This window comes from Lissotriton helveticus, chromosome 9 (assembly GCF_964261635.1).
Source record: "Lissotriton helveticus chromosome 9, aLisHel1.1, whole genome shotgun sequence".
NCBI classification, from domain to species: domain Eukaryota; kingdom Metazoa; phylum Chordata; class Amphibia; order Caudata; family Salamandridae; genus Lissotriton; species Lissotriton helveticus.
Genome location: NC_136070.1, coordinates 1068887442 through 1070040874, shown reverse-complemented (window position 1 = coordinate 1070040874; position 1153433 = coordinate 1068887442). Strand labels below are relative to the sequence as shown.

Here is a 1153433-nt window from a genome sequence, read left to right as displayed (position 1 = left end):
TGGGCTGCCCAGTAGTACAATTCGATATTTGGGAGTGCAATTCCTCCGTCATACCAGTCCTTTACCAACTTATCTTGTGCAATGCATGCTGGTTTTCCATCCCATAATAAGCTAGAGACCGTCGCTGCGATCGCTGTGAAATAAGAGGCCTGGACCGTAAACTGCGTATTTTCCAGGAGATACAGGAAACGTGGGAGTGACATCATTTTGTATAGGGCCGCTTAGCCCAGAAGTTTGAGGGGGAGGGCCCGCCACACCTTCACATCTCGTTTGAAACGGTCCAACGGGGGCCTCAGATTCAAAGTGTAAAATTCATCTGGGTTTGACGTAACATATATACCCAAGTATTTGAACACCGACACAGTAGGTCGTAAAGGGCAGCTCGCGGGAAGCAGAGGCGGGAGGCCGGAAAGAACAAAGAGGATAGATTTGGACCAATTGATCCTGTAACCCGACACTCTCCCAAATTTTTCACACACATTCAGCAGTTCTAGAATGGATTTTTTGGGTAAAGTGAGATAAAGAATTATATCATCTGCATATAGAGATATGCGATCTTCCCACACTGCAGACCACCGGATTCCTTTGATAGAGGGTTCCCACCTAATCCAAATCGCTAACGGCTCTAGAATCCGTGCAAATAGTAAGGGGGATAACGGACATCCCTGCCTTGTCCCGCGGCCGAGTGGGAAATCCCTTGAGATGAGTCCATTGGCTGCCACGTGGGCCAGGGGTTTGGCATAGAGCAGACGAACCCAGGCGCAGAACTTAGGGCCGAAGACCAAGTGTTGAAGCACTGCGAACAAGTAAGGCCATTCTACTGTGTCGAACGCCATAGTGGCGTCCAGGGAGAGGAGGACAGCAGGTTCCTGTATATACTCCCGGAGGGCCATAACCGCATGTAGGCGGCGCAGGTTGAGCGCTGTACTGTGGTGCGGCATAAAGCCAAACTGATCTGGATGTACCAAGGTGGCAAGATGGGGGGTCAATCGCAATGCCAGTAATTTGGCGAGGATCTTTGGTTCTGCATTTATTAAGGAGATCGGGCGATAGGAAACGCAAGTTGTCGCAGGCTTGCCTGGCTTATGGATCGGAACAATCGTGGCGAGGCGTTGATCTCTAGGCAGTTCCCCAGCTTCTAGACTATCAGAGAACATAGAAAAACCAAACGAAATGATGGACGGAGCGTTGACAATACAAGCACTCACCCCCAGTCAACTGATCTGGGTTTAATCCATCACCGTTCTTTAGCCCACTCTGCCACCCCAGTTCAGACATGGCCATATGCAAATCAGTCTGACCCTGTGCCTCATGGGAACAGTCCAGCCCGAACTGCCAAGCCATGCCTTCCCTAGACCGGAAACAAGCTACCGAGGACCGGTTTCTAGCATTTCAGCCTTCATCAGCCCGGCTTGCTTGAATCCAGTGGCAAAGTGAGCAAGGGACTCACGTCTGAGCATACCCTGCCAACTTATGGCGAACAAAGAAAAACCAAAGGAAATGATGGACGGAGCGTTTTATTTGTTTTTTGTTGTAGTCATTTGTCCCCCCACTCTCCCCACCCAGCCCCACCACTCAGAGCAGACACCAGCTGCTACGGTGTGAAGGGGAAGATTGTTTTAGAATGGTGAGAGCATTCTCCTTTTGCCCAAGAAAATAGTAAGGTCAGATCAAGGAGTTAAGCTTGGCTGCTCGTGTAGCCAAAGCCTCATGCGGGTTTTCTGGCGAGAATTACCAGTCAGTAAAATCTGGACCAGTGTTTCCACATCCAGGTAAACTGGATTCCACAACATCAGTCTAGTCAAGATCAGATGAAGCAGTGTCCCACCTGGGAATATCACTCCACCTGACTCGTTTTCAAGCCCTAAGTGGGCAGTCAACACATTAAGTGATTGATCATTTCATATGTCTTCCAATGCATGACGTATTTAATACCTCTCACCTACAGAAGTGCCTGCCTATAGGAAGGACAGTGTAACACAGGGCATCACAAGGTTTTCCTACATGAACAGTTTTGTTGCCAGTATTTTAGGTAAGAATGACCTGTACAAAATATTAGTTTTAAAAAATATGTCAAAACTCATATATTGGAAAGAAATTTGCAAACTTGCAAGCAGAATAATATATTGATTATTCGTGCACAGTGTGATTAAAAGACTGCATCTAGAAGCGTTGAGATTTAGGGATTATTTACAATATTTTGACACACAGCAGCACAGCTAGCCTTCCTGCTGTGCCGCCGAGCATCAAAAGAAAAGGGCAGGAATGCGCCATATCTACAAGATTTCTGTCCTTTTCCCCTGCACTGGTCCACAATGGGCTGCCATGCACCAACGCAGGCACCCTTGCGCCATGGTGCAAGGGTGTCTGCGTTGTTGGGGTGATAGTTTTTTGTGTAGGAAGGGAAACTTTACTGCACAAAAACAATCAGGTGTTTTCCTCTCTCTATGTGTGCTTCAGAATGCAGCACACATAGAAAAAGGAAAATTAGGAGAAATAGAGGTATTTCGCCTCGTTTCCAGATTGTCTCTTGTTCAGAGGTTTCACTCTGACATGTTCATGTGCCTCTGTGACTAGCTGGCACAGTGAGGTCATGGGCATTTTATGTGCTCTGTCCTGTCCTCAGTAATCAGGCAGATGGGGACCCAAGCAGCCATCCATTAAACATCTGTGCAGTTTCAGCGCTGGTAAACATGGCTAAGAATAAGAGCAGGATGGGGCCTGCTTGGAATGCTTAAAAGCACCATTGAAATGGACTCTGTAAGGGGCATGCTGACTTTCCTCAGTATGTTGGGATGCTAAAGGTCTGATATGTGACTAAATCTGGAGTGTGCTCTTGAGTTCAGTGTACAGGACCCTAAAATGAAATCTGATTTTTTTTCATACTTTGAACAACAGAGTTGCAAGGTATAGTTTTGCAATTAGAAAAGAAATCTGGCGCTGAATGGCTCATGTCTCGTTATTGCCTGTAAGTATATCTCAACAGACAGAGGGCATATTATCAAGAACAGCGTTAAAATTATCGCTTCTATGGGAATTCACAAGGGCCGTTTTCTGCCGCTAAAGCGGTGATAATGTTATCGCCGGCCTTGATGATATGACCCAGAATTCCTACTCCCATACTTATCTAATAGCCCTAAAACCAACTTCAGCCTCATTTTCAGAGATACTTTACTTTCACAAAACAGCACAGGTGACTTTGTGATCACAAAGTAACAAGTTGCAATGGTCATTGCGATTTGCACCCGCATTGCAAAATCGTAATACATATATTGTAAACACTGGCGAATTGCAAGAGATCATTAAAGAGGCATTCCTTCCACCCTTGTGCCTAGCAAAGGCATATCCAAATGCTCTAAGACCACTCCACCATTTGCAAAGTATGGTCTGGTTACCTACTGTCAAGAGCAGGGGGCACCATTCCTAAAGTATTAGTTGTCAATGTTTGACAGCTGTCCAGGCTCTGGGCATTTACAAGAGGAGACAGTGGTCCCACACATCGCTGCCGTCCAGGTCACAATATGGCATTTCTGTGGCACAGTCACTCCTGTCAATTCCATAACGCTGCGGGGCAGATTTACAAAAACTTGTGCATCCCTGAATATCAGCAGGGATGAGTCAGTTATTGTGCGTCACGGCTCCGCCACCATGGATGCGCCGCATTTACAATGCGGCGCACCATGGGGCAGAAGCGGACAGATGCGTGGCCGCATCTGTGCCCTAAAGGCGGCGCATTGCTGGACTTGTGTCGCAAGCGCAATGCAGCTCCAGCAAAGCTCTGGGGTGCCCTATCTTTACAATGCTGTGTCAATCCCTACGCCTGCTTCAAGCAGGTACAGGGTTTTGACGCAGCATGGGCTCAAAAGCGACTGAGTGAAATCTTGTAGATTTCACTCAGCAACTTTTAGGAGGTGTTCCTGAGCCGGAACGCCCTTCCCCCCTGCGTAGGAACACCTACTTCTGGCGCAGGGTTTTACTACGTGACGCATCTCCCAGATGTGTCACGATGTAAATACCCCGCAGCATGGCACTGGTTTTGCGCCGCTGCTGTGTCACAAAAGTGACGCAACAGCGGCGTAAAAGAGGCGCTAGGGACTTGTAAATCTTCCCCTGAAAATGTAACTGCTGGGACGGAGGTCCCCTGTACCATGTAGGCCTCTATCTTTTGCATTCTGTGTTGCAAGCAATGAGACCGCCAATGTGCATAGTTCCTTTCCCTAGAGAAGGATCTGTGAAACCTCAGCTGTGCCTGTCACAGCCAAATGCCAAGTCTCGGGAGCTTATCACTTATAGGCTGCAGAATGGCTCAAAACTCTTGCCAGTGTTTTGAATAGCAGGCTGAAATATAACTTCAACATCAAAAAAACACTGACAGAGGCAATAGTTCTGAACTTGGCAAGCTGGTATTTACTGCAAGTATATGCCACATAATTAGAACAGAATAGAAAAAACATGCTGCATGGTGGCCATGTGCATGCCATAAAAGTTTTACATTAAAAAAATATAACCACAGGTTATAATTTTAATAGATCAGCATGGGTGTTTCCAATCAACTATGTAATCAGAACGGATTTAGAAACTCTTTTTAGTTTAAATGCACATCACAGGAGATTATGATTTTTATGGGTGGGAAGGTTTTTTTTTTTACATAGAGTTACCATTACCTGATGGCACAGTAAAATGCATGCAGATGAATAAAAAAGTATAAACAACTGAAAGAAAAAGTATTGGCACAGTAAAGCATTGAGTACCATCCCTGGCACTGAAGTGCACTTCTTTTTAGGCAGATGTGCACATATCAGTTAAAATATCATCGCTCACAGTGCAAGATATCCAATGGACTAGCTCAAAGCCCTTGTATTTATGTATATATGTATGTTTCTTTTATTCATGTTTGTTTTTTATTTCATGAGGCTGCTGCGACACCCAAAGCTGTCTCGAAGCCAGACCTAAAAGTTTCATAAAAGGGGCCCAATTAGAACACTGCCTGCTGTGGAACATTAAACATCTTATTCAGGATGTTTGGGCACTTTTCCTCTCAGCCCAGACTATAATAATGACCCATATATAAGTGCCCTAAAAAGGCATTTGACCCTGTCAAATGTTGTACAAAATGCGGCGCTGATTGGATTTCCGATTGCTGCCACTAAGACCATATCACACTGGTCCATATCTTGCTCTGTTCACTTTCAATAGAATCTCAGCAGTGAGATATATTGCCTGACATTCAGGGGCTCCCACCTACACTCTCCAACATAACTGACAAAGTTATACCTTCAGGAGTAAACAGAGCCCTACACAGCGAGCAAAATTAACCGCAAGACCCCAAAAGCCAAGAAATAACAAAGGTTGGAGAAACCCTTTTAAGACGTGAGCCCCAATAGTTACAGCACTCTAGCTCCCTTAAAGTACATTGTATCCCCCGCTTCTTATAACTTTTCCGTTGTATTCCCCTATTGCATGACGCCCGGTCCTTCCCTGATTCTCTCGAACGTATATGCCTTAACTAGTAGCATGTTCAACCCCTTTCCCCATTTGTCCCAGTAACCCCCTTCACTCCCCTTGGCTTCCCTTCCTACACTCTCGGCTGATGACTTAGCGCTAGGCTTGCTACTGATGGAGCGAGATAGAAAACAAAATTTTGTTTAAACTCGCGAAGTCACATTTCCATAACATGAATAATAATATTAATGATTTGTGATATGTCGTGCTAATATAACTTAGATTAAACTTTACACATGGGGGGACTAACATGTGTGCTCATAAACGTGCATAATTGTTGCATCTTTTTGTTCGTGCAAAATAATAAAATAATTTATTGTTTTCGTTTTTGTCATTACTAACTGCTGCAAACTTAAAAGAAGCATGTGCTTGTTTTGCTTTTCCTTGTCTGTGTGATGTCATTTCTACTATTCTAGGTGCATATAAGTCTCATGGAATAACGGAGACTGGTAGATATAAACGCTGCTTTATTTGTTTGCAATGGCTAGGTAACATTTTTTGATTAATCGGGTGGGTTAATTAATTAGTAAATCTTGGGGTGGATACAGAATCTACATTATTTCTTACATTAATACTTTTCTTGTGTTTGTTTTATACTAGAAAGCTTAAGTTGCCTGCTTTTGGGCCTAGTCACTTGAGTCGCAGAAAAGAGCTGACTTGTAATTCTGCAAAAGTCACGAGACGCCCATTCTGAATTAAAGTGTTTATCAAAGCTGCATTCACAAAGCAAAAACTGATGTGCTGTCATCATTCTGTCGGACATGGCCAAGGTCGAAAGTGAACATTTTGTCAGCCTTAACTTGGCATCCGCGGAAGTTGCTTGGACGTAGTGAGAACAAATTTGAACATTTGTTGCAAACTCAGGAAGCTCCTGGTTTCACGTGGAAGAGACAATGGTCTTTATGAAACATGATCTAATGGAACTTTTGAAAAGTGGGTGACATGTCACTTGTCACTCTCAGCCAATGGGACGTCGAAGATTTCTGAAAACTTTCCTTTGCGTAGTTTAGTTAGCATAGAAAGGTATAAAAAGTCATGCCCCTAGGGATGGGCTGGCTGCTGCTTTCTGACTTTCCGATGAGGGTGATGTGCTGTCGGACTTTGCGTGGAGCACGTAAGAATCCTCAAAGAACTTTTCTTTAATTTCTATCTATTTAGCTCAGTTAGGGAATTAGGTTTTAGAAATGCTAAACTTTAAATATTCACTTTGATTTTGATTCACTTACTTAAAATTGTATTTTCTCACATTTCTTTACAATTATGCTTGCTTTATTGCTAATAAAATTCATTTATAAAACTATCAACTTATATACCATAATTTAGTAAATAAAATCTTACTTTTGACAAACAAGCTGGTCTTGCTTATTCAGAAGTGTAGGTTACTATTAGCTAGATCACGTCGCCAATGGTGGTCATTTAAATGGTTAAGTTTTATTCTAATGACAATATTCCTTTCGCAGATGTATAAAATGTATATAGTTTGTAGATAATGTGTATATAGATTTAATTTGACCACCTGATTCAGTAGGCCCAAAATATGTCAGGTTTATAAATGGGTCCATATTTAGTATAGAATTTTGTTTATAGGTTATGAAGTTGGGTAGCGTTGTTTATGATATATTTTCTATAGGCCGCTGGATCAATTCTCTGGTAGCAGAAATTGATGGTTGCTAAGAGTAACCAAGGTAATATGGTGGTTGCTAAGGGTTACTAAAGTATTATGGTATGGAAATAGGATCGATGTTTTAACACATGTTGAGTTCGTTTTTCGTGCTATCTGTAAGCTATACCGGTATAGATTGTGTGGCGAGAAATTAGTCACGCAAGCCATCTGTTCTGTTTGTAGTGATATCGCCGAGTATCACAAGAGGTATCGCCGTGTACCATAGTGTTGTCGCCGAGCAGCACAGTTTTAGGGCTAGGTCTGAATCTTGTATAGTGAGGGTTTTCTAAGAAATTAAAGCAGCATGAGAATAGGGACAAAGCGCCTTCCATAAAACTCACTGTGATAAGAGTATTAGTTATATCCGAGCTTGAGTGAAGGGTAAATTAGCGTCGGTGCATGATTATCTATAAACAGGTTAGAGTCCTGTACGGGTACATGTTTCATATCTATAAACAGGTGAGAGCCCTGTACGGATAACGTCGTTATTTTGCTAACGGTGCATGATTTCTATAAACAGGTGAGAGTCCTGTACGGATTTCATGTGTGTTTGAAATTAGGGAAATTTCAGTGTGAAAGTGCGAATTTGAATTGTATTTTATGTTCAAGTGGAACTCTTAGAACTTTCACTTCGCGGTGGGTTCAGAGCAAAGCGAGTTCATAATTATACGTGTTAGAAGGGTGGGGTAAGGTTACTCTACTAACAATTGAATATTATCCTTAGTGTGAATAGTGCCGTCTATTCCGAAGTGTGGATACTTGAATGTATGTAAACTATCCTAAATAGTGAAACGAACAGATGTTGTCTTTATAGTCATTGTTAAGAATTAATTAACACTGAAAAGTGTTCTTAAAATGGCGCTGTGAAAAGATTTTGTGAAGGAGGGGTAAGCGCCAGGAGTGAGAAACGAGAAACCGCAGCTGCTGTGTACGTCACAGAGCCGCGCTGGGATTGGGTGACCTACGTCACAAGCTATATTCTGATTGGCTCTTGAATCTCTGACGGCCTGTGAGCTGATTGGTCCTTCGGAAAAACTCCAAATTTATTGGTTGAGCAGAAAAGTGACGTAGCTCAACTGTCATTGGCTTGTTGGTGTGTTTCGCGCACGGATTGGTTGTTTTTCGGAACATCCCGGAAATATTTTACGAACGATTTTGTGAATTAGATTTAACTCCTAAAAATGAGTTATCATTTTAAACATGTTGAGAAAAAGCCAACATTATTTCAGAAGTTTAAGAATTTATTTTCACCTGACAAGAAAATCGAAACGCGAGGTGGTAAACTACTTCATAAGTATAAAACACCTGCAGCGTATATGGAAGGTGAATATGGATATCATACTGTCTTATGGTTCGATAGTTGGAAACGCTATACTAAGAACGACGGTGTTTTAACTTGGCCTGATGATGGTTCATTTAATGTAAAAGTCTTAAGAAATTTACGAGAGAAAATGAATGCTCTTGTTCCGAAACCGAGACCAACTCAATTTGAAGCTTTAGTTGAGTGGGAAGACGAGATGTATCAGTTACAAAGAGAAGCTAGTGGAATTAAAAGACCTTCTAAAAATCCACCTTGGAGAAGAGAAACTCATGAAGATAGATTGCGAATGTGGAGACAGGGAAACATGAGTGAAGGATTGTATTTAATTCATGAAATGGTAATGGGTACTCCTACAGGGAAATCTATGGAAAGTGAATCTGAGGATGCAGTTATGGAAGAAATATATACAACTGCTAGAAAGAATCAGCCTTTAAGACCTCCTAGATCATGGTCTACTCCGGTGGTTTCTACTGAAACTTCACCGAGTGCACCTCCAATTAATGAAGCTCCTAAACTTTATCCAAATAATTGTGAAATCATTGAAACTCCTAGAAGACCAGAATTCGAGAATGCTCGAAATGAAGGTAGACATTTTACAATGGCTCCAAGAGCAAGAGAACCTCCAAAAGATTATTCAAGAGAGGCAAGAAATGTTGAAGATGTTGATTATAATGAATATTTAAGATCAAAAGAAGAATTAATAAAAAGAATGACAAAAGGCATGGAAGCTGTGACAGTTCCAGTAACAATTGGTCCTGTTCAGCCCGTATTTGATCAAAAGGAAACAAACAAAACTGGATTAACTATTCCTTTAAATACAGAAATTCAAAAGGCTGCTGAAAAATTTTATTCAGACTTATCTGAAATAAACTCTTCTAAATCGAGAATGCCTGATTTAACCTTTAATGAGGATTTATCTCCAAAAACACCAATGGGTGCTATATCAGATATAGGGAGTCCTGAAGTCAGGGTAACCACACCAAAACTAGATGTGGCCAAATTAAAAGCGAATATCGAAGAATTAATAATTGGAACAATTGGTCCAGATAGTTTAAATTACTATCGAGATGATGAACTACTGTTCATTTGCAAAAGCATTCAGTGGAAAACGAAAAACAAATATGATCAACTAGAGGATCTAGCAGCAGAACTTGAAATCGATGTGAGTAAACAAAAGAATTTTGCGAAACATTACAGATTAGACTTTTCAGAAAGTGACATCGAGAGCTTAAACTCAATGGGAAGAATAGTTCATATTAAAGATTTGATTGTCTATATCAAAAAGCTAGGAGAACTGAACAAATGGAGAGTAAAATGGACTAAAAGAAGGAAGATGAAAGATTGGAAAAATTGTCAAAACAATTTCCAATGAGAGAAATTGCAGGTGGAGGATATGTTCATGTCCCTTGGTCGAGACAGGACATTCTGTTATTTACAAATGACTTTCCGAAATTGAGGGAGAAACCAGTTGAGTGGTACAGGCAAGTCGATAGATTCATCAAAGTATCAAAAGTTCTGTGGATTGATTTAGATGGATTTTTTGACATTGTCGTTCCATCGGATCTTTGGACAGAATGCAAGATATCGATTAGTTGGCCAAAAACAGAACCTGAGCGAATCAAAGAAACAGGTGCTCCAAATCCACTTGTAATGGATTTTTATGAAAAAGTAATTGTTTGGATGAAAAACAAAATTCCACCCAAAGAAGTCGATTGGGTTAAAATAGAAAGGACAGAACAGGAAACAAAAGAATCAGTTCATTCTTTTTATGAAAGACTACTGTTAATTTTTAAACAATACAGTGGTTATGAAAAATTAGATGAAAAAGACATGAGCCATTTTGTCTATAGATTTGTTTATGGACTAAAACCTGAAATTGGAGAAATGATCAGAAATAGTATTGTCGGATGGCAATCACTATCTGTAGATGATATTCTAAGAAAAGCTAAGTATTGCAGTGATGAAATAGAAGTAAAACAGAAGAAGCTGAAGGAGAAAGCCATGTGGGCTCAGGTAAAGGTGGCTGAGCAACAGATTGCCAGTATGGGTAATAAGAACACTAATTTTGTTCAAACTGGGAATACAAACCAGATACAAGGAAAGTTTAAAGGTAATAATTTCCCAAAGAAATTTAGCCCAAAGATTGAGGAGTTGAAACAAAGATTACCTTGTTTTAATTGTGGCGAAATTGGACATTGGAGAGACGAGTGTCCTCATCCTCCTAAAAACTTAAAGAATCCCTTATTGAATCCACAGATGCAGAATGGTGTTGACCTGCAGCGACAGCTACAGATACAACAGGGGTTAAACGAATTAAATATTCAACGACAGTTACAGCAACAGCAACAACAACAGGTGAATAATCGTCAAGACCAATTGCCACAACCACCTTTTCCGAATTGTGGGGGAGTTCAAAAATATAATCCAAACGTGGGATTTCAGGGAAGTGAACAGGTAATAAAACCACAAAAACAGCAAAAGCAGCAAAGGGTTCAAATGCAAAATGCTTCACAACAATTTTTATTAGCAGAAAGTCAAGACAGCGATTCTGATGATTATTGTTGACGGTGCCCGAGAGAGGAGGAAGAGTGTGTTGTTGGAGCCACTCTTGAGGTTGACCAGTCTGGTCCTTTTGTAAACGGGAAAGTTAATGATGTAGACATCACTTTTCTAGTGGACACTGGTGCTACCCGTTCTACTGTTAGATCAGTGGAAATTGAAAACCTACCTCTCTCTGGGGATATCATCCAAGTTGTCGGAGTAAGTAATCAACAAATTAAAACTGACTTAACTGATCCAGTGCCAGTTGAAATTGGAAACTACAGAGATAAACACAGATTTGTGGTTTGTAATAGTAGTCCAGTAAATCTATTGGGCAGAGACATCCTTTGTAAAATGAATTGTAGAATATATTGTTCTCCTGATGGAGTTGAGTTACAAACAATGGAGGAAGATGGTTTATACAGAATGACAATGATGATGATGGAAGCAGAAGAAACGAAATTGTTTCCTGCTTTTGAAGAAAAAGATTTACCTGAAGAACTCAAAGAAACAGTGAAATCTGAAATATGGGATTTTACTGGAAATGAGATGGGTCTAATGAAAAACGTAGATCCAGTAAAAATTACATTGAAACAGGGAATAGAATTTCCAAACACTCCACAATATAAAATGAAAACAGAAACAATTGAAGGTATTACACCTATAATTGAAAAATTAATCAAGCAAGGTGTATTAAAAGAAATGGAGAGTAGCTCTTGTAATTCACCAATTATGGGAGTTAAAAAGTCTAACGGAACATTTAGAATCGTACAAGATTTGAGAAAGGTTAATCAAATTGTCGTTCCATGTTGTCCTGTGGTTCCAAATCCAGCAGTAATTCTATTTCAGATTCCACATGATGCTGAATGGTATACAGTCATTGACCTTTGCAATGCATTCTTTACTGTTCCCTTACATCCAGACAGTTATGAAATCTTTGCTTTCAGATTCCAAGGTAAGACCCTCGGATGGTCAAGAATCCCTCAGGGCTATACAGAAAGTCCTTCAATTTTTAACGAATTGTTAAAAAGATCATTAGAAGACCTAGACTTACCTGGTAGGTCTACGCTAGTGCAATATATTGATGATTTGTTAATAGCTGCAAAGACAAGAGAAAATTGTGTAACAGACACAATAATTCTGTTAAATCGCCTTGCAGAAGAAGGACATAAAGTGTCCCCAGCAAAACTACAGTTTTGCAAACAAGAAGTAAAATATCTTGGTCACAGAATTGCAAAGGGAAAAAGACAAGTAACAATAGAGAGAATAAAAATGATTCAAGCAATGTTACCACCAAGAACACAAAGACAAGTAAGAATGTTCTTGGGAATGGTTGGTTACTGTCGACAATGGATAAGTGGATTTTCAGTAATTGCAAAACCACTACAAAGACTGACAAAGTCAGATGTAAAAGATCCAATTATTCTCAATGATGCTGAGATGGACTCTTTTGAGAACCTGAAAAAGAGTTTATGCCAAGCTCCTGCTTTAGGCATGCCAAATTATGAGAAAGATTTTGAACTGTATTGCAGTGAGAGAGAAGGATGTGCATTATCTGTGTTAATTCAGAGACACGGAAATTTAAAGAAACCTATTGCATACTTCTCTGCAGTTCTTGATCCAATTGCAAAAGCATTACCAGGTTGTTTGAAAGCAGTTGCAGCTACAAGTATCAGCCTCGAACAAAGTGAGGGGATCATTATGGGATTTCCTGTGAAAGTTTTTGTGCCTCATTCAGTTGAAATATTACTGACAAGAGGTAAGACTCAACATCTAACAAGTAGCAGATTGACAAAGTATGAGAAAATCATACTAGGAGCAGATAATGTTTCAATTTCAAGATGTTTAAATCTGAATCCTTCTACATTATTGCCTGATTCTGAAATTGTTGATGACATTGAAACAGAACATGAATGTTTAGATGTCATGGAATTCTGCACTAAACCAAGAAAAGACATCAAAGACAGACCTTTGTCTGAATCGGATTTTGTCTACTTTGTAGATGGGTCATGCTTAAGATCCGAAGGAGGTGTCTTAAAAGCCCCATATTCAGTTTGTACAGTCGTAGATGTTGAAGAAGCATCATGTCTTGAAGGAGTTCGTTCAGCACAAGTGGCTGAATTAATTGCTTTAATTCGTGCATGTGAAATATCAAAGGATATAAGAGTTACCATCATTACTGATAGTCAGTATGGGTACGGAGTTGTGCATGATTATGGACAACTCTGGTCACAGAGAGGATACATGACATCAGCAGGATCACCAATTAAAAATGCAGTTTTCATTAGGAGATTAATTGAAGCAATACAATTGCCAAAAGAAATCGCCATTGTTAAGTGTGCAGCGCACACTAGAGGAACTGATTATATTTCCAAGGGAAATGCCTTCGCAGATGAAACAGCTAAATACTGCGCAAGGAAAAATTATTCATACAATCGGGAGAGGAGTAAAGAAACTGATTCAAATTCATTAATGCTAACAACTGTTGTAGAAACATGGCATGAGATTAGAGATTTACAAAATGAAGCAGAAGATGAAGAAAAAGACTTATGGTTAAGATCAGATTGTAGACCACGTGAAGAAGATGGAGTGTGGGTTTACAAAGATGGCAGAGTAGTCTTACCAAATTGTTTGATTGCTGATATGGCCAGATTATATCATGGTCCAGCACATCTAGGAAGAGATTCTATGGTTAGACTTTTCAGAGAAACATGGTTCAATACCAAGTTTAGAACTATTGCTGAATCTTTTTGTCAGAGGTGTTTGTCATGCCAACAAATGAATCCAAACAGAAAATCAGTGGTGGGGACAGGAATAATTGGTCGAGAGGGTGGTCCCTTTACCAGGTTACAAATGGATTTCATTGAAATGCCCTTACACAATTGTTTGAAATATGTGCTTGTAATTGTGTGCTTATTTTCAAGATGGGTAGAGGCTTTCCCTACACGACATTGTGATTCAATTACAGTGGCAAAACTAATGCTCAGAGAAATCATCCCAAGATACGGTTTTCCAGTCACTATTGAGAGTGATGGAGGAAGCCATTTTGATAACAAACTGATGAAGTTAATTTGCGAAGCTTTGAGCATTGAGCAGAAAATACACTGTGCATACAGACCAGAGGCATCAGGAGTAGTTGAACAAATAAATGGAACAATTAAAAACAGAATTGGAAAAATGTGTCTTGAAACAGGTGTAAAGTGGACTGATGCTCTTCCACTTGTTTTAATGTCATTAAGAAGTACACCAGATAAAAAGACAGGTTTGAGTCCTCATGAAATTTTAATGGGAAGAGTTATGAGGCAAGCTTTTGTACCTGTAGGTAAACTGTTGAGCATAAATGACAGTGCTATTTTGGATTACTGTAAAAGGTTATCTGATATGGTAACTTCTGTGTCTAATCAGGTGGGAACTGAAGCTCAATCAGATGAAAAGGTTTTGACACATGATCTGAGACCTGGCGATTGGGTCAGAACGAAAGTACATCGGAGAAGGAATTGTCTAGCTCCTAGATGGCAGAAACCTAGGCAGATAATCTTGATCACTACTAATGCTGTAAAGTGCAGAGGATTGAAACGTTGGATTCATCCTAGTCATACTATTCCAGTACCAACTCCTGAGAGTTCTGATGTTGAAAGTGATACTACAGACGATTCTGATTCTGAAGCAGAAGGCGAAACAGAAGGTGAAATAATTCCAGATTCTGAAGATCGACAAGAAAGTCGACATCTGGAAACTGTGCCAGTGAATGGAAATTTGACAAGAAAAGACTTGGAAATAATTGAAATAGATTCTGAAGGTGAAGAGAATCTGTTAAAAGGAAAGATAACTGAAGATTCGGTTGTCTCCATTGAAGACAAAGAAGCTGAACAAAAAGAAGTTTCAGACCAGGAGAGTATCGAAAGGCAGAGAACAAACTCTGAAGTAAGGAACAAAAATCCGAAATCTGGGAAGTTGGGGGTAATTGAGGAAGAGGAGGAAGACGAATTACAAAGTACCAGTGATGGAAGACAAAGTGAAGTTCCTGAAGGAGTGAAATTGCCGAATAGAGAAGTTCCTGAGTCAATTGAAATTTCAGACTACGAAACTGAAGAAAGTGACGTGGAAGGTGAAAGTGAAAACAGAAAGAAAAGGACTTGGAAGTCAGAATCAAATAATTCTGAACCAAAGAAGAAGTACGTGAGAAAAGCAGACTACTGGCCAGGTGGAAGATTGAGAGTAAGATTGATCAAAAAGCCAAAAGAACAAGTTGAAGAAATCAGTAGTCAAAAGAGTCCTGGAAAAGAAGTTGGAGTTGGAAGAAAAATTGAAGTGATATCGAGAAAAGGGAAGAGAATAATAAGACCAAACCAAAAATACAAGTCTCCTGAGTGGACTTACTTAGTAATTCCACCTGTTATTGACATATATGATAGTAGTGAAGAAGAAAACGAAATCCAAGAAATTAGTGACAATGATTGAAGTACAGAAATATTAAATTGGCAAAAGGCTGAAGAAAATTTGTTAGTTGACACAAGGTCGAAGAAAAACTGTTTAGTTGAAGAAAACTTATGTATGACATAAGGTCGAAGAAATCTTGTTTAAGGTTTTAAAAAAAATAAAAAAAAATAAAAAAAAATTTTAAAAGGGGGGTGTAAATATAAATTTAGAATTTTAAAATTTATTTTTAATTTTTTTGAGGCTAAAATTAACCAAGAATGCCTTATGTTAAGGAGAGCACTTCAAAGTGTTCTGTTTTTAAAAGATGCTGTAAGATGACTCTGGTGTGTCTGCTCATTTTAGTTCTGCTCTGGTTGGTTCTAGCTGTGATTATCCCTTTGGAAATGAATAGAGAATTACACAAAGTTAACATAACAAGCAAAGCTCTGGTTAGCCAAACTAAACATAGTGCGTCTGCAAAAGTTATTGATCATCAGCCTAACATTCATCAAGATAAATCAATTGGTGATTTCTCAAGTAATACATTCACAAAGCTATTGAGTGAATATGTTAAGGTAATGGATGCAAAAGACTGCTACGTCTGCGTTAAGTTACCTGCTTCTGTTTCTGAGGGAGTAACATATAATATGCTTCCTCTCACTTATGCTGTAACATGTAGTGTATTAACTAGTTTATTTTATCAAACTGGACGTTTAGAATATTACTATTCAAATTATGATGAAATTTTTGCAAATATTAAGATTGATAATGCTTTAAATAAGCATAAGAAAGCAAAACAAATGAGAGAATTTTTCCTTGTTACTAATGAACTCACATATGAGTATGCTTATAAGAATAATCTAACTTGCAAATTAAGTGCTGAAGGAAAGAAGTTTTTGAATATGGTTGAGGAGAGAAGAGCAATTTATAAAAGGAATGAATTAGTCAAGCAGACTAAGTCCAACTTCTGGCAGAAAGAGGATGAAAAGTTAAATGGTAAAATGCTTGAAAATATTGCAATTCACATAGACAAACCAGTTAGTGGAAAGCTTTGCATTAGAAGAGATAACACACTTTTTGATAATTACTTTGTAGGTGCAAGTAACTGTGAAGATACTTATCAGATTATGGGAGGTTGGGGATTCAAAGGTGGAAAGGATCCAATCTTTCCTGGGATTTATTTTGTTTGTGGTGACAAAGCCTACTACAACCTTCCAGACCACTGGTATGGAACTTGTTATGTGGGAATTGTTTTTCCTAAAGTGTTTCATGTTGACAGAGATTCAGAAGGATTGTTTAAAATTCATAATTATGTAAATAGAGTTAAAAGAGAAACTTTTACTGAAGTTCTGGGAGATATTTTTCAAGCTGTAATACCTTTTGTTGGTATAACCCTAAATGCAGGGAGAATCAGAAAATTGTCCACTATAGTTGATAGATTATCAACTGACACAGCTGATGGATTTCAATTAGTAAATGTTGAAGTTATTGCAATTAGATCCATGGTAATTCAAGATCGCCTTGCTTTAGACATACTCCTAGCAAAAGAGGGAGGAGTCTGTGGCATTTTACATGTACAACATTGTTGTACATATATACCTGATGAAAGTAAGAATATTGAAATGTATATTAAGAATATTACACAAATGCATTCAGAGATAATTCCTTTAGAAGAAGATGATTTTACAGGGAAACTTTCAAAAAGGTTTCAAGCAATTAAAAACTGGTTTCATGATATTGGAAGTTCAATTCTTGGCAAGATTCTGGCACCTTTGATTATAATAGTATTCATTTTTATTTTGACCAAAATAGGTTGTTTATTACATAAAAGAAAGAAACAGTTGAAAGAAAAGAAAAGAATCTATAAACTCAGAAAAGAAGAAGAAAGGGAGATCGAATTACAGGAGTTACATAGAGAGCGTTATGCTAATTCCAAAGATTATGCAGAAACAGACTTTTAGGTTTACTGATACAAATGAATTTGAATCGATTTCTTAGAAACTTAAATTATCAAAATTTTGAGTGCTGGTGTGGTGATTTGTTAATCACCAGATGAGGGAGTTGATGGAGCGAGATAGAAAACAAAATTTTGTTTAAACTCGCGAAGTCACATTTCCATAACATGAATAATAATATTAATGATTTGTGATATGTCGTGCTAATATAACTTAGATTAAACTTTACACATGGGGGGACTAACATGTGTGCTCATAAACGTGCATAATTGTTGCATCTTTTTGTTCGTGCAAAATAATAAAATAATTTATTGTTTTCGTTTTTGTCATTACTAACTGCTGCAAACTTAAAAGAAGCATGTGCTTGTTTTGCTTTTCCTTGTCTGTGTGATGTCATTTCTACTATTCTAGGTGCATATAAGTCTCATGGAATAACGGAGACTGGTAGATATAAACGCTGCTTTATTTGTTTGCAATGGCTAGGTAACATTTTTTGATTAATCGGGTGGGTTAATTAATTAGTAAATCTTGGGGTGGATACAGAATCTACATTATTTCTTACATTAATACTTTTCTTGTGTTTGTTTTATACTAGAAAGCTTAAGTTGCCTGCTTTTGGGCCTAGTCACTTGAGTCGCAGAAAAGAGCTGACTTGTAATTCTGCAAAAGTCACGAGACGCCCATTCTGAATTAAAGTGTTTATCAAAGCTGCATTCACAAAGCAAAAACTGATGTGCTGTCATCATTCTGTCGGACATGGCCAAGGTCGAAAGTGAACATTTTGTCAGCCTTAACTTGGCATCCGCGGAAGTTGCTTGGACGTAGTGAGAACAAATTTGAACATTTGTTGCAAACTCAGGAAGCTCCTGGTTTCACGTGGAAGAGACAATGGTCTTTATGAAACATGATCTAATGGAACTTTTGAAAAGTGGGTGACATGTCACTTGTCACTCTCAGCCAATGGGACGTCGAAGATTTCTGAAAACTTTCCTTTGCGTAGTTTAGTTAGCATAGAAAGGTATAAAAAGTCATGCCCCTAGGGATGGGCTGGCTGCTGCTTTCTGACTTTCCGATGAGGGTGATGTGCTGTCGGACTTTGCGTGGAGCACGTAAGAATCCTCAAAGAACTTTTCTTTAATTTCTATCTATTTAGCTCAGTTAGGGAATTAGGTTTTAGAAATGCTAAACTTTAAATATTCACTTTGATTTTGATTCACTTACTTAAAATTGTATTTTCTCACATTTCTTTACAATTATGCTTGCTTTATTGCTAATAAAATTCATTTATAAAACTATCAACTTATATACCATAATTTAGTAAATAAAATCTTACTTTTGACAAACAAGCTGGTCTTGCTTATTCAGAAGTGTAGGTTACTATTAGCTAGATCACGTCGCCAATGGTGGTCATTTAAATGGTTAAGTTTTATTCTAATGACAATATTCCTTTCGCAGATGTATAAAATGTATATAGTTTGTAGATAATGTGTATATAGATTTAATTTGACCACCTGATTCAGTAGGCCCAAAATATGTCAGGTTTATAAATGGGTCCATATTTAGTATAGAATTTTGTTTATAGGTTATGAAGTTGGGTAGCGTTGTTTATGATATATTTTCTATAGGCCGCTGGATCACTACCACAACAACATGGCCCAACCACCTATCTCTCTTAAAGTGATGTCATATGCTCTGCCTCTGTTCATTTTTCCTTCTTATATCCCTCCTGCCTATCCTACATGGATTTCCCATGACTCATCTGTGATGCCTAGACCCACCCTGCGAGTTCAAATGATGAGAGCAGAAATGCTAGAATTATAATCCCCTCAATGCCTTAGAACAGGAGACCCTTTTCCAAGTTGCTCCACAACCCATTGGTGATGTCCACAAAGATGGAATGGTCTCCTTCTTTAGCACCTGATGGCTGCAATGTTTGCATGTCCCCTTCCTACACATCTCCTATAGAGACCCGCCCTATATTCCAGCCTCTGCCTGACCCTTTATCACTGCACAACCCGACACCAAGCCCCTCACACTCAGACACATGAATTGATTTCAATCCCACATTCTTTGAAAAGTGGCTGCAATGAATCGGTCCTCTTTGTGCAAGATCTGCCTCTTCGCCCTGCACTCTTGGGAACGTGCCTGCACAGAACCTGTGTAATAATTCATTCAATCATTGTCTTTAACATTGTATTCAAGGCACAATTTATATGGTCAAATGCATGTATTACCTGTGTGTTGCATCAACACACTTTGGGTCTCATTTATGAAAAGTGACGCATTACTGCGTGAAAACAGCGATGCATCACTTTTCATTGCACCCTCCTTGCAAAATGGTAGATGCGTCATAGTTACAGTACGACGCAGCATGTCGGAAGGAGTTACAGATACGTCAGTATTTCTGACGTATCTGTAGGCGCAAAAATGAAGCATTGCTGGTGTGTGTCACAAAAGTGACGCAGCTCCAGCAGTGGGTCATTTCAGATGAGCAAGTCCCATTTCAAATGTGCCTGCATCAGTCTTACGCCTGTTGTGAGGCAGGCGTAAGATATTGACGCATTTGCAACCTAGAAGTGGCGCAGTGGAATCTCATAGATTTCACTGCGTCACTTCTATGAGGCTTACTTGTGTCGGAATGCCCACCCTGCATACATTATACCTGGCTCGGGTATAATGTGACGCAGGGGTTTACAAAGTGATGCATCTACCTAGATGCGTCACTTTGTAAATATGACGCAACACTGCACATTTTTTACGCTGCAGGTGCGTCACAAAAAGTGATGCAGCGCTAAAGTAACACAAATGCTCATAAAGAAGCCCCTTAGGGTCTTGGGCAGCACCATCAAAAGCTGTATAAATAAAAGTTATGGTTTTATCAACCCTAAAAGGATGAAAGGCTCTATTGACTCTGCTAAGATTCACTTCTATGATCTGCAAGTCTCTGGATGGGCCCTCAATCATTTTACTACCTTACTTGCTATAATTTCCTAATTTTAAGTAATTGAATGTGAGAATCTGGAATGCATTAGAATTTTGACTATTCACCCATAATGTTTAATGCTGTAAAATGTCCTACAGCAGTTGGTAACTGGCGGTCAGTGTCGATCAACTATAGTTGACACCCTATGTAAAGTGTCCCTTGCAGCTGAGTCACTGCAATGGGACAGCATCTGATGCTACAGTGGCTCACTGATGCCCTCTGCAGGTGGCACTGAAGTCCGCACCCGGGGAGGGCTTAATTTACTGGATCCAGACCTGTCAACTCGCACAGAGCCTACATGTGTCATACAACATTAGCTCCCAGGTTATCCTGGTGAAGAGGCAGTATCACGCGGTGGTAGGGAAGATGAGCTGGAAACTACTTCACGGAGAGGGTTATCTGCTCGTCTTTTGAGGCTCTGAACTGCCAATGGCCATTATTTTTTTTTTGTTTAAAGAGCTTTATTGAAGCAAGTAAAAGGCATAGGTACAACAGCATACAAACCTTAGCATAAGAAAAGAGAACAAAAGGATAACAAAACTGCATAGATATGATGAGGGAATAAAAATTACAACTATCAGTAATGTGTGTCCCAAAATATGAAGCAATAACAAAAGATTGCACCTTGAAACGCAATAGCAGTTTACATTTTTCAAAGAAGGGAAAGACAGGAGAGGAAAAGAAAAGTAAGAGAAGAAAAGAAAAAAAGAGGAAAAAAGAAAAGAAAAGGAAATAAAGAAAAGAGGAGGAGAAGAAAGAAGAAAGAAAGAAAGAAGTGAAAAATAACAAAGAGGTGACACCATCAAGCCAATGGCTAGTAAGAAGCGTTGAAACACCCAGGACATCAGTGTCGTGTCTATGAACAGTGACCGACAATTCTATATATATATTCACGTAGGAGCTTTATTGAATACTTCCTTCTATGTCCCGGTCCCTACTCTAACTGCCCTCTAGCCAGTACTGGCTCCTCCTGTTCCTCCCTCTAGCTCCGCCCTCCCAAGCACTAGACTGCATTACACGATGCTACACCTCCCCCTTTCTTAGCAAATGAAATTAATTTCTATCAAGTTTGTAATTGTCCACACAGCCCCATGAATCGGCAGACAGTCTGTTTGGGCCACAGGAAGGTGTCCCCATGCATGAACTCAGATTCAATCCGGTCTTCAAGTAGCAGTAAGGTTGAGTCAATGATGGGCCTGTCTTTGTCCGATCTATCCGCTGTCTCAACACCACCATTTTTGACCACGGGAGCGCGTTCTTGACAATGTGAGACATCGTGCTTGAATTGCTTGTTCTCAGAATCCGCGTGGCAGTGGCGGTCTGTTCTCCATTGTGGCACTTGTTGTTCTAAGCATCCGCTTGTGAGTTCACTTCTTGTGCCCATTCGGTCAGGGGTATCAATGCTCTCGGGCTCACAACCCTGCATATTGGACGATGGAGCACTGAGTGTCTTGATCCGGGTTTGGGACGCATATGCAGGCTTTATTGGTCCTATCTGCTCCCACTCGCGTTTGTACATGTTGAACTCATTGAGCATTAGGGCATGGGTATGTTCCGTTCTCACCCCTTCCTGTCGTTGTGATGCGGATCCACCGTTGTCAACGCATCTTGTCTTCTTGACGGGGTGATGACACGGTCCTTTCCTACGCCAATGTATAGTGTCCCATATGGTTGTCCTTCCCATGAGAACCCTTGGGGTCAGCCTCGCAAACCCTGTCAGGGGTGACGGTACCCTCCTCAGGTCCGGATATGACTGCGACCGACGGGACAGGTTGCTTGACGGTGTGATCAAATGTTCCGAGACATCTGCGTGCAATATGTTGGTTTGGATGGGTAGAGTAACCTCCGAGTTCAAGGTCCGTTCAGGTGGTCGGTGCCATGGATGTTGTCGTGAACTTCATTCTGTTGATCCCAGTGATAGTACCGACATGTCTTCTGAATCAGATAGGTCGCTGACTGCTTTTCTGCGGGACCCTTCTTTCAAAGGTGTTTGAACTGATACCTTTCTTGAGTTGGTATACTGTGACGAGCTGCTCTTAGATTTGGAGCTGTCTTTGGGACACTTCTCAGGGTATGTGTCGCGACATGTCTTCCATGCTGTTTCAGCGGAATGATTATCTGACAACCAAGTGTGTATTTCTTTTGTTCGATCACAAGGCCTTTCGTTGCTGCCCTTCTCGTATGATGTTGCGGGTCTCTTCTCAGTTTCCTCATTTTCACGTATGTCCTGAGTGTGCTCGCTTATCACTTCCTGATGTCGGAGTGAGTCACCCAGTTCTGAGAGGTCTCGTTCGTCTTCTTGCTCGCTGGGAGCTCTGGTGTCTGTGTCCTGGGAGTGGTGTTTTCTACGACTGCATGTTTCTTCGGACTTGTCTGTGAAGATCGGTGACCCGCGGATTGCTCGGGTGCGTTTGTGTGTCGGCTCCCAGAGTTGACATGACTGGTCCGATATTCTATAGCTTGTCTTTTCCTCATACTCGTTGAGTAGGCTGACATCGGTCCCATCCCTGTGAGCTATCTCACTTGACTCTTCTTCAGAATAGGTTGTGCTATTTGCTAAGTGACTCCTTGAAGTTGAATAACTCCCAGAGGTTATGTCTGTGAGGCTGTCATGATTCTGGATCATTCCAGTCTTTGATCTTCGCGTTGTTGACTCAGAGTCTTTTATGACACTTTGCCTCTCCCACTGTCTTGTCTCTAGTCTGCCTTGGCCCTTCCTTTTTCTGGTTTCAGCTGCCTCTTGAATCTTATGCTCAGACCTGAAGGAGGTTTCTTTTCGCTTATCTTTTCTTCTTGCACTGGTGTGTGACTCTCTTGACAATTCTCTTGTTTCAGCTTGCTCTCCAGCTTTGGCCCTCCTGACAATTTCCTTCAACGAGAATTGCCTTTGAAGTATCTTGCGCTGTGTGTCCGGTTCTGAACAGATCTCAATCGCCCGCAGGCGGATGGCTTCTTCATTTGTGAATGTGTTGAATTGACAGTATCGTACCAACTTGTGTAACCGCGTAACAAAGTTTGATAAGGATTCTCCTGGTTCCCGCCGTGCTGCATTGAAAACAATGCGTTCATGATCTACATCTTCCTTTGTGATGAAATGAGCACATAATGCCTTTTTGAGTTTTGTATATGTTCCTGTATCCTTTGCTGAAAAGGTTCTGATCAGGCGTCGGCCTTCGTGACCCACCAATTGGAGTAGTAGTAGTAGACGTTTGCTATCTCTCCGCTCTCCGGTAACGTCAAGAAATGCATCCAGGGACTCCAGCCACCGGTTCCATTCTGGACCCAGACTCTGGTCGCTGGTCCGTGTCACTGGGGGTGGCACTCCAATGCAGGGGCTCGACGTATGTGTTTCCTCTCTCACCGACATGATGGTGGAATGTGCTGGCGTGTCGATGTCACAGAACTGTTTCCTCATTTTCTTCTTGTCTTCTTTTGCTGACCCTTTTTCGGCCGCTAGTCTTTGTTTGGTCGTTTCCTTTGAATTGTGGCAGGGTTCGCCGCTCTCGGGTGACTACTGTATGTTGTCCGCCCCTGGCGCGGCTGTCTTGGTATACTTCTGTGAGTTGATTATGGATTTCCTGAGATTAACTGTCCACCATTCAGCTGTATCACACGTGGCTCGTGGCACTGCGAATTCCCGCTTTCTCTGGTGTTGCGTGCTAACTGCAGGCGGTCGGTGGTGTTTCCACAATGATACGTGGCAACGTTGACAGTGTTCTTTCGTTTCGTTCCAGACTACTGCGGATTATCCAGTCACTTAGTTGATGAGAGAAGACTTCTTTTATATTTTTTTGCTCCTGCTTCTGGATCATTTGTTGTCTTGGCTTCTTCCACTTCTGTAGCTACTTGTCTTCACGTGGTGCTGAAGTTTATTTTTGGCACTTGTCTCTGCTCGTGCTCGCTTGTGTTGATTCTTGTGCTTGCTCGGGCTTGTTTTCTTATTATACTCCTTGTATTTGCTCGTGATTATTTGTGTCCACTTATCTCGCTTCTATCTAGCTCTTGCATGTGTCTGTGCTTGTTTCTATTCGTCGCTTGCGTTAGCCAATGTTTGTTGCATCGCTTTTGCGGGTGCTCGTGCTTGTTTGTTTATCTTACTCTTGGCTTTGCCCGTGCTTGTCTGCTGTTTCTTCCTTGCACTGACTCGTGCTTGTTTGCTTGTCATCCCTTTGCATTGATAAATGTTTGTTACCTCAGCACTGCCTGACTCTAAGATGGCCGCCCATACTCTGCACAGGGAGGATGTCTCGAAAATTGCCTGACTTTAAGATGGCCGCCGCCACCGAACTCTCACCTCTCACGAGGCTTCACCTCCAGCCATTCACTCTTCTGGACTCACCGGCAGCCGATCCCGGGTGCAGCACGCTCCAAATTCCGGGCTCCTCCACAGCTGCTACAGTCAGGTGAGGTTTGGGATGGGCTCCCACTGCGCTTTACCAGGTCCCGCGCTCACTCTGCGACCGCATGCCAACACTCACGCATCGGGAGTGAGATTTCCGATGCCGGGACTCCTCGAGCTCCGTCTTGAGCTCAGCTTTCGTCGCGCTCGTTGGCGCTTGCCAGCAGGTCCTCTGGGGGCAATCTCCCTTACCTGGGGCACTCTTCACCACCTTGGGGTGCAATGCAGAGTCGGGGTGGGCTCCCGACTTCTGTTCGTTTGTGGCACACCAATTTACACGCATCCAGCGTGAGTCGCGTTTTGGCGCGATCGAGCGTTTCTTTTTTTGGACGCTCGGGCGCTTGTTCCTCCGGTCCCTCTTGGCCTCCTCACAGTCGCCTGATTGGGGAATAGGGTCACCTGCTGCTGGCCTCTCGCATCAGGCGGCAGCTTCACTCTCCACAGCAGCACTTCTCTTTCTTGACGCTGCTCAGGACGGGACGCTCCAGCAGGGTCCTGTGGGTGGTAGACATACCTATCCCATATGTCCCGGTCCCTACTCTAACTGCCCTCTAGCCGGTACTGGCTCCTCCTGTTCCTCCCTCTAGCTCCGCCCTCCCAAGCACTAGACTGCATTACACGATGCTACAATCAGGGTCAGCCTCAGCAAGCTTTTGTCTTTTTTTTTCTGACAGGGCTGGGGTTGTGGAAGAGAGGGCAAACGTGCTTTTTAGGTATTTCCAGGGGTGTAAATAGCCCACTGCAGTCCCAGCGCCCATACTGATCAGGTGCCTTCTTGCCCATCAGAGAAGCCCTATTCAGCTCAAGGTCATTACAGATCTTTAAAATATGTGAAACTCCGTGGCCTCTCTTCACATTCTGCAGGGCAGCACCATAATTTTTGCCTTACGCCATATTGTTCTCAGCACAAGGCCCAGCCCCCTCCTCACATGATGACTTTTATTTTAAGATGCAGGCTCTGTGGCCCCCCTGCCTCCTACCTCCAAAGTGCATGCACCATTACGGGTACTTGTCAGAACGGGGTTACAGCAAGGACCCCTCTTAGCCAATAGATGCCCGTCACGAGGAATAAGCTTTCAAATACAGAACACTGTGATGAAGGCAGCCTAAATTGGACATTTAGTTTTAACCTTCGCCTTGTCTCCTGAGCTCATCGTTTGTCTCCTCGCTTTAGCTGCATATTTCAGATTGCAACGCCCCAACGGTTTAGCGCTGCGTTATAATGTGATGAATACACGTCCGTGAGTCAGCACCTCCGATAACTGACTGTGCGGACGGGAAAGGGTTAACACCGTAGAATGCAAGGAAGCATCCTGTTACCCGGGTCGCGGCGACGCCGCGTCCACTGACGTGATGCGACGTGACAAGCCGTGATGCAGCTTTTCTGCGGCATCAGATTTATCAGTCAACAGAAGGGACCGAAGCGGCTGCCTTTCAAATCATCGAAAGCTGTGATAACACCCATTAAAATGCGATTATCCCTTATGTTCATTGCACCGCCTTCAGGCATCTTTGAGTAGGCAATGCTTACAAACCACACGTCTTTACGTCACAGTCATGTTAAAGGCAGGTTTTTAGAAGAGGGATATAACATATTCGGCTTTCTCTTATGCATATGGAAGCTATGCTATTGAAATTGTTCTCATGCATATGCAAGGATATAGTGAAGGTCAATTGGTACCCACAGTGGTGTGGCAAGTGGGCCTTAGACCCTAATGCAAGCAAAACTATTGGAGCACCATCCCTTGGTTTCCTAACAAAAGTACAGCTATATTTGGGGTTCAGTGGGCCACTCGCACCCCTGGGCCCAGATGCCAGTTCACCTGCAACCAGGGCCGTGCTGGGAACCAAAAGCAGCCCTGCCAAAAATGCTCAAACAAACTCCCATCCCCCCTTCGTCTTCTTGCACAATCTGTCTTCATCCATTCTCTCTCACTCCTTCTCCCCTGTTCCCTCTCTCTGATTACTTCTTCTCTAGCTTCCCCCTCCCTCCCTCCCTCCTCCTCTCTCTCTCTCTCTCTCTTGAAGCCTCCCGGCCGGATGCAATTCATCTCGGGGAGTTGGGGGGAGTGACAGAGGCACCAGGATCTCTAGCCCACCTGGGAAATGCCCCATTGTATAAAAGACCTGTCCAGCCCTACCTTCTGTACTTTTGATACCTGCTGGGTAACCATCAAGGCTTATAGCATCACATATGGTCTGAAAAAGCTGTCATATGATTGCTTAGAAATGTGGTAAAAAAATGATGGAAATATTTTATATACGTTTTTAAAAAAAATTATGTTGATGAATGTTGCAAATACAAAGTAAGAGATATGTTTATTTCTACAGGATTGCAAAGGTAATACATCTTGTTCAATAACAAATGAAAGGAGCCTTGTGTCAGTCATAATTTGTAATCATGCCCATAAAGCTTTTTTTATCACAGACAAAAGGTAATATGGACAAAGTTCATTAAAACATTGGGAATAAATGATTTCAGTCCTCATCATCATCTTTTTACTGCACAGTTTGGAGAGGAATTTGAAGTCTGACCTTAATGTAGGTCAATTGTGACCCCATTAGGAATTGCTAAATGTTTCTGAGACACATTAGTACATCGCCTTTTGCGACTTCCAGATTGTGAGTCACAAAAAGATGCAGTTAGGAACTCGCAAAATGAAGCAGTTGTACATGTGGTACCAAAACCTTTAAAAGAAAGAAATACACTAACTCGTCTTGGCAATGTAAAGACAGCTATTTACTGTTGCGACAAGCAGACAGACCTTCCCTAAATGATTTCTGTCCTCATCCTCATCTTTTTACTGCACAGTTTGGAGAGGAATTTGAAATCTTACCTTGTATCGAAGTCCTCTTTACTGTTAAAATCATGGGATGCAAGTAAGAGTAAGTGGGAATATTGCGGAGTGACTAAGGGCCACTTGTACACAAGGTTTTAGCAGTCGCAAATGGAGAATTGGGTCTTTTCAACCACTAAATATCCCTTTGACATCTACTAACCCCATTGTCGGTAACATATTACGACTTGCAAAATAGGGTTTGTGAGTTGGAATTAGGAAGGGGCATGTCAAGGGCATCCCTTCCGAATATCAAGTCACAGGGGGATGTATGAATGGTTTGCAACCGGAATACAGTCGCACAATAATCACAATTTACTGCCTACTTCAAGTATGTGGTAAGCAGTAGCAAATGGGAAGGGGTTTCCACGGGAACCCCTCCCCTTCGTAAATTGTTGCGAAAATGTTTCCCATAGACCTCTGCCGACTCTTAAAAAATGAAACTGAAATGTTTCTTTTTTCTTTTTGAAATGCTTCCCTTTTTCCTTTAAGGAAAATCGGTTGTATTTAAAAAAAACATTGCTTTATTTAAAAGCAAACCCAGACATGGTGGTTTGCTGTCCCGAGCAGTCCACGATCCATGTGTTTGTAGCAATTCCCAATGGTTCGCAAATTGCTACCTACCTCTTGAAAATTGATGATGTAGGTCAATTGTAACCCTATTAGGAACTGCTAAATGTTTCTGAGACACATTAGTACATCGCCTTTTGCGACTTCCAAATTGTGAGTCGCAAAAAGATGCAGTTAGGAACTCGCAAAATGAAGCAGTTGTACATGTGGTACCAAAACCTTTAAAATAAAGAAAGACACTGACTTGTCTTGGCAATGTAAAGACAGCTATTTACTGTTGCGACAAGGAGACAGACCTTGCTTACACACAGGCAGGCTTCCAGTCTTGCTCTTCTTGCTGCTTCACAGGCAGCTCTTTTTATACACAATTTACACAATGCTTTAGTACAAAACCAAAAATAATAATTGACTTGCAGGTTACAGATTTAAGATGGAAAACACTCAAAGCCCTGTGTCCCAATAACCTCAAACTCTGACCTAATCCTCTACAGTTCTTTATTGCACATCTAACAATGCTTAACAAATGAAGCATTCTTCTACTCATAAATGCATGTGTATTCATGGGGAAATGTAAGTTTGCAGTGTGTGCGTTTATCATTGTGCACATAAGATCTCTGTGTGTTCTAAGCTAATTTATTTTCCTGCACCCGTTGTCTAATCAGCTGAAATATTGCTAAATATGTGGAGCTCAGCATTATTTCTTTCTGGGCATTTAAAAGAGGTATTCCTTATTGACGGGCATGTGGAGACTGACCTCGCTTGTTGTTGGTCACGTGGAAGACAGAGATACATGCTGATGGACAAGGCTGTTCAGGCATGTCAATGGGCATGTAGGGGCCATTCAGACAAGTTGAGGGCATGTGGATGTAAATAAAAACAAAAAGTGATGATTGGTACTGGTTGAAGTAATCTTAAGCACTGGTGATTACTCTGGTCATTTTCCAAGCCATTGCGTTTTTGGTCACTCTGCCATTCCAGACATTGAGGAAACATAGACATTCCAGTCTTGGACTACCCCAAAAAGGGACAATCCTGCCTGAAATGTTTGGCTGTAATCATTCTGAATGGGGACCCAGTAAATCCCACACTTGTTTCAGCCATACAGAATCTTTGCACAGCTTGAGTCACTATGGCACAGTGAGCTACAGAATACACACATGGGAATACATGTACCTCTTAGGGTGATTTATTGATTCATACAAAACCTGATTGAAGTAAATATTTGATTGAACCCTAAATACTGGTACTTATTCTAGGTGCTTTGGCACTAAGGGAAACAATTGAGTAGCAATTTTCTCAGGGCATTTGCGTGCTGGCATTGCCTATGGATGTGGAAACTGTTAATTCTTGTTGACGTGCATCTACAACTACCATTACTTGTTTCTGGGCACATAGGGATCAGCATCTGTGACTAGGCATCAGAACATTGGCAATACGTACTATACCTGAAAATTGTGGACAATCTTTATTCTCTATGAAGCGATCTTTACATCTTAGAACTTTTTGACTAAGTTAGTAGCCCAACTTGCTTTAAAATGCACCGTTTTAACATTGTTTGATAGAGATGTCCATAAGGGAGAACCTCAACCTTTCTTTAATTGGTTATTAAATCCCAGCATATTTGGGTAATATACCTTTCCTACTACTCCTACTCCCCCTCCTCCTCCTCGTACTACTACTACTGCTACTACTACTAATATTAGTAAAATAAAAAGAATAATTATTATAATAATTGTTTTTATGCAGTGTTTTATGTCCCACTCCCACTGCTTCTAAATAATCATCAGCTAGTTTAATGGTACCCAATTTACCAACCTTGGTAGGATAGAAGTCTGAGTTGACCTTGCCAAGATTCCAGCGTGTAACCTGCACATCACATTATATGTCAATGGTGAATGTTTAGTAAGCCTTCCAGCTGTCAAATGCCCAGTTCTCAGTAATGTGTCTGTAGGTAATTCAACTTGAAAATAAAGTGAGGTGGGTAGCAGCCTGATTTCGGCTGTAGCTGTGCTACAACACTGTCCAACCCAAAGGACCCAGAAATGCGAACAGGTTTCCAAAGGGGCAACTTTGGTTCAGCTTTGGTAGAATAGCCTTAACAAGAAATATGTGTGAGTTGTGTCCGATATCAAACAACAAAAAAGTTAAACAAATAAAGAACTTAAAAAGTTTCTTAAGAAAATGTCATTTCATTATGGATAAGCCATAAAAAAATTCCAGTCATGTGACACTAGTAAGCCAAAGATCGATATTACTAAACCAATCCCTAACTAGGTTGCACTGTCCAACTACCTCTTTTCCAACAGTGTGATGAATTTCCTGCTTTGGGAGAATGCCACGTGGCAGAAGAGATTACCCTAGTTCCTAGTAGCTACCAGTCAGTATGCAGAATAAGTCTTCAGCAATAATACATTTATTCCTGATTCACTACTCCACTCATGGCAAGCCAACCCAATGCAATCCATTTGCCCAATTAACAGGGCTTCCTAAAGATATTGGAGTACAAGCTGAATATATTAGGTGCTGTGGAAATGTCACTCTTTTTTTAAAAGATAGGTTTAGGCCAAGACACCCTCCAAACACCTGCATATTGCATCGCAATCTTAACATATTTGACAGAGAAGCTGTCATACAGGGCAATTTCTTCGTAATAATTGGAATCTCTCTCCTATGCAATAGGTGTTTTTAGTTGAAAACATGTTTTTACCTTAGCTGAAAAGTGCACAAGCTATTAAATCTCTCATAATTTGTAAAATCAGTTCATTTAATTCCAACTTGGTTCATATCTGGCCATTTTAGTCAGCCTACATATGTGGTCTAAATATGAAATTAATAGTTATGACCTTGTACATTTTACCAGTAAAAGTCCAAATGATGAGACAAACGGACCAACCTGTTACCTCCTTGTGTTTTCCATGCAAATGACATGAAACATTTTTGGGTGTGAAATAAAATAACCTTTTGTCTACACCCACACAATCTATAAACATGTCAGTGGTCTGGAATTGTCTGCAACTATTATTTATAGCATTTGCTGTGTCTGTAAATAATAAACATCACTTAGCTGTGACAAAGCACACTATCAGGCCAATCCCACTTTGGTGGAAACTCAACTGAGAGGGGATCGCACATGATGTCAATATAGCACCTCCAGCAGATACCTGGACAACAACCCACAGAAGTCTGAAACTACAATAGTTCAAAATTGAAAAAGCAGAGGAAAAATCTTAGACAGATGAAACTCCAAACACTATCTTCAATTTCTTATATTATTTTACCAATGTTGGTAGAGTGATGGAGTTCAATTTTCAGCATTTGGTACTATTTGTTTCCAAAAGGTAATGGGGAAAAACACCAGATCCCCCTTTTTGAAGTCCTTTTTAAACTTCCTGCTGTATTCCCAATGGTCTTTGCCCTTTAAAATGACAATATTGTACAATTTTCCCCTAATAAGTCCTTAAAGGTGAACCCTCAAACACTCCTGTGAAGAGGTGTTTTAATCTTCCCAGTTTTGCCAATGTTACTTACAGAATACGGATGCATCTTGGTAGAAAGGTAAATTAGTTGCTTTGAGACCCACTCATTAATACACACGGCCCTCCTTCGTTCATATTTCACTCCCACACCATAAAAAATGTCATATGTACTTTGTTTTTGGAGACTAAATAGTAATTTAACGGCAGTGTACAAAAAGTGGACCGTATTCTGTTGTTGAAAGAATGTTAAAAAAAATGATCATATTGTGAAATATTGATGATTGTAGAACAGTTATAAACTTCAGTGGCTGATTCATAAATCCATTAGTGAACCTGAATCAAACCTAGGTGTGCCAATAAATGCATTGGCAAGTGTTAAATCTCAATTAAGATTCACTGAATTAGGATTTAAATTTTCTGGAATTGCTCCATAACATAAGAAGTTAGTATTTTTCTCGGTAATTTGGAATTTCTCTATTTGGAAATTAAGGTTAGCGAGAGTTATGTGAGAATAGAATGGCGGTCTTATCTGCAATGTTTGTGAACATTAAAAAACTATTGGGTTTGAAAGTATTCATGGTGTCCTTCCAAGTATTTTCACACAATTGAAATACTTGCAATTTTAGTACTGTTAAATTGTGGAGCAATCTGTTAAAGATTTGTCCGCAGACAATTTTTCAGGGTGGGGCATAATTGAGAAAAATTGTCAAGATCGTGCTGCCGATATTGTAACGGCAGTACAATCTTGAATTTTTTTTAAAGGGCAAGTGAAAAATCCACGATGTGGGTTGGGGGCGGCTAGCGCTCCTTCCTCCCCCCCCTTGAGAACGACCATGCAAATAGATATTCCTAATTGCAGTTCCAGACACATCAAGTGAGTAGATTCTTCAATAGAGTCAGAAGAAATGATATCGCTGACTTTAGCCAGAGGCTCCAAAAGATGCTTATGAAGGAATGGACAGGGGATGGAAGCTGACATGAACTCACCTCTGAAATCTCAAGTGACTCTGAGACGCAGTCACTGTAATGTTCTTTCACTGGAAGAGATGGATAAATGTTGCTGAATGTTAGTTACATTATCAAAAAAAGGTATTTGAAAGGCTAGTAGAATGACTTTGTGATTACTTGGAAGTAAAACAGGTCGCAATGATTGAAGGGGTTCCTGCGTGAAATGCAATAGACATGTCAGAGCATAGTATTGTATTCCAGATGCAAGTAAGAGAAGAAGTTGTGCCTTGTTGCTAAGATGTCATATATGTGAAGACGTATGAATTTCTTATATGTCTTCTTAAACTGCAAGGCAGCAAGTCACAGTGAAGCCTATCACTGTTGAGAAGGATTCTGCAGTATGACAAATACTACTTACATGAAAGGGCATCCTGAGCACACGTTATACGCCCCTGGCCTTGGCAGTCAGACAATTCCTCCAATAGGACTTCCATGATTGAGGACTTTCACAATTTTACAGAATGCCCAAAGGAAGCAAGAAATCAATGGCGTCCTTGAATACTTGACTAAAATGGAAGATTGACAACAAATGTGCATTTTCACATTTAGCTTTTTTGTTTAATCGTGTTGAAAATGTTTTGTCCATTGTCAAACCATTCCACCTTTACCCTGTTTTACTATGCAGTTGTTTGCTCTTCTTTCTCACCCTACAAATATACTTACTTGTACCTTTGACAGGAGTACATTTTTGTTCACTTTCAGAGTGACCACAAACCTGCAAGAGGTGCATGAATAACCATAAACCTACAATCTCACAGGTTTTCATCTAATTTTACAGGATGACCATACAGAACACCCATAAACCCACACTTGACCCCAACCGAATGCAAACATTCTTCCATACTTGCTCTGCTTTCACAAATGCGCTTTGCACACTCAAAACCCCATCAACACTGATTCTTTAAATCAGGTTTGGGAATATGGGTGTGACAATTGGTCATCAGTGTAACTTAGGAAGGCAAAGTGCTTTTTAAACCATGCCCGCCAGGAGAAGAATTTTAAGTGTTCAATATGCACTGAAAAGGGACCACACAATGGCGTTTGTTGAAGTGGATATTTTGATACTTAAAGAATGACATTTACTCACAGTGTAGACAGTCATGAAAAAGAAAGGAATGAAGGAAAAAAGGAAAACATTAGTAATCATTGCTGCACAATTATAACCACTGAGTACCCGCCTAAGGACTGAGATAATGACTTCAAGGATGACAAGAAGTATTTAGGTAGCAAGTTATAACTCAACTGATTAGGTAAAAAAGTTATAAAAATACATGTAATATGTACATGATTGTTCTAAAATTTAATTGTAGCAACTTCATCCTTACCAACTCACTTATCCACGATCTTTATGCAGATTGATATTTCTCACGGGAGCATTTAATAAAGTATTGTAAAGTAGACTTCAGTTAGGTAAAAATAATAACTGAATTAGATGGTTGTTTATGTATCGCTTATGGAAACCACTCAAACACTAATTTACTAATGTCGCCGACCACAAAACCTCAAAATCATCAAACATATCTTGCAAATGATTTTCTTTTCTCCACTGAATGGAATTATGCAGCTTGCAGTGCATGTGCTCTGTTAGCATATAACAATAAGCATTTGCAATCACTAAAAATTGTAAACAGACATAGTAATCAAAGGTGCATGTGCATCAATGTACACCTAAGTTCTGATTTTATAACTTTTAAACCTTAGCATATACCAAAGTTTTTTCGGCACTAAATAACACTGGCTACTTTCTGAGAATGTTCACTTGACGCCACCAGCTTGGTATACCGTGACTTCAGAACAAGTTGCCTCCATATATGTATATATTCATGTATATATCAGCAGTTCAATCCAAAGAGTAGGAATGAGGTGGCACACCAAAATTCGTTACGGGTAATTTAATCACCAACAACAACGCATTTCAGCTGCAAAACGACCTTTGGCAAGTTGTTACAGTCCTTCCTAGTCACCATTTTGTATACACCATGACATAATGAACATGGAAGAAACATTGCGGTTAGCGATCACCATGATTTTCAGAAAATAGTTTTCTTTTGTCTCGTAAATGTATAATTGTGAATTAATAATTCATTATGTGCTGAAATAAATATGTGTTTCATATTCCATTGTGCCCGAGCGAATACTGATTCAAATAAGAATGCTGTTACCAATTCAATTCATAGAAATGGAAAAAATACCTCGCGTGACACAATACTAAAAGGATACAAAATTCCTATCATAATTGGAATTCTACAGTAATATAAAATATCTATTTACAAAAAATGGTAACTATAGTACATTAAACTAAATACGTATTTCATGTTTGATGTACAGAGACACCTAAGTGTACATGACCATAATCAATGCCAAGTGGCACAAAATTCCTGTTATGTGGTCAAACAGATCTGCACGTGTGAATTATACATGAATTCATGCGAGACAGGTTACTGATTACTGCTTTTTAAATCACAAAATTGTCTGAATTGTCGCATAATTATAATACCAGTGACAAATGAAGGAATGTGTATAGTATATGTGAATGCCATTCTTTCATAGTGCAAGGGTGTACATAATGAACATGTGCCCAACTGAAATGTTAAGGACGTGTAAGCAGACGAAGGAGAGAGATATTTTGAATACCTAACAGGGTATAATTGCTAAAGGAACCCTAATACTAGGAAATTACAATGTCCTGACATGCAACTGATATCCATGGGCAATTCGTAATACCAAATAGGTTCCAATAAAACCGTACCTAATAACGGAAGGAAGGGAGCAAGTGCCCCATAATCCAACATCTTTAATTACAGTCCTGAGTGGAAAGTGTACCCTATGTTAAAATTATCAACAAAATGGTGTATATCTATATATATATATATATATACACGCAAACAAACATGAGAGGCACTCTGGAAAGGGTTATGGCTTTCTGTCGTTTATTTGCCACTAATATTAAAGCCACTGACTTTAACCCCTTCCGTGCGGGTTAATTCCCCCACTGTGCTTGGGGGCGGGGGGGGCGCGCAGTGCCCCCATGCTCATGACGAGCTCAGCTAGGGAAGCCGTACTTTATAATATAATATATTCATATGTGTGTGTATATGTATGTTTATGCATTTGGAAGATTATGTGTACTGATCCTTTACTATCATTGCTATATTTGATTTAGGACATGAACTTTTGTATCTTTTTTCTTTTTGTATATAAGACTTGCTTATTAATTGCATCCCCACTATCATCTGATTTTACCTTATAATAATGTATGGCTAAAAGAAGCCACATTTTATGATCTGCACTTTGGGTATTTTTACCATGATCATTTGATTGTTGTCATTTTGTGCAATATAGGTAATCCTTAAGTGGATTAACATTTGGGCACTTGCCCTGTATTTTTTTCTTGATTAAGATTACAGCATAAAGGTAATCTTTTGGTCCAATTAATTTCAACAGGATTCTAACTTTTGCATTAACAATGTTTAATAAGTATTATTGAATCATTGTCTGTTTAAAATGAATTTTATTGGACGTTTTGTTTGCACATATTGCATCATGCACTTTATATATGACTTAGTCTGTCTTCCCTCTCTATGTGAAGGATGGGAGGGTCTAAATTGTTTCATGGTATTTATGGGTGAAATTTTTCCTAAACACGTCATGTGATCAAGGCCGGGGAAACTCGGTTGAAACGCGTCATGTTGTGTGAAGGCTGGAATAAAATGCACTAAGAAAACTTCAAAAACCTTGTGGTGGTCCGTTCCTGGTATAGCAGTTTGCCGAAAGGACGTTTGCTTTCTTCCCAGGACTTGGTTCTCATATATATACGTATACATTTTTTTTAACCAACAAAAAGCACTTGCAGTGCAGGAGGTATATAGTCAGGCTGATTTATTTCATGAGGTTAAAGTCATCACCATCACCAAAAGAGCACAACCAATGCTTTTCGACCTGAATGGTCTTGAACCGTGATTTGAGATGTCATCAATGATGTCACTGACCATGTCTTGAGTAATGTAATATGTAAGGTCATAAGTAGTGCATTGCAGCAGCGCGAGTTATAGTTAACTCAGGTAACTATCACATCTGAATTTCTCTGGTTTGAGTAAAATATCTCCCTAACTATAACGTCTCTGTAATCTTTGGGTTTTTAGTGAAAAAAAATTATATATATATATATATATATATATATATATATCGCGCTCACACCTTTAGCTTCTCTCCCAAGGAAACTGCACTCTCGGGATACTATTTCAAAATGTTTTATTGCGGGCAAAACAAACGCGTTTCGGCAAGACGCCTTCTTCGGTGTTCAAAGAGCATGAAAAAATAATACATTTAAATACGTTTCTTTGGGAGTAGAGATAGAGAAGGGACTCTAGCGTTAAGAGTAATCTCAGCGCCATCTTAGAACGGTGAAAAAACGTACATGTCACTATACATCTTTGTACATATTTACATAGATATTTTTCACATTTGTTCTTTCATTATATTTACATTTGCATATACAATTTATAAAGCCGTGTATCGGCAATGGTCCCATACTCTATTCATGTTCAATGTCTCCCTTATGACAGTCACTGGAGCCCTGTCTGAGAACGGTGTGGGTTAAGGTTAACGTGGAGTGGAACGTAGTGCTCCTCCCTATTATTAGACAGCACAAAGTTGTGTATCAACAAAACTTTATTGCAACAAGCCTGTTGCAATACTGTATAATTCCAATTTATAATACAATCAAGCCGTGTATCGGCCTCATGTTCCTTCTCAGTGATAACCAACCCATACATGACCCATACGTCATACAATTTCATAATATTCCGTGCTCATATATTAACTCATATGTATGCAGAACCACTGAAAACCAAAAAATAAAAAAAATAAAAAATCGTCCAAAAACCCCAAAATCAGAAAGCGGTGAAAATCTCATTAAACATGACTTTTTCCATTATTTATATATTTACATTCCATGAATTTCATATTGTTACTAAGTGCAGATCTTTCGCATTTTAGTCATTACACTCCTTCCTAGCCCAGGTGTACTGTAAGTTCTTCCCCACTATTTAATCCTCTCGGATACTTGGTCATGAGGTCTATGATATAACGTGATTCTAGCCGGCGCAATTATTTCAATCGGTCTCCCCCTCTGATGTTATTTGGTACAAAATCTACACCATAGAATTGTAGCTTGTTTCCATCCTTTTGGTGTAGTTCGGAGAAATGGCGCGCCACAGGGTATGCCTGGTCTACCTTGTCAATGGCCCTAAGATGTTCAAGGATTCTGATTTTCAAGGGATGAATGGTACTCCCTATATATTTGAGCCCACACGGGCAGACCAAACAGTATACCGCGTAGGGAGTGCCACAAGTAATGAATTTGTTTATAGATTTGAGTTCTTTTTTCCTGGGTACCTGATATCTAAGAACCCTCTTGCTGTTGGTGCACGCCTTGCACTTGCCGCAAGGAAAGAACCTTTTCATTTCCTTTAAGGTTTTGGTCTTCCCTGGTATTACTTCCAAATGACTTCTCACTAGAGTATCTCTCAATGACCTGTTTCTTCTGAAGGTTATAAGGGGGTGTTTGGGTATGTCATCTTTAATGACTGGATCAGTTTGGAGGATATGCCAGTTTTTTCGTAACAATTTTCTCAGTTGGTTAGCATCTGAGGAAAATGGAGTGATCATGCGAAACTTGTTCGCATTCTGGGTATCTTTTTTCTCTTTATCTTTCAGTAAGGTACTTCTATCCAAGCCACGCACTCTTGACAGAGCCCTGTCAAGGGTAGAGGATTGATAGCCTCTAGCTTTGAATCTTTTAATGCTTTCTGAGGCAGCCGCCTCAAAGTCCGCATTCTTGGAGCTATTCCTCTTCATTCTCAAAAGTTCACCATAAGGTATACTTTGAATTAATTTAGGTGGATGATTACTGCTGGCCTGGAGTATGGAATTACCTGCTGTGGTTTTTCTGAACAGGGACGTATGTAAATTCCCCTCCTCAATGAACACCCTCAGGTCCAGGTAGTTCACTGCCACTGGACTAACTGTACCCGAGAAGTGCAAATTGAGGGTGTTATCATTCAGGATTCCAATATAATCGGAAGCTTGTTCAGCTGTACCTTGCCATATGATGAATAAATCATCTATATAGCGTTGCCACTGTATTACTCTGCCTTTATGACCGTCGTCCACGGTCCTGGGCACCCGCTCCTCCCACCAGCCAACGAATAAATTTGCGTAGCTGGGGGCGAAGCAGGTGCCCATCGCCGTGCCCGACTTTTGTCTGTAGAATTGATCTTCAAATAGAAATATGTTATTTTCTAAGCAGAATTCAACAAATTCAAGCAGCATGCAAGAGTGTTCCATAAACCTTAACTGTCTCTTTTTTAAGAAAGATTGTATTGCCGTTAAACCTTCTTGATGTTGTATGCATGTATATAAACTGGTGATATCTAATACAATCAAAAGATAAGAATTGTCCCATTTAATTGTCTCAATTTTCTTCAAAAAATCTTTTGTATCCTGCACATAGGATTTCAGTTGTTTTACGAGATGTGATAGATAATGATCCACAAAGATAGACAGATGTTCTGTGAGGCTGTTCATAGAAGACACTATGGGGTGTCCTGGAGGGTTAATGCAGTTTTTGTGGAGTTTAGGAATATGATAAAACGTGGGAATTACTGAATTTCCACTCCGCAAATACATATGTTCCTCTTTCCCTAGCATGGATTTATCATGCCACTTGCGAATTAACATATCATAAGCATTAACACTTCTATCATATTGTTCTTTAGTTGCTACCTCATAATACTTAGTGTCCGACAATTGTCTTATAGCCTCCTCCTTGTACTTCTGTCTGGTTTGTAAGACTATATTTCCGCCTTTGTCAGACGGCTTGATCACTATTTTAGTGTCCTTCATCAATGCATCCAAGGCTTGTCTCTCTTTGATGGTTATGTTCTTTTTTGTTTTGTTCTCACAGATCTTGGATCTTAGTTTACACAAATCATTGATCATAGCATCCGAAAAAGTGTCTATTGCATCGGGAGGCATTTGTGGATTAAAAACAGAGACTGATTTCAAAGGGCTTTCTTCTCTGTCCTGCTCTATACCTGCCCTTTTTGCCCTTTCCACTAGGTCAGGTTCAAAACATGTTGTGGCATCTAAATCTGATTACAGACTTTCCATTGATTCTATCCCCGTGAGATCATTTCCCGTTATCTGTTGCTGTTATTCCTTGTCCTGATATTTTAACTTTGGTCGTCGGTCTTAATTTAAAGTATTTATGTAACTTCATTTTCCTTACCAAACGGAAAAGATCAATGCGGGTTTGCGTGTATTCAAGCCCTTTGCTTGGGCAGAATGTCAATCCTTGACTTAGTACTTTCAAGTCAGTGTCTGTTAAGATTTTTTCAGTTAGATTAACCACAGTGGGATTTGGAATATCTATGATCTCTTGTTGGTTTTCTTTTTCTGTGCATGCCATGTTTTGTTTTGCCCGCAATAAAACATTTTGAAATAGTATCCCCGAGAGTGCAGTTTCTTTTGGAGAGAAGCTAAAGGTGTGAGCGCGATATATGGCGGTTTGGATCAGAACCGCAACTGCACCCGCTCAGGAGAGTGATCCGTTTGTTTGTGGTCGAAAGGAAGCGCGAATATATATATATATATGTACAAACACATACACATCCAGCAATACTCACAGCTTTCCTTTATTGTGTGGTCACTGGGGACACTGGGCTCCCTTTTTGCGCCATTCTCTGATTTTATTACTTGAACTAATTCTTGTCTTCAAGTATCTTATCTTTTTATATACAGCAGCTAGACTGATGAATCTTTGTTTTCCATCTATCTATAAATGTTTACATTAATTGACTTATTCATTATTCTAAAGCTTTCATGACTAAATAAGTCCTTGGTATACTAATGTTGAAGTTTATCATACATATCCGGGTTCCTTTGGCATTATGGGTTACTTGTTAAGGTATAGCATTGCTAGTCCATTCCAAAGTTTGGAACTAAGAAATCTGAATGAGTCACTGCGCATATTTGCTAGCTTTACTGAGGATTCAACAGAAGAGATAAGGAAGATTGTTGTTCTGGCTAGTTGAAAGCCTCATAGATAGGAAGAGGCACTTACATTTAATTCTCTACTCTAAGGGCAGCGGCTGTAGCTTTTTTGTGAGCCTCGGAGACATGATCTTGTTTGTTAGGATGACAAATGGAACGTATTGCAGCATTCTGTACTCTCCAAAAAAGCAGGCAGTCCGAAACATTAGTGTAGCAGTAATCTAATTTTGACATCAAACATGAGGTAACAACCGTATAAATCTTCAGGAAGGAAAGGGAGAGCTCATTGCATCATACACAGTCCGTAGAAATTGCTCTGCACTGCAACTGCATTTATTTGGAGATGCAGAGAAAGTTTGTGGTCCTAGGAGACACTGATGGATTTTGCATTAGCGGTTGTGGGAAGTTGTGTTCCAAGGCCAAACCAAAGTGGCTTGCCTCTACATTCTCTACTTCTGCCAATAATTAAGATTTCCATTCTTTTGGCATTAATATAGCCTTATAGCCCGCTGCTATGAGCTATATCGGTTGTTCAAGGTGCTGCCGGAGCAAAAGGCAAGGGCCTATAATGAGATTGAGGGCATTTAACAACAGGTATAGCCCTCAGCAGTGGGCTGTAAGGCTATATTAGAAAATTCCACATACTAAGAATAGAATATTCTATATTAAAAAGGAAGCAACAGAAATACAAACATTGGCATGTTGGAGCAGAATTCTTATACCTGCCATTATAAGCCCATAGCTACTACATTTCTTCAATGGAGCTTCCAACACTCCAATGTTCTAATTTAAGAAAATGAAAGGTCATCCATTGCAGGAATACTTGTGTGTAGTCATAGAAATGTGACAAAGATGCAGGATCCAGATGTTCTGTGTAGCTAATAATCTGCATATCATCTGGATATGAGAGAGTAGTAGAATCAAAAGTTTGAATAAGACAAGATAAATGCAGTGGCAGCCGGCATGGTTTGTGGGTGGTGGGGCAGGTGGTCGCGAGAGGGTGATGAATGGCAAAAAAAAGAATAATAAAGAAAAACGTACCTTGCCGCGCCAGTCCAACGTCTCTGCTCCTGCTCTCCGAGGCACAGGCATCACAGAAAAAGCTGTCCTGACAAATCACATCACTGCAATGCAGAGTTGTGTTTGGTTTTGAGCGTCCTGGTTCGACACTCAACCAGGTAATGGGGTCCTGGGCTTGTTCTCCGCTCAGGCTGTAAGGCAGCCTGCAGGGAGAATGGGGAAAGAGCGTGTGAGTGGTTTGAGCGTCCCGAGAATGTTGACCAAACAGTCATTGCGCACTTAGGAGTGGGCAAACCACTCATCCCCTGCCTGCTCCGAGAGCAGAGCAGCCCCGCCCAACCACCCGCAAAGCAACAGGAAACATAAAATTATAATAACTCATAGTTAATATAATTTTATGTTTCCTTTGCAGTGCACTGCTTAAAGCAGTGGGGGTGACGCTCCTCTGCAATAGCGGAGAAGCCGCCCCTGGATAATTGTAGACATATAGGTTGAAAAGCATGGGGGCAATAATGACTTGGCTGAGCTCAGAACCGGATTAGGACTGAGGTTGCCCATGGTTGATTTGAGCCAGTAGTTCTTCATTGTGTGAGGCAGGTGCCTCATTGCTAAGCTTGCGAAGTCCCACCTTTATAAAAAATGTAAAGACTGTTTAACAAAGGGCCTTTCCTCTCGTGGCGGAGCTCTGCAGCTGTGGGGGAGTCTCGACACTCAGGGCAGAATCTCCACAGTATTCTCATAGCGAAGATTACGCCCCAAGTGCGGAGACTACTCCACGAGGGCAGCGTCTCCACCACGACTGCAGGGCCTCCACCACGAGTGCACGGCCTCCGCCACGACAGCAGGGCCTCCGCCACGAGTGTCGGGGCCCTTTTTGAAATCAGTCCCGAAGTATTCCTGTTTTAATAACTGTAGTTCCTAAATCTTTAATGCCTCATGACCATCGCCTTTGTAAGTAAAAAAAACACAAAAAAACAGAACTATAACCCATTCGATGCGCGCGTCGGCCAACGCCCGTTGCAAGCACTACCTCGGTAGTGCTGCACACGTCCGTTGGCCGACGCGGCCCGCCCACTCTTCAAAGCCGCCGCACCACGGCAGAATTCGCTAAAGTGTTATTATTATTAAAGCATAAGAGTTATGGGTACCGGAGTAGAATCATTGTAAGCAAAGTTATAAAATGAAAAGTGACATTTTTATTTATTGAGACCACAATATTGAAAAAAAATTAAAAGACGTTACAAAAATATAAATTGTCCATATAAAAATTGTATTAAAAAAAAAAAAAATGACAAGCAGCCACCTAGATGCAAATGTTGCTTTCTGGAGTTTAAAACATGGTTTTCTTTTGGACCCTATACAGAATGATTCTAGTCAAATTCATTCAAGGCAAGACTTGCCATTTAAAAAAACTGCTCAGGGGCAGTGATTTATTTAATTCAAATTAGCAGAGATTTAGTATTCTCTTTCCTTTCCAGGCAGAAGTGTACCCTCTGGAGAGTTTAACATCCGTTAAGGGGGGAGACCACAGAGGAGCTGGAATGCCCACGCCGCCTGCTCAGAGAATCACTGCACCATGTGACAAGTTGACAGGGGTCAGGCGGATGCTGTGAGCAGTTGTGTTTTTCAAATTCTTCATGTCCTCTCGCAGGTCCCCCTTGGTGAACCTAGGGCAGCGCCTCGAAGCCACAGCCCCAACCCTCGCAGCGGGTGCTGAAAGGATTAACAAACAGCCTCACTGTGCTACAAAAATTCGTGTTAATCATTTATTTTTTAACATTAATCTCTTCGATCTGTAAACTAACTCCACATGAACTACTCTAATAAAAATATGTCAAACTGGTAAAACTGTACGCTGTGGTGTTTTGCCATTAGCATGTCGCCTGTATTCACATTGGAGTATACATGGCATTAAGATATATGTGCATGTCAGGCACCCAATTAGTTAAAAATACTTCTATTTGAATTACTAGCGAGCAATGCACAAGGAAGAACCACTTTTAATGAATTTTTGCCTTTTTGCGACAACAGGCCGACTCCCTTTTTAGGTCGAGCTGACGTTAGCATTCATGCGAAGCATGAATGCTGTCAGCTCGACAACTAATGTGATCCGTTTTTAGGAGAGTGGACACCAAAGTGTTACGAGCGTTTTCAGTGCCGGATTTCACCTCGGGAGCGCGCAGCATTGTCTGCAGTGGCAGTGTCAGTTTCGCTTTTTTATTACTTTCGTTTTTCCCGAGGCTGGCTGAGGCTGGCTTGGAATGAACAGGCTTGCCCCCGCGCATGCGCAGAGTAACTCACAGCCCTTGTTTATATTTGTTTTAGTTCCGTGATGCTCCGATCTTTGCCCCTTCCGAGTGGAGCTTCCGAGTGGAGCTTCCGAGTGGAGCTTCCGAGTGGAGCTTCCGAGTGGAGCTTCAGAGTGGAGCTTCAGAGTGGAGCTTCAGAGTGGAGCTTCAGAGTGGAGCTTCAGAGTGGAGCTTCAGAGTGCAGAGTGGAGCTTCAGAGTGGAGCTTCAGAGTGCAGAGTGGAGCTTCAGAGTGGAGCTTCAGAGTGGAGCTTCAGAGTGGAGCTTCAGAGTGCAGAGTGGAGCTTCAGAGTGGAGCTTCAGAGTGGAGCTTCAGAGTGGAGCTTCAGAGTGGAGCTTCAGAGTGGAGCTTCAGAGTGGAGCTTCAGAGTGGAGCTTCAGAGTGGAGCTGCAGAGTGGAGCTTCAGAGTGGAGCTTCAGAGTGGAGCTTCAGAGTGGAGCTTCAGAGTGGAGCTTCAGAGTGGAGCTTCAGAGTGGAGCTTCAGAGTGGAGCTTCAGAGTGCAGAGTGGAGCTTCAGAGTGCAGAGTGGAGCTTCAGAGTGCAGAGTGGAGCTTCAGAGTGGAGCTTCAGAGTGGAGCTTCAGAGTGGAGCTTCAGAGTGGAGCTTCAGAGTGGAGCTTCAGAGTGGAGCTTCAGAGTGGAGCTTCAGAGTGCAGAGTGGAGCTTCAGAGTGCAGAGTGGAGCTTCAGAGTGGAGCTTCAGAGTGGAGCTTCAGAGTGGAGCTTCAGAGTGGAGCTTCAGAGTGGAGCTTCAGAGTGCAGAGTGGAGCTTCAGAGTGGAGCTTCAGAGTGGAGCTTCAGAGTGGAGCTTCAGAGTGGAGCTTCAGAGTGGAGCTTCGGAGTGGAGCTTCGGAGTGGAGCTTCGGAGTGCAGAGTGGAGCTTCAGAGTGGAGCTTCAGAGTGGAGCTTCAGAGTGGAGCTTCAGAGTGGAGCTTCAGAGTGGAGCTTCAGAGTGGAGCTTCAGAGTGGAGCTTCAGAGTGGAGCTTCGGAGTGCAGAGTGCAGATTCGGAGTGGAGCTTCAGAGTGGAGTGGAGCTTCAGAGTGGAGCTTCAGAGTGGAGCTTCAGAGTGGAGCTTCAGAGTGGAGTGGAGCTTCAGAGTGGAGCTTCAGAGTGGAGCTTCAGAGTGGAGCTTCAGAGTGGAGAGTGGAGATTCAGAGTGGAGCTTCAGAGTGGAGCTTCAGAGTGGAGCTTCAGAGTGGAGCTTCAGAGTGGAGCTTCAGAGTGGAGCTTCAGAGTGGAGCTTCAGAGTGGAGCTTCAGAGTGGAGCTTCAGAGTGGAGCTTCAGAGTGGAGCTTCAGAGTGGAGATTCAGAGTGCAGATTCAGAGTGCAGATTCAGAGTGCAGATTCGGAGTGCAGATTCGGAGTGGAGCTTCGGAGTGGAGCTGAGCTTCAGAGTGGAGCTTCAGAGTGCAGAGTGGAGCTTCAGAGTGGAGCTTCAGAGTGCAGAGTGGAGCTTCAGAGTGGAGCTTCAGAGTGCAGAGTGGAGCTTCAGAGTGGAGCTTCAGAGTGCAGAGTGGAGCTTCAGAGTGGAGCTTCAGAGTGCAGAGTGGAGCTTCAGAGTGGAGCTTCAGAGTGCAGAGTGGAGCTTCAGAGTGGAGCTTCAGAGTGCAGAGTGGAGCTTCAGAGTGGAGCTTCAGAGTGGAGCTTCAGAGTGGAGCTTCAGAGTGGAGCTTCAGAGTGGAGCTTCAGAGTGGAGCTTCGGAGTGGAGCTTCGGAGTGGAGCTTCAGAGTGGAGTGGAGCTTCAGAGTGGAGCTTCAGAGTGCAGAGTGGAGCTTCAGAGTGCAGAGTGGAGCTTCAGAGTGGAGCTTCAGAGTGCAGAGTGGAGCTTCAGAGTGGAGCTTCAGAGTGCAGAGTGGAGCTTCAGAGTGGAGCTTCAGAGTGGAGCTTCAGAGTGCAGAGTGGAGCTTCAGAGTGGAGCTTCAGAGTGGAGCTTCAGAGTGGAGCTTCAGAGTGGAGCTTCAGAGTGGAGCTTCAGAGTGGAGCTTCAGAGTGCAGAGTGGAGCTTCAGAGTGGAGCTTCAGAGTGCAGAGTGGAGCTTCAGAGTGGAGCTTCAGAGTGCAGAGTGGAGCTTCAGAGTGGAGCTTCAGAGTGGAGCTTCAGAGTGGAGCTTCAGAGTGGAGCTTCGGAGTGCAGAGTGGAGCTTCAGAGTGGAGCTTCAGAGTGGAGCTTCAGAGTGGAGCTTCAGAGTGGAGCTTCAGAGTGGAGCTTCAGAGTGGAGCTTCAGAGTGGAGCTTCAGAGTGGAGCTTCGGAGTGCAGAGTGCAGATTCGGAGTGGAGCTTCAGAGTGGAGTGGAGCTTCAGAGTGGAGATTCAGAGTGGAGAGTGGAGCTTCAGAGTGGAGATTCAGAGTGGAGATTCAGAGTGGAGAGTGGAGCTTCAGAGTGGAGCTTCAGAGTGGAGCTTCAGAGTGGAGCTTCAGAGTGGAGCTTCAGAGTGGAGCTTCAGAGTGGAGCTTCAGAGTGGAGCTTCAGAGTGGAGCTTCAGAGTGGAGCTTCAGAGTGCAGATTCAGAGTGCAGATTCAGAGTGCAGATTCAGAGTGCAGATTCAGAGTGCAGATTCAGAGTGCAGATTCGGAGTGGAGCTTCGGAGTGGAGCTGAGCTTCAGAGTGGAGCTTCAGAGTGCAGAGTGGAGCACTCTACAGCACCCCGCACTCTACAGCGCCCCGCGCTCTACAGCGCCCCACGCACTACAGCGCCCCGCAGCGCCCTGCACTCTACAGCGCCCCGGGCTCGACAGCGCCCCGCGCTCTACAACGCCCCGTGCTCTACAGCGCCCCGCACTCTACAGCGCCCCGCACTCTACAGCGCCCCGCACTCTACAGCGCCCCGCACTCTACAGCGCCCCGCACTCTACAGCGCCCCGCACTCGACAGCGCTCTACAGCGCCCCGCACTCGACAGCGCCCCGCACTCTACAGCGCCCCGCACTCTACAGCGCCCCGCACTCTACAGCGCTCCGCACTCTACAGCGCCCCGCACTCTACAGCGCACTGCACTCTACAGCGCCCGCACCGCAGCCTACAGCGCACCACAGCGCCCCATACTCTACAGCGCCCCGCACTCTACAGGGCAACGCGCTCTACAGCGCAACACACTCTACAGCGCAACGCACTCTACAGCACTCTACAGCGCCCCGCACTCTACATCGCCCTGCACTCTACAGCGCCCCGCAGCGCCCCGCACTCTACAGCGCCCCGCACTCTACAGCGCCCCGCACTCTACAGCGCCCCGCACTCTACAGCGCCCCGCAGCGCCCTGCACTCTACAGCGCCCTGGGCTCGACAGCGCCCCGCACTCTACAGCGCCCCGCAGCGCCCCGCAGCGCCCCGCACTCTACAGCGCCCCGCACTCTACAGCGCCCCGCACTCTACAGCGCCCCGCACTCTACAGCGCCCCGCACTCTACAGCGCCCCGCACTCGACAGCGCCCCGCATTCTACAGCGCCCCGCACTCGACAGCGCTCTACAGCGCCCCGCACTCTACAGCGCCCCACACTCTACAGCGCTCCACACTCTACAGCGCTCCACACTCTACAGCGCTCCACACTCTACAGCGCTCCGCACTCTACACCGTGCTCTACAGCGCACTGCACTCTACAGCGCCCGCAGCGCACCGCAGCGCACTCTACAGCGCACCGCAGCGCCCCATACTCTACAGCGCCCCGCACTCTACAGCGCAACGCGCTCTACAGCGCAACGCGCTCTACAGCGCAATGCACTCTACAGCACTCTACAGCGCCCCGCACTCTACAGCGCCCCACGCTCTGCAGCGCCCTGCACTCTACAGCGCCCCACAGCGCCCTGCACTCTACAGCGCCCCACAGCGCCCGCACTCTACAGCGCCCCGCACTCTACAGCGCACCGCACTCTACAGCGCACTCTACAGCGCACCGCACTCTACAGCGCACTCTACAGCGCCCCGCACTCTACAGCGCCCCGCACTCTACAGCGCCCCGCACTCTACAGCGCCCCACACTCTACAGCGCCCCGCACTCTACAGCGCCCCGCACTCTACAGCGCCCCGCACTCTACAGCGCCCCGCACTCTACAGCGCCCCGCACTCTACAGCGCCCGCACTCTACAGCGCCCCGCACTCTACAGCGCCCCGCACTCTACAGCGCCCCGCACTCTACAGCGCCCCGCACTCTACAGCGCCACGCACTCCACAGCGCCACGCACTGCGCCCCGCACTCTACAGCGCCCCGCACTCTACAGCGCCCGCACTCTACAGCGCCCCGCATTCTACAGCGCCACGCACTCCACAGCGCCACGCAGCGCCCTGCACTCTACAGCGCCCCGCAGCGCCCTGCACTCTACAGCGCCCCGCAGCGCCCTGCACTCTACAGCGCCCCGCACTCTACAGCGCCCCGCACTCTACAGCGCCCCGCAGCTCACCGCACTCTACAGCGCACCGCAGCGCCCCATACTCTACAGCGCCCCGCACTCTACAGCGCCCTGCGCTCTACAGCGCACGCACTCTACAGCGCACCACGCTCTCAGCGCCCCGCAGCGCCATGCACTCTACAGCGCCCCGCGCTCTACAGCGCCCCGCAGCGCCCCGCACTCTACAGCGCCACGCACTCTACAGCGCCCCGCACTCTACAGCGCCCCGCACTCTACAGCGCCCCGCACTCTACAGCGCCCCGCACTCTACAGCGCACTCTACAGCGCCCTGCACTCTACAGCGCCCCGCACTCTACAGCGCCCCGCAGTGCCCCGCACTCTACAGCGCCCCGCACTCTACAGCGCACCGCAGCGTCCCGCACTCTACAGTGCAACGCAGCGCCCCGCACTCTACAGCGCCCCGCACTCTACAGCGCCCCGCGCGCAGAAACTTTTACAAATAATAGAAATCCCACCATCGACAGTAGTCAATTTATCCACGAAAGTATTGACAAGGGATGAGGAATCTGTCCTCAATCTAGGTTTAAAATGTGTTCCCAGTCAGCAAACATACAAGGCAGCTCCAATAATATCCTATTGGCGAGCTAGTCCTGACAATAGTGAAGAACGAAATTAGCAGTATTTCACTATCATGACATGTAATACATACCTACACATGTCCCACCTTTAACATACACTGCACCCTGCCCCTGGGAGTGTCTTGGGCCTACCTTAGGGGTGTCCAACATGTAGTAAAAGGGAGGCTTAGGGCCTGGCAAGAGACTGCACTTGCCAGGTCGACTTGGCAGTTTAAAACTGTACTCAAAGGCACTGCAATGGTAGGCTGGAGACACGTTTACAGGGGTGCTTATATGGTTGGCACAATCACTGCTGCAGGCGCACTAGATGCATTTGATTTACAGGCCTTGGGCACACACAGTGCACTTTACTAGGGACTTACCAGTAAATCAAATATGCAAATTATGGAGAACCCAGCAGAATTAAAAATGACAGAGGTAGCATTTGCACTTGAGCACTGATTAGCAGTGGTAAAGTGTACGGAGTACATAAAACAGCAAAAAAGAAGTCCAGCATAACATCAAAAATACAGGTGGTAGAGCAAAAAGACAGAGGAAAACACGTCAAGGATGCCAGGTCTTGCAACTGCTTAGAGATCTTTGAGTGATGACAGGTCACATTGCCTCTCTCTCATCGTCTCATGACCCCAAAAGACAGAGGTCAGTCGCAGGTGTCTAGGGATAATTGGTGCACCTGAGCCCACTACAAGAGAGCGCTTCGATCCACGAGAATCCACTGCAATAATCAATCTAAATTACACCGCGCTGTGTTTGTTTACACTTCCTCTCTCGGGTGGGTTCTTTTCAGATGTGATCCCATTTGTAGCTCAGCAGACAGCAGCTTACCCTGACAGAGCAAGAGAAGGATGATCCGCACTCTGCTGCTTTTGGTCCAGCTCTCTCATTTATGTGTATTTTGTTGCCTGCGAGTGTTGTTTTTGTTATCACAGGAGAGGGGCTTGGCCTGATTCTACTCCCCACTACGAGCAAGGAGCCACGTGAATATCACCTGTGTATGTCCATTACGAAGTGATGCTAGAACACGTTTTATTTTAAAAATGGATTAGGCCCCAGAAGGTGTTCAAACAATTTCGAGGCATGGTGCTCATCTTCTCAGCATGAGAAGGATGAAATGCTGAGCCGAACTTGCTTTGATTCCAAACTAGTGGCCATTAGGTTGCAGTTGCATCATTGTAACAGGTGCATCAACCAACTGAGCTAGCTTGAAAAATTCCGGAGTGCAAACATACTAGATTAATAATGTAAGGTTCCTTTTGTAACACCTGCTTAGGACAGCTGCTAATCACCAAACATCTGATGCAGAGACACGCATTTTTTCCTTGACTGAAGCAACTATAACGATGATGCATATGTCATAAGTACATAGAAAGCTCACGAAAGTAAGCATGTGATGCTGAACATTTAAAAACATGATGGAATAACAATCTAGTATTTTAGCTATTCATCTTAACAAGACCAATGCATTGAACACCGTTACGTTGGCTGATAAAAGCGCATTTTATTTACAGTAGTCTAAAAGAGCAAAACTGCAGGAAAATGACCACTATACAAAATAAAAATAGCACTACTCTGCGCGCCGCCACTCCCGTGCACCATTTTAATTATGAAGACCCGGCCCGGCTCCAGTGCGTACCACTACCAACTATTTAATTAATTTTAAAAAGGCTCAGGCCAGGCCGGTAGGGCGTGCGCACCACGGCACCATAATTAATGTTTATAGGCCGGGGCCCGTTACCATCCGTCCCTGGCGTGCGTTGCGCACTGTAACTATTATAATATAGGCTTGCCTGCTTGCTTGCTTCAGCAGCAGCCGAGGGCAAATGGAGCAGGCGAGGAAGCAACAGGGGTTGGGGGGCTGGTTGAGTGCAAGGGCGAACCCAATATGGAGGGAAGCGGCACACGGGCAAGAACAGAGAGCAACACTGAGTGCGGCCCCGGGAGCAAAGAAGTACAGAAGCGAGAAAGCATGTTCTATAGGAGGGACAAACACGAGTGACAAGTTGGGACATAAATAAGAAGCAGGCAAATGCGCGACAGGAAGCAACTAATTAGTGCACGCAGCAGGCCTGGAGGCAGGCAGCCAGCAGCAGCCCTGCCCCGCCGGTCGGTGACGGAGACGGAGTGACAGACTCTGAGTGACTTACTTTGGTCTTCGGACTCGGATTCGGAAATCGGACAGGGCAGCTCAGCGTGGGCGGGCCTGGCCGCCTGGCTGCTTTGTCTTGGACTTGGAAGGCAGTTAAGTTCGTAGTTTTCGTTGTTCTTCTCTTGTCTTCTTCTTTGGCTATGCGCGCCGCCTGCCGCGCCCCATATGCCACGCACAGGGGCTTACTGCTTATTGGCCCGCATGATGTTGTGCGTGCCCTGGGGCTGCCTGGCATTGCTCACCACCACTCAGCAGCAGCCAGCCCTGCTGCCCACGCCCCCCACGCACGCGGCACGCGCATACGCGGCGGCGGAAGTGCGGAACGGAAAGTGAAAGAAAAGGATAAAGGCCTGTCCCGCGTCCCGCCGCCATTTCATAGAATCAGGCGGGCTTAGACTAAGATAACAAAAAGTGCCTTACACACTGTGTAAGGCACGGTTTGTTATCATTGTCACTTTTGCCTCATGTAATGTAACGTTTGCCTTTGTATTTTGTTCACTAGTAATGTTCTCATGTATCAGTTCTGTTTCTATTGTGAATTCGCTCTGACACCTTCGGGTGAAGTCCGCACATCCCTTCTTACTCGGCTTGCTTAGCTGGCAGAATGGTGTTGCAGCGTTGGCTAGGAGTTTATTATAGTTGAGCTTTTTTCTTTCAGTCAAACAATAAAGTAACATTCATACAACCTAAATTCAGGATGCTGCCTCCCTGCCAATGTTTTAGTCATCTCTCTTTTTAAAGTCGGGAACATTCTGTTAAAACAGCTATTTAGGATGTAAGGTATTACTTCTCACGAAACAGACTGATTTTTGATAATGTCCTGAATGCAGCAAGGACCGTCTGAATCAATGTAAAGAATTGCAGTGTTCCTAATGTTCTATATGCGATTTGCCTTCAACTAGTAATTACCATTGGATCATTGTGTGCTGTCTCACTCTTAATGCCTGTTTAAAAAGAGTGCTCTATATGCTGGACCCAAGTATGTTGCTATTTAAACAACACCAGCGATCAATGCACGCTTCCACCACACGCACACAGAACCAGACGTCGGTGCACGCTTTCACCAGGCGCACACACACACCACCAACCGTCAGTGCACACTTTCACCAGGCACACCCCATCAGCCGTCAATGCACGCTTTCACCGGGCACACACGCCACTAGCTGGCAGTGCACACTTCCACCAGGCACACACACCATTAGCCATCAGTGCACATTTTCTACAAGCACACACACACCACCAGCCATCAGTGCACGCATCAATGGTTAGCACATCCACAATTAACTATTGTAGCAATCGCAGTATGGCGCACTTTACTTCTAAACATGTCAGTGCACGCTTTTCCACCATGCACACACACCATCAGCCATCAGTGCACACTTTCAACAGGCACACACACACCACTAGCCATCAGTACATGGTTTCATCAGGCATACCCACCACCGGCCGTCAGTACACACTTTCAACAGGCACAGACACCATAAGTCATCAGTGCACGCTTTCACCAGGCACAAACACCACCAGCCGTCAGTGCACGCTTTCACCGGGCACAAACACCAACAGCCGCCAGTGCACCCTTTCACCAGGCACAAACACCAACAGCCGTCAGTGCACGCTTTCACCGGGCACAAACACCACCAGCCACCAGTGCACCCTTTCACCAGGCACAAACACCACCAGCCGTCAGTGCACACTTTCACCAGGCACAGACGCCATAAGTTGTTCGTGCACGCTTTCACCGGGCACAAACACCACCATCCGTCAGTGCACGCTTTCACCGGGCACAAACACCACCAGCCAATACAGAGTTTGGAAAAGAATTCATGCAACACATTGTCATATACAATGCCAATAACTCAAACTTGAATGCTGCGAGACCTATTGCATTGCAAATGCTTGTTACTATTTTGACACTTGTATTAATGTTATATTGAGTAAGCAAACAAATCAAAATCTAATTATAGAACGTGGGAGGCAGCAATCCCAGTATAAAAGCCATTCTGTAATTTTTTTATTACAGGCGACCTGTGACGTCACTAGTCACCCGTAATAGCCGCTTAACTGTAATAAGTTATTACAGTTGCATAATGACGTCACAATTCCTGTTGCCAGATCCAGCAGCCGAGGAGCAAGGCGAGTCACGTAGCATAAATAAAGCTGCACTTTAAACAAGGATTGGCAAAGCCAAATTGGCTTGACTATGAGAGCAATTGGCTTTGGCAATGATTTTTAGCCATGCTGTTCAGCTGCGCACCAAGGCTAATAATATATTTTTTTATAACGCACTATGACACGGCCAGTGCTAATGAATTAAAAAAATGTTTTTTATGGGGGAGTGGGTTGGGGAGGAGGCAGCAGAGCCTGAGTTAGAGCAGGAGAGATGGAGGCAGATGGTCAGAGGAAACGTGAGAGACAATGGGGAAGCACACAGGCACCAGAGGGAGAAATGTTGGCAATGGGAGTCTAGAGAAGAACATCGACAACATAGGGTGGGTGGGAGGAATTAGGATAGCACGCGGACAACAGAGGGTGGGCGGGAGTGCATGGGGCAGGAAGATGACAACACAGGGTGTGCAGAAGAGGCCGGGGCAGCAAACTGACAAAGAAGGCTGGATAGGAGGGGTGGGGGAAGCAAGCTGACAACGGAGACAGACAAGAAATGTTCTTGGCTATAAAGCTGACAACAGAGGGCCAAACAAAACGGCATTGGAGGGTGTGCGGGCATTCTGGTGAGGCATACAAACAATGGAGTGTGGGTAGGCAGAGCTGGACAAGCACACGGACAATAGAGGTCAGGCATTGATGAGGAAGCAAATGGAGAGGTCTGAGTAGCAAACTGACAAGGAGGTGGTGAGGAAGCAAGAAGGGCAAGAAAACATGGACGGGGAGGAAGCAAGAACAGCAACATAGGGGCCGATTAGGATGGCGGTGAATCCACATCCTCCCGGCCAGCGGAAGCCACCGCCGGCCTGGAGGATACGGATTCACCGCTGCGGCCACAGAAAACACCCACGCCAGATTAGGATGGCGGTGGGATTGTGGTGGGAACAGCGTCGGATGGCAGGTCGGTCCGCCGCTGATCCGCGGGGTGTGCTGACAAATATGGTGGCGGTGTCTGCTAGACACCGCCAGCCATATTAGGATGCATGGGGTAACATGCCTTTCTGCCGTGGAAAAGCATGTGGTCCTTTGTGTTTGGGGGCCCGTTGCGGGCCCCCAGGGTGTCGGGGGTGGGGGGTGCACATGGGGGTACCTATGGTACCCCCAGGCATTTACATGTACAAAGCAGCAGGCACCGGGCGGTGCCTGCCGCTTTGTGCATGTAAATGTAAGGCATGCATTTTTTAACCTTGCGGCAGGTGCTGCTTCAAGCAGCACCCGCCGCAAGGTTAAAGATACAGGATGTGACCGCCAGGGTGGCGGTCACATCCTAATTGCACCAGAGGGACCGCCGCTGCCCCTGCGGACGGTCCCTCCACCTCGGGGGTGGTGGCCAGACGCAGGTCCGTCCGAAAGAGGAACAAAGCGGGTAGAAGTACACAAGAGAAACAGATGGAAAACATATGCACTGTCACAGAGTGCTTCACCCAAAGTAAGTGACTGAAAAGAGAGCAGTGGAAGGACAGAAGTAATTGGTTTGTACTCCAAGGGAGGGATAGGTATAAGAAGAGGAATGAAAGCCTGCAGATGCTAACGAATAAGAAGCAAGCAAATGAGAGTGATGATAAAACCAACCAATGGTAATCAATGGGTGGGTCTAAGTCAACTGTAAGCTAACAATATATCATGGGAGAGACAATGTATGCATTGTTTTAGGCGAGACCTAAAAAGGAAAACAAAAATTGACTTTTCCTTCTTCTGCTCTGTTTTACTACATGAGCAGTGAGAGGCAGAAAGGAGATATTTATGGTAACCTGTTTATTTTTTCCATGCTTTAGGTAACTATAAGAAAGATAGAATTGTTCTGTATGTTTCCACACTTCCTGAGTTACAGTGTTTTTGAAATCTGACTTGCATTCAACTGTCTTAAATATCGTTTTTCAACAAATAACTGTTTCTTTTGGATGGTTTAATTTTGCACTGGAGATTGTAATTGTATTCTGCATGTTTATAAACATCCTATTTGCTTCACATGAAAGAGCACCACTGCAAGGATGTAAGTGGTTGATGGGAAGATGTATGGTGTGACCATGTATTATTAGGACTAAAGTACCCCCACCGTACATTATGAGGATATTGAAATCCACCTGGGAGTGCATGACCTTTTAAACTTGGCTTCAGCCTCATATCTCTAAATGGTCATAGAACTCCTTTGTGACTTTTTCTCATATAGAGTATCGATTTAGAAAAAAAAATTATAGCAATCATTTTGCATTATTTTGCTATATTGTGTATCAAAATAAGTCCCATCTTTCACCTTTGAAGATCGGAGTGAATGTGTTAGAAAAATGCAGCGTTTTTATTTAACATATAGAGTATACTCTATTCTCCACCATCTTACTTAAATTTATTCACCAAATTTAGATTGCCGATATAGTTTCTTATGTGGGATTTTTAAGAGAAGTTCATGAAAGTCATACTATTTTGGGAAAAGAGCTATGTAAATGATCGTTAACAGGCACCTATAAGAGGGAAGACATAACCCCTCTCTACCTGGTGACACTGCGGGCACGGCAGGAGGGTGTACAGTTGTGCAAGCCAATGATCGCTGATGCAATCTGGCCCACAGCAGCTCCACACTCAAAAGTGGGTGCATTACAGGGGCAAATCGTTCTCTCTTGTGTGGCCCCAGTCTCTGTCGGAGCCTGAAGTGACACAGACAAGGCAGATGAGACGTAGTCCAGGGGAGAGAAGGGTTAGGACCAGGAGCCCAGTTCACACAAGGCGGATATCTTGAAGGGAGAGTAGGTCTGCTGTTCACCACCCCTGTTGGCACAACGAAGAAAGAGGACTATGGGGACTGACCTAAAGCAGTGAGAGTTTGAGTGTTCAATGTGCCCTCTGTCTATAAAATATTCGAGTAGGCAAAGCACAATACCAATGCACAGGGATGAGGAGGTATTGTCAGGCTACCTTTCCAGAAGGATGAAGGACGCCTGTTCAGTACAGCAAGTTTGGGGAATGAAGACAGGGTGGAAAATGCTGTGCAGCACTGACCTAAAACATCAGAGAAGCTGACAAGTGCAGGATCACAGTCAGAGGCGTGAGGGCTTGTGTCATGCAAGCTGCCGGGAATTTGTTGGCTGGGACATTTGTGACTATGGTGAGAGTGCTGGCCCAAACATATGAAAGAGTTGGTGCATGTGACAAGTTGATATAAGGGGAACTATACGTCAATGTGGAAGAAAGTGCAGGGACAAGTACATTACCATGTTCACCCAATAGGACAAGGAATGTCTAGTTTGAGTTCTATCCTGCCTCCTCAATAAAGGAATCTTTACACAATCTTAAAAATATTGTCCACATGTCCTTCACCTGGTCCTCAAGCATGCCTCAAGTGGAGGAGAAGGCACAGGCTTTCGCAACTTGAGGATTTTTGGTACAAGAAAGGAGGGCTTGCGGATGTGCAGGCCCCTAGCACCACACTTGCATCAGGGGATGATCCTCAGGCCGAAAACTGCACGAGTGTTGTGTAGTTCCTATAAACCTACATAGAATCTGCGCATTTAGACAACATAGACTGTAGGATTGGTGTCCAGGCTGATTTTATGCGCCCCTACGGGGTATGTTTGCCTGTATACCAGCTAGTTCACAGGGCCACTAGAAACCCCTCTTACCAAGGAGAGAATAGTTCTTGACAACTATCGAACATGACAACTCTGTCCCATCAGGGATCATGGAAACAGTGCATTACTTTTCGCTCAGCCACTTGTGATCACTTTGTCTCAGAGAGATACACAGAATAAACGGTAGGGACATTTTCAATAAGCATTTATTGAACCAGCGTGATTCTAGTGTAAAATAGGTGTGCTGAGACAACCATAAGACAGAAACAGATATACAGGATTATAACCACCAACAGAGTAAAAGGATGGTAGATTACTACCACAGTGCTAAAACAATGAATACGAGCAGGTATATAACATACATGGCAGTAAAAATGCGTACTCCTACGATCCTACGATGCGACCCTAACTAGATGTAACTAAGTGTATGTATATGCATGTATGTGGGTGTGCAGCCAAGAAACCCTCTAGGATAAAGTCGAGCCCATTACCTGAAGTGAGAGACTGTGGGACCCTGTCATGGTCTCGAGATGGACACCCCGCAAGGGGTGTCAGACCACTGCGAGCTGGAGTGTCTGCGTGCAGGAACCTCAGCATCTTGAGTCAGTGTGTCAGCATTGAAGAACTTTTTCTCCTCTTCCTTTCTCAGCAAGATATGGTGTTTATATACCCAAGGTGGTACCCTCAGGGGTTCTACCTTGCTGTGTCATGCCGGACTTAGGATGACGGAAGGAATGACCCTTGTACATAGTTATTATGCAGGAGATGGTAGTCCTGCTGAATTTCCAAGAATTCTCATACACGATTCTGGAGAAGCACACAGACAATGGAGTGTGGGTAGGCAGAGCTGGAGAATCACAAGGACAATATATCTTGAAAGAGACAATGCATATGTTGTTTTAGGCGAGACCCAAAAATGAAAAAAAACTTGACTTTTCCTTCTTCTGCTATGTTTTACTACATGAGCAGTGATAAGAAGAAAGGATGAATTTATGGCAACATGTTTTCCATGCTTTAGGTAACTATAAGAATGATACAATTTCTCTGCATGTTTCCACACTTTCTGAGCTACAGTGTTTTTTAAATCTGACTTGTATTCAACTGACTTGAATGTAGTTTTGCAACAAATAATGTATTTTTTATGGTTTATTTTTGCACTGGAGATTGTAGTGTTACTCTGCATGTTTACAAACATCCTATTTGCTTCACATCAAAGAGCACCACAGCAAGAAGTGGTTTATGGGAAGACGTATGGTGTGACCATGTATTATTAGGACTAAAGTACCCCCACCATACAATATGAGGATATTGAAATCCACCTTGGAGTGCATCATCTTATAAATGAACTTGGCTTCATCCTCATTTCTCTAAATGGTCATAGAACTCCTTGGCGACTTTTTCTCATATAGAGTATTGATTTAAAAAAAGAAATGATAGCAATCATTTTGCATTATTTTGCTACATTGTGTATCTAAATACGTCCTATATTTCACCTTTGAAGACTGGAGTAAATGTGTTAGAAAAATGCTGTGTATTTATTTAAAATATAGAGTATACTCTATTCTCCATCATCTTACTTACATTTAGTCACCAAATTTGGATTGCCAATATTTGGTTTCTTATGTGGGATTTCTAAGAGAAGGTAATGAAAAATCATACTTTTTTTGGACAAGAGCTATGTAAATTAATGTTTACAGGCACCTATAAGAGGGGAAGACATAACCCCTCTCTACCAGTTGATGCTGCGGGCACGGCAGGAGGGTTTACAGTTGTGCAAGCCAATGATCGCTGATGCAACCTGGCACGCAGCAGCTCCACTTTCAAATGTGTGTGCATTAAAGGAGCAAATCGTTCTCTCTTGTGTGTCCCCAGTCTTTGTCGGAGCCTGAAGCGACAAAGACAAGGCAGATGAGACGTAGTCCAGGGGAGAGAAGGGATAGGGCCAGGGATAGGGATAGGGCCCAGTACACACAAAGCGGATATCTTGAAGGGAGTGTTGGTCTTCTGTTCACCACCCCTGTTGGCACAGCGAAGAAAGAGGACAGTGGGGACTGACCTAAAGCGGTTAGAGGTTACGTGTTCAATGTGCCCTCTGTCTATAAAATATTGGAGTAGGTGTAGCACAACACCAATGTACAGGGATGAGGAGGTATTGTCAGGCTACCTTTCCAGAAGGATGAAGGACGCCTGTGCAGTACAGCAAGTTCGGGGAATGAAGACAGGGTGGAAAAGGTAAACAACCTTTACAGCGCAACTTTTACCACGCAGTGCCTTTACAACGCAACTTTTACAGCGCAAACCATTACAACGCATTGCGCTGGGGGGCGCTCTAGGATAGGGAATAGGTTTAATGTACTATCCAACACCTTCCCTACTATCCACGGGGACTGGAGTAGGAATAGTAAATTAAACAATTCACTATCCAGCGCCTAAAAGCACTATGTGTTGTAATGGTATGCGTTGTAAAAACCGCGTTGTAAAAGCATGCGATGTAAAAGCATGCGTTGTAATGTCATACATCCGTGGAAAATGCTGTGCAGCACTGACCTAAAACATCAGAGAAGCTGACAAGTGCAGGCTCACAGTCAGAGGCGTGAGGGCTTGTGTCATGCCAGGAATTTGTTGGCTGGGACATTTGTGACTATGGTGAGGATTCTGGCCCAAAAATATGAAAGAGCTGGTGCATGAGACAAGTTGGTAGAAGGGGAACTATTGGCCAATGTGGAAAAAAGTGCAAGGACAAGTACATTACCATGTTCACCCAATAGGACAAGGAATGTCTAGTTTGAGTTATATCCTGCCTCCTCAATAAAGGAATCTTCACACAATCTTCAGAGCCTGAGAATGTGGCAACCAAATTTAATGAATGTATGGTGCACATTATGAGGTGGATGTGTGATAACTGCTCAAAGTTGAATACCGACAAAACCGAAGTGGTATTGTTTGGTAATTATATCCCCTTCTGGAACTTCTGTTGGTGGCCGGAAGCAGCCGGGACTTACCCATTGCCAGTAAAAATGGTAAAAAAACTTGCCGTCACTTTAGATGACCACCTATCATTATCTGATCAGGTCAAAGGCATCGGTTTATAGTGCGTTTTTATGTGAAGATTCTATGAAAAATTACCTTTCATTCCTATGGATCTTAGGAAAACAATCATCGTTGCTCTGGTGCTAGCAAAAATTGATTATTGCAACACCCTCTAACTTGGAGCAAACAAGAGGACTATCCGCAAGCTGCAAACACTTCAAAATGCAGCTGCACAATTACTGCTTAAGATTCCCAAATTCAGCCCTGTATCCCAAAGTATTCAAGACCTTCATTGGCTCCCAGTCCAGGCAATGATCCATTTCAAGTCAATGTGCATTGTTCACAAAACACTGCACTGGACTGTGCCTGCCTATCTTAATAAGCATATCAGACAGCACGTCCCACAATGCAACCTCAGGTCATCGTCTGCTTTTCTACTCTTGGTTCCCAGGGTGAGGACTGTAAAATGGGGTCGCAGAAGTTTCTTCCATCTGGCCATCAATCTTAGAAATCAAATCAACAGACAATTGTTTAGAAAATCTTAAAAAATATGGCTTATGCTGCAAAACCATAGTTGTTACCATCCTCCTCTGGTACAGATCAATGACAGCTAGCGCTAAGATGCCTCGGCAAACATGCGCTTTACAAAACCTTCATTTCATTTTATTTAAAAAATAGGGTCCGCATGTCCTTCACCTGGTCCTCAAGCATGCCTCTAGTGGAGGAAAAGGCACAAGCTTTCAAGGCTCGAGTATTGTTGGCACAAGAAAGGAGGGTTTGCAGATGTGCAAGCCGGTAGCACCAGACTCCATCAGGTTATGATCATCAGTTTGAAAAGTGCATGAGGACTGATGCAATAATTATATATTGTTAGATCTGGGGGTCTCTAGTTGGCAATGGTATTCACCTTCGTCCAAATAGGGACCCTTACTTCTAAGTCAGGATAAGGGGATTACACTCCTTAATAACCCCTGCTCACCCCCTTGGTAGCTTGGCACGAGCAGACAGGCTTATCTCAGAGGCAGTGTGATAAGCATTTGTAAATATACACAGTAATACAGTGATAACACTACAGATGGACACAATACAGGTTTTATAAAAATAAGTATTCTTTATATAGACTTAAACACAAGACCACAAACGACAAAAATCCACAATACTACACTTAAGATTACTTAAAAGATGATTAAAGTTGCTTAGTTCAAGTTGTTGGCAAATGCGACAAAGTTCTCAACATAGTACCTGGATGTGTAACGCAAAGTAAACAAAAGGCTCGCAAAAGGGGAGATGGATCGGTTCCGTGATCCGGGGGAACAGTTGCATCCTGCCTCAATGCTTGCGCAGAGTAGGGGACTCGTCATGAGCCTTACCGGTGGAGGTGATGCGTAGATTCTCGGCCTGCAGGCCCGTTGCGATGTGCAAGATGGCGCCTTGATGCGATGCAATGATCCGGTTGCGATGCGAGAAGATGGCACCCTTGATGTGGCGATGCGATGACGCCCTGGCAGCTTTGCGACGACTCTGTATTTTGGAGCCGCGACAGGCCCTGCAACACGCTTCTCCGGTGATGCGATGGCGACTTCTCGATGGCGTCACGCTTCTCAGATGATGCGGCAGCAGGCAGCTTCGATGAACACATGCTTCCAGGGAGAAGCGGCGAAGGCTCCCTACTCCGGCGATATGATGATTTCAGCTGCGGCGGCGACACGCTTCTTCTCGATGCGTCGCACTTCCAGCTCCCAGCGGCACGCAAGTGTCTGGAGTCAGAATTCCCAGCAAGGAAATTCAGGGTGAGCTGGAGGTGAAGTCTTTTTGCCTTGAGACTTCAGCAGGAGGCAACCACAGTTCAAGCCCTTGGAGAATATTCTGAAGATGAAAGTCCTTACAAAGTTCCTTCTCCTTACCCTTGGCAATGAAGCAACCACTGCAGGCCAACCAAGCAAACAACATACTGGCAGAGGGGCAGTCCAAACTCATGCAGCTTCCTTGGTTCTTCTCCTTGGCAGAAAGGTTTCTTGTTCCAGAAGTGATATAATTTCTTGGGATCAGAGTCCCAATATTTATACCCCAAAATCCTTGTTCTCTGAAGGCAGAAAGGCCTCTGCCTAGTTCAAACCAGTTCCTGAGCACTTTGTTGACATGACTCTCTTCTTCCTTTCACTGTGCAGGGCAGAGACATCAGCCGACCCACAGGAGGTGGAGCCAGCACAGGGGAGGGAAGATACAGCTCTGGAGCACTCTGTTGACATGATTACTCCTCTCCTTTCACAGTGCAGGACAGAGACATCAGACAAGCCACAGGGGGTGGAGTCAGCATTGTAGAGGGCAGGCCCAGCCCTATTCAGGTCCCAGGTGCAACTCCTCCCTCCCATCTAGATGCAGATCTCTCTATTCACCACTAGGCTGCCCCAGCCTGTCTCCTGGAATCCCCCAGCCCTGTCACTCACAAACTCAGACAAGGAATACACAACCCAGCAGAGGCAGGCCTGGATAGTTAGGCAAGAAAATACCTACTTTCTAAAAGTGGTATTTTCAAGCACAGAATATTAAAACCAACTTTACTAAAAGATGTATTTTATTTTTCTGAGTTCCGGCATGCTAAATTCGAATTTCTACCACGTTCCCTGAGTCAGTTAGGATTATAAGAATGTAATAATCTAACTGCCCATTCTGGCCTATGGAGAACAGGTAGCCTTCAATAGTGAAAAACGGAAATGGCTGTAATTCACTATTAGAACATGCTACACACATCAGAGCATGTCCTACCTTATACTTACAATGCACCCTGCCATTGGGCCTACCATAGGGGTGTCTAACATGAAGCAAAGGGACGGTTTAGGGACTGGCAAGTGGGTGCACTTGGCTAAGTCGACATGGCAGTGCTAGACTGCACATAGACCTTGCAATGGCAGGCCTGAGACACACTTTACAAGCTGCTTCTGTGGGTGGCACAACCAGTGCTGCAAGCCCACCAGCAGCATTTGATTTACAAGCCTTGGGCACACATGGTGCACTGTACTAAGGGCTGACAGATAAATCAAATAACCCAATCATGGAATCCAATTAATATATCAATTTAACAAAGGGAGCACTTGCATTGTGGCACTGATTAGCAGTGGCACAGTGCCCAAAACATAAAACTAGCAAAAACATCAAAACGGAGGAGGCAATCCATCAAAAAATGGAAGGGAGACTCATGCCAATGATGCCAGGTCTAACACATATCTTATGAAATGCAACATGCCTCATCATAGAACTATACATATACATATATATGACAAAGTCAATTTATAGTCATTTACCCGAGCTCACCTGGATCAACCACTTTATCATCCACTTCACCATCTGGCGACCCCCCGGCACCTTCACCAAGCTGTCCACCATCTCACACCGCAGCTGGAGCAAAGTGTCAGACAGCCAATGAACCCAAGCCCTCAATACCTCCCACCCTGACACCACAACCAACATAGAGCAGGCGGTCAAGAACTTCTTTGCCTGGATATCTAACTACACCGACGGAGTCACCCCGTCAAGTCCTCTAAATCCAAGAGATCTACCACTCAAGCCAGCTGGTACACCACAAAAACTGAAAGCCTCAAAGTGCAACTGTAAGTGACTAGAAAGGAAATGGCACTCCAGCAAGGATTCCACAGACCAAGCCACCTTCAAGGCAGCCCTCAACCTTTACCACTAGCTCTTGAAAGTTGTGAAAACAAATGCCCAAAGCCAGCTCTAACCACAGCAAATAGCTCTTAAACATCATCAGAAAATTCCCAACCCATCGGTCACTGAAAACACCGTCACCCCTTCCTAGGAACTCTGTGATGCACTGGCTGACTTCTTCCACAACAAGATCTCCGTCTTCTACAAAATATTCGAACCCCAGCCCCCTGAGCTTCAATCCCACAGATACGAACTCCGACCACCTTCTCACCACCTGGCACCAGCTAACCATAGAGAACACCAGGGTCATCATGAACTCCGTCCACTCTCAATCACCCACAGACCCTTGTCCCACCACATTTTCAACCTGGGAAGCAAGAAGATCAGCAGCGAGCTCACAGCCATTCTCAACGCATCCATCACCACAGCCACCTTCCCCAAAAAATGGAAACATGCGGAGGTCATACCCCTTCACAAGAAACAGTCCGCCAACCCCAACGAGGTCAATAACTACAGCCTCATCTACCTGCTCCCTTTTCCTGCCAAAGTCCTCAAGAAAACCATCAACCACTAACTCATCGAACACCTGGATTTAAAACAACCTACTGGACACCTCCCAATCTGGATTCCGCACAAACCACAGCACTGAAACTGCCTTGATCGCCACCACAGATGACATCTGAATCCTCCTTTAGCGGGAAGAAACAGCAGCCCTGATCCTCCTTGACCTCTCCGCAGGGTTCAACACCGTATCCCACCACAACCTTAGCAAGAACCTTCATCACATAGGAATCCAAAGTGATGCTCTCAAATGGATCGCCTCATTCCTCTTGGGAAGAGCCCAGAGTATCCACCTACCTCCTTTCACCTCAGAATCCAAGAGCATCTTCTGCGATATCCCTCAAGGTTCATTCCTTAGCCCCACACTCTCCAACACCTATATGGCCCCCTGCCAACATCATCAGAACCTATAGATTGAATATCACATCCTACGCAGACGACACTCATCCTCTTGCTATCAGACGGCCTTGCTACCACGATAGCCAATTTCTACAGATGCATGATGAGCATCGGCAACTGGATGAGAAACAACTGCATGAAACTCAACACGACAAAGCTGAGGTGCTGATCTTCGGGAACAACACCTCCCCATGAAACAACTCATGGTGGCTCTCTGAACTAGGACCCTCACCCACACCGAATGACCATGCCTGTAACCTTGGCATCTTACTTGACAGCAAACTTACCATGAAAAGCCAGATCAATGTAGTGTCATCTGCCTGCTTCCTTACTCTTTGCATGCTCTGGAAAATCTTCAAATGGCTCTCCGTCAACACCTGGTGAATTGTCCCTTAACCTCTTCCATGCTCATGACGGCTCCCGACCGTCATGAGTCATGGTGGGCGTGTGCTCATGATGGCCGGGACCCGTCATGACCACGCCCGCGATTGGAATGCTCAGCACTGCGGCGGAATTCACGCCGCAGCGATGAGGTTAAGACCTAGCCACCAGCCGGCTGGACTAAAGCAACACACTCTACGTCAAAATCACCAATCACCTCCTGAAGAGACTGCAGACTATTCAGCAACCAGACTTATCCCTGACCTCCACAAACAGCCCACCTTACCTCCTACCTCAAGAAGCTTCACTGGCTCCCATCCGAAAGAGATAGCAATTCAAGATGCTGATTCACGCCTACAAATACAAATCCCTCCAAGATCATGGACCAGCATACATAAACCGACACATGAACTTCCACCAACCCTACAGAGACCTGTTCTCTGCCTCCCTCTCCCTCGCTTACACCCCCTCATCCGCGGAAGCAACAGTGGAGGATGCTCCTTCTCCTACCTCGTTGCCAAGTGCTGGAATGGCCTCCCTGTTCACCTCCAGAACTTATCCTCTCTCTCAGAGTTTAGGAAGGGACTAAATACCTGGCTGTACAACCACAGATATCTTAAGTTTTTTAGGGGCCCAGGGCCGATTGTAATTGGGGCCCCTATTGGGAAAAGTTTTCACATTTATGATCCAGTTTCAGCTCCTTTATACCCTCTTTGGCCAGGTCACTGACAGTCCACAGGCACACTCTTCCAAATTCTAAAGTTGTTACATCTAATGTTCATGGATAGTGGTGAGTGTTTTCAATAATGTAGCACAACAGCAGCTCACTTATATTACTGCAAATAATCTCTGTGACACCTTCCAATTTCTCATATATGAGGTACCATTTTGATCTAAATGAAACTTAATTTGTGGATCTTACATGCAACTCAAGCACAACATTTCTCTGCAAAATGTCTGTAATAGACTTTCGCTCAGCACTCACATCAAAAATAAATTAAAGTGAAACAGTATTTAAAACAATCTGTTGAAGAATTATTCAGGATCACCAGGACAAGCCTCTGCAGAATAGAGCTGGCTCTATCAGGGGGGCCCCTGGAAGACTGGGGGCTCTGGGCCAGGGGCATCTTTGCCCATGATTTAAAACGTCTCTGAACTTATCCACCTGCAGCATCAGCCTTAGCACCTGGATACCCTCGGGGTGATTGGCTAAGCTTTATAGATCCTGTTTGATTGACTTGGCTCAGGTGCAGGAAGGGCTGCTGGGAGATCCGTAGGTCCAAGGTATGAATGACTTGTATGTCAAGCTGATAAATGTGGGGTGATAGGCTTGTCACACGACTGGTAGACCTCATGCAAGCTGAAAGGCTGAATTCACAAACGTTGGTGAATTGTAAGACAAAAGAAGTGCTGTCTCTGTATTGTTTGTCTCTCCATTACTCCCAAGACTTTCCATTTCTCGCACTCTGTCCCTTTATTTCCCCTTATTGCCTCTTCACTTTTACCTCCTTACTTCTCTTGTTTTCTCTACACAACCTTGTACTGCACCTCCACTTTCCTGTCCTTGCAACAAGTGCCCCCTTTTAAGATGCTGTTGATCGTCGCCTGCTTGCAGTTGTATATCCACTCTTCTTCCTTCTCCACTCTTTTATTTGTCCTTCTGTCCCCTCCCCCCTTCTTGCCTGACACTCACACTGCTAATGCTTCTCCCTACCTCTTACTCAGCTACCTGCTCTGAGTTTCTCACGGTTTGCTTTCTTCTTCCAGGCCTTGGATGGCTGTTAAGGTCTGTAGCTATTAGCTAATTTTCTTTTCAGTGGCTTCTCCAGCCCACTGCCCCCCCCCCAATGCTTTTATTTCCCTCATCCTTCCGTCATTTTATTATGTGGTCTAGCCATGCAGTAATGGTAATTTTCTTTTTACATCTCTGCTTCAATTCACACCACCAGTACCTACCTTGCTGTCCCTTTCTCCCTCTCTGACATCTTCATTAAATCCTAACCCATCCTAATCAGGAACTGGAAATGCTTCACTGGCCCTCGCTTCCTTAAAAGCTCCGCCTCTGATAGAAGTTCATTCATTCTAAAAGTTTTGTGGAACATCTAAACTCTTTCTTTAACCCCTTGGCCGCGCGGTAATTCCGCCGCGGCGCCGGGGGGGAGAGGGGTCCGCACAGCGCCGCCATGCTTGTGATGGAACCACTCCGTCACGAGCCACGGGTGCGCTGTGCTTGTGACGGAGTGGTTCCGTCATGGCCCCACCTGCTCAATAGAACGCCCCGCAAAGGCACGGAATTCCTGCAGCATGGGCGGGGCGGCCGCGCCATAACGGAACCATTCCGTCACCAGCACAGCGCGTCCGTGGCTCGTGACGGAGTGGTTCCGTCACGAGCACGGAAGGGGTTAAGCTGTCTTTTAGGTAGAACATTTCCACCAATTAGCTCTGCATCACTTGCTCATGTAGTCATGGGTGGGAGGTCCCCATTGGAAGCAGTATAACCCCAGATCCTGAACTGATCATTACAGGTCCGGTTGGGTCTTCTGCTTTGCTTTGCCAGGTCTTAAAGTCACAGATAGGATCATGTCTGCCTGTTTGTCAATCTAATGAAGCATTATCACAAGTAGCAATTAATATTATCATTAATTATATGTGTGACCTTTGACCCCAAGGAATCATCCCATACACATATCCCCACAAACCTGCAAAACTCGTGTGCTGGTACAAATTAGAAATGTCTTCGCAAGATACAGAGGGCTCTGTGGTTCTTCACAGATCGTGTGGCCACATCCTTCTGTGCATTTTCATAAAAACCCACACTATCTTCTATACAGATTCACGTAATATAACTTTTCTTCAGGTGTGCCTGTAATAAATGTGACACAACAGTGTTAAAAAAAAACGTTGAAACCAGCGGTGGCTTCTCCCCCACCACCCCCCTGCAGAGAGCCAGCTGGGGGAAACGGAAAAAATAAAATGAAAATTAATTGGTTTTATTATCATTTTATGTGTCCTGTTCCCCTCTAGAGTCAGCAAAGTCTGGTCGGGCAGGGCTTGGCTGTTGTCACAGCAGTAGGGGATGAGTAGTGCACACTGAGGGCGCATGACGTTTTGGCCGGGCATCTTAGGGCGGCGAATCCAGCATGCGCACTTAGGTTTCTCCAACACAGCTGTATTGCACAGCCGGGTTATACAACATCAGGAGAGAAGATGAGGACCGAGGCAGCCGGCAGCGTCGGAACGGGTACTTTTTTTTAAAATTATAATAATTTCCCTAATCCCCCATCTGGTCCTGCCACCCCCACCCCACCACTTGAGTTTTGCGGCGGCCACCACTGTTTTAAATGACATCAAGTGCACACAACCAATTACATTTGAACATCACACACCAGCCCAAGTGGTGTTTTGGCAATCCACCCTGAAAGCCGCTTAGAAGATTATCCTTAAAGGGTGTCTTGGCACATTGCCTTAGTGTGTCTGTCTGCACATTTTCTGAAGTGGTCTCATGACACTCTACCCCGGCAGCACTCCATGCACTCTATTCCAAGCCATCCCTTGGCCCTTCATCCCAAACAGGACTCTGAGCTTATTACTCCAGTTGTTCTTTGGCCCACCACCTCAGCAGATCCTAAGGTGTCTCTTGGCAGATTATCCTGGAGGTCTCTTAATAGGCTAACCTACCTCAAGGATTGCTGGCAGCCTACCCCATTTTAGCACCCTCTCCCATGGGGCATTCGTGCTTGCCTTAATTGAAAAAGTCATCAGAACAATGTATGTGGGTTAAATAAATATATGGGTGCAACAAAAAAAAATTGTACCACACTTTTTCATTTTACACAAAAATCTAAATTGTTGTCGGTTGGCATCAACTTAAAGCTAAAGCTTCACTGAAAAGGGAAATGCAGAGCAGTCATAACTGAAATACTTTGATTTAACTGAATTTAGGCAAATTGTCACTGGAAGCCTCGGATCCTCTATTCTGGCTTGAACTGCGCACTCGGGGGCTTATTTACAAGCCCCTTGTGCCACCGGTGCACCACTTTTTATATGATAAAAAGTGACGCACCGGCGGCGCAAGGGGCTTGTAGATAAGCCCAGTGCACAAATAACTCTGCGAAGGGCGGACTTTTTTGTCCTTTTCAGGGAATATTCCCCTGGCATTAGAGATGCGAGTGAATGAAATGTTCAGGTAATTTCTACATACCCGGTAGCCCTGGCGGAAGCGCTGAATACAAAAAATGTTCTATGAAATTGAATCTGTCAATGCGCGTGCTCCGGCAGTAACGCTACTCGGGGCGCGCGAGTCCATAATGGGCCACACCGCTCACCCTTGTGGCCAACAGCGCGCGAATAAAGCGGCCAATTATTTGCATTAGACGCTGTAATGACATTCTGTGAATCGAAGGGAATGGAGCCATTAATCAAAGTGACATGGTAAGTTTTGGAGCTTTCTATTAGCCGGGGTGGGACCCGGCAATCCTCCTTTTCATTATTTTTACGGCTATTGACATTAACAACAATATTTTAGGGACATCAAGGATTCATGGCCGCAATTTGGACAAATCATCCGCGTCTCTCGTAGTTACGTATCTGATTGTCTCATAAATAATGACGCCACCGGATGTGTGCCTACTTGAATGTAGGAACAATTAGTGCAGTTTCTAGCACCGCTATCCCCCTCACACCACCCCCGGTAGGCCAGGTTGATGTATTCAACCGCGCATCTCCCCCAGTGACATATCTGTCCTTTGAATAACAGCAAACACAGTCAAGGGGGCGTTGAGAAGCCTCATTGCTGTCATAAACGCGCACAACGTTCTCTGGTAGGCAAGGCAGCCATAAATGACGCATGTTTTGTTTTAGAAAAATAACAATGCCCCCTGCACCCTATAGACTGACAGGCCCATGCATCAACCATATTTACGAGCGCAAACGGTGCAATTCGCAAAAATCGTCCGTTTGCGCCTGCAAAATGGGCTTTTGCGATGCTTCAACGTGTCAACCTCTTGCAATGTAAGACGTCGCTAATTATTGAGATTTCTTAAATTGTGATTGCATTTAAGGTATAGCAAATTGCGATTTCTTAAATGCAATGCATGATGGAATCGCAAATTGCAATTTCGCTACTAGGGGGCGCAAATTACCATCAAATTGAACTTGATGGTAAATTGCAAAAACTTTGAAAAATGCACTAAAGTGCATTTTTCTACGTTGTAGGTTACACACACACATGCCCTTGGGGCGTGTGTGTGTGTGCAACGTGTGCACAGATCAATTTTAGGGGTGCAACAGGGTGTCCTTTTGACACCCTTGAAATTGCATGCGCAATTTGCGAGTGCCTATTGGTACTCGCAAATTGCGCATGCAATCTTACATTCATTCCTTAATTGTGACTCGCAATTTGTGACTTACAATTAGGGAATGTTTGGAAATCACTAATTTTATAGCGATTCCTACAGGCATAGGCTTTTGCAGTTCCTTAATTGCGATTCCTTAATAATCGCAATTAAGAAATCACAAAAGGCTACATTGATGCATGTATCTGCTAATGCCTTCAAACCATGTTGACTAAGGTGCATTGCTTCCTATGGCACATTTAAGCCACATAAGACATAGGGCCTGATGTACAGAATTTCCATTTACAAAGCATAGTCTCAATTAGCACAACATTTTTTTGCAAATGTAAAGGAATTGTGCAAACTGGCGTACTAACAGGTCGGTTCACAATATTCCAAATCTTAATGGGCCGCAATCCAACCTACCTCATCAATATTCATGATATAGCTAATAAATTATGACTTCCAAGGACTGAATGCTATCACCCGGATAGGGCCAGCAGACCATCAATAATGGAATATGTGTCTTTACATCGACTGTACTACAACACATTCCAATACAACGCGGTTGTTACTACAACCGCGTTGTTACAACCCAAACCATTACATCACAAGTCATTACAACAACTTGCTGCAGGGGGCACAATGGATTTAGGAATAGCATAATTTACTATTCCAAGTCCAGTTTGAGCAACAGCAGGGAAGGTATTGGATTGTAAATCCAACACCTTCTGCCCCCTACAGCAAGTTGTTGTAACAACTTGCGAAGTAATGGATCGTGTTGTAACAACGCAGTTGTAATGGAAAGCGTTATAGCGCATTTAATGTAAACGATGTCTCCCATCTCGTGATTGCATTTAAAAAAAATTAAACTTTAAAAAAGGCCGGTCCTTTAAAGGATACCAACAGTAATAACAGCAGTATAATTCTGGTAGTTAGTGCACTTACTGGAGAAATATATGTGCAGTCTAGTCACATGTTTAACTCATCATAAAATGGCATAGAGGGATAATGTGCTTGCTGCAAAGCAGAGTATGTAAAGTGAAGATCACAGATTTGTATTTTATGTTGAAAGCTCAGTGGGTTACTGCCTTTGTTACAGGGATCCTTATGTTACCTGAAGGTCTCTAATAATAAATCTTGCTATATAGCTCAGAGAGTTATGAACCGGCATCAAGAATCTGCATAGGAACTGCAAAGAATACATGTAAACCAATGGTTTATTTCTCAATCCTTTTTTATTCTGAGGTTGTTAAAAAAGGGTTCCTTTAGGTAGTATTACTTATTAGTAAGTGTTATATAAATGGTTACTAGCGTGATTACTCATAGATAGATATATCTGATCAATATGTTCTCACAATGAATGCATAGTTCCTTCATATACAGCACGGAAAAATAAAAAAACTGCCTCAAAACGATATTTTATATTAGCACTTGTGAAGTAACAAGCTGAGGGACTTTATTTCCTGGATGATTTTGCGTAGCCAGGATGAGACTTGAATAAAAAGCCATGCAGATTGCCTATTAGGTGAGGTAGTTGTGTTGAGCCCAGCTGTAACTGAAAACAAGAGACCTCCTTCAAAAAGCAGTGCTGATGGCCAATTAAGTGAGGCAGTTGTGTTGGACCCAGCTAGAACTGAGTCTAAGAGACCTTCTTCACCACCTGAAGGTTGCTGGTATGAACAGAAAGCAGGAAAAATGCAGGCACCACTTCATGTGTCCTGGTGCCAGCAAACAGCACTGGGACACAGTATGCACATTTTACTGGGGTCCAGTAAGATGCTGGATTTGGCTCAGTAATAGCTGCTGGATCCAGGATCCACATGGATGCCCTCATTTCCAAAATGTTTCAAAGCATGCCAGCGCCTCTGAATGGTCAATTCAGAGAGGAGTCTACAACTTTGATATCATTAGAAAAATCAAGATAATAAATCGGTGGGCATACATGAAAATAACAAAATACTAATAGAATAATTACAATCATCACTATAAAGCAAAAAAAATAGTCAACACTCCGGCAGTGTGTTTCCAGTCTTGCAGTACATTTCTAAGAGAACATGATGGTGTTTCAGTAACTATATGGCTCACCCCAATACTAACTCCCTCATTTTTTTTTTTGTAAATATATTTTTATTGCAGGAAACAAATATAATCACATAATTGGCACCTGGTAGATGGTTCAAATCAAAGTCGGCGGTAGCGGTAAAAATATCCATACACGGCCATTTAGCCCACAACCCGGGGGTCGGGCGGCATTTGCACGTAGTTTTTAGTAAATAGCCCCACGTTCTGGCAGAGTAAAACAGGTGAAAAAGAATAGGTCTCTTCTGCTTTTCCAAACAATCCAAACAAAAACACCCTTCCCTCCCCAAACAGTCCTATCCCCCCAGAGGAGTGCATCGCCAGTCTTGATGGTATAGTTCTCTGATGCACAACAGAAGCGAATGGCGCTCCCCTTTCCTCTTTCCACCTCCCCCTACCCAACTCGTCATCGGTAATATAGTATACGGTCTAAGAGCGTGTGTTAGGAGACTTAGTCCTTCCCATAGGGAATATCTCAGTAATAGTATGCTATTGGGGTCTAGGCAGTTCCTCATCCGCACTATCAGACTCAGTATGTGTGTTATGGTCGCGCAGGGCCTGCACCAATGTCTCCCAGGCTTGCGCTGCCTCTAGTGCTCGCTCATCTCGTTGTCGCCTCGCCTGCTGGTATCTCAATGTGCTCTCACTCCCTGCCCACTTGAGAAGTTCATTGCGCCATTTAGCGCCTGTTGGACCAACCCGCGCCTTCCAATGTCTGGTAATTTCCCGTTTAGCCAGGAGCAACCCTAAATCGATAAACTTGCCAGAAATCTTATTTTTGGGGGTATGTGGGAACCAATGTAGAATTCCTACCGCTGCATCTATCTGCAACGATCTCCCAGTGACTTCGGATAGCGTGTCTCCGACAAACAACCAGTAGGAAGACAGCACGGAGCAGGACCATAGCATGTGAATAAGGTCCGCTCCGAGTGTGCTGCATCTAGGGCAGGCCGCTGTCTCCAAGGCAAAATATTTCTGCAGTTTCTCCGGGGTCAGATAGGCTCTATGCAATATATAGAAGTGGACCAATTGGAATCGAGCGCTGCGCGTGCCCTTCCAGGCTCGACGCAGCAGCTGGGCCCACGTGGTGTCTGGGATTTCCTTCCCTATGTCAGTTTCCCAGCGGGTCTTGAGCACCACCAGGGGGGTCAATCTCTCATTGATCATCCTGGAATACACGCATGATACTGCTTTAACCGTTCCCGCAGACATCATGACGTACTGGCACGCCGCAGATAGCTGCGGTTCCTCTTGACCAGTTTTCCAGTGCGCCTGGAGTGCTCTTGTGACCGCCGCGTGGAGCAGAAAATCGCCCCGGGGAACGTCAAAGCGGTCCAGAAGTGCTTGGAAAGGCAGCAACGCCCCGTCCTCATAGAGGTCTCCCAGGGTCTGTATACCCATCTCCTCCCAAACTCCCAGTCGAGACCAGTCACTGCCATGGGGCAATGCAGTGAGCATACCCAACGGGATCTCCGGGGCATAAGGCCGCGGCCTTCCCAGTTTGTGATGCACTCGGTTCCAGCACGAGCGTATGGTGCGTTCTTCCTGGGTAAGGTCCTTCAAATCAAGCCTCTGTTGCAGTGCAATATATGATAAGACATGTCTGGGTATGCCACTGCCCTGTGTCTCTTCCAGGCCACGAAACTCCCGCGTCACCTCCTGGGTATAGGTCTGTAGTTGGGCAGCCAAATAGTACGTTTCAAAGTCGGGTGCCGCCAGCCCCCCCTCCATCTTTGGTCTCAGCAGGGTCTTGAGCGCCACTCTGCGGCGGCCCGAGCCCCACAGGAACGTCACGATCATAGAGTCCAAGCCCTGAAAGCTAGATCTAGGGAACCAGATCGGAAGCGTCCGGAAGTAGTATAGCAGGCGGGGGAGTGCCACCATCTTCAGTAGCGCTATTCGTCCCACCACCGAAAGGGGCAGGGTGGACCAAAAGGACATGCTACCCTTAAGCGCCCGGATGCCTCTGGAGATGTTGCCCTCTAGGGTATCAGCAGGGTGACGGTAAACATGCACCCCTAGGTACTTAAAACAAACAGGCTCCCATCTGATCTCCCTGTGAGTGTCCGGCTGAGGTCTATCGCTGTGGACCGGGAACAGGCAAGTTTTAGCCCAGTTTACTCGGAGCCCTGACACCTCACCGAAAGCTGTGAGCACTGCATCAGCTCCGGTTAGGGCCGTCCCAGCGTCTTCGAGGAAAAGCAGTAGGTCGTCAGCATATAGGGAAATGTACTGGTGTCCCGACACAGACTGCAATCCCCTGTAATGGGCCCCGTGCGGATCGATATAGCCAGCGGTTCTACTGCCAGGGCGAATAACAATGGGGATAGCGAGCAGCCTTGTCTCGTGCCCCGTTCTACGGGGTATCGCTGAGAAATCAGCGGGCCCGATTTCACCCTAGCCACCGCCGAGGCATACAGTACCGTGGTCCACCGCAGGAATCCCTCTCCCAGGCCAAACCACTCAAGGACCTTGCGGAGGTAGACCCACTCCAGACTGTCGAAGGCTTTCTCCAGGTCAATCGAGAGGATCATGGGATCGGGAGCATCTGTGTGATCTCTCTCCAACAGGCGAAACAAACGCCGGACGTTCATTGTAGTATTACGCTTGGGAATGAAGCCCGCCTGGTCGACATGTACTAGAGAGCCCATATGATCCAGCAGTCGTGCGGCTAATATGCTGCTCAAGATCTTGTAGTCGACTGTGAGCATCGATAGCGGCCTATAAGACGCTGGGTCTACGCCCTCTCGATCGGGTTTAAGCAGAGGCATCACCAGGGCTTCTCGCATCGAGCCCGGTAAGCGCCCCATGGTCTTTGCTTCCTTGTAAACCCGCAGGAGCTTGGGGGCCAGGAATTCTATGTAGGTGGAGTAAAACTCCACTGGGAGTCCGTCAAGGCCCGGCATTTTATTTCGCGCCATCTTTTTTATGGCGCTTCTGATCTCTCCCAGCTCCACATCGCGCCCCAAGTCCTTCGCCTGTGCAGGTTCCAGAGTGGGGATCGGCAGATCGCGCAGGAAAACGTCAGTCGGAGTAGTGTCTGGCGGTAGCCGACTGCGATACAGCAACTTATAGTAACGCCAAAAGCAGTCAAGGATCTCGGGTTGAGTATAGACCTCCTTGCCCTCCTCAGTGCGCATGGCCACAGTGGGCGAGGTACGTCTCGTTGGGTTGGCAAACCAAGCCAGCAGCGCTCCCGATTTATCGCCCTCAGCCAGCGATCTAGTCAGGTAAGCCTTGTGGTCATAGCTTCGCAGCCGCTCGACCTCCACGGCCACCGCCTCCTTTGCCGCCAAGGTCTGTTGTTGGAGCTCCGGGCGGCCAGGGCGGGTAATTTCCAGTTCGCGGAGTGCCCGATCAGCCTTAGCCAGATCCTCCAGGATCACCCGACGCACCCCAACTCTCTGCGTTATGCAATAGCCCCTAACTACAACCTTAAAGGCGTCCCATTCCGTAGCCCTCTCATCTGTCGTGCCCTCATTCGCCTCAAAGTATCCCGTGATCTTGTCTTCCAGGTCACCACGGAACACCTGGTCCTCCAGCAGCTCGGGGCGCAGTTTCCAGGTCGGCACGCAGGGGGTGCTCTGAAGCCACCGGAAATCAACCAATAGCCGATTATGGTCGGAGATAGTCCTCGTCAGGTATTCAGACCGCACAGCTGAGGAAGCCAATTCTCCCGACCCCAGCAGGCCATCTAACCGCACATGCAACTCGTGCATGCCGGAAAAATGGGAGTAGTCTCGGGTATGTTGGTGTTGGGCCCGCCAGATATCTGTTAGTCCCCACTTGGTCTGCCAGTCCATCCTGCCCCTGGCCACGCGATGGGTCGGGGAGTCCAGGAGGGGAGGATGGGACCTATCCAGGTTAACGTCGACCACCGAATTGAAGTCGCCCCCTAATATGATGGGTCCCGATAGGTAGCGGGCCAGGGAACCCGATAGCGCAGCTAGAAAGGCGAGCTGGTCCGTGTTAGGCGCGTAAATGCAGCAAATGTTCACATCTCTTCCCCCTAACTTTCCTGCTAGTGCTACGTATCTCCCCTCTGGGTCCACAGTGTGACTATCAACCTGTAAGGGTACCCCCGCTCTTATCCATATTAGCGCGCCTCTGGCATAAGCTGAATACGTGGTGTTGTACACCTGCCCTCGCCATCTACGTTGTAGCGCTAGTCCCTCAGATCTGGTGAGGTGTGTTTCCTGCAGTAGTGCAATCTGTATGCCGCTGCGCACCAGGTAAGCGTGGACTTTATGTCGTCTGGACATGGAGTGCAGACCCCGCACATTCCACGTGATGCATTTCAGAGTTGAGAGATCAGCCATTGTCCCATGTTGTGTCTTCCCGTCTCTCCAAACACACCTCAAGCATAGGCAAGCACCCAGATAAAGCCATACCGATGACGAGTTCCCCCCACAACAACAATAAAACAACCTTCAAACATGAATCCCTCTCCACCTCCCCCAGAACAGGTTCCAAATAGTGCCATCCAGTTCCCATCCAAACTGTACCCTCAAAAAACCCCCCTTGTACTAACCTGACGGTAGCCACCGCAGGTGTGCCTTAAGGGCAATATGGGGGCCGAGCGTCGATGGGGGGTCCCCGCGCTGCAATGCCACAATGCGATCGAGCCCCATGACATCAGGGCCTAAGCAGGGAATCACCGACTAACTCCCTCATATGGTCTTTCACCCACTGCTCGTTTATATCTATTTTTTAAGGCTTGTTCTCTCGGGCTTCTGTGGGTTAAATGCTCTTGTTATGTGTTCCACCACTGTTTAGCAGTTCCTCATTGGAAGGTAAGAGTCAATGACTTGTAGAAGTTCTGACTGATATTCAAAGACATTCTGGGAAAGGCATTTAGGGCCTCATTTATGAGAAATGATGCATCGCTGCGTGAAAGCAGCGATGCGTCACTTCTCAGTGCGCACTCCTTGTGACATACTCGATGCGTCATATTTAATGTATGACGCATCATGTCGCAAGGAGTTACAGATGCGTCAGTATTTCTGACGTATCTGTAAGCGCAAAAGTGACGCATTGCTGGAGTGTGTCACAAAAGTGACGCAACTCCAGCAATGCGTCCTTTCACATGGAGCAAGCCCCATGTGAAAGGGCCTGTGTCAGTCTTACTGCCTGCTGTGAGGCAGGCGCAAGCTTTTGACGCAACGGCGTCCTAGAAGTGACACAGTGAAATCTCATAGATTTCACTGCGTCACTTCTACGAGGCTTTTTGCGGGGGTATGCCCCCCCTGCATACATTATACCTGACACAGGTATAATGTAGCGCAGGGGTTTATAAAGTGACGTATCTGCGTAGATGCGTCACTTTGTAAATAGTGTGCGACAGGAGGCATGTTTTACGCCGCCGATGCATCACAAAAAGTGACACATCGGAAGCGCAAAACTGACGCAAGGATTCATAAATGAGGCCCTTAGTGTTTTTTTATAAACAGATTTTATTGAGTTTTTGCACATAGGGTACAACAAGATTCACACTTGAAACACAAGGAAGCGATGCATCATCGAAACACAGAACAGGCCTTGAGGGTGCACAATATCATACTTCAAAGGAGACGCCCACACAGTTAGCGATGGACAAGGATTTAAGATGATCGTCCCAGCCACTTCTCCTATACTTGTCCTGGCCGCGTAGACAGGTCTCTCTTGCTCTTTGCACCAGTCCTCCCCCGCCGACATTGCAAGAGAGTGAGAGGGACAGGGTTCTTCCAGTGAGTAGCAATGTCCCGTCTGGCCATCATGAGGGCCGTGTCCAGGAACGTGCGCCCCACCTCCAAGCCCCCGGAGCCCTCAAGGACCCCCAGCAAGTGCATCACGGGGTAGTGGGTTCAGGGAGGAGACCCACATGGTGCAACCTTGCTGGGGTAAGGTAGACACAATATAAATAGTACATTTGAATCAGGGACAGCCTAAAGGAGATGGTGATGAGTCTAGGCACAATTGGTGTGTCCTGCCAGTCGGTGTCTTCAAGGGGTCCCAGCCAGGCCTCCCATCGAGACCTAAGTGATCCAAGGTGCCCAGGGCATTGATTGCCAGCGTGCAGTAATTTTTGGAGACCCCAACCTTTCCCAGTGCACTTATGAGGAGCTTGGCTGCCTGGGGGATGAACTCAGATGGTGGGCCCAGGGCCGGACTGGCCATAGCGGGCACCGGGCAATCTCCCGGTGCGCCGCACGGGTGCGGGCCGGTTTTGGGCCCCTGGGGGCCGTTTTTGTTACAGGGCCATTTTTGCAGCATAGCTGCAAAATCGGCCCTGTACCAAAAACGGCAGAAAACCGGCCCCGGCAAAGAGCTCGGCAGCACTTCCAACCCCTCCCCCCCCTCCCGAGGGGGGCCGGCAGAGCACTTTGCCAGGGCCGGTTGTGGTTCCCAGTCCGGCCCTGGGTGGGTCGGTGTGTTAGACATGGGCTTCAAGGGCAGGCTGCAGTTGGAGGTATTTGTCAAATTAAGCAGTGGCTGAGCTTCGGCCAGGGATATACAAGGAAGGGGCACATCATTAAGAAACTGGGAGTTAGAGGCTTAGTCCTCCAGTGGGACACCTTGTATAGGAGGTTATAGTAGTTGGTAAATGTTTGTGCTATCTCTGGGAAGGTATGGCAGGTATTACCAAGGTTGTCAGTGATTCCGGGCACAATCCTGTTGATCTGCAGACAGGAGGCCAAACTGTATAATAGCTTCCCATTTTTATCCCCCCATCCAAAGACCCTGGCCGTCGTGTCACACCATAGATGTGTGGCGGCCTCTAGGGATTGGAAATGGACCACCTCACACAAGAGGTTCAGCTGCCAGGGGACTGCACTGCAGGGGTCTGCCACAAGGCTTTCCTCCAAACGGAGGACACAGACCTCAAATTGGGTGATGTGGAGGGAGCGTGCCTGGATTCATTCCTGGACCTATACCTTCATGGTCGCATTACTGGCAGCCCAGAGGGTACCAACAGTGGGAACTAAGCCTTCGTTTAATTGAAAATATGCTTGAAAATTGGTTCCAAAGGCCTGGCATAGGACTTGTTATGAAGATACCATATGTTAATACACCACATGGGGCATGGACCATCTTTGGTGGAGCCAAGGTGAAGAAAAAGAGCAGGATGGTCCAATATGCCTCGCGGAAGGATCTGAGCATGTGATATGATGCGACAGTCAAGGGCCAGCATGAAAACAATGTCAATGCTGGAATGGGTATGGTGCAAAGCTGAACTGTGTGTGAATTGACATTGCCGGGAGTTTCATATCCTCCACACGTTACAGAGGCCAAGCACGTTAGCCCAATCAGAGAGACGACGAGCTTCAGTGTGTCTGGAGACAGAAGGGGGACCAGTAGCATCAATTTCCAGGACAGGAACTACATTAAAGTCGCCCCCCCATCAGCACCAGACCTCGCGTGAGATCTAGGAGGATCTTAGATAGGTTGTAGAGAAAGGGGTCTTACACCATCGGGGTGGGTAAATGCATATCAAGTTAACTGGGGATCCTTGATGTCACAGGTGACAGTCATAAGGTAGACAAAAATTGGGAGGCTTTTAGTCAGTAAAGAACAATGGGTGCACAACCTAATGTAGACACACTGGTAGTAACTAAACAGATGAGGTGGTGCAACTGGGTGAGTGGGGAGCCTTAAAACCACTCAAAAAGTGGTAGTAAAATACCACGTGACAAAATACAAGGTATACCCAATGCACTCAAAAGATCAAACAATGTTCAATGACATTTAAACACACAAATAATACATAAAGCGACAGAAGGATGTGGAATCTCCAAAGGGTGAGTAGTCCGGTGGAGTCCTTTAATAAGTAAAACAGCCAGCCGACACGTGTTTCATCGCTATTGCGAATCCTCAGGGCTATATGTGGCTGTATTGTATCAGTAGGTCGCTCTGCTGGTGATACTTCCGACCCAGCCGGGCCCTAGACCGTTGCCTAATAGTAATTTGCAGTCGATGACGGCCCCTAATCATGCAAGTATTCCTAAGTCTCGTCGTCGTAGAGTAGTTATCCAAGCAATATGAAGCTTATCAGTATAATCGAACCTTAGACAAATAGTATCTCTCGTAAAAAATATCCGCGCTAGTAGAGCACGCTTCAGGTCGGGTACGACCCACTTCTGTCTCTCACACCCAAATCCGGTGTGTATCGTCCGTACCGCCGCGTATGCCTTCAGTATGGTGATCTCGGTGTGAGGATTCGCAATAGCGATGAAACACGTGTCGGCTGGCTGTTTTACTTATTAAAGGACAGTCATAAGGTAAGAGCGATGCAGCAGAATCGTCGGGAGGCCTAAGAGAAGCCTGAGTGGAAATCTCTATCGTAGCCATTACGTGACAGAAAGGGACAGGGGTTACCTTTGAGGTGGGTCTCCTGAAGCATCAGGACCTTAAGGAGGTGTTGGTTGCAAACCCAAGGACTGCGGTGTGTTTCACGCGGTCTAGCAGTCCATTAACGTTCCAGGACAGTACTCTTAGGGATGCCAGACCTGGGGTAAAATGGGTTTGTATGTGGGCATGGTGTCTAAAGGTGTCACTCTCTGCCACATGAAGCAGTCAAGAAGCGTGCTCAAAGTGCGTGGCAAGAGTCCATGTTGCCAAGTCATGCTGCATGGAATAGACATTAGGTGTGTGCCTAAGTGCTGTAAAAAAAAACAATTGTAAAAACAGATCAAAAATATCAATACAATTAACATATTATTGAGTTTCTACCCCTAAACTAGCCCTCACCTCCTACTTCCACCCCAGAAGTATCTGTCACCCTGTAAGAAAAAACGGAAACACAAAACTGCTTGGAAAAGGGAGTGGAGTGGTGGACCCTCCATACTATAGGATAAATGGCGGCCATCAGAACACAATCTACCAATTTCAAGGAATTAATGCCTCGGTGTCTTGAAGCAAACAGTAACTGAAAAGGCACAGTGCAGGGCTCTGCAATAAGTCTGTGTCTGCAGTACCCGCAAGGGTCTCAAGGCACTGGGGGGGGGGGGCGGCTACTGATCGAACAGCCAGGTCTTTAGTATCCTCCTGAAGGTCAGCAGGTCTTGGGTCTGTCTCAAGCATCGTTGTTGATGATTAAGTGCCAGTGCTGAGCGCCAGAAACCACTGGCTCAAATTAGGCACTGCCTTTACTCTGGAAATACATACGGTTGGGGTAATGAAAGGGGGTGGAGCCACGAGGGGCAGAGTCATGAAAAACAGTCTGACAGTCAACCGATACTTTTATTTTTTTTAAACTCTGGCACAAAGAAATCAGCAACAGTAAATCTGTTTTGGCTTAATTGGTCGCAAAGGCGGCATTTTAAAATATTTTATGGAGTTAAGACACCTGCTGAAGTAATCTTTGTGTGCCCAGTAAATCTCAAGAAATAATGATAATGATTAGGTAATTGTTGTGGTTAATGTCATTGCTGGAGTGATCTGTGTTTAGTCTAGTCGCAGTTTGACTCAAAGTAGCAGGGTTAACATGTATCATATAAAGCACATCTTGTAACATGCAGATGTTAGATTTTAGTTTTATGTATATTGGTAAGTGGGTTACTGATTTTAACACAGAGATCCTTTAGTTATTCACAGTTTATAATTTTCAATCCTTCTAATATAACACAGTAAGCTATGGAGGGCGATATATGTCTCAGACACCTTGTAACCCTGAGTGTCTTATGTAATACATACTGTACATTGATTTAGAAATGTCTACGATTTAGTGTCAATATATAATGTGTGTGTGTTTTTGTGTGGTAAAGTGTCCTGACACCCTACATTGGGATGAACAGCTCTATCAAAGAAATGTAAAAAAAAAAGACTTGTATTTAAATTGTTATTAGTGTAAATGCTCATACAGATTGACACATCCAACATTCTTCCAGTGCATGCATGTCTCTTACATACAGGTATTGAAAAAAGTCTAAAGCTTGCCTCCAAACCTCTTAAGTACTTGTGAGGTGATGCGCTCTGTGGATGTATGACGTTACAACGCATACTTTAACAACGCATACCTTTACAACGCAATTTTTACAACGCAGGAACCATTACAACGAACTACCATTACAACGCATTTTTTTACAACGCAATACTTTTACAACGCAATACCTTTACAACGTAAGTATTGGTAAGTATATAATATTTTTTTAAATGTAATTAATTAAAATTAATATAATTTATTTTAATTTAATATTATTTTTAATTTATTTTTACCCTGTATCCCTGTATTGGTAAGTATATAATATTTCTTAAAATGTAATTAATTAAAATTAATTTAATTTATTTTAATTTAATATTATTTTTTATTTATTTTTACCCTGTATCCCTGTACCCCAAAACCCAAACCTAGCCCTGAACCCTTAAAATACCCCTTTACCCAAAAACCCAAACCTGGCCCTGAACCCTAAAAATACCCCTTTATCCAAAAACCCAAACCTGGCCCTGAACCCTAAAAATACCCCTTTACCCAAAAACCCAAGCCTGGCCCTGAACCCTAAAAATATCCCTTTACCCAAAAACCCAAACCTGGCCCTGAACCCTAAAAATAGCCCTTTACCCAAAAACCCAAACCTGGCCTGAACCCTAAAAATACCCCTTTACCCAAAAACCCAAACCTGGCCCTGAACCCTAAAAATACCCCTTTACCCAAAAACCCAAGCCTGGCCCTGAACCCTAAAAATATCCCTTTACCCAAAAACCCAAACCTGGCCCTGAACCCTAAAAATAGCCCTTTACCCAAAAACCCAAACCTGGCCTGAACCCTAAAAATACCCCTTTACCCAAAAACCCAAACCTGGCCCTGAACCCTAAAAATACCCTTTTACCCAAAAACCCAAACCTGGCCCTGAACCCTAAAAATACCCCTTTACCCAAAAACCCAAACCTAGCCCTGAACCCTAAAAATACCCCTTTACCCAAAAACCCAAACCTGGCCCTGAACCCTAAAAATACCCCTTTACCCAAAAACCCAAACCTAGCCCTGAACCCTAAAAATACCCCTTCACCCAAAAACCCAAACCTGACCCTGAACCCTAAAAATACCCCTTTACCCAAAAACCCAAACCTAGCCCTGAACCCTAAAAATACCCCTTTACCCAAAAACCCAAACCTAGCCCTGAACCCTAAAAATACCCCTTTACCCAAAAACCCAAACCTGGCCCTGAACCCTAAAAATACCCCTTTACCCAAAAACCCAAACCTGGCCCTGAACCCTAAAAATACCCTTTTACCCAAAAACCCAAACATATAACATTTTTACTCTAATAATATACTTACCAATACTTACGTTGTAAAGGTATTGCGATGTAAAGGTAGTGCGTTGTAAAAAAATGCGTTGTAATGGTAGTTCGTTGTAATGGTTCCTGCGTTGTAAAAGTTGCGTTGTAAAAGTAGTCCTTTGTAAAAGTTTCGTTGTAACGGTGGTTTACCACGCTCTGTGCCTTTGTTTCCCCTTCACTAAATTGACATCTAGGTTTGAGGCTCCAGATAGCTTCCAGACAGGATCATACTTGAACAAAAGGGAGGCTGGTGACCCTTTAAATTCTGCCTTTGTTATGGGCCCAGCTGGAATCTTAGACACAAAAGCCCCCTCTCTGTCTGCTCCTTGCTGCTGGAACAGAAAACAGACAACATACAGACACAGCTGAATGTACTCCAGGACAAATTCAGCATATTTCACTGGGTTCCAACTTCTTGGCAGGTGGGACGGGGCTCATCCTGTGAAAATAGGAGGTGTATGCCCTCCACCCACGTGTGCCCCTGACTTGCACCCTGCTGTAATGGGATGCTTGAATGTGCCTGCATAGGTTTGTTTTGGCAAAATCTTGGGGGAAAAAATTGTATTCTTTTTTAGAATTCTTGAAAGCAAAAGTGGTGCTTATTAAGCTGCTGTCAAACGTTGAATCACTCCTCCACTGCTAATCCCCAAAGACAGACCAGACAAATTGATTTTTCCAAGCAAAAAGCGAAGCTATCAATTCCCAGATTTCAAGAGCTGACTGTTGCTCCGTCCTCGTTCCAGCGAGCTAAGGGGCATTACAACAGTTCCAGTCGTCGGCTTGCACTGCACCAAAGGCGAGCACTGCAAGGAGATCAGGTGATGAGAATGCAGACTTTACGACTATTACATTCGTGCTACATATTCAATTGTTTTCTACAGCAGTTCTTCGCTTTTTTTCGCATCTGACATTTAGCTCATGTTTACTTGGTTTGGCACGCAAATGTCAGTGTAATGCGCAGTCCGTGGCTAGTAGTGGAGCTGTGACGCTGCAGGGTACGTCCAGCAGAGATCTGGCACAGAAACCAAATGATCAATGGTTCCTTGGCTTGTAGCGTTTAACAGTTTACATAAAACGAAGGGATGCCCTGCGAATGTGGCAATGATGCTTTCAACACAAATACCGTGGGCGTCACGTGGCACCAAGCTGAATATTTTCTCATTAACATTCTAAAGCATGCATCAGTTTAGAGCATACATTAACTCTATGTTTCATAGCTTGGAAATAGCACATAAGGGAAAGTGTCTGTTTAGGGCTGTTAAGCGCCAGAAAGATTCTACATGCATCTGTTTAAATGAAAGATATGTCAGCATCTTTTATGAGGTGATGTACTAATGGACTTTGTATTTTCAGAGCTTGTGGGGTTATATTATGTTCTGCTTATTTGTATGCCACGCATTTCACCCAAGAGGGTATGCTGGTATCTAAATAGGTGGATCTGCCCCAGTGGGAACCCATTGGAAGAACTAGGGGGCATATTATCAAGGACCGGTGTTAAAATTATCGCCGTTTTATCGGCAGGAACCTGCCGATAAAAAGGCGATAATGGGCATGATAATATGCCCTTGTTAATTCCCATAGAAGCCCATATTCTGATGTTAACATGGGCTTCTATGGGAATTAACAAGGGCATATTACCAAGCCCATTATCGCCGTTTTATCGGCAGTTTCCTGCCGATAAAACTGCGATAATTTTAACACCGGTCCTTGATAATATGCCCCTAGGTTTTCAGTTTCTTTTGGAATTTTTGTTATTGGAACTGGTGGCACTGATGTGGTAGTGGTGGAGGGGGGGGGGGGGGGGGTCATTTCCGGCTTTGGGAGCCAGGTAGGAAAAGGTGTGGGCCACAACTACGGCTCGGTGTCCTAAAATGCAGGCTTTGCAACTATCAAAACCACAGTTGCTATGTACCCAAGGGACATTGGGGCTTATTTACAACCCCTTGCGCCGCCAGTGCATCACTTTTAATTTGGGAAAAAGTGAGCTCAAGGGGCATGTAAATAAGCTTGTGAATTGCAATAGGGTTTGTGGTGCATAATGATCACATCGCAAGTTCTTGTGAATCGTAAAGAAAGCGAGACTTGAAAGAGACGCATAAATCAATAACTTGCAACTGCTTCTGGAGTCCCAAACTCTTGATAAGGTAGAGATACCTGAAAGGAGGTGATACCCACAGACAAACTGGAAGGTGTCTGTGCCTCGAACAGATTTGGGCCTAAAGACGAGCTGGAAGATGGCCATAGGAACACTGCATTCTCTGCATGATGTTCCTTTGCACAGTGACCCTTTTTGTTTTTCATTCCAGTCACAGTGCCTATAAGTGATAGATGCTGAAATGACAGTATTTAGTGAATAGTAATGCTGAGTGGGTTGTCTGCGGTCCCTCGCAAGCCTCCGTCCTGGCATTCGCAGGCGTTCTCCAAGATTCACGAAGAAGAACCTGCCTCATTAATGTTAATGAGGAAGGGGTTCAGCACATTCTTTTGAATGCCCTCGGCGATGAGCAACATTGCAAAAATAGCTTTGGAACACATTGTGGCAGTGTATAAACAACTGTCTGCTATGTATATATCTTCAAGGTACATAGATGTGGAGTTAAGAATAGTATATCTATACCTTCCTCTGTGCACTTACCAGTCAATCTTTTTGTCCTTTGCATATTGACTCTGCTATTGTCACCATATTCGATACCCAATATTCAGTACTACAACCAATGTTAATAACAACACAGCTGTTCTTAAAAGACATATATATTAACCACTCATATTAAGTTCAGTGCCAGACTTTTCTCCATGTCTTTACTTTGATTTACACAGAGCAATTCCATATAAAAGAGTCCTAAAATGAGCAATTCTAAAATAAAAATAATGTGTTTTGGGAAGGGTGAACTTAGAATAGTTTAGGTGCCTGATGAATGTTTGCCCAAAGTGCTAAAGGCATTTCTTTGCAAAGGTAACCAAAGATTTTCAAGACACAAAAACAAGGTTTTCCGACTGACGATTTCTACTCCAACACATACAATTAGAATTGACTGTGAGTTGGTTGATGTCATCTGGCCAATTCGACGTAATTCAATCTACTTGTAGTGCATCGATTTTCAAGATTGAGAAGTTCATTTAGACTCTGTCAGGTGGCCCACGAGGCCAGCAGAGGTGCTGGCCTCTTCTTTTCTGGCAGAGGACTGCCCATCATATGTAGGGACTTTTGTCTGCTTGGCATGGAGCTCTATTCCATCAGTGAAGTTACTGGTGCAGCAGCCCTACTGAAGGCCCTGATCCTTTACAGAGCGGGTGCCATGTTTGATGCACTTGGGTCTGAAAAAGACTAACTTCCAAAGCAGGAGTTTGTTCTTGAAGAACAAAACAGCAATGGCCCCAAGCACACAGAGCTTTCTCCCTGCGTGTCATGGTCATTGTGCAAATAGCCTGCCAGAGACTGCCATGTCTCGCATGGTGATCTTGTAGAGAAAACGCTCTTCAATTGCCCTACCCTAAATAGAGAGGGGTGACTGCTGTTGTGATCTGGTGACGCTGAGGGTGGATGCCTGTCAGGTCAAAGGTTTCCAACAGTGATGTGAGCTGAGACTACACGATCTGGTGCCATGTTGTCCCCGCCACATTTAAATCAGGTAGGTCAACCACAAGTGCAGAACAGTGCATCTATCATTTTATGGTGGATACACTATTCAGCAAAACTCTAAGTGACCCAATAATAGTCCTTTTGCTGAAACAGAATTACACTCCAATCAAGACAGGTGATCAGAAGGAGCACTTGAAATGTCAGGTTTTGAGTTGATTCCAGAATAAAAGCTTTGGCCCTTCTGAAAGGAAACTAAGATGAGCAAACTATGGGACAAATAGAGAAGAAACACCCTACTATGTGGGTGAAGTTGATTTTGAGAATGGTCAACAAAGAATAAGAGGCACACCACAGAATGTGGAAAGAATTGTAGTAACAGAGGCTGGTAGCTCTAATAGCATGGAAGCTCTGAGACAGAAATAAAAGGCTTTGAACATATATTATTGATATGAGGCCAATGGGGCTTAGCATGAAAGGAAGAAATAGAAGATCTCATTATGCGTCCCATGACGAGCCTGGCCAAAGCATTTTGAATGATTTGAAGACGTTTTGTAAGACCCTTGGGCATATGCAAGTTGATAGCATTGTTAAAATCAATGTCAGAGATAGTAGATAATCACTGTTTGTAATGGCAGGAGAGAAGCAGAAGAATGATCCTTAGAGGGGATTAAAGAGCTTAAAACATGTTTAACATCATGAAACTCTACTACAGGCTTGTGGGCAGATTTTCGTGACGGAAATTGCTTAAGGGTGAATAAGCATCCTACCAGTTGGGCACTCCAAAATTGAGTATTCATATAGGATTGGACTATGACTATGATGGGTAATATACAATAGTGATGTGCTGATCATATATAGCAAGTTCACCCTTTCTTTTTGTTGAAGCTTAAAACATGTTGCAGTGATTCCGTTGTTCTATGCAACCATCTTTAGAGAAGATCGAAAGTACAGTACAGATTGCAATTGCTAAAAAGATACAGTGGGCTAAGGCAGGTCAGTAACCAACTGTTGGGCCAAGAAGAAACAAGAATGTCTAGCATAGAGACCTCTGTTTTATTCAAGGTAAAGCTCAGAATGTGTTAGGCCATATGGGTGGCATTTATTGGAGGGAGATTTGTAAATTTTAACCAATTTTAGTATTTTTGTGTTGTTCGACATGGGAGTAGTACATTTTTTACATATTTATTTTAATAGTTTGCTCAGTTTGGTATTAAATTGTAGTGGGAACAGTATATGTATTAAATGTTCTATTTTATCATTTATTGTATGCTTTTATTAATTTATATTTTTATGTTTTTGTTTATTTAAAATGATAATATGTGTACTTATTAATATGTTTAATGTGGAAAATAATTTTTATTAAATGTAAAGAATTTTAAGTTGTTTCATTTTTTACTTATGTATATTGATTTGTTTAAAAAAATATGTTAATGGTATATATACATATTTATGTTTATATTATTTTTAAATAATAATATCAATTACAATTATAAGTTTAATAACTTTTTTATAGGTAGATATCTGTAAATATATATATATATATTTTAATTATTATATATGAGTGTTTATCTTTTAAAAATTAGGTCTATTTATTATGTTAAGATAAATATTAAATATGTTTGACATTTTTTTAATTGATATTACTATTTACTATTTATTATTTTATCATATACATATTTTTAAATCGATATTTAATACATCTATATTTATGACCACAAAAAAAATGTTCTACATTTTTGTACTTACCATTATAAGTATAGGATGCCGAAATTTTTGACATTGATATTTTGGTCACAATATTTTGGTATGGGGATATTTTGAAGGTTGATATTTTGTCAGTGAACCCTCCCGTACACTCTGGCCATAGTGTCTTTACTCAAGTCATGTGGTTCTGTATGCTGAATGACATTTGACTGAAAGAATTCTGAGTTGAAGAAGTAACAGGGCAATAAGTGCTGGCCTTGATTGGAAGGTTGATGAATCAAGTCACACATCACACAAGGGAAGGTGTGCTTGCCCTCTCAGGTTTCACTTTCATGTTTTTTAAGGCACCAATGCCTTGGATGTTCTTGTCAACTCCAAAGTAGAATCTTCCTCTTCTTTCAGAATGTGATGAACCCCAGATGGAGGTGTGCTGGATATAACTAACGCACTACTCTTCATGTCCTCTCTTTTCTTTCATTTCCCACTTTCCTTTTCCTTCTCTCGAGGGTAACACATAAGATCATCAAAGGCAGCAAACGCCATAGGTCGTGAATGCATACCCAACGTATAAGTGTCCCATCATATCTATTGTATGCCAACTGTAACACCATCGGTGTTTATAACGAGACCAGTATTGCCTTAACTATCTCTGTACTGTATATGTAAAAAAAAAATAATAAAATCTTTTGAAATCAAAAAAAAAGTTGAACTGGGAGCCAGAAGGTGACAAATAAACTGGTAGATGGATTTTGTGATGCTTTTAAAAGGTGCGGAATCCAGTAGGTTGTGACAACGGACTGTCAAATTTTAAGACATCTGTGGAGTCCTCACCGGGCATCTGACCTGCCCCTTTCAAGGCTGTCCTAGCACTTGGATAAGCATCGAGCTGTCACTGCACGTGTATGCTGCCATGCTAAACGCACAGCCATTCTATCACTGGGACATGCCCTGACACTCACAATGTGCAGGTATCCTGGCCCGTCCTAAGCACAGCTATCCTTCTACTGGGATCTGAACTGTGCTTTCAGAATGCCCTCGCCCTGCCCATGCACAGCTACCCTAGTACTTGAATGTCTTGCAATGATGTCTCACAATGCATTTCTATCCTGCCTTGTCCTATGCACAGTAGTGTGGCTCACTGGTTAGAGGCGGCAGACCCGAGAGCAGAGGACGGCCCGGGACCAGGGTTCGATTCCCGACGCGGCAGGTTTCTGGACCAGGGTCAGCGGACTCGATAATTCTCTCGCCTCGGTGCCCACTCTGATCAGCGATCACACTCGGCAACTCTGGGCACTAGCTTGCCTCATCTTCACTAACGGCCCCACCAGACCGCCGGGGATGCCTGGTCTCACCCTGGAGATACCCATTAAGGGACCATCTCTCAGGGAAGCCAGGAAGGGTTTCGCAGCGGTCGAAGCGCGGAGGTACCCCTTCGGGAGTGATTCCAGCGCTATATAAGCACATAATTAATTAATTAATTAATTAACCACCAATGATCAATAACAATGTACAAATATCGTGCCCTGCTCATGCACACCTTCCCCTGAATTGGAATGTGCAGAGACGTCTTACAATAAAGCTCTCACTATTCACTTATCCTGCCCTGACCCACCACAGCTATCCCAGCAGAGATGCACCGAGAAATCACAATGCTCGTGTAACCTGCCCTGCATCGCGCACAACATATCATAATAATAACAATTCCTATTTGGAGAGTGTTAGCATGTCCCCCTCAAGGGTTTCAAGGTGCTGGGGTCCGTTGCGGAGATTAAGGGGCATATGTACAAAGAAGTGGCGGAGCGTGTCGTTAGCCTCCTTAGCTTAACTACACGCTCCGCCACTTCTGAAATGCAGGGCTGCACCATATTTACAAGAATATGGTGCAGCCCTGCGTTTTTCCCCTGCGCTGGCGCTAAGTTCAGCAGCCTAGCGCCAACGCAGGCACCCTTGCACCATAGTGCAAGGGTGTCTGCGTTCAGGGGAAGATTGTTTATGTGCAGGAAGGTGTCCCTCCCTGCACATAAACAATCTTAAAAGGCCGCTTTGTAACTTCTATGTGTGCTGCTTAATGCAGGACACACAGAAGTTGCAAAAACGGAATGTTTGTAAAAAGTATTGTTTATGTGCAGGAAGGGGGACCTTCCTGTACATAAACAATCATTGGCCTTTGCTGTTTCCATGTGTGCTGCACAATGGGGCACACATGAAAACAGAAAAAACTAGGAGAATTAAAACATTTCTCCTCGTTGCCCCAGGGTAAGGCCAGGTTTTCCCTGGTGTTAATTCTGGCGCTGCCTCCTATTTACGCCTCCCTTGTAAATAGGAGGCAGCGTCAGAATCAGTGGGTATTGAGGTGCAACACCCACAGCAATACCCATTGCCTTCCCCTTTCAAGCTTAGCATAGGATGAAAGGGGGATTTAGTTACAAGGCATCGTTAGGCCATGTTAAGTGGATTAATGCTGCCTTGTAAATAAGGCAAAGCCCCTATCGCCACAGGAGCTTCCTAAAAAGTGATGTTCCCATGGTGATTGGGGCTTGTCCATATACCCATAAGTGAGCTATTGCCAGAGACACATGATGCTGAGCTGAGCTGCCACCAGCACTGGGGATCAAACCTCATGCCCCGCGCTCTGGGGTCAGTCTCTCTGGCCACTGCGCCATGCCTCTCCCATCCTCACACCCTAGCATTGGGACATGCACTGTGTTCTCAGAATGTGTCCTGCCCAGTACCCTTGCAAGCTACCTCACACTGAGGTGTGCACAAGCCTCTCACAATGCACTTGCGTCCTTCCCAGACCCATACACAGCTATCCTGGCACTGGGACATGAACCAGGCTCTAGCACTGAACTTGTATCCGTGGCACAGGGGTGTGCACAGAGCTCTCATAATGTACTTGTATTCTGCCCTCCCTCACGCACACCACCTATTTCTGCACTTGTACATGAACAGAGCTCTCATAATACATATGTCACAACACACGTGTATCCTCTATTGTCGCACTCAAATCCATCCTAGCACTGGAAAGTGCACCAAGTTCTCACAGTGAGCTTGTTTCCCGCCCTGCCCATGGCAGAGCTAGCTTGGACCAGGAACCTAAACTCAGCTCTCCTCCCACAATGCACTATATGCTGCCCTGAACCACACACAGATTTCTTAGTACTGGGGTGCGTACAATTCACTTGTACCATGCTCTACCATTTTTTGTACTTCATGTGAGTATACAAGTGTGAATATAGTTAAGTTAATATATATAGTATATATAGTATTGTTAATATATACTTATATATACTTAATATATACTTAAGTGTGATGTCTTAGCCTATATATTTATACATCCTCATGTCCTGTGATGTAGTGCAACTTTTTATTTTCCTTTGTGTTTGTAAAGCGCTCTGATGCCCACGGGTCTTGCTAGCGCTATATAAAATGTTATAAATAAAAAATAAATAAAATAGTTAACTACTTAGGGCCCGATTCCGATCTCGCTTGTAAAGCCCTCCATACGACTCGCTTTACGAGAGAATTTTCCCCCTGGAGTCCGAGCGAGCGAGTACGATGCATTTGCATGCTTACAGACTCGGTTCGCTTGGACTCCCATTGAACTCTATGGGAGCCTGTATACTGGACGTGTAGACAGGCTCCCATAGCAAAAAGGGGTGGGTGGGGAAAAGAGTACACCCTGTGGCGGGCTCCCCATGGTGCCTGCCACACTGTGCATGCATGGTAAGGGGGGACCCATGGGTACCCCAATGGCACCGAATCAGAGGGCTCCAGGTGATAGGGGCCTGGTACGGGCCAGAAAAGAACGATTCCGGCAGCTTTTTTGATCCAGACATACCGGATCATGAAGGCTGTCCGAATCGTACATCGTACTTGCTCACTTGGAAACAGACTCCATAGAGCTGTACGAAGCGTCTGCGTACGAGTCGTATGGACAGGATCAGGTTGGGAAACGATTCGGTCGGCACGTATGCGATCCTTGCATCGTACTTGGTCGTTTGTACCTGTATACGATACAGTCGGATAAAAAGGGCTACGAATCCGATCCGTAAAAGCCAAATTCGATTCGTAGGCCCTCCGGGCAAGATCGGAATCGGGCCCTTAGAGTGAAGTAGGAGTGCTATGGCACCATGGAGTGGTTTGTGTGCTGTATGAAATCAATGAGTTTGGCATATTCTGTGGAGATGTGTTCTCTTCAGGTCACAGATCCCAGTTCAAATATCTTAGTTAATTTGCATAGAAATATATTTGTGGCTGATAGGTCACACATTTTAGTCTCACTAGGACATCTGAATATAGCTGGATGGATTCTCAGAGTCCTGACTAAGATAGCTCAGAAGGATAAAACACTCAGTACAAAGATGTGTGTATTTGGAAGTTTGAAGACTTCAATTTCCATGAACTAATGTAAAGTCCTTTACCTGCTGCAGAGCTGTGCATATGGCCAGCACGTCTCATGTTCAAAGTCCAGTCAGATGACAAACTGGTTAATGAGCCTGCTACAGAGATCTGTGTGCACCCAGCAGGCCACATGTTGCAATGACAGCAAGACAAAATGAATAACTATGTATTGGGTCATAGTTACAGCTAGTACAATACAACATGCCCATCTCTGTATTTCAGGTTGGGGAATTAACAGTCAGGGGGCAAATAACTAAAGTTCAGTGTGTTTCCTTAAAGAAATCAGGGGTTTCTTCCCCTGAATGCCCAAGAGCTGTGCCAGTGCTTCCTCTACGAATGTGCATGAGAGGAAGAAAGATACTCTACGAGAGTGTCTGTGAATATTTGTACTTGTCAGTGCTTCTGAGATCCATTATATTAGCTCCTAGGATTCCAGAAGCTTGGGAGTTCTCAGGGTGACAATGCTTTATGTATTGCCCTTTTCATCTTTTTTGGAAAAGCAATGTGAACTTGTGTGAACTCTGGTTGGTTGCTAGAAATAAAAAGCTCATGCAAAGACTTCTGAAGCAATGTGGGATCATGATAAATTCAAACTATAGAAAATTAAACTCATACAGACGGAAGGTTTGTATGGTGAGAAATAATCTAGAATACCAGAGGCCATATTACCAAGATGTGCGTTAAAAAACGCACATCGCACATTTCCCTATCGCCGGCTATCGCCGGATTTTATCGCCGTGTTAGTGCGTCATTATCAACGCGCAACACGTAGGCGATATTAAATCCGGCGATAGCCGACGATAGGGAACATTAGCGCGTGAAAACAAGCGTTGTTGTCACACGCTAATGTGTGCCTTGATAATATGGGGGTGGATTCAGCTTTATGATCCACACCCCCATGTTATCAATGCCTAACACCTGATCAGAGCAGGCGTTGGGAGACCTGCGATAAACGAGTTTATCGCAGGTCTCCTTCTCTCAACGCCTGCCTTGGTAATAGGGTGTTACCACCTCCAACCACATTTTACATGTGGTTGGACGTGGGAACGCCCACTTTGCATGTCATTAGCGATGTTTCTCGCTGACATGCAAAGTGGGCTTGAGGCAGGCGTTAGCATGCCCTTCTTAATAGGGCGCTAGAAGTATCGCCGCTTTCTCGGCACAATTCGCCGAAAAAGCGGCGACACTTCACCTTGGTAATATGGCCCCAGGTTTTTATGAGTTGATATATTGTTTTTAAGGATATGGTTCTCTAAAGACTGCTTTATACTCTGGTGGGGGTAAGGATACATTGATAAGGCAAAAAGTGAAATATACTAATGGACCCCTCATCTTACCTTGTGGAAATGCCATCTGAAGTGTCATTATTCCACTGACAAAAATCGAGCATGTCAGGTTAGTTAAGATCTATGCTGCACCTTTGTTAGCTTGCACATCTGCCTGTAGGTTACAACTCCCAAAAAGGATGACTCTGTTAGAAGGAGTGGAAGGCATTATTGAGGCTTCCCTTCCAGGAACATATTCCCATCCATTTCACACAATGTATTGTAGACTGGGTGAGTACCATTTAGTCAGGTTTTCAAAGTAACGTATATCCTAATAATTTTGTTTTCTTCTAATGATGCACCTCAGGCGAATAGGCGAGCAGGTTGGTCCCAGCCTCCTCCTTGTTCTCAGAGCAGTTTTTGGCTCAAAATTCCTCAGTTTGGGGATTTGGCCATCTGGGCACATCTAGCACCACAACGAAGGGTCCAGGACTGATGGGACACCACTTGGTGGTTTAGGACTCACTGAGGCTAGGTCCAGGTGCAGGCTCAGGATGGTGAAAGCCTTTTGTGTCCCTGAGGCTCTGAACAGGATGCCAAAAAAACTAGCCCATGGAGTCACTTTGGTAGTACTGGGTTCAGGTGAAGATGAGGGGCTCAACAGCAGGGCTGGGCTCTGGGGGCTCATGCCAGGCTCCACGCAGCAAGAAGTCATTCCAGGTACAGCAAAGCAATCTTGTAAAGCGCACAGCAGGTCACAGCAATAGGCAGTCCTTCCACAATTCCAGGAACGAACAGAAGATTTAGTGTCTGAGTTCCTATTTTTATACACGGTTGCCATCCTTTTGGGAGGCGGCAGAAGTTTTCAGACAGTGTCTTTTAAGTGCATGGAATTTCCTGACTCCCCTGCCTTGGCTCCAAGCTGGCTGCAGTGACAATGTGGAGGTGAAGGAAGAGCACAACCTATTCAGTTGCAAGAGGGGCAGTGGCTTCCCATCCTGCCAGCAGATAGCCCTTTCAGGCACACCTAATCTCTCTATTGTGTGACTGTCTGGGAGGAATTCACAAAGTCTGTCAGTTACATCCAGGCATGTGACCCAAGACAGGCTACAGGCACAAAAGGGCTGTGGGCAGAAACATGGCAACTTTTTAAAAGTGCAAAAAAAACAATTGATGGGCGGAATGCTGAAGCAATGTAAAACATTCACCCCCAGTAGAGAAATCTGGTCCTAAATCCATTGCTTTTTTGCACCCCATGCCATTTCAGTTTAGACACAGCCATATGCAAATCAGTCTTGGCCCTACTCCCCATGGAAACAGTACAGTCCTAACTGCAAGGCCAGGTCTTCCCTGTATCAGAAACAAGTATCCTGGGACCGGTTTCACTGTATCCCCCCTCATCAGCCAGGCTAGGATGACTCTAGTGCCATGGTGAGCACGGGACCCATGTCTGGGCATACCCTTCCCATTTATGGCAACAAATGCATGGGGGGGGAGTTTTATATAGTGCAAACTTGACCCAAAGGTATAAGAGCACTTTACAAATTAATTTTGTTAGGCACGGGTTGAGTGCTTTGCCTAGAATCACAGGATGTTGAGCGCCCCTGCCAAGACTCGAACCCGGTTCCCCAGCGTTGAGGTCGACCACTCCAGCCATTATGTTTGCCAGGGGTATGCGCAGACGTGGGTCTCTTACTCGCTTGCTACCTTCGAAGAGTAAAACAATGTGTGCTCTTTGTTCCAGTAGGTTTTACAACCCTTAAATATTAATTTGGGTCTATTGACCATCCTTATGTGATCATATAGTAATCTGTGATATTTTTGTATACTGTAACTTTACTTGGATCTTGTTTTGGTAATGCGCTACCCTGTGTTGAGTCTGTTTGATCGTAGCGCTGGACCCGTCATAGGTCGTTTACCACTAACTCTCTAAAAGTCATGCATACATGCTGTGAGATAATTCTACTGCGTTGGCAATTTTGCATAATCATTTTGAAGTCTGCTTGGTAACCACTCTTCATCAAGAGGTGCAATACAAAGCTGGAATGCAAAAAGTATGTATTCAAGTAGACAGGTCATCCAGTATGTTGAATATTCTCATTACACCAGGCAAACAGATCATTCCCACTTATATTCAAAATACATCTTTCCAAACAAAATGTTAGCAATCCGAGCTTGAGTGAACACAATTTCAAGCTCCCTTTGCTGTGGAGCACAATTTGTGGGATTTCTTCTTAATTACAGTATACTTTATCAGTGATGAGTCTGTTTCATGGCTTACAAAGAGTGTGCATTGTTGAATTTGTTTTCTTGTAAAATGTGTGCAACTAGAGCACAGCAACATTACATTTGATTGTTACGTGTTAAATCATGGCATGGGTCCGTGAAATTATATGGCAAAGTAATACCAAATTATATAAAACTGTTGATTCAATTATGAGGCTGCACTTCATGTGATTAAAGGAACATTGTGTGGGGCATGTTCTGTGAATTTGTTTCTGTGAATTTTGCGTCGTAACACACATTGACATAAAAAGGATCCCAAAATTATAAAGAATTCATGGGATTCAGAAGAAAAAACTATCTACGTTCAGCAGCTCATATTGAACCGCTTACCAAAAGTTAATTAATTCTTCTTGAATGCTAGCACAATACCACTCTTCAGAAAGCAAACCTAGCTGTAAACACTTCTTTTAATAAAATGTGAGTCTCTTCTATATTGTGCATCAACGTTATGTTTTAAAACTTGCTTTTAGTTTAGTGTTCAAAGTATTGGCACTCTGGGAGCATCTCTTTTTAATGAGAAACAGCCCAGTAGAACAATACTGCACATTACAAATATATTAGGCAGTGCCACTCAAGGAGGGTTGTAAGAGACATCATGCCAAAAAGAGAGATGAATTATTGGCGGAGATGTTATTAAACACTGAGGGGGATATTTTCAATAAAATGGGAGAGCATGGTGTTATTCCAAAATTGGCAACGCTGAGCTCGGGTATTTTATAAATGCAGGGATGCACCGTATTTACAACAATATGGCACGCCCCTGTGTTTCCCCTAGCACAGCAGCGGTGCGTCCATTGGGGCATAGGGGCGTAGCCCCACCGGCCACCACATGGACCCGCATCGCTGCCACCGGCCGCAATCCTTCTCTAAATAAAATAAATACATTGCAATACATTCATTGCAACAATCAGCCGCCAGGTGGCCTGCTGCAGTTGCGCAATCCCGATAGTTGCGCAATCCCGATGGGGAACTTTATTTACAGTGCGCATGCTTGGGAAAGTTGGATACTTCCTCAAGCATGCGCACTGTAAGGTCCCCAGCGGGACCCAGGGGTGCTGTTCGCCTGCCACAGCCCGGGTTCACAAAGGGCGACAGGGCGAGCAGCAAAAATGCCCCTCTAGCCAATCCTGGCGCTGCATGCAGCGCCAGGATTGGCTTGTCAGCCCCGCAGCTTCCATCATTGGATGCCGCGCGTGGGGGTATTTGGAATTGGCTGGTTTTGTGACGTGGCAGCCGCAAGCTGAGGAGCTAACAGGATGTGGAGCGCATCGGAGCAGCGTGACTGCAGCAACACGTGGTATTTCGTGTCTGACTCGGCGCTGATAATTCCAATGCTGTGCCCCGGAGTTGCCGGAATGTTCACTCTCTCCAAGGTCGGTGCTGAGTGCCTCGAGCTAAGAGCAGGTGATGGGCTAGAGGTTGTTTAGGTACCATGGTGCATTCAATGAGAGGCAGCCGTCTGAAACCACATCCGGCCATACTTTGCTTGGTATCGGTGCCATGGTATTAATGCGCAGATTGGCACAAGTGGTTATTGTAACGGTGAATAACAGAGATGTTTTTCACTGCGGGGTTTCTGAATGTCATGAAAGAGGCAAGGAGAGCGAAACTCGAGATGTCTATGAAGCCACTGAAAACCCCGAGGTGACTGCTCAAATCAACATATTAAATATAAATACCAGGCCTACTGCCACCTTCCCGACCACCCTTCTCCACACCTCGCCTAATCCCAGCCCTTTTCCGTGCCTCTACTGGAGTCAGAAGCGCGCTCACAGCAGCAGTGAGAGGGAGCAGCCTGTCAGCACAGATGGTTTTGTCCTTGCAGCGCAGTTCTACCGAGTTGATGTGCGTAAAAAAGTATGGGAACTATGATCTGGGACTCACTCCTCTAATCTAAGGTAACTTTATTTTCAAATCAATTCCTGCCAGCAACGTAGACTGTGCGATTGCAGTATTTAGTGGAGTAGAGTGGGTCTTTTGAGTCTCTCGAATCTATAATGGCCCAATCTGTTCGAGGAAAACACCGCACTATTTCCCTCTTACTATTTCTTTTGCAGCCATTCTAATTTAGAGTCTCACAACTCTCTTTAATTTCACCTGTTCACGTGGGCAATCGGGCCTGTGTAACTTTTTTGACCACATATGAATTTAATTTAATTTGATTTATGGAATGTCGTATTGAAATAATCACCAGTGCATGACATGCCTGTGGTATAGACAACCATTGATCTGTGCATGATATGCCTATATGATTGCCATTATGATATACATTCCCGCAGGGGCATTTGAAAGGTTGTATGTTCTAGTCCGCCTTTTTGCACGTGGCTTCAAAACGCTGTTATAATATGGATTCTTTAATTCTGCTTTTTGCATCTGGGGACACGTGACCAGCCCAGGCCTGTCTTACTTTTAAATGTTGTTCATGTGCCCCGAGGTTTATTCCCTTATAGATTGTTACTTGCACTTTATCATACATTGGTGCTGCGTGTCGTGAACTCTTTACACACATTTGTAAGAGTAGTTTTTATCTAATGAAATATTGTTTAGCCTGTATCATTCACAAAGGCAGTGTAGTTGCTATTCCCTTCTGCTTTTAATCATGTTGCTATTTTAACAATGTTTTAATTGTTTTGATGAATTATGAAACTGTACTGTATGTGGTGTTAAGGATTTTTTAAATCCGAAAAAAACTTGAGGATGATGACTAATAGTCGCTAAACAAACGATAGTCTGAAAAATGATAGTGGTGAATTCACGGGCTGGTTTTTTATTGATTTGTTTTTTGCCTACGCCCTGACTGTTGGCCCTATGGTGTCGTTTGTCAGTGTTTTCTTTCTGTTTTTCTGTCTTGGCCCAAGTCTGGCTTCTGATAGGCTTTCAGTGTTAGCTGTTAACTTGCTGATCTGAAGGCTCGAGTACCCATTAATGTTTGCAGCACATGGTGGTTTCTCACAGTACACCACATGTCGACTGCCCCTCCACCTTTATTCATGTTTAAGGGTAGGTTATGTGTATTTGTAGAACGCTCCACCGCCCACGAGGGTATCCAGGCGCTGTGTACGGGTCCAGCCTCGCCTAGAGGACCTAGGGAGAGTTATTCGAAGGACCAGTTCTTCTTCAGCTGTATGTGTGGTGGGAGTAAAACACAACTTGTTCTTTATCCATCACATCTTTTATTTTTGAAGTGCGTGTAAGCCACTGCTAATCGCCCAACATTGGCCTCCGAGCACCTGGAGGAGTACATACAGAGCCGGCTTTAGGGCGGTGAGACGGGTGCAGCAGCACCTGTTGCTGACCTTGGTTGGGGGCACGGTTTAAATTACTTATGGGTTTAAAAGGACTGTGATTCTGGGCAAATCACTTAATCTCCCTGTGCCTGAATGTGTCCCTGTGTAACATAACCGGTGCTCATGTAAAGTGCTCCAATACCTTTGGGTCGAGTTTGTGCTATATAAATCTGCATTAAAAAAAAGGCTTATTGTATGTTGATGGTAAGGAAACCAGTCACATCTTTTCTGCTGGTGCGTTTGAATTACAAGGCTCATCTCTCCCGTTTTGTCGCTTTCACTCAGAGTTTTTTGGGAATATCCTGATTAAGTGATTTGTAATGAATCTGTCACACATATATTCCTCATTGCCTCATTGCTTCCCCAGTGACTTCCCAGCCAAAAGACAACTGGATCCCCTTCCAGCAGTATCTGAGTCTGAAATGTGTCTCTGTTATGTAATGCTCACCTTAAATTTAGCCTTTACTACTCACATCAGTGGCACCTCCTGTTATGGTTGTGGGCAAAGTTGTATAATTGGGTAGCTCATGTGCATTTTCATGACTAATAGGTGGGACAGATGCTAGTCTATAAGCGATCCTTGGGGATGGTCTGAGAACGGTTCAATAAATTTTACTCCTCTGCATATACCATTGTTGCTTGCTTGGCATCAGTCATGGGTCATTGACATCCCATTCTAGTTGCTAAATATTCTGATTTAAAGCTGTGAAAACACAAGGAATCTATTTACTCCACATCAAAAACTGTTTATTGGTAATGGGGTAACAGTCAGTACCAATGTTGTAGGGCAGGATCTTGATATGGCTGCCATCCTTCCATCATGCTGCCTTATCCATGGTTGCTGAGTCCATCTTAGAATAACTTCACTCTGTCAGTGCCACCAATTGCAATGATTTGATCTTTCCTTGTGTCACACCCACAACAAATTCTTCTACTCTTAGAGCTGAGATTTTCATGAAAGTCTTATAGTCTGAATTCAACACCTGAGCGTAATAGGACGGAATGTATGAAGCTCTGTGGTTATACTGAATAAGCAGCTACCTATGTTATGCCATCTATTAATGTAATAACTGCACTTTCACAATTGCTTTATTAACCTTCCTGCTTTCTCAAATTTGCTTGAAAATGCAGAATTCTTCTTCTTTTTTTTCAAAATTTTCTTGTGGGGGTTTATACCCCCAAACCCCCCTTTTGGGGTTCGGGTTCGCTCGCTGCGCTCGCTCGCTACGGTGCTGTATGCAAATCACTTTGCGCCCCACCACTTTAAAATGTCACCCACCGCCCCTGCCCTAGCACTGGGCCTATAAAAGCTGCCTAGTGCAGGCAGCCTTGCCCCATGTTGCATGGGTGCGTGCGCCGCATGGGTGATTGGTGCAAGAAGGGACACCTTCCTGCACATAAACAATCTTTAAAGGCGATTTACTGTTTCTATGTGAGCGGAACAAAGCAGAACACATAGAAAGAGCAAAATACGAGAAACAATTAATCATTTCTCCTCGTATTTCCTGGCCTTAGTTTTTGGTGCAGCCCCATCCTTTTAAATATGGGGCAGCAACAAAAAGCATAGGGTGTTGCGGCGGCAACACCCATTGCACGCTCCTTTCATGCTAAGCGATGCGTGTAAGGAGCCCTTATTTACTAGGTGATGTTAAGCTCGTTGAGTGGTTTAACGCCGCTTTGTAAATAAGGAGAAGGGATATCGCCAACAGAATGTCGCTAAAAGTGACGTTCTGGTGCCGATATCCCCTAGTAAATATGCACCCGTGTGTCTACATAAAATTCCTGCTCCTGTAAGAACGCTGTTAGATAAACATTATATTTTTTTAAATGGAACACAAACTATTTTTTGCTAAGGTATTCTTTTCTTCTGGTTTGAATCACATTGAAATTAACAGGGATTTTGTTTCCTGCGGCAGAAAAATCCTGTGCCCAATCCATAAATTGGCGATAGTAACACCACATGGGCAAAATTCCCACCTCTTTAATATGTAAATAAAGCAACCCTTAAAATATTGCAAGGTAACTTTCACCAAGTGCTAGGCTACTTGTTGTAGTGAGATAACACATAATTATATAGTAAGTCACACTGTTTATTGTATTATTGCATGGTATGTTTTGTAATGACTTGTATGTTTCTCTGGGCACGAGCTGCACAGGCTACCAGCTATTCACATCAACCTTGCTGCTCGTGCCCTGGTATTCTAAGTTCCACAGCTTGGAAATGCTTAAGTTCACCGTTTCTAAGCAGTTGGATTCTGGTCTAGCTTCGGCTAGTCTCTTACCTCTGCTGCTAGGGACAGTTGTAAGAATAAAGTATTCTTTGTTCTACGTGGGTATCCGTCGTGATTACCACAGTACTGCACTCCACTTGCAATTATTTTAGTAATGTATAACTCATTACTACTCAAATATAGTTTTTGCACTCGATATGAAGCATACGATGGACTATTTTTCCACTCCACCAAATTCGAAATTATGCAAAAAACAGACTTTGGATTTGCTGAATTCCAGTGGGTGCCATGGGGACTGATAAATGAGTTCCCACTAAAATTCGTGCCTTTTTTGCTACATAATACATTTAAGAATTCTCTTACAATGTAAGAGGCCTTTGTCAAAAAAATGTGATAAAAGATGGGGAGAAGGAGGTACTGCAGATGCAGTTGCGGGTGGGAGTGAATTAATAAGAGGATGCAGAGAAGAATAACTGGGCTTTTGGCACATCCGATTGCAAAGAAAAGGTGAGGGTCCGTGCATATTCTGATGAAAAACAAAAATAAGACACCTGTGCCCTAAATGGAGGCAGCTGGCACTTGAGAAGCTAGGAAGAGGAACAAGGAGTTGCGTGCAAGAGACAACTGAAGGACATTTGACTCAATGCACCAAGAAGGGAAACAAAAAAAATGGGCACTTGACCAAGACAAACAGGGTGCATGAGACTGCAAAAGGATTACTGAGGCACATTAATGATGTTTGCACACCTAATAGTATCTATGGAATGGAGGCAAATAATTGAGTAAATGTAAAAAAGAAAATCAACGAGAGCAGAGAAGATCATTTGAAACATGGCCATAATTGTAATACACACATGCAGTGTAATTTTTAGAGGAAATAGAAAAGCGAAAATGGGTGAATTTGGCTGTTGTACCATCTGTAACGCATGCATATGTCATGAGAAAATGATGCCAATGGTTATAAGAGAGATGCCCACCATCTGGCTGTAGTTGTCATACAGCAGCGCCATGTTTTCCCTTCAGCATTCAAACACTCTCAAAGAGAGATGCAAAAAAATGGATTTAGTGGAATTGATTAGCACAAGATACAAAATCACATGCATTATACTTGCCAGGACTTACCATTTGACACAGTTTATAGATTATCAGATACCTGAACCTGCTGGCATTTGAATGAACCTAGAGACCGAAACCTAAACACCCCACTAGAAATCAAGTCAGTCTCCCCCACACAAACAAGGTAAACATGCATCTTGGCCACAGACAGGTAAATATACACCCCACCTGTCTGACAACAGGTTTTATTTGTATCACATAGAAGCACAGGGTCATTCACAAGACAATGGCGCGTCTATCAATAGGTGTTGTGCATCTGAACAGAAAACAAGGGGGCAGATTTACAAGGCCCTTGCGCCACTTTTGCGTCACTTTTACCATGTTAAAAGTGACGCAAAAGTGGCGCAAGGGGCTTGTAAATCTGCCCCAAGGAATTCAATAAATGCCTCACACAGCGTCCTGCGGGCGCTGCACTGCAATCAGACACTTATCTAGCACAGCTGCTTCAAAGCGCTCGCGAGAATTGTCACTGTGCTTCGCCTGCCAGCCTCTGACAGAGCTTCGAATCCGGACAGCACCTCCCTCCTTCCTCTCCTGCTGGAAGCTTTGTCTGGAGCATCTGAGGGTCGATCATTTGTCCTTAGTGACCCTTGACCCCCGGAGCTAAACTGCCTCGGGACCAAGGTGCATTCAATATTCTAATGATATGGGGAGATTGTACACACCAAATGAGAGTGAAAGCAGTCCTCACTGTGTACTTCTAGTCTTTATAGCTAGCCATTTTGAGAAAAGTAACATCTGTAGAAACCATGCAAGGACCCGAAAGGACAATAAATGTAGGTCATACCTGCTCGAGACATCTGTCAATGCAGTGTCGCAGAGGCTTCTGGGCTTTTCGTCCCATCACCTCTGTTTGCAATGCTTTTCACTCTTTATACCGTTTCACCCCTGGATACATGCTTGATGTTGTTACTGAAACAGCTCTTTGTCATATTTTATATCATGAGTGGTGCTCTACAAAGAAGGATGGTAATAAGATTGGACCTTATTCACTTTTGCATTTCCAGCTTGGTGAGGTTTTCAGTATGAAAGCTTTAATAATAGAGTCTCTAATTCCCCAATGTTTGGGGATTGTAGTCGTGGCATGATATATTTAAGGGGCCTCATTTATGAGAAATGACGCATCGCTGCGTGAAAGCACTGATGTGTCACTTCTCAGTGCGCACTCCTTGCGACATACCTGATGCGTCATATTTAATGTATGACGCATCATGTCGCAAGGAGTTACAGATACGTCAGTTTTTCTGACGTATCTGTTAGCGCAAAAGTGACGCATTGCTGGAGTGTGTCACAAAAGTGACGCAACTCCAGCAATGCGTCCTTTCACATGGGGCAAGCCCCATGTGAAAGGGACTGCGTAAGCCTTACGCCTGCTGTGGGGCAGGTGCAAGATTTTGACACAACAGAGTCCTAGAAGTGATGCAGTGAAATCTCATAGATTTCATTGCGTCACTTCTACGAGCCTTTTTGCGGGGGAACACCCCCCTGCATACATTATACCTGACGCAGGTATAATGTAGCGCAGGGGTTTACAAAGTGACGCATCTACCTAGATGCGTCACTTTGTAAATATGGTGCAACAAGGCACATTATTTACGCTGCTGGTGCGTCACAAAAAGTGACGCACCGGTGGCGTAAAAGTGACGCACAGCCTCATAAATGAGGCCCAAGGTTTTTATTCAAAATCTCAGAAAGCTCTACACAAAAGAGAATCAGTTTGTGGTGAAAGATCTTTGCAGCTACTCTACATTTGTTTATAGCTTTAATAGCGCCATTGTGAATTACATCAGTTATGACGTGAAATATGACATCTTAAAAGTGCCAGAAGAGCGAGTAAAGCAACACGAATGATGTCATATCTGGTATTATTAGAAATAAGGGCAACAGAAATAAAATACAGATGTGTGGTACTGTAAGCATTGCATTCACCAGTTTCGAAGGGTGAGACAGATTTAATAAGTGCCTGTGTTTTTTCGTTCGATTTGCTTTGCTCATATTTATTAAGCATGGGCGTAAAATCCGTTACGCTCGCGGATTTTTCGTATTTTCGGGGAATCCGCAATCCGCGAACTCTCGCGGATGCGGCGAGAATACGCAAAATCCGCGCGAAGCGGATTTTTTGTTTGTGTTCGCACTGCTCGCGCTGCTCGCGGTCCGCGGCGCGGGCAGGAACAATCTCGCACTAGCGAAAGTACAAAAATTACTTAGTAAAGGAAGTGGCCCAGTCTCCAACTTCCTGTTCCTGTCCAGCAAGCTCCTCCCATAGGGGTGGGGTGAAGGAAGTGCCCCAGTCTCCAACTTCCTGTTCCTGTCCAGCAAGCTCCTCCATTTCCTGGCCACTTTTCGATCATTCTTGACTGGGAAGGATTACTTTTTGTGGTTGCTGCTGGATATTTGGATTTGAGGCTTTTTGGATTAATTTTGGATTCGAATTTTGATTTCACAAAGAAGTAAGTTGATGTTGTTTGTTTGTGGTGATTTTTGTGTGTGTTTTTTTTTTCGACTTTTTGGGGGGAAAATCTGCAAGTTCGCGAGCTGAGGATGTTTTTGCTTGTGTTCGCACTGCTCGTGTCCCGCGCAGCAACAATCTCGCACTCGCGAAATTGTAAAAATTACAAATCTGCTGCACATGACTTGAAAACCACCAGGCTTATTTATGGGTGCATGGATGATACAACTGTTTTGTTGAAATTATTTTTGTTAACATGATTCTGTGCTCTGATGTCATCCATTATGCCCAGGGGGGCCCAGAATCGGTCTGTTCGCGGATTTTGTGGGTTTTTGCCACGTTCGCGCCGTGAAGCAACAATCTCGCACTCGCGAAATTGTAAAAAATGCAATTTTGCACCGGAAAACCACCAGCAGGCAGCATAAGCCTTCTGAAAATGGATGGATGGCATTGGATTGTGGTGATTTGATTTGTGTTGTGTGTTTTCACTTTTTGGAGTAGGGGTTGGGTGCTGGCTATGTTGGTGGTGGCCATTTTGAGGCATGGTCCTGGCCATGTGGATGGGGGGGTCAAGCGGCCATTTTGAAGGCAGGCAGTGAGCTATGAGACATAGGCCTACACCCATTGTGCCTTGCTTTCACCCATGGTGCCCAGGCGGAGTCAGGGGTACATGAAAGCACAACCCTCTGTGTGTGTGCTCTCTTGGATCAATGTTAAATTCCTGTTTCCCAAAAATTTAGCAAATCCTAATTATGAAAATTCCATATTGTGTGGTGTGCACGTGTGTATTCATAAATGCCTACTTGCTAACTGTTTATTCAAGCGCTAGATATGCAACATTTATATTTACTGATGTTCCTCTGTCTTCATTTGCGTTTAGGTGCACAAAACTACGCATCATCGTTGAGCATCAGTGCCAGGAAGAAGTGCTGCTGCGGCCTGTTGTTAAGACATCTGAAGAAGATGGCTCCAAAAAGAGGTGCCCGTAGGTCCTCTTCCAAGAAAGATGTCTCTACTAAGGAGAAGAAGAAGCAAGTGGCACCACTTACCAAGGCGACTGGTTGCTCAACCAAGACATTTTTTGGGCAACAACAACCAAAAAAACAAAGGCCCACCATGAGTGCTGCACAGGTAGCCTGTTTAGTTGTTGAATCACCAACGACCAGTGATGTTGGATCATCGCAAGAAAGTAGCAGCACGCCATCAACACAGGTTTTAACTCATCTCACAAGTACTATTCAACAACCAAAGCCGCAACAACAACTGCATGGGCTACTAGTACAAGCAGAAGTACATGCGCAAGGAGCTGTCCGAGAAGGAGCTGTCCGAGAAGGAGCTGTCCGAGAAGGAGAAGGCCGAGAAGGAGAAGGCCGAGAAGGAGAAGGCCGAGAAGGAGAAGGCCGAGAAGGAGAAGGCCGAGAAGGAGAAGGCCGAGAAGGAGAAGGCCGAGAAAGAGAAGACCGAGAAGGAGAAGGCCGAGAAGGAGAAGGCCGAGAAGGAGAAGGCCGAGAAGGAGAAGGCCGAGAAGGAGAAGGCCGAGAAGGAGAAGGCCGAGAAGGAGAAGGCCGAGAAGGAGAAGGCCGAGAAGGAGAAGGCCGAGAAGGAGAAGGCCGAGAAGGAGAAGGCCGAGAAAGAGAAGACCGAGAAGGAGAAGGCCGAGAAGGAGAAGGCCGAGAAGGAGAAGGCCGAGAAGGAGAAGGCCGAGAAGGAGAAGGCCGAGAAGGAGAAGGCCGAGAAGGAGAAGGCCGAGAAGGAGAAGGCCGAGAAGGAGAAGGCCGAGAAGGAGAAGGCCGAGAAGGAGAAGGCCGAGAAGGAGAAGGCCGAGAAGGAGAGGTCCATGGAGACTTGCAAGTAGAGGTCAGTGAAGATGGCCATGGAGCGGTGCAAGTTCCCACAATGGTTGTTCTTCCAGAAGTAGGGGCACAGGAGGAAATTGACTTTGGAGCCGGGGTATCATGTCAGGAAGACGAAGCCACTCCTCCTGATGATTCATTTTCTCCCAGCTCCCCAGCAAGGAAAAGATCAAGGAGGATGTGTAGAAGTTCCTCTTCAAGCCCCGCTCCATCAGACGATGATCTGGATCTGGATTGGCAACCATCTCCGACGTCTGAGAGGGAGGCACACCATGAGCTGCGAAAGGTATCAAATGTTAAAAGGAAGGGCCCCGGAAAGCTTATACTTATGGATCCGAACGTCGGACTTGATGAAGTGGTGCATTCTGATGTTGTTGAAGAGGATGACAGCAATGACCTAGTCATCACACATGTCAGTCCAGCCACACCGGCCATGCAGCAGACAGACATTTACACCCTATCCCGACGTCATGCTGAGCGTGACCCTGGCGACGTGCCACTGGTAGCACCACCAACGCAGTCAAGTAGTACCACAAGTTCAACAAAACCTACAGCTCCCATATTTTCTCCCCGGAGGGGGACTCCATCCCGCTCGACTCCCTCAAGTAAGGTTGCTGCAATAATTGCACAACCCAGTAGATGTCTGCAAGGCTCATCCACCACTGCTTCATCTGGCATTGGCAGCAGTATCACCTCGTGCGGCAAAACCAGAAGTTTCCAGTCCCCAGTTTGGAACTTTTTTAGTGTCCATGAAAAATATGATAACATAGCCGTTTGTTGCATTTGTAAGACTAGAGTTAGCCGTGGTAAGACTGGTACCAACTATGGAACCGGAGGCCAGATAGGTCATCTTGAAAGAAAGCACGCTGTCGAATGGTTTCCGCACCTAGCAAACGTCAAGGGAAAGCGATCCCAAAGGGCAAGTGGCCAAAATATACCCATAGTAGGTGTTTCATCTGAAGATGATGGGGAGGTAGAAGAAGCGTCAGACATGTGTCCGGTTGCACCCAGTACCCCTTGCAGCATCACACCCTCCGTAACACATAACAGGCACACTGAGAGTCTGGGAGACACACCAATGCGGAAAATGTCAACACTGATCAGAAGTGGGTCGAAGAAGGCATCCGCATCATCCCGTAAATTTGTCCAGCGCACCATTTCAGGCATGTTCTCCTCAGATGCGCAATTTCAACGCAACCACCCAACTGTACGCCTCTATAACACTAAGCTGGCAAAAATGCTAGCGGTGGACCTTCTCCCTTTTTCGTTTGTCGAATGTGTGGGTTTCCTTGAACTCGTGGCAACATTGGCCCCTAAATGGAAGGTTCCTAGCCGGTACTATTTTGCCAGGGTTGCTGTTCCAGCACTACACAAAGAGGTGCTTGAGTTGGTGGGGGCAGCTTTGCAGAAGAGTGCTGTTCACACTATACACCTGACAACAGACATGTGGACCAGTTGCCAAGCCCTTGATTACATGTGCATCACTGCACACTGGGTCTCTTTTTCAGGGGTTATTAAACAGATAAATGCAGGTGGTGATTTGGTCGAGATTTTTAAGGGTGCTCGTAAACATGCAACATTAGCCATGTTTGGCATGGAGAAAAGTCATACTGCAGTCAACATTTTGGCTGACTTTAACAAAAAGGTCTTGAAATGGCTGCGCCCAAGAAATTGCAAGGTTGGTTATGTTTCTACAGATAATGGCAGGAATGTAGTTAAGGCCATGGAGGACGGTTTCTATATCAGAGTGCCGTGTTTGGCGCACTGTATCAACCTTGTTGTGCAAAATTTTTTGAAAAAAGAACTTGCAGTCGACAAAACACTGACCATCTGCAGAAGAATATGCACACATTTCAACCATTCTTTTAAGGCCCGGAAGGAGCTGAGGCGCAAGCAAAATGAACGTAGAATGCCAGTGAAAGCACTTATCCAGGAGGTAGCAACACGTTGGAACTCAACCTTCTACATGCTTGAGCGTCTGCATGAGCTGTTTCCAGTAGTCAATGAGTATTTCTACAACCTGGGTGGTGATACGACAGGAATGATGCTAGCGGTGGAGCAATGGCAGCTAGTTAAAAGCCTGACAGACATGCTTCGGCCTTTTGAGGTCTTCACGCGTGACGTGAGCAGGGAGGACTGTTCTTTGAGCAAAGCTATCCCACTGTTGCTGAAGCTCGAGCACCAAGTCAAGGTGGTGTCTTCACAATTAAAGGACGTTGGAAAGAACGAAGCACATGAGTTGGCGCAGAGATTATTACAACGCCTAGTTAGCAATGAACGGCTTGTAAATATCAAGAAACAACAGCACTACATTTGTGCTACTATTCTGGATCCACGTTACAAAAAGCCATTGTTTGGCAAAGTAATAATTCCTTTTGAAACATCGGATGTTACAGAGTACAAAGGTTGGCTAGCTCAGTCAGCCATTCGTTTTGAAATAGAACGGAAGGAAACTGTAGGAGAAGACAGTACTACTAGTGAATCAGCAGGCGATCAGGCGTCCCAAAAAAGCACTTCACCATCTGTGCCTGTGGCAGAAGTGAGTGACTTTCCCTCTGAGCCGTTAACCACACCAGCAACCGTATCATCTGCACCAGGCGCATGCGATATGTCTGAAGCGAGTTGGCTAACTCAGCTAGGGTTTCCTGGTCCTAGAAAGGACACAGAAGTGCAAAGTACAGGAATCCGGGAGGACATTCTTTCAATGGTGCAGGCCTATCTGGATGACTCAACAGAGGTCAATATTACTGAGGACCCATTGGCGTATTGGCATGGGAAAAGAAAAATATGGCGAGAGCTCACCAACCTGGCTATCAATTACTTGTCTTGCCCACTCGCAAGCGTGTCTTCAGAACGTGTTTTTAGTTCTGCTGGTGGCATTGTGACTTCCAAAAGGTCCCGCCTCTTGCCCGCAAATGTGGAGCGGCTCACCATGATAAAGATGAACCAGCACTTCATACCACCAGATTACAGAGTACGAGAATGCACGCAGGAAGAAGAGGACACCGCCCTACCCGAGGAAAGTTCTCCTCAGTTACCAGAAGTAACCCCGACTGATGATTTAGCAGAGTATGAGGACGAGTTCTGCTTCCCTGACAGCGAGTTCTGAAAATGACTCAATCAATCATTCATTAATTGTAAATAGTCCTCCTTATTCACTTTTATTCCTGTATGTCTGTCTTACTTTAGCAAGTGCTTCATCACATTCCCAACAAAACTGTAATCACCCAATCAAACAACAAGCACATCAGCAGAACTGTCTTGATTTTGATGCCGCAGCATTCCTCCGGTTCACAACAGTTAGTTGACAAGAACTCAGTCCTGGTCGTCTATCCTGAGTCCTCCTCCTCCAGACTCACCCTATCCATTACCCATAATGCTGATGCCTGGATTCTGCACAATGAAGAAATGAAGAAATGAAGGAGCCAGCCCTCAAACACAAATTACAGGTAAGATAAGCTTTTGGATGGGAGGTAGTATAAAGGAGTATTCGGAGAGGCGAGAGAGTGACAGTGGTACTAGCAGCAAAGTCCTAGGGCTCTTGAATTAACAAAGTCTGTGACAGGCATTTACTTAGGAAAAAATGTGGCCTATTGCACGTGAACGTGTAGGCGTTCTATTGCTCGCTTGCCTGTCTCAGGGGTGCTGTCTCTGGGGTTTCTAGGTTTTAGGGTTGTGTCAGCACCGCTACCACATTTCTAATGTTGATTGCTTTTGATTTGCAGAAAATCCACGCCGGGAAACTCCAGTTGTGGCCCTGCTGCAGAACGCGTTAGGACTCTGTGAATTCCAGGTGGAGCCAGCCCTCAAACACAAATTACAGGTAAGATAAGCTTTTGGATGGGAGGTAGTATAATGGAGTATTCGGAGAGGCGAGAGAGTGACAGTGGTACTAGCAGCAAAGTCCTAGGGCTCTTGAATTGACAAAGTCTGTGACAGGCATTTACTTAGGAAAACATTTGGCCTATTGCACGTGAACGTGTAGGCGTTCTATTGCTCGCTTGCCTGTCTCAGGGGTGCTGTCTCTGGGGCTTCTAGGTTTTAGGGTTGTGTCAGCACCGCTACCACATTTCTAATGTTGATTGCTTTTGATTTGCAGAAAATCCACGCCGGGAAACTCCAGTTGTGGCCCTGCTGCAGAACGCGTTAGGACTCTGTGAATTCCAGGTGGAGCCAGCCCTCAAACACAAATTACAGGTAAGATAAGCTTTTGGATGGGAGGTAGTATAATGGAGTATTCGGAGAGGCGAGAGAGTGACAGTGGTACTAGCAGCAAAGTCCTAGGGCTCTTGAATTGACAAAGTCTGTGACAGGCATTTACTTAGGAAAAAATTTGGCCTATTGCACGTGAACCAACACGATGACAGTGTTCTGTTAAATGAAATTACTGCAAAACCACCACCCACCCAGCTCAAAAGTAGTAAAAAAACAGGTATGCTCAGATAAAGTTTGAAAAAGTATATTTATATCCCTAACAAAATAATCTCCCGCAAGACCCTCCCTAACCCCAACAAATAGTCCTCAAAAGTCCCCAAAAAACCCAACTCCCAATTCCCACCCCCCAAAAGTCTCAAAAAAAGGGGCAAGGGACACTCTAGGGATGCAAGCTGGTAAGTTTGGCCTCCAGGGCATCATGCTTTAGGGCCAGGGCATCATATTTTTCTTGGAGGATGGCTTGCTCTAGGCGGAGGCCCTCCACCACATTTTGAAATTTGTGCCATTTCTGGACCTCCGCCTCTAGGTCTGACACTCTGCGGAGTGCACGGCGCAAGCGACCTTTAACAGTGCTGCGAGGTGCAGCTTTTGCTGCTCGGCGGTGGCGTCTTCCGGCACGGCTCCGGTTCGCTGGAGCACTGTGCTTACCGGCAGAACGTGGGGTAACAGAGGAGGATGTAGACGATGTTAAGTTGGATGCACTGGAGTGCGTGTCATCCCCCTCGAGTTCCACCAGTCGCCGATATTCCGCAACAGTTGCTTCCAGCCTCCGTTGCCGGGCCAGTACAGCCAGCATACTCCTCGTTGGTTTGGAGGTTTTAGTATTGCCAACTATATGAAGAAAGAAAGACATAATCTGTAAACAATGCTCTTTAGGAATATGATTAACACAAAATGATTCAGCAGGAAGTTGTGTCACAGTACAACTAGCAACTAGCCAGGGCAGTACAAAACTATTCAGGCCAGTATCATGGGCGTCCGCAGGGAGGGGCGCTTGAATCACCATTTCCCTTCCCACAACTCTCTTGTATCCTTGGTTTGGTGCTCTTTCATATGAAAGAGATCTGGCAGAAGTGAGTGATTTTTCCTCTGAGCCGTTAACCACACCAGCAACCGTATCATCTGCACCAGGCCCAGGCGATATGTCTGTTTCCCTCCCTCTCTCTCTCTCTCTCTCTCTCTCTCTCTCTCTCTCTCTCTGTCTCACTCTTTATGTCTCCCTTTGTCTCCCTCTACCTCGCTGTCTCTCTCTCTCTGTCTCCCTCCCTCACCCTCCCTCTGGCTCCCTCCCTCTCTATCTCTCCTTCTGTCTTCCTCTCTCTCTGTCTCTGCCTCTATCTGTCTTTCGGTCCCAGCCTGCTGTAATTACCATATTGTAATTTGTCACTGGGCCACCACTGGATACACATCATATCCTATCTAAGAGTCAGATAGTACCATGATCCAGCTTACCTGTACTCGCCACCGCCACTGTCTCCTTCCTCACAGTCTGTACTTCTTCTTGGTCCGACTCCTCTAGCGCCGCCTCCTCCCCAGATCGACCCTCGGACTCAGAGTCAATGATGACCACATCCGAGCTGGCCCCGCCACCAGATGTTCCACCTACAAAGTAGATTTAAGAATGTTAGATTACACCACTCCACTAGTATTTGGTCTATGAATGAAAAAATGTGAAAACAACTGAAAAATTAATTGACTGTCTACTCTAGTCTAAAGTAAATGTCCCTCCTTCCAGGGAAAGCTGTTGTCTTGCTTAATTTTTTTGTCACAATTGTTGAATGCTTGCTTAATTTTTTAACACACATTATTTTTCTCTGAACAGACAGAAACTGGACTTCTAATGACAAGAGAGGAACATCAACTTGAAACCAGGTGAAAGCTCGGCTCGACCACAAGAAATGTGTACCATTCCAGAACTCATCAAATCAGCACCAAGCACTTTTCCATTTCCAACTAACTTTATTTTAATATATGTGTTTACTTAAACTTTTAATAAAGCTTTTAAACTTGAATTGACTCTGTAGTTTTTCCTCTAGAGAGTCCGGACTAGAGTGACTGAGCGAAAAGTTTTGCAATTTTTGGAAGGAGGAATCTGTGCTGCTGACACTACCAGGTTTATTTATACAGTGTGCCAAACACGCCCCTCTGAAATATTATTACTCTGGTCTTTGGTGTCCATAGTTCGGTTTGTGGAGAATTGTCCCTGCAACAGTAGGATTATTGATTTTGCTCCTATCTAAACACTATTTCGAAACAATTAAATTAGGAATGCTTGGACAACAATAGGTCCTCTATATTTAAAAGAAAACTTACTGGGGCCAGCAAAGGAGCACTCGCCGCCCTGGCCTGCATCCTCCTCCTTTGGAGCCACTGCTGCAGCAGATTTTTCGGTCCGCTTGCCCCTGGGCGGACCTAACGTACAACATGAAAGAAATAACAGAAAACATTGATGATTGCTGCTTGCCGATGTCCTTGTCAACCAAATCAAACATTTAGAAAGAACAAGAACCTACTATTTCATCCAAAAAGAGGGCTACAAAGGAAGGACTGCACCTGAGCCTCTACTCTAGGGGCAGATTTACAAGCCCCTTGCAGCTCTTCTGCTCCATTCTTGCGTCAATTTTGTGACGCAGCGCCACAAGAGAGGCGCCATGGTGTGGCGTATATTAACAACGTGGCGCATATGGGAGATGCATCCCATTCTAAAACCCTGCGCCATTAGGGAGCGTTCCAGCGCAAGGGAGGGCGTTCCTGCGCAGGAACGCATGCTAAAAGTGGCTATGGGGAATATATAAAATTTCAATCAGTCATTTAGGACAATGATGCGTCACTGAAACCCTGCGCCTGCATGAAGCAGACTTACGGCTTGACGCAGCATTGCTGGAGCTGCGCCATCGTTGCAACGCAACTCCATCAAAGAGCCGCCTTTACGGCACCGATGCGTAACGCTTCGGTGACGTTTTGGGACCATGGTGTGCCGCATTGTAAATACGGCGCACCATGGGTGGTGCTGCCGTGCCACACACTTTGCAGGGATGCGCAGGTAATTGCTAATCTGACACTTACGGGCATACTTACGAGTTCTGAGCTGCACACCTCCAGATGTGCACCAGAACAAATACGTAACACAAAAATAACCTTGCGTCACGGCAGATGCGCCGCTATTACAATGCGGCAAACCCTGGCGCAAGGGTAGGCAGATGCGTAACGCATCTCGTGACGAAATAGGGGCGCATCTCTAGAGTCGCTTCGCGGGCGCAATTCAACTATAGCAGTGCTCAGGGCTGCCCAATACTCTACATACCGCATCAGTCCTTACGCCTGCTTCAAGCAAGCAGGCATAAAGAATTGACATAGCAGCGTCGCGGAAGTGCCTGCGTTAAATCTTGTAGATTTCACGCAGGCACTTTTGCGAGGCACACATCTGCCTGACCGGCACCACCCACCCCCCACTCCCCCCCTGCGTGGGAACGCACCCATTGAGGCGCAGGCCCAGGCATTCACGTGGCGCATCTCCTTAGATGCATCACGTTGTGCATGACTCGCAGGGATGCGCCACGTTTACGTCGCTGTGCATCAGGTAAGGCAGTGTAAACGTGGAACAAGGGGCTTGTAAATCTGCCCCTTTGTGTCTAGCATTACGCAGTTCTGTAAAATACACTCATACTCAGCCCAATTAAATGAACACAAAATAGATAACAAATAAGCAGTGACACCGGCACAGAGAAGGAGAACAGTGCACATGAAATGCACAGAAGATTTTGAAATATTAATGAAAAAATTGCTACTACTACTCACCAAGACCGGGGACCTCCACTCCCAGCACGTCTAGCAGGTCACGCTCTCGGTCAAGGATGTCGGTCCAGCGGTGGGTGACCTGATTGTAGGTGCGCTGGACCCCCGTGATCTTAAAAAGGGCCCGGCACACCTGCGCCCACCGCTTCCGTCGCTCCTGGCTGTTGGTGTAACCAGCAGCAATCCTGCCGCCTGCCGCGATGGTCCTGGGGAGACGGCGCTGCACGTAAAAAACAAGTGCGCCCACCTCCTCAGGGCTGAAAATCTCCCGAGGCACCACCATTTCCGCCCTCAATCGACCACACGGGAGCCGGGCACGGGCTGCGGTGCCCGTCTTGGGCAGCTTCACAGCTGTCTTGACCATGTTCTTGTTCTGGGCAGGTGTGAGCAGTAAAGAAGAGACAAAATGAAAAAAAATAAGAGTAGGGAAGAAGGAAAGTAAAAGTTTAAAAAAGTAGTTCAAAAGTAAACAAAAATAGCCTAAAACACAAAAATATAGATCTAGAAAAATACAGGGATAGAAAATAAGTTAAATAGATCAAAAAAATAGTAAAACAAGCAAAGGATGGCAGAGATATAGAGAGGATAGAAACACCATACCCAGACACATAGGAATGAATGAAAAACAAGATGGCGGCCCGATCACGTGAGAGTAAGTAAGTTCGCACGCGATTTCTCTCGCGAACTCGTGCGAACTTGTATTCGCAAGGCGCGAGTCGGGCGAGATTACACTTAGCGGGCGGAAACGGAAATACGTCACGCAAACAAAATGGCGGCGCCCATACTCAACCTTGAGGTAACTCGCACGAGTTCGCGGCTTCCACGGGCGAGTTCGCACTACGACGCGCCCCGCGAATAGGGCGAAATTACCGAAAAACGAGTTTTGCAAAAGCAAAACGAACGAGCAGGTGCAAAAGTTCGAGCTATTCATTTGTAACCATTTACCTGTAGTGCTTCCTGAAGGGGCCCTCCAGAATCCGGTTGCCTACTTGCAACTATTGTGTGACCCTGCTCTATCAGTCACAGAATAGTTACAAGTATGCCATTGCATCCTGTTAAAAAAAATTATTTACTTTGCATTTGCAACAAAAAGGAAAGGGAGCAGACAAGCAGGTGCCAGCCTTCATTAATGTCAGTTGGGGCAGGGCAGGTGTTGTTGTTTGCAAAACTTAAGGCACTTAGCAGGTGTTTGTTCACTCAGTGGTCAATCAGAGGGTGTTGTGATGACACTGAGGGTGGCATGGGTGTGCCAGCCAGAGGGTGGCATGGGTGAACCAGAGTGCCAGTGTTGACAGAGGATGGCAGTGCTTTGCTTTGCCCCAATAATGTACACTGGTGAACTAGAGGGTGATGTGATGACACAGAGGGTGACATGGGTGAGCCAGAGGGTGGCATGGGTGACCAAAGAGAGTGCCAGTGGTGACAGAGAGTGGCAGTGATGAAGAAAGCTTAGCAAACAGACTGGGCACGTACAAACAACAAGTTCGCTAAACTGGCGACCCGACAAGTAAGTTCGCAATTTGCGAAATAGTACAAAACCCTCGCGAACTTGCAGAAACCCGTGCGAACACACACACCCCCAAAAAATCCGCTAATCCGCGAGAATTCGCGGATTTCGCGTATTTTCGCAATCCGCGAATACGCAAATCCGCAAATTCGCGGATCGCGAATCCGCAAAATCCGCCCATGCTTAATATTTATCAAAACTGCATTTTCTGGGGTTCTTTGGGCCTCAAAAAAGTGTAAAGGAAGAAACAGGGCCCTCGCTTTAGGCAGCTTTTCCTTATGAAACCTGTCACAGGTGCTGTGGCCAAGTCACTAGGAAAACGCAATTTGTATTGTTTTTTCTACTATGGCTTTCATGAATGACTTATATTAGCATTTTTTAGAAAGAAAAAATAACAGAATTCAAGACAAAATGATGTAACGTTTACTAGTTAAAATTTAAATGTGATTACAATACTTTATGTAAGAGAAAACAAAGAAAAAAAGTGTGTGGTTTAATCACCATACAAGAATGAAGTAGGTAATGCAAGGATATGTAGAAGGAGAAGGGGTTGAAGGGAGGAGTGTACTCCTCAGTTTAATAACTGTACCTTTGACGATATAAATGAGTAGCAATAACTAAAGCCGTATGCATTATATCAGGGACAGTATAGCGCTAGGTATCTAGAGGATGTCATATCAAACGTGTCCAACTATTAGCCAACTTCAAAGATGATTTTTCCAAACTTACCTGCAGCGATAAGACCTCAAAGCAAGTGTCATGCTGAGCTGAGGCATCCCTTGTGGCTTTTAATGTTCCAGCACCTCTCTTTGCACCCATGTTACTGCTCTTAGAAGTAATATATCATTTCAAAAGCATTGCATGGGTTAGTGTTCCACTTGAAGGAACAAGCACATTGGACGCCTTTCACTTAGCAATATATAGGACAGTTTGAGTGAAAGGGCTATCTACACAGTCACCCACTAAGAGCTTAATTATGCAACCATTGAGGCTAAAGGCTACATCCATAATGAGAATAGTTGTAGTGCAGTAAAAATGGATTTTGAAAAAAGATAAACCTGCTGTTTCAGGTAAGAGTGGTAACTAATTCAATCAAGTTTTCTATGTCAAAGGCAGTCGCGGGCAGCATGGCTCACTGGTGGGGGGGCAGGCGTGAGGGCTGCGGGGGGTAGCTGAACAAATGTTTTTTTTTTAAATAACTTACCTTTCTGCCGGTCCCGCGTCTTCTCTGCTCCTGCTCTCCGACTTAAGGAACAGGACGCAAGCAGCCAGGTTCCCTCCCCTCCGCCAATCACAATGCTGAAGTGCAGCATTGTGATTGGTGTAAGCGTCGTGACATGGCGCTCAGCCTGGGACTGTAGGGGTGGCCCTGTTCCCCATGCAGGTTGTAACGCAGCCTGCTTAGAGAAGGGGGCAAGTGCACATGACTGGTTTGGGCGGCCCTTCAGAGTCTGAAGGGGGTGTGTGGTCCGGCGTCATGTTGACTGACATGCATGATGCATTGTCAGACCAGCCGCAGGCAGCACCACAAGTGCGCATGGCTGGTGAAGGATTGTTAATTTTTCCGCCGTGCCCAGTCATGTGCAGTAGTGTCTGCTCTGGCTGGCGCATGCCCATTTGGAGACTGAGGGTTGATCAACGGCTCAACCCTCGGTCTCCTAATGGGCAGGCGAGCAGCGAGTAACCCTGTTCTAAGCCAATCCTGGCGCTGCTGGAGCAGCACCAGTATTGGCTGAGTGGTTGCCACTCCAGTGAAGGCACCAAGGGCCCAGCAGAGGCGGCGCGGAGTGGGGGTCAGGTAAGTTTTCTTTCTTTCTTTTTAAAAAAAATTTATTCCCCGGCCCCCACCCCCACGCATTCCCCCTGCGAGTATTGCAATGCGAGCCGCGACTACTCCTCCGTGAGTAGAGCAGCCCCGACAATTCTCCCGCCCGCAAAGAACAGGAAACATAAAATGATAATAACTGAAAGTTATCATTATTTTATGTTTTTGTTTTCTGCACTGCTTGAAAGCATTGCGGCAGCACAATAGCGGAGGAGCCGTCACTGGTCAAAGGGTCGGAAAAAAGTATCTGAATCACAAAACATGTTTGGGGCGCTAGTGCAAACAACGTTTACCGCCATATTATAAAAGCAGATTTCTGGAGGTGGTAATGTGTGACAGGAATATTTTTACATCTTTATTTGGTTGCATTGTTTTGTGGTGGTAATATGTTTTTTGTGTTTTTGTGTTGCATTATTTTATTCTGTTATTGCTGTACTGTACTATGGTTGTTAGATTTTCTTTAGAATGTTTTGTTGTCATCTCATTATGTTTTTGTTATGTTCATTTTTTGCTTCGTGTTATGTTATTAAGCTCTGTTCTGCTGTGCTCCGTAATTACTTTAGAGATTTTAACTAATGCTACTCCTTTTCTAGCCAAAAGCAGCATAATTCCATTGAAAAACAACCATTTATCTCTGTCTAAGGTGGTACATACCACAGCACCAGCTCTATAATTATTTTATATAAACAGCCCAATTTTGTTGCACAGACTGTATTTTAAATTACCATTTTCATTACTCACTCTATTGGATACGGCCCATAATGAAGTAAGTTTAACTAAATGAATAAATGCATAGTTAATAAATGCCAAGTATTATCAGTTGATTTAAAATTACATTAGTTGCATGAATATTATCCGTTATATACTGCTTGTTATTTCATCACCTCACAGTTATACCTAATATTTTCATATCTACATTTTATTAGTACTGCTACGTATTATTATTTCTTCCTAGAATGCCCCTCAATATTGATGGTGTTATACGTACTTTATATGCTCATATCAAGCCCACTGTTAATTTATGTTACTCGCTATATAGCATTGAATCCGCTAATTTTCCTATACAAGCTTGTGAATGCTATCTCAGCTCTAAGCATCTAGGGGTTTTGGTTTTAGCTGGTATTGTTACCAGATCCGAACAGAATCATCTCCCCCTCCCCTGCTTTCGAGGGGGAGCCATTTTGGGCAAAATGCTACTATAGTCATGTAGTTCACAGTCAATATCCCTTTTTCAATCACTTATTTAACACTTGGAAATATAAAAAAAAGAAATTACCTTTCTTTATTTGTGAACAATATTGTGAGACACTCTAGGAAGAACAGGTGGCAGGGTAGCCAAAGAAAAGAGAATACTGGTGGCAGAGTGTTAGACATGTCAGCCACAGGGTGATCTTCCCCCAAACCTTTTCTTTTCTCCTCCTGATTATGCTGAATTCTTCTTGCTGGCCTTAGGACTCAGCACACTTTATCCACTTCTAAACGCTGCTAAAGTGCTTGTGCCCTCTCCTTTCAACATGCAGAAATTGGCTTATACCCAATTGGCACATATAATTTACTTGTAAATCCCCAGTAAAGTGGGACTACATGTACCAAAAGGCCTGCAAATTAAATACCATTAGCAGACCTGCAGCACTTATTGTGCCACCTACTTAAGTAGAATATGACTTGTCATTTTGCATACCATAACTTCGCAGCATTTTACGACAACGCTTTTACTTAGCAAATACCATTACTACGCAAGTTTTTAGTTTGCATACCACTACATTGCAAGTGTTAATGTCTGCGAATTAAAACGTTGCCTAGTAATAAAAACAGACATTTACCCCAACACCACACTAAATACTAAATATAAATACACTACCCTACACATAACAAACTCTAAAACACTACCAAAACACCCAAACACTACACTACCCTACACTACTAAAAAAAAAAAAAAGGATTCTCCTTTGTACATTTTGTTGACTCTATTACAGGTTTGTAGTTTTGATAACCATATTAGGAATGGTCATTATACAGTGTAATATGCATTACGATGACGTGCATACATTTTTCTGTTTGAAAGCAAGTATGTGTATGATACATATTCATGTTATAAAATATGACATACAATGACAAGACAAAAGGAAATGCCTTTGAGAGCTTCTTGATTCTATTGTGATTATTTTGATTAATCTATTGAGACATCATCGTGTCTAACGCTGTGCTCCACTAAGGTTGTGGTTCACCATAGCCCTCTTTCATGCAACTTTCTAAAAGTGGCATTTTCAGAATTGTAATTTAAAATCTGACTTCGCCGTAAATTAGGATTTAAAATTAGGATTCCAAAGATGCCAAACATGAACTGGTTACCTATTCCCATTTGGCACTTATAGAATGTAATAAGGTAACCCCAATGGTATCCTATGGGAGAGGTAAGCCTTGTAGTAGTGAAAAATGAATTAGAGAGATTTTAACTAACAAGACATGTAAAACTTGAAAGTACATGCCCTACTTTTTAAATACATTGCACCCTGCCCTTTGGCTTTGCCAGGGCCTACTTTAGGGGGTGCTTATAAGTCTTAAAAAGGAAGGTTAGGCCTGATAAAAGGTTACTTTTCCAGGCCAAAATGTCAGTTTAAAATTGCTCACACACAGGCTGCAATGGAAGGCCTGAGCCATGTTTAAAGTGCTACTTAAGTAGTTGGCACTATCAGTGTTGCAGGACCAATAGTACCATTTACCTCACAGGTCCTGGGCACATGTAGTGCCACTTTCATAGGGACATACAAGTAAATTAAATATCCCAATAGGGTATAAGCCAATCCAACATGTTTTAAGGAGGGAGCGAGCACAAGCATTTTAGCACTGGTTTGCAGAGGTAAAGTATGCAGAGTCTTAAGGCCAGCTAAACGAGCTCAGCAAAAAGGAAAACCATGCCATGGATGCCAGTTCTAACAACTTTCGATTGGAAGCAGGTGGGAATGTCAAGCTTGGTGTCTGAAGAATTGCAACTTATGACCCTCTTTAATGGTGAAGTCGTTTTTAAAGTCACAATTTCTGGAAACGCCACTTTTAGAAAGTCGTCATTTTCTTGACCCAACCATTTGGTGCCTGCAGCCTGTATTCTGGGGTCACATGACTGGGTGTAGCTGGTAGTTTATCTAAGTGTTTTGCCCCCAGATAGTGAGTAAAAGGGGGAATAGGTGTTGGCAGAGTGGACGATCTCTGACTTGATAGAAGGCAGAGCTGTCATCTAGCACATTTGCACATCACAAAGAATCCGCCTCATCACACTCATGAAAGGGGTTGACACTAGTCTGTTGTGCCCCCAGACAAGTTAAGGTTAGAGCAGTGATGCAGGAAATTCCAAACACCATTGGGGGTGGAAACCTCCAGAACAATCTCCTACTTCAAAGCTGGCACTAAGTATAAATATTAGAGCCTAAAACTCAACTCTTAAGTACACCTTTGGACCTGAGGAAGGCTAAGAAGGACTGATGAGTTGCTCAGCTGCAAGAAGTACTGCTACTATGCTGTCCTGTTACTCTGCTGCCATGTTGCCTGAGTGAAAAGGACTGAACCAGCATCTTGAACCTAGGATCACCAGAGTGAATCCAAGGGCTAGATGGCTGTCCTCCTGATCACATCTTCAGGGACAGAAAAAGCTCCAACCACCTTAAACACAGCACCTGGATGGATCACTGACATATTATCGACAGTCAAATATCGACTTACCAAAATATCGAGGTAAAAATATAGAATGCCAAAATATCGACTTCCTATCTACAAACAGGTAAGTACAAAAATATCAACTCCAAAATATCGATAGGAAAAAATATAGACAGTCAAAATATCGAATTTTTTAAATATCTTAAAAGGAATTTTAAAGTACTAAAATAAATATAATTAATTTAAACATACTTAAAATACTTAAATAAACTTAAAATTAATAAATAATTAATGTAACTTTAAAAAAAATAATAATAATAATTTTAAAACATATATATATATATATATATATATATATATATATATATATATATATATATACATATTATTAACAAAACATACACAATATATTTCCTGTAGGATAGCGAGAGGGTTAAATTTACTATTCACTCTCCAAAGACTGCAACAGTAGGGAAAGCGTTGGATGGCGTAGGGATTAAAATTACTATTCACACTCCAGAGAGCGCAACAGTAGGGAAGCGTTGGATAGCGTAAGGTTAAAAATTACTATTCCCACTCCAGTGAGTGCAACTGTAGGGAAAGCATTGGATAGCGCAGGGGTAAAAATTACTATTCCCTCTCCAAAGAGTACAACAGTAGGGAAAGCGTTGGGATAGCGTAGAGATAAGAATTACTATTCCCACTCCAGTGAGCGCAACAGTAGGGAAAGCATTGGATAGGGTAGGGGTTAAAATTACTATTCCAACTCCAGAGAGTGCAACAGTAGGGAAAGCATTGGATAGCGTAGGGGTAAAAATTACTATTCCCACTCCAGTGAGCGTAACAGTAGGGAAAGCGTTGGATAGCGTAGGGGTAAAAATTACTATTCCGACTCCAGAGAGTGCAACAGTATGGAAAGCGTTGGATAGCGTAGGGGTAAAAATTACTATTCCAACTCCAGTGAGTGCAACAGTAGAGAAAACGTTGGGTAGCGTAGGGGTAAAAATTACTATTCCCACTCCAGTGAGTGCAACAGTAGGGAAAGTGTTGGATAGCGTAGGGTGGAAAAATACTATTCCAACTCCAGAGAGTGCAATAGTAGAGAAAACGTTGGATAGCGTAGGGGTAAAAATTACTATTCCCACTCCAGTGAGTGCAACAGTAGGGAAAGTGTTGGACAGCGTAGGGGGGGAAATTACTATTCCAACTCCAGAGAGTGCAACAGTAGGGAAAACGTTGGATAGCGTAGGGGTAAAAATGACTATTCCCACTCCAGTGAGTGCAACAGTAGGGAAAGCGTTGGATAGCGTAGGGGTAAAAATTACTATTCCCACTCCAGTGAGTGCAATAGTAGGGAAAGTAAATACTTCATTTATATAAATATAAATAACATAAATATTAATAACAATTACAAAATAATTATAATCATTTTAAATTTTATAAAATATATTAATTCATCAATTAAATCTACAAATAAAAAATTAACTAATAATACAAATTACCTACTAATACTAATTATTTACCAATTACCAATAAATTAATGTACAATATAAAAAAATTAAAATTAGACACAAAAAAATTGTAAAAATATAATTACTTACAATTAAATTACTTCCCACCCTATTCGCCTATAAACTCACAACCCACTACAGAAAATAAATTACTAAAATTAACACATTCATCAATTAATCAATTAAAATTAATTACCAATTAATTCTAAATAAATACCAATAAATAGAAAACATATTTAATTAATTATAATAAATTACTTCCCACCCTATACCCTGTAAACCCACAATCCGCTACAGAAAATAAATTACTTAAATTAACATATTTATTAATCAATTAACATTAATTACCAATTAAATTTGAATTAATTACCAATTAATATGTAATTAACAATTAATTCTAAATAAATAACAATAAATAAAATAACATGTTTAATCAATTATAATTATATTACTTCCTACCCTATTCCCCAATAAACCCACAACCCGCTACAGAAAATAAATTACTAAAATTAACATATTTATCAATTAATCAATAAAAAATTTTTACCAATTAAATTAAAATTAATTACCAATTAATAATTAATTAACAATTAATTCTAAATAAATAACAATAAATAAAATAGCAAATGTAATTAATTATAATTAAATTACTTCCCACCCTATTCCCCTATAAACCCACAACCCGCTACAGAATTATATTACACAAAAAAATAAAATTAATATTAACTTACCTTAAATTCGATATTTTTGTTGTCTATATTATGTCTAATCAATATTATGTCCATTCTATAGTTTTGATTCGATATTATGTCCATTCTATATTTTTTACTCGATATTATGTCTAGTCGATATTAAAAACTCGATATTATGACTCTACACCCACCTGGATTATGTTTGCTGTGTGTCTTGCTCTCAAGTAGTGCCACCCTAGTCCTGGACCCTTGAAAGTGTGCTTAAAGGTGCTCTGCTGACAACTGTGGTCCACGCATAACCTATGTAGCGCAACACATCACCTTAAAGCCTCGCATTGGATCCACCCCTATGCATTGCATCCGCACCTCAGAAACTCAGCTACTAAAAACCACCACTGCGCAACTCGTCCTCAACACAGGGCCCTGCATTGCACTCCCACAGCTCCTCAGAACCACTGGTGAGCAAAGCATCTCTAACGCAGGACCTCGCTTCGCAGCCCCGAATCACCGATGCTGGATCTCACAAAGTTCTGCAACCAGGATTTAAGGTACTTTGTTCAATGTACCAAATTTGGTCCCTGTAGCTGACCCACGCTCCATCGCAGTCAGCCTGAACTTGTGACTTTATCATGGTCCAACACAGCCTCATAACCATAGTTGGCGCTTTGTGCTTTGAGGCACTATTTCTAGTTAAACCTTTAAGATGGCATATCTCCGGTTCTACTAATTGGATACTTGTCATTTTGCTGTTAAATAATGTATTACATTATACTCAATGTTTCTAAATTGGTGTGGGATTTTTCTTGTGTTATGTTTTCACATGTTTTCACTCTATTACTGTTCAAAGTGCTGCATACATACTTTACACATTGCCTCTAAGTTAAACCTGACTGCTTTTGTGCCAATCTACTTGTTGTGTTTCACCTTGATAAGATTTGTGGTTGCTGATTGAATAGGATTTCACCCCTGATTTCATCCCCTAAACCAATTTCCTACATTGGTTTTCCGCTGTGAGATTCAGTACTTGTTTTTGCACAGTGACATACAGTGATTTTGGGCAACAGTAAAGTCCCAGATAAATAATTTGATACAATTTCAAGTTTTCTTTTAAATTCTCCCTGATTGACTCTTTGGCTTTTTTCAAATTCACCCTCATTTCCCCCAAAAAGTGCTGTCTGTTAGAGGCACTAACTTCATGTCCAGGTAATCTATGAGCTCTCCACACCCTACTTAAGTAGCCCTTTTAAACATATCTCATGTCTGCCTTTGCCATCATGTGTGTGCAGTTTTCAATTGCCATTTTGACCTGGCAAAGTAAACCTTTTGCCAGGCCTACTCCTACCTTTTTAATGCATGCAAGTTATAGCTAAGGTGGATCCTAAATGGTCCACAGGGCTTAGGGCAGTCTATTTAACAAGTTGAACTTGTACCTTTAATTTTGGCATGTCCTGGTAGTGAAAAATTCTTACATTTGTTTTTAACTACTGCAAGGCCTACCTCTCCCATAGGATAACATTGGGTTACCTTATTACATTTAATAAGTGATAACTTTGTGAGATATTTAGTTGTTGTTTGACTAGGGTGGGAGCCCTGTTCAAGCAGGAAGCACAATCATTGCAAGGGTGAGGCACACACCAACCCTAAAGTAACCTGTTCTCAGCCCACTGGTAGCTTGGCAAAGAGCAGTCAGTCTTAACCTAGAGGCAATGTGTAAAGTATTTGTAATAAAGTGAAAGCATCCCACAAAATGGCTCATACACCAAGTTGGAAAAATAGTACTTTCTTTAATATCTTTAATAAAATAAACAAATACAAACCAACAAAAAACCAATCAGTAGAACCAGAGATATTCAATTTTAAAGGTTTTAGTAACAGTAGATATCTGGTTGCTCTGTACTGAGACAAAGTCACAAGTTCAGGCCGACCAAGATGGAGCACGGGTCAGCTACAGGGGCCCAAATAGGCCCGCTGAACACAGTGAGCATTGGGAGGATCTTCACAGAAGATGCGTTGTGCAACTAAAGTGATGCATCGATTCCGAGATACGGCGAAGCTGCCTTGCAAGGACCTGTGTCATCGTTGAGAATCCCATTTATATGGCTTGTGATGCGAACTCTGGGTCAAGGATTCAGCAGACAGTTGGGGCGATGCGTCGATTCTGAGCAGCGGTCCAGCAGAGTGGCAGTCCTTATAGCAGCACAGTAGTCTTTCTTCAAGGCAGAGTATCCACAGGTCCAGAAGTGTACTGAAGAGTTGGTACCTGAGGTCCAGTATTTATATCCAGTTGTGCCTTTAAAATGGGGCGAAGCTTCTAGAGGTATCCCTTTAAAGTACTCAGGTGCCCTGCTTTCCTGGCCCTGGCTGCAGACTAACTACAGGGGGTATGCAGCACCTTATGCGGAGGCAGGACACTGCCTATTCAAGTGTAAGTGGGGATGGTCACAGCTCCTCCCTCCCATCCTGCCAATTATTGCCCATCCAGTACCACCTAAGCTCCCTTGGTGTGTAGTTGTCTAGATACAATACACAAAGCCTAACTGGCAACCACACCCAGTCATGTGACCAATAGACAGGCAAACAGCTAAGCAGGAAAATACCAACTTTCTAACAATGGCATTTTTGGAATTGTAATTTAATATCCGACTTCACATAAGTTAGGCCAAACATGAGCCGATCACCTATTCCCATTTAGAAATCACACTTATAAATTATAATAAGCTATCTCCAATGTTACTTTAATGGAGATCTAGGCACTGCCGTAGTGAAAAATGAATTTGAAAGATTTTTACAGCCAAGACATGTCAAACTTAAAAGTACATGGCCTACATTTTAAATACATTGCACCCTGCCCTCTTAGTGGTCTACCTTAGGGGTGTCATATGTATATTAAAAAGAAAGGTTTGTGCCTGGCAAAAGGTTTATTTTGCCAGGTTGAAATTGCAGTTTTAAATTGCACACACCCAGGCAGCAATGAAAGGCCTGAGCCATGTTTTAAGGGCTACTAAGTGGTTGGCGCTATCAGTGCTGCAGTCCTATTAGCAGTATTTATTTTACAGGCCCTGGGCACAGGTAGTGCCTTTTTTGCATAGGGACTTACAAGTAAGTTACATATGCTAATTGGGTGTTTGCCGATCTAACATGTCTGAAGGAGGGAGCAAAAGCACTTTATCACTGGTTCATAGTGGTAAAGTGTGCAGAGTCCTAAGCAAAAATGAATTCAGAAAAACAGGAAGGCAAAACGTTAGGAGGAAAAACATGCCAAGGATGCCAAGTTTAACAACTTTCGGTTAGGAACAGGTGGGGATGTCGAGTTTGTTGTCTAAAGAATTTAAAGTAATTTTAAACCCTCGTTAATGGTAAAATCGGATGTTAAGTCACAATTCTGGAAGTGCCACTTTTAGAACATTTTTATATTCTTGTCCCAACCGCTTGGTGCTTGCAGCCTGTATCCTGGGTCACATGACTAGGTGTAGCTAACAGGTTGATAGTAGTGTTATGCTCTCAGACAGTGAGACAAAGGGGGAATAGGTGTTGGCAGGCTGGGCCCTCTTTGACTTGGTATAAGTTGGAACTGTCACCTACCACACTTGCACATCACAAAGACTCTGCCTCATCACACTCACAAAGGGTTTTACACTAGTATTGTGTGCCCACAGACAACCTGAGGCCAGGGAATGGAGACAGAAAATGCCAAACTCCTTTGAGGGTGGAAACCTCCAGAACCTTCGCCTATTTCAAAGCTTGCACCTAGTATAAATATTGAACCCTCACACCCGACTCTTCCGTACACCTCTGGACTTGTGGAAGACTCAGAAGGAGAACTATGCTGCTGTGCTGCAAGAAAGACCGCTACTTTGCTGCCCTGCTACTCACTGCTCTGTCACCCTAATTCCCTGTTGCCCCGCTGCCTGAGTGAGAAGGAATAGACCTGCATCTTGAACCCAAGACCATGAGAGTGACTCCAAGGGCAAGTTTGCTAACCACCTGATGAGAGCCTCAGAGACAGAAAAGGTTCCAACCACTTTGAACCCAGGACAGAGACTCTATCTGTGAGTCTTGCCCACCAAGTAGTGCCACCACTGTACTAGACCCTTGGAAGTGGGCATGAAGGTGCTCTGCCAACCCAGCTGTAGTCCAATGTGAACCGCCGCAGCTCAACACATCGCCTCACAGCATTACACCAGAACAGCCACTGTGGAACGCATCCCCAATGCAGGACCTCCTAGCTCCTCGGAACCCCCACTGCACAACGCATCGTCAACGCAGGCCCTTGCATCACTGCCCCATAGCTCCTCTGAACCGCCGCTGCATGATGCATCCTCACCGCAGTACCACACATCACAGCCTCACAGCTCCTCAGAACTACCATTGTGTGATGCATCCTTGGCACAGTGCCTCACATCACATTTCCCAATCGCAGCTGTGCGACGCATCCTCAACGCAGTACCTCATGGCGTTTCACAACCAGAATTTAAGGTACTTTGTTTAGTAAATCTAACTTGGTCCCTATAGCCGGCCCACGCTTCACCTCAGTCAGACTGGACTTTTTACTTTGTCCCAGTCCTGCATGGCAACATAACCACAGTTGGCACTTTGTGCTTTTAGGCAGTGTTTCTAATTAAACCTTTAAAATTTCATATCTCCGGTTCTATTAATTGAATTCTTATCATTTTGGTGTCAAATAATTTATTAAATTGCACTCTAATTTTCTAAGTTGGTGTGGGATTTTTCTTGTGTTGTGTTTTCACTCTATTACTGTTCAAATTGCTGCACAATACTTCACACATGGCCTCTAAGTTAGGCCTGACTGATTTGTGCGAAGGTACCAGAGCATCAAACATATGTTAATTTGGGATTTACTTATCTTTCACCCTGACAAAAAATTATGGTTGCTGCTAAAGTAGGGTTTAACCCCCCCCTCCCCTCAACTAGTACCCCAATGTCCTACATGGAGTTACACAAGACACACATGGAGTCATCTGATAATAAGTATCCAATTGGGAATTTTTGAACAGGGGAAGAATGTTGAGACTCAAGAGGAAGAAGCACTAAAGAGGCAATTCAGCATTCAGAATAACTAACACCCGTGACATGCAAGACACGCAGATAACATCAGTAACAACAAAGGAATGTGAGTTAAGTGCTGAAGAGCTCTACAAAGTAAGTCTGAAGCTCTGTACGTTCCTCCCCCACAATTACTGTTGCAGTTACTGACTGAAAACATCTTTGTGCAGAATATCAGGCAAATGCGGGGTCTGTGGAACTAATACTTTAGTGATGTTATGAAAATAACATACAGGCAATACGCACGTTGGACGAAAAGGACTCCCTAATTGTCAGCTGTGCCCATTAATTCTGGCGATCACACAGGAACACGCAAGGTAGTAACAGCAAGGGAGGAAAACTAAATACATAGCCAGGATAGACAATGAACTAGGAAGGAATGCTGCTTAGAAGGAAAGAAGGGGAAGCAAAAGGAACTCTAGCAGAAATCAACTTACAAAACACTGTAGGAAACTAGAGGCATGGAAAAGAAGGTAGCAGACTAAAACCTGGAACCAAGGAAAAGGGAAAGAAAGCCAGGAGCTGGAAACATTTAACTACAGAAAGAGTGAATGTTCAGGAATCAAGGTTGCACTAAAATAGCTCTAGCTGAGCAAACAAAGACACGTAGCAGGCCAGTTTCAGTTCAAGGAACAAGGATGAAGCTGTGGTTTAAAAACAAGGATTAGCAATAGCTCATGAATTGGGGGAACTCTGGAAATATAGGTCACCCAAACAGGAACACTGCTAACAAAAACAAACAAAAAAACAATACTAGACTAAAGGAAACAGGCCTAGAAGAGCTAACTATGATGACATTCTCAGGTGTAAGCAGATAAGCACCTGCATCCACAGTTATGCTGAATTTCTCCACCGATACTTGTTCTCCAAGGATGGAGATAAAACAGTGTGGTAAGGAAAGCCAACTGACTTCCACAACACCCAGAGTGGATCTGGTATGTAAATTTCATAATGGTGTCCAAGAGACTGTAATTCAATGCATGGTTATAGCAGAATACCAGGGGCTTATTTGAACAGGTAGTGGTGGGTGTGTGAGCACATGAATCGAATTGTGAAGAAGTACTAGATTTTAAATATGTAGCATTGTGCATTAGTCATTTTCCAAGTACATACATAAATGTAGTTGGAAATGCTCCAAATGCCCTCAGAATGGATGTTGTTCCTGTAAGAATTTGGGGTATTGGTTGAGGGGTGTGCAGTACACAAACAGTAATAAAGTGAAAACACATCATAAGAAAATTCCCAATTTAGAACAATAGAGTACATTTTAATAAATAAAATGCTACCAGAAAGACAAACTCCAATCAGCAGACCCAAAGATATGGAATTTTGAAACTTTTCAGTGAAAACAGTATCTAACAACACAAAGCTCTACTCGCGGTCATCTGGTCGAGCTAGATTGGGGTAAAGTCAAAAGTTCAGGCCGCCTGCAATGGAGTGCAGGTTAGATACAAGGACCAGGTTAGTCGAGCTGAAAGGTTACTTTGAAAGTCCAACACAAAAAGTTTTGTTCATGGTGGAGGAGGACACGAAGAGGAGGCTACATCACAGACTGTCATCGATTAAGCACGAAGAGACAATTGGGCATCTCGGACAGTCATTGCTGTAGCTTCACATTGGCAGTCGTCGCAGGCTGTCGTTGCTGTGCCACGAAGTGCAGGTCTCGTGTTGCTATTCGTTGCTGGCAGTTACTGTCAATGCAAAGAGCAGGTCTCACCACCAGAGCTTTGTGTTGCCAGTCGTCATGGACTAACGGGGTGGTGCAGGCAGTAGGTTGCAAGTAACAATCCTCGGCGAAAACTAATACGTTTAATCACGAGGGTAACCTCCCCTGCCCCATGAAGTCCACGAACACTCCACTGAGAGTGTTTTGATTTTTACAGCTCACCCACTGTGGAGCGAGCATATACCACGGGCACATTTTTTGCCATCCAGTGGTTCTATATGGTAGGATCGGGTGCGTCTTTTAGGGGACGCAGACCATCCACCATTTTGGTTTTAGGTCCTGATGAAAACCTGGTTCAACACAACCACCAAGGTTGAAACATGTAGACCCAACACATAAAAGAGATACACGGGCTCATCACTGCCCTCACTTTATCTCGCCACGATTTTAACATTGTCCAGTTGCTTACCAATAAAAAGTCTTTATTTTTCTAAGTTAAAACCAGGACAATTTTTAACACACTTACCCTTTTGTTCACGCACCATCACTCACAACCTGCTCCACTGCAATCAGGTGTTGAAGCACACCCTGATGACGCTAGGTCATTAGGGTGGACCCCGATGATGAAGCATGTCATCACTAGGTGATGAGTGAGGGGTTTCTAATAAAAGGAGATTTCCCCCCTTTTTTCGAAAGAAACCGTGCACCCCTACAGCAACTTGTGAATTCTCACTGGTGGTACTCCTTCATTTGTTTTTCTATAGTCGTCATGGACAGCAAAGTCTTGGCGCACACATGGTCATTCATGTTTGCAAGGAACCCAAACTTCAAGATTTTCACCTTTTCTGCACGAGGAGTGCACTCAGATGCCAGCCAGGGGTCCAGGACCTAGGGAGGCACCTCTTGGTGATCAGGGATCCATTTCAGCAGAGGCCAGCAGGGCTCAGGCTAGTCCAGCTGCAGGTCCAGGCAAGTCCAGTTGCAGCTTTCAGTTGGTCAGTTGCAGGGAGGCCTCTGAAGCTTGCTCACACAGGAGATCAGGCAACCGGCCAACCGCCCTTCTCAGACAGCAAGGCAGTCCTTCAAGCACAAATACAGTACTCTGGCAGCAGGGCAGTCATTCTTCGGGTTCTTCCACATGTCCATGAATTTCCGGGTGAGTAGCTTTGGAGGTCCAATTTTTATACCCAGTGCCAGCCTTTCTGTGGAGGCACTGCCTGTCCTACCTCCACATATGGTTCTGGTTCTGGAAAATTATTCCCCTTCCTCTTTCAAGACTCCAAACTGTCTGTTGGTGACAAAAGGCAGGACAGGCTTGGTGTCAGGTTCCTTTATGTGTGCAGGAGACAAGGCTCTTTGAACTGTAAGTGGGGCTGTGTGCAGCCCGCTCCAGTCATCCTGTCAGCATTGATCATCCTGTCCACACCTGTTAGACCCGGCTTCCTGGGCACCAGGGCACTCAGGGGTAACTGCGCTCCAATCGCATCAACTGGAGTGTTCCCTCACTGATGTCCTGGGGCCTCAGTACTAAAGGACCCAAAACTGGATAACCAAGTACTCCTCTCCAGCACTTGACTCTCTCAGGGTAGCGAGACAGAGCAGTCCAAGGCTTACTCAAGGAGGTGAGGTGGGGTTAGACATTCAGATTACAGTGTAAACCGTACCACCAGCTGATAAACTCAATGTCCAGTCAGTGCTTTACTTTTTATAAAAGAAAAGTACTTTAATACACATAAGATAATTATTCTACACATAAAACTAGGATAAACAGTGAAAACCAGAAGTCTCTACAACCCTCTGGGGCAGAGTTCTGACCCCGAACAGTATTATAGCGCCTAGACGCCAAGCACTATAAAAACACAGTTAACATGAAAACACACAGTAAGCATTGCATATTACAGATCATGTTACACAGGGCTGTTCTCATTCACTAGAGCCTTGATACCAAACTTTGTATTGAAAGGATATAGTTTCAGCATATGATGCAAAGTCAAATGGTCGTGATCAGCCCAATAACCCCCCACCCAAAGCAACAGAAGGGCCCTCCCATTGTGAGTGAGGACACTGCTCTAGAGGTGTCAGGGATCTGATCAGAGGTGCCGGATGTCTTGGCACAGTTTACTGGAGTCCCACTAGTCCAGTAGCCACTGGCTAGCTGAAGAAGGGTAGTGGCTGGGCAGAGTGCCAGTTCACCCTGATACCCTCAGAGTTCACAAAAAGAAAGGTGGGGTCTGCTTCACTGGCCTCTCTTCCCAGTTACTGCTTGTACAGGCTCCCACAGCGCAAGGGAGGAGCCTAGAGGGGATTTGATCTCACCTTCAAGGACTAGAATCAAGCATCCTCCTCTCTGGCTCTCGTCATGTGCTGCAAGCTTCTTTCCCACACCTTGGGCAGCTGTCTGTAATTTCCTTGGTCCAAAGCGAACGCTCATCCAAGCCTCACAAACAGCTGGTCCTTAATGACCTTCCTTCCAGACCGCAGTGAACAGAGTCTTATCATCTGTCTTCACACCAGCGGGGTCCGTGCCTGGCTATCTTCTCTCTCATAGCCCAGTCTTTGAACAACAGCTGACCACTCAGGCCAGACTTTTATCACCTCTGATTGATAGGGTCATCCAATCAGAGGGTCTGCTACTTTTTACACCTCCAATCACAGACCATTCACCACGTGTTCAATGCATGGGTAAAGCATGTAGCAGGTCGTGTTCTGGTATCAGGCTGCGCAACCCTCTAGAGAGGAATTTTAATTAACTCCAGCCCAGGAGGCCCTGACAAGTGAGGGAGGGTCCTATCCACACAGTTAGTGCAGCTAAACCCAGATAAGAGCTGAGGGTCTCCCCCAGCCCACCAGGCCTTTCCAAGGAAATAGGGAGGGGGACGGGGGAGCTGGGATGTCCAGCAGGACAGCTCGCATTCCTCACACTGGCTCAAATCACCATTCTTCCCCTGTACACCCACGGGCTCTCAAACACACAACAGCCAGACAACGGCAACAAGCCCACAGGCATGGCAAACTGCACAGACTTGGTCAGGAGGGTGCCTAGGGACTCACCCCTCCTGACTATAGATTTATTGCTGCCACCACTGTCAGTCTACCACAGTCATAATAGAGAGGGCAGTAGCCACTCTCTGAAAAATAGGGGTGCACTAGGCATGCCCCCTCGACCTCAGAGCCCAGCTCTAGGGTCTCAATCCAGGTAAACAGGGAGACCCTCAGTGGACATGTATGATTGTCATGCTCACTGAGGTAGGGATCTAGAAACTATACAGTAGCTTTTTGAGTGACTTGCCTGGAGATTAGCATAAGGCAGGGGAAGCACTCTCTCCAGAGACATGCAGGAGACTTCCCGTCCCAACAACACCTAAGCCCCCTTTGTTTTACTGTCTGGAAGTAATCCACAATTCACAACTGCAGAGCCATCACAGTCATGTGACCCAGGACACTGGCAGATGGCACAAATGGTTGGGCCAAGAAAATGTCAACTTTCTAAATGTGGGATTTTCAGAATTGTGACTTAAAATCTGACTTTGCCATTAAGGAGGATTATAAATTATAAGTCATTCAAGTGTAAACAGCAAATCTCTATCTGCTCCCAATCCAAAGTTGGCACTCATTAAATATAATAAGGTAACTCAGTATTAGTCAATGGGAGAGACAGTCCTTACAGCAGTGAAAAATTACTTTAGGAGTTTTTCACTGCCAGGACACGTAAAACGTAAGCGCACATGTCCTACTTTTTAAATACAGTGAACTCAGCCCTCTGGACCTTTAGAGGCAAACGTTTAGATGACCTAAACGTATTAAAAAGGAAGGTTTAGGTTTGGCACAGGGTTTATTTTGCCAGATTGAAATTGCAGTTTAAAAATGCACTACAGACTGCAGTGGCAGACATGGGACATGTTCTTAAACGCTACTTTAGTGGGTGGCAAAACGAAAGCTTAAGGAGCACTGGTAGAATTTAATTTACAAGTCCTGGATTCAGGTAGTACCATTAACTAGGGGCTTACAAGTAAATTAAATGTGCCACTCAGGTATATTCCAGTTTTACTATATTTGAACAAGAGGTCACAAGTGCTTTAACACCAGTTAGCAGTACAAAAGTGCAAAGAGTCCTAAAGCCAATAAAAACGAATTTAGCAAAACAGAAAGGGTGAAGTCAAAACATTTGGAGGAATACCACACCAAGAATGTACTGTCTAACATCTTACGTAAGATTTATACTTTTTGAATACTCTTCGCTCCAAACATTTGTCGCATATAAAGCAAAGGGCAAAATCAATAAGCCTCTGTGTTGATTAAGGTGTGATCATGCAGGTCAAGTACTGTGGTTAAAGAGAAGCCAGAAGATTTTGCTTGAAAAAGGAATGGTCAATCAATTTCATTGTGAGAACCCTCCACTCCTAGAACCTGCCACTTGCCAGTGCTTAATTTGAGCCGGTGGTTTCCGGTACTCATTACTGGCAATTAATTGGATTCCGGTGCTCGACACCGGCACTCATTTGTCAACACTGAACTTATGACAGTCTGCCACATGGTGGCACTGCTCATATAATTCAGAGATGAACAGAACAATAGTTGTTTATGAATACAATGTAGATTAAAAATAAATAATACCTCATAATAATTTGGCTTTCAATTCCTTCTGTGCTAGTATCCCACCTCCGGCTAGTCTTTGCTTAAATGAGTCCTGATGACTGCCCAGATTTTGGGCTCAAGTGCAGGTATAGAGCATGGGGCTGAAACTCTCAGCTTCCACTATCTCTGTTACTGCACAATTAAATCTCCTCGTTTCTCATCAATATGTGCATTCCTAGCTTCTTTCAATGATGGCCCATAATGTCTCTAACTGCAGCTCACATTTCAATGGAAGCAGGGGTAATAGCTTCGATCAGTCTCCTATGACCTTCACTACAATCCATCTGTATCTATACATATTCTCAGGTCTTTACTTCAGTCTTATGCAAGGATCAAACTTATAGCTTTAGTCTGTTGCATATGAGTAGTTTCATGCTGGATTTGAGGAATGAGACAAGAAGCTAAATATCTTTACTCTTTGAAATGTGGATAGCCATCTGCCAGGCTGGGAATTTTGCTTTCATTAGTTTTACTCTTTTTACATTTTGGAAAGTCTAGCAAAGCTGTTATGGGATCTTTTTTCAAGTGTATTATTTTTGCTTCTATTTATCTATACTTTAAATACTATTTAATGGTGTAGTATCCCAGTTTGCGAAACAAGGTTTGCGAATGGAAGTGTAATTTGCAAAGTGACCTATGTACGGAGGGCCTTATTTATGAAGGCCTTGCGCCACCGGTGCGTCACTTTTTCCCATGTTAAAAGTGACGCACCGGCGGCGCAAGGCCTTCATAAATAAGGCCCTAATTGCCTAGTCAGAGGGGTGTCAAAACGACCCACCAAATTAATATTAATTATGAAGGCTGCATTTTGAGAACCTTTGTGAACGGCTGAAAAAGTAAACATATTGGCCTGGAAGCTTTCGCAGACCGCTACCCTTGATTTGCTTTTCCAAAGGGGAAACATTTTTTTAAAAGCAGTTCCTGTCTAGTAAAGAGACAGATATTGCCTTAAAAAAACTTGTTTTCCAATTGGGAACACATCAAGAGATACTTGCTCCCCCAAGGCCAGCTGACATTAATCCCAAAGGGGAAGCTGTCCCAAAGGGAAAGCTTCCTGTTTTGCAAACCAATTACAACCACATCTTAAGAGGTAGTAACTTCCCCATGGTTGATTGCCATAATTGAGGTAAAAACCATTGATAAATTCCTTTGCAACTAAAAAGAAGAAGATAAAGCTTATTTTACACCCTGTCTGGTTTGAAATTCAGCAAGGGTGTGAAACCGCTTTAAAATACTATTTCTGACATGTAACGGGGGTTCTGTAAATTGTGAAAAGGTGTATTGCATTTGCAAAGACTTATTCACAGGCTTTACAATCACAGACAACTTCATTTAATTGCAAAATGACTAGGTCTGCGACAGCAAAAGTGCTTTTTGTATGTACAAATGACCTATTTCGAGACATAAAATTCATTCTGGGCAAGATGTACAAAGGTTTTTTGCGGTAAGACCCATGTGCACCCGCAAAAAACCTATGAGCCATGTACTAATCCTATTTTGTGGGTCACAAATCAATTTGCGACTCGCAAAATAGGATTAGCGACTCGCTATTAGGAAGGAGCATTCCAATGGCGTCCCTTCCTAATAGCGACTCCTTAAGCTATGTAAGAATGTTTTGCAACCCCATTTACGGTCGCAAACACTCGTAGTTTACCACCCTTCTCAGAAGGACGATAAAGCACTCACAAACAGGAAGGGTACCCCTTCCCATTTTTGAATGCATGCTTGAATAGCAAAGTTTCATTTTTATTTTTTTAAATGCATCCCGTTTTCCTTTCAGGAAAGTGGGATGCATTAAAAAAAATCTGATTTATTTAAAAGCAGTCTTAGACCTGGAGGTCTGCTGACCCCAGCAGGCCACCATCGCTGGGAGTGCCAGCCATTCCCAATGGGGTTGCAAATTGCGACAGCCTCATTAATATTCAAGGTGCATGCAATTTGCGACCCCATTGGGAATCGCAAACAGTGTCTCAGACAGAGGTTGATATCTGATTCGCAAATGAAAAGGATGATCATATTTGAACCCGTTCCTTTTTGCGAATGTTCAACTTTAAAAACAACTTTTTTTTAAACACAGTCCCATTTCCTTTTAACCGCTTAACCACGGTGCAAATTCAGAATTAATGAGTGGGCGGGGCTGCGTCAGCCAAGGGATGTGCGCAGCACCAGCGAGGTTGTGTTGGCGACGGCCGTTGGGCGACACAAAAACAGAACGGGTTAAGGAAAATGAGTTGCATTTAAAAAAATGTTTTTCTTATTTGGAAACCATTACAAACATGGGGATTTGCTGCCCCATACAGGTCACTTATTCCTGTGATCACAGAAGGTCGCAAATTGTGACCTTCTTAATAAATATTCAATAGACAGATCATTCCACAACCCTCTGTGATTCAGTATTTTGGAAACTGGCCTAATTGTACATGGGCAGGTTTGCAAAATCTAAATTGATTCGCAAAACGTTGGTGAGTTCCTTATCTCCAGACGGGATTGCATTGTGCTTGTTGATTCCTCCATCCACCTGCAACTTTGGTGAGGTTACTTCTTCACCTGAGAGCTATGAAGAAGAGCTCAGGGAGGATATTTAAGGGCCGTTTGGGCCATGTTGCTCTGTGAATTGGTAGATTTAGGATGGTGGGGAGGCAAAGCTAGAGACAATTCCGCCTCTAAAGTCCCAGTGACTTCACAGCAGTTTTGATTGCAATAATCATAATATGTCAGCTTTTAATTGGGTACAAAATAAAAACCACCGCGGATGCTAAAGGAATATGGCATCCAGAAAATAATTTAATGTATATGTTTGTAATTAAATATCATTATTGTGATCATGGGTGCCTATAGCCATTCATAAAGATTTCCTGCACATCACACTCAATTCATATGAATGAAAATGGCGTACATACAATATAGATGTTGTAACGTTTGGTGCTTTGACATTGCTAAAGCAGTGACATCATGATTGTAATATTAATGCTATGTTTTCTCTTTTCTTTTTTTCCCCATTGCATAATTGGGATTTATCACAGGTATGTCCATTTTCTTTTATCTTTGTACTAATTATGTATTATCATAAGTTTATCTTCAGATCTTTGCCATGGGATATGTATTTTGTTTTTGCATGTTTTTGATAGAATTATTCTGTCAAGTACTTTGACTGCTGCAATGTTCCTTGTGCACTCTGAAAGCTATGTTAATGTGAATACTCAATGACATTTGGAAACAAGGAAGTACAGTGGGTGGATTATTAAATGCCTGTGTGCAGAAGAGGTTGTTGTCCATCCCTCGCTGTTTGGTGAAGGTGCCCCAGCTGGCCTCCGTGGTCTCGGAGTGGACAATAAGTCACTACACCACACCGCCGAACCGTTTGCACCTGGACAAAGCAGAGAGACTGTATAGCAAGTACTGGGCACACGTTTAGAGATAAACAGTATTGATACTGAGAGATTTACATACAAACAAGTCGACACCAGTGGTGTAATAAACACGTTGTTTATGTGGATGTATTCTTCAGAACATACAACGCCAGCCGACACGTGTTTCGTCAACAGGGGGATACCTGTGACTCTTCAGGGCTGAAAAGGCGTGATGAGTGGATCTGAGAGGGAACACAAGCGGAGGGGGCGGGAAGTCAATGTACGAATTGTGTCCGGAAAAACAAGTTGGTGAACAGACAAATATGATAAAACTGCGTCCCTGTAGGAACTCACCTAGTTACCGGTGATAGTTCCAACCCGGTCGACGGGTATTTAAAAGAGCCGTAGGTACGGCACGAATGGATGAAGGAATAAACACAGGCGGGTAAGTCTGTGTGTCCAAGACCTTGTAGTACCGGGTCTCGGTGGTGCTCGTCTCGTCTCTGATAGTAGGAGCACTGCTCCAGTTTGTCTGTTAGCTAACGAGTTATCTTCGCGCATACTGCTAATGTATTTTATCTCCCTGAAAGACTGTTATAACAACAGGGCAAATAGCTGCTTTTCTTGGCTTGGAAGTTGAAACTCTTTATGTTTGCTTTAAAAAGCAAACACCGACCAAAATTGAGCTCATTCTTGTTTATGTGCTTGGAACATTTGGATATACTCATAATAGACACACTGGTTATAATAGAACAATCTGACATCAAATGTCCTGACGTCATATAGGGTTCATGTCTGAAAATCTTTATTTTAAATTCAAAGCCATTCTGAGACAGTAGTAGAAACATGTTTATTGAGTGCTAATGAGGTGTCTTATACACTATGGGAGGAACCAAGGTGGCATTGTTGTTATTGACGCATTCCCTTTGTCTCCTATGGGCAGCTCATTGACCACTTTTTCATCTCACTCTGTGTAACTTCTTCCTCATTCTTGTATTACCAATAATACCAATCCAAAATGTTAGTTTTTAGGCCTTGAATTAGCTAAGACCTTTTGGCGTTGCTAAAATTATTTGTATATTTACTTATTGGGGTTTCTCACAGCCCTTTTCATTAAGGTCCCATTCGAAGTTGTTTACTTTTTCCCGAAGACCATTATATTTGTTTTATCGAGGTTAATGTCAGTACGGTTTCTTCACACATTGATCCTAAAGCATCAAGTTTTCTCTTTAAGCCGCTGGCCCCATAGTCTAAAACGATCAGACCATCCGCATACAGTAAACACGGTATATGCGTAGAGCCCATTTTGGGGTGAACCATTTTGTAGCTTTTAATGCAGAAAGCAAAACGGCTTCATATTTTCTAAACAGAGTCGGAGCTAAGACGCAGCCTTGCGCAGACCCTTCAGAATTTTTATTTTCTTTAATAGCATCCCTGACATATTTTGTCAGATAAACATGTTTTTTATAAATGCAACTAACCAGATTAAAAATATGAAAAAAATGACAGGAACATTTAAGCAGGCAGTGCCCAGGATCTTTGTTTTCTTGATCAAAATCTTTATTAACCAATCAGTTTTTAAAATAACAACTGGATTAATAATAACTGAATGTCCATACATGAGGCCTCATTTACGAGAAGTGGCGCATCGCAGTGTGAAAGCAGCGATGCGCCACTTCTCAGTGCGCCCTTCTTGTGACACCAATGATGCGTCATATTTATAACATGACGCATCATGTCGCAAGGAAGGACAGATACGTCAGTATAACGTCAGTATATCTGTCAGCGTAAAAAGTGGTGCATTGCTGGAGTTGTGTCGGAAGCCTGACGCAACTCCAGCAATGTTCCTTTCACATGGGGCAAGCCCCATGTGAAAGGGCCTGCATCACCCTTACGCCTGCCATGAGGCAGGCGCAAGGTTTTGACGCATTGGCGTCCCAGACGTGGTGCAGCGAAATCTCATAGATTTCGCTGCACCACTCCTATGACCCTTTCTTGCAGGGGTACGCCCACCCTCCATACATTATACCTGGCGTAGGTGACCTAGATGCATCACTTTACCTAGATGCGTCACTTCGTAAATATGGCGCAGCATGGTGCATTCTCTACGCCACTGGTGCGTCACAAAAGGTGATGTACCGGTGGTGCAAAAGTAATACAGGGGGCTCATAAATAAGCCCCATGGTCTCATGCAAATCTATCTTTGACCTAATGGTCACATTTCAAAACCGGGTGGCTCCACTCAGCCGTCCATCAGTAAAATGACTATACCATTGAGCTATTAAACTCCATAGTGCCCAAGGGGTGCACATGCGCTCTAACCTTTTCGATGCACGGTGGGCGTGTGCGTTGGACAGCCGGGGGCCATCCGAACTGCGCACGCGTCGCATTCGGCCGCACCCCGGTGGAATGTCCGCCGTGGCGAAAAGGTTACAGATACATATATGAACTTTTCTTTCCCTCGCAAATGGCATTTAGTTGTATAAAAATTCCACCAGTATGAAGTTTTTTCCATGTGGTCACATTTATGACTAGAGACATCTTTTGTGACTGTTCCTGGGTGAGGGTACCAGTAAAAGATGGTGAATGTTTGAAGTTATTAACCAAAATGTGGAAGGTAGTTTCACACCTAAATCCATGCGTGCATGTATCCCTGTAATGTTAAGCATACATTTATTTTAAGTGTAGAAATGGGTAGGAATCGCCCCAAAACTTGACGGGTTGAGTAGGGCGTAGTTTATACATATTTTCCCTATGGAGGAAATTGTAAAAAAAAAATCGTTTCAGATGCAAATACACTTTTGTATTACTTTTCTACTTGCAGCAATGTACACCAGTTACTTTTCTGTATTCAGAAATTGTTACATTAATAAGTACCTCTGGACATCTGCAATAAATAAACAATTGCAAAGGTACTGTTCAAATTATTTCACTTATTGGCCTACATAGAGTTAGAGAAGCACCCCTGGAATTCGATGTGAATTTGTGAAAAGTTAGAACTTTTCCATAAACAGAGAAGCATTCCTGTGTGGTGGAACTGGGTTTTCTACTGACACCTTATTAAATCAGCCATTTGATCTTTGCTTCTAAGGGCTACATATATAACAAAATTGGGGCATGTGTCATTATTGTCTAAATTGGGCTCAAGCTCAACTCCGAGAAGATCGAAGCCCTCATCATCCTAGGCACCACCCCTCCGCCTGAGACTACTCCTGGTGATCCACAGATCTTGGATCACCCCCCCACACCAACAGACCAAGCACGAAACCTTGGATTCACCCTGGACTCTGCGCTCACCATGATCCACTAGATCAACAACGTCTCATCATCCTGCTTCCACACTCTATGCCTGCTCCAAAAGATCTTCAAGTGGATCCCCACCGAGTCCAGAAAGACAGTCACCCATGCACTCATCAGCAGATGAATCGACTACGGCAAAGCATTCTACACCGGCATCACCCAGAAACTCCTCAAGAAATTGCAGAACATTCAGAATGCCTCTGCCAGACTCATCCTCAATATCCCCCACCACAGCCACATCACTAGCCACCTGAGACACCTCCACTGGCTTCCTGTGCTCAGTAGGCATGTGGAATATTGTTATACTTTTGTGGTTGTGATGACTGTCCTGTCGGCTCTATTATAATGGCATATCAATGATTTTGTTTTTTTCATCTCCTGATTCATTCCAATCGAAAGGCAAGATAATGTTTTCATTCTTTTGATTTTGTCATTAATCCATGTGATTTTCTTTTTGTGGTTAACCTTGGATGCAATCTTTCTTAGTATATGGCTGTCCAAAGCAATAGAAATCCAGTTGTACAAATATATCAATAGGTTGCATATTGATTGGAGTCTTTTTCAAGCTGGAGTTCAGTTTTATAAGTCTATTTCCATTGGCTGTGTGTGTGTTGGTGGTTGTTGCTCTCTTTGAAGTGGTGTTGCCAAGAGGTCTGTCAATCTTGAAGGCAATGATGCTGGACACGAGGAGCAGTCAATCACTGTGGTTTGTCTCAAGGTGTCAAATATGACATCCAGAGTGTGTACAGATGAGTGGTTTGGTAAAAACAATTTGTTGGAAAATGAAAGCATCGAGGTTGTATAGTTAGATTTGTGTTTCAAACCATATACAGAGGTCTCTTAGAATGCATAGGCTGAGGAAGTTCAGATGAGTCTTAGTCACTGTATCTAGTAAGACATCTTTAACTTTTGCATTGTTTCACGGTGGGCTATATAATAAGAGGAAAAAATATGTGAGAGTTGGAGTAGGGTGACATCTTGTCAGAAAGGATTTGCAGATGTGCAGTCTGTTGAAGGGGGTGACAGTACAGATTAAATGAACTGATGATGCATTTGTAAAGGAAGGTGTAGCTTTAAACAGCCAAGATACTGACCAAATATGTCTAAAAATCAAGAATGTGTTACCAATAAAGAACTAAAGAAAACATAATGCAGTTTTCTAGCCACCATTGCCCCTAATTACAATTTATATTTATCATCTAGAGAAAACCCCTTCAGATTGTTCATTATAGTCAGAGTAAAATAGACCTTTTCACGTTTACCAATGGGCATTACATTTCACCACTGAGCAGATTATGATAATTCATATTTTGAGGCCAAACACATTTCCCTAACTTTACTGGCCCAGTGTTTGGTGTGATACTTATTGGAAATTTAGCAGCTCTGACTATTAACACCTTTTACAAAACTACAAGTATTTCCCAGATAATGGCGAGTAGTGTGTGGTTTCGTGCTTACCGCACCAAAACCCAAATGTCTTTATACCTACAGGTCCTTTTTCATTGGTAAATGTTAGCTGGTTTGCCCTGATGAACCAGGGGAAATTGACGGGCTGCTAACAAAATTTACTACATATTGGAATTGAACAGGCCACTCATAATGAGGGTCTTTGACTCAAAATAGAAAGTGCAGTTGCTTATCAGGTTACATAGCAAACCTCTTAAAAACAGAAGTGATGAGTTTGAATCCAGACTATGAGAAGACAAAGGGAAATACCAAATACAACACCTGGGTTCCTGGATTATGTATGAATTAAATGGCATATTAGGTGAAATTATTTCTATTTTTTGGTGTATTTCTTGTTCATTTCAGGATGTGTTATAACTTGCAGCATTTTATTTATATATAAACAACATTTTAGTGTTAAATATGACACGCCATGTCTCATACTTCTGTAGAGGAAAGACATTATTTTTCTGTCGCAAATAGTACAGTAGGTAATCATTTTTTATTTAGGACTGTCATTTGATACCTTGGTACATTGTATTTATTTAACACATTTATAGACAGCGGCTGTATCATGTAGTATTAGCATGTATTACAGTGAAATCATATAAGAAAAACATTCTGAAATAACAGACAATGGTGAAGAACACAGTTGTCTTGGAGGGAAAAGTCTGAGTGATGGAAACAATCAGAATTATAGGTGAGTAGGTGTGAATAACAGGGACTTGTTTTTTACTGAGGAATACTGAGTAGTGTCAAATTGACCTTGAGGTGAAAATTCTCCCATTATTCACAGATACCACATACAATTTTATATGATAGGTCCTATACTTATTCAATAACTATGAATTAGCTCAATGGCTGTAAATAGCTAGGAACCAATATTATAAAGTAATGGAAAACAAATTTTATTTTTCACTGATTTGGTCTAATTGTAACATTTAAAAAAAAGTTGTTCACATTTATGGTGAATATGGAACGCACGTATAAACTGTATACCATCCAGTAGTAGGAATTGCCCAAAACATTAGGGAAAGGGGAGGGAACTAGAGTAAGAGAAGAATGGAGATGACTAGAGCAGCATTCGGATCACAGCAGAGAAGGGTCTACCCTCAGATGACAAGAAAACTAGAGATTAATGAAGACACAATTTAAATAAATTAGTTTTCAGGCCCTTTTAAAGGATAGTTTAGCTATCTGGGTAAACAGTTCCTGATTCTGGCTGATGTGCTCTTGAAGGACAGGCCCAAACCGTGAAACAGTGTGCAGTTGTTACTTCTCCAGGATAATTTGTCACTAGATATTGTCAGTAACCTGTTTTGTTCAGTTGGCTGTATTAGGCAAATATCTCTTTTCGAACCTAAACTCAGCATCTAGGCACAATCAATGAAGCACTCTTAGCATTGGTGAAATGTGGCAAAAGTTTTGTTGCCTCGTATTTGTCTCAAAGTAGAGTGGAAGGTGGTGTCCATTGTTGAAAGGACAAAGCATAGGATTCACCACAGCATGGCGTTATTGCTTGAGCTTCTGTTTTGAATAGATTTGGAGGCAGCAGGCATTTTATGTTCTTTAGAAAATGTAGGTACCAATTATATTGAGTGCTTCAGTCTGTGTAGGGACAGCGGTCTCTTATCTCACACTAGTGCCCGTCTAGGGTATATATTCTCAGCTCAGTAAAACAGGCCTCTCTGTCACAGGGATTGAATTCTGCTTTTGGTGTAGACTCTCTTTTTCTATTTATTTTCATTTCAGAGACAGGTACCTGTTTCCCGCCCCAGGGGGAAAGGGAATTGCACCACCAGGACAGTAATGCCACCACTCTGAGTAAAAGCTGCCAGGGTGTTAAATAGGTCCCTCGAGCCCAGCAGTGCATGGGGGGCAACCCTTCAGTGGCCCCTCAAGCCTTCAAGGGGCTCAATTTATCCTAAGAGCAATGAATATCTGTGAGATATGGGAAACTAAGGGGCCCCTTTTCACTTTCTGCAACAATGTCGCATCATTTTGCGTTACCCCACTGAAAGGTGCTGCTGCTGACTGTACAAAGGAAGGCTTCTGTTCTTCAGTAGATCTACTCTTACTATGAGGAAGTACAAACATGTTAAGCAAGGAAAAGGTGTATCTTTTTCTGCAGATGTCAGGGGAAAAAGGGATCCCCTTTTGCGTCTTGTTGTCTCTTGGGAAGTCATTGGATATACGCCATCTTCCTGGCCATCGGTTGATTTGTTTAGGAGGCTGTTCAAGCTTCGTATCTTCTATGAATGACTTAGTAGACCTTTCTCTAGCTATGAATGCCTCTATGGACCTTATTTATGAAGGTCTTGTGACACTTTTGCGCCGCCGTTGTGTCACCTTTCGTGATGCAGCAGCGGCGTAAACAATGCACCATGTTGTGCCCTATTTACAAAGTGACACATCTAAGCAGATGCATCACTTTGTAAAGCCCTGCGCTACATTATACTTGCGTCAGGGATAATATATGCAGGGTGGGCGTTCCCCCCGCAAGAAAGCCTAGTAGAAGTGTTGCAGTGAAATCTGTGAGAATTCGCAGCAACACTTCTAGGACGCCACTGCGTCAAAACCTTACGCCTGCCTCATGGCAGGCATAAGAGTGATTCAGTGCAATAGGCACAGGTCTCCCCAATGCATTGCTGGAGTTGCGTAATGCTTGTGAGACAATTCCAGCTATGTGTGACTTTTGCTCCAACAGATATGTCAAGATATCTGACGTATCTGTCATTCCTTGTGGCATGGAGTGATGTACATTAAATACGGTGAATTCATCGTGTCGCAAGGAGGGCACAGTGAAAACTGTTGCATCGCTGTTTTTTCACATCCCTATATATTTACGACTACCTGTGATTTTTTTCTCTCTGTATGTGTTTATATATGCTTTCTTTAAAGCTAGACCTCTATTTATAGCCATACTAGCTCCTTTGACTGTTGCTAAACACACTGCCTAATTACACTTCTACATTCTAAACCATTATATCTGTGTAACACAACCGCTTTTAAATAAGAACAGGCCTACGTGTGAAGAAGTATCAGGGTTATTTAACAAAAGAAAAGTGTTAGAAACCTTGGGATTAAAAGGAAAAAACACCGTTTAGCAGCTGACATAACAGTAAGTCTCTTCCCTGTGGTTTCCGATATGAGGGCTTCACGCTCATCACACGGCGCGTAACCTGCCACAGCGGCGTGGCCTACTTCTTCCTAACAGAAGACAGCATCAGTTAAACGCGGGGCTCTTAAATATCAAATACAATGACACTGCAGAGCTGAGAAGGAAGTCCACACCAGACGCCTGCACTATAATGCTTAGGGGTTTCCTTTATTTTAATACATAGTTATATAAAAAAAATCACAGAAATAAAAAATTGTTCCATATCCCTGTAAATGTTACGAGTTTAACACAATGGCAGGTAGACATAATATTATATTATTCAAGACCTGCCATGTAAAAAAAAAATCACAGTGTGAGGAGGGGATGGGGCCCATTTGAGAGAGCAGTCTAATCCTGAGAAATGCATGAGTGGCTCTTCTGCCCCTCCGCCCACCAACCACACCCCACATCAAAAAAAGAAAAAAGGTTGCAAAAAGTGCCACTGATGTCCTAGGATATTTTAAAAGCACATGACAGATATTGGCCGATCAGCACCTCCAAAGACGTGCTGGAATGAAACTTAGGGTAAAGGTAAACTTAAATTTTGTCTGAAAGGCATTTATCAGCGCTAATCATTTAAGTGTAATTATGAGAACCAAGGGCCTGATCCACAAAGGAAAACATCCATTTTTGTGAACATTTATACACACAAACCACAAGTCTGCAAAGACTGCTCATCCCAGTGGAGAACTCCACACATATAAAATAGAACAGGCCTATTTTTTTTATTTGCGGAATTTTCTGCCCTGACTGCTGAGTCTCCACCATCAAAAACTTACTATTAACTCATAGTTTGTGAATGCAAAAACAGTAAAATTAGACGAAAGTGTAAGTTTACCTTTGTGAATCAGGCCCAGAATGTGAAATTAATTCTGAAGTTTTGAGAGAGTTCAACTTAACTTGGGTGGCTTAATCCACCGAAGATAGGCAACAGTCTCAAACCTACATTCATTGCAATTTTGTAAAAATATTTTGGGTGCTCATGATCTTGCAAAAAGAAGTCATACACATACAACACACAGAATGTGTACAACTTTGCATTGGGGTCTTCTATCACTAGGTCTCCATTTGTAGGTTCTCTGACCCATGAAATTAAAATCCATGCATCATAGTTTGCTATATGAACGGTAATATGCGTTTTTAAAGAATGCATAAAGCTATCTTCAATTTGTTGGAGTGAGATGCATGTGCAAAGGTAAAGGAGTAATTACTTGCCTATATTCTAAATGGGGCAATTATTTTTAAAATTCCCATCAAATGACCTTTTGTAGTATTTAAACACCTCCACTAGACTGAGGCTATTAATTTTCTTATGGTGCATTGAGTGTTATTGGCTAATGTCATAAGACATAAACCATAACAATTAGCGGAGAAAGTAAATGGGTATGCATTCCAATGCACAGGCCATACAACCAGCTACTTCAACAGCATAATGCATCAGTGATGGGAATCTCTCATGTTAAGTACTTTGATTGCTGTAGTTTACCCCCTGTAAAGCCCCTTTGAGATAGGCGTTTTAAGATCTGCATTAGCGAAGGCCTTTTGATTTTACTGGCTTTGTGTTTATAATATACTTACTTATAGGGGCTTTCAGCAAGCTCTCTCCATCCAGTGGCCTCTTATTTTGTCATGCCTGTGGCATTTGTGGATGTCTGTGTTTATTGGCACATCAAAGCCAGACATACAGGCTTTTCCACTGTTTGTTTCTATCTAGTGCTACATTGAAGCACTAGGTGTTGATGACAGCGAAAGAGATGAGACACTATTAGCCCATTCTTTATATTCTCTTTAAAGTTGCAATAGAAATAAAAACTAATGTATGATGCCGCATAAATTCACTGAGGATTATTTTCACCAAAATAGATGGGCTAGCTGGTAGACAAACATTTTGGAGCCGATTCACAAGCTGCGCTTTGTAGTATGTCCTGCAACAAAATGCTATTCAGAAAGCTACATTAAAAAAGATGTACTATTTTTATATTTTTCAACATTAAAATATAATAGTTTATATTTTTAACTATTTTAAATAATTTACTTTCAATTAACCTTATTTCGTATGGGGTTTACATTTAGGTCCTGGCTCTATTATTTTCTGTGGAAAGCTGTGCACTAACAGGGGTTGGTCTTGTGTGGTGCTAAACTTACTTGTTTTTTTTAGCAGTACCTTACACTTATACGTTATGCTCCATGAGATGTGTAAGTCTACGTGTTTGAGTAACTTTACAATTGAGTTTCATGAATAGCCCAAAGTAGTAAAGTTACTCAAAAGTGTAGGCGTAAATGTCTATGTGTAAATTACTCACAATTGTAAAAACCTAGGGGCATATTACCAAGGGCGGCGATAGGCAATTATTGCCGGTTTAGCGACCGTTTTCGGTCGCTAAGCGGCGATAATTCTCTCGCTCTATTAGCAAGCTGTCGCCAACTGATGTTAGCGACAGCTTTTAGGCGATAGCGAGCGGTTTGGGGCCCGCTTTGCATGTCAGCGATATTTATCGCTAATGACATGCAAAGTGGGCGTACCCAACCTGTTAGCGACTGAAAGCAGTAGCTAACGACGCTATCGCCTATTAGCAAGGCAGGCGTAGCGATGGAAATATTCCCGCTATCGCCAAAAACCAACGTCTGCTGAGACCAGTTCTTAACCATGTTATCCAATGGGAGGTGGATAACATGGCTAAGAGCATTTCGTCGCTAATGCATGAATATCGCTGTATTCTCAGCGATATTCACGCATTTCGGCGCTATTGCTGGATATTTTAGCACAATGGAGAAAAACGTTGCTAATAGCATGTTTTCTCCGCTAACATATCCAGCGATAGGCAGCGATAACAAAATCGTCGCTATGAGTATTAAGCAATAAATATCGCTACTTGTTGGTAATATGCCCCCTAGTTCGTCATTACACACATACTTGTAAAATACCTGCAGTACATATTTGTACTCTACCATGCATCACACATTAAGAATTGCATTGTGCTATATTATTGAGTTAATATATTTTGAGCTAGAAATTAATTAGTCTGACAGCCTAAGAATATAGGTTTTTTGTTTCTATTTATACATCCTTAATATAACCAGCATTATTGCTGTTGGAGTTGTTAACCACATAATATAAAACCCCCAAAATTAAATTCAAATACGAATCTCTTGTGACTACTTCGAGGCAATGCAGTAGTGTTGTGCGTGTTGAACACAGAGTTGCTGTTTCATTATAGAGGACAAACATTAAGGGGTCTAGGTACCTCATATCAATTCATACTATATGAATATTTTTTAATATTTCTTTTTATTAACAGTAACAAATGCGACATTACATTTGAAGACTGTGTATTACTTGAGACGACACAATTTTGATGTCAGCACATTATTGCGCATTTCCAATGAGATATATCAATTTACAATAGTTAGGGTGTGAGCGGTTCGCCAACGAAGGGGAGATCAGGAGGAACACAAATATCATCCCTAGATGCATTCCATTTGCCCCATATACCACTCCATTTTTGGGGGCAGCCACGGGCAACATACATTGTCTTTTCCCTTATCATGCAGCAGCCCATATCTGCTTTCCAGGCTTCAATCTTCGGTGACACCTCCGTCCCCCACAACTGTGCAATATTTCTTTTGGCCACCATTAAACCCAGTGTGACCCATAGTATATCTTTACTGTTCAGGTCGGTGGGTTCCCACACCTACTATTTGAATTTCAAACAAAAATTAATGCATGGCATTTGGAAAAAAAGATATTCAGTGGTAAAAATAATTAAGATCTCAACTCTTGTTAATCAACAATGTAAACAACCTTTGTCATCTCACATTCAGTTATTGGGTCTGGCTGAAGAGACCTTTAGCTCTCGCTGCCACAATAATCCATTTTCAAGAATAAGGACTTCCTACAACCATTATATCTAGCATTTCCCCACAACAGGTTTGCATCCCCCAATACACAGGGTTTTCCTTCACTTTCAAGGCATGCATCCCCTGCCTCCTCCCCAGCCTCCCTTTCCGCACTCGGAAACCCTTCCTACCACAGCATAAGCTCCCTCCCCTCCCCACTGGCCATCAGGCTCCTTCCTTTTACAAGAGTGCCCAGCTTCCTGCGGCGAAGGGCGTCGCACGACTGATAAGAGCTGTGAAGAATGCTCTCAATCAAAAAGAAAACATGAGCAGAAGGGAGATAAAACGCTCACACACACACACACACAAACACAAACACACACAGAGCTCCAGGAACAGGGAGAACTGTAATTCTTGTTAAACTGCGCAGAATATAATATAAAAACAAACATGCTCAAGGACAAAATATATGTAGGCACTCCTATGCATACATTAACGCATGGCATACGAAGGTAGAGATAAAGTACCCACAGACAAACACAGGGAACACATCTAGCAGGCACACAGGTAGCAAGCACCTACATACATGCATTCGCACACACAACTACACTACAGGAAAATTAAAATGGAGGCCCAGTTTTACTAACAGCCTGATTCATCAAGCCGAATTGCGCTTGCAAAGGGCCAGATTCTGAGAATCTGGCCCTTTGCGAGCGCAATTTTTGCATTTGGGATTCATCATCCCAAATGCAAAAATCGGTAATTGCTAATTCGCTAAATTGCGAGGAATTACATTTGAGGAATCTCTATTTGAGATTCCTTAAATGCAATTCATCAACCATTTTTAAATTGCTAATTCGCAATTTCGGGCCGCTATTTACCGAGAGGTCAGACCTCTCGGTAAATAGCAAAAACTTAGAAAAATGCTTTTAAAAGCATTTTTCTTAGTTGCATGTTGCACACACACATGTCCTTTGGACATGTGTGTGCGCAACACCTGTTTCAATTTGCATTTAAGGGGTGCTACAGGGTGTCCTTTGGACACCCCTGGCACCCTTTAAATCGCTATCTTATTTGCGAGTAGCAAATTGCTAATCGCAAATAAGGAATACTCCCCATTCATTCCTATGGGCCTTTAGGAGTTATTCCTTATTTGCGATTAGCAATTTGCTACTCGCAAATAAGGAATGTGTAGGAATCGCTATTTATTTAGCAATTCCCACATGAATACCGTTTTGCGAGTCCTTAATAGCGATTCGCTATGAATCGCTATTAGGGGCTCGCAAAACGGCCCGTTGATGATTAAGGCTGTAAGCCTTTAAGCTGTCCTTGCATCGAGCAAGGCGGCGCAGTGACTATGCAAAGGCCTCAATAAAATTTGCAAATCCCTGCAAGGGGTGATTTGCACGGAATTGCATGGCTTTTGTAAAAAATGTAACGCAGAGGCTTGCGCCGACTTTAGGAACTTCCAGGTGTTCCCTTGGAGTTGCATGTGCATTCCTGTGCGTATAGATTTGATAACGGTTTGTAAACCTAGGATTCCGTAAACCTTCTAGAGGATGGAGAAACAAGGAGAAAAATATTTGTTGCCACTCTTTAGTTCCTCTTTGTATGTGTGATGCTTTCTGCATCACTCATAGAAAGAGGAAAATGCCTCTAACAATTGTTTTTGTGCAGGAAGGTATTCCTTCCTGCAGAAAAACAATCCTGCCCATAACGCAGGCACCCTTATAGTAGGTACAAGTTTGCCTGCATTGGCACTAGGCAGCACACTGTTCACCGGATGAAAGAGAGCAGAAATGCTCCATATCTTTGTAAATATGGATGCATGTGTGTACATGGGTGAGAATGAGTATTAGAGAATGCAAGACAGTTAGAGTGAGGAATGAATGTGAGTGAATAAGTGAGAATGAGTGTGAGTGGCGGGGTGATTGTAAGTATGCATGAGTGAATTAGAATGTGTCTGTAAGTGCATAACACTTACAAGTCTGCCACTGGCCCTGGAATTCACAAGATCATTCTTGGCATCTGGAGTGTCCATGGTAAAATGCTGGCACTGGTATATTAGAGGTAATTTTTGGTATAAGGGCATCAATGGCAAAATGATGGTGCTTGAATGCTCGAGGTATTCATGGCCTAACAGACACCCATGGCAAAATTCTGGTGCTGTCATATTGCAACTAATTCTTGTTATATGGGATACCCAAGGCAGGATCCCAGCTTTTGATAGAGCGTCATGTTATTCTGAAATTTATAGGGGTGCATCATAATCACCGTTAGTCCGCACCCATATGTAACCCGGATTAAATTAAAGATTTAATCATTAGAGAATGTAAATGTAATAATGGATTGTGTACGTGTATTGCTAGAAAATAAGCTTGTGTTAATTGGAGAATGTAATTGACATTTAAAATGTGACTGTTTGTTGCTAGTGCTTCATGAATTAATACATGTGTAATATTGTTAGTACATTTAAATGTGCAATATAAAAGTCTGCACGTGTAGGAGTGACCATAGTGCCTCAAATATGAGAAATGCAATGCTCAGAAGTGTAATATTATTAATATTGTGTAGGTTTTTATGTGTAAAGGCCTGTATTGAATGAATATTCACGTTTTGCCTTGAAAGGCCTGTTCATGGTTTCTTATGTTAACAGAGTCGAGAAGGCCTAACATTTATTTTTCCGTGGGAAGGCTCTCAATAGAATGTAGTCAGCAAAATTGTATGTGCAAGGTTGTTCTGTTCACATGCTTTCCCTTGCAGGTGCAAGGACATTTTCCTCGTTAGCTAGACTGATGCTCTTTGTTTTAGGAGTTAGGTATGGAGGAGACATGATAAATAGTATGCATAGCCTACTACTCCAGTCCTTGCTGGAGACGCTTGGGACCCAAGAACAACTCAACCGTTCTTGGATGAAGCACAAGTTGTGGAAAATCACCTGCCGAAGATGTGCGTCCAGAGGAGGTGTGTCGGGCGTGTTTTAGGAGTTGTACATTTTGTATTAGGAATAGTGCCCCGAGGGAGTAGAGGCAGACGAGACAGAGAGGGTTGACAAGAGTAGAGAGCCATTAGGAGGGTACGAGAAGGGATTGATTCTAAGAATGAAGACTTAGACAGTTTAACTCATTTTCAATGTGAATGTACTTCTGAGGAAGTCTTCACAAGCCGACACCTTTTTCCGATTTTGCTAGAAGGATGTTATGTGGGGATGTCACCTTAGTGTTAGAGTAGGGACAGAATTAACCAAATTAATTTTCTTTCTGTAATCTGATGAAGACTGCTTTGGATATTGGATCAATTGTTGCTTGTTTAATCTTTTTAGAATTGCTTATTCTTTTCACTTTGCATTGAATTAGGTTAAGCAGGAGAATGAATTTTGTATTAGTGCCTATGTATTTCTTCAACCTTGTAATGAGATGCTTGTATGTTCAGTTATTTTTGGCTTTGTAATAAAACCCTTAGATTTAAGATAGAGTCAGTGATTTTTCCGAGTTTATATTGATGAGTCTTATTGATGAAGGTGACTTTATTGGATTTCTCCCTTTTACACTTCTTACCAGATAAAACGATCCAGTCCAACGAGATCCTTATAAATGGTAAGATCAGATAAAGTAGAGGTAAGGATCTGGCGCAATCACACTGATATACTCAATGTAACTCTTGGCATTAGGAAGGAAAGCAACGGCATACTGGGGAAGCTGACACCCAAAACAAAATGCTGGCCTTAAGACACTAAAGGATTTTTGTCATATTTTTCGCTTATGGTTACTAGCATAAGGGGAGCACCAATGGTATATAGGGCACACTAATGAGAAAATGGTGGCCTTGGCAAAATGAAGGTAATTATTGCCATGCAGGGGTACCCACTGCACATTTTGGGAAAACTAGGTCAACCCCTGGAAAACACCAGGCAACATTAGCTTGGCATCCCAATGGCTTTTGATTAAATGTATGTGAGACAATTTAGTTTGTGAAGTGCGCTATATGCCAAAACCTATTTCAGTTATTAGTCTCATCGAACTTTTATGTTAATCATTCTCCAACATCGACGTTATAGCTTACGGGTGACAGACCTAACTGACCTCTGAAATAAAGAATAAAGGCACCAACCAAAATCCATACTAATATTATAAAGAGAGAGCCCAAACCTTTGAGCCGGGTAATCTCAGTAACCACAGCACCAATCACAACACCCAATACAGCGTTGGAAAGGGCAGTTGCAGCAGAAGGACATTGGTTATGCAGACGGCCACCATATATATATATTTTTTTGTTGCAGAGTTTTATATAGCGCGAACTTGACCCGAACTGAATCAGGTATCAGAGCGCTTTACATAGCACCAGTTAAGTTACATGAGGACACACATTCATTTTTGTTAGGCGCGGGGAGATTAAGTGATTTGCCCAGAATCACAGGATGTTTGGCGTCAGTACCAAGACTCGAACCCAGATCCCCAGGTCCGAGGTCGAGCGCCTTAGCCGTTAGGCAACTCCTCTATACATTTATAGGTAAAAGAACTGTGCCAGCAAAGTAGTCCCTTGTGGGTGTGTCTGCGTGTGCTGTGGCCGTGGGCTGGGGGCGTGACTAACGCTGGGGGCGTGTGGTAGGGCCATCACATCGTGGGCTGTGGGCGTGTGCTGGGGGCATGACAAACGCTGGGGGCGTGACAAACGCTGGGGGCGTGACACGCTGTGGGCGTGAGAAACGCTGGGGGCGTGTGTCCGGCCTTCATGCCATGTGAACGCAATTGTGCCGCATCAAGGGGCACGCTGGGGGCATGGGAAACGCTGGGGGCGTGTGCTACGTTCCGCCCTTCATGCCATGTGGGTCGTACATTAATCAGAAGATCGTCTCCTGTGGCCGTGTGCTGGGGGCGTGACAAACGCGTTCACCTGGAGGCCTGGTAAGTAACGTTACTGCAGCCTCTCCTGCGCGCTGTTACTGAACTCTCTCATTCAACGAAATTACACGCACCTGCTACCATCAACCAGGGCTCTAGCCGGGCTCAGGCGGCGGATCAGTACACTAATTACACGCGCCTGATAACATCAACCAGGGCTGCAGCTGGGCCTCAAGCGGGGGAACACGCGCCTGCTAACATCAAACAGGCCTGCATTTGGGCCTCAAGCGAGGGAACACGCAAATGAGCGTGTCTGCGGGGACAATTACTGCAGCCTCTCCTACTCGCTGTCACTCAACTCGCTCATTAAACGGATTTACCCGCGGCTGATAACTCTCTCATTCAACGACATTACACGCGCCTGCTACCATCAACCAGGGCTGTAGCCGGGCTCAGGCTGCGGATCACTACACCAATTACACGCGCCTGTTAACATCAACCAGTGCTGCAGCTGGGCCTTCTCCGTCCCTATTCTAATGAAACAAAAAATGTTGTCTACCGCAAGATTTTAAAATAAATTGCCCTTGCCAAATACACACATTACACATATTCTATTTCATACCCAGACAACGTCGGGACGGGCTGCTATCCATATCCTCCATACTAATATTATAAAGAGAGAGCCCAAAGCTTTGAGGCGGGTAATCTCAGTAACCACAGCACCAATCACAACACCCAATACAGCGTTGGAAAGGGCAGTTGCAGCAGAAGGACATAGGCTATGCAGACGGCCACCATATTTTTTTTTTTGCAGAGTTTTAAATAGCGCGAACTTGAACCAAACTGAATCAGGTATCAGAGCGCTTTACAGAGCACCAGTTACGTTACATGAGGACACACATTCATTTTTGTTAGGCACGGGGAGATTAAGTGATTTGCCTAGAATCACAGGATGTTTGGCGTCGTTACCAAGACTCAAACTCAGATCCCCAGGTCCGAGGTTGAACGCCTTAGCCATTAGGCCAACTCCTCTATACATTTAAAAGGTAAAAACCATGCCAGCAAAGTAGTCCCTTGTGGGCGTGTCTGCGTTGTGCTGTGGGCGTGAGCTGGGGGCGTGACCTACGCTGGGGGTGTTTGGTACGGCCATCACATCGTGGGCTGTGGGCGTGTGCTGGGGGCGTGACAAACGCTGGAGGCGTGTGTCCGCTCTTCATGCCATGTGAGTCGTACACACAAGCGCCAATTACGTTGCTGCGCAGCATCAAGGGGCACACTGGGGGAGTGACATGCTGGGGGTGTGAGAAACGCTAGGGCCGTGTGTCCGGCCTTCATGCCATGTGAACGCAATTGCGCCACATCAAGGGGCACGCTGGGGGCGTGAGAAACGCTGGGGGCGTGTGCTACGTTCCGCCCTTCATGCCATGTGGGTCATACATTAATCAGAAGATCGTCTGCTGTGGCCGTGTGCTGGGGGCGTGACAAACGCGTTCACCTGGAGGCCTGGTAAGTAACGTTACTGCAGCTTCTCCTGCGCGCTGTTACTGAACTCTCTCATTCAACGAAATTACACGCGCCTGCTACCATCAACCAGGGCTCCAGCCGGGCTCAGGCGGCTGATCAGTACACTAATTACAAGCGCCTGATAACATCAACCAGGGCTGCAGCTGGGCCTCAAGCGGGGGAACACGCGCCTGCTAACATCAAACTGGCCTGCATCTGGGCCTCAAGCGAGGGAACACGCAAATGAGCGTGTCTGCGGGGACAATTACTGCAGCCTCTCCTACTCGCTGTCACTCAACCATCTCATTAAACGGATTTACCCGCGGATGATAACTCTCTCATTCAACGACATTACACGCGCCTGCTAACATCAACCGCAAGATTTTAAAATAAATTGCCCTTGCCAAATACACACATTCTATTTCATACCCGGACAACGTCGGGACGGGCTGCTAGTCAATCTATAAATGTATGTTTGAATCTATGTGAACCTGCATAACATGAATTATGCTACGGCCCACTGGAGCACAGTGCACTAGAGGGGGGTAGAGCGGTGAATGTTTGCCAGAGAAGGGTCAGGATAAGGTGAAGTAAACAGAGTGGGAATGTGTGAAGAAAGACAAGGATCAAAAAGGTGTATAGCAAGAGCCAGAGGGGTCTATCTAGAATGGCCACAGGGTGCACTGGTTAGCAGTATGGTGGCAGAAGGACAGAAAAAGTGGAGAAAGTTGCAACTTTAAGCCTACTGCACTCTACTATCACCAGATTTGACTATTTAGATGAGCACACCCCCTATAAGCTCATTAGACAAATTGTAAGGAAGCAAGTGCCTACTACATACTCCTATATTCAGGCGCGGCCGGCAGTGGAAAGATCGGTGGGCGCTGGGGCAGGGTGGAGTTGGGGCATGGTGGGGGTGGGGGAGGTAGACAGATGACGGGATATGTAAAATGAAATAAAACCACTTCCTTGCGCTCACCACATCGCCAACTCGGCGATGCCGCAGGTGGAAGGAAAGTGGTTTTAGTTTCTTTTTTTATTTAATTTTACCTATCCCTTTGTCTCTCGACTTCCACTCCCACATCCCCTGCCCCACCGCTCTTACCTGTGCTGACCGTGCCTGTCTATATTTAAGGCTTTAGAAACTCTCAATAAACTGATTACCTATGTGAAGCAGTAGTGAGCCAGCCTTTCACAAAGTCCCAAATGAGTAGATCACAGAAGCACACAGAAAACATATTTAAGAAGGGAGCCTATCTGCCAGATTACTTTCCACCAATGCTGGCTTCATCTAAAAGAGGGAATATTTTCTGGGTCAGGGTTCACATGACCTAGTGCTCCCATTTAATTGAAATATACATAGAATATGTAGCAGTTTCATTCTACCACCTCATGGTATTGGCAATTTGGTGTATCACTATCATTCCACATTCCAATTGGAATACGCAAGGGACTATTATAGATCTGAAAAGCACACTCAAACATCACACTGTTTTTCACAGTCATCTTTATCTCCAATACACATCCTGTGCAGAACGATAGCATGCAACTCGTATAAACAATATTTTTGAATGCCTGCGTTAATATTAAAGCCAGACCAACTGGTTTTTCCAGTGCTTGTTATATTATTGAACCCCAGAGAGTAATACCCACATACTCATAATGAAACAACTTTGTGTTTGTTCTTCAGGGGAAATGAGCAAAACAAATACACTGATAAGCAATTGATGGTGGCTGTAAGATTATATTGTTTAAAGTTATGCAGGTTCATTCTCTGGTAGTTACTTCCAAAACAATTGACTTGTCCAGTGTATTTAAACAGAGTTCCGCTCTAGAAATAAATTGAATATTGGAGCGCCCTCGCCCTCTAAGCGTTTCTCCTGTGCCAACATAATGAATGGATACTAATTAATGCCAAGTAACTAAAGATTATTTTAATGAGACTCTTCTTAGACTCATATTGATAACCAATGAGACTATAGTGATGGATGTAATTGCAGGAGAATACTGAATGATTCAGTATAATTAGGGACACCTTTATGAAAGGTCACCAAAAATCCTTATTCATACCTAATTGGATAGGTGAGAAAGAACATGAAAACCCATGAAAGAAAATTAATAGTTTTTGGTCCTGTACATTTTTTATGGAAATACCATGACTAGTGTGGATTTTTAATTCCATACTTCACAGGCCACTCTCTTCTTGAATTTTACTGCCAGAATTTACACCAGCTTAGTTATTAGATGTGTTAAATTTTAATCTTTCATTTATAGTTTTTGTCAAAACTTTTTCCATTCTTTTTCAAGACATACAGTGCAATAACATACATAGCGCAATCACTATTTCACAATACGAAACAGCCATTCTGCTTTGAGTGGAATTGACCAATTACATTCATCAAGCAAATCGCCCGCACTGTTAACAAACAGATGTATCAAAACCATACCCCCCTTATGCCCTCTCCCCAAACCATAACCCATTAACTAACGGTACATGAATGAATGAATGAATTGAGTTTTATAAAGCGCACATAGCTGCCCTGAGGCGTCCAAGCGCTAAGATTACCAACTGAGGTTTAGGTTGCTTGAGGGAAGGATACCTTACCCAACTACTAATTGATTAACAGAAGCGTTTTCAGCTGTAAAGCAGAGAAATCTCCAATTAATTTATTGGCGATGGAGTCATTAGGTTCATCAAAATGAATATTGAGATCACCTAATAGCGTGAAGTTGGCAGGTGAACACGCCAGGTCAGCGACCAGCGGGGGCAGAGATTCATGAAACTGTTTGACTGGGCCTGGTGGACGATATATAAGTGCTCCAGAAAAACTTGTATTGGGAGAAAATTCCAGGGAGAAGGACATGAGGACATCCTCCTGAGAAAGGGAACCCCGTCTGAGACTTAATTAGGTCTGGGAGAAAAGGGGAAAACACAATAACCAAACTAATGAGAGAACCTCCCACTTAACCTCTATTACTTTATCAACAAGGGCAAGATCTGCTCCAATAGGGCTATGAAAAAGAAGTATATTTTAAGACATGTTGTATCTCACATCACATTCTTTTATTTCAAATATATTGTTGTTATAGTTTCATAATAATTATGCTTATTTCTTTTATTTCATCAACACATAGAAATAGGGAATTTTCTAAAAACATACATGTTGATGCGAGGAGAGCCTCAAGGGAGGACTGGGGAGAGGTCAAGGTTAATAATACGTCATCCGCAAATAGCAACATTTTGTGTTCTGTAGCACCAAAATTAACGCTATGAAAGGTAGGGGCCATGCATATCTTAGCTGCCAGCGGTTCAATGCTTAAACATAAACAAGGGTGACCGAGGACACCCTTGTCTCATCCCTCTCTCTAACTGAAAGAGCTTGGAGCTATGCCCATTTATCAGAACTGTGGCTCGGGCCATAACATAATTGGCCTTAATCATAGTAGTTTTCTCTATCAGGTGGATTACTATGTAAATTATCATGTGTCTGTCTACCCTTGATGAATCTGGACTGATCTGGGTGATCAGGTCTGGGAGTAAATCGTCCAGCCTGGCAGCCAATACTTTCGAGTACAATTTAGCAGCAAGGTTTAGAAGTGCTAAGGGGAGAAAGGTGCCACAAACATTTGGTTCTTTCCCCGTGTTTGGTATCACCAAAATAATTGCCTCACTCATGAAGGGCCTCAAATGACCACCCCCCGCCCCGCCATGTAGCTAAAAAAATATATATGTATATTTTCCAGATCTTGTAAAGTGCATGGCTACCTGAAAAAAGGCTTCCTACGTGAGGGATGATATTGAAACTGAATGTCTTATAGAATTGGGCTGTTAGCCAATAGGCCCAGGTGATTTGTGGTGTTTCAGGCCTGCAATTGCCTTGCAAATTTCCTCCTCCAAAATCAGACCCCCTAACAGCTCAATTTGTGCCTCTGTCACCTGAAGGAAGTCCACCCCACCAAAATAGTCTAATTGGGTCTGCTCATCTGTCCCCCGCTGCTGTGTAAAGGTTTGTGTAAAAATGCCCAAAAATATGTGCCTTCTCTGTATCAGAAGTTGTGACACTCCTTGCTTCTCGATCAATGTCCTCTATATATTTGTTCTCCCACTTAGCTCTAAGTTGCCTGGCTAGGTGGAATCCTTCTTTGTTACCCTGTTCGTAGGTCGTGTGTTGAAGTCTTAGGAGAGTGAGTTCAGAATGATTACTATAGATAGTGTTAAGCTTCCCTCTGAGGGAAGTCACCTGTCTTTGGTGAGGAAGGGTCGGACTCTCTTTGTTTAGCTGTTCTGTGGTATGAAGTTCTGCCTCCAAAGTAAGTCACTCCTTTGCCCGTTATTTAGTTAATGTGGAGTCCAGTGGTATGCAAAGCCCCTGTACAACTGCATTAAAGGCGTCCCAATTATTAGAGGGATTAGTAACATTTGGGTCATTTACCTGAAAGTATTCCCTAATATCTTTCTGTAGGTCATCCCACAGGAGCCTGTCTTGCACAAGAGACCCAGGGGGAAAAAAGCAGTGGTATTTAGGACGAGGAACCTCCCAGTCTAAAGTCAAATCCACCAGAGCATGATCACAAAATGTGACTGATTGTAGGGCCTGGGCCAAAGTTTGACTCACAAACACATACCAGCCGAGAATAGCTTCAAAATGAGCAGGAGTAAAAGGTGTAATCTCAACCCATCAGGTGCAGGTTTTGCCATGCGTCCAGAAGTCCTAGGACACTAAACACCCGCTTTAAGGCCCTAGGGAAGCTCCCCATGGTGGACCTGTGGGGATGTGTACTATTGGCTCCCGAGTCCCATGCAATATTGAAATGGCCTATTACCATGATCTCACCCTTTCCAAACCCCCCGCACAAGGATAGAAAAGCATGTAAAAACGAGGTCTGATTGGTGTTGGGTCATAAAGAGATGCAAAAGTACAAAGGCGGCCCTGAATGTGGCCCTTGACTATAACAATTATCCCGTCTCTATCAGTATTACATCCCTCAGGTTAAACTTTTAATGATGAGTGAAAAAAGAGAGCCACTCCGTTATGCTTATAAGCAGCAGAGGACATATATACCACAGGGTGGTCCCTATGCCGCAATCTTTGCTCCTCAGAGCGCTTAAGATGAGCTTCCAGCAAGGTCACCATATCATTCATTTGATCTAGCAAATATTTCCATAATTTATGCTGTTTGGTGGGGAGAGTTAAGGCCCATCACATTCCAAGTGAGTGCGGTGGTCAACATAGAAAAGGATAAGACAGGCTCTACATAGTTGGCCACTAACGGATTCCCCCTCACCCACTCCTCCCACTCTTTACCCCCCTCAGGTCGGTGTACTGAAGCTGCTCCCTTCCCTCATTCCCCTCATCTCCTAACCTAAAAGAAAAAAGTCCCATGTACCAGTAAACTGATCAGTTCAAGCCCCAAATCATATAAAACTGAATACATTTCCGACCCCCCTCCAAATCATTTCGGAAAGATAATGCCTTTTTTCAGGTGTATTTATCAAAACGCACTAAGGCAATCAGAAAGTAGCTTGAAATAATCAAGGAACTTTGCAGTACAAAAAGATTAGAGGAGCGATTCCGTGTGTGAGTGTGTTCGCCCATGAGCAAATCTTGGGAACAGTGCTATGCAGACCTTCTGCTGCAGGGATACTACAGGTAGAACCCTAGCATCATATTTAGCACACCATTGGCCCGATTCACAGAACTAACTTAAGACAAAATCCTAAACTTACTACTTTTGGTATTCACAGAAGTTAGGATTTTGTCTTAAGTTTGTCTTAAGTCTGTCTTAAGTTTGTCTTAAGACAAACTTAAGACAAAATCCTAACTTCTGTGAATACCAAAAGTAGTAAGTTTAGGATTTTGTCTTAAGTTAGTTCTGTGAATCGGGCCCCATATGTCCCAATCCTCACTGGGAGGATCTGATCTGGATTTGTAGCTGGGCATCTTGCAAACCATAAAGAAACACTTCCTCTGAAGCTTTGGGAGGTTTTGGGTCAGCCACTGTTGTTCGTCCCTTTTCTCCGTGGGGCAGCTAGATGGCCCTACAGAACCTCCATCAATGGCCTACTCCTCTGGAACAGGCAGACCCAGGATGTGCTCTGGCTCCCAGAGCTCCATGACATGATAAGGCCTGTTGTTGAATTCGAATGCCAGTCCAAAAGGATATGTCAAGCGATATTTAATTTGATTTTGCCATAGCATGTCAGTCAAAGGGCAGAACTGTAGAAGTTGCGCCTGGGTGGCCAGTGCAATATCCAGTAAGAGGAAGCAGGACGCCTCTTAAATAGAGACTTTCTTAGACTTCTGCGCTGCTTGCAGGGTTGCATCTTCCACTTGGAAGGAGTGAAGCTTAGCCAAAACATCTCTTGGGTGTCTTCCTTCACCCACCTGGTAGTGGACACACCCTATGGCCCTGTTGGCTTAATCCTTTAGTTGTTTGTCCCCCCACAGCTTGGAAAAAAGCCACACAATAAAGGTGTCTAAGTCTGGACCCTCCTCTCCCTACACCAGATTTCGAATTCACACATTGTCCCTACGGGTCCTGTTTTAAAGGTCCTCACATTTCAAGATGGTGGCCTGGACTTGTGCGTTGACAAGGCTTGTGCAGTCTTCCATCTAACCCATGTGGCGGTCCAATTCCTGCATTTTGTATTCGAGATCCAATATTTGAGTCCCCACTGATTCGACATCCTGATGAAGCGTAGTAAAGCGAGTACTGATGACCGATTTGAGGGTCTCCAAGGAGGAGGTCTTATCCGCAGTTAGCTTCTCACTAAGCTCATGTCTGAAGTCCTGCAGGGAGGCAAGAAGGTCCTTCTTAATGAGTGCCATGGTGTCATCTGTGTGCAACTCAGAGTGGGTGTCTTGTGATTCTGCTAGGGCAAAGTAGATGGAAATCCTTTTGTTTTGTTCCCACTATGGTACCACGGTAGCTATGTTACTCCATGAAGCAGGCAGTTGTCTCCACACCCCGCAACTGGCAAATATTTATAGGAGGAACACCCAGGGCCCCTTGCCATAGTTAGGCAGGATGACGCTTGCTGAGCACCTCTCACTACCAGGGGTTTCTGACTGCGTCTTCGTAGTGTAGGACACTGTGGCAGATTCTCCTCAACACTTCGGCCATCGGGTTTAAAGTGTGTCCCTGTGACTGTGGGTGGCCCTTTATGAAGTAATCTGGTAACTATCACTATATATTCTTCAAAAGTGAGGACATATGTTCACTAGCTTCCCCAGTCAGATCAGGCAGAAACATATTCTGTGGATCGAGGGTGCAACACTCATCCCTGATGTCACCAACAGGGTGCTCTCTCTCCCTCTGGGCCTCCACCTCCACTCTCCTCTAGGCCCTCACCAAGCACCACACCTGCCTCTGGATCGACTGCCACCGGAGCCCCGCATGCCAGGCATTCTATTCAGCGCTCCGCTTGGCTGCCATCTTAAAGTCAGGCGTGATGTAGCCACTGGCCCTCGCTGCTGCAATCAGGGAAATTGATGGCTTTGCCTGGCCCCGCTGCTGGCTGCCCTCCTACTGGACCTCCACTCCAGGCCACTGACATGATCCAGGCTCCATAGGGTCCTGCTCCTCAACTGCCTTAAGATCCCGTGCTGTATGGAGATCATGCCACCTCACCTTTCACTTGCTTCGGGTGTGGTCTAGGTGTGGGCAGGGACACATTCTCTCCGGTCACCATTTTTCATGATGCTCAAAAAGCTGCTGGATGCACCGGTATCTCAGTTGTACTGCATTATACATGAAGTGCTCCCAGGGACCCAGGTGACATCGCTAATTGCGACTCCACCTCTCCTACAACTTTGCACGTGGCCGGGCCCGTGAGAGGCCTGCTCACCATCCCCGCTCAGGCTCCGGGCGTCCCCAGTCCTCCGACATCCGAGGGCTTAAAGGACCCCCAGGCACCCCATTCCGGGCTCCGCACTCGTACTAAAAAGGAACAGTTCCTTGATTATAATTGAAAGTTGTTGCTGAGCCCTCGTGGATCACGTCCACTTAGCCATTTTAGTTGGCCACACCCTCCAATCTTTCATTTTTTAATAGACTTTGTTAATAATGTTTCTGTGTTATTATTGTTCATATTCAGAAGTGTATGCTGGGCTACAGACTATTCCTTGTAGCTGCTGGAGTGGGGATTTATTTATTTATTTATTTAAAAGGTTTTATATAGCGCTACTGGACCCAAGAGTATCAGAGCGTTTTACAGATAGGTAAACATTATCAAGACAAAAATTACATTGAGTATAAAACTAACAAAGGGTAAGGCATTTCAGTTAGACAAGGGAGAGGACAGAGAGTAACTAAGAGATAAATAAGGAGGAGGAGGGAGGTTGAAAAAAATAGGAGAGAGCTGGGAAGAAGGAGGGGGAGCGAGAATAGGCAAAGGAAGAAAAGGAGGGGGGAGTCGAGGAGAGTATAAAATAAGGACAGTGTCATACCAGCTACGTTAGGTACCCCAGTATTTGTTGAGAAGAAACATCTTGAGTCTTTTTTTGAAGAGAGGGTAGGAGGGGTTGCAGCGAAGGTCTTTGGGGAGAGAGTTCCAAATCGTAGGGGCATTACCAGAGATAGCACGTGTTTGGGTCTTCGTACATTTGAGTCTCGGTGGGATGAGGACAAGGGCGTTAGTGCTTCTCAAGGATCGGGAGCAACCCGCTTTTTGTAGTTTGTCCGAAAGGTGGGGGGGGGTATTTTGGTGAAGGGCTTTGTGAGTGATACATGCCATCTTGAAGGTGGCTCTATCTTCAATTGGGAGCCAGTTGAGGTTTTTGAGGACAGGGGTCATGTGGTCAAATCGCTTACAATCAGAGATAAGCCTAGCAGCCAGGTTGAGAACAGATTTTATCGGGGCAAGGTGGACTTTCGGTGTGCCTAAAAGGGTGGCGTTGCCATAGTCAATTCTGGAAAGTACAAGAGATTGGACAACGATTTTGAAGTCATCAGCTGGAATAAAAGGTTTGATTTATTTAAGATGGAGAAGGGTGAAGAGAGCACCTTTAGCAGCATTTTTAATGTGGGCGATGAGAGTAAGATTCTGATCAATGCTGATGCCCAGGAATTTGACAGAGTTAGAGGTGGAGAGGGAGCAGTTGAGTGCTTTGATATCATTGATCCAGAGTTGAATAGGCAGAGCACTGTTTTTGGGAGTGAAAAAGGATGATTTCAGTTGTTTTAGGATTCACTTTGAGATGATTAAGATGGAACCAAGCTTGGACTTTATTCAAGGTATCATTGAGGTGAAGGATGTCATGGTAGGACTTGATCTTATAGTATAGTTGCGTGTCGACAGCATAGAGGTGGTAACTGATATTAGCTTGTTTGAGAATGAGGGTGAGTGGTTCCATGAATAGGTTGAATAGAGTTGGGGAAAGGATAGAACCTTGTGGGACACCGAGTGAGACAGGTTGGGGTTTGGAGAGGCAGTGAGTGAGTTTAATTTGTTGGGATCTCTTTTGAAGATATGAGGTGAACCATTTATGGACAGTGCCATCCAACCCAAAGTGGTCTTTGAGAGTATTAAAAAGGGTGGGATGGTGGACAATATCGAAGGCAGCAGAGAGGTCAAGGAGGATAAGGAGGGAGAGCGATGGATATCATCAGTAATACTGAGCCTAGCAGTTTCAGTGCTGCATCCTTTTCTAAAACTAGATTGGAAAACGTCCAGGAGATTGAAGGAAAGGATATGATTGTCTAATTGGGACAGGACACATTTTTCAAGGGCTTTGGAGAGGAATGGAAGGTTAGAGATAGGGCGTAGATTGTTAAAATCGTTTGGGTCAGCGGTGGGGTTTTTGAGGATGGGGGAGAATTGACCTAGTTGAAGGGATGCTGGTACACAACCAGTGGCCAAGGAGGAGTTGATGATATTAGTCCAAATGGGGGCAATGATGTGTTTGAGTTCCTGAACCAACTGGGTGGGAAGAGGATCAGTGGTGTGTGAGAATGGTTTGAGTTTAGATATGATGTTGAGGACAGTAGATTCAGATACTGGTGTGAATTCACTACAGGAGGCATTGTTTTTAGCATGGGTCATCGTAAAAATAGAGTCAGGGTGGGATAGAGTAGGGAGGGGAAGAGAAGGGTCCTGGTGAGTAGGGGAAGAGGAAAAAGGTGCAGTAGGAGTGTAAGGGAGGTGGTGTTGGCAGAGGGGAGATTGGAAAGGGAGAGCGGGGGAGAGAAGGATAGTTCAATCGAGTTGACTTTATTTGAAAAGTAGCTGGCGTTTTCTTCGCATCTTTGCACAGAGGCTGGTATTTTAGGGGGACCAGAGGAAGTTTGTTTTTTAATAATGCTGAAGAGTTCTCTGGGATGGTTTCTAGCCTGGTCAAGTTGCGAACGGAGGAAGGAGGCTTTTTCATTAAAGATGTGTTTCTTATATTTGGCTCTGGCAATTCTGAGGAATACCAGGTTAGCAGGGGATGGATGATTACTCCACGAATGTTCAGACTGCCTGAGGGCTCCTCTTTCATTATTGAGGTTGGAATTAAACCAAGATTTGTGAGGTATTTTTTTGTTGTTGTTTAAGTTTGATTGGGGCAATTTGGTCAAGGGCTAGAAGAATAGAATTATTGTAATGTTTAGTTAGGTCATTAGTGCTGTGAGAGGAGGGGAGAAGTATGTGGGGTTTGATAGAGGATTCCAAATCACCAGGGGGGATAAGGTGAAAGTTACGAGTATGTTTCATGGGTGAAGTGCCGATAGGGTGGGGCGAGTAAATGAGCCGTTCAAAGTGAAGAGGATAAGGTGGTGATCAGACCAGTCTATGGGAAGGATCATTGAGAGAGAGGCCAGATCTTTGCTAGTCATAATACCGTCGAGGGTGGCGCCTTTGGAGTGAGTCAGGGATTGGCTGAGTTGAGTCAAGTCAGTAATATCCATGGTGTCTTTAAAAAGGATGACAGCAGGGGCATCAATTTTATTCCAGTGGATATTATAGTCGCCAAGAAAGAGGTTCTTGGAATGAGTGAGCGAAGATAGCTCCTCTGTAAAGGGGGTCGAATTGCCGAGGGGGTGGTAGATAGTATGTAAATGAATGGTGGGGGAGCCAGGAATAGTAAGATCAGCGCAAAGGTATTCAAAGGTGGAAGGGTCCTGGAGATGGACTAGCGTGATATTAAGTACATCTTTAAAGATTAGGGCAAGGCCACCACCTATTTGCTCGATTCTATCTTTCCTAATGATGGACTATCCAGGAGGAATGAGTAAGTCGAGGATAGGAGTGGAGTGGGGTTAAGCCAAGTTTCAGTTAAGCATGCGATGTAGATGTTTTCATTGAGAATGGTTTCCGCAATATCCGTCGCATGGCAAGATGCTGAACGACAATTAATCAACATGCAGTAGAGGGGTGAAGAATCATGGTATTGGGTGAGGGGACCAGTGTGGATAGATGTTAATTGTTGAGGGGGTCTAGGTGATGTCGGGTAATGGGGGAGTCTGCTTGTTCCCAAGAGAACTGGGATAGTAGATTGCGGGTAAGGGGGACAAGAGGATGAAGAGGGAGGGGGAGAGATAGGGGAGTTCGGAGATACATTTTTCCCCAAGGATAAAGGGCAGGCAGCCTGTTGAGGGGTGGAGATCGTAGATGCCGTGCAAGTGGCGGAGCATTTGAAAGTTCAGCGGGTTTGGGTCGGATCAGGAAGTTTGTAGGTAGGGGTGGGTCATGTGAAGAGTAAACAATGTTGCCCGTATTAGGGGAGCTTTTGATGGGGGAGCTGAGAGGGGAGATTAAGAGGGATGATAAGCTATTACGTGAGGGGACCGATATGTGTGTGTGGATAGAAGAGTGGGCCTTAGCAAGGAGTGAGAGATCGGATCTGATGGAGGAGAGTTCTAAAACAAGGGATGAAAGGAGAAATTCCCATGAGGCACAGAGTCAAGGCTGATTTGCATATGGCCATGTCTGAACTGGGGTTGTGAGGTGAGCAAAAAAATGATGGATTTGGGCCCAGATCTCTGTACTGGGGTGAATGTATGACATTGTTCTGCATTCTGTCCGTCAACTGTTGTTTTTGCATTTGTCACCCTGAGTGGGACGGGTATGCTCAGACGTGAGTCCTGTGCTCCCCACGCCACTGGAGTCAAACTATCCTGGCTGAAGACGGCTGATAGCCAGAAACCAGTCCTAGGATGCCTGATTCCGGTTCCGGGAAGACATGGCTTGGCAGTTCGGGCTGGACTGTTCCCATGAGGCACAGGGTCAAGGCTGATTTGCATATGGCCATGTCTGAACTGGGGTGGTGTGGTGAGCAAAAAAACGTTGGATTTGGGCCCAGATCTCTGTACTGGGGTGAATGTATGACATTATTCTGTATTCTGTCCATCAACTGTTATTTTTGCATTTGTCACCCTGAGTGGCACGAGTATGCTCAGACGTGAGTCCCGTGTTCCCCACGCCACTGGAGTCAAGCTATCCTGGCTGAAGACGGCTGATAGACAGAAACTGGTTCTAGGATGCTTGATTTCGGTCCACGGAAGACATGGCTTGGCAGTTCGGGCTGGACTGCTCCCATGAGGCACAGGGCAAGGCTGATTTGCATATGGCCATGTCTGAACTGGGGTGGTGTGGTGAGCAAAAAAACGATGTATTTGGGCCCAGATCTCTGTACTGGGGTGAATGTATGACATTGTTCTGCATTCTGTCCATCAACTGTTGTTTTTGCATTTGTCACCCTGAGTGGGACGGGTAAGCTCAGATGTGAGTCCCATGCTCCCCACGCCACTGGAGTCAAGCTATCCAGGCTGCAGACGGCTGATAGCCAGAAACCGGTCCTAGGATGCTTGATTCCGGTCCAGGGAAGACATGGCTTGGCAGTTTGGGCTGGACTGTTCCCATGAGGCACAGGGTCAAGGCTGATTTGCATATGGCCATGTCTGAACTGGGGTGGGGTGGTGTGGTGAGCAAAAAAACGATGGATTTGGGCCCATATCTGTGTACTGGGGTGAATGTATGACATTGTTCTGAATTCTGTCCATCAGCTGTTGTTTTTGCATTGTTTATCACTGCCAGAATACAGCATGGTGTTGTAAATGTCTCAGCCTTGTCTGTCTGACCCAAAAGAGCCCCTGCTTTTCCATGACAATTTCTCAACCTGTAGATAGCTATATATTTAAATCATAAAACAAAGAGGCTCCATTGAACATGTCTGGGAGTGGCACATATACTGTAATTGCAAGTCAGACAGAATGGAATTCCATGCAGTAATTCCACTCTGCCTGATCATGAAAGGTCCAATGAGCCCATACCTCGATTTCCTGGGTGCCAGAAGACTGGACCGATTTCACCAGATGGTAACTCTGTTTGGTATAATTGCAAGAGGCTTGGGCTCATCTACTGATCCATGCTGACCTTATTCTCTGGCAAAAGGGGAGCATGCAATCCTCCATTATGCCAGAACTATCCTTCCCCTTCCCTCTATTACCCTCCCTGCACCCCTTGTTCCATCCCGCTGCACACAGAAGCTGCCACACACATTTAGAACCATACCTATTTCAAGTGGCATTCTACATCATCAGGCTCCTCCTTGCTGCTACCATCATGTTGGTACATAGTCACCTCCCCAGTGGGAGCTCTTGTTGGTGACGGAGGTTACTGAATTTTCAATATACGCAGGAAGCGAGTAGAGATTATTACTCTGTAGTTGTGTAGTGAACTCTTTAATCCACTAACCCTCCTGATTGGTGAAATGTGTTGGATGGTTACCCTTTATTATTTAATTCCTAACCCGCTAATTAATGAGTTAAAAACAGTGTCCTTAAGGTGTTCTTCTGTGCAATTCCCTAATGTTGTGTCAACATGTTTCTGCTCATTATCAAACATTGTAGGCAGTAACAGAGGTATTCTTCAGGACAGATCTCTACCTTAATCCTTGCTCTAGCACAAATTCCCTTCTTGAGATGTCTGTTGTGTCAGGTAAAGAGAAGGGGAAAAGAACGCTTGTAGTTCAAGGTGAATACACTGGTAATCGAGCCATCTAGTATACCCAGGAATTCCCTACTGTATTGCATCAAGTCCAGCATAGAATGTATGCACAATGACTACGTGCTAATGCTTGCATGGGAAGATACTAATATTCCGTTATACCATACGCCATAATGTAGCTTGATATCATTGCATTGATGTACCATGCTTTCAACGTTCAATAAAGGTTTTTGAAACTTCAAAAAAAAAAAAGTATGGAATGTATCTCTTGGGATTTGAATGCATAGAAATTACTCTGTTTTAATGCATTTTGTATTTGGTCTTCATGTGTTTTGGAAATGCCCTGTGCCATTGCCTGGATTCACATTTCAAACCGATCCATGTGCCTGGCAAACTGTCAGGTTCTTGATGTATTGACCCACTGAAGGCCCTCACTATGCCTGAACTATTGTGCGGACAAACTACGGAGGCTAGTCACTTACGGTAGCAATTTGAGGATGAACAGATAGAGCAAAGAGAGAGAAACTGTAGACAGGAGTTCACCCTTAGACCGAACTCTGTGTGTCAGGGGCAGCAATGAAGGCCTCATTGGCAGACGCATGTAAGAGCAGTGCACCAGCTGCAAGGACACTGGAATTACAGGTATGGGGTACTGATTGGTGGAATATAGCAGAACAACTAAATACCAAGTCTTTTCGGTTTCAATGTGAGATGTTGCTGTGATGAACCCTCTCTAGGCCGGGATAATTACAAAGGAAAGTCATTAACAGTGTAATTGTAGATAAGTTAGCAAGGCAAGAGAAAGAAAGTGCTTCATAACAAAGGACGATTTTATTTTATTTCTATTGTATAAAAAAGAAAAATCATAAAAGCAATTACATTTCACAACTGACTGATGTGGAAGGATGGAAGAGATAGTGAGCTAAATTGAAAAATAACTCAATCTTTTTTTTCCACAAATAGATTTGAGAGGTAAAGCTTATCTTCAATTGTATTCGTTATTTTAGTCCAATCTTTTATTTATCTATATAGAATGTAGGTGTACTGTAAGGCGCTGGAAGTCATCTTGCAGAGTGCTAAGAAATGCAGAATAAAAAAAGCAAGAACCAAACAGTAAACAGAATAAATTGCCACTCTAATGGGTAGATGCATCATTGTTGCCGTTTGCGATTCATAAATTGCGAAAATTAAGGAATCGCAATTTAGAAATCGCAAATAGCAATGCATGAAAAATTCGCATTTTTTTTGCGATTCGGTATTTTTCCTTAATTGCGATTCACAATTTGCGAATCGCAATTAAGGAAACCCTTCCCATTGATTCCTATGGGCCAAAAGGCCCATAGGAATGAATGGGAAGGCATTCACATTTTGCGAATTTCATTTTGCAAATCGAAAAATGTGAATGCAATTTCAAGGGTGCAGGGGGGGGTCCAAAGAACCCCTCCCTGCACCCCTGAAATTTAACTTTAAGATCCATTTACACACACACATGCACCAAGGACATGTGTGTGTGTAAATTAAAAGTTTCAAATATGTAACTTGTGCATGTTTGAAAGTTTTTGGTAAATTAGCATGAAGTTCAACTTCATGCTAATTTACCCCTTCCAAATTGCGAATTTGCAATTTAAAAATAATCATGCATTGCATTTAAGAAATCTCAAATTGCGATTTCTTAAATGCAATTGCAATTTTAGAAATCGCAACATGGTTGCGATTCCTAAAATTGCGAAAAGCATAATGCATCCATAATTTGAGAATTGCATTCGCAAACGGCCGAATTTTGCGATTCGCACCGTTTGCGAATGCAATTTACCTTGATGCATGTGGGCCTTAGAGTCCTGCACGATAATAGACTGCTCTTCTGACGTTTCTTAACCACAGGCCTGAGGAAACTCTTAATAACATGAAGTCCAGACACGTGTTCAGTTTAAAGGAGTTCCTTGAATTGGAGGTACTTTGGTTCTGAACATCTGGTATATTCCGCTGCATTGCATTTTGAGAGAGTGTCTGCCCTGTTTCATTTGATTGAATGAGCATTAAGAGATCAGATGCAGGCATGCTCAGTGGGGGTCCTTTATGGGGCTTTAATAGAGGTGTAGTTTTTGTAGATATAATGAACATTTCTTCCAGGTGGCCTAATGGATAATACAGAACATCTTGAATTTGATCCAGTGCTGGTTTAATGTGGACTTATCTCTGTGGATTGAGTTAAGCCTTGCCAGTCTGATTTTTAACTTATTGTCTGTCTGTTCTTTGGAAGGCCTGACCATAACAAATTACATTAGTGTAGTCACAAGCCATATTTTAGGCCACTCCAGTGAGAGGTTGTAAGAGTGGTAGAATGTGTTTAGATTATGGACAGTTACATATAGACACCCCTTAATGATGGCACTGACTTGAGGGTTGTATGCGCAAATTGAATTAGAAAGTGATCCGCAGTGTATTAACCTTCTGAGAAGTGTTTGATGTGGGACTAGGGAAAAAAAGGAATCTGGTGCCTCCTACATTAAGGATTTCAGTTGTTGCCTCAGTTTTCCCTCACCCAATGTTGTGTGCGATTACATAATCTGGTGATATTAGAAAGGCTCTATAAATCCTCTTCCCTGCAGGTGCAAATTTCAGTGTCATCAGCATGCATCTTTAAATAGATCTGGTACTGATCTACCAGCTGGTAAAGGGTTCACATGAACCACTTTCACAATGGGCGAGAGAGGGATGATCCCTAGTCGACACAGTACAATGATTGGCAGATTCTGCACTGCCAAAGCTTACTAGTATAGTTTAGTGCATACAGAGTAAGACTTTCTTTAAAACTTGTCAGCAGTATGTTATAATTTATTGTGACTGAAATTGTTACCAGATAGAGAAGAACCATGACCACTTGTTGACCTTCATCAAGCTCAATGAGAAGTTCACGTTATTACAGTGAAGACTTGCCTCGCTGACCCTATGCTAATAAAATTGTGTTCTAACCCAGGGTTTTAAATGGGATGAAAAAACTGGGGGGCGGGGGGTGGTCTCTCAAAGGGGCGTGGCTGATATTCATTTTGGGCGTGGCTTAAAAACACGTTAGCTAAAAATCGGTGCTTAGCATAGTGTGCTGCCCCACTGGTATTTTTCTACTTCTGTCGTTGCATCCAGATATATAGTACAACATGTAACATTACACCTACAACAAGCCAGGGCTATTGGCTTTGTCAATGGTTGTTAGCTGCATATAATAGATAAGCAACGACTATGGCTTTGTTGTATATAATATTGAAAAGGTTTCAGTTCCGAAAGGATGAGAATGTGAAAGAACCAAAATGAGTCTCTTTGAAGTTACATCAAAGGCAGAGAACGGTGGTACTGCTGCAGAGTTAAGATTGAGGGTGAGTGTGGAAATGGAGAGCCCAATAGGGACCAGTCTCTGCACCTGCTTTTAAGAACTGCTGGTGCTCCGCACCGGCAAACACCGGCCTACTTAAAGCCTTGTTCTAACCTCTCCCATAGTAGGCCTATTTGCCTACACAAGGTGATCTATGGATGGGAACAATTTTGAGAATATTGGTACTACTGCAGCTATTAGCTGTTTGGAATTATTTTAAAGCATTTTTCTGAGAACAGACTGTTTTATTTTCTTTCATCATGAGTCAGAGTTGAAAGGTATATGTGAGAAATTGGGTTTTTAGTTGACTGGGGTGTAAGCCCTGGTAGCAAAAGCCACAATCCTCTGCAGGGTGAATCACAAAAAGTCACTAAAAAACCTGTGCTTAACCCTGGGTAGCTTGGCACAAAAAGCAGTCAGGCTTGACATAGAGGCAATATGTAAAGTATGTATGCAGCATACAAACAGTAATAAAGTGAAAATACAGCATAAGAAAAATCCCACAAAGTTGTCTGTTAAAGCATATTTACCATTAGACTACGGTTTTAATAGAACCATATTTTTATATAATGTGTCTGATTACCATCAGTTCTTGCTAACTCATTTTAGATTACATTTAATAAATCATCTACTGACAGTTCCATGTGGAAGTTCATACGGTACTACCCTTATCCCTTGTAGCTGTGACAACTGTTCGTTCCAGGACTCTTTGTTGCACTGTACGATGTTTTGCACTTTCAATAAAAGACTTAGAAAGGTTTTTATTGTTGCATTGCTCATTGATAAACAGTTTTCACAAGTCCGACCTGCCCTGTTTTATTTAATGTTATTACCGGATGTATTGACTTGTTCTAATTTAGCTCATTTTTATTTGAATGCAGTCCGCTTGAGGAAAACTCCATTTGCTGTATGATGTGTATTCTCGCGGCTGTTCCATTACTGTTTTTAATCTTGTATTTTATTCTTTCTTTTTTAATTGATTGTTTTTAAATGACTTTGTAAATGTGTTCTTTTATGGTTCCATGTGAAACCGCATAAAGATCGATGACTGACTGACTGACAATAATAAAGCAAAAAACACAACATAAGAAAAATACCACATCAATTTATATAAATGAAGCAAATTCAAATAAATTATTTGACACCAAAATGACAACAATCCAATCAGTAGAACCGGAGTTATGATTTTTTTACGTTTAAAGTTTTTAGTAAAAAAGTAGCTCCTAAATGATTATAGCGCCAACCGCAGACATCTAGTCACGCTAGATCGGGTTAAAGTCGACAAATATGGCTGACCGCAATGGAGCGTGATTTGGATACACAAAGCGTATTGGGCCCAGTCAGTGCTTACCTTTGGACTTAGAAGAAATGTTGAGAAAAATTTTCTGACACGGTAAAGTTCAGCAGGGCAAGGCTGCAAGAGGTGTCTGAGGAGGGAACATTGTTATCGGATATCCTTGGGTCGAAGCTGTGGTGTGAATATGTTCAGACTTAGGGGGACATTTACAAAAAAATAACGAAGCACTTTGTTACACCGAAATTGGTAACACTGCACTCCAACATTTTGAAAATGCAGGGAATGCTCCATATTTACAAAAATAAGGCGCACCCCTGTGTTTCCGCTGGCGCTATTAAAGCTGCCTAGCACCAGTGCAGGCACCCTTGTGCCATGTTGCAAGGGGGCTTGCTCTGCAGGGTAATTCTTTATGAGCAGGAAGGGACACCTTCCTGAAAATAAATTATCTTGAAAGGCGATTTGTTCTTTCCATGAATGCAGCACACATGAAAAGACAAAAAACGAGAATAAAATAATAATTTCTCCTGGCATCGTCAGTCTAAGACCAGGTATTGCCCCAGCCTTGTAAATATGGGCCATGTAAAAAAGCTATGGGTGTTGCAGCGGAACGCCCACTGGAACACCCATTGCACCCTCCTTTCACAATAAGTGAAGCGTGAAAAGGAGCTTTATTTACAAGGCTGCATTAAGCCACGTTAAGCGGCTTAATGCTGCTTTGTAAATAAGGAGAAGGGGATATGGCCACCAGCACATCACTAGAAGTGACGTGCTGGTGGTGATACCACCTTGTAAATATGCCCCTTAGACTCTGAAATAGAAGTTGAAAATCTCCAGCGGAACAAGGCAGAGGACTGTAGCTGAAGACAGTTTCACATGGCCGGATACCCCTTTGGCGAAGGACCGCTAAACAGGATTTGCTGCTGCGGAGAAGAACGTAGTGGGAGAAGCCGCAAAGTCAATCTGATCGGCGATGTACCTCAGGCGAATAGGCCAGCAGGTTCTCAGAGGATTTTTTAGTCAGAAAGTCTTTAAGTCCCCACTTCTGGCTATCTAGTCACCTTCAGGACCACTTCCAAGGATCGGGGACTGGTGGGGCACCACTTGGAGGGTCAGGACTCACTCAGGCTGGGCTCAGGTGTGGGTGAAGGGAGACTTTTGTGTACCTTAGGATTAGATTGGGGCCAGCAGGAAACTATCCCTTCTGAGTCACTCTGGTGATCTTGGGTTCACATTGCAATTCCAGTCATTCTTCTTCAGGTGAGTGGGCAGCAGGGCAGAAAGGCAGCAATTCAGCAAGAAAGCAGCAGGTCAGAAGTCCAGCAGAGTGGCAGTCCTTTCAGCACAGCAGGCCTTCTTCCTTGCAGAGTATTCACAAGTCCAGAACCGTACTGAAGAGTTGGTTTATGAGGCCCTTTTTTTATACCCTGGTGCCCTCCTTTTGGAAAGTAGAAGAAAGTTCCAGACAGTGGCTTTGAAGTGCATGGAATTGCCTGACTCCCCTGGCTCCAAGCTGGCTGCAGTGACAATGTGAAGGTTCATCTACGGAAGACATTAGTTCCAGTAATATTGGATTTCATGCTGGACTTATTTGAGGGGGTAAACAGCCATTACAGCGCAGCTGTTACCACGCATGCCTATACCATGTATGTGTTACAATGCATACACCTTTACCACCCATAGCCTTTACCACGCATTTGTTTACAACGCAGATGCCTTTACCACGAATGCCTTTACAACAAATTAATGTTGTGAAGGTATGCATGGTAAGGACATATACGTGGTACTGGTGTTAAGGATATTTGCGTGCTAAAGGTGCCGGCACGTGGTAAGGCCATATGCGTGGTACAGCTGCCGGAGTGGTTAAGGCTATCTGCGTCATTAGAGGAAATAGAGAGACCCTTCTGCTTCCTCTTTACGACCTGTGCCACGCGTCAAGAGATGTTTTGTCGTCGTTGAGAGTGAGGTAAGGGAATTGGGCCTGGGCAGAGGGGGCGCTTTTAGGGATTTAGGGGAGGGCGGTACGGTTTTAGGACTCTAGGGTATTTTTACAAAGGGCGGGGGTCGTGCAGAGGTCATGTTTTAGGGTTCTTGGCAGGGGACGGGTTTTTAAAAAGGGCTGGGGTGTCGCGCAGAATTGCTGTTTTAGGGCTTAGAGTAGGGGACAGGTATTATTTAGAAGGGCTGGGGCCAGGGGGTCGGGTTACACTGAGGTCAGCTTTTCGGGGTCCAGCAGGGTTCAGATGTTTGTAAAAAGGGCTGGGGGCCAGAGGGGGATTGCGATGGGGAGCGGTTTTAGGGCTCAGGGAAGGGTTTAGGAAAAAAACGTTACCAAGCATATGCCTTTAACATTCATGCTTTTAAAACTACATTCATTGTAAAAGTATGCGGGGTAAAGGCATATTTGTTGTTAGAAAATCGTGGTAAAGGTTATGCATGGTAAAGGCATTTGCACTGTAACACACGTGTGGTAAAGGGGAAACATCCATTACAACAAAACTTTTACAACGCACTACCATTACGACGCAACTTTTACAACGCAAACCATTACAACGCATAGCGCTGGGGGGCGCTCTAGGATAGGGAATGTATTTAATATACTATCCAACACCTTCCCTACTATCCACGGGGACTGGAGTTGGAATAGTAAATTAAATAAATCACTATCCAGCGCCTAAAAGCATTATGCGTTGTAATGGTATGCGATGTAAAAACCGCGTTGTAAAGGCATGCGATGTAAAAGTATGCGTTGTAACGTCATACATCCGTGGTAAAGGCATGCGTTGCATCGGAATGTGTTGTTCCATCATACAACCTATTTGAGGTCTGGTGGGAAAGCAAAAATGGCCTTTTAAGATTGAAATAACCCTCATACTAAAATTGCCCACACTTTCAACAGCGATAGAAGGCTAGTAAGTGACTAGCATGGTTGGCCGAGAAAGCGACTGTAAAAAATATGAATACCTTGGCCAAAGATGCTCAGTCTCTCCTTTTGATGATAATGCAGACAGTGTTAGTAGTTATTACTAGCAGCATTATACTAAAATCTATGTTCAGCAATAATATGTAGAATATTTCACAAAAACATATCTGGCAAAGATTGATTTACCATGTATTTCTGAAGATGCTAAGATTTGAATGAAGATGAGACATCAGAGATGGGAATCTGCAATAGATTTATGAAGTTGAAATCAGGCAAAGCACCCCATAATAACAGAACCGGCTTCCCATTACTGACACTACTATTCCAGTGCTCTTGTTTCTAATGCTGAGGGTGCCGTATCATTCAAGTTACATGTAGAGGATTTTTTAGAATGAGTGCGTTCAACCAGAAAACACTGGGTGGAGAACTGTGGCCTGGAAACAGAACTGTTGCAGGAATCTTAGCTAAATCTTGAGGATCATCATCTTTACCATTGATACAACACTTAGACAGTATGTGTAGGAATTTGCTCCCTTCCATTCAAACTACTAGAATCCACCCTTCATGGGGGAAGTTGTAATTAATTCAGAAGTTTATTTAACACTAAAATAATGCTATGTTAACATGCTTTGTAAGACGTCTATTGCCACCCACCTTATACCATTTCGTAGGGCAAGTGTTCCAACTTGAAAGCCATACACATGACATTGATTGATCATTACTGAGCAAGTGAAGTTATTAATTAACTATTTCTGAATTGGATGTGATTTTAGAGGATTTTTAGAACGTAGATCGTTTTCCATATGTTGAACTGTAAAGGCATTCTCTAGAGTAGTGCCTACTTCATGAAATACCTTACTCCACAGCAGAGTATGTTTTATCTGGGAGGGTGGTTTCTGGTTGTGTGATTTGGTCTCAGAGTTAAAATGTGGGAATATTGTGTAGGTCTTGATCTGCAGAAGGCATCGTTGAGGGGGTATGTAAGATGCAGTAATGCAAGCATAACATCTTACAATCCACTCTATGATTTAATTCCACTCTGTTGTATAAGTAACCAATGCAGTGCCTATGAAGTGAACTAAATTTGGAACCATGGATTCATATTACAAATGATTCTTATCTCTTCCTTTTGAAATAACAGTAAATAGCGCATAGTTGTGCTAGGTAATCGTTGTAGTAATTGCTGCTACCTTTTGTGTATAATTGTTGCATTATTCTGGAAAGTCCCTGAAGAGCAGCAAGAAAGTGCAGAGAGTAAAGTGCTTCTTTAGGACACCAACTGTGGTCTGCTTTTTAAAAAGTAAAATACTACAATTGATATGCCCTAACACGCCATGTAATATAATATGAATGAAATGGGAGTGGACACACTTCCATGGATATCATTTTTACTCAAGCATATTTTGGAAACATTCTTTAGTGACCGTAAATATTTTCTGAACCATAAATATAAATAAAATCCACCCCATAGAGGTTGAATTTGTACCCGATTCATCAGTTCATGCATCGAAATTTGGGAAAAGGAGAAAGATTCACTAGTTTAGGGGTGTGACTTTCACAAACAGTATTCAGAGTAATGAGAAAACAAAAATCAAAGAAGGCCATCCCTCAGTGAGGTATTCAGCCTAATTTCAGCTGATCTACCTAAGAATCCATTTGACTCGAGACAACGAAGATGTTAGGTTTTTGGAAATAGACAGACACTTTTTTTTAACAAAATTATATAGCGCTTACCTGCTGTGTTTCATATTGCCACTGGCAGTTACTGTAAGTGGGAAGCCAAAATTCCACTCACAAATGATGGTGTCATGACTTGGTAAGGTCTATGGTTGGGTAAGAGGTCAAATTAGTTTCATGATCAGATGTAGGTAGTTTGCATTTTTTGCTACTTGTTGCACCTGGACATCTCTGCAACGTTTCTAATACATGAGCATTCCGAATTTCCTAACAAGCACAATTGGTGCTGGTACCTTGCCCATGGGCTTACATCATTGGAAAGAGAGAGATACTGCAGCTACTTGGTAGTGTTCACAAAACGATGCCTTCTGTTTTAGACCCATTTGTGGTTACCCAAGTAGCTTGTGTCCAGACCTATATCTCAGTAAAGCATTCAAGTACTGCCTGGGCTTTGACCACGTTCTTCTATGTGGGATTTTTCCTCCTCTCCTATAAACTCCACACCACCTGGGAGAAAATAGCAAATCTCTTGGAGCTCAGCCTGCACTTCCTTTGCAACCCCTGGCCTCAGACAGGGAAAAACCTTTGCCTCCTCTGAGGCCAGGGGTCGCAAAGGAAGTTACAGGAGTACATACTCAGTCACAAACATGCCAAATGGCCTTATACGTACATTGTAGCCTATGGCACTTGTAATATGGCAGATGGGATTTTCTCTACATTTCGACAGTGTATTCAGTCCTCCGAATCAGGCCCTCTCTGTTGTGTAAAACACGGAAATGGGGTGGGGCAGATTAAATACTGCATTATGATGCTGCTGCTTACAATAGCATTAGAGTACAGTTTTGTAAGCAGAAAAGCTTGAGTGAAGATCAAGGGAAGTCTGAAGAGTGGTTGTTCGAACTGCGCCTCTGAACTGGGGAATTTGTGAATTACTCAGATCTGTAATGTGTTTACATTGTTCAGGTCCTCTCTGGTTGAGAAACATTTACATTTCATCTGTGCTTAAACAGGAAATAACACAAAGATTGACATGAAACAATAAAACATTAGTTTCTATTGTCAACCCTTTTAAATGTTATATATCATTAAACATGTGCAATCACATTGCTTTGAAAAACGATTACATTCAAACAAATAGAATTTCATCCCTACTGGAGGCAAGACAACCATTAAAAACCAACAATATCTGCAGCAGAAGCTGCCACTTGAGGAATATGTCAGGCCAAGGAAAATCAGTGAACAAAGCTGTAAAACCAGACCAGTAGCTATAACAGTTTTAAGAAGTAAAAATAGTTTCTGCAAAGCTCTCACAAGGGTCCACTATAAACGTTCCTGAACTATTGGACTTGATGATCACATCTTTTGCTGATAAAGCGGCAGAAGAGACTCCTCTGCCTTATGTAATATCACAGTATGTATATTGCAGAGCTAGAAAAGGAGCAAAATAAAAGAAACTTTCTAACAATTAAAGATGGCGCCCACTATCTGACCTATCAATCATTTGTGTAGTGCAAGTTGCTATAATGTATGTATGTAGATTTTTTGGTATATATGCATGTATGTGGACTTATAAAGCACAAATCTAGCAGCACAGAAAGTTGTGCAGAGGTTTGGGGAAACAATGCAAAGAAGTTCATAGGAGAGGGAATAACAGTCGTGTTTGGGAAGAGGAGGAGGGGGCCCTGAAGGTCTAGACTAGACATAAGTTTCAAACTGAAGTTAACAGTTGGTTACACAATAATATAATACGCACATGTGCACTGTCGCTATATGTATTACAGAAAGCGACGAGCAAGTGCCGGCGGCCTCTTCTGTAATACCAAAGTGCCCTGGGGCACTTTTTTTAGTACGGCTCTTGGTGTTCAACATCAGTTAAGACCCAAGGTTGTAGCCTGAAAGGGGATGTCACACTGCCCATAAATATATGAGCTAAACACTCTAAAATCATCATCCAGGTGTTCAGGAACATTCAATAGGTTCTGGAAAATGTGTACATTGATGGTAAGATGGTTACCGTCCTGCTGAATAACTAAGATGGTCCCAAGGTGGTTTGTCAAGCATCAGATTTTGGAATTACAGTACTAGTAATGAAGGACGGACTTTAATAAAAAAAGACACTGGTCTGGAAAACCCAGTTGGTTCTCATTACTCTGCAGTTAAATGGAATTAATGAACTAGTAAAAGGTGGGAGTTAGAGACAATATCTCCATTTATTGTCTACCCGGTATTGTCCTCATAGTGTTGGGGATGGTATGTGCTGGCCTGACACATTCACAGACTATCCACTGCAGCTGCGCCTGGCCTCTTTTGGGCATGGGTGTACACGTGGTGAGGTTTTGTCTGACCCCTCTAACTAGACAAAGTCTGGGAAGTGCAGTGATCACACAATGGCTTCTCTGGCAGCACCACAAGTTGTTGAGAGGCTGTTCAGAAGGATATTTTTGGTCCCGTGGACCCGCCTATCACTTTGAACAACAAATGCATTCTTATTGTGGTGGACTATTCCATGAGATCTACATGGCAGTACCCATCTGAAATCTTTACCCTGGTAATTTTCTCTAAGGAAGTCATTGCTGACAGGAGAATCATCTTCATGTCCAAATACATTAAAACTATGTAGGACAGGTCTGGGGTGACTTACAAGTTCTCCATCTTGTACTACCCCTAGTCCTGTAGGCAAAGGGTCTGGTTGTGTGTTTTAAAAAAACAGCCAACAGCATGACATACACTTTAGAAGGCCCATTGTGGAAGCGGTTATCATCCTCCTAAAATGTCACCTTTTTGTCTTTAAGAAGTTATTGCAAAGGGAAGTCGAGGCGCCCTACTTTAAGCTGCTTTTAAGCCACCCTGGATGAATCTGTCTCACCCTTGTCAACGATTGTTGGGAACTCGAGATCTCCCGCCCATTGTGTTGTTGACAATGTTCTTGGTCTTCTTAAGATGATGGCCCAGCACGGATATAATCCCAAAGATAATTTTCAATGACAGAGAGGAGCTCATCAAAAAAGTGATATTATCAAATGAGTACTGGAAATTCTTCTTCAGGAGGATATAAAATCATGAAGTGCTTCTGAAAAATGTTGTGATGACAATTATTTAATTATCATTGAGTACACTTTCAAAGCAAACCAGCTCTTTCATGTGAGAATAATTGATGTCTACAAAGGGTGGGTGGTCTTCACAGTTCCTCTTGTTGCATCAAAAAAGGACACGAATGACAGTGAGCATCAGCATGACGTACTGTGAGGGGCTGAGAAAAATGGTATAGTGGAAGAAATTCAACTTAGTTCTATGCTTAAATCGAAGTAAGAGGAAGCATGCAGGTCCTTACTTGGAGCTGCATCCTCTCTGTTATATCCTCTCCTCTCTTTGTTTCCCCCATGTTTTCTGTTCGCCCATGGTTGGTGCCGTAGAACCTCACAAACTGTCTAATTGACCGTTTGTCAGTTTTCAACAGCATTTCATGATGATGCTTTGTGTATATAGGACCTTATTTATACATGGTAATACATCTTCATAACAAAACTCTGCAATTTAGCCTTTAATGTCACACTTACCACTTGGTTTGTCCTCAACATTGGCACAGTTCTAGTTTGCTAGCAGAGTCGAAGACTTACCAGATATCAGCAAAGGTTGTGGGTTGTGTCAAGGAGGATGTCTCCAAAATGCAAGATCATGAGGTCATTTGGCCCTTGCAAAGTATATGGGCTAGCCAAACAAGGTGATAACAGCTTCCAACTTCTGTGCAGCTTACAGGACTCACTGCAGTGACAATGCTCAATGTGCATTCTATCCTCATAGAGTATTATCAAATTGTCAATGTAAGCAAAGTTTACTTTTTCAAGACATTTTACTTGAGTAGCAGATTGCCTAACCCCTATTATGGTGAAGTAGATAGAATTATCTACCCCAAATGGAATGTTCCCATTTTGAGTCATTCCTTTTAGATTAAAGAATGCACATGACATCTTTCAGAGTTTGGAAAACCCTGTTCTGAATTGTCTGGTGTTCTGCATTGCCTACTTGATGATATAGTAGACTCCAGTAGCTTACCTCAAAAAGGCACTGATGAAAGATAGGTGTACGAAAAAGGCAACCAAGTTCAATACTGGGCAGAGTATTTGATCTATCGTGGACACAAAGTGGATGGTGGAAGGGTAAATCTCTAAAGGCAAAACCTAGCCACTCTAACCACAGTGATGGCATTAGGTCTCATTGGGTGCTACTAAATCTTTGTAGAGCACTGCGATTACGTTGTGACTTCACCTGCAATGCTGACATCCCAAAAACATCCCAAAAAGGTACATTGTACCAGCGATTAGCATCAGGCCTTTCAACAGTTGCTCTGCCTGTGGCTGCGCTCCAGGAAGTGCTAGACTTCCATCAACCCTTCATTGTCTAGACTAGTGCCTCTGACCATGGGAATGGAGCAATTGTCTCCCAACTCTGCAACAAGGGTTAAGAACACTAGATGGCTTTTAATAGGAACCATGGGAGCAGAACTTAATAATGCAGGAGAAAGAGTACTTTACAGTTATGCAGGCATTGAAGAGGTTCTGTCTCTATCTGTGTGGTATCAGTTTTACTTTCAAGACTAATAAAAAGTCCTATAAGTCACTGATTGCCATCAACGGATCTAATATCAAATGACTCTAGTGGACACTTTTATGGAAGAGGTCGGACTTCATCATTGATCACAAGGTAAGGTATTGCCATAGGAATGCTCAAGTACATTTATTTAAGGTAATCCAGTTCAAAGAACAAGACTTTCTTGGCAATGAATAGTTCCTCTGTTAAGGCTAATAGGGGATGGGTAACCTGTCCCGTTTAGTATATCAGGCTTTAAGTGAAGTCAGAATGTACTCTTTTAGCTGAAAGGACACATGAGCAATGTGACCTATTAGAATGCTGTATTGTGATTGGCTACTTACTTTTCAATGTCTACAAATGGAGACAGGTCTCTCCCAATGCATTTGCAGGTAAATATGGAATGAAAAACAGAAAAAAGGGTAGATATATTTTTTCCAGCAAAAGAAACAAGATGAATGCTTTTATTTATGACGATCTACAATAGCTATGGGAGATAGCTTTATTTTCCCAAATCTGAAGGAGCAACACACACTGGCCACCATAAGTCATTGAATCTCCTGCTTATCACTGAAGCCTAAATGGATATGAATATGATTAGGAGACCAAGGATGAGATTGGTTTAGCAATCAGTGTTGCTTATTAGTGGAACTGGAGAGCACAGGGTGCCTAGATTGAGCGGGAATAGTGGTGTACGATCACAGGTGGGTTAAGACACTGAAAACATGGTGTCTTACATTGGTGAAGCTGCTCTGCTCTGGGTGATTGTTAGAAATGGGGTTTCTGGTTGTCAGAATATGCACCCTTATAAGCAGGAACCACCCCTCCAGTCAGTGTAAGCTAAATACACACTAAAATATAACCTGTGCTTACCCTCTGTTAGCTTAGCACAGAACAGTCAGGCTTATCCAAAACCATGCAGAGAGACATCCCTCCCTCCCAAACCCTGTGCAACAAGATTGCTGACTATTTCCATAACAAAATACAGATGCTTACCAAAGATTTCTCTCATTCCCCTCCTCAAGAGGAGCCACGAATAAACAATACTAGCATGACCAACCAGCTATCTTCCTTCCAGCATGTCAGCCGGGATGAATCCCAGGCAAAAATTCTAAAAATCAATTCGGGCTCCCCTTTTGACCCCTGCCCCCCCTACGTTCTTCACAGTCTGGTGGAGATCGTGAATCCCTTTATTAACAACATAATAAACTCCTCACTTACATTAGGAGTGGTCCCCGAGGAATGGAAATTGGCAGCAGTGAGACCTCTACAAAAAAAATCCTTACCAGATCCCACCGTCCTAACCAATTTGCGACCAATCTCCCTGCTCCCTAGCTTCTGTAAACTTACAGAAAAGGTAGTAAATCAACAGCTAACTGCCTTTTTAGAAGCAAATAACATCTGGCACCCCAACCAAGCTGGCTTTAGAGCACAGCATTCAACTGAATCAGCTCTAATTTTTTCCGTGGAAACTCTCAGAACAGCGTTAGACCAGGGAAAAAAAGCAGTCCTTATACTCCTAGACCTGTCCGCGGCTTTTGACACGGTGTCCCATACCATCTTGATAGACCGACTAGCCGCGGCAGGGATAACCGGAAAGGTACTGAGCTGGCTGAAAAGTTTCCTTAAAAACAGACGACAAGTGGTTACCCTGGGCCAGTTCAGATCAGAGGAAGTACCACTAAATTCAGGTGTACCTCAGGGCTCATGTCTGAGCCCGACACTTTTTAATGTTTATATAGCTCCTCTGATTTCCCTTATATCATCCTTTGGCATAGCCACCATCTCATACGCGGATGATACACAACTCATCCTAGTGATGGAGGATGACACCAGTGAAGCAGAGATTAGGCTGAAAAACTGTTTAAAATCTACTTTCCACTGGATGAGCACGAATCACCTTAAATGCAATTCGGGAAAGACAGAGATTCTACCTTTCGGAAAGGGAAACTCATTTAATCCAACATTGTGGTGGCCAGAAGATGCTATTGTCCCCCCTAACACAGCCGAAACAGTACGAAACCTAGGGATAAAATGTGATCCTTCCCTGAGTTTCCAACAACAAGCTGTAGCCGTAGCTGGGACCTGCTTTGGCATAATAAAAGGGCTCAGGAAGTTTTTTGACCTGATCCCTTTTTCAGCAAGGAAGATGGTGGCAGTAGCCCTCATTACCTCTCGCATCGACTACTGCAACAGCGTATATGCAGGAACAAATAGGACAGTGTGCCACAAATTACTAATGGTACAGCATGCAGCAGCCAGACTAGTGCTGGGATGGAAAAGAAGGACTTCAGCCACGATAGCGATGAACATCCTACACTGGCTGCCAATACACAAAAGGGTGCTGTTCAAAATTCTGTTGATCACCTTTAGGGCTTTCAACAGAACAGGACCCAAATACATCGAAAATATGTTCCAACGGTATGTCCCCTCCCGATGTCTGAGGTCCCAAGGTGATAACCTCCTTACTATTCCTAAATTCAGACTGAAAACCAAGGGAGGCAAAGCCCTGGCAGTCTTAGGGTCCAAAGCCTGGAATATATTACCATCCTCTTTCCGGCAAATCTCCACAGAAATCGTTTTTAGAAAGACTCTTAAAACTTGGATCTACACCCTATCAGACACACAATGTAAAAACATGATTTAACACCCCTGTTTTCACGACCTGCCACACGAATATAGCCACCTGTCTCACTCTGAAGCGCTAAGATGCTCCCTGGAGTGCAACCAGCGCTATATAAAAAACAGTTACATTACATTATCTAAAGAGGCAATGTGCAAAGTATTTGTGCAACAAATACACACACACAGTAACACAATGAAAACATCACAAACATACTCCACACATATTTAAAATAATAGATCGTTATGAGTAAAATGAGCCCAAAATGACAATTCCAATAAGTAGAACCGGGGCTATGAATTTTTAAAGAATAAATCAAAAGTAGTGCTTCTAAGCGAATAGCACGTATGGGTTAGTTTAGGTCACGCTGGACCGGGGTAAATCCATAGTTCAGGTTGACCGCGATGGAAGGCAGGCTGGCTACAGGACTCACTGAAAAAGTACCTTGGATGGAGCAAGCATCGACGTTGAAGTCTCAGTTATGATCTGCGCAGGCGATGAGTGCTTCGTCGACGAACCCCTTTACAATGCAGGCACTATGTTGTCATCAAGCCGCGCTGTCTGTCATCATCGAGCCACACAGTCCGTCGAAGCAATGTTGATGATCGGCTCCTGAGTCGGAGTTGAAGGGCAAAGTGTAGGTTCCGATCAGTGCAAATTCAGCACTGCTGCAATTTTGAGGGTTCTGTACAGAAGAAATCCCCTTTCAAGGGTCCAGGACAGGATTATCACCACTTGGTAGGGCAGAACTCACAGATGGCCGAGTCTAGGTGCTGTTACATGGTTGAAGGAAACCTTTGATGGCCCTAAGATTTCAGAATGGGGAGCAAGCCAACAAGTCCTTGGAGTCACTCTGTGTTCAAGTGAGATGGGTCCAGTCCTTGTCCTCAGCAGCGCAGTGATCAGCAGGGCAGCACTGAAAAGCTATTTTTCCAGAGCAGCGGTGAAGCAGAGCGGCAATCCGTGGAGCACTGCAGTCTTTACTTCTGGCAGAGTTCTTCACAGGCCCAGAAGTGTACTGTTTTGGTAGGGTCTGAGGCCCAGTACGTCTACCCAGCTGAGCCTTTGAAGTGGGGGTGACTTCAAAACAGGCACCTTGAAATGTGTAGGTCCCCCTTTCCTCCCAGCCCTGGCTCCAAACTATCAGTAGGGATTAATCAGTCATTTTTGTGGGAAAAAGAAAACTGCCTATTGAGGTGTAATTGTCTGCTCCCCCTTTCTCTTCCTGACCAGGCAGAGCTATCAGAATGCAGATGAATGCAGACAAGTTCTCTGTCACACCCACCCTTTTTGTATTTGTGGCTGTCTAGAGGGAATGCACAAAGTGTAGCTGTCACCCACCCTAGCCATGTATTTGAGACAGACTGCAAGGCACACACAGCAGTAAGAGCAGAGAAATGTCCACTTTCTAAAAGTCTATTTCTAAAATAGTAATGTTAAATCCAACTTCACCAGCAAAGAGGATTTATCATTACCATTTCAGATATGAAACATGGTGCAGCTACTCCTTTCTAATCAGAAATTACAGCTTATAAGTGTATTTAGGAATTCCCAATTGTAGCCTATGAGAGGTAGCAGGCCTCACAGTAGTGAAAAACAAATGAAGCTGTTTGTCACTACCAGGACATGTTAAACGTTATAATACATGGCCTACCTTTCACTTACACAGCACCCTGGCCGTAGGTCTACCTAGGGCCTACCTTTTGGGTGACGTTTGTGTAATAAAAGGGGAGTTTAAGGTATGGCAAGGAGTTTTAAGTGCCAAGCCGAAGTGGCAGCGAACTGCACACACAGGCCCTGCAATGGCAGGCCTGAGACTGGTTTGAAAAACTACTTGTGTGGGTGGCACAGTCTGTGCTGCATGCCCACTAGTATAGATTACAGGCCCTGGGTATATGGTATACCAATTTTCAGGGGGCTTACAAGTAAACTAATGTCAATTGGCTATACACCAATGTCACTGTGTTTAGGGGAGAATAACATGCACTTTAGCAGTGGTTAGCAGTGGTAAAGTGCTCAGAGGCCTGAGGCCATCATAAAGATACAGCAACAACAGGAGAAAAGCAGGCAAAAGGTCTGGGGGACGACCACCCTAAAGATGACAAGTCTGATACTTACGTGCACCACTGAATAAAGCTACTCCGTTTGGAAGTGTGTGGTATGATGGAAAGCTCTGTGTGCATTGTGGCATATTCTGTATTTTCACCCAACTTGATGGCCAAATGGAATCTGAGGGCATGCCCCTAACAGCCAGAAGCCATTCGAGAGACTTACTTATTAAATTGAAAGGGGCTACGGTTCCTCTTGACACAGGCTACTGGGAGTATTTGTCCATCCAGAGAGTCTGGGTGAAAGGAATGGTTGCTGCCATGTGTGTCTGCCAATAGTGTCCTGCTCTGTGGCTTCAGCGAGGCTCTGCCACAGATTTCAAAGGTGAGCACTTGGGTGCTAGGCAAGGAAGATGTTATGGAAGATTATGCAGTTTAGCTGTGTTTAAATATAGCTGTCTATGGAAACTTCAGGCTAATATGAAGCAATGGGATTCTCAAGTACTTGAATGGAATCCTACCAGTCTCTCAATGTCTAAAACCAGGTTCTGAGAGTGTCTTATCTAACTCTATCTTTGTTGCATGGAGTGGCTTAAACAGAATGGTTATTTGCTGCTAGGGAGATATAAAAAAGTGCAATTTAACGCACTGGTGAAGTTTATCACAGCTGGTGGGGTTTATTACAGTTCAAGACAGAAGCTGTTGTATATAAATATGCTTTAGTTAGATGCTGTTTCAATTTTTAAAACTGATTATTCAGAATCATATCACAGTTCAAAATGCATGTTGGATCCTTTCGTAGTTTTGTATTTGCACACATCAAAAACCATGATGTATGCAACGACCGAACAATTCAGCCTTTTACATTTTTATTAGCAATTGATCATATGGCATGGCCTCATCGATAATTGTGTGAACCTCTCTGCTATTGTTTTGCACATAAAAATTTCAGTTTCATCATAAGATACAGAGGGCCAATTATACAAATGTATTTTCTAGTCGCAAACCCCTTGCCACAAGAAAATATGTTTTTCGGATGGACTAGACCCATTTAGCGAATCTAAAACATGTAACTGAAACACAAAGGGCCATATGTATCAACAAACTATTTTGCAATTCCTAAATAGCGATTTTTAAGGAATCGCTATTTAGGAATTGCAAAATGGTATGTATGAAAAAAATCGCTATTTTTTAGCCATTCCTTAATCTTCCTTATTTGCGAATTCGCAAATAAGGAATAATTTCCAATGCATTCCTAGGGGCCAGGAGGCCCATAGGAATGATTGCAAAATAATTCTCAAATTGCGAATTCACAATTTGCTAATCGCAATTTGAGAATTATTTCAAGGGTGCAGGGGTGTCTCAAAGACACCCTGCTGCACCCCTGAAATGTACATGTGTGTGCATATGGCGCACATACATGCCCTATGGGCATGTGTGTGCATCACATGCCACCTTAAAAAATGCCAAAATATGCATTTTTTGAAGAATTCGCAAGTTACCATCAACTTAAAGTTGGTGGTAATTTGCAAATTCTTAACCATAATTCGCTAGCCAAAAATGCTACGATTCCCTAAATGCTATGGCAAAATAAGGAATCGCACAACTTTGCAATTCCTTATTTTGGGAATGTTTCATACATCCCAAAACATGCAAAACGGCCGTTTGCGAATTTCGGCCTTTGCGATTCAAAAACGGCTTGATACATATGGCCCTTAATGGGTTTAGGACACCGTTGGAAATTGCTATTGGAAGTGGCATGTTTAGCGATTCCTGATGATATGTATTTATGTTTTGCGTCTGAAATCCAGTCCCGAACATTAATATTTTGCTGACTATTTAAAGGTAGTGGTAACTCGTTCACAACCAGGAAATGGTTCCCTTTTGTGATTGGCCCAAAAAACATTTTTGGGAGTAGGCAGGGGTCTGTCTCTCATTAAAAACTTTTCTTTTTTAAGGAAAATTGGCTGCATTTTTTTTAAATGATTGCTTTATTTAAAGCAACCACAAATATGGTGGTCTGCTGATCCCAACCTGCCACTACTCCTGTGATGGCAGCGAATCGTAGTGAGTCACAATTAATATTCATAAGGTAGGTCATATGTGTACCAACTAATGAGCACATTCATGCCATAAAAATACACATAATATTATGGAAGTAGATAGCGTCTCGTATTACAAAGATCTATTTTGAGGGCATTGTATGGCATGTATCAGAAATATCCGATTTTTTAAGTTCTAGCTTAATAATGGTGGTTGGTGTGTAAAACTTGCACCCAAGAAATAGCTGGGGTTGTAGTTTCCACATTGCTACACCTGATTTGCACAAATAATTTCTTAATTTTCGCTTTATCATAAATAATCCAGATTTGCCAGATATTGAAGTCATGTTGGTGTAGTTGTCAGGTTCGGGGGTGTCACATTTATTTTTTTAATAATATTATTATTATGTTTTGTTAACACAGAGCAACAATGCATGGCTTTTTTTTATAAAGGCAGTTACAAAAATAAAAACAGAGACCATAGCTTTTAAATCGGGCACAGTGTTGCTGCGGCTGAATACCTGTTTACCCAAACTGCTTTGCATTATTCAAAAGCGCCAGAGCCAAACGGAAGGATGTGGAGAAAATGCTTTTAAATACAGGAACACTTTCCCCTTGGAGGCAGGCTCTAAAATGAACCTGGGATTTCTCCTGTTGTTCCCCTTCCTGCTCATTATTCCGAGGATTGTATCAGTTCGTATCAGAGTGTGTGACTTTGCAGGGAAGAGGGAATACTATGCGCCTTCACAGATGCTGCTGTTGCCAAGGAGATAAAAGGGCCAATCACTTCCCCCTGCCTTGGACTGTACTATGATGCTGGCAGAGAGATGGTGAAATCTACTACATTTTCATTCATTTATTAAATCAGAAATGACATACAGATGATAGAAATCGATGCATGCTAAATGCACGTTCCCTCAAAATATGATCAGAGAGCAGGGAGCGGCGTCGAGGCGGTTGGGCGTGCCCCAGGCAGCTTGCACGTCTAGTAACCTGCCTCCTCAGAGAGACATTTTGCTCTCGGATGCATAACCCCCCAGTGCCTGTGGGTTCATCGTGTGCAGAGCTTGATGCTGATTGCATCACAGGCTGGCTTGTCTGTGCTGCTCCTCTGTGATCAAGCTTGAATGAGCATGAGGAGGCTGTGAATGCGATTTTGGGGACTATCGTCGCTGCTTACAGAAACGACGTGCCCAACTCCGGCTGCGCAGACACAACGCACTGACCCCCAGAAGGATGGCTTGCAGAAGGTGCTATTTGTAAGTGCCATTTTCCTCTCTGTGTCTTTTTGGGTGTTTATAGTGCATAGCATTTTGTCTGCGTTCATTGCGGGATTCGTTGTTCCCAAGATCATTATTGTGGTAAATATAGATAAATATGGCATTTTTTTCTCCATTATTAAATATGAATGCCACAGCTGGAAGCTTGTGTTTTTGAGAGCGTGGTAATAATGGTCTAACTTCGAATCTAGGCTTTTGATATCAGTGAAGAAAAGGCAGGACTGCTCCAGGCAAGACAGGCTGGTTTGTTGTGAATTATGCTGTTTGAGGTTCTTGAAAACTAACATCTGTTTGTTAGATTGCTCTTCCTATGACTGTAGGATGTTTTTGTCATTTTTGACCTGCTGGAGCCTGTGTAATGTGCCCTCTCTGGTTGTGTTTATGATTCAGGGTGAGAGCCACCTTCTCAGGGGCGCGCGGACCCAGCCGCCACTCTAGACGCGCAGGCTGGCACCTCTTGGTACACGCTGTCACATTTGACTAGAGAGCTGGCTGAGTGGCTAAGGGTAAAGGTTGAGCCGGCTGGCCAGGGGTTTTGTGACATCAGCAAATTGGACTATTTATAGAGACGGTCTCAGACCTTTTTGACAGGTTATTTTTTGTGGGGTGGGGGGGGGAGTGCTACTCTTATCTTCAACCCATCTGAAGCAGCCTTGCACCCTGTAGACACTCTTGTAAACACTCACCTAGAGTGAATTAGGAGGGAACAAGGCTCTTTGGTTTTGTACAGGTGCTCTTACGCCACCACTGAAAAGCCCACATTCTTGCAGTATTAGCACTCGGCTCTTCCAGCTTCAAATGATTATTCAGTTAGGGTTGCATATGATCTTGTATATGACTTTCCACAGGTTCCACTGACCACTGGTCACATAGTTTGTTGGGGGTGATGGGTTGCTGTGTACATGGGGGTAGGAGACGAGAGTTGGGTTTGTAGCAGGTTGACCGTCGCAGTTTCTGATGGCAGCCAAGTCTCCTAGACATAAAATGATACATTTGACATTTTTGACATGAGGCTTTGATCTGTGGTGTGAGGCAGCGCTGTGATGTTTGGCGTCTTCAGGGTGGTGCTACATCCACCTGTAAAAAAAGAAGAATTCCTCGGTGCTTGTAGGGGAAGCAAATTAAGGGGGTGAAATGTATGTGAGCATTCGTTGCCTTCCATACATGAGGTTAGGGCTGACACTGTTTCCATATGTGCAGTACGGCGCCTTCGCAAGGCTCCTGCGCATGTATGCGTGCAGGCCAGCGGGGGATGTCCTTGCTGGCACGAGACCCGGTGGTGATATTTTCAATTAGTGAATGACAGCTTGGTTTTAGGAGATCATCGTTCTTTTCAATGTGACAGATGTCAGATAATTCTCGCTTCATACTGTGCTTTCGCACACATGTTCTGTCTGGGAGCTGTCTGGATGTGAAGCAAGGACTCACCGGAGGAGTGATATTGAGATGACATCAACATGAAGAGTTGACAGAGAGTCCATCGTGACTCTGTTCGAAGGTCTTGTCTGATGGAATATTCTTAACACGATCCCCACCTTCATCGTGCAAAGCTTCGCTGTACTCTGGAATATTTCACTTCACTAGACCCATAAATCACATGTCAATAATATCTTGGAAACCCTGATCTCATTCAAGTTGTAGGTAAAATACTGATTTCATATGAAGAGAACCCACAGCTCACCAGAGCTATACATAAAATGTCAATATCAGATCTGGAGAACCCACTTCTAGCCTAAGCCATAAGTAGTATGCCAAAATTAGATCTAGAGAACCCAGAGTGCTCTAAAATCAATATATATATATATAAATTACACTCAACTCATTGGAGCTATACTTAATATCAGATCTGGATAACCAATCTATTGTTTATCATTTATATCTAATAAGACGCCCCTTCAATTAATAACTGGTCCAGTACTGCCCCATGTGCTAAAGCCCAAATATTCTGCAATAATCCGAAAAATGGAGGGACCAAGGCTATACATTTTAACCCAGCAGGGAATTACTTTAGAAATACTTACAGATTACCATAGGATGTTGGCATCTAAATATATCAAATAGAAAGAAAACAAAATCATACTTAAGTTAATGCTTTAGATAGAGAAGCCTACAGGTTTATAGATAGATAGATAGATAGATAGATAGATAGATAGATAGATAGATAGATAGATAGATAGATAGATAGATAGATAGATAGATAGATAGATAGATAGATAGATAGATAGATAGATAGATAGATAGATAGATAGATAGATAGATAGATAGATAGATAGATAGATAGATAGATAGATAGATAGTCGGAATTAGAGATGGCAAAATTGAGTGAAGGAGCTATAAGTTACAAAATGTAGGTATATAGATTAGGAAATGGACAGACCAACGTAGGCAGATACAAAGAATGTCATAGAAACACCGAGGGACAAATAGGTACCATAGTAGCGATTATAGTGGTGTAAAATCCAGTTGATATGGAACAGAGGGATAGACAGACTTGGGCAACTAGCCAGCCAGAGTGTTAAGGTATATACAAGGATAGACAAACAAATAGACTGTCTGACAGATAAGCACATTGATGGGATAAATAGACATATAGACAGACAAACAGACAGACAGACAGGTGGGCAGGCACACAGAGAGGTACGCAGGCAGACAAGCAGGTAGATAGATAGATAGATAGATAGATAGATAGATAGATAGATAGATAGATAGATAGATAGATAGATAGATAGATAGATAGATAGATAGATAGATAGATAGATAGATAGATAGATAGATAGATAGATAGATAGATAGATAGATAGATAGATAGATAGATAGATAGATAGATAGATAGATAGATAGATAGGCAGACAGACAGACAGACAGGCAGGTGGGCAGGCACACAGAGAGGTAGGCAGACAGGGAGGCAGGCAGACAAGCAGGCAGAAAAACAGACATCCATACCCAGGCAGAGCTGACTGGTTCCAGTTTGAAACCACTGTGTCATTACTGTTTACTGTGGGATCAGGGTTCTATTTTATGGCTCGGTCTGTTTTCCCTGCCGCTTTTACCTGTCTGAAGATGCTCAGCCTGCCATTACGCAGCTACTTGTGAAATGTCTCTGGTGATTAAATGGTACATTATTTTCCAACTGCCGCATGGTTACATGCTCTGTGCCTGATTTTATGTTCATCATCTGCAATGTGCTGGTATGTTGATGTGGCAAATTGTTAATTAGCATACATCGCCTTCAACGTTTGCCATCAGGTTCCCCTTTTCAGTGCTGATTCCTCCCAATGCTTCCCTCGTCTGTTTGAGAAGCAAGTTGCAAATGATTTATGTTTATACTTTTGCAGTAACACACTTTAATAGTCAAGTTTGCAAAATATACTGTTAAAGGCAGTGTTGCTTCAAGGAATAATAATGCCCCCCATCTACTGTTTCTAAGCACATTAAATAGCGACATTTGCTATTACCCACTTTCATAGGACATGTCATGTCACTGATTTTACCTACCTCAAAAATCTGACTTGACCTTGCCAGAATTCGAAATCATGACCTCTAAAGCATTATGCTGTTATTTCCACCCTAATGGCATTATATGGTGGAGTCATTAAATCTGAAAGAGCCATGAAGGCAAATAGTCAACTACCCCCATCCTGCCCCTCCGGCCCCCCGCACCACCACCAGCGAAACAGCCGTTTTTGGCCACTTTTCTGAAAACAAGTGAACTGGAAATGTGCTTCTTTTGATAGACGGCTGGGATTAAAACCAGGGCCGAACTGGGAACCCAAAGCAGCCCTGGCAATGTTGTCGCACCAGCCCCTGGGGGGGAGGAGTATACAAATGTGAGGCACTGCTGCTTTTGGTACTGGGGGCCAGTATTGCAGCACCACCTCCAAACCAGCCCCACCCTTCCAGCCTCCCGGGGAAATGCCCAATGCCCCCTATGCCCAGTCCGACCTTGATTAAAACAGTGAACACCTTTAACCCCTTCCATGCTGCCGTCGGCCATGGCCGATGGCAGCACTACCTCCCCAGTGCTGCCGTCGGCCAATGGCTGACGCGGCCCCGCCCGTTTTGCGGAAGTGCCGCACTTCCACAAAATCGCGGGCGCAGTAAACGGGTTAACAAGCAGGCATGTTTACTGAACTCATTACAACTCAAAGAGTCACTCAGCACAGGGGTGCACTGCCTTAAAGAATGAGTCCCCAGATAGGTGTCCTACAACAATACTGAGTTTCGTACTGTCAAAATATCTTGACCAGACTAACGACTACCAAAGTATATTGAAGGCAATTATATATAAGCAAGTATAGATAAATCATTTGTTACTACTATAGCACGAAAAGAAATGAGTTTGTAAAAGTAAACTATAAAGGTTTAATACGTTTCCCAAAATCTTTTTGAATCCTAGAAGACCAATAAACACTGCTGATATTGTTCGAAAACAATTGTTGTACGTCACGGCATACCAGAGAGCGCAGCTGTCTGGTTTGCTAAAGACATCTTGGGGCTAGAAGAAAGTTGACCTAGGAATGCATTCTGTCCTTTGATTACCATTGGCTTTGTGGTTTGTAACTCACATTTCTGGCTTTCTATTTGCTGGCTTTATTTGCTTTAGGGTCTCCATAATCAGTGTGTCCTTCTAGTTGCCTGAACTCTGTTTACCTTTAAATCTTGTTCTTATCTTGTCACATTTGCTGTGCATTCACAGACCAAGGTCAAATGTCAGGCACTGTCTTCCAAGGGTGCTTGTTTACTTTTCTTTCTCTGACTTGAAAGTGAGAGGATTTATGTGACAATTTTACTGGATACTGGGGGTGGGAAAGAGGTTTTTTCTAGCACACAACATCCTTTAAATGAACTGTGCAAGTATTTCAGAATACATCAGAATTAGGAATACAAACAAAGCAAATATTTTGTCATTTCTGAAGTGTATCGTAAACAAATACTTTAATATGATCAAAACAAATCATTACGCAAGGTGATGCCATTTCCACACATTTTCATCTGTGCACTATATTGTTTTATTAGTAAAACTGTGTCTTTGCAAATGTAATGGTCAGTTGAATTGAAAATGTGTGTCCGTAATGGCAGTGTGCTACCACTCCATGAATACTTCACTCTATGCCACTTGACTCTGCTCTGCATGACTCCTCACCACTGCACTCTACTCTGCATCACTCCACTTTACACCTTCACTGCACTCTGCACCACTTCACTCTATAGTAATGCACTCTTCCCCACTCTACTCTAAATCACTGCATTCTTTCCCACTGCACTCAACATCACTTCAGTCTTGGCCACACCAATCTAATCAGCACAATTCCACTCTACTCCAACCTGCAACACTGCACTCCATGCCACTGCACTCTATGCAATACACTTTATGCCAATGCACTTTACTCTGTAACACTCAACTCTATGCCCTTGCAGTCTACGCCAATCTACTGTACACCACCCTAATCTACTCTTCACTACTCTGCACTCTATGCCACTGCACTCTACACCCACCACTTTAATCTGTGCCATTACACTCTATGCCACTCTATGAAACTGTACTCTACACTGCATCACTCCACTCTACGCCACTTCACTCTACTCTGAAACACTCAATTCTATGCCCCTGCACTCTACGCCAATCTACTGTACACCACCCTAATCTACTCTTCACTACTCTGCACTCTATGCCACTGCACTCTACACCCACCACTTTAATCTGTGCCATTACACTCTATGCCACTCTATGAAACTGTACTCTACACTGCATCACTCCACTCTACGCCACTTCACTCTACTCTGAAATAATCTACTCTATGCCTCTGCACTCTACGCCACCTTACTCCACTCTGCAATCTTCCGTTCTATGACACTGCACTCTACGCCGCTCTACTCCACTCTGCGCCCCTCCATTTTATGCCACTGCACTCTGTGTCACTCTACTCATAACCACTGCACCCTACACCAATGTTCTCCACACAACTACACTCTATGTCACTGCACTGTACGCCACTGCACTCTACTCTGCGTCACTGTACTCTGCGTGACTGCTCTCAATGCCACTCTACTCCATTCTACACCACTGCACTCTGATACTCTACTCTTTAACCCTGCACTCTCTGCCACTGAACTCTACGCCACTCTACTTTGCACTACTACACTCTATGCTACTGCACTCTACCCTACTGCACTCTATGTCACTGCACTCTACGGCACTATACCCTCCTCTGCACTACTCTATGTTTTTCTACTCGTCACCACTCTATGCCACTCAACTCTACTCTGCACTCTATGTCACTGCACTCTATGCCACTCAACCGTACTCTGCACCACTGCCCTCTGCATCACTCAAGTCTACCCCACTCCACTCTGCACCACTCTATGCCACTGCACTCTACTACACTCTACTTTAATCTGCACCACTCTACTCTGTGCCACAGCACTCTGCGCCTCTACACTGCACCACTACACTCTAATGTGCACCACTATAATCTGCGCCGCTGCATTGTACGCCACTAAATTCAATGCTGCCGCACTTAATACCACTGCACTCTATGCCACTATACTCTGCAACACTCTACACCAATGCACTCAACACCAGTCCACTCTGCTCTATGCGACTCCACAGTATGCCACTCTACATGACTCCACACTATGCCACTCCAACACACGACACTCTCTGCCAGTCCACTGTACTACACTCTATCCCACTCTTCACCATTCCAGTCTACGCCTCTCCATGCCACTCTCCTCTATGCCACTAACTGTTAGCCATGCTGAACAGCAGCTGATGTACAACATAGCTAAAACACATTGGCAAAGCCAATACTCTTGCATAGGCTTTGCCAGTGCTTGTTTATTGTGAACTTAATTCAAAGAGCAATTATTAAAAACACGTAGAATCAGCTCATCAAATCATTATTACAAAGTATTTGAAGGAAAAGAAAAGTGAACATATTACCCATCCTCCATCAAAAACCGGAAGGGAAGGCCAAACAACCTCAGAGAAGGAGACATATTAAGCAGCAGTTACCAAGCTTGGCTATCTATATGTCCGAGAAGAATAACAGTAACCTAAATTTTAGCTCGAATCGTGCGTGATGATGCATAGACCATGCTTTCACCATGCAGTAAGGAAAAAGAGAAAGGGTGGACGAGCGGTTCTGGCGGGAGTGATTAAACGAGGCTTGCAGAACCAAATAAAAAATGCAAGGATTCGTAGAGGGCATGGCAGCATTGCCTCTTATACGAACAAGCTTTGCTTTAAATCAGCTCGTGAGCAGAAGCTGTTTATTAATACCTTATCAAGGCTCTTCCAGCACCTAGCGCTGCATTCTAATTTCCTTCGGCATAAGACAGTCATTTCCTTGGGCGCCCCAGGCTCAGACTGTCAAGATGATGCTGTATTTCTGGTCCTCGTGCGTGCCTGCCTGGCGCGCGAGCGCTCGCTCGTGGGAATCGGGGCGCGCTGAATGGAGCGTTTGGGACGCAGGCAGTGACGGATGACAGTGTTTTGCTACAGCATAAGCGGCTTGGATCCCCTCCATCCGTGTTGTGGCGGGGTGTGCTGTTTATGTAGGCTCCGCGCCCGCTTCCCGGTGGTCCTCAAGTTACAGCCAAGCGTGGGTGTTTTTTGTCACTCCCCTGCGCACTGCCTTTCTCTTTAAATAGCCTTTGGAGTGACATAATATAGAATATAGCTGCCTGCAATTTAGCTCCCAATGCGTAGATTAGAAAATAGCAGGTTGCTCCATTTGACCAAGAGCAAACAACGTAAAAACAGTTAATTCAAGATGGATGAGGGGTGACATGTCCAAGGCTGGTCCTGCGTGCATATGCATTTAATATGCCAACCCTGTGCATTTGATTACAGATTTTATTATGGTAACATCTCAAAGCATCACACCAAATTTTGATTCTCCTGCGTGAGTCCATGCCATTGCTGCTGAGCTCTTTTGGCGTCGCCAAATCTAAATATTGATTTCAGAGTCAATGCTGAAGAGAATTGAGCAGAAACCCCTTTTAGGATCAATGAAGCACCAGCTGGTCCTGTGACTTGCCTTTCTGCAGTGCCTGCCTTGATGATCTCGCTCTGTCTCTGTCTGTGCACCTCCCAACATCTCACCGTTGATCACATCCCTCCCCAACACATCTTTCGCTCTTTCGAAAGTTGGAGCGACTGATACATCCCAACTCCACCATTCTTCTAATGTGGGAGTTCTGTAGTAGTGAACAAAGGTGACATGGTTTGCAGTGGAATAAACTTACCTGTCGTAGATGTAGTAATTATGTTCTGTCATGGTATATTAGTTATTACACCTAAGCTATACATTTAGTGGGATGTCTGGGTCTTAGCAGAGGTAGTAGGACGCCGGAGGCAACAGACAACTTCAGTCGCTTGTCTGCTAGTATCTGCTATGCGTTTGTCAGCAGTGAGTGATGAGTGGTGACTTGTGGTGCTCTCTTGTTGTTTGAACTATGTACCACAGTGACAGGCTCACACCTACCTGTCACAGTGTGTACCGTGGTGGTGTCCTCATAGATGGCAGAGCGCATGTGCATTGAGAGATATCCCATGCAAATGTTCTTCGTCGTCAACCTCCACGGGTGGGGTAATCCACTGCCCAGGTGCACAAATTAGGAGGAATGATGGTGCTGCTGATGGCCTGTGCATCTAAGGGTACCGTTGGCTTCCACCTCTTCCATAAGTGAACCGCAGTGCCAGGGGGCAGTGGAGGTGCTATAAAAGTGATGTGTTAAAAATAGGCCTCATGTCTCATATTTTCTGGTTCCCCAGTGGAAGTGGCTTTATTTCTGTGATCCTGCTCTGTCAGGGTATGCAAGATCAACCAGTCATAAAGGAGGTCCCTTAAACGCACAGATAAGAGCTTTATCTTATGGAAAGGGACCCATTATGTCATAGTCAATTAGTGTTTCTACTTCTTTTCACTCCGGGTTTATCTTTATTCTTTGCTTTTAGACTCTGAAAGAGTGGTGTCCTTAGACTTTCAGATTAACAAAATGAGTAATATTTAATTCCTTATATGTAAATGTATCTTCTGTGGATACCTAAAAAATGGACTATGATCCAGCCTACCCGAACAGCTATCGAAGACGTGACCTAATACCACAGAACAGAGATTTTAGTTTGTCAGTGTTTGAATTTTGCCATGCAGACACATTTTTCAAGCCTTACATAGCATCAGGACAGATATCACCATATTTAAGATCATATGCATGACCATGTTGCAATTACATGAAAGATTGCATAGACCACCCCAGACTGTGGTACAGTTTTTTCACGGTGACGTGATTAACAGTGACATCTCGGCCGCATACTCATATTATTATTACACTTCGAAAATGTTCCTCCTCTACTCTGCTATCAGCCTTTCTTCTGCCCCTTTCTAGACTCTAAGGGCCTCCTGCAAACTTGCCCGCATCATTTAGAGGTGAGTGAAATGCCAGGTTTCTGTCAATGCTCTGCTGGAAGAAACTCTTGACTCAGCATCCTTCCACTACTGAACAGCTTCGTCATGGTTGCAGTTGCCCTGCACTAGTTAGAGAAAAGCAACCATCACTGTTTTTTCCTGCTAGCTCTAGAACAGCGATGTTAACCTTTTGACCTCTTTGGGCCCCCCACTCAAGGGAGTAGCTAGAAAATGAAAACACTCCCATCTTTGATCCATTCCTCTGAAGCAAGTGAGTGAAGCGAGCAAACTCTACCCACTCTAGAAGAGGTCGCTTCATACTACCTTCTATCCTTCTATCTCTCCACCCTAACTTTCATGCATCCATCCATCTTTTCAAGTTTCCACCCATCCTTTCACCAGTCCATCCATCTCCTGCCACTCACACATCCAACCGTTCATCCATATGTTTCCCATCCATCCACCCATCAATTCACCGTCCTTTTAGCAATCCACCTATCTATCCTTTCACCCTTCCATTCAGACATCCAGTCATATATCCACCCATTCATCCATCCAGCCTTTCATAATTCTAGACACTTTCTTTCACCCACCAATGCAAATCTTGTTTTCCCCTTCCATCCATCAGCCCTTTTACCTTTGCATCCATCCTTTCATTCACAGTTTCTTCCTTACTTTCAAATGGCCTTTCTTTCGTTCTTCCTTCCAACCCTCTAGCCCTCTCTTTCATTCCCTTTCTTTTCTCTTACTTCCTTTGCTGTGGTTAACCCCTGTTCTCCATTATTGTTTTCCTTTACATTAGATTTTTTAAGAGCTTTTGTCTGCAGTTCTTCAGACGGGACAGGCTCATAAATAACTATAATTGTCAACACTACCCCCTCTTTTAAGAAAGTGGGGGGTTCACGATGCCACTGCCCCGACGGAATCATTATTGGAAACCGAGTATCCCCACTAAGTCAATATTGGAAGCTAGAGAAACCTGGCCTGAGCAATTTATATTAATGGAATCTCAAATAAAATACAAAAAAGACAAATACACACAAACACATGCTCACATTTTGAGAAATTGGGATTAATTCACAATCTAATATAGAATTTCTTTCACATTTTCACCATTGCTTCTTTATTTGTGTATATAATATATTAATTTTAATGTATTCATTTCAAAAGTATTTAATTTTGTAACATGGTCATGGAAAGCCTGAGTAGGTCTCGCAGTCCTCTAAGGGTCCTCAAGAACTACTGCTCTAGAAAATGTATCTGCAGCTCTATGGCATCCTTAAGATTTGTCCACGTCTCGTGTTTTCATTTACTACAATCCTTCATGAATGACTCATTCTAACATGTCTCAAATTCTGTGCCTCCTCTATTCTTTATCTCTTGTGATTTCCCTATACTCAATTTACTTGCTTTTAAATGCCCACATCTACCTTCTCCTAAATTCCTGGCACACCCTATATTCCTTCCCGTCTCACAACCTTCCACTGTCTACTTTTGACTCTACATCCTTTTCCATTGCCCATTGCGTGTCCACAGGTGTGCCCATGAACCTGCTTATCTTTCTTGTTTTATAAAAGGCATCACTGCACCTCTTCCGTGTGCCAGATGATGCTACCTTAAAACATGCCAAAGTATGAAATCCATTTTGTTCCAACTCAGCTCTTTCAGGTTTTTTTTCTCAAAATCATCTTCTTCACTCTGCATTTATTAAAAAATTTTCTCTGTTCAGCACGAATTTTTCTCTGTTCAGCAGGTGGAAATTAGTTAGGTATGTTACTTTAACATGGAATGATATTACCACTAAGAATGTTGATCTGTTGCCGAGTGATATTGGAATGCAGTCTCTTGAAGAGTAGTTGGGACTGAGAGCTGTGTCGGGTGGAGCTGCTGCGTGTTGCTGGCTCTAAAACCACGTAGCCAGAGAAATAAACCCCTTCAAAGTGAACCAGCGTCATCACTACAATATTTTGGCGACGAGGATGGGAAACATGGTGGAATCCGGCTAAAGTGGTTAAGGTTCGGGCAGAGTGTGGTGGTTCTGATTGTGATGACAGGATGTCTGTCCGAAGTGACAAAACTCGTCAGCACTTTAATCTTAGGAGGAGCGCCAGAGTGCTTGTCAAGCCTACCAAGTTCAGAGGATAATTTGTTCTATATTTACGTTGTTTATTTTTTTAATTTGTTTTGAAGAATGGAGGATGTGTGGTATGTATATAGTTTGTTTTGTTCTTAGGTGGAAATTAGTTAGGTATCTTACTTTAACATGGAATTGTATTACCACTTAGAACTGTGATCTGTTGCCAAGTAGTATTGGAATGCAATGTCTTGAAGAGTGGTTGGGACTGGGTAGTGTGTCTGGTGGAGTTGCTGCGTGTTGCTGGCTCCACAACCATGTAGCCACAGAAATAAACTTCTTCAAATTGAACCAGCGTCCAGCGTCATCACAACATATTGTAATAGAAATGTAATCATTTTGGGGAATTTTTGGATTTCACCAGTTTTTGACCATAAATGTGTGCCATTGAAGGCACTTTAGCATACAGCAGTCAATAACAGATACAGATCAGGAATGAATGCACAATATATTGGGTAATGTGTGATGGCATCTTATTCATAAGGAAGGATATTGTTTTTGAAAATCGTTGAATACTGTACAGCGGGTTGTGGCATTTTTTCACTTGTCTCCCTTTTGCTGAATTTTGGAGTGGGGTATTTGTCACTGACACCCATTGACAGTAGTTGATAGAGTGCATTTTGTACAGGGGTTTTGTTGACTATTGGGTAGTGATATATTCGTCATAGTCCCCTTTTGGCCACAATTAATGTTGGGTATTTGTCACAGTCTCCTTGTGACAACAAAGGACAGCTTATATTTAGCAGAGAATGCTATTAAATACAATGAATAGTGGGGTATTTATCACACACCATGATTTAAAGCCACAGAGGGTGAATATTTATGTAAGGTGTCTACGGGATTCGATAGATTAAAGGACATTTATCACATGAGCTCATTAACACGCTTTATTTAGCTCAGGAGCTTTTTGTGTGTAGGAACTGACCTCATGCTTATAATATATGGTCTCCCTCCAAGTGTTTTGATTGCAAAAAATAACAATATATTTCTTTTGACTTTTTGCCTAAATTCAACAAGATGATGTTCTGTTGTATAAGGCATGCGCTTTAGCGCCAGGAATATACACATGCTCTGGCATTACAACTGGTGGCCTGATAAACAATCAGCAAAACTATAAATAGATGGAAAAGTTGTTTATTGAAGAGGCTAGATTGACCAAATTCTCCCTGGGATATTTATTAAAAGGTAGACCACTGAGGACAGTAATGTCGGGCTCTTTACCAAGTGCAAGCTGAAAAGGTGATCTGCAGTTAGTGCTGAATGCAGCAGGATGTTTGATTCGTTCTTTCCAAGCAACCGACATCTCAGCCATAAACTGAATTAGAAAATTGGAATGTTGGGAGCTCCTTTGAAAACAATTGAGTGCTCTGGGCTTCTAATGGCTGGTAGAAGCCCAGATTAATAATATTGCAATGTTTAACAAAGACCTCATGGCGCCCGAGGGGATTTAAACCCCTCGTGCTCCGTGAAGCTTTTGTTTTACAAATTAGAACATTCTGCCCTCTGGGGGTGGAATGTCCTAATAGCCATCTGTAGTGGGCTCTACTGGCACTAAAGGGTCGCTTCCTTGTTTAAGGCTGGAGCGGGCCTTTAATGGCCGGTGGACCCCACAACGGCAGACTCTAAGGCTATATTAACTTTCACATTGCAATCATGGAATATTTGAGGACCTTGATTACATCTCAAACACCTACGTCTGAAATGGATGCTCCCTTCCTTCATCGCCAAATTTCCTCGGCCTCGTGTTAAATTCAATTCTACAAGTATGAACCACTTTCCTATTAACTGGGTTCTCTGCTGGGATGAATCTGTTTCTGTGTCTGGCTTTCAGTTTGCTTCACCGCTGGGACCAACATTATTATTGCATGCCCGCCTAAGCTATAATCCATAGCACCCATATCGCTACAAAAGGATGGGGATTCCTACGCATGAGCAAACTGGACATTGTATGGAGTCATTGCGAATGAGAAGTAGATATATTTTTTGCCTTACAGAATTCTTATTCCCAAGCAGTTGTCATAAATAAAAAACAATGGCCTAACATTCTTTTTGTACGTTTTATATCGAATTTTTTAAAGAGTTATACACATCTTGTCAACTGTAGACATAAGCGCAGTTCAAATGAGAAATCCATTTATGAAAATATTTCTCTTTGGAAGGCTAGGAAAAATGCAATTATATTCCCTCTCGCTGGCTCCTTTCATTTATATGGGTTTGTTTTCATTGATCGCTCTGAGTGCCCTGAAGAGTTGGTAATGCCTTCCAGGGACTGGTTAGCAAGATACCTGTATTTCTTAGTCCACAAAAGCACATACCTGCTGTCATTGTCTGTACCAGTGAGGATATCTGAAAATTGTTGGTTTTGAGATTGTTATAATAATTATGCCCGCTTGCTCCTCTGGGTGATGTTTCCTGACTCTTTCCTCGCCACTGAATAATGTACAGGGTGTTGGCATATGGGAATGTGTTGTAATTTAGTTAAGAATGTTACTATGTGGAATTCATGAGGTCATAGAATGTTAGAGTGTGACTGGTCACTTGGGCCAGGACTGCTGATCTATCTGGACCGTTGATACTGAGGTGTTACATCTTGGAAATAAACCACATTATTTTACATATTTGTGGAAAGGACAATTATTTTTTGTTACACTGGCGATGAGGGACCCTGCTTGATTGGGGACAAGCGTTCTCAGCATCAGTTCCCCTACTATTTTATTTTTAGGACTGTTTTTATTATTGAAACGCTTTGGAGGCTTGAAGCGAACATTTGTCATTTGTGGAATTTCGACATTGCGACTTGTGACAAATGGGAACTTTGGATTTTGTCACTTTAATACTGGGACTTACGATAATTTGGAATTCTGGATCTCGCTTCACCTTGAACCTTGAAAATTCAAAATTGGTTTTGAAATCTCTGGATTCAGCTGAGAGAAAACCACACAGTTTGCAAGGGAGGAGGAAACTATTTGCTTCATTGCAACTGTAATTTGTTGGGGTGGAGGCACCAACGTGGTCTTGGGATTATGTTAAATCCCAATGCCAAGGATCCTAAGGATCAGGTCATGTTAGTGGATTGTGAAAGTGACAAGAATGTGCAAGGTAAACAAAGTGGAGAGTACTTCAAGAAGTTTCCTGAGGTCTTTACGGACAATCTAGGCTGTCTGAAGGGATTTGAGCACAGTATAATTCTTAAGGCGAGTGTTATACCGTGTGTGCACAGGGTGAGAAAGGTACCTAACATGATGATGGAACCACTCAAGATTGAGTTGGAGCAGCTATTGAAGTTGGGAGTTATAGAAGAGATAGAAGCGTCAGAATGGTTGGCCCCAATTGTTTTGACCCCGAAGGATGGTGGTACTAGCGTCAGAATGTGTGTTGATTTGAGGAGTTTGAATGAATGGATTTGGTTGGACTGCCAAACCCTGCCCAACTCTCAGAGTCACTCCGCACTTAAGGGAGCTCGTGTGTTTAGTGTATTGGACTTGTCGTCCGCGTATCACCAGATTCCCTTACATAAAGAGTAAAGACACCTTACTTCATTTGTGACACCTATGGTAGCTTACCGTTTCCTAAGAATGCCTTTTGGATTAGCGTCGGCAGCAGCATGCTTCCGGAGGGTCATGAAAAAATGTTTTGGAAGGCATAAGCAACATCATGTTTTTCCAAGACAACATTTTGATTTATGGTAAGAGTAGGGGAGAGCATGGTAAGACTTTAATGAAGGTCTTGGAAAAATTGAGAGAAAAAGGTTTAACAGTGAAAAAGGAAAAGTGTTGCATTGGTGTGGAAACTGTCTCATAATTGGGTCATGTAATTTCAGCTGATGGTATTCAACCGACATTGGAACTTGCTCAGAGTGTAGTGAATGCTCCCAGGCCAACAGATAAGGGGCAAGTAAGGTCATTCTTATATCTTGCTGAATTTTATTCTAAATTTGTACAAGTATTTGCTTCTGTGACAGAACCCATTAGAGCACTGCTTAAAAAGGATCACATTTTTCTTGGTCGGAGGAATGTCAGAGAGCTTTTGTTACTATTAAAAGTGAGATTGGGAAAATGCCTACCTTAGGACATTTTGATGTCAATAATAGAACGGTGTTGACTACTGATGTTAGTCTCAAAGGACTGGGTGCAGTTCTCGCTCAAGTAGTGGATGGTGAAGAGAGAACAGTTGCGTTTGTGTCGAGAGCACTCAAAGATGCAGAAAGAAATTATTCTTGTGTTGAGAGGGAAGCTTTGAGTGTATTCTGGGCTGTACAACATTTCAAATTTTATCTTTGGGGAATTCCTTTTCTACTGAGGTCAGATCATCGTCCTTTAATTCAGATCTTTTCATGTCGACATAGTGAACATATTACACCAAGAATCAAGTGCTGGAGTAAGGGTTTACAAGAGTATCATTTCAAGCTACCATATATATCTGGGTACAACAACAAGTCTGCTGACTGTCTCTCTCGACTACCTGTGGAGGAGGCATCCACAGTGAGTGAGATTGAGAGTCTACCTTGTCGAGAGATGAATGGTCAGATGGTGTGAATAAAGATGATGTTCTGTTGTCACTGAAATTGTGGATCAACCAAGGTTAACCAGAGTATAAAACTCTAGATCAGGAAATGAAAGCATACTGGGCTGCGAGGGATGAACTCTCATTTATATGTGGGAATATCATGAGAGGAGATAGGGTCGTTCCACCAATTGAGTTCAGGAGCAGAATCATTAACACTACCTATGAAGATCACCTGGGACAGAGACTTACTAAAGCTCGGATAAGGTAGAGATACTGGTGGCCTGGTATGGATCACATGATAGAAGGAGTTGTGAAAGATTGTGTAACTTGTGCTGAGAGTGACAAATGCATGTTCTTAGTCGTGCACCGTTATCCCCGGTTGAGATTCCTGATTCGGTTTGGTCAAAGTTAGGATTGGACATCATGGGACTTTCTGATTTGTTACCGTCCTATGAGTGTTTTTTTATTCTACTTGTTGATTATACTTTAAAGTGGGTAGTCACGAAGTGTGTTCCTTCTCTGAACACAAGGATTGTTATAGACTTTCTCAAAGATGTGTTTGCTTCTGAAGGTGTACCTAAGTTTCTAGTCACCGACAATGGTGTACAATTTGTATCTCATGAGATGTGTGATTTTCTTAAAGATAATGACATTGTTCATCAAAAAATAGCGTTATATTCACCACAAGCTAATGGTTTGTCTGAGAGAATGAATAAGATTGTCAAGGATTGTGCCCAACGTGCCCTCAACTCAAGAATTTCATTTAGTAGTATTTTGACGGATACGTGGTGTGCACATCGTACCACGCCTAATGCTATTACACAAAGATCTCTTTTTGAGGCTCTAAGAGTTAGGAAAGCTGTCTCAAACTTGAATCCCTATTGGTTGCCTGAATGCTCTAGTGCAGGAATTTCTGAAGAAGCAAGACGTTCAAGGATATCAGAATATCAACGTAAATATAAAGTCAGTTATGACTCCAGGATGCATGTTAAAAACAAGAAGTGGAACATTGGTGATAAGGTTTTGGTGAAAAATCCAAAGCATACTTTGAAGGGTAGAAATACTTACATTGGTCCTTTCACGATTGTGTCCATTAGGAAAAATGTTGTGAAAGTCAATACAGGATGTATGTGGAGCATGTCAAGATTGGTGAAATGTTTGAAGGAACCTATGGATATATGCAATCCTACGGATGGAGATTATAATGCTAATGGTAAACACATTACAAAGGAAAGGTATCTCTCTGAGAAAGCAAGATTTTTCCCCTAAAGATCTAGGAATATTCCTGTGAAGTTCAGAGATTATGTTATAGATTGATTGCTATTTTATTTACTCTGTAGTTTCACACTGTATGGTATTGCTCCTGTTTTATTATTTCACTTTAAATATTTTATTGTATTTTATTTTAGGTACGGGAGATGAGTTGTAATTTAGTTAGGAATGTTACTATGTGGAATTCATGAGGTCATAAAATGTTGGAGTGTGACTGGTCACTTGGGCCAGGATTGCTGATCTATCTGCACCGTTGATGCTGAGTTGTCACATCTTGGAAATAAACCACATTATTTTACATATTTGTGGAAAGGACAATTATTTTTTGTTACAGAATGCCTGGCCTCACAAGATATTTCATCTTGACCAAAGCAAATAATGCCAAAAGAACCTTTCAATATAACAGGACGCTGAAGGTTTTTGGTCTTATCTACCCATAAATGTCACTTTTAGTCAAAAAGCTTTGAAAAGCATGTTGAGATTATCCTGAAAATAGGGGAAAGTTCATATCTTATAATATGAAATATAAAATATTAATATATATAATAGAATTATATGATACTGTAATACGACCACTATGAAACATCATTCCAGAAATCATAATGTTGTTGTGTCACATCATACTTGATCTATGGGGTATCTTTTTTATTTTCGTTAGTTTTTAGTTGTTATATCATGCCATGAAGTCACCTGTTAGCCACATTAAAGTGCTTGAGGACCCTGGACAGATGGAAATGATACTGGGGGAAGGCTACAGAGAAATGTTTGAGATTGAGAGAAATTTAGGTCGGCTGCTTCTATTGGCTAATGTGACAGAAGGGAAAATCCCCACGAGGTTGGGGCTAGAGGGCTGGGCTGAGGGATCTTAAGCCTGACAGCCTCTGACAAGCCCAGATAAAGTGGCGTGCATTTTTATTAAGAATATATTCATGATTTCTGCTCCTGGGGATTGCAATATGTCACACTTTCTCGTCAAAAAATGCGTGTAGTAACCCTGGGCTTTTATGGAAATGGCTGCATAAAAGTGTGCTCCAAAATAAAACCTCTAACTTCATTTGAGGCATTCAGTTGAACATTAGCTGCTGACTGAAACGTCATTTTGTTGTGACGTTTGGCTGAAACCTTGTGACTCTTCGGCTTCCCTAAGGTTGGTAAATGTTTCAATCATTTTACATATATAGTAGGCTTTTTGTTTTACGTTCTATAACTTCATTAGGAATCAAAGGCTGTATGATCTCATTTCCTGTAGTATTGCACGGGGACGAAATGGTGTATGATGTCACTTTCATTCTCCACTGATACTGGTCACATTGAAACAGAGAATGTGAGTGGTTCTCTGAACTACATTTTGTTGCTTTCTAATGATTATGGTACTATTGCACATTCACATTTTTTTATTTTATTTTGCTTATGGAGTGTATGAATGCAGATTAACAGTGTTGCACATGGACAACATTTGTTATTGAACTCCATCATGAAAGCAAACAGAGACTGCTCTCTTATCAACCTAAAGGTGATTTTCAAGCAACTAATGGAAACAGCTCCCAGATGATTTTTTTTTTAAAGAGTTAGAAGGTAATGGTAGTGTGAATACCATTTGTGTTCTCTACATATGTGCACAGATCAATTTCAGGGCTGCAACAGGGTGTCATTTTGACACCCTTGTAGCCTTGAAATTGCATGAGCAATTTGCGAGTACCTACCGGTACTCACAAATTGCTCATGCAATCTCCAATTGGGACAGCATTCCTTAATTGCGACTCGCAATTTGCAAGTCGCAATTAAGGAATGTGTGGGAATCGCTATTTTTATAGCGATTCCTACATGCATAGGCTTTTGCGATTCCTAAATAGCGATTCCTTAAAAATCGCTATTTAGGAATTGCAATTCCTTCTGTTGATGCATGTGGCTGTTAATCCCTACATATAAGGTCTTGACATCTTACCCAATTCAATGTCAGTATAAAACTAGACTTTGGCTTAGATGTGGGCACAATGCTGAAGGTCCTCTGTCATGGGAAAAAAGAAAGTCCATAGAATAGAGCTTACAGTAAAGGAGTGCTACTTCATCCTATTAACTGATGTCTTTAAGATGGAGAGGACCCGAACAATCTCACTCCACATGCTCCACACCTGAACTCCTAAGACATCCTGCCCAATCAGAAAGAAGCACAGGTAACAACACTCATGCAGCCAAAGCATACAGAAGGTCAACAATCAATTACATACACCCCTGATGCATATAACACATTCCTCTTTCATATGAACAGCTAACTACATAGATTCATATTCAACTGCATTCTCATCTGCAACCAGTCGCCATGCGAACGTTAGATTACATCTCTGTCACACTTTAGTATTTACTTGTATCAAACATACAATAAAAGCCATGATTCATAAATGACTGTGTAGGCAACATTCATATCATCAAATAACACAAATGTTGTACAATCTCAAATACGGAAAGCTGAAGACCTGTGCATATGGATCATAGTGAGTGACTTTAAATGGATCAAATTGATTCCTTGTTGTATGAAAGTATGATACAAAAGAGTAATGCATTTATTTATGTATATTTGAATTATATGCATTTCTCTATCATAAAGTTAATTTGGTCTCTGCTAACTTATATCATGAACATTTTGAAATTTCACTGCAAGGTTACAGGGCACCATTTAGATTTCACAGCTAAAAAGTGTAATGGCATTGCATTTAAGTCCTTTGAAGGACTTTGACAAAGAAGTGGAGTGGATCAACATGAAAGCCCTGCTCGAGGACAGAACAAGCTCTCCCTGTTCTATGGGTGCCTATGGGTCTTTGGAGAACTGATTTTTCTACAGAACCTTCAGCAATTCTTCGACCAAAGTATTGGATGATGATGAGGTCTCTAAAGAATGTCCTTCCAATTCATTGGTTTACTACACATTTTAGGCAATATCCATTCTTGAAGTAAAATAGAAAATAACCGAAGGGGAATGCTGAAATAAAACAACTACAATAAGATCTACATTTTCTGATTGAGATCGTAAACCTTTAGCCAAAGTAATAGTGGAATGTGGTGAGAAGTGATGATGAGAAATAATTAATTAGATTATTTAAATCAACATAAAAGTGTAAACGCTAGTGGGCATTCGTACAATTAGAAACAACATTGGTAGTGGGTTGAAACAAATGAGTTAGAATGCAAGTTTACATGACACTACTCTGCATAAGGGGATCAAGCATCTCGGTGGGTGTGCTGCAAGGCCATCTCTGTGCTGCCAATCTGTGCATAGATGACTTTGAGAGCAAAAGCACATGATTCATCATTTCAAACATACACTGCTCATACAGTCTTAGCGTGGAGTGTGAATCTAAATATCAAGTGATTGTGATAGGTAGAAATCTCTGTAGTTTCTCTCAAATGGCAACTCAAGAGGAAATTAGGCTTGATGAGGAGGGGTGATATAAAGAAGATAAGAGACTTTGTAGAATTGGAGATGCTGGCACAACAGCTCAGCAAGTTAAGTGTTTGGTGCTAACATCTGTGTCATCTGCAGACCACATGTTTATGTTCCATTGAGATCAAATCACCCCTTCTTGTTTTTGAGAATTATACATTGAACATCATTAAATTGGGTACCTGTAATACCTGTTATTTGTAGTGCTTAGAAAAAAGGACAGAACAGTGCTATTAAGTGCTACATTAAAATTAAGGTGCCAGAATTAATAAAGGTAAAAGACACATAGGGCAATCTGTTGTAAGTAATGAAGAAGCACAACTGAGGTGAACCTACTACTGTTGAGCAACTCCTGGATTTGTGCATAAGGGATAACAGAGAAAACAATAAACTGTTGTTTTTTGAAATGTAAAGTGTTGATGGTAAGTTCTGTAAGACAGGTTAACTGTATAATATATCCGGATCTAACATAATACTATGCAAACCATATAGTTAAAGAAAGCCCAACATATGTAGAGAACAAGCAGATGTGTGGCTCCTCTTGTACAAGGTGAATAGCACAAAACTAAAACAAGAAATAATTGAAGTGACTGCTTCCTGGAACACCAGACCCCATTATGTAATAGAACCTTTGCATTGTGAACAATAAATATGATAAAGTGGTTGTGAGGTGAGGTGGAATGTAGAACAAGAGAAATGACAAGACAACTATGTTGCATGTTGAATTTTAAAATTGACTTTCACGCAAAAGCACTCAATTTTAATGGTACTGGACAACTGGTTTTAAAAGGTTACAGTAGCAAAAGATAAAAGCCGATGATGTCTTTGATGTTTTCTTTTTACGAGATAAGTCTCTACAAACAAGCCTTGGCAATGCCTATTTCCGATTGTTTTAAGTTATCAAAATGTGTACCAGTTTCAGTGTCAGGTGACATTTTGTTTGTGTTCCTCTTGTTGCGTGGCCTCTAATCTTGTAGGGAGAAGTGTCCAGATCATTAACCTTGCTCGTCACTACCTCATTTAACACCCTTGGATGATGTATCTGTTGTTTGCACGTGTCCTGAGGCCTACATCATAGATGTTCCCTGCAAGCATATTCCAGTGTTCTGAGGGTAGTACTACTGGCAATCTTTGACCCATCTTTGATGACCATCACGTGTTCCAGCTGGTCGCTTTTTTTCAGAGACAGGTTCAACAACTGAAAATTTACTTAGTAGATGTTTGACTGTAAAGAAACTCCAAGGGGCAAAATGCAGACACAAGGTAAAATCAATATATGAAGTGCTACTCTTTCCTTCTCAAATGTGTAATTTATCATCTTCCTCTTATTGAAGTGACTGTTTTGTTTCTCAGTCTTTTATTACATTTATTCCATTCCTCCTTACTACCATGTCTTCAGTTGACTGCAGCATTACACACTTGTTTACCTCAGACTTTTGGAACATAATTCCTGTTCATCCAGTGTGGGAAATTATTATTGGTTGTATATTTACTGTCCTCCTATGCTGGTCCTGCCATTTCATTTTCTTTGGCAAACAAATGTATACCCCAATCCTTCAATACTTTTCAGCATTTTATCCTTAAAAACGTTCTTGCATTACCAGTCTCTAAATTTATTATGATTTATTTAGGTTGTTAAAAGCTCACTTATTTATTTTCTTGTTGGTGTCATCTAAGCTTAGGATAAGTATGTCAAAGTTGTCTACAGCTGATTGTTCAATAGACACTACAAAGCTTACCATTCTCCCCCTGTAAGCTATCCCTAAATATAATAAATACTTTCATTTTGCTCTTTAGAAAACTTAGTATCCCATTCATATAAAGGAGGTAATGAGTTGGTATTTGTCCTGAGTTCAAGTAGAAAATGTTGTTAGAAACATTTCCAAATCAGACCCTCCAGGATTTCGCAATTTCGCGATTTCGCGGTTTGCAGCGAAATCGGCACTTTTGTAAAAATGCCACGATTTTTACAAAAGTGCCCGCGAAATCGGGCACATACAAATGTACAGCAATTGTATGTCATTTGATCAGCGGGGGAGGAAGGGCCTCTGGAAGTACGTTTTTCATTTGACCTCCTGCGCATTCTGGCCTCTTTTTACATTTTTTTATTTCCTGTTTGCCATCTAGTGCTGGTTTCCAGTGTAATGCTGCCGTTTCGAAGCCCAGGCTTCTCCTATCTGCAATTTTTTTCAAAGCAGAGGTGAGGTAGACCAAAAATGTTGTCGTTTTTCTATTACACTGGGCTGGTGCGAGTGTGATCTTGTGCAGGTTATTGGTACCGGAGACCGAGCAAGGCCCTTGTTGAGGTAGCGCCCTGGACAGCCCTTTCCTGCTGCTTGTGAATAAAATAAAGCAGCGAGGTGTTCTCATTTGTGCTCACAGGTCAGGCCCTGGCTGATTAGTTAGAGCAGTGACTGGCCTCTGAGCACAAACTGCAGAACTCCCCCCAAATCCCCATTACCCTAGGCTGCAGGTTTAACAATAATTAAACGCACTGCACTTTAAACAGAATCATTGGCGCCAAGTGAAAAGGGCGCTACTGCTTGCATGATCATAATGCAGACAATTATGTTCACCCCTTTGTAGGCTGGCGCCCTAGACCTAGCCCCGCTCTCACATGCCAAAATCCGGCCCTGACGGGCGGACTGGCATTTCGGTCATTCTACTATTCGCCAGTGATCTGCAAGATAGGTAGCTGGATAGAGGGCAGGATTGGCTGCCCCTTTCCAGCCCTAAAATCACTCAATACGTTTGAAAAAATGTGTTCTAAAGCATGCCCTATCTGAATCCACAGTTTCTAGAATGTTCTTTAGGAAGCATTCCCCCTACCTTAAGGGGGTCTGGCTGACTCGCTCCACTCACCCACATGTAGGACTGATTTTGAACATATTTTAGCAGGGCTGGTTTTGATTCCCGGTCTTGCCATGCACATGGCATCTGCATAGCTGACCTAGTCCTTCTGCATCCCCATCGCATGCAAAGACGTCGGCATTTGGCCCAATGCCTCTGCCAGACCCATTTTTTAAATCCCCCATTTTCTGTTATTTCCCTTTAATGTTCACATTTGGGGCACATCCATCCCAAGCACACCCGGGACACCATGTTTTCCACCATGTCTGCATTGGGGAGACATAGTCTCTAAAACATCTTGTTCAGAGAGTAAATTACATAGCCTCCCCATTTCCCCACTCGCCAGCGGTGGGCAAATCAGGAGGGTAGCCCTGATGGACACTAAAGTGATAAACATGAACTATTTGCTATTGGACAGGATGGTACACCTTGTCTACGAGGCAACAATGATTGTACCGGCCCTGGCTCTTGGCGATTTATGAGGTCATCAAGCCCTTCCTTTCCATAAATATGTCCTAGGTCTCCAGAACCGCTATGACCAGCCGTGTCTTTTTTTCCTTTTTTCTTTTTTTCCTGTATCTGCGGACTCCTTTACCCGCAGCTTAATTTGAGCCGGTGGTTGCTGGTGGGGGCCACAGTACTCATTTTTGGGGACTAATAAACAGACCCTCCAGGATTTCGCGATTTCAGATGAAGAATTGCAGTTCCAAGGGATAACAGCCTTCACCTGTGGGCTGCTTCCTCTATTCCATATTCCAGGTTGCCTATTCAAAGTGGAATACTCTGTTAAAACAGTTTCCATTGATTTAAGGCTGAAAATGAATGATTATGAGTAAAATAAAGTGCTGCAAAAATGCCGCTACATTTCCATATTTGTGCCGCTAAATGTCCATACTTGTGCCGCTAAATTTGCGAATCCATGCCGCTATATCCTGGGGGGTCTGCCAAATGTACTTGCGTTAGCGTAGTTTCTTAATCTTCTTAAGGCTCATGCAACCAGATTTGTAATAATAGTACCGACTGAGCTCTGATTAGTCTGGAAGTCATGTGTTAGATAATCAGATATTAGTGCTGCTAATATAGATGTTTACCCTATTGTCAACTAGTGAATGTGCTGGATAGGCCCATCAAGCAGGAGCACAGCCAACCCTCTTACCTATTCTCTCACTCAGCCTCATTCACCTGTCACAGTAGCCTTTGCTATTATAAAAGAAAGAGAGTACCCTCTGGAACCAAGGGAACTGGGTAGAGTAAGACAAAACATTTCTGAGTATTCCCTGGGTTGTTAAACCACTACTACTAGACTATACTAACTCCATATATATGGGTAATTGATTGTGAACATGTGATTGACAGCATCCTTCTTCTCACTTAGGGACATAGTGTCTCTCCAAATAACAATTAACAACCCAGAGAATACTCCAAACAAATTTGCCACATAGGTATTGAATCTTATTGCATAGTAAGTATCTGACACAAGGTTCATGTTTTATGTATATCTGTAATTTCCTTGCCCTCAGTTTTATCCAGCATGAGAAGCTTTTTCCCCAAAGTGGAATTTTCTCAAATTCTATAGTAATGTTATTCTGATTAAGTGTGGCATTTATTTTATTTATTTGCTTGGGGTTGACATTTAGAAAGTGTTTACAATGTTATCCCCATAGCAGTATTAGTTAAGGTATAGGTGAAGATAATTCTGAACCGTGGTCTCATAATGCCTCAAAGGAGAATGTGAGTGGTTGACTCCATAATGTGGAAGGGGTAGTTTTAGGCATCTAATCAGAATGGGTCAGGAACTGGAGGTGGTGTGACATGAGTTAGCATCTTCATTTGTGTTTGTTACTTTTTCTCCAATCTTTCTGGCATACTCCTTCCTTGACAACCCGTCTGGATTCTTCTGTCAGATGATCATAGAAACTAATGATGAGAAAAAAGAAGGTAATCCAAAAAGATACGGTCCTTGCAGGCTAGAAGACTGCGGATGCCTGGTTATAGAGAGTTAGCACGTCCTTAAAAGCCCTTGTAGTCCATCTCCCAGTCTGCACGTTATCTCTGTTCTGTTCATTCGATTCCCTTTGCTTGTGAGCCCATTAATTATCTTTAATGCTTTAGTTTGCATAAAGCTTGAGGGTGATAAAGCCTCAAAGTTTTATAACGTTCCTCCATTTCTGTGTCACATTGTATAAATGGGCCAGACTCCTGTAGCAAAAAGAGGGGGTAAAGACAAATAAAGGGTAAAGGGTGAGGGAGAGCAGAGAATACAACAGCTGTTTCAGAATTGCTAGCCACAGAATTGCTTACCAGATAATTTTCTCACTCATTACTCTCATCTTATTTTTTCAACTTAGTGGGCTCAATCCAACTGTAAAGTTAGAAGCCAACCCTACATCACTGAGAAGACCCATGTGGTCTAGGTGTGTAGAGAGGTCTGTTGTGACTGCCATTTCTGCTGTGTTTTCACTGTAGGAAAGATGAGGTGTCAGACTGCAACCGGACATGGCTTCTGGATCCATCTTCAGTCTTTTTAGAGTTTGTGTGATAACTGTTTTAACTTCTGTAAGACGTTTCCGAATGATAGGGAGGCATTTGCAAGCCTGTTTATGAAGGGGGCAGGGTATCAGGGCTAGAATTGTAATAATTGAACTACAGATGCCTGCTTTGGGTTTTATGAGTTAGGTCGTTTCTACGACCGGTGCAGGCATGAATTATAGAAGGGGAAAGACTTACTGGGTAAATAAGGTCCGACAGGATTGCTAGGAGAAGGTATGTTCTACCAGGAATCGTTGGTTCTGACATTACATTTGGTTATCTTGTGTTTGAATAACACAAATCAGGTGCATTCAGTACAGACTAGATTCATGCCCCAGATTCTAGAAAAAAAAATATCTTTCCACCTCAGTGCAAACTTAATGAGACTGCATCTGTGCTGGAAAGCGCACATTGCAGAGAGCTATAGCTGTGGTTCGAAAATGCATATGAAGGGCAAAGGGGGCCCCCTCTACTCCTTTGCCCAGAGCAATAGGCACCAGTGTAAGTACCACTAACTTTATGCTACTTCCTAGGTGGCACACAGTGTACATTATGAGGCCCTGTTTTCATCATGCATACTCATCAGCAATTTGGCACAACCACAGTGAGTAAGGAGTACCCTCCTTTGCATTGAGCATTTCTCCTCCTGCAAATGTGAGAACACCCTTTGAGAACACACTGAAACCTGAAAGTGCGCCAATGGAAAAAGACTTGGAGAAGGAAATGTCTCTGGTCTTCCCTGTAATATGGAAGTACTGTAGCCGTGCAAAATGGACGCAATCATCTGTTGTGCCCTCCAAGAACTTCTGCAATGCCACCCCAGGGGAGCCGGGTCAATTATGTTCAGTCAGTTGGTTGCTGTTAGACCTGTCAGACTTGAGGGTGTTTTTCCCCCAAACATTTGGCCTCCATCTCTATTTTTGCTGGCCTCAGGACTCTGCAAACCTTACCACTGCTAACCAGTGCTAAAGTGCTTGTGCTCACTCCCTAAAACATGGTAGCATTGGCTTAGACCCAATTAGCATATTTAATTTACGTGTAAGTTCCTAGTAAGGTGGCACTGCCTGTGCCCAGGATCTGTCAATGACATGCTACTAGTGAGCCTGCAGCACTGGTTGTGCCACCCACTTAAGTAGAACTTTAAACATTTCTCAGGCCTGTCATTGCAGCCTCTGTGTGCAGTTTTAAATTGCCATTTCAACCTGGCAAATTTACGTTTTGCCAGGCCCAACTGTTCTCTTTTAGCATATGTATTCACCCCTAGGATAGATCCAGGACACCCAGGAGGGCAGGGCGCAATGTACATAAAAGGTGGGACATGTAATTTTAGTTTTACATATCTTAGTAATGGAAAACTCTTAAATTAGTTTTTTACTACTTCAAGGCCTACCCCTCTCATAGGATAACATTGGGGTTACCTTATTAAATTTTATAAGCTGTTATTTCCAAGTGGGAACAGGTAACCAGTTCATGTTTGGTGTCATGGAATTTCTATGAAAAATTCTTACTCATGGTAAAGTCGGATTTTGAATTACAATTTCTGAAAATGCCACTTTTAGAAAGTTGCCATTTTCCTGCTTTAGCCATTTAGTGCTTGTGGCCTATCTCTGGATCAGATGACTGGGTGTAGCTGACAGTTGGGCTTTGTGTATTCCTCCTAGACAGATACACGTTATAGAGAGCTTAGGTGTGACTGGATAGACCATCACTGGTAGGAAGGGAAGTCAGAGCCGGACCCAGCCCTATTTACACTTGAATATGCTGTGTACTACCTCCACACAAAGGGCTACATACTCCCTGTAGCTAGTCTGGAACCAGGTAAGGTAGGATGCTTGGGGACATAAAAGGGTAACCTCTAGAAGCTTCTTCCCACTTCAAAGGCACAACTGGGCATAAATATTGGACCCCAGACACCACCATTTCAGTACACTTCCGGACCTGTGAATACTCTGGCAGGAAGAAGGACTGCTGTGCTTCTGAAAGATTGCTACTCTACTAGACTCCTGCCCTGCTGGCCTACTGCCTTTCTGGACTGCTGCCTTGCTGTGCTCTGCCTTATGGCTGATGCCCTCTTGCCTGGGTGAGAAGGACTGGACCTGCATCTGTTGAACCCGGGACCCCAGAGTGACTCCAAGGGGTAGTTAGCTGGCCTCCTGACTAGAACCTCAGGTACAGACGGCTCCAACAACCTTGACCCAGGACCTGGACTCTGCCATCTGTGAATCTGCCCCGCCAAGTGGTAGCACCCCAGTCCTGCATCCTTGGAAGTGGGACTAAGGTGCTCTGCCAGCAGAACTGACATATCTCTACTGCACAGCACAACCATGAACAGAATGGTGCAATGCCGCTGCTGGGTGGATGAAACCTATCCCCTCCACAGCCTCTTCTGAACCGCCGCTGCGCGATGCCTCCTCGGCACAGACCATAACATCCCTCATCAACAGCAGCCTCGATGATGGCTCTTCGCAGCTCCTCAAAACTGACACATGTCCTTTATTGCACAATGCATCCTCGATGCAGGACCTCGCATTGCAGCTTCGCTTCATCTTGGAACCGATGCATCGCTTCAGCTGCATTGCTCATCTCCGACACGGATCCTTGCAACACTCCGCAAACCAGGATTTAATGTACACTTGTTTAGCAGGCCAAACTTGTTCTCTGTAGCCGGTTCGCATGCTATCACGGTCAGCCTGAACTTGTGACTTAGTCCCGGTCCAGCGCGATCAGATGTCTTCAGTATTGTGCTTTGTGCTTTTTAGTGCTATTTTTACTGAAATCTGTAAACCTGTGTATCTCCGGTTCTAGTAATTGGACTTTTGTTGTTTTGGTCTTGTTTTATTTATTGAAAAATGACTCTATTTTTCTTTGGGATCCATTAGTGATGTGTTTTCACTTTGTTACTGTTTAAAGTTTTGCACAAACACTTTACACATTGCCTCTAAGTTAAGCCTGACTGCTCTGTGCCAAGCTAAGGGAGGGTTGAGCAAAGTTAATTGAGGGTTTCATTGTGGCTTCAACCTAAGAGGAATGTGGGCTTTGGCGGCTGCTACCTGGAAGCAGCAGTGGGTCGGGTGGGGGAAGGGGCAGGAGGGATCAGATAAAAAAAAATACTTACCTCCCGGCCAGCCTGCCAGCAGCTGTCGCCTCTCCTGTGTCCTCTTCCTGACTTCTTGGGGGAAACAGGAAGCACGGGGGCTCCCAAGCTCCCCGCAGCTAATCACAACGCTGCAATGCAGCGTTGAGATTGGTCTGATCACCGTGACACAGTGCTCAGCCAGGGGCTGGAGGGGTGGGCTTGTTCTCCACACAGGCTGTAATGCAGCCTACATGGAGAACATGCTATGTGTGCATTACTGTTTGACCAGCCAGAGAGGGCCTGCCAATCACTCATGCTCAAATAGGGAGTGCAAATCACTCCTCACCCTGCTCAGAGAGCAGCCCTGCCCCACAAAGATGCCGGAAAAAATAAAATGGTAATAACCTCAAGTGATTATCATTTTATTTTTAGTTTTTACACTGCATAAAGCAGTGAGGCAATACTTTGCCACTGAATGTGTGTGCTGCTTGAGAAGGGGTTAACCCCTCTCAACCAGTAACTCGATTTCTTAGAAGTGCTCACTCCATGGAGCTCTTGAATTTAGTGGGATTTTGTGCCTTGGTGCTGTGAGTCTTAAAATGGGTCTTTTTTGTTCTTAGATGATCCAGCATTCACAAAGAGAGTGACCCCACCACACTGAAGTGTTTCTCCCATTTCCGCTATAGTCTTGAAGACCATCAGTGAACAGGTGTTTGGTGGGAGCTGGGATCCCTGATGGGCACAGTGATTTTGCTTGGATTGCTCAGAACTGCAGTCAGTGACCATACAGTTTTTTTTCTTCTATATCCACAGCAGGATATCAATAAAAAGATGTGCAATACTGGCAGTTGGCATATATGTTTATATTACTGGAATGTGGCTTGTTGTCCACTAAGACATTTGCAGATATTGGTTAGAATGTTATATCTTAGTCCCAAGAGAAGTAAATTCTTCTCACCTGAAATTCATTGAGAATGCTCAATGTTGAATGGATAAGTTCGAATATGTCCGCCAACAGAGCAAAAGTAAAGTAGAAAATCGATTGTATTATTTAATTCTGAATTGCAGTCAGAGACACAATTAGTGATTTAAATACCACCCTCTCCATTTCAGATAGTACTGATAGCATGTTTTTTTTACTTGACATTTACTTTGGCTGTCTTCCAATCGAGTTAACAGATTGGTTCATTTATACAGGGAATACCCATTGACGTTTGTTGCGGGGAATGTTAAAATGTCTAGCCTCAACACTTAATTACTGACTATGTCAAAACTGAGGTTAACATGTCCCTAAAGAGGAAAATATATTGATATTCTAGGAAAACAGAAGTCAGTGCATGCATTCTAATATTAAACGTGAATACATTTAATAAAACAGATTACGGAAGAAGGGGCATTTTATGAGTGAGTGATACATTTTGCAAAGCCCCAAAAGCTAATATAATAAAATGGATGAACTAAACACGCAATGACAAATGTATAAAACCAGAAACTGTAAAAAAAGCTAATTAAATATGCATGCTTAGTAATTAATAACGGAAAACAGCCAGATATTCAGCTACAGAAGAAAAGTGAACCGTCAGGAGGTTACTCCCAATTTTTGGAGGCATTGTTCATTTCAAGGACAGCAAATCCTGTTTTTTTGGAGTGAGGCAAAACTTCAAATAAAAATTGCACCTGCTAGGGCATGGTCACTGACTACCTCCAAAAATGTTCTCTTACAAGCAGACGGCTCTCATTTGACCCAGCAACGCTCTTTCAAAAGTCAAAACCATAAAAGAAGATCGATGGCGGTCAAGATCTTACTTTCTAAAACACCACTAGCTCACAGCTCTGACCTCTATCCAGTTATCTTCACGCCTTTTAAGTTATTCAAATGAGCTCCCGAAAAGTCATCTGCCTCATCAAGGGTAGCTACTTAAAAAGGCTGAATCTAGGAGCATGTCTTGCATCTGGCTGGACTACTAAACAACTCCTTGGTCACTATGAATGATATGATATCACCATTAAACTGGAAAACTTGTTCCTGCTTTCCTGGGTTCGTGTTGGAGTGTCGCATCAATTCAGCCAATGGGTATAGAAAAGGAAATTACAATTGTCTGCGAATCAATGGTAAAGAAAAGCGGCAGCAACTACCAATACGGCCTATGGACGCCAACCTTGTAGCATTCTGTATGCTCCCGATATAGAGGAGACCACCGATAAGTATAGTTGTCATGTTAGGAATTAATGATCTCAAATACTAACCAAATTGCATAAAACACCTGGTGCTGACAATTGTAATTTCCTTTTCTGTGCCCATTGGCTGAATTGATGCGACACTCCATTGTGTGAACAGTTACTTTGCATTACTGCATGTAGGATTGTTCCACCGCTACCCCTCATAGGATTTCAGTACCCCAAGTCGTTAGGCTTGTTTAGTCTCAGGCATATACATTTAAGTCCTGATGATGATCGCCATATTATAAAGTGGGTTCGAAACGTCGTCCATATACAGTACCATGACTATTGCGAATGTCTAATGTTTTACATTTTTTTGCATTGGTACTTCTAAATAATATGTGACATAATTTGTTCATTATTTTTACTGTCACTGGTACTTCTAAATAATATGTGACATAATTTGTTCATTATTTTTACTGTCACAAGGGAAATGTCTGAGCTGTGAATACTTTTTCCGTCCCTGTTGCTTCCCACTTTTATTATTTCTCTGTATGTTATATGATTGAATAAATACCTGTATTTTTGTACTTTGATTTTCTGACATAGAATTTATTTTTCTTCTATGTTCATTGCTTTGTGCAAATTCGCAGTAAGGGGCCACTTGTTCCCTCGCAAATGCTTATACCCTTGGTCCCTTGTATACCTTTTGGTACCCTGGTCTATGAAAATATATTTCTATATGAGGCATATTTCCAAATTCTATTCCACGCAATGTTTGGAAGATATTTTTGTAACCAATACAATTGCTATTAAATTTTTTTTAAACCAGTGGAGTACAAAGCTTTATGAAAGTGGTCCTTAGTATTAATTAATAGAAGGACATGGACATAACAGGCTCATTAAGTGTATTTTGGTGTATGCAAAGTAGGCAACAGCAAACATTGTGTGTGTACATGTCTGTTTGTGACTGTGGGTGTGCGTGCGCTTGTGTGTGTATGTCTGCGTGTTGGTGCATATGTGTGTGTGTACTGTCAAACAGTGACATACTGTGCAACTCCTCTCTCCTTACTGCAGCTATTTCTCCTATAAGAACGTATCCAACAAAATATTTCCCTCCATCTGCCCCATTATCAATATTAGCATTAGGCTTCTGCTGGGAGTGTGCTAAATCATGTTAGAGTGTTGATAGAAGCCTTCACAAATGAACCAGATTCGTCTGCATTAAATTGGAGCCCTTTTCTCTATTAAGATATGAACTGCTCCTGTCACAAATGTGTGAAGCCACCTATCTTATCCAGGACACATTCAAATTCCCTTGGTAGTATCAAGCATACGCTCGCTCCAAAGGAGGCGGGAAGGGTTAGAGCCCGCAAACTATTTTTGTGAACGCCAAGGTTTGCTGTGTGGGTGTTATTCAAATATAAAGTTAAGCTAATCCCCTTGCCACTGGAAAACATCTGGCTTGTGCTCCAAGTTGCATTATTAGGATTTCAATGGACGGAATGCCCCATAATTGCGCAGCGTGTGACATCTCTTGCATTTGTGAGGGATTAGAGGGTGCTTAATCATGAATTGTGATGTGTGAAGTCAAAGGGTAATCATAGCCTGCCAGCCAAGAAACAGCATTATGTAGATGAACGTAAAACCCTCTGTGTGTCATCCCAACATGGCTGAAGCGGGAAGGGTTTCTATTGGCCGGCTCCCAGCCAATGGGATTACTGTGGTCTTGTGTTTCTAACGCAAAGCTGAGCTATTTTTTACTTGACATTACAGGTGAAGACCTTCATAACCCTCTGCTCACAGTGGCTAATTTCAAAGCCTTCAACGCAAACCACGGGGAGGGGTATGGTACTTCCACTAGGCCTCCTTTGATTTGTCTTTGCGGTAGCTATCCGCACAGTTTAATCTCTGATGTGCTTTTAGCTAGATTCTGTGAAAAGCACCATGAGAGTGCTGATAATACCATCTGACATTGGCAAACCACATTATAAAAATGTCATTCTCTATATCAGCTAGCTAGAAGGGATTTTATTTTTCCAACGGAGGGTGCACTTGAGGACAGAGGGGAGGACAGCACTGCTGGCACCAGAAGCAGTAGACCGTGGCGCACCTACGAGTTACTTCCACTCACTTGTGAAGGAATTGTAGCATTAACAGTGGGAGTTTGAACTGGTTTACAGAGCCAGCTTTACTGCTGGAGACACCCGGTGCGACAATCTTTTTTGGCGTTCCCCCCCCTATGAGCTCCTCCTCGGATTCCCTCACTATCACCATGCAAAAGTGCCCTTCATCTCTCCATAGCCCCTCTCTCACATGCATTTCATTTGTTTTACAGTGCTGTTAAAGGCTGGCTTTATTAATCCACTCAGCTATTCACATAAAATACAGATCAGTTCTTTGCAGCAGGCATATTAACTCTGTGGGCTACTTTATGGCGACTCAAAACTGCCAAATAGACAAAACTCTTTATCTCTCTCTCTACCAGGAACATTAATAACAAGAGTTATCTTGACATTTGTATTGCTCCCTGAAAGTTGGACACACAAGGAACTCTGCAGCAGGAACTTTTAAAGGGTAAGTTAATGCTAAAAAACAGCGCCCCCCCCCCCCCCAGGTCGTGACCCCACCCCCTCCAGGTCAGCGCCTAGTGCAGCCGCACCAGTCGCACCGCCCTAAATCCGGCCTGGCTGGGGAACTAGGAGCCATATTTATAACCGGTTTGCGTCACTCTTACACCACGCAACGTGGTGCAAATATGATGCTAACCGTAAGTCATATTTTTGAAGCCACGCAAAGACAAAAGCACTTAAGACTATGATACCAGCAATAGCAATAGGTTCTCAGGCCTCTATAGTTCAGTTGTCCAGATTGAAGGTTTTGTTTAAAGGTAATGTCTTTCTTTCAATCATCTTTAATTGACTTGAGTAACCATGACAGTGCAAGGAATAAATAAAATGTTAAAAACATATAAAAAATATCAAAAGTAATAAAGATAAGCGGTCAGGTCAAAGGGATTTAGATATTACAACAAAAGTTTACTTCACAATTTTACCAATAAATTACCCACTCCATATCAATTCCTAACATTCGAGGCACACCTAATATAATTATTCACCCAATAGCTAATTGACCGCATGTGCTTTAGAAATATCATACCAATTTTACATTATCTAATATTGGCAACTGGTAGAATATGTGCTAAAAACGTTCCTCATACAAAATGCAAAAGAGCATAAAGTGAGATGGACTTTGATTTGGGGAATTATCACAAGGGACATTTAGAATTATTTATAAAACAAGTTTCCTGTATTAGAAATGCAAACCAAACAGAAAGTGCAGGGTGTTGTTTTTTAAAGGTGTGTTAGATAAAATCTGTTTTGGGGGTTCCAGATTGAGGCTGGATAAGGATCCAGCCCAATTGTCGTCAGAAGCGATTACAAAGTTACCATCCACGTTTTTTGGACCTTCACATTGTTCACTTTGATACAATGATTAAAAAACAAACGTTTTGCCAGTTATTTTGATGTAGCATCTATGCTCTCAGAGTTTGTAAAAAGATCAGGAGCCCCCAAAGTGGTAAAGGCCTTCTTCAAATAGGTAAACTGTGGGTCTACTTTTTTGAAACACTTTGAATAATTTTGATTCTTGACTAAGATTGATAGCCAATGTTGGATTGGCTTTTCAGAATACTATATTAGTGTTATAGCATAGGGAGGGGGGATCATAATTAGCGGCTCAGTGGAGCGTTGTACTAAGACATGGTGCTAGTGGTAGCAGATTGGTACTGGGGAGCTAAGCGTAGGCTACTAGATGGGACACCGCAAGAGGACAGGGGGCCAGAGTTTGTGATGGGAAGCAGCGTAATAAGAGGTGCAAAATCAATCAATTGCTTTAAAACATTGTTTAGGAAGACATGTATATGCACGTTATTGTTAATTTTGCCTTATTTCACAGGTTCACACACTTTCAGTATTATCACATGCAATTTACCGTAGGCATTTTGTGCTTATTGTTTTATAGTTTAGTACTAAGTGGGTATAGCTTATTGTACCTAAAGCATTCCCCAACTGCTGATTTTATTATCTGTTTTATATGTATTTCTATTTGCACCTTATACTTTTTAACATGCATTTTATCCTAGGGACATGTCACTCTCACCCATTGGCTGCTAGGTTTTCCGTAGAGTCATTTATTGATAGATTTTGTATTTTGTACGAAGAGTTCAGATATTTGCATATTGTATAAGATAGTGGTCTTGCATATTCTATACGATAATAGTCAAGGCTAGTTTAACAATAGTAATGGTTTGAACAACAGGGAAAGAAACTCATGCCATCGAAACATGGGTTCTGATGAACAATTTGTCAATTATTTTATTTGAAGAAACCCATATCCCAGGTTCTAGAATATCCAGATTCACTATGCTTAAATCTTATGTGGCTTTAAATGTTTTTCATCTGCCAATGTGGCACACAGGGCTGTGGCGATTTTTATTGCTAAGAATTTTAGCGACAAAGAACACAACTGGCAGCATGATAAGAAGGGCTTTTGATGTAAGATTTATTGCACCATTAATTCTGTTCAATTGACTGTAGTCAGTTTTAATGCCTCAATTGATAATAACCCAGATTGCTTAATTGCTCTCTTCCATTCTAATTTATCGGCATTGATTTTATCCCCAGAAGTCTGAATAAAGTTAATAGGTTTAACTTTGCAATTATAAGGTGTGCCAATTTTCACAAAATGCTATTTTACTTGAAATGGTTAATGTATTGAATTCCACAATTTTTAAATAATATCAGTTCTAAATGTTCTCTAATTGTTTTAGATGTCAATCTATAGAGGTGGCAATGTATTCTCACACCTTATTACGATGCCCCAGATTAGAGAATTTGAAGTGTTTAATAGTTGAATATCTTGATGGCCATCTACCTATCAAAATTCCTCGAAGTCCCATTATACTTTTACTTGAATATTTAACTCTAAATTGGATATCTTTAAGATGTCAGAAATTAATCTATATCTAACTGTTGGTTACAAGCTCACTATTTTTACAGAAATGGAAAAGTATAAGGTTAAATAATATGAAATGCTATATGCCTAATGGTCTGGCACAAGCCCAAAATATTTTAACCTTTGGGCTGGATTCGTATAAACCATATACTAGCACTAGGCACTTTAATGTCTTTTCTTTTGGCCTTTTTCTTTTTTCTATTTTTCTCTGAATATATCTATTGACTGTTGCATATATGTATATGCATGATCATGTTATTCAAATATGTGCAATATTTTTTAATTTGGCCTGACCTATCATAGAGTATGCTTAAAATGGTCAAACAGCAGGCCAATTTACCTCGAGAGCTTTTACCTCTTGAGTAAGGGTTTTGAGTGCAGGGCCAGTTTAAGACGAGGCATTGCAGTTAAAAGCAGCTGGGACACGACACGCCTGATCAAATTGCCATGCCTGGCCAAACGTGAGACCCTGCACTTACAGTACACTGAGTATTGTCACTGTCCATGTTCAGCTTTAATTTGGGCAGGGATATTGAAGTCAAAGCCTGGTCATAGGCACTCTCCTTACCCGGAATCTTACAGCTGCCTACAGTAACCTTTCACACTTAGGGGCCGATTAGGATGGCGGACGGACTTGCGTCTGTCCGCCACCCCAGAGGTGGAGGGACCGTCCGCAGGGGCAGCGGCGGTCCCTCCGTGCAAATTAGGATGTGAAGGCCACCCTGGCGGTCACATCCTGGATATTTAACATTGCGGCGGGTGCAGCTTCAAGCAGCACCGCCGCAATGTTAAAAGTGCATGTTTAACATTTACATGCACAAAGCGGCAGGCACCGCGCGGTGCCTGCCGCTTTGTGCATGTAAATACTGGGGGGTACCATAGGTACCCCCCATGTGCACCCCCCACCCGCCTACACCCTGGGGGCACGCAACGGGCCCCCAAAATCAAAAGTACACATGCTTTTCCACGGCGGAAAAACCGCAGCGGAAAAGCATATTTACAAATGCTTCCTAATTTGGCTGACGGTGTCTGATAGACACTGCCAGCCAAATGAGAGCTTTTCCGCCGCGGTTGTAATCCGACCGCGGCGGAAAAGCTGCGGACAGAAACTAAGACCCACCAGCCATCGTAATGCGGCGGTGGGTCTTTGGTGACTCCGCAGAGGATTTTCCGCCTCCTCCGGGCCGGAGGTGGCTTCCGCCGGCCCGGAGGAGGCGGAAAATCCTCCATCATAATGAGGCCCTTAGTTTGAAGTCATAAGCAAAACATCAGGGGAGCTATAGGACTGTTTTTTATGATTTGGGGTTGTGTGTCACTCACAACCATGACATACCTCCAAATGCATTTTGAGCTTATATATATACTTATATGTGTAAACACATTATGTTCGTGCAGAGCATCAAACAGAATAGTGAATATCTCAAATTCTAATGTAGTCTTGTAACTTTTAATAAGAGCAACCCAAACATTATGCATTGCATAGAGTCTTTAATTATAAAATAAAGTACCTGTTTTCATTCCATTAAAAACTATAAGTCTGTCTCGCTGAAGTCGTAAATAAATGTCATAGGTACTTGGCTACTTCAGAGATGACGTTAGCAAAAATCGGTAGCATGGTTGGTATGAAACCCTAGCATTAGTTAATTACTATTTTATTAGGTAGCATTTCCTTTCAAATGATGTAGTCTCTGGTACCTTGCGTTTATGATTCATGAGTATCTTGTTGGCAGGACTGTTTGTTCTCTGACATGTCCAGAGATCAGCAGCTAAAGAATTAAAGCAGCCGAGACCCAACATAACCTTATGCAGAGCAGAGTGCTTTCACTAAATCAGCTTCGGAGCTATGCAATCCATTTCTAGTCCCAACATTTACAATGGCACAAACATTATCCTGCCAAAAACTGTTTCCAAAGAGTCGCAGTTTTTTTTACCTGCTCATTTCTCACCCCACGTGGGGAAACTGGTGTGGTGAAAAGCCCTGGTTTACAGCATGGGCATCAATTCACCAAAATGCCAGGGATAGAGGAAGTGACTTCACATGCCCCTTGCCCTTTACTTTAACTCACACATACACATGCTTACACATAAACACACATTCACACACACACACACACACACACACTCTGCCTACACAGAAACACACATACACACTCTCTTACATAAACACTCTCAAAGCTGCAAGCACGCCCACAACATAGATACATGTAAGTGCATTTTTTTCACTTACCTCAGCTGTGGGGCAAAGTCATATTCCAGCTATTTTACTCAATTGTTTATTGAATTAATAGCAAATAATGTAATATTATTCACAATTAGCATAATAAAAAATTGACAAAAAGTAAGGAGAGTGAAGCGCCCACTGACGTCCATAAGGACCAGCTGCTTCTGTTCTTGGCACTGATTTTGCCACTGCTTACATTAGGGGTGGCAAAGGCATTGCTAGGGGTAACAAGGGCATGCCAGGTGTCACCGCAGCGACCCCTAAATGACGTCCATGGTTTACTGCACAAATTATCAAACACTTGCTCACCACTGGGATTTCCTCCTGAGATTTCCTCTTAGTCCTAAAAGGAAACGGACAGGAAAACGATGCATTGACTCAATAGCAGTATTGTATATCGATTAAGCCCCCTTGATGGGTTTGCCGAATATCGTTTGAACCCCCTCACACCACTCCAGCGAATGGAAAAATTCAAGGACTCGGCGATCCTGCGAGCGCAAAGTAAGTGCTTTTATTTTTTTTCTTTACTCTCCACTTTCCCGTCGTATCTCACACTCCACTACCCCCCACCCAGCCCCGCCCCCACCCCACCTCGCCAGCCCACAGCGTTACCTGTGCGAGCTGCCACTGAGAGCTATTCTTATAGCTTTGGGGGTCTGAAATAGTCCGAATTGTCACACTCGTAAGAGTGTGACGGTTAGTAATTGTGTTGTTACCGTCATTGGCAGCATGGCACTGGCAATGTGTGCTGCAAGCTGTAGTGCCCTCCAGATGAGAGCCCTGGCTCTTATATTTTCCCAAATTAAGCACATGTTTTGACGTATCTATAGGCGGCTATTTTAAAACTATATCTCATATATCAAGACTGTGTTAAGTGTATCCGTCCTGATCCTTAAAGACCCGCGCCAGTCTTCTGTCTCAACAAAGGGGAACTTCTTAGTAGATCAGCCCCATATTTCCTTTCTTAAGAGTCTTAAAACTGACTTATGTTAGAGAAAAATTGGTCCATGAAATACTTGGCTGCCACAATTAAATAATTTACCAGCACAATGCTGTCCCACTTGCCTGCCATTGGACAAGGTTCAGTCTCTGACTGTGACACTACTTTAAATCACAACTACACAGCCACACAATCACAAATTATACTTCCACCCGGGCATTTAAAACTGCTCTCTAGGGCTCATCCTAATGGCTCTACCATAATTCAATCGGTTTTCTTCTGCAGCATCTTTAGGCAACCCTATGACATCAATCCCCCTCACATGATGGGTCTCACATAAAGGATACAATTGCACACTATAGCCTTATAACCCGCCATAGCAGGCTATACTGGCTATTAAAGGCCCGCTCCCGCGTTAAAGGCCCGAGCCGAAGGCGAGGGACTTTAACAAGGGTGAGGGACTTTAATAGCCAGAATAGCCCTGCTACGAAGGGCTATAAGGCTGTTAGAACATTCTGCCACTAGAGGGCAGAATGTTCTAACAAATAAAACAAAGGCTTCTCAAAGCTCGAGGAGATTTAAATCTCCTCGAGCTCCGAAAGGCCTTTGTAAAACGTGGGACTGTTGCTCTGCAGGCCTTTACCGGCCCGTAGAAGCAGGGAGGACTCAATTGTCTTCATTGGAGCTCCAAACATTCCAATGTTCTGATAAATAATACAATTCATATCTTTTAAATAAAGAAACACAAATACACCTGTCAAAACATACATCTACAATTCACATTCATGAAGGAAGTGTAACAGGAATAGCACATTTCCAAAACTGACACCCCGCAAGTCAGCATAATTACTAAGACTTACATCTTTATGTGGTTAGCAAATTTGAACCCAAGAGCTATATAATTAAGCCAAATTTCCTTGGATCTTGAAAGCAACTCTTTCAATAGCTGCTTGTTTGCCCGACTCTTCAGATAGCAATCAACAGAATGAGAGTCAATTTCCACAGTTTCAGATTCAGAATCATCATTTACACAATAAAAGGACCTGCCAAAACAAAAACATATGTATATGCAGTAAAACAAAACTATTTTAAAAGAATGCTCAGCATTTGCTAGAGCACATGGAGGTTAAAACGTAATCTGTGTTAAATCCTCTAGAATGATAAAAACCTTTCTTCATAAGTGCCAACATATGAGATGTCCAAATTCTTAAATCTCCCATGAATGAATATGCTCGGTTGACCCAGAATGGCTTTGTAGGAGCGGTCCAGTGCTGCTAACAAGATTTGTCCATTCCTGCCAGTGGAACTAAAAGCACAGAATATAAACTCCAGACCCTCTGGGCCAAATTCATGGAGGCCATGAAAGTCATTTCTATGGGTCGCTCCCTCTCCCTTGCCATTTGGTATCTCTTTCCATGTCATTCCTACTCCTGGTCTCAGGGGTCATGACGGTGACTAAACTGAAAGTAAAGGGGCTGTCCAAACACTGTTTCCTTTTACTAGTTTCCTCTTCTTGAGCTTTCCCAGCTATTCAGCAACAAAAAGAGGAGGGTGTGGGGCTACAAATGGGACAAGTCGCCAACTATGTGATGTTATTAGGGGTTTCCAATGTGCATGATGTCACTTCTGCTACCCATGGCCTTTTGGTGAATTGGTATCTGTGACAGAGGACAAGCCATTCTGTACCAATGCATACCTCCCCAGATCAATATAGCGAGTAGGACCTAGGCCTGGCCAGTCCACATAAGGACTCCCCTTCTAAAACTCTAGAAGAGGGCGTAAGCTGGTGACAGCCATGTTCAGGTTTCATGGAAACCAGGGACCAACTTCAAGACTTCCCTCAGCCATCAGTGAAGCAGCAGCAATGCATGATGGGACCCTGCAGCGTCCCTGATTTGTTACTAGCTAATTGCTGTATGTTTTCCTTACACCAGCAGCCTCCGCTCTAGCGAAGATGATGGGTGGCATCTGCTCTGAATTGTTAATAAGGAAATAATGCATTTTTAATCAGGACGGCCACTGCAGTCATTTTCGCCTTGCTCACTGTTACACTGTGTTTGCTGAGCAAACACAACACAGGGCCTTTTATTTTCCTTGAATAGATTAAAGTAAGACACCTGCAGTAATTCATGTTAACATTACCCCAACCTTTAGCTCTCTGTACATTATTTTAACGTGTGCAGAATATACGATGCCGAGTTCTTTTTGCTATATTTTCGCCGGGCTATTTTGTTAAACATTTTTATTCGTTTTGTTTCCTTTAATGGAACTTGAACTGCGCGAGTGTAAAACTTATTGAGGTTTAGAAGGCCAAGGCAATCTGTTAACTTCCTGGAAAGCAATTAAAGCGTTGTTAATGCACACAAGTCATTAAAATGATGGAAGTGTCCTCGTCCGTCTCTCTCCGCCGTAGTTGGGCCTGTCTCTCAAGCTGTTAGTGGTGGGCGGGGAGCTGCAAAGCCCGGCTCTCTGCACATTGTATCAGTCACGCTTTTGTGTTATTTCAAGGCAACTACTTAGAAATCAGTGCTGCTCAAAGCGGGCAGAGAAAAATACTGTACACGGGGGACGGCATTTGTTCGTGTTTGTCATTTTCAAGGAATCTTCTGAAGTAACCATGAGGCTGTTTCTAGCTCATATTTCTTTAAATGTTTCCTTAAGAGTTTGTGTTATTTTCATTTCCATCAACCAGTACCTTTCCACTTGCCATGGTGACTACCCATTGCTGCCCACCCACCATGGATATGATATACAATATATCCTTTGCCCCAGGGATTTAAGTGGGATGAAAAAACTCTGGGGGAAGGGGGTCTCTCAAAGGGGCGTGGCCAATGTCATTCAGGACGTGGCTTAAGCTAAAAATCTGTACTTAGCATAGTGTGCCTATTGCCTTTGACAATGGTTGTTAGTTGCATAAGATAAATAGGCAGCAACTATGTCTTGAATATAATATTGAAAAAGCTTCCACTTAAAGCCACGACAATGTCGTGCTCCTGAGTTTCAAAAGGAGAAGGGAAATCAAGAGAGAAATTGACCCTCTTTAAAGGATTTCCCTTCCCCTACAACGCTCACCTGGCATGACGTCATGCCGTTACTTCTCCACAAGTGACAAGTGAGCAGTGTGAGCAGCGCACATCGATGTGGCGGCTGTCACTGCAGACCGGAAAAAAACAGACAGGCCGCCAGTGCCAGGGCACAAAACAGAGCCCGATAGAGACCCATCTCGAGGCCTCCATAAAAAAACGACCGGTGCTCAGACCCGGTGAGACCCGTCCCACTTAAAGCCCTGCTTTGCCCTGTTATTTATGTTGGTAAATCCTTCTACATGCCCATCTGTTCCAAATTATAGTACCTTACACTCTTTCCAGTTATTCCTGATAATTTAATGGAATAGTGCCATTTGACCAAAAACCTTAGGCAGGGTGGAAGTGAAATCAATTGGCCTTCTACCCGACGGTATGTTATTATTCTTCCTTAAAGGCTGCAGAATATTAATGAGCAATCATAGCTTTTAAAATAAAACCAGCTAACTCAATACTTAAGTTGACAGGAGTCAATACTGACCATAGCTGACAGGGGTTGCAAAGCGGTTCACAGGATTTCCAAAGATCACCTCTTACCAGTAGTGGCTGCTATGAAACGGGGTGGTGGGACAAGGGGGTAGAGGAGTGTTATTAAAAAAAGACTTCCCTTTAATGGCCGGCCGCCACCTCTCCTCTGTCCTCATCATCTTCCTGTCCGGGCCGGCAGAAGGAAGCACACAGGCTTCCCTGAGCCAATCACATTGCTTCAGTGCAGTGTTGTGATTGGTCCAGACTGGAACTGCGAGCCCGTGCATGTTCCTCACTGGGCTGTGTAATGCAGCCTGGTAAGAACATGCAAAGTGCGCATGAAGTGGTCGGCCCAAGAGGGCACTTAGGGAGTGCACACCACTCCTCCCCTGCTATAGCCAGCCCCGCCCTGACCCACCACCGACTGCAGTGGGGAAAATAAAATTATAATTATAATACTTTATTAGCATTTTTTTCCCCTTTCGAGCCGTGGAGCAACACTCCTCCGCCAGAGCCCTTTACCCTAGTATCAACAAAATCAAAACGGCAAAATGGCTAAGCAATATACTGATTGATCTGAAGTAGCTTTGAATTAGGTTATATTGCCAAATCAACTTTGATTAGAGAAAGTCTCTGGTATAATGGTATTTGAGATTTTTATTAATTCCATTGCCAAAGAAAACGTGTTACAATTGCAGCTTTCCCAAAGGCAGACATCTTCTTTTCCATAACTAATATATTGACCAATGAAAATGCAAGCCTTGTTTTTTGTAATTTAATTATTCAAATTGCAAAGCACAATATGCAATGTTTCAACTTAGGTTTCAACAAAGTAAGGATAATGTATACATACATGTCATGTCATATGTTGTAGAAAGAAAGTAACACCATAGGATCTTAACTAACAACAAGCATTGCCCAATATGTTTTTAAAGCTTAGGCTGGCTACCTGACTTTGGTTCCTAAGGACAGTGTTTCAATCAACATTTTAAGTCACTTTCCCTTTATCAGGACAAATCAAATTAAGTAAACATTTCTAATAGATACATGAAATCAGATATGTATAAACACTCACATTTTCCATTTCATTAAATGTGGATGCCAATACAATTCAAATCTTTATTCGACACTTAAAAATGCCATAACATTTTACATTGGTGAATACTTTATTTGTTGATTAATTAAAATCATTCCAAAAACAAAAATACATAACAAGCACAAAATCTGGTTGAACATATATGAATACAATGCCAAAATATAACATGCCCGACATCTGATTAACCATTTTCCAGTTTTGGAGGTAAAGTGCATAAGTGCATGTGATAGCAGCTTATAAATTCTAGATAAAGTGCAATGGCTCACATAAAAAAAAAAATGTTAAATTAAAGTGCTATGTACAAGCAGCCAATATGACTTAATTTCATAAAATAACTATAACTATTAGCAACAGAGATACAATAATATCCCATCAATACTAAAGTGACCTGCGCTTTCAGCAGCAAACTGAGAAATGCATTACATTTTCCACCAACAAAACTAAAGTGCCGCGTGCTAACAGCGACAAGTTACTGTTTAATTTTAAAACTAATCTATACAACATAGCACCGTACAGAGTTGGAATACATATACTCAAGTCTTTAAAATTATTGAATCGATCGTAACTACAAAATGGACAAACAACACTGAAATATCGCAATGATTAAAAATGATTTAAAAATACCTTAAAAATGCCCGCAGACTCCCTAAAAACAGTAAAATCATTACTTCGCAGCCGTAGCAGGTTAATTAATTACTTTAGGTATCACCCTTACATAATTTCTTTTCAGCTTTAAAGATAAATTGTACAAATTGCTGTATATTATAGGCATTGACGCCACTTAAACAGGATATTAATGCAGATCTGCAAGTTCTAACTCCTATTTCTTTGAAGATAGGTTTTATAATTGACTTCCTTTCCTGACACATTTTTGGGCATAGTGTAACAATGTGCAGCAAAGTTTCCTCATACAGCCCGCAAAGCTTACAAGTGTTTGATGACCATTTACACTCCCACTTAGGGGTTCCATCTTTAGTTGGATAAATGCCGAGCCTTAAGAGCATACTTTTCTTTTTAAGCAAGGGTTTTAAATGAAAAAGTAAATATGGGTGGGCATACATTTTCTCGTAGGAATTTGCTATAGACCAGAAATGGGTTATTTTTCTCAGTTCATCTTTATCCAAAATCTCTGACAGTAGACCAACAGTTGAATTCAACATCTTTTTATATACCAAGTTGCTCCTCACTTCATCGACCAGATTAGGGCATTCGAAACATAAAAGACACTCAGATAGATAATCCTGCCAGCTTCTCGAACATTGGCCTTTCGAGATCTCTCACCAGCACAGATTTGCTAACGTGCCCTCATCTGCTCGAGATAATACTAATAATGTTTTTAAAAATGCAGCTTGGCGAACCAAGATCTGGTTCCTTAAGCCATATTCCAATCTTAAATTAGCTCGCGGGATCTGTCTGGGTATCCTAAAAACTGATTTATAAGTCCTTATGACTATGTCCTCTAACAATCTTGCATCCCTACCCTTAAAAATTATCGATCCATAGTCCAGGGAGGGAATGAACTTTGCTCTCATAACTTTAAGTAAATGATCATAATTAGGACATAATAACTTATCACTCAGTTTTCGAAAGGCAAAGGCAAGGGAGGTTCCTTTAGCCTCTATGGACCTTATTCACAGAACTAACTTAAGACAAAATCCTAAACTTACTACTTTTGGTATTCACAGAAGTTAGGATTTTGTCTTAAGTTTGTCTTAAGACAGACTTAAGACTGACTTAAGTTAGGATTTTGTCTTAAGTCTGTCTTAAGACAAACTTAAGACAAAATCCTAACTTCTGTGAATACCAAAAGTAGTACGTTTAGGATTTTGTCATAAGTTAGTTCTGTGAATCGGGCCCTAAGTTATTAAAATGCTGTCTAAATGACAGTCCATCGTCAAAAGTAATTCCCAAGTACTTGTAGGATTTTACACAGTCTATAGTTAGACCATTAATATTCAAATCATTTACCCCTAATTTACCCTTCCCTATTAACATTATTTTTGTTTTTTTGCGTTAATTGTTAAACCATTTTGGGTAACGTATATGTTAAATGAATGTATTAGTCTTTTCAAGCCTATTATAGTATGAAAGAATAAAATAGGGTCATCTGCATACTGTAAATATTTAATTCTTTACCCATCACAGTGGGCTGGGAGATCGGCCATAAATAAATTACAAAGGCAAGGAGCGAGCACACACCCCTGTTTCAAGCCGACATTTGTATCAAGTCGACGGGTGTTGTGTCTGCCGTCGCCAATTTTAATCTGGATCCAAGTATTGGAGTACAATAAATTAATCATTCTTAGAAGAGTTATTGATATACCCCAATTAAGTAGCTTCATCCAGAGAATATTCCTGAGAACAGAATCAAAGGCGGCTTTTAGGTCGATAAAACATATGTACAATTTTTGTTTCCTACATTTTGCTCTTTCGCCTAATAATGTTAATAAAATCAAATTTACATTGATAAAATACATGTATAAATAAGTCAAATTCAATAAAATTTCAAAATAATTTAAAACGACATCTCATAGTTTTTTTTTAAAACAGAGCAATACAATCCGGCACATAAAGCTAAAAGGATCTGTTTTAAAACTCTAGCTGTTTATACTTGTTTCTTATTTTTAAAGTGCCCTTAATAACATGAAATATTCTAGTGCATATTTCGAAAGAGGATGGCCTTTGTATAAATGCTATACCTGGCAAATAGTTTTTAAAGCCAGCTTGGTGCAGTAAACGTTTTAGGAAAACAGATGTAGGGATAGCATACAGGGGACAAAACTGGTTAAAGTGAAATGTGCATTATTTGGATTCATGGTTGCAATGACATGGTGGCAAATCGACGTTCCAGGTACATTGAATGGGGAAGGCCACTTTAAAATGCATAAGATTGACTGACCCTTTTTGGAGAGATGCGTTTATGGTTTTCGTCCACAACGGAGTGATAGATTGGTGGATGTCTTTCAGTAAGGGGGAAGGAATGGGATCGTCAAAATGTGTGGTCGATTAAATTGACTGAATGTTTTTCTGGATTTCACCCTCAGACAACGTTCTAAAACTATTCCAGAAGGCTCTGTTTTTTCTTGGGAGTGTTGGGGTGTGAAGGTCATCATTCTTGCTATGTGCTGTTAAAGTGGGGCTGATGGATTCCCTAGGTTGGGTGCTACCTTTGCTGGGACTACAGCTGCTTATGATTGCAACTTTATCTTTGAAGAAAGTGGAGTTTTTGTGATTGTGGGTTCTGCAAGTTTTCCTGATTGTTGTTTTATTATGTCAGAGTTTTTTGGGCCTGTTCGTCCCTCTGTCTACCTGAGATCTGATTGCTATTCTTTTGGCATTGAAGATAGCCTTTTTGTATGGGATTCTAGCTATCGACTCTAGTCATTGACTCCAAGCACTACATATTCCTCTGTGACCTCAACTTCCACCTTGACAACCCCAATGACGCCAACTACACCAACCTCCTGGAAAGCATGAACAACATCAGCCTCACCCAGCTGATCACAAGCCCCACACACAGTGCCGGACACATGTTGGACCCGATCTTCACATCTAGCGACAGCGTCTTGTACAGTCATGTCACCAAACTCACCTGGACTGACCATGCCATTGTGCACTTCACCATTGCAGGGTTCCCGGGCACCCCCCATCTTCCGAGCTCCTCCCACTGCAACTGGAAAAAGAGTGGCAAAACCCCAATGAAGGAACGCCCTGAACACCACCCGGCCAACACAACAACCTACCTGGGAGAGGCCGCCCAGAGCTTCTCTGCCTGGATCTCCAAATGCACTAACAGAATCACCCCCATGAATCCTGCCAATAGAAGCAGATCCACTAAACATGCCGGTTGGTACACACAAGGACTCCTGGACCATCGAACGTGAATGCAAGCGATTAGAAAGATGATGGTGCTCCAACAGAAATCCTACAGACCACACCACCTTCAAATCAGCTCTCAATAAATTCCACCAACACCTCAAGGACACAAAAAGGGATGTTCTGACAGACTGCATCAAGGCAAGCACCAACCACAGCAAGGAACTCTTCAGCATTTGGCAGAGAGTTCTCCTGCCATTCAGCCACCGAGAACACAGTCTGCCCTTCCCAAGAACGTAGTGACACACTAACTAACTACTTCTAAAACAAGATATCTACATCTACAGCAACTTTGATCCCCCAACCCACAGACATCGATAACCTTCTCACACCAATGGACACCACCCAAAGCCTGCCACTATCCACCTGCCTTGAACCCACTCACCTTGCAGAACACTACAGCCATCATGACCTGCATCCACTCAGGAGCTCCAACAGACCCCGTCCCCACCACATCTTCAACCTCAAACACAAACAAATCAGCAATGCTCTTACCTCCATTCTCAATGCATCCATCATCCTTCCCTGACAAATGGAAACACACAGAGGTCAGACGTATCCTGAAGAAACCTTCCAACAACCCCAACAAACTCAAAAATTAATGTCCCATCTCACTGCTCCCATTCCCCACCAAAGTCCTCGAAAAGGCCATCAACTACTAGCTCACCGAACACCTACAAAGAATCAACCTACTCAACACCTCCCAATCTTCCTTCCACACCAACCATAGCATCAAGACTGCCCTGATCACTGCCACTGATGACATCAGAGCCCTCCTCAACCGCGGTGAAACAGCGTCCTTTACCTCTCAGCACGCTCAACACTGTATTCCACCATACCCTTATCAGAAGACTCCACCATGTCGACGTCCAGGGATTTGCAGGATGCACCCAGAGGATACCCTTCATCTCTGAGCCCAAGAGCATCATCTGTGGTGTCCTACAAGGCATTTCTCTCAGCCCGCCCTCTTCAACATCTAAATGACACCCCAAACCCATGTCATCAGAACCCATGGACTCAACATCATATACTATGCAGACGACACCCAGCTCATCCCCTCGATCATGGAAGACCCCACCACCACCAAAACAAACTTCTTTTAACGCGATGACAAGCATCTCCGACTGGTTGAGGACCAACTGCCTGAAGTTCGACAGGGACAAGACAAAGTGTTGATTTTTGGGGAAAACACCTCCCAGTGAGTCGACAACTGGTGGCCCCCGAATTCGGACCCACACCCTCCCCAACTGACTACGCCTCCAGCCTCTGTATTGTCCTGGTCTACAAACTTAGCACCAGGTCAACATGGTCTCCTTTTCCATACCCTCCACATGCTCTGGAAAATCTTCAGAGAGATCCCTGTTAACACCAGAAAAACAGTCACAAAAGCCCTCGCTACCAGCCAGCTAAACCATATAAACGCATTGTATGCTGGAGCCACGACCCAACTCCTCAAGAGACTCCAGACCATAAAGAATGCAGCAGCCAGACTCATCCTCAACCTCCCCAAATGAACTCACATCAACCCACACCTCAGGGACGTCCACTGGCTCCCAATCCAGAAAAGTTGTCAGTTCAAGATGCTGACACACTCCTACAAGGCTCTTCACAAACAAGGTCCAGCATACATTAACCACAGCCAGACAGCTTTGCCCTGCCTACCTTCCCCTAGCACACATTCTCCACATCTGCCAAAGCTACAACGGAGGTCGTTCCTTCTCCTACCTCGCCACCAAGTCCTGGAATGACCTACCCCTCCACCTGGAAATGTCACCTCTGCTCATGGATCTCAGAAAGCAACTCAAGAACTGGCTTTTCGACTGAGATCTCGGAAACTGCAGGACCTGGATACCCTCGGGGATGAATAGCTGTGCTATACAAATACTGATTGATTGATTCTGTGCATTCTCAACTGTTCAAGATGAGTAATGTTTGTGTTCTTCCTTTAAAGTCATTCCAAATGTCTAAGATGCCTTCTATCATTGTTTATGTTTTTTGTTGAACCACGGTCCTGAAGTTTTTATCTTTTGCCTTTTTAGACGTAATAGAGCCGCCTTCTGGATTATGTCAGTCATATTGCTGTTATAGAGGTGTGTCAGTTCTTGGACAGAAGTTTGGTCAGTCTGAGATGCCAAGGAGGTTTAGCATAGACCCACCAGTTCTGTTCTGTTCACGCAGCTGTAATCCCTCACCCAAATGTTTTCTCATTCTCATTTGACCCTTGAATTTAGTTTCTTGTGCAGATATTTGGAAAATAATTTGATGGTTGTCTGACCGGTCTGTCGCGGTAATGTCTAGCATGTTTACTGATCCTGGTGTAGCAATGATGATGTCACGTGTGGCACCTTTGTTGTGGGTTGGTCCATTGCATGCCTGAATCATGTTGAGGTCCTGGAGCAGGTTACTGAGTGTGGCCACTGTGGGTTTTTTGTCATTGTTCCACTGCAGGTTGAAATCTCCTGATAAGATTGCATTAGAGAGTGAAGTACCATTGATTGTGATTGTTTCCATGAGTTGTTCCAGGAAGACTGTGTTGTTTACCGGTGGATGGTATAAAATTAGTGTTTTTGGTAGCAGTTTCTTCTCAAGCATGATTTCAGCTCCCAAGAGTTCAAACAATGAGGTATCTTCTAGCGAGAGAGTGTTTAAGGTTAAGGAGTTTCAGTGAATTATAGTGTGACCAACCCCCGATGAAATGTGTGGTCTAGAGGTAAGATCTGGGGGACTGATAAGGTACAGTTTTGGAGCTGAGGTTGGGTTGAGCCAGGTTTCAGTTAGGAAGAGAATGTCTAGATCGTGTGCTCAGATCACATCTGCTATATCTGTTGCATGCTTTGCAGCTGAACAGCAATTGTGCAGCATGCATATCAGGTTTGTTACTGTTTTATGTGTTACTGTGGTGGATATTGTGTGTGTTGCAATCGAATCAGGTTGTTGTGATTGACTTGTAGAGTGTTGCATCTCCAGTTATAGTAGTTATATGTCTTTACAATAGGGATGTTGGCTTTTGTGTCAAGAGAGGTTTTCTGAGTGTCTAGATAGTCTATTAGCAGAGTGTTAATTTCTTTTTCGGAGAGGCAATTGTTTCTTCTTCTTGGACGGTGAACTTGTTGTCTAGTGGAGTTGAGAGTCTGCTGTTGTATATAAGTTTTCTGCTAGATGGGGAGTTAGTGCACTTGGTAGAGTGTGTACATATTATCATATTGCCTACATTTATATATTGATACAATCTTAGAAAAAATATGCTTTTCCAATGTAAACCCAAATTCAGTCCTAGTGCCAATGACTGACTTATTCTATCACATATTGACAAATCGCATATGGTTTAATGAGTTTAATCTTAGATAGCTTAGGTTTCCTAGCTACCATGCTCTGATTTAATTTGGTGCCCAAGTTCACAGCTGTTTGCAGGAGCAACATTTGTGCAAAATTGATCTGTAATAGTTCTGTGGATTCACAACTGGACCATCTATTGTTGCCTGATATCACGCCTAAATATGGACTGTGCCTGTCAATGTGTGTTAAAGGGATATTGTAATTTCACTGATGTTATCAAACAAATTGTCGAGTCGTTTACAGTAATAAATACTCGGTAAATATTTAGGTTTAAAATACTACCTATATCATACCACAACGGCCACAAAGATATGTTATTTTCTTACGGCTTCAATCACTTATGAATTTTACCAACACACAACATAATCTACTCATTTTCAAAAGCTATAAAGCCTTGTATTAGTTTGCTCTGAATTCCTAAATGTGCATGTTTTGTTCTTTGTTACTGTAGTTTGTTACACTTATATACAGCAACTCAAGTTTCAACTAATTCCCTAATTAACTACAAGGAGGAGCCCATTAGGATGGCGGGCAGATCGCCCCCGCCAGGCCGGTGGTAGCCACCGCTGGGCTGGCGGGGGCGATCACCCCGCCATCCGTGCCGGAATGATCCTGCCATAATAGCATGGCTGGGGGGTCCGCGGCGGACAGAAAGGCCCTCCGCCGCTTTTCCGCCAGGGCGGAAAAGGGTTCATATGGTGGCGGTGTCATTCAGACACCGTCAGCCATACTACAATGGGCATTTACCAATGACTTTCCGTGGCGGCAATGCCACCATGGAAAGGCATGCGGAGTCTGTCCTGGGGGCCTGTTGCGGGCCCACAGGGACTCCGGGGGGGTGGGGGGTGCACATGGGGGGTACCATTGCATTTCAAAGTACAACGTAGCAGGCACCGCGCAGTGCCTGTCACGTTGTGCTTTGAAATGCACAACATGTAAGCTCCGCCCACCGCAATGGTAAAAATACAGGATGCGCCCCCCCACTGTGGCGGGCGCATCCTAATTTACCCCACGGGACCCCCGCCCTTATGGCGGGCGGTCCCTTGTAACGTGAGGATGGCAGGTGGGGAAAGTCCGCCCGCCATCCTAATGGGGGCCTTTGTATTGCAAATACAATCTCTATTAATAGTCTGTTTTCAATTCATGAAAAATTTACATGTAACCAGATCAACATTGGTTCACTTTTATTTGTAGTTTGTATTGCGCAAACTACACACACGAGTGCTCTTTACATGGAAGAAAGAATATGTAAATGCACAAAATAGGATGTTAACAGGGAATATATATGAGAATGTTTACAGTACGTGAGACAAGTCACAGGTGTTATGTTAGGATGAGGAGGAAGACTATGAAACTAACCCAATCCACTTATTTTTCAAACAGTCAAGTTGTGCATGTTCGCGTTGGTGCGGTGCCAGAATACCGGCGTCAGAAAATCATCTGACATAAATACTGTCTCCAAAATATAATCTACAAAAATAGTGTCCAACTCCTATTTCTAAATAACATTTACAAGGATTGAGCCAGCATGGACCGCTGGTCAATGCAATGATGCCCATGCAGAAAGACTCTGACAGAGTGCAGCTTCAGTGGACAGGAAGAAGGAAGTGACAGAGGATGGTGATGGGGTGTGGCAGCAGGGCAGGTGTGTTTTATTTATATTCATACAGGGATAGGAGGATGGAGTCTGTAAAAGAGAGGGTGGTAGAACACCAGGTAGGATTGTTTAATACGGGGGGGATAATGCTGTGGGTGGTGTGGCTGGGTGGCAGGATACCAGGCTTGGTATTTTAAATTTAGCTGGAAGATAGGTGAGAAGACCAGAGGGGCGGTGGATAATTGGTGGGACAGTAGGTGCAAGATTGTGAGGGGGCCGAGGCAGATGTGTCATGCTTGTGTCCCCATGTCTTCTCTAGCTCTCCCCAGCTGATGAGAGAAGGAGCAGAGGAAAGGAGGGCCTTACACCATAAAATACAATGCAGATTGAGTACTCTGAATAAGTGAAAAGGTTTGTGAACATTCACAAACACGTACATTGTAGTGTACCTGAGATTATCAGGCTATTACTGCACTCAAATGACCACTACACACCCATGCAAAAGCATTTATTAGCACAAACAAGTTTGTGCAAGTCCATATTGTTATGAGTGTAAAATCATGATTTTTAAATAGCAAAAGTGGGTTTGGGCTTATAAAGTTGCAGATGAAGTAATTGTGAATAGTGCCGCTCGTAGTTGTGAGGAGTGAGGTGCTGAATTGTCCTGAGGAATTGGTCGCCTGCCTGTGTCCAGCATCGGAGTAGCTTTTGGGGCGTTAGACGACGGAGTGGGACTGCGAGTCCCAGGACTGCTTGCGGCGTCCACAGCAGCCGCACCTGGAGACTCTTCCCGCCTGACCCCGCCTCCCGGCTCTTCTTTACCACGACTCGCGGCCCACGCTTCGCGGGAGCCGCTCGTAGTTGTGAGGAGTGAGGTGCTGAATTGTCCTGAGGAATTGGTTGCCTGCCTGTGTCCAGCATCGGAGTAGCTTTTGGGGCGTTAGACGACGGAGTGGGACTGCGAGTCCCAGGACTGCTTGCGGCGTCTACAGCAGCCGCACCTGGAGACTCTTCCCGCCTGACCCCGCCTCACGGGTGCTCTGCCTGCCCATTGCCTATAAGACCAAGCCCCCTGACGCGCATCTCGGAACGCGCGCGGGGCGAAGCCTGGGCCACGGGCGGGCCCGTTGTAGCCCGTTCGAGCCAGAGAGTGTCTATACATCCAGCAGATTTCTACTGCATGACTGTTACCTCCAATCTCGTGGTGATCTAGACAAGCTGGTATCCAGGCACTATGGTATCAAGGGAGACAAGGAGTAAAGCACGGTTACGTCCACCATGGCTACAGGTACTTTGGACAATTTTCTTATTAGAGCCAATACCGCTGTAAGTAATGATTGTCGGCCTTAGAAAGACAGTTAGCTGATGGCATTGAAAGTACTAGCCGGTCCTCTCTAGGACTAGCTGTAAATACTACCTCAACGGAGATACTGGACGTTTCCCATCTCTCTCTCCTGGATAGTATTGATCAAACAATTGAGTCCGTTTTACAACAGCTAAGGTCATCCTCAACCTTACAACGTGATTCTGACCGGTCAGTTTCTGATGCTGTAGTATTGACACCGTCTGATCCAGTCCCGATAATAAGGGAGGGGAGCGAACTAAATCGGGGTCTCCGAGAAGGTGCTGTTTCTAAAAGAAAAAGAACTAGACAACCTGAGGGCACAAAAAGGGCGAAATTGGACCAAGTTTCAGGTATTGTTGTTGACAGTTCGGACATACCGGATTTCTCTTCTCCCGCAATTGACAACGAAATTGTTACTTTAATACAGCCTTCCGAATTACCAGTGCCAGGGCAGGCTCCTATGTTTGTCTTTGGAGAGGGGGCTTCTGGAGGGGAGGACCAGTCTATATCCTTTATTTCGAATCTCTTGCAGAAGCTTTTAGACCCTGTCCTGAAGAGGCTTGATCGTATTGTCACTAGATTGCATTCAATTGAAACTGTGACGGGGGACATGAGGGAAGATTTAAGAACCTTGGGTAGTAGCTCAGGTGTAACCACAAAGAATGGGGGTAGCTCTGCCTCCTCCAACTTAGTTACTACTGAATCTACAAACATCACTAAACCAAGGTCAACAAATGCACCCATAGCCAGCCCCTTAAGTACTGCCCCCGTACCCCACCCCAAGGCAAGTTGAGCCTGTCCCTCAAGTGCGGTAATCAAAATTGCCTGTACCAATGATCCCACAGACACAAGGAAAAACCCCACCTTGTACTGGCGAAAGCTCCGCCCAGAATGCTCCTTGTCTAAGTCGGCCACAAGGAGGTAATCTGCCCCCAGAAGCGGGAGAACATACTGTAATATTGGCCGGAGTCCCGGAGCTTTCAAATTCTGCACTGGAACCTTTTGATTCCCTGAAAAATAAAATGCTTAGCTGGCTAAATATCCACAGGCCCCTGCCACCTTATATTAGAAGTGAAATATTAATGGTTAGGCGGGTTCCCTCGGCGGGACATACAACCAAGAAAATTAAGGGTGACTGCATTTTGGTTACCTTTAGGGACTCCCAGATTGTTTCTCATATTACTAACTGGCTGGGCAACCCTGGAAATATCATCATCCAACTGCTACCACTGTCCTTCTTTTATCCCGTAAGCAATTACAATTCGCACCTTAGGCGGAATGATGGTTGGACAAGGGTGGGATTTTCGATTGATGGCACAAGATACAGGCCTTCACGGCACAATACGCCCATGCAGAGAAACTACATCCATCCTAACAGGTACAGCTGTCTTGAGGAGGTAGATTGACTGCAGTTGGTAAAATGTAGTGGAGGTGGTGATAAGGTGGTGCCCATTATAGCTGAGTCTGGTACACCGACATACACGGTGGATGATGGAAACCCTCTCTATCACCATTCTTCCAATGATCAGGCAAGTATTTCCATTACAGAACCCCCTCCACATTTCCCTGATATTCCCCCCACCTCCCTTGCACTAAAAATTCTCTCCTGGAATATAGCGGGTCTATGTAATAAACTGGCTTGCCCGGACTGGGGATCATACATAGACTCGAATGATATATGCTTATTCCAGGAAATATGGGCAAGGGAGGATCAACATCGTTTAGGTTTTGCTTCATTTTCAATTGCTGCAAAATGGGCGAGGAAGGGTCGCCCTTCTGGGGGCCTAACAATTTGGATAGAAACTCACCTGGGATGTAATGTCAAAACCATTGATACAGCCTCTGACGATGTCCAATGTGTAATTTTAGAGTGGCCGAATGGTTTCAGACTGGCTGTGGTTAACATTTATTCAAGACCGGTGAGTGTCACATCTGTGTCTGAAACCATTGAAGAACTATCCTCTTTCTTAACCAATATTCCGGAGGATGCCACGTTCGTGGTGAGGGGTGACTTTAACTCCCAATTTGAACCATTAGATGGGCTGTTAGATGGTGTTAACCAGGAGGAGGATGATGCTTGGAAAATTCCAGAAGTGACAGGTCCTCCAGCAAGAGCATGGACTCCTTAAGCTGTACAAATTACCTCTTTGACGATGACCCATTCAATTAGGACTTGTAATGGGCGCACAAAGTCTGATAACCCACCTGCCTTTACTTTCAATCAGTCGGGGAGGAGGGCACGCCTTGACTATATCTTTGTGGAGTGCAGGGCCTGGAATAGAATATTAGACTTTAGGGTCACACATAGAGGGGAGAGCTATCATGACCCGTTAATTTAGGTTTTAAAATTCCGGGTGTCGCTAAGGACACTGAAATATCGCAACTTGCCATACCTAATATGTCTACCCTGACTAGTAATAGACGCAGGGTAAGATGGGACAAGCTGACCAAAAACCCAAACGGGTTAGCCAAACTGTATACCCAGGTAATTCCAGTACTAGAGGATGTAGCCGCTCTGATTGACCAGCACTCAGCAAACTATTCTCATGAAAAGCTGCGAGAGCTTCACAATGTACTAATAACCACCCTTACTGAAATTTTAAATCCCTTAGGCCCAAGCTCTGGTGGGGCTCTAAGGAAACCATCCTGGTACAATAAGGCCTGTAGAGAGGCGAAAAGTGAGCTGCTAGTAGCACTTAAGCAGAATAATAATAGGGACCTTGTTAAAGCCAGGAGGCAAGTTTATCAGAACCTCATATCCCATGCTAAGATCGAGTGGGAGAACGAGAGATGGGCAAGTTTAATGTCGGCTCTTGCGGTCAAAGATGCACGCAAGTTCTGGCAAATTGTGAGCACTGGCTCACTTGAGCCAGAGCAGGCAGTAGCTCCTACTATTGCCGCGGAGGTTTGGGAAGAACACTTCGCTGGACTATATAAGGAGGACTTGCCTAACACCACTCTCTCCTTACCAAATGTAGCCATAACCCTAGATTCTGATCCACCTGAGCTCAGGTTTACCTTACCTGAGGTCCGAATGGCAATAGCCAAGCTCCCAGCGGGTAAAGCCCCAGGGCTGGATAAGGTCCCGGGGGACCTCTATAAATAGGATCCAGAGATTTGGGCCCCTTATCTTTTAATAATTTTTAATGCCGTCCTTGGGGGATGGCTCCCCCAAATACTTGGCTGGGAGCCGAGTTGGTCCCCATCTTCAAGAAGGGGTCACCTCTCCTCCCAGCCAACTACAGGCCAATCAGCCTGATCGACGTATCCCAGAAACTATTTACTAGGCTGATTCTGGATCGTATTCTAGATTGGGTTGATGACTCAGAAATTTTAAGTGATTATCAAGCAGGTTTCAGAAGGAATGTATCCACTACCGACCAGGTTTTCAGGTTAAACATGCTCTTCTGGAAAACGGTCAAAGTACAGGGCGGTTCTCTTTACACCGTTTTCGTTGACCTCCGTGCGGCCTTCGACTTGGTCCCACGGGGGAAACTTTGGAGTGTATTGAGGGATCTAGGTATTCCATCTTCCCTTTTAGATATTCTAATACGTCTCCATTCACAGAATTTTGCAAGGGTCAGGTGTGGGAAACAAGGCAATTTGTCATCCAGCTTCTCCGTTGGCAGGGGGTTAAGGCAGGGTTGCGTTTTGGTGCCAACCCTGTTTTGCCTCTATGTCAACTGAGTGATCACCCACCTGAATAAGGTCCCAAATAGAGATGCTCCAAGGCCCGCAGGCACAGGGATCTCTGCGATTATGTTCGCAGATGATACCCTGTTGCTGGCTAAGACACCAATGGGTATACAGCGAGTCTTGGATGCTTTTGTCTCATTTTGCCACGATCGGGGATTGGAAATAAACACTTCCAAAACGAAGTTTAGGATTTTTAATCCACCGAAAACATCCCGCCCTAGTCCTGCTATAGATGGTGTTCGTTTAGAGAGAGTGCAAACCTTTGAATATCTGGGACTAACTCTCAATGAGAATATGACTTGGGCACAACATCAGACCAAAACTCAATTAAAACTCTCGCAAAAAGTGGGGGGGATTCTTAAACTCCTAAAACAATATATTTCAAAACCTATTTCTCCCCCACTCGAAATCTACAAAATGCAGGCACGGGGAGCAGTGATCTACGGAGGGGAATTGTGGGGTCACAGTTGTCATCCAGCGATCACCACTGTGGAAAATAAGTTTCTTAGGCAGTTGGTATCCCTGCCTCTTAGTACCTCCCTACTCCCCCTTAGGATGGATCTGGGACTTAGATCAATTAAGGAAGAACTAGGACTTAAGCCCCTTACTTTTTGGAGGCGTCTTTGGGTTACTCCTGAACTCGTCAGCTATAGGCGTGAGCTCGCAGAACTGTTGGAAGCCCCTAATATCTGGAATCTTTCCTGGTTGAAATATATCAGGCAGGAATTTGACAGGCTGGGTTGCTCCGGTATACAGCCTTTACAACAAAACTTTTACAACGAACTACCATTACAACGCATAGCGCTGGGGGGCGCTCTAGGATAGGGAATAGGTTTAATGTACTATCCAACACCTTCCCTACTATCCACGGGGCCTGGAGTTGGAATAGTAAATTAAACTATTCACTATACAGCGCCTAAAAGCATTATGCGTTGTAATGGTAGGCGTTGTAAAACTTGCGATGTAAAAGTAGGCGTTGTAAAAGTATGCGTTGTAACGTCATACATCCGGTTGCTCCTCACTATGGTCTAATCCTGAGGAAGCGTGTAGGGGCATATCTCGAAGGGAGTTGGTTAGTCTGTATCGTGATCAAAATTTGTTGGCTTCTCTATCAAATGCCCAAATCGGAACAATAACGAGATCATTCCTGGTTCTGAAAGACTATTACAAATTGGAGACTGCTTTTGATATCATCAGTCCCAATGGCCATCGGAAGCTATACCTCCAATGGAGATATGACACATTACCATTAAGAGTCTTGACCTCACGTTGGCACCCTAATGCCCCTAGGAATTGTCCTGCGTGTGGAGCTGAATTAGAGACAGAGCTACACACGCTCTTCTTCTGCCCCTCCTATAAGGCTTCTATGAAGAAGTGGATTATTCCCATCTGTAAAAACTTGGGCATCAGGCAGTGTTCTCACTCTTACCGAATATTAAAATCTGACTTATCGCCAATAATTGTTTTCGCGGTCACGACATTTCTGGCCGCCATGTGGAACACTAGAAGAAAATATTTGGTAATCTGAGATGAAATCTAATTATGCAACTGTTGAGGCGACAGGGGGTGAGGTGATCCGAGGTGATTCGGGCTGATTGGCCTTTGATTTTAGAGAAATGTTTTTACAAAAAATTGAATTGTGTGGTTTCTGTACCCTTGTATTTTTAAATTACTGTAATGTTTTATGATGAATTTTATTGTCTGTACTTTTATGACATTTTTTCTTGTCGAAATAAAGATAAAGATGAGATGAATAGTGAGGATGTTTTTCACCTCAGTGTTCAAAGTGGCATCATAGACAAGTGGTGCTTTGCTGTCATCCATGTGATGTCACTCAGAGCCCACAGGTAAAAAACAGTGCCATTATTCAGTTGCCCATATATAATACAAAAGATTCAACTGCAGAGACAAGATGCGTTACTAAGGGCCTGATTTACAAAGAAATTAGAAAATCTAGACATGTAAAATCATACCTATCCTTGGATGCAGATTTTCGATTTTCTGGAATTCTCAAAGGCTGCCAGGAGTACACCTGAAATGCTCAGACAGTTGCAGATTACTAGTAGCACATCCGGTAATCTTTTCACACTGCCTAGAGTAATAATTGCATGCTCCCACAGACACCACCCCAGGGGAATGAAGGAGGTAGACAACCATCTCCCCTCCCCCCTAGCGCTGCGGCAGAATTGCCGCCTCAGCAAAGGGGTTAAGGATGTTGCTGTTGTTACTTTTAGGTGTTAAAGTTGAGTGAGGATGGTTAGATTTAGCATTGCACACCACATGGGTACTGCTGCTGGGAGTCTCTGTAGTTAAGGGTTCTAAGATGCTGGATGTTCTGCTCTTGAATGACCCCAAGTTGAGGTGGTAGACACTGATGTCATTTAAGTCCCCTTTGGACCTCTACTGTCTGTGATGTGCATGTGAAGAGATAATAGTGGTTAAGTCTTAGGTTTTGAATTCATCAGTGACTTGCCATAGAGGACTACATATATACAGTTGTGAGGTGTTTTAATAATATATTGTAGGGGACATGTGGCATAATACAATAGTGTTCAAAGGAGCTTTGTCGCTGCAGTCATGTAATTACGCATGTTATTCTTTGATGTTAAATGGAGCATGATCAGGGATAAGAGATCCTAGGTTGTATCCTTGTCCAGTATAAATCTCTGTGTTCTGATGTGTTGTCCTGGGTCTGGGTCTTCTTTTGCTGTGTGCTCTCCTCTCCTTGAAATATACCATAAGTGTGTCAGGTGGATTTGCATTCGCATGACAATGAGCTCTTGCCGGTCTACCTCATTCTGCTTCACATCACACTGCTATGTGCTCTTCCCTGTTTGCTATGTTCATTTATTTTACCGTGTTTCTGTCAGTGTTTGTTTTCTTTTGAATAAAGCATTATTATGAGATATGTAGTTTTGTGTAGTGTTTTTTTTTTTTAAATAAACATTTTCAATGGAATGGTAACAGAATGGCACTTTGGTGGTGTAGAAACTGTTTGACATTTTATTTTTAGGGCAGTACTAAATGTTAGCATTATTAATTATTCTGGCATTGTCATTTCACACACCTCAAGGTCGATTTGGTATGTCAAGAAAACTCTATTTTAAATTTAAAAAGCAGTTCGAGGAACTATCCCTCCAACACACAAAAAAGTGTTTTTGCATCTAAAGAAACATGAGTGATGGCTTTTTGGGGTACTTCTCTTTTTTTATTTTCCTGTTTATTAACTGTGCATGCCATTTCACGTGTCTGGTAAATGGCTGAAATGTGTGCCAAATATGTTTTGGTTGCATTGCGATTTTGCATGTGTCTCTGTCAATCTAGTGCTATTAGGAATAATGTACTTTTCTAAATTGCAATGATCGCTTTCTTGGTTGAACACAGTCATGCAGATCTGCTGGTAATCATGGGGCCTGATTGCCATGAGTTTTACAAAATATGGTGCAATGACCCGTGCTAGCTTCTTTCTGTGATGTGATGATCACTTTCCACTACAAAGAATTCGTGTGAAATCTTCTCATGGCTGATTCAACTTCGCAATGCTTTAGGATTTGGCCCTTGTCCTTTAGATCCATAAGGTTGTGGAACACTAGGCAAATGTTTTTAAATACGTCAGCAAGGGATTGTTTGGCATTCTGAGCGAGAAGGAAGATGGTAATGAATTGTGTTGTGGACATATGAATCTAAAATGTCAGGGTGTCCACAGAGGCCATGGCTGGAGCTGTGTTACGGACAGAACGTCCAGCTTTAGATGACAGCAACTCCACCACCACATGGGACTGATCAATTTTTCCAAGCAATGGGCTCACCTTCCGGTGTCCATTCACTGAAGCATGAAAGAAGAATGTCGATACGTTTCAGTCAGGCAGAGACTCGGTAGGGCCTGCTGCTTCTCAAAGACATGATTCAATCCAGTAAACTGCAATTGACATGCAGAGTGGAGGGCTGAATATTGGGGCATAAGAACATCATTGTGTCGATTCAAGAATATGGAATTACCGTTATTTGATTGTTCTGGGGTGATATCTGATGGTGAATTGAGTACTGCACTTGGAACTATTGTAAAATGAGATGAAATTAACTGTCTGTGCTCTTGCAGCATAGTCCTTTTAATATGACATCCAGTTGACTGTGACCTTGAGTCATGTGAACAGTGACATCATCTTCCATAAAGTCAATCGTACTATATACAGCATCATCACTGATGGCCAGGGTGCTAGGTTTGGGTTCCGTGGCACCATAATGGAGCATCTCAAAGCTTTGTAGCAGTGATATTTTTGAACACATTGTTTTAGCATATACATAGATTTTCATGGTGTGCTTAATTACAGACAAATGTATACTGCTTCATCAGATAATGATAGGGTCTGCTCTCCTTAACTCTGAAAATTATAGGGTGATGTTTTTTACATTCTTGGCAAACCAAGCCAGTCTGGATCCACTTAGGTAGTTAGCAATGCATTCATTAGAGCTTATTAGCGTGTTTATAAACGAGGGGTTGTTTGTACAGAGATACCACACAATGATTTATATCTCAGGAGTCGATTGCTGCTTTTATCGTATGCCGTGCTTTCGGTAACTTAAATGTATATATGTGTGCGTATACGTATGTATAAAATGTATAGCGCACACCTGACAAAAACGCCGCAGAGTGGTGTACAGGGTCAGGAGCAATGATATATTTATAGGAAAGACAGGCAAGGTAGAAGGTCTGTATGTATCTATGTATGTGTCTAAGTATGTATGTATGTGTCATTTGTATTGTGTAGTTTCAGAAAACAATGGTTCACTGAGGCCAATATGTCCCGGGAGTGTTTTAGAGAAAACGCAGTAAATCCTATATATATTTTTAGGACCCAACATTACACAGTGTGTCAAAGGCAAAAATACAGCAGGACACTTTCTAGCGTCGTGATGCAATTAATTTATTCATTGCGGAATATCATTTTTTTATTTTTTTTATCTTGATCCAGTGCTGAAAGATAAATGAAAAAACGTGCTGTAGTGAGTGAAAAAACATTACAACATGCATCAATTTAAACAACAAGAAGCTAAAATCCGTTTAGGCAATTTGTTATATAAAAAATAGGGAGTTAAGCTGTTTAGTGGTGCAAAGTTTTTTATGTACATAGATATAACCTACAGGCAAAGAAAGGAGTATTTACACACGCAAAAGGGAAATCCTAATTCACAGAATCCGAATTTCTGTGCAGAATCCAAATACTCATTCAGACAACGTTTGTGCATCAGTCAGTAAATGGTAGTATGAGAAAATGGAAGGGTAAGAGTTTACAGCAGGGGTGACAAATGCAAAATCAAGTCAACACCCTCAAAAGCCTGAACTTTATGGCAATTCCCACCCTATAAAAACAAAAACATGCACTCACAAACTGAATGTGGACTAAAAAGCAAGATTTTGACAACTATGAAAAGCTCAGTTTATATATTTTACTTTAAACTGGTGGATTGCTCGCCTGTAGGCAATTCACTAGTGTGTGCTGGGAACGGAAGCCACATGATTTTTGTATTTCTATGCATCTTGATTTTACCATTGGTTTGTAAACTGGGTCCCTAGTAAATTAACTTAGCTGGAGCTAAATCCCATGGGGAATAATAGGTTCTACAGAGTGCACCATGCTGTATGTGAATAACAATGCAGTATTAGTTTTTGTTCACCCTCAAATTATCCCATAGTTTCTCTCTTAGAATAGATCTGTGGTCCATCTAATGGCCCATGCCTGTGTGACGCTTCGGCCAAAGCAGATCTTCCTTTCCACAGTCTTACCTACCAACCTTTAGAGTCTCCGAGTAGGATGAGCTTGAAAGGTTTAAAAGGGTGTCCATTGGGATCAAAGAAGATGAACAATGGTTTGAAGGGTGAGCCAGGTTCGAAGGGGGCATGATCACACTGAAGTCTCTCAGAGGCATTTCACTTGTCTGGAGAGTCAAATGTGAGTTCAAGGAAGGTGACATATCCACACAAGGGTGAGTTGGGAGGTGTGCATAGTTTTTCTGCACTTCTTTCAGTCTACACTCCCTCTATTCCTGTACCATTCAACCACTCTCACCAAGAGTTTAAAGAACGCCCTCTGTGGTGGTCTCCTTTAATTATCTTTTATTTCCCCCTCCTTTTGCTGTAACCTAAACCATCACCTGCCTACAATTTGACCCATGTTGTGGCCTCCTTCAATTACATTTATTTAATCTTCCCCTTCTGCTGTAGCTTCAACCATCTCCTACCTCCTATTATATCTATTTGTCTTCATACAAATAGATGGAACTGCACTCCTTTCTCATTGAAGAAATGTTGCCTCCATTTTTTAGCTCTAATACTTCTCTTTCTTCTTAATGAGCCAGATCCCATTGTGCTATACTCTCAAGAGGTGCTTTTTCTGTGCATCTCAATTTATCTACAATGCAGTCTGGCTTCTTTTTGCATCATGTTCGTGCTACAGAAAAAATAAATAGATGATATAACATTGGTATCGAAATCCCTTAATAGTTCTTATTTAAAGACCTCAGCCAACTTCCAAATTCCCATTTAATGAGGCCTGGATTTCTCACATGCTCTCTTTGTTTAAAGAGAAAACTGCATGGATTTGGTGTTATTTTGACTTGTTCCTCTGCTCCCATCAGCATAAATAATAATTAAGGCTCTTACCTCACTGTACATAGCAGGCAGTGAATCACTGTAATTATTCCATTCCATGTATCTGAGGTTTGCTGAATCTTTTAATCTTTTTTGGAGGGGGGTGGGGGAGCTTTGTGAAGTGGAGAAATCAATAACTCTTTATTTTAGGCGGCAGTCGTGGAAGGATGAAAGAGTGCCAGTGATTAGTATGAATTTAGAGCAGTTTAATAAAGCGTATTGTGCAAAATGCAGGCCCTGGCAGATTGCTGGTGACGCGCGTAATAGGATCTTTTTGTGTTTTGTGCGCTTTTGTCCTTCTCAGAGCAGCAAGCGCTGCAGATCTTCAGACGAGCAGCAAACATGTTCTCTCACTCATAAGCTCTGCACAAAAGGAAACCTCCAGAAATGCCATTCGGTTCCAGATAGCGACAACCCACATGCGGCATCTCGCTGCAGATTTGATAGGCAGCGGGGTCCCATCGATATGAGTGAAGGAGGTCACCACCTAGGTTGCCAAAAGTGGGGTATCAAATTCGAGGGGGAAAAAAATAAAAATAAAAACTGTGAATTTGACAAATGAGAGGTTTTCATGGAGACTTAGGGGTCAGATGTACGAAGCATTTTACCACTCGCAAACGGGCCAACGGTAAAATGCATTTTGGCATGTACCAACCCTGTTTTGCGAGTCACTATTTGGAAGGGGTATGTTAAGGGTGTCCCTTCCTAACAGCGAAACGCACTGGTATGTAGGATTGTTTTGTAACCGGGAATGCGGTCGCAAAACATTCGCAGTTACCATCAACTTCAACTTGGTGGTAACCCATTCGCAAATGGGAAGGGGTCGCCCACTGACCCCTTCCCCTTTGTGAACGTGGGCGGCAACATTTTTTACTCTTAAAAAATTAAAAGGTAGCTTTTCATATTATCTTTTTGAAATACATCCCGTTTTCCTTTAAGGAAAACGGGCTGCATTATAAGAAAAATAAAAAGCTTAGTTAAAAAGCAACACAGACATGGTGGTCTGCTGACCACAGCAGGCCACCATTACTGTGAGTCCAGGCCATTCCCAATTGGTCGCAAAGCGAGACCTACCTCATGAATATTAGTGAGGTAGGTCTATTTGCTACCCAGTGGGAATCACAAAATGTGCCTACGAGACATTTGTACATGGGTGTTTGAGATTTGCTAAATACGAATCGCAAAAATTCTCAATCAGGAAATAGCAAACTGACTTTTTACTACATCATGCCCTTAGCTGCAGGCAGCTTGTCTAGGGCCACTGCATGCTGCATTTGTCTTAGTTTATTTTTAACAAAGGCTTTTGGACAGAAACATTTGACATAGTAGCAGTAACATGGTGGTGTTTAAGGGCATAGGAGGGAAATGGTAACATAGGTGATGGCAATGACTGGTAGGGAATGAGACACAGTAACCACATTCCTGTACATACAATATTGTTGATTGCAAATTTAGTTTGAGGTGCAGACAAATGTATGAACTTGCATGGTAAATTGACCATCATCACATAAATGTTATTAGCAGTGAAGTCACCGCTAATGCCTAATTAGGAAACAGTATGGGTTATGCAGCCTTGAGGAGGTCTGAAGGCACACCCACTATATGCGTAACATGTGTAAGCAAGGATACCTGTGCGGCACTTGGGAAAGGCTGCTGTGGCACAGTCTTTTCTGCAGTCTGGGCTGTGGTGTCCACTTGCAGTGGAAGATGACCTTGATGCAACGAGGGAGGATTAAATTGTTAAGTCATTGCCTAGAGACTACTGTAGCTCTTTGTCGGAGACATCATGTTACCCATAAAAATATAAATAGACAGAGTAGAAGAGAGGACTTTAAGTCAGACCTCCTGCTGCCATTGGCAGTCAGCATTTTGTTAGAAGCTGCCATTGGCTCTATTGGTTGTCCTTCAAAGCAAGGCATTTCGTGGATGCTTACAAAGGTCTTAAAGTAGCCCACTGCTGTAACTTCTCCACTGTGTAGCACCCCTTTCCCCAATGTCACTCTGCTCAACTCCCTTGCTCCACCACCCCTCAGTGTAGGATGTGACCCTGCTGTTCCACGCCGCTGCATGCTAACAGTTTTTGCCTCACTCTTATTTTGGCTTTGTCAATGATTTTTTATGTGGATCACAAGCATTGGAAAAACCAAACCAATCCAAAATGGCTCCCGTGCATGCACGCACATCTACAGTGGCCATCTTTCTACAGACATGATCATTTCATGATTTCATTACTGCCACTAAAACATGCGTAGCTCATTTAGATGTCAAGGGTTCGAACCCCAGCAGTAACCACTCAGTCAACCTTCCCATAAAGCAGAGGTTGGTAAATTAAGCATCAACAAAACGTTTTTAAGTAACAGTCCAGATTATTGGCAGTCCTTAGAAATGGCAGCAGTGTCCATATGTTGCTTAACCCCTTCACTGCGGCGGCTATTCCGCCGCAGTGGTAAGGGGGTGGGGCGGCCGCATGCTGGTGACGGAACCGCTCCGTCACCAGCCGCGGTTGGGCTGTGCTTGTGACGGAGCGGTTCCATCATGGCCCGCCCCGCTCAATAGAACGCTCAGCGCAGGCGCGGAATTCGCGCCGCGCATGAGCGGCGAGCGGGCCATGACGGAACCGCTCCGTCATCAGCACAGCGCACCCGCAGCTGATGACGGAGCGGTTCCGTCATCAGCATGGAACGGGTTAAAATTACTTATTAGAACTGCATAGGAGGAACACCTTTATTGATAATATATGATGCCTTTCTTTTAACATAACCAAATGCCTGAGGTATGCATCATGCTCCACCAAATTGGCATCCATCTAATCACACTTGTATATCACAATTAATGTATTAAACATGAGTTAGCACATATTTTTCTTTTGTTTTCTTTGTTTACAAAACCTTTGTGTGCCGACCACTGTGACATGGCTTTCTTGGACGTTTGTGACTTCTTCTCAACACCTGCTGTATCAAGAAGCACAGCGATCAGTTGACCAAAACTCTCGAGTACCAAGTGTTTTTTTGTATTTTCTGTCTCTCTAATTTTGCAAACATATTCCTGTAAACTTTTTCTATAGCTTTAATGCTGCATCTTTGGAGAGTTGTAGATACAAAGTGGGCTAGGGGCTGACCCAAGAAGAACAAGAACAGGCGAACATGTGGTTGTATTCCAAATTCTAGTTGGTGTTACAATTGTAAACGTAGTAATGCTGTAAATGTTTGCTGTGACTGAGGTCCTTGATTCAATCCTTTGCCTCTGTTTCCTTTTTGCTCCCTCATTTTTACATCTCACCTACCTGATAGTACAAAGTGTGTGATGGCAAAAAGACTTACTGTCAGCCTGAAGTGGGCTTAGAGCACACCCTTATTTACCATTTATTGGCTTTGTTGTCACTTTCATTTGCTTGCTTCTTATTCATTACCCTGTGTGGGCTTTACTTCTTTTTCTCCCCTGAAGCATGGACGCATTACTTGTGTCCTTCCACAGCTCATTTTTCAGGTGCTACTTTTTCTATTTGTTTCAGCACTCCAGTACTTGTCCTTTTCATCTGTCTCCCTCGTGTACTTCTGCCCCCTCGATCTTGCCCGTGTGGTTCTCTGTAGCCCGTTGGGTTCCCCCGCACTCCTCAGTAATGGGCTCGCCCATGTGTGCTACTACCAACACCCGGTGTTTTTTCCTCAGTCCTGTGCTTCTCCCCTCCAGGTCCATGCTGTTCTCTCTCTCTCTTTATGCTACCTTTATGCTTTTCTCTCTCATTCTACCATGCTGTCTGCCTTTCATGTGCCATCTGTGTTGCATTTCCCCACCTGCACCCCTGTGTTGCTTCCCCAAGCCCTCATGTTGCTCTTCCCCAACTCTACCCTCCTTGATTATGTGCTCCCTACCCTCCATGTGGCTCTGCCCACTTGCTGCTTCCCCCTACCCATCCTATTTTTTTTCTTGTATTCACTGATCCAACTCGGATTGGTAAACAAAGAGAAAGAAAAGCTTTTGCATTATTTTGTAGGCATGCACATGCCTTCTGCACGTTCTCACAAAATGATGGGGGCAGTAGCTTCATAGGCTTTTTTCCCTTTTTTAGCCATGCTGAACAACATTTTTATGCTGTGCAGCATGTTTAAAAACCAATGGCAAAGTCAATAGACCTCAAAGACAAGACCTATTGGCTTTGTCAATGCTTGTTTTTATGATCTTTCCAACAAACAAGTTTACATTTTAGTGATTTTGCGCATTTTATTTTCTTTATAGTTATGATCCAGATTGGAAAATCAGAAAAAAGCACCTATATCATTCTGTAGGCAGGCACATGCGCAGTGCACATACGTACAAAGTGACCCGGGCAGCTGCATCAAAGGCTTTTTCTATTTTACTCTAATCACACTGTACTGCATCAAAGCTGATGTGCACCATTGCTGATAACCATTAGAAAAGCCAATAGGTCTCAAAGGAGAGACCTATTGGTTTTGGCAATGCTTGCTAGATCTGGCATTAGCCAATACCTTTTGTTTTTAATAAAATATATGCACTGTAAATACTTACAGGAGCTTTCAGTCAACCCTCTTCTTCCAATGGTCGGCAGGAGTGTCATTCACATTTTGCTTCCGCCCACCACAGCATAAAGCATGGGAGTAGATGTCAGCCTACTTCAGCCCTTGGCTTATCTGTCCGTGAATGACAGCATTTTGCTCTTGCACAATGTGCACAGATGCATACTAAGGCGCCTCCTTCAGGATGTATCCATTTACATTAGATTTTTTTAATATATATATTTTACCTTTACGTCAATGTTTGTTGTACTTAGACGAGGAACTGACAGCTCTCCCAGCACTGTTACTTAGCCGCTTGTGTGTCTTTGTGAAAAACTATTCACAAACCAATGAAACATTTGCAAACCCAAATGGTCAGCAGCCAACTCTAGACTTATAGGCTTGCCAATGCTTCTTAAATTAATGTGCAGATTTACAATTTCCTCGTTTGCTGGATGTTTGTGCTATGTTTCTTGTGATACCATCTCCCTTAGTTCCAAAACACAGAGAGGCAGGGCCTGATTGGCCATGGCAGGCACCAGACATTTTCCCAGTGGGGCGGAAGGGTGGAGGGGCGTTTTTTTGCACTGTGGGGGCCGATTTTGTTACTGGGGGCCAGTTTTGCAGCAGAGCTGCAATATCAGCTCCTTCTTACAAAAACAGCAGCGGTGCTTGTGCTTGCAGCCGGGCCTAGGCTTCTCTGTAGCTTTGCTAACTACTTTTCCCAAAGGTGTTAGTTTGTTACATAAAGCCCATTCATAGGAAAACAATGAAACTTGCTCTCTGCCCATCTTCTGCTTAGGACTGAACACTTTCAAATAAGGAAACTCTGCATGACTGAAACAACTTGAAGCCTCTCCATAACAACCTCCTACACAAGATCATGGCTGCTAGATGATTATTAATGGTCCACACTGCTGTGTACCAACAGGCTGGTCATTTGTACTGACAAAGTAGACAGTTCCAGAAACATGGCTAGATTAGGGTTTACAATAGGCCTGGGTGGAGTTCGCAAAGTTCCGGGATTCAGAATTCTACTAAGTGATCAAAAAACTCCACGCACTTTGCAGAATTCCACAAGTAGCGAAGCGCATTACATCGAGCCGTTCATGGCAATTTTTAATGCAGGGTGTTTCTCCTACAATGTAGAATAAGCACAAATGGCACCATGTGCAGCGCAAGAGGGCGCTGCTTCATTCTTCCACTCAAGTAGATGTTCTACTCAAGCAGCAGCTTCCTCAACGCGAACGGAAGGTCTCTCAACGGGAGCAGAAGTGACCATCCGCTGCCTCCCACGTTGAGAAATCTTGCCTGGAGGTGGTCTGGAGTAAGATTTTCCTCAATGGCGCTCCCCAACCTAATGTTGGCAAGCGAAACAAAAACTCTACTCCGCTGAGATTTTCAGAACTCCGCATACTACGCAGAGTGCGGAGCGGGAAAAACTCTGCAAACTCCACAAGCGGAGCGGAATTTCACACCTAGGCCTAGTTTACAAATATTCAAATCATAAATGCTGTTTCTGACTCTTGCTTAAGCATTTACATTGTTGCATTATCTTAAAACGATCCCCTGACTGTGATGCACAGTTGTCATGTTATGTTTCACCTTCTGTACCGTTTGACTTTAGAAACAGTGTGCTGTTGACGCCTGTTGAAGTTTTTTTGTTCCTAACGGTATATCCGTCCAAGGTCAAACCTATGACCTAGAGGTGTCGCAAGGGGTGCATGCATTAACCAAAAGAGATAGTGCATCATCTTGGTCTGCAGACATAAAGGTTTTTCAACCAAGGTCCTGTGACAAACTGAGCTCTTTGAAGACCCCTCTGAAAAAACAATGACCTATATCTCTTTTCCAATATTACTTTTAATTGTTAGAGGCAATTGTATAGCAGTTGACATATAAAACGTTGACTGCGGTGTCTTTATGTTTATTGGTGTGCATCAGGGTAAAGAAGGGTGGATTTTCAGAGTAGAGAGGACAGGACAGAGGTGACTATAGGTAGAAGTGGGGATGATAGCATCCTCAGCAGTGTGTGGTGGAGTTGGTGTTGTTACAGAAGTGAAGTGTGGGTTGTTCATAGACAAATTAATGAAGGCCAAAAGATGAAGTTAAAATGTGCTGCACAGCGCTTATTGGTTAGAAAACTAAGGGGTGCAAAATTGGTCCAGAGATTCAGTTAGCGACCTCCAGTGACCGCCTGAGGTACTGCAGTCTATCATAGCAATAACTTGTCTCTGACTTGTAGGAAGCCTAGTAGCGACCTATTAGGAAAGTGGCAATTACAGCTTTTCAGAACTCTGATGGCATACGAATCCAGCAGTTGGCAGAGAGTTGTTTGTTGTGCTTTCTGTCTCTTCTATTTTATATTTAAATCTCATGTCTTTGGCAGGGCCAGACTACAAATACGATAATTAGTTGGACTATGCATTTAATATGAATAATGCTTGCCAAAGTCAATAGGTTTGGCTGTGTTTTCAATGACAAGTTGTACCTATTTTCTTTGGTAATGCTTGGTTAAAATAAGAGAGACCTATTTGCTTTACCAATGCTGTTCTCACTCCAAACAGCCCTATCAACCCATAATCAAGTATCTCATTGTTTTATGTGTTACAGTGTCGCAAAATATGTTCAAAGCATCACCACAGGGTGAGCCAGTATTCTATACCAGGTAAGCTAGGGATGGAAACCACAACGTAAACCCTTTTTTGTGACTGTGATAGTTTCACACTTTAAACACGTGAATTAGTTTGGTGGCAGCTCATGTTGGATACTGGTGTACCTCTTTCTAGATTAAAGTAGGCGTGCATAATATGTTAGTTGGTGAGAACTGATTTAGTGCCAATTGATGAGTGATAAATTGTTAAACAGTTAATACAACATGAGCACAGTCTTGACTTACTTAAATGTGTCACCTTGGGCCAGATCACAAAACAGTCAACTAGTTTTCTCCTATATTAGAGGAGGACGGCATTCTAAATTTTGACTTCCAGTTCGAGTTTGATAAAGTCATTCAAGAAAAGGTTTATTTTGACCTTAGTCTTCAAACATCATAAAAGCCATCAAATTAATACTCATCCTACTACATATAAAAACAGTTAAAATCACATTATACGAACTAAACAAAATGTTTGTACATTCCATTAAATCATTTTAAAAGCCCCTATTAAAAATCTGATAAAAAAACTTTTGAAGGCAACAACAAATCTTTCTAGGGCACATGCCACATCCAAAAAACAAATTTTAGTTAATAGCGCTATTGTTTTCCTCCGTTCATAAATACTATATTTAAGAAAGGGTGGCTTTAAAATTCTCTTCTGTGGTGTCTGCAATTTGAAACAATCTAGGAGGATGTGTGATAGCTATCGCACTTTGCCTGTAACCCACAATTGCATTTTCTGTGCTCATCCATCATTGCTAGCATTACTTTAGTACTACAGTGGCACAGATTTAGGTTAATTCTTAGCCTTAACCCTCCGTGCTGATGACTCTCCCGTCCGTCATGCATCACAGTGCTCGTTTGCTGATGACGGCCGGGAGCCGTCATGACCACGCCCGCGATCGGAATGTCCAGCACCGCAGCGGAATTCCAGCCGCGGGCAAGGGGTTAAAATCTCCGTTCTTAGGCTGGCGTTAGGTAGAGCATCAACATAGGAAAACCACTCTATGTTCTGCTGGGACATTAGCATATATTGGACAGAGGGCTTACCCTGCAGATACTGCATGTCCTGTTCTCTGGCTCTATTTTTGGGCAAAGCTCTGAGTGCCCACTTTGTAATCCCTATCTGGCAGTTTTAGTTTGTTAAATGTAAACCCCGCATCCTACATATTTCAACCAGGATTCTTTTGGCACTCTGAGCCCACTGCAACTCACTGTGCAGGGTCTCATTTTTGCCCTTCTTCTGTCTCCAAGCATTGCCAGAACCTTACTGTCTCAGCATAGGCTGAGTAACTCCATGATATTAATCCTGTTTCCATACGAATTGCCTGGTTCATTGTCAACCTAGGTGACGACAGCAGGCTTTTCAGACATTTTCTCTCTTTATATTCCCAATTCATTTAGGCACTTAAGCATAATAATTCATCTCCATAATGGAATTGCGGGTGGATCATAGCCATATAGGCAGCCAATGGAGGTCTTAGTACATATCACCATAGCATTTATTAAATTTTGTAAGGTCGCTTCTTGACGTCAATGTTCTTCCTTTACGCGACTCAATATGTTCTCTCCAAATTAAACTCTCCTCAAACGAAACTCCTAAGTACTTATCTTTATTTACTGTTTCTAACCTATTAGGCCCCAAATACCATTGAAATTTTGCACGTGTTTTTCAAACCCCAATACCTTCGTCTTATATATATTAATCACTAGCTTTTTCTTATTACAGTACTCCTGAAATGTGTTCAATTTGTTTGGTAGGCCTCTTTGCGACATATCCATTATGGCCAAATCATCTACATATAAAAGGCATGCTATATTGGTACCATCCATTTTTGGGCAGACGTCCTTTGATGTGGCTAGTACGGCCAGTAGGACGGTGATGAACAGAGAAAAGAGCAAGGGGCCAGGACACACCCCTGGCGTAGGCCATTCTTGATTTTATTTTTTCTCTTTAAGTTTTGGAGATTTCTATACCTCTCATGACGATATTTTACTATAAGGTTCCTCTTCTCCTTCCTTATGATGTTTTTTACATGTCTGAAGTCTCTATCAGACCAAGCATTCTCTTTTCTAGGGTCTTCCGTTGCCTTTTTCCGCTTACCCCTATTTGCTTTTAACTCCACGTTTAAACACTGCACCAGTAGGAGGATTATTTTATCATACCATTTCATGCTATTAGCCAAATCTGATGACATATCTTGGCTCTGTTGAAAGTTAGCCAGTTCTTCCACTTGTTTTTCATTGATCCTAGTAGTCAGACGTTTTGGATATCTACCACTACAGGGAGGACCGATTGTCTGTCTGTACCCTCCACAAATGCAAGGTGTAGTGATCACTTACCTCTATATGCTGCACTTGAAATCTTTTGATCTTATGAAAGAACCAAGCATGCATAAAAATATAAATCAATCGGCACAACTGCATTCCATTCTTAAACGTCTGTCTTGCCGTCCGGTCTGAGTTCATACGCCCATTTAAACAGAACATCCCCATTGTTCCCAAATACTTCACAAAAGCTCCATCACGTTTTGCCATTTTACATGGAGGAAACCTGGCAATGTTAATACTATATGCTGCCAATATTTCATTAAAGTAGGGTTTTTACATTTTTTAGTTCAATCTATGATTAAAGTCTACTATCAACAGGATTGTTTTCTCCTGATCGCTTGTACAGATCCATTTCACATCTTCCTTAAATCTTCTTAGCTCTCTGCCATACTCTTCCATATTCCCCACTTGGATGTACACATTGATTATTGTCATACAATTGTACCGTGGGTCTACTACATATGGGTGTGCTCTATAGGCCACTATCCAGTTACAGCTTACTTTTAGCATTATTTTTCTTGTTGCCTTAATGGATATAAGAGTTAACAGCCCCCCAGAGGGCGTCCCTGACCCCCTTCCGTAGCAATTTTAGTAATCTGCAAGAACCCATCCACAACTGGAGGTTCATCACACAGCCAGGTTTTCTGTAAGCATAGCAACTCTTACATTTCCAGCCTCTCTTTAAACACTTCTACCCTCAATTTTTTTCAAAACCCCTAACTATTCCAGGATATGAACCTTGGCTGTGCAACCCCATTTCATCCTAGTCTATATTGTGGAAGGGCGAGATTTTGATCGATACCTTATCACTATTGATCTAAACCTCGATCTGGTCGACTGAACCTTTGTTGCCTGTCTTTGAGGAAGAAAGTGCATCTATTTACCAAGCTAGTTCACCCAATAAAGGACTTCGCTCCCAAAGATCACAAACAACTTCTAGCTTTCAAAAGTTTATTGTAAGGATAGGATAAGCTGCAAATACAGGCATCTCAGAATGAGATTCACGAGATACACAGGTCCAACTACATACATGTGCTCTCTGAAAGCCCTCAGACGAGCAACGGAAATTACTAACACAAGTTCTAAGAATAATAAAGCTATCAGCATTGACGCATATCTCTCCTTCATTTAAGTTGGAGGAAAAACGCACAGGTTAGGCTGTCCCTACCCTGCTCTAGATGGTATCCCTACTTAACCAAATCCCAACCTAACAAAGGTGTCAGCAGTGAATGACCCCCAAGGGAAGTCACTCACTCTAAGTCTCTTGGTGAAAACCTATAGTTCTCCAGTCATGACCCCTCTCTGCCTACCCATCCGCTCTCTAAAGGGTCCTCAGGTATCTGCTCTAACTCCACCCAAGGGTGCTGTCCCTAATACAAAACAGTCAACAACATTTGAGACGCCCCTCGCGAGACGCCCCTCACGTGGTGTAGCTTCTGGCTTTTTCCATGCTGCTTGTGTTGGGCCTCATACGTTGGAGTTGACCTTGCTTCTCAGACTCTTCTCCGGCCCGCTGATACCCCTTAAACATTCCGGAACCCTCCTCCATGTCTGGGCCATCTACTGAACAGACCTCTATTCATTTTATTTATAATTGGATTCCCCCTTTTCTCTTGCAGACAGACATCTGCAGCCAAGATCCCAACTCTCATAGACTTCCAAAAAGGTTCGCAACATTTCTTGGCCCAGACATGTACGTGTAAATCAATGTTAAAACATTTCAGGCCTACAATATTTCTCATAATAATTATAGCATTCAACTTCTTCATTAATTAAGCATGTTAATACTCTTATTCTATTATTCAGTAAACACATCTATAAATCATGGCCCATTAATGCAATGACCAAAACATTAGTACAATCTATGTCGTGAAAAGAAACACCTTCCCTTTTAGCTCTGGCCCTGAGGCCTACCACATTCTGCGTTTAACCACATGCCATCTTACATTTTAACAGCTACACGACATGGATTCAAGAATAATCACATCTAATAAAATCATATAGTGTCACACATTTCTGTATTAGTTCCACTTCTACTTAAATCTCTACATTAGCTATACATTCAGAATATAATTACAGATACTATTAGCACTCATGGCATTTCTCCTCATGATTTGTGCTTACTACGGGTAAGTGTGATGCACTCATACATTTAGGTCAGTTTGCGCTCTCTCAGTTCCCCCCTTTGATGACCTCTCGGGGTCATCACTAACATTTAAACTGTAGTTATTGCTAGCATAACTTGTCTCTGCGCTTCCAGAGCCCTCAGACTCCTGTACTGATTATCTTGTATGGCAGCCAATCTCTGCAGCTGCTCTCTTTGGGCCCTTTCTGACCTTCTTGCTCTGTACCATTTGAATACCCTCACCAATCCCCACAATATGATCCCACAGATCAATATTATGATGATAGGTTTCAGTATATACCACACAAAGCTTTTGCCTAGGGTGGAAATCCACCCTCCAACTTCACTCATTCCGTGGCCCACCTTTTCCCAGACATTTTCTCTACTCAAGTCTTCGATCTCTTTGTGAATATCAGTTATGTTCCTAATAACTTTCTCAAGGGGCTTTGAATTGTCTGGAATGTAAGTACAACATTCCTGGACCTTCAAAGCCTTACAGACTCCGCCCTCTTTTGCTAGTAGGACATCTAACGCAAGACGGTTCTGAAGAACCATAGCCCTTATCGATTGCATCTCTCCTTCTACCAGCATTAAGGACTGAGCAGTGCTGGCAGACAACCTGTCGACGACTGTTGCCAGTCGTCTAATTTTAACATCATTAAGGATTAGACCCAAAAGAGGGAACATAGCTCCAAAGACATCTCCAACCATTTCTGCATCTCCTATATCTCTCCTTCCCCTCGATGATGTCTTGCCCTCAATGATCTCTAAGTCTTGTGCATGATATATTTTGGGGAAGACAATTGCTAGGTAACATGATCCATACCAGTTGTCAGGTAGTCTCACGTAGGCATTTCTTCCACATACAAAATACACATTTGGAATCACTTGCATTCCCTTCAGGAAATCTTTAGTATAGTACTCTATATTGAAAGCATGTTCACAGCTGACTTCTCCCACGTATACATTTTCATAATACGTTTTGGCTCGGTGAAGACATAGCTTTCCTCTCTGCGTCTTATCTAAAGCTATTGGACCACTACTACCCTTTCTCTTGTGTGCCTTCTCTTCCTCGGTCCAATCTGTTTTCCATTGTCCTGATTTTTTCAAAATCTTTTGTCTCCTGTAACGATCATCCACCTGCCCTATGAACTTCTTCTCGACTTCTGACACCTTGCATGTCAGGTTATTTCTACGGGCATGTGAAGTATCTAAGGTAATCCAAGGAATGAAGAACTTGGCCAATCTGTCTTCACTTTTCCAGTAGTCCCATTTGTTCATCTGCTTATAATTTGGGACTTCTGGCAACACTGAATCATAGTTGGAGAAATAGTATTCAAAACTATCTCTCTCATAAAATATACTAAGCAATAAGCTACATGTAATGCCATATGTCAGCGGGAGGTGATGATATCTAATGCCTTCATCTACAGACGCCGGCAACTGCATGCAGACGTAACAGTCCTTAACCTCCATGGCATCCACGTATTCATATAAGAGTTTAGCATAAGCATTTGACCTAAAGTCTCCTTGGGACTCATCTACGTGTAACCTGCGGGCTTCTGCAGCTAATAACGCTTTCTCTTGAATGTTTTCCCTTTTCTCACCAGCAACAGTGGGTGTAAGCGTTTCTACAGATTTCACATCAGTTACCTTTGCCTCTTCCTCATGTCCCTTTACATAAGAAATTGTTACCACTAAAGCTATTAATATTATCACTCCTACTATTAGTGTACCTATTATACATTTAGCTCTGCGGTTCTGGGTGCCGGCTTCCATTTCGTCAGACAATATAGCTCTCTCTTATCTTGGCACAAAGTTCTTTTCTTCTCGTTCCTTTACAGTCTCTTTTTACTCTTTTTGTCTTTAGAATCCACACAACTGGAAGCTGACAACCTTCTTCGCAAAAGTCCTTTAACAGTTCAATAAAGACAACCCTAGCCCTTCTCCATCAACTCAAGGGAAGTTCCCTAATATTCTCTGCTTCCTGGGCGCTAGGTAATCTTCTTTTTCTGCTTGCTTTATTTACAAAGTCCTTTAACAGTCTACTATCAGGTTTGTGCCTGCAGCTTCGATAGCAAAGTTCAGTATTTCCAAACGAAGATTGTGCTCTTCATGTGCTGTTATCGTTGTACCAAAGTCGGGGAATTGCAATTCTGAGAGAAACATGTGTTTTAACTTGCTGAGGCGGGGAGGTCTGGGGAGCATGAATGTTAGTGACCCTTCTTGTTCGACTCCGGGTACCAACAGTCGTATTTCCACGGTGACGATGGGCTCAGAACTGGACACCACCACCGCTCGGATCCTCCCTGTCTCCTGTTTCACAGACATTTGTCGCCAGATATGTCCACTCAGGTGTGGAGTATCTTCTGTTAGGCACACGCACTCTTCTTGACCTTCTTCGGTCCGGTGCTTCAGCGCCCTGAGCACCTTCTTCCGGGTCTGAGTCTTCTGATATCGGAGGAAGGGTTACCTCTGGAGTTGACCTCAGGCTAGAGCTCCTTCTTTGCGGCCAATTAGCTTCTCCACGTGCCCTTCTACTCCTTCTCCTTCTTGTCTGTTCTCGCTCTCTGTCAGACCTGTCAGTGTCTGACTCGTACTCCCAGCTACTTTCTCCTTCTGTAGCGTCGTCTGTTTCGCTGTTGTACTGACCGTCCTCAGCTTGGTCAGACTCGTTCCCTGCTTCCGCTGGCACCTCTTCAGCTTGGCTAGCCCCCTCTATGGCTTCTCGGTCCTCTGCTGGACGTCTATCCGAGAGAGGAGCTGTTTCTTCCCGAGGTGCTGGAACCCTTCGCGTATGTGACGCGTGGATCCAATTGGGCAGGCCTCCCACCTTCACAGCCGTGTTCGTGATCAGGATGATCTGGAAGGGCCCACGCCAACGAATATCCAAGCAGCTTCTTCTCACATGTTTTTTCACCAGGACCCAGTCCCCAGGATACAGGTCATGACACGGGCCCTGGCACGATGGAACCTCGGCAGCCTGCACCTGAAGGGACACAGAACGAATGGCGTCAGACAGCCCCTTACAATAGTCCAGGATCATATCATCTGTGATATTTAACAGTGCAGTAGTTGGGACAGATGGCAGCCTCATTGCTCTCCCCATTAACACCTCATGTGGTGACAACCCCGTTCTTCTGTCTGGGGTACTACGAAGGCTCATGAGGACCAATGGCAGGGCGTCAGGCCAACTCAGGGTCGTTGAGGAGCACACTTTTGCAATTCGGGCTTTGATCGTGCCATTGATCTGCTCCACAATTCCTGAGGCTTCTGGTCGGTAACTGCAATGCAACTTCTGATCGATATTCAGAGCTGCACAAATCATTTTCACAAGCTCGCTGTTAAAATGCGTTCCCCTATCTGATTCCAAAGAGGCCGGCACCCCGAAGCGCGGAATGAGTTCCCTAAGCAGTAACTTGGCCACTGTGAGGGTGTCGCACCTACGTGTAGGGTATGCCTCAACCCATCTGGAGAATACACAAACAACCACCAGGACATAGCGGAGGCGGTTGCACCTTGGCATTTCAATGAAATCTATCTGCATTCGATTGAATGGACCTCCAGACCTTCCTATGTGACTCAGTGCAACTGGTGTTCTTTTTCCTACGTTCAGCTGCTGACAGGTCACACAACGCTGGCACACTGCTTCTGCTGCTATTCTAAACTTAGGATTGTACCAAGTCTGTCTAAACACTCTCAGCATAGCATCTCTCCCTAAGTGTACGGGACCATGTATGAGTCTGGCCATTGGACTCACCATCTCATTGGGCAACACTGCTCTGCCGTCTGCTGAGACCCAAAAATGGGACTCACCCATTACACATCCTGCCTTTTCCCATGTTTCTTTTTCAGAATCAGGAGCATTTTCTTGCATGTTTGACAGTTCATCCCAAGTATCAACAGTTTCCAATATCATGGCTAATTCAGTTCTTACATTTATTCCACCCACTTCCACCTCTGTGAAAGAGTACCCTTGTTCCGCGCAATACCGCGCAACTTCATCAGCATATCTATTGCCTTTCGAAACGAAGTCCTCATTTCTGGTATGTGCGGTGCACTTTACAACTGCTATACCTGCTGGGCATTGCAACGCCTCTAACAACAGGCGCACAAACTCTCCATTGCGAATGGGAGAGCCTGAAGAGGTCATGAACCCTCTTTGAGACCATAACTGCCCGTAATCATGAACCACCCCATAACCATATTGGCTGTCGGTGTATATGGTGACTCGAATTTGATTGCTTGCCAAGCAAGCACGTGTCAAGGCAATAATCTCGGCTACCTGAGCGGAGTGTACTCCTTCCAGGCACCCAGCTTCCACAACTCCAGTAATTGTACAAACAGCATAAGCTGCTCTCAACTGCCCAACTTCGTCTCTTACACATGAGCCATCGACAAAGAAAATTTCGTCTGGGTCGGTCAGAGGCTCATCTACGATGTCGGGTCTGGGTTTGGTGCATAGTTCAGTCACATCGAGGCAGTCATGGTCTGTACATTCATCATCATCCTCGATATCATTTGGGAGTGGCATCAAGGTGGCAGGGTTCAAAACAGAGCATCTCCTGAGGGTCACATTCTCTGCAGCAAGAATAACTTGCTCATAGCGCGTGAGCCTGCTGTTGGTCAGATGCTGTGTTTTGGTCCTGGTCATCAACAGTTCAACAGAATGGGGCACGCACACCTCTAACGGGTGCCCCATGACGATATTTTCACATCTTTCAATGCTGACACCCGTTGCAGCAACGGATTTGAGACATCCGGGCAACGCTGCGGCTACTGGGTCTAAAGTAGCCGAGAAATAGGCAACTGGTCTACGGGCATTCCCATGGATTTGGACTAACACAGACAACGCGCAACCTTCTCTCTCACAACAGTAAAGCAAAAATGGTTTATTGTAATCAGGCATTCCCAATGCCGGAGCACGACACAGGTCCTCTCGCAGCTGTAAGAACGCCATCAAACAGTCTTTGTCCCATGGTACCGGGTCGCTCACCTCCTTGTGCGTCAGTTTTTGCAAGGGCTTTGCTTTCAGTGAAAAGTTCGCGATCCACTGTCGGCAATAACCCACCATCCCTAGGAACATCCTGACCTCTCTCTGTGTCTTAGGCGCATTCATTTTCATGATCGCCTCTATCCTGTCTGGTGACACCTTTCGTTTGCCTTTCTCTATTCTGTGTCCCAAGTACTGCACTTCTGTCAGGCAGTACTGCAATTTTCCCGGGGACACCTTGTGCCCATTGGCAGCTAGGTGATTTAACAAAGCAATGGAGTCCTCCCTGCAAGCTTCTTCTGTTTCTGACGCCACGAGGAGGTCGTCTATGTACTGGACCAGAACTGACTTCTGGGGCAGCACTAGACTTTCAAGATTTTTCCTCAAAAGCTGGTTAAAGATCGATGGGCTCTCTGTATACCCCTGAGGAATGCGACACCATGTTAGGACGCGACCTTCCAGCTTAAATGCGAAAAGAAAATGGCTTTCTTCGTCCAGAGGGATCGAAAAGAAAGCCTGACAAAGATCAATCACAGTGAACCACTCAGCTTGGAATGGAATCTGAAACAGTATCACTGATGGATTCGGCACCACTGGACAACACGAAACGACTATGTTATTAATCTTTCGGAGGTCCTGCACTATCCGAAATTTCCCATTTGGTTTCTGCAGACCCATAATCGGGGAGTTGCATGGACTACCCACGATTTCTTTCAGTATTCCCTGTTTAATCATGGACTCGATCACGGGTTTTATGCCTGCAATCGTTTCTGGAGTCAATTTATATTGGGGTGTTCTTGGGAACTCAGCATGCGGTTTCACTACAATTTTCACTGGGTCCACCCCTTTGACCAATCCTATCTCTTCCCCAGTGAAATCCCATACTTCTGGTGCCACTGTCTCTCTCAAGTCCCAGGGGAGCTCATCTACTGTCAAAGTAGGGTACAGCTCCACGCATATTCTTGAGTTTGCAACTTTGAAGTCTGCGTCATCATCATTGGTCAATACCTCCACTCCCTGAGGTGTACAGTATATAGTACAATTCAATTTACACAACAGGTCTCTCCCTAGCAGACACACAGGACTTGAATCGCAAACCACAAACTGGTGCTCATCGCTGTACTTCCCTATTTTCACCTGTACTGGTTCTGTCAATTGGCTGGTTATTCTCCTGTTTGCGACCCCCACCACTTGTATGGTCTCTCCAGACATGGGCAGGTCTGGAACTGCAGCTGATCTGATCGTGGATCTAGTGGCTCCTGTGTCCACCAGGAATGTCGTGGGGCACCCTGCTACTTCTGCTTCGACATAGGGTCCCCTCTGGTCCACCTCCAAGGCTGCCCCGAGGGTGCAGTCTTCTCTTTCCACTCTCTGTCCGGTTAATGGGTCCACATAATAGCACTCTTCTCCTTCTACAAACAGGGGCATTTGTCTATAGGTCTTACCCATAGTCCCTACTCGAGGAGGTTGCGGGAACTGGGCTCGGGGAGGAGCCCCCCCCCCTTTGAGCACCTTTCCCTGGTATGGCGTCACCCCTCTTGTAGGCGCGCTCTGGACCTCTTCCTCCTCTATCTCTTGTTCTCCTATCTCTACATTGTAGGGACACTCGCGTTTCCAATGCCCCACCTCGTTACACTGGTGGCACCTAGTCGTTTTCTTCAAGGCAGCTATGTCTATTCTGGGTCTAAAGGTGGAACTCTCCTCATTGCCCTTGTTCTGACTGTACTGCTTCTTTCCTCCTGTACCTGTTCCTTGCTGCTGTTGCTGCTGTCCCCCCTTCCCTGCTGCCTGCATCTGTACCACCATCAACTTTTCTTTTAGTTTCTTAGCCTTGGAGTCTATCTCATCACAGCAGTACCTGGCATATCTCAGTATTTCGTCTAGGGGTTTACTTTGCCAACAAATCGAGTGTTGCTGAATCATTAAACTAATATCCGGTCTCAGTCCCAGGACGAACTTGGACACGAATTGCCCTATGTCTTTTGGATCCATTACATCCAAGCCGCTATACTGTTTAAACGCCTTCAGCAATCTCTCGTAATATTCGTGGACGGTCTCTTTGGGTTCCTGTCTGGTTCGGTCTATTCTGACCCAATCTATGTCTTGCATTGGCACTTTCTCTTTCAGCCAAGTCATCACTCTCTCGAATTTTGCCATCACAATCTCGGACGGCCCATTAGTCTTAGCATCTCTCTCTGGCTCCGTTGTGGGCCACTCAGCGCTAACCTTGCATGCTGTCCACAGATCTCCTGGTACTACAATGTCAAACAGCGTGTTCAGATCTATCCATAGGACCTTTGAGATTTTTACAAATCTCTCGACTTGCTTGTACCACTCCACTGGGTTTTCCCGCAATTTGGGGAAGGAGGTGGTAAAAGCAGCTAAATCTCCCCTACTCCAAGGGACATGCACATAGTTCCCATTTGCGACTTCACGCAAAGGGTATGCTTCTATTCCCTGCAGTCCTCCTGGTGTCATACCAAGCGTGCTTCTCCTGGCGGTCCCTTTCTTGGACCACCTCTCTTCCCACTTATCTAGTGCCCTCCATGTCCTTATTCCAGTGATCAGTTCCCTTATGTGCGTTTTCAGCCCAATCGTTCTCCTCTCATCTAGGTCTCGATCTGTGTAATGTAGCCTGTGGTTACCCTGTAATGCTTTGGTTCTTGACAGGTCCACCATATATTTGCCTGCTAGTTCGACTAACTTCTCATGGATTGCTCTCGCTTTTCGAGTAATGTCCTTTGCCATATACAGTATTTCATCTTGCTCATACATTTCCATTCTTTCTAAAGGCAGGGTACCATCTATCATGTCATCCAGGTCTGACCTTAAGCTGGCGACATCGAGTCTCTTGGCTTTTATCTCAGCTCGCAATATGTCTTTCGAAGGGGGCTCACTAGTCTCCCTACCATCCCAACTTCGAGCTCTACGTTTGGGCTCGGGAGAGTTAATGAGTGCCTTCCCTTGCTCCCATCTCTCCAGGTCCCATGCTCGGCCATCCGATCTTGGAAGGTGATGGAACACGGGCCTGTTACCCCCACTCTTGCTCTGCCCACTCTCTTCTTCTTCTCTCCTTTCACCGTACGCCTCTCTGTTATTTTCCCTCTGGTCGCTACTCTCCCTTTGCCTAGTATCGCTCAGTATCCGATACGATCCTTCCTGGTTCCCCATATTCCCTGGGCTGCGCTCATTTCCGTCATCACAGGGACTATGGTGCGACCTCTCACAACTCCCATTCAGTTCTCTGGTGCCGGGCACACAGTGTGGACACTTAAAGCTGTTTCTGTACTCTTGCGCTCTCCTCTCCTCTTCACTGAGTATTGGGCGCGCCACCCTCCCATTCCCGGGGCCCCCGTTTTCCAGGTCTGTTCTACCTCCACTCCGGGCCCAATGGGTGACTCCCCTACTATCTCTCTCTCTACAGTCCCACTCCGGGCTACTCTCCCCAGCCCCGCAGTGAGTCCGAGCTCTGCTGTCCTGACTTTCCCTTTCAGCTTCTGCAGCTATGATGCTCTTGTGAGCCTCCACTGCCTCATCCCACTTCTTCATGTACTCATTTAGCTCTTGAAAGGATTTTCGTCCAGATCCCCTCAGATCCACTGGCCATCTAGGGCCCCCAGGGTCCCCTCCTGGGTCCCCTGCTGTGTGCATCGGGGTGCTCCACTCTCTTGGTATCGGCATCTGACTTGGGGAATTAATCGTATCGTTCCTCCTTGCCGTCCCTGCTCTTTCTCTGTCCTTCCGTACCCGTTCTTCCCCTCTTGCTCTCTCTTGGTCATATATCGATATTATAGGACCTATGGTAACAGGTACCTGTAGTGCATCTGGTAATGCGTAGGATGTGGCGCTCTCCGTTTCCGGCGCTCTTTGTACCACAAACCTCCCGACTACCTGTTGCACCTGACTAGGCTGGGACAGCTCTTTCTTTGCCTCAGGATCCCACTCTGAACTGGGAAGCGGTCCATGCTCTCCTGCATTGCCCCCCTTTTCTCCTTCACTATGCTCGACCTCTCCCCCTGCTCTATTATACGGGGGTGGCCTGTCTGTCAATAATCTGTTTATCAGGCTATCCTCTGTTTCGCTCTCATCATCTTCTTCTAGGGGGCTTTTATTTCCGGGCACCTCTAACACTGGGTACAGTTTATTTACTTCCATGTTATGCACTCTCCATCTTTTAGCATCCGCATCCCACCTGGCATCCTGCACTGCCCTTACCGATCGTTTCACCCTTTCTTGTCGTCTGTTCATATTCTTTTCATGCGCTGCCCTAATCCATGCATCAAGAGCTTCAAACTGGGTCGGTCTAGGCAAGGGTCTCATTGAGGTCATGACTGATTTTAATCGATGTAACACCTCTAATCTGAACGTCCCGTACTTCGGGAACGTCAGTTCCTCATTTCCTTCCGTAATCTTACTCCACTCTGATATCCAAAGGATCGTATGCAACCCAACATTCACTGCCATGTAACGAGCCGGCGTACCCTCCGGCGGGGCTTCTTCCCCTTCATACGATCCCCGCTTCTCTTTTTTAAACACCGCTCTCAGCCATTTAAAACACTTCATAATTATACGCACAATATCCAGCCTCGCTACTCTGTTTACTTCCTGATGACAATCCACCAATCCTGTCGCGGCTTTGCTAACTTGGCCTATCGCAGCGCGGTCTTTCTCCGGTCGGCCAATCACAGCTCGACACTTTCTGACGTCTTTGCTAGCTGGCCTATCACGGCGCGGTCTTTCTCCGGTCAGCCAATCACTGCGCGACACTTCCTGACGTCACTTTTCTCCGCTTCGCAGCAGCACCCCTCCTTTCTCAACTCGTCTCCCGGTCATGCATGCGTCCCATTCATACACCGAAAAATGACTACTTCCGACCAAGCGGTCACTTCCCTCGACTGTACGTCCACAGTCTATATGTAATTGTCAACACAACTGACGAAATGTCTATCGTCTCTCTGATAGGTTGCTTACACACACAGTAACCTCCGACCAGCGTCCGTTACTCACGCACTCACTCTTACGTTCCCCCTATCTCGGTCTTTCGGGTGATCAATGGTACCTCATGACCCCCTTCACACTAGTTAACAATTACTCTGGGTGTCCGATACACCCGAACCACTTAAGCTCTCCTTGAACTTAAGATTTCCACCGGTTGCGCGCGCTCACAACCTGTTCCACAGTCACTCTACAGACATTCAACTCCGCCAGACATTACAACATAGATACAATACAAAAACACCGCAATCTAACACGCATGACCCTTTATACTCACTCTCGACCGATACTGCTGCTTTTTCTGTCTCACGTCATCCGGATCTTCTTCGGCGGGCGGTTCTTCCGATCATCGATTTCTAGGGGCCTTGGGGTAAGCTAACCTGGCCTAGGTCACCGTCCTCAAGAAGGCAACCATCCTCTATAGCTACCAACTGGAAGGGCGAGATTTTGATCGATACCTTATCACTATTGATCTAAACCTCGATCTGGTCGACTGAACCTTTGTTGCCTGTCTTTGAGGAAGAAAGTGCATCTATTTACCAAGCTAGTTCACCCAATAAAGGACTTCGCTCCCAAAGATCACAAACAACTTCTAGCTTTCAAAAGTTTATTGTAAGGATAGGATAAGCTGCAAATACAGGCATCTCAGAATGAGATTCACGAGATACACAGGTCCAACTACATACATGTGCTCTCTGAAAGCCCTCAGACGAGCAACGGAAATTACTAACACAAGTTCTAAGAATAATAAAGCTATCAGCATTGACGCATATCTCTCCTTCATTTAAGTTGGAGGAAAAACGCACAGGTTAGGCTGTCCCTACCCTGCTCTAGATGGTATCCCTACTTAACCAAATCCCAACCTAACAAAGGTGTCAGCAGTGAATGACCCCCAAGGGAAGTCACTCACTCTAAGTCTCTTGGTGAAAACCTATAGTTCTCCAGTCATGACCCCTCTCTGCCTACCCATCCGCTCTCTAAAGGGTCCTCAGGTATCTGCTCTAACTCCACCCAAGGGTGCTGTCCCTAATACAAAACAGTCAACAACATTTGAGACGCCCCTCGCGAGACGCCCCTCACGTGGTGTAGCTTCTGGCTTTTTCCATGCTGCTTGTGTTGGGCCTCATACGTTGGAGTTGACCTTGCTTCTCAGACTCTTCTCCGGCCCGCTGATACCCCTTAAACATTCCGGAACCCTCCTCCATGTCTGGGCCGTCTACTGAACAGACCTCTATTCATTTTATTTATAATTGGATTCCCCCTTTTCTCTTGCAGACAGACATCTGCAGCCAAGATCCCAACTCTCATAGACTTCCAAAAAGGTTCGCAACATTTCTTGGCCCAGACATGTACGTGTAAATCAATGTTAAAACATTTCAGGCCTACAATATTTCTCATAATAATTATAGCATTCAACTTCTTCATTAATTAAGCATGTTAATACTCTTATTCTATTATTCAGTAAACACATCTATAAATCATGGCCCATTAATGCAATGACCAAAACATTAGTACAATCTATGTCGTGAAAAGAAACACCTTCCCTTTTAGCTCTGGCCCTGAGGCCTACCACATTCTGCGTTTAACCACATGCCATCTTACATTTTAACAGCTACACGACATGGATTCAAGAATAATCACATCTAATAAAATCATATAGTGTCACACATTTCTGTATTAGTTCCACTTCTACTTAAATCTCTACATTAGCTATACATTCAGAATATAATTACAGATACTATTAGCACTCATGGCATTTCTCCTCATGATTTGTGCTTACTACGGGTAAGTGTGATGCACTCATACATTTAGGTCAGTTTGCGCTCTCTCAATTGTTCATCCAGGAAATCTTGTCCTACGCCAAGTCCTCACACATCCACTCACCCACTCACAAACCCATACACCTATTTACACCCCCATTTAAACACCCGTACAGCCACTCATGTACCCTGTCACTCATCTATGCAGACATGTATAGACCTGCTCAGTCACCTATTCAGCCACTCATGCACACTCTCATTCACCATTTACAACCACTGACACACCCACACACTCACACATACAGCCACTCATTCACCCTTTCATTCATCATTACAACCAGTTACACATCCACTCATTCACCCATACAGATACTCACACAGCCTCTCACTTACTCATACACCCATTGACATCTCCACTCGCTCACTCTCACAAAAACCCACATATCCGCTCACTCATGTATACAGCTTCTCACATAAACACTCAATCTTCTAAACACCACTTGCACACCCACTCACTCACCCATACACACACTTCCACAGCCACTTACCTTAGTATATATGTTTGATATTTCAGTAACTTTTAGAAAACACTCACAATCACTGGATGAAATCATCAATAATGTAATTTGAGATGTCATCAGTGATGTCATTTAAGATGTCCTGAGTGATGTCACTGACCATGTCATGAGTGTTATAATATGTGAGGTCATAAGCAGTGCATTAAAGGGGTGTAAGGTATAGTTTGCTGCTGAATTTCTCTGCCTTTGTATGAATCAAATGTGAGCCTAACTATAACGTCCCTGCAACCCTTGTTTTTTTCAGTGAATTTCTAAGGTTTTTTAATTCTATTTCCCAACTATAAAGTTCCTGTAACCTTTGTTTTTTCAGTGACTTTCTATGTTTTTTGTACTTATTTCCTAACTATAACATCCCTGTAACCGTTGTTTTTTTCAGTGAAGATATATATACTGCAATAGTGAGGTTTGCTTGGCTTTTGGATTTTTTGTGCAATGTCCTCCCCGACCCTGCACAATGACTAATTGATATGAACTGTTTGACATGCTTACATCGGAGACTTTGTTATTCAGGGTACTAGGGTGTACACCAACGACCAATCTATTATGGATTCCAGAGTGGAGCCTGCATTTGGAGCGTAATGACGAAGCAGCGCTTGCACTATTATTGTTGTGTACGGCATTGAACTTGTCCAATTGCCTGCTGATCTGTGCAGGCCACTTTCAACTATCTATTCAGACGTTAATTATGTGTTTGAGGCCTAAAGTTTGTAGAGGCTTGTTCAGCAACCCCCAAATGTTTTAGATGGGGCTTGATGGGGCATTATGGGAATAGTAGTCCCGTATGTTTATTCAGCTGCTTACGGGTTGACATTAAAGCTTTTAAACACAAACTGGTGCTACATTTCAACAGTAAGTTAGTTTGCCCCAAAGAGATTAAGCTCCCACTGTAGGTATGGCTGTCAATCACCTGAACATTTACTGGTTACGCTCCATATTGTAATTACCTGAGAGCTCCGATATTGATTCAGGCGGTCTCCACGTTACTCAAGGGATCAGGTGGGCGCAATTCTATCTCCCTGTTGGATTACATTTACACAGCATACGTTCGATATTTAAAAGCGTCACATATAAGCTGTTGACAATTTTACAATTTAATAGAGGTTTTAATCCATTGGAAAAAGATACATTTTTGGTGCGATAGTTATCTGTACATATTGTATGTATACATTCGTGGTCCGATGTTCCATTATGCGGTGAAAGTGTATATATAGATGCACCATGCACTATGCATTTTTGATCACTATCAGCATTTGTTTGATCACAATCAGGACCACCTATGTTATCAAGGCATCTATAGTGAATGCATTTGTGCACAGGTTTCTCTGTGTTTGTATCTTTTTAAATTGAAACTTGATGATGAATTTTTTCTATGTCAATGATGATGACATGTATAAAAGGTTTTAGAATAATGGCGCTCATCAGTTTGAGGAAGGCCGCTGTGACAGCCGAAACATGTCTCTCTGTGTTGGTCAGGGGAGGCCCTATGGAATAAAAGATGCCTTTTAACAAAGCACTCCTCGTGTGCGTGCTCTCTTCCATGCGGAATTTGGTTTCGGCAACCGGACTGCGGCCTTGATTGAATAAATAAATAAATATATGTATATGTATATATATATATATATATATATATATATATATATATATATATATATATATATATATATATATATATATATATATATATATATATATATATATATATATATATATATATATATTACCTACTGGCGGTCGCCAGTAGGTATATATAGTTAGGATTTTTTCTCTATGGGATTTTTGAAAATTCTATGTCTAATAACTTTGGCGTTTGTGGACGGAATTGGCTGAAATTTTCAGGAAAATGGCACATTTTGTTTCTGAGCAGCCCTTGAAAATTTGGGGGGGGTTCGTCAAGGGGGGGCCGAGAAAAAAGGGGGGTCCCAAAACGTGTTTTTAACATTGAGTTTTCCATAGGGCGGTTGGCCTCACTTTTAGCCCGAACGGCTGAATGGATTTGCACGAAACTTGGCAAAATTGTAGGGACTGGTAGCCCGATGTGCCTTTTGTAGGTCTCAATATATGTGCTACAGTGGATTTTGAGAAATTAACGTTTAAAAAAAGATATATATCTGTAACAGCGGACCGGGCAGCGCTCCAGGACGCGTACTTTTCGCGCAACGGAGCTTTGTGAAGCGAAGCTGATTGGTTCTCCGGCGTCTGTCAACATTCCAAACAGTCCGTAGCGGCCGCCATCTTGTCTCTCGGTAGGATCGAGAGACAAGAGGAGGCGAAAGCGAAGGGGCAAATGACCATAAGGGGGAATAGTAGATCCTCGCTGACCCCCTAGGTTTGATGTGGAGGTTTTAAAAGGGCCCCGCGGGGCAAAAAAAAAAAATAATAATAATAATCGAACGGCTGAATGGATTTGCACGAAACTTGGTAAAATATTAGGGACTGGTAGCCCGATGTGCCTTTGCTAGGTCTCAATATATGTGCTCCAGTGGATTTTGAGAAATTAACGTTCAAAAAAAGATATATATCTGTAACAGCGCTCCGCTTCGTGTAACGGAGGTTTGCGACGCTGATTGGTCATTCTGTCACTGGGCTATAGTTGGGCTACATCTGGCTGATATTTGGGCTACATTTGTTTTTTTTCGTCTCTGGCGGCCATCTTTGGGCTACATTGGGCTACATTGGGCTTCATTGGGCTTCATTGGGCTACATTGGGCTACATTTGGGCTCCAACATATATATAGGCCAATGTAGCCCAATATATATTTTTCAAAGTTAATTTTCGTAAAAACCACTGGAGCATATATCTTGAGACATAGCAAAGGCACATCGGGCTACCAGTCCCTACAATTTTGCCAAGTTTCGTGGAAATCCATTCAGCCGTTCGAGCTAAAAGTGAGTCCAACCGCCCTATGGAAATGAAGGAAATGAATGGGTAATTTGTAATTAGCAAATAGCTCATCGCAAACTAGGAATGGTAAAGAATCGCTATTTATTCCTTAAAGTTCGCTATTTAGGAAATGCAAAAAACTTTGATGATACATATGGCGGTTCATCTCTAACAAGATAAGAAGCATAGGGATAGATTTATGATGACTGGCGCATCACCAGGGATGTGTTAGTCATTCTGTGCCGCTGTTCCGTCACCTATGGTGTGCTGCATTTACAATGCGGCGCATCATGGGGCAAAAACAGCACAGATGCGTGATGTATCTGTGCCGTAAAGGTGGCGCATTGCTGGAGTTGTATCGCAAGTGTGATGAAGCTCCAGCAAGGGTCGGGGTGCCCCTGTCGCAGGGTTTCTGTTCTCACACAGAACTGTGGACAGAGGATTGGAACCTCGGCGAATTAGGGTGTCCCAAAACTCACCTTAGTAATCAAAAACCCCTTAGCAAGCTAGGTACAGTGTCACATTGGATATAACAAACTCTCAATGTTTAGACAATCCAAAATATGAACTTATAGTACCTCAGGATACGTGGAACTCATGAACAGTCGGTCGTTATATATTTCTTAGAAACCAGAACATGGAGTTAAGAAGAACACATGTGTATTTGAAATGTTTATTTACTAATGCCGTCTTCTCAGGCGTAGTATCTTAGATAATAGAAGTACACATATTATCAGTAGCAAAATTACCAGCATAGTTACTAGTACATAAAAAGCGAATGGTGACAGTATGTTAACATGCTGTAAATGAATAAGAGTTAGCAACACTTATAAGCAGCCGCGGGCCGTGGAGGGAGTTACGGTGGGGCAGGGAGGCGGGGAGGGGGAGGGGCAGGGTGGAGAGGGCTCCACCCTGCTTCTCCCCCTCCCCGCCTCCCTGCCTCACCGTAACTCCCTCCACGGCCTGCGGCTGCTTATATCTCACCCTCCCTAATACACATATTATATTATTTGCTAAGAAGGTCTCTTTGTGTTGGTTTAGGGCGTGCCCATACTTTAGTGTCTTAGATTTGAAGGAATCACATCAGCATACACCAGCTCTCTCTTCATGTGAACCGCATCAAGTGTTGTGTATGTGTGTTCGGCAAAGCAATATAAAACCCGCCTCATGCCCAGAATTGGCAGAAGTTGCACTTATGTTATGAGTATGAAGTCGTGGAGATCAGACCTCATAACAATTCTGTATCGTGTTGTTCTTGAAACTTTAGCACTCGCTGTACAGATATAGTTTAACAAGCAAAGCAGATAGTAGAGCAATAACATATTATTCTCATGTAAACCACGATGAACTACTAGGTTGAAAGCTAAAGCAACAACTAAGTGTCATGTGCAGAAGTTGCAAAAAAGGAAAAATGGCGTTTAAACCGGTAATGAGCCCATGCTAACTTAACACGGTGTAAAGATATCCAGGACCTAGATGACACCTCCCCATGATCCGGAAACAAACTGAATAAGATAATAGAAGTGCCATCTCATGAGAGCAGATTGCAAGTTTATATGTGGACGGTCCGCAAGGTAAAGCATTAAAAACTAGGAAAATTTAATGCTAAAGAAAAATAAAACAGCCAAGTACTTTATCGAGTCTTAAGCCAATAGGCAAGGTAAATAATAAAAACTTGACAAATAAGTCAATGAATTGTCAATGAAATGCTAGTACTCAGCATATCAAACATGAAAAAGGTCTATGACATAACTGTGTATGCAAAATAAGCTGCAACAGCCTCCAATAGGAAGTCACCGTCTTCATCCGAAAACAGTTCAGCCATCCAATTTAAAAGCGGAAAAGAACATACGTGCTCTCCCAGCACCGGATCCTCTATCACCATCAGAGGACAGCTCGGTGGGTTTTCAAGAAAGCTCTGTTCCAAGAAAGACTGTGTTGCCGCCAGTAAATTCCAGGGACCAATTAGTCCATGCATCAATGCCACAGCCATAATCCTTTCGCCAGGACAAACCAACTCGTGAGTAATGATAGGAGTCATCAGCTGATTAAAGTCGACGTCAGGAGAAACCGGTCCGCAGAGACACAAATCAATGGCCCAATCGAAATCACAGGTCAGGCAGTGAAATACAGGCTGGACACAGGTGAAGTAGGAGAATCGAAAAGATAATCCATATGCCGTGCTTAATATCGCCAACGGCATTGTGCCATAATATTCTAGCATGCGATTGCGGAACAGTGTCAGCAGCTGCAGGGCGGGAGGTTGCATAGGAGGGACATCCATATTTAAAAATGTAAAAAAGCACAAGAGCGTCCGCTGGTAATGCAAGTAAAAATGGCAATCCACGAAGCAGAGTGGAAAAAATACAATGAAAGAAAGCAGGGATGACTCCAAAGATTTTCTCAAATGAAGTCACGAGACCACTGGTAACAACTTTAAAAAAGTGCGCCAGGGCCTTTGTGGAGGATGCGTTAGAGATAGTCCGAACCATCTTGCTGAAATGGAAAGGCAAATCTGAATTGAAAAGGGTCTGCACCTCTGTACGGGTGTTCGCTATGTGAAGCACGAAAGTTTCACGGGCCGAACTCAAGGCCACCTCTCTCTGAGACAAAAGAGCTCTTATTCTTGCCATGCCGTTGAAATCTGCTCCCAAGGTTGGTATTTGTGGCGAGATTGAAAACTCCCTATGTTCATGTGTGGGAGGAAATAGAACATTTCTGCAGCAAATAACCCGTTCACTTACTGTTACGATAAAAGGAATACTTTTAATTAACCCAGAACAATCTTCATTATTGAGCATCAAATAACTACCATTTTCCAACAACTTGAACGTGGGGATGATAGCAGGAACTGGCGTGCCTTGCAACACGCAAGCCATATTTGGTCGGTGTTTGTTGCATGAACCGTGTAACTGTATGTGCCTACACATTAGTGAATGATCTGGCGTCTCAGTGCATTCCTCTCCATTCAGATAAACTTCTTGATCATCTTTGAAACATCTGTATGTGTATGGAAGCGACCAGACCTCATGAAGAAAAGCACTACCTAAAGGTTCATAACGACCTATTGGTATATATTTCATACAATTTGAAAACTTATATAAAGCAAAAGGCAGCGTTATTAAACCGTGGATAAGGCACGTTGCCAAAAAACCTGCAATCCTCTGCTGATGATGTCACTGAGCATGTCATGAATGATGTAATATGTGACATCATCAGCAGTGGATTACGGGTAATAGTATCTCTAGTTTACTCCCCTATAGCTGTCTTTCTTTTAACATAAGTGTCTGTTTCCTTCCCTTATACTTACTGTTTTTGGTTCGCTTCCGGTTCGCGTACCGGCGAGCGAACTGGGAAGCGAACTAAGAGAAATAGAGGTTGGCACAGTTCCAAATATTGTACCAATTTTTTAATAACGGGGAGGTAGTTCTGAAAAGAACTTTTTTTTTATTGTTTTTGTTGTTTTATATTTTTTTATTATTTTTCGGAACATTTTTTTACTTTTTTTGAATTTTTCTGAACAGTTTTATATTTTTTTGGGTTTTTCTTGGAGGGGGCAATGAAAACGATTCATTGTAAAGGGCTCAACAGGAGCAACAAAACAAAAAAAAAATATTTATTATTTTGGGCGTTTCGTACAAACTTGCATATGATAGTCAATAGCTCTGTTGATCAGAGTGATGCTTCTTTCTCCGTAGCAAATGAATCCATCGCAAAATACGCAGATGTGTTTTACTTCACCAAATTTCATTTGTATATTTGGCACCATCTCCCTGCCCTCTGGTCCCGTTACTTCCGGTACAACAGATCTTCTGGCCATAATAGGGAGATTATCTAGGTCGTTCCGAAACTGTGCAGCACTGTAGTTGTTAGGATGCCACCTAGTCATATGGCGATGCATTGTGTAGTTTCCGAAACTGTATTTTTTCTCGGTTCCTCTGGATAGTCTATCTTGACATATAAGGCAAGTTACGTATCTTGCATTTACTTTTTTCTGACATTTGGGAATTTAAAAAAATTGCCAAATGAAGTTTTCTTTCCGGTGAGACGTCCTGGGCTGCTCAGGCAAAAACTGCCTCTCTTCGTGGTCGTCGTCCTGTTCCTCTTCTTCCTCTTCTTGTTGAAATATAACTTGAGCAGGTGGTCCACTCTTCCTTGGATGTGGTGGAGGTGGTGGGGAAGCACCAGCTGAAGCTACTAAAGAAGCCATTGCTCAGTGATCACAAAGGGTCTTTCTCTCACAATGATGAAAGTCAGAGTGAGGAAAGAAGGAGGGATTTTCATCATTTGGGAAAAACAAGAGTTCTCAACCAATAAAAAGTGTTCATTTTAGATTATATGACCTAGTCTTACATCATTAGGAAACCAAAAGTGAAATGAACCAATGAAAAGTGTTATTAACAAGTCACATGACCTGCTGTGTTTACGTTAAGCGCTTTGCAGGGCCTCCCGGTTTGCTTCCAGAAACCTGCGCTTTGCGACTCGCTTCGCGTACCAGTTCGCTAACGTAGCACGTCATATGACGTATCACGCGACAACGCGAAACGTCATGCGGAAGGGAGGCGTCACGATGTTGTTTTCTAACGCGGCAGTTGCGGTAAAGAAACGTTTACCGGCTCGCGGTCTATTTCGCGGCATCAAGGTCAGCTAACGGGAAGCTTCCCGATTCGCGAAGCGGGAACGAAGAAAAAAAAATATTTTAAAAAAAAATTATTCATAAACATATAAAATATATTTTTGGATTTAAAGAAAAATACATTTTACAGCTACAGATATTAGCTGTTAAAAAACCAATGAAATTCACTGAAAAAACCATAGGTTATAGACCATATATAGTTAGGAATTAGCATTTACAAAACCTTGAAAATTCACTGAAAAAACCATAGGTTATAGACCATATATAGTTAGGAATTAGCATTTACAAAACCTTATTTTACTCACACAAAACCATTGAAATTCCATATATAGTTAGTTGCACTAACTATATATCGCGCACCCGCAATCCACTGCTGATGATGTCACATATTACATCATTCATGACATGGTCAGTGACATCACTGATGACATCACTGATGACATCTCAAATGACATCACTGATGACATCACTGATGACATCTCAAATGACATCACTGATGACATCATGACACACCAATACCAGTTACTACATACGCACTCACTGATTCCTATGTCTACACACACATTCACTCATTCACCCATACAATCACTCATACATACAGTCACTCATTATTACAACACTATCATATGCACTCATACACCTATGCAGACACTCACACACTGCCACTCATCCATGGAGTTACTCACACACCTAGTCAGTCCTGTAAAGAATCAATCACACTTCCATTTCCTCATCTATACAGTTAAACACAGAACACCATACTTCAGTGACATCACTGATGACATCACTGATGACACCTCAAATGACATCACTGATGACATCTCAAATGACATCACTGATGACATCATGACACACCAATACCAGTTACTACATACGCACTCACTGATTCCTACGTCTACACACACATTCACTCATTCACCCATACAATCACTCATACATACAGTCACTCATTATTACAACACTATCATATGCACTCATACACCTAGTCAGTCCTGTGAAGAATCAATCACACTTCGATTTCCTCATCTATACAGTTAAACACAGAACACCATACTTTTTCACACATATACTAACACATACTTACTCTCTTATACAATCACTGATACAAGTACACATTGATATGCACAGAGTCACACACCTCCCAGCCAGCCACACACACACTCAGTCTTCCATCCATCCAGTCATTCTTCAATATGTAAAACGTATTTAAACTTTACAAAAACACACAGACACTAGATGATGTCATCAGTGATGTCATCAGTGATGTCACTGACCATGTCATGAATGATGTAATATGTGACATCATCAGCAGTGGATTGCGGGTGCGCGATATATAGTTAGTGCAACTAACTATATATGGAATTTCAATGGTTTTGTGTGAGTAAAATAAGGTTTTGTAAATGCTAATTCCTAACTATATATGGTCTATAACCTATGGTTTTTTCAGTGAATTTTCAAGGTTTTGTAAATGCTAATTCCTAACTATATATGGTCTATAACCTATGGTTTTTTCAGTGAATATATATATATACACACACACTTTCTGTTCTACTGCAATTAGTCTGACGGTGGAGGCCCTGTGGAATAAAAGATGCCTTTAAACAAAGCACTCCTCGTGTGCGTGCTCTCTTCCATGCGGAATTTGGTTTCGGCAACCGGACTGCGGCCTTGATTGAATATATATATATATATATATATTTCTCAGAGTTTCCCCACATTTTAAGGCAGCACTCCAGGCAGGTGGATTTCAACAGAACCTTTATTTCAAAAGTGGCAAGGCAGCCCGAACAATTCTTGCCTTTCCCGACGCGTTTCGGTGCTAACGAGCACCTTCATCATGGGTGCGGCATGTTGAGCGAGATCTGGAGCAATGTCACTGCTTATATTTACCCAGCAGCCCTTCCAGGTAAGCGGCATGCTGGTTTCAGTAGTTCTTGCTTTTGCCGTTCCAGTCCGGCCAGTTAATCTCCCCAACAGTCTTTCACCGATTATGCAATTATTTAGCCCTCCAGTGGGCTTCCAGCCACCTTGCCACCTTTCATTTGGGACACCTTCCTACTGATCGCGGCTGCTTTCCAATCTTCAGCTGCGCAGACCTGTCCGGTTTCAATGGCGGTGCATGCCTCCACGGCCGGAGACGCCGTGTAAACATTTCTCAGAGTTTCCCCACATTTTAAGGCAGCACTCCAGGCAGGTGGATTTCAACAGAACCTTTATTTCAAAAGTGGCAAGGCAGCCCGAACAATTCTTGCCTTTCCCGACGCGTTTCGGTGCTAACGAGCACCTTCATCATGGGTGCGGCATGTTGAGCGAGATCTGGAGCAATGTCACTGCTTATATTTACCCAGCAGCCCTTCCAGGTAAGCGGCATGCTGGTTTCAGTAGTTCTTGCTTTTGCCGTTCCAGTCCGGCCAGTTAATCTCCCCAACAGTCTTTCACCGATTATGCAATTATTTAGCCCTCCAGTGGGCTTCCAGCCACCTTGCCACCTTTCATTTGGGACACCTTCCTACTGATCGCGGCTGCTTTCCAATCTTCAGCTGCGCAGACCTGTCCGGTTTCAATGGCGGTGCATGCCTCCACGGCCGGAGACGCCGTGTAAACATTTCTCAGAGTTTCCCCACATTTTAAGGCAGCACTCCAGGCAGGTGGATTTCAACAGAACCTTTATTTCAAAAGTGGCAAGGCAGCCCGAACAATTCTTGCCTTTCCCGACGCGTTTCGGTGCTAACGAGCACCTTCATCATGGGTGCGGCATGTTGAGCGAGATCTGGAGCAATGTCACTGCTTATATTTACCCAGCAGCCCTTCCAGGTAAGCGGCATGCTGGTTTCAGTAGTTCTTGCTTTTGCCGTTCCAGTCCGGCCAGTTAATCTCCCCAACAGTCTTTCACCGATTATGCAATTATTTAGCCCTCCAGTGGGCTTCCAGCCACCTTGCCACCTTTCATTTGGGACACCTTCCTACTGATCGCGGCTGCTTTCCAATCTTCAGCTGCGCAGACCTGTCCGGTTTCAATGGCGGTGCATGCCTCCACGGCCGGATCCACCTGCCTGGAGTGCTGCCTTAAAATGTGGGGAAACTCTGAGAAATGTTTACACGGCGTCTCCGGCCGTGGAGGCATGCACCGCCATTGAAACCGGACAGGTCTGCGCAGCTGAAGATTGGAAAGCAGCCGCGATCAGTAGGAAGGTGTCCCAAATGAAAGGTGGCAAGGTGGCTGGAAGCCCACTGGAGGGCTAAATAATTGCATAATCGGTGAAAGACTGTTGGGGAGATTAACTGGCCGGACTGGAACGGCAAAAGCAAGAACTACTGAAACCAGCATGCCGCTTACCTGGAAGGGCTGCTGGGTAAATATAAGCAGTGACATTGCTCCAGATCTCGCTCAACATGCCGCACCCATGATGAAGGTGCTCGTTAGCACCGAAACGCGTCGGGAAAGGCAAGAATTGTTCGGGCTGCCTTGCCACTTTTGAAATAAAGGTTCTGTTGAAATCCACCTGCCTGGAGTGCTGCCTTAAAATGTGGGGAAACTCTGAGAAATATATATATATATATATATATATATATATATACACACACACACACTTTCTGTTCCACTGCGATTAGTCTGACGGTGGTGAGCAAAAGGTAACAGAGCTAAACAAAAGTAGAAACCCTGCTGCACGAATATCTACCAATTGTGTGGCATTTTCTTCCTTGCAATTATAAGCCAGTTAATTTAAATCAATGTTTATGATGTTAATATGTTGATCAACAGTATCGAACAAAACTTCAGTATTCTGTATTTCAGTTGCGCCTGTAAAAAATAAAAAATAAAACAATATTTATTAAAAAACTGATATCACCGAAAAATTGAGCAGCCGGTCACCTCTCCATCTGCCCTACAAGTGGAGCATCAGAAGGGAGGGCAGCAAATACATTTATGCCCTATTACAGAAGCTTCCAAAATTAGTTGGGTGTCCCTAAGTGCAGGGGTGAACTCATGGCAGACAGAGAAAGAGCGAGCAAACGACATTCAAAAGCATATATACAAAACGAAGCTGCTTCTAACACAGCAGTTTTCAGAAAATATGCTTTCAGAAGTCAAATCAATGTTTCACCTTGGCTCTGAGGCGAGAATGTCTGGTTAATACATTATTTAATGTCCAGAAAAGATGTCAGTTACGTCTTACATTATTAAAGGGTTATGCTTGCAATTTACATGGTTTCTCAATTGTATCCATATCCGTCTCAGAGTGCACTGGGATTTTAAAAATGGGTATTGAATTGCCTCAGAAGAGGGTGGCACAATGGCTTGAGATACACGTGGAAAAGAATTGGGAGCAATGATGTGCCTTGTGGAACTCCACAGGCAAGGCCTGTAGGCACTGAGATATAATCAAGGATGACATGGATGAAGGCTGTGGAGAGGATTTAACTAGGACACTTTAGAGATTCTTTTCATGTTTCCAATCTCCTCTCCTGGTGTAAAACATGGCAGATAAGCTCACTGCGGATTGCTGTCCTCAGTTCACTGCACTTCAAAATCACTGACTTACAGAATGTCCTACCTTAATCTCTGTGAAAAGGAATACACAAAAAGATTGGAGTTCCATCTGTGTGCCCATGAGTGCCTCAGGCTTTCACCCGGTCCCTGAGAGCCAGCTAGGTGAATGATGTGTGCTGCATAGTGCAGTGGCGCTGCGTATACAACATTGACTTAAACATGGCGGCCAGTGTGAAGCGAATCGCTCTTCTGATGTTTGGCTCCATCTAGAAGTGGTGGCTGGTACAACGAAGGAGAAGTCCAGATGGGAACTTCCATCTCTCACCATGCCCTCATATCCATTGGGGTATCAGACGGGAATGGTCCAGCCCTTTATCCTTTTTAAAACCTATAAAGAAAGAGCTGCTGAGGGCTCTTTTGGAGGGCGCAGCATCTGCATTGATCAATACACTGACGATACAACGCGCCATCCGAGAGAGTACTATTGTCAGGTGACGCCCATTACCCTTGGTCTGTCTCCGTGCTATGCCCAAATGGGGTCTCATCAATTTTAAAAGTGTGACCCTTCAATAAAAAAAAAGAGTGTCTTTTAATTTCCCCTTCAATATTCCTTATGTTGTGTCTGGTAAAATCCTTAGTTTTTACGTCAGATTCTGCTCCTAACATTGAGTCTCCTATTAGTAAACAAGTAACTGTCCGCTCTTTCTTTTAGCATCTGGAATGCTGTTCAGTACTTAGTGATCTACATATTAGATGGTGGTAAGGCTCTTTTTGGTCCTCTTGGTCCTTCTTAGAGCTTTTTTTCTTCTTCCGCTGACCGTTTAATTTCTTGGACACTTCTACTCTTTTTGAATTGTGTTGGTTACCTTCATATTTTCATATTTCTTTTACATAATGCAGCGTCCTTTTCAAGCAAGGTGCTTGTTCGAATCTATGCCCAGTATCTCACCTGCAGGCTAAAGAAGCATTGGCAATACCAATAAGCTTGGTATTGGCCACCAGTCTTTTTGCTTTGTCAATTCTTGCTTTGTTATGTCACGGTTTATGCCAAACTTTTACTGTTGGGGAGGGGCTGGGGCCCTAAGAATGGTTTTACTGACAATGAAGTTAGGCAATGGCTTCAATGGGCTGACCCGCTGCCCCATGGTGTATGATGTAGAGGTAGTATAAAAATGTGAATGACACTATAACAGACCAATGGGGAAAGAGAGCACCTATCAGTAAATTATTCATAGAGTTTTAGTACAAACAAAAAAGGCCTTGGCTTATGCCAGAAATGCTAAAACTGATGCCTTGCCAGAGGTTCTAGAAGTCACTATATGTCACCTTCAGAAAGCCTGAGAATTCATTAAGTCAAATGTTCAGCCCTAGACTTTCCAACTCTAGCTTCCCACCTTTCAATCACCTTGAACCAATAAATTGTGCTAGTTCCTTCTCTTTTTCTGTTTTGCCTTGAACTAAAACCATATTTCTTCCATGCTGATCTATGCTTCTTCTGAATAGACTATTGTTTTGTTTTCTGTAGAGTCATATCTAGTGTGTTGGCTCACATAGTTTTTGTGCATTTATTTTTTTTAGCAAGGTTTTATTTTTTATGGTTTGGTTGTATTTTTTTCTTTCTGTTAATTGTGCACTCTTCTGCAGTGAAATGTGGGTGTTGGTTCATATATTATTAGTTGTTATTACACATAGAGGTATAAAAATAATAACAAACAATCTAATTCCCTGTTTCTTAGATGACTCCAGAAGGTTTATGACACCAGGTTGTGCCTTCTCACTTTTATCATCAACATATGTATTTAGAAGGGATTAATAGCACCAATATTATACTCATCCTATAGCCAAATGTGTTACTTAGTATATCCTTGTAGGGAGCCTATTTATGTTAGTTATGATATATTTATACTTGATAAGCATCTCCTTGATGCCGAGGTAGTGTCTTCTTTCTTGGTGCCGCCATCAGTGCTGTCACAAATCCCTAGAACCTGCTCCATCAGCTGCAACAAAACTAAAAATGTCACTGGGGTGAACCAGCATCATGTGAGGGAGTGTGAGTACTTTGTTATTCTCATTTTTATATCAGGTATTTGTATTTTTTTCTATATATGTTTAGCTTTTGGGTATCATCTCAAACAGTTGTGATGGGCATAAATTATCAAGAGCAGGACTTTGTCCAGTGGCTGGTGGCCAAATTCAGGTTGTTGAGAGGTTTCTGAATACTGAGATGGTGGAATAAAATTCATTGGGTGCATAGCAGCCCTTAGATAAGAAGAACCACCCATCTTATATCATTAAAAATATGCATACAAGATATCTCTTAAACTAGGTACACACAATAATATTTTCTTTTTGGAGCACGTAAAGTAGTGCTCCTCTAGTACTCTTTTACGTACACTGACAAGTCTTGTGAATTAGCCGAACAACAGCTGATATTTGAATAAAACTGGACTATTCGGTGAATATTCATGTACAGTTAGTACAAACAGAAGAAAGGACTGCGCTCTCTTTGCCCTTTTACTAAGCGAGAGTAAAAGGGCAAAACATAACGAGTCTTTATATAGCAGATGAGATGTCTAGTAATCATGGATGGAGGATTAACTAAGTGACAGAGGAATCTGGGGAAGTTGTATCTGCCTGTTACCAACACCATTGCTCCTGCATTAAGAATCGCCTGCTAAAACAATTCCGAACTACTAAGTGGCTAACTGCCATTTGAGGAAGGACTTGACGGGGCGCCCAAGAGATGTTAGCGAGGTACGGGAAGCTAGGCAGGACTATAAGCGCTCTCTTACGGGCAGGAAGAACTTCCTGAATAAAAGGGAATGGGAACAGCTGGAGTTAGCAGCTGCTCAGAATAACAGTAAAGCATTTTGGGATATAGGGCCAAATGTAGTAACTTTGTATTTTGCAAGTACCTAATAGCGAATTTTACCGGTTCGCTATTATGGACTGGCAAAATGCAATGTATGTAGGATTCGCAAATAAAATTGCGAATCCTACGCATTCCTTATTAGCGACTCAAAAAGTGTGAGTCGCAAATAAGGAATGGCTTCCCATTGAATGGAAATTGCGAGTACTCAATAGGTACTCGCAAATTGCACATGCAATTTCAAGGGTGCAAGAGTGCCAAAAGGACACCCTGTCGCACCCCTGAAATATGCATGTGTGCACATGTGGCGCACATATATGCCCTAAGGGCATTTATGTGCACCACATGGCACATAAAAAAAATGCAAAAATTTGCATTTTTCTAAGGATTTGCAATTTACCATCAACTTGAAGTTGATGGTAAATTGTGATTCCTTAAAGCAGGGTCGCAGTTTGAAAAGCGCTTCCTGCATTGCATTTAGAGAATCACAAATTGCAATTCTCTAAATGCATTCGCAAAATGTGATTCCCTATTTTGCATACGATACATCCCAAAAGGCTTTTTCCCGGCCAAGGAGTAGAGGCTTTCTTCTTTTATTTTACCCCCACCCCACGGTAAATCCTGCGCGAACCCCTGTGCGACCCCCGCATCCCCACCCACGAGTTTCGCGAGCCACGACTGGTGTGGACAAATACTAAAGATAGCTTTAATAGAGAAGTTATTTTAGACTGTCTTAATTTACGCAATATTCTCTCCATTCCCTGGTTTAAGTACGTTAGGGAGTGCTTTACTCACATCGCTCTCCCTGAAATGTTTACCGCCCTGATACATTAAGTAAACCTGATAAGGGGCAGGTAAAGGCTCGCCATGTAGAGCTCAGCTTCTCTCATAAAACAGGGGGTTACTAAGTAAGCACTCCGTGCATAAGAAATGTCTGACTCTAGCTACTGGAGATATGGCATTCTATCTAACTTTCACCTCTCACTGTGGCAGAAGTCCCTTCTTTTTAAATTCAGGGCAGGCTTCATGTGGCGTCTGCTGTGCTTTTTTGGCGGGGTGAATGTATGGGACAGTAACTTACCAGGACGCACGTGATGGGCTGGCTGAGCAATCTTGCTGCATTTTATGTTTTTTTCTCAATTTTACCATCGCTACTTCCAACTCTGTCTTAAGCACAACCTGAAATTTGCTTTCAAGAAATGCAGGAAGACCCTAGCGTATCTCCAGATGTGAGGTAGCCTCTATATCTGTTTCAGTGTTTGTTGGTTCCTTAAGATGTCTATACAAAGCAGGAAGTCGATGGCGGAGTAATGGCAGTAGGAAACGTTTATTGCTCAGCAAACAAACTATTTCCCTTGCATATGGCAGGGTCTATAGCAATGTTTTAAAGTTCTTTTTTCTGATCTTTTCTTGTGTAAATGTGATCTATTGCATCTTTCAAATTGCCTCATATAAAGTGGAAAACTGATGGAGGGGTTACGGAAGTGGAGGTAGCAAATTGTTAAGCTAACACACTTTATTACAGTTGTTTATTGCACTGGAACCATGTTTTTAAATCTATTTGCATTCATGTTTTAATTTGTATTTTGCTTTTTTTATGATTTATATCCGAAGATCGAATAAAGATATGTGTACTGAACTGAATCACTCCTCTTTCAAGGACCAAATGAGTTAAACACCATTAAAAAACTCTCCAAGGGGGTTTCATCAACAGTCCTTTCCATATTTAGGAGATTTATTTTGAGGATGGGGTGGGTTTAATTTTGAATCACAGCCTAGTAAAACAAGTCAGTCTTCACTCATTAAAACCCACCACTGTGCTGACATGTAGTGGCACTTAAGTGAGCATAACGATTGTTCTAGCTCTTGCTGCCACATGTTGCCATTAATATCTTTGTACGAAACAATCGTTAATATTACATAGAACATTGGTACTTATTCTACCGAGCTAGGAAGGATGACATGTTACATTGATCCTGCTAGGATTCAAATATTCTATGTTATGTTGAGCTTTGTTATGTTAAGTAATGTTATTTTATGTTATGTTATGCTGTGTTGTGTTGTGTTATGTTGTGGAGGTTTGTGGAGCACACAGTTGCCATTGAGATGGCCTCATGGCATAGTCAGAGACTGATGAAAAATGGTTGATTAGAAAAAGGAAACAGGACATTAAATAAACAGTATGGAAAACTTGAACCTGGAATGCTGACTTGTGGTGTGGGGCATTTGAGCCAAACACACTAAATAAGCCGGGTGGGTATATTTTTACTCAGGTGTTGATGGGATAGGGTGAAGACGCTTGCACTTGGTTCAGCTTTTGGTCAGCAGTTATGGAAAGCTTTTCCTAATATATGAATGTGGTAGTATAGAAAATACTTTTGGTGGAGCACTGTAGGGAAGATAAGAAACAGTAGAGCAGCTTAAGGAAGCTGGCAATGAGCACATCTGTGAAGCATTGAGCACATTTTTAAACTAGCCTCATTGGGTTCCCTGATTAATTTGAGTCTTTGGTTACCGGTGCTGGGCACAGGCACTTGTCAGCACCGTCTCTACTGGCAGTCTACCATATGGTGGTCTAATTTTGAGATGAGCACAACAAACATATTTATTAAGTCAATATACATTAAAAATGAATAATACCTACCACTTGCACCATTATTATAGCTTTTGGTGACCTGGAATAGTCCAGATTGTCACACTTGTAGGATTGTGATAGTAGTTGAGTTGGTACTGTCATTGGCAGCAATTGAGGGGCAATGGGTGGTGCAGGCTGCAGTGGTCTTCCGAGGAGGAGCTTGGCACTTACTTTTCATTTACAAATTAAGCACTGGTTGAGTGGACAGTGAGGGAGGGCTCCTTCAAGTGCATTAGTGGACAGTGCACCTAAACCTTTACTCAGTACATTGTGTGTATAATTGTGTGGGAAATCTAAAACATTACTGGAACTGTATTAGAATTGTCCACAAGCAGTAGCGGTCGGCAGTAGGAGTTTCAGCAGGGCGGTGACGTGGGCAGGGGGAGGGGCAGGGTGGGGGGTAGTAATGTATGGATTACGGAGTTTAACAGGTAAGTAAACATTTAAATAAATAAAACAAATTTTGTTGCGCGCACTGCATCACCAAATGTGATGCAGTGCGCGCAACAAAATGTATGTTATATAAAGTGTTTGGCGAGGGTTGCACCTTGAATATTGGAAAGCTAGTGGGTGAATACTTGCACCTGGTTCATTTGCCAAAGTCAGGGCCAGCTTTTGGGTGGGTGAGTTGGGCTCAAGCCAAGAGTGCCTAGGCTTAGAGGGGCACACAAAGAGCACACCTAACTACTTATACATTGTTATTGTTTTTGCTATTTCAGGCCGCCAGCGCCTGTTCACTTTCTCGATATATCTTCCCATTCTCTTCGTTTGTCTCCTTCCCTTTCCCATTCTCCCCTTCCCCTCTCACTTATTTACCCTCTAACAGCCTCTCAACTCTTAGCATCTACATAGATGCGTCAGGTGAGGGGAAAATGTGTGCTCACAATGTGGTCAGCGCTAAGGTAAACAGCAAGGACCTGAACACAAAAGCCACCCCCCCCCCCCATCACTCCATTAAGATTGTCTGTAGTAGCAAGGGGGAAGACAAGACCAGGTGGCAGGGCCGGAACTTCCATCACCCAACATCCCTCTCTTTCTCCCACAGGCTCTCTCCACATCTTCCACAGTTAGAGACCTTCAGATAAATGTAGTGGTTACAACTACAACTGAAGCAAATAATATTTTACTTATGAATTCAAGAATGATATTAATAAGGGGCAAAGTTGCCCTCAAGAGGGTGACCTGGCACTATGTAAACATAAAGGGTACAACATACAACAGTGGCAAATAGCAGAACATTTTTTTCTCATTCTGGCAGAAATCATAGCACAAAAGCAGCACTTTTAAATTCAAAGTAGTTGCCTGAAAATTAAAATACCTTCCACGCGAAACATACTTCTAATCAGACTGAGCTTGCAAAGCAAGCAAATGCGGCCCTACTAAGATTTCCTTTCACTTTCCTTTCATCTATCCATTCATTTATGCTTCCATCAAGTCATCCATACACCTCCTCATACCTTCACCTTTCCATATACCGGCCGATTGGCCTATCCATCTATCTTTTCAGCCATCCACCCATCAATATATTCACGTGTTCATCTGTCGTTTAACCATCCATCCATTCACTCTTGTTCATCTGTGCATTCTTCCATGCTTCCATCCATTCACACTTTTGGCCAGTCAATCCTTTCACTCTTCCATCCATTCATTCTTTTAACCTTTTTATCCTACTTTGCATTGTTCTTCCATCTTTTCTTTCACCTATCCTTCCTTCCTTCCTTCCTATCACCCTTCCTTTTTCCTCAGTTCTTTTTTTTTTGTCTTAGTATCTACCCATCTTTTTTCTCTCATCCATATGTTTTCTTTCGGATCTTTCTCTGCCATGCTCATTGTTTTTCAATGTGTTTCTCATTCTGCGTTTTCCAAAAATGCTTGTTGCTGTAATGCCCCTCTGTCATTTCTTTGGATGTTTCCTTCACTAAGCATGCCAGCTGAAGGCTCACAACCCTCTCTAGTGGTATTTTCTAGCAGTGCTATTTATGGTTGTATGACATTACAATGCGGGCTTTTACCACGCATGCCATTACAATGCTGTTTTTACAACGCAAGTCGTTACAACGACTTGCGCTGTAAGCGCTGGATAGTGGAATAGTTGAATGTTCTATTCCAACTCCATCCCACGTTACAGTAGGGAAGGTGTTGAAATAGAAAATTAAACTATTCCCTATCTAACAGCGCCCTCCAGCGCAAGTCGTTGTAACGACTTGCATTGTTATAGCAGCGTTGTAATGATAGCACGTGGTAATGCCCGCGTTGTAAAGGCTGTTCCCCCTATTTATCAGCATTTCGTCTGCAGACATAAGATGCCCATAAACAACTTATTAATGTTTATGTGGACACCACCAGCTTATCAGGTCTAGTTGGAACACTCGCTTAAGCTGCTAAAGTGCAGGTTCTGTACGACACTGAATAGGTTGTTTCATAGTAACAGTTAATATATACAGCGCTTAGAAAAGGCAGAAGTGTAAAGGGAAGTAAAGGTTAGAGATTGAGGGGGAGGGTTAGATGGTCGCGAAATGTGGTTTTGCCCAGGGATGTATTTGAGCAAAGGCCGCCCCCTGCCTAACTTATGTGTGAAACTTGCACACTGATTGAGATGTGTTGGAAGCTTGCACAGTGGTTGAGCTATTAGGAGAAACTGGAACATTAGCAAACCTGTGTGAGAAGTTCACACAATGCACATTGGTGAATCAGTGCATGGAAACTTCCACTTCTACTGCCCATGCTGCATTACATCTCTGTGGGATAAATCGATATAATGCCATTTCCAACATTTGGATTTAATGGTTTGTAAGATCAGAAAATCCACACAAGTGCATAGACTGGATAAGCTCAGCCTAGGGATTGTAACACCCCACTACTCACACCATGCTGTGGCATAGAAAGGGTTCCAATACTCTAATGTAAGTAATGAAATTAGGCCCTCCCTAAACACAGGTTAGTGTAAAAGACATTTGTAGTCCAGATAGCCCTTTATACTCCTGATGCGACTAAACAGGGCAGCCACAAAGGAGGCAGTATATATTTATAGCAAAAGACACAATTCATGGCTTGGCAGTTCGGCCTGGACTGTTCCCATGAGGCACAGGGTCAAGGCTGATTTGCATATGGCCATGTCTGAACTGGGGTGGTGTGGAGTGCAAAAAAACGATGGATTTAGGCCCAGATCCTTGTACTGGGGTGAATGTATGACATTGTTCTGCATTCTGTCCATCAATTGTTGTTTTTGCATATGTCACCCCGAGTGGGATGGGTATGCTCAGACGTGAGTCCCATGCTCTCCACACCACTGGAGTGAAGCTATCCTGGCTGAAGACGGCTGATAACCTAGGATGCTTGATTCCGGTCCAGGAAAGACATGGCTTGGCAGTTCGGGCTGGACTGTTCCCATGAGGCACAGGGTCAAGGCTGATTTGCATATGGCTATGTCTGAACTGGGGTGGTGTGGAGTGCAAAAACACGATGTATGTACTGGGGTGAATGTATGACATTGTTCTGCATTCTGTCCATCAATTGTTGTTTTAGTATATATTTATACCCAGAGCCTGATCCTTTCCAGGACCCCACTATTCAGCAACTTCTATTTATAGATTGCTTTATCCCTGAAGTACATTTTTTAAGACTTAGAACCAGGTGCTGCTTATGGCACCTGGCCTAAATGGAAGAAGCACCCAGAAAACCCTGCATTAAGTTTAGCATCAGGCCATCCTATACAGTAACCAGTGCACTGTTGTTAGATACACCCCTGACTCTATGCAAGAGCCTGACCAGCATCTGAAGAAGACTCGGGCTTAGGAGTTTCCTTTCAGGTACAAAATCAGTACTGGTATTCTTGTAAAGGTTTTCCAGACACAATTGATTCTTTTGTAGCTCAGCACACGGAATTGATTCTTTTGTAGCTCAGCACACGAACTTATCAGTATTATGTGAACCTCTTGTACTGAATTTGGAGTAGGCTGGTGTATACCACATATTAATGTACCAGATCATTCGGGCCATAGTAAATCTTACAGGAGGAAGGAAAGTAGCCAATGGGCGAAGTGTAAGTTTTCTGGCAGTGGTTACTTTTCTCTCGATGACAGCTCCTTAAACCTTACAAGATCCCAGCGCTCTTTTTCCAGCATTTTGCTTGGTAAACAGAATGCGAAGTGATTGCTTAGAAGCTTAAAGTTCATAAGTGTTGTTGACTAAGCACATTCTTCGAATGTTTTACTGTGCACCAGCCGGTTTACTGCAACACAGAATAAAGTAAACAACCATCCCTTACCGAATGTAAAGTGGGATACACGTCAACGGCCGCTAGAGGGAGCTCTAGTGTTAAAAGTCCCTGAAGCCTTTGATTAATTCTTTTTGAACGAAAAGGAAATTGCAGCTAGATTTCATTTTATCATCCCCCGCCGCGCAGACCTCCATTTAAATCAGGTTGTTTTGAATTAAAATGATGAATCCTCCAAAATAAACGAATCAGAGCAGACTAAACGCCTTAAAATATGCTCAGAGGAATTCAAATCATTGGTTGCTAAAAATGCATTTTAAAATTGACAGAGGAAGAGAAGCTTATTTGATGTAGGCGCCGTCCCATGGGGCAGTCATCAGGGGCGTTATAGCAACAAGCAATGTCTCTGCTTTGTGAAGGTCTCGTCTCTCGCTGGCCCTACAGAGTCCTTCCTGCCCTGTTTGCATCCGTTCACGGCAGTGTTTTCGGTTCATGTAAAGGGGGTTTGGGTACGACAGAGGGTCAGGCCACGAGCAACTAAGGAAAAGCACGGACGCCATATTAACGTAACGTCTCACTCATATTCTACCTATAGAGCGTGTACACAGCTATTATGCCACAGTGTACCATCACAGCCAATACTACCCAATGAAGGTGATGAAATGGACAATTATAATAACTCGTTTTGTATAGCGCTTCATGGCGCGGAATTTAAAAAGTACAAGTGCTCGTTTCCTGCCCATTTAAAGCCCTGGTCAGTTATGGCTGATAGTGGTATAAAGGTCTGCTTACAGTGCTGAGTACCTGCACTTTTTTCATTTGGGCGGGAGAGTACCTTGTCTCAATGCTTTTAATGGGAGAGTACCGGCACTTCTCAACAGGGACATTTTAAGGATTTTGGGGGCCCTGGGCCACAAGTACTTTGGGGCCCCGTTTGGAACAGATTTGAATTTATGATCCAATTTCAGCTCTTTCCTGCTCTTTTTGGCCAGGGCGCTGACAGTGCAATGCACAGGCACATTCGTCCAAATTCTAAATGTGTTTACATCTAATATTCAGAGATAGTGGCTGTGTGTTTTCAATATTGTCACATGGTAGCTCCTCACTAATAGTACTGCAAATAATCTCTGTGACACCTTCAAATTTCTAACGTGAGGTCCTGTTTTGATCTAAAAGAAACTTTTTTAATGGATTTTGCTTGAAATATAAACATACTATTTGTCTATAAAATGTATGTAATAAACTGACACATCAGACACATTAAAACTAAATTAAAAGAAAACAGCCTTAAATAAAGCAATCAGTTTAAGAATTATTCAAGGTCATCATGGGCAAGACACTGCAGAACACAGAAGTCTATATCAGGGGCCCCCCTGGAACGCTGGGACCCTGGCCCAGAACCCACTTTGCCCATGCCTTAAAACATCATTGCTTCTCAATAGCACATAGGTACCTCTTGCCAGTGAGTGCTTGCACTTCTATCATTCCATTTCAATCTCTGGTTGTAGGAGCCACCACAGGGGCCTTTTAAAGACATGGGTTCCACAAAGGGAAAATGACGGTGGTCGCTCTATGGCAGGTACCGCATGAGTGGGGGCAGTCATACCCGTGGCCTTTCCCCCAGTAGTTCATTAGCCCCAGAAGCAATGCTGGACAGCTTCACCATTGTAGCTGCTTGTGGCCTACTTCAGGAAGGCGCGCAATGCCCATAGGGCAGAAAGGGATGTATGCCATCACAACACATGCTTTTACTCCGCATGCCATTACACCGCAGTTTTTACAACACAAGTCATTACACCGACTTGCGTTGGGGGACGCTGGATAGTGGAATAGTTTAATTTTCTATTCCAACTCCAGTCCCCGTGGATAGTAGGGAAGGTGTTGGATAGAAAATTAAACTATTCCCTATCCTACAGCGCCCTCCAGCGCAAGTCGTTGTAACGACTTGCGTTGTAATAGCTGCGTCGTAATGGTAGTGCGGAGTAAAAGTTGCGTTGTAAAGGATGTTTCCCGCAGAAAGGGCTGTTCACCCTGTACCTCATCCTGCAGTCACTCGAGCACACTACTCACCCTGCACTCATGTGACACTTTACTCACCTGTCCCCCTCACTGTTTAATCTGCAATCTCACTCAAACAAGCCCATCACTAACCATGCATTCATTCATCCCATTCTGCACTTACATCCACACCCAAATTCATATGGTCACGTCACTCACCCTGCAGTCACTTCTCTTACCCTATTCTCACACTGTCACATTGCTCACCGTGCACTCACGTGGGCCCTCCTGCCACCCACACAGCGCAGAGGGTTAATGCGCCTGCTACAAAGAACGTGTACCAAGTAGATCACAGAACTGAGTGTGAGTAAACTATGAGTAGCACTATAAAAAATGAAATGTTTGTCAGAAAGGTGCTATAGAGTGGTAGTGAGGGAATTCATGGAGAAGGAGGAAATGGGGGAGGGGCGCCAAAAAAAGACTTGCGCCGTGTGCAACCAGTGCTAGGGCCAGCCCTGGCTGGGAGTGTTAGACCCCCTGCTCCAAAGTTCGGGTCTAGTTGCATCCCTGCTTCAGGGGCCTGCAAAAGGTAACCTCCCGACTCCCGCACTTTAAGAAGGTTAGCTCCACTGTTTTCCATACAACATCTATATTTCAGTTTTGTGAGATTTCTCTAGTATTTAGTGCCTACTGCTGGTTAAATTGTCAGCCTTAAATTCTGACAGGTGCTCTTCTGTGCTGTAGATCTCCCTCTCTCTTTTATGGGCATTCATGCCTTTTTAAGAGACTTGTAATAAAATGTCTAGTAGGGCATATGTCCATAGGTCTAGCTACCCAAGACATTGAGTTTGGATGCAGGAGGTCATGACATGGCGTACTCGCTTGACACAGAATTTTTTATCTAGCACCACAAAGCACGTCAGTTAAGAGCTCCAAACAAGGTGAAATGATAATTTCCAGGACTTCCATTACAGTTCTCATTATTAGTGCTAAAAGCAAAGGGATAAGATGGGTTCACCCACTTTATAGCTACAGAAGCTAGGAGCAAAATCTCTGAATAATGTCTTGAAAGGAGTTGTGTCATTTTAAAAGTGTTAGTCAATGATACACACCCCCAAAAGGGGTTGACTATCCCAGAAGTATGGTGCTCTTACTTGTGACGTAATGAGCATGCATTTTGGTACTATTTGCAGGTCATGCATTACTGGGGGCATTTGTTTAGGATCCCTACAGATAAAAGGTGGCCTTACCTGGTAAAAATGTGCATTGTGTTTCTTCTTTGTGTCTTGAAATTTAGAGAAAATGCCTCAAGGGTGTTGTGAAGTGTGTGGATTTCATTGAGATAAGCACTCTTTCTAATGTGTGTTACTTGGAGTCTGGGAGAACCTGGTTCTTTTAGGTTTCCATTGCCACATTATCAAGGGCATGTGACATTAGCCCCTATATTTTTATTTTATTTTATTTTATTTTATTTAATGCTTTTTTATAAAGCGCGGACTTTACCCGAAGGTGTCAGAGCACTTTACAATAGAACCAGTTACGTTACATGAGAGAACTGTTGCAGGAATAAAACAAACAAAAATAGCAGGCCATAGAATCGGCGCGACGCAGACAAAAGGCACACAATCTCAAGCACAGCATGAACAGATTGTACAAGCAAAAATAAGAATAAATATGACAAATTATACAATGACTAAAGAACATCCTGGCGAACAATAGCAGGCCATAGAATCCAAACAACGCAGGCAAAAGGAACACAATATCAAACGCAGAAGCACAGGATGTACAAACAAAAATAAAAATATTTGTGACAAATTTACAATGTAAAGAGCTTCCTGGTGGGGTCTGAGAAGGAGGGAATTAGTTCTGAAAGTGTCTTTGGAATAAAAGAGATTTGAGGTCCGCTTTGAAGATCCTGCTTGAAAGCAGGGCCAGGGACGCTGTTAGACAGAATAGACTGGTCCAGCAGCGGCTGGTGCAGATAAGCCCGGTGAGGCGGGGCGGGGGGATGTCAACAGATGACGGATTGGGCAAATTGAATAAAGAAATGTCTTATTCTGTCATCTGTCGACAAAAACAGTGCCCAGCCCTACCATCCTTGCCTGCACTGGCTCCTGCTGGACTAGACTATTGTAACCCAGTAGCGGCCCATGGAGGGAGTGTCGCGGGGTGGTGGGGCGGGGTGGGGAAGGGACGGGGGGGTGGATAGTAAACTCCGGCTCATGACCGACCGCAGTAATGTAAAGAAATAAAGAAATAAAACGTATTTCATTGCGTGCACTGAAACACATTTGGCGTTTCAGCTCACGCAATGAAATTCGCTGTATTTAGTTATTTCTTTACATTACTCGGGTCGGCTGTGAACCGGAGTTTACTAACCCCCAACCTGCCCCTCCCTCACCCCGCCCCACTGCCCCACCCCACTGCCCCGCAGCACTCCCTCTACGGACCGCTACTGTTGTAACTAACATATCATCCGACAGAAATATCATGCCCTTTTTCCCCATTGGGGTACTTATAAAATCACGTAATTTGCTTTCACATAACCACTCAAATTTCCAGGAAAATGATATGAAATTCCCCATCATTACATGCAATGATAATCTGGCATTAAGCACTATATTGCAGCGTGAAATGCATCCCCACGTCCGTTTTGGATTGGACACATTTCACACAAAAAAATAGCGCCAAAGAAAACATGATCTCCGGTCAAGCGCCTCTTGCATGGCGGTCGTTCAAGCTGTTAAGTGCTCCGGCGCTAACATTTCACAGTGAACATAGCAAAATTACATGACATGAGTAATGGCATAATTGTGAAAATTTCGTGTCACAAGCTTAATGTGAAATTCACCAAATTAAGCAAATTACAACATGACATTATTAAAATTTGCCCGGTGTCTATTCTATACCTAAAGAGCGATATTCTTTGAAATGTTTAGGATACAATATTTCTATCATACAATATTTTTGCCAATGATATGCAACATACAATTTTTTGTTTGAAGTTCTCCTGAAAGGTATGTTACAGGAAATGATGCCACCACACATTGTCGGAAATATGTATAGTTCTGGGCCAAAATGGTATTAAACTACAATGAATAATCTGGAATCCACCCAGTTATGGATTGGTTCAAAGCACATCTGTTTAATATTTTAGAAATGGAAAGTTTTGTTCGCTGGAGGGGCCGCTAGCAGTCATGCTGACATTTTTGGGGAACTGAGCTAAACCACAAAATGATCAAAATGTATGAAAGATGATCGGCTCAACAGTTACTGAAAGGGAATGGAGTGACCGGAGAAGCCCACTTGGCGAGGCGCATGATAGAAATTAAAGACTTCAGTGTTTGCATTTTATAAAATGGGAGGATCTTAGGATGGGTATATGTTTGTGCAAGAGCATGTAGTATGAACAAGAAGTCAGGGCTCGTGGGTGGACGGCGTCCCCCCACTTATTTTACCGGGGGACGCCCTCCCCCCCTGCCAAACAGCTGGTCTTCACTCTTTGGCCTCTCTGGGACGAAGGAGCTCGGACCTTTCGTTGCGTCACTTCCTGTCGTGACGTCACTTCCGGTGACAGAGTCCCCCCACTTCTTTTTTTAGGACTTGTGCCCTGCAAGAAGTGACAAGGGCTGTATTCTGAATTACAATAAAAAATATAGTATCAATGTTAATTTTCGTATTATTTCATTTATTTAGTTGTTCTGTAAAGTGCTGGTTGCCCGAAATGAATTTGTTCATGTATTCATGTAGGCCAGCCCTGGTTAATTTGTAAAAAAATAAGTCTGGGGCTCTCGTCAGGTTTGCACCAGCCCATTTCTCCTGCCTGTGCCGCCTAAAACAGAACCAGCTACTAACCCATGAAAGTGGGGAGATGATGTGGTGTAATGGCCTGAGCCGCGGACTTCGGAGCTGGGGAACCAGGTTCGAGACTCCGCATGCTCAACATTCTGTGATTCTGGGCAAATAAATCACTTAATCACCCTGTAAATGAATGTGTCCTTAACCGGTGCTCATGAAAAGCTCGGTGATGATTATTAAGTGCTGGTGGAAACCACTGGCTAAAATTAAGCACTGATGGCTTTGGTATTTGTATAACACAGCCTTTGCTGGATACCAATGCGGAACAAGGCTGAAGTTCGATTCATGATTATTTACAATTTGGTAGATTGTTTGGGGGAGTTTGGCTCCTATCACATATGTAAGTAGCATTCTCAGAATAGTTTCACTTTTACTTTCTTTCTGAATTGCAGGAGAGTCTTGGCAGTTCTGAAGTCTCGTAATAACTAATAGCTTAAAAATATATACAAAAAAATTGTACCTTTTCATTGTGTACCTGTGATTCGACCGTGTACTTAGTTTAAATTTCACTGATGCAATGTGGTGTAGGAGTCTTAGAGGCCTCTATACTACTAAGTGCAACGTCTGGTTACTTTCTACGTTGAGGTGATTGACAGGGGAGAAGTAGAAAGTAGAGAGTTATTGAGCTCAAGCAAGCTTCCACGAAATCCAAACCCAGCCATTCCAAACCACAGGTGGCCGCAGGCTCTCTAACCTAAGTCTGGCTCCTCTTGTGGTCGTTCTGACGTGGTCAAGGGCATCTTCGGCTTAACTGTGTAAGAGGTGTAGAGGAAAGCATGAGTTAGTACAATGTAATATAGCCAGAGATGAACAACTGATTTAAAAATGGCAACAATGTACTAATTATGTCATGCAAAATGTTAAGGGTAAAAATATGAGAATTTTAGATAAATATCCGTACAGGCTCTAGAAGGATGGTTGTGATTCTGGCTGGGCCTCCTTTGATCCCCCATAATGTAAATTGTCTTCCCATTTCCACCCCGTTTGCTGATGTTCACCTTAACATTTTAGATTGGTCGGAGCGTTGAGTGTTTTGGGCAGAAACTTTGTATTGATTAAAAAGTTTTAAAAAAATAGCAAAATGGGGCAGCAATTTTTGGGTATGTCAAGGATGTCCCGACGGAGTTGCGTAAGCTGACAGAGATCCTGTTGGTGCTGGCTAAGCATCAGGTGGCGAGACAATGGGGGAGGCGCCCCACGCCTTGGAAGGAAAGGAGGCTTCGGGGCGTAGCATATTGCCAGGAGCAGCTGAACGCTTATTGGGAGCTAATGCCGTACCGACACCCCAAGGATATTTGGTCCCCCTTGGAGACGTTCTTGAATGCACAGGGTGGAGTTGGGGCTGATGCTGCTTATCCAGCCCCCGTGTGCCTGAGAGGGTATCTCCGCCCCAGGTGACCAGCCCTCACATGGCATAGTGTGGAGCGATGTGTGTAGGGATTGCTGTAAGAAAGTGGATCATGCCACTGGTTGGCGCCTTCATCATTAAGTGGACCTTTCACTGTGTCACTGTTAATTTATTTATTCATAAAGTTTTATATAGCGCGGACGTAGGATATCAGAGCGCTTTACAATTTGAGGCAAAGGCAACAAATCAGAACATTAGTCTAATATGGGGGATCTAATGGGCATTGAATCAACTAGTACAAACATAACCCCTTACCATTTCCCTTCCTTCTTTCTCAGTTATTATGAATGCAAGACACTGGGCATTGCAGTATACTGTTGGAATCACTGTAAAGTGCATGCTGTCCTTTTGGTTGTATACTGTTTTTTTTGTCTTAATGCGAATTCCAATAAAAAGAAATTAGCAAAATTAGTAAACGTATTGTCTTTGGTCACTGAACATTCACGTAAAGAAAGAGGACTGGTTTGGGACGTACCCATCCTAACTCTGGCTATCAAAAGCCCTTACGATGTAGACAGCAATATTTTTACTGCCAGGTGTACATCCTTACCTCAGAAGTATTTATTTAATTGCTATGAAGAAGACAATTGTGTTTTCCTTCATTATTACAATACTACCAAGATGGCCACCCTGCCCGTGGAGCGGTAATGCGCAGTCCAATGGCTGTCAGGTCCCAGGAATTGCTCCATATGGTCACCTCAAAACCACAACTCTTATTCTACATGCCCAGCTGTGAAGGTCAAATACATGTATACAAAGGTTAAATATCTAGGGGAAAGCAGAGCAGGCCTAAATCTGTGTGAGCATGTAGCTACACTAGATTTAGATTGTTGTAAGCCCTCACTGGACCTTTAATTGGTTAATGAGGCCAATGCTTGCATTGTCATGGTGTTATCAAGGCCTCCACACCCTCGAGTTTCTGGATTGTAAATCTTAACTACATCATTTAAGAGATGTTGCGATGCAAATTACTTCCTCTGAATTTAGGAAAACTCAGCATTTCCCAGCGCCTCCATCTTGCTATTCACTCCTCCTGCCTCTTCTTCTCTATAATGCAATATTATTTCATTTTTTATATCTATTAACAAAAGGGAGAATACATGGATTAATCAAAAGGTATATATTCACTCCTGCTAAAGAGAACATGAAAACCTGGCGCTTTAACCACGGTACTCCTTCTCTGTAACTCTGGAAAGTTACAATGCTGTGAGTATTTTTTTCGAAATCGACAAAAAGTGCAAACATAAATCTTTGGCTCCAAGTCAGTCTTCTCCTACGTCCTTTTATTTTCATGTTTTACCATTTGTTAAGAAAATATTAATTGAGGTCACTGGGTAATTTGTTTAGTGACCAAGATGCACACAGCAGGGGCTATTTTAAAGGTGACATTGGTTTTGATTATAACAGCTTGGATGGTGTTCGAGGACTCGCGAATCATTGGGTGCGTGGTTTGTAGTCAGGACTGTCCCAGTCTTACACTGTGCAAAGCATGTACTGGAAGACGACTGGTCTGATGATAAAGCTTCCGGTGATCACCACCTCCTCTGAGCAGAGAATACCCAGCCACAAGGTCAAAGTTGCCCATGATGGACAACAACCTTATTGTATGAGGACTCCTATAGCTTGCGTTCCAAGCCACCTTTCCTCCTGTGATCCTTCATAAGACGGTGAACGCCCTCCAGAACGAATGGAACACAGGTCCCATATGGGACACATGGAAGCCCAAGGTAGGCTGGATGAAAGACTGTAGACCACTTAGGGACTTCTTCGGCTGCAGGATTGTTGGCCCATCTAGCCATTAACCCCTTCCCTGCAGGTGTAATTCCCTCACGGTACTGCGGGGCGGGGGTGAGTGCGGCACCGCGGGGCTCGTGACGAGACCAGCTCATCATGAGTCACGTTGGAGCTGTGCTCATGGCGAGCTGGTCTCGTCACGACCCGGCCCATTGATTAATTCGCCCGTACAGGCGGGGAATTAATCGCGTGTGGGCGGAGCGGCGCCGTTATGACGAGACCAGCTCGTCATGAGCACAGCTTCACCGTGACTCATGATGAGCTCGTCTCGTCACGAGCACCGAAGAGGTTAAGGTAGACCTCAGGGATCAACACACCATTTTATTTTAGGCACATACATGATTTATTGCCGTGTGTAAATCAGGTTCCGGGGTTTTGATCCTAATTCTGAACAGTGGCAATAGTTCATGAGTCTAGCTTTAGAATGATCTGTGAAACTTTTGACTTTTTCCTGTCATCGAGCAAGAGCTAATTTGTTGCCTCTGTGTGTTAGTAATAGATCCAGATTTCATGTTTCGGGAGGCATTCTGCTTCCCAATTAATGCTGGCAATGTAGGCATCTGCCTAGGATTGTTCTGCAGAACAGTTGGCTCTAGTGCAACCTACACTGGAGAAAATGCTAAAACATTTCAAGGGCTGCTTTGAGCCATATTATGGCTTTCGAACAGGTAACATAAAAGTGGAAGGGCATGTGGTCCTTCCAACCCGTGCACGTCTGCTTCTGTTTGGAAGCCAAATATATAACCCTGTGCGGGCAACTTCGCTACGCCCACGAAGTGGGCGTAGTGTTGCCTACTTCGCCCTTTGCAAAGTAGGCGAAGCAGGCAACACTACGCCCACTTCGTGGGCATAGTGAAGTTGCCCGCCACCCGCCTCCCTCCCGCCCTCCCTAAATGCTTACATTAATATATAAATGAATTTAAAACCACTTACCTTGTCCTGCCGCGTCCCCGGGGCTCCCGCTCGTCATTGCGCCACCGGCGCGTGCGTCTTGGATGCTAATGCGCATGCGCGGCCGCCCGCACATGCGCATTTCTCGTGATTTTAACATCATGTTCTATATGGCCAGGGATTGCTAATGTTCTCCTATATTTTGTTTTTGACATTCAACTCCAAAATGGATAACGATAAAAGTAAGAATTTTTAGGTAGATCGTGAGAAATGCGCATGTGCGGGCGGCCGCGCATGCTCATTAGCATCCAAGACGCGCGCGCCGGCGGCGCAATGACGAGCGGGAGCCCCGGGGACGCGGCAGGACAAGGTAAGTGGTTTTAAATTCATTTATATATTAATGTAAGCATTTAGGGAGGGCGGGAGGGAGGCGGGTGGCGCGTAGTGGGGCTACGCGAAGTGTGTGGGTGGGCGTAGTTTTTTTCCCACTTCGCGTAGCTTTGCGAAGCCCCACTACGCCCACTACGCCCAGGGTTACAAATATAGTGAGCAGAGCAGTGCTTGGAGCAAAGGCATTGTGAAAAAATGATCTACCTAAAAATTCCTACTTTTATCGTTATCCATTTTGGAGTTGAATGTCAAAAACAAAATATAGGAGAACATTAGCAATCCCTGGCCATATAGAACACGATGTTAAAATGGCCTTGCATAGGTACTCCAGATTTTGCAAAAAAATATTTTTAAAAGTGCAAAATCAGCATATTACCCAGGAATGGCGTTCAGTGTATCTCATATCATAAAGGAAGGATTCAACATTTCAAGGGACTCTACTCCCCAAAACCTACAGCAGACCAGAAAGTTTCCTTGGAGTTATGTCAATCTTTGGTTGAATGTTCCCATTCCAAACCTCAGGTTCTCAGCAAACTGCTAATTCAATACTAGGAAGCTTTCACAGACTGGTTTGAAGCTTGGCTTCCTTACACTGATCAATTAGCATTTTCGGATTCTATTCATGCTCCTGGGCTAGTGATCATAGTTGGATGTGGCCACAAAACCAGGCAGTCATCCCCACCATGACTCATGCCCAGTACAGTTTTCAAGCCTGCTCTATTGGCTGGTGAGGATCTTCCCATATCACTCAGTAGTGGTAGGGGGTAGCTATCAGACAACTCAAAAAGACAATGATCACACTGCGGCTCAAAAAACCTGCATTGGGTTCTTTTATACAAATCAGTAACATGCAGAGGGCCTCATTTATGAGGTTTTAGCGCAGGGCAGAGCTGCAAGTAATCCTGCCTCGGAGCCGCGGTCAGTAGGGGAGTACCTGCCGGGGCATTGCATTTGGGGATGCAGTGAGCGCAACAAAATTTGTTTGATTTATTTAAATGTTTACTTACCGGAAAACCTCCCTTATCCATACATTACTAACCCCCACCCTGCCCCTCCCCCTTCCCACGTCACCGCCCCGGCAGGTACTCCCCTACCGACCGCGGCTGCTGCCTCGCTGCGCTGCATCAAAAGAAAAGGGCAGAATGCTCCGTATCCATGAGATACAAAATACTTCTCTGGATTAAATCAGGTCATTTTTAACTTACAGCGCCCGACTTCTGTCTATTCCAATACTCAAATCAAGCACCACGGAGTTGTCTTGAGGAGTTCTGCAAAGGTTGGCCCCTTGTTTTGTGGCTGTGTCTTTCCCACTGACCTTTTTAGAACAAATTGAGTGTTCTCATTTTACATCTATGAGGATGTCACTGAGGCCATCCAAAGAGTGGGGACAGATATGCGTTCCACTATCCAATTTGTTCAACATGTGTATACACTGTGAACTGCTGAGTCTGCCAGAACGTTGCAATGCTTGTTAGCAGTGTGCAACGTTTTCCTTCTGCGACCTTCATGAAGTTTTCTGCAAAGTTCTGCAAAATTTGTTTGGCAGCCGAGTTCAAAAATCGTGAGTTAAAAATTGCACTAGTAAATTTTGCTTAACAAACAAAACCTCAACAAAAACTCACTCGAGAAAGAATTCTTTCAACCAAAACGTTTTTGTGATAAACTTCTCCTGCAAGCAACATGCAAAGCTTGTAAACTTCTCAGGCAAAATAAAAAAATGTCCAACCTCTTATTCTCTGCACCACTTAACGACACTCCTCTGAGGACAAATATTTTCTGGCCCTCTTCCTTGATATCTGCCTTGCTCCCAGTGCCTGTGGATAACTTTGGTGTCAAAGTATATTCATAATTGTCCTTGGCCTCAGATAAAACCAATGGTTCCGTTTTATGTTTTTTTAATTTATTTTGATGTTGCATCTGCAATCATTTTGTTTTTCCAAGTTTTGAGAATCAATACTTTTTTTTCTTGCTGCACGTGGCTTTTCCTATACATGTGCCTTTTAGCTAGCTGCCTACTGACCTTCCCTGCTTTGGGGTGCGCTGATCACCATCAACATGTAGCCTCGAAATGTTTTTGCAGCAGGTCTGGAGAGACCAGCACTAGAAAAGTTGGAATTGAGTGCAAAAAACTATACTAAGCCAAATATATTGAGATGTTCCTGCTCAGGACCAGGTGCATCTATCCCTAGCAATTCTCTCCACACTATCTGTCCTAAGATCTTGATACGAAGACTATATATCGAGAACTGTGTTTCCCGTGTTCTGGAGTCACAGTTGAAAAGTCACCACATCTGTCCATATGTAGCTTCTTTACATTGTTTCGCATTTTTTTTTGCAGATTTTATATAGTGCGAACTTGACCCGAAGGTATTGGAGCGCTTTACATGAGCACCGGTTATGTCACAAATTCAAGCACCGGGAGATTAAGTGATTTGCCCAGAATTGCTTCGCATTGCAGAATCGCATAAAGTATAGCACCTTTGCTTGGTTCTTAACCACTTCGACGCTAATGACAAAGCCAGCTCGTCATGGGCGTTACCTGCCCTGCGCTCATGACGAGCTGGCTTTGTCACAAACAAGCCATTTACTCCTTTCTCAGCGCACAGCAGGTAAACGCGGTAGCGCTGAAGCAGTTAAAGCTTTCTTTCGAGAACAATCATTTCTTTTTGGCTGAACCATTCAAGGAGTCCCATCACTCGTTCTAGTCGTCCGAAGATAAGCTTCTTGTAGCTCTTTCTTATGGTAAAGCATGTCTGGGAGGCAGGGCATTTTCAACTAGGGCCGCCTGCCTTTGGAATTTGTTCCCAATAGAGCTGCAAAAGGAGCCTAACCTAGCTAAATTCTGAAAGGCGCAGCAGCATTCCACCACCAGAAACATCCATTCCTTTGGGTTTGGTACTAGCCCCTAATGCTGTGAAGGCTCGATGGGCCTGAGCGTAAAGTGTTTTAATGGTCACAAACACTCAGATTCTGTGAATCTGTGGGTTTGGGATCGCTAAAACACTTTCTGTGATGTATTTAACCTAATTAATAAATTAGAAAAAAAATCTGAATTGTTAAAACGTTTTAGTAAATTTTAAGGAATGACTATTTGGAAGAGGTGTGTTAAGGGTGTCCTTTCCCAATACCAATTCCTTATGGTATGTATTAATGTTTGACTAAAATCTGGTCACAAAACATTAATGTTTTACCATTAATTTAAAATTGATGGTAAGCCATTTGTAAATGGAAAGAGGTCCCCAGGTGTCCCTTTCCCTTACAGAATGTTGACAAAAACCTTTTTAAGAGTAGTTTGTGTCCCACAGGACAACTGGCCACTTCTAAAAATGGTTTGTTAAACTTTTCATGTTTTTTTTTAATGTGCCCTATTTGCCTAACAGCAAAACAGGTTGCATTAAAAAAAATATTAGGGTATTTAAAGCAAGGGTTCACTTCCGGGAGAGAACGTTGGAGCAGGGAGGCCGCTTTTACTTTATTAGTGCCTGAGGTCTAAATTGAAATAAAGAAGACCGGACAAAATATGGTGACCCGTTATAAAAGAATTAAAGAATATTATACGGATGGTTAAGCCGATATTTAGGGCTTTCAATGAGACGATTCTGTCTATATCTATAACTACTAGGCATAAGACGGTGGCACCAACGCACAGTTACAACAGGGAGTTGTAAGAATTTTTATTTTAAAGGCGCCAATTAAATAGACAGTGGATAACTTGAATGTCCAAGGGATTATGAAATTGATGAATCATAATTCTGACTAATGTGATAAGATTTTAATAAAAGAATTGTTTTGTCCTGATGAAGGTGGAAATTATCTACTGTACACCGAAACGCCGCGTTGACTGTTTTTAATAAATGACATTCGTCTCGTCCAAGATAAGAGACACGTGTATATATATATATGTTTTTTTAGATTGTTACCCTCAGGGAGGTCTTAACATGATTCAATTTGAATAAAAATTATTTTTTAACTTAAAAACTTTTTACATGTGCTTTGTAGTATACTGTGATACCCAGAATACTATTAGAATATTTTAAATACTAATGAGATTAAGTCTGTGAGTAGAAGACTTTGTGTTGTGGCTTATAAGTAGAACTTGTACCGTGGTTATTAGGTTCTCTTGTGTAATATTTTGCAACAGGGTTTATGTCCTTTTGTTTCCTACACACCCCCTCCCTGTAAACTTTATAGGGGTACCTTCCTCCTTTTTGACGGTACCTTAGGAAGACCAACACACAGCAAGGAATTATTTTGCCTTGTTTGTAAGATTGCATGGATGAATAAGAATAATCAATTTTTAAACAACTTTTGTGGGCACAGCCTTCCAGCTTCATAGTGTTGAAAATGTAAGCTATCTCAGTGAATATCTCAGTGAGTGATGCAAGAAAAAGAGGGCATCCTACAGGTTATAATTTCGAATTCAGAACGGGCAAACTCAGCTTTTCATCCTTCAGAGGAAGATAAATTGTGTGTCATTAAGGTTGGGTAAAAGTTGTCCTGGCTATCGACAGGGCTACTATACAACACCACAGTAGCAAGCGCTATGTGAAGAAAACAAGCAATTTTATTTTAATGATGCTCGAACTACAGAAAGATGTTAGGTTCAGTCAGTATTCAGCCCTGTCACCTGCAGGCTCCGCTGCTGCTTATTCCATGGGCCTATTTCCCCCAATTGTCTTTATATTTACAGATAACTCGAGCCTCATAGTTTTGTGTTCTTGTCAAAAAAAATACAAGTTTCTAACAGCATTGGAGTGGTGATAAGAAATCATTCAGCATCATGGGCACATTTGCCATTGTGTTTGTGTAACATTACGCCTGTGCAATGCACATTAGCACTGAGCCTCACTGCAGCTCTAAATTAAGAGCACAAGAGAGCCAGCCGAGCAATTATCATGGAAATACCTGACATTGTCTGGCAGCGGCTGGGCCTTTATTAATAGGAATGTTCCATTGGGGGATGGGGGAGCCTGTCTATTTCACCGTCTGTATTCATAGAAGTGTTCCATTGGGGGGTTGGATGGAGCCTGTCTGTTTCACCTTCTGTATTCATAGGAGTGTTCCACTTGAGGGTGGGGGAAGCCTTTCTATTTCACCTTCTGTATTAATAGGAGTGTTCCATTGGGGGGTGGGGGGAGCCTGTCTATTTCACCGTCTGTATTCATAGGAGTGTTCCATTGGGGGGAGGGGGGAGCCTGTCTGTTTCACCTTCTGTATTCATAGGAGTGTTCCATTTGAGGGTGGGGGAAGCCTTTCTATTTCGCCTTCTGTATTAATAGGAGTGTTCCTTTGGGGAGTCTGGAACGTTGTCTATTTCACCGTCTGTATTCATAGGAGTGTTCCATTGGGGGTGGGGGAAGCCTTTCTATTTCACCATCTGTAATAATACGAGTGCTCCATTGGGGGCAGAGGGCTGTCTATTTCACCTTCAGTATTAATAGGAGTGTTCCATTGTGGGGGGGGGGGGGGAGCCTGTCTGTTTCACCTTCTGTATATGAGTGTTCCATTCGGGGCTGGGGAGAGCCTGTCTATTTCACCTTCTGTATTAATAGGAGTGTTCCATTGTGGGCATGGGGGGATCATGTCTATTTAACCGTCTGCATTAATAGGAGTGTTCCATTGGAGGGTGAGGGGAGCCTGTTTATTTCACCTTCTCAATTACTATAAGTGTTCCATTGGGAGGGGGGCTGTCTATTTCACCTTCTGTATTAATAGGAGTGTTCCATTGGGGTGGGTGGAGCCTGTCTGTTTCACCTTCTGCTCGCCAGTGTTGCCTGGACTCCTTCTTGCTCTGAGCAGGGTAGGGAACAGAGGAGAGCAGAGCCCATAAAGCAGTAATCAAATGCCCATTTGTCACTGTTTAGGGAAGGCTAATGCGCATCAGGTCCACATTACTGTCAGCTGTAGCTGGCTGTTAAATGGGGTCAGTGCAGCTCAAAATGTGCCCTGTCTGTGCTTGAGCATTCACTGGTGATTTACTGAATCCTACAAAGCCGCACGATTCTGGCTCCCGCCATCAAATGAATATTTATTTAAACGAAGAATTTGCCCTTGCTAATCTTACAGGCCTATTTAGAGTTTGACGCATATTCAGGGGGTAATCCGTGTTGCATTTATGACGTGACCTCTGGGTATTGCATCTTGATGTTGTGTTTAATGCTAAAACATAATAGATTTATGCGCAATAGCAATGTTTTTACAAATTATTGTACAGCGTGAGCCAGGGCGTTAAGTGGAATGAAAAAACTTGGTGGTCTATCAAAGAGCCGTGGCTGGTGGAATTAAGGGTGTGGCTTAAAACGTAAGCTAAAAATCTGTGCTTAGTATAGTGTGCCTCCCGTCTGGTATTTTGCTGCTTATGTCATTGCATCTAGATATATAATACAACAAGTAACATTAAACCTACAACAAGCCAAGACTATTGGCTTTGCCAATGGTTGTTAGTTGCATAAGAGAAATAGCACCAAGTATGGCTTAATTGTATGTAGCATTGAAAATGCTTCAGTTCTTAAATGATGAGACTGTGAAAGAACTGTAACGAGTCTCTTTGAAAGGCAGTGAAGGGTAGTGCTGCTGCAGAGTTAAGATTATTTTTTTCACCCTGATGGTGAAAATAACAAGCATTTGCAATGCAATAGGTCTCGCATTAGGAAAGTTTGAGCTATTGGTCTTGTAAATGACAATTTTTTTATTTATGTGTTGTTTTTGAAAATAGCTAAATTAATAGCTTTGTCATTTACAATGCCAATAGTTATAACTTTCGTAAATGTGACACCTATAGCATTTGTAATGCAACATGTTTTGTATTTACGTGACTTAGATGTATTGATATTACAAATAACAATGGCTTTTAATTTTTTTAAATAATTAATACTTAAATAAAAGGGATTGTAATTTATAATGGGAATAGCTTAAACTTTTGTAAATAACTTTTGTGAAGATTTTGTTCAGTGTATTTTATTGTGACGAAAATCCAAGAACAGAAGTGAAATATTAACATCTTTTTGTGACATTTGTAATAAAGCTTGAAACATTGAGAGAACATATTTGAACCAGTGATGCTGTGGTGGTGCTGAGTGATGCTGTGGTTGCGCTGAGGGATGCTGTAGTTGCGCTGAGTGATGCTGTGGTTGCGCTGAGTGATGCTGTGGTTGAGCTGAGTGGTGCTGTGGTGGTGCTGAGTGATGCTGTGGTGGTGCTGAGTGGTGCTGTGGTGGTGCTGGGTGGTGCTGTGGTGGTGCTGAGTTGTGCTGTGGTGGTGCTGTGGTGGTGCTGAGTGATGCTGTGGTGGTGCTGAGTGGTGCTGTGGTGGTGCTGAGTGATGCTGTGGTGGTGCTGAGTGGTGCAGTGGTGATGCTGGGGTGGTGCTGAGTGGTGCTGAGTGGTGCTGTGGTGGTGCTGGGTGGTGCTGTGGTGGTGCTGAGTGGTGCTGTGGTGGTGCTGTGGTGGTGCTGAGTGGTGCTGTGGTGGTGCTGAGTGATGCTGTCGTGGTGCTCAATGGTGCTGAGTGATGCTGTGGTGGTGCTGAGTGGTGTTGTGGTGGTGCTGAGTGATAATGTGGTGGTGCTAAGTGATAATGTGGTGGTGCTGAGTGGTGCTCTGGTGGTGCTGAGTGGTGTTGTGGTGGTGCTGAATGATGCTGTGGTGGTGCAGAGTGGTGCTGTGGTGGTGCTGAGTGATAATGTGGTGGTGCTGAGTGATAATGTGGTGGTGCTGAGTGGTGGTGTGGTGGTGCTGAGTGGTGCTGCTGAGTGATGTTGTGGTGGTGCTGAGTGGTGCTGGGTGGTGCTGTGGTGGTGCTGAGTGGTGCTGTGTTGGTGTTGAGTGATAATGTGGTGGTGCTGAGTGATAATGTGGTGGTGCTGAGTGGTGCTGTGGTGGTGCTGAGTGATAATGTGGTGGTGCTGAGTGATAATGTGGTGGTGCTGAGTGATGCTGGGGTAGCGCTGAGTGATAATGTGGTGATGCAGAGGGCAGAAAGGCACAAAAAATGAGTCTAACAGAGGGCAGAAGGGCAGAAAAACAAGGAAAAACGAGTCTAACAGAGGGCAGAAGGGCACAAAAAACCAGTCTAACAGGGGGCAGAAAGGCACAAAAAACGAGTCTAACAGAGGGCAGAAAGGCACAAAAAACGAATCTAACAGAGGGCATAAGGGCAGAAAAAAAAGGGAGAAACGGGTCTACCAGAGGGCAGAAAGGCACAAAAAAATAAGTCTAACAGAGGGCAGAAAGGCACAAAAAACGAGTCTAACAGAGGGCAGAAAAACAAGGGAAACAAGTATATAAATAAACACATTTTGTATAATTTAAACAACACGAGTGGAAACTCAGGAAATTATATCACTACCTGTTATATCGCTAATGCTTGTTGTTGGAATCCCGCGTCAGAGCCATCCACAGCCCGGCCCACTAAGTCTACATGCTTGGGGGAGAGCAAAGAGTCAGACAAAGAGCTGGAATTAATTACCAAACAAAAGTGCACACGATCTTCAAATGGAAAGTCAGGAAGCAGTAAAAATGTATTAAGAAGGATAATGCACGAACGTGCGTGAACATAAGCCCGAGGCAGACCCAAACAAACAACCACAGACAGCTGAGCTGTTTGATAGACTTCAACCTTAAAAGTAGTAGTACCCATTATGGGGAACCGGGGTTATAAGAAAGTAATTATTCCTTATTGAAGTGGTCAGCTTCATGGGTATATTAAGTTAGAGGGTGGGCAGCTAACATTCTTTGCATGCAACAGTTCCTTGCTTACCTGCAGGGCTGTAGTTGAAAATGTGCATCAGCTTGTGACATTGGTTAGGAGGGATGATACAAAGAGCTTTCATTAAAGCTCGGTGTTAGTCAAATCTATAAAGGCCCGTCCTGTTTCTTTGCTCAAAGGTTAGTCCCCCGTATGGTTTCAGGAACCTTCTATTGTCCCTGTTGCTCAAATACCCGACATATCAAAGCAAGAGAAAATATACATGGGACTCCAACTAAATTGTTGTTACCAAGGTCATTTGCATGTTTTTGTAAACCAATACAATTATTTTGCGGCTGTCCTTAAGTACGTTTAAATTAAATTTTCCTTCAGAGATACTGATACATTTTGTTCAAAGGGGGGGAAAACTGCATCCAATTATATACACATTTTATTTACGGCTTTTGTGTCTTAGTGTTGGTTTTTATTTGCTTTGAAAAATTACCTAAACTTGTTAGCAATAGGACTCGCCACTGGTTGAGGGCGGTTTAGTCTAGCAAGATATATTAATTGAAATGTAAACAAGGGCCTTCCTGGGTGGGGACGCGAGCTGCTCAACACATTCTCGACAGCGGTTAACACGTCTTTGAGCACTGTTAAAACCATTGTCTATGGCGTCGTCGGCATATCTGACCACAGAATGGCACTCCAGTTTTGCTAAAAAGGTTAAGAACATGCATGCTGAATTTCGTTAAGGCATTACCTGGAGCAGGAAGACGAACGCAAAAGATTAATTGCTTGATCTGCTTCTGTGTACTTAGTTTGAAAAAAGAGGACTGTTTTAAGAGACGAACGAGATATACGTACACGGTGCACATTTAATTATATTTTTGGTGCGATATAAGGTGGCATGCGCCTATATAACTTGTTAATTTCCATCTTTTTATTTGCTTTCGACTAAGCATATTAAAGTAACAAGCTCTTGGCATTGCTGTGGGGAGGCCGTGGGCAGCAACAGCAGGGGTGAAGAGGAGAAATGCGAGACACGGCCTGGCTGCCGTGAAAAGTGTGAAGCAGGGGGCGGGGGAGCGGATCCCTTTGAAGTGAAGCTCTCGGAGGCAGGCGGCTCGGGGAGCAAATGGCAAGCGCGTGCACGAGCACATGCACTCGACGTAATCCGCCTGGTGGCTTCAGAGCTTGGTTTGCCCTCTATACTCTCGTCCTATTATCGCTTGCGCGATTAATAGGACGAGACCTAAAAATGGAGAGTCTGATAGGGACCTGTCTTAGCACCTGGCAGGTCCCGGCCCTCTTAAAGCCCTGGTGTCAGCACCACATTGTAACTGGTGTTAACGAGACACACTTTATTACCTGTTATGCACTAGTCTAAATTAGTGATGGGCATAGTTTTGCTTACGCTCATGTAAGGTAACATTTACTGGAAATGCCAGAATGTGGGAAGTCCACATAATTTACTGTTTTCTTCCACCTAGGTAAGGTATGATAAAAAAAAACTAGTGGCCCACCTTCCCAGGAACATTCCAAGCTCCAGGTTGTAACTCGTGAAAAGACATCCCGGAACAGGAAATCATGGATGGCAGGAGCTTGCCACTCCGTGGGTGGTCCACCGTCACTGGTGCCACTCGCAAGGTGGAGTTGGCACTAGGGCTTAGAGTGAGAACTAGAGTGGCTTCACTGCGGAGAGGAGTGGGTAATGAGCGGCCAGGTGAACAGGTATCTTCCTTGCAGTGGTGCATAAACAATGTCATAGAGCAGAAGGGTGAGGGAGCACAGTGTGGAGAATGGGATCAGGTGCTGAGCTGTGGCAGTCACTCCCCACCCACAATCTAGAGCATCTCTTCGTGGGGGTGGACAGTGATGGGTCAGTGCAGAAGATCCTATCCCACTTCTTTGGTGAGTGAAGTTTGTAGAGTTTTTAAAAAGCTACAGAGTCTCACAAAATTATGCTCCTCTACACCAAGTCACTTCTCAGTCCTCGTCATGCATATTCTATTATATCCCATATAGATATCACTCAAACTCTATTATGCCTCAGATATGTCTCCCTGAACTGAGAAAATAACATCCCCCAAAAGTGGAAAATGTGATACGAAGCCAGAAGATCTCATTCATCGTCGTTGAAAGTGGGCCAAGATTTAAAACAACTTAGGAAAAGTGGCTGACATAGGTAAGGAGTTAAGAGGAATTGTAATTCCATTAGAAGCAGGGCTAAGCCTGCTCAGACTGTTGGGAGGTGAAGGATAGGGAATGCTCGTGAACAGAGCACTCCCAGCATAACACTGTGTCTCTCTCTCTCTCTCTCTCTCTCTCTCTTACACACACACAAACGCACAAACATACGCACACGCAAACTGGGAAAACAAAAGCTGCCCTGGCAAAAATGTGCAAACCAGCCCCCTTCTCTTCGTCTCTTGGCTCTATCTCTCTTTCCATCCATCTATTTTCTTTCTGTCCTCTCTCTCTCTCTCTGATCTCTTTCTCTCTACCTTCCCCTCCCTCCCTCCCTCATATCGCTGCAGTTAACCATCAGGAGCTGGCGGAAGAGACAAGGCACCAGCAGCAGCCCTTAACTTTCAAAACCAGCCTCCAAGGATTGTAGCCTATCGGGGAAATGCCTGGTGGAATAAATGCCCTGTCCAGCCCTGCTCTCAGACAATATGGGCTATCAGGGTTACTTCGAGACAGTAAACTTCCAGGCACAATCCTTCAGTGCAGTCTTGGCTGTACACTTGTCTGCCATTAAAAACAGACCATGAAAAATAGGAACACATTCCTACTCCTCTTCCTTTAAATAAGGCTATTCATCAACATTACTCTAGTCTTGCACACTCTAGTATTCTTCCAATCCAAGTGTTTGCAGAATGGTGCCCCTTACCCATGTACTTATGTTTTATTCTTGAACTAATTATCAAGCTAATGTGACTTACACAAAAGTAGATTTTAAATGTGAGTTTCCAAAAAAGCAATAATCTACAAAACATTTAAGAATATGAGTCAGACAACTAGGAGCTTAAAATTGGTGTGTGTGATTCCGTGATGGCTTACGCTATGATATCAGTTATAGGTAAAAAATTCAGACCAATATTTCATTCGATTGCTTGTTCACTTGGGGTCAATTCACAGATTGTGAGTACAATTCACATTTGTGAGTACAGAATTACTACTGCAAGATCCTCTTTACATACTTTTGTGGGTTGAACTCAAAACGTCCAACTTCCTGTTAGCAAATGTTCAAATAGGGTATAGTCATTTGCATTAGTACCAAATCTGTAAGAATGTTCTCCGAATGTTCCAGTTCAACTTCATGGTAATTTGCAAAAACTTTGAAAAATTCACTTTTGTGCATTTTTCAAAGTTTCATGTTGCGCACACACATGCCCTAAGGGCATGTGTGTGCGCAACATATGTGCACCGATCAATTTCAGGGGTGCAACAGGGTGTCCTTTGGACACCCCTGCACCCTTGACATTGCAGTCTCAATTTGCTATTCGCTAATTGCGATTCGCAAATTGAGAATGTCTTCCCATTCATTCCTATGGGCCCATAGGCCCATAGGAATGAATGGGGAGGTATTCCTTGTTTGCGACTGGCAATTTGCGAGTAGCAATTAAGGAATATTAAGAAATCGCAATTTTTTTAGCGATTTCTTCTTGCATAGCCTTTTGCTATTCCTTATTAGCGAATCCTTATTTTTCGCTAATAAGGAATCGCAAATGGCATTGTTGATGCATGTGGGCCTTCATGTTGCATTTTCTAAATAGCGATTCCCACGGTATTGGTATTTAGGAAATGCCAAATACCATCTTCGTACATCTGGCCCTTTGAGTGTTTGCTTACAGGCAGTTGTACTTTCAATAGGTATAACTCGAGTACATAGTTTAAACACACAAGAGGACTAAAAAAATTACAAAATGGTTAAAGAATGAAACGACTAAAGCACTGAGATAGTAAACTTTTGGCCCAGTTCTCTTGAGACTGAAGTGCACTTTTCTTTTATCAGGATGCGAGAAAGCGATCTGCCATTAATCACTGTGTATGACAACCAATCGCCGAAGTGGGCTGACCCATTGCCCCACATTCTATTCTGTGGTGGGCAGAAGCAAAATGTGAATGACAGTTGAATAGACCAGTGGATGAAAAAAATCTGATCCAAAACTCATTTATACATGCGCAGTTGCATGCATTTTCCATGTATGATTATGTTTATTGCTCGAGGTTGGTCAGACACCCAAACCTATAGGTGCGAGGTCAGATGTAAAATGATTGTGTCACTGAAACATACTTGCCACAAATTAATTGGTGTCATAAAATATGACCTACGGAAAATAAATGTTTCTCTTGCCATAGTTTAATGGAAAATGTGGCATTTAAAAAACAGTATGCATCATGTGTTCTGACACGTGTGCCTGGTGCTCTGCACATACATTGATTGCATGATCTGTACATATTTCAATGCAAACTGACCACCCTGCCATTTATACCTCAGAATAGATTTCAGAAATGTGTGTTGTGCCTACTCCTGCACTGTGCGTTACTAATGTAAACGGAGTTGTTTAACAATGTATTTGTAATAAATATATTGGTTTAGTATGAAATGTAACTCGTAAAGTGTGCCCGCAGAAACCCGAGGAACAGCGACTAATGCAGCATTTAGGGGGATTCACAGAAGGCTGTCTATTTGTCAGTGTTGGCTACGAGCATGGAGTTACTTAAAATGATAAGCTTCGAAGAGAGAGAAACAAATCAGTCCCAATGAATGGGTTAAAATAAAATGTATTTATTACGAAATGTCCTCTCTTCTAAACAGCTCTGCCCTTAAAAACAAAACCCACATAATAAGGTGCCCTTATGAAACCTTTTCTAAATACATGATAATCATTTATGCACATTTATTTTCGGTTTTATGAATCTTTTCATCCGAGTAATCATCCAGTAATGATGACATTAATTATTAACAGACAAAAAAAATGAAAAAGCAAAATGCTTATCAAAGGCTTCATTTCTGGTACTTAGTATGCCATTTTTTAAATCTCTTTGTCAACTGCTAGGGATTCATGTTTAGAGAAAAGAAAAGGTACATTTAGTTCCCTATTCACAAATATCTTTTTGGGGAGAAAATCAGTATTTGAATAACTATGCAAATCATTTTTGAGGGCTCATGCAATGGGCTTCGGTGGCTTCGTGTGCAGAGGACAGAATTCATGGTTAATTGTCTTTGAAATGTCGCTAGTTGGCCAATTTGCTGTGCCATCGCGGTGACCTGCGGCTAGTACTGCCGCGCGCAGTGTCAGGTGCCCATTGTGCGATTTCACATTATGCAGCTTGACAAGTCATTATGAAGCCACAACCAAGGAGGCCTGTAATTCACGCTCCAGTTAGAATCTGTTCCTTCAATGCGTAGGGCGGGGGATGCTCCCGCCCCAAACGATTAATAGGTCACGAAGACCTATTCTGGACTCCATACCGGTTACCTAAAATCTAATAAGAGAACCAAAAGGCGTATATTTGTTACATATGAAGGAACAAACGACTGTCCCACAGGGTATTCGCGTGGGTTTGGCAGATGTTTGCCGCAAACGCAACGGCTCCCTCCCTAGCTTCTGTGCATGATTAACACAATTTCCCTGGGCTTTGTTCTCTTTCCTGTGGGGAGGCTGTCAGCTGAGGTCTGTCAATATCCGCAGCCATGAAATTGACATGATAGGGAGCCAGCCCACGGAAATTTTCCCCAGCAAATTGCTGTCTCATTCAAAGAAAACCTCCAAGCTGCCGATGTAGCCCGCTAAGACCATCTCCCGTTGTGCCAGGTCGACTAATAGCCATCTTCAATCCATTTTTTTGTGCCAGGTTGAAAGCGCAGTACCGGCTTGCAATTAACTTGAGCCAATCATTGGAAGTCTTTATCTCTTATTCAAAAACATATCCTGCATGATGAACATTGAACGCACCACTGGTGGGTGGGACAACTGCTTTTCCAATATGAAAAACGACCAAGTATGGAATATAAGATTGTACTGAATAAGTTACCATGTGCCACACAATTTTCACAGGTCACAATAACACCTTTACTAATATGCTATTTTTTTAAGTTATAAAAAGGTTTAAGAAAAAAAACAAAGATTGGAAATGAGCAGACAAGATAGAACAGAAGAAACTGAAATGAATGCAGTTATCATTTTAGAGAGTCAAAGAAAGGCATGCTTTGTGTTGAAACCATGTGTTCTTGGAACTCATGGGAGGGCACAGTAAAGAGATAGCTCTAGGCAAAGCCAATATGTTCTTGGCCTAATTGGCTTTGCCAATTGCTTTGTTCGCAGTGCTGTATAGTGTCTGTGCAGCATCATCAAAATAAAACATTTTTTTTAAAAGATGCAATGGCGAAAGTGTAATTCCACTGAAGCGTGTTTACTTCAGAAAGCATGAGCCCATGAGTGGAATAATGCAGGCACCACGTCTTTGGGAGGTTCGAGCAACGGAGAAGAAGGTGGTGGTTGAGGAAGGAATAAAGCAGCACATAGAGGCGAGGCAGAGAAGCAGAGGAGGAAGAGGACACCACAGAAGCATAAGGGTGACAGAGAAAAAAACGGAGCATAGGGTGGTGGGGAGGACATGAAAGATAGAGAGCAGCTGGGGGGAGGAGCAAAGAAGGACACGAATAAGATAGACCGACATGAAGGGCAGGGAGAAGAGAAGCACACAAGGGAGACAGCTGGAAAACGCATTCACTTGTGGAGCCCTTTAGTTAAAAGAAGCAATAGAGCAGTGTGTGGTGTAGAAAAGCAAAAGTACAAGAGAGCAACACAAAGTGAGAGGGGGGGAGAAACACACAAATAAGACAGATGGAAAATACATGCACTTTTGTGAGAGCTTAAGCAAAAAGAAAAAAAGTTGTTCTCTGAAAAGGACTATTGGAATGACACAAGTAAAGATGATATGCTCCAGGTGAGGGACAAACACAAGGGCATGGGATTGAATAAGAAGGCAGCAAAATGGCAATATAGCCACCAATGGTAAGCAACGGGTGGTCTTTAAGCCCACTGTAAGGTCTTGGTAAACTGACAATAGGTCTTTTACAAACAGCTAACTTGACCTACCTGATAGGCTCGACCTAAAAAGGCATTTTTTCAAATATAACATTGCACTGAATCAGTTAACATGACAAACTATTTTCATAGCTAACAATAACACTTATTTTTTTACGGTACGAAAAATTTGCAGATAAAACATATACTGGAAATGAGCAGACAAAGCAAATTCTTAGAAATGTAATTGAAAGAAACGCAGTCTTTGTGCTAAAACCATGTGTCCTTGGCTGTCAGGGCAGGGCTCAGCAGGGAGGCAGCACACGGTCACGTGTTCCTGTTTTTTCTGATGCATCATTTTTCAATGCATGGTCTATTATTCACTTTGAACTGCGCTCTCTTTCAGGATACAGCATACAAAGAACACAAATGGAGCGACATTTCTGGGGCGTGTTTAACATGCAGAAATTATCATCACACACTCAAGCCTTTATTAGCTTTTAATCAGCATTTCTACAAAAAATCTGTTTGTCGGATGTGGTTCTTTGCATCTCCATCTCTCACCCCCATCCCGAAGGCCCCCTGTCATCAGCAAGCCTCAAAAAGTTTCAGAAGGATTGGATGCTTTTGGCAACCCTTTTCAACAAAAACATTTGCCCCTTATGCTTCTGTAAACTGGAATGGTGTATATTTTAGCGGTCAGAACTTTTTATTTAGTGCTGCTCCACTGTTCTAACTGTGAGAAGTAAATAATCAATGAGTTTCTTTCCTTTTTTTTTCAATATGTGCCGAAATGATTTCTTCACCCTGATCAGTACCTTTTCAAATGCCTTACTCTTTTCATTTCGCCTCTTCTGTCTCTTCAAATGGGAAATTTCCTGAATTCTGCTCCGACCTGGCTGAAAAAACGTTCTCAGCAAATTTTTGCAGCATCTGTAATACCAGCCACACGGTTCATCTCGCTTCCATTGCTCACCACTGTCTGTTTTTTAATGCAATCACAGGTTCCCTCAAATTGACCTGCAGAAATCACCCAACATCAAAGATTTAATGGTTTGATGGATTCATATTATCTGCAACTCTCATTTTCTTGTTTCATAGAAATCTTGAACAAGGCCTGGAAAACTCAACAGGACAGCATTTAGAAAGATTTCTAATTTAGACACAGAAGTAGCATAATCTGAGATTTCTGCAAAAACGTGATATTGTGCGTGGGTTCTAAAGGTCTTAGATATCTTAAGGGGAGTACATGATTCATAGAAAGATGCCCAGGGCATTGCAAAACTTGCAAACCCGATGCGACGGTGCACGTCTTCAGAAGCTGTTGACGCGGGTTTATGACGGTCTGCACATCCAGCAGTCTGCACATCCAGACTTGATTAATGATAATATGATTGACAGTTTCAACAAGTCCGGTGGTGTGTTTGGCAGCACCTCGGTGCTCCCACCAAGTCTGCATTCCATCATCTCTGTGGTTGGCACCGTTCAATATTGTACACCAGTCAAAAGGATGGACGTGGAAGGCAATGGGGTGAAAACAATTGAGCTGGACCGTTAATTAAACAAAATGCACCAATCTAAAAAGGGACACCCTCGTATTAGTAACAACAACATTTTGTAAGGAAGCGAATACTTGTGACCTATACCGGATACACAGCAAGTCAAAGTAACATTCTTCAACATATCTTCAGGGGAGCACATTCACCTCCGGTAAGGGTTGTCGCAGGTCTGGGACCAGGTTTGAGAACCTCTAATCCAGTACTCGAGATACAAATCTTTAGAAAATACTACTACATTGACAGACAAAACTATTCATCAAAATATAGAAAATATCTTGTGACACCTCAGAAGCCTACTTACAAAGACATATTACTTTCTACTTCAGGTGACACAGTTGTGTTAATGTATTTGATAAACTAATATAGCTGCATAGGCACAAGCTTCATTCGTCCAAAGTAAATAATAAATGTTCTGCAACTTGTCAATGTTCTGATAATCCAATGTGTTAATGAAAGGAAAGCAAACAAATGACATACTTGTTAATGTCCTAAAAACCCTAAATCAAATATGTGAATTTCAGATAAGGACTCAAAGAACCCAGGAAGGCCAACATTTAATATATGAATACTGCCCAACAAGCATTATATGGACATGCATTTCAGGTGTATTTGACAAAAAAAGGAAAGTAGAGTAGAACATAAGGCAGGTACAAAGCAGGGTTAATGAGGTGCTAACTATGTACCTTTTTCATCTGCATCTGTCCCAAAATTGAGTGACAAAATATCATCCTACCACAATATTGTATGCAGAATACTGACTACAATAACAAAGAGAACGTGATGGTAAGTAGACACAGGGAAGTGCAGATCTGCCTTTCTTAACCCTATGTGTATGTACCGTGAAGATATATATTGTCAAGTCCATACTTAGCTGTACATACCTTCAAGACACTGTGTCAATTTTCTGAATAAAATATCTTGGCAGAATGATATTTAAAACTTGATATTGTGGTACAACACCTTCTCAGGATGTACGTCTCAATATCGAGTAACAAAACGTGTTCGTCCTGTCACAATATTGTATCCAGAGTATCCACTACACAATATAGTGAAGGTGCGTATAAGCAAGTGTGGATGTACTATTCTTAAATCCACATCTACTTACTTCAAAGTTATCCTTACTATTAAGGTGAGTAGCTGGTTATTTCAGAGTAGTAAATCCATCCTAGTTGTTGTTCTTCTGTAAAGGATACTTTGGCAGGATATATAAATACAATATCGTGTTAGACTGCTATCACACTTTATTTTAACCTTCTCCATCCCTGATTGTCTCATAAGGAAATAATAAAATTTTCAATTTATAGACTTTGGACAGTGCTTTAGACCTCGAAGTTATCTTACTAAATTACTGCACTCTAACATAGATTTTGTAATAACCTGCTTAGTCACATCAGCTGGGTGCTTCAGGATTACTTTTGATGATAGTTTGACATTACTGAAGCCAATGGACTGACACATTTCAGGAGGTCGTATCTGAAATTTTTATGTTAAAATCCGAACAATAGGAATTAAATTAATTCATTCCCCCTATAAGTAATGCAACCGCATACTGACAGTATCACAATTGCCACTCAGGAAGCGATCATCTACAGATTCTTTAGCATCTGGTTGCCGGGCTTATCACCTGTGCTCCCACTTGAGCAGATCTTACTGAAACAACTTTACTAGCAACTCATCCTGAGCAGCATCTCCTTCGAGGTATTATGCATAATGCATGGCATCATTTAAGGTGATTCACCCTTATTCTTTTCCAAGCGCCTCTCCTGATAATGCCCATTCAAGAGCACCCCACTCTTTCAACGTAATATGCTCAGAATTTCCATCTTAAGTACATTTAGACTAGAGGGGTTTCTATGACTCAATTCTTGCCCCCACCATAAGGAAATCTTTTCCTCATGCACTATGGAAACCTCATCCCTTAAATCTTTCAGACAAAAAGTTTAAACCTATCTGTTATGCCAATGCTTTTACAATGAGTTTCTCTTTCTTTATGTGACAGCTATACCTTGCTAGTGCCAAGAGATACTCTGGGTGAATGAGCGCTATGCTATACTTTTCTAGCATAACATAACAATTAGCAAGAGCGCAATTTTATACTTTAATTTCTCTTCCATATCGATATTCAAGTCCCACTTTATCTTTAGAGTTAGAGTCCCTCTAACATAACCTTTACTTCAAACATATGTTATTCACTTCTGGGCACAAAAAACCCTACTGACTCATTCTCAGGTCAGAAATATTCTGATGGATGAAAATATAAGTGGGGAGAATTTTGAGATAGATGCATTTTTTAATTAAATGAGGCTATATAACAATCACACACACTCAAACCACACACAGAGATGCAATTATGTTTGCATTTGTTATTTTACCAAGCGAAAATATTTACAAAAGGAGAGCGACATTTTTAGGATAACAACATTTATCTGCAGGCAGTTGTCTTCCTCTGCCAATGCAAACAACTAATGTCTTTCTTCAATGAGCAGCCTTTATCTTAGGAACTCTAACTGTGTGTTGTAGTTTATTGTATTGGAGGAGAGTTTATATAGTTCTTTCCTTTCCCCTTTGAAAGGTCTAACGCATGTCCCTGGGTAGTCTCTTGTGTTAACTTGTATAGCACCTCATACTCTTGTGATGTTGTGAAGTGCTTTGATTTTCACTGGGTTCCTGTGTTCTCTTTATTTAAAAGGAATACATTATTAGAATGGCATTCTCAATTAAGAAATAACACTTGCAATGCCTCAAACATATGCTGTAAGATTTGAAAAGAATGCTAGAAAATATAGCTGTGTGCCTAATCAAGTTGTGAACTGTCTTTAGAGAGAATTTATATACTTTATTGTTTATATTACAAAAACATTATTTTCAATGCAACTTTCTGTCTTGCCTATGCCTCTTACTGCTATTAAACGCATTTCCACTTAATAATGTATTTTCCATCGGAAGCTGAGCATACATTGAGTTGAGTTCTTTAAAACTGGGGAATATACATAAGAAGTCTGTGTTTCCTAGAGACCGTCGCATTAGACATATCCCTGGGTAGGTTGCCAATTATGGCAAACAATTTTAAAGGTGGAATTCACTCAAGAGAAAGTCGATAAACAGTCATTTAAAAAAAAAAAAAAAAATAGGTCAAGCACTGGTAGCAATTTTAATTAAAGCAATGTTCTACCTAACCCTACTGTACGGTAAACAACCTTTACAACACAACTTTTACCGCGCAGTGCCTTTACAACGCAACTTTTACAATGCAAACCATTACAACGCATTGCGCTGGGGGGCGCTCTAGGATAGGGAATATGTTTAATGTACTATCCAACACCTTCCCTACTATCCACGGGGACTGGAGTTGGAATAGTAAATTAAACAATTCACTATCCAGCGCCTAAAAGCACTATGCGTTGTAATGGTATGCGTTGTAAAAACCGCGTTGTAAAAGCATGCGATGTAAAAGCATGCGTTGTAATGTCATATATCCCTACTGTACAGTATGTGCATTGATTATCTATCAAAAAAGATGACAACTGAAAAACTCTACTCCTGTCCAACACTCACCACTGCATCAGTCGTTGTGGCCCTAAATCATTGACAGCATTTAGGCTGGTCATTGAAAGCACCGTTTTGCAAGACTTCTCTACCTCAAGAAAGCAGTATTTTCCCACACTCAAGAAAGATTTGCGTCTTTCAGAATGTCTGATCCAGCGGTTACAAGTTACACATAACATGGCGGTCCACCTACTTTACAAAATACCCATATACACATCAGAATCCTTATCTTGTGAGAGCCTGCACTGGCTGCCAGTTCAACAACGCATAATGTACAAGGCATTGACTTTGACGCATCAAGCTCTCCATAACAATGAACCTATGTATCTCAAAGAGAGGGTCAAGGGATACAAACCAGGAAGGTCCCTGTGCTCCAGTAATGATGGTTTAATCGTGGTTCACCGTTTAAAAAAACAACGCAGAGGACGTTACTCTTTCACTGTCAAAGTGGCCGGCATGTGGAATCAATTGCCTGGACATTTGAGGTCCATTCTGGAGGAGCTCAAATTTAAGAAAGAGCTGAAAACATTCTTATTCAAACATTTGGGATTGTAAGACTCCTGTGGTTCTCTACTTCTTTCGGTCTCTAGATCTCTAAAGCACCGGGACGCTCTTCTGAGTAGCCGTCTGCTATACAAGTACCCTCTCATTAATTTATTCAAGAAGAGAACTTCAGTACTTGGACCACAAAGGACAGGAGCCTAGAGTTGGAGTGGGCCCCCTGTATAAGGTCCTGCCACCACTCCCCGTGGAGCCCCTCCTTACATGCTATTGGCTCCTTTATTTGCCACCCATGTTGGTACTACACCTGCGACACCATCAACATTTTTGTCAGTCGAAAAGAATGATGTGGTTGATCAGTACCAGTAGAGTGCTGTTTCTTGGTTTGGAATGGTTTCTTTTCAGATTATATCAATATGGTTTATTCCATACCTGTTGTTGAGCCAGATTGTGCCCATTGCAGTGAGATAATAATCACAGTATTAATTTGTTAAAAGTGTCTTGTGTAAATTGTGTGGTCCCATAAAATACTTTTTAGGCTATGGGATGGAAATTGTGACCTGAAGTCCTTTGATCGTTTAAAAAAAATGTTCAGATAAAGCAGGAGGTTCTCCCTGTAGATTTGATAATGGCCTCTCTGCAGCTTGATGTGGCTTGCAAATCAGCTGTAGAAAGTATGAGAAGCGTACCAGTGGAGTACAGAGCATGGAGAGAAGAAGGAACACCAAATAACTTGATGGAAGAGTCTAGATGGAGCCAGATCACCCAGCCACCGTGTCTACAGCTCTTATAGCCAAGCAAAGGTGTACATTTCAGTTGTCAACTCTCATGCCACTGTTAAAAGAATGGAACCTGCCACGAGAAGAAACCACATAGTCATATCCTAGAAAACATGGACGATGAGAGAAAACAAAATGAAAGATGATTTTGCAAAGTTGAATAAACTTTTTTCAATACACTACACATGCCTTTTTAAAGTTTACTTTCTCATAGCTATATACAACATGTATAATTAACCAGCAAGATTGACACCAGAGCACATAGGCCAAGTCAATCATCCTCTCTGTATTTACCTGCTGTTTAATGGTGGATCAAACATATCCAGGGGGCAATTTTTTGTTGAATGCAGAAAACTGCACGGAGAGCCTCACTGTGTTTTAATGCTTTAGTGAGTGACTACCTTGTCTTTTTTACTGTTTTAGTTAAGAGGATGGGTCCAGTCAATTTATGGCATATATTATCAAAGTTTCAGATCAACTTTTTTCAGAGCTTATTTTTTGATCTGAGCTGCACTTGGAGCATTACAATTTGAGCCTATCATTTGTATACCTTGGTTTTCACCTTTTGGTCTTGAAGTAGCTATAAATGATCTTGTCACGTGATGGAAGAAATTTTGAGGAATTGTGTAATTTACGAGCATCTGGGTGACAGGCAATATTTCTAACCAAAGTGTGTATGATATTTGATTTGGGGTTTGTCAGGGCTTAGGCACTGAAATCTGTAGTTTTGTTGGCACTAAAATCTGTAGTTTTGTTGGCACTAAAATCTGTAGTTTTATATCCTTGAGCTGTCCACAGAGAAGGTAAGGGCTGTCCAAAGGCCACAAGCAGGACCAGCAGGGTAAGGAGTTAACAGAAATATGGTCTCTGGTTGGATGCACACGGACTGCTAGCTTCTTGAGATACAAATTGGTCATCAATACAGGGAAAGGTGTGCTTTATTCGACACTGAACCTCAAATGAGATTTCAACGATGAGACAATTGACTAGTTACAAGAAATATTCATACAGGCAGTCTAGTTCCTTTTGTATAATTACTATGGCGTTTACATTGCCACTCAATAGAATGTCGATGTTTTATATTTTGGTAGAAATGACATTTGTTCTGTACCAGCATATCTAAAATGTAGGTAGATATGGGGTTACCCTTAGACTGAGGTGTGGAAGGTTGGGAGACCAAACCACAGGAAGGGTGGGGAGATCTTTTTGTACACCATGGATGTGGGAGATACATTCTCCCAGGTTAATGTATGACTAGACAGTGCTTCAGTGAGAAGTTGAGGAAAGGAAAAATAATCCTTTTTTATATATAACATATATGTTGAATGATATATGTTATATGTCGTGCCGCACACACATCACAGCACTTTTCCTCATTAGGCAGAGGGATATTCATTAGTTTGTCGATGTGGAGTTACAACATTAAATTCACACTCCCCGATATATATTTATCTTGACAATATGTTATCGACTTTACAATATTGTGCAGCCAATAGGTTAGTATTCCTATCAGTGGAATTTTGACTTACCACCAAATTACACCATTTTCTACATCGACAAATGTTGTAGCGGAAGGCCTAGCCACAGTTAAGTGATTTGGGTTTTGTTTGTACTGACTTTCCATGGAAGGAACTGAGGCAGAACCCTTCAGATTTCAGTCCACGAAGAGAACAAGCCAAGACTCTACAACATTTAAGCGATTTCCCTCACTACGCTTCCTTTAAGCGGGTTGTCACGGGTTCCAGAATAGCACGCAGGCAGCCTGGCTGTCCCAGTTTTCCGCCTCATCATCTTTTTTCACATCCTTCAGCTAGTATATCCAAAAATACATATTTGACATCAATTGTATGAAAATCCACATGAGGCCACCAAAACCATAGCAGGGAGCTATCACTCCTCATCAGTCCTCTGAGACTGACAGAGAAAATCCAGATGTCCTTTTATTCTGTCCAAGCGGGTGTTAATCACAGAGAGTGGCTTCTTCTGAATGTTAATTAGCATGGCCTGAAATAAACTTGCGGCTTCAGCTCTGTCAATCTCACTAGCGATGCATTTCTGAAAGTTGTAAGAAGGACCATTCAACTGCGGCTTGGGCATCCATATGCTGTTGTCGATATATACATATACATATATATCTGTATATCTATCTATATCTATCTATATATCTATCTATATATAATACACACACACAAAAATATAAATATATATACATGCATATATATATATATATGTACCCTGCAGTACTTCCTACATTTACCACGACACGACAGGATGATCTGTAAATTTGTCTACCAGCCTTTCCTTGACATTTGTGGCATCTTTGTTCGAGTTAACCCCGATTTGGAAATCCAATGATGCCAAGATCCTCGAGGGTTCATTCCATCATCATTCAGCCTCGACATCTGCCAGTGCAGTGTAGTGCTTAATTTCTGCCGGTGGTTGCATGTGGCAGGGCTTATTTTTTAGTTCTCAGACTTAAAAGAAGACAGACAAATGAAAAGGGGGCAGAGAAAGGTAAGAAAACAAGAAAAAAGTAGTAAGGATTCTGTACACTACTAGAATCTCCAGGGTGAACTGTATTTATTTGATAAAACGTTAAATTCAAAGTGTTACATATAGTGAAAATATTTGACTTTTGCTTTGACACGCTTAATTATTTTGCTAAATTGCATACTACGTGTTTGACTAGTACTTTTGGTAGCTGTAGATTTGCATTGTAATTCTCGGGTGTGGTTATTGTAAGACTTGGTCTACTCATTATTAAATTAATCAGCGCATCACAAACTAGTTATTTTAATCTACCAGTTATCCAGTCCTGTTGGCAAGATAGATTACGAAATAACCGATATAAGTCAAAAGGAACATGTGGGTAATAGCAGGACCAACACATTTCCACTACATTATTACATTCTAGTTTGCCTTTACCACACCCCCACATCCTGAATTAGTCTTATTTTGTGTGTTTCTGTATGGATATGTTTCTATATCAGTATTTGTCTTAATGTATTTATGTTTGTGCATCAGAAAACACATACGCTTTCTGCATAAAAAGTCAAACTATAACAGACGCCTATGAAAAGTAGGTTTTAGTGAGGATGACAAATTCCAGGCTGATCCAATCAGATTGAATTCATGTCCTGCACCACACGTCATGTTTTCTGATCTGTGGTACCATTTTTTCATACACGTGCATTGATGTAGTGTGTGCCTACTTTTTCCTGTACCAGGTTTTGGTATGGTATTCCATGTTATTATATTATTGTGCTATACTAAGTTATGCTGTATGACACCATGTTGTGGTTTACTATGTTGTATCATTTTAAGTTGTGATCGTAGAATAAGTTGTTCCTCAACATATTGGCAATAGAGAGTAACAGTGTGACAGGTATTAGGAGAAGATTTGTAGACAGTAAACGTGCAGGTTCTTGAAAGCAAGATGGCGGCTGATGTTTCCGATTGAAAGTGGAAGGATGTCTCACAGTGGAGATACAAACCGAAAAGCAAGTGTGTGCGCCAGTGCTTAATTTGTAGAAAAATAAGTGCCAAGGCCCTTGTCAGGAGGCCACTGCAGATCGCAACACCCATTGCCCTTGCCAGCGCTGCCAATGTCAGTACCAGCACAATTCCTGACCATCCCACTCCTACAAGAGTGACAAATGAGACTGTTACTTGCCCCAAAAGTTATAAGAACGGCTTGGGTGGCAGATATTTTTCATTTTCAATGTATTTTGTCTCAATAAACAACTGTGATTGTGATCGTCCCTAAGTTAGACAAACTGCCACCATATAGTAGTCTGTCTTAAGTGTCGGTGTTGACAATGAAGTGCCGGTGCCGAGCACTGGAAAATCCCACTTCAAATTAAGCAAGCACTGGTGTGCGCCTTCTTGCAGAAAGTAAACCGTGGTTTTTGCTGTGCTATTAACACTTTTAATGATGAAGACATTTGGTGATGCAGTGCACGCAACAAAATTAGTTTTATTTATTTATATGTTTACTTACCTGAAAGGTCCGTAATCCATACATTACTACCCCGCACCCTGCCCCTTCCCACGTCACCGCCTGGCAGGAACTCCCACTACTGGCCGCGGCTGGTCTACTGTCTCAGCCTGTGAGCACACTGATGCTGGACTCTGCTGAGACAGTGGTGGTGCTCCAGCCATGCTGATGATCAGGATGCTGAGGGAGGGTGCAGCAGGAAAAACTGGACTCTGTAGAGAGGCAAAGCTGCCAGTTAACAATGGGGTTGCCATGTTTCCTGAGTAATTTTGCTTGGGGCTCAAATGGCGGTCAGATGGTGGAGAGGGAGGCCAGGCCTTATTTCCAATGGATGGAAGATGGCCCACTGGAGCTTTTGGTCCCTAGAAACAGTAATAGCTGGTCTGTAGTGAGGCCCTGTGGTCCAGACTGCGTTGCACCCTGGGGAATTCAATTCAGTCACATTTTGCGTATTGAGGAACCTGGGGTAAAAATATGGGGCCTTTGGCACTTATGTGGAGGGAGGGTGAGGCCTTGACAATGGGAAAACCACATAACAGAGGAAGAGGCATGTTGGTTCATCTGTGTAAAACTGGATGAGCGCTTGCAGGTCTTGGACAAGTTGATGAGGGGGTTAATCCTGAAACTCTTTGGGGTCCCCCTCAGATTGCTCCAGGCGTGTTGGCTGGTATAATGGAGAGATACTGCAAGAGGTCTTAGCTTTACAAACAGAGCCTGAGCAGAGCTTGCTCAACCATGCTTTCCAGCTCTCATTGCGGACTGATGTTGTACCTGTTCTACAGAGAGAATGCTTTTGTGGACTGTCACCTCCGTGATGCAAACAATGGCAAGATCAACTACATGAGATCCCCTCCCAAATCCACTGATGTCCCCAGAGTTTGAAGACCCTGAGAGCGATGCTGCTGCTGGTGTGCACCTCAACCATCTCACAGGGCAAACCAATTAAGGGCAGGGAACTGCCTGCTTCCATAAGGAAATTCAGTTTCTGGCCTGGGTTGAAACTTCGTCCTCAATCTTTCCCTCTGCTGTTTGGATTAAAATGTAGCAGGACTTTTTGTTTTCACTCACCGTTCTCAACAGCGTGTGCGTAGCATGCCTCAGGTCCCATTACTACAGCCTGGCATTAACAGCATCAACGCGGGTCAGATTTACCGCGGTGCGCTGAAGATTGCAAAAACCCGCGGTTCATGACGAGCTCAGCTCGTCATGAGTGTACGAGAGGTGTACCTCATGACGAGCTGAGCTCGTCATGAGCGTCGAAGGGGTTAAGCACAAACTAAGGGAAACCTGAGGAAACCTGGAAAACCCCGGGAGTAGAGTTAAAATCACACCCTCTTTCTGATCAAGGTACAGGTCAAACGAGAAGAGGGGAAAGATCTTAACTCCTGTCAGTCTGATGCATTAGCCCCATCAGCTGATACCTGTAACATAGAAACAAGACAACAGAGCCTGGTTGATGGAGTAAGATTATTCATCCAACTATTCTGCAGGAAGTGGGTAAAATAGCAACAGATATAATGAGTATATAACAGATATAATGGTAAGCTTTGCACTGGTTATTTTCGGCACCCTTGAAGGTGCAGTTCCTAATAGAAGACTTTTGAATTTGCAGTCACAGCTACTTTTTATATGAGTATTAATTGCATGAAGAGAAATATGCATGAAATGGGTGTCCACTGGTCTACCGATGTACCATGATTGTGGTAGATCAGCACAGTGTGTTAGCAGGTTGGATTGAGTTAATGGGTCAGAGCAATGGATTAAGATGTGGGAACCTTTTCTGGCATGGTACAAATGATAAGAAGGGGAAGGACAATTTAATAGCGAGGTCTCTGCTAGCCTGGAGGTCTGAGAATTAAAGACAAACTCAACAAAGGGATGAGTACAGAGTTGGGCTTTAGAAACTCCTAAGAAATGTTGAACGAGGCCTTAATCGGGAGAAGGTGGCCCTTAGCGGGGTTTAGCCCCATCGGTATCGCATAACAGACTCCCTGCCTCTTGTCTCATATATGAGGGCTAAAATAAAAATGTAGCGGGACTGAGACTATGGAGCAAGGCTCCTACTATCCTACCTGGTACCCCTTTGATTATGTTAACTTCCCACACTTGTCACTTTCCTGTAGAACATCATTGTCACCATCTGTTGAGCCACAGCAGCTCTAGTGGGCAGCCAATGTCTGGCAACTGGCAAGCACATCATATCATGGTTACTGCCACAGCTGCCTAGCCATGCCCTATCCTCCACTGCCGAGGAGACACAGAGAGGGTGAGAGAGGGGGGGGATGAAGGGGGGAGGGGAGAGAGTGTTTGTGGGGGAGGGAACTTGTATTGCTGTTGTGTGTTCTGTATATGTCCTGTTTGTAATGTAAGCCTGCAGTGTTGCTGACCATGTTGTAACTGTTCTGGGTGAGACAGTCTCACGTTTTTCTTGCAAGTGTGTCTTAACGAAGCTTGAAAAGCATTGGACTGACTCACAACTCCTCTCCAACCCTTTCCGATCTAGAAACAGAGATAGATTTACTCCATCAAAGTGCTGGAATAAATCTCCTCAAAGGTAGGGGGAGGAGAAATGAACATCCCAACCTCTCGTGTGGTTACAGGAATATGGGTTTCTTCACAGGGGAAAATCCTTTTCCCATGGAGGTTAAAGAAAAAAAGAGAAACTGGCAATTGCACCGCAGAGGTGCCTTTAATGGGTAATGCTAAATTCAGTATTATTATGCAGTGGAGAAGGAGTAATTCATACTACGGTCTCATGACATTGCCAGCAAAATGCCTAACACCCTGTAAATGACACGGCTTTCTAGACTGCTACTGGCAATGTTTGTAAATAAGAAAAAGTAGTACAACTGCACCATTTCGTGGTAGTAGTAGTTGTACAAGTATATATTTAACATTTTTTTTATTCAAGTTCATTGTTTTTGTACAAAAATGAAAACCATTGGCTTGGTCAGTGCATGCAACCTTGCATTGACATGCTTCTTTGGACACAGTACATAAATGTATGTTTATGGCTGAAAGTACCTCTAATTATGCCAGCCATGAATTCACAAAAGGGTTCCTGGCAACTGTAAAGGCTTGTAATTCTGTGGATTTCTTCGCCACAAGATCGGTGAACTATGCAGGAGCAAATCCCATGCAAGGGATGATAAGTGGGCATTACAAGATGTGGTTAGCCTTGTAAGTTTTCGAATGCCCACAAATATGTACGTCTATGAGGCTGCCACTTCTTTCCACCACGGAACGGTGAGAAATTTACTCCAGCCTGGAGTAGATCCTCTTTAATGATAGGAAGGGAAACAGATCATCCCCAGATTTGCTGGGGGTATGGGAATGGTTATCTCCTTAGGGAAAACTGTCTTCCCACAAGAGAAAAATAAATACAAAAATGTGCATATGTACAGCAGACTCCATTCCATCTGTGCTGACAGGTAAACATCCTTTACAACGCAACTTTTACCACGCAGTGCCTTTACGACGCAACTTTTACAACGCAAACCATTACAACGCATTGCGCTGGGGGGCGCTCTAGGATAGGGAATAGGTTTAATGTACTATCCAACACCTTCCCTACTATCCACGGGGACTGGAGTTGGAATAGTAAATTAAACTATTCACTATCCAGCGCCCAAAAGCACTATGCGTTGTAATGGTATGCGTTGTAAAACTTGTGATGTAAAGGTAGGCGTTGTAAAAGTATGCGTTGTAACGTCATACATCCGTGCTGACATTTATACTATGTAGGTTTCTGCACAATTGTAACAGTCTGTGGGAAATGTCAGAGCTTTCCAGGTATACAATTGGGAATGACTGTTAATTGAAATTGTTTTTTAAAGTTCTGGTGGAGTCCATGTGCAGTGTTATGTTACGAACAGAGATTCATGTGTTCAGAATTCATTTTATCAAACACAAAGGGAAAGAAATTAGCAGAGTAATTGATTGATGGAGATTCTTGTCTTACTCTTTTAAGCTTTTTCTTGCTAAAATCAACACTCCTACAAATGTAGCCAAAGAATAATTTTGAGCAATGGAGGACTGGATTTATGATCCAAATCTGAAGAGAATGCATTCTACAAATCTCATCAAAAGGTGCCATCACAGGCCATCTGTGTCTACCAGTTTGCATTACAGTGACCTTGATGTGTGTCACCACAGATATGCTGAGGCTGCTCCTGCCACATCTGCAGTGTCTATTTGAAATCCGCAGAACGTCATTTGATTTACTCTTTGCAATTTCCCTTCCATCAAACAGCCTCCCCAGCAGAGCCTTAGGCCTGCCTTTTGCTGTTGAGAATGAGCCTATTGCTACACAATGAGATTTCTCAGTGTGTGCCTGTGGCACACGGTAATATTCTGCACTGCTGTGGCCTCAGTATTTTTTCAAAAACATTATATTGATGGAACCCAAAGAAAGACTTTCTTGGACAACTATTAATTTTAAACAACTCTACACTTTCTCTGAGTGCCTATCAATTGTTTAGTCCCACTATTACTAATATACCACAGGTAATAGGCCCTTGTGATTTCCCATAGAAGCCCAGGTTAACACCAGAACCTGGGCTTCTATGGGAATTCACAAGGGCCTATTATCAAACCCATTATCGCCGCTTTATCGGCAGTTTCCTGCCGATAAAAGCGGCGATAATGTATCGCCCTTTCTTGATAATATGGCCCAGGGTCCGGGAAAATCCTTCTGGGACATCAAAAAGAATTGTAGAAGATTGTAAACAGAAGGGTAAGAAGGAAACTACATGACTATGATATGAAAGAAAGTAGGCAATACAGTCCAACAGCTGCTCCTTCAGTCTGACTTACTCAGGAAGGCAATGACTTTGAACACAACGCAAGGTGTTTTTGGTGAAAGCGCGGAGCAGGACCATAAACATCAGCCACTCAGTCGAGGTTGTCCAAGAGCAACACCATCATTGACTGTGCCCCAGACAGGGGCACAGTTTCACATCTATAGGGTTACATAGCCTTAAAGGGTTCGAGGCTTCTCTCTCCAGAAACTTTGCAGCCTCCTGGGGACGGAAAAGAGACAAAGGGGTCTATTAGGATGTAGGGCGGATTGCCCTACAACACACCCCGCCCGCCACCCATTTCTCGCCTGCCTTATTAATATGGCGGGTGACCCTGGTGGACGGAAAGACCGTCCGCCGGTTTTCCGCCGGTCGACCAGTCGACCGGGTAGAAAAGGGGCTGGATATGGTGGCGGTGTCTGCTAGACACCGCCATCCATATTAGCATGGGCGGCGGTGCAGGGCTTTACATGGCGGGGACCCCTCCATGGAAAGCCATGCAGAGTTTGCTCACAGGGGCCCGTGCGGGCCCTCAGGGTATTGGGGGTGGGGGGTGCACATGGGGGGTACCTATGGTTCCCCCTTACATTGTCATGGACAGGGTGGCAGGCACCGCGCAGTGCCTGTCACCTTGTGCATGACAATGCACAATGTGCTGTGAGCACCGCCCGCCACGATGCTGGGAATGGAGGATGCCACCGCCACGGTGGTGGTGGCATCCTAATTGCAGTGCAGGACCCCTGCACCACTGGCGGCCGGTCCCTGTATCGCTAGGGTGGCAGGCGGACTAAAGTCCGCCAGCCATCCTAATAGGCCCCAAAGTATGAAACTAGATCTCAATTTCACATGACAGAGAGAATGTTTGCCGCTGAAATCTGTTGTGATCTGCAGGTCATGCATATTAATTTCGGCAAGGTGAACTCAGCTACCAATCATTCCAAGGTCATTAAATTGAGTATCAATAAAATGGGTGATACTAACATCCATTATTTAAAGCGCATAGAAATGGCAAAAGTGGGACAAAAAAATGTCAATTTTAAGAAGTGATAAAGGTCTTGAACTGTAATTGAGTAACCAACATATTTAAAGCAATCAGGAAATATTTAAGACATCTATTAGTCAAGGTTACTTCTGAGCCGACACTTTGTATCCCATCAAATAAATGCAGTCAGGAATTCTCCAAATAGGAGTGTTGAAAATATATGCAATTGTTCTGAACTGGACTCTGAAAAGAGCAGAATTTAAAATTATCTGTGTGTTTCATGTCACTCTGCTATAAATAGAAACTGTCTATTTTTAGAAACCATGCTGACCTATTTATGCATTTGCCAATATCACATGGTTTAAAATAGTCATACTCATGGAAAATACAAAAAATGTTTCTTCGACTTGGAGTGGAGGGCTATTAGACGTGCCAATTCTAAGGTAAACAGCTAAAGATTTAGATATTTGTAAAGATTAAGCTTGACTTTAAGAAACAAAACCATTTTTCCATGTCCATTCTGCACACGCTAATGTTTCAAACACAATGAAATAATTCTGCAGCAGAACTCTTCACAATATTTGATTGAGCAAGAACACCCAGTAATGTCTATTTCACAGTCGCAACAGCCTGTAGTTAGTAAAGTACTCCAAATGAATTATTCTACGACATCTATTTTATCACACCTTTGGAGAAATGTTACCTCGAAACTGATTTTTTCAAGATGACAGCAACCTACCATCCCATGTCAAGACTTCTAAATCACCATGAAAATATTACAAAATGGTGTGATTGCCTGCTTCTCATAAAGAAACTCACTACTGCCAGTATTAAGGTATTGACTGTCTAGTGTACCTGAGATAAATATTGAAAGGAAGATTACCAGGAAACTTCAGGAGTATGTGAAACAGCACATTCAACTCGAAATCTGCAAGTGAAAGTTCATACCCTTTAAAGGAACTTAGAAAGGATTGCCAACGTTGAAAAGCATCTGCTTATCTCCTTTGATGAGACTAATCACAGATACTGTGACCTTGCAGACAACCACATAGGGCCTCATTTATGAGGTTTTGCTATAGGACTGCGCTGCAGGCCATCCTATTGTGCTGCCCTACGGCAAAAGAAAAGGGCAGGAATGCACTGTATCTATGAGATACAGCACATTCTCGTCCTTTTCCCCTGCGCCGGTGCACAATGGGCTGCTGTGCGCCAACGCAAGCACCTTTGCACCATGGTGCAAGTGTGCCTGCGTTGCAGGGATGATTATTTTTGTGCAGGAAGGGAAACCTTCCTGAACAAAAAATAATCACAAGAGGCTTTTTCCTCTTTCTATGGGTGCTGCAGAATGCAGCACCCTTAGAAAGAGGGAAAATGAGGAGAAATAAAGATATTTCTCCTCGTTGTGCCTCCCTTACACCTCCCCTGGAAGGCGTACGTTTTTGGAGGTGCCTCATATTTACAATTTCTCCTAAATCTGGGGCAGTGTCAAAAGCCGTAGATGTTTCTGCAAACACCCCCCAGCCCGCATAAAAACTACGTTAAACTGAATGATATTTACATGGCAGCATTAAGCCAAAAAAAGTAGATTAGTGCTGTCTCGTAAATATGGAGCAGGCTTCACAGCCACGGAACGTCACAAAAAGTGACGTTCCGGCGGCGCAAGGGGCCTGATAAATGAGGCCCATAGTGCTTAGGCATCTGTGAGAGGAAACTGTGGCCATGTACTGGAAAGTATCCACTAATTTCTCAAAAATATAGGTAACAAATTGAGACAAGCAAGTGTGTATTTTTATAGGTTTCCAAAACCCTGCCTATTCATGTGCTCTCAGTATCACCGGGTATTGGACAGTAGTCTTGCAAATCCAGAGGTAAGTGATTGGCAGGCAGACATACCTCTGCCTACAGAGTGAGTCTGAGAGCCAGGATAATATCATGTAGTGTTTAGATCACATTTAATCCGGCACAGGACCTTGGTTTCACCATGCAAAATCAAAAACTGTGGTTTTGGTTTTAAAGTACGCAAAGGGAAACTGGATCCTATTTACCTAGCCTTGATACTTGGGAAGACTCCCAATGGGCAGCGTAAAAAGAATATTGAAAGTAAACGTTAATTCAGAAAGTTCCCACATGCACCACATTCCCAAACAAAATTGTAAATCAGGGGTACACATTTCCAACTATCTATGCACTAGAATGTCCTATTTCCGACCCACAAATCCACAACTGGATGGAGGCGATAGGACTACAGGCCTGGTCTGACTAGACTGCTGCAACTTTATATACACAGCTCTTTCCAGAGAACTCAGCACTACAAATACTACATAACTATATTGTAGATAAGTATCTTAACATGAAGTAGTAAGATCACACAATGTTTCCTATATATATATATATATATATATATATATATATATATATATATATATATATATATATATATATAAACTTCCACCTCCTGCTTGTTCGAAAAAAACAGTTACTGACACACGACTGTGATCAGGTTCAATCACCTTTATTTGTCGGATCGTATTTTATGGCATAACCCGTTTCGGCAGTCTCTACTGCCTTGTTCACACACTTAAGACTGCTATCTTTCATCACTAAATACACGACACTGAGCTGCTTCTGCAGCAGGCATAGACTTGGTACACACACTATTGCACTCTTTGTGTAACATAGCTGTATCGACATATTTGTTTGCTCACTTTCTCTACTTCATCTTTTTGTTAAAGTTCAAGTGCTGTAAACATTTTTTAAACCTGTGCAAAACATACCATTCTTTTAAAGATATATATTTATATATATATATATATATATATATACATAACACACACAGCATTTATATATATATATATATACACACACACACACACATACAGCATTTATGTACACATACTCACACACATACAGGAATTATATTGGTTCAATACAATCAATAGCCACAGGGCCGGCTTTAGGGCAGTGCGACTGGTGTGGCCGCACTGGGCGCTGACCTGTGGAGTGGGCGCTGACCTCAGGGGGAGGGGGGTGCTATGTTTAGCAATAACTTATGATTGGCGAGATATGGGGCACTTTCCCCTGGTGGCAGTGAGAGAATCCGAGGAGGTGCTCATTGGGTGTGGGGGTGCCAAACATGATTGTCACGCCGGGCGCCACCAGGGCTTAAGCCGGCCTTAAATAGCCACCAAGAACCAGTTCCCAGATGCAACTTGAAATAAATTGACAGTTCTGGCCCAGAAACCCACGTGAAACCAGCTGATTGGAGCTGGTCAGCGTGGATTTCCATCTGGGTATAGAGTGTCAAATGGGAACATCCAAGATGAAATGCCTACACGAGAAAAGAGAACCATCACGCCACTGATTCAACAGCTCTGTCCCTAAGTACGAGAAGTGCTGTTTTTATCGAGTTTGGAGTGAACCTTTATTTATTTTTAATGAAATTCGCCTTCAGTGCATCTGTAGCTTCAGCTGTCTCTATTTAGCAGTTCCCAAATGCATCCAATATTAATACAGGCCCATCACAGGCAGAGAGAGATTAGACAGCTTAGTGGAGCACAGAAGATGCGGGCAGCAGCTGCCGGGGACTGCGCCCTGAAAGACTGTCCGGCCCTCAAGGACGGCATCTGTTGGCCCCTTTTACTATTGTCCATTGACATTGAGCAACTTGCAGTTTGAGCTTTCATTTGGAGACGTGTTTTGTGTTTATGAATAAACTTCTTTTGAATCTGTGTTGTCTCCGCTCGAACCTCTTCACAAAAACGCCCATTGACATTATAGGGTAAAAGTATATTTTTAACACATTACCTTTTGTGAACGCTTCATCAATTAATGTTCTACTGCAATAATTACATACATTTGGGTATGCTCATTTTTCTTTTAAATTGGAACTTGGAATAGGGCTGTGATTTCTTTGAGCTGTGTTTGGAATTCCTTCTTTTTTCAGAATGAGTGGGTTTTCAATACACTGTGAGGCAGAGTGGAGATGCTCTTTGATTGATTGATTGATTTCTTTCTTTCTTTCTTTCTTTCTTTCTTTCTTCCATATTTCTTTCTTTCTTTTCCTTTCTTTCTTCCTTTCTTTCTTTCTTTCTTTCTTTCTTTCTTTCTTTCTTTCTTTCCTTCTCTTCCTTTCTTCTTTGTTTGTTTGTTTGTTTCTTTCCTTCTTCCTATCTTTGTTTCTTTCTTCTTTGTTTCTTTCTTTCTTTCTTTCTTTCTTGGCCATTGCATGCATCTAAGATCTGTGCATCAATGGGCAAATGCATGAGGGATGGAGGCGAAGTGATTAACACAATTTTTGAAACCTCCTAGACAATAACTCATAATAAATCCCCGACTATTACACAGTTGGTGATTTTGGGCCAGGATTGTCCTCAATACTTGGAGTCCTTCGCCACTTTAGGAAAGATAAAAACTTTTCATAGCATATCACACCAGCTTTTGGAGCTTGAAAAAAAGTGTGGTTAGGAGTCTACGTATTACTGCATCATTATCATCTATATTTGACACGCGGTTGTTTTTCCATAGGACTCTAGAGCAATCTATTTAATGCCCACCCTCTCTCCCTCTAGTAAATAAAAAAGCATCCACCAGAGAGAAGCAATCCCCCACAGACTAATGTACCCCATAAAAATATGCGTAAATGTGTTATGTTTACTTTTATGTCCTAATGCAATTTACATTTTGATTGAAAACTATTGACTGGAGATAGTTTATGCTAATGCCAGAAATAAAATGGCACCGATCCAGCTATTCCCATCAAGGTTACTGCACGAAGCAGGTGCAATTCCTCTCCAGCCATTAGAGTTTATGAATGTTTGGTAGATTTCAGGAAAATTGCTATACTAGTAAAATACAAATTGACCTATTTATGTTCTGCAACAAAATATTAGCCTTGATTAGAAAAAAACTTTGCCTACTAATGTTTTATAATATTTTCTTTTATTTTAATTAGGTACTTTTTTTCTTTAAGTGGCTATCACACTTTGTCTTCTGAGTTCTAGCATGAAGTGGCCACCTGAAATCGCAAAATACGTGCTCTCGAAATTTTTTCATACAACAGTAACAAACTGTTTCGAAAAACACAAAAAAAGAACAAATTATGTTATAAATTAAAAATTAAACAGGCTTGCAGGATCAAAGGTTAGAAGGTTGAAAAAGCGAATACAATGTCATATGTAGTAAGAATATGTGAGAAGTGTATGGAAGTAGGGAAAGCGAGCGCAGGTGGAGGAAAGCATTTAAAAATATAGGTACATGGCAACTAGTTTGTGGCCACAATCACCTGCATGACTTTTGATACAACTTCTGTCCACTACAGAGCTGGCTTAAACACCTCAAATGGAAGGTCATCAGGAACAGCTCTCTAGCTAGCTATCAAGCCCTTAAAAGCTCTCACATAATATTGCGTAGTTGGTACTAACCAGACATCATCATTGTCTAGAGGAAGGGATTGTGACAACCAGCTAAAACAATTTGTCACCCATTCTTTTGGCAATCTCAATCATGATGTGCTGTCTTTTCAGAAGGAGGTATTTTTACTTATTTCCTTACCTCATATTGTTACTTTAAACTAGTGCCGAATTTGAGCAGGAGGTTGCCGGTGGCGTCTGTTGGCACTCAATTCTGGGGACTTGCTCGTCTTTTCTACATCAGACCTTTCCAGAGAGCAAGAGAGGGAAAAACTCACATTGTGGAAAGATGGAGGAAGAGAAAGACAGGAAAACCGTCACAAAGAGAGAAGCAGAAACCTGCAAGAGTGATATATAAGGGCAGAGAGTGCCTGGCGGTGGATGGAAAAGCCATGAGATGGACTGAAGACTACTCAGACATTTGATAGCACCGCCCGCAGCTTATGATCAGAGCTTTGGGCACTGGCTACTCATTATTTGACAAATAAAGCACTACTTTAAAATTCCTACGCACCAAGACATCCAAGATAATGAAATGCTACAAACTGCTTATCAGGAGATGCCTTCTAGCAGAAAATGTACTCACTGTAAAAAATCTCAAAGACGGAAAACTCATCACCATGTACAGGATCAGTTTTACCTATTTAGACTTTAAAAAAGGTAGACACTGACAGATCTTCCAGGCAGAAAAGGAATAAACCAGTCAACAATACTGTGCAGCACCCTAAAAAATGGATACGCATCCTGATACACTAACAAAACTTTAAAGAAAGAAAGAATTACCACTATGGAGAATTCTCCCACATGATCATTGCCTTTACAAAGCTAGAATATGAACAAATAATTAGATTTCTACTCAGAAAAGAACTAGAGCTGGTCCAAAAGTCAAAAAAAGGCGCATACGTCTGTGATACCACAATAGGCAAAATAACTATCTGAAAATCTCTACTTAACTATCCATGGATCTATCAAGTGTCACTGCAGCTACAAACAAGTAAGTCACACCAATAAAGCATTAGTTGAACTGAATGGAATCAAAGTGAATTGAATTGAAATGAATGGAGATCAAGCATGTCGGACTGTCCACAGGGCAGACGTGGCCTACTGGGCGACCGAAGTGGTAGTTGAAGTCATTTGTCACTCCTGTTCTGGGGTCGCTCCTACTATGGAACTGTAAACTGGGCCAAGTATACCCGTTCAATACTTGACACTCAGAGTAGGGAGGGTGAGCAATTGAAAGCTTCTCAGGGATGCAGTGTGGAGGACAGGAGCTCAGAAATCAGTAGTCAACCAATAGACACAAAAAGGTATTGTCTCACTCAGTACTCATCTTATTATAAATAAAGTACTTGAATCTCAAAGCAAAATGAAATATTGTAATATTCAATTGGAACACAGTTACAGGTTTTCAAACTTCTCAAAGATTCTCAGTTAAATTTAACAACACACCTAAAGTGATATCTCTTTATTCTAGGTGATGTCCTAATGTCTACTGTGGTTTTTATGACGTACTGGCTTATGCAATGGTCAGGCACAGGTGCAGTTCACTCTGGAATACCCCACTGACTAATGCAGAGATCACTCTTGCATCAAGAGGTCATACAGGAAAAAGCCTAGTGCTTTTACGGTCGCTGTACTTCTGCATTTTTATTCTTTCAGCCTTCGCACAAATAAGCACCAATTGTATCTGCTCAGTGGAGATGTGGCTCTTGTGGCACTTATAGGTGGGTTCTCAGAACGAGTTCCAGTAGGAGTGGCTGAGATGAGGTGGGATTGTGGTGCCGTCCTCACTTGGGAATCAAACCAGTGGACAAGGCTCAGCGTCGCAGGCCTGCACAGTGGGTGCTCGTCTTCAACAGTTCTGGCCTCCCATGTCGAATTCTAGATGGATGCTCAGCTTTGACATTTGTAGACTTCTGGCTAGATTTAAAGTGGATGTTTACCTTCTCAGTTTGGTCTCTGTGTCCGATCAGGGATTCTAGATCAAATATGATGGCAGCTTCTCTTGTGTGGCAGCACGACATCAGGCAGCTGCAACACCGTGCCTTTTAGACAAAAGGCAAGGCTGTTGCTTCCAGTTAAATGTCTTGGCACAATTTGCAACAGGAAGCCCTCGAGGAGACTGAGAGCCTCCTGACAACACGTCGGCTCCTAGCTTTACTCCAGCAACCTCTGGGTGTTCTTCCTGTCGGGAACACATAAGAGTTCTCCTCCTAGACATTCTCTCCTCCTGCAGGGCCAGATATCCTCCTTCCCTTTTTGGACACACAGGCATCTAGGCTCTAGGTAGAGCCTGAGCTTCTTCAGCAAGTTACAGACTTCAGGGGATCTCCCTTCACCTCTGGTGGACTGGCTGTCATGCAGACACCAGCCTTGATCAGACCGCAGATATTGGAGTACTCTATGTAGCACTCCCATCCTTGGTCAAGAAGAACTTGGAACTGGAACAAAGTGGGCTGGTTTGAGTTTCTATGTTACACAAATTTTTCAGATGGGGATGTGGATCCACTGCCTACGGCTTTGGCACCAGTTTGAATTGGTTCTCTTACAAATGTCATTTTCCTGCTGTATTGCAGACACAGACTTTGTGCATGGTGATGGCTCTCACACACTTAGCAATGATATTGGCTCCAAGCAGGAGTACCCAAAACAAGGATCCAATGAAATGTGAGAGCTCTGTACCCGGCTGAAATCAACCTTCCTGAAGCGGTAAGCAGGATCTGACAAAAGCGCAGGTCCTGCCTAGAAACTTTCTCAACTTATCAAGAGAAACTGCTGATCCAACCTCACCCCTAGCATCTATGAAACAGCAGTGCTCATGAAGAGGTAATCAGCAGCCCATTGGTAACATGGACCTCACCGAATTTTCGAGGTAGCCCTGTTTCCATCTTCCCTCACTTCAGTGTCTGGGTCGCCACCCTCCAGCAATAGGAATGCAGTCAATACACTTCCAATGTCTGGGGAATCTGTAGTCACCTTACCTCTGCTGCCATGCTAAAGTAAGAACCATCCAAAATGGATCCCACGTGTGCCACACTCAAACTCTCACCTCACATGGAGCCTCACTACCAAAATGTGTAACACTTTCACCACAGAAATGCAAACTCAACACATTCACATAATGTCAGTGTATGGGTCTGGGTCTCATACTAAAGTGCAACTTCATACACATGCGATCCGTAAACCATGCTCTCCAGACACAGAAAAAGGGTCTGGTCAAGGCAAACGCTTCACAAAACCCGATACGCTGCCACCACGGCTTTATATGACTAACTCAAAACAGCTTCTGGACCTAAAGCTACCATATACAGGCCTATGCCACTTTGCATAGGCACAATTAGTATGATGACAGGCCCAAAAACAGTCGGGATACCAGTTTCACATGCAGTCAGACACTAAGGGCAGGGTTACATGTCTGAATGACATGCAGAGACTATTTCCACCCCAACAAAGTGAATTTAGCAGATAAAAAGAGACAGTCAGGAGTGAGATAAAGAGATGAGGCAGAGATTAAAAAATGAAGAGAGGAGACAAAACTGAGCAACAGAGCAATACTGAGAGGAGGGTTAGTAGATATAGGCAAGTGAAACTTGTGGGAGATTGAAAGAGATGCTCAAGAGAGAGAAAGGGGAGAGGAGAGTAGAGAAGTAGGAGAGCTAGAGAGAGGAAAGAGGAGAGTAAGGGGGAGAAGAAAAGCAAAGAGAAAAGGAGAGAAAAGAAGAGCAGGAGACGACCACAAAAGAGAGATCACAGAGACTGCAACTAGAGTGATAGGAGACATATAATAATGGAAGATACAGAGAGAGAAAAAAAACCAGAGAGTGAGATAAGAGATAGTGAAAAAAAGAGAGAAATAAAGAGAGGAAGAGAGATACAGTTGTCTCATTCTCAGCCTTGCAGCAGCACTTACCTGTGATACCCTTGTGTTTTTTTCTCTGCACATCTCTCTTGCCACACCTCAGTCCTACAATTTCTCAATGGCCTTTGGTAAAATAAAAAAGAGGCACCTATTCCATAACCATTGAAACTTACTTTATCTCACTTAAACGAATGTCTCTTTTGTGTAGTTAGGACATTTATAAATATTAAAATTGGCAGGCTGGTGCTTGTACAAAAGTGGAGACACAGTGTCAAGAGAGAGAGGTGACATAATGGGTGAGAAGCCCTACTGGACCTGTATATTGAATGTACGGACTCCCTCACTGTCAAATATCATGGCCCCATGATTTCAGGTGCTGCATTGCCTTTTGTATCTGGAGCTCCCTGGCTGGTGATAAGACTTTGCTCTGTAGCTCATGGGATAACAATAGCAGCGCATCTTTCAGACATGCACCATCATGGTGGCCTCCACTATACTACTGACACTTCTCCACTCCCCTATGGCAGCCCACAAACCTAATATGACAACAATGACACAGTGAGGAAGGGCAAATGACCTTCTGGTACTGGTGCAAAAATACTGCTTACAAGAAAGTCAGGAACCAGATTCAGGTGAGGTGGTATGGCATTTATGCTGGAAGTCACTATTGCTCAGGGGCACATGCAGTAGAACCTCCTTCTGTAGAACCGAATGGCATTCCATCTCCTGCTGTTCCTCTTCCTTCTACTGGTTTTGGCAGAGAAGAAGAGGCTATGTATATGATGCCATGTCTGTTTTTTGTTGATTTGATCCTGGGGTGGTGCTTTAGTGCCTTCTCAGGTCGGTGACAAGGGCCATATTTCCAAGAGAGAAACTTCTGTTGAGTTACAACTCATCAGTTAACTGTGCTGCACCGGTTACAAGCTGCAATGGGCACATTCTTCAACACTAGCTACGAGGTCAAATTTGAGTACTTCTATGAACACCATGAACAACAAGTTGCTGCAGCTTCAGCTCTTCCTGTTAGATGTGCTGTCATTGCACGGATTGGTTTGTTGTGCTAACTGATGGTGGTGGTGTTATTGCACCTGCTGATAACTATATTAGTGGTCCTGCTGGTTCTAATTTATTCAGTCACTTACAAAATTTTCCCAAAAAGTTCATCCACATCAGCTCCTTCCTGGAAAGTTTTGAGGTCATCCATCAAGCATGGGCAGAGAGAAAGGGTGGGGGGGTTTATCCCAAAATGCAACTTCCCCATGCAGGTTCCATGGGGATTTACGAACAGCTTTACAGCCAAAACAGCTGAATGTAATTACTCCATATTTGTCAGAAACGTAGATCTTTACTCAGAAAGCATTCTTTTTGGGAGTCCTGCGGGCATGCAACTTTAAATCATAGAGCAATCTGATCAGCCTAGGGGGGCTCTAATTGGCTGGCCACAACATGAGGATGAATGTTGTGGCAGCCATTATAGACACACGTATTCGGTCTCCATGTCATGTAAATAAACAAATAAGGTATTTGGGGGCAGGGTAGGAGTACCCTGACCCCCAAATTTTAAAAAAGAAAATTGGGTTGCAGTTATCCTACAGTACTCTCTCGGGAGCTAGTGCAAATCCCCTTACTCCCATGAGAGTCCAGCAGGATCAAAAAACTATTTTTTTAAAATAAGGGGAGTAGATTTCTCTTGGGGTAGGCCAGGCCAAAGCCTTGTGGCCAACCTTATTCTGCGCACGGTCAAAAGCTGTGTGCAGCAGAGGATTGGCTTCCAATGGGGGCACAAGCCAGGACCTGTGGCCAGCCCCACTCAATTCACAGCCAAGAGCTGTGCACGGTGAGGGGTTGGCATCGTTCAGGAAAAAACTCTTACTATATGTCAAAAACAAATTAGAAATTCACTAGAAAAAAAACAAAGGCTAAAGTAGTGTTATAGATATGATAAAACAATCTCTTTTTGTTTTAAAAAAACTTTGGAAATTCACTGAAAAAAACAAAGGTTAAAGTAACATTATAGTTAGGTGAATAGATCAGTGGTAACATTACTGTTTTTAACTATAAAAAAACATAGAAATTCACCAGTTATAGTTAGCAGAGATAACTATAGCTTGTGCACCCACTATGCACTGCTTATGGTCTCACATATTAGATCACTCATGACATGTTCTATGGCATACATGCATGGTGGGGTTCAAGTTATAGCTCTGCTAACTATAACTGGTGAATTTATGTGGTTTTTTTTGTTCAAAATGTTAATGTTGCCACTGATCTACTCACCTAACTGTACTGTTACTTTAACCTTTGTTTTTTCAGTGACTAAATATATATATATATATATATATATATATATATATATATATATATATATATATATATATATATATTCACTGAAAAAACCATAGGTTTCACACCAGTTATAGTTAGGTGGAAATTTTACTTGCATAAAACCTTTGAAATTCCCACGTTATAGTTAGTTGGACTCATTGTAACTTGCGCGTGCAATGCACTGCTGATGACGTCACATATTACATCACTCATGACATGGTCAGTGACATCACTCATGACATCACTTATGACATCTCAAATGACATCACTGATGACAACATCCTTGTGACAAAGTGGCAGACCTCCTATCAGCATAAAATAACCTTTGACACACACATTCAAAAATAGAAACTAACATTTTCTTAAAAAAGGAGAAACCAATACCAATTACAAAAACTTATTAGGTAATTCCAACATCTACATACACATCCACTCATTCACCAACAGTTCTATATAGTCACTCATGCATGTACTTACTCATCATATGTACTCATACACCTATACATCCTGTTACACACTAATACTCATCTATATAGTTGCTCACACACAAATTCACACATGCAAATAAACTATCAAAAAAACATTTACTTGATTATACTGCTATATACACACCACTACACATACTTCTACAGAAATGGAAACATATTTACTCTCTTAAACAATCAATTATAAAAACACATACTCACTAACCCACCCATACACACAATCATCCACCCATACAGTCTTGCACACATGCTGTCTTCAAAATACATACAAATAGTGAGTCACTCATTCATGCATCTGTGCTCTAAGTAATATCCCCCACCGAACCATACAGACACTGATACTGATACTCAAAAAAACAACTAATAACCCATATACACACTCATGTAGCTACTCACCAATCCATGCAGCCACTTATACACAAAGTGAGACACAGATACAGATATTTAAATATTTAAACATTACTCGCTAATATATGCATTCACTAAGATACATTTAATAAGTCAGTTAACCAATCAATTTTACACAGAAAAACATCCATTTAGACATTTATTTACCCATTTATTCTTCCATCAACCTTTAGATATACATATATAAAAAATATTTATTTTTCAGAAAGATTCACATTCACTGGATGATGTCATCAGTGATGTCATTTGAGATGCCATCAGTGATGTCATGAGTGATGTCACTGACCATATCATGAGTGATGTAATATGTGACGTCATCAGCAGTGCATTGCACGCGCAAGTTATAGTGAGTCCAACTAACTATAACGTGGGAATTTCAATGGTTTTATGCGAGTAAAATTTCCACCTAACTATAACTGGTGTGAAACCTATGGTTTTTTCAGTGAATTTAATAGGTTTTTTAAATGCTAATTCCTAACTATAACTGGTATGAAACCTATGGTTTTTTCAGTGAATATATATATATATATATATATATATATATATATATATATATATATATATATATATATATACATACATATATATATATATATATATATATATATATATATATATATATCCAGCTCCAAGTTCCTGCCGTTTCTGAGAGCACTCTCAGACGGGTGCGTGATGCGGTAGCAGGATCCGCATAAATATTCAGCTCGTAGTTTCCAAAAGAGACAGCTTGAATCAAAGAAACCACGCACTCCGGGGTAGCTCTTGATATTTTTAATCTCGCAACAGACGCGTTTCGGCGCTCCGCCTTTGTCAATGTTACAAACATTGATGGTTGGAGCCATGTTTTAAAACAGCGTGCACGTGATCATGGGCAACACAAACAAGGGACCAAAGATTTTTCAAACTCCATATTGGATGTTGTTCATAGGTTTCATCGCGGCTTTAGACAACACATAACGCTAGGGTGTGTAATTCCCCCACAAACCTTACACGTGCATTGCAATATTTACAAGCATACATGGAAGGAAATAATACAAGCCCCCTTGGTACCATCTGTTCATCGAAGTAATGCTGAAGGCTCGTCGCCTCCCACCACTTTCTGACCTCCCTTTCGTAAAGCCTTTCCAGGGCAGTCAATCGGTCACTCAGTTTATTTGGCGGGGTGGCTTTGGAGGATGGTACTGATCCTTCCTTGTGCTTTTTAAACATTCCCTTAACGGCTTCATGCCGTGACGCCTCGTTAAACATAGCGCCCTCCATTTTCGTTTTAATGGCGCTTCTCTTCCACTATTGAGAGCATTTACCCCCTCACGTCTTGCCCAGTATGCCGTAATATATTGAAAAGGCTTGCTGTCTCCTCACCGCAATGTGGTCCCATACGCAGCTCTCCCAACGAAGTGCCGCTCCGGTTCAACAAAGCCGCTTGGAGGCAATATCCTTTCCCTCTCCTCGGCGTGGCGGTGCTCTCAAGTATTTATCCAGCTCCAAGTTCCTGCCGTTTCTGAGAGCACTCTCAGACGGGTGCGTGATGCGGTAGCAGGATCCGCATAAATATTCAGCTCGTAGTTTCCAAAAGAGACAGCTTGAATCAAAGAAACCACGCACTCCGGGGTAGCTCTTGATATTTTTAATCTCGCAACAGACGCGTTTCGGCGCTCCGCCTTTGTCAATGTTACAAACATTGATGGTTGGAGCCATGTTTTAAAACAGCGTGCACGTGATCATGGGCAACACAAACAAGGGACCAAAGATTTTTCAAACTCCATATTGGATGTTGTTCATAGGTTTCATCGCGGCTTTAGACAACACATAACGCTAGGGTGTGTAATTCCCCCACAAACCTTACACGTGCATTGCAATATTTACAAGCATACATGGAAGGAAATAATACAGTTTCATTGCATGCAAAAAAAAGAAAAATTATTTATACTTTTTTTACCTCTTCCTCTCACCTATTCATGCAATTAACCCGATATGTGAACCACAATTTAGCCGTGTATCGGCTTTAAAGTCACAACATCTTTCCCTTAAGTGAAAGTGTTAGTTCAAAACCTCGCGATGAGTAAAAGACTGATACCGCCAGTCTTTTACTCATCGCGAGGTTTTGAACTAACACTTTCACTTAAGGGAAAGATGTTGTGACTTTAAAGCCGATACACGGCTAAATTGTGGTTCACATATCGGGTTAATTGCATGAATAGGTGAGAGGAAGAGGTAAAAAAAGTATAAATAATTTTTCTTTTTTTGCATGCAATGAAACTGTATTATTTCCTTCCATGTATGCTTGTAAATATTGCAATGCACGTGTAAGGTTTGTGGGGGAATTACACACCCTAGCGTTATGTGTTGTCTAAAGCTGCGATGAAACCTATGAACAACATCCAATATGGAGTTTGAAAAATCTTTGGTCCCTTGTTTGTGTTGCCCATGATCACGTGCACGCTGTTTTAAAACATGGCTCCAACCATCAATGTTTGTAACATTGACAAAGGCGGAGCGCCGAAACGCGTCTGTTGCGAGATTAAAAATATCAAGAGCTACCCCGGAGTGCGTGGTTTCTTTGATTCAAGCTGTCTCTTTTGGAAACTACGAGCTGAATATATATATATATATATATATATATATATATATATATATATAAAATTTCTATGGCAAAATGAAACCCCTCATTTTGTTCCTTTTCAAATTAAATGTATTAAGTGTTACCACTTTATTCCAATCAAGATGACTTCAGGTGTGCCATACTTTTGTCATAAGTAAGACTGTTAGCGTTCTAGTTGTTCTTTAGAACACTCTGGGACATTCTGTCATTGGGCTATAGTTGGGCTACATCTGGCTGATATTTGGGCTACATTTGGGCTCTTTTGTCTCTGGTGGCCATCTTGGGAGACTGCATATCAGAATTTTTTTAATGAAATATAAGAGGATTTGAGAAGTCACTCAAAATGTGCCCTAATTTTTCTTTCTTCAGCACTAATCATAATTTCTATGGCAAAATGAACCCCCTCATTTTGTTCCTTTGCAAATTAAATGTTTTAAGTGTTAACACTTTATTCCAATCAAGATGACTTCAGGTGTGCCATACTTTTGTCATAAGTAAGACTGTTAGCGCTCTAGTTGTTCTTTAGAACACTCTGGGACATGCTGTCATTGGGCTATAGTTGGGCTACATCTGGCTAATATTTGGGCTACATTTGGTTTTTTTTGTCTCTGGTGGCCATCTTTGGGCTACATTGGGCTACATTGGGCTACATTTGGGCTCAAACATATATATAGCCCAATGTAGCCCAATATATATTTTTTCAAAGTTAATTTTCGTAAAAACCACTGGAGCATATATCTTGAGACATAGCAAAGGCACATCGGGGTACCAGTCCCTACAATTTTGCCAAGTTTGGTGGAAATCCATTCAGCCGTTCGGGCTAAAAGTGAGTCCAACCGCCCTATGGAAATTAACATGGGGAAAACACGTTTTGGGACCCCCCTTTTATCTCGCCCCCCGCTTGACGGATCCCCCCGAAACTTTCAGGTAAAGGAGCGGAGCGCAGCGAGGCAAAGTTAAGGAAAATTACAGGCAGATCCCTCATTCGGCGCCCAAGTTATTCCCAATAGAATTTTGCGGATTTCCTATGGAAAACGATCCTAACTATAACTACCTACTGGCGACCGCCAGTAGGTATTACATATAGATATATAGATATATACACACACACACACATATGCTCTCCACCTAAACTTGTGAACTACCCAGATTTTCTTGCTTCTTTCTTTTTTGCATATATATAAATACTAGCAGCCTGTCCCATCGTTGTCCGGGTATGAAATAGAATGTGTGTAATGTGTGTATTTGGCAAGGGCAATTTATTTTAAAATCTCGCAGTAGACAACATTTTTTGTTTCATTAGAATAGGGACGGAGTAGGTCCAACTGCAGCCCTGGTTGATGTTAGCAGGCGCGTGTAATTGGTGTAGTGATCCGCCGCATGAGCCCGGCTACAGCCCTGGTTGATGTTAGCAGGCGCATGTAATGTCGTTGAATGGGAGAGTTATCAACCGCGGGTAAATCCGTTTAATGAGAGAGTTGAGTGACAGCGAGTAGGAGAGGCTGCAGTAATTGTCCCCGCAGACACGCTCATTTGCGTGTTCCCCCGCTTGAGGCCCAGATGCAGGCCTGTTTGATGTTAGCAGGTGCGTGTTCCCCCGCTTGAGGCCCAGCTGCAGCCCTGGTTGATGTTATCAGGCGCGTGTAATTAGTGTACTGATCCGCCGCCTGAGCCCGGCTAGAGCCCTGGTTGATGGTAGCAGGCGCATGTAATTTCATTGAATGAGAGAGTTCAGTAACAGCGCGCAGGAGAGGCTGCAGTAACGTTACTTACCAGGCCTCCAGGTGAACGCGTTTGTCAGGCCCCCAGCACACGGCCACAGCAGACGATCTTCTGATTAATGTACGACCCACATGGCATGAAGGGCGGAATGTAGCACACGCCCCCAGTGTTTCTCACGCCCCCAGCGTGGCCCTTGATGCGGCACAATTGCGTTCACATGGCATGAAGGCCGGACACACGACCCAGCATTTCTCACGCCCCAGCGTATCACGCCCCAGCGTGCCCCTTGATGCTGCGCAGCAACGTAATTGGCGCTTGTATGTACGACTCACATGACATGAAGGGCGGACACACGTCCCCAGTGTTTGTCACGCCCCCAGCGTTTGTCACACCCCCAGCACACACCCACAGCCCACGATGTGATGGCCGTACCACACGCCCCCAGCGTTAGTCACGCCCCCAGCCCACGCCCACAGCACAACGCAGACACGCCCACAAGGGACTACTTTGCTGGCACGGTTCTTTTACCTTTTAAATGTATAGAGGAGTTGGCCTAACGGCTAAGGCGCTCGACCTCGGACCTGGAGATCTGGGTTCGAGTCTTGGTAACGACGCCAAACATCCTGTGATTCTGGGCAAATCACTTAATTTCCCCGTGCCTAACAAAAATGAATGTGTGTCCTCATGTAACGTAACTGGTGCTATGTAAAGACCTCTGATACCTGATTCAGTTCGGGTCAAGTTCGCGCTATATAAAACTCCGCAAAAAAAATTAAAAATATGGTGGCCGTCTGCATAGCCTATGTCCTTCTGCTGCAACTGCCCTTTCCAACGCTGTATTGGGTGTTGTGATTGGTGCTGTGGTTACTGAGATTACCCGCTTCAAAGGTTTGGGCTCTCTCTTTATACTATTAATATGGATTCGAAACTAATTGTGACCCAATAGCAAGTGGTATTTAGAGCAACTGTACTAATAATATCGATTTTACAATGTCTTAATTCGGAGAAACAACTCTACCAATAGTTACAAGGCCTCCACAATGTGATTTTATCCCACTGTGGGATTTAACATTTTGCATCTTGGTAATGGTTAAATAACTTTCATGAAAATAAATACATTGTAAAAGGGGTCTGAAAGACAGTAAAAAGTGTTTTTAAATAGCAATTTTTGAGAGAGAGAGAGAGAGAGAGACAAAGGCAGACAGGCAGACAGATGATGGGAAAGAAATCTAATGCAAAGCTATCCAAAATTGTAAAAGCAAAATAAATCTTCACAGGAAAGAATCACTAAAATGAAGAAAAAAAACTACACACAAAGCGCACATTTTGGTGCCTATTATTGTCTATGCCACTTTGATTTTCTGCATAAGTTACAAACCCCAAATCGCTCTGCGATGGCTATTACGGAAAGGGGGCTCATCTAAGATATCCCCTGTGGTCTGTTGCTAAGGTACGGGCATCGCGGGGTCCCATCTGTCCTAACCACATCAATGACTTCCTAACACCCTCCAGGTTTAGACACTATCACCAAAGCCTCACAGCACAGCCCCTCCCCCCAGCACCTGCTCTTGAAGAGGGAGTCGGCACAGGCCGGGCTGCTTGTGAGGAAATGAAACATATCCTCTGAAATCCTTGCAGCTCCAGAACACACGAAGGCCCCGAACACAGGCCTCATAAAAGATTAAGAACCCTACAAAAGAAACCTTTTAACACTGCAGGAAGCGACAACGTGTGGAACGTCATGTAAAATTGATGTTTGGCCTCGACGCACGCTCCCTCTTCATGTGAGGGAGTGTAGAATGTGCTGGAGCGTTCCCGCCCGACCCTCTCTGACCTGTCAGGCCAAAGATATGTTGAAGAGAATTTGGGGAAGCAGAATCTTAAATGCAGGTAAAAAATATCGACGATTCTCTTAAATGTAAGAGGAGGTCGGCAGAGGAGTCGCTTCAGATGTTTAAGTCAGTTTATTTTTTATGTAGCTAATCGATATCTAATTTGTCAAATTTCATATAATTGCATCTCCCAAGAAACTTTAAAAAAGTGAAGTTATTTTTAAATATTCCGAAGGAATGACTTAATGCAAATTCGGTACCCATGAAAAAAGTAGACTTAAGAGCAAGAGCAGTGACGTAGAGAGATATTTACTTAGGGAATTAGTCTGGACAAAAATCATAAATTTTTTATAGAGCTTTGTTGGTATGTCGAAAACAGACTGAAAGGAGAACGGAAAGTAAGAATTGAATAGGCAATGAGATAGAAAACAAGAAGAAGGAAGGGGTAGAGTGTGGCAGGGGAAAAGGGGTGCAAGGAGGAGAGAGAAAAACTAGCATTTGCAATTCAATAGGTCGCAAATTTATTAGAGTTTGAGCTATTGGCATTGCCATTTACAATGCCAATAGCTTAAACTGTCGCAAAGACCTATTGCATTATAAAAACGTGCTATAAAAGTTTTAAAAATCGTTAGGAGAGAGCGTGTCCTGCAGGCAGGACAAAGCTATTTGAGAAAATAGTACTAGGAGGCTGTAATTAAAGCCTACCGAGCAACAACATCCTTAACAGGGGGTGTCACCATGGGCGATTACAAAATGAGACAAGGTGGTACTAAGGACGGGCTACGCCTTTTGACCAATGAACAGCCACAGTTTACAGTGGACAATGACACAAGCCAATGAAAAATGTGGGCAGAGAGTGGGCGGAGCTTCAAGTCCCTACCTCAATACAGCATGCCTCGCAGAGCAGCGCATGAGCTGCCCAGGCTCGACCCGAAAAGGTACGACAGGGCACGTCCGAATTCCCGAAGTAGATAAAGGTGACATTGAAACAGGGCCCTACATTCTGTTCTTATCTGTAAAGGGAACACATTGATTGATTTCTGAAGAATGACTGTCCAAACCTCTAAGGCAACTCCTGCCAGCGAAGTAGTTCATATTCACATTTCATGTTTAACTTAATTTACTCTACCCAGAGTGTTTTAGCGTTTTCCAAGATTTCGTTTTTTGGGAGTTTTCTCGAGACCAGAATATTGACAGGTAAGGATATATAGGTTTACTATACGTTATTCCACACATATATATATTTATATATATACATATGTATGTATATAAAATCAAGGTACATATATGTGGAATAACATATAGTAAACCTATATATCCTTTTTTTAGGGTTTGTGTGGTTAATACATTCCATATATAAGGTATCAAATATATGGGAGATCTACCCTACCTCCACTTCCATTTCCTCATCCTTATTGAGCCCTACTGGTGTCTTAGTATGGAGATCAAGAAAGTTCCTAGATTCAAGGCGCCTAAGCTCTCCTATCCTGTTGCCTGCCCTCAAATTGGCGGGAATTCTGTCAATTACAAAGAACATAAGTTTCGACACGTCGCCGTTATGCTGTTCTGAAAAGTGGCATGCCACAGGATACATATATATATATATCTTCAAGCTACATAGATGTGCTTCAATATTTTGGTAATTCGAGATATCACACTTGATATTCCAGTCTATAATGCCAGGGTTGGTAATATAGGACTGTGCCGCCCGTTCATCATTACATGTGCTGACCTTATTTTCTTTGTGTGTTTAACCATAACCATAACCGCACATGCTTATCTAAAGATAGTGACTACTGATGGCAGGCAGAAACACAGTTGGCTGTGTGGTCGGTGGAGTGGGCAAAGAGATTGAAGACAGAATAGGTGAAAGAGTGGAGGGGCAGGAAGGCAGGTGGGCGGATTGATAGACAGAGAGAAGATAGATAGATAGATAGATAGATAGATAGATAGATAGATAGATAGATAGATAGATAGATAGATAGATAGCCAGGCACTATTGGAGAATAGGTATGTATAGATAGAAAGACAGACAGACAGACAGACAGACAGACAGACAGATGGATAGTGAAAAAGACAGACCAGCACTTGGGTTGACAGGCGGCTGCAATAGACAATGGGGTACAGTGGGTTCCATCTCAGTTTGACTTACGAAGAACAGAGGCACGTGTTATTAAATGATTTTTTCTTTAAAGCAAATGGATTCTTATGTATTTGTCTGTTGCCAGATAAAGCAAAACCCACAATAGCCCTAAAGTCACACAAGATTTCTCGACATTCCCCATTGTGTGTAACAGAAGACGGCAACAGCGAATGACAAACTGCCCAGTAGTATTGACAGGATTCTAGAGGCGAGCGCAATTACAGTATTTTTCTTCTATTTGAGCTCACATTAAACTCCACTGAAGTACTTTCTCCTTAGTAATTTGCCCATTTTCGATGGGGATAACAATGAATAAATTGTGGCTAGCAAGCGCCCTAAATGCTGCAATTAATGTGGTTGATTCAGACCTAGAGTTTTCGCAAAAAGGCAAGATTAAAGTAATTATATGAACAGCTAAATTGCAGCTATAGACTCATTCATGCGTGTCAGTATCACGTGTTCCTGCCTGTTCCTCAGAGTGTGAGGTCTATTGGACTGTGGTGTTCGGATGGTCAACCTGCAGCTAGATGCTGCTTACATCTCAAGTGGCTCAATGCACCAGTATCAGTAGGATAAAGTTTGAAGTGTTTGAGCAATGAGCAATCAATTGGCCAAGTTCCTTGAATTATTGTTAGTGAAAAGAGCATCCGTGGACCGAATCAAGAAAAATCATATGTGTACTTATGGGTCTGCGGATGTTACTACTTTTCATGCATGCGTAAACATGCGTGTCTGCGTGTCAAACTATATGATGTTCAATTATGTTAGTGTCTTATGCCAGTTTTCCAAAGTTTCTGCTTGAATTGTTGCCTCAATGTATACATTACTCACTACTACCTTATTCTTAATGATCATTCTATTTATACCCCCGCTTCCTATACACATCTCATGAATACCAAAGTGATTGAGACATATTTCTCTACTTTGTGTACAACCTTTGCCAGATTCATTTGGGTGTGCATTTGGTGTGTACTCATTCATTGAACTAGTGATTGCATGTATGGCGTTGGCCACTACTCACTAGATGCCACATTTTACCTTCTGACTACAGCTACATGTACCTGCGTACAATATGCCCACTTGGCATACACATAGGTGAATACATTGCCTACTTTTAAGTATCATGCATACACGACTATTGTTTACCTTACTACTTTGTTCAGTCTTACGCATGCCTGAAAAACTTATTGTGAATGAAATGAAACGAAATGAAATAGTGTATTTGATATAGCGCGCAGCTACTCAGACTAGAGTGTCCTGGCGCGTGACAGCGAAAGGAAGACGTGCGTAAAAGACCCATTAGTTATTTTAAAAAACTGTTTTTTAGATTCTTCCTGAAGGATCTGAACCAGCTTCTCTTTGTTTAATGGATCATTTAGACTGTGAGTGTGTGATCAAAGTGTGTAATGTAAAGTTGGAATACATCAGCTGAGAGAGAATTTGATGGTATGCAAATCAATTCCATTCCTTTTAAGGGGTGCCAGGCAAACGTACTTTCATTTTTAGGACTTGACCGCTGAGTCCCACTCTAGGTGTGACATGATTCTTAATATGTTAATGCTCTGTATCCCTTGTTGAAGGTTTACTGAACAAGTTCCCACCCAGGGACACTAAAATCAAGAGCAACAAAGCAATAGAAGCATGGACGAAGTATCAGTACAGTTGCATATTTAGTGTACCATTTTAGCAAGGGAAAATGGGGTCAGTGATGTGCCCATCCGCTGGAGCAGTAATAAGGACAGGGTGGCATAGCAGCACCTGCCAGCCATAAGAAGGGGATCCTTGAAAGGGGTTCACTATGATTGCGATTCAACAGTATTGTTCATGTTGACACTTGGTCTTAATTGTCTTTACTAGAGCATCCTCCTCCACATTGTCCATGTACACAATATCTGCACACATTTGCATCGGGCGTCACCTCAGGAAAATATCACCAGGAAATGCGCACACGGTGAACTTTGACCACTGCCCTGGAATTACTTTTTATTAAGGTTGCATGAGAATCTGAAGCCCTACCATCATCACTGGGATTGGCTGGGAGCCCCCTTCGGCATTCCAATAAACAAAACTGAGCTTTTCATTTAGACGCGTATCATCGGCTAATGTCCATTGAACACCTATTTCCAGTGTGGCTAGAACAGAGTAGAGCATATGTCTTTAATCTCTCTCTCTCCAAGCAAAGATATTTCCCAGTGTATTACAAGAGCTGTAACTAATGCATTTACAGCAACTAATTTCCAATTTATGAATTGTGAGTCATATGCACACACGTATCACCATAATCTCACTGCTGGTCTCACACTAGACACATTACTTAGTTTATGGGTAAAATGTGTGCTGCTCTTCTCAAGCTATCCCAAAAATAAAATTAAATCAGGTTTTCAGAATATCAATAATTAACATCTATGGAATAACTGTGCATTTAATTAATTTCATTGTGGACTATTTACATAGCTGTTGGACAATCCAAAAACAAACAAAATACTATTCTGTGGATCAACAGGTTCAGCCATGGTACAAGTATGTAGCTAAGAACAATGTTTCAAATGTTTCATTTAATTAAACAGAAATGTATTTGTCAATATATAGTCTGCGGGGATATATGAACATCCTCCCCTATTCTCACCCCCTTTGGGGCATCGTTTAGTATATTTTACCCCTGCAATTTTTGATAAGGGTTGAGATGAAATGAAATGGTACCTCTATAATGTTCAGATCCAAAATGCCTGCCTTACACAGGATATTTCAGTTACATGCATTCTTGTTGGATGCTTCATTTTCATTAGTAGTCTGGTCATAGAGTACTAGAAATATGCAAAAATATTCCTCTTGGAGCATAATAAAATATTACCCCCTACAAAGAGAAGATAGCACTCTCCGAAAAGAAAGGCAGTCAGCATTTCACCAAGTAAATCCTATGTGAATATTTAATATATACTGTTTCTTATGCGTGCTTTTGGTACTTAATATTCATCTTCCATCAGCAGTGGTTTCCATTTTGTGCTTTACATAGCTGTGATACTAGAGAAAAGGTATTGAATTATGTTGTTTCTGCACAGCGCTCTCATCAGCCCTATATATCATAAGACTTGTTCCACTCCTGTTCTTTGCATATTATACAGGAAGACTGCTCTCCCACACAACCTCATCTCAACTTTGCAGCATCTCTTAGCTCCAGCAATCAGTGTTCCATCAGCAACAAAATGGCTTCCAATTTTGAACCTTTCCATATATACAGTGGCGTAACACAAAATTAATAGGCCGCCCTCTCTTATCTCACAGATAGTCATTAGACTTGGGCTGAATGGGGGAACTTAGCCATTGAAGTGCCCCCTTACACTGCAGGGTCTTCAGAAGCCTACATTATGACCCTGCATATATATTCTGCATTTTCCTCTGAGGAAACATGTGCTGTGTCCTTCAACTTTGTAACTCGTACATCAATAGAATGTTTGAGGGGGTGAGAGTGAGTACACTCACTTTTTTCCACTGTAGTTGAAGATCACAAGTAGCAACCAAATACCTCAGAGATATGAAGCAGGTGTCTGATCTTAGAAATGTCCAGCACCTCATAAGAGCACACTGAAAAGAAAGACTAAAAACACAGCAATCAGTCAGGGTTGGTAAAGTGCAAATACTCACCCGTGAGGATCTCAAGGTGCTGGGGGGGGGGAGGGCGGTACGTTGGGAGTGGGGGTCATCCGAACTAGAGTTCCTTCTTGAACTGGGGCAGTGTGGGAGCTTGCCGGAGTTGGAGGGGGAGGTTGTTCCAGGCCTTAGCTGTGAGGGAGGAGAAGGACTTTACCCCCATTCTTGTCTTGTAGACGGTGGGACGGTGGCCAGAGAGAGCTCGGCTGATGAGAGGTGTTTTTTGGGTGCGTGGAAAGAGAGGCGGTTGTTCAGGTATATCGGTCAGGAGTTTTGAAGGGACTTGTATGCGTTGGTGAGGAGTTTGAAGGTTATTCTTCTTTCTACTGGAAGCCAGTGGAGATCGCGGAGGTGTTGGGTGATGCGACTGTGACTGCGACGGGGGATGTCAAGGATCAGTCTGGCTGCGGCGTTCTGGAAGGTCTGGAATTTGCAAAGGAGTTTCTTGTTGATTCCGGCGAACATCAATGAACACATCTGGTGTTCTTCTTAAGAGACGTTTCCAAGCAGCAAAGGGATGCACCAAGAACACAACTGAAAAATAACAAAGAAAAAAAAGGAAGGAAAGGGAATGTGCGAAAGGTAGTTTATGGGGGATCCCTCATACAAAAATATGCATGGGAATGGGGAGGAATCAAGAATATCCACCACCCGTTCTTACAAAAAACAAAATGGGAATGAAGTAAAACAAATCTATCAATTTCCATCAAATAAGTCACACACGGTTCATAGGTGATACAATTCTTTTTGGGTGGCCAGGTGAAGAACGTTTCATCGTTTTGGGGGTTAGGCAAAAAAGTGCCTGACCCATTGTAACCACAGGTTTGTTAATTACGGGTGTCGCAACGTGTTGTAGCTCAGTGAGCAATATTTCCAGTTTGTAAATACCTTTGGATTGTGGAAGAATAGAAGGCGAACAATGTGGTAGACATATTTAGAGCTCAGGTAGACAGCTACCCCTCTCCTCCCCATGAAGGCATGCGAAGAGAGATGACATTTTGCATAACATGGTTGGGGGCCTGACTTGTGTAATCTCCATTTTAATCTGTCTCCATTTTAGATCATTTCTATCTCCTCCCAAAACCCTGAACCTTTTCCTATGTCAGCTGCATGTGGTTCACGTTGATGACGTCGGCTGCCTCTTACCTTCAACTGCCACATGCGATGACCTTGAGAACTCTCTTGATTAAATGCCGGGCAGATTGCAAGCCCTTGCCTTTATACGCTCATCACGTTCCCCCTGGACCTCCTCTTGCTCTGCTGTTTCATTGTTTCTCCTGTAAATCTCTAAATTTAATCAGAGCTGTCTGCGTTTCCTCCGATAGCTATCAGGGGAGAGGGCGGGAGGGCAGAGAGAATGATAAACATTTAAGTGCATAATTAACCGATTTCATCTTTGAACTTGGAGGCCATTAAGAGAGAAATGCAATGCAACGCCTTTGCATCTGTGGCCTGGGACCCCTGGAGAGCCTGCTGGAGCGGTTCCCGTGTTTATCTTTTACTCTCTGTGTTTCTTCGTCTTTGGTGATTCCACCTGGGAGTTTGGCTCTGTTTGTTTTCCAACAGCAGGAGATGGAAAGCACTCACGGCGACACTGTACATTCCTAGAAAATGCGCTGCAGCTATTTATACGGTATGAAGATATACATCCCTCTCTAGGAGTTGGCAACGGCCAAGAATTACTTTTTTTTTTTATAAACATTTTTTTCTATTTTTAGAAAAAAACAGTGATATGCAATACAGTTCCTCGTTCATATACATAATTAGGTACATACTATTATCAACCTATGCGCACACTTTGCCCGCTGCCTCCCATTGCATACCAATGATCGGATGCAAGAATTACTTAAATAAATTAATACACTGACACCCTCCTGGATTGTGCAGTTTTCTGATTTTTTTTGTGATTCACAAAACGTCCAGAGACTCCCAAGAAAAATTAAAATTTTTATAAGTTTTCCCTGGCGAACCCCTGTCAGCTTTTGTCTTGCACCTGTTAATTGTCTGCACATCGTATGTATAATCGGCAGGTGCTCCGTTAGGGCAAATACGTAGTTTCACAATTGTTTTGTGTACTTCGTTCCTACTTTTCTTCATATGGAAAACTTGTATAGCTAGGCTCTTTGCCGGGGCTGGTTTTCGGACGATTTTGCAGTTATGCTGCAAAAACGGCCCTGTAACAAAATCGGCCCCCAGGGGCCCAAAACCGGCCCCCATCCGTGCAACGCACCGGGGGATTACCCGGTGCCCGCTACGGCCAGTCCGGCCCTGCCTGTGGGGTAGTAAAAGACAGCCAGGGTGCTCTGGAGCCCTCACACCCCAGCCTCGGTGCCAGTGTACCGGCTGCGCTTATGATAGCGGCACCCCTAACTTTGTGGGTCCTCACATTTGTAATGCCAGTTTCCATAACGATCCCACAGAATATGTTTCTCATTTCTAACTTAGGATAGGATAGGATAATATTTATAAAGCGCACTTATACCCGAGGGAAACTTACATTTCTCACTGTACATTAGCCATCGTTACTCTGTGAGGGGGCTCCTGTGTACTTAACAGGGCTCCCCTCAAGCTTCATAATGCCTCATAGAATAAAAGGGCTATTGCCAAATTATATTTATGCTAAATTCACAAATACAACCCGTGCTGGTTTAAACACCTTTGAAGGGAAATTATTTAAGGCCTATTTTAAGGTTTAATTATTTTTTGTCTGTCTGCTACTATAGATCTGTTTGAGAAAGGCATTTTCCTTCCCTGCATGAAAGGCCTTCTTACCTGACTGATGCTCGACATGGCTCAGGGGTCTGACAGCTTCAGAGAGCACCGACTTCCACAATATTGTAACCTCCATTATCCTGTGCCCGTTGGAGTGAAGCAGCCGAAGAGCAACACCCTGTGACCGTCTAACAAGGGCTACTCAAGTTGCACTCAAGGGCAGCCAGGCCAGCATCAAAGAGACAAGACCAAAGTTGAATCAATCTTCTTTCAGACAAAGTCTTCTGTATTTGATGGGCCGCAGCCTCATCAACGGGTTGATATGGTACCCAAGATGCAAAACTGCGATTGTAGAGAAGACTGACTGGCCAATGACAGAAGTGATTATAAGTATCACAATATATTCTTTTATAATGGTTCACCTGATCCCTTACATCCTTTGCTTCCTTGCACTACCATGAAATCTCTACTTAATTACACAGGCTCCCTATGTCTCGGTCAGTGTATAAATCGTCTATTGCCTAATCGTTCAGAGTGCTGCAGCCAGACTGGTAAATGGAGAAGAATTGGGGCTTGATCACTCCCACAAAGAAGCATCCTTTGTCCGTTCTCCGTTGGTGTCAAAACTGTCTTCAACCCTTATCCAGTGTGGCCGCTTCTTAGCGGGGGTTGCGGGGGATGGGGAAAAAATAAACACTTACCTGCAGGCTGGCCGGCCGCTGCCTCTCAGTTCTCTTTGGCTCCTCGGTCGACAGCAGGAACCAGGAAACACACAGGCTCCCAGACTCCCCTAGCCAATCACAACGCTGCCTTGCAGCAGCATTGTGATTGGTCTGAGCAATGTGGTTCGGGGCTCAAAGATGGAGTCGGAGCCTGCGCATGTTCTCCACCCAGACTGTGCAATACTGCCAGTGGAGAAGACGGCCGGACAAACCGTCATGTGCACTTATAGTGTGCCCCTCACTCCTCCCCCTGGGCCAAGCTCTGTGCAGCCCAGCCCCGCCCACACATAAGCAGGAACAGAAAACTAAAAGGATAATAACTTTTGCTATTATCAATTTCGTTTTACTTCTTAAACTGCTCGCAGAGCAGTGGGGCAACGCTCCTCCGTCTTAGCGGAGGAGCCGCCGCTGCCCTTATCCCCAGCTTCATCCTCAAATCCTGGTAGGAAAAGCTGCCACTTAGCTTAGCATTTATATGAGAAGTAAAAACCAGGTTCTTCAGTGGCTGAGCCAGCAAAAACCTAAACCACAATCCGTCAGAATTCTGCAACTCAAAAAGAAGCTGCTGCTTTACACTCCATCCCCCAGATATTTGAGCAATGTCCTTAACGAGGCAAACCACATGCCTTCAGACAGAAACTGAAAAGGAACCTTGTCTAAGTAAGAAACAGGAAGAAACACATCCAAACACAGTAACAACATACCACATTGACTCTGGTCAATGATAATCCCAAAACCATCCAGGGTTTTGAAATTCCAAAAGCACTATGGGAGCAAATGAGAGAAATGAGCTATACAGTTGCGTGTAACAAAACAATACAAAAAATAGATGTTTTGGTCCCCTTCATTGTGCTTCAGATGTCTCCTCACTCACTCATCAATTAAGAAGAACGACATAACATAAGTATTTGTAAAGCGACCTTCACCCTTTGGCATAATGGCGCTAAATAACTGATGTTTATTGTTACCCAACTAAATGGTACTTATTTTATCGACCTCAGAAAGATGAAGGGCTGAGTGCACCCGCCGGGATTTCAACCTGTGACCATGAGGTCAAACACAGACCCCTACAGTGGACGCATTAATACACCACTCAAATTACTTTTATATTTTCAGTATACCAATTCACCACTAATCCTTTAAGGGTTTCGGAGTAGCATGTTACTCGCCAAAAAAGCACTTTGACGCCTCATCAGGGGTAGTAAGAGCTATATAAATGCAAATACAATTACACCAGACCTGGCTAACATGTTGACTTGTGTCTTCCGGTCAGCAGATTTCCACTTCACCTATAAAACAAAACAGCTGTCGGCATTTTTGTCTCAAAGTGGAGACAAGTATTCAAGTGTTGAATAAGGCTCAACATTTCAGGTGCAAATAGCATTTATAGGTGAGAAAATTAGGGGACCTTGCAGTAAATAACAGAATGCCCCTCTCCAGTGGTAAAATGTGACCCTTTTCACTGGCACTAAACTTGCCGCCTTAGTTAAAATCAACACCAAGAGTTTGTGGAATGCACTATATAATACCCACCCAAGTAATACATTGAACTATTTACTCCACTGCTCCTTGTACACACACATTCTACAGCATATGCCAGACCTGCATGTTTTAGCATCTGTTGCATCAAATGCATAGGTCTGACATGAAAAAAAATAACGCACTGGCGTGTGGTCCAACATATCACCACTGAATTTTTTTTTTGAATATAGGTGAACCAATCGGGGGAGCTTGCAGTAAATAGCAGAATTTTCATAAATATTTAAAACACATTTTGCATTATATTTACCTTATAAAACACAAGGGGCCCAGTTACATATACTGTGCGTGCCTCGTTCTAAGAACGCATACGTTATTGACAGGGCTTATTTTTCTGTGTGATGTGCATTGGAACCCCGACGCACAGGTACTGTGTGAGTATCCCACATATTGTATGGCTTAGAGTCCCTACAAGCCATGGTACACTTCTGCCACATATGTCATTAGAGATACTGCATCGGAAAGTACCCCGGCCACCAGAGGTCTCCATTTTACAACACCCGGGAGAAATATGGGGCAGATGTATCAAGCGTTTTTTTTGTCGCAAACGCTGCGAATAGCAAAATAGCAGCGTTTGCGGCAAAAAAAAACGGGAAATGCGATGTATTCAAAAAATCGCATCGCAAAATTAAGGGATCGCAAAATTTGCGATTCCTTCATTTTGCGCTACCATTTAAGGAATCGCAAAAATCGATTCCTTAAATGGTATGTAAGAAAGAAGAAAGTTTTGCAATTTCAAGAAATCGCAAATTACCACCAACTTGAAGTTGGTGGTAATTTGCGAATTCTTTTACAAATGCACTTTTTGCAATTTGTAAAGGTGGCATGTGACGCTCATACATGCCCTTAGGGTATGTATGTACGCCATATGCGCACACATATTAATTTCAGGGGTGCAGCAGGGTGTCCTTAAGACACCCTTGCACCCTTGAAATTATTCTCAATTTGCGATTAGCAAATTGCGAATCGCAAATTGAGAATAATTTCACATTCATTCCTATGGGCCTCCTGACCAATAGAAATGAATGGGAAATTATTCCTTAATTGCGCTTAGCAATTTGCTAATCGCAATTAAGGAATTTTAAGAAATCGCTAAAAAATAGCGAATTTTTACATACATACCATTTTGCAATTCTCAAATAGCGATTCCTTAAAAATAGCTATTTGAGAATCGCTAAAGGGTATCTTGATACATCTGGCCCTATATGTCTTACATATAAACTAAAATATGAAAATTCAAAGCCAAGGAGCTGCTTCACTGAGGATTTTTATGATCACAAATGTTCCTGATTTTGTAAATCGGTAAAACGCATGTAAATCACACAAAAAGACATTGATGGATCTGTCGTAAAAACTTTGAATAGCATCACTTACTTTGCATGTGTAAATTATCCTATATGTACTTAACATATTCATGCACAGACTGTACATAACTTAACCTTTAGCTGCTACACTTGTGCCAGAGTTCAAAATGAATGTTCCGTGAGCATTTTATGACATGGACAATTTCCCCCTGGTGCATAAGAAAAACATTGTTATCAATTACAACATGAGCATTTTACAATAAGTCACAAACACATTTCTACTTGTCGAACAGTTGACCTACCACCTGACTTCTCTATGAATCATTGCCAAGGAATCTTCAGTTTTCAGATGTTGACTCCTTATACATGAGTAGAGGTTGTGTTACTCCTATGGAAGTTTGTCATTGGTTCATGTCATCTAATAAATACATTTGTATCATGATATATTGAAGTGTGAAAATTCTTGTCAAGCTTGCGCACATTTTCCAAATTCCCATTTAATTTTTTGGCTAATTCAATTTCACCAGCTTCATAATTGCAGACGATATATTTTCTTAATACGTCGTATTTAAACAAGAATTGTAATAATTCTTTTCACAAAAATCTAAATTCAATAAGTTGGCATAAAATAACAAACATCACTGCTCGGTTATTTATTTATTTATTTATTTATTTATTTTCGAGATTTTTACTGCGCATACGAATACCCTGGGGTGTCTCGGCGCATGAGGAGCTAATAGAGATCAGTCATCGCTTTACTGGTTGTCAAAACATCAATTTACTGGTTAAACAACCACGTTTTTAAGAGCCTGCGGAAACTCATCAAGTTAGGGGCAGTTTTAATCGCCAGTGGCAAAAGATTCCAAAGTTTTGGAGTAGCCACCAGAAAGCGCCTATCTCCCCAGGTGGCAGTTCTCGTGCGCGGTACTGAAAGGAGACAGGTATTAGCAGATCTAAGTTGCCTCTTGGGGGTATACAGCTGAAAGGCTTCTGTGAGAAACCTGGGTCCGACGCCATGCACTGCCTTGTAGGCAATACAGAGGGCCTTAAATTTAATTCGGCTCTCTACTCTCAGCCAGTGAAGATGACGAATGGCGGGAGTAGTGGGCTGGCGGCGGGGGATATCAAGAAGAATCCTTGCAGCCGCATTCTGAATAGACTGTAGCTTCGTTAAGACACGCTTCTGAGTGTTTAAGAAGAGGGCGTTCCCGTAGTCTATTTTTGAGAATACTAAAGTTGAAACCAAAGTCTTCCCAGCTGAAATAGGGAGGTAAGGCAGTAACTTCTTGATTTTTTTTAAGATGAAGAATGCTGATGACACAACCTTGTTGACGTGAAGGCCAAATGATAGTTTACTGTCAAAAATAACTCCCAGGTTTCTGGCCTTTTCTACCGGGACAGGAGGAGGGCCCAGCTGTGCAGGCCACCAGATAGTAGACCATTCCGGGAAAAGCCTGCCGAAGGTCATGATCTCGGTCTTGTCCGAGTTAAGCCTCAGACAATTAGAGGCCATCCAAGTACTGACCGCGAGCATGGCTTTTTGGAAGTTGGCTGCCACCACTGGGCCGTCTCTATGGATTGCCAGAACCAGCTGGGTATCATCTGCGTAAGATGTAAGCCGTACCCCATGGGCCTTGATTACCCTCACTAAGTCCGCTACGTAGATGTTAAATAGCGTGGGACTTAGCGAGGAGCCCTGTGGGACTCCACAGGGGAGTGCAGAGATAGGGGAGTAGAAATCACCCAGCCTCACTGTCTGGGTGCGGTTTTCCAGGAAAGATGAGATAAGATCCTGGCCATACCGTTTATCCCCAGGGCTGTGACACGGTCGACCAAAATGGCATGGTCGACCGTGTCAAAGGCTGCAGACTAGTCCAGAAAGATCAGGACGGCCGCACCTCCCTGGTCCATAATAGCTCTGATCTCGTCTGAGGCCTTTATTAAGGCGGTCTCCGTTCCATGCCCTTTCCTGAAACCAAACTGCGTTTCGTCGAGAAGTTGGTGAGTATCGACGAACTCTGAGAGTTGCTTATTCATCAGAGATTCGCATATTTTGGCAGGAAAGGGGAGACACGCAATGGGTCTATAACTGGCCACAGCTGTAGGATCCAAGGAGGGTTTTTTCAAAAGTGGTTTGATCACAGCCTTCTTCCATGACCTAGGATATTGACCGGTCTGAAATGCAGTATTGCAGATTTCCATGAGTGGCCGTGAGATCACTTCTGTAAGATTTGCCATCACAGATGGAGGACAGGGGTCCAAGGGGGAACCAGACTTAGTGGTGGAAATGAGTCTGCTAATATGGTCTTGCGTGATGGGAGCAAAACAGGGAAGGCGATCATGATCATGATCAGAGGTTACTTCTTCCTCAGTGCAAACTCTAAGTCTAGTCCTTGTGTCCCCTTCGAAGGATGAGTATATGTCTGCCACCTTGGTAGTAAAAAAGGTGGATAGATCATTACAAAAAGTCTGTGAGGGTTCAACCCCGGGGCCCATGGAGGGAGTGGACAAAATGGTAACAACAGAGAATAGCTCTCTAACAGAGTTATTGGCATTCTCTATTTGGGCCGAGAAAAAGACAGTTTTTCGAGCGATGATCGCCTTTTTATATATTATAAGGGCATCTTTATAGGTTTGCTTGGCTATGGGGCAGTAAACTTTCCTCCAACGCCTTTCCAGGTTCCTGCAGTGTTGCCGATGAAGTCTGAGATCTTCAGTGTACCAGGCCGCCGATGGAGACGTTCTATTAGGTCTCATAAACTTCTCCGGGGCCACTTGATCAGCGGCATTCCGAATCCAATCTTGGAAGTCGGAAGCTAGTAATGCAGGATTGCCTCCTCCCTTGGGGCAGGAAGAAGCCAAGAGATCTAGCATCTGAGGGATATCCACATTCTTCCAGGCACGAATCCCTGTCCTGGTTCGTGGCCTGGGGGGGGGGTTTGTAATCCGGGTATGTATCCCAAAGATAATAGCCCTATGATCTGACCACATGATGGGAATCAAACTGATGGTTCACGGTTGAAATTTCCCTTTGTGGTTTTCCATTAATGGTCTGTGGGCAACATTTTTCTGCTTGTTTCCTCCCCACAACTCTCACTCTGCTAGAAGAACTTGTTTTACTTATTAAAGATTTCCATAATGAAAAGAGGTTAGTAACTGAATTTGGAGCAGTGCCATTATTCCCCGCCCGCCACCCACTTCCCCCCCCCGCCATATTAGGATGGCGGGGGGACCCCGGCAGACGGAAAGACTGTCCGCCGGTTTTCCACCGGTCACACATGTGACCGGGCGGAAAAGCGGCCTGATATGGTGTGGGTGTCTGCTAGACACAGCCATCCATATTATGATGAATGCGGGAAGCAGCCTTTCCGTGGCGGCATTGCAGCCACGGAAAGGCATGCGGTTTTCTCAGTTGATGTAGTGGGGGTAGGGGGCACATGGGGGGTACCTATGGTAACCCCTGCATTTGCATGCAGAACGTGGCGGGCACCACGCGGTGCCTGCCACGTTGTGCATGCACATGCCCAGTGTGCAGCCCCAGCATTGTGGCGGGCGGTGCTATGTGCACTGCCTGCCACAATGATGTGGATGGGGGTTGCCACCGCCACCGTGGGGGTGGCATCCTAATTGCCGGTGCGGGACCGCCACACCACTGGCAGCCGGTCCCAGCATTGCTAGGGTGGCTGGCGGACGTCAGTCCAGCCACCATCCTAATAGGCCCCCTGGTTGGGAAGGGCAGGAACTAACTATCTTTGCTGACAGATGTGGGTCTGGTGTCATCCATTCAAAGAAAGGCACCAAAGAAACGTCTGCAGCCTCATTAGCAAGTTCCCGTCTGGGCTACAGATTGTGTCTTGTCACAGCACCATAATAAACACCAGCTACAGATGACCTAACAAAAAATTGATGATGAGTTATCTAGCTAATGGTCAGAGTCGGACTGGCCTGTAGGGCAACCAGGCAGTGACTGATGGGCTTGTCTGACAGGTCAGTCTGTGGGCCATGTTTTTTTGGCTCTTTGTGGGCATGATTAATATACTGGTGAGCCAATTTCTACTACTGATATCGCTGATATTGCCAAAAATATTGCTAGCAACAAGGACAAATGCATGCACGCCCCCCTGCCTTGCAAAACACCTGTACAGTGTGTCTTTATAAGTTTAAATCTCCCCTGGTTTGCAAATGTGTGCCACTTTTTTAGCAATTTGGTTCACTAATGGGGGGTCACTTTTATTTTGTTGCCTTGGCCTGTGTTCTGTCCCCATCTGACCATGCACCCGGTTGACCCTTGGATGTATAAATATATATATATATATATATCGCACACCCCCTCACAAGGAAGGATTGAGTACGCACTCAATCCGTGAGCAAGCTGCGTGTGGGAGCAGCGAAACCCGTCGGTTCTTTTGACTGATATGCTGGTAACAATGAAAATAAACTGAAAATTGGGAAAATCTAAACCCTTGTGAGTGCGTACTCAATCCTTCCTTGTGAGGGGGTGTGCGAGATAATTTATGGCTGGGCTCAGCTAAGGAGTATCGCACCGAATACAGAAGCGCCAGGGGTCTTGCGAACTAGGAGCCATCCCGGAACATATATATATATATATATATATATATATATATATATATATATATATATATATTGTATATTTCCTTGTAAAACACAAACACAGCTGAAAGTCTACAGAACTCTTATAATTGGAGTTGGGTACAACATGGGGATCAGGCTGGTGATGGGGGTAGCAGTAGGGTGTGGGAGAGGGTCAAGGTTACAGCGACCAGGGCGAGTGCCGGGGAGAAGAGTGAGAGGAAATCAGGAGAGGAAATGGGGAAGTAAGAGTAGTTGATCAAGATGACACACGTTGATGACGAGTTGGGATAGTTTTGTCTTTTGGACATTGGGATGAGGTACTACATTGTACCCATTAACGTTTTAGACTTCCTACCGCACTTAATTTTATATCACTGTGGACAAAGTTCAAAAAGTAGGCGTTGAGTAAAAAAAAACATTTGAAATGAAATTTTGGGCTAAACTATTTTTTTTAACTTTTAAGTGACTTGTGAAACAGCACAAAATCCGCGAAGCCAGAAAATCATATTGTTGTGTGTGTTTTTTTTCATGGACCAATACTTGAAAGTGGGAACTAATTAACTGTCAGGTGTTTACCCAAGAGACCAAAATGTGATGAGGAAACCGATGCACCTTTTCAAGCTTGGAGAACATGTTAATTTGTGCTTAAAATGGGCCAAACAAAAAAGTGTAGTTATTGCATCATACCTTCAAATATTTAATTGGTGTGACTACATTCCCTTTAATTAAATCAAGACTGACATTGTCATGAAGTCACTTTCTCAATGAACATTACTAAGTTGATTTTGACATATAATTGATTGACGCGCACCCGTTCATCTAGGAGAACCGATCACAAACATTGCTGACCTCATTTCCAACCCCCAAGTAATTGGGTTACTAGTTTAAAATTTTCACATGTATAATTGTCGTCCAGAAGTACAAACAAAGGTCCAAAAAGCATTGAGCTCTTAGGAGATACATTTGCATGCAAATAGTCTAAATGGTTATAACTTATATGGTCAGTGGTTATCCAAAATTCTGTCATGACTCCGGAACTTGTTGACCAACATTGGATATCCATGTTCCAAAGAAAGGAAAAAGTAGTTGCCACATGGAAGTCCAGCAGAAGCACCAAATTACTCTTACAAACCGCAAAGAATGTTAGGGTTGTGCGAAATTCACGCAATTTTCTTTAGGAAAGTTACGCAAAATTTCACAAAAATTATCCAACATGCTAAACTGGCATTTAGCGGTATATTTTAGTATGAAATATGCCCTCATTGCCATTTAGGATTGGGGCTAAAAAAGGCACAAAAAACACAAAAGTGCTGCAAACAACAACTGTCCGCCTTTTAGTCATTGGCATCGTTCCCCTGACCCAGCACTAAGATTACACCCCACAGAATAATGGCGTAATTTTGGGAATTTCATGTAACAAGTGTAACATGAAATTTAGCAAAATTACACGACGTTACACCAGCATACTGGAAATTTCACCCAGGACCAGTTGCTGTTCGCCTCCTGGGTTGCAGACAATAAATTGTATGAAACATCTCGTGTGCTAGCATGGATACACAAATATAATATTTGTCAGAGTGCTCCATATTCAAATGACTACCATTAGAAACATAAACAGGCAGTCTACATTTTATCTGAGATACTGCAAACCTCACAGTCTATTTAACACTATGGCAAGTGCATTGCTGTGATCGAGATTAATCGCCTTTTATTAGGTGAACACGGAAGGATATCTGAAAAAAAGACTATATCTTAGCGCTCTATGATGTGCGCTTCTCCCCCTGCTTCCCGGGTTCCAATAACAGTATAATATGTATTTCCTCCCTACCTTGGCAGGTTTATGCTTCAGAGGATAAAATTGTTATCCGACTCTGCCCTCATCTTAATTAAACTGCCAGCATTGCTAGAAGATTTGCAACATTATTTTGACATTTTTGCTCCTCTCTGCAGAGCTGTTCATGCCTCAGAGTGGTCTTGAATGCCTAACATGGTGTGGAGCTATAGCGAGAGCTTGTCGCTGCTGGGAGCGCTACTCGCGCGGGACCAGAGGAGCTTGTGATTGGTTGATGTCTGCGAGGCGTGGAGGCGTGATCCAAATGAAGAAAATTTAACTACGCGTGAAAATTCTGAATGGTGTTGAATTTCACACTAGATGGAGAATTCTCCATGAGGACATGCGGCTGCGCCTTTCTGCTGTATGTTTGGATATTTTGCCACAGAATTACGGGATATTGGAGACATTGTTGTCTCTCTCGCAAAAATTTGTATCTCACATTTGAAAGTGGTTAAATGAACCTGACAGCTGGTATCTTTACTCTTTATCTGCGTTGATTACCAAGTTTTTCAAATGATTTGTTGCAACCTCTGTGTTTATAGCTGAGTTGCAAAGATATTTGATTAAACTCGATGCCAATGCAGACAGAAATTGATCATCACCCATAAATGAGGTCTGCTCCTCTGTCCTTTGCCAAGCAGCCCTTTGGAAGAGACTGTGTCCCTGCGGCTTGCCAACCAAATGGTTGTCTGCCAGTCGTTCTGCTGGCAAGACCAGCAGGCCATTATTAGATATCTCCCATCCAATGAATGAGGAGGCCAAAGGACTCTTGGGTCCCACAAATCTATGTGTTGGATGGCGGTGCCAGCTTTGCTCTCTACCACTGTAGCATACAATATCTGACTTAACCCTTAGACAGGGTCTGTTTGCTGTATTCACTGCAGTTTTGTTTTCCATCATGGCGGTGACATAGCACTCAGTGTTTCCCTGCCAAGTTTGGTTTTGCAGACAGGAAATAACAAGCATTTGCAATGCAATAGGTCTCGCATTTATACAAGTTTGAGCTATTGGCATTGTAAATGACAATGCCTTTTATTTAAGTTTTGTTTTTTAAAACATAAATAAAAGGCACTGTCATTTACAATGCCGACAGCTCAAACTCTTGCAAATGCGAGACCTATTGCATTGTATATAGTGCAAGAAAAAGCTCCAAGGGCTTCCAGGCACTAGAGGGTTTGTCACGGCAGAAAGACCGGAGCAGCACTAGTGAGAGAGTAGAGTCTTGAGGTTTTTCTTGAATTGAGAAGGGCAGGAAATATTCCTGATAGATAGAGAATTGCAAGATTGAGCTCTCAAGGGAGTAACAGAGCATCTGCCTGACAGTGACTCTTCACCTGTGAATTAAGGACGTTAAAGGAGTGAACATTTACCCCGGAGGTAAATAGCACCCACATTAAGAAGGGCTCTATGGATAAGGCCGAGACTTGAAGATTGAGCATTACTGACAGGTCGCCAATGGAGCTCCTTGAAATGGGTGGGAGCAGAGCTCCTGATGCACAGATACAAGCCGGGCAGTGGTGGTTTGCGCAGATGTTGCTCATGGTGTGAACTTTTTGCAGTGGGTCAGGCAAGTTCAATAAGTGCTCGCTTACCTCCGTATTCAAATAAGACGTTCGGTTTTGTGCCTTGCAGGGCTTTAAGTGGGCCGGGTCTTGCCAGTGCTCAGCACCGGCAGTTCTTTAAAACAGGTGCCGAGACGGGTCCCTATCGGGCTCTGCCTTTTTGACCCCTCCCCACCCACCCCCGCATGAAAAAAAAAGAATCTTACATTATAGCCAGGGTTGCTTTTGGTTCCCACTCCGGTCCCGATTCTGTTAATACAGTATAAGTAAATTGTTCTCTTATGTGCCACCTTTTACTCACAGTTTTCATATTTTGCTATTTCTACACATGTGTAGCTTTCCCTTGTAAGTACTGGCTCCAATAACTTTTGGGCTTTTTGCATTTGAATGGATTTTCTGGTTTGTTTTTTTGCTTCGATTACTCTGACATCATGTTGGGACAATTATGCTATCATTTTGTGTGCAACTGCGTTCGTGACTCAGCGTTTCTACACAGAATCAACACAGAAAAGGCTTGAAAATAGAGGGTGCCCTTTCCATAAAGAAGGCCCATAGCCCTGTAGTAAGGCACTCTGAAACCTCCTAATACTTGTTGCATATGATCTAGGCATCCATGGCACTGTGCGAGGGGCCGCATAGAGATCCAGCCACGGCTGCTGTTCAGGGTTGTAGAACTTGCCAGGTTCTGTGGCTCGAACCTATCCTTATAATTACAGGTAGCTGGTACATTTTTGTCGTGCACAGGTGTATGTGGTGCAATAATCATAGATGGATGGGAGTGAGTCTGTGTGGATGTGCTGATTTGCATACCTGAATAACTGAACAACTGATTTCCAGCACGTTAGAGTGCCCCGAAGGCTGCATAAGCGCTATGCATATGAAACACAATACACGTGCGCAGAGTGACGGCATGCTATGTGCGGCATATCGTCCGCCTGGGTTTTTAACATACTGGGTTCTTCTTGGCGTGTACTTTGTAACCTATGACTACAAATAGGCTAGTAGAAATTAAAAGTGCTATCATTCGAAGTGTTGTTGGTTCAAACCAGGACTGCTGAAGGTCACTGGCGTGGCTTGTGAGTCGAGAAGCATCACTTTCAATACAGGTCCTATGTAGGGGTTTGTGATCACCATGCAAGGGCACAGAGGACGCAAAGTCCGGGTCCGCAGTCAGACTGGTACATGTGTTTTAGGGATCCATCCCCGTGCCTGTGATTGATACCCCGCCTCTGTGTGAGACTGACCGTGGCTCCCTCCTCCTGCCCTCAGGCTGATTGATACCCCGCCTCTATGTGAGACTGACCGTGGCTCCCTCCTCCTGCCCTCAGGCCTATGGTTGTGCTTATAACACGCTGAACTCGTAGCCGTGACCCCGGCCGTGTCACGTGCTCGCCTTTAGCCATCCCGACTTTGAGCCGCCGGCACTTTCCATACCGGGTCTGCAGTTTAAGTACAGTTCAACCTGTGCTCTCAAACCACGTGGTGTATGTTTAAGAGTCGGGACTCACTGAGGGTGTAACATTATTTTTAAATTTGTTTATTTAATATTTTCCAATGAACAGAATAGAAACACAGGTACCAAAAAGATCAACATCACAATCAGCTTGTTCAGTAGGGAGTTGGTGGGGGAGGGGTTTGAAGAGGAGCCGAGAGAATGATCATTCACGTTTTACAAGGCTGTCAGTTCGTACATTTCAGCCCATGAGATTGAGTCAACACCACATGCATCAGACGCCAGTTAACCATTAACAATTATCGCGGACCAGTGTAGGACATAAATGTATTTCTATAGCACTTATGCTGCCTTAAGGCCGTTTCAAGGCGCTGGGAGTCTGTTTTTGCGTCATGTACCACCAGATAATTCATATTTTTACGTGTAAGTGGGCCAGACTTCCACACTATCCACAGAATACGATCAATTAACAACTCGGCTATGCTCATAAATATTTATTGCAATTATTTCATTTCGCCGTACAGTCAAGTCTCAACTGTATATACTTTCTAAATGAGATGTTGGCGGCGGGGGTGGGGGGGGGGGGAGGTGTGGTGTGGTGTGACTGTATGTGTGCGCTCGTGTGTGTGTGCGTGCGTGTAAGTGCGCTCGTGTGTGTGCATGTGTGTGTCTCTCTGTGTGTGTCTGTGCGCGCGTGCGTGCGTGTCAGCGAAGCTTTTATCAGCGCCGCGCGCCTCTCTGCAGACTCCCCCTGCATTCCAGAGAGGCGCGCATCGCAATCCTATCTGCCATGCCATGCTGTGGAGACAAGACCTGGCCGCATGCACAACGTTATCCTATGGGAAACGCTGCGCGGGGCCAGGTCTTGTCTCACTTCGTCGTTCTCAGACTGCTGAGACGCCGACTATAGTTCTCGCAGCGAGAAAGCGCTTTCAGCGCGTTCGTCGTAGCGAGACCTAAAAAGGAAGCAAAACCAAAGGCCATGCTTAATTCAAAGTGAGAAACAACTAAAAAAGTAACACACCTCTAAGAAACTGTGTGCCGAGTTCAAATAAACATGGATGAGCATCTGTTGTACTATTTTATTTGTCAAACTTCTTATAACACATGAATGACAGAATAGTGATAAGGAACCCCAAAATAATGTACATTTCAAGGTGTGAAGGTGTGAATAACAGGTGTGTTTTTCACTTTAGGGTTCGAGGTGGCATCATAGACAACTTAAGCTTCACCAGTGTTTTCTATCAGATGCCACTAAAATCCAAACCCCCCACTGGCAAACATTCATTTTACTTACAGTCACCCATCCATACTACTATAGTTTGCTGCATTGGGTGAAGAGATGACTTGCCCCTGCTCCCTCTAGACCCAGACAATGGTATTTTGTTTACTCTTACCTTGCCCTAACACCATCACAGACCAAATGAAAACATCATCTTTCCTATTGGTTATTATATGGCAATAGAATTTGTAGAGGGCCCATCTGGCACTAGGAAAGCATAATATTACTGAAGGCTGTGGGCAATGTGTGTTTGCACACTGTTCCAATGTGTCCTTACTGAGTGGAGAATGAATCACTGTGCATTGATGTACTCCGAGTCTTGTGTTTTGGTTCAGCCTAAGTGTGTTGTTCATTGTGTGATGTGAAGGGTGAGCATTGGATTCCAATGCAGGGGTACCATAAGAGGTCATAAACCGTAGGGACGTAATGCACCATCCCTCATTCGTGATGGTGGAGGGTGGCTCCTGGGCTCCTGGTCCTGGGTGGACCACCGTGCCATCATCATTTTTTAACTGAAAGTGTGTAACAGGGTCCACTATGTACTTAGCGGGGCTCCTCCGTCCAGTTTCCTTATGCCCATTTTACATTATTTGATGCCAGATATTTTTCAGTGTGGGATGACTGCTTACTGACTGATAGTGTTGGGGACTTGTGGTCTGTGAGCGTTAACATTTGCTTGAGAATCTCTCGGGTCAGTGGCATGCCCTTTACACAAAAGGTAGAAATGTGTAAGGAGTAGTGCCTAGTCTTGACGTTCGCAATGTGTTTTGGGATTTCCTCTGATATCTGACTGGTCCTGGGAGCATGCCATCCACAGGTGAATATGGATGTTGCTCATACATACATCTTGAGTTGGAGGTGGTGGCTCTATATTCCCTCAGCCGGCAGGTGCTCATACACGTTGAACAAAAGGAAAGACAGCAAAGAACCAACTGGCACCAAATCCTACCCGCTGTGTGTATGGGTCATAACTAACTACATGCATCTGTTGGGGTGGGGTCTGAGAAAGGCCTGGTCCATCCCAAAGTAGTACACATCCCTGAAAACAAGTTTAAAAGGATACAGTAACCAATCCTATCACTTACTCTAGACAGGAATAGCAAGTCTAGAGCCATCAGTGCATTCACAGTCAGCAGAGCCTTTTTTTCCTTCTAGAGGGTCTGAAACTCCCCTAGCCATCGTGGAACAAACTGTTGGTAACTGCATGGTCACCTTGTTCTTGTTTGCAAGATCTTGCTTAGATATGACAAGTACCTGCATGACTTTAAATGTTTATTGATTAGTATTTCCTTAGAAGCTAACCAATACAGCCAGTTTCCATATGCCAAAGGCACAAACACAACTTACCACTGAGATGTATGGTATAAAATAATAATGTCACAAGAATTTGAAAGTTTGAAAATATAGCTATGATTTATAGCAGTGATTCTTAACCTGTAGTCTCTGACCCCTGGTGGTCCGCAATGACTGCTCAGGGAGTCCACGGCTGTAAAGAATATAAATGAGAAAATTAATAAAGGACACATCCATAAACAAGCATTGGAAATGCAATAGGTCTCGCAATAACGCGAGTCTGAACTATTAGCATTGTAAATGATAATGCCCTTTATTTTTGCGTTCTGGTTTTTGGAACATAAATAAAAGGCTTTGTCATTTACAAGGCCTATAGCTTAAATTTGCGTTAAAACGAGACCTATTGCATTGCAATGGTGGTGGTGCTGCTGAGTTTTCTCTGAATCTGCACTCTGAATCTGCACTCTGAATCTGCACCCACAATCTGCACTCTGAATCTGCACCCTGAATCTGCACCCACAATCTGCACCCACAATCTGCACTCTGAATCTGCACCCACAATATGCACCCACAATATGCACCCACAATATGCACCCACAATCTGCACTCTGAATCTGCACTCTGAATCTGCACTCTGAATCTGCACTCTGAATCTGCACTCTGAATCTGCACCCACAATCTGCACCCACAATCTGCACCCACAATCTGCACCCTGAATCTGCACCCTGAATCTGCACCCTGAATCTGCACCCACAATCTGCACCCACAATCTGCACCCACAATCTGCACCCACAATCTGCACCCTGAATCTGCACCCTGAATCTGTACCCTGAATCTGCACTCTGAATCTGCACTCTGAATCTGCACCCACAATCTGCACCCACAATCTGCACCCACAATCTGCACCCACAATCTGCACCCTGAATCTGCACCCACAATCTGCACCCACAATCTGCACCCACAATCTGCACCCACAATCTGCACTCTGAATCTGCACTCTGAATCTGCACCCACAATCTGCACCCACAATCTGCACCCACAATCTGCACCCACAATGTGTGAGTGGCGTTGCGTGTGTGAGTGGCGTTGCGTGTGTGAGTGGCGTTGCATGTGTGAGTGGCGTTGCGTGTGTGAGTGGCGTTGCGTGTGTGAGTGGCGTTGCGTGGGTGAGTGGCGTTGCGTGTGTGAGTGGCATTGCGTGGCTGAGTGGCGTTGCGTGGCTGAGTGGCGTTGCGTGGCTGAGTGGCATTGCGTGGCTGAGTGGCGTTGCGTGGCTGAGTGGCGTTGCGTGGCTGAGTGGCGTTGCGTGTGTGAGTGGTGTTGCGTGTGTGAGTGGCGTTGCGTGGCTGAGTGGCGTTGCGTGGCTGAGTGGCGTTGCGTGTGTGAGTGGCGTTGCGTGTGTGAGTGGCATTGCGTGTGTGAGTGGCGTTGCGTGTGTGAGTGGCGTTGCGTGTGTGAGTGGCGTTGCGTGGCTGAGTGGCATTGCGTGTGTGAGTGGCGTTGCATGTGTGAGTGGCGTTGCGTGTGTGAGTGGCGTTGCGTGGGTGAGTTGTGTTGCGTGTGTGAGTGGTGTTGCTTGGGTGAGTGGCGTTGCGTGGATGAGTGGCGTTGCGTGGATGAGTGGGGTTGCGTGGATGAGTGGGGTTGCGTGGATGAGTTGCATTGCGTGTGTGAGTGGTGTTGCTTGGGTGAGTGGCGTTGCGTGGGTGAGTGTGGTGTTGCGTGGATGATAGTGGGCTTGCGTGGGTGTGAGTGGCGTTGCGTGTCTGTAAGTGTTGCTGTGTGGGTGAAAGTGGCACAGAGCCTTTGATGTGGCCTGGCGCAGGAGAAATGCTGCTGCTGCTAATTAAATACAAGAGTGGCCGGGAAGCGGCCGGGAAACACAAGTAAGGCCGGCCACATAATTAGGGGAGGAGAAGCCGCACAGCACACGCTGGGAGAAGCCCTTTGATGTGCTGTGCGGCCGCGATGCGCGCTCTGTGCTGGGGGAGGGGGGAGGGCCATTAGCCTGAACTCGCGGCAAGATCAAACGAAGGGTGGGAGGGACATTGAGGAACAGATGGCCATGAAAGTGTATGGGCCAAAAACGCGTGCCTGTACGTGCACTCGAAGAAAACGCCACGAAAAAAAGCGGTGGTTTGACAATCAGTTCGAGCACTTGAATTCTCGCCATTTCCCATTCCTTCGGAATGGTAAAGGACGAGACCTAAAAATCTAAATTAAAAGTTTTAAAATACTCTGTAAATGCAAAGTACTTTGAAATTGCAAAATAAAAAATATGCTGGAATTCTTAGCTTGATTCGTTGGAGCAACACAACTAAAGCAAACGGGATATAGTTTGGATGATTGGAGGTCTTAATTGAAACAACACTGTTATGTGCCAAAAAAAAGAGCAGACATTAGGAGTGAAAAAGACAATGGGATATGCTAAAGTCTAGCACAGTGCTTTCTCTTTAGAAATAAAACTAAATTTTGAAAAGATCTGACCATCCCATTATAAGTAAAATTTCGATTTTCAGATTTTTTTAGTTTGTGAAGTAAACAAATTCCATAATTTGTATATATGTTATATGTATAAATGTTTCTCTTTTTTGTGTGTTGTTTAGAGGTTCAAATTGTAGAAATTGCTTAGGTGCTTCTCATAGTGATTGAGTGGGGATCCACAGGACCTCTGGTTTATAATATAGCATTTGCCTGCTCTGCAGGACATGTTATGGGATGGCAGGGACCATCTTCAAGAGTCATAAATATAGATCTCCTAGCTGTGGCTGCTTCATCTTAGCATCTATACACAACACTGACAAAACAAATTTCATTCTTATAGAATCGTTTTCCCAAGTTTGTTTCAGCTGTTACTAAACCCAACTAAACACAAGGCCTCTGCAGGCCCTTCGGCCGTGCATGACGGGGGTTGGCCACAGGGTCTGGCCTGCAGCAAACCCCAACAGACAGCCAACCCCATGCTCCACATCCCCAGGGGCCAAATACAATTAAAAAAAGGGTAGGAGGCAGCCCCCTCCCCAAGCATTCCTGGGTCATGGAGACCCAATACCCAGGCCCAAAATCTAAGTGGAGGGGGGCTTGCAGGTCCCTTTCCAAAGCCTTATTAGACCCCAGAGACAGAAATCCCCAGGAGCCAAATATAATGAAAAAAGGGAGGGGGGCCATATGGCCTCCTTCCCCGAGCCTTATTGGGTCATGGGGATCCCATTCCCTGGGGCCAAATCAATAAAAAGGGTGAGGGGGCCATGTGGCCTTCCTCCCCAACCTTTCATAGGCCCTGGGGCCCCATCCTCTGGGTCCTTTTTTTGTTTAAAAGGAGAGCTAGGTGCCTGGCCTGCTCCTCAAACCATATCAGGTCCCAGAGACCCCATCCCCTGTGGTCGAATGCAATGAAAAGGGGGAGGGAGTTTATGGCCCCCACTCCCCAACCCTTCTTGGGCCCCGGGTACCCCATTCCTGGGGCCAAATTTAATAAAAAGGGGGAGGGTCGCACGGTCCCCCTCCCCGAGACATCAGAGCCCCGGGAACCCATTCCCCGAATCCAAAATGTGCATTACAGAGGGGTGGGTGGTTCAGATATGGTTTAGCTTTAAGTAAACCGAAAAAGCGCTGCAAAGTACAACACACACAATTGATCATGCCCGCCATGTTTTGCTCTTTGTAGACATGCTTTTTTGTACCTGAAATCTACTAAGAGGTGCACTGAACATGGAGGAGAGAGTGAGTTTGCGACTCCTACTCTAACCTGATATGTCGTGTCCAATCCACCCAGAGATCACGGAAACCAAAGCCCTGTAGGAGGCACTCATAAATAACCAGGGTATAGACCATATGCATCCTTCCCCAAGCAAGAAGGTTCATGTATTCCAGGAAGCACTGTTAAGCAACTAGGGTGTATGATGAGTTAGTCACTCAAAGCTATCTACTAGTTCATCAAATCATTGCTTACTTGGGAATGTAATACCAAATGTGGTGGGTTTACGAATAATAGTGCATGTGTCCATGAACAATGGTTACTGCATCAGCCATGTTCTTTCTAAGATTAGCCCTGGTGCCCTCTTTTGCATCGCAAGGCCATACACAACCCTGCAAAAGGCAGCACGACTGGTCTGTTGTGGTTCAATCCTCATCTCATAACCCTCATTGCATCACCATTTTTGATGCAACCATTTTAGGACTTCTGTTGATTTGTCTGAGATGGATGCGATCTGAAGGACACAATTATGGGGTTGGACTCTATGACTCAAAAGAAGCACATATGTGTTCCAGTTCTAATGCTTCTTGCTTGAGTTTCATGTTTGTGAAGTGAAGTGGATAGTTCATATTGCTCACTTTCCAACAGACCTTGATAGAACCAGGATGTTCACTGTTTTGTGCCCCCAAAATTCCAAATGAGTGATACAGGGAATGCGTCGGAACACAGAAATAAAAAAAATATTTTAAGGCTTCAAAGTACATTTGCATACTTCCAACATACATCAATTGACATGTTTACGATTGTGCCCCAAAATATCTGTTGTCCCTTTGTACCAACTTAGTGCACTATTTTTGGTATAATATACAATAGATAGATGTGTGTGACTTAACTAACAAAAGAAGGGTACACACATTTGTATATTTACAGGTACTAAAAACCCAACGGCCTGTGACACGCAACAAATGCATATAAAAACATACAATTTATTCCAATAGGAGTACTTGTCCATGACATCTGGCTGCCAGCTGAGCTACCAATAGTTCCTGTAGTCCAGGTTTTGCTGTTTTTCTGTTTATTGGATGCTTGTTAACGTGCTCTGTCTGTCTCTATGTGCTTTGATCGTTGGCTACTTTATTCTTACTCTAGCTACTACCCAAGAAGTTCATTGGACGCCAGAGGAAGCAGCCTCTCCAAAGAGCCACGCAGGTACTGTAACATGCAATGGTCTTTGATATGTAGTTGAAGTATGTTTGGCCCACATATCTTTTGCCAGGACACCAAGCACACACTAAAGCATGAACCTTATAGTCTCTTATGGACAGCTCAAACACAACCATATGCTTTTCAGCTGATGTCATCGGGTCGGTCCCTAAAGATTTTTGTTAGTGGATAAGGTCCATTTTTTGTTATTAAGAATTCTGATGCTCCATTGATCCAGTCATTACATATTAATAAGAGTTTAATATCCCCTAGAGCGCATTTACAAATTTGTATTGGAACCACAGAGAGAAGAATATGGTGGTTGTTTATTTTCTATGTAGAGCTTGTTTTATATTTTGAACACTGGTCACTATACTATGTGGTTTAAAGCTACCAGGGGAATTTCTTTTAAACACATGATGACAGCTGTCTTCCAAAGTAGCAGATACACATTTTGTAGTAAAAAAAATTGAATTATAAGAGCATGGTAAGAGTTGGTGAATATTTGACCATCTCTGTGGCATTAAATACGTTTTTGACCACAGCTGTTTTGTATTTGCTGTATTGAGCTCAAAATCGCATTTGAAAACAATACAAGACCTATTGCATAGAGTGCAATATTTTGCAACAGTTTTGTTCATAATAAAGTAGATCTTTCATCATCTGTTGAAAATGCCCATCAGGACATCTGCAAGATCAGTTTGAGAAGATTCAAAGTGGAAGAGATGTCAGATTACCCAGGGGTTACTATGCTCATTTCTAGACTAGAGGAACACAATACGTGCTTTTCCATGGAATTTTTGAATGCTTAATGTGGGACCTAATTTTTGTGTTGCCTTTGTTTGTTCAACCTGTTCTTTATGTATGTATTTTGTAATTTGTTTATTTATTTAAGTGGTATAACTTTTCAGACACGCCCTTTCACTTGCAACGCCTTGACTAGTTGCAGCTGTAGCTTTTAGGTCACTCTGACAGCCGACAGACCAGACATAGGTCTAAACAGACCACAGTTGACCATCCAGCCCAGAAAGCCTTCGGTATGCAGACTTTGTGCTGCACTCCAGCACCTAATTAAACAACACTACAGTTGTAGATGGCAAAATGCCCATCAGCATGGTGGGAAGGGGAGCAGAACACAGGGGAGGACCACCCCATAAAAATAAAAGAAAGCGGCAGTCACCGCATGCAGGCACCAGTGTCGAGAGTGAGTCGATGATTGCACTGTAGTAAAGTGTTTGTAAATCAAAACATTTACATGGAGCTACACATACGCTCATACACACAAATTTCTCACAGCACTGAATCAGATCTGCAAGGAAATATCGCCTCTGAGCAATTAACCGCATGCGTGAGGGCGGAATTCCGCTCGCACGCTGAGATTTTTAAAACCGCATGTTACGTGACGAGCTGGGCTCGTCATCAGCGTGCGAGGAGGCTACCTCATGACGAGCCCAGCTCGTCATCAGCGTGGAAGGGGTTAAACAGGCTCTTAAGGATTCCTCTTCAGAGCTTCCTTTAAAATGTGTACCTTCTAGGTCATTTGTTTTGAAAATTGGTTTGTGAGGTAAATGATTTAACTAAGATTTATAAAAGTTGATAAGTGAGGATGTAGGACTCTGCAAATTCATTTGCAGCCGGCCAGGCTTGATTGACAAAAGTCGAATTTTTACTCTAAAGGTAAGGGGAAAGCCCAGGGCATGTGCTTGTGATCTTTACTAGGGCGCTTTTACGAATCAGACCCTTGGTGAACAACGGTGTTGAACCCCATGAAGGAGAATTAAGATTGTAAGACTACCTTCATCTGCATTTCCTAATTCGCCAGCCTTAATGATCACTAAGGCCCATTCTCTGCTGATGTCCGAAGCAGAAGCTAGGACGTTGTCTAGAATTTCATTTGTTCTGGATATTTTGACAATCGAGTGGCTTATAATTTTTCAAATATTTTAGTTGAAAGTGGAAGATTAGCAAACTGTGTGCTACCATGCAAGATTTCAAATTCTTCTTTTACCCGAGAGGTGATACTAGTCTTTTATTGAAAAACACATTGAGAAATGTGGTTCCTGCAGACTAAATGGAGGTATAGACTTTCTGTCCGTTTGTCAGAAATAGAGTGAGTTTCATTATTAATTTTTTAAGAGGGTATTCTGGTATAATTGGCTAGAGTTTAAATCAGGATGAAGGGGTAGACGAATCAATGCACAAAGAGAGATATCTTGTGTTGGCTGATTTGTTGACATCAGACTTGAAGAGTATGGCATAATTTCTTATGCTCTTATTCTTCGAATAGTTATAGTTTTATATTTTCAAGCACAAATTGTTAAATCATTTTATGTTTGACAAATAGGGAGGCTGGCACTCCTTTACTGTACGGAAAATATTTTTCAGTCTCTTCACGGGTTTGGAGAGTTTAAGATTTTAAGCCTTTTTTTGGCTTGGAAAATTGAAGTTTATTCATGTATTTATTACCTGTGGTTTTATATAACTTTACCTAGACAGAGGAAGGTAAGACAGTTCATAAAAGAGGATACCAGATAAACCAAGAGAAGGAGTAGTTTCTGTCCTGTAACTCCAGTTCTGTAGTAGGGGTATCTCTGTTATAGTCATAATCTAGTGAATAGTCCCGCCCATGTGCGTGGACCCCGGAGCAATCAAAAATAATCTCTTACAGTGTCCAAAAAAATGCAGAAATGCATAGACACTTAAGAGAGAATTTAAAGACAGATAATGCAGCCTAAAAAGGCTACACTGTCCAGTACTTCAACTAGAAATTCCACCAAAAAATCCACGAAACAGCAAAAGCCTGTACAGATTTCCATTGCTTCAAAAGCAAACTCCCTCAGGAATGATAGAGAGAAGAACCTGGACAGACAAGCCCCATAGGCTGCCATTATGTGGCTCAAAATAGGATACTGTGCCTTTAAGAGAATCTTCCAGAACCTTCTCCCAGTATCCCAGAATGCATAGCAGGTCCAAGTTACTTTCAGTTCTTTTTGAAGGCGTAACACGCCAGACCTGTAGCATTCCGTACATGAATATCTCTCTCCACCGGGGAGGAGGGCGGGCGCTTATGACTATAACAGAGATACCCCTACTACAGAACTGGAGTTACAGGACAGAAACTACTCCTTCTGTAGTAGGGGATCTCTGTGTATAGTCATAATCTAGTGAATAGAATGGCAAGCCCATCCCCACACCAAGCGGCGGTGGAGAAGAATAAATAACGCCACTATTGCGCGAACAGATTCCGCAGCGAAGCCTGCCAACCTGAGCGTCTGCTCTGGCATCAGTGTCAAGGCAGTAATGCCTAGCAAAGGTATGGACCGACTTCCAAGTGGCTGCCTTGCAGATCTCTGCAATGGGAACATTACGAAGCTTAGCTGTCGTGGCAGCTTTGCCCCTGGTGGAATGAGCCTTAGGTTTGCCCCCTAAGGTCTTATTAGCTTTGTAGGAACACAATTGTATGCAGGACACAATCCACCTCGAGATGGACTGTTTAGAGGTAGCAAGACCTGTCCTGACTGATCCATAATTGATGAACAATTGGTCTGACCTACGAATATCTTTGGTCTTATCCAGATAAAACTTCAGCACCCTCCTCACATCCAGGGAATGTAAAGACCTTTCCGCTGGAGACGAAGGATTCTGAAAGAACGTAGGTAAAGTTATAGTCTGGTTGATATGAAAATCAGAAATAACCTTGGGAAGAAACTTAGGGTGAGTACGCATAACAACCTTAGCAGCATGAAATACAGTATAAGGTTCTTGGCAACACAACGCCTGAATTTCACTCACCCTGCGGGCCGATGTAATGGCCACGAGGAACGCCACCTTCCAGGACAGGTGCTGCAACGAAGCCTTATGAATAGGTTCAAAAGGCTCCTTCATCAACCTGGACAGCACCACATTCAAGTCCCACGAAGGCGAAGGAAGCCTGACAGGAGGGAATACTTTCTTCAAGCCTTCCAGAAAGTCTTTGATCACAGGGATCTGGAAGAAGGAAGTTTGTGAAGGGCATTTCCTGTAGGCAGTCAAAGCAGCTAGATGAACCTTAATGGAATGGACATTAAGGCCTGACTGCGCCAGATGTAGTAGATATGGAAGGATGACATCTTCCTTGCATGTCGTAGGGTCATAGTTCTTAGACTTGCACCAGATGCAAAACCTCTTCCACTTGTAAGCATAAGAAGTCCTAGTGGAAGGTCGCTTAGCCTCCTTCAGTATGTCCATACAATCCTCTGGGAGATTCAAATGGCCATATTGCACTATTTCAGGAGCCATGCCGCCAAACTCAAAGACGAGAGGTTGGGGTGCACCATCCGCCCCCCGAACTTCGTGAGAAGGTCCGGCCTGCACGGCAGCTTCATGTGAGGAAAGAGAGACCGGTGAAGCAGGTCCGTGAACCACCACTGTCTGGGCCATTCCGGGGCAATCAGAATCATTCTCGCCCTGGATTGGGACAGCTTGATGAGAACCGCCGGAATCAGGGGAATGGGTGGAAAAGCGTACAGAAAGCTGTTCGACCAGTTGATCCAAACCGCGTTCCCCAGCGTCCCCGGCTGGTAGTACCTGGAGGCGAAGCCTCGGCATTTTCTGTTTTCGGCGGTGGCGAACAGATCTACGTCTGGAGTTCCCCACCTTGCGAAGACTTCTCCTAGTACTTCGTCGTTCATGACCCATTCGTGGTTTTCCTGAATCAGTCTGCTCAGTTCGTCTGCCTGAACATTCTGCACACCTGGCAGATGGGTGGCCGTTATCGACAGTCCTCGAGCCAGAAGCCAGCGCCAGATCGCCTGCGCCTCCTGCGACAGAGTGCGCGATCTCGAGCCCCCCTGCTTGTTGAGGTAATACATCGTTGTCGTGTTGTCTGTCTGAACAAGCAGAGAGCTGGTCTGAAAGGACGGGTGAAAGGCCTTCAGTGCCAAGTGGACAGCCCTGAGTTCCAGGAAATTGATGTGGTACGTGGACTCCGTCGGGGACCACGTCCCTTGAATCTGTAGGTCTCCGGAATGCGCTCCCCAGCCTTGAAGAGATGCATCCGTCACGATAGTCTGTGTGGGAATGTCCTTGTGGAAGGGAACCCCTCTGAGGAGATTCTCCTTCGAGCACCACCACTTCAGAGACTGAAGAGCATGTAGAGACAGCCGTATCTTGTCGTCCCAAGATCCTCTCCTCTGGTCCCACTGATCCTCCAAGCACTCCTGCAGCGGTCTCATGTGCAGCCGCGCATGTGGCGTCAGGAAGATACACGAGGCCATCGATCCCAGCAGAGAAGACACCGTCCTCACTGTCGTGGATGGAGCGGACAAGAGAGCCTGAGCCTTCCGAACGAGTGATAAACGTTGCTCTTCCGAAGGAGACACACTTGCTGACAGCGTATCGATGGAGGCTCCCAAGTACTGGATGCACTGGACCGGAGTCGGAACAGACTTGGACATGTTGATGTGCAACCCCAGCTTGTTCAAGAGAACGCACGTCTTCTGGAAGTGTGCTTGAGCTTCCGAGAAGGAGGAGGCCTTGATCAACCAATCGTCCAGGTACGGGTAGACAAACACCTTGTTCTTCCTCAGGTGTGCCGCTACCACTGCCATGCATTTCGAGAATGTCCTGGGTGCAGACTTCAGCCCGAAGGGAAGCACCGTGTACTGATAGTGATTGGTGCCGACTTGAAAGCGCAGAAACTTCCTGTGTTTGCATGCAATTGGCACATGGAAGTATGCATCCTGTAGATCTATGGCACACATCCAATCTCCTCGTTGCAGCTGAGGATAAATCTGATGCAACGACAGCATGCGAAACTTTTCTCTGCGAATCCACTTGTTTGCCTGACGCAAATCTAGAATGGGCCTGAACTCGTTCTTGTCCTTCTTGTGGACCAGAAAAAACCGAGAGTAAAGACCTCTTCCTCTTTGAGACAGAGGCACGTCTTCTATCGCCCTTTTCCTTAGCAGGATGTCTGCCTCCGCCTGGAGCTCGCGCAGTTGGTACTGCGAGCGGACCGGAGGGATCGATGGGGGCGGGCTGATGAACCGAAGACTGTATCCATTGCAAACAATATTCAGCACCCACTTGTCCTGAGTAATTTTTCTCCACTCTGCCAGAAAAAGTTGAACGCTTCCCCCCACCGGAGCGGGTAACGGACGAAGGGGAAGTAACCGCTCAGGGTCGAGACCCAGCCGGGCCCTTGGTCGCGGTAGAGGACTGTTGAGCCCCTCTACCCCTCTGATGCTTCTGGAAGGGTCTTCTGTTTTGCTGCTGTTGTTGCTGCTGCTGATGTTGCCCAGAAGACTGTCCCCTTCCTCGACCCTGCGACCCGAATCGTCGCTGGAACTGGCGGTAGGGTTTCTTTTCCTTGGGCTTCTCCAAGCCCACCGCTGTCAGGGTCTCAGTCTCGGCCTTCATCCTGGCCATTTCATCATCCGCGTGTTTTCCGAATAGGGTGTCTCCAGAAAACGGCAGGTTCGCCACACGTTGTTGCGCTTCAGGTTTTAGCGACGTCAACCGGAGCCAAGCATGGCGTCTCTGGTTAATCCCGTGGCAGTATCCATGCGCGGCCAGCAGGGAGATATCTGCCGCGGCGCTGATGGCCTGGTTAGAGACCAGCATCCCTTCCTGGACGATCTCCATGAAGTCCTCTCTGCGGTCGCGAGGAACGAGGTCCGCAAACTGTTCCATTGAGTCCCACAGTGCACAGTCGTATCGTCCCAACAACGCCGAGTCACTGGAGGCCTTCATTGTTGAGGAGGACGTCCCACACGCCTTCCGTCCAGCAGAGTCCATCCAGCGGCTCTCCTTATCCGGAGGCACAGTGGATGCAGGGGAGGTGGCATGAAGCTTCCGAGCCGCCGTCACAATCACCGAATCCGGTGCCGGATCCTTTCTCAAGAAAGCCGGGTCCGAATCTGGAGCTCTGTATTTCTTGATGAGCCTGGAAGGTGCAGACTTCACCACCGCCGGCGTTAGGAAGAGCTGTTCAGCCGGCTCAAGGAGCCCTGGCACCAAAGGCAGTAGGGGGCGAGACATGTGTTTCTTATGTAATGTCTCAAAGATCACAGAAGTCGAAGGCGTAGGCGCTGTAACCTTGATCCCCAACTTCGCCGCCCCACGCAGGAGAACCTCCTGGAACGTGCCAATATCGTCTATCGGGGACACCCTAGTCTCCGGTGAATCTGACAGCGTAGGCGAGTAGAAACGGGTCCCAGATGCAGAACGGGACCTGGACCTATGCCTCCTATGGCGATGCCTGGATCTCGAGGAAGATCCGTGTCCACTCCTAGATCTGTCTCTTCTCCCCGAGCGAGACCTCGATCTCTTGGGTCTGGGACGCTCCGTCGGTCTCCCCGGTTCGGACGCCCTAGGCTTCGGAAGAACCTTCGACTTAGGAGTCTTCTTCCGGGGCGTCGGATACTTGGGCATCGACACCGATCTCGGTGGAACCGGGGGAGGAGGAGTAACCGGAACCGGGGCCTGCGGAGCCGGCAGAGGAGGCAATGGCGGAGGGGTCGGAGCCCTCGGAGGCGGACCCCTGGGTAAAGGAGGCAGAGGAGGAGGTGCAGTAGGCTTCATCGGGGTATATACCTCGGAATACGCCGTTCCCGGCGAGCCATCATCCTGTCCTGACTGTGGGGAGCCCCCCACAGTCCTGGGCCTGTCCTTATGACCTCCTGACGCCGAAGATCGGTGCCCAGACGTCGACCGTGGGTCCTTCGACGTCGATCGGCCCTTCGGCGTCGACCGTTTCACACTCTTCGACGTCGAACGGTGTCTACGCCTCGACGTCGACCCCGACCAGATGGACGAACCTCGAAATCTCGACGACGGGCGATGGTGCCTCGACGGCGACCTCGACCTATTCGTACGTCTCGACGTCGACCTCTTGGATCGCCTCGACGTCGATCTCTTTGAACGCCTCGACGTCGACGTCCTCGGCGCCGGAGACCTCTCCCGTCTCGACGGCGACCTTGACGACGAGGATCACCTCGACGACGACGTCTTCGACGGCGAACGGCGGTGTCGCCTCGACGGTGAGCGCCGACGCCGGGTCCTCCGATGTCGTCCACTCGACAACGACGTCGACGACGAGGAAATCGACACCGGCTTCGACGGCGGCCTGTAAACGTCCCTCGACGACGACGTTTTCTCAACCCAGAGCCCTGGGGAGACCGGGAACTGGCCGTGGACCTTCCTCTCGACGTCGTGGTCATAGCAACTGACCCAGACGGAGATCTTGGGCGTGAGCTGGACTTCCTGCCCCTGGGGAGCCCCCCAGAGGCCTCAGCATGGGCAGTAGAAGCCCCTCCAGACCCACCTCGAGCCTTCAATCTTCTTTCTTCAAGTCCCTGAAGTCTGATCTTCCTCCTGTCCTTCAGGGTCCTGCCAGAGAAGCCTCTACAGATCACACAATCCTCAGGGATGTGGGAAGAGGGAAGGCAGAGAATACAGACCTCATGGGGGTCTGACTTGGCATTCTTCCTGGAGCACTCCGGGCATTTGTCAAATAATGCTGGCATTATGGACAACAAAAGAGTGCAGAACCCCAAGAAGAAAGTCACCAAAGTACTTTAAAAGTACAAAACATCGAATTTAGTGAAAAAACACCAACAAAACCCTTGAAAAGGGAGAGCTCAATGCTCCAGGGTCCTGCTTGCAGGAGCCGGAAAAAAGAACTGAAAGTAACTTGGACCTGCTATGCATTCTGGGATACTGGGAGAAGGTTCTGGAAGATTCTCTTAAAGGCACAGTATCCTATTTTGAACCACATAATGGCAGCCTATGGGGCTTGTCTGTCCAGGTTCTTCTCTCTATCATTCCTGAGGGAGTTTGCTTTTGAAGCAATGGAAATCTGTACAGGCTTTTGCTGTTTTGTGGATTTTTTGGTAGAATTTCTAGTTGAAGTACTGGACAGTGTAGCCTTTTTAGACTGTATTATCTGTCTTTAAATTCTCTCTTAAGTGTCTATGCATTTCTGCATTTTTTTGGACACTGTAAGAGATTATTTTTGATTGCTCCGGGGTCCACGCACATGGGCGGGACTATTCACTAGATTATGACTATACACAGAGATCCCCTACTACAGAAGTGAGATATTTTCTTGAAAAATATCTAAATGTACATTATTGAAGGATGTACTATACATGGGTATAACTGTTAAGCCTATCCTGAGGTCAGCAAAATCTAGTTTTTATTTATCATTTATTTAATTAAAACACCGTACATGAGGTTACCATGCAAACAATGAATTGACGTAGAGGACAAACATTCCTATGCAATGCAAGAATATGTATTGCTTATATATTTACTTACATTTCTAAAGAAAGTTCAGCAAACCTAATGGGGGTCATGGTTATCACGTGCATCCAGGAGGCGAATATTTCCACAACTGTGCCAGTTCCTAACTTCAGACTTTATGAAATGTTGCCCGCATAGTCATTTTACTCAAGACACTTTAGTTAAAGCACTTTATCCTATCTTCATTTTAAATTTTAAATTTTTAATTATGATTTTGTCCTAACTGAATTCAGGACACACTTTCTCCCTCTGAAACAGCCCCCCTTTCCATCAAGTTGTCGCTATTTTTGAATATGAATTGTTTAGTGCACAATTCGTTTTTCTGCGAGTTGTCTATTGTTTCAATCCTTTTCAGAAATGTGTTTATCCTCTAAACTCTTGATTTGGTTTGTTGCACTTTAGGCTCATGCCAACAGAGTGTGCTAATATAAAAAAAAGATGGCGCAAACAAATATAAAATATTGGCAGCACTTCTAATGTTTCCACTGCTCCATCTCAAAGTAGCTTTGTTGGAAGGCAAGAGTGACAGGTTATTGTAGGTATGTGTCCAACCGAATACAAGAAGTTTCTAGAACTGTTAGACTAATAAAAAATATTGTACAAAGATGCGGAGTCTTTTTTCTGGTTCGCAAAAGTTTCCGGCCTCGGCTGCTTTCTGATTGGTAGATTGTGTCGAGCTCTTATCTAGCACAGAGGAAGGAGTTTTCCATTTCCGGCTCTGCTGCCTGCGATTCATTATACACTGTAGGCTGTGTGGGCTTGGACGGCCGGCTGCAGGTTGAGATTAGGAAATAAATTGCAGCCTGCTTCAGGGTACCTATTTAAAGAACACAATTTCACAGCACTCAATCAAACTCTACGCAGAGCAGAAGAGCCTGGAATGTTGACTTGATGGAAGATATGACCTATTAAAAAAAGCTATTGAATGAAAATGTTTATAATATATAGTTCATCTTCTTGCCCACCAAATGGGAACATGTTCGTCAGTGATGAAAACACAACATAATAGGCTGAGGTCCTGCAGACAGCGGATTGCCCCCGCCCCCGGTTATCTGGGACTTGTTTGCACGCAGTGTACGGTCCCACCAGGGTTCTCTTGCTGCTAGACTTATTTGACATCTATCAAAGGCGCTCTCCCGCAGTTAGAATGTCCTAGTTCTTTTGAGCTACCCTATCCACGCATGATGTTTCTGTAAGTAGTGGCCGCTATGGGGCAATAGTGGTGGGGCGAGGGGAGACACAGGGGGTGGTTAAGAAAAAAAGAAAAAAATCACTTACCTGCGCAGCTGACCGCCGCTTCTCATCCATCCTGTTTGTTCCAGCAGGAAGCAGACCGTCTGACCCAATAACGATGCTGCTGTCACCATGACAGCAGTGTTGTGATTGGTCTTAACTCCGTGATTCGGAACTCAGACACACAGTGGGAGCCTGTCATGTTCTCCACCCAGGCTGTGCATTCCAGCCCGGTGAAGAACATGTTAAGTGTGCATGACTGTTTAGCAGGCCCAAGACGGCCGGCCAAACAGTAATATGCACTTGGAAAGTGCTCACTACTCCTCTCCCCTAGTCTGTGGGCAGCCCCGTCCTGCACCTTAAGGGCCTTCTGAAAAATAAAATGATAATAACATGGAGTTATTATCATTTTATTATTCCTATGGGGCGGTGCTCCTCAACCTTAGCAGAGGAGTCGCCGCTGGTTGCTGTGCAACAATAATGGGGTGCTGTCTAATGTGAAAGAACTGCTGATAGTACCAACAAAAGGTCTGCTCACCATAGGAGAGGGAATTGTTGTGTGTTTGGCCCATTAAATGAAAATTATTTACCCAACTCTCTAAAGTGTTGCATAGCAGGTCTAGTTTAAGGTTCACTGATAGAATATTGACGCCCAAAATATCCCCATACACAAATATCGAGTCATAATATTGATGTCAAAAATATCAATATCCTATATTTATAATAGTAAGTATAAAAATATCGGGAAAAAATGTTGATGTAAAAAATATTAAAGTACATAATATTGTTTTTTTATTTATATAAAAATGAATGTTAAATATATTAAATAATAAAATTAACTTTAAAAAAATGTAGATTTATTATACAGTTCAACAAATATAGGAAATACATTTCATTAAAAAATAATATATATATATGCAGCCATTTGTGCAGGCCCTTCCTGCGTACATAAAAGATACAGGGGATTTCCTAAGAAGAATTTATGATGTCAAATGGGAAATGGACTACCTACTAATGACACTGGATGTTAATACATTGTACAAAAGTATAAGACACACTGATGGGCTAAATGCACTACACCATTTCTTAGGGAAAAAACCGATATCCATGTTTCAGCATTCTCTGATGATTGTTCAAATGGCTGAATTCTGTCTTGACAACAATGTATTTGTATTTAACAATTTGACCTACAAACCAACTGCAGGGCACGGCCATGGGCACTTGCTTCGCCCCCAGCTATGCGAATTTGCATATGGGCTGGTGGGAGGAGCAAGTGCTCATGAAAGTGCACTCTGCAATTTTTGCTGAAAATGTCCAAATATACGTCAGATACATCGACGATGTTTTCATACTATGGAAAGGGTCCGAAGAAATCGCATAGAACTTTGCTAATGAGATCAACCACAACCTATTGAATCTTAGTTTCACGTGTAACACAAGCAGTACCAATATACACTTCCTAGACCTAGAGGTATATGTTGAGGGAGGGAAACTGCAGTCCAAAACATTTAGGAAACCCACTGCAGGTAATGCCATATTACATGCGCGCAGCTTTCACCCAACCTCTCTTAAAGAAAGTATAACCGATGCCGAATGCTTGCGCATGAAGCGAAACTGCAGTACCACCAGCAGCCTAGAACTAGCAACCGAGGAACTCTGTGACAGACTATCACGCAGAGGCTACAGTCAGGAAACGCTCACTAAAGCTAGAAACAAAGCAGCCACTATAACACGCAGTGAGCTGTTACACTTGGAAACCAGCACCAAGGTCACTGACACAACAAAGGTACATACCAACATCCAAACACAAAGGCTGATAAAAGGTTTTAATGCCTACCATGCCCAAATCAGAAAAATAGTTTACAGGCATTGGAACTCAGTTAGAAACGACCCAATCATTGGAGGTATTGCCAGTAGAAATCCCCAAATAACATTCAGGAGAGCGAAATCCATGAGGCAGGAGAGAGTAAACAACACTCCTAGCAATACCAAGACTAGCAGCTCATGGTTAAAATCTCCCAAAGGCTTTTTCAAATGCGCCAAATGTAAGGCCTGTAAACACGGTGTAAATCCAAAGGAAGTGATCTTACCCTTTAGGCAATCACCTTACAACATCAGAGGGTACTACACATGCAAATCAGAGTTTGCTGTATATGTCTTGTCCTGTACCTGTGGGAAAATCTACATGGGCAGCACTATCCACCAAGTCCACGTACGCATCTTGAACATCTGAGAGTGATTGCAAACAATGACCCCACATACCCTGTTGCCCACCACATCAATATAGCGCATAATGGTAGAGCGCAAGATCTTTCCTTTTATGTGGTAGACACCATCCCTAAAAACCCCAGGGGAGGCCACAGGTTAACGGTGCTTAGGAGACTTGAATCGCGCTATATCATTTTGTACAATTCTAAAATTCCCAATGGGATGAATTCTGATGAAGCACTGACTGTTCATTTATGAGGTCTCTCTTGCTGCTTGTTCCATTTCTCTCTTCAGACACTGCGACGCCAGGACACACTTTTTCTATTTTACTTCTCACTTATTTTTTCTAGCTCAAGATTTAACCACCTTGTGACATCCTACTCTCACATATCACACAACGCCCGCTCACTCCACTTGGTCTTCATCAAGTTATTTTACTTTTACAGTAGTGTTTACCGCCCACTCTTTTTAAACACACCGTTCCACTAGCCGCTGTTTTTAACACCAGCCCACTTGGGCAGCACCACGTAAACCGCTGAGAAAACTCACAAACCAAACCCCTTAACTAAGGGCAGCTGCACTGTTCTTTCTGGATAGGCACACAAGTCAGTTTCCCCTAGGCATCTCGCGTACTTACGCATGACTCTAGTCCCACATAGAGCAAACACTTGGGGTACTGGCATCTGACGCCTTGCCAAACTAGCACACAGGGGTTCACGATTGATCCGCCACTTTGGTCAATCTCCTCTGCTAGACCTCAGCACCCGGCACTTCCAAACATTAACGGGAGGTGCAGCGGCAATCCAATACAAGCAATACACCGAAATCCTCATTGTCTCTACATATGCGTCCTTGTGCTACTCGATTAAAGACAGCATCTAGTGTAACAAGCCCCTTGCCTTTTTTAACAATCTTTTCTCTTAGTTTCAACACACTCACTGAGCGGAGGCTTACAGGCTCGCAAATGTTTTCTCTATTTTTACACTGCTGAGTTCCGAGATGTCACACATGAGTTGGTACGAACACCTGATTGCACACACTGAACTAATTCTGTATTATTTGTTGTAAACATTATGCCTTTAATATGTTTACATTTGTTTTGGTATATTACGAAATTTGCTGGCATATAACGCAAGACTTTTCTGTTACCAATACACTTTCTTGCCGTGTCGTGGCAGGAAACTACTATGTCTATGGTAGTGTTCGTGTGGTTACCATAGCAACGTGGCTTAGAGTAAAGTGTATTTATTCTGCAAATCAGTGTGCCATAGACGTAGTGACCAAGGCGGTTCGCCGCCGTAACGCGTCTAGCCTTTGTTGGATTAATAAACATTTTGTGCCAGAAGTACACGAAGTCTGTGCCTGACTGTTCGTCGCCGCCAGGACTGGAAGAGAATATATATATATATACACATTTACATACACTTATAACATAAAATCTAATTAAAAAAAATTTATGTTATAAATTAAAACATTAAAATATGTCATAGTCTTTAAACTTACATTTTGCACTCCATTGAGTGCAACAGTAGGAAAAGTGTTGGATAGCGTAGGGGTAAAAATTACTATTCCCACTCCAGTGAGTGCAACAGTAGGGAAAGTGTTGGATAGCGGAGGGGTAAAAATTACTATTCCCACTCCAGTGGGTGCAACAGTAGGGAAAGTGTTGGATAGCGGAGGGGTAAAACGTACTATTACCACTCCAGTGGGTGCAACAGTAGGGAGTGTTGTAATAGAAGAGGGGTAAAACTAAATATTCCCGCTCCAGTAAGAGCAACAGTAGGGAAAATGTTGGATAGCGGAGGGGTAAAAATTACTATTCCCACTCCAGTGAGTGTACTATTAGGGAAAGTGTTGGATAGCGGAGAGCTAAAAAAAACTAATCCCACTCCAGTGAGTGCAACAGTAGGGAAAGTGTTGGATAGCACAGGGGTAAAAATGCTATTCCCACGTCAGTTAGTGCAACAATAGGGAAAGTGTTGGCTAGCAGAGGGGTAAAAATGTATATTTCCACTGGAGCCAGTTCAAAATTAAAAACAAAACAAAATATCAACAACACATAATGTTTTAAAAAACAAAAAAATCAAACATTTTTAAAAAAAATATTCAATATTACAAAAAATAGAAACAAATAACTAGAAATATTTTTTAATTAAAAATAATTTACTTATAAAAAATAGTTTTAATACAAATTATTTATAAACAAAAACATTAATTATTACATAAATGTTTTTTTAATTTCCAACCCTATAACACCACACAATTCACAACACACATCTAATTTTGTTTTAATGTACATCCATATTTAACATATTCAATTAAAGAAATATTATTAATTAAAAAACAAATTAAAACAGATAAACATGTATTTATTCTCCAAACATTACCCCTATAAAACCAAAACCAACACACAAAATAAAAATAAAAAATTACCATAAATATTTATCAATTAATATTAATAATCAACTAATTATTAATTAATTAATTAAACAAATCACTTTCCACCCTCTACCCCAATAAAAACAACCCACACCTAAAAATCATTACAGAGTTTCCATAACTAATTTTACATTAATACATTTATATCAATTAACAACAACGTATTAATTATTTTAAAATAATTTACTTCCCAACCTTTATCAGTATAAACCCCACAACTTACATGTAAAAGTAATTATACAATTGACATATTTACATTTTAATGAATTCATTAGCATTAATTAACAAACAATTATGAATTAATTATACATAAATGACTTCCCACCCTTTTCCTCTACAAACCCCACCACCCGCTCCTACAAAAATATGAAACAATTAACATAATTAATTACAAATTAATTAATTATTAATAATTAACAACCAATTAATAAATAATTAATAATTAATTAATTCCCACAATTAACACTATAAAATATTAATTAAATAAAGAGTAATAAATAAAAAATGTTAATATAGTTATTATAATTAAATTACTTCCCACCCTATTCCCCTATAAACCCACAACCCGCTCCTAATAAAATGACACAATTAACATAATTGCCAATTAATTAATAATAATAATAATTAACAACCAATTAATAAAAAATGAATAATAAATTAATTCCCACAATTAACACTATGAAATCTAAATTAAATAAATACTAATACATAAAAAATAATAATGAATTTATTATAATTAAATTACTTCCCACCCTATTCCCCTATAAACCCACAACCCACTACAGAATTAAAAAATGCAAAATGTAATTAAAATAAAATTAATAACTACTAAAAATGTAACACATATATTAAAAAACAAAAGCAATTCTTATACAAAAAAATAGATCACATACTTTTAAAATACATACAAAAATACATAACACTAATTAAAACATCAATATTTTAAACAACTATATTTTTGCAAACGATATTAATAACTTCACTATTTCCCAAAACAATATTTCTTACCTGCAAGTCGATTTCTTGACCACAATATTATTGCTGTCCATATTTCTGTATCACGATACTTCCAGCTCGATATTTGTGTATATCGACATTTAAAACTCGATATTCTGTCTGTGTACCCTAGTTTAAATGCTGGTAAAACTAACTTGATTTTTTTATGAAAGATCACGATAATGCATCCACGCTGTCATCTCATTGCATTCCAGAAGTGGCAGATACTTGTAAACTGCAGAAAAACCCGGCTGGGAATGGGATGAAACAATACTGGGAATGTGTAGGGGTGGAGGGTTGGGACTAGAGTTTAAAAGAACCAGGAAGAACCAGGAAGGACAGGCTACACCAGATTCAAAATAATTCAGGTGGAAAGGAGCAGAGACAGAATAGGAAAGAGTCAGGAGTGAGAGAATTGAGCCACCCTGACAATGACAGGAATAGGTCATAGTATTAAACTTACAATAGCCCAGGGTTGGGGTCATAGTCTAACTGAGTCAGGAAGGGCACAGAAGAATTTCTTGAAAGACTGAATGTCAGCGAATGTTACTCTTAATTGAGGTATAGATGTCACTCTATTGATTGATGACGACTTGGTATGGAAGGCATGTCTGAAAATAAGACATTGTAGAGTGGGTGTGGGGGTGGAGGTATAGCCTTTCCATGAATATGCAGTGTGTATGTATGGTGGTGGGTTGAGGTAGTAAGCATCCTAAACAATTCGAGAAAGATGTCTCATTCTTAATAACACCAGGAATGTGCACTCATTTGGTTGTACCATTTCATAAGGTGTGTTTATGCTTAGAGACTAATGGCATACTACTGTTTATGTCCCAGCAAGAAGTCTGGTGGTAGAAGGACCATATATTCTGTGCCCCAGCCTGTATGTAAGTCCACAAAGTTAAGGGAGAAGAGTGTCTGCATCTACCTCACTTACTGGATGGAGATCAGAATCTGAGTCCCTTTGTGCATGCAGAACACCATGATTGCATTGACCAGAGTCTGCATGGTGCCCACCCATATCCAAAGTGAGCTCAAGATGAGGAGAGTAAAACTTGCACCATCTGAGGCTCACTGATCTGAATCCAACGTGGACCTTCCCATAGTGCATGTACCATAGGGATGTGCAAGAGTTCTGATGTTCCCTGATGTTTTTCCTAGACCTGTGTAAGGTTGTGTGGGGCAGAAGTTGTATGCCCTTGAGTTATTTTTCACATGACTATTGAAAGGAATTAATCCATACTTGTCATGGACAAACACACTGCTGCCAGTATCTGTTGTCCGCCAGTTAATGACTGTGACAATACCCAAGACCCTGCCCTAATGGCAAATATCTACCCAGAGCAGCACTGTTACTCATAAACCTACTAACTGTTCACCGAGGACTCCAGAAGGGGCCACTGCAACGAATCATATACCTGGGCCCCTGGAATTATGTATTTCTGAGGCCACTGTTTTTTGCGTAGTTATTGAGTTACTGCAATTGCCAAATAATCCCTCATCTGCTGCATAATCTGCATATAATAACAAAAACAATGTGTTTCTAAACTCAAACGGATCAAAAAGTACTGAAAACATTTTGACGTGTTCACGGGCAGTGGAAGTCCCTAAGCAAAGTTTAATTCGTCAGCTTTCAGTTGCTTATTTCTGTATTTGTTTTTTGAACTGGTACTAATGAGGTGAGATATTTGCCCAGGTAGTATTATCATGTGTAGAAATGAAAAAATAATGCTTTCAGAAAATGTGTCACATTGTGCCGCATAATTTGCCTTTCTTACTGCGTAATTTATAGACACTGTTGCATAATGTGTTGCTTTCTACTGCATAATTCCAGTGACTCTGCCTTTATGTCATGGACCAGGGTGCATGCACTGCAACAGTCACTAACCCATGCAGCATATCCGAACGTCTAAGCTGGAATGCCACCCCCAAACTCTCACTGGCAACTCTGAAAACTCTGCCTAAATCAGCGAAAACTATATAATCCCAAAACATAGGCGAAGTAGGTCACCATAAGCAAGTGCCTCTTTAAATATGTCGGACCTTTCTGGGACCCATCATGTGTGTATAACTGACACACTTATAATTGCACTGAGTTACAATTGTGGGCACTCACAGGGGTGTTGTTAAAGAATTTCATTTATTTAATTTGGGCATTTTGGAAAGCACTGCAAACTCCCTTGTATGAGACGCATAGTGGTTTCAATCAGTCTGGATTTATATAGCACAGATAATCACCCATGAGGGTATCCAGGCGCTGAGAGTGCTGTTGCAAGGAGGCTCAGTTGAACAGCCATGTCTGTTTCTGAATTCCAGCAGAGAGGATGAGGTCTGAAGTTGAAGTGGGAGATTGTTCCAGGACTTTGCAGCGAGGTAGGAGAAGGAGCGTCCGCCACTGTTTTTGCAGCTGATGTGCAGAGTGTGGGCGAGGGAGGTGCAGCACAGGTGTCTGGCGGGAGGTGGAAGTTCAGTTGGTGGTTGATGTATTCTGATCCCTGGTTGCGGAGAGCTTTTAAGATGTGGATCAGCATCTTGAACTGGCATCTCTTCTGAATGGGGAAACAGTGCAGCTTCTTGAGGTGGTGGATTTAGGTGGAACCATCTGGGGAGGTGAGGATGAGTCTTACGCTGGGTTTTGGATGGTTTGCTTTCTCTTGAGGAGGTGTGAGGTGATCCCTATATAGAGTGTGTTGCCGTAGTCCAGTCGACTGGTGACAAGGGCTTGTTTAATGGTCCGTCTGGTGTCGATGGAGAGCCACTTCAGACGATACTGCGTTGATCTGTCTTTTAATGGTGAGCTTACTCTCTAAGAGAATGCCACAATTGCGGGCATGGTCGGTTGGAATTGGTGAGGGTCCTAGTTTGGGAAGGTCACCAGGCATCGTTTCATGGGAAGGTGTTGTTCCTGAAGATCAGCACTTCTGGCTTGTCTGTGTTGAGTTTTAGGCAGTTGTCTCTCCTCCAGTCTACGATGTTCATCTGCACCGACAGAGGGTTCCCTTGATAGCGAGAGGATGAGATGGGTATTGTCAGCATAGGACTTGATGTTCAGTGCATGTGATCTGACAACATTGGCCAAAGGAGTCATGTTGAAGGGCAGGGCAGAGGGATGAACCTTGAGGGATGCCGCAGATGGTGTTCTCGGGTTCTGAACTGAAGAGGGGTAGGTGGATTCTCTGGGTTCTTCCGATGAAGAAGGAGGCAATTCACTTGAGGGCGTCCACTTGGATTCCAATGATGTGATGCCTTTTGATCAAGGTGTGATGTGATACTGTGTCGAACGCTGCTAAAAAGTTGAGAAGGATCAGGGCCACTGCTTTTCCTTGTTCAAGGAGGGATCTGATGTTGTCTGTGGCTGCAATCGGGGCAGTTTTGGTGCTGTGACTGGGACAGAATCCGGATTGAGAAGTGTCCAGAAGATTAGTTGTTCTCCAGTTATTCTGTGAGTAGGTGGCTCATGGCCTTCTCAAGGACTTTGGTGGGAAAGGGCAGCAGAGAGAAGGGGAGGTAATTCTTGAGTTGGTTGGGGTCAGTAGATGATTTCTTGAGTAGGGGCTTGACATCTGCGTATTTCCATTCTTTGGGGAAGGTGGGCGTGGTGATTGATGCATTGAAGATGGCAGTTAGCTCGTTGATCTTTTTTACTCCAGAGATTGAAGATGTGGTGGGGGGCAAAGGTCCATGGGTGCTCCTGAGTGGACAGAGTTCACTATGCTTGTGGTATCTTGTATGGAGAACTCATCCCAGGTGGGGAGTAGGTGGTCATATTCCTCATTCTCGAGGGTAAAATCCTGAGGATGTCAGTGGGTTGGGATTCGAAGTTTCTCTAGATGCTGGAGATCTTGTCCTGTAAGAATTCTGCGAGATTTTCCAGAGTTCCTGGGAAGGGGTGATGATGTTTTCGGTTGCAGGTGTGTTTCATGGTTCTCAGTTCCAGAGTGTACCAACTAAATTGCTTGGAGGACCTCTTGAGCTAGGTGAGTTTTTTGGGGGCGACTCCCTCAGCGCAGTCTGTGATCCAGGCAGATAAGTTCTTGACCGCCTGCTATAGGTTGGTTGTGGTGTGTGGACATGAAGTGTTAAGGGCAATAGTCCATTGACTCTCTGAGACATTTATTTATTTATTTATTTATTTATTTAAAGAGTTTTATATAGCGCTGGCGAGACCCGAAGGTATCAGAGCGCTTTACAATGTAACAGAAAAAGTTCAACAATTACACAATACATCAAAAAATAGGAGAGAAATGAGAGAGAAAAATAGTGGAGAGGGCAGGGGAGGTGAGAAAGGGAGGATAAGGGAAGAGACAACAAGGAGAGACGAAAGGAAGTCTGTCTAAAGACAGACTGGGTTGGTGACGACCAAGGAGGGAATCCACGGCCCATCTACCCTATAGGTAAACCAGGTAGCTCCATCGGGCATCAGACAAAATAGTTCAGTCTCAATACATTGAGAGAGGAGAAAAGGAGAGACATAAATAGAGGGAGGATGCGGGAGGAGACGACAGGAGAGACGAGAGGAAGTGCAACAATGTGGTTCAACTATATAACAGAAAAAGATCAACAATTACACATTACATTGAACAATCAGCAATACAGTAGGAGAGGAGAGAAAGGAGAGAGAAAAGTAGTGGGGGGTAGGGGAGGTGAGACATTGTTCCAGCTTAGGTGTGAAGTGTTGGGCAGATTGGGGGCTGTGCTCGGGGACAAGAGATTGTGAAGTGGATGATGGCGTGGTCTGTCCTGGTGAGTTCAGTGACATGGTTGTACTTGAATCTGTCGCTGACCATGAAGATGGGGTTGAGTGTGTGTCCTGCAATGTGTGTGTGGGGTTGGTGAAAAGTTGGGTGGGGCCTATGTTGCTCATGCTTTTGAGAAAAGTTGGCTGTGTTGGTTTCGTTTGGGTCGTTGAGGTGAAAAATGAGGTCGCCGAGGAAGATGTAGTTTTTGGAGCTGATAACAAGCGGAGCAATGAATCCGGTAATGGTGTTACCGAAACTGGGGCGAGGTCCTGGAAGCCTGTAGGTCAGCCTTGGCCGGCAATGGGAGTAACTGCAGGGCGGTGAAGTGGGGAGGGGGAGGAGCAGGGTGGGGGGTAGTAATGTATGGATTACGGAGTTTTACAGGTAAGTAAACGTTTAAATAAATAAAACAAATTTCGTTGAGTGCATGCATTCCCAAATGCGATGCAGTGCGCGCAATGAAATTCGTTTTATTTATTTAAATGTTTACCTACCTGTAAAACTCCATAATCCATACATTACTACCTCCCACCCTGCCCCTCCCCCTCCCCACGTCACCGCCCTGCAGTTACTCCTACTGCCAGCTGTGGCTGCTGTGGGTGAGGGTGCCGCTGATGGTGGTGGCTTTGCTGTTGGTTCTGAGTTGATAGTTGAGGTAATCAATTATCTGGGTGACGTCATCATTGGTGGTGGTGTAGTGGATGGTTTCCTTATGGATGATGGTGATTCCACCTCTGTGCTTGTTGATGTGGTCTCGGTGAGCTATCTTGTAGCCATCGGGCATAGCTGAGGCAAAGTTGGACATGGATGTGGGTTGAGCCAGGACTCAGTGAGGAAGATGGGTAAACAGTCATTACATTGCATGGCATTACAACGCATATACATTTACCAAGCAATTTCGTTGTAAAGGCATATGTGTTTTACATGTAAGTATAAGGTAAGTATAGGATTTAGGGTGGGTTTGGGTTTTGGGGTGTAGGGGTAATTTTAGGGTTCAGGCTGGTTATGGGTTTTGGGGTGCCAAGGGTAATTTTAGGGTTCAAGATGGGTATGGGTTTTGGGTGCTAAGGATAATTTTAGGGTTAATGGTGGGTATAGGTTCTGAGGTGCCAAGGCTAATTTTGAGGTTCACCGTGGATATGGGTTTTGGGGTGCCAAAGGTAATTTTAGGGTTCAGGCTGGTTATGGGTTTTGGGGTGCCAAGGGTAATTTTAGGGTTCAGGGTGGGTATGGGTTTTGGGAGCAAAGGATAATTTTAGGGTTAATGGTGGGTATGGGTTTTTGGGGTGCCAAGGCTAATTTTGAGGTTTACGGTGGGTATGGGTTTTGGGGTGCCAAGGGTAATTTTAGGGTTCAGGGTGGGTATGGGTTTTGGGGTGCCAAGAGTAATTTTAGGGTTCAGGGCATGTATGAGCTTTGGGGTGCCAGGTAATTTTAGGGTTCAAGGTGGGTATGGGTTTTGGGATGCCAAAGGGGAATTTTAGGGTTCAGGGTAGGTATGGGTTTAGGGCACCAAGGTTCATTTTAGGGTTCAGGAGGGTATGGGTTTTGGGGTGTCAAGGGTAATTTAGGGGTTCGGGGTGGGTATGGGTTTTGTGGTGGGAAGGGTATTTTCATGTTTTAGAGGGTATGGGTATTGGAGCGGTAAGGGTGATTTTAGAAATTTAAGAGGATATAGGTATTGGGGTAGTCAGGATAATTTTAGGGTTTTAGGGGGTTAAAAAAATTATATATATTTGATTATATATATAAAATAAACATTATATATAGATATATATATATATATATATATATAGATATATATATATATATATCTATATATATATATATATATACACACACACAATTACTTACCTCACCCACTTTTACCAAATGTATGCCTTTACCATGCAAGCCTTTGCACTGTAATAGCATGCATGGTAAAGGCATATTTGTGGTAAAAGTTTGTGTTGTGAAGGTAATGTGTTGGAACAGCATTTGCGTTTTTACAACCACGTTGTAATTGCATGCGTTGTGATGGCATGCGATGTATCGTCATATATTTGGAAGATGACGCCGCGGGTGAAGGAGATGATTGTGTACCAAATCTCGGTGGCAGCTTACAGAGAGATTGTGCGTTGAGCAGAAAGCAGTGGAGATGGTCTGGGGTGGTCGTGGTAGGCGTGGTTGTGGTCGTCATGCATGCTGGTGCTTCGGTGTTGCAGTAGAAGAAGCAGTGCCGGCAGGTAAAAGGTCCTATCAGGGATTGAGATATTGAGGCCAATGGGACGGAGAAATGTGAATAAAACTGGAGGAAGACGAACCAGACAAATAGACAGGAGAAGGATAGAGTCCGCTGACAGACACACACACACGCACACACACATATATGTATATGTATATATTTTTTTTCACTGGAAAAAACAAACTTTAAAGGGACATTATAGTTAGGCTCAGATTTATCTGATACAAAACCATAGAAATTCAGCAGTTATAGTTATCTGAGCTAACTATAACTATTGCCCCCGCAATGCACTGCTTATGTACTCACATATTACATCACTCATGACATGGGCAGTGATATCACTCATGACATCTCAAATGACATCACTGATGTAGCAACCTTCAGTTATTAGACAGAATCGTCTCAGCATAACAATTTCTACATAACATAAAAGACTGTGAGCACCAGGTATTAACCTATGTACATGTGCTTCTTTTGCTTCAGAAGGTGGACTAGCTGTAAAGCTTTCGCCACAGTATGAAGGCTGAAGGTAGTATTATCATTACCACCTTCAGACCTTGGTTATTTTAAGCTAATAGTGTCCTTTTTGACAATTGTTGTATAGAGTGTACACTGTTCTTAGTAAATATTTTTTTATACTCTGTGGTGTGTACCTCATTTGAGTTTCACTGTTTGAAAATTGTGTGATACAGAGTAAACTCTCTCCATAGAGTAAACAGTGTTTACAGAACCCACTTTTCTACTCATATATTCATATCAACTTCATTTCTGAATGTAGTTTCGGTGACTGTGAGGGGTTTGATACAGCTACCAATAGTAGGACATTAATTTTGGAACAGACGCTGAACAACTTGACTTTCTCTGAACAGTTGTATACATATTGAACACCATGTGTAACAAAGGTTTTCTATAAATCTGTGGTTGATTGTTAATGTGAACTAGGCTACCTGTGAAGTGTATGGTATAGGGTCAATGTTGCACATAACACATGCTTGCCACACCTAAGGGAGTTGTATCTGTGGTGGTATTAATGATGCTTCCTATTATTCTGAGCTATCATGTACTTACTTTCAGACCTCCAATGCCACACCACTTTATAGAGCAATGTATGCAAAAGAAGCTTAGAAGATGTCATCAGTAATGTAAATTGAGTCATCATCAATTATGTCATAAATGATGTCACAGAACATGTCCTGAGTGAATTAATATGTGAGGTCATAAGCAGTGCATGGCGGGGCACAAGTTATAGCTAGTTCTGCTAATTATAACTGGTGAGTTTGTGTGGTTTTCTTAGTACAAAATGTTAATGTTGTCACTGACATATTCACCTAACTCTAACGTTACTTTAACCTTTTGGTTTTTTCAGTAAATGTCTAAGGTTTTTTTTTTTTTTTTTAAACAGATCTTTTTTATCACACCTAACTATAACGTTACTTTAAACGTTCATTATTTCAGTGAATTTTTAGGGTTTTTTAATGTAAAGTAATATTATATTAAGGTTGTGCACTGCAGGAGTTGGCTCAGGGCCAGGTCACAACAAACCCCCCCTCCCTAGGCACCTCACTACACTGCGCCCTGCCTTTGGAGTTGCACAGCAGGGGGTTGGCAACAGGGCCTAGCCTGTGGCAAGGCTCCTTGGTCAACCCACCGGAGGCAGACACCCTAAAACTGTGGACGGCCTTTCATCGGACATGGTGTGGGGTTGACCACAGGTCCTGGCTTGAAGCCATGCCTTGCATCCAACTTCCCGCAGGCAGCCACCTGGAGGCAGCCAACACCACTCTGTGCATGCCATTGGGCCAATGATTGGAATGGGGTTAGCCACATGGCCACATGGCTTCCAATTGCCTGCAGCCGCCCACCTCATGCTGCACACAGGAAACCCCACGCTGCACACAGACTTTGGCTATGCGCACCAGGTGGTGATCACAGGGCTTGGCCTGCCATCAGGCCCTGTGGCCAAAATGACACATATACTTATATATATATCCAGCTCTTCTGCTCCAACCCGCAAATTCACAAACAGTTGCTCTCATCCCAACATCGCGAGGAAAGTAAGTGGCATAGCTTCTTGTTTCAAATTCTTTTTTGTTTATTGCGTTTGAAATGCAGCAGTGCAAACATGATCAATGCGTTTTGGCTGTAGCCTTCTACTGGGTCAACAGTAGATATATATATCAGCTTTGTCATATATATATATATATATATATATATATATATATATATATATATATATATATATATGTATATATGTATAATATATGTGTGTGTGTGTGTGTGTGTGTGTGTGTGTGTGTGTGTGTAAGATGCCAACTATTCTTAGTAGAGGGGCTCACATGCCAAACACAAAATCAGCCACAACCAAAATCATATACTTTCCTTCCTCCTCCATAACTGCCAATATCATTTCCTCATCTTCCTTGACTTAGTCCAGCCTGATATACTGGCTCAGTAATTGTCATCAGTGTCCTGACTCTATCTATCTATCTATCTATCTATCTATCTACCTACCTACCTACCTGCCTACCTATCCTATCTATCTAGCTATCGCTCTCTCTCTCTCTATATATATATATATATACACACACACATATATAATTTTATATATATATATATATATATATATATACATATATTGGGCAAAGCTGATAGAATAGGTAGGTAGGTAGGTAGGTAGATAGATAGATAGATAGATAGATAGATAGATAGATAGATAGATAGATAGATAGATAGATAGATAGATAGATAGATAGATAGATAGATAGATAGATAGATAGATAGATAGATAGATAGATAGATAGATAGATAGATAGATAGATAGATAGATAGATAGATAGATAGATAGATAGAGTGAGTCACGACACATGACAATTACTGAGCCAGTATATCAGGCTGGACTAAGTCAAGAAAGATGAGGAAGTGATATTGGCAGTTATGGAGGAGGAAGGAAAGTATATGATTTTGGTTGTGGCTGATTTTGTGTTTGGCATGTGAACCCCTCTACTAAGAATAGTTGGCATCTTCCAACTGGGTCACAATCAGGCTGGTGGCATTAATGTGAAGCTTTGAGGCAGCAGCGCCAATTCACAGAGCCAATCCGCCATGTCGGAGCACCTTGACACCCCATCTACTTTGTCTGTTGAACATCTTAATTAATATGCACGTCTCTCCTGACATCACATTTAATACAAAGGCACAATGACTTGCACTGCTAAGACCTGCAAGGCACATGCTGATAACAGCAGAGGAGATTACAAGAACTGTCAAGGCAGCAGACCATATCACCTCGGCATTTCCAACATTATATTCACGGTTCAGAAAGTGGAAATTGAGGGCTCCATTCACAAGAAGAGACAGGGAAAGCTGCTATCACTTAATAACAGATTAGTTCATATAATAGGACATGACTACTCTCCAGGGAGCAGGACTCCAGAAGTATAGAACAGTTTTTGAAACAATTCTCCTTTACTAAGCAAACCGTACACATACATGCCGATCTGCACGATTAAGATGGAAGACTAAAGATTTCAAGGCTAGTCTCCCGCCTCCAGAGTCCTGCATGCAGAGACCTGATTCATCGAACGGCTTCAGCTGACAGAGACTGGTCTTGTGTGACTCGCAGCATGTACTGCCAGTAACCTGCCTCTGCAAGCCGGTGCACAACATTGTTATCACGCTTTCTCTGCCTGCCATCAGGCCGTAGTGGGCACCAGGTGTTTCCCCGGTGGGCCGGAGAGGTGGGGGCAGGTTTTGTGGCTGTTGGCACAGTTTTTGTCACAAGGGGCTGGTTTTGCAGCAGTGCTGAAATATAGGCCCGTGTAACAAAAGCGGGAGTTGTGCTTCTTACTAGCATCACCCCCGCGGTCGGTCGAGCAGCAAACTGCCAGGGCTGGTTGCTGTTCCTAGTCGAGCCCTGCCTGCCATAGCTCCTGACAAGTAAGAAAAAAAAGAGTATTTGCATTTCTGAACCTGAAGCAGCACACCTGCAAGTCCCATACATGACAATAACGCGATTCATGCCTCAATAGAAATCAATGAGGAAATACATTCTCCAGATGTATTTATTTGATTTTATTGTAATTTTTTTTATTGTTTTTTTTTCTTACAACATATAACATATAATCGTCAACGCTTTGTCGATACCAGGTAGCAGTCCAGTACGGCTATGTTACTGGTAGTTCAGTTTCACAAAATCTAAGCTTGGCTGCCCCCCTATCCACCGTCCCAGTGAGAGGAAAAGGGGGGGAGGGGTGAAAGAATAGGAAATTAAGATGGAGAGAAAAAGGAGGTAGCATAAACTTCTCTTTTAAAATGTTGGCATTTACGCGTACAGCGCAGGGAAGGCCATTTCTCCTTCACATTCACCATCTTGTTTCTGTCCTGCCTGCTTTGTTTACTGTCCTCAGTCTGTGCTTTGGAAGGCCCCGGCACGTGATGAGTTAAACCTCCCTGCTCAGTGAATCACCTGACTGTTTTGTAACACTAATTCCTCTGCCTGCAGGGAAAATGCTAATCAGGACATTTGTAAGGGAAAACCATGGAGGCAGAGGCGTGCGCCACACATTTCTCCTTTTCTTTTTGTGTGGTTTTTTTCTAAGAAAAACAACCAAAGTGACTGAAACATTGAGTTTCCTCTCACGCTCCGAGATGAAATAAAGACCATCGCCTGAAAGGAAGCACTTGAGTGAGGCTGCCTCTGTTTTAGAGTTCTCAGGCCTAATTCATAGCAGGCAGTGGCCGTGCTGAACAGCCTTGGGAAATGTCCATCTTCAGAGTGCTTTGCTTGGTGTCCTTGCCCCCTTCAACCTACCAGAGTTTTTGCACCCCTCCCACCCCAATCTTGCTATCATGTTGCTCCTCATCCCCCTTAATTAATTATATAACATTGCAGGCGTTGATTCCTTGATCATTCATTTAATTCATTTCTTTATTTCTAATTAGTGCCTGTGCTAGCCTACCACCATTAAAGGTCTAACCTCTGGCCTTTGCTCTATGCCTCGTTCAGTTTTATGTTTGTTTAGGAGAAAGTCATTCATGAAACAGAGTTAGTTATTTGTGGAATTTCACTTCTCCATCATGAAAAGGAGGAAAAAAGTCGCTAAAGGGCGAAACATTCCCAAAAATCTTCCTGGAAGAGCGAAACAGCGAAATTCAAAGTTTCTCAAAGTGGCACCGTTTTACGAAACCTGCAACAGATGTTTTCCACCAACGGAATGCCTTCAGATGCACGTTTGCGCAGAATGTTCGCCCAGCCCTGTTCTTCTAATTCACCGGGCTCGAAATCCATCAATTAAAGCAATACTTCCAAATTTCAGTTCATTTCACTCCACTCTATGCAGCTGCGCCCACAACAGTATTCACCCCCCATGACGCGCCATGTTGTGTCATGCAACAAAACACATTAAGATCGAACTTCTAACATACGATCAATGTAGCTCAAATATACTATTAATTAGCTATTACTGCACCAGGTTCACCAATTGCCTTAGACAGACAACTCCTTCTTCTGGGCAATGCGCATGCCTACCATCCTAGAAGAAGCACAAGATGTTCGATACCGCACACCAGTCGCTCTCGTTGACCACCAAGAACATTCACGCACAATTCATTGAAGCTGTGTGGCTCACTTCATCATGTCAAATTCTTGGTAAATCTAGTATCTAGAGCTTGATACTAGGCTTTGAGCTGCTGCAGCAGACAGGAATGACCTTGTTTAAGGTGCTGGTTCAATTGACTATATCAGCACAGGTGTCATTAAGTACCATCAGTTTCTAGGGCCCTATGTAAAATCACAGAAGAAAAGAAATTGAATGACAGCTCAAACAGCAAAATACAAGGAGTGGCTGTTTTTAGGTGACATCACTTTACAGTGTCATTCATTTAAGAGGCAATTAAGAAAATCTTTTCGTTTTCTTTAAAAATAGGAGAGGGAGCATACGTTTAAGGTGACCCGGAAGAGCCTTCCAAAGGGACGATTCCAACCCGATAACATTTGGTTCTGTGCTATGGCTGTGTAATGCTTCATGTTAATGATTTTCCAGATCAACAGATAAGATTGGTACTTCAAGTCACCTGTCATTTTTACAATTATCCAATAAAGGTGTATATAGTGAAATATGTTGTGTTACTTTTGTCTTTGTCATTTAACAGACCAATCAAAAAACAATTCTTATACATTCTCCCCATTACAAAAACACATCAATACAAAAGCTAATTATTCTTGAAAATGGCTATACACTTCGCAGTAAAACAGTTGCATACTATACTATTATAAAAAAAAGTCAAATTTTCGAATCCTGATCCTATAAAATACAATAATCCTTTGCCAACGTACAAGAAAACAAAATTGCTTGGATAAACTGCAAGAAAAATCAGTGCATCCGTGCTCCCAGACAGAAACCCAACTTAAAGTAACATGTCTTAAGTTACACATACTTACATACATACAATGCCCCCAAATCGTTTTTCCATAAGTCCCATATCTTCTCCAACTTGAACCCCAAATCACAGCATAGACAATTCTTCTGATTTTTATTTATTTATTTGTTTAAGTATTCTCATATTGTGCTCTCAATCCTGGGATACCAGCATGCCAAATATGAGATAAGAGAAGACATGCTTTGACTTCCTTCAAGCTTGACGGGGGAAAAAAACTATAACAAGTGCAAACAAACAGAGTAAAGTTTAGTTCTGTTGGCTCGATAATTTGCCATTACGAGGAAAGAAATTGTGAAAGGGGAGGGTTAGTGGATGGAAGTAGTGAAGAGAGAAAGTGAGGGTGCATCAAAGTAGTTATAGCAACCAAGCCGAGAAATGACAGTTTGGGGAGACCAAGGTAAAAGAGTAAATAAAAAAATAAGTGATCCAATGTTATTGGAAGTAAAACAAAACTGGAAAGAGAGGAAGAAATATGACAGATGAGGCGCCTTCAAGATAAAAAGTTCAGAGGATATTAATTCTGGTTTAGTACATGAGGCTAATTGGTTTAGGTGGCTTTCAAAGATATATATTTTTAGTTCTAATTTTTTTAATGAACAGAGATTGAGAATGTCTAAGTTTCACAGAGAGTAAGTTCCAAATTGATGTACCAGCTCCTGAAAAGGTGGATAGTGTCAGGTGTTGAAGTTCATCTTGCCAGATCTTTTGAGTGTGAATCTCAGATTTGGTGAGATGTCATGTTTTGTATATGATCCAAGCCACTTGGAATTCTATTCTGGCCTCTAGGGAAAGCCAGTACAGTTTTCTAAGGCCAGGGGTTATATGTTTGCATTTTTTGTTCCTGATAAGTGTCTGGAGTTAGATTGTGATGCTCTTTACACAGTGATGTTTAGTTAGAGTTGGGTAGAGTGGAGTTAGAGTTTGATGCTGTTTACAGCGTGGCTGTACCCCATGCTGCTACCACCAGGCGCCCAACTGCATTAAATAAAACATTTGCCATAAAATAACCCCTGCAATTAATAAGCTGGACCCGAAAAACATTTGGAAACATAAACAAGGTCACAAAAAGAGAAAGTAATGGTTTAACCATGATTGGCAGTAAAGGAAAGGCAATGCAATAATCTTGAGCGCTGACGGCGTGAAGCACAATTGGACACACCTAAATCTGCCTAGTTAGCTGAAGGGATAGTCAAAAGGCTAGTTCAAGAATAAAAGAAACTTCATAAACAATTGTATCAATAACTCAACCCAAAGCAAATCATCAGCATTTATAAAGAATTGACCACACTCCAAAAGCCGTATAAAATATCCCACATGCCATGTTTGACTCAAAACGTGCAAAGATCTGTGATGCTATTGCAAACAACATTCAGTCATCTCAATGCCCTCTTGTTCACCTGGATCAACTGAAATCATCTGATCTGATTTCAACCAGGTTCCTATTGAAGGCGTTGCCAAGGTAGTCTCTTGGATTCTAGCTGCCAGAGACAAAGAATCTAATATGTCACTGCAGCTATGTCTTGCATCAACATGAAAAATATCTTCTCATCCCTGACCTATCCCACTGCATGTCCGACAACAGGCATAATCCTAAAGCAACTGATACACGTGCTATCACCCAAAGAGAATAAATTACCACCTAATAGTCAGCCTTCCAAAATGCCATATCCTATCCTGCCATAGCTTAAAATGCTCGAAAGAATTGTGATTTAGCAACTGCAAGATTATGTGGGACAACACTAGTTACTATGCGACCACCCACGAAAGGCACACAAATAGCTCTCAATCAAACAATCAGGGTTCTTATAAAGCACTGCTAATCATCGCTAAGGGTCTCAAGGCGCTGGGGCAGGAGGGGGTCTGCAGCTCAGTTGATGAGCCAGGTCTTGAGGTCCCTCCTGAATTGAGGCAGTGAAGGTGATTGCCTGAGATGTAGAGGTAGAGATTTCCAGCTCTGGCAGACATCAAAGAAGAATGCATCATTCTTAATGAGGGACAGCAAGCTGCCTTGATTTTTCTTTCCGCTCTGCAGCTTATTACACTGGTGACCTCAATATTCTGCGGACCAGACTGAAGAAATGGTTCAAGAATTATGTAAAGGCTCTCAACTGGGTCAGCTCATTCCTGTCTGACTGCAAGGTTGGGGTCTTCGGAATCTTCCTCCTGTAAATGCCAGCAATGCCCTCCCCCCACTTTGGCACTGCACTATCAGCATTACTGTTTACATGTGTCCTTTGTCACACCTGCTGGAGGAGTGCAAAGTTCTATTTACTATGCACACAGATGACACTGAAACCTGTATCCATTTTAAATTAATTCAGAGTACTTAGATTACATTCGAGACTTGATGAAAGAAAGCTTTCTGTACACAAATGACAAAAAGTGTCAGTATTATAGTGTTGGTAGCACATCTCAATACTTCACTCCTTTTTATCTGGCCAGCTAGCCTAGTATTCACCGAAAGCCAACAACCAGGAAATCATCTTTGATTCATACTTTTCATTCAGCGACATAATCAACACTGTTGTTAATGGATTCAACTTTAAACTCTCCCTACTCAAAAATTCCCCTCCTCCATCAAACTATGGATTGAGGTAACAAGTTGGCTGGTCATGGAAAGCATAGACCATTGTAACATGAGCTACACAGGCCTCCCCTTGAATATGTTTCCATGTCACAGAGTCAGACTAGGTATTGCCCTTAACCCTTTCGCTGCGGCGGCAATTCCGCCGCAGTGCTAAGGGGCGGGGGGGCCGCGCTGCGCTCCGACGCTGATGACGGAACCACTCCATCACGCCCCTCGGGTGGGCTGTGCTTGTGACGGAGCAGTTCCGTCACGGCCCCGCCCGCTCAATACAACACGCCGCGCAAGTGCAAAATCAGCGCCGCGCAGGCGCGGCGAGCGGGCCGTGACGGAACCGCTCCGTCACCAGCACAGCCCACCCGAGGGGCGTGACGGAGCGGTTCCGTCACCAGCGTGGGAGGGGTTAAACACTATCCCTAAATCAATGTGATTCTCTGTTCTTCCTGTAGATGTCTCTCTGTCCCCAGTGCACCACCTCTCAACCAGATACTTATACAGCTGTTTCTCTAATGTTCATTACCTATCCACAGAATCAGTCACCCCTCACCGTCCCTCCGGGAGTCTCCCATGACCTATTGTAGGTGCCTGAGTTTCCCCGTTCAGTCATCTTGACCTGAGTTTCATCTGTATCTCTTCTGGCTCCATGTACAATTGCTGTTGAATTCTAAGAGGGTAAAGTTTGCAGATGTAAAGCAGGCGCCATATTAGGAGAAATGCCACTGGATGCACATATGGCGGGGAAGAATGTGGGAACCTGTTGTACGTTTCTGTGTTGTGAACATGCCAATGGGTGTAGATGTTATAGGGCATACAGGAGTGCTGCAAATGCCAGTAGAGGAGCTGCTGCTGAGTGTGGGTGTAGTTCATGGTCAACTAATTGGAGCTGCCACTGGATGCAGATATGATGCAAGTGCCAGTGGGTTGAGGTGCTGAATTAGCACCATTGGCTGCAGAAGTGGAGTGGTTTCCGGTGGGTAGCAGGGCATTTGAGACCAGATGTGGAATGGAAACTATGCCAGTGGATAGAAGCACACCTGTGTGTTGTGGCATTGGAGCAAGTGTAAATCAAGTTCCAGTGGGTAGAGGTGCCAAGCGGTATAGGTGATGATTAAATGTCTCCATTGGCTCCTCAATCCACTGGCACTTGAGTCACGCCTATCACCAGAGGCACCTCCACCCATAGGCATATGCACCATTGGCATATGGGTGGAGTTTGCACAAGGTTCCAGTGTCGTGCTTGAGCCCGTGAGTGGGAAGACTGCTGTATGCAAAGTGGAGCAGGTACCAGTGCCTGGATATTGCCATTGGGGGCTGGTGAATGTGTACCGTGTACCACTAAGTGCAGATGTCACTAATTGGAGGTGTTGTGCAGTTCCCACTGACTCAGTCAATCAATCAGGGGTTTGTAAAGCACAGCTACTCACCCGTTAGGGTCTCAAGGCGCTGGGGGGTTTAGGGGAGGGTAGCTACGACTGACTGACTGACTGGACCTATCACTGGTTGCAATGTGGTGCATATGCCAATGGATGGAGCAACCTCTGGATATAGGAGTGACCCAGGTATCAATGGATGGAGGAGCCAGAAGCAGGTGTCAGTGGGAGGAGGTGCCATTGGTTGCAGGGTGTGAGGTGGGTGTTAGTGGATGGACAGGCCACTGGGTGCAAGATGTATGTGAGAGGAGAGAATGGAAAACTGGGGATGGTAGGCTAGGTGACCGTCCTGTTCCCAACAGAAGCGGTCGCTCCCCACGCTGCTCCCCGCCCTGCCTGCAGCCTGGTATCGTAGCGCTTCACCGCCAGAATACTGTTATTGCCTGATTAATTTGCACATTGTCATAGTAGCGCTAGATTGCCTTGATTGTTTAGTCATTGAATTCATTTTTAGATCGTTGCGCTAGATTGCCAAAGTGCGCTGTTGCTGTGCTCTCAATTGTGCTGCGCTGCCTGTAGATTTGGTGTGTGCCTGATTGTGCCGGTGCCACTGCCATTTGCATCGCATTTGCATCCTGTTTCGCTTTAGGCTGCCTGCCATTTTGTAGTTGTTGTCGTGCCTCCCTGCCCGGATCTCCACCCTGCTCCCGCCTCCCAGCTGCTCCTCCCTCGCCCCTCCCCCCTCCACTACCCTCTTATGACAGATGCTATTGCGTGCAGCGTTCACGCGCAGCGGTCGCGCCCCATGCGCGCCCAAGGTGCGCCAAAGGTAAGCCCGTCTACGCCCGTCCGCGCCTGGTCCGCGCCCAGCGCCAAACCACCTGGTCCCCGCAAAATCCTTTCCACCCGCTTTACTTACGACGACGCAACCCTCTCAGCACTTAACCCTGGCCGCACACCACAATGCTACCAAGCAGCCCCAGGACACACCCAAGGACCCTTCACCTGCCACTCCTGCAAACTCGACTGCATCAGGACCCACACCAAATCCACTAACTCCAGACATAACTCTGACTCTAACCACCTCAAGTGCATCCTGTTGAACACCCGCTCGGTCCACAGACACTCCATTGAACTCTGGAACCTACTCGACACCACTTCACCGGACGTCGCCTTCCTTACAGAAACATGGATGAACGCCTCTTCAACACCCGACATCACCATAGCCATCCCGGACGGTTATAAAATCATTTGAAAGGACCGCATCAACCAAACAGGAGGAGGCATCGCCATCGTCCACAAGAACACCATCCGCATCACATCCAGCTCCGATGATAACCTCGCTACCGCCGAACACCTTCACTTCCAGATCCACACCAGCCCACATGCCCTCACCTCCGAAAACTATATTCTACTGGGAGACCTCAACTTCCATTTGGAAAAGAAAAACGACAGCAACACCACCGCCCTTCTGGACAACCTGGACAATCTCGGTCTCAAACAACTTGTTGACACCCCCAGACCACCTTGCCGGGCACACGCTCGACCCTATCTTCTCCTCCAGCAAGCACATCTCCTTCGATCACACCACAACACTCCACTGGACGGACCACAGCTGCGTCCACTTCAGCTACAAAAAGACCACGACCCACAACCCCCCACATCCTTTTCCTCGAAGAAATTGGAACAAAATCACCACCGACCAGCTCTTCACTTCGCACCACCAAAACCCTCCTGCCATATCATCGGACCCAAACCAAGCAGCCACCAACCTCACACAATGGATCACCTACAGCGCCGACGAACTAGCACCCTTGAAGAATCATCCATTCAAGCAAAGTAACAAAAAGCCCCCTGGTTCAACGATGACCTTAAGAAATCCAAGAAGCTATGCCGCACTCTAGAGAAAGCCTGGAGAAAAAACCCAACCACTGACAACCTGGCCATCTTCAAGAACTCCACCCGCAAACACCACCAACTGATCCGATCCACCAAGAAATCAGCATTCAAGGATCGACTCGACAACAATGCCCAAAACAGCAAGGAACTATTCAACATCATCAAAGAATTTACCAACCCCACCGCCGGCACCAACGACATCACTCCCTCCCAAGACCTCTGCGACTCTCTATCCTCATTCTTCCACAACAAAATCGCCGACATACATAACAGCTTTGTAAACCAGTCCGAAGACCAGCCCACTCCACCCACCTCCGAACCAAAACCGCACTCTAACATCCTTTCCGCCTGGAACCCAATCACCACTGAAGACACCATCCGCCTGATGAACTCCATCCACTCAGGATCACCAACCGACCCATGTCCTCACCACATCTTCAACAAAGCAGACTCCATAATCGCACCCCATCTCCGCGATGTCATCAACTGTTCCTTCAACTCCGCTACCTTCCCGGAAAGCTGGAAACATGCAGAACTCAGCGCCCTTCTGAAGAAACCCACAGCAGACCCCACTGAACTTAAAAACTACCGTCCCATTTCGCTCCTCCCATTCCCTGCCAAAGTCATTGAGAAAGCCGTCAACAGTCAACTCGCCGCCTTCCTCGAATCCAACAAATCCCTCGACCCCTCACAATCCGGCTTCCGAGCCAAACACAGCACCGAAACCGCCCTCATCGCAGCAACAGACGACATTCGAACTCTACTGGACAACGAAGAAACAGCCGCCCTCATCCTACTCGACCTCTCCGCAGCCTTCGACACAGTCTGTCATAACACCCTCATTCAACGCCTCAGCAACATCGGAATACAAGGGAAAGCATTGGACTGGATCATCTCGTTCCTCGCTGGAAGAACCCAAAGAGTCCGCCTCCCCCCTTTTAAATCAGAGGCCACTGAAGTCATCTGCGGCGTACCACAAGGATCTTCACTCAGTCCCACCCTCTTCAACGTATACATGAGTCCCCTCGCATCCATCGCTCGCCAACACAACCTCAACATCATCTCCTACGCAGACGACACCCAGCTGATCCTCTCCCTCACCAAAGACCCAAACACCGCCAAAACCAACTTACACGTAGGAATGAAAGAAGTAGCCGAGTGGATGAAGAACAGCCGTCTAAAACTAAACTCCGACAAAACGGAAGTCCTCATCTTAGGCTCATCCCCCTCTGCCTGGGACGACTCTTGGTGGCCACCGGCCCTAGGAACCGCACCCAGACCTACGGATCACGCACGTAACCTGGGCTTCATCCTGGACTCCTCCCTCTCGATGACCAGACAAGCCAACGCCGTCTCATCATCTTGCTTCAACATCCTCCGCATGCTCAAAAAAATCTTCCGTTGGATCCCCACCGAAACAAGAAAGACGGTCACCCACGCACTGGTCACCAGCCGACTGGACTACGGAAACACACTTTACGCCGGAACAACAGCCAAACTACAGAAGAAGCTCCAACGCATCCAAAACGCCTCAGCCAGACTCATTTTGGACATCCCTCGACAAGCTCACATTTCCGGCCACCTGAAAGACCTCCATTGGCTCCCCGTCAACAAGAGAATAATGTTCCGTCTCCTCACCCACGCACACAAAGCCCTTTACGACCTAAGACCCGAATGCCTCAACACGCGACTGTCCTTCTACACCCCCACCCGCCAACTACGATTGTCCAATCAAGCCCTCGCCGCCATTCCGCGCATCCATAAATCCACCATGGGGGGAAGATCCTTCTCCTACCTAGCGGCCAAAACCTGGAATTCTCTCCCCACCCACCTCCGCCTTACACAAAACCACCTCGCCTTCAGAAAGCAACTAAAAACTTGGATATTCGATAAGTAGAGCACACCCCTCCCTCAAGCGCCTTGAGACCCTCTGGGTGAGTAGTGCGCTATACAAATCTCTGAACTTGAACTTGAACTAGCAACTGAGGTTTTGGTCCTGGGTCTGTACAAATACAAACAGTGCCAAACATATTGGACAAGGGTTTGCAGCGTTAAGGACCCATTGTTTGTAAATGGTTCGAATGTTTAAGTGGCAAGGCCTAGGGAACCTATGGAACCTGGGCTCCCAGTGAAATCACTGATTGGCACCAGTGACAAACAAAGTGATTTGATTTTAGTGTTATAGAGCACAACATTTACCCATGGGCACAGCCGTGGCCTGTGGAGGGAGTTCCGTGGGGCAGAAAGGCGGGGCACGGGAGGGGCAGGGTGGGGGGTGCTAAACACTGGAATATGGATAATGTGAGGTAAGTAAACAATTTAATAAATAAAATGAATTTCGTAGTGCATCAAGTAGTTGGACGTCGAAAACTAATGCATGTCTAAAAGCCCACCATATAAGAGAATGCTACCTATAGAGTATAGTGCCAGGTTTTAAAGTCATCCGAGTTTAAGGCAGAATTCCTCCAACATGAATGTATCCATGTATAATGTAACTGCTGCTCTTGTAAAGCGCTCCAATACCTTCGGGTCGAGTTCGCGCTACATAAAACTGCAACAAAAAAAACCCTGATGGACGGTTGAGAAATGGATCTGGAATCTGGCAATTAGCCTCAGTCAATAGTATGTGAGAAGGCGTGGCTTTAATCGTTCTGTTCTGATTGGCTGAGGTAGGATTAGAAGGCGAGGTAACAATTAACAGCCAAAGTCCACCGACAAGTACCTTTGGCTTTCACCACCAGAAAATATTAAGAATTCCTAGTTTGCAACTTTGCAATCTGATAGCTCAAGAGAGGGGGCAGGAGTCCGCCCAGGGTCAGGGGCGAGTGTGTCTATGATGTATGTTTGCGTGTGTCCGTGTTTTCGGGGTTTTGTGAGCGTGTGCGTGCTCCAGTCAGCATGGCAATGTTACTGCTGCGTGACTGGCGTGCTCTGCTGTTCCTTGTACTAGGTATGTGTCTTTAGTTATAGATCTAAACGCAAATGCCTGCCTTGATTACCCTAACTCTTAACAGATGCCGCGGCAGTCGCTGTCCTACGTTTTCCTGCTCGCACATAATGAGGTATGACACATAATGATATATGGCACATAATGATATATGACACATAATGCTAGCACCGGCATTAATCCCACGGTCCGCACAGTAACAGATAATTAGAGAGAGGCCTTCTTGCACACCACGGTCGCAAAAGTCCAAAAATATTGTCCACATGTTCCATCGCCGCTCTTTCACCCAAGGAGGCACACAGAAGGAAAAAAACACACCCTCCCCGGCAGAGCATGCCTCGTTCTCTCAGGCTCTCCGGATCCTGGGGCCTGGCTGCCGTCCCACCCCGGCATTCACTCTGCCCGGGTGAGGTGGCTGCACGCACGCCGAGCTCCCCTGCACGCCAGCGAACGCCTCCCCGCCGAGGGTCCATCTGAGAAGATGTTATCACTGTGTTCTTGTTGCCCCGGGCAACGGGGCTCAGCCTATCCCTGCGAGGCGTCCTCGGGCCGGCTGTAATAGCTGTGCACCATGTGCTCCAGATGATTAGCTGTTCATCACGCAGACCTGCCCGCTAAAGTGTGCAGGGAATAAGATAAGCATAATTTATACCGGGCGCAGGCCGGGCACGCTGGCGTGTGTCATTCCTCCCCCTGTTGTCACCGCGCAGGCACATCTCTCTTAGGTGCCTGCAGACAATGGGGCCGCCGTGATTGCTGCCGTCTGCAGGGGAGTCTGAGCTGCTTCCAGCCGGAGGAGTTTGCTGCTGCGGAGGGTGCGGTGGCCGAGCAATTATTCCCAGATCAGGTGGGAATAGACCCTTCTCTGCTCCTCCCAGCCCGAGAACCTTCAGTATGTGTTTTCGACTTTTGGAGATATTGGCTGCTGGATGCTGTCGCCACACGGATGGAGCATGTCGGAAATGGCCCAAAACATAGATCTCACCTGGAGTAGGGCGTTTGGGGAGGGGGCTCAGCTGGCACCGAGATCAAAAAGCAGCCGGCTTCTCTGCCTGTGATCTTGGTGTGTCTGCGCCTTTGTGCTACACTGGCACGGTTTGGTTGGTGCCGGGCCATGCGGTGGTGGAAAAACACCTTGGCAGCGACTGTGCAAACCTGCAATGGAGCCGATGGAGAAAGGGTTTTTGATATAGCAACACTTCCTTGAATCGTGAGGGCACTGGCAGCCTTGTGAGGGGGCACTGCCAGGCTCAAGGAGGCAAACCGGCCCAGGCGGCGGCCGCGTTGCAGAGCCCCCTGGCACCATGCTGAAGCTGAAAGCCTTCTGTCTGGATTACTGGCAGTTCCTCTGTTTGCAGCCTCTGCACGGGTTCTATAAAAGGTAAGCCAGGCTGTGCCACGAACTGCTTCCTTTTATGAACAGGGCTACTGGAGGCATTGCAAGTAGGTGCTATGGATGCCATGTTAGCATCATTAGGTCAATTTGTGTTATGCAGTATTTTCACTGCCAGCGTTTGCGGATTTCTTCTACTTTTGGCACTTACTGTTTTAGGTCTGGTGTTAAGATTTTTTGATTTTTTTGTAGGTCAGACTTTAGCCAGGATCTTTGGATATTAGTAAAATTATATGTGTGATATGCTACTTTCAGCTAGTCTTCTTAATCCAATACTCTGTGTTTGTGCCAGTCTAATTTTTCTTCAGCCCCCTGCAGCATACGCCATGGGTCATTTCGGCCAGCCTACTTGGGCCGTTGGTTAGCTTCACTGCGCATGTCCTCTTTCACAAGGAGCACAACCGCACACAAAGTGGTCCCTCTCAGTGCTAGGGTCTGATGTGCCAATGCATGCTTTTTCAGGCCCCAAGAACATTTTTGCTTTGAATTTTTCTTTCTTCATATCGATGAGAGCCAGGCAGCCCCCCTCCCTCCTCTAACACTAAAGTTTAACTGAAATCATGACAAAGCAACAATTGACAATGCCCAAATGCTGGCAACCAATGCCAGACCTATTGGATATGCCAGTGCTTGTTTTGTGTGGACACTGTCTGAAATTGTGTGTGTACCCAACAGAGTGTTTTAAGGTGCTCAAATGACCATCTCCTGGCCTTTCTAATTGTTGGCGACGTGGTTCATAATGTGAGCAATGCTGGAAATATAGACACAGCATCTCATAAATTCGGGAAACGAGAGGCGGCTCAGTAAGGGCGGAGACACGAGAAGCGATGTCTGACAGTTAACTTATATATTTATTTTTTCTAAACTTTGCTCCAAAGAAATTGACAAGTGCAAAAGTTATGGCAAATCTGTTCCGGCTTACTTAGTTGGTAACAAACAGGTCACAGAGACCGTTGTGTATCAAGGAAGTTACAGGGTATAAAAGAAGTAAGACAACTCTGGTGGTTAAGACACTTGCTGTAGAGATCTGTGTGCAGTCTATTGACAGGTTTCACCCATTATTGAATAGCACAGAAGGGTAATGGACTTGTTACAAAAGCTCAGTGTGTTACATGGATGTCAGAGATTTGTAGTTTATGTAAATCACTCAGTCGATTCCAGCTTTTGTTAAACAGATCCTTGAGTGTGTTTCTTGAAAGTCACAATTTGCAACCTTTGAAACATATTGAAACATAGCTTAGTGAGCTATGAACGGATATCAAAGAGCTGCATGCAAGCTTCAAAGGTTGGTAAAATAGGTTTTTTGAGTAGTAATAAATAATCATTATTAATTGCTATGTAAATGGTTATTAATGTGATTACTCAGATGGACAGATATAACTGACTTCTTATAGTGCATGTATGGCTCCTACATACAGAGCTTAGATTAGTAAACACCTGCTTCTTAATCTGAGTTTGTCACTTATACCGCTGTGAAATGACAGTCTGGGGGTCTTCTTTTTGTCTCAGTGGAACTGGTATCTAGATGTTAAATTCCAGCTAGTTACCATCTAGGATGAGACTTGAACAAAAGGAGTGCTGATGGTCCTTTAATTGGGGCATTTGTGTTTGGCCCTGCTGGAACTGAAAACATGAGACCTCCCTCACCTACTAAATGCAATGCAGGCAAAGTGCGAGCACTGCTGAATGTGTCCCAGTTATACAATGCACACTGGTTCCCTTGGAAGAAGCTGAAAACCTATGGCTCCTAGGCAGCAGTAGAAAGCAATCTAGTTAGTGATTTTGAAAAGTAGTACATATATCAATAGATACATACATATACATACATCAACAGTATCACAAGTAGGTGCTACAAACAAACCGTGCAGTGATCATGATTACTGAAATATGGTGAACAATGTTGCGCAATAGTATATAAAACCCCAAAATGTTGACTTAGAAACCGTCTCTTAGAACATAGACTCAAAATTGCCGTTCAAGTTCCAATGTCAACAGTAAACATCTGTTAAAGTCAACATTTATAAGTCGATCCCCAAAGAAACACTTTCTGAGGAGTCTTTGTCAGAACCATCGTGTTAGCCATTTCTTCCTATGGGTCAAGTACACAAAGACTTAACTTTTCGACAATGCAGTCAACCAACTTAAGGATCCGTTCTGGACGGGCAACAAATGATTACATATTTGAAAGTGGGTGCTGCACCCATCAGACCCCATTTCACTACAGATGCTTGTAGTTAATTCCTTATGCACTTGACTCTTAGGGAGCAGTGGCTACCAGTTTGGTCCTGATGAAGTCTCCTCAAAAAGTGTTTCGAAAAATCGGCGAATAAATGTTGACTTTAACAGGTGTTTACTGTAAAAATTGAAACTTGTACAGCATTTTTTGGTTTATGTTCTGTAAGACTTTTAAGTTTTTAAGTTAACGTTTCCTGGTTTTAGATAATATTGCACAGTATGGTACATCATCTTTCACTAATCATGATCACAGCGTCATTTGTTTGGAACACCTACTTGAGATATTGTTGATGTATGTATGTGTGTGTGTATATACATATATATGTGTGTATATATATATATGTGTGTATGTGTGTGTACATATATATGTATATATATGTGTTTGTGTATATATATATATATATACAATGGTCCAGTTGAAGGCAGGAGCCGAAACGCGTAGACCGTCCATTTGATGCACTTTCTTTTTGCACATGGTGTGTAAATAATAAAAAACGTGAAGAAACCATCTGTTGCAGTGCCGTATCTTTGTCTACGAACTCGTAGAAAGAAGAAGCTGTGATAATATATATATATATATATATATATATATATATATATATATATGTATATATGTGTGTGTGTGTGTTGCATGTATATTTGGACATCTCCAAAGATGACGACGCTCGAGTGAGAATCAAAATTATTTATTTTATTTTTGATGTTGATCTCGTATCTACGCGTTTTGGCTATCTAGCAGCCTTTTCACCGATAAGCATATATAGGTGTGTATATATAGATATATGTACAACCATGAAACAACTGGCTTTCAAAATCACTATCCAAATTGCATTCTACTGTTGCCTAGGAAGCACAGGCTTTGAGCTTCCACCGAGCGAACCAGTGTTCATTGTATAACATATATAGCAAGGTTTCTAACTATACCGGGTTGCCCCGTATTTTTTTGAGAATGTGTCCCAGTGTCAACCAAAATGCATGGCGGAAACGCCAGCCTATTCACTGGAAGAGGCCTGGATCCAGCCAAATAACAATGGACGGATCCAAGATCCGGCTGGGTCTCCCTCTTTCTCAGCGCTGAGTGTGAGTGTTCTCTCCCTAGTTTTGGTGCATGAAGAACATGTAGCATATCTTACAGGTTTCCAGACGAAACTCTGTGAGTGTTAACTGTGTCAAGGGTGATCCCTTTATGGAGTGTATTGCTGGGTGTGGTGAGCTCTAGGACCATCTAACTCACCCTTGTCACCTATGCTAATGCCTTTCACTTTTGGTGTCTCTATGGATTGCAAAGTTGTCAAAAGGTTAGCTAACAACATCTGTTTTTGTAGCGCTTCAATGTTTGAGTGGTTGGTTTACACCATACAGAAAACTTATTATTATTAATATTCTTTTTATTATAACAATAATTATAAAGATTGTTATCACCATTATTATTTTTTTACTTTATTTTTTCTTTACTAATCTGTTATTGTTCAACTAAAGTTCTTAGTTGAAAAAAATATGCATGTTGAATTCTGAGACGTCGAAAGCAGTGCTTGTCATAGACTACTTTCACCTTTTTTCCGTCAATCGCATTACATGCCAAGCCCACCACCTCTCCCTAAAAGGGTATTTTAAAGAGCAACTGATGCAGGTTGGTGAGATGATAGATGTCCTTCAAAGAGAGGGGTTCCAAATGTTGGTTCATCAGTTGTGGCTGCTGTTGCTGTTGCCTAAAGCTTCGTGCTTTATTGTTTCAAGTTATAATCACACATTTGAGGCTGACCATGACACAGATAGGGCGACAGTAAACATCTCTTGTGCATCCCACCTCCCACCTCCCCCCGGGCCCCCACCTCTCACTCAGGGCACCCCTGCCATTTATAGTGGTAGATGAGCCCTCTCCAGGACTGGACTGGCCATTCTGCAACCCTGGCTTTGTCCTGGTGGGCTGCAGGGTAAGGGGCTGCTTTCAGAGCTTCCTACTCTGCCACAAACCAGCCATTGCCCTGTTATGCTCGTGGCCTCTTGCAGTTAGGATTCATTCAAACATTTTTGCTTTACCTGATTTTGGTTCCTAGTCTGTCTCTGGACCTTTTTTTTGTTTCCAAAACCTTGCCAACTCTTAATCCAGAAACATTATGTAACTCAGCTAATGCCATCAACTTTGCTGTCCTGGGCCCTTTAACAAGCAGAGGGCCCTTATGGGGGATTTAGCTGCTACCAAAAGTCCCTTTTTGTTCACAACGAGACTCATAAATCCATCTGTGCTGGATAGCTGTTCTGTTTTTATTTCACACTTTGGTTCCCCCATGTTTTTATCATGAACACCAATTCGCTAAACAGCCTGGGGTAGAGGAAGTAATATAGTACTCCTGTTGACAGTTGATGACATCACGAGGTTAATTCCTCCTCCCACGCTTATTTCCACCATAATATCTCACTTGCTGTTATCAGGGGAGACAGAGGGTGAGAAGTGAAAGCATTTGGAGCACTCTTGACTTTCTTTTCCAATTACCACCTCAATCACCCTTTAAATCAAGGGCACGTGCTGTTTCAGGGAGACAAAATAGCAAGCCAGTGGCACCAGCTCCTAACACTTGCTATCCATTTCTAATGCCCAGGGTTCTTAACAGAGGTTTCCAATCCAGCTGGTTCCGACACTTGGTACGGTCATGAACGAGTACAGTACTGAATTGATAACATCAGTTCCAGATTGCAGTGGCGGCCGACATGGCTCGCAGGTGGTGATGCGGGTAGGGTGGGAGGTTGCGCAATATATATATAAATTATTATTTTTTATTATTTTTTTAAATAAACTTACCTTGCCGCCTGGTCCTGAGTCCCTGCTCCTTCTCTCCTCATCGAACTCGAGGAACAGGAAGCACAGCCAGTCCCAAATGACCAATCACAACGCTGCAATGCAGCAGTGTTGTGATTGGTCTGAGCGTCTTGGTTTGACGCTCAGCCAGGGTATGGGGATCTGGGCATTTTCTCAACGCAGGTTGTAGTGCAGCCTGCATGGAGAACAGGGAAAGTGCACATGACTGTTTTGGGCGGCCCTAGAGGAATGGGCAAACCACTCCTCCCCTGCACAGACAGCAGAGCACCCCCGCCCACCTGCCAAGCAGCACAAGCATAAAATGATAATAGCTCAAAGTTATTATAACTTTATGTTTCTACTTTGTACTGCTTAAAAGCAGTGGGGTGAAGCTCCTCCGCCATAACGGAGGAGCTGCCACTGGGATCCAAAAGCAGGCCTAGCAAACATGTTCAAGCCAGACCCATTTCCTTCCTCCTGTCTCATTTCTCTATCCTTTTCTCCCCAGTCTCTCTTTTTCCCTCTCTCGACTCAAGCACCCTCTGTACCTGCTTTAATAATCCCGGAGGTGTCAGCAGTGACCATTTTCCTTCAGAAACGGGCCTAGGCACTCACCAGGGAAATGCCTGATGAAATTAATTGGCAGTATAGGCCTAGATAACAAAATAAAATGCAACACTGCTTGGCATAATTTAACATCTGGTTCGAACACCTACCGTGTGATCCATCCTCTTGAAAGAGCAATGAAAACGTCACAGTTGCGTCCGTGACACAAGCACACTGGTGCATTTGTTTAGTTGTTTCTCTTCTATTGCCACCATGGGGCTGTGTAACCTGTAAATACCAATAATCCGTTTCCCCCCCTGAGAATGAGCTATAACATGCAGATGTTTTCTTTGCCACACCGAAAAGCACATTTTGACATTTTATCTTTTCTCCTATAAATGTCACCAGGTTCTGTCTGCTGGTTTGTGTCTGGGAAATTCCCACAATTTGGAATTCCGGTTCCGCACAGGTTGAAACTCAACCGCCAACATGCATCAGAGAGCCATAAATATGACGTCACGTCTTTACCAAAAGTGCACAGCCAGCACCATAAAAATAAAAACAATAAATAAGCCTACTTGCGTCGGGGCACGTCTGACGCATGACGCCAGCCCGCTCTCGCCGCGAGCGCCGCAGACTGACGGAGAGCGCAGGGCTGAGGGAAAAGGGCAGGGGTGGCTGTCAGACCCTGCCACGGGGAAACAAGCCGCGGCAATTTACACGACATGGAAAATGTCACCCCCTTATCAGCGCATTGGACATCTCACTCGCTCGGGAGGCGGACGCCGTGGAAACGTGGGCCGTCGTGCGGGAATTGGCCTTTCTACTGACTGCAGAGGCCGAGTCCTGCGCCTCAGCGCCGCGCCGTCCGCACTAATGTCTTCATCTCACCGTAAAGAGCATGAGTGCAGCTGTGTTTACCGTGCAGTGTTTACAGCTGGGCCGTGAGGGATTTTTTTGAGTCTAAGGCCACGTTTTGTAATCTCTCAGCTGACTGGTGAGAGAAGTTAGGGCGTTACTTCTTATTAAAGGTCTTTTGTCAGTACACAAGTGATTCACACATTTTTGGCCCATTTACCCTGCAGGGGAGAGTCCGGTTGCTTGTGACTTTAACTGTACACAAACACTTTCTAAACTTTGGGCAAACATACAAAAAGAGTTGGGGGTCACGCACAGAGCACTTCACAATGTTGATATTCAGAGTACTTTTATAAGGACACAAAGAATGCCTTGAGGACCCTGTGTTCTAAAGATGTAGGCCTCGGGCATCAAACTCCTTAAAAAAAAAAAGTTTTATATAGCTCGAACTCGGCACGAAGGTATCAGAACCCTTTACACCGCCACCAGTTGCGTTACCGACGGATATATTAATTGTTTTAGGCATGGGGAGATTAACCGCCTGATTCATCAAGCTAAATTGCACTCGCAAAGGGCAAGATTCTCAGAATCTTGCCTTTTGCGAGTGCTTTCAGGGTGGTACGGCCTTTTGCGAGTGCAATTTTTGCATTTGGGATTCATCATCCCAAATGCAAAATTTGCTATTTAAGAATTCGCACATTTGCGAAGAATTGAATTTAAGGAATCTCTATTTGAGATTCCTTAAATGCAATTCATGAAGCATTTTAAAATTGCGAAAATGCAATTTTGGGCCGCTATTTACCGAGAGGTCAGACCTCTCGGTAAATAGCAAAAACTTAGAAAAATGCTTTTAAAAGCATTTTTCTAAGTTGCATGTTGCACTCACACATGTCCTTTGGACATGTGTGTGCGCAACACCTGTTTCAATTTGCATTTAAGGGGTGCTACAGGGTGTCCTTTGGACACCCCTGGCACCCTTTAAATCGCTATCTTATTTGCGATTAGCTAATTGCTAATCGCAAATAAGGAATACTCCCCATTCATTCCTATGGGCCTTTTGGCCCATAGGAATGAATGGGGAGTTATTCCTTATTTGCGATTAGCAATTTGCTACTCGCAAATAAGGAATGTGTAGGAATCGCTATTTATTTAGCAATTCCTAGATGAATCCCGTTTTGCGAGTCCTTAATAGCGATTCGCTATGAATCGCTATTAGGGGCTCGCAAAACGGCCCGTTGATGAATAAGGCTGTAAGTGATTTGCCCAGAATCACAGGATGCCTAGCGCCCCTGCCGTGACTCGAACCCGGTTCTCCGGATTCCATCTCGACCGTTCTAGCCGTTAGGCCACATCCTCATTCCTCCCAGTCGTTCATGTGATTGTGATTGTAATTGTAAATCTGTTCTGTCTTACTTCATTGTTCACAGACTGCATTTGCAAATATTTTTACCGGTTTCAGACACCCACTGCAGACATCTTTGTGCACCCAGCAAATCCCAGGGTATAAGACAGTAAGATAACTCTGGAGGTTCATGCACTTGCACCGTATGCAGTATAATTAAAGTCTTGGTTCCTCATGAGTTACGTAAACGATTAATGCACCAGCTGTAAAGCACAGTGTGTAACTTGAAGGTCACACATTTTTGTTTTACTTCGATAAAACACTGGATTAATATTTGTGTTGCCGAGTTGCGTGTTACCTGCAGATCACCAGTTACCATCTTTGTAATACACCTTCATGATAATGAACCAGCATCAAAGACCTACATGCACACTGCAGAATCTTTCTTTATTCTAAGGCTGCTAAAAAGAGTGACTTTATATAGGAAATAACATTTATTAGTAAGTGCTATATACATGGAGATTAGTGTAGCTTTTCATATAAACATACAATTTATACTCTCATAGTGCATGCTTATCTCTTACATTCAGGGCTTTGAAAAGTATAAAAAAAAAACTGCTTCCAAATAATAATTTATCTCTTAAGCAAATATGAAGGTGTAAGAGGGGTGTCTTTGTTTTCCTTATGGCACCGGCACTGGGTCTATCTAGCTCCAAGTTAGGATGAGACACCAAAGGAGGGCTGATGGTCATTTAAGTTTTTGGATCAAAAGGCAATGGAAATTGAGAGACCCTCATGTCACCCATCCACCACTTGTAGGTTGTTGCTATGAATACAGAGCACACAAAGTGCGGGAGCTGCTCAATGTGTGTTAGTGTGGATGCAGCAGGGGCGGCTCCTCCATTAGGGCAGAGGAGCGCTACCCCACTGCTTTCTCGCAGTGCGAGAAGCAGAAAATAAAATGGTATTTTTGGGGGTGGGTGGGAAGATATGCCTGGTTGGGGTGGGCGAGTGGGAGGGTCGGGGAGGAGTGGCTTGCACCACTCTGAGTACCCTGACTGCTTTGGTGCCTGAGGCCATCATGTGCACTCTACATTTTCTCTACGTAGACAAATGGCCTCTCTACAGGTACCCGGCTGGGCACTGTCCGGAACTCCGCACCAATCACTTCGCTGCCATTGCGGCATTGTGATAGGCTTACAGGGGTGGAGGGAGCATGCCTGTTCCTGTTCAGGAGCAGGAAAACGCAGACCCGGCCCAGGAGCAGAGGCGGCGCGAGACCATTCGGGTATGTTTTATTTTACACCCCTTGCAGTAACCCCCACGTGACCTACCCCCCCACCCACGAGAACTGTGAGCCGCGACTGGGATGCAGCTCAGTAATAGCTTCCAGATCCAGGATACCCCTGTATCCCAGCACTCATTTTTGGGGAATAGACTGTATTTTTCATCAGACTGAAACAGAGTAAGAAAGGAAAAGGCAAGCTGTCAGAGAAAGATGGGAAAGCAGTGACGAAGGTAAAACGCAGAAGGTACAAAGTGGTAGAAGAAAGATCATGAGGTAACATTAAGACTGGGCAGCCTTGCTGTTTGACAAACCAGGCATTTGACAGTGATGCTGGCAGGATCCTAAAAAAAGCTTTGAGCCAGGCACTATTTTTTTAAATGAAACATTGATCTTCATGCTGACTTTCTATGTTCTTACACAAGTGTAGTTTTGTAAAAAAAATTAAAAAAAATGAAATTAATACATAGTCTACATTGGTGTGAAAAGTTTTTCATGGGCACCAAAGGAAGCAAGGAAAATAGCAAGAATCAGCTTTTCATGAAAAATAGTTGTATTTGGATTGTAGAGGGATCCTCAAAACCTAGAGCCCTATTGGCACTGGACTAATGAAAGGAAGGGCATTATGTCAGTGCAGGTAGAGCCGAGGTGTCCAACACAGGTTAATGACACATTTTTCTAGATAACTACTATGTAATTGATTTTGTATTTAGATTAATTGTATGTAAATTTAATTTGTGTGGATGTCATGAAAATGTTTAGTGGATCCGTCCCTTTTCTACCTACAATGGACAACTTCAATCTAGAGGTTTTATTTGGTATTCCTATGTTGCTAAGTGCAACCTCTTAGACTGAATGCAAATTCTGCAATTGTACAGATCTCATTCTGATCTTCTAGAATGAAGAACGACTTTACATTTGGCTGACTTGGGTCGCTAGGGATTTGCGCCTAGTTGGGGGGGGGGACGGGTCAGGTAGGAGTGGCTTGCCCAATGCTGTGTGCCCTGAACCAATCATGCGCACTCTGCCTTTTTTCTATGTAGGCTGCAGCCTACATAGAGAAAATGGCCTCCCCATGGCCTCCTGAGGTGGCGCGGGACTAGGTAAGGTAAGTTTTTTAAAATTATAATTAAAACACCAGTGAACCCGGGTGACCCCCCCACCACCCCGCAAGTCATGCCGACAGCGACTGGGTGTTCCTGGTGTAGGACGCTTGTTTGGTTACCAGCCAGGGAATCCCTGACGTCTGGAAACTAAAAGAATCACCGAAAGGTTAAGGGAGATAGTAACTTGCCATAGTGCACTTTTCCTGGTTAACAAATTGCAAATCATCAGTGTTCTAGGAAATAAGAACTGATCCTGGAATCTACCCTTCAGAACTATGTCAGCTTCACATGGGCACAGAAGAACCACCAAAGGCAGGAGTCCAGACTAATTTTGAAAACCTCCTAGTTCCTTATCCCTTAACGAAGTGCAGAGTGTAGCAATTGTGCCTCGATTGCTGCTGTACACAAGGGAAATGTCCTTACTAACTGCTGTTTTGGTGACAAAATACAGCAATGATCAGGGTTTAGTGGGTCCGGTGCCACTGCATCTGCTGCATTACTGAGAGCTTAAATAATGGAATTTTTGAAGGATAAGCACAGAAAACCAGGGTGCATTTGCCAAGACAACAGACTTTACCTCACATCCAGCAGCTTGTATGAGGATAATGGTTGTGTTCTGGTCCACTGGTGAATAATCTTGGTGCCATGCTGTGATCTGGTGACACTAATAGTAAACCACCATTTTTGGTGTTGCATTTTACCACCATTCCAATTTGAAACTGCTTATTAAAAGATTGGGGTGTTTTTTTTTACATACTGACGAGTCTTTGGTTTCATTTTTGGATTTTTGGAAATATTTATTAGTCCTTTAGCATTCAAATTGGATAATAAGACTTCAACTTTTTTCCCTGTTACCAAAGTCAGGGGAGCGGAATGCTTTTCAAATGTTTTAGGTTTTCCTTTGGTGGCCCTCTTGTTGTGGACTTGTGGCCATATACTTAATTTTCTTTTGGCATCTTTTCCACTAGAGCAGGGCCGGGCCGGGAGCCCGAAGCAGCCCGAGCAAATTTGGTCCGATCAGCTCCCATACAGTGAATATAGCGAACCAGCAAGTAAGCCTGACCACTACAAAGGGGATTGGGGAGTTCTCCTCCCAAGAAAATTTGGGGAAGAATGGTGCATGTTACAACACATTTTTGATTAATTATACGTTTTAGAGCATAGTAAGTGATGCCCTTACAGTGCACCAGGATACGACAATCCTGATTGGGGCTATTCAATGATTTCCTCACTATCATCCTCCTACAGTGCCCCTCACCTCTCCATAGCCCCTCTCTCATATGGATTTGATTTGTTTTACAGTGCCTCTCATATGAGTGTAGGGTGTCGGAGCATTTTACATCACATATACATAATGAATCATGCATGTGTAAATCAGTGTATATAAAATGTTACATAAGACAAAGGGGACTACAAGGTGTGGGATTCACTGTCATCCATACTGGTAGGCACTTTTTAAAAGATCTTGGTCTGGGGAAGCACACACTCAGTACTCAGAACGTAACACAGTAGTTAGGGTTGACTTTACTAATGAGAATTTATTTCTACCCAAACCAACTCTTTTCCAGCAAAATTAGGATAATGAAAGACTGGGGAAAAAAACAAAACTTCCTAACATAGATTACGATTGTAACTTATGAACTGCACAGTGACAAAAGGATCTCTGTGACAAAAGCAGTAACCCACTGAGCTATGTCCATAAAATATTGTCCATAGTACACTATCTTTGCAGCAGGCATATTCATATTCTTTGCTACCTTAGATGAGTCAAACCTGCCCCTAGACAAAACTTTCTGTACAGCTGGTACATTAATCACCAGAGTTATCTTGGCACTTTTATTGTTGCCTGAAAACTGTTGGAGATACAAAGAACTCTGCAGTGAATTTAAAACTGCTGCACTGCTACAAAACCAGCCCCCTCCCATTACAAAAGTGGGCCCCCACCCTTCTAGCCTCCCGGGAAAATGACCTAAGCCGAGTAGAGCCAGTCTGACCTGGCCCTAGAGTGTGCCCACAAGGTTTCTAAAACTGCATTTTTAAAATCCTGGGTGGAAGACAGCACATGGTAGCACAAATCAGAGTAATGAAGTAATTGGTCATCACTCGGATTTCTAGATGAGCTGGCCTGAGGGCACCCTAACATTAAAATATTAAACAAAGTGATGGCAACTCGTTATGAAAAGGGTACTTAAATTTTCAGACGGTGTGTCATTATTGTCTTGCATCAGCTGTGCACTTTCAGGCTAGACTTCACACTTAAAATCACTAACATGATCATTTTACATGGCTGTATTGAATGTCTTTTCTTGTGCTCCCCATTTAATGAACATTTCTGTGTTGCATCAGTCATTTCGCTGTCTGTCAAGATACAGCATTCAGGTCACTGGACTCAGTAATGCTCTGGTCTCGCCAATTTATTTCTTTGGATTTCTTTTTACTTCATATATGTCCTTTGCAGGATCTCACGCCTTCCGCCCCCTACCGCGATATCTTCTCAAACTTCTCTTCCTCTTTTCTACATTTTGCACATACCTTACAAAGCAGGGAGATTCCCTATTTCTGCAAAGATAGCTATCAGTTTTTTTGGACCTTTCCCTATATATGCCTCTTTATGTTACAGCTCGCTGTTATTCCTTTACTCATGCACCTTCATTTGTTCACTCCCTTGACCCTCTGGTTCTGCCTTTCTGTCCCACTAAACACTTTAATGATCTGTAATCTAGGTGTGGATTAGATACGACTTCTTCATCATCTTTAATTGACATCCTGCGTCAGATCTCTATTCTTTTCCTCCGTTTTCTCTGGCTAAGACTGTTCCACTGAGGAATGAGTGCTTTCCAGTGCTCCTCTTTTCAGTCTTTGGGAACATGTAAACAGAGTGCATGTTTTTTTCATCCTCTGACGTCTCTTCTACCACTACAAACTAATCAGGTGATCCTTTTCAGGTAGGCTGCTTTTTTTACTCTTTTTTATCAGGTGCCTAATCCTCCTGCATCCTAGTTTAACTTTTATGGGAAACGGTTGGTCGACTGTCTGTATGCCTGTAACAATCATATTTTCTATGTTATTTCAGTTGTGTGTCACAATATCAGCTACAATAAGCATTTGCAATGCATTAGGTCTCGCACTAACGAGAGTTTAACCTATTGGCAATGCAATAGCTTAAACTCGCAAATGCGACACCTGTTGCATTGTAAAAATGTGGCTTTTTTTACTAGCGCCCCTTCCTTTAAACAAGCCACGTCTAAAGAAAGGGGTGTGTCCGACATTAAAGTGAAACCGCAGCATGGGGCTTTGACAAAAAAAAGTATCTATCAAGTTGACAGATTTTTTTGTTGTTGTTGGTAAAAGCGCCCATGCTGCGCTTTCACTTTAATGCCGACCGCCTAGCCTTCTTTAGACACGGTCTGTGTAAAGAAAGGGGCGCTGCTTCTATGAATGTGACAGCGCCGCATCGGCGCTAGTAAACAAAATAAATAAATAAATAAGCGCGGCAGCTAAATGTGGACAGCACTAATAAAATAAATAAATTGTAAAATGGGGCCGCTATACTTAAAGCGGACCGCCATTAGTAAAAATTAAAATAAAAGCGGGTGGCGTGCTGCGAGGTAGTTCGTGGAATAGGGAAGAGCATTAAATAAAATAGGGCTCACCGACGTATTAAGCAGACCATGTTACAACACCAGTAAAAGGTCCAGTCCCTATGGAAGGTAACAAATGCTGACAAGGCGGTACAAAGGAGGGACTAACTAGCATAATAACGACACAGAAGCCAGCGTTTACGAAGGACAATGACTCAAGCCAATTAAACATATGGGTGGAGACTGGGTGAGTCCTTCAAAGCCATACTCCACTACTGCATGCTTTGCAGCAGCACCAGGCAGGACCTAAAAAAATGTTGACCTACTCAAATATTAACTCCACTATATTGACTACCACTACATCAAGAAGATAAGTAAATAAAGGAAACTGTAGATTACTATTCTAACTCAACATCAACTTACTTTAACAATATAGTGGAAGTCAAAAGTGTGGAGCCAATAATTTTGCAGGTCCTTTTGAAACATTAATATTGTACCTCCTTACGATTATTTCAATTGCCTGGGTCTCTACGCCAGTCATCACTTCCCTGCTGCCATGTATTGCCTTTTGCATCCTCTTCCGTGCTTCTTCTCAACATCTTTTTCTAATTGAGGTCCCTGGGTCCATCTATATCATTATTGGAGTCTTTCTGGTTCCATCTACATTGAGCACTATCCTTTAGCTCTTCTTTATCCTTTTCCTGACAAGATCATCTTTGATCACAAAGTCCTATTGCGGGGGTTGGCATCTCTACTCCGGTACTCATTGGGAAGTCCCAAGATGCAGGTTGAGTCTTGGGTTCCGATTCCTAACACAATATTTGAGAGATTGGATACTCACTCTCTAACAATGGCCACTGATCATGATGTGTGTGATTGACTAACGTTTAAAATGTGAATATATACAGTATGCCATCTCTTTCCTTCAAATGCATCCTCCCTCGCATAGAAGGCAGCCAGCCTGTGTACCTACGGATCAGTAGGATAATACTTGTGCGCACCCTTGGAGGATTAACTCTACTCTACTATTTACAGTCTCTTTACAAGGTAACGTAACAGCGGTACATGCTAAATGATGGTAGGATAGTGAAGAGAAACTATAAAGAGCACTATCACCCAATAAGGGCATCTCTGTTTTGATAGGTAACAGACTGAGGCAGAAGAGAGGTTAATCCATAATTTGTAAAATAGTAAGTGCCCAGCCACTCGTCAGAAGGCCACTGCAGCTTGCACTGCCCATTGCCCCTGCCAGCACTGCAAATGACAGTCCAGTACAAACACATCTACTAACCACACACTCCTACAAGTATGACAATTTAGAATATTTCAGGCCCCCAAAGCTATAAGAATGGCTTGGGTTTTAGGTATTAGTCATTTTTAATGTATATTGATTAAATAAACAACTGTTAATGCTCCTCTCTAAATAATACAACAGCGCCTCCATGTGGCATACTGTCATAAATGCTGGTAATTAAGTGCCGGTGCTGAGCACTGGAAACCACGGGCTCAAATTAACTGCTTCAGCGCTACCGCGTTTACCTGCTGTGCGCTGAGAAAGGAGTAAATGGCTTGTTTGTGACAAAGCCAGCTCGTCATGAGCGCAGGGCAGGTAACGCCCATGACGAGCTGGCTTTGTCATTAGCGTCGAAGTGGTTAAGCACTGAAAGAGGGGTTTAAGGAGCAGCAGAGAAAATGTTGATTTTTAAAGCTTTGTGAAAAGCAAAATGACGAGTCAGGCAAAGCAGAAGTGGGAGAGCGTACCAGGAAACAAAAAGAGCATCCTCCGGCTTGGGCAAGGTGAAATTAGTAATGATTGGCAGTCTCTGAGAGGAGGATCAGAGAAATCTGAAATTGATGATAATCAGAACGAGAGCTGTGAAAGGACTGTTAGACAAGGCAAAGAGCCTTAAACGTGTTTCTGCTGAGAATTAAAGCCAGTGCAATGAGGTTAGTGAGCAGATAAATGGGAACAAACTAGAAGTTTGAAGATAGCCCAGATTACATGTTCTGTATCCTGGACAGCCTATCCAGCGTAGCTACGGTAAGATCAAGCTAAAGAGAACTGCAGTAGTCAAGCCAAGAAAGAATGACCACTTGAATACCAATTAGCTGAACAGATCGCTGGAGGGAAGGTAAGAGTCTGTGACACAACCATAATTGATGAAAGCACAAGGAAAAGACTTTAGCAATCTAAAAAGACAGGGACAGCCATTGATCTAAATGAAGGCCGATATTCTTGACTGAACGGGCCAGAAGGGGAGCAGGAGCAAGTTTATATGTCCACCAGTCATCAGTCCGATTTTTTGGTGGGTCAGAACAGTCCCATGACTTTCCTACTTATATTTGAGGCTATTGCCCTCTAGGGCGTAGCTTAACTTTTTCTATGTCTGTGCACTGGTTACTTTGAGTGTCCACCTGAATGGTTATCCATCCATGTTCTCCTCCTCCAATAATCTGTATTTGACACACACACCTCACAAGACAGGTGTGGGTTTCCCTCAATCCTTTTTGCTGTATTGTAAATGACATTTTATGCTTTTACAACGAACAAGCACGGCTAGTGGTTATCAAAGGACTATATAGGTTTTTCAGAATACGTCGAATAGCCCATGTCATATCAAAATATAATGCTCTTTCTGGCAGTCGGACTAAAGAAGTGTACTATCTCAGTTATGTCAGGTGCAAGCCAGAGGCAGTGGATTGGAAATATGTACACGGAAGGTGGCATGACACAAAATGATCGGGCACCCCTGCAGAATATAATGAGGGATCTCTGACTCTTCCATATCTCACAGATATTCATTGGCCTGAATGGGGAACCTGCTGGCTTGTTGGCCCCCTGATGGAGTGGGGCCAACCCAATGCTGCAGGTGCTTGTGTCATGCCTATGAGAGTGATGGGCGTCTGGGGAGCGTGCAACAGAGAGCACGGCAATTTGAAGGAATCTGGATTCAGAGAGGGGCACAAGAACTGGTAGTTGGGATAGTGCCGATCTCTACTCGGATAAAGGGTCTGATTTCGAGTTTGGCACATAGGTTACTCTCTTACAAACTGCACTGTCTTACATGTGCCATTGGATATAATGCATTTGTAATACGGTGGACAGGATATCAGTCTCAATGGTGAAAAAAACGACAGCGACAATTTTATATAGAGAGATGGTTAAATATTTTTAGTACCAGACTCATTAATGTTTATACTGGTTCTGGGTAAACTTTCTAAACAATTCTTTTGCTCTTGATTTCTACAGTTCAATACTATGGATGTGCACTTTTCTTTATTGCCCTAAATCAAAAATAACTTCACCCACTCAGACTAGGCATTGCCTTGATGTAATACTGCAGTTTCTCCGAATTCAGTACATCAGTTGCTGCCTGATAGTATCACATCATTATCTATAAATGAGCTGATTAATTAATTACATTAACACAAGAGGAATTTGTATATGTGTGCTAAATAAATGGTTTCTAATCCACCGCAGTTGCCCACAACCAGAAGTAGCTGATCAAGATCAGCTCAAAGGATCCACAGTTATCTCATTAATTGACGAAAGTAAGCAATTAATTGGAAATTCAGCTCTGTCGTTGTGTCAGATCAGTGCATCAGATACTCAGTATACGCACATTAACCAAGGTACCATGAAGTAGCGCATTCATTTCTACAAGTCAGCACAGTATGTCTTGAAAATAATTTGATTAAAATGGTTTTGCACATTTTAGACCCCAGTGGGGATTCTGAAAACATTTGCATGCTCTTCACCCTGCTTTGTGCGTCTATCATAAAAGACTAGAATTTCTTGTATGAACTATTCTCTGTGTAAGAGTCAAAGATAAACACACCCCTGAAGGTACTTCGGACGTGAACAGGATTAAACAGAGAAAAAGATAGCTTGTGGAGGTCACAACTGTAGGCATTTATTTATTCAAAATAAATTGGGTGAATTTAATCAGCTAATTAAATCACTCGCACTTACAACATGTGCCCTCTCAGAGCTGAGATTGCCTCAGACTAAATCAATAATTAAACTTCTCGCCCAAAGCAATTCGCTGTGGACAATTACATCTACATTTGCTGGTCTTTTTAATTAATATTCAAAAATAAATGTCTTGGTGATGCCTGTACCTGAGCGTGGTATGACATACTATAGGATTCCTCCATCTTATGTGACTGCATTCTATCATGTGTTGCCTTTCGCCTGTCATTCTCTTCCTCCTCAACCAGGCTGTCTCAGGCGCATGTCTGGGTATAACTGTTGATTCCTCTGGTACCAACAGTACCTCAACCACTTGTAATTTTATTGTAATCTGTGTTCCTGGAAACAAGAGAATGAACCATTTGTGGCCTGTGCCCTGTGCCTATTTTGAGTGGGACAAGACTGCAGTGAATAATTGGAGTAAAATGTTAGTTGAATGGCAGGTGAGATATCCAATCACAGAACATCCTCTGGTGACGGTCCCCGTTGTTTAACCCCTTGCATGCTTATGACGAGCCCAGCTCGTCATAAGGCACAGTGGAGCTGTGCTCATAACGCGTTTTTGTGGATTCTCGTTCCCCACTCAAAATGACAACAGATCACTCAATTTTCCAGGGCCATTAGCTTAGAAAGGGGTAGTCCGTGGGTTATTTCTCACACAGTGAACTGGAAAAGCCAGGATTGGGCAGGAGTCGCTGATTTCACAACGATTGGCAGCCTTTATTTCCTTTTCAACCCCAGCATTGATAAGACAGCTGCTTTGCAGCTACAATTTTCCCTCCTCACTCACACCGAGCGTGAGGCCTATGTAAAGATGTACTCGCCTGGTGCATCTGGGCTCAACTTGCGCCCAAACACACCCCAATATAGGTCACCCGTCTGAACAGGAGACTATAATAAGGGGCTGATTGGCAAAACATTTGAGTACGGAAAATAGTGCTAAAGGAGTACTCTTTTACATACTCTTACATGTCTTTGTGAATCAACCCCGAAGTGCCCAGCTCCGTATGAGTAAATGTACCAAAGAGGTTATGATCCTTTCTATTTTTACTAATTGAATATGAGTATTCACATTTTATTCTGATTTTTTAGATGTTTTTGGGGCTACAAAGGTATTGCTTAACACACTCCAAAATGCCTTTGTGAACAGGTCCCAAAGTATTTACACATTCCATACCTCGCTTTCCTTTTTAACATGCACACAAATGGTATAGAATTCATGCTCTTCTTAAAAATTGGCAAGATTTGTATCCTTTGTTTGATGTGAGCAATGTGTGACTAAACCTCTGGTAAACAGTGCATTTTATACTTACTACCCTAAAAACAACTGCGGAAACCATTTTGTTTCTCTGATTCCTTTAATAATGATTATTAAACAGCGCATATAAGTTAAAAAAACAAGCTGTGCTCTGCCCCAAAACAAAGCGATAAAGCAGACATAAAAAGAAAACTGAGCAACTTAGGTTTTATGTGTTTCTGAAGACACTGATTACAAAATGTGCTATGTGGCAGCCACATCTGTTCATTATTCTTCATTAAAAATCGCTTACATTTACTTCCCGCTGGGTTCCAAGCAGGAGGCATCTGAAAAGAATTAAATCTGATGTTTGAATTTGAAATTTTGAAATCTGAAAGGTGCTGGTGTCTGCTGGGTCCCTTTGCAGGTGTTTTCTGATCGCCTTTGATTGCCCCACCTCCCGCCCCTCTGTTCTGTGTGTATGCGGCGGAGAAATCCATAGAGTGGGCGGGTAAGAACCCTCTGGGGTGCTACCTCCTGAGGTTTCGTTCTGGTGTTAGTTTTACGTTAATATCAGCCTTTGAAGTCTAAAATATAGGAATTAGTTACATCTGATCCTCCTGGAGTTAATGGGGTTCCTGTGAGTCAGAGGACTGGCGGCATGAGGCGTGGAGACATATTAGCAGCTGAGAAGACAAAGAAACCCTTTTGTAGTCTGTGGTCTGCTTGTGGTGACTTGCAATGCACTTGGGGTAGCTCGAGGTCATGAACAAGAGATGAGGCTCAAGACCAAGCAGGTGCCAGAGGTGACCCTCAAGGAGAATTCGGGCATGAAACCTTACACTAGGCATGTCTGAGTGCCTCAAAATAATATTGTTTGTGAGATACACACTCTTCTGAAATTATCGATCAATCTGTTATTATAGGACTAGGGACTCAACCTCTGTGCATGACCAGATTTAATGTGGATATTTCATGTCTTGGCAAAGAGATTGCAGCAGACTTGGAAACTAATGCGAGGCATCAAATTAAAACCCTCTACTGTAGTGTAATGGTGGACAGTCGCTGCACACAGGCGAGTCAATAGAGTTTGATATTGGATGAACTGGTATGTGCCAAAGTCACACCAAAACATGTTTCATACAGTAGCACAACAAATACAACAATCGGCTAGCCACACACTACACCATGGTATAGCATGCTACCTGTCCGAAGATGCGCTTTGGTACCCAACATGGTGGTATGAAGCATTGTATAAATTCTATAATGCAATACCAGACCTCTTGACTCAACTGGGGTGTATCCATGCAGATATTTGCAGCAGTGCTACATGGAGTCAACAGCACCAGTCTATACTCCCCACTTTTTAATATTTATTTTACATTTGACCAACAAATCACTGATGTTTCAAACCAGCATAACCTGCCTTGAAAATTAAGGACAAGAGCAGGCAGGCTCCGTACTGTTCTGTAATGTGTACAAGTTTAATTTTGTATAGGGACGGGTAGAACTGTGTCACTACAAATGACCCTCGAAAGATGAATTAGTCTATTTTTAATGTCTGTTTGGTGCTACATGTCACTTATGGGCCACCAGAGAGCAATGTGCAGGAACTGGAGCGAGGAAATTACACAAAGTAAAGGGAATAATGGTTTGCACTGCATACTGTCCCATTTTGAAATTGCCTCCATGACCAAGCAAGATAATGCTGCTACCTTAGCATTGTGCAGGCCTGTATGACATCCTTGGGCACCTGCCAACTATTGGGACTCGAATTCGGTCTTTAGCACATGATGGAGAGGACACAGAAAGCCAGGTGGAGATAGACATGGCCCTCTCTTAGTCAAAGATTGAAAGAAAATGTTGGTCTGCAGCGCTATTTCAGGTTAGTCTCTGGTGCAAGATGGGCATATAGAGCATTCAAGAGAAAAAAAGCTTTGGACGTCCAGGAATGTCCTGAAACTTTCCAAGGCCTCTTATTACGACGATAGGATAAAAAATGCTACAAACTCTGCAAGAGAATCCTATCTCATCGTTAAAGAACTCCTAAAGATACCACAACCCCCCCCACTGAACAGGCCCCCTCTGGATAGGAGTAATGAACTTGCAAAATACTTTGACTCTAAAATTTCCCATATTTTAAACTCACTTCCACAGCCCAATCAGCCACCCTGCTGGGACAACGTGATGCCTGACACTTGTACAGTAGGCGTCCCCCACCCGCAGCTTAATGCCTTTAGGGCGGTCTCATCGGAGGAAGTTGAAAAAACCCTGGCCAAGATGAAAAGTGGCTCCCCCCGTGACCCTGCCCCCATGAGGTTTTTGAAAGCAATCGCCCCTACGATTGTTCCTCCAGCTTTGGAGTTGATCAATGCCTCACTGTCCCAAGGCTCCGTTCCTCCCAGCTGGAAGGAGGCGGTAGTTAAAGCCCTTCTCAAAAAACCCCATTTGGACCCATCTGATCTGGCCAATTACAGGCCGATCTCGCTCCTTCCGGGCATCAGCAAAATCGCTGAAAAACTGGTTAACGTCCAGCTATCCCAGTTTTTGGAATCCAACAATCTGCTGCGATGTTCCCAAACGGGGTTTCGCCCTGGCCAAGGTACGGACACTGCCCTCCTCGCCGTCATCGAGGAGGCAAGGTGCATTTTGGATTCAGGGGGGTCAGTGGCAGTGATCCTCCTGGACCTCAGTGCAGCCTTGACACAGTGAACCATCGTGTCTTGCTCCACCGGCTGGCCAGGGCAGGACTCGGGGGCACTGCGTTGGCTTGGATAGAGTCATTCCTGTCGGGCCGTTCGTTTCAGGTCTGGGATGGTAACTCCCGCTCCGACTCTCTTCCTTTGACAAGTGGGGTTCCCCAGGGTTCCTCACTTAGTCCCACTCTTTTTAACGCATATATGGCCCCTCTCGAAGATGTAGTTGCCCCCTTTGGCATCAAGACTGTGAGTTATGCGGATGACACGCAATTGGTCGTCTCCCTCTCGCATCTGGACCAATGCCCTGATAATATCCTGCACTGCCTCCAGAAAATCCATCTCTGGATGTGCGAGTCCTCACTCAAACTCAATGGGTCCAAAACAGAAGTTATGCTGATGGGCAAGAAGTGGTCAGCAATTCCATCATCTGTTTGGCCCGATATTATGGGTGAGGTACCCGCCCCCAAGAAAGAAATTAAGAGCCTTGGGGTCTGGCTCGAACCAGATTTATCAATGAAAACCCAGGCAACTAAAACAGCTGGAACCTGCTTTGGACTTATGCGGTCAGTCCGCAAGATCCTCCCTCTGCTTCCCCCTCAATCTAGGAAACTCCTGGTGCAGGGTCTGGTCCTTGCACGACTGGACTACAGCAATGCGGTCTACCTAGGAGCCCCTGAAGCTACTCTGGCCAAGCTACAACGCACCCAAAATGCGGCTGCCCACATTCTTATGGGTCTTCCCTCCAGAACCTCTGCCAGACCTGCGCTTAAGGCTCTCCACTGGTTGCCAGTACGAGAGAGGATCGAGTTTAAGGCAATGTGCATCGCTCATAAGCTCCTCAATGGACAAGGCCCTTCGATCCTAGGAGAGATGGTTACCTCTTACAAAGCCTCGAGATCTCTGCGCTCGGACAATGAGCGACTGGCAAACGTCCCCAAGTTCGAGAGGGTACGTACTGGAGGCCGCTGCTTCTCCGTAAAGGCAGCCACTCGCTGGAATTTGCTTCCCCGCAGTCTGCGGTTGGAACCCGGCTACTTGCGTTTCCGCAAGCAACTCAAAACTCTGCTGTTCCCTAAATAAAGTTTCTCCCTCCCCTCTCGGTCAACTTCTAGCTTCACAGCGCGGGGATGCCTCCGGGTCACCAGGCGCTTTACAAATCCCTAAATAATAATAATAATAATAATAATGTCGCACCATATCCTCTGTGTGTGGGTGCATGAATGGAGTGTAGATTCTGGATGGGCGTCTGGACGGCAAAGGTGGATGGCACCCTAGACATGTACACTGTAGGGCACCCTAGAAATGAACACTGTAGGGCAGCCTTGCCGCGCCTTATGTGCTAAGTACAAGGACCTAACCTTTGAGCTCTCTTTTCCAAGACAGATTTGGTCCTCCGAAGATGGAGATTTATGAACAATTAGCATGACAGCAATGTTGGATTCCTTCTGGAAATACAAATAAACAGAGTGCTCTATTGAAAGGTATTATCAAATTATTGTCAGTGTCTGAACAACGTTTCGAATTCACAAGCCTGAAACTGGATTTTATACCGAAATAGATCATAGATAACAGGCTAGTTGTCCACAAATCAAGATTGTTCGGAATTTAGCCAGTTGTTGAAAGGTGTACTCCAGCTGACAACATTACCAAAATGTATCCATTGAATGGATCGCAGCATCCCTCTGTGACTGGTGGTTGAATCTTCCACATCAGTACCTGCAGCGCCTGAGACAAAGGTAGCTCTGTCGCTCACCGGCCAGATCGCTGATAATTTGAGTGGTTGGTGGAGTTCAATGCCCTGCTGGGATGTATGACGTTACAACGCATACTTTTACAACGCCTACCATTACAACGAATTTTTTACAACGCAAAAACTTTTACAACGCATACCATTACAACGCAAGATTTTACAACGCAAGTACCTTTACAACGCATACCATTACAACGTAAATATTGGTAAGTATATAATTTTTTTTAATATAAATTATTTTAAATTATTAAAATATAATTAAATTGTATTTAATTTTATTTAATTAATTTAATTTAAATATAATTTTAATTTATTTTTACAAATTAACCCTGTACCCCAAAAACCCAAAACTGACCCTGAACCCTAAAAATATTTTTTTTTTAATTTAAATTAATTTAAATTATTAAAATATAATTAATTTATATTTAATTACATTTAATTAATTTAATTTAAATATAATTTTATTTTATTTTTACAAATTAACCCTGTACCCCAAAAACCCCAAACTGTCCCTGAACCCTAAAAATACCCCTTTACCCAAAACTGTCCCTGAACCCTAAAAATACCCCTTTACCCAAAAACTGAAAACTGACCCTGAACCCTAAAAATACCCCTTTACCCAAAAACTGAAAACTGACCCTGAACCCTAAAAATACCCCTTTACCCAAAAACTGAAAACTGACCCTGAACCCTAAAAATACCCCTTTACCCAAAAACTGAAAACTGACCCTGAACCCTAAAATACCCCTTTACCCAAAAACTGAAAACTGACCCTGAACCCTAAAAATACCCCTTTACCCAAAAACTGAAAACTGACCCTGAACCCTAAAAATACCCCTTTACCCAAAAACTGAAAACTGACCCTGAACCCTAAAAATACCCCTTTACCCAAAAACCCAAACATATAATATTTTAAAAATAATTATATACTTACCAATACTTACGTTGTAATGGTATGCGTTGTAAAGGTACTTGCGTTGTAAAATCCTGCGTTGTAATGGTATGCGTTGTAAAAGTTTTTGCGTTGTAAAAAATTCGTTGTAATGGTAGTTCGTTGTAAAAGTTGCGTTGTAAAGGTTGTTTCCCCCCTGCTGTCCCAGTCATTTATGGCCAGGCTGTTCATCAATATTTGATTACATTTCCATCCTGGAGCAGCTCACCACCATCCCACTCCACAACAGAGTGATTGATGGTACAACGTTCCACTACCCTTTCCACTGCCCTCCAAGTCGTCACACGTGAATGTTCTATAAATGTTTGATTTAATCGGCACTGAATGAGAGCAGTGTGGCCTCGTCTGCCGACAGGCACAGGTGTGCAGTTAATCAGTGTGTGAAGTAAACAACAATAGAAGGTCTGCTGTGGTCACTGCTTTTCAACAACATGACCTCATCAGCTGCAGTGACTCACAGAGGTGGCTTCACTGGGCGATTAGCTAATTCATGGTTCAAGGTTTGCTTCCACTGCCCTCACTGAGCTGCCACGGTGGCAGTACTGGGCCTGTGCAGGCCAGTATTCAGAAAGGAAACAGTTGTGCAGAAACAATCATTCTCAAGTGTTGGCTGTGCTAACAGTTCTAATTTGTAAAAGAATGAGTGCCGGGGCCCCAAGTTTTGCACAGAAGCCAGCGGTCAGCGCTATTGAATTTCAGGGTGCCAAATACCAAGGCTGCACTAAGGTTCCACTTCGGGCCTCATAATCCACTATCAGACACTCCCTGTCCCTTTATATCACTCTTGGTCCCTTTATATCACTCCCTGTCCCTTTATATCACTCCCTGTCCCTTTATATCACTCCCTGCCCCTTTATATGACTCTTTCAGGTTCTTTTTTTATTCCTGCTCTCCTGTTTTTCCGTTTTTCTTTTCCTCCTGCCCTTTTGTGTTTCCCTTTCTCTCTTGCTTTGGGTCAAAGTCTGATGAGGAAAAATAAGTGCCTGTCCCCAAAAATTAACGGTGGGTCCCACCTGCAACCACCGGCTCAAGTTAAGCTCTGGCTGTGCAGAGGCACTGTTTTAGATGAACTTAAGTTATATGATACCTCTGATATCATGGCAGGTGTAGTACTACTTTCAGAATAGTTTGACGTCGCCCTTTCTGTTAAAACGTCACTTCCTCTCACATAAAGAGAGAACCGATCTGGTTATTTGCTTTCCAGCATTTCATAACACTTCTAGGGCCATTTTGAAACCAACCTCTCTTCTTTTTAACTTTATTCTATAAAAAGGGAGCCCGCGTGGAGTTATGAATATCATTCTTATTCATATGTATTTATGTATTTAATTTTGCTGTTTTAGAGGGTGCCTGAGTTTGGTGACGTCAATAGCTATCGCCTGCCGATTACAAGTACAAATATCGGCAGGGCCAACTCAGCCAGTTATTCATCCAAGTTCCATGAATTAAGTGCCATTAATTTGGGTTAAATTAATACCCGCTACTCACATAACTACTAAAATTGTCTTAGGAAGCGTTGTATAAAAATAAAATTAATATTATGTGTATTTTTACTGGAATGGAATTCCACAGTTTACTCGGGTCACCAAAGGGGCACACCCACTCGTAGTTTGAGGACTGCAGCAAAGGGAAATCGTGGCCCATGCTTAAGGACCACCAATCTTGTTTTCTACACTCATGTGCCCACCATTTTGATGCATCTGTATGTCGTTCTCACCCAACCCCATAAATGTAAATTCAAAGCAGATGCTAAGTAGAGGCAATGGCAGCTCCTCAGAAGTTATTTCTGTTATTATCATTTTATTTTTTGTATCAGCCAGGTTAGGCGGCGCAGGGCTGAGGCTCCCGTGACGTCCGGGAGGAGGAGTGGTTGCTGCACTCAAAAGTGTGCATGACTGCTTGACCGGCCCTCTCCGGTCAGGTAAACAGTCATGCGCACTTTGCATGTTCCCCTCTGGGTTGCATTACACAGCCTGGCGGGGAACATGCCAAGCCTCCCATTCCCCGTCTGAGCACTGAGCCATGGCGCTCAGACCAATCACAATGCTTCATTGCAGAGTTGTGATTGGCATAGGGGAGGGAGCCTGTGTGCTTCCTGGTTCCTGTAGAGAGACAACGAGAACAGACGGCTGAGGGCACGAGACACTGCAAGAAGGTAGGTGTTTTTTGTTTTATTTTATACCCTCCTCCCCTGCGACCACCTCTCCGTCTCTCCACTCTTGTTCATCGCCAGCCGCTACTGAGTAGAGGGCTATGTAATTCTAATTTTCTGCTGATAAATGGTGAGGATCCAGTTAAGCCCTTCAATGGATTACAAGAAACCTACCCTAGATATTTTGCTTTTACAGAAGAGTCCATTAGAACAGTAATGGTCATGCCCTTTTCTCCTCCCCTTCTTCCTGGACTGAAGAACTCTGTTTCACTTTAAGCAACATGAGACCGCCAGGCTGAAACTGCTTGTCCTTGCCTTTACTTTTTTCAGTGAAAAACATTCAAACAACCTTACCAAAGAATTCCCCAAACACTAGTCCCAGTGTTCAACTAACTTGGTAAACGAAGACGCAACTGGACAAAAAACAACGCTCTGAAATAGCCTTGCATCTGGATCCGAATGGTTGACCAAGGCGGCAAGCCACATTCAATGTGAGTGAGAGTCACTCATTTGGAGGCCGGGTTCACTTTTCACTCAATGCAGGCTAAATGGCACTCAAGGAGGAAAGGTCTAAAACCTGAACTCTAAATGTGTCTGTTATCATAGTTCTATTGTGCTCACATCCCTTCCTAGGAGCTACAGATGCTTCAGGAACTGACTCTACCGCTGGCGGCTCCTTCCTATAGAACCCTACGTTTACTGGAAGGACCCAGTTTGAACACATCAGGGTGCTGATCTGTTATTTAATAGAGTCAGTAGAAAACTTTAGTAATGGTTTTGTATTATATTATTCACTTTATGTGTTGTTTTGATTTTTTTAATCATTTCATTAATATTACTTCTACTGTTTTCCCTGAATTCAAAGGCTGTGTTACAATACTTACTGTGATTCATTAGATATTCTAATTACTTTTCCCTGATAAGCATTTTAATTCCAGCACTGATCAGCCATAGGGAAGCCCATGAGTGTTTCAAGAGCACTTCATGCCGGCTGCAATTAGGTAGCTATTGGGAACAACAGCACGGGCATTGGTGGGCGATAAAAGCCCATGATGATTTTTTGTGTCTATTTATAACTAATTTCCATAATGTATATAATAAAATATGGCCTCACTGCATACAGGCTAAGTTATAGTTTGGGATTTTCATGGCAGACAGCTAGCATAGGTGGAAAGGAGGGGAGTCTGCATATTTAGAGGGCCATGACTCAGGCTCAGACCAGACTTTGGAATGGCCCTCAGAACATGACTCTACACCGCCTTCAATGACCAGTGAATCGGTGAATCTGTTAAGCTCAGTGTGTAACTCAGGACTTGGAGTTCTCCCACGTACACCTTCTAAACTCTGCATCTCGTGCCCTTCTGAACCTTCAAGCATGTCCTTGTAACTGATTATTTTCTCATTAAGGCTTTTTGTTTGCTCTGTAACCCATTTACATCATAAGGTCTTTTTTTCTGGCAGGATGGATCCTGAGTCCACTTTGCAGATTTTAGTCAACTTCCCCTGCACATACACTGACTATCCCCAGCCACCAATGCTGAATAATGCCCCCCCACCCCACCGCTGTGTTGTGCACCAGCTGCTATCTGTCCACAAGCTCTCTGGTGCACCATCGGTCACCATGCAACCAGTGCGAAGTCCAGCTTTTTTTTAGCCGCTGGAAGCAGGAACCTTTGAGTCCAGACCTCATGTGCCTGTTTTGCTGCTGATGCTCATATTGTGAATCCTTGTGACTGGGGACGTCAGACTTATGTAAATAAGTCTTGTAGTGAATGTAGAATTATATATTTTAAAACCAGTTGAAACCAGCACCAGCTCCTAACTCGAGCGGGCGGTCTCTAGGTGCCAGTTATCAAGAAGACCTACAATACCTATTTTTAGAGCAGCCGAAAGCTGAATAGTTAGTTATGCAGCTATGGTGAGCCTGTAGCCTCCCTTGGATTTAAGTTTGACCCTGGGAACCGAAAGTAGTTAGGAGTGTGGGAATGTATATTGTGAGTGTGAGTACAGGTAGAAATGTGATCAATAAGCTATTCAGGGACCCGGGTGTTCTTACACAGAGCATCCAACAAGTGAGTTTGAAATTGATCCTGTATTGGAGTGGCAGCCAGTGAAGTGCAAGTCTAGCTGATGGGACATGGCCTCTTTTGCGGACACCCCTAACAAAATGTGTGCTCGCATTTTTCACCTTCAGGAGACTTTTAGTCGCCCAGTAGGAGTGCCCATGTAGAGGCAGTCCAGCCTGGTATAGATGGCCGTCCTATCACCAGCTCTGTGCGCGTAGTGGATAAGAGTGGTATAATGGGACTGTGTTTGGCAGGGGCATGGTGGCAACTACTCACTGCAGAGCTAAACAGGGAGGAGAGGATCATATCAGTACGTATCAAAGATAACACCTACATTTGTAACAATGTCAACAGGTGTCAAATTCTGGCAAAAAATATCCGGGATTGAGAGAGGATAAGAAGGCCCTCTCCTTGGTCCCACAAAGAATCCCCTCAGTCTCATCATCGTTAAGTTTGAGACAGTTCTAGCCCATCTTTTTCTCTCCCCAAGGTGGATTGAAGGTCGATGATCAGCTCCTTGTTACTAAACAATTTAGTACATACCTGGCATCAGCCGGTTGTATGTCAATACAACGCGGTGGTTACACCGCACTACCATTACAACTTTGGTTTTACAACGCAAGTCGTTACCACGACTTGCGCTGTAGGGTGCTGGACTTAGGAATAGTAAGATTTACTATTCCAACACCAGCCTACGTACAGTAGGGAAGGTGTTGGAATAGTAAATCTACAATTCCTTAACCTAGAGCGCCCTCCAGCGCAAGTCGTGGTAACGACTTGCGTTGTAAAACCAGCGTTGTAATGGTAGTGCGGTGTAAACACCACGTCGTAATGGATGATCCCCCATCAGCCGAGTCGCATTGTAACATCACTCACGGGTCCATGAACAATGAAAAAAAAGATTTGCTTTTCCTTGTCTTGAAGAATTGATTGGCCTAGTGTGGCCAGGAATCACATTGGATATGATAATCAAAGGCTTGTAGTCAAACATCTTTCTGTCTCCTGCACATGCGCATGTGCATTTTCATTGAACATAGCTACATGCTTAGCTGTTTTAGAGCAGTTCTGATTGAGCACACTCGTTCTGGCCACCATGGCCGTGGCTTGCTTCACACGTATTCTAATTAGAATCATACACCCTAAGCCTATGTAGATGGCAGCACACTTCTGTTAAGGCCCCAATAAGAACAGAGCAGAATAAGATGTTGTTGAGAAGTTTACATTGAGGAATGTAAGGTCAGTGCTAGCAGACCAATGAGAATTCATCAAGGTGGTTCTCTCATGTATCCCTGATAAATACAATAGCTAGGGCTAAGGCTACCACAGGACTCCATGTCACGAGGATGGCCACGATCCACTTGGTCTTTCTTTTTCCTTTACTTTCTTGGAGTTGTTGTCCTGGTTTACTTCAACAGAATCAATTAAGTGATTCTAGTTTGTAATGGTTGCTGAAGGAAATGCTGCTGGACTGGAGAGTATGATGTTTCCTGTGAAACAGAGTTGTCAAGCAATCATAACTTCAGCAATACTGTATACTAAAGAGGGCAAAGCTCATCATATCACCACACTCGCTCACTCTTGTTTCACATGTTGTTGAGCCTGCTTGCTGAGCCACGTTCATGCACCTGGCACCAAAGCATTTTTTGCCAAACACTTTTCATGTTTCAGCCTTTTATACGGAAGACTTGACTAAATTATCCGTCAAGTAAAGGTAAATTATGCGGCATAGAGCAGCAAATCTTGTGATACTATTACTTCATGATTTTATCATTTTACACATGGAAAAAATGTCTGGAAAATAATTTCATTTTATTAGTGCCAATTTAGCACCCAAATATAGCAATAAGCAACTAAAGGATGTTCAGTCAGCATTTGCAAAGGTCGGTCCAGTGCGCAAGAACATGTGTCACCATGTTTTTAGTAACTTTTGATCTGTTTGAGCTCGAAACAATCTTTTTAGTTAAAAATCTACGGATTATGCAGCATTTGATGCATTTATTAAGCATGGGCTGAAAATTCGTTCCGCTCGTGAAATGTGCGGATTTTTGGCAATTTCGCATTTCGCGAATTGCGCGTAATTGCCAAACAATCTGCAATTCGCAAGTTGGCAAATTTTTTTTGCTTGTTCGCGCTTCAAAAATACAATCTCTCGCGCGTTGCGTTGACTTACCTTGATTCTGAGTTTGTCGAGTTGTTTTCCTCCCTCGAACAAGATGGTCCCGCCCAAAAACGACAGCATGGGTAAGTTCACGGTAGGCACGCTGAAAAAAAAACAGGGAACACGGCAAAACTAAAAAATTCACAAGTTTGCACAAATTCGCGGATTTCGCGAACCACGAATTCGCGGAACGCGAATTCGCACATTTCGCCCAAACTTAGCATTTATGTGGCACATGCGGCGAATCTATAATTTTTTTTAAACACCACCGGCACAAAATCGCATAATTCCAGTGGTCCTGGCCTAGACTGAGAAATGTTTGGGTATGCGTACTATCTCACAAGCAGCTCTGTTTCACATTCTATTACTGTGGAGGCAGCACTTAGCAGTTTTGAACAAACGGCATGGAATTTACTTTGTTGATATTTGTGCATACTAGACTGATTTAAAGGGCACCAGCATAGTCTTCCAGTGGAGCACCGTGACGCTAACCATAAAAAACGGACATATTTTATCTTTAAAAAAAATGTACATGCCTACTAATTTAGTCATGATGAATCAATCAATCAGAACATTTGTATAGCGCACTACTCACCCGGAGGGTCTCAAGGCGCTGGGGGGGGGGTCCGCTACTGCTCGAACAACCAGGTCTTGAGCTGCTTCCTGAAGGCGAGGTGGTCCTGGGTCAGGCGGAGGTGGGTCGGGAGGGAGTTCCAAGTCTTGGCGGCCAGGTAGGAGAAGGCCCTTCCTCCTGTGGTGGCTCTTCGGATGCGGGGGACGGCGGCGAGGGCGTGGCTGGTCGATCGAAGCTGGCGCGTGGGAGCGTAGAAGTTGAGGCGGCTGTTGAGGTATCCTGGTCCTTGGTTGTGTAGGGCTTTGTGTGCGTGGGTGAGGAGCCGGAAGGTGATTCTCTTGTTGACCGGGATCCAGTGCAGGTCTCTCAGGTGTCCGGAGATGTGGCTGCGGCGGGGGATGTCCAGGATGAGTCGTGCTGAGGTGTTCTGGATCCGCTGGAGTCTCTTCTGGAGTTTGGCGGTGGTGCCGGCGTAGAGGGAGTTGCCGTAGTCCAGCCGGCTGGTGACGAGGGCCTGGGTGACCGTCTTCCTGGTTTCGGTGGGGATCCATCGGAAGATCTTGCGTAGCATTCGCAGGATGTTGAAGCACGACGAGGAGACGGCGTTGACTTGTCTGGTCATGGAGAGGGAGGAGTCCAGGATGAAGCCCAGGTTGCGTGCGTGGTCAGTTGGTTTGGGTGCGCTGCCCAGGGCAGGGGGCCACCAGGAGTCGTCCCAGGCGGAGGGTGAGGATCCCAGGATGAGGACTTCCGTCTTGTCCAAGTTCAGTTTCAGGCGGCTGTTCGACATCCATTTGGCTACGTCTGTCATCCCTTCGTGCAGGTTGGCTCTGGCGGTGGCGGGGTCGTTGGTGAGGGAGAGGATCAGCTGGGTGTCGTCTGCGTAGGAGATGATGTTCAGGTTGTGCTGGCGTGCGATGGCTGCGAGGGGGCTCATGTAGACGTTGAAGAGAGTTGGGCTGAGCGAGGAGCCTTGAGGGACGCCGCAGATGACCTCGGTGGCTTCCGATCTGAACGGGGGGAGGCGGACTCTCTGTGTCCTTCCGGCGAGGAAGGAGGTGATCCACTCCAGTGCCTTCTCCTGGATTCCGACGTTGCTGAGGCGCTGTACTAGGGTGCGGTGGCAGACAGTGTCGAAAGCCGCGGAGAGGTCCAGGAGGATGAGGGCCGCTGTTTCTCCGTTGTCGAGCAGGGCTCGGATGTCATCTGTAGCTGCGATCAGGGCGGTCTCGGTGCTGTGGTTGGCCCGGAAGCCAGACTGCGAGAGGTCGAGGGAGCCGTTCGTCTCGAGGAAGGCGGCCAGTTGCTTGTTGACGGTCTTCTCGATGACTTTGCCCAAAAACGACAGCATGGGTAAGTTCACGGTAGGCACGCTGAAAAAAAAACAGGGAACACGGCAAAACTAAAAAATTCACAAGTTTGCACAAATCGCGGATTTCGCGAACCGCGAATTCACGGAATGCGAATTCGCAAATTTCGCCCATACTTAGCATTTATGTGGCACATGCGGCAAATCTATAATTTTTTTAAACACCACCGGCACAAAATCGCATAATTCCAGTGGTCCTGGCCTAGACTGAGAAATGTTTGGGTATGCGTACTATCTCACAAGCAGCTCTGTTTCACATTCTATTACTGTGGAGGCAGCACTTAGCAGTTTTGAACAAACGGCATGGAATTTACTTTGTTGATATTTGTGCATACTAGACTGATTTAAAGGGCACCAGCATAGTCTTCCAGTGGAGCACCGTGACGCTAACCATAAAAAACGGACATATTTTATCTTTAAAAAAAATTTACATGCCTACTAATTTAGTCATGATGAATAACTGCTGTGAGCAAGCTTCATTTAACTGTGTCTTTCTGGAATATCTTCTGTGCCGCGCGCCTGCCGCGCCTGTTTTTTTATGGTTATTTTAAGCTGAATGTGTCAATGTTTGTACATCAGCTTGTGATGCAGCCTGTTTTTTTTTTAAGAATGTTCTTGAGCCCTGCTCTTGTCGTGCTGCACACTTAAAGCAGCTGCAGTATTTTTAAGTGACAAACCTTGTTTCTTCCTCTCTAATGAGTTAAGAAAGCGCAACTGAAGGCAAAGCATAGTGTTAGTGAAAACACATGACCTGAGGTTGCAAGGGAGTGGGAAGCATTTACATATAAACAGGACATCTGGAATTATGCAATTTTGTATCTGCGTCCTTCCCCCTTTCCCAAGAAATTGGTACTAGCTCAAAAGTATCAAAAGATACTAAAACGCAGCAAAAACGTGTTTATGCGCAGTGAAAGGCCATTTGCAAAGGTTGACTGGCCACCTTTCTGTTGCTTGTTATTTGGGTGTCAAGGTGGTACTAATGAGGAGGTACTAAAGTGTTAACGTGCAAAAAAGCCAAAATAATGAGGAAATACTAACTCAAAATTCGCCGCATTATGTCTCATAATTTGGTTATCCCCTGCACCGCATAAGTCTAGAGACTTTGCAAATAATGCTCTGTCCAGCAGCAAATAAAAGACAAGCCCTGGTGTGCTACAATTTGTTCTCATTTTCAAGTAAACTGTAACAAAGTCTGCAGGTTGGATTACAGCAGCCATATACATGAGATCACGCCTAGCCACCTCCCTCGCACTCCTCAGTCTCTCTGGGTATTACTGCAGAAAGGCATCAATATGTACCCGCCCCTCCACCCTGAGGGGAAGGTGCCTGACCCACATCATTTTTAATTTCAATAATACAGGTTTGGACTATACAAGACAGCATACCTCTCAATATTGACTTTTAATATAAAAGTATTGTTGCCATTCATCCTGTTATAAATATTTCACGTAATAAATACTCAAATGTTTGCGGACTTCTAAACTCACGCTTGTGTCTGAAATATACGTTTTAAGCAATATCATCGGTGGTAAGGTTTTAATTTGTCGGCGGTCGGTCGGGGAAAGGGAGGCATTGAAGCATCGTTACCAGGGGTGTAACGCAGGCCCCTGCTGCCACTCGGGCACAGGAAGGCCCTCAACACTTCAGGGGGCCCCCATTCATCCCAAGGCCAAAGAATACTGTGAGATATGGGAGACCCAGGAGACCCATATCACATTCTTCGTAGGTCCCCTCATTTTGGGTTATGCCACTGCCTATTCCTTCACAACACAAACAGTGGGGGTGGTCGAGAATTGTGGTAAGTCTGTCTCCAGTCTCTATATCGGGCACAACCCAACCAACCATACTCCAGAAAACTAACCAAACCACCATATCAAGCTCCACCTCCTAACTAGCAAACTAGCCTCAGTAAGAATTTTTGACGAATGGATTGATCTAAGAGTGCAACTAGAATTCCATTGTTTCATGCTGAGTAGCGAGCAGGCTGTATCACATTAAGAGCCCGATTAGGATGTCGTTTGGAAACTGTCCCAAACGAATCAGGTCCGGACTAGTTTCCAAACGATTTGGGTCTTGCGGATCCGGGCGACCGATTATGTTGCTTCCCAACATCGTTCAGTTGGACTTGCATTGACTTCAATGGGAGCCATTGTCCAGCGCGAGAATACAGGCTCCCATTGAAAAAAGGGGCGGTTGAGGAAAACTTTGCACCTGTGGTGGGCAGCCCATGGTGCCTGCCACATTGTGCATGGTTGGGTAGAGGGGTCCCATGGGTACTCCCATGAGCTACATCCATACGTCTAAGGATGAAGGGGGGCCCACAACGAACCCCTAAAAACCGATTCCAGCAGCCATTTTGTCTCAGGCAAACTGATTCGGAACGGCTGTCCAAATCCGTCATCGTAATCGCTCATCCGGAAACCGAGTCCACAGAGCTGAACAATTCTGCTCCGAAAGACTTGGACTGTCCCAATGCCTTTCAGAACTGATGGCTCCCACACTGCTGCTGTTGTTACTGGGGGCCTATATTGCAGCACGGCTGCAAAAGCGGCCCCCAGTAACAAAACCGCCCGCATCTTTAAAACCAGCCCCCACCTTTCCAGCCTCCCGGGCAAAGGTCCGATGCCTGAAACGGCCAATCCAGCCCTGAGCAACACTAATGGCTTTATCTTGGTAAGAGAATTGTGTCAACGGTATTTGAATTTGCCAAAAGTGAAAGCTGTCAGTGTTAAATGATATTCATTGAAAAACTTCTGGCAGCAATAAATATACGCACTAAGATTCAAATCTCAAGCACTGTGCAATTAACTACAGCCAAATTAAAATGTAGACAAATTGAAAACCAGCCGGCACAGATCTATTTGACTGATATCGGCAAGACTGCTGAGAATACCGCTGATACAGTTTTTTACACTACACAGTCCTACAGATTTATGTTTACTTCAATTCAGTAAAGCTCCCGCAATAAGATTCAGATAGTACCTCAGTAGTTAACCTTTATTTTTCTATTTATGACGCACATGCCATGCTCGTAGAAGCCACGGGGGACTATACAGAGTGTACCAATCAATAATACAATAATTATATTATTATGCTTTATTAATATGCGAATTATTATTAACAACACACCAATTTAAAATCCCCACTAAATAAGGCATCACTGCAAATATATATATATATATATATATATATACATATATATATATATATATATATATATATATATCTGAGATATCTGTTGTACTGTCATATCTATATTAAACATTCACCACCCATCAGTGTCACAACCCTCTCTATGTAATTCCACCCCTAATAAAAACTGTTTGCATTCCAGGTAACAGTTTGCCATGCACAGATTTCTTTACAAAATGCCTTTGCTACTGCTAAATTAAAATTAATATTAGATTGGTTGATAGAAGGGTGATGCAGAGATGTAGAGACATACAAAGGAGTTGCAGGACCGGGGAAAAAGTTGCTGGGTGGGAGGTGCAGTTAAGGGGGTTTTGGTTGAGGGTCAAAGTTTTGGAGGAGCCTCACAATTATTTCTGTGCTTTTTTGAAGGCTGGAGATGAATATTTCAGTATCTTATGCTGGGATGTGGTGGAGAGAGGGGGTGTGCTCTGGGTGCATGCCTTCTTTTTAAAGTCTGGCTTGACAGCACAACTGTCGCCAGACAATTATGAGCGCATTATTAAAGATGGACTTTGGCTCTGCCCACATGTTGGGACCCAGGAGTACATGTATGATTGGGCGGAAGTGGTGTGCTTCCACAAAAATAGTGCTTGTCCTTCACACAGCTGTGATCATTTTGTTTATTTATCCAGCTGTCTAAGCTTGAACTTTTAGGGGTATACACATGTTATTTAAATGCTATTAACGTGGCTTAGTTAACTAGATATGTTGTTTTTCTCTGGCAGCAGCACAGATAGGAGGAGGGCAGTAATTAACCTACATGGATTTTTAGGTCTGTCTTGACAGAGCAACAGTCACCTGACCTTTTAACCTACACTAATATACTTCTACAGTTCTTTTCTTCCACACAGATACATATCTATTCCCATGCTATTTACTTGTAATGCTCACATTACCATGCAACATTCCATTAAAGCCAGACCTATTGCCATTGCCAGTGCTTGGTCTATTTAATGTCTTGTGCACCATAGACAAGATCCTGTCACCCACCGTTGAACAGTGATTTTTACTCTGGTCCATTAAAATCCCCATTACGTAGCTTGTTTGGTTTTGTTCACCATGGATGTAATCGTGCAAACACTTCCTGAATGAGAACCCGCGAGATATACTGCCCCTTCTCTCTAACACACACATCAGTGGTGCTGGTTGAGACTATTAAGTGGTTTGGTAGCATTCATCTACCTCTCATAGTACATTTGGCACACTGTTGTTGCAATAAACACAAACATGTGTTACACCTTTGTATTCAATTATGGTAGATGTGCGCCATATTAGCTGATCTTAGGAGAATTATAGAAACCAAATGCCTTCTTTAAAGTAAAAATTGTGTTAATCATTTAATCAACTTCAAAGGTTATTGCACTAACTGTTGTTCATTGTTCTTTGTATCATCGTCTTTCCATATTCACTCTTTTGTTGACTACATCATGACTACATTTGAAAAATTGGTTCAAGATATATGTGTTATTTGGAAGCAAGACCAAGGCTCTTGTTTGCTGAAGACTTTTATATGCCAACGCAGGTAAACTCCTATAGAGTCGTACCCTGCATCCTTTTTTTTTTTTTTTTTTTTTTAATAAATTCTTTTTATTGTTGCATCAGGCAAACCATAAGAACAAGAAACAAGACATCTCGGGGGAGCGTCAACATTCCGCTCTTCCCGACCTTACGCAACTTTTGTAAATCAACAGTTACATGGCAGACATCGTGGTGAACTTATCTATTTCCTATTTCCACCCCGAACTCCCCCCCCCTTAACTACAAGTAAAGACATCAACTGAGAGACCTCTTCTCGAAGCCCCCCTTCCCGCCCTCCCCTTCCCCCCCCCCGAGCAGCGTGTCCCCCTTCTCTACCACCCCCCCCCGACATCCTTGTCTCATTCGGCTCTCCAAGTTGTGTTACATTGAAGATAAGCAACCCATGGCCCAAACCCACCGGAGGCAAAATGCTGGAATCAGCGACAAACGTACTACTCCGGCGAACCACCCCTCCCCCCGCCCTCCTCCCCAGTCAGTCTCCCCCTCCTACTCCAATCCATGGTAGTGTCTCCACTTAGCCCATATTTTTCGGAATTTTCGTGGGCACCCTCTAGCTTTATAGGTAACTCGTTCCGCTGCCATATACATATCTAACCCCCTTCTCCAGTCCTCCAGATTGGGTTTCCCAGGCGCCCCCCACAATCTCGCAATGTCCCTTTTTGCGACTACCAGGGCCAGCAACAGAAAAATGAGTAGGTATCGTGTGATGTCGACCTCCGTTGACATGCCCAGAAGCGCCAGTTTGGGGTCCTTAGATATCTCCACCTCTAGTATCGCACTCAATTCATTGAAGACCTCGTCCCAAAATTCCTGTATTACAGAGCACCCCCAAATGATGTGAAAGAAATCGCCTGTTTGGTGCTGGCATCGTAGGCAGGTGGTGTCGGTAACCCTCCCCATCCGAAAGAGCCTTACTCTATCAAAGTAGGCCCGATGAAGGACCTTAAACTGGATGAGACGAAGCCTCGATTTTATGGCTACTTCTCGGGGGTGCATGAGTACGAGTTCCCAATCCAGGTTCTCCATCGTGCCCACATCCGCCTCCCACCTCTCCCCGAGGGCCTGTAGATCGCCCAACATGTTATTTGTTAGCGTTTTGTATGTCATGGATACCGCCCCCCTCTGCATCTGCTCTTGCAGTAGGCGGCCCTCTTTTGGTGCAAACTGGGGTATGTCAGTGAGAGATATGTTTTGTGCTCCCCATGCGTGTCGCAACTGTAGGTATTTATAGTATTGGGTTCTCTGTAGTCCAAAGTCCTGCTGCATCTCCTGGAAGGTTTTAAGTTCCCCCCTTGCTATGACATCCCCAATTGTGGAGATGCCAATATCGTCCCACCTTTGGAATCCCCGTAGTTTGTACAGTTCCGCCAGCCACTTACATGACCACAGGGGTGTTTGGCGGGTGGGCCTTTCATGCCAGCCCATTCTAACCGTCGCTCTGCGCCACGCCAATAGTGTAATCTTAGTCGCAGGGAGGAGCTGTCGGCCCCCTCCCCCCCCATATAAGAAATGTAACACCGTTTTATTGTCCCATTTAGATCTCTCTAGCGCATAGGTAGGGTGGTCAGCCGGGGCATGAATCCAGTCATTGATCGGGGTAAGGTGCTCTGCCCAATAATAGGCCTCCAGGTTGGGCAGCGAGAGTCCCCCACTATATTGGTGGCGCTGCAGGGTCGTGAGTGCCACCCGGGCTTGCTTCCCCAGCCACAAGAAAGAGCGGAGATCAGTATGAATTTTTCGCACTGTCATAGCCGGTAGGGGATAGTATTCATTTTGGAGGGCATATAAAAACTTTGGTAGCAGTATCATTTTATACAGGGCGGCCCTACCCAGAATGGTGAGCGGGAGCGGTCGCCATCTATCCATCTCCGCCCTCGCTGCCACCACCACCCTATCAACATTGTCCGCGTAGGAGCGCCGCTTGTCTCGGGTGATAAAGACCCCCAAGTACCGGAAGCCTTCTGTGGTGTGTATGAGCTGCTCCGGCAGTCCTTCCCCCCGCGGCGCACCTTGTGGGTCGTAGAGGATCGACTTATGCCAGTTTATAGTGTGTCCGGCCACTGCCCCAAATTCGCCCAGTTCCCTAAATAAGGCCGGTATTGTCCTAGCCGGGTCTGTCACGTACAACAGCACATCATCGGCGTATAAGGAAATCTTCTCCTGGTCAGTGGCCGATTCTCCCCAGTGGAAGCCTACCACATCGCTATTGAGCCGGATACGGATCGCGAGGATCTCAATCGTGAGGGTAAAGAGGAGTGGGGATAGCGGGCACCCCTGGCGTGTCCCCCGCTCTATCGCGAACTCTCTCGACAACCGCCCATTTATCCGCACTCTGGCCCTAGGGTTCGAGTATAGAAGTCGCACCCAATTCTGGAACTTGGGCCCAAACCCAAACCGTTCAAGGGTCCCCATTAGGAAGGGCCAGTGGACCGCATCGAACGCTTTCTCCGCGTCCAATGAGAGGAACCAGTGTGGCTCACTTCTGTCACAGACTTCCTGGAGCCAGTTGTGTGTGCGCCGCAGGTTGAGTTTAGTGGCCCTATCCGGCAGGAACCCGGACTGGTCCGGGTGTACTAGGTCCGTTATGACCTGTCGCAGTCGCCTTGCCAGAATCGTGGCCAGGATTTTAGTCTCAATATTCAGAAGGGAGATTGGGCGGTAGGAGGAACAGTCCCCCCTGGGCTTGCCCTCCTTGTGGATCGGGATTATGGTAGCCAAGGCCAAGTCCGGCGTAAGAGTCCCAGAGTCAAACGCATCCGCATATAACGTCTTCAAGTGACGTGAAAGGAGGTCCCCTGTCCGCTTGAAAAATTCCGCCGGGAAACCATTAGGTCCCGGGGCTTTCCCCGGTTTCAGGGCAGTCATCGCCTCCGCGATTTCATCCAAGGAAAGGTCGGCTTCCAAAGCCTCGCTATCTCCGGGGGTCAGCTGCGGGACCTCCATGTTACCCAGGAACGACTGCACCACCCCGTGGTCCCCCAGGTCTCTAGCCCTGTAAAAGTCCTCGAAATAGGTCGCAAAGGCCTCTACTATAGCGTCATCCGAGGACGCCCGCGCCTGACCAGGGAGCTCAACCCAGTCTACCCACCTGGCATCCCGCTCCCGCCTGCTCAGCCACGCCATGAGTTTCCCGGACTTGTCGCCGACGTCGTACAGGCGATGTAGGGTAGCCAGCGCCTGAGTACGCGCCTCATCCGTGATTAGTTCCCTGTACAGCCTTTGAGTGTCAAGCAGTATTCTTAGATCTACCTCCTCCTTCGTTCTGTGGTATTCGGCCTCTTGGGTCAAAATGTTTGCCTCTTCCCTCGCTATGGCTTCTGTGCGTTTCCTTCTGGCCTCCCCCATCCTGGATTGGAAGCGGTCCCTCAACACGGTTTTCATGGCTTCCCATAGTGTAACCCCGGACTGTACCGATCCCTCGTTTTCCGCCACGAAGACTCTAATATCCGCTCTTATGCCCCTTAGAATTTCAGGAGTCTGTATGTCCCATGGCGACATATGCCAGTGTGCCTGTCCTCTCCCCCTTCCACGACCTATGTGTACAAACAGTGGGGAATGGTCCGAGATACCCCTCGCCCTGTAGTCTGCCGAGTCCTCCGCCGAAAGTTCCTGCCTCGAAGTGAATATGTAATCTAGTCTAGAGAAGACTTCGTGGGCCCCGGAGTAAAAGGAGTAAGCTTCCTGAGCAGGATGGAGCCACCGCCATACATCGGTGAGACCAATCGTGTCTATTCTACGCGCCAAAGCAGTCTCTGTGGCCACTGTGTGTGGGTTCCCTGATCTATCGCGTGTCGTGCACATTACGTCATTGAAATCCCCCCCCACAATCTGTACCGTGTCGGCCGTGTCTAGTAGTATATTCGTGATCTCCTGCATCGTTCGTGTCTGCAGTTTGGGGGGAGCATATACCGACAATAATGTGTACCTGCGCCTCCTCCACGTCCCCTGCACTCCGGCAAATGAGCCCTGTGGGTCCAACCATGTGCGTGTTACTGTGAAAGGTGCTGTTTTTCTAATGAGTATTGCAGTGCCCCTAGAGTCCATGGTGTATCCAGCGTGCGCCAGGACTATGTATTGCCCGCGCGCTAGAAAAGGACATCGGTTTCCCCTCAAGTGTGTTTCCTGGAGGAAAATAATGTCCGGAGCTGCGCGCTTAATGTATGCAGTCACCAGGCTCCTCTTAATTTTGGAACCCAGGCCGTTCACATTCCATGTTAGCGCCTTAATCCCGGCGCCTTCTCCATTCGGTGTAGCTAGTGTATTTGCCATTGCACCTCACGAGGACCATCAAGGACCGGACCCCAGGGCCAGGACAGTAGCAAGGGTAATTTTTCTAGAACTCGCTGCTTCATGAACATCCGTCCCCCACCCTCCCCAACAACCCAACACCCCAACATGAGGTAACAACACCCCTGCTCCCCCCCACCCCCACCCCACCTCCCTCCCCTTCCAGCTGTGCCCCAACATGGGACCAAACCATCAATGGGAGCAGGTCAGTCGCCCTCCCGCACATCCCTCCCCAACTTAAACAGTGGTTAAATCAAACACCAGGGGAAGTAGGGTATGTGAGGGGGACTGTGCCAACTTGCGTGCTCCTTGTGCGCCGAGTTGCCATCGGCATCGAGCCATACCGCACCAGGTTCATGAATGGGAGTCTTGTGTGTCCGTGGTTAGGCCGTGGCCAGAGAGGTCCTGTTCCAAGTGATGGATCTCCTTCGCCAAAGGGTGTTGTGATTCACTCAAAAGTTCCATGTCCTCCTCACCGGACGATGGACCCACCGACTCCTCCACTTCATCGCCCTCCGAGCGGGCTCCCTTCCGGAGGGCACTAAATTGTGAGCCTGGCGCTGCGTCGGGGGATTCCGATCTGCCGACCCTCCTGCTTGCCAACCCCCGGGTCCTATACGGTGTCGCTGAAGCCTTGTGTTGGGTTCTCCGCGTCCTCTGTCCCTGCGGTTTCGGCATTTCCCACTGTGACTTACTCCTCGCTGTTTTGTCCATTGCCTCCCGGCTGGCCACATCGCGGCTATTCAAGATGGGGCGCTCCTCGAGCCACTGCCAAGCGTCCTCAGGATGAGTGAAGAAGATCGCTTTGTCTCTATAGATCACTTTCAGCTTGGCGGGAAAGAGAAGCATGTACTTGATTTGCAGGGATCACAGTTTAGCTTTCACCGAGTCATAGGAGCGGCGTTGTTTCGACACTTCCTGGCTATAATCTGGGAAAATCATTATCGTTGCATTCTCCAGTCGAATCTCCCCCAGTGCCCTGGCTTCTCTGAGGATCAGGTCCCTGTCGGCGAAGTTCAGAAAGCGCGCGATGACCGGCCGGGGTCTCGCACCCTCCGGGGGTTTGGCCAAGAGCGCCCTGTGCGCTCGCTCGATTATGAAGCAGGGAGAAAATGGCGCCGTCGGGAAGGTGGTCTTGAGCCAGTTTATCAGGAAGGCAGCCATGTCCTTGCCCTCAATTCCTTCTCTAAACCCCACAAAGCGGAGGTTGTTGCGCCTGGACCTGTTTTCCGCATCGTCCACTTTCCATTGGAGGTTACGGTGTGATGCCTGGAGGTCCGCCATGTCTCTCCTGAGTGTATTAATCGCCTCTCTGTCTTCCTTCAGCCTGCCCTCCGTGGCCGTCACCCTTTCGTTCAGGTTCCTAAAGTCTTGGCGCAATAGCGTTACCTCCGCCCCGACCTCCCCAATCTTCGTTTCCAGAGCTGATCTCGACGCCTGGATGTCCGTTCTGGACACTTGAATGGCCTCCAGCAACACGGCCATATCGGGGCGGGAGCCCGGTTGGTCAGTCCCGGTCCTCGGGGCCGCGAAATTATCCATGGGGCCTTGCCTTGTACTCTTGGGAACCGTCTCCTTTTTCCCCATGCTCTCCACGTGAAGGCTTTCTGCTCCGCAGGGGTCGTGTAGCACCGTTCACCTCCTCCTCCCCCGACACCCACCCCAGCTCTCCGGCCGGATAGGCGTGGATCACTGGCCAGATTCCGCCGGGGGGAGTCCAGTCGTATCCTGGTCTCAGTATGGCACCCTCGTTACTTCTTCCCGGTCCTCGGAACCTGGGCGCCGCACTTCACCCCGTCACTGTGCGGGCGAAAACGGGGGGGGGGGGGGGGAGAAGCCACCCCAGCTGGCGACTGTGTCTCCTGGATCAGGGTCTCAATTCGGAGCGTTCCCCAGCTCTCCTCCGTTCCCCGCCGGGCAGCGCCACAGCTCAGCACTCACCGCCGGCCGCCATCTTGGGATGGGACTGTTCCCCGCCGAGTGGTCAGTGCGGGTTCGGCTTGCTCTCCCAGCCGCGCGTCACAGTCTCGGACCGCGAGGGGTCCCTGGGCGCTCCGCCGCTCGTTTCTTCAGGCAGCCTGTCGGGCACTGTGTCAGCGTGTTCGCCGTCCTCCGCGCCGCGCGGCCGCCATCATGGCCGCCCTCACCCCGATGCAGTCTCCGGGCTTGCCGAATTCCAGGGAGAAACCGCACCTCTACCCTGGCCGCCTGCACTGCGGTAACCGGAGTGGTTTTGCTGCAAGTTGGTATGCTTTTTAGCTCGATGTCAGGGTTTTAAGTCGGATTATGGGGCAACTCGGCCGGAGCTCCGGCGAGGCACGTCTAGTCGGCCATGCTGTTGGCCACGCCCCCTCGTACCCTGCATCCTTGAGTCTAGAAGCATAAAGTATATCATCTATTTAATCAATTCCCAGGGTGGTATACTTGGGATTTCCCACATATTAAACACCTACTTCCATAGATTTCTAGCTGCAAGGCTAGTAATTTGAATAGGCGGGATGCTAAAATATCTTGGGGTGTTTGCTTATTTGACATGTTCCTTGTTTCTGATTTAGGTTTGAAACATTATCACCCTCATGTGCATAGATTCCACTTAAAGAATCATACATTTCAACAAACAACGATTCGCAATTCGTGATTCCTTACATAGAATGTATAGAAATTGATTTGTTAGAAGATGTTGCAATTTGTGCACCAACTTCTAATGAATCTATTCATACTTTGAGAACAGACCTTTGTATTAATAGGTTGGATCTCAAACTACTGATTCATAGTGATTTGACATACCTCATTAATATGGGTAAAGTAGATCGTAAATTGCGACCTACTATGGCTGGCTAAAATGACAGGCATGATGGCCTGCTGGGGTCAGCAGAACACCACGTCTGTGATTGCTTTCAAATAAACAATCTTTTTTTTAATGCAACCCGTTTTCCTTGGGATGTGCTTACAATTTTTTTTTTTTTTTAAATACCCCAACTTTTTCTATGAGCAGGCAGTGGTCTCACTCTATTAGATGTCCATAATCCTTAGAGGCAATTTAGTTTCACTGTGTCTTATTGGTAAACATTTCACTCACTTTAGCATCCCTCTGCTTCAGGTAGACTTCCAACCTCTGTGTGTTCTGAAAACACCTTGGTGTCCAAATATACATGGCAGTGGTTCAGTTCTTCTCAAGCAGAATATAACCTCTCTATCTTTTTCTCGTACCTTACTAACAACCTAAAACTCTTCCATAGTTTCCCCAGCACCTTCTTTCTCACAATTGGGCAAAATTGTCTGTTAAGTAGGTTGCTAAGACCAGTGAATGCATCAGTGGGAAACATCATTAACAACGCTGACAATACACCGCGATGCTGTTACATCGCGGTCGTTACAACGACCACGATGTTACCACGATATGCCATTATAACGCAAGTCGTTACATCGACTTGCGCTAGATGGCGTGCTAACATTAAAAATAGTGTTGTTTACTATCCCAACACCTTACCTACTGAGAAGTGGACTGGAGTTGGGATACTAAATTACACTTTTCTAATGTTAGCACGCCACCTAGTTCAAGTAGATGTAAAGACTTGCGCTGTAAAGGCATAGCGTGGTAACATGCAGTAGTTGTAACGACTGCGATGTAACAGCAGGCGTTGTAATAACACGTGAAAGGGCGAGATTTTGATCGATACCTTATCTCTATTGATCCAAACCTCGATCTGGTCGACTGAACCTTTATTGCCTGTCTTGGAAGGAAACAGTACACCTATCTGCAAATTAGTTCACCCAAGAAAGGACTCTACTCTCAAAGATCACGGACAACTTCTAGGTTTCAAAAGTTTATTGTAAAGATATAATGAGCTGCAAATACAAGCATCTCAGAATGAGATTCACGAGATACACAGGTCCAATTACATACATGTGCTCTCGAAAAGCCCTCAGACGAGCAACAGAAATCACTAACACAAGTTCTAAAAATAGCAAAGCTATCAGCATAGACGCATATCTCTCCTTCATTTAGGTTGGAGGAAAACAAACACAGGTTAGGCGTCCCTACCCTGTTCTAGATGGTATCCCTACTTAACCAAATCCCAACCTAACAAAGGTGTCAGCAATGAATGACCCCCAAGGGAAGTCACCCACTCTAAGTCTCTTGGTGAAAACCTAAAGTTCTCCAGTCATGACCCCTCACTGCCTACCCATCCGCTCTCTAAAGGGTCCTCAGGTCTCTGCTCTAACTCCACCCAGGGGTGCTGTCCCTAATACAAAACAGTCAACAACATTTGAGACGCCCCTTGCGAAACGCCTCTCACGTGGTGCAACTTCAGGCTTTTTCCATGATGCTTTGTATTGGGCCTCAGACGTTAGAGTTGACCTTGCTTCTCAGTCTCTTCTCCGGCCCGCTGATACCCCTTAAACATTCCAGAACCCTCCTCCATGTCTGGGCCGTCTACTGAACAGACCTCTATTCATTCACTTATAATTGGATCCCCCCTTTCCTGTTGCAGACAGATATCTGCCGCCAAGAACCCAACTCTCATAGACTTCTAAAAAGGCTTGCAACATTTCTCAGCCCAGACATGTACGTGTAAATCACTGCTAAAACATTTCAGGCCTACAATATTTCACATTATGATTATAGCATTCAAATTCTTCATTTAATTAAAGCATGTTAAACTCTTATTCTATTATTTAGAAAACATTACTCTAAATCACGGCCCATTAATGCAATGACCAAAAACGTTAAACAATCTGTGTCGTGAAAAGAAACACCTTCCCTTTTAGCTCCAGCTCTGGCCCTGAGGCCTACCACGTTCTGCGTTTTACCACAGACCATCTTATGTGTTAACAGCTACACGACATAGATTCAAAATAATCACGTCTAATAAAATCATATAATGTCACACATTTCTGTATTAGTTCCACTTCTACTTAAATCTCTATATTAGCTATACCTTTAGAATATAATTTCAGATACTATTAGCACTCATGGCATTTCTCATCATGACTTGTGCTTACTATAGGTAAGTGTGATGTACTCATACATTTATATCAGTTTGCGCTCTCTCAGTTCCCCCCTTTGATGACCTCTCGGGGTCATCACTAACATTTAAACTGCAGTTATTGCTGGCATTCTCTGCGCTTCCAGAGCTCTCAGGCTCCTGTACTGATTATCTTGTATGGCAGCCAATCTCTGCAACTGTTCTCTTTGGGCCCTTTCTGACCTTCTTGCTCTGTACCATTTGAATACCCTCACCAATCCCCACAATATTATCCCACAGATCAATATTATGATGATAGGCTTTAGGATATACCAAATAAAGCTTTTGCCTAAGGTGGAAAACCACCCTCCAACTGTACTCATTCCGTGGCCCACCTTTTCCCAGACATTTTCTCTACTCAAGTCTTCGATCTCTTTGTGTATATTAGTTATGTTCTTAATAACTTTCTCAAGGGGTTTTGAAAGGTCTGGAATGTAAGTGCAACATTCCTGAACCTTCAAAGCCTTACAGACTCCGCCCTCTTTTGCTAATAAGACATCTAATGCAAGCCGATTTTGAAGAACCATAGCCCTTATCGATTGCATCTCTCCTTCTACCAGCATTAAGGACTGAGCAGTGCTGGCAGACAACCTGTCGACAACTGTTGCCAGTCGTCTAATTTTAACATCATTAAGGATTATTCCCAAAAGAGGGAACATAGCTCCAAAGACATCTCCAACCATTTCTGCATCGCCTAAATCTCTCCTTCCCCTCGATGATGTCTGGCCCTCAATGATCAATAAGTCTTGTGCATGATATATTTTGGGGAAGACAATTGCCAAGTAACATGATCCATACCAGTTGTCAGGTAGTCTCACGTAAGCATTTCTTCCACATACAAAATACACATTTGGAATCACTTGCATTCCCTTCAGGAAATCCTTAGTGTAGTACTCTAAATTAAAAGCATGTTCACAGTCAACTTCACCCACGTATACATTTTCATAATACGTTTTGGCTCGGTGAAGACATAACTTTCCTTTCTGCGCTTTATCTAAAGCTATTGGACCACTACTACCCTTTCTCTTATGTGACTTCTCTTCCTCGGTCCAATCTAATTTCCCTTGTCCTGATTTTTTCAAAATCTTTTGTCTCCTGTAACGATCATCCACCTGCCCTATGAACTTTTTCTCGACTTCTGACACCTTGCATGTCAGATTATTTCTACGGGCATGTGAAGTATCTAAGGTAATCCAAGGAATGAAGAACTTGGCCAATCTGTCTTCACTCTTCCAGTAATCCCATTTATTCATCTGCTTATAATTCGGGACTTCTGGCAACACAGAATCATAATTGGAGAAATAGTATTCAAAACTATCTCTCTCATAAAATATACTAAGCAATAAGCTACATGTAATGCCATATGTCAGAGGGAGGTGATGATATCGAATTCCTTCATCTACAGACGCAGGCAACTGCATGCAGACGTAGCAATCCTTAACCTCCATGGCATCCACGTATTCATACAAAAGTTTAGCATAAGCATTTGACCTAAAGTCTCCTTGGGACTCGTCTACATGTAACCTGCGGGCTTCTGCAGCCAATAACGCTTTCTCTTGAGTGTTTTCCCTTTTCTCACCTGCAACAGTGGGTGTAAGTGTTACTACAGAATTCGCATCAGTTACCTTTACCTCTTCCTCATGTCCCTTTACATAAGAAATTGTTACCACTAAAGCTATTAATATTATCACTCCTACTATTAGTGTACCTATTATACATTTAGCTCTGCGGTTCGGGGTGCCGGCCTCCATTTCGTCAGACAATCTAGCTTTTCCCTTTCTCTTTGCAAAAAAGTTCTTTTCCTCTCGTTCCTTTACAGTCTCTTTCAATCCTTTTTTGTCTTTAGAATCCACACAGCTGGAGGCTGACAGCCTTTTTCGCAAAAAGTCCTTTCACAGTTCAAAAAGACAACCCTAGCCCTTCTCCATCCACTCAAGGGGTTCCCTAAAATTCTCTGCTTCCTGGGCGCTAGGTAATCTTCTTTTCTTCTGCTTGCTTTATTTACAAAGTCCTTTAACAATCGACTATTAGATTTGTGGTTGCAGCTTCAATAGCATAGTTCAATATTTCCATGCGAAGAGTATGCTCTTCATGTGCTGTTATCGTGGTACCAAAGTCGGGGAATTTCAATTCTGTAAGAAACATGTGTTTTAACTTGCTGAGGCGGGGAGGTCTGGGGAGCACGAATGTTAGTGACCCTTCTTGTTCGACACCGGGTACCAACAGTTGTATTTCCACGGTGATAATGGGCTCAGAACTGGACACCACCACCGCTCGGATCCTCCCTGTCTCCGGTTTCACAGACATTTGTCGCCAGATATGTCCACTCAGGTGTGGAGTATCTTCTGTTAGGCACACGCACTCTTCTTGACCTTCTTCGGTCTGGTGCTTCAGCGCCCTGAGCACCTTCTTCTGGGTCTGAGTCTTCTGATATCGGAGGAAGGGTTGCTTCTGGAGTTGACCTCAGGCTAGAACTTCTTCTTTGCGGCCAATTTGCTTCTCCACGTGCCCTTCTACTCCTTCTCCTTCTGGTCTGTTCTCGCTCTCTTTCAGACCTGTCAGGGTCAGACTCGTACTCCCAGCTGTCTTCTCCTTCTGTAGCGTCTTCTGTTTCGCTGTTGTACTGACCGTCCTCAGCTTGGTCAGACTCGTTCCCTGCTTCCACTGGCACCTCTACAGCTTGGCTAGCCCCCTCTATGGCTTCTTGGTCCTCTGCTGGACGTCCATTCGAGAGAGGAGCTGTTTCCAGAGGTGCTGGAACCCTTTTCGTATGCGACGCGTGTATCCAGTTGGGCAGGCCTCCCACCTTTACAGCTGTACTTGTGATCAGGATGACCTGGTAGGGCCCACGCCAACGAATATCCAAGCAGCTTCTTCTCACATGTTTCTTCACCAGGACCCAGTCCCCAGGATACAGGTCATGGCAAGGGCCCTGGCACGCTGGAACCTCTGCAGCCTGCACCTGAAGGGACACAGAACGCATGGCGTCAGACAGCCCCTTACAATAGTCCAGGATCATATCATCTGTGATATTTAACAGTGCAGTAGCTGGAATAGATGGCAGTCTCATTGCTCTCCCCATTAACACCTCATGTGGTGACAACCCTGTTCGTCTGTCTGGGGTACTACGAAGGCTCATGAGTACCAACGGCAGGGCATCAGGCCAACTCAGGGTCGTTGAGGAGCAAACTTTCGCTATTCTGGACTTGATCGTGCCATTAATTTGTTCCACAATTCCTGAGGCTTCTGGTCGGTAACTGCAATGGAGCTTCTGGTCGATATTCAGTGCAACACAAATCATCTTCACAAGCTCGCTGTTAAAATGTGTTCCCCTATCTGATTCCAAAAAGGCCGGCACCCCGAACCGAGGGACAAGTTCTCTAAGCAGTAACTTAGCCACTGTGAGGGTGTCGCACCTACGTGTAGGGTATGCCTCAACCCATCTGGAGAACACACAAACAACCACCAGGACATAGCGGAGGCGGTTGCATCTTGGCATTTCAATGAAATCTATCTGCATTCTGTTGAATGGACCTCCAGACCTTCCTATGTGACTTAGTGCAACTGGTGTTCTTTTCCCTACATTCAGCTGCTGGCAGGTCACACAACGCTGGCACACTGCTTCTGCTGCTATTCTAAACTTAGGATTGTACCAAGTCTGTCTAAACACTCTCAGCATAGCATCTCTCCCTAAGTGTACTGGACCATGTATGAGTCTAGCCATTGGACTCACCATCTCATTGGGCAACACTGCTCTGCCGTCTGCTGAGACCCAAAAATGAGTCTCACCCACTACACATCCTGCCTTTACCCATGTTTCCTTTTCTGAATCAGGAGCATTTTCTTGCATGGTTGACAATTCATCCCAAGTATCAACAGTTTCCAGTATCATGGCTAATTCAGTTCTCACATTTATTCCACCCACATCCACCTCTGTGAAAGAGTAACCTTGTTCTGCGCAATACCGCGCAACTTCATCAGCATATCTATTGCCTTTCGAAACAAAGTCCTCATTTTTGGTATGTGCGATGCACTTTACAACTGCGATACTTGCTGGACATTGCAATGCTTCTAACAACAAGCGCACAAACTCTCCATTGCGAATGGGAGAGCCTGAAGAAGTCATGAACCCTCTTTGAGACCATAACTGCCCGTAATCATGAACTACCCCAAACCCGTATTGGCTGTCGGTGTAGATGGTGACTCGAATTTGATTGCCTGCTAAGCAAGCACGTGTTAGGGCAATAATCTCGGCTACCTGAGCGGAGTGTACTCCTTCCAGGCACCCAGCTTCCACAACTCCTTCAATTGTACAAACAGCATAAGCTGCTCTCAACTGCCCAACTTCGTCTCTTACACATGAGCCATCGACAAAGAAAACTTCATCTGGGTCCGTCAGTGGCTCATCCACGATGTCGGGTCTGGGTTTGGTGCATAGTTCAGTCACATCGAGACAGTCATGGTCTGTATATTCATCATCATCATCAATATCATTTGGAAGTGGCATTAAGGTAGCAGGGTTCAAAACAGAGCATCTCTTGAGGGTCACGTTCTCTGCAGCAAGAATAACTTGCTCATAGCGCGTGAGCCTGCTATTGGTCAGATGCTGTGTTTTGGTCCTGGTCATCAACAGTTCAACAGAATGTGGCACGCACACCTCTAACGGGTGCCCCATAACGATATTTTCACATCTCTCAATGCTGACACCCGTTGCAGCAACGGATTTGAGACATCCGGGCAACGCTGCGGCTACTGGGTCTAAAGTAGCCGAGAAATAAGCAACTGGTCTACGGGCATTCCCATGGATTTGGACCAACACAGACAACGCACAACCTTCTCTCTCACAACAGTAAAGAAAGAATTGTTTATTGTAATCAGGCATTCCCAATGCCGGAGCACGACACAGGTCCTCTCGCAACTGTAGGAACGCCATCAAACAGTCTTTGTCCCATGGTACCGGATCACTCACCTCTTTGTGCGTCAGTTTTTGCAAGGGCTTTGCTTTCAGTGAAAAGTTCACGATCCACTGTCGGCAATAACCCACCATCCCTAGGAACATCCTGACCTCTCTCTGTGTCTGAGGCGCGTTCATTTTCATGATCGCCTCTATCCTGTCTGGTGACACCTTTCGTTTGCCTTTCTCAATTCTGTGTCCCAAGTACTGCACTTCTGTCAGGCAGTACTGCAATTTTCCCGGGGACACCTTGTGCCCATTGGCAGCTAGGTGATTTAACAAAGCAATGGAATCTTCCCTGCAAGCTTCTTCTGTTTCTGACGCCACAAGGAGGTCGTCTATGTACTGGACCAGAACTGACTTCTGGGGCAGCACTAGACTTTCAAGATTTTTCTTCAGAAGCTGGTTAAAGATCGATGGACTCTCTGTATACCCCTGAGGGATACGACACCATGTTAGGACGCGATTTTCCAGCTTAAATGCGAAAAGAAAATGGCTATCTTCGTCCAAAGGGATCGAAAAGAAAGCCTGACAAAGATCTATCACAGTGAACCACTCAGCTTGGAATGGAATCTGAAACAGTATCACTGATGGATTCGGTACCACTGGACAACATGAAACGACTATGTTATTAATTTTTCGAAGGTCCTGCACTATCCGAAATTTCCCATTGGGTTTCTGCAGACCCATAATCGGGGAGTTACATGGACTACCCACAATTTCTTTCAGTATTCCCTGTTTAATCATGGACTCGATCACGGGTTTTATGCCTGCAATCGTTTCTGGAGTCAATTTGTATTGGGGTGTTCTTGGGAACTCAGCATGCGGTTTCACTACAATTTTCACTGGGTCCACCCCTTTGACCAATCCAATTTCTTCCCCAGTGAAATCCCATACTTCTGATGCCACTGTCTCTCTCAAATCCCAGGGAAGCTCGTCTACTGTCAAAGTAGGGTACAGCTCCACACATATTCTTGAGTTTGCAACTTTGAAATCTGCATCATCATCATTAGTCAATACCTCCACTCCCTGGGGTGTACAGTATATAGTACAATTCAATTTGCACAACAGGTCTCTTCCTAGCAGACACACAGGGCTTGAATCGCAAACCACAAATTGGTGCTCATCGCTGTACTTCCCTATTTTCACCTGTACCGGTTCTGTCAATTGGCTGGTTATTCTCCTGTTTGCGACCCCTACCACCTGTATGGTCTCTCCAGACATGGGCAGGTCTGGAACTGCAGCTGATCTGATCGTGGATCTAGTGGCTCCTGTGTCCACCAGAAATGTCGTAGGGCACCCTGCTACTTCTGCTTCAACATAGGGTCCCCTCTGATCTACCTCTAAGGCTGCCCCAAGGGTGCAGTCTTCTCTTTCCACTCTCTGTCCGGTTAATGGGTCCACATAATAGCATTCTTCACCTTCCACAAACAGGGGCATTTGTCTATAGGTCTTACCCATACTCCCTACTCGAGGAGGTTGCGGGAACTGGGCTCGGGGAGGAGCCCCCCCCCCTTTGAGCACCTTTCCTTGGTATGGCGTCGCCCCTCTCATAGGTGCGCTCTGGACCTCTTCCTCCTCTATCTCTTGCTCTCCGATCTCTACATTGTAAGGGCACTCGCGTTTCCAATGCCCCAACTCGTTGCACTGGTGACACCTAGTCGTTTTCTTCAAGGTAGCTATGTCTACTCTGGGTCTGAAGGTAGTACTCTCCTCATTACCCTTGTTCTGACTGTACTGCTTCTTACCTCCTGTACCTGTCCCTTGCTGCTGTTGTTGCGGTCCCCCCTTTCCTGCTGCCTGCAATTGTACCACCATCAGCTTCTCTTTTAGTTTCTTAGCCTTGGAGTCTACCTCATCACAGCAGTACCTAGCATATCTCAGTATTTCATCTAGGGGTCTACTTTGCCAACAAATCGAGTGTTGCTGAATCATTAAACTAATATCCGGTCTCAGTCCCAGGACGAACTTGGACACGAATTGCCCTATGTCCTTTGGATCCATTACATCCAAGCCGCTATACTGTTTAAACGCCTTCAGCAATCTCTCGTAATATTCATGGACTGTCTCTTTGGGTTCCTGTCTCGTTCTGTCTATTCTGACCCAATCTATGTCTTGCATTGGCACTTTTTCTTTCAGCCAAGTCATCACTCTCTCGAATTTTGCCATCACGATCTCGGACGGCCCATTAGTCCTAGCATCTCTCTCTGGCTCCGTTGTGGGCCACTCAGCGCTAACCTTGCATGCTGTCCACAGATCTCCTGGTACTACAATGTCAAACAGCGTGTTCAGATCTATCCATAGGACTTTTGAGATCTTTACAAACCTCTCGACCTGCTTGTACCACTCCACGGGGCTCTCTCGTAACTTGGGGAAAGATGTGGTAAAAGCAGCTAAATCTCCCCTACTCCAAGGGACATGTACATAGCTCCCATTGGCAACTTCACGCAAAGGGTAAGCTTCTATTCCCTGCTGTCCTGGTGTTATACCAATCATGCTTCTTCTGCCGGTCCCTTTCTTGGACCACCTCTCTTCCCATTTATCTAGTGCCCTCCATGTCCTTATTCCAGTAATCAATTCCCTTATGTGTGTTTTCAGCCCAATCGTTCTCCTCTCATCTAGATCTCGATCTGAGTAATGTAGCCTGTGGTTACCCTGTAATGCTTTGGTTCTTGACAAGTCCACCATATATTTGCCTGCTAGTTCGACTAACTTCTCATGGACTGCTCTCGCCTTTCGTGTGATGTCCTTTGCCATATACAGTATTTCATCCTGTTCATACATTTCCATTCTTTCTAAAGGCAGGGTACCATCTACCATGTCATCCAGATCTGACCTTAAGCTGGAGACATCAAGTCTCTTGGCTTTTATCTCAGCTCGCAATATGTCTTTTGAAGGGGGCTCACTGGTCTCCCTACCATCCCAACTTCGAGCTCTGCGTTTGGGCTCAGGAGAATTAATGGGTGGCCTCCCTTGCTCCCATCTCTCCAGGTCCCATGCTCGGCCATCCAATCTTGGAAGGTGATGGAACACGGGCCTTTTATCCCTACTCTCTCTCTGCCCACTCTCTTCTTCTCCTCTCCTCTCACCGCACATCTCTCTGTTATTTTCCCTCTGGTCGCTACACTCCCTTTGCCTCGTATCGCTCAGTATCCGATACGATCCTTCCTGGTTCCCCATATTCCCTGGGCTGCGCTCATTTCTGTCATCACAGGGACTATGGTGCGACCTCTCACAACTCCCATTCTGTTCTCTGGTGCCAGGCACACAGTGTGGACACTTAAAGCTGTTCCTGTACTCTTGCGCTCTCCTCTCCCCTTCACTGAGTATTGGGCACGCCACCCCTCCATTCCCGGGGCCCCCGTTTTCCAGGTCTGTTCTACCTCCATTTCGGGCCCAATGGGTGACTCCCCTACTCCCTCTACAGTCCCACTCCGGGCTACTCTCCCCAGCCCCGCAGTGAGTTCGTGCTCTGCTGTCCTGACTTTCCCTTTCTGCTTCTGCAGCATTGATGCACTTTTGAGCCTTCACTGCCTCATCCCACTGCTTCATGTACTCATTTAGTTCTTGAAAGGATTTTCGTCCAGATCCCCTCAGATCCATTGGCCATCTAGGGCCCCCAGGATCTCCTCCTGGGTCCCCTGCTGTGTGCATCGGGGTACTCCACTCTCTGGGTATCGGCATCTGACTTGGGGAATTAGTGGTATCGTTCCTCCTTGCCTGCTCTGCTCTTTCTCTGTCTTTCCGCTTCCGTTCTTCCCCTTTTGCTCTCTCTTGGTCATATATCGATATTATAGGACCTATGGTAACAGGTACCTGTAGTGCATCTGGTAATGGGTAGGATGTGGCGCTTTCCGTTTCCGGCGCTCTTTGTACCACAAACCTACCGACTACCTGTTGCACCTGACTAGGCTGGAGCAACTCTTTCTTTGGCTCAGGATCCCACTGTGAACTGGGAAGCGGTCTATGCTCTCCTGCATCGCCCCCCTTTTCTCCTTCAGTATTCTCGACCTCTCCCCCTGCTCTATTATACGGGGGTGGCCTGTCTGTCAGTAATCTGTTTATCAGGCTGTCCTCTGTTTCGCTCTCATCATCTTCTTCTAGGGGGCTTTTATTTACTGGCGCCTCTAACACTGGGTACAGTTTATTTATTTCCAAATTATGCACTCTCCATCTTTTAGCATCCGCATCCCACCTGGCATCCTGCACTGCCCTTACCGAGCGTTTCACCCTTTCTTGCCGTCTGTTCATATTCCTTTCATGCGCTGCCCTAAGCCATGCTTCAAGGGCTTCAAACTGGGTTGGTCTAGGCAAGGGTCTCTTTGAGGTCATGACTGATTTCAATCGATGTAACACCTCTAATCTGAACGTCCCGTACTTCGGGAACGTCAGTTCCTCGTTTCCTTCAGTAATCTTACTCCACTCTGATATCCAAAGGATCGTATGCAACCCAACATTTACTGCCATATAACGAGCTGGCGTACCCTCCGGCGGGGCTTCTTCCCCTTCATACGATCCTCTCCTCTCTTTCTTAAACAGCGCTTTCAACCATTTAAAACACTTCATAATTATGCGCACAAAATCCAGCCTCGCTACTCTGTTTACTTCCTGATGACAATCCACCAATCCTGTCGCGGCTTTGCTAGCTTGGCCTATCACAGCGCGGTTTTTCTCCTGTCGGCCAATCACGTCGCGACCCTGTATGACGTGTTCGCTAGCTGGCCTATCACAGCGCGGTCTTTCTCCGGTCAGCCAATCACTGCGCGACACCACCTGACGTCTCTTTTCTCCGCTTCGCAGCAGCACCCCTCCTTTCTCAACTCGTCTCCCGGTTATGCATGCGTCCCATTCATACACTGAAAAATGACTACTTCCGACCAAGCGGTCACTTCTCTCGACTGTACGTCCACAGTCTATCTGTAATTGTCAACACAACTGACGAGATGTCTATCGTCTTTCTGATAGGTTACTTACACACACAGTAACTTCCGACCAGCGTCCGTTACTCACGCACTCACTCTTACGTTCCCCCTATCTCGGTCTCTCGGGTGATCAATGGTACCTCATGACCCCCTTCACACTAGTTGACAATTACTCTGGGTGTCCGATACACCCGAACCACTTAAGCTCTCCTTGAACTTAAGATTTCCACCGGTTGCGCGCGCTCACAACCTGTTCCACAGTCACTCTACAGACATTCAACTCCGCCAGACATTACAACATAGATACAATACAAAACACCGCAATCTAACACGCATAACCCTTTATACTCACTCTCTCTGATACTGCTGCTTTTTCTGTCTCACGTCATCCGGATCTTCATCTGCGGGCTGTTCTTCCGATCATCGATTTCTAGGGGCCTTGGGGTAAGCTAACCTGGCCTAGGTCACCGTCCTCAAGAAGGCAACCATCCTCTATAGCTACCAACTGAAAGGGCGAGATTTTGATCGATACCTTATCTCTATTGATCCAAACCTCGATCTGGTCGACTGAACCTTTATTGCCTGTCTTGGAAGGAAACAGTACACCTATCTGCAAATTAGTTCACCCAAGAAAGGACTCTACTCTCAAAGATCACGGACAACTTCTAGGTTTCAAAAGTTTATTGTAAAGATATAATGAGCTGCAAATACAAGCATCTCAGAATGAGATTCACGAGATACACAGGTCCAATTACATACATGTGCTCTCGAAAAGCCCTCAGACGAGCAACAGAAATCACTAACACAAGTTCTAAAAATAGCAAAGCTATCAGCATAGACGCATATCTCTCCTTCATTTAGGTTGGAGGAAAACAAACACAGGTTAGGCGTCCCTACCCTGTTCTAGATGGTATCCCTACTTAACCAAATCCCAACCTAACAAAGGTGTCAGCAATGAATGACCCCCAAGGGAAGTCACCCACTCTAAGTCTCTTGGTGAAAACCTAAAGTTCTCCAGTCATGACCCCTCACTGCCTACCCATCCGCTCTCTAAAGGGTCCTCAGGTCTCTGCTCTAACTCCACCCAGGGGTGCTGTCCCTAATACAAAACAGTCAACAACATTTGAGACGCCCCTTGCGAAACGCCTCTCACGTGGTGCAACTTCAGGCTTTTTCCATGATGCTTTGTATTGGGCCTCAGACGTTAGAGTTGACCTTGCTTCTCAGTCTCTTCTCCGGCCCGCTGATACCCCTTAAACATTCCAGAACCCTCCTCCATGTCTGGGCCGTCTACTGAACAGACCTCTATTCATTCACTTATAATTGGATCCCCCCTTTCCTGTTGCAGACAGATATCTGCCGCCAAGAACCCAACTCTCATAGACTTCTAAAAAGGCTTGCAACATTTCTCAGCCCAGACATGTACGTGTAAATCACTGCTAAAACATTTCAGGCCTACAATATTTCACATTATGATTATAGCATTCAAATTCTTCATTTAATTAAAGCATGTTAAACTCTTATTCTATTATTTAGAAAACATTACTCTAAATCACGGCCCATTAATGCAATGACCAAAAACGTTAAACAATCTGTGTCGTGAAAAGAAACACCTTCCCTTTTAGCTCCAGCTCTGGCCCTGAGGCCTACCACGTTCTGCGTTTTACCACAGACCATCTTATGTGTTAACAGCTACACGACATAGATTCAAAATAATCACGTCTAATAAAATCATATAATGTCACACATTTCTGTATTAGTTCCACTTCTACTTAAATCTCTATATTAGCTATACCTTTAGAATATAATTTCAGATACTATTAGCACTCATGGCATTTCTCATCATGACTTGTGCTTACTATAGGTAAGTGTGATGTACTCATACATTTATATCAGTTTGCGCTCTCTCACACGCGTTGTAACATCATACAACCGCATCAGTGGGCCCCTAGTCTGCAGTAGCACATTCTTCAATATTCCACAGTTATAACTCAGAATATCATACTATTATGTCCTAAAATAATTTACAATCATTTTGTCCCGTTGGAAGTAGATTTTGTATTACTAAATCCAACGGGGTGATTTGTTTGTAAACAATATTTAGGACACAATATATATGTCAGACTAAAATATTCTAGTGCAACACGTCAACAACTAGTTCTTTCAAGGTTTTTCAATTACACGTTCATATACTAATGACAAACTAGGACATTTTGAAAATTTAGGGAGGATTGTTATTACTGTGTTCTGGACTTTGAGCCTCCCAGGCACTGAAAATCCAAATTCACTTTCCTTTTGAAACAGCGATAAAGCATTGGCGTGCTTTGAATTTCGATGCATTCGTAATTCATTGTCATAACTGTTCTAAAAACAGCTCAAATAGCAGCATTGTTTAATAAACAGTTGCAGACATGTATTTCCGTGATATGACTGTAAAGCAGGCTATCAGTTAATTAATATGCTTTTGCTTATATGTTTAGGAGCAAAATATAGAACTATAAGTCTCTAGATAGGGTTCTTTGAACTGTTATCAGGAGTTCACCATCAGGTTTGCTAGAACAAAACGTGTTAAATGAAGCCTTACATTTTTAATTAAAAGTTTTCATCCCTGACCTCATCTGTGAGGCCATGAGTCATAATGTGTGTGGCGCAAGATATCTGCTGAGGTTTATGTGTGTTGGCGATGCTCCTACAAAAAACAGAACAGCTGGCTGGGTGAAAATCCTATCAGGCTTTACTCATTAAAAGGGCTCAACTTGGCCAAGTTGCAGACCCAAGAAGTCACTCGTTTCTTGCGCTGGGCGGAGTAGGGTTATAAAACATACATGAAATGCAAGGGGCCTGATGTCTGAAACTTTTGAGATGGCAAAGTCTGCGATTCACAAATTCGTAGCTTTTGTGCCTCCTGATTCGCAAAATCAAAGGTTTTGTGGCTGCAAAAGAGTGTGTTACAATGCACTAAAAGCACTTTACAAGTCGAATGCTAGGTATTTACGAATCGCTAAGAGGAAGAACCGTGAAAGAAAGTGCTTAATTTGTGACAAAAAATAAGTGCTGGGGCTCTTGTCAGAAGGCCACTGCAGCTTGCACCACACATTGCCCCGGCCAGCGCTGCCAATGATTGTAACAACACAACTACTAACCATCACACTATTACAAACGTAACAGTTTGGACTCCTTCAGCCCCCCAAAGCTATATGATTGGCTTGGGTGGCACGTAATAGTCATTTTTAATGTATATTGAATTAATAATTAACTGTTGTTGTGATCATCTCTAAATTTGCCACACAGCGACACCTTGTGGCAGACTGTCAAGCTTCAGTGCTAAACAATTAAATGCCATTGCCGAGCACCGGAAACCACTGGCTCAAATTAAGCACAGATGAAAGGGTATCCACCTCTGCATTGCCATCTGCAATGAAATGTAACAATAGTTTGCAACTGCACATGGAATTGCGTCGCAAACCATTTCACAGATACCGGCAACCCACATGTGATGGTATCTGAATCGCATTGTGAAAGCTATCTCTGTGGGGCAACTTCCACTTTGAGTATAGTGATATCACCCCTGATATGGGGTGGGAGGAGCAGGCAGGGGTTGAAGGGAGCACTGAATGCCTCTCACCCATATCATTTACAAACTTACTTTTTTAAAGAATCCTCGGTCTGCTTTTAAAAAATAAATGTGTAAATGGAGGGGTAGGGTCTGCTGTTTGCCACAGGCCACTATACCTGCATTCTCAGTGTGTCACAGAATGATTCCTGCACCATATACCTGAAAGAGTAGGTATGGGTGTAACTAGCATAATTTTCTAAACAATATATTTACAGAAAAATTACACAAGATTAAGTGGAATTTGTGTGTCAAGCGTAATCATGTAGTTTTTGGTAATTTTGAGTCAAAAGAGTAATGCAAAATTACTTCGATTATAACAGATGTAATTACAAAATTTCCCAGGCCTATAAAGAGTTTTTGTGACCACCTATGATGCTACTGATTAGTACACCTAGGTCACAAAAGTCAACGCCGCACAACAGTCAGTGTGCAAAAAACAGCCGCTAGATTGTGACCTGGGTTTCGTACATCAGGCCCATTATGAGTGAATGTGTGAATGAGCAGGTGAGAGTGTTGCACAGTACAGTATCCCACAAATGGGTTGCGGTGCCTTTGGTTTCTGACATGGTAAGACCCTTTGTGAAATCTATGAATGTCTTCCAAAATAGACTTATCTCAATTTGCAGGGGGGGTGATCCATTTTTGTCATGTTCCTTCTATTCAATTTGTCAAAACAGTGTGATGGAATTCACGTGATCAATTGTGTTCATATTTTAACTAATATTGTTAATGTAGAAACATCCCATTTAACAATTTGGTGTTGCTTTTCCTTATGATCTAATTCCCAGGATTGTATTCGCTTGGCCTGAGCATTTCATTAAACGTTCAGTTTGGAGAAACCCAGAATTGACTGCAGTGTGGGTCAGTAACACACACCCACGATCTGTGTTTCGCAAGCAAGAACAAAGGTATTAGTCGCTGCAGATCAACTCAGCCTTTTATCCTTCCTAGATGAATGAAATGAGTGCCACAGATATGCCCATAGAAATACTTGTTACCTTTAGTTTCAGACTGTAGGTTGTTTTGGCGGGATCTGAGGCTGATTGTTATTATAAGACTATTTTTACTTATTTATTTATATATAGTACGTACAAAAAGCTGGCAGTAGAACTGTATTAAAGGTTGCACATTTTCAAGTTTTTTATTCGAACTGAAGTGTGATGCATGTGGATAATGATGTTTCGGGTTTAATTGGTGCTGTGGGTATGAAGAGGCATATGATGTTGGCAATCTGAGCAGTGTCTGCTGACAGGGCTGGACTGGCCGTAGCGGGCACCTGGCGTTTCCTGGTGGGCCGGAAGGATTGGGGGGGGGGCGTTTTCTGGCCGTTGGGGCCTGTTTTGTCACGGGCCGGTTTTGTATTAGTGCTGCAATATCGGCCCCCAGTAACAAATGCAGGAGCGGTGCTTTTTACTTGCAACCCCCCCACCCCCCTCCAGTGCTGGTCGACCAGTAATCTGCCAGGGCTGGTTGCTGTTCCCAGTCCGCCCTGTCTGCTGAGCGTTATGAACGTGATTAGGCATTAACATACATTCCTCTTCTGAAGCAGGCACACACACACACACACACACACACGAAACGTTGGAAACACATTTGTCCTTAATGGCCAACAGTTTTCTTGGCTCGCGATTCCATGCAATTACCAGCACACGCTGAGCAAGAAACTGGGAAGAGAGATGTTTTGCTTTGTTGAAATTAATTATGTTTCATGTCCTGGCTCTTGCCAAACACTGGTAAAGTTACTGGGAATTAAAGCAATGTGAGGGAAAACATTAACTGCAGCGTTCTACAGAAAGCATGTGCCTCACAGGTGGTCACCTATAGCGCCCTCTGCAGGGGGGTTTCGATCCTGCACCTATGAAACACCGTTATAGCTACACCACTGCCAACAAAGGGTGCGGGTGAGTAGCGGCTGCTGCCAAAAGAAAGTGTGGGGTGAATAATATTACCACAAAAAACCACTTACCTGCCGCTCTCTGTCCCGCTGCCGGCCTCCTCAGTGTGCCACTGCTCCCGCGGGCACACAGCACAGGCTCCCAAACTCCTCCCCAATCCTGACGCTGCTCTCATGAGTATGAGAGCAGCATCAGGATTGGCCTGGGCGGGCTGATTTAACACTCGCTCAGGAACAGGGAGCCTGTGCCATTTCTCCACCCGGCTGTGGATCACAGCTGGGTTTGAGAAGTGTAAGTGGGCAGGACGGTTTGGCCATCCTAAGATGGCCGGCCAAACCGACATGCGCACTTACAGTGCACCTACCACTCCTCCTCCCTAGACAATAGAGGATGGCCTGGCCCGCCCCTCCCTACACTTGCTGCATCAACGCTGTTTATCAGCCAAACTTTAGGTCAACTTTAGACTTGCACAGCCCCTGTTTGCTGCCGCTGAGCAATGGGTGACATTTCTCCACCATTACGGAGGAACCGCCCAGGTGCAGGTGCAACAATGTAAAGCGCCCCTCCGCCCTCATGCCACACCAAGATTTCTCAAGAAGGTCCTAGAACGTCATCATAACCAAATATTCTTTAAAAGGGAAAACAAGTTAAATATTATGCAGATTTCCTATGTATGCGTTAATAATAAAACATTTTAATGAAGAATGGTTTCAAATGATCTAAAAATAATGACAGTGTTTCTAATACTTTATGTTATCATAATTTATTACTCAGACACCTTACTGGCCACAGTGGGTCTCTGTGGGGTCTGACTCTCCAAAGGGACTAAAGATGGCCCCATCCCAGCTCGTTCTAAAATGGGGAGAGGCACTTATTAATTACTTTGTAAGCAGCTATATCCACAAATATGCAAACTTTGGCCAACATGTGTGTCATGATTTACATCCATGCCTCAGGGCTTCATATAGTTAACATGTTCCAGCATAATTAAGTTGCTCTTTTGTCAGTAAAGTTCCAGTTTCTTATATGTTAGTCCATAGTAGTTAACACCCCATCAAAACCCCAAAAACCAAATGTCATGGCATCGCGCTCCAGTGCATTGCCAGAAGTTTGTGCACTGGAAAGAATTCTTTGCTATTTTGGGCATCAGCTAGTCCTCAAAGCAGATACATCAGCAGGAGTGAAGTGTTTTACTATAAGGCTCAGTTGTCTTTAGTAAAAAATAAAAAAAAAGTGAACAAGGAAGCACCAGGCCACCTTCTACTGGAAACATCAAAAACATTTCCAGGTCACAGTGAAATAATGGAGCGTTAGAAAAGAAATATATTTGAGGGTGTGCACAGTTCTTCACAGCTTTTCCAAATGAAACTAACAATATCTGCTTTTGTTACAGAAAAGAATGATTTTTCTCAGCTGTGCTTTATACCACCCTCAAGTGCTGAGATTTTAAACCCATGTTGAGTCAGGGCATTGCATAATGTGTATTTAGATATTTACTGTGCTAAGAAGTATTAAAGCGTGTGCAATAAATGTCAGAAAATACGATTTGGGGTTGGAATGCTGACAGCATGCACCGTTTTCAGGAAGTGGCTGCTCCATGATGGAGTGCATATTGGGTTAATAACGGCACTGCTTTTTTATGTAACCTTTTCAACCCTTTCCAGTCTCAAGGTTGAATTTCTGTCCATAATTGGAAATGACATTCCTCGTGTGAAGACACTTTGCTGCAGGGGCTAAAAATAGGCCGTGCTCTTCCCGGCCAGAAATTGTTGGATTATTCATACACATCACAGTGCACACCTCTGAAAAAAATCACTTCAAGCTAAGGGTACTACTGGATAATACCAGGCATATATGCACAGGGGTGGGCCAGCATGGGTGGTAATGCACAAAAAATAATTGTGCACCAGGACCAACCACCATTGATCACTTTAAGGAAAGGCTGCAAAACAAGCATTGGCAAAGCTATTGGTTTCTTGGCTTAAAGAATGCAAACACTCGCAGGTACAAATGCTGTTGTGGAAGTGATAATAGTAGTGTTGTAATAGTAGTGCTGTGGTCTGTGGTTGATGTTAGTGTTGTGATAGTCAAGGTAGTGGTGTTGGTAATAGCTCTCACTTGAGTCCTAATTAAAAAAACAACACTTAAAAAAGCCTATTGCAGTAAATAGAAATACAAAAAAAGATTGGTTTCTGAATAAACACACTTAGGGGATAACAAATTAAATTTGTGATCATTGAGTGCATTTTTTGGATGTAAAATGGTCCCTCATGCATTATAATGCAAGCATTCTACAGGAGGAGGAATGATACTCCAAAAAGCCAATATAAGGGTATGGGAGAGTAATACTCCTTTGCGTAGAGCCAAAGTCCAAACTATGTATATGTATAAAGACTTGGGGCCCAATTTAGAGTTCGATGGAGATGGTACTCTGATGCAAAAGCAACGGAGTTTCCTCTCGGGCAAACTGAAGGTCAGCCTGCCTCATTTAGGTCGGACGGACCTTCAGTTTGTGGACAGCGGAGACTACACCATATCCGCTGCTGACATACATTTTTGATGATCCACCCAATTTACAGTGGGAGAATAAATGGCAAGTATTCCCTGTCTGTCACCACCGAGTTTTAGTGAGAACTCCAAAATGACCCCCACACCATGGGAGAAAACTCATGGTACAGGGGTAATTGTTTTATTTCCCAAAACAAAATCCTGCTTTGGTATTTTGTTTTGAAAAAAAAATGTAACGTTTTCCATACGGCTCCATCATGGTGACGTAACTGTTTGTCAAACTTTCAATGCATTACCAGGAATGGTCATTACGGCAGTTCCTGCTGATGCAAGAGCTGGCCACTGGGCCAGCGAACATCTCTAAATTCAGTAGGCAGGTACTCATTCAGAGCGATGAAGTACTTTACTCTGTCACCCCGACTGAGTTATTCTCATTCGACGAACTCTAATTCTGGACATTGGTAACAGTATGTCTGCAAACAGCTGCACTGTCAAGCCAGACCTAAGAGAAGAGTGAAAAATTGCCACTTGTCGTATTATATGTGCCATATACAATAATGTATGTGTAATATAGCGGACAGAATATCCACCATGTTTGTGATGGAGTATTTCGACAGCCAAGCTCTAAATACTGTCCTAAGTCCTATTATTGAGAAAATGGGCTGCGTACAACTCCACATTCAGGAAGAAGCACAACAGGATCCATGTAGGTATGTGTTGTTAGCTCTTCCTTGAGGTGGTATGGAGCTACTGCTTATAATGACTGCCCACTGCCAATAATTGTCATTCCATTCGTGAACTTTGAAATCCCAACCAATCACTTAGTGGCAGAATGTTCCTTCTCAGAGAGGTGTGGCGTACCGGCCATGGCGGCTGACGCCGGAGCTTAGGACTCACGTTTTGATTGCCACCCTGGGCAATAGCTCACTTAATCTCCCTGACAGACCCCAGCGACTTCAGATCCTTAGGGGTGAGTAGTTCGCACTTTGCAAATGCCGGATTTAATTTAATTGAAGAGAGGGTTCTGGGAGGTCAAATTTTGCCCTTCAGAACACTGTTAATGGGCTGATACCCTCATGAAACCAGACAGGTAAAATGTCTTGGGGCCTGTTTGGGTGAAATCATCTGAGAATAACCCAAATGAAAAATCAATCTTCTGTCTACACTCATTCAGACACTCTTGACTGTTTTTTTAAAAAGCAATGCACGTAATGTTTGCAAACGTTTACAAATATCAAAACATAATAATAATATAAGTAAAAGATGAGCTCTATTTATTACAGGCCACTGTACTTAATTTAGAAAGGAATCATAGCTGACCTCACTCCTGAGTGCTGCTGATACACTATAAAAATATAGTCTGTTGCCACAGGCCAGGACCCGAAGAAAGGGGGTGCGGACTAGCACCTTGAGGATATGGAACTGGAGGAAAAATTGAGGGTCTCCCAAATTTTGGGGCACAATAACAATGTCCCTAGTGAGCACCTGACCACCTGAAGGTTGGGGCAAGTGGATTCTCTGGGATAAGAGGTCCTACAACCTCTGTTAAAAAGCGTATGTACATTGGAGCCTCCAAGACAAAGGAAAAAGTAGCGAGAATGGACCATTTGTACAACTGGTCATGGATTTCACTCTTACCGTTACGTTTTTATGTTACAGAGAGCAGATATTTATTCGAAAAAAATAATTCCATATATGAGGCGGGACTTTCTGTACCGACCTATAGAGAGCCTCCACTTTAGTCAATTCTTTGACGTGAAAGTGAATTACAACTGAAAATTCTTGTTTCATAAAAAAATGCACTAAGCAGATGGAGAGGGCAGCGTCCCAAATCCAGGGCTACCCATGCTTCCAATGTTATCAATTCTTCCTTTAAAGAATAACTTAAGTGATACCTCGCGGACTTACAGCCTGATTCATCAAGCCGAAATCGGCTCGCAAAAAGCCAGATTCTGAGAATCTGGCCCTTTGCGAGCGCTATTTTTGCATTTGGGATTCATCATCCAAAATGCAAAAATCGGTAATAGCGATTTCGCTATTTTGTGAGGAATTACATTTAAGGAATCTCTATTTGAGATTCCTTAAATGCAATTCATCATCCATTTAAAAATTGCGAATTCGCAATTTCGGCCCGCTATTTACCGCGAGGTCAAACCTCGTGGTAAATAGCGAAAAGTTAGAAGAATGCTTTTAAAAGCATTTTTCTAAGTTGCATGTTGCACACACACATGTCCTTTGGACATGTGTGTGCGCAACACCTGTTTCAATTTGCATTTAAGGGGTGCTACAGGGTGTCCTTTGGACACCCCTGGCACCCTTTAAATCGCTATCTTATTTGCGAATAGCTAATTGCTAATCGCAAATAAGGAATACTCCCCATTCATTCCTATGGGCCTTTTGGCCCATAGGAATGAATGGGGAGTTATTCCTTATTTGCGATTAGCAATTTGCTACTCGCAAATAAGGAATGTGTAGGAATCGCTATTTATTTAGCAATTCCTACATAAATCCCGTTTTGCAAGTCCTTAATAGCGATTCCTTATGAATCGCTATTAGCGGCTCGCAAAACGGGAGAATGATGAATCAGGCAGTTAGCCCCAGCACAACAGTGACAGGAAGATAGAGTGTTACTGGAAGTGTCAACAGGTTTATTCTAAGTTCATCCTGTATTCTCCTTTTTGGTGCAAATTTTAATGCACAAGAGAATGAGAACTATAAATAGGCAACAATAACACACTCTTGAGAAATATTTCAATGGTACAATTTATCGTATAAGCAAAAAGGGAACCTTCTGATCGCTAAATCTTATCTATTTAAAAAAATTATTTTATACATGCATATTCATAAATTCCTATAGCATTGGTACATTTTTTTAATCGTGGATTTTTGCTAGTAGACTCTATGAATACATACACTATGTTTTACGATTCATTTTGTGAAAGATCGAGGTATAATGAGTACTGTGAGTACTGGTAAATTGTTTCTACATTTTCTCTTGGTCAGGAATGTAACAGTCTGACTTATTAGTCGCTTTGTCAGAATTTTATTTTTTTTTAATTACTGATTTTATCCAGATGTATGAGCTTTCAAAGACCCTTAAGGATATACTTTATATCTCAAATAAACATGATCCGAAGCTGACCACTGTGTCCTGCCAAGAAAAGCATGGGTCACCCAGCCAGTTCAGTCCTAGAGAAGCATGCGGGGGCTCATCCTGGGTTACACGTGATACCGCGCGGCATTAGTTGCAATAACATTAGGAGTGCAGTAGAATATATTGATAACATCCTTGCCCAATGGATTCTCAGTGTTTGCAACTGGTTACTGGCCGCATTTTACTAGTGATAGTTTTTCATGGTATTCCTGTGATTCTCAAGGGCTTTTTACTTAGGGCTTGGAGTTGGCAGAAATACTACATGACTTCTTTGCATACAGTAGAAATGTGCTATTATACTGATTGCACCCATGTATCTATGTATACTGGTACCGCGCGACAATAATCAGAATGTGGTCAAACTCTTCAAATATTAATGCGATTCTTTATGTTGGGGCAGCCCAAGTGTAAAAACAAATCAATTAAGAATGTAATAGAAAAGTGGTTGTTGCTTTTTAAGGCAGCATTACTCACTATTTATTCTATTCTGGCGTTCGTGAAGAGCGAGACCGCACTGCATATTTTCAAGTTCACTGTGAACATTTGGAGAGAGAGCGAGCGAGAGAATATTGGGGTCCTTAATCCTGTTTACCTCCCAGGTGTTTCCTAATCTGTCCCTTATGTTACCATGTTTCCTCTCTGTTTCTTACCTGACCTGCCTCCCCCGCTTAGCTCCTCACATCTACCTCTTACCTCCTTCCTCCTGTTCACTTGTACTCACCTCATTCCCCTTCTTGTTCTCTTTTCTACTTTCTCCCTCCCTAACCCCACCTTACCCCTATTCCTTCTCCCATCTATTCTGGCCTATCCCATTTTCACAGTCACCCAATGCCCAGATTGGTTCTTAATGTTCCTGCCTATACCTTTGATTTTATATCTATTGTCCTTTACTTTTTGTTCTCATATTTTGCCTGTTCCTTTTTGTTCGAGCTTATTATTATTTTATTCGATCTTGTCCTTCTCATGTAAAGCACTCTTATACCCTTGGGTCTTGCCAGCGCTATATAAAACTGTTTAAATAAATAAAGGAAAATAAGAGTGTGTGTGGTGTGTGTGGGTGCTGTGTGTGTGTGTTTGTTTGTTTGTTTGTTTTTCACCAGAAAGGGGTAAAAGACCTTCAAATGTGGAGTTCTCTTAGATATTGAAAGAGGGAAGACTGCACTAAAATAAACTAGCAATCTAGTGCACTACAAGCGTGACTACTAAAATGTCCTTCCCTTGCACTCTTTTCTTGGGTATGCCAGTATGGAAGGATACATATGAAATCAAAGGTACCCTCTCTAGCTTATGGCCCCTTGGATTTTCTTGCATCAGAATGATTTCTGTTGCAGCTGAGACCATTTAAGAGCACTGGTATTTTAGATGTTTGAGTCCCTGCCTTGCACATAATTTGCTGGCACTTGGTTTTGCATGCCCTCAACCATCTCTTCCTCTTCTAACGCAACACAAAGCTGATTCAGATGGACGACTCCTACCCTGACCACTCCCCACCCTTCACGTACACTGAAGTTTGTGTTTTGATATTTTGTGATGTGTTTTACTTCGCTCTGTGATTTACTGTCCTGTATTTTGTACAACACACACTTGGCAGTTGGGGCTAGGTTCTTGCTATAAAGATAGCATAAATAACTACAACATATGTAGTAGGGTTATTCTGCCTTTGCCACAGTCCCTTTGTCAGGACGAAGGTTGCTGCCCAACTAGGGTTGCGGGATAGTGAGACATGGTTAAACGACTCCAGCGCCCAGATAAGTGTGAAGTTGTATGAGATTCTATTAGGTTTGTTGCATATTGTGCGCACAGGGTATTCACACTATAGTGATTCCAAATTGGAACACATAAACGGGTTTGATTCTGAATCCAGATGTTTATTGCATGACACAGATCGTGCAGAAGATATGCCGAGACTTGGCTGTAAGACGGAATGCTACCCTACATTCTGAACAAGATATCTTCGCGAAACTCAGGCTGTATTCATCTAAGAAGGTTCCTCAAACCCATGGGTTTTTAGCACATTGATACCAGCAGAATGGCACAGATGGGCTCATCTGCAGTGGCCAGTTCAATCAGGTGCAGGCTTCAATATAGAAAATGCAGGGATATGACACAGTCGAACTTAGATCACCCCAGGAAAGTTGAACAAGGTCAATGTACACATTTGAGAAGCCCTACAACACTTGGCAGGACACGGACAGAGAAACCAGAGACGGGGTATTACCAGAACTCAGGAATACACTAGCCGATTGAGCCTGATAAAGTGTACTCTGGCAGACTACCCTGCACCACAAGTGACTCGAATTACAGTAGTGTCTTATATATCTAAACTGGAATGTGTCTTCGAGCGCCTAAGGTTTACCACAGGAATGCAGGCTCCAACTTTGCACTCAACAAATTTTAACTGGCGGCCACCAAATCTTGATGTTCTGCATGGAGTGCCTTATGGTTTCCTCTGAATTTTTATCTGTTAATGAGATATGTATGAACTTCGTCAATTGAAACCTTGTTATTTATTTCTTTTTGTAGTTCTGCATAAGCAGTAGGCACTACAGAATGTAAATACAATATATTATTTCAACTATCATTCTAAACCGTTGCAGACGGGTCATCGTCAGCCGATAGTAGTTACCAATTTACACTACTATCACATCTTCACAAGCCGCAATCAGATTTCAGTCTGAAATATCACAACCATTTGGAAAGTGCTGCAAAGCCAATGCAGTGACCGACTGTGTCCTATACAAATTACAGTAACATATACTGAGCTGATTTGCATGTTTGCTAATAATTAAATGATGCTTTTATATATTAATGCAGTGTGTAACAAAGCTTCTAAGGGCCAGGTTAAATTAATTGCAATTAATACAAAAAAATGAAATCTGATTTTTACTCCTGCAAAACAGCCCAGACCACCACAAAAAATGGAGGAAAATTGCACATGACGTATGAATATGTAATATTAGTATAAATGAATAAAATAGCACCCCAGAGCAATTTATGTAATCCGTTCTGAATGTTTTGAGGAACATGGAAAGCATAACAAGTTCTAAGCTTTTATTGAAAAAAATAATTCTAGGAAGATGTTACAATCCTGAAATTTTTTTACGCATATGATGGTGAGGGAAGGAAAAGACCATAATTTGTTGACAGGGAGAAAGAAGGGGTAAATTAAGCAAGCTGAACCCAAAGAAGTTAAATATTTCTAGAGTAGAGACGGACACAAATGGAACAATGCCCAAAGCTACGCTGATAGCTAAAAATGCAACACAACCAACAAAAAGGCTATAACACGAAAAGATGGACAATAGTTTGGTCTGCCCATCAACGTTCTCAGCATGTTTCATGAAGTGAACACTACAAGCTTTTTAATTTCTGTGCAATTTTGGTTTAGGCTTCAAGATACAAATACCATGGAAATCATAACTTGGTAGAACTGTAGAATATACCAGTTCAAGAGCAGAGACGTAGGAGGTTTTCTGCAAGTCCAAAGACAATGCATCATATGGAATGGTACGGCAAACTATTCCAGAGAGGGGTGAAGCATGAGACACATCTACGTCATCTCCCCACACATCTAGTCCCAAGAACCTCCAATAGTTTGATTGTGTCACAACAAAGCAGGCAAATAGGTGCATGAAATGAAATGAAATGAAATTGGGATTTATAAAGCGCATTACTACCCGAAGGCCTCGTAGCACTGAGGACGGGTGGGACAGGAAGGCCACCAGTTATATTAGTGAAAGAGAAGTGTTTTCAGACTCTTACGGAATTTTTGGAGTGTGGTGGTGACTGCCCATTGGGGCATTTAAAGGCTGAGGCGCCGTATTATAGAGTGTCTTCTGCCCTGAACTACTATTGGAAACAGTAAATGGATCTGGGAAGCTCTGACACAGGCAGAAACTTCTTCATTCAATATTAGTATGCAACATGGGTGCTCTGTGGGAATCTCAGCTCATACTTGGTCATTCCAGCGTGAAATGTGTAAGCACAAACTAGCCTAGATGTTACTATGATGGGAAAATGAAGCAGAGCTGTTAGTAATGCCTCTTGTAGGAAAATACAACTATAAACTTTGAGAGGGTGGGAAACCGAACTTGAGGTCTGTGATGGACATTGCCGGACGGGTACAGGTTTCTAAATCTGAACCAACTTTGAAATATTAAAAATGGACGTAGTGGAGACATAACTCTGTCGAACTTTGGTTACTGGCGGAAAATGGAGTCACACCCATAAAATATTTAAGAAACCCTGTCTTAAGGCATCAATGTATACCATTTCTGGCACCACGGAAATACCTAATAATAGCTGGCACTGTCCATGAGTGTTGTTATCAGTAAAAGCGAGGGCGCTGGAGTAAAATTAGATTGTCCCAAACAAATAAACATTTGACTTCATTGATCATTTCTAGAATGAACACTTAAATCACTTTTGTAAAAGTATGTTCTGATATCTCCAGTACTGTGTGCAAATTTCTCACCTCTGTTAAGGTTTGGCATTATAACATAACATTTTACTTACTTATTTGAAAAGTTTTATATAGCGCTGAAAGACCCAGGGGTCGCAGAGTGCTTTACATGAGCATTAAAATTCCAGTCGGTACAGTAGATTCAGCAGGATAAAAAAAAATTATACAGACGTTGCATATTAGAAAACACTTCTTAAATGAACAAATAGGCTAATAGTTATGGCCATGAGGAGAACAAAACAAAAATAATTTCGTGACAGACAGTTAACACAGAAACAATAGAAAAGGCAAGGGAGCTAAAGAAGGGTCATTTACTCGGGACAGGGCTTTCATTTATGCAGTGAAATGGGATGGGTCTGATCCTGTATATATTGTCAGAAACATGCATCTCAGCTCAGATTGGGGATGGGAGAGAGGGAGAAATTGGGGCTATTCAGTGAGGAAGAGAAGGAGAAAAGAGTGACAATAGGGTGGAAGGGAGCAAAAAAGAGGAAAAGAAGGAAGTAACGAGTTTGAGGGAGTTGAGGAGGAGGCAGCGGTAAAGGTTAATAGGAGGGGGAAGTATTAGAGTGGAGAAAAAAGTCTAGGAGGGAGAGAGAGGGGAGGGGAGAAGAGTCAGACAGAAAAGACTGTCCAGGGTGGTATGTAATACAAGTTCATTATATCTTATGGCATTTATGAAAGAGTTGACGAAATATCCATCACATTTGTGGCAGAGCAACCTATCTACCAAACATCAAATTAGGCCCTAAATTTTAGGATGGGTGGACCATGTGATGCCAAAACGAAGTGATAAAGTCAGTAGACCAGGGCTACGTCAAATAAAAATGTGGTTCAGCATTCTGAAGGGGAATGGGATCCTGGGCATGTTCTCCACCCAGGCTGTAATGCAGCCTGTGTGGAGAACATGCAAAGTGCACTTGACGGTTTGGCCAGGCCAAGGTGGCCAGCCAAACCATCATGCTCACTTTAGAGTGCAGCAACCGCTCCTCCCCCCTCGTCTCAGGAGCCTGGCCACGCCCGACCCTGGCGGATATTTAAAATAAAATGATAATAACTTATGTTATTATCATTTTATTTTTTATTTTACACTGCTCCGCAAGCAGTGAGACGATGCTCCTCCCCCTTAGCGGAGGAACCGCCACTGGATATATACCTGTACATGCACTATTCTCCGTCCCTCCATTGTCAATGTGTAGGGGGAGTAATGAGGTCATGTGAGTGCTAATATGGTCTGTGGGTGCAAACAACCTCATCCGGCCCAGCCAGCATGCAGAACCACAGACCTCGACCGCAGTGATCTTCAAGGTGGGCCCATGCCAGGCTCATAATGGAACTCAAGTCCCATTCCTCCTGACTCCCCTTGGCATTGGTTCATGGAGGATTACCCTCCTGAAAGAGGCAGAGAAGAAGCTTGGCACCATTGACACAAAATCTACTTACACTCGCTTCCATCACTCAGTCGATTAATCGCACGCGAATGAATATGCACAGGTCTAGATTGAAAAAGTCGCTTTATGTTTATGTACAGCTGTGCCTTATTTTTAAAAATGGCTTCTTTCCCTCAACCCAATTACGCACTAGACTACAAACACATCATTAACAGGGAGAAAGTGCTGAACGTTTTTTCAGGTCCACTTGTGAAAGTAACAGTTGGGCTTTCTTGAAACCTGTTTTCATTTAGGGTGTGAAAATATACAGAAAAGAAACCTTAACTGTGCATTAGTCTGTTGACTTTATGAGGTAATGTGAGCCTGTGTGAGGTTCCACTGTCGAAGGGATCTCTCCCTGTCTACAGAAACCGTGCTGGCACCGGTCTGTCTAATGCTGTGTGGAACCTCGCCTGCGATTAACATCTATTAATGTCCCTATTGACAGGTCTCACAAGGAACACATTCCCCATCCTGAAGCAGGCCTCTTTCTTGTAGTGATGGTAGTCAAGTCATGATTTTGCCTGTAACAGGACGAGTTTTATGTGGTAACCAAGGAGCTAGCTCAGTGGGTTGCATGCCTCCTTCTTAATTCTCTGCTCAATGTGTGTAATGGAATATGAGCAAAAGAAAATGCTATGTTTTATTTAAGAAAGTTTTTTCAGTGAATGCTGGAAGATTTTTTAAGATTTGCTGCAACCCTATGCTATCGAAAGAAGGCGAGCCCCCGTTCCACCCAACGCAGATTTATGTCTTGTGTAACCGGCCCTCGGTACAGGATCTAGCATAGTGCCAGACCCTGCCTCCTACCCATCGCAGGCCAGCCCAGCGCTCACCCGCCCAGCTAAGCGGCACACAGTCTTTGCCTCTGTACAGAGAGCCATGGGCATAGTGCCTGGCTGACAACCATGCCCTAGCCATCCCGCATCCTGCCCAACTCGGACATGTATTGCCTTTTTCCATGCACAGCAGGCTGTGATCAGAAGGTCTGGCGGTAAGCCTAGCCCTCAGCCCAAACCTTCTCCCACCCAGACCTGTGTTGAACGATCTTTGCCCAATAAGGGTCTCAAACACATTTGAGAAGCAATCAAACTAAACAAAAGGGGTAACAACCACTACCAATGGGTGCTGGAGGCACAGTGGCTGAGTGATGGGCATGGCCAGAGCCATATGTTATTCTCGGAATCTGCAGTGCACATCCAAAGGGCATGTAAAGCAGTTTTCTGGGCACACTTGCTCAGAGGCTATGGGGGCTTAGGGGTGAGTTGTTCGCCATAGTCTAAGGACAAACCTTGTGCCACTGCTCAGCATTGTCCAGTTGATACCTGAGCGCAGTTGATTATTTGGGGTATTGTGATTAAGCAAAGGGAATGGCAAACCTACCGCCCTGTATGCAATGATGATGCACTCAGTCAGGTGCTGTGCACTGTAATTGCTTGCTTTGATCAGGGACGAAGGTATAGCACTTAAAACTGTTTTTAAAACATTGAAAAACTATGGTAAAAATGATTTCTTTACTCAGAAGTGAAATATTGTTTGTTTGAAAAAACATTACATTTACATACACAACTTAAGGTGATGGGGCTTTAGGGTTGAGATACCAAAGTTAAAAAAAACCAGAATATCACCATTAAGGTAAGCCATTGAGCCATAACTTCCCTCTGTAACTCCTTCTGAATTACTGACTGTTAGCAGATCGCCTATATTTAGTTACATCTCAACAACGTAATCATCAAGCGTTAAAGATTATTTTCAATTTTGAAAAACCTTTTGTATTTGCACTAGTTTTGGGAGCCTGGTATATCTCTTTGTGTGCCTCAGGACTAGAACCGCTCATTATCTCACGCTGCCTTATGGAGCAGAAGGAATGTTGACATTTCACAGTCTCCCAGACAACTTATCCATGTTTAACTTAGACCGTATCTATGTTACTTTGGAACAAGTACCTAACTACCTAAAGATGCTCAACATCTTTGTTTTCTTATCTCCCCTCGAAACTCTTTATTCTGCACCTGATTAAGGTCAGAAGTTAAAACACAACCAGGCTCCCCTGACAAAAGTTCACTGGAAATCTAAATCTCTCTCTTTGCACCTAGTAAATTTCTGCTGGTTAGCCTTCACAAATGAGTTCTTGTGAATTATGTTACCGCCCCATTCCTTATTCACTAAATCTGAGTGGTAAACATAATTATTATACTACGAAAGTCTTCTGTATGCTTTGCACACAATATCTTACTGGGGAGCTATACATGTCTCTACTCCTCATGAGAATGAACCTCGCAAATAGGTTTCTGAGAACTGAGGGCCATATGTATCAAGATACCCATTTGCGAGTCTCAAATAGCGATTTTAAAGAAATCGCTATTTGAGAATCGCAAATGGGTATGTATGTACAAAATTGCATTTTTTTTGCGATTCCTTAGAATTCCTTAATTGCGATTAGCAAATTGCGAATCGCAATTAAGGAATACTTTCCCATTCATTTCTATGGGCCAGGAGGCCCATAGGAATGAATGGGAAATTATTCTCAATTTGCGATTCGCAATTTGCTAATCGCAAATTGAGAATAATTTCAAGGGTGCAGGGGTGTCCAAAGGACACCCGGTTGCACCCCTGAAATATGCATGGGTGCACATGTGGCGCACATACATGCCCTAAGGGCATGTATGTGCGTCACATGGCACTTTGAAAAATGCAAAAATGTGCATTTTTCAAGGAATTCGCAACTTACCACCAACTAGAAGTTGGTGGTAATTTGCGATTCCTTAAGGGCATTTTGCTAAATTTTTTTGCTACATACATTGCATTTAAGGAATTGCAAAATTTGCGATTCCTTAAATGCAATTGCAAAATAAGGAATCGCAAATTTTGCTATTCCTTATTTTGCACCAGTTTTGCTTCATACATTCCATTTAGCAAATTCGCATTCGCAAAGGCCGAAATTCTGTGAATTTCGGCCTTTGCGATTGCGAATTTGCATGATACATATGGCCCCGAGTAACCTTCCGCATTGCTTTTCTTGTCATCTGGGTGGACCTCACAAACGTCTTCTTGAGAATTACAAACATAAGGAAGAAACCCTGGCTGTGCAGTGCTTAGATTATAAATTGAATTAGCACCTTCTGTGTACCACTAAGATTGGCGGAGGCAATAAGAATGTGAAGAATACAGACATTAGGTACTGGTTTTGTCTACATTCTAGGTTCGGTGAAAGACTGAAGACAGATGCTGTCTGATCTGTTCTTAAGGCCTAGGAAAGGCAGAGGTACTAGGCCAGGGGTGGCTGCCACTGAGTAGCACGGGTGAGGCAGGGGAAGAAAAATAAATTTAAAAATTACTTACTTTACTGCTGTACCGCCGCCTCACATCATCCTCTGTTCCTGCTTGAAACAGGAAGCACACCCTGGCTCCCCTAAGTCAATCACAACGCTATAATGCAGTGTTGTGCTTGGTCTGAGCGCCGTGGTTCGGTGCTTAGACAGGCAGTAGGAGCCTTTGCATTTTCCTCACCAGGCTGTGCCTTACAGCTTGGTGAGCCAAGACGGCCGGCTGAACCCTCATGCCCTCCACTCCTCCCTTTGCTGGCTGTGATACAACTAACCCTCGCCCCACCCCGTAAACCTGCCTGACAACAGAAAAATAAAATTATAATATCTTTATTATCATTTTATTTTTCCTTTTTCCCCTGCTCAAAATGCAGTGGGGCGGCACTCCTTTGCCTTAGCGGAGGAGCTGCCGCTGTACTAGGCAATCCTCCTAAACTGTACTACTCTTTTTCCCTGGAGCCCAGGGCCTAGTTACTGTTACGCGGTTCATCATAATGTCAACATCATAATGTCAAGAACTTCCCTTTTGGACCTTGACTCTCATGGAGTAGCGAGGTTGAACAGTCATAGGAAGGTAACATTGGTGTAGGAACTCAAATACAGTTAACAGGTAAATAATATTCAACAACTTGAATATCCAATCAATGCTATTGCTTTTTCTTTAGAAAATAGGATATTCTTCATATCAGTAAAATACAATAGATCCCTAGTAACTTATTATTATTCCAACTCTAAGCATTGACAATATGATTTCCCTTACAAGATTACAAATCAGTCCTCAATGCATGTTTTCAAACACATGGCTATGATCAGTTGTTTTTAGGTCTCGCCTGTCGATGCGCATGCGCATCGAGCTTGCGAGCCTATTGCGGCTTAAACAACTTTTAACTAAGAAGCAAGGAATCGTGGCGATTCCTTGCAGTGCCCGTGACTTTTAAGCTCAATGCGCATGTGCATTGAGCTTAAAAGCGCGTGCACAGCCGCAATCGCCATCTGTTCCTCTCTCCCGCATTCCTCCGACACCTTTTGAAGTGAAGCTTAGCTTCACTTCAAAGGCCCGGCTTCTTCACACCCACATGCCGCTCTCCCCGCTCTGCCCCCTCCCCTGCCCGCCGTGTGCATTTCTCCTCCCCCCTCCCCTTCTCTGCCTTGCCTTCCCTCCGTCTTGAATGAAACTAACACCATACATTCCTGACATCCACTGTCTGGGCACCAACCGAGCATGTGGAGCGAGGGCTCGCCATCTAAAACTCAATTTATGTGCTTATTATTTTCGCAGCTGCCTCCACAATTCTTTATAATTATTAGCATCTTTCCGCGTGCAAATGTTGCCAGGGAGATTTTCCCTTCGTATTTGTTGAAAAAAAAAATGTTTTTCGAGTGAAAATGATTTCCAAAATGCTACATTTCCTACCGCTCGGCCCCCTCCCATGCCCGCCGTGTCGCATTTCTCCTCCCCCCTCCCCTTCTCTGCCTTGCCTTCCCTCCGTCTTGAATGAAACTAGCACTCTCGCCCGGAGGCAGGCTCGGCAGCCATACATTCCTGACATCCACTGTCTGGGCACCAACCAAGCATGTGGAACGAGGGCTCGCCATCTACAACGCAATTTATGTGCTTATTAATTTCCCAGCTGCCTCCACAATTCTTTATAATTATTAGCATCTTTCCGCGTGCAAATGTTGCCAGGGAGATTTTCCTTTCGTATTTGTTGAAAAAAAAAAAAATTTTCGAGTGAATTTTTTTTCCAAAATGCTAGATTTCACCGCTCGGTTGCTGAAACCCCAATAAACGAAACCCTTTTTTTTTTTTAGAATAGTGACCACTGCAGGCAAATAAACTGTGCACTACAAAGATGCAGAAGCACTGCACGTTTAAACGAAAAGTACCAGTCATTTTCTGTTTTGTGATGCGCTGTAAAATACACCGGTTTCCAAACAGAGGTGAGGCGGTGGCTAGGGCACGAGTTGACATTCCTGAGTGTCGTTTTTACAGCATTGATTTACATAGACCTCGGATGACAGAAGATTAGACCACTCACATGCAGAGTGAGGGGAATCGATTTTGAACGTTTGATCTATTCATGTCCCCCTCGTTTATTATCCATCAAGGTGCATAAATAATTCGAAGAGGAGGACGCCAACAAACATAAATTCATTTACTAATGGACAGTGCACACAGCTCTTAACATGTCAGCATTTTATCCCGTAACAGGGGGTAATTAAAGTACACTAACATCCTTGGATACGTAATGATCATGAAGAGCAAGATTAACAACATCACTTTCTTTGTATTCCCGCCTAACTGAAATATAGTGCTTCACAGAATTCTGCTGGTCTTCTAGGCCCTCTCCTCCCGATCGTCCGCTTGTGGACTTCTTTATGGGAAGAAAGTGTATTCAATTTGCATGACTTCAAAAGGGGAAGAAGACTCTCTCGAGATGGTAGCGTCTCTAGTCCAGCCGGACTAGACAATTCCTCGAGACGCGACAGCGTCAGCAGGGCTCGGTCAGGAGGAGTTCAGGAGGAGCCGCGACCACGTCAGCAGGGCTCAGCGTTTCGGTAGTCACTTCAAGCTTCACGTTTCGGGCCACTCACACACGCAACGCCACTCACACACGCAACGCCACTCACACACGCAACGCCACTCACACACGCAACGCCACACACACATGCAACGCCACACACACATGCAACGCCACACACACATGCAACGCCACAGACACATGCAACGCCACTCACACATGCAACGCCACTCACACATGCAACGCCACTCACACATGCAACGCCACTCACACATGCAACGCCACTCACACATGCAACGCCACTCACACATGCAACGGCACTCAACCACGCAACGCCACTCAACAACGCAACGCCAATCAACCACGCAACGCCACTCAACAACGCAACGCCACTCAACAACGCAACGCCACTCAACCACGCAACGCCACTCACACACACAACGCCACTCACCCACGCAATGCCACTCACCCACGCAACGCCACTCACCCACGCAATGCCACTCACCCACGCAACGCCACTCACCCACGCAACGCCACTCACCCACGCAACGCCACTCACCCACGCAACGCCACTCAGCCACGCAACGCCACTCAGCCACGCAACGCCACTCAGCCACGCAACGCCACTCAGCCACGCAACGCCACTCAGCCACGCAACGCCACTCACACACGCAACACCACTCACACACGCAACGCCACTCACACACGCAACGCCACTCACACACGCAACGCCACTCACAAACGCAACGCCACTCACCCACGCAACGCCACTCATCCACGCAACGCCACTCATCCACGCAACGCCACTCATCCACGCAACGCCACTCATCCATTTGCAAAACGAAAAATGTAAAACTCTTCTATTGCGAGACCTATTGCATTTTCAATGCTTGTTTTGGGTGCAAGCAGTTGAGTAACATTAGTTGTTATGACACCATCATTGGCTCTGGGGACTCGAACCGTTTAACTGAGAGAGCCGCTAGCCCAACGGATGTATGACGTTACAACGCATACATTTACATTGCGGTACATTACATCACGGTTTTTACAATGCAAGTTGTTACCAGGACTTGCATTGGAGGGCTCTGGATTTAGGAATAGTATAATTTACTATTCCAACTCCAGTCTACGTACAGTAGGGAAGTTGTTGGATAGTAAATTATACTATTCCTTGTCCTAGAGCGCCATGTAGCGCAAGTCGTTGTAACGACTTGCGTTGTGAAATCCGCGATGTAATAGCATTGTGATGTAATCCCCACGTTGTAAACGATGTTTCCCAGCCCAACCATCCCAAGGAGCACGGACTCGGACCGTGCACCACCGCATCAGTTCAGAAACGTTTGTAAGAATATCTCAGATGTGTCTTACTTGTTTGTGCAGTATTCGTGTAGAAAGAGTGAGTTACCATGATTGACAACTTTACTTCAAGATGTTATCTGTTTATATGATTTGTTTTGTATGTTTTAATCGTTGTTTATGGTTTTTATTAACTAATAAACGAATGTACCCACCTATTCGTGTATCATAGTGCCAGATGGGCTTTTAGTTTGACACATTCACTTGAGATAAATCCTGTTGACTGCGGGATGGCTGAGAACCAGAAGGGGGAATCACTGCATCCAGGTCAGTTGCGTCTAAGGACGGTACAGGTGCTGACAGAAGGCGCCTTCAACCACAGTGGGGTTTTACAAGAAGCAAAGGTATAAGCATCGACAAGCTAGGTGGGCGAGGGTGGCGGTCACTCTGAGCTACAGTAGTGATGAGACCTTCCCAGTAAGGGTACACTGTGGGCTAACAAACAGGTGGATGACTGGGAATCCCACAGAAGCCAAAGAGTCTTGGGGGCAAAGAGTGATCAGGCTGTAAAAAGTTAGGGCTTAACCACAGGCCCTCTTTCCTCAGTCTACAATGTCAACACAACAACAAAAGGAAAATACCTCTCATAAAAAGATATGTAGAAAGAGGAACCTCGGCGTGCTTCAACATCCTACGCATGCTACGGAAGATCTTCTGGTGGATCCCCACCGAGACCAGGAAGACCGTCACCCAGGCCCTCGTCACCAGCCGACTGGACTACGGCAACGCCCTCTACGCCGGTACCACCACCAAGCTCCAGAAGAGACTCCAGCGGATCCAGAACGCCTCAGCCAGACTCATCCTCGACATCCCACGAACCAGCCACATCACCGGACATCTGAGAGACCTCCACTGGCTCCCCGTCAACAAAAGAATCACCTTCCGCCTCCTCACCCACGCACACAAAGCCCTACACGACCAGGGTCCGAGCTACCTCAACAGCCGAATCAACTTCTACGCGCCCAATCGCCACCTCCGATCAGCCAACCACGCCCTCGCCGCCGTCCCCCGCATCCGAAGAGCGACTACGGGAGGAAGGTCCTTCTCCTACCTGGCCGCCAAGACCTGGAACTCCCTCCCGACCGACCTGCGCCTGACCCAAGACCACCTCGCCTTCAGGAAGAAGCTGAAGACCTGGCTGTTCGAGCAGTAGCGGCACCCCCCCCCCCCCAGCGCCTTGAGACCCTACGGGTAGGTAGCGTGCTATATAAGTGTCACTGATTGATTGATTGATAGGAAGCAATCTTAGCATTGGGGCAACGTGTTTCGGGTGAGACACTGGCAGCCGCATTCTGGCCTTGAGCAGGTCAAAGGTAGACCTGCTTGATCTTGCCCATACTGGTGTGGGAAACACAAACCCTTCTTCGTTGTGCTGTTGCAGTGTTTGTGGATCCAAACCAGACAGACAACAATCAAAGAGACACTGATTTGCGCGGGAAGGGGGAAACATGAGCAGCAGCAGGATTTGCGGATGGATTAAGATGGAACAGTTACCAGCAAGGTAATTACGAGCTTCTATGGGAACCCAATATCTTGGTTCAGCTGACAAAATTGGGTACCCCCAGGTAGGGGTTCCCCTATTCCTTTGTATTCACATCATACTAGCTATATACCCCGCAGACTTGTGGATACTACTGTAAAGCGCTCTGATACCCTCACGGGTCTGGTTCACTGTCTATAAAACACTAAATAAATAAATAAATAAATAGGAAAGGGCCTATATCCCTAACCTGTAACCAGGTGCCACCAACTGGCCATTGCAGCATGCTCTTAAGAGACAGGTGTCACCCACGCTGAAAGGAAGACAACAAGGATTAGACCTCAGTCTTTAGCAGAGTTAAAAACTCTGTTGGGAGCAGCATAGATATTCACTGTACCGTACCTCTTGTACGACTCATGGTACATGTCTCCTGGACATAAACATACATCAGATCAGCCAGAACCAATGAATTTAGGAGCAGAGTGGCAAATCCTTAGCACACCAGGGGCTACTGACCCTATAACCCACATGCGGCCAATTGCAATGACTGTGTCTTGCTCTTTCCTCGCATTATGCACCCTTGTCCTAGGCTCAGGCTCAAAGCAGGGTAGCTGTGAATGCAGTTAGCTGAGGGCAATAATGCATAAGAGTACATTTCTTAGAGTTTTGAACAAAATTGGGTGCTCTAATTGCAATACGTAATTATAAGTACAGCAGGACCTCAACAAAAGCTGTCTTACAACAAACAAACACTTTTAGAGGCACTGGGTGGCGGAGTGCTGGCAAGGCTGACACAAGTATGTGTCACTGCCAAAGGTCGAAGTGCATAAACAAGTAAGATGAGAGCAATGGGGGTGGTGTAGGCAAATTTGATGGCGGGGCATCAAGAAGTATGGGAACTGTTAGTGTAAAATTAAAAAAGATTGGGCACGTGGAAGAGTCTGTGGCATAACGGCCAGAGCTGATGACTTTGGAACTGTGGAACCAAGTTCGAGGCTTGGCGTTGGCTCAACTGTCTGTGATTCTGGGCAAATCACTTAATGTCCCTGTCCCTTCAAAAAAATGAATCTGACCTTCTGGAATGTAACTGGTGCATCTGATGTAAAGTGCTCCAGTACCTCCAAGGCGAGTCCGCGCGATATGAAACTGCAAAAAAAGAAAACTTTGCTCCCAGTAGATCCCGCTCACTTCGACCAGTGCTTAATGGTATTATTGACTTCAGAACCCATCAATAGTGCTAGATATTGTCCATTTACCTTCTCATGAACCCTTGCAGATTACTTGGGAACATAAGTCAGATAAGGGCAAAATAAATGTTATTTACCAGCCTGCACCCAGGACCAATAAGTGTTATTGACCAGCCTGCATCCCGGGCCAATAACAAGTGTCATTGACCAGCGCTGCATCCAGGGCCAATAACAAGTGTTATTGACCAGCCTGCATCCCAGGCCAATAACAAGTGTTATTGACCAGCTCTGCATCCAGGGCCAATCACAACTGGTATTGACCAGCCTGCAAGTGCTATTGGCCAATCCAATGGGCACCAAGGCTACGTCATCATTGGATGTGTGTACTGCAGATTCACCTCGAGGTTAGCTTGTGTCCTCGTATCGAACCCTTGGCTCTCCAGCTCTCACAACGAACTCCCTGGTTGAAAGTGCCTCGTTGATGTACGCCTTATTTAAACACAGGGCCCTTCTTCAATCGCTCAGCTTTGGAAAATGACTCATCTGGCTCCGAAAAGTTTACTACAAGGGACAAGCGAGAAATTGTGCAGACAGTTCCGAGTTTATGCCGCCGCGGCCAGATGATGTAGGGCGTGTTTCGCCAGCATTTGCACTTCTTGTAAATGATAGTCGGAGGCCACGGCGTTGGCAGGCGGGGGGATAAACTGAGCCGGTTTGTCTAAAGTTGCTTATTTTGTAGCTTGTCGGTTCTTGGCATTCTGCAAACATGGCATCATCCCGCGGCACGAGGCGAAATGCAATAATGTTGGGCTGCGAGAGATTTCCCCATTCCCTGCGGAGGGAGGAAGACGTCCAGTAACTTGAGACCTCTCAGCTGAAAGCTGGCGTCCCTCCCCGAGCTCCGGGACAAGTTTTGGAAGCAGAAGTCGTCGGACGGGCCACTCTTGGAGCCGAGAGTCCGCGCCTTGGCCGCGGCATGAGCTTGGGGCGCGCTCGGAGCGCTGTGCGGGAGGGATTGTCGACTTTCTTCGCCTGACAGGACTCAGGGCCGCTTCCCCTCCCCGTCACTGCCCCCCGAGGTCATGATGGGAGATGGGGGCGCATTGTGGAACTTGATGTGGAAATACTGCATTTCTGTTCGGACCATAAGGTACTGTTCGTGCTTTTGTTCTGGAGTTTTGTAAAGTGCAGCGCTGCGAACTGAACCACCTCTAGGCGCGCGTCTTCCCATCCATATTGGAGGCTGAGCTGGAAACACTGACCAGTGTGACACCGACTGTGGCATCTGGATGCTTTTCCAACTTGGAATGCTTGCATTATTTCCTCATATTTTGGCTTTAAGGCGTACATTGCACTGTGACACAGAACTCGCGTTTTACATCTGTCAGGAACAGGTTTTCTTTGCTGTCCAGCTGGTTTTGGTGGCTTTGTCCAGCAGAATCGGCCTTTGCTCATTTAAAGTTGGAGGAGCTAATTATTCATTTTGAACGTTTGCTGTGGTGAGATGGTGTGTACCGAATATGTTGCCTACTTTTGAAATTAACTCTTGACTAAATGCACCAATTTGTGTGATTTTCTGTAACCACTCTGTATCCCTGTACTGTAGTCTCTTATCAGCCACAATGTGAAACATTTAAGACTAAATGGGATTATAACGTGCAGAGTACCAAATCTCAGCGCGCCCTTTGCACAGTGTGAACTTGAATCATGGATATGAGTGTTTCTTATGCAGAGTAGTACAAGTTACAACACGGAACTAGCATAGGGAGGACTCTAGGAGTTGTCATCAGTCATTTGCAGGTTTACAGACTGAGGGCATCTGGGGTCTGCTGGACAGAGTAGCAACTGTGGAATCATAGGACATTAGCTCTAATTTTGGTTTGTCCACTTCATCAATATGGGTGGTCCTGGGCAAATTAATTTTTGTCACTATGCTTTAGTTCCACTCTTTGGAACATTTACGAGCACTTTGCAATAGGTTGGATGATGGGAAACACATCAATGTAAGAAGTTACGGTATATGTTATCTTTTATGATAGCTTTCATCATCTGTTGGTGCACAGAAACCAAAGAAACACAGGATACAATCATATTTGCATTAAATGTTCACGTTTATTCCATCCCGCTACACCACAAAGTAACCACCTGAGTGATGGGCCACTCCTGTAGAGTTCACACCCACTTTCTCCCCTCGCCCTTCCACAGGTCTGCTATTTCCCTGGCTGTCGACCTGTCCTGTAAGCTATACCCCTGTGTTTTGGCCTTTTGAAAATACTTAAATCAAGCACACATAATGCTGAAGCTAGGAATGAGATTTCCACAAGAGTCATTCATATGGCCTGCCTGTTTTGTTACCTATGTTATTTACTCTCTTAAGCTAAATGAGCAGTTATAAATTATGTCCTTTACGAGGCACATTTGTCCTGATTATTCACATTAGTGGGCTCCATGCCTCTTTCATTACGTACCATGAACGCTGGTGCAGAATACACTTCTGCACTCCACTGCCGTCCCCGTCACTGACAGCAGATCCAGGGCTGACAATTCACGAAAGAGACACTCTTAATTATTGTAAGTGGTGTTTCTGTGCATTTGTGTTTGTCTCTGTAGATCATTGCAAATCTGATCGGTTTTAACGATATTATCCTAGAAATCTGCGTGTCAGATGTCAGTACCCCAGCCTAGAATTCCTAATATTGTACTGTAATACGTTGCATTACAGCATAATACAACATATACACTACTGTAAAAAAAAAAGCCCTGAAGCCTGAGACCAGGGCAGTATGCTCGAGTCCACAAAAACAAGCACTATGATGTAACATGCTCACCTGTGCATGCAAAGAAAAACCTCTTTCAGTGTTCCGCATACTGTAGTATATTATGTTTTGTTGCTACAGAAACTCAAGCTCACACCCAATGTTTACAATTCCAAAACAAGATCACAAGAACAGTTATGGTATTGATTGGCGAACTCCGTATATCTTCCTACTAAAGGTGCTTCACTTCTAGGGCTCCCTGTCCCCGAAAATGCCCTAAAAATTTCATATAAAACAAATATAAAGGAGAAGCACTCTTGGCGGTAGTCAAAAAAACAGTATAAACAAGAATAGAGTATTAATATATCTGAATAAGTTCCAATACAGAGTTATAAATCATCTCTTTGAGTTTCTTATAGATGTTGAGAAACAGGAATGGTTGAAACGTTCATTATTTATTTCTTGCTTGAAAATAACAGGGATATGAACACAGGCGACATATTTCGTCCCATAACAACAGGACTTCCTCAGGGCTGTTAAACATATACATGACAAAACTTAAGCCACATGCAAAACATTGATCCGTGCAAATTATAAACATCAAGTGCACAGTAAAGCAACATACAAAGTAACCAATTAAAAAATATATAACAATATTAACACAAAAGATATTTTAAAAGAAGTTTAATCAGTTGTTTTGGAAAACCCAAACTTAAAACAGCAAGCCAATATACAAAGCCCCAAATTGAGAGCCTTTAAATAGTGTTTAAATATTTTTATATCGTTTTCAGTCTCATGTTCCAATTCTTTAAACATACCATTATTTCTCAAAACATTCCTATTAATACATGTCCACAATTAAAGTTTTGCCAGAAACATATACCAAATGTTCTAACTCTGGTCCACCTTGTATTCCAGAAAATAAATTTTAGCAGAACAAGAAACCTAATTATTGGACACAATTGGATTTTGTTGTGATACAACATTTGGTACAGGCTCTCAATTTGTGGTGTTGTACGTTGGCTTGCTGTTTTAAATTTGGGTTTTCCAAAACGACTGATTAAGTTTTGTGTTAATATTGTTCCATGTTTTTTCATGTATGTTTTTTACAACCTGAAGGAGTCCCGTTGTTATGGACCGAAACACGTTGACTGTGTCCATATCCTTGTTATTTTCAAGCAAGAAATAAAGACTGACCATTTCAACCATACCTGTTTCTCGACATTTATATGAAACTACATAAGATGACGTGTAACTCTGAATTAGAACTTATTGAGAGATATTAACACTCTCTTCTTGTTTATATTGTCTTTTTAACTTCCACCAAAAGTGATTTTCACTTATTTTTGCTTCACACCCAATGTTGACTGCACAAATGCACAAAACTACATACTATAGCATACAGTGTTCACTGATATAAGCTTTACACTTTTCTAAGTATGTGTGTGTGTAACTACAGCACACCATTACATAATGTAATGTGTACTCTCGGTTAAAAAATACAAGCCATTAGCCAGTGCCTCTACAAATAACGTGATGGGTACATTAGTATAAACAATGCATACTGTTTTTCTGTGGTGCACGTACTAGTGCACATTGGTGTATACTGTAATGTACTCAGTAATCTCTAATCAATGAGGTGATTATGGATGATACTTTTGGATTATTATCCCTCGCCGCTGTCATTTGAAACACTTGGACAGTGATATTATAGAAGTTACCCCCATATGTCGGTGCAGCCAATGAGGGCTAGTCCTAAAAGTTCATGAGGACTTGCGCTGTCTGTGCGAAAGTTAACCACGATGTCCACTGTCCATTAGGAGCATGTTATCAGCTGTCCCTTGAGAAAAGCATCTTGTGATTGAAGCATTGATCCATTTTCATTTAGTATACACTTGTTAAAATCTTTTAACATCATTGTCAAGCGGTCTTTGTGCACATAAGGCTGAAAAGGGTAAACAGCAAACCAACCCGGGCACTCTCTGGTCACCTGGCCGGCTCCCTACACATGAAGGGAATTGAAGTGGCTTAGACACCCTTGTCAAAGACGAGCCTGTTGGCCAACTCAATAGGGTCATTGATGGGGGACACGATGCTGCTAACAGTCAAGACCACCCCACCAGTGGCTGCAGGACTCGCCTATAGCATCCTGGGAGGCTTCTCACTCTAACGCCAGTGGCTGCGGGATTCCAGAGATGGGTGTGTAGAAATCTGGGGAGCAGAGCATGAGAACTTGTGCGCTTGATATCACTGATCGCGCCATTAATCCGGTTCACCCTACAACTGAGGACACACTGTGGGTAAATCTGGTCTTAGGAAGAGGCACCAAAGAATGTCTGTCTTTAGACAGGAGGGGTGGAGTTGTGGGTGGGAGGGACATAATCATCATTTGTGAAACTTGTCCCTCTCGCTCTGAGCTCCCTGATTTCTCATTCATATTCAGGCTGCGTTCTCTCACTTCCTGTTGCCCTCTGTTCTCAAATCTTTTTTCCCTTCCTCTTAAAGGCCTTACCCGATCCTCCTTTCCTCTGTCCTGCCCACTCTCCCCTTCTCAATCGCAGGTGCATCTTTCCTTTCATCACTCCCCTTTCCACCAGCATTGCCACACTCCCCTGATCCTAAAAATGCTTTGTGGCAGGTCATCGACCACAGGCACAGAGTAGGTGCGAAGCATGATTGACATTCTCTCTTTGTATTGCATCATTTATGTCCCTTTCCTTCATCCTTTGCTGCCCTTTACTCCCCTCCAAACACCAACTCTCATCTCTTGTTCATTTTAGCCCAACCCCTATACTCGCCCTCGCCCGGCATCTACGGTTCAAGCCCATGGATGAATCATACATTTCCCTTCACTTTCTTGTATGCTAAACCACTCCCTCCTGCCTACTGAGGCAATCTATTAGCACAGTTGTGTGGTTAACACCACTTGTACCACCCTCCCAAACACATCTACCGCACTGCTGTTCTCTTGTGCACCTCCCACCTGCACGGTCCTTATGCATGCAACCATAGCCAGGATGACCCTTAAAACCAACTCAGCAATGAACAATAATTCACACACAAATCACGCATATAATGAATAGACCACTAACATTTTAGTCTCATTCAACACCTAGACTCAGTTACCAAGGCCCCAGCTTGCTTGTTTCTATTCAGCGTAGTTCAAGGTGGATTGCTTAAACACACACACACACATTCAAAGCTAATACACAGTGAATAAAAAGTACTGCAGTGACAAATGTGCTCTAGTCAGTTACTGGTAACAAAACATAATATTAATAGAAGATGTACATATGCTTCTGTTCAGCCCTGCATTCTCTTTATTACTAAAAAGCATAAGGCCAGATGTACTAACTTTTCACCCATACAATGCCGCAAGATTGCACCGCCTCGCTGTGAATGAAAACAGATTTTGCAAACTGATCTTTGTATTTATGGATTGGGTGACAGAGATTAGGAGTGGGTCGCAATTTGACCTAAATTATTAATATGCATGAGACAGGTTACAAATTGTGATTCACTCAGGTTGAAAGACATCTCAGACCACATGTCTGTGGTTCCCATTCAATAAAGTAAAGTTCTGTTTTTTAAATGCAGCCCATTTTCCTTAAAGGAAACAGGACTGTGGTTAGAAAAAAGTGTACTTTTTTAATGTTTGCTTAAGAGTTGGCAGGGATCCCCTGGACCATTGCGTACTCCCAAACAAACTCATTCCAACATTCACAAAAGGGAGGGGCTTTATGAATGGGTTATCATTATCACATCCTTTGAGGAGTCTGTAGTTTTTCAATGATTTGCAACTGGAAATGTGGTTTCAAACTATTGATACATTGCATACTGTATCGCAATTTGGAAGAGACGCACTGAACAAGACCCTTCCAGATTGGAATTCGGTATCTATTTGTCCACCCATTATAGGATTTGGTAAACCTTCAATGAGTCACAAATTGGGTTCACTATACACCAAAAAGCCATTTTTCTATCTCAAACCCTGTGATTTTGTGAATCGTAGGGTCTGCGACCCGCAAAGCGCTTATTACATCTGGTCCATAATTCAGAGTGAGTTGTTCACTGATTAGGATGCTGGAATGGTGAAATGCCCCTCTGAAATTTACCAAACTTGTCTCAACCTCATTCACTGTGGTTCCTCCTATGATTTGATTTCTCCTATGATTTGATTCCATTGATGATAATAGTGTATGTGTAGTCCACTTGTTTTATGCAATTTTTAAACTGTGGCATATTATGAATAATTGTGAATTTTTCATATTTGCCACATAATCCACCATCTGCTGCTTAATGTTCAGATTTCACCCAAAAATTGTTTCTAGATGAAACAGATAAAAAGTTGCTAAAAAATGGACTAACACGTGGTTCCACGCAACAGTAGACCCTTAGCAAAGGTTAAATAATGTCCTTTTAGTAATCAGTATTAATAGGTGTTGAAATGACAATATAAGGAATACTACTACTGCTGTGCTGCATTATGCGATATCATTTACCTTTTCTTGCTGCATAATTCTGTGAACCCTGCCCCATATTTTTACCCTCCATTGACGCATTATTCCAGTAGCCCAACTTACAAGGCAAGTGTGGTGATGGGATATCTGCTATTAACTGGTGTAGTTACAGCCTGCTCCCCGCATTTAAAGAGGGGGCTAGTGAAAACAGCTGCCGCCGTTGCATGTGTAATGGAAACCCCATTTTAACTGGCTCGTCAAACACCTCCTGGTGTTTTTCTTTCTTTCGCCGCACACATTTGTCTACTATAAACTTCTATGTTTAACTGTAAAGGATTATTTGCTGGCAAGAGGAATCATAGTTGGTGCTTTGTAAAAATAAATGTGAGGCATGAGCACATTTTCCATGTGAAGTTGCTCGGCTGTTTAGTTTAATACAACACCTAGGGCTGGCTTAACCTAAATCTCAAAGGTTTTTTAGCAAATTCCATCCAGGACCCCTCTGAAGCAGGTTAATACTGTTTCTTAAATTTCCCAGCAGTCTCAGCAGCGTTGACAGGGTATAACCAGATCTAGGTGGGAGAGTAAATTGCTCTGAAAAGCAGTGGCGGATGGCTTGACCGAGAGTGGTAAGGCAGGAGGAGGAGACACAAAAAAGAAATAAAGAAAGGTATTGACTACCTTTCACACTTGCTGTGCTACGTTGTCCTCCCTCGGGTGTCTTCTCTCCTCTTGGATGTTCCGGTTGCAGGAAACTGCACTGCCCAATCCGGGCGCTGCTCTCACAACATGAGAGCAGTGCCAGGATTGGATAGAGCAAGCACTGTCAGCGCTCCCAAGAGCACTGAAAGTCCTGCGCTTTCTCTAACCCAGATGTATAAGACAGCTAGGTTAGAGAACTTTAAAATGCGCATGTCTGACTGGCTGGCTGGCCTAAGATGGCCAGCCAAAGAGAAATGTACATTTTAAAGCGAACAGCTCCCTGCTGCTGCCACTCTGCAGCACTGGCCGTCTGGCCCCGCTCCGCCCTACACTTAGTTCGGGTAGGGTTGCTGAAAAATAAAATGTTAATGAATAAACTTTATGACCAGGTGCTGTCCATTTGCTACCAGAGAGTGACTAAGCCCTCCTTCTCTGAGGAGTGATTACGCCACAGTTTTTTGGCAGGAAGATAACTGCCCCCATCTCAGTTTCAGAGGACTAGCTCTTATCAGGAGTAATTATAAATTGGGGACATTGCTAAAGTGCTTCCTGCTGCTGTGAACGGTTGTGAAAAGCTGATGTTGGCAGGATGCCCCCTACTCGGGTGAGTGATTGCAGGAAGCAGATGTTAGCACAGTGAGGCCTGCTCCAGGCAGTGACAGCAAATTTGGGGGCTTTAGAATGATGCTTCCTGCTCTGAAGAGTGGTGAAAATTAGGGACATCGGAAAGGTGTCACTTCTTTGGGGGCGTGATTAGGGTAATCACCTCATTCCAGATCATTACGGACATTGTCTCCAGTTCTTTGACCTTTTCAGGTGTAAATGACTGACTTCAGGTGTGTTAGGTGAATTCGTTCAATGTAATTTTCCTGACATCTTCCCACCGATCTTTAAGAAGCAAGCCAACTTCAAACTCGGTTCCAGAGAAATGTATCTAAGCAGGGAGCGCGAAAAAGAAACACACCCGGCAGAGAGGGATGATCCAGAGAGGCTGCGTTGCATAATTGATTGGATACTCTTTCTCAGCTACACAATGTCACGACTAAATATAGACGTGAGGCATGTGTGGTTAGACTAAAATATAAAGCCGCTCATTTAAGCTGAGTTAATTGCACCCTCCGAGCGCTGTGCTGCAAGCTCGGCTGCATAATGGAGGCAAACATTTAATTAGCAATCATTTCATTTAGAACTTTGTTTTGCTCTTTTTTTTCTTCCCCTGAAGTCGTTCTCGAAACAAGCATGTTGCGCAGCCCTTGCCAGCCTCACGAACAGTTAAATATTTTTTGTCCCCGCGCCACGGGCTGTGGGCCTGACTCACAGGGCTGGTGTTAGCGGTCAGGCCGGCAGACAGGCGGCAGCCATCTTAGTCAGCACGCGCGGAGCCCGCAGAGACCAAAGGCTGATGAGCTGTGTGACAGCCGCACATGGCTTCAAGCCTCGTATCTCGAAGATCCATTTCCCGGGGATGGAGCGATGGAGTCATGTTGTCTGATTTTTCCTAGCGGCATCTGGAAATAGTTTTAAAAAAGGTCACGTTGCTTCAATACCTCATTTGTCCCATTTCTGTTTTTCCAGCTAACTTTCGGTCCTGACTCATTACCTCACTTTTGTAGTTAAAATTTACTACTGAGTTTTTACCAAGTGCTCAAATGTCTGCAAATGTACACCAGCAGACTGCAGGGCACAGTTGCCACACACTTCTGGATATTACCAAACACGAGAATGTTGCATCCTTGTCCGAGACCTGAGGATTCCTGGTCCGATTTTTGCCCAAATTGGTCCCTATTTCAGCCGCGGTCGGTAGGGGAGTACCTGCCGGGGACTGCATCCCCAAATGCAATGCAGTGCGCGCAACGAAATTCGTTTGATTTATTTAAATGTTTACTTACCTGCTAACATCCATTATCCATACATTACTAACCCCCACCCTGCCCCTCCACCTCCCCACGTCACCGCCCCGGCAGGTACTCCCCTACCGACCGCGACTGCCCTATTTACAAATTTCATAAAGTATGGACAGATATTTACATCTCTGTCTGAAAATACTTCTAGATATTTTTACCAATTCACCAACATTCCCAGTAGTGCATATGGAAGGTAGCGCCAGGTGCAGGTTTCCAGGAGTCCTGCTCGAATGTCGTGACATATCCTGTGGGTTCCTGTTCCCATTGTGCGGATTTCTGCATAGCATAGAATTCCACACATGACTAGTAGAGTCATCTCTGAAAACACATTTTTTTTCTCCACAGGGAATACACTTTTCCCTTCGGAGGAAGCCCTTCTCTACACTCTATACAAATCTCTGGGTGATCTGTTCCCCCTTCCCATCCTGGAAGGAAACTTGGCTGGTGTAAACCTTCCATTATTTTCCTGGGTGCAAAGTGGTTCAGAACGAAGTTTAAGAATGCACAAACATGCACTATTGTAGACATTTCTAATCTTCCAAGCCAAACCACACCGTAGAAAGCCCATTTTCCACCCCTTCTGTGGGATTTCCTACTACGGATTTCTCCGCACTAGTAGCAGAGAAGTCTGCCGAAGTAAATGAATTCCTGCCCTCCAAGAGTCCCTTTGTGAATTTCTGGCAGGCATGAATTAAGTATTTTTGTCGGTAAACTTACACATACAGTGAAAATACCAGAATTAATGTGTCTAGGAATAAAATTTACGTCTGCTGTGACATTGTCCATATTCCCATCCCTACATAGTGGTCACCTCCTTCACTGTAAGTTATTTTATTATTTCATCCATACCATGCTCCTCTTCAAGGGATAAGGGGTGCCATTTAGGGGGTCACAATAGTAACGCCTTGTTCCCCACACCAGATCACATGCCTTCCAGAGCAAACACAGAGGGGCCATTTACGATGTCAGTCGGAAAGCCTCAGACCATTAGTCCAAAGCTTTCTGACCGTGCTCAGAGGCTTTACGACCAAGACGTTCAGTTTGCGGTCCAACCTCCGAATTACGAAGTCGGCGGCCGAAGCGTGAACCCGTCGGTAATTCTGACACTGCTCCGACCAGTTCACAGAGTCCTCTGGCCAGTCGGAACCATACCGTAATTCCCTACGGATGACATTTCTGCTGTCAGGATTATGATGTCAGTTTCCCACAGATTTTCGCTGCTGGCCTTTCCGGCACTGAGAGGCTGTTGGAAATTGACTTTGGAGCCCCTAGCAGGGCCCCCTTGTCTCCACGGTTTCCGGTTGGCGTTTGAGGGGGTACCTAGGGTACCCTCCTGTAAATCCATGCAGAACGTGCACCATGGGATGCCTGCCACAGGATGCAGGATTTTTTCACACACCCCTATTTCTTTATGGGAGCCGGTATTAGAGCCAGTTTACGGCCGTAAAATAGGCTCTCATTGAGAAATGTGAGTATCTGACTGAACAGTGTTCGGTCACATCATAATCAGGTGGTCGGTGGGTCCTGAGACAGAGATGGTGTCGGTCGAAGGGTACTCTGACCAACATCGTAATAAGCCCCAGAGTATCTTTCAAGTCAGTAGTTTATATGGGAGTTGAGAAATTTGCACCAACATAGGGGTTACTAGTTAACGGCTGATGACACACTGTCTGCTGTAGTAAAAGATGAGAAATGCATCATGCAGGAGTCATCTAATATCACAACTACAAAACCTATGCAACATGATGTTACCGCCAGCAACCTGGCATGGCCCACAGTATTTTGGACTCAGTGCCACCACTGCAGTCAGACCAATGCTACTGTTCACTCGAAGTGGGGAGGAGGTGTACAGGTCAATGAAAATCAAGGCTGACAGGAAAGACTATGAGAAGTGGGCCTGGAGAACGCCAGTGCCCTGAGTGCAACAGAGAGAGGGATGCTTTCATGTTCAGTTCCTCCACACCTTCCTTTCCAGCACGTCAACACGACAGTCTTTCCACCAGTGCTTTTAGTGCTTCAGCTTTAAAAGCATCAAAATGACCTCAAGTCTCTATCCACACTGAAGTGCACTTATATTAATGGCAGAACATTGGCATATTGAGCCAAAGTCGCATTTTATTGACAGCAAATTGTCATTGGTTACAGTCCATGTTTCTTATAACCGTCTGGACAAGGCACTGTTTTTAATGTCTTTAAATATAAAAAAATATATATTTTAGATGGCATTCAGGGGTTATATCCATGCCTGCGTGGAATGACAGAGAAGTCAAACTAAAAAAAAATTATACAGGCAACGGGGGCAAACCATTTTAATCATCGGTAGCTCCCTCTTTTTGCCAACATTGACAGGAATTTTTTTTTTACTCATGAGAGCTGAGAAAGGAGAAACATTAGGTGAATGTAATATGAGAGCTGGACATATTCTCTCATAGTACCACTCTGTACCGGTACTCCATCGCCTATAAAATATTTTGAAGATGACCTAACATTCACTTTCATTGTGATGACACTGCCAGCCAAAACATTTGAAAAAAATCCGAATTGTTAGTGACAGTTATAGCCTATTTTACTCACATTACCGGGTTCCACAGTTAACCCGTTTGCACGCTTTCCACCTTCCACTGCTGCCTAAGCCAGCAGTTGCTAGCAGGAGCGACTCCTAGTGGTGGGGTGAGGAGGGGGAAGGGATGAAAAAGAAGAAAAAACACTTACCTGGCTACGGCCGGCTGCCTCCTCTCCTCCGTCCTCTTCTTATCTTCGTCCTGTCTGGAGTCCGGCAGTAGGAAGCACCTAGGCTCCCAGGCTCCCCTAAACCAATCACAATCCTGCAATGCAGCGTTGTGATTGGTCTAAGCGCCTGGTTCGCCGCTCAGATGGGAAATGCTAATAACATTGGTCATTATCATTTTAGTTTTTCTTGAACTACTGCTCGTAAAGCAGTGGGGCGACGCTTGTTGCTAGCAGATACCACCCTTTGGGAAGCAATGAGGCTTCCGAAGGTCTCAGCAGCACCGTTGCTGCTGCTTGCAGCCTTTTAACCTGCTGCAATAACCCGTAACCCAGAGCATTTTCTGCCACCCCCTTGCTTGCCTTGCCTACACACAGCATGCAGGAAACACCGTCCCAATGCACCCCAGTTCGAGACATAGCATGTGTTTGTTGAATCAGTGGTAACTGGGGATGGAGTGAGCCACATCAGAAGTGATCTTAAATGGGCCATTTGTTTAATGATGGCACAATAGGATTGATGTCCTTGATGAAAGAGTCATTCCAGAAAACCTTGTTCTTGGTGATTGTTGATGATGGAAGACTGGTAAAGAGAACACACTTTTCACTTACCACGTGATGACCTCTTTTAATAAGAAAGGCTACTGAAGCAGAAGAAGTTCCTGTCATGGCTCTACAGTTTGTCCAGCACCAGCCTTGCTTGGGTTTTCTCAATAGTTGGCCCACTGTCAAAGGCCAAGTTATGCTTCTAGCTACAACAATAAACACAGAAGTAATCCCCAGCTCAGAGAGAGATTTATATCACATTGATTTGCCTCTCTTTTTAACTTCAAGCCCCTATCCCTCTCCAATTTCATCTTCCCCCATTTCTTTATAGCCTATAATGATTATTTAATGATGTCTGCATTCAATATGCAAGCCTGACACATCGACGACAGAAATTGCCAACCCCTCAGTGTGTGTGTGTTTCTTTCTTAGTGCATTTTTCTTTCTGTCTCTTTCTTGGTATCTGCCGGTGCTTCAGCCAGGCTGTGTTGAGCTGTCGAAAAAAACGGAATATATATATAATATATATATATATATACACACACTCAAATGTATATTTACTCCCACAACTAGGTGTAACCCTCTGCTTTTTTGCTATTTACCATTTTCCATTTTCAAGTGGAAATTCACGCCTTGATCTAGACTTACATGTCTCCACCCACTCAAATGACATAGTGGAGCTTCCTACCACAGAATGTACAAGTGTACAGTGTTTAAAGAGTTCTCCACCACCAAGGTCAAGCTGTTCCTTTGGGAGAGTCAGAGCTTCCTACTTTGGAACTGGAGAACCAGGTTTGAGTCTCGGCACCGGCTCAACATTCTGTGATACTGGGCAAATCACTTAATCTTCCCATGCCAACCACAAAATGAATGTATCCTTGTGTAACGTAACTGGTGCTCATGTAAAGTGCTACAATACCTTCAGGTCGAGTTTGTGCTACATAGAACTGCAAAAAAAGTCTATTATTCTTTAAAGAAATTATGAATTTTTTTAATTTATATTATATAAGTAAATGCATTTAGATTGTTTATTGTTAATCTAGAAATAATAAAATAAAATTGTACAGCACATTAACTCATCAAATAAATGTATATTAAAAAAGAATGTAAATATATTAATTTAATTCATTCATTTATTGTAAACAATATTTAAAGAATATTAATGCTCACTAATATTTTTATTTTTAATTAGCAAACGTTATAAAAATGAATAATTAGCTTTATTTAACGTTAGCTCTTATGGGGTGTTCATTTAATTCTCTTCCACCATTGTTTTCTATGTGTGGGTGTTGCAGTACCAGTGATTGACCAAGCGTGTCGATTGACTTACTCCCAGACTGGACTGGAATACACTAGAGGCAGTTTTGACACATTTAGGACTGTAGTAACTTTACATTTTGTGAATTGCACCTTTCTTTCTTTCGTAGGTGTGTTTCGTGCTAGCATGTCCCTCCCGAACCATTCCTTAAATGTACCTTCCCATTTTGTACTAATTATTCCCCAATGTCCATTACTCCCACAGTATCTATTGATAAAAGAAGATAAAGGGTTAATTTAGTTCACCTTTTCTTGAATACCCAGAAACTGCATGATTTTTGTGTTCAATGCACCGGATGCTAAAAAAATTAGCATGTTATAATAGTGGACCATTATACCACAAAGAAGGAGCCCTGAAACATTAATTCCCAGACACGCATAACACATTCTGCACTTACTAATATCTCTAGCAAAAAAGATTTCCCATCCACTAATGTGATACTCCTTGTTAACACAATCAGCCTGGTTTTTAATCATGAGCAAACGTTGTAAATACTGCATCTAAAGGGAGTCATGTTTAACTGCTGGCACTATATTAAAGCCTTTCCTGTGTCTGACAAATATCCCTCCAGGCTCACTGGGTTGAAAAGTGCTCACTCCTTTGTTCTGTATATGAACAGGTGCTTTATAGAATCTTTATATGACTCATTATTTTCTTCCATACAGTAATCAAATCCTTTCTCAGTCTCTTGTTCTATCAAGGAAAAAAAACTGCTTGGGCTTCTGGTTATAACTCAGGTCTTCTGTTCTTCTGTATATTTACCCCCTTTTTTAGAATCTATTCATATATCTGGGCCACAAGTCTGAACACAATATTCTACATGTGATCAGAGAAGACAGTAAACCTTCTATGCCTCTTTTAAATGGATGACAATGCATGCCCTGCTTTGAAAGTCTCATCATAACAAGATACACATGTATTAACTGTGTTCACTAGGAGTGCACGCTGGCTATTTTCTAGGCATGTACAATACAGCATGATCCTATTTAACATGCACCTGTGATTTGGTCATAGCACAGCCGAGCATGCATCCCAGTGGCGTAACACAGGCCCCGGCAGTCCCCGCGTTGCGGGGGGGAGCCAAGATCCAGGCGGCCCCCTCAGCACAGTACTCTGGCCGGACAACTCTTAATTGAGTCCGGAAGGGGCCCCTCCACGTACCTTGCAGGGGGCCCACTAAAGTTTTGTTACGCCAGTGATGTATCCATATCACACCATGGATGTATGACGTTACAACGCATACATTTACAACGCCTACCTTTACATCGCAAGTTTTACAACGCATACCATTACAACGCATAATGCTTTTGGGCGCTGGATAGTGAATAGTTTAATTTACTATTCCAACTCCAGTCCCCGTGGATAGTAGGGAAGGTGTTGGATAGTACATTCAACCTATTCCCTATCCTAGAGCGCCCCCCAGCGCAATGCGTTGTAATGGTTTGCATTGTAAAAATTGCGTCGTAAAGGCACTGCGTGGTAAAAGTTGCGTTGTAAAGGTTGTTCACCCACACCATGCATGCCACTAGACTTGGCAACATTTTCAGCGGTGTCCAAATCTGTTAGTAATGTTAATGTGCACTGTTCAATATTTACAATGCACCCTAGACCTTTCAAACCCTCTGATATTACTTCCCATTGAGTTGTGTTTTTCAACAAAAAAAATGTACTCCATGTCAGATGTACTAAAAGGCAGGTTGCAAATTGTGTGCACAAACTTCATACTGACTTTTTTGAGTTGTACTATTAGGTCGCATTGGCTAATGTTCAGTTGCAGAACGACTTCCTAGTAAATGTTAAATAGGCAGGTTGCTATTTGTAGCCCCCTGTGATTGGCTATGATCGCGGGGATGGTGACCTACAAGGAACTGCAGGCCACAACGCCTACATTTGCTTTCCTGAATGGGAAACTTTATCTTTTTTTTACAGCATCCTTTAAGGAACCAATGCCAATTTAAAAAAAAAATCAGTTTTTTGACCACATGGTCTTAGGAAGCAGGCCGTGGCTAAGGAGGCTACATGCAGTGGTGCCCTGAGCCGCTACCTGCTTCGTAAGACCATCAAGGCAATTCCAAAAGTGGAAGTTCTTCAACAGGGACAACCTCCCCTTTGCAAATCAGTTACTACCTTCTTTGAGGTGCCAGTAATTGTTCAATGGTTTGCAACCGCAATTGCAGTCGATATCAACTGCTACATCTCAGAGAGATCCACAGTCAGGAGGGAACACCCCTTTCATGCCCCCTCCTGATTCTGATTCAGAATCAGTTGCAAAACCCTTTTGTGATTCAGAAATGTTTTTCTGAGTCACAAAATGGATATAGTACATTGTGAGGGAAAAAATTGTTCACAAGATCCCACAGCATCAAATGCATTTTCAAAATAGGACTTTCTTCTTATTTCCTCAACTGAAATGTTTTCTTACTGTCACATAATACTGAGAAGTTACTTTGATAAGACTTATTTCATATCAATTCCTGCTGGTTCAGCCTAACTATTCCACGCCCCTGCAAATGTTTTAAAATGTGATTCTAATAAAAGATTTCTGGATTTTACTTCCTCCATACATCTTTTTACTGGACCTTTATCTCTTTTAAGGTATATATGCTTCATGTCATGAAAAACTAAATTTGATGTTGGCCCAGGCCCAATTTCCATATCACTGGTACCACCCGGATGCTTCTTTACCCTATGCTAAGCCCGAGCAAACCTCAGCAGGCTCAACACCTCTAGCAGCTCTGTTATCTCAAGGTCTCAAACTAGATCCTTCAGACATCCAGACTTTATCTACAACATGCTGGGTTTGGCAGAAACCTATTGTGGTCCTAGGCTGTAACTCCTTATATTCTCCTGAACTTCCCATTTAGCAAAACCCATGCTACCTCTGACATTAGAAAAACAGGTACAAAGTACATTAACAAAACACAATCTTCATACAATGGGTGATGTATTTCCGGGCAGCCGTGTCCTAACCCATTCGTCCCCAGATTCACAGATGCTACGTACATGGATAAGTTTGCATGGAACACTATGCTCCCGCATTCCCTCTTATCCACTTGCCCCTGATGATTTTCCTCCCCTTACACTATTAATAGCAGGCTCAAAGGGGACCTATATGGTGTCCAAACTCTACAGCGCCTGCATGACCCTTAGACAGGTCCACGACAGCAGGGTACAACAGCAATGGGAGACAGATGTGGGCCCCCCATAACTTACGGAGACTGGTCTGTTGCGCACAGTCTAAGTTATTCTCCCCTAATCATGAACACAAGCTACTTCATTTCTGTTTCTTACATAGATCTTACACAACCCGCGCTGGCTTGGCCCAGCTTGACTCATCAAGTATGTCATAAATGCAGATTTCCAGCGGCAGATTTCCCACACTTGACTTGGACGTGTCCACCTATCACCAATTTCTGGACTGATGTATTCATAAATCTCTCCCCTGTGATATTGATTACTCTGGAACCTTTCTGGGTAATGTACCAGCTATCCTCAAGAACAACTACAGATTAACTGCCAACACTTTGCTACTCGCAAAGAGAAAGATTGTACTTCACTGGGGCAGTGGGATACGCCACACCAGACCTAAAGACATCTTGCAACCCCTCTGCACTTATTTACTTTCTTTAGAACCAGACCCCCAGGGCTCACCTCCTCCACCTCCTGCTGATCCTCTTCATACCCCTCACTCATGATACCACCACCTAAGACCTCCCATCCCTTCTGTTGCCCCCAATGTCACTGAACGAACCTGTTGATAAATCATGTTTTGGAGTCTTGTTTCCTATTATGTATTGCTCAGTCAGATATGTGGGTTTTCCATGAACAAATGCTATGTATGGAATATACTACTTTGGGGCTTATTACGATGGCAGTAGGACTGCCATCATCGGTTTCAATTCCGACCGGCTGATTATGAATTAGCCGGTCAGAATTTAAACCGGACGGTAATTCCGTCTAGCTTCCAAAGTGCTCAGGGAGCCCATCAGCCAGTCGGAGCCGGCCCGTAACCCCAAATGGCGGTCTCTCCGCCTTTGGTATTACGATGCATGGTTTCTGGTAGTGTTTCCATACCAGCCTTTCTGACATGGAAACCCTGTCGGAAAGTTGTGCGCACGGACTCCAGTTGGGGGCCGAGGGGACACCTATGGTGCCCCCTGTTAATCCCTGCACCCCGTGGCATGCACCTTGAGGTGCCTGCACGGGGTGCAGGAATTAACACCACCTCCCATTTGCCTATGGGAGCATGTACTAAGGCCGGTTTACAGCTGTAAGACATGCTCCCTTAGGGAAATGTCGGAATGCGACCAAACAGTGTTTGGTCACATCCAAATCAGGCGGTCGGTCGGTCCCGTTTACGAGACATTGCTTCCGCCGATATCGTAATCGCCTTGATGTATCTCAATGTCCACTTTTTGATACTAGAAAATGATAAGTAAAGTTTTTGAAATCTAAAAAAAAAAAAATTTGATGTAAATGAATATTTGAAAATTACATTTTGGGGTTTGGTGATAAACTCTATCCATTTCCATTTAGAGTCCATGTATGGATTACATTTGTGTTAATACTTTATATTTGACAATTGTTTGAAGCTGTTAATTTCATTCACTCCTTTTTCATGTCTGGAAGATCTCAATTTGCTTAGATAGGCTCCTCTAGGTCTTATCACCTATTTATGGCCTGTGAGTTCGTGAGGAACCTGTCATTAATACAATTTAAAGCGCATATGGATTCACTAGACGATATGGATATTGGTGGTGAGTCTCCTCAACAGAATGTTGGGAACACTCAACAATACCTTAGAAAGTTGTTTATTTTACTGACTGCCTGTTCACTCCTTTAAGGTGAGCCCAAAGTTTTAGTTGTTTACTTCTTCGCTGTCTTCCTGTTTAATCCTGGTTTGAATTTTTTTCTGCACAAAGTGTTTGTGGCTTGCTCTTTGTGATTCGCTTAAAAACAATCTCAAAAGCCTGTAAGCGTATGTAAAAGTATACCGCTGTACTCCTAACTTACATCTTCGAAGGGGTATATTAAGTTCTTTTCCCGTTTGCAAATGGGCTGATTCTCAGAATTGGCCCGTTTGCGAATGGGAAAAGGCCTTTTGGGATGTATCAACCCAAAAGGGCATCGCTAAATAGAGAATCGCAAAATTTGTGATTCCCTATTTTACGATTGCATTTAAGGAATCGCAAATTGCTATACCTTAAATGCAATGCAGGAAGCACCAAAGTTGTGCGATTTTGGCATACGAAATTGCAAATTACCACCAACTTCAATTTGGTGGTAATTTTTGATTTAAATTTTTTTTTCACTTTTTTGCATTTTTCGAAGTGCCATGTGGCCACATGCATGCCCTTAGGGCATGTATGTGCGCCACATGTGCACACATACATATTTCAGGGGTGCAACAGGGTGTCCTTTTGACACCCTTGCACCTTTGAAATTGCATTCGCAATTTGCATGTACCTAATGGGTACTCGCAAATTGTAAATGTCTTCCCATTCATTCCTTTGGGTCTCTTGGCCCATTGAAATGAATTGGAAGCCATTCCTTAATTGCGAGTCACAATTTGTGAGTCGCAATTAAGGAATGCCAAGTAATCGCAAAATATTTGCTAATTTTTAATTACATCTCGTTTTGCGATTCTCTAAAAATCACTATTTGAGAATCGCAAAACCATTCTTTGATACATATGCCCCTTAGAACATGAAAGAATACCCTTGAAGTACTCTTTTATGTACATTAGTTTATTCACCATAAACCATCTAAAATGAGAAAAAATAAGAATGTTAAGGGACTAAACACAATTTGAACAAATAGTAAGGAATTTGCCCTCTTTGCATTGTGACAAATAAGGGGCTGGGTATTTCTAGTATGATTCCCAGAGACTTGTTTGCGTATATGAAAGAGTAGTACTTTAGTAGTACTTCCCCATACGTGCTTTTGTGAGTCAGCCCCTGTATTTCTCATTTTCGTTCTGACTTCCAGGCTTAGGTAATTTTCACACTGAATGTTGAAATGCATTTGCTGTGGTCATTATGACATCTTTCTTATGCTGCTCACATCTGAATTTATTGCAGCTTCCTGTCTTGTGGTGGATGCTAAAATATAGGATCAAGTTTCCAAGAAACAACAGTCCTTAATATATAATAGTTAAACAACAGCTAATGATTAGAAAATGTATTAAAAAAACAATAAATTAAATTTAAAAAACTATTTGCAGGTGCTGTGGACTCACTGGTCAGACCAGTTTTAATAATTATTTTGACTATACTGACTGCTTACAGATCATGTAAATTGTGATACGCTCATTGTGTATTGGTATAACTTTGCCTGAGCACCGAGCACATTATTTGCACCAGACTGTCACTTATGGACTTGGAAATTGTTTTTTAATTTTCGGTATGAAAACATTGTCTTTGAAATACATTTTCTATTCATGAGATGTTGTTTTACTATTATATATTAGGGACCGTTGTTTCTTGAAAACATTACTAATTTACCCAAGTCCCTTGGGATCCTAGGGTTCATTTCTGTTGTTAAACAAGATATAGGATCACATCATCCTATCTTCTTTTCCTTACATTGCCCTTGCCTGCACTTATGTTTTCAATACAAATTGTGTAAACTACCTTTATCCAGGGACACCAAGGCATACTTTCCGGATCTATAGAATCTACAGTACTGAATGAGAGTAAATCTCTGTTGAGATTAGATGTCCCAACATCTTGATTTTCTGATAATTCTAGTCAGACTTTTTCTGTGTGTAGAATTGTATGGCTTTTATAGTTGAAGTGCAACCTATCTCTTAATCCTGCTTTGTAGTTTTAGTCCACTTTCTCTGCATTTATTCCTTTATGTATTATTGGTTGATTTCTTTATGTATGTGTTTTATTGGTGTGTTTTTATTTTCTTAAAGCTTTATTTGTAAGTCCTTATGAAGTAAATAAAAAATACAAGGATGTGTACATTCTTAGTTTCACATTGCCAAATACACACGAGAATACTATAGCCAACGAGTCATATTTTCTATTTAGGTTAATAATGGTCTGTTTTGCTGATAGTACTACTAAAACGATTCATAAACATGCTTAAATGTTATTCCAAATGTGTACAGTTTGAGTCATGTTTAAACGTTGCTCTGAATGGTTCTTTGAAAATGTTTAAAATGGTAGAGCACACGGGGTATTTGGTATCACCCACTTCCCTCAGGTATCTTCAAATACAGAATTTTGAAGACAAGCCTAGAGGTTGGAATCGGCCTCCTAATGCATTTTAGAAAATATCTCAGTACAATCACCAGACCCCCACACCGTAATACTGACCTTCGAATCTAAATCTTTTAACCAATTAACAAGGGTATAGCTACTTTAAACTTGCACAATTGGATTCTGTTCTTTCAAAATGTTGTGCAGGAGGTAAACCCCACTAATAAATTTTATTGAATTGTGTAGACTAAGGAAGCGAACCTTAAGTGACATTAAGGCTCTGAGTATGATGTCGGTTAGACTGCATCCGAAAGCTTGTCGGTTGCAATCCGACCCGCATTTAGTGCTGCAGTCTGACCTCCGCATTAAGATGCACGACGGTCGGAAGCAGCATGGTAAGGACTGACCGAGGATTCCGACGGGCTGAAATAGCCCGTCCAACTGTCTGTCAGAAAGTAATTTCCTACATTGCGGCCCTGCCTGCTAAGGCACTTCCGAAGGGAATACGATTTCCCTTTCAGGCAGCCTTTCAATGGCGATCCGACCGCCATTGAAGGCTGTTGGAAACAGACTTTGGGGGCCTGCAGCAGGTCCCCCGTCCCTCTGCAACCTCTGCTATGAGGCCTGGGGGGCACCTGTTTTGCCCCCCAAACTTCCTAGCCCCACATGCCAGACAGCACATGGTGCCTGGCACACGGTACATGGATGATTGCAGTCAACCATTTTTCCAATCCGGGTTGTGCTGCGGACCTTTTCCATCCACTGCATAAGTCGCAATGGAAAAATGTTAGTTTCTGACCACTTCATTGGCGGTGGCATCCAAATTCGTCAGATGGATCCTCTGACTACTAGTCAGTCGGTTTCCATTCCGACACGATTCTGGTCGGACACTCGTCCGACTGGCATCATAATCAGGGCCTAAGTGACAGCATTTGTTTTTTGAAAAAAATTAATTGGAAGAAAACGAATCTCACAAATTCCTCACGATAACTAGCTCTAAATAAGTTTTAACTATTGATAAAGAGTGTAATTGTTTTACAGTGGCAAACGCAATATATGCTTTATGGCAAATCCCTAACTTTCGGCATAACAATTGTCCCTGAAAAACTATGCTTTTTATCAGTGGAGTAGGCACACAGTATACAAGGAATGACAGTGTTCTTTTCATTCAAAAAATATTTTGGAAGGCAACACCCCAAATTCCTTTCTCGTTAGATTTAAAGGTAAAGCAAAATGTACTTTTATCAGCTTTGAAGGCCATTAGTGAATGTTCTACCAGAGCAATATCACTAAAATTCAAACTGTTACATTTAGCCAGTGGTCTTGTATTTATGTGCATGGTAGATGTTTCCTTTGTTACCACTACAAAAGATAGTACTGCCAGACGTTGCACCAACTATTCCAACAACCTTCAACAGCATCTTTCAGGCGCGCTGTCAGATGCCTTTGATGAGGACATGTTCTCATGCTCTTTTTTTTAGGAAATCTTGGTTGTGTGACTTATCAAAATAGGGGTCTTTTCATAAAACTTAACAAGGCTTCAGCAAGAGGACCAACATGGAATAAAATCTGCATGGTGACTCTGTAGCAAAGGAACCATGGGCCCTACTGAAAGCAGGGTAAATGAGCCTCAACTTCTCTCTTGTAAAAGACAGTCATAAATGGGTACACTTGGGGTCCGATTCCGATCCAGGTCGGAAGGGCACAGAACGCGATCCGGCCGGAAAAACTATGAGCCGTACGCGTGTTTTCCGCCTGACTCGTACAGCTGTACGAGCGAGCAAGTATGATGCGAGCTACATGAAATACACCGAACGAGTCGTTTCCGGGTCCGAACCGCTCTGTGCGTCTTGGCCATAAGCAAACCGTGGCATGCAATGGATGCAATTTACGACCGAGCAAGTACCATGCACGGGTCGGACAGCCGGTGCGAGCTGGAGTGTCCGGCTCGCAAAACATCCAGGAAGTTGCCTTTCGGGGTCCGCGTCGGACGCCCTGTCACCCGCAGCCCTACGACTCGGACACAGGGGAGACCCAAGGATCTCCCCAACACAGGCAAGCACGGTGCAGATGGCACCGATGCGTACCCACTGTAGGGGGGGGGGGCATTCAGTCAATGGGAGGTCATGTACGCGTCGTATGACCGGCTCCCATTGACTTCTATGGGAGTCCGACCGAACTGAGTCTGGCAGCATACGGCCGCATCGTACTCGCTCGGTCGTACTGCAGGAATCCAGCTCGGTCGGAAAACACTCCGTATCCGGCTCGATGGAAGAGCTTTCCGACCCAGATCGGAATCGGCCCCTTAGTCTCTTACATATGGACCCAGTATCAATGCACTTGGCTCACCATTGACAGCTATGAACCTCTTCTATCCGATATCGCATGAATTTAAATTGACGACAAAATAGAGGATTTCTTTCTTGACGAAAGCCCTTACCAAGGTGGAATGGGAGGAACTATTCTTAAGCCTCAACATTTGTGACCTTTTAAGCAGTTATATTGACATGAGAAATGGAAAGGTTTGGAACATGGATGGTGTTACATAAGGAACAGAATATGTTTAAGGAGTGATGTGATTGCCTTATAACAGCGTGTCCAACTGCTGCACAATTTCGTGAAAAGCATGACTCTATGTGCTGACATTTTGGCTGATTGCTTTGTTTCAAAGTATGCAATTTTAAATTTAGTTGATCTCTCCTTAATAATTACTTCTGTAACTCCACTACAGTAGTGCTTGGAGGCGAGTGGTTATCACATATCGTAGGCACAGTACTCTTGACTATACTATAATGCATATTAGAACATTGGAATGTGGGGAGCTCCATTGAAGGCAAAGAAGTGACCCAGGGCTAATAATGGCTATATAAGCCATCTGCTTCAACATTCCAATATTTGTCTTTCTGCTGCTCTCTTTTAACTTTAGAACATTCCACCCCGAGAGGGTGGAATGTTCTAATAGCTTTATAGACCTTCTGCTACAGGGGAAATCGGTTGCTAATGGCCCTCTCATTATGGTTGAGGGCCTTCAACAACCAGTATAGCCCTGGACAGCGGGTTATAAGGCTATAATAAACTATTATCAGTGGTTGGCAGCCAATTTCAGCTGATAAAGGCTTCATAATAACTCCTTTATACTACTTAATCCTTTTATACTCACATAAAACATGTCTGCTATTGGTCTTGTCCAGCACTCAGTACTGTACCGGCCCAAAAAGCAGCCATCAGTAACTGAGCAATCATTACGTAACTGAAGAGATCTGTCACATACTTCTGGCTAATAAGACTCTAATCTAGTCCACCGCTCAGGTGCAAACTAGTTACATACTATGATTGCTTCTTTATGTCTCACAATGATATTCAGATATGGGATGATAGTAACAAAGTCCACCCAGGCAGATCTCCCTACCACTTCTCTCTCCAAACATGCCAGATCAGGAATATGAACTTTAAACAAAATATCAGGTTGGACAACCCTGAGCAGTAACCATCTAAGAGACTTAGAAATACCATAAAGGAACCTGCAGAGGTGCTCAAAGCTTCCAATTTTATGAAAACCATAATCAGCACATCTGTCTCTCACACCTTTTCCTCCACCACACTGCTAAATACTTGTTCCATAACATGAAACTGCACCTCTGTGGTTATCACGCATTACATGGAAACACTTCCCAAATAGGATCAAAAACAAAGACAGCATTCTTCCAAGCACACACCCTACCCAACATAGCTAGCTACCCATGTAGAGAAGCGCTTCACTGCCCCACTTAGGGACAGTACATTCGATATAGATATTGCTAAATAATGCAATACAGTACTACACAATAGCATACCTCATGTATGCAGATCTGCCACAAGTGATATGCTAATTATTACCATTGTTTAGGGTATGAGAGGGGCATCGGGACCCATTCGAGGCTTTGCCTCTCATAAGTCATGGCCCTTCCCGACACTCAACAGTAGTAACAAATAGCATATTACAATATGGTCCTCTGCATATAAACTATTTATATTTTCTCATGGTATGTTATGTTTTAGCCTGGTAGAGCTCTGAATGATTTGAGATGAAGACTGTGTATGAAAAAGTGGTATTGCCTACACAGTCTTCCATTCAGGGGCAGCTCTTCCATTATGGCGGAGGAGCGCCGTCCCACTGCAGGAGCCAGCAAGTGAAAACATCATCTACAATAAAATGATAACAAATCAATTTTATTATTATTTTATTTTTCATGATGGAGCTGAGTCTTGGGGGCAGGGCCATCCTCTGACAGCAGCAAGCGTGTAGGAGGAGTGGTAAGTGCACTGCAAGTGCATATGTCGATTTTGCCGGCTGTCTTAGGAGGGCCAAACCAACATGCGCACTTAGATATCTCCAGTCTGTTGAATGGAGAACAACAGGCACAGGCTCCCAGTCCATGTGGAAGCGTAAAGCCAGCCCGCTCCGCCCAATCCTGGAGCTTCTGTTTTGCTGGGTAATAGTATTACCAGCATGAGAGCAGCATCTGGATTGGTGCAGGGGAGTCTGGGAGCCTGTGCAACAGGAGCAGAAGAGCACCGAGGAGGTGATGCGGCAGGCAGGTTTTACGTTCTATTTTTTATTATTGTCCCATGCACTGCCTCGCCACTTTTCCCTGCTAGCAGCCGGCACTGGTTCCATTTACTCATAACACTGGGACGGGCATTTGAGGCAGAATGCAGAGTCATGGAAAGCATCCTTGGGTAAGATAGAAACATGTCAGTTGGCATTCAGGTAACCACACTGTCTCCTGTCCAGAACGTTTGATTTACAAACCACGGATTTTACCCTAATTAGTTCAATAGTAGCTGAACAAAACTACAATAGCCAGAACGCAAGAAGCAATCATGCGACACCCAGGACTAGAAACAGTGCTCCTTATGACCTGGCGGGAGGTGGTAATCCTAGTTGGCATGTACATGCTCTGCTGGTATCACAGGGCCGGACTGGGAACCAAAACCGGCCCCCTCGGGGGGGCGAGCGCTTTGCCAGGGCCGCTTTTCGGCCGATTTTGTTACAGGGCCGATTTTGCAGCTATGCTGCAAAAACGGCTCTGTAACAAAAACGGCCCCCAGGGCCCAAAACCGGCCCCCACCCTTGCGGCCGACCGGGGGATTGCCCGGTGCCCGCAACGGCCAGTCTGGGCCTGACAGTGGCATTGGGTTAAAGGGTATCAGGTTAACTATGCTTTCCATCCGTCGGGGGTACAGTCGGTACTTTGGAACTTTGGTAAGTGGGGATGTTTTCAGTAGGAGCAGCACCTTCCTTCTTCTTAGGAAAAAAACGGCATGGCCCCATTAAAGGTAAGCTGTGTGCCTGAGAAATCCAAATTCTCTCCCATGCAAAGCACTGTCAAAGCACACAGTTTAAACAATTCCTTAGTAGACTGCCATCTAGTGGTCAAGCACAGGAATGCAAATAAGTAACAAGGTAAGCTCTTCTGAATATGCTTTCTTATCCATACTTTGATTAATACGCGAAAGGCTTAAATGCATTGTTATTTGGTCTCCATATTTTCAATTATTATGTCAATTTACACAGAGACAAAAAAGGGAAGGTGGACAAAAAGAACAGATGCATGGTGAAGCCCGCCGACATAACATTTAGGCAAAGTCGAGGGATCTAAGCAGCAGGGCCTAAACGTGCCGATGAAACCCCCTGCTCGTTTTTTGTTATAAAATAATCATTTAGTAGCAGCATCTATGTCGTCAACGTCCAATGGCATCTTTATTTCACCCCGTGCCCTGATAAACCATTTATAAAACAGACCAGATTTTAACACATCAGTCCAGGCCTTTCACAAACCTTGTGCCACTTTTGCATCATTTTTAACATGGGAAAGTGACGCAAAAGTGGCGCATGGGGCATGTAAATCTGCCCTTGTAAGTTTATCACATCTTCCAAACAAGTTTCAAAGTTTACGACTGAGGCAGACCTCTAGTTCTTGAAAATGAAATTTCTTGCATTGGCACTACACAAAGATTTTGCCAGACATTGAGAGATGATGACGTTTGTTTTCATCACCAGGGACATATATATATATATATATATATATATATATATATATATATATATATATATATATATATATATATATATATATATATATGACTTTCAGACAGTCTTTCTCAGCCAGTGGTCTGTTGTTGTCATTCAGGTTTTATTTCCACCCACTACAGCATAGGGCAATGCGTCAGTCCACTTCAGCCTTTGGGTAACGTCACAGTGTTTAATAATGGGTTGTTTTGGTACATGTGAAAATTAAAATGTGTCTGATCCTGTCAGTGGACCTGTGTCGTCTACCAAATGTAGGAATGTGTGTGCTGACGACTTTCCCATTTATTTTGTTCCATGGAGTGACCGGTAGACTAGCATAGTCAACCAACTTAACCAGCTTTCTTTCAGCTTTGTTTGAGAATGTTCACTGAGAATTACCATTCTTGCATTACCACTGCACACTGAATAAAGATTTTGCCAGATAGAATTTAGTGTGGTGTGTTTAAGCTGTCTTGTTATGAATGGTTCTAAGGAATGTGTTTCTTTGATGGGAAAATGCTGTTGAGGTTGCCCGGTTTGTCAAGTATATGCCTCTGATGCCATGAATTGGGTGTGATGGTGGAAGGAGGTCTGTCTAGCATGTTGTGGAGCTAATTATATCAATACAGTACTGAGTTATATGCATTGTTGTATGATAAATTCTGTTGTGAGTTTGGTGCTATCTATCTGCATGGAATATCTGAACTCTGCTGGATATATGCAAGCAGGTCTGTCTAATGTGTTCTGATGGGTGGTGTGCTGGGCAGTGGGAACAGAACAATCAGTCCAAGTAAAACAAGTAGTTGTTCTGTGTGTTTCCAATACTGAGCTGACATACTGTGCTAGCACTTTCAGTATGAATAGAGTTCCTATTTTTCATGGCAAGGTGTTGCAGCATGTGCATTACTGAATTCCTGAAATGATGGAGGCGGGGGCTCTGAACACTAAGATAGTGATTGGACGCGTGGATCCAAATGAGAAAAGTGATGGGGGAGGAGATGGGCGTTTTTGTGTGGCCTGTGTAATTCTGCAGACCATTTCTAACTTCTGAACCATATCCCTCTCATTCATCACGTGACCTGCCCTTGCCCATAGTAAAAGTAGCCATGGTGGAAAGGAATATGATATTGCCTCTTAAATGTTGATGATGAGAGCCCTGCCAAGGTGCACTCTATAGGTTGTATGGTCTGGTCCTTACCTTAATTAATTCTGATCAGGAGGATTTATCCAAGCTAAGTCCCGTAGTCATAATATAAGGAGGCTCTTTTGTAGAAATCACACTGCAGCAGTGAAAGTGATACTTCATTAGAATTGCTCAGTCTTGATACTGGAAAATCAGTTACCATGATCAAATGGGAATGTAGGCTGTAGTTCAGTACAAAACTCCTAAGGTTCATCAAACTGATCTACAGAGGCCCTTGCAAAGGTAAAAACTGTTTGCACCACTTTGGCTCAAATCTGGACGCAAAAAGTGGTTCGCGGTTTGTCTCTAATCGAGTTTGTTGTCATAATCACCTCTGGTAGATGGTATGTTGATAGACCTGAGCACCTATAAAAGTTTGTGGTGTCATCACCGTATGCGGATGACCTAATGGTACAATAAAAAAAAGTCCTCTGCAGTACCCTGAGGGGGTAGATTTTGTGAGATGCAGGGTTAGCTAGAGTTGGTACCAGGAGCACCATCTAACTAACTTGATAGTCATATCAGATGACATGCAATGTAACTGTTCCCTGATGGAACAAAGGCATAACTGCACAGGCTGTGATGGCCAATAAGAGTGACGAAGTGGTCAGTGAGCAGAGAGGAATTGGGGGGATGTAAAGTAAAAAGTAAAGTAAATTGATACTTGTATAGCGCACTACTCACCCGCAAGGGTCTCAAGGCGCTTGAACGAATACCGCTGTGGAACCCATCCTGGCTTTCCCTGTGAGGTGTCCACTCCTGGGCACCCCCAAGGTGGAGGCCAGGCATCCTTAGCGTTGTGGGGGCCGTTGTGGAGATTAAGCAAGCTATTGCCCAGAGTTGCAGAGTGGGACTCCATGATTGGAATAGGCACCGAGGCGAGAATGATCAGGTCCGTGGAATTTTTGAGCGCAAGACCCGCCGAGGCGGGGAATTGAACCCTGGCCCTGGGCTAGACCTCTGCATCAGGGTCTGCCGCTCTAACCATTGAGCCACACTTAGAAGGTGATCATCTAGAAACACTGTAAAAAAGAGGATTGTAGACTAAAAGGGCGTAGAGAATTTTTGCTCTCAAGCTTTATGCATAATAGCTTATTTTATGATTGTTTACGAAAACGTTGTTGCTGTTTCGTTGTACAGTAGATAATGAGTATGTATTCCCAATTCCTCACAATAGCAGTCTTGGAAAGAGTGCAGGCTGTGTTCTTCACCAGGATCATAAGTTGTGAAGTTCTAATTATTCAGAACTCCACAGAGCTAATCAGAAAGTGCTTAATTCACCGAGCTGTCTAGAGTGGGGTAAACAAAAAGATGGCAGCATAATGGCTGAAGGTGGTTATGCTCAATCTAATATAATGCTGTCTGTCCAGTGCCTGTTTGCAGTCTGTTACTTGATGCTTAGATAAGATTGTTATCATGCTATCTGCCCTACATCCACATTCTAGTGAATGACAAAAATGTAATTTCCATTTGATAGTGATTTGCTTTAAATATATACTGTATTTTTCTAGTTAGATTAATTCTAATTATGAACAGAATTTAGATAGTGTGACCCCGAAACAATTAAGGAATGCTGAATTATTAACCATTGAGGAAACTCACTATAGACGTCCCCTTACCAGCGTTAAAGCTGTATTTAGGAACAGAATGTTCAATTTATGCTAACACTATAATATTACCAAATTAATTATGAATTAGCTTTGTTCAATTTTATCATATGCAATCACGGATGCATGCCTGGAAGTTATATTGTAAACCATCACTTTGCTTAAAAGTGTTAGCATCATTTCTAAATTTAAATTACATATAATCCGATATTAATACAGAGACCAATGTCAGAGCTCGAATACAATCAACCACCAGCATAGGGTCATTGTTTTGAATGTACGTGAATTCTGTGAGAAAAAAAATCTAATCAAACCCGTTCTTATGCCTCCGAGGAGACCCTCAAGGGATATTCCCTGTGCACTGCAAGTCATCCGACACTGCTGGTGTTGTGCCCTCCAGCCCACCCGTGTTCTCCTGCCCTACGCCTTGGATATCCAACTGAGGGGTGTGGAGCATATTTTCCACGGCAAGGGATTGAGGGGCCTGGTGGAATACTTTGCCTATAGGGTACATCACATAGTGGACCATTTCAGAGATGTGGAACTTCTAACGTTTTAAGATTTTTCAACTACTTTTGATATCCCGATTGAGTCTGTTTCTACTACATCGGGTGGTAGTTGCCAAGGTGCGTCTTCATTAGAGCATTGGCGTGGAGGAGCCCCAGCAACACAGTACTTGCCAGACACAGTGTACCACGTAGGGCTGCTTTAGGTCAGTGACGTGTTACAGCATAATATTGTTACACCCTTAGTGGGGCTTCGTTAAAAATGGGGAAGAGTTTGTACTTCCTATTACAGAAGTGGATTGGGCTAAGCTACTTGCTTGCACCTAAACAATATTTAGAAAGGCTAGATTTAAGCTGATGAACTTTTATTATCTGCATAGGGTGTATCTAACCCCGGGTAAAATTTCTCGGATCTTCCAGGCAGCTGATGCGTCTTGCCCTCGATGTAGAGAACAAGGAGCGGAGATGCTTCATGTGGTGTGGTCCTGCCCTCTATTGGAGGATTTTTGGAGGGAAATAGTGACTTCTATTAATGAGGTGACACAGCGATCGATTGACTGTGCACCCCTGACATGCCTCCTGGGGGGATTCCCCAGACCTGCAAAACGCAAGACTACTACAGGGTTCATAGATCTGGCTCTTTATCCTAGCTAAGCATGGGATTACCACGCCTTGGAACGCCACTAGGGCCCCTAGGTTTGAGAAATGGAGGGAGAATTTGATCCAGTGGGCGGGATACAAAGCGCAGTGTTACTCAGAGAAGTAGGGAAAGGTAGAGGATCAATGGATAGGGCTCAAGCTTGGCATAATTTACTGGACTGTCTTAGGGAACTTGACATGGATGATATCACTGGTGTAGGATGCACGTAGCAGCAATATTGGAACATGCGTACCTTGGGGTGGGAGGTGCACTTACGCCGTGTCATATCATTCTTTTCTATGCCACCGGGCTTAACAGACTTCCGTGATTTTTTAATTAATAGGGTATAGAGCCAAGGGCATTAATAGTTGATGGGGGGAGGAGAGGGAGTTAATGTCTAATCCTAGTAGGGTTGTTTTCTTTGATATACCGTAATGCGTAGTTACCAAATGTCTATGTAATGACTCGTTTTTACATGTATATCCTGAAAAACTAATTTGGTATATGTTTATAATAATTTAAATGCCAATAAAATTCTGTTAAAAAAAACTATATTTTTACCTAACAGTAACGTATGATTAATGCAGCACATTCACTATAAAACTAAGCCTTTCTGTATATCTTTTAGCCTGAGCAAGCCTGTCTTCAAGGGTGAAACCATTATCAGCTATATTATTTATTTAACTTTTATGTCAGAAAAAACACCAAACTGTTGTAATTATTTGGCTGCATGTTTGTTCACTTCATCAAGTTGTCACACATACGACGAAATGTGTCACACATGCTCACACATTCAGATTGTCAACTTCCTTCACCATCTGGTGCAAAAGCAAAAGTGATCGAGCAAAACTAATTAAAATGGGAGTAGGCCAATCGCAGATGTATAAATGATGTGTGTTATTTAAAGGAGACTAAAATGGATTTCATATCATCCTCATTGTTCATCAATATTGTAATGGTATTGTAATTAACTCCCACTACAGTTCCTAAAATATATTTTTTGAAAATATGTAAATTGGGAACCCCAGTATGTCTGTATAATGAGCCTCCTAAGGAATTTAGCCAAGCATGACAGCCCTCTTTCAGCTTCTTACCCAAATGAGGACACTGCAATTCCAATTAGTCATAAATATTTAGTTTATTGTAAGTCTTGCTAGCAGGATCCTTCAATGTGAAATTTTAATTCAATTCCTAATTATAATTATCGTGGTCCCAGTAAGAGACTCCTCCCTTTGGCATCTTGAGGGCATCCTCCGTTTTAATGTGGTCCTTTTATTAGCCAATTGGGCTCATCAGACGCCTTACATGATGGCCATTGTTGGCATATTACAAACATCACAGGTGCTTTAGCTGCCCTGACGTAGGATGTCACCCCCCTTGGTGACTGGTGGGCACATTGGGCATGGAGGTACTACTGTTGGGTGTATTGTGGGCATCACTGACATTATGAGTTGACCTCCTTGGCATACGACAGTCATCCCAGGCTGTGTGCTGCCTCTAGCATATAGTGGACAAGTATGGCTTTTCATGAACATGCTGATAAAGGGTGGGCATATATGACATTTGGATGCCGACAAGAGCATATGGTGGGCATCCATTGCATTTGATTGTGATTCGTTAATATGTGAGGCAGGCCCTGTGTGACAGGAGCAAATGTAAGTACTTGCTTAAATTGACAAACTGGTATTTGGGGACAAAAGTTGTGGATTTACTGTAGAAAAAAATACTGCTATTTCGATGATTTTTTTAGAAAAAGTTAAACTTTTGCTTCGACATTGAGCTAATTTGCCATAAATAAAAGCTTGTATTTTTGTTCTAAATGGTGTGTATTTTTAGAAATTGACAAGTGGGTGTAGGCAAGAAAATTAGAGCATACCCATAATCTGTGTAAAGCTGGTGTATAAACGATAAGTCATGCTGTGCTGAGCCTATATTTTGCTGATTTTAGTATTTTTTGTGTTAGAGGGCACTTTCTGCTATGACTGTTTTTATATTAATCATGTAAAGGTAGTTCATCATCTATATTGATTAAACTTTTTATGACATCATTACTGCTGGTGTTTGAGATAGAGGCATCCTCCTCTAACATTGGTTTAAAGCTTATTGATACGTCTCCTGTCTGAGCCAGTAAAACATCTGTACCCTGACTAGTACCTTTAGTGTCTTCTGGGTTTATTTATAAATGTATTTTGGGGAACCTAGTGTAGTACTCTCTGCCCAGCAATCTACAGACTGAGATCATGATATAATTTTCCTGCCAAGCAGATTTTATGTTATAATATAGGACAGAAAATATATGTATAAAGGAAAAAAACTGGAAAATTAAAGGATGTGAAATGATAGACCTTGTCAGACTGCATAATAATAAATGACCTGCCTGTAAAACCTATGGCTTTTGCCAACTGTTGTGGGAATGTAACAGAAAAGCATGCTTTGCCACCATGTTTCGAGCAGTGAAACTGCAACACCCTTAGGAAGTGTGTACTTGTTGTGCATGCTAAGAAAGAATTGGACTATTTTATACCTGCCCATTAAGAACTGCTTGTAAAGCCCATGACTTTTTAGCCAAATTATTTTAAAAATGTGCCTGCATTAAAAAAAATGAATTGGTGGTTAGAATCTTCGCAAACCTTTCCCTGGGAAGTGACGAATGTTCGCTTCACTCACTCCATAAAATTCTGCTCAGCTTTAAAGGTTCACCTGTCACTACTCATATTTACACAGAAAAGGCTTATGATGTGTAATGCTAATTTGTGTTAAGCCACAACGGTTCCCTTGTCTCCTTTCCACCACAGGAGAGCCTCTTCTCTTCAGTAGACTCCTTTCACTTGCCTCCGATATGTGCGATTTCAAAGTATCCTATATGAAAGGTGTCTGTCCCTGCGGTGGAACAAGGCTCGCCGTGTGCGGCCACGCTGAGTCAAGTTTTACATAAGGACCTTCTTCCTGTCGGAGGAGTGATCCATCACCCATGAGTCACAAGCAGTCCGTCCCATACATTCATGTCACATGGATCCATCCTTTGAATTCCAAAGCAGAGTACTTCCGAGCTCATTCAAAGAAATCTGTTAACTTACACCCGCCTACGGTGTCGAGCACATCTGCCGTAGTGCTTGTCTGTGCCCGAAGAGGACCTGTCGGTACACAGAAGAGCCCCTCCTGGCTTTTCAAGTAGTCTCAATAGGCCCTAGGTGTGGCTAAACTCATACCTGCTCAGCGCCAGGATACCATCCTGGGTGTAAGTGAGCTCTACAAGTCTCCGTAACATAACATAGCAATGACTGAACTGGAAGGTTAAAAAAGTAGCAAAAATTGTTGAAAAAAATTCTAATTTGCAGTAGAAAAGACCGCCTGTGATCACCTCCACACATCATATAAAGCATCAGCAGCCCTTCGTGGAGAAAACTCACCCCCCCCAAAAAGGCTTTGTGGAGCTCTAGCAGTGCAAATTCTAACTGAGTAACACTAGTGACCTTTTCTCTTGTTCGTTACACGGATATTTATCCCCCATAATGTTAGTCACCCTTTTATAGAGGTTGTTTGGTATTGGCTTTCCACTTTTACTTTCATTATTCTCAAAGTATCACAAATATTAAGCTGATTAGCAATCAAAGAGGGCGAAACACGTCAATGATTGTAGGCTACCTTTGAGAGGTGTCAATATTTGACCGATATTCACATGTAAAGTGACATTATCATTCTTCTAAATGTGGTCGTTTCCGGTCAGCAAGCCTATAAGAACGTAGCATCCATTGGTGCAGCACGTGCAGTGGCACCAGGGCCCAGAGGCGTGAGACGCCCATTGACCCCTGGTAATTGCTGTTTTTCGTCATGGAAACAACAGCCAGGGGGCAGTTCCTACCTTGCACTAGGGCCTGTGACGCACTGTCTACGCTGCTGCATACCTATACATGAAATCGGCGGTTAAAATCCTTCAAGAATGCCCAGAAGGAGGGCTTTGTGTTAAAAGTACTTAAACTGGTTTATTTGTTTCTGTTCCACGCCACAGGTGGCTGGAATACTTTACATGTTGGAAAATATTTACGAATTGAAATAACAACAGGTCATCCGGCAAAAAAATAAATAAAAAGAATGAAAGGTCGTGTTTCTTCTTGGACGGCGAAAAATAGAGGGGCTTCCTGAGGAATGCCCTCGCAGACAGATCTGTTTCTTATTGTAGCGAACAGTAAAGCCGGGATAATCTTACACAAACAGTCTTTCGGGCTAAACCACGGTGTCACGGGCAGACACAACGATCCTAGTCAGAAGTAAGGAAGCTTCTAGAAAACAGACCCCTGTGACTACCCGCAACCACACGGCCGCTTGTTTTCATCATGCAACAAGAATACAGTTTAATTAATGCATGCAATGATTTTCTTTAAATGCACCATGTTGGCTCGGGTCACCTGTTTGTGCGCAGCAAGCCCTGCCTCAGACAGTAACATAATCTCCTCAGAATTACAGTCCACCAGATTACCACAGAGCCGAGGCCTTGCTCCTCAGACACCGATCCCCATCTGGAGAGCGGCTTTGGCTGGCCGGGACCGCCCCCTCTCTCTCTCTCTCTGCACGTTCTGCTTTTTTTCCAGTAAGGTAGTGAAACTATTGAAATAATAAAAAGGCACATGTGAGCGTGGACTTTCCAGAGGGTGGTGGAAGCTGGTTCCCCTCTGTGAAACAAAGCACTGATGGTATGCGCGGTAACCCAAGAAGGCAGAAACCCGAGAGCCGCCACCAGCCTACCCGGAGAGTTAAACGAAAGAGTTTTATTATTTATTGACACAGCAAGCCCTTCGGATGCTGGGGAGGGCAGCCGGTGAGTCCCATCTGACGTCTGTGGAATGTAGAGTTTGCACTCCAGGCCGGAGCGGCGCGTCCTGCGAGGGTCGCTGGGTGCAGGTAATGTGACAGGCAGTGTCCTCGGTCCTGGACGCGGCCGCACCGAGGGGAGGGCCCGGGCCTCCTCTCTGCCTCACCGCACACCTTGTTAAGGAGGTTAGATCCCATGTGCTGACGCGCGTCGGGTCCGCGGATCTGTGAACCTGCAGGAGGAGGCTTTGAGGGTGTCTGGGAGGTAAAGCCCTGCCTGTGTGTGGTGCCGGAGGAGCGTGGTGCACCTTAACCCGTCCCTGTCCGCAGCTGGCAGCGGGGCCCGCCCTGCAGGAGTCACAGTGTGAGGGAGAGGGTGAGGAAGCTGACATTTCACTCACTGCTCGCCCGGGCTGCCAAGGGGAACTGTGCCGGCCCGCCGCCAGGACAGGAGTAAACCAATGGACGGCTAGCACGGGTCAGGGGGTCGACCATCACTGCTGAACCGGATCCCCAGCACTAACCGGGACGACCCGGTAAGTACCACTCACACTGCCCCACCAGCAGTGGGACATCTCTTTCCTTCTTTGAAAATGATATTGACAGGTGCCTGTCTTAAGATATGTGTCTAGTCTAACATACATTGGTTTCTTGTGATATACACCTTCTTTCTTTTGGATAGTGCTTCATACCACCATTTCCAGTTTCTAGGCACAATAGGCGTCACTGTTTAACCAGCTATGTGATACTTAATTGTCTAGTTGTTATAGCTCGTCCAGTTATGATACCTTTGCATTCATGGAATTCAATGCCATTTCGGGAAATGTCTGATAAAATCAAGGCAACTGTTGTAAATTAGCTATGGAAACTGAATGGAATCATTTTGAATACGCAGGATCATTTATGACCGCAAGGAAAATACACAAAAAGCGAATCATGTAGGTGACATTTACCCATTGTAAAGCCGTAATACAATCAATCAGGAGTTTGTATAGCGCTGCTAGGCACCCGTGAGGGCCCGAAGGCGCTGTGTCCATTCTTTGCCCTGACACTAGACAATTATTGCCTCCCTTTATCCACCTGTTGGGTGGAGGAATGTGCATTTACAGAAACTGATTACACTTTGTGCACAACCCATAGCTGGAAATCAGGCGCACACACAGTTTGCACCCATCTCAAAGTTGCCCTGACACTTAGGATGAGGATGTAAATGATATTCATATTATTGACCTTGCAAGGATGAAAGGTCAGGTAAACCAAGTAGGATTTGAACCTGTAACCACAAGGTCAAACGCAGACATCTGCGGTGAATTCACTAGCCTATTAGAAACAAAACTGCTTTATTTTTCATTATAATGGACTACAAGTCCCAGAATGCAAAGCACAACGTGGAACTGGGCGAGCTACTCACGCCAGATGTAGGATAAGAGTAGATCATTGGGTATAAGAAATCCAGTTCTTTATAGTGATTTGTATTCTTGCTCACATACATAGATGAGCTAACGCTGTCTGCGCTGTCAGTCATCACACGAGTGTCAGATATCTTGCCTCGAGGAGGTTTCTTTAATGCCTTCTGTGCTTCGAAAGGTGCCTTGAATGCGGCTTTGTCTGGATTTATCACAAAGAATTGTAAGCAGTCACCGACCCTGTGTGTCGGATTCTGGAACAGTGCGCGCTGTCAGACTGCCAGCAGTGGGAGGCAAACCTGATCCCTGAAGCAGGAAGATGATGCTAGGGTTTGCTTTAAAAAAAATGTGGCCTGCTCTCATACTTAAAACATTGACATTCAAGGAATGTTGGGACTGGCCAAAGGGTCTGTTTGGGTAATCATTTTTGCAGCTGGGCTGACATGGCGTTATTCCCCGGGGGAATCCTTAGCGAAAACACCAGTCACGTGGTCCGCTCATCGCCCAATGAAAACGCAGAGTTTGAGCAGAGAAGTGTTCACTATGCCGGCGCATACCCTGCCCATTTCTAGACCGCCTCCCCGCAAGGGCTTACGCCTTTTGCGTGGCATCGGAAAATAATAATTTGTGTGTAAAGCCTCGGGCAGGCTTGTAAAACAATCAACCCTTGAAAATGTAGAGTGGGTATTTCTGAGAAGACAGGCGGTTACCGTCTGCGTCACTCTGGAAAAAAGGAATGTGTTTCACAGTCTTCCAGCCTCCACCTGTGTGGCTGTGTTCCACAAACACGCCAAACTGTGCGTTCACCTTTAATCGCTTTTCATTATGCGGCTGTGTGTCCCAGTAATGAATGGGGGACTTTATGCCGTCAGAAGCCGTGTGTTTTGGGATCCTAGGGTGCTGAGGAGCATTAAATCACACGGTGGCACAGTTTGCCAGACAAGAGGCACCCAGCTGTAGCTCCCCAGAGTAAACACCTCACAGACACGGCTTTGTGCAGCTGTTGGGTGCGCTGGCAGGGCCGGCAGTGTGCTGCATTGCCCTGCAGAGGGCGCTGTGCTGGCTGGGGTGGAATGTACAGCAACCACCTGCAATTTATACCCCTTCACGTTACTCCCTGAGTCACGTGGTCAAGTTTTAGTGGTAGACCAAAAAGAAAAACAAACAAGAAATATTTCTTCATTTGCAGGGGAGGGTCGAGTGAGGACAGGCTGGGCTGCAGGAAAGTGGCCCGGCAAGCTGGCAGGGCTGGGCCAGGCTCAGCTACATTCTAAACGTCCTGGAATCTGGCTGACTCTTTCCCGTCCTGTCTCACTGACCTCCATGAAAATCCCCGATTCCCTAGAGGCCTTGCGACTGTGGGGTGGACAATCAGTATCCCATGCCAGTTTTAGGATTGTCCACTTTAGGGCACTACGCAAAACCTAAAGCCCTCCTCCTGCGCATTCTTGAAGGATTTTAACCTCCGATTTCATGTATAGGTATGCAGCGGCGTAGACAGTGCGTCAAGGGCCCTAGTGCAAGGAAGGAATATAAAAGTGGAGTACGTTTTAACGCCTTCCATACACAAATGGCGCCAGTTTTTGTTGTCCACTCCAGTGGTGAGGATGTATATCCAAATACAAATGTTTTACTTGTTCTGATAATGGGTATACCCGGGTGAGTGAGGGGGTGAGGGGTGTAAGCCAGGATTCTGCCTGCCCCATCACAGGAAAAAAAGTACTGTGCCAGGGAAATGGTTCCCCCATGTACCCCCACTGAGACATGCCATCTATACAGCTCTCCAATGCTAACTAACTAGGTTTGCGCTTCAGAAATGCCAAAACAAACTACATGCAAACCTTTTCCCCTCTTCTATCCCTCTGCTACCCTTCTCTTACCAAATAACTGAATAACATATCCACCACTCAAATTACTTTCATATTTCACTATACTAATTCAACACTAATCTTTTATGGGTCCGGGGAAGCGTGCTACTTGTCGAAAAAGCGCTTCGATGCCTTATCAGGGGTAGTAAGCACTATATAAATGCAATTACAATACAATACATGTAAGGGCCGCAGCCTTTGGCAGCCTCCACCACACATGCACACGGTTGGAGGCCCACGTCTGTAAAAGCAGTTTATTACACTTCATCCATTGCATACAGGTTAGTTAGTGGCTGAATGTTGTAGGAGTTGAACATTATGAAGAGATGGACATTGATAACATTTATAAGTGGGTTTTATCCCTAAAAATACAGTGTAGCATCTGTCGTTTGTACAGTGTGATCTCATTTGCTTTTCTTGCATGACATTATGCTTGCTATATCTGTCAGTATATGTGTTTTTTGGTGGCCACTGTTTAAATGCATCTGGTTAGTTATCATTTTAAGGTTGGTTTTCCATCTTAGAATTAAATATTATGGGATGATTGGGCATGTATAGAGCTAAGCTTTATTTAAAGGAAAGGGTAGTGTGCTGTTCTGGCGTGGGTCTTCACATGTTTTTTTTATCACATACAGAGAGACATAGTACACCAGGGGTATGTGAGGGAGGGGCAGTGGACCACATGTGGCGCGGGAGTGGGATGCATGGTACAGTCTGCCAAGGAAGTGGAAAGCAGGTAGTGTCACATGGTCCTGTAAATCCTCTGGTAAACAGGATGATGACCTCCCACCCCTCCTCTTTGCATGAGTGGAATGAATGGTAGCTTCCTGGACCATTTAGCCAGTCATAAATGTTGGTGGGCGGAGCCAGATTTAAAGGGAGGACACCACATACACCAGACAAACAATTATCAGCCCATATCTCATTAAGATCCAAGTGCGAATAATATGCTGACCACGAGAACGTGCTTTTCCAATTATAAATTTGGAAAAGGAAATTTCTGCAAGAGACGGATGTTTGGAAATGCAGATCAAGAAAGAGAATTGAGCTGATATCAATGCTGAACACCCTTTGTGGTTATTGGGAACTGATTCTGGGAAGAATCTCGCCACCCAGTTCCACAAATGTACTGTATTAACTTGTCAATCACCTTGTGAACCTTGAACTTATCTGAGGGAATGAGGTACCCTGGACACTGAGTGAGATCAAGGTGCTGGCTGTACTACCTTTAAGCACTCTCAGATCCAAAAGACTGCTTTGCACCAAGGATAACACCATGTGTAAGAATACGTAAAATAGTACACCCATAGCACCTGTTTATATACTCATAAATGCTTTTGTGAATCGGCCCATTGGTCTTCTATGCTTGGTATATCCCCATAGCCTGGAGCATCCACTGGCAAGATCCAAACGGGTCAAGTAGAGGAAATTAATTTTCTGTGTTGACCTCTCTCTTCTCCGGGTGTCATCTTATAGAGCGGGCGTTGTATCTCACTTAGGGCCATATGTATCAAGCAAATTCGCATTCGCAAAGGCCGAAATTCTGTAAATGGTATGTATAAAGCAAAATCTGGTGCAAAACAAGGAATCGCAAAATTTGCGATTCCTTATTTTGCAATTGCATTTAAGGAATCGCAAATTTTGCGATTCCTTAAATGCAATATATGAAGCTAAAAAAATTAGCAAAATGTCCTTAAGGAATCGCAAATTACCACCAGCTTCTAGTTGGTGGTAAGTTGCGAATTCCTTGAAAAATGCACATGTTTGCATTTTTCAAAGTGCCATGTGACGCACATACATGCCCTTAAGGCATGTATGTGTGCCACATGTGCACCCATGCATATTTCAGGGGTGCAGCAGGGTGTACTTTGGACACCCCTCCACCCTTGAAATTATTCTCAATTTGCGATTAGCAAATTGCGAATCGCAAATTGAGAATAACTTCCCATTCATTCCTATGGGCCTCCTGGCCCATAGAAATGAATGGGAAAGTATTCCTTAATTGTGATTCGCAATTTGCTAATCGCAATTAAGGAATACTAAGAATTCGCAAAAAAAATGCGATTTTGTACATACATACCAATTTGCGATTCTGAAATAGCGATTTCTTAAAAATCGCTATTTCAGAATCGCAAATGCGTACCTTGATACATATGGCCCATGGTTGTACCTCAGATGGATCAGCAACACAACGAGTATTACTTAGAGCGGTGGGTAATGAATACCCTGCTGTGCGGTGGAATTGCAGGGATTTGTGCACTGCGCACAGGAGGCGTGAGACAAGTCTGCGCTTGTGAGTAAATCAATGATGTACTCTTGCTCTGTTCAGGGCCGCTGTATGAATAAGCGGGTTAAATCTGTTTCGTGGAGAAACTTACTGAAGAACAAATTTATCTGCAGCTTGTTTAGAGTTTTGGGCTTCTCGTTGCAATTGGTAGTTGCAACAAGGGAAGCAGGTGTAGAATTTACAACTGGATATCTAATTTTTATGACCGTGCATCACTTTTTGTTAGCCAGTCCATTTTTAGTTTTGTGCTAATTGCTGCATAGCTCCTTAACCCCTCCCACGCTGGTGACAGAAAAGCTCCGTCACGCCCCTCGGGTGGGCTGTGCTGGTGACAGAACGGTTCCGTCACGGCCCGCTCGCCGCGCCTGTGCGGCGTTGATTTCGCGCCTGCGCGGCGCGTTCTATTGAGCGGGCGGGCCCGTAACGGAACCGTTCTGTCACAAGCACAGCTCACCCGAGGGCCGTGACGGAGCGGTTCCGTCACCAGCGTCGGAGCGCCGCGGCCCCCCCCGCCCCTTAGCACTGCGGCGGAATAGCCGCCGCGGCGAAAGGGTTAAGAAGCAAACCGTTTCTTAAAGATGCAACATAATTAACACATTAATTCACTGCTACACCCACCGGTGTAATTATTGCAGTAAATTCTTTCCAGAAAAAAGAGAAACAAATACAAGACAGAAATAATACAAACAAAACGGCAGGAAAAGTTACCATTCTGTAATTTAGAAATCCCACCAAGTTCCCTAGGTGCTTGCTTGCTGCTGAATGTTGCATGCCTTGTTGTTAAAAGTAGGGCGCGGTCCTCCATTTTAGCTTTCACAGGTGAAGAGTTCAGTGCTCCAAAGCTGGTGATTCATTACATGGGTGTCTCTCAGGTGTATTGTTGTTTCATCAGCAAACAATGCCTGGTATCTGATTGCAAATATTTAACTAGTGGTTAACTCTAGTTTTGTAGTTGGCAAAACCACAATTTCTCCCCCAAATAAACGTTTTCGGAGCAGCGAGTCAGTATCTTTTAACAAACATGCTGGGATATAACCTTACACTGAGTTTGAGGCAGGGTAGTTTATTAACCAACAATCTCGTTAATCTTGAAACTGACCTGGTTTCTCTCTGATTTCAATGCATGCACTACAAATCTAAGTGAAATAGATAAAAGCACCTCCTTATCTTCCTAAAGAGGGTGCAGGTGTTGAGAGGGAGAGCTTGACAGGGACTTGTCTGTGTGCTGAATGTACCGTTATATATAAACATGTACAGTAGTAACCATGCACATATGTGGACTATTCTAATGTGCTACTTGCAGCAGGGAGTGCCTTCTCACCAAACAATTTCCTGAATCAGATTTCTGATCTAGGCATTGTTGGGGTCATAGAAACATCCTAAAACAGAAAAGCATCGAAGACAGGAATACACTCACTGATAACACAAAGGGGAAGATTTTCATAGTTATAGAACACATCGTTTTCTTTGCAGAGATTAACCTCTAGCAGCCAAAAACAGGGGTGTCCAAAGTAGGTCCATGAGGGCTAGTTTCATATCAGAATTTCAGGAATATCCTTAGACGATAAATATATGTGCTATGATTTTGCATGCTGCTTATTTATGTATCCAATTATTATCCTAAAAACCTTACAAGTATTTGGCCTTACTTGGCCTCCGTTGACTTGCGTGCACTAAGTAATCTCACTGTTCAAGCTGTTCAAACAAAACAAAAAAATGCAATAAAACCACTAAACTGCCTGCTTGTTGCTGATGCAGAAAAGAAGTGATAGCATCAATCATAGTAAAGTTTGTCATTAGTACACTCTATATATTATATTAACATAGTTTATTTATCTTTAAAAAAGTGCCACTGATTGTGTGTAGGGGGCATTTGCTCACATTGCTGGATTTTGTTCATAAAGTCTCTAAAAGGCTGGATAACGAAATATTGACTTCTTCCATAGAGACATTAAGGGCTCGATTACGATGTCGGGCAAGCCGCAACCGACCGATCGTTGGTTGCGGTCCACCCGACATCTGACATTACGGTTCGCCCACCGCATCATCGGGTGGAGGGACTGTCCAGGGTGCTTTCAACGAGCTCAAGGAGCCTGTCGGCAGCCATCCATAATCCCCTAATGACGCAGAGCAAGGCTCGGCTCTGCCGTCGGCATTATGATGACAGTTTCCAACAGCCCTTTTTATGTCTGCCTATTTGAAATGGAAAGTCTGTCGAAAAGTGTTTTTTGGAGCCCCTAGCAGGACCCCTTCCCTAAACATCCCTGCACCTCATGGTGCCTGCCATACGGTGCAGGGATGCTTAAAAAACATCCATTTAAAAATGGAAGCTTGTGCTGCGGGCTCTTTCCGCCCACCGCACAAGCTGCCATTGTCGAATGGATGTTTCCGACTGCCCTATGGGAGGGCGCATCCCAATACAGAGGTCGGAACCACCGACCAATGGTCGGGCGGTTCCAGACCGATAAGGTGTCGGGTGAACTTCTTCCCGACATAGTAATCAGGGCCTAAATGTTGACAAAAGGGTGGGGCTGAGAAGAACTAAAAGTGATGGATGGAATGCTAGAATTAATCTCTGGCACTGGTAATTACTCTTGGCCACATTCCAGTCCATTGTAGTTTTTTTGGCGCACTGTGCTACTACACACGGAAGCTACCCATATACAAATAAGTAGTGACAGCTCACCCAAAGTGCTATGCATGCTTCCTCTGAACAGAAACAGAAGCAACCCCAGAAAAGTTCAGCAGTTTCTCATGGCACACCTACCTTTGGAGCAGCAGGTGCAGTGTCACCAGGGCCTAGATCCCTGGGGGTTGGGGGCATTGAACCTGGTGATTGTTGTATTTACTACTCCAACAGCAGTCAGAGGGGTCATTTCCTTGCTCGTACCAGGGCCTGTAATATCCTTGCTATACTCCTGCCTTTACTGGCCACATTAATAAGGTGGTCGGTGGCTCAGCGTGCAACAAACCTTTGCCTGTGCCGGGGAGCACCCATCCCATTTAGGGTGAGGCTGCAATGCACATTCGTTGTCCTAGTGCTGTCCAAGCTAGGATTCTTCTGTAGCCCCTGCAGGAAGATGGAGGAGGAGACAGAGCTCTAATGGTTATTACTCTGGTTTTAGTTATGGCAATTAACCCGTTTACGGCGGCCGCGATTTTGCGAAAGTGCGGCACTTCCGCAAAACGGGCGGGGCCGCGTCGGCCATTGGCCGACGGCAGCACGGAACGGGTTAAACACGGCTCTGTTGACACAACTGTTTTGGTACAAGTGATGACACCTTGGTAAATATTTTTTTTAATGCAAGAAAACAATTATAAAAAAAGATGATCGCAGAAAGCAATAGTTGGCAGTTTATTAGAAATATGATTATTGTGATTAATTGCTTACCAATCCAGTTTTTAGGCTCGACACTCTATACTTAAAGGCGGGTTGCGTTACTCTCCATAACCTATTGGCTTTTTTTTTTTAATCTTGGGACCTATATCCTTTGGTTTGTAATATTGTCAATCACATCTTGGATGAACCAACAGGAATATTTTAGTAACCGTTTTTCTGTTGGCTGTTTAGATGTGTCCTTCTACCTCAATTGGAAAACACGAGGGCCTATTTTACAGCTTGGAAGATGCTGTAGCTGTTAGCACTGGTAAACAAGCACTGACAAAGGCATCTGAAACAATGGATCCGTTCAATAAAGAAAATAAACCTTTTTGTAGCAATCCTTTTCAGACTTTTTTTGCCTGCATTCATGCCCCAGTACATAAACAAGCATTGGGGAAGCCAATAGCGCGCAGTACAAGCATCACACATACTGGGTTTGCCAATGCTAGTTTAAGGTGCTGTTCTAGAGCAGGGATTTAGGCGCTATTGCTTTTGGATACTGCTTCCACTTGCACATAGATTTCATGAAAAAAATATGGTACCACGCTCTCTCTCTTCCCTGGCCAAGTACAAAAAACCCAGATGGGTGTACTCTGCGCTTGTTCCAGCCTCCAGCTGTGATCTAGTGTGGTTAAACAAGTCTTGAGAGCTGCCACAAAGTGCTGTCAACGCCATTAAAAATGTGTATTTCTTCCGCTGCTCCCTGTATGGGGAAAAAAAGGCCCTGTGGCTTGTGTAACACCTGCAGACACTCCTGATTTTTTATCCCACAGGATTAAGTATCCTAGAATGTCCTGTTTCTGCTTCCCCTGAATATGTATCACACTAGAATTTCCCTCAGACAATGTGCTTCTGGCTAGAAGTCAAAGCTTATTAAAGATGCCAGACATGGCACGTGAACACTTGGTATTTATTCAGGGCATCTGGTCTGAGAGATAAAGGTTTCCCAAACTGACATCCCAGAGGGATGGACAGGTGATATTTTATTCTAAGGGGGTTAATGTATTTTAGGGGCAAACGTTTAAGCATTGATATATTCCTTAATATCAAAGAACATAGATGAAATATGAAGAATCACTGTTGATTTCACACAAATAAGAGTGAGCTGCTAAAATGCGTACACTGTATATACATTCCTGTGACTCGAACGTGTTGTAAATGCACTCTAAGTATAGGGCGAGGTCAGACTTGAATATTACAGTGTACTTATCGCCCTGTGTTGTAACAAAACTCTTGCTAGGTTTTGCTAAAATTGTATGCTGCATATATAATGCTCTATGTTATGTTATGTGTATTTGCAAAGTGCACGATCACCCCTGAGGGTTTTCTGGAGCTGAGCATGCCTGTGATAGGGTGGTTAATTGAAAAGTCAGTTCTTCAGCTCCTTGCGGAATTCAAGAATAGAGATGGAGTCCCTGATGTGGAGTGGAAGGCCGTTCCCACTTTAGGAGTGATGCAAGAGAACGCCCGCCATCTTGAACTGAATCTATCCCCCATTACATCCAGTGGCAGCTGGCACAGGTAAGAGTGGTGTGACGGTGAGGCGGGATGGGGATCGGGGAAGTCGACATATAACGGGATAAGTAAAATTAAATAATAAAAAAAAACACCTTGCGCTCACCTCATCGCCCACTCGGCAATATGGCGAGCGCAAGGTACGTTTACATTTTTTAATTTCATTTAATTTATCCTGTCGTATGTCGACTTCCCCGACTTACCGCTCTTACCTGTGCCGGCCGCTACTGATTACATCCCTTTTTAAAACAACGTCCTTGTTGCAAAGATTGCAACCGTTTGTATGTATGGAAATCCTCTTACTATAATGCTCTACCTTTATACAGCAGTTCCAAGCCCATGAGACCTGATTCATGCGTTACAGAACGATGAATTACAGTAAAATACATATTCTCCTGAAGCTCCATAGGGCGCTCGAGCTAAGCAGGTGGAATTCCCAAAGTGATATTTCTTAATCAAAATATAGTGCGAGTCATCCGCCTGGAATCCTATTATTGTGGTGGGTGGAGTATTTTTCCTTCACGAGCGATGACCTTGTAACCACTTCCTGTCGGTGACCCACGTGCCTGGCATGGTGTTCTTTCCACATGTTCCTCTCCTGCAGGAAGCTGTCCAGAGTTGAGTGTGGAGCTGTCCCTCTGACTCACCCAGGTGCCAGTCTGACTCTTTACTTCACTTCCCTTCAGTAATGAAAGAGACCTGGCAGAGTGCACGTGACTGGGGCACGCTCACACACGTCAATATTATCACAACAGCATTCACGTGCTGCCACAACAGACGGCCTAATGGTAGGGTTTACCTGATGACTCTCTGACTACCAACTTTGGAATCTTGGTGACCGGGGCTGGTGGTGGCGCAAGAATATTGCATGGCGCGTGTTGCCATCTGGTGCACTACACTACTCATTTCCGCGTGCACATTAGTCGAATGAACGTCACGCCTATTTATATGTAAACAGACAATGCATTGGAAGTTATTCATTGTAAAAACAAGAGGTTGGTGTTATTTTTTCAGCACGTAGAGATACTGTCCGCCTACCTAACATACTCTGATGGCCCATTAAGATCCCCTCTCTCAACAAAGAAGAAAAAAATGTTTATTAGAAATAATGTAATCAGTCAGAACTCCTGCAAGTTAATCTGGGTGCATTCATTTTAATTATTTTTAGATTTTCTGTGCCATGGCACATACCAGTCATATGCAAATACAATCTGCACTTTTCCATTGTTATCAAAAACAGACCGAAGTAGCTGTTGCCCAGCTTTGCTGTTGCTCCTTCTTACTGTTGTTCAATGGTACCTACCCTAAGCCATTAGACATTAATCCCTGTGTTTTTCAAACACTCCAGAAAGAGGTTTAATGTAAATATTCCTTCTGTGAATGTTTTTTTTTTGGTCTGGCTCAACATGTGCTGCTGTTTGTAATGTAAATACGGTGCTCATGTAAAGCGCTCCAATACCTTCAGGTCGAGTTCGCGCTATATAAAATATACAAAAATAAAAAAAATAGAGTGGGATTTGGCTCCATTAAGAGGACTATTGATGTCTCACCTTAGCTGTTGGTAGAGGTGTGTGAGGCATCATATTAACAGGGAGAGCCGGAGTCAAGGGTCTGGATCGGTTCTGAGAGCCCAATCACAAGCCGAGCTCAGAAAATGTTTGCTTTGTAAATCATAGAACAAACATCATTACAAAATTGATAAAGTCTCTTCAAAATAATAAAAAAGTGTATTTCTTTAACATGTGGCACTGAGAAGTACTTTGAAAGGGATAGTTTTGTATTACTGGTATTCTGAACACACATATTTGGAAATGCTTTCATATGTGATAATGAAGAAAAAAGTGTGTTGGTACAATAAAATGTTTTCCTAAAGTCACACAATTTAAGCTGGGAAGCTCTTATTTTCTAGGGTTTCTGCCTTTACGTTGTACAAATCATCCACTAAATGGGTATCTATTTGTATTCCTTAGGTTAAGGCTTTTTTTTTACTTCTTAATGCAGTTTCTAAAAGTAGCGAACTCGACCAAAGGTCAAGCGCTTTACAGAAGGCCCGATTACATTACACAAGGTCACAACATGCATTGTTTATAGGCACATGCAGATTAAAAAATTTGTCCAGAATCACAGGATGTTGAGCAGGGCCGAAGTGGACATAGCGGGCACCGGGCTTTTCCCCAGTAGGCCGCTAGGGTGGAGGCCAGTGTTGGGCCCCTGAGGGGCCATTTTTGGTACCGGTGGTTGGCAATATCGTCCCCCTGTAACAAAATCGGGAAAAACCGGCCCTCGCAAACTGCTATGCTGCACTCCCCCTCACCCCGGGGGGTAGGGGGACAGCCGAACAGTTTGCCAGGGCCGGTTTCTGTTCCCCGTCCGGCCCTGATGTTGAACCAAAACTCGACCCTGGTTCCCCAGTCGGCAGCTCTGACCATAACACCGCAAACTGGGTTGAAGGAGATAAGCAGGCAGAAACCACGTGAAAGCTCGCCTCTATATGGGCTGGAGGCTCCAACAGGACATCAGGCTGAGCCAGAGTCAGGCTTCAGGGTCGAGCCTGGCTTCAGCTTTCAGTGACTCACCCACCTCTGTGTGATGTATCATTTTGCCTCATATGAAGCGCTTGCACTGATATGCACAAGGGTCTATTTTAAATCCAATAAAACCCTGAATCACACATCTAATTCTTTATCTCATGCATGCACTGTATACGAAAATAAATCTTTAAAAAAATCAGCAATAGGCTTTTTCAGTGTTTTGTCAGAACTGGAACTGCAGATTGAGCAGTTACTACCAGGACAGCGTTTGTACATGCCTGTATATGCATGCTTTTCACATGAAAGCCAGCCCATTTGACTTTCCACAGCTTCTTTACGATAGCACATCCTCTCTTTGACATTTTCCGACTTTGAGTAACCTCTAGACATAACTGGGCTCTCGGCCTTCCATGAAAAATTATTTCACCATATATATTATATGTAACCTCCTGAGGACTTGTAATGTAAAGTTAAAAGTTTATCATATTAGTCACCAATCCTATTTCTTTAAGGAAAATAAAGAAATAGGACTGGTGACTAATATGATAACGTTTTAACTTTTAAAGGATTAGTATTTGTTTGAATTGTATTTGTTTTTATTCCAATGAAGCTCTTCTTATAATCTATGGATTATTGACGTATTGCGATAATATTTAGAATGTAAAGCTCGGTTGATGAATTTCTGTGAATTTGTATAGGGCGGTCAATGTTTGTCAAAAGTGTATGTTTATACATTTTTAAACAATATATAAATATTCTTTATACATGGCGATTAATAAATATTTTTGAATAAGAACACGAGATAATGGTCGAAAAATAATATTGAGTATAATAATATTATATAGTACATCTTTCAGTGATAGCACAAAATGGAATTTGTTTTTAACATTGTCTGATCTAGCCTGTCCCTTTTGGCTAAAAGAGGGTAACATTTTAGAATAATTTCAAAGTGATCCTTAAGTTTAGGTGATTTTCTTTCCCCAGCCTACGGATCATTCCTAAAATATGCTACCATATTTTAGATTATTAATATAATTGCATACATGGTATTTGGTGATGGTTCTTGATTGTCTCTACTATCTCTACATCAAATACACCTCTCCAGGAGGCAGGAGTTTTATTCACAAAAACTGGCATAACTCTTTGGGGGCATAAGTAATCATCTAGATCGATTACCAATGTTGCGTCTTAGGCTCTCTATGAGTAGATCCAGAAAATAAATTTATTTTAAAGGGCAACGGGCTTAAATAGTGTGCCTTATTACTTGGCCTACTTCTCATCAATATGTAGTATCATGTGACACGGGCGGCTTCACGTCAAAGCACAGGGAGTTCCTTTCGTGGGCTACAGAGATAGAGCTATTGGTACGGAATATGTAGGTCCTTTTCAAGGGGATCGTTGATATGTTAATACAATGACCTGAACCCGTATACTAAGGGGAAGTGGAGGGATCACAAGAAAAGTGAGTTAACATGAGCTCGTGGTTGAACCACTCATGGTTTTATTGGGGACGCTCAACGGTACGTTAAGACAGTAGGTAATAATTTGTACCCTAGGTTGTGGTGAACGCGTTTTAACTTTCCATGAATGACCACTAAGGGATCAAGAGGCATTCTTCTCGACCTAGATCCCAGCAATGCATTGGGCGACAGATAAAAGAGCAGGTAGCTGGCAGTCTCTACACTTGAAGAATGTGATAGACAAGAATATTATCGCAAAAAGGTTTACTCTGGGCCAGATATTTTCCAGTATGCTTGGAACAGGTGGTACATTGGATCCTATCTGTGGTACATCCTGTAGTAAAGAGAAGACATGACATGGAACAAATCAACATGTTAAATTTTGACCAGTAGTTAGTGGAGACATCCATACCCTTCATTTGATGAGTAATTTGGCTAGAAGTAAGTTTATTGATAAAAACTCATCAAGAGACGTTTTGAATGGTTGTAACCACACACCAAAACCAAGACCTTCCAGCACTGCTTTCATTTACCAATTGCTCAGAAGAGCAGCGTGGTTTTTTCTTGCAATCTCACCATTGACAATTAAGATTTTCATTTTTGGATCAGTATGCTATCACTTAGCAGTAAAAAATATTTTTGGGTTGCTGCAGTGGTTTTTACTCAATAAATGTCTAGTTATGCAACCAAAGTTTACAGTTGTTCAGTTTATCAGGTTACTCAGGACTCATACAGATTATTGAATTTGTAAGGTAGCATCCTCATTGTTGATTCCATATGGAATACTTCAGTTTGTTTGCTCACTTTAGAAGATATTTATCTTAATTTGCTAATTGAGGGATGTCGGTAGGCCTATGGGGAGAAAGATTAGAAAATGCTTCAATTTGTCCTGTAGATTAGAATGGCCTTCAAATGACTTTTCAGGTGTGTCCACGGCTGCTCGAGATACCCATGCAATTCAAGTAGTTATCTGAGCTGCTGGTGTTATCCTTTCTTGATTTATAGCTTGGGGAAGTTTGACAATAGTGTGCCATGACGACTTAGCTTAAATATTTTAAGTTCTACGCTGCTAGAATGTCCCTAGTCACCATCTGTAAGGTACCCTTCACTTTAAAATTTTAAAGGATTATTTAGTCATTAGCACATGAAAAGAACAGAACTCCTTCAAATGCAGGACCTAATCAATATTTTTTATCCTAAGGTCCTGATTATGAGTTTTGGTGCTATTATGAGTTTAGGTGCTATTTAACGAATCCTCGTATATTACGATACCACGGGGTAAGTTTATCAGGTTCAAGGAATAACACCTAACACGAGTTGGTGGAGAATAACATGAGGATTTTGGTGTTTAACTCACCAAAATCCTCATGATATGGTAAATATTGCTTCTTCCCCGTTAAATTATGGCTGCTTTGATCAGCTGAAATGTAACAAAGGTTGACTTAATTAATGTATCCGATACCTTATATGTTAAATACCTACCAACTCATAATTCCAACCCATATGTGAACAGGGGTTTATACATGGGTCAGAATATAATGACCAACTCATAATCACAGTCTAAGAGTTAAAACAATTGGGCCAGTTAAATGGCTTGTTTGTGAAATAGACGTCATAGGGAAGTGATCCAGGAAGTGGGTAGAGGGGCTTTTGTTACACCTCCTGTGGGGCAGGTCGCCCATGCCCCCTCGGGGGCCCCCTCAACCTTTCAGGGGGTCCCCATTTAGGTCAAGGTCAATGAATGTCTGTGAGATAAGGGAGACCCAGGAGCCCCCTTAACCCCATCACCACGGGGCTAATTTCCCCGTGACATGGGGGTGAGGGGGGCCGCGCGCAGCGCCGCTGTGCTGATGACGAGCTCGGCTCGTCATGCAGCACGGTGGCCGTGTGCTGAAGACGAGCTGAGCTCGTCATGGCCCCGCCCGCTCAATGGAACGCCCAGCACAACGGGATAATTATCCCCGCGTGGGCGTTCCGCGGAGGCCATGACGAGCTCAGCTCGTCACCAGCACACGGCCACCGTGCTGCATGACGAGCTGAGCTCGTCATCAGCATGCAAGGAGTTCAATTCTGAAGGGGGGGGGGGCATCATTTTGCATTGCACCTCTGTTGAAAGCCGGGATACCTCTTACCGCAATAATCAGGCATGGGAGAACCTCTGCAGGATTGTACTTTGTATTTTCAGCTTCCCTCCTCTAAGCAAAATGTATGCACATCCTGCACTCTCTTCCGAATGTCACCTTTCTTCTGTCGTTACATGCTGTGCTTAAGCAAGTTTTGCCTATGTTTAGTCGGTCTAATGGATTTTTCATGTGGGTTATTGTAAAGAGTGTATTGTTTGCTAAACGTCGTTCCATACGCATGCAAACAGTAGTAGCACAGCCAGTGTGTCTTGGGCCCTAGTGCAAGGAAGGAATCGGTCCCGCCGGCTGCTATTTGAAATATAAAAAAACAGCAATAATCAGGTACAGTGGGATCTTCAAACTTCTGGGCCCTGGTGCCACTGCACCTGCTGCCCCACCCTCATGTAAAATAAACAAATTTATAAACTCTAATCCTGTATTAATTAAGTATAATTAGTAGCAGATCCAGAATTGGTTATTTTGATTTTGTCAATCTGTAGAAGCATATAGTGCAGATTCAATTTCAGTTTTAGTTTATTGTATTGGTTTTTAACTCGCGTTTTCCACAGTAAATCACTTTTGCTCTTCCCATAGTGACCCCATACTTTTCATCCTTAACCAGCGAGGCCAGGATCAACTGAGCATCTGTGGCTCCATATGAATAACTCTGAGTTTATGTTTCCTAACCCTGGCTGCTACATTAGCAGTAAACAGTGGCTGCCGCCACAAATAAAGTGATGGTGGGGTGGGTGGAGAGTGCGCGGGAGGGGGCGTTGCTCAGGGGGCGGTGTTAGAAATTTAGAAATAATAGAGTTTTTTTTAAACTTGCCTTTAGCCGCTGGCCGGCTTCAGTGTTGCGCCGCCTCTTCTCTTCCTGGGTCCCACCAGCCTCTGGGACAGACTCTCATCCAATCCCCTTGCAGCAAAGCAGCACGGACATTGGCCTGAGCGGGCTAGAAAGATGCACTGCTCAGGCCAGCGAGTCTGTGGGGTTTTCTCCATCCCAGCTACTCAATACAACCGGTCTGGAGAAACCTAAGTGCGCATTTGTGTTTTGGTCAGCCTGAGACGGCCGGCCAAACACATATGAACACCTAGGGAGTGGAGTGCACGTAGCACCGACCCTCCCCCTTCCCATGCCTCGGCCCGACCCCTCCCTACACCGCTGGCTAAGAACATCGTTTTATTTCAAATTTACTGGCTTTGAGTCAGGCAGTAGGGCGACGCTCCTGCGCCATTGCAGAGGAGCCGCCGCTGGCAGTAAAATCTTGCTGTTAGGCCTGAGCACAGTGTGAGGCTATGGACCGTGTAAGCACTAACCAGCAGGTCTGAGGGGCCACCCCAGCCATCGCTTCTTGTATTATCCGGTTGTAAACATAACACAGGACAGTTTAGCTGCCTATGCCAGGTTTGCTCACCTCCTGTGTTCCTAGCCTCCTGCAGGTTTTCATTGTTTGGAGCAGCAGGGAAAATACATGATTTCTGGTGTGAGCCACGGAGGGAACCATTTACCAAGGAGGCTTCTTCTAATCTTTCAAAAACACAGCTTTAACAACCACTGGCAAAGGCAATAGGTCTAGCTTTAATAATGCAATGCGTGCATAAATAGACACGCACGTTTGGAGCTGGGAGCTCAAAATAACAGACTGGACTTATTAGGCGTTTGGATGGAACATACAAACTATAACCAGAAAAGGCGGCAAAATGACATTTTGCCTTTGCTACTACCGTTTTAGCATATGTCCTACCTAGGACTGTATTTGCACAATACATTACTACGATGCATTTTCAAGTTATCGACCATGTTTAATTAATCTGCATATAGTTTCATTATCGTGTACACGTTGGAGCCGTTCTGCATGGCCGTGTGCAGATTGTGATCATCAGCTGTAAGCGCGGTCCCATTGTAAGCTCGTTATGTTTGGTAATGGCCGACTCGATTATTTGTTTCACCTCTGGCCGCGTAATTAGCAGTCCTTGGCGCAGAGTCGCCTTTGTTAGCACAGTGTCTAAATGATGATAACGCATCCCAGGATCAGCTGGCCCCCACTGCACGTGGTGTCTCCCATATCGTTTTTTCTTGCCATTAAAACCCAAGGCCCAGTCATGCATGTGTTTAACTTTCTGATTACTAGCTGGAGCCCCGCGGGGGCCCTGGCAAGCCGGCTGGGCAGCTGCTAGGCCCACTTGGATTTTTATTTTATTTTAATAGGGCTCAGGCCTGCCTCCAGCCAGGGGTCCCCATGCGGCAATCTGTCTTCCTGTGGTAAATTAAATGCAGTTTTAGCTTATGATTATCAGCGTGGAAGCGGCGAGCTCTGCGGAGAACAAAGGAAAAGAGGGAGGACTTGAGCCCAGACTTCTTCTGGGTCCATGGATCAAAATTTACTAACACTCTGGAAAAAAATAGACTTGTAAATCGAAATACAGAGAGAGAAAAAGGCAGGGAGAGAGAAAAAAATTCTGGGCAAGTTAATTTTTTGAACAGTGCTATGATGTAGCATTTTTTTTAATTTAACTTTTTTTTTATTTTATAATAAAAAGAAAACAGGGCATATCAGAATCGTACATCACATTTATGATGTAACATTTTTGTCAAGCACCTTAACTGATATATTTGACTGATGATTGAAATGTTAAGTATTTTAGTCCGCGTCCATTTTTACTTTACCTTTCGGCGAAAACGTTGGGTTTTATTTAAAGTTGACTAGAATGCTGACATTCGCCAACAAAAAAAAGGCGGATGTCCTTTCCACCATATTTAGAGTGCCATTGGCATCAATGCCCTTGATCGCCACCTTTTGGCGGATGTCACACATCCACCCACCTCTACATAAGGCTTTTTGTATTTCCTATTAAGTTCTGTTTTCTTAGGTTATGGCAGCATGAAGTACCCCTGTCTGAAGACTTTCCCAGATTTGATAAGTGGTGGCCATGTGCTTACATACCGTATTTTTACTGAATGAGATTAGCTCCTTTTATTGAGCCTTCACTTGGTAAGTGTTTAGTTGAGTCGCGTGAATGTGACGGTGTGCGAAAGCTGTCGTAGGTCGGTATGTAACAGAACACTCATACCTTCATCACTTACTTCCCTCCTTCTGAAGTGCTTACTTGTTGCTAGTGGTAGCTGGTGGTGGGCACCAGCAGTCATTTTTGGGGATTGGTACTTACTTTTTCATCAGCAGACTTAAACCCAGTGCAAGAAAGAGAAGGACAGAAAAGGGAGAAAGAAGGCGGAAGCAAAAGTGAAAAAGGAAGAAACCATGACAAAAAAGGACACACAAAGATGAGATAAAGAAACAGGAAGTGTGTGTGTTGGAAGAAGGAGGTATGGTGTACGGAATCGGGATAAGTCAGTCCTGGCATTCATTGTCAAATGGTACATGCTCATAAGAAAGAATTTGGGCCCTGCACTTTTCACAAGTGAAGCTTGACTCCCTTTCACCCACACTTCTGTCCTCCTGCTCTCCTTCTATGGCAGCACCTACCATTCTAAGCAAAGAAAGCGATGGAGCAGTCTCAGTGCTTAATTTGAGCCGGTGGTTTCCGGTGGGGCAGTGGCCCTTACTTTTGGGGACTTGTTCCAATTTTTCCTGTATCAGATATTTACCGAGTGCAGGAGAGGGAAAAACACACAGATTGGAAAGATGGAGCAAGAAAAAGACAGCAAAACTGTCACAGATGCAAGTGCCTGCAAGCGTGAGAAAATGGGGCAAGGAGTGTCTGGTAGTTGAATAAAGACTACCTGACTTGGTATACGGCTCGCCGACGTGTAATTGCACTAGCGGCCGGCTTCTGTGCAGAGCATCGGGCACCAGCACTCTTTCTTTCACAAATTAAGCACTGACAATATATTGTGCCGGTAGAACAGATAGAGGCCGAGCTGTAGCTTACGTGGTTGACTTGATTAGACCTAAGTAATGAGTTACATGCGAATTCTGATTGGAGGGCAGTGAGAGTTAATTTTTCATACAGTTAGTGGATAATCTACATACAGCCATGCACAGATAACAAGAGAGAAACTCACTTGTTGCAAAGTCAGTATAAAGCCAGCTTACAGGGAAGTTGAGCCATTATACTAATCTCAGGGATTTCTTCAGCCCTGCAGAAAACAAATTAAGTGACCAGAGAGTGGGCTAAGTGGAACTCATGCCAATGTGCCAAATGTACCACGCTCCCCTCCCTTCCTCAGCTACGCTAATAGCATATCACTCTCCGCGCATCTGAAAATATGGTTTATACCATGCAGAGTTACAGGTCCTTGCAAAATTTGACCTCAAAAGTTTTGAATGGTGTTAGTGGTACACAATAGATTGCATGTGCTTTAAGATCCTCATGAATATTCCAAAACGTATAGGTTAATGGAGATTACCGCCAGTGCAGTTGTTGGTAACGCGTTTCCCCCTCGGCACTCCTTGCAGATGGGGGACTTGCAGTAGATAAGCACGGCTGTGCTGGGTTACTCTGTTGCCTCAGGAAAAACCTGGTATTGGAACTGCTCTGTTTTCATTGGCTAGTGGCCACTTGACTCAGAGTACGGTATGACTGCCTGGTGGTCCCAACCCTCAGGGCCTGGCCCCCGGAGGATGAAGGCATGTGGGCTTACAAGAGAGGCTTTGTTACATCTGATAACAGAGCCACGGCATACAGCCAAGAGTTCTGTAATAAAACATGGCTTACCAGTGCAAGCTATGTTACTAAACAGATTTATACTGGATGTCAACCCCCTCACACGGTCCTTCCGTCAGAGGAGCCATTTTGTTTCAGTCTAGTGTGGAGAAAGAAAGTGAATAAGATGGACAAATGACTTCCTGCTAGCACGACACATCCAAAAAACTGATGGGAAACTGTAACTACAACATTATCTCAAATTACACATTCTGTACCCACCCATGCCTTACAGACCCAGCCTCAAATCTGCATGCTATGCTATTTTATTTCCTTATGCCAATGTTGTTTATAGCTCTGGGATGCCACACACCACCACGCTCCCCACCCCTGTTCATAATCTCACTGCACATATCCTGGTTTCCGCTTCCCTGAAACGCACCTTTTGTATCCATTGGTGTAATTTGTATTTATTTATAAAGTTTTATATAGCGCAAACTTGATCCCGAAGGATATCAGAGCGCTTTACAATTTGAGGCAAAGGTAACAAATCAGAACATTAGTCTATCATTGGGAATCTAAATGCCTTCTAATATTTAATATCATGCAGTGAAATAATGAAGAACACTACTTGCGCATGCCTCCCCCTTTGTGCAGGAGGTCTGATAACCTCAAAAACACACAGAGAAATAAAAGGCATGAAAGAGAAATTATATATTAGCCAGGTGTATGAGATGCTCCCAGATAAAACATGAAGTGATCTGCAGGTCAGGAGTTTGAATCCCACCAAAGCCAACTCATCTGTCCATCCTTCCCAGCTCAATAAATTAAGGACCATAACAACTGTTATTTACAGCACTTAGAAACAGAGACATTTTAACCGGTTTTGTGCGTCGAACGTTCAGCGCCAGTTCTGAACGTTCTAAGAAACGGGTGGGGCCGCGTCGGCCGTTGGACTTGCGCAGCACTACGGACGTAGTGCTCGCAACGTCCAATGGCCGACGGCAGCACTAAAGGGGTTAAGGAGTAGCCAGTTGCCCAGCGTCCCCACCTTTCAAGGGCATCCTGGGAAAGTGAACTATCTCCCTTAAGGATTTTTGAGGTCCCAGCCAAGACATATTTCAATTGTTTGTGATCCTGTTAAAGCTCAACATATAATTTAATATTTTTCTAGCATTAGGCAGGCTAGCATTACCAGGAAATGAGTAATAACATTCAAAATTGTCCCCTACAGGGGTCCATATTCAGTCATGCCCAGGGCACCCAAAATCCTTAAGATGACACTTCTAAGAAATGGCAGAAATGTACTATGTAACACTATTTGGTTAATATTCTTACACAGCATCCGTGCCCAGCAGTGGCGGCCCTACAGGTAAGCACGGTAGGGCGGGGCAAGGGTTGGGGGGGTGAAAGTGACAAACGACAGAATAAGGTAAATAAAGGAAATTAATGAAACCACTTATCTTGGGCTCGCTTGTGCCCAGTAAACACACTATTAAGCATGGTCTTAGCTCCAGCTACCACCACCTGGGCGAATGTTTTAGGAACAAAAAACAGCATCACCCCTTCATTAAAAGCTGTGAGGATAATTCCCTGCTCGTATTATACAAATCCAAGGGCTAAAAACCTCTTCAAAGAGAGACGAGGCACAGCAGACACCAGTAACACGCAGTCAGGGTTTCTGCTTTGTTTGGTGTGGTCATGGGATGGGTTGGAAATAAACAAGGTTTTTTGTTATTTTTATTAATGAACATTTGAACGGTACAGAAAAGTATAACAAGTATTCACAAGGCATAACGACTCGTGGGAAAATATGGAAATTCATAGTGCAAAATATTGTGAAAAAAGATCAGAAGAAAAGCAGAAAAAAGGGTGTGGTGAAATATTTAGACAAAATAACTGAGAAAACAGCAGTAGCAAGGTCGAGAAGGAGACAAATGAACAAGAAAGGGAGAAAATATTGAAGACAGAAACCACAATCTAGAAAGGGTAGAGGAGTAAAGAAAAGCAGGTCAAATTAAAGGAAGAAATGAGTAAGAAAGGCAGAGAAACGGAAATAAGAATATGGGAAGTCTATATGAAATGTTAAAGTGAATAAATTAATCGAATGTCCTGTATAACAAAATACGAGCACGCTATTTAATTTCCTTTTTAGAGTGTTTTAAAAAACTTTAATTTCAGAAATGTGTTTAAAATGTATATTTGGAAAGTGATGGTCAAATTCTCGCTTTACTCAATGTTATATATATTATAAACCTCTACAGGATGGAGATCTGAATAAATTATGATGGGGTTCAAACCTGGGAACTGCAGCATGCACACGAATTTAGGTAGCAGTGAATATCTCACTGAATTGTCTTACCAGCTTACTTTATAAGTTGGAACATTAGTTGTACGGTACACTATAATTAAACAAATAGACTTACTAGCAAAGAGAGAACAAGGAGTGGCATTCTCGACTAAATAATTTGCAAAAGAAAGGTTCAGAACAGGATCCCGGGCTGTGAAAATAAATTACTTATTTATGATTGCTTCACTATCGAAAACAGTTGCATTTTGGTTCTGGCAATATTAAACAAAGGGTCATTATGGGGGAGTTTCATTAACGTATTGTAATGGGGAATCTTAAATGCAGCTGTTTGATTTTAATTGGAAATACACACCATGGGAAATATGCTTGGTAAATGTTGTAATGCTTACAGGGGAATTTCCGTACTATTTAAATATGGCCTGCATAGAAACTCCCTGCCTTGTTGATTTAGGTTTCATTTTGCATGCTTTCATTTTCTAGTGATCAACAGATGTTGCCCTTTGCATAAGAAGGCAGTTTGGTGTTCTAAACCCTTGCGCTCCAGTTTAGAAGTTTTTCTGGATTACATTTTCGTGTAAATACTAAGGGCCTGATTTAGAGTTTGGCGGACAGGTTGCTTCATCACAAAAGTGACCAATATCCCACCCGCCTTATTACAAGTGCATTATATCCTATGACACTTGTACTAATGCGGATGGGATATCCATCACATTTAGGATGGAGTAATCCTCTTTGTGGTGGGGAATGAAAGAGAATAATCTCTCTTCAAGCATCCTTAGCTCAGCTGTTCAAAACATAGTGCAGACTTCTCACTCGTTTTCTCATCTGAAATTCGAGTTCTTCTGCAGCAGATTCAAACAACAATGTTCACATTATCAGAATATGTTCCTACTGGCAAATTATGCTTTTAATGAAAATATGCTTAGTACTTACCAGAGAAGAGCTCTGGTGGGCAGTAGAAAAGGTGAGATCCAACTCCTATGACTCTCATTGCTTCCCCTTTTAGCCACTCCAAATAAAAAAGTATTCATCTTGTTTGTTCGACTTGGCTATGTACAGTTATTACCTCTTTTAGTCAAAGTATATGGGACAAATGCTTAAAAATTGGCTAAGTCATCCCTCTGCTAGAAAAGGTAAATCGACCCAGACATATGTTTCACCTGTCACTTATTTTCCATGCTCTCCTTTCTGGGAGAGGGTATTGGTCCATGCTTATATGCTGTATGTTGTCAGCGAAAAATCACACAGTTAGACCCTCATCAACCTGGGCCTGCTTCAAAAGTAGCACAGCTGCAATCACACTGTTGCTTTAGGATAATGACCTCCATATTAAGTATAGTGCCAAGGGTCTTATTAGATCCCTTCATCACCATCAACTCATTGGGCCATAGACGTATGACGTAGGGGTAAAAATGCTTCAATGGCAGCTCTGTGCACTTTATCCCTTCCTCTCGTTCTAACTATTTTCTGAGGACCGGAATTGACATAATTAGAATTCACCAGGTAATTGAACCCTTTGGTGTATCATGTGACCTAGGTGAACCAAAGAGCTGGTTAACCAGCTGGACATCTTGGTACACCAATATATGTGTAACACGTCGTTATATCCGCAGGTCTGCATCCACGCAAGATAAAATGTGCCCCGTCTACTCAATAAGAGACGACGTAACTGAAGTCGCTTATACTGATTGCACCAATGATGAGATTTGTGCTTCTGATGAGTAGAAATTGCCTATTATCAAACCAACTTTGGCTCTAAGAATTCTTTGTTTATGTTGTTCCTACTCTTACTTTGTCTATCTGTAAAATCTTCCATGTTCATTTTGGATCCAGGCCTGCTCACGGTCCTACCAGCAACATTCTAAAAGCAATTGCATATTAAGCTTCACATCGTTGACAGTCCCCAGAGGGATTTCCATAAATACCATAATTTCTGGGCTTCCTCAGCATTAGCTCAGGGGGCCAAGTGTTGCTGTTTCTTTAACAGCAGGAGTGAGGATATCCTAAATGCATCACCCTTACTTGAAAGATTTGCATTGGTTTCCTCCTGCAACAAGCATTCATGTCAAAAAGCTCCTTTCTTGCTGAGCTATATTCATAGACTTTTCTTACAATCAAAGAACCAGTGATACCGTAAGGTCTCTCAGAAGCAAACATGCCTTTCTCTTGGAAACAACAGAGTTTATAAGTTTAAGATTCAGCATTAGTCTTTCTCAAGCATAATACCAAACCGTTTGAATACTTACACGTGGCATTGCAATCCCTCTCGAAACTGTAAGAGGGAATATTTTAAGGGGTGGCAGGTGAGGCAGTTTGCCCCCCAGGTCTGCACTTTTTAGTGCCCTGTGCCGCAAACTCAATTTATAAACTATGCAAGCCACAGAGGCAGACAAGAGCAGGAGTTATGATGTGATCATAAAGGGGCAGGAAAACCCGTCGCCACTTGGAGGCGCCTTGTGCTGGAGCAGCATTCAAAGGTACAATGTTTCTATTATGAAAGAGGTAGAATTTGGTGACTCCGGACCCACAACATCTTTTGACGAATCCAACTGTTAAATAAGTTTTGTGTTCAGGGTTTATTTCTGTATAATGCAAAGATGTGTCAAATTCACTCTGCTTCTGTCCTCTATAGTAAAATGATCCTGAAAGAAAAGAAACTGTTAAAGTTGAGTTATAGTTACAACTATTATTCAAGAGCTATAACTACTACTTGAGTGAGCTCATGAAATAAATGGGGTATGCTATTATGGTAGCAATTCTTTGTGGCTAGGTTGAGTTGTGCTTCAATTATGCAATGTTTTATTTTTCTCTCTATTACAAGTTCCATAGCTTGTCTTCCAGTATGTTTTATTTTTCTCTCTATTACAAGGTCCATAGCTTGTCTTCCAGTATTTAGAAAAGTCATTTATTTACGGTCATCTGATCTTTGGAGTTCATTACAGTTGATTTATTTTCTACCACTAAACTCTTACAGGCAAACTCGATTCTATGTGTAGGGTGCTAGCGAGCACACTTCAGTGCACTATACTGTAAGCAGTTCCTACATTTGTTTGTAGTGTGCATGACAATTAATGGCTGCCTGTGTTAAAATGCTAATTAGTAGGTAGCCTTTGCAGATAAGGAGCAACTCTGGCTTTCACTGGCCTGTTATCCAGCAAAGGTGCCCTCTAGTTATTGGGCTGGACCGAGCAGTAGGAAGATTGGAGATTTCACGTTTGGCTTCTACAATGCGTGCCAGTATGGCTGCTGCAGAGAAATAATCCTCCTGAGTATTTGTAGGACAAACCCCAGCCCCCATCCATAAATACCCCAGCACAGGGACAAACCTGTTCACTAATCTTATGGGTTGCAGTATGGCACTGGTATGACAAATGTACCAGTGCTGGCTTTGGGTCCCAGTCCTGCCCCCTGCTAGCCGGTTGAGCATTCTAAGAATATTTTTCAATGGCATGCTATTTCTGTCTGCACACGCCTGCAAAGGAGGACACGCGGGCTTGGTTTTGGCGCTCTTAAGTTTAGCCTGCATTACATTTTAAAATGTTGACAATTCATAGAATTCTCCAATTTCTGCACCTTGCCATGATTCCTAAACCCCTTGTGTGGTAACTGCTGCTACACCAGATCACAATGTAATGACCCTTTCATCAAAATTCATCTTTTAAAAAAAAGAAAAATTATGAATTCTAAAGATGTGCATTACTTTAAGGGATTCAGAAGTACGAAAGGCACATTGTACAGAAAGTTGGATCAACAGTGGCGACCAAACACTACAAACTCCACAACAACCAACATAACTTCTGTAGAACGCCAGTGTCTCACTGGTAAGGTGAATGTATCCAGTAACAGCAAAATGGTTAGTGCAAAGGCCACTTTAAAAGAGAGAAACAGCACTTAAAGCAATGTACATGGGACAAGGGTGAAAACGTGTGTAAGGCCATGTAGGGCAACAGATACTTGGATGTCATTGTTCATGCGACACCTTCCACTAGGAAACAACTCACAATACCTAATAAGATACATTAGATAGAACACTGAGCACACATTCGACATGTTTACTCTATTCCCTATACTAGGTATCACCTAACTCATAATACCACAAACCATATTAAACAGTAAAATAATAAGCAATCACAACCCAAATCGATCACATTAGTCAGCACAATGAATAAACATAGAACACAGCTCAGAGGCAACATACAGTTTGGCCTTCACCTACTTCCTAATCGTACTTCCATCTTCATAAAATAACTTATGACTCGATGGCAACTCACTAAACTAACAGCTAGCCAAACACCCATACCAATCTGGTGTTAGGGGATACTGTGGACCCTAAAAATACACCTCGGACACATACTTCAAGTCAGGACGTACGCATACCATTGCTCCCAGATGGCATTTACCTGAATTATTAAAGGACTCAGGCTGCACACGCCCAACCACACTAACCGCACAACACAAAAACAACCTCACATATATGTGCATTGCTTTAAATAGAAATATAGAAGTGCAGGTACTCACTCCTTAAAGTAACCGTTTGCTCCTGAGAAGTGCTGTCTACTCTCCCATTAAAAGTACTTGCAGCACTACTGAGAAGAGCGGGTACTCCCCATGGCCGGGATGGGAACCAAAACCGGCCCTGGCAAACTGCTCGGCCGGCTCCATGGGGGGGGTTGTGGGGGTGCAGTCGAACTCTTTGCAAGGGCCGGTTATGGACAATTTTGTTACAGAGGGCCGATATTGTAGGTACCTGGTTACAAAAAGGGCCCCCCAGGGCCCCAAAACCGCCCCCCGCCCTGGTAGCCTACCAGGGAAACACCCGGTGCTCGCTACGTAGTACTGTTAGTACTGTCCATTTAAAGCACTGAATACATGAAAGCCCCATTCTACTGTAGATTCAACTCAATCAGAAAGCAGACCCTAGTGAACCCTCAACACCATGGTGTGTGTGTACCTGAACTTTATCAGTACTGCAAAGCTACCCTGATGGCAATACAGAACTAGGCAAATCTCTGCAACATTGGGTAATAAACCCTGTAGAGCAAGTGGAATTCATTTTTATGTAAGTCAAAAAATCCACTGTACTGTCACTCTGCCATTCGATGGGACAGTCTCATTCGAAAGGACACAAGTCAAAAGAGAACCAACAGGAAAAAACACTAATACTGTAATATAAGAGATAAGTGGCACAGACCTCTTTGATGTGGCATAGCTTTGCAGGGGAAGGAGAGCTACTTGTGTGAAATGAGATGAAGGCTGTGAGCATGTAGTCCATATGTTCACAGAGGGAGTTAATGAAATGCAAAGCCTGGGCACTGTGTCGCTGGCACGCCCGGCATTAGATATCTGATCCAGGCCCTCAAACAGACCAGTAGGTGTCTAATGTCACCCATCTTTCATTCATAAAGGGCGCACGCCACCCAATCCCGTGGATAATTTACATAATGTATTGCTGCCAGTTCCCTTTTATTAATGCACTTCTCCCAGAGATTCCTTAGGTGACGTCTAAGACCTCAGTATTCAGCATCTGTAGGGAGACCAGTGGCCAATTTTATGTTAATTCTTTATTACACTTAGAGTGAATCCCTCTTGTTCTTCCTTTTAAATAAATACTACTATATATTTCTCCCTTTTGGGGGGGGGGGGCAATTTATACAGGATGTCTTATGGCCTTGTGCCATGTATTGGAAAATGTTTTGCTAAGGTTTCGGTTTACAGGCGTACAGTCTACTTAAAGTGCACTGGGAGGTACCAGAAACATTTTTAGAGCAAGAATGTGCGCACTCTCCCAGTTTGCTGTGTGGAAGTTATACGAGACCCACTTGGACAGTGGAGATGTTTGTACCTGGAATGCTTTATTTTGAAAGAGCGGCGCACACGCATTTTTCATTGGGTATCATGGGCTCACTTAGCACCCAGGGCCATTTTGTTTCAAGGGTTGCACCGGGACGACCTATATTTGATAAGCTTCCAGAAATTAAAACTGTGTATTCTTAGATAAATTCCAAAGAGGGCACAAACCTTTCTATTTTTACTAATTGTCTATAAATATTCACATTTGATTGGTTTTGGCGCCAATTCACAAAGCTTGCTAAGAGCATGTAGAAGAGCACTACAGGAGTACTACTTTACATACTCAGATGCTTTTGTAAATAGGCCTCTTCCTGTGTTTGCACTGTTGATGTACACAATGTTGGCACTGGAGTGGTGGGTCCTTACACCTGCTTTCCAGAGAGTGGCGGAGATGTGGAATATTTCACTTTTCTCACAGTTGGCCGAAGTTGGCTACTAAAAGTCCAGCCAAAGCCTGTGACCTTTTTAGGCAACCAGATTTAATTGGAGCAGCGGGTAATGCGGACATCAGTTTCATTGTGTTTTGGACTCAAATGATGAATGCGTTAGCAGACCCAACATACTCCACCCTTGTAAGACCAGCTCATTTGACTTATGGTATAGACAATGCATTGTAAATATGTATGTACTGTCATAAGCAAAACATTATTCAACTTAGTTTGAGGATCCAGCAAATTTTCTGTATACGGCATCTATCCCCAGCGTATTTTGTTGTCAATGTCTTATTTTTTTTAAGGGAAATATCGTTTACAATGCACGCGATACATCGCATGCCATTACAGTGCAAGTTTTTACAACAAAGTGTTGTTACATCGCATGCCATTACTACGCAAGTCGTTACAACGACTTGCTGTAGGGGTCCGAAGGAGTTAGATTTGTTGGATTTTCAATCCAACACCTTCCCTACTGTTGCACAGACTGCAGTTGGAATAGTAAATTATACTATTCCAAACTCCAGCGCCCCCCCCTACAGCAAGTCGTTCAAATGATTTGCTTTGTAATGGCATGCGATGTAACGACGTGTCCTTGTAATGACTTGCGTTGTAATGGCATGCGTAGAAAATGCATGCGTTGTAACAAGTGCTATTCTTTCATTATTTTTCCCCGTTTTTATGCTATGATGGCTTGGGATATGCGTATACATAATATGCTTTTGTGTTTTTGTTTGTGGTTATCAGCTGTGTGCTTTTGGTTATTCCATGTGGCATAAATCGACAGAGTTGTTGCTGTGTTTATCATCACACACAGGCTAGCAGGGTTTAGTTAGACATGCCCTAAACAACGTTGAAAACAAATATCCATCAATGTCAGGCCGTAAGTGACAGCGTAACTGGGATCAAAGGGGTTGGCACTAGAGACTACTTTTTACAGAACAGCGATCGTTCTGGACTCTTGGGTACTGACAGCTCATGGGCTGACATCCAGTTAAATGAAACTGGTTCCAGGTAAGTGGGCTCTGAGTTTAAATGTGCTTGTCACATGCCAACTTCCTGGGCAGTGTATCTGTCAGCCATTAGCACTCAGACTGGCATTGTTCCAATGCAACAGGCCGACTTCTAGAGCAAAATATAGGTTAGATGCAATGCCTTGAGGCAAGAGGATAGTTTCGATGTCTGTATCCACAGCAGAGTTTTTCATCTTACTAGGCCAGTTCAAAAGGACATAAAGGACACAGTAGACAGACTATAGAAGATTAGGATAGAGGCAGACAGACCTACAATTACTCTAATGAGGTTATGCTTCCAAAGCTACATAGTGGGAATTAGAAAAAAATCTGTTGAAACAGGACATTTTGTCTTAAACTATATTAACTGAAAAGTACCAGTCCTTATCACAAACACATTTTGGAGATGTATTTTTACCTGGCTGGATTTTATGCCCACTTTATTGATTTAAAACACAATTACGGTAGTTAAACTTCTTCAGCTCAGAAACCTATAAATGGAAATTTCAGAAGATGTTTTTTCCCTTTATCCCGTAGCTACATCAAACCGCACACAAACAATCATGTATGCTAACATATATGTGCCTGAATTGAGGACCAGGCACACACGGGGTTCGCTTAATTGCATCTAAACAAAGTGCACAGAGGAGGAGAGTACACCTTGCAGTGCATGCCACAAATATCCTTAATACTTGTAACTCATGAGTTGAAGGAAAAGAGTATTTTGTATACATTTCAGGGAGTATAAGGCATGCCCCAATCCAGGCCTGGTTTTGAATGACTCAGATTGAAGCCCATATGTCCACGGTCTTCTGCACCATTCTTTACTTTTCTGCATGCTGTTACAATCCTTATGGCCAGGGCAAGTGACCTTATCACATGTCAGCATCTGTCTGAAACACACGTCAGCATCTCCATGCCACCCTCTCCTCAGCGATCTGTATTTCATCTAGATATGCTGCCAATACCATATAAATATACCAATAAACGAAGAGTATTAAAACGAGCAGAAGTCAGTTTCAAGGGAAGTGTATGCTTTGATTGAGAATAGCAAAAGACACACAATAGAAGGACGGAATGCAGAACAAATCAAAACATTCATCCCCAGTCAAGAGATCTGGGTTAAATCCATCATTCTTTTGCTCACCATGCCACCCCTGTTTAGACATGGCCATATGCAAATCAGTCTTGACCCTGAGCCCCATGGGAACAGTCCAGCCCGAACTGCCAAGCCAGGTCCTCCCGGGACCGGAAAAAAGCATCCTAGGACCAGTTTCAAACGAGAATAGAGTATCTGCTGACATTTTGATAGATTGAACAGCCGTGAAGCAAATATAGCTCAATCTGACATAACCAACAAGTATTACTACTGTACTTTTCAGTAAGTGCATTTAGGACCAGGCCTAGTTCCTTTTTATCTTAAAAAATAAGTGATGACACTTTTTTCGTTGTTGTTTGTTTCTCTTATAATTGGTTAATTCGAATTTTTGTTGCAAAATTATCGTCCTGTCATTGTAATATAAATTCTTGACTCTCACTTTAGCCTACAAGGTTTTCACTTTATGCCTTTGCAAGCTGCCGTGCTTTTTCATGACTAGGTCATGTATCACTTAAACTGCAATTATCATAATTGTATTTTCATTCATTGTCCTCTTCGAGTATTAGATTGTAAGAAAAACACCCAACAATTAAGAAAATCCAAACAGCACCAAAAATGGTGCCCTTGCTTGTTTGCTTTATAAATCAGGAGTGCATGCAGCCTTTTTCCTACAAAATCTTATATCCAGATCCATAGCTGTCATGCCACTCTTTGATGAGGTTGCCTGTTACCCAAAGACCACGGGTACTGATTTAATATTTGATGGCGTATCAGAATGCAAGCAGCATGCACAAAATGGGAGACATATAACTGTTGCTCTGGAAGTCCCATGTAGGGTGTAACATTCAGAGATAGGTCTTTTGTGAACAATAGAACCAAGGGGGCAGCAGCGAGATCTTTCTTGCAGACCAGTCAAAGATCTGTGTAAAGATGGGGCTCTAGGTCAGATTACACGTTCCAGGAATTGGCCACAGCAATTTATTGAAGCTGCTATACGCATGTGTCTCACTGGTTACAAGTCATGGTGAGCAGAGTGGGGGAGGAATCGGCGTAAAAGTAGGTAAGACAAATCTTGATGATGAAGCTCACAAAGGAAGATAGCCCACGACGGACATGTGGCGGGATGCTTTGGGACCTCGAGGATAGAGTTCTGTGTAGTGCCTGTGTAGATGGTCCATACATAAACCTGTACAATCGCCTAATATCCAACATTCTGAGGATTATCAGTCAAAAGAACCACACTGATCAATGTATGTCAATGCCAGTCCTCTTCTGTTAGGAGCCACCGAAGAGGGCTAGTATTCACTACAAACTTCAAAGCTGGTTTAATTCTATATTGTAAATGCTCCCCATGTGGTGCATTATGAAAATCAAGCACACCAAAACACAAAACTGCTGACTTGCAGAATTTCCCGCAAGTGATCTTTTGGTGACTTTTCGCAATATGATTGAACCAAATTCTGTCTGATCTCCTGTTATTTAGCTTTCTGATGTTTGAGACCACTAAAAGAGGAGGTTCACAGGCAGGAGTTGTCAATAAATACCTTAGTCCCTACGCCGGACGTGACCTCATTGTAAGGAGGGGTGATGATTACTGAATCAACAGCAGCTCCCTGTGTCATGTGACCCTGGAAAACTCCACCCCGACAGAAAAAGTGGGGTTCATTGGCAAAGGATGCTGCACTAGTGAGACGCAGGCAGCGACATGATGACTCCTGTTCCATTTTATAATATTAATAAAAGGCCTATAATATTATTAACTATGGCATAGACATAACACCAGTAATAGAAACTATTGGAGAATGAGAAGACAGCACTAAGCACCCCTACACTGAACACATTTTACACATTACTCAGAATTCCCAGGGTGTCCTTGAGATCACCTTCCCAAACTTGTTCCTTCTGACATCCAGGTGCATGAACATGACCGGGGGAAATAGAAATGGCCTGGATAGTCAACATTTGACCGGTTAAAAACGAAGATATGATTACAAAAATGGTCTGGGCTCCCAACACGAGTTGGGAGCCCAAATTTCCATGAGAAGACTTGGCTGCTGTTCGGAAGTGCGCTTGCGGTGGACTGGAAAACTCATCCCACATTTGCCGGTGGTTTGTAACTCGACCTGCTGTACTGTGGTGACAGTGAGGTCAGTGTTTCCCTTCTGGTGAGGCTTGCAGAGTTATGGGCTCTTGCTTGGACCAGTGGGGACCATGAATGCCTTTGCAGAACCTGCCACCGACCCCTCTCTTTCTCTCGCAGTTTTATGAATTATTTTCTGCACACATGGCAAAGTCCTTGTTGTAGGAGGCTTTGGGAATGACATAGTGTGTATGGGGTTTATCCAGCATCCGCTCATCATTTTACTTCTGAATATATGTGACATCATAGCCTAGATACTCTCTCTGGATCGAAATCCAAGCTGTACAAATAAGCATAAAGACAGACACAGACTTAATATTTTCCTTCTCTTTTACTGTAGTTCTTGGCTTTCCATAACCTCACAAAAAGTACTATGGAACTCATTAACCTCGCACCTCATGCTACTTGCTGTTTGGTGTATCATTCCGTCTCCTAGAGCGTGCTTGCACTGCAGTCGATGAAGGACTATTTTACATCTCAAAACCACCCTGATTCATCACACATTAAATTATTTTTCACACAGATGCATTGCATACAGAAGGCACTCGTTTTCTGCTTTGTTTTCTTCACTGCAGCAGGCTTTCTATAAAATATTTTAGTCAAGACTCAATATGCAAGTGAGACCTATTGGCTTTGTCATTGCTTATTTCATTTTATATTTTTGACATTCAGGAGTAAAAAGCCTAGGTTTACATATGGTAGGGGTTTCATCCATGGACCCCTGAGGGCTTGTGAAATGTCAGATTGTTCAGATATGCCTGAGAAATACATTTGCATATAGTTAATTCATATGGCAGTCAATTAATATTTGGTAGTCATCCTGAAAATGTGGCTTGGTTTCTCCTCTTATGTTGGGCAAGCCTACATTGTGGTTGGAGGGGAGAGGGACACTTCATTATTTGTTTTAGATCCATCTCCTTCTAGGTTGCTTGCTGATATAGCATTTGCACAGGATGTTGCACATTTACAGACAATCGATGCTCAGATGGTGTTTTTAGGCTGCTGTCGAGCAGTCATCTGACCGTGTTGGCTCGAACTCTACTTTTCCCTGTTTAAATTCTGTGAACTTTCTCCTTAATGGGCCGCTTTCTGTTTTAATCCTGTGGGAAAAGCAGCCTGCATATTCACACACCCAGCTCAACAGGAGAAGCAAAGGAATGCTTATAAAGACACAAATAAAAGGCCGTGTCCCGTCCATTGGAAGAGCTGGCAAGCAGCTCAGAGGCTTGTGGGGCTCAGCACACTGAGACTTTGTAGTGTGTCTCGTAGTGACTTGGAGAACCCCCAAAAAAGGTACCAGGCGGCCTGAGGGCCAAACGCGCAGTGTGATCAAAGCGTGCATGCCGCACCCTGCCTCACAGTGGTCTGAAAGCCTTCTGCCATTGGAGGCCAGAGGCGGCTTTATAGTCTGAGAAATGTTAATTTCCAAACTGCTAAGATGTGATTTTCACATGGGTGCCTGCAGAAAAATCTGTGCTACAAATCTGACTGAGACAGAGCTTGAATGGTGGTGGTAGGACATTCACTGCACTTACTACACTTTTTAAGGACTGCGTTGTGAGGGAGTTCATTTTTTACACTGTGATTTCTACAAGCTAGCTCCCAATGGCAAAGCACCTCTTTCTGTAATAGAGTCTTTATTGCCATGACTGTCAGAGTATTTTTTACAACAAAAACAAGGACTCCCATTTATAAAACAACATTTTATTTATCTTTATCATTATCGTAGTCTAAGTAATACACCTTCCACCGTGTGACTCTGTCATGCCTAAAAGTATGTAGATGTCTCTGTTGATGTCTGTCTGCTGCTCAAGTTTGAGAAAGATCTGCACTGAAGAACGGTGACCCAATCGAATCAGAGGATAGCCATCAAACACTGAGGGTGGGGAAGGATGCCAATCAAGGAGAAAACAATACAGCCAAAAGCTGACTGCACCCAGATGTGTAGACGTGTTATTAAATGTCTGTCAAGATCAATTTTCTAATATAATTTACAAAAATATCATCCAGTCAGGTGTAGATTTCCTATCACCTCCAATGGGACTTCTTTCTATAAAAGATATTTAGGACACTATATTTCTGTCAGACAATGTTTTGGCTTCAATGGTCAGTACCATACCACCTGTAGGGCTTTTAAACATTGACTCCTCTAAAATGGCTGATGCTTGAACTTCAAAGAATGAAATTAATCTGTGAGTGAGTATGAGTGAATACTCAGCAGATCTTTGCAACAGCTGTGAATGTTCACAATGGCAGATGGACGACTTATTTGACAGCATTGCATTAATCAGGTTGTTGACGGTCCAAGGCATTAGATAAGACTCCAATGGTTATTTTTTAATTTGGGGAAGTTGGTCCTTTTACACAACCTGAAGCATCTATTGCTTGACATCCCTTTATTAGTACAAGTTAAAAAGTTAGGAACAATGTTGTCATGTTTGTGTATTTGTTAAAGCAGTATTTGCTTGTAAATATATGAAGCATCATAAGAATATTACATTGGGTATTCATGACATCATGACGAATAGTTATGTTACATGATTTTCATGAATGTAATTTCTGTCATCCATTTTATATCATGACACGTGAATATCTTAAACATTGCTCTACCCAGTGAATATGGCTGCAGAGAGGCGTAATTAATGCAAACACAGAAAGGTCATTTAATTCTAATAAAAGCAGTCAGAGTGCATGCATCATATAGGGGTTGAGCTACAGACTGGAGGTGAAATCAATATGTGATGGATGCTGTAAGTCTTCCCTTGACATGATTACTGCTGGTGGAAATATTCCTGGTGGAATTACTGCGCCATGTTGTAATATGCTCGTGGTAATACCACACGTGCTAATTCCGCCCGCGATAATACTGGTAATGGAGGATGTTTGCTGCTTCCGCCATGAATGAGTGGATTTCCCATTTCTGTGAATCACTGCATCAGAGCTTCGCCTTTTAAAGAGCACTTAATAATGTAAAGTAGTTGTATTGTAAATGAATTTATATAGTGTTTAATACTCCTTCGGAGGTGTCAAAGCGCTTTGGGTTACAGAGTACCATAGAACCCACCATAACGGTAGTAGTTAGTCCAGTGATTATTAATTATTGCTGTAAATGTGTTGGTTATTGAATTAGTCTTGTGCTCCAAGGAATCTGAAGCATTTCCTTCAGTTTGGTAGTGGTGGAGGAAGTGGATGTATGTTGTTACTACGCATGGTTTTACAACGCATGCCTTTACAACGCAACTTTTACAACGCAAGTCATTACAAAGACTTGCATTGGGGGGCGCTGGATAGTGAATAGTTTAACTTACTATTCTAACTCCAGTCCCCGTGGATAGTAGGGAAGGTTTTGGATAGTAAATTAAACTATTCCCTATCCTACAGCGCCCCCCAGCGCAAGTCGTTGTAACGATTTGCGTTGTAAAAGTTGCATGGTAAAGGTAGTGCGTGGTAACAGTTGCGTTGTAAACGCTGTTCCCAGGAGGAAGTTATTAGGAGGTAGGTGTAATTGTTAGAGTGAGTTCATGCAAGTGCACAAATTAGCATAGATATTGTGAGATTGCATGGAGAGTGGGTAAGGCAAGTGGGGAAGATATGCTTTGTTTGTTAGCATATCTTACCCATTTGCCTTGTCTTCTGATGCAGACTGTGCAAACATTAGAGTGTTTTTACAGCTCTGCAGTTTGCAAATGAGGGAGATGGGACACTTTATCACTACAAGGCATTGTTTGTCACCCGGGGAGAGATCCGCAGGCAGTGCAAGGCTCAGTCTCTGGAAGATTTGAAACAAGGTCGCCTGATAGCAGTGCTAAGTGGGATATTTCCAGAAACAATGATTGTACTGAAAGAAGATACGAGAAAAATACATCCTACAATGGGATTAAGGAAAGGAAATCTGCTGGTAACGTGATAGAGGGTTAAGAGATTTTACCCAAGTGACCTGAAAAAATAAAAATCAACACAACACCGGTATTGTCTGGCATCAAAGATAAGAGACTAAAACAGTCATTTGTCCTGGCACTCGGATGAAGACAGAACACTGCAGTTCAATATAATGCGGAGAAAAAACTACTGTTGCCCACAGAACCAACATGCATATAAGTCATAGGAGGGAGGAATATCATGACATATATATATATTGCAAAATTAACATTATAATATGCATGCTTTTGCTTTGAAAATAAATACGGTAAACATGATGTATTCAATGAATGGGAAAAATTGCAAATGTTCCGGCTTGGTGAACCAGGTAACTTTGATTAAACCCCACATTTAGAGGGTATGGTGTTGATTCACCAAGGGTTAAAAGATCTACCTGCTGTCATGATTTTATCAGAGTATATTTCATAAATCATGTTATAGCTGCATTCAATATTTTTTTTTACTTGCACTGTAGCAGAGCTTGAGAATCAGGGCACTGCAGCAACCAAAGATACTCACAGCTAAATAAAAACAAGCATCTGCAATGCAATAGGTCTCGCATTTACACGAGTTTGAGCGATTGGCATTGTAAATGACATTGACTTTTATTTATGTTTTGGTTTTTAAAAAATAAATAAAAGGCATTGTCATTTACAATGCCAATAGCTTAAACTCTCGCAAATGCGAGACCTATTACATTCCAAATGCTTGAAGGCATCGCTAAGTTACCCCTTTCTGTCTCCCATGGCCCCTGAAGAGCTCCCTGTTTGCTACGAGTTAAATAAACATGTTGTTGGTCACAACTGCACACGAGAGACCCTCCTGCAGTAAGAGAAACTCATTAAAGAAAATAGTAGTTACAGACTAAAGAAGATGTACAGTGTAACAACCAAAGTAAAAGGGCCAGTCACTTTGGAGGTTACAAATGAAGACAAGGCAGCACTAAGGAGGGACTAACAATCCTAATAGCGAATCAGAAGCCAGCATTTACGATGGACAATGACACAAGCCAATGACAAATATGGGCGGAGAGTGGGCGGGGCTTCAAGTTCACACTCCAATACAGCATGGCTCGCAGAGCAGCGCATGCGGAGCCCAGGCTTGACCTAAACAGGCACGAAGACTCTGTATTTAGTGTGTGACTCAAAATCTCCCTTTTCTCAAAGAGCTGCTGTCTGACGTTTGTATGTAAGCACTGGTTTGTTTTATGGAAACACAGGTGCTGCTGTGTCTGGGTGTGGCCCATTCATGCGTCCTTCCTCATTGCTTGAAAAGAGGGCGGTACCTTGGTCAGCTGATGTCACATGAATACAAATGAGGAGTTTTTTCCAAATTCTTGCCCATTGATGATCATAACTTTAATTCACCAGATGGCAGTCGGTTAAGATGAGGATCACGCCAACCATTCGATGTACTTGGGAATTAGAAAAGCCTGGAAAACCAGCTATGCTGTTTCTCCTGTGGCATTAGTCTGCCTGACATCTATTTGCCCAGCATGTCTTGTTACTGCTCATCATTCTGCCTGTTTCTACAATCTTGCTCCTAGTGCACTTTTGTGTCAGTGATTTGAACGAAGTTTGTTGACTACTTGTTTTTGACATAACCCATGCTGCCATACTCTTGTTACTATGTTGAGCTCACCATAGGTGATCGAATCATACCCCGTATTTTTCATTTAATCAATTTCAGAAGTAGTAAACACTGAGCAAGATCTACCATGACATACATGTATGACGTGCAGGTTATAATATAGAGATTTCTGTTGCTGGTGCATTAACCTTCAGAGCTATCTAACCAATTACCTGTAATGTCCCAGTCCCTGACTTTAATTTAAGAAAAGACCAAGTGCATCCACTGATGCACCTTGAGACCATCACAGGTGAGTAGCCGCGCTATATAAATTCCTGATTGATTGATTGATTGATTGATTGCTTGAGGCGTAGTCTTGCCTCATATTCACTAAAATACATTTGATATACGGTCCCAGATACATTTAGTTAGTAAGGAGAGGGCCCACGCTCATGTCTAGAGGATTGTGCCCCCAGTGATCACTGGTAATTACATTAATTGCCAATGTGCCAAACATGTGCATTGCAATGGTACTGGTGGCACGGGGTTTGATGGCCCCACGGCTCCCCTATTATTGCTATTTTTGCTATCAAACAAGGAGTCGGGGTCATTTTCTTCTTTGCCTTAGGGCGCATGGCACCCCTGTTGTGCCACTGAGACGGCATAATGCAAGCCTAACATTTGGCTTGAGTCAGTCAGTGGGAGTAAATTGCTATATGTGTGCCTGGTTATATAAACTGTCTGGGTGGTGTTAATTCGTACTAAGGTGCTATTCACAACATTTATTTATTGCTGTGATCCACACCATTTTATAGCAGCAAAAACAGCATTTCTCTGTATCTTGATAATACAAACATAGGATGGAGTACATAATCTGTCCAGGCAGTGGTTCATTTGTGAAAAAATAATTGCTGGGGCTCGTCAGGTTGCAGCTTGCACTAGCCATGGCTCCTATTAGCACCACAAATAACAGAACCAACTACTAACCATGAAACCCAACAAGTGGGGAGAGGATGTGGCGTGATGGCCAGAGCTGCTGACTTTGGAGCTGGGGAACCAGGTTCCAGTTTCTGCATAGGGTCAACATCCAGTATTTCTATGCAAATCCCTTAATCTCCAGTGTCTACAAAAAAGGAATGTGTCCTTAATTGGTGCTCATGAAAAGGGCTCCGATACTTTTGGGTCGAATTTGCACTATAAATGCAGGTGCCGAGCACCGGAAACCACTAGCTCAAATTAAGTACTGTGTCCAGATGCTGTCAATGTGCATCTAGATGCCATTGAGCACCATATTAAACATTGCATAGCTGTACTATTGGGCTCCATTTATTTTTCAGCAGTCAGTACTTCTTCATGGCAGCAAAAATCTGTATCGAACTGCAGTAGGTAAACTAAGTACATAAACTCTGGTCTCCTAAATCGCTCAAGATGTGCTTATTTACATCACATGCCTTTTAGTGCAATACGACTTAATTTAAAGAATTACTGCTTCGCTTGATTTCTTTCTGCGGCAGGCATACAGTAGGGCTTGAGCCAGCAAAAAACATCAGTGTTTTGCACATATATTAACAAATGTAACTTCCAAAACATAGCACTGCCTGCTGTGAAAATAAAAGAAAACAATCAGCGGCAAAGTCAATAGGTCTGGGTTTTCGGTGCTAACGCATGCAGGTGTTAGCACATTGAGGCGAGAGACTAAGGGAGGCAGCAATTCTATTTGCAAAGTAGCCCCTAGTGGAGGGGAAGGGAAAGATACACTCAAACAGCCAATAGCATTAGGAGAGAGATGCAGATGAATGCAAGCACTGCAGTGGAGGGGAAGGATACACTCAAACAGCCAATCGCATTAGGAGAGAGATGCAGATGAATGCAAGCACTGCAGTGGAGGGGAAGGATACACCCAAACAGCCAATAGCATTTGGAGAGAGAGTTAGAAAAAAACATTGTACTTCCAAGACATAAATAACAAAGGATCAAGCCAATAGTTGAAAGGGAAAAACCCAAAGCCCACTCTATTTATATTTTTAGTAATAGATCTGATTTGGGACTTTACAAACCAATATGTATACCTATGCCTTATTTTGGTACTCCTGCATTATAACTGTTGTAAAGCGCTCCAAGACCCTCGGGTCTGGCCAGCGCTATATAAAACTCCTTAAAAAATAAATAAATATCTGATTGGCAACTCTGTTGTAAAAAACCAACCCTAAAAATAACATATGCTTAGCACGTCTAATGTGGTGCTTAACAGCCGAAGTTTTGTATTCCGACATAAGGCCCTTAGTCGCCGGGTCATATAGGCCGGGCCTTCATTGTGCAGACGAAGCGATAACATAACACCCAGCGTTACCGAAGCACTGAGGCCGCTAGAAGGCAGTAAGGCGCTCGCTATCCACTGGCCCTACCTGCCTTTCCAGATCCGCGTGCCCGCGATGCTGATCCCTAAACAGCCCCCCTGGGAAGGGAGGGGAGCAGGTTGTACGTCTGGAATTGTTCGGTTAATTAAAAGCATAATGACACAATAAGTGTGACGGTCTCGCATCCCAGCTGCGCTGACTCTAACATTAGCTCTCGGCCGAGATGATAACAGCCATGTTTGTCACTGTCGGCGTTCAAGATAAAACCTGACATTGGCACATTTATTGCATTTTGAAAACAGCTCTGCGGAACCATTTTCCCTATATTAAGCCTCTGTATACGCCCTGGACGTTGGGTTCTGCGGCATCACTTGGTAGCAGCTTATCAGGGGTCAGACTGATGAAAGATGCAGATAAAAGGGAGTCTTTTCTAGTTAATTAAACACACTGCTGCATTTGATATCAGCTGCAGCCCCAGCTGGCTGATGTCAGAAAAACCTTCCCTCCTGTGTCGTTTTACGCCCTCTGCTGGACAAAAGGTATTCTGCATCGTTTACAATACTGAAGTGAGTCTTTAATCTGGAACTGCACACGCCTATCGAAGTGGATGGCTGTCATGATTGGTTACCTTTACCTTGCACGGAAATGCGGGATTGTGGGAGCAAAACAATGTCGGCCAGTGGGGGTGCGGAGTGGGGAGTGGGTAGTCGAGAGACGACGACGAGGCAAAATAAAATATTTAAAAAAAGAAAACCACTTACCTTGCGCTTGTCACATCGCTGACTGAGCGATGTGGCGAGCGCAAGGTGGTTTTCTTTTTTTTACATTTTATTTTCCCTCGTCTTCGTCTGTCGACTCCCCCTGTCCCACCGCTCTTACCTGCACTGTCCGTCACTGGAGCAAAACCGTACCTTAAAAATTGTACACCCCAAAGTTTACTTCAATCGTTTCTACCATAGGTTACTGAATCGGTTAAACCTCAATTTCATGAGGCAATGTGACGCCCGAGTTAAGGCTCCTCCCCCAAACACCAATTAGCAGAGTAAAAACAGTTCATTTAGTAATGGGGTGCGCTCAATAATTGAGTTCTAGATCAATCAAAAGTTAAAGGGTTTTATTACATACAGTTCAAAATAAGTGGTACAGAGTCAATCATTTGAAGGATCTGATATGTGGTTATACAGAGTATGTAAAAATCTACTCTATCCTGTCCAATTCTTAGGAGACACTGAAGTTGTCAATAAATAGATCCTTTAGATCACTGTCGTGTTCAATGGGGTCTAGCACTTAATCCGCCACCCTGTAATGATCCCAAAGATGGGATTGCAATTGGATAAACTGGAGTTGAGTGCCCTTCTTTCTGGCCACTCTTAAAGCTTTTATAAATCCGTCATCATTTATTAATTTATCTGAGTATGACCTGCAAATATAATTATCAAGGGTGCGCGAAATCAATGCAATGTGTTTCACGTAATTTGGTGAAATTCTTCAAAAAAGCACATGAAACAAGCAAGCCACACTACTCCATAAGCATCACATAAAAAAGCCTCAGACTGCTCCTTTCTACAAAGTGCCTACCATTAACTTTTTACTGACCTACTTTGCTTTAGGACCTAGTGCTGCAGTGTGCCTCTCACATTCCACGGCGGGTTTGAAGATTGACACTGATTTGAAGTTAATTATAATTATCCTTTAAGTCAAGTCATGTAGACGTTGCCTTTTTACTTCCATTCCTTTCTGCACATTCCAGATTTCATTTTGACTTCTTTAGACAATTGTTCATCTGCATCAGAGCTGAGGAATTAATGTCATCAAACATTACTTCCAGGTGCTGAATTAACTTTTCTAGTTGTCATGTAAAATAAAGAAGTGAAGCACTGATTACTTCCTGTTCAACAATATTTCACAATCTTCCGCCCTTGGTATCACTCTTCATACATGAAGCAGGATTTGGATGTACCTGCAGGGGTCGCCATACTTCCCAGTGATAGGCCACATTCTACTGCTTTGCCATTAGATGCTCATAACAATTCCTCTTTGAAATAGGGTTGGCAACTGTAGTCGTTTGGACATAGAGGGGAGTTGATTTAAAAGCGATGCAGCACTGAACATAACAGTAAACAACAGACAGAGCTCATACAACTCCAATATATCTTATAGTAGTTATATCATGCTGTTCCCAACAGCACTTGCTACTAAGACACCACAATCATACACTTGTACACAGTCAGTAAAACCAGGCCCAGATTATCTCTAATGACCAAGCAAAGGGCGTGTTACTTGTTTAAGAGATTCTTAAGCAATCAGGAAATGCCTTTCGGCAGGAGCGGTCCGTAACGGTCAGAGAGGTGGGGCAAATTTAATTTTCCCTCGTTGTCGTCTTTCGACTCTCCCCCCCCCGCCCCCCCAACCGCTCTTACCTGCACGGGTCGCTCTTGCCTTAAGGCACAGATCGCAGTCACAAAAATTTCACCTCCACATTTCATTGAATCTGACACAACCACCCAACCAGGGACGAACCAGAACACTGTACACAAGACAAATCATCACAGGTTGAAACAGACTCCGGTTGAGTGCTAAGACGACATTCCCAGACCGCTGACTGTGATGCGAAGCCATATTATGGAATACTGTGTGCTATACAAATGGGAACAACCTGGTGCCCACCTTGAACGTTGAAACTAGAATATCAATTGCACAGAATATTGAGGGCAAAATTCTAAACTGAAATATTTGGAGGTAAGCATAGATTTATTTTCTACACCTAACTTCACATATATTTACTTTGGCAAAATATATATCTTCACGGTGTATAACTGTGGAGTTAGGAATAGTAAATCTATACTTCCCTATATGCACTTACCTTTCAATATTTTGTCCCTCAATATCCTTGCAACACGATATTCTCGGGCTAATATTCAGTTGTATAACCATAAATCATATATTTTGCCAGGGATCTCTGGGTAGTCTATTACAATTTACAACCCCAAACTTACTCACTCAGCTCAGTGTCTTACTTTGCTTTGTGCAGGAAATCCCAAGCCTGCAATATTAATCATACATGCCAGGATCTTTTGCCTTTGGTCACCAGCTCTTCTTAACATGCCACTCTCTTCTGTGATAGCCTTTGGATTTTCCACACACATCCAAACTTGTGATATTGCCTGTTCTGACCAGTCAGAGCAAGCAGCCAGTATACCTTATGCAGGTGTAAGCACAAAAGCTCAGATACAGCAAACACTGGGAATTGAGGGGTCATAGAGAGTTTTTCTTTTCTATTACACATTGTAGGTCACATTACTCATATGTTTGATTATTCACAATACAGAAACATTCTGCCATACATTAGTAGCACTCTCAAACAAAAGGTGCAGTATAATTTAATATTAAAAAACGACCAAAATAGACAAATGTGATTCTTTTGTTTTGTATCATAGGGTGTTAACATCTGCTTCTTACTTTTAGTGCCTGGTGGTATAACATATATAACTACTTCATATCCGAGTTTGTAATGAACACACTGCTACTGTGTTTTTTTTTGTTTTTTAAATATTTCTTCATCATTTTTGAGATTTCTGGTTACCAGACTTTTTCTGCACAAACGAACATCCTTAATAACAGTTTAGTGCATTGAAATGACCACCGGTCACCATGACATATAGACTTTGCATTATTTGCGAAATGTCATGACTGAGACACATTGAGATTGGTTTCTGAATGACCTACGAATGAAGGTTTATCCAATTGCTTTAAACGACTGCCGTCACCTGCTCCACAAGATGGCTGCCCTGAGGTGCGTTGCTTACCTCTGTGTCAATTAATCGCTGGTACAGCAGGCAATGCCCTTCGTGTTCTTTTAAAGTTAAAGATATATTTTCTTTAAAATAGTCAGGTCTTGGTTGTTAAACATACTTTTTCCTTAAAATAGCCAGGTCTAAAGCGTCTTCTACCCCAAGGTTGGCTATCTAAACATATATGATGCTTACTATGTCCTTGATTCGGAATTGTTAGGGTGCAGGTCCAGCACGAGAAGATATGGTTTATCCAATTGCTTTAAACGACTGCCGTCACCTGCTCCACAAGATGGCTGCCCTGAGGTGCGTTGCTTACCTCTGTGTCAATTAATCGCTGGTACAGCAGGCAATGCTCTTCGTGTTCTTTTAAAGTTAAAGATATATTTTCTTTAAAATAGTCAGGTCTTTATTGTTAAACATACTTTTTCCTTAAAATAGCCAGGTCTAAAGCGTCTTCTACCCCAAGGTTGGCTATCTAAACATATATGATGCTTACTGTGTCCTTGATTCGGAATTGTTAGGGTGCAGGTGCAGCACGAGAAGATATGTGTGCACATGACGCTTGAATAATCCTCCTTTCAGAACACTAGTCCTCCTGCAGCCCAGAGGCACTTCCGGTGTGCTGGAGCGGGAAGCTGTCTCGCTGAAGGGCAGTGGAATCCGGTTCCTTATTTTGCCTCCTCGCACACCTGCTGACTTTCTCCTCAGAAGTGTTCTTGGGAAGACCTTGGAGCTCCCGTGATCGCCATGAAAATACAGACAGCAAATAAAATTCTCAGGGCATTTGGATAGCTGTTATTCAGGCTTCAATTTAAGCAGAATCCTCAATCAATAGTGGGGATTATATGAATTAAAAAGACCATTTAGGACATTTTATCACGTATTCTTTTATTGGTGGACTTTGAAGTATTCCTGGCATTTTCTTCATTCTTATTGCATCTCATAAACAAAGCATTAACATTGTCTGGGACACACGAAAATAACACAAATATACCACCTGTGCATGATAAACCTAAAATTAAGACCTGAGATTATCCTGCATGTGGTGTATTTATCGTCTAAAAACGAATCCTCAAGTTTATGTGAATAATTCAGAGGTTTTCCAAACTCTCATCAGCCCACCAAAACCACCTGAAAAAGGAAACTGTACAGTGGAGTGCTGGCAGTCGCGGCAAGCATGGCTCGCGGGTGGCGGGGGGAAGGGGGAGGTACTGTGTGTCGCGCGGTGAGATGTTCGGACATACATTTTTAAAAAACGTACCTCGAGGCCATGTCCCACGTCGTCTCTGTTACTGGCCTCCTGCCTCTGACAGGAACAGGAAGCAGGCAGCCAGGCTCCCTTCCCTAAGCCAATCACAGCGAAGCAATGCAGCATTATGATTGGTCTGAGTGTGGGCTGGAGGTGTGGGTATGTTCTCTATGCAGGCTGTAATGCAGCCTGCATGGAGAACAAGGAAGCGCACTTGACTGTTTTGGGCGGCCCGAGAGGGCTGACCAAACAGTCATTGCGTACTTTAGGAGAGGGCAAACCACTCCTCCCTTGCCCTGCTCAGAGAGCAGAGTATTCCCACCCACCCGCCTGCCGCAAAGCGCAGGACACGAAACATAACTCTAAGTTATTGTCATTTTATGTTTCTCGCTGCTTAAAACCAGTGGGGCGACACTCCTCCGCCATAGTGGAGGAACCACCCCTGAGTGCTGAGCGAAAAAATCTCTGGGAGCATTTTTATTGTAGTGCAACATTTATATAGCACTTACTACTTCAATCTGGGGCACTGAGCACTTGTCTATATGGGCAGCATGCTACACCAATAGCGTTTGTGGTTGGAAGGGTGTTGCAGTTGTTGAACCTATGTAGCAAAACCATTTTTATGGCTGGTGTTCCCCAAGGAGGCAATCATCATCTTTTCTTTGAGAATAAGGATTGGTGGGAAGTTACTATGAACAGGAAAAACCTTTTAGTAATCTCTGGGGACCACCAATCAGAAAAATGTTCTGTTGGCACGCAGGACTGCTAGCTATGCCATCTAATAGATGGTCTGATCGGTAGACATGCTTTCTGTACCATTGTACCTTGAAGTCCTTTATCGCCCACATTAAATTCTGCCCTACTACTATGGCAGCCAACATTGACCGTGCTGGAGATTGCTCCCTTCTAGACCAAATGTTATCAAAGGCATAGGGATGGTCTTAACTTTGGGGGATGTCTGAATCCTGAACTAATTACCTTTCGAACTCTGACTTCTGTGCCAACATTGCTTACTAATATTCAGAGTACTATTGTGATATTTGTGAACAACTAAAGATGACTTTATAAAACTAGAGTCCATTGTGACAATTACCCAATAGGACTTGGGGCGACATATGCAAAGGCTTTTTGTGATCGCAAACGGCCCAATTCTGTGAATCTACCTGTTTCTGACCGCAAAAGACTTTATTACATATACAAAGCCCTATTCCCGATTCAGTAACCTATTTCTGAATCGCAAATTGGGTTTGTGATTCGTTATTAGGAAGGGGTGTGTTTAGGGTGTCCCTTTTAATACCGAATAGCAGTGGTATGTGTGAATGTTTTGAGGAGGAAATGATGTCGCAAAACATTTACATTTTACTGCCTAAATCAAGTAGATGGTCACCCAAATGGGAAGGGGTTCTCAAGGGACAACTTCTCCTTTGTGAATGTTTGTAAAAACCTTTTTAAGAGCAGGCAGGGTCCCACTTATCTTTATTTTATTTTTTAAATGCATACCGTTTTCCTTTAAGGAAAACAGGCTGCCTTTCAGGAAAAAGATTGCTTTATTTAAATGCAGTCACTTCCGCCAGCAGTCCACCATCCCTGGGATTTTACCAATTCCCAATGGGTCGCAAATCGAGACCTACCTCATTAATATTCATGAGGCATGTCTATTTGCAAGCCACTGGGAATCGCAACATGTGTCAAAGACACATTTGTACACTGGTGTTTGCGACTGCCAAATAGCGAATTGCAAAAATGACCTGTTTGGTAATAACAAATTATTACCTTTGCACATGTGGCCCAATGTCTTTCTTTAAGCTCAATTTGTGTTATGATCTAGGACAATCTTTTCAATCATTTTGATTGATATTGAATGGATAATATAACAGAATATTGTATTTGATCAGCATTGAGGCTTTTAAATTGATCACAAAGGAGCCACTCATGTTTCCTGTGTTGCGACTTTGGATGTATTCATTAAATATTTGGAAGTGTGAATAAGCAAACACTTCTTTATTTCTGTTAGTTAACTTAAAACCTGTGTTTACTACCTCAGTAGACTAATTATTATATTAGCACTGCCAAACCTTACAACTCTATCACTCTTTCACAATAAACTTTAACAAGTGAACACAGTAACTTTGTGAGTTAAGCATTAGCTACTACAATATGTGTGCAACCCACCGGTTTTGTATCTCAGGAGGACTGAATAAGCCGTTCATATTCTTGAGGTTGATAAAAAAGAGTTCTATCGAGTTGAATAATAGATTAAAACTTTAAAAACCCAGAGGATTTCACTACTTACTGGGTTGCAGAATAGATACAATGCAACCTACACTTTTTTAATATACATTAAGTACCCCATGCATCGCAATGTATCTGTTTTGTACTCTACAATGAGTACTTTATTTGAAATTTTATCAGAAATAAACATTCTTGATGACATAAAACTATTATTATTATCTTTACAAATGGATAACAGTCGAGGAGAACAGAACCTCTCACATTTGAATGCCCTCTTGTGTCGAAGATGTACCTCCGTCTATCCTCTATGTTAACAGTGTTGCTTTGTTGAACCATTGTTAACACACAGGTTTTTTCTGCGGAGTCCGGCACCGATCGGGGTGGAGGGGAGGCGGGGGTTGAGGAGAGGCGGGGGGAGGTTGAATAAACAAAACAAAATTAACTCACCTACTTTCCGCGACCTCTGTACCGCTTTCCTAGTCACGTCTCTTCTCCTCCCGCCAGGAAGCAGCCTGGAAGCACCCAGGCTCCCTTTAGCCAATGCAGTGTTGTGATTGGTCTGAGCACCGTGGCTCGAAGCTCAGATGGGACATGGGGGCCTGGGCATGTTCTCCACCCAGGCTGTAATGCAGGCTGGGTGGAGAAGAGCGAAAATGTGCATAACTTTTTTGGGCGGCCCCAGAGGGCAGGCCAAACAGTCATTGCGCACTTGGGAGTGGGATGCAAACCACTCCTCAGCTGCTCTATCAGCCCTGACCCGCCCCACCTCTCCATGCAAGCTGCCGTGCATCAAAAAGCAAAAAATAAAATGATAATAACTGAGTTATTATCTATTAATTTTTTCTTATACTGCTGAAAAAAAAATGTGGGGCAACGCTCCTCTGCCTTAGCGGAGGAGCCAAAATCATAATATCAGGAGCCGCCAATGTGTTTTTTTCTATAGCAAGGAACATGATATGAGCTGGGTATTTAAAAGACATTCCCCAGACGCAGCTCGCACTGACTCACAATAAAAAAAAGAATTGCTTTTTTTGGCAACTTGCCACACACTCACGGTTTGTTCTCTTTGCTATCCCCACTATTGCCCAGTGGGAGACACTGGCTTTGCAGCACTCTTTGCACTTCCTTCCTCTATCTGTATGACTTGTTTAAGAGTCCCTGCACTTTACCGCAGAGGTCTTCCCTAGACTGAGATAAAGCTGATATGCCGTCTACTGTAACATACACCTGCCGTCTACTCCTGCTCTGTGAATGTGGACCTTCGCCAGGGCCGGACTGGGAACCAAAACCGGCCCTGGCAAAGTGCTCGGACCCCCCTCCCCCGGGGGGGGGGGGGGGTTGGGGGTGCCGCCGAGCTCTTTGCCAGGGCCGGTTTTCTGACGATTTTGTTACAGGGACGATTTTGCAGCTATGCTGCAAAAACGGCCCTGTAACAAAGCCGGCCCCCAGGGGCCCAAAACCGGCCCCCTCCCGTGCGGCGCACCGGGGGATTGCCCGATGCCCGCTACGGCCCGTCCGGGCCTGACCTTCGCTGCTGGGAGGCCAGCGCTCTCATAACCATGTCATTTTAAAGAAGAAGGAATTAAATTGAGGAAGTCCAGTCATAACATTTTCATAGTCTGGAATTACCCTTCTCGCCCACAACCACATTTGTGTGACCAGCTCCATAATCAGTTGGTCCACGCTCTGTGTCTTTGTGGTCACTGTTGGCCTCAGTGCTGAAAGGGAAGAGGTCAGACTGACATGGCTGAGGGTTCAGTCTCCCACTCACCTTAAGTTTTACTGGAAATTCAGCAGGGGTCAAGCAGTGAGGAGATTTTATGTAAAAGATGGATTTTCTTTGTTAGAAGTTGCATCACTTATTGGGGTCTGTACAGAAATTCAGTTCTCCACCGGCAAAACTAATGTTAGCAAATAACTATGTTTGTGAGTTTCTTGGCTTCATCTCTCTGCCTCTTTCTCATTTTATCTTATGTTGTGCCTTTTACATTTTTTCGTAAACCCTTTTTTATTTTATACAATGACACTTCATTTTATATTTAAAAGACATGTATTTTTGGATTTTAACTTGACAGTCAGTTCTTAAAATCGGACAGGTCTATCACAAATAACAACTATATATATAAAGTTCAGACTTTTAAAGGTGCCCTTTACTAGGGGATACTAGGTATTAGAAAGTCTGAAACGGAACAGCTTGAAATTTATATAAACAAAAAACAGGAAGACAGAAACGAAGAACTAAATAAATACACATAACAATGTTGACACTATATTCTATTTTTGACGCCCATTGGAGGGTTTCTCCATCTACAAGATCTCTCTTCAAGAGGTTCTTCTTATGAGAGTAGTTTATGCCACATTTTGCTATGAGACAACATGCACATGCCACACTTCTTTTTTATTGTGTGCAGATTTATATAGCGCAAACTTGACCCGAAGGTATTGGAGCGCTGTACATCAGCACCAGTTACATTACACAAGGACACATACATTTTTTGGTAGGTGCAGAGAAATTAAGTAATTTGCCAAGAATCACAGGACGTTGAGCTGACGCCAAGGCTGGAACTTGGTTCCCCAGCTCCAAAGTCGGCAGCTCTAGCCGTGAGACCTGGCCACATCTTTAATTTTAAAGTATATTTAAAATAGGTGCAGAACTCCAAATGTTGCAACTATGTACCCGCAGCCCCAATGTGCAGTATCATTTCAGATTTAACAATTTCCACCCATAAAAGAGGTCTAACCAGTGGTCATCACATTTATCACCAGTTCTCCGGATTTCATCATGGAGGAGCTATGGCTAACTTACAGCTGGTGTTAAGCGGGTGGACACCGTTCTCACATGCACAGTGTGGTGTTATATCAAAGTAGCAACACCTCGTTACTGTACGCAAGTGCAGATGTGTTAAAGGTGCAGTGATTTAATTGTACACATTAAGCCCATCTTCATGGAACTCTAAATAAGGACCACAGTACTTCGCGCAGCTCTTTGACTGTGAGGTCAGCTCTGGCAATCAAGCACCCGCAAACCTGAACTGTGTCTTATTACCAGACGGTGCACTGGATATCTGCAACGCGGATAATTCAGTCAACGTTAGGTCTGATCTCGTTGTTTATCAAATTAGCAAGTGTTGTGCCGGCACTGCTGCTGTCAGTGCTTGTCTGGAAATCAATGGTATCTGTGCTGTCCAGGTCTGAACCTGGCGCTGAAAGCTTGGTTCTACTCCCTGGTGACGGATCTTAACACCATGGATAGCGTTGATCTGCGCTTGAGTGGGCCTTCCTGGGACATGCGTAAAGAGAATCCCCTGATGCCTCCAGTCTGACATTTCTAGATCAGGATGCGATATTGTACTGAATTGCATTAAACCATTTGCACAGAACGTACTACCACTATATGGCAGTTGTAATAATTTATCAAAACTGCCAAGTTTGAGTACAGCTCTTGGCTAACCCCCTCCCCACCCACATGAATCCACTTTATACAGTTGATCTGTGTTTTGTTTTCTTTTTACTTTAAAGATGGCTGCATGGTTTGAGTTCTTGCCTTAACCTAAAGGTGAAGTTAAAGTATGCTGTAGAATTATTCTTTACTATATCATGGAACAGATGTGAATCTGTGAAAAACAACACTTGTCATATGGGTGAATAAAGGTCTACACGTGTGAATGGCCGTGGCTGCCAGTAGATATGTTCTCGCATGTGATGGTGAATATGTATCATGTCTGAGACAAATCAAAAATTAGAGTTCATCTAAAAAAAACAGACAGCTCTCCTATGATGTATGATTTTTATACTCAGGTTTTACTCAAACTTCCTGCTACTAGGCCTCTAGCTAGCCTATGTTTCACATTATTTTCAATCCTTTGCCAAGGCTATACATGGAGAAGTAAAAACGTTGTTTAAGTGATTTATACAATAACAGAGTGTGGTAGGGGATCTGTTTAGGTACCCTAACGTTTATTGCACTGATTTCCACCAACTAATAGCATGAATAGGTCTCGTAAACATTTGATTTCTAAATTACCTAGGGTGTCCACTGTCACTGCATCACCTAGGGCAGATAGCACCTCCCCGTTTCAGTTAATTATTCTGTTCCTGCTATATTTTAAAATATTGTTTATGTTTATTAAGAGTAGCTGTGGTTTTGACTATGCGCCACAACCCAATATTGTTTACAAATGTGAACTTTATTTATTTTATTTAAAAAGTTGTATGTAGGGCGAGCATGGCCCCTGGGGTAATGTGCTAAAATGATGATATTTCTCTTGTTGGTATCAGTTAATGTTGATTTTTGTATATTTCTGAATTGATGTGGTGTGGCGCTATTATACATTAATAGTGAAATTGTGTATGCGTAAAGCCATCTTCTCAGCACACTTTCTTCTAATTTTTACAACGCCATTCTACAAATTTATTTTATAAACTTTAGATTTAGTGAAATGTTCCTCAAAGCAGCCAAACTAAGAGGAGCAAGCAAGAATGCAAACTGTAAGAGACTTTGGAGTTCCTACCTTTGTTGATACCGAACTACAGAAATCGGGAATAGCCTTGGGAAAGCTCATGGTAAGAGGCCAGGGGTGAAATACGTGTCACCTAATGCTAAGTCCTGTAACCACCAAAGGTGAGTTAGGGCCTTTATCCCTTTCCAAGCCGACGTCACGGTGGGCGTGTGCGTTGGACGGCAAGGGTCAGTCTGATCTGCGCACGGGTCAAATCAGCCCACACCGCGGCAGAATATCCGCAGCGGTGAAGTGGATAAGTATCACATACATTGCGTTCTTTACACTGAATGTGAATTGAAGAAAAAAAGAAGCTTGAAGAAGAAAGAGTGCTGAGAAGAAGGCCCTATGCACACAAAACAGGACATATATATATATATATATATATATATATATATATATATATATATATATATATTCTTCTACATTCAGTCAGTGGATACAGAGTCCTTAAAATGGTACAGCCTGAAGTATTCTGAATATGACTCAGAGATGGATCATAAAAGCCTACATGTGCAAATAGCTTTAGCTGTCAACGGGCAAAATGTCTTTCAACGTGCTGATAAACTTGTCATAGGGTTGCCATCTGTGGAAAATCAAAATACAGAATTCCTCACCAAAGATGCTTATGATGTTTCTTGTCAAATGCACTACCATATGGACTTGGAAAAACAAGCAAAGCAATTTGCTGCTTGAAATAAAATTCTGACACTACAATGGGCATAGTGATTGGATGCATGTGAAGTATGACTTTATTCTTGTGGGTTCTAGTATCCGAGACTTCAACTTATATAGCAGGTAGTTTGCTGACCCTTCCCCAGCAGATGTCATGAGATGTAAAAAGTTATTTTGAAAATATCAGGCAAGATGAAGGGAAAAAAAACCTTAAGTAGCAAACATGGGCAAAAAATCTTCCTACCACTGACTTTGTTTGTAGTAAATGTAAATGTAAATGTATTGCGACTTATATAGCGCACGTATCACCCGAAGGCATCAAGGCGCTTGCCTTGGGAACCCGTCCTGGCTTTTCCCTGTGAGATAACCCCTACTGGGTATCCCCAGGGTGAAAGCCAGGCATCCCGCAGCGGGTGGGCCGCCGTAGTGGAGATTAAGCAACTATTGCCCAGAGTTGCAGCGTGGGACCCCATGATTAGAATAGGCACGAGGCGAGAATTATCGAGTCCGTGAACATTTTTGGGCTCAGGACTCTGCCGCGTCGGGAATTGAACCCTGGCCCCGGGCCAGACCTCTGCATCAGGGTCTGCCGCTCTAATCAGTGAGCCACACTCCTCCTAGTGAATAATTTTTGCCACATTAGATGTGAATAAATAGGGCTCCCCAAGCTGTTTTCTGGTTTCAGTGAGAGCCAGCAGTATATTTTTATAGGCAAGTGTTTGAATTCAGATATGTTTTAGCTGCTTCATTAAAGGGTAACACCCACTTGGGGAGAATTCAGATCATCATGACAAAGTTACTCCAAAGGGAATCCATAGATTGACAAACTTCAGTCTAATCATTCATGGTAATATTAGGCATAAAGAGGTTCCTTGGATGTAACAAATTAAACACAAAAAGCGTTGACGCGTTTCGGTGGTATGGACTTATTGATGTACCACCTTCATCAGGACTTGAACAATATTTGTCTCTCAAATGGATGATATAAAATTCATAAACCTTATAAATACGCCACTGAAGATGAATAGTTCTTTCAGAGTGATTATGCAGCCAAATTGGATCCTTTCAACCCGCTAATGGTGAAAAATGTCGCAAAAAATAAGAATCCTTCAGGACCTTCGTAACGGACTTAGTCATAAGTCGTGTATACTCTGTTCAGAGCTATACTGTTACACTGTAGATTGGAACCTCGAAGGGTTCACACCAATGGATCCCCGTAGATGAGGGGTGGTAGATGTTGGATCAGGACCTGATAAGGTGTCCTCTAGTGTAAACTACCATGTGGAGTACCATATGATTAAAAAATACATAGTCTTCAACCCCGCCAGCTCACATATGAATGGTATTCAACTGGAGCAGGTATCTGTTTTTGATTACCTAGGTCTTACTTTAACCGAAAAAATGGCATGGGTGCCCCAAATGGACAAGTCAAGTCACAAGTTGGCCCAGACTGCTGGCGGCTTGACCAAGTTTTATAGAAGCTCTATTCACAAGCCTGTAGCCCCAGTCATAGAGATTTACAAAACCCAACTAAGGAGTGCTGCTCTGTACGGGGCTGAACTCTGGGGACACTGTCTCCCTAAGACCACCATCAAAACAGAGAACAGTTTCCTTAGACAGTTGTTCGGCCTACCTGTGAGCTCTCTATTAGTTCCACTGCGATTGGATCGTGGGGTGAGACCCATTGCAGAGGAAATTGGCTGTAGACCACTATTTTTTGGGCGGCGATTATGGGTGACCACTGAACTGGCCCAATATAGGTCCGAGCTTCAAGAACTATTAAGTCTGCCCAGTGTAGGTAAACTGGCCTGGTTTGCGAACATCAAGGAAGGTCTCAGTAACATTGGCAGAGACAATTTATGGAATAATCCAGAGTCGGCTTGTGTGGCAATTACATGCAAACAATTAGTCAGCAACTATAGAGGGGGGGGGTTTTATTGGATAAGTTATAGGAGACCTGTGACCTTCTTGGACTTTTTATGCTCTGCACTTATTGCATTAATGGAAAATTGTAAATAACCATAACAAATGAATTAAATCTGCTGAGTTGTACCCACTAGTTGCTAACCATAGCGGTATGAAATGCTGTATGGTTGGAATACAACAAAAGACAGAAAATCCGACAAGATTCTCAGATCCATCTTCATTGATGTTGAGTTAGAAATTGTGATACAGCCAGTGCTGACGTCATAAGCATTGTGCGAATCAGAGAGGCTTGGATATGTGTATTATCTGCTCTGTTTCTAAGGTTTTACTTATAAAGTAACTGCAAGTTTCAAGATGAAAAATTAATGACTAGGGTCTAATCAGAAATATATAACCAATGTTATTTATAACTGTAAAGTCAGTAAAGAAAGTAAGATGTTGGAATAACTGAATTGTTGCAATGTTTTTAGGTGGCGGTCATAGATACTCATTTTTGGGGACAGGAACTTATTATTTACCACCAGAATTTTGACTGAGAGCAAGAGATAAAGGCATAAAAGGGAGAAGAAAATGGGGAAGACAAAAAATAGGGAAATAGTAACAAAGGGAACGAACATCATTAAGAGGGAGATAAAGAGATAGATAGTATGGGGTGGTGGAAAAAAGAGACGAAGTAGGATTAAAAATAGTCAACCTTGATATTCAGCAACTCTGGCAATTGGTAGTGCTAGTGAAGGGGTCCAAAGAAAACTTTGAGGCCCCTACACTTATGCTTTGCACGAATTAACCACTGGATTCCTTACATTGTTCTCCAAAAGTACATGAATTTTGTTGTGGCTGTATATTCTGACAGTCTTCTCTTAGTTCATCTACATCAGGTATGTCGATCACCTGTAATTGAATGGGAAGTCTGCCCTATAGTCATATCTAGGGAAGGAATTCACAGCTCAATACGAGCTGCTTCGGAAATGGTCGGAGGTCCAAGTTACTCTGCTTTACTACAATAAATCTACAAAAGCCTACATGGCCTGTGCCTTCTTCTGTGAAGAAAGAGCCAGTAACACTGGCGAGGCAATGTACCTGTAAAAGGGTCGGACGAAAGACAACTGACTCCCCTTTGGTGCCCCACAGAACGCTCTGAGATTTTTGGATGGTTTGATGGTAAAACAAATAGCTGAATAGGCACGACATATGCCTGGACTTCAATGGTGAGATGCTGAATGTAAATTTTGTGCAGTGGAAAAACTGAGTTTGATTTATGCATAAACAATAAAAAGCACAGGCAGTCTTCACACGGACTGACAAGTGATGGAACATCACAGGACACTGTATGAGTACCGTGAGCGCACTCGGAGAACAGCTCTCTATGCGCCCCAGGCCAATGGCTTGTCTAAACACATGAATAGAGTTGTTAAATCTTGTGTCCAAAGAGCAGTGGTTACAAGAACATCTATCAAAGATGTACTTGGTGTGACTTGGTAGGCTCATCACAATACTAAAGATTGTGTAACTAAGAAATCTCCCCTCTCATGGCTGAGAGGAAGGCTTGCCAGCACCAAGCTTAATCCAGATTAGCTGCAAAACTGTTGGACAGTGAATGGACATCCAAGGGGCAGTGAGGGTGGTAGTCAGTTCAAGTGGGGAAGCTATCAAAACAAATAATGATAGGTAATGTGTCAGATGTGGAAGGTTGGTGATTTGCTTTTGGTGAGGAAGCATGGTATGATATGTTTCCGTTTACTATATGCTGCTGTAGTTATTATTTCCTCTGGTTGTTCTCGTTGGGAAAGGTGGGTATGAGTTCTGGCTGTATATTGCAACAGTTTTTCCTACATCATGTATGTCATCCTGCTGAAATTGGAAAGTGAGGGATGTCAAGAGTCTATCTGGGGGTAGGGCTTCCAAGGTTTAAAAGCTGGATGTGAGCTGCTCTGGAAATGGCTAGTAGTCTGTGTTTCTCTGCTTAACAACTATATATCTAACAGTGCCTCCCTAGACTGCCATTTGTCTGTGCTGAAAAAGCATGTTATAAATACTTTTCTTGAAAATAATTATAAACATAATAATTTAAATGCAAACCTTCAACATAGCTGGCACTTTGAACATTAAGGTCCTGGTTATAAGTGGCTAAGACTTTGGAGTTGTGTGGAATCTAATGTTCCAGGTAATTAGCAGGTGTGATAAGGTCCTCACCCTTCTTTAAATTCTGGCAGGTCAAACCTGCCAGCATTTAAAATGGGATAGTGTATGGTATGTATTGTAACATCTGGATTTTGGTGCGGCAGTTGCCAGAATATGTGTGTTATTCACCAAAACCTCAGTCTAGGTGCATCACAATACATCTGAAACATTCCAATACACTGCAAGTCAGATTTTATTGAGTGCAATAAATTGCACCTTCCCTTCAACCCACTCATAATCAGGGCCTAGATGGTTGGATTGTAATAATGTCCAACACAAGAATAAAAATGCAGCAGGCACATAATTGATATAAACACCTCAGCACACAGGGCACAAGTCGAGGACCCTTCCACTAATTTGAGAGAGAGGACTCTGATCTCCTTGCCTGAGGCTGAAGGAGGCTTAGAGATGACACCTAGTGGCTAAAGACACACGGATGATGGAAGGAATGCAGAGCAAAACAAACATTCTCCCCCAGTCAATAGATCTGGGTTAAATCCATGGTTGTTTTGCTCACCCTGCCACCCCAGTTTAGACCCATCCATTTGCAAATCAGTCTTGACCATGTGCCTTATTGGAACAGTCCAGACCGAACTGCCAAGCCAGGTCCTCCCTGGAACGGAAACAAGCATCCTGGGATCGGTTTTGGGGTTTCACCCTTCATCAGCCAGCCTAGCTTGAATCCAGTGACACAGTGAGCCTGGGACCCACATCTGGGCATATCCGGCACACAAGTGGCTCAGCACTGCAGCTGTTTACATTTGCAAAAGTGATTTTAAATTCCTTTCTCACTGGCAACATCCTCTGTATTTGTGGACAGCATAGTAGAGGTTGCATTTAAATCTGTTATCGAATACCATTAATCACATTAATCACACCATTAACCCTTTTATCACCTAATAACCTGCAACTGCGGCGCCTTTGTACTTTAAAGCTGAATAAAGAACAGCTGTAGAAAACAAGCATGCATCGATGGCATGTTTGACTGATCATAAAAATACACCCAGCACATTTTGTTTACCCTCTGAGTTCAGTTTGAATATGTAATAACACGTTGCTCATTTCTGTTTAAAAATGGTGCCCCTTTCAGCCATTTCTCAGCTCACCAATCTATTGAAAATAGGCTTGTGATTAAAAAAACTAAAACGAGCACCCAAACATATTTTCCCATTTCTGCGTTTAACCTCTTGTTTTCGTCAAATAGTCACGTTCCATTTTAAGGACGGAATATTAGACAACATAACATTACTTACTATGACGTCACTTCCTGTGATGTCATTGTGAACGACATATACTAATTATTCAACCGACTATTTTTCTAAGGACTTGTGCTCGGCCAGCACATATCATCATCACACCAGACGTAACTTTTAAGTTAGCCGCACGAGGCTGCGGTCATTTTGACATGTGTCATCACGCACAGGGTGTTACTCTAATCCAATTAAATCCCGGATGACTAACATGATGATATTAGCTTGGCGAGCAGTCAGAAACTGAATTCAGATTAGGGAATACCTCTAGGTCACCTGCTGTTCGGCAGCGGCCAGGGTTAGTTCGGTAAGCCCACATTCTGCCTCTCTCTCGCTCTGAACGGACAACTGACCTTGCTGTAAGGTTGTGTAACAGCTGCAGTCACCATAGAGATGGAGCATTGCTCGGGTTACACCGGCTAGGGAGGCTGCTGCTGCCGCCGCCGCTGCGCCGCGCAAGCCAGAGTCGGCCCATCCTAGCGTCGCTAGGTAAATGTGCTGATGTGCACAGAAGAGCACATCCGTCAGCCGCGAGCGGTGGCGCGCGCTCACTCGCCCAGCTCGGTCCTGCTGTCGGACACGCAGCCCGCGGAGCCCTCGGCTGACACTTCTGCTACAGCGGCAGCCCCTGCACAGGGCCAGCGCGAGCCCTGCGCCTCGGATGTGACCGGCTCGTGGCCTGCTGCAGCCCATTGCAGTCGGAGGTAGGTGGCTGACGCGGCGCGCGCACCGGAGGAACTTACCGCAGGCAGCCCGGAGATGGGCCGTGACGAGCCGCATTGTAGCCTTTGAATCAGCTGAGGAGTGCGTGAAATCTCCCCTGGTTGTGTGACCGCTGGACTGCAGCCGGGGAGCGCTGGACTCGCGGGGCAGCGCATTCTAACCTAGATTCCGGTTATTGTTGTTGTTTTATAATCTGACGCGAGGCTAAAGTGCTCTACAGATTTGAAGCGTGCAGTACGTCCCGCTTTGGACCACTTTTGCCCTAAAATAGCGCCCAGAAGCCCAAAGTAGAAGGATGAAGCGCATAACGTGAGTACCTATGCAATAATGCAGTTGTTTTTTTCTTCTCATAATTGTAATGAGTTCCGACCCTGAGGTAAACATACCTGTCATTAGAGGTGATGGAGGGAGCTATAGATTGTCGGCATTGATTTTCGCCCCTTGGACTAGGCCGCTGATTTGCATTTTGTCAATTAAACATACGTCCCCTGCGCAAAGACTCCCGGGGAGTTTGCATTGATCCTTGAAATTGTTTTCCATGATATTAATGTTTTATCGTCGCATCTAATTTTTTGTAAATGAATATCTGCCGCAGCAGCAGAGCCTGGTGCACCCTCCGGTGCAGGAAAGGTTAAACTTCCATATAAAACAGATTTAACCAGTGGCTCATAGATGAGCAGACCTCGGGAGATGTGGCCATGTTGCTTATTATTGTGGTTTGTAGATTCTGTGCATGCTGATAGCGAGAAGCAATGGTGATGCTATACATTTAGACTTTAGATGTCTTTATTTAGGGACTTTTATATAGCACCGACATGTCACTTATTGGCTGCTACTACAGATCACTATAACATAAACATAAGTATTTGTAAAGCACATGTTCACCGCGAAGGGTATCTTGGCGCTGAATAATAGATGTTTAGGGTTAGCCAACTTAATGGTACACTTTTTATAGACCTCAGACGGACCCACCAGGTTTGAACCTCTGACCATGAGGTCAAACACAGGCCTAAGGTGGACACATTAGTCCACTAAGCCACCAGACCCTGCTATAAGAATTGGAATCAAGGTAGAGGAATAAGTAATACAGGATAAACAATTCAGGATATACCAGATCAGCAATGCAAGTAGAGTAAAAGAATAACATAGGAACAATTCTGCATAGATCTCACTGAATAACATCATGAGGGGCAGGTGTACTTGGAAAGGTGTTGGTCGATCTGCAAGAGGGGTGTCCAGTATAGGTCCTGGAGAGCATGTGCTGTGCCCCATTTTCGCATAGTCATATTTACATCCAACCTCACCTGGACCTGTATCGGACATCCCATAGCTGTGATATTTTGAATAGCAGTTATGTATTATGCAACTGCTTGTAGACTGGATTGATTGTAAGGGTAAAGTACGAGTCTTACTCAGATAATCAGCATGCAGAAATTAAGGTTTTGAGCATGCACAATTAGTGAAAGTGGCTATTTAATTCAGACAATGCTGTTGCAGCTAAAGCTCTGGTAAATTTCAGAGCTGCCCATAAAATGGTTGGAGGGCTCAATTGATTTAATTTAATGGTGATTGCGTGGGTTAATACTATGTACAGATTGTTTTCAGAGCCATTCTTCTCCAGGCTGCCATTTTTATTGTGTATGGATGCGTAGAGACATTCTCATCAAATACACTACTGTATTGTAATTGCCTATTTAGCTAGAGATTCAGAACCATTTGTGGCACTGAAGTGTTGAACTACTAATCCTAGAAACAAAGGGGTATTTGGAGAGATGGATACTACAGTTTAAAAGCGCAGACATCTCAAAATGGATTGCAGACATTTGTTAAATGTGTAAACGCAGCTGCATGCTGTGACCCTGTAGAACATCTGTAGGTAAAAATACCTAGCACCCCATTTAATGCACCCAGTTTTGAAAGGGTAGTATCGATGAACATTTATGCGATGCTCATGTTTAATCATGCCTTTTTACCTTGTGCACCGTGTCATACCTGCACACCAGCATGACCTAAGAAACTCCTATAGGCTGCTGCACTGCTTGAGCCGATGCCTGCCTCTATCAGCCTGTGCAGTAGCAAAGCAGCAGAAGTACCTCAAAGACTTTTCTGCAGGTATCTCTCATATTATAAACTACGACGTATGGTGCCGCATGAGCATGGGGGTGTAGTCAGAGTAGAGGTCAGGTCCTTCGTATTACAGTCAGTTCAGAGGTAGTAGGAATGGATTCTCAGTGACCGTGAAGGATTTACTTTACACATTGGTTAAGTGCATGGAATCGATGAGGAACTTGTACTCCTCACAAAAGTCAAAGCTAGCATCGCAGTTGACCATGTCTGTCGCCCCTTCCCACACTACTGGCTGCCCTTCACTGGCCACCAAATGAAGGTGTGTGGGTAGGTTGGACCCATGAAGAATATGTTCTCCCCACTCTACCCACACAGTTCGCCATGCTCTTCTTCGAGTTCGTAGCATTTAGAGGCTATAGGGCACGGGAAAAACTTGAAAATGGGTCTGAGGAGATCTGGCTTTTGCTCAGGGAAGTGAGAAATTACACTGCAGGTCTTGCATAGTCTGGTGGGATATACTTAGGGTTCCACAATTAGAGAGACATTACTCTGGGTATCATATTTTACTATAATCATAGTATAGCACCTGGTAGCAAGGATATCATTTGAGATGTCATCAGTGATGTCATAAATGATGTCATAGAACATGTCATGAGTGATGTAATATGTGAGGTCATACTCAGTGCATGGCCAGGGTGCACGTTAAACGTAACTCTGCTAAATGTAACTGGTGAATTTCTGTGTTTTTTTAAATTCAAAACGTTAATGTTGTCACTGACATATTCACCTAATTATAACATTACTTTAATCTTTGTATTTTTTAGCGCATATCTATGGTTTTTTTTAAAACAAAAACAGATCTGTTTATCACACCTAACTATAACCTTACTTTAACCTTTGTTTTCTTTTCAGTGAATTTCTAGTTTTTTTTTAATGTTAAGTAATATTTTATTATACGTAAAACCGACTCCACGCTGTGCACAGTCGGCGTGGGGGTTGTCGCACGGTCAGGCCCTGCGGCAAACCCCTCACAGGCATCAAACCTCACACTATGCACAGCCTTTGGCCATGCACAGCAGAGGGTTGATAACAGGGTCTGGACCCCTTCCCCGGGCTGTACCGGCCTCATTTGGTCCTGGGGCCCCCATCCACTAGGGCCATATTTAAAGAGATGACTAAAGGCTCGGAGTGGGGGCCGCATGGCTCCTCCCTTTAAAGTTAAATTGCAGCCCTGGGGGATGGGTTCCCCAGGGACCTTTCAATGCTAAAGGATGGGCTCCCTCCCTATAAAAAAATACATTGGGCCGTGGTGATGGGGTATCCTGGGCCAAACACTCCTCAGTGATGGGGGTACCTCCTCCCCATAACAATTCAATTGGGCCCTAGGGAATGGGATCCCCAGGGCTGAAATCCACTCGGGGAAAGGGGGCCGCATGGCCCGCTCCCCGTATAGAATGCATTAGGCCCCAAGGATCGGGTCCATGGGCTGAATATGGCTTGAGGAGGGGTGCAGCGTGCCTCCTCCCCTTAAATAATAAACTCAGCACTGGTATCTTTGTGACTTGTATGCACATCCCACAATGCCTCGCATGCATTATGTGAGCGGAGAGTATGTGAAGTAAGGTGAAGGTTGAAGGCTGGCAGGCCATGCACTTCAGTGCGTCCAGTGGTTTGCAGCAATGTTGTCCCCGTACAGGTTGACCCTCTCGAATAATTGATACCTCCTCTCTCAGCATGTCTACCTTGGAAGAAATTAGTCAAGTTTACAGTATTTAACGAATCTCATTAACGGAATGCACCAGCATGCAAAGAATAGTCTATGCTATATCTAAACCTATATATTGGTTTATAAAGAATATAGTTAGGCACACCTAATTATTTTGTTCTGTTGTGTATCTTTACATGTGAATGGCCATCAAGCACTTACAATTTTTGTTTTTTAAACTATCCTACTGGGACATTACTGTCATAGTTCATATACAGAACACCAACGATCACGTGCCTAGTCCTTACAAAACAGTAAAAAAAAACACACTCGATTGTGCTCTCCCTACTTGGAAGCAGGGGCGGCTCCTCCATTAGGGCGGAGGAGCGCCACTCCACTGCTTTCTTGCAGTGCAAGAAGCCGAAACATAAAAGGGTAAAACTACCAGTTTATCTTACTGCTTCTCGCCCTGTGAGAAAGCAGAAGGGTGTGCCTGGTTGGAGGCGGCCGGGTGGGTGGGTCTGTTGAAGTCCAGGGGAGGAGTGGCTTGCCCACTCTGAGTGCGACCATACCAGTCATATGCATTCTGCATTTTTTCCATGTAGACTGCATGGAGAAAATCTCCTCCCCATAGACACCTGTGGGGTCGGCGTCCCAGCCACTCACAACGCTGTAATGGCAGCGTTGTGATTGGCATAGGGGAGGAGAGGGAGGCTGCCTGCTCTGCCTGCTTCCTGTTCAGCACAACGCGAGACCCGGCCGGAGCGGAGACGGCGTGGGACAGTACGTTGTTTAAAAAAAATTAAACACACCACCCCCCCCGGAACCCTTGCGCGACCCCCTTACCTGCCCCACCACCCACGAGTCATGCCGGCCGCGACTGACTGGAAGCGGTGTCCGGCCTAATGATGTAATGTAGCAAGTATATTGCACCTTTTCCATTTCCTGTACTGACACCTGGACCAGCTAACACAGCGTCAAGTCATGCCTTCAGTTCTGCAACTTTATGTACAAGTCAAGAATAGCCCAAACAAATCAGACTCGTTTTGTATCCAGAGGCGTTTGCTGGACTTGCACGTGCTCGTTGAAGGACTATTTGATGATGCAAAGGATTAAACTTTCAGCAAGGCCAAAACAAGGCAACCAACACTGCGGAAAGAAAAGGAAAGCAAGAAGTTGCATGGCAATATGATAAACTACAAAGTGTGTGACACAGCCATTCTTGGCCAGTTCATGAAGAAAAAAAGTGATATAAAGAAAAATTATTTGCATTTAATTTGTTTCTGATATTTTGATTGGGGTAGCGAAGCAGTGTATATTTTATATGTGCCTTTCCCGTTGTTTGATTTATTTTCATTCAACAGCATTTCTCCCTTAAACCAGGCACAGTAAACTGTTTTTTTAATGCATCTACCAGCGGCACTAATTAACACATGCCCACTTCTTATTGGGCAGTACAGTGAGAGAAACAAAGTTTAGAGTATCTCCTTCCAAACTGCTATCATATAAAAAAAACTTAAAAACACAAAAAAAATGCTCTTTTTTTTTCTCTGTACGCCACACTTAGTGCATGCCACTGTCTCCACACCCCACCCCCTCTTTCCAGCAGCAAAGATAAGCATGTGATGCCACCCATGAAGTTGAACTACACAGGCAGCACCCACAAGCTTGCCGTCCAATTCCAAAGTCTGAAATAAATGCAACAACATAAATTAATCCTCAAGTTGCCACAACAATAGGACGAGCATTTCTACAATGGAAGTACATATTGCCTAGGCGCTGGTAAAGAGCGTCCGACACAGCACAACTCATCTTGTGCTCATCACAGTTCTTTGTGGTGTGAGGCTCTAAACACTAGCCTTGCAGCACAACTGGACTTATGTTCTATATGCTGAGTGTGAAATAGCCAACCCCTTATTCACGGTGGGCAGGTGTGTTACCCCCTGAGGACAGTCTAGAGAGTTCAGCATCCATCATGATTGTGGGGTCCCCTCCAAGGACAGATGTAGGGTCCAGAGATAAACTTCCTCATGCTACACCATGAATCCCCAGCACAATTTTGAGACAGAATGTTGACCATCTCCATAGTGGGGACTGTGCCCGTGTATGTTCCATAATGGGAAAATTAAATGGTCCAAAAATTAGATGCTCCCAACCGGTTTCCATCTGCCCCCTTGTAAAACAGGAAGCCACCAATTTACTTTAAATACTTTCGAAGTTATTATACTATAATAATATAATCCAGTATAAGAAATAACATTATGCACAGAGAATATAGCATTTCACCTTTTTGAGCATACATTGGAAGGTGATGCCTGATCCTACTATATGGAGCCTAGCATACTTCACAGCTTCAGTCATCTCGAACGGGCCCATAGTTTCTCCGTTTTCTTGTGGCACACTCTTACTATGTGCATTGACCTCCATACACTCATGCACATGTCCATCCCGCTTCTCCAAGCATCTGGAATCAATGTATTCATCCACTTACTTAGGACATCTCTTTGTTTCAGCATCAAGCCAAGGGTGTACAATGCTTTTTGTGTTTTGTTGGTTCAGTTTCACGCCCACATCCTGAGGAGAACTACTTATGCATTAAAACTGATCTAGGTCTTAAAGACAGCCAGCAGCTCTGAATGTATACTACTACAAAAAGTTTGGATGGCATTACAACCCCATGTTGTGTGGGAGAAAGATCCTCACCTTTAACTACACTCAATGTGTATGTATGAGTGTATCTGATATTTCTATCGAAAACTTTGTCAAATAGGCAACTGAGTACTGTATATGGTCAAACACGAGCATACAGTCAGTAACAGGAGAGGAAGGTGGGTGTTTGATGGTTAATGTATTGTGATGTACAAAAACATTGACTCATCTATCTGGCCCACTGCAAATCATTTAGATCTCTGTAGAATGTTTAACTTATTAAGCCTTAGGTTGGGTTAGATGGCTACCTGCAAGGATTGTGTTAACACCTCTTCTAATCCTGCATCTTTGATTGGACCTGGGTCTACCAACCATCTCTCCTTCAAGTTTTGTGTTGGACCAGTCATATTGCAAATAACTGTACTGCAAATCCTATACAATCAGAGGTCGAAGCAGACCAGATCTGAGGGGCACGATGTGCGCATACTTTTTATAATTTGACAACAACAATTTCCCTACTCTATGTTAAAAGACAACCATCATGTGACGGAGTTTTGAGATGCCTCAGCTAAAGTGCAAAGTAGAGAGTCTCCTGTGGTTTAAAGCAGTGGGAGGGACATACAGCTGAACAAGCAACATGCCTTCTTGCCAGAGTGTCTGCTGCCTGAAAGAAATGCAAATGAGCACATTTAGTTACTCTGAACTGTAAAGGCTGCTCGGAAGCACAGTTGGCTTTAATTGATGAAGTCACTTGAAGAGTATTTTTGGGGGGAGGTATAGTAAGGTAAGGTGACCCGATGAGCTGTGGAGTGAGTGCTTTAAATGTACAGTTATAAAAATGTTTGCACTAGGTACAGTCTGCACATTTCTCAGATCTAGATTTTGAAAGCACTTTTTTTATCTTAACCTAAATCTTTTTGTGCAGCCTGTCTTATACTGTGTGTAATGCAAGTTTAAAATAATGACTTACATATTTAAGGCATTTTCTGTCACAGGCTGGGACCTCTAACACTTAATACACAGAAGTGACTATTCCCCTCTGCACCAACTAGAATTCAATTATGTGGCTCTCTGGTTACATGTAATATCTGTGGTGATTGTATCAAACCATAGAGGTTGCAAAACATAAAATAGTCCATCTCTAATTAGTTTAATTTGCAATTACTTTTAATTTAAGGGATGTGTTATTTTACATGCAATTACTTGAAGATGAAAGACCAACAAAACAGTTACAGAACATTTTTTTAGCCATGCCTTTGATCACGCCCCCCCTGCTCGCTGACCCCATCCTCGTTGTACATAGGACCACAGTTCCCATTAAAAAAAAATCAGTTCCACTACTGTATACATTGCCCCCACTTCTATTTTTTTTCCAAAACTACCCATTAGAATGGGCTTGTGCACATGAACTGGGGCCCTTCTTTGATACAAAAGTGGTGCCCCCATACTCTAAAATGCAAAGGCTGCTCTTTGTGCAGGAATCACACTTTTCTCAAGAATCATACTTTATTGAACTATTAACTGAATAAGTTATTGCACCACTAGTCATAGATCTATATACCATTTACCACCAAAACCAGAAAACATCCCCCACCCGAAGAATTAGAAAAAAGTGAAAGACCTATTGGCTTTGGTCTTTTTTACCCGTTTATTTGGAGTTCTGACTGGAAAAGAGGTGCATTATTAATGGCGAAATGAACTGACGTTGACACAGATGCGTGGTTAAGAATTCAACTTGGAACGCCTCCCCGTGGCGAACCCGAGTAGTATGGCAGAGAAAACAAACATAATACCTAGCAGCATGCTTCTGTGAGCTTTGGCTCTGTCAAACCCGAGAAGAAAGCGAGCATTCCTCCGCGAAGAGCGCGTGGCCGGTTATGTAAACAGCTCTCAGTGGAAGGCCGCGTCAGGAAGTGACGCAGGACGAAACCACGCTGGCGTTTAATTGTTTGCACGTTTCGTCTTCGCGTGGAGAGAGAAAACAATGCAGCGATGACATCATCTGACCTGCAGCTCCACAGCCCCTGCAGAGCCGCGAGCCTCAGGCTCACTGCGGAGGTGACATGTCTGGAGGGGAGTCAGCCAGCCGGAGCACTGGCAGCACTCGGACAGCAAATGAGAGGGCGGCAGAGAGAGACCTGGAACATCTCATTTTGTAATATCCTACCTAAAGAAAGGGGCCCAGTCTGAAGGAAAAATCGGACAGGGAAACGACTGCAAGCACAGCTTCGAAAAAACTGAAACCCAAGTTCAGAGTCCAGTCAGTGCTTAATTTGAGCCGGTGCTTTACGGTGCACGGTACCTACACTTAATTGCCAGCACTGATATTTCTTTCGTAGGAGCACCAAGGACATTTTCCCAAGATCCCTTACAAATGCTTCCTTTAAAAAGTGCAGTGTTTATATGGGGAGACACTGATGACGGTTTGGTTACTTTTGATAGCTTTCATGTGTTATTGCGGTTATTTCTGAGTTTTAAAGCCAACAACCAGTCTGCATGCTAAGGGCTGGAATAATGCACAGCAGATGTCCGTTAAACAGCAGCGGGTACACTACCGGCCTTATCACAGAACAATCCCCTGTGTGAGTCACCATGTTCATCATTCACGTAAAACTGCGGATCAGAGTACTCCAGATGTGGTGTCAGAGGTACAGTGCTGAGCACACAAGCAAACCAGGGAACAGAATTATTTAATTCACCCCTCCGCACGCTACAGTGGCCAGTACAGCAGGGAACAGGACACAGAATTATTTCATTTGCATTTCACGTAACAGTGGGCATGTAACAGTGGCCAGGACGATATATATATATATCTTCAAGGTACGTAGATGTGTAGTCAAGAATAGGAAATCCGTACTTCCGTATATATGCACTTCCCTTCTTGATATTGTAGTCCTCGATATTTTGCCACAGTATTGTGGGAACACAATATTTTTGCTGTTGATATGTCGACATACAACCGTTCATATCACCAAACACACTAGAGGTGATGGGAAGAATGCCTGTAAATAGTTTGTCACTAGCAATTGCTTCAATTGATTTTTGCCCACTGTGCCAATCTAATCAGAGGCCTATCGTAAGCATATCAGTACTGACCCTTCTTATTGTGGGAACTGTCCATCCACACCTGCCAGGTGAGGCCTCATCCAAAAAGAAACACTAGGAGCTCCAGATCCAGAAAAGATTCGGCCTTGTAGGCCTCGTCAATAAGGTATGACTGAGATCCTAGGGCATAACAGGCAAGGTACGCAGATCCAGGCATACCTTTGGCCACTTAAAGTGTTACATCCAACACACAAAAGCTGATGGAAGGTATGGGTGCAATGTTCTAAACCATTGGCAATTGCTGCCAGTATCATTCAAACCCATCGTTTTTTTCCAACTATGCCATTCTAGACTAAGGCCTACCTTATAGAAACCAGAAGCATTTCTTTTCAAAAGCAGCCCGTATTCTTAGAAGAGATAGTTGATGCTTAACAAATGTTTCCTTGTAGGAAAAAATTGACGAGGGATCAGATAGCGTTCCTCTAGACAAATGCCCGATCACCCTGAGGTCGCAACGTCATTCACAAAGGGGACACTTTACCCTTTGTGAATCAGCCACCACCTAACTCACGGATTGGTAAATGGTCAATGGTTTGCGACCAGAACCCTAGATACATCCATTTCTGAATAACAAATAGGAGGGAACATCCCTTTCACACCCCATCCTATTTGTAATTTGGAAAGGGATGCTAAAACCCTTTTACAAGATTTTCCCAACTCATTAAAGGATGTTTGTACATTGTGAAAAGCCCTTATGCAGTCGCAAAAGAGATTTTACATCTAGCTGATTGACTTTAGTGACAAGTTTCAACGGCCAGTCCTGTCTTGGGCCAAGAGGAAACCTACATTTTTTAGTGACATTACAGCAATATTTGTCACAAGGAATATGAAATACTATTAGAAAAGAAATTCAATGTTATATATGTTTACCAGTGTAGGCTTTTGACAGCCTTGTCCTGGGCACTGGTTTAGCATCTAGAGCAAATTTCCTCTTTTCCAGTTCGTGATACAATGAATTGTAACGAAAAGGAAAAAGGCAAATGCTCAATTTGTTTCTATGGATTACATGCCTTTCTGAGATTCTGTATGTATGACATATATAGGAATGTTTAAAATAGAGTGTATTAGCACCCATGGTCATTTGTTACGGTTCTGTGATTTGGCAATGAAAAGTATGTTGAGAGCAACTGATATTTTAGCTATGTGTCCATCTTAACAGAGTCTTGGAAAAACTGAGAGGGAGGTAATTGCAGAGAAACTGATGGTTCCCACTGAAACGATAAAATATCAGCATATAAGAGTCAAAACACGTCAGTTCACCAGCCACTTCCATAACAACAAAATCATCAAAAATACAAGGGAGTTGATATAATTATGAAGCTTTCCAGATGGCTCGGTAGTGCTCATACAATGGCCCTGTGGAAGACAGCCTCTTGGTCAGAATACAGAATAATTTGTATTGATCAATCCTTGGTAGATGCCAGTCAACTCAAGGTGATTTCTAATGCGTCTGCAAAATCAGACACAAGAGAAAAAACACAAGCTATTCACTAACTGCTACTCTGTTCCTTTCAAGTGCTTCCTTGTCAGTTAAGGAATATCCTTAACCTTTTGAATGCTATGGGGATTTTTCCCCTGTGCTGGAAAATCATGATTACCATTATTCATGACGAGCTGGGCTCGTCATGAGCGTAGCAGGAGGCTACTGCATGACGAGCCCAGCTCGTCATGAGCGTCGAAGGGGTTAAAAGTGCTTCATTGGGCTTCCCGAGGCCTTGCTTGACTGGGACTGAAACAACAAAAATAAAACCCCACTTATGATCCTTCCTCTCAAAGAAACTATTGCATGTCACTCAGTTTCCCTTCAGTAAAATCCTTCACCGTCTGTTTATCAATTGTTTAACTTTCTTTTCCACCATTCACAGCCTGCAAAATACTGTTCAGACAGACTTCCAAGCTTTTCACCCTTCGGAAACTGTCCTCTCTTATGAGGTCAACGTCATCACCTCTTCCCAGCAAGAAAAGCTCTCATCTATCCTCCTACTCCTTGATGTCTCTGCAGTGTTTGATGCTGTAGACCACTTCACTTTCACATTTTACACTAACTACCCTTGGGCATTACCGGTTCAGCATAAAGTGGGTTCCTTCTTCACATCCAGCTGAGCACTCATTTTCCTTCTCTTGGCTCTCCCTGCTGTCCATGTTGGCATTGATACCAACAACTATCCACAATGCTCAGTCTTGGATGGAGACACAGTGACATTGTCTCCTCCTTTTGATTCTCTAGCCTCTTTAGTTGAACGATACCCAAATAGTTTTCCCTTTTCTGACTTTCATCCATCAACTCCATTTGCAGAATTCTGACTCCCTCACCACTATCCACCTAAGTACGGCTGGCTGTTCACGCATGCTGAACACATCTAAAACAAAGAGAATTTACTTCCCAGCCACTAGTGCACCTGCCTCTCATCCCAACCCTATCCATTTTTACCCGGACACTCTGATCCCAACAGCATTACCCCGTTGTCTCTGCCTACACTGCACCCCTCCATGTGCCTGGAATCTGCCATATTTGCCGTGGCCCAGTGGGCCGCATATCCTATGATCTAGTGAGTCAATATTTTGTTCCTTTGGGTAACTATGGGAATGTTGTTAGTGTTCACAATAAACCTTAGATTCACTCACATACTCGTGTGTTATTCATCATTGTGCTCAGTGGGCAATGTTGCAAATGTACGCATGGTTTGGGGTAGATGGTCATGGAAGAAGCTATTAGATACGTTTCGGTCACATTTATGGAATATCGTAACCCATTGTCTGTCCCATAGAATTGATTTGTGAGAAGAGAATCATCACAGAAACCTTTGGGATCAAGGTCTTGTTTTAAATTTTCTGGAATGGACTGTTATTTCTGCTTTTGTGAGTGTTCTGTAAAGGTTTGCAGTAGCCTGTCAGCATTTAGAGATGAAATAGAATTAAGAATGTTACAGGTGCATAATTGTGCATTCTCTTTAATCCTTGGCAGTGTGACAGTGGCCTGTCACAGCTCTCGGTGGGGAGGATGCGTGGGATATAGAGGGATTTCAAACTGTCGTGTTGCAAATTCCATCTGAATACTGCTCGGATGTGAACACTGAGTTGGATGAATTCATCCCGATTTAAAGGCACTCGTCAAAAGAGAGTAAAAGGATCAAAGGTAGCAGTTGGAGGAAAAAAGTGCCAATTATTCTGTTCGGCTGGTATTTATGCTGCTGTGAGTGCAGAATGGGGCTGCGCTCCCACGCTGTAAGCTGTCACCCCAAGAACAGAGTGCTTCAGCTAGGGAGATAATAAAGTTGCTTCAGGATGAAAAGGAGTAAAATATAGCCGAGTTTTGTAAAACATTATTGCCTTTGTTTTGATCGTTGCCAAAATATATATATGTCTTTCCATTGAGAGGTGTGAAATGAAAATAACAAGGAAGTCTGCGGCGGCCATTTTGATAGGAAGTGCGTTGGAGGGGTACGACAGCAATGTACTGGTCTTAATGGCAGTTTGTGAACTGAACATATGTAGGTAGCTTTTTATATAGCAACACACAGTAGGATAGTTATTGGGTAAGTTGAAGGCGTTTTAGCAAATCCCAGCTTTTTTCCCGGTAATGGCCTAATACAGTCTAACATCCGTCTAATGTTGGCCATTGTCAAAAGAATGATAGAGGAAGTCTCACTCAGTTGAAGTCATGGTGGCATAGCCATGATAAAAGATAGAAGAAGCACAGTAAGTTAATCAAATATTAAATTCTGGAAAAGATAAAACATGTTTAAAGTGTGACTCAGTACTTATTTGGCACACCAGTAAAATGGAAAATTTGGGTTGGTCAAGAACTCTTGCTGAAAATGATCAATAGAACTTGACTTAAATTGGGCCTCAGAGACAACAGAAGCCTGTCCTCCATTTTGAATTTAAGGAATATTTGCGGTGCCCGGCACCATTGCACAGTGATCCACATTCACTGCCAAATTGAAGCTGTTGGTAATCGCCCTAAAGAGAGGGGTGGCATTGTAGATTAGCTTCTATATTGTTGTAAAGACACTGATACTCAGGTTAAAGGTACTGTGGTATGGCTGGTCTGAGTTTCTTCCTCAGTGGCACCCAATAACATCCTGCCCTTGAGCATACAAGGAATATGAAGCTACCAGAATCTCTCCGCTTCCTGTCATATGCCACCAGAAGGTGGTGCCCTAACAAACCAATCCCAAGTGCTTTAACGACATTGGAGATTACATGGCTTCAAATAACTTCACCCCTGAGGAAAATTAAGTACCAGTTAGAATGGAACGCTGGACTCCAGACATATATCTTTAGTTGCAATTAAGCTTACTGATGTACTGAGAATGGGTATTATGCTTGAATTTAATCCACAGCATTAAAAAAACAGCCAATAAAGGCAGGCGGCGTGCTATATATTTTTGCTTTTCCCTCTGATCCTCAGATGCTTTGCTCAAGCAAGCCTGGTTTTACAACATTTACCTCTGCTGGAAATCCCCCGACTTCCAGCCAGTAAATAGATTTATTATGTCCAAGTCATAGTGAATGCTCTGCTTGAGAATGACAACATCTAAGCTTCCAGGGAAGTATATGGGCGGTCTTATAGCCTTTGACCATTGTTCCCTTCCATCTACATTCTTTAAAAAAAAAAGAAATGTGATCTAGTATAGTTTGTGCTTACCAAGAGTTTGGTCTAGTAGCACTTTTTTCTTGTCAGTCAGTTGGAAGCCTGAGTGTCCATGTGTTGTCAGATCTGGTGGCAGGCGAAATATACATTATTGGTTGGAAGAGTGTGTGGCTGAGGCCTGTGTTGGTGCATGGAATAGTGTTGATGGATTTTGTTTGTAGATATGTGTGCGTCAAGCAGACAGTGAGAATGACCAAGTACTTTCACATGTCCCCTCCTGATAATCCTGCACATGTTCCAGTTTCATAGTGTGTGCTCACTATGTGTGGTTAATCAAAGATTTTGATTTGGTAGATAGGTAGTTCAGTGGGATCCTTGATGTTTGGTTTAATTATGTCAAACTGTGATCGGATATTAAGCGCATGGCTAAAAACGATGAAAATAACACTGAATCATTCACAGCTGTTCCATTTAGGCCCGTCCTCCCAACCTATTTCCAGATCCATACCAGATGTTCAGCATATCCACTTCCGATAAAGTTACAGACAAGGAATGTAAATATGGTCAGTGGTTATCCTGAAAATCTGGCTTGGTCTTCATGGACTTATGATGAGCATCTTGGACATATGTGCCTTTGGCTACTATCTTGTACAGGGTTTTAAATGTCTGCTTATCATAGTCATGCATTGCCCCCTCTGTTAAACATTTTGATGGTTTGTGTGAAAATGAATGTAAATCAGTGACATTTGCTTTAGTGAGTTAATCAAATGCATGATGCAGGATGTGGAGGTACTATATAAGGGTTTTTGTCAATACTGGTTACATTTTTTGGGAATGTAGAGCTACACTCATGTCCTCTTGTGTACTGTGTGCACAAAAGTTGCCATAGGTATTGTGTGGCTTTGCAAATGTGCTCATTCCTTTTACAGCTGAGCGGATTGTGCAAATGCAGGGAGGTAATCTCTTAACCAGATTGTCGTACATTGAAAGGAAATCCCTCGGTTAGCATCGGTATGAGGGCTGGAAGGTGTTTCTTCAACTGAATGATCTATGGGACAACAGGGATATTACACTTCTTCGGAGTGCGTGTTAATGTATAGTGAGACACCCCTTTGGGAAGGCGGGTCCAGATGCAGGATAAGAGCAGTGGCTGAAATGGCCATTCAAGGCACAGGAAAACATCTGGTCAGCTGGGGGACTGCAGGATTCCTTCAGGAACAGATAGCTTTCAAAGTTCAACAGCTTATCTAGCCCACAAACTAGTTATGAGAGAGCAGCACATACTCTTCTAATAAACACACACACACACACACCTTGCGCTGCAGATAGATAGCATAGTACTCAATTGACCCCATATCAGTGTGACTTTTACTTAGTCCTATTTTGCTACTACGCTTCGACTTGAAGGCTGCGTCTTCTAATGAACAAAGGAAAACTACAAGTTCCAGCATGCATAAAGCGATTTGATGAAAAAAAGAGGTGAGATGAAATATCACTCGCGTGACAATGTACTAGCTGTTGATAAAGCACTTCGGGATTGTGTTAGAATATTTCCAAATCTTCCCTTTACAAATACAGACCAGATTAATTTCTTGTAGTCAACGATTTAGGAAAATTGTGTTGTAAAAGGTTGTTGAGGGATAGATTTGGAAAAATCATTGTCCACATCCATGACATTATTTAAATTGTTGCAAGTTGCCAAAGAGGTGGATGATTGTTGCAGCACGCTATTTTCGAAAGCACTGTTGCATGGAATACATTGTAAATCCTTTGGCACTTAAGCAAATTAAACATTGTTCTAGCAAGCCAAAAACATTACTGTCTCTTAAAGAGACGACAGTGATAGGAACATTATTTTTCGGGGCCCATTTCAATGTAATTTCTGTCTTTTCTCTTCTCGTTTGAAGTATCAGGATGGCAGCAATGGTCAGTAATTGTTGAAATTACAGTGAGATGACATGCTCATTTCTTACATGTAATGATTTAAGGCCATTCACTGCTTGAGTCAGGTCTTAACCAGCCTGAAAGGAGACATGTTTTTGACAACCCATATATCGCAGAGAAGCCACATTTGTTTATTGTCTTATAAAACAGGTAAATTGACTAAAGGATTCCAGAAATATGTCCCTCTAGTGGTCTATCAATTGTAGAACTAATGGAATAGACAATGAGAACTGGACAGTTATGCCGGCTGTTTAGCATAATGCCCACAGTGCATCATCCGCGACTCCAGCTTCTGCATCAGCACAAAGGGCTGTTTTAATGTATTTCACTGGCTGTTTAATGAGATCAGCCATTTGAAGGACAGCGCCGAGTTAGATGGTGGCAAATATCACACCACTAATAAAGATTAAGGCCCTATATTTGCAGCCTCCATGGCTCAGTTTATGTCTGGCTCTGTTCAGTTCACCATTGCATCTTCTAACTAGTCTTACATCATTTGCATTTGTTTAGCGCTTACTATCATAATCCTAGTGGATTTTCTACTTGGTTTTCCTTTTGTACAGATATTGCAAGGAAATCAATTGACTGCTGTTTTTTGCTGTTTGGATTCAGTGGCGTCTGCCTCGGAACGGGGGTGGTGGGGTAAAAAAAAAAAGAAAATAAACTTACCCGTGAACAACGACGCCGCCACCTCTTCTCTGTCCTCTTCTCTCAGCACTGGCAGCGCGGAACAGAAGCACCTAGGCTCCCAGAGTCTTCCAGCCTGTCACAATTCTGCGTTACAGCAGTATTGTGATTGGCCTGAGCGCCGTGCTTCGGCGCTCAGAGAGGGGCGTGACGGGGAAGCTGTGAATGTTCTCCACCCAGGCTGTGCATTACAACTGGTGGAGGGGGTGGAGAACATGCAAAGTGCGCATGACAGTTAGGCTGGCCCAAGTGGGCCAGCCAAACCGTCATGCGTACTTCGGGAGTGCAAACCACTCCTCCCTCTGCTCTGGCCAGCCCAGCCCCGCCCCACCCCCAACCTGACTCAGAGTCAGCACTAAAAAAGAAAGTGATAATATAATGTTATCATTTTTTTTTTTTTTTGCACTGCTCAAAGAGCAGTGGGACAACGCTTCTCCGCCCTAGCGGAGGAGCCACCACTGTTTGGTTGTGTGTGGTTAGCAAAGTTCAGTATTTCATTTAGAACTGGTTTCAGTCGATTAGTTGGGCAATACTTTATATCTGATCTTACCACCATTACTTGACCTAAACATTTTTCACAGTGTCTATAAAATTAAACCAAAACTTCTTCATAGTGCTACTAAATTCCTAAATGGCATGTTATATACATGATCTCCTCAGTGCAAGTGCGACCTTTGTGTATTGTCTATATGTTCAGGAGTAGGACTAAGCTTTAGTATTGTTCCCAGTGAAATTAAAGAACAAAAGTTTGTTGAGGTCTTCATTGCCCTGCTCGTATTGTAATCTGTAGTGCAATCCAGTTCTAACTAGCCATTGGTTGGACAAGGAAACTCAAAGACAGTATGGACTACAGGGTAAAAGGGGGCTGGGAGTCAACAGAACACTCGCTTTGCAAGACCTTTCGAGAACGCGAAATCAGGGTTCAAATGTACATGGTATGTAAAAAAATGAAAGGTGTAGGAGACCAAGACTAGAGTATGCTGGTGCTCGTTCTTTCCTACATCAGCCTCTTCTACCACTAGGAAGGGATAAAGATGTGCCTTGGTGCACACCATCCAGATGTACATTGTGTGTTTGCAGCAGTACCATGAAACAACTTTAAGGCGGCAGTCAAACAGAAACAAATTTACTAAGTACAACACAAACTACAAAAACAGAAATTGTGCCGTCATCAACATTAAAAACAACACACAGCCGAACCAAAACAGTAAAATCCCTTAAATCCGCGAGATAATAAACCTTAACAGCTTAGAAAGTTAAGTCTCGAGCCTGGTACACTGCTCTTGAGAAAAGGGAAGAAAGCGTAAAAGAGTGTCAGATGAGGAGATAGTGAGAAAAGTGAACACTGAAGACAATCGGAGAAGAGAGACCAAAACAGAAAGTGAGGCCACAAATGTATTTGAGAATGATACTGCACTAGAAAAGGAAATGGAAAGACGGTATAAAAGAATGACAGCAAAAGAACATGTGAGAACGAAGGGAATGAGGGACACGATTGCTGAGAAAATAAAAGAAGCATTAAAGAAATACAAGGTGACAGATGCAGAGACAAAAGAGTGAGGAAATGGCTGGGAGCCAAAACCGGCCCTGGCAAAGTGCTCTGCCGGCCCCCCAGCCCAGGGGGCCAGCGCTTTGCCAGGGCCGCTTTTCAGCCGTTTTTGTTACAGGGCCGATTTTGCAGCTATGCTGCAAAAACGGCTCTGCAACAAAAACGGCCCCCAGGGCCCAAAACCGGCCCCCTCCCTTGCGGCCGACCGGGGGATTGCCCGGTGCCCACAACGGCCAGTCCGGGCCTGCAACGGACCAATAAAAGCAGTAAGCCTGCAATGTATCATAGAAAGATGCCTTAAATCGAAGGAGACGTCTACAAACTGCGGAGCGCATTTGAGATTCTTTTGTGTGAAAGTCCAACAATGAAACCGATAAAATAAACACCGGAAAGGAAAGACACCCCTCGCGTAGGTCGCTGTACTCAAACAAACGCTGTTCTGTGCATCACGTTGACTATTTAATGCTCATTTCTCTGATTCATAGTATAAACGAGCAAAACTCTTACTGCAGAGTGCAGCTACAAGACAGCCCTCTAGGGTGCAGCACTGGTCTGGGGAAGCAGTATTCGTCACTGATACCTAGCCAGTCTGCACTGAGACCAGAGAATGAACTGTGCCCTGATAAGTCACTGTCTTCATATTATAATTGCAAAAGCATTTATAAAGCGCGTATAACCTCTGATGAAGAATTGAAGCGCTTTTTAGGCGAGTAGCACACTACTGTGGAACCCAAGATTAATTGTTAATCGGTTAGTTCAATTTTTTTCCCTTCTGCATTAGTTGTGTTATGTGTGTGCTCTTGATTTCATGCATGTTTAACAGAGGTTGGAGTAGGGATAGAATGATAGGAATGGATTTGAAAATGACTATGGGAACATGTGTAACATTCAGTGTACCAACTGCATATATTGTAGAGTGTCAAGTGTTTTCTTGCTAGCTCTTGTAAACCGTAAACACTTCTGAGAATCAAGGCATTCCATTCTTTCTTATTGTCTTCATCAAGCCATTTCTATTTTATTAAGTGAATGAAACGAAAAAAACAGAATTATATTTACGAATGAAAAATGGACTTGGAACCGCTTGCTGTATTGATTTCAAGACGATGACCTTACACAGTTGAACTACACAACCTTCGAAAGTTAGATGGAGACGCAAACTAAACATAACACACCATAACATAAGCATAACACGACAACTGGCAGAAACTATTGTAAGCAAACTTTGTACAACAGAGTACATTCATTTTTGGAGCTGGCATGGGTGGAAATGGTCAAGTACATATTACATTAAGTTTTTTTTTATCCCGAGCAAAGTCGAGAAATTGCTTTAAGAAAGTATTGAAACATATGGCTTATGTATTTCTTTCAAATCACAGTTGTGAGTAAAGTTCAAGTTAAAAAATAAATGTATTTAGGCAATTGTCCATAAAACATTCTAAAAAGTACACATTAATTAAAACCTTTAAATGAACCCCCTCCTCACATCCCCATTACATTTCATTTTTAAAATTCTGGTAACTGTGATAAATAAGGGAAAACACAATCCTGGCCAAATGAAGCAAACGAGAAGCTTTAGATGATTTCTTCTTTAAATATAATAAATCACATTGTTGCGACACCATAGCAGCAGATTCTCTCAATACTCATTTGCCTGAGAAAGTGAGCCAGGGTGTGACTGTACCACTATTTAAATGGAATTTCTTCATTGCAGTCATAAATAAATAAAACAAATTTCGATGCGCGCACTGCATCGCCAAATTCGATAGAGTGCGCGCAACGAAAATTGTTTTATTTAGTTCTATGTTTACTTGCCTGCATGTGGCCGTATTCCGTAATTTACTACCTCCCACCCTCCCCCTCCCTCGCCCCACGACACCGCCCAGCAGCACTCCCACCACCTACCGCTACTGATATGGAGCCTATATTTTTTTTAATTTTGTTCATTCACATTCTGAATCTTATGGTGGTGGAAAATTACAGATGATACCACTGGACTTTGAGTAGTGGAAAACGACCAAGCATTTATTCTTCCTCCAACTCACAATTAAATCCATAAAGGTTTAGTAAATGTTGTTTATGATGCCGGTATTCCCTTTAAATGTAGGCTCTTCATCAAGAGTGGATGAAGCAGCAACTAGATTGTTGGGTGGCATCTGAAGACAAATGCTTACTAACATGGCTTGACCATAAAAACATGGCCTAATAAAAAACAGTGGCTTGGAGGCAATGTCGTTGTGGCACGGCCTGTTACAGCGATGTCAGTCAGGTTTAGAAATTGATTGGAAAAGCTGAGTTGAGAATCGCACATACTTGCTTCTACACAAGGACAGCATTGGTATTCAGTGCATTTGTACCCCGGGTGTTCAGGACATACAAAATCAATGTACTGAACTTGGAGAACTCTTTAACATTCTGAATGCAAACAGATGAAGGAAGCAAAGCATTTGTGGCAATTACAGTCTAACCTGGTTGTAAAGGGCTTGCAGCAGATATGACCCGAACTTAGGTCTACGGTTCGAGGCATAGTTGCCTTCCGCAAGGAGCATCCATTTGGACTCCGTTGCCATTGTCTCTGCTGTAAACGCGGCGCCTGGCTGAAAAACCTTCATAAATAACTAACCATACTTGGATCATCCCACACTGCATAGGTCATTGCATGTAGTATTGGCAATTTACTTAAAATGGTTGAATAGTAAGTGAGGCTGTAGTCTCCCAGTTATAATACAAATGAAACCTTCCGGCAATAGTAATAATAATCGACCACAACAACAAAAGCAGCAGCAATAATAAAAATAATAAGAATACCTGCATCTACGGGATCTACAGTGAGTGCCCCCACCACCCCTGACCACATCATTTTCAAAACCTGCCGCATCAGACACTGCGCCCTCTAATCGCCCCTCCATCGATCTTTAGCTTCTCGATGACAAAAGGGAAGGATAAAAAAACAGCAAGGACATTGCGAGTCTGAGTTGAAGCTGCTTATGGGGAAAAAACAAAGTGGACCTTCGGCAACTGCACTGTCAAGATGTGCAACAATATCCATCCTTCATATCAGACTTGCTTGATAGCTCCCACATTTCAGGAAAAGCTGAAGGCTCATCTTCTGAAGGAGCATCTCATCTGCCATCGATAGGGGCCTTCTCAGCTTCAGCGGCCAACCCTGGTTCCACTGACACAAGAGGCACTTTTACTGTGGACCAAGGAAGGATGAAAGTGGGAGTCAAAAAGTGGCCTGCACATTACAGGCGAAATCTGCTCCATGTGCAATAAATAAAACTCCTTCGGCCTACATCTTAGGATGGCCGTGGGCTTCTTGAAATTCACAAAAGAAGTAAAAAACTTTTTGTCTACTCAAGCCTTCGGGCCGAGCGCCCCATGAAAAGTATGATCACATGTACATCATATTACACCTAGAGATCTGGTAGTGCTTAATCAGTACTGCATCTCTTCTACCCTAACAGGGTGTGGAATCAGTTGTAAAGTAGGAATCAGTGCTATACCCATAAATGCATCCATCGGACCTATAATATTTGTCTATGTAAATATGGCACGGCTGCTAATGGAATCTTACAAAAAATGTAAATTTCCTCGTGGGTCAAATTTAAAAACGAGCTACGAGGTTGTATCCTGAACAGTGTATAAGTTGGGCTCATTTTCTTGCTTTGAGTTCATCATTCTATGTACTGCTCTACAGGAAATAAGTTAACATCGTACAAGAAGAGTATACATTACTGCATAATCTGTTTTTTGTTAACTACAGTTTCTTCATGGAAGCTGCACCACAAAGTGTGGCACTGCATATATTCAGTGCACTCCGCTGCCTTTTGGCTAGGTTCACCCTATATAAACACCATGGGGCAGATTTACAATTACTGGCGCATCCCTGCATATCAGCAGGGATGCGCCAGAAATTGTGCGCCGCAGCTCCGCCACCCTGGATGCGCCGCATTTACAATGCGGCGCACCATGTGGGGAAAACGGCACAGATGAGTGACGCATCTGTGCCGTAAAAGCGGCGCATTGCTGGAGTTGCGTCGCAAGTGCGACGCAGCTCCAGGAAGGCTTGGGGGGCTCTATCTCCACAATGCTGCGTCAATCCTTACACCTGCTTCAAGCAGCCGCAGGGTTCCGGCGCAGGTACGCCTCCCAAAAGTGACTGAGTGAAATCTTGTAGATTTCACTCAGCCACTTTTGGGAGGCGTACCTGCGCCGGAACGCCCCCCCAGCGATCGAACGCCTTCTACTGGCACAGGGCTTTACAACGTGACGCATCTGGGAGATGCGTCACGTTGTAAATACCCCGCACCATGTCACATCTTTTGCGCCGCCACTGCGTCACAAAAGTGACGCAACGGCGGTGTAAAAGAGGCGCAAGGGGCTTGTAAATCTGCCCCCATATATATATACATACAAACACTCCTTCCCCAAAGGCTCTACACTGGTGCATACATGCAGTAAATGCACTTTTGCACTGGTGCTTGTGCACTTAAGAATGAAGCATACAGATGTTGCTCCATTCCATGTTAGATATGTTGCATTTTTGTACAGGGGCCTTGTTTAGCACACACTATGAAACAACTGATTACATTATATGTAATGTCAAGTGTGTAATACAGTTTTTATAAAAGAAAATCCTGATCCATGTGCAAGCTTTGTTTGAAAAAAAGATTGATAAACTGATTTGTACTATTCATGCAACTTTTGTAATAAACAGCGGAAACTTGTACCACCTCAAATTCAGTTACACCTTCCGTATTTTAGGGAAGAGGAGGAAAAAAAACAAATTCTTCCACTCAATTTATGTGAACCCTGAAAAAACAGATGAGCTTCAGTGTTCTCCATGTTTTGGCCTGGTGCAAAAATCTTTACGCAATACGGATCGGAACAAATCTGTTTCTTCCATTCCCTATTCAACAAGAGCCAAGCGTAGCAAAATAGTTTTTTTCTCATCTTCGTACTGGTGCCATTGCCTCACTGACCCCTACTCCAGACCTAGGGGCTCAGTGTCCACTCTGCACTCCCCTAATAAGGATCACACAATTCATTGCGTCAGTAACTCAACTATTTGGCATTGGTGTCCAACCAATTTTAGCACTTTGTGGCACTAGCATTCCCACTGATAGACCAGTGCAAAATGTCATTTTTAGTAACTGATCAGTAGAAGAACGGCATTCGCACTGACTGATATTACATTTGGTCAGTGCAAACGATGGTGCAGACTTGTCTATTTACTGGGGCAAGATAGCTCAACCACTGGTACAAATCAGACAATCCACCACCTGCCCAATAAACCTGACCCTAATTGGTCGCTTTTCTCCCACCAATACCTCTAGAGCCAATAGATAACTCCCAGGGCTATATGGTGCTACTCAAAGCCAAATAAAATGATAGGCTAAGCTGGGGGTTAGGTAGAAGAGTGTAAAAGCACCACCTGCGCATAAATTAGGAAGGTGGTTAAGTTGTCATGCCTGTTTAGGCTTTTGGAAATTTGATGACAGGTGCCCAGTGGCACAGTTCAGAAAGACTAACTTCTGGGACAGAATCCCATAAAATAGATTATTAAATAAAAAAATAAATAAATAAATAAATAACGAAAGCCTGGTTCGAACCATGTTGTCCTGCAGTTCCATAAATTTAACAGGAATAGACATTAAAAAGCCTGTTTCTGCCTATTTGCGTTTTTGAAGGTCTTTGCATTTGTTCTTCACTGACTCTTGGGATCCAGTTGTCGGAAATGAATCCAATCTGATGCGCAGCTATTAAAAGAGTCTTCAGAGATGCTAAATATCGGGTTCAACACTCCCTGCATTATTTTTCTATTAATAGTCCAATATGATTTCCATCACTCTCCCAAAATAAACTCACTGCAGCAGATGAATTCAACTTATAATAGGTTGGAGAAGGTTGCAAAGGTGTCATTAATTTCAGCTCGGTCAATAGTATTTAGAAGACAACGAATAATTAAAAAACTAATGTTGGGAAACCATAACTATAAACAATTGTATTCACTGTGATTTAAGGATATTTGAACGTTGTTTTAAGGAATGATTGTGTCAGTTTAACCTATTAGGATTGGGAGCACTGGCAGATGTCAAACTTTATGAAGTAAGACATTGTGCCGGACACTCAGCTTGAACCAGATCTACCATAGATCAAGGTGGCGAGTTTTGAGCTGATGGTAAACGTGCCACCGTTAAAGTTGGCTGTCTGGTCCATGTTTGATGTACTAAGGTTCCTTGATAAAGTTTGGCATCAAAGACAGATCAAAGTGAATGTTGGGTACCCAGATCGTTCACTGGTGTTGGCAAAAAAATCCTACTTTGATAGAAAGCTACCATAGCTCGAGACATGGAAATTACATACTTTCGGCCTAATTATGAGTTTGGTTGTCCCTAGACCGCCAAACTCATGGCAACGCGGTGCTTGCGGTCAAGCCACCAGTACACCGGCTGTCCGACTGCCCTATTACAACTTTGGCAGTCGGACCACCATTTGACTACAGCAACCGCGGTGGCGGTCAGGGCATCACAATATGCTGGTGATGCCGATGTGGCACAACCATGCATATTACGAGTTTCCTGATCGCCAGCGATCGCATGTTGGTTCTTACTCCACGCAACTGCTGGTGGGGAGGAAACAAAGGGGGCTCTACAGGGCCCCCCTTGCCCCATGCATGCATGTTGGTGCATGCAGAGGGGCACATGTTGTGCCCCCCTGTGTGAATGCACCCCCAGTTCCAGCACGGCATGGACTTCAAAGTCCATGCCGTGATGGAATGCGCTGTAGCTATTCCACAGTGCTGCCTTTCTAAGGCTCCCATAGAAGCCTCAGGACCGCCATGACGCCACACCCCACATTACGATTTAACTCGTAATCTGGCTGGCGGGCAGCGGGCCTGTTTGGCGGTCCTGGAGCAGGGCAGGTGCAAGGCGGCCCACTCCAGTACCACCAAACTCGCAATCGGGCCCTTTATGTGCTAGAACACATCACTGTATTCCCTCTGAGAAAATCGAGATTCGGAAATTTTCTGTGATGATAGCAACGAAGTTGCAAAATTCTTGTAAACATCAAAAATACGGTTTCTTTGTCAAGCATAGGCTAGCTGACTGCATTTGTGTGCTCAATTGCTGTGCAAAGACTGGAAACAGACAGGGAGCTAGTATGATGTAAACAATCTGCAGATTCCATTAAAAAAAAGTAAATTTAATCTCTGAAGGGCTAAAAGGCAAAGATAGTTAATATTCGAGATTAAGCTCTGAGAAGCATGCTTCCTCTGACATGTTTGCTACTCACATCACCCAGTCATATTTTGGTAATATATCGGAAATGCAGAATATGTGTTATAAACTGCACTTATAAATAAAAAGTAACATCATTAACCACAAATATTGAAATAAAATGTATCAACCAGTTGAAGCTAGGATACAAAGTAAGATACTCGCGCATTAACACTAGATAGAGCAATGGAAAGGGGATACACATTCAAAATATGTCATGATGGCTCCATGTCTCTGAAAGCGAGGCAGTCATTCTGATGTCAGACGATCGATAGAGGGCACATTTAGAGAGTTAATTCGGTGAACAATAAAGAAATGTTGAGGGTGTGTTGAACCACATGCCTTCCTATGATTTGATGTGATTTTCATAAACATGTCTAATCATGGCATTGGGCAGAAGTCAGACGAAATAAACTCATTGGTGTTAAATGAACAAGGGAGTTGGCATATAAGAACAACCTTTTACAATCAATTAACCAGGAAGAATTAATAAACAGGTCGCACACCTGTAGGGCTGGTTCTCCTGCATTCTGAGAAGTGATTGTAGGCTGCTAGAGAAAAACCGTGAGTCAGCCATACCTGATGCTATTACACATAGAATGTTTACAAAGTATTCACATATATGATGCAGATCAGCAGATGTTAATTTTTTTCGAGGCAATAACCTCTACCTCATGGACATGTAACCAAGTGTCATACATGTGCTATTTGAGTATGATGGCCAAGAACAAAATTAACAATATTTAATGCAAAAAAGTGAATGCACTGCCCACACTATCACTCTAAAAAAACTGTATATGTAGTAATCGCATATTCTTCCGTATCGAAGATTCATAGGAATGATGTGCTGTAGGAATGTTTAACGATTTTTCAATAATCTGTTGCATTACTGGGCGCAGAAGCATTCGGGAGAAGGATGTCACATTGAAGGGATCATAGCAAAAGATTAATCACCACAAACCTGTATTAGATTACCCACAACCATTTAGTGGCTAGAGGCAAAAGGAAGATTCCAATGGGATGAGCCAAACTGTACAACCTTGTAAGTTGTTATATACTTTAGAATAAATCACTGTTCAGTCATGCAAAATTATAATTATCAGACTGTCACAGTAGATACTGATTCCTTATTGAGCTACTTACCAATGCCAGTACAGTTAATTAACGATTATCATACAAGCATATATGTTGCATCATCTATAAATGACACAATCATTAATGTAGCTTCTAATTGCTGATTGGCTTAACCCGTCACTTAAAGAACCTATTCATTTGGCACATCCTGTACAACTTCAACAAAAAAAACCTTGCCAAGGGATCCATATCCCTTCCACTCCTAAAGTATTTTTAGATTGAAAATTGGATGATTTACGCAAGCATCTGGATTTGGTTAATGAAGGCCCACGGTCCTAGATCTTGTCTTCTTCAGTAGGAAGTGATTGTGAAGAGTATGATTTTCCTTCTTGATTAGGTGATGGACAATATCTGATAATATTCTTGTTTGTGAATGTATAGCAATTCAAGCCCAGATGTGCTATTTTAGCAGGTTCAGCTTTGTGTCATAAGTTTTAGCCAAGTGGATGAGTGCACATGCATCGTGGATGGCAAGAATGGGACAGGATCGATATTGCCTCCAAGATGTTGCGGGCCACACCTGACGGCACCTCTCCCATACTAAAATAAAACAAAAAAATAGCTGGTTAAATGTTTGGTGGTAGCACCACTTCTGACAAATCTGTGATCTGAAAGCAACTGTGAAGGTGGGCATGAGAATCTTGCCACCTTGGCATTCATCACTCGCTCTGGAATTGGAGGTAAGTTACAGACACAATTGTCATTACCACTTCTTTCCAGAGAGGAACCCCAGTCTACTTTTTTGATCTTGCCCTGAAACAGCTTTTAGCGGTCTGTTTTCAAAAGACCTTGTGTGGATCATATCAAAAATGTACATTGGGCATTGTGCCAGTATATCGGTTGATTTTATGGTCACTCATTTGCTTGCTCCTTTTTCAGTGGCTTTTCTCTTCTTGTGTTTGTTCCTCTCCTGCATCAAAACTTCTTTACCATCCTTTTGAATGAACGATGTATCCTTCACTGCTTACAGCCATTTAGTTTTTTCCTCCAGACATTTATCATATACCAACATGTGTTTTCCGTGTTGCTCCCTCCTCCCCCAGCTCATCCATTGCTTCCCCAACCCTGCTTTTTAAAAAAATTCCTTCCCTCATAGCCTCAAGATCCTCTGTTGCCAACTGCTCTCTTCTGGTTCCCCCTCCACCCTTGCTGACTTCTCCATCACACGCTCCTCCTTTTCTCCCACACCCCTCCCGTTCTTCAAAATTGTATTTTTAAAATTTCCAGGTCAGGCCACTCCATTTTAAATAAGTGTGTTTGACACATTTAAATGTATTTTTGTATTTACTGCTCTAAGTGGCATCTGCCATCATAAAACAGTACATAATAAAATCGCAGTCGCCTCATGCCATATGCGTACGTTACCACGTAGCTCAATGGGCCACCATTTGTGCTCATTCATGTCACCATGCTATTTTTTTTAAATTGCCGATGCTGCACTGTTTCAGCAAAAACCATTCCTCTTTGCCGATGTTGTGCAGCATCTACAAAAAAATTAGAAAAGCTAATAGGTGGCAAAGGTGTGAACTTTTGGCTTGGCCAATGCTTGTTCTTTTTTGTGATCACAATCCCCTGTATGCAAAGATGGGCAGGAAATTAACTCATTGTGCCTAATTCTGAGCTGACTAGATGCATCAGAGTCTTTAAGGCCGATACCCTGCTGGCTCAGAGTGCTGAATAAGAGTCTTCTCGCTTTTTAAGTCCAGGTTCTTACATATCAGAGTGTCCAAAGGTAGATGTGTTTGTAAAGTTGGGTCTGCAGGGCACCTTCTTTGCTGCAGATCTGCAAAGCCTGGTGCATCACAGCCCCACCTGCATAGCTCATGCTCGTGGCATATGGGCCGGCTTCCACCCCACATCATATCCATCCATAGTCTATTCAACTTCAGAAAAGCATTAAAAACCTGTTTTTTTCCAAAGTAAGTTCCACTCAGGGATTCTGGTTCTCCTCTTCCACAGTGCTAGCACATAGACACCTTTGGGTATTTTTTTGCGCTTTACAAACTTCAATAACATAACAACCGATATCTTGCCCATGGTGTCCAAAGTATCTTATCCCACCTCTGCCCATATCTGTATAGGGACATTTAAAAATAAAGTATAATCAGATTTCGAAAGGAGTCGTCACGTTGAGACTGCAAGATGTTATTTGCCATATTGTACAGTATAAAATAAACCAACTACATATTTAAGGCACCTCTCAATTCAACACCACCAAATCGTATCTCCTTTAATAACTTTTTGCAGTCTTATTATGCACATCTTGGCTAATATCTCTCTACTTATTTAGCTCACTTTGTCAGTACTATTGTGCTTATTTGTGCTTTTCCAGTGCCCAGCTGGCTCCGGATGACTGCTGAGACTTGCTTAAACAAATATTTTAATTAAGGCAATTTTGATTATAATTGTGCCTTTTCCTAACAGAAGGACATCTGGATTTTGCCCAGAGTATCAAAACTGCAAAGTTTTATTTCTATAGAGTTAAAGATTCACCTGACCCTGAAAGTGCACACTGCAGATTATTTGTGGCCATTCTTTGGAAATTCTGCTATGAAGACAAACACCTGACTTCTGGGTGTCTCTTAGCTGTTCAGGAAGCACAAAGCACGTACTGTTCTCATTTCAGGAAGTGAAATATTGTTTGCAAAGATGGCACCTACAGGTATAATGTCATTTACACACAAGCTAACATGAGCTGCGTTTGTCTATCTTTGACAGAGAGAGGGGTATGAAAGGAATTGACTAGGTGGTATAGAAAGAGTAACTTCCATGTACTTGAAAGTTAACTTGCAAACTGTTTAAGTGACTGATTGTTTTCGAAGACCTGCATTTCTAAATGCAGCCAGGCAGTAGTGGTGACAATGATAGTACGCGGTTCTTCTTCCTTGAGAAAAGATGTAGATATAAAGTGCAGTTAGGCTACAATTATCTAAAAACATGCCTTCATAGCACACAAAGTACAGGTCAAGTACTTCTTTGTCCCAGAACGGAAAGGCACTAAAATCAGACTTGGATTCGGGAAGAACTCATAGTGTAAGTGACGAGATGCAGAATAATGAGGACCACAAAATAGTTACCACCCACAACAAAGGGAGCCATAAACAGGTTGAGGCTGTAGTCCACTGGTTCTTAAACGTTTGGCCTCTGTGGACCGTTATTGGAATCAGGGGACCCCCCAACTGAGTCATTATTGGAGGCCGAGGACCCCTGGCCTAAGCAATTTCTATGATTTGAACCCCAAAACTGTACACAAAAATACAAAAACAAGTATGCACAGTAAAAATGCTCAGATATTGAAAAATATTATTTAATTCACAATCAAATATTGAAAAAGATTTCACATTTTCGATTTTGTTTCTTTATTTGCATACACTTTATTAATTTCAATTAGGGTTCCCGATTTTATGATATTTATGTTTTTAACATTTACTTCTATATTTATTTATATTTACATTTTGGCCATCGGATTGGTCTTTAACCATATGTAATTTGTGTTTTGAGAATAAATGGAGTAGTAAAATGATTTATTTTCACACCTATTTAACTGATAACCATGCACAAATATTTTGCTGCTGCATTTTAGCAAATTAAGCAGCCTAATATAGCGAAACATTCAACCCACAGGTAAACATCACCATTATAGCACAACTATATGTTAACATATGCCTGTATTCAGCGAAATCTCAACCTTTTTTTTTAACTTCCCGTGCTGTCCATCTGCTGAGCTGTTGTCCTGGAAATCACTAAAGACAGCACGAAGTGTCACCCACAAGAAGCACAATTTTCCATATTTATTCACTTTTAACAATAAATACAGACAGCAAACATTATTTTCCCTCTGTATTTATCTGTAAAAATCACAAAACTGGAAGCCTTAATTTATCAATTTTAATAATATTTAATTTTGTAACACGTTCACGGACCCCCTGATCAGGCCTCGCGGACCTCCAGGGGTCTTCAGACCACAAGTTAAGTACCATTGCTCTTGTCAACTGAAAAATTTATGAGGTAGAGGGGAGAGAGGGGGGGGGGGGGGGGGAGAGAAGGCCGGCGGTCAGCACTCTGTTGAAAATAAATAGTGGTCACATCCATAGAGGACACATTAAAAAAAATAAAGGAAAGATTGAATTAAATAGCAAATGTTTGAAGAATTTTAGAAGAGATTTTCAAAGAAGAAAATGAAAGATATGAGGTAGACTGTCACAACATGCTTATATTCAGAAACAGATATGAGTACAACTTTAATGCCAGAAAGTGTGAGCCAGGCTCAACATCGTCTTTTGTTGTCGCAAGTTGCTGATGACTTAAATTTAGAACAGGAGTTGGGTTGCAGCAGCTGAAATTAGGCTCCTCATTCATAAATGTCACTCATAACATAACACTTGTATTTGTAAAGCGCACTTATCACCCATGGGTCTCAAGGCGCTGAATACCAGATGTTTAATGTTACCCAACTCAATGGTACTCATTTTATCGACCTCAAATTGATGAAAGGCTGAGTGCACCCGCCGGGATTTGAACCTGGGACCATGAGGTCAAACACAGGCGCCTGCATCATCATCATGCTTGAATCTGGTTCAGTCTTTGGTGGTTACATCTGAACTAGTTATTGAGAGCAATGCAAGAGGAAGATTCTATGCTATACAAATCCAAATAAGATGAAAAAGTAACAACAACAAAAATCACCATCTTCTGAAAAACAGTTTTCTTTCAAATTTTAATTTAAGTGTACTATGTTTGTGAACACTTAAAACTCAAACTTTTATGGCACATTCTGATCCCTTGATGGTATCTGAATTTAGTAATTCTCTATAGTCCTGAAAACTATTCCTGGGGAGAATATAAATCCTGTTTATTATTAGCTTTGCAGATCACATAAGGGCTGTGTTTAGCTTTGCCTCGGTTTGATACATGAGATGCACAGTTTTCTGATTTCTTCAAGATCTTTGAAAATCTTATAGCAGGAGACACATGGTGTTAAGGATTTAACATTTACGTGGCCAGCTTATGGATGTAAACATCTATATCTTTTCACACAGGCGATTCCTAGCATCTCTGTACATTTAATTGACACTGTATTTTGCTCATACACTTTCCACATAAGCTAGAGCAATGATCCACAGAACTTAAGGAACGGGATGGATTTTAAGGCTTGTTGCACATCAGATTCAAGATGGCTTCTAGATGGCTTCTAGATGACTGTGGATATCCTCTCAAACTCGCTGCGCTCAGGCTGTTCGACACCAGGCTGAATATGCTTCCAAATCCTTTCCGTGCTAATCAACATGTTCTTGTGCTCATTATTTTAAGGTGGTACTTGAACCAAAACTAGGCTTCTCTTAAACCAAAAATCCCTCTAGTGAAAGCAGAAAAAGTACTTTTAATTTGAATTAAAAGCCGACTACATTTAGAAAGCAAAAATATTCCTGCTTCTATTGGATATGCTTTTTTGGGGCTTAATAACAGCACATGCGAGTAGGACGTTGAGACACCTGCCTTACCTAATGTCAAAGCGTTCTTATTTATTCAATACCTGGAACTCTCTTAGGAAGAGTTCCCTAAGAAAACAAAAAAAAGTTTATATGGAAAAGATTTGTTTTTTTAGTCACATTCAATTGTCTCTGTTTTTAAAAGCCTAACTTATTTAGCCCTCAAAATGTAGAATTTTTCCACTTGTTCCATGATGAAAGAAAATACAATTTGCCAATGTTTTCCAATTGGAGGGTGAGAAGTCCGCCTAGTAGTTCATCTCAATATTTGCAGCTACATAACACTTCAAGTGTTGAAAACCAACACACAGCATTTGTACACCAGAGTACGGTCATCGTTGGGAACCGCTGTACAATGATGAGCCAGGGAACTACAATATTTTGCAAACTCAAGGGGTGCAAATAACCACTACAAATCTCTGGTACCTCCATCTTGCCAAGCTGTACCAGCACAGAGGATTGTCACATTCTACTCTGCTCACTAGGCTGCATCTTCTGCCAGCCCAGGCTTTTTTCTACCAACTCAAAGTGCCTCATTCTTTTGCCAGCCCAGGGCTCAGCCATCTTCAGCCCATCTTGACATCACCACCTTCTGCCAACTCATGGTGCTGCCATTTTCCACTTGCTCTATTCCCAAAGCATCCACTTGAAATGTGGAAATTTAGATGGGCTTAGAAGGCTCAAAGTGTCTTATAAATGCATGAAAACCCAACTGAGCATAATTTGATTCTTGTGAACAGAGAACAAAATGACAGATATTCCTTCACGAATAAATGAACATAATAGAACAAAACATTTCTGCTTGATCTAAATTGCTCTAATGGTCACTTTGTAGCTAGTAATCACTGGTCTGTTCCTTTTGCAAAAGTTTGAGATGAATTAATTTAGCTGGCATTTTTGACCTAGTAATGTCAAACTGATTTTTTTTCTCTTTTACAAATAAATGGACTTGCATAATCCTCCCAAAATCATAATCTGACGTCTAAAACAAATCTTACTGATCTGGCAACCCAGGCCTTCTTTTGCTTACAATACCAATGTATTGCCTATTTTATAAGCTTCACCCCATACACAGATGTGTTTGTAAATTTGTTGTCCACGGTCAAACTTTAATTTGAGCTTCATGGTGGTTGGCAACTATTTAGGGTCGTAAAAATTGGTCAGATTTACTGTGATGAACTGATGAATTTGGATGATATGTTCTACTCTATTCACACCAATGTGCATAGACCCTTGTGCACTTGTCCTTTCATTTATATGCATAGGTCAGGACCTAGACAAAGATAAAATGGCAATATAGGAAAGCACAGCTTCATACGACTGTGAACTAGCTAAATTCAAAGAATAAGGGCCCACTTAGCAATCAGTGGTGTAACGAAACTTGAGGGGACCAATAGGAGTCGTGAAATTACATAGACATCAGAATTTAGCATAAATATATGCTGTTTTGGTCGTGCATGAAATAGCGCATGTACTGTCTCTTCCGGATCTTTTGTTAACAAACTTAAAGGGGCTTAGAGTTCGGCCATTTCTTATCATTAGTTAGGTTTATCTCACTTTTGTTTCCTTGCTTCTCACTGGTCAGCATGTGCGAGTTTAATTATCTCTTTGTGTGTTTGTTCCTTTGATGGAGCACGGGCCAAGTACTGATTAATTTCTTTCTCAGTGTCCTTCTGCTGCTTGCCCTCTAATGCAGGTGCCATTTTTTTCACTTGCTTCCCTTGTTGTTTCCTTGCTACTTATGCACTCCGTCACCCGCTCCCTCCTGTTGTAGTTGCTTGCCCTCCCAATATTGTTGTTTGTCACCCCTCCCATCATTGTTGCTTGTCCTCCCGTTCTCGTTCCTTGCCACCCTCCCATCATTGTTCCTTTTCTAGCTCCCTCCTGCCAGAAAAGAAAAAAAAGCGCTATGACACGATATCGCTTGTGGTGTCTCTGCCTTCCTCCTCCAGTCGGTACTGCTTCCCCACCCCTCTCTCCCACCACAAAGCCCTATTACACGACAAGCATGGTCTCCTCATAGCGCTTATTTTTCTAGTAATTACCCATGTCGTACAGTAGCCGCACTGCTGTACAACATGGCTAAAATACATTGACAAAGCCAATGGATCTTGCATAGGTGAGACCTACTGCCAATTTGCCAATTCTTGGCATCTATAGAAATCAAATATTGCCATGAAAATTCATAACACATCATGTGTATTTGAGTAGGATCCTGCATGCCAAACAGTCCTCGAGAACACGTATAGCACAAACATGTACAAGCACATTTTGTCTTTTGCGTCACCAGCCCATCGAAACATGGGTGTGTACCCTTTTTATGTAACTCTTTTACAAGATACTTACTCTAGCTTTACACAGGAGTATATTTGTGTGCTTATCCATGGTGGAACAGAACCTGCAAACTCTTTTTGAATACTGACAAAAAGATGAATTTGTGGGTTTTTACTAGACTTTGAAAGCCACCGCATGCAGTGTCCACTAGTCTACACCTGACCCTACAATTATGACTGTAGACAAGCAGCCCAGCTGAGAATTTGTTCTAGTCTCTAAATTTAGTCCGGGACACAGACACCCACTTTTCTTACTTGTGCTTGGGGAATTGCCATCAGAACATTGTTTCCACTTGCAAGAAAGGAGAAAAAGGTTTCGTTCTTCAGGGCCCAGATATTTCCCAATTGTGCTTGCCTCAGTGTACACAGGCCCAGTCAGAATTTTCATTTGAAAAGCTGAATTTCTTTCAACGCTCTCTAGAACTACGAAGTAATAAGCATTGGTAAAGTCAAAGTTCCGGTCTTTATTATTTATTTATCTAACAAGCGTATGCAGTATGCAAAAACATGGAAAAAAATATTTTTAAAAGCATCGCAGGTTCACCAGCTCTTGTATGTTGTTATGGACACAGTCAAAATCTAAATGCTGTTTGAACAGACCAATGGACGAAGAGGCCCGACCAAAAGCCCTTTATATATACACAGATGTATACATTCTTCTTATTTTTTGTACCACATCAGGCTGACGGTACAGCCAAAACGCCTAAAGGCCAAGACTAAAAGGGGCTGAGCCACCAAACTTTATGTTCCACACCCATAGCAGCTAAAATGGTATTGCCTTGACACTTGCAAAATGTTCATAAGTGCTTTGGAAGACATATTATTTCCTTCCTGGAGTTCACACAGCTTGATCTTTTTGAATTGTGTGTGCTTTTCTTTCGTGTCTTATTTTTTAAATCATTAAAACCGTAATGACATCATTCCCTGCACATGTATCCTGAGACACATTAGAGAAATGGCTGGTAGCAGATTAGCAACATCTTAAATTTCATAGTCCCACCGTCGTTTCATTATACTAAGAGGGGCTGGGTGATTACCTTGTGTAACCATCAATCAACTAAGTGCATTACCATTGGAGATTTCATCAATATAACTCCAGTTCTTCATCTACTCACGGTCCTTAAATTATGTCTTTCAGTGCGCCTGAAAGGCGCTTCCATAGTTGAGCACAACGTTGCATTGATCGACAGTGGTGCAGTGGAATGGGGTGAAATTGTAATTCACTTTCAAATTACATTTTTATTTTTGGTCTCCATTGATGATGCCACTGGTTAGCATCACATAACTGTGTGTCCTCTGAGGCGCAAAAATGCATATTTGCACTTTTATTTCAAACAATAAAGCAAATACAAAAATAGCCCAGTGCAAATTCTAAATGAAAAACATTCCAAATTCACAATTCATTTATATCCTGTTGCATTTTTTTATACACAGGAGTTAACAACAATATTTAAATAGACAGTATGTTTACTGTCTGTGTGTTAAATAAATTTAAAAAACATTATATTGACTGAAGAACTGTTAGCTATTAACTATGGGGTTCGCTATATCCTGCAAACTTATTTCTTTTGAAAATTTCCTGCAATAGACATATTGCCTAGAGCTGCTATTCTAACACTGCAATACTATTCTGATTCCAATCCCTTTTTAGGTCAAACATATGAGACCTCTTGTATATACATTAGTATATACTTGTTTGTGGCTTAAAGTCCATCCACTGCTTTTGATTTGTTTGTTTAAGTGTCCTTTAAAAATCCTTGCTTGCTAGTAGTCAATGCTTCCTCTTTGTTCCTCCTTTCCTCGCCACCCTCGGTCTCAAGCAGCTGTTGACCACCCCCACCCACTACGCCGGACACACACTCGACCCCGTCTTCTCCTCCAGCAAGGACATCACCTTCAGCCACGCCACCGGACTCCACTGGACGGACCACAGCTGCGTCCACTTCAGCTACAGAAAGAACACGATCCACCACCACCAGCAACAGGTTGCACGCAGAAGCTGGAACAAGATCACAGCCGACCAGCTCGCCGCCTCCCTGAGCCAGGACCCCCCCGCCAGCTCAGCGAACCCCAGCCAGGCCGCCAACAACCTCACGAAGTGGATCAGCAACTGTGCAGACGATCTCGCGCCACTGAGGACCCCGCCCAGCAGACCCGGCAGTAAGAAAGCACCATGGTTCACCGATGAACTCAAGAGCTCCAAGAGGAACTGCCGAGCCCTCGAGAGAGCCTGGTGCAGAGACCCAACACCAGACAACATGACCACCCTCAAGCTCGCCACTCGAAAACACCACCAACTGATCCACACCACCAAGAAAACCGCATTCAAGGAACGACTGGACAACAACGCCCACAACAGCAAGGAACTCTTCAACATCGTCAAAGAGCTCTCCAACCCCAGCGCCGGAAACAACGACATCACCCCATCGCAAGACCTCTGCAACTCCCTCGCCTCCTACTTCCACAACAAGATCGCGGACATACACAACAGCTTCAGCACTCAGCCAACGCACCCCACGAGAGCACCTGCACCCCCCACCACCACCCTCCGCGCCTGGACCCCGATCAACACCGAGGAAACCCTACGCACAATGAACTCCATCCACTCCGGATCTCCAACCGACCCCTGCCCTCACCACGTCTTCAACAAGGCCGACTCCGTCATCGCGCCCCACCTGCGGGACATCATCAACACCTCCTTCGACACCGCTACCTTCCCGGAGAGCTGGAAGCATGCCGAACTCAGCGCTCTACTGAAGAAACCATCAGCGGACCCCACCGAACTCAAAAACTACCGCCCCATCTCGCTCCTCCCGTTTCCGGCCAAAGTCATCGAGAAGACCGTCAACAAGCAGCTGGCCGCCTTCCTCGAGACGAATGGATCCCTCGACTACTCGCAGTCCGGCTTCCGGGCCAACCACAGCACCGAGACCGCCCTCATCGCAGCCACTGATGACATCCGAGCCCTGCTCGACAACGGGGAAACAGCGGCCCTCATCCTCCTGGACCTCTCCGCGGCATTTGACACTGTCTGCCACGGCACCCTAGCGCAGCGCCTCAGCAACGTCGGAATCCAAGAGAAGGCACTAGAATGGATCATCTCCTTCCTCGCCGGAAGGACACAGAGAGTCCGCCTCCCCTCCTTCAGATCAGAAGCCACCGAAGTCATCTGCGGCGTCCCTCAAGGCTCTTCGCTCCACCCTCTTCAATGTCTACATGAGCCCCCTTGCGGCCATCGCACGCCAACACAACCTCAACATCATCTCTTACGCCGACGACACCCAGCTGATCCTCTCCCTCACCAACGACCCGCCACCGCCAGAGCCAGCCTACACGAGGGAATGAAAGACGTAGCCGAGTGGATGAGGAACAGCCGCCTGAAACTGAACTCAGACAAGACGGAAGTCCTCATCCTGGGATCTTCGCCCTCCGCCTGGGACGACTCCTGGTGGCCCCCTGCCCTGGGCAGTGCACCCAAACCAACAGGCCACGCACGCAACCTGGGTTTCATCCTGGACTCCTCCCTCTCCATGACCAGACAAGTCAACGCCGTCTCCTCGTCATGCTTCAACATCCTACGCATGCTACGTAAGATCTTCCGGTGGATCCCCACCGAGACCAGGAAGACGGTCACCCAGGCCCTCGTCACCAGCCGACTGGACTATGGCAACTCCCTCTACGCCGGAACCACTGCCAAACTCCAGAAGAGACTCCAGCGAATCCAGAACGCCTCAGAAAGACTCATCCTGGACATCCCCCGACACAGCCACATCTCCGGACACCTGAGAGACCTGCACTGGCTCCCGGTCAACAAGAGAATCACGTTCCGACTCCTCACCCACGCACACAAAGCCCTTCACAACCAAGGCCCAAGATACCTCAACAACCGCCTCAACTTCTACACTCCCGCTCGCCAGCTTCGATCAACCAACCACGCCCTCGCCGCCGTCCCCCGCATCCGAAGATCCACCACAGGAGGAAGATCCTTCTCCTACCTGGCCGCCAAGACGTGGAACTCCCTCCCGACCCACCTCCGCCTGACCCAAGACCACCTCGCCTTCAGGAAGCAGCTCAAGACCTGGCTGTTCGAGCAGTAGCGGACCTCCCCTCCCCAAGCGCCTAGAGACCCTCCGGGTGAGTAGCGCGCTATATAAATGACTGATTGATTGATTGATTTCCGTCTTTCTTTCCTCCCACGGAGCAGTGACCAAGTACTGTATCTTTACACTTTGTTATGTTATGTTATGTTAATTGGAATTTATAGAGCGCGCGGCTACACCCAGTAAGTGTCCTGACACTGAGAATAAAAGACCACCATAACAACCGACAGAGATCCACCCAGGCCACAGAAAATGAGAAGGCCTAAGGCTGGAAAAGCCTTGTTTTCAGCTTCCGCCTAAAAGTTAAGAGGTCCGGGATCTGTCTCACTGGGGGAGGAAGGCTATTCCAAAGACGAGATGCTACTGCTTGAAAAGATCTTCCCCCAACCAGAGAGAGCATGACCTTCAGAGTTGAGATCAGGCGCTGGGTAGAGGACGTCAAGGTACGCTGTGGAGTGTAAGGCTGAACTCTTTCCTTTAAGTATCGGGCACCAATCTTAAAGGAACGCTTTGAAAACCAGGACTAGGGCTTTAAAGTGGCTTCTTTTCTGCACAGGAAGCCAATGAAGTGCGGACAGAAGATGTGACATATGCATCCTGGGGCTTGTCAAAAAGATGGCCCTTGCTTTGGTTGTTTATCTGTTGTTTGGGCGACTTTTTAATAAATGTATTTCCTGCTGGTGTTACACGTTGGATTCTGTTAAGCTTTGGCGTCTGTATTTTATTGCATCCTTACTCCTGCTGCCTCCTTCCCGCTCCGTTGCTTGCTTAAGCAAGGCGTGATTTCAGTGCAAGAAGCAATCAAGCGAGTGTAATGTGTTTTCTCTCCAGTGTGCACCATGGCGGCTGCGCGCCTAACTTTTATCTACATGGGCACTGTGCTTCATGTTTCAGTCCGGCGTCTGCTTTCATATTTTGCAAACACATGTTTCGTTTATTTCATGCTTAAAAATAAAGTCGATTTTCTGGTTGTGTTCTCGGTCATTTTCGTTATGTGGGGATGGCTTGCTTCGCCGTTTTTTCACAAGCCTTGTCCTTGTTCACCCTTCGTCTCAGAAAATATGTGTATATTCTTATGAAGGAGTCTTCCCTGCCTGCACAACGAGCGGGAATTCTACAGCTCTAGTGCCTTGATGCGAAAGAGGTCTAGCAATAACTTAATTCTAGTCTACATACAAGCAGAAAATGTGTCCCTTTGGAAACACTAGCCCAGAATTACAGCAACTTCAAAAGTAACACACCAATGGATTGCGAGTACGCAATGTGCCTAACTGTTTGCGCACCGACTGTGGAGATGTGTTGTGTTGTGTCTTACTTGAGCCTCCACAGTTACTTGACATTTGTGCATCCGTTACCCATCTGTCACAAGGAGGGGTGCTCTCGAAAAGGAACACTGGGAGTACCTGAAATAATATAACACATGCATGCTTCTTTTCTAAGGGCTGCATGTGCACCAGATCACAGGGTGCACCAGTGCCGACTAATGCCCTTTCACCCTCCTAATATGACTCGCAAACAGAATGAAAACAGTGAGCATCTAAATGAATCCTTATCCATATAATGACATGCTAATGCATACACTACAGTATCTCACCCGCTAGCAATGATGTAGATTGGGCCTGGTGCCTGGCCTGCTTGGAACAACCTGGCAACCGTACTTACAAGAGCAGGGGCACATGTTGTGCCAACCGCTGCTTGTTTTATTTTCCAGAGAAAGTGTCGATCCTTTCAAACCTGGAGCTCTTTTAGGAAACCCTTAATATTGGAACAAATGATAGTAAACAAAAATGCTGGAATTTTTACACTCCCTGCGCTTCCATTTGAGGACCGGTGCCATTCAGGTGCTGAAGCGAAATAGCAGGAATTCATTCAAAAAGCAATTTATCCCCATTTTCAACTTATGAGGATCTTAATCAAGAGCTTGCTTCCACCACTGGAAAAAGACCCCCCTGCCGTTTTCCACTTACCGGTCTCCCAAGTTGTGTTGCTTTCCAGCCGTGCTTCTCCCTTCGTCTATCCTCCTTGCTTTTTCACATGCGGCTCTCCAGTTCTAGAAATATTTGGGAACTGTGCAAAACATGGTAATCAATAAGTTTGTAAATTGCAGGCAATATTTAACTGTCGCAGTAAAGGTTTGCTAGTGCTTTATGTTTACAAGGAGAATATTTTTTATAATATTAAATGTGATCATTTTTCTAATTCTGTAATTAAAATACAAATGTGTTCTAGGTTGGCTTACAAGGCAACCTCGTGTGCCTTTAGACGGGTTATCATGCATTGTTTTTCTCTGGTAGTGATGGTTTAAGGTGACATACACTCTGTGGAAGTTGATCACAGTAATTTGTCTTCAAAGGTGAACTAGGGGTTACTAAATAACAGGACCCATGTATTTGTAACACATATGATCACTCCAGGAGTCTCTTGAAACTGATAACGTGTTTGCTGTTGCTTAAACATATGGTACTGATTTGGCGACCTTGCAAGGATGAATGGTAGGTGGTGTGGGCTCGCTGGGATACGAACAGTAGCACTGCAGTGGGCACAGATCCCCGGTGCATGGAACTGGCGTTTGTGACACTGAAAGGTCATGTCTTCAGCCAGCTAGATTTGCGCTGCTTCTGTTTCTGTTTCTAACGCAAAACCTGTGAGGCAGACACTACCTATGAAGGAGAAAAGCAATGTAATTGATTTCGAAATTAACAACCAATAATCCTCCAAGTCAGCCTGCTGCTCTATAAAATATCCTGAATCCTAGCCCAGAGCTCCCGTTAATGTTCAGCGCTATAACGTTCAGAAAAAACATGCACATACATAAATGCATAAGCGTGGATACCAGAGCCACCTGGGAACACTCCAGCACTCTTACACACACATTTCAGATCCCACATTAGTTAAATGCAGCACAGAAGATTGTGCTGAGGTTAAGTTGGCGTTGAGTTACCAGTGTTGATCGTGAATTTATAGTTTAATCATTGTAATATTTCAAAATAAGAACAAAGATATGCTGGTATAATGTGGTGCTAGTCTATAAAGTGGCTAAGCACAGTAGAAAACCGTAAACATTGCGCACTATTGACATAGCACTCTGATTTAAATTATGAGTCAATTCCATGATGTCCAACCCAAGGCATACTCACCGCTCTCTTGACTTTATTTTTTTATATTTTACATATCCTTGACCTACAGGTTTGGTGTTAAGATTTGTAATAGTTTTGACAATCACATTTTACTGCTTTCCTCTTGCATAAGGGCAACATTTCATACATTTAGGAGCAATCAGGCAAGATGGTGGTGCGTGTCCTAATCGGCTGACTGGTAACGCATTTCTTTAGTGCTGATGCACACAGACTAAAGTGTTCTTTGCACAGATGGCAGTTTGGTGAATGCATATTTGAAGGTACCTTGTGGTATTTCTGGATTTTAGTGTGACATACACCAACACACAATTTCACACCACACAATTTAACACCACCCAACAATTACACTCCACATAATACCACTCAACGCAACATGATTCAACTCCACATAATTAAAATTTACCCAGTACCACATAAATACACCCCACATAAAACCGCTCTGTCCAACATAGCAACAATACACATAATTACACTCCACACCGTGCCACATAATTCCAATCAGCATAATTTCACTCAACGCCTCACAATTCAACTCAACACATTTCCATTCCACAACACATAATTTAACAACAAACCACATAAGTCAACAAAACAATTACACAACATTACACATACATCCAATCCACACCACTGAATTCCACAGCACACCACAACATTTTTACACTCCACTACATACCACTCCACAACACAAAATATCAATACACAGAATCCCACTCCACATAATTCCAGTACACTCAATACCTCATGATTACTATCCACATATTTCCACTGCACACCATGTCACATAATTCCACCTCACAAATCCACTCCACATCACACTATTCCATGCTACACAATTCCCAACTAACAATTCCAAACCAACCCACATAATAACACTCCACACCACATACATCCACTCCACTCCATAAAACATGGGTAAAATACATTGTCATTACAACGCCAATAGCTCTACATCTTACAAAAGCCTTTTCTAATGCCTGTTCTAATTTCTAATCTTCTAATTGTGGCCACACTTTGGTAACAAACATGTAAATTATAACTTAAGCTATCTATATTGGTGGTCCTTATTCAAACAAGTAGAAGAAAGCCAGAGGTAAAGTGGCTGCACTAAAATTTCCATCGTAGAAATGAAGAGCAAGTATGGAAATTCCAACCAATGTCTTACACAGAGAATTAGACAGTAGTTCTGCACAGCTTTGAATACCTACCAAATAAAAAAAATAAAAGTTGAAGGACACTGCCAACAATTTAGTTATTGGGCCCTTACATAGCAGCGGGGGCCAGAAAGAGACCTGCTAGAAGAACATCAAGCTCCTACGAGTGAACTAGCCTCTATAAAGTATTGCTCTCAGAACCCAGGATAGGGATCTGTTTAGCACTCTGTGTAAATCTTGTCTCTATTGTTAATAGGTTACACCTGAGGACATGGATGAAAGCCTGGTTGATATTTCTTTAAGGCTTTATGAGATAATGAAAAAACAGTTGATCCCTCAAAGAGACTTGAATTGCTTAAAAACAATATAACATCAACTCATTTATTGTTTCAAACATATCTTAAATAGTAAAAAATGATCCTAGTCTGATGGTGGTCACGATGATGCTTATCACTGGAACTTTACACTGCGATACGAGCAGTAAAACCCAAACATCAAGAGTCCTCATTGTTAAAAAGAAAGTTCCAGCAGCTCTCCTATATTTCATTTTTTGTCTAAAATGTTGAATAGTGATTTTTTTTCTTGTACCGCACAGTAGGTTCACTTTATTTCTGCAATTTACCCTCAGTTTGGTCAGTTACAGGCACCTGCAACATAGATACTTTTTGTATTGGATTTAGTCAAGGAAATTCGGATTGGGTGACTTTCATCGTAATGTCTCTTCTTTTCGTTGCTAGTCTGTATTTTCTTTACATTATCACAAGGGTCGCTGATCTTAAATATAAATGAGGGTCTGTTCTACCTGGATTATTTAATAAACAGGTGGATTTCTTTCAGAAACAGGTGGCAAACTAAATGAGTTTTCTTCAAATACCACCTCAAGAACATCTGGCACCCAAGTAGCCAACAAGTCAATAGGGTCTCTGCCGTTAGCAACTGCATCCCAATAACTATAATCTGTCAGAAACTAACCTAGTATTCAATAAACTCCTCATGACTCTCTAAAGCAATGTTTCTAAAACAGAATCTGTCGAGACTCAAAACTTTTTCTATCAATTCCTCCCTGTACTGTGGACAATTTAATGGTAAATCGGTTTTCTAAACATGTAATGAGCTCTAAACTCAAGAAGTCATCAACTTGTACTTCCTACTTACTATCCCTGCACAGCCCACCTCTCTGAACACACCCTACTCAGTCACATGTGTGTTTGCAGTAATGTCTGTTGCATTTCTGCAATTTGCTCACATCTAATTTCAAAGATCATAAACTAATTTGTAAGCAATACCTCTGTTGCCCCAGCCCCTTGAACTTATTTATTAATCCCAACAACCATCTGCATGAACTCACACACTACCCTCTTATGACAACACCTAACTTCTATTCATTTAATCTATCACAAAGAAAAATAACCAAATGTATGGAATGGTTTCCTTGAGAGATCAAGCTTAATACCAATAACCAAATTATCCAATAAACGCTGGATAACCATTAACCTTGGTTCCCAGAGCAGAGTGTTGCCTGGCATAAAGCTCTTCAATGTCTTGTCAGGTGTAGTAAGCGCTATATAAATGCAATTACAATTCTAATATATGACAAAGACCAATTTTATTATTTTGTCAACTTAAATAAATTGCATTTGTACTAAAAGATAAGCTGACTTTTTCACCATGCCATGCTTTGTGAAATCACAGTAATTTCAGAGACAACATGGCACTTAGTTCTGCCACGCCACGGACCAAAGTTATTTCATGATACATCCAGAATGCACTGCTGCACTTCCCATTATTATTTGCATACATATTGACTTTCCCTTGGGGACAAACTGTGGAGCATGCTTCACAAACGCTGACCTCGTTTGAGGAAAAAACTGTTCATCTACAGTGCACCACTGCTCCTTTAGCCAACCATTAGCTAGGTGTATGCCTAACTTTATTTTTGGCCGATTGTTCAACCTTCTGTAAAGAAAATATTGTATTGTATTGGGTTCTTATATAGCGCAAACTGCCACCCTACGGGTATCCTGGCGCTTAGACTTAAAAGATAGCCACCACAAGAGCAGACCAGGTTATCGATGGGGAGGTGTAATGTTCAACCCTTGGGAACATGCCAGGTTTTCATACTCTTCCTGAAACAGGTCAGGGAATTGGCCTGTCTAATGTTCTGGGGCAGCTCGTCCCATAGGTGAGCGGCAGCCACACTGAAAGCTCTGCCCCTCATCCTGGATTGCTTAAATCTGGTAGTCCTTATCAGATTTGCACTAGAGGAGTGAAGCTGCCTCTTGGGATTATACCAGGTAAACTTCTCCTGCAGTGGAACTGGGCCCAGGTCGTGCACTCCTCTGTACACAATACAGAGAGATTTAAAACAGACTCTTTCCTTGATAGGCAGCCAGTGAAGGTCTCTCAAGGCCAAGGTTGTAGAAGATCTGCGCTGCCTATTTAACATCAGCTTTGCTGCCATGGACTGGACTCTCTGCAACCCCTGAAGGATATATTGTGGTGCTCCCAAATACAGGGAGTTGCAGTAGACCAGTCTACTCAGAATTATACTCCTTACTACAAGAGATCGAGTGTCCTTTGGCAGTAGCGGAAGAATCTGACGTAGCATGCGCAACAGGGAGAAGCACACGCTAGCAGTTTTGTTAGCCTGTGACTCCATTTGGAGATTATAATCCACCAAGACCCCCAAATTGCGCACCGTTTTGACTGGAGCCAGGGGTTCATCCTCGGGGGTAAGCTTGAACTCCAACGGTAGATGCAAGTTGGTCCATTGTTACAATACTCCTTTGAACAAAACATTGAAGGTATGGCTATTACATTCCCAAAAATGTTTATGTCAACGGTTTGTGCAGGGTAATTATGCCTATCTTAATCTCCATCATGGGTTTGCCTTGAGTTTGTACCACTGTCTTGTGACTATGGAGGTGGATTTCAATATATCATTGTGGTACAGTTTGACATCAAGCCTATACTTTGCAGTCAATGTCAGTCGGTGCTTTATGCAACACTCCTTCGAATTCATTAATTTCCTTTAATATCCAATGATTCATAATCTATTGTCTTATTAAGTTTGTCTCAACCTGTGCCTGTCTATAGACCTACAGATCATGAATTCAAATGTCTGGACTGACTCTGGGTTTCCTCTTTTGGAGGTTGACAATCACTATTATTTAAGTATATGGAGACAGTTCAGTGTGTGATTTGTGCTATATGCAGATTCATTTGCCACCAGTCGTCCTAAGTACGGTAAAGCTTTTTCATGGTGGGATATGTTGTTACACAAATGCGTTTAGGTAAGGTAAAATATCCACAATTGCATTATTTAAATATTTAAAGCTTGGAATCTCTGCAATCATATTCACTTCGTAGAGTTAAGACATTTTTCTGAGAAAACTGAATTTCTTCCATTGAATAGCACAGAGCGTCCCAAAGCCTGTCAGTACAGCACAGGCACAGCAGAGTAGCTCAGGCATACTGACACTTTGTCAGTTGTGATAACCTCCTTAGCCTAAAATCTATAAGATGGAAAATACTGTCATCTCAAGTCAGGGGAAACTCTGTTGCATGCAAAATCACTCCTCTACATTTTATAAACAGCTCCTAGACACAAAATAGGCTTTTCATTAGTGACGCATACTTTTATATTCATAAAAATGTAGATTATTTAGTAAGGCTGCTTTTTATTGCATATGGAAAGTTCTTGGAGGTGGGCAGGAAAAGGAGTAAAGTTTGACGCTTTACGTGTGAAGCATATTTTAATTAGTATCTATGTTATTTAGGTTTGGACAGTAATGGGAAATTTTGAATATATGGACATTAGGCTTAAAGTCATTGACTTTAAGCCTAATGTCCATAGAGCCAGATACTATGGTCTGAACAAAATACAATCTCTAGGCGCACTATGACAGGACTGCCATGTGTGTCAATAAGAGCATGGACTTTGGCGATGTGAACAAAAATGGCATATACGTTTATGGGTGACTAAGAACCTGTGTTGTATGTACTTCAAGCACAGGACATACCTTTCCCCTTAATTGGCACAGTTTCATGTATAACACAAACATACAACCATTTTCATAATGGGAGAAATGTAAAGTGCGAAAAGTTTTGCAAAAATGTTCATAATAAAACATGTTCCGCACTTTTAATTTCTGCCACTTCAAATAATGGCTATATTCTTATTATAAATATGGTACCTAGTCTACTAGCCTCTGAGACCAAGATGCCTACTGTGTTTAAATGCAACATTTTGAAATGGTAGAACAGTCATCTGAAGAGTTAACTTTGTTTTTATATGGATTCCATAAATCTCCTCTTTTAAATTTTCTCCGATTTCAAAGTGTCATTTATAGACAGCAGGCATCTTGCTCCCAGTGGTCAGTAGACAGGGTGCTGTATTTGTAACACAAAATACAGCCTTTTGTTTAAGTGGGAAAAATGTAAAGTGAGGAAACATGCTTTGTAATACATTAAGGTTTAATTGCCCTAATTGAAATTGAAGAAAAACATTAAGGCTTCATTTTTTATAGAAATATTTTTCTTCACTTTAAATTTCTCCCATTTATAAAAAAAAAATGACTGTATTGTTCAGTTATAAATATTGCACAGTGTCTACTGGCAACAAGAGGCCTACTGTTAATAAATCACATTTTGAATTGGAAGAAAATTAAAATGAAGAGTTAATGCTTCCACTTAACGCCGGCTGAAACCACACCTGCTTCCAAGCCGCCCCGAAACGGACTCACGGACCTTTCTTCTGCCACACCTGCAGCTTCACCTGCGACAGAGCCACCAAACCTCCAAGGAATGGACCCAACCACCTCCGCTGCATACTCCTCAACGCCCGCTCCGCACGCAAACACGTCGTCGAGCTCTTGGATCTGCTCGACACCTCCGCCCCAGACGTAGCCTTCCTGACCAAGACCTGGTGGAATGACTCCTCGGAGCCCAACATCGCCATAGCCATCCCGGACGGCTACAGGATCACCTGCAGGGATCGCGCCAACGGAATCGGAGGAGGAATAGCCATCGCCCACAAGTCCACCCTCAAGGTCGCCACCCACGCAGAAGACACCCTCAACACCGCGGAACACCTGCACTTTCGGATCCACACCGACACCAACACCACCCTCAGAGGAACACTCATCTACAGACCACCCCGGACCCCGAGCTCAATTCAGCGGCTCCATCGCCGACCTCGCCAGTGGATCGACGACTGCGCCAACACCCTCGCCCCACTCAAGAAACCCTACAACAACCACACCAGCAAGAGAACCACCTGGTTCACCGACGAGCTCCAAACCTCCAAACGCACATGCCGGAAACTGGAGAAGATATGGCTCCACGAACGCACTCCGGACAACCACACAGCCCACAAGTACGCCACCCGCAGACATCACCACCTCATCAGATTAGCCAAGAGATCCTCCTTCAAAGACCGCCTGGATAACAACGCACACGACAGCAAAGAGCTCTTCAGCATCGTAAAGGAACTCTCCAACCCCAACGACATACCGCCCTCACAAGAAATGTGCGACTCACTAGCCATCTTCTTCCACCGCAAGATCGCGAACATCCATGACAGCTTCAACACCATGACCTCCCGACTCCGCCAAACCCCACCTCCCCTGTAAACACCACCAGCACCAACCATCTGACTTCCACGAGACTTCCACGAGACACGCAAGGTCATGAACTCCATCCTCTCAGGATCTCCGTCAGACCCGTGCCCACACCACGTATTCAACAAAGCAGACGCAGCCATTGCACCCCAACTACGGAAGGTCATCAACATCTCCTTCGAAACAGCGACATTCCCGGAAAGCTGGAAACATGCCAAAATCAACGCCATCCTCAAGAAGCCCAAGGCGGACCCCAAGGACCTCAAGAACTTCCGGCCCATCTCCCTGCTCCCGTTCCCGGCGAAGGTCATCAAGAAAATCGTCAACACGCAACTGGCCCGCCACCTGGAAGACAACAACATCTTGGACTTGTCCCAGTCCGGGTTCAGACGAAACCACAGCACCGAGACAGCCCTCCTCGCCGCCACAGACATCAGGTGCCAACTAGGCAACGGCGAAACATCAGCCCTCATCCTCCTAGACCTGTCAGCCGCCTTCGACACGGTCTGCCATCGCACTCTAAAGACACGTCTCCTAGAATCCAGAATCCAAGAATCCAAGAGAAGGCTTGGACCACGTCCTTACTCTCCGACAGAACCCAGAGCGTCCGCCTCCCGCCCTTCCGATCCGAGGCCACCAACATCATCTGCGGCATCCCCCAGGGCTCATCCCTCAGCCCAACTGTTCAACGTCTACATGGCCCCTCCTTCCACAAGTGGCCCGCCAACACAACCTCAACATCATCTCCTATGCCGACGACACCCAGCTCATCCTCTCCCTCACCAAGGACCCACAAACCGCCAAAACCAACCTCCACGAGCGAATGAAGGCCGCCGCCGACTGGATGGGCACCAGCCGTCTAAAGCTAAACTCGGACAAGACGGAGGTACTCCTCCTCGGAACCACCCCCTCAGCCTGGAACGACTCCTGGTGGCTGACCACACTGGGAACAGCACCAACACCCACCGACCATGCACGCAACCTAGGATTCATCCTCGACTCCACCCTCTCCATGTCTAAACAGGTCAACGCTGTCTCCTCCTTCTGCTACAACACCCTCCGCATGCTCCACAGGATCTAACGCACTCTACACAGGAATCCCAGTCAAACACCTAAGACGACTACAACGCATCCAAAACGCCTACGCCCGACTGATCGTCAACGTACCCTGCCGCAGTCACATCACCCCCCACTTGAGAGACCTAAACTGGCTCCCCGTTGACAAGAGGATCACCTTCAAGCTCCTCACCCACGCACACAAAGCACTCCACAATGCCGGTCCAGCCTACCTGAACAGCAGACTCAACTTCTACACCCCCACCCGCCAGCTCCGCCCCGCCAGCCTCGCCCTCGCCGCTGTCCCCTGCATCCAGCGAACAACCTGCGGTGGCAGATCCTTCTCCTACCTCGCCGCCAAGACCTGGAACACCCTCCCTACCCACCTACGGCAGACCCAAGACCTAATCGCCTTCAGAAGACTCCTCAAGACCTGGCTCTTCGAGCAGTAGCAGGACCCTCCTCCCCTCAGCGCCTTGAGACCCTCATGGATAAGTAGTGCGCTTTACAAGTACTCTGATTGATTGATTGATTGATTGATAAGGTAACTTTTCATTTTATACCATTTAAACATTCAGAAATATCATGTTGTTCTCATGCTCCAATAGGGAGTTGACACGGACTTTTATTAATAGGTAAATACCTCAGTGCTTCAGTTCTTCACCTCTGTGCCCCTGAGTCATACATCCGAGTGGAGCACTGCTCATTATCAGGCCCTGCTATCTGCAGCCTGATAATAATAATGTAAAATAAACACAGCCTTCCCTTAACTTTAAACAGAAAATGTGACCCTGTGCTTATTTAAAAATGAACTAAAGGCTGGGAGCTACTCTGAATGTGTGATTGACTGGTTGGAGACACCTGGCCAGAATAAGATGAGGCACATTTCCTTTCCTCTCTGCAGGTTAGTCCTGACTCATTTAGGTCTGGGCTTTTCTGTTTTTGAGCAGACTGCAATCCTGCCTCAGAGAGACCTAAATAGTTCTGAGGTCTTGGAAAATTTTGCTCGGGCCGGAGAGAAGGCCTGGACCATTGCAATCTACGGTGCGAGGGGTCTTAAGTAATCTACTTCAGTAACCATTAATAGCTTTATTTCCAGTAGATTTATACAGAAACAGAATTGTAGGCTACATCCTGGAATATAAGTAGCACAGCACTATAAATTAAGGGCCATATAACCAATTAGGGTCTCTGATCATCTCCATCATCTAGTCACTGACCGCCCAAAACTGAGCCAGTAGAGATACAGTATGTGGGAAGGAAAATAATCAAAGACAAGCACCCAATAGTCTACAGGCACGTGCATATTGTAAAAGGAAGTACAGAGATTTCATAACAGGGGAGCAAAGCGGAGCGCACATTCCTCTGTCGCCTATCGGAAAGTCAAGATTTGCATGGTTTGCTTTGGCCTTGGGTGAATAGTCAGTGTTCCAGCTGAGAACAATGGCAGCTTCCCTGTTAGATTGTTTATGTGAGGCAGGTTTGATAGCAGGTACTGTTGAATTGTGAAGAGTAGGGCATTCTTTATCACACACACATTGCTGTAATCCTGTAGTTATTTCAATGTTAGCATTCCCAGGGTGAAAATCAAAATAGGCAGAAAGTTGCTGATACTGATACAAAGATAGTTGACGTACTTCTGCTGAGTGGGTTTGTTAGGGGTAGATATTTTTATTGCCATTTGCAGTGGTACTATAGAATCCCCCCAATCGTTATGACATCATTGTCTTGGCTAAATGTGTTTTTCTGTACAGTTTGTATAACGTGTTCTAATAAATTGTGTTTTCTACTCTTTCCTATATGTCCCTTCTGCACAAAAACGAGCTGCTTTTTTAAGGCTAAAATTAATACAAGCAACCCTCATTACAGGACCCAGCAAATTACTGTGGGGGGTCAATACCAAATGGAACAGTCTTTCCAGAGTTTAGTAGCCTCACCCATCACCGGTTCTGCGAGGTTCATTCACTCTAGTATAGATTATTATACTACTTCAATGAGGCTCCCAGAAAAAGAAAAGAATTTTGAAGTTTGTTCGGACAGATTTCCATATTCACAATTCGGTAAAAAAAAAAGATTTTAAGAGAATAAACATGTGTAATGAAATAGAACAGAATGTAAAATGAAAGGAAAAGAATTTCTATAATTTGCTTGAATGAGCTATTTCACCATGTGCAGGAGACTTGACAAATGGCCAGTTTGTAAATTAAATTATGTATTTACTAGTTTAAGTCATGGTTGGGTCAATACTCAAGTCAAGCATTAGTTATAAACTAGTCTGCAGTCTGGTTTTGACATTTTATTAAAGAAATATATATTTTTACTTGGACAACTTAACAGGCAGAAAACCACATTGCGCTGTTGCATCCCAGTGTGTATTAGATCACCTGGAACGTAATTGACTTTATAACGTTTGATCGAGTCAGACATTAAATCATCGCAATGGTACAGTATTAATAATCCGATCAAGAGAATGTGATGTACCATCCGCTCAAAGCACTGCAGCTAAGAGCATGTGATAGGAAATGGTCTGCTAGCGGCTTTTATTGATAATGATTTACTGGTTAAAGGAGTGATTTATCAATATTTTCTGCTGAATGTGCTTTCCTGGTACTGCTAAAAAGAATTGACAGTCTTGTAGGAAAAAACCCTGAAATAAAGAGAATACAGATATCTTGTTTTTGTACTTTCGAATGCACAACTCCCACTTCAGCGTTTCGCAACATTCTATTTTACCCCATAGACTACCAGTTCTTAACCTAGGGTCCACTCAAATGCATCACAGGCTGGAACTGCATTTCTTCAATGGGAATAGCCCTCAACTCTCCAGGATTCACCACCGCTAGCTGAGGAGGAGGTGGGAGGGGTGAGTGTATTGATCACAGTGATCCACCAAAGAAGGGCATTTTCAGCCCGAAATGCATGGACTACGTCAACAGGGGAGCCATCAAAAGTCTTTGATTGGGCCGGAAATAACACGTGCTCCATTGAGATCTACAGTGTGAAGTGTCTTTAGGAACCATAGGAGCTTTCTTTCAAAACCCTCCAACGGTATACCTCTCAGAGGCACAGTGGGAGTCTTTGCAACAAAGATGCATATCAATTTATTGTCAATGCAAAGTATTTTTCTTCTAATAGTATGTAATAGAGTAAAAGAACTCCTATAAAAGAGGCCCTGCTGTTTGGACCACACCTTCTTCGTTTACAGTTTTCATAACTGGTTCCCCACATATTTTTTTAAAATAATTTTAGTATTCAAGATTTTTTTTATAAGGAAATTTTCAGAGCCAGCATAGACATTCGTATAAAGTTTTGTACCTAGCCAAGGCACTTCATCAATCACCAACAATTTTCAACTGAAAACATGAAAGAGGGAAAAAAAACTAAGGTCACCTATCTACATGTTATATGTCTTATTTCTTATGTTGTAAATGTGAAAAAAAATCAATAAAAATATTTTTTTTTAAACGAAAAAGAAATTACACAGGTTGACCTGCTGTGCTGCCATAAAGTGGAATATGAAAAGTAAATACATTTTGGGGTTAACATGAGGTTCTGAAGTCCAAACTTCTCCCTGCCGCCATTTAAGCGTCTCCCGCTCAGACGCATGGCTGTTGGTGTCTATGATGTCCGTAAGCTCAGTGTTGGTGGATGTAGTGCAGGTGGCAAGATCTTAGGGGCTCCTCACCACATTTGTTAGAACACCCTTCAGTCTGAGTTAACCACTGCAGCACCTATAAAGGACATGTTCAGACAAACAACTTCTGCCCCCCTGTCTCCAAAGGATGAACACTGATGCTCAGAACCGCCGCGTGTCCATGTGCCCTTCACGCGCACTGCAGTTGGTAGGCCCATGCTGAGAGGTTGATGGCGCATGCACTGGCATGATTTGTTACTGCGCAGTAGAAGCACCAAGGGAAATCAAATCCCTGAAAATGTCATCAGCTTCACCCATGGCTTGCTCACTGCACCCTCCGATAAACGTTAATGCGTTTCCCCAACTAACCTGCGCACGCGCTCACAGACCATGGCAATGTCCCCACTGCGGCCCTTTCAATTAGCGAAGCTGAAATTAAACACGGGCCTATGACGTATTGGAAATTAATTGGAACAGGCTGCCTTTCTTCCTCTACACTCTGCTGGAACATTTCTGGCAATTAATTTTGCATAGTTAATGGAACAAAAAAAATAAAGAGGAGAAGTGTAATTAGTGCCCCATAAAATGGCTGCACTTGTATGTATGTACCTTCTCATCCTCCTGATTTCTTTGGTCTTTACTGGCCTTTCAATGAACAGTGCTTTGCTATCAGCTTCAGCACCGTATTTGTTGGGCAGGTTGGTCTGCTTGCACGCGGACATGCCCATTCTCTTGGTCCACTGGCATCTAAAGTGACATGAATGTACACTGTATCGTTAGGCCAGGTGGGCACGGGGACTGAGATATATTAAGCCAAGACAGATAGATTAAACACTGATTCACTGCTTAAACCTGCAGTATCGCCAAGAAAGAGAACATCACGCAAATGCATTTTGGGTAGCTCCCTTGTGTCTTAATATTGCTCATCTTTCAATCTTTTCTAAATCAGTACTTCCTTATATATATGCATGTAATGTAAATTAATGTTGTGCATATACTCAGCTTCCCACGCACATTAAGTGTTTTAAGTCATCTTCTGAGGATGATCTCCAGGTGCTTTTGATAAAGGCATTCTTTGGAAGTGATCTTCCTATGCAGATACAAACGAAATGGTGATCAGTGCCACACTTATTCAGTAACAGCAATTTTACATGTGGCACATTGAAAGATCTGGAACGCCTTGAGCCGATACAACGGTGCTCCCCAGCCATCAGCACTATGTGGGCCTACTGGATGCTGGCACTGGTCACGAATATAGCCCATTTGCGGCTTGATTGCCTGCAGTAAAATGTCCACCTCTAACATACGTAGCCATGTTTGCTCTCAGTACCCGCATGGTAAGTTGACAATCTAGTTGGCACCCTTGGTAATGGTATGCCTGATGATTAAAGAGCAGAGGACAGCAGAGGCTGATGGGTATTTTCTTTAATACCATAGAAGCAGTAAGCTGCCTGCACTCATTCCCAATCATTAAGTATTCCATATCCTTGCAGCTTTTGTTTTCTTGGGGAGAGCAGAGATTGCTGGAGGACTGGCCACTTAATATGTGGGCCTGGGGGAAACAGTGGATGTTGGAGTCCTGCTTATTTAGAATACAAAATTTCCCTGGCTGTTAAGATTTCAACATTCTGAATGCATTCAATCGCCCAAAATCTTGTTAATCCCCTAGGTACGCTCAGCCACTCCCACAGGCCAATAGTTTGTGTGCTGGCAGGCCTGTTTGTTACCCAAAACGTTGGTGTCCTCATATTCTTCTGCACATGCCATGTGTGCTGGGTCCCTGGAACTGCTCCACATAGATGCTACACAATGCTTCGGTGCCCACCCTCCAGCTTGCTAATATCACCTTCAATGCTACTCGGTCTCTCTAATGCCCCCCCCTCCCCCCCCAGATACCCCTAAAAGGCCCATCATCCTCACCCAAACTCTCCACAGTGGTCACGGGAGTGGGGGGTCAATGAGTCTTTTAATCCCCCTCCCTCCACCCCGCCGGCAGAAAACATTTACATTTTATCAATGAAGAGTCACATTTCATGCTGATCACTCTCCAGTGGCTGCCAATCGAAGCCATACTATTTACAAAAACTTCCTGCATCACCCAAAAAGCTCTGCACACATCCACTTCCCATTACGTGGTGGACAAACTCAAGCTGTAAGGCGGCTCCAGGCCATCACACAATGCCATGGCAAGGCTCCTTGAAACCCCAACTAATGGCACAATCCTTCAAGGGTAGAGCAGCCAGAATCTGGGTGTCACTACCTCCAAACCCATGCACAACTACCTTGCTGGCTACCTTCAAGACAGACCTTAAAATCCTTTCTTCTCCAAGGATATTTTAACTAAGACTCTGTAATCAATTATTGGCACAGACACCTACACTGCCTCAATCCCTTTACGGCTGTATATACCTTTCCTATATTCTCCTACTCTCCCATCACTTTATTACTTAAATTCCTATGTCCATTTCCAACACACTTAATGTGGTTATTAAAAGGGTACACTGTAAAACGTTTACCACTTACTAAGGCACATTTCCCTTCTGATGAGTTTCAACGTATACTCTTTGGCCCCGTTGGATAAAGTACTATGCTTTGCCACAAGGCCCTTTCACAACCTTTGCAAATACACTGCAACCTCACACTAGCACCACCAAGCTATGGGATTGCTAGCCAAGTACTGAGTCTTTACATGCTACTGATCCTGCATTTCGAAGATATAACTGGCTCTATCCGAACAACCCCACTTCAATCCTGAGCCTGCTTTGGTTACACCTAAACCTTCCTTCGCCACTGCACTCTACGCCACTGCACTCCGTGACACTTCCTATAAATGCTGTCACCACCTTTGTTATCCCTCCCCAATAGGCAACCAGGACCAAAATTTGAAGACAAAAGTGCTGAGGAGGGGTCCTCATCAGGAGGCCACTGCAGCTTACACAGCCCGTTGCCCCTGCCAGTGACAGTACCAACTCAACACAACTCATCAGAGACTCCTCCTCACTCCTTGAGTTCCACAAGAAGCTGAAGACCTGGTTCTTCAGATTACCCTGAGAGGACACTCACCTAGGCACCTACTCAAGCGCCTGGATAACCTCACAGAGGCAGTTGGCCTTTGATGCAGTGATCTAAAACTGTCTCATGTGTTCTTCCTGAGAGAGACGGAGAGGCTGTCTCTCATGCACTACTACTCCAGGCTGAACTTGATTAATCCTTTCATCAATCAAGCTTGTACTGCAGCTGTCGGTGATGTCTATTGTAACCACTGTGCATACTTTGCACCTGTTGCTGGCTTAAGCTTGATAAGAATGCTTTAAATAGAGAAAAAGACACCATTTTTGTGACTACAATGAGTTCTTAGCATCAGTCACAGTTATTTTTTTTACCTTTCGTAACCCTTGCTGCTTATCATTGATGCTCTGCGTCAAATGTGAATAGATAGTAAAATTCCCTAGGCAAAAAAATTCACATTGTAGTTCAACAAACCTGTTTTATTTCTACGCATTTGAAAATAAATCAATAAATGTCATGCTGTGATTTTTTTAAATGACTGGATGCGGTAGGGAGGGGATTGCTTTACGTCCCTTCGCAGCCTCCTCCTGCTGTTCCGCTGCTGGCTTGGAACCACCATCTCCAATTGTAACCACCGGAAAGTAGAATCCGGGTTTGTTTGCTCCCCGAGCCCCCAATTGAATATGCCCCCGCTACCCCCACCCTTGAGGAAGGGGGAGGAGCATGACTGTGCTGACGTTGGCAGGAATGGGACCATGCGGTCCCTTTACCACCCCGAAAACTAGTGTTGCGTTTCCCTTCACATCAGAATTAAGCCAAATTCCTTGAAGAAATTGAAAAAACATAAACACTGCCGAACTTCCACACAAGCTTCCCCCCGACCTGCCACACCAATTGTACGTCGCGATACAGAGAAACAGAATCAGCCAATGTCTTCGGTGAAGGCTATTGGCAGTGCTGGTGTTTACTGGGTTGAAAGGAATGAAAAACATGAATCGTTTAGTGATGAAGATGGAGGAGAAGAAATGCCACAAGTGTCATCACATGAATGGAGACAAATGTTTGCTGAAGTACGGGAAGTATTTTGCTGGAGCTATTTGTACAGTATACAAAATGGAGTGCTGTTTCTTGTATGCTATCCTTGTCCATGACTAGCTCTGTGGAGCATTCATTCCAAAATCAATACTGGTAAAGGTTAAGTGAAATCATACATTTTTTATCTCCTGTAGTGTGACACAGGAAGTCGGGGGAATTAGAGGGCCATTTCTTATTTTATAAAAAGATGAGATTTATCGTTGCTACTTTCTTATCCCCAAACGAGATTTGATGCCTAGAGAGTAAGACTGCGCAAGTTCTTAAGTAAAACTGTAGATGTCATGACCCGGCAGTACGTGGTAAGTACCCCTGCTGGTAAACACAATTTTTGCTTGGACTCAGGTCACTGGCAACAAGTAAAAGGCTCTGTATGTCAGTGCCTTCTGTGTGAAGTAGCTGTTAGGGATTTGTGGTTTTGATTTCCCACAAGCATTAAAAGACCATAGGTCTCTGAATCCCAACGAACAGTATTTGAAAGACAGGGATTGGTTACACTGATCCCTTTAACCCACCGATGCATTGCAGCAAAATATCAAGAAATACCTAAACTTTATTTCCCAACAGTGAAAAAAGTATAAGACATGTTGCCAGGTACATTTATATCTGGACGCTCTTGCAAAAGTAGGGAAAGCATTGGGTTTCGGAGGGGCGAAATTACTGTTGCCACTCCAAACAGTGCAAGAGTAGGGAAAGTGTCAAATTGCGAAGAGGTTAATTTTACTATTCCTACTGCAGTCTAAACAAGAGAAGGGAAAGTACTTCACTTCAAACACATTACATATATAAGTAACACCATGAATGCAAAAGAACAAAATACACTCTTAATATCAAAGTATTGGTTAACACACACATACACGTGTTTGTGTGTAATACAAAATAAAAAAAATCATTTTACCTAATTATAATTCATTAAAATAACTATCAATTAATAAATGTCATTCAATTATTAACTACCCACCCTATACCCCTACGAACTAGCAGCGAGTATCTAAAATATATGTTACATATTTAAAATCAATTAATTTACAATTAATAATTCATTGTTATTTATTACTTAATTCCCCAGCCTAGACCCCTGCATACCTAGCAGCCACAGCTAAAATATAGTTAAAATCATTAAATAGTCCATAATTTAAATATGTAAAAGTCAAGCAAATTATTAAATTACAAATAACAATTAATTAAATAACCTCCCACTCTATATCCCTACAAACCTAGTATCCGGCTACTAAAATATTGGTTCAATACTTAAGCATTCCATATTTTACATAATTGAACATGAACTAAATAATTCTACAAATAGTTCTACTACCTGGTGTTTCAAAAGCCCCTGCCTGGTGCATCCATTTTTTGAATCTGACACTGATTAAACATTTTAATTTGTAACTAGGAGACTTGACAGGCTAGTTGCTATCTGAATTCTCTATAGAGGGGCTCTCATGATTCTAGGGTCACCTTTAAGCTCTAATGCAAATCATTAGATTTTTGAACTAAAGTAAATGTACACATATACAAAAATACAATTGTACAATTTTACATAAGCTGTATATATTCTCTTTGCGTTTATATGGCGACGGTATTTTGTTCAATTCTCCCACCTCATCTATCTAAACATTTTGGCTGCGCCTCAGTCTTGTTACTTTCTGTATGTCCCACATTTGTCACTAGGCCTATGAGTTGAGAACCAAAACGAAGTCTTCAAGTGATAATGGAAGGCCATGTTTTGTGGATGCTAAGAAACATATTTTTATCACCCAAACTGAGAGCTCTTTGGTTTTGCACAACACCATGGGTGTGATGAATGAAAGCTTCAGAAGCACAAAGGCCGCACAAACGAAGTGCACAATGATGCTGGAAATTCTTTTCAAACTTAAACTTAAGTTCTATGTGGCATCTGCTGGACCAAGTCTATACCCCCATTCCCCCTCCTCTCATTCTTAACGTATATTAATATTAATGAACGGGAATAGAACTGGCATAATGGAATCTCCTAATAAGATTGTTCTGGCTATACAAACATTGCTACTGAAAAGAAAAGCCTTTGTGTATTTCATTCATCCAGATTCACCAGTTCCTGAGAGTGAGAGTTCGTGGCTAATTTTGATTACATTTTACAGACGTTGTGGCCTCTAAACAGCGCTTCGAGGAAAGAATACAAATATGCAGGCACTTTTTAGATTCTTGAACATCTTTACCGGAGGGATAATACAATTGTGATGTATAATTGTCACTCTTGTGTATAGTCGATTAAAAGTAAAAAACTATAAAAATACGTTTTAAAAAGAAGTCTAACATTTAATTAAATGAGTTTTGTACATCTTAACTGTAGGTCGCAAATGTCCTTATCCTGCAATAATTATTTAGGGTTCATAACTCGGGTTTGTCCTTCTGCGTATGCATATGTTTTCCAGCAAGCTTCATAGCTGCCAAGGTTTCAGATTGCCATGTGTGACATTTGCATAATTTCAGTGTAATTATGAGTGACATTTCAACGACTATGAGTGACACTTTCTTGCGGGCAAAATTAAGCAATGAAGACAATCAACACATGTAAATATCAGAAATAACACCACAAAGAGCGTTCCAATCGAAACACGTCAGTCTTTTGAATAAACTTTTGAATAAACTACTACGGAAACTATATCTCACAATGCAAGCTTTCCTGTGTGTGTGACCACGACGCTCTCGCTCTCTCTATCCCTCTCCTCTCTATCCTTTTATCCCTCTCACCTCTCTGTCTCTTTTTATCCCTCTCCTCTCACACGCTCCCTCTCTATCCCTTTCCTCTGTCATTACCCCTTTCCCCCTCTCGCACGCTCTATTATTTGATCCCTCTCCTCTCTATCCTTTTATCCCTCTCCTTTCAATCCTTTTATCCCTCTCCTGTCTCTTTTTATCCCTCTCCCCCTATCGCACGCTCTCTCTATCCTTCTCCTCTCTATTCTTTTATCTCTCCTGTAGCTCTTTATCCCTCTCCTCTCACGCGCTCACTCTCTAGTCCTCTCCTCTGTCTTTATCCCTCTCCCCCTCTCGCACGCTCTATCCCTCTCCTCTCTATCCTTTTATTCCTCTCCTGTCTCTTTATATTCCTCTCCCCTCCTAGTTTATTTTTATCCCTCTCCTCTCTCACACGCTTGCTCTCTATCCCTCTCCTGTCATCATCCCTCTCCCCCTCTCGCACGCACTCTCTATCCCTCTCCTCTTTATCCTTTTATCCCTCTCCTCTCTGTCTCTTTGTATCCCTCTCCCCCTCTCGCACGCACTCTCTATCCCTCTCCTCTTTATCCTTTTATCCCTCTCCTCTCTTTGTCTCTTTTGATCCCTCTCCTCTCTCACACGCTCGCTCGCTCTCTATCCATCTCGTCATTATCCCTCTCCCCCTCTCGCACACTCTCTCTCTATCTATCTCTCTCCCCCGCTCTCTCTCTATCCCTCTCCTCTCTATCCTTTTATCCCTCTCCTCTCTATCCTTTTACCCCTCTCTGTCTCTTTTTATCCCTCTCCTCTCTCACGCGCTCGCTCTCTAGCTCTCTCCTCTCTGTCATTATCCCTCTCCCCCTAGGCTGCAATGTTTGTTTTGATCAGAAAACATTAATTTGGAGTCGTGTTCTCGATAGAGGCCATACCCGTCATGAAAAATGAAAACATTTTTAGCAAACAGCTACGCATCTGCTCTCACTCAGCCTTACCTTGCACAGTCTAAGTTGCTGCTCCAAAAATCCCAGCAACACTCAGTACTAGCCGCTTCTCTTGGGCCTTCCTTCCTTCCACAGAGGCTCCTGCTTCGGTCTTTTTAGGTCTCGCGACCTATCAATGCGCGCAAGCGCATTGAGCGGAGCGAGAATTCATGTCCTCAAAATCCTCGTCAAACCAAGGGCTTCTTGCTGCGGTTTTCTTTAAGTTCACGTGAATCACGTGACCAAACAAGCACGCGCATCAGCCTCCCTCCCTCCCTCCTAATTGCATTTTTTTTTTTTTTAACGGCCGCACAGCACATCAAAGGGCTTCGCCCAGCGTGCGCTCTGCGGCTTCTCCTCCCCTAATTAATCATGGCTGTTTGGCCGTACTTTCAGTTTCCCGGCCGCTCTGCATTATCAGGTACGTGTTGGTGACGCATTATTTCACTTTGTCTCCGTGCGTGCATTTATTTAATGTTATCCTCTCGTTCATTATTTCACTTTGTCTCCGTGCGTGCATTTATTTAATGTTATCCTCTCGTTCATTAGGTCCTATCTCTTGTTCCTTAAGGTTCTCAATGACTGCCGAGTTTAAGTATGTTGTTGATGGTCGCATTTTCGTGGAGCGCTTTTGGGCTATAAACTTTCACGGCCTTTGAAGTGAAGCTTAGCTTCACTTCATAGGCCCCTGCTGCTTCACACCCTCATCGCCGCTTTCCCCACTCGCCCCCCTCCCCTGCCTGCCGTGTCGCATTTCTCCTCCCCCCTCCCCTTCTCTGCCTTCCCTCCGTCTTGTTTCACAGGCACCCCCTATCACGCAATTGAACAGAAGGGCAAAGCGAATCTCAGCAAGTAATTTTGACAGAAATGGGTGTCTAGCTGCGCCTGTGCCCTGCCAACTTCAAACGTGCGAACCTTGCAACAGCATTGCTTTGTTTCATTACTGCACGTTTTTTGTGTGATTTGAGACGAGTGCACAAACACATACTTCTGATACATGTACATGCTTCAAAGTGAAATGCAAATAAACAACATAGTTTTGAGGACCAGCAAATCCAATGCCATGCACAAAGAGTGGCGTGCAGGCACTCGCCAACATACACAACACATCTACAGATGCACTGGCACTAGCCATGCACTGGCGTTGCCAATAGGTTTCGCATTTGGAAAGTTGGAGCTATTGGTTTTGTAAATGACATTTTATATTTATATATTGTCATTGACAATGCCAATAACGATATATAAATATAAAATGTCATTTACAAAACCAATAGCTCCAACTTTCCTACTGCGAGACCTATTGGCAACGCCAGTGCTTGTTTTTACTAGTCACGACTTACTGCGCACTTTTAATTGTTGCGCTGCAAATGGGCATGACTGACATTAGTAGGCCTGCTCTTTGCTTCTCTGAGGGTGTTGTCTCAACTTTACTCCATTTTTTTAAGGCTCAGTCTGTATACATGACAGAAAAAAAGGCCCATTATTACTGCAGAGACCTGTACAGTTGCGATGAGAAGCAGCCTCACTCTGCCTGTACCTCCCGCTCTCGTCACAGTCAGACACAGGCTCCGAAATCATTATTTACTGGCAGGGGGCAGCCATAGATATTTTGGCCCCACTGCGACAGGCGCAGAAGGTGGAATCCGATCTGTAGTGCTGCCAGCCAGCCGAGCACCATGATTCCGGTGCCCCTGCCGCCCGCAAACCAGTGACCTCTGCTGCCAGCCTGAGAGAGCGTCTCAAGTCGAATCCCCCGCCGAGCACTTGACCCTACTTCCTCTGGACGTGACGTCACGCGGCACTATCGCGACCGGCACATCCGGATTAATCCCGGCCCCCTGTGCGCCACACGTGACGATGATTGACAGCTGAGTAGAGTATCCGACTCAGAGAGCAGCCCGGCCCCCCGTGCAGACTAGGACAGAGTCTGACTAGCCGCGCCGGTGCCTGCCGCCCTGATTTGCGCATTATGTTTCCAGGGCAACAGGAGCCTCTCAGTCGGGAGGCAGCTGCTGGCAGATGATAAACTGTAGCGCGCCGCGGTCTCAGAGCTGCAGCGTCTCAGTTAACTGTTTGGGCACGTTCGGGCGGCTGGCAGCACCTCTCAGAACACATAGAGAGCCCGGGCACAGGAGCGCCGCTGGCGCACCTGGCAGCACAAGTCGAAAATGCGTGACAATGCATTTCAGTGCGGTGATGCGGATCATCGCACTGAAATGCGTGAGTGTCACACCTGTTGCGTGACGCTTGGCAGGACTGAAGTTTTGTCTCGCAGCAAGCCGCAAACACCTAGAAATGTAGGCCAAGTGTTTACAGCACGTCGTTTTAGAATACAGGCCTCTGAAAAAATATTGATTTGCAGAATTTAAATAAAACAGCTTAGTAAATGTGTAGTACATTGGAGCAACTAATTTCACAAACTTGTAAACCTGAAATAATAGGACAGTGGTTGTTGATAACCTTTAGATTTCTGTGAACCCCCACTGAATCAACACTGGAAGCAGGGAACCCCAGCCTACACAATTTTTACTATTTGAACCTCAATACAATAGAACAAAAATAAAAATAAAATAAGTATAAAGCAATCAAATATACTAATCATTAAATATTTAATTTAGAAACAAATATGCAAAAATCGAAATTTCGATGGGAAGATTGGAGTTTTTCAAAATGTAGTTTTACTTCTAAGAGACGAAGCAATTTACTGGACTGTATGATATCACTTTGCCAATTGGATGCTGTCATTTCGTCGGTGCTTACTCATGTTTGAGGCCACCAATTTCCCATACTAGATTCTATTTGTCGTACTTGTGCTGCCTCCACTATCAAAAGAAGGAAGCCAAACATGTTTAGGCTCCAATTTTGTATTCCTTCACATATACAAAGCGTTTACATTTTTTCCATTTTTCCTTATTCTTTTTGATGGATATATACTTTATTAATCTGAAAGTACTGTTTAATTTTCAAAACAGGCACGGACCCCCTGAGTGTGCGTTGCACACCCCCAGGGACCCACAGACCACTGCTTAAGAACTATTGGCATAGGCAAATAACTTACATTTTCAGAAATGTTTTAGATTTGATTTCATCCACTCTGAGGGCTTCATTTGTTACCGCACCTTTGCGGCGATCATTAGCCACCCTCAATGTTAAACAATGACCTGTGTCATCCCAGTCTGATTTACACCCTTGAATAACTACAAGGGAAAAGAGGTAACGCGGTTTAGTTAGAGGTTAGTTGTGCAGAGTGACACTTGCCAATTTCTTGGCCTTTGGGGTGTTTAGTGGCAATTTTCAGTTTGTGTTTGTGACTTTCACATGTGGAGTCTTGCTCCAGCAGTTTTTCCCTAATGTCACTGGGCAAGAATGACGTGGTTTGGAGGAGCACTATAATGTAATACTGTGAATCAATTACTTTACTGGGAATTATTCACAATTGAGTTTAAATACCACTAAGCATCATCATTGGAGTGCTGGCAAAATGAGGTCACAACCCTCCCTTTATAGTGGCAATGGTGATGCTATATATTTGCACTCTGCAGCATGGCTCAGGTGTGGGAGACTAGAAATTTCTTCAAAGACCACCAAAACCAGCAAACAACCTAAGTACCTTTTCCAAACAAATTGTGTTCCTCTGAGAAACAAAGCGCTTTGCAAACACCTCTTTGCCAATAACTCTAATAAAGACACTACCTGACTAAATCGCCTAACCGCAAAACAAGAGAAGCAGGTTAGAGAAGGCAGAGTAGAAGGAGAAAGGAAACAAGCATTTGCAATGCAATAGGTTTCGCATTACTGAAAGTATGAGCTATTGGCATTGCAAATAATAATGCATGGCCAATAATGTGAGACCTATTGCATTGCAAATGCTGTTTTTTTTAACAATTTTTTTCCCCACCACCTACGTGACCAAGTGCCCCCACCCTTCTCTGTGCGCAGCCAATGTTAAAACCAAACGGTGTAATAAAAAAAAGATAGGCACTCAGCTCGCAACATGAAACTAATAACAACAAGATTTACAGGCCTCTTTTTAATCACGCTGGGGAAGCAGCTAAGCACAGAGAGACTTCCTATGCCGCCTGCAGAAACAAAAGAAACCAGAACATATGTAGATTGATGAAACAGGGAGCAAATAATCACTCTGCAATTGTTCATGAAGGGAAACAAAAGAGTTTGCTTTTGGAGCTACCGATGTGGCTTAGCTTGCAGAGCTGCTGCCTTGTGTTTCTGGGGAGCCAGGTTTGAGTCTCAGCATCGGGTGTACTAAAAACATGTCAATCCTAATAAATTAAATTAAACACCTAAGAAATCAATCTAAATACTACTTAATTGTAAACAAATGTTGCCAGACTCATGACTCTGCGCCCTCCAAAAAGTTATAGCCCGCGGTCGAAGTGTAGAAAGAAAGAAACGCGGCCGCTATAGTTAAAGTAGACCGGCATTAATAAGTAAAATGAAAGTGGACGGCGTGCTGCAACGTAGTAGGTGGTATGGGGCAAATCATTAAACAAACAAGACATAATAAGCCTGGAACGTTCCATGTGGAAATATAGCAATATCATACACGTTCTGAACTTTGTTTTATTCTATTTTAACGATCTACAGATTAGCCCCAATATGGTTAACTCACTTCCTTAATCAGGTGACCACCTGTCAGCCACTTACACAGAATACTCAGAAATTCAACCTAACGCCCGTAGTCCGTTGTTGATATTTTAACGGATGTGATTTGACCGTAAATGTTAACACTTCCGGGTTGCACAACAATGAAGCCCATGACAAAAAATATTATGAGATCCAATCATAGTGCATCACACAGATTTTCGAAGTGCCGATTGGCTGACGAGACCGTGTGTGTTTTTGTCTGAGCCATCCGTCTACAGCGGCGCCGGCGGTTATCTTCCAAGTTGGGGCAGGTTGGATATAGCTGGAGGCGCGTCTGAGGAGTTGGTGGCCAACCTGGCGATATTAGTTTGTCTCGGGCTGAACATACCAAGCTAGGCTACTGTTGCCTGCCTTTCTGGTTGGAAGGGAGAACAGGAAGGGGAGGGGGACGAGGAGGCAACAACACGAACGGGGCAACCCGGGGCTTGACTGGTGCCTGGCAGGGTACGAGATGACAATTATTCAATGCACATGTGGAATTTCTATCATTTAAAGATACTGGATAATTGCAATTAAGGCAAGAATTACATAACCCTGTTCTACTCGATTTCTTGTATGGACGATGCATTTTGCCAGGGAGGGGTCGGAATAAACAGAGCAGGCGTGAAAGCACGGCGGGAGAGAAGCCAGGGAGGGTGTGGAACAAACTGAGTGGGAGGTGTATGGGCGAGCGCAGACAGTAAAACACGGATTCCTTTGAAGTCTGATGGGGGGGCAGGGGAGCGGATTTCTTTGGAATCTGAGGCTGGCTGGCGATGTGCACGCTCCCAGCTCACATGAACTGTACCTAATCCCCAGTTTGGGGAGACTTTTAAAAAGCCTTTATATAATCTCGCCCACTATCCCTACTGGAAGGCTTAGACGAGACCTAAAAAACAATGGACATGACAGGTTCGGACCTAGGTAAATACAGTAAAGAAAGAAAGACAGGACTAAGGAAGAAAGTAAATTAAGCAGACCAAAATAAAACATTTAAAAAAACCTTAGGCTTCGCAAATTGAGGATCACTTATGGTCAAACAAAAATCTAAAATCATAGCGTCTAAGATGTTGCAGCGGATGAGATGATGTGAAACAACCCTGGTGATTGCTCAGTTTTTCAGAGTAAACAGCCAGGGGTGAGTAAAGCGGTTCCCATGGCACAGTCAAAAGGTCACTTCATCAGATTAACATCAAGAGGGCAAGCTACAAGAAAATTGTTTCCAAAGTGCAGGCGCAAGTTAAGCAATCAGAGGAAAACATTATGTATCACAGTAGCAGTGAGGCACTGACATTTCCAGGATATTGGCAATAGGTTAGAAAGGCAAACAATCATGGAGCAGGCCTGTAGGCTATTCACAAAGGAGCGTATGCCATCAAGTTGAAGGATCGTGGCGGTGCCAGCATTCATTGTTCAAATAAGGATTCTACCATTATTATTGCATTCAGCCATTTAAATTACAAGTTCCGGAAATGCATCTCAAAATCAAATCATTCTTGAAACAAGAAGGTCTTGCATGAATAAATCACTTAGTGTCCTAATTTCATTTTATTCAGAACCCCAAAACGAGTATTTGAATGTCAGCTTCCAACATGGCAGCGGTTCTTCAACTGTGTTTTTCATATGCTACCATGGCGTAGAATGCCCTGTTCTCATCCTCTCTTTCAGTCCATTACTATAGATACAGGAAGCAGTGTGTGTCTAGTGTCCGTGGTCCTTTACTATGCTTCGGGGGCCTACACTCTTGGGGAATAAAATAATATTCACAAACGGCCTACCCCACAGGACACAAAATGTATTTGTTCATACAGTAATGGCATCCTAGGCATGGATCCTTTACAGTGTAATGACATGTTATGCCCTTTTGAGGGCACTAAACTAAGATTAAGACTCCATTTCAGTGCAGCATTTTCCTCACTTAGGCAAGACTCAAGTTAGTGTGAGCTGACTTTTGCCGACTCTTCTCCATTGGTAGAACAGGGTCAAGTTTTAAGGACTATTTTAATAGATTTTAAGGCTAAACACATAAAGTGGTTACATTTCAATTGCATTTCAAATAAATACGGAAATCTAAAAATATATACGTTTGAAAATAAAAACAAGCATTAGCAAATCCATACAGCTCAGTCATACCTCCTTCTAATCACTGCCACTCAAATATACAATGTGCACTCAGATCAGAAAAGGCAGTACCACCGGCCATAACACGTAGGGACAGCTTTTCTGCACAAGTATTCCAAGGCATTTTAGCATACATACTGAAAATGATCGTCTGGCACCCTGTATAATGGCAGAATCGTAACCAATGGTAGATGTTGCCATGGTGTATCAGTGTGTTATACAAGGGGGGTTGTACCCATATGGTCAGTGGGACCTGGGTGATCAGTAGCGTTATATATAGGGGGTCCCAGACCAAGAACACAATTCCTGATTTTGAACACACACTATTTAAATGAATTTTTGAAACACACACTAAATGAAGGTGACCAGTGTTTTTAATCCACTGTACCAGGCAAACAATCAATGTTGAAAAATCAGACATTAAATATACATGATTCAATGCGCCCACAAAGAGAGGGGGAGGGGGGAGGTGCAGGGAGGGGGATGTATTTCACTAGATTTTACATCACTAGTTAACATTCAAGAACAACAACATAATACATAGTTCAAAACATAATTCCACATACATGAAAGCCATGGAACATGACATATATCATAGCAAAAAATTCCTAAGGAGATACTCCTATAATGATTAATATATCAAACTAGGGTTAGGAGTTCCTTGTTGTAAGGTGTAGATGTCTACGTTTCGACCCCGATGGTGTAGGACAGTGGATCCTTACTGCGTGGGTCTTCGTCAGGACGTGATAGGTGAAGGGGAGGGGAATGATGGGGCGTTTAACTCTGCGCAAAAAATAATAATAATTGTTACTCAACCGGTCTCAAATGAGTCCCGACACAACTACAAAATGAAGGACAATAGAGTCCATTTATTAAAAATCAAAAGAAAAGAAATTAGTAGGAGGTTCATAACGAGTGAGAAATACTGGGTGGGCTAAAAGCCAAATAGTTATCTCATGCCACAGAACAACAAAAGAACTGCCATATGTGTCTAAAAACCTTAAAAACCTTATTACCAATGTGACCCAATGAGACAGGTAGGATTTAACTGGAAAAGACTCTTACACGACAGAGCATTAAATACCTGGCACACCGGGAAAGTCTCGTCAGACGGTTATGCACAAAGGGGGGCTACCACGTGTGGAGTCAAGATCTGCCATATGAAATCAAAATTAAAAATCACATTTGTAAGCAAATCCCAAGTGGGGTGTTAAGACTGAGGTAAGGCTGTATAGATAAAAGGCCCTACCTTGTTGTAAACACCAAGGGTTAAGTCATGGGTCAAAGTGATTACCGGCTACATCTGAAAGCAACGGTGAACAGCGTGTCAGTAGCACAGTCGCTATCTCAAATGAATCAGTGAAGACTCAATACAGCTCAAAACTCACCAGTGTGGGTTGTACACCGTGCTAAACCGGCTCTTTATCCACAAATTAATTGACGTACGTTGTCAAGCTTGGCTCCGCAGTATTACTCTGCAAAAACATTGATAGACATCTTAGGAAAACGCCCAGCGTTTTAGAAATAACCCAGCGTTTTAGAAGTACGTCTTGCTGCTCCCAGCCAAGGGGAAGACTCACCCGCAGTAGGGTTTGAAGGGCCAACCAGCCTTATTCCTAAAAAGACCTTTTTCAGTGGCGCGCGTTGTCAAAAAAGCATCTGCAGTGAACAAATCTGCAATATACAAGGTGAAAGGCTGCTTAAGGAAAAAGCCCAGCGTTAACAAATACGCATGGCTGCTCCCAGCCAGAGGGGAGACTCACCCGCAATATTGTGGAAAGGGCCAAACCGGTATTTTCTCTTCGACCAAATCAGGGAAAACCTCGTCGATATTTAAATGCCGCGTGTCACCATCTGTAGAGACACGGAGAGAGCACACTTAAACAGCCGCCCTTCGACTAACAGAACGCACGAATGCAGAACGCCAGGGGGGAGACCAAAGGCAGAGACTCACCCGCGCTGCTGACGGAAAATTCCGATAGTGGTGCCTGCGCGCCGCGTCTCCTGGAAACAGGAAGTGTTGCCCCGAGAGACGGAGTTATTTACTACCATGTGAAGACAGACTCGGGTCAGACTCATAAAAGCCTCATTTAAGCTGGGATTTCGTCAGGAAAAGTAAACACAATCAATGCTAGCGAATACAACCAAGGTCAGGAATAAATAAAAATATATACAACTAAATTTATACAACAATAAATCGGATAGGGCCCATTGGCAAAAACGTGATCATAGCACTGGACCTACCACACAGGGCGGTCAAAAGGGCTACTCACTCCATGCAATCCCACCTTATTAAGAAGACACATGAAAAAACATTCTTGAAGCCCATACATATTCATCTCACCCACCAGAGGGTCCGAATGGATCATATACTATAAATGTCAGACATGCCAGAATGGTGACAAGGGGCGTCAAAGCCGCTGTACATACCCAAATAGGTGGTAGATGGCGCAAACCTACCTGGCACGGCGGTTAAAGCGCTCTATTATTGAAATTAAAACATTCAGGTACATTGCACATTTGTAAGACAAATAAGTACTGCTTATTGGGTAGGTTATACCAGGTTCATAGCTTCAAAAAGTCCACATGACACATCTCACATAGGTTTCGAAAGGATCAGAAGGTAAGGAAGCATCATACGCCATTATGTATCCCTAAAACATTAATGTACTTGCGCGAACCTGCCAGGCACGGTGGTTAAGGCGCTATGTAGCCCAAGGGTAACATTTAGAAGCAAAAATACTCATTTGAAACATCTTAATCCACAGCTAAATGTTGAGGCACATTGATGAAGACACTCTCAAACAGGAATAAAGCATACTAACATAGATATTTCACAGAGTAGCCATTTGGGCGAAACTGCTTTCAGACTCATTAAGGCCCCCTCGTACAGAGTCAAAAAACCGGATCCATTTGATTTCTCTCATATTCAAGATGGGTTCCATGCTCCCACCCCTCGGACCCAGCTTAGCCTGCTCCAAAACTAACCACCTCAAACTCTCTGGTGGATGGCTTTTTTCATTACAATGTTCCACCAGGGGTGCGCCTGCAACCTTGCATCTCACACGGCTGCAGTGTTGGAAAAAACGTACTTTGACTCGTTGCTGGGTTTGACCCACATAGATCAAGTCACAGGGGCATATAATGCAGTATATTACGTCGGTCGAATTGCAATTCGTGTGCGATTTTAGTGGCACTTGTTGTTGTCCGTGGCTAAAGACCTTGGTTTGGATTGTCGCAGGGCATGCTTTGCATGAGCCGCATCGGTAATGGCCCACAATGGGGGGCAGGTTCCACATGGTTGTGATGGTAGGTGCATCTTTGGTCGGCAGGAAGGAGCGAACCACACTATCCCGAATGTTCTTAGCCTTCTTGAAAGCATGAAGGGGCAATGAATTACACCCAAGATCTTCTGATATCAAATTCCAATATTTATTGATGGTTTTTTTCACCTCATTGCTCCTTGTGGAGAAAGTCGTCACACAGATGAGGCGCTCCTCGTGGTTCACCAGTTTGTCACTAGGTTGGAGCAAGGTTTCTCTTGGGTTGAACCATGCTCTTTTTTTGGCTTTATTTACCAGGCGTCTGGGGTATCCACGTTCGAGCAACCTGTTCATCAACACGGTGGACTGCTCTATGTAGTCATCCTTCCTACTGCAGTTACGTCGAATCCTTAAAAACTGACCAAACGGAAGGTTATCCCGGAGACCTCGGGGGTGGTGGCTGGAGTATAGTAGAAGAGAGTTCCTCTCCGTCGGTTTCCTGAACAGTGTAGTTTTTAAGGTGTCATCTTCCACAAAAATAGTAAGGTCCAAGAAATCTATTGTTTTTTTATCGAAATGGATAGTGAACTTGATGTCCGGGGAGCGTGAATTGAGCCAATTGAAAAACCCGGTGATTTCGTCCTCAGTGCCTGACCAGATACAGATGATATCGTCAATATATCTCATCCAGGTTTTTATGTGTGGTCTGAAAGGGTTAGCGTCAGTAAGTACAAACGTGGGTGCCTACATCTTTCATCATTCTATTATTAAAAATTGCGATGATGAGGAATTTCTTTGTCTTCAGAAACTGTTTCTATCTCCAGACCAAGGGTGTGGCGATGGGGGCTGCCTTTGCCCCAGATTTGGCCATTATCTTTATGTCCATGTATGAGGACACGTTTGTACTTACTGACGCTAACCCTTTCAGACCACACATAAAAACCTGGATGAGATATATTGACGATATCATCTGTATCTGGTCAGGCACTGAGGACGAAATCACCGGGTTTTTCAATTGGCTCAATTCACGCTCCCCGGACATCAAGTTCACTATCCATTTCGATAAAAAAACAATAGATTTCTTGGACCTTACTATTTTTGTGGAAGATGACACCTTAAAAACTACACTGTTCAGGAAACCGACGGAGAGGAACTCTCTTCTACTATACTCCAGCCACCACCCCCGAGGTCTCCGGGATAACCTTCCGTTTGGTCAGTTTTTAAGGATTCGACGTAACTGCAGTAGGAAGGATGACTACATAGAGCAGTCCACCGTGTTGATGAACAGGTTGCTCGAACGTGGATACCCCAGACGCCTGGTAAATAAAGCCAAAAAAAGAGCATGGTTCAACCCAAGAGAAACCTTGCTCCAACCTAGTGACAAACTGGTGAACCACGAGGAGCGCCTCATCTGTGTGACGACTTTCTCCACAAGGAGCAATGAGGTGAAAAAAACCATCAATAAATATTGGAATTTGATATCAGAAGATCTTGGGTGTAATTCATTGCCCCTTCATGCTTTCAAGAAGGCTAAGAACATTCGGGATAGTGTGGTTCGCTCCTTCCTGCCGACCAAAGATGCACCTACCATCACAACCATGTGGAACCTGCCCCCCATTGTGGGCCATTACCGATGCGGCTCATGCAAAGCATGCCCTGCGACAATCCAAACCAAGGTCTTTAGCCACGGACAACAACAAGTGCCACTAAAATCGCACACGAATTGCAATTCGACCGACGTAATATACTGCATTATATGCCCCTGTGACTTGATCTATGTGGGTCAAACCCAGCAACGAGTCAAAGTACGTTTTTTCCAACACTGCAGCCGTGTGAGATGCAAGGTTGCAGGCGCACCCCTGGTGGAACATTGTAATGAAAAAAGCCATCCACCAGAGAGTTTGAGGTGGTTAGTTTTGGAGCAGGCTAAGCTGGGTCCGAGGGGTGGGAGCATGGAACCCATCTTGAATATGAGAGAAATCAAATGGATCCGGTTTTTTGACTCTGTACGAGGGGGCCTTAATGAGTCTGAAAGCAGTTTCGCCCAAATGGCTACTCTGTGAAATATCTATGTTAGTATGCTTTATTCCTGTTTGAGAGTGTCATCATCAATGTGCCTCAACATTTAGCTGTGGATTAAGATGTTTCAAATGAGTATTTTTGCTTCTAAATGTTACCCTTGGGCTACATAGCGCCTTAACCACCGTGCCTGGCAGGTTCGCGCAAGTACATTAATGTTTTAGGGATACATAATGGCGTATGATGCTTCCTTACCTTCTGATCCTTTCGAAACCTATGTGAGATGTGTCATGTGGACTTTTTGAAGCTATGAACCTGGTATAACCTACCCAATAAGCAGTACTTATTTGTCTTACAAATGTGCAATGTACCTGAATGTTTTAATTTCAATAATAGAGCGCTTTAACCGCCGTGCCAGGTAGGTTTGCGCCATCTACCACCTATTTGGGTATGTACAGCGGCTTTGACGCCCCTTGTCACCATTCTGGCATGTCTGACATTTATAGTATATGATCCATTCGGACCCTCTGGTGGGTGAGATGAATATGTATGGGCTTCAAGAATGTTTTTTCATGTGTCTTCTTAATAAGGTGGGATTGCATGGAGTGAGTAGCCCTTTTGACCGCCCTGTGTGGTAGGTCCAGTGCTATGATCACGTTTTTGCCAATGGGCCCTATCCGATTTATTGTTGTATAAATGTAGTTGTATATATTTTTATTTATTCCTGACCTTGGTTGTATTCGCTAGCATTGATTGTGTTTACTTTTCCTGACGAAATCCCAGCTTAAATGAGGCTTTTATGAGTCTGACCCGAGTCTGTCTTCACATGGTAGTAAATAACTCCGTCTCTCGGGGCAACACTTCCTGTTTCCAGGAGACGCGGCGCGCAGGCACCACTATCGGAATTTTCCGTCAGCAGCGCGGGTGAGTCTCTGCCTTTGGTCTCCCCCCTGGCGTTCTGCATTCGTGCGTTCTGTTAGTCGAAGGGCGGCTGTTTAAGTGTGCTCTCTCCGTGTCTCTACAGATGGTGACACGCGGCATTTAAATATCGACGAGGTTTTCCCTGATTTGGTCGAAGAGAAAATACCGGTTTGGCCCTTTCCACAATATTGCGGGTGAGTCTCCCCTCTGGCTGGGAGCAGCCATGCGTATTTGTTAACGCTGGGCTTTTTCCTTAAGCAGCCTTTCACCTTGTATATTGCAGATTTGTTCACTGCAGATGCTTTTTTGACAACGCGCGCCACTGAAAAAGGTCTTTTTAGGAATAAGGCTGGTTGGCCCTTCAAACCCTACTGCGGGTGAGTCTTCCCCTTGGCTGGGAGCAGCAAGACGTACTTCTAAAACGCTGGGTTATTTCTAAAACGCTGGGCGTTTTCCTAAGATGTCTATCAATGTTTTTGCAGAGTAATACTGCGGAGCCAAGCTTGACAACGTACGTCAATTAATTTGTGGATAAAGAGCCGGTTTAGCACGGTGTACAACCCACACTGGTGAGTTTTGAGCTGTATTGAGTCTTCACTGATTCATTTGAGATAGCGACTGTGCTACTGACACGCTGTTCACCGTTGCTTTCAGATGTAGCCGGTAATCACTTTGACCCATGACTTAACCCTTGGTGTTTACAACAAGGTAGGGCCTTTTATCTATACAGCCTTACCTCAGTCTTAACACCCCACTTGGGATTTGCTTACAAATGTGATTTTTAATTTTGATTTCATATGGCAGATCTTGACTCCACACGTGGTAGCCCCCCTTTGTGCATAACCGTCTGACGAGACTTTCCCGGTGTGCCAGGTATTTAATGCTCTGTCGTGTAAGAGTCTTTTCCAGTTAAATCCTACCTGTCTCATTGGGTCACATTGGTAATAAGGTTTTTAAGGTTTTTAGACACATATGGCAGTTCTTTTGTTGTTCTGTGGCATGAGATAACTATTTGGCTTTTAGCCCACCCAGTATTTCTCACTCGTTATGAACCTCCTACTAATTTCTTTTCTTTTGATTTTTAATAAATGGACTCTATTGTCCTTCATTTTGTAGTTGTGTCGGGACTCATTTGAGACCGGTTGAGTAACAATTATTATTATTTTTTGCGCAGAGTTAAACGCCCCATCATTCCCCTCCCCTTCACCTATCACGTCCTGACGAAGACCCACGCAGTAAGGATCCACTGTCCTACACCATCGGGGTCGAAACGTAGACATCTACACCTTACAACAAGGAACTCCTAACCCTAGTTTGATATATTAATCATTATAGGAGTATCTCCTTAGGAATTTTTTGCTATGATATATGTCATGTTCCATGGCTTTCATGTATGTGGAATTATGTTTTGAACTATGTATTATGTTGTGGTTCTTGAATGTTAACTAGTGATGTAAAATCTAGTGAAATACATCCCCCTCCCTGCACCTCCCCCCTCCCCCTCTCTTTGTGGGCGCATTGAATCATGTATATTTAATGTCTGATTTTTCAACATTGATTGTTTGCCTGGTACAGTGGATTAAAAACACTGGTCACCTTCATTTAGTGTGTGTTTCAAAAATTCATTTAAATAGTGTGTGTTCAAAATCAGGAATTGTGTTCTTGGTCTGGGACCCCCTATATATAACGCTGATGGTGTATCAGTGAGCCCAATGGGATGCCCCAGCAGTGTTGATAAGTCACAGGCTGATCCGATCTATTTTACTCACTCTAATTAGGCAAAAATTCTCAAAACAAAAAGATAGGGAATATCAGAAACATAGACCGTTACCCGAACTTCCATCTGTAGTGCCTTAACAATATCTCCAGAAAACATGCAGCAATAGTGAAACACCACAAAAAGTTCTGAAGTTGGTAGAGGCGTTGCCCTGAAATATATATTGTTTCAGATTTGTTAATTCCCAACTACAAGGAAAGCTTGAGGTACAAAAAGAAATAAGTTTACTCTCAACTTCCAAAAGTAAGGAGTAACCATATCCTAGTAGAGTGTGTCGAAACGAGAGCACACATGAGGCGGGTCCAGCAGTAGGCAGAGGGGTCATGTCACAGTCCTAGGAAGCAGATGGAATACTCACAATCAGCACACCACTTTTGCTGATACAAGGCTCTTCACTGCAGGCACAAAAAATCTAGGGGCATATTACCAACAACTAGCGATAATTTTTGTCTCTAACTTGCAAATGCGATAAAAAACGGCCGCAATGCATGAATATCGCTGAAAAGTCAGCGATATTCATGCATTATCGAGCAAATGCTCTTAGCCATGTTATCCACCTCCCATTGGTTAACATGGCTAAGAACTGCTCAGGGCAGGTGTTAGCTTAGCGCGAATATCTCCAAAAGTTGGTAATAGGAGATAGCGATGTTAGCGACTGTTTTCAGTCGCTAACATCTTGGCACGCCCACTTTGCATGTCATTAGTGATAAATATCACTGACATGCAAAGCGGGGCCTAAGATGGTCACTATCTCCTATTAGCTGTCGCTAACTGGTGTTAGCGACAGCTTGGTAATAGGGAGATAATTTTATCTCCGCTTTCTTGGCTTTTAAAGCCAAAAAAGCGGAGATAAAGCCCCTTGATAATATGCCCCCTATTTTCTTTGATTTTCACTTGTTAGTGAATTGTTCCTTGCCTTGCGCTTTGTGGCTTGCACAAGCAAATTGAGGAGTTCATGGCAAAAGATTGAAAAGGGAAGGATAGCGCTTGATTTTTACTGAGTACAGAAAATCCACTGCTAATCAACACCTACTTTGATGGACCCTATATATATATATATATCCCACTGATGCTCTTCTTTCAGGGGGGTTAAGTCCTAGATGCTGATGGTCTGGGTGTACGTGACAGGAAGTGTTCAGCTGATTTATCTACAGTAATGAGTTGGTCATTTGTAACTATGAGAACTGCCTGGTTCATATTAAAGAGTCCCAAGGGGGGGCATCGCACGCAACGTACACTGTAGTTTTATTGTAATGGCTTTCAGATGTAAAGCATCTTATCTCAGGTTTCCATGGAAGATTAGTCATGTTTTGGCAATATGTCAAGTAAGGGAACCAAGTCTTAAAAGGGGAAAGTATACCATCAAAACAGAATTTATTTTCCACCTGCATAAGATCGAAGCACGTTTAATGTCTCTTAGAAATACACCTTTTTATCTCCGATTCTATTCAAGCAGACTTTTAAAGCTGTTTAAGAGTGCACCCAGATGCAAAAATGAAAAGGAGTACAACAATTTAAAAACTACTATTCTGTGAAGCAATAAGTTTGAAGGTGGAAAGAGAGGATTAAGAACGAACATAGTTGAAACTAAAGCAAGTATAAAAGGAATAAATTAGTTGCCAAGTATTAAACCGCATCTCATTTTTATAAACAATAAAATGTTTATAATGGGTTGATTTGAGAGACCCTTTCACGAGGTCTCATCACAAAGGATCACTCAGCCTTCTCTTTCGTTAGCCGTGAGCAGGAGGGTGTTGAAGATTCAGGGACAGAGAGGTGCCTAGGTAAAGAGCAACATCACGTCTTTTAGGAAAAGTGAAGGCATCGTCCTTCCAGAAGCCCTTTCATGGTGCATTTTAGACATCACTGGTCCTGAAAGTAACACAAAAAGCCTCAGTCTGGGTGCCTAGGTTGAACCTTGTGTATAACTGTATTTTATATCATTATATAGATCACACACACTCCCCTTGCATTGCCCATCCCGGCTATATATTTCAGATGACCGATTACACCATGTTTCTACGGAGTATATCACCGCCATGTTGGCTTTTGTACTTCTACTGTATTGTCATGAGGAAACATTCCAGTTGTTCCTGGTGCACCCTACAACTCGTCTTTGTTGGCTGGGTTGTCTATTTGGAATTTGTAAAGATAGACTTTCAGGAAAGATGTGTCAAATTGGTTAACAGGGGGCAATAGGCTTCAGAAAGTCAATGCACAGTGACTGACAGTAGGTGCAAACACAGAGTTAAATACACACTTACTTTAAAAGAGTCTTATAGGGTAAGTCACACTGTAAGCAGCAACATACCAATGCGAGAGGAGGCTCTTTTTAGACTGCAGTAGGAATGTCCTCCTCTTTACAATTGCCCACCGCCCCCAGTCGCCTTTAACAAAACCCAAGATGAATGCAAGCTTCGTAATGCAAATTGCATGGTCGCAGGGATGTTTTTAATGTGACAAAAGTTTAAAAATTATCCTTAACGAGGGTAATAATTACTGTGCTTTCCCATGATAAGTTGTACAAATTGCTTCAAGGATATAATTACAAATTGCATTTGTGGCACTCCAGGGGTTTGCAGGCCTCTGTATATTAGCCATTAACATTAAATTACTGCAACTTATGCAAATTGCTAGATAAACCAAAATTTCGACGTGTCTTCTTTTTTCACATGGGTTTAATTATGCAAATACGATGAAAACAAGCATTGGCAAGACGAGTAGGTTCTACAAATGCCACATAGTTTCATTCATTGTGTGCTGTTTTCAAGCGAAAGTTAATTAATGTTCCATGGATGCTGTTTTCAGATGGCCAAAACCACAAACGCAGATGCCGACACAAAACCACAAACATTCATAAATGAACAGGTAGATCTGGAGCAAGCGCAAGTTCAAAGTAGTGAGCCATACAAACGTAAAAGGCCATGCTACAGTTGATACAATTGGGGCCATATGTACAAAATGTAGGGGTTTTGATATCGTAATTGCGATTCTTACCAAATCACAATTAGGAAATCACAATTCCTTATGTACAAAAACATACACATCTTAGATAACGATTCCGCGTGAGTCGCAAATCGACATACCTCATTAATATCAATGAGGTAGGTCACAGTTTTAACCCATTAGGAATTGCAGTCATTCGAATGGTGATTTGCTGGGGTCAGAACACTATCATGCCTGTGACTGCCTTTCAATAAAGCAATCTTTTCGTTTAGTTAAATGCAGCCCATTTTACATGAAGGAAGACTGGATGGGTTTCAAAAAATAAAAACAAATATTTAACGTTCATTTTTCAAGAGTAGGCACTGGTCCCAGTCCCTGCTCAAAAAATATTTGTTTCAACATTCTCAAAGAGGAAGGGGACCCTTGGGGACTCCTTCCCATTTGTGAATGGTTACAACGTTCTTTAAAGTGTTGGTAAGAATAAATATTTTGTCACTGTAATTTAGTTATAAAACATTCATACATAGCACTGCAATTCGGTATTTCGAAGAGACACCCATACCACACCCCTTCCAAATACTAAATCGCTAACACAAACTGCGATTCGGTAACATGTTACCGAATCACAATTTGTTCTTTTGTACATTTAAACATTAATTTTTGTGGTCACAAACAGGGCGTTTCCAACTGCAAAAGTACTTTGTACATATGGCCCACAGAGTTGTTTGCAGGTGACGCCTCTGAAGTGACACAGCACTAGATAAATACAGTGGCATACAGACACACAAAGATACAGTTTAGTATTAAGTGGAGGGCTGTGGAAGACAAACATGTAACTTCCAAGCATGCTTTTCCTTTTTTGACAGAATGGTGTGATCCTGGTCAAATAACCTTTTCTCTGTCTGGGGGTAAGTTCTTGATTTAGCCCATAAAACAGGAGGGTTGAATTTTTTTTTTTAAACAGGTCAATATATAGTGAGCACTGTATAACAACTGAACATTTACAGAGTACTGAAATATCCTAACAGACAAAAGTAAAAACAACTGGCACCCAGTCAGTCTTGGCCAAGTCAGTTTGGTCTTCAAATGTCCCATCTTTTAGTAGATTTCATGAAGTAGGCTGAGCAAGGGATACACCTTTGTAGATGACAAATGAGAGAACACGTGAGAGGCTTTTATATTTGTACTCTGTTTTATCCCAAAAATGTAAAAGAAAAATATTTTGGCACCAAGGAACATGACTGCGTTCATTTCCTGCTCCTGAATAGTTCCCTGTACGCGGTGAGCTGACAATGAGTCAGGATAACAAAATGCATAGATTCAGTGAGGAGGACGATACGATCTCCCGCGAGATCACCCCCCCCACCCAGGACTGTTTGCTTATATTTTTTGGGCAGACTCTCCCCACTCGCCTATGTTGTTGGGCCCTGTGGCCCAAGACCTAACACGTGGCAGCTGGCCAAGCTGTAAGGCCAATCAAGGAGATTTAACCCCCCCTACTGCTCCGATATCCACTGCTGACCCTTCTTTCACTCACTGAATTCCACAAAGAAAGACTGACTGGAGCTGCGGTGCTCGTGGAAGGAGTGTGCAACAACAAGGATAGTGCCTATGGGTGCAGCGTGTCACCCGAATCAGCCACAGTGACGCAAAGGGACCGTCTCCTCCATGACTGGATCAACCAGACAATGTGGGGAAGGTAAGCCGGGCCTGGGCCCTTAGCTTTACCTCTCTATAGAAGTAGATTAGGATATGCAAGGGGGAAGGAATAAAAGCGGCATAGAGAAAGAACTGATCCCCATCTGTACCTGTTTTGCACATTGAGGTTTATTCAATGGGGGGCATAAATGCCCATTTCTCTGCAGCAGCAGACCTGTCCAACAGTCTGCATTATCACTTATCACCCGTCTTACGCATCGGGGACTTACCAGCACTTTTGTCAACCACTTTTTCCTGCAATCCCACGTAGGGCAGACCAGATGAATCTTTTCTTGTATGGCTTGTAGGTCTCTTCGCTCACATTCCTTGGAAGTACCGAATGCTTTACGATGGGCGGCGTCCAGTTGATTCCCGGAGCAGCCTGTTGATCTCATTTTCAGGCCTATCTTGCGGTCATGTTAAAAAACCAAATCCTGCCATCCCATTCTGCTTGTAAGGTCTAAACATAGAGGTAGATCTGAAACCCTTATCAAGTTGTAGATGTTCTTTAGGCATCCTCCCGCCCCATCTCAATATGTACTTCTATGGACTGTCCTCTGAGTGGACTGTCCACAGGATTAATGATAGAGGAAATTCGCCTTTGTCTCCAAATGAATATTACTTTTCCATTGGTACCAATTGGGTTCACTTTCTCGCAGACGTACCTAAGGTTTCTGCTAGCAACTTCCTTCTGAGATGAAGGCGAGCCATAGGGAACCACGTGAAGTGTAGTTTATTGCATAGAATTTCCTTTCCGGCTACACGCACAAAATTGTTATGCTGAAATTAATTCACCTGATTTTTATGGAAATTACTTCACATGACCTGGGAACCCAGATTCTGTCACAGGACGTGATGACACCCAACTGTTGATTTACCTAACCAGACATTGTACGTCTTTATTAATCTATCTTTATCGAAAGCTCAAGGCAGCTGTCAATAAACAGAGACTGATAACCTAGTCAAACACCGAGTTTATAAAAATAGCAAAAACTTTGTGTGAGGTTGCACAGCAGTGCACATCAGCTGTAAGCACCACCATCGGGATGGCAGAAAAGCAGGGTCTCTAAGTTTGTATCCATGCAGAACTTCTTCTGTGCCACTGCCTCCGACCCAATCTGCTCTAACAAAACCAAAGGTAGCTGCTTCAGAATGCGAACTTCTTGCTAGTGGTGATGTTTTCAATGTGAGACTATCCAGGGAGGAAGGTGTGGCGCAGCGGCCAGAAGAGCTGACTCTGGAGCGCGGGGCTCATGTTTCGATCGCCGGCAGCAGCTCAGCTCAGCATCATGTGACTCTGGGCAATAGCGAACTTTATCTCCCCAACGACCCCCAATGCCTGGATACCCTTAGGGGTGATAACTTTGCACTTTACAAATGTGGAATTATTATTATTAGCCAACGTCTATTCTGACTACCCCATGAAAATCTGTCAGTCTCTGAGAGTTTTCCAAACTTTGGGCCGGATTACAATCTTGGTGGACAGGGTTACTCCTTCCCAAACGTGACGGCTATCCTGTTCGCTCTCTTACAATTCCATTATATCCTATGGAACTTGTAATACGGCGGACAGGATATCTGTCACTCTTATGAGGGAGTATCCCATCCGCCAAAATCGTAATCAGACCCTTAATTTCGATGGGCTTCGGCTTCTCTTGGCACTAGGGTTAGAGCTCAAATTGGTTGTAAGCACATGTAATTTTCTGTAAGTAAATGTAATTTACTGTAAGCAAATGTAATTTTCTGAAATTCCCCCAAGTAAAACTTAAGCCCAGAAAGTAAATCGGGCCTTATCTCTTCCTCTAATTCGCTGTGCATCTTCGCTGTCCACATTACATATTTCTGATAGTGAGCCTGGACAGCCTGAAGATCAACTCTCGTACCCCTCAAGCATTTGCAAAACTGGTGTGTCGCCCCTGTCAGAGTATGAATCCTTTTGCGAAAGCCACAATTTATGTGAAATATGGAGTTGGAACGCAAGATGCTTATCCTTCAGTTTTTACCCAAAAAACTATATTTAGACTATATTATTTGTTCTCCAAATAGGAATAGCAATCTTCTGAATTTATTTTTGGCAGACGGGAATATGAATTAATTTGCCATATGCAGTGCAATTATCTTCATTTATAGTGAGAGCCACACAGGGATGAAGGCACCTGATTTCGCTGGAGGCAGCTGTTACTGAGAGTTAATTACAATCTAAGCTCCATATGTGTCTCTATACACGAAATAGCTGTATATGCAATTTGGACATTATAGGAAATATATGTAATCTCTCAAATAAACGTAGCCCTCTGTATTTAGTTTAACTATGTACAACAGTACACACCAGCAGAATGAAACAAATGGCAACCTCTTAGGTCACATACTTCCAGCATATTCCATCACTAACCGGCACACTAGTCTGTCCCACCAAGTTTGACGCTATCCAGTATGACATCAGCAAACAATACAAAACACCGCTAAATGCAATGTCAAGAGATCACTTTGACACTGAACCATACAAAGAGTAGTAAAGCACATTACAAATGCATGTAATATGCCTCCCAATGGGCCTTTCAGGCCCCATTACATTTATGTATCTGACCGAGCATCCTCCAAAGTACCTGCATCGCCTAGCACTTGCTCTGCAAGACTTCCTTAGACTTATAAGCAATCACAGCTGCACAAAATCATGAACACAAATTAACTGGGGTACACGATTTCTGTCCAAGGCTCCCTCCCTATAACGAAGGGCCTGATTATTACTTCAGCGGTTCGATGAACCCTGGTTGCCATGGCGGTGGTGCGGGCACTGCCGCCCCAGCAGTCCGAACACCATATTACAAGTTGGGCGGTCGGACCGGCATGGGACCGCTGCATCCCTGTGGTGCTGCGGGAGTCTTCAGGCCACAATATGCTTGGCGGTGCTGCTGGGGCACCGCCAAGCATATTAAGCTTCCGCTCCGCCGCGGTTTTCATGGCGGTGAGCCTGCCGTTAAAACTGTAGCAGAGAGGAAACCCCCTGTTGCTCATATATTAGGCCTGAGATCGTTATGGTGACAAGCTAATTATCAAGGCTCATCTGTTTATTATGAAACTTTAAGACAAAGGCAGAAGGTCCGACTTATTTATTATGAGAAGTTTATGTTAAAGGCAATCCGTCTCTTAGGGTAGATTGCTTTTACAATTTTGTGCTAAAGCCTGCAGACAAGTATTCTGTTGTATGAATTTCACACAGTACTACTGTAGGCAAGGGATTCGGTTTTGAAAACCTCCACTGACAAACCGGTAAGGTTTGAAGATCTGTACTTTGATAATACCTGCTAACTTTGAGCAGTTGTTTGGAAAAAATAATTGTGCTCTTATTTGTAACTTTATGACAAATCAATGATCACCTCTGATATGGTATTATGACACTTTATGACGAAGGCAGTAGGCTTAACTTATTTATGGAGAAAACCATATGTTAAAGCCAATTGGCATTTTAAGGATGGATTGCTAATATACTATGTTAAAGCATATATATTATCATAGTAGGCAAAGGGTTTCGTTATTCCTCTCTGACTAACAGTAGGGGTAGAATATTTGCACTGTGATAACCCTTGTTAATGCTGTGTATTGCATTGCTAATTGTAATTGTGTATATATTCATAATTTTATGAAAAACAGTGATAAAGGCTGGTCTGTTTATCATGAATTCTTAAAACAAAGGCAGTAGGACTTACCTATTTACTGTGAAAAGCATCTATTAAAAAGCAATAGGCCTCTAAAGATATATTACACTGTGTTAAAGTTTTTAGACAGGAATTTTCTTACCTGGAATCTGGTCAAGGGTCTTGGTGTTGATTATGGCTCTCACAACGCCTGTGGCAGATTGGGGGTAAACCCCAAATAACCCAGACAAGTTTCAGAAAGACTGTTATTATGTTTTGTAAAGGGGAGTCGTTTTTGACAATTCCCTGGATGCAGTTCCTCCCACACACGAAATTCCCTGGTGTCCAATGGGTATATTTCTTCTGGGGGTATCGCCCTCTGAGGGGGATTCCTAAATAGGGATCCACTACTGACAGATACTGCTGGAAAGAGGATACTGTCCCATTTCCACTGGTGTCGCTCAAGCTCTGACCGTTGCTCGGGGCAGAGTCATGCGCCCTTACCTCTGATCAAATTGCGTCTAATGGCACCTACTGCTTTCACTTTTGTCATTGTGACACGGCATACTATGCGCGCGGATCATCACAGTGGCAAAAAACAATTCCGAAAGTGCTTCCCTTACGTTCTGAATTTCATTTTTTTTAAAGAAATTCCTTCTATTGCTTGTACCAAAGGACTTTCTCCTGCTTTGCAGTGAACAAACCATTTACGTCCACCACACTGCTGAGGCACTGTGGTAGAAGTGAACAGTTTGTCCGCTGCATTTAAGCGATTAAGGTTGGATTATGATCACATTGTGTGTACCCCAAGTACAAAACACTTCTAAGATGAACACGCTCTACTTTGTTAAATGTTTTCCTTTTTTTGTGGCGAGAGTATGCCTGCCACATATATGCAGAAGTATCTTTTGTTCATATTTAGGTTCTAATTCATCTGGCATATGCTTTTTGAGTTTGTATGTTCTGTTGTTTATGGGGCAGTCAGTGAATGCAAGAATGAGTCACAGGGTGGATGAATGCTGCATGAGTTTAAGGTTGCGTGACAGGGTTCATGTATGTTTAAGAGGCAATTTTAGTTATAAGCCAGACTTACGTTGTTATGGTTTGTGTTTCTCATGTGGGAGACTGGAATAGTATGTCTGATGGGGTTCTGTGATGTGTACCACAGCTATGCGCCATTTTCTGCTCGAACAAGCCTTCTGCCTGTATTCTAGATGGCTTTTGCATGCAAGGTATGCAAGAGAAAAAAATTCACAATTTTGCTAATCGATGTCGCGAGCTGGTCGGGGGGAGCTTGAGGCAGAGAAGATGGTTGGCTCCAAACTTTTAAAAGGGAGGTTTCTAAACAAAATCATAGTTTGCTATATGCCATGTCCTGAGTTATGGCTGATGCGCACTCTCTCATAAACAGACTATCCTTGAGTGTAACAAGTTACCATCCAACACATATATTTTGTCAAATTCTTAACTTCGTTCTACAAATAAGATTTTACACCATTTAACAAAACACATCTTTTGAAATGAGTGAAGGGTAACTACCAAGACACTGCATGCTTTTATAACACAAAAGTGGGTATTGTAACACAGCAGTTGTCTTGCTATTGTCTTTTAACAATTTTTCACAGTAGATATATGGTAACTCATTGGGCTCAGAGCCTACCGCTAGGATCTGTCCCTAACAAAGATGCCACACATCATAATCCATTGAAGATAAACTCTGCCTTTCATCGTTTTGCAGTGGATACAATAAGAATCGGAGTAACAGCAGGCACCATTTTGTGTGTGCCCTGTATAAATGTAGGCCTGGGCGGTGAACTTCACTCCGTTCGCCGAGTTTTATGCACTCCACGGAGTGCAGAAAACTCTGCTTCGCTGTGTGCAGTGGAGTTTTTTCCCCGCTCGCGATTGCGAACGGTAAGTTTGCGAGCGTGAGCCGACGCTCGGGAATTTCTACCCGAGCGGCAGGAATACCAGCACAAACTGCAGTTCGCACTGCACTCCGCCACTCGCGGAACTTCACAGAGTTTTTTTTGCAACTTTGCGGAGATCCGCGTAGCAAAACTCCGCGAACTACACCCAGGCCTATATTGGCCACTATTATTACTGCTAAAAACGTGCTGCGCAACCAATGATTAAAATTAACAACTTCTGTGTGTGCAACTATGAAATCTACAGGACTAATGTCTAAAATGCAGAGATCAAAAACACCTTAGTGATATTGTATTTTTTTTTATGGACAATAAGATCCTTTGCTTGTCCTGGTGAACATTATCAAAGGTGCTGCATCCATACACTAAGCGCTTTATCTGCAAACATCAGAGAAAGACTTGAGAGCACCAAGCGGTAATTCATCTTCGCTTAAAAAAAGAAAAGTGGGGCACAGACTTGGAGTGAATTGAGTGAGACGCATCTCGCCTCAGCTCTGAATCCCCATGGGCCTACACAGTGGCTCCCGGGCCCCTAAATACAGCTCTTGCTGCAATTACCCTGAGGCAGCTCCAGCGAATATGTGGAGAGGCCGATGAGGGCAGTACGGGCCCGCGAGACAGCCTATGATGCCTGTGCTTGGAGACCTGCGACCCAGATCTGCATCGCTAGGTGGCCATCTTGCCTGCCTCCGCGCACAGTGATTATCGTCGCGCACGGAGTGGCCGTGGCCTGAGCGACCAGTCGGCAAGAGCAGCAGCAGAGGCCTGCCCTAGGAGCACTACACCAATAAGCGCGGCCCGTGAGGGATTACTGAGAGGTTCCGTGCACTACAATACCAAACCAGTGAGGTACGGCGGTAGCGGGCGGGCCGGTCTTCACCTCCCTCTCCTCCCTGCTGAGGCCGTGCCCGCCCAGCTGGGATGACCTCCCAGGTCCTCGCAAAGGAACCATTGATGGCCTGCTGCACCCACAGCTAAGCACAGATGCCTGCGGTCCGGGATTACTTCGCAGGGCCAGTAACCTGATTTGCACCTAACTGCCCTGGACCTGTTGGACTGCTTCAGAAGGCCCGTGGATGCCACCATCTGGGGATATCCGCACCGCAAGCCAGGTCACCACTGTAAATGCCCAGGGAGGCCAGAACTGTGCAACGCAACCCCCCAGGGACCTCATTGGATGAGGGACCATGCACTAAAACACCTGGCCCACACGGTGTGGCGGTAGCAGGGCAGGCCCGCCTTCACCTCCCTTTCCTACCTGCTGGAATTGTGCCTGTCGTGCTGGGCAGTCCTCCTGGGGCCCGATGGATAAACCACTGCTGACCCTTTGGTCCTCATGGCCTAGTACGGAGACCCACGGCGTGGCCTTGCCTCACCAGGGCATCATTTTGGTTACTGCTGCATAGCCCTGGACCTGTTGAATGGCTCCGGGGGGCCCTGTGAAGTCACCATCCGACGCCACTGGCTGAGCCGCACACTCTGACTGTCGAGGGAGGGCCCTGAACAGTGAAGCAGGACCACCTGGGGGCCTCCCTGTAGAGCGCTAGTACTGCACACTGGGCATTGGGCGCGGAGGCACAGGAGCAAGCGCACCTCCCCTCTACCACAGGAGCAAGCGCACCTCCCCTCTACCCTCCTACTGGCATCAGAATCCGTGAGCACAGGTGCAGAGTAAGGGGCAGGGCATCCGCGGACACCAGTCTGGGGCTGCCCCTGCAACTCTGCACTGCCCTTGCCCGGCAGCGACAAAATAAAGCAAAGTGCTCTCTAGTGAATCTTGCATCAAGTGATTTCACTGTCGAGCTAGAAGGGGAATGCAGGGAGTCCAAGGGTGGTACAAGAGAAGCTACAAGACCGTAACAAGGTCCTGGAGTGAAAGAGTTTTGCAACTGCCCAACAGCATCCTGTATCTACAGCTTACCTTCAGCCGGCACGGCTAAAGATGTAGATTTGTCAATTGGATTGGCCTATTCAGGTCTCAAGCTTGTTTAAGCCCACATAAGTAGCTGAACAAATGTCACAAAGAATGCTTACTGGGGCGTATGATCTTTGATATTTTAGTGGGTAAATTACCAAAGCATTTAGCTAAAGTACTGCTGTATTATTGACCTCACAGTTGACAGCGTAAGTGGTTTGAGTGCTGTGCATAAAGGAAAATAAATATGCGCACAATACACCATTCTCTTAAGCTTGGATTTGCGAGGAGCATTTATTTCAGTTAAATATACAAAAAAAAAAATAAATAAATAAAAGGTTTTTACGACGGACTTTCTTTTATATCTGCTACTCTCCTCTGTGTGCCGTACTCAAGTAGCCTCTGATTGTGTCATTCATAAATATGCGTGTAAAGTCAGGAGGAGTCTTATACAGAATATTCTTGCTAGCAAGCATGCATTTCTCTGAAATATGTCAAAGGTAACAGGAACTATGCCAAACTGTCCACATCTGTCTCTAATGGCATTTGCTATGTAATAAAGCTTTTCATAACATCAACAGGGAAGGTTTTGCTACTACAATATTTTACAGTTAATGATTGTTGTAGAAAACATTTTTATTGAGTTTTTGATAAGGAAGAAGAGCGCGCTCAGCGAGACATACATATACAACACCACAGTACTGTACCAGATGAAAAACAACAGCGTGTGAAATCGTCCTACCATAGAAGTCATATACATCATACAAACAATGCCTGACCCCTTCACCTATGATCATAAAGAGGAAAAACAACATCCTGTGCTTCTTGGGTCCCCGCCGTCACCAATGGCCGGACCCTATGCGGTTTCAGGTGGATCTCCCTGTGTGCCGCCCAATCCCCCCATATCTGTAAGTGTTTCTGTGGACATCCTTGTGACAGATAGATAGATCAGGCGCTCTAGCCCCCTACAATGGTCCATGTCCCTGGCCCAAGCTTCCCCAGCGGACGCCTTCACACCCTTCCATGCCTTAGCGATGTCCCTCTTTGCAACAACTAAGCCCAGCCATAGAAATGCCCTCTGGATCGTGTAACCCCCCCAAAGTCATCATTGGTGATGTGAATATGTATACGCTTGGGATCCCGGCAGAAGCCCATCCCAGCACCCTCTCGAGTTTTCTCAGCACGTTTCCCTAATAGTGGGCCCATCCCGAGCAATGCCAGAACGTGTGGGACAAGTTTCCCTGCGGGTTGCCGCGTCGTAGGAAGTCACCCGCTGGAATAAGGTGCATCCTGTGAAGGCTAGCTCTAGTGAAGTACACCCTTTGGAGCACCCTTAGTTGAATTAGCCGAAATTGGGATGCTATCACTGCCTCTTAAGCGGCCTCCATCACCTCTCTCCAATTGTCGTTGTCCAACAGGCCCTGGTCTCCCTCCCAAGCAGCCCAAACCCCAACCAGGGGGTCCCGCATGTTGCACAGTAACATTTTATATATCTTCGGTATCTTGTGCTCCTGGAGGTGTGCGAGTAGCATTTAGACTTGCAGCAGGGAAAACTCTGAAATAGTTTCTAGTGATTGTATTGTGGGAGGGGGGAGGGCGACGGAGAGAACGGAAGAACTGGGTGTGGTGCAAGTCAAACTCATCATGCAAGTCCTGGAAGGATTTAAGCATCCCTTCCCCGAGCACGTCCCTAGCTGTTGATATGCCTATAGTATCCCAGGCCGAGATGCTAGGCAAGGTGTACCTCGCCACAATGGAGTCTCCAGTGTAACGCAGTCTGCCAATCCCACCTTCCTGAGGGTCGCGATCCAAGCCTCAAACAGACAGGTGGGAGATTCATGAGAGTAGCCCAACCGTAGAGCACATGAGGGAAATCTCGACCTCCCAGTATCCACCCCTCAGAAGCATATGCCGGATCTCTAAAGCAAGTGAACCACCAGTCGTTCATAACTAGCAGATGTGCTGCCCTATATTATAGGAGCATATCAGAAGTGGCTAATCCGCCCTCAGGAGCTGGCATGCAGCACTTTCCAATGGCTATACAAGGCATTCCGCCTCTCCAGAGCAGAGACCTAATCTGTGCATTGATGCTCTGAACGAATCCACTTTTAATCAGGATGGGGTGGTTCTGCAGATGATAAAGAAAGCCGGCAGTGTCTCAGAAGAGATAACGGTAAAGTAGACCATAACTTGACATCCCGTCCAAGGTTCGCTGGCTACAACACTAGGTTCTGTTCATAGGATCGTGTCAGAGGTGACATCATCTCCGAGGAATTTAAATCCATGGGGAAGGACCTGTAACCCCGACTCCCATGGCATGAAAGCCAGCTTACAGATTCTTTTTTTAAAGCACTGGAAAATTAGGTATTTCCCCAGATCACATGTTGATCTTACGCTGGATTTGAACCTGGTTCCCCAGTTCCAAAGTCAGAAGCTCTGGTCATTAGATCACATCTCCTCCCAAGTTATTGTACTGTAAAAATGTTCTACTTGCTTGGAATCTGGAGGTTAGCAATTTGCATCATCTCTCACCCTAACCTATCTAAGATAAAGAAATTTAAATCGCACCTTGAAATAAAACGTTATAATGTTCAATTCCTATTTTGAAGTGGCTGTCCATATTTACAATTGAAAAAAAGTTTCTGCTGCTTGATTAAGCATGAAGTATCTTTTACAATATAATAGAAACTCCCATTGAATTGCAAAATAGAGGCCAAATCGCCAAGAAACAGGTGCGGATTACAAAGACCAACGTCATTCCTGAATTACACAAGTCTTTTTCATCAATATTGATATAATACTAAGATGTTTTGAATAGCAATTGCAGTCTGTTTACTAATATTTCAAATGTTTTTAATATTATCATAAAAAGATTGTCAGTTTTACACACTCGGTTAGCCCCCATCATCTAAGGAAAAAAATGTGCATTCAGGAAGTCACCCTCTACCCGCCGTAAAGCCCCATTTTGCTAATTCCAAAACAAGTAATGACTTTCGTAGGGTCAACAGAGGTTGCTGTTGAATATAAAGCATAGCTAGAATATCCCTGTGCCTTTACTTGCTGTGCATTGGTCACTATAGTCAAACAACTGGGTCAAATTATGATTTTCGAGGGTTGGAGATCCTACTGGAAAACCTGACTGTAGTGTCAAGCAGAGATGTGTACTATTTACCTATTTAGGTCATTTGGAACAGAGATTATTTTCTCACCCAAATTAGTGAAATTACCACCTTGTACATCTGCAAGGTCCTATAACACATTCATGTATGTCCTCCCCCCCCCCCCCCCAGGTCCTCCCTCAGCCCCACCTTCTTCAACACCTATATGACGCCACTGGCCGACAATGTCCGCATAGATGGACTCAACATCATCTTCTATGCCGACAACGCCCAACTCATCCTTTCCCTCATCGATGACCCTGCCTCCACTAGATCCAACTTCAGGAATGTCATGACCCGCGTCGCCAACTGGATGAGGTCCAACTGCCTGAAGTTAAACACAGACAAGGAACTCCCTCCCCATCCACCTTCGGCTGACCCAGGACCACCTCGCCTTTAGGAGATATCTCAAGACCTGGCTGTTCGAGCAGTAGCAGACACCCCCCCCCCCCCCCCAGCGCCTTGAGACCCTTCCGGGTGAGTAGTGCGCTATACAAATGTGATGATTGATTGATTGACAAGAGAAGAATGCTCATCTTCAGAAACAACACCTCACCATGGGATGACGCTTCGTGGCCCGCCGCACTCGGACCAACCCCAGCAGACCACGAACACAACCGCTGCATTTTCCTCGACAGCCAACTCACCATGAAGCAACAAGTCACGCAGTGTCCTCCTACTGCTTCCATATCCTCCGCATGCTCCGAAGGATTTTCAGATGGATCCATGTCAACACCAGAACAGTAACCCAAGTTCTCGTCTTCAGCCGACTTGACTAGGAAATGCACTCTATGCCAGAACCACCACACAGCTCCTCAAACATCTCCAGACTATAGAGAACACCGCAGCCAGACTCATCCTCAACCTTCCCAAATGGACCAGTATCACCCCTCACCTCAGAAACCTCCACTGGCTCCCCGTCCAGAAGAGTTGCCAGTTCAAGGTAATGACCTTTGCAAAGCCCTCCACAACATCAGACCCAACTACATCACCCATTGTCTGACTTTCCACCAACCAGGGTGTCAACTCCACTCCACCTTCCTCACCCTCGTCCCACACATATGTTGAATCCACTATGGAAGTCGTGTCTTCTCCTAGCTCATCGCCAAATCCTGGAATGGCCATCTCCGCCACGACAAACTGCACCACCCTCCCTCATCGACTTCAGGAAAGGACTCAAGACTGGCCCTTCGGCAAGAGGCCATCACAATCTCAGGGACTGGACAGCCTTCCTCTACAAACAGGCACATAGTACTTCCACTGAATAAGAAAGAGGGGTCTGCTTTACCAGTGAAATGTCGGTATTACAGTGGGAACAAGACCTCTTTAGTAGTAGAGGTTTTGCTCTGCGATATTAGGTGATTAATCCATCAATTCCTTTAAATTATTTAGCAAAATGATGGTGTTGATTGTTTTAACCATAGGATTTCACATATGAATATATTTGCCTGTACTTTTTGGCTACTTTAACATAAAGCTTGCAAGTGTAAATTTCTTTTACAAGTGGGTATAATTAACATGTGTTACTACAATGCAAAAGTAGAGAGCACAATACCACCAACACTTCGGAACTGATAAAGTAGTGGGGAATTAGTTATACCCTACTATTGTATTTGCATGTACTCCAGCCCTGCTGCCCCTAGCTGCTCAGCCAGAGTGCACGGCGGTTACGAAATGTTGGTGTGACTGTGATGCGTGCAATGCCTGGGTGCCTGTGTGGATGAGTGGTGACCGTTCGAGATGGGCTGAGCAGCTAGGCAGGCTGCTCCTGGTGGGGCTGGTACCACACCAGTGCTGGCTGGACTCAAGACTGTAACTTGGACATATCTAAATAAAGAAGACCTGAATATACATCCTGGCGTCTACCTTTACAGGACACAAGAGAATTTAATACCACCATTAATTTGCATTGAAAAGGCGTTAGTTTAAAGTTTCAGAAAGGTCAAATAATGCCACTTTTGAGTTATAAAAAACAACGGAAAGTCTCCCACCTAAATTGACAACAGCATCCTTAATTCTGACCTACCAAGCTGCTGTAAATGGTCGAGGTATGTTCTACTCTCAATAAAGTGTCAAAAGACACTGAAAAACGAGATTTCAAATATAAATATCACACACAAGAAAACTGAATATTTGGCAGCTACCACGGTTAAAAAGTAAAAGATTACTGTTGTTTTTTTCCCAGTCTTATGTACCGCGAACTTGGTCCAAGGGCATTTGAAAACTTTAGAGGAGAACCGTATTATATTACACGTTTTTGTTTTTATGTTGTACCGTTTGCTTTTTCTTTCACTATATGGGTGCATTCAAATTTCCAATAAAGGTGACATAAAAAGTGAATGAAAGTAACATGCTGTTGCATGTGACCTTCAAATACCAAGGAGCCTCATTTGTAATCCATTGCCAGCACAAATATTATTTGCCGTGTCTGCTGTGCTTGCTGGAAAAATTCAATAACGTGGGGCCCCATTCGGTCCTTTTGGCACGGATTTGCAGGAACTGAGCCAGATTTCGGCAGCACTGGAACCCTACAGTTTACAACCTCCGCCCTGTTCCCTTCCTCGCCCAGCTCACACGGACTAAAGAAGTGTGACTTTCATTCTTCCTGCTGCCTGAAAGCGGCTATTAATATCGAAAACGTCTGTTGCTGGCAAAGAGCGCCCTATCCCTCCCACTTTCTTCACATCAAACGCCGCTCCCCCGTGCCGTGCACCACCACTTAACCAGATCACTTACCAAAACTGTTATACGGAAAGGCAGAACCCACTTCCAGTACGTTCTCAGTGATGGACGCATTAAAAATAAAGGAATACGTTACCTTTCTGAAATTGCTATCGAGGGGGGAAGAATGACGGGTAAACCAAAACCAACCCATTTCACATAAAATAGTTCAGACAAAAAATGACGTTTTGCCTGGTCATAACATGGCGGCCGGCGTTGACCCTCCGGGAGGAGCTTGGCCACCTGGGTTTCAAGCATAAGAAAGTCTAGCCTACTAGTTGACGCCCGCCCCTTCGACCGTATGCTGTCAATCAAAATAAGGTTACCCAATCGAATCCCTTTTCTTCCCGTTCCTCCCAAGCGATTGGTGCAATCACTTTCCATTGGATGTGGCAGTGCTCCCGCTACTCGGGACGAGCTGTGCTTGTGGTCTGCTTGTCCGGCAGCGCGCGGGGCGCTCCCGCTGCTATCGAGGTATGCCACCGCGAGGATTTGTGGTCAGGAGGGGGACATGATCGTGGCACCGCTCCCCGGGGGTGCTCGGTGCTGCCAACCATGTGGTGCCTGCAGTGCAACTCAGAGAGAAGCCAGTCGCTGCTTGAGCTGGAGCTGGACAGCTGGTAAGGAGATGCCTTCACTGCCGCGCAATCCTTGTATGTGCAACGGGGCTTGCCTGGTGCATAATCTTGCCTGCGGGAGTACACAGGGCATGTCTATGCATTGCAATATAAGGCAATTCTACAGAACATCTGAACATCGTATACAGTTTCATTCAGGGGATCATCATTTTAGTGGACTGTCTGCTGAACACATAGCATGCCAGTGCATTAAATGCCACGACAGCCTGGTACCCACCATATATGCATGTGCATGATTACACGAAGGAGTTCTTGCTTCACAAGGAAAATATGCATTAAATAAAAGTGCTGCCTCCTGCATGCAGTGCATTCTTGGGCAAAGTGGGCATTGTGTGCTGAAGCCGCTTGTTGCACAAGGGACACACCCTACACGTATGATATGATGTGGACATCTTGTAGCGTCTCCATTCGCCGTTCCTCTACAAAATGTGCTCAGGATGCAAAGGAAACCAACGCTTTGAGCTTTGTGCAGCTCATGTTTGGAAAGGGCATGGATGTGTTGCAGAAGCTGCGTGCCGCTCACGTTTCGTTGCAGTCTTCAGACGCTACATGCAGCTCACATGACATGTACTGACATGTTCTGTAAGGAGTGGAAATGAAAAGCCCCCCCCCCCCCTCGTGTGTACCGTGTGCTGTGCATTTTGCATAGAGGCTGCCCACTTGTTTTCCTTATTTTGTTACACCTGTTGGCAGCATTGTCTCGGGTACCCACCATTGACACAGCTTGCAGGCGGCACATTGGACATAACCATGTGTCACTTACAGGATGGCCAGTTTCCAAGCAAACATGCATAGCGTGTATGCATATGCTTCTCCTTATATCTGGAAAGCATATGAATCATGCGGATGCTTCTTGTAATAAACCAAGGAACTTTCATTCATCCAAAGGTCAAAAATATATGTGAGATATAGGAGACTTAAGGGCCCCTCATCACTTTCTTGTGATACATCACTGGAACAAACACATTAGGGTTAAGTTTTATACGAAGGAGCCGTTTCTTTCCACCTTGATCCAAATGTAGAAGTTTGAAGGCGAATACATGTCTCACCCGTTCAGTCTGCTCATATAAATGTGTTAATGGTTTCCAGCTTTACTCTGGCTTTTTCATTGTTGTTTCACTTTCTTTGATTTCATTTTTGTTTCCATGAGTTGTAATGGGTGTTGGCTTGAAGCACAACTTTTTTAGGTCTTGCCGGGTGGCGCTTGTGCTGTTTCTTCTAGACATGCTGTGTTCAGGATAAGGGCATTGAGCTCTGCCCACTTTCCGCCCATCCTTTTTAATTGGCTCCTGTTACTGTCCTTTGTAAACAGTGGCTTTTTATTGGCCAATAGGCTTAGTAGTCCCTCCTTAGTACTGCCTTTTCTGTTGTAGCCTCCCATGAGGACTGGCCCTCTTTCTGTGCTGTTACCTAGTATGTTTTATTTACCGTCCGTGAGGACAATTTTGTAAAATGACTTTCTCCTATTGCAGGCACGACATGCTTTCCTGCAACCGCTTTATCATTTAAGCTGTGTGGCCGCGCTTTAACCTATTTTATGTTAGGTTAAAGTAATTTTTTTTAGGTGATTACAGCTGATAACACATCAACATTGCATGATATAAAGCAGGAAAATCTTCTGTAATTAACTCTCTGTCTCGTTAAATTTTATGTTTTTTGATTTAAGAATGGCGGCCACGCTATTAACGCTGCTCAAGCCATAATGTATTTTCTTTAAAGCACCGTTGTTTTAAGGCGTGCTTTGTGTTATTTTTTCAGGCGCAAGGCATACTTTAGGTTCCAGAAGGGCGGCTGCACATTTCTTTTGTTATCGTCCAAATCAACCAACATAGTCAACACTTGTGCCTGCGGCTGGCAACCCCTTATCCCCGTCCCGCCCCCGGGCCCTGAGCTTTAGGTTTAAGCACAGCCCAGTTTTTCACTTTATTTAAACACGCCTGCTTACCCTTTAAGAATAGTGGCCATGCCTTTTTTTAGTTTTGTTATGTGCGGCTCTCTGGCATGCCGCATTTCAACTGGAACAAAAGCAGCTGTGCCCTGTCTTATAGCGCGGCTCGACAAATCTTTTCTTTATTGAAATTAAACTTAGGCAGCGGCACGCCGCGCTTGATGTTCGTGGTGGCCGTCCGCTTTCTCCACGGCTTGAGCTGCCTCCTTCCCCGGCCCCTAAGGAGAAAGAGCCGGTATTAAAGTCCACCCGCCTGCAGCTGAGCCGCGCCCCTCACACCAGGGGTCTTGAGAAAGACACTCCCCTGCTGTTTGAAGAACGGTTACCAGGCAGAGAGTGGAAGTATCATTCCTCGCAGATACGGTATGTACAGCAAAGGGGAGGCAGGGCCCTGTGCACAGAATGCCCCTCCCTTTCAATGTATTTGAAGTCCAAAAACTGGTATGTACAGCAAAGGGGAGGCAGGGCCCTGTGCACAGCATGCCCCTCCCTTTCAATGTATTTGAAGTCCAAAAACTTGGTTGGCATTAAGGAGCCAGCTTTGGTTACTTTTTTCCTTGCCGCCTTTAGTAGGTTTCACTTTTAATCACCTTAACCCATTCGATGCTCATGACGGAACCCAGCCGTCATGAGCCACTGTGGCTTGTGCGCATGACGGCTGGGTTCAGTCACGACCACGCCCGCGATTGGAATGTCCACCACCGGGCTGGAATTCCTGCCGCAGGCAAAGTGTTAAAACATTGAGAATCCCAGCTTCCCCACCAACCACAAAGTGTGATCCAATACCTTCTTTCCTTTATTTACAAAGATAATGGACGTACAGGAATGGTCTGAGCACCAGCTGTAAAAACAGTGCAGCTAGTATTGGGCACAATATTGCACGCTGGGAGAGTAAATGGCCTTCTGCACATTTGTGTGCCTGGGTACCCTTTGTAATGGAACTGGAGAAGTTTCTGTGCTTCCTGGTCGTCGTGTGTGGGATAATGAACTGCCTCTTCATTTTTTTTTGTTATAGTGCCTGAGGCTTGTGTGTCTGTAGCAAGCACAGAAACGGACAACAGATATGACTGTTCTATTGTGTTTTCGGCCACCACATAATTGTACTCCAACCACATTCATCCACTCCAAACCAAAACACATGGTTTAAAAAACATTGTCATTTACAACGCCAATAGCTCCAACTCTTGCCAGAGCTTGACCGATTGCATTGTAAATGCTTGCTTTTTTAGGTTGCATAGAGATGTCAGTTGATTATTTGTCCATATCAGATAGAGTCCTGGTTTTATGTCTTCTGTATTTATCATAAGACAAGTTAAACACTATATGTACAGGTCTGCCCATATTGATTGCTACAGTGTGATAACTTGAGATATGTGGAATTGATAAAGACCATTATAGGAGGGCAGGCTGGTGCTTATTAGCTTACTCGTCATGCACTTAGGTTACCAACTGCTTAAGGGTCAATTAAGATGATGCTAACCCCCTTTCTACACCTGTTTATAACAGCATGGGAACCAAGTCAGTTGCGCAAATGACTGCCTACAGTGTGCATTTGGAATGAAGTCTGCAGTCCACTTAACATTGAATCATGTGCATTGGAAGTGAGTCTACTTGTACACTCGACAGTGGTTTATGAGCATGTCAGAAACTCTGTTTTACGCATGACGGTGCATCATGTCGACGGAGCTTCCTAGTAGTATCTTCAGTTTTCTTTCTAATTCACATTTTGCATGCCATAAATGGTCCACAGAGACTGCCATTCGGGCCACAGTGAGGGAAATTAACTTCTCAGTTCATTGTAATATTTGTAAACTTAACAGACAAGCTGCCTGGTTTACTTTGTAACTAGCCAGCTTAAAAGCCACTGTCCATTGCACTGAACTGACATTTTGAAAACTTCAGCTTTTGTTTAGGTCTGTTGCTCTCTAGACACTATTCCTTGTGAGGAATGATAAAACCTCAAGAACAATGTGTGTTTTATTTAATGTAATTTTAATCAAAAGGAGACTAGCTCATGATTTAATAAAAAAGATTTAATAAAAAGACTCAAGTAGGTTTTGTCACGGGATGGGAACACCTGGTGAGTGTGTTCAGAAAGCCCTCACCCACCAACCTAGTTGGTGGCATGCTTCATCATCGGGCCCACCCAGTGACACCTAGCGTGTCCCGGGTGTGCTTCGACGCCTGATTACAGCGGAGCAGGTATATTGCTGAGTGTGCAGTGAAGGGTGTTATGAAAGTGAATTTAAAACGGCTAGGCGGGGGTCCCAGTACCCGAGGGTAAATTAGACTTTAATACCTGGGCCTCCGTCAGCGGTTAAAAATAAGGCTGTTGGACGTTAGAGGCGAGTTACGACCTCCATCATCCGGTGGGTCAACATGTTTCAGCCAGTGCCTTATGTATATGCTGGCTTTCTTCAGGACCTAAGTTAAAAGGTGGGTGCAGTTAAACTAGTGGAGTGTAGTTCAGACTATGTGTCTACACGCCCTAAGGTGTTTATCTATGTGTGAGAGGGGATTCCCATCTCAAGAACACACTAGTTTTAGCTAATTTGGACCTCAAGGTTGAGAGGTGGCAGGGGCTTGGCCAGTACTGCTGGGCAGAGCCTGCTCTGGACCTGTAGTGCCTCCTTCGCATACCGGTCAAAATGGTCCACAGAGACTGCCATTCGGGCCACAGTGAGGGAAATTAACTTCTCAGTTCATTGTAATATTTGTAAACTTAACAGGCAAGCTGCCTGGTTTACTTTGTAACTAGCCAGCTTAAAAGCCACTGTCCATTGCACTGAACTGACATTTTGAAAACTTCAGCTTTTGTTTAGGTCTGTTGCTCTCTAGACACTATTCCTTGTGAGGAATGATAAAACCTCAAGAACAATGTGTGTTTTATTTAATGAGCACCATGCATTTCCATTGGAGTAGATCCTTAGCAGAGCTCGGTAACGCCTCTTATTTGAAATACATAATATCAACAACTGTGCGAGCGCCAAGTCAGGTTTTATTTGGGGTTGACTGTGTTCGATGACTTTGTTGCGAAACTACTTCACATCGACCCCCATTGCACCCTATTATTGCCACCTCAAAATCATCACATTACTTAAACATGAAATTTAAATGTAATCGTATTGACTAACTAACCACCACGTCAACGGGATCAGTGCAACAATTTTGAAATATACAAAGGTTATAATTTATTGAAAATAATTATTTAAACCCATCTTAAAATTAAATTAAAAAAAAGGGAGGATCCCTCTAACTGTGCATTTACCCATTTTGTTTTATAAAACAAAGATCCATCCAAAGTAAGTGTACAAGATGTAATGATCTACAGTTTATCATTTTGAAAGAGGTTGGGGTTTAGTTTCTTTTTTATTTTATTTAAACATCCAGTGTTCCAATAGAGCATAGAAACAGCAGAAGTGTCTTTTATAGAACACTAAACAAAACGTACTTTTTTATTATTGCAACTCCTAAATGAGTAGGAGGAAATAAATGTTAAGAATCGATTTCATAAATATGACAGTATTAATAGTGAATATCAAGATCCTTGGTGGGACACTACGAGAGTGATATTGCCGTTAACATTAGCGAGGCAATGTACTTATTTATGACTTGTGATTGTGTAAAAACGTTCTCAAATGTCTACTTATGGTGCCACAGGCACTGCCCTAATTCAGATGTGGCAATGGCAGCCATGTCTGTAAAGAGTGAGCAGTAAAAGTAAGATGCTGAAAAACATCTGATCAAACGGAAGAAGTTATTTTAAGTATTGATATGCAATTACATATTTTATCTTGATCATATCCCGGGGACTTTGTAAATTGTTGTTTTTCTTTGCATTCCACTCTTGATGTTGTTTATCAAGTTGTACTTGTCTTCTCACATAAATAAAAGTTAGCACTTTAGGTGACGTGTTGTGATTGCTAACACACACTCTTTTATTGAACTGTCATAGACGTAGCCAGTAGGTCGTGGCTTTCTGTCTTATTGTCTGTCAGTGTTTTTTTTATCAATGCAACACATCATTCCATCTGGTGTGCAACATGGCTAAAGTTTTTTCAAAACATTCAGGCAAAAAAAGCCTTTGATATGGTCGCCTAAATGGCTTTTGATGGCATGTTCCCCATGCATGTGTGCACCTACAACAATATCAGCTTTTGTCTTTTTAGTTACTGATCCAAGTCGTAACAAAAAATTATAATAATGACACATGCAAAAACGTCATTTAAAATTTTTTTTTTATAAAAAAGGTGGGGAGAAGAAGCCAGGTGATGTGAAGGTACACTGGTTTGGGGAAGTAAAATGGGGGGTGCAGGTGAGGGAAGCAACAACAGGGAGAAATAACGAGGGTGGGGTAAGCAACACTAAGGGCATGGGCAAGCCTTGGGTAGAATCACACAGGCGAGTGCAACAAGGAAGGGGGCTAGAAGAAGCACTTGGTGACAGCCTTATGGAGGGCAGGGGGAAAGAAGTACATGAGGGTCACAGCTCGAAAACAAATGCACTCTTGTGGAGTGCTTAACATAAAATGATGCTTGAAAAGCAAGCAATGGAACCTTAAAAGTCAGCCAATCAATTAATGGTTATAGAGCCAATGTTCCATGGAAAGGACAAACACTAGACTGACAAGCTAGGACAGGAATAAAAAGAAGGCAAATGCGTGGCAAGAAAGTTAACCAATGGCAAACAACGGGCAGGCTCCAATCCCCTGTATATTCTTAGTAATCCACACTATAGTTTGCATTTGCAACAGAATATGCATGCACTGTCTAGTAGGCACAACTTAAAAAGGTGTACCAACCTTCATATTTACACATTTAGATTTGTTACAATTCACAAAAATATTCTAAAACTACTTCTGCCCGCATACATTACAGGTTAAGTACCCACTTCTACAAGGAATCCCCAAGAGTAGTTCCAACACAAATCCAACATGCAGATTTTACACAGGCCATAAATAAAATTGTGATTTATCTTTAGCCAAGCCATGGATTGCACGATGAGCTGTCAGAGCTTTTCTATTTACTAGCCAATTCCCAGGATATTCTCCTATGAAAAATGCATTTGTTAATCAAGTTTCTTAGAGTCATGGAGAAAGTTAAATTAATGAGCTGTACATCATTTTGCCCTAGCATCATACATAAACCATACACATGCAGAACAAGCCACCGATCCTTAAATCACCCTACTGTAATGTGTAATGGTTCTCGATTTGTCAAGCCCTTTTTATATTTTTTTAATTTTTAACCCATGTGGAACTGCCAAGCATCTTGTGAGCAGGAACATTAAGCTCAAGGTATTGTCTGGAACAGCTTCACTGTAGGAATGCACATCTGGTTTGACATTGCTGCTCCAGGGTATTGTTTGTAGATCCCACCCACCTCTCGCTATAAAAATGGTGTTATTGATGATAAAAAAAAGAAAACGAACGCTTCAGTTAGCAATGTTTGGAAACAAGTTGCTGCTGAGTGATGTGCGCTGAGCTCACAAGCGCAGCCCATTGCTTCAATCTGGGCGTCGAGCCTTTTCAAGATGGCGCGCGAGGAATACATATGAAAGCTTGCAAGGCGTGTTTTGAAAGGTGTTCATGCCATCAAGACATATGGCGGGTCTGGCGGGGGAAAACGCTTTAAAGGGATTTTATTGTGGGCTTTAAAATCCATTTAACGAGTCTAGATACTGTCATAATTCTTATGAATTTAATTAGCACAGGGCCGGAAAGCATATTTTGCGTCCCTTTCAAAACTGATGACTTGCATTTAGGGAAGCTGAATGATCCTGTAAGAGGAAAATATGGCACTTTGCCACTTCTTGAAATTTTAATAACTCAAGTACAAAATGGAGTATTTATTACATAGCATAATGAATAACGTGGAATAATGGTACTCTTCCTTCTGTGCACAACTCTTTATATCTAGTTGCACAAATATTCAATTTGTGGATGATACAACCACTATATCCGATCTATTATTGTGACTTCCTAACGCGACTAAGACTTCTGCATAACACGGTTTCATAAAAAACATCGTTTCAATCCTGTGATTTAATTTAACAATGAAATGCATTCTGGGGGTTTTATTAGGTCACCCCGATTGAACCAGGTGGACCAAATGTCGGTATTACAATGCTTTAACAAAGGATATTCTGGCTGGAATTTGGTTTCCCACCCTCATGGCTTGTAATCGCATGGTAACCTGAAACGACATCAAACTCTATGATCGCAGAAAAATAACTGCACAGCTTTGTTCCTTAGATTCTTCTCTTGTCAAAGTTGGAAGTGTTTACAGACAGACCTACAGTGTATACTGCAATAGAAAAAAAGAGCATTACATTTCCTTGTTTCATGTCCGGCTCCACATCGGCATCAAAATAAAATCTCCCACCCAGGTGCCCATTGTCTTTCTCTCTCCCTCTGATGGCTTCTGCAGGTTGACTCCTTAGACAGAAAATATGCAAACATGTTCGCGTTCTTTGCACACGCTGCGTCTACTTTTCACACTTTTGGCGTGAAACCTCCTCATGTTCCATTTTTGAAGATGCTGATCATGCTGTTGATTCTGAATGCCTATTTGCTGTGCTGCTGCTTGCTTTTTTATGAAGCTATTTTGAGCAGTGATCTTGCTCTAATAATCTGTTGTTCAATGTTACTGGTGCTAATGGTACTGCCAATTTGAGTAGTCTCATTACCTGTAATAAACAGGTGGCCGTATTAAATTTAATGTATCGCAGTGTATGTCTCATTCCGTCATTTTCACACTGATTTGTAGTGAGCCAAACTTTGTATCATAAACAGTGTACTAATTGTAAGAGCTATCTGTTATCTAAAGCGTAATTTGATGTTTGCATTTTGCCAAATGTACCACCTGGAGGATGTGTTTAGCATAAAGCAAACATTAAATTATGACCACACCACCTTGCACATCTGTATAATTTTGTGTACATCTTTTTTGCAAGCCAAGCTGGTAATCTTAAAAGAAGATTAGAAAATCGTGCAAATGAAAGAATAATTACATTACCTCCTCTCTTGTAGGAGTGTGCAAAGTTCTTAACAAGTGGATTTTTAACTTGAAAATGAAGCCTTATGGTCCCCCCTTCAAAGTTGTGGGAAAAAAGGTTCTCCAATATCCACTCCGTTTGAAACCTGCAGCTAAGAAAAAAAAGAGTTTAAGAAACCTCCATTTTCAGTGCTATCTAGTTTTCACAAGGAAATGTTGCCAGTTTGTGAGTAAAAACTACAGGAAAGGAGAAGGGTGAATCTCTGTGAGCTACAAGTAGCCCACGAATCGTGAACAGTGCTCGCGTGATAAGAACTTTGCACACCATTAGATGAAATGCAGCTAAATAGTGAATATTTTCTGGCCAACCAGGTACACTGTCTTAGCAGCACACTTGTTTCCATATCATGTTACGAAATCATATGAGCACATCATGATACAATTTTTTTTAAAGGGTGCATGCCGGGTTAGCACATGGAAATTTATGAGTGCCATGAGGATGTGCGCCTTCTTATAAGCTGATGAAAACCTCAGTGGACAACAAAAGCTACTGTGTGGATGGAATAGGGGCACTCTGCCAATGGCTTTCTTTGTGACGTTTTGGTAAATATTGAACATGGGGTAGAGCGTATATCATTGCAATATACAGCAGAACAGCAATAGAACGTCGCACTGCACACATTCAATAGAAATGTTAAGAAAACAATTGATTTTATGGCTTCTGTATACAGGATAGTGATTGCTCTGAAGCCAGGCTTTGTTCCAATGAAGTGAGGGCCTTTAGATACATCTTTGGTTTGGCATATGCATATATTTATGTAATTTTGTATTTTTTGTTTGACCTCTAATACTGTTTAACATTTTGTTACATCCTTCGACGTGTCTTTTTGTATGCTTTAGCTTAGTAGCCACCTCTTATCAACATGATACATATGGGTACAGGAATCAGTTATGCTTCATCAAGCTGCCACTGGCATGGAACACTGAATGTACAATAGTTTGCAATAAATCCAGTCAGTCTGCAGGTTCTGTAAGTGTTGGAGTTTTTGAAATATGAATGTCTCAGTGTTGCCATGGGTAAGATCTGGTTTTGCATCTCTTTACTGGTACCCTGTCAAAAGAAAAAACTTTTTGGTCTTACTGTGAATAGGAGAGATATAGATCTTTAAAACCCCAAAATATAACTGTGGCGCATACTGTGGAGACCTTTTATGTAAAGAGGGCTATGGGTCCGCTAATATGTGCTTTTTTGGGCCTGATAGTGCAGGAAATGGTAAAGTTAATTCACTTGCTAGAGAGATGAGGTGGTTAATGTACTTGTTACAGAGATCAGTGCATAGTCTCCAGTTTTAGGTTTGAATCATTATGAAATTGTTTTCAGTATTCACATACTTACTGCAGAGCATTGATTGTCTTCTATTTAATATCGCCCAGTAGGTCAATACCATTGTTCCAGCAAAGCATTGTCACTCCTACATTCCAATCCTGGCAAAATATATTGAGTGGGTTACTCACTCGCTGCAAACAGATGCATGACACATGCAAAACATTACTTTGAATACTTGCAGATTTTAGTTGCTTTCGTTCTTTGAAGGATGATTTAATGGGTGGTATTGAGTTAAAGAGTAGTACATAACTTTTAGCTAAAGAAATCGTATTGTCTGCCATATGACTTGTTATTACTTGCAGGGATAGAACTAGGCACCTTATGTAGAGACAGAGCGTGAGAAAGTAAGCCACTGGTTTACATCTTAGCAAACTTTCTCAGACCCTGCACTACATGTAACGTGTTACATGTAGTGCAGGGTCTGGTGGTCCGGTGTGAACATCCAGGGGGATTCTGACACATGTTCTATGTCTGGACACAACTCAGACATAAGAACTTACTAATTGTCCTTTAACTGAGTCGTGTGAAGCACAGTGCTAGAAAGTAGATCCGCCAGTTCCAACCTCTCGCAGGTTCTACGTCTGCTCACCACATACTGAATGTGCGCTGGCACTGTCAGGAGGATTCATGCAGCCAGTCTGGAACATAAGTGTACCTCTTGGACCAAGAAGGGTCTCGCTTGTTCTGCATGCCGCAGTTCTGGGAGTTTCTCAGTGAATTGTGTCTTTATTCTTACTCCATCACCACCCACTAGCCACAGTTTCAAAGTTAGATGTGAATATGGCCACAGACCCACTCCTGGGCCCTCCCCTTTTCAACTTTGTCTGCACTTTGCTGCTGGCAGTATCGCAGTGAGTAAAATGTGGTGGGTACATTACTGAACCCCAAAGTTAGGGCATGCTTCTAAGACTTGATCGTACCAAATAGTAGCCAACAGGCTTGAAAAGTGTCAGCCTAAAAGAACATGGGTCTATGCTCACAAAGAGTTGTAGGGGATGCATTCGCTTGCATGGTACCCCTGGCCGGATGTGTGAGCCTTGGTGGTATGACTTCTTAAATTATGACAACAAGTTTTTCTCATACTCAAAACCCGAATATTTGATTTCTGTCAGTTTGATGTAAAGGCAAATTTAGTTTTTACAAAGTTTTATATGATACCTGCAGTGAGCTTAGACTGACCCAACAGACATCCTTAAAAGCAGAAATGTAATTCTTCATGGTTATGATTAAATAATATTAATTATGTAAAATGTTACCACACTGTACCAAAGCTTTGTAATAACCGGTGTAGCTTAGCTAATTCCATTGTACTCATCCTTGGAAAGATGGTATGCTGCGTGGACCAAAAAGGATTTAAACATTTGACCTTCAGGTTACGTGGATTAAAAAAAAAAATGTTTATTGATTTTTTTATGACACAAAAAACACAAGTCCAACAAAAGCCAAATTAAGAGGGGAGGGTCAAAGAGCCTATCGATTGCAATGTCCATATAGCAGTGTCCAGTAAGGCCATGGTAATAAACCTTTTGAGGAACCTTGATCCTGGGTGTGTCGCTTCCTACGGATACGATAGAGCGTCATAGCAATGGACTCCCCAGCACAGGCCTGCTATGCAATGTATCAATACATGGCCTCGGCACCTGGGGGCACAGCCCGCCATCGATTGAGCCATGGGACCCACTTGCCCTCTCCATCAATTTCAGGTTGCATGGATGACCCAGAAGTGGATACATTAGTCCACGTTGCTAATGGCCAGTGACTGTCATTGGCGGGGATATGACTATAAAAGAATAGAGTGGATTAACCCCTTCCGCGCTGTGCTGGGGTTTTATTAAGTTGGCGGGATTCGGACGGCCCCTGGCCGTCGTCTGCACACACCCACTGTGACGCATGATGGCCGGGGGCCGTCATGTGCACCGAAGGGGTTAAAATCAGTTTTGCTTACACTTATGACTTAAAAACAGTAAGCCCAAGTAATTCGTTTTTTTAAAAATGTTATTAAGAAACGTTTAATAGATCGCTTTAGCTGTCTGTTGGAAGACATATTGCTTCTAGATTGGGCTGCATCGTGTTTGAATGGCTTTTTTTTCTATCTCTAGTGTCTGCTCTTAAATTTGATGACTTTCTTCCCTATTTTTATTTATTTTTATGTTTAAATTTTTACTTTGTTTATAAGTTTTGGCCGGTACAAGTCACAAGTCTGAAACCTTTCGTATGTGTGTCCCACCCGAATCCCTTCTTATGTGTATCTCACCCAGGAGCATTTTGATCTCAGTGTTCCGGTTAGATGAGTTGTTTTCTTCCACTGCTGCCTTGTGGGGACTCCTGTTTAGATCTTGTCTACTAAACAGTGCATGCGCTGTCTATTGTGAGACATATTGTTAGCTTACAGTGTGCTTAGGGTCTGCCTATTGCTTACCATCGATTGGCTGTATTCTCACTCATTTGCTAGCTCCTCATTCATTAGCTTGTTTGGGATTTCCTGTCTCTTATGTTTGTCCTTCCCCTGGAGCTTGGATGCATTATTTGTTTCAATCCACAGCTTGCTTTTCGAGCACTACTTTTTTTTCTTTCTGCTTAAGCTCTACACAAGAGTTTTTGTTCTCCACATGTCTCCCTTGTGTACTTCTCGCCCTCTGCCGTGCTCCATGTTCCGCTCTCTCGTCCGTGTGCTTCTCCACCGCGCCTTGCCTTGCTTTCTCGCCTGTGTGCTTCACACCAACAGTGCCACATTGCTCTCTTTTGCCCATTTGCTTCCTTGCTGCGCTCCTCTTTACGCTCTCTCGCTCTCTATTGTTTACTTCCATCAGCACCCTCTCTGTTGCTTCTACCCACGGCACATGGGTCATGACGCATGTGCACATGTGGGTCACAACATACATACATACCCACACACACATCATGACACATATAGAGCAAGCTGTCTTGAGTCGCTTTATTTAAAAGAAAGTTCATTCTAAGATGGCTGGTGAGGGATTCCCATGTGTTGTGACCCATGTGTCATGAAGCATTGGCCTTCCTTTTGGCATGCTAACGTCAAAGAAAAAAGCCAGTAGTTCAGCCTTTTAGACCTGAAACCTATTGGCCTTGTAAAAGCCTGTTTCCCCTCTGAAAGGTGCTTGATCTCGTAAATAGTAACATTTTGATCCCAGACCCAGTTATTTGAGCAACCACTGGGCGTGGGTGATAACTAATTTAGTAGTAGAAGGCACTAGGGTGGGGAAGGGTCTCTTCTTTTAATATTCAGTCTTTCCAGAGCTGTTTGACTAAAAGGTACCGATGGAACCCAATGCTATAGTACTCTAGTGAACTGAAATAAAGATATAAACCTATATTGGCCCAACGTACAGGTATATTTGACACTTGGCCAGTGTAAAATAATGAGAACCTTACCTGATTAACATTGTGAATCTGTCGGTACAATTTTGTGGAGTAGTGTGCCATGATTTTATCTGGGTAAACGGTGCCAAATCCTTCAAAGAAATAAGTTCTCAGACCCCCGAAGAAAGTGACACAAACTTTGTGTATTGGAGGCCTATTTGCTACAGTTTTAGCTATCCCCTGCAATGTGTGTTCCACTCAGTCCTAAACAGAATAGAAGGTGTTAAATATCTAGACAGACCCCTGTCCCCCCTTGGCTAGAAAGGACAAAAAAACATTCCATATGGGCGTTAAGTGGTAACCTCTCCCACAAGTCAAATCCAATCAGAACATGGGCAGTAGTGCTTTTAATTCAGCATCTTCACTTATAGGAGTTTCAAATTCATACTTGTGGGTTATGTCGACATGCTAATTTGGTAAATGACTACCCTGATTAAATCTGCTTGATTACGACTTCACGCAAGGTGCTGTTTTCCTTGTGCCGTCAAAGTCTATGTAATTTGTTGTGATTTATTCCTATTTCGACGCAAATGCATTTTTATAGTCTGGATTGACAGAGCAGCTGTTGCCACAGGATTATATGAGCATCACTTGCTCCCTGTGTTTCAATAAATTCTACTTGTAATTTGTTTGTTTTATGAAGCTGTAATAGTTTTCCAGATGGTACCCAGGATTCCGTACTAGGCACAGTGCAGTTTTAAGAACAGATTTTGGTCATTCCAACCTTTCTCGAAGTTGCAGTATCATCATTTTAGGCACTTAGACTGTGATTCTCCAGTTTGGAAATTTGGCTCACAGAGGCAGTACAAATTTACTTTTCATACTTTAAATTCTGCCACACTACAGCGGGTGATCTAGTTTATGGCATACACTATGTTTATAGTACTGCAGTTTGGTTTAGTGTAAGGCACTTGACAGTAACTGTACAGTTCATGTTTAGTGGCTATACTTTGTAGTATAATAGCGTTGTATGGGTGATGGCCGCCTTGTACCTCAAATGCAATAGCATTATTTCTATCCTTTTTCTAAACCGGAACATTTATCTTCTTGTCAGTGGCCCAGCTGTAGCATGCCCAGAGATCTGCAGGAGTGAGGGCTAGACAACAGCCCTGGTTTGCTGGCACCCTTGTGTAGTGGAAGCCATATCACATACTATTTTTTGCGGCTAACATTTGTTGGATGTATGGCTTAAATATTCATGCACTTAGCCCATGCATACTTAATTTGGAAGGCCTGAAAGGTATTTGTTTGGAAATCAGGACTCTGTAGTGTCTTATGTGATAGACTAATAAATCCAATGCACTTTATTGGTATGAGACTTTGGCCCAAGTTAATTTTGCCGAGGGAGTATATGCCGCCTACACTGCAGCGCCTAGTTAACCCCACCCCCATATAACGAAAACAAGCATTTGCAATGCAATAGGTCTCACATTTGCAAGAGTTTCAGCTATTGGCATTGTAACTGACAATGCCTTTTATCTGTTTTAATAATTAACACATAAATGAGAGGCATTGTCATTTACAATACCAATAGCTCAAACTCTTGTAAATGCGAGACCTAATGCATTTAAAAAAAGCGGCCACCTTTTTTCCGGGCTGCATGTCGTGCCTGCAGTAGGTGAAACTCATTAAAGAAAATAGTGCTTACAGACGACATAAGACGTACTATGTAACAAACAAAGTAAAAGGGCCAGTTCTCATGGGATGTTACAAATGAAGACAAGTCGGCACTAAGGAGGGATTAACAAGCCTATTAACAAATTAGAAGCCAGCATTTAGGAAAGACCATGACAGTATGGGCAGCGAGTGGGTAGGGCTTCAAGTCCATGCTCTAATACAGAATGCCTCGCAGAGCAGCTCATGCGCTGCTCAGGCTCGACCTAAAAAGGCAACCAGAGCCTAGCAAACATTGGCATTCAGAGTATGTTGGTGCTTTGTCCTCCTGTGAAATGTCTGCAAATCTCCTTTATTCACAGTATTTCTTGCTGTGTGTTTCTGTATTGTCTATAATATGCATTGTGCCTTAGTTTGAAGTCCAAGGTACAGTCTGACTCTGCCCATGCCTGTTTGACCGTGCTATGGGTACCCTCTTGCTGCAGCTTGTTGCTTCTGTCAAGTGTCATCTATTCGTGTTCATCAATAAAGCTTGCTTGTGAAAGGTGTTGCAAACTGTTACCGCATAAACCTCTTGGAAGTGCTTTGCCTCACAAACCCCTTTTACTGGCCTTCCCATGTAGATCACACTAAGCCACGGAAATTGAAGATGAACAAAGGCAAGTTTTGTTCCCTTCCATCACCAAAGCAACTTCTTGTTCACATCACCGACAAGGTTCAGTTTGGCCTGAAATGTGGTTAGGGTGGGCTTCCAAGGGCAGAGTCTGAGTGCATTTTTTGTAAGGCATCCTTTTAGGAGGGAGTAATCTCCTCATAATTTCTCTCATATGTTCTATTTTTAGATGGCCTATGTCCTTCTACTCTTTGTATTTTTGTGGGATAGGTCTAGTAAAGTTTTTGGTTTTGAAAGCAGTAATGCCTTCTTCATTCAGTAGAACAGTGTGCTATATTAAATGGGCACACATCTACCTTTTGTCTTTGTGTACCAATACCTGAATCCTTGGATTTCAGGATACATAAATGCACATGCTCATTGCACATAGCCTGAAGTTCCTGGGCCACGAGGCCAATCAGGAGCCCCAATGGCCTTGTGACTATGACTACATAACCTAGATTGTTTAAAATATTTCATCATGGTATTCTGTACCTTCAGTATCTGTTCCTATTCAAAGTAACCAAAATGCAAGTGCTGTTTCAGATACGTTTTGGTTCAAAATATGCCTTTGTATATTACATTTGTATTATATTGTAATTGCATTTACATATGCTTACTACCCCTGAAGAGGCAACCTAAGATTATCCAATGATTATTCATTGTTTATTTTTTAGATTAGCCTTGTGCTCTCAATCAAACAATGTATGCATGCATATGTATTTCTATAGCGTAAAAAAACAAGTCAATAGCCAGAATAGCGCTATACATTAATTAGTAAACCATTCAATGCATTCAGTGCAGTGAATTAGGTGTTAACATTGAGGGAATACAAGTGATAATATATTTTTTATGTCCTCCATGCCAGTCGATTATAGAGGCCGCCCTCTTTTCTGAATGTGTGTCCTCTGCAATTGACTACATAGGGGGGTTTTGGGGAGCACTCCATATTACTCCGTTTTTCCATTATTTCCACTAGGAACTATTCATGTTCCTCATTTGCGTGCAGGTTGGGTAAGTGCCTAAACCCTAGGGCACCAGTGAACAAGCAGGTAAAGGGACAAAATCATTGCCCGCACCCACCGCACAGTTGCTTAGCCTCTCTGGCAGTCGCTTTTAGCACCTTCAATTACTTTTTAAACATTATTAGCCATTCTTTTGTCAGTCTCTGGTAAATCCATTAATCCACTTTAATACATGCTTTATGTCACTCCACACACGGGATTTTGTTGCAATTTTCAAATTTCTACTACGAATGCTGTGCCCATCCGGACCTCTTGCATAAGCACGACAAAGGCAAATGGTTCTTCCAAAAACCGGGTTTATTCAAAGACCAATGCATTTCGAGCATCAAGTGCTCTTCATCAGGGGACGCTGTTCTAAACGTTCTCACCGCTGCAACCAACAGCTTCGATTCTGTTTTTAAATCAACAAAATGATAAACAAGGCAACAAATAATCAAGAGAATGTTTATCCTTTCATAAACATAGCTTACTAGGCCTCGTGTATTATGTAACACCTGCCAGTCCTCCGTTTTTAGTCACCATCCACATGCATCATAAATAGTTGGACAATTACAAACGAGGTTAAAGTGCAACGTCCTGTTTATGTGTTTAATTGGCTGAAAGCAGGAGTGTGCGTAACATGCGAAATTTGCTTTTGCATAACCCAAAAATAATTATGCAAATGTGCGAAATTTCAGAAAAATTGTACACAATTATGTGAAATGCAAAACTGGTATTTGGTGCTATATTTTAGAGTGAAATTCACCCTTGGCGTATTTTGTGCTAAACCAAATAAAAAAGGGGAAAAACATGTGCCGCAACAACAGTTGCTTGTGTTCTGGTTGGGCACTGGAGTTAATTTGGTGCATTATTATGCTATGTAGCATACTAGCATAATTTCGGGAACATCACTTTAACCAAGCAGAACCAGAAAGATGTGTCCCTCCGCATTCCTCACTTTCCATTTATGCTACACTGTAGTAAATCCTCTGCTGCTATGACATCTAATCTTTGAAAATCAGCTTCAGTTCCTCAATATTGTGGCCTTTCAATACAACGGAGTACGACATCTACAGACCTTGCCAGCTTTTGGGAAATTGATGGACCCATACGAAATATACAGTTTCTTAAGAGACGTTGGATAAAATTAATAAGTAAGTATATTGATGACATGAGTGGGCCTCCATGCCCCTATAGTCTGCCTGTTTAGTTGCCTTCTTCAGAAGTTTATGTACTAAAGTTTTCAGGTCTTTCTTTGCTCTCATACTATGTATGGTTGGTCCTCTCGTATGTCCTACGCCTCTTGGATCCTGGTGCACATTTTGTTCTCTACTCATTTGCTGCAAGATGGTTTCAGGCATTTTGTTCCATTTTTCAGAACGTAAACAATATTCCACTACCCAGCAAATATTTACTTTTCCATTTCTTGTTCGAGAATTCTTAAGCTTTCACTAGTAAAGGTTGCACCACTGTATTTAAAAACCTGAGACATGTAAAAGGTTTATTATAGAGATTCTTGACCATTCAGACGTAAATCCTTGTATTTATTTTAATGGCACTTGGTACAGTGTCGGCAGCACTATGCTGGACTCTGAGACACTGTTATCCTTCAGAAACACCACCTCAGGAGCTTGAAGCTGTACTATAGGTGAAGGCTCACTAGCGATTACAATGACTTACTATTGGCTGTTTTTATTTTTACCCGTGCGCTATAATACAACCCTAGTTCTTTGCACTGTTTTGCAAAATGCTTGGAAACTTTGAGCTTTTTGGATAGTGTAACAGTAAGATTGTCATGGGCTCCATTGATTCCCATTTACAACACATTGATCATGAGGGTTAGTCCACCTTAAATAATGTTCTGTGCACATAACTGCATTGATAGTCGCCACTTCTGAACACACTTTGAGCTATCTTGAATATTTTCTTGTTATTATTCATTTGCCTATGGGTTATATTTCTCCAGTTCAGATCGTATTTTCTGCTGCAAATATATCTTCTTATACTTCTATAACATTGCCCATTAATGGCACTGGAAAAAAGCTGGTTGATTAATGTGACATCCCTGGGGTCTCCAAGCCTATAGACTCCCATTCCACCAGAGTGCCAACACCATTTATCCCCACTCTCTAAGGCAGCTCCTACACTTTTCACCACTCTGGGGTTTACTTAAGTTGACTGAGTTTCCTGCTTCCCAAAGGTCTTGATAAAATCAATATACAACATGTTGGCCGCTTCGCAATGTATTAGATCCTGATTCATATAGTCCAAATTACTTCTGAAATTTCCTAGTTAACCATGTTGCTGGAGAATGTGATATATCTCGGCTTCGTGATATGCCGCCAGCTTTTCCTCTATTGTGTTTTGTTTCTGATTTCCCCAACAAGATACTTCTAAAGATCCAGTATCCACTGGCCTCCTCTCTGAACTCTTTACTTCTCTCGCCCTCAAACATTACACCTGTTTCCAGCAAGGGGGTCGAAAAGGGATTTTGGTATTGCTGCTAATGCACCCAATGCTCCTGCTGTAATTCACATGCTTTATTTTGATTTATGAATATATGTTTTAAGTAAACCAATGACCCACCAATGGGGCATCAGCCTACTTACTTCACCAGTGCATGCCAAACAAAATAAAACCTAGGATGTATGCATTACTTCCTCATTGCCTTTAGTTATATACTGATTGATTCTTTCATAAATACTTCTGGTGGTCACTGCCTCCTTTTGTACTTCCGTCTTTCCGGAGGAAACACTATGTTCTTCTCTGTAATTTTAGCAGTGCTTTTCATTTGGAATACCTTACAAATGGGGGAGTTCATAATTCCAGATTTTCTTTTTCTGATTCTTATCTATTAAACCTTCTATCTTCGTGATTCAGCCATTCAATTCCACTTTTGCACTTCACCTTTTTCAATAATATTTCCAAAAATTTATGTTTGTTACTTTTCTTTGGTTTTATGCTTTACTTTACTAAGTCCCTTCCCTGCACCTTGTAGTGTCTTCAAATAGCACATCACTGCCCTCTGGGATCAGATGACTTGTACCCCTTAAAACCCGCCAGGTTGGTTTCTTTCATGACCAAGTTGGATCTTCTCACCATGTTTAATTTTTATTTGCCTGGAATAAAAATGTGAGGCACGATAGGGCCCCTAGTATCACTTATATCCATTGGCATGTTTATGCTTTTTTTCCAGAGATGTGTTCTGGAGTAGTGCTTCCTCTTTTTTGGCTTTCCGGGAACAAAAATATTTGGTTCTAGGGAAGGAACCTCTTCGTTTGTGTCTGAGGCTGGGAGTGAACTTTTTGCACAAGGTGCCAAACTTGTGAATACATTTAGATGTGTGATGTGAGCATTGTTTAATACTTGTGCCTACACAAGGAGTAAAAGTTACAGGACTACCCACTTTGTCTCCTGAGGACAGCTGCATGTATTATGAGTTTAAAATGCTTGCTGAGAGCTCCTTACTAAACATACTGGTGGAAAGAGTGGTTATTAAAGTGAAGTTTGAAGTGACCCTCGGAATATACGGGATATGTAGTTTATAGGCTATGTAGTGATCAACCTTATATCGAACCGCATTTAATGTACTTTGTTAATGCACTAAAAAGTAAAGACCAAAAGAAGATAACATTTATAAATTGCAAGACTAAGCCAAGATTCTAGCTGCCCTGTATCTGCCACCTATTACATAAATGGTGAACATCCCTCTGGGGATTAGGACAGCAATATGGAATTGACCCGGCATAGTTTCAAAGCCCCTAAGTAAAGGTGCATAAAGTGTTTTGACGTTCACTGTTTTGGCAAATTGCATTGGCTTTTTGTTCCAGGGTGGCCGACTTTTTAGATCGCCGGACCTAGGAACCTATATTTTGTTTCGCTCTCTCTTCCTACAGAGATCATAATTTGCTAAGTAAACTTGTTATTGCTTAAAAATATACTTTCTGTTTTCTCAGTGTGTCATGCACCTTTAAAAAGATTGTAATCGTGTGTGTGTGTGTATGAGAGTATGGCATCAACTATTTTTTCAAAAGTATATCATTTTGAAGTTATTCATTGTGACGTGATCTTTTTCTTTTATATAATAAAGAGAAACACAGGCAGTAAAGCAAAGCAAAGTCTGTAGTCTTAATTGTCGACCGGGGCATGATGGCTTTTTTAACAGACACAGCAAAACTAAGCCTCTCTAAATTAAAGCAAACTATGCTTAACTCAGCCCAGTATCACAGATATATTACAGCTTTGGAATTATGGGCGGGACACATCTTTCTTTCTGTATGCCACAAGGAGATATTAACAAATAATCGTATTTCTTTTATACTTGGAGGGTGGGGGGTAATTTTCCCCCCAGAAACAAATGTTTTAGAACGATGTGCACAGGGAAAAACGCATGACTCCTTGCATTTATGCTGATACCGACGTCAAACCCGTTTACCAGCTCTTTTAAAAAATGTCTTTATTATTTTTATTTACGAAGTACATGTTTTTGATACATCAAAGGCAAACAGAGCAGTCTGTCAGTTGTGTGCGGGGGGCGGTAGGGAACATTTAATGAAAGAGCACAGACATGAGTCTTCAGAACACTGGGGTTTGTATTTTCTGTCAGCACGTCGCCATGTCTCTTCCTGTCCCAGCCCCACAAGCGCATCACGTTTCCCAGCGGATCCTGGGCCTCTCTGTGCGCGTCTGAAGTTCATTTGCGGCTCTAATTCCTCCCCTTAGCGGGCTCCAAAGATTGGGAGTTTCCCTGCTTCCTAAACCCCCACACTCGGTCACTGTTCTTCCGAAATCACATTTACCCTACTGTAGGAGTGCGTGCATGGGGCCCAGTCTAGCCGACTCTGACAGGAATATAAACAAAACCTAAATCGCAAACAGCTGACAACTTAATTCAGCCGCCTCTCAAATCCCCTGGGGGAATCTTTAAATAACATCAGAGCCGAGATTACGCGTGGAGGTTTCCGAACCCACCAATGAGGAAGCCTCCGGGCGGAGCGGGGCCTTCTGTGGTGATTTAATACCGTCTCCGCGCCCTCTTGAAATACAGTTCGGCCTTCTTTTACTGATCATGCGCACTGGCGCGCGCTGCAGCAGGCACACTCGGCGCGAGATTAATTGTTGCTGGTGGAGTGTAATGGACGTGACGTCATGCTGAACGCTGCCATTTTTATTGTTGTTCCGCGCGGCCCTCGGTAAGTTCCCGTAGCAGAGATGAGTTCAGTTCTGGCTGGCTGCCGCCTGTTGGGGGTACTGGAAGGGGGGAAGCAGGCCTCGTGCATTGCGTACAAAATTGATCCCAGCTGTGCACATCTCATTAGCGGCCTTCCAATCATAATAAAGCAGAGTCTTCAGACATAAATGGTGCGGTAAAAAAATTAACGAACCAGACAGCTTGCTTTCATAAAAAATATGAATAGACGAGTATTGTAGTATTCCAAGACTATCCCTGGGTTTTCTTAAAAACCTGATGCTTTATGGGCCGTCGTTTTGCCTCAGCAAAAATATAGTTTTCCGAGCAGCAGTCGGTTATTAACATTTTACCGTGAGTGTAGGGTTAACATATATATCAAATGCATGCCTCTTTCTCATTAATTTGTCCTCAGAAACGGTTTCCCGCCTTTAACCTGCGGTGGAACTACGTCGCCCAGCCATCACCAGGCGGGGCCTAGAGACTTCAGCCAAGGGCTCCTAAGCGCCCAACCTCCCGCAGCTCAGGACCCCCAGTGCGCCCGGGTGAAGACTTGGCCATGACCGGCCGGTTATCGTCCAGAAGAGGCCGGCCGGGCCCATTATCTTTAATTTTCGTCTCATGACCTATGGCCATTGAAGGCCCTTTGTGTTCAATATCCCCAATAATTGAGTTGGCCCTCTATTTCGAATAGTGTTACTATCAAAGAGCCCAGCAGTACCTATCTGGACAGGCCCCAACACTCCCGCTTGTTCAGGGCCAGGGAGACGGCCCCTGCGATCACTGTCATCTGTTCCTAACCTACATCTTGCAGCCTACGCATCCTCGCTTCAAATTGTAAATCTTTAAAGCAATTACCACCATACAAAATGCTCAATTATGGGAAAGAACAATTTTGGATAACAAGAATGGCCAAATGGGTAAAATTGCTAAAAAACAAAATGCCATTGGCCACAGCGCACCTCTACAATGTCTACAACATGCCTCTGGGCTCGACTAAAGAATCTCCTACTTAACAGGAGATCCCCATCAGATCAAGAAGGTGCCATAAACTATATATGCTCAAATAGCACAAGTAGAATTGATTATATATATATTTATCCCGGCCTGTTTGGGCTTACACGAGAGAGTTAGATAGATAAGGGGCACAGTGATCACAGTTCCCTAAAATTGCAGCTCATTGGGTTAGTTGAACCTTGCCCAGAAGTAATCAAACCTTGCATTTTGGGAAATTTAGTCCTCTCTAACAACAACAAGGCTTTAAAATGGGACTGTGTACAAACTGAAATTCTGAAACATGTATACATAAATATGGGTAATGCAATGGAAATAGTGAACAAACTCTTAGATGAAGGTGCAGCTCCTAGTCAAATTATAAAAGTTCATGAGTACATGTTAACCAAAAATTGGTCCTAAGCAGCACCCATGTTATAATGCTAAGTGTAGGACAGCAAAAGCTTCACTCTTGGGTCGTATAAAAGCAGATCAGAGTGGCATCCCACTCAAATCTATAAGGAATAGCTTAAACAAGCCAAAAGCGCCTGGGAGGTGGAGGTCTGGGCAGATTTAATACATGCAGCAACATTGGGGGACTCCAAAGCATGTTGAACCATTGTTGCGCATGGTATCCGCTCCGCAGTCAGCTCAGTAGCCTTTCACGTCGAACCACACAAGTGGGTTGACCATTTTGCAGAGTTGTATTCTGCAATTGACAACCCTGATGACGTTGATGAGCGCAGTGGCTCCAGCTCCACTATTGCTCTGTGGCAAGCAGAACTCCTTGAATTATCCAACACCAATTCCCTTGGGACATTGAAATCAATTTTAGCCAACATAACCCCGGGTCCAGATATTATCTCCTCCTATCTCTATGGATCAGAGCCCAACATTTGGGCTATTTATTTAAATCTCTTAACAATGGCAATCTTAAGAAGGGGACCATTACCTGTGTCTTGGCGCAGTGACGAGATTGTCCCGGTTATAAGAAAAGTCAGCAGGACAAACCTAAGAATCATAGAGATATTAGTCTAATGGATGGGCTTCAGAAGATCTTCTGCCACCAGGTGTTGGGTAAATTAACTGACTGGGTACTAACAAAATATTTAAAGACTTGCAAGCAGGCTTTCGCCCCAAAGCATGTACCCTCGACCAAATTTTTAGGTTGAATAGGATCTTTTGAAAACTGTTTTAGTAGGAAAAGGCCATCTTTATGTTATTTTTGTTGACCTTAAATCTGCCTTTGACATGGTCTCAAAATGTAAATTGTGGGAAGTATGGGAGTACCACTAAATATTCTAGATATTCTAATAAAAAGCCACAAGAAAAAGTGAGATATGGTGAGCAATCCGATTCATTCAAGATTGAGAGGAGAGTGCGGCAAGGCTGCGTTTTATCCCGACCCTCTTCTCCCTATTTATTATTGATCTGGCGAACACCCTACATTTTCAAAACAATTATACTCCTAGAATTGCTTCAGTGAAAATACTTGCTTTATTATTTGCAGATACCCTCCTTATCTCAAGGACCCCAAGTGGCCTGCAAGCAATCTTAAATCGTTTTCTGGCTTAAAGCTGAATATAAGTAAGAACAAGTACTTGGTGTTTAATCCCTACAAATCAATTCAAACATGAAAACTGTCTCACAAGACACCTCTGCAGCAAGTATTTGATTTTGTCTATTTGAGGGTGACACTGTCTCATAACCTAGGCTAGAAGACCGAGATAAGTAAAAGCGTGCTGAATTGACAGCAGGAGACTGGGGGAAATCCTAAAGATGGCAACAAATTGAAATCTATTAGTGTAATACCAGTGTTGGAGCTATATAAGGTCAAGGCAAAAAGTGCTGCATTCATTGTGCAGTGCTTTGGACCCACACATCCACTAATGAGCTGTCTGTGGCAGAGAATAGATTCCTTAGGCACAAAACCAATCTCCTGCAGAGCACTCTAACTCTTCCTCCGATGCAAGACATGGGTGTGCATCCGATTTCATTCACTATCCAGTTGAGACAGCTACTATTCTGGCATAGGTTATGGTCAACTCCATAACTTAAAGCCTATAGATCACCTCTTAGGGCAATCTTTAACACCACTGGCCACTTAAGGATTCCATGGCTGCTTTATCTAAAGAAAATGTTCAAGACCCTTACCCTCGAGACTCTCTGGGTTAGCATAGATAAATCACAGTGGATATCAGGACAGCTGATTAAGGATCGATGTAGGGTTAATCTTTTGGGCGAAAAAATTAAGAACTGCAAATCGGGAAGCTTGTCAGAACTACTTTTTGACCACAAGATCGTCCCATCCTAAGAATCCTCCCTGGATGTTATCCAGGGCTCTCTCCCTAGACAGCTATACCTAAAGTTTAGATATGGCACCTTGCCAATGCCCGAATTCACAGCAGGATGGCAAAAAATTAGAAGGCCTATCACAGTTTGCCCAGTGTGTAATAGTGCTCCTGAAACATCATCCCATTTAATATTCTTTTGCCCAGCATATAGGTTGCCAAGGAAGAAGTGGATTATCCTAATGTGCCAACTTTTAGGTATAAGGGGCCTTATTTATGAAGGCCTTGTGCCACCGATGCGTCACTTTTAACATGGGAAAAAGTGACGCACCGGTGGCGCAAGGCCTTCATAAATAAGGCCCAAGGTCTCTTGGGCCATCCCTCGGGATATTGAAGACTGACACACAGGAAGTGGTCGTTTCTACATGCTGCCTGGATAATTCTCAGTCAGTTGGAAGACTCTTCCTTGTGGTCTCAGCTGTAGTTTCTTTAGAAGTACCTGGTATCCCAGCAGAGATAGGTAGGAACTCTGCAGTTACTTGGCCAACCAAAATACTTTATACAAACCTTCCCCTGCTGATATTCTTGGCTTTCAATTAATGTGTTGGCAAGGATGCTTTTATTTTAAAATATCACCAGTCTTACATTGTGTGGAGTGTATCTTATTTTTACCAAATTTTAATTTGGAATATCATTATTCTATATTTTTAACTGTGCACAGCATGGCTGTGGCATCTATTGGTTCTATTATAACTGTAGGATGATTTTATATAATGATGTGTATCTTTTTACTGCTGCAGTTGAGATATTTGGAGTATTTTATTGCATGTTTTATGGATTTGTAATCCAAAATAAACATTTAACTACTACCATTCTGGAGGGCACCGATGCCCATAGAGTTGTGTGAACTGCATTTACATTTGTTTTAGTGCTATGCGAATAAAGTGGCATTTGTAAAGCAGTGCGACAATCACACCAGAGATATCACAATATGGGCATTATGCCTGTGAAAGTGAACGCCTGGGACGACAGATTCCTGGGTCTCCACATTATAGGCATATCAGATGTGTGTGTACCTGTGTAATATGGTCCAAACACTGGGTTTGTGGTGACATCATAAACACACAAGGTCATAGGCGGAGTCTGTTTGCAAATGTCACCAGAACCCCCGAGATGGCAATATAGGACTATATTACACACGTTATCCGTAATGTTTTAAAAAAATATATTACATGTTTATTTTGAGGGAGTTAGCTTGAAAAAGGTGTTTTCTTCATTGTGCAGATAACAAAGATGGAGCTAGAATGTGTTATTGGAGTCTGTGGCTGTATTGCTTTCCGCATATTTAAGAGTTGGCCACATCATTTGGGACATTATTTGAAGATTTTATACAATTGTTATTTCTAGCTCAAATGGGAGGATATCTTATTGCCAGAGAATTTGCTTTTTGAACTTGCTCTTTTGATTACCACATTTTGATAAGCTTACTGCATGATTTGGTTCTTCAAGCAGCAGAGCTAGCGGTAGTAGTGCTCACTTTGACAAAGCTCCGCACAGTGGTTTGGGAACTGTCATTATGATGGATCCATATTTCACATAGAACCTTGAGATATTTGCCATATTTCTTTTTTCCATACGAAAGTTGGCTTTTATTTTACAACACTGCATTTTGTGCAACAAAATGCATCCAGCCGTGTAATATAGGCAAATTATTTTTTAATGCTGAGCAAAAGTTCTGACTGAAAAGAAGTGCCAATGCACTTTGGCCTCGAAAGAGACTTACGAGGGCTTTACGAGTAGGCCAGATACTAGAAAGCTGCCCAGAGGACACGATGTCATTGCACCTCACCCCTCTCTTAACTCTCTATGCCGAGCAGCTGCAACTATGGTGTAATGAGTGCAGGGGCGGCTCCAGTGAGGGCAAGAATTACAGTAAATGAGCAAATGCTGTCTTCCGCTGTGAGCTAAAATCAATTCCACCGCAACGGCAGAAAAACCTTCAAGAAAGAAATAGTCGGATGAAAATAGGAACCTAAGTCTTGACAGTTCACCTAGCATGGCAAGAATATGGGTATACATTACATGTTTGCTCAGATTTAGCTTTATCGTGAAACACAATATCAAATCTTTGCAGTAGAAAATAGTAGTTTATGATCTGGATGGTATTAATGGAACGGAATGTACATGGATCAGTATCAAAGTAAAATACTAGTTTTCAAATTATGTTTAATGAGGCTGCTTTTGGTTGATTTATCAGGAACAGGGAGCGAGACCATTGCAGCAGTGACTCCTGGTGGCCAGTTCCCAGTATGGTACTTCCTAAGATTAAAGAGAGCCTGTATTCTGCATGTTAGACACACTGTGGCATGCCTCTTTGCAATGGGGCAGAGGCAGCAACCTTTATTGAACAGGCAACAATGACCTATTCATTTTGTGGTGAGTGGCGTCTTCGTCCAGCCATTTACCACTCATAATGCAGAGGCAGTAAGTAACAATTCCGACTCAGACAGGAGCCTGAGAATTGTGATATGCGGAAGATGTCAAATGAAATCATGTCTTGCATATAAATTTTTTTTATGTATCTTTGTGGCTGTTTTTTTCTCCAATGCCCTTTTGCTTGTGTTATCATCTTTTATCCTTGTTACGTAAACAGTGGATTTTTTGTTTTATGTTTGTTTATATTCGAACTACTGCATTGAACACAAATTGTATCAAGGGCACAACTATTTGATAAAAAGGAACAGCCTTCTAGAGTTAGTGTAACATCCTCCGCTCTTCTCTACATGTATCGATTTCCAGCTATAACAATTCATAATCCGATTGCGATATTAATTAGTGCCTGTCTATCAGAAAGGGATATATTTTCCTGTGTTGGAACATCGAATGGCAGGGTAGATTTGTCTACTTCTACACTGCAAATTGAGTGGCCTCTAGTATTTTTAAACTGAAAAAAAGCTTAATGGTATTGAAAACTAATCTATTGTTGTTTCAAGTGCTCTTAGTTTTTACAGATTGGTGAAACAAGGCCAGGGTGAGGGTTGACCAGGAGCACACAATATTATTCAGGCGGACAGGCTCTGGTTAGGACTGTCCTTCTGCCATAGTTCTATGTTTCCAAGGCATGATAGTTCTCCAGCCTGGGCTCCTTTTCTAATCACCTAATGCATTCTGGTAGTTGTAGTCTTGATTGCCACCAATGAAACTGATTGACCTAAAATACCTGGTTGTAATAATTTGTGAAAGGAAATCCCATGACTGTAGTATTGTGTCCTTGGTGACCGGTAGACACCTGGTACCTTCATGAAAGCTGGTTAAGCCTTTCCACAGGCTGCCACTAGGATTACAGACGAGAACGTAAAATGTAAGTTTATCCTCTGACTTGCTCTTGTGTCCAGCCTGTGAAGTCCTGGAAGCCTGTTTACATCAACAGACTCCATCGCAGCCTCTTGTCAGTGCTGAGAACTACGAGCACTAAATAAATACTTAGTTATGCATAGAGACATGGTTGGCACACCAGTTGCACTGCACACCATATGCTCCCGTCTCCTAATTTCACCCCCCCCCCCCCCCCCCCGGTCGGCTGTTAGTGCTCCCTGGATGTAAGAGAGCAGCCCAGCAGTCACAGCAGTAATGATTTTGATCCATGAACACTAAATTGTGTATTGCTGCATTGCTCTGGGGAACCATATATTGTGCAAATATACTCTTTAGCATTGATGCAAATAGGAAAGGGTCCTTTTATTGACAAACTTGTGTAAAGAGCCGCATTCACTCAAGTCTCGGGAAATATAGAAGAAAATACCCAGCTCACTAGGACTTGCAAACCAGATTTCCCCCTGCATGAGCAAACGGCTTGGCTCTAATCGCCATTTGATTGATCTTAAGAACAAGGTGGACAAAAATGCGGTGGCTGCCTACAACTCCTAAATTGACTGGCAGCAACTAACTGTATTACCTTAATACTCAAAGGAATCTGCACTACTCTCTCCTACCTGTAAAATAGAGCAAGCCTGATTCGCCTGCCTCCTTTTTTCATCAAAATCTTACGATATCAAAACGGTGGTCCAGCAAGGTTCTATCCTCTCATCTCTACTCTTAAACATGTATTTGAAATCCGTTCCAGAACTAATGAATAATTTTGACATCACATGCTAAAATTTCAATTGGTTATTTTTGTGTAAACTGCTGCTACACGTGGACTTAAAAAAAAAACAACTCACACTGCCATAGTGTAGGTGATTGGCTCTAGTTTTGGTCCATGGCTGGTAATTAACAAGATCTCTGACCAGAGAGTGTGAGTTTTATAAAAAAACAATTCTTTTTTTTTAAACGGCATTTTGTTATCAGCAACCAGTCTGTATGTCTATTTTTTGGGGCCCTCCTTTGAACAAGCTCAGGCAGGTTTGACATTTATTTTACATGTTTTTATGTTATTCGGACTATTTATGGTGCTGTCATGCCACCCAGGACCCGACAGAGTGCAGGGAGGATACAGAGACGAGGAAAACAAACAAGGTGATTGACGGGGGCAAAACATTCACCCCCAGTCACAGATCTGGGTACAGAGATGAGGAAAGTCATTCAGAAGTGAATGGCTTATGAAAAAAAATTGATGTTGATTCAATGCAAAGATCTAGCAATGGAGAGTTACAGAGCGAGGACCCTTGTTGCTGTAGAGAAATTAAAATCATTTTTATGAATATGCCTCATTGTGTAGGACAACAACCAGATACATTCACCCTTTAAGTCCCCATATTATTTCATATTAGGGAGCCCAGAAACTTCTGTTTTAAGTTGGTGTCACCAGAATTTATATGGCTGAGGCTGATGTTGTTTCATTTCTCTCTGGAAGTACCGTCAATGATATTAAAGTTTTTTTCTAAAGGGCATACATGAAAAGAACTGCAACAGAAAGTACCGGTCCATTGAAGGAACCTTAAATTCTTTGTTTTCGGAGAGAGATTCATCTTCATGACACCTTTATGACAGTATCTCTAATGGAAATCAAAGTGCTACGTCATTACTTGCTGTTCATCCATTAGCTTTAGTGACCAGTCAAATTCTTTTTAGGAACACTTTAAGAGGAAACAGATCGGCCCTCCGGGATTTAGCTGTATCGCTCCCCACAGTACAGCACAGATTTTCAGGAATTTGCTACCTCTTCTCGCCTTAAGCATGTAGGGGTAGTTTGTGAATACAGGGTCTGCTTGTTATGCGAAATATTCGCCTATCTATACTATGTAAAGCGCACATTGCAGATGTGCGGCTACTGACTATGTCAACAGGCCCAATGCTGTTTTTATTCACTGGGAAACCCTACAACTATGGGTATGTCATCATTGCCTTTCCTGGTACATATTTTCTGCTAATAAACCACAAAAATGAGACCTTTCTACTAGGAAGAGGCCGAGAAATCGAGACCTTTGTTTTACACGAGACGTTTTCTGCCTTCGCAACAGAGTATTTTGACCCAGCACAGATTATTTGGGTGCGTCACTGTCGATTGGAATCTTGATGCTGCATATAGGAATGCAGAATGATTAAAAAACGGAATCCCCTCTTTAATTATTTTTTGAGCAGATAGTATCAATATTTCTATTGTGTACGACACCTCCATTCTGGCATACTCTTGCTCAAGCAGTGACACCAGCATGCTGTATGACGAAACTCAAAATTGTAGTTTAGATACATCTATTCATTTCCCCTGTAGAATGTGGTCATGGAATTAATTCAGAAAGCTAGAGAAAGATTAAACCCTATTAAAATGTTAAGTGATTTAACTTGCCTGCAGACTCTTAATGACGAAACTAACGTATTAAGATGGAGGGCTTACATTTATGAGAAGGTGAAACCAGAATTGTAATCAAATGAAAAGGGCATCTCTCCTGCATTCCCTGATGAAGAGACCACAGTCTTCACTCTGGAAGGGCAACAGCATGTTGGCTTATACACCTGTCTGAGGAAGATGCAGTGTAACATAAAATACAAACCCCCTTCAGTAAGAGCAAAATGGAAACTGTACTTGTCAAAACTCATAAATAAAGTTTTTTGAGTGATTTCAATTTCAAAGTTGTAGCGACCATTGTAGAAATAAACTAAATTAACCCACTCTGTTTGATAGTGCACATCTCCAGCAACTTTACATCTAGCTTAAAAGGGCAGTCAATACATAGTATATATGCAGATGCACAGAGCGTAATGTGCTATAATATTCTATTTATTGACATTGGTGAGGTTGTGGGGTGGGCTTGATTTCCTAGAGGCAAAACATCATGTGTGTCATGATGCCCCTTCCCTCCTTCAGCAATGGTAATAAATACCATATAACACGCTGTGCATCTGCGGTTTATGCCTTAGCATTTTTCCAGGTGTATTTATTTTTAAACCAGATGGACAGGGGGGTTAAATGTGTGCAGTAGGATAAAATTAAATTGATTAGTCCTCGTGGTTATGAGGTGAGGATCTCCAAGGTTAATTTAATTGTAATTTGCAGGCTGTGAAGCAGTAAACATTGTTTTTCTTATGTCAGTTTCATTGTGCTGTGATAATAACTGGAATTTGACCGTTGCCCCGTAATAATAAATAGGCGACTGTGTATTTATTAGTACAGTTACTCTTATTAACGTGTAAGTGGGCTACATTTATTTTCTCTGCCATCCATAGCATTAATTTAGTTATGTAACAAATAAATGCTACAGCCTTCATTGTAGACTACCAGAATTACCTTTCCATATCCTGTGCTGGCAGTAACATTTTACCAACTTTAAAAAAAAATTTAAACAAATCAGCGCATATACATTTTTTTTGTAGGCCACATTTAAAACACCCAGATTGCACTGTGTCTTTTGCATGTCATTGGGCACTGTACCTAAATTGTTATGTATGGCTCTGGTAGGGAGCCTGTACCTAATTTGTTATGTATGGCTCTGGTAGAGAGCCTGTATAGTTTATTTCAATTTGTGAATGTCGTAGCTCACTGCTATTACACCATAACAGTTGATGAGCAAACTGGTCACCCACTATTGTCATGTCATAACGGCCTTCAGACCCAGGCTGACAGGACAGGAACAGACTAATTTGCATACAGCCAGGTTCTGAAACTGGGATGGTGCAATGAGCTAAAAAACGGTGTTGGATCTAGCCCTGATCTTTTGACTGGGTGAGAGTATTCTGCTTAATTCAGAGACTCTGTCCCTCACCACCCCTTGTTGTAAATAAGGTTTCCCTGAGAGCCTGGCAGAGCAACTCTGCAGTTACGTGAATTTTTTATTTTTTATTTTTTTTTTATACCTTTGGGACAAGGATTCGTAACCCGAGGTCATGTTATGTATGACTCTTCCATTACTCCTCTGCCACTGGGTAGCACTTGAAAGCAGGGGACATATGATTTCGGGGTTCTCTCTCGTCGTCTATTTGATGTCACTCCTAATCCTCCCCGGTGAAACTGATCCCCGTAATTCACTGCTACCTATCTGTAATACCCATCGATATTTCTATATGCTCCAGGTGGAAAGAATTGTCTTGGTCTGAAAACCCTCTTGCTATGCTGGGCACAAGAGCAGCCCTAGGAATGTAGCCCTATATTCATAAACTCGTTTTGCAGGTTCTGGCATAACACTCGCCAACCTATTGGCACCTGTTTTTTTTGTTGGCATAACATCCAGCCTTGTTCACTATTCTCAATTTAATACTGTTAATGTTTTATTGACGTGGAGGGGGTGCACAGTGCCCTCAGTCATTGTGAAATCCTCATGTAATTTTCAGTGATTTTTGTTGGCAAGCACAGCTCAGTAAGTACTGGAAATTGTCTGGCACATACTGGCACCCTCACCCTGCAAATGCATGAATACTCTTCTCTGATGATTGCCCAACAGCAAGAAATGCACATGTGAAGATTGCCTTTACTTCCTGAGCAGGACTTGGCTGTAAAAATGAATTGAAAATGAATGGAGGGTTTTTCAGTGGCTGTGTGGCACCGTGCCCTTGCCGTCTCCTTGACTTGGACAGAATTAGAATGAGAACAGGGCACACGTCCCGTTCCAAAATCCTTTGGTATTATAAGAGCTGTGCCAACTAAAGGGCACGTGTTTGTATGAGCCGTGTGCTATTTGAACATTCAATTCTAAATTCATAAACGTGGCCACAATAATTTGCACACAGTATTTCCCCTTCACCAATACCAGTTACACGTAGGGGCTTATGAGAGAAAAGTTGAAAAGGATTTTCCTATGCAATTTTATAATTTTTTTATTTATTTTAAAAACTTTGCAATCTTAATGGGTTGCACAAAGTTGGAAAACTTTAAAGCAACAGATAACTTCTGCAATGAGTAGGTCTTGGCACGTAAACCGTAATTACAATGACCCAGTTTTTGCTAGGTCAGTGAAATGAAAAAGCACGTGGTAAGAGCTGGCTGACGTCCAGAAAGCAGGAAAGGCGGGAAGCTGTTGAGGGCCACAGGGTGACTGGAAGAGAAGGCACTGGGAAGAGACAATCTGCAGGGCCGACAGAGGCTCCATTGTTTGAGTTTTTGTCTTGGCTATTGACTTAGGACAACCAGAGCACAGTCCTTTGTCATTGTGCTTCATTCAGCATTGTTATTTGCTGGTCTGCAAAGATGCATCCAGTTGCTGCTTCCGTCCTAAAATATGTCTATTTTTTGTAGGAATCTATACTTTGTGGACTCACTTCAGCAGAAAAGGATCTATATTTTGTCTTTGCGTTAGTCATCCCATTTTTATACCTGTCTGGTTCACAGTTTTGTGAGATCTGGTTTCCTTTAAGTGATTACCAGTTCTTCACCTGCCTCTGGGACAAAAAGTTTGCTACTTCCCTTTATGATGTATTCTTACAACTGATGTATATTTTTGTGACGCAGAAGAAAATTCATAGGCATCAGTTCATAAATTACGCTAGAATTGGGCAGTTTTAATCATTAAGAATGTGCCTGTTTATACAGACTGCAGTTTCCATAATTTTGCCTGGCAAGAGCAAATATGACCGTTTTTTATTATCTTGATAATGAATTACAGTTGGAAAAAAACATGCCTTTCAGCTTTTATGTCGTTTTAACAGGTTTTATACAAAGTTAGTGAAAATATCTTTCTAAACAAAGGAGGTTGCCCGAGATGTTGCTGCTCATGCAGAGTCCTGATATTCATCTGTGGCTTCAGATGCTGGCACAGGACCAGTCTAGAAGCGAATTGGCAGCTAAATGTATTAGAATTCTTGCTGCAGTTTTTGCAGATCGATGGAAAATACAACCTGGCCCTCAATGTGTTAATCGTTTACCACAAAGCAATAAAAATGTAGTGTGGAAAAAGCATCAGATGAGTCTGTTCAAGATGGAATAAAGTAAAAATGCTAAGGAAAATCAATATCCAACAATATATAACGTTATAATCTTGATGTCATGTAATTGGAAAAAATATTTTATCAAACAAAACCTGTTTTGATGTTAAAATGTGTAGGCGGCAAGTATAATAACACACAACTTCCAATAGAACACCATACCCACCACGACACCACCGGCTCTCAATTGCCCTACATTTGACACTGAACACACAATGACACCAAACAAGTGGAAAAAAGCACACAATACCCTAACTGAGCAGAGGATACAAAACACTGCCCTTACAAGCTGCACAGCTCAGGCATACTGTGTAGCTGGTTATTAACAAGCTCACAACAGCACCCTATTCCTCACAACAATCCATACACCCATTCATTCCATCACACATGTTATACTATATTCTAATACCCATCCAGCAAAGTAAAAAATATTGCTCTTTGGGTAAACTGTTTAGTCTCAAAGACTCCATGCTATAAATTTTTTCATAAAAGTACTATAAGCTGGGCAGTATATAAACCAATCCATATGGCGCATACCTGTGGTGGTTAAGATGCCTGTTCACATATATCAAACACTATTACAATCTTATACTTCAGCCTTGCATATAGAACTAGCATAAGGGCAATGCTTGCACACTACATCAGTGCATCTAAAATAGTAAGAAAGTGTGCTCCACTCTGACAATTATGGTGAGAAGGATCCCAACTCCAACTGTGTTACTAGTCTGTGCTAACGGCAGAATGTGTGCTAAACTCATCACTCTGACGGAAGCAACTCTTTAGTAGTATACAGAAGAAAGGAGATGGAAGCAACCTGAGGAACAATGTTTGGAGGGGGACAAAAGGCAACGAGGAAGTGGGGGATATAAATGGTAAAGAAAAGAGTTTAACAAAGCTTTCACAACCTCATGACTCAATAAATGCGAGCCATGATTTAGATCTATAGGTAGATGGATCGGCCCTGTCGGTGTAGGTGAGGAATGGGATTGGTAGCACCTTGGAATAAGGGCCCTTCTCTCATCATCTTCTGAAAATTCCTGACAACCCTAATTTTTAATAAGCGATCTTGTGGCCCGATCCAAGAATAGTGTTCTTGCTTCGGCCCATCTCTGTATTTAAGGTAGGCAATACTTGTGGCTTACCTGGATCCAATTTAGGCCTATTTTTCCCCACCTCATCCTGATAAATCTCTTACCATCTGTCTCTAGCTCACCTTCACATCTGTCCCACAGGCCCTCCCCACCAGAGCTCCTTCATCCGTGCCTGTAGCTTTTGGAACTAGCTCATGGCAGAGTTAACCATTTCCAGCATATTACCCCACTCGTCCCTTGATAATATGTACTTTACATCCACTGAATCAATTATCCCCACCCTTTATAAAAGGATCTGTGGGTAAACATCCGCTTTTCTGAAACTAGTGCCGCTGTGCAGGGCAACTTAAACTTGGGAATGCTACAAGTCCATCTACCCAAGATTCTTTCATGTTTTGTATTTAAAAGCGCTACACAGACGTGTCCACTTAATGCTAGGGTGCACAAGTGACCACCACTCTTACCTTTTAGCTATCCCTATGTCTTACAACGCAGGCGTGGTCATCTTTCCCTCCCCTATAAATTTAGTTGCTTTAAGCACTCCTATAAGTACTTGCCTCCTGTTAGACGGGGACCCAGAGGGTCGGCCGAAGACTGAGGGAGAGGCCTCCGATGAGGACCGTCTCCGGCGATCGTACAGACAGGTCACTTCCCTCCCCACAGATAGACACCACACAAGGATGAGTTCAACACTTTATATAAAGTTCTTGCGGCAAGGTTAGGAACGATACAGGAGATATCGGACTCGAGGGTCCTCTCAATTCTAGTCTCGGTAGGGAGAAAGGGGGTAGCGGGACAGTCTTGGTACCGGGTCGGTACAGGAGGTGGTAGGAGGGGAGCTCACAATCCTCGAGCTGGAGAGTCTGCAAGTCGGGCCGCGGCCGCGCCAGCAGGCCAAGATGATGGTTTCACGAGGCAGAGGGCCGCGGCAGCGCCAGCAGGCCAAGATGACGGTTTCACGAGGCAGAGGGCCGCGGCAGCGCCAGCAGGCCAAGATGATGGTTTCACGAGGCAGAGGGCCGCGGCAGCGCCAGCAGGCCGAGACGATGGTTTCACGAGGCAGAGGGCCGCGGCAGCGCCAGCAGGCCAAGACGATGGTTTCACGAGGCAGCGGGCCGCGGCAGCGCCAGCAGGCCGAGACGATGGTTTCACGAGGCAGAGGGCCGCGGCAGCGCCAGCAGGCCAAGACGATGGTTTCACGAGGCAGAGGGCCGCGGCAGCGCCAGCAGGCCAAGAATGAGTTCTCTCGGTGTCTCTCGACTCCAGGATACAACTAACTTCCTGGTCTGGCACTGCCCCAGTTATAGGTCTGGTCCCCTTTGATGTCCGGACCCTCGCGCCTGGGGGCCGGGAGGTCCGGGATGAGGGAGTCCAGACACCCAGCAGGGGGTGGAGCCAGCGCCCAGGGCGGCCGGGGGTGATCGACACCTGGCGGAGGAGAGCCGTTGACGATTCCTTCTCCCATTGACTCGCCAAGTAGTCGTTCTGCCTCCTGGGGGGAGGTTGGTGCCTCGATGTCGGGGCCGACCAGGCCCAGGGTTAGGGTCGAGTTGAGGCCACGCGGCCTCGTGCTGTAGTACCCCAAGATGGCGGCTGGGCCGAGGTCAGGGTGCGGAGGGTGACCCGGGCCAGCCGGGTCCGGAGCTGGTGTCTTGTGGTGGAGGGATTGCAGGTTACTTCGGGGGGTCGCCGGGGACTCTGGCTGGGGATTCAGGGAGAGCCAGGGTCCGGGCCCCGTTGTGGGGAGGGGGGACAGCCCGACCATGCGGCCTGTCCAACACCTCCCATCTCAAGTGGCCTGCTCACTCGTGTTCTGCTTCCTGGTTGCTACCTCTAGACAGGTGCATGACTACAGATAAGCTGTACAGTTGTTTACCTTTTTTTTCCTCCCTCCTTAAAACCAGTAACGGTGTGAGGTGCTTGACAGCCCAAGTCAGAACCCTTAGCCACTTACAGCTCAGACTCCCTCAAATGACTATTCCTCCATTCTGCTTCTACTCGTCCCCCTTTGTTGTCTTTACTGTATCCCCCTTTGCCCACTGGAAGGAGATTTAGCTCGGTACTATCTATCGCCAGTCAAGCACCATCACTCCTAAAGGAGAGTCGGTATCGTGTTTTTGTATCTGCATCACCTGAGTGACCTCTGCGCTTTCATTTTTAGGGTCAAATAGTGCTAAAGACTGTTTTTTCCCCCTGTTATCTACAGTGAGTCATTCATTTCTGTATATGCTTTATCTGTAACTCTGTAAGATGCTCTGATTTCTTCGGTGGGCTGACTCCTTCCATAGAAAATTGCAAAAATAAATAATATCTTTGGCAGAGGCTGTGTCAACATCTAAGTATGTGCAGGCTACCATTTGCAGTGAAGTGTGTCTACAAGTAGCCCTGCATGTCGTTGTGGTATGTTGATTGCTGTTTGAGTAGGGTTGATTAATTTCATTTTTTTGTGTGCAGGATCACTGTTAATTTAAAGGTGTGCACATTTTTAACACTTAAATTGGCAAACGATGACTTTTCAAGGAAAGCATGAAGATCACTCTCAGGCTCTGGGAGGGATATTTGTAGTGCTCTTTTAGTATCTACCATTCATTCTGCCTGTATTGAATGTGCCCCGAGTGTGCATGTTGCAATAATAATCTGAGTTTGACAGCCCTTTACCAGGAACCCAGTGCATTCCTGTGCATTCCTGTGCATATTCGGCAGATTGGAGAAAGAATACCTTAACCTATAAAGCCATGCTTTTCTAAAATATGAACTTAGAAAGGGGACACTGGTTGTTTATATGTTGACCAATTTCCCTTACTTACACATATATAAAATAATAATATTAAAAAATTCAAAATGTCTTTTTCACTCATTTTACTTACCAATGTGTTACACAAAATAATGATTTAATATAGCTGCATCTTAACTTTGTCCTGTTGTGGATGAACCCTCGCTATTCCTGAACATTCTTTCATTACTAGAAGTCACACTTTCCATAGTTTGGTTGAAGATGATGTGCTACTCAGAGCATAAAAACGAAACCCCTGCATCACTTACATTTTCTTTTTCTAGTTCCCATTTCTCATTACACTTGGAAAAACAATTGAGCGATAGATACCAAGTATTATTTCAGCATATATTCTACACAACAAGCACATCTTTAAGCTTTTGATCCCCCAGTAGTTGTCAGTATAAGAGCTTTGGCCATTGTCTTGTGTGCCTTGACTTCTTTACCTGAATATTAAGACACCTCGGTGTATCCTCACTGCTGTCTGGAATACCACACCCAGGATCCTGAACTGTATCCTGTGTCAAACTGCAAGGTGAATCTAAGGTGTTGACAATTTGATCCCAGGTGCTTCAGACTGAAGTAATTGATACATGACTGATAAATTAGGAGAACATGACTCTGTCACCTGGGTGATGGGTTCTGGAAATTGACGAAGCTGTCTACGAAATGCAACTTTCCATTTTAAACTTTTGCGCATCAGTGCAGAAATATAGCTGAAATGCTTGCTTTGTAACTACCTGGAATATCACGAATAAATGTACACACACAATTAATGGTTTTATGTAATACGCAGCCCTACCTATAAGTTTCTTGAAAGGTTCAGTGCCACAAACTACCATTCTGTCTCTATTTTGACATGCATATGGTCAGGACTGCCGTCCTAAAGTAAAAGTCTTGTTTGTTACAAAAAATGTCTGCCGGACTGCAGAAACTGAAAACTTTCCACCGCTGACCCACGTCTCTGCAAACATTGCTGGAAAAACGAGACTGGAAAAAATATCTTGGGCATTAATATTTGAGTAGGTTGTGTTTTCATTGAGCCTGTGCAGACTACTTGGAGTCGTAATTACAGTTGCTGGCACGCGGTGTTAAACCGCAGCCATGCTTTAAAAACCATGGCGACCTATCAGAATGAAAAGCTGTACTGTTGTGCGTGGAGACCTGAGTGTTTTGCCATCTGACGTAAACTGGACTTTTCACAGGGTTTAAGTTATGTTTTTTTCTGAGCGGCTTCCTCCGACATCATCCATAATTTATCTACATACCTTAAAATGGCAGCTATTCGGGGCGTTTGCTCCATTACCCAGGCACAGTTACTATTTTATGCCCTCGACACCACTGTGGAATGCTTCCCTGCGCACCCCTGGGATGTTGAGGAGAGTTGGGCTGCTCCGTGGCAGCCACATCCGGCCTTGAACAGTCTTGTGCTATTCAGAAGCCTGCACGTTTATAAAGCACCTTTGCTGGCCCTTTCGTCGTTAAGTGCCTACATGTGGTAGGACTTTATATTACTCCAGTAGGCCTTCACTTGAGGGATAAGGGCAGCAGTTTAATGCTATCATATTTTCACATCTTGAAAAATGATTTAAGTTACCTAAAGCACTGATCATTCATCCTAGGAAGAATGCACAGAGGACCTGATATACTGACCTATTTTCCAGTCGCAAAAGGTCTGAATCGATAATTGGGAGAGTTTGCGACTGCAAAATAGGTTTTTCCTATCTCTGAATCTAATTTTGGGAGTCAGTGACGTAGTGTGGCTCACTGGTTAGAGGCGGCAGACCCGAGAGCAGAGGACGGCCCGGGACCAGGGTTCGATTCCCGGCGCGGCAGGTTTCTGGACCAGGGTCAGCGGACTCGATAATTCTCTCGCCTCGGTGCCCACTCTGATCAGCGTTCACACTCGGCAACTCTGGGCATTAGCTTGCCTCATCTTCACTAACGGCCCCACCAGACCGCCGGGGATGCCTGGTCTCACCCTGGAGATACCCATTAAGGGACCATCTCTCAGGGAAGCCAGGAAGGGTTTCGCAGCGGTCGAAGCGCCTTGGGACCCTACGGGTAAGTAGTGCGCTATATAAATGCCTATACATACATTACATTAGTAAAGTTTAACCGACTGCTAAAATGGGATTGTGAAAGGATACCGTTTCGGTATTTTGAAGAGTCATGTTTTGGGCGCACCTTACAGATATTAAATCTGTATCAACTGTATAAATTGTTGCAGTCGCAAACCATTGAAAAGTTGCAGACTTCCGAAGTCTTGGTGGGAACGCATTCGGAGAGGGGAAGGGGTTGTGTGGCTTTGTATGCCTTGATAGTTTCAAGGTCTCTGTTGGAGCAATCTTTTCCACAGACTCTGCTTACTCAGTGATCCTGGATTCAAGCATCACATGGAGGGAACCTTCCCCTACAGGTGCTTATGAAGTCTAGAGCTCTTGACTGCACATGACGGTGGCGAGCCGTGCAGGAAGGAGAGTCATTGCTACCATCTTCAGGGGAAGAGAACAGGTGCTTGCAGTCTATTATGAGTCTGGTTATGTTTTTTGAAGCCTACGGGTGGCTGATTGTTTTGTGCTTCGTTCAAAGTGGTTGCATATGATTGCTAGGCCAGGAATTCTTTAGTCAGTGAGAACCTGAGGCATTGCAGCACAGAATATATGCCCACTGACGAAGAATAAGTTCTCCAGAAAAATCCTAGCTTAGGACGGCCACCACGAAGAAAGGACAGGATCCCCTGGGGACTAAATGACTAGATCTAAGGTGATTTGAGCCACCAGAGGGCAGATTCCCAGGAGGCTCCGTCTCTGATGTGTAGATCAAGCTCTGGAGATGGAGAGAAGTCACTTGGAGCACGAACCTACATGAATCTTGCATTAGCGGTAAGTGAGCAAAGGGTGGCAGATCACCCCTGGTAGGACCAACCACTCAAGTGGGTGAAATGTAGCATAGGTGGCATCTTGCTTCTTGTTCAGAGGTCACTCCTACCTCAGGCCTAGCACGAAGCCAAGTACCAAGCCACAGTTCTGATTCGAGGCTCATGAGTACATCTGTGGACCAAACACGTTACCCGGAAAACCAGTCCCTCGGACAGACTCGTCTAACCGTGTCTGTGGCACTGCATTGCTGTCCACACCCGACACTAACACAGTGTTGTAATTCCAGGGTGTAGTTTGATGTGGTTCTGAAAAGTGGTTTATTTCCTTGAATGGATGCAACACGTTTTCGGAGACCCAGCTGTTTAGTTGGCTGTATTGTCTATAACTGTAAATGAATATGTTTGAATACATTATTCGCCAGTAAGATTGCTTGTGATTGACCCCATCTGTAGCACAGATCATGTTGGTGTGTTATAGAAGTATCTGAGCCTGGCTCCCAGTCCCTTGGGGTACGAGGACCGTTTAAACATAGTCAACCAAAATCTGAGATGTGAGGCACTCATGTGCAGGTCAGCACCAGTAAACTTCACCACCTAAGCCGGCTGTGTGTCATAAGGAATAGGGAACCAATGCTTATATAAAACCTACACTCCTTACTTGTGCATAGGCGACTCTGCACATCCCCTCCCTTACTGAAGTTAGTCTAGAGCCTTGTCTCCATTTCTTGGCAGGCGCATAATGAACAAAGGCTTCTCATGCATTCTCCGGAAGAAGACATGTCTTTCCTTCGTGTTGGGTTTCTGATCTCTCTCTGTCAACAGGTAGAGTTTCCTTCTGGCTTGCGTGCACGAAACTGAAAAGGGCATGGGGTTGGCCCAGAACCAAGTACTGTTTTCACGTGTTCCACCGTGGGACAGTTTTATATTGTGACTGTTCAAACATAGACTTATTACCAATGCCAGTAATCTTGTATGTTTGATCAAACATTTGCCATAATCCCCTTGGCAGAGCACATCTCTTGTTCTTGCTCTTCCTTATTGCCCTGTGTAACCGTAGATTGGGGTTGGGCCGGGGCCATGTCCATGTCACCTGGTTGTCGAAAGAAAGGTGAGTTATAGGCCTGGAGTGTTACTCAATGAAAAAGAGTTTCTGTGTAGGATATGTCCTTTACAAGGTTAGAAAGCTTAAGGAAAGACTGCTAATTGCTGCAAGTTTTCATGTCCCACCTGGCATAATGATTGACAAAGTTACTCAATTGGCTGTGTTTATTACTTGAATAGTCTCCGCACAATGTTGCCATTTCTGATTTCTGTCACTTTGAATGCATAGAGGAAATGACATAGGTCTTCAGAGGCGCGATTTTTCACCACCAGAATTCTTGTTAATGTCTGTTTTTTTTTAATTAGCCCAGCCTCTTTAACACCATATGGTTACATCTGAGTACTTTACCTAATTTAGCCTTATTTCTGTATGTCATATAAAGCACTGTGAAGAGACATATTGGAGTAGCATAATAATTGCGGCCCAAATTGTCCTCCAGGTGACCAGATGCATCCAAAGAGCAGATGCTATGAATTTACTAAGCCCATTCAATGGTATTGGTCCACAATCCCTAATTGTATGTCCCGCACACTCCTTCAAGAGGTGTGTTAAGTTTAAATTTTGCATGGGAGCCTTTTCCGAAACCTGGCAAAATGTCTTGGTTTGGCAGAAGGTGAAGTCTAACTTCTTTGGAAGCTGTATGTTCTGCACAAGAAGGCTGGGACGTAAGGCTCCTGCCAGCTACCCAGTGAATGCTGTATCTACCACCACCACCACCAGAGGCTAAACAAATGCCTTCATAGCATGTATACCCTTCAACAAACGTATTTATTTGTTTTAATTGCATTGTTATAGTTATTATTTACCGGACATTCACTAAAAAGGCATCAGCGCTAAGAACCTAAGGAAACACAGAGACAGAGTAAACTACAATAAAATCAAAGTGTTGAATTATTTATATATGGTCGCTGTGAAGAGACCCTGTCAAGCGAGTTCATTTTGGAAGGTCCTGGTATGGTTTGTTTTTCTCTCTCAACCCGCACGTCTTCATAAGGACCTGAAGATATATATCAGAGCTGTGATGCTTAAAGCAATCGCCTTCTATCCCAGAAGTTGTTATGCTTGGTGCTGGAAAGAAAGATGGTCCCAGTGCATCCCAACAGCCTCCCATGTCCTATAGTTTGGATGCTTGCAGTCACGGACATTGTCAGCAAGCCATAGAAAAATGTTGCTGGCTCAGATATTGATTTCAAAATGACCATGTTTGCACCATAAAGTCTGTGAACTCTAGCACTTCATTTATAGGCCATCTGATGCCTCATTCCTATGATAATGTCCAATGGCCCTATCGGCTAGTTCACTTTTTCTCTTCTTAACACTTTTTTTGTTGCTGACCTATATTCTAGACAGACTGGGATCTAGGACATCTTTTACTTGAAATGCTCTGATATTTGACATTGGCCACAGGAAGGGATTTTGCTGTACACCTCAGCTAATTGTTGACTTCCGCTCGAGATGCAACAACACATAACTATCTAGATGTGCATATTCTGCTAGATTGGGTCTGGACACCAACTTCTGTGACTGTGAAGGGTCAAAGCCTACCTCCGGGTTGCAGCGACCTCGTACGAACGCCCATAGGGGCGACCACACTAACCTGCCGCCCAAACCGGCTACACCTCTCTCTGTCTCCCTGCAGGTACCGACAGCATCGCCGGCGCCCAGCGGACCGGAAACGACCTGGAATGACCCCGGAAGTGCAACGGCCACTAAAAGACCGGAAGTGACCCTGCGTGACCCCGGAAGCCTTTCCTCAGCGACCCAAGGGGATCGTATAAAGACCGACAACCCAGAGGAAGATGGATCCCTAGCGGTGGACTCGTGGCAGGAGTTGGCGAGAGGCGAAGGATCAGCGACGGAGGTTGTAGGAGAGCGGAGGCGAGGAGAGAGCGAAGAAGAGGAAGAACTGTGGTGCGAGGATTGGTGGCATCCTCAGGAGGAGGCTGGAAAGCGGCCGTAACTCGGATGAGAGTTACGGCGGGGCACGTGAGTAATCCGTTATCATTCTCCGTGTTTACCCCTCCTTGTGTAAATAGAGTATATAGTGTAAATCTTGTACAGACATCACGCGCACTTGTACTGTGTAAAATAGTCACCCCCACACTGTATGATACATATCCACCCCCCCCTTCCTTCACGACAATCCACTCTATCCCGACCCCTCCCTTTTCTTTCCCATCTTACCCTACCCTGTTCTTCTCCCACACCGTCTATTTCCGTCCCTACACTCCTGGTGTCGGTAACGGTCTTCTAAGTTCCGTGTGCTTTGGAACTAACTGCCCTGTGTCTTTCTTACTTACCTCCGAGGGTCACCCCAACACCCGCCATCAGGAAGGAGATCCCCAGCCCGGTGGAGGAAGACCTGCCTGTGTTCCCCTCTTCGGACCCCCTCTCGTGGACCCGGAACAGGACCAGCAAAGCGTATACCCGGACACTATTCCCAAGGATTTGATTTCTTCTGTATACAATAAATACTTGCTAACCATAGCACACTACATTCGGCCTCCACGCCTGTTATTCCGGCCCGCACACCCCCACACCCCACAGTGACATAAAAGACAACTGTTTTAGCAGGAGTTCATGTCCCCTCTAATACAGCTAGTGGTAGCTCTTGTCTTTACAGTACTTTGTCCATATTTCTGATATATTTCGTATATCCAAGTGGAATATCTTGCACACTTTCAGGAAGTGCTGCTACCTAATGCGAGGTTGGGGTGAGGGAGGCAGATGCTCAGCTTGACTAAGGAGTGTTTTCTAGTCTGTTCACTTAATGATTAGCATCTCTTAAAATGTCATCATCTTAACAATATTCTTTGCTTGTTAATTGGTAGTGAAGAGTTAAAAGCATAAGGGAGCAAGAGCTAAGAGTAAAGACCTTTACTTGCTGGTGGGATCTCCAGTAGTCAGTTCAAAAGGGCACCCGTCTGTTCCTAATGTTTACCTGCGTGCTTGTCCACCAACAACTGTTCAAGTAAATAATTAGTAATAATTTCAGCTGGCGGCTAAGAATCTGATCCAGGGTGGTGGAGTGCTGGAGGCGAAATAAACCATGTTAAGCCTTTAAATATCCCACAGTAATATCATCCCTTAAATTGGCTACCAGTACTATAGAACGATTGACGCTTTCATGCAGTGGCAGAGAAAATGTAGGTAGAGATAAGATGTGTAATAAAATACTGTTTTTTCTCATTTGTAAAGCTTTATACACATTAGAAAACCAAATATTGTGTGACTTAGATTTTATAATCGCATTTGGATTCTAATGTGGTATTTTTTGTTTCATGAAGGCAAAAAATATGTCTGTTTCTGGAAGTAATATATGAGTAGAGGTGCCAGGTCTAGTAAGATATTTGCTTTAAAATTCTGTATCCAGAGCGGGAAGGTTTTATGCTATAAAAATGAATTCCCTTTATTTATTTCTTCTGAAAGGTCAGATGTGTGATTCCAGTAGATTAGTAATTTAATTCATAGTGGTGTGAGTTTGTCATTCATGCATTGCTTGAGGTTTAACCCCTTGCGCGCTCGTGACAGAACCATTCCGTCACGAGCCACGGTGGGGCTGTGCTGGTGATGGAATGGTTCCGTCACAGCATTGCGGCGCCGCACGGCCCCCGCTGCCCCCTAGCACCGCGGCGGAATTACCGCCGCGGCCGAGGGGTTAAAGGGATCTAAAACTGATATGGTTTCAGCTATGGCTTTAGGGGAAACGGGGTCTGTGACATTTCCAGCTCACTGACCTGTGTCTTTTGGGATAAGGGAAGCAGTGTGGTCATACCGTAATTCTCGAGTAATGTATATGGTTATTGTTTTAATGGAAACAATTTTCAGAAATAAGTTGCAGCAGTGTGGACAACGACAAGAAGAAAATGATCCGTTGTAAAGAAGGGGTTATGAAAATCCTTTTGCTCTGAATAAAACTGCTTGTTGCTGCTCATTTAGTTGGGTTGGGGCGAAATGCACCTCTTTTTTAAGGCCCACTCATGGCAGTAGGAGAAGTTAGGGTGATGCTGAGGTGTGATATATTGAGAAGTAATGTTAAGTGGATTCCAGGTTTCAATGGATGCCCACTAGATTGCGGTCTAATATTGGTGTGCGGTGGATGGAAGAAGAGCACAGTGAGATATTGTTGAAAGTATTGACCACTTTAGAAATAGGGTAACCACCTCAGCCCAGGCCATTATAAACACTGAAGACCTTTTCACCTACAAATCATTGTTTCAGGTGGGTTAGTCTGTTTACTTCAATGGAAGCACAACAAGACTATGACGCTCTAATGCATTTTGTGATCACACGAAAGCCCAGCACTGGAACAAATGTCTATGCTAACCTGTCAGAACGTGGTTATCCCATTTAGAAGGTGGTGGACTGACTGTATACAAGGAGAAGTGTAGAGAACTGTATGACTGATAGTCCATTTAACAAGTAACGCCTCAATGATTAAAGCGTTTGGATAACTCAATGTGAAATGGTGACCTACTGTAGCCCTCCATTCCTGTTATTCCCTCTGCATATGTGTGGAAGCTAGGCGGGCGATTTAATGTATTTGTAGGTGAACAGGTTACAGATCTGAAGCGTATCCGAGCAAGTCGAGTCAATAAATCTAGGAATCCTATTAAGTTGTAAATTTCTCCATAGATTCTACTCTTCGGTTTTTTTATATAATGACACGAAGTTTTAAAGTGCGTCTTTCAGGTATTCCAACTTGAAATTATGCTCGCGATTGCGTAATCAATTCAAAATTGGCATAAAATATCATGAATTCTTCCGGAAGAAATTAAAGCAGTCGTTACACGTTTCCTGATACTTCATCTCTCATTGTATCACATTTAAAAAGCGGATGTGGCTGATGAATTCATATTAAATGAAGTGTGAAACATTGTCTTCTTAGTAAGCACATTGGTGCTTTAGAATACTTGGATTTTAGCCCTGCCTGAATGTGTTGTGTAGTAGTACAAAGACCCTATTTATGGAGTATTTTCCTAGAAGGTTAGCACTCCCATTAGCTAAAGGCAATGGTGGAATCTACCCGAACCTCAGGCGGTGTCTATCGGATAGCTTCCCTCAGGCATAATTATTCGACATTGGTGCATAATCAGGGCTCTCCATGCTGTCCCAGTTTTACTCCATTGTTTTAAGCTGGGTGTTGGGTCGGACCCTCTTCTAGATCAGGATCCCAGGCAGGCGGTCTCCCGATTTAAACCCCCCCCCATTTTTGGAGCTATCCTGGTGACTGACTTGGTCCTTTCCTCCATCAGAAGTAAGCAATATCACCTGAACTCTGGCAAACCCTGCCCGAAATATGGGCTGGCCACGAATCGTTTCAAAAACTTTACAGTGACGAGAAAGAAAGGAGACTCCTACACAGGTGAGAATAGTGGCTGATCACTGCCACTTCCAAGGACACGGGGGCAAAGATGGATAATGTTCTGTGAGCGCGCAGAGGACAGGAAACTCAAAGCCCAAGCAGTAATCAAGAGATGTTCATTCAGGGAGAGGGAGCTTACAGGGTGAGGGTAAGTTTGTCCATCTTTAATGGTAGGACACGATTGCTGACTCCCAAACACCTCCCATTTATTAGAGACACAAATCCCTGGTAAATATTGAATAGCTATGTGCCAGTTAAAATTATGTTTTTATGTCTGAATTCTTACAATGTAGCAATCCGAGACTTGTTTCTTACAATATACATACAGTGGGTGTGGGGTCCGTCCATTTCACCCATTGCCTTTCTTTAGCCTCTTGAGCCTGTTGGTCAGGTCTTGGCTCAGCCAGTGTAAAGTAAAAGTAAAGTCCACATTTGTAAAGCGCACAATCACCCATAAGGGTCTCTAGGCGCTGGGGGCCGTCGGGAAGATTAAGCGAGCTATTGCCCAGAGTCACATGGTGCTAAGCTAACCTGCCGCCGGAGCCGGGGGTCGAACCGTGGTCCCCAGATTCCAGCGTCAGTCGCCCTGGCCGCGGCGCCACACCTCTAGTGTTCATCTCTCCCCTAATGCTATTGGTTGTTTGGGTGTATCTTTCTGCTTCTACTATAGTACTTGCATTGAACTGTATGTGGGAGTACTTCAGTACTATAACCCTCTCTATTTTGGTTGCCATCTGTATGTGTATCTCTAAAGTGCTGACACTACTTTACCTCAACCCTCACCTACTGGCTTTACCAATGCTTTTTTGCAATCCCAGTTCAAATTCCGCCATCCACCCGATATACTTGTTTTGCTCAGTTTACTTCGTTGTTGGACATTATTCCCTGTGACTCTTTAGTTTAAGCCATTGAAAGTCACGTGCATTCCTGCGCCACCCTGTGGCCTGACCTCTATGACCTTTGAACATTTCCTCTGAAAGGGGATTGGTTGATGAACAGTTGATGCCGTTTGTTCCCCGATCGCTCTGCCGCTTGTAGTGTTGATGTCCGTCGGTCAAAATCTTTGCACCTTTTTATCATTCATTTTTTTATCCACAGTATGTGTCCTCGGGCTGCAAGGCTGCGGCCGGGGTTTGATAGACCTCAATGGGCCCTGGAGCCGCACGTGATCCGGTCTGGTTCCTGTTTAAGCCGAACGGTTTTTCCGATCTCGTCCCATCGAAAATAGTAGTCGCCAGGATATTCTGTAGGTCAGCTGCATTTGATGTCTACAAAAACACGGACAGGAAGCATCACGCGCCGGAAGTATGGTTCCTGTCTCCTTACACTACGCTGACACCAATTAAGTCCCTGCAGTGTACGCTGCAGTTTGATCGGCTTTATTCCGCCCCCCTCCGTTGCGAAAGCAGGCAGAGGCGAAGCACGACAGCACTCACACTGAGTGTGCCTGCACTTAGCAGCAGCCACCCAGAGCGTCATCAGCCCCGCCCCAGCCCGAAGGGCACCAGTGATGGTTTACATCTCCCACTCCAGGTCCTTGGGACAGGAGCTACAGGCTTTAATGAGGTGAGCTGACACGATGGGAAACACTCCTGAAACCTGCCCTCGAGCTGTCCATGCAGCTCTCTGGAAGGTGGTCCTCAAAGAGCTTTCCAACTGTAACCCCTTACCCTGGCCTCCCCCCCACTATCCCCACAACGTCTTTGTATGTTATGTTGTGTTATGTTTTATGTTATAATATATTATCTAATCCGGGTGGTAGAACAAAACGAGGGGCTGTGCTGCACGAGTCTGTGGTCTAGATAAAGAGCCATGTGTCCAGTTCTTTGTTGTTCTGAAGAGGTGGTTCTGAAGGGGAGAGGGAGCCTTCCAGACTTCAGGTGTGCGGTGTTGGAAAGCACGACTATTGGTACAGGGGGTGTTAGCGAGCAGGAGTGAAGTTTCCGGTTGGGATGTGGAAATTGTTACAGGAGAGAGAGAGGGGGAGACACAGACACACGACTGCGTTGACTTTTCTTTTCTTTGAGAGGTGGTTGTCCCCCACTATTCCTAGGTTCTTGGATGACTGGGCAGGGTGTTAGCCCGAGTGCCAAAGAACCAATCCTAACATCAAGTAAGTATACCCAACAGTCAGCTGCTCCCACCACTATGTTCAGGGCCACTGGAATTATGTGATTGTGTGGCTGCAGCGATTTTCGCATAAGTACAGATTTGCCGCTTTTGCCACATAATCCATCATCTGCTGCATAATCTGCAGATTTTAACAAATAAAATTGTTTTCAGCTTAAACTGTTCAAAAGTTACCCAGCGACACTTGTTGCTGCGCAGTGGAAGGCCCTTTGCAAAGTTTCTGTTGCTTATTGCTATACTTGGGTGTTAAATAATAAAGTGGTGAAACTAATGCCCAGACAGTGTTAACAACTTTAAAATTGACAAAGTAACGAAATAATGCTATTCCAGAATGTGCCGCATAACGCTGCATAATTTTCCTTTTTGCCACATAGTTTACTCAACCCTGCCGCATAATTTGGCCATCCACTGCCGCATAATTCCAGTGAATGCCAGGACCAGGATCCCAAATTCAGGGAAGACCCCCCCCATCCTCTGATTAAGTTCTAAACTATGGCCATGCTGAGGGCTCTTTAGTCCTTTACGCTCCGATGCCACGGGACCTGCCGCCAAACCCTTGCCTCCCCAAACATCACCTTCTCACAGTGCTCTCAGTCTTTTGGTCTTCTTCGTGGCATCTTAACAGCCTTCTTCTACCTTTGTAGACGATGCATATCCTCCTCAGATACCTTTTCCTAGATTTAATCCCCTCCTACTTTCCTTTCTGGGCCTACTCCCACCATCCTTCTGTCCCCATCACATCTACTCACCATACCCCATTCACAGCACCTATCCATGATCACTGTAACGCTTCCAATCCCATGCAGACTCTGCGTTGCACTCTCACAGTTCTCCCGTCACTCCCCACGCAAGCCTACAGATTACATCTGGGCTCCACCGACTAACTCCTCAATAAGATGACCACCCCACTCCATGCCTACAAAATCATTGTTTTCAGGTGTTCGTCTAAATAATTTAGGTGAACAAAAAACAAGACTACAGCACCCAGTATGCATTAGGCTATCACACAAAGGTCCAGGACTAGAAACAGCAGTCGAAATGACCTGGAAGGAGGTGACCACCCTACTCTTCGCACATTTATTGCTACTTCTTCCTCCAAGTCCCTTGGACTAATCTGTTATTCTGTAGTTTTCCTTTTGACACCTCAGCTCCTGCATCTTCTTCCCTTCCACTGCCCCTCTGTCTGTGCCTGTTCCCAGCGGGCCTACAATACCTGTTTAACAGCTCACCTCCTATCCACTCCATAGTTTTCTTTGGAAATATTTTAGGGCACAATGCCCATACTCTACAGCACCAGGTCCGTGTTTATTTTTGCACTAAGTTTTATTTTGGCGGTTGGGTTATTTGTTAACTCGTGCATACTCCGTAGCACTTTTGGGCATATAGAGAAATTGGTTGGCACGCATTTGTGACTTCATGGGTGTATCCTGTGACTCAGAACGGGAGGTGTGTGAAAGTAACTTAATTTACAGTTGTGTAATTAATTGCTCAAAATGTTGGCACAATTACATAAAAATGCAAATCTCTAATTTCGCGCTTTATTTTAGCGCCAAATGCATCCTCGCTGCAATTTTTCACGCAAGGACACGTTTTTCACGCTAAAAAAAACTGCATGAAAAAATGATCACGAACCCCGTCTGCTCGCATTTTGTTGTTACCATTCTTTCACGGGAAAATGTTACTGCAAATGACGCGTTCGTGGGAAATGTGTACAATCAATGGCGGGTATTTATGCAAAGTGGCTTGGTGTAATTTAAGAAGTGTACTGCGGAAATCCCCCAAAAGCACATGAAGTACACCGGCGTAAATTAAGTTTCACCCAGTCCTACTCAAAACAAGTCTACCCAGCACTGTATCGGACTGCATGACCGCTGGCCACTGAATTCAACTTTTGGTACATTTGTGCTTGTCCCTGTACATTTTGCTAGTGCTTTGCCGTTAACCCCTCCTTAAATAATGTGGGACTAGTAAAATGAAACCGCTTTTACTGACAGGTGTTTTTGGACGTGTTTGTGATCAGTGGGGCATTTCTTTGTGTAAGATGAGTGATGCAGTTTTCAAGGCGCATAGTTCAGCCTTCACCACCCCCACCACCCTGGGGATACATGCATAACCTGCGCTCATAAGCATTATTGTAGGTGTAAGCTTTGATCCGATTCGCCGTGTCCTCTGCGCACACGACTGCCCTCAGAACGCTGTGTACTTTGACCTCTGACGGAAGTGCCTGCTGTGCAAACAACAGACTGTCATCTTCATTCTGGGAAGGAACCCACGCCTTTTGCGGACAGTTCGCACGAGAAGTTTGCTTCTTCTCCTAACTGGTACGCCGTACACGCAGTGCGTTACTACAACTCTGCGTATGTGGAACTGTAGGTGCTCAGGGGCGTAGCTTTTGTATCAAAATGTACACAGGTAAGGGAGTGTATATCTCCTCCGACCCTGGCCGGCTTACCGCTTTCAAAATGTGTCTGGTCGTCGGTGAGTGCATGTAGTTCTGGAAATTTCGAACTGTTGACTTTGCCAGTGCTTGTTCTTTGTTGTGTCTCCGTGATCTGCCTGAAATGTACATTTTTTCCCAGTGAAATGCAGACGATGGTGCGCCTGTTACACAAGATGAACGAATATTGTTTAGTATTTTAACAGTTCTAACTAACATTATGGATAGTCGTAATATTGGTCATTATTGTTCCAGAATCTACTTTCTAAACAACATTTGTGCTTATACTGAATTGATTACGCACAGATTAATAATACTTACGATAGTTGTAACGAGTGATGGACAACGAGGGCTGGAGAAGGTACCTGATTTTCAATAGAGCCGGGAACTATAAACATTTTGTATTGAAATGAATGAATTGTACATTTATCTCGTGCGAATATCATGAAAATGTGGCATAGCTCTGGCCCTTTTGGACCAACATTGGACACCCCTGAGTTAAACTGTTTTGTTAATGTATATGACTGTTTGTTTTAATTGTGTCGGTGCAGAACGTATGTTGCATCAGATGGGTAATGAGTTGCATGTGGGTGGTTGTCCAAGCAAAGGGCTGTTTCTCTTTTTACCTACATTGAACCGTATATGATGGTTTTAATGCAAAATGTTGGCACTTTTAAGTGAAGAGTGTTATGCACAGAAACGTTATTACTCTCCATAAGCCAGTGCCAAACAATTTGTCATTTCACTGGCAAGTAAACTGAAATGTACGGTCATTGCAAAATACCCCTACGAAATAGTTTGTATTAAAAGCATTAGAAATCCGTTAGTATTGTTTCGGTTTCATGAGCACAAACTTTGCGTTTCATTGCTAACTAGAGTATTTTCTCTGTTTCTAGTGTTGAGGGTGAAGCTCAAGGAGGTGATACTGGCGGTTCCTGTGACAGCGCATCGAGCTACCACCAAGGGCCAATCACGCACAGCTCGTCGATAAGTCCAGATCAGTACGACCATACTCCCTATGGGCTGTATTCCATTTCCCCAGGGCAGCGTTCTAGAAGACCCAAGCTGCAGCACTCAACATCTATCCTGCGAAAGCAGGCAGAAGAAGAAGCGATCAAAAGGTCGCGATCCCTTTCAGAGAGCTATGAACTCTCTTCCGACCTGCAAGATAAACAGGTTCGTAACTTTAATAATCTAATGAAAAGTAGCTCAAATGTATCCTCCTCTGATGAGTGCAAAGAAGGGCGAAACACTTGTCAGGATTTACATGAATTGAAAATGATTAAACTGATGATTGTGATATTATTGGTATTAGAAAAGGAAAGAGTTAATTGATTCGATACAATTCATAGAAACTACTGGATTCTAAATCATCAACAGCAGAAAATGAGATGGAGGGCAATTTACAACCTGTCTCCCCATTGGGTCCTCACGTGAAGTAAGTGAGAATGAATGGGGAAAAAAGAGAGAGGGTGGGACCGGGCTGTTTTGATCATTTTTGCCAGGGCTGCTTTTGGTTCTCGTTCTGACCTGGAGTCATTTTAAAGGCGAAGCTTTGCATCTCGCTGATTGCCTACAGTGATGAGTGAATACACTAGTATCAGGTTTTTCCTACATGGTACACAACAGTAGGATCCTATGCCAGGTATTCAGGTTAAGCACGAACTGTAAATGGTTGACATTTGAATTTATAGGAAACTTTCACTATATGGATAGCCTGAATATCTGGCCTTTGTGGCCCAGAATTGGGCACCTCTTTCTGTAGCTACATCTGTTTTTATTTGTCTTAGTTATTGCGATTTTTAAGGCATGCATTGGTATTTATTTACTGTAATTCAGGCTAGTAAGGAACAGAGCGATGTTAATTATTGGGATGTTGGCAATTGAGGCAAGGTCGTGTACATCAAGTGAGCCTTTATATTTTAGATTAAAACACATATATTTCACAGTATAATTTGACACACTTGAACACAAAGAGATTAAGTGAATTGCTCAGAATCACACACTATTCGGTCAAATGCCAAACTCTGGATTCAAATCTATGTTCCATAATCACAAACAAAGCCCCTATAACTTCTCCTACGCCATTAATGAACTCATGTTAACTCCACAAGTAGAAGTTACAGAACATACTTTAAAGTGGGTGAGTTTTAGTATTCTGTCATTTTCAGATATTAACCTGGCTTTACAGATATATAGGAGTTCTGCAGTCTGTCTATTTTTAATTTCCAATATGTGGTCCGCCCGGGTACGAGTAGGTGTCATTGACGGAGGACTGCTGAGCCAAGGTTACTACAAGCCCCTGGTAGTCCATGAGGCACACCGTTGCCAAAAAAGAAATACTATGAGTGTGATTTCAACCGTATGTATTAAATTTGGTGCTCACACATTAGGTGTACATCTGTTCTTTATTATATTATTTCTTTAGTATAGGATAGTTTTTCTCACAGAGTGGTATGCATGGGGCTGGTCGTGGTCCTGAAGAAGTGGTTTAGGGGACACCTCGAAACATGTCGACCAAATACTAGGGAAAGTATACACATAACAGTTACACTTCCTCCCTACTATTAACCCCTTTTTAGGTCTCGCCTGTCGATGCGCATGCGCATCGAGCAAGCGAGACTATGGGGGCTTATCCACTCTTTATCCACTGCAAGGAATCGTGGCGATTCCTTGCAGTGCCCGTGACTTTTAAGCTCAATGCGCATGTGCATTGAGCTTAAAAGCGCGTGCACGTCCGTCTTGTTTTACCCGCTCCGCCCCCTCCCCTTCCCGCCGTGTCGCATTTCTCCTCCCCCCCTCCCCTCTCTTCCCTCCGTCTTGTTTGTTTATTTTACCCGCTCCGCCCCCTCCCCTTCCCGCCGTGTCGCATTTCTACTCCCCCCTCCCCTCTCTTCCCTCCGTCTTGTTTGTTTATTTTACCCACTCCGCCCCCTCCCCTTCCCGCCGTGTCGCATTTCTCTCCCCCCTCCCCTCTCTTCCCTCCGTTCATCACACGCGCAGCAGGAAACAACAGTTTAACAACGACAGACCCAACCGTGGCGCGAGCACACACATACAGAACACTTTCAAGATGATTTAGTCTCCCGGATGAGTACCTAGCTGGCACGGTGCCTCCGCCTCCTAAGTGTAAGACAGTAATGCAAAAGGGAGGCTTGTCAAAACGCCACTGCCTAAAAAGACAACCTTAGAGACAAAAGCACTAAACGAATGCCGATCGCCCCGCGAGCCCGGCACACATCCATTGCTCTCCGTCTGCTGCCGGATCAATACTGCGACCTCATTTAAAAATAAACAGGGACGCTGCAAGTAGGTCGAGTTTACTTTTGATATAGGATTCACTGCGGGGAACAGGGAGCTCTGCTTGACCTCCTGCCTCGCGCATGCCACCCGGCAATATTTCTTCGCTATTCTCAGAAGGAAGCTTCATCTAAAGTGTGCTACCGGGCTGACTCTATTTATTGGTGTACAGGGGAAGCCTCGCTTTAATTACGATATATGCATGCCGGTGCATACTCGAGCTCTCGCAGCTGAGCATGATTAATGCTCCGACGCCTTGCGTCTTTTGTTCTTTCTCTCTTCCTTCATCCGCGCGCTCTTGCAGGTTGCACAGCTCTGTCCTCGTGAAGTTCCCAAACTCGCTAACCTCTGCGTACAGCATCCGCTACTTACAAGTATGTAGTGATGATGACAAGAGCAACTAATATACAAAAATGTTTATTTGCTATCTAAGCTGTGAAATTGTTTTTATTCAAACATACGTGTTTCAAGTTCAAAGCAATCACGAGTCCCCGAACGTTCTGATTTTCGTTGGCTCAAAGTGCCATGTGCTTCAATTTAAGAGAGAAACTGAACCTCCTGTGAGCCATTGTTACAAAATGGCGCATTATTTAATACTCATAGGATGGGGTAGAACAGCTGCACGGAAGAACAGAGAAAGATGGATTCCCATTGCGCTTATTAATGTGAAAAGCCTCTAATTCATTGACAATACAAACATTTATGTGTGCCATTGAGTTAAGCTATGTTATATTACTGTGTCCTAGGAATCAACTTCCTCTTAAGATAACCTAACACCACTATTTAGGTGCACGATACTCACTGACAAGAAAGAATGCATAAGACATCAGTGGGTTTTTCAGATCATTCAATAAACACATAGGGCATATGAATGGCTTCCGGAAATACACAAGGTACTAAACAATATGATATGGGTCCGTCCCTCACCTTCAACACCTCACCCTCACTCACCCTCACCCACACTCACCCTCACTCACCCTCAACGCCTCACCCTCACTCACCCTCAACACCTCACACTCACTCACCCTCACCCTCTCTCACCCTCTACCCTCACTCACCCTCAATACCTCACCCTCACTCACCCTCACCCTCACTCACCCTCACCCTTACTCACCCTCACTCACCCTCACTCACCCTCACCCTCACTCACCCTCACTCTCACCCTCCCTCACTCTCACTCACCCTCAACCCCTCACTCACCCTCAACCCCTCACTCACCCTCAACCCCTCACTCACCCTCACCCACCCTCACCCTCACTCACCCTCAACTCCTCACCCTCACACAGTGCAATAGGTCTCGGAGCATTTGAGTTAGAGCTTTTAGAAATGTTTATGGCTTTTTTTTTTTTATTCTTTAGCATTGGCTACAGGAAACAAAAATGCTAAAGATTTACAAAAAAACCCATAAACAATTCTAAAAGCACTAACTCTAATGCTGCGAGACCTATTGCATTTCCAATGCTTGTTATCCATACAAACTAGTAGCAGGAATAAATTAATCGCTCACTAGCTAGGTATTTTTAGGATCACCACTCCCCCAAACACTGCACTACACATTTTTTCACAAAAAGTGCTCCTACGTAGTTCCGCAAGTTGCAGCACGCCCCAGACAGTAGCGGTCTGGAATGGCCCCAATGATGAAGCATGTCACCTAGGGGCAACCCTTGGTGAGTGCGGGGACTCAAGAAGAGAATTTTCTCTTCTTAGTTTTGGGTCATTGTTTTTCACATTTAGCTGCAGCCCTTCTCTTTGGTTAGGTTCTCTGATCTGTCAGTTACATATTCGTTCATAACTATACACAGTCTGGAGGATGAACCTAACGTCTACCTCCACCTCTCCCCATTTGTGTTTATAATATTTTTTATTTCCCACACATTCTGGGTTAATCAATCAAGGGTTTGTATAGCTCGGCTACTCATCCGTGAGGGTCTCATGGCGCTGGAGGGAGGTGGGAGCTGCTGATCTGTCTGGCTGTGGAGGATCAGAGCCAGGTCTTGAGGTCCTTCCTGATTGGGTCAACGACACAGATTGCCTGAGGTGGAGAGGCAGGGTGTTTAAGGTCATGACGGTGAGGTAAGCAAAGGATCTTCCTCCACTTCTGATCTCCTGGGACGGAGGTCAGGGCAAGTTAGGTGGAGCAGAGTTGTATGGCGGGTGTGTGGAATGCGAGGCGGTGGTTCAAATGTTCGGGTCTTTCGTCGTGGAGAGCTTTGTAGGCATATGTGGGTAGAAAACGAATCATATTGTGCAGGCACTTTATCAGAATATGAGAGTAATATGATATCGTACATTTCATCTACAAAGATTGTAACATTAAAACAAAGAAATATATATTGCATTGAAAGGGTAGCAGGATTAGATAAAAAAATATGTAATACACTTAATGGGTAGCTGAATTAGATCAAAGCAAACACTAGGAGATGATGGACGGAGCACTGACATTTTTTACACACTCACCTCAGTCACAGATCTGGATTGAATCCATCATTGTTCTTTAGCTCACTTCACCCCAGTTCAAACCCAGCCATACTTAAACCAGTCTTGACCCTGTGCCTCATCAGAACAGTCCAAACGGAACTGCATGCCAGGTCTTCCCTGTACCCGGAAACAAGCATCCTGGGACCGGTTTCATGGTAACAGCCCTCATCAGCCAGGCTAGCTTGACTCCAGTGGCAAAGTGAGCAAGGGACCCACATCTGGGTTTACCCTGCCAACTTAGGGCGCACAAAGCAAACACAAGGAGTGGACGGAGCACGGAAACATTTCAGACACCACCCCCTGTCACAGACCTGGGTTGAATCCCTCATCGTTCTTTATCTCACTTTGCCACCCCAGTTCAGACCCAGCCGTATGTAAATCAGTCTTGACCCTGTGCCTCATGGGAACTGTTCAGCCCGATCTGCCAAGCCAGGTCTTCCCTGTACCGGAAACCAGCATCCTGGGACCGGTTTCGGAGTAACACCCCTCATCAGCCAGGCTAGCTTGAATCTAGTGGCAAAGGGAGAAAGGGACCCATGTCTGGGCATACCTTGCCAACTTACGGCGAACAAAGCAAACACAAGGAGATGATGGACGGAGTACTGAAACTTTTCAGACATTACCCTCAGTCACAGATTTGGGTTGAATCCATCATCGTGGATTAGTTGTCAGATTAGGGCAAAAATGTCTGGTTGTACAATGTAGTCTGGTTGTTACCGTTTCTATTAATAATTCACATCTAAATCTTAACGTAAAGCCAGCTGGATTCAGTAGCATGGAAAGGGGCAGAGACAGGTCAGTATTTCCCAACCTTTGTGGTGATTAAGCAAGTTACTGGATATGCCTGCGGGAGTCTGGTGACTGAGTCCTTTGGTGCCCTTTTCGGTGAGCAGGCCGTGGAACTTTCTCACTGAAACTAAGTGCCCTGCTCCATAAATACCAAGAGGCCAGGGGTCTTGTTACTCTAGGTCCATTTGTCTTTTGTTAGCCAACAGCTCATTTAACAGTAGGGTGTATAAAATTATATTTACAATGTTAAAAACAGAACTACACGTCCCAGAATGCAACTTTCTATTGGCTAGCCAGAACTGGCTGTACTCTAGCACAGACCGTTATGCTACTAGTCAAATAACCTACTGTACATCAGACCTGCAGAAATATTCCACAGTTTAGAATGTTTTGCTCGAATCAGGACTATAGTAGGTGAATGCTACGAGTGCTTACAGAACAAGTATTGGGAAAGACAATATGTCTCGCCTTATTAACTATTGCCCTTGGAAATGATTTTGCTGATGCTGTGCAGCAATGGTAAAATTAATTTTACGGCTGCTGTGTAGTGCTTGCAAAATAAAGAAAAAAGATGGCTGTGATGTTATTCCTATAGTACGTACATGAATCACCACACATGCTTGCCTCTCCGTAATGATACAGAGGACATTTTATTTATTTTTGTATTTTATTTTTTATTTACCGACCCAAGATGATAGATGTAACATGGTTCAGTTCATGAAAAAAATAATTTTGAAGTTGCACTAAAGTGCATTTCTTAAAGCAGAGTTGCTCAGCAGCAAAGGGGAGCTGTGAGGTGCCCCCCCCCCCCCAAAAAAAAATATATAATATATTTTCGAACAAAGAAATAAAATCCTTTGATGGACTGGAAGGAATGGGAGAGCACCGAAGGAGCAAGTGGTGGTATTGGGTAGTGAGGCTACGGGTAGTGGTTGAGGGGAGGAAGGGAGAAGCACCACACAAAGGAGAGGGCAATGCAGGCGGAGAAAGAAGCACATGAGCTAAAGCAACAAAGAATGCGAGTAGAAGAAAACAAAGGAGGGAGCTGGAAAATACATTCACTCTCATGGAGTGCTTAATCGGAAAGAAAAAGTAGTTCCCTATAAGTGAAGAAGTGGAAGTATACAATGCATCCGGTCAAAGGACGTTAAAGAGGCTAGGCGCCTGGGGAACGACATACACAAGAAGAGGATGGCAATCCTTTGAATAAGCAAGAAAACGAGAGTGACAATACTGACAACCAATGATAAACAATGGGGCGGGCTGTAAGCGCACTTTGTGAGCCCACAAAAGTTCTTTCACCTTCGGACAGCTTTTTTTAATGTAAATGAGGGATGCCACAATAGTAGAATCCAGATTTTCTGCAACTTTGTCTTTCTGTCAAAACGACAACGGCTGGAGCAATGAAGCGATAATTTGGCACCAGTCGTGGGCGCGCAGGAGGTTATTTTACGTTTACGTTAATTCGCTTAAACCACACTTTGGGAGCAAGTTGTAGACTGCCTTCACAAGACTACACACGGTATGTGCCTGATCGAGGATCGAACTCGCACAGCTCTCCGTCCTGGTGGCTGTGCGTTTAAAATGAGTCCTGACCGTTCATAATCTTAAAGTAAAATACATTGTTTTGTTATCACTTTGTTTTCGGTAGGCAGACCTCCTGCGCAAGAGGTGCTTCCTTGCCTGGCTGTTACTCGCAATGAATGTTGTTTTTTTTTTTTTTTTGTAGCATCGAGGAATGAAACTGGAAATTGAATTATTTCTACAGTAATGGAAAAAAGCTCTTAAAAATATAATTTGCGTCCCTCTGGGAGTCTCTTTCTGACCAGCCGCGGGTTCTTTCGCTGCCACTTAACAACCAGTGTACACTTAAAAGCACCAACTGTACCGGTCGAGGTGCGTCCGTCTGCCTGTTGCTCAAGTTTCCCCTCCTGCCCACTCCTGAAATGCCAGGATAATTATAGAACAGCGCGGCAGACGGAGTATTTATAGCGGAGGCTGGAGGTGTGGCGGAGTGAGCGAATGTCTGTCGCTCAGGGCTGGCACGTCAGCAGGCCCCGCCCCTCAAGAGACCCACGCGCACACGTACTCCTTTCGCTTTTGTGCCCTCTGATCATCCGCTTTATATATATATAAATAGTTCGAGCAGCTGCCGCGTGAGAATAGGACGGTTTTTGTTGCGTGTTTTTTTTTTTCTTCAACGAAGTTTCTCATGGAGACGATTATTTTTAACACTAAACCACAGGTTGGGACCTGCACGTGGACGAACTTAATTTCTCCCATTTTTGGGGATTAGAATGTTACTTTGGCACACTTACAGACAAATCGGGAATCTTTGTCTACGAGCCACTTTCCATGAGAACACTAGTGGATTATGTCTCTAAAATAGTTTCATTTATCCGTTGCTGGCGCAGGGTGGTGGTAGCAGCATATTCAGTAAGTTTAATACACGTTTATTTATTGATGGACAACGGAAAATGATCCGAGCAGTAATGACGTAATAAATACAAAGGCACTCAGGGCTTTAAGTGTAATGAAATAACTGCCGGAGGTTGGTCTCTCAAATGGGAGTGGCCTATGTAATTAAGGGCTAGGCTTAAACACATAAGCTAAAAATCTGTGCTTAGAATAGTGTCCCGCCCAACGGGTATTTTCAGCCTCTTTCTGTTCTTGCACTGAAATATATCACAACAACTGCCATACCTAAAACACACCAGGACTATTTGCCTTGCCAATGGTTAGTTGCGCAAGATAAATAAATAACCAATGACTTTGTTGGAAATTTTATTTTAGGGTCAATCAAATATGAAATGATGAGACTGAAATATTATTTGTAACGAGTATTTTAAAGTTATATTAAAGGGCGGTGAAGGGTGGGACTATTAATGCCTTAAGATTTTTTTTCCACTCCAAGGATGAACGTAAAAATGGACGGCCCGATAGATGCCCTTCTCAGCTCTTGGGTTTTAGGTCTTGGCTAGACCGCACATGCGCTATCTGTGAGCTTATAGGCTGCCCATTTACAGTAAACATCAGCATCGCTCTCATTTTGTTTTATGCCATTCGTAATGACATGCGGGCGTCATGCCCTCTTCTCGTGTTCGACCTTCCCATAGCGCATGGACCAAGTACATGTCTCCTTACACTGCTCCGGTTTGTGGAGATATTTTTTTCATTTTCTCTCTTTTCAATCACTCCATTAAAGTACTTATGTATTCAGGTCGTCTCCCTTGTACACATACACATATACCACAAAAATGCATGCACGTTTACATAAACAAATGCATTTATTTAAAAAGTTGTTAAAACACAAACAGAGGCTGTCTCCATTTGAAGGATTGTTTCCATCTGTTAAGTAGTTGTAATATGCAATCTGTAAGTCAGTAAATATTGTTTTTCTCAAGTTCGCTGTGCTGTGATCTTAAACTGCAACTTCACTTTTGCACTGTAGTAAATGCATGAACATGTGCATATTTGTACAGTGGCTCTAAATAGCATGTAATTGTGCCTCATTTATTTCCACTACAATGACATAAACAAAGATATTCCATTTGATCCGATGTCCACTAATCCGTGAAGCCTTCCTGATAGTGGAGATTAGCTCCTTAACCGAGGGTTCCTGCAACTGGCACATTTTTTAGGTAGAGCATTCAAGACCTCTTGTACATAGTTTAGTATATACTTATATGTGTATGTACTTTGTGGGCTCTGGAGATCAACCCTAGGACTTGTCTGCTTCCGCTTAGAGACTTTTTTTTTTTGTTCAACTGCCTCTATTTAACTGTCTTGATAGAAAACGACCAGCAGAGGTCAATAAAATACCAGAATTGCTTGCTGCTTGTTCAATTGCCTCTATTTAACTTTCTTGATAAAAAACGACCAGTACAGGTCAGTAAAATACCAGAATTGCTTTCTGCTGAGGGACTTTATATTTTTTATTTTTCTGGCAACTGCCTCTATTTGACTTTCTTGATAGAAAACGACCAGCAGAGGTCAGTAAAATACCAGAAACACTTTAGCATTCTATAGATTTCAGTCCATAGAAATTGTCTTCCACAAGCACTCATACAATAATATTTTTTTCAAATCTTGTATTTTCAGTGATATGACACCGAAGGCCATGATTTTATATTAAAAACAAAGGTTTGGACTATTCCATTTCCAGCTGAAAGGCAATATTTCTCTCCATGTGTTTCCATACCTGGCGTGTCAACGAGTTTGGTGCTTACTTTCCCTTCATGTTAAAGAACAGAAGATGTTTCAGCACCCAGGCTAATGTGCTGCATAGCTAATTCGTTCTAAGGTCCCAAAGGCAAGACCGATTGCATTGCAAATGCTTATTATTACCTGTAGCGTGCAAGCGTTTTGCAGCACCCAGAAGCTTGGAGCTGGAATAGTTAAATCTAGAGTTGTACTTGGTACACTGCGCTCCGTCAAAGTTACTTTGAGAAATGTGGGACAGCCTTCCTAACACACACATTCCATACTCTGCAGAATTTCTTTGGTTGAAATGATGCCTATGGCTGACACAGCCAAGATTCTGCTATCTAACAACAGCAAGTATGACCTTCCTTTCCTCAGTTCTCGATCGGCTGCCTAGACTTGTATTTCCTGCAGCAACTCTCCATGTAGCGATGATAACTTGTGGACTGTCGCACGCAACACTGGACATCATCCAGCAGAGTATTCACTCCACCCACCTCCCTTGCACCCGCCTTCCCCTCCATACCCTTTGAAAGCTCTGGCAGTAGAGAGAGACTACCAGACCAGCATGCTATGGATAAGTACAAAGTAAGATATAGTCCTTACCAAAGAGAGCTTGGAAGGGTTGACATGGAAGAGTTAAAGAAGGGTATGATATGGGATTAAGTGCTTGGTCTTTTATTCAGAGTTTTCATAAACATGCATACTCGGACAGTTATATTTCTGCCACTGCTGTATCTGCAGGGGTTTTTGGTTCTAACATATGTAAACATATCCATTTAATATTCTTTTAGTTCTCATTTTTAGCACAGATGCTCCCAGACCAACATTCTTCATGTCTTTGCCTAGTCCTTCTTTTTGGCAAGAGCCAACACCAGCCCGCCATTTGCCCATCCCTTTGCCTACCTCCCAAGTATTTTCCGAATCAAGCCAAATTGTGCCATACAAGGCATTTGTACAGCAATGCCTAGTATTTATTTGCCATCTGGTGGTGCTTTTACAAATAGAACAAACGCCAGAATGCACAGTGCAATTTACAACTGTATGAGGCACTCAGATCTTACATGCAGTGACTTGTACCGTCAGGAATGCAAAGTGGACCCCCTTCCGCACAACAGAGGCTGCTCTCACCTGCTAAGTTGTCAAATTCAAGGCATGAAGGGACCTCACAGTGACGTCTTTTTTTAATGCATTCCAGTACTTGTAGACATGTATGCTTTTTGGGTAAACCAGAACTATAAGCACCAGACTGCAAAGGGTAGTGGAGGGATAGATGAAATGTTCGGCCTGCCTCTCTTTTTGTCTTTCCTTCTCTATGACATATTCAGAGCTTCCACAGTGCATCATGATGCCTATGCTGGCGCCCAAAGGTCTCTCCTGATTTTTCAGATCTTTACATACACCCACTTACAAGTAGCACCATAGGGAATCCTCCAGGCTCCGAAGAAGTCACTGGACCTTTTCCACCATGCTCAGAATTAGAGTACTCTGTGAAATAGTCATCAACACATCATAGTCTTTTATAATTCAAGATGATGAGTCAATGAAGAGAGGTTAACATAGTTTTAAATAATTTTTTCATCAATAAGGTAAGAATTTCATCTCTTTATTCTGTTTAGTAATTTACAGAAATAATGAAAGAAGGATTAGAAATCCGCAATTAAAATATGTGTTCCGTAGAGAAATCCAGTAAGCTAACTAAGGGACCTGTTCTAGATAAGAAACCATAAAGAATTCTGGTGGAAAAGAGCGATAAATGAAAATAGAACTTCTCATCAAGAGTAGTTCTTGGAAAACTCAGCCGAGTTCTCCACAATTGCAGGAGCAACTGTTTTACAATAGTGATCCGTGCAGTAGCATCAACCACAAACTAATATACGAATCACCATAAAATATCTAGAAGGAAATCAACTCTCCATGAAGAAGAGTCTTGGGTAGAGGAGAAATCCAGCAGAAAGACTACCGGATGGGAAAAGGGAAGTAGAGGTGTGGTGTCTAACTAGCTTGGAGCACTTGTTATTATAACCTTTCAATACATGCATCGCTCCCGCAATGTCGCTAAAACTTGATATCCAATCAGAACAGCTCGTAAGGTGGTGTTGTCAGCCATACGATACATCTTCTTTCCAATTTCCACAGTCTGCACTCCTGTCTTCTGGCTTGTTAAATTTATTGAACAGAATTGTTAAATGAGGTAAGGTTCCCATGAGAACCCTCTTACCTAAGCTACAGGCTCATTATGAGTTTCAATGCAGAAACAAAAGCTAGTCAGCAAATGTGAAAACATATATTAAGTGAATATTGAAGCAACATTTATAAGTCTACATCACCACTTGTTCTTACAGTTTCTATAAGTCGATTATTCTTGGTGAAATGATCTAACATGGGGTGAGAGGAAACTGAATGAACATATTAAAGTCAGCACATTTCTAGGATGACATCAATGTTAAGCCGTTGCACAGTGTATTTTACTATGAGTAAAGTTTGAAAAGAAAACCTCGGGCCTAGTCGCTACACAGGCTAAAGTATAGTTGCTTGGTGCAACATTTTTGAAAACGTGCAATTATAAATGAAGCATTTCTAATATTTTTTTTCGTGTCTACAGCTGTCACTTCTACAATATAATTCAGTTTAAATTATTTGTTTTCTTAAAGGTAATCACATAATTTGTAAGTTGTTTCTAAACGTGCATTTAATTTCTTTTAAATGTTCTAAATTGCATTTCTGATGTGCTAAAATGTCTAATTCTAAATATGTAGTCATCTCTCTCACTTATAATGCTTTGGTCTCTATGTAGTCTGCACTCAAAAGTTCCTGCAAAGCACCTCCATTCTGACTCTCACCGTACATTTTTACAGAGTCTGAATACTTTACAGAACTCCCACACTGCGCCTCTACCCTGATTAGTAGTGCTATGTGGAATTACAGTACTTAACAGTATCTTTACTTGTATTGTGCGCTAGTATATCTGTACTGAAACATCTACAGAACTGTCACAAAGCTGACTTACTGTGTGTCAGAATTTCAGTACAGACTTTGTATTCTTAAAAATTACTCTGGCACTGCGCATTATAGTGGGCTGTGAAGTAACTCCTCTTTCTGGTAAGATACTGAGTTATGATCATTTGTCTGCTGCAGACATCCCTCCTAAACAGAGACGAGCAAATAAAATAAGAAATCAAAGAAACTAGACTTAGAGGGAAAAATTAGAGGCATTTTTAAAGAAAACAAAAATTGAGGGAACCCTGGCACGTGTGTGGATCTAAAACGCTCATCTGGAGAGGGGAGCTGATGTGATACGCAAACTTGTATTCCAGTGTAAAATAGCTCTTTGACACTTTTCTGTATTGAAAAGAATGGTAGGCATGTTATATACTACAACCACAACACTGAAATCCTTCAAACATATCATAATACCTCAGTACTTCTGACGGTCCTGCTCTGGACCCAGGTCAGACCACCCTATTCAGTGGAAACAGCATTGAGTTTTGTAATGATTTTAACTAATTAAACAATAAAGAATTGAATTGAGTTGAGGACCATCTAAAACGGAATGCTGCAGCAATTAGTTCCTAAAAGACTTGAGCTTTTCTGGGCGTTGGGACAGCGGTCCGTATCCATACCGTTCTGCATACCTTCTTCATGATAAGAGGAGCATGTGATGTGCAGGTCATGGTTAAGCCCTGTCCAACACTTTTTTATTTTCCATTTTCTATATAGGTTTGTCAGCTCCACAGGACACATTCACGTCTCATGTTCTCCTTTGCTGATTTCAAAGGAGGATCTGCAAACCATACCTGCTTTCAGTGCGGTTTGGTTCTCTGCCAGTGCGTATTTTGTGTCCTCTTTTGTTTCGGATCTGGTGCCAGTCCAGAGGCACTTCCTCTTTGCATCTTGTTTCCTTTGTGCAGCCGCCGATTACTTTTCCAAATCTTGTGATTAAGTGCCCTTGGAACTTAATTTCAGTAAGTATATCTAGTAATTACATTTCAAATACGCAGAGGGGCACCGAGTTTTCCTTAGGAGCCTGCATCCGGCACTTCTAAAAGCCCGGATTGCCAGATATCAAGGCTGCCTAATCTTGACTCTACATCATGGGTACTCACAAACTTTCTCTCGGGGGCCAAATTTACAGTGTGGTTTGTGGCCGAGGGCCGCACCGGTGGGGGCGGGGTCAGAGGAGGAGGGGGCGGTGCTAAAGCAAAAAATAATTGTGACCATGAGGTTGAACACAGGTCCCTGCAGCAGACGCCTTCGTCCACTGAGCCACCAGACCCAGCATACACACATATCTTTCTCTCTCTCTTTTGCTCCCTCCCTCTCCCTCCCTCTCCCTCCCTCCCCCTTCCTCCCTCTCCCTCCCTCCCTCCCCCTTCCTCCCTCTCCCTCCCTCCCTCTCCCTCCCTCCCTCCCCCTCCCTCCCTCCCCCTCCCTCCCTCCCCCTTCCTCCCTCTCCCTCCCTCCCTCCCTCTCTCCCTCTCTCCCTCCCTCCCCGTCTCTTTCCCTCCCTGTCTCTCTCCCTCCGTCTGTCTCCCTCCCTCCCCCTCCCTCCCCCTCCCACCCTCTCCCTCCCTCTCCCTCCCTCCCTCCCCCTCCCTCCCTCCCCCTCCCTCCCTCCCCCTTCCTCCCTCTCCCTCCCTCCCTCCCTCTCTCCCTCTCTCCCTCCCTCCCCGTCTCTTTCCCTCCCTGTCTCTCTCCCTCCGTCTGTCTCCCTCCCTCCCCCTCCCTCCCCCTCCCACCCTCTCCCTCCCTCTCCCTCCCTCCCTCCCACCCTCCTTCTCTCCCTCCCTCCCCCTCCCCCTCCCTCCCTCTCCCTCTCTCCCCCTCCCTCTCCCTCCCTCTCCCTCTCCCTCCCTCTCCCTCCATCTTTCTCTCTCCCTCTCTCCCTCCCCCTCTCTCCCTCTCTCCCTCCCTCCCTCCCTCTCCCTCTCCCCCCCCTCCCTCTCCCTCCCCCTCCCTCTCTCTCCCTCCATCTCCCTCTCTCCCTCCCTCTCTCCCTCCCCCTCCCTCCATCTCCCTCTCCCTCCCTCTCTCCCTCTCTCTCTCCCTCTCCCTCCCTCTCTCCCTCCCTCCCTCTCTCCCTCCCTCCCTCCCTCTCTCCCTGTCTCTCGCCCTCCCTCCCTCTCCCTCCCTCTCCCTGTCTCCCTCCCTCTCCCTGTCTCCCCCCCCCTCTCTCCGTCTCCGGCTCTGTCCCCCCTCCGGCTCCGTCCCCCTCTGTCTCTGTCCCCCTCTGTCTCTGTCCCCCTCTGTCTCTGTCCCCCTCTGTCTCTGTCCCCCTCTGTCTCTGTCCCCCTTTGTCTCTGTCTGCCTCTGTCTCCGTCTCCCTCCGTCTCCCTCCCTCTGTCTCCGTCCCCCTCTGTCTCTCTCCCTCTTTGTCTCCATCCCTCTCTGCCTCCCTCGCTCTGTCTCTCTCTGTCTCCCTTCCTCTACCTCCCTCTGTCTCCCTCCCTCCCTCTCTCTCCCTCCCTCTGTCTCCCTCCCTCTGTCTCCCTCCCTATCCTCCATCCCTCTCCTCTATCTCCCTCCCTGTCTGTCTCCCTCCCTCTGTCTCCCTCCCTCTGTCTCCCTCCCTGTCTCCCTCCCTCTGTCTCCCTCCCTCTGTCTCCCTCCCTGTCTCCCTCCCTCTGTCTCCCTCCCTCTGTCTCCCTCTTAGTCTCCCTCTCCCTCCTGCTCTCTCTGCCTCCCTCCCTCTGTCATCCTCCCTACCTCTCCCTCTCCCTCTGTCTCCCTCACCCTCCATGGCTGCCAAGGTTTTAGATTGATATGTGTGACATTTTAATAGTTTCAGTGTAATTATGAGTGACATTTCCACAAATATGAGTGACACTTCCTCGCAAACATAATCAAGCACTGAAGACGAGGGAAACATATAAATATCAGACATTACACCCATTTGAACGACGAGAAACGGCAAGACGGTCTTAAAAGTACTGCATAGCACCAAAAATCGAAGAGCACAGTGGGACCCAACTGTAATAAACAGGATGTGAGAGGCCATACTTCCTGCAATTGAGCCTCATGTTCCATTATGCTCTGCCCACCCCACTCCAGGGCATGTCGTATCTGAATGCATGTGGGATTTTTCTGTATTATAAATACACTTGAACAAGTGCTTTTTTTTTAAAGAAGACTCAAGCTTGGAGTTAATGTAACTTATCCTTGCTGCATGAATAGTGACGAATGCAGCGCAGGAGTGTAATCCTCTGAAGCATGGTGATTGGATTCCCCGACTGTCACCACTGCGTGGGAACGATTTGTTCTATGCGTTTAGCCTGGCACCTTAACCTCGTCACCCTGTTTCCTAGAGGGAGACCCTCGTCTGCAGAAAGGACGGAAGGAAAGTAATAACTGCAATTGCAGGGGAGGCAATGAGTGCAATGTGAAGAACCCACGAAGGAAGCAAGAGATCTGTGAAGGTGTACTGTCATCTCAACCATGTGTGTGTGTGTCAGCCCTCAGCCCGGGCTGAGACAGCTTCATCAGCGCACACACACAGCCGCGCCCCAGTACTTCACAGGTCTGTAAAAGACCGTTTAAATGTTAATGAGGCTTTGTTGTACTTCAGCTCTTAGCGCCCTGAAGCTCCCCTCTGACAGTCACTGAAATCCCCCTCTCCGGCCCCCACAGAGCAGAGTCTCTTGAGTCCGCGCTGCTGCTGCGGTATTTGCTAACACAATTATTATTATTATTTTTTTTAACACAGGTATCTACAAGGTCCGCGGGCCGCCCAGGAAGGCTTGCCGGGCCGCCATCGGCCCGCGGGCCGTACTATGAGTACCCCTGCTCTACATCATACCTCATTCTTCTACCACCCTACAATTACCATTTCTTTATCTCAGTCTTGCGCACAGTTTTTCATCACTGCTTTCTCCCTTTGTCCCTTTGTCACTGTTCCGCACCTTTCTCTTCCTCCTTGTTTTGCCCTCTCTTATCCTGGGTCAATGTCTGATGATGAAAAATCAGACCGAATGCCCAAAAATGAGTCACAATGGCCACCAATTGCAGCAGCTTGCACGTGTTAAGCACAGGGTATATCAGATGCAGGACATTCATAAATTAATCATTTTTATCATATTCTCACATACAGTTTAGTCACTTTTTATCTTGTCCCTGAGGGGTTATGACCATTTGCCCCACGTGTGATTGTGTTTAGTACAGCCGCACTGCATCTAATGCAACTGGCGGATCTGTTGAATGAGGTTTTGCAACAGTGCACTCATTCATGACTATGGTTATGTCCATCTCTGGTACTCCTACTAGTGGACGTGTGACAGTCGTCAATGTAATACATGACCTCCCAATGCCGCTTATTTTTGTACATATGCTTTACTCTGAGAACTGACGTAGACAAAAGAATGATGTATGGAATGCCTGAATTAATCTAAGCTACTGGTAATCACTCGTGCTGCATTCCAATCCATCGTTATTTTGCACACTGTGTCACCCCAGGTTTGACCCAACTATATGCAAATCAGTCTTGTCCCTGTTTCGGTGGGAACAGTCCAACCCGAAATACCAACCCAGTTCCTCTGTGAACTGGAACACAAGCAACTGAGGACTGGTTTCGCCCAAGTTATGGGCTCATCAAACGTATCTGGAAAATAATCTAGGCTGTTTCTTTTCGTCCGAATGGGAACAAAATGGCACTTTCTCGGTCTGGTTCTCCCTTTCAATACTGAAAACTAGTAAACATTTTGAAGAGAATGCTCCTCGATTTCAAATATCTCTTTGCGTTTCGGCTTTCGCCTGCCATTCTATTTCTTTGGACATTCAAGCTCTGTCAAAGACATATGGGATACGGACAAGGATGGTGGATATATGTCATTCTCCTACTGCTGGGTCTTGCACGGTTCTTGGCCATTGGTGTTCTGGCATCTCAGATCTTCCATTCAGCAAAGCGGCGTACGTCTCGTAAGCTCAGCAGTCCGTCTTGCTTTGCACATTCTCTGCCCACTCATGAGTCCCATATTCTTACAGTGGAACCTTTGCAGAAAGACCCAGGCCTTATGCTGATGTTGCAGTGGATGCTCACAGTGGAAGTGTTTGGGTAAGTATGAAGGACATATCTCCTCATGTTTTTTTAAGCAAGAGTGGTGCTGGCCAGATGTATCAGTTTGAGGGTGGGGTTTTAGGTTGAGATCATGGTGAAAGGCGGCCATTTCTGCAGGATCTTTCACTTCTGTTGGATTGGCAGTTGACTTGTTGAGCTGGGAATAATTAGGTTTAAGGGAAATTATGTAGTTGAGCGAAATTGGTCTAGTTAGTTTGCATCCGGATTATCTTTTTTTCTTTAGTTTGTGGGCTTTTTTTTTCTTTTTTTTTCCGATAGCACAGGTCTGGGGTCGTTTAAGCTTTACCGCCACTGCAGGACCGGTATTGACCAGAAAGGGTATCCTACAAATAAGAAAACCACAAGGGTTGGATTACTACTAAGGGGTGAACCTGCGCTGCTGTGCTTACATGACCATTTATTGGCGTGCTTTAGAAGTAGGAAATCTAGTCTGGTTCAAGGAACTATAGAGCAGGGCAAGAAAAAGCAGATTGGAGAGATCAAAGAGTTAGTTTGAGGAATTACGCTAGTTTGCTTTTGGATGTGACTTGGTGGTTTGTCGGTTTGCGGTTCCTGGAAGGTTTTTGGGGGGTGGGGGGAGTTGGGTGTTAAATAAATTGGATTTATTAGTTGGATCGGACTTACGGTTTATGAAAATGGTTGCCTTATAAATATGGCCTATTTCACTTTAAAATATCTGGGTTGATGTATTTGTGCCGTCATGCTCGATGATTAGGGCTGTGGGTCAGTCATAGAATAACAGTTTCACTTGCAGGTTTTCCTTTATGTAAGGGACTCTCTTAGTACACACAACGCTTTGTGTCCGCACCTCAGTCCTGTGTCTTTCTGGTTGCCAGTTCTCGAGTTTCCTAAGTTGGTCTCTGATTTCCTCCTGCTGTCCACCTTGATTTTTAGCTTCCTCTGATTTTTAAAAATATTTCTCAATCATTTTAGCTCTCTGACACTTTTGACAAGTACAATTTACCCTGCAGGAACCTTTTGGTTGACGTGCTATATTGCCTGGCCTTGTAAAAGTCTCACTGAAAGTGGCTTCAAGCAAATTTGAGAGTAGGCAGAGGTTTCCGGCATCCCATAATTCTTGGCCTTCGTGTCTGATGACCTATTTCAGCTGCTTCATGGCACAATTTGCTTTCACGTAATTACCATAATACTTCAAATTTTTTAAAAAAAGAAATGGAATTTGGCACATAGCTCTATATTTTAATGTGAAATGCGCCCTCTCTTACAGTTTGGTCAAGAAGTCGCATTTCACACTGAAAAAGAATGGCACAAAAAACACAACTGCCACAAACAACAGCTGCTTGCAGTTCGGCCAATTTTGTTGTTCCTGGGCTCACTCTAAAAAAAAAAATTAAAAAAAGTAGTGTGATGGCGTAATTTTATGAATTTTGCATAACAAGCGCAATACAGAATTCACAAAAATTATGCTAGATTAAGCCGGAGTTGGAGAAATTTTTCCTGGGTCTATATATGAGTCTATAAAATAAACTTAAACATATATTTTCTCTTATTTCCTTGAACTTCGTCATTATTCCAATAGAAACCAAATATGAAGCAAAAGTCTGCAGACTGTGTGATGCATTTGTAACAATATTATTTACTTGCTCTTCATACAACGGTTTTGCCATCTCTACATGCTGTCAACAGCATTCTTTTATATTACTCAATGATGCTCACATTTCTGACATCGAAATGGTGGAAGGCTGACATTGCCTTGCCAGGATTCAGAGTTGCGACCTTCAATTTACATTAGATGTCAACATTGAGCATTCAGTTTGTTCAGCCGTCTAGGTGGCTGCAAGGAGGAGGAAAAAATGTATTAATTTCATTTTTAATGCTTTCTGATTGTTTTTATAAAAAATAAGCTTACATCTACGATTTCTTGCAAAAGCAATAAACCAGAGTGTGTTGCAGCTAAATGTGGTGTTTATATATATTTTCTTCGATTGTTCAGCATTTATGATTTAAAAAGCTAGACAGAGATGACGTGTGGCCTCTCTGCGCAATATTCAGCAGATAATTACCTAGTGGTAATTTAAACATGAGTGGCCAGTAGGTACATCCACTGAAGGGTGAGTTTTAAGGTAGACAGTAAAACAGGATGAGAATCCTTGGATGTGCGCCTTGATTGATTTCTCAGCATCTTTCCTATCAAGGGCAGAGAGGTTGTCTTTAAGCACCTCTTTCTAGTTTGTCATCTAGCGTACAAGATACGGGTCTGAACTGCTTCTAAGGACTCTGAAAAGTAGCTTTAGCAGGAACATTCCTGTACTGTAGTCCTGGAAGTGCCATTGTCGTCAACTTCCTGGTGAGGAGCAAGCCCTGATCAAGAGGTACCATAGCACCACATTTTAGCAACAAATTGTTTGCCAAAGAACCTTGCTTTTAAAAATAAATCACTGCCCTCGAATGGATTAAATGATGTATTGAATTCTTGTTGTTTCCTTTTATACATGACGTTTATTTTGGTAGTAATTTTTGCTTATCTTTTCTTTTTCTAGGTTGAAATGCTAGAACGCAAATATGGAGGCCGTCTCATAACTAGACATGCAGCGCGTACCATACAAACGGCATTCCGACAGTATCAGATGAACAAAAACTTTGAGCGTCTTCGAAGTTCTATGTCTGAAAATCGCATGTCCAGACGCATTGTGCTGTCCAATATGAGAATGCAGTTTTCTTTTGAAGGACCTGAGAAAGTCCATAGCTCCTACTTTGAAGGGAAGCAGGTATCACTTTCCAATGATGGATCAAAACTTGGATCCATTGGTCCGCCAGAATGTGGCGATCATGGGGAACCAACAACAATGAAATCTCCTGCAGCATCCACTGATTTTGCGGATGCTATAACTGAGCTTGAGGATGCATTTTCCAGGCAGGTGAAATCTCTTGCTGAATCAATTGATGATGCACTAAACTGTCGGAGCCTGCACGCAGATGAGGGACAAGGGCAGGACCATGGGAGAAGCCTTGAAATGGAGCGTGAAAGTCATCGTCAGGTTAAACCAACACACGGTGTTGATCACAGGAAACTTGACGAGATGACTGCGTCCTACAGTGATGTCACATTGTATATCGATGAGGAAGAGCTCTCGCCGCCGCTTCCTCTTTCCCAATCAGTAGATAGACCATCCAGCACAGAGTCCGACTTGAGGCTGCGATCAGTGAACTCTTCTCAGGAGTATTGGTCTATGACCCACAAGGACGATAAAGTAGACACTGACACAAGCTGTAGGAGTACCCCTTCTTTAGAGTGTCAAGAGCAGAGACTCAGAATGGATCACTTGCCATTGCTAACAATAGAACCTCCTAGTGACAGCTCAGTGGACTTGAGTGATCGGTCGGAACGAGGATCCTTAAAAAGACAAAATGCCTATGAAAGGGGATTGCCTAGTCAACATGGGAGTCCGAAACATATTTCACATGGTATTCCGACGAAGATGATTCCCCGGGAAGAGGAGCTACCGAGGCATCGGCCGAGGCCCATTGACAGTCACTTGATCATTAATGGAACTGCAAATAGACAAAGTAAGTCAGAGTCGGATTACTCTGACGGAGACAATGACAGTATCAATAGCACTTCGAATTCCAATGATACAATAAACTGCAGCTCCGAGTCTTCGTCCAGAGACAGTTTACGAGAGCAAACACTGAGCAAACAAACATATCACAAAGAAACTCGGAACAGCTGGGACTCGCCGGCATTCAGTAACGACATCATCAGGAAGAGGCACTATAGGATTGGTCTGAACCTTTTCAACAAGTAAGTCCAACTCATTTCATGCCACACCATTACAAGTAAGGGCGGTCAGTGGATGAAATCCTATTAGCAGGAGTTTACAGTTGGTCATTGCTCAGTCTCCACTGTGACTCTGACCTCAACCAGAAGTTAACATTAAAGGTGGGTGGATGAAGCGTATATTGGTCTCACTGGCTGTCATCGGTTGAAACTCTGGTCAATTTGTGTAGGGATTTATATTGCAAGATACTTTCCTACCTTAACATTTGTATTTTACATTAATGGACTTTTAAAGTAAAAGCAAAATGGCTTGGAGTACACCCTCTGTGACACTTACCTCTTTGACATGTATGACCGGAGTAAGGAATCCATCTAACTATTTATACTCCACACTAAGAGTTGAACAAATCGTTCTTATTATAATTATCTAAATTCAGTGTTCATACTGCAAACTTTCTAAATTGTCAGTGTTATGGGTGTCTGATATTGATCTCGGAGTGCGGTTCCATGCCAGATTTTCTGGATATCCACGGGAACAAAGGTGTATGTAATTAAGCTAATTTTAGGTCACTCCTAAAAAGGCAGCATGGATCTTGTCATAGTAGGCATGCGATGTGCACCCCGATGTATATTAACACCAAATGTATCATAAATCATAGATTCCACTCGCATTCCCTAACGATTCGTTGAAACAAAATAGGAATTATTAAGTTTGGCATAAACTTTGCCATATACCTAAAGGTTCAAGTGAATATTTTCAAGGCAGTGAGAGTTGGTTCAGTGGTTTACCTCATAACTCTTAGGTTAATTTTCACTGGGTTTCAAGAGCATGTCTACAAGCACTGAAAATATCTTTGTTGTATATGACATACCACTTGACAAAATAATCTCCTCCTAGCTGTGTCTTTTATTGTGACCTACCTTTCTGTTACTTTTCCATCTATTGCTATTTTTTATCGTTTCTTCCTTGCTCCTTCCCCAAGCATCTCCTTTCAAAATGTTCCTTCTGCTCTCTTTCCAGCTCCCATATATTCGTTACTATTTTAGAACGATAGAAGAAGGGGAGCAATGTTCTGACGCTTCCTTGAATAGCACAGCAGGGACAGTGCCTGCTTTTAAAGCAGTATACGGAAAAATGCTCAGCTTCTGCTGTCTCCAGCCCTCCTGCTCTTTGATATACAGGCCTATTAGAACCACATAGAGAGGTGCTAGTTTATCTGGTAAATTTGCGCTTCAGAATAGGTTTAATTAGTTAATAAACTATGGGTAAACCACCTAAATTCCACTTATTAGACTAAGCCATAGAAGGATTCCTACTTATGTCGTACTAAATCAAGTTGTTTAATTCGAGTCTGAAAAAATCAGACAAGAACTGGCAAGATGATGAAAACAGTTTTCATGAAAACCTGCCAATTTTAGTTAAAAATATGATCTATACAAAGTGTTCAATGATCACAAAAAAATAAAAAGAGCGGAGTTAAAAATATATGCACAAATTTCCTAAAGTAAGTGGATTTGTAGAGCGCTGCTTGTCCCCCATGAGGCTATCCAGAAGCTGAGTGGGTGAGTGTACGCGTTTTGTAAGGCTGGTGCTGAGTACAGGCGGTACCGGTTGTCCAGCAAGAAAACTAATTGATAAACTAGGTCTACAACTTCATTTGAATTTTAAGCAGTGAGGAGGAGGCCCTAATTTGGGGAGGTGATTTGGGATTTTGCGGCTTGGAGGAGAATTAGCAACCTCCTGTTCTGCTTCTGTGGATGCGGGGTGTGCAAGTGAGAGTCATACTGAGCGAAGTTGTCTGGTGGGTTGGTGGAAGCGAAGCCAGTAATTGAGGTATGTGGGTCCCTTGTTCTATAGTGAGTTGAATGTGTGTGGGAGCAAAGCTTCTGGATGGGGAGCCAGTGGAGCTCTCTGATGAGCTTTGTGTTGTGGGTTTGGCGCTGGAGGTCGAGGACGAGTCTGGCGGCGGCGTTCTGGATGGTTTGAAGTCTTTGAAAAAGATGTGTTGGAGTGAAGGCCTAGAGGGTGTTGCCATAGTCCAATCTACTTGTGATTTGGGCCTGTGTGATGCTATATCTGCTGTCCAGTGATAACCACTTGAAGATTTTACATAACAGTCAGAGAATGTGGATGCATGAGGAGGTGACTGAGTTGAACTGAGGCTTCATGGTGAAGATGTGTTCAGGATAAGGCCTACGTTCCTAGCTTGGTCGGTTTGGGTGGGTGTGGGTCCAAGTTCAGCCGGCCACCAGGTGGTGTACCAATTAAAACTCTTATTCCTGAGAATCAGCACTTCAGTTTGATCTTAGCAATTTCTTTCTTTCTAGCTGGGTGTCTTCAGCATAGGAGATGACGTTGATTCTGTGGGATCTGATGATGTTAGCCAGAGGAGTCATGTACATGTTGCAAAGTGTGGGGCTGAATGATGATCCCTGTAGGACTCTGCAGATTAGGTCTTTGGGTTCTGAGGTGAACGGGGTGAGCCTGACTCTGTGTCCTTCCGGAGTGGAAGAAGGGTATTCATTTGAGAGATGGACCTTGTATTCCCACTTTGTGTGTGTGTAGTCTGACAATGAATATGTGGTGGGAGACAGTGTAGAAGGCTTCGTATCGGTCAAGGAGAATGAGGACAGCGGTCTGTCCATGGTTGAAGATGTTGCCTATGTTATCTGTGGCAGCGATGAGGGTGCTGCGGTTGTTTCGGAATCCTGATTGCAAGTCATCTAGGAGTTTGTGGCATCCTAGGTGGTCAGAGACTTGTCTGTTGATTGTCTTCTCAATTACTTTTGAGCAGCAAGATGGGTCGGTACTTGCTGAGTTTTTTGGGGTCTGCTGAGGAATTCTTTTAGGGCACTGTGTTTCCAGCTATGTGGGAAGGTGGCTGTCTTGAGGGAGGTGTTGATGATAGAAGCGAGTGCAGCGCTGACCTATTCCTAGGTTGTAGATATGGTGGGGGGCAGGGGTCTGTGGGTGCCAGTGAGTGGACTGTCTTCATTATTGCTGCAGTGCTGTTAATGGATAGAGTGTTCCATGCTGTCGTTTGGTAGTCTTTGGTTGATGAGGCTAGCAGGCTAGGGAGGTCGATGTGGGGGAAGAGGGTGGCTGGAGTTCGAAGTTGCTGTAGATCTTGGTGATTTTCTTTCATGGAAGAAGTTGGGGAGGATGTTGCAGAGGTTTTTGTAGGGGTAATGGTGTTGAGTGCGGCTTTTCGGATGTAAATTCTTGGAAGAATGCGAAAAGTTTTTTTCAGTTAATGGAGCTAGATTAGAGTGGTTTATGGGTCAGTGCAAGAGGCACACTTGATGGTGTCTCTGTGGATGTTAGTGAGTCCTCCTGGTTTATGGGATCAGTCCGGGGGCAGGATTTTGTAAGCCGTAGGGATGACTGCGGCGATGTCCGGTGCCAATGTGGGGTTGAGCCAGGTTTCAGTGAGGAAGAGGATAGCTTTGGAGTGGATGAGGTCCTAAATCTCAGTGGCATGCTTGTCGAGTAAGCTTGTGTTGAGAAGCATGCATGTGAGTGAGTTGTGTGGGGTGGGTGGGTGGGTGTGTGAGTGAGTAGTGCTGTGTGAGTGCAGGTCTTGAGTTCTGACTTGGTGAGGGGTGCAGTGTGTGTGGGCGGTGGGACCGGGCGTGTGGAGGCTTGTGGACTAGGGTTCCTAGAGTTGGGCACCATGCAGGTGCGGATGGACAGAGATGAGCTTGCCTCTGGTGTGCTAGCAGTGCAGTGGCCAGCATCAAGTAAGGCCTTGGAGAGCGAGAGGGGCGCCGTGGCGGTGAGTGGACTCAACAAGAGCATGAAAGTCAGTTGGCGAGAGCAGGAAAGTTCGGGGGTGCAGCAAGGCGGGAAAACTCAATCAGCAGAGCAAATCGGGTGGGGCTAAAACTGACAGGAGAGACCAAGATTCAAGATGAAGCAGTAAGAGGAGCTGAAGATGCAAAAGGGGCAGTTTAACAGAGACGGGGCAGCAGATAGAACAGACGGCACAAGCAGAGCGAGATTAGTTACTAAGTCAAGGGCAGAAAAAGCAGCTGACAGACAAAATGGCAGGAGACCAACACAAGTCAGAAGGGCAAAGAGAAGTCAAAGTCACACTGAAGCTGAAGAGAGATGCCTCGGCACCTACTTAGGTAAGGATAATTTAAAGATCAAAATAAAAAACCTAAGATGGGAGGTTTCTGAAAGAAAGAAAAAAGAGTCCGATTGTCTGTATTCTATGTATATTGTGATCCAAACAAGAACAACTAAAAGAGAGGAACCTGGATGGAGCAGAGAATACCAGAGCGAGGACAACTAAGTCAAGACTGAATGAATAGTGTCCGTCGGATGAGGCGAGTCGCGAAGAAAGGAAGGAGCAGCAGGAGTGTAGCATAAATAGAGCTATGGAGTAGGCAGGGAGGAACGTAGGGTGTTGGTAGGAGAGATCTTGGTCTGAGCAACTATGGAGGACATGGAATTAGGGGTTGCTCTCTTATAAAGGTGATGGAAGACCGGGAGTTGAAGGAGAAAAGGTGGAGGACTGTGTGGAACTTCCTTAGCCCCCTGTTATAGACCTCCTTGCCTAATATCCACAAAAATGTCACACAATAGATTACAATGGTTAGGAAACCCATTGTATTCTTAAAAAATACAGAGAATGCTGTCCTTATATAGTGCTTTGGTCAAGTTTGCAATTTCGCAGGAAAAAAAATGTATTAACAAATGTATAAGAACCCCCTCCTCTCTCTTATCTGTTCGTCATTCCTCATGCTCCGGGAAGCATGCATGCCCATGGTTTGTTTGTTCCTCGAAATATTTAAGTCTATTAAATATCATAATTTATACAGTCAGATGACAACGAAAAGGACCTTTGCCCTTTGTTGCTGATCATTATAACCAGTTCATCGAGGACATGGTCAGCAAACAGAAATGGAGTGCGTGCCTGAAGTTGGAAGTTTGTTTATTACTGCGATTGTGGCCCCCGGGTTGCACAATTAATGGCCTGGTCATGGAAGAGAGCGGAGGCGAACAACTCTTCTTCTGGCAGACATTAAAAGACCGGAAACGTCATCTTTCTCTGCAGTTTTTGCTTCATTAGACATATTTTCCACATCCACACTTAAATATTCCTCACAGAGGATTGGCAGAAGGCACATGAAAGGTACAAAGGCGCATTTTTTTAATGAAGAAAAAGTGACATTAATACTTTATACGTTCCAAGAAGGATGCCTTTGTTTCAAAGTCAGCGCGAGTTATCAGTTCGCTCCAGAGTGAAATTTTGCCTCGTGTATATGCTAACTTATATCATATTTCAAACATACTTTACAAGTGAATGAACTTCTGTCTTTATTTTCCTTAATATTTCATTTTATTAGCTATAAATGCACCCAGTTCTGAACATTTACAGTCAGAGGTTTGTGTCTGTACATTTAAATTCTGGACAAAACAGAGGCAAATAGATTTGTGCGACATTTTGCCACTTAGCATATTAAAGAGAAATTGATTTTTTTGTTAATCACATTATTTAATGATTCATCAGAATCTATTTGCTAATCAGGGAAGTGCAATGATATTCAGATTCACGGAAAAAATGGACGGAGCACTCGTTGCGGAGTCAGTACACAAATCTCAAGAATTGTTCCAAAGTTGCTTCTTTTTAACCAATAAATCACACAGGCGTGAATCTGGTTACCATTGACACCCTTGGACAGCGGGTGTGGGAAGTGACTACACCACCAAATGAATTTATAGTACATACGGACTGGTTGTGCTAGACCTTGGTCTGCCATTTGTTCTTTTTTTTATAGCAAGTGCAATGATATTACTTTGTTTGATATTGACTGTGCCCTCGAGTATTCATACAGGCGACCGGCAGCCTGTTAATTTAATTTTGGCCAAAAGGGTGAAGTTCGTGTGCACCTTTTGTAGCCTCATCACAGTATAGTGGCCTATTGTCAAACGCTAACTTGAATTTTGGACCAGAAATTAAAACTCCCAGGCATCCTGATGCGTTCTTCGTAACCATCTCATTAATATTGTGCGAACGTTTGACAAAGAAAAAGTGCAAGATACCAAGGTTAATGGTTCCACAATCCAACACGACATCCTTGGTGGTTGAAAGACAAAGCAAATGCAGCATCATTTCATCAGCATTTCAGCAAATAAATTAACCCAAACTAATTGAACATTTTGTGTGATATCATTTATATAACTCTCTCATAACACCTATCGGCATTATCGAAACCTGTCATTTCAATTACTCCTCTTAAAACATTAGTAATTCACCAATCATTTCTCTGGTTCGAATTTGTACCATTCTCAGGCGGTGTATGGACACTGCACCTGTGGACTGTAGACGCCATAGTCGGTCGAACAATGCACAAAGTATGGCCAATGCCCAACCTCTTGGTTAGCACAGACATTCTGATTGGCCACTCCGGAATTCACAGCAGTCTTCGGAATTAAGACTATTCCTATTGTAGAAGTTGAGCTTTGTCAAGAGCTCGACTTATTCTCTAACATTTGCTGCGTCAGGCTTAATATCACAAATATCATAGCACAAAATTACAATAATCCGAGCTTGATTCTGATTTTGACCTTCATTGATCTGTTTTGATAGTTTGTTGCCTGGTTGAAGTGCATATGGCAGCAACTCACTAGCTACCTAGTTAGGTAAAGTTTACCATATTACGGTTTAAAGGCAAACGTTATAATTAAGATAGGGAAAGGCCTGTTACGTAGGCCTATTCACAAATGTAAATTTGTCATTTTTATACCTGTTAGCAATTTACAAAGTGGTTCCAGGCAGAGTAAAAGCCATTTATGGGGTAGAGATTTCTGCAGCCATAAATCCCACTCAAGGGATAGAAAAGTTGGCCTGCAAATGCTTGGGGTGCCTTAGAAGTTTGTGAATGTCCCCAAAGTTTTAGGTTTTGGTTTTCTCAGACACTGCTGGCTCTATCGTTTCCATCTATTCCCACTGTGTGAAATTCTCTGATATAGAGAACTAGGTATAGCAGAATAGGAGTCCAAATGGAAAGTTACCTGACCTTCATGGGAGTACGACTTGAAAGGTGTCTACATAGCTTTCCAGAAGTACTCCTGGAAATGTTTGTGAGTAAAAAAAAAAATGTGGATATGTGTGTTGGCTCGGAGGTGGAGCGCCTCATTTGTATGTTTTCTTCTTTTTTTCGTGAGTTGAACCCATAGCCTCCAAATGTATGTTGAGTAGTAGAAAGAGAAAGAGACGATAAACCTATTACATAATATTTTAACTCCGATACACTTATGATTACTCTACAGTTCTTAAAAGGACTGATGGCCTATGTTCATAAATAAAGTTGCCCATTCTGTCAATAGCGCAAATCCAGTACGCTTCCCAAGATAAAATGAATAGTTCGGTTTTCCTAAGACACTAGTCTGAAACTAGTGTGACATTATACATCGGGGCTGTTTTCCCCCTGTAGTGCTATAGAGAAACCTTCTTCCATGCGGCACACATATCATCTTTTACTGTCATATTGGGTCTCTATGCTCTCTGCACAGAAGAGCCAGCTCATCTTTTCAGAGATATGCATCAGTGATTTTTTATGTGGCAAGACGTGAAATATTCAGTTTGGTTTATTTTACTATTGTGAATTCCATTACCCATAAAACTCGTTATATTGGGAAAACGATTTAAGGTCAACTAGGGCAGTTGCAATAATGAAGAAAAATATGAGGTCAGTCAAGTAATATATTAGTCAGACCCTACAGTGATATCATTAGCCTCAGGATGTCCTAGTCTGCTGACTGATGCACTTATTAAATGGCACAGGGCAGTGAGGAGAAAGGATGTACATCTTTAGATCTGGAAGACGACAGTAATCAAAACAAGAATGGGGAGAACATGAGGGCGAGCGATTGTAACTTTATGTGGACTGACCCAGAGTTTATTCCACTTGCCATCTATGCCTCTACAAAGACACCGTAGCCCAACATTTGTGTGCTTTAACCCCTTGGAAAACTTTCTTTTTTACAGCACACATTGTGTGTGTACTACATTTTTAGAATGGTCTGACATCAGAATTATAAGCCCTTCCACCCTTCTTCGTGCATCTGGTACCTGTAGTTGTGCACGTTTTTTAAATAAATCAGCCATATGTCAATGTAAAGATCAGGCTGATTTGGTAGAGCTCTTCACTGGCACAAATATTGCTAGAGAAGGAACAGCAAGTAGAACAAAACGGGCTACATTGTTTCTGTCAATGCTGGAAATAGAAACAAGCTGTTGCAATGCAATAAGTCTTGCATTTGTTAAAGTTGGAACTGTTGGCGTGGAAAATAACAATGTGTTTTACTTTTGTTTTTTTATTTGCAGTGGAGTTATTATATTTGCATAGTTCTATTGGCAATGGTATAAAAAAGCAAAAGTAAAAAACATTGTCATTTTCAACACCAACAGCTCTAACTTTAACAGATGCGAGACCTATTGAAAATGCAATCGGTCCCGCATTTGTTGGATTTGGAATTATTGGCATTATAAATGTTAATGTTTTTTACCTAGCCATGTTGCAGGGTGCAGTACCATGTGTGATCAAAAGAGGTTCCTAGGACCTCTTTTGGTCACACATGGTACTGCACCCTGCAGAAGATATGGTAAATCCACCCTACACATAATGCATTGCATGCAAGACAGTATCACAGCACATTCAAATAGCTATGTATGTATATATATATCTATCTATCTATATATATATATATATATATATATATATATATATATATATATATATATATATATATATATATATATATATATATATATATATATATATATATATATATATAATCAGTAGCTTTGAAATGTGATAATAGATTTATTATATTAAATCCGGATTAGGTTGTACGTGGAGTTGATGAAGGGAAATTTATAGAAGGTGTCATATAAATTTGAGATGTGCGATTGAGTAAAGTAACCTCTGCAAGCCAAGCGTGTGTCCTGCCTGAAGCCCTTTCAGAAAATAATGTTCTGAGGCTGTAATTAAAACCTAGGGAGTGACAACATATGTAATAGAGAGTGTCCTCATGGGAGGTTACATGAAGAGACAAGGTGGTATTAAGGAGGTACTACTAAGCCTATTGAACAATGAAAAGCCACCATTTACAAGTGACTGGGAGAGGAGCCAATTAAGAAGATGGGCGGAAAGTGGGCGGAGCTTTATGCCTATATCCTGAATACGATTCAGAAAAGGGGGTGGTGATGAACAGAGTGTCTGAATTAAGCAGACCACTCTTACCCAGTCCACAGATCAGGGCTTGATCCATCACCGTTATTTAGCTCACTGCCCCATCCCAGCTCAGAACCTGGCTATATGCAAATTAGTCTGTCCCTGGCCCAGTGCATCATGGGAACAGGGCAGACCAAACTACCAAGCCAATTCTTCACCAGAAAGGATATATATATCCTGAATACAGCATGTCTCGAAGAGACAAGGTAAGCGCTGCCTCGTCGAGACCTAAAAATGACTCCAAGATCCCATAAATTAGGGATCAAAGTGAGGCAGCAGAAAGAGGGTAAAATCACAAAGAAGTAGAGGATGTCCGTCAACTTGTAAAAAATGTTATTTAAAAAAAAAACTGCCTCAAACCAATTTACAAGAACTAATGCGACAGTTAATCTGTTTCTATTTACTTAATTGGTCACAAACAGGCTTCATTATAAAATATCTTGAGGTTAAGGCACCTGTGCCAGAGATCTTTGTGTATCCAGCACTGTCCTGGATATTAGAACAATAAGATAACTCTTGTGGTTAATGCACCTGCTTAAAAATATATGTGTAGTCTAGTCACAGGTTTGACTCATCATAAAAAAGCATAAGGTGTTAATGCGCCTACTCCAAAGCACAACGTTTAACACGCATGTTAAATACATATGTATTTTATGTACTTAGCTCACTGGGTTACTGCTTATGTCTCTGATCTGTTTTACCTACACAAGGACTACAATCCGTGTGTCATAGGATAGCTGTCTGAATATTGCAAGGGACAGGTTTAGAATCTTATGTTTTTTTCTCAATCTTCCATTAGTCTAAGGTTGCTGAAAAGGGCCCCTGTGGGTACCAGTAAAGACATACCAGTATAGACGACCCCAACCACTGTGCTCTGTAGACCCCTCAGGGGTTTTACATCTTGACTACTTGTTTCACAAGGGCAAGTGCTTTTAACATTTAATGATTTAACATATAATGCCAACGAGTATAATGATGTGTAATTCCTACCCCAGGTAACCCTTGCTGTCTTGCATAACATTTCCTATGTATTGACTTGCTTGTATGATTCATTGTTTCAACTAACAAAACAGTGTCTATGGGTCAGAAGTAGCTTTAGTACCATCAGTGAAACACACCTAGTCAATAAACACAAGATTAAACCAAACAGATACGGAGGTGGAATCATGTGTTCCTAGCCTACTCTAACCAGTTAAGGATACCCATCAGTCACCGCTCGAATCCGCCCTTCATCATTTGGGACTCCTTCAAGACCATATGTTAGTTGGCTACAAGTAGTGTATGAGGATAAGATGGAACAACCTCCACTGTCATAGTAACCCGCTCGATGGTCTGAGTACTGATGGTCAGTAAACTGTGTGGTGATGGGTGACTGATTTGCAGTGCAAGTGTAAATAAAAGAGTGTATTTTAAAATTGGGTGAGGGAGCAACACGTAATTTTATTCTTTTTTCTGCTCACTCCTCAAGGTTAAAAAATAGGACAAAACGGGGCAGTAAATACCTCAACCCTCTTTGGGGGCACTCGAAATCAAAGTTTTATTTAAAGTTTAACATGAATTTGAAATAATCTGCCAAGTCAGCAGGCTCTTCAAATGTAAGATTTATAGACTAGTGCCCTCTTTGGAACACCCTCCCTTTCTTAGCCCGAGGTTGCAACAATCAGAGCCTTGAAACGCGTCTTTCTACGGGTAGCTCCTCCCCATTACTCTGCGTTACCTGTGTAGCCTTACCACAACGAGGCTGACAATGGTAAATATGTACCGTTACTCTTTTTATCGAATCGCATATCAACTCCTAAACATTTGAATTTTACTGATTGTTGCTCCACATACAATTCCTGTAAAAAGTCAAACAATTTCATAATTAATTCGGATTTCCTTTGGAATGGGACCATTTAGGCAGTGTCTGTACTCTCAATTCAAAACCATTATGCCCTCATAAGCAACCCATACACATTCCTGTCTGTGGTCCGGCTTCCTCTGACTTGGTCACTGATCTTGCTCGGATTTAGTCTTCTGGATCCCAAGCAACACCTGTGTTTTGGGTGAAATGTTGCCTTTGGTTACTAAGACCTCAGACCCTTAGCTGGAGTCCTGAGTTATGAATGGCGCATAACCGTTCCCACTGTGTCCTTCCACATGCTCTAGTTAACACTTCAACTGAGCAGGTTTGATTTTTCGAAACATAACATTTGAAATAACCATATTCTATGGACTTAATATGCAATGTATTTATTCAGGGTGTTTGGAAAATGCTACAAAGTATCTGTTGGTAGCCTCAGAGCGTATGGTAACATAAATATCGAACACACAGAACCATGACAACAAGATGTTGCAGCCTTTGAGGAGATTACAAGAGTTTGAGAATTGACCTGGTGGGTGACAAAGTTGGTTTTATGAACCTAACGATCCCCGGTCAGAACAGTAGAATGGCACGACAAAGCTCACAGGCATTACTAACCATACGTGAGGCTGAATAGGTGGTTATTTAGCAACTTTCCGAATCTTTTTCCAATCTTAGAACATCTCTCAGCTGATGTATACGGTAGAAGGCAGCTTTGGGCCCTTTATTTACCGTGAGAAAGTGAACTGTCTCTTGACCTTAGGTTTTTACCTCTGGTTGTGTTGCCAGAAGCCCAGGATGAGGCTTGTAGTTTCCACTACATTCAAGGGTGTAGTAGGAATAAGCAGTGTGATACTTTTGGTGAGGTGCCAGTCTTGGCTTCAAGTTCGAGTTGTACATCATTCACATATATGTGACATGCCATCTCCTAGGCGTGATGGATCTTTGTAAGCGGGTTATGCATAGGTTAGTTAGTGTTGGTGATATTGCAAAGTCTTGAGAAAATCCACACGTGATGTTAGCAGAATTAGAAATGAATGGGCCCAGTTGAACCTCTTGGAGTGGGTTGTGTGAGAATGATAAAAACCTGATTAGCTCTGTTCTACTAATAAGGTTATTTTCAGTTCTTTGTTTTGACTTGCCTTGATAAAACAGCTTTCAAAATGTTTACAAATTAATTGTTTTAACTCCAAACCATTAGCAAATCAGAACATCTTCAAGTGTATTATGAAAATCAGCGCTGGGCACCTTTACTTGCTGTTGAATGCCAATCGCAATTGTTCTTACATAGTTACAATTGCATACAGTTATATATCATTATATTTATATATAATATATATATATCTGATATATCAGCAGTGCACTCCTATTCACATTTTATCCCTAATGTAGTGTCCGTGCCAGCTGAATGTGTCATTAATCGACAGTTGCGCCTTTGATGGTATGGTTTTCATTTTACATAAAAATGTCTTAAAATACCCCTCAGACATTGATATGGTTCATGGATAGAAATAGAAAGGTCACCTTGTTCTGTGAAATTGATTTATTTCCAGTTAAAGAATGTAATATCCTCTTCACATCCCTCAGAGCAGGAAACTGATCCTTTGTACAGGTGAGAATACAGCCACTGTTGCTGAGAAATTAAAGGAAAAGGATGGAGAAACTGCAGGAGCTGTGAAATAGCTGACTGGCAAAATGTTGGCATTCGTTAGCTAGTACTATTAAAATAAATAACTTAATATGCAGCGAGATGATGTATGTTTGTGGTTTTAAATACATGAATTGTATCAAAAGATTTATTGCAGGGATTATATTTTGTCACATCCGCGTTTTACAGGAAATTGAAGCGCAAAAAAACAGTTCAATCTGTATATAAAAACATCAAACAGTAGTGGTAGTAATATTGACCATTTATATGACATAACAAACAGAACTGCCTCTTTGTGTCTAAAGGGCACCTCATCCCAGCTTAATAATGAAAACTCTCCAGATGAACCTATTGATGGGTACTTCATCAAAAAGGTACTTTTTCTAACTAGACTTGTGGCTAGAAAAAACACAGCACAAATCCAGTTTGAGTACAAGTTATGTCAGCTGCAAAACAAGTGTAACAAGGGAAAATTATATGAATTCGTCATACATGTAAGCAAAATGGCGAACCACAATTGGTCAGGCACCCTAACAGTTGGAATCTGTAGAAAACTATGCATGCGTAGTAAAGCTGCGCACTTCCTTGTGACTGAGTTCTTGGAGCTTTTTTACTTCTGCAGTTCAAAAATGTGTGTGAATATGATCTTCAAAGGCCAGATATATAGACTGAGTCTAAATGCTTGTTGTTTTTAATGTAGTTATGGGTCAGTGTCCACTGCCAGCTTCTGAGGGAAAAAAAACATATTTCCGTATGTTCATCTTCAAAATTTCACACAAACTCACACAAATACAGATATACATACACTAGCAGCCCGCCCTAGCGTTGCCTGGGGCGGAAAGGGGCTGGGGGCAGCATTTGAGGCTTGCGTGCACTAAGGGCTCCGCCCGTCCCTCTGTGCACACCTGCTCCCGCCCCGACTCCCTCCCGCCCGACTCGTCCCGCCTGTCCCTCTGTGCACACCCGCTCCCGCCCGACCCCCTCCCGCCCCGACTCCCTCCCGCCCCGACTCCCTCCCGCCCCGACTCCAATGTGCCTTTACCTTACCTGAGCCGCCGCTCCTTCCCGCGCTCCTCACTTCACCGCCGCTCCATGTCCGCCGCTCCTCTTCGTCAAGACGCACGTCGCGGCCGGCGCTACTTTCAGGGCACTACTTTTTTTTTAAAGTTATATTTTTAAATTTACGTTTTAAAAAAAAAATGTATAGCCTATGTCCATCTGCACACCCTGACAATTTCTACAATGTATCGGGTGTGTGGATTGGCGCTGTGGTTCCCGAGTTTACCTGGCTCAAAGGTTTGTGTTCTCTCTTTATATTAGTAGTATAGCTTTGCAATCGTACACAAGTACACAACAAACATCAATGCGTACACAGGCGATGCTCGCACTCAGGCATGCAGCCTCGCAAGAAATCTGTGACTTATGTTCAGGAATAGGCGCATGATTATGTTGGAGATCTGTCACAGTTGCCTGCTCCCAGAATCAAGAAAAATTGTCATGGAAGCAGGATCCTGAGAATGATGGGATTTCATTGCACCAGTGATCAGCCTGAATGAAAAGCTTGTTCTTTTCCAATCAGCTCATTTAAAATTTCCTGCTTTGTGTGGGCTCACAGATCATAATGGATTTATTTGGATTTAATTCATTACATTTATTACTTTTTCTGCTGCGTTTTTTTTATGTTTATTTGTTTCCCCTTATTAGGGTTATGTATCACAATTAGAAGCGGTCTTTGGGAGACAGGCATCTTCAGTTTATAAATAAAAAAGTTTGAAAAAACTGGCGGGCAAGACTGATGGGAAGCATGGTAACAGCCACAGATTTTGCTAATGATTCGTCTATTTGTTATAGCAATCTGGGGAAGACAACAAGGAAATTTGGCCTATTCTCAGATTACCATCTAAATATGAAAAAAACAGTTTATATTAGACGAGGAATTGAAGGTGGAATCTCCCAAGGTTGAAAAACAAAGGCAGACACAGGGTCATGGTTACTGGAACTTTTAACATTTGATTTGTGACAATGCATTACTCTTAATAAAAAATGGGATAAACACCCAGCCGCTTTAACACGAAACACACATCTTTTTTTTTTTTTTTACAATTCTAAATTATTTAATTCCATGGCACTTTATAAGCCCCCCAACCTCCATTGTTTTCCCTCAGACTAATTTCTGTGTCTACTGTGGAGCTAAAATCACCACAAGGATCCCTATATTTCATTGAATTAACAGCAGTTAATTAAAGAGTGGGCATTGCTCAGTTTTAGATGTCATAGTTTGGTTACACTGGCCATAGGTTTATACAGTTAAGAAACCGGCATGTAAACACAATTATCTTTTTGTCCCATATTTTTAGTAGTGGCATAAAGGATACCTGCCGACTTTTGATGCCCTTCTAATATTTCAGAAAAGCAACACTAAAAATACGTTGGACAATAAATGAAGAGAGGGGGGATAATAAATGGGTCTTTTTTAATACAAAACGTCTGTCTGTATTGCATACCTGAAATTTATAGACTAGTTGTATCCTTGATGGAGAAACACTACTTACTTTAGGTCATTTATTTTAAGAGGAATGCTCTACATTTTAGACTGTCCTCAGAAAAGGGGAGCATCTACAGAGCAGTGACTTTGTTTTTGTGCAAATGAAAATGTTATAGTTTCTTTTAGGGGAAATGATATTTGCTCACACATACATACTCTCACACACCAGCACTCTTTCAGGCTCTCACGCATGCATACCCATACCATAATACTCTTGTATGTTCTCTGTAAAAGATGTTTTCAGAGAGTTGGTGACGGGTCCAGTAAGTAAACCCTTTTATGATTGCCAGGAACATTTTATGCAAGGAACCAGCAACTTCTGCACGCTGTTAGGTATCGGATGAAAGAGCTTGTTTATCAAAGTGTTTTTGGAGTCTTGTCACAGACCAATTCATATGTGTGCATGCTGATTGCAAGCAGAACACTTTAATTATCCGGTTGTTCGTGTCTCCATGTTTGTAGTGCTCTGATGCATGCTCTTCCTGTTGTGTGAGTGATACCTGCCAAGTATAGGGCTTAATGGAGCTTGGCTGTCTCTTTCTACTAAGCCAGCGTGGAAGGCAGCATTGTTGTCAATATGGGCACTTACTCTAGCTCATGCTGTATTAATAAGTATCCGAACCAGCTACAGTTCTTAAGCACCCCGAAGGTAACACCAGAAGTCTCACGCCTGTAGAATTTTGAATTTCATGGTGCTCTCATTGAACCTTCTGCAGAAAGTCCCATAAGAGCCCACTACCAGACTGAAAGTTGGCTTTCAATTGAAGACATTCTGTCTAGAACATTACACAACCTAGGGTAAAGGAGAGGCAAAGCCAACTGCATTGGTAATAGTTTTATTTTTCTTTCCCCTATTCTTTTCTCCCTATATATTGACCCACTTATTCAGGCAATACTGGGATGCCCTAGGTTAAAACCGGTGGTAATAAATGGTTTCGAAAATAAAATATTAGCCTATGCCGATGATTTGGCTGTCTTTACTGAAGAACCCCAACAAGCAATGTCAACGTTAGTCGATCTGACAAAACAATTTGGTTCCAAGTCAGGTTACCTATTAAACGAAGCAAAGACCCAGATAATCTGCACAGGGAATGTGGTAAAGGCAGACTCCAGATATGTGGATGCAGCAGTATACCTGGGGGTCACAATTAATGCTTCTGTAGGGAAGATAGTGGAGGGTAATTATTTACCACTGATAAAATCAATAGAGACTGACCTAAAAAGATGGGATGGACTACACCTCTCTTTGATTGGCAGGATAAATGCAGTCAAGATGACTATGTTCCCGAAGCTTTTATATCTCTTTAGAGCCATACCATTATTTATAGAGGAAAAAATAATGTCAAAAATGGAATCGGTCTTCATCAAATTTATTTGGCAATATGGTAAAGTAAGAAGGTCAACAAGCCTGTTATCTCTTCAGCGGGAAAGGGGGGGCTTGGATCTCCCAAACCTAAGGCTATACCATTGGACCTGTCTTCTAGTACAAATGAAGATACTATTTCAATTAGATGTTAACTTTGATAATGTTAGACCAGAAGCATATCAACCCCCATCTATTTATGAATTATTATTGGGAAGAAAGGCCACTGGTATCATGTTATGTGAAGTAGATCGAAGATTTTATAAAAAAGCAAGATACAAGATTATTGATAGCGCTTGGAGGGTATGGAAGGCCAGTAGAAAACTGTGTAATATCCCCAAAATTAATGCTTATATCCATATCCACAGATTCAGCCTCTTTTCAAGGCTTGGGATTGGAAGGGTTTTAAAAATTTGGAGGGAATTGGGCATTAATACACTTCGAGACATAATGGAGGTAGAAGGATTCATGAGTTTTGAGGCATTACAAAGGAGACACGGTTTCCCAGATAATCACTGGTTCGCCTATACCCAGGTCGACCGTTCCCTGAAGTCCATTAAACCAAAACCACCTCCCCCTGAACATAGCCCCCTCTTGGAAGCATTGTCCAAAGGATGCAGTAAAATCAAGCCTTTATATAACATCCTCCGGGCTGAGATTAAGGACGATGTTGATAAAACAGAGGTTGCATGGTCTAACAAATTAGGGAACCCGAATGTAGATGTTGACCAAGCTATAACATTGAATAAAAGAATATTCAGAGCTACTAACCTAAGAGCTCAACATTATAAAACGGTATTTAACCTATACCATACTCCGGCAAAACTATACACATGGGGGGCTAGAGCGGACGATAATTGCCCAAGATGTGGGGGGGGTCAAGCAGACCTACTGCATATGTTCTTCTCTTGCACTCTCTTGACTCCAGTGAAAAAAGAGATTGAAAAGCTATGGGAGGGGCTGCTAGGTCATAAGATCGATCTATCCCCTACCCTGATGATTTTGGGCACAGATTCAAATTTAAATTTGGGCAAGGAAGAAGAAGCACTGGTATTTATCTCTGTTGCCGTTCTTAGGATCTTGATTTCTGCGGGGTGGAAGGACACTGTCGCACCATCCTTTCATATGTGGTTATCTAGATTCCTTGGTATACATAATATTGAGACTTGCCTATATGAGTATAAGAGAGGGAAAGTACGAGACTTCGGAAGAAGGTTCTGGGCCCCGATAACTAATTGGAGGCAGACTTATGTAAAAGATGTATAAATTGTTAATCCGCATACTTGGTTGTCTATTAATATTGGAAATATAATTATGTACTTTGCCTCCCCCTCCGATTCATATTCTGATGATTTTATATAAGCTTTTCCATTTTAGAAGTCTTAACTATTTATCTAATGCATGTTTGGATTGAGTATTTGTCTTTTGTATTTAAAGAATATGAGAATTAATTGTTAAGCCTGTGCCCTGAATGATCAAAATATGTACTTTTAAAAACCCTTTTCTTTTCTGTGATGTATTTTTGACTCCAAATAAAAACATAAAAAAAAAAAAAAAAAAAGGTAATAGTTTTTAGAGTTCATTGTGGTAATTTGTAAATATTAAATCCTCTCAAGCTTTAGGTTTCGGTGTGTTTATTTGGCTTTGATCCATTAACCTTGATGGTGATAACATATTTATTTCAAGTTAACTTCAGTGTAAGAATAGTCATACAAATGTTTTTATTTTTAACTAAGATTATTTAAGTAATACATTTCTTGTGTCTAATGCTTTTATCAGACAATCTATTGCAGTTTGCTGTCTTTTGGTTTCAAAATTCCGTCTTTCTTCAGCGCCCCTTAGTTGATCATCATAAAAAGTTTTCATACTTTAAAAATATTGGATTATTTCATTTCCTGCACTCACCATCCGATACACTTTTGACCCCACCTCCTAATCATTGTTTCCAAAACTTTGACCTCTGTTTTTACAATATTGTTCATCATCATGGTAAGAGGTTGTTATGGGTTTTCACTGTTGCTATTAATATTAGAACATTAATGAGAGAATCCAAAAGAAACGAGCCAACAAAAAAATTGTGGCAAGCTAGGGAGTGCACACAAAGATTGCTATTCTTGATTGCTGCTGCAAATCTTTTAAATGGGTTTCTCACCAGAAGGAGAAATTTGTAAAGATCTTGTTTAAACAGCTCCAATTTAGAGTTTTGTCACACATTTTGCGAAATCCCCGGAAAGGAATTTGTGTGAGTAGTTGAGAAGAATAATTTCTTATGCATATTAATTTGACTTTTTCTCTTTTGTTCTTTGCAGGAAACCAGAGAAAGGTGTCCAGTATCTCATTGAAAGAGGATTTGTCCCTGATACTCCAGTTGGTGTGGCCCACTTCCTCTTGCAAAGGAAAGGACTTAGTCGACAGATGATCGGAGAGTTCCTGGGCAATCGGCAAAAACAGTTTAACAGAGATGTGCTAGAGTGAGTACTGCAAACCTCTGACCAGATGCGATTGGGCTGCGAGTACCGTAATTATGAAACTGGATCAGATAGTAGCCTCAGTGGTGACCTAACATGCTTTGGCACTTTATCAGACATTTGCTTCTATGTAAACCAATTAAATTCCAGAAAGTTTACATGGATTGTTCTGAGTGCTGTAAGAAGTTCATTTGATGCCCTCTACTAGTCTGCTTAGGGCGTTAGCATGCCTATGGCACATAAAACTACCGTGGTTGATTAGGTACAGTCTGAAAAATAGTTGGTGTGATTCAGTGGAATGGAAAAAGTTTTCATAGGCTGCTGAAGATATTTGATTTATTTCTCCCTTGTGAGAGAATATGTATCTATTGTTATGTCTGAAGATAAGAATGGAGGACACAAAATGATGAGTTTGCTATTGCCATTGCCACAGGTAATGTGGAAAGAACGGTAGTGGAAGATTTGGCTTTGGTTATCAGCCCTTACCTCTTAACTGTGTGCAGAAATGCCACACTACACTCTGAGATCTTAGGCAATGCCCCTCTCTGCTCTTATACCCTCCAAAATGAAATATGGGAACATTTATACCAATATGATCTTTGCTTAATGGGTCACACATGCTGGGAGTCAAAAGAAATAGTTAACTGCACTTCCATATTGCAATATTAGTCTAAGGCACTGAATGTAGAAGCAGGGGGTAATTGGACAGCATCCAAAAATTGGTGACCGTTGTGTCCACCTACCTCACATTTGCTGCTTTTGGGAAAATCCTCTTTGTGGACTCACTGCTGTTGAAAATGCCACCTAGTGCCTTGTCTATCAGTGTTTTTCTGCCCTAGCCCACCTTATAAACCCTGGTGTTCCCGGTCAGGGAAAGCTCCCCAAATGCCTCCATGCATTCGAGGAAATTTTTATTCTGAAGACATTCACTTTGAGGACCTACGGTCACTTTTTATCCCTTGAAGCAGCCTTTTCTGTGGGCATGAGAGCCAGTTACAGATGCAAAAGGCCATCAAGCCCCGTAGAAATCACTTCAGTCTGATGAAACTGCCCCAGAGTGAGGCAGTGTCATTCTACTGTTTCTCTCTTAGATAGCTCACAGAAATTAGTTCTGTAAGACGCTTACTGAAAGCTATGTCTGGAGCCTAACAACACAGAAAGCAATCCATAGTAAGTATTGACAAATTCAGGAAAGGGGCAGTTACAAAACAGTTTTGGACATTTTTCACTTAAAATGCTCTCTTAATCATTTTTTTTCTTTCACCAATCACACCATCTATATACATACGCTTGCTCCACCGCTACGCGGGAGCGCGCCGGGAGAAGCCCGGGACAAGGGCGGGACCATCTTAGGCCATCAGGGGCCAGAAGAGGCCGGGCCGGGCCACATCTCTTGGCTCCGGAAAGTGGACACGAACTTAACGAGAAAATGGCTTCAGGTACCCGCTCTAGCAAGATTAAGAAACCTGCGGGAGACGTTGTCACAGGTACTATGGACCAATTTATAACCCGAGCAGTCACATTAGTAGAAAAGGAGATAACCCTAGCTGAACAACGATTATCATGGGACTCGGTGGGTACGCCCGACAAGCGTTCATCTTTAGGTGCCATTGCCCTGGCTCCTAGCCCCGTGCATGCTACTCCACCCTCATTGGTGATCATTGATTCCTCATTTATTGATGAGAGATTAAGTCGGATTAGGGCAAGTTTAGAAAAGGTGACCACTACCGCACCAAGTATAGTTCTTGATCCCACACTTAATATCTCATCTGCCACCACTGACCAATCGCTGGGGGAACATTCTTTGGATTCTAACTCCGTAACCCTCATAGCCCCAAGTCCACCTAAATTGCCTAGCGAGGCTAGCGAGGCTCTAAACACACCACCTTTAGTTGAACACATTGTAGCTAGCACTCCCAGAGTAGTGGCTGAGCAAAATACACTTGTAGGGAAGGTAGTTTTAGGACCATTCCAACAGAAAAAGAGAAAGCGCCTTGCAAGCCCCAGCAGGGGGGGCTTCCAAAAACCACGCAGGAAAGCTATGAGGCACATCATGCCTAAAGGGGGTACCGGTACATGTCAAGTCCCACAGCAAAAATCAATAACGAGCTTTATCAGAGCTCCCGCTGTGGAGGACACTCCTGGCCCGATGGCCTCAATAGATACCAGCATTCTCCCTCAGGTCGAGCGCTTGATCAAGTCTGTGGTGCTGCCCCTGGTTGATAAGATTGATAGTCTCACACGTAAACTAGCTACATTTGAACAGTCAACGCTGGACAATTTTTATGCTGTGAAATCTTTAGTTAAATTTCACGCCAAGGCCCAGGTTGAAGATAATGGAGGGTTAACAGGTGGTGCTGTCTCTATAGCTCCCCCTGTTTCTAGGGCCCACCCAGAGTCTTTACCCTGTCAAAAGACGCCCATCCCAGTCACGGTTTCTCAAACCAAGCATTCCAAGAGTGGAAACTTACATGGCCAACCATGTCTAAACCCTGTGCCTAGTTTGGCACATACAAGGGACAAATCTAGCTCCCAAGCCCCTAAGGCTCTTAAGGTCAACCCTGTTTCAAACATCAAGTCCTTGGTTCCAACTGCCACGGCAGCAGGAAATATATCGACCACGACAAAGGGTGATATAACACCATCCCCTCCCACTCCTGCTAATAAGGTTGTATCCAACCCTCCGGCAAAAATTGTAGTAAAATCCCCTGTTAAGGATAGGGCAAAAAGGCAAACCCCCAATGCTAGCCTCCCCCCTGGTTGTAAGCCCTATGTGGTGATTTTAACGGGGGTTCCTGAGCTTGATGAAGGTTCCAATGAGTTATATTCTGACCTTAAACGTAAAACGCTCTCCTGGCTCAAAGCAAATAGACCCCTCCCAGGGCACATTGATGGTAGAATAGCTTTTGTCCGTCGTGTGGGTTGGATTGGTAATAGACGCAAAAACCTAATGGGGGACTGCGTGCTGATTAATTTTAATGATCCTAGAGTAGCAGGCATGATTTGCAGTCAGCAGTCGCAGCATAATTTCTGCGACATTCAAACCAGGGACTTGGGGTACTTCTATCACCCCCCCCCCCTAATGGGGTATAAGAAATTCTCGCAAGGTGGGGGTAGAGGTGGATGGCTCCCACATAACCCAATCCTGGATGCCAGAGCAAGGGAGTGGACACCCACCCAAGCAGCCCCATCTCAGGGTTGGGGTTGGTGACTTGGCGATATAGTAGCTTTTAACACCCCCCTGCTTAGGGTTAATACACCACACATAGCCAAGCGGGTAAATTTGCTTAATGTTCCTGTACCCCAACCCTCGCTTAATCCAATTATGCCTTCCTCCTCTGGCGATTGGTCTGAGACTATTGAGTTAGCGGATGGAGCACAATTTCAGACTATACAGGATGAAGTAGAAGGGTCTGGGGAATCCTTGCATCATTCAATCTTGAAAGTTATTAGCTGGAATGTGGCAGGCTTAAATAACAAACTGGATACCCCGGACTGGGTGGCGCTCATTGAGCCCCACGCAGTCTGTGCATTTCAAGAGACGTGGTGCGTGGAACCAAGGCACAGAGTGGGTTATGCCACTTTTTTTGTCCCGGCAGGCATCCCAGCTTCGGGAAGAGGTCGCCCTATTGGAGGTCTCTTAATTTGGGTAAATATTTCCTTAGGATGGAGAGTATACCATCATCCCCAAAAATCCCCAGATTTGATGCGCTTGAGTATAACTTGCCCAGGGAAAGCCGAGAAACTGGAGATCATTAATATCTATACACGTGGGGCCTCTGGGAGAGCATTCTCACCAACTCTTTCTGCTTTAGAGATAATTCTAGGTGAGTGCAGTGGAGACTCGTTAATTATGGTCATGGGAGACTTCAATTGCACTTTTGAGCCTCTGTTGCCTGATGAATCTCTGGATTTGTATGATGAAGACTCAAGGAGAGGCGTCCCGTCATTAGACCTTCCAATAATAAATAAATGGACACCCAGAATTATTCAGCTAAACTCCCTTACACTTGAGTATGGCCTGAGAGCAGCCAATGGGAGAACACGCTCAGACATAGCAGGGGAACATACATACAATAGGGTTGGGCACTCATCCAGGATAGATTACATCCTTCTAAATTTCTCTTTTTGGGCCCACATGATGGACATGATAGTCTTACCCTCCCTGGACAGTGACCATAATGCACTTTCTTTATCCCTAACACGCTGGTGGCGGGAGAGTCATCTAGTCAGTGGAGATCGTGATGCACCTGTGCCAATGCCTTTGGGAGGGGTGGTCCCTTCAAACTGTCTAAGACGACTAAAATGGGATAAAGTGGCAATCGATGAAGAAAAACTCTCCTGCATTCGTGCTGTTGCCTCTGGGGCCTGTGCAATTTTGGAAAATGAGCCTGTCAGTCCAAACCATATTACAGCAATGTTTAGTGAGGTTTCGACGTCAATTGGGGGCCTATTTAAAGCTAAGATAAAAAGGGGATTTAATAACCCTGATAAGCGGCATGGGAATTTTGGCTGGTACTCAAAAGAGTGTCGTGCTAGAAAGAAAGCACTAATATTGGCTGTAAAAAGTGGAGATGCGACCCTAATAGCCACTGAACGTAAGAGGTATAAAGCGGAGCTAAAGTTGGCAAGGAGAGAGTGGGAAGACGCTTTTTGGCAGGAACTTCGTGTTGCCAGTGGTGGAAAAAATGCAAGAGGCTTTTGGGATCTAATACGCAAGAAAAATAGACCCCTAGACACTGTCATCACTTGTAACATAACTGAGGATCGATGGCATTTACATTTTTCAAAATTGTATACAGCTCCTGTAGCAGAGGTAATGGACTTCGCTCTACCTCATATCTCTCGAGGTGATGGGAGCTTCGAGGAAAGCCTGTTTACTAGGAAAGAGACAGAAGGTGCAATAAAATCTCTTGTACCGCGCAAAGCGGCCGGCCCCGATGGCCTTCCTGGTGACCTGCTTCGTATGGACTTGGGCAATTGGAGTATGCTAATTGCATCAGTTTTAAATGCTGCTATGGCGGGTGCACCCCTGCCTGCTTCATGGATGGCCGCGGAGGTGGTCCCTCTGCATAAGAAAGGCTCAAGAGAAGACCCAGCGAACTACAGGCCGATTAGCCTGATCGATTGCTCGCAGAAAGTAGCAGGCAAGGTTCTTTTAGCCAGAGTCCAGCAGTGGGCAGAGGAAAACAAGATTCTTTCAGATTTTCAGGCTGGGTTCCGAGCTGGCACGGGAACAATCGAACAAACATTAAGGCTACTTATGATTTATTGGAAGGTGGTCGTGATTGGGAAGGGTACCTTATATCTGGCCTTCATCGACCTCCGCACAGCCTTCGATTTGGTCCCTAGAAATAACTTATGGAAGGTTTTGTGTGACCTTGGTATGCCATCTTACTTGCTCCATTTGATTATGAGGTTCCATGAAAAAAACTATGCCCAAATTCGCTGGGGGCCGAATGGTGAAAAGACCTTAAGAATAGATGTGAACAGAGGTGTAAGACAGGGGTGCGTACTTGCACCAACACTCTTCTCGCTCTACGTGAATGGGGTGGTGGACTGTCTGACCAGGATACCAGCTGATGCACCCCGTCTGGCAGGTCGCTTAATTCCTACCCTGCTTTTTGCGGACGATACTTTACTTCTGTCAAAATCCCCGATGGGACTTCAGCAGCTTCTCTTTGGTTTTGATGACTTTTGCAAGCAAAGAGGACTCTGCATTAACACAGACAAAACAAAGTATCTTATCCTGAATCCCCCGCAAAAACTTGGCCCCCCACCAACACTAGGGTCTGTTGCACTGGAAAGGACCAAAACGTTTGATTACTTGGGTATCCGGCTGGTGGACTCGATGAAATGGGACCATCATTTGACCAAAATGTTGCTAAGTTTGAAAAGAGTAACTGGGGCTCTGTTGAAAGAGCAAAGAGCAGCCTCCACGAAACCTATAGCAGCAGTAATGGATATTTATTCGGCCAGAGGAGTAAGTGCCGCTCTCTATGGGGCGGAACTCTGGGGAACGTCAAACATGAAAGATCTTACTCGAGCTGAGAACACCTTCTTGAGAAGTTTGATGTCCCTCGGTCCCTCTGTCCCTATCCTGCCGTTGCAACTAGACATGGGCTGTCGGGCGATTGAGGACCAAGCCAAGTTACGCCCTTTGCTTCTGTGGACCCGCATTTGGAGAGTACCTGAGCTGTCAAGTTATGCGGATGGCCTGCGTGAGATCATTAAATCCACTGGTTGGACAAAAATAAAATGGTTAAGGGACATCAAAGCATTACTTGTCAATCTGGGCCTAGAAGAAGCATGGCATCAACAGACGGCTCCGCCCAAACTAATGCTAAAACAACTCTATTGGAATTGGGTGGCAAATAAAAGAAACTCTTCTGTAACGATTTGTAAATCGTCCAGAAATTTTATGGAGTTTAAAGATGTCCCCCTCAGAGAACTGTATTTGGACATTATTTCTGCCCCATGGGAAAGATCCTTGTATTTCAAATTTAGAATAGGTCTTCTTCCCTTAATGGAACTCACAAGTCATTGGAAAATTCCCTACCAGACTGCCCCGTGGTGCCCCTTCTGCCCACAGCGCTATGAATCTGTCCCTCACTTTTTATTCGAGTGTCCTGTCTATAAAGTTCCACGGACGAAATGGCTAAAACCCATGTGCCAAACACTGGGAACAAGACATTGTAATATGGCACTAAGGATACTACTTTCAGACACTCGTTCATTTTATGCATGCGCCACCTCGAAGTATCTTGGGTGGGCATGGCGGATTCGGTCAAAAAGACTTAGACAAATAGTTTAATCGTGTTTTTATCTGCTGATTTTTATCATGTAAGGAGTCTTTTTTATATGTGTCCTATTCTTATTTGTTTAAAATGAATTTTAATTGTATGTACGCTTTTTAAGATATTTTTTATGTCGAAATAAAGCCTTTTTGACTTGACTTGACTTGACTTGACTTAAAATGCTCTCTTAATCATTTTTTTTCTTTCTGAACATGTTGCATAACAGCTGCCAACAGCTGGATTTGGCATAATATTTTCTGTACCCAGATACCCAGAATGGTCTCCGGTCCTCTGACTTCATACCACCCTTACGGTAGTTGATCATTACATATGAGACCCGATTTATAGAAGGCTTTCTAGACCACGTAAAGTAGTACAACCGTAGTTGTAAATCACATAATACAGAACACTATTCACAAATCTATGGCTAGAGACCTCCACCTCCTCTTCACCAATCTTTCATGTACGTAAATGTTCGCACCCATTAGTATAAGTTTTATTAGAAAATGTTGAAGGGACAATGGGGAGTGGTGGGAAAAGGGGACCTATAGAGTCGGTGGTGTTAAGGTAAATTTAAGGAGGGGTTCAGGAGGGAGATGCTAATGCAAATCACGCACCCACATAAGAGTAAGACAACTGTTTCTATTCACAAAATACCCTTGTAATTCCACTGAACGCCTATAAAAGATGGTTTAAATGTACTCCAGCCCAGCCCTGGAGTTAGTCAAATACCACGTAAGACCAACCACTGGTACTGCAACTTTTTTTCCATAGAAAAAAAATGAAGGCTGGCCTTAACACCAACTCTACCACATGCAAAGATTGATGAAGAAGCTTAATCTACCTTCTAATGTGATCTTCTCAATCTGGTAGCAGTAACGTCACCCCCTTTTGTGGTATGCATCATTATTGGGTACACTTCTAAACCACTTGTAACGCTGTGTACAGGTGTGGATTTTGATCATATATTTTAAGCTCCATCTTGGAAATTGGGGTCAGATCCTGAACAGTTAAAACGGGCTTCGGGATTGCCCAATCAATTTGATCTTTATTTTAGGGTTCCTAAGGATAACAAAAATGCGTGGATGGTCTCCGGCCATTATCACCCTCTCATCACTAGCTTATTTGTCAGCCTATATTGTAGAAATTCTATATTCTGCTATATTTTAGAAACTTCTTTTCTCTTAAGTTATAATGGGTGAAGAGTAGCCTCCGAGGAATACCTAGCTACAGTACACGACTCTTCAGTCAATCACTCGTTAATTTGTCTACTTGTCTGTCCTATTTGATTGCATTTGAGGTCCCTGTTCACAGGGATTGTCTATTGTTGTATTTGGCCTCCTGAAGAAGTCATTTATAGAAGAAGCTTTTTATGTAACTTCTGTGCAGTTGATAACCAATTTGATTCTCAACTGTAGAAATAAGAAACTGTCTGCGGCTGCCTGCCACATCTTTTGCAAAGTTCTTTATGACCGCCTCTGACACCTCCGCTCACCCTTTACTTTGCTTACAAATGAGAGCAGTCCGAGGAAGCCATGTGTGGAAGAGGGCTCCGCGTAGGAGCTTATGCAACATAAAATTGAACATAGGTAAATGCCAACCAGGGGTTTATTTTCGACCTCGAAATTCTGAGTACATCATGAACTAATTTTGCTCTCATGGTTTGCGATGCCGCTTAGAACCCCTCCGTGAAAAGAAACCACGTAGTTCCTTAACCATGAACATCAGCCTTTAGCACTTTACTTCTCTGTCCTAATGGACGTCTGGCATAAATGTGCAAATGTTTAGCACTCATTGTCCTCAATCTTGGCCCCACTGGAAAGTTTTCTATTAACTTTTTCCAGATCATGGCAACCCAGTACAGACATAATGGCTAGATTAATTGTTGAATTATTCAATTTACCTTGGCCATGTTATGAAAAGAAGCACCAGTTTTTTGTTGAAGTGAAGTCCACCGTGTTTTCAAATACAGTCTCTTCTTAGACTTGAGATACAAGAGTTCAAATCCCATGTATAACAGAGAGATTGGTAAGAGTTACTCCGGCAACTGAAGCCCCACCATCACTAGCCCAGGTTTCAAACAAGATAGTCTTTCCAGAGGTGTCAACCCCAACAGCAAGTCATGGTAATGTCTTTCCAGTGAATAAACCCAAGTAAGCAGGCATGTCAGTTGGGACAAGTAAAATGAACTATTATCATCCTGTCCAGATTCCAGTTGGACGTGACAAATATGGGAAAATGTGTAATGGAAGGAAAAGGTAATTCATTGCAAGACACTAATTGTTCTCCATTTAAGTCATGGCGATGGGAAATGCAGTCTGTAATGTGTCACTGAATTTAATTTAAGACTTCCTATGAGGACAGGTGATTTATAACTTTCCTTTCCCATAAATGAGATAATCCCTGAGCCTTTTCTCATCCACTGTGGGAATGTTCTCTCTACCCACAAGGTCTTTTATCATCTTTTTTTTAATCATTATTAAATCAATATTGTATTTTATGGGCTCTGAGTGGTGACAAACGATTGGCGTGAATGACTGAAGCTGATAATTAAGTTTTTGCACACTAATCTCTGCTTCTCATGCCAATAATAGTGTCGTAAAGTAAAGTTATGTCCTGCTTATTTTCACTATAACTGCCCAGTTATCGACATGCATCCAGTATGTCATCTTTGCGACTGCCGCCATTATGCACATGGCTGACCTTTCAGTTTCTCTGTATTTCATTTGTTTTCTAGTGAAGCAGTAATACTCTGGCTTGTTCCTGGTCAATGCCACTTGAATAACCCTTCTCGCTTTCTCTTTCCAGCTGTGTCGTGGATGAGATGGACTTCTCTGCAATGGAACTGGATGAAGCACTCCGAAAATTTCAGGCTCATATTCGTGTCCAAGGCGAAGCCCAGAAAGTAGAGCGACTCATTGAAGCTTTTAGGTAGGACACTTGGATAGATTTTTCCATACCCAATAGATCAGCTGCTATCAAGAGTTCTGCCAAATGCAAAGAATATCGATTGTATTTTGGAAAATCTGTATGATTTTCTGTGACTGTATAAAATTGTTTGCTGCAAGTTTTGCATGCCTGAAATTACTTAATGGATGTGCCTTTAGGCGACCGCATGTATGCCACCAAAATGTTATGCTATATTGTTTTGGTTATTCACACCAATTCTTGTTGGATTTGGCAAACTCATCCTCTTCATGATTTGTGGTGGTAACTGTTGTGTTTTATTGTGCTTTTACTGGCTTGGTTATGCAGTGCAGTTCCGATGCAAAAGGTCTATGATATTTTTGTTGATATGTCATTTTGTCAAATTTCAAATACATAGGAACTAAATATACCTCAACAGTTCATCGGAGGACTGTACATTACAAGGAGAAACTTGGAGAAACAGAATTCCATTCAAAAACTCTGAATGACCCTGGAAGTGTAAAGGCAGCCCCAAAGATAAAGCCCAGTTTCGTTCCGCCTGCTCTTTTTACCATTACAAACATAGGAGAACCTGCTTTATGTTTTATTCTAATAAAATCACTAGTAAAAAAACTAAAAAGCTTGTCTAAAGAAATTTGAAAGGTCTTGCAGAAATTGTCCAATCTGACTGGAGGTGGCTATTTGCTGACTCCTTCTCTACAGCTTTGTGTCCCATTGTCCTTTTCCTCATAGTAACTTTGATGCCATTAGACAGACTTTGGGATCGGAGAAAGGCCCTTTCTAAAGACCTCTGCTATTCTTCTTCAGTCTCTATTGCCTTTATTCGTTGCTCCATTGCTAGATTAGCATAGGCCATGGCCCGTTTAGGCTTGACTTTCCTACGCATCCAGTGATTTGTATAACTGGGGAGAGCTTGCAACCTCTCTTGGACAATTGGAATTTGTCCCTACTCACTGGTCCGGTGAAGATGGAATTTTAGGTGGAAATTGTTATTCCTTGCTTTAAAAGAAAAAAAACCTGTTGAGATCTTAATGTCTCCGAGAGCTTTAGATTGATATTCCTTCATGCAACTGCTGCTAAGATTTTAGAACATCGTGCAGCTAAACAGGCATCTCAATATCTGGAAGACCATTAGGTCTTAGAAGAGGCGCAGGTCAGTTTCACACTCAAAGAAATACCAACATTTTCCTGCTGTCACTGTTGACCGAGGCAACTTTGTAGCAAGACTGTTTCAGGTCAGTCATCAAGGTGCAATCTGGAACAGGGTGAAATCTTATTATCAGGCTTTTCTCAAAAAGATTTCAAATCACTATGTTATTCTAAGGCCGGAGTGATTGCCTGCAAAGCACGTCATGGCTCATCCCTGACCACATGTTTTTTTTATGTCTACTTAGCTCCCTTAGCATTCCTTATGAAATGTTATGGTCTGCTATTGTAAAATATGGCAGGTTGAGACCAAGATTCTTCTGAAAATTGGAGATTAAGGACTCACACCAGGTGACCTCCATGCTTGTCTGTGGAAAGTACTTTTTGTACTTGCTCACAACTTGTGGAGTTCTCTTCTTGTACCATAGTTTTGACTTGTATTTAGGAAAGCACTTGAGACCTGCCTGTTCACTCATTTTTTTTCGAGGCAGTAAAGGTAGGTGATTGGTTCCGTGCTGTCCTGTCTGGCTTGAAAAACCCTTTGTGTGAATTGTGCACTCTATAAAACACCTCTGAGACAACATAACATAAATCACTCCCACAGTGATTGGCACCCACTGCTTTTCTGGAAGTTTTCATAAAAATTCAAAATAGGGCAATGTTACTTTGTGCTCTGGTGTGCCACCACTACCCTTACCAGTCACCATTCATGTAGCTGTTTGTAGACTATATAACCAAACAAAGTCTTTCCAAGAATCGATAAGCAAACATCCAAAGATAATCTGCAAGGCAATGCCTGTAACAATACTTGCAGGCAAAAAATGCAAAGCAGAAGGGAAGAGGTGTGCTTTGCAATGTAAAGAACACCCACAGGTCAAAATACTCCCAACACCATCTGAAACAGTTTGGGCTTCCGTACTCTTCTTTTCACTGCACGTGGAGTAGAAGCGATGCCTAGGAGCATACCCTGATCTGCTGTATAGAACTTGCAGCCTTAGTAGGTTCACCGACTCGGACATCCAAACACCACACTGTGGTGGGTCAGTATCCCCACGGTTCATTATTCACTCCTGCAGCTGTCAACAGAGGCTATTTTAGTGTATTTCGGTTGAAAACTCCTAATCCAGCTTCAGGACCCCAATGGTCTGGCCATCATACTCAAGAAATGGGCTGCATCTGCCAGAATACTGGGATGTACAGTTTCATTTTGAATCCTTTTAGGCAAGCTTAATCTTCAAATTGCTTATTTTGAAAATATAGATGGATACGAAGGCATCTATTCAGTGTGAGAAGGTTCACTAACTGATTTAGCTATTTGTTTATTGTCACAGGGAATACATACACTTAATGTGGCACATCTGCAAGGCTTCAGAAGGTCCTTATTTAGGTGCACATTCAGTGGAAAATGGCAAAGAAAGGTCAGCAACTCCATTGTCGCCCATGCAGATACTTACCATTTTTAGTGTGTTCTGTGTCATCAAACAAGAGCCACCATTGATGAGGATCAGAGGACGTTAGATGTATTAATAATATCCTCTTAGGGATCGACCTTTACAATCTCATTAACACTGCAACTAGCAGTTTTTGATTTTAAGACAAAGGACTATATCTGAACATTGTGGTTCAAGAGAAAAATATGACTGCTGTCCACATGAATTCATTTTGTTGTGAAACTTTGCGTCAGGATGAGAGACACACAGAATAATTTCTTCTCTTCAGATCTTATATTCAATGTACAATTCAAATTAATCTTGATTCATCTCAAATCCACTCTACATTGGTGGACTCTAGGTATGATTATTATTAAGGTTTCCACTACAGCGTACACCCTGTACCTCTAGCTTGCCTGTAACCACTGACTCATTATGCAGTACACTTGAGATGCTCAGATTGGTTCTTTCAACCCTGTCTGGTGTTCTCTATCAAGCAAATTGATATCCAGACCTTTCAACCATGCTATCCGGTTTTAAATCCAGGAGAACAGGTTCTAGATAAGAATGTCTCACTTGTTGCATTTTCTCAACTAGGAAGAGCTCTGAGGAAATGTACCTAGTTGTGTTTGTTATGCTGCTTACAAAAATGAGCTGTGTTATAGCCAAAGTATCTTTTCAGCACATCAGGATTTAGCCTAAAAATTCTTGCCCACAACAGGAAAGTTCAAATATCCCAGTTGGCGTATCACATTGACGGATCATGGCTCTTTAAAAAGACAATTTTTTTCTGAGTAGGTTGTGGGGGCACTTGTATTGTCCAAACAGCTACAGGGTGCTTTTGGAGTCCAGCCACATTGGGATAACCATGGCTGTAATCTGACCACCTTCTCCTCTTGAGTAACAAGGTCTAGACCTTTCCATAAGCCCAAACTTATTGACTTTTAAAAGGGGTTAATTCTTCAGCCTTCCATTCCAGTCAGTGATTTCCATTTCTTGGTTCTTGATTTTTAGTAGTTCACTAGTCCAGTGGTGTTTTCTGTACACTCAGTCCAATGGCTGCAAGGCCTCAATGGCCCCCATTGTAAGATCTGTCTCCTTCATTAAAGGATGCCATGTTCTTCGCAGATGGATAGTTCCTCATGCATGCACATTCCATCCTTAGAAAGACCTCATCTGAATACTTTCATGTGCATGTTCCCGTTTGAAATATTTGCAAGACAGCCACCTGGGCTTCTGCTTTTGCCTTTTGCAAGTTCTATGTTTTTTTATTTGGTTGATTCTTGTAGGGTAGCCTCATGGTGAGGCTAGACAGCTTTTTAAAGTGCAAAAGCACATTTTATCGCGATTCCAGGACCTGTAGTCTGTAGTATCGTACTATTCAAAACTCACATCTGTGTTAGTGGGCAGCAGGTGGGAGGAATAGTGGTGTGCAGTACGGGCTATATGTGTAATTTATAGTTATTGGTTCTTTTTATGACTGACAGTGCAGTAGATATAACAATTAAGAGATAAGTTAAAAGAAAAGAAAATATGATAGTTATTATGCACTGTTCTCCTTGACAAGGTTTAATGTTTGCGAGATCCTGGATAGACTGCCTGTTGTAATTGCTAATAAGTAATGAATGTCACAGAAGGCCTGTTTCTTTTACTGCTTTCACAGTGGTATTTCTGAGAAAGGAAATTAGACACGTTGTCATCATTCCTATTAATCTGGCAATTACTGCTAATAGCTTCATTAATGAATTGAGCAGATCAGTCACTCAATTCATTAAATGTATCCACAATTTCTTAATTGTATAAATAAGATGAGATAGACTCCAGAACTTAATTTGCTTCGATTATCATTTCCCAACATCAACGAGCAAACTAACATGAATTCAATTAATTTGGCTTGGCCAAGGTTTCTCAGTAAACAGCACCAGAAATGTTTGTCATTTGTTTGCCTTTTAATCGATTTTGTTTGTGACTGGCGCAGTCCACAATGTAGGAAACATGTTGAAAATGAAAAAGGCATGACTGTTACTCAATTAGTATTGAGGGTTCCCTTTAAGCATTTGTTTAGATCTCCCCAAAAAAAGAAGGAAAAATATAAATATACACTACATCAAACCTTTATATTGAAGAGGCTGTGGTTCCTTCCGCTCCTGCGGCCCCGCCTGTAGCTCCGGCGGCTCAGACTCCAGAGGTGCCTCGTTTGTATCTTGAACCGGATCAGTACCCACAATTTCCGGCGCCGGGTTCGGATCCACCGCATTTTTTAAATGCGATGTATGGCGTGTTTGCCAGGGCCTCGTACCCCTCTGATGCACCTTCAGGTCCCATGGGTCCTATGGCTTTTAATTGGGTGTGCCTCACCAGTATCCTCAGGCCCCCTTTGTGCCAATTATGCCGACGACGGCGTCTTGGCAGTTTCCGCTCCGAAGATGTCGACGCCGTATGTGCAGCCCCGGCTCCATCCCGTGAACCTTCTCGGATTCGGTCGGCGCCTGTTACTACAACGGATCCTTCTTCAACGCCGCTCCCGGAGCCATCGGCGCCGCATGTGGCGCCGACGCCGCAACCAAAGATGCGCTCGTGGAGAGAAGCACAGACATTGTTAGAGGAGGAGCATTACCAGGCTGAAGAGATGGAGGAAGGTGAAGTCTATGATACAGAGGATATGTTTGAGGGTTTGTGTGAGGCAAGTGGACTAGATACTTCCCCGGAGTGTGACTTTGCTTCACAGAAAGCTTCTCCCTCAAAAGAAGTTGCACCTTATCATACTGTGATAAGGAAGGCTGCAGAGCTCTTGGATTTGCAGCTCCCTATGGCTGAGTATAAGCCTAATTTGCTCACAGAGGTGCTTCATTCTCCGTCCTCTGTGGTTGAGCCACTCTTGCCATTTAATGATGCCTTGACTGTGCCAATCCTTGATGTGTTGCGCAATCCTCTTTCTGCTCCTGCAGTTTCAAGGTCGGTGTCCATAAGGTATAGGCCTGCTCCAGGAGATCCAGTGTTCCTTTCATCTCATCCCTCTCCTGAGAGTTTGGTGGTGCAAGCTTCTTGTTCCAAGCAGTCCACGGGTGCTTTTCCCCAGACTTCTGCTGACATGGATTCCAAGAAGTTGGAACAATCTGCAAAAAAGATCTTCTCATCGGCTAGTATGGCTCTGAAGTCTACTAATGCTACCTGTCTGTTGGGTAGATACATTCATACCCTTATGCACTCTGCCAAACAACTTCTTCCAAAATTGTATGAGGAAGAAAGGGGAAATTTGGGTGAGGTGCTGGCGGACTCACAGGCTGCGGCTCGTCAAGTCATCCAGTCTGGCCTGGACATGGCGGATTTGGTTGCCAGGGTGATGGGTTCATCCATTGCAACAAGAAGACATGCATGGTTGAGGTCTTTTGGGTTCCCTCCCGATGTACAGGCTGCCCTTCACGATCTACCCTTTGATGGGTCTAGACTTTTTGGAGAGAAAGCTGATTCTGCTCTGCAAAGATTTAAGGACAGTAAGGCCACAGCAAAGTCTTTCGGTCAGGCAAAGGGTTATGGCTATAGTAGATACTGTGGCTTCGGAAAGTCTTCCTTTCGAGGTTTCAGACCGCTACAGCAGCAGCAACAGCAACAAAACCCCATGTACAAGTGCTATAGGGGTAACGGCAGAGGTCGCCTTCGTGGAACCGGGCGTCAGCCTTCTTCCTCCTCCTCCTCTACCTCCCCAACCCGTCCTGGTAATGCAGGAAAGCAGCCCTAGATCCACCATCCTGGATCAGCCATCCTGGATCATGCAGGTCCCATGGGAGGCCGGCTTACCCATTGTTTACAGGATTGGAAATTGATCACTTCGGACCTTTAGGTTTTGGATCTGGTAGAAAATGGGTACGCCCTTCCCTTCAGGAAATTCCCTCCTCCTTATCCTCCTTGCCAAGGGTTTTGCACGGAGGATCATTTGCTTCTCCTTTAGAAGGAGGTTCTTGTCTTGTTACAAAAAGCTGCAATAGAGATGGTTCTGGAGCAGGAAAGGGGTCAGGGATGCTACTCCTGGTATTTCCTGAATCCCAAGAAGGATGGCAGGTTACGCCCCAACCGGGACCTCCGAATCTTGAATCTGTTTCTCAAGCAGGACAGGTTCAAGATGCTCACCCTCAGTAAATACATGGGATCTTTCAAAATTTCCTAAAAGTTCAACTTTATATATGCTCTGTTAATCCATTCTAAATTATTCTGCGAAACCCAAGACCATTGCTTATTTTAAAGCGGTGGTGTAGTGATGGCTTTTAACCCCTTCTGCGCCGATGACGAGCTCAGCTCGTCATGAGGTTTACCTGTCGTGCGCTCATGATGAGCTGAGCTCGTCATGAACCGCGGGGTTTTATAAACTTCAGCGCGCAGCGGGAAAAACCGCCACGCGCATGTGGTTAAAGGAATATAAAAAACCTACAGAGAAAGAGAAGAGCGAGATAAGCAGACTGGCTGATTGTACTTGTATAGCCTACCTTTCTTAGTACCAGACTTCCACTTTTCCAAGGGCAGTATAAGGTGTTACATAGTAATTCTAAGTTGTGCTGTACTTGGCAGATTCAATGGGTTTGACAAAGTAACTGTTTACCGGCAACCAACACACAGGGATCTCAGAAGTCTTATCAACAGATACTTCTTTGGTCCTTGGTCCAGAAACACTTGCATAAAAGTAGATCCCACCACAGATGCACTACATCTACTCAGAATGTATAGTATCACCTAAGTAGCAAGCACATTGTGACATCTACCCTTGGATGTTAGACTATCCCATTGCTTATGAGCTACTGTATGGATAATTTATAGTGACTTGGTGGACTTTTAGTCTAGGACTGAGCTTGAAGTGCAGTGCTAGGACCGCACAGCTGCTGCTGACACGGCTGGAGGCTAAAAGCATGATCAGAGCTACTGGGGCCATAGCTAGATACTTCGGCCCCTCATCAACATGTTCGTTCAGATTGAAATAGAAGAGCTAGAGTGGACATGAGGGGCAGGCGCATGCATGCACCACCTCCCTGGTGATCCTTAGCAGCAGTGCTCGATCCCAATGCAGGAGTAGAATGGGGGCAAGATGTACCCTCTGTACAGCATGGAAACGTAAAAGTAATTTAAAATCAGGACCCTGAAGAGAGAGCATATGGGTATCTCTATAAAGAAGTGAATAACACGCAATTTACTGGCGGGGGAAATAATTGGATGTTCTCCTCACTTTACTTTTAACTACTGTGTTAATTGAAACATTGATTACCCCCTACAAGCGACACGGTGGTGTGGTCTATTGCTGTACAGATTTTCTGTTGTTGAGTTGGTGATTTATGAATCTTCTGGGATGTATGGTCTCCTCAGCAATGTTGTCCTTACAACTTTGAATGGTTCCTTTTTAACTCTTTTCCGTTGACTACCGGTATCTGACAAATAGTCCCCAGAAGCATTCCATGCACTACAGTTTGGTGGATTTAATGACCTCACAAAAGATCTCGTTCACCACCTAATGTTAGTGTTTAGGGTGCACTGCAGGTATCAAAGCAATGGCCATAATACAATGAGGTTTGTGGAACATGCAAGGTACTCATACGCACAGCCAGACGTCAGAAATGGCATCAAAATATCATTATGATTGCATTGGAACAGAGACAAAGCAAATGATCAAGGTAATAGCACCCCAATTTATCAGATACCCCAAAGACTAAAGTTTACCAGTCTGAAGTTTAGATCTTATAGGAAGGATTCACTGTTTAGAGAGTAGCAGCACAAAGAGGATGACACAGAGTATGGCTGGTACGTAACAAAAAGGATTGAGGCTAATAGCAAGCTTTGTGTACATGGGCACACCCAGAAAAGTGCACGCAAGGCCACTAAAATGTTGCGATTCTACGTCTGCAGCATATTCTGCATATTTGTAGAGTTTCTGCAGGTCCCCCCATCACCTATGTAATTTGCACATTTCAGGGCAAAAAAAATGTTTCTAGGTCAAACTGATTAAATGTTAGCACACAGCGCAATGCAGTGACAGACCCGTCATAAGGTTCAAGTAGTAACTCACCTTTCAGTATCTGATTACTGTGGGTTCAGCTGTTAAACTTCGACTAATGAGACAAAGTGTGTGCCTGAACAGTATGTATAAGAAAATGTAAAAATAGTGAAATGATACTGTCACACATAAAATTTGCTGCATTATGCCACATAATTTGTCTTTTCTTGCTGTTGTCATCCCTACCCCAGAATTTTGCCCTCAGTTGCTGCTAAGTTGTAGTTATTATGGCTCTCAGTGGAGTGTTATTGTGTTTCAGCAAATTTCATGTTATGTACTGTTACTGTTCAACTTATCTGGAAAATGATTTTGCTAGTCGGTTAGCCATATTTAACGTGGCAGCTAGTTATGGAGGTCAAGGTGATTTGTTCTTTGGAAGCTTGTACTATTTTCCAGATCGCGGTCAGACTTTTGCATCAATAAAACACTGGGCCCGATTCACAGAACTAACTTAAGACAAAATCCTAAACTTACTACTTTTGGTATTCACAGAAGGCATTTAGTAATAGTAAAGTTAGGATTTTGTCTTAATTTTGTCTTAAGTCTGTGTTAAGTCAAACTTAAGACAAAATCCTAACTTTACTACTACTAAATGCCTTCTGTGAATACCAAAATTAGTAAGTTTAGGATTTTGTCCTAAGTTAGTTCTGTGATTCGCCCCAATGTTTGCATCTGTCCTTTTTACTTGACTTCAGTAATGTTTTTATAATACCCAGTATGGCCATCTTTTCCTTGGCTTTTTTCCCATCTTTGGCACGTCAGCATCAGGTGCTACAGCCATGTGATGAATAGGTGTCTGTATTACTTACCACAACAAGTTTCACTGCTCTACTCCTTCACGTGGGATCTATTAGTACTCTACCCCAGCATAGACTGCATCAGTGGTGTTTTACCTTCACATGCCTTTTAAGGGCATTTTGTAAGACTGTCGCTCAGGTGCACCTTCTGCAAGGATCTTTCTGTGGAAACATCTTAAAGGTATGCAGAATTTAAACAAGGAATTCTGACAAAACCCCTTGCCCCACTTTGATTATTCTGCCCTTCCTACATTGCTTTTACTATCCATTTCCATGATTTAGGAGTAGCTAAACGTATGAGTAAGATGAGTTTACTTTTAAAGAATCTTTGTTTCAACTGTATCAGACACTCGCCTGCTACCAGTGCATAACCCCTGTCCCATCATTATTGACTGTTTCATTTCAAGCAACATAATAGGGGATTACAAGTGACTGGGAATGCAAGTGTTTTTTGTACACAGAGTGCCCATGGACCACACTGGCTCCAGACTGCTTTGTTTTACATAATCTTAAGTAACATTTTCATGTTCTTTAGGAATGGGACACCAAGCCACCTTGTGGTGATAACAGGAAAGTGCCTAGAAGTGGGACTACCTCAGGTTCACATTAATATAGCGTTTTTTCTTTGGCAATGACTCTGGAACTTGGTATTCTTTTTTTGCAAAAACCATGGATTACATTAGGAGTATTCTACTCTGTACTTTGGTGATTCTTCTATTCCACTGTTGCAGATACTATTAGCTCAAGGACGCCTGCAAGGTGGTGACTACACCTTATGTGCAGTATTGTTGAATTGAATATGAAAAGTAAATGAACCCTTGCTACTTGAGGAATGGGCAACAAGGATGCCAATTCACCAAAGTGGCAGGGATAGCAGAAGTAACATCACACACCTTTTGACCTCTGTGAAATCACAGGTAATGACATCATCTGACATTGATGCTAAATCTGAATGATTCTACATATCATGATCCCAATGACGTCACAAAAATTGATCACTAAAGCCACGTGTCGACTTCTTAGCGAAAATGGATTGAATAAACCTTGTGAGGTTCATTAAAAGAGATTTAAAAATTACAATAGCTATCATGTTCACATGCATTCATTTACATAAACTATTTATATTGGCATTTATTAGCAGCTTGATTTACTGCTTATCTTTGTTAATATGTAGCATCCCTACAAAATTCACCACAATGAAACCTGTCAAATATGTATTTTGTAAAATGTATTTAGTTTAATATGTATTTTAATGTGGCCGTTGCACTGCTGAATGTACTAATTTCACCCACGTGAAAGGCAGTGTCCCAGTGTGAGATACAGAAAGTAAACCGTGCTCATCAGAGTGTTTACATTCTTTGTTTTGCCATCTTCATGGCCAGGAATCGCAAGGGCAGTGCCAGGGTAGCAGCGGTCATGGCTAGCAGCTGCTATTTTTGGCAACCCCTAAATTATCTCCAATTTGACATAAAACATTTTTTTTAGGATTTTGGGGAAGTTCTGCAGTAATAACATAATTGCATCCATAATGAAAGTAATCTGTCCATAAGAATCTAGATTTGTAAAATGGATTGTATTTTAGACTACTGCATAATATTCTTATGAAAACAAGTTAGTCCAAAAACCAACTGAACCTATAGGTGGGGAGAACCAGTGTGCCCATTTCAAGCATTATTGATATTCTGGAGTAGAACTTTCTGAAAGTGCTTCTACAGTATCATTGGTAGTGTTCTGATTGTTATTTTTCATTCGGTTCTGTTTTTGTGTTTTCTAGTCAGCGGTACTGCATCTGTAACCCTGGTGTTGTGAGACAATTCAGAAATCCAGATACCATCTTCATCCTTGCTTTTGCAATAATCCTCCTGAACACGGACATGTACAGTCCAAACGTGAAACCTGAACGCAAGATGAAGCTGGAGGACTTTGTGAAGAACTTAAGAGGTATTGTAATTGTTTGTTTGCAGTTGCTTTTAATGGCCTTTATTATTTTGGTAGTTTGAATGAGGTCCCCATCACTCATTGAAGTAAAAATGCAATTACATCTAAGGGATCGTATGTAAATGAAAAAATTATTGTACATGTGCGTGTGTGTGTGTGTTTTTTTTTATAATTCCACACTATTTTTGTTTTCAATCCTATTTGAAGAATTTGTACATCAGCAGAGTTTACTCTTGAGATCCAGCCAAAATTGTGTGTATACTTGACTTGTAGAAGTACATATAGCATTTGCTAGTCCTGGATTTAATAAATGCTTATTAGAAGAATGTGCAACCAAAAGATAGAGTGGAAAATTGCCCCTCAAGGGCGTTAGATCTCTTCTAGGTTTTCAGGATAATTACTGACTGTAAATGATTCCAGTTTAGGTTCTGTGTAAGTATTTGAATCCCATGCTGGTATTCTTAAAATTTGTTATCGATCTGCTCCTGGTTTAACAGTGTTAGACCTGCCAGTACTTAAGTGATTTGTGCTCCATTTTCTTACCTTAATTCACAAAAGTTGTTGTGACATTGGCAAGGATCTTTGCTATTTACAAAAAGAAATGCATGTGAAAACAGTTCCAGCCCTGAACATATCACGCACACCTATCTTGGGTAATCATGTGTTAAGCTTTACCCACCTTTGCCTTCGAAGCACTCACTTGTAGTGCAGAACCTGGAGAGGAACCATCATGAACGAGGCGTTTGCACCTTGTTTCATTTCAAGTTTTCCCATAGATTAGATGCCTTAATAAAAGCAGTACCATGCAATGACCATCTTTGTGATTTTGTCGTTTAGTGGAGAGATACTGCCTCATGCTTGTTGCAGTGCAGCTTTCGGTTGCATATGCAATAACGTTGACTCCATCACACATCTTTCCTCCTGTCCCACCACCCCATCCCCTAAGACCTTTAGGTCTGGCATTAGTTAAGACCATTTTTATCTTACTGAAATTATATATCTATATACGCACACACACACACATCTCTCCTCCTCCTCCTCCTCCTCCTCCTCCTCCTCCTCCTCCTCCTTCTTCTTCTTCTTCTTCTTCTTCTTCTTCGAGCTATCAGCCAACCCTCTCTTCATCCATTCGTGTGTTGTCATTTGTATTTTTCTCCAACCCACTACAGCATATGCTAGGGCATCCCACTTAAGATACTGGATAACTTCATTGTGTGTGACGCATTCGCTCTTTCACAGGGAGCACATCCTCACTCAAAGTAGTTCCCCCTCAGTGCCAGGGCCTGCTATAACAATGCATGCTGTTGGAGAACAAACAAAAATAATATTTAATTTTTGCTTTTAAACAATTTTTTACCTTAACAACGACTAGGTAGCTCTCCCAACAAAACAATTTTACAAAAACCATGGCCCACGAAAAACATTGGCAAAACCGAAATGCTATCTGCCAAAGCCGCTGCTATTGATTTTGTCGGTGCTTTGTTTTAATGTTGCTTGGCTCCAACGGAACCATTCCATCAGAGCTATTTACATCTATTTACATCCAGTGCCACAATAGGTTTTAGAAACCAACCAGGTGCCATCAAAGGGATATTCTATAAATCAAAGGGATATTCTATAAATCAAAGGGATATTCTATAACTCTCCTACTTGATTATTGTTGATGATGCTACATTGGATAAGGGAGATCATGTTTTTCTTTTCATGGATGCCCGACTTAAAACTGCTCTTGATGTGAAGCCGTGAAAAATAGAACACGAACTGCATAGATAAAGATCCCTAGTTGCTTGATGAAGAAAATGATGGCATTTTGAATCCAAATGACTTGCATATTGAGACAATTAAAAATGCACTGCTTTTAGTTGACAAAACTTGATTAGTCAGCAAAGCAAGGTTAACTTCACTGACCATCTTAATATTGTCTTGAAGCAGGCTTCAGATGTCAATCAGAGTTCTATAAAAAACCGCGCCTTTGTGTCTTCGATGACTTTTTAAGCTGTCCCTTCAATAGTAAAAAGTTTGAGTCCCAGGACCCAGAAATGAGCTGCATTAATGCCTCAGAACAAATGAGACATGGCATGCTCCTAGAGAATAAAATATTCTCACAACATTTCTGTTTCTCTTGTGAACATGATTTGGCTTTTACCCGTCATCTGCGACAGAGGTTTCAATAAAGGGTTCATTGTTTGCAGTAGGAAGGCACTGCCTGGTCTATTGTGTAATATGCACCTCAACCATTGCCTGTCTCCTTCAACCCAGTGCAACAATTATCAAGCAATTGTGTTTACTACACAGCATACTATAGCTATAATACATGCCATAGCAAAGACCAACCTATGTAGACAAAAGAGTTGCACCAGTGACAGAAAATTGTGTTAACTGTATTGCCCATACAAAGAAGTTCTGCATTTTATGTAAGATGCTGTTCCTGATGTGATTGCACTTTGCCGGATAGTAAATGCCTGCTGCATTTCGAATTGCAAATTAATTTATGATGTTACTAAATTTGTAGTATCCCTGGTGGCTTTTCAGACTGATCTTGCGTGTAATGTTTTCCCCACACCAAACCACCCAAACGATATTAGCCAACTCATGTTACAACTTGACAAGTTGGATGAATTACGTCCTCAAGGATCCAGGACAAGAATTGGTAATACAAACATATTGAACTTGACATTTCTGGGCTGGCTAACCTGGCTGGATTTATGCACCACCTGTGATGGGGATCGCCATCATGAATTTTACCTGGGGTGCTTGTAAAAAATTGAGCATTACAAAAAACTAAATTAAAGTTATTTCTCATCCTCGATTTACAAATGAATATCTTTAAGTCATCTGTTCTGCGATATAAATATATACTAACATATGACAACACCTGTTCCTCTGGTGTGAGTTTGTGTTTATATGTACAGCTCAACATTTCATTTTAGAAAATGGTATCACATGTGAATAAAGGTGTGTGTGTGTGTGTGTGATTTAATAATACATCCTTACTTTTTAATTGCAATCACAGATTAGCCACATAGGATTGTACAACTCTCTTCCACACATTATGACACTATCTCTAGAATAAAAAAAAAAGTTTTCAAACTATTCTCTGCAATATTACCACCTTCTTTGCCCAGTAAATAAACTTAATCCACGAGTGCTCTAAAACATCAGATGTTGTACCCACCTGTGTTATTCCTGAAAGAACTACCTCTATCTGTTCATCCTTCGAAGGACCTGATCAACAGACCATCTCGAAAATGGTCTTCTCTACTAACCTCTCTTCGGAAGCTAAGTACTATATTTCTGCTGAAAAAAACATGGAAGTGTTTTCTCCTGTTCTACCCAAAATTGCTAACAAATTTGTTGGAGAAGGCATTCTCCCTTCATCTTTGGAAATTGGTTGTCACCCCAGCCCTTAAGGAAACAAACTTGGATCTAAACAGCCTGCAGAATTTCAGACCAGTCTCTAAACTTCTGTTTCTGAGCTAAACAATTAATAAAGCTGTTTCCTTACAAATCCTAGTCCACATTTCAACAACAACCTCCTAAACACTTTCCAACTGGTTCTCTGGTATAAGTTCTGAAACCTCCACAAAGCACAAATTGGATATTTTTTCAAGCACTTTGAAGTTTGGTGGATTTGTTTTGAGGTTTCAGTCCTCCTCTATGAATGTTGGTCTACTGGTGCTAAGTATATGCCTGTAGAAATGGTAATGTATAATGTATCAACTGTTTTAGAAATCATTGCCTTCTATGATAGTCTTAGGTAAATGAACCGTGTCTACTTATCTCATCTTACTCATCAGGCCCCTACCCTTTCGTCAATGTTGGCCAGAGAGTGCTTTCCATGCACAGGTCCTAATGGATAGTGTGCAGGCAAACATAAATTATTTCATTTCTTCACTTTATTGTATAGTTGCTTAACTACCAGAGCTTATGTATTGTGTGGCTAGCATTGGTTTCTGTGGAGCTACAACGCAAGCCATGACATTTTTTATCCTGTATCAGAATTACCACTTGTCGGTATTTACCCCAGTGCCAGCTGCAGATCTGCTTGAATCCCTCTGTATTTAAGGAAATAACGGTCTGTGTGTGCCACAGTGTTGGCCTTGGACCAAGTGCAAATTGTACATAGAAGGCCCTGGAAAAATCTGTATTTATTTCCAATTTTCTTGTACTCATATTGGGGAAATATATCTGATGCAGGCCTCTGCTTCGATGAGCTTGATACAAGGTGTATGTCTACCACAATTGCAGAGGGATCCTGAAGGGGGTTATTCTCCACAAAAGGTCGACATTAGTAAACATGTATGTTAAACACATTACTGTGACTCCACGGCAGGTGTGTTAGCTTGACTTGTTTGAAAAATGTTGGATCTCATTAGACTAAGGGCCAGATGTACGACCAGCAACATTGCGCCTCGCAATTTGCGACTCATTTGCGAGTTGCAATTTGCCATGTACATCAGTGTGTTTAACACTGTTTGCGATTACCGATGGGGTCGCAAATTGAGAGGCTCATTATTATTAACGAGCCTCTCGCAATTTGCAAGCCCATTGGGAATGATAGGCCCTCCCAGGTATGGTGGCCTGCTGGGCTCAGCAGACCACCATGTATGGGAATCCTTTGTCACAAAGTGGAAGGGGTCCCCTGGGACCCCTTCCGAATTGTGACTGCATTACCACCCTCTTGAAGAGGGGTGGCAATTTGCGAGTGTTTTGGTACCGCAATTGCGGTCACAAACATTCATACATTGATTTGCGGGTGCAGTTGGGAAGGGAAAGCCCATTCCTAATTGCTACTCGCAATTCCTAAATAGCGAGTCGCAAATAAATTGCAACTCGCGGTTTAGGAATTGTACATAGCCCTAGGCCATTTTGTATGCGCAAACAGGTCGTAAACCCGTTTGCGCATGCAATTTAGGGTCGTACATCTGGTCCTAACTCCCCTGCTTATATGGCAATGTGTGGTCTCTGCATGATCGTCAAGCCAGCTGACATATCCTAGTTTGGATGCTGTAGAAAGCATATTTGTATGTGTGGAATATTGTAGTATTGTGATTGAGGTGTTCGTACACTGTCAAAGCTGTTGGTTGCCCGTTCTAGTTGAAGGAGAATGCTGTTAAAGGTAGTTGTATTCTACAATTTCAAAAATTTTGTTTTTTCAAAATTTTGGAGTATCTGCGAAAAGTCGGTTGACCATTCTTACTAGAGTTTTTAATAAATTTACATTTCTCATTCCTATCAGCATTCTCCATGATTCATCTCTAAAGTAGACTGTAAACATGTTTTCCTCATTCAGTATGTGATGTAAGCTGGTAACCAGCGTGATACAAAATCCGTAAGAGGCATCTGCTTTCCGCTCTAGGAATTACAAACATGCTGAGCAAAGCTCGTCCTTGCCTGCGTCCTTGTGAGCAGCCAATCCTCGCTGAGCTATTACTGCAGAGATGTGCTAATGTTTGCAGGCCTGATCCTGTGAACACACAGTGATAATGACCACTGTCTTTTTCTACAGGGGTTGACGATGGCGAAGACATCCCGCGGGAGACGCTGATTGGAATTTATGAGCGAATTCGGAAACGAGAGCTCAAAACCAATGAGGATCACGTATCCCAGGTCCAGAAGGTGGAAAAACTCATTGTTGGCAAAAAACCAGTAAGTAAATGTATGCAACGAGAATTCACTCATGACACCAGAAGAGTGAGAGATGCCTGGCAGGAGACTCTAGTTACCACTGCTCCACTGAAAGTAGGAGGGGCACATGCACATTCACATGTTGTATGAATGATGATGATGAATCATTTGATGGGGAAGCATTCATTGCCATTGCATTGTACAAACTTGCGTACATACTTTCCTACTTCTGCCTGTGCTGTGATCGCTCTACCTTCAGGCCTGCGCCAGAATCTGTTTCCATTCAACCTGCAAGATGCATCCTTCCATTGGGCAGTGTGGCAAGCCTGGCTGAGGACATATGTATACACATGATGCTTGTAATCCCATTCATTTGTATGCATGCTGTTACTGTCTCAGTGCCTGGTTTGCACCAATAGATCTGCTGGCCGCTCAAAGGGCAGTTGCATGTTGTTGCAGAGTGATGTCTTTTGAAATGCTTGGTCTACCTTGATTCCATGAACAATGACCTTAGCGGTAGAAATGAGACAGTGCATCCCTTTTTTTTCAATGTTTCAACATGCCATGTTCCAGAAAATGTTTGTTACTGCTGCACATTTATTGTTGTGTGAAGGCCTGAGGAACTTTATTTTTGTGAGATCCTTTGTTTTTAAAAAGCATTCCTGATAAAGTGCTCCAAAGTCATTGCTAGGTGCGGTCCTTGATTTACAAAGCTGTGCTTTGTTGAAAAGGGTTCACGTCTCAGCATTTATATTAAGGGATGCTTTTTAAAACATAAAGTTGCAATATCACCTTGTTTGGAAAAAATTGTTATGGGGTTACCACTGTAATCTGAATTGCTTCCCCTTCCCAAATCCTACATTATTGTGACAATGATCTTACACATACGGTGGACGTTTAGTGAGCCCTTATTATGAACTAAATTATCAGTGGTCCTACACCCTTTATATATGTGGCTTGTTTACAGAATGGAAGTGCCAGATTCATATTTGGTGCCTCTTATGGGCCAGTCCAGCTCCAACTATTCTATAGTAAAAATTCAGATGCCTTAGTTGTGTAAGTAGGCCATTTTGGGAGCAGTAACCGATTAAAGAATTTGTACCTGGAGCCTTTGTTAGGCATTTTAAATAGCTGACATTTTTTAAAGCTATGTAAATGCAGTAACATTTATCAACAACAATGGAAAAAAATCAATATGCACAAAATATATGTGAAAACATTTATGTCAAGATCCTAATCCCAAAATGTTTAAAAATAATAACAGTAGAATATAAACCCTAGTTTAATTTTCAGTTGAATTATTTGGCTTATTTGATAGTATATTAGTTAAAAGAAGCAAGAATACATATCTTAATTTTTTAATGTATGGCGTAACCATAGATTTTATGCATTCTGTGATTGGTAAAAACACTGTTGCATAAGAAAACATAAAGTCAAGTAGAAAATGGTGCACTGCAATGGATATAAGGAAGGCAACTTTAAAGTATTTACAATTTGTAGCATTAGATGCTGATAATGAACCCAGATGTATATTAGTCAAATTAAGAGGTAAATTAATTTAAAAATTAGTCTTTCTACAAACAGAAAAGCAAAGTGACTGAACATATTTACATAGACTATATATCCAAGTGAAATAATGTTTTTTAAGAACAGCAACATGAAGGGCCATATTCTTGTAATCTTTGAGGTAATTCTTTCTATAAACTATTCGTGAATTTGAGGGTATTTGACGTCCGCATTATGAAAACAGGCCTCAATAGCCATACTACGACAGATTCTACGTTTAAGCCCTAAGCATCAAAACTGTTGTGTATTAGGTCTCGCCTGTCGATGCGCATGCGCATCGAGCAAGCGAGACTATAGGGGCTCATCGACTCTTTATCTAACTTGCAAGGAATCGTGGCGATTCCTTGCAGTGCCCGTGACTTTTAAGCTCAATGCGCATGTGCATTGAGCTTAAAAGCGCGTGCACAGCCGCCCGCATTCCTCCGACACCTTTGAAGTGAAGCTTAGCTTCACTTCAAAGGCCCGGCTTCTTCACACCCACATGCCGCTCTGCCCCGCTCCGCCCCCTCCCCTGAGTCATCCTGCCTGCCCAGACTTCTCCTCCCCCCTACTTACATCCCGCTTTCACTTGTTTTTTGTTCCGACTCGACGTTCCCCCCGCCCCCTCCCGCCACGCAATGCCGAGAGCTTGTTTCGAGAAGGGGCAGAGGAAAAGCCCTCTCCGTGTGCCCTTCGTAGGTACCTGGCACTAACCGTGCCACCCCCGGCTTCGAACCGAACCCTTCTGATCGGCTCTTCCAGGGTTGGTTGAAGATGGAAGGGCGCACACACGCACGGCGGGAAGGAAGAGCGCGGGCGACACCTGACGAGATTATTAATCTTATTTATCCACGAGCTGGGACCCTGGGTGCGTCACTCTGGGTCCGCGAACTTCACCGATTATAATTTGTATTTAAACACACGAATCTCATCAACTGGTAACAGAAAACGTGCATCCGATTACATACCCTGCGCCCAGAAGCCCCAAGAAACTCTCAAGAAACACTCCGGGCTTCCCTCCTCAACCCGAGATCACATCAGCTTAATTCCACGTTAAATATACACTGCAGCTCCTTTTCACCCTCTCCCCGAAAACCGGATCATAAATGCAACATGCACCTACTTACCTGCGCACAATGAGCTCTTCGAGTAGATTCACCGAAAGTCCCCTCTTTACACAGTACGATTTTTTGTTAATTAAAATGATATGCCCCAGTGGGACGCAGACAGGACTGCAAAGTGCCAAACACACAAACGATGAGTGATTGATATCAAATAACTTGCACGAGCCCGGCTTGCTTGCCTGTAGAGCGCCCCGTTGGAATCCTGCAATAATTAGTGAGATCTAATTTAATTCACAATAGCAGGTAAGGCTACACAGCTCGAAATTATATTTCACAATCATAACATTTGAAAGAAAAACGAATAGTCTTCTGTGCTTGTTTTAATATCTATTGAGTTTTCAGGATATATTGCTGCTCCATTTTCCCGGGCTTCTTAATATTCTGGTTTTATAGACTATAATGGACGATCGAAGCGTGATATATGATTTCGGATCTTTGCAGGTAATACAAATTCATAGTTCCAAATTTGCGGTAACAAATTTAATCTCAGTCATCGAACCGTACATTTTTATCGGTATTCGTTCAGGCCATTTACTTAAAATTATAAATTAAGCTGAATGGTATCGACCTATTGGAACGATATATTGGAAAATATACTTAATTCTATAACTAAAATCGCCGACTTTTTTGGGGGGCCGAATATCTTTCTGGCGCTATTGACGTTGGACCGGAAAGTTGCAAGAGAGGGCTCATCGGGTGGGGTCTGTTCCAGATCTCGCTTAATCTTATTTTTTTCTAATAGAGCGGGAGCTATCAGTGGTAATACATACAGATGGCTCAAGAGAGGCTTTTGGAAAGATCCCCTGCCAGAAAACCAAATAAAAGCACCGAATATAATTCCGATTTAAGAGGTACAGCAATACCAGACGTTGTTTGTAAATTTACAACACGCAGAAGTTTGTTCCAGCTCTCCAGGCAGAGCATATCTGTTGCTATCAGACAAGAGAAATGTGCACGGAGACATGCCCCAGCTGTTTAGTGCTATATATTAAAATGCTTGCGCCTCTCTCCAGGCTTTGATGTTTACATGCATCTATCGAGACCACTCTGTACAGGAGATGTGAGTTTTATTTCTCCACATATATCTCGCTTAAATAGGTATGCATAACCAGATTCCTGGATAGATAGGTCGCTGGGTGGATAGACGGGCCCTCACTCACCCTCACTCACCCTCAACCCCTCACCCTCACCCACCCTCAACCCCTCACCCTAACTCACACTCACCCTCACTCACCCTCACCCTCACTCACCCTCACTCACCCTCACTCTCACTCACCCTCACTCACCCTCACTCACCCTCAACCCCTCACTCACCCTCACTCACTCACCCTCACCCTCACTCACCCTCACTCACCCTCACTCTCACTCACCCTCACTCACCCTCACCCTCACTCACCCTCAACCCCTCACCCTCACACAGTGCAATAGGTCTCGGAGCATTTGAGTTACAGCTTTTAGATTTGTTTATGGCTTTTTTTCTTTGTAATTCTTTAGCATTGCCTACAGGAAACAAAAATGCTAAAGATTTAAAAAAAAAACCCATAAACAATTCTAAAAGCACTAACTCTAATGCTGCGAGACCTATTGCATTTCCAATGCTTGTTTTAGCTAGTGGTGTGTACATAGTTAATGTACCGTCTGTTGAAACATATTTGCGTGTTGAGCTGTCTTTGCCGATAGTGTTATTTTGTGAGCAATACACTTACATGTTCAATTGTGACAATCAGTTTCTCCAAGGGGGGACATGTATCTTTTTTCTATGTAGCTCTCATAGGCTCATGTGTTGCTTACTGCATCTGTAAAGACCCAGGTATATTGCTTTCACTAGTGAGGTTGTAACATTCAGCGCAGGCAAGGTACCAACACTGGACGGCATATTGTGCAGACTGTGTACCATTAGGGCCAGTGGAACTGGGGAATGCTGCAAAGGCTGTGTGCTGATGAAACCAGTTGGGCTTAGGCATGCGGTAGAAGCAATGTAATGGTGCACTAGGTAGGCAGTGGAACTAGAGGGCCTCTGCATACTATAGTCAATTCAAAATTAAGCCCGGGAAAGACCTGTGACTTACTATGCAGGCACTGAACCACAAGGATTTAACAGACCTCTGGCTTACTGTGGGATAGTGTACCAATGTGCAACTGACTGTTGTCGAACCTATGTTATACGTAATAGAACTTGGTAGAATCTAAGACCTATACTGTATTGTAGAGGGTGTGTATCTTTAGTGCAGTGGGATTTGGCAAATACTCAAGAGGAAGTGCATCCCTTTGGGGTCAGATGTGATATCACATGCTCTAGAGGCAGTGTGCTGATAGGCTTGTGGGGCTTTACATTACTACCAAATTAGAGTATGGATGGGTGGATGTGGCTGCGAGTCTGAAGTACTGTGTTGAGATGGTGTAGCTAGGTGGAAGTTGGTCACACTATTTTCTTAACTTACTTGTTGTGAATTTAGTTAAAGCCTTATGGTATTTAAGGACGTTGACCAGCTGAAAAACAGGAGGATAGGTTTTTTCCAGGAAGCATTAGTGCTACTGGAACAAATGCATATTTAGTACTTGCCTGAAATGCAGAATAATAACTTGTGCTCTGAGGTTACAAGAAAGGGTGTTTTTTATTGTTTCTCCCTTCCTATTGTTATTACCATGGTACTGGTTTACATGCCACCATTCATATACCTTACTACACCCTTCACCAGAGATCAGCATTGAATGTTGATGAGAGATTGACTTTAGGTCACCTAGGCCTTCACAGAGTTTCAAGTGTAGCACAATGTTAGTCTTTAGAACATGGAACAAATGCAAAATTGAACCAATACCTTAGATCCATGTTTTGTGGGTGGTCTTTACCATTCTCTGGTATGTTGGGCACCAGTCACACTTTTTATTCTTTTCTTCAAAGTTAAAATCATAAAAGTTAAAATCATAAAACTGATGTTGGAGAACATGTTATCTGCCATCAGTCAAATGCATTTTATAAGCAGATTTAAGGCTTCATTTTAATTTAGCTTTACATCATCGTAAAATACTATAAAAAATAAATACATCGCATTATTACCTTGGGAGCATAAAAATGAGAACTTAGAAATGTGCGGGTTAAATCCCATGTGGACTTAGTCACAGTCCTCCCATACATCTTCTTGCATATTGAGAAGCTACCTGACTTGTGCCTATAAAGGCCAGACGGAACTAGATAATTTCTACTTTTATTAGGATTTTCAGATTTATATTCATTTATTTCTCTCTTGTTAGATTATTACTATTACATATTGTTTTCATAGTTTTGAGGATGTGGACACAATTCATACAGTTGTTGAAAACAAATTACAATATGATTATTCTCTTGAAGATTTATTTCTGTATCGTTAAAGGTCAGATGGACATATTTATCATTCCCTAGTGTATTATATCTTCTTATTTCTTCCTAGATAAAAAATTACAATCTGCTTACTAAATTCTCATATAAAACATAGATAAGACTGGTATGATCAAATGTCACTACAATACAGCAAATATGACTTACTATTGTGTATTGTTTTGCACTAACGGAGTAAAAGCCACCTCCTCAACAACATGCTAGAGAAATTATCTTCCTAGTTCTGTATTAAGATGCCAACCTGTTTTGGCTTGGTGATGTTTTACACATGCTCTCCTCAGGACAAACAAATAATCATTTGTGTGTATCTTATAATACAATTTTTCGATAATGTCCTCTACCTGGAGTTGATTATTTTATTGGTGGGCATAATACCTTTTATTGGCCTGATCAGAACTTTGTCATCATTTTTACTCCAGTTCCATTGAATACTGCATATGGACCAATGTCACTTGACCAGAATGAGACTTGAAGATTCTGCATTTTTTAAATATTTTGGTTTTGATCCTCAGATTGATTTTATACCTAAACGCTATTGCTTTCTTCGCATACCCTCACTATGCTGCTTTAAATTACATTTTTTAGAAGTGGCCTGTTGATTTCCATAATGGTTGCTTTCTTATGGGCTCTGGCGCAGCCTCTTTTTTTGAGGCCATCCTTAGACACTTAACTTGGAGCCCATGCTTCTCCGGAATTTTTATGGCTGAGTGAAGTAGTGAGGCGTGTCTGGAACTTGAGTCAGTCATCTTTGGGAGCTGCTGTGGAACAGGAGATAAATAACATAGATGTGTTTCCACCTGCTGATGCTCTGACCGTGTCTTTTGAAGTAAAGATTATACCAGCGCGTCAACAATGGAGCATGGATCATTGGGATCCCACATTTACTACGGAGTGCCATGGAGCTCAATATCAGGGTGAGGCACTGGGCTGTAAAATGGCGACAGAGGGTTTTATTTTCTTTAGAGCAAGTATGAGTCTGGGAAGCAATTGGCAGGAGCCTTGAATGAAGCTCCAAGTACTTATGGCCATGACCAGGGACAACAAACTTCTAATCCATTAAGTTTTTTTGAGGAGAATAACAGTTGGACTGATAGTTAACCAGGGATTAAAGAGACATCCCAAAGTGGATCAGGATGCCACCTAAAGAGAATAAGACCGGCATGCTATGTCTGATAAGTTCACATTCGTGGAGAATTCAGTGGCACCAGTCCATTCCTTGGTGGACACCGTTGACCCGTTCCAGAGTGGACATTGTAGAATAGAATATTCAAAATTTGAGTGACAAAGTGAATTCCATTGATACACTGACCCTAACACATGACGCTGATCTACAGCAACCCCATGCATTTCAATACTGCCATTAAATCCATAACTACTCTTGAACATAATATGGAAACCCTGAAAAGGCTGCCAAGGTAAGGTTTCTGGGGTTCCATGCATCCATCCACACAAAGCATTACATCTTTGTTGGGCAAATTCTTTAAATCAGAGCTTTTTGGGGGAGTTCCACAATTTGGAAAACAGCTTGCCATGTTGAGTTGGTGGTAAGTACTTGTTGACTGGGCCTGTTGCAGACACACACGTGTGCAGGGATTTCTTGAGATCAGGTGTATAAACTGGACTGCAGTCGGAACAACCCTGACATGACTGTTCTCTATGGAGTGACAGACGTTACAAGGAAAATGTAAACGTTCTACATTCATTGTTTAAATGTGGGTGTGTTTGCGTCAATGAACTGGAATCTATACGCTCTTGCACTCAGGAAGTGTTTGCTGTTCATTAATGTGGTTCTGTGTGTCTTTGAAGTTTAATGCACTTGTGTATGTCTTTCTACTGTAGATTGGATCTCTACACCATGGACTTGGTTGTGTAGGTATTTTTTTCATATTGATTCATGGCTTACACTCCATGCTAGATAGAATCCACATCGTAATGAGTTCTCTCGCTCTCTCTTTCTTTCGATTTCTATCTCTATCCTAACATCCTGCTCCTCAGCATCTAGAGCCTAGGCCTCTTCAGTGCACCTATTGGTCTAGCTATGTAGTCTACTAATCCTTTGACCTTTCTGAATTTGACACAAAAGTATCCCAACAGCATAGTACAGTCACACTATTCCATATGGTTTACTCTTTTCATAGAGTGCCATTTTAATCAATGGTTTTGCGATTCTCCAGCATTCAGCATGCGTGTTCGTGATGGCACATAACTAGCATGCAATATTGCATCCCTTGTATCATTATTAATATTGGCAATCACATACTCTTAATGTGCCTGCAACATGTTTGACTCTCATTAGGACTTATCCAAGGACGACATCTTAGTCTGGACATGAACAAGGCATCCAGTACCAATGAAATAAAACTGTTTTGCAGATGTACATACAGTAGTTAATCTGGAATCTTTATAATATGAACCAGATTTCTATCAACTTAAATTAACTTTTTTTCATACATATCTTTGACATCTCCTCAAAATTGATGTTGTTCACCCTCCTGCCTAAATCCTTACCATAGACTGTTTTTCTCTTGAAATGTCCTTTCCAAAGATGAAAACTGATTTCTGTTGGGATACTTTTGTCTAGTGCATAAGGCATGACTCTGCAACAACAACTCTTGCATTCTGTACTCTTGTAGAATTAGTGCATGCCCATTAATTACGTTGTATCACATTTTGATGTTTAATTTTATACTGCAGTACTTTCATTGAGGTAACAAATGAATCTCTGCTGCAAACTGATCAGGCTGAGGTAACAAGCGTTGGGGAAGCTAATAGAGCTGAGTTTAACATGCTAAAACATGCAGCATTTGCACATTAGAGTGAGATGCATGGTAGAGAACGAGCAGGAGCCAACAGACTGGCCTGTAGCTGTAAAGTCCTTCATACAGTTCAAGGAAAGCACCCAAGTGGAGGTGGAATGATACACCCAAGTAGCATTAGGTGAGGGATGAATACTCCCTTTGCCTCAAGTCAATGGCTGATAGAAGCTAGGAGAAGAAAGCAAAAGTTAAAAGGGGACCACCTAAAACCCACTCTTTTTAAATTATTTAAATAAGTCCATTTTACAGCCATGCTGTCAAAACTCAGATAGCATCACAGAGGCCATGCTCGGAGTCTTTTTTTATTCTGTTAATGTATTTTCCACGTCGTCCTTGCCCTCCACGATTGAGTGGAGAGTGATCCTTTCACTTAGCACTGCGTAAACTACCAACATTTAACAGTGCTGCATAAATGTGAATCCTTGAACATCACCTGATCGGCCATAAGAAAAAATCTGATCTGTATTGCAGCAGTAATGGCAGCCACGCCTTCTCCTTTGAAACCAAAACTGCCCTTCATTATTGAATAGTATAACCATACACTGAAGGTGCAGCAGGTGGCCCTGCTTGTTAATGACATAATTTTCCTGTTCATGTTTGTCACGGGCACTAATTGCACGTGCTAAAAGTAGCCAAGTAGCTGCAGAGGATTTGGTGTGGTTTGGGTGGCCCAAGAAAAAACTCTCACTCGGTAGCCAAGTAGGAAGAAAAAAAATTGCACCCGCCTTTGAAATCGATTTTAAGTGCTTCACTCTCAAACAGCTCTCACAAAATGTTTACATTCCTGTCTGCATAGCCCATGCAGGCAGTAATTGACAATTGCCATGCCACTACACAACTGTTTTACATGCTGTTGTATTCTTGTGTGATGCACCATCCATCTTTCTTTGGGAGAATGTATGTGACGTCACACTTGATTTCAATATGTGGTAAAAAAAAATCTATGTCCATTAACTGTTTGTATTTATGTTTATGTTGATGAGTAAAAGCATTTCTAAAAAAAGAAATTGCAACCAAAAATGAGACATAAGGACATTAGCATAAAAATCACTAGAAGTTCACGTTTCACTAAAGTCTCTGCCCATCTACAACCATTCATTCATTGATTCAAGCCATGGCACTGTGTACTTTCTGCTGAAGTTTTATTTTTAACTTTAGACCACTTTCCATGACCCATGTGTCTAATGCTGTTATCGACATATTTTCTTCTTTTTATTATTCCCATATTAGTGTTGTCGTTGGTAGTGATTTCTGGCATTTGGGTCCTAGAAACACTCCTGACGTGTCTTTCTCCAAAGAATAAAGAATAACACTGCAACTGAAACATTGCAAAATAACTTTCTTCTTCCTCTAGAGAAAGGAGATCGCCTAAGCTGCTTAATATCGTTGCCTTAACATACACGGGCAGAATCCCTGCATGCGATTACCCGACAGATCACAATATCCCAATCATATCTGTAGTTGATCTTTATTTCCTTCAGTCATTTTTCTGGGTCTTACTGTTCAAATTGCTGCTCTCATGGTGTTATTGCTCCTTTATGTGTTGTTAATTGAGTACGTATGGTTGCCCGAGTGCATGAGACACAGCGACTTATGTACTAGTATTACTACCTTTAGCATTCTATTGCAATTTAACACCAACGTCCTAAATATTGCATTCTTTCAAATCACTGCGTTGTTGTTGTCACCAACCTGCTGCACGTGTTTTAGTAGCTAGTTATCTGCTGTGTTTTTTTCCAGCAGTTTTCACACAAAAAATATAGAACCATTTCTACTTGCTTCTCATGTAAGCTGTGTAGGTGCATCTTAATGAATAGAATCACACTTGAAGAGTTCCACTCTTTGGGTTAGAGTGAAGTGCTTACATTGGTGTTTTAACTCGAATTCTGCTTTTCTGCCCACAGGTGCTCTCGCTTCCTCATCGTAGGTTGGTTTGCTATTGTCGCCTCTTTGAAGTACCAGACCAAAACAAACCGCAGAAGCTGGGCTTACACCAGAGGGAGATCTTCTTATTTAATGACCTTCTTGTGGTATGTTGTAGACAAATGGTTGATGATTTTACAAAGAAAAGGCAGGCGAAGGAGACCTATGATGTTACTCATGCCTCTGAATTAATTGTTTAGGGGACAGTAGTTCATTTATTTCTTCTGACATGAGATGTTCGAAATAACGTGCAATTTAGTGACAACAGGTAACCAATTCAGAGGGACATTTGAAAGGCTAAAATGTCTACTACATTAGATGCTACCTTGTAAAGTTCAACCTTTTTAGAGAGCCTAGCACTTGGGATTTATTGAGCACATCCGGTACCATTTGGTTGAGTTGTTTGAAATATAGCGTCTCGAAATTTCCCAAATCTCGCAACCTTTCATTAGGCAATCAGTCAAACATTATCGTTTGTAACCTTTTTTTAGTTGAGGTTCCACTTTAACTTCTGGAAAACATGAACCATGGCATACACACAAAAGCACAAACTTGTAATTGAGCAAGCTGCTATTCAGCAGGCAGTTATGAGTGCTGTCATCCTTCTTGGGTCCCAAAGGTGCCCTAGGCTCCTTTGATCTCCAAGCTTAGAAGCTCACGGACCTCTTTTGTCAGCCCCAATGTGAGGGCCCAGTAGCAAGCCACATTTCTGCTAACCACTCCAATTGAAGGCTCCGACACAGGCCCTCATGTCACTTCCGTAAGAGACCTAGAGGTAAGGACAGTCTCCTAAACTCCATCCCAACTCCCCTCTCTTTTATCTCAGATCTTCCTGTGAATCTTTAGCTTCCCGCAAAATTGGAGAACAAGTCAGAACTTTGCAATTGTGTATGATTTATTGCCTTGTGCTTTCTAAACTTCATTGAACCTTTTCAGGTCACTAAAATCTTCCAAAAGAAGAAGAACTCTGTAACGTACAGTTTCCGGCAGTCCTTCTCACTATATGGGATGCAAGTTCTCCTCTTTGAGAATCAGTGTAAGTCTTATTTCTTATGTTTTTTGAAACACAATTTATGTTCTTTTGATGGTGTTCATTTTTTATAATTATTTTGTGGCCTTTTCAATGGTTCCTATTGTTGGACACCATTGTACTTTACAAGAAATTAGACAGTGTGCCATCAGCAAGATCTGTTTCCTGAATTGCACTATATTGTTTTTGACTCATCTCGTCTCCGTAACGAGTTTGCAGTGAATACAGGAGTGAGCGATGTTTTTTGGTGATCGTATACATAATACTACAGTTAGCTCCATCTTATTGTCAAAGAAGAGGTATAAAATGTAACTTTTTTCACTGAGCGATTCAGTAGATTTTTTATGCCTGCATGTTCTTGAGGCATCTTAACCTCATCCGCGCTAAGCGTTTTCCCGCTGTGCGCTGACTTTTTCTAAAACCCGCGGTTCATGACGAGCTCAGCTCGTTATGAGCATACGAGAGGCGTAACTCATGACGAGCTGAACTCGTCATGAGCGTCGAAGGGGTTAATCATTCATGATGAGTGAATTATATATTGGTATAAAGAAATTCCACAAGCCTTAAGAGATTTTAAAGGATACTGTCTGAAGGTCTGCAGCTTAATGTAAGTTTAGAAACAGGATTGTGAATATCACAGACTGTACTAGTGACATACAAGTGATGCACCCCATTATTTATCTTCATCATGAGCTGTCAAGAGCCCACCATAGGGTAAAGGTATGTGTCTTTTGAAAATGATGCTCACAGAAATATCCCTTTAAAAAGAAGATTGGGCTTAATAGCTTTTGACTACCGGATAACAATTATTCATGGCAGTGAATAACCATCTGAAAGAGATAGAGAAGAGGAGGAGGTTATTAATGAGCTGAATGATAATAGAATAACATATTGCACATGGAGACTGGTTACACCGCCTAAGTTAATGTTGATAGTATTGGGTTTTTATAAAGCGCTCCGCTACCCGAAGGCATCCCGGCGCTAGCTCCTAGTACCAGACCTGGACAAACTAATGGTAGAAAAGCCAAGTCTTCAGGGCCTTTCTGAAATCCAGGAGACTAGAGGAGGAACGAATGGAAAGTGGTAAAGCATTCCAGGATTTAGCAACACCCAGTATAAAGCTTCGACCTCCCCAGTTGGCTTTTTTGAATCTGGGGACTGTCAGGAACTTTGCGCTGGAGGGTGGAAGCGTTCTGATGGAAAGATACCACACTAGCTTTTGTCTGAAGAAGGCAGGACCCAAATTTTGGGAAGCCTTATAGGCTATACAGAGCGCTTTGTATTTAATTCTTTTTATGATGAGGAGCTATTGAAGGTCCGTGATCACAGATTTAATGGGACAGAATTTAGGAGTTCCAGAAAGAAGTCTGGAAGCCGTGTTCTGGAGGACCTGAAGCCTGTGAATATGTTGCTGTTGCATGTTTCAGTAGTCTAGTCTGGACAGACTGAGCAAGGACACTACGGTTTTCCGGCCTCTAGTGGTATGAAACGCAGGATTATTCTTAACATTCGGAAGATAAGGAATATTGAGGAAGACCAGAATTAAGCAAACACAAGGAGATGATGGACCGAGCGCTGAAACTTATCAGACACTCACCCCCAGTATCAGAATTAACCTGATCTCTAAAGGTAAGTCTGTAGTCCATGATAACTCCTACATTTCATACTTTTGTGACTGGGATAGGAAGTGAGCTCAGGTCCACCGCCCACCAGGAGGGGGACCAGAAGGAGGGATTGATACCAAATTGGACAACCTCTGGTTTTTTTGACTTCAGTTATAAACAGTTCTGGCCCATCCAGGTGCTGGCCACTAGCATGCAGTCATGGAAGCAGTTATTACTATTTGTGTCTTCCTTGGCGATGGAGACACCAATTTGTGCATCTTCCTCATAGGACGTCACCGTGAACCCAAAAGATCTAATTATTAGGGAAACTTAATGTCATAAATGTTGAATAAAGTTGGACTGATAAAGGACCCCTGTGGAACGCCACAAGGTAGGGAAACGGCAGTGCAAGTTAAGGAATCTAGTTCTACATATTGCACCCTATCTGAGAGGAAAGAACGCAGTAATGTGAGTGCTGCCCCCTGCACTCCTATGGACGCAAGGCGGTCCAATTAAATACCGTGATGAACCGCAGAATCCACTTATGAACTCCACCTCAAGCCCAATTCATATGGTCGTTTATACACCTAAGTGTTATTTAGGAGGGCAAATACAATTGTTGATGAGTGCAGTAGCATTCAATGTAGGGATTCAAGAAACGTGAATTTGCACCTGTAAACTGGTTTACTCAATTGTAAAATTACGTTAGCAGCCTGTTATTTTACATGTTAGTTCATCTTCTCATGGGGTTGTGTTAGTGACGTTCCATTGTGGGAACACCAACAAAAACTGGGTAATTTCCGCAAACTCATACTGTTTTGGGCATTAACAATTCGTTTTCAGACCTTTTCCCACCCCAGCATCTGTTGTAGGGAATCCATTCTTGAACGAGGGTAATGGGGAGAGAAACACTACAAGATTGGTGGTTGTGTAGGCAATGGGGTTTCTGCACTGGGAAAATATTTTCTCATTGCAAAAAAAGATGACTATGCATTCTCCCATTCGATACTGCACACCTGTTAACGCTTCTGATTTTTTAAATGTTAGGAAATAGTATAAGTTATTCAAAGATGCTTGAGAAAAAAAGACTGATAGAACTGACGTAGACACTTTAGTTCATGAAATCTCTCATTGTGCTACCACAATTCAATCAGTTTTATTAGTGCTTCTAACAGCACAGCATACTCACACAAAGACTTTTATGTCGGTCTGTCGCTGGACAGTAGACGTCATTTTCTGAATCGTAGGGCATCGTTTAACTCCTACTTTTATAGTAGACCAAAATGAATGCAATTCTTAAGCTTTGTTTGTTACTAAATGGGCTGATCTTTACCAGGATGACTATATAAGGTCCTGCTTCCCTTTGACCAGATTTTCTACATTGAGCAAATGATTACTCCTACATGACACGGCACTCAAAGTATAAAATCAAAACAACGCTTTAGGGTGCTTTTAAACTACTTCCTTCACACCTGACTTGTAATGCTCATGTGAAGATTCCCTATATATTGAAGCCATTCACAATGTTGGTCAATTAGCAAGCTGGATAATTTGGTGGACAAGTGTGCTTACTGATGAAGCCTAGGTAAGAAATAAAGGGCACACTATACTTTTGGTTCTACTAGAAGGCGTCCATACTCCCAGACAGTTCAAAATGAAAGGAATTAAAGCATACAACCAGTGGGACGTTTTACCACTCGAGTGACACTATCAAGCCCTGTAATTGTCTGTGTGTGATGGTTCTGCACATTCTTTGCTATTGAACCTTCAAAAAGCTTGTAATGGAAGTGTGTTGGGGTGTAAAATATCATATTGGATACTGGTACTCCATAGAAGGAGTTTTTAGATGATACAGTTGTGATGTGTTTAATTTACATTTGGTACTTAGCAGTAACACTGCTGTAGGTTCTTACCCACTTTCTCTAGAAGCAAGAACTTCTACTTTTCTCTTCTTTAGTCATTGGGAGAGCCGAGGCAGATTGTGTACTTTGCGTAAGCGAAGAATTCAAACAGTTGGTTTAAAGTTTTAAATATATATGAAGAGGAAGGCAAATGCTGCTTCTAGAGCCAGAGTTAGATTCAGTGAAGCAAATTGCTTTGTATCCTGAGCCTTTCAATATAATTTGAATATGAAATCCTGTCTGCGCATTCTTTTGAAACCAAAGGAAAATATAAATTATTCATGTATCTGCTGCATGGAGTTTTCCCTCAATCCTCTGAATATGTTTGTCCACAAGGTCACTATCTGTGTAGAGCATTAATCTTTTAATACCTATATTACAAGTTAAATAATTCCCTCCTTGGGCATTCTATTTTTGCTTATTTTCTTCAAGGTTCAATTTCTGCAGTCTGTCTCTGAATGTTTACCTGTTATTCCTGTGGAATTACTTTTCATTCCATGACAGTTCAAGTTCTCTGGCAACAATGGTCCTTCAGTTTGTTTAAAAAAAAGAAAAATCAATTTGCTATTGCATCTTATTATTCTATAGATGGTAGATAATGGCACAGTATGAACTGAAATGGGAGAGTCTGCGTGCGACATCACTCCATCCACCACAGTTGTACCTTTTTTGATATATTTATTTGCAGCACCAGAATTTAATCCCTGAAAACATAATCATCTAGCAGAGTTCAATTCAGAAAGTGTGTGCATTGCGTTCTGTTTTCTCTTTTGTATGTCTTCCTTTTGTCTGTGTTCTCCGAGGTGAAGCAATGCCTTTAAATTATGCTTAAAGACACTGTCAATGAATTGTTCTCATAGAACATCTAAGTAATCTACATTTAAATACAGACAACTTGAAGAAGCCAGAAAAAGAAATGAGTCCATGGAAAGTCACCAATGCAACCATCACATGAAAAAAACAAGACTTATTGACCCAAAAGTTGGATCTTACCATTGTCTCAATTAGCTCTCTGGCCTAGCGTCATCACCCCTGAAAAACCCAAAGCAGAATGATAAAGTTAAATGCATCACTTCAGATGACGCTGATTCAGCAATCCCAACCCAGTCCCACCATCTTTGCAAGGGCCTTCCTGCCAGCATTGGCAACAGAAGAGATGGCCACAACGCCACCTGTGACTGAAGAGAATGATTGGCTTACCCTATATTTCCAGCTAGTTAATCTCAGTCTGAATAATATGTTCTGATGCTTAGATATCGGAACACGTGTGGTTCCCAGCTCACTTTTCACCTATTAAATTGGCACTGTTTGGATCGCAACAGATTTAAAGGAAACTCATATGATTTCTTCCAATAAACCCCAAGGCCAATATAGTGTGAATGATCGAAAGAAGCTTAATCAGTTGAGGGAATTAAGTCTTAGCTTCCTTAAAATGCATCTAGACGACATTGGCTTATAGCAAAATTATGTGGATTGTAACTCCAATTTTGAAGGCCCCAGGCCATCCCTATGTCCTGGACAAGAGATGCCACAAATTCGATAATTAAAGCAAATAACAGGGGAGATACTGGGCAACCCTTCTATTTGCCCTTGCTGAAGACATGGTTTCAGATATAATTTGTCCTATGAAGGCCCTGCAGAAGTGTTGGAGTAGAGCATTCGAATCCATTGGGTCATGTGTTTACCCAACTCTTTCAGGGACCTTAATCTTATTACTTCAATTTATGGTATGAGAGACATTTTCGATATCTACGGCAAGACAATCTGGCCATGCCTCAGGGGCTTCTTCTAGGTTGCAAAAAAGTCCCCTAGTATTAGAGGTGTTACACCCAGGGATGAAGCTGCGCTGATCAGAGCTTACCAGTTCAGAGAGTAGAGGCAATATACGGTTCCTCAGAATTGGACTGAGTAGTTTTTAATTGGTGTTTAAGACCGAAATTGGTCGATATGACATAAGGAGTAACATGGCCATCCACCTCTTGGGAATTGAGGATATGATAGTTTCATTAGCCGTGGGAGGGGGGGGATAACCTTTCTGCCAAATCACCTCAAATAAATCTACCAACCTAGGAACTAACATGTTGCTTAAGTTTTATTTCAAATTCAACTGGAAGTGTTTTCCCATTCACCAAGTGATGCAGGGCACCATGTATCTCCTGTTCCATAATGGGCTGTTCCAGGTTATCCGCCCGAAGAGGAGTCTGATGAGGTAACTAGAAAGGAAAACCTCGGCCTGCAATCTATCCCAAAGCATGATTACTAGACAGGACACCTCAGCCTGCAATATATCCCAAAGCATGAGTGTTTATTGTAGACCTTGAAGGCTGAATTAATAGTACTCTGAGACTGGACTGTTCTTATCTGAGCTATCTTAAATCGCTAATACTAGGGTATCGGAGAACCATGGCTGGCCGCATAAGCCACATGAGTAGTGTGCCTGACATGTCTGCTTCTTTGTGGGCTTTATCACAATAAGTGCCGCAGTTCATACATCTGAGTCTTTCTTGGAGCCCTGCCTATTCCTCCTTGGTTCCCTTTCATACATCCCTTTGACCCTCATTAGTGATCACATTATGCTCCTGTCACAGAATTGAATCTTCCTTACCACAAAGGTCCCTGTCTATCACCTTATGTGTGTCTGTTCTTTCTTTGATACTCACTCCTCTAATGACCAACTTAGATGCCTCCAACTCAGCCAATGTGGAGAAGAATGACCCTGTATTAATATCAAAGTAAATGATAATGGCTTCTCTAAGGGTATCACAAAAGATCACATACTCCGGCTGAACAGGCTGAAGCTTCAATATGAGGATCATAGTAGGAAGCACTTCAGTTCTAGTGCATTATAGCCAGTGACCAACTTAACTAAGTAGGAGGTAGAGGAGATAGAGCCCTGAATATTTGAAATGCAGAGGATCTGGTCTAACTAAACATCAAGATCATGGAAAATAGAATGAAATAAATAGTGTCGCTGAGTAGGGTTAAAGGCTCTCTGGGTATCAAGCAGGGGCCAGTGTTGTAACCAACTTGCAAGGGCCGGGGCATTGTCTAGATTTGTGGACTGTGTGTAAAGGTGGGTAGGATCTATCCAACCATACGTCCAGCATTCATGGATGCCTACCCGAGCAACTAGCTTGCTAGAAAGGGAGGTAATGAATGTCAGCAGATCAGTGTAGCGGGCTTAAATACAGCCCAAATCAAGGGGGAGCCTGTTTAATTTACCCTTTACAAGATTGATCCTGCTCTCTGGGTCTGTGAGAGTGATCACTTGCTTTCTCCACCTATTCTGCACTCAATGTCACTTACAGAGCGTGGAGCATATGGTATATCATTTGCTAGTTGAGCATATTCCCCCATATTCTATGTCTGAATCATCCTTATGTTAGGTGCTGCCACAGGAATAGGATAGCTTTAGTGTAAGTCTACTCTCCAATTAAAGTACAAGTTTTAGAAGGTGTGGTCTCGTCTTGTATTCAAACATATCCTAAATGGTATGCTTAACTGTCTCCCCAGAAACCCACATCACTCTCCCTCTCCCGAGCTGTCCAAAAACATATAGCGTTCCAAACAACAAAAGTCAAAATAAGAAAATGGAATAAAACATATCATAGAGGAATATGGGTGTCATCTGGTGATTGGCCAGGGCAGGCAGAGCTCCTGGGTGTATTAAAGAATGCTGCTTTAGCCTCCTGAAACAGACAAAACTTTAGCCTCCTGAAACAGGAGAAATTAATTCAGTTAGTGCAAACTAAACCAGAGGGTTCGTCAGGCCGGCCGGGCATCATGGTGAACAAATAAAAACAAAACACCACGGCTGGTGTTGAAGCATTGGGGTAGGTTTGGCATCATTGGCCTTAGCACTGAAGGCCAGAATCATATATCTAATTTATCTGTTCCCAGGACTTAACCAGGGTAGCACTGTACACTGGCACAAAGGTGTTCAAGCAAAGCTGCTAAAAAGGAGGTTTGGCAAGCATTAGTTATGTCATCTGCAGTTTGGGGGGTACCACTGGCAAAGGCTAGGTGCCGCCTGAGCCAGATGCCTTTAGTAAGTCTACATCAGATGCAGTGTTCATTGATTCTTGAATCCATCTCCTCTGTATGGCAGTTTTTAATGGATCTGCAGTCTCCAGCACAGCACATCTTTCCGCCTGTGCCTGTGGTACCAATGGGGTGTGCTGTTGCTGGTCCATCTGGTTGCCTCCGGGGTAGCCACTGACGAGATTGGGTCAGTGGTGTAAATGGTCCGCGTTGCCATCATACAGTTGTTCACCCAATAATAAGCATTATGGAGGTCAGTTAAACAAAATTGGGCTCGCTCGTTGGTGGGAAAATGAGGGCATAAACCACCCTTGTTGATGATGCACTACTTGACTATAATCTGGAAAAAAACCTTACCTTGGTGGCTTCCAAAGAGTAGGAGCCCTTTGGCCTGGCAACATGGCCGATCGTGTTGCAATCTGAATAGTTAAGAGTTTCACAACAATAGGCCTTGTTGGGGCTCTAGTGGTGGTTTGTGAGCCGTGGCCCTATTTGCTTGATGAACTGCAAAGTAATGGGAAAGGCCATTAGGGGAGACATCTGTTTGTTTAGCCTGATTTTGATTAACTCTGTCATAATAAGGGACCAGGGGTAGAAGTACATTTGAAAGGAGCATGCATCTTTTATGAGAAGAGTGTATATAATTATATATACATAGAAATACAGTGAGGTCTACGTATGTTATTGAAATGGAAAAATAATCAATATTTATTCATGCAAAATAAAGAACATAGCAGTGGGAAAACAAGCACAAGAGAGATCAGGTGAAGTTTCCAGGCATATTAATGTGACAACATTGACACGCAATGGTTAAGTCACAACCGGCTAGTACCAATGCTCATACATAAGAATGAATGCTTCTAGCAATTGAGTCAAGGTACGTTAGTCGACGACGTTTCGAACCAGAGTGAAATATTACGATCATCATCAGGACACAAGTTATGCCTGAGACAGTAATAGGGTTGCAACCATTTTAACCCATTGCCAGCGTGATAGAAATTTTCAGAAAAGTGGTCTTGCAAAGCGGTGTGGTTATGCCAAAGTTGGGCACATTGAGCCCAAGGCCAGGGGTGAGAAGGGGATACATCAAATGGAAGTGGTCCACATACATCGGGCGAGGACCCTGAATAACGAGAATTGGATCATCACATAATAAGTAGTATAATGGGAAGCTGGTCAGTATTGACACTTGTTCAGAAGCTGTGATAGGAAGGAGCGTTCTTAATGAATTGCATGCAGATCCAGCCGGTCTGTGCCTGCCGAGGTAAAGTATTATTAGCATACCACTTTGCAAGACCACTTTTCTCTTGGCAGACCTTGAGATTGTGATGGTCCCCAGGATCTCCTTCAATTTGTTTAGAGTGCCAGTATCCAATTCTAGAGGGCTGCTTACTACCTGCTCATCTGTTGCCCAGTCCATAGCCATGGGCGTAGAGGGGTTCATTTTAGAGTTTAGGGCTGCCTTATTCGTGCCTCTCTCTCCAACCTCGTGGGTTACAGAGCAGTGAATGTGTAGCTTCAAGAGTAAAATAGCACTGGGAACACTTCCAGTGTGATGAATGGATAAAACGGATAGAAGTTGGCAGGACCATTTGAGAGATGCTGTATCATGGATCTCAGTCATCGTTTTCACCATAAGTGAACTAGCATCACGTCAAATCGCTAGATAGCAAGGGTTTTAGAACCTAGAGTTAATAGTCTCAGAGGACTGCTCTGTGAAAAAAGGAGCGTGCAAACACTTATTGGCCTGCCATACACCCTTATATTTTAACATGGTGAGTCTTTAATTGCAAATGCCAGGCACACGCCGTGGGCTGAAGCCCTCACTCATCTGCAACATGTTCACAGGATTGGTCATATCTACATAAAGTAAAGGGACAATGACATGTAGTGAAGGGGCAGTAATCTCTTGCGAATGCCAGCAGTGCCCAACTGTATTCTCTTGTAAAAGAAATTGCCTTTGATCCTCTGCACCAGGGAGTCCAAAGTGAATAGCAAGGACAGGGAAGTGAAACCTCCTCCTGTGCCAGCGGGATCTATCAGACCGTACATCTTCCAGGGAGTGGCAGCCTGGGGCCTCTTGTATCTGGGACCAGGCTGTCCCCTCCAGTCTTTCACCATGCACATTCCTTGGTCTCCAGCTGGGCTCAGATCCTCCTCCGCTAAATGGTATTAGGACAAGCAGAGAGGTAGCAACCTCCTTGTGTTTTCAGTTTGGAGATTCACACAAACAAGTTGAAAAGTAAACATTGCCAAGGACTGAGATTACTGTGATCTACAGGACAACCACAACAAAACTGAGATTACTCATCTAGGTTCTTGGAGAAAGCTTTTAATTGAAATTCTCATGATGATTTGCTTCTCTTTTCCACTAAATCCGCTCATGCACCATGAGGTGCAGCTCTTCAATAACAGTGATTCCACAGTGTGGACATGTCAGACATGATACCCACAACTGATAGACTGATCTTACACTCTCACAGGAAATTTCAGGCCACCAGGGCTTGTTGGAAATATCACAAGAAAGCACATGCATATGAATCCTTACCCCAAGACCTTAGTAACATTGTTTATAAGGTCACAGAATGAATCTACTTACATTTATTACAGCTATGCATGTAGGTTTCTAGTCAGGTAAGATGGACTTCTACTAAGTATGCTTGCCTTTATGCAAATGTACCCTCTAAAAAAGGCGGATAAAACTCCTGCCAATTTTTGTTAGATGTTTATCATCTGCAAAAGTCTGAATAGTTCTTTATGCTTTTGCCAATCTTCACAGTAACATGTTGTGAAAATACATTTTAAACTCTAAGGAACTGTCGTCAACAGATTGACGGACAAATGCAATTTACATGTTCAAGGTTGTTGGTGAACAGGCATGGTCAACGATTTGTCAATATGTTTTCATGCTCTTCAAAATCATTCTAGGCAGTTATAACTTTGAAATGAGACTTCCTTTAGTTCTATCTTCAACATCAAGAATATTTTGTTTTGCCTTTGTATACACTTTAAATAGGGCAGGCGGGACATTTCGCAAACACCAAATGCTAAATCAAGGCCTACGTTTTACTTACCAAATTATTACAAATTGCTTCATCCTTAAACTCAACTTTTATGTAGAATTTTCTGTGCACAGTGGTTGTGTGTTACTATTTTGACATTCCTGATTTCCCCTCCGTAAATAAATTCCCTGTTCACTGTAACAAACTTTCATGCCAGCAAGTGAATGTTTTGTTCATAAATCATCCAATGCCTCTCCTCTCAGGCACCGCCGCATTGCCTGACTCTTCAGCAGCACCTCTAAAATAGACCTCCCTGCTTTGGAATTGCTAGAGTTATACCTAAACAATAGGCTCCTACCATCCTCTTGTTGCTTAGGTGCGTTATCTTCATGTAAGTTGTAAGGTACTTCTCTTCCAATAATTTACCGTCTTCTGTAGACAGGTTTTCCATCAAAGCCCTTGACAGAAATGCCAAAATTAAATTTTACTTGATTTTTCGCTTTCATTGTCTTTTCCTTTCTTTGCTTTACATCTCATTCCTATCTTACCTTTCCTACCCAAATGATATTGAACCTTTCATGTTTCACCTACACTCCCATCTCCTGGCGCCAGTCCAGCTCATTGCTGCACACCAGACCGATGTTTAACTTCCTGGGACCACCCTTCAGGTCTGTCCAAGGCCCTACGAGCACAGCCATCCTCCCAGACCTTTATCACAACATCCATTTAAGTCATTTAGTATCCATGCACCAAGTGACTGAAGCATCCTTCAACTGCAGTAACCATCCCCCTGAACACTTATTAAACGGTTTATGAAAAACTTCACCTTCCAGACTGAAGGCACTGATGTTTATCCCTCACTACTGCTTTGTGACTCCAGGTTCTAATTCCCTTAACATATGCAGTTTCTCGACTGTGAAGTTCCTGAACTGTGTAATGTACTCTACTACAAATGGAACATAGGTACATAATTTATATTAACAAGGCTATGGCAAAGAAATAGAAAGCAATGTAATACAAATACTAAATTAAAAGGCGTGTTTTCCTGTTCATTTATTAGATTATCCCAATGCTATCCGCCTCACGTCAGCCATCCCTGGAGCAGACATCAAAGTCCTCATAAACTTCAATGCACCCAATCCGCAAGACAGAAAGAAGTTCACAGATGACTTGCGAGAATCCATTGCAGAGGTTCAGGAAATGGAAAAATACAGAATAGAGTGTAAGTACAAAGGTACATATAGCATGCCACTTTTGAGTTGATTGTGGTTCATGCAAGCCATTTCACAAACGCCTTCTCCTGTTTAAACATCACATACCTTGCTCTGTATGCCTTCAATGATATACTGAGAGGAACAGTAGATCTGAAATGCTTTTTTCTGAGCTTGTATTTTTTGATCCCTTTGTTAATCTACGTTTGATTACATTTTTAAATGCAAACTGTGCGAATCCTTGTTGAATATTTCATTTCTTTTTCATTTCCAAATCTATTTTTATTTGTGTATAATACATAATGAATAACTAATTAATATGGTCGTATCGTGCTTTTCGCCTTTCTGATGTCATCATAAACCACCAGGCCGGTTTGCAGGTGTCACCAGAAGCCCGCGATGGCAATATATGATCTTATTACACGTCATTATTTATGATTTTTTTTTAAATATTATATCTTGATTTTGGTGCACTGAATATGAAAACAATGTTTTTTTTTGAGATACTGGATTATACAGTTTGTTTGACTTTAGTAAAGAGATGAGAAAAGTATTTCATTGTGTTTTGTTTTTTTAAATTTAGTTTTAGATTAAGTTGATTTTGCTTTATTAAAAAACAAATTTGGGCTATTAAAATACTATATTGCGGAAGCTACTTCCAGCAAGGTAGAGCTAGCAATGTTCAGCTTTCGTGAATAGACTGTTGAATAAACTACATGAAGTGGTTATGCTCGGAGATGTTTGAGGCTACTTCTCCAGTGGTACACTAACAAACAGCCGTAATTTCAGAGGCTGCCGCTATATTGTACCTTCCATGAAAACCACCCAAACATATTGTGTATATACAGATACATACACACACAAATATATAAATGCTTCAATAGCAGACTTTGATCAAGTTCTAAAAGTTAATTTCTAAAACCAATACATTTCCTTTTTCAATGAAATAAACAAACCAAAATATATATAACCAGCAATAATTTCTTGTACATATGTCAGCAATTGGAAAAGCAGACTGGCGATAGTGTGTCTTCACTGTTTATTATCACGTGATTATGGTGGACGCCACCAGGGGGTGGTGTCAACATCACTGCATTAATCTATAAAATAGCATAATGATTTGAAACATGTTGCAGCGTGACCAAGGGCTTTTGGCCCGAAACGCGTCGCTGGTTCTGTTGTTTTAAAATAAATTACCATCTTGCTGACTCTGCTGGTCCGGTCCTCATTCTTTGCTGGCGTGGAGGCGGTGTCTGCGAGCGCAGAGCGAGCTGAGGAGGAGCTCTGTCTTCATATGCTGACGGAAGTCGATTTGCTTCCGTAACGGACCCCTTCGTCGCAAGCTGATAGCTGTTTCAAATCAACTCTTTTGGCTCTCGTGTGGGAATTACAGCAGCTGTCCCCGGATGCACTGAGACCCGGCCGCTCTGGTTTTGGCGGTTTGAGCAGCCCCGAGGATTCGCGTCGGAGGACGTGGGACGCGGAGCAGTTCCTGCCATTTACCAACGGTGAGAGCGTTTCAAATGCAATGCCATCCGGTGACGAAGTAATTGAGCAGCGGTAGTAAAACGAGACTTATGTGTGCTCGTCATCACTAATTATTGAAAACAACGGAACCGTTTGCAACATGAACGAAAATGAAATTGACAAACAGCGGGAAGAAGCTGCCTTGTCACTTTTTGTTACCACTAACACAACCTCCAATCGCAGCAAAGAACAGACGCAAAGCGATCATGGCAATTCACAAACGAAAGATCTAAAACATTTGTTTAAAGAGCTAGTGAAATTACGCAAAGCTGAGTGCACAAAATGGTGGGAACACAAATCCCTCAGCAAATATGAGGAAGTGGGTCGGGTTCCCCGAGGCCTGAGAATCTTACTGGCCCCCAGTTTTGATAACCCGGACCCAGCCATGTTGCAAAAGTGGGGGGAAAGCAACTTGGCAGCATCGATGAATTTAGTATGTATATTAATAGAATTTGCTGTCAGTGATCGTGCTAAATTGTTGGAACGGATAAAAATACTAGAACTGGAAATTGATGCTTGCCACAATGCGGTGGAAACAAAAAAACTCACGGATAATATGAATGAGCAACTTCACAAACATGAAGAAAAAATAAAGGCTCGCAAAGCATCAAAGTTTACTCGTGATGCAGATGACTATCGCTTGGGCAGGATTTTTACATTCTCCAGGAAATATAACACAGCCAAAAGACAGGCATATACGAACAAGAAGAACGCATTTGCATCCAAATCCAATAACGAAATGACAGCTACTAACTCTGACCCAACGACATCTAGTACCTCTTGTGCAGATGGAATGGCACATCAAACTGATTCATCGGTCACGAGTGCATCCAGCTTAGAATCTTTGTCATCAGGTTCAGCTAGCTCTGATTTAAACTTAATTGGACTGGAAACACTAAATCTCCAGCAGGAAATGGATTTTGTAGTGGAGGAGAGACTCCAAACCCTGAGATCGTGGCAACACAATCCACAAACAAACAAAGGAGAAACAAACGTAGGAAGGAACAACGGCGCAGAAGGAAGCAGCGCCGGTGTGCAAACACAGCAACAACAAAAGAAAAAGAAAAAAACATGGGGGAAACGACGATAAGCGATAACACGATCATCAATCTTTCGAATGTTGTCCTTGATAAAGCCGAGGAGCAACTACTTACATTGGGACTGAATTATTCACCAATACAAAACTTCAACTACACCATGACTAGAGTTGATCTCTTCTGCTTTATTAGAAAATTAAAATTGAAAAAACATTTTGCTTTACAATCAGCCAAAGATTTCGATGGGCAAAATGATGACACAAGAGCAAATGAATCTGGAGGGCCAGTACCGTTATTGGCATCTGACACACATGTCTTTCTTGATGCCAACGATTTACTTAGCTCTAATAATGATACAGAATTTGACTCTATAGACACGACCCAGAATCGCTTAAGACAAGTCCCCATCCTTCCCAAAGGAGCTGGTTTGAGTCCTTTCCACAGTAAATCAAAATTCGTACCGTTAATGCCAAAAGATGCAATTGACATTTTTCATGACTGCGTCACAAATGACATCAAGAAACTGTATACCCAAACCAACAACAAACGACGCAAAAAGGAGACTTACAGAAAAATTGCCTATGAAAAGTTAATGAAGAAACTTGACAACAACCCTGATATAGTGATCAAGAAATCGGACAAGGGGGGTAACCTGGTGATTTGGCCTAAAAAAGATTACATCGCAGAAGCCATGCGCCAACTTGATGACCCCCTTTGCTATGCCAAAAGTACACAAAAAGAATACGAAAAAGCAACATCTCAGCTGTACAAGTCTTTAGGCCAATGGAAAAGGGAAGGACTTATATCATCTGAAGAATACAAATTTATGAATGTCAATTTTCCCATCTTGCCTTCCCTTTACCTCATTACGAAGGTACACAAGGCCGTGCAACCACTTCCAGGCAGGCCAATTGTGTCTGCCATTGGCAGTGCAGGGGAGAAAGTTGGAGAGTACATTGACTTTTTCCTCCAAGACTTTGTCAAACAACTCCCCAGTTTTATCCGTGATACCAGTGATTTCTTAACCAAAATAGCTGGAATAGTATGGGAGAGTGACATGTGGCTTATATCGCTTGATGTTGAATCGCTGTACACCAGCATAGATCACGCTAAAGGTTTATCAGCTGTACAACACTACCTTTCTAGCAGACCCATCCAATACTATGAACACAATAAGGTGATTGTAGGCCTTATAGAATGGTGCCTTAACAATAATTTCTTTTCCTTCGGTAAGGAGATCTACAGGCAACTAGGGGGTGTAGCGATGGGGGCCTGCTTCTCTCCCAGCTATGCGTGCTTGCACGTTGGTTGGTGGGAGGAGCAGGTCCTCAGAGTACGCCACAAAGCATGGATGGAGAGTCATGTTAGGTGTTTTTTAAGGTACATTGATGATGTCTTCATCGTCTGGAAGGGTAGCAAAGAAGAAGCACTGTCGTTTATTCATGATATCAACGGCAATGCGCTGAATCTTAACTTTACGGCCCACATCCAGAAAAATCGCATTCAATTTTTGGATGTTGAGGTATATGTCTCCAATGGAATTCTTAACACTACCCTTCACCGGAAACAAACTGCAGGCAATGCTACATTGCATGCAACCAGTATGCATCCCAGGCATACAATCTCTGGAATCCCCTATGGGGAAATCCTCAGGTTAAAGAGAATTTGCAGTTCCCCCTCTGACTTTGATGACTGCTTAGCAGAACTTCTGGGCAGATTGAGAGCTAGAGGGTATTCTGAGCGGATATTAAATGCAGCGGTTACTAAATCCCTTTCGAGATCTAGGGAGAGTCTTTTTCCAGAGTTTACCTCTACAACTGAACCATCTGTGAACACAGCATCCCAAATAGAGTGCCCACGTCTCATTACTACTTTCAGTAGGGAAGATAGGAAGATCAGGTCTATACTGAACAAACATTGGCCGGTTGTTCTCAGTGACCACATTCTAAATACCAGATTACCCTCCTCACCCACTGTTACCTTTAGACGGGCCAAAACCACGGGTAACTACTTGGATAAAGCTGCGCCTGAACTTAAAACCAAAATTCCATGGCTACGCCCGAATATGGGATTCTTTAAATGTTCCAGTTGTAGGGCCTGCAAGTTCGGGGTTTCCACCACCCACTATTCTACCCCGTTTAGCACAGTTGCCAAGACCATCAATGGCAACTTTAATTGCAAAACTGATCATGCCGTGTATGTTCTGGCGTGCACCTGTGGGCTTAGATATGTTGGCAGCACTAAGCTCCAGGTGCACGTCCGAATATTACAGCACTTGCGGGCTATCCTCCATAGTGATCCTACTTACCCGGTCGCCCGACATTTTAAGCGGGTTCACAATAAGGATTTGAACTGCCTCAACTACTTTGTGATTGGAGCAGTACCCAGATCTAGAAGAGGAGGTGACCGTGAGGCAGAACTCAGGAAATTAGAATCTAGATTCATATTGGAACTCGACAGCCGTTGGCCAAACGGGCTTAACAATATTGAGGAAATGCATCATTTTCTGTAATTGCATATTAATATCGGTTGCTTCAAAAAAAAAAAACCCTCTTCTTCCCCCTTCTTTTCCCCTTAACAATAATATATGTGCTTCTAGTTAGGTTCCCTATTAGAAGCACCGTGCGTTGGGGGTATTCCTTGTCTCATGATCTGCTTTTACAACTAGTGAAATTTAGATCAATATTCACTCATGGTGACGTATATGATGCACTTTATTATATAACATGATCTATATCCAATTTTTAAATATACTCATACAATTCTATTCCAGGACTTATTGAAAGAATTTTAGATAATCACTTATATGACAATTTTTAGAGTGTATAGTGATTGAAATATGAAGATATAATTTGAGAGTTTGTATATATTGACATTGTGCTGAACATCTACATATATGGAATAATTAAGGGGAGATACATAGAATAGATACATATATTTGTATATATAGGGCAGATCTGAACTTGTATCTGCATGTGTGTGTGTATGTATGTTCGCACATATATCTTCATATGTGTGTGTGTGTATATATGTACATAGATGTAGATATTGGGGTTAAAATTGGGGGTGATTTTCTGTATGTGATTTTTATAACAGTGGGGTTTTCTTTGAGATAATCTTATGTTGTTGTTGGTAGGTTGTGGGGGTGGGCATGTAAAGGTGGTGTGGGTGTGTATATATATGAAATATGGTCTAATTTATACATATTGTCATTTTTAGCTTCTTGGACAACAATGTCATAACTTACCTGGAACACTTTAAGAGAACTTAGCATAAAACAGGATTGTTTGATGAATTTAATCTTGCTTTTCATTGGTTATTGCACATTTGCACATTACTGTTCTAATGGTAGTGTAGTATATTCCCGCAACTCTTTTGCACTTCATTTCATCTTTATCACTTATGCACTTTCTAAACTATGCACTTTATAAACTTTCGCTGCTACATATAAGAATTGGCATATTTGCACAGGATTGGTATACATGTCATTTGAACTTCTAATTGATAACAGAAATTGCTTTTTAATGCTTTTTAATACCTTTTACTTATAAATTGTATTAGCTGTTAGAGTTAGTATATATCCTGGATTTAACCAGCAATAATTTCTTGTACATATGTCAGCAATTGGAAAAGCAGACTGGCGATAGTGTGTCTTCACTGTTTATTATCACGTGATTATGGTGGACGCCACCAGGGGGTGGTGTCAACATCACTGCATTAATCTATAAAATAGCATAATGATTTGAAACATGTTGCAGCGTGACCAAGGGCTTTTGGCCCGAAACGCGTCGCTGGTTCTGTTGTTTTAAAATAAATTACCATCTTGCTGACTCTGCTGGTCCGGTCCTCATTCTTTGCTGGCGTGGAGGCGGTGTCTGCGAGCGCAGAGCGAGCTGAGGAGGAGCTCTGTCTTCATATATATATATATATATATATATATATATATATATATATATATATATATATATATATATATATATATAGTGATGACGCTCGTATTGATTGATCATCACTATCTCATTCTTCAATAGGTGACACAGTGAGAAACTAATTAATTGACAACCGGATCATTTGTTACGGTCCACAGACATTTTTAACGTATTACTTTCAACTATTAGGATTGAAAAAGAGTTCAAGATAGCAACACAAAACATTGCATTTCTCAAACAGTGAATATTCTTTATCCGCATGCGTGCGGGCGGAATTCCGCTCGTACGCTGGGATTTACTCATTCCCATGTTTCATGACGAGCTGGGCTCGTCATGAGCGTGCGAGGAGGCTACCTCATGACGAGCCCAGCTCGTCATGAGCGTCGAAGGGGTTATAAAGCGATAAAGCTCATGGTGATAAAGACGAAGGGCGTTCCAAACTTGGTGAATCATTCAGAAGTGTCAATTAATGCCGTAACCCAAGAGGAACCACACACACAATTTATACCTAAAGGACTCACCCTAAGAAGATAGTACCCTCCAGTGACCAGGCCTAAAACGTTTGGAAAAAATTGTAAAACAAAAGCAATCTGTGACTAGCATATAAACACCCTCTACAGCATTAGACACTAAAGTTGACAGTAATAATGCCATCCCTGAGACTCCTGTTTTCCCCAGTGAACAAGATGGGCAGCGCTGTCTGCTTCTTCCTCTTTTGGTTTACATGTAGACCTGGGACACTAGCTTTCACGTTCTGTGACGCTGTGCTATCCATGCTAGCTCATCAGTTAGACGTGGAACATGCTCCTACTTCACCCAGAAGAGCCCCGCAGGCCTTCCCTTCTCTCTTACAGGCTTGGGGATCAATATGCAAAGCTATTCAACACATTAGACAGATCTTACAGTCTCGGGCTCCTTACAAAAAGCCTCCCCTTAGACTGCAGGGGAGATATAAGCTCTGGTGTTAGGCATCAGTTCCTGAGGCAACAGAGAACTTTGACCTCAGCAACTATTATGATACCATGGGCTGTAGAGGACTTGCAGGCTTAGGCCTCTGATAGTATACCTCGGTTTGTGCGGATTTTACAGGCTTGGGCCCCATGCCTTAGTGCTGTGCATGGGTCTTAGTACTTTAGTTGGCAGTTATCAAATTAGACTTTTACAACAATCTCATAAACCATAACTCCGAGCTATTCCTCAGGTTACAGAGCTGCAGCTCAGGGAGAAGTGCTATTCTGAGGTTCCATGGATCTTACAGAAGCCCCATGCATATAGCTGTGCATACCTAAGAGGCTCTTACCACAAAAATGAAACCCTGTGGTTAGAAAATAACATAGACTGTGGCCTCAACAATGTCCCTTCTTTTATATGGAGATGAAAATGCCCATGCACTTCAGGATACCGCAATGAGACATTTGTTCTTATAAATTCCTAATCCCACAGTTATCCCTGTGTTTAGTGTCATTGGGGTGCAGGTAGAATGCAGCTAGCAGTTTTGCATCATTCCACCAATACATTTATATATTGTTATTTTATTTAATGTAATCTTTCTACATTTATGATTTCTTCTCACTACATTGTGAGTGCATTATAGATGTGTTCCAATGCAATAACAATTGTTTTGAGGACCTCATTTCCTTGATGCATGGGTTCAGTGAAAAAAACACAAGATCCCACTGGAATTTTTAGGCCTCTGAAAAGGTTGACTCGCTCAGTAGCTGGATTCTCTGAAGACACGTTTCCAGTTAAACCCAAAACAGAAAAGCTATAGTGTCCATAACTCATGTGGGTTACTTGTATCTCTATTATCTGCTTGTAAATTAAGAACTGGCAGTGGGTGCACAAATTCAAATCAAATCAGGTGTTTGTTTAGTGCGACTACTCATCCGTAAGGGTCTCAAGGCGCGGGGGGAGGTGGGGGTGAGGGGGGGGTGGGTTTTGCAGGTTCCAGTCCATCAAGAAGGGGGTCTGTCGAAGAGCCAGGTTTTGAGGTTTCTTGCGAAGATGGGGAGCCATGTTATCCGTCTGAGGTGGAATGGAAGGTCATTCCAGGCACTGGCTGTGTGGAAGGAGAGGGAGTGGCCTCCCGATCTGGTCTTTCTGGTGCGGGGGACCACGGCGTAGGAGAGCTGGGCTGATCGTAGGGTCCTTTGGGGTGCGTGGAATTTGAGTCGGCTGTTCAGGTATGCTGGTCCGGTGTCGCGGAGGGCCTTGTGAGCGTGGGTTAGCATCTTGAAGGTGACTCTCGCTTCGATGGGGAGCCAGTGGAGTGTGCGCAGGTGCTGGGAGATGTGCCAGTGGCTTGGCAGGTTGAGGACCAGTCTTGCGGCGGCGTTTTTGATGTTCTGTAGCTTGCGGGTGAGGTTTTTGTTTATTCCGGCATAGTGTGTTGCCGTAGTCGAGCCTGCTGGCGACCAGGGCGTGAGTGACGGTCTTTCTGTGTTTGAGGGGGATCCATTTGAAGCTCTTACGTAGGAGGCGCAGGGTGTGGAAGCAGGAGGACGAGACGGAGTTGATCTGGCAGTCCATTTTGAGCTCTGAGTCCAGGATGATTCCCAGGTTGCGTACGTGGTCCGTGGGGGTGGGCAGGCTTCTGAGGGTGGGGGTCACCAGGTGTCGTTCCAGGCGTCTGGGTTTGGACCCATGATGAGTACTTCAGTTTTGTTTGTGTTTAGTTGTAGGCAGCTGTTTTTCATCCATTTGGCGACGGTTTCCATGCCTTCTCGAAAGTTGTGTCTGACGGTGTTGGGGTCGTTGGATAGGGAGAGGAGGAGTTGGGTGTGGTGTCCGTATGACACAATGTTGAGTCCGTAGGTTCTGACGAAGGGGGCGAGCGGAGCCATGTAGACTTTGAAGAGCGTAGGGCTGAGGGAGGACCCCTGGGGGACTCTACAGGTGGTAGGTGTAGGGTCTGAGAGGAAAGTGGGAGTATGAAGCCCTCAAAACAAATACAGTCTTTTGGCGTCATTTATTATGCTGTTCATCCTGTGGTTTAATTGTGGTGTCCCAGTCCATTTACTTCCCACCAAAATGTAACCTAAGTACTAGGGCTGTGTAGGTCAGACCATTACTAGCGATTTGGTGGTTATTATGATGGAAACAAAGCAATAAAATAAGAGAAAAAAGCAGGTCTGTGTATGGAAACCATAAGTAGAGACTCGTGGTAATTTGAGGTTGGGCTACAACAGTTTTATTTAATATTATTGTTATGCCTCAGACAAGATTAAAAACAGACCAAAATGTGACTAACCCTCAAAGAACTCTCTTTATGTTTCTACACAGTATGTATATGTATATGTATAGAATACAACTCCAATCCACTTTCTATGTTGATTATGTAAAAAGAAAGACAGGCAGCAGCTCAGTTTCGTTGCAGAGTGTTCAATAAAAAAAAAAAAAACAGCAAATTCATCCCGGTGCGTTTTGGAGCGCACAGCTCGAGAGAGAGAGAGAGAGAGAGAGAGAGAGAGAGAGAGAGAGAGTGAGAGAGAGAGAGAGAGAGAGAGAGAGAGAGAGAGAGAGAGAGAGAGAGAAAAAAAAAGAAAAGAAGAGAAGAGATATATATATATATATATATATATATATATATATATCTCTCCCCAAGGAGCTGTGCGCTCCAAAACGCACCGGGATGAATTTGCTGCTTTTTTTTATTGAACACTCTGCAACGAAACTGAGCTGCTGCCTGTCTTTCTTTTTACATAATCAACATAGAAAGTGGATTGGAGTTGTATTCTATACATATATATATATATATATATTCATTTAAAATGTCTGGTAGTGGAAACCTTTGCCATTCCTTTAGTTTGAGGTGATCACTAGTTTAGATACAATGAATAACAGGATTCATACGTGATGGGCGGCTGATCCTTTCAAGGACGTGTGCAATGACACCATTACTCAAGCTGTCAGAAAGATCAGTGCCCCATGCTGAACATCTCCTGGTAGTCACAGGTAATTATTGGGTCATTCTGAATGCCTAGTGTAATCATTCCACTGTGTCTACCACCTAAACTGCTCTTTGTTAGTGCTGTACATTTTCATTGTAATATAATTAACTGTGGATATGCACCTTCACTCCCTTTGCTCCAGCTGAGCTAGAGAAACAGAAGGGAGTGGTGCGCCCCAGTATGTCGCAGTGTTCCAGTCTGAAGAAGGAGTCTGGCAATGGCACACTAAACAGGGCCTGTCTGGATGACAGCTACGCGTCGAGTGAGGGGCTCAAACGCAGCGCCTTGAGTAGCTCCCTCAGAGACCTTTCTGATGCTGGTAAGAAGCTTGCTGCTTTTCCCCATGCTCCTTGTGCCAGCCCACATGTCATACATGTTACCACATTTGTGAGTTGTGCAGCTTGTAAAACCATCTCCTAGTCATGTTTGGCTGCTATTTGATTTGGATCCCTTTTTCCCGTTACCCTTTGAGTAGCTTCAGCTTGCAATCTAGCTTCTAAAATCAATAAAAGGTAGAGCTGAATGACATTGATAACAATCTGTATGTATGTGTAGAGGGTGTTTAGAGGAACCTATCACAAATGCTCTCTCTGTGTTGAATTCAGTGTACCTCTGTATCATATTTTGATGAATGAAATTGAGTGAATCCCTTCTAAATTTCTAATTTCATAGAATAGATTTCCAATATGCTGTGTGACTGATACCTTCTCATTGCTTGACTTGCCCAGCAGGTCCTAGTCACTGATGGTGTTGACATTTGTAAAACTCCATTGCTAGAGCAAAATGTAAAAGCCGGCCTTCTCTGCAATAATGTCCCCAGGCCTTGTTTATGTTGTTCTGGCAATCTTTGCTGTTGTTGTGACAGTTGGTTATATACATCATATTTCTTTTAAAAAAGAATATGGAACAGCATTGTAGGTTTTGGTGGTGGTACATTTTTATTAATACATGCCACTTTAATTTCTGTTGTGACTGGAGCATGTTTGCAATAAAATGCAGGCAGGTCTTAGTATATATTAGCATATACCTAGAGGACTTTTTGTCATTACTCACAAGAGTGTAATAATAATCTTCTGTGAGAATCAAGGGATTCTACAGAGCATTTGCACACTGTTTGCTCCAATTCAGTTAATAGTGATTACTGTACCATTCAAGAGAAATACTGTGTCTAATATACCATTTTGATAGTATTAAACAATAATTGATGGCTCTTCCTTTTAGTATGGCAGAGGAAGCTATAGACGTGACACAGTAGAAAAACTCTGCTATGTTCAATATGTAGGTATAAATAACAGTTGTTTAATCAATTGTGTGCACATTCTGTATAAACCATCTAATTTTATCCAGTCATACCCATCTACCCCATAAGTATCCTTCACCCTCACTCTCTGAAAGACAGTTTTTTAAAATGTCCCATTTCCATTTTTCAAAAGGTTTAGTATAGGGTAAAGTGTACAATTTATTGCACTTTTGACCAAATGTATAACTCAATTCATACCACTCATATCTCTGAAAAATTTCATTCCTATCTATTTTACATTGCCATACGGTTACACTTGTAACCCCATCAGTGGAGAATTAGGTAATAAGAACTCCTTGTTATCATGATAACCTTGGACATTTCAACACAATGTGCTTGTGGTAGAATTTTAAAAGTGGTTTACTTATAGTCAGAATTCCAACCTCTTTGCAGACTTGCATATTTTTCCATGAGTTCAGTAAACTCCGCTTAATATTTAACGCCTTAGCTGCGGCTGTTATTTCGGCGCAGTGCTGGGCGTTCCAAAGAGTGGGCAGGCCCGCGTCGGCCGCTGAACGTTCGCAGCACCAGCCAGGTAGTGCTCCGAACGTTCAGCGGCCGACGGCAGCAGCTATGAGGTTAAAAGATGGTTTGTGCCCAGTCAAAGTTCTGGGAATATTTTGTTTGATCTAGTTGCGCCGTGCAACTACTGTGGGACATTTAATAAAATAAATGACAATTTATAAATCGCGGCTAATCACCCAATAGTGTATTCAGGCACACGCAGGTCCAGGAGGCTTACTCGAACAGCCTGGTCTTGAGGGCCCTTCGGAATTCTGTAAGTGAGATGATGGGTTGGGGGTGTCTCAGGAGGCTGTTCCAGGTCTTTGCTGCTTTGTGGCAGAAGGAGCATGCTCCACTTATGCTTCGGTAGATGCATGGAGTATGGGCAAGTGAAAGGGAGGTGGAGCGTAGTCTTCTTGATGGTTGGTGGAAGTTCAGACAGTGGTTAATGTATGCTCGTCCTTGGTTGTGTATAGCCTTGTGTGCGTTGGTCAGCAGACTGAATTTGCATGTCTTCTGTACGGGGAGCCAATGGAGTTGCCTGAAGTTGGGTGTGATGTGGGTTCGTCAAGAAGGCCGAGGATGTCTGTCTGCGGCGTCCTGTATGGTCTGAAGTCTCTGTAGGTGGTATGCAGTGATTGCTATGCAGAGGACGTAGTCCTGTTGATGAGGGCCTGTGCCACGGTGCTTTTCGTGTGTAGGGTTACCCACTTGAATATCTATATAGCATGCACAGAGTGAGGAAGCAGGTGAAGGAGACAGCGCTGATCAGTGATATCACGGGGAGCTGGTTGTCAATGATGATTCAGAGGTTTCTGGCGTGGTCATAGGGAGGGTGTATGGGTCCTAGGTCTGATGGCCACCAGGAGACGTTCCATGTGTTGCTGCTGTTGCCAAAGATCAGTACGTCCGTCTTGTCTGTGTTCAGCTGCAGGCAGTTGTTCTTCCTTCAGTCTGCAACGCTCGTCATGCATCTGTAGAAGTTGGTTCTGGTGGTGGTGGGGTCGTCAGTGAGCGAGAGGATTAGTTGGGTGCTGTTTGAGTAGGAAAATATGTTGAGGCCGTGGTATCCGATGACGTTGGCCAGCTGGGTTAAATATGCGCAGGAGAGTGTGGGGCTGAGGGATAAACCCTTGGGTACTCCGCAGGTGATCTCCTTGGGTTCAGAGCTGAAAGGTGGGAGGTGGATCCTCTGGGTTTTTCTGGTGAGGAAGGAGGTGATCCATCTAAGCATGTCCCCCTGGATTCCGATGTGGTGGAGTCTTTCGTTCAGCGTGTGGTGGGATACGGTGTTGAAGGCTGCCAGGCGGTTGAGTAGAAACAATGCTGCTGTTTCTCCTCGGTCGAGGGGGGTTTGGATGTTGTCAGTGGCTGTGATCAGGACGGTTTTGGTGTTTGCTGCAGAATCTGAATTGGGAGGCATTGAGCAGCTGGTTCTGCTCCATGTGTGTCATGAGATGATTGTTGATGATCTTTTCCAGTACCTTTGTGGGAGCAGGGAGATTGGCCAGTAGCTTTTGAGTTAGCTGGGGTTGGCGGAGGTTTTTTTCAGTAGTGGTCTGACTTTGGCATGTTTCCACGAATCGGGAAATGTTGCAGTGGTGATAGAGGTGTTGAGTAGGGTGGTGAGTTCCTGACTGATCCTTTGATTTCCGAAGTGGTGGGGCAGGCATGGGTCTATGAGACCTCCCAAGTGGATTGATTTCATGGTGAAGGTGGTGTCCTGGGTGGAGAGAATGTTCCAGTTGGTCTGCGTGTGGTTTGTGTTCGTTACGGTGGTGTGGCATCTGTTGAGGAATTCCGTAGTTGTGGGTTGGGATTCAAAGTTTCTGTATATGATTGCGATCCTTTTGTGAAAGAAGTGGGCATGGTTGTTGCACAGCTGCTGTGAGGGTATGATGTTGTGTTCTCTGGCAGCCGGGTTTGAGGATTCCTTAACTATGTTGAAAAGTTCCTTGGTGTTGTTGGTGCTGGTTTCAATGCGTGCAGCAAGGACGGTCTTCTTTGTTGCCCTCAGCAGGCGATGGTAGAGGTTGAGGGAGGTCTTGAAGGCTGCCTTGTCGGAGGTGTCCTTGCTGGTACTCCATCTCTCCAACTGTTTGCTCTCCCGTTTTTCTGTTCTGAGTTCTTGGGTGTACCAGCTGGCCTTTGTGGAGGATTTTCTCTGGATATTGCTCTTGATGAAGGCGATGCTGTCTGCACAATTGGTAATCCAGTTGTTGAAGTTTTTCACTCCCTGTTCAAGGTTGGTGGTGATAGCAGAGTTTAAGTTGTTGAGGGCTTTCATCTGGTCTCTGAGATTTTAGTCCACTTTCGGTGGGGGGTGTTGGTCAACTTGGGGGTGGTGGCGCGGTGGCTGAAGATACTGAAGAGGACGATAGTCACCGGTCCATATGAGCTCTGTGACTTGGCTGTATTTGACGCGGTTGCTAGAGGTGAAAATGATGTCCAATGTGTGCCCTGATGTGTGTGTAGGGTCATGGACGATCTGGGTCAATTAGAGGCTGCTCATACTGTCGAGGAGGTTTGTGATGTTTATTCTTATAGGGTTCTTTGATGTGGAAATGTAGGTCGCTGAGGAAGATGTAGTTCTTGGAGTCTAAGGCAGGGGCACTGTGAAGTCTGCGATGGTGTTGTAGAAGCTGGAGCGCGGTCCTGGCGGTCAGTATGCAAGAGTGCCTCTGATGGTTGTCTTGTCATCCGTGTGGAGCTTTAAGTTGAGATGTTCCATGGGGGTGGTGGTGGTGGTACACTGTATGGTCTCTTTGGGGATGATGGCTGTTCGTCCTCCCGGCTTGTTGGTGCAGTCCTGTAATTTTTTGTCCGTTGGGGCTCGCTGTGGCAATATCTGGGGCGGACGTGGGTTGAGCCAGGTCTTAGTGAGGAAGACGCTGTTGGGTACAAGGATGGGGATGAGGTCCCATAATTCAGGGGAGTGCTTGCATAGTGAGCGTTTGTTGAGAAGGGCACATGCAAATTGGTGTTTTGTTCAGGCGGTATATGTGCTGTGTTTGGGGTGGGGCTAGTGTGTGTGCATTGGCAGGTTAAGTGGCAGTGGGTGGAGGTGTAAGGTCCTAACATGGGTCGGCGCGGTGGAAGTGTTTGTTGTGGTGTTCAGGGTCGAGTGTATAGAGTTAGGCAATGGTGAATCTCTGGGGGCGGGAGGGCCAGTCTTCGTGGCGCCAGGCGCAGACGGGCTTGCCTTTGGTGCGCCAGTGGCGCAGTCACATTGCAGCCTGCATTAAGTAGGTTTTGGGGTTGGCCGTGCTTCTGTTGGTTGGAAGAACAGTGAGTGGGGAAAACCCGGTTGACAGCGGCGTCACTGGATCAGTCTGGAACAAGCAGGAACAGGAGGCCACCGGCAAGTGGCAGGCTAGGTGTCCAGGTGCCTGTAGTCTTCTTACCCTTTTCAGTCAGTAATAAGATTGGGTTGTGCCACTCGAAAGTGACCTTAGGTAGGAGGCAGCATACAATTTTCAGCACATAGACGAGCATTGATTTTGTGTTACTGCAATTTCACCAAACTGAAGTCATTTTGTTGCTGTGCTGTGCTGCGCTGCGCTGCATCCTCATGGTCGCTTAAGAAAACAAAGGCTTTCATCCTTATTAGCAGTAGCAGGCATGTTGGAGGCTTATTGTAAATAGCTGTTGTTTAAGGTTGCCAACTAGTTATAAGAAAGAAAAGTAAACAAGAATTTCAAAAGATGGTCTATTTAGTAAGACATTTTAACTGTCCAATTTATTTTAGTCAAATTTAGAATATAAACCTGATAATTGCTCCTTATCAGTGCTTTGCCCATTTGTAGCGTTTGATCAAGCCAATGATTCTGTTATCATGACAGATGATCTTCAAACTATGCATGGATTTCAACTTCAGATATCTACTGATTCAGATGTGTTTTGTAAATTTGGTAACACAGATTAATATATCACTTTCTTTCTCCCCTTTCGATAGCATAGTATTTGATTAGTTGATTTTATAGATTATTAAACGTATTTGTAGGATAAATAGGAGGTCTTGTCCTCAAAATACACTTAAAGTTTGAATCGCAAATTATACTGAGGCTTTTGCACTGGGCAAATCGTGATCTGCATCCACTGTAATGCATTGTGAGCATTTGTTTGTATTGATTCCTCTAATATTTCATAATTTTCTGATTCTTAAGCAGAAGTCTTCATTACTCCTAATTGGGTCTTTCTTGTCATTAGCAAAAGAGCTGAGTCTTGACCTATAAGAAAGACAATTCACTTTCCCCAAATTCTAAATAAAATTTAAAAAATCCACTCCTTGCCTTAGGTCAATATTCCTCCTTAATCTGCATTGTGTCTTGCAGTTGCCAAGCAGGCGATATTGGGAAGCAAAGTTGAGAGAAGGGGGTATGCACGACTGATGAGGAACGCCAGACTCAAAATAATGAAGATGACCCATGTGTAATCACGTCATTACCACCTTGCCTGCCCTTCCTAGTCACAGCCATAACATGTGAGTTGCAGTAATTAGGAATACTGCACAACCTAGGAGATAATCACATGTGGTGACATCTGACTGCAATGCTATGACATTTATTATCAGATAGTAATGGACATTTATTATCAGATGGTAATGGTACAGTGAATGGTAAACAGCATTGATAAACCGCTTACCAAAATCCACTGAACAAGAACTACCCACCATCAGGTACAGCCTATTTGGCAGTGTAACAGATGTTAGTCAACCTGACTCCACTCAGCTCAGCCCAGGCTGAGGTCTTACTGCAAGTGTACCAACCATCAACATGACTATAGAGAGGCATCACAGAAACAGTGAAGCACCTGGAAGTGGTCAACCCGATGGAGAGCATCCAGGAAAACCTTTGTCTTCTGGTCAGAAACTCCAAACAAGCTGTGATGTTGGAAATGTGGCTCTCTGGGCCAGATACACAGAGATCCTCCTGGTAACAGAGAGACACTACAACAGAGAATCTTCAAGAGACTGAGAGTCAGGGTAGAAAACATGAATAACAATATTCTTGGATACATGAGAAACAGAAACCACTTAAGGTCTGAAAGCCAGACTGGGGCCACAGGACCATTATCAGGTAACAAAGCTAATATAAGGTACAAGGCAAAACCTGCGTGTGTTAATTAATGGAAAACGAAAACTGAGACACACATAGGAGGAAACCAAACCATAGAAAATTAATTTTAAGGATATACAAAAAAATCGAAAATTAAAGGAAACATTTTAAAGGAAAGATAATATTAAGGAAAATTCCAACATACATTAAACTTGGGTGGAGGGTAGTGTTGATGTGGGAATTTTGAGTTCAGGGATGGGTAATGTTCAAGGTGATGAGAGCTTTTTAGGGAGTCAGGATTTATTGGAGTTCGGCATAGAAAGGAGTTTTTAGGGTTCATAGATGGGTGCAGTATAGGGGTGCTGAAGTCTTTATAGTTCACTGATGATGGTGTTTAGGTGTGTGAGGTGTTATGAGGTTTCAGAGATGGATGGATTATAAAGGTGTTGATGGGTTTTAGGGTTCATTGAAGTGCAGAGTTTAGGGCTGGTGAGGGTTTATAAGGTTCAATTATGGTAGTGGCTGGGGTGGTGAAGAATTTTTAGGGTTCTGGATGGGGTGAAGTTTAGGGGGGTGACGGTTTTTAAGTATTCATAACAGGGGGAGTTTAGATGTAGAAAGGGGTTTTAGGGTTTAGGAATGAGTAGTTTAGGATGACGAGTTCTTATGGGTCATGGATGTCTTGTGTTTAAGGGCGGTGAAGGTTTTTAGGGTTTTCGGATGAGTGGAGTTTGGGTAAGCTGAGCTGTTTTAAGGGGTATTGGATGGGTGGGTTTTAGGCGTAGAAGGTGGTTTTTAGTGTTCAGAAATCAGTGGGGTTAGTGGTTGTGAATGATTTTATGGTTCAGGGATAGAGGATTTTTGGGATGCATAGGACTTTTAGGCTTCGGGGGAAGTGTAGTTTAGCTGTGGTGAAGGGCTTTAGAGGGCAGGAATATATGGTCTTTAGGGGTTATGAGGGGCCGGAGATGGTTGGTAATTCGGGTGGTGATGGGTCAGCAAATTAAAACAATCCCAAGTAAATGTTTGACAACGAAAAATGATGAAATAATGGAACCTGAAATAAAGCAATGAAATAGATATCTCTTACAAAACTGTTTCTTAAAATAGGGCCTGAAACCATTGCATTTGCACTTTAAAAATAAGACAATTTCGACCAAAAGACATTCTATGAATTGGTTGTTACAAAAAGGTAAATTCCATTTATTCAGAAAATTTCAATTAAACCGTTCAGATTAAATGGTTTCTCAGTAATGGTATTCCATGAAATTGGTTTTCTATGACATCACATACAGCGGGCACAACCACTTACCAGGTAATGGCTACAAGAACAAGCACCTTAGTGAAGAGTAGATTCTGAGAAACATCTGAAAGAGAATTAACTAGGGCAACTTGAAGGACAAAAATAATCAGTAGAAGATCCTAGGAAGGCACAGATAAGCGAAGCACTGGCTTATGAGTTGCAAAGCTTCGCAGAAGCTGAGAATCAATGGCCACCTTGAGGGACAAACCTGACAAGGGCTCCCTGAAAGCATGAACCTCAGCCCTCTGAAGTCAGAAGGTGGAGATCACCAGACCAAGAAGTATGCCCATGGGATTACAGTGTCTAGTATGTAAATCATGAGTGGTGCATCAAGCAAAAAGCTGGTCTAATTCCTTCACGTAGGAGTTCAGGGTACAAGGATGACAGACCTGTTGTATTGAAACAGTCTCCTTCCTAGACCACAACCTCCAGACCCCCAGTTGCACATGCTGCAGCACAAGCACTGAGAACAGGGGAAAGAGGAAAGAGAATGGCAGCGTGGACAGGCTGAACGAGGCCACATAATCATCTTCAACAGCTCCGGATACTGGACTATGAGGACCTAATCGAGTCACTCATACCAACTCTGCCTGTTCCTTCTATTGCCCGACCCACAACCTTGCCAGAAAAAGGATCAGATGAAAAGTCTGAAGAAGCCCACGAGACCACCAAATCAAGAGAGATTCGACATCCAGCCCTAGGAACATGGAGCCTCTGAGCTAAAGAGTGTGCAAAGAGAATCACACACAGATGGAAAGAAGCCACATAATCACGTCACGAAAGAAAAGAGAAAAAATGCATAAGCATTGACCCTTAAGGGGTAGAAGCAAAACCAGTGTTTTGCAGGAGATAGACACAACAGGATGTGATGTGTGTCGATGCCAGGAGCAGAGTTAAAAATAAAATTAGGATTGGATCAAATGGCCCATCGTCTAACCAAGGATTCACTTCATGCATTCCGATGGTAGCTAGGAAGGCAGGTGAAGTGGTAAAAAAGATAGCTGCATTATATATAATGCCACATCATTTTTAAGGATTGAAGGTCCTGACATCATCAGTTTTACTCTTTATCTTAAAATTCATATTTTAACCCAGCGCCCACCTTTGCCATTTTTAAAATGTCCTTAATTGAGCTATTGTAAAACCAGATATTTTGTCATTTTTAACCATACAGAACATTCCCTCAAATAAAGTTCTTATCTGAAAGCATTGTAGCGATGAGACACTTCTTGTCAACATGCTAAACAATGGCTTTGGACCAGTCATTTATTTTGATAACTTGACTCAGTTGGGAATCTGTATTCCATTGGTCCGATTGCTCAGATCCTATGAACCTTTATAAATCCATGGATTATTCTATATTGGGGGTCTCTTTTTATATTGTACAGTTGTAGATTGCTTGAAGATATACTGAAGTGTTTGTGTGCATTGAAGGAAATCTTCATAACAATGTGGTTGAGCTAAATCTAAACAGAAGTTTGTAAGTGCTACATTGGGACGTTTGCTCTGAAGGTATGGAACAGTGTTTTGTTATAAGTAATTTAATGCAGCCACACTGTCCAATAACAGGTCTTTGGACTTGAGAAATTAAGATTGCCATTCCAAATTGACTGCCTGATTGTTTTGTGGAATACATATGCCATTGTTGTTCTGTATTACCTAATCTTCCCATTTCTCTATTTTAATCAAGAAATGAGTTTGCATAGAAGTTGGAACAGTAAATTAAGCAAACATATTTAAATGGTATCTCCTCTGCCATATCTATTAATGGGTGACAATATAACGAATTCCATTCTGCGTTAAATCAATCTTGTAATTATTGTGTCACAAATTAGGTATTTTATGTTCAAAAAAATCTACTCTTACAATATTCGTGATCATATTTATAATTTGGAATAGTTTATGAAATAACCAGAAAATGTGCCGACATCATTCCAGATAAAGAGCGCTGATGTTAACAGTCAACAGTAAAAATGGCAAGAACAGTTGCTTATTATATAACATAGATGAACGTTCACCCTTTCAACTTAATTTGGTAGCTAGAGATTTATTATAAAGAGCAAATGGGCCTGCACATATATGGCAACACAGAATTTCTTTCAGGGAACCTTATTCTGGATTACAGCATAATCAAGGTTTAAAATTTGAATGCAGAGTTTGGAAGAACCCTTGAAAACTTTCTGTATGTCATTTCGAACTAAGAGTGGCTTTGGGATTTTCCCATCTAAAGGGGTCAAATGCTTTCTTTACTGTAAAGCAGTCTCTCACAGTGGACAGCTTTCTGATTTATTGCAGCCAAGGATATAATAGTAATTTTATAAATAAACCCTTTCCCATCTTTGTGTAAAAGCTCTTTAATAAATCTATTCGGCTTGCTTCCTAAGATTTATGAAGAATTGAGTAAAATGTGGCACGGTGCTCAGGATCTGTGTCTTTTTTTCTAAAGTAGTGGATTCACTCCAAGAGTCTGGGGTATTGCATCTATTAGGATCAAAATGGGCCCGTATTTCTGTAATTATTTATATACATTCCTTGTACGCATTGGCTGCGAGCACAACTGGGCTAACTGATTCAATTACCTACTCTTTGGTTATATGTTCAGTCTACATTTTTAATTATGCGATTTAAGAAATGAAGGCGTTCGTTCAAATAACTTTATTCGATTCATTAGAATCATAAAAGTTTACACAATAAAAACAATTAAAACATTTGCACATGTTACCTTCCATAGATCTTAATTTTCACACTTTATAACGTTTCCTGATTATAAATGCAGTTCTAATAAAACTAAGTACTGCACTAGAAATTACAGCAGTTGATAGTGCCCTTATATAGGCCCTCTTGATAAGAGCAGGGCCTAATAACGTCCAATATAGGTTTAATAAAACGTGCTCTAGGGTATTTGTACAGGGAACAGAACAACATAAAATGCATTGTACTCTGGCCAGGTTATTACAAGGACAGGGGGGCAGTCTCTCACACCAGCCAGCCTGTTGGGATAGGCCACTAAAAAATGCAGTGTTCCCAGTCGAAATCTGGTCAACAGAAAACGCAATTGTACATGCAAAGTAAAAGACAAATAAAATTGCTGGAGACCTAATGCCCCATCATCTAGCGTTCTTTCCCTGCCCTGGTCAGACATTCTTAATTCAGTGTGGTATGCATTTTTTATAATCATTTTCATATTGTATCTGGATTATTGTAACATTCCTCTAGGCCAATCTTATAAAAAGTATCCCTAACATAACGCAGCCAAGGGAGCGACATTGCATTATCCAGGTTCATACAATCTTTAAGGATACTCCTAGTGAATGTCAAAGTCGCTGAAGACCAGATTTTTTCCCATAGGATAAGGGGTGCAATGTTTATCCTATCTTTCACGTATTCCAGGCCCACCTCTGAGTGACAAAATGAGGTTGACGTACTACTCAGAATCATTAAAAGCCTTTTTAAAAATGTGTTCTCTAAACCCTGAATCTGATAACTCTTATGATAACCCCATACTCCGGCCCCAAAAGTAGCTGCAGATACACATAACAGGTTTATGTCCCAATTCACATGCAAAACGTAACAGCCCCTCTGTTATTCTACTGGTCTGTTGGGCCCTTGTCATAATTAGTTTGTTCCAACTCAACCAAATAGGTAAAATTGGGCACCTTCTCAATGATGAAGAAATGAAGGCATTTAGCTACACTTTCATTCTCTGGTTGCACTTCATCACAAAGTTCTAAACAATATTTGTATTATGACACAACAGTGACAAAGAGCGTCATTATTGCCAACATTTTCTAGATTTTGATTTCAAATACCAGTAAAGGGTTGGACGCGGGTGAAGGGACAATGGCTAAAAAGAAAACTGTGAAAGAACACATAAAGGTATACTGCTTGCTAAGTGAAGAATAACACAAATTAGTTGCTCAGTTAGTTAATTCCCCTTATACAACTTTTAACTACCATTGCTCTGCCTTCTTTGCGAATGTTGCACTTGATTATTTTATTGTTATTAATCCTTAATCCACAGGCATCACCTTTCCTCTTTAAATATGGAAGAGGAGAGTGTCTAGACTTTGTAGCCAGCTTTCACAGCTGCTATGCACTTAATATATTAAGAATAGCAACCAGGCACTTGTGGAAGATTGATTTTCATTTTAGGAGAATATATATATGCCTAGGAGTTAGTTTCTTTAAAATAGATCGATGCAGGGTCCATCTTCTGTGATCAGTTATCCTGGAAGTTTTAGGTTGAAATACAAATTTTGGTTTGTTTTTTGCTTGATCTAGAACTTTATCTATGGTCACGATGAGACTTTCAGTGTGTTAATAAAGATTTGAGGGGACACGCTGAATCTACTTAATTTCTGTCTTCCAGGTATTGGCAAGTCGCAACTGTGATAGATCAGCCATGAAGGGCCCGATTCAGATCTTGGCGGACTGATTATTCCATCACAACATTGACGGATATCTGTCCGCCGAAATATAAATCCCATTATATCCTGTAGAATTTATATTTGAGCAGACTGGATATACGTCATCGTTGTGGCGTAGTAACAAGTTTGCCAAGATCTAAATCAGGCCTGAAGTCTTCATGTTGTTTCCTTTCATTCAGTTTTGTAAGGTCGTCAATGGGACTGTGCTGTAGTATGTAACATTTTTAGATTATTCATTTGATTCTAAGACCTTTTAGCTGACCTTCTGAGTCAGGTCATTAGTATCTTAAATTTTCTCCACTGTTATTCTTTCAAAGACTCAATTGACTAATCCTTCCTTTTAGGCTGCAGTGAAATAGACTCTATTTCACAACAAACAGTCGCTGAGATGGTTTGTGCAGTAATATATGCGTTTATGCACAGCGAAGGTATTATCTGGTTAAGTTGTCTGGTGCGAATTAGGTTCTGGTTATTGAATGCTTTAATCTGTTGACATTCCCCCTGAAAGGTTAATGGACCCTTTCTTTCATAAATTCAGTTGTATGTCCTGTGCTTAAGTACCAACGCTTTCCCTTCACTATCTTTGCAGGCTTGCCAATCAATTGCTGTAGTTCATCTATTATGTATCTGATTCTAAACTGTTGTATTTGAGAAGGTGTGTAACATTAAGCATCCTTGTGATTTGTAGAAAAGGCTGCTCATGTTCATTGTTACAGTCATTGGTATTGGACTGACATTTTGGAACTGAGCTTGTAAGCGCAAAGAAGCTAGTAGCATTTATTGGCAGCTATACTGCCTTCTCAGTATTTAATATACTGTATTCCTTCTGTGGCTCATTGTGACCAGCCATGAATGGAGAGAAGGATATGTGCAAAGAACAGAAGACCCTCACCTCTGCATTTACAAATTGTCATTATTGCAACTCCTGTCACGTAAAGGGACTGAGGGCAGTCGATAATCTTCAGTGCTTTCCGAACACCATACTGGCCTAAGACTTTTGATACATTTCCTTTTGAAGTACATGGATGAGAACATGCTTTTTGCCACCTCCTTTCCTTCAAGGAATTGCAATGTTGACATTGTGAATTCCAAAGATGTTTGCAATTTAAAATATAAATTTCATACATTGCAATTTTTCACCTCCAAAGTCTGCCTTTTTGCACCTTTCAGATTTTTAAGAGTGAATGCCGTTTGATAAGTTCAGTCCTTTATCTCCAGCAAACGTTTGCGTGATTAGTCAGGATCCACAAGCCAAGACGTTTAATAAGAAGTTGATTCATCTCTTGATAGATTCTATTTGTGTTGATGTGGGTTTGAGCTGTGAATCTGGGCTAGTTTACATCTATTTATGCCTTGCCAAACGTTCAAATAAATTGTGCTGGTAAACTGGTTTAGGGGTTGAATTACTCATAACCTGAACACTTATAAAGTCTTAACATTCTTAAAATACAGAATCCCCCAAAATTCATGTGTTTCGAATTATTTGATTATCTGAGAAGCAGATAGCGGGTTCTACATCTGACCCATAGTGCAATTTATTTGCAATCTGACATACTAAGGAGATAGGTTAGTGTAGAGGGATTAGGTAGCCTTGCAAATACTTACAATTTGGAATGCACATCTTTTTTTTTTTAAAAGGGACATGGCAATGGGAACAATGAAGAGTTACTTACAACCTATTTATGCTGAAACTGAAAAACACAGGAGTCATATCCCATTACCCAACCTCAGAACTTGGAGGGACACATAAATGCATCTTCCACTTCTTACGATTTAAAAGATTAAATGGAAGGGTCTTAGTCACCACAGTACAAATCCCATTTTCTTGACATGGCATACAGTCATTTAATTTCTCTTGCAAACCGCAGATTCTATGGCATGTTATTTGTCAGTTGTAATGCAAGAGTGTTCATATGTGGACAGCCTGTACATCACACACCGTCCCTGCAGTTATTGCTTTGTTGACAAGATTAGTTGGTGAGGCTCTCTATGAGAACCCGGTGATGATGAGGATGATATATGTGCTCTAACTCACAGCTGACAAAAAGAAATTAGCATATCGCCAGCCTTCTTGCATTGATCTAAATTAAGTGCTGTTTTATATTTGTTTTATATCCTTGTAAAATTCCTGACAAAAGTCAAATGACAATATAAAATATGAATATCTGCTTCACTTCTGGATAGCGGGCTTTGTGGTCCTGAAACCTAGAAGCCAATAACATGCTGACCTAGTAAATTTATCATTACAATAGCATTCTTGCAAAGTTTGGTTACTTTTTAATGAATTAATAATAGGGCATTCATTCTAATATTAAATGTAAATATAAGGATTGACATATAAGTAATCAGATATAATACCCTGAATTGCATACATTTTATCTAAAGGTATAGTATGTTTTCCTTTTATGTGTTATTACTCAATTTCATGTTGAAAATCATTTACTTCAGTTTCGTTGCTTGCATTTCTTAAGACTGTAGGATGGAATCCATTAGATAGTATTTCACGATCAAACCAGTGATTATTTGACTATATTTACAATTTGGTCTGGTGGTTCTTGCAGTCGTTGGTGATCACCTTATGTCCGTTCTTTTCCATTATGCATGACTGCTGTACTGGATGGTGAAAGTCAATTAGTGTGTATTGCTGTAGTGGCTTTAATAACTATATGAAATATCTTGGGGAACATAAAATATAGGACACATCTTAACTAGTTAAGCAGCTTAACCAAGCAGCATTGATATTAACATTTGAAAGTTAATGTGTAAGAGAGGTACTCAAATATTTATGAAATGATACAAGATTTGTAGATGTTGGTTCATTGTGATTGTCAAGTGTCTATAGTCTAGTGACCCGATTAAAATCTACTCAAATAAAATTCAACCCTCCCAAAGGGCACATTTGTGTTTTCTGGAGAAATATAGACTTATTTATTTTCATCACATTTCTGTTCGCTGCAATCATTGTGGCTTGCCAAACTTGGTTGTTCTTTCGTAGGGTGGATAGTGAATTCTTTTGCATTTCAACAAGATTTACTGCATCCTTATATTGCCATTTCATGCCACTGCTTGCAACAGCCATGGATGGCTTACATGTGTTTACATATAAGGATTTACTTTTATTAACGAGTGGGCTCTTCAAACAAATCCTATCTTCAGAATTAGGATTTTTTGTCTGTGATTTTGTTTTTGCTTTGTTTTGTTTTTGTTTTACATAGAAGACCAAAACAACTAGCACAAAATTAATGAAAGCATAAATTACCATGTTTTAAGACAAACATAACTGTTCAGATTTCATTATGTATTTTGGGCCCCTTTTTCTAGTTACCTGTTGTTCCCTTAACCTCTTAACACCCTCGTTTCCTCTTCTCATGAGATTCCTTCAGTGTTTGAAATGAAGTTGCCTTTCAGTCCCTCGTGCCTGACTTCCTTTTCCCATATGCTTGTCCTTCTTTTAACAAAGGTGATCTTCCACCTTTTAATCTTACCTTAATTACTGAAGTTTTGTCCCTGCCTCAAAATATTATAATGAACAACTAACGTTTGACTTCCTGGATAATTGCACTAGTTTGATTTGTTCCTTAAGCTGCATGCCAGTTTATTGCCCAGGGAAATAACTATTCCAAAGTAAGCATGTCATTGTGTGTTCTTAGTCTTTGATTGGATATCCATCCTATATTTTAACATTCGAAGGATGTTTGTTGTGGGTTGGTCCTCTACTAGGACTGTTGCAGCAGCATAAATATTGCTGTTGTACTGTTACAAATCCTAATTAAATTTCAGTAGAAGCTATCCTAATATATCATTTTAAATGATCCAACCAAAATTGTTCTCATCTCTGGCTTAGCAGATAGCACTGCACGTTTTGGCAAATAAAATCTAGAAAAACTAGTTATGGACAGTTACATCTGTTATTGGAAGTTAAGTGCATCTGCTTGTAGTTATAAGAAAAAATAAATTTGAATCCAACAGAGATTTCAGAATTTTAAATACAATCTAAAAATACTTGGTATTCAGAGACTTATATTTCTTCAGTCCTGTAGTGCTGAACCGTTGGTGACCCTAAAAGTCCGTTATACAACAAATTACTTATGTACCATTCAATTATATGTTAGCAGTATTGGATGACACATTTGATGCAACAGTGACACTTAACATAAAGCCAATAAGAAAGAATTTGAATAAACAGTATGCATTTTATACCTGTGTTGCACACTTTTTGGAATAATAACATTTGTATTAACCAAAAAATCGTCTTACTTACCATCATGTTATGTAGAATTTGAGTGCAGTGATGCAACCTCTTTTTAAGGCCTGAAACTGTATTTGTTTCTGCCTCAGTTTTCTACTTCGCTGTTGAGTCTATGCAAGTTTCATGTAGCAAGGCCCTCCCAGTTTGTACTCTAAGGCTATTTGAGTTATTTAGGGAAAGAGCTATAAATCACCCAGATCATGTTGCAGTCTCTAATCTATGGTATTGCATGTCCTGGGCAGGCAAGCGTGGGCGCCGCAGCAGTGCAGGATCGCTAGACAGCAATATGGAAGTAAGTTGGAAGCATCTGATATCTAGCTGGTTGTGATGATATGCATTTCTCAAACCTTTCTTTTGTGTATATACACTTTTTGCTGTCTTTCTTTTTTCTAACATATAACCTGCCTGCCTCCAATAATATGCATGCGTAGTCTGCTCACTTTGCACTACAGTGACTTAAAAACAATACACCTTTGTGGCGTAAACTCAATTTTCTGATTCCTGCTAAGCTTGTTCCCTATGTTCCTGCAAGCATGGTTCAATATATTTGATGTTTCCTTTAGAAACCATAGCTTAAAACAGCAATGATACAAAGCTGAACCCCCTTCTTCCTTATTTCATTTACTTTATAACATTGTCTTTTTATTCCAAGAACTGACTTCCCACTTAACTTCGTAACCTAAAATTATCCAGGGTTACTGACATTAATTCGACTAGGATTCGAGTACCCCAATTGGTAACTAGTTGCTGTAACCTAAACTGATTGGTGTGTCTTCACCGTCCTTGCTGACATTGTCCTACCTGACACCATAATACTCTGCCAGTTGACGGTAGAATACATGGGAAAGGGATTTCATTGGCACAATGGATTTAGGCAGTACATCATAGCCATGTCTATTCATGTTGGTTATTCATCAACTTTACCCTTGACTTTCAAAAGTTACTTTGTGAAAGTGGGGGTCTAGGAAAAGCTTTAGGTTCATATCTGTTTACAGTCTGGTTTCAAAATGTCCTTCTACTGGCACACCTAATTAACGTATTGTAAACAATAAATGCAAAGTGCAGAACTGTTTTAGGAGTTGTTGCAAATGGATCCTTTGCTCATGTACGGGAACCAGATGCTTACTACCAGCCAAGTTTTGCTATGTTGGCAACTGCAAGAGTCGGGAAATGTTTCTAGTGTTTCCATCAGCAGGCCACTTTCAAAGATCATACACATACTTGTGTTGACCAAACAGAAGAAAGCTGTTGCTTTCATGGGGCCATTTAGACCTTGTAAAAGTGGGGGCGGCTGCACTTGTTGTTGGGGTAGTCAGCTTTGTAGTATTGCAGCATGTTTGGTCCACTTTCTCATTGGTTATAGTGTACTTTGCTTTTAATTTGCTTAGCCATTCATGTTGCTTTTTAGCCATTTTAATGTATTTGGTGATGAAACTGTTGAATTGAAGAGAAATATTGCAGGAATTGAAAAGTAACTATCTGGGATGGATTTAATGTGGATTTCATGAGATTTCATTCATCTTTCAACCATTTATATATCGTTAATGTCTTTTTTTTTTTTTTTTTTTTTAGTTTTCAGGTTTGTTTCTCCACGACCTAAAAACATAGTTTATACAGAGTTTAAATCAAACGTACAGCATCTAAGAATTTCTGTTTCAGGACTTACCACACATCCTCTCAATTAATTATTAGGATGGTACATGTAGGACAGAATATCAGTTTAAAGAAAAGATATTATTGAGAGGTTTCTATAAAATGTGTTTCGGTCTGAGCTAGTCAGCTGGTCTGTTAACAGATAAATGCCCAACCACTATTGTTAAAGGTCTCTATGGTGCATTCTGTCTTATGATGCCTACATGGCAAATATACTTTTTAGTAGGTATATTGTTTCCCCACTACTCACTGAAAATGCTTAAGTGTGGTGGAGTATAATTTGTTAAATAGTTATCTGGTATTTTAATTTGTTGCAATATTTGCTACTCCGATGTTGCTGTTTTTATGGCATTGTTGAGGTTTTAGCAATCTGTCTCGGTGGTTTTAATGTCACTGTTTCAGATGTAGAGTTCAGTGCAGTCAGGTTAAGTGAGTATTTATACAGGTTTTGATCTGCCTCAAATATTCTACAGTGATTGCAAACCTTTTAATTGTACTCTCTATGATTTTCTTTTAGGGGTCCATCATTAGCAGCCCTCATATGCGCAGAAGAGCTACATCAACCCGAGATTGCCCATCACGACCACACCAGACTTTGCCTAATTCTTCCTCTCTTCTAGGTTCTATATTTGGTAGCAAGAGGGGGAAGCCATCTTCTCTGGGGCATCTGTCATCTGGTCCCTCCCAGCCAGCAACACACACTCCAGTAACCATTCATCAGCAGCACATACAGCATCCGTCTGTAGCCCATAATACAGGGCCAGCAGAGGGGCAGACTCAGGCCCAGGTGCACAGCCACCATTCACAGTACTGTCAAGTACCCCAGAACCCTCCTCCTTATCACCACCACCATCACTACCACCCACCGCAACATGTCCAGCATCCACACCAGCACCATCAACATGGACAACATTCATCAGTTTCCCAGCATCAATCCTACACACAGCAGCTTTCGCACGCACAGCATCCCCATTCTGCTCATCCCTCATTGCCTCCTACTCATGCTGGTCCCTCTTCCCATTCCCAGCATGCTCAGCTCCACCATGGGCAGCAACCTACATCTTCTACTTCAACCAGCACAAAGCCCAAACACAGTGGCATTAGCACAATAGTCTAGACAATGCTGTAGGTACTCTTCTGGTGACTGCAGTTTTGAAAGTGGTTTTGGTACCAAGTCATGCTGTGAGAGGTCTACCCAGAAAAGGCAATTTATTTCCACTGAACATCTGTGCGTTCTCGTAAGAGAAAAAACAACATCAGTAAATAGTAATTATACATATCATCCACTTAATAGAGAGTGGTGTTTTTGATCCTAATGATCAGTCAGAATTTTTCAATTGCCTTGAAAGATACCACTAGATGAATAGAACCTAGCAAAATGTGTCGCATCATAACAGTTTAACACTTTATCCTGGATATTAGCTATACATATATAAATATATATATATATGAAATAAATGTATGACTAAAGTGATTTGTTGCATTCTTGCTCTTCTTGATAATGGGCAAAAAATAAGTAGACCTAATATGGTTGATGAAAGTACTCAAGTAAACTTTGTAAATATATAAATATAGCCATAGATTTACAGTATACAGTATGTAACATTTTTGCTTGGAAAGCAAATTTCCAGTCCACAAACTTAGCAATATACACTTTACAGGAATTCCATGTACTTAATAAGTAGAAAATGCAATCACTAAATAATGACACAACACACACCAAAACTTAAATATGAATAATGAATTCAGAAGTTCCAGTATTTTCTTTAATAAAAGTTGGGACTTTAAAAAAATCTTAAGCAATTCATTTACTTACTGTGCCAATTTACTACACATTTACTGTATGCTGTTTTAGTAAAACTATGTTGATATAAATACTTATTATTTTATTAATAAAAATCATTATTAATCAGTATTATTACTGCACTGCTATTTCAGGTAAGCAAACCAGTAAGGTTGTAGTACTTACTCTTAGCGGTGTAGGATTACTTGCTAATGCCAGTTGTTTTAGAGCATTGGCTACACACATTCTAAGACACTTTAAAGGCTGTGAGAACTGTGAATTTCCATTCACCATTGTCTTCATTTTTTACTTGACGATAATACGAGAAGGGTCCCACAAACAGTGCATGCTACACTGCAAAATATTCATCTCATACCTGGGTGCTCTAGTCTTCTTCAGTGTCAGGCACCTTTTTAACAATATACTGTGCTTTGAACGTTCTGTACATTTGAGTATAGCCCTAGTTGAACATTTTTAGTTGAACATTTGCAGATAAGTCTGTTTCAAAGCTTTTTTGTTTCTGGCCATGTTTAAATGCACACCTCACTTTCTTAACTGTCTTTCTGCATTGTTGTATGTCCATATTTTATGTACCGTTTTATTTAAACTATCCATCCTGTGTGTAAAATGTTTGTAAAACGTCTGTCTTCTATATCCGTTTGTATTTTTCAACACTCTTCCTCTCTGCTATGTCTGTTTGAATTTTCCTTGTTTTTCTTGAGGATTCAGTTTGTTCCAAGCAGCAAATTACTGCATTAGCAGAGCCCCTCTCACTGTTAACATCAATTCAGTTAGAGGCTAACTCTACTCAGTGGGTGGGCAATTGTGCATAATAATTTAGGTCATAATGTTACAAGATGACAGGCACAATTATCTTTACATAAGGCCACACATGTAACTCTATTGTGAAATGTTCCCATTCGCAGAGAAGTCTACATTGCTTCAGATATTTCCTTGGTGAACCTTGGAATTGATCTAGCCATTTCCCGAGTCCAATAAAAGGACTTTACCAAAAGCTACTCTGGGGAGCAGTGTAAATTGGTGGTGGTCTGAGCATTGTTGCGGTTATTCCTTCAGTTGTTCACCTTCTCATACTCACCATGGGAAACAAAATCCAAGTGACACTGCAAAACTATACTTAATCAGCCAACATTTTTCTGTGATAGTGGGTAGGTGAATGCAAATATATTCCCTATTTTAGCTCAATGTATCTATGATTGAGAGCTGCTTATACCACTCAAACAAAACAGGGCACACTTCCGCTTCCATTTGTGATATCATTTTTCCCTCTTTCCATGCTATGGATGTCACTAAACCAGCAGAACTGCAAACTGAGCACTTTGTTATTCACCATCGAAATCAAATACAGCAATTTAGGGGTTAACCTTTTTACTGTCACAATTTGTTTCCAATTTGTACTACATGCATTGTTTTTCAAACATATGTAAATCACTATTAAGTCTTCAAAAAAAGGACATGGCTCTTTACTCTGTTCAGCACTTCCTACTTTCTGTGGTTTAGCTTATGGGAGCTCATTAGAGTTCCCGGACACTCTGCTCCCTAAAGTTTAAAAGTAGATTGATCTGTCTTGCATGTCATCTAATGTTAATAGTGTGAGGCTCCACTCTACATATTGTATATTTGCAAAATATATCAGTGTTACAGTTGATATTAGTTGAAGTAAAGATCCAACATATTTCAATATGTAGGGCTTTCCTTCATACCTCTGTACCGATAGTAGAGTATAACTGTGATTTATAGGTTGTTCCAGTAAAGATGCATGACGGGCCAACTTGTGGCTTGTATATTTTGACCGCTGGAAGGAAGCCATGTGTTATGTGTAGGGTCTAGGATAAAAACCTAATGAATCCAAAATAAAAATAGACAGGAAACAAAACATTAAAATTCTACTTTTACATTTTTAACATTTCGATCACCAAGTAGATTATTTTGACATGTTCTGCCGTTTGCATCCTTAATATAATTTTACATGTAGTGTTTCTTACATTCATAAGTAGTAACTGTCACATCATTGGCATTTGAATTTGAGCCACCAACATCCATTCTCGGCTGTCTTTTACGAGTAACTAAATATCCCAAATCAATGAGTTTCCCTGTTTATGGTGAGAAGAAGTCAATGAGCAGCTTTAAAGAACATCATACCATTGTCTAGTTATAACTAAACTCAATGTAGATGATTATTATGTAGAAAGTGTCTAAGAATATAAATGTTGTCTGTTGGGAACAAAAAGGACAGTGAAGTATACTATCAAAAGAAATGTGACATCATCACTAAAGAAGGTAATTATGACAAAATAGAACTATCGAAGACCTGCAAAAAATGCAAAGCCATACATCTTTTCTGGAACAACAATAAAATAATGTATATGTATTTTTTTAAGTTAAGAATGTACTGTACAACAATGTAAACTAATTAATAAATACATATTAATATAATGTATATGTATTGTATTGCCAAAAAAAAGAAACCTTTCAGACACCCGGTGCAGAAAGATTTTTCACCATGTACTGCATGCAGCAGAAGCCTCTTGTTCTTGTTAAATTCAGCCGAGGGACCGTCGGCAGATATTTAAACAATGGACCTTTAGATGTTGACTTGCTGTTCCATTTGAAGCTGTGTGTTATCTGCAGTCAAGCATGCATTTTACTGTTCCATTGTAAAATACCATTGCACTTCCTGCCTGCAAAATAAAGGAGTAATTATGTGTAAATATATTAAAAAACGAAGCAATTGCAAGATTACATTTCTGGGACAGAACTGGGTGGTGGAAATGGGACCAAGTGTGATGACTAGAAAATTCTCTGACTGTACATAGTGTGTAAAATAGTATGACTACATGTATGCACTTGTGCTGAGGCTGCATACAGAGTGTAAGTATCTCCCCTAGGAATCCTGCATTTCAGTTTTGAGTTGTATTAAACTGTTAGAACTAGATCTTGAACACAGACTGTTAAATAACTTAAAGAAATTATCATGCTTACACAAAGCATCAGTCCTGATAAAACACTACACCCATTTTGTAACTCAATGAACGAGAGGAGTGCTTTCATTTTAATATGCATTCTGTTTGTAAGTAGTAACAAACCTTATCAATGTAAAGCTATACTGTGATCATGTGGAAAATTAAATAAACCATGAAAAAACAGCTTCTGCCCTGATTTCCTAGAGAAATGCACTTCAGTTTTATTTATTGCAACATTAAGGTTATATGTGGGGCAATATGCTTAATAAGTTTTTGTTTTCATTGTGTAGTGCTTACTCTTGATTTACATGAAGACTGCTATGCCTATAGATTAATAGCAATGGTTTTAACATGATCACTAGTCCAGCTATTATTTAAGCTACGTAATGGCATTCATTTGAACAACAACTTTCATGTGTCGTGTATCTTGATCACCAAACACACTTAGAACATCTACTAAATGTACAGAATTGAAGCAGATCAACGTTTTGAGTCTTGTAAATTATTCCTTTTCAAACATTTCTAGGGTAGCTAAAAATGCAGTTAGATTTTTTCATAAATCCTCATTTTAGGTACACCCTTGAATAAAATAGATATCAGTCCAGCACTGTCTTACTGGCAAGATAATATTTTAGTTTTTACAATTCACCTTTCTGTTTAGCAGCCACACTTTAAGGATTTGCCAAATTTGTGAGAGTCCTTCATTATTTTACCACGACTTGTAATCAAGCTTTTTTTTTATCGCCTATTGAATATATCAATCCTTGAGACACATTCAATTACAGCTATTACTTATTATAATGACATGTGCTCTCACAGTGGTGTTTCGATACATTGAACAGTACTCTATTGAGTTTTTCTTTTTATTAATTGAGTGCATGGTAACATTGAAATGGTGAATAAGTTAACACTTCCGAGTTTTTCATATCTTACATAAATATGGATTGCTATTATCTATTCTAAATGTAAATAAAGAATTAAGGAAGTGGGGCACATCAGTACCAGAAAATATGCATTTGCAGTTGCTTGTGTAAAGCATTGATGTTTGGCAATCTGACTGCATTTTAAAGTTTTTTTTGCATCTGTTTGTATATAAGTAAGCAGATTTATTTTTGTAGTCCTTAATTACAAATCTATTATGCAGTAAGTAGTAGATTAATGAGTTGCCAGAGTCAAGCAATGTGAATTTCTAATGATGTGTCAGTATATAAAATGAGAAACATCTTATACAAGGGAACACCAACAAAATCTTATTTACACTTGCATCGCCCCAGACAAATCACCAAATCTGTATATGCATCCCAAACAAATAAAGAGATCAAGGGAGGATAGGAAGGAAGAGTGTGATGTACCTGACCATAGTTTTCATACAGACATTTATCACGCTACACCATGTCATAAGCATAGGAGCCCCAAAGTCTTTTCGAAGGCGCAACCTCATTACTTTGTGTGACTGTGACCAAACTGGTTCAAAAATGCCCCTTAGCATGTTAATCCTGCATGGATCATGGAACACACATATTGAATTCCTCTTGGATCTAGCCTGTCCAAAACTCTAATATGTCCAATGCGCTTTACCCATCAGTTCTTTCTTTTCAGTTGACCGTTAAGGCGAATATAATCTGAATGCCTGGTGTATTTTCATTGCACTAGTAATGAGACTAAATATGTTACGTTTTTTGAGCATGATGTGGCAATGGTGTATTCCTTTGAGGGATGGTCTAAACCTTAAATACTTTAGTCTAATATGGGACGTGTTTATGGTAATTTCATGGAACCTAATCACCATAATCATGTATTTTGTTACCTAGGTCGTGGCCTCTATGCTTATCTATTTTTTGTCCAGCTATCTGACTGCAAGTTGAAGAAATTATTTCAACAGTCCGTATCCCACCAAATATAGATGGAATCAGTAGCACGCTTGGAACTAAGTATACAGGGTTTGCAGTACTAGTTAGAAAGTTCCAAGTAAAAACAATAAAACATACATCTTAAAATTCAGAATTTCAGAAACATGATCCCAAAATTGTATTATAAATAAGAAAAAACTGAAAAAATGTAACAAAAGTGCAATTGTAAAACCCCAATCACGCTATAGGTGGAAATCACAAACATTTTTTCACAAATTTTAAAGCATTTTTTAAAGGAAATGCAGGCATGCACCTCGACCAACTGTCATTTTCGAGCAATCATCATTAAACACACAGTACCTATGAAAAACACTTTATCTGAAGAAAATATTCCTGTTTTTAAAGCAAAATAACGAAACCGTTTTACATGAAAGATAGTGGCTCAAATATGTTGCTTCTCAGTAAAAGCAAGACAGCACTTAGACCACATAGGGCTTGCATTGACAGGCTGATTCATCAAGTATCCATATGTACACACTGAGATTTATAGGCTAATCACAGATGTCCTTGAGAGGGGGATGGACATCTCTGATTGCTCCCTCCCAATCTATACCATATAAACTCATAAGTCTTCAGGAAAAAGAGGAGCTTCAATGTGAGTATTACACTGGTTCAGGAAAACCCTTATCGTTCGCACATATGGCTTACTAGAGGGCTTGAATTTCATTAAGAATGTAAGGCCCACCAGCCTAGACGGCATACTTCATCATAAGGTTGCTGCATTCAGCAGAAATTATTATGGTGCCAAATGGGCTCGCTGAATGCAGGGAGAACTTTGTATTGGTCAAACAAGTGCATGCAGGAACAATACATTTGTAACATGTGTTAGCTGCAGATACACATGCTAGGCACCCTTCTGCCTTCTAGTGTAGGGCTTGGACAAGTTGTTTTCTCGAGAGAGTCTTTTTACTACTGATGTGATGTCGAGTCTCCACCTCGAGGGAATGAGCATGTCTAACGGCTCCTCTGTTAGATTTTATTTTTTTCCACCATTGGGTTCGGATAGATTGAACCAGAGCACCACACAGCTTCAAAGCCATTGCAGTCTATGTACGCCTAATGGGTCGGAACGGTATAAAACAGGGGGTGGCCTGATTGACCCTCTCCATTCTTGGGCACATGCACTAGAATAAACCAAAATGTATGACTTTTGAGGGATAAATACTGTTTGTGTCAACAATATCATCTCCATTATTGGACTATATCCATTCTTTACCCACACATATGTAGTTGTATCAGTTACTTCAAACTCTTCTGAAATTTAACTATAGATATATTTTTTAAATCATTTTTAAAATCAAATTTCATGATACCATTACACAATATACAACACACTGTCCTCTGCCGGGCAACCAGACGGAGATGCCGATAATTTGGGCAAGGCTATAGCTGTTAGTTCTTGCTTTGAGGAAGCTTAACCAGCGAGCCACGTGGTATATTTGGAAGTGATTATTTCACCTTCATGGCAAGACCGTATGACCACCCTGCATTTGCCTACATTTCCTTTAAAAAGTCTTTAAGTCAAATGATTCACACACCTGAGGAGGCTGAAAGTCAGCTGGCTGACACGTGTAAACTACTTTCAAAAAAGGAGTCCAAATCAAATGAAAATACTTCTGATACAAGGATCCACCAACCTATTCACATGTGCAATATATGGACATTATGCAATTGATTTATTGAATGTATTGGACTATCTGAAGACGGGCCCAGTGCAAAATAATACATTAGGGCTGCCTGTATATGATAAGAGTCTCAATGAGGACAGTGTGTTGTATATTGGGTACTGGTATGATCATGAAATTTGCTTTTAAAAATTAGTTAAAAAATGTATCTATAGCTACATTTCATAAGAGTTTGAAGTAATTGATATTTGAAGAATAGATGTAGTCCAATTATAATTCATCTATTGTTGACACAAACTAACAGTATTAATTCCTCAAAAGTCATACCTTTTGGTTTATTCTAATTGTTTAGAATGGCCTCTACTCCTCGTATACAAGTTCTGCGAATTATCAGCGGCTAGCGGAGCCGAGTTCTGCAGATGCTGTAAGACTTCTACATTCAACTTCACAAATACAAACTCCCTTCTAAGATCCATCGAGAATATTCGGCGCCGGGTAAAAAAGACAGTCTCTTCTGTAAATGCCTCCAGTGTGGGGCTAATTGCGCATACTCAGGCATATATGACGTCTGCAACTTCTGCTGGTCGCCGGAACAGAAGCAATAGGACTGTACAGCCTGTTCAAAAACAAGAAGACTCTTCGGACCTGACTAGACCGCCGGCTAGCCCATCATATGGAGATGGCAGTAGAAGCAATATTTTTGCCAGAAGAACAACACCTTCAATGCCAGGGAGATGAAGGAGAAGGTGATATAACAGAGGGCACCACCATGGCCAGTCTGCACTAAGTCCACTCTGATGCGTCTACCTATCAAGAGGAAGATGACGACTCTGTCTTGCTGGTCATCGAAATGACGCATAAACACAAAATGTCCAGGTCGGGCCGAAAATGAAGAAAATGCCAAGGGCTGTGAGTACTCAAGACCCACCCCCACATACATAAAGTAATTACCTAACCCTCCCCAACATCACCTTAGTGCGCCACAAACTTTATGTTCAGGTCAAGACCGAGAGGTATGCAGAAAGAAAATCAACTCCTGTACGTGAAATGCCATCTACACCTCACCATCTTCCAGCACCGACAAAACCATCGGAGCCGAGCAAACACATGGTGTCGATACACACCTTATCAGAGCCAGGACACACATCGTCCCAAAAGAAGGTATCGGTGCACCGTCACACTTCAGCTCCAAAGAAGGCTACAGCATCGCCCACTGTGCTTCCAAGACCCCACACCACTGCCGAGGCAAAGAATAAACATGCAGAGAGGGACATAACCGCACAAAAAAAACAGTGGGTTCTGAAACAGAAGGGAATGTTTTTGAAAACCTTCAAGACAATAAGAATAAAGCACCAAACAAGAGTGGAAAAGGCAGGACGCTGATAGAAAACACTGCCACAGAGCATGAGGCCATAATCCCTATGCCACTGTCTTCAGAATATTTCCAAAGCAACATTCCTTTTGGAGGTGTCTGGGAAGAAAAGCTTCCAAAACCACCACTCATACCCAAACTTACCCAAAACAGTAGCAACACTACCATAATCAAACTGACAGGAGCTACTACAGTGTAGAAGAACGCCTGCAAGGGGAGCCTCTATTACTAAACAGTGACTTACCTTCAATTCCCCCCCATCATATAACACCTGTCGGGGTAAGGCTACAACAGCTCCACCAGCCAGTTGTGGCCAGAAGCAACATCAGATCGGTGGGTGCTGGGCATTATCCATGTGGGATTTTGCCTACAACTAAAAAGCCACCCACCAAACTTTACGCCTCACAAATAACCCTCTGCATACACACCTTCTTATGGAAGAAGTAACTGCTCTCCTGCAAATGGGCCCATAGAGCCTGTACCACACAACCACTAAGGCAAGGGTATGTGCTCTATATTTTTTATACCCAAAAAAGATCCGCCAGACCAATACTGGATGTACGACCGCTCATCCTACACATCTTATTAGAACATTTCCACATGGTGACACTACAAGATGTGATACTACTACTACAAAAAGGTGACTTCATGATAGCACGAGATCTGAAGGACTCATATTTTCATACCAATTCACCTTGCACATCACTAGTACCTCTGGTTTAACCCCTCCCATGCTGGTGACGAACCCCAGCCGTCACGCCCCGCGGTGGGTGTGTGCGGATGACGGCTGGGGTTCGTCACGGCCCTGCCCTGTGTTTTTGTTTACTGCACAGCGGAAAAATCGCGGCCACAGCGAAGGGGTTAAGGTAAGTGGTCGTCACCAGTTTAAAGTGCTACCTTTCATGTTAACAACAGCCCGAAAGGCATTCACAAAATGTCTAGCTGTGGTAGCTGCCCATTTAAGGAGACAGAACATTCATGTATTCTCGTACCTGGCCTATCAAGAGTTCCAGCACACACAGGTGCTTGCAAGCCACTGTCAATCTGTTACACAAACTGGGATTCACAATAAATGCCTCAAAATCCTACTTGGAACGTCTTCAGATACAGCAATATCAGGGCGTGATACTCAGCCAAAGCTTACCCCAATTCGCAGAGGGTTCTCAACTGGCTCTTTTTCAGCCACATCATCACCTAACAGCCAGGGCAGTGATGCTCCTTTCGGGCATGATGGCATTTATAGCACTAGTCCCACATGCCAGACCACACATGCGCCCATTACAAGAGTGTCTGACATCTAAGTGGTCACAAACAGAGGACAATTTGAAGGATCTAGTGTTGGTTTCACCCAGGTTCCATCAGTCTTTAAAGTTGTGGAACGAACACAACACCCTCAAGGGCAGATCTTTCCACAACCCATTCCCGCAAGTGATTGTTACAACAGATGTATCACTCGCAGGATGGGGCGCACACATGGAGAGCATCACAGTACAGGGACATTAGACTATTCACCAACAAACATTCCACATCAATGTCCTAGAGCTCATAGCCGTACAGATGGCTCTCAAAGCTTTCCTGCCTAACATAGCAGGGAAGAATGTTCTACGCACAGACAATATGACTGCAATTTATTACATTCATAAACAAAGAGTGACAAACTCAATACAGTTGTCTCAAAAAGCCGAACACTTTTGGCACTCGGCTATTCCACACCACATTCACCTCCTAGAAGACTATCTTCCAAGAGTGTATAATTCAATAGCGGATTTACTAGGAAGGATGCAGCAACAAGTGCACAAATGAGAATTCCAAGGTACTTCCGGCGTTGGGGAACACCAGAAATTTACTTATTTGCCACCAAAGAAAACACAAAATGCCAGAGCTTCGCCTCCAGGTACCCACATCCACAGTCCAGAGGCTATGCTCCATGGATGAACTGGTCAGGTATATTTTCATACACTTTTCCACCTTTCTCACTCCTTTCATATCTGGTCAGTAAAACTCAAATATCACTCAAGATGATTATCACCGCTCCAACCTCTGCCGTGGTCCACAACATTATTAGAGTTGTCCCTAGTACATTGAAGCTTCTCAACATACTCCCTGCCCCTCCACATTCGCTGCCTCAACAACCTGTCTGCTTTCCGTAAAGCACTAAAAACGCACCTCTTTCCACTTCTGTAGTCTCTTTTCCCTCCTCCTCCCCCCCCCCCCCCTCCTCAGTAGGTTGTGTTGTGGTTCTTAGCGCCGGGATGCCCCGTTGCTGGGGCAGCTGTCACGCTCAACAAAACACATAACATAACATGCCAGATCTTCTCAGTCACAACAAGGGCACCGAAACACAACCTAGGAATTTTTCTCCTGAAGTTGTAGTGTTTGGATATTTACAGTTGCCTCTAGAATGCATGGACATTCTTAAGGAGACAAGGCAGAGCATGCTATGCAGCCAAATGAAAGCGTTTTGCACACCAGTGCATGGCTCAAGACATAGACCCTTGTGCACCAACAGCAACAACTAGTGTGCTATTTGCTACACCTCCAAAGGTCACATTTAACATAAACTTCCACTAGACTGCATCTAGCAGCAATTGCAGCTTATCTGTAAAATTGCAAACATCAGACACATACCGGTCATCAAAGCTTTTATGGAAGGCTTAAAAAGGGTAATCCCACACCATACATTTCCAGCACCTTTGTTAAATGTGGTGTTCACACGAATAATGTCCACACCATTTGAACCACTGCATTCTTGTCCTCTGCAGTTCTTGAAAGGTACCTTTCCTTGACGCTTTAATTTATTTTAGGAGAGTTTGGGAAATTCACGCATTAACCATTAAAGAACCTTATTTTCAGGTTTTTCAGGATAAGGTTGGTCTACGTACTAACCCAAAGTTCCTCCTAAAGGTCATCTCACCTTTTCACCTAAATCAAACCATGGATCTTCCAGTCTTCTTTCCAAAACCAGACACTGTGGCAGAACGGGCCCTTCATACACTCGATATTAAATGGGCACTCATGTACTACATTGAGAGAACTAAACCATTTAGTAAGACACAAGAACTAGTTGTAGCTGTATTCAAACCCTAGGAAAGAAAAAGCCATCTCAAAAGCAGGAATCGCAAGATGTTTTGTTAAAAGCATACAAATTTACTATATAAAAACAAAAGGATATCTACCAACAGTTTCCAAGAGCGCATTCTACAAGGTGCATCAATGGCTTTTTAGGGACAATTCCGTTTGATATCTGCCAAACAACTACATCGGCAAATCCGCACACATTTACCAAACACTACTGTGTGGATACGCGTGCCAGAAAATAATCTCTAGTAGGACAGTTTTAGGTACACTGTGTCAAATAACTGCACCATCTAATGCCTAAAGCTACAGCGAGACGAGTACTGTTTTACAGCCTAGGCATAGCATGTGTATCTGCAGCACACTCATGCTACAAATGGATATATATATATATATATATAATTAATGTATTATATGCATGTTCAACAGCAACTACTATCCTACAAAACTACAGCCTCACTCAGCAACATGGCAGGAAAAAATTAACAATTTAAAAAGGAGCAATGGGATATCCACATTTCCTCAAGGAGGTGGAGACTCAACGTCACACCAGCAGTAAAAAGACTCCCTCTAGAAAAACAACTTGCAAAGTCCAAGCCCAGTACTAGATGGCAGAAGAGTGCATAGAAGTACTCACAGTATTCAGGGAGTCACTATTCTAATTTCTGACGAAGGAGGCCCCCCTGTGATTAGGCATGTCACATAGGCTGGTGGGTAGGAGTTTGCCTGACAATATTTTAGCCAATTTAAGCCGGTAAGTTAGTCATGTGTATGAAAGATAACAGCCTTTTGGAACCAGTGTAATACATTGAAGACCCAATAGGTCCTGATTGTCATATGTAGCCAAACTCCATAAACAAAGTATGCCCACTATGTTTGTAGCTCCTGAATCTAGAACTTAACATTTTAGACCAACTTTACTTATAGGGAATCGAGCACCAACGCTTGGTCATTCTTCAACATGCGTTTTAAACACGGTAGAACAACTGTGCATGGCCCCTTGCTCTATTAGCATAGTTTTTAGGTCTCGGCTAGCGTAGGCTGTGCACATGCGCAGTCTCGCCAGCGAGACTTAATGACTCTGAGTAGTAAGGGTAAACCCCGCCCCTCTTCTCCTTTTGCTGGCCTCCTAAATGGCCTCCAGCCATTGGAGAAGAGGTCTTGGTGTCGTCATTCTCTCGCTCTAAGCCCTGTCGTTTTCAGATTGGGGGGGCGTGTTTTTTCATTTTGTTCTACTAGTGACATTGTCAGTCAAAAACATGCCCCCAATCGCAAAAGGATGGGGCTTAGATCGAAGAAGAATAATTTGTCTGTAAGCCCCGTCCTTTTCAGACTGGGGGGCTTGTTTTTGATTGGGGGCGTGTTTTCTAGGATGTAAACAACAATCAAAAACAAACCCCCCAGTCTGAAAAGGACGGGGCTTATAGACAAATGGCGAGCGCTCGAGCGCTTGTAATTTTCACGCGCTTAGTTGACACATTATTATTTAAGATTTGTGGTCCAGGCGCCTCACTTCGTGTCCCTGGCTCTTCGCACGAACAGGCAATTAATAATAGCCTGAAACATTGCATTAAACCCAGACCTTATGAATGGCCAGCAGAGCGACATGTTCGCCGCCTCGGGGCAGGGTCACGCCCCTGTTCCACCGACGGCCATTTCCTGCGCTCGAACGGGGAGCGATGCAGGCGCCCGGCTAAGCTCACGCTGCGGTCCGTACGTAAGAAGGCCAGCCTCCGTTCTCCCCGACGGAGTCACCGAGTCTGCTGCAGAGGGAGGGAGGAGAGCCTCCGAGAGGAGGAGGGCTGACAACTGCTGTTTCCAAGTTACTTCTGACAGAAAGCAGGAGGGCTGCACGCGCCTCTTGTCTTCAGCTGATCTCAGGCATTCTCGCCCTCTCCGATGTGTGTGGCAGTCCCTGGGCCCCAGATGAGGCCGTTGTTTTTCGCCTTTACAGTTAGACGATGCGGTCTGCCGGTCTCAGGTTCTGGGTGTTGGCTCAGTTCAGCTCCGCGGCACTCTCCTGAAACGTTGGCTGCCACTCCAAATTTACTCCTGTGGATGCACCAGGAAAACGTTTAACTGAATAGGGCGCATCCAGTGAATATTGGGAGTAGGAAGGTTTGTAGAATCCGTTCTTAAGGGATTATACATGTTTGGCAATGCAGTCGCGGCAGCGTCCGATTACGTGGCTTTAATACTCGTGCGTTTACGATTTGTAAAGTACGAAGCTGAAGAGTTGTAAACAAAGACAGAGTTTTAACAGCCCATATCAGCAGTTTCCTGCTGCTGCAAAGATAGATAGACTGGCACCACTTGGCAGCCCAACACCGTACTCTGATGAGCCCCTCCACTTAGCAAGAACGTGTAAGGCCCGATTCCTCCCACCTCCACAAGAACTACCTTGCCGAACAGTATTGCTTTGCCCCACATTGTGGCCTGCCAGCGCAGCCTGCAGGAGTATCCCACCCTACATACCATGATCACACACGGCACCATGCCTGTGGCTCTCCCTGGCACCGCTGGCCTGGTGGTGACATGGGTGGACGCAGTTGAGTGGTGGTTGGGTGTATGGAGTCAGTGGGTGGAAGGAGTTGAGTGGTGGTTGGGTGGATGAAGTCAGTGGGTGGAAGAAGTTCAGTGGATGCATGAGTTAGTGGGTGGTTAGAGTTGAATGGTGGTTACATTGATGGAGTTAGTGGAATGCACGAGTCACTGGGTGGCTGTAAGGAGTTTTATGGTTGGATTGAGCCAGTGGATGGTTGAATTGAGTTAGGTGTTGGATGGGTGGATTTGCATGTTGGATTGACAATTCAGTATGTGGGTATATGTATGTATGTGGTAAGTGGATGGGTGAATGGATAGAAGATGGAGCTGGCCAGTGGATGGGTGAAAGAGTCAGTTGGTACATATAGTCAACAGGTGGATGCATGGAGCTGGCCAGTGGGTGGATGCATAGATTGAGTCAGCCACTAGTTGACTGGATGAATGGAGTCTGCTTGGCTCTTGGAATTAGGCTTTGCGTGTGTGTGGCTCTGTTTCTGTGTGGCTGTGCGTGTGTGTGTGGCGGTGTGGCTGTGCGTGTGTGTGTGTGTGGCTGTGTGTGGGTGTGTGTGGCTGTGTGTGGTTGTGTGACTGGCTGTGTGTGTGGCTCTGTGGGTGTGTGTGGCTCTGTGTGTCTCTGTATGTGTGTGGGGCTCTGTGGGTTTGTGTGTGGCATTTGTGAGAGATTAAGCTATTGTCATGACAATGCCATTTATGTATCTGTTTTCAAAACCAACACATAAATAAAAATGTTGTCATTTACAATGACAATAGCTCTAACTTTTGCAAAGGCGAGACTCACTAATAATAATTCTCTACTACACACTCTACAACTCTAATTATACTACTAACTTTCTACAATATTAATACCTATTACTTTATAGAACTCACTACTACTCTACTACACACTATATAAAACTATCTACTACTCACTATTACTCACTCTCTACTACTAACTCTCTAATACTCAGTTTATAATACCCTACTCAAACTATTCTAAAAACTATATCTACAAAATACTACTCATTCATTACTACTCACTATAACACTCTGTATTATAACTATCTAATACTCTATTACACTTTACTAACTACTCAATCTACTACTACTGTAAGCTACTCACACATTACTCAATCTCTACTACTCTAATACTCTCACTTCACACTCTACTACTAACTCAACGAATCACACTCTAATACACCCTCTAACTACTATCTACTACAAACAAGCCACACTCCTCACAACTCACTAAATTACACTATCCACAATTTTATACTCACTCTCTACTACACTATAATACTAAAAAGTACTAACTAGCTACTGCTCTCTAATATATACTCTATTTTAAAGGTAATTTGCTACTCACTGTACTAAATAGATATACTACTCCATATACTATCTATAACACACTATATTTCTATTTAGTACTTTTCATTACTCACTACTACCCCTTCTCTACTACTCACTAAATCCTACACGCTCTCTACACACTATCTACTACTCACTCTATACTAATCTACACTACTCACTAACTACTATTGCCTACAACTAACTCCTACTCTACTCTATACAAGTACACTCTCTATTAATCAACTAGTCACTCTGCTAACTATTAATAACTGCTAATACTCTCTACTACTTACCTATTGCCCTTGTAAATGACAATACCATATATTTATTGTTTTTTTAACAAAAAAACAATAAATGAAAACAATAACATTTGCAATGCTAATAGCTCTAACAAAGACGGGACCATTGCATTGTAAATGCTTGTTCAATTGTGTTTAGAGTGCAAGGGTCCAAAAATGTCCTTCTAATGTTTTGATGGCCTGTGTGGTGTAATCTCTCCCACAGTTCTTAAATACATTTAAAAAAAATACAGTGTCCCTCAGGCAGGTCTTTAAAAACCAAACAATTACTCAACACTGCCGAATGGAAGGGGGGAGGGGGTTGTTAGAGAGAGAATATGGGTGTCCCATCTTGTAGGGTTAGAAGAAAAAGAATGTCATTGCCTATCCTGAAAAATACCCTCTTCGGCAAGCATATAGGAGGATTATAGGAAAAATATCGAATAACAGTAATTATGACATTAGTTACGGATATGTTCTGTTTCGTGGGTGCCCATAAAGTCTAACCAAATTCTACCAATCAGAAAAACAGGCTGTAATGGAACAATGATAAAAACTCTTTATATTTCAGTGAGCAGCAGAGTTCATTTAATGGTCTTGGAGGCGCTAGATGTGAAAAATATGATTGGAAGGATATGCACATGCACTACATATTTGACAAAACAGATGGGTCTAACCCAAAAAAAACAATTAAGTCCCTACCCCAAAAAGATTCAGGTAAAGCAGAAAATTATTTATATTGAAGTTTTGACCTTTGAAACCTACGTGATTACACCTTCATTCATAGGAGACGCCTCTGTTCACAGTCCTTTTTGCTTAACTGGTAAATCGGCTCACCCCTCTTCACCGTAACAAAGAGTGAATAAAAGTAGAGTTTATAAAATCAACTCTTCAATTCAAATCAAGCTAGCGCAAAACTGAAATACTACAGTTCAAGTAATTTTTAAAATGTCTTTAACACATGCGATACATGCTCATTTTTGATACTGAAAAAAATATATTTGATCCTTAAAGTGAAACACCATTGGCAGGTTTGCTATAGTTTGTACCTGTGTACAAAGACATTCATGCAACTGTATTCTGTACATGGATCAAAAAGGATTCAAATAGCCTCACCATTACTAGAAGGAATTTATGACAGTGGTAGAGGATTTGTAGTACTCCAGCTTGCACTATACACACACCTTGAATTTTTACAATGGGACTAATTCCACATGATTAAATGATGCAGAAATGTGCAGCTGCGCAGTAACTTTATTATTTATTATTCCACTAGAAAAAAATGTTGCTGTCTGGAGAAACGCCTTACCTAACACCACCATTGAATAAGGGAAAAAGGATGTCCTTGCCTCCCCCTGGAAAAGCAATTACTCAGACTGCCTGTAAATTGATGTGGATTTGTATTTGTGGATGCACAATTAATTTGAAAAAGCAACTGCCTTTGAATATCCAGACTCATGACAGGACCAAAATATGATAACGTAGCAATTTCAGAATACAGGCAGATTTTCAGCATTCTCTCTACGAATGTAATATTTCACCTGGCTTTATTCTGTCGGGATGTGGATTTTGTTTTTTGAACTGATGTTTTTGCAATCCGTTGTGAAAATTAGCCATGCGCAAAATTTTGTAAACCAGGCCCATTACCAATAATCCAAAATTCAAGAGAATAAACCATTATCCATCCTTTCTTGTCATCCTCAAGCACAAAACTTAATGTAAGGCTCTCCTTTATGAGCACCTGTCACTACACGTAAAATTCAAAATAAGAGTCATTAACAGGAAAATAAGAATTCAAGACATGCCTAAGTTACCAGTATCTATATGCCTCACAGAAGTCCCCATCCTTTAAAAAAAAAAACTGAGAAGAGCTCAAATAAAGAATAAATAAAAAGTAAGCAAGATGACTCCTACTCACAATTTATTTTTGGTGGCAAACCAAAGTTGCGACTGAAAATACCACATTTACTTATGCCTCAAATTCATAAAGTGTTATCTGCTAATACAAATTCCACTTGAGGATTGGGAAGGGGTGGGGTTCCAAGGCATCTTTTACCTTGACATTTTGGCAGACCCCACAAATATACATTTGTGGCCATTCCCAACCTTGTCCATTTTTTAAATGGTATAACGATCTTTAATATGTTCAGTAATACTGGTCTACTGAGTGGGAGGGGCCATTTAGGTTTGCCTTTGATGGAGTTCCATCATTCACTCATAACCTAAACCAACAAATGTGTGTAGTCTCCAGTGTTCCGTCACAAAGTACAGTGCTGAGTCCTTCACTGGTCCTTGTCTTCTCTTCAATATCTATATGTGTCTACTAGCTCAGGTATTAGCCCAGAGTCATGTTAAAATGTAGATATGTGTGGATGATACCTAAATATGCATCTACCTTGAGAACACTAAACAGAAGTACACTTTTACTGCAGAATGCTGTCATCAAATTTTCACTTGGATATTGAACAGTTTCCCAGGAGCGGTTGATTTAGAGCCATTTTCCCTTGACTGGCCGTCTAACCCGTGCTCTCCCCCACTTCCTTCCAAATTATCCGAAATCTGGGGATAATTTTTTAATAAAAATTTCAACTTGCCCCACAAATCAAAGTAGTTTCAATGGACCTAAGTTCAACTTTCAGTCAGGAACATGCTAACTTTCTCAAATCCAACCACCTTATAACAGGAAGATATGTAGTGGTGTTTTTCATCTTTTAGGGGTCGCATAATATTGTTTAGAGCAATCTCAAAAAACACTCATCCCTGACTGTTAGGACTGCAAAATGTGCTGGCATTTGCATAAACAAGACCACATTACGCCAGACCTGAAAACGCTGCTTTGGCTCCCAGTTCATTTCAGGATCAAATGCAAATCACTGAGTTGGAAACACAGCAAATTGGTGCATTAATCCTGTATGTTTTCAAAATCTGGTGTGCAACCAAGCTTTTATCGTTTGTGGCAGTTTACCATAGGTGCAACAGGTTTGCCTGGTAGGAGGCTCACTTGTGAAACGGCTCAAGCTGAACCTCACTGAGGAGTGGTAAACAGACCAAAACAAGTCTGAGCTTGCTCACGTTCCTCTGTGGCGGGTCTGGCCTGTCATTTCAGGTGGAACTTTTTCTGTGGGTAATATTTGAGCAAGACCAAGGTTAGTTTGCATATGGCGTTTGTCTGTTTAGAGTGCCACAGTGATGAAAAAATAATAATACATTGAATTCAACCTCAAGTGCTTGCCAGTGGCTGAAATTAGTTTAAGCATTTCTTCGATCACTTTGTTGTTTGTAGTACTTCTTTTCTGTCCATCTTATTAAACAGCACCCCGTTAAGGTGTCAGAGTGGAGTGGAAGAGCATTGGTTGGTCATGGTCTCAAAGCACACCTTTAGTCCGAGCACAAACAAGCTTTCGATTAATTCGAATTGCTATTATTGAAGAGGGCAAGGAAGGCATACGACGTCTTCAACAGTTGATGGAACAAGACGAGACGAACCCGCAACTGGTGCAATTTTAGTTTATTTAAGCCCAACACCAAATCCGCCATAACGTTTCAGCCCGCGAAGGGCCTTGATCACATGACATCGCTGAGAAGGCGGTGTGCCATTTAAAGTGCAAGGGTGCAATTACTTTCATAAACAGAAGTCAGACTTAGAACTTCCTTAAAGCGGACAAACCAAGGGTATATGCATTCGGTAGACTGAATAAATAAATGTAAAAAACAATAAATCGCAGAGCATATTATAAAAACGGACAATCTAACAGTACAATGAATAAATACATGTAATAAAGACCCTGAATAATTTCATAAACTTAGTCTCTTTGCCATACAGTTACAAATACACATTCAATTTGATACTGTTAAAACCTTCTAAAACAGCTCACTAAGGACAAATCTACAATTATGGTACAGCTTAGATTAATTCATTTATGAATGGAAAGAACCTCTATTTTGTTCACTAACATAGTACCACATGAGATTTCATGCCCAATCAGTCTAACCATTTGAGCGCATATACCCAATCATACAGCCCAAGTGGGCTGAATCCAATGTGCAAATAGCATTTTTGTGCAATTGAATGTGCAAAACTCCGCAAATAAATATATACATGCATACTTTACGACAATCAAAATGTAAAATAATTAGAAAAGTGCAAAAAACTGTAATGCCTATAAAAGTTTAAAAAACCAATATAACGGTTAAAAGAGCAAATAATCACAGATATGTTAGATTAAACAGGATATCCTATAGACAGGTAAAATAATCTTCACTTGAATTCATCCCATTAGGTACTTTGCAATCGAGAAAAATTATGTGTCGAGTTTCCAATTTACGTAGTAGTGACTCACTGTCACCACCTCTCCGAAGCGGAGGGACTGTGTCAATCACAACGTATTTTAGTTCTACAGGGTTCTTATTTTGTGAGCTTCTTCAAAGTGTCTTGCTACCGGGTACGTGGTGTCGCCGTTGGTAATGGCTCTCAGGTGCTGGAGTATCCTTTTATGCACTGGCAACTTAGTGCTGCCCACATATCGTAGGCCGCACGGACACTCCAGCACATACACCGCGTACTCGGTCTTGCAAGTCAACTTTGATTGGATGCGGACAGGTTTGTCATTAAAGGGTGTCAAGTACTCACTTTTGTTAATCCCATTCTTGCAAGCCTTGCAAACCGAGCACTTGAAAGACCCTTTACTACCAGATAGCCAAGTGCTTGCTACCCTGACTTCTGGGCTACTGGAAACCAAACAGTCCTTCATAGACCTAGCCTTTTTGTAGGTAATACTAGGAGGATTAGGTAAATGCTTACCTAATACTGGGTCACTTGAAATGAGAGACCAGTTCTTCCGTACAATTCTACGAATTGCAAGATGCTGGTTACTGTACATAAGGATCAACCTACTCTCATTGTGTGTAGTGCTAGGCCACAGCTCTAGCATTGTTCTAGGCTGTTGTCTGTCTGCTGTATTGGCTCTACACATTGCTTTGTTCAAGATTTCGGATTGATAGCCCCTCCTCAAAAATCTTGCCCTACATTCATTTTGTGCTAATCTGCAGTCCAAATCTGAGCTGCAAATCCTTCTGATACGCAGCATCTCTCCATAAGGGATGCTGCGTATCAGATGTGCAGGGTGGTAGCTAAATGCATGAAGCATGGCATTGCCGGCTGTAGGTTTTCTGAAAAGTCTAGTTTCCAGTTTGTTACTCTGAATGTAAATTTCCACATCCAAAAAACAAATTGATTTCTCACTGATTTGACTGGTGAACCCCAAATTCAAAGTGTTATTGTTCAGATCATCTACAAATTGAACCGCATCACTCTCTGATCCTTTCCAAATAATCAGGAGGTCGTTGATATAGCGTAACCATTTCACGACCTGGTTCGACATTATCAACGGGAAGGATGGCATGAGGACATGCTCCTCCCAGTATCCCATGTGAAGACAGGCATAACTGGGAGAAAAACAGACCCCCATTGCCACACCCCTCACCTGATTAAAACCCTGATTAGAAAAGAGGAAAAAGTTATTATGCAAGCAGAGATCTATCATTGCCAGCAACATTCTACTATGCTCATTAAGGCAAGCAGGTCTACAATTGAGATAATGTTGTACAGCTTTTAAACCATCCCTATGGAGGTATATAGGGAGGAAACATCAAGAGAAATCAGTAGATAGTCCGATTGCCATTGAATATCCACTAATTTACTCAAAAGATCTCCAGTGTCCAATACAAAAGATGGTAATTTCTTTACATATTCCTGGAGAAAAAAATCCACGTATCTACTCACATTCTCCAGGATACTTTTGCATGCAGATATAATTGGACGTCCTGGAGGCTTGATATTGTTTTTTTGTGAATTTTAGGGATGAAATATGCAACCAGCATCACCGGATTCTCTCTCTCTCTCTACATATATATATATATTTTACTGTAAAAAATCATTTACTAACGGTAAGTAAGGATTCATGAGATTATATCACATTATAAATAAGCACTGCTATTCCCTTAATAATTGCAGATAATGTGGCACGGGTGCGGTACAAATCCTAAAAACACCAGAATTCACCGTTTGTTTTAATCCATACAATCCTAAATGCCACACATTTGTTCTGCCTGTCACCTCACGCTTGACATGATGAGTTGCATCACTGATGACATCATAGTTAATTAACATCTAGTCACCTAGGTGCTATAGGTGTGTTACGACACTGAGGCTCATTATGAATGGCCTTGTAATTTGTGCGCTGTTTAGGGCACCTTTTAAAAATCTCACTCCCCAGAGTTGTGGATTTTGGTGTTCACTGCATAAAAATCAAGATGTTTCAGAAAATTCCACTAATATATATCACGAAACTCAACTGTGATATCGCAATTAACCAAACTGCTCATAATGGGTGCCTAAGCCAAGCCTCTACTCCGGATTTTAAGCAAGCCGAAGCGTTGAACCACAAAGCATGACACTGCCTTCTGTGAGGAACACAAATGGAATTAGAAGCAAGAAGGACATCAGCTGCTCATGAAACTGTTGCAGCTGGCTCTAGAAGATGCATGGACAGCTGCGAAAAGGTCACATAACTGTTACAGCAAGCAGAATAATGCTGTGTGCGCTACAGGAAAATTAATATTGATTTTGCAAATTGTAACATGTAATGCATTGTGTCCTTGCCCAAGGTATATTTTTTAGTTTTCATCTGGTTTCTACTGTCTTGGATTTTTAGATGACCTTTTGTCCTCTGTATTAAAAACAAAACATACAAAAATTTAAAACAGACTTCTTTTTTAATTTTTTAAAGGATAATGGCAAAACTATGTTTACTTGTACATGATCAACATATACACGTTCTTTTCTTTTCCATTATATTCTGCCGTTACTTAAGGGCTCTGAGTTCAGCCATTCAGCAACAATCGGGGTCATGCTCTTCACTACGAATCTGATAGACACAGCAAAATCTTTCAGGCTGTGAATCATTAGGTCCGTACTCAGGACATTACCACATGCCACAACAAGGTCCCAAAGCATGTTATATTTAGCAGATGCCACTGCAATGGCACTCCGGGGAATTTGGTACCTGTTGAAAAGTATGCTTCAATTGCGACGTGTTTTTTTTACCTACTCTAGTCGCAAGACCTAGTTCTTTAAAGCTACTGATTTATTCAATAATTGGCACTTCTTTCATAACAAAGTTGAAACATTTATGTAAATATGAATGTAACTTCAACGCTTAGCTCCATTTCTTAACAGTGATGCAGCTGCTTCACTGACAAAGGAAAAACAAGCATTAGAAATGCAATCAGGCTCGGATTTATTTGAGTTTGAGCTAATGGCATTGTAAATGCCAATGTATTGTTGCTATGTGTTATGGAGTGTGTTCATGTGGTGTGTACTGCCAGTGATCTCCTTGTGAGTGTGAGAATATTGCACCGTTACTGCCTGTGATGTCCTTCTTGTGAGTGTGAGAAGCTTGCACCTCTGCTGCCTGTGGTCTCCTTGTGAGTGTAAGAAGCTTGCACTGCTGCTGCCTGTGGTGTCGTTCTTGTGAGTGGGAGAAGATTGCACCTCAGCTGCCTGTGGTCTCCTTGTGAGTGTAAGAAGCTTGCACAGCTGCTGCCTGTGATGTCTTACTCACTACTCTACTCACTACTCTGCACTCACTACTCTACTCACTACTCTACTCACTACTCTGCACTCACTACTCTACTCACTACTCTACTCACTAGTCTGCACTCACTACTCTACTCACTACTCTACTCACTACTCACTACTCTGCTCACTACTCTACTCACTACTCTCCACTCACTACTCTACTCACTACTCACTACTCTACTCACTACTTTCTACTCACTACTCACTACTCTACTCACTACTCACTTCTCTACTCACTACTCTGCACTCACTACTTTACTCACCACTCTACTCACCTCACTACTCTACTCACTACTCTACTCACTACTCACTACTCTACTCACTACTCTGCACTCACTACTCACCTCACTACTCTACTCTACTCACTACTCTGCACACTCACTCTGCACTCACTACTCACTACTCTGCACACTCACTCTGCACTCACTACTCACTACTCTGCACTCACTACTCTACTCACTACTCTGCACTCACTACTCTACTCACTACTCTACTCACTCTACTCACTACTCTACTCACTACTCACTACTCTACTCACTACTCTGCACTCACTACTCACTACTCTACTCACTACTCACTACTCTGCACTCACTACTCTACTCACTACTCTACTCACTACTCTGCACTCACTACTCTACTCACTACTCTACTCACTACTAACTACTCTACTCACTACTCTGCACTCACTACTCTACTCACTACTCTGCACTCACTACTCTACTCACTACTCTACTCACTACTCTACTCTACTCACTACTCTACTCACTACTCACTACTCTACCCACTACTCACTACTCTGCACTCACTACTCTACTCACTACTCACTACTCTGCACTCACTACTCTACTCACTACTCTACTCACTACTCTACTCACTACTCTACACTCACTACTCTACACTCACTACTCACTCCTCTGCACTCACTACTCACTACTCTGCACTCACTACTCTGCACTCACTACTCTGCACTCTCTACTCACTACTCTACTCACTACTCACTACCCACTACTCACAGTACTGGTAGTACTGGTGGTGGTGGTACTGGTAGTGGCAGTACTGGTGGTGGTACTGGTAGTACTGGTGTTGGTAGTACTGGTACTGGTAGTACTGGTAGTGGTAGTACTGGTAGTACTGGTAGTGGTAGTACTGGTAGTGGTAGTACTGGTAGTGGTAGTACTGATGGTGGTGGTACTGGTAGTACTAGTGGTGGTGGTAGTGATGGTGGTGGTGGTAGTGATGGTGGTAGTGGTAGTACTGGTGGCTGTAGTAGTGGTAGTACTGGTGGCTGTAGTAGTGGTAGTACTGGTGGTGGTAGTACTGATGGTGGTAGTACTGGTAGTAGTGGTGGTGGTTGTGGTACTGCTAGTAGTGGTAGTACTGGTAGTGGTAGTACTGGTGGTGGTGGTACAGGTAGTACTGGTGGTGGTGGTAGTACTGGTGGCTGTAGTAGTGGTAGTACTGGTGGCTGTAGTAGTGGTAGTACTGGTGGTGGTAGTACTGGTAGTATTGATGGTGGTAGTGGTGGTACTGGTAGTGGTAGTACTGGTGGTGGTGGTAGTGGTAGTACTGGTGGCTGTAGTAGTGGTAGTACTGGTGGCTGTAGTAGTGGTAGTACTGGTGGTGGTAGAACTGGTAGTACTGATGGTGGTAGTACTGGAAGTACTGGTGGTGGTGGTACTGGTAGTGGTAGTACTGGTGGTGGTGTTACTGGTAGTACTGGTGTGGTGGTGGTACTGGTAGTGGTAGTAGTGGTAGTCCTGGAGGTGGTGGTACTGGTAGTGGTAGTACTGGTGGTGGTAGTACTGGTGGTGGTAGTACTGGTAGTGGTGGTACTGGTAGTGGTGGTACTGGTGGTGGTGGTACTGGTGGTGGTGGTACTGGTAGTGGTAGTACTGGTGGTGGTACCGGTAGTGGTAGTGCTAGTGGTGGTAGTACTGCTGCCCGTAGTACTGGTAGTGGTAGTACTGGTGGTGGTGGTACTGGTGGTGGTAGTACTGGTGGTGGTAGTGGTATTGGTATTGGTAGTACTGGTAGTGGTAGTACTGGTGGTCGTGGTACTGTTAGTACTGGTGGTGGTGGTAGTTGTAGTACTGGTGGCTGTAGTACTGGTAGTACTGGTGGTGTTGGTGGTACTGGTAGTGGTAGTACTGGTGGTGGTACTGGTGCTGGTGGTGGTACTGGTAGTACTGGTGGTGGTGGTACAGGTGGTGGTGGTAGTGGTAATGGTAATGGTAGTACTTATAGTGGTAGTACTGGTAGTGGTAGTACTGGTAGTGGTAGTACTGGTGGTGGTGGTACTGGTAGTACTGGTGGTGGTGTTAGTGGTAGTACTGGTGGTCGTGGTACTGTTACTACTGGTGGTGGTGGTAGTGGTAGTACTGGTGGCTGTAGTACTGGTAGTACTGCTGGTGGTGGTGCATGTATCAATGAGTCTAATTTTTCCTAATGAAATAGCCATTGGCATTACGTGAGACACACAAGACATTTGTGAATTCCCATTGTAACCGCGGAAAGGCTCTGTTTTCCCTGATTATTGCGTATTCACGTTTTTTCCACAAACTTTACAATAATGATGACTGCATGTTAACTGCGAGTCAGGCTCGACAGCACGTGTCACGAAGGTCACTTTTAACCCTCATCATTTATTCAACCAGTAGTCTGCATGTCAGCACTTATTAAAATTCGGAAAACAAAGCTTACAGAACCAGAATCCAAATGTTTTATAATAAAACGGCTTTAAAACCCGTTTTTTAAACCACAGACAAAAAATGTGCAGCGCAGCGTGCGAGGAAAAGAAGGAAATGGCGCCCTTTGGAAATGAGAGTATTCAGGAAACACAAGAACTACAGTGTGGACGAGCATGTATGAGTCATCTTCTGTGAGCCTCGCCTGCTGCCTCTCCTCTCGTCATTTTACATTGAACGCGCTCACCGCTCAGACCATCTGGATTGCATTACACGGGCACTCTGACAGCTCCTAATTAAGATTAATAGTCTGCCGTGCGCGTAACCGCACAGAATATGCCAACATGGCCGCCTAACATTACATATGCCCTATGGCATCAAGACTACTACAAAAACAGCACCGCGACGACCAATCACCATTCAGATAATAAAAAAAAGCTCGCGCACTAAGGAATGTTTCTTTCCCGAGCCCTGAAGAAACTTTTTTTTTTCTTTAACAATAGGAGCTCGGAGCTCCGCCCCACTTCGTGGTGACGTAAGCCGAGCCCTAATAACATAAAAGGTATATATTTTTGTTGTACATGATAACATATGCCAGTATGTTTTCTTACTTTAGCATGTTTCTTTCTTTTTCCATCTAGGCTTCTTACAGTGGTTAAAGATGGTTTTTTTAATGCAGCTTTACAGCATATATAAAATATGTTTATCACAGTTTATTTTGTCAATTTGTTTAAATCATTTCACAGTGGAAAGATGTTATATAGTTTACATTCAATTAGAATTTTGTGAACCCAAATATATTTGTGCAAATATAGATAGCAGCAATATCGAATGTATTTTCATGGATGTATGACGTTACAACGCATACTTTTACAATGACTACCATTACAACGAATTTTTTACAACGCAAAAACTTTTACAACGCATACCATTACAACGCAAGATTTTACAACGCAAGTACCTTTACAACGCATACCATTACAACGTAAATATTGGTAAGTATATAATATTTTTTTTAATATAAATTATTTTAAATTATTAAAATATAATTACATTTTATTTAATTTTATTTAATTAATTTAATTTAAATATAATTTTAATTTATTTTTACAAATTAACCCTGTACCCCAAAAACCCAAAACTGACCCTGAACCCTAAAAATATTTTTTTTAATTTAAATTAATTTAAATTATTAAAATATAATTAATTTTTATTTGATTACATTTAATTAATTTAATTTAAATATAATTTTATTTTATTTTTACAAATTAACCCTGTACCCCAAAAACCCAAAACTGTCACTGAACCCTAAAAATACCCCTTTACCCAAAAACCCAAAACTGACCCTGAACCCTAAAAATACCCCTTTACCCAAAAACTGAAAACTGACCCTGAACCCTAAAAATACCCCTTTACCCAAAAACTGAAAACTGACCCGAAACCCTAAAAATACCCCTTTACCCAAAAACTGAAAACTGACCCTGAACCCTAAAAATACCCCTTTACCCAAAAACTGAAAACTTACCCTGAACCCTAAAAATATCCCTTTACCCAAAAACTGAAAACTGACCCTGAACCCTAAAAATACCCCTTTACCCAAAAACTGAAAACTGACCCTGAACCCTAAAAATACCCCTTTACCTGAAAACTGACCCTGAACCCTAAAAATACCCCTTTACCTGAAAACTGACCCTGAACCCTAAAAATACCCCTTTACCCAAAAACCCAAACATAGAATATTTTAAAAATAATTATATACTTACCAATACTTACGTTGCAATGGTATGCGTTGTAAAGGTACTTGCGTTGTAAAATCCTGCGTTGTAATGGTATGCGTTGTAAAAGTTTTTGCGTTGTAAAAGTTTCGTTGTAATGGTAGTTCGTTGTAAAAGTTGCGTTGTAAAGGTTGTTTCCCTATTTTCATACATCTTGACCCTTCACGCCTGAATATGGAAACACTGCCTTCACATTCAAATCAACCTACTCCTGACATCAACCACTCTGTATCATGGACAGATGTTCTGTCACACCCTCCTGAAAAAGGAAGCCAACTGTTATGTATCTCTTCAACTGCCTGAGAAGTGACTATATTTGAAATCTGTAATATCAGCATTTCTTCTGGTATTGTCATCATTATACTTGGGTGGAATATAAGTATTGTGCAGAATTAGGTGTATGTTTGGAACTAAATCCAGTGGACATTTCAGTGACCTATTATTGTAAAATGCTTTGTTCCAAAGGCACCCAGATTTAGCAGACCTACATGAAGAAACAACTCAATCACTTGGTACCTGTGTAAGAAAAATCTATTGGCAATAACTGCATCAGTACTTCCACTCAGAGCTGCTTCAGTGAACATCATTTCCTGCAAGATTTTCTCTTTCGAGGACGTCACACAGAAGCATCAATATTCTTGCGTACCATCCTGTGTATTAAAGGAAAATTGGACAGAATAATGGTCAAATTTTTTCTTTATGGCTAAAACAATGTCTGCTTGAGGATTCTGCACCTGATTAGAGTACAATGCACATTGAGCACACCAAATAATTTGTTCTATATTTTTCACATAACTGTTGACTCCAGTGGAGTTGCAGAATTGGAAACTAAATTCAATGGTTGCATTTGTTACTTTTAATTTTTGGGGTTTCTTCTTTCTTACTATCGGAGGATATGGGTATGATCCCATAACTATCAGCGTCTCTCACAGTGTATTGTACTCAATTGCAAGATCAACTTGTTATCTATGACTACAGATGAAGGTTAAGTGAGGCAGAGTGCCCCTAGTCCAACACTTGTCTATTTGGGTTAGGTAATATAATGGACTCAAAAAGTCATGGAAGAGAGTTGAAATGAAACAGTTGGATGTAGACATAAATTAAAACTATTGTAAATGGAAAACATTTTCACAAAGTAAATCTTCAGATCGAGATGACTCCTGTCACATTTAAAAAACATAATTTTCATCTAAACTAAGCGAAACATAATGTCATTAATCGTAGGAAGTAACCAGCAAAAAGACTGGGGAGTGAAATTGCGCAAGACTTCTCATTAATGGGACTAAATAATCTGATATGTTTACCATGAGCACCTCCCTGTTTAAAGAGAAAAGCGTAATCAATTTATCAATTTAACAGGACATGTACATAACCGTAGTTCACCCATATATGTTCATAAAAGGTTAAAGTAATTCCACAGATCTCTTCTGATGCTTCACTGTGGTGGCCAGAAAGCCAAAGGCACCCAGATTCTCTAGAAGCCCATAATGGATAGAAGCATTAAGCATAAGGAAATGCATCACAGTACTATTTATATGGCATTGCAAATTGCAAAGGCATATGCATGACAATGAACGCCACTGCTACTCTATGAACTTTGAAATCCAGACCTGGTATGCGTACTTAAGTTATTCAACTGTTACATTACTAAACGTTTATGGTTGTGTGAGGCAAAAAAATGGCAGATAAGATTATATCTTTTGGGCCTTCTTGTGGTCCATGTTTAAGCAGCTTAAGGGTAAATAATACGGGTTATCCAATGATCAAGACTTAAAATATGGTGACTCTAAATGATCTTTGCCAGCAAAATATATGCCAGGGCTATCAAAATGCCAAAGTATTCAGCCATGGCCTGCTCCCAGAGAGGAGACAGAAATTTGTTAAATTTAATTTTGAGCCGATTTAGATGTTACCAGTTCTTGGGTGGGTCAGCAGAACAACGAAAAAAGTCAGACAATTATGTGGACGTGGAGTTAAACCATGCCATATATACTGCTATTTTCCTGTGTCACTCACATCATTGAGTTTATGCAGCTTTTCAATTACATAAATATTAAATCACTGTACAAGACAAATATTTAGCAGAAGGCCAAGGTCACTCTAGTGTCTATGCAACAAGCCAGACCCCGCACCTGGTAAAAACTTGAAGCTCCCAAATGGGGCTAAAAACTCCAGGAATGCCCCGGCAACATGGGATGGCCCATTCTCCGTGCTCTCCCTGTTATCGAACCAACCAGTCAGTAGGGTACATCACTCCAGTGGCATCGGTATCACTGTGGATAGCAATGTAGCAGTAGGTGGTGATCCGTTCACAGTCCCCCACCAGCAAAGTGGGAGACCTCACCTCCGTTTCGCACATCTCCATTTTTTTTTTTTACCATCACTCTGTCCTGCGGGCAACATGTCTGTTGGATATTGGAAAATCAGGAAGGAGTGTCACCTCCCCTCTGTTTTACTGGCCTAAAAAACAGACGGGTAAGATATGCCTCTGCACCACAAGCTTCCACAGTGTGTCCTGCAATCAAGATGGCAGTCCTTTAAGCCTCACTCAGTTCTTTGTTGAAATGCACACACTTGAGAAGGGCACCCCTTTAGCTTTTTTGTTTGGATGGTTTATTTAAAAGCACAGTAACTGTTTAATGGCACCTATGGTTAATGATGAGCACATAGAGTTCCCAGTCTTTTGTGTTATTATAACAACATTTGATTTTCTTACATAAACCAAAGACCTCGTATGTAAAAAAGCACATCTATACTATTTCTTTGCCCACCATTTCCTGTACTCACGTGTCATTGCATATATTTTATCTCATCATTATAGGTAATCTCTTACTTTTTTTTATATGATTTTCAATTATTAAAAGTAACCTGAAATCACTTTTTTTTGCTTAACTCTAAAGCTGACCCAACCCTTACCTTTAATTCTTTTCTTTTGCTGTATTTTAAATTCATCTTCCAACATATCTTAACATTGTGTTTGTAATTATGTATTTTATTAACTTTATGTAATTGAATAAGTTTTATTTAAATATTGTTTCTGCTTTTATTTATTTTTTAAATTGTGACCCTAACCTTTGAGCACCCAGTTAAGTTCTAGAATAAGTTATTTATATTGATTTGATATATAATGATTCCCTTACTCTAATGCTAATCCTTTCAATTTTAAATTCTACTAATTCATATGTAATTTAGTAGAGCAAAACTGCTTTATTGGTGTAACACAGGGTCACATATCGTTATTTAATAAATTGTTAAATGGCAAAAAAACTGTAACTAAATTCATAAAAAATTATTTTTCAAATCCTAAGAAATTTATCACCATTTGACAAATCGGCTTGAAAATTTTGGACACCATTGGCAAAAGTGTCTTAACTTTAGTATGCTAATATTTGGGCAGATCCATGCAGGGGACAAAATAAAGGGGGCAGGGTCACAAAACATGCATTTCACATTTAAGTTCATCAGGAAATGTTGTCTGCTGCAGCAAAAACCCCTGAATATTCTTACACCAAACTTGATATGAATGCAGAGGTTACACAGAAAGTGTGTTTTTTGGCCTGATATAAATCAATTCAGTAGTTTTTCAGATAGTAATGTTTTAGAGATGTCTCTGACTTTTAACCTTGAGCAAGTTACTTGTGAGGTCTGTCAAAAACATTGGCAATTTTTGGCCCAAAATAAGATTGAAAAACTTATCAGAGGCATGGAAAAGTAAACAAAATAAAAATGCCGATAACGCAATTGTGTGCATGGTAATCTTGTCAATTAGCAAAAATTTACATAAATGGTCACCATGTCACAAACTTGTGAATTCTTAAGTTTCAGGCACACCAAAAATATGTAAAGACCCACTGAAAGATGTAATGAAGGACAGATAGAGTAAGGGCCCTGTATCCAACGGCAGCTGAACACGGCCTTAAACCTTGCACAGTGAGGTTGACTGCACGTGAGTTTGGCGCAGGACTTAGCAAAATGCCTGGCTCTGATGTAAACCATTGCAATCCACAGCTAAAGGCCGTGCAGAGCGGGAGATAGCCTTCCGGGGCGGATATATTGCAGCCATGCAGGTAAAAGGTTGGATACAGTTAATCTTAAATGTATAAAGACACTGGAAAAAAGATTAGCTATGCTTTAGAGAGCAAAACAAGTTAAAATTTGCCCTTATGGGAATCAACATACACCAGAGCATACATAACCATGATGCTTAGTATTTACCTTTACTGAATGCAAATGAAAAGAAAATGGGCTACAAAGATCAAAACATGGTGGGGGTGTCAGTTATGGTGTTCATTGTGTGTTATATAACATAATGGTAAATGTCAGTGTTTTTGTTTTATGTTGTGTTCCCTAAACAAGAACTAATCTTAACATAACTTTTTTTTATTCAATGGTCATGGTTATATATTAGGGCACTATCAATTTGCGGTAACAAAATATATATATATATATCAGTAGCCTCCGCTAGGTATTAAACCTGGCCACCATATATTTGTCATTATTATTTGCAGTCTATCGGATATTATTTTTGTATGAATTATGGAGAGCTGTTTGTAAAATAAGTGTATCTTTCAGCTCCAGTACAAAGAAAATACAGTTGATTATGTGATTTTTCTATGTCTATGCTCATTAGTTTCTATCCGTTTTCTCTGTCTATGCATTTGGTATATTAAGGGTTTCTCGGACAAGACAAACTAGATCATGAACAAGGCACAAGCCAGAACATATGCCCTTGAAATTTTGCCATGTAAATCCATCAAACACAACTTGGATTGTATCCAGGTTGGTACGCCGCTTCATTGGACTATGTTGTGAGCTGTTTGGTGTGTAATTGGAAGTTGGTAGTTTTCTCCTGATCTAGGCATCGTTTCCATCAGGTGCTTGTGGGATCTTTCCACCAAACTTGACGTTCATTTTTAATCAGCCAGCTGAGTTCAAGTACTGAAGGTCTAGAAGCGGTGTATGGTAAGAAGGAGCGACTCTAGTATAACTCAATGGTCACATGTTTCTAGTTGCATCTTTCAGAGGGCCCAACCCGGAGGACAAACTCCCTTAGTTAATTGCCTGGTTCTGCAGCATTAATACTCCATTCTTAAATGGTATAGAGACACTGCTCAGCTTGGAGCACGTGCTATGAACTGACAAATATTGTGAAAGTGAGTGTTATTGCACATTGGAACCATTTAATGACATCGTGGGATTAAACCATTATCATGGCTACCAATATCAAGAGTAGAGAGGAAGCAGAAATCACTGTTTTACAATGAGCTAGGAATCAGTGACAAAACATAAAGGGACATTCTTGATGACTTCACAGTTGCCAGTTAAGGACAAAATAGGATGATTAGAGCAACTAAGAAAGACCAAACTGTCCAAATGATGGGAAAGTGCCTCTTTGAAAAAAAATGCATTTGGCCAGTGTACCAAGAGGGGTCAGGTTATTGACTATACCCGATTTTGAAAACCCGGATCCAAACATAACTGAAAGGGCAGAGAACAAAGCAGTGGTATCAGCAAATATGATTATAATTTTAATAAAATATGCCATATCTTACAGAGACGTCACCATGAAGGAAATTGATGAATTTTCTTTTTTAAAAACCTATGTAAATAGGAGGACGAAGAACTGAAACCATTTAAGGAGAGTCAAACAATGCTGAGTAAAATAGAAGAAGTCAAAGAAAGGAAAACATGTAAGTATCAGAGAAACAAATTGGACTACGAATCTGGAAGAGTGTTTACATGTGCAAGAAGATGTGACTGCATAACAACTGCCTAACATAGAAGATACGAATCAGCAAAAACAGATGAGTTTGGATAATAACTCAGAGCAGTAAGGTGACCCTGGGGAGAGTCCATAAACCCCTTAGGCATTTCTTTTTTTAGGAGATCCCAGACGATGATGCTCAGTAAGAAAAACAACTCCCCAAACACGTCGAAAGCAGCAGCAAACAAGAAAACACATATAAAACAGGCAGCAATGAAGAAGGACCAAAATGGGGAGCCCCCAGGAAACAAGTGCCCAGAAACAAAACAAAAAATTAGAAGGAACAATGATGGAGGGTTAAGGGGATAATCATTTTTCTGAAAGTGCATTGTGTACAGCAGCGGGACATTTTTAACTGAGGCTCATCATACTCTGCAGCCATCATTTGATTATGCTAAGTCAAGGGTTGCTGTGTATAAACACATCCGGACACTAACATTGAAAAAGTATTACGTGATTAATAAATGTAACAAATAAAAAAACACAGTTTCCCCCAATTTACAGATTTTATGTGTCACTAACCTAGAAGCTTTAACGACCGTAGAATGTTATAAGATTCAGTCACCATTGCAGAAATTGAGGGAGTAACATTGAACTGAATGAGAATACTTTTAGGCCACCTTCAACCTTTTGCCCACCAATGCCTTAGGATAATGTAAATGCACACCACCAAATACTGATGTCTAATGTGAAAAAATACTGTGACAAGAGATAAGTAAAAATGATTTAGTGGAGCTACTAATACCCGGACACATGCAGAAATGCAGGCCATTAGAATAGTTGCAGTAAATGAAACCTTGATCTTAAATGATTCATTTGCGAGTATTAAATTATATTCGGTCATAAGATGGTTTACTACACTGCCACATGAAACATGGAGAAAGTGTGTTAACCCATTTCCTTCTTCATCAATAACGCTGGAAGCTCCTAAAAAGTGTGGCGGACAAAGATATAGATTAAAGTCACCCCCATACATAATGTATTGATTTACCAATTACTCTGAAAAATGCCTCAATATCCTCCAGTTTAGGCAACACGTAGGCCCTTGCATTACTATAATCATTATTATAGAAATTAATTATATTCAATCAACAACCTTTTTTTATAGGCCAAATATAAAATCTGATTAAAAAAAAGGGTATCCAGTTATATGTTATACTGATCTAGCTTCAATGGTTGTATCGACACACATCAAAAGTCCCTCCTTGGGGCGTCCAGGGGGAGATTTAATAGTTTGTATGTGGTGAGTCATATAACCATTTAAGTGGACTGGCTCAACACTCTACATCTCCCATAGACAAAGAATAGGATATGACTCAAAGTCCATCCAGTTACTGAATCAAACTTTCCATGCCATGCAATATTCCCGAATAATGTTGCCATCATTCTCTGCTTTATTTTTTCTGTCGCAGATTGGTTTGTGTTAACCATTGCATAATTAGTAAAATGGGTGCTAATCTTTTCTCTTACATATAGTGATAAAGCTATTGCGGGTGAATAGATTGCAGTTATGCTGGATAGAATGCCGCTAGAAAGGGGCACAGTCTCAAGTCAATCCAGACTTTCAGCCCCTTCAAAACAAGCATATCTGTTACCAATAGTAGATTGAAAATTGGTCTGCCACATATGTGGGTCATTCAGTAGCATAGGCTTGTGCATTGAAAATACATGATCTGAGAGAGCCATTTGTGGGTGATAAAAATATCCAAGAGCAACGACATGCATTCTTGTAGATCTAGAACTTAGGTTTTTGTGTGCATTATTAAAGCTGTTTCATGGCATAGGGTGATTTAAAATGAACTACCACACAGTCTCCTTTATTTGGGCTGCCCCAACACATGCCACCCTACGGACCATCAGAATGTCCCCAGAACCTCCCAGACAATAAATTGTCTTGTTCATCAGCTGGAACCCATTTTCCTCATCACCCCTAGTAAGTGGAGGTAAATTTCCCAGTACAGCGACATAAGAGATTGCTTGAGGAGGTACGTTTAACACAGAATTTTTAAATGTGCTACTGGTTTTCCCCTGCTGTTTCTCCATTCAAAGCGTGGCAGGACTTGAGCTGTGTTATGTGGCTTTCACCCCCCCCCTTGAATTGAGTCCTTTCAACCCTCCATGGGTTTTGCTACTCTGGTCCCTCCTCCTCTCTGTCCATTCCCCCAATGATCTGGGGAATAGTCTGACAGTTATCTATAGGATTTGTCTGTTCCAGGGAGTTCCCATAGTGGCACAGGGGCCCATTCTGTTTGCCCTCGAACTCTTCCTTATTCTTCACACATTGACCTGCTGCAGACTCAATTAATTTGAATCTCTCCCCTAAGTCCCCCCTTAAGTTAGTTGATCGACCATCCAGGGACCAATTGCAGTGTCAATTTTATTCCTAATGATTTGTTAAAAGGTGTTATTATCAGGAGAATTCAGGTAACCTAGTGAGTTACAAGTATTTTGGAAAAGTGGGCTTATAGAGGGTACAGTTGACATTCTACAATTCTGGCCCTGTTGGCGCATGTAGCCTCTTTTCTTTTTTCCTAACCGGGGAATTAGTCATCAACAGACAAGGAAGAAGGTGTGGAATCCATGGTTGAAATGCTATCTAGTGATGAAGTATTTAAAGCACATGGATTCACAACGGCCTGTCTTTTCCTACTAGTTAACCTAGTGCCGGTTGAGCGTAAAGATAGAATAGTAGTATCTACTAGCATAGGGTCTGCATTTAGACCCCTTATTTTTCCTATGGAAAGGATCTGAGATCGAGGATAGAAGTTCCTAGGACTATTAAATTAAAACGCCATAATATTTTAAATTGACAGGCATTATGAGCAGAAATTAAATTGTGTATTTTGGTGTGAGATGAGAAGGTACCGAAGACAACATTGTATAAAAGTAGTCAGCAGGTAACAGTCACTTACATCACTGGATCTTACATCTGGTGCTATTAAAAATAATTGCATCCCATATGGGGAATTTCTTCATGCTAAGAGAAATTGTAGGTATGTAGACCTGTACGAGCAGGAAAAAACAGTAAGGCTTGATTCTTTTCCAATAAGGTACTATAGCTAGCCGAGAAGTGTGCAGATAACCAATCCAGAGAGACATTACTGCACGGTAATAGAAAGGAACATGAGCAGGAGAATATCAGTAGAGGTATAACTATATATAGTAGACCATACGAAAAGATACATGGTATTCTACATCGGTACAGGCGATATCTGAAAATAGATCCAGTAATAGGCAGTACATTGGGAGAGCACCCACCAGTATCCTTCAGACACATAAGATCATTATGGGGCAAACTTGCTTCGAGTCTCTTCCTTAACAAAAGTGACTATAGCAAGGGTGCCAAGTGGTTTTGTAAGCAGAAATGATTTAGTAAATGCACCATATGTAAAGCCTGTAAATTAGGAATGAATACTACTGCAAATTTTAGTCAGTTATATGTAAAACTGAGAAAGATTGTCAAAAATCTAAATTGCAAAACGGAATATGCAGTGCATGTTCTAAAATGCCTGAATCAGAAGCTATAAGTGTGGAGCACACATTTCCCCACTGCAAAAAAGAATACTTAAGCATATGTGTGCAATTAAACATGTGGCTCGTAATTATCTGGTAGAATGCTACTTTGACTAGAAGTACAAAAGTAATGAGAACCTGATGCTAAATGTTAGTATTGATTGTGCATCCCATCTGGTAAGGGGAACCCCATCTGGTAAGGGAAGGTAAAAGGTGCTTGACACTTAGGAGACTAGAATCCCATTACAGTACAGAACCATTATAGATCCAAATTGAAGTGAGTGAGGCGTTTTCCGTACATTTAGTTTATTATATAGTATAATCTGTGAACATTTAGCTCCTAATATTTTATTGGTCTACCGCTCTATACAGATATTAGCAAATGGCAATTTTATGTTTTCTTTCGGTGTTGGTGATGGAGGTTATAGATTATATCAATGTTGTCGTGGAGCAACTTGCTGTGGAACATGTCAACAAAATACATCGCGATGTATCATTGTTGACGCACTTTGGCTCCAGTGAACTATTAATAGCCCACCAGGGCAGGACTGCTGTGTGTTCCTTCTGACTAAAATTATTAAATTGAACATCATTGAGCTGGTGGTTACGGTTATATATTAGGAGATTGCCTTCATATTAAAGCCCTCGACAGATTTTTTGTTTGCCGCACACTTTGGCTGTTTGGTGAAAATTAAAAAAATGTTAGGGAATGAATATATATTATATATATATATATATATATATATATATATATATATATATATATATATATAGATAGATAGATAGATAGATAGATAGATATACACACACACACACATACATATATATAGCGGCATGCTTTTGCCCAGTTGGCATGATTGAAGGTCTACAAAAAAAAGGTTAAAAGCTACTTTTTAACTGTTTGCAAAATAAATGTATTTTAGCTCTGTTACTAAGAAAACGCAGTGTGTGTGATCACATGGTGTGTGTGCTTTCTCTATGTCAATGCAAGTGGGATCCTGTCTATTTTCGCAGTCTATGCATAAAGCAAAAGGCAACCTAGGTCGTGAACAAGGCACAACCGGAATGCATTAACTTTCTAATTTTACCACTTAAATCCAATAAACACAGAAGGATTGCATCCCGGCTGTAGGGCCACCTCTTCTGTTTGGACGACTTTGGGAGCTGTTCAGCTGGAGGCAGTCATCGGCTTCATCAGTTTAACATATATTACTTACAGCCCATAGGCAAGTAGTGAGATGATGATGGTGGGTCCACACGGGGAAATGGTATGATAGGGAAATGTTAGCAAGAAGATGGTATGTTCCACAAAAAGCCACAGATGGCATTCCCTAGGTAACCATTCACTAGTCCTTCCTCAACATTCACAGTTTCATCAGTGAAAAATCGGATTATATAAATCATTAAAAACAAACCATGCATTTAAGATATGCTTTGGGAGCAGTCACACCTCAGACTACAGTTGGATTTTAAGAGCTTTCTTTAATGGGAAGAGTTGGTTCCAAATTTCGAGTTTCTGGTAGCTAATTCCAATTGTTTCTTCATAAAGTGGGCACTGCTTTAACCACCAGGTTTTTTTTTCATAACGTTCCTGTTACGGGCTAATCAACTTTTATCAGCAGATCTCAGAGGGGCATATTACCAAGGGTGGCGATAGGCAATTATCACTGGTTTAGCGGTGATAATTCTATCGCTCTATTAGGAAGCTGTCGCTAACTGATGTTAGCGACAGCTTTTAGGTGATAGCGAGCGTTTTGGGGCCCGCTTTGCATGTCAGCGATACTTATCGCTAATGACAAGCAAAGTGGGCGTACCCAACCTGTTAGCGACTGAAAGCAGTCGCTAACGTCGCTATCGCCTATTAGCAAGGCAGGCGTAGCGATGGAAATATTCCCGATATCGCCAAAAATCAACGCCTGCTCAGACCAGTTCTTAGCCATGTTATCCAATGGGAGGTGGATCACATGGCTAAGAGCATTTCGACGCTAATGCATGAATATCGCTGTATTCTCAGCAATATTCACGCATTTCGCCGCTATCGCTGGATATTTTAGCACAATGGAGAAAAACGTAGCTAATAGCATGTTTTCTCCGCTAACATATCCAGCGATAGGCAGCGATAAAAAAAATCATAGCTAAGCCTATTTAGCGATAATTATCGCTACTTGTTGGTAATATGCCCCAGAGAGTTTTAGTAGGTAAACATGGGACACATCACTGCTATAAGAACTTTGAAGCTCACCCAAACAGATTTCTAAGTCCATGCCCTAGTTTTAAACTAGGTGCTGGATGCAAATGGGAGCCACTGTAAATCCTGAACCAGTAAGGAGATATAATCTCTCCTAGAGGAGTTAGAATAAAATCTGCCAACAGAATACTGCAGTACTTGAAATTTCTTAAAGGTAGTATTTGTTGTTCCAGCTAAAACCGATTTAGTTTAATCTCGTTTGCCTCCAATAATGGCTCCAGCCACATTTGCTTATCTTCTTTTTGGAGTGCACAAATCATTTTTTACTCAATAATTAGAAATCGAACTTAAATGTTGAGAAAATGTTATCTGTGTAATCATCCAGAGTTCTAGAAGCATCCAAACGAAAGCAAGGGCTTTCATTTTCTTCTGAACTGGGATTCCAGCTATCGCATCACAAATGAAGCTGTAATTGTGACGTTTCCTCAGTATCAGAAATTCATTTTGTGTTATTTAAACTCATCCTATTCTGTCCATCCAATGCTGGACAAGGATAGACCTACTGGTAGCGTCCAACACTACCCACGTCCCTCAACTGCCTTAAAGAGCAGTATGGTCAACAGCATCAACAAGGTTGGGTCACCCATATCCATAATTTTGAGGAGAATGGTGTCAAAATTAATCAAAGCCACCTTCATCTCGCTATGCAGAAAGAATCCAGATTGATCGTCACCCAGAATGTCATCCTTTGCTGTAGTAGCAAGCCCCAGCCAGGCCTACTAGTGCAAGGGATTCGCCCTTCTCTGCTCAGAGTCCTTAGACCAATAGTAAGAAGTTGGCACAGAAACTGGAATAGAAAAGACAGAGTTTTTTGTTTTTTGCAGAGTTTTATATAGCGCAAACTTGACCCGAACTGAATCAGGTATCAGAGCGCTTTACATAGCACCAGTTACGTTACATGAGGACACATTAATTTTTGTTAGGCACTGGGAGATTAAGTGATTTGCCCAGAATCCCAGGATGTTTGGCGTTGTTACCAAGACTCAAACCCAGATTCCCAGGTCCGAGGTCGAGCGCCTGATGTGGAACAACATTCACACAACACCCTTCGGTATAGTATGAGGTAGCACACTGACCAGAAGGAGCTTGGTCCTTTTATACCCACACAGGGGCTGAAATGAAGGCGGTACAAGGCACAGAGTGTTGGTTTCAATACATACAAGGTCATACAGAGAGTGTGCTAGCAACAAGTGGGAAGGGCTGACAGTCAGCTAATTTTGGTGGACACAGCTTGACAGTTACAAATTGGAGGCAGCTGTATGCTCTTCTGAGCATGTGCAAAGTAGAGGAGACTAAACATATCTTGTCTCTAGGCAGATTTCAAGAGCAGTTGACAGGAAGGTAGGACAGAGCACATGGCATACAAAATGGCTGACAGAAATGCAAAATGGATTCCGTAAACGGGCAAGATAGTCTCTAATACAAGAAGTCTTCTGCTAATGCTTAATCCAATCACTGTTAAATTACCACAGACGACCCTTTCAGCATTTGCTGAAGACATTCGTCTTATCTAGGGTAATCTGGATCTTCATCCTGTATATTGATATTCATCATATTAGAAATTTCATTGCTTAACATTTGCTGTTCTTTTGTAACACTTCTCTTGGCAGGTGTACAAGCAGTAATGCACATAGAGCAAATCATGGGACCACATTGTATACAAGTACAGCATGTAAATATTATCACCAGTAGTACACATAGAAAAGTCAGTAGATTCCAGCCCCAAGTAACAAAGAGTGTCCATATCCAGTTTGAAAATGTCCATGTACCAGTCTCTGGGTGAATGTCTGCAGCAATCTTATGCAGTTTAGAGATTGCGTCATAAACTGAAGGCGAATGGTCAGGTATATAGACACAGCAGCTGCTTCCGATGATGCGGCATGCACCACCACGATCAGCCAAGATCACATCGAGCACCATCTGATTTTGGAGTGCTACAATTCTTGCAATTTGTAGTTCTTCTGTAATGTTCCCAAGTGCCATAGCTGTCTGATTGGTGACAGCTTCCACTACACGAGTCAATCGTCTGATCTTTCTACTATTTAATGCAGCACCCACGAAGAAAAACAAACGCAAATTGAAATCAACATATTGTTGCAGAGCGGTGTCTGTTTGATCAATCTCATCAGTACTTGTTGTCCGTTTATATCTATTTCTTGAAATATCATTATACAGTTTCAGGTCAAGATGATATGATGCAGGTGCTAAAAACACAGGGCGTAACAAAAATGATATGTAACATACCCCTGACCATTTAACAGGTAATTGGTAATATCCTTTATTACCACACATAAAATAGGTGTTATGTGACGCTACAAAGCTGCTATTGTTAACACCCTCAATGTTTAATACAGTAGTACATTCGCTTCATCCTACGGGAATTCTCCCAACACTGCCAATACATAAATCTGCTTTTGCTCTGGTTACAGAAATCACAAAGGGTCCAATGTTCTTCATATTCCTCACATTTGTGAAGACATATGGTGTCGAGATATTGTCCAGTTGGTATTCATCCCATTCCCATTTAGTCCCTTTAGCCTGAGGATACCCATTTTTGTCTTAGTAACATTCTTGATTTAACTGAAAAATGATTCCACCTACTGAAGGCTTTCCATAAGCAAACAAAAGGGCATACCAACCTTGACATGAACCATTATGAGAAAACGGTAGAGGAATAAAAGGCGTTCCTCCTTTCTTCTGGTGTGCAGGTATCACACAATCACAAAAGCAACAACTTGCCCAATAAAATGAGGTCCGTAGTCACTCCACAAAATTTTACAAACACCATACCTAGGGAAAAACTCCTTCAGAAGCACCTTTGCTGTGGTAAGGGCAGTATTATCTTTGTAGGGTACGCCTCTATCCATTTACTGAAGGCACATACCACCACTAGGACATATTTTAGATTATTACAACGTTCAAGCTGGATGTAATCCATCTGCAGAACTTCAAAAGGTGCGGTTGGTGTAGCAAACCCTCCTGTAGGAGTTCGTGTCCCTTTTCCAGGATTGTACTGCCAACAGATCAAACAGGACTGTACCACTCTTTTAGCTGTGCTGGCAATCTCAGGAGGCTCCCAAACTCGTGTAAGTAGTTTCGTTATCGCTAGAGCTCCAACATGTGCCAGCCCATGTGCCATTTGAACCATAGGTTGTAAATAGGCTGCAGGTAACTTCCACTTATCCATGTCTTTGTTGCGCCAACAACCCTCATCGTCCAATATTCCTTCTTTGGACCATTGCTCAAGTTCTGCTACAGAGGCAGATCTCTGTACATCTAGTACCTCCTCTCTAACATCATGCCATCGTTCAGCTTGAGATTTCACTACATACATGGAAATAGTGCTTCGTTGCATCGCAGTTTCATGAGCTACACGATCTGCAAAGGCATTTCCTTGTCCTATTTTGTCAGTGATCTTCTTGTGTGCGCTACACTTCACAATCGCTATCTTTTTTGGATAATTCAGTGCAGTCAAAAGTTTATGTACTAGTTCTCCATGCATTATCTGCATCCCGTGGGATGTAAGAAAGCCTCTTTCCTTCCAAAGTAGGCCAAAATCATGGGCCACTCCAAAAGCATAGCGGCTGTCCGTGTAAATGTTCACACATAAGTCAGTGTTAAGTTCACTCGGTCATCTCAAAGCTATTAGTTCAGCTGCTTGAGCCGACTTCTGAGGTATGCGAGCTGTTTCTGCTACTGTCTCAAGTGTGGTGATTGCATATGCAGCGGAGGTCGTGCCATCTGTCAACTTCAAACAAGACCCATCAACCCACAGTTCCCCATCTACATCTGCAAGGGTCGTATCTTGCAAATTGATGCGACCCTTTGTCTGTTCCTCAGTAAGGAATATACAATCATGAGGTTCCTTTGACTGAGACTGAGTCACAGGATATGGCAACAAAATGGCTGGGTTTAGTGTAGCACACCTCTTCAATGTAATATGAGGTGCTAACAGTGTCAATTTGTATCCTGTCAAGCGAGCACTAGTTAAATGTTGCGTTCTAGTCTGATTCAAAAGGGCATCTACTGCATGAGGTACTAGCACCAACAGTTTGTGTGACAAAACTATCCCTTCACTCTGACGTATAGACACAGCTGTCGCTGCAACTGAATGAAAACATCCAGGCAACGCACGAGCAACAGGATCAAGAACTGCAGAAAAATGTGCACAGGGACGCTGCTTGTCACCCTGTGTCTGTACTAAAACTGACAATGCACATCCATCTTTCTCGTGTACATTGTCATAATTCCGTTGCTTAAAAGGGTTAGACAGCAGGGCTAGTTTGTGGCACTACATCTCCCAGAACACCTAGCTTTAGTCTTTTCTCTCTTTCCTTCTTTCTGCCTTTCACTGGTTTTCTTTATAGTCTCTTCCTCCACACCTAACCGGTGCTTGTCACCTGTATTCATGGTGGAAACCGCTACGGCTTGTTGTTGTAAGCCTGGAACTGTGGGAATTGTGTTTTGGAGTCTGGAGGCACGAGGAAACTCTTCTCGGGAAGAAGACGCGCTGGAGAGCGTCCACAACCTTTGAACTTTTGTCCGGCAGTCGGGGATCCGAGTTGCTGGAATCCGTGCAGCACGGCTATTGAAGGTAGTGCTGGCTACGCGGGACGTTATTTGAATGGAGTTCGGTTTTTTAACGGAACATTCTTCCTTTGTGCTCCTGTGGTTGTTGGGGTCCGTACATAGCCGCATTTGTGAGTAAGGCGTCGGGGATTCACGTTACCAAAATCGTTGTCACCGAAAAGGGAAGTGAGAGCTTCTAAGTGGTGATCTATGGGAGCGTCTTCCCCTGACTGACTCTTAACCTTTCTTTCGGAATCCGTTGGTGAAGGAACTAGCGGCAACGTTTGGACAGTCTATCGAAGGGGTTTTTGGTACGTGTGTTCTTTCCTCTTTTTTGTGGAGCTGTTGAGAGGCTCGGATTGCGCCTCCTTTCAACAGTAAATATAGACACAAGGAAGTCATAAAAAAAACCTACAGTGGAAAGCTAAGAGAGAGTGTTCAGATAAGTAAAGGTTTTATTACCTTTTGATATGTGGTGACATTTGCTGTTCCAGAACTGTTTCAGGCATTACGGAACAAGGAGGACCTTGCTTTCTTTTCATTTCTTTATTTTTTTCTATTTTTGCCTTTTTTATTAATGGATAATAGTGGCAGTACATATAGTGAGTACCCACATTGAAGAGATATATAACTATATGAAGAGGCATGGGGGACACACAAAAACTTATGTTTGCTTCTTGTGTTTCCCCTTACAGTTCCAGATACAAACCATAGAAGGAAGCTTACTAGTCCTACCACCCAGCTGTAGATGGTTTCTGGCTGCCACAGTGTTTTTGGTTTATTTCTCCCTTTATTTCCCTTCCCCTGTTAGGGTCCCATCTGTTGAGTGTGTGGTTACCTACTCTCAGGTGGTACCGTGAAGGGTGGAAGGAAGAAACTAGCATCATCCTCGCTCCTGCTGTATCCGGCTTTGTAAGGTTAGTGAACCTTTCTCTGTTGTGACAGAGTGACAAGCCCACGGATAACTACGGCCCGAGCGATGGATGCTACCACAGTTCTGTAGTAGGGGATCTCTGTGTATAGTCATAATCTAGTGAATAGTCCCGCCCATGTGCGTGGACCCCGGAGCAATCAAAAATAATCTCTTACAGTGTCAAAAAATGCAGAAAATGCATAGACACTTAAGAGAGAATTTAAAGACAGATAATGCAGCCAAAAAGGCTACACTGTCCAGTACTTCAACTAGAAATTCCACCATAAAATCCACAAAACAGCAAAGCCTGTACAGATTTCCCTTGCTTAACAGCAAAATCCCTCAGGAATGATAGAGAGAAGAACCTGGACAGACAAGCCCCATAGGCTGCCATTATGTGGCTTAATTAGGATACTGTGCCTTTAAGGAACCTTCCAGAACCTTCTCTCAGTATCCCAGAATGCATAGCAGGTCCAACTTAGCCTCAGTTCTTTTTTCCGGCTCCTGCAAGCAGGACCCTGGAGCATTGAGCTCTCCCTTTCAAGGGTTTTTGTTAGTGTTTTACACTGATTTCGATTTTTGGTGCTTTTGAAGTACTTTGGTGACTTTCTTTCTGTGTTTCTGCACTCTTTTTTGTCCATAATGCCTGCATTATTCGACAAATGCCCTGAGTGCTCAAGAAAGAAGGCCAGGACAGACTCCCATGAGGTCTGTATTCTCTGCCTTCCCTCTTCCCACATTCCTGAGGAGTGTAGGATCTGCAGAAGCTTCTCTGGAAGGACCCTGAAGGAGAGGAAGAAGATCAGGCTTCAGGGACTTGAGGAGAGAAAGCTGAAGGCACGAGGTGGGTCAGGAGGGGCTCCTTCTACCCATGCTGAGGCCTCTGGGGGGCTCCCCAGGGGCAGGAAGACCAGCCCTCGCCCAAGGTCTCCGTCTGGGTCAGTTGCGCTGACCACGACGTCGAGGGGACGGTCAACGGCCAGTTCCAGGTCTCCCCAGGGCTCTGGGTCGAGAAAACGTCGCCCGTCGACGTCGAGGAACGTGTTCCGGCCGCCGTCGAAGCCGGTGTCGATATCCTCGTCGTCGCTGTCGGCGTCGAGTGATCGACATCGGAGGGCCCGGCGTCGGCGCTCGCCGTCGAGGCGACACCGCCGTTCGCCGTCGAGGACATCGTCGTCGAGGGGATCCTCGTCGTCGAGGTCGCCGTCGAGACGAAAGGCATCTCCGGCGCCGAAGAGGTCGACGTCGAAGCATTCCAAAAGGCCGACGTCGAGACGGTCAAGGAGATCGACGTCGAGAAGGTCGGAGAGGTCGACGTCGAGAAGGTCCAAAGGGTCGCCGTCGAAGCGATCCAGGAAGTCGACGTCGAGACCGGCGAAGAGGTCGAGGTCGCCGTCGAGGCACCATCGCCCGTCGTCGAGGTTTCGTGGCTCGTCGATCTGGTCGGGGTCGACGTCGAGACGGAGACACGGTTCGACGTCGAGGAGTGTGATTCGGTCGACGCCGAAGGACCGTTCGACGTCGAGGGGACATCGGTCGTCGTCTGGACACCGGTCTTCAGCGTCTGGAGGTCCTAAGGACAGGCCCAGGCCTGTGGGGGGCTCCCCACGCTCTGGAAGAGATGGTGGCTCGCCGGGACTGGCGCATTCCGGGGTGGATACTCCTATGAGGCCGGCTACACCTCCTCCGCGGCCTGCTATGCCGATGGGTCCTCCTCCGAAGGCCCCTACCCCACCTCCGAAGCCGGCTCCGCGGGACCCGCGTCCGGTTACTCCTCCACCCCCGATCCCACCGAGGGGGGTGTCGATGCCTAAGTTTCCGACGCCCCCGAAGAAGACTCCTAAGAAGCCTAGAGCTCCTGACCCTGGGAGGCCGAAGGAGCGTCCGAGGCCCAAGAGGTCGAGATCTCGCTCGGGGAGACGGGACAGATCAAGGAGTGGCCGTGGATCTTCTTCACGATCCAGGCATCATCACAAGAGACGTCGGTCCAGGTCACGTTCTCCATCTGGGACCCGTTCCTACTCGCCCACGCTGTCCGATTCGCCGGAGACTAGGGTGTCTCCGATAGACGATATTAGCACATTTCAGGAGGTTCTCCTGCGTGGTGCGGCGAAGTTGGGCATTGAGGTTGAAGCGCCTACGGCTTCTACCTCGGTAATCTTTGAGACTTTACACAAAAGGCACTTGTCTCGCCCCCTGTTACCTCTGGTGCCGGGGCTCCTTGAGCCCGCCGAACAGCTATTCCTGACGCCGGCAACGGTGAAATCTGTACCTTCCAGGATACTGAAAAAGTACAGGGCTCCGGACTCAGACCCAGCCTTCTTGAGGAAGGACCCGGTACCGGATTCAGTCATCGTGACTGCTGCTCGGAAGCTTCATGCCACCTCCCCTGCGTCCACGGTGCCTCCGGACAAGGAGAGCCGGTGGATCGATTCTGCTGGTCGCAAGGCGTGTGGGACATCCGCCTCGTCCATGAAGGCAGCCAGTGACTCGGCTTTGCTGGGACGTTACGACCGGTCCCTTTGGGACTCGATGGAGCAGTTCGCAGACCTCGTCCCTCGAGACCGCAAGGAGGACTTTGTGGAGATCGTCAAGGAGGGGATGCTGGTCTCTAATCAGGCCATCGGCGCCGCAGCAGACATATCGTTGCTGTCCGCGCACGGATATTGCCACGGGATTCACCAGAGACGCCATGCTTGGCTCAGGTTGACATCGTTGAAACCGGAGGCACAGCAACGCGTGGCGAATCTCCCGTTTTCCGGAGATACCCTCTTCGGGAAGCACGCGGATGATGAGATGGCCAGGATGAAGGCCGAAGCGGAGACCCTGACGGCAGTGGGCTTGGAAAAGCCCAAGGAAAAGAAACCCTTCCGACAGTACCAACGTCGGTTTGGGGCGCAGGGTCGTGGAAGGGGGCAGTCTGCTGGTCAACATCAACAGCGGCAGCAGCAGCAGCAGTACAGGCAGCCCTTCCAGAAGCGACAGGGTGGTAGAGGTCGTCAACAGTCCTCTACCGCGACCAAGGGCCCGGCCGGGTCCCGTCCCTGAGCTGTTACTTCCCCCTCGTCCGTTACCCGCTCCGGTGGGGGGAAGCGTTCAATTTTTTCTGGCAGAGTGGAGAAAAATTACTCAGGACAAGTGGGTGCTGAATATTGTTTGCAATGGATACAGTCTACGTTTCACCAGCCCTCCTCCATCGATTCCTCCCGTCAGCTCGCAGTATCAACTGCGCGAGCTTCAGACGGAGGCGGACGTTCTGCTAAGGAAAAGGGCGATCGAAGACGTACCTCTGTCTCAAAGAGGAAGAGGTCTGTACTCTCGGTTCTTTCTTGTCCGCAAGAAGGACAAAAACGAGTTCAGGCCCATTCTGGATTTGCGGCAGGCAAACAAGTGGATTCGCAGAGAAAAGTTTCGCATGCTGTCGTTGCATCAGATCTACCCTCAGCTGCAACGGGGAGACTGGATGTGTGCCATAGATCTACAGGACGCATACTTCCACGTGCCCATTGCATGCAAACACAGAAAATTTCTGCGCTTTCAAGTCGGCACCAATCACTATCAGTACACGGTGCTACCCTTCGGACTGAAGTCTGCACCCAGGACATTCTCAAAATGTATGGCAGTGGTAGCGGCACACCTGAGGAAGAACAAGGTGTTTGTCTACCCGTACCTGGACGATTGGTTGATCAAAGCCTCCTCCTTCTCGGAAGCTCGAGCGCACTTCCAGAAGACGTGCGTTCTCTTGAACAAGCTGGGGTTGCACATCAACATGTCCAAGTCGGTCCCGATTCCGGTACAGTGCATCCAGTACTTGGGGGCCTCCATCAATACGCTGTCAGCAAGCGTGTCTCCTTCGGAAGAGCGACGTTTATCACTCGTTCGGAAGGCTCAGGCTCTCATGAAAACTCCGTCTACGACTGTGAGGACCGTGTCTTCTCTACTGGGATCGATGGCCTCTTGCATCTTTCTCACTCCTCACGCACGGCTACAGATGAGACCTCTGCAGGAGTGCTTGGAGGATCAGTGGGACCAGAGGAGAGGTTCTTGGGACGACAGGATACGACTGTCTCTACATGCTCTTCAGTCTCTGAAGTGGTGGTGCTCGAAGGAGAATCTCCTCAGAGGCGTTCCCTTCCACAAGGACATTCCCACACAGACCATCGTGACGGATGCGTCTCTCCAAGGTTGGGGGGCGCATTCCGGAGACCTGCAAATTCAAGGGACGTGGTCCCCGACGGAGTCCACGTACCACATCAATTTCCTGGAACTGAGAGCTGTTCACTTGGCACTGAAGGCCTTTCATCCGTCCTTTCAGACCAACTCTCTGCTTGTTCAGACGGACAACACGACAACGATGTATTACCTCAACAAGCAGGGGGGCTCGAGATCGCGCACTCTGTCGCAGGAGGCGCAGGCGATCTGGCACTGGCTTCTGGCTCGAGGACTGTCGATAACGGCCACCCATCTGCCAGGTGTGCAGAATGTTCAGGCAGACGAACTGAGCAGAATCGTGCAGGAAAACCACGAATGGGTCATAAACGACGAAGTACTAGGAGAAGTCTTCGCAAGGTGGGGAACTCCAGACGTAGATCTGTTTGCCACCGCCGAAAACAGCAAATGCCGAGGCTTCGCCTCCAGGTACTACCAGCCAGGGACGCTGGGGAACGCGTTATGGATCAACTGGTCGAACAGCTTTCTGTACGCTTTTCCACCAATTCCCCTGATTCCGGCGGTTCTCATCAAGCTGTCTCAATCCAGGGCGAGAATGATTCTGATTGCCCCGGAATGGCCCAGACAGTGGTGGTTCACGGACCTGCTTCACCGTTCTCTCCTTCCTCACATGAAGCTGCCGTGCAGGCCGGACCTTCTCACGAAGTTCGGGGGGCGGATGGTGCACCCCAACCTCTCGTCTTTGAGTTTGGCGGCATGGCTCCTGAAATAGTGCAATATGGCCATCTGAATCTCCCAGAGGATTGTATGGGCATACTGAAGGAGGCTAAGCGACCTTCCACTAGGACTTCCTATGCTTACAAGTGGAAGAGGTTTTGCATCTGGTGCAAGTCTAAGAACTATGACCCTACGTCATGCAAGGAAGATGTCATCCTTCCATATCTGCTTCATCTGGCGCAGTCGGGCCTTAATGTCCATTCCATTAAGGTTCATCTGGCTGCTTTGACTGCCTACAGGAAAGGCCCTTCACAGACTTCCTTTTTCCAGATCCCTGTGATCAAAGATTTTTTGGAAGGCTTGAAGAAAGTGTTCCCTCCTGTCAGGCTTCCTTCGCCTTCATGGGATTTGAATGTGGTGCTGTCCAGATTGATGAAGGAGCCTTGTGAACCCATTCATAAGGCTTCGTTGCAGCACCTGTCCTGGAAGGCGGCGTTCCTCGTGGCCATTACATCGGCCCGCAGGGTGAGTGAGATTCAGGCATTGTGTTGCCAAGAACCTTATACTGTATTTCATAATGCTAAAGTTGTTATGCGTACTCACCCTAAGTTTCTTCCCAAGGTTGTTTCTGATTTTCATATCAATCAGACTATCACTTTGCCTACGTTCTTTCAGAATCCTTCATCTCCGGCGGAAAGGTCTTTACATTCCCTGGATGTGCGGAGGGTGCTGAAGTTTTATCTTGATAAGACTAAAGATGTTCGTAGGTCAGACCAATTGTTCATCAATTATGGTTCAGTCAGGACGGGTCTTGCTACCTCTAAACAGTCCATCTCTAGGTGGATTGTGTCCTGCATTCAGTTGTGTTACTGCAAAGCTAATAAGACCTTAGGGGGCAAACCTAAGGCTCATTCCACCAGGGGCAAGGCTGCTACGACAGCTATGCTCCGTAATGTTCCCATTGCAGAGATCTGCAAGGCGGCCACTTGGAAGTCGGTCCATACCTTTGCTAAGCATTACTGCCTGGACTCTGATGCCAGGACAGACGCTCAGGTTGGGCAGGCTTCGCTGCGGAATCTGTTCGCACAGTAGTGGCGTTATTTTACTCTCCACCGCCGCTTGGTGTGGGGATGGGCTTGCCATTCTATTCACTAGATTATGACTATACACAGAGATCCCCTACTACAGAAGGAGTAGTTTCTGTCCTGTAACTCCAGTTCTGTAGTAGGGGTATCTCTGTTATAGTCATAAGCGCCCTCCCGCCTCCCCGGTGGAGTGTTGTTCATGATCATAATGCTACAGGTCTGGCGTTTTCTACGCCTTCGAAAAGAACTGAGGCTAAGTTGGACCTGCTATGCATTCTGGGATACTGAGAGAAGGTTCTGGAAGGTTCCTTAAAGGCACAGTATCCTAATTAAGCCACATAATGGCAGCCTATGGGGCTTGTCTGTCCAGGTTCTTCTCTCTATCATTCCTGAGGGATTTTGCTGTTAAGCAAGGGAAATCTGTACAGGCTTTGCTGTTTTGTGGATTTTATGGTGGAATTTCTAGTTGAAGTACTGGACAGTGTAGCCTTTTTGGCTGCATTATCTGTCTTTAAATTCTCTCTTAAGTGTCTATGCATTTTCTGCATTTTTTGACACTGTAAGAGATTATTTTTGATTGCTCCGGGGTCCACGCACATGGGCGGGACTATTCACTAGATTATGACTATAACAGAGATACCCCTACTACAGAACTGGAGTTACAGGACAGAAACTACTCCTTTTAACTTCAGTGTTAGAAACAATGACAGCATTAAGAATGGAAGTTGAAGCCTTTAGGGGAGAGAACCAACAAATGAGAGATGAGATGGGAACATTACGAAGGGAGGTAGCCGGGGTTGTTCGGTCACTTCCTACCAGTTCCAGAGGGGCTAGTTTTTTGTTTTTTTTAAAACTTTTTTATTGATTTTGTGCACACAGCATACAAACTTGGTCACAGACCTTTCCGTTCTTAGCACATACAGCCATGTCACTTCCTTGCAATCCCCAACAGCAATCCCTAACCAAGAAATCCCGCCACCCCCTCTACCCCCACCCCTCCCTTTTTGCAGTGTGCCTCTTTGCCCTTGTTACGGCTTGTCAGACCTATCCTATAGGCAGCAGGTGATACTCCTCCCCAGTCCATGTCCATACGGAAGTCCAGGTACTGCCCAGTGCTGCACAAGACCTCCACTCCGTCCCTGGGCTCAATTGACCCAGGCAGGCCGTCCTCTCCCCGCACCCGGGCCCACTGTCTAACTCCCCTCTTCCCCCACACCAACTTCCCCCCCCCCCTTGCCCCGTGTCCCCCTCCGGATTCGCCGGGCCGCCAGCCTCTCCACCATCATCAGCCTCTAAAAGTGATTGTAAATCCGTCACAAGCGCGCTCCACGCCCTAGCTGTATCTAGTGCTGTATCGTTGGCCGTACGCCTAGCCAATTGCAATCTAAGAGAACCTTCGCACGCGGCCCATTGCAGGAAGCACCTCCGCCACCTCAGGAAGTTAGGTCCCCCTCTAGATTTCCAATGTAGCGTAAGTTCCCTTTTGGCCATTATGAACCCCAGATCATAAAACTTGCTAGTGACCTTTGTGGCAGGTGTATGGGGAAACCAGAGCAGCAGGCATGCTCCCGCGTCTGCTTCAACCCGACGACCCGTAACCTCATTCAGGCAAGCGAAAACATCAATCCAGTATGCGCCAAGCCCTGTGCACGACCAGAACATATGCTCGAAGTCAGCGTCCGCCGCTGCACAGCGTGGACATATCGATTGCGCACCTCCGAAGATCCGTTGGATTATGGCAGACGTCCAATACGCCCTATGGAGTGTGTAATACTGAACCAGTTGAAACCTAACATTACAGGTGCCCTTCCAGGCCCTGCGTACAAGCTGAGGCCAGGTCGTCTCCGGTATCTGCCGACCAAGGTCAGCTTCCCAGCGCTCCCGCAGCCCGTCAAGGGGAGGAGGGTCAGCCAGCGCCAGCCTCCGGTACAGGCATGTGACGGCCTTATAAGTGCCAGCCGCCATCACGACATACTGGCAGCCCAGCGACGTGGGCGGTTCCACCAGCCCCATCCTCCAGCGCCTCTGAATCCCAGCAACCAAAGCCGCATGTAACAGGAAGTCACCCCTCGGCAGATCGAAGGCCTCCTGCAGGGCACCGAATGGCATCAAGGCGCCATCCCGATATAAATCCCCTAGCATGTGAACCCCGGAGTCCTCCCAACTGGCAAGCGCCGACCAATCCCCGCCATGAGGGAGGGCAGTACACATGCCTAAGGGAATCTCCGGCGCGTATGGGGCACGACACCCCACCCGCCTGTGGCCACGCAGCCAGCACCGACGAAGGGTTCGCTCTTCAAGAGTCAGCCGCTCCAACCGAAGATACTGATGGAGCACAATAAAGGACAGGACATGACGCTGCACAATCCGACCCTGCGGTCCGTCCGGTCCTCTAAATTCCCACGCCACCGCCTGCGTGAGCCACTGAAGTTGAGCAGCTAAATAATACCATTCGAAGTCCGGCACCGCTAGGCCACCCTCCTCTCGGGACCTAAGCAAAGTATTCAGTGCTATGCGTCTCCTGCCAGTGCCCCAGATAAAACCTATCACCACGGATCTTAATGTTCGGAAAAAGGAGGGCGGTATCCACACCGGCAGCGTGCGGAAAGAATATAGTAGGCGCGGCAGGACCACCATTTTCAACAACGCAATGCGCCCTGCCACAGATAACGGAAGGACGCGCCAAAACCCCATGCTGCCTCTAATGCCCCTCATGGCCCTACCCACATTCCCCTCATAAAGGAGTGAATGGGTGTGATATACATGGACTCCGAGGTACTGCAGGCAATCCGGTTCCCATCGCAGGCCATCCAGCACCTCAGGCTGGGCGCAGCGGGAAGTCAAGGGAAAGAGGCAGGTCTTAGACCAGTTAACCCGGAGGCCCGACAGGTTCCCGAACTCCTGGAGCAAGGCCCGCGCTCCCGTCACTGACGCGTCCACATCGGCCAGGTATAACAAGAGGTCGTCGGCATACAAGAAGATATAATGCAAGTCGCCGCGTGTCGGTACCCCCTCAAAGTACCGACCCTGTCGGGCCCGCGCCGCCAGCGGCTCAATCTCCAAAGCGAAAAGGAGCGGGGATAATGAGCAACCCTGTCTGGTGCCCCGTCCTACCGAGCACGCCGCGGATATGGAGCGGCCCGTTCGGACCCTAGCAGTAGCCGACTCATATAGCAGCCTCGTCCAACGGACGAAGCCATCCCCCAGCCCGAACCGAAGGAGCACGCAGAAAAAATAAGGCCATTCCACACTATCGAATGCTTATTCGATATCCACCGATAGCACGGCCGCCCCCGTGGGGCCCTCCCCCTTCAACATCCATGACCCTTATCAGGCGCCGTATACATGTCGAGGTGTTCCTAGTGGGGATAAAGCCCGACTGGTCCGGGTGTACCAGAGAGCACATATGGGCAGTCAGCCGCGTCGCCAGGATCCTGCTCAACACCTTGTAGTCCACCGTGAGCATCGATAGCGGGCGATATGCCGTCCTAGCCGTGGGAAGGCCGCCCTTCTTCAACAGCGGCACTACGATCGCCTCTCGTGCCGACGCCGACAACCTACCCTGCTCCCAGGCCTCCCCATAGACCTGGTGTAATCGAGGTGCCAGGAGATCCACATATGCAGCATAAAACTCCACCGGGAGGCCGTCTCCCCCTGGCGTTTTCTTCCTGGCCATATGCTTAATCGCCGCTCTGATCTCCCCCAGCGTAATAGCCGCCCCCAACGCGGCGCCCTGCTCTGGATCCAGCCGCTGCAGCTGAGCCTCTTCAAGAAAGGCATCCAGTGCCGCCGGGTGCGCCGTCATCCTGCTCCGATAAAGGTCCGCGTAGTAATCCCGAAACTGAGCGTTAATCTCTTGCTGCGAATGAGACCAGGTCCCCAGTCGGCGTAGCCAGCGACAAAATCGGCGTACCCCTAGTTTCAGGATTAGCCAGCCATGCCAGCAGCGAGCCGACCCGATCCCGTTCCGCATGCGCTCGGACCATATATTCCCGGTAGTCATGGCAGCGGAGCCTCTCCACCTGGGTGGCCACCCGCTCTCGAGCCGCTAGCACTTCTTCCCTATTGCCGCCCGCCCCGTGGCCGCTCCTCTCCGCCTGCCGCAGAGCGGCCTCCTCCCGCGTGACATCAGCCAGCAGCGTCCGGCGAACCCCCGATGAGGACGAGAGGCACGCGCCTCGCACCACCACCTTGAAGGCGTCCCACTCAATTGCTCGAGTGGTCGCAGTACCCGAGTTCTCAAGGAAGTATCGTTCAATGCAGTCCTGCACTTCAGCGCGGAAGACCGGGTCCTCCAGCGCCAGCGGGTTCAACCGCCACGTGGGAACCGGCTGCCGCTGTCTGGTCCAGAGGACCGTAAGCAGGCAAGGGTTATGGTCCGATATGGTCCGCGCCAGGTACTCGCAATCACGCCTGAGCTCCTGAGCCCCGCCCGAGCAGAGGAATGTGTCGAGACGCACATGTAAATCATGCATTACCGAATAAAACGAATAGTCCCTATCCGTGGGATGACACGTCCGCCACGCATCCTGGAGTCCCCACCGGTCCTGCCAGTCCCTCCGAGCCTTGGCCACTCTGCGCACCACCGACTGAGCAAGCGGTGGATGGAACGGTCCATCTCAACATCGGCTACAGAATTAAAGTCCCCTCCCATGTACACCGTGCCCACCAGCATATCCGGTAACTGGCTTGACAACACGGAGAGGAACGCAGCCTGATCAAAGTTAGGGGCGTAAACACAGCAAAACGCCACATCCCTGCCATCCAGCCTCCCCAACACTGCCACAAACCTCCCCTCCGGATCCACCCTAGTGGTTAATGGCTGAAAGGGGACACCCGCCCGTACCCAAATTAGCACCCCCCTAGCATGCGCAGAGTAAGTAGTATAGTAGAGTTGCCCTCTCCATCGCCGCTGCAGCGCCTGCCCTTCTGCCAACGTTAAATGCGTCTCCTGCAAAAAAGCCACCTGGACCCCCCTCCGGACTAAATATGCATGCACTTTGTATCTCTTCCTCATGGAGTTGAGCCCCCGCACATTCCAGGTGATGCACTTCAGGTCTAATCTAGCCGCCATCAACGGGCACATAACAAAGTCCAATCCCCCACAGTCTCATCGGCACACTGACAGTTCCCAGAAACTCAGAAACCCCGAAACAACCCCAACCAACTCCCATCCCACCCATCCCCAGAACAGGCATCAAACAATTGTCACCCATCCAAACCCAACCCCCGAAGACGAGGGAAACTCTGGAAGATACCAGAGACTCACAAGCTATGTGAGATCGAGGGGGTGACTCCCCACCAGCCGGCCGGACAGCCAAGACCCGTCACACCAAGAGAGGTCGATCCCGACTAAGAGTAGACCTCCCCCATCCCCCTCCCAGCAGCACCACCCCCCACTAAGAAGGCCAGGGACCCAGCACCTTCCCCAGGGAGCAGAGTACAACTACATTCCCACCCGCTCAGAAAGCAGGACCCCATCCGCCCATAACGCGCCCACCCCACAGAGCCAGCACATCCCCTTACTGTCCACTACTCAGCGTCCCGTGGTCACTCATCCAGTAGTCCATCAGCCGTCTGCGGGGTGATCCGGGTCAACTCCCCAGCCTCCTTGTCCGAAACCCCATCCAAACCACCCGGTTCCGCCTCATCCGAACCCAGCCTGGAGCCTGAGTCCGCCACCTGGGTTTCAAGCACTGCTCCGGAGATGTCCGACACCGCCCGTAAGGCAGCCCTCCTCTCCCAGTCCGTCTGCGAGGCCGAGGGGGACCTCCTGCGCTGTTCTCTCCTCCGATTACGCCTGCTCCTGCGCGGTTTCGGCCGATCCTCAGCATTCCCCGTCCAGGTACCCGTGCCATCCTTGCCTGCTCGATACCGCTCCAGCCACTGCCAAGCGTCGTCCGGTGAGTCACAGAACGTCGCCACTCCGTCCACCAGTACCCTCAGGCGAGCCGGGAACAGCAGAGAGTACTGCACCCCCTCATCGCGGAGAGCCCTCTTAACAGCGACGAAGGAGAAGCGGCTACGCTGGACCTCCTGGGAGTAGTCTGGAAATATCGACACAGATGCATTGTCCACCTTGTAGGGGCCAGCCAGCCTGGCCTGCCGCAGTATAATGTCCCGGTCCCTGAAGTGGAGTAGCCGAGCTATCACCGGTCGGAGAGGCCGTCCCGGGGCAAGGGGACGAGCCGGGACCCTATGAGCTCTTTCCAAGGTGTAGAAGGGCGTCAAACCTTCAGGGACCACCACATCCCGCAGCCAGGTCTCCAAGTACGCAACCATGTCGTCCCCTTCAACATTTTCGGGTAGGCCCACCACGCGGATATTGTTGCGTCTGTTGCGCCCTTCCGCGTCAGCCGCTCTCCTTTCCAACTGCTGCACCCTGCGAGTTAAGTCCTCCAATGTGGCATCCGACGCCTTCTGGGCCGGCTCCAATGTCTCTATTACCAACTCCGCGGCCTTGACGCGGTCAGCAAGCTTGTTATCGTCCGCCTTCAAAAGGCCAAGGCTCGTGGAGACCTGTGCGATGTCCTGGCGTAGCGCCTCTCTCGTGACCCCTATGGTCCATCTGTTGCTGCTGCAGCCCTGTTGCCTGGTCGCCCGTCTGTTGCAGTTCATGGGCGTCAAGGGAATCTTCAACTTGGTCCGGCGGCGCCGCGCCCGTCCCCTTCCGCGGCTTCCCCATGGAGACCTGCCGGTGACCGCGTCGGCGCCAAACACTGCAGGGCCGTCCCAACGTGTACCGCAAAGAAGGCCAAAGTCGTTTTTCCGCCGGCGAGCCAGGTGAGATGGCAGGGTCGCACACGATGAAGGAAAAAAGGGGGGGCAACCAGCAGGCACAGCCGGACCTCGGCACCTGGCACCCCACTGGGACTCCCTCCGTTCCAGGTCCCCGCGGCTGACAGCCAAAACCACCAGCAACCCTACGCCGCTCCGGGCCTCTCTCGATCGCCGGCAGGACCCAATACAAGAGTCCAGGATTTCAGCAGAGTGGACCCAGGTCCCCACTCAGGGCCAGACGGCCGCCCCGAGGAGTCCGCGGCGCCCCCAGCACCCTGTGGACCGCGGTCTGCGGGGCGGCGCCAAGATCGCTGCTGCTAAGGTCCACTGTGGGCCATGAGGGGGTCCCCCCAGACGGACTCGGGCCCTCCACAATCACTGCGGTCACCAGCCCATCCGCTGCGCCGCCACTGTCCAGCAAGCCCTCAGCCGTATCGGCACCCCCGGGCACCAGGCCGGAGTCACTTCTTCAACGATGCCGCAGGATCAGAGCGCCGGTCGTCCACGGCGCCGCTCACCACTGATGGGCGCCTCCGCTCCCGGAGCCCACTCTGAGCCGCTCCGCAACACCAGCATCCCGGCACTCCTCGGTCCGGTGCTCGGCCCTTCGCTTCCTGCCTGTCGGGCTCCCAGAGGGCGATCTCCCGCACTCGGGGTCAGGGTACCCGCCAACACCGTCCTCCGGTCACCCGCGGCGGTTCGGTCTCCGGGCAGCCCCTCAGAAATCGAGGCCGGGGATCGGCCGCGAGATGTAGGCCCAAGCAAAATGGCCGGCGGACGCCTTCGCAGCTCCCTCCGAAGCGCTCAGTCTCTAGCAGCCGCGGGACCCAGCTCACTCCAGGTCGGCGCTAGGGTGTCCCGCGACAGTCAGGGATCAATCCCGGGTGGTGGTGCCGCCAGGGGGGTCCTCAAGCAGGATAATCACCGAGACCGACCCGGAGCTCAGGGCTCAGGCGACCATGCTCGGTAGTGTCGTAGCCACGCCCCCCCCCCAGAGGGGCTAGTTATATTAGAGATTACACCTTACCCTCACCTGTGCAACAGGGTTCCCCTACACAAGCGGCAGGGATAGGTCCCTCTACTATTCAGGTCATTCAGCCTGTTCAGTTACCGCTAGCCCCACCAGAGAGATTCGTAGGGGATCCTAGGAAGTTTAGTACATTTTTGGGGCAGTGTAAATTACATTTTATGTGTAAGCCCACTGTTTTTCCTGACGATCAAGCTAAAACAGCTTTCATGATGTCTTATTTAGGGGGCAATGCGGCGAGTTGGTCTTTCCCCCTTATCGAAAGGAATGATCCAGTGTTAACTAATTATGTGGGTTTTTGCGATGAAATGCGTAAGCTCTACGATCGCAAGGCGCACATGTTATCTTTAGACAAAGAGCTTATCACACTTAAACAGGGGTCACAGGATCTTTTGACATATATCACCAATTTTAACCGTCTTGTTATCGAAACTGATTGGCCGGCAGAAAAAAGAAGCTCTTTATATTATCAAGGCTTAAGAGGAGAGTTAAAGGACGTCCTGGCTCAGGTAGTACACATGCCAACTACCTGTGAGGAGTTAATTGATTTGACTGTGCAATTGGACCACAGGCTGTTGGAGCGTAAGGGTGATAAACATAAGTATAAAGCAAGATATCCCTTCCCTAGACCAAAGGGGCCGGGAGACGGAGCCTCTGCCAATGACATTGTCGAACCTATGCAGATAGGAGGTGTGAGGGGACCCTTGAGTACCGAAGAGAGGAATAGAAGACGCAATCAGAAATTGTGTATGTACTGCGGAAAGGCAGGACATTTCATTAAGGATTGCAAGCCCAAAACAAAGACTTTCTACAAAGAAGACAAGAGTGTGAAAACAATACCTGCGGTGGATTACCCCTCTGGTGAGTCGGGAAACGACCTGGCTCAGACAAGATAGAGACCCCTTGTTTGAGTACAGATGATGAAGAGGTCTTCCATGCAATAGCGAACACCATGCAACATTCCGTGCCTCATATGAACGTGTGTGTCATGCTTGAGTGGCCTGGAGTGCAACCTGTGATGGTGCATGCACTGCTGGACTCCGGTGCTACGGGGAACTTTATTGATCAAAGATATGCACAGGGAATGAGAGTGCCCTGCATTCGTAAAGAGAACCCGGAGCCGGTGAAGGCTGTTGATGGTTCCGAGTCAACATCAGGCCCTGTGCGTTTTCATACTAGAGTTCTCATGATGCAAGTTGGACGAGATCATTATGAGCATATACGGTTTGATCTAATAGATGCTCCACAATTTAAGCTCATCTTGGGTATGCCCTGGCTAACACAACATGACCCTGTTGTCCAGTGGGCAGCGCGCACAGTGACTCTTAGATCTGATTATTGTGCAGAACATTGTACGTGGGAAGCTGTACAGGTGCCTGCTGTGAATAGCAAACCTGCAGCATTATTGGCCAGTGGAGGAGAGGAGTTGAAGGTCTGTTTGCTTACCACCTTACCGGAGGCTTATTCACAATACCATGAGGTGTTTAGCGAAAAAGAAGCCAACAAGCTACCTCCCCATAGGGATTATGATTGTGTCATAGAGCTGGAGCCTAGGGAAAGCATCCCGTGTAGTCGGATATATGCCCTCACGGAGGCTGAGACCACTTATCTGCATCAGTATCTGGAAAAGCTGTTAGAGACTGGGTTTATTCGTCCATCTACCTCCCCTTCCTCTTCGCCCCTCTTCTTTATCCCGAAACGGGAAGGGGGTTTGAGGGTGTGTATCGATTATAGAGCTATCAACAAGCTTACAAAGAAGAATCGATACCCCCTACCCCTCATACCCGTGTTGCTGGATCAGTTGAAACACGCACAGATATATACCAAACTTGATCTTCGCGGAGCCTATCATCTGGTGAGAGTGCGGCGGGCGGATGAGTGGAAGACCGCTTTCCGTACAAAGTTTGGCCTCTATGAATACCAAGTAATGCCATTCGGTCTGTGCAACGCCCCCGCCGCATTCCAGTTTTTTATGGATGAGGTACTAAGTGGTTTGTTGGACGTTCCGTGTATCGTGTATATTGACGATATTTTAATATATTCGGCCACACAGAAAGAACACGTCCAGCATGTAGGGGTGGTGTTGGAACGCTTGAAGAAACACGCTTTGTACGCCAAATTAGAAAAATATTTCTTCCACGTAACAGAAGTGGAATTCTTGGGCTTTGTTATAGGGCCAATTGGATTGTGTATGGATGAAAAGAAAGTACAAGCTATCATCCAGTGTAAGTCACTATCTTCTGTGAAGGCATTGCAAAGTTTCCTGGGCTTTGCGAATTTCTATAGACGGTTTATCCGGGATTTCTCTCGGATTATCCAAACTCTGATGCATTTATTGAAGAAAGGAGCAGTATTCAAGTGGTCTGATTCTGCTGAACAAGCATTCCGTACATTGAAGAATTGCTTCATCACTGCACCTATTCTAAGACATCCTGACGCAAAGCAGCCTTTTGTGATGGAAACTGACGCCTCTTACTATGCTGTTGGCGGCATTCTGTCACAAAGACATCCAGACACCGGGCAGTTGCATCCTGTCGCCTTCTTTTCTCGGAAGCTTACGGCCTGTGAGATCAACTACAGCATCACTGACAAGGAACTGTTGGCGATTAAGAGGGCATGCGAGGAATGGAGACATCATCTGATGGGGGCCAGACATACAGTGGAGATTTTCACGGACCATCGTAATCTACTGTTCTTGAAGAGTGCAAAAGCTCAAACACCCAGATAGTTACGGTGGTCTTTGTTCTTTTCAGACTTTGATTTTGTCATCAAATATCGTCCTGGGCCTCAAAATGGTAAAGCGGATGCTCTATCTAGGCCAATGCCCTTGCCTGTGCCTGACTCACCTATGATTGACGAACCACCTAACATTCTCTCGGAGACATCTTTTCCGTCAATCATCATGGCCATAACAAGTTCAGCAGACTTCTTGGAACTGGTGAAGGTAAAAATAAAGACCTTAGATAGCAAGTCTTGGACTGCACAGAACCCTTTGTTACGAACAATGAAGGACCATATGCTGTTTCAGTGAAATCAGCTGTATTTACCTGATGTTGCTCTCCAAAGGCAAGCTCTGCAATGGACCCATGTTTCAGCTTTGAGTGTTCATATGGGTAAAACCAAAACAATGCAAGCGATATCCCGTTATTTCTGGTGGGAATCCATACGTAACAACACCGAAGACTATGTTGCAAAATGTTCTATCTGCTCACAAGCTAAAACCCAACATCAAAGAAGCAGTGGTTTATTGCGGCCCATACCAACACCTCCGCTACCGTGGCACACAGTGTCTATGGACTTCATCGTTGAAATGCCTCTCAGTTTCGGTAACAACACTATCCTTGTGGTTGTTGACCATTTAACCAAAATGGGTCACTTTATAGCCCTAACTAAACTGCCTACATCTGGTGAATTGGCTACCATATTCTTGCAACATATTGTAAGGTTGCATGGTATTACATCTGTCCTTATTACAGATAGGGGATCCCAATTCACCTCTAGATTTTGGAAGGCTTTATGTGATATAATGAGGATTGATGCCCGTCTGTCAGTGAGTTACCATCCGCAGACAGACGGTAAAACGGAGAGGCTCAATCAAACACTAGAGCAATACTTTCGGTGTTTCACTTTGGAGCAGGACGATGAGTGGAGGACATTGTTGTGGACAGCGGAGTTCGCTTACAACAGCGCAACTCACTCATCGTTAGGATGTTCTCCTTTCTTTTGTCAATTGGGGTATAATCCCAATTTGCTACCTTTTGAGCAACCTGGATTATCCAATCATCCCACTATTCAGGAACACCACGTACACCTCAGAGCAGTAATTAAAGAGGCCAGAGAGCATCTGGAGGCAGCCAGAAACAGGGACAAATTGTATGCGGACAGAAAAAGAACTCCTGAGCCGTTATACAATGTTGGGGATAAGGTGTGGTTGAGCACCAAACATCTGAAGTTTAAGGGCAACACCAGATTACAACCTAAATATGTGGGGCCCTATTCCATCCTTGGGGTGGTCAACCCAGTGGCCATGAGATTGGAACTCCCGAATGCCTGGCGTATACACCCAGTGTTCCATGTTTCTTTGTTGAAACCGTATCTTCATGGAACCAGGGTATCTGTGCCTCCCAGAGCAATTGAAGTGGAAGGAGAGAATGAGTATGCAGGCAGGGCTGTGCTTGATTCCAAACGTATGAGGGGTCGTGTGTACTATCTGATTGATTGGAAAGGGTATGGTCCTGAGGATCGCTCATGGGAGCCAAGGTGTAATTTGCATTGTCCTGGGCTCTTGCGGCGTTTTCACAGTTCCTACCCTTCTAAGCCTGGTGGTCCGCCGAGGCGTCGGCCTTAGTGAGGGGGTTCTGTCATAATTCCGTCGCTTAAAAGGGTTAGACAGCAGGGCTAGTTTGTGGCACTACATCTCCCAGAACACCTAGCTTTAGTCTTTTCTCTCTTTCCTTCTTTCTGCCTTTCACTGGTTTTCTTTATAGTCACTTCCTCCACACCTAACCGGTGCTTGTCACCTGTATTCATGGTGGAAACCGCTACGGCTTGTTGTTGTAAGCCTGGAACTGTGGGAATTGTGTTTTGGAGTCTGGAGGCACGAGAAAACTCTTCTCGGGAAGAAGACGCGCTGGAGAGCGTCCACAACCTATGAACTTTTGTCCGGCAGTCGGGGATCCGAGTTGCTGGAATCCGTGCAGCACGGCTATTGAAGGTAGTGCTGGCTACGCGGGACGTTATTTGAATGGAGTTCGGTTTTTGAACGGAACATTCTTCCTTTGTGCTCCTGTGGTTGTTGGGGTCCGAAAATAGCCGCATTTGTGAGTAAGGCGTCGGGGATTCACGTTACCAGAATCGTTGTCACCGAAAAGGGAGGTGAGAGTTTCTAAGTGGTGATCTATGGGAGCATCTTCCCCTGACTGACTCTTAACCTTTCTTTCGGAATCTGTTGGTGAAGGAACTAGCGGCAACGTTTGGACAGTCTATCGAAGGGTTTTTGGTACGTGTGTTTTTTCCTCTTTTTTGTGGAGCCATTGAGAGGCTCGGATTGCGCCTCCTTTCAACAGTAAATATAGACACAAGGAAGTCATAAAAAAAACCTACGGTGTTTTTATTAATGGATAATAGTGGCAGTACATATAGTGAGTACCCACATTGAAGAGATATATAACTATATGAAGAGGCATAGGGGGGGGGGACAAAAACTTATGTTTGTTTCTTGTGTTTCCCCTTACAGTTCCAGATACAAACCATAGAAGGAAGCTTACCAGTCCTACCACCCAGCTGTAGATGGTTTCTGGCTGCCACAGTGTTTTTGGTTTATTTCTCCCTTTATTTCCCTTCCCCTGTTAGGGTCCCATCTGTTGAGTATGTGGTTACCTACTCTCAGGTGGTACCGTGAAGGGTGGAAGGGAGAAACTAGCATCATCCTCGCTCCTGCTGTATCCGGCTTTGTAAGGTTAGTGAACCTTTCTCTGTTGTGACATACATAGAGTGTAAAAGCTTTCGTGTAGTCTGGTGTTCCTAACACTGGTGCAGAGCAAAGAGCTTGTCTTAACTGACGAAAAGCATTTTGGCATTCTTCTGTCCATAGAAGGGGGATCGGAGTGTTCTTAGTCAAAAGCGATAGCAGAGGTTTAACAATGTGTGAAAAGCCCAATATCCATTGCCTTCAAAACGAAGTCAAACCAATAAATGCACGGACATCTTTCTGTGTGGAAGGTACTGGAGTGTCTAAAATTGCTTGAATGCGATCTGGTGTCAATGCACCTCCTTCCTTAGAGAGAAGATGACCTAAGTAGGTCACCTTCGGTCTACAATATTGCAATTTCTTCCGTGATACTTTATGATTGTGTGGAGCAAGGAAAGAAAGTAAAGACAAAGTACACTTTTCACACTGCTCAGGCATATCGGCTGCCAACAAGATGTCATCGACATATTGTATGAGAGCCACTCCTTCAGACAAGGTAAAGGAATCGAGTTGTCTTTTTAAGGCTTGACTATAGATACTCGGACTCTCAGTGTACCCTTGAGGAACTCTACAAAATCGGTATGATCTGTTATTTAAAGTGAAACCGAACAAATATCGGCTATCAGGATGAATAGGAATTGAGAAGAAAGCGTTCTTCAAATCCATTACTGAAAATGTAGTTGCTGTTGGAGGGACCAGGGTAAGCAATGTCGTTATGTCAGACACCACAGGGTACTGTGGTACTACAATCTTGTTGACCTCTCTCAAATCAATGATAAATCTATAAATCTTAGTGTCAGTATCTTTTTTCAAAATGGGGAGAATCGGACTATTGCAGACATTATAAGGAACTTCTTCCACCACCCCCACTTCAATCAGGTCTTGTACAATATGTGTAAGTGCTTCTTCTCCTTCTCGATAAATTGTATACTGCGGCAATCTCGGCAATATAGCACCCTCCTTGACACTAATATGCACTGGTGGAATAACCATTTGTCCTACATCGGTATCTGAAGTAGCCCACAAAGTACTAGGGAGTGAAGCTAGGGCAATGTCCTCTTTAACAATACAGGATCTCTCAATCATGGGGTGGTTGTCATTTGAAAAAAAACGTACTCCTTCCGGAGAACATTGTATCGTGGACCTGAAATATTTGAGCATTGCAAGACCCACAATATTGTTTGGTGGTTTTGGAGAAAGCAAAAATGGACATGGAGCAGTAAACTTATCAACATGGAGTGCAAGTGGTTGTGACAATGGGCCAAGGGTGGATATTCCATCAAAACCTATCGATGTAATAGTTAAGCCAGACAGGGGAGCCCTAGGAATCAAGTGTTTAGACAAGGCGCTACGAGTAGCTCCTGTATCAACCAGAAACTGATCAGTAGAACCCAAAACATGTGCTGTAACATAGGGACCCTTCTGATCTACTGGAACTTCAACTGATTCCTTACCCCAGCCTAGGCAATCCTATGCATAAGCAGAATCTTGCAAATTAGACGGTTCATAGTCGGACATTTGATTCCGTCTGTCAAAAGTATTAGCTCCCTGTTGTCTATGTGTATTAGCGTCAAACCTAGCACAATCATTTGTGTTTCCTCTAGACCCTGAATATCCTGCCCGATTTCTCATTTGTCCCCGACCACATGAACCCTGCTGAGCACGTAGCACTGGACAATTAGAAATCCAATATCCGAATTGTCTACAATACACACACTGATCAACAGACAAATCTACACGAGGTAGGGAGGAAAATACGAACCATAAGATCCACGTCCACCTCTATTATTACCTCTAGAAGGTGGGCCATAAGCTTGAACCATCATAACCTTTGTTTTTAACTCTTTCGATTTTTTATACTCCTTACTTTTTGCTTCTAATTTCTGTCGTTCATAATACTGAGCCATAGTTAGGAGAGAAGCCGGAGAGGAGGTAGTCCATGAACTTTCGCTGGCCTTTAGGCAACCAGCTATTTCTGGCAAAAGGTTTGTGACATATTTATCGACAAACAAATGCCTACCCGTGTCATCTGACAATGAAAGGCCACTAAAATCGTGGAATGCTTCTTCAAAGCGTGTGAAAAAATCTGAAACTGATTCATCTATTTTTTGCTTGCAAGACGCTAACATAGTCCAATCTATCTTTTTAGGGGAAATAATCGTTTTTAATTTAACCAATATAGCTGCTGGAAGATCTAAAATTTGCTGACACGGTTTTTGTGCAGGTTCTCTATCTTTATCTGATTGTTCTATATTTGACCACAATGCTCCAAATACCGCACAATCGTCAACTTTACGCACAGTTCTCCACATATCAGGTGGTAATATTAATCCAAAACCAAATCAATGTCAGACACAGTCAGGCCTCCCCCAAGTCTCAGGAGAGATCTTGAGGTACCGACGGAGAGAGCGGGGCCTTGTAGACCTAAGCACGGTCCAGGTGAGGTGAGGTCCTTTCCCCTGTCATATCGGATTCATAAATTCCATTGACATGGAGGATTAGTGTATTACGGTTGGTACAGGTCGTATCGTTTCCAACCTTCATTTTTGTTATTGTTTGTGATTTTGATTTGGTCACATTATCATTTGATAACAGTTGCAACATTTTGAGAGCAGAGGCCCTGATGAAAGCCGAGGGATTGATTTCCCGTTAGGCAGAAACATGTTGGCCCTTATTCCGACAGATATTTGTTGATACTGTCTTCTTGCACTGTTCTCGTTTTTAATTAGGGGATGTGCCCTGCTATGGAAAAAAGTTTGATTTTTGAGGACACATCATCCTATTTTAACTCCCCACATTTGTTTATGTTGCACTAAATTTTCACTATCTTCACAACCATCAAAGATTAGCTATCAGAAGGTAGTCCATAGACATCCATGGACCAGATCCAATACTATTAACTGATTGTGTGGCAATTAGTCTCGATGATCAAGAGACTAGCCTATTCACAAGGTGGATAGCCAGATGATATGACTGATCCCTAAGTCTTTTTGATGGTAATCCACGATTTAATGGTATGGATTTTGTTAACCAACTTTGAATATATTTCGAGTCTGTTGAGTGATTCATGTGTTGCCAAATTAGTAGTTGTTCCCTGTTTTGTGGCTGTTCTGTGGTGACTCGGGCACCTTTTGACTTGACAGTCTTTAAAGACAGCCCAGCCAGATCAGCTGGCATTTAGACCCCTGTGTTCTTTTGTGTTGATCATATAGTGTAGCTGGGGATTTGTACCAGGTAAGGGTCTTTAAACTTTGTATCCCTTTGACCCTCTCTCCACTGTTTGTTGTGATATAGACAAAGTCATAGTACAAGAACTAATGGCACCCTCAATTTCTTCATAAAAAGCTGTCGGATTCTTTCGTGGATCAGGCAATGCATTTTTAAGAGCCATGACATCTGCTCTATTCCAAGGAGTGTAAACCCAATTATAAATAAAATACCCTTTCACATCAATAGAAGTCTTATCATCACTTGTACCTGTTCCTTTAGGAGGAACATATAAAGGTGCGGCTTCCCGCATGGGTTTCACATTTACAACATTCTTATCTGTGTCGGGCATCGGTGTCAGGACCTGAGTCTCCATAGAGTCTCCTCATAGTTTCTAAGACTCTTTTAACCTTGTCATCCTGTCATAACTTTGTTGTCCTGCTTATATGCTATTATCTGTACCTTGTATTTCTTATACCAAAGCTTGTGGTCATGTTGGATGTACCAATGCTTGTTACCAAAGCTAGTTGTCATATTGATGTACCAATGCTTGTTTACAAAACATTGATGCGCCAATGCTTGTTTGGAATACTGCTTGGAGTCTTTTTGTCCCTTTGCAGTATCGGTAATGAATAGTTTCCTTTTTAGTCTCGATTCAGTTGCAGTTAGTATCGGTAGTTTGGATGCAGGGCTATAAATAGTGCCACGCCCTGGAAATTATGCGGATTATTCGAGAAACCTTCCCGAGTGAAGAAGTCCTTTGTTCCGGTCCGCTTTTGCGTTTGCGATCCGTATCCAGAGACTCTCAGCTACAGTTCCTGACCTTTGGTAGATTCTACCACGAGATTCGTTTACTGAAGCCCCAGGTAGGATCTATCCATTTCTTTGTTACACGCGACACGTGAGCATTTGGATCCGCGTGTCTGTAAAGTCTCCCGGCTGGGTTCGTCTTTATCTCTAAGAGCGACTTACATTTCCAAACGAGGCTGTCACTTTAAACGCGTCTTTCATTTTCTGAACATGACAGTCCTGAAGCCTTCTTGCAGAATCTCTCTAAACTATTATTGAGTGATACCTTTTAGCCGCGATTTAATTCATAAAGACATACTTGGTGTTAAATCGCATTTTCAGGACATTAATAGAGTTCAAGGTTTCATACATAAATAATTCAGCAGTTCTTGAATATATTTGATTGTGGATGATTTGACATTGTAGCATTTTCTTGCATGAAGCCAAAGTGAGATATGCAGCATTTTAACGCATGAACCCAATGCGATATATTTTTCTCTGAATAGAACATATTTATATATAATGACATTTGAGTACAAGCTTGATCTGAGAACGAATTCTGCTTTTATACTTACATCAATCTGTGAAGAAGCACCGACCATATATTTTGTATAATTACATGATGTTTTACAGAACAGTTTTCTTTTAACTTGGATTCCTATATAGGGTATAGTTATAGATGCAAATAGAACAAAGTGGATTGAACTTTGAATGAATCTATTAACAAAACAGTTTTTCCTTAGGTATCAGGAGTCAAAGTCATCTAAGGTGTTTATTTTGGGCAGCGTGTCAGTGTTCACGTGTTCCGGTTGTTTTATTCTCTCTCGTTCCAGATCTCCCTCCCCGCAGTACCCATCCTTACCTCCCCTCGTCTAGCCACTTCGATCCTCTGCGGAACTTTAAGTGCAGAGTCGAAGCTGCTGAAAGGTGGGCTTTTGGGTACTGCTCCTGAGGAACATAAATTACTTAAGTTCCTGACAGTCAGAGCTCGTGCCATGTTGATTCGAGATGTATGTGCAGCTGCATCAGCTGCCTTTTTCTCCTCCCGCAAACGGACTGCTTCATCACGTAGTTTAACCAAGCGTCAGATCGTATTAGCCACCTGGGAGAAGACAAAAGAACCTTCACGTAATTGCTTACAATCAGCTGCTATATTATCTGGCTCTATTTCCACCGAATGCTTCCTAAATCGCTGAACAACCTCTGTAGCCAATATCGCAGTAAAATATTTCTGTTCCTTTTCTGACCAATTCTTAATAGTATCTAGAAGTTCAGAAGCAGTGAGAGTACCACGATCGGCTTTTCGCGCCGCAGATCTAATCTCAGAGGAACGTTCGGTAGTTAACATTGAGCGAGTGTCTCGGGTTTTATCCTGATCTGTAGGAGAGTCCTCATCTGACTCATTAGGAGCAGAAGGGAAAATATACGGAGGTGGAGAACAATCTAATAAGAGAGAATCATCTTGGGGTTTATTAAGAATAGGATAGAGAGGCCTAGGAATAGCATATTGGCCATTTACCTGTAACTGACGCTCCCTATCTTCCCTCTCTTTAGTTTCTCTCATCTCTTTATGTTTCATTTCTAAGGCTTTCGCATGCACACTTTTACGCTGTTCTTTTTCAATCAAGGCCTTTTCACGCTTCATTCGCTCACCTACTTCTTTCTCCCACTTTCGCACACAGTCAAACATATCTTGCCTAGCCTTTCGCTTGAGCATTCGTTGCTCCACATACGGAATCTTTCGCAAATCAAATGACCCATGCATAGGTCAACGCAACTCAGGATCCTTGCGGGTGTATTTATTCCACAATGTGCTGTAGATTATGGACGAAATACCATATTTAATATACATATCCCTATTAGGCGTCCCCTCCGGGGGGGCCGGTTGTGCTTCATCAATTCTCAGATTGGTACCACTACAAAAGCAACACATCTTACGAAGTGTGCTGGAAACAGGCATGCCGAAAATAGTGCAAAATATGCAGTATTATAAAAAAGTAGCACTTAAAGTACTCTTCGTACGTTGCGCCGTTCAAATATTCTTAGGAGTAGAGAAAAATCTCCTCATTACCTGCCTATATGTGTTGCAACACATATATAATTTTCATAATCATAGGACTAACTCAATATTTGGCCAATACATATAAAAAATGAAACTACCTTACCAATCCAAGGCGTCAATCTTAGAACAAGTGCCGCAAAACGGCTCTTACCAATCAAATGGTGTCCAGGTTCCTACTGCCAAGTTCTCAAATCGACCAAACGGTCACTGCACGGCGAATCAACAGAAGAGATCTCAGTCGAGGACTGGCGCCACCTGGATGGTCAGATCAGAAAGAAAGGGAAAACACCGTGGATGCCAAGTCTCGGGTCTCCTCCGGCAGTGATCACGTCCAAAGCGAGATTCCAATCCTTAGTCTCGACCAGTCCTTCGGGCATCCGAGTCGCCGATGAGCCCCACGTTGGACGCGCCAATTTGTAGTAGCAAGCCTCAGCCAGGCCTACTAGTTGAAGGGATTCGCCCTTCTCTGCTCAGAGTCCTTAGACCAATAGTAAGAAGTTGGCACAGAAACTGGAATAGAAAAGACAGAGTTTATTAAACCTCATGAGGTGGAACTACATTCACACAACACCCTTCGGTATAGTATGAGGTAGCACACTGACTAGAAGGAGCTTGGTCCTTTTATACCCACACAGGGGCTGAAATGAAGGCGGTACAAGGCACAGACTGTTGGTTTCAATACATACAAGGTCATACAGAGAGTGTGCTAGCAACAAGTGGGAAGGGCTGACAGTCAGCTAATTTTGGTGGACACAGCTTGACAGTTACAAATTGGAGACAGCTGTATGCTCTTCTGAGCATGTGCAAAGTAGAGGAGACTAAACATATCTTGTCTCTAGGCAGATTTCAAGAGCAGTTGACAGGATGGTAGAACAGAGCACATGGCATACAAATGGCCGACAGAAATGCAAAATGGATTCCGTAAACGGGCAAGATAGTCTCTAAATACAAGATGTCTTCTGCTAATGCTTAATCCAATCGCTGTTAAATTACCACATTTCTATTTCTGGGGAGGAAAGGGGGCTGACGAGGGACCGGGACAGGATGGGGGACAACAACTACTGTATATTTATGACCATGTCGCAGTTTGTTTGTTTTGATTTAATAAAGATAGGAGTTTTACTGTTCTAGTATACAAATCATTTCTGTACACAGGGCTGGGTCACGCAGGCCCTTCCAGATTAAGGACACACCCTAGCACATACGCTAGCTCCGGAAATACTTATACACCACACTGCAGTGCCTAGGGGACACAATATGCTCTATACAGCAGAACGTTGTCCATAACCTCAGTGATGTACTGTATGGAAATTCACATGTATTGTAATGTCTATAAGATGCAAATGCCAATAAACAGATTTGACAAAAAAAAAATTACCACATTTCTACATATACTTGTTATTGGAACTGCAGCGACTTTCCCCATGATTTAGGTGTAATGGGATATTTGAAATTGCGCTGTAGTTTTCCATTTCATGTTTATACTGTACCAGCCTCATTTTAATTGTGGAGTTGTCAAAGAATCCCCTCAATCAACCTGCTCAATATCATCTCTTATTAGCTTCGAAGGATAAGTTCCTGAACAGGTGGTAGGATCCTGTTCTTTTACAATCAAGATGATGTCTTGTATAGTATTTTATGTAAGAAGTCCACCGCATACTAGTGTTTTTAGAACCTCCATATGTTGGGCGGGGGAGGGGGGTGACATCAGAGTACACTGCCATAAGAGAAAACTTAATTTTTTTGCAAAGAAAAGGAAAACAGGTGTTTCCCCGAGAATCCCTTGCTATTGCAGGTGAAGAAAATAAAGCCTGCCACGAAATCGCAAAATCAGTGCACACACAAACATTGGTATTAATATAATGATTACTGTTTATTATCTGTTAATCTTCTTTAAACAAATGAGTAAAAATTGGTGTCATATGAATGAGTACCTTGGGTGAAGTGACATAGGCAAAAGATATGTAGCAATTTCAAATCCACAGAAATATTCAGTTAGCTTATGCTAAATGAAGCAGAAAAACTCATGTTAATTCAAGGTCCAAAATTCTGGTCTAGCAAGCACTTTTATGTGGACTGAATCACTTGCTTAGTATCATCAAATGCATATACATGGACTATTAAAGCACATTTTGGAATATAATGCATAATAACGTTAGCAAACCTATAGAAAAACACGTCTTCACACTATACATGCATCTTATGCAAAATTGTCCCTTGACATTTTATTGCTCTGTCTAGTACCTACTTACTTATGCCTACTACCCCTCCTGGGTATTAGCTATCAACCAGGACTCTCCAGCCAACTCTGTCCTGGGCTTTGCTTTCAATCCGATTCCAGGTGTAACCCCATCTCCTTGTAGTCAGCCTTGAGGACTCGGCTCCAGGTGTTTCTAAGCCTTCCTCTCTTTCCTTTCCCTTGAAGGTTCCAGGTCAGGACTTGCCTGGTGGTGTTTGATGCAGGCTTGCAGAAGGTGTGACCTATCCAGCATCATTTCATGAGCAGAGAGTTGGAAAGTCTGCTGCCATAGATCATTGTTGCTGATGGTGTTTGGCCAGCAGATTTTACTTTGGTTTTAAAAAGCCTGATCTTGGTTTGCAGTGTTTGGAGCGCCAGATCATCTTTAGCTGGATGAAGGCTGCCCTTACTTTACAGATTCTTGCCTTAACGTCGACATCTGCCCTGCCCTGCCCTGCTTGTCTATGACACTGAACAGGTAGGTGAAGGCCTCAACCTCTTCCAGTGAATCGGTGGCAAGAGTGACTGCTGTTGTGCAGACCATGTTAGCCTTCAGGATCTTGGTTTTTCTGCTGTGGATGTTGAAGCCAAGTTGTGCTTCTCTTGCATATGCAAATGGGTATGGCAGAGTAGGGCCAAGTCATCAAGCTGTGTCCAAGGTATCCACTGGATCCGATTTCTTCTCCTTGCTGTGGATGTCTTTATGATCCAGTCTATGGCAGCAGGAAGAGAAAAGGAGAGAGATAACAACCCTGGTGTACTCTGGTCCTCACTTCAAAGTTGTCCTACAAGGACTTATTTGCAGGTCATTCCTTCCTAGGTGTTCCTGATGATTCTTACAAGTTTATCCGGCACACCGTAGTTGCAGAGCAGTTTCCAAAGGGTCTTTCTGTCCACGCTGTCTTATATCTTCCCATAGTCGATGAATGTGACATAGAGTGGGCAGTTTCATTCCATTGACTGCTCAATTTTGATGTGCAATTTTGCAGTCTGGTCTGTGCAGGATCTATCTTTGCAGAAGCCAGCTTGCTGGTCTCGAAACTGAGCGCCGTCTTGTTCCTTCTGTCGGTTCAGGATGTCTCTGTTGAACACTTTGCCTAGGGTTGGTAGAAGAGTTATCCCCCTGTAGTTTGCTATGTTACTCAGGCCACCTTCCTTAGGGATCTTGATGAGATATTCCCTCTCTCCAGGCTTTTGGTACCTTTTCCTCTTCCCAGACCCTTCCAGACATAGGGTAGAGCATACCTAATGATGTTTCAATGTCTACCTTCAATGACTCTGCAGGAATGTGGTCAGGTCCTGCTGCCTTCACATTTCTCATATGTTTGATGGCTTGCCATATTACTTCATTGGCTAGTCTGCTTCAGTCAACAAATCCTTTTCAGCTGACTGTATGTCTGGTGGAGACTGTGGCACTAGCTGATTCAGCAGTTCTTCAAAGTGCTTCACCCATCTTCGTTGTTGGCCTTTGTTACCAATGATTGTCTTCCCAGCTTTGTCTTTAACAGGTCTTTCCGGCAGGCAGCTTCTACCAGAGAGTTTCCTTGATATGTTGTAGAGTTCTTTCAAGTTTTCATGACTTGCTGCTTCTTGGGCATCTTTGGCAAGGCCATCAATGAATCTTCGCTTGTCTGCTCTCAAGCTTCTGTTTGCTTCCTTGCTGGTTTTGTTGTATTTGCTTTGAGCTTTCACGTTTTCTGCTCTTGTTCGGCTTGTTTTGACTGCAGCTACCTTTTCATTTCTCACCTGGATTTTGCATAGAGTTTCGGTGGAGATCCGTTCTTTATGCTGGGGTTTCTTGGGACCCAGTATCTCCTGGCAGGTTGATGTCACTGTTTCGTTGATCTTCTTCCACTGACTTTCTACTGGGTCTCTGTCATCCTCTAGTTCTTGCAGGACTTAAAACTGGTTATTGAGGGTGACTGAGTATTCCCTCCGTTTCTGTGCATCTTTGAGGAGGATGGTGTTGGTTTGTGGGTTACATCCATGCTTTCTTCAGCTTTAGGTTTAGCCTGGCTACTACAAGGTAATGGCAAAGCAGACATGGTCAGTCTGATACTCTTTTAAATGGTCTGGTGACACCCACTTTGCCCTGTGTATTCTTTTGTATGGGAATACACTACCTCCCATCCCCAGACTATTTAGGACACAGAGATCTGCAAGCCTTTCACCATTCTCATTCATGTCGCCAAGGCCATGGTTGCCCAGGATTTCTTCATGACCCATGTTGTCGTTTCCAGTCTTGGTATTGTGGTCCCCCATCAGTATGGTGATGTCTCTCTCAAGGCATTTCTCCAGGATGGACTGAAGTTTGTTGTAAAACTGTTCTTTTTCCTCTTTGCTGTCATATGTAAGTGCATAGCACAGTATAACGTTTGTGTTGATCCTCTTTCTTTTTCTCTGTGCGGAAGGTCGCTGTGATGATTCCATCCAATCAGAGCTCAATTGGCTGCTGGCATTAGCATCAGTGCTACCACCTGAGTGTGTGGGGATTTCTCTTCTTCATGTCCAGAATACAGTAGCATTCCTTCTGGATCCAGTCTTTTCTGTCCAGACTGTGTCCATCTGGTCTCGCTGATGCCAAGCAGGACAAGGTTGTTTTTTTTTCTCCTCAGCTGCCACTTGGGCTGTCTTGCCTGTCTTGTACATGGTCCTCACATTCCATGTGCTGATGGTGATGGTCTTGGTCGAAAGCAGGTGGATCAGCTTTGTGGCTACCAGGGATCTTTGGATTTCACCACAAGGTGTCATAGCTCTAGGTGAAGAAGATTCCTCTCTCCCCAAGTTCAGGATGTCTTTTGGTTGACGTTTCTGTAGCTAGGATTTTTTTGAGTGGTGGGATAGCTAAACCCATGCATAACCCTCCTCCATTTGCAGCTGGACTTGGGACTGGTCATGGCGAAGTTTCTGACTAGTATGCAAATAAGATAAAAGAGCTACAGTATGGAAAAGTAAGACCACAAAAAGGCACAAGTCCATCAAAAAGTTCTTTAAAACTTTTTAAAATAGTTCATGGGAATGAGCACCCTAATTGAAGAAGTGCCTATGGATTGTGCCTAGTCAGTGGTTCCTGGGGCTTCATACATTTTATTTTTTGTTGAAAAGTTAGTACACTTACTCATATGTTTAAAACAGCAACTCTACAAGAAACGTTCAAGTGTAGATTTCAGTGTCATTGTTCGTGGAATAGTTGTCATCACAAAGGCCCTGACCAGGTGTCTTTGGGCCCAGAATTTCCAGGTTCGTCTCACATCTGGGCATCACTTTACTGCTTGCTGCTTTTACTTTGGCAAATTCATTTTTCGAGAAATAGCAGCAGTATCATGAATCATACCACTAATGAGTAATAACAAAGCCAGAATAGAACATTTTGTACTTAAAAAATGTAAAAGCTCTTGACACAGGAAGTAGTGAAAATCTTTCAGTAACCCTGTCCTGGCTGATTTGTTTCAATAACTTTTATTGGGGTTTGACATAAATAAAATAAAAAAATTCAGACAGGCATTCCTGTCTTAAACATATAACCCTAATGACTCCCCCCAACAACCAACCTCCAAAAAACTCTGTTGTCCCTCTCCCATCTCCTGCAGTGACAGCTTATAGTACCTGAGTCCAGGCGGACCTCCCCACTCTATCCCTGCTTCATAATATGCCTATGGATTTCGCTGTCTAAAGGTCCCAAAGCGTGTAGTCTTTTTGGACAGTAGAGGACTCTATTATGATTGTTCAGGTTTTGTAGCACTGGATTCCACATTTAAATCTAAACGCTTACAGCTTGAATACCAGTGCCACTTTTTCATGTGCCATATACTTTGGAGCCACAGTTTCATTGTTGATGCCATTGGGTTCCACCATTGTGTCAGTATTGACTGTTAGGCCGTGCGGAACGGATGAGATATGTGCTCACCTACTATAAAGTGTAGTGGATATGTAGACACGGTCGAAGTGCCTTTGATTGTAGATGTTGGATCGTTGGTCCCCTTCCCCCCCAAATGCACAATATGCTATGTAATACATCCTTTAACATTCTTTTGAGATTCAGACATTCTGAGAGTAAGTGCAGTATTGTGCCTTCCTCCTCACACTGCCTCCAGCAACATATTGGCCATGTCTTATCCGTGGTGTAATAGCAGGTGTGTAGTGTCATCTGTAGACTATTTTGTATAGGGTTTCTTGCCCTAGGGCACAGTGAGCGGAGAAGGCCATAGTCGGACATATAAGCTTCCAGGCAAGAGCAATATGTGAATGTGATGATGTAATTGGATGCCTCTGGAATTGTGAAGCTGTTCTAGTCTCCTTTTGTTCAGAAAGGAATTGCTAATGTTCAGGTGCTGGTCAGCATTGTTGTTTGTGTCCAGTTCCCACTTTTCCCTGCACATGGGTCTTTGTGCTTGGTCCGAGCACCACAAATGATGATAATGGCAAAGAGCCTTAAAAGGACCCCAGAGCGACTTACCTGAATCTATGTACCATCAGCCTAGACTCAGTTGGTATGGTTTCAGACATCTCCAGGTATATACTTTCTAGAATGCCTTTCCTTTTCTTTTGAGGTCCAAAATGTATTTGCTGAAGATCCAGACTGGTCTTCTACTTTCTACTCAATCAACGGCCTGGCCACATCAGGCTAGACATAAAAGATCCAACCATAATCTAGTGCCAGCTCTAATCCATGAGATGGATTCCTCATACTTGAAAGAGAGCGGGTAATAGACAGTATAGGGAGGCCCCACCATCATTTCCGCTGTCCCTCCGACTAGGCTATGAACCATCCTCTCCCTGGTTCATGGCAATGGGTTCTGTCCATATTGTGTATGTGATAGTCTTCATTAATGACCAATAGGAAACATCTTTTGCAATCTACATTGTCATGTTTTGCAATGAGCATTCTATGAGTGCCACTCTACCTAATGATTTTGCTGGCATCTTGGGTATTTATAGGACGTTCCTTTAGATTTACTCTTGGTTTGGTTCATGACAAGCCAGACTTTCATCGGACTACTTCTTAAAAAATTACCTTTACATTGAGGCAATGCAGTAAATTCCACAACCCATTAATTGATATTAGGAGTTACAGAACTCTTCCACATCCTCAATTTACATTCATTAGCAACCACCAGGCCTTATGAAAGCCAACTACTTTCTTGTGAAGACAAGCCCAAGGTACTCCAAAATGCAGCAGTTAAATGCGGATAGGATTCAAAAGTCTAGGCAAGTACCAAATTCAATCTCTAATACTTCATACCAAAAATACAACAATTCAACAGCTCAGGTCATCTGCGTCAAGAAACCTTAACAGACCTATAAGTTCAACAACTATAAGGCCCTCATTATAAATATGAAGGAGCAATATCCCCAGCGGGAATACAGCTCTGCTAGACTACAAGTTATCTGGTGTTTCTGAACCTGGAATTGCTGGATCTAGAAACACCAGATCTGGTTTTACCAGGTGCAAATCCATAGTCAGTAAAACCACAGAGAAGGGGGATGGTGGCTGTAGACACAAGATAGCCTCTTCCTAATCCTCTGCTGCACTGCACAATAAGCCAACGTTTCTGAAGTGAAAATGCTGCAGAAATAACAGACAACTATACAAGGTTCACCTACTCAAGAAACAACTCTTTGATATTAATCCTTTCATCAATACTTGTGCCCTCGAAAATATTGTCCTGAGCAATAAAAAAATTCTAGAGCAAAAACCTACTAGAAACATAAACCAGAAATCATCAAATCACCCTAAAAAGTTTTTTTAGTCAAGGGAAAAAACACAGTTGTATCCTTACATTGTCTTCCAGACTAAAGATATCAACTTCTCACCATACATTTCCCTAATCCATCTTCTCCAGAAAAACCCGGTTTGAGATGTATGAAGTAGCAATTTAATGACCCTGTTAAGTTGATTAACAGTCTTATTTGACTGCATCAGGCATTTTCTTTTTATAAGAGGTATTGAACACTGAGAACAAATTAGGAGTTCAAATTCAAAAGCCTTCACGAAGATACACGTGAAGCTATATAATCCTGTTGGTTCACTGCTTGTAAACTCACAACAGCCAGTATTTACTTCATTACATTAATATGGAAAATATTAAGTGTATCACATTCCTCAAAAGAGGAAATATATCCTCTGAATAATATTTATATAATAATGAGAAAATGTGTTATTGATATATCACACTTAGAGGTGGTTACATTTTTGAGCAGTGTAAAGTAGATTTCTATCCTGTCTAAACATTTTCCCAATAATTTCCCTACCTATCCCCCTGCTCCCAATGACCTTCCTTTGAAAGAAAGGACTGCTCTTTCTGCCTGAAACCCCAAAACAAGTTCAATTCTTCTTTTGCCTTGCCGAGTTTTAACTAAGTTTTTCAATTTTCAATTCTGTAAATTCCTGCTCATATGTCTTGGGAGTAGATTCCACCTTAAATAACCCTGCCTTCCATTGCTTATTATTAAAGCAATCAAAGCTTAGTAGATTATGTCACAGCTTCTGAAGAGTAACCAAGATCATTTGCTGAGGAATCAACCCTGAATTACTCTACATAAGCCAGAGAATTAGTTGATGCAATTATAAAGGAATCTTCCTTATGCAGAAAGGGACAAAGAATCCTTTTACTGAATGAATTCCAAGCATATGACCTAAGATTACAGATAAATGCTAGAGTATTTTCATGTAAAACCTTAAACAGACCTTTTCATCTTTTCTTCTGGACTAAAGATGTTCAAAAACATAACACGGCCACACACATAGAAAATGTGTTTCTGAGACATTTCAGAGATATAAGGAATGATTCTGCTTCTCCTTTTAAATACTTTGATATCAAGCTGCTTATGTTTTAATATCTGGGGCTGAAATATGGTGCTCCCGGAAGACAAAATATATTGATTTGACTGAAAAAGAGTTGTGATATGGCCTTGCCCAGTTTACACATGTACATTTACTTCTGGAAAACATCTGTGGTATTACAAGATTACTGCATATTAGTTATGACATCATGTGTATTACATATTCATTTGTGTTTGATTGATTCCTATTAGGAGCAGTAATCCAGGTTCACATGAAGTGAAACTAATAGTCGTTTACATATGTGCTGAAATCTGTGCAGAAGGCAGGGCCTTGTGCAGTAACAAGAGCTTACCAGAGGCTTCACGCATTCAAAGGAGGAAGGAGTGCTCCACATGCAATTTATTGTTGGATTCTCTGCACAACTCATGGTTTGGTGTCCTTGCCACCTAGATTATTCTGGCACCTCCATGCTGGCAGTCACCTGGAGGTGTAAACATATGCACAGTATTAAGCATACTAGTCTATTGCTATTATATCCGGCATGGGGACCCTTATTTTCTAATATTGGCCTAGAGCAGTGACGCATGCCTTCCTGCTGCACTGCCCTAGGTCAAAAGAAAAGTGCTGGAATGCACCGTACCTATGAGATTCGGAGCATTCCTGGCCTCTTCTACTGGGCTGGTGAACAAATGGATGCCAAGTGCCAACACAGGCACCCTTGTGGTGTCTGCATTGAAATCAGGTCGTTTTTGTGGAGGAAGGGACACCTTCCTTCACAAAAACAACCTTTACACCAACCCTGTGGAGGCATAGGCTTTTGATGCATTTCCAGGTTTACAGCATGTTGTAAATCTGGGAATGCGTCAAATGCCAAGGGTGTTACATGGGAACACCCACCGTAACACCCATGGCACGCCTCCCCATAACAATGTGAGGCAACGCAGCGACTTGCGCTGTATTAACTCATACCATATCTTCAAGGCTATGAAAAGACAAGCAGTGTAGCTTTAAGTATTTATAATAACAAGAGCAACCCATACGTCCTTGTGAGCTGGGTAAGTACATGAGTACAAAAAACAATGTTCACAAGGAACTCATTTTAAATATCAATAACAATTTTAGCAATTTAAATAATTGCAATGCTAAATTGCACGAAAAAAATATGATGAATGACTCTTCTATGGGTCCACCTGTCAATCAGACAGCTCATACAAATATTTCCAGACAAGCTCACAAAAAACTTTTCAGTTACTTGTACCTAACTTCAGCCGAAGTAGGCACATTTATTTTACACAACAGAGTAAACACAATTTACTGATTATTCTAATATTTTTTCACATAAAAACTGATTTTGTGACCCCAAGTGTAGTGACCATAACCATATTTACAGTGAACATTAAGTGACATATTCAAACATAAAACGGTTATCAGTAGGTTTCCAAAAAGTTTTTTGTGAGCTTGTCTAGAAATATTTTTATGAGCTGTCTGATTGACACGTGGACCCATAGAAGGGTCATTCATCATATTTTTTTCGTGCAATTTAGCATTGCAATTATTTAAACTGCTAAAATTGTTATTGATATTTAAAATGAGTTCCTTGTGAACAATGTTTTTTGTACTCGTGTAGCTTTAAGTGGCTTCATAGATATGGCTCTGCAGTTTGCGCCACCGGAGCGTTAAAGGTAATGTTCCGGCGGCGCACGGGACACGTAAAATAGCCCTGTTGTTTTTAAACCACATTTGTACTTCTATGTTATGCCAAGATGTGCCATATTCTTCACCCCTTGCTACTATTTTTGTCCCTGAATGTTTTTTTTCTCTAGCAGCTGTAACGTTTCCTGAATTCTACTTGCGGATATATGACTGAATCTTTTCTGCTTTCTAATGTCAAGTCAGTTTGGAAACTTGCTGATCATTTTAGTGTTTATCATCATCTTCTGCCAAGAGCTAAAAGATTGCCCAGGTCATTACTTCCCTGTTAGTTTTTTCCTCCTTAGTCCCTCCTAAGGACACCATCCACATATACTATTCTGTACTGCGTGACACCATAGGAGGGTACAAAAGGGGGTGGTGATGGACGGAGCATCTGAACCAATGAAACAGTCACACCCAGTCAAAAGATCTGGGTTTAATCCATCATCGTTCTTTAGCCCACTCTGCCACCCCAGTTCAGACATGGCCATATGCAAATCAGTCTGACCCTGTGCCTCATGGGAACAGTCCAGCCCGAACTGCCAAGCCATGCCTTCCCTGGATCGGAAACAAGCTTCCGAGGACCGGTTTCTGGCATTTCAGCCGTCTTCAGCCCGGCTTGCTTGAATCCAGTGGCAAAGTTAGCAAGGGACTCACGTCTGAGCATACCCTGCCACACTTATGGCGGCCAAAAGCGGTACAAAAGGGGGTGGTGACAGACGGAGCATCTGAACCAATGAAACACAACCATAGGAGGGTGGCACCATAGCTACTGAGAAGAATGATCCTTTCCTCTGACAATCATGAAGAGGACTCAACAGACGAACTTTTTAACACCAACACCTTGACATAGACATAAACAATGGTTTGTAGCAGGAAAGTCTAGGACTGAGAATAAGGTGTAGTGCCAGGGCTGAAAATACAGTGCCATGCCACCACTGAAAACATGCTTCTGTTCAGGGTGAAAAACATGGGGCCTGATTCAGAATTTGAAGTATGTACTGTACCTCATCAGGGCGACGCAATAAAACACTTCACCACTTTTACAGAATACCTGTCCTCCAAAATTACAGTTGGCCATCGGGACACTGACAGGAACTGCCGGAGTTAAAAATTTATGCAAAACGAAGCACTTCCCTCGCGCTCCTTACAGTCGCACTGCAAAAAAATGGGGGACTTGTCCCACGACCTATTGAATTTATCCCGGTACTCCAAGTAAGCCATTGATACCATTGTTAAATCTAATTATTTTCACTGAAATATCTTTCTTCATATCATCACTCCGGAGACAGTGTGATTATACCTGCACTTTTATTAAACTTTTCAATTACCGACTGCATGCCTGTTTGGGCTTTGTGCAACGGCACGTTTTTCCAGGTAAATCAATTATGAAGTAAACACGCTGAGTTAAAAAGTTGACAGGCGGCTCTGTCAAACTGCCCATTAAAATGTTTACAAGTTTTTCTTTCTTCAAAATCGAAATCCCAAAGGGGGTATTTCATTTTGAAAAAACAAAGACTAATGACCCCCCACTCTGTGGAAAATCTTCCCATAATGTAATGGTAATTTAAGCATTTTTACTGACCCTCACCGCCATATTTTTCACAGCAGTAAGGGGAAGTTAAAACTGACCATTCAGCTGCCCACTATATATTGGGCAGGCGGTTGAATGGTCAAATCTCCAATAGCCCTTACTCTGTTGGGCCATCGGAGGAGTATGGCAGTGAAGGAGAGGGAGTAGTCTGCATTCCCGGCGTTCTTTAGGTCCACGGGCCTGTAAATGACTGAGTAACCTCTCTACCAAACTCTAAATCATCTACTTAGTGTCTTGCCAGGACTGTAAGCTTAGAGTCTTCCTGATGAAATTAAGTGATCTACTCACCCTGCACAAAAAGTCTTTACAGGAGTTGAACTTTTCTTCAATAAATGTCACTACATGCCTATAAGAATGGGGTAAGGAAGGTGTGGCTGGATGGTGGTTGCGTGTTGCAATGTAAAACATTTTTTCTGTCCTCATACTGAGTATGGTTGTGTGGGTAACATTTTTTGCCTTTGTTTTAAAAGGATTCATAAAGGGGGGTGGTGATGGACAGAGTATCTGAATTAGGCAGAACACTCCTACCCAGTCAAAAGATCAGGGCTTGATCCATCACCGTTTTTTAGCTCACTGCACCATCCCAGTTCAGAACCTGGCTACATGCAAATTAGTCTGTCCGTGGCCCAGTGCATCATGGGAACAGGGCAGACCAAACTACCAAGCCAATTCTTTACTGGAAAGGAAACAAGCTTCCGGGGACCGGTTTCTGGCATTACAGCCGTCTTCGGCCCGGCTTGCTTGAATCCTGATGGTGCAGTGAGCAAGGGACTCACATCTGAGCATACCCTTCCACGCTTGTGGTGGCCAAAACGATTCATAAAGGGGGGTGGTGATGGACAGAGTATCTGAATTAAGCAGAACACTCCTACCCAGTCAAAAGATCAGGGCTTGATCCATCACCGTTTTTTAGCTCACTGCACCATCCCAGTTCAGAACCTGGCTACATGCAAATTAGTCTGTCCCTGGCCCAGTGCATCATGGGAACAGGGCAGACCAAACTACCAAGCCAATTCTTTACTGGAAAGGAAACAAGCTTCCGGGGACCGGTTTCTGGCATTACAGCCGTCTTCGGCCCGGCTTGCTTGAATCCTGATGGTGCAGTGAGCAGGGGACTCACATCTGAGCATACCCTTCCACGCTTGTGGTGGCCAAAACGATTCATAAAGGGGGGTGGTGATGGACAGAGTATCTGAATTAAGCAGAACACTCCTACCCAGTCAAAAGATCAGGGCTTGATCCATCACCGTTTTTTAGCTCACTGCACCATCCCAGTTCAGAACCTGGCTACATGCAAATTAGTCTGTCCCTGGCCCAGTGCATCATGGGAACAGGGCAGACCAAACTACCAAGCCAATTCTTTACTGGAAAGGAAACAAGATTCCGGGGACCGGTTTCTGGCATTACAGCCGTCTTCGGCCCGGCTTGCTTGAATCCTGATGGTGCAGTGAGCAAGGGACTCACATCTGAGCAAACCCTTCCACGCTTGTGGTGGCCAAAACAATTCATAAAGGGGGGTGGTGATGGACAGAGTATCTGAATTAAGCAGAACACTCCTACCCAGTCAAAAGATCAGGGCTTGATCCATCACCGTTTTTTAGCTCACTGCACCATCCCAGTTCAGAACCTGGCTACATGCAAATTAGTCTGTCCCTGGCCCAGTGCATCATGGGAACAGGGCAGACCAAACTACCAAGCCAATTCTTTACTGGAAAGGAAACAAGCTTCCGGGGACCGGTTTCTGGCATTACATCCGTCTTCGGCCCGGCTTGCTTGAATCCTGATGGTGCAGTGAGCAAGGGACTCACATCTGAGCATACCCTTCCACGCTTGTGGTGGCCAAAACGATTCATAAAGGGGGGTGGTGATGGACAGAGTATCTGAATTAAGCAGAACACTCCTACCCAGTCAAAAGATCAGGGCTTGATCCATCACCGTTTTTTAGCTCACTGCACCATCCCAGTTCAGAACCTGGCTACATGCAAATTAGTCTGTCCCTGGCCCAGTGCATCATGGGAACAGGGCAGACCAAACTACCAAGCCAATTCTTTACTGGAAAGGAAACAAGCTTCCGGGGACCGGTTTCTGGCATTACAGCCGTCTTCGGCCCGGCTTGCTTGAATCCTGATGGTGCAGTGAGCAAGGGACTCACATCTGAGCATACCCTTCCACGCTTGTGGTGGCCAAAACGATTCATAAAGGGGGGTGGTGATGGACAGAGTATCTGAATTAAGCAGAACACTCCTACCCAGTCAAAAGATCAGGGCTTGATCCATCACCGTTTTTTAGCTCACTGCACCATCCCAGTTCAGAACCTGGCTACATGCAAATTAGTCTGTCCCTGGCCCAGTGCATCATGGGAACAGGGCAGACCAAACTACCAAGCCAATTCTTTACTGGAAAGGAAACAAGCTTCCGGGGACCGGTTTCTGGCATTACAGCCGTCTTCGGCCCGGCTTGCTTGAATCCTGATGGTGCAGTGAGCAAGGGACTCACATCTGAGCATACCCTTCCACGCTTGTGGTGGCCAAAACGATTCATAAAGGGGGGTGGTGATGGACAGAGTATCTGAATTAAGCAGAACACTCCTACCCAGTCAAAAGATCAGGGCTTGATCCATCACCGTTTTTTAGCTCACTGCACCATCCCAGTTCAGAACCTGGCTACATGCAAATGAGTCTGTCCCTGGCCCAGTGCATCATGGGAACAGGGCAGACCAAACTACCAAGCCAATTCTTTACTGGAAAGGAAACAAGCTTCCGGGGACCGGTTTCTGGCATTACAGCCGTCTTCGGCCCGGCTTACTTGAGTCCTGATGGTGCAGTGAGCAAGGGACTCACATCTGAGCATACCCTTCCACGCTTGTGGTGGCCAAAACGATTCATAAAGGGGGGTGGTGATGGACAGAGTATCTGAATTAAGCAGAACACTCCTACCCAGTCAAAAGATCAGGGCTTGATCCATCACCGTTTTTTAGCTCACTGCACCATCCCAGTTCAGAACCTGGCTACATGCAAATTTATCTGTCCCTGGCCCAGTGCATCATGGGAACAGGGCAGACCAAACTACCAAGCCAATTCTTTACTGGAAAGGAAACAAGCTTCCGGGGACCGGTTTCTGGCATTACAGCCGTCTTCGGCCCGGCTTGCTTGAATCCTGATGGTGCAGTGAGCAAGGGACTCACATCTGAGCATACCCTTCCACGCTTGTGGTGGCCAAAACGATTCATAAAGGGGGGTGGTGATGGACAGAGTATCTGAATTAAGCAGAACACTCCTACCCAGTCAAAAGATCAGGGCTTGATCCATCACCTTTTTTTAGCTCACTGCACCATCCCAGTTCAGAACCTGGCTACATGCAAATGTATCTGTCCCTGGCCCAGTGCATCATGGGAACAGGGCAGACCAAACTACCAAGCCAATTCTTTACTGGAAAGGAAACAAGCTTCCGGGGACCGGTTTCTGGCATTACAGCCGTCTTCGGACCGGCTTGCTTGAATCCTGATGGTGCAGTGAGCAAGGGACTCACATCTGAGCATACCCTTCCACGCTTGTGGTGGCCAAAACGATTCATAAAGGGGGGTGGTGATGGACAGAGTATCTGAATTAAGCAGAACACTCCTACCCAGTCAAAAGATCAGGGCTTGATCCATCACCGTTTTTTAGCTCACTGCACCATCCCAGTTCAGAACCTGGCTACATGCAAATTAGTCTGTCCCTGGCCCAGTGCATCATGGGAACAGGGCAGACCAAACTACCAAGCCAATTCTTTCCTGGAAAGGAAACAAGCTTCCGGGGACCGGTTTCTTGCATTACAGCCGTCTTCGGCCCGGCTTGCTTGAATCCTGATGGTGCAGTGAGCAAGGGACTCTCATCTGAGCATACCCTTCCACGCTTGTGGTGGCCAAAACGATTCATAAAGGGGGGTGGTGATGGACAGAGTATCTGAATTAAGCAGAACACTCCTACCCAGTCAAAAGATCAGGGCTTGATCCATCACCGTTTTTTAGCTCACTGCACCATCCCAGTTCAGAACCTGGCTACATGCAAATTAGTCTGTCCCTGGCCCAGTGCATCATGGGAACAGGGCAGACCAGACTACCAAGCCAATTCTTTACTGGAAAGGAAACAAGCTTCCGGGGACCGGTTTCTGGCATTACAGCCGTCTTCGGCCCGGCTTGCTTGAATCCTGATGGTGTAGTGAGCAAGGGACTCACATCTGAGCATACCCTTCCACGCTTGTGGTGGCCAAAACGATTCGTAAAGGGGGGTGGTGATGGACAGAATATCTGAATTAAGCAGAACACTCCTACCCAGTCAAAAGATCAGTGCTTGATCCATCACCGTTTTTTAGCTCACTGCACCATCCCAGTTCAGAACCTGCTACATGCAAATTAGTCTGTCCCTGGCCCAGTGCATCATGGGAACAGGGCAGACCAAACTACCAAGCCAATTCTTTACTGGAAAGGAAACAAGCTTCCGGGGACCGGTTTCTGGCATTACAGCCGTCTTCGGCCCGGCTTGCTTGAATCCTGATGGTGCAGTGAGCAAGGGACTCACATCTGAGCATACCCTTCCACGCTTGTGGTGGCCAAAACGATTCATAAAGGGGGGTGGTGATGGACAGAGTATCTGAATTAAGCAGAACACTCCTACCCAGTCAAAAGATCAGGGCTTGATCCATCACCGTTTTTTAGCTCACTGCACCATCCCAGTTCAGAACCTGGCTATATGCAAATTAGTCTGTCCCTGGCCCAGTGCATCTTGGGAACAGGGCAGACCAAACTACCAAGCCAATTCTTTACTGGAAAGGAAACAAGCTTCCGGGGACCGGTTTCTGGCATTACAGCCGTCTTCGGCCCGGCTTGCTTGAATCCTGATGGTGCAGTGAGCAAGGGACTCACATCTGAGCATACCCTTCCACGCTTGTGGTGGCCAAAACGATTCATAAAGGGGGGTGGTGATGGACAGAGTATCTGAATTAAGCAGAACACTCCTACCCAGTCAAAAGATCAGGGCTTGATCCATCACCGTTTTTTAGCTCACTGCACCATCCCAGTTCAGAACCTGGATACATGCAAATTAGTCTGTCCCTGGCCCAGTGCATCATGGGAACAGGGCAGACCAAACTACCAAGCCAATTCTTTACTGGAAAGGAAACAAGCTTCCGGGGACCGGTTTCTGGCATTACAGCCATCTTCGGCCCGGCTTGCTTGAATCCTGATGGTGCAGTGAGCAAGGGACTCTCATCTGAGCATACCCTTCCACGCTTGTGGTGGCCAAAACGATTCATAAAGGGGGGTGGTGATGGACAGAGTATCTGAATTAAGCAGAACACTCCTACCCAGTCAAAAGATCAGGGCTTGATCCATCACCGTTTTTTAGCTCACTGCACCATCCCAGTTCAGAACCTGGCTACATGCAAATTAGTCTGTCCCTGGCCCAGTGCATCATGGGAACAGGGCAGACCAAACTACCAAGCCAATTCTTTACTGGAAAGGAAACAAGCTTCCGGGGACCGGTTTCTGGCATTACAGCCGTCTTCGGCCCGGCTTGCTTGAATCCTGATGGTGTAGTGAGCAAGGGACTCACATCTGAGCATACCCTTCCACGCTTGTGGTGGCCAAAACGATTCATAAAGGGGGGTGGTGATGGAGAGAGTATCTGAATTAAGCAGAACACTCCTACCCAGTCAAAAGATCAGGGCTTGATCCATCACCGTTTTTTAGCTCACTGCACCATCCCAGTTCAGAACCTGGCTATATGCAAATTAGTCTGTCCCTGGCCCAGTGCATCTTGGGAACAGGGCAGACCAAACTACCAAGCCAATTCTTTACTGGAAAGGAAACAAGCTTCCGGGGACCGGTTTCTGGCATTACAGCCGTCTTCGGCCCGGCTTGCTTGAATCCTGATGGTGCAGTGAGCAAGGGACTCACATCTGAGCATACCCTTCCACGCTTGTGGTGGCCAAAACGATTCATAAAGGGGGGTGGTGATGGACAGAGTATCTGAATTAAGCAGAACACTCCTACCCAGTCAAAAGATCAGGGTTTGATCCATCACCGTTTTTTAGCTCACTGCACCATCCCAGTTCAGAACCTGGATACATGCAAATTAGTCTGTCCCTGGCCCAGTGCATCATGGGAACAGGGCAGACCAAACTACCAAGCCAATTCTTTACTGGAAAGGAAACAAGCTTCCGGGGACCGGTTTCTGGCATTACAGCCGTCTTCGGCCCGGCTTACTTGAGTCCTGATGGTGCAGTGAGCAAGGGACTCACATCTGAGCATACCCTTCCACGCTTGTGGTGGCCAAAATGATTCATAAAGGGGGGTGGTGATGGACAGAGTATCTGAATTAAGCAGAACACTCCTACCCAGTCAAAAGATCAGGGCTTGATCCATCACCGTTTTTTAGCTCACTGCACCATCCCAGTTCAGAACCTGGCTACATGCAAATTTATCTGTCCCTGGCCCAGTGCATCATGGGAACAGGGCAGACCAAACTACCAAGCCAATACTTTACTGGAAAGGAAACAAGCTTCCGGGGACCGGTTTCTGGCATTACAGCCGTCTTCGGCCCGGCTCGCTTGAATCCTGATGGTGCAGTGAGCAAGGGACTCACATCTGAGCATACCCTTCCACGCTTGTGGTGGCCAAAACGATTCATAAAGGGGGGTGGTGATGGACAGAGTATCTGAATTAAGCAGAACACTCCTACCCAGTCAAAAGATCAGGGCTTGATCCATCACCGTTTTTTAGCTCACTGCACCATCCCAGTTCAGAACCTGGCTACATGCAAATGTATCTGTCCCTGGCCCAGTGCATCATGGGAACAGGGCAGACCAAACTACCAAGCCAATTCTTTACTGGAAAGGAAACAAGCTTCCGGGGACCGGTTTCTGGCATTACAGCCGTCTTCGGCCCGGCTTGCTTGAATCCTGATGGTGCAGTGAGCAAGGGACTCACATCTGAGCATACCCTTCCACGCTTGTGGTGGCCAAAACGATTCATAAAGGGGGGTGGTGATGGACAGAGTATCTGAATTAAGCAGAACACTCCTACCCAGTCAAAAGATCAGGGTTTGATCCATCACCGTTTTTTAGTTCACTGCACCATCCCAGTTCAGAACCTGGCTACATGCAAATTAGTCTGTCCCTGGCCCAGTGCATCATGGGAACAGGGCAGACCAAACTACCAAGCCAATTCTTTACTGGAAAGGAAACAAGATTCCGGGGACCGGTTTCTGGCAATACAGCCGTCTTCGTCCCGGCTTGCTTGAATCCTGATGGTGCAGTGAGCAAGGGACTCACATCTGAGCATACCCTTCCACGCTTGTGGTGGCCAAAACGATTCATAAAGGGGGGTGGTGATGGACAGAGTATCTGAATTAAGCAGAACACTCCTACCCAGTCAAAAGATCAGGGCTTGATCCATCACTGAGATATGTTTTTGGGTGTGTCCTGATTCGTAATCACTGCACCTTTTGTTTTTTTGGGACCTAAATGAGTACTTCCCAGGCACTTTATCATCCATGTGCATGCTCGTTTGATGCAGGTATGTTGTCCTTCCATTGATATTAGGCATATTTAACCTTTGCAAGTTTCGGGTGGTATTAGACTCTATTTCATTGCTTTGTTACATCTTACTTCTGCTAAGAAGAATCATTCCTATTGCATACCTCCAGGCCCCCCTACAATTAAAGCCCAAACCAGAAGATGTAGTTGATCCACGCCTGTATGTAAAAATGTTGTTAAATATTCGTATTATTAAATGTAGTGGCAGATAGAGATTTGCTAGTCCAAGCTGTCTGTTTCACTTCTTGTACTTGTCAGATAAACGCAACACCGTCTCTAGCCTTATACATGCTCACCCAGTATCATGGCGTAACAAAGAAGGGGTAGAGAGGGCATTGGTGATCAGGACCCCTATATGGACGCTAACATCACTAGATGGTGCCCAATACAGTTTGTGCTGTATCTTCTCTTTCTTTGCATGAATTTTTGGTACCTGAGCAGCTTTGTCTTGATGGAACACTGCTTATGCTCCTCTGGGTAAAGATGTAATACTGTACATGTCATGCTTCTATGCCAGAGAGGGGTTCTGGCAAGAGGTTGAAAGTATGACAGTTGCTCAGAGAAAGCTTGGTGATGGTTGGATGAGATCTTCCTTTATGGTAATAAATTACCGATTTGAACAGCATTTACGTATCCTGGTAGAATTATTCCAGAGATACCACACGGGCATAGTCGGCAGGATGAAGGAAGATCTCAATGCACGTGAAAGGATGTTCTGATGTTTTCGGCAGACTCTGTTTGGTCTGTTTCAGAGGATCTGAAGATCAACTCTTTGAAGCTTGGTAAGATTAGTGGTGTCTGAGCGTGAATTATGTGATCTTTGGATATAAGCTAACCTTGCAGATGAGGGGTCAAACCCAGAAACCGGTCTCAGGATGCTTGTTTCCGGTCCAGAGAGGACCTGGCCTGGCAATTGGAGCTGGATTGTTCCCATGAAGAGCAGGGTCAAGACTGATTTACATATGGCTGGGTCCAAACTGCGGGGGCATAGTGAGCAAAAGAAAGATGGATTAAACCCAGATCTGTGACTAGCGGTGAGTGGTTGAAAAGTTTCAGCACTCCGGTCATCATCTTGTGTTTGTTGTGATCTTTGGTAGTGCCATTGTCTGTTGGGCTCATTAACGAGGAGACTGTTTGTGTGAAGCCCAACAGCAGTCCTTAAGACCTCGTTTGTGCACACTTCGCTGCACTACTGGCACACTCACTATGTGTATTACTGGCATAAAAGGAGCAGCACACTCACCGTAAATCTGACTGCCTCAAGGGATACAAGTTTGATCATTTATGCTCACGCGGGCTCAGGCCCAGCAATAACAATAACTCCTTAGTTATACATTTTTAAAAAGTAATACAGGCTCAACGGCCTCTCACATGCTTGTTTGTGCACAACACAGGTAGACACATTCGAATTTAGAGATGCCCTGTGCATGGGGTCACACAATATTTGTTGGCTTCTTCAAATTTTGAGTCACCTATGTGTGCCGTGACTAACCTGAGCCGTACCTGATAATATAGTGTCTGCAGCATGCACCACACTGTTTGCGGTGCCTTCCGTCTTGACTTTCTATTGCCGGACAGGGACGGCGCTAGGCACGGGGAGTGTGTGCAGCTGTCCAGGGCCTCGCGCTCAGCTAAAAACAGGGGGTCCCTCTTCACTGTGAAAGGCCACGCTTTCACAGTTAGCCCAAATGCTCCTCCAGGGCCCCCTCCCCACACAATCACAATACACATGCCAGTGGCGTAACAGAAGTTGAGGGGGCCCCCTGCAAAGTGCATGGAGGGGGCTCCCTCCCCGGGCCACCACCTACCACTTTTGCAGAGGAGGCCCCTGGAGCTTGAGGGCCCACCCTGCACCGAGGGGGCTGCGGAGGCTTATCTTATGCCACTGTGAAGATGCCAGAAATGCCTCCTATTTCAGTTATGGAGCTATCTCATTAGAAAAACAACAGACCTACAACTTCGGGCCATAAGACATCCACTTTAACACCAGGTAAAAAACAGAACAAATTCATTTTGCACTGACATAGCAACAAAAATTAGCCCATAGTAAGCTTATTCTATTTTTGCCACAGCACAAAAATAGAAAAACGTTCTCATTTGCCCTGGCGGTGAGGTCTGTGGGACTGGCAGGTTTTTGTGCCCAGGGAGGTCTGTGGGACTGGCAGGTTTCTGTGCACGGGGAGGTCTGTGGGACTGACAGGTTTTTCTGCCTGCGGAGGTCTGTGGGACTGGCAGGTTTCTCTGCCTGGCGAGGTCTGTGGGTCTGGCAGGTCTTTCTGCATGCGGAGGTCTGTGGAACTGGCAGGTTTCTCTGCCTTGGGAGGTCTGTGGGGCTGGCAGGATTCTGTGCTTGGGGAGATCTGTGGCGTTGGCAGGTTTCTGTTATTGGAGAGGTCTGTGGGATGGCAGATTCTGTGCCTGTGTAGCCCTGTGGGACTGGCATGTTTCTGTGCCCGGGGAGGTCTGTGGGACTGGCTGGTTTCTGTGCCTAGGGAGGTCTGTGGGGATGGCAGGTTTCTCTGCCTGGGGAGGTCTGTGGGACTGGCAGGTTTCTTTGCCAGTGGAGGTCCGTGGGACTGGCAGGATTCTGTTCTTGGGGAGGTCTGTGGGGCTGGCAGGTTTCTGTGCCCGGGGAGGTCAATGGAACTGGCAGGTTTCTGTACTTGGGGAGGTCTGTAGGGCTGGCAGACTTCAGTGCCCGGGGAGGTCTGTGGGGCTGGCAGGTTTCTCGGCCTGGGGGAGGTCTGCGGGACTGGCAGGATGCTGTGCCTGGGGCGGTCTGTGTGGCTGGCAGGTTTCTCTGCCTGTGGAGGTCTGTGGGACTGGCAGGTTTCTCTGCCTGGGGAGGTCTGTGGGGTTGGCAAGATTCTGTGCTTGGGGAGGTCTGTGGGGCTGGCAGGTTTCTCTGCCTGGGGAGGTCTGTGGAGATGGAAGATTCTGTGCCTGTTGAGGTCTGTGGGACTGGCAGGTTTCTGTGCTTGGGGAGGTCTGTGGGGCTGGCAGGTTTCTGTGCTTGGGAAAGTCTGTTGGACTGGCAGGTTTCTGTGCCCGGGGAGGTCTGTGGGACTGGCAGGTTTCTGTGCTTGGGGAGGTCTGTGGGGCTGGCAGGTTTCTATGCCCCGGGAGGTCTGTGGGACCGACAGGTTTATGTGCCCGGGGAGGTCTGTGGGGCCAGCAAGTTTATGTGCCTGGGGAGATCTGTGGGACTGTCTTGATTCTCTGCCTGAGGAGGTCTGTGGGACTGGCAGGTTTCTGTGATTGGGGAGGTCTATGGGACTGGCAGGTTTCTGTGATTGGGGAGGTCTGTGGGGCTGGCATGTTTCTCTGCCTGAAGAGGTCTGTGGGGATGGCAGATTCTGTGCCTGTGGAGGTCTGTGGGACTGGCAGGTTTCTGTACCCTATGATGTCTGTGGTACTGGCAGGTTTCTGTGCTTGGGGAGGTCTGAGGGCTGGCAGGTTTCTATGCCCGGGGAGGTCTGTGGGACCGGCAGGTTTATGTGCCCGGGGAGGTCTGTTCAGTTTACCACTGGTGAGAACACCCTGAGGAAGGCTAAAACCCGAAACGCGTTGGTGGCAATAACTATTTGTAACCAGTGTTTGTTTTTTTATGGATGTAGACAACATGTGTGGTATTCACAAAATGATAGTGATACTCAAAATGCCTCATGTAGATTATGAACATCTGTGATTACCCACTTGTTTGAATTCCAAGTCATTGGTGCCTTGTGGAGAGACCATACCTCATTTATATTCTTGTGGTAATTTATGTATTGGAGAAATTTGATTTGTACTCTTTTTAACAAATGATCATTGACTTTATGTATGTATGTGTTTTTTATATTTGATACCAACAATGATAAAAAAATGAAATGAAAATTTAAAAAATGATATATTTTTTCAAAAATTGAAGTATAAGATTTATGATTCTAGAGTAATCCATGTTACAGCTGCTGCACAACTAATTACCTAGCACTATGCCCGGTGCATAAACTTTTTCCAAAAAGAGGTCTGTGAGGCTGGCTGGTATCTGTGCCCAGAGAGGTCTGTAGGACTGGCAGGTTTCTCTGCCTGGAGAGGTCTGTGGGGCTGGCAGGTTTCTGGGGCAGGATTCTGGGTGATCTTGTCACACCCACAGGGTCAGGGATTTTGGAGACATTTATGGACCAGAAACATTGAGCCTTTTACTGCTACTGAGCAGAGTACAATGACTTCAGGGCGGAAAAGTGCACGGAGCGCCCCACAGTTCAAAGGTCGCAAGTGAGGTAGGTTGTGCTGGTGTTAAAAAAAAACGTCCAGAAAGAGAAGAGAGTTACACACGCTGGTGCCTGTTTCCATTCACATGCAACCTCTGGTAGAACATGCTCCGTAACGTAGAAAGGCTGTAAATGTTATTTTTTTCCTTTCATATCAATGGGGTAGGATTGGTGGCTCTTTGGGACAGCAGTAAACAGAGGGGAAGTACATGATATGCAGTGGCATGAGAATTATGCTGCAGGTACTCAATTATGCAGCAGGAAAAGGCAAATTATGCGGTCTAATGCCGCACATTTTGTGATACTTATACTTAATTTTTAGTAATGTTTACACCTTTTAAGACTGTTCTGGCCAATGTTTCAGCTCAGTCTCAGTTTAACAACCAAACAGCAGAGAGTAACTGAAAGGTGGCCTGTCAAATTTAGCGAAGGGTATTCGACTGTGCAGCAATGCATGTTGAGGTATTTTAGTAACTTTTATCTGTCTCAGCTAGAAAAGATTTTTTTCTGCAAGCTGCAATTTATGTAGCACCACTGCCACCACAGCCCCAATCCTCACCCTCTCTGCCCCAACCTTCCCCCACTCCACTCACTCACACCCTGATGTCCGGTTCAGCTGGACCCGCACCTTCAGAACTGACATCACTCGGCAACTAGAAATCAACGTAAAAGAAATCGGGTCAGTTTTGGGGGGAAGTGGGTACCACTTTGCCTTGATAAAGTCGGGCGAAACTGGGAAACTTCTCCCAAAGTCACAGACAAAGTTGTAAATTCATAGGTGAAGGGTACATTTTCTTGCGCCCACAAACTTCAATGATGATTTTTGTGTTTTCTGTAAAATCCGCAAATCAACATAAATCGCAGGTGAAACCGATGACACGCACTTTTAATCTTTAATGTGTAACATAACCCTCCCTTTTCCAAACAACTTTCATGTACCAAAGGCGCCTTTCTTTTACTAAATGACTTCACTCTAAACTGGAGACCTTACGCACACAAGTGGTTATCTCAATGAATTTTGGGTAGGGTGCACTTGTCTGCGGGTGGTGGCATAGACCGGGGGAACAGACAGTCTCACCTACGCGGGCCGCAGAAGACAGGGCAAACAAGGCTAGCCACAGAAATCGCACGTTATCTCTCGATTGTGTCCACTCTGGCCTCTGGGATGCCTCCTCGCTTCACCAGTCAGCAATGCGCATGACAATTGGTCACCAGCCCCACCCTAAGGGTGAAGAGTAAGACCGCGCAGACGCAGCGGTGGAGACATATGCACGCTGCGCATTGTGCACCATTACCATTTTTTTTACATTTTACCATTTAATTTATGAAGAAAAGTCTAGAGCGAGCGTAAGTTACATAACCTTCCTATATTAATTAATTACCTATCCTAGACGGTCACTTATGTGTAGTGCTTGCTGGCCCCCCCGCAACACGGGGGCTGCGGGGGCTTGTGTTACGTCCCTGGGGCCTATGTTACGCCCCTGCTTATAATTCCACGCCACACAATTCAACTATAAATAATTTAACCCTGCAACATTCCAACCACACATAATTATAATCCTAAAAATACACATATTTCCACTTCACTCCATACCACATAATTCCACATCACAGAATAACATTCCGCACAATTTAATCAACTCCCAACCACATAATTACACTCCGCACAACTCAACTACACATAATTCAACTTCAACCTATATAATTACACTTCACACAACATATTTACAGTCAACTCTAAAGCACATAATAACCCTCCACAAAATACAACTCTGCAACATGTTGCATAGTTCCACTCCGCATAATTATACACCACACCACATAATTCCACACGTCACACAATTCCACAATTCATTCCCATGCCATTTATCACACAGCATAATAACACTCCACATATACCACACAGCTCCACATAATTAACCTCCACATAATTATGCTCTACTCCATACTGCATACATACACTCCACATAAATCCAGTCTATGCCACGTAGCAACACTCCACATAGCTACACTTCACACCATGCCTCATAATACCACTCAACATATTTTCACTCAACACCGCAACTTCCAAGTCACACAATTCAACTCTACACATTTCCATTCCACACCACATAATTCACAACAAACTACATAATTCAGACTAACACCACAAATGCACAACACACCACATACATCCAATCTACACCACAAAATTCCACCTCATGCTACAATATTTAACAGCAAACCACATAAGTAAACTCTACTACATACCACTCCACAACACAAAATACCATTCCAGATAATACCACTCCAAGACACACAATCCCACTCCACTCAATACCACATAATTACACTGCACACCATGCCACATCATTTCACTACACAGATCCGATCAACGCAAAACAATTCCACAACTAACAATTTCAATCCAAACCATATATATCCACTTGACACCACACACATTCCCTCCACTCTAAACAGAAAACGCATAGGTAAAATGCATTGTCCTTTACAACATCAATAGCTCTAACTCTCACCTTCAAATGCATCCCTGCAGATCCTGTTTCTGGAGCTGCAAACTTTCTGGCCGAAGTCAGCTCTGTGGTGCCTCAGAGGAGCAGAGCCCTGTGGAGAATGATCTCTCGGGGGCCCCCACCCCAATCCTTTCTCCTGTGAGCTCTCCTCTGTGCTGCCTCCTGTGCTGCCCCCATCCTTTCTCCTGTCAGCTCTCCTCTGCGCTGCCTCCTGCGCTGACTCTGGGGCCCCCTCCCCCATCCTTTCTCCTGTCCGCTCTCCTCTGCGCTGCCTCCTGCGCTGTCTCTGGGGCCCCCACCTCCATCCTTTCTCCTGTCAGCTCTCCTCTGCGCTGCCTCCTGCGCTGTCTCTGGGGCCCCCACCCCATCCTTTCTCCTGCCAGCTCTCCTCTGCGCTGCCTCCTGCGCTGTCTCTGGAGCCTCCACCCCCATCCTTTCTCCTGTCAGCTCTCCTCTGCGCTGCCTCCTGTGCTGTCTCTGGGGCCCCCAACCCCATCCTTGTCCTCTCCAGTCTCAGAGGCTGTGCCCTGTGAGGAATGCTATCTCTGGGGCCCCACCCCCATCCTTTCTCCTGTCAGCTCTCCTCTGCGCTGCCTCCTGCGCTGTCTCTGAGGCCCCCACCCCCATCCTTTCTCCTGTCAGCTCTCCTCTGCGCTGCCTCCTGCGCTGTCTCTGGGGCCCCCACCCCCATCCTTGTCCTCTCCTGTCTCAGAGGCTGTGCCCTGTGGGAATGCTGTCTCTGGGGCCCCCACCCACATCCTTTCTCCTGTCAGCTCTCCTTTGCGCTGCCTCCTGCGCTGTCTATGGGGCCCCCACCCCCATCCTTTCTCCTGTCAGCTCTCCTCTGCGCCTCCTCATGCTCTGTCTCTGGGGCCCCATCCCCATCCTTTCTCCTGTCAGCTCTCCTCTGTTCTGCCTCCTGCTCTCTTGGGCCCCCACCCCCATCCTTGTTTTCTCCCTTCTCAGAGGCTGTGCCCTGTGGGGAATGCTGTCTCTGAGGGCCCCCACTCCCACCCTTGTCAGGGTCCTGAGCAGTGCTCTGTGCTGCCTCCTGCTCTCTGGGGCCCCCACCCCCATCCTCTTTCCGGGCTTGGCTCTGACTGAAGAGAAACAATGTAACTTATTACATTGCTTCTCTTCACTCCTGGGTCAGAGCAGGGGCTCAGAGCAGGCTGCAGACACTGCAGCTGCTGCTTCAGAGCCTCTCACAGATCTCGAGGAATAGCTGAGGGGGCCCCCTTCACCTACCAAAGACTGGGGGTCCCCCGCACTACGGGGGCTGCGCGGGTGTCTGTTACGCCCCTGACACATGCGAGATGTCTCGACCTTGCTCGTCAGGGCTTGGTGAGATTCCTGAGGGTGCAGGGGTGGGGGAAAGGACAAACAGAGTAGGGACTGCAATTATGTTGGCTCACAATGTCAGGGGCGGGGCAGCACCTCTGGTAAGTACCGGCCATTCCCTTTCTGCACTTTGGTACTAGGCGACAGAATGCCCCTTTGTGTCCAGGAACAGCAGGACAAAGGTAAGGAGAGGTGGGTGAGGGGAGGAGGGAGCAGCCATATCACTGGCTTTTAAAAAAAACTTTTGCATCACCCATTTCTTTAATGAGAATATGCATTTAAAATGTATATACAACTGCTGTGGTAGAGCAGTGTTTTGTGAAATGCTTCGTTACTGCTTCGAAGGCCCACGGGAGGGGGCCCCCTTTCCATGGGCCTCTAAGCACCATAGCAAGCTGCAAGGTCCAGATGTGGGGGCCCTCTTCCCTGGGCTTTGTAGCCATTACTCCCTCTTTCCATTATTTGTACCCCTGTGAAATGTATCCAAAAAAAGAAACACTTGCTGGAAAGGTATTCTTTTCTTAACATTTTTTACCTCCAAAGTGCAGCCTCGGGACGGAGAGAAATAAAAGGTTAAAAATGTGAAAGGTAACTAAAGCAAGACAGAGTGTGTCGAAAGGGGCCCAATTGATTGTATTCACATTCAAAACACATTAGTGCCACTTTACAGAATTTGCCAGTGAAGCCTACTTTTGTTTTCTTGTCTTTCTCTGAACTGAACAGCATTGTTTTTCCGGGTGGGCAAGCACACCATTCCTGGAGGTACTGTGCAATACCTGCTTGATGGGCGGATTGGAAAACAAAATGCATACCACTGCTCTGTTTTCAAGAATGTGGTCTTTTTAAACCACACTGCTTACGTTTTGTAAGGATCTAAGCAATGGACATTGAAAAGGGTCCTTTCCGGCTCTGTAGTCATGCCCTTACCTTTTCATGCAAAAGCACTCACTGATTCTGAACAGTGAGTGTAAAAGCGTTGAGGTTAGCATGTTGTTCCTGCTTACATTTCACATGCTTTACTTAATTTTGCATTCCCTTTGTGTGTTTGCTTTTTCCAGTATGTTACTGTTTTTTAGGCAGCATATTGCTCTTGTCTAGTGCATTATTTGAATTGCGTCGCAACGAGATGTTTATAGCGGGGCGCAATTGGGTTGTAGGTGGAGGCACTGCGAGTTTCTCTCAGTGGGCAGTATGGTGTTCAGTGGGGGAGAGGATGTGGCACTATGGTCAGAGCTGCCAAATTTGGAACTGTGGAACCAGGTTCAGCCTTCATAACCAGTCCACCAGACCACTCTCCTGAGAGAGCACATTTCCATGCTAAACCTTAGAAGGCCCTGAAAGACCTTAGAAGAATGATGTCTGAGCACCAGCAGATGGACCATAGCGGTGGAAAGTGTGGGTTTACCTTGAAGGCCTTTCCACTACAACCCCTATTGAATCTCACCTCCAGTCTTGCGGGCAGGCCTACGAAGCAGCACACCCTAGAGCAACAGTGACTCTGTCACTGAGGTCACAGGACCATTGAGCAGGGAGGCTCTAGGGCGGTGCAACCGGTGAAATCCACTGAGAGCTGACTTTGTGAGTATGTTATGTTTTTAAAAGCACTTGCTTCCGCCTTCCTGGCCTCCAGCAATTGTCTGCAACAATAAAAATGTCATGATAACTCCCGTGATTAATGTTTCTTCCTAGAGAAAGTTACAGTTTTGTCAGGTGGAAGTTTTGACTTGTGAAACGGTAGCTCAGAGGGTTAATGTGCCTGCTGCAAAGAACATGTACAGTGCAGATCACTAAGTCAGCATGATGTAAATAGGCCAGTGGGTTACTGCTTTTTATCAGAGATCCTTTTGTTACTTGCAGTTTATAAGTCAAAATCCTAACACAGAACAATGAGCTATAAACTGCCATCTAAGAGCTGCATGCAAACAGCAAGGTATAAATGTGAGCGTTATGTTTTTTTTCCCAGTCTTTGATTATCCTAATGATGCAAAAAGGGTTAATTTGGACAGAAATCAATTCTGGGTATTAAAGAGAATCCCCAACCATGGTATTAAGTTCTAAATTCAGAGTTTGTGTTTCTCCAGACCAATCACTATTAAACTATACTGCCTGTTAGTAGGATTGTCATGTGACCCCTACACCTTGTAGTCCTTTGTCTTATGTAACATTACCTTTTAGTGATTTTCACACGTATGATTGATTGTCTTTGTGTAATGTGTGTGATATAAAGTTCTCTGACATTCTACACTGACGCTAAGTGATACATCCAAGTTAAGAAATTTAACAGTTCTATCAAGACCTAAGACCATCGCATTTGAAATCTGAACAGGGTGGTGTTGTTAAAAAGGAGGTTTGGGGCTTCCGACAAAATGGAGGTGGGTGGTAGTGGGTGGTAGTGAGTCAATAGAAAATGAAGAAAATGTGGTGGCAAGGAAATCTGATATAATTGTGAGAAAACCTGGGTATTTGGAAGATTATGTTTAATGATGTGGGTTATTCAGGCTTTCATGAGCAAGGAACAGGTTATTTCTGTGACCATGTTTGATCAGACCTTGTAGTGTAGTTCCTATTATCCCAATAGGCTCTGCGCATTGGAATAATATCTTCAATAGTATAGACGTAGGACAGAGGTTAACTAGGTCTTCTACTGTCGATATTAGACTTAAAGTTTAATGTTTTGCCAGCTAGCTCAGAGTTCACTAGAAACTTTCTCGAATAGACAAGGAGGAGTTTAACCTCCCTGGATAGACAAGAAGGGATTTAGTTTCTGACAACCATAGAGCATGACAACTTTGCTCTCCCCTAATCAAGAGTGTATCTCTAGAGTCGTGTGAAAACAAAAGACAACTTATTTTACTCAGTCAGTTCAGTGCATTCTTAGTTTCACCAGATTGTAGAGAAAAGGAAGAGACGGGCGTGTTCAATAAAAAGATGTTATTTATTGATCAGTCTCTTTTCTCATACAAGAGAAATGAATCGCTATTATTGCAATACTTATAGTTAAGTAAAGTGCATACAGTAATAACAGAATTATAAAATAATACTGTAAAAGCATTGATATGGTTTCTTAGCCATATGATACTTAAAATGGATAAAATAGATACATACATATATACATTGACTAATCGTACTCAACTGGTGCTTCTAACTACGCCTACCCCAATGTACCTGACCTAAGCCTAATACGTGGGCGGGAGTAGATAAGTAGCAGTTTGAGTTAAGTTTGTTTTGCCAAGGGTCTGCTTCAAGAATTCTCTACAAAGGGTTATTCAGTTCAGTACCTGGGATTTAGAAGGCTGGAGGGTTGGTATCTCTATCTCAGGGCTTGATATTCCAGCTGCCTGCGAGGGCGGCTTGGAAGCGCCGGAGCTGGATTTCTCGGCAGGAGAAAAGGCAGCGTCTCTCTCTCAGCGCGTCAGAAAGGAGGGGCAGCGTCTGTGGGCTTCGCTGTCAGCTGGGCTCCTCGGCAAGTCTCGCTGCTCCAATCTTGTCACCACCTCGTGTGTTTGCTTAAGGCAATGTCGGTATTATTTATACCTGAAAGGTGCCGAGATTGACGTAAGGATGGACATAAATACGTCAATAAGGATGTCATACGAACTGATCGTTCGCACATTCTTTACTGAAGTTCTCGGCTAAATCAAAACAATGGCTGTGGGGATTTCCCAGGTCGTGGTAGGTTTGATTTGTTTTGAGAACACCGTATGCCTATTAGGGGGCTGGAGAAATAGTGCTTGCCTAATGAGATGGCATGCGCTATGACCTAATCAGATAACGGGCTTCTGTGCCGTTGTATGGCTAATCAGATAACGGGTTTCTGTGCAGTTGAATGGCTGCTAGTTAATTATTAACCCGACAAGGGTCAGAAATAGGGGGATCGATACAGTACCCATAGTAAATACATCACACCCACTCCACGTAATCTATGTCCATATTTACAAATCTAGGCATAGTAAACAAAACTAGTAGTGCATGTGTATACCGAACCACCCCAAAATACAATTAAATGCATTCTGAAAATTGGAAATGCGAAATACACGAAAAGATGAGTATAGTTACTATATGCACTTCAAGCAGTATAATAATGCTAAATGTAATACGCATATTTTGAAATCAGCATGAACGAAATGCGGAAATTACACATGAAATGGCTCTTAATACAGAAGAAAAGGTCGAGACCATCTCATCACAAAAATCATAATACTTGCGAACATGCTAGAGGGTAGCTAAAGTCTCTAGAGTAGCTAAAAATAAAAATTTTGTTCTCTAGGAATAGTTTTACTTTAAGCAGAAGATAAGTGTCCCAAAAAATCGTAAATATTTTTGGAAATGGATGGGGAAAAAAAAATGTCTCGCTCTCCGTAAAAACTGGTGAGAAAGTTTCTTATTGCTTCATTTTCAAAGTTGAAGGCCAAATTCAGCATGTATGGAACGCCGTGTGCTAGTTTGTTCAAAGTCATTCTTTCTGCTCTGGTGAAAACATCATATTGTTGAGACTTTCGAAAAAACTGTCAACTGCTTCTTGCGAGAGTTCCACTAACTCGGAAAAATTTTGTAACATGCATTCATGAGCATGATTGCCTTCATTGATGTTTCGATCAGCATAGCTGACAGAAGGTCGTACCTGATCGATGCTGCTTTCATCTTGTACTTCACAACTCTTCAATCGTAGTGGTGAAGTCTCCACGAATGCCGTCATCAGGATTGGTAGCCGCTGGGGACAGCACAATGCATGAGCCGTTACCGGACCCAACAAAGTCTCTGCGTCCATTGGCACATCCGATTGTAGTGTCAGACAGGTGTCCAACACGCATTCTTCGCCGCATAGCAAGCACCTTAATACAGGCATAACACAACTTTGCCACATCGGTCTAAATGAAAGAAACCAAGTCATGTTTAGATCTCGTAGCCGTGCTAGTCCAAGGACTTTAGTTATGCGGTCCCGGTAGCCAATAGCTCGGATTGTTTCTTCCATTATCGCTGGTGTCTTGTCTGTGACGTGGTTTGCCATAGCGAAGTAACAGGATCAAAAATAGGATGCCTGCCACTAGTCCCAAAAGGAGAGGAAGTCCGCCAAAGATGGAATGGACAAAATCAGGAAAAATACCTAGGATGGCTTTGAATGGGGTTAAAGCTCCCGAAAACACTGTCTTAAATACACTCGCGATTCCACTTGTATCAGAAATATTTAAGATTTCGCTCAGTATTTCTGCGAAATGTATGGGGGAATTGGTTGATAACAGTGAATGAATCTCAGCCGTTGTCCTTGCAACTTGGAGATCATATGTTTCTTTTGATGACGTTAACATGGTTGGCGTCTGTAGGAGCACTGTCTTCATTCTGCTTAAAGTATCAATTCGAATAGAAGAAATTTTCAAACTGGGCCATAACCTTGCCTCCCTGTCTCGGGCATCGTTTGGGAACAATACTCGTTCACAGCACATGACCTTCGTAGTCACTGTTATGAGATAAGGTTTTCCGGGCAGCAGACTGCAACATCTGCGATCTACAATTAGAATGTAACTCCCGTTCGAGAGTCTCCTAAAGAATGGTTCTATTTGTGTTGCAGGTGTGCCTAGCTGGTGACATGAAAGGTTATTTGAAGTCCCTTCACATGCTCCATGCAAACTAATACCCTGACACAGAAGTGTACCGCCTAGTGACCTTTCACAATTATTGCCACTAAGGAACACACTTTGTCCTTTATTACTAACACATGCGTGTGTATAGGGCAAGTTCCATGTTGACTTAATGTATCCTTTACCCAACCTTTCATACTGGCCTGCCTGTATATATTTTTGGCAGTATTGAAACTGGAAAGTTGTTATCGGAATATTTATTATCCCATGTATTATCCATTCAATGACAGGTCGTTCTGACATTGTCAATGGTAATCTCTCAAGTTTTTCAATGCTCAGAATTGTATAGTCAGCACCCTTCTGTGCCAAACTGATTTGTTTATCAGTAAGGTTAAAGATATTAAATAGTGACGTTGTGTTGATTAAACGCCAAGGCACATAGCCTGAACGCAGATTTTGTAACGTCCAGCCAAGTTGTACAATAGAACGCAATTGGGACTGACCGTGTTGTAACATCAGTAAGTCTTGCAATATTATATCGATTGCTGAAGCCACAATACTGTCCAGTGAATATATTCTGGAGGACAGAGTCATTAACCCATTGTCCACGACAGAAAGTGATTTTTCCAAATTAATACGGTCAATTTCCCGTATTTTTTCTGCTGTCTCAATTTGAGTTACTTTCCAAGCTTCATTGTAAGCTGCATATATAGAGGCCGCTATGAAACGTTTTTGACGCTGTTTGCGTGGTCCCATAATGAAATCACGCAAGTAAGCACCCTCTTGAAGTAAAGTTAGGTGTTGCTTAATTTCTGCCAGTGTGGATGTTTGTAGCCATTGAAGGCAGAGCTTGCCCAAACTGTAAGTAGTTACTATCCCTGGATGTTGTCTTTGGGAATATCTAGGGTCTGGCCTGGTCAATTTGAACCCCTGTATTTCGTTCAGGAATCTGTCTTGACAGTTATTTGTATCAGTGGGCCAGATCAACCATTGTTTCTAATCAGGATGTGTTCTGTTTTGGTTTAAAATATGGTTCACGTCTATCTCAACATCTATAGAGCTATTACTGTTCGTTGTTGGCTTTGGAATAGACGGTTTGTTTAAGTCTTTGATTTTGGCTAAGCCAAGACAGGTAGTTTGTTGAATAGTGTCATTCAAAAATATAATTTGTTTTGGGATCATACAGGCTCTGAACAATGATTCTATACCTTGTACTTGCCAATCTTTTGTACCCCAAACAGTTTTTGTTTCAATGTTATTGTTCCAGAAATCAAAACCAAATGTATTCATTTGCTCAAAAAATGAATCTGAATATATCAATTTTGTGTTTGTAAGCATGGTCTTCATACCTGTCTTATTTGACAATTTGAAATAAAATGTTTCTGCATTACTTGTGTTAAACCCTGTAAAATATGAATATTTATCATAAAATGCTTTAGAACTACCCTTTGGTGGAGTAGCACAATGTTCCCATTGGTTATAATTTAAAACATTTCTAGGTTGTGCAGATTTATGGAGATAATGGTTACCATAGTGGTTGTAGCAGAACATTTGATCATAATTAGATGAACCCTGCAAATAATCATGTTCTGAAAATTTAGCAGACATTACTAGGTCAGACATCATATCATTTATACTTTCAAAGTCCCAATCATCAGCGAATGTGCTTGGTTTTACAAAGTCACTTAACGAGATCTTAAATTGACGTGGATACTTCAGGATTTCAACCGGGCCATAGATTTCATAATCAGTATTGTCCCATGCTACACCGCCTGGTATAGGATTGGCTGTGAAGTTTACTGAAGAAAGTTCTCTTTTCTTGACGTGTGAAGATGTGTGTGGTTTAAGGACCAAGTTGATATTCTGGCTTGCTGTGTCCATTTTAGCATATTTTCCCTCAATGAAATGTCCCAAGCATAGTACCATGATGAGCCAAAGTATGAGGACAAATGCATCTAATGTCACCCAAATTTCAATCCATGGAGAAGTCAGATAGGTTCCCTTTAGTTGATGAAAAAGTTCCTTTGCTTTGTCTTTAAAAGTTTTTGTTGATGGCTGTACTTCTGGTTCACTTGGATCTTCTGAAGCATCATCGAAGTTGATGAAGTAGCCGGATGCCGTTCTGTCAATTGTTCCAATTGCTTCTGGATTACTTTTTGTTTTTGGATTTTGCTTTATTTCATTAGCAAAGTCTGTAGTTACATCATCGTAGGTTGTTGTTCCTTGATGAAAAGTTTTTATTTGGGTTTTAAGAGGTTCAAGTTCCATTGCTTTGTTGCATAGTCCTTGTTGTTTCACTGTAGATTTTCCAAATGTGATCAGTCTTTCAGTTTGAACCTCTGTGGATGTAGCAAACTTTGGTGTTCTGCTACTTCTTGGGAGTCCACTTGGCCTACTATTTGTTATCGGCCACATGATTGTGGTTTAACCAGGTCGATGGATATGACTCGGTTCTCCTTTTTACCAGCAAGGGGCGGTAGTACTACTGATCTTGTCCCGTTGATAGACAAGACAGGAACTGCTTTTCTGTAAGAAGGCCCAAATTCCTTCTTTACCGCGATCTTCTCTCTGACCAGATCCCCGACTTTTGGAATCCAGACAGGCCTTGCTGGGACAGGTGGTTTTTCTTCAGTGGTTGCTGGCTGCTGTTTCAACTTTATGTTGCTCAGGTCTTTTCTTGTTTCATTTAAGTCCTGTAAAATAGCCAAGCGATCTTTGATATCAAAGCATTTTTCTTTAACCACTGAAGTCTGACTATCTAAGTCCTGGACTAACATTCTAGTCCCAAACAATAGTTCGTACGGACTGAGTCCTTTCAGAGAATTTCTTGGCAGGTTATTTAGACTACGTTGGACACTTATTAAATGTTTGACCCACCCAGCTCCTGAACCTAATACCTTTGCTGTTATAGATTGCTTTATGTCACGGTTTTTTCTTTCTACGATTCCGTTTCCCTCGGGATGAAATGGACAAGAGTACCGCAATGCAATGCCCATGCTGGTCATGGCCTCCTTATAAGCCCGGGAGCTAAAAGCAGGACCCTGGTCAGAATGTAGCATGCCATTGCGTATGTGCCGATAAAGACTCGCAAATCTTTGTATAACAGTTCCGACGTCAGCCGAAAGTTGGGGTCTACATTATAAGTGAAGATAGTCTCTACATGTTAATACGACGCATTATTCATACTTTGTTTTTATTATTTTTTTGTTGATTTGATACATTCTGGAGTGAAACGCCATGGTAGTAAACCGTTTCTCTCGCCACTGCGATCTCTGTTGCAGTCTGGGCAGTTTTTTACAAAAATGTGATGATGCAGGCTCATGCCTGGCCACCAGTACACTGATTGTAATTCTTCCAGAGAATCTTTTAGCTTAAGGTGTCTGAGACCCTCACCCATATGTGCGTCTGCTATTAACAAGCCTCTCCTGTCCTTGTTTGGAATTACTCTATCCCCCACTCCAGGGATTCGAGCAAAAGGGACTGAGTTTGCATCGATTATGTATGTATAATTGAGTGGGTAATTGATCGGTAGCGCTGAGCAGTCGCCTTTTGATGACGTTTTCACTGCCAGCACAGTTTCTCCGTCAATGTATTTTACTGTACGCTTTTTTGTAGCTACGGAAGCCGATTTAGTTGCTACCGCTGTGGCTGTCTCAGCCAATGAATTCCCTGCAACGTGAACGCCATCACGCTGATGACTCAGTGAATGTATCACGTGAGTTTTTGGTAGTTTTTTCTGTAGACGAACTACTTGTTCCCAAAGCACTTTTTGCTTAATTGTTGCAGCTGTGACATCTTTGTAACCGTTTTGAATCCATTTCTGTAAATCGTTATTGTATGATTTGACGCAGTAATACGAATCGCACACTATAAGTGTCGGGAATTCGCGATCGGCATTATCTAGCGCCATTTTTAACGCTATTATTTCAGTTTGTTGTTCTGAATTATTTTCTACTGAGTGTGTTTTTGTAAGTAGAGGTCTTAATTTACCTCCGCGCCACACTTCTTTTACAATTTCGCCTGTGGCGTTGTAAGCCAGCTCTCCCCAAACTGAGGGTTGAGCATGACCGTCTGTATATATTACACAGGCGTACTGTCGTAAAGGCAGAATGTCGATTGGCAGAGGGTATTCTCTCTCATATTCTAGATATTTTAATTCTTTCATTTCCGGGTCAAAATAGTATTTTACTTTGTCTGTAGCAACAGAATTTACCCATTGTATCCATTCTGGATTCAGTGCCGTTGTCGGTAAATTACATGGTGTTGTTAATGCCTCAAAAGCTGATTCTGCTGTTCTGACTGTAACCTGTCTACCGTCGGCTTGGTATTTTTCTTTTGCTACAGCTGTTTGAACCGCATGAACAATGTTTTCCTTAATGCTGAACCTTTTTTCAGCTTCTGTGTACAAATGTGATTTGTATGCAATTGGTACCTTCTCTCCCTCATTAGAGGTCAGGTATGTGAATCCGCATCTTCCTGGGATGACTCGAATCACAAGGTTGCGTGTGTTGTCACGTGTTTGTAATTTTGTTTTAACTAACATATCTGTTTGTAAAGATCTCAAAATTTCTGTGTGTTTTTGAGTCCAATTGATTCTTTTAAAATCTGGTTTTATAAGATCATAGAGAGGTTTAACTCTCTCTGCATAATTTATAATGTAAGTTCTTCCGAAATTCAGGAAACCTAGAATTGATTGTAAGTTTTTTAGTGTTCTAGGTGCTTGGATTACAGCACATTTCTCTAGGAAATTGTCAGCCAGGCTTTTGCCTTCACTTGATAGTTCATATCCTAAAAACAGGACAGTTAGATGGGCAATTCTTGACTTTTTAAAGTTGAATTTGTAACCCTCTGCTGCGAACCCAAGTATTATGGTGTTCACTCTCTTCAAGTGAGTATCCAAGTCATCATCTGTTAGATAGATGTCATCGACATAAGATAATGCCTCATCATCATATATTTGTAGTAACTCTGTTACTCTTGCTGAGAATAATCCTGGGCTGTTTTTAAACCCCTGGGGCAAACGACAGAAAAAAAATGTTCGCGCCATTTATTGAGAACGCGGTCAAATATCTGCTCTCTGGTGCTATATTTTGACAGAAGAATCCATTAGAGATGTCTAATGTTGTTTTGTATTTTTTGCGCACTATGTTATTCATTAGTGCAGCACTATGCGAGTTTTGTACTGCAAAGGTTTTGCAACATGAGTTAAGGTGTCTGTAGTCCAAAACAAGACGATATGAATTGTCTGGTTTGGAGACAGGAAACAAAGGATTATTCATTTGTGAGGTGCAAGTTTCAATCACCCCCTGGTATTCAAGTTGATCTAGGATCTCTTTTACCCGTTTTTTTGCTTCTTGCTTAATTGGGTACTGCCTCTGAGCAGTAGGTTGTGATTTTAACTGGATTTTGTGAGGAGGAGAGTCCTCATCCCATCCCACATGGTTTTTATATAATGCAGGAGCTTGGGCTACTGCCCACTTTCTTGCAAGTGTATATTTTTTATGAATTGGAATATGATTTGAGAAGGCAGGCATAATTATTTCTTCGACTAATACACGGCTCCCCCCACTGGAAGGAGACTCCCGGTGCACAGCTTCAAAAGGACAATATTGTCTTATATGTAAACGATCACTTTCAATCCAAAGTGTAATCACAACGAAAACTTGAAAAAGTTCATCAATGATTTATTCCATAAATCCGATTTTTCTGATAAATCATAAATCTCTCCAGATGCCTGGAATCGACATCACTCAAAAATCATGTTGTTAACATAACTCCCAGCGTAACTCCCAATGCATTTCGGGCTGAAATAAAGCCCTTCCTCAGGGGATAGCTCTAAGAACATAAAGGAAAGCAAAATGGTATCACTATCATGTAATGCAATGAGGTGCCCATCACCATAGCCTCACGTGTGAACGAATAATGCTGCATTTATAGTGAATGGAATAATCCTTTGTGCTCAAAGACATGTGAATCAAAGTAAAAAATCATGCAAACGTGTAAAAAACACAAGAATAATGAGAGTCAAAACAGTGCGATGATGCGGAATATAATGGCATGTGCACGACTAAATTTAATAAACACCGCATGTGATCGCCCATGACGGGGAAGGTAGAAAACAATTTAAAAAGCGGGCGGCGTGCACAAAGTTCCAACAGTCATGCAATGAAGTCAAAAGAACCCCGTGAATCATGTTAATAAGCCGAAAATAATACCGCTGTTAGCGTCCTCGGAACGAGGTACTTACATGCCACGAAGTACGTGTGCCGGCTCTATGTATCCTGAGCAGGCAGCCTCGATAAGCGGGGCGGCCAGCGCGTTAATAAGCATGCAGCGTAAAACAGGAACTACGTCTAAGGATAGAAAAGAAAGTAGGACCAAACGCCAACCACGCTGAGTGCATGAAAAATAAGCGCCATCTTGAAGTGGTGAAAAATAAATCACCACCAAAACAAAAACTCCCGTGAATGTTTTATGAGTAACCATGCATAAATGTGAATATTATATCAAACATAAAATGCTGAAACCAATACAATAAACAGTATGTTGTGCAACTATGGTTAGAAATATGCAGTATATGACACGTCATGAAAACAATAATACAAAATAGTGATTGATTCAAATGTAACACAAAAATTCCATTCGGTCATTGAGACCGTGTGGCTGCATCGTCGCCATATAGCGGATCCAAAAGTTTTCTCTCTTGAGCAAAGTGTTTTTGTTGTTGTGTGTGATTTTAACTTGCTCCAAAACAAGAAATTTTAACTGAGATACTGTATGTTTCTGTTCAACAAAGTGAGCTGCAACTGATGACTTCATGTTTCCTGTCCTGATGTTACTTTTGTGTTCCAACAGTCGTACTTTAACTTTTCTTTCAGTGTGTCCCACATAGCTTTTGCCACAGGGACATTTCAGCATGTAGATCACGTTGGTCGAATTGCATGTAGCATTCACTCGCAATTTGATCGGATGACCCCGCATGGGGTGATTGGTGACATTGCCCTGTATACAATTATTGCAATTGCTGCAATTATAGCATGGTCTCAAGCCTTTGTATGTTGTCTGATGATCCTGTTCCTTCGGTTTGGACAAAATCTCTTTGAGATTACGTCCCCTCGTAAAGGCAAATAGTGGTGGGCTGGCAAAAGATCCCTGAAAATCAGGCTCCAAACTCAACAATGACCAATGGTTAAAGATGATTTTCTTAAACAAACCACTCAAAATGGAATATTTGGACACCACTACCATCCGTGTGTTTTCAACTTTTGATTGGACCTGTAAAAGGTCTTCTCGTTTCATGTTATTACAAGATATGACAGCTGTGTCCAATGTCTCCTGTGGATAACCACGGTCACGAAACCTGCTAATCATGTTTGCCATCTCTTGTTGACACTCATCCTGTGAAGATACTATGCGTTTAACACGCATCAACTGCGAACGGGGTAGATTCTGTTTTAACCTAGGTTGATGGAAACTCTGGTAATGCAAGATGGAATTGCGATCTGTTGGTTTGCGAAAGATAGTCGTGGTCACTGTGCCTAACTTTCTCTCAATTTTCACATCCAGAAAGTGCATGCATTCTCTATCATAGTTCCACGTGAACTGTACTCTGTTGTTCACCAAGTTCCAAGAGTTCAAAAATTCTAAGAGCTCAATTTCAGTCCCTGCCCAAAGCATGAAAATGTCATCAATGAATCTCAGGTAGAGTTTTCCATTGTTGAGCCACAACGGTTGATTCAATACGTTGGTCTCCTCAAAAGATTTCATGAAGAGGTTAGCATACGCAGGAGCTGCGCAATTTCCCATGGCTGTCCCACACAACTGTTGGAACCATTCATCAAACACGGTAAAATAACTGTGATATAACGTGAAAACCAATATTTCTAAAAGAAACACTTTTAGATCCTCATCAAGGTCAGAATTGAGTAATTCATGTTCAACAGCCTGTATGCCCTGTTCATGTGGTATACATGTGTACAGTGAACATACGTCCACTGTGCACAGTATCAACTCCAGATTATCCAAAGGCCCCACTGCTTGTTGGAGTTTGATGAGGAAGTCGGTGGTGTCTCTGACATATGAACCTGTCTTTAGTACAAAAGTCTGCAGATACCTATCCAGAAATTTGCCTGTTGTTTCATGCATACTTCCCTTGGTGGAGACTATAGGTCTCATAGGTGGTTTCGTGGGGTGCTTGTGCACCTTCGGCAACATGTACAGTGTTGGCGGTCTGGGATTCAGGGGGGTGAGATAACGTCTCACACGATCATCAATTGTTCCATTATCAAAAGCCTGTTGGATCTTGTCGATGAGAATAGCAGCAAACTCATTGGTGGGGTCCGCTGTTAGAGGAGCATAAGTGTTCAAGTCAGAAATGTGTGCCCGAACTTGTTCGGTATAATAGGTAGAATCCATTATCACGAGTGCACCACCCTTATCAGCTGTTTGGCACACTATAGCACTGTTATTCGCTATGTTTTGTAGAATGTTCTTTTCAGTTTTTGTTAGATTCTCATGTTTCATCCGGGATTGGAAGGGAAGTCGTGAGATGTCTCTCCTGACTAGACTTTCGAACATGTCGATAATCTTGTGGCTCACGGGAGCCATGAAGGTACTGTGTGGCCGTAGTCCCCGTAGCATGTCTTCATGCAACAACTGGTTTACCCAAGATACATCCAGCTGTGCAAGTCTGCTCCATTTTTTGTCTGTTCATAATTATTTCTTCGCCATGAGGGCACTCCCTGACAAACTCTGGTGGCCAGTCTCTTTCAGCTAGAAGGATGTCATAGCCCTTGGAGAGATTATCCCAAAAGAGACCCCTTATTTTCCTAGTCTTATCCCCCTCTATACGCAATGTTATTTCATATATTTTATGAGGTTTGCTAACTCTGGTATCTGCAGTTTCCACCTGAATGTATTCATTCGTGTCCACTGTCTCCAGATGATTCATAAGGATCTTGCGAGCTATGCTCACTTCTGCTGCGCTGTCTAGCATTGTCTGAGCCCATTCTCCGTTTTTCAGCTGTGTCCTCAGTATTCTCGGCATGGTTGATTACTTTAATACTGGCTACCTTCTTTTTTGGAAACTGTAATTTTTTATTTTGATGAGCAGGTTCCTTGTCTTTGGACTTGACGTGCTCTTCCCTGTGTTCTGACCGTCCTCTTCTTTCCGATTTCTGCAAGGAAGTCTGAAAAGATTGAGAGGGACGTGTATCAGTATCTTGATATCTATCAGGTTTCTTCAGATTATCCCTATTTCTAAGGTTGTATTTTTTCTCAGAGGGCTCCCTCTGGGGAGACTTGTGTCCTTGGTCCGGAGATCTTTCTCTCCGCCGAGGAGACCTTCCTCTGGACTGGAATCTTTTTTCTTTGGGAGTGGATTGTTTATTTCCATCCCAGCTCTTTTTTTGAGTGTTTAGATTATTTTTAATAAATACCTTTTCAGGTTTTTCTATTAGTTGGGGTTTCACTGGTTTCCCACCCAAACTATCTCTTCCTAGTTCTTCATAGGATTTTTCTATGATTCTGGCGATTTCAAATGGTTGGTCTGCTATATCTGTCTCTTTCAACCTCTGGCGGATCGCCACATTTGCTGCTTCTCCCTTTATATTGGCTAATAATATTGCCGAGACCTGGTTGAAGTCTTTTAGTAATTTCATACCAAGAGTTAAAGCAGGTTCTGGACCGTATTCATCTTGAATTTGTTTTAGCACATCTGGTATTACTGACATGGATGGAACACCATGTGTCTTTGTGTAAATGGAAGCAAAGACTGTACCCCAAGTGTCACAGTCCTCCACATGTGGTGCGATTCCCATTGGAAGACAGATAGTCAGAATTCTGTGTTTCTCAACCGGGGTGGTATCTGGAAATACCGCCTCTATTTGAGTGATTTTTTGTGCTAACCAGAATGGAATTTGTTCCCGTTTTGCGGGTACTTTACCTAGACAGGACTGTATGTTCTGTGGTGTAATTTTATTTGTGTTCCCCTGGTGAGGGATCAGCTGTGGAATTTTAATAGCTGGTTGGACTGTTGAAGTCCGCATTACATATTGGACTAATTGTCTATGTATTTTAATTAATTGTTTTAGCTGGGCTAAAAGTTCTGGTGCAGACATTTCTTCAATGTCTGGATGTGGTGTGTATCCGGATAGGACCAGCCACGTAGCTCCTGGTCTACCTAGTGGACCGAGCCTGGTGATGTGATTATTATGTTTTAGGGCGCCATTAAACCAGAGCAGGTGCTCTTGGTATTTGAGTGGTATTTCCACCTCCTCGAAAGGAGTGTACTCATTAGGAGGTTCCTCTATTTTGTAATAGTGGAAGTCCTTTGTTACAGCGTTTGCTGCTGGAAAGTTTATCCATGAATAGAATACCTCTGTCTGCCAATATTCGTGTGCCTCAATTACGAATATGACTGTACCACCTCTCGGTGTCAGCCCATTTTCTATAAGTTTTAAGGTTATAGATTTCCTTATGTTGACCGGGATGAGTATTGCATCCGGGTCTTGCTGTAGGAGACTATTGTCAGCCGCTAGGAGTTGAGCTGCTATTCTAGCTGTCTCCCTTTCTTCTTCATTTTCTGACATTCTACTGTCAAGAAGATTTTGTTTATTTGCAGATCAGGTTTCTATGGAAACAAAGATTAGATGCACAATATTTTGGAACAGTGTATCCTTCAACGTTGAATAAACCAAGAACCATACATAGGAGTCTCCTCCTACTAAGTTTGGCGGATTTAGCCTTTCACCCACTCCAGACGTCTTTGGAGTATTATGGGGAAAAAGTGGGTCTGTGTGAAAAAGCACAACTGAGTTACTCTAATGTCTTACGTTAGATTTATCGCCTATCCAAACCGTTGGGCGCCATGTAGTGTAGTTCCTATTATCCCAATAGGCTCTGCGCATTGGAATAATATCTTCAATAGTATAGACGTAGGACAGAGGTTAACTAGGTCTTCTACTGTCGATATTAGACTTAAAGTTTAATGTTTTGCCAGCTAGCTCAGAGTTCACTAGAAACTTTCTCGAATAGACAAGGAGGAGTTTAACCTCCCTGGATAGACAAGAAGGGATTTAGTTTCTGACAACCATAGCACATGACAACTTTGCTCTCCCCTAATCAAGAGTGTATCTCTAGAGTCGTGTGAAAACAAAAGACAACTTATTTTACTCAGTCAGTTCAGTGCATTCTTAGTTTCACCAGATTGTAGAGAAAAGGAAGAGACGGGCGTGTTCAATAAAAAGATGTTATTTATTGATCAGTCTCTTTTCTCATACAAGAGAAATGAATCGCTATTATTGCAATATTTATAGTTAAGTAAAGTGCATACAGTAATAACAGAATTATAAAATAATACTGTAAAAGCATTGATATGGTTTCTTAGCCATATGATACTTAAAATGGATAAAATAGATACATACATATATACATTGACTAATCGTACTCAACTGGTGCTTCTAACTACGCCTACCCCAATGTACCTGACCTAAGCCTAATACGTGGGCCGGAGTAGATAAGTAGCAGTTTAAGTTAAGTTTGTTTTGCCAAGGGTCTGCTTCAAGAATTCTCTACAAAGGGTTATTCAGTTCAGTACCTGGGATTTAGAAGGCTGGAGGGTTGGTATCTCTATCTCAGGGCTTGATATTCCAGCTGCCTGCGAGGGCGGCTTGGAAGCGCCGGAGCTGGATTTCTCGGCAGGAGAAAAGGCAGCGTCTCTCTCTCAGCGCGTCAGAAAGGAGGGGCAGCGTCTGTGGGCTTCGCTGTCAGCTGGGCTCCTCGGCAAGTCTCGCTGCTCCAATCTTGTCACCACCTCGTGTGTTTGCTTAAGGCAATGTCGGTATTATTTATACCTGAAAGGTGCCGAGATTGACGTAAGGATGGACATAAATACGTCAATAAGGATGTCATACGAACTGATCGTTCGCACATTCTTTACTGAAGTTCTCGGCTAAATCAAAACAATGGCTGTGGGGATTTCCCAGGTCGTGGTAGGTTTGATTTGTTTTGAGAACACCGTATGCCTATTAGGGGGCTGGAGAAATAGTGCTTGCCTAATGAGATGGCATGCGCTATGACCTAATCAAATAACGGGCTTCTGTGCCGTTGTATGGCTAATCAGATAACGGGTTTCTGTGCAGTTGAATGGCTGCTAGTTAATTATTAACCAGACAAGGGTCAGAAATAGGGGGATCGATACAGTACCCATAGTAAATACATCACAACCTTTTGCCTTTCTAGGTCTTATCCTTATTTTATTCCATGTATATAGTTTTAAACTTTAGGTCCATGTTGTATTACTTGCTTGAATTCACTTGCCTAATCCACTGTGTTGATTTAGGAAGGGAGGCGTGTGGTACCTGAGCAGCTTTGTCATGATGGAGCACTGTATATTTTATGCTTATATGTCATATAAGGGTTCTGGCAAGGGCTTGAATGGTTGAGTTGCTCAGATGAAGCTTGGTGATGGATGGATGAGATCTTCCTTTATGGTAATAAATTACCTATTTGAACAGCATGTATGTATCCTGTGGGAATTATTCCTGAGATACCACAAGGCGGCTATGAGGTTGTTGAACGAAGCCCCATCAAAATGTTAGACCGGTCTACCTATTATCAGTAATTTAAACATGGCAACAATTTGGGAGCAGGAAAGGGGGATATTCTGAAAATATAAAACAGGGACTTTTATCTTCCCTCAATGATTTACTTTGAAGTGGAGGCAATTTTAGACAGGAGAAAGCTAAAGTAAAGCCATTTTGGCTTAAAAATCGCGAGTCCTGGGCTGAATGGAGTGTGGTGGCATACTTGTTATACCCCTGGGTCTAAATAGTTTACTCTTCGTCTGCAAAGGTCTGTTAGCTATCTCATCATGTAGTCAAATGTGGAATTTTGTATTTACAACACATCAATCAATACTAATCTCTGATACAACAGACTCTGACCCAGGAGTTCAATCTCACAGAAAATCTTTACGTGTTATACTGTTTCGCTGACGAATGTAAATGATGCATGCTCTTCTTTAAGGTGTACACGGTAATACTTATGAGCTAAGCTTTATTGTTTAAATTATGTATCCATTTGGCAGTCACGCGAGCCTGTCCTGTCATTGTACAATATCTCCTACCTACATCAGCGTTAGCTGACAAGCAACTCACCCCATATCCAGTGCCAAGTCTGCTTACCTTTTTAGCTAATAGAAGTTTGTAATTTGGGACGCATAGTTTTGTTTTGAACACTGCTAGCAAGGCCCCATTTTGTAAAATGGCAGGTATGTTTGAAAGTACCTCCAGTGACAAATGACCCCTTGGTAGATATGATCTGATCATGTCAGCATGTATCAAAAAAGACAGACTGAAAATATTGTTTCAATGGATGTTAAAGTTCAATTCAGCTCAAACAATCGCCTCTCCCTACTTACATACCTAACCTGTTGGCTGAGCTCTTGAATGAGGGTAAAGAGTTGTTTTGGAGAATGGGCCTATTAAAATAAAATTACACTATTTTAAAAGGTAATGAGGTCTGCAAAAATGGTGAGCTTGTCGAAAGCGATGGAGGCATCCTATTGTTATTGGGGGTGGATTATCTTTGAAAATAGCAAGTGAGTTGACCAGTAAGTAGTATGCAGCTTTAGAGGGGATCAAACACCCTGAGCATGTGAACCAAGTTCTTTCAATTTGGTTCCAATTCCAGCAGGTGGCAGTATTGGACTAGCCTGCCTGCACACTCTAATCGCTGAGCAAATCAGAATAAAGGGCCCAAATCCCGCAGGCATTTTTAAAGTTGCAAACCTACTTCCGTATATTACTTTTATGTCTGAACCAAGTATTCGGCTTGGAAGGGACATCCCAGAAGTACTCCTGGAAATCTTATGAGCATAACGTTCTTACGTATAATATCCACCATAGGAATTATTTTGCACCTGAGGAGTTTTTGCGTGTGTTTATCACCCTCATATGGAATACCGCAGACATACTGATCTGAGAATGTTCACTCTAATATGCTGCCACGGGAGAGAACACCAATGTAAGAGCGCATGACACCACATCAACGAATATTAGCAGAACTTTTTAGTTTCAGTTAGCATTTACAAGAATAAAAAGAAATCACCAGTATATGGCATTTACCCTTACAAAGTACTGTTTTGCACACCTACAAAATATTTTTGGAAGCAGGGTCCAGAATATGAGCAAAACGAAATTAGGGGACATTTTGGATGGGGTTGGCACCTATTTTCAAAAGCAAGTAAGAATTCTTAACAGATTGGGACGGGAGGGGTCTTACAAAGTTCATCCACCACCCCATGTGCAAAGTCATTCACATAGAACTAAGAGGTAGCGCAAAAGAGCTAGTGTAAATTGACCTCACAATTCTAAAGTAGAGGCAAAACATGAAAGTTAATGAAAAATAAAGCACCAGCTCAGATACACAACCAAAATCATTAACAGTCCAAGACTAAATGGATGGTTTCGCTACTGTGATGGCTTCGTAACGTCATTTCTTTACATTTCCTTATTATAGCCTTATAGGCTGCTGCCGAGGGTTATACCGGTTGTTAAAGGCCTTGAACCAGAGCAGCTTGTGCCTATAACGAGGGAGAGGGCCTTTAACAACGGGTATTGCCTGAGGCAGAAAGGTTATAATACTACCAGAGCATTCCACCCACTAAGGGTAGAATGTGTTAGATAAAAAAGGGGATACAGAAAGACAAACATTGGAATGTTGGAGCTCCTGGCTTATACCAGGCATTATAAGCCCGGAGCTACTCCATTGTCTTCAATGGAGCTCTTAACATTCCAATGTTGTAATCTTAATACTGATACCATGCTGATTTGTCAATCCTCTGTTTATACTATCGATTTGTTGCATGTGTTTTCAAATGATTTGGAATAACCATCAACATGTTTTTTGCCCCTTATTCAGGACCTTTTCAATAACTCAAGCCCTCACCATGCATATTACATCAGTCATGACACCTTCTATGACATCATTGATAATACCACTGCAACATTTGAAGTGAAATTATTGATGAGAAAACTGCATGGCAGAGGTGCTAGTTATGGTTACCTTAGGGCATAAGTTATAGTTACTTGGGATAACTATAACTACTGAATTTCTATGTTTTGTTTGTATGCTTAAAATCTGAACCTAACTATAACATCCATGTAAACTTTGTTTTTTCAGTGAATTTCTAGGTTTTAAAAAAAAATTCCTTACCACAATGTCCCTGTAATCTTTGGCGGTTTTTCAGTGAATACATATATTCACTGAAAAGAACAAAGGTTACAGGGACATTACAGTTAAGCTTAGATTTCACTACTACAAAACCTGTGAAATTCAGCTGTTATAGTTACCTGAGCTAACTATGCACTGCTAACTACCTCACATATTACATCACTCATGACAATGTCAGTAACATCACTGACAACATCTCAAATGACAATACTGATTACATCATCCAGTGAGTGTGTTTCGTAAATGTTTCTGAGACTTAAAGATATATATTAAGCTACACCATAAATTAGATTACTATTCTTTCTGTACTACTAATGAGTTTACTGCTTCTACCATATGTCAGCTGAGTGGATTTGTGTGTAAGTGGCTGTATGGGTGAATACGTGCATGTGTGAGTAGCTGTATGGGTGAATGAGTGGCTGCGTGAGTGGTTATATTGGTGAGTAAGTGGGGGTGTGAGTGAGTGGCTGTATGGGAGAGTGAGTGGCCGTATGGATGGATGAGTGGGTGTTTGAGTGGCTGTATGGGTGACTGAGATGCTGTTTGGTTAACTGAGTGGGTATGTGTGTTAGTATTGGAGAGTAAATGTCTCAGTGAGTGGCTTTATGGGTGAGTGAGTGGTCATGTGAGTGCTTTTAGGGATGAGTGAATGGTTATGTAAGTGGTTGTGAGAGTGTGTGAGTGGGTGTGTGAGTAATTGTATGGGTTTGTCAATGGGTCTGTTGAGATGCAGTATGGGTGAGTGACTGGCTGTCTGAGTGATTGTATGATTGATTAAGTGGGTGTGTGAGTAGCTGTATGGGTGATTGTATGACTGTGTAAGTTGTTGTATGGGCCAGTAAGTGGTTGTATGAGTAGCTATATAAGTAAGTGAGTGGTTGTAAGAGGATCTATATGGGTGAGTGGGTATGGGAGGGACTGCATCGATAAGTGAGTGGGTGTGTGACAGGTTGTATGGATCTGTGACTAGGTATGTGAATGGTTCTGTGGGTGTGTGAGTGAGTGTATGAGAGACTATATGGGGGTGTGAGTGGGTGTGTGAGTGGTTCTGTACATGATGCCATCAGTGATGTCATTTGAGATGTCATCAGTGATGTCATCAAATATGTTACTGACCATGTCATGAGTGATGTAATATGTGGGGTCATAAGCAGTGCATACTGGGCGGAGGAAAGGGTTGCGGTCCAGTTGCTGGCCGCATCCCGCCCTCCCAAGGTATTTAAACTTCCACCTTAGCGCGAGCGCGCTGATTTCAATCGGGCTCACCTCTGAGGCGGAAACCCGGAGGCTAGTGTGCCTTTTAAAAGTGTGCATTTCAATTTTGTTTGTGGCATTTTTATTTTAGTTTGGGAAAGTTTTAAACTAGAAGCCTCATTCCGATTACACCGCATCTCCCAGCGCAGCATATTACGTGCTGACGCTGTAGGAGAGAGTGCTGACAGCCGCCATACTGGGCGGAGGAAAGGGTTGCGGTCCAGTTGCTGGCCGCATCCCGCCCTCCCAAGGTATTTAAACTTCCACCTTAGCGCGAGCGTGCTGATTTCAATCGGGCTCACCTCTGAGGCGGAAAGCCGGAGGCTAGCGTGCCTTTTAAAAGTGTGCATTTCAATTTTGTTTGTGCCATCTTTATTTTAGTTTGGGAAAGTTTTAAACTAGCAGCCTCATTCCGATTACACCGCATCTCCCAGCGCACCAGATTACGTGCTGACGCTGTAGGAGAGAGTGCTGACAGCCACCATACTGGGTGGAGGAAAGGGTTGCGGTCCAGTTGCTGGCCGCATCCCACCCTCCTCCACATTGGATATAAGGATGGCGTCATCTCGCCCGCGCAGCGGGCGGGTGCAGCGGGTGCGCCGAAGGCGGGCCAAAGGCAAGCCCGTCTGCGCCCGTCCGCGCCAAGACCGGGCCGAGGGGCAAGACCCCTGGTCCAGACATGAAATTGGAGCACATCTTCTACTCTGTCGCTGATCTCCTGCATCTGAGGTCAGTCCAATGTAGCATCTGCCCCCAATATGACCCTGAGCTCATTTCCCATACGGTAATCTCTACCTGTCCCAGCTGCGATTCACCTTTACCTTTCATTAATAGCAAAGCATGTACCAATACAGGCACTAATAACAAAACTAAGAAGGTGACAACCGCACTCATTAATGCCAGATCCTTGGGAAGGCACAGACAGGATATTCAAGATCTGATTCAAGATAGGAATGTAGATATATTATTTATTACCGAGACCTGGATGGACGCTGACTCAGATCCAGACTTAGTGGTCGCTGGACCGCAGGGATATATGGCACACAGCGATAATCACCCGAAACAGCTTCTCGGTCAGAATATTCCTAATATTGTCCACAAGCTGCGAAGCCTTTCAATTCGCCATTAAGGTGACTCCCTCGTATAATCTTAAGGGAGTACTTATCTACAGACCGCCAGGTCCACCCTCTGATTTTTTGGTTAATCTTAACTCACTGATTGAATCATTGGTAACCGAAGACTCCTTTATAGTTCTGGGGGACCTGAATTTTCATTTAGAGAAAAGGGATGATGCTGACACCCAAGCACTAATGGGCGACCTGGAAAGGTTAGGACTTGTTCAAATGGTAAAAGCACCCACACATGAGGCCGGCCACACTTTGGATGGCATTTTTTCTAATATAAAAGGGATAACAATTCAAGACATCCTGCCCCTCACATGGTCCGATCACTATGCCATTCTATGTGTTTTTTCCATCACTGACGCTCCCTTAATCAGACAGGCTCCCCTAACTCAAGAGCCTTTTAAAGTGTGGAAGGATATAGATGATGTAGCCCTTAGAGAGCTTCTGGTCAAGACCCGCCCTATTATTTCTGCGGATGCTAATTTAGCTGCCAAACAATTCTCAGATTGGATAGGTAATGCGATGGATTTATTGGTTCCATCCAAGACCATTTCGAGAAATAGGACGGTGCCTTCGGCACCTTGGTTCACAGAAGAACTAAGGAAACAAAAGCAAGAATGTAGAAAGTATGAAAGATATTGGCGTAGATCCTATGACCAGGTTAGTAAACTACGTCATAAGGAGACACAGGTTATTTACAAAAAAATGGTTATTGAGGCCAAAAAGAAGTTCTTGGAGATCAAATTGATAACGCAAAGAACTCCAGCAAACAACTATATGACGTAGTGAAACAACTGGCTGGGAAGTCCCCAGATACAGCTACTATCCCATCGCAGGCCTTCTGTGACTCCTTGGCTAATTTTTTCTTTGCCAAAGTCAACGACATTTACTCAGAGTTTTCAGCTAAGGATACACCAGTCCCTTTTGCGATTTTCATTAAACCCCCTGTTTGCTCACTAGTTCAATTTGAAGAACTGGAGGAGGAACAAACTAGGGACATCATGCAGCTCATAAAAACAGGATCGGCCTTAGATCCGTGCCCCCCCAAAGTTTACCTTCCTGTAATTGATTCTATTAGCGAAGTTATCACACAAGTCTGTAATGTGATACTCAGGTCAGGGATTTACCCGGATATGCTGAAGAACACTCTTCTAAAACCGCTCCTTAAAAAACCATGCTTAGACAAGGACCTGCTGAAGAATTACAGACCAATAGCCAGTTTGCCATTTTTAGACAAATTGCTCGAGAGGGCAATGAATGCTCAGTTGTCCAACTACATCGAACAAAACAACCTGCTGGATGACTCACAGTTTGGGTTCCGCAAGCTTCATGGCACTGAGACGGCCCTCATTAAAGCCGCTGATGACATCAGAACCATTAGAGATCAGGGGGGGGCAGCAGTGCTTATACTGCTGGACTTATCTGCGGCTTTCGACACGGTCAATCATTCCATTCTGATTGACCGTGTCGGAAATCTGGGCATTCAATCTAGAGCAATGGACCTGCTTGCCTTGTTTCTATCTAGCAGAACACAAGCTGTAACGCTAGGACCATTTAAATCGGCGGAACTGGCTCTACCCTGTGGAGTTCCCCAAAGCTCTTCCCTAAGTCCGACACTTTTTAACATCTATGTGTCGGACTTAGCAAGAGTTATCAAGACCTACCAGATGAGCCTTACCTCCTATGCTGATGATACTCAGCTTGTGCTTGCTATTAACAATGATGGAGAAGAGGTAGCGGCACGCTTCCAAGAAGGTATGTTGGCAATTAAAGATTGGATCAATGCCAACTGCCTCAGGTTGAACTCCGAGAAGACGGAGGTGGTCATTTTTGGGAAGATTTCCCCATTATGGTCATCAGTCTGGTGGCCTCCATCTTTGGGAGCGTTACCAATGCCAGTCCCAAGGGTCAGAAATTTGGGAATTGTCTTCGATGAGAAACTCAATATATCTACCTCAGCATATGTCAGACCACTCAGCCATCCTCTTCTCGTTAATCTTAGATCAGGAACCCATTCATGCATCATGGCCCTTTGATCGAACTATACTACTAGAGGAAGAGAAAAGATAACACCTCATATCTGAAACTGCCTCCTTTCTAGAGTGGAATATAGGCTCTGCCTCCCTGGTAAGTGTATGGGAGACTTGGAAAGCTTATATAAGGGGCTGCATTACGAACAGGGCCTCTTACAGGAAAAAAAATACAGAGAGGAGATATTAACAATAGAGCAAGATTTGACTCGCTTGGAGTCGGTAGATCAAGCTCCCTCAGTAAATCTAGAAGAGAAAAGACAACTAAAAGGCAAATTAGAAACGCTATTGCAGGAGAGACTGAATAAACGATGGCAGGCCAGTAAACTCTCTCACTTTGAATACGGCGAATCTGCAGGGAAATTACTAGCCTGGAAAATAAAAGCTGCACAGACTAGAAACTATATAAAAGAAGTGAGAGTCACTGGAGAAACGGTTAATAGGAAGACTGATTTCGACATCGGTGAAGCCTTCAGTGTTTTTTTCCAAAACATATATACAGATGAGACCAATACTAATATAGAGGAAAGATCTGAATGGTTAGATAAGGTAATTCTTCCAAAGTTAAACAGGCTCCAAAGTGAGAATCTTGATAAAGAAATAACTGAGACAGAAGTTGAAAATGCTATTAAACAACTAAAGCAGGGGAAGGCTGCAGGACCTGACGGTCTTCCGGAAGAATTATACCGGGTACTTATCTCTACCCTCACCCCGGTTCTAACGAACCTATTTAACAATATATTAATAAGAGGCGAGATACCACCTAGTTCCTGGGGAGAAGCAAATATAGCTCTAATATTAAAAGCAGGTAAAGACCCAGTAGATTGTGGATCATATCGTCCAATCTCGCTTCTCAACAACGATTATAAGATCTTTTCATCAATTTTGGCTGCACGTTTGGGAAGCGAGATTGGACCAATTATCCACCAAGACCAATAGGGATTTATTAAAGGCCGACAACTGGCTGATTTAACATACGACTTAGTCGGAGCCATCAACATCGCCTCAACTTTTTCTTTACCCCTCGCAATCATGACACTTGACGCTACAAAAGCTTTTGATAGGGTTAATTGGTCCTATCTAAATGCAACCATGGAAAATTTTCAACTTGGCCCTAAATTCTGCAGAGCGATAGGCCTACTATATAACAACCCCAGAGCCTGTCTGTTAATCAATGGCACACGTACAAATCCCTTCAAAATCAGTAGAGGGACAAGGCAGGGGTGTCCCCTCTCTCCCCTCCTTTTTAATTTATATGTGGAGCCATTTGCACAGTCCATAAGAGAAGATACCAATATCCCGCATTTCTCTTTTTCCGGATGGGAGAGGAAAGTTGGAGTATATGCCGATTATATTCTCATCTATACAACAGACCCGGCCCTGGCATTTCCAACGGTCATTAAAAGGGCGGAGGAATTTGGAAAACACTCAGGCTACGAAATAAATGCCGGAAAAACAGAAATAATGGCTTGGAATATTACAAATCTTCAGCTTCCGGGAAAACCCTCAATGAGATACCTAGGGATAACAATCACCAATGACCTAAATCTCTTGGCCCAAAATAACCTAGATCGGATCTCTCGTGAATCTAAAACCTTGATGAAATCCTGGTCCTTTCTCCCGCTTACCATCTATGGGAGAACCAGCCTAGTCAAAATGTCCATCCTCCCCAAATATACATTTATTTTTAACACCATCCCATTAATTTTTTAAACCAAGCAACTTACAAAATGTCAACAAAATATCAATTCATTTATCTGGGGCTATAAGTCAAGCAGACTGGCATGGAAGAAACTGAGAAGGAGAAGAGAAAAGGAAGGACTCGCCTTGACAGATCTGGAATATTACGCTTGGGCGTTCCATCTGACCCACTCCAGGATGCTACTTAAGATCCCGCTAGACAACGCAAATGGCAATATGTTCAAAGCTATGCTACTGGGCTCGGACCTTCCACTGAATGGCTTCTTATTTAAGTTCGGACACCAGAAATTCTTCAAGAAAGTTAGGCTGAAGTCACTACATGGTCCCATAAAAGAATGGACACAAATTAAATCTAAGGCTGGGATAGCGTACTTTTCTAACTATGCACCGATTTGGGATTTACCTGGGTTCTCCCCACAATATACTGAGACGGTTAAAACGGTCTTACTGGAAGCAGGAATATTACGATGGGAGGAGTTAGTGGCAGGAGGATCCCTTATGAAATGGGAAACATTCAAGGTCAGGGTAACATCATCACTCTCCTGGCTTGTATATATACAACTGGCCAGCTGGCTGCAAACTCAAACTAAGAAAAATATAAAAATGGGAGGATACAGCTCTCTTGAAAACAATCTAGTTGAGAAACCCGCTGGAGGCAAGGAAGTTGCGTTGTACTATTGGAACATCATAGAAGATGGGGAGGGCGAGCTCAACCTTCCGATAAAATTGTGGGGAGGAGAGGGAGAATCCAAGGCAGAAGACAAATGGGTAGAATCCTTCACCCTTCTCTACAAAATCATAAAACCAGCATGACTGAGGCGCAATCAACTCTTTACATTACATCGGGCGTATTACTCCCCCAAAAAACTCTCGAAATTCCAACCCGGGAAATGTTGCAGTAAATGTTTTTTCCCAGCAGCCTCAGACTTACATATGTTTTGGGAATGTCCGAACATCGCCACCTATTGGCAAGAAATCAAGGTATCACTTGAATCAATTCTCAGAATCTCTATCCCATTTTCATGGTCTTTAATTATCTTTGGCCTAAATGAGAATATCAAGGGATTAGAAAGAGAATTTCTATACTATGCTATTCTACTAGCAAGAAGAGAAATCTGTAAAAACTGGGTCAATATGAACTCCCTGACTCATGCTGAGTGGCTGTCTTCACTATATGCAACATCGAAGGTAGACTTAGCTAGAATATGTAGCCCTCGTACTGTGAGATTCTGGAATCTCTTGATTGAGTGGAGACGGGACAGCTAACGTACCCAGGGTTTTTTTTTTTTCCCGGGTCCGATGATTAGGCCTAAGTCTCCAGGTCCAATGGGAGGCACCCCACGCCATATTGTTATTGGACTACCAGCCAATAAAATGCCCGAATGGAGATAGTTTGTGCAGGGTTCTTCATTGCCTGAGACATCTTGTCTGCCTTCCTGGATATTATGAGATCACTTTCTGGTCTCTTGATGATACAGAGGCGACCGGGTCTTGTGGTTGGAGCGCCCCTGGATCGACTATGTGGCCAATGAGGACACAAAAAAAAAAAAAGAGAAGCTTAATTTTGCTGCACATGCAAATCAAACAGTGTCCAACGCATTTCATAAACTTAGGCTCATAAAAAAGATAATCCCTTTCCTTTCAGAAAGCGCTGGAAAAACTGTGGTGAGCACACTTGTGCTCTCCTCCTTAGATTACTGCAATGGCCTATTTGCCAATGCCCAAGCCCGGGTAATCTCCAAATTACAAATGATTCAGAACGCGGCAGCAAGATTACTCTCTAGGACCCCTAAATTTAAACCGATCAGCCAAATAATCAGAAGTTACCACTGATTAACAATTAAAAATCGGATTAAATTCAAAACGTTTTGCTTGACTTTCAAAGCTATTCACAAACAAGGGCCGAAGTTCCTCAAAGAGCAGCTTTCCACTTACCGTCCGACCAGACAATTAAGATCGATGACGTTGCATCAACTAGCGGTACCGCGCACAAGGACGGTCACCTGGGGAGACAGACGCTTTACGGTGACAGCAGCCAGACTCTGGAACTCTCTTCCATTAACGATCAGATCAAGTCAATCCCTTCTCCAATTCAGGAAATTATTGAAGACGTGGTTGTTCAACCAGTAACGAGTCTGTTCTCTCTCATTTAACGATAGGCTGCCACTTCCTCAGGGACTCAAATTGAAATCATAGCGCCAAGACGCCCACGGGCATACGTTGCGCTTTACAAATTGCAATAATAAATAAATAAATAAATAGCAGTAGCGTAAGTTCTAGAATTTCACTGATTTTGTATGAGTGAAATCTGAGCCTAACTATAACGTCCCTGTAACCTTTGTTTTTTTTCAGTGAATTTCCAAGCTTTTTTATTCTATTTCCTAATTATAACGTCCCTGTAACCTTTGTTCTTTTTAATTAATTTCTAAGATTTTTCAAATTGCATTTCTAAAATATTATGTCCTTCTAATTTTTACATTTTTAGTTATTTTGTAGGGTTTATTCCTAATACTAAGTGTATTACAAATTATTTTTTCTTTTTCTTAATTAGTTTTTTTATACTGTAGATATTCTTTTTATTACAAATAAACTTCTTATACGTTTGGAAATATAAAAAAGACATATGTACTTAATGTAAAGTAAATTAAGTTGTTTTAATGTAATTAAACTGTAGTAATCTATCTTTTATGTCTATTACTGTGCATGCTCCCATATTGTCATTCCTCTCCTATGGTTACAGAATGTTTATGTTGGAACATTCCTTGTGTATTCTGGTTTGGCAGTTTCCTGGGAGCTGTTGGGACTAATGGTCATTAAACTACATCTGACCTACCTATTGATGTGTATTTGGTGTTACTTCAAATTGGCGACGAGGACTGACCATTAGTACCATATACCCACGTGTGTTGCAGCTTCACCTACCACTGGATACTATCCTGTGAATTTTTGAAATATTTATCGCTGATGGGATCGTGGATCTCAGTGATAAATCATCTTTAAATCAGTAAAGAAGTGGTTAATTGAAGCAGTGTTTATCCAGAAACAAGATAAGAAATTGGAATCTGTCATTTGTGTGTAAATCGTCTCATGAAATAATCGTGTGGAAGTCTCCTCTGAAACACAACGATTTAAAAGAAATGGAACTTTCAGCTTATAAAAGTCTGCTGCGTGAAGGTTTGGAGTGACAGTACAATTTCCTTGGTAAGTTATTTCTATATTTAATGAATAACTTACGTTTGACTCGCGGTGCACAGTGAAACGGTCAAGAGAAGTCTAACGGTTTCCAGCGATGTGCTCCACTCGTCTGACAAGCTCAACTGATGACGTAGAAGAATGCAATTCAGCACTTGGTGATTGGCGGAGTCGTCACAGCTGATCTGTGTTCACGTCCTCATACGAAAGAAGTCTAGAACACAGTGAGCATAAGGTACCGATCATACATTGTTGTCCGGCTTTTATTTCTATAAGAAAGCCAGCGTCTGTGACGCGCTCATGCACAAGAAGTCTACAACGCTGTCAGTGTAAAGGGCTGATTACACGTCGGTTTCCTGTTTTTACCTTCATAAGAAAACCAGTGTCTGTGAAGCCAGTGTCTGTACGGCCCGTGTTTAAGTCTGTGATGATTTACAGTGTTGGGGGTAAGAAGCAGTTTATATTTTTGTCTGACTATCATTTTCACACGCAAGTCAGTGTTTGCGTAGCGTTTTAAGCCCAGTGCAAATCTATCTGTGATTTACAGCGTCGGAGACAAGATACAATTTCTACTTTTATTCTCACAATAAAGACAGTGTTTGTGCAATGTTTTGAGCCAGTAGTGAGGCATATCCAAGACTCAAAGTGTCGTTTTACAGGATGTAATCAACTTTACTGAGGTGAAGTCATTTTTTTTCATCGTTGGAGTCACATTCAGTTTTGGAAAAATAAACAATCATTTCTACAAGCAAGTGGATTACAAATATAAAAACTTATTTAAGCTCAAGTTGACTATAATATCCGGTCTGCAGAATATATAAGTATACAAGGTTTTAATGTGAGCAAAGTAGTATTTTGATTTTGCTGTTATTAATATTTGAATTGCGACTGACATCAGTCAATACAGGTTATTGATATAAACATTAATATTAGAATTGCAGTGAACATTTAAATCACTTCAATTTAAAGTTCAAGCATTATTTATTTTCTGAAGTCTAGCTAATTCATCTTTATTATTGATAACATGCAGAATGTTCAGGCGCCTCCTCTTTTTTTTTTACAGCTCCCAAGGGATCCACCTGTGGTTTGGAAAGTATGGTTTTGTGCATTTGAAAAGTATTTGGGTGCAATTGGTGGTAGTAGATTTAGTGCACAAAGGAAAAAAATTATTTTGGAACACAACTTAGGATTTGAAGGACAAGCTGTTCTTGAACACCTTCCTCCCATAGTGGTGGGGGAGGGAGAAGATGAATTTGATGAGTTCCAAAAAGTTGTTTTGAGTCTACAAAAAAATTTGATGTTGAAAAAAGTTTGGTGGTAGCAAGGCATAAGTTTTTTACAAGAGAACAAGAAAAAGACGAAAGCATAATTGCTTATGTTGCAGCATTACGCATACTTGCATCTGAGTGTGAATTTGAACAGTTCACTTCACAACTAATTCGTGATCAGATTGTGGTTCATACTAATAGTGGGAAAGTACAAGAGAAATTGTTAACTCTTAAAAACCCATCACTAGATGAAACAATATCTATAGTTAAAAGCATTGAGCTTTCGCAAAAATCGAAGAGAGAATTAAAACCGGAGACTCATTAACCTTCGCAGTGTTAATGAGGAAATTTGGGTGGATTCACATCATCTTCCAAGGATCGATGACATATTATTGAAGTTTGCTGGGGCAAAGGTTTTCTCTAAAATCGACTTAGCCTCAGCATACCACCAAATTCAATTAGATTCGTCATGCAAGCATGTTACTGCTTTTGTTTCACCGATTGGCACTTTTCAATTCAGAAGGATGCCGTTTGGCTTAGCTTCGGCGGCATCTGTTTTTCAACGGGTAATGGAAAAGGTGTTGGTGGGTGTTGAGAATACAGTGGTTTACCAAGATGACATCTTAGTAGCAGGTGTCAATGAAGAAACACATAATTGTAATTTGTCGGCTGTATTGACGAGATTAGAGCAGAATGGTATTGTGGCAAATAAACAAAAATGTACTTTTGGGGTACAGTCTATTAAATATTTGGGGCATCAGATTTCAGGTGAAGGTATCATACCTAGAGAAGGGTTGATCCACGCGATAGTTGATGCTCCTAGTCCTACTTCTAAAGATATGGTTTCATCATTTTTAGGAATGTGTGAATTTTACTCAAAATTCATTCAGAATTTTTCAATGAAAACTGTAAATATGAGACAATTACTCAAGAAAAGAGCAATTTTCAGATGGGATGACATTTGTGAAAAAGAGTTTATTAATCTAAAGAAAGATTTGGGATCTTGTAAGATGCTCACACCTTTTGATCCTGATTTAAAATGTACAGTTTCAGTCGATGCGAGTATGTATGGATTGGAAGGAATGATTACTCAGCTTAAAATGGGGAAGGAACAAACGGTGGGTTTTGCGTCAAGGGCCTTACGGGCAAGTGAAAAAAACTACTCTGTTATAGAGCGTGAATTGCTTGCATGTTGTTGGGCAATTGAACGATTTAAGTGTTTCTTGTGGGGGAGAAGTTTTGACCTATTAACTGATCATAAGCCTCTGATCTCCATTCTTCAAGGGAAAGTGATAAAAGAACACACTCCACGCATTGCGAGGCTTAGTGCTAAATTACTGCAATATAGTTTTAAGGTGGCACATATTTCAGGTGGAAAGAATACACGGGCGGATTTTTTGTCTAGATTTCCCATTCCCATTTCTAATCATGAGTTAAACAAAGATCATGATGAGGATTGTCTCATTGCAGCAATTGATGTTTGTACAGTGGGATGTTTTACGGAACATGAATGGTTCTCTGCTATGGATATAGATGTTACTCTTAAACAAGTTAAAACCTTTATAGTAGAGGGTTGGCCAAAAGAGAAACATTTAGGAAAAGATTTGCAGCCTTTTTCAAAGATTGCTGATTAACTCACTGTGGAGGAAGGTGGTATGATTATGCGAGGTGATAAGTTTATTCCACCAGACAGTTTGAGAAATCGCATAATCAAATTTGGACATGAGGGCATCTGGGCCAAACTAACACTGAGAAGAGAATTAGGAATTTTTATTGGTGGCCATCCATGGATCGGGAAATAAGCTCTGTTGTTGAAGATTGTTTAACCTGTAATGCCAGTGATAAAGTTGTGAAAATTGTGTCTCCTCCTACACAAGAGGTGCCTAGGCCAGATGGTCCTTGGTTAAAATTGGCAGTGGATTTTGTGGGACCATTCAATATTCTACCTAATAAATTTAAATTTGCTTTGGTGGTGGCGGATTACTTCAGTAAATGGTGGGAGGTGCATTTCATGCCTGACCCCAATTCAATGGAAGTTATCAAATGTTTTCAAAGCTTGTTTGCGAAGGAAGATTTTCCAAAGGAGATTTTATCGGATAATGGAGTTCAATTTACTTCAAAAGACATGGTGAATTTTTTAACACAATCGGGTATTAATCATAGAAGGGTGGCGCTATATCACCCACAGGCAAATGGTTTTATTGAGAGGACGAACCGAATTTTGGTAGAGTGCATTCAGTGGGCAGTTTAATTGAAGATTGACATCAAAGAAGCGGTTCAAAGCATGTTATGGGCTCATCGCACTACACCAAGCAATATCACTGGTTCAAGTCCTTTCAAATTATTGAGAGGGAGGGAAGCGTCTTTCCATTTATGTCCAGCTTGGATGAAAAAATGGGGATTTACTCTTAATGTGAGTGAGGGTGAATCCATGGCTAAGTCTGAATTGGATTGTGTGAGAGAGGTAACAAGTGGAGACGCAGTGAGCAATAGTCAGTCTAAAAAGGATAAGATTTTTGTTTCAAAAATAAAAGTGGGTGATTGGGTCAAAATTAAATCACCTCACAATGTGCCAAAGGGTCTATCTAAATACAGCTCTCCTGTGAAAGTTGATGCTGTTGCCAAGTGTGCCGTTAGAGTCAATGGGAAAAATTTGTGGAATCTTTCACGCATTTATAAATTGCCTGAGAAGGTTATTTCACAAATGGGTATTGATGGAAGTGATGAGAAAGAAAATCCTAACAGCCATTGCAAGCTTGAGTATATTCCACCGAGGAGGAGTAATAGGATTCGGATTCAACCTAGACGGATGGATTTATGATGTTCTCCTTTATTTATGCTTATGGAAGGAATAGTATGATATGTGTGAATTTCTTGTGATTTTCTTGTTTTATTTTATTCTCATTTTGCACTCTTTTCTTCTCTGTCTAACTCATCATTTTCCTGTTTATTACGTTTTAGGTTACAGTTATTAAGTTTATATTGCATATCTGTTTTTATTTAGTTTAGTAAAGAAGGGAGATATTGTAGTAATCTATCTTTTATGTCTATTACTGTGCATGCTCCCATATTGTCATTCCTCTCCTATGGTTACAGAATGTTTATGTTGGAACATTCCTTGTGTATTCTGGTTTGGCAGTTTCCTGGGAGCTGTTGGGACTAATGGTCATTAAACTACATCTGACCTACCTACTGATGTGTATTTGGTGTTACTTCATAAACCCATATTTAAAAAAAATTTATTTGAGGTACCACTGTACCTTCTTGGGCCCGGAAATATAGACTAGCTGCTACTATATGGTTTTCACTCCCGATTACATAATCAGAACGAATCCATGAGTCCGACTTCACGGATTCAACTAAAATATTACAAATTACAGCGCATATGTACACCCCTCATTTGCCATTGATACCATCAGTGCGAACATATTTACAAGTATATATAAAGCACCTTATATCTGTTTTTCTAAAGATTTACTGATTTTACTAGATTCGCGAATCCGTGAATTTACAGGCCGGATGTTTATTCTTGCATAAACATATAAGGTAATGGATTGGGTTAGAATCCATGGGGATTGTGTAAGGTGCTTATCTTTCAGAAAGGCTTCAGTGGGGTTGGTCCGTCTGAGTCTCCTCCTTCTGCCTGTGCTCATCTTCCAGAAATGCCCTCAGGAAAACATACATAGGGAGAGACATTGGTTCATTGTCAGTTCAAATGTTCGTTACAGTACTAGTTAGTAACAATGCCCACTAAGCAAAGATGAAATATCATGGCATTTGGCTGTGAATGACTGTTATCAATGAAAATACTGGGACTGTCATTTGGATTTAAATGCAGAAACTTCATGCAATCATGGTGCCTAAAAGCAACAAAAAAAGTGCAAGTCCTTGACCACTGCCATGGTTTGGAAACCTCCAATAGGAGCAAAGATTCAAGCCTTTTAAAATCGGATTTACTGTGTGCCACATGTTCTTTGATCAATAAAAACACTGAGGAAGGCATTTTAGCTGAAACACGTCAGTTTTATTGACTTTTAAATTGGCCCCGTGAGTGCACTGCTCTCTTTCTGGAAATGCATGTGACGTGTAAAGAGGCCACGCCCCTTTTTACACCTCTCTGCAACGCAGCCCCCTGGCGCATACTGGAGGTTCCTGGTGGGCTAGTTGGCCCCGGGGACCCCCGTATTCAAGGGGAATTAGTTCCCCCTCTGCAAACGTGCCAGGGGGTGCGTTTGCAGAGTGGTACAATCCGTCACCTCAAGCCCCGCCCCCTCCCTGCACCACTCTGCAAACTCGTCCCCTGGCACGTTTGCAGAGGGGGAAATCATTCCCCTTGAATACTGGGGGACCCTGGGGGCCAACTAGCTCACCAGGTACCTCCAGTAAGCGCCACAGAGCTGTGTTGCAGAGTGTTGTAAAAAAGGGGCATGGCCTCATTACACCTCTCTGCAATGCAGCCCCCTGGCGCATACTGGAGGTTCCTGGTGGGCTAGTTGGTCCCCAGGAACCCCCAGTATGCAAGGGGGATTAGTTCTCCCTCTGCAAACGTGCCAGGGGGCTACCTTGCAGAGACGTGTAAAGAGGCCACGCCCCTTTTTACACCTCTCTGCAAGGCAGCCCCCTGGTGCATACTGGAGGTTCCTGACCCCCTAGGCCTGCTCAGGGGGTCCCACAAGGACCACAAAGGGCAGAAAATATATGTTATTTTTTTAAATCCTGGGATACACGTAGGGTGTAGGGTACCCGTACCCTGCCAATCCCCTCCAAAAAATATTAAGGCATTACTCTGCAAACACGCCCCCAGGCGCATTTGCAGAGGGGGAAATAATTCCCCTTGAATACTGGGGGTCCCTGGGGGCCAAGTAGCCCACCAGGGGGCTGCCTTGCAGAGAGGTGTAATGAGTCCACGCCCCTTTTTACACCTCTCTGCAACGCAGCCCCCAGGCGCATACTGGAGGTTACTGGTGGGCTAGTTGGCCCCCAGGGACCGCCAGTATGCAAGGGGAATTAGTTCCCCCTCTGAAAACGCGCCAGGGGGCTGCGTTGCAGAGAGGTGTAAAAAGGGGCGTGGCCTCATTACACCTCTCTGCAATGCAGCCCCCTGGTGCATACTGGAGGTTCCTGGGGGGCTAGTTGGCCCCCAGGGACCCCCAGAATGCAAGGGGAATTAGTTCCCCCTCTGCAAACGTGCCAGGGGGCTACGTTGCACAGCGGTGTAATGAGGTCACGCCTCTTTTTACGCCTCTCTGCAACGCAGCCCCCTGGCACATACTGGAGGTTCCTGGTGGGATAGTTGGCCCCCAGGGACCCCCAGTGTGCAAGGGGAATTAGTTCCCCCTCTACAAATGCACCAGGGGGCTGCGATGCAGAGAGGTGTAAAAAGGGGCATGGCCTCATTACATCTCTCTGCAACGCAGCCCCCTGGCGCATACTGGAGGTTCCTGGTGGGCTAGTTTGTCCCCAGGACCCTCAGTATGCAATGGGAATTAGTTCCCCCTCTGCAAAGGTGCCAGGGGGCTGCATTGCAGAGAGGTGTAAAAAGTGGCGTGGCCTCATTACACCTCTCTGCAAAGCAGCCCCCTGGTGCATACTGGAGGTTCCTGGTGGGCTAGTTGGCCCCCAGGGACCCCCGGTATGCAAGGGGAATTAGTTCCCCCTCTGCAAACGCGCTAGATGGCTGCGTTGCAGAGAGGTGTAATGAGACCACGCCCCTTTTTACACCTCTCTGCAACGCAGCCCCTTGGCGTATACTGGAGGTTCCTGGTGGGCTAATTGGCCCCCAGGGACCCCCAGTATGCAAGGAGACTTAATCCCCCAACTTAGAACGCGCTACGGGGCGCGTTTGCACAGTGGTGAAGGTAGGGGGTAGGGCTTGAGGTGATATGTGTGCAAACATGCCCTGTGGCGCGTTTTAAGTTGGGGAATTAATTCCTCTTCAATCCAGAGGTCCCCTAGGGGCCAAGTAGTACAACAGGTACCTCCAGTGTTGTAAAAAGGGGGCGTGCCCTCAGAACACCCCTCTGCAACGCAGCTCCCTGGCGCATACTGGAGGTACCTGGTGGGCTAGTTGGCTCACAGGGGACCTCAGGATTGAAGAGGAATTAATTTCCCAACCTAAAACGCGCCACAGGGCGTGTTTGTACACATGTCACCTCAGGCCCCGCCCCTTCCTTCACTATTGAGCACAATATAACTCTAAAATCAGCGGAACTACGAATTACGATTTACTCACCTGTTATCACGAGAGACGTCAGTGCTACATCTTTGAGCCCACTACGGAACCCTGAAAAGTAAATCTAAGCGTACTTACCAGTAACTTGTATTTCCTTCCATAGGAATCTATTGTGTGGTTTTCACCAGAAAAGTTTCTGTCTATTTTTGAAACGTACAAATATTCCTGTAAAATCAGCGGAACTACGAATTCCGATTTACTCACCTGTTATCAGGAGATACCTCAGTGCTGCACCTTTCAGCCCACTACTGATCCTGAAAAGTAATTCTAACCACACTTACAGTAACTTGAATTTCCTTCCAAAGGCTAACATTGACTGGTTTCACTTGGAAATACTTCTAAGTGTAGAGTTTTGGAACTTAAAAAAATTCCTTTAAAATCAGTCGAACTATGAAGTCCGGTTTACTCACCTGTTATCAGGAGAGACCTCAAGGCTGCAACTTTCAGCACACTACTGTCCCTGAAAAGTAATTTTAACCGTACTTATCAGTAACTTGAATTTCCTTCCATAGGATATCATTACCTGCTATATAAAATATATATAAATGAAAACAATATAAAATTAAAATAAAAAAATTACAATTTCAATATTTTTAAAAACATTTTTTTCCAATTTATATTAAAAATATGTAATGTAATTTAAAAAATAAAATATCTAAAAATAAATACTTTAAAACAATGTGTTAAATCAGTATAAAAAAATATAACAATTAATACATTTATAAATTATCATTTACAAAACCTTTGAAACTCACTGAAAAAACCATAGGTTTCAGCCACATTATAGTTAGGAATTAGCATTTAAAAAACCTTAGAAATTCACAAAAAAAAACATAGGTTTCAGCCACGTTATAGTTAGGAATTAGCATTTAAAAAACCTTAGACATTCACTGAAAAAAACCATAGGTTTCACACATGTTATAGTTAGCTGGACATTTCACTCATACAAAACCATTGAAATTCCCCCGTTATAGTGAGTTCAGCTAACTATAACTCGCGCGCTCGCAATGCACTGCTGATGACGTCACATATTACATCACTCATGACATGGTCAGTGACATCTCTCATGACATCACTGATGGCATCTCAAATGACATCACTGATGACATCATTTATTTATTTATTTATTTATTTATTTTCTGACATTTATAGAGCGCGAACAATTACCCTTGGGTGTCTCGGCGCTAGACTGCAGTAATGTCATTCCCTAGAGGTAAGGATGCGGCTGGTGTGCTACATTTATTGGTTAAATAACCACGTCTTCAGCTTTTTCCTAAACTGTAGGAGCGATGGACTGGCTTTAATGTGATATGGTAAGGTGTTCCAGATCTTGGGGGCCGCAACTAGGAAACGGCGGTCACCCCAAGTCACAGTTCTGGTACGTGGGACTACTAATTGGTTAAGTGCTGAAGATCGTAGCTTTCTAGCCGGACTGTAGGGTATTAGGTGATCTTTAAGGAAGCGAGGCCCCTGATCCTGCATTACTTTGTAAACTATGCACATCGCTTTAAACTTTATCCTGTTTTGAATGGACAGCCAATGGTAGGACCTTAGAGTATCTGAGATGGGTGCGAATTTTGGTTTTTTGGACAGCAAGCGTGCTGCCGCATTTTGTACCATCTGCAACTTCTTTGTGACTCTAGATTGTGCATTCAGAAAGAGTCCGTTGCAGTAGTCTAGTGAACTTAAAACCAATGACGTGACCAAGGTCTTGGCGGCTGTGTCAGGCAGAAAAGGCAAGATTTTCCTAATTATTCTAAGTTTAAAATGGGCCGTGGATGCTACCTTATTGGCATGAGCCATGAAGTTCAGCTGATTGTCAAAGGTGACTCCCAGATTCCTCACCTTGGGGGTCGGGCAAGGTGGGGTGCCGGATGTTGATGGCCACCAAAAATCGGGCCACGGTGGCAAGAGACTGCCAAAGATTACGACCTCCGTTTTCTCGGAGTTGAGCTTCAGGCAGTTTCCTGCCATCCACTCACCGATGGCTATCATGCCACTTTGGAACCTTTCTGCCACCTCCTGTCCGTCACCCTTAATGGCCAACACCAACTGTGTGTCATCTGCGTACGAGGTTAGGCTCATCCCATGTGCCTTGATGACATTGGCAAGGTCCGACACATAGATGTTAAAAAGTGTCGGACTAAGGGATGAGCCTTGAGGAACCCCACACGGCAGCGACAATTTGGCAGATCGAAATGGTCCAAGGGTGACCGCCTGAGTTCTATTAGCCAGGAAGGAGGCAAGCAGGTCTCTCGCTGCAGAGTGGATCCCCATTTTTTCGACACGGTCGACCAAGGTCTTATGGTCAACCGTGTCGAATGCTGCCGAGAGGTCCAAGAGCACCAGCAAGGCTGTCCCTCCTTGGTCCCGGATGAGTCTAATATCATCCGCTGCCTTGATGAGGGCAGTTTCGGTTCCATGATATTTACGGAACCCAAACTGGGTATCATCAAGCAGATTACTTCTCTCAATATATTCTGACAGCTGCTGGTTCATGGCTTTCTCTGTCAGTTTGGCCAGAAATGGAAGATTTGCTATGGGCCGGTAATTTTTCAAATCATTCCTGTCAAGATTTGGTTTTTTAAGCAAAGGCTTAATCAATGTGTTTTTTAAAGAGTCCGGATAGGTCCCAGAACTCAGTATTATATTGCAAACGTGGGTGATAATGGGATTAACTGTGTCTGAAACCATGGCTAACACCGAAGTGGGGCATGGGTCCAGGGCAGAGCCTGATTTAATGGTCCTCAGTATGGATTTAGTTTGATCGGTCGTTAGAGGTTTAAAACTCGTCATGGTGTTACTCGGAACTATCTGTGAAGATGGAACAACAGTAGTATTGGGTTCCGAGGTGAACGCTTGATATATATTGTTCACCTTTGTGAAGAAGAACTCAGACAAGGCATCACATAGTAATTGTGATGGGGGAGGGTTTAGGTCTGGTGTGTTACCCGATAGGGTTTTAGCTAAGTTATACAGCTGTTTGGTAGAATTTTTAGCTTGCTCTATATGTAGAGTAAAGAAGTGCTTCTTTGCTGTCGTGGTCATGGTTTTATAAGTGGCTAGCGCTTCTTTATATCTATTCTTACTTTCACTGTCGTAAGTTCGTCGCCAGTACCTTTCCCTGTTTCTCGTTAATTGTTTATGTAATTTTAGTTCTTCTGTGTACCATTGAGCAGTCGGCATACTTCTGTTTCTTGAGTGGGACTTAGTGGGTGCCAATTGAGACGTGGCATCACTCAGCCATTCATGAAATTGGGAAGTAGCCGTACAGGGATCATTAGATAGTTCAGGCTTAGTATTATTTAAAAGTATATTTAGGTTGTTGTTGTTTATGTCCTTCCACGCCTTGAAGGTGCCTGACTTGAGATGGGGAGTATTCTTCCTACACGGATCTTTAATAGTCAGCCTGCTGAAAATGGCCGAGTGGTCGGTCCATGTCATGGGAAGGATTTTGGTCACCTGAAGGTCTTCCACGTTCGTGAACATGCCATCTAGCGTATGTCCTGCCTGATGGGTTGGGGCCGTAACCAATTGTTTGAGTCCTATAATTTCTAAATCAGATGTGAGAGTGAAGGTGTCTCTATCATTATTTTGCTCAAGATAAAAATTAAAATCGCCCATTACCGTAGTGGACTCATCTGTGGCTAATGATTCCATTAAGATGGTTAAGTTTGTTAGGAAAGCTGCTCTGGCCCCAGGAGGTCGATAGAGGAGCACTCCGTTAAAACTAAAAGACGGTGTGAATTTTATATTAAAATGTAGAGCTTCGCAAGATATGGCGGGAATAGGGGATGTGCGGACCTTAAATTGGTCTTTCACTATGATAGCCAGGCCACCCCCTCTATTTTTCTCTCTATCCTGCCTATAAACCTTATAACCTGGTGGGACTGCCGTGACCAAGTCGGGAGCAGATGCCTCGTCCATCCATGTTTCCGTAATATACAGGGCATCTAATTTGTAGTCGATGATAAGATCGGCTATCTCTTGGCAGTGTTTACCCAGGGAGCGCGCATTGATAAGGGCCATGGTAATATACTTCTCCTTGGCCTGCTTAGGGACCTGAGTGTGGAGGATGTCGTTATTAAAAGGGACGACAATATCACAATGAGAGCATTTTAAGTTAGTGCCCATAGGAGTATGTGTCAGGTCAAGTTTGGTACAATGAGGGGTATGGTTTGGGCGAAGGCTCAGCAGAGTACTCCGTTTGTACAGGATGGGCCGAACAGGGGTTGTGGCCCTGGGCCCGGTCCCGGCGCGGACGGGCGCAGACGGGCTCGCCTTTGGCGCGCCTTTGGCGCGCCGCCGGCGCGCCCGCTGCGCCCGCCCGCTGCGCGGACGGGTGGGTCTGTTGTTTTTATCCATCCCAGAGCAGGGTGGGAGGAGGGTGGGAGGAGCGATCACCTGGGCAGGCAACCTTGCCCTACCCAAGATGGCGGCCAAAGTGACTGTTTTCGATCTCGGCGCCTAAACACAGCAGCGCTGAGAGGGGGGATCCAAAAAGGTCTTGGGCGAAGCAGTCTCGCTCCAAGAAGGTATTTTAACAGTATAATAATATTAAAAGCGGCCAGTTAAAATTTCTACAGTTTTTAAAAACGGGCTATTTGTCAATCAATAACTCACGCTTAAACAATAATGTGCACAAGGAAGTGCAGAGCTCCCCCGGCTTCCGCCTCAGGGGTTGAAAAACGCAGTAACCAGAGGGTAGAGGGAGGAGTCCTTAAATGTCCTGGGAGGGCGGGAGGAGCGATCACCTGGGCAGGCAGCCTTGCCCTACCCAAGATGGCGGCCAAAGTGACTGTTTTCGATCTCGGCGCCTAAACACAGCAGCGCTGAGAGGGGGGATCCAAAAAGGTCTTGGGCGAAGCAGTCTCGCTCCAAGAAGGTATTTTAACAGTATAATAATATTAAAAGCGGCCAGTTAAAATTTCTACAGTTTTTAAAAACGGGCTATTTGTCAATCAATAACTCACGCTTAAACAATAATGTGCACAAGGAAGTGCAGAGCTCCCCCGGCTTCCGCCTCAGGGGTTGAAAAACGCAGTAACCAGAGGGTAGAGGGAGGAGTCCTTAAATGTCCTGGGAGGGCGGGAGGAGCGATCACCTGGGCAGGCAGCCTTGCCCTACCCAAGATGGCGGCCAAAGTGACTGTTTTCGATCTCGGCGCCTAAACACAGCAGCGCTGAGAGGGGGGATCCAAAAAGGTCTTGGGCGAAGCAGTCTCGCTCCAAGAAGGTATTTTAACAGTATAATAATATTAAAAGCGGCCAGTTAAAATTTCTACAGTTTTTAAAAACGGGCTATTTGTCAATCAATAACTCACGCTTAAACAATAATGTGCACAAGGAAGTGCAGAGCTCCCCCGGCTTCCGCCTCAGGGGTTGAAAAACGCAGTAACCAGAGGGTAGAGGGAGAAGTCCTTAAATGTCCTGGGAGGGCGGGAGGAGCGATCACCTGGGCAGGCAGCCTTGCCCTACCCAAGATGGCGGCCAAAGTGACTGTTTTCGATCTCGGCGCCTAAACACAGCAGCGCTGAGAGGGGGGATCCAAAAAGGTCTTGGGCGAAGCAGTCTCGCTCCAAGAAGGTATTTTAACAGTATAATAATATTAAAAGCGGCCAGTTAAAATTTCTACAGTTTTTAAAAACGGGCTATTTGTCAATCAATAACTCCCGCTTAAACAACAATGTGCACAAGGAAGTGCAGAGCTCCCCCGGCTTCCGCCTCAGGGGTTGAAAAACGCAGTAACCAGAGGGTAGAGGGAGGAGTCCTTAAATGTCCTGGGAGGGCGGGAGGAGCGATCACCTGGGCAGGCAGCCTTGCCCTACCCAAGATGGCGGCCAAAGTGACTGTTTTCGATCTCGGCGCCTAAACACAGCAGCGCTGAGAGGGGGGATCCAAAAAGGTCTTGGGCGAAGCAGTCTCGCTCCAAGAAGGTATTTTAACAGTATAGTAATATTAAAAGCGGGCAGTTAAAATTTCTACAGTTTTTAAAAACGGGCTATTTGTCAATCAATAACTCACGCTTAAACAATAATGTGCACAAGGAAGTGCAGAGCTCCCCCGGCTTCCGCCTCAGGGGTTGAAAAACGCAGTAACCAGAGGGTAGAGGGAGGAGTCCTTAAATGTCCTGGGAGGGCGGGAGGAGCGATCACCTGGGCAGGCAGCCTTGCCCTACCCAAGATGGCGGCCAAAGTGACTGTTTTCGATCTCGGCGCCTAAACACAGCAGCGCTGAGAGGGGGGATCCAAAAAGGTCTTGGGCGAAGCAGTCCTTTCATCCTTGTGAAAGAGTGGCAGACCTCCTCTCAGCGTAATATAACCTTTGATACACACATTCAAAAATAGAAACTAAAATTTTCAAAAAAATTGTGATACCAATACCACTTACAACAACCTATACAGTAATTCCACCATCTACATACACATCCACTCATTCACCAACAGTTCTATATAGTCACTCATACATGTACTCACTCATCATATGTACTCATTCACCTATACATCCTGTTATACACCGACACTCATCCATAGTTATTCACACACATACTCACACATGCAAATAAACTATCTAACATCCATTTATTTGCATATACAGGTATACACACACCACTACACCTACTTTTACAGAAATGTACACATACTTACTCTCTTAAACAATCACTTATAGAAACACATACTTATTTATACAGGAACTCTTCCAATCTCTCACTCTCACGTATATTCACTTATATACATCAATACTCACATATACTAGATTAAAACATATGTAGTTACTCATAAAGATACTATTGAGACAGTCATTCTCTCACTAACACACCCATACACACACTCATCCACCCATACAGTCCTGCACACATGCTGTCTTCAAAACACATACAAACAGTGAGTCACTCATTCATGCATCTATGCGCTAAGTAATACACCCCACTGAACCATACAGACACTCATACCGATACTCAAAAAACCAACTAATAACCCATATAGACACTCATGTAGCTACTCACAACCCACTTATAGGCAAAGTGAGACATTGATACAGATATTTACATATTTAAACATTACTCGCTAATACATGTATTCCCTAAGATACACTTAATAAGTCAGTTATGCAATAATTTTTTCAAAAAAAACATCCATTTAGACACCTATTTACCCATTTATTCTTCCATCGACCTTTAGATATACATATATAAAAAATATTTATTTTTCAGAAAGACACACATTCACTGGATTATGTCACCAGTGATGTCATCAGTGGTGTCATTTGAGATGTCATCAGTGATGTCATGAGTGATGTCACTGACCATGTCATGAGTGATGTAATATGTGACATCATCAGCAGTGCATTGCGGGCGCGCGAGTTATAGTTAGCTGAACTAGCTATAACGGGGAAATTTCAATGGTCTTGTATGAGTGAAATGTCCAGCTAACTGTGAATCCTAAGGTTTATTCAGTGAATTTCTAAGGTTTTTTAAATGCTAATTCCTAACTATAACGTGGCTGAAACCTATGTTTTTTTCAGTGAATATATATATATATATATCCAACACAAAGAGTTGCCCCACATGAAGACGTCCTCCCAGAAATAAACTTCATAAAGTGGGGACAGCAATAGAGTCAGCATTCCGCTTAAATTCACAAAATCCGGCTTTACGCGTTTCAGGTTTTCACCCTTGATCACAAGCCATACATCGCGGAAAGGACAGCAACCAGTAGTAGAGAACACCTGCAATTTATTTAACAAAACTAGCCCTGTGGGCATGTGTTCCCGCCCTATTAGGCGTGTACTGCTTTGCATTGTGGTCTTTGCAGTCTCTACTTTAAAAGTAAATCCTCAGTGAGTGTTGCTGACTTTCCAACTGTTCACAAAATAACAACCCAAGTGGGTTGAATAAAGCCAAGAATATCAAGAGTACTGCTATTGCAAAGTCACTCACATTTGAACATTTCTATTCCATACTGGTTGTCGAGGGTTCTAGACGCCATGGATCTTTGTTTACACAGCGGGTCGTCCTCGCGGCTTGGGCAAAGCCGCTAACATCCAGCACAAAGGGTTGCCCCACATGAGGACGTTCTCCCAGAAATAAACTTCATACAGTGGGGACAGCAGTAGATTTGGCATTCCGCTTAAATTCACAAAATCCGGCTTTAAGCGTTTCAGGTTTTCACCCTTGATCACAAGCCATACATCGCGGAAAGAACAGCAACCAATAGTAGAGAACACCTGCAATTTATTTAACAAAGCCATCCCCGTGGGTATGTGTTCCCGCCGTATTAGGCGTGTACTGCTTTGCATTGTGGTCTTTGCAGTCTCTACTTTAAAAGTAAATCCTCAGTGGGTGTTGCCGACTTTCCAACTGTTCACAAAATAACATCCCAAGTGGGTTGAATAAAGCCAAGAATGTCAAGAGTAGGGGGCGTGGCTTGGCGGGCGAAGATGGCGGTCGCAGCGTAGTAGAGCTCCCGCCAGCCCAGTCATAATCCGCTTATTTATCCTGGCCCCCGAGCCCGCTAACTGTCCTACCTGTGTGGCGAGGGTTCCTGGCAGCACCCAGATCTCCCCGGTGTGCCGAATCACTCCTTCTGCCGCTCCGGTGAGCCGGGATCGCCTGCAACGAGGTGCGGCCTAGAGTCTGTAGGCGGAGCCGGGCCCTCGATTTTCGGAGTCGGCGGCCGGCGGCCGGTGGTTGGGCCGGTCGGGCGATTCCCTGGCCGGAGACTGCAGCGCCGGAGGTTGGAGGAGCCACTGTGGGGCCCTGTGGAGCGGCCTTGCGTGCCGGGGCGACCCCTAGACGACGCAGAGTTGCTGCGGCCTGTGCGGACCCCGAGCAGCCGGGGCCTTGAGTTTCGCGACCCCGGACTGGCCCGGGCCCGGATTGCGGTGAGTCGACGCGGATCGTCCCTGGTGTAGCTGGGGCAGTGGCCGTGCCCGGCGAGACCGCCAGACAAGTGCAAGAGGTGCCCGGAGGGGCGGCTCACGGCTGGGGCCCGTCTGCCCCGTGGGCTGGACTTCTATGGTGGCGTGCGACCAGTGGCGTGCTTCCTTTGCCTGGGCCCGGGGCTGCCTGGTACTAGTGGCGAGACGGGGGAGATCCCTGATTGATTCTGCTGTGGCGGTGGGGAGACTTCAGACCCTAGGGACATCGGAGGGGAACTGCGGCCTGCCTGGCCCTGGAGGCGCCGGGGCCTCGAGTTTGGCGATCCCCGCCCGGCAACGTCTTCATTGGCTCTCAGACAAGGGAGCGAACGCTGTGCGGCCCGGGGTGCAGGAGGGTCGAGTGCCACATCAAAATTGGAGTGCTGGGACTGCTACAGCTGTGCTAGTTGGGGCGGTGGATCGGAGATATATAGAGCTATCCGGTGGGGCCCATTTCCGAGCCTGGAGAGACACTCCTGCTGCCCTGGTGTAGACCGGGAGCCGACCCGGCGATAGTACACGACGGATTGTGAGTGCCCCCTCCCCCCTCCCCCCCCCCCTCTAGTGTGCCTGCTTGTGAAGCGCAGTGAAGAGACTTGTGGCCCCGGGGGTGGTGTGCTGTCTGCGCCATTCAGCTGGAGGAGCCTGGAGCCTGCCTCGCATATGCTGCATTGGGACCCGAGCGGGGTCCGGGGAGCCTAGAGGGCCGGTGTGGCTTGGTTGCCATGTGATTCGGGGCCCTACTGTGCACGTCCTGGTTCGCAGATCTTGGCCGGGACCTGGACCTGGACCTTCGAGACCCCGAGCAGGTGAGGAGACGGATCTATATTTGCACCTCTGGTTGGGGCGGCCGTATTCTGCCGGAGGCCTGCCGCCCGGAGCTTTGCAGTGGCCTTAGCCCTGAGTGACGACGAGAACTCCTGCTAGCTGGGTGCCTGGCCTCTGGGGGTGCTTGTTGGGGACGGCCTCCAGGCCTTGACTGTGGTTACCTTGGGCCCCCCGAGTGGACTCTCTTGTTGGATTGCGGTGGGTGAAGGACCTACCGTGGGCGCGGAGCGGTCCGCCCACCTTCTGCTGACCATGACGAGAGGTGGGGGCGGCGCTGGATCCGCCAAGCAAGGACCGATCGACAAATTCACTGGACCCAGTGGGGGATCCGGGGCCTCCGGGGGCGGCCAAGGCACGGGACCTGATAACGCGGCCCTGATGGCCGCCATTACACAATCCAGGGACATGCTTGATGCCAAGATTGGTGCGGTGGGAGCCGATGTCATGCTACTACGTCAGGACCTCCGCAATGCCGTTGCTCGCATCACAGAGACCGAAACCAGGATCACAGGGGTGGAGGAGGATGTAGTTACCCTGAAAAAGAAAGTGGCGGAAATGGACAGGATCCAAAAGGGGCTGGCACTCCGCGTCGAGGATGCAGAAGGGCGAGCGCGCAGGAATAATCTGCGTTTCGTGGGATTTCCGGAGGACTGCGAGAAGGGGCCCATGGATGCGTTCCTGACGCGCTGGCTAGAGGGCTGGCTTCCCCCGGACGTCCTGTTGCGCTGCTTTGTGGTGGAGCGCGCCCATAGAGCCCTGATGCAGAAACCGCCGGTGGGAGAACGGCCGCGTCCGGTCATAGCTAAAATCCTCAACTTCCACGACAGGGACACTATACTCCGCAAAGCGAGGGCCAAGGAGACTTTGCTGTTTGACAATCACAGGATTATGATTTTCCCAGACTATACTAAGATGGTGCAGCAGCAGCGCCGTTCCTTCCAGGATGCGAAGGCCAAACTGCGTGGTCTGAAGATCCAATATTCGCTGCTATACCCGGCTCGTCTTCGAGTCGTCTTTCAATCCAAGACCCACTTTTTTGATACCCCGGAGGCAGTGTTTGGCTGGACTGATGAGACGACCAGGCTCCGACCGAACGCCCAACCGGGCTTGAACCCCGGATCATCACGTGGGTCGTCGCAGGAGAGGGGCGAATCTTCCATCAGGGGTAAAAGACACAGGAAATCTCGATCACGGCGGCGCTCCCGATCCGGGGGTGGTCCTCTGGATGGTGCACAGTCTGATACTGCTCAATCCGGGACTGGGAATTGAAGGTCGTGGGACCTCTTTCTTGCTCCCCTGGCAACTCTTCGTCGTTGGACTTTCCGGGAGGCCCAGAGCGGTTGCCGCGTCAATCGAGTGACTAGCATCTGGTGTGGTGAGATCTGGAGCATGGCTTGACACAGGAGGGGCGATATAGGCGTTGTCTGACTGCCTCGCTCCATTCGAGCTGTGGGACAATTGTGGTTCAATGGGGCTCGGGGTACTGGCCCATGGGCGGCCTAGTCCTCTCACGTTTGGGGGGCGGCCCTAAGGGAAGGTACCGTTAGTTGGGGGGAGTAGTGGGATCCATTGGTATGGGTGGCTTTGGGCGCTCTGTTTTGGGCCTGAAGCTCCCCATGCCGCGACAGATACTTCAGTGTTTCATGAGGTATAGGGGTGGGGGAGGGGGTATAGACGGACGTTGGGTAGTTGGGGGGGGTTGTGTTAGTGGGCAGGGATGGGGGGTAAGGGGGGTCTTGATGGGGATGCACGTGATTTTTGCTGCAGTGCTATACATGGTACTAGGCGCCTGGGCTGGGTCCTGGGGTTTTCAGAGACTCTCCCATCGAGACTATGGGTGATTTCCCGAAGCAAGCGCTCGCTAGTGGTTCTATGCGAATCTTAAGTTGGAATGTAAGGGGGATGTTGGACAAAATTAAGCGTGGGGCAGTGCTGCGCTGGGGTAAGAGGGACTCAGCGGATGTCATGCTGTTACAGGAGACACATATGTTGGGAACGAAGGTACTGAGTTTACAACGTTTTGGATATACCCAGGTGTTTCATGCAGGGTTTTCCAGGGGCTCGAGGGGGGTGGCCATCCTCATTCATCGACGACTGTCATATACTCACGAGCGTCATTGGCTCGATCCCCAAGGTCGATATGTGTTTGTTAAAGGTATGATTGGTGCGGAGCCAGTGGTGTTTGGTAGTGTGTATGCTCCCCCTCCTCTACAATGGTCCCTGGCAGAGCGCCTATTTGAATTGTGGGCCGAGATCCCAGATTCCTTGGCTGTGATAGGTGGCGACTGGAACGATGTGGTGGATGTGGGCCTGGACAGACAGAGGCTGCAAGGGGCCGCGGTGACAACCTCCCCTACACGCTTGAAAGAGATGATTGATGGGTTGGGCTGGGTGGATGCCTGGAGGCATTTGCATGTCAGGACGCGTGAGTACACGTATGTGTCTGCTGTACACGGCTCCTTCTCCCGGCTGGACTGTGTGTTTGTCCCAGGGGCCTTTCTCGACAGAGTGAAGCAGGCCGAGATTCAGCCTCGGGGGCTGTCTGACCACTCCCCGGTCGTAGTACGGATTGAGCTGCGCAAGTCGCACCAGCCATTCCGGTGGCGGATGTCCTCGTGGCATCTCCAGCAGGCAGATTTTACATCACACATGCGCGGAGCGATTGCCCACTACTGGCAGGAGAACCTGACGGAGGGAGTGGATGGCATGACGGTCTGGGAGGCCATGAAGCCCACATTGAGGGGCGTGGATATAGCCTGGTGTGCTGCTGCCCGCCGAAGTCGCCGAGAGGCCACAGTGGCAGCGGCGGCTAGGGTGGGAGTATTAGAGAATCGGTGTCGGGAAGACGGTGACGGTGTAGCGCTGAGACTGCTCGTGCAGGCGCAGCAATCCTACGCCTCGGTCCTACTAGACGAAGCTCGACAAGCCTGGCTAGCCACACAGAGCAGGGTTTACCAGTGGGGCGGCAAGTCCTGCACTATGCTCCATAGGCTGTGTCAACAAACTCTACAGCCGACTACTCTACCGGGCCTCACGGACGGAGAAGGGATTGCCATGACAGATCCTGCTGCCCTTGCAGCGAGCTTTTCTGGCTACTATGCGGTACAATACGCCCCTAGGGACAGTCTCCCACCGGAGGCGATTGACAAGTTCATAGCTGACCTTCCCCCCCGTGCGATATCGGATGAAGCCAGAACAGCCCTGGACCTTCCCTTGACGGCGGAGGAACTGGGTGATGCACTGGGACAACTCAATACTGGTAAGGCACCCGGACCGAGCGGATTCCCCAGTGAATTCTACAAGAAATTCCACTTGCAGCTGGGACCGCACTATCGGCGGGCCTTGGAGGCAGCGCGGGAATGTGGTAGCTTACCGGCGGACTGGCGTCAGGCTGAAATCGTAGTCTTCCAGAAACCGGGCAGGCCTCCCGACAGACACGAGTCATATCGCCCAATATCTCTAATCAACTTTGAAGCTAAATTGTTGGCCAAAGCGTTGGCGAATCGCCTCCTCCCGTATATAGTGGACTTGGTCCACCCGGATCAAGCGGGCTTTATGCCGGGTAGAGCGACAAGACACAATATCAGACGGGCACAGGTGGCGGTGGACGCGATGGGAGCGACTGGAGAACAGGCGGCGCTACTGCTGGCGGACATTGACAGGGCATTCGACTCTGTCAGCTGGACTTACCTCTTCGCTCTTTTGCCGCGTCTCAATCTGGGTCCGGTTTTTGTCTCGTACGTCAGGCTGTTATACACGGACATCACCGCCTCGGTGCGTATTTCAGGAGCCATTTCGGAGAGATTCCCGGTTGCTAGGGGGACCCGGCAGGGGTGCCCCCTATCCCCTTACCTCTTTGCATTGGTCATGGAACCACTGGCCGCGTGGGTGCGCATTGATGCGCAGCTTCGTGGCTTTGTGTGGGGAGCGGGACTTTCGGACAGGATCGCGCTGTACGCGGATGATGTCCTTTTCTTTATGACCGACCTTAATCGCTCGGGCCCTCGAATCTTGGAAATAATGCACATTTTTGGAGAAGTTTCGGGACTCTTCCTCAACCCGCGCAAATCGACTCTTTGGGTACTGGGGGGAAGGTCTGAGGCATTCTCTTGGGCCTCGGCTCTACAAGTGGCGGTCGGTGGTCTAAAATATCTGGGAGTTTTCCTCTCTGAGTCTGCTGCAATTGCATGGGAGCGCAACATACAGCCGGTATGGGACAAGGTTCAATCGGACGTCAAAACATGGTCGCGCATGCCTCTTAATATTTATGGCAGGTCCGCAATTTTCAAGATGGTCGCACTTCCTAGACTCTTGTACCAACTGCAAAACCATCCACACAGGGTCGACTCGCAATGGTTCCGTCGAGTAAATTCAGTGCTGGGTCGATTTTTATGGGCTGGGGGCGCTTCCAGAGTGGCGCTGCGGACTTGTTTCTTGTCCACGTACTGTGGAGGTCTCGCAACATCGGACATTCTATCCTACTATCAGGCCTCCCATTTGTTGGTTCTGAACGAGTGGTGGTACGGTGGACATAGCGATCCGGCATACGCCCTAGAACATCTTCTGATGGGGGACGCCACGCTTCATACCCTGTTGTATTCGGCGGGGCGGCGAAAAAAACTGCCGCAGGCTACTCAGGTAGTCTTCATAATTTGGAGACAGGTGCTGCGCCGCATGGGCTGGTGGGGTCGGCTGACGGCGGAAACTCCACTTTGGAACAACGGACAGCTCCCTGCGCTGGCCTCGTTGCGGGGGTTCGGTGGCTGGGACTCCATAGGGATCTCGTCACTTGGCCATGTTCTTACTGGGAATACTCTCAAATCCTTTCAAGCTCTCAGTGCCGAATTTGACATGCCCAAGACCCAATTTTTTAAATATCTACAGCTTCGTCATGCTCTTGCACCGAGTCTGGTGGGGCTGGACCGTCTTCCGGAGTTTAGCCCCGTGGAAGCTAAGCTCTTCATGGGAGACCTGGGGGATAAAAAAGTCTCCAAAATTTACCAAACGCTAGTCACTCATTGCTCCTCTTCCCTCCTGTCGCTGAAGGCCTCCTGGGAGGTGGATGTTGGTCCTTTGGATGACGATGACTGGAGGGAGGCTCTGGAGTCCCGCCGTGGGGCTGCAGTAGCTGTGAGACTCCGGTTTATACAGTACAAATACCTGCATAGGGCCTATTATACCAGAGAGAGACTGTGGAAGGCTGGCCTTATTGCTACCCCAGACTGCCTGCGCGAGGCACACTGGTACATACTGTGTGGTCGTGTGTGGGCTTGACCCGGTTCTGGAATGGAGTGTGGAACTGCTTGTCAGAGGTGCTGGGGTGGGATCTTCCTCGTACGCCCAGACTGGGTCTTCTACATATCCTGGATCAAGTGGGTGGTAACATTTATAAGCGTCACCTCCTTCTGCTGGGCCTAGTTGTGGCTAAGCGGGATTTGGCAAGGGCATGGAAGAGTGACCGTGCCCCCCCACTTGGCGCCTGGAGGGCGGGCTTGGATTTCCTCATGGGGTTGGAATTGCCAGGGTTTGAGGCCAGGGGCTGCCCCCGAAAACATTATAAGATCTGGAAGCGGTGGGCGGACTATAGGGAGCTGACCTTGGAGCCTCCCGTTGACATGGATGATGGCCTGCCTACCGGTAGAGACCTCGGGGACTAGGTGGCTCCAGGACGCCACTTTAGCTTTAAACTGTATAATGCAGCTGACAGTGATCACGTGCACCGGGATAGGGTGGGATAAGGGGTGGGTAGTGGGGGATTTTGGGGTTGTTGGCTGGGGGTGGGGGTGCGGGAGGGGGGCCAGTTGAACGTTTAGGCTGTTCATGCATTCTGTTGTATGTTGACCACTGACAGTGTCCTCCTGATTATGGAGAACTGTACATATGATCTGCTTAAACATCTAATAAACACGGTTGTGAAAAAAAACAAAAAAGAATGTCAAGAGTACTGCTATTGCAAAGTCACTCACATTTGAACATTTCCATTCCATACGGGTCATATCGAGGGTTCTAGACGCCATGGATCTTTGTTTACACAGCGGGTCGTCCTTGCGGCTTGGGCAAAGCCGCTAACATCCAACACAAATGGTTGCCCCACAAGAGGACGTTCTCCCAGAAATAAACTTCATACAGTGGGGACAGCAGTGGATTCAGCATTCCCCTTAAATTCACAAAATCCGTCTTTAAGCGTTTCAGGTTTTTACCCTTGATCACAAGCCATACATCGCGGAAAGAACAGCAACCAGTAGTAGAGAACACCTGCAATTTATTTAACAAAACCATCCCCGTGGGCATGTGTTCCCACCGTATTAGGCGTGTACTGCTTAGCATTTTGGTCTTTCCAGTCTCTACTTTAAAAGTAAATCCTCAGTTGGTGTTGCCGACTTTCCAACTGTTCACAAAATAATATCCCAAGTGGGTTGAATAAAGCCAAGAATGTCAAGAGTACTGCTATTGCAAAGTCACTCACATTTGAACATTTCCATTCCATACGGGTCATCGAGGGTTCTAGACGCCATGGATCTGTGTTTACACAGCGGGTCGTCCTCGCGGCTTGGGCAAAGCCGCTAACATCCAACACAAAGGGTCGCCCCACATGAGGACGTCCTCCCAGATATAAACTTCATACAGTGGGGACAGCAGTAGATTCAGCATTCTGCTTAAATTCACAAAATCTGGCTCTACGCTTTTCAGGTTTTCACCCTTGATCACAAGCCATACATCGCGGAAAGAACAGCAACCAGTAGTAGAGAACACCTGCAATTTATTTAACAAAACCAGCCCCGTGGGCATGTGTTCCAGCCCTATTAGGCGTGTACTGCTGGTGAGGCATCTTCACCGAAGGACAACCTTTTTTTTTTTGGTATATATATATATATATATATATATATATATATATATATATATATATATATATATATATATATATATATATATATATACATATATAGCTATATATGTGTGTGTTTGTGCATCGTTTTTTCACCAACTCCACGATACAGCGGCATCAAGTATGCAAGAATGCTCCACACCCGTTCTCTCCATGCAGGTGAATTTATTCATCACTGAAGCACACCAAAAACTCCTTCAGTGAGTGCATTAAATGTATAAAATGTACAGATTCACAGGCCAGCGCGTTTCGGCTTGCTGCCTTCTACTGGGCTCATAGCAAAAGTGCAATGGTTTTAGCCCAGATCTCTTTACTGGGGGTGAATGTTTGATTTACTCAGCATTCCATCCATTATTTGTTGCTGTAGCACTCTTCGCCCTAAGTGGTATTGGTATGCCCAGATGTGGGTCCCTTCCTCACTGTGCCACTGGATTTAAGCTAGCCTGGCTGATGTGTGCTGAAACTCTGAAACAGGTCCCAGGATGCTTGTTTCCGGTCCAGTGGCAATTCGAGCTGTACTGTTTCTCATGAGGAGCAGGGTCAAGACTGATTTGCATATGGCTGGGTCCAAACTGGGGTGGTGTAATAAGTAAAAAGAATTATGGATTTAACCCATATCTCTTGACTGGGGGTGAATGTTTGATTTACTCAACATACCGTCCATCAATTGTTGCTGTAGCACTTTTCGCCCTAAGTGGGATGTGTATGCCCAGACGTTGGTCCCTTACTCGCTGTGCCACTGGATTCAAGCTTGCTTGGCTGATGAGGGGTGAAACCCCAAAACCGGTTCCAGGATGCTTGTTTCTGGTCCAGGGAGGAGCTGGCTTGGCAGTTAGGGTTGTACTGTTCCCATGAGGCACAGGGTCAAAACTGAATTACATATGGCTGGGTCCAAACTAGGGTGGTGTAGTGAGCAAAAGAACAATGGATTTAACCCAGGTGTGTCGACTGGGGGTAAATGTTTGATTTATTCATTCCCTTTTATATTGTCCTACTTCTGTTTCATCGACCAGTTGAACTCTAGCGTGTTAGACTTTCCCGAGCCAGCCCAGTTTGATCGCTATGATGGGTGTAGTACCTTGTAATTCTATACACAGGAGTACATTTACTGTGCATGAGTATTGATATTCTCGTACATTTAAAATCCCATGTAATATCATTAGGCCTTCATATACCAAATAATGTCATTAACATTAATTTACATTATATTTCCATTATAACATCACCAAGCATGTTTATATATTTCTTCTCTTTACTCCAAACAATTTATGTGAGACACTCATATCAATCCCCCATTGTGTGGTCATACTACTCCGCACCCTGTTATGCATAAGCATTCTACTCTTATTGTATTGGTTGGAGCAATTTCTGCAATATATATTTATATGTATTCATACTTGCCCTATTCTTCCCACAGGGATAGGGCATAAGGAGCACAATGCATTAAGGTGACTCATACTAAAGTGCATGTCTCTTAATTTTACCATAATGAGTTATTACCGCATGCAAAATTGGACCAACATGTTATAAAATGTATTTCAGGTGTCTATCACAGGGTCATCCTACCACATGGTTTTTCTTCTTCGTCCACTGTGGCCAAAGATTTGTAAACGCGTCCTACAAAGTGACTTATGCTAAAGCACTCTATGCTAGGGTCTTGATAACAAAGTGACCCGTGCTACAGTAGTATAGATAAATTAGTCCAGGGGACAGATTGGTATTACGCTATGATGCTTGCATATTAGTCCTCCAAGCCTCAATAGAGCAGCACCTGCTAAGAATGCATCTGCTTTAGTAGATCGTGCTAAGCATTGCAGTGTCTCAGTGGTAAAACAATACTGTGCTAAAGTGCCTGTTTAATTCGCCTCTAACACAACATCAATATACATTAAAGTGCATGTGCTACATTGCATTAGTATTGCACATATATATTAAAGTGCATGTGCATTCCCAAATTATTTTTGCACTTCAATTCATATCCTAGTACTAAATAAATGCTACACCGAGATGCCTATTTATTCGTCCTTCAAAAAGACAGCAATAAAGTGCTGTGTGCTAAAGTGCATATGCTACATTGTATTAATAGTGCACATGCATAGTAAAGTGCTTGTGTTTCCCTGTATAATTACTGCACCTATAGCACACCAATCTCATGGGAACCATATTAGAAGCGTGATATGTAATGCAATGCCAGAAAACATTAGTACAGCTCCTTGAGCACAATAACTAAAGGTCACTGGATCCTGGGACCCTAGCAAGAAGAGTTATGCTGAGATCCATTTGTTATGCGATCATTTCCATAGTTTTAATGGAAAACCGTGTTGGTCTTATCCTAGTAGCCCTCACCTACTCAACATTTGGAGAACTTCATGAAATAACAATTATTCAAAGACAACATCTCTAAATTGGTATTTCTTAAAGCCCCTTGTCATATACATATACTACAACACTAGATAAAACAACTAGTGCATAAATTAATAGTCAGCGATCTAGTTGTTAAAATATGATGTAATGGTCTAATGCCCTGGGATTTCAAAGTGCAACGTGCTACCCTCATACTTTATCGCTGTATGACACATGTTCAGCTTAAAAACAATCCAACACTAGTAAACAATGATGTACAATTGCCCCTTCTTATTAAGTGTAGTTCACGTCCCACATATGTTCATCATTTGCAAAGACTAGATAATTGTCCCTAGGGATCACCCTTCCTAGTCACACAGTTATACATGGACATATAGTTCAGCATCTGTGTTGTGGCCCGATGAGGCTTAAGTTCCCAACATGACAATCAGTTTGGACTCCTCTCTCCTTAATTCCTTTCTTTTCTCTATAATATATATATATATATATATATATATATATATATATATATATATATATATATATATATATATATATATATATATATATATATATATATATATATATATATATTACCTACTGGCGGTCGCCAGTAGGTATATATAGTTAGGATTTTTTCTCTATGGGATTTTTGAAAATTCTATGTCTAATAACTTTGCCGTTTGTGGACGGAATTGGCTGAAATTTTCAGGAAAATGGCACATTTTGTTTCTGAGCAGCCTTTGAAAATTTGGGGGGGGTTCGTCAAGGGGGGGCCGAGAAAAAAGGGGGGTCCCAAAACGCGTTTTTCCCATGTTAATTTCCATAGGGCGGTTGGCCTCACTTTTAGCCCGAACGGCTGAATGGATTTGCACGAAACTTGGCAAAATTGTAGGGACTGGTAGCCCGATGTGCCTTTTGTAGGTCTCAATATATGTGCTCCAGTGGATTTTGAGAAATTAACGTTTAAAAAAAGATATATATCTGTAAGCGCGGACCGGGCAGCGGCCTAGGACGCGTACTTTTCGCGCAACGGAGCTTTGTGAAGCGAAGCTGATTGGTTTTCCGGCGTCTGTCAACATTCCAAACAGTCCGTAGTGGCCGCAAACAGTCCGTAGTGGCCGCCATCTTGTCTCTCGGTAGGATCGAGAGACAAGAGGAGGCCAAAGCGAAGGGGCAAATGACCATAAGGGGGAATAGTAGATCCTCGCTGACCCCCTAGGTTTGATGTGGAGGTTTTAAAAGGGCCCCGCGGGGCAAAAAAAAAAAATTATAATAATAATCTTACGGCTGAATGGATTTGCACGAAACTTGGCAAAATTGTAGGGACTGGTAGCCCGATGTGCCTTTGCTAGGTCTCAATATATGTGCTTCAGTGGATTTTGAGAAATTAACGTTCAAAAAAAGATATATATCTGTAACAGCGCACCGCTTCGCGTACTTTTCGCGTTACGGAGCTTTGCGAAGCGAAGCTGATTGGCTCTCCGGTGTCTGTAAACATTCCAAACAGTCCGTAGCGGCCGCCATCTTGTCTCTCGGTAGGATCGAGAGACAAGAGGAGGCCAAAGCGAAGGGGCAAATGACCATAAGGGGGCATAGTAGATCCTCGCTGATCCCCTAGGTTTGATGTGGAGGTTTTAAAAGGGCCCCGCGGGGCAAAAAAAAAAAATAATAATAATAATCGAACGGCTGAATGGATTTGCACGAAACTTGGTAAAATATTAGGGACTGGTAGCCCGATGTGCCTTTGCTAGGTCTCAATATATGTGCTTCAGTGCATTTTGAGAAATTAACGTTCAAAAACAAGATATATATCTGTAACAGCGCTCCGCTTCGCGGAGATAAAATTATATCTGTATTACCTAGCTGTTGCTAACACCAGTTAGCGACGGCTAGTAGGAGATAGCGACCATCTTGGGCCCCACTTTGCATGTGAGTGATATTTATCACTAATGACATGCAAAGTGGGCATGCCAAGATGTTAGCGACTGGAAACAGTCGCTAACATCGCTATCTCCTATTATCAACTTTTGGAAATATTCGAGATAAGCGCGAATATCTCCAAAAAGTAACAGCTGCCCTGAGCAGTTCTTAGCCATGTTATCCTATGGGAGGTGGATAACATGGCTAAGAGGATTAGCTCGGTAATGCATGAATATCGCTGAGTTTTCAGCGATATTAATGCATTGCGGTCGGTTTTTATCGTATTTGCGATAAACTTTGATAATAGCAAGGTTTATCTGCGATAATTTCTGACGGTAAAAAAATCTTTGCAATGCATCGTTAGGGATAAATATCGCTTAACTTTGGTAATATGCCCCAACGTCTGTTAACGTTCGATTCGAAGGAAATCAGGAAGTGTTGAAAAACATTGTCTGCGCCATCTTGTCTTTTTTCAAATGCCACACTTTTGTCGTGCACGGCAGCCATTTTAGATGCCTTGACCAGACCCACTCTGTGCACGCTGTCGATCCTTAGCATGGCTCCCCACCCTCGCAAGCATCTCCCCCAGGCAGTGGTCACCCCCGCTCTCTGTCTTATGCATGGGTAATAAACCTCCCCCCATCTGCGCTGCTCTTTCCTGAGAATCACACCCTGTGCCCGCCCGACACCTCCCTTTCGCCCTATTCACTACTGCACCCTCTGACACTCCTTTTCCTCTGTGTCCGATTGTCCAGGCTGGTCCTAGGGTATCAGCTAGCCCTGCAGATGTAGTTTATGGCCACAGCTGTAAAGATTCACCCCTCTTCAAAGGAGTTATAGTAGATCAAGGCCCACACTCGATGAGATCCGTCACAGCAGAAGCGTTGCTATTATCTGAAAACCATCCTGTATTGTGATTGGGGAGGGGACCGAGCGTGAAGCGGAAGATTCCAGGGATGACTCTTTGTACATGAAAGTTTTTACAATTATGTGTCACATTAAAAATATATAGCACTCCGACAAAGTAGTAAGATTATAAAACTTTAATAATTTATAAATATATACAAGAAAACAAAAATAGTAATAACATATAAACATTTTTAGGGAAAAACAACGAAGTAGCGGTCGGCTGTGCGAATAGTCCCAACGCAGCACAACGTCCAGATTTCCGGCGTGGGGCGGGTCATCAGTAGCAAACTGTTGTGCGAATAGTTCCAAGGCAGCAGAACGCGCTGAAATCTAGATGACACGAAAGTGATGTCTAGTAAGTTGCCACCCAGCAAATAACGGCGTGGGGCGTCGCGGGGGGTGGGTCTTCAGTAGCAAACTGTTGTGCGAATAGTTCCAAGGCAGCAGAACGATGGCACCAAGGTGATGTCCAGTAAGTTGCCGCACTGGTTTTGGTATCCTACAATGCTGCTCCGAATAACGGCGTGGGGCGCCCCGGGGGAGGCGGCGTGAACGGGCCTCTCCAGGTGGAGTGTCATCTGTTGTAGTGGGGCGCCCCTTTACCGTTTCAGTTGCCATTCCGTCCGTTTTTGGTCCACTGTGTCAAAAGCCGCAATTCAGCTGAGTTGCGCCCACTCTTGCGGTGCAGCGATAGGCGGCTGTCACAGGACTCTCAAAATGGCGGCAGGCTCTTTCCTTTTTGGGCCTGGTCCACTGAAATGGCCCTGGGACACCTTGGAAATCGGACGCTTGTCTGCTAGGTCTTGGACCCCATTCTCGAAAGCGTCCCCTCCGCCTTGAGAATTCATCAAAAGTTTTGGGGGCCCCGACTCCTGCAGGCTTCTGGTGGGGAGCGGCTGCCATGATTGCTCGCGGAATGACTACGACGGAGCTACGAGATGGTGGTGCTCTCATGCTGACGCCAGCTTCAGTCTGAAACATCCAGAAACAAGGTGGGGCTTTCATCGTTTGGGAAAAAAAAAAGTTTTCATCCAATGAAAAGTGTTGTTTTTAGGTCATATGATCAAGCCTTCCATCATTAGGAAACCAAAAGTAAAATGAACCAATGAAAAGTTTTATAAACAAGTCACATGACCTGTTATGCGGCATAGGGTATAAAATGCGGAGAAAATACGTTGGCACGTGAGGCGGCGTCAGTAGCGGACCGATGTGCGAATAGGCCGAAGGCAACACAGCGCGCCAAGATCCGGATGGCACCGAGGTGGTGTCCAGCAAGTTGCAGCACTGGTGTGGCCATCCTACAATGTTGAAAGTCGGCGTGGGGCGCCCCGTTGGCCTGTGAGTTTGCGTCAGTAGCGGACCGATGTGCGAATAGGCCGAAGGCAGCACAACGCGCCAAGATCCGGATGGCACCGAGGTGGTGTCTAGTAAGTTGCCGCACTGGTGTGGCCATCCTACAATGCTGAAAGTCGGCGTGGGGCGCCCTGTTGGCCTGTGAGATGGTGTCAGTAGCGGACTGATGTGCGAATGGGGCCAAAGGCAGCGCAACAATATTTTCTGACTGACACCACAAGGCGCTGAGATGCCAAGATCCGGATGGCACCGAGGTGATGTCTAAGTTGCGGACTGATGTGCGAATGGGGCCAAAGGTAGCGTAACAATATTTTCTGTATGGAAGATACCACTAGGCGTTGAGATGCCAAGATTCGGATGGCACCGAGGTGATGTCTAGCAAGTTGCTGCACTGGTGTGGTCATCCTACAATGCTGAAACTCGGCGTGGGTCGCCCCATTAGCCTGTGAGATGGCGTCAGTAGCGGACCGATGTGCGAATAGGCCGAAGGCAGCACAACGCGCCAAGATCCGGATGTCACAGTGGTGGTTTCATAGTTGAGAGGCACTTCATCTGCAGTGGGGCGCCGAGATCCGGATGGCACCGAGGTGATGTCTAGCAAGTTGCTGTACTGGTGTGGTCATCCTACAATGCTGAAAGTCGGCGTGGGGCGCCCCATTAGCCTGTGAGATGGCGTCAGTAGCGGACTGATGTGCGAATGGGGCCAAAGGCAGCACAACGCGCCAAGATCCGGATGGCACCGAGGTGGTGTCCAGCAACTTGCCGCACTGGTGTGGCCATCCTACAATGCTGCGCCGAAAGTCGGCGTGGGGCGCCCCGTTGGCCTGTGAGTTCGCGTCAGTCAGTGGGGGCTGTTTGAGGATCTGACTGCATTGGAAAGCAATGTGATGCTGTGCGTCGCCCCCAAGATGGAGGTTCCTCGGCTGCAGTGGGGCGCCCCTTGGTGTTTCACTCGCTATGCAGCTGAGTTGCGTGCGCACTTGTGGCGAATAGGCCGAAGGCAGCACAACGCGCCGAGATCTGGATGGCACCGAGGTGGTGTCCAGCAATTTGCCGCACTGGTGTGGCCATCCTACAATGCTGCGCCGAAAGTCGGCGTGGGGTGCCCCGTTGGCCTGTGAGGTGGCGTCAGTAGCGGACCGATGTGTGAATAGGCCGGAACCAGCACAAGGCGCCAAGATCCGGATGGCACCGAGGTGGTGTCATAGTTGAGAGTTCTGAGCAGCGCTTGTAACACTGTCTGAAGCTTATTTGCACCTGCTGCAGCTTCACTATTGCCCTGGTGTGGCCTAAGATCGCCCATGACATAGGCGGCCACCTCCCGGGGTCCGGCGGAACTTTTTTCCTTTTCCTTTGTGCATCTTGTCCCACAATCCGTTTGACCTGAAGACACGACCAGGTCCCTGAATGTGTGCAGGGGGACGCTATTGATTGAATCAAAATGGCGGCTTCACACAAAGCTGACTCAAGCGTTGCTGCTGATGCTATACAGAGAAAAACTGGTTTTCAGTTTGTACATTCTTCAGGATTTTTCCATCCAAGGCTGGTTGAGAGTTTGTATAACAATGGCTTCAGATTTTCAACATACTACTCTTCAACATTCTTCCTAAATGTAACAATGTGAGACTCACTAGGAGAACGGTGTAGTGAGGGCCACAAACGGCTGTTTGTCTTTCCTTTCAAAATGCTGCCAACAATATTTTCGGAATGGAAGACAACACAAGGCGCTGAGATTCGGTTGGCACCGAGGTGGTGTCCAGCAAGTTGCCGCACTGGTGTGGCCATCCTACAATGCTGCGCCGAAAGTCGGCGTGGGGTGCCCGAAGGGGGGGGGGGAGGCGGCGCAAACGAGCCTCTCCCGCTTCTCCATGTGGAGGTAGTTCATCTGCAGTGGGGCGCCGAGATCCGGATGGCACCGAGGTGGTGTCTAGCAAGTTGCCGCACTGGTGTGGCCATCCTACAATGCTGCGCCGAAAGACGGCGTGGGGTGCCCGAAGGAAGTGTCCTTATCCAGGGCATTATCGCTGTATCATGTCCTCCACTAAAATGGCCCTGGGACACCTTAGAACTCGGACGCTCGATTTTTTTTTCCTTTCCTGTACATGCAAAAAAAGGTAAATGCCCGGTACGTTACACGCTTCATCTGCCACGATGAACTCTCCAGAGGAACCGAAAAAAAATATAGTTGTGGTAACTATACCATGCATCGTCATATGGAGAGGTGGCACCAATTAATTATAGTGCTGCATAAAAGAGAGATTTGGAGGAGAACCCCTGACCTGCTAGTACATTCATCAAAGAAGTGGCACTGAGAGCTTCAGAGGCAAGGGAAACGGTCCCAAATTTTTAGAAGAACTTTGGAAAGATTAAAATGACATGTTTAGATTGTGGCAAATTAATTTCATGTGGACAGATGAGTGTTACTCTAATAAATACAGCATATGAACATCATCATAGTCGATGGTTGGTAGAGACATTTTGACTATATCCTGGACCTGCCCGTCCTCGCCCAAAATGGCGCCGGAATAAATGGGACTCGTAACTCCTTGTTGTGTACTGGTTGCAGAACCTTGAAATCACGAGATACGTATGCAGTTTTGAAGCACATGGCGGGCGGGGACGAGAATTGATTGAATATTTCGACATCCCTATTGATATTAAGTTCTGATGTGTTATTGATTACTGTACTGTTGAAAGTTCGAATTAACGTCACCCATGGTACTTGCCCGCAAATGTATATCTAGATAATTTTATTGTAACTGGCCCTGTCGTATTTTAATTATAAAATGTACGTCCACCGATTCCGTAACTGTTAGACACCTTAGTTCTTGCAACCTAATGGCCCGCCCGTTACGTTCCTCTACAGTGTAAATGTCTACTCATCACATACGATTACAGTTTGCTCCGTGGCCGGCCCACGTGGTTATAGGCTCGTATTTGTATAATGAAATTTTCACAATAAAGGTTTTTAAAAGAAAACATGGTAGTAGTATATACATTGGTAAAGTTTGTAATAATAGTCACTGTTTTAGAATCATTAAAAGGCAAGTGAAATAAAGCAGACCAATTACATGAAGGGTAAAAGGTATAATACGAAGGAACGCAGTAAAGATAAATGGTCAAGGGCTGTTGTGTTTTCTATTCCTGCAACATAAAGTGATCGATAAGAATCTCATATTCAGGCGTATCGGCGACTAAGACAGCAGGTCGACCCTCTTTTGCTCAACGGCTCCATCATGGGACGAAGAAACGCTCTTTTTCTCGAAAAAAGAATATATTTTACTTGCAGGACAGTTGTAAAATTTCCGGGAAAGTACATTAGTCTGGAACATTATAACATATATTTAAGAAAAAATAATGTTCGGAAGTAATGAAAAGCGTAATTTTTAGGTCATATGACCAAGCCTTTCATCATTACAATAAGAAAAGTAAAATGAACCAATGAAAAGTTTTATTAACAAGTCACATGACTTGTTATGCTTACGTTACGCGCTGCGCGCCCCGGATGACTTCCGGATGCGCTAACGCGGCGCGTCATATGACGCATTACGCGACAACGCAGGTCCAGAATATAGTCAAAATGTCTCCACCAACCAGCGGTCGGAACACAACCCCTTTCAGCAGGCTAAATAGTTCTGTTAAATGACAACAGAAGGGACAGGCAACAAGAACCATCAGTCAAAGAGGGGAGGGCTAGTTCTTCTCTACCGGGTTACATTGGGGCGCTACCGGAACTGATCGAATTGGTAGTCTACAGTGTTTCTGGATGTTTCAGACTGAAGCTGGGGTTAGCATGAGAGCAGCATCATTTCGTAGCTCCGTCGTGGCCATTCCGCAACCAATCATGGCAGCCGCTCTTTATCGTTATTTTGGGCGGGGTGGGTGGCGGAGCCGAGCTGTTTTGCAGCCATCATTGTGTGGAGTTCAGTTCATCTCACTAGTTTTGTATTTGTCATGAGGGGTTGTTCCTAATGTTTCTATTTTAGCGAGGTCAAAAAGAGATCCCATTAGTGGCCTACTGATTTTGCTCGATTCCTTTTCTTTTTTTTACACGATTTTTCGTTATCTGCAAAGACTAAACAGAGTATTGCGACTCTGTGTTTGTTTGTAAATAGAGAATGAACCAAAGAGAACTAATTCTAAAACAGTAAATACTTGGATAACAATCAATCAAATGGAGAGAGAAGCAGGCACGACGGATTACAACGGGGGCAAAGGCCTGCGTTAACTACCTTTCACTATCTGCAAAGAGAGAGTACTCCTAATAGAAATGAGGGGGGGGGCACCATTCAAAGCAGATCAGTGTGCATAAACACGAAAATGTTTTCACTTACCACGTACTTGACATTCGACAGCTTATGATATTTGCTATTAAAAAACCATTGAAATTCACTGAAAAAACCATAGGTTATAGACCATATATAGTTAGGAATTAGCATTTACAAAACCTTGAAAATTCACTGAAAAAACCATAGGTTATAGACCATATATAGTTAGGAATTAGCATTTAAAAAACCTTATTTTACTCACACAAAACCATTGAAATTCCATATATAGTTAGTTGCACTAACTATATATTGCGCACCCGCAATCCACTGCTGATCATGTCACATATTACATCATTCATGACATGGTCAGTGACATCACTGATGACATCACTGATGACATCTCAAATGACATCACTGATGACATCACTGATGACATCTCATTTGACATCAATGACCACATCACTGATGATATTATTCATGTGACAATACAATGCATCTCTTCACATTTTAATATAACCTCTGTTTCACCCAGTGTTAAAAACAGAGTATAATTTTTGAAACCATTGACACACCAATACTAGTTACTACATACGTACTCACTGATTCCTACGTCTACACACACATTCACTCATTCACCCATACAATCATTCATACATACAATCACTCATGTTTACAACACAATCATATGCACTCATACACCTATACAGACACTCACACTCTGCCACTCATCCATGGAGTTACTCACACACCTAGTCAGTCCTGTAAAGAATCAATCACACTTCCATTTTCTACTCTATACAGTTAAACATAGAGCACCTTACGTTTTCAACCATATACTAACACATACTTACTCTCTTATACAATCATTGATACAAGTACACATTGATCTGTACAGAGTCACACACCTCCCATCCAGCCACACACACACTCAGTCTCCCATGCAAATACTTGGGCAATCAATCAATAACCCATATAGTTACTCATATAGCTACTGATCAACACATGCAGCAGTTTACAGAACAACAGACATAATGATGCACAAATTAAGACAGTTTAGTCACTAACCCATGCACTCAGTGAGACACATTTAATCACTCACTCATACATTCAGTCATGCACCTACTAAATCCTTCGTCCAGACACTTATACATCCACTCATTCTTCAATATGTAAGACATATTTTAACTTTACAGAAACATAGTCACTGGATGTTGTCATCAGTGATGTCATCAGTGATGTCATTTGAGATGTCATCAGTGATGTCATCAGTGATGTCACTGACCATGTCATGAATGATGTAATATGTGACATGATCAGCAGTGGATTGCGGGTGCGCAATATATAGTTAGTGCAACTAACTATATATGGAATTTCAATGGTTTTGTGTGAGTAAAATAAGGTTTTTTAAATGCTAATTCCTAACTATATATGGTCTATAACCTATGGTTTTTTCAGTGAATATATATATATATATAAATTCAAACAGGAGCCAAACTTTGAATCGAGGCCACAGGAAGTATTTTAACTCGTTTATTAGATTTAGTTAAAGGTTTGCATCTTGCTGTCAGGCATACATCACCAAAGGGACAACAGAAGTTCAAGCGCTGGACGCGTTTCAGGATTCATTCCTTTCATCAGCAGCGTCAGTTCGTGAAGGAAAAGCAAACACTGTTCTCGGCGCACACATGTACTCTTAACTGCCTCAGTGGGCGTGGTTCATTACACGGCTTTCTGGGAACCGTAGTGTGGCCCATTGTATTCCCCAAGTGGGTGTGCTTGCTTGCCTCCAATTCCGAAAATAATTACACCTCAGTGGGTTGTTGCACCTCCGTGGCAGATGCCTTCCCTGCTTTTTAGATGCAAAAACGATTTTCAGGCTGGCAACTCCCTGTAAGTATTCAGTCTGACTTCCTCTCAAAGCACAAACACCCCAGTGGTATTTGAACGAGTCCGCAGCAGCAGTGAGCCCCAATTCACGACCTTGGCAGGCCGTTACACATAAATTCAAACAGGAGCCAAACTTTAAATCGAGGCCACAGGAAGTATTTTAACTCGTTTATTAGATTTAGTTGAAGGTTTGCATCTTGCTGTCAGGCATACATCACCAAAGGGACAACAGAAGTTCAAGCGCTGGACGCGTTTCAGGATTCATTCCTTTCATCAGCAGCGTCAGTTCGTGAAGGAAAAGCAAACACTGTTCTCGGCGCACACATGTACTCTTAACTGCCTCAGTGGGCGTGGTTCATTACACGGCTTTCTGGGAACCGTAGTGTGGCCCATTGTATTCCCCAAGTGGGTGTGCTTGCTTGCCTCCAATTCCGAAAATAATTACACCTCAGTGGGTTGTTGCACCTCCGTGGCAGATGCCTTCCCTGCTTTTTAGATGCAAAAACGATTTTCAGGCTGGCAACTCCCTGTAAGTATTCAGTCTGACTTCCTCTCAAAGCACAAACACCCCAGTGGTATTTGAACGAGTCCGCAGCAGCAGTGAGCCCCAATTCACGACCTTGGCAGGCCGTTACACATAAATTCCAACAGGAGCAAAACTTTGAATTGAGGCCACAGGAAGTATTTTAACTCGTTTATTAGATTTAGTTGAAGGTTTGCATCTTGCTGTCAGGCATACATCACCAAAGGGACAACAGAAGTTCAAGCGCTGGACGCGTTTCAGGATTCATTCCTTTCATCAGCAGCCTCAGTTCGTGAAGGAAAAGCAAACACTGTTCTCGGCGCACACATGTACTCTTAACTGCCTCAGTGGGCGTGGTTCATTACACGGCTTTCTGGGAACCGTAGTGTGGCCCATTGTATTCCCCAAGTGGGTGTGCTTGCTTGCCTCCAATTCCGAAAATAATTACACCTCAGTGGGTTGTTGCACCTCCGTGGCAGATGCCTTCCCTGCTTTTTAGATGCAAAAACGATTTTCAGGCTGGCAACTCCCTGTAAGTATTCAGTCTGACTTCCTCTCAAAGCACAAACACCCCAGTGGTATTTGAACGAGTCCGCAGCAGCAGTGAGCCCCACTTCACGACCTTGGCAGGCCGTTACACATAAATTCAAACAGGTGCCAAACTTTGAATCGAGGCCACAGGAAGTATTTTAACTCGTTTATTAGATTTATTCGAAGGTTTGCATCTTGCTGTCAGGCATACATCACCAAAGGGACAACAGAAGTTCAAGCGCTGGACGCGTTTCAGGATTCATTCCTTTCATCAGCAGCGTCAGTTCGTGAAGGAAAAGCAAACACTGTTCTCGGCGCACACATGTACTCTTAACTGCCTCAGTGGGCGTGGTTCATTTCACGGCTTTCTGGGATCCGTAGTGTGGCCCATTGTATTCCCCAAGTGGGTGTGCTTGCTTGCCTCCAATTCCGAAAATAATTACACCTCAGTGGGTTGTTGCACCTCCGTGGCAGATGCCTTCCCTGCTTTTTAGATGCAAAAACGATTTTCAGGCTGGCAACTCCCTGTAAGTATTCAGTCTGACTTCCTCTCAAAGCACAAACACCCCAGTGGTATTTGAACGAGTCCGCAGCAGCAGTGAGCCCCAATTCACGACCTTGGCAGGCCGTTACACATAAATTCAAACAGGAGCCAAACTTTGAATCGAGGCCACAGGAAGTATTTTAACTCGTTTATTAGATTTAGTTGAAGGTTTGCATCTTGCTGTCAGGCATATATCACCAAAGGGACAACAGAAGTTCAAGCGCTGGACGCGTTTCAGGATTCATTCCTTTCATCAGCAGCGTCAGTTCGTGAAGGAAAAGCAAACACTGTTCTCGGCGCACACATGTACTCTTAACTGCCTCAGTGGGCGTGGTTCATTACACGGCTTTCTGGGAACCGTAGTGTGGCCCATTGTATTCCCCAAGTGGGTGTGCTTGCTTGCCTCCAATTCCGAAAATAATTACACCTCAGTGGGTTGTTGCACCTCCATGGCAGATGCCTTCCCTGCTTTTTAGATGCAGAAACGATTTTCAGGCTGGCAACTCCCTGTAAGTATTCAGTCTGACTTCCTCTCGTAGCACAAACACCCCAGTGGTATTTGAACGAGTCCGCAGCAGCAGTGAGCCCCAATTCACGACCTTGGCAGGCCGTTACACATAAATTCAAACAGGAGCCAAACTTTGAATCGAGGCCACAGGAAGTATTTTAACTCGTTTATTAGATTTAGTTGAAGGTTTGCATCTTGCTGTCAGGCATATATCACCAAAGGGACAACAGAAGTTCAAGCGCTGGACGCGTTTCAGGATTCATTCCTTTCATCAGCAGCGTCAGTTCGTGAAGGAAAAGCAAACACTGTTCTCGGCGCACACATGTACTCTTAACTGCCTCAGTGGGCGTGGTTCATTACACGGCTTTCTGGGAACCGTAGTGTGGCCCATTGTATTCCCCAAGTGGGTGTGCTTGCTTGCCTCCAATTCCGAAAATAATTACACCTCAGTGGGTTGTTGCACCTCCGTGGCAGATGCCTTCCCTGCTTTTTAGATGCAAAAACGATTTTCAGGCTGGCAACTCCCTGTAAGTATTCAGTCTGACTTCCTCTCAAAGCACAAACACCCCAGTGGTATTTGAACGAGTCCGCAGCAGCAGTGAGCCCCAATTCACGACCTTGGCAGGCCGTTACACATAAATTCAAACAGGAGCCAAACTTTGAATCGAGGCCACAGGAAGTATTTTAACTCGTTTATTAGATTTAGTTGAAGGTTTGCATCTTGCTGTCAGGCATATATCACCAAAGGGACAACAGAAGTTCAAGCGCTGGACGCGTTTCAGGATTCATTCCTTTCATCAGCAGCGTCAGTTCGTGAAGGAAAAGCAAACACTGTTCTCGGCGCACACATGTACTCTTAACTGCCTCAGTGGGCGTGGTTCATTACACGGCTTTCTGGGAACCGTAGTGTGGCCCATTGTATTCCCCAAGTGGGTGTGCTTGCTTGCCTCCAATTCCGAAAATAATTACACCTCAGTGGGTTGTTGCACCTCCATGGCAGATGCCTTCCCTGCTTTTTAGATGCAGAAACGATTTTCAGGCTGGCAACTCCCTGTAAGTATTCAGTCTGACTTCCTCTCGTAGCACAAACACCCCAGTGGTATTTGAACGAGTCCGCAGCAGCAGTGAGCCCCAATTCACGACCTTGGCAGGCCGTTACACATAAATTCAAACAGGAGCCAAACTTTGAATCGAGGCCACAGGAAGTATTTTAACTCGTTTATTAGATTTAGTTGAAGGTTTGCATCTTGCTGTCAGGCATATATCACCAAAGGGACAACAGAAGTTCAAGCGCTGGACGCGTTTCAGGATTCATTCCTTTCATCAGCAGCGTCAGTTCGTGAAGGAAAAGCAAACACTGTTCTCGGCGCACACATGTACTCTTAACTGCCTCAGTGGGCGTGGTTCATTACACGGCTTTCTGGGAACCGTAGTGTGGCCCATTGTATTCCCCAAGTGGGTGTGCTTGCTTGCCTCCAATTCCGAAAATAATTACACCTCAGTGGGTTGTTGCACCTCCATGGCAGATGCCTTCCCTGCTTTTTAGATGCAGAAACGATTTTCAGGCTGGCAACTCCCTGTAAGTATTCAGTCTGACTTCCTCTCGTAGCACAAACACCCCAGTGGTATTTGAACGAGTCCGCAGCAGCAGTGAGCCCCAATTCACGACCTTGGCAGGCCGTTACACATAAATTCAAACAGGAGCCAAACTTTGAATCGAGGCCACAGGAAGTATTTTAACTCGTTTATTAGATTTAGTTGAAGGTTTGCATCTTGCTGTCAGGCATGCATCACCAAAGGGACAACAGAAGTTCAAGTGCTGGACGCGTTTCAGGATTCATTCCTTTCATCAGCAGCGTCAGTTCGTGAAGGAAAAGCAAACACTGTTCTCGGCGCACACATGTACTCTTAACTGCCTCAGTGGGCGTGGTTCATTACACGGCTTTCTGGGAACCGTAGTGTGGCCCATTGTATTCCCCAAGTGGGTGTGCTTGCTTGCCTCCAATTCCGAAAATAATTACACCTCAGTGGGTTGTTGCACCTCCGTGGCAGATGCCTTCCCTGCTTTTTAGATGCAAAAACGATTTTCAGGCTGGCAACTCCCTGTAAGTATTCAGTCTGACTTCCTCTCAAAGCACAAACACCCCAGTGGTATTTGAACGAGTCCGCAGCAGCAGTGAGCCCCAATTCACGACCTTGGCAGGCCGTTACACATAAATTCAAACAGGAGCCAAACTTTGAATCGAGGCCACAGGAAGTATTTTAACTTGTTTATTAGATTTAGTTGAAGGTTTGCATCTTGCTGTCAGGCATACATCACCAAAGGGACAACGGAAGTTCAAGCGCTGGACGCGTTTCAGGATTCATTCCTTTCATCAGCAGCGTCAGTTCGTGAAGGAAAAGCAAACACTGTTCTCGGCGCACACATGTACTCTTAACTGCCTCAGTGGGCGTGGTTCATTACACGGCTTTCTGGGAACCGTAGTGTGGCCCATTGTATTCCCCAAGTGGGTGTGCTTGCTTGCCTCCAATTCCGAAAATAATTACACCTCAGTGGGTTGTTGCACCTCCGTGGCAGATGCCTTCCCTGCTTTTTAGATGCAAAAACGATTTTCAGGCTGGCAACTCCCTGTAAGTATTCAGTCTGACTTCCTCTCAAAGCACAAACACCCCAGTGGTATTTGAACGAGTCCGCAGCAGCAGTGAGCCCCAATTCACGACCTTGGCAGGCCGTTACACATAAATTCAAACAGGAGCCAAACTTTGAATCGAGGCCACAGGAAGTATTTTAACTCGTTTATTAGATTTAGTTGAAGGTTTGCATCTTGCTGTCAGGCATACATCACCACAGGGACAACAGAAGTTCAAGCGCTGGACGCGTTTCAGGATTCATTCCTTTCATCAGCAGCGTCAGTTCGTGAAGGAAAAGCAAACACTGTTCTCGGCGCACACATGTACTCTTAACTGCCTCAGTGGGTGTGGTTCATTACACGGCTTTCTGGGAACCGTAGTGTGGCCCATTGTATTCCCCAAGTGGGTGTGTTTGCTTGCCTCCAATTCCGAAAATAATTACACCTCAGTGGGTTGTTGCACCTCCATGGCAGATGCCTTCCCTGCTTTTTAGATGCAAAAACGATTTTCAGGCTGGCAACTCCCTGTAAGTATTCAGTCTGACTTCCTCTCAAAGCACAAACACCCCAGTGGTATTTGAACGAGTCCGCAGCAGCAGTGAGCCCCAATTCACGACCTTGGCAGGCCGTTACACATAAATTCAAACAGGAGCCAAACTTTGAATCGAGGCCACAGGAAGTATTTTAACTCGTTTATTAGATTTAGTTGAAGGTTTGCATCTTGCTGTCAGGCATACATCACCAAAGGGACAACGGAAGTTCAAGCGCTAGACGCGTTTCAGGATTCATTCCTTTCATCAGCAGCGTCAGTTCGTGAAGGAAAAGCAAACACTGTTCTCGGCGCACACATGTACTCTTAACTGCCTCAGTGGGCGTGGTTCATTACACGGCTTTCTGGGAACCGTAGTGTGGCCCATTGTATTCCCCAAGTGGGTGTGCTTGCTTGCCTCCAATTCCGAAAATAATTACACCTCAGTGGGTTGTTGCACCTCCGTGGCAGATGCCTTCCCTGCTTTTTAGATGCAAAAACGATTTTCAGGCTGGCAACTCCCTGTAAGTATTCAGTCTGACTTCTTCTCAAAGCACAAACACCCCAGTGGTATTTGAACGAGTCCGCAGAAGCAGTGAGCCTCAATTAACGACCTTGGCAGGCCGTTACACATAAATTCAAACAGGAGCCAAACTTTGAATCGAGGCCACAGGAAGTATTTTAACTCGTTTATTAGATTTAGTTGAAGGTTTGCATCTTGCTGTCAGGCATACATCACCAAAGGGACAACAGAAGTTCAAGCGCTGGACGCGTTTCAGGATTCATTCCTTTCATCAGCAGCGTCAGTTCGTGAAGGAAAAGCAAACACTGTTCTCGGCGCACACATGTACTCTTAACTGCCTCAGTGGGCGTGGTTCATTACACGGCTTTCTGGGAACCGTAGTGTGGCCCATTGTATTCCCCAAGTGGGTGTGCTTGCTTGCCTCCAATTCCGAAAATAATTACACCTCAGTGGGTTGTTGCACCTCCGTGGCAGATGCCTTCCCTGCTTTTTAGATGCAAAAACGATTTTCAGGATGGCAACTCCCTGTAAGTATTCAGTCTGACTTCTTCTCAAAGCACAAACACCCCAGTGGTATTTGAACGAGTCCGCAGCAGCAGTGAGCCCCAATTCACGACCTTGGCAGGCCGTTACACATAAATTCAAACAGGAGCCAAACTTTGAATCGAGGCCACAGGAAGTATTTTAACTCGTTTATTAGATTTAGTTGAAGGTTTGCATCTTGATGTCAGGCATACAACACCAAAGGGACAACAGAAGTTCAAGCGCTGGACGCGTTTCAGGATTCATTCCTTTCATCAGCAGCGTCAGTTCGTGAAGGAAAAGCAAACACTGTTCTCGGCGCACACATGTACTCTTAACTGCCTCAGTGGGCGTGGTTCATTACACGGCTTTCTGGGAACCGTAGTGTGGCCCATTGTATTCCCCAAGTGGGTGTGCTTGCTTGCCTCCAATTCCGAAAATAATTACACCTCAGTGGGTTGTTGCACCTCCATGGCAGATGCCTTCCCTGCTTTTTAGATGCAGAAACGATTTTCAGGCTGGCAACTCCCTGTAAGTATTCAGTCTGACTTCCTCTCGTAGCACAAACACCCCAGTGGTATTTGAACGAGTCCGCAGCAGCAGTGAGCCCCAATTCACGACCTTGGCAGGCCGTTACACATAAATTCAAACAGGAGCCAAACTTTGAATCGAGGCCACAGGAAGTATTTTAACTCGTTTATTAGATTTAGTTGAAGGTTTGCATCTTGCTGTCAGGCATGCATCACCAAAGGGACAACAGAAGTTCAAGTGCTGGACGCGTTTCAGGATTCATTCCTTTCATCAGCAGCGTCAGTTCGTGAAGGAAAAGCAAACACTGTTCTCGGCGCACACATGTACTCTTAACTGCCTCAGTGGGCGTGGTTCATTACACGGCTTTCTGGGAACCGTAGTGTGGCCCATTGTATTCCCCAAGTGGGTGTGCTTGCTTGCCTCCAATTCCGAAAATAATTACACCTCAGTGGGTTGTTGCACCTCCGTGGCAGATGCCTTCCCTGCTTTTTAGATGCAAAAACGATTTTCAGGCTGGCAACTCCCTGTAAGTATTCAGTCTGACTTCCTCTCAAAGCACAAACACCCCAGTGGTATTTGAACGAGTCCGCAGCAGCAGTGAGCCCCAATTCACGACCTTGGCAGGCCGTTACACATAAATTCAAACAGGAGCCAAACTTTGAATCGAGGCCACAGGAAGTATTTTAACTTGTTTATTAGATTTAGTTGAAGGTTTGCATCTTGCTGTCAGGCATACATCACCAAAGGGACAACGGAAGTTCAAGCGCTGGACGCGTTTCAGGATTCATTCCTTTCATCAGCAGCGTCAGTTCGTGAAGGAAAAGCAAACACTGTTCTCGGCGCACACATGTACTCTTAACTGCCTCAGTGGGCGTGGTTCATTACACGGCTTTCTGGGAACCGTAGTGTGGCCCATTGTATTCCCCAAGTGGGTGTGCTTGCTTGCCTCCAATTCCGAAAATAATTACACCTCAGTGGGTTGTTGCACCTCCGTGGCAGATGCCTTCCCTGCTTTTTAGATGCAAAAACGATTTTCAGGCTGGCAACTCCCTGTAAGTATTCAGTCTGACTTCCTCTCAAAGCACAAACACCCCAGTGGTATTTGAACGAGTCCGCAGCAGCAGTGAGCCCCAATTCACGACCTTGGCAGGCCGTTACACATAAATTCAAACAGGAGCCAAACTTTGAATCGAGGCCACAGGAAGTATTTTAACTCGTTTATTAGATTTAGTTGAAGGTTTGCATCTTGCTGTCAGGCATACATCACCACAGGGACAACAGAAGTTCAAGCGCTGGACGCGTTTCAGGATTCATTCCTTTCATCAGCAGCGTCAGTTCGTGAAGGAAAAGCAAACACTGTTCTCGGCGCACACATGTACTCTTAACTGCCTCAGTGGGTGTGGTTCATTACACGGCTTTCTGGGAACCGTAGTGTGGCCCATTGTATTCCCCAAGTGGGTGTGTTTGCTTGCCTCCAATTCCGAAAATAATTACACCTCAGTGGGTTGTTGCACCTCCATGGCAGATGCCTTCCCTGCTTTTTAGATGCAAAAACGATTTTCAGGCTGGCAACTCCCTGTAAGTATTCAGTCTGACTTCCTCTCAAAGCACAAACACCCCAGTGGTATTTGAACGAGTCCGCAGCAGCAGTGAGCCCCAATTCACGACCTTGGCAGGCCGTTACACATAAATTCAAACAGGAGCCAAACTTTGAATCGAGGCCACAGGAAGTATTTTAACTCGTTTATTAGATTTAGTTGAAGGTTTGCATCTTGCTGTCAGGCATACATCACCAAAGGGACAACGGAAGTTCAAGCGCTAGACGCGTTTCAGGATTCATTCCTTTCATCAGCAGCGTCAGTTCGTGAAGGAAAAGCAAACACTGTTCTCGGCGCACACATGTACTCTTAACTGCCTCAGTGGGCGTGGTTCATTACACAGCTTTCTGGGAACCGTAGTGTGGCCCATTGTATTCCCCAAGTGGGTGTGCTTGCTTGCCTCCAATTCCGAAAATAATTACACCTCAGTGGGTTGTTGCACCTCCGTGGCAGATGCCTTCCCTGCTTTTTAGATGCAAAAACGATTTTCAGGCTGGCAACTCCCTGTAAGTATTCAGTCTGACTTCTTCTCAAAGCACAAACACCCCAGTGGTATTTGAACGAGTCCGCAGAAGCAGTGAGCCTCAATTAACGACCTTGGCAGGCCGTTACACATAAATTCAAACAGGAGCCAAACTTTGAATCGAGGCCACAGGAAGTATTTTAACTCGTTTATTAGATTTAGTTGAAGGTTTGCATCTTGCTGTCAGGCATACATCACCAAAGGGACAACAGAAGTTCAAGCGCTGGACGCGTTTCAGGATTCATTCCTTTCATCAGCAGCGTCAGTTCGTGAAGGAAAAGCAAACACTGTTCTCGGCGCACACATGTACTCTTAACTGCCTCAGTGGGCGTGGTTCATTACACGGCTTTCTGGGAACCGTAGTGTGGCCCATTGTATTCCCCAAGTGGGTGTGCTTGCTTGCCTCCAATTCCGAAAATAATTACACCTCAGTGGGTTGTTGCACCTCCGTGGCAGATGCCTTCCCTGCTTTTTAGATGCAAAAACGATTTTCAGGCTGGCAACTCCCTGTAAGTATTCAGTCTGACTTCCTCTCAAAGCACAAACACCCCAGTGGTATTTGAACGAGTCCGCAGCAGCAGTGAGCCCCAATTCACGACCTTGGCAGGCCGTTACACATAAATTCAAACAGGAGCCAAACTTTGAATCGAGGCCACAGGAAGTATTTTAACTCGTTTATTAGATTTAGTTGAAGGTTTGCATCTTGCTGTCAGGCATACATCACCACAGGGACAACAGAAGTTCAAGCGCTGGACGCGTTTCAGGATTCATTCCTTTCATCAGCAGCGTCAGTTCGTGAAGGAAAAGCAAACACTGTTCTCGGCGCACACATGTACTCTTAACTGCCTAAGTGGGCGTGGTTCATTACACGGCTTTCTGGGAACCGTAGTGTGGCCCATTGTATTCCCCAAGTGGGTGTGCTTGCTTGCCTCCAATTCCGAAAATAATTACACCTCAGTGGGTTGTTGCACCTCCGTGGCAGATGCCTTCCCTGCTTTTTAGATGCAAAAACGATTTTCAGGCTGGAAACTCCCTGTAAGTATTCAGTCTGACTTCCTCTCAAAGCACAAACACCCCAGTGGTATTTGAACGAGTCCGCAGCAGCAGTGAGCCCCAATTCACGACCTTGGCAGGCCGTTACACATAAATTCAAACAGGAGCCAAACTTTGAATCGAGGCCACAGGAAGTATTTTAACTCGTTTATTAGATTTAGTTGAAGGTTTGCATCTTGCTGTCAGGCATACATCACCAAAGGGACAACAGAAGTTCAAGCGCTGGACGCGTTTCAGGATTCATTCCTTTCATCAGCAGCCTCAGTTCGTGAAGGAAAAGCAAACACTGTTCTCGGCGCACACATGTACACTTAACTGCCTCAGTGGGCGTGGTTCATTACACGGCTTTCTGGGAACCGTAGTGTGGCCCATTGTATTCCCCAAGTGGGTGTGCTTGCTTGCCTCCAATTCCGAAAATAATTACACCTCAGTGGGTTGTTGCACCTCCGTGGCAGATGCCTTCCCTGCTTTTTAGATGCAAAAACGATTTTCAGGCTGGCAACTCCCTGTAAGTATTCAGTCTGACTTCCTCTCAAAGCACAAACACCCCAGTGGTATTTGAACGAGTCCGCAGCAGCAGTGAGCCCCACTTCACGACCTTGGCAGGCCGTTACACATAAATTCAAACAGGTGCCAAACTTTGAATCGAGGCCACAGGAAGTATTTTAACTCGTTTATTAGATTTATTCGAAGGTTTGCATCTTGCTGTCAGGCATACATCACCAAAGGGACAACAGAAGTTCAAGCGCTGGACGCGTTTCAGGATTCATTCCTTTCATCAGCAGCGTCAGTTCGTGAAGGAAAAGCAAACACTGTTCTCGGCGCACACATGTACTCTTAACTGCCTCAGTGGGCGTGGTTCATTACACGGCTTTCTGGGATCCGTAGTGTGGCCCATTGTATTCCCCAAGTGGGTGTGCTTGCTTGCCTCCAATTCCGAAAATAATTACACCTCAGTGGGTTGTTGCACCTCCGTGGCAGATGCCTTCCCTGCTTTTTAGATGCAAAAACGATTTTCAGGCTGGCAACTCCCTGTAAGTATTCAGTCTGACTTCCTCTCAAAGCACAAACACCCCAGTGGTATTTGAACGAGTCCGCAGCAGCAGTGAGCCCCAATTCACGACCTTGGCAGGCCGTTACACATAAATTCAAACAGGAGTCAAACTTTGAATCGAGGCCACAGGAAGTATTTTAACTCGTTTATTAGATTTAGTTGAAGGTTTGCATCTTGCTGTCAGGCATACATCACCAAAGGGACAACGGAAGTTCAAGCGCTAGACGCGTTTCAGGATTCATTCCTTTCATCAACAGCGTCAGTTCGTGAAGGAAAAGCAAACACTGTTCTCGGCGCACACATGTACTCTTAACTGCCTCAGTGGGCGTGGTTCATTACACGGCTTTCTGGGAACCGTAGTGTGGCCCATTGTATTCCCCAAGTGGGTGTGCTTGCTTGCCTCCAATTCCGAAAATAATTACACCTCAGTGGGTTGTTGCACCTCCGTGGCAGATGCCTTCCCTGCTTTTTAGATGCAAAAACGATTTTCAGGCTGGCAACTCCCTGTAAGTATTCAGTCTGACTTCTTCTCAAAGCACAAACACCCCAGTGGTATTTGAACGAGTCCGCAGAAGCAGTGAGCCTCAATTAACGACCTTGGCAGGCCGTTACACATAAATTCAAACAGGAGCCAAACTTTGAATCGAGGCCACAGGAAGTATTTTAACTCGTTTATTAGATTTAGTTGAAGGTTTGCATCTTGCTGTCAGGCATACATCACCAAAGGGACAACAGAAGTTCAAGCGCTGGACGCGTTTCAGGATTCATTCCTTTCATCAGCAGCGTCAGTTCGTGAAGGAAAAGCAAACACTGTTCTCGGCGCACACATGTACTCTTAACTGCCTCAGTGGGCGTGGTTCATTACACGGCTTTCTGGGAACCGTAGTGTGGCCCCTTGTATTCCCCAAGTGGGTGTGCTTGCTTGCCTCCAATTCCGAAAATAATTACACCTCAGTGGGTTGTTGCACCTCCGTGGCAGATGCCTTCCCTGCTTTTTAGATGCAAAAACGATTTTCAGGCTGGCAACTCCCTGTAAGTATTCAGTCTGACTTCCTCTCAAAGCACAAACACCCCAGTGGTATTTGAACGAGTCCGCAGCAGCAGTGAGCCCCAATTCACGACCTTGGCAGGCCGTTACACATAAATTCAAACAGGAGCCAAACTTTGAATCGAGGCCACAGGAAGTATTTTAACTCGTTTATTAGATTTAGTTGAAGGTTTGCATCTTGCTGTCAGGCATACATCACCACAGGGACAACAGAAGTTCAAGCGCTGGACGCGTTTCAGGATTCATTCCTTTCATCAGCAGCGTCAGTTCGTGAAGGAAAAGCAAACACTGTTCTCGGCGCACACATGTACTCTTAACTGCCTCAGTGGGCGTGGTTCATTACACGGCTTTCTGGGAACCGTAGTGTGGCCCATTGTATTCCCCAAGTGGGTGTGCTTGCTTGCCTCCAATTCCGAAAATAATTACACCTCAGTGGGTTGTTGCACCTCCGTGGCAGATGCCTTCCCTGCTTTTTAGATGCAAAAACGATTTTCAGGCTGGCAACTCCCTGTAAGTATTCAGTCTGACTTCCTCTCAAAGCACAAACACCCCAGTGGTATTTGAACGAGTCCGCAGCAGCAGTGAGCCCCACTTCACGACCTTGGCAGGCCGTTACACATAAATTCAAACAGGTGCCAAACTTTGAATCGAGGCCACAGGAAGTATTTTAACTCGTTTATTAGATTTATTCGAAGGTTTGCATCTTGCTGTCAGGCATACATCACCAAAGGGACAACAGAAGTTCAAGCGCTGGACGCGTTTCAGGATTCATTCCTTTCATCAGCAGCGTCAGTTCGTGAAGGAAAAGCAAACACTGTTCTCGGCGCACACATGTACTCTTAACTGCCTCAGTGGGCGTGGTTCATTACACGGCTTTCTGGGATCCGTAGTGTGGCCCATTGTATTCCCCAAGTGGGTGTGCTTGCTTGCCTCCAATTCCGAAAATAATTACACCTCAGTGGGTTGTTGCACCTCCGTGGCAGATGCCTTCCCTGCTTTTTAGATGCAAAAACGATTTTCAGGCTGGCAACTCCCTGTAAGTATTCAGTCTGACTTCCTCTCAAAGCACAAACACCCCAGTGGTATTTGAACGAGTCCGCAGCAGCAGTGAGCCCCAATTCACGACCTTGGCAGGCCGTTACACATAAATTCAAACAGGAGCCAAACTTTGAATCGAGGCCACAGGAAGTATTTTAACTCGTTTATTAGATTTAGTTGAAGGTTTGCATCTTGCTGTCAGGCATATATCACCAAAGGGACAACAGAAGTTCAAGCGCTGGACGCGTTTCAGGATTCATTCCTTTCATCAGCAGCGTCAGTTCGTGAAGGAAAAGCAAACACTGTTCTCGGCGCACACATGTACTCTTAACTGCCTCAGTGGGCGTGGTTCATTACACGGCTTTCTGGGAACCGTAGTGTGGCCCATTGTATTCCCCAAGTGGGTGTGCTTGCTTGCCTCCAATTCCGAAAATAATTACACCTCAGTGGGTTGTTGCACCTCCATGGCAGATGCCTTCCCTGCTTTTTAGATGCAGAAACGATTTTCAGGCTGGCAACTCCCTGTAAGTATTCAGTCTGACTTCCTCTCGTAGCACAAACACCCCAGTGGTATTTGAACGAGTCCGCAGCAGCAGTGAGCCCCAATTCACGACCTTGGCAGGCCGTTACACATAAATTCAAACAGGAGCCAAACTTTGAATCGAGGCCACAGGAAGTATTTTAACTCGTTTATTAGATTTAGTTGAAGGTTTGCATCTTGCTGTCAGGCATGCATCACCAAAGGGACAACAGAAGTTCAAGTGCTGGACGCGTTTCAGGATTCATTCCTTTCATCAGCAGCGTCAGTTCGTGAAGGAAAAGCAAACACTGTTCTCGGCGCACACATGTACTCTTAACTGCCTCAGTGGGCGTGGTTCATTACACGGCTTTCTGGGAACCGTAGTGTGGCCCATTGTATTCCCCAAGTGGGTGTGCTTGCTTGCCTCCAATTCCGAAAATAATTACACCTCAGTGGGTTGTTGCACCTCCGTGGCAGATGCCTTCCCTGCTTTTTAGATGCAAAAACGATTTTCAGGCTGGCAACTCCCTGTAAGTATTCAGTCTGACTTCCTCTCAAAGCACAAACACCCCAGTGGTATTTGAACGAGTCCGCAGCAGCAGTGAGCCCCAATTCACGACCTTGGCAGGCCGTTACACATAAATTCAAACAGGAGCCAAACTTTGAATCGAGGCCACAGGAAGTATTTTAACTTGTTTATTAGATTTAGTTGAAGGTTTGCATCTTGCTGTCAGGCATACATCACCAAAGGGACAACGGAAGTTCAAGCGCTGGACGCGTTTCAGGATTCATTCCTTTCATCAGCAGCGTCAGTTCGTGAAGGAAAAGCAAACACTGTTCTCGGCGCACACATGTACTCTTAACTGCCTCAGTGGGCGTGGTTCATTACACGGCTTTCTGGGAACCGTAGTGTGGCCCATTGTATTCCCCAAGTGGGTGTGCTTGCTTGCCTCCAATTCCGAAAATAATTACACCTCAGTGGGTTGTTGCACCTCCGTGGCAGATGCCTTCCCTGCTTTTTAGATGCAAAAACGATTTTCAGGCTGGCAACTCCCTGCAAGTATTCAGTCTGACTTCCTCTCAAAGCACAAACACCCCAGTGGTATTTGAACGAGTCCGCAGCAGCAGTGAGCCCCAATTCACGACCTTGGCAGGCCGTTACACATAAATTCAAACAGGAGCCAAACTTTGAATCGAGGCCACAGGAAGTATTTTAACTCGTTTATTAGATTTAGTTGAAGGTTTGCATCTTGCTGTCAGGCATACATCACCACAGGGACAACAGAAGTTCAAGCGCTGGACGCGTTTCAGGATTCATTCCTTTCATCAGCAGCGTCAGTTCGTGAAGGAAAAGCAAACACTGTTCTCGGCGCACACATGTACTCTTAACTGCCTCAGTGGGTGTGGTTCATTACACGGCTTTCTGGGAACCGTAGTGTGGCCCATTGTATTCCCCAAGTGGGTGTGTTTGCTTGCCTCCAATTCCGAAAATAATTACACCTCAGTGGGTTGTTGCACCTCCATGGCAGATGCCTTCCCTGCTTTTTAGATACAAAAACGATTTTCAGGCTGGCAACTCCCTGTAAGTATTCAGTCTGACTTCCTCTCAAAGCACAAACACCCCAGTGGTATTTGAACGAGTCCGCAGCAGCAGTGAGCCCCAATTCACGACCTTGGCAGGCCGTTACACATAAATTCAAACAGGAGCCAAACTTTGAATCGAGGCCACAGGAAGTATTTTAACTCGTTTATTAGATTTAGTTGAAGGTTTGCATCTTGCTGTCAGGCATACATCACCAAAGGGACAACGGAAGTTCAAGCGCTAGACGCGTTTCAGGATTCATTCCTTTCATCAGCAGCGTCAGTTCGTGAAGGAAAAGCAAACACTGTTCTCGGCGCACACATGTACTCTTAACTGCCTCAGTGGGCGTGGTTCATTACACGGCTTTCTGGGAACCGTAGTGTGGCCCATTGTATTCCCCAAGTGGGTGTGCTTGCTTGCCTCCAATTCCGAAAATAATTACACCTCAGTGGGTTGTTGCACCTCCGTGGCAGATGCCTTCCCTGCTTTTTAGATGCAAAAACGATTTTCAGGCTGGCAACTCCCTGTAAGTATTCAGTCTGACTTCTTCTCAAAGCACAAACACCCCAGTGGTATTTGAACGAGTCCGCAGAAGCAGTGAGCCTCAATTAACGACCTTGGCAGGCCGTTACACATAAATTCAAACAGGAGCCAAACTTTGAATCGAGGCCACAGGAAGTATTTTAACTCGTTTATTAGATTTAGTTGAAGGTTTGCATCTTGCTGTCAGGCATACATCACCAAAGGGACAACAGAAGTTCAAGCGCTGGACGCGTTTCAGGATTCATTCCTTTCATCAGCAGCGTCAGTTCGTGAAGGAAAAGCAAACACTGTTCTCGGCGCACACATGTACTCTTAACTGCCTCAGTGGGCGTGGTTCATTACACGGCTTTCTGGGAACCGTAGTGTGGCCCATTGTATTCCCCAAGTGGGTGTGCTTGCTTGCCTCCAATTCCGAAAATAATTACACCTCAGTGGGTTGTTGCACCTCCGTGGCAGATGCCTTCCCTGCTTTTTAGATGCAAAAACGATTTTCAGGCTGGCAACTCCCTGTAAGTATTCAGTCTGACTTCCTCTCAAAGCACAAACACCCCAGTGGTATTTGAACGAGTCCGCAGCAGCAGTGAGCCCCAATTCACGACCTTGGCAGGCCGTTACACATAAATTCAAACAGGAGCCAAACTTTGAATCGAGGCCACAGGAAGTATTTTAACTCGTTTATTAGATTTAGTTGAAGGTTTGCATCTTGCTGTCAGGCATACATCACCACAGGGACAACAGAAGTTCAAGCGCTGGACGCGTTTCAGGATTCATTCCTTTCATCAGCAGCGTCAGTTCGTGAAGGAAAAGCAAACACTGTTCTCGGCGCACACATGTACTCTTAACTGCCTCAGTGGGCGTGGTTCATTACACGGCTTTCTGGGAACCGTAGTGTGGCCCATTGTATTCCCCAAGTGGGTGTGCTTGCTTACCTCCAATTCCGAAAATAATTACACCTCAGTGGGTTGTTGCACCTCCGTGGCAGATGCCTTCCCTGCTTTTTAGATGCAAAAACGATTTTCAGGCTGGAAACTCCCTGTAAGTATTCAGTCTGACTTCCTCTCAAAGCACAAACACCCCAGTGGTATTTGAACGAGTCCGCAGCAGCAGTGAGCCCCAATTCACGACCTTGGCAGGCCGTTACACATAAATTCAAACAGGAGCCAAACTTTGAATCGAGGCCACAGGAAGTATTTTAACTCGTTTATTAGATTTAGTTGAAGGTTTGCATCTTGCTGTCAGGCATACATCACCAAAGGGACAACAGAAGTTCAAGCGCTGGACGCGTTTCAGGATTCATTCCTTTCATCAGCAGCCTCAGTTCGTGAAGGAAAAGCAAACACTGTTCTCGGCGCACACATGTACACTTAACTGCCTCAGTGGGCGTGGTTCATTACACGGCTTTCTGGGAACCGTAGTGTGGCCCATTGTATTCCCCAAGTGGGTGTGCTTGCTTGCCTCCAATTCCGAAAATAATTACACCTCAGTGGGTTGTTGCACCTCCGTGGCAGATGCCTTCCCTGCTTTTTAGATGCAAAAACGATTTTCAGGCTGGCAACTCCCTGTAAGTATTCAGTCTGACTTCCTCTCAAAGCACAAACACCCCAGTGGTATTTGAACGAGTCCGCAGCAGCAGTGAGCCCCACTTCACGACCTTGGCAGGCCGTTACACATAAATTCAAACAGGTGCCAAACTTTGAATCGAGGCCACAGGAAGTATTTTAACTCGTTTATTAGATTTATTCGAAGGTTTGCATCTTGCTGTCAGGCATACATCACCAAAGGGACAACAGAAGTTCAAGCGCTGGACGCGTTTCAGGATTCATTCCTTTCATCAGCAGCGTCAGTTCGTGAAGGAAAAGCAAACACTGTTCTCGGCGCACACATGTACTCTTAACTGCCTCAGTGGGCGTGGTTCATTACACGGCTTTCTGGGATCCGTAGTGTGGCCCATTGTATTCCCCAAGTGGGTGTGCTTGCTTGCCTCCAATTCCGAAAATAATTACACCTCAGTGGGTTGTTGCACCTCCGTGGCAGATGCCTTCCCTGCTTTTTAGATGCAAAAACGATTTTCAGGCTGGCAACTCCCTGTAAGTATTCAGTCTGACTTCCTCTCAAAGCACAAACACCCCAGTGGTATTTGAACGAGTCCGCAGCAGCAGTGAGCCCCAATTCACGACCTTGGCAGGCCGTTACACATAAATTCAAACAGGAGTCAAACTTTGAATCGAGGCCACAGGAAGTATTTTAACTCGTTTATTAGATTTAGTTGAAGGTTTGCATCTTGCTGTCAGGCATACATCACCAAAGGGACAACGGAAGTTCAAGCGCTAGACGCGTTTCAGGATTCATTCCTTTCATCAACAGCGTCAGTTCGTGAAGGAAAAGCAAACACTGTTCTCGGCGCACACATGTACTCTTAACTGCCTCAGTGGGCGTGGTTCATTACACGGCTTTCTGGGAACCGTAGTGTGGCCCATTGTATTCCCCAAGTGGGTGTGCTTGCTTGCCTCCAATTCCGAAAATAATTACACCTCAGTGGGTTGTTGCACCTCCGTGGCAGATGCCTTCCCTGCTTTTTAGATGCAAAAACGATTTTCAGGCTGGCAACTCCCTGTAAGTATTCAGTCTGACTTCTTCTCAAAGCACAAACACCCCAGTGGTATTTGAACGAGTCCGCAGAAGCAGTGAGCCTCAATTAACGACCTTGGCAGGCCGTTACACATAAATTCAAACAGGAGCCAAACTTTGAATCGAGGCCACAGGAAGTATTTTAACTCGTTTATTAGATTTAGTTGAAGGTTTGCATCTTGCTGTCAGGCATACATCACCAAAGGGACAACAGAAGTTCAAGCGCTGGACGCGTTTCAGGATTCATTCCTTTCATCAGCAGCGTCAGTTCGTGAAGGAAAAGCAAACACTGTTCTCGGCGCACACATGTACTCTTAACTGCCTCAGTGGGCGTGGTTCATTACACGGCTTTCTGGGAACCGTAGTGTGGCCCATTGTATTCCCCAAGTGGGTGTGCTTGCTTGCCTCCAATTCCGAAAATAATTACACCTCAGTGGGTTGTTGCACCTCCGTGGCAGATGCCTTCCCTGCTTTTTAGATGCAAAAACGATTTTCAGGCTGGCAACTCCCTGTAAGTATTCAGTCTGACTTCCTCTCAAAGCACAAACACCCCAGTGGTATTTGAACGAGTCCGCAGCAGCAGTGAGCCCCAATTCACGACCTTGGCAGGCCGTTACACATAAATTCAAACAGGAGCCAAACTTTGAATCGAGGCCACAGGAAGTATTTTAACTCGTTTATTAGATTTAGTTGAAGGTTTGCATCTTGCTGTCAGGCATACATCACCACAGGGACAACAGAAGTTCAAGCGCTGGACGCGTTTCAGGATTCATTCCTTTCATCAGCAGCGTCAGTTCGTGAAGGAAAAGCAAACACTGTTCTCGGCGCACACATGTACTCTTAACTGCCTCAGTGGGCGTGGTTCATTACACGGCTTTCTGGGAACCGTAGTGTGGCCCATTGTATTCCCCAAGTGGGTGTGCTTGCTTACCTCCAATTCCGAAAATAATTACACCTCAGTGGGTTGTTGCACCTCCGTGGCAGATGCCTTCCCTGCTTTTTAGATGCAAAAACGATTTTCAGGCTGGCAACTCCCTGTAAGTATTCAGTCTGACTTCCTCTCAAAGCACAAACACCCCAGTGGTATTTGAACGAGTCCGCAGCAGCAGTGAGCCCCAATTCACGACCTTGGCAGGCCGTTACACATAAATTCAAACAGGAGCCAAACTTTGAATCGAGGCCACAGGAAGTATTTTAACTCGTTTATTAGATTTAGTTGAAGGTTTGCATCTTGCTGTCAGGCATACATCACCAAAGGGACAACAGAAGTTCAAGCGCTGGACGCGTTTCAGGATTCATTCCTTTCATCAGCAGCCTCAGTTCGTGAAGGAAAAGCAAACACTGTTCTCGGCGCACACATGTACACTTAACTGCCTCAGTGGGCGTGGTTCATTACACGGCTTTCTGGGAACCGTAGTGTGGCCCATTGTATTCCCCAAGTGGGTGTGCTTGCTTGCCTCCAATTCCGAAAATAATTACACCTCAGTGGGTTGTTGCACCTCCGTGGCAGATGCCTTCCCTGCTTTTTAGATGCAAAAACGATTTTCAGGCTGGCAACTCCCTGTAAGTATTCAGTCTGACTTCCTCTCAAAGCACAAACACCCCAGTGGTATTTGAACGAGTCCGCAGCAGCAGTGAGCCCCACTTCACGACCTTGGCAGGCCGTTACACATAAATTCAAACAGGTGCCAAACTTTGAATCGAGGCCACAGGAAGTATTTTAACTCGTTTATTAGATTTATTCGAAGGTTTGCATCTTGCTGTCAGGCATACATCACCAAAGGGACAACAGAAGTTCAAGCGCTGGACGCGTTTCAGGATTCATTCCTTTCATCAGCAGCGTCAGTTCGTGAAGGAAAAGCAAACACTGTTCTCGGCGCACACATGTACTCTTAACTGCCTCAGTGGGCGTGGTTCATTACACGGCTTTCTGGGATCCGTAGTGTGGCCCATTGTATTCCCCAAGTGGGTGTGCTTGCTTGCCTCCAATTCCGAAAATAATTACACCTCAGTGGGTTGTTGCACCTCCGTGGCAGATGCCTTCCCTGCTTTTTAGATGCAAAAACGATTTTCAGGCTGGCAACTCCCTGTAAGTATTCAGTCTGACTTCCTCTCAAAGCACAAACACCCCAGTGGTATTTGAACGAGTCCGCAGCAGCAGTGAGCCCCAATTCACGACCTTGGCAGGCCGTTACACATAAATTCAAACAGGAGCCAAACTTTGAATCGAGGCCACAGGAAGTATTTTAACTCGTTTATTAGATTTAGTTGAAGGTTTGCATCTTGCTGTCAGGCATATATCACCAAAGGGACAACAGAAGTTCAAGCGCTGGACGCGTTTCAGGATTCATTCCTTTCATCAGCAGCGTCAGTTCGTGAAGGAAAAGCAAACACTGTTCTCGGCGCACACATGTACTCTTAACTGCCTCAGTGGGCGTGGTTCATTACACGGCTTTCTGGGAACCGTAGTGTGGCCCATTGTATTCCCCAAGTGGGTGTGCTTGCTTGCCTCCAATTCCGAAAATAATTACACCTCAGTGGGTTGTTGCACCTCGTGGGAGATGCCTTCCCTGCTTTTTAGATGCAAAAACGATTTTCAGGCTGTCAACTCCCTGTAAGTATTCAGTCTGACTTCCTCTCGTAGCACAAACACCCCAGTGGTATTTGAACGAGTCCGCAGCAGCAGTGAGCCACAATTCACGACCTTGGCAGGCCGTTACACATAAATTCAAACAGGAGCCAAACTTTGAATCGAGGCCACAGGAAGTATTTTAACTTGTTTATTAGATTTAGTTGAAGGTTTGTATCTTGCTGTCAGGCATACATCACCAAAGGGACAACAGAAGTTCAAGCGCTGGACGCGTTTCAGGATTCATTCCTTTCATCAGCAGCGTCAGTTCGTGAAGGAAAAGCAAACACTGTTCTCGGCGCACACATGTACTCTTAACTGCCTCAGTGGGCGTGGTTCATTACACGGCTTTCTGGGATCCGTAGTGTGGCCCATTGTATTCCCCAAGTGGGTGTGCTTGCTTGCCTCCAATTCCGAAAATAAGTACACCTCAGTGGGTTGTTGCACCTCCGTGGCAGATGCCTTCCCTGCTTTTTAGATGCAAAAACGATTTTCAGGCTGGCAACTCCCTGTAAGTATTCAGTCTGACTTCCTCTCAAAGCACAAACACCCCAGTGGTATTTGAACGAGTCCGCAGCAGCAGTGAGCCCCAATTCACGACCTTGGCAGGCCGTTACACATAAATTCAAACAGGAGCCAAACTTTGAATCGAGGCCACAGGAAGTATTTTAACTCGTTTATTAGATTTAGTTGAAGGTTTGCATCTTGCTGTCAGGCATATATCACCAAAGGGACAACAGAAGTTCAAGCGCTGGACGCGTTTCAGGATTCATTCCTTTCATCAGCAGCGTCAGTTCGTGAAGGAAAAGCAAACACTGTTCTCGGCGCACACATGTACTCTTAACTGCCTCAGTGGGCGTGGTTCATTACACGGCTTTCTGGGAACCGTAGTGTGGCCCATTGTATTCCCCAAGTGGGTGTGCTTGCTTGCCTCCAATTCCGAAAATAATTACACCTCAGTGGGTTGTTGCACCTCCGTGGCAGATGCCTTCCCTGCTTTTTAGATGCAAAAACGATTTTCAGGCTGGCAACTCCCTGTAAGTATTCAGTCTGACTTCCTCTCGTAGCACAAACACCCCAGTGGTATTTGAACGAGTCCGCAGCAGCAGTGAGCCCCAATTCACGACCTTGGCAGGCCGTTACACACAAATTCAAACAGGAGCCAAACTTTGAATCGAGGCCACAGGAAGTATTTTAACTCGTTTATTAGATTTAGTTGAAGGTTTGCATCTTGCTGTCAGGCATACATCACCAAAGGAACAACAGAAGTTCAAGCGCTGGACGCGTTTCAGGATTCATTCCTTTCATCAGCAGCGTCAGTTCGTGAAGGAAAAGCAAACACTGTTCTCGGCGCACACATGTACTCTTAACTGCCTCAGTGGGCGTGGTTCATTACACGGCTTTCTGGGAACCGTAGTGTGGCCCATTGTATTCCCCAAGTGGGTGTGCTTGCTTGCCTCCAATTCCGAAAATAATTACACCTCAGTGGGTTGTTGCACCTCCGTGGCAGATGCCTTCCCTGCTTTTTAGATGCAAAAACGATTTTCAGGCTGGCAACTCCCTGTAAGTATTCAGTCTGACTTCCTCTCAAAGCACAAACACCCCAGTGGTATTTGAACGAGTCCGCAGCAGCAGTGAGCCCCAATTCACGACCTTGGCAGGCCGTTACACATAAATTCAAACAGGAGCCAAACTTTGAATCGAGGCCACAGGAAGTATTTTAACTTGTTTATTAGATTTAGTTGAAGGTTTGCATCTTGCTGTCAGGCATACATCACCAAAGGGACAACGGAAGTTCAAGCGCTGGACGCGTTTCAGGATTCATTCCTTTCATCAGCAGCGTCAGTTCGTGAAGGAAAAGCAAACACTGTTCTCGGCGCACACATGTACTCTTAACTGCCTCAGTGGGCGTGGTTCATTACACGGCTTTCTGGGAACCGTAGTGTGGCCCATTGTATTCCCCAAGTGGGTGTGCTTGCTTGCCTCCAATTCCGAAAATAATTACACCTCAGTGGGTTGTTGCACCTCCGTGGCAGATGCCTTCCCTGCTTTTTAGATGCAAAAACGATTTTCAGGCTGGCAACTCCCTGTAAGTATTCAGTCTGACTTCTTCTTAAAGCACAAACACCCCAGTGGTATTTGAACGAGTCCGCAGAAGCAGTGAGCCCCAATTAACGACCTTGGCAGGCCGTTACACATAAATTCAAACTGGAGCCAAACTTTGAATCGAGGCCACAGGAAGTATTTTAACTCGTTTATTAGATTTAGTTGAAGGTTTGCATCTTGCTGTCAGGCATACATCACCAAAGGGACAACAGAAGTTCAAGCGCTGGACGCGTTTCAGGATTCATTCCTTTCATCAGCAGCGTCAGTTCGTGAAGGAAAAGCAAACACTGTTCTCGGCGCACACATGTACTCTTAACTGCCTCAGTGGGCGTGGTTCATTACACGGCTTTCTGGGAACCGTAGTGTGGCCCATTGTATTCCCCAAGTGGGTGTGCTTGCTTGCCTCCAATTCCGAAAATAATTACACCTCAGTGGGTTGTTGCACCTCCGTGGCAGATGCCTTCCCTGCTTTTTAGATGCAAAAACGATTTTCAGGCTGGCAACTCCCTGTAAGTATTCAGTCTGACTTCCTCTCAAAGCACAAACACCCCAGTGGTATTTGAACGAGTCCGCAGCAGCAGTGAGCCCCAATTCACGACCTTGGCAGGCCGTTACACATAAATTCAAACAGGAGCCAAACTTTGAATCGAGGCCACAGGAAGTATTTTAACTCGTTTATTAGATTTAGTTGAAGGTTTGCATCTTGCTGTCAGGCATACATCACCAAAGGGACAACAGAAGTTCAAGCGCTGGACGCGTTTCAGGATTCATTCCTTTCATCAGCAGCGTCAGTTCGTGAAGGAAAAGCAAACACTGTTCTCGGCGCACACATGTACTCTTAACTGCCTCAGTGGGCGTGGTTCATTACACAGCTTTCTGGGAACCGTAGTGTGGCCCATTGTATTCCCCAAGTGGGTGTGCTTGCTTGCCTCCAATTCCGAAAATAATTACACCTCAGTGGGTTGTTGCACCTCCGTGGCAGATGCCTTCCCTGCTTTTTAGATGCAAAAACGATTTTCAGGCTGGCAACTCCCTGTAAGTATTCAGTCTGACTTCCTCTCAAAGCACAAACACCCCAGTGGTATTTGAACGAGTCCGCAGCAGCAGTGAGCCCCAATTCACGACCTTGGCAGGCCGTTACACATAAATTCAAACAGGAGCCAAACTTTGAATCGAGGCCACAGGAAGTATTTTAACTCGTTTATTAGATTTAGTTGAAGGTTTGCATCTTGCTGTCAGGCATACATCACCAAAGGGACAACGGAAGTTCAAGAGCTCGACGCGTTTCAGGATTCATTCCTTTCATCAGCAGCGTCAGTTCGTGAAGGAAAAGCAAACACTGTTCTCGGCGCACACATGTACTCTTAACTGCCTCAGTGGGCGTGGTTCATTACACGGCTTTCTGGGAACCGTAGTGTGGCCCATTGTATTCCCCAAGTGGGTGTGCTTGCTTGCCTCCAATTCCGAAAATAATTACACCTCAGTGGGTTGTTGCACCTCCGTGGCAGATGCCTTCCCTGCTTTTTAGATGCAAAAACGATTTTCAGGATGGCAACTCCCTGTAAGTATTCAGTCTGACTTCTTCTCAAAGCACAAACACCCCAGTGGTATTTGAACGAGTCCGCAGCAGCAGTGAGCCCCAATTCACGACCTTGGCAGGCCGTTACACATAAATTCAAACAGGAGCCAAACTTTGAATCGAGGCCACAGGAAGTATTTTAACTCGTTTATTAGATTTAGTTGAAGGTTTGCATCTTGATGTCAGGCATACATCACCAAAGGGACAACAGAAGTTCAAGCGCTGGACGCGTTTCAGGATTCATTCCTTTCATCAGCAGCGTCAGTTCGTGAAGGAAAAGCAAACACTGTTCTCAGCGTACACATGTACTCTTAACTGCCTCAGTGGGCGTGGTTCATTACACGGCTTTCTGTGAACCGTAGTGTGGCCCATTGTATTCCCCAAGTGGGTGTGCTTGCTTGCCTCCAATTCCGAAAATAATTACACCTCAGTGGGTTGTTGCACCTCCGTGGCAGATGCCTTCCCTGCTTTTTAGATGCAAAAACGATTTTCAGGCTGGCAACTCCCTGTAAGTATTCAGTCTGACTTCCTCTCAAAGCACAAACACCCCAGTGGTATTTGAACGAGTCCGCAGCAGCATTGAGCCCCAATTCACGACCTTGGCAGGCCGTTACACATAAATTCAAACAGGAGCCAAACTTTGAATCGAGGCCACAGGAAGTATTTTAACTCGTTTATTAGATTTAGTTGAAGGTTTGCATCTTGCTGTCAGGCATACATCACCAAAGGGACAACAGAAGTTCAAGCGCTGGACGCGTTTCAGGATTCATTCCTTTCATCAGCAGCGTCAGTTCGTGAAGGAAAAGCAAACACTGTTCTCGGCGCACACATGTACTCTTAACTGCCTCAGTGGGCGTGGTTCATTACACGGCTTTCTGGGAACCGTAGTGTGGCCCATTGTATTCCCCAAGTGGGTGTGCTTGCTTGCCTCCAATTCCGAAAATAATTACACCTCAGTGGGTTGTTGCACCTCCGTGGCAGATGCCTTCCCTGCTTTTTAGATGCAAAAACGATTTTCAGGCTGGCAACTCCCTGTAAGTATTCAGTCTGACTTCGTCTCAAAGCACAAACACCCCAGTGGTATTTGAACGAGTCCGCAGCAGCAGTGAGCCCCAATTCACGACCTTGGCAGGCCGTTACACATAAATTCAAACAGCAGCCAAACTTTGAATCGAGGCCACAGAAAGTATTTTAACTCGTTTATTAGATTTAGTTGAAGGTTTGCATCTTGCTGTCAGGCATACATCACCAAAGGGACAACAGAAGTTCAAGCGCTGGACGCGTTTCAGGATTCATTCCTTTCATCAGCAGCGTCAGTTCGTGAAGGAAAAGCAAACACTGTTCTCGGCGCACACATGTACTCTTAACTGCCTCAGTGGGCGTGGTTCATTACACGGCTTTCTGGGAACCGTAGTGTGGCCCATTGTATTCCCCAAGTGGGTGTGCTTGCTTGCCTCCAATTCCGAAAATAATTACACATCAGTGGGTTGTTGCACCTCCATGGCAGATGCCTTCCCTGCTTTTTAGATGCAAAAACGATTTTCAGGCTGGCAACTCCCTGTAAGTATTCAGTCTGACTTCCTCTCAAAGCACAAACACCCCAGTGGTATTTGAACGAGTCCGCAGCAGCAGTGAGCCCCAATTCACGACCTTGGCAGGCCGTTACACATAAATTCAAACAGGAGCCAAACTTTGAATCGAGGCCACAGGAAGTATTTTAACTCGTTTATTAGATTTAGTTGAAGGTTTGCATCTTGCTGTCAGGCATACATCACCAAAGGGACAACAGAAGTTCAAGCGCTGGACGCGTTTCAGGATTCATTCCTTTCATCAGCAGCGTCAGTTCGTGAAGGAAAAGCAAACACTGTTCTCGGCGCACACATGTACTCTTAACTGCCTCAGTGGGCGTGGTACATTACACGGCTTTCTGGGAACCGTAGTGTGGCCCATTGTATTCCCCAAGTGGGTGTGCTTGCTTGCCTCCAATTCCGAAAATAATTACACATCAGTGGGTTGTTGCACCTCCGTGGCAGATGCCTTCCCTGCTTTTTAGATGCAAAAACGATTTTCAGGATGGCAACTCCCTGTAAGTATTCAGTCTGACTTCTTCTCAAAGCACAAACACCCCAGTGGTATTTGAACGAGTCCGCAGCAGCAGTGAGCCCCAATTCACGACCTTGGCAGGCCGTTACACATAAATTCAAACAGGAGCCAAACTTTGAATCGAGGCCACAGGAAGTATTTTAACTCGTTTATTAGATTTAGTTGAAGGTTTGCATCTTGATGTCAGGCATACATCACCAAAGGGACAACAGAAGTTCAAGCGCTGGACGCGTTTCAGGATTCATTCCTTTCATCAGCAGCGTCAGTTCGTGAAGGAAAAGCAAACACTGTTCTCAGCGTACACATGTACTCTTAACTGCCTCAGTGGGCGTGGTTCATTACACGGCTTTCTGTGAACCGTAGTGTGGCCCATTGTATTCCCCAAGTGGGTGTGCTTGCTTGCCTCCAATTCCGAAAATAATTACACCTCAGTGGGTTGTTGCACCTCCGTGGCAGATGCCTTCCCTGCTTTTTAGATGCAAAAACGATTTTCAGGCTGGCAACTCCCTGTAAGTATTCAGTCTGACTTCCTCTCAAAGCACAAACACCCCAGTGGTATTTGAACGAGTCCGCAGCAGCATTGAGCCCCAATTCACGACCTTGGCAGGCCGTTACACATAAATTCAAACAGGAGCCAAACTTTGAATCGAGGCCACAGGAAGTATTTTAACTCGTTTATTAGATTTAGTTGAAGGTTTGCATCTTGCTGTCAGGCATACATCACCAAAGGGACAACAGAAGTTCAAGCGCTGGACGCGTTTCAGGATTCATTCCTTTCATCAGCAGCGTCAGTTCGTGAAGGAAAAGCAAACACTGTTCTCGGCGCACACATGTACTCTTAACTGCCTCAGTGGGCGTGGTTCATTACACGGCTTTCTGGGAACCGTAGTGTGGCCCATTGTATTCCCCAAGTGGGTGTGCTTGCTTGCCTCCAATTCCGAAAATAATTACACCTCAGTGGGTTGTTGCACCTCCGTGGCAGATGCCTTCCCTGCTTTTTAGATGCAAAAACGATTTTCAGGCTGGCAACTCCCTGTAAGTATTCAGTCTGACTTCCTCTCAAAGCACAAACACCCCAGTGGTATTTGAACGAGTCCGCAGCAGCAGTGAGCCCCAATTCACGACCTTGGCAGGCCGTTACACATAAATTCAAACAGCAGCCAAACTTTGAATCGAGGCCACAGAAAGTATTTTAACTCGTTTATTAGATTTAGTTGAAGGTTTGCATCTTGCTGTCAGGCATACATCACCAAAGGGACAACAGAAGTTCAAGCGCTGGACGCGTTTCAGGATTCATTCCTTTCATCAGCAGCGTCAGTTCGTGAAGGAAAAGCAAACACTGTTCTCGGCGCACACATGTACTCTTAACTGCCTCAGTGGGCGTGGTTCATTACACGGCTTTCTGGGAACCGTAGTGTGGCCCATTGTATTCCCCAAGTGGGTGTGCTTGCTTGCCTCCAATTCCGAAAATAATTACACCTCAGTGGGTTGTTGCACCTCCATGGCAGATGCCTTCCCTGCTTTTTAGATGCAAAAACGATTTTCAGGCTGGCAACTCCCTGTAAGTATTCAGTCTGACTTCCTCTCAAAGCACAAACACCCCAGTGGTATTTGAACGAGTCCGCAGCAGCAGTGAGCCCCAATTCACGACCTTGGCAGGCCGTTACACATAAATTCAAACAGGAGCCAAACTTTGAATCGAGGCCACAGGAAGTATTTTAACTCGTTTATTAGATTTAGTTGAAGGTTTGCATCTTGCTGTCAGGCATACATCACCAAAGGGACAACAGAAGTTCAAGCGCTGGACGCGTTTCAGGATTCATTCCTTTCATCAGCAGCGTCAGTTCGTGAAGGAAAAGCAAACACTGTTCTCGGCGCACACATGTACTCTTAACTGCCTCAGTGGGCGTGGTACATTACACGGCTTTCTGGGAACCGTAGTGTGGCCCATTGTATTCCCCAAGTGGGTGTGCTTGCTTGCCTCCAATTCCGAAAATAATTACACATCAGTGGGTTGTTGCACCTCCGTGGCAGATGCCTTCCCTGCTTTTTAGATGCAAAAACGATTTTCAGGCTGGCAACTCCCTGTAAGTATTCAGTCTGACTTCCTCTCAAAGCACAAACACCCCAGTGGTATTTGAACGAGTCCGCAGCAGCAGTGAGCCCCAATTCACGACCTTGGCAGGCCGTTACACATAAATTCAAACAGGAGCCAAACTTTGAATCGAGGCCACAGGAAGTATTTTAACTCATTTATTAGATTTAGTTGAAGGTTTGCATCTTGCTGTCAGGCATACATCACCAAAGGGACAACAGAAGTTCAAGCGCTGGACGCGTTTCAGGATTCATTCCTTTCATCAGCAGCGTCAGTTCGTGAAGGAAAAGCAAACACTGTTCTCGGCGCACACATGTACTCTTAACTGCCTCAGTGGGCGTGGTTCATTACACGGCTTTCTTGGAACCGTAGTGTGGCCCATTGTATTCCCCAAGTGGGTGTGCTTGCTTGCCTCCAATTCCGAAAATAATTACACCTCAGTGGGTTGTTGCACCTCCGTGGCAGATGCCTTCCCTGCTTTTTAGATGCAAAAACGATTTTCAGGCTGGCAACTCCCTGTAAGTATTCAGTCTGACTTCCTCTCAAAGCACAAACACCCCAGTGGTATTTGAACGAGTCCGCAGCAGCAGTGAGCCCCAATTCACGACCTTGGCAGGCCGTTACACATAAATTCAAACAGGAGCCAAACTTTGAATCGAGGCCACAGGAAGTATTTTAACTCGTTTATTAGATTTAGTTGAAGGTTTGCATCTTGCTGTCAGGCATACATCACCAAAGGGACAACAGAAGTTCAAGCGCTGGACGCGTTTCAGGATTCATTCCTTTCATCAGCAGCGTCAGTTCGTGAAGGAAAAGCAAACACTGTTCTCGGCGCACACATGTACTCTTAACTGCCTCAGTGGGCGTGGTTCATTACACGGCTTTCTGGGAACCGTAGTGTGGCCCATTGTATTCCCCAAGTGGGTGTGCTTGCTTGCCTCCAATTCCGAAAATAATTACACCTCAGTGGGTTGTTGCACCTCCGTGGCAGATGCCTTCCCTGCTTTTTAGATGCAAAAACGATTTTCAGGCTGGCAACTCCCTGTAAGTATTCAGTCTGACTTCTTCTCAAAGCACAAACACCCCAGTGGTATTTGAACGAGTCCGCAGAAGCAGTGAGCCCCAATTAACGACCTTGGCAGGCCGTTACACATAAATTCAAACAGGAGCCAAACTTTGAATCGAGGCCACAGGAAGTATTTTAACTCGTTTATTAGATTTAGTTGAAGGTTTGCATCTTGCTGTCAGACATACATCACCAAAGGGACAACAGAAGTTCAAGCGCTGGACGCGTTTCAGGATTCATTCCTTTCATCAGCAGCGTCAGTTCGTGAAGGAAAAGCAAACACTGTTCTCGGCGCACACATGTACTCTTAACTGCCTCAGTGGGCGTGGTTCATTACACGGCTTTCTGGGAACCGTAGTGTGGCCCATTGTATTCCCCAAGTGGGTGTGCTTGCTTGCCTCCAATTCCGAAAATAATTACACCTCAGTGGGTTGTTGCACCTCCGTGGCAGATGCCTTCCCTGCTTTTTAGATGCAAAAACGATTTTCAGGCTGGCAACTCCCTGTAAGTATTCAGTCTGACTTCTTCTCAAAGCACAAACACCCCAGTGGTATTTGAACGAGTCCGCAGAAGCAGTGAGCCCCAATTAACGACCTTGGCAGGCCGTTACACATAAATTCAAACAGGAGCCAAACTTTGAATCGAGGCCACAGGAAGTATTTTAACTCGTTTAATAGATTTAGTTGAAGGTTTGCATCTTGCTGTCAGGCATACATCACCAAAGGGACAACAGAAGTTCAAGCGCTGGACGCGTTTCAGGATTCATTCCTTTCATCAGCAGCGTCAGTTCGTGAAGGAAAAGCAAACACTGTTCTCGGCGCACACATGTACTCTTAACTGCCTCAGTGGGCGTGGTTCATTACACGGCTTTCTGGGAACCGTAGTGTGGCCCATTGTATTCCCCAAGTGGGTGTGCTTGCTTGCCTCCAATTCCGAAAATAATTACACCTCAGTGGGTTGTTGCACCTCCGTGGCAGATGCCTTCCCTGCTTTTTAGATGCAAAAACGATTTTCAGGCTGGCAACTCCCTGTAAGTATTCAGTCTGACTTCCTCTCGTAGCACAAACACCCCAGTGGTATTTGAACGAGTCCGCAGCAGCAGTGAGCCCCAATTCACGACCTTGGCAGGCCGTTACACATAAATTCAAACAGGAGCCAAACTTTGAATCGAGGCCACAGGAAGTATTTTAACTCGTTTATTAGATTTAGTTGAAGGTTTGCATCTTGCTGTCAGGCATACATCACCAAAGGAACAACAGAAGTTCAAGCGCTGGACGCGTTTCAGGATTCATTCCTTTCATCAGCAGCGTCAGTTCGTGAAGGAAAAGCAAACACTGTTCTCGGCGCACACATGTACTCTTAACTGCCTCAGTGGGCGTGGTTCATTACACGGCTTTCTGGGAACCGTAGTGTGGCCCATTGTATTCCCCAAGTGGGTGTGCTTGCTTGCCTCCAATTCCGAAAATAATTACACCTCAGTGGGTTGTTGCACCTCCGTGGCAGATGCCTTCCCTGCTTTTTAGATGCAAAAACGATTTTCAGGCTGGCAACTCCCTGTAAGTATTCAGTCTGACTTCCTCTCAAAGCACAAACACCCCAGTGGTATTTGAACGAGTCCGCAGCAGCAGTGAGCCCCAATTCACGACCTTGGCAGGCCGTTACACATAAATTCAAACAGGAGCCAAACTTTGAATCGAGGCCACAGGAAGTATTTTAACTTGTTTATTAGATTTAGTTGAAGGTTTGCATCTTGCTGTCAGGCATACATCACCAAAGGGACAACGGAAGTTCAAGCGCTGGACGCGTTTCAGGATTCATTCCTTTCATCAGCAGCGTCAGTTCGTGAAGGAAAAGCAAACACTGTTCTCGGCGCACACATGTACTCTTAACTGCCTCAGTGGGCGTGGTTCATTACACGGCTTTCTGGGAACCGTAGTGTGGCCCATTGTATTCCCCAAGTGGGTGTGCTTGCTTGCCTCCAATTCCGAAAATAATTACACCTCAGTGGGTTGTTGCACCTCCGTGGCAGATGCCTTCCCTGCTTTTTAGATGCAAAAACGATTTTCAGGCTGGCAACTCCCTGTAAGTATTCAGTCTGACTTCTTCTTAAAGCACAAACACCCCAGTGGTATTTGAACGAGTCCGCAGAAGCAGTGAGCCCCAATTAACGACCTTGGCAGGCCGTTACACATAAATTCAAACTGGAGCCAAACTTTGAATCGAGGCCACAGGAAGTATTTTAACTCGTTTATTAGATTTAGTTGAAGGTTTGCATCTTGCTGTCAGGCATACATCACCAAAGGGACAACAGAAGTTCAAGCGCTGGACGCGTTTCAGGATTCATTCCTTTCATCAGCAGCGTCAGTTCGTGAAGGAAAAGCAAACACTGTTCTCGGCGCACACATGTACTCTTAACTGCCTCAGTGGGCGTGGTTCATTACACGGCTTTCTGGGAACCGTAGTGTGGCCCATTGTATTCCCCAAGTGGGTGTGCTTGCTTGCCTCCAATTCCGAAAATAATTACACCTCAGTGGGTTGTTGCACCTCCGTGGCAGATGCCTTCCCTGCTTTTTAGATGCAAAAACGATTTTCAGGCTGGCAACTCCCTGTAAGTATTCAGTCTGACTTCCTCTCAAAGCACAAACACCCCAGTGGTATTTGAACGAGTCCGCAGCAGCAGTGAGCCCCAATTCACGACCTTGGCAGGCCGTTACACATAAATTCAAACAGGAGCCAAACTTTGAATCGAGGCCACAGGAAGTATTTTAACTCGTTTATTAGATTTAGTTGAAGGTTTGCATCTTGCTGTCAGGCATACATCACCAAAGGGACAACAGAAGTTCAAGCGCTGGACGCGTTTCAGGATTCATTCCTTTCATCAGCAGCGTCAGTTCGTGAAGGAAAAGCAAACACTGTTCTCGGCGCACACATGTACTCTTAACTGCCTCAGTGGGCGTGGTTCATTACACAGCTTTCTGGGAACCGTAGTGTGGCCCATTGTATTCCCCAAGTGGGTGTGCTTGCTTGCCTCCAATTCCGAAAATAATTACACCTCAGTGGGTTGTTGCACCTCCGTGGCAGATGCCTTCCCTGCTTTTTAGATGCAAAAACGATTTTCAGGCTGGCAACTCCCTGTAAGTATTCAGTCTGACTTCCTCTCAAAGCACAAACACCCCAGTGGTATTTGAACGAGTCCGCAGCAGCAGTGAGCCCCAATTCACGACCTTGGCAGGCCGTTACACATAAATTCAAACAGGAGCCAAACTTTGAATCGAGGCCACAGGAAGTATTTTAACTCGTTTATTAGATTTAGTTGAAGGTTTGCATCTTGCTGTCAGGCATACATCACCAAAGGGACAACGGAAGTTCAAGAGCTCGACGCGTTTCAGGATTCATTCCTTTCATCAGCAGCGTCAGTTCGTGAAGGAAAAGCAAACACTGTTCTCGGCGCACACATGTACTCTTAACTGCCTCAGTGGGCGTGGTTCATTACACGGCTTTCTGGGAACCGTAGTGTGGGCCATTGTATTCCCCAAGTGGGTGTGCTTGCTTGCCTCCAATTCCGAAAATAATTACACCTCAGTGGGTTGTTGCACCTCCGTGGCAGATGCCTTCCCTGCTTTTTAGATGCAAAAACGATTTTCAGGATGGCAACTCCCTGTAAGTATTCAGTCTGACTTCTTCTCAAAGCACAAACACCCCAGTGGTATTTGAACGAGTCCGCAGCAGCAGTGAGCCCCAATTCACGACCTTGGCAGGCCGTTACACATAAATTCAAACAGGAGCCAAACTTTGAATCGAGGCCACAGGAAGTATTTTAACTCGTTTATTAGATTTAGTTGAAGGTTTGCATCTTGATGTCAGGCATACATCACCAAAGGGACAACAGAAGTTCAAGCGCTGGACGCGTTTCAGGATTCATTCCTTTCATCAGCAGCGTCAGTTCGTGAAGGAAAAGCAAACACTGTTCTCAGCGTACACATGTACTCTTAACTGCCTCAGTGGGCGTGGTTCATTACACGGCTTTCTGTGAACCGTAGTGTGGCCCATTGTATTCCCCAAGTGGGTGTGCTTGCTTGCCTCCAATTCCGAAAATAATTACACCTCAGTGGGTTGTTGCACCTCCGTGGCAGATGCCTTCCCTGCTTTTTAGATGCAAAAACGATTTTCAGGCTGGCAACTCCCTGTAAGTATTCAGTCTGACTTCCTCTCAAAGCACAAACACCCCAGTGGTATTTGAACGAGTCCGCAGCAGCATTGAGCCCCAATTCACGACCTTGGCAGGCCGTTACACATAAATTCAAACAGGAGCCAAACTTTGAATCGAGGCCACAGGAAGTATTTTAACTCGTTTATTAGATTTAGTTGAAGGTTTGCATCTTGCTGTCAGGCATACATCACCAAAGGGACAACAGAAGTTCAAGCGCTGGACGCGTTTCAGGATTCATTCCTTTCATCAGCAGCGTCAGTTCGTGAAGGAAAAGCAAACACTGTTCTCGGCGCACACATGTACTCTTAACTGCCTCAGTGGGCGTGGTTCATTACACGGCTTTCTGGGAACCGTAGTGTGGCCCATTGTATTCCCCAAGTGGGTGTGCTTGCTTGCCTCCAATTCCGAAAATAATTACACCTCAGTGGGTTGTTGCACCTCCGTGGCAGATGCCTTCCCTGCTTTTTAGATGCAAAAACGATTTTCAGGCTGGCAACTCCCTGTAAGTATTCAGTCTGACTTCCTCTCAAAGCACAAACACCCCAGTGGTATTTGAACGAGTCCGCAGCAGCAGTGAGCCCCAATTCACGACCTTGGCAGGCCGTTACACATAAATTCAAACAGCAGCCAAACTTTGAATCGAGGCCACAGAAAGTATTTTAACTCGTTTATTAGATTTAGTTGAAGGTTTGCATCTTGCTGTCAGGCATACATCACCAAAGGGACAACAGAAGTTCAAGCGCTGGACGCGTTTCAGGATTCATTCCTTTCATCAGCAGCGTCAGTTCGTGAAGGAAAAGCAAACACTGTTCTCGGCGCACACATGTACTCTTAACTGCCTCAGTGGGCGTGGTTCATTACACGGCTTTCTGGGAACCGTAGTGTGGCCCATTGTATTCCCCAAGTGGGTGTGCTTGCTTGCCTCCAATTCCGAAAATAATTACACCTCAGTGGGTTGTTGCACCTCCATGGCAGATGCCTTCCCTGCTTTTTAGATGCAAAAACGATTTTCAGGCTGGCAACTCCCTGTAAGTATTCAGTCTGACTTCCTCTCAAAGCACAAACACCCCAGTGGTATTTGAACGAGTCCGCAGCAGCAGTGAGCCCCAATTCACGACCTTGGCAGGCCGTTACACATAAATTCAAACAGGAGCCAAACTTTGAATCGAGGCCACAGGAAGTATTTTAACTCGTTTATTAGATTTAGTTGAAGGTTTGCATCTTGCTGTCAGGCATACATCACCAAAGGGACAACAGAAGTTCAAGCGCTGGACGCGTTTCAGGATTCATTCCTTTCATCAGCAGCGTCAGTTCGTGAAGGAAAAGCAAACACTGTTCTCGGCGCACACATGTACTCTTAACTGCCTCAGTGGGCGTGGTACATTACACGGCTTTCTGGGAACCGTAGTGTGGCCCATTGTATTCCCCAAGTGGGTGTGCTTGCTTGCCTCCAATTCCGAAAATAATTACACATCAGTGGGTTGTTGCACCTCCGTGGCAGATGCCTTCCCTGCTTTTTAGATGCAAAAACGATTTTCAGGCTGGCAACTCCCTGTAAGTATTCAGTCTGACTTCCTCTCAAAGCACAAACACCCCAGTGGTATTTGAACGAGTCCGCAGCAGCAGTGAGCCCCAATTCACGACCTTGGCAGGCCGTTACACATAAATTCAAACAGGAGCCAAACTTTGAATCGAGGCCACAGGAAGTATTTTAACTCATTTATTAGATTTAGTTGAAGGTTTGCATCTTGCTGTCAGGCATACATCACCAAAGGGACAACAGAAGTTCAAGCGCTGGACGCGTTTCAGGATTCATTCCTTTCATCAGCAGCGTCAGTTCGTGAAGGAAAAGCAAACACTGTTCTCGGCGCACACATGTACTCTTAACTGCCTCAGTGGGCGTGGTTCATTACACGGCTTTCTTGGAACCGTAGTGTGGCCCATTGTATTCCCCAAGTGGGTGTGCTTGCTTGCCTCCAATTCCGAAAATAATTACACCTCAGTGGGTTGTTGCACCTCCGTGGCAGATGCCTTCCCTGCTTTTTAGATGCAAAAACGATTTTCAGGCTGGCAACTCCCTGTAAGTATTCAGTCTGACTTCCTCTCAAAGCACAAACACCCCAGTGGTATTTGAACGAGTCCGCAGCAGCAGTGAGCCCCAATTCACGACCTTGGCAGGCCGTTACACATAAATTCAAACAGGAGCCAAACTTTGAATCGAGGCCACAGGAAGTATTTTAACTCGTTTATTAGATTTAGTTGAAGGTTTGCATCTTGCTGTCAGGCATACATCACCAAAGGGACAACAGAAGTTCAAGCGCTGGACGCGTTTCAGGATTCATTCCTTTCATCAGCAGCGTCAGTTCGTGAAGGAAAAGCAAACACTGTTCTCGGCGCACACATGTACTCTTAACTGCCTCAGTGGGCGTGGTTCATTACACGGCTTTCTGGGAACCGTAGTGTGGCCCATTGTATTCCCCAAGTGGGTGTGCTTGCTTGCCTCCAATTCCGAAAATAATTACACCTCAGTGGGTTGTTGCACCTCCGTGGCAGATGCCTTCCCTGCTTTTTAGATGCAAAAACGATTTTCAGGCTGGCAGCTCCCTGTAAGTATTCAGTCTGACTTCTTCTCAAAGCACAAACACCCCAGTGGTATTTGAACGAGTCCGCAGAAGCAGTGAGCCCCAATTAACGACCTTGGCAGGCCGTTACACATAAATTCAAACAGGAGCCAAACTTTGAATCGAGGCCACAGGAAGTATTTTAACTCGTTTATTAGATTTAGTTGAAGGTTTGCATCTTGCTGTCAGACATACATCACCAAAGGGACAACAGAAGTTCAAGCGCTGGACGCGTTTCAGGATTCATTCCTTTCATCAGCAGCGTCAGTTCGTGAAGGAAAAGCAAACACTGTTCTCGGCGCACACATGTACTCTTAACTGCCTCAGTGGGCGTGGTTCATTACACGGCTTTCTGGGAACCGTAGTGTGGCCCATTGTATTCCCCAAGTGGGTGTGCTTGCTTGCCTCCAATTCCGAAAATAATTACACCTCAGTGGGTTGTTGCACCTCCGTGGCAGATGCCTTCCCTGCTTTTTAGATGCAAAAACGATTTTCAGGCTGGCAACTCCCTGTAAGTATTCAGTCTGACTTCTTCTCAAAGCACAAACACCCCAGTGGTATTTGAACGAGTCCGCAGAAGCAGTGAGCCCCAATTAACGACCTTGGCAGGCCGTTACACATAAATTCAAACAGGAGCCAAACTTTGAATCGAGGCCACAGGAAGTATTTTAACTCGTTTAATAGATTTAGTTGAAGGTTTGCATCTTGCTGTCAGGCATACATCACCAAAGGGACAACAGAAGTTCAAGCGCTGGACGCGTTTCAGGATTCATTCCTTTCATCAGCAGCGTCAGTTCGTGAAGGAAAAGCAAACACTGTTCTCGGCGCACACATGTACTCTTAACTGCCTCAGTGGGCGTGGTTCATTACACGGCTTTCTGGGAACCGTAGTGTGGCCCATTGTATTCCCCAAGTGGGTGTGCTTGCTTGCCTCCAATTCCGAAAATAATTACACCTCAGTGGGTTGTTGCACCTCCGTGGCAGATGCCTTCCCTGCTTTTTAGATGCAAAAACGATTTTCAGGCTGGCAACTCCCTGTAAGTATTCAGTCTGACTTCCTCTCAAAGCACAAACACCCCAGTGGTATTTGAACGAGTCCGCAGCAGCAGTGAGCCCCAATTCACGACCTTGGCAGGCCGTTACACATAAATTCAAACAGGAGCCAAACTTTGAATCGAGGCCACAGGAAGTATTTTAACTCGTTTATTAGATTTAGTTGAAGGTTTGCATCTTGCTGTCAGGCATACATCACCAAAGGGACAACGGAAGTTCAAGCGCTCGACGCGTTTCAGGATTCATTCCTTTCATCAGCAGCGTCAGTTCGTGAAGGAAAAGCAAACACTGTTCTCGGCGCACACATGTACTCTTAACTGCCTCAGTGGGCGTGGTTCATTACACGGCTTTCTGGGAACCGTAGTGTGGCCCATTGTATTCCCCAAGTGGGTGTGCTTGCTTGCCTCCAATTCCGAAAATAATTACACCTCAGTGGGTTGTTGCACCTCCGTGGCAGATGCCTTCCCTGCTTTTTAGATGCAAAAACGATTTTCAGGATGGCAACTCCCTGTAAGTATTCAGTCTGACTTCTTCTCAAAGCACAAACACCCCAGTGGTATTTGAACGAGTCCGCAGCAGCAGTGAGCCCCAATTCACGACCTTGGCAGGCCGTTACACATAAATTCAAACAGGAGCCAAACTTTGAATCGAGGCCACAGGAAGTATTTTAACTCGTTTATTAGATTTAGTTGAAGGTTTGCATCTTGATGTCAGGCATACAACACCAAAGGGACAACAGAAGTTCAAGCGCTGGACGCGTTTCAGGATTCATTCCTTTCATCAGCAGCGTCAGTTCGTGAAGGAAAAGCAAACACTGTTCTCAGCGTACACATGTACTCTTAACTGCCTCAGTGGGCGTGGTTAATTACACGGCTTTCTGTGAACCGTAGTGTGGCCCATTGTATTCCCCAAGTGGGTGTGCTTGCTTGCCTCCAATTCCGAAAATAATTACACCTCAGTGGGTTGTTGCACCTCCGTGGCAGATGCCTTCCCTGCTTTTTAGATGCAAAAACGATTTTCAGGCTGGCAACTCCCTGTAAGTATTCAGTCTGACTTCCTCTCAAAGCACAAACACGCCAGTGGTATTTGAACGAGTCCGCAGCAGCAGTGAGCCCCAATTCACGACCTTGGCAGGCCGTTACACATAAATTCAAACAGGAGCCAAACTTTGAATCGAGGCCACAGGAAGTATTTTAACTCGTTTATTAGATTTAGTTGAAGGTTTGCATCTTGCTGTCAGGCATACATCACCAAAGGGACAACAGAAGTTCAAGCGCTGGACGCGTTTCAGGATTCATTCCTTTCATCAGCAGCGTCAGTTCGTGAAGGAAAAGCAAACACTGTTCTCGGCGCACACATGTACTCTTAACTGCCTCAGTGGGCGTGGTTCATTACACGGCTTTCTGGGAACCGTAGTGTGGCCCATTGTATTCCCCAAGTGGGTGTGCTTGCTTGCCTCCAATTCCGAAAATAATTACACCTCAGTGGGTTGTTGCACCTCCGTGGCAGATGCCTTCCCTGCTTTTTAGATGCAAAAACGATTTTCAGGCTGGCAACTCCCTGTAAGTATTCAGTCTGACTTCCTCTCAAAGCACAAACACCCCAGTGGTATTTGAACGAGTCCGCAGCAGCAGTGAGCCCCAATTCACGACCTTGGCAGGCCGTTACACATAAATTCAAACAGCAGCCAAACTTTGAATCGAGGCCACAGAAAGTATTTTAACTCGTTTATTAGATTTAGTTGAAGGTTTGCATCTTGCTGTCAGGCATACATCACCAAAGGGACAACAGAAGTTCAAGCGCTGGACGCGTTTCAGGATTAATTCCTTTCATCAGCAGCGTCAGTTCGTGAAGGAAAAGCAAACACTGTTCTCGGCGCACACATGTACTCTTAACTGCCTCAGTGGGCGTGGTTCATTACACGGCTTTCTGGGAACCGTAGTGTGGCCCATTGTATTCCCCAAGTGGGTGTGCTTGCTTGCCTCCAATTCCGAAAATAATTACACCTCAGTGGGTTGTTGCACCTCCATGGCAGATGCCTTCCCTGCTTTTTAGATGCAAAAACGATTTTCAGGCTGGCAACTCCCTGTAAGTATTCAGTCTGACTTCCTCTCAAAGCACAAACACCCCAGTGGTATTTGAACGAGTCCGCAGCAGCAGTGAGCCCCAATTCACGACCTTGGCAGGCCGTTACACATAAATTCAAACAGGAGCCAAACTTTGAATCGAGGCCACAGGAAGTATTTTAACTCGTTTATTAGATTTAGTTGAAGGTTTGCATCTTGCTGTCAGGCATACATCACCAAAGGGACAACGGAAGTTCAAGCGCTGGACGCGTTTCAGGATTCATTCCTTTCATCAGCAGCGTCAGTTCGTGAAGGAAAAGCAAACACTGTTCTCGGCGCACACATGTACTCTTAACTGCCTCAGTGGGCGTGGTTCATTACACGGCTTTCTGGGAACCATAGTGTGGCCCATTGTATTCCCCAAGTGGGTGTGCTTGCTTGCCTCCAATTCCGAAAATAATTACACCTCAGTGGGTTGTTGCACCTCCGTGGCAGATGCCTTCCCTGCTTTTTAGATGCAAAAACGATTTTCAGGCTGGCAACTCCCTGTAAGTATTCAGTCTGACTTCTTCTCAAAGCACAAACACCCCAGTGGTATTTGAACGAGTCCGCAGAAGCAGTGAGCCCCAATTAACGACCTTGGCAGGCCGTTACACATAAATTCAAACAGGAGCCAAACTTTGAATCGAGGCCACTGGAAGTATTTTAACTCGTTTATTAGATTTAGTTGAAGGTTTGCATCTTGCTGTCAGGCATACATCACCAAAGGGACAACAGAAGTTCAAGCGCTGGACGCGTTTCAGGATTCATTGCTTTCATCAGCAGCGTCAGTTCATGAAGGAAAAGCAAACACTGTTCTCGGCGCACACATGTACTCTTAACTGCCTCAGTGGGCGTGGTTCATTACACGGCTTTCTGGGAACCGTAGTGTGGCCCATTGTATTCCCCAAGTGGGTGTGCTTGCTTGCCTCCAATTCCGAAAATAATTACACCTCAGTGGGTTGTTGCACCTCCGTGGCAGATGCCTTCCCTGCTTTTTAGATGCAAAAACGATTTTCAGGCTGGCAACTCCCTGTAAGTATTCAGTCTGACTTCCTCTCAAAGCACAAACACCCCAGTGGTATTTGAACGAGTCCGCAGCAGCAGTGAGCCCCAATTCACGACCTTGGCAGGCCGTTACACATAAATTCAAACAGGAGCCAAACCTTGAATCGAGGCCACAGGAAGTATTTTAACTCGTTTATTAGATTTAGTTGAAGGTTTGCATCTTGCTGTCAGGCATACATCACCAAAGGGACAACAGAAGTTCAAGCGCTGGACGCGTTTCAGGATTCATTCCTTTCATCAGCAGCGTCAGTTCGTGAAGGAAAAGCAAACACTGTTCTCGGCGCACACATGTACTCTTAACTGCCTCAGTGGGCGTGGTTCATTACACGGCTTTCTGGGAACCGTAGTGTGGCCCATTGTATTCCCCAAGTGGGTGTGCTTGCTTGCCTCCAATTCCGAAAATAATTACACCTCAGTGGGTTGTTGCACCTCCGTGGCAGATGCCTTCCCTGCTTTTTAGATGCAAAAACGATTTTCAGGCTGGCAACTCCCTGTAAGTATTCAGTCTGACTTCCTCTCAAAGCACAAACACCCCAGTGGTATTTGAACGAGTCCGCAGCAGCAGTGAGCCCCAATTCACGACCTTGGCAGGCCGTTACACATAAATTCAAAGAGGAGCCAAACTTTGAATCGAGGCCACAGGAAGTATTTTAACTCGTTTATTAGATTTAGTTGAAGGTTTGCATCTTGCTGTCAGGCATACATCACCAAAGGGACAACAGAAGTTCAAGCGCTGGACGCGTTTCAGGATTCATTCCTTTCATCAGCAGCGTCAGTTCGTGAAGGAAAAGCAAACACTGTTCTCGGCGCACACATGTACTCTTAACTGCCTCAGTGGGCGTGGTTCATTACACGGCTTTCTGGGAACCGTAGTGTGGCCCATTGTATTCCCCAAGTGGGTGTGCTTGCTTGCCTCCAATTCCGAAAATAATTACACCTCAGTGGGTTGTTGCACCTCCGTGGCAGATGCCTTCCCTGCTTTTTAGATGCAAAAACGATTTTCAGGCTGGCAACTCCCTGTAAGTATTCAGTCTGACTTCTTCTCAAAGCACAAACACCCCAGTGGTATTTGAACGAGTCCGCAGAAGCAGTGAGCCCCAATTAACGACCTTGGCAGGCCGTTACACATGAATTCAAACAGGAGCCAAACTTTGAATCGAGGCCACAGGAAGTATTTTAACTCGTTTATTAGATTTAGTTGAAGGTTTGCATCTTGCTGTCAGGCATACATCACCAAAGGGACAACAGAAGTTCAAGCGCTGGACGCGTTTCAGGATTCATTCCTTTCATCAGCAGCGTCAGTTCGTGAAGGAAAAGTAAACACTGTTCTCGGCGCACACATGTACTCTTAACTGCCTCAGTGGGCGTGGTTCATTACACGGCTTTCTGGGAACCGTAGTGTGGCCCATTGTATTCCCCAAGTGGGTGTGCTTGCTTGCCTCCAATTCCGAAAGTAATTACACCTCAGTGGGTTGTTGCACCTCCGTGGCAGATGCCTTCCCTGCTTTTTAGATGCAAAAACGATTTTCAGGCTGGCAACTCCCTGTAAGTATTCAGTCTGACTTCTTCTCAAAGCACAAACACCCCAGTGGTATTTGAACGAGTCCGCAGAAGCAGTGAGCCCCAATTAACGACCTTGGCAGGCCGTTACACATAAATTCAAACAGGAGCCAAACTTTGAATCGAGGCCACAGGAAGTATTTTAACTCGTTTATTAGATTTAGTTGAAGGTTTGCATCTTGCTGTCAGGCATACATCACCAAAGGGACAACAGAAGTTCAAGCGCTGGACGCGTTTCAGGATTCATTCCTTTCATCAGCAGCGTCAGTTCGTGAAGGAAAAGCAAACACTGTTCTCGGCGCACACATGTACTCTTAACTGCCTCAGTGGGCGTGGTTCATTACACGGCTTTCTGGGAACCGTAGTGTGGCCCATTGTATTCCCCAAGTGGGTGTGCTTGCTTGCCTCCAATTCCGAAAATAATTACACCTCAGTGGGTTGTTGCACCTCCGTGGCAGATGCCTTCCCTGCTTTTTTGATGCAAAAACGATTTTCAGGCTGGCAACTCCCTGTAAGTATTCAGTCTGACTTCCTCTCAAAGCACAAACACCCCAGTGGTATTTGAACGAGTCCGCAGCAGCAGTGAGCCCCAATTCACGATCTTGGCAGGCCGTTACACATAAATTCAAACAGGAGCCAAACTTTGAATCGAGGCCACAGGAAGTATTTTAACTCGTTTATTAGATTTAGTTGAAGGTTTGCATCTTGCTGTCAGGCATACATCACCAAAGGGACAACAGAAGTTCAAGCGCTGGACGCGTTTCAGGATTCATTCCTTTCATCAGCAGCGTCAGTTCGTGATGGAAAAGCAAACACTGTTCTCGGCGCACACATGTACTCTTAACTGCCTCAGTGGGCGTGGTTCATTACACGGCTTTCTGGGAACCGTAGTGTGGCCCATTGTATTCCCCAAGTGGGTGTGCTTGCTTGCCTCCAATTCCGAAAATAATTACACCTCAGTGGGTTGTTGCACCTCCGTGGCAGATGCCTTCCCTCCTTTTTAGATGCAAAAACGATTTTCAGGCTGGCAACTCCCTGTAAGTATTCAGTCTGACTTCCTCTCAAAGCACAAACACCCCAGTGGTATTTGAACGAGTCCGCAGCAGCAGTGAGCCCCAATTCACGACCTTGGCAGGCCGTTACACATAAATTCAAACAGGAGCCAAACTTTGAATCGAGGCCACAGGAAGTATTTTAACTCGTTTATTAGATTTAGTTGAAGGTTTGCATTTTGCTGTCAGGCATACATCACCAAAGGGACAACAGAAGTTCAAGCGCTGGACGCGTTTCAGGATTCATTCCTTTCATCAGCAGCGTCAGTTCGTGAAGGAAAAGCAAACACTGTTCTCGGCGCACACATGTACTCTTAACTGCCTCAGTGGGCGTGGTTCATTACACGGCTTTCTGGGAACCGTAGTGTGGCCCATTGTATTCCCCAAGTGGGTGTGCTTGCTTGCCTCCAATTCCGAAAATAATTACACCTCAGTGGGTTGTTGCACCTCCGTGGCAGATGCCTTCCCTGCTTTTTAGATGCAAAAACGATTTTCAGGCTGGCAACTCCCTGTAAGTATTCAGTCTGACTTCCTCTCAAAGCACAAACACCCCAGTGGTATTTGAACGAGTCCGCAGCAGCAGTGAGCCCCAATTCACGACCTTGGCAGGCCGTTACACATAAATTCAAACAGCAGCCAAACTTTGAATCGAGGCCACAGAAAGTATTTTAACTCGTTTATTAGATTTAGTTGAAGGTTTGCATCTTGCTGTCAGGCATACATCACCAAAGGGACAACAGAAGTTCAAGCGCTGGACGCGTTTCAGGATTAATTCCTTTCATCAGCAGCGTCAGTTCGTGAAGGAAAAGCAAACACTGTTCTCGGCGCACACATGTACTCTTAACTGCCTCAGTGGGCGTGGTTCATTACACGGCTTTCTGGGAACCGTAGTGTGGCCCATTGTATTCCCCAAGTGGGTGTGCTTGCTTGCCTCCAATTCCGAAAATAATTACACCTCAGTGGGTTGTTGCACCTCCATGGCAGATGCCTTCCCTGCTTTTTAGATGCAAAAACGATTTTCAGGCTGGCAACTCCCTGTAAGTATTCAGTCTGACTTCCTCTCAAAGCACAAACACCCCAGTGGTATTTGAACGAGTCCGCAGCAGCAGTGAGCCCCAATTCACGACCTTGGCAGGCCGTTACACATAAATTCAAACAGGAGCCAAACTTTGAATCGAGGCCACAGGAAGTATTTTAACTCGTTTATTAGATTTAGTTGAAGGTTTGCATCTTGCTGTCAGGCATACATCACCAAAGGGACAACGGAAGTTCAAGCGCTGGACGCGTTTCAGGATTCATTCCTTTCATCAGCAGCGTCAGTTCGTGAAGGAAAAGCAAACACTGTTCTCGGCGCACACATGTACTCTTAACTGCCTCAGTGGGCGTGGTTCATTACACGGCTTTCTGGGAACCATAGTGTGGCCCATTGTATTCCCCAAGTGGGTGTGCTTGCTTGCCTCCAATTCCGAAAATAATTACACCTCAGTGGGTTGTTGCACCTCCGTGGCAGATGCCTTCCCTGCTTTTTAGATGCAAAAACGATTTTCAGGCTGGCAACTCCCTGTAAGTATTCAGTCTGACTTCTTCTCAAAGCACAAACACCCCAGTGGTATTTGAACGAGTCCGCAGAAGCAGTGAGCCCCAATTAACGACCTTGGCAGGCCGTTACACATAAATTCAAACAGGAGCCAAACTTTGAATCGAGGCCACTGGAAGTATTTTAACTCGTTTATTAGATTTAGTTGAAGGTTTGCATCTTGCTGTCAGGCATACATCACCAAAGGGACAACAGAAGTTCAAGCGCTGGACGCGTTTCAGGATTCATTGCTTTCATCAGCAGCGTCAGTTCATGAAGGAAAAGCAAACACTGTTCTCGGCGCACACATGTACTCTTAACTGCCTCAGTGGGCGTGGTTCATTACACGGCTTTCTGGGAACCGTAGTGTGGCCCATTGTATTCCCCAAGTGGGTGTGCTTGCTTGCCTCCAATTCCGAAAATAATTACACCTCAGTGGGTTGTTGCACCTCCGTGGCAGATGCCTTCCCTGCTTTTTAGATGCAAAAACGATTTTCAGGCTGGCAACTCCCTGTAAGTATTCAGTCTGACTTCCTCTCAAAGCACAAACACCCCAGTGGTATTTGAACGAGTCCGCAGCAGCAGTGAGCCCCAATTCACGACCTTGGCAGGCCGTTACACATAAATTCAAACAGGAGCCAAACCTTGAATCGAGGCCACAGGAAGTATTTTAACTCGTTTATTAGATTTAGTTGAAGGTTTGCATCTTGCTGTCAGGCATACATCACCAAAGGGACAACAGAAGTTCAAGCGCTGGACGCGTTTCAGGATTCATTCCTTTCATCAGCAGCGTCAGTTCGTGAAGGAAAAGCAAACACTGTTCTCGGCGCACACATGTACTCTTAACTGCCTCAGTGGGCGTGGTTCATTACACGGCTTTCTGGGAACCGTAGTGTGGCCCATTGTATTCCCCAAGTGGGTGTGCTTGCTTGCCTCCAATTCCGAAAATAATTACACCTCAGTGGGTTGTTGCACCTCCGTGGCAGATGCCTTCCCTGCTTTTTAGATGCAAAAACGATTTTCAGGCTGGCAACTCCCTGTAAGTATTCAGTCTGACTTCCTCTCAAAGCACAAACACCCCAGTGGTATTTGAACGAGTCCGCAGCAGCAGTGAGCCCCAATTCACGACCTTGGCAGGCCGTTACACATAAATTCAAAGAGGAGCCAAACTTTGAATCGAGGCCACAGGAAGTATTTTAACTCGTTTATTAGATTTAGTTGAAGGTTTGCATCTTGCTGTCAGGCATACATCACCAAAGGGACAACAGAAGTTCAAGCGCTGGACGCGTTTCAGGATTCATTCCTTTCATCAGCAGCGTCAGTTCGTGAAGGAAAAGCAAACACTGTTCTCGGCGCACACATGTACTCTTAACTGCCTCAGTGGGCGTGGTTCATTACACGGCTTTCTGGGAACCGTAGTGTGGCCCATTGTATTCCCCAAGTGGGTGTGCTTGCTTGCCTCCAATTCCGAAAATAATTACACCTCAGTGGGTTGTTGCACCTCCGTGGCAGATGCCTTCCCTGCTTTTTAGATGCAAAAACGATTTTCAGGCTGGCAACTCCCTGTAAGTATTCAGTCTGACTTCTTCTCAAAGCACAAACACCCCAGTGGTATTTGAACGAGTCCGCAGAAGCAGTGAGCCCCAATTAACGACCTTGGCAGGCCGTTACACATGAATTCAAACAGGAGCCAAACTTTGAATCGAGGCCACAGGAAGTATTTTAACTCGTTTATTAGATTTAGTTGAAGGTTTGCATCTTGCTGTCAGGCATACATCACCAAAGGGACAACAGAAGTTCAAGCGCTGGACGCGTTTCAGGATTCATTCCTTTCATCAGCAGCGTCAGTTCGTGAAGGAAAAGTAAACACTGTTCTCGGCGCACACATGTACTCTTAACTGCCTCAGTGGGCGTGGTTCATTACACGGCTTTCTGGGAACCGTAGTGTGGCCCATTGTATTCCCCAAGTGGGTGTGCTTGCTTGCCTCCAATTCCGAAAGTAATTACACCTCAGTGGGTTGTTGCACCTCCGTGGCAGATGCCTTCCCTGCTTTTTAGATGCAAAAACGATTTTCAGGCTGGCAACTCCCTGTAAGTATTCAGTCTGACTTCTTCTCAAAGCACAAACACCCCAGTGGTATTTGAACGAGTCCGCAGAAGCAGTGAGCCCCAATTAACGACCTTGGCAGGCCGTTACACATAAATTCAAACAGGAGCCAAACTTTGAATCGAGGCCACAGGAAGTATTTTAACTCGTTTATTAGATTTAGTTGAAGGTTTGCATCTTGCTGTCAGGCATACATCACCAAAGGGACAACAGAAGTTCAAGCGCTGGACGCGTTTCAGGATTCATTCCTTTCATCAGCAGCGTCAGTTCGTGAAGGAAAAGCAAACACTGTTCTCGGCGCACACATGTACTCTTAACTGCCTCAGTGGGCGTGGTTCATTACACGGCTTTCTGGGAACCGTAGTGTGGCCCATTGTATTCCCCAAGTGGGTGTGCTTGCTTGCCTCCAATTCCGAAAATAATTACACCTCAGTGGGTTGTTGCACCTCCGTGGCAGATGCCTTCCCTGCTTTTTTGATGCAAAAACGATTTTCAGGCTGGCAACTCCCTGTAAGTATTCAGTCTGACTTCCTCTCAAAGCACAAACACCCCAGTGGTATTTGAACGAGTCCGCAGCAGCAGTGAGCCCCAATTCACGATCTTGGCAGGCCGTTACACATAAATTCAAACAGGAGCCAAACTTTGAATCGAGGCCACAGGAAGTATTTTAACTCGTTTATTAGATTTAGTTGAAGGTTTGCATCTTGCTGTCAGGCATACATCACCAAAGGGACAACAGAAGTTCAAGCGCTGGACGCGTTTCAGGATTCATTCCTTTCATCAGCAGCGTCAGTTCGTGATGGAAAAGCAAACACTGTTCTCGGCGCACACATGTACTCTTAACTGCCTCAGTGGGCGTGGTTCATTACACGGCTTTCTGGGAACCGTAGTGTGGCCCATTGTATTCCCCAAGTGGGTGTGCTTGCTTGCCTCCAATTCCGAAAATAATTACACCTCAGTGGGTTGTTGCACCTCCGTGGCAGATGCCTTCCCTCCTTTTTAGATGCAAAAACGATTTTCAGGCTGGCAACTCCCTGTAAGTATTCAGTCTGACTTCCTCTCAAAGCACAAACACCCCAGTGGTATTTGAACGAGTCCGCAGCAGCAGTGAGCCCCAATTCACGACCTTGGCAGGCCGTTACACATAAATTCAAACAGGAGCCAAACTTTGAATCGAGGCCACAGGAAGTATTTTAACTCGTTTATTAGATTTAGTTGAAGGTTTGCATTTTGCTGTCAGGCATACATCACCAAAGGGACAACAGAAGTTCAAGCGCTGGACGCGTTTCAGGATTCATTCCTTTCATCAGCAGCGTCAGTTCGTGAAGGAAAAGCAAACACTGTTCTCGGCGCACACATGTACTCTTAACTGCCTCAGTGGGCGTGGTTCATTACACGGCTTTCTGGGAACCGTAGTGTGGCCCATTGTATTCCCCAAGTGGGTGTGCTTGCTTGCCTCCAATTCCGAAAATAATTACACCTCAGTGGGTTGTTGCACCTTCGTGGCAGATGCCTTCCCTGCTTTTTAGATGCAAAAACGATTTTCAGGCTGGCAACTCCCTGTAAGTATTCAGTCTGACTTCCTCTCAAAGCACAAACACCCCAGTGGTATTTGAACGAGTCCGCAGCAGCAGTGAGCCCCAATTCACGACCTTGGCAGGCCGTTACACATAAATTCAAACAGGAGCCAAACTTTGAATCGAGGCCACAGGAAGTATTTTAACTTGTTTATTAGATTTAGTTGAAGGTTTGCATCTTGCTGTCAGGCATACATCACCAAAGGGACAACAGAAGTTCAAGCGCTGGACGCGTTTCAGGATTCATTCCTTTCATCAGCAGCGTCAGTTCGTGAAGGAAAAGCAAACACTGTTCTCGGCGCACACATGTACTCTTAACTGCCTCAGTGGGCGTGGTTCATTACACGGCTTTCTGGGAACCGTAGTGTGGCCCATTGTATTCCCCAAGTGGGTGTGCTTGCTTGCCTCCAATTCCGAAAATAATTACACCTCAGTGGGTTGTTGCACCTCCGTGGCAGATGCCTTCCCTGCTTTTTAGAAGAGAAATCAGAAATAAATTGGTCTGAAATAACCAACAATGATGAACAATTGGAGGTTATAAATTTATCAAACAGAAATATGAGTGAAAATGAAACATCTCTCTTGAAAAAAGGTATTAACTTTTGTCCGTCAGAATCGATCAACATGGCACAAACTCGTATTGATGTGTATAAATACATAAGGAAAATAAAATTGGCAAAGATATTTGAAGAAAATGAACAAATGGCAAACTTTACAAAAGTAAAAAAGAAAAAAAGAATGGATGACATACAAGAAGATCGAGGATTAACAACTGGAGACCTACCAGCATTGGCCACACTTGTAAATTTGGATATAATGAATGAGGAGGAAACAATTCCGGAATCAGGGATAAGCCCACAAAAAGGTGCAGGCTTGAGTGGCATGAAAAAACCATCAAAATTTTATCCGCAGTTACCACAAGGTAATAAAATTGACATCTTCCAGGAAGCCATCATTAATGAAATTCATAAAATCAAGGGAGTAAAATATCAAGACAATCTAAAAGAGGAAGAAAGAATTGCATTGGATGACCTAACAAAAGATACAACAATAACAATAAAAATGGCCGACAAGGGAGGAAATATTGTTATTTTAAATACTGAAGACTAGGTGGCAGAGGCACATCTACAATAGGATGACAAAAGATACTATAGAAAACTGGAAAAAAATCCAACAAATCACTTTAAAGAGAAATATGATAGGAAACTTGATATATGGAATGACCAAAACTTAATAGATTTAGATGAAAAGAAATTCCTTACAACTGATCATCCAGTGGTGGCCACGATATATTTCCTGCCCAAAGTGCACAAGAACCCACTTAGACCACCAGGGAGGCCTATAGTTTCTTCAAAAGGGTCACTTATGGAACCAATAGCCAATTATATTGATTTTTTCCTAATGCCATTTGTGATTAATTTGAGTTCGTACTTACGTGACACTACTGACCTATTGACACATCTTGAAGACTTACCATGGCAATCAAATTATATGCTTATCACAATGGACGTAGTATCGTTGTATACTAATATCGAAAATGACATTGGATTGAATGCTTGTGCGCACTTCCTTAAAGACAGAGATATCCATTTTAAAAAACACAATCAAATGCTTATTGATATGGTGGAAATGTGTTTAACTCAAAATATCTTTTTATTTGGAGAAGAGATCTTCCAACAAGTTAAAGGATGTGTGATGGGCTTCTCATTCAGCCTGGCGTATGCATGCCTTACGATGGGCTGGTTTGAACAACAGATTGCATGGCACCCGGATAATGACTTCTATGTAAACAAAATTCCCAAATGGGTCAGGTATATTGATGACCTTTTGATTGTATGGGAAGGAACCAAACAAGAATTTGAGGCATATTTCCAAATCCTAAACTCGTCAAGTACCAATCTTAAATTCACATACAACATCAGTCAAACTAAAGCTATATTTCTTGATACAGAAATATACATTCGAAATGATCGTGTAGAAACAACCTTACACAGGAAGGAAACCACAACAAATTCAACACTACACGCAAGCAGTTTCCATAAAGCTTCAGTAAAGGAAAATATTCCGTATGGGGAATTTTTACGAGTGCGAAGGATCTGTTCGGAGGAGAAAGAATGGAAAAATACGAGCTATGCCATGGCACAAAGGTTCAAGAATCGGGGCTATAACAAAGAAGTCATTGAAAAAGGGTGGAACAGAGCAAATGCTAAAGAAAGAAAAGAAGCACTGACCTCCAAACGAAAAAACACAGAATCCACTAACAAATCAGAGGACAGAAAAGTAAGATTGATTTTGGATTATACACGAGAATCCAAACAAATTGGAAGTATCATCAGAAAAAACTGGAAACTGCTACAATTGGACCCAACAATGAATAAAATTATGGGCAAACATCCTGAGATAACATATAGAAGGGCGAGGAACATAAAAGATAGACTGATTCAAAGCCATTATAAAGATCATACCAAAAAACCAAAAGGAATACAATGGATGAAAACAAAAGCATTCATAAAATGTCAGCACTGTAAGGTGTGCCAAATAGCAGTGAATAAAAAGGAGGTGCTAATGCCTAATAACAAAATGTGGCAAATTAAAGAATTGATCAACTGTCTGAGTACGCATGTGGTATACGTGATTGAATGTCCATGTGCACTGAAATACATTGGTAGCACTAAGAATGAACTGAAAAAAAGAATTCTAGAGCACGTAAGAGCTACGGTGAATAAGGATAGAAATAATGCTGTGGCAAAGCATATGGAGACCTCACATAACAGTGATTGGACATTGTTGAAATTCTATGCTTTGGAAACAATCCTCCCACATGAAAGGGGAGGGGACAGAGAAAAAACTTTGAGATGTAGAGAATCACGTCAAATCTTAAACTTCAGGACAATGACCCCGATGGGGCTTAATCAGAGTGAAGAATTATATGTACATCTGTGACGTGTGAGAATAAGACTGTGGGACAGTATGGTTCATCCGAAATATGGGTCGAATGACAGAGGACAATAATTAGATAGGATGATATTACAGTTAAGATGGGATTCGAAATGAATTTTGTTAAATGATACGGTTGCAATGATATCAAAGGAGAGGGGCGTTAACCACATGTGGAATTTGGAGAATATTAATGTGTTGCCTATGCATGGTTATACTTGCAAGACATATCGCAATGCCCACCAGAGGGCTGGCAAGATGTTTTCAGTAAATGATGAAATAGTGCGGAGCAAGCACATATAAAAGTATATAAAGTTGCATTTTGGATTGTAAAATATTGTGATCCTAAGCCCACTGGAGGGCATTAAACGTAAGACTGATGAAATGATAAACAGTACGCAAAATAGCCATGATAGGATGAATACTCATGTGACGAGTGTTATAAAATAGGATTTGTAATAATCTTGTATGATGCAACATTGGTATTTCGCAACTAATGAATTTAAATGTAACTATGTTGATAACAACGTGAATTTGTAGTTCTTAAGTAAAAAACTACAATCCCCAAGTCACTTCCGGTTAAGATACAGGAAGTGAGGTATTGCAAATGAAATGATTTGGCAGTTACCCTGTAGAAATAGGAGGGGTTTGTAACAATTCAATGTTTAACCGTGAGCAAGCTGCGTGTGGGAGCAGCGAAACGCGTCGGTTCTTTTGACTGATATGCTGGTAACAATGAAAATAAACTGAAAATTGGGAAAATCTGAAACCCTTGTGAGTGCGTACTCAATCCTTCTTTGTGAGGGGGTGTGCGATATATATATATATTTATATATATATATATATATACACATATACACATATATATATATTATATATATATATATATATATATATATATATATATATATATATATATATCTCAATCAAAACAATACCCTTTCAGGCATTGAGTGACACATAAATTATGAAAAAAGAAGCAGAGAACTCTGGGTAGTTCTCACGTTTAGGTGGAAAGCAGCTCCTATATAGAGCACCCTCACCACCAGTGATACTCTAGATTTGCTCATTTAAAAATACTGCTTTTTTATCAAAATCTTTAAACATAGGATTAGCACAGTGCCATCCTCGCCAAGATAGAAAGGGACAAAGTATTTAGCCATTTCTACTGCAAAGTCTTTAAGCATAGGAATAGCACAGTGCTGTCCATGCCGAGCTGTAAAATGACAAAAGCCATTCATCACTCCAGGCACAGTATTACAGCTTTGAATTGATAAAATACCAACCAAGCCAACCTGAAATTAGTAAAAGCAACCCCTTGCTTTTACTCATTTCAGGTTGGCTTGGTTGGTATTTTGTTATACAGGGACATTATAGTTAGCAAATAACATTTTAAAAAACCTTTGAACTTCACTGAAAAAAAACAAAGGTTACAAGGATGTTATAGTTAGGAAATATAATGTTAAAAAACATATAAAAAATGAATGTTACAGTGAAGTTATAGTTAGGCTTACATTTCACTCATGCAAAACCATTGAAATTCAGCAATTATGCCTCCGCAATGCACTGCTTATGACCTCACATATTACATAACTCATGGTGCTCTACCTGCCTCTGTGGATCCAGCAGGACTGACACATCTCCTCTTCTGCGCAGCGCAATCCTGAGCAGAACTAATGCATTGCTGCTGCTGCTTGGATTGGACCCGTTGCCAAGACCTTCATCGCCTCTGCAACCTGTAGCCTCTTCAGAACCGCAGTTGCGAGACACAGGCCCTCGCACTCCCCATCGCCAGCAGCCTTGATGACGACGCCGGACTCTGCATTGCAACCTTGCAGCTCCTTGGAACATTAAATCACCTGACTGCGTGACACAGCCTCGGCGCTGAACTTCACATCGCAACCCATCGCTGCACCTTGGAACCAACGCATTGCTTCGGCTGCGCTATGCATCTTCAATGCGGATCCTCACAACGCTCTGCAAACCACGATTTAAGGTACTCTGTTCAGCAAGACTAACTTGTTCCGTGTAGCTGGCACATGCTTCATCGCGGTCGGCTGGAACTTGTGTATTTGTCCTGGTCTAGCGCGGTCAGATTTCCACAGTTGACGCTTTGTACTTTTTGTTACTATTTTCATTAATAACTTTAGAATTGCATATTTCTGGTTCTACTGATTGGATTTTTGTCATTTTGGTCTTGTTTTATATATTAGATTACCTTGTTGAGCAGAGGCGATACGGACAGATACTCCTGAATTTAGAGGCAAGTCTCGTGTTCTCGTGTTCGCTCCTAGCCGCACCCGCTTCGCGGGTGCCGCGTCGCACGGGAGTGCACTGACCATCATCACACACCGGCAGTAGGAGAAGGAAGGCGGAGGTAAGGGCGAGTGGCTCGGCGGGGCTGCGAGCGTGCGGGGACTCCAGTGACCAGGAGTCCCTGCGAGACCATGGACACAGCATCCGGTCCGCTCTCCCCGCTGGCCCGCCCCCGCCTTCTTTGAGAGTCATAAGGCGACTCCTACCATCACCTGTGGGGGCGATTACCTTGTTGAGCAGAGGCAATACGGACAGATACTCCTGAATTTAGAGGCAAGTCTCGTGTTCGCTCCTAGCCGCACCCGCTTCGGGGTGCCGCGTCGCACGGGAGTGCACTGACCATCATCACACACCGGCAGTAGGAGAAGGAAGGCGGAGGTAAGGGCGAGTGGCTCGGCGGGGCTGCGAGTGTGCGGGGACTCCAGTGACCAGGAGTCCCTGCGAGACCACGGACACAGCATCCGGTCCGCTCTCCCCGCTGGCCCGCCCCCCCCGCCTTCTTTGAGAGTCATAAGGCGACTCCTACCATCACCTGTGGGGGCGATTACCTTGTTGAGCAGAGGCGATACGGACAGATACTCCTGAATTTAGAGGCAAGTCTCGTGTTCGCTCCTAGCCGCACCCGCTTCGCGGGTGCCGCGTCGCACGGGAGTGCACTGACCATCATCACACACCGGCAGTAGGAGAAGGAAGGCGGAGGTAAGGGCGAGTGGCTCGGCGGGGCTGCGAGCGTGCGGGGACTCCAGTGACCAGGAGTCCCTGCGAGACCACGGACACAGCATCCGGTCCGCTCTCCCCGCTGGCCCGCCCCCCGCCTTCTTTGAGAGTCATAAGGCGACTCCTACCATCACCTGTGGGGGCGATTACCTTGTTGAGCAGAGGCGATACGGACAGATACTCCTGAATTTAGAGGCAAGTCTCGTGTTCGCTCCTAGCCGCACCCGCTTCGCGGGTGCCGCGTCGCACGGGAGTGCACTGACCATCATCACACACCGGCAGTAGGAGAAGGAAGGCGGAGGTAAGGGCGAGTGGCTCGGTGGGGCTGCGAGCGTGCGGGGACTCCAGTGACCAGGAGTCCCTGCGAGACCACGGACACAGCATCCGGTCCGCTCTCCCCGCTGGCCCGCCCCTTGCCCTTTACGCCCCCTATATAACATCAGTAGTCTCCCGCAGCGCGGGACGCAGCCCGGGGCGAAGACCGGGCTAAGAGCGGGCCGTTTGAGGCCGTTCGAGGACTGAGCGGACTGGACTGGCCCATCCTCTTTCGCCTAATATTTCCGTAAACAATACTGAGCCTATAAAGGTAATTAAATAATCATATTATCCCATTCTGCCCGCTTGACCAGCGTTGTCCTCTTATACCAAGTGCCATGAGTACTAGGGTAACACGTAGTAAGGCCTCTCAAAGTGGGCCACCAATTAGTGGCCCCATGGATGACTTTATTACCCGTACTAATATAGCTATAGACGAAGAGATATCTAAACTCCAAACCCGGGTTTCCTTAGAACTGGTAGCTGCTAGAAGGCTGTCTCAAGTCATTGCACTTTCAAAAAAATCCTCTCTAGGCCACATTGCTGCTGCGGTTACTCCGGAGCGTCCTGTTCGCCCCTATTGTGTAGTTACTCAGGTTGATGTCCATCAGTCCCCGATCCCTGCTATCTTTCCCTTAACCTTAGAGCACCCATCTAACATAGACGAGGCAAACCTGCCCACAGTTTCTCGTGTTCAGAATCCCACCCTTAACCCACTCCCTCAGGCATCTCCGACTACCACCAGCACTAGTGGCAAACAATCAAAAAGAAAGCGCCATTCTCGCTCTGCTTACTTTCGTAAGAAGGCAAAAATTGCAGTTTCTCAACATCTGGCAGTGACTAACGTTCCAGCAAGTAACGCCATAGCAGAGCGCATTCCGAGCATACAGCCACCAATTGAGGGTAGGGGAGAGGGCTTAGTTATTCCCTCTACCACCATTTTAGAGGATAAGGGCCTACAGGCAGAGGGGTTGGGTAAGAATAATAAGGAATTCATAGATCTGGTTTGGGAAACCCTCAAAAAACTTCTCTCACCCCTCGATCTTAGATTATCAAGGATAGAAAATAACTTGCTCGAGATGGAAAAGAGCATTATTGCTCTGGCCACTCTCGGCCTGAGAAGTCTTGAAAACCAGGGTCTTAGCGTAGCTGACCCAATACCACTAGCTTCTGCATCCCAAGTCTCGCAACCTCCCCTCCAAGTACCATCCACTGTAAGGCCGGTTCCTAAACCGAGGACTGTGGCTGTGGACCATGTTTCCGCGATCACTAAACCTCAGGTTCCTAAACGGAGTCCCATGCGCCAACCAGTAAATCCTAAACCTGAAGTGCTTCCTAGACCTAACCCTAGTGAAACTCAGGGCCCTTCTGTAACGGACAACTTCAGAGGGGGTTATATTGACCTTCCCCCAGAGGCCAATGATTATGTGGTTGTGCTGACGGGTGTCCCCAAGATCGGCAATGGCCAATACGAGAACCATTGGTCTCTGAAAAACAAGACAATGTACTGGCTCAACGCGAATAGACCGATCCCTAATGCCCGAAAAAGTCGTGTCCTGATGGTGCGTAGAACTCCCTGGGTGGGCCCAACGAAGAAAACCGGTTCTGGGGACTGTATAGTGGTGACCTTCGAGGATCCACACACGGCGCATCATATCTGTTCTTGGCCAAACAGTAAAGAGTCCCCTGTCATACCTAGGCCGTTGACCTTCTTTTATCCTCCTCGACCAAGACACAACCAGGTGGATGACTGGACATTGGTACAACATCATCCATGGATGAGCCATCCCCAGAGTCGCAAGGATATCCTCCCACATTGGAACGGCCCTTCAACTTACAATAGATTTGGCAGCCTAGAGGAGGTAGATTGACTTTATATGCAACCGGCCCAACAGCAATGGAGAAAAATAACGCCATCACAGGCTCCAGGTCAAATTGCATGCTTAGCTCTCGACCACCCAGCAGGCCCAGCAGGGCCACCAAATAGTTTGCCTATTGATGGGGGGCCAACTATACCCAATACTTTAGATTACTGTGGAGTGGAAGAACGGTTAGACTCATTCTGTTTGATTCCCCTTTTATCCACCTCTACTGAAGTAGCAGGGACTAATTTGTCCGGTACAGCTGCGGTCCCGAACCACCACCAGATCGAGTTATCTCTAAGGTCCTCTAGATCGGTTGTGACCAAACCTCCCTTGTCTACCTATTCTTCCAAGCATTCTACTTCTACTTCTGGCGAACCCTTACTAAAGATTGTGAGCTGGAATGTGGCAGGGCTTGGACGCAATTTTGACATTCCCGAATGGAATGCTTTCCTAGAACCTTACAACATCTGCCTTTTACAGGAAACCTGGTGCCAAGAACCCAGACACAGAGTAGGCTTTTCAACCTACTTTGTCCCGGCTGTCCAACATCAAGGATGCAAAGGTCGCCCGTCTGGCGGCCTTCTTATATGGGTCAGCATTGCGCTAGGTCTTAGTATAAACCAAAGGACCACCCAATCACCGGATCTCCAGTGGATATCAATACATTGTAAAGGGGGAAGAAACCTGGAAGTATTCAATCTCTATCTGAGGGGCGCCAGAGGTGGGGCGTCACGTTTAACCTCAACAGGCCTAAGCAGCAATCTAGCTGCCTGTAGTACTGACTCTTACGTTCTTCTTGCAGGCGACTTTAATTGCTGTTTTGAGCCACTGGCCAGGGAAGACATTTTGGATACCTTTGAAGAGGACACTAGGAGAGGCATCCCCATCCTGACCCTTGATCCGATCCCTAAATGGACTCAAAGTGCAATAGATATCAACGCTCTTTGTATGGAGCATAATTTGAGATCAACAAACGGCCGCTCCAAATCTGATCCTATGGGTGCTCATACATACAACAGGCCGGGCCACTCCTCCAGAATTGACTTTATTATGCTCAATTATAACCTTTGGTCACTACACCGAGACATGGAGGTCATAGAGTCATGTGATAGCGACCACAACCCCCTTTCATTATCTATCGCCCTTCCTTGGCAGGCTGGAAACCAAGGTACGTCTGATTATAAGTGGAAAGCTTCACATGAAATCGTTCCTACAAACTGTAGTAGGCGCCTAAAGTGGGCCAAAGTTTCAGCAGACGAAGCAAGGATGGCGCAAGCCGGGACTATTTTGACAGGGGCGGAGCCTCGGCTTGATGCCTTAAGTCCTACCAGCAAAAAGGTTTTACCATTATTCACAGAGACTATAGTGGCACTGAGTGACTTGTTCATCGTCCCCCAACCCACTTCTAGGGTTGCCTCGAAAGGTGTTCCTAAGGCGAGAGATAAGTGGTATTCTAGCAAATGTCGATCAACTAAGAGGGAACTTATCTCTGCACTAAAGACCAAAGACCCAGTTAACATCAGGATCGCGAGGAAACTTTACAAAAAATCCGTGACTGAGGCCAAAGAGGTTTATGATTCCAATTTTTGGGGGGAGCTAGTAGATGCAAGCACTAGGAAAGATGCCAAGGGGTTTTGGGATTTATTAAGAGCCAGGGAGAAGCCTATTGACCAGCAGCTAACTTGCAATATCCCTGGTGATGTGTGGCTTGCCCACTTCTCGAAACTATATTCCGCTCCTCTAGGGGTATCCCACCTAGCTCAGTCATCTTTTGGTCCACTACCCAGCCCTACAGTTGACCTCCCATGTTATGATGGTTTATTTACTAGCCTGGAAGTAGAGAGGGCAATCAGGTGCATTGTACCAAATAAGGCAGCAGGTCCTGATGGGATTCCGGGTGATTTAATAAAGAACCATCCTTTTTTTTGGAGTAGACTAATCGCTTCCCTTCTAAACGAGGTTTTGTTGGGAGGTTCGTTCCCTGATTCATGGAGGGGCGCTGAGGTCGTCCCTATTTTTAAGAAAGGCTGTAGGGATGACCCAGCAAATTATCGTCCCATTAGTTTACTGGACTCAACCCAAAAGGTAGCGGGTAAAACGGTATTGGGTAGGATTATCCAGTGGGCGGATGAAAATCAGATCCTGTCAGACCTTCAAGCAGGCTTTAGAACAGGGACAGGTACAATCGAGCAGACATTTCGCCTTCTAATGATTTATTGGAAAGTGGTGGTGCTGGGAGGGGGCAGTTTATATCTAGTCTTTATTGACTTGCGAACAGCCTTCGACCTGGTACCACGAGCATTACTGTGGAATGTCCTCGATGGGTTAGGTCTGCCCCCATATCTGCTGGCCTTGCTCAAAAAATTTCATGATAGCAATTTTGCCCAAATTAGATGGGGTGACCAGGGGGAGAAAACACCTTGTATCCCTGTCGATAGGGGCGTCCGCCAGGGTTGTGTGCTTGACCCCACTCTGTTTTCTCTCTACGTTAACGGAGTGGTGGAGCACCTCCTTCAAAATCCATCAGATGCACCCACCCTGGCCGGAAGGTAAATTCCGACGCTCCTATTCGCGGATGACACCCTTCTAATTTCGAAATCACCGGTGGGCATTCAATCACTGCTTTCTAGTTTCAAGGCCTTCTGCGACACAAGGGGTTTGGCTATAAATATAGGCAAGACTAAATTTCTTGTTCTCAACCCCCCTAAGAAATCTGTCGTTCCCCCTGTTCTAGATTCTGTTCCACTCGAAAGAGTCAAAGAATTTGACTATTTGGGTATACGTCTCAGCGACACCATGAGCTGGAGGGCACACCATCAAAAGGTGTTTCTGATTCATAAGAGGGTAGCAGGTGCCCTGCTCAAAGAACAGCGTGCCTCATCTTTAAAACCAATTGGGGCACTCCTAGACATATACAGGGCAAGGGTTGTGAGCGCAGCATTGTATGGCGCCGAACTGTGGGGCATTCAGAGAGTTGATACCTTGGCCCACTTAGAGAACAACTTTCACAAAGATCTCATGAGCCTACCCCACAGTACCCCCACAATCCCCCTTTTGCTAGATGCGGGCACTCGCTCAATATGTGAGCAAGCTAAATTACGCCCCCTTTTATTATGGTCCAGAATCTGGAATATCCCTGAACTCCGCAGCTATGCAGAAGCCCTAAATGACATTTTGTCCCTTCCGGGTTGTTATAAGGTTATTTGGCTTAGGGAGGTCAAGAGGCTCCTTTATAAGCTGGGTTTGGGAGATGCTTGGGTTAACAAATCAGCACCCTCAAAACAAATATTAAAGAAGGCTTATTGGTTATGGGTGGACAATGAAAGAGTATGCAACACAAACCATTGCAAATCTGTCGCCCAATTTTTGTTATCTAAGGAGATCCCTTACAGGGAACCCTATTTGGATCTCATCCATAGCTCAGGCGACAGATCACTGTACTTCAAATTCAGGGTGGGGGAGCTTCCTTTATGCCAGTTTACTTCCACCTGGAAACCGCCCCTTCAAACTGTACCCTACTGCCCCTTCTGTGACTCAAGGGTAGAGTCTGTGCCCACCTGCTATTTGAGTGCAGCGTTTACGCAGCGCCAAGACGGAGGTGGCTGAAGCCCCTTTGTAGGAGCTTGGGAATTCGTTCACATCTGGAAGCTTTACGCATACTGCGTACAGATGCAAGACCCTTCTTTGCCTGTTGTATGGCAAAATTTCTAGGCTGGGCTTGGCGTATAAGAACTGCGAAAAAATTGCTGATACAGTAATGTCTTTCGCCCCTATTCTGTCATTTTTAAAGATGTTTTTTTAATTTCCAGTGATGATTATGTAGGATATTTTGTACTAATTGTTGTTAAACTGTTTTTATTGATGTAACGTGCTGCTTTTATGATATGTTTTTATATCGAATAAAGCTTTCCTACTACTATATTAGAAATAACTCTAATTACCTTTCTTGGTATGGAATCTTTTTGTGTGGTGTTTATTCACTTTATTACTGTTTGAAGAGTTGCACAAATACTTTACACTTTGCCTCTACGTTAAGCCAGACTGCTCGGTGCCAAGCTACCAGAGGGTTGAGCACAAGTTAATTTAAGGTTGGTTTGTGCCTCACCCTGACAAGGACTGTGGTTGTTGCTTGACCAGGGCTCACGCCCTAGTCAACCAACAACCCAATTTCTTACAGGGTCCAACTTCAAATTAGCCACATTTTTACAAAGAATAAAATGACCTCCTACACTGAGTTCAGGAAACATTTACGTAGGGTAGAAACCTATAATTGTCAGGGGATTCTTGCTAAGTTGATAAATTGTGAGCTAATGCCCCTAACAATCATGTCTATAAAGTCTCTATGGACCCAAAGAAACGTATCAATACAACAGCATAAACAAATCGGCCTATGCAAAATTCACTAGCAGTAAAGTTCTGCATTAGTATTTGAGGAGTGGGGCATGGGATCTATATAGGCCTTGAACTTTTGTTTCTTTGTTAAAATAGTGCATCATGCCTCAGCAGCTACTACGGCAAGCCTGGTGCAATGATCCTCTCTTGTAGAGGCTGATACCTACTCCTCCTCATTGGCATGGGCTGTATTACTACAGTGAATTACGTATAATTCTTGAAATGTTGAATTCTTTATAAACTACAACAACAGCCATTCACTAACAGGGATATTACAGCATTCATGGCAAACACATTTTCTTTAAACACATTAACTTTATATTATTGGTATAAATATTGTCAGATGCTACAAAGGCACCTATAATAGTATTTTGCCATACAAATGTTCTTAGCATATTTTGAAAGAATTGTGTTATCTTTAAAGACTTTCTGAAACTGTTAGAGTATCTTTCATCACATGGAGGGGAGAAAAAAGTATTATGCATTGAGGGCTTTCACAGCTTACTTTTCACATCTCATTAGACAAGTAGATCATTCACATGTAATAGATCTGGGCAGGGGCAGTGTTAGCGCTGTAAGAACCCGGTGCTGCAATCACATTTGGTGCCCCCATGCCCCAGGACGCCTCCTCAGATTCTCTCCCTACCACGTGCAAAAGTGTCCCTCATCTCTCCAATCATAAGATATTGATCAAGACAGCTCCCTTCCCCCCCTTGAGGTCACAGCACCCCCTTCATAGGTCAGCGCCCAGTGCGGCCGCACCTGTCGCACTGCCCTAGAGCCGGTCCTGGCTCTGGGTGAAGTAGGCAAAAAGAAAGAGGAACAAGGCCCCGGATCCTGTACCTAATATTCTGTACCAGTGCTGGTCAGGACATTTTTTTCATCTTCTGAGAATGGCACTTATGAGGCCAGTTTTGCACCAAAATTTGCACCACACGATAAGTGAACAAAAATATTTGCACTTGGCTCAAATGTTGGTGCAAATGTTTCAGTATACTTTTAGAGACTCTCCTGCAATCTAGGTCATCAGGATACATTAAAGCAAAATTGCACTAGCGGTCTATAAATAGAGGTTGCCCCAATTCACCAACGACAAACAGGGTGATATCATGTACATCTTCTCTTGCTCTATTGGACAAACACCAAGCTAAACTATTATTTCATTGAATCTTTAAGGAGAAACAAAATATATAGAAAAAAAGTTACAATAGTGTACTCTGAACGCTTTATAAAACTATGAATACACGCAACAAGGTGCTTCCTATTGTTTTTCGTGAATGGCCATTGGAAGGAGGCTGAGGCTTGATTTTTTTAGACCAGGATCATCGCTCCACACTGCTGAGGCACTTATGTTGGCAGTGATGTTGGCATAAGTTTGAGTTCTTACTGCGACATCATGCTTTGGAACGGTGGCAGCGCTACCTGTGGCTGTTGCCATGTTAGTGTGGGACACTCGCATTCCTCTCATGGACTCCTGGAAGGTTTCTCCCTAGATATGACTGGCCTGGCACCAATCTCCATCCTCACATTTGGTCATAAGTTTGAGATATTTGTATTTCACTTACCAACTGGTGTTGCTAATTTACTTTCTGCTTCTCTCTTGTTGCTGCCTCTGAGTTTTCTGCTGTCTCTGAGGCTTCTTGCTTTTGGGCCACAACAGATTCACCAGAATATTGTCAGCTTTCCTGTATTTTCATCTGATTGATTTTGTCTCCTCTGGTGAGTAGAGTTAACGGCATGAGTACTTGTAAAATGTCAATATTTTCCAAGGGATTCCTTCATTTGGCTAGTAAATATGAATTATTTTCATCTTCTTAATATAATTAAGATTTCTAATCATGCCAGGTAGGGAAATCTACACCGTGTGGTAAGAACTGAGGGGCACATTTACAAGAAAGTGACGCATCTGGGAAGATGCGTCACTTTCCCTGCGCCACTTTGAGAAACCCTTGCGCCACTATGGATGCGCCGTATTTACAATACTTGTATCAATAACAGGAGCAGAAACCCATCAACCGTGTTGGGATTGGGGTAGAGAATGTAATAAGAACATATGATATCCCAATTGGTATTATTCAAAGGCAATTAGTAAGGATATGAGTACAACATTATCCAAAAGGAAGCAAGGAGACTCCATTTGATTATTGCATGTGCTCATGGTATCATTTATGTAGACAATTTAGGAAAGAGGAAAAAAAGGCAATTAGCAGTTGTGACAGCACTGCAATATACAAATAAAACAAATGAAAACAACCCAAATTGTACTTGGTGCTCAAGGTGTGTGAGTGAAAAACACGGTAGCGACGCAGGTGACAATGTGATCAGCGTGGACGGCGCATAGTGACTGGTGCATAGATATATACAGTGAATGAATGACACAATGTGGTTCCAGGTAGCTTGAAGAGTTCGTTTCTACTTTGGTTTGATGTATTATTCGTGAACCACTTTGTATGGAGCGCCTATGATCGCGCTGAATGGTCAATTCAGCGCGATCATAGGCGCTCCATACAAAGTGGTTCACGAGTAATAATACATCAAACCAAATATATATATATATATCTCGCCATAGGACATACATGTTGAGTTAGGTATAGAAAATCTATACTTACCTGTTGATATTTTGGTTATGATATTTTGTCCTCGATATTCTGTGCAATGGATATTCTGGTTTCGATATCCATGGTGCACACCCATATAAAGAACCCCATTGATTTTTATCTTCTGAAGAACCTTTCAGGAAGCTTCCATCAGTCTGAATGTATCTATTTAATTTACTTACAAAAGCCCCAAGGGTTCCTATCATCCATGACATCTATACTGGTGCAATCTGGAAGGATACCTGTGCTCATTGGAATTCCATTACCATTTTATTTATTGGTGCTGTATGGTAGTTAACAGGAGATAGGGTCTAAATCTCTCAGAAGTGTCTGAGGGAAAGCTGAGCTGCTCTTCTGCACTCCAAATGTTTATCTATGTAATGTAATGACACTACCTTAATTTTTAACCTACATTATACTTTGAACTTTCAATTATAATGTGCTTCCACTTTGTCAACTGAAAAAAGTCGTATACATCTTTATAATTGATACATGGGTACATTTTGTGGAATACATCATTGCTGTACAAGGGAGGTAAGTTACACTATTCTTTAAGTAATAATCAACTATCAGCACCTTTATGCCTTGAGTGAAAAACATTCTAATGTTCAATATACAGGCAACTGAAATATAAACAGATACAAGACTGCTTGACTGAATATACAAAAAGCATCTACATTTTCTTCTACCCACAAAAATATCTACATGTAACCCTATGCGCTTAGCATGCTATTAAGTTCTTGTTAAGTGATGAGAACCCAGTTTGAGTACATTTCACAAAAAACGTGTTTCTCCTTTGAATTGATCTAACATCATATGGTGCGAAATAAATTACATGACTTTATATAAATTGTATTCATTCCCTGCTATGAATCCCTTCTGTCTCATCTTTTCCTCCTTAACACACTCATCACCTAAATCTAGCAGTCCCATCTGATGTCCTCTAACCCTTTAGTCACACAAGAGTAACACTCCATTATCTCAATGCTACTACGGGGTAATCCTGGAAATTCATTTGGGCACTCATGAACTCAGAGTTCACCTCTCATCCAGAAGTGATTTTCCTGAGAAAGGGAGGATGGTTCACACCGGGTTCTCCAACCAGTTCGGTAATAAGATCTACCCATATTCAATAAAAATCATCCCGCGTGATTAATAGTATGAGTTTTGCAATAGTTACCACATTAGACAAAGATGCATTATTTGCCATCCTACGCAAGATTGGCAGCAATGATCACCCCAATGCAAGCTTTGCAGCAGTTATGTAAAAAAGTGGAGTGCCTCTACATGAGTAATTCCTAACAGCCACAGCTGCAATGTCTCTGGCACCAAAGTAATAATATTAGTTCTAGGTTTCCCCAATAACATTTCATTTATCACTCAAATATCAGATTTAAATACAATTTGAAAAAAATGAGTTCTGAAAATACACACATTTTTGGGTCAAGCACACACTTCAATTTTAGTATACTTTTATTAATTCAACTAAGGAAAAGCTTCTAATTAAGTAGCTTGGGCTCCATACAAGAGAGCAACTTACACGCAGCTAGAAAGCTACTAGGAGCTTATATACTAATTATTGGATGAGTCTGGTTCACAGAAACAGATTGGAGGCCTCTGGAGACTCTCTCTCAGGATAAGCCTGACAGAGGCCACAGGTAATTCTCAAAATATAAAGGTGATGGCATTGAATCATACCTATTATACAGGGAAGGAGGAAGTGCGCTAAGTTTGGTGCATCATGCACAAATAATTGATAATAATCCTCTTGTTTACAGAAAGGCAATAGAGCTGTCCTATTTGTTTTTGAGAACACTACATAATTTTTAAGGGCAAAACGGGAACTCACTGACGACTTTTGGATGAATTGCAGCCTGTCTAAAGCTTTGCTTAGGAGCCCCACGTAATTGGTGCTGGAAAATAATGATAACATCCAGACAGGCACACAGAGTTGCATGGAGAACCAGAATATTGGGGGGAAATGTCAGAAAAGGGAGAGTTGTACGCAAGACTGTGAAATAAAAAAGTCTATTCTGATATACTGTTGCGATTTGGTTAAGATTAAAGTCAACCAAGTGGAGGCGTTATCATGGACTAGATGGAGGGGTCTGAGATATATGGGGGGTATGCACACGCACTCCTTGAGGAGCAGATCAGGGCGGAGGAGCTGAAGCTATCATATGCGGAGATCTGGGGAGAAGGGCCATCTGCACTACTGAACATTGTGACATATTTTGTTGATCCGGGGAGGGAGATGTAGACGGGGGGGGGGGGGGGGGGACATGCAAAGGTGGAGTCAGACCTCCTTCTGATATCCTACAGAAACTGGGTCAGAAGTCGACTTCAATCAATTTCAAGCAGCTGGTGAGCCAGAGGAGCCATTAAGGCTGAACAGGAGGGGAAGAGCAACAAATCCCCGACATATCCCTTGGGACTGGTTAGAATCCTGAGTTGAACGAGCTCCATTTACCACCTGGGATTTCCCCATCAGGAAAGACTCTCCCCAACGAAGAGCTATGCTGCTCAAAATTTAACCAGATTGCTGTCACAGGAGTGTGTGAAGGTGCATGGTGTTGAAGGTCGCAGATGCATCAAGGCTCTGACACCAACACCACCATCAACCAACATAAGAACCTCTTATAGAATAGAAATGTCAACTAGTTCTGTACCTAGACCAGGTAGAACCCTTCCTGAAGGCAGCCTAGAACCAAGTGAGACTCGGCAAAGTGTTTAACTGCCGCATCAACATACACTCCAGCAACTCCACACTTCCTGGGGCAAGGGTCAAGGAGAGATTTTGTTGGTTTACTACTCTTTTTTTTATAATCTTGCATTGAAATAGGCTTGAATTAAGAACGGATCATGATATTTTTCACCCTCCCCCAAGCCGTTAGAGAGATCCTTCATTCTGGTTAAATTTCCTGCAGGATGCTGGTATCAATCTTACAGACTGGAAAAAAATTCAAGAGATTCTACCAAATCAAGACATGGAGTAACATTGGTCTCCATTGCTAAGGGATTCAAAGAGAGAAAAACCCCATGAACCACCAGAGGGCCGTTCGCCTGCATGCACTGCCACGTTGCATGTAGTACTAAAGCACCAAGCAAAGCCATTGACACCGCAAACACTACTGCAAAATGCAAGCCGTCCAAGACCGCCAAGATTCTACTTCAGTGTATCCTACTCAATGCACAATCTCTTGGCAAACATGCCACAGAGATCTGGATACAATATCATCCCTCTCCCTGGACATCATCTTCCTTACAGACCTGGCTGAACCCGTCTCCACGCCAGACATCACCACCCCGGTAGTCTACAAGATAATGAACCTGGACAGAAGCAACAAACACAGTGCTGGAATTGCCATCATCTATAATGGCACCATCCAATGCATGACTTCCTCGGATGACTCAACCCCAATAATGGAACACCTAAACTTCAAACTTCGCACCAACGGAAAAAACACTGTCAGAAGTACCCTCACCAGGACCACGCCCCAGTTTCTACAACACCATCCCGGACCTCATCAACTCACTCAACATCAACTACGAGCTCTACATCTTCCTAGGAGACGTCAACTCCCACCTCAACGACATGACCGACACAAACACAATAGACCTCCTGGAAAGCATGAGCAACATCAGACTCAAGCAACTTGTTACCAACCCTACCCACATCCAGCGACAGGGTCCAGTACAACCATGCCTCACAGTTCACCCGGAGCTACCACTACTGCTTCCACTTCACCATCTGTGGCTCCACCAGCACGGACACCCTGTCCCCCAGCTCCACATGCAGAAACTGAAAACAGATATCAGAAGACCAGTGGAACAATGCCTTCAACGCCCACCTCCCACAGACCACATCCAACCCAGAACAAACTGCTATGAACTCCCAATGGATCACATATTGTGCTGAACCCATCACCCCGCCAAGCCAGCCAAAGCCATAAGACCTGCCAGAAGAGCCAGCTGGTTCACCACAGAGTTAAAAGCCACCAAATGCAAGTGCCAGCAACTGGAGAGGAAATGGCACACCAGCAAAGAAAAAGGAGACTACACCAACTTCAAGATGACACTCGACCTCCTGAAAGAAACAACGAATAACGCCCTAGCAGACCGCATAGAAGCCAGCACAAAATGCAGCACAGAGCTTTTTCGCCATCGTGACGGAGTTCTCCAACACTGCAGCCGCCAAGAACGACATCACCCTTCCCAAGAACTAAGTGACATCTTGGTGGACTTTTTCCATAACAACATTTCAGTCATCTACGAAAACTTCAAACTCCAATCCCCCCCGCTGCCAACAGCATCAACGTACTCACACCCTAGAACACCAAACATGAACACCTGCTCACCCACTGGGATCCTCTCACAACACAGGCCACAATCTCCATCGTGAACTCTATTCACTCTGGAGCACAAACCGAACCAGGTCCCAAGCACATCTCCAACCTGGGAAGCAAATGATTGGCGGCAAACTAAAGAAAGTACTGAACACTTCCATCGTTTTGGCTTCTCCCATGTGGACTGGAAACACGTCAAAGTGAGGCACCCCCTGAAGAAACCTACTGCCTACCCAGCAGAACTGTAGAACTACAGGCCCATCTCCCTATTCCCCTTCCCAGCAAAGGTTCTCAAGAAAACCATCACCCAGCAAATCACCTCACCCAGCAAGTCACCTCTTGGACTACTGAGAAATGGCAGCCATTAGCCTCCTGGACCTGTCAGCCACATTCAACACCATCTCTCACCATATCCTGATCAACAGACACCACCACATCAGAATCCAGGGAATCCAGGGAAATGCCCTCAAATGGATTGCCTCATACCTAACCGGAAGAACCCAGAGAATCTGTCTCCCACCTTACATCACGGAATCCAAGAACATCATCTGCGGCATCCCACAAGGATCGTCCCTCAGCCCCACCCTCTTCAACAGTGCATGACCCCCCTGGTCAACATTGTCACATCTCACAGACTCAACATCATCTCCTATGCTGATGCTACCAATCTCATCCTCTCGCTGTCTGAAGACTTCTCAACCACCAAAGCAAACTTCCACAGATGCATGATAAATGTTGCAGAATGGACGAAGGACAACTGTTTCAAGATGAACACAGAAAAGACGGAAGTCCTCATCCTCAGCAACAACACCTCACCATGTAACGATGCTTGGTGGCTTGCAGTGTTTCGGCCCACCCTGACAGACCATGCCCGCAACCTCGGCCTCATACTGGACAGCTCTATATGAAGAATCAAGTCAACTTAGTATCATCTGCCTGCTTCTACACCCTACGTATGCTTTGCAAGATTTTCAGATGGCTCCCAGAAAGACCATCACTCAAGCCTCATCACCTACAGACTGGACTATGGGAACATGCTCTATATAGGAATCATTGCACGCCTCTTGAAAATACTACAGACAATACAGAACACAGGGGCAAGATTCATCCTCGCCCCCCCGAAATGGACCCACATCACACCACACCTCCGAATCTTCACTGGCTCCAGATTCAGAAGAAATGCTAGTTCAACATGCTGCCCCATGCATACAAGGCCCTGCACAACGAAGGACCTGCAAACATCAAAAAATGCATGACTTTCTACCGACTGAACAGACACCTGTGATCCACCGCCTCTACATCACTGATACGCCGGGATCTGCTGTAGCAACAACGGAGGACACTCTTTTTCACACCTGGTGGCCAAGGCTTGAAACAGACTCCCCCAGCACCTCTGTGCCCCCTCATTGCTCCAGGAGTTCAGGAAGTGTCTCAAGATCTATCTGTTCTATTGAACAGAATCACAACACAACAACCAACACTCTCCAGCTCCTTGAAACCCTCAGGGGTGATTTACAGCGCTCTACAAATCCTTAATTGATTGACTGATAAACAGATCACAAGAAGTATTTTCAGCATTGATAATCAGGGAGGATGATTAATTATTTTTTTCTACTCTTAGCAAATGATCACATTTGCTTTGTTGTAAATTATAAACAGAATTTTTGTATGAAAGTTCTTCCTTCAATTAATGTCCGATTTATGTTTCTGGATTCCATATACACTTCTTGTATTTCTATTTAAACATGTTTCTTTCCACATGCCTTAGCTCAGCTAAAGAAATGGTGGTTAAATGATAGTTATTTTAGGTGCGCTTGGGAATCTAAAGACTTAAGTCCTGAGCCATAGTTGCAAGATATTTACCAAGACACTTAGTAATGATCTTACTCTACTAACTAATATGAAAAGGGTCAGATTATCACGTGACCAGCAGGAGGAGTGGGCACAACCTAGTCTACTCTCTCTCTGGGACACTAAAAATAAGATTGAAAGTAAGTCCGGCTTTGTGAGAAGAGCCAGTAACAACCTGCCTCAGATTAAATGATTTAGTGTAATCAACAAAAGCGGGTACTTGAACAATCAATTTATCTTTAGGAGAATGATTAAAATCACCAAGCATGATCATGATCAGGCTATTGAACCAAGTGGTGAGATCAATCAAACGCCATCTAACCAACTGAAAAAGGCAGGGTTGATGGGTGATAAGGGAGAACAGGTATTGAGAGATATTCAAAGAAGTCACTAGAACTGCAGGTCTTAAGAGCTGCTCTAAATTCCATAAATTCGGTAAAAAACGGTTTTACAATACCTCCTACTTCTTTTCCTCGTGATTTCTTCCGATCATGTCAGATCATTAATAGGAACGCCATCCTATGACCATCATGGTCCAGTAATAAATACCACTTGGAAATAATATTTAATTAGGGAATTCTTTAGCAAGTGTCTACTACTCAAAGCTGAGCGTGCATTTAGTAGTAGGCAGCAAAGTAGTCCCAATCATTTTAGGAGAAACCCTATTTTGATTAAACTTGGCAAGGTGGAGTGATGAGTGAGAGTTTTTTTCTATTCACCGGGCATCCTTTGCAGTGCCATTTAATAGCTAATCAGATGTGAATAATTATGTTGCACTAAGGCAGCCATGCAAACTTGCATCCTTTTGTTTTTCAACATCCTGGGGGTTAAAAAGGTACCCAGGGCTTTGCAGATTCCCCTGGTAGGAACTGAGGAAAGAGCCAAAATATAGCTACATTTTGGGGGGAGGCAGGGGGTGAATGGGAAAAAGTGTCTTGCACGGAAGTGTTTTTCTAAAAATAAAGTACATGAAAGGTTTGCTGTGCTAGGTTCACCATCGTCCCAGCTTTTAGGAATAAGCTGAGTGAGATAAAAAAACAAAAAACGTTTTTACCACAGTTTTTGCATTTTTCTAAGACGTACTTCATTTTTTTCTCATTTTTGTGGTTTTAACCTATTTGTAGTTTACGGTGCGAGCAGGTGTGAAAACCATAGGTGACAGCTATACATTTCTGAAAAGTAGACAAAAGTCTGAACTCAGCGAGGGGTCATTTGTGTAGATCCCTCAAGGTTTTCTTAAGAAACTGATAATTGAAATAAAAAATAATGAAAATTAGTGGGAAAAATAGCTACTTGGGATGTTTTCTTCTGTAATTTTTTGTCATGATGGCTGATTTACAGTAGCACTATACCGTGACATCTGATAGACCCTTCTGGTTGGGAAGGATAGAAAGGGTTTGTAGGTTCTGCAAATCAAAGCAGTAGATAGAGTCAACAACTAAGCTGCACTTTATAAGGATTTTCCATTGAATACACCCTACACAGTAATTCATATGGTAAAATATAATGAATGAAAAATAGGTATGAAGGAAACATTTATTTCCCAAATGTACATAAGATACTGAGTTTAGGAACAGTGTTTTTTTTTTGTACAACTCTGAATTAGTGGTTACCAAACTATCATCTGAGTGAGAGGGCATTTTGCAAAATGTCTTCTATCTTGCACACCAGTTGATATTTGGAAGCCACAAACACAGATACATCAAATTGATAATAACAACTGTTCCTATCCTATTCATCTGCTGAAAACAACTGTATCCCACCTGTGGGGCTAGGCCAAGTGCTTGCATCACAAACTGTCCCAGAAAGCAACCTAGAGACCACATTTCACCCAGCAAAATCGGGGCTTTTCTTACACTGGAGGTAGCTGCAGAATTTGAGCCCTAGCTCAGCTGTCACCCAGGGAAACCTAGCAAACACAGACATTTCTGACAACTAGACACCTCGGGCAGTCCAAAGTGGTGTGACTCGTATCACTCTCACAAGATTTATTTTACCCAGAAGCACTTGCAAACCTCAAACTTTGACAACAAACAAACATTTGTGTCACACTTCTGTGAGGGTAAAGTTCTGAAATCTATAGGATCCACAAATTTCTTCCATCCACAATTCCCACTTGTCATCCAACAAATCAGTATCTCACTTGTGTAGATGGGCCTATTGTCCACAGCAGAAAAGCACCCAAAACACAACATGGTCAGATCAAATGTTCCCACTCAAAATCAAACCTTTTTAGGTCTCGTCTGAGGCTCATGCACTGTCACTGGTGACAATCTATTGTTTCTAAAAAAAAGTGGGCTTTTAGGCTATCTATTTCTTACTATTGGTTGGCTTCATTGTCAATCTTATTTTCTTCCTTTTCATAAGTAGACATGTGTCAGCGTGTGTTTGGCTTCACTTTGCATTCGTGTGTTTCTATTCATCCTTGGAGCATGGATCATAAACTAATTGACAACTTGATTAGTGTTTTTCCTCGCTGCTTGCGCTTGGATCTTATACATTTTGCTCTTGCTTGGAAGACAACTAGAAACCATCAGATTTGAAGCTTGTGCTACCTAGTACCAAGAGCAGAACATAAACAACTAGCAATAACAAAACTTTGTAGCATGTGATCAGTTTCTGAAACACAGATTTTGGCCACTTGTCGCTTTAATTGATGATGAAGCTGCAAACATGTTCCCTTTGTTTAAGACTGTTGCCATACAGTATGTGTTTTAATGAATTTACGTTTCCTGTAGTGTCACCTTTACTTATTTGTTGGTTAGACTTTTATAATTCTGAGAATGTTTTATTCATCATCAAACATGCATTGATTCCAAAATGTTTATGGTTCACCCTTACCTTTACCAACCGCTAAACACTAATATCACCCTTACCTCCCTTTACCTCTAAATACCCCCTAAACCTTAAAATCACCCTGAGCTCCCATTGCCTCTACCCAACCCCTAACCCTAAAAATCACACTTTCCTTCCTTTACCTGTACTTATCCCTGAACCCTAAATTTACCCTTACCTTCCTTTACCTCTACCCACCTCAGACCCTAAAATCTTCCCTGTCTCCCTTTAATTATACCAAGCCCTGAACCCTAAAATCACACTTACATTCCTTTACCCCTACCCACCCAAACTCTAAATTCAGCCTAACCTCCCTTTACCTCTGCCCTCCCCAAACCCTAACATCACCAATAAATCCTTTACCTCTATTCACCTCTGAACCCTAAAATCACCATTGCCTCTCTTTGCCTCTACCCACTCCCGAACCTTCAAGTTACCCTGACCACTTTAATTCTACCAACCCCTAAACCCTCAAGTCACCGTTACCTTGGTTTACCTCCTCCCACCCCTGAACTCTCAAGTCACCCGCACCCCCTTTCCCTCTAATTACTCCTGAACCTTCAAGACACTCTCAGTTTCCTTTACCTCTACCCACCCTAAACCCTTAAGTCACCCTCACCATCCTTTACCTCTACCCACCGCTGAATATTTAAGTCCCCTTCACCTCCCTTTACCCTTCGCCACACCTGAACCCTCAAGTCAATCAATCAAGCAGGGTTTGTAAATTGCGGCTAATCACCTTTGAGGGTCTCAAGGCACTGGGGGGTTTGTGTTGGGGGGCTGCTGATCCGTCTGGGCGTTGGGGTTCAGTTCAAGAGCCAGGTCTTTAGATCCTTCCTGAATTGGGTCAGCGATGGGGATTGCCTGAGGTGAAGGGGCAGGGTTTTCCATGTCTTGGCGACGAAGTAGGAGAAGGATCTTCCTCCAGTTCTGGTCTTGTGGATCAATGGAACGGTGGCCAGGGCCAAATGGGTGGAGCGTAGTTGTCTGGTGGGTACGTGGAATGGGAGGCGGTGGTTCAGATATGCCGGTCCTGCATCGTAGAGAGCTTTGTAGGAGCGTGTGAGGAGTTTGAAAGTGATTACTTTGTTGACTAGGAGCCAGTGGAGTTCTTGAAGGTGTTCAGTGATGTGTCTGCAGCGGGGGTTTTGAGGACCAGTCTGGCAGCGGAGTTTTGAATGTTCTGTAGTTTCCTGAGGAGCTTTTGGGTGATGCCGGCATAGAGTGTGCTGCCATAGTCGAGTCTGCTGCTGATGAGTGCAAGGGTGACCATCTTTCTGGATTCAGTGGGGATCCACCTGAATGTCTTTCGAAGAAGACGAAGCGTGTGGCAGCATGATGAGGATATGGTTCATTGTGAGCGAGGAGTCCAGTATGATACCGATGGTCCGTGGGGGTGGGGGTGGAGGGTTCCTAATGCGGCGGACCACCGGGAGTCATTCCAAGGTGAGGGGGTGAGTCCCAGGATAAGGACTTCTGTATTGTCGAGTTGAGTTTGAGGCAACTGTCTTTCATCCAGGTGGCTACGGCCTTCATCCTGCTGTAGAAGTTGTTTCTGGCGGCAGTGGGTTCGTTGGTGAGGGAGAGAATCAGCTGGGTGTTATCGGCATAGGAGATGATGTTGAGTCCGTGGGTCCTGACGATGACTGCGAGCCAGGCCATGTACACGTTGAAGAGGGTGGGGCTGAGGGAGGAGCCCTGGGACACTCTGCAGCTGATATCTGTGGGTTCTGAGAGGAACGGAGGTAGTCTGACTCGCAGTGTTTGACCAGTGAGCAAGGAGTGGATCCAGTCCAGGGCCTTGCACAGATGCTGACTTCGTGGAGTCTCGGAGTCTCGTGATATGGATGCGGTGGGAGACAGTGTTGAAGGCGGTCGAGAGGTCCAGAAGGATGAGGGCTGCTGTTTCGTCCCAGTTGAGGAGGGAGCGGATGTCGTTGGTGTGGATAAAGATGGCTGGCTTGGTGCTGTGGTTGCTTTGGAAGCTGGATTGAGAGGTGTACAGGACGTGGTTGACTTCGATGAGTTGGGTGTTGATGGCCTTCTTGTTGACCCTGCCTGGGAAGGGGAGCAGGGAGATGGTTTCTTGAGTGGGGGTTGATCTCAGTGTGTTTTCAGGTGGCGGTCTCAATGGAGAGGTTGATGGTGCAGCATAGCTCGGGGGTGATGGAGGTGGCTACTCTATGGAAGATGTGGTGCGGGCATGTGTCAGAGGGGGCTCCAGAGTCTTGAGTGTGTTGTCTGTGGTGAGTGGAGTCCAGTTGAGCAGGATCTGTAGGGGTGCTGCGTGGTTGGGTGCAGTGGTGTCGGCGTGATGGGAAGGTTTTGGGTGTCAAAGTTGTCATAGATCTGCCTGATCTTGTGGTGGAAGAAGGTGCAGTATTTGTTGCAGAGGTCTTGGAAGAGTGGGATGTCTATGATCTTGCTGTTGGGCCTGGCAAACTCCTTGACGATTCCAAGAGTTCTTTGCTGTTGTGGGCATAGGCATAGGATTAAACCCAGATCTTTTGACTGGGTGTGAGTGTTTGATTGGTTCAGATGCTCCGTCCATTACCACCCACTTTTGTACCACTTTGTTCGCCATAAGTTGGCAGGGTAAGCTCAGACGTGAGTCCCTTGCTCACTTTGCCACTGGATTCAAGCAAGCCGGGCTGAAGACGGCTGAAATGCCAGAAACCGGTTGTTACAGGTGCGGGATGAATAGGTAACAAATGTATTCTAGTTTTCTTATCTTTTATTTTAAAGAATAACAAGTCTGAGCTTTTCTTTCCCTTTGGTAAAGTTCCACAAGGTGAACGGCTCCTGGCTGCTCTTCTATGGTGGGATTCGGGGTGTTCTACTCGACGGCCTCTTTCAGGTGTCCGTCGATACAGGGATTTGTCCGGATCCGTCTTGTAGCTCAAGGCAAACAAAAAGGAGAATACACCGTATCAGTTTAAGGTTCACTGTATCTACGGTGCTTAAAAAGGGAAGGGAGTGAGGACCTAATCACACGTGCCACACATCTTAGTAACTACCGACGCCGTGAGAGGGAAGTGCTCAGGGAGGGGTAACACAGTGCTAAGGATGTGGGAGTGCTCAGGTTATCCAGCGGGCTTCCCCTTGTAATGCACCCAGCCCCTGATCTTGTCTCGTACCTGTGCTAGCCATACACCTCCCTCGGGTGTATGGCTGGGCGAGTCGCGGGGTCGTTGGCCTCCTGGCGTCTCCCGACTCTCGTCTGCTTCTTGGCGTCGCTTCTCCGTCTGTCTCTCCTCCTCCGACCTCGTCTCCGCGTTGTCCTCTCCTCGGTTTCTCCTTCCGTCTTCTCCACTCTGCCTCCGGGTGAACAAGCACACCGTTGATTCGCCCTTCTCTGCATATGACGCCTCCGCGTCCTGACGTGACTCCTCCCACTCGCCACTCCATTCAAAGTTAAAGGGCCACTGACCCGTCTCCTCATCTTGTTGCTCCAGTTCGTCGTCGACGTTCTGTGGGGAGTATAATTGATGAGCAACGGTATCAGCGTTCTGTTCCTTCCTTCTTAGTATGTTCCCCTGGTTTAGGGACAGACCCGGCCCGTTACATACCTCCCCCTCAGGACACTCACGATCGGTGAGTGGATGACGGGACAAAAAGTCAGCGCCTACGTTCTCACTGCCTTTTCTGTGATGTATTGAAAATACATAGGGTTGTAGTGATAGGAACCAGCGCAAAACTCTAGCATTATTGGCCTTGTTGCGAGCCATCCACAGTAGCGGAGCATGATCCGTAAAGAGGTCAAACTTCCTTCCCTCGAGATAATAGGCCAGTTTGTCAATAGCCCATTTAATCGCGAGGCACTCTTTCTCAATTGTAGCATATTTCAGTTCACGTGGGAACAGCTTCCTGCTGACATAAAGTATTGGGTGGTCGTGCCCGTCCGAACCCATTTGGGAGAGCACAGCACCAATACCATAATCAGAAGCATCCGTATGCAATGAAAATGGCCGCGAAAAGTCTGGGGAAGACAGGACCGGAGTAGATGTGATGATGGACTTCAATACTCTAAAGGCTTCCAGCATTTTATCGGAAGGTCTCACCGGTGTGGACGATTTCCCAGGTTCCCTCAGTGCGTCTGTAAGGGGGGCGGCAATTTCCGCAAATTGAGGAATAAAACGCCGGTAGTAGCCGACGAGCCCTAAAAAGGATCTGACTTCCTTTCGGGTTGAGGGAAAAGGGGTGTCGGCAATTGCCCGGACCTTTTCAATCTGAGGTTCAATGAGTCCGTGGCCCAGAACGTAGCCAAGATATTTAACCTTTTGAAAGGCCATCTTACATTTTTTTGCGTTGACAGTGAGCCCCGCTTTCCGTAGTGCACTGAACACTGTGTGCAGATGGCCCATATGCGTATGCCAGTCCGGACTGAATATCACAATGTCGTCTAGATATGCCGATGTGAACTCGGACAAGCCATCCAGGACAGTGTTCATTAGACGTTGGAACGTTGCGGGCGCCCCATGTAGCCCGAAGGGGAGCACCGTGAATTCAAAATGTCCCTCCCGTGTGGAAAAAGCAGTTTTCTTGGCATCATCCGGATGTAATGGAACTTGCCAATAACCCTTAGTCAAATCCAGGGTAGTGATGTATTTCGAGTTGCCCAGTTTTTCAATCAACTCGTCCACCCTGGGGATGGGGTATGCATCAAAGAGGGAGATTTCATTCAAAGCCCGAAAGTCCATGCAAAACCTCCTGCTACCGTCAGGTTTGGGCACCATGACAATGGGGCTAGACCAGTCACTTTTAGAAGGACGAATGACCCCTAGACGAAGCATTTCCTCCACCTCATGTTTAATTGCCTCTCTCCTTGCTTCAGGGACTCGATATGGTCTAATTCTAACTTTCTTGCCCGGAGGGGTCACAATGCAGTGCTCAGCCAGGGACGTACGTCCCGGTTGACTGGAAAAGACACTTTCATACTGTTTCAACGTACCCATTAGTTCACCCCGTTGTACATCTGTCAATTCCTCATTATGCGTAAGCAATTCCATAGTTGATTCACCGGGGCGGGAGGCATCCGCCAAGTTCACCTGAGATGGGGGAGGTCCTAGCCACTTTTTTAAAAGGTTGATATGGTACGACTGTTGTTTGTCACGGTGAATCTGTAACCTATAGCTAGTGCGACCAATCACTTCTACGACCCTATATGGGCCCATCCACTCGGCCTTAAATTTGTGGGAAGAGGAGGGCAGTAGGACCAAGGCCCAGTCATCGACCCTGAGCTGTCTCCATTTTTTTCCCTTGTCATAAGCAACCCTTTGTCTGCGCTGACTATCTTCCAAATTGGTAAAGGCAAGATCCCGTAATTTTCCCAATTTAGATTTCAGATCCCTAGCATAGTCTAGAGTCGCAGCCGTTTCCTCGGTAGCTTCATTCACCCATGCATCTCTAGTCATCTCCAAAAGTGAGCGTGGTTGTCGGCCATAAAGCAACTCGAATGGCGACGTCCCCATACTGGACTGTTTTTGAGCTCTTATGGCGTAGAGAGCTAGGGGTAGCATTTTATCCCAATCTGCTCCGCTGACCACCATCATTTTTCGGAGCGTGGCCTTCAGGGTGCGGTTGTAACGTTCCACCAGTCCGTCCGTCTGGGGATGGTAAACAGAGGTACGGATCTGGTGGATGTCCAACATTTTGCAAATTTCCTTCATCAGTTGTGAAATGAAGGGAGTACCCTGGTCCGTTAAAATCTCTTTGGGAAAACCTACTCTACTAAACAGTTCGATCATCTTATCCCCAATTTGTTTGGAGTTCGCCACTGATAATGGAAAAGCTTCCGGAAATCGAGTCGCATAGTCAACTATGACCAAAATGTGTTGGAAGCCTTTTTTTGTCCTAGGTAGAGGGCCAATAAGGTCCATTCCAACACGTTCAAATGGCTTCCCAATTATCGGCAACGGTTGGAGTGGGACAGCCGGGGGTTTAGTCATATTGAACCGTTGGCAAATCTCGCACTTCTTACAATAAGATTCGGTATCCTTATAAATACCTGGCCAAAAAAAAATTCTGAGTATAGTTTGGGTCGTCTTTTCTGCGCCAGTATGACCGGCGATCAGATGGCTATGACCAAAAAACAGCACTTGCTCCCTAAATGAGACAGGTACCAGGAGTTGAGGTGAATCCCCCCTTTTTCCTATCCTATACAACAGCTCATCTTGAATAACAAACCCGGGATATGAAGTTGCCTCCTCGGGCCTCCTGTGTGCCTGTTCCCATGCATTGAAGAGAGTGGTGTCATTTATTTGAGCGAACTTAAAACTTTTATCGAGAACCCAGGGGTCCTGTGCCAGAACCGCATGTATCGGTTCGCTACGTAGTCCGGAGGACCCAAATCCCTTCTCTCCGCGACCTGTGTCGTTTAGTTTCCCCACTTCCTGTAGTATAGGTGATGCTATCCGTTCACATATAATTTGTGCCACTCTGTCCCCTTTTTTTACCAAAAATGTCTCCGTCCCAAAGTTGAAGAGGAGAATAATTACATTACCCCTGTAATCGCCATCAATCACTCCTGCCCCCACGTCTATAAAGTATTTAGCGGCTATACCAGAACGAGGAGCGATTCTGCCATAGCAGCCGGGCGGGACTGCGATTTGTAGGTCGGTCTTAACCAAGGCTTTTTCTTTGGCCGGTATTTCATATTCATACGCACTGTACAAGTCATATCCGGCAGCCTTGTCCGAACCCTTGGTGGGTGATGTTGCGTTTGCTGATAACTTTACAAAGTTCAGACAGGTCAACCCTGGTTCTACCCCCTGTTCTACATTACTCCCCCGTGTAGGGATGGAGTCATTCATCCCTTTCTTGGGAGTATCTTCCAATTCTTTTCTAAACATGTTCAAGAAGCGGGGATTGTCTGTCCCAATGATTATATCTTCAGGCAAGTTGGACATCACCCCCACCCTCACTGTCTGGGGAGTTCCCACTGTAGGTACTATCTCAATGTTAGCTATAGGATATAACTTGATATCCCCGTGAACACATTTAATATTAACAGTGCCCCTAGGAATGTATTGCTTTGAGGTGACGTATTGTGATTGTATGACCGACTGTCGACAGCCGGAGTCTAACAACGCTAATAGTGAATTCCCATTAACTTTCACACTTACTCGGAAGGCACTGCCAAGCTCCGCTGAATAGAGAACAGTTCTGGGGAGATACCCAACTTCCATAGGCTCCTCATCCACTCTTTTTTTTGGACATAAACGGGCGATATGGCCCCACTGACCACAATCGAAACATTGAGGGCCAAATGTGCCTGGGGTCTCTGTCCGCCATGTACGGGTTCTTACTGGTTCTTTTCCCTTAGGGACATTTCTGTCCGGTCGTGTAAACATTTTTTTGTCTCTCTCCAGGTCAAACGGGACGTTTCTTGGCTGGGCTCTGGAAAAGGATGATGCCATCTCTACGGCTTGGGCGGTGGTTAGGCTATGGTGTTGTCTAAGCCATTTTTGGGTAGCATAGGGTAGAGCTTCCAAAAACTGCTCCAGATATATTCTGTCAAGTATTTCTTCTTTGCTACTAGTGGCAGGGGTGAGCCATTTATCCGCGGCCATTTTTAAGCGCACGAACAAGGTTTTTGGATTTTCTCCCACCGTGCCTCTCTCCTTACGAAACCGCAGCCGGTAAGCCTCCGGATCTAGTCCTAGATGGTCTAGTATTATTCTTTTTATTTCTACATATGTAGTGTCTCCGTTGGGGTTGGCCACTTGATAGGCGGCTTGCGCCTCCCCCCCTAGTAGTGGGGCTAGGAAAAAAGGCCATTTCGTTACCGGCCACCCACATGCTCTAGCTGCCCTTTCAAAGTTTAATAAGAAGGCATCCGGGTCTTCTCCTGACCTATATTTTTGTAGTGAGACGGAGGGAGCTCCATGTGCCATGGGTCTTTCGGCTGTTCCTCCCCTAACCACTGGGTCACTCCATGGTAGATCCGTTTTTTCCTCAATGGCTTTTTTTAGAGTTTCTCTATCTGCTTGGGCGGACACTAAATGTTGTTCTAGTACCCATTCGAGTCTTTCCTGCCCTTTTACGAGTTGTTGTACTACCGTTTCCATCTTTTCTTCAGAGATGGTATCTATGCCCGCATTCTCCACCACTGTTACAGGTGCGGGATGAATAGGTAACAAATGTATTCTAGTTTTCTTATCTTTTATTTTAAAGAATAACAAGTCTGAGCTTTTCTTTCCCTTTGGTAAAGTTCCACAAGGTGAACGGCTCCTGGCTGCTCTTCTATGGTGGGATTCGGGGTGTTCTACTCGACGGCCTCTTTCAGGTGTCCGTCGATACAGGGATTTGTCCGGATCCGTCTTGTAGCTCAAGGCAAACAAAAAGGAGAATACACCGTATCAGTTTAAGGTTCACTGTATCTACGGTGCTTAAAAAGGGAAGGGAGTGAGGACCTAATCACACGTGCCACACATCTTAGTAACTACCGACGCCGTGAGAGGGAAGTGCTCAGGGAGGGGTAACACAGTGCTAAGGATGTGGGAGTGCTCAGGTTATCCAGCGGGCTTCCCCTTGTAATGCACCCAGCCCCTGATCTTGTCTCGTACCTGTGCTAGCCATACACCTCCCTCGGGTGTATGGCTGGGCGAGTCGCGGGGTCGTTGGCCTCCTGGCGTCTCCCGACTCTCGTCTGCTTCTTGGCGTCGCTTCTCCGTCTGTCTCTCCTCCTCCGACCTCGTCTCCGCGTTGTCCTCTCCTCGGTTTCTCCTTCCGTCTTCTCCACTCTGCCTCCGGGTGAACAAGCACACCGTTGATTCGCCCTTCTCTGCATATGACGCCTCCGCGTCCTGACGTGACTCCTCCCACTCGCCACTCCATTCAAAGTTAAAGGGCCACTGACCCGTCTCCTCATCTTGTTGCTCCAGTTCGTCGTCGACGTTCTGTGGGGAGTATAATTGATGAGCAACGGTATCAGCGTTCTGTTCCTTCCTTCTTAGTATGTTCCCCTGGTTTAGGGACAGACCCGGCCCGTTACACCGGTCCTCGGAAGCTTGTTTCCGGTCTAGGGAAGGCATGGCTTGGCAGTCGGGCTGTACTGTTCCCATGAGGCACAGGGTCAGACTGATTTGCATATGGCCATGTCTGAACTGGGGTGGCAGAGTGGGCTAAAGAACGGTGATGGATTAAACCCAGATCTTTTGACTGGGTGTGAGTGTTTGATTGGTTCAGATGCTCCGTCCATTACCACCCCCTTTTGTACCACTGCATAAGCATTTCACACAGGTCTAGATTTCAGTCTTATTGCCCACATCCACCCAAGATATTTTGCAACTGCTATTGAGATTGTAGATGAAGTACTAGTATGTATAATCCTTTCAGCTTCCACACTCCTTCTAGTACCTAGCAGTTTGCATATCGGGCTCAGCCAAACCCGGCAAGGGGCTACATAGGCAGGACAGGCAAAAAGCATATGTGCAACTGATTCTTTGTGGGCAGCACAAGAAGAACACTTATTACCACTTGAGTTAGACCACCTAGAAGTTAAAGATCTTAGGGGCAACGAACCTGCCCTCATCTGAAAATACAATTTCCTGTCTAGTGGTTTGGTTGTGGTGTTCCAGTATTCTTCTAGGCTCGGAATATGTTTAAAATTCCAAAAAGATTCCTGTCAAGGAGGCTGAATCACTATTTAGTGTTATATGTGACCATCTCCCAATACTTTTCTTTTAGGATCTTGTTTAAGGGAAAGCAGGCCTTGTTTGGGTCCTCTCGAAGCACTTTAATGTCAATATCTACTAAAACTTCTCTGAATACCTGTAGCCAGCTGATTTTGTGAAGGTTATCGGATTTTATTACATCCATAAAGCCCGCTGCGTATGGTATCAATTCTGGTGTAGTCCATAACCTGCGCCAGTGTAACACTGGACGCAGTTTGGCAACATCAGATAAAGGCTTTCTACCAAGATCATATAGTAACGGACATAATGGTGTACTTTGGGGGAGATGGGTGATACTCTGTAGGAACTTATTTTCTGAAATACTCAGATTAGACATATTCTCTACACCATAGAGGGCTGAGCTGACCACTTTCATATCATATACTTGGAGCACAGGTCTAATTGGTTTTGTAAGTGACTTTTTGTGCTCCATGCTTAATGCTCCAGAGAGTTGGATGTGCTTTAATGTGGCCATGTCAATTTGGTGGTTCCACTTTACGTCACTTTATGTTTACCCCCAAGTATGTAAACGCTCTAACTTGTTCCAGTGGCCGTTTATTCATTAAAATACTACCTTTAAAAGCTCTATGTGGGTTAAAAGCCATAAATTTCGTTTTCAACACATTAACTTCAAGACCACGAGCAGAGCAAAATTCTTCAAAAATTAACAGGGCTCGCTGAAGCCCACTTGGGGTCTTTGAGATTATTAATGTGTCGTCCGCGAACATTAAAATGGGGATTTTTACCCCTGTTAAGGATGGGGCATCATTATTCACTGGTGACATGCAATCAACTATTCCATTAATATACAAAAAAAATAATGTGGGTGCCATAGCACCCACATTTCTACTGGAAACATGGTGGTGACCATGCCCTGGGAGCCCCATCGAATTTTGGCATAATTATCCTTGTGTAACCTCATTATGAGTGTAAGAAGTTCTATGGGTAGCCCTAAATCATTCAGCGTTGCCCACAAACTGGAGCGGGGAACAAGATCGAATGATGACCTTAAGTCGACAAAGGCAGCATACAAACTGCCTTTCCCCAGAATCACTATCTTCCAGTGTAAAAGGATGCAACAAAACACCTGGTCGATGGTGCTGGTATACGCCCGAAAGCCTGCCTGCAAAGGGGACAGTATACTATGAACCTCAATCCAATCTTGGATTTTGATGAGAATCAGCCTACCCACAATCTTTTGCATTGTGTCTACCATGCTAATGGGTCTGTAATTCCCTGGTAATGATTTGTCTCCTTTTTTGTACACAGGGATTACTTCTGCCCCTTTCCAGGAATCCGGTAGGGGGGCGCCTTAGCTACCAACAGAGTGACCTTAGCCCCTTTTCTACACAGATAGAATTAATCTGAATGACCACCTCTGTCCAAATTTTTACTGGATGAAGTTCCTGTTTTGGAATTCCCAACTGAGCATCTATCTATCAGTGAAGTGCCAATATGGAGTGGCAAAAGGTTCAAAAGTTATGTTTATATCACCTGCAATAATAATGTTGGTGTCCATTGCGTAAAGGTCAAGTGTCCAAAGCTGCTAAAACTTGGGACTTGCCCCCTCGAGTTCCCCTCACATAGACATTGTAGATGTCAATGTTCTTTGAGGGGCCTAGATTTAATCTTAGCACCTGGATGTCATTACTCTTAGAAGGAAGTTCCCTGATGCTTACACCTAATTCTTGGCGAACCCATATAGTTAAACCACCTGCAGGCGGACCTTTAGCTGCTTTTACTACTGGAATGTAATAGTTTAAAAAACCTGAACAGTATTGCGGTGTCAGGAGCCATGTCTCTTGGAAATGACAAATATCAGAACCATTAATAAAAGCAAGCCATTCCGGAGACATACATTTTGAACTCAATCCTGCGATATTCCACGATATCAGTAAGCCTCTTATGGACGCATCCAAGTATGCAATGATTCATTAGTGGGCCCTGTGGGATTATTACTAACCTCATGCTGGTACTCTAAACAGAGAGTATGCGAAACTCGCTTTTGGGTAGACCTTACATATCTATTAGTACAGTTGGAATTTGTGGGTAAGTGGCTACCCCTAGGGGCTACTGAATCATCAACTCCACCAGTGCATACCACAGGCTCTCTCACCAGTCAGTCATTGCATTCTAACGTGGAGCTACCCATCCTGCTAGCCACAAGCTCTCCAGGATGGTTGCTAGACCAGCTGGTGGGCGGAAGCCTCCTTAACTGAACAGAAGAATAATCGGGGGAACATGTTCTGAATTCAAGGGCGAATACGTTTTCAGCCAGCTCCTCCCTCTGTAGAGTTAGTTCAATACAGTCTAAGCGGTTCGTGGAGGAGATAAGCATACGTGCCTAAATGATGTCTTCCCCAATCACAGATCGACATCCCCTTACATGACGTATCCAGTGGATCGCCTTGTTGGTCAGAGAATCTGCGCTTTCTATGCTTTTGCTAGGATCCAGCTTTGGAACGTTCACCATATATATTTTATTGGTATAAGATGCTTTTACTACGTTCAGGTCCCCCCACCCTTCAGCGTTACTGTACTGTTGGTTTGCAGATATGCAAGTATTCTTGCTCCTATTGATCAGTGGGTACTTTCTTGGTGCTGCCACATTTTGGGTCCTGGCAATGTTTGATGTTGCAAGAGGTATTTTATTTGAGGAGGAGAGTGGTAATATAGTTTTTTCTGTTTGGCCAGCTCGCTAAACAAAGGGGTAGCATTATGCTGCCCAACAAAGTTTTTGGAAGCAGGTGGATTTATCTGGACTGTAGATTGACTAAGTGGAACGGAATTATTATCTCCAAGGATTAAACTATCTTGACTTTGAGCCCCACTATGTGACATAAGCCTAACCATGGAAGTTAGATTTGCAATCAATAATTGCAGGGTTCCTATTTCGTCCTGAAGTGAGTACACCACCTGAATTACATCCTGTAGAGCTGGTGTATGGTTTACAACTGGCTCTACAGCTACATCTGGTGGTGAATCAGTTAGCTATGTGTTACTCTCCCCCTGGGTGTTTGAAAATATGGCATACCTATTTGAACAGGATACTGTGGGTTCGTGAATCCAGTTAGAGAGGGATTAGCAGTGCTAGCTCCCAATTTGCTTGCCCTCGCTGGAATAATTTCTCTCTCGTCCCCAATGGTCTTCAAACCTTTTTTATGCATTAGGAACATAGCAGGAACAGCGGGACCCTTAAGCGGGTTTCCCTCAACAATTTGTGCTTTACTAGGGGGGCCTTGTCCCTGTCTAGATGCAAACTTGGCTCAGTTACTAGTATATCCTCATATTCCTCAATTAGTGTATCTATTCGATCAAGTACACAATTGCTGCCAGCATGCTTAGTTGACTTTCTAGCCTTTTTCCCTTTACGGATTCTGCCAACATTGCCACCATCTACCCCCTTCCTCCACCTTCCTTTCTCTTTCCCATGACAGTAAAATGCACCCTAGTTTGTAAATGGACTTCACAGATTTGCTCCGCTAGATTCCAGGCAAAGTCTGATTTTCCTCTGTGTGCAGATACAGGATGGAGGGCAAACAAACAGTACCTCTTATGTCCGGGATTAACTCTCACCATGCTCCAACTCCAGATGATAGACGAAAGAGGGGTAGCTCTGCCCTGCCTCTTCCTGGTGATGACGGGCAAGGACGGGCCCGCCCTTGACCCACGGCGCGGTGGGAGAGGCAGCGCTTTTAGCGCGATGGCCAATGCCTTCCCCTCACTAGCAGCATCTGTGGGTGGCGCACTGCTCTCTGTGACTTGCAGTCCCCTTTGCTGCTGGTTGGCACTGCGGGGCAAAAACAAACAACGTATGTTGTGCCCTGGGACTCTGGTTCCACCAGGGCTGGTAAGCAGGTAAAAGAAACCCCCTTGGCAAGTGGGGCGCTGATATCAGTGAAAGCAGTGCAGAATGTTGTCCCGCACCGCGGGGGGAGAGGCAGTGCTTTTACCGCGATGGCAAATGCCTCTCCCTCACTAGCGGAAGCTGTGGGCGGTGCACTGCTCTCTGGGACTTGCAGTCCCCTTTGCTGCTGGTTGGCGCTGCGGGGCAAAGACAAACAACGCCTGTTGTTGCCTGGGACTCCGGTCCCACCAGGGCTGGAAAGCAGGTAAAAGAAACCCCCTTGGGCAGTGGGGCGCTGAGATCAGTGAAAGCAGTGCAGAATGTTGTCCCGACTAAAGAATCTGTAAAGTCTCAGTAGGACCAAAAATCTCAAATGGGACCTTATCCCAAACAATGCCATCCAGGACAGTAAATGCAGAAATGTTTACATGGGACAGGTCACTTCGCACTTTATGTGATGAAGAATGAGGCTTTAGTTCCTTGGTTTGCGGTTTAACAGCAGGGTATTTTGGAAGATAATGTTCATTTAGGAGCAAGAAGAAACTGTCACAAACCCAATCCAAACCAAATATAAAAGCAATGATATGGCAATCCAAATGTAAATCCAAAGTTTGACAAGGTAAGTCTGTTTAAGCCCAAAAATAAATGCATGAATCCCATGCAATGGTGTATCTGACGAATCCGAAGAAAAATCATCTACGTCAGCAAAATAGCCAGATTCAGTCTGTGTAAAAACAGGGACCTCATGGGGCATTGTAGAACTGGTGGATACCTCCAAAGGTGGATCATAATAAAAATGTTGTTGTTAGTAGTGGAAGTCAAAGACTGTGTATTCACAAATGGTGTCTGAATGGAGTTGGTTGTTGTAACTGGAAGTAGCAAAACTTCAGTGTCTGATATCCGCCGCTGGGCAGTAGAAATTTCATTATTATTAAATGCTTGTAAAGGGATTTTCTGTATGGTAGTGAGAGGAGATAGGTAACTACTCAAGAGCACTTGTGGCCTCCTGTGTGGGACTGGTCACATGGTGTGGTTTTATGAGCTGTATGGATACAAATTGCTTGTGTATGCAACCAGCGATGGGTGTCGAAAGTACTGTTCTGATACCTTCAATTGCCAGGACCGGCACCGGTGTTCTGTGTGATGGGTCAAATTCCTTTCTGTCGGCAATCTTCTCTCGAACTATATCCCAATCTTTGGAATCCAGACAGGAATTGCTGGTTGCACTATCCCATGCCAGTGGCAGAACACTTCATATGTTTGTTTGAATGGTCATCTCGGAAGGCTTTCAGTTCCTGTATATTGGCCAAATGTTTATTGATGTCAAAAGGCATATCTGCCACCACTGTACCAGGATTATCAATATCTGGAACCCACACATGGACGCAGAACAGGACCTCATAGGAAGTCCGGCCACCAAACGATCTTCTAGGTAGATTAATGCTCTCTGGACTCCATGCAGGTGATGGATCCAACTTTGACCCAAACCTAATACTCTAGCTGTTAAGCTACGGTTTTACCTCTCCACAATCGAATTTCCTCAGGATGAAATAGTGAAGAATAATGGACAGCCACACTCAGGGTGCCCTTGGAAGCCTGGTGAGCCCTAGAGGCAAACGATGGTCCCTGTTCCAAGTGGAATGCAGCTACTGTATATGTCCCAATGAAAACTTGCAGATCTTTTATACCATTTAGAGAGTCAGCCACTCGCTGTGGTCATACCCATAGGAATCTCAAAAACAGATCCATTGCTAACAACATATATTTAAAGGAGCCATCACAGTTTAATGACCTGCAATGGTCCGATACCCACAAGCCAATGGCTTGTTTGAAAGTCGGAGAGGTGTCTGTGGTAGACGTGCTGTGGTAGGAGCTTTTATTTGTTGTCAAATGACACATCTAAGGACATATTGCTTGGTCTGTTTGCATAAACCTGGACACCAATAGCACTGCTGTAGTAGTGAAACTGTAGCCGCCACACATGCATGGGCAGGAGCTAACCCCTTATGAGCAGGTATGATCAATTCTAGTCTGCAGTCTGATTTTGGAAGCACTTGAGCCCCCTCTCCGGGAATATGAGCAAATAGAATCTATTGCACACTCAGCATATAGGAGTATTTTGCTGGGTATTTTTTAGGCAGCGGAGTGCCAGTGCATGAACCACTGACAGCTAATATTATGTCTCCATCCACTCTTGTATGGGAACGAGTAATTGCAACTGTGACAGCAGTCTCTACTGGTGCCTTTGCAGCGTCATCAGCCAGTGAATTCCCAGCAATGGGTATTCTAACATTTTGGTGACTCAGTGTATGTATTAAATGAGCCCATGGCAAACATTCTTTCAAATGTGCCACCTTTCCCCAAAGCAGTTTGTGCTTGACAGTATTCCCTTTATAGTCTCTGAAACCATGCAGGTGCCAATACTGCAAGTGCTTATTGTAAAACTGGATACAATAATACAAATTGCACACTATTAGTGTTGGAAATTCAGGATCAGTATTTTCTAGTGCCAGAATTAGAGCTGTAAGTTACGCCAGCTGTGTAGTGTAATGACCGAGTGATTGTGTAAATGTTTTTAATAGGCTGGAAGACTCCAGTCCTCATTTTTCCCCTCCCCACTATGAAAGCGGTGGAGTATTGATGTTTAGTTCAAACTGTGGGCTGTACAGAACCATCAGTATAGACTATGAAGTTGTACTGGTCAAGAGGCAAAACGTCATAGGGCACAGGGTATTCTTGTTCATATTGTAGAAATTCTTGGGTTTGTGGTGTAGGGTCAAAGACATAGTCTACGTCAGTAGCTGTTAAGGAGGTCAGGTAGCCCACTGAATTCATCTGGGAGTAAGGCTTTTTGTTAGGAACGTTGGCCTTTGTAACAGACTCAAAGGGTGGGATGAGAGTCAGGCAAGTTATGCTTTCCCCTTTTCTTTATAACAGCTGTCTGAACTACAGTCAGTATTTTTTCAGTAGGTGCAAAACGCATTTTTGCATTGAAATATAAATGTGATTTATATGCAATTGCTACTGTATCACCTTCATTGAAAGTGACATATGTGTAGCCTGTGATCTGGGCAATTGCGCGGATCACCAAGTTTTTTGTGTTAGCACAAGTGTGTAAATGTTTTGACGCAAGCATGCCCATTTGCAGTGACCTCAGAATCTGTGCATGTTCTGGTGTCCAATGTATGCTTGAGAAGTCTGGACGTATTAAATCCTAAAATGGTTTTACTAGTTGTGCAAACTCTGGTATGTATGCTCTACCAAAGTTGAGAAATCCCAAAAGTGATTTTAGCTTTTTTGTTGTGTTTGGTGGTTTTAGGAGTGCACATTTCTAAAGGAAATGTGGTGCTAGGCTATTGCCATTGTTCGATAACTCGTATCCCAAGAGCAGGACACTGAGATAGGCAATTTAGTTTTTGGGAAGTTGAATATGGAGCCATTTTCAGCAAACCCCACGACAATGCACATCTACTCTAGCTAGATATGTGTTTAAGTCATCGTCTGTAATGTATACGTCCTCGACATAGGACAATGCTTCTAGATAGATCTTGTAGAATTGATGTTACACTGGCAGAGAACAAGCCTGGGATGTTCTTATTCCCCCGAGGGAGTCGACAAAATTGTTTTTGTGACCCTAGTTGGTAAATGCAATTAGATCCCTCCTTTCAGGTGCTATGTTTTGGCAGAAAAAGCCTTTTGAATTGTCTAATCATGTTTGAATTTTTTGTGTGCAATGTTGTTCATTAGTGTTGTCCTTCTGGTTTCGGTGGGGATCCATCTGTAGATCTTGCGAAGCATGCGGAGGGTGTTGAAGCAGGAGGAGGAGACGTTGTTGACTTGCTGGGTCATTGTGAGTGATGAGTCCAGGATGAACCCCAGGTTGCGTGGTTGGTGGGTGTCAGTGCGGCTCCCAGTGCGGTCGGCCACCAAGAGTCGTCCCAGGTGGAGGGGGTGGAGCTGAGGATGAGGACCTCTGTCTTGTCTGAGTTCAGTTTCAGGCAGCTGTTCATCATCCATTTGGCAACAGCCTTCATTCCTTCGTGGAGGTTGGTTTTGGCACGGCGGGGTCCTTGGTGAGGGAGAGGGTCAGCTGGGTGCCATCGGCGTAAGAGATGATGTTGAGGTTCTGTGATCGGACGATGTTGGTAAGCGGTGCCATGTAGACGTTAAGAAGGGTTGGGCTGTGTGAAGATCCTTGGGATATGCCGCAGGTGATTTTCATGGTTTCAGATCGGAATGGAGGGAGGCGGACCCTCTGGGTTCTGTCGATGAGGAAGGAGGAGGTCCAGTTCAGGGCTTTGTTGCGGATTCCTGCATCATGGAGGCGTGTACGTAGGGTGTGGTGGCAGATGGTGTCGAAGGCGGCTGAGAGGTCCAGGATGATGAGGACAGCAGTTTCGCCTCTATCCAGCAAGGTTCTGATGCCATCAAGAGACCCATCAAATAAGTACCTGACCTAAAACATTGGAGGTGCAATGTTGTATGGTTCCTACTAATCTAGTAAGACTGTGCGTTTGGACAACATTTGCATCAAAATATGGGAATTTAGTTCATGCATAGCCTCAGAATCTGTTGGTCAAACTACTGGCTAGCTCACAGTGCGGACGCAAGACCTGACAGGGTACCGGATGGTGTGTGCAACCTTAGAACATGACCACTTTGACTCCCCCAAGGAAATCATGGAAACAGATCTGCCGAAAGGGAAGCACAAGAAATACGCAAAATGGCATTTCAAATATTTATTGAAGCACTTGGATTCTTGTGTAAAATACATGAGATGTGTTAGACCTGGCATCTTTGGCGTGGTTTCCCCTATCTTTTTGCCTCTACCTCCTGTATTTTTGATGCTGTGCTGGATTTCGTTTTTGCTGGTTTAGATGCTTTGGACACTCTGCCACTGCTGATCAGTGCCAGAGTGTAAGTGCTCCCTGTGTAAATTGTTATTCTGATTGAATATACATGTTTGGCATATTTGTATCACCATGAAGTCCCTAGTAAAGTGCACTGGGTGTGCCAGGGCTGGTGATGAAAGATGCTACTAGTGGGCCTTCAGCACTGATTGTGCCACCCACAGGAGTAGCCCTAAAATGATGTCTCAGGCCTGACACTGCAGTGCCTGTGTGCAGTTTAGAACTGCCATGTCCTCCTGGTCAGTGTCCCCACTGACCAGGCCTAACCCTTCCCTTTTTGTGCACATCAGTCACCCCTATGGAAGGCCCAAGGTACCTCCCTGGGCAGGGTGCAGTGTATGTAAAAGGTAGAGCATGTACTAGTGCAGGTGACATGCTCTGTTAGTGAATGTCAGCCATTTTCGTTTTTCACTACTGTAAGGTTATCTTGCTCCATAGGTTAACATGGGGGATGCTGGCTACAGTGGTTAACAGCATTTCTTCCCATAGGAACAAGATAGGACATAAGTATCTAGTATCCCTGAACTCAGAATTTAATAACACATCTTTTAGGAAAGGTTGTTTTTAAATCCTGTGTTTGAGAACAGCACTTTTAGAAAGTTGCTGTTCTCTTGTCTGACCCTTCTGTGTGCCTGGGCCTGTTTGTGTATTGACTGTCTGGTTTGAGAGTGACAGGGGCTGGGGGATTCCCCAGGAGGCTGGATGAGTCAGCACTAGGCTGAATGACTGCAATTGCAACTGGAGTGGTGGGAGGAGTTAGCACCTGGGCCTGAATAGGGCTGTGCCTGCCTTCCACAATGCTGAATCCACCTCCTGCTGGGCGGCTGAGGACCCTGCCCCTCACTCTGAAAGGGAAGATGCAGCCAGCAAAACAAAGTGCTCAGGATCCACCCAGAACTGGTTTAGACCGGGCTCAGGGCCCACATGCACCAAGAGAACAAAGACTTTAGGGGTATAAGTACAGGACCCCTGACAACAGAAAATTAGATCATCCTGAAATCAAGAAGGAACCTCTGCCAAGGAGAAAGCTGAAACTGAAGAAGGAAGACTGTCCTGCTGTTACTCTGCTGGACTGACCTGTTGGTTTGCTGCCAAGGAGAGGGGAAGGACTTTGCTGTTGAGCTGTGTCCCCTGTCTTGAAGGAATCTCCAAGGGCCTGAGAAGAGCTGGCTCCCTGTTTTGAAGTCCCAGGAACAAAAGGACTTCACCCCCAGCTTCCCTGAACTCTGCTGAGAGAGTTCTGTCCTTCCTAGAGTGCTTGATCCAGTTGTGGGGCCTCTGGAAGTTGTACCTGAGCTGGGAAGCTTGAAACTAAGCTTGAGTGACTTTTGAAACTGAAAAGTGTCGCATCGCTCGCTTGCGGAGCGCATCCCCGACAGTGCGAGAAGTTTCCCGCAGCTACGGAGGTCGAGATCGTCGCAGCGCCTGACGCCGCTGACAGAGACGTCGCATCCTTCGTTTGCGGGATGCACCAGACCGGTGCGGGAGAATCGAACATCGCTGCGAGTATCGTCGCAGAGCCTGTCGTCGCTGGGTGAGATCGCCGCACCACTTGGTTGCGGACCGCATCACGTCGCTGCGAGCATCGTCGCAGAACCATCGCATCGAGGAGCTGTGAGAGAGAGGATCGCCGCTGGACCGCGCATCGTCGCCCCGTAGATCGTCGCAGCCCCTACGAGATCTTCGCATCGTGCCTTTGCGAGAACAGACTTCCTACGGAACCTACGCACCGGAATCCATACAAGTGGCCTTCCTCCCCATACAGACCGGATTCGTCGCAACACGCTGCAGCGGGACTGTCGCATCGCCTCCCCAGAGTCTCAGGAGCAACGCATCGCTTGTTTTCCACCGCACCAGCTTCTGCTTTTTGGAACTTTGTTGCAACTAAAAGGTACTGTGAGTAAACGTGACGCAACTGTGAACTTTTCACGCATCTGTAGAGAATTCTATCGCAACGTAGAGAATTCCATCGCAACCTAAAGAATTTTAACGCAACCTTAAGAACTCTTTTGAAACCATATTCTTGAACTGTGTATGTTGGATTTTTGTCGTTTTGGTCTTGTGTAGTTCAGATTGAAATACCTTTATTTTTCTAAACTGTTGTGGAGTCAGTTTGTGGTGTTTTCACTGTGTTACTGTGAGTGTTGGTACAAATACTTTACACATTGCCTCTGGTTAGCCTAGACTGCTCGTGCCAAGCTACCTAGAGGGTGAGCAGGGGTTATCTCAGAGGGTTATCTCCTTGCCCTGACTAGAAGCAAGGGTCCCTATTTGGACAGTGGTACCTACCTCTGCCAACTAGAGACCCCCAGATCTAACAAGATGCAATTATTAATTTAAGGAAATAAAGCATTGTTGCCAGCATTACAAGAATGGTGAAGATAATGAATAATTCAACCATAATAACGTTGCAGTAATTATATGAATAAATATCATAATGATAACTCTATCTAACACTGATTCTACTCTAGGGAGTGTAATAAGAAGTGCATTCTGCCAGATCTCTTGGAGCAGCACAGGCGGCCGTCCTTTTCAGGATAGTGATGGAAGTCAGCAGGGCTGGCAGTCAAAGGTGAACATCAAGCATAATCCATGGAAGCGCTCCTCTGATGAGCTAAGTTTCAGAAACAGTTTTTTATAATAAAACTGGCACAGTACACTTTGTCTGAGGTCCTGTGCTAAGTCATTGTTTGTAATTCCGATTCAGAGCTATCTCCAAATGGACAACAACATACAAGGGCAACATGCTCAGTGTACTTTATCCTTAAACATAATGTACAGTGTTGTGATAAAATGCTTACGAAGAAATGTGCATTGCAAGCAGGACACTTTCTGAGTGCGTTACTATGTATGTGCAAAATATGTTAAACGTCACAGTCTAAACAAGATGTCAAGTTTAAATGTGAATTTGAAAAATGGAAGCTGTTGTGCACTGACCCTGTTGAAACCAACAACACCAGCAGTCGACCCAATTGACAATATCCATTTTCATATCCTGACCTGTGGTATTTCACACCTTTCACCAATGGAAATTGCATTGATTCGTCTGAGTTCCAAACATAGGAGTGGTTGGCGCCATACCTCACGGTGGCTGACCGACCCCGGCTTTAAAGATAGCATTTGGCAAGACAAAACACATACTTCACAATTAACAAAGACTTAGTGCATTCTTGGTTAAGCCTGTGGGAGGCCATTATTCGCTTCAGAGACCTGAGCTACATAGCCGGAGCACACAGTTGACAGGGAGAAGAAGTGGCAGCACTGGAGGGGGCCCTCCTCTCATTGGAGGCTAAGTTCATCACCACCTGAAACTGTTATGTTATGTTATCCTTTTGTAAAGGCCATGTCTACCTCAACAACGGGGTGTCCCAGCACTAGTTTGGTCAACTCATACACACTCAGACAATATTGACCATTACAAGACCTGATTGAGATAGATTTTATTAAATGCTGCTAGAGCCACTTGATTGTATCCCAAAGGTGGGTGTATCACTGGAGAAATAAATCCAGTACATTTTTACACTGCCTTCGCCAAAGGAAAGATACTCCAATTCCCACTAGTCAGATAACGCACCCTGGGGCCAAATAGTAACAGACTACAGAGTAATTTTACAGATCTTTGCAAAATACTATATGGAGCTATACGCTTGTGGCATAGGCCCATTGTGCATAAATCAAGGGGGAGCATTCCAGTCTCAAATGACTCTGCCATCGTCTCTGCATTTGGCAGTATTTTTAGGTATGGAAATTGTTTAAAGAACTCTGTCGGGAATCAGTTGGATTTTGGCGGTGTCCTTCCTGCCTGTACCTCCCTTAGTACCATGATCAACTCGTCCTCTCTCATTTCCACCTCCAATAAGGCTCATTCCAACATTGACACATGTATTGTAGGAGATCCTGCTGAAACCCCTCTAATTAGTTTGATCTTCTTGAAGCAACACGCTGCTCGATAGCAGGAACTTGTTTTGATCATTTTGAGGTCACTGATGATGATCAGACTAGTAAAATAAGGCAATCTATGAAATTGAGACATCCTGTGGATCATTGACACCCTTCCATTCTCCCTAATGTTGAGCATAACTTCTGCCATACACTGTCCAAAATGTATGATCTTTCTTTAACAGGAATCAAGCAATGCTGATTCCCAAAATTGTCCAATTACATTGCTCGTAAATTCAATCTATGGAAGCACTTACATGTGGCATTATGTCTTTAATTGCTAGCATTATCTCTGTATTGTAAAATGAAGACTCAAAAAATAGATTCAAACAAAAAACAGGGCTCAAGCCAACTTTCTAGAAACAAGCATTTTGCACCCTCTTCTAAAACACAGCATATCCTAAACAGATTTCCAACTATAGGCATATCTCTTACTTCCTTTACCAGCGAAGATTGTGGAGAAAGGAGTCAACATCCAGCTCTCAGCCTAGCTTCAATTTTGTGAACTTCTGGATACCTAGCAGATGGGTTTTAGAAATCTCATTGCATTGAAACAGCTATGCTATACATGTCAGATGATACTAAATTAGTCCTGGATATAGGTAACTCTTCTGTACTTATATTATTGGTCCTCTCTGCGACTTTTGGTACAGTGTCATGCACCAGCTGAAGTCGGGATTTGTAGGAGTGCCTTATTTCAGTTCGGGTCTTTTCTAATGAATAGGCCTCAATCTATTAATATGCCTGCAAGAAAGTAGGATCTGCTTTCATGGTTACCCTCAATTTTTGCTGGCCTCATACTGTTTTACTGACTAATCTGACTGGGATCCTGCTAATCAGGACCCCAGTTACTGTGCTTCCTCCCTAAATTGGTTATGGTGAGTATCTTGATACATTCCTAATTGGCTGCTGGTAATGGCGCGGGATTGTTTTCCTTTAGGACTTATACCTGTACACAATGACTTACCAATCCTTGTCCCTTGTGCTCTAAATCCTAAATCTAAGGATCAAGGGAGTTAGAATAATAGGTAGAGAATAACATTTAACTTAATAAAAATAACCACAGCCTCAGGAAAGTTTTAAACACTTTATCTACACAATTGTTTGTGAGTCAGATGCCACAGTAGTGAAATTAGGGACTTTGCAAGTAAGAAAACAATTATTAAAACATAAATCTTGCAGGACTTTAAGAAAATGCCTTTAGACATTGGTACCTGGGAAGGGTGAAAAAGGGAAAACAGTACAAGGACGTACCACACAGATGATATTTACCTAGAATGGTGCGAGGACCAACCCTGGCCATGGGCTGGGACAAGGAAAAGGCTCCCGACTAATCGGGTGCCAACAGGACAGGACAGGTGCAGGACAGGACAACCTCTGCTAAGTGCAATGCCAGCGTCGCACCCCTCTCTACGGCTACTCTTGGACCCCAACTGGGTAGATCGATTCTTCTCCCTCAGTAGAACTCCCGAATCTTCTGTCAGAGTGCTCGAGTAGCACTCTGGTCTAGATTCTCCTTCAGCATAGGTTGGGTCAGTGACAGGTCTGTGACAAGTTGGACAATCTAACTGACTAAGCCTACCTTATTTATACCATTTCAGAGTGCGTACCACCCCCTTAATGTTTCAAATTCTATGGGTTTCCTGCATTTGATTGGTCAGAAAGACGAGGAGAGGTCATCACACCATACCACTATGAGATCATTTCCATTCAATATAGTTAATCAATGTTCCCGCCCATAATTTACTTTCCCATGATTTTATATTGTGCCCAGCAATATTAATTTCATTTCATATACAATGTATTCAAAATCATTCCATTTCTTCCTCTCCTTCGGTCACACAGTCAGGTTCTCAGGAACATTGCGACTAAGTCAGGACTTTGGCTGCTTGTCAATGTCAGCGGCTTCAAGGTTTTCTGTGGTCATCTGCGCAGACGCAGCCCTTTCAAAATGGAGTTTGCAGCACCCTTCAAGCCCAAATACGAGCTATTAATGAAGTCAAAGAGAGACACATTAGAATACAAAAATAAATGAATGCACTGTATACCACTCATTTCTACTCTAACCCCATTACTTTATTTTAACTATAGCATTAATAGTCAAGCAGAACATACAAGTTTTAGTTCTAACAGGAGCATGTGCATTAGTATGTGAAGCATGAAGAGGCCATCTTGGCACTAGTGCGCAGCTGCAAAGATTTCCCACCAAAAGCAAAGATACGTCACACTACGTAGATGTAGCAGACGCATGCGGAGACAGATTCTGACTTTTTCGGCGGCCATATTAGGACAGTTGGGCTACTGTTAGTAAAAGAACATAGGAAAGCTTCCCCTAGATACTAGAAATATTGTGTAGTGCATTTTTTAGTAATCACAAAACATGTTGGCTAATATGTTATATGTTATTTAGAGAAGGTTGAATACAAGCAAGTTTTGGAACTTATGAAACCTTGCTCCATCACTGGTGTACCCTAATAAGTCCCTAGTATCTGGTACTAAGGTACCTAGGGCCTAGGTACACCAGCGGTCCCCCATGGGCAGCAGAATGTGTTATGCCACCCATAAGGAACCCGTCAAAACTCTGACTACAGGCCTGCCATTGCAGCCTGAATGAGTTGGCGCAAGCACCTCTCACAAAAGATATGTCTCCTTATATCTAAAATCACTGCACTTGAAACATTTAAATCACCCCTCTAGCAGGCCTTTCAGTCCCAAAGGCAGGGTGCTCAGTTCTGAGTGTGGGGTGGCCCTGCATGAACAGACCACCCCTACAAACCCCAGAGTCCATTCTTCAGGCTTTGTAAATGAATCAGCCACTAAAATAAAGAAAAAACATGCATTATTATGCGATGACCATCTCTAAACTGGCTGGAACGAACCTGGGCGTGTTTGGTATCAAACATGTTGGAATCATACCGTATCCAGTGTTGGAGGTATGATTCCATCCATGGTAGGGCTCCCCCGGGAAGCCCTCCGTGCTCCTGGGAGCGATCTTACAGAGCCCTTCTGCTGCTGGACCAAACCTGAGCAGGGGAAGGTAGGACAATAGGTTTCCTGTCACAGAGAGGTGTGGCCACCTCCCAGACAGGATTTAGTGGATTAGTCCGGGTTGGGAGCGCTTGCCTGCGCCACATAGTCTGCTGGAAGGGCACATTTGGTGCCCTCCTTGCCTACTCTAGTTCAAACCAGCTCAGTGAGCCATGGCTCCTGCTCTGGTGCAAAACTGGACAAAGGACATGGGAGTATCCTCCCCACTGTCCAGCCCCTCCTCCGTCAGGGGCCCCTGAATCACCCCAACCCTCACCCTAGGATACTTAAGGGCTTACCTGTGGGTGGGTCCCTAGATTTGCCATAGGATTTGATTCAGATCTAACTCTGCATCCTCTTCAAACCACCTGGCTATCCAAACCGAGTCATGCTGACCGAGTCGGACTGACTGCATCAACCTTCGATTCAGGAATCAAGATGCAACCGGGAAGACTCTGTCTGCTCTGGACCTCTTCGATCTGCAAGTCGCTGCACCATTAGTGTCCGTGTTCCATACAGGTGACATCCTGGACCTGTGTACATCTAAAGACATCTGAAGGAATCTCGCTTTTAATGAAGGAATCACTCCCCTGCAGCGACCGCAACCCAGCTCATTGAATTGCTGATCCTGGTCTCCTACTGACTCCAACAGGTTCAGTAACATACAAGATGGTTTTACAACTACTTCGAGGCCCACACTGTCTTCAGACCGAGTCTGAGGCAGGATTAGTCATCGACACTGCCAGAACTGAGTCTCTCTGTGCATTGCGTCGGCTGGCCGTTGCTAAGGTTGGGCGACTCTCATCTCCGGTGATCTCTGGGCCCTATCGAGGGTCTTCTTTTGATTCCGGGAAGGCTACCCTGCTTGCTCGGGGCTTCCTAGACTTACTTGAACGTAGTGAGTCTCTCGGACCTTCCTAGTCCTGACACAGTACCTTTTTGTCTTCTTCCACGTGTTGCCGTTGCCAAGGCCTGTTGGTGCCCTCGCCGGACATCGACCCCCTGGATATCAACATCCATCGTGGGACAGCTCATACACCATTCCTGGTCGTCCCCAGCGGCACCTGGTCCACGTAGCTGCAGAGACAAGGGCACCATCAACTCTCCTGTAACAGCCGACATTGGGGGGCACTCTACTCCTGTGCCTCATGGTCACCCCTGAGTGACCTAGACTCTGTCCCCTCTGCTTACAGGTACTCTTCTTCTTGAATCCACCCTTGGATTCCAACGGACTCTTCCAGCATCTTCACCAGCAGCATCTACTTGAAGTCCTCCATTGGTGTCTACAGCAGTTACGGATATCACCTTATACCTATGCACGCTGCTTCCCTGGGGCAGGTAACCTGGTCTACTGGGTATCCACAGGTGGGGAGACTCTCAAACCATCCGTCTTCCTCGGGGTGTCTTCAAGTCCTCTGGGAAGGGTCATTTTTCTTAAAAACTATAACCATGACTTCCCTCATTGACTTACCCTAAGCACATGGTTGTGTATTCATTTAGCACATGGCCTCCGTGGGGTTTCTGGGTCCTTACCTTGGGTGGTCCCTTGGTCCCCCAGTCTTTCTAAGTCTTCTGGGTCCACTTCCGACTTTGGTCGCTAGTCGAGTTCCACTATCTTTGTATATGGTTTGATCTCCCCCCTGGGAGCCCACTGAATCTTTGTGCTACTTACCTGTCATATTCTCAAAGTATTTGGTGTATTGTAATTATATCTACGGGTAGGAGATATTGCATTGAGTTAGTGAGTATCTGTAATAAATAACTATTTTTATAATTACCACAGGGTGGTTCTTTTTCACTTAATCAGCACTACAAGATTAGATACTGGTGAAACAAGCTGCTTTACATTCCTCCTAGACTAAGCCTGAAGGCTGCTCTCCACAGCTACCACTTATAGAGCTTTCTAAGGCTGTCAAAACCGCTAAAAACACCATAAGGGTTGTCTGGATTGGTGCAGGGAGCTACACTTGAATAAGTGTGCACCATATACCAAGCCAGCCTCCTCCAATGCCTCCTTATCACGCTCCCCTTTTCACTCTTAATTGTGGATTCCAACACGGATTTTCATTGAGTCTGACATTGTTTAATGTCTACATGATTCCCTTAGTTAAACTTGTGAAAAGTTTAGATTGCAATTTGTTTCATATGTTAATGACACTTAGATTTTTATACTTCTGTCTGATAACTAAATATCTGCTAAAGATAGTTTACGGTAGTGTATAACTGGCATTACCACTTGGATGAACTTGGATGTAGTGTTCGGCGGGGTAGCGGTTCAGTCTACCCGCGGCATGACACTAGTCACTGGCGCTGGTGCGTGACGTGGATATAAAATAAAGAGGCGTGGCCCCCGCGAGTCAGTGGAGACCAAGCCATAAGAATAAACACGTGTGGCGAGTTTTGTTTAACGACCGCGGCGCGCATAATACCTTGTGTGCAAGCGGCGAATTTCACACTGGCGACAAGGGGGGCTCTAGTACTCACACCAGGAGACTGTTGTGAAAAAAAAGGGAAAAAAAACACAAAGAAGAAAATTCTTAACAGTGCCCTGCACAGAAGCTTTGCCTGCTGCCACAGTACTTAACAGTGCCCTGCACAGAAGCTTTGTCTGTTGCCCCCAGAGACACGGTGCCCTGCACAGAAGCCCTGCCTGCTGCCACCAGGGAGAGCCTGAGCGCCCCGGTAATAGACAGCCTCCTCACAAATGAGAGGGCCTGGTAGCCCCAACCATATCCTGCGCCCACAAAAGGGCCTGGTAGCCCCAGCCATATCCTGCGACCACAAGGCCTATTAACCCTTGCACCCCTGCTCTGGGGTCACCTCGCACAGCACACTGTGCAGCAACCCCAAGGGGCATTGTTAGTTGGAGACAGCCTGGCACGCGACAGTACACAGAACCCAAGCGTGACCTCGGCTAGGCGGCTGCCCTCAGGCCTGTCAAAGAGGCAGTGCACGTGCCACGAGGTACGCCAACTTCCTTGCCCTGATGGCGGCGATTCCTGCGATTGAACCATTCATTGTGGATGGCCTCTCTCGCCCCGAAATGGAGGGACTGGAAAGAGCACCTCCAGTTCTACTTTGAAGGGGCTGGGATATCCCGTGAACGGCGCAGAGCGCTACTCCTCCACCTGGGGGGCAAGGACATAGACCGCATTTACAAAACGCTGATAGAGGCTACCCCCAAAACGTACGTGGCACTGCTCAACGCTCTCAGTGCGCACTTTGAGCCGATGGCGAATAGAGAATACAAGAGGTTGGTTTTTCGCCAGGCCAGACAAGAAGCAGAAGAGTCGTTGGACACTTTTCATGGGTGTTTGAAGGAACTCGCCAGCATGTGCGGCTTCCAGGATGAACAGGATGAACAGGATGAACAAGAGGAGATCAGGGGCCAGATAATACAAGGCTGCTACTCGTCAAAGCTGAGAGAGAATATTCTCCAGGAATCCGGCAAATCCCTGGCTGACATCCTCACTTTGGGACGGTCCAAAGAATTATCAAAGGCCAGAGCATCCCAAATGGAGGCAGCCCTCCATCACCCCATCAAGACGGAACAGGCGAATGTGGCAGAGCAGGTGAACGTAGTAAGAGCCAAGCAGCGACAAAGCCTGGGAGAGGGTCCACAAGACAAAAAGAAAGAATGTGGCACCTGTGGAGGCACGCCCCACCGCATGCAAGACTGCCCGGCAAAAGGGAAGAGGTGCACAGTCTGTGGGTGGATGAACCATTTTGCGGCCGTTTGCAGGTCATCGAAGCCCCGGAAAGAAACAGCAAAGACCGTAACTGAAAGGCAAGACAGCAACGACATGGACAACGACACGGGAGAGGACCCCATCTATTATGTGTTCGCAGTGGGTCAACCACCCCGAAAAAGAGGGCGGCTTCCAAAGTGCAGACTCAAGATTCACCACCAAGATGTACAGGCCACCATTGACACAGGGGCTTCAATTGAACTGATGGCTGCCAATGTCTACAACCAATTGAGTCCACAACCACCTTTGTGCAAAGCAAACATTTGAGTATTTGCCTATGGACAAAAGACGCCCATCCCGCTACTGCGATGTTTCAAAACGGACCTTAGACACCAGGTCCTCCAGGTCCCCACCACAGTGTACGTAACTAAAGAAGGAAGTGAGATGCTTGTGAGCGGCCAGACGGCAGAAGAGCTGAAGCTAATCTTGTTTGCCCTCACGGTCCAAGAAGAGGAAATAGAGAACATCATGGAGGAATTCGACGATATCTTCAAGGGGATAGGGTGCCTGAAAGGGAAAGAGGTCTCCCTCCACATTGACCCATCAGTCCAACCAGTAGCACTGAGCCATAGGGGTATTGCATTCCATCTGCGGAAAAAGGTCGAAGATGAACTGGAAGCCCTGGAGAAACAAGGGATAATAGAGAAAGTCAGCAGGCCTACTCTGTGGGTATCCCCGATCGTGGTGGCGAGAAAACCAAAACAACCAGGGCAGGTCCGCATCTGCGTCGACATGCGCCTCCCCAATGCAGCCATGAAAAGGGAACGCCATTTAACCCCCAGCATCGATGATATCCTGGGGGAACTGAAAGGTGCAGTGTGGTTCTCAAAGATGGACCTACGTTCAGGGTATCACCAACTGCCATTACATCTGGACTCTCGATACATCACCACATTCTCTACCCACGTCGGCCTGAGGTGATACAAGCGTCTCAACTTTGGGATCTCGAGTGCCGCTGAGGTATTTCAGAACACCATCAGAGAAGTCCTCAGCAGATTCCCAGGCGTTTTGAATGTGAGTGACGACCTATTGGTATACGTCTCGTCAGTGGAAGACCACCACAGAAGACTCTGCAGCGTTCTCCAACGAATTAAAGAGTCTGGACTCACCCTGCACAAAGAAATGTGCCAGTTCTTGAAGAACAAGATCATTTTTTTGGCTACACATTCTCAGACAAAGGAGTGGCACCGGACCCCGACAAGGTGCGAGACATTCAGGAAGCTCCAGCACCCTCCAACATTTCGGAAGTACGGAGTTTCTTAGGGATGGTAAACTTCTGTGGGCATTTCATCCCTGATTTAACAAACATCACGAAGCACCTCAGGGAGTTGAGGAAGTCCACCACCATGTGGCAGTGGGGCCCAACCAAGAACAAGCCTTTAAAGACACTAAAGCAGCCCTCTCTGCTGATACCACGCTGTCGTACTTCTACCTCGCACGGCCCACCAATGTCGCCGTTGATGCCAGCCCCTACGGGCTAGGGGCTGTACTCACACAGCAACAACGCAATGAGGAATGGGCCCAATTGCCTACGCAAGCCGTTCCCTAAGGGAAACGGAGCAGCGCTACTCCCAGATAGAAAGAGAGGTGATCGCCATCCATTGGGCCTGTAGACACTTCCATGTCTACGTGTATGGACACCTGTTTACAGTTTCCACCGACGACAAGCCTCTCGTACCCTTATTTCAAGGATCTGCATCAAAGCCCCCCCACCTCCCCCCCTTCCCCCGAGAATAGAAAAATGGATCCTTCAGCTGCAGGGGTACGACTACCGGGTAGAGTACAAACCAGGCTTGTCCAACCCAGCGGACTACCTCTCCAGACATCCGAGGGCCGTGACCAAAGCAGAGGAAGAAGATGCCGAGGACACCGAGGAGTATGTCCATTTCATAGGGGAGAGTTACCGACCACTTCCAATAAGCCTTGAAGCCATAGTGGAAGCTACTCAGAATGACGACTGTCTGCAACTAGCCATCACCGCAATTCGGACGAATGACTGACGCCCCATTCAGACCACAATGGCCCACCGAACGCCCCAGGCGAAGACCACGCTCGAGTAAATCGTGCGAGTCAAGGACGAACTCTCCGTCGACAGCAGTGGGTGCCTACTCAGAGGTCCACGGCTAGTGATTCCGTCGGTCATTACTCAACAGGCGGTGGATCTCGCACATCAAAGGCATCAGGGCGTGGTGAAGACGAAAGGTCGGCTGAGAGCGAAAGTGTGGTTCCCGGGGATGGACCCAGTGGTCGAGCAGACAGTCAGAGCATGCCAATGGTGCCAGGTGTCAGGCCAATCAGATCGCCCTCACCCGGTCATCACTGAAGACTACCCACAACGACCATGGGAGTGCGTCAGTGTCGATTTTGCTCATCTTCCGGATGGAGGCTAGGCCCTCGTAGTCATTAATGACTTCACAAAATACCCCGAGATAGACATCGTTGGGAGTCAAACAGCTACCGAATTGATAACCAAGTTAGAGAAAACCATTGCAACTCACGGGATCTTTGAGGTGGTGAAGACTGACAACGGCCCACCCTTTCAGGGGCAAGACTTTGCGGACTATCTCAAGTCTTGGGGCATTCAACATCGGAAAATAACACCACGTTGGCCCCAAGCAAATAGGGAAGTAGAGAGATTCATGCGCACTGTCAACAAAGTCATTTACATTGTGCATGCTGAAGAAGCCCCTTTAGAGAGAGCCATCTACAGTTTCCTGAGAGAATGCAGATTGACACCTCATCTCATGACTGAGAGAGAACTGGATCCAGCAAGTATGGGTCGAGTGGTGCGGGACACATTCCTCATCACCGGGACTGGGCCCCTTCCCAGATTGACACTACAAGGGTCCTTGCCAAAAGGACCAGTAGTAATGACCAAGCCAGTGTCACCTGAAGGGCGAAGGCGTCGACTATCAGAGAAGGAGACCTGGACTATGTGAAAGACAGGCACCCGGGGAGCAAGTTCCGTCTCCCATTCGAACAGGGCCCATGGACAGTGACTCGCCGGACAGGCACGATGATCACAGCTCGGAGGAGAACCGAAGAAATCACGCAGAATGTATCATTTTTCAAAAAGGTCAATGCCGGGACTCCCAACATTCCACCACAGGATAACATGGAGGTGC

The 1153433-nt window shown here is 43.7% G+C and overlaps 1 protein-coding gene and 1 pseudogene across 13 annotated transcripts; one reads left to right on the top strand and one right to left on the bottom strand.

Moving 5' to 3' along the window:
* Positions 1 to 393764: 393764 nt before the first annotated feature.
* Positions 393765 to 886756, top strand: IQSEC1 (IQ motif and Sec7 domain ArfGEF 1). 13 transcript variants are annotated; one of them, XM_078661440.1, is made up of 14 exons: positions 393765 to 393810; positions 761800 to 762079; positions 782246 to 783507; positions 802441 to 802602; positions 812205 to 812327; positions 823506 to 823672; positions 829179 to 829318; positions 837182 to 837211; positions 840063 to 840188; positions 841018 to 841117; positions 852720 to 852881; positions 863456 to 863632; positions 880396 to 880445; positions 882324 to 886756. In XM_078661440.1, exons 3-14 carry the CDS (start codon positions 782252 to 782254, stop codon positions 882921 to 882923), a joined length of 3093 nt encoding a protein of 1030 aa, XP_078517566.1. In that variant the 5' UTR covers positions 393765 to 393810; positions 761800 to 762079; positions 782246 to 782251; the 3' UTR covers positions 882924 to 886756. The 13 variants fall into 13 exon arrangements, with proteins under 13 accessions (XP_078517566.1, XP_078517567.1, XP_078517568.1 ...); XM_078661441.1 differs by lacking the exon at positions 393765 to 393810 and adding an exon at positions 432826 to 433547; XM_078661442.1 differs by lacking the exon at positions 393765 to 393810 and adding an exon at positions 518061 to 518249.
* A 68945-nt stretch (positions 886757 to 955701) lies between these two features.
* Positions 955702 to 958126, bottom strand: LOC144783367 (uncharacterized; annotated as a pseudogene).
* Positions 958127 to 1153433: the final 195307 nt, after the last annotated feature.

What these genes read in the sequence shown, in the direction of transcription:
- IQSEC1 (XM_078661441.1), top strand. Translation starts at nt 433,471, where the DNA reads ATGCTGAAGCTGAAAGCCTTCTGTCTGGATTACTGGCAGTTCCTCTGT. An exon ending in TATTTAATGACCTTCTTGTG is followed by an intron (nt 840,189 to 841,017) that starts GTATGTTGTAGA and finishes GAACCTTTTCAG; the next exon opens with GTCACTAAAATCTTCCAAAA. An exon ending in CGCTAGACAGCAATATGGAA is followed by an intron (nt 880,446 to 882,323) that starts GTAAGTTGGAAG and finishes ATTTTCTTTTAG; the next exon opens with GGGTCCATCATTAGCAGCCC.